This window comes from Loxodonta africana, chromosome 5 (genome assembly GCF_030014295.1).
Source record: "Loxodonta africana isolate mLoxAfr1 chromosome 5, mLoxAfr1.hap2, whole genome shotgun sequence".
Lineage (NCBI taxonomy): Eukaryota > Metazoa > Chordata > Mammalia > Proboscidea > Elephantidae > Loxodonta > Loxodonta africana.
This window is the reverse complement of record NC_087346.1, coordinates 109,056,341-110,209,773: the sequence shown is the minus strand read 5'-3', so window position 1 is coordinate 110,209,773 and position 1,153,433 is coordinate 109,056,341. Positions and strand designations below refer to the sequence as shown.

At 38.4% G+C, this 1,153,433-nt stretch overlaps 4 protein-coding genes across 7 annotated transcripts; 1 reads left to right on the top strand and 3 right to left on the bottom strand.

The window, feature by feature from the left end:
- Window positions 1-202,033: 202,033 nt before the first annotated feature.
- LOC100666763 (cytochrome c oxidase subunit 7B, mitochondrial) lies at window positions 202,034-203,108 on the bottom strand. The gene has a single exon (XM_003415919.3). The coding sequence runs from the start codon at window positions 202,445-202,447 to the stop codon at window positions 202,034-202,036; it is 414 nt and encodes a 137-aa protein (XP_003415967.3). The 5' UTR covers window positions 202,448-203,108.
- Window positions 203,109-404,301: 201,193 nt separating this feature from the next.
- Window positions 404,302-509,959, bottom strand: GABRA4 (gamma-aminobutyric acid type A receptor subunit alpha4). Of its 3 annotated transcripts, none has more exons than XM_003415861.1 (9): window positions 509,931-509,959; window positions 509,367-509,485; window positions 478,592-478,659; window positions 476,969-477,189; window positions 476,791-476,873; window positions 473,478-473,621; window positions 471,616-471,768; window positions 458,961-459,220; window positions 404,302-404,835 (listed from the first exon to the last, which is right to left on the bottom strand). In XM_003415861.1, the coding sequence occupies exons 1-9, from the start codon at window positions 509,957-509,959 to the stop codon at window positions 404,302-404,304; spliced, it is 1,611 nt and encodes a 536-aa protein (XP_003415909.1). The 3 variants fall into 3 exon arrangements, with proteins under 3 accessions (XP_003415909.1, XP_003415908.1, XP_003415910.1); XM_003415860.1 differs by having other exon boundaries at window positions 509,863-509,948; XM_003415862.1 differs by lacking the exon at window positions 471,616-471,768.
- Window positions 509,960-587,594: 77,635 nt separating this feature from the next.
- GABRB1 (gamma-aminobutyric acid type A receptor subunit beta1) lies at window positions 587,595-1,096,294 on the top strand. The gene is made up of 9 exons (XM_064285862.1): window positions 587,595-587,984; window positions 588,159-588,250; window positions 588,640-588,707; window positions 777,478-777,698; window positions 961,478-961,560; window positions 1,054,444-1,054,581; window positions 1,054,682-1,054,834; window positions 1,058,361-1,058,599; window positions 1,095,591-1,096,294. The coding sequence occupies exons 1-9, from the start codon at window positions 587,905-587,907 to the stop codon at window positions 1,095,933-1,095,935; spliced, it is 1,419 nt and encodes a 472-aa protein (XP_064141932.1). The 5' UTR covers window positions 587,595-587,904; the 3' UTR covers window positions 1,095,936-1,096,294.
- A 25,236-nt stretch (window positions 1,096,295-1,121,530) lies between these two features.
- On the bottom strand, window positions 1,121,531-1,133,954 carry COMMD8 (COMM domain containing 8). 2 transcript variants are annotated; one of them, XM_003415864.4, is made up of 5 exons: window positions 1,133,810-1,133,941; window positions 1,131,866-1,132,021; window positions 1,129,815-1,129,967; window positions 1,125,624-1,125,779; window positions 1,121,531-1,124,568 (listed from the first exon to the last, which is right to left on the bottom strand). In XM_003415864.4, exons 1-5 carry the CDS (start codon window positions 1,133,873-1,133,875, stop codon window positions 1,124,548-1,124,550), a joined length of 552 nt encoding a protein of 183 aa, XP_003415912.1. In that variant the 5' UTR covers window positions 1,133,876-1,133,941; the 3' UTR covers window positions 1,121,531-1,124,547. The 2 variants fall into 2 exon arrangements, with proteins under 2 accessions (XP_003415912.1, XP_023410795.1); XM_023555027.2 differs by lacking the exons at window positions 1,121,531-1,124,568; window positions 1,125,624-1,125,779 and adding an exon at window positions 1,125,834-1,129,066 and having other exon boundaries at window positions 1,133,810-1,133,954.
- Between the last annotated feature and the right edge of the window lie 19,479 nt (window positions 1,133,955-1,153,433).

Here is a 1,153,433-nt window from a genome sequence, read left to right as displayed (position 1 = left end):
GGAGGGAGAGGGTTATTTACTGAATAGTTAGTAGATAAGAACTACTTTAGGTGAAGGAAAGGAGAATACTCAATACACGGAAGGTCAGCTCAACTGGACTGGACCAAAAGCAAAGAAGTTTCCGGGATAAACTGAATGCTTTGAAGGTCAGCGGAGCAAGGGTGGGGGTTTGAGGACTATGGCTTAAGGGGACTTCTAATTCAATTGGCAAAATAATTCTATTATGAAAACATTCTGTATCCTACTTTGAAATGTGGCGTCTGGGGTCTTAAATGCTAACAAGCGGCCATCTAAGATACATCAATTGGTCTCAACCCATCTGGATCAAAGGAGAATGAAGAACACCAAGGTCACATGATAACTATGAGCCCAAGAGACAGAAAGGGCCACATGAACCAGAGACTTACATCATCCTGAGACCAGAAGAACTAGATGGTGCCCGGCCACAACCGATGACTGCCCTGACAGGGAGCACAACGGAGAACCCCTGAGGGAGCAGGAGAATAGTGGGATGCAGACCCCAAATTCTCATAAAAAGACCAGACTTAATGGTCTGACTGAGACTAGAGGAATCCCGGCGGTCATGGTCCCCAAACCTTCTGTTGGCCCAGGACAGGAACCATTCCCGAAGACAACTCATCAGACATGGAAGGGACTGGACAATGAGTTGGAGAGAGATGCTGACGAAGAGTGAGCTACTTGTACCAGGTGGACACTTGAGACTGTGTTGGCATCTCCTGTCTGGAGGGGAGATAGGAGAGTAGAGAGGGTTAGAAACTGGCAAAATCGTCACGAAAGGAGAAACTGGAAGGAGGGAGCAGGCTGACTCATTAGGGGGAGAGTAAGTGGGAGTATGGAGTAAGGTGTATATAAGCTTATTTGTGACAGACTGTCTTGATTTGTAAACGTTCACTTAAAGCTCAATACAAATTATTAAAAAAAAAGAAAGAAACTCAATAAAGACATGGAAGATCTAAATGCCACAATCAACCAACTTGACTTCATAGACATATACAGAACACTCCACCCAACAGCAACCAAGTATACTTTCTTTTCTAGTGCACGTGAAACATTCTCTAGAATGACCACATATTAGGTCATAAAGTAAGCCTTAGCAGAATCCAAAACATTGAAATATTACAAAGCATCTTCTCTGACCATAAAACCCCAACCATAAGGCCATAAAAGTGGAAATCAATAACAGGAAAAGCAGGGAAAAGAAATCAAACACCTGGAAACTGGACAATACCCTGCTCAAAAAAGACTGGATTATAGAAGACATAAAGGATGGAATAAAGAAATTCAGAGAATTCAATGAGAATGAAAACACTTCCTATCAGAACCTTTGGGACATAGCAAAAGTGGTGCTCAGAGGCCAATTTATATCAATAAATGCACACATCCAAAAAGAAGAAGGGGCCCAAATCAAAGAATTATCCCTACAACTTGAACAAATAGAAAGAGAGCAACAAAAGAAATCCACAGGCACCAGAAGAAAACAAATAATAAAAGTTAAAGCTGAACTAAATGAATTAGAAAACAGAAAAACAATTGAAAGAATTAACAAGACCAAAAGCTGGTTTTTTGAAAAAATCAACAAAATTGATAAACCACTGGCCAAACTGACAAAAGAAAACAGGAGAGGAACCAAATAACCCAAATAAGAAATGAGAGGGGCAATATTACAACAGGCCCAACTGAAATTAAAAGAATCATATCAAATTACTACAAAAAACTACACTCAAATTTGAAAGCCTAGAAGAAATGGATGAATTCCTAGAAAAACACTACCTACCTAAACTAACACAAACAGAGGTAGAACAACTAAATAGACCCATAACAAAAGAAGAGATTGAAAAGGTAATCAAAAACACCCAACAACAGAAAAAAAATCCTAGCCCGGAGGGCTTCACTGCAGAGTTCTACCAAACCTTCAGAGAAGAGTTAACACCACTACTACTAAAGGTATTTCAGAGCATAGAAAAGGACGGAATACTACCAAACTCACTCTATGAAGCCACCATATCCCTGATACCAAAAGCAGGTAAAGACACCACAAGAAAAGAAAATTAAAGACCTATATCCCTCATGAACGTAGATGCAAAAATCTTCAACAAAATTCTAGCCAAAAGAATTCAACAACCTATCAAAAAAATAATTCACCATGACCAAGTGGAATTCATACCACATATGTAGGGATGGTTCAACATTAGAAAAACAATTAATGTAATCCACCATATAAATAAAACAAAAGACAAGAATCACATGATTTTATCAATTGATGCTGAAAAGCCCTTTGACTAAGTTCAAAATCCATTCATGATAAAAACTCTCAGCAAAATAGGAATAGAAGCAAAATCTCTCAACATAATAAAGGGCATTTATACAAAGCCAACAGCCAGCATCACCCTAAATGGAGAGAGCCTGAAAGCATTCCCATTGAGATCAGGAACCAGACAAGGATGCCCTTTATCAATGCTCTTATTCAACATTGTGCTGGAGGTCCTAGCCAGAGCAATTAGGCTAGATAAAGAAATAAAGGCATGCAGATTGGCAAGGAAGAAGTCAAAGTAGCTCTATTTGCAGATGACATGATCGAATACACAGAAAACCCTAGGGAATCCTCAAGAAAACTACTGAAACTAATAGAAGAGTTCAGCAGAGTATCAGGATACAAGATAAACTTACAAAATCAGTTGGATTTCTCTACACCAACAAAAAGAACATCGAAGAGGAAATCACCAAATCAATGCCATTTACAGTAGCCCCCAAGAAGATAAAATACTTAGGAATAAATCTTACCAGAGATGTAAAAGACTTATACAATGAAAAGTACGGTACACTTCTGCAAGAAACCAAAAGAGACTTTACATAAGTGGAAGAACATACTTTGCTCATTGATAGGAAGACTTAACATTATAAAAATGTCTATTCTTCCCAAAGTGATCTATACATTTAATGCAATTCCAATCCATATCCCAACAACATTCTTAAATGAGATAGAGAAACAAATCACTAACTTCATATGGAAGGGAAAGAGGCCTTGGATAAATAAGGCATTACTGAAAAAGAAGAACAAAGTGGGAGGCCTTTCTTTACCTGATCTTAGAACCTATTATACCGCCACAGTAGTCAAAACAGCCTGGTACTGGTACAACAGATACGTGGACCAATGGAACAGAATTGAGAATCTAGACATAAATCCATCCACATATGAGCAGCTGATATTTGACAAAGGCCCCTAAACAGTTAAATGGGAAAAAGACAGTCTTTTAACAAATGGTGCTGGCATAACTGGATATCTATGTGCAAAAACATGAAACAAGACCCATACCTCACTCCACGCACAAAAACTAACTCAAAATGGATCAAAGGCCTAAATATAAAATCTAAAATGATAAAGATCATGGAAGAAAAAATAGGAACGTTAGGAGCCCTAATACATGGCATAACAGTATACAAAACATTATAAACAAGTGTAGAACAAAAACTAGATAACTGGGAGCTCCTAAAAATCAAACACCTATGCGCTATGAGTCGAAATCGACTCGATGGCACTGGGTTGGTTATGCTCATCCAAAAAAAAAAAGACTTCACCAAGAGAGTAAAAAGACTACCTACAGACTGGGAAAAAGCTTTTAGCTATGACATTTCTGATTAACGCCTGATCTCTAAAATCTACATCATACTGCAAAAACTCAACTGCAAAAAGACAAATAACCCAGTTAAAAAATGGGCAAAAGATATGAATAGACACTTCACTAAAGAAGACATTCAGGTAGCTAACAGATATATGAGGAAATGTTCATGATCATTAGCCATTAGAGAAATGCAGATCAAAACTACAATGAGATTTCATCTCACTCCAACAAGGCTGGCATTAATCCAAAAAAACACAAAATAATAAATGTTGGCGAGGCTGTGGAGAGACTGGAACACTTCTACCCTGCTAGTGGGAATGTCAAATGGTACAACCACTTTGGAAATCGATTTGGCGCTTCCTTAAAAAGCTACAAATAGAACTACCATATGATCCAGCAATCCCACTCCTTGGAATATATCCTAGAGAAATAAGAGCCTTTACACGAACAGATACATACACACCCATGTTTATTGCAGCACTGTTTACAACAGCAAAAACATGGAAGGAACCAAGGTGCCCGTCGATGGATGAATGGATAAATAAATTATGGTATATTCACACAATGGAATACTACATATCGATAAAGAACAGTGAGGAATCTGTGAAACATTTCATAATATGGAGGAACCTGGAAGGCATTACGCTGAGTGAAATTAGTCAGCTGCAAAAGGACAAATACTGTATAAGACCACTATTATAAGAACTTGAGAAATAGTTTAAACTGAGAAGAACACATTCTTTTATGGTTACAAGAGGGGGGAGGGAGGGAGGGAGTGAGAGGGTATTCACTAATTAGATAGTAGATAAGAACTACTTTAGGTGAAGGGAAAGACAGCACACAATACAGGGGAGGTCAGCACAATTGGACTAAACCAAAAGCAAAGAAGTTTCCTGAATAAACTGAATGCTTTAAAGGCCACCGTAGCAGGGCCAGGGGTTGGGGGAGCACGGTTTCAGGGGACATCTAAGTCAATTGGCATAATAAAATCTATTAACAAAACATTCTGCATTCCACTTTGAAGAGTGGCGTCTGGGGTCTTAAACGTTAGAAAGCAGCCATCTAAGATGCATCAATTGGTCTCAACCTACCTGGATCAAAGGAGAATGAAGAACACCAAGGACACAAGGAAATTATGAACCCAAGAGACTGAAAGGGCCACATTAACTAGAGACTACATCAGCCTGAAACCAGAAGAACTAGATGTTGTCCAGCTACAACCAATGGCTGCCCTAGCAGGGAACACAACAGAGAACCCCTGAGAGAGCAGGAGAGCAGTGGGATGCAGATCCCAAATTCTCGCAAGACCAGGCTTAATGGTCTGACTGAGACTAGAAGGACCCTGCTGGTCATGGCCCCAAGACCTTCTGTTGGCTGAGGACAGGAACCGTTCCCGAAACAAACTCTTCAGACATGGATTAGACTGGACAATGGGTTGGAGAGGGATGCTGGTGAGGAGTAAGCTTCTTGGATCAGGTGGACACTTGAGACTATGTTGGCATCTCCTGCCTGGAGGGGAGATGAGAGGGTGGAGGGGGTTAGAAGCTCTCGAAATGGACATGAACAGAGACAGTGGAGGGAGAGAGCGGGCTCATTAGGGGGAGAATAATTGGGAGTGTGTAGCAAGGTGTATATGGGTGTTTGTGTGAGAGACTGACTTGATTTGTAAACTTTCACTTAAAGCACAATTAAAATTATTTTTTAAAAAATTGACTAGTAAAAGTTCTAACTTGGTGTGAGTTAAGAATAGACCTCCTAAGAGCAGAGCAAACCTTAGTTCTTTCATACATCCTTGAAGCTCTTCCAGATGATAAAGAAATGCTCAACTTTGCTCCAGACTGAGAAACTTAACTGAAGTCTGGAGAAGTAGTCTCAGGTCAGGTCAATACCATTTAATTCAATTTAATTGGATTCCAAACATTTTTCTGAGCTCCCACTATGGGCCAGAAATAGACTTTGAAGACGTAAGAATGAATAAATTGTAGTATAGCTTGTGAGCCGGTCCTCACACGTTGATGATACAAATTTCAGCATTTAAAAGGTTGAATTGTTACATAGTGAAAAACACATCCTTACAGATTTTCTACTGCAGTTTGGATAATTACCTGTCAGTTACACAACTGAAAAAATTCTTATAGTGGGAGGGGCATTTAGATACCTTAGATGTCATTTTAATGCATAATTCCATAGCTCTATTATAAATTATATTAATTATAAATTAGGCCATTTCTAAACTGAATAGTCAAAAAATACAGAAGACTGAAATTCATTAAAAAGTACAATAGTTTTTATTGATGGCAAAGCTTTGAATAATCAAGTAATCTAAAATACTAATGAGTCAGGAAATGAACTTAAATTATTGTACACTAATCCCCACATAGCAGAAAACCAGTATCAAAATAAATGTCAAAATTGTAACAAGTAATTGTAAAATAACTAAAGAATAGTAAAGCCAGTTATTCCTTTCATCCCCATACATGTAAAATGTCTTTTTAAATTGGAAAGACAAGATAACAATCCTCTTCTATACCTACAAATGATTCTAGTCAAAGTCCATCTCATTTTGGCAGCACCAACTGAAATTTCCACTTAATCGTATCTCACCTTATGACTTGTTGTTTTTGCTATTAGGTGCCTCAACTAGGTTCCAACTCATAGTGACCTATGTACAACAGAAAAAACACTGCCCAGTCCTGCACCATCCTCAAAATCTTTGTTATGCTTGAGCCATATACTGCAGCCACTGTGTCAATCCATCTCATTGAGGGTCTTCCTCTTTTTCTCTGACCCTCTAATTTAACTAGCACGATGTTTTTCCCCAGGGACTGATCTGTCCTGATAACATGTCCAAAGTACATGAGACAAAGTTTCACCATCCTTGCTTATAAGGAGTATCCCAGCTGTACTTCATTCAAGACAGATTCGTTCATTCTTCTGGCAGTCCACTGTATGTTGAACACTCTTCACCAACATCATAATTCAAAGCATCAATTCTTCTTTGGTCTTTATTCATTTTCCAGCTTTCACATGCATATAAAATTATTGAAAATACCACGGCTTGGGTCAGGTGCACCTTAATCCTCAAAGTGACATCTTTGCTTTTCAAAACTTTAAAGAGGTCTTTTGCAGCAGATTTGCCCAGTGCAACATGTCCTTTGATTTCCTAATCACTGCTCCCATTGGTGTTGACTGTGGATCAAAATAAAATGAAATCCTTGACAACTTCAGGACAACTTCCCTGCTTATCATGATGTTGCTTATTGGTCCTGTTGTGAGGGTTTTTGTTTTCCTTATGTTGAGGTGTAATCCATACTGAAGGCTGTGCTCTTTGATCTTCATCAGTAAGTGCTTCAAGTTCTCTTCACTTTCAGCAAGCAAGGTTGTATAATCGGCATATTGCAGGTTGTTATTGAGTCTTCCTGTAATCCTGATGCCCTGTTCTTCTTCATATAGTCCAGCTTCTCACGTTATTTGCTCATCGAACAGACTGAATAAGTATGGTGAAAGGATACAACCTTGATGCACATCTTTCCTGAATTTCAACAATGCATTATCCCCTTCTTCTGTTCAAACAGCTGGTCTATGTAAAGGTTCTCATGGACACAATTTAGTGTTCTGGAATTTCTGTTCTTTGCCATGTTATCCATAATTTGTCATGACCTACATAGTCAAATGCCTTTGCATAGTCAATAAAACACACGTAAACATCTTTCTGGTATTCTCTACTTTCAGCCAAGATGCAACTAACATCAGTAATGACATCCTTGGTTCCACATCCTCTTGTGAATTCGGTTTGAACCTCTGCCAGTTCTCTGTGAATACACTGCTGCAACCACTTTCGAATGATCTTCAGCAAAATTTACTTGTGTGTGATATTGCTGATATTGTTCAATAATTTCCACATTCTGTTGGATCACCTTTCTTTGGAATGGGCACAAATATGGATCTCTTCGAGTCAGTTTGCCAGGAAGCTGTCTTCCAAATTTCTTGACATAGACGAGTGAGCACCTCCAGTGCTGCATCTCTTTCTTAAAACATCTCAGTTGGCATTCCATCAATTCCTGGAACTTTGTTTTTTGCTAATGCCTTCAGTGAAGCTTGGACTTCTTCCTTTATTACCATGGGTTTTTGATCATATACTGCCTCCTGAAATGGTTGAATATCGACCAAATCTTTTTGGTACAGTGACTCTGTGTACTCCCTCCATCTTCTTTTAATGCTTTCTGTGTTGTTCAATATTTTCCCTGTAGAAGCCTTTAATATTGCAACTTGAGGCTTGAATTTTTTTCTTCAGTTCTTTTGACTTGAGAAATGCTAAGCATGTTCTTTTCTTTTGGTTTTCTAACTTCAGGTCTTTGCTCATTTCATTATAATACTTTACTTTGTCTTCTCGAGCCACTCTTTGAAATCTTCTGTCCAGCTCTTTTACTTCATCACTTCTTCCATTCCTTTTAGCTACTCTACATTTAAAATCAAGTTTCAGAGCCTCTTCTGACATCCATTTTGGTCTTTTCTTTTTTATCTTTAAATGGCCTTTTGCTTTCTTCATATATGATGTTCTTGATGTTATTCCACTACTTGTCTGGTCTTCTGTCATTAGTGTTCAATGTCAAATCTATTGGTTTTTTTATTCTTGAGGTGGTCTCTAAATTCAGGTGGAAGGTACTCAAGGTCATATTTTGACTCTTGTGGACTTGTTCTAATTTTCTTCAGCTTCAACTTGAACTTGCGTATGAGCACTTGATTGTTCCATAGTTAGCCCCTAGCCTTGCTCTGACTGATGGTATTGAACTTTTCCACTGTCTATTTCCACAGATTTAGTCAATTTGACTCCTATCTATTCCATCTGGCAGAGTCCACGTACATCGTTGGTACTTATATTGTTAAAAAAAGGTATTTGCAATGAAGAAGTCGTTGGTCTTGCAAAATTCTATCATACGATCTCCAGTGTTGTCTCTATCACCAAACTCATATTTTCCAACTATCATTCCTTCTTCTTTGTTTCCAACTTTCAAATTCCAATCACTAGTAATTATCAATGCATCTTGATTGCATGTTTGATCAATTTCAGACTGCAGAAATTGGTAAAAATCTTCAATTTCCTCATCTTAGGCATTAGTGGTTGGTGCGTAAATTTGACTATTGGTTGTATTAACTGGTCTTCCTTGTGGGAATATGGTTATTATTCTATCACTAACAGCATTGTACTTCAGAACAGATCTTGAAATTTTCTTTTTGACAATGACTTCGACACCATTCCTCTTCAGCTTGTCATTCCCGGCATAGTAGACCATATGATTGTCCAATTCAAAATAGTCAATTGCAGTCCATTTCAGCTCACTAATGGCTGGGATATTGATCTTTATGTGTTCCTTTTCTTTTTTGACAACTTACAATGTTCCTAGAGTCATAGTTTGTACATTTCACTTTCCGATTATTAATGGATGTTCACAGATGTTTCTTCTCATTTTGAATCACGCCACCTCAGCAAATGAAGGTTCCTAAAGCTTGACTTCATCCATATCATTAAGGTTGACTTTACTTTGAGGAGGCAGCTCTTCCCCATTTGTCTTTTGAGTATCTTCCAACCTAAGGGGCTCATCTTCTGGCACTATATCAGACTATGTTCTGCTGCTATTCATAAGGTTTTCACTGACCAATTTTTTCAGAAGTAGGCCTCCAGGTCCTTCTTCCTATTCTATCTTAGTCTGGAAGCTCTGTTGAAACCTGTCCACCATTGGATACTGTAGGTATTTGAAATACAGGTGGCAAAGCTTCCAGCATCACAGCAACACACAAGCCAACATGGTAGGACAAACTGACAGATGTGTGGGCACCATATGACTTAGTTTAATTTAAAGAGCTTGTGAAGTTTTCAACCTAAAAGAAACAAAACCAGTTATTAACACATATTTCAAAATATAGGAAATTAAGCTAAAGCTGGATTAAAAAAAATCAAGCTTTGTATGTGTTGTCTAGTCCAAAGAAAAATGGAAATAAATCAACTAATACTTCTTTTTAAACTAGAAAGTGAACCAAAGTATACCACTCAATTGCTCTTTAGTATAAATTTTAATGCAGTTTAGCTTCTTTGTTTTTACATTAGATTTTCTCTTAAATTTATGTAAATGCAATAAACCTATCTTTTCTGTTCTTTCAATGTATTCCCTCCATGAAACCCTTTCTCCAGGTAAATAGCTTAATAACTAGTCATCAGACCACACGTATCAGACCTATTTTGCCTATGCTTCCAGTAGTCTGCTTAGCTTAACTGTTTATTTAGTCATCTCATGTTCAAGTTCTCTCAAAATACTAACATTTCTCCCTCCTCTTATGTTACTTATTTCTGAACCATACATCTGTGTTATTGTCTTGTACTGTTAATTAACCTTTCTTGGAGTTATTTCTCCCCCAACTACATAGTAAATCTTTTGAAAACAAGTTTGTATTCCCTTTTATATATCCAATAATATATCACATTTTTGCTTTATGAAAAGTAACTATGCAATAAATATCTGTTGACTGGATTTCCTTTGACTACTAATGCTTTAAGATTTTCTGTCCTCTGCCTTACTGTCACGTAACCTAGAATCTTTAGATAAATGTTCAGCTTCACTGGAGAAAGTTATTTATACAAAGATGTGTGTATAATCACTGACTTTATGAAAGAAAAATTTTTCTGAAATTTATATAATAGTCCTTTCTTTTTCAAATCTGTACCTTATCATTTCATATTTTCTAAAGTCATATCTAAAGTGATTGCTCACCTCAACAAAAATTGTATACAGCAAGTTATATCTTGAAATATGAAACACTAAGCAATTCATGGAATACAGATGTGAGTCAGTGACTTACCCCACTTACTAACTGTGATAATTAAAATTGTGTGTCAACTTGACTGGACTATGATTCTCAGAGGTTTGGCAGTTATGATGTAGCTTGGCAGCTATGTAATGATATAATCACCTCCATAATGAGATCTGATATAATGTAATCACCTCCATGATGAGATCTTCAGCCAATCAGTTGAAGGTGAGTTTCCTCCGGGTTGTGGACTGCATCCAATATATGTGGACTTTCTGGCTTTTGCTCTCTCTGGATCCTGCATTTTTCTTGGGGCTTGAGCTAGCAGTTTACCTGCTGGTCTTGGGCTTGTCAGCCTCTGCAGCCTGTGAGCCAGCAGCCTGCTCTCTTACCTGCCAATCTTGGTTTGTTAGCCCTGCAGCTATATGAGTCAAGAAAAGCTTCCAGCCTGACCCACAGACTTCAGTCTTTCCACCTCTAAAACCACATGAGCCGTTTCCTTGATATAAATCCCTGTCTATCTATCTACATATACATGCTTTACTGGTTTTGCTTCTCTAGAGAATCCAGACTAAAACATGGATTTAGATAGATAGGTAGACAGATAGATACCGCTGAGTTGACACTTATGGTGGCCTTATGTACAACAGAATGAAACATTATCTGGTCCTGTGTCACCCTCATGATTGTCAACATGTTTGAGTCCATCATTACAGGTATTGTGCCAATCCATCTCACTGAGGGCCTCCCTCACTCTTGCTGGCTCTCACTTCACCAAACATGTGTTCTTGTCCAGCAATTGATCCCTTCTGATGAAATGTACAAAGCAAGTGAGTAGGACAAAGCTCTGTTGTTATCCATAAGGTTTTTATTGGCTAATTTTCAGAAGTAGATCACCAGGTACTTCTTCCTAGCCTGTTTTAGTCTGGAAGCTCCACTGAAACCTGGCTACCATGGGTGATCCTATTAGTATTTGAAATACTGGTGGTATAGCTTCCAGCATCAAAGCAACAGGCAATCCACTACAGTGCTATAAACTGATAGACAAGTGGTGGACTTACTAATTTAAAAAAAAAAACTAATTTAAAAATTAAGCCTTGAAAATGTGCATTCAGGAATATTTATATTTTATTGCTCTGAAAAAGACAAGAAAAGGGTTAGAAGGACCCTAAATCACTCTCTGTCCCCTAAACATTGTAAGCCAAGACAGTGAATGATCAAGTTCACAGGTTCAACAAATGATTTTAATGTGAAGCTTCTTGCATGCTCTCCTTGGATTCTGAAGCTCCCTGTCCCGTGCATTCCTCTATTTTCACCAACTCATGGAAGCACTGAAGGAAACAAACAAAAGAACTTGCATTATAAATCTTATCAAGCATTTAAATGACTTTTAGCAAAGGATTAGTTCAAGTACTTAGTTTTGCCGAAAACGAAGTCCAAAATTCTTATTTTTAACACATTTTAATGTTATACTATTGAAACCCTGGTGGCATCATAGTTAAGAATTCAGCTGCTAACCAAAAGGTCAACACTTTGAATCCACCAGGCACTCCTTGGAAACCCTATGGGGCAGTTCTACTCTATCCTATAGAGACTGTATGAGTTGGAATCAACTTGATGGCAACTGGTTTATTGTATGTTATCTTTGTAGATTAATTAAGTAATTTGGAGTTAGAGGGGGTAAAGTTAAAATTCAACCTTAATACTAAGATTCTTGAAACTTACTTTAGTGTCAATACCCTCTATTTTTTTAAGTCCAGAAACACAATTAAACACAGTCAACAAAAATGAGCAATTGAGAGGCAGAACCAAGATTGCTGACTAGGCAGAAACTCCGGCTGACCCCTCTTGCAACAAAGACTCAGGAAAACAAGTGAATTGATTACATACATGGCAATCTACCAACTCTGACCATCAAACTCAGAACTAGGGGATTGACCTGAGTGACAGGGAGCAAGAATCTGCATGCTGAAGGAGCAAGCAATCCCAGAGACCGATGAGCCGTGCCCCAGCCCTGAGCCCTCAGGAGAGCGAGAATCTGGGCGTGCTGAAGGACCAAGCAGTCCCGGAGACTGCTGAGCCATGCCCCAGCCCTGAGCCCTGAGGGGAACATGAAGCCACCTGCACTGAAGCAGCAAGTAGTCCTGGAGACCGACGTACTGTCCCCCAGCCCTGAGCCCTCAAGGAAGCGAGAATACGCATGCTGAAGGAATGAGCAGTGCCATAGACTGGTGGGCTGTGCCCCATCCCTGAGCCCTCAGAGGAGTCTGAAGCCGCCTACACTGTAGCAGCGAGCAGTCCCAGAGACTGGTGAGCTGCGCCCCAGCCCTGAGTCCTTAGGAGAGTGAGAGTCTTCAGACTGAAGCAACAAGCAGTCCTGGAGACCAGTGAGCTGTACCCCAGCCCTGAGCCCTCAGGGTAGCGAGAATCTGCACACTGGGGCACTGACCAGTTCCAGAGCCCAGTGCGCCACACCCCAGCCCTGAGCCCTGAGCCCTCAGGGGAATGAGAAACCATGCACTGAAGAAGCGACCAGTTCCAGAGCCTGGCAAGCCATGCCCCAAACCTGAATCCTTGCAGAGCCTTGGGGCCAGAGCTGTGGAAATGATCGTGGCTTCCTGAGATAAGGCAAGCAAGGACGCAGCGCTTACCCCTGGGGCAATCTCCGTGGGGACCCAGCCAGTGCACACAGGCTACACACCCCTCTGGAATCTCAGATAAAACAGTCCTCACCAAACAAGATAAATGAGTTTATCTGTTTTACTCTCTCCTATCTATCTGATCCCTCCCCTCCCTGCCCCAGCTGGCTTCATTAACATTGGAATTCCCCAGTGCCAGAGATGGAAGTGCTTTGCAGGTTTTTTTTTTTTTTCCTAACCCATTCTCCTGGCCTGGAAAATCAGCAATTAACAATCAGGTGAAAAATCCTTTCCTGATTTCTCTAAACTGGAATAGCAGTACAGAACCAGCACCACCCAGGCATAGGAGATCCACAGTCTTTGGCATTCACCCCTACATGGAACCAAGTGGCTATTTTAACGCAAAGGCAATTCTTTTAGAGATCTGACTGTAATTGTTGCAGCTGAGCACTGGAAAGCCAAGTTTTGGAGGTCTGATACCGCTCTACCTACTAAACAGAGACCTCACTGATTCGCAGCAGGGAACTGAGAGCTGAGGCTCCATCCACACCACCTAACCACCTGCTAAAGGGGTCTGAGGATAGCAAAGCCTACCAATTTTTAGAGGTACAAGCATTGGGTGCATAAGGCACAGCAGCAGAGTCCACCCACCAGAGCACTCTAGAGAGCATAGATGCTCCTTCCTCACTGGCATTTGGGGAAAGCTGTCAGCACCCCACCCTCCTCAAAGTGTGACCCCCTGCCGCTACTAGAAACGGGTGCATACAACCATCACCACTACTCCTCTAAGATAGTAGGGGAGAGCCTATACCACCCACTAGGTGACCCACTATCAGGACAGCTAAACTGATTCTATTCAAGAATAGTGAATGGACTCATAGGCTCATATACCTGGTAACAGCTCAAAACAGGTGATAGCAGGACATAGGTGATTCAAAGGCTCCAACAATTAAGTTAGCACACTCTAGTAGCCAATCTGGGTATATTGAAGCAAAACAAAACAAGAACAAAAGACTCAGTAAGCAAATATAAAATAAATCATTACAATAGCTTATAGATGGCTCAGAGACACCAGTCAATACCAAGTCACATAAAGAAGCAGACCATGATTGCTTCTACAAATCCCCAGATCAAAGAATAAAAATTTTTCCCAAATGAACACACATTCCTGGAGTTTCCAGGTGTAGAATATAAAAAACTAATATACAGAATGCTTCAAGACATCAGGGATGACCTCAGAAATGAAATAAGGCAATCTACAGAAAAAGCCAAGGAACACATTCATAAAGCAGTTGAAGAAATCAAAAAGATTATTCAAGAACACAGTGAAAAATTAAGAAGCTGCAAGAATCCATAGAGAGACAGCATTGAGAAATCCAAAAGATTAACAATAAAATTACAGAATTAGACAACTCAATAGGAAGTCAGAGGAGCAGAATCGAGGAATTGGAATGCAGAGTGGGGGAGTTAGAGGATAAAGCAATTGACATCAATATAGCTGAAGAAAAATCAGATAAAAGAATTTTAAAAAATGGAGAAACTCTAAGAATCATGTGGGACTCTATCAAGAAGGATAACTTGCATGTGATTGGAGTTCCAGAACAAAGAGGGATAACAGAAAATACAGAGAGAATAGTTGAAGATCTGTTGGCAGAAAACTTCCCTGACATCATGAAAGATGAAAGGATATCTATCCAAGATGCTCATCAAACCCCATACAAGACAGATTGCAAAAGAAAACCACCAAGACATATTATCATTAAACTTGCTGAAACCAATGATAAAGAGAAAATTTTAAAAGCAGCCATGGATAAACAAAAAGTCCTACAAAGGAGAATCAATAAGTTCAGACTACTCGGCAGAAACCATGCAGGCAAGAAGGCAATGGGATGACATATATAGAGAGCTCTGAAGGAGAAAAACTGCCAGCCAAGAATCATATATCCAGCAAAACTCTCTCTCAAATATGAAGGTGAAATTAAGACATTTACAGATAAAAACAAGCTAAGAGAATTTGCAAAAACCAAACCAAAGCCACAAGAATTACTAAAGGAAATTCTTTGGTCAGGAAATCAATAATATCAGATACCAACACAACACAAGGTGACAAAACAGAACATCCTGATATCAGCTCAGATAGGAAAATGACAAAAACAAGATTAATTTTAAAAAAAAGCTCAAAACAGGGAATCATTGATGTCAATACATAAAAGATTACAATAATCAAAAAAGAGGGACTAAATACAGGAGGCATGGATCATCCATACAGAGAGGAAACCAAGGTGATACAGGATGATATAAGTTAGGTTTTTAATTAGAAAAATAGGGGCAAAGGTAACCACAAAGAGGTCTAAAAATTCCATACTTCAAAATAAAAACCAAGATAAACATAATGACTCAGCAAAAATAAATTCAACTACTATGAAAATGAGGAACACACAATTTACAAAGAAAAACTTCTCAGCACAAAAAAAATAAGGGGAAAAATGAAATTGTCAACAACACACAAAAAAAGGCATCAAAATGACAGCACTAAACTCATAGTTATCTATAATTACGCTGAATGTAAATGGACTAAATGCACCAATAAAGAGACAGAGCGTCACAGAATGGATAAAAAAACATGATCCGTCCATATGCCTACAAGAGACACACCTTAGACTTAGAGACACAGATAAACTAAAATTCAAAGAATGGAAAAAAATACATCAAGCAAGCAACAATCAAAAAAGAGCAGGAGTGGCAATATTAATTTCTGACAAAATAGACTTTAAAGTTAAATCCAACACAAAGGATAAAGAAGGACACTACGTATTGATTAAAGGGACAATTTACCAGGAAGATATAACCATATTAAATATTTATGCACCCAATGACAGGCATGCAAGATACACAAAACAAACTCTAACAAAATTGAAAAGTGAGATAGACACCTCCACAATTATAGTAGGAGACTTCAACACATCACTTTCAGAGAAGGACAGGACATCCAGTAAGAAGCTCACTAAAGACTCGGGAGAAATAAATGCCACAATCAACCAACTTGACCTCATAGACTTATACAGAACACTCCACCCAACGGCTGCAAAGTATACTTTCTGTTCTACTGCACATTGAAATTTCCCTAGAATAGACCACATATTAGGTCATAAAGCAAGCCTTAGCAGAATCCAAAACATTGAAATATTACAAAGCATCTTCTCTCACCATAAGGCCATAAAAGTAGAAGTCAGTAACAGAAAAACCAGGGAAAAGAAATCAAACACTTGGAAACTGAAAAATACCCTGCTCAAAAAAGACTGGATTATAGAAGACATTCAGGATGGAATAAAGAAATTCAGGAATGCAATGAGACTGAAAACACTACCAATCAGAACCTTTGGGACATAGCTAAAGCAGTGCTCAGAGGTCAATTTATATCAATAAATGCAAACAAACAAAAAGAAGGAAGAGCCAAAATCAAAGACCTGTCCCTACAGCTTGACAAGTAGCAACAAAAGAAACCGTCAGGCACCAAAAGAAAGCAAATAATAAAAATTAGAGCAGAATTAAAAGAATCAGAGAACAGAAAAACAATTGAAAGAGTTAACAAGGCTAAAAGCTCTTTCTTGAAAAAATTAACAAAATTGATAAACCATTGGCTGAGCTGACTAAAGAAATACAGGAAAAGAAACAAATAAACTGAATAAGAAATGAGATGGGCCATATCACAACAGACCAAACTGAAATTAAAAGAATCATATCAGATTACTACAAAAAATTGTACTCTAACAAATTTGAAAACCTAGAAGAAATGGATGAATTCCTGGAAACACACTATCTACCTAAACTAACACAAACAAAAGTAGAACAACTAAATAGACCCATAACAAAAAAAGAGATTGAAAAGATAATGAAAAAATTCCTCCCCCACCCCACCCCCCAAAAAAGCCCTGGTCCGGACAGCTTCACTGCAGAGTTCTACCAAACATTCAGAGAAGACTTAACACCACTATGACAAAAGTATTTCAGAGCATAGAAAAGGACAGAATACTACCAAACTCATTTTATGAAGCCAGCATATCCCTGATACCAAAACGAGCTAAGAACAGCACAAAAAATGAAAATTACAGACCTATATCCCTCAGGAATGTAGATGCAAAAATCCTCAACAAAACTCTAGCCAATAGAACTCAACAACATAGCAAAAAAGTAATCCAACACGACCAAGTGGGATTTATACCAGGTATGCGAGGATGGTTCAATATTAGAAAAACAATTAATCTAGTCCACCATATAAATAAAACAAAAGACAAGAATCACATGATTTTATCAATTGATAAGGAAAGGCATTTGACAAAGTCCAACACCCATTCATGATAAAAACTCTCAGCAAAATAGGAATAGAAGGAAAATTCCTCAATATAATAAAGGGCATTTATACAAAGCCAACAGCCAACATCATCCTTAATGGAGAGATTCTAAAAACATTCCCCTTGAGAACGGCAACCAGACAAGGATGCCCCTTATCACCGCTCTTATTCAACATTGTGCTTGAGGTCCTAGACAGAGCAATTGGGCTAGATAAAGAAATAAAGGGCAACCAGATTGGCAAGGAAGAAGTCAAAGTATCTCTATTTGCAGATGACATGATCTTATACACAGAAAACCCTAAAGAATCCTCAAAAAAACTACTGAACCTAATAGAAGAGTTCAGCAGAGTTTCAGGATACAAGATAAACATACAAAAATCAGTTGGATTCCTATACACCAACAAAAAGAACATTGAAGAGGAAATCGCCAAATCAATACCGTTCACAGTAGCCCCGAAGAAGGTAAAATACTTAGGAATAAATCTAACCAGAGACCTAAAAGACCTATACAAAGAAAACTACAAGGTACTACTGCAAGAAACTAAAGGGGATGTACATAAGTGGAAAAACAAACCTTGCTCATGGATAGGAAGACAACATTGTAAAAATGTCTATTCTACCAAAACCCATCTATATATACAATGCAATTCCGATCCAAATTCCAATGACATTTTTCAGTGAGATGGAGAAACAGATCACCAACTTCATGTGGAAGGGAAAGAAGTCCCAGATAAGTAAAACATTGCTGAAAAAGAAGAACAAAGTGGGTAGTCTCACTTTGCCTGGTTTTAGAACCTATTATACTGACACAGTAGTTAAAACAGCCTGGTACTGGTACAACAACAGGTACATAGACCAATGGAACAGAATTGAGAATCCAGATATAAATCCATCCACATATGAGCAGCTGATATTTGACAAAGGCCCAGTGTCAGTTAATTGGGGAAAAGATAGTCTTTTTAACAAATGGTGCTGGCAAACTGGATATCCATCTGCAAAAAAATGAAACAGGACCCATACCTCACACCATGCATAAAAACTAACTCCAAATGGATCAAAGACCTAAGCATAAAGTGTAAAACAATAAAGATCATGGAAATAAAAATAGGGACAATGTTTGGAGCCCTAATACAAGGCATAAACTGAATAAAAACATTACTAAAAATGCCAAAGAGAAACCAGATAACTGGGAGCTAATAAAAATCAAACACCTAGGCTCATCTAAAGACTTCACCAAAAGAGTAAAAAGACCACCTACAGACTGGGAAAAAATTTTCAGCTTCGACATCTCCGACCAGCGCCTGATCTCTAAAATCTACATGATACTGCAAAAACTCAATCACAAAAAGCCAAACAACCCAATTAAAAAATGGACAAAGGATATGAAGACACTTCACTAAAGAAGACATTCAGGCGGCTAACAGATACATGAGGAAATGCTCTCAATCATTAGCCATTAGAGAAATGGAAATTAAAACTACAAGGAGATTCCATCTCACTCCAACGAGGCTGGCATTAATCCAAAAAACACAAAATAATAAATGTTGGAGAGGCTGTGGAGAGATTGGAACACTTCTACACTGCTGGTGGGAATGTCAAATGGTACAACCACTTTGGAAATCTATCTGGCGCTTCCTTAAAAAGCTAGAAATAGAACTACCATATGATCCAGCAATCCCACTCCTCGGAATATATCCTAGAGAAATAAAAGCTTTTATGCGAACAGATATATGCACACCCAAGTTTATTGGAGCACTGTTTACAATAGCAAAAACATGGAAGCAACCAAGGTGCCCATCAACGGATGAATGGATAAATAAATTATGGTATATTCAGACAATGGAATACTATGCATCGATAAAGAACAGTGAGGAATCTGTGAAACATTTCATAACATGGAGGAACCTGGAAGGCATTATGCTGAGTGAAATTAGTCAGTTGCAAAAGAACAAATATTGTATAAGACCACTATTGTAAGATCTTGAGAAATAGTTTAAACTGAGAAGAAAACACTCTTTTGTGGTTACGGGAGGCGGAGGGAGGGAGGGTGGGAAAGGAATATTTACTAATTAGATAGTAGATAAGATCTATTTTAGGTGAAGGGAAGGACAACACCCAATACAGGGGAGGTCAGCACAACTGGACTAAACCAAAAGCAAAGAAGTTTGCTGAATAAACTGAATGCTTCGAAGGTTTAGTGAAGCAGGGGCAGGGGTTTGGGGACCATGGTTTCAGGTGACATCTAAGTCAACTGGCATAATAAAATCTATTAAGAAAACATTCTGCATCCCACTTTGAAGAGTGGCGTCTGGGGTTTTAAATGCTAGCAAGCGGGCGTCCCCCCTGGATCAAAGGAGAATGAAGAACACCAAGGACACAAGGTAATAAAGAGCCCAAGAGACAGAAAGGGCTACATGAACCAGAGACTACATTATCCTGAAACCAGAAGAACTAGATGGTGCCTGGCCACAACTGATGACTGCCCTCACAGGGAACACAGCGGAGGACCCCTGAGGGAGCAGGAGATCAGTGGGATGCAGACCCCAAATTCTCATAAAAAGACCAGGCTTAATGGTCTGACTGAGACTAGAAGGACCCCGGTGGTCACAGCCCCCAGACCTTCTGTTGTCCCAGAACAGGAACCATACCAGAAGCCAGCTCGTCGGACATGGATTGGACTGGACAATGGGTAGGAGAAAGATGCTGGTGAGGAGTGAGCTGCTTAGATCAGGTAGACACTTGAGACTATGTTGGAACCTCCTGCCTGGAGGGGAGATGGGAGGGTAACAGGTCTTAGAAGCTGGCAAAATGGACAGGAAAAGAGAGTGGAAGGAGGGAGCAGGCTATCTCACTGGGGGGAGAGTACTGGGAGTATGTAACAAGGTGTATATAAGTTCTTCTGTGAAAGACTGACTTGATTCGTAAACTTTCACTTAAAGCACAATAAAAATTATTTTTTAAAAAAGCAATTGATTTACACTAATTCTTGGAGACTGACAAATATCTAAGAATATCACATAGCAGCTGAGCTCTTAACCACTGCACCACCAGGGCTCCTTATGACTAGTTTTGTTCCCAGAATTTTCCGTTCTCAAAGTATTATTATTCAGACTACAGAACATCTATGTTCAATAACTAATTGAATATATATGCTTGCATTTTAATTGGGCTGTATATGCAATAATCGATTGAAGGGACTGTAGCCATGACTGCTTAGTTCATCTCATTACCTAACCATCATCTTAAAAAAAATAATAAAAGTTCCTAAGATATTAGAACTTTAAGTGGTCAATATTAATATCGGCATAAAACAGGTGTCTCAATGTGGGAGCTGTATCTTACCTAAAGGTGTATTTTCTTTAGGGTTTAAAGAAATGTTAGTGAATAATATTTTTTATTTAAAGATTTCACATAAAATTCCATGTTTGTGTCATCTTTTGAAAAATTGAGCATCTAGTAGCCGGGGCCCACATGTCTACGTGGCAACAGTTCGAGGGAACTGAGTAGCTACTCTCCTGTTTAGGCAGGACGGACATGGTCCCATTTCATCACAGTCTCCACCTTCAAATCCATTTACTCACCTGCCTGGCCATGTAGATATTATATTTGCCATAATTTATATTAAAGAAGAAAGTTGGAAAAGATTCAGAATTCGACATGTTTTCCAGGTTTGGATCAAGCTCTAAGGGGAGCTGAGAATGTTTTAAGACACATCAAAATTGGAGACAAATAATAAAGGAAAAAATTTCCATATTCTGATCAGAGTATAAAATAGAAACTTATTTTTCAAGAATACAAAGAACTAGAAAGAAATGGAATGTGTTTTTATAGAACTTTGTATGTTAATTGTAAGATCCTTAAGTGTGTTTTGAACTATCAAAGACATTCAGTATTTTTTAGTATTGAGTGTACTTTATATATTTTTTTTAATTTTAAAGTGCACGAAGTGAAACTTTATAATGCAAATTAGTTTCTCATTCAAAAATTTATACATAAATTGTTTTGTGGTAATGGCTGCAGTCCCCACAGTGTGTTAACACTCTCCCCCTACCCATCCCAGTTTCCCCATGTTTGTTCATCCAGTTATCCTCTCCCTTTCTGCCTTTTCGTCTTTGCTTTTGGTCAGAAGTTGCCCATTTGGTCTCATGTACTTGATCGAACTAAGAAGCATGTGTTATAGGCCTTTCTAATCTTGGCTGAAAGGTGGAATGGCTTCTGTTCTGAGTTAGTAGGGTGTTTGAGGGCTGTAATCTCAGGGGTACTGCTAGTCTCTGTCAGACCAGTAAGTCAGGTCTTTTTTTGTGAATTAAATTTTGTTCTACATTTTTCTCCCACTCTGTTCAGGACCCTCTATTGTGATCCCTGTCAAAGCAGTGGGTGGTGGTAGCCTGGTACCATCTAGTCCTTTTGGGCTCAGGCTGGTGGAGGCCTCGGTTCATGTGGTCCATTAGTCCTTTGAATTGAGTATACTTTACTTTCATTTGAATTTGGCAATCCATGTAGTTTACATAAAGCAACTACACTGAAGTAGAATATTCATTCAACTAGAAAATCCATTCCTTGAAATATTATATATCAATGAATATGGTTTAAAACAGATTGTACAGTTCTTAAAAATCATATGTTATTCTCTTCCTAAGGTGCTTACTTGAGTTGCTGGCATAAAGGCTCTATATAAGTGTCACAAGGGAAGAAGAATGAACTGTATTTTTTTATGATTAGAATATATTACTCCTATCAAGTCCATTGGACAAGATATATTACTAAAGGACTCAGTGTCACTTCAGCCTCCAATGAAGATGCATCTTTCATTCTCAAATCAATAAGATATACCTTGGAAATTCTCTTACTTGTTCGCTACTTTTAAAAAGCTAATTAGAATTATTGTTCTACAATTAAACATTTAACGTGTAAGTTAAGATTTAATGTCTAAGAAAATGGAAACCTAAAATAGAGTTCTAAAAGTAATTATTTAAGGAAAAACATTCCTTTGTAAAGCTAGTATAAAAAAATGAGAAAACTCTAATATTTAAACAAAGGAATATTCAAAGACCACATTCATAATTATCTGATTAAATTATACCAAAACAATAGATGAATCAGTGAGGGAAAAACGTGTTTTTATCTGTGGTTTAATTTTAAAAGAGAAAAATAATACAGAAAGAAAGAAGAAATGAAAGGAAGAAAGAAATAGAGAAGTTATGAGTCATAAAAGTAGTCTAAGAAGTCATCATAATTAGCCATCCACCAAGTTAATATAAAAAATCTTTCAAAAAATGGTTTGGCCATTCCTATTGAGGAAGAACATAAAATCGTCACAATGGTTAATAAATTAATGCTAACATTAAGCCTAAGTATGCCTTCTACTTTTATAGGTCAGTCTTAATTTGACCTTTGCATCCTCAAAACAGTCATTTTTCAATTCGTACTGCACAGTGTAGATATATCTTCAAAAAGAAAGCAGTAAATCTAGTCTGTGACTTCTACCCCATGTTGGAGGGCTGGTCTGGTACCTTCCAGGCACTGGTTGTCTGAACATTTAAAGCTTTTAACTTTAATGATGATCTCCACTAAAAAGAATCATTGCTACTGAGATTCTATTGAAATTTTTTTGTTTGATTTGTTTTTGTTTCCCCTTCTGCATAGGATTATTTCATTCATCTCTTCAGACACCATTACCGCCTGTTACCCTGGGTGGACCTTAACCTCCAACCTATAGGATAGCAGTGGAGGGCTCTAACTGTTTGCAACACCTGGGATTTCAGATAACATGTTGTTAGGTGCTGTCAAGTCAATTTTGACTCATAGTGGCCATATGTGACAGAGTAGAACTGCTGCATAGGGTTTCCTAGAATGTAATCTTTTTTTTGATGTTATAATTTTATTATTTTTATTTTTTATTGTACTTTAGATGAAGTTTTACAGAAAAATTAGTTTCTCATTAAACAGTTAGTACACATATTGTTTTATGACATTGGTGAACCATCCCATGACACGTCAACACTCTCCCTTCTCAACCTTGGGTTTCCTATTACCAGCTTTTCTGTTCCCTCTGTCCTTCTAGTCCTTGCCCCGGGGCTGGTGTGCCCCTTCAGTCTGGTTTTGTTTTTTGGGCTGTCCAATCTTTGGCTGAGGGGAGAACCTCAGGAGTGACTTCATTACTGAGCTGAAAGGGTGTCCGGGGGCCTTACTCTCAGGGTTTCTTCAGTCTTTTAGACTGTAATCTTTACAGGAGCATATTGCCATGTCCTTCTCTGTGGAACTGCTGGGTGGGTTCAAACTGCCAACATTTTGTCTAGCAGACAAGTACCTACCAGGGCTTCTTTTCAGATATCATAATATAATGAAATAAAAGGTTTTCAACCTTTGAAGTTTTAAACTTTGAATTTCAGAGAGAACTGGTATTAATCCAAGTTTTGTTTGATTATACTGGCTTGCTAATTGGTGCACCACTTACTTGTTCATGATTACTAGAAAAATAATGTGGGCCAAATGGTCAATTTATTTCTAATGTTAATTTTAAGATAATTTTGTTCCTCAAGAATTTCTTAAGTAGACCCAGTGTTTGGCCATTTCCCACTGTATATCTCAATATGTCATTAGAAACCCAATCATTATGTGGAAATGTTCCCAAATGTAGCAATTCAGTAAATTTAGAAAGTTTTAAGGAGGAAATCTGTCTTTTGTAAAGTCTTTCCTGATGTAATTTTTTCAAGACAATTTGCCAGACATGTTGAGCTATTCAAGAAGAAAAATGCTATCTTATTCTTTGGCTATTTGCCGAGGAGTCGTAAGCTATGGCTTAGAACCGTTAGAAGTTTTGAATATATGTTTACAGTTAAATTTTTCTATGGAGATGGTTGTAGACTAGATTATTCTTACCAACCATTTTCAACCGTCTCCCCCATAATAGTATAATGAATAACAAGAGAAAAGTACATATTCTTGCCTCACTGACTTTAGGCTCGGGCATGCGATATGTTCTGGACTATGTGATATGTAAATGAATGTGCTGCTGACCACGTTCAATCAGAAGCTTTCAATGTGGTTCTACAGTCTGACTCAGGATGTCTTATGTTTCTGCTATAAGAATAACATGTTCTAGAGAAAGGCAGCTCTTTCAGCCTAGGTCCTGAAATGAAAACGTACGTTGGTGCAGATTTACCACCAGTCTCTAGCCTGGAAAAGAACCAGTGTGGATCTAAAGACTTCATGAAACTTGAGCAAGAACTAAATGTTTTTATGCTGTAAATCTATAAGATTTGGGAGTTGTTTGTAACACAGCATAATCTATCATAATCTAGATTAACACACTAGTCAGTGACAGAGCAAAGTCTCAGTAGAAGTTTGGGACTCCAAAAAAGGCCAAGAGCTATTTTTATGTAATGTGCCATGGCAACATGCAATGATGTGGACATTTGGCAATTTTCTGCTATATTTCTTCATGATATCCTGCTAAGGTAGAAAATTCAGCCTCCAGTTTCATTCTAAGAAAAGATTTTCATGTTAATTCATGATCTTAATTAGTTTATCCTCATAATCTAAAGAAGTAAATAACCTTAGCCTTTTAACCTCTAACTTCTTCATCAATGCGTTATTTTGTTCCTTGCTGAAATCCATTTTCTTAGCATTCCTGGTTTCTAATTAACAAAGTTAAGTGCTAGCAAACTATTAATTTGAAAACTGCATTCCAATCTTTTCTAAGTACCTTAAAACAAATTGTCATTTAAATATTTGAAGTATGTACCTCTGTTCCATTTTATTTTACTATATATTATAAGATGTCACACATACTACTTATCTTCTCCTTTGTTGTTCAATCGTTCAGTGCCCAGAAATTTGAAGACTCATATAATGTGTATGAAATATGGAGATCCTTAGAGCAACCCTCAACCTCGCTCATACTGTAGATGAGCAAAATGAATTTCAGAGAAGTTAAATGATTTGCCTAAGATAACACCATTTCCCAATAGCAGAGCTGGCACTAAACTTAGGATTTCTGACTCTCAATCCACTCATGTTTAATTAAAAAAAAAAAAAATGTGTGATTAAAAAAGAAGCAGCCTGTAATCTGCTTGATTTATTTGATCGTTGATAAGCAGGAAGAATTGGCAAATATCCAGCAATTTGTCATTAATAGGTATGATAGAAAAACCTAAGATCGGGATTGTCTCACAGTCTGAAAGGCAAAACCTGAAATAGGTTTCCAGTGATTAACTCTCCCTTAATCACTTTTTAATAGTTCTATTAAATGTGCCCTAACTAGCTTCTGGGTGTGCATTTGATGATTACATAACAGATCCAAAAGAATACATGTCTAAAAGTAAAAAATATGCACAGGAAAAATTCCTAGGAATCTATTTTAGAAAGCAATCACCACTGATATCTGCCTTTTTGGACATTTTAGTCATTGAAGGAATACATAGTTAAGTGCTCAACTAGCCAAAAGCTTGGCAGTTTGAATCCACCCAGAGGCAACTTTAAATACAGGCCTAGCAATCTGCTTCTGAAAGGTCACAGCCTTGAAAACCCTATGGAGCAGTTCTACTCTGCACACATGGGGTCACCATGAGCCAATCAACTGGACCATAAAACCCAGTGCCATTGATTCCAACTCATAGTGACCCTATAGGACAGAGTAGAACTCCCCCTTAGAGTTTCCAATGAGCACCTGGTGGATTTGAACTGCTGACCCTTTGGTTAGCAGCTGTAACTCTTAACCACTATGCTACCAGAGTTTCCATCAGCTGGACAGCAACCAAAAACATATACCATGTGGAGTCCTTGAGTGGTGCAAAGAGTTAACATACTACCTGCTAACTGAAAGGTTGGCAGTTTAAGTGCACCCTCAAAAGAAAGGTCTGGCAATCTACTTCTGAAAAATTAGCCATTGAAAACCCTACGAAGCACAGTTCCACTCTGACACAATGAAATCAATCGCCATGAGTCAGAATTGACTCAGGTGATTTTTTTTTTAAGTATATATTCTAGGTACTGTATTATGTATGGGAAGTACCAAGACTATTGAAGTACCTTTTCACCACGTGTTGAGGTTCTGAAATAGACACCTATCAGTCTGACAGATTAATGTGGTCCATTCATTGTGAAATCATATAGCCTAAATATTTCATTTATATATATTTACTCACAGAGACTACAATATCCCTCTTTTCCTGCATTAAATATATATACATGAACACTTTTCCTCTTTTACTGAAATATTCTGCTGTTATTGAAAGGATCCCTGGTGGTATAATGGTTAAGCACTCAGCTTCTAACTGAAAGGTTGGTAGTTACTAAAAACTATAGCAGAAGCAGGTTCTATCAGAGGGTGTGGCTGTTAGTTGCCAAGGGTTGTATCTTTATATTTCTCTAAAAAGTTAAAAATGATTTTTATGCAACACATACTTAAATCTTGTATTAAAAAAAATAAATAAATCCTTCCCCTTTTCTTCCGCATTGATAAGCATTCAAAGATGTCCACTAAAGGTATTTTTACATTATCATTTCAATGTGAGCCAATGTTAATTTAGTAGCCAATTATTTTGAGTGAATGGAAGTTAAATATGTAACTTTTTTACTTAATTTACTCTGGTTAATCTTAATTCCTAGCAAGTAATTGCTTTAGCAACTATAAAGACAAAGTGGCATATGATACCACTTTCCTCACTATCACACACGTTGGCACAGTGATGCTGAACTAGAGCTGTCATCTTCTGGGAGAAGAAGAGCTAAGACATCGATGAAACATTCTGTCCCCTTCTTGTAAAATATGCCTTATTTTCTCACAGGACTCTAGAATGCAGGCAGACGGTGGGATTAAAGAAATTCATGGCTGCAAATTTAAGGAAATGATAAAAGACGCATTTCAAAATTCCAAATCTGTGATTTATGTCTGTTACTTCCTTTAAGAAATGGCACGCAATTCATCTTTCAAAAAAAACCTTTCCTACTAACCCCATCTGTGAGTAAGGCGACCTTACAGTTTATTGTCTAAACAGTACAGTGTATTGTCACACTGTTAAGAGTGAAAGGGGCTACAAATAACAGGGCTGAGACAACAAGCATAAACCAGACCATCCCAGGTAGACTGGGAAAGAAGGCTACCCTATCCATGAAGCCAACAACATTCCCTCAAAATTCTGGTAGTATTTACTGTAGGTTTCACTTATTTGACACTTGGCCTATGCTATCAGGTTTTATTTATATTTTATATGTATGTTCTGTGGTCTTGACTTGGTTTATAACATCCTTTGAGAGCAGAGAGGATGTTTTTTATTTGTTTCTCCAGATCCTAACACAAATTCTATACAGATCATGTATTAGGTACGCTTGAAGGTAGTGCTCGAACAACCTTGGTGCTTAATTAATGTTTGTCTATAGAATCCATTGCATGATATTGGTAATGGTAATGATTTCAGTTAATAACATCGTATCTTGTACCTGTTTGACTTTCTTTTAGCTAAGTGTATATGGTTTATTTCTACAACAAGATGATAAGATCTTCAAGGGCAGACAGTATGACTTCTGGTTCCAAATGCCTAGGCTCATACTCTTTAATACTACTAATAATAACAATTTAGGAACTGTGAAGATACAAAGGTAAATAGGGCACAGTCTCTGCCTTCATGTCTTGTTTGGAAGAGGAAATGAATATGCATTAAAGATGACTCACAACAGAGGCAATAAATCATAAAATGGGTGGTGCAAACTGAAAATATAGAAGAAGGTTGTGGAACATGTGAAAATTTGAAGTCTGAAAACCTGTATTTAAGTAACTTCAACTCGACAGCATCAGGTTTTTTTTTTTTTTTTTCTAATACCATTTCAGAACAACCGACATCTAATTCCAGCTCTGTGAATTAACAACTGTGTGATCTTAGGCTTTCAGAAGTTCATTTGTTCAGCTGTAAAATATGAATAATAATAAACTGTTGTCATATAGTTGTTATTAGGACTAAATGAGTTGTGGGCCAGGCATATAGTGAGTACTCCATCAATTATTATTGTTTTAATCATTATTGCCATTATCAACATTATCATTATTATCACATCAACATCTGTGATTTTGGAGCCTCTCTTCTCCATTATGTTATCATTTAGTGCGAAAATTACTAAACCCAAAGGATTATTGTGAGGAGTAAATGAAATAACACACATTAAAATACTTAGTTAACTTAAAACATTATATAATTATTGACTGGAAGTATTATGTCATAACTGTGACATACAGTGGAAATAACACAGTTGTGTCTATTATTCTATAGGTGTTTGTCTTAGGCTGGGTTCTCTAGAGAAGCAAAACCAGTAAAGAATATATATATATATCTAGAGAGAGAGAGAGAAAGAAATTTATATCAAGGAAATGGCTCACATGGATGTGGAGGTCGTAACGTCTCAAGTCTGTGGGTCAGAAAAGAGGCTTCTCCTGATTCACGTAGCCGCAGGGGCTGGAGAGCCCAAGATTGGCAGGCCAGAGAGAAGAGCTATTGCCCACAGGCTGTGAAGATCGACGAATCCCAAGATCAGCAGGGAAGACCACAGGTAAGCTGCAAGCTCAAGTCCCATGAACGGGAGGTCAGACAAACAGGAGCCAGCTACAGGATCCAGAAAGAGCGAAAGCCCCCCCAAAGCCCTGCCTGAACGTCCACCACACTCGATGCAGGCCACATACCCAAGAAACCCCCCTTCAGCTGATTGGCTACTCACAGTAGATCCCATTATGGGAGTGATCACGTATCAAATCTCAACAGGGAAGTGATCACAAACATTACACGACTGCCAAAACACTGAGACTTATGGGCCAGCCAAGTTGACACACAATCGTAACCATCACAGTATTTATAATTAAAGAGATTAGGAAAACAAATTGTCATGGATTGAATTATGTCCCCCCAAAAAGTGCGTATCAATTGGGCTGGGCCACGATTACCGGTATTGTGTGATTTTCCTATATGTTGTAAATATTGCCTCTATGATGTTGATGAGGGAGGATGGGCAGCAGTTGTGTTAATGAGGCAGGACTCAACCTATAAGACTGGATTGTGTCTTCAGGCAATCTCTTGAGATATAAAAGAGAGAAGCAAGAGGAGAGACAGGAGGACCTCAGACCACCAAGAAAGCAGCACCAGGGGCAAAGCGCATCCTTTTGACCTGGGGTCCCTGCACCTGAGAAGCTCCTTGACCAGGGGAAGATTGAGGGTAAGGAATTTCCTTCAGAGCCAACAGGGAGAGAAAGCCCTCCCCTGCAGCTGACACCCTGAATTTGGACTTTTAGCCTACTGCACTGTGAGGAAATAAGTTTCTCTTTGTAAAGCCATCCACTTGTGGTATTTCTGTTATAGTAACACTAGATGACTAAGACACAAATGACTAAAAGAGCTCTTCTCTAAAATATTTATTTTTCTATATGACTTTTCTGTATTTCTTTATAGGAATATATAGTTGAATATATCAGAAAGATGTTTACCTGTGTTTTATTGACTATGCAAAGGCATTTTACTGTGTGGATCATAACAAATTATGGGTAATATTGTGAAGAATGGGAATTCCAAAGCAACTAATTGTGCTCATGAGCAATCTGTACATAGAGCAAGAGGCAGTTTGTTCGGACAGAACAAGGGGATACTGTGTGGTTTAAAGTTGGGAAAGGTGTGTATCAGGGTTGTATACTTTCACCGTACCTATTCAACCTGTATGCTTAGCAAATAATCGGAGAAACTGGACTATATGAAAAAGAATGGGGCATCAGTATCGGTGGAAGATTCATTAACAACCTGTGTTATGAAAAAGAGGAAGACCCTCAAGGAGGTGGATTGACACAACCTTGCTTGCTGAAAGTGAAGAGGACTTGAAGCACTTACTAATGAAGATCAAAGGTCACAGCCTTCAGTATGGATTACACCTCAACATAAAGAAAACAAAAATCCTCACAACTGGACCAATAAGCAACATCATGATAAATGGAGAAAAAATTGAAGTTGTCAAGGATTTCATTTTACTTGGATCCGCAATCAACACCCATGGAAGCAGCTGTCAAGAAATCCAAAGGCACATTGCATTGGGCAATCTGCTGCATAAGATCTCTTTAAAGTGTTAAAAAGCAAAGATGTCACCTTGAAAACTAAGGTGTGCCTGAACTAAGCCATGATATTTTCAATCACCTCATATGCATGTGAAAGCTGGACAATGAATAAAGAAGGCAGAAGAAGAGTTGACGCCTTTGAATTGTGGTGTTGGCAAAGAATATTGAATATACCATGGACTGCCAAAAGAACAAACAAATCTGTCTTGGAAGAAGTACGACCAGGATGCTCCTTAGAAGCAGGGATGGCAAGACTACATGTTACATACTTTGGACACATTGTCAGGAGAGATCCGTTCTTGGAGAAGGACATCATGAGTGGTAAAGTACAGGGTCAAAGAAAAAGAGGAAGACCCTCAATGAGATGGATTGACACAGGGGCTGCAACAATGGGCCCAAGCATAACAACGATTCTGGGCAGAGCACTGGACTGGCAAGTGTTTTGTTCTGTTGTACATAGGGTCGCTGTGAGTTGAAACTGACTCTACAGCACCTAACAACAACAACTTCCAAATCTGAGGTTGCAATAGTAACAGAAAAAATATAGAATGTGAACTTAAAGTGTGGGAGATACATTCATGTGGTTCTCAAACTGTTTCTCTGGTCAAAAGCCAAAAAAGGTTTATGTGACCCTTACCCTCATCACACAAGTTTTAGAAAAGAAGATATTTGCTCTCACAGTGGAAAGTGAATATGAAGATGCATATATACAGGATCCAACTTTGCAAAGACTATGCTTTAGTTACAAAGAAATACAAATACTAAAGCCACAGACATAGAGTCGAAATTTCTGCCCTCTAAGACTGAACTTTGAGTAGACTCAGGTGAAGAGCTAGGACTGTTGAATTAGAATATCAGGCCCCATACAAGCATAGAGTCATTCAAAGGCACACCACCATGGAAACCCACATGGACATAGAGAAGGATGAGCAATGTGGAACTAGGTGATGAAAAATGAGGACCAAAAGAGGATCTGAGGGACTAAATGTTAAAGGACCTAATTTAATCAAGGTTCAACATGTAATTAGAATTACATATTATTATAATTTGGTGTTTTGATACTCATGCATAACGGTAACTGAAAGGATACTTTAAATCAAGAGAACTAATTGAAAATGGAAACAAAATCTTGTGGGTTTTGAAATGTTTACCCTATTTTTTTTAGGGGCACATAGGAAAGATTTGTGTACTGATCTATAGTATCCAGTGATTGGTGATCAATTGCTCAAAATTTCCTCTACATATTTCCTTTTCAGAGTTACCAACTTTCCTTTCTAATTAATTAATTTCAATTAATTAATTTTAATAAATTCTATATTAGGGCCAGAAAGATCTAGGTTAAAATTGTAACTCTGATATCTATTTTTGACCTTGAGCAAGTACTTGGGGATAAAATAATACAAGTAGTCCCAGACTTACAATGGGGTTCTTTTTCAAAGACTCAGTTCTAAGTCAGTTCTCACATAAATTGAATACTTCTTAGTTATTTTTAGTTTTCATTATTATTGCCTTTTATTATCAGTATCTCTGTAAATCTAGTCTTTATTTGTCCTTGGGGGATTGGAAACATTACATATAAACTTACACCTATAGTTTAATACATATACACATATCTATTACTAACAGTAAGATGTACAAAAAAAAAAAAAAACATGGTCTTAAGTGCAGCTCAATGTAACTCGAATACTTTGTAAGTCGTGGTCTACCTGTACTTACTTCATAGGGTATTATGAGGATAAAATGTGATAGAAAAGGCTTAGCAGAGTGAACATGATTTCACAAAGGCTAGCCCTAAACCATTTTTATTACACCAATAGGTCCCTAATTCTTTCAAAGGGAAACAATATGGAAGCCTTTCATCCTTCCAGAGTATCATTTTCTTGCTTTTTTTTTTTTTTTACCTTTTATCTTATTGCCGTCTTCTTTTTTCTATCCCTTACTTTTTACCACTATAAGAGAAAAAGAAAGAGAGAGGAAGGAGGAGGAAGGATGAGAAAATGACTCTAAGTTAGTTCAACCTTTACCTTCTACAATGGTACCAGAGGAACAGTTGAAGAAAACACAGAGAAATGTATGAAACAGTTGGCTTGGTAGAAGGTGGTGACTAAAAGGTGGATCAATGAGGAGGAGTGAAAAAAAAAAAAAGGGCAGTTAAATGGCAAACTATATTTTCCATAATATCTGAGGTTGACTCAGCTCTGGGTTAGGAGCTAGATGTCATAAAAACACTACCTGGCCCTATAAATACCACAGTGTGTGTTCACATTCAGTTCTTGAGATTCAGGTAGAGAAAGATTCTGTAGAAGAACTAGATGTGTTCAATTTTTTATGAATAATGGTTTGGTAAAACTCATTGTGTTCCTCATTGACTAAGATCACCACCCGAGCAGACATATATAAGTAAATTTATTCTGCCATTTATTATCTATTTTTAACCATTAGAATGTAATTAATTGGATTCGGTGTGGAAGAAAAAATATACGTCAGGATATTTGTTCAGCTACTAACTAGCAATGAAAATTTGGTCTAATCATTTCCACTTCAGAGCCTTGGTTTCTTCATTTGAACAATGTAGAAATGTAACAATCCTTTTCTTTCATATATTTATGATTTTTTTCTAGTAGCAGTCCAGAACTCATCTGTATAGGACACACACCCTTTTAAAAAGCTTTTGGTCCCTCTGTTTGTAACTGGTGCCTCACAATGCCTAAAACACTCTGGGTTTTAATCCTGAGTCGAACAACTGAACAATTACAATTTTTACTTTGGTTTGCTGCAAAGCCCCCTGCAAACTCCTTCCAATAAGGTAGAAAACTTTTTTTAATACTCAAACTTGTATTAATTAGAGTGAATTCCTTGCAAATTTGAATGTCCAGGAAACAGAAGGGCATGAGAGAGTGAATCGATCAATTTGATTCTCCATTTAGTTTATAATTAGCTAGGAAATCTTTTTGGTTTCTACCTCTGTTGGAAATCATCATTTTAATTAGTCCTGTTCATTTAAAACTGGACTCAACAATTTAAATTTGTCCAGTTCCTTACTTTGAAAGTAAGTTCAATATAAGCCTTTCTATGAGGTATGAGAGTCTTGTTGTTTGATAGTCATTATTGTGCATATGAATTTTCATTGTGCAGGCAGTTAATGTAGATATGGTAGAAAATCAAGCAGACTTTGTATTGGCCCTGGAGATATTTTTCTGGACATAATTTTTAAATGTATTCATGTTAGTCTTGTCTCTCAAACACATTTCCTCAAAAAAGTAAAGGGCAGAAAAAAATTCGAGTAATTGAGAAGTGGCTGCTTCATCTTCATTTCATACACAGTTACAGACACTCTGACTTTCTTCAATCTCTCCTCCCGGCACACCAGCACTCACTGGTAAAAGAGATCACAGTTACCTGATATTTTCTATGCCAAGTAATAAACTTAGCATGCAGTCTTTATTCTTCATCTTCAAAGTACTTGGTAAACATTAAATAATTAATCTTCACAACACACTTGGGAAGTTAGCATACGCCATGACAAAACTGGAGGCTCCCTGAAATTAAATGAATTGCCCAAGGCTACACATCAACTTAGTATCAGGGCTGTAATTAATTGTTGCTCCCCATTCTCATTTTAAGACCTGACTAGGTCTTCTCCTTTCCCAACAAGAACTCAAGCACATTTTCTGCATGATTTTCTGTGAAGCAACAGTGTGTTGCAAATATAGCCTGTGTATTGGTGTTAATAATTTTGGACACGACAAATTTAATTTTAGCAACCAGTAATTCTATTAAATAGATTTCATCTCAGCCTGTTCTAATAGTGGCCAAAGGATTTCAACAGGGGTGAGATGATGGCTGTCTAGAAAGGAAGTGATGGTATCTTCACCAAGTTAGGTAGCAGATCTGTGTTTTAAAAACAGATTATGTTATACACCCTAATAAGTACAATGAAATTTTGACAAAAGAAATGGATATCAACTAAGGAAATACTTGGTAAGGTTTAAAAATAAAATCAGCATCTTCATTAGCATTTGATGAACACTAAGTCCTTGCTAAGAATTGTAAGTGGCATTGAATTAATCACAGTCTAAATCTCATGGGCTTAGGCAATATTCCTATTAATATGCACTTGTAAGTAACTGCAGTTGTACTTGCTAATAAAATCCCCAAATAAAGTGCAGGTCATTCCTTCTATAGTCCTTACACTCAGTATCTCAGAATAAGTACCTTGTATACCTTGACACTTACCAAAGAATGAGCAGAATTTTGCCCTCATCATGTCCAGGTGATAAACAGTCTTTGGTGAGCTGAACTCATGTTGCTGGTCTGCTAATTGGCCAGCTAGATTCATTTGGTGTTGCTGAGCATCTAAACAAATTAAGGTTAATTGGAATCAGGAATGGATCATCAACCTTGATACTCAATCTGTTTAGCAGTTCTCGTCAATTCATTGCTTTTCTCTTTTTCTGTTCATTTGAGTTCCTTGCACAACCAATGGGCAGATCTTTCTCTCTGCCTCTATTTTAACAATAGCTTGTTACATAATGTTCCATAAATAATTATTTGGGAACAAGCAGCAGATCACAACAGAATCAACATTTAAGTCATACCTTGTGTCATTTTCAGGTAGCTTTTCCAGATATGTCTATATCTGATCCTTCGAGACACCTCATTTTCTTATTTTGAATTCTATTTCAGTAGAACCTCCACCTGAATTCCAATTTGTATTAGAGGAAATAAAACAGGGATGCTCGTTAGATGCAAGGATGCTGTAACTTTGTCTTGCTTACTTTGGACACATCATTAGAAAAGAGCAGTCCCTAGAAAAGGACTGTTTGGTGAAACAGTTAAGAGCTTGGCTGCTAACCAAAAGGTTGGCAGTTCAAATCTACCAGCTGCTCCTTGGAAACCCTATGGGGCAGCTCTACTCTGTCCTACAGAGTCGCTGTGAGTTGGAATTGACTTGACAGCAATGGGTTTGTTTTTGTTTTTTGGTATGGTAAAGTAGAAGGTCACCAAAAATCAGAGAAACTCTCAATGAGATGAACTGACAAAATAGCCATAACAGTGGGCTCAAACACATCAAAGATCATGAAGATTGTGCAGGGCCAGACAACATTTGTTCTGTTATACATAAGGTCCACATGAGCCAGAGCTGACTCAATGGCAGCTAACAACAACAATGCCTGGGAAAGACCTCAACATATTCACTGTTTAGCTCTTGGTCAAAGCAAATATTAAACCCATTTTATAGAAAAAAGTAAAGCAAGTTGAGCAGGATAAGAGAATTCTCCAAACTAGTGTGGTTTGAACATTAGTACCTTGAACTTCTGCTTCATAATTTAGTGACTTTGAACTATACCATGTTGCCTCCCTGTTAATATTACTAATAAAAACATTTACTGAATAAATGTGCTGCAAGTAATAGTGAAGCACTTTACATGCATGACGTTAATTCACATAAGAGCTTTATTCTCATTCTATAAGGAGAAAATGTCCTTCATATAATTAACTTAATAGCAGAATTACTACTACATAGTCTACATTTATTTAACAGAGAAAATATGTATACATTTGAAGAATTCACCTCCTGGAAGCGGGGCCAAGATGGCAGAGTAGTCAGATGCTTCCTGTGGTCCTTCTTAGAAAAAAAGACCCGAAAAAACAAGTGAATCAATTATGTATGACAATCTAGGAGCCCTGAACAACAAAGGCAAATTTGAAGAATCAGATCAAGTGGCAGGAGGAGAAAGAGACAGTTCAGAAGCAGTGAGGAACTGCCAGACCTGAACTGGTGGGAATCTACACCCTGCAGGCTGGATCGGCTGGTGTGCATGGTGAGACAAGCCGTGGCGCTTGGGACGTGGTTTCCACATCAGGAGAGACCGAGCGGTGGAGAATCCACTCAAGCCTCCAGAACCAGTGAAAAGGAGTGCTCAATCAGTAAAAGATAAGTACATGTGTCTAACCTCCTGCATGGATCAAAAAACCACTCCCCCATTTACCTGCCCCCTCCCTGCTCTGCATCAGGTCCCAGGCCAGCTTCAATGATTGTTGTGTCCCCTGGGCCAGAAGTAAGACCCATTGTACATCCTGAGCCATTCTCCTGGCTTTGGAGAGGGAACAAATTAACAGGAAAAATAATCTGCCAGCTCCCCTAAGCTTGGAACTCATGGCAGGCATAGCCCCTTTGCCTAGGCACCAGTATAACGGGTCCGTGGACTTTGAATGCCTTCCACCCCTGCATAGAAATGTATTGGCCCATTTCAATAGCATAAGCCTTCATTAGCACAGTACAACAGAATATATACCTGAAGCCTATTTTCAATTAATTCAGCTATAAGGTGGGGTGGCAGATTTGTGACATTTGGCACCACTCTGCCCATTAAGCAGGGTCCTCACCTACCCACATCAGGGGCCTGAGGACTGGTAGCTCCACTCATGCCACCTAGCCACCCGTGACAGGGACCCAAGAAGAAGAGGTACCTCCCAGTCCTTACAGCCAAAAGCATTGGGTGCCCATAGCCTGGCTGCAAAATCCATCCACCTATGCACTCTAGGGAACAGGGACAAGTTTTCCTCCCAGACACTCAGGGGCAACTGTCAGCCCCCTGCCTTGATCAGTACATGACCCTCTACTGCAGGCAATACCTGTGTCTACTCCAATCACTCCTGCTCATCTAGGACTGTAGGTAAGAGCCTGCACCACACACTTGGTGACTGACTACCTGGACACCTGAGCTAAATCAATACAAGAACAGAGTCCTGGGCTCACATACCTGGTAACAGCTCTGGCCCCCTGGTGACAGGACATGAGAGCTTCAAAGGCACCAATAATCAAACTAGCTCATATGACCAGCCTATTTGGACATATCAAAACAAAACAAAGAAGCTAGGGCACAGTAAGCTGACATAAAATAAATAAATATAATAACTTATTGATGGCCCAAAGATAACAGTCAATATCAAATCACATAAAGAGGCAGACCATGACAGCTTCAGCAAGTGCCCAAAACAAAGAATCAAGAAACCTTTCAGAAGAACTTTCCTGGAATTACTGAAGGTAGAGTTCTAAACATTAATATACAGAGCTCTTCAAGAGATCACGAAAGAGATCAGGCAAAATACAGAACAATCCAAGGAACACACAGACAAAGCAATACAGGAACTCAAGAAGGTTATACAAGAGCATAATGACACATATAACAGGCTGTAAGAATCCACAGAGAGACAGCAAACTGATATCCAAAAGATTTCAGAATTAGACAACTCAATAGAAAGTCATACCAGCAGAATTGAGGCAATGGACGCCAGAATTAGTCAGACTGAAGACAAAGCACTCGACACCAACTTATTTAAGGAAAAATCAAATAAAAGAATTTTTAAAAAATGAAGAAACCCTAAGAATTATGTGGGACTATGCCAAGAGTAATAACCTACGAGTGACTGGAGTACCAGAATGGGGGCGGGGGGTGGATAACAGAAAATACAGAGAGATTTTTTGAAAATTTGTTGGCAGAAAAATTCCCTGATATCATGAAAGATGAGAAAGTATCCATACAAGAAGCTCATTGAACCCCACACAAAGTAGAACCCAAAAGAAATTCACCAAGACATTATATTCAAACTGGCCAAAACCAAAGATAAAGAGAGAATTTTAAGAGCAGCTAGGGATAAACAAAAAGTCATCTACAAAGGAGAGTCACTAAGACTAAGCTCAGACTACTCAGTAAAACCATGCAGACAAGAAGGCAATGGGATAACATATATAAAGCCTTGAAGGGAAAAATTGCCAGCCAAGAACTATATATCCAGTAAAACTGTCTCTCAGATATGATGGCAAAATTATGGCATTTCCGGATAAGCAGAAGTTTAGGGAATTTGTAAAAGCCAAGCCAAAATTACAAGAAATTCTAAAGGGAGTCCTCCAGTCAGAAAATCAGTAACATCAGGTAACAACCCAAGACTAGAACACAGGACAGAACAACCAGATATAAACCCAGATAGGGAAGTCACAAATAAGTCAAAGCTAAAACACTGAAAAACAGGGAAACAGAGAATCAATATGTAAAAGATGGCAGCATTAAAACAAAAAAGAGGGACTAAATAATGTAGTCATACACAGATCTTCCATAGGAGAGGAAGTCAAGGAGATACAAAGAAATAAAAGGTAAGCTTAAACTTAGAAAATACAGAATAAAGAAATTCACACACTCAAATGAGAATGAAAACATATCCTACTAGAACCTCCGGGGCACAGCAAAAGCAGTGCTCAGATGTCAATTTATAACAATAAATGCATACGTCCAAAAAGAAGAAAGGGACAAATCAAAACATTAACCCTACAACTTGAACAAACAGAAAGACAGCAGCTAAAGAGCAAAAAAAAAAGGCAGAATTAAATGAAATATAAAACAGAAAAACAACTGAAAGAGTTAACAAGACCAAAAGCTGGTTCTATGAAAAATCAACAAAATCGGTAAACCATTGGCTAAACTGGCAAAAGAAAAACAGGATAGGAAGCAAATAACCTGAATAAGAGATGAGTGATATCACAACATACCCAACAGAAATTAAAAGAATCATACCAGATTACTATGAAAAATTGTACTCTAACAAATTTGAAAACCTAGAGGAAAAGGGCAGATTTCTAGAAACACTGTACCTACCTAAACGAACACAAACAGAGGTAGAACAACTAAATAAGCCTATAAAAAAAGAAGACTGAAAAAGTCATTAAAAAACTCCCAACAAAAAAAAACCCTAGCCCTGATGGCTTCACTGGAGAATTCTACCAAACTTTCAGAGAAGAGTTAATACAACTACTACTAAAGGTATTTCAGAGCATAGAAAAAGAAGGAATACTCCCAAACTTATTCTATGAAGCCAGCATAACCCTGATACCAAAACCAGGTAAAGACACCACAAAAAAAAAAGAAAATTACAGACCTATATCCCTCATGAACTAGATGCAAAAATCCTCAACAAAACTCAACCTAACAAAAAAATAATTCACCATGACCAAGTGGGATTCATACCAAGTATGCAGGGATGGTTCAACATTAGAAAAACAATTAATGTAATCCATCACATAAATACAGCAAAAGACAAAAACCACATGATCTTATCAATTGATGCAGAAAAGGCATTTGACAAAATCCAACACCCATTCATGATAAAACCTCTCAGCAAAATAGGAATAGAAGGCAAATTTCTCAACATAATAAAGTGCATTTATACAAAGCAACAGCCAACATCATCCTAAATGGAGACAGTCTGAAAGCATTCCCCCTTGAGAATGGGAACCAGACAAGGATGCCCTTTATCATCACTCTTATTCATCATTGTGCTGGAGATACTACCCAGAGCAATTAGGCTAGATAAAGAAATAAAGGGCATACAAATTGGTAAGAAGTAAAAATATTCCTCTTTGCACATGTTATGATCTTATACGCAGAAAACCCCAAAGAATCCACAAGAAAACTACTGGAACTAATAGAAGAGCTCAGCAGAGTATTAGGATACAAGGTAAACATACAAAAATCAATTGGATTCCTCTACACTAACAAAGAGGATGTCAAAGAGGAAATCACCAAATCAATACCATTTACAATAGCCCCCAAGAAGATAAAATATTTAAGAATAACTCTAACCAGAGACGTAAAAGACCTATACAAAGAAAACTACAAAACACTACTGCAAGAAACCAAGAGACCTACATAAGTGGAAAAACATACATTGCTCATGGATAGGAAGACTCAACATTGTGAAAATATCAATTCAATCCAATGTGATCTACAGATACAATGCAATCCCTATTCAAATTCCAATGGCATTTGATGGAGAAACAAATCACCAACTTCATATGGAAAGGGAAGAGATCCCAGCCCAGATAAGTAAAGCATTACTGAAGAAGAAAAAAGTGGGAGGTCTCACATTAACTGATTTTAGAACTTATTATACTGCCACAGTAGTCAAAACAGCCTGATACTGGTACAACAACAGATACATAGACCAGTGGAACAGAATTGAGAATCCAGGTGTAAATTCATCCAACCACGAGCAGCTGATATTTGACAAATGCCCAAAGTCTGTTAAATGGGGAAAAGATAGTCTCTTTAACAAATGGTGCTGGCATAACTGGATATCCATCTGCAAAAAAAAAAAAAAAAACATATGTCACACCATACACAAAAAACTAACTCAAAATGGATCAAAGATCTAAATATAAAACCTAAAATAATAAAGATCATGGAAGAAAAAATAGGAACAACTCTAGGAGTCCTAATCCATGGCATAAACAGAACACAAAAACATTACTAACAATGCACAAGCACTAGAAGAGAAACTAGATAACTGGGAGCTCCTAAAAATCAAACACTTATACTCATCTAAAGACTTCACCAAAAGAGTAAAAAGACAACCTACATACTAGGAAAAACCTTTTGGCTAGGACATATCCGATCAGGGTTCTAATCTCTAAAATTTATAAGATACTGTAAAACCTCAAGGACAAAAAAACAAATAACCCAATTAAAAAATGGGCAAAGGATATGAACAGGCACTTCACCAAAGAAGACATTCAGGTGGCTAACAGATACATGAGGAAATGCTCACAATCATTAGCCATTAGAGAAATGCAGATCAAAACTATAATGAGATACCATCCCACCCCAATAAAAAAAAAAAAAAATGAGATACCATCTCACCCCAATAAGGCTAGCATTAATCCAAAAAACACAAAATAATAGATGTTGGAGAGGCTGGGGAGAGACTGGAACACTCATACACTGCTGGTGGGAATGTAAAATGGTTCAACCACTTCAAAAATTGATTTGGTGCTTCCTTAAAAAGCCAGAAATAAAAGTATCATACTATTCAGTAATCCCACTCCTTGGAATATATCCTAGAGAAATAAGAGCCCTCACATGAATAGATACATGCACATCCATGTTCATTGGAGCACTGTTCACAATAAGCAAAAAAGATGGAAAGAACCTAGGTGCCCGTCAATGGACAAATGGATAAACAAATTATGGTATATTCACACAATGGAATACTAAGCAACAGTAAAGAACAACGATTAATCTGAGAAACATTTCATAATGTGGAGGAATCTGGAAGGCATTATGCTGAGTGAAATTAGTCGGTTGCAAAAGGACAAATATTATATGAGACCACTATTACGAGAACTCAAGAAATAGTTTAAACACAGGAGAAAACATTCTTTGATGGTTAAGAGGGTGGGGAGGGAGGGAGAGGGGTATTCACTAACTAGACAGTAGAAAAGAATTACCTTAGGTGAAACCCACCCAAAAAATCCACTGCCGTCGAGTCAATTCCAACTATACAGCGACCCTATAGGGCAGAGTAGAACTGGCCCATAGAGTTTCCAAGGAGCCCCTGGTGGATTCGAACTGCCGACCTTTCGGTTGGCAGTTGTAGCTCTTAACCACTACGCAGCCAGGGTTTCCATCACTTAAAGCACATTTTTTTAAAAAAGAATCTACCTCCTACCAGCTATCACTCTGAATTAAAATCAGAACTTTCAGAGATAGCCCCTTGGTTTAGGAAAAAGGCATACTTCCCATTCAGACCTCAGAGATAAGGAAGAGTGAATAGAGAGAACATAAGTATCCATCAGAATCACACCAAATCAGTATGTTTTTGCCATCCTGGTTTGTAAAATATATATATATAGAAAGAGATGAAAATTATTTTATTGACTTCAGAACTGTAATTACCTAAGTCTGAGGTGAATATGATTCAGCAGGTCTTTTGGCAGATAAAAGGCAAGTATATAAAACTATTCATACTTTTATAACTGGGTATTGGGCTTCATATAAATTCAAGACTTCCCTCTTTTGGCTACAGTGGTACTCTGTGCTTCTTGTTCTCCTCTTGGCATTTCTTTATACCCTTCACTGATTTTTCTCCCCAAATGCCTCTCTTCAAGTCCTTCAGGCCCCTGTTCTTCTCAAGGGCATTACAGGAGTAAGCAGAAATACACTGAACTCACCCTATGTATCTTCTGCCTCTATTTCCCTTTCTGCTATGCCCTGTTGTATTAATGAGAGGAACTCCAAAATTAATGAAGTGGTATTTGCCCAATATTGTGGATTTCTTATCTAATTATTTCTGATGTTTTTCTGGCACAGAAAAAATATATAAGATACCAAGCAAGTTTGTTTGCTTATTTACTCTTGAGTACATTCTATCATCTTTCTGGCCAAACAAATTATTATCTATCCATTGAAAATATTTTAAGTAATATTCTAAATTTATCAGGGGATTTGGAAGATATGCAATCTATTTGTGCAAAATATAAAATTTGTAAAGCTTCTGATCATTTTAAGGCATGATTTGTAAGACTCCAACACATCAATTAGAGTTAACAGGGTTTACTGAGTGAGCAACTGTTTATGAACAGGAAGTACCCAAAATGAAAATGGTGATGGACTCTAGTTTACACACTTAATTTTAAAGCTTAGATGAGTAAGTATATTGCCCTGTACTTTGGTTGATTAATCACATTTAATTTTCTTTTGTTTTGGGAAAGTTGGTTACTGAATACTAAGCTAGCTTATCTTGATTGGGTAAATATTGCTAATTCATGCTGATAAATATTGTTAACTCACGCTAACTCATGTTGATAAGGAAAACTTGCCTAAGTTTCTATTTTGGGAAGAGCTGTTGTTTCTTGTAAATGGTCTTATGACTAATTTTTTTTGGCTCTTGGCCCTGGGAAACCATTTTAACTCTTGCCTCTATGAGAATATTTAACACCATAATGATTAATGATGTTGTCGATCCTTTTATGCAATTATTTTCCAATCACATATCATTTTTGATGAAGTATTGGTCCAAATATTTTGTACATTTTTAATTAGATTGTTAATTGTAGGTTTTTTTATATATATGCTTTATTAAAAAAAGGAATTTTCCTTCTATTTCTTAAATGCTGAGGGTTTTTATTAGGAATAAATATTAATTGTCTCCTTGGGCTTAGTCTAATAATTCATTTATGTCATTTCTAGATCAGTTTTGATTCACTGAGTTTTCTTCTCATTATGGTTTGTATTTGCCTGCTTTTTGCATGTGTGCTAATTTTTGATTGGATGTCAGAGATTGTGAGTTATACCTTTATGGGTGCTGGGTAGTTTGTATTCATACAAAATTCTTGAGCTTTGTTCTGGGAACCTGCTAGGTTACTTGGAAAAAAGTCTCATCCTTTGGGTTTTATTTTAAGCTTTGTTTTGTAGCACCAGTGCAGCATTTAGGGTTAAATCTTCCCCCCTGGTGATGCAGAAAGTTCTCTGTAAGCTGCCCAATTCCTTGTGAATTGCAAGGCGTTGCACTCTGGCTGTTAGGACCAGCACTGTCCTTAACCTGGGTGAACGCTAGGTATTGTTTCCTCTAATTCTTTCTGATGAATTGGAATTGACTTGACAGCAATGATTGCAAGGATTACAGAGTATACTGATCTCATCTTTTGGGATGGCTGGGTGGGAGGTTGGGTGCTAGCAGCACCTATGTCTACATGTGGAAAAAATGAAAAAGATTGGCAAAAACTCTTCTAACAAAGAAAAACTTCACAAATTCTTACAAAGTTCTTCTGTATCTAATAAATTATACTTACAAGTATAACAAATCTTAAATTTTCTTAATCTGATATTGTTTCCAAATTTAGTAAAATTATATTATTATTTTCAAATGAAAATCTCAAGTCTAAAATTAATTTCTCATTTAAACATTTTAAATTGGAATTACAGGCTAACCCAGTGCCATAGATGCTATAATATGCCAAAAAATTAAATATCGTAAACACTTTACCAAAAATACAGCATTTCCTTAACATAGCATAAAACTACTAATACCATGTATTTGATTTATTTCATCATAGTAACCTTTGATAAAAAAAACATTTACCCAAGAACAAAACCATTGTACTTTCCAAACAAATTGGGGCTTCCATCTTTGCAACACAAGGTTATATATTGACTAGAGAAACTTTTGGGACCTACGATTTCTTTTCTTTTTTGCTTTCCCAAGATGCCATGGAACATACTGAAGCCTATATAATGATTAAAACAGAGACTCCATACTTACAAAGTAAGTCCAATTAGTCTATTTGACTTGAATCTTCCACCCACTCATCCAGCTTAGCTAATTTTCTTTGCTGATTTTTCATTTCTTTGGCTCACTTTAAGACATTTTATTGCTTTCCAATCTGCCTCTGAAGACACTATAATACCATTCCTTTGGATAGTTCATACTCTAATAAAATGCTTCTATAATCTCTTTCAGTTTTATCATCTGAATTGAGTAAATAGAATTCTGGATTCTTGTCTTCTTCTTTCCAGGTGGGCAGGACCACAGATTTTATGCATATTTTAAATTACTTCCTATTGGATTTTGAGTGGCATCCCTAAGGCCGTTACACTAAAATCATACTAACGACAGTGCCCAAGAAACTACATATTTTAGTAACTATTAGCCAGTGATTTTGTATTCAATGGTCTTGATGTTTCACAATTACACTTCAAGGTAAAAACTCATCAAACCTTAGGCAATGCTATCATTTCTGCAATAATATACATAGTTTTATATATTTTATATACATATTTTTAATGAATTATCTTGGTGACATTTTGTGTAAACAATTTTTAACTGTATTAAATAGTGTACAAACATATTAAACAATTTTTATAAAATACAGAAAACCTCCCCCTGGTTATGAAAGATCAATAACAAAACTTGCATGGGAGACACATTATCTCAGAGAGATTTAAATGATATAGTAAAATGTAAAAGATAAGAAAACACGTTTCTTTGTATTGTTAGGTGCCTTCAAGTCAGTTCCGACTCATAGCGACCCTATGCACAACAGAACGAAACACTGCTGGATCCTAAGCCATCCTTACAATCGTTGTTATGCTTGAGCTCATTGTTGCAGCCACTATGTCAATCCACCTCATTAAGGGTCTTCCTCTTTTCCGCTGACCCTGTACTCTGCCAAGCATAATGTCCTTCTCCGGGGACTGATCCCTAGAGTGTGTTAGACACAGTCTTGCCATCCTTGTCTCTAAGGAGCATTCTGGTTGAACTTCTAAGACAGATTTGTTCGTTCTTTTGGCAGTCCATGGGATATTCAATATTCTCTGCCAACACCACAATTCAAAGGCGTCAATTCTTCTTCAGTCTTCCTTATTCATTGTCCAGCTTTCATATGCATATGATGCAATTGATAATACCATGGCTTGGGTCAGGCACACCTTAGTCTTCAAGGTAACATCTTTGATCTTCAACACTTTGAAGAAGTCCTTTGCAGCAGATTTACCCAATGCAATGAGTCTTTTTATTTCTTGACTGCTGCTTCCATGGCTGTTGACTGCGGATCCAAGTAAAATGAAATCCTTGACAACTTCAATCTTTTCTCCTTTGATCATGATGTTTCTCATTGATCCAGTCATGAGGATTTTTGTTTTCTTTATGTTTTTTTTTTTTTTTATGTTAAGGTGCAATCCATACTGAAGGCGTGGTCTCTGATCTTCACCAGTAAGTGCTTCAAGTCCTCTTCACTTTCAGAAAGCAAGGTTGTGTCATCTGCATAACGCAGGTTGTTAATGAGTCTTCCTTCAATCCTGATGCCCCGTTCATTTTCATATAGTCCAGCTTCTCGGATTATTTGCTCAGCATACAGATTGAATAGGTATGGTGAAAGAATACAACCTTGACGCACACCTTTCCTGACTTTAAACCAATCAGTATCCCCTTGTTCTGTCCAAGCAACTGCCTCTTGATCTATGTAAAGGTTCCTCATGAGCACAATTAAGTGTTCTGGAATAAAACACAGGTAAACATCCTTCTGATATTCTCTGCTTTCAGCCAGGATCCATCTGACATCAGCAATGATATTCCTGGTTCCACGTCCTCTTCTGAAACCGGCCTGAATCTCTGGCAGTTCCCTGTCCATATACTGCTGCAGCAGTTTTTGAATGATCTTCAGCAAAATTTTGCTTGCGTGTGATAGTAATGATATTGTTCTATAATTTCCACATTCAGTTGGATCGCCTTTCTTGGGAATAGGCATAAATATGGATCTCTTCCAGTCAGTTGGCCAGGAAGCCGTCTTCCATATTTCTTGGCATAGACGAGTAAGCACCTCCAGTGCTGCAGCTGTTTGTTGAAACATCTCAATTGATACTCCGTCAATTCCTGTAGCCTTGTTTTTCGCCAATGCCTTCAGAGCAGCTTGGACTTCTTCCCTCAATACCATCTGTTCCTGATCATATGCCACCTCTTGAAATGGTTGAACATTGACTAATTCTTTTTGGTATAATGACTCTGTGTATTCCTTCCATCTTCTTTTGATGCTTCCTGCACTGTTTAATATTTTCCCCATAGAATCCTTCACTATTGCAACTTGAGGCTTGAATTTTTTCTTCAGTTTTTTCAGGTTGAGAAACACTGAGGGTGTTCTTCCCTTTTGGTTTTCCATTTGGATAATACCCTTACGCCTACAAGGAAGACCAGTTAATATGACTATTATTCAAATTTACGCACCAACCACTAGGGCCAAAGATGAAAAAAGAGAAGATTTTTATCAGCTGCTGCAGTCTGAAATTGATTGAACATGCAATCAAGATGCATTGATAATTATTGCCGATTGGAATGCAAAAGTTGGAAACAAAGAAAAAGGATCAGTCGTTGGAAAATATGGCCTTGGTGATAGAAACAATGCCAGAGATCAAATGATACAATTTTGCAAGACCAACAACTTCTTCATTGCAAATACCTTCTTTCACCAACATAAACAGTGACTATACGCATGGACCTTGCCAGATGGAACACACAGAAATCAAATTGACTACATCTGTGGAAAGAGACGATGGAAAGGCTCAATATCATCACTCAGAACAAGGCCCGGGGCCGACTGTGGAACAGACCATCAATTGCTCATATGCAAGCTCAAGCCGAAACTGAAGAAACTCAGAGCAAGTCCACAAGAGCCAAAATATGACCTTGAGTACATCCCACCTGAATTTAGAGACCATCTGAAGAATAGATATGACCCACTGATCACTAGTGACCAAAGACCAGATGAGTTGTGGAATGACATCAAAGACATCATACATGAAGAAAGCAAGAGGTCATTGAAAAGACAGGAAAGAAAGAAAAGACCAAGATGGATGTCAGAGGAGAATCTGAAACTTGCTCTCAAACATCAAGCAGCTAAAGCAAAAGGAAGAATTGATGAAGTAAAAGAACTGAACAGAAGATTTCAAAGGGCGTCTCAAGAAGACAAAGTATTATAATGACATGTGCAAGGGCTGGAGATGGAAAACCAAAAGGGAAAAAGAAAACGTAAGAACTGTGAATATTCAGCTCCATGATCAACTAGGTTATACTCATCTAAATTACACTAAGTGTATACAGTGAGATTAATGGAGCCCTGTGATCAAGGTTGGAGTCCTGGTGGCACAGTGGTTAAGAGCTTGGTTGTTAACCAAAATGTTGGCAGTTTGAATCTACCAGCCACTCCTTGGAAACCCTATGGGACAGCTCTACACTGTCCTACTGGGTCGTTATGAATTGGAATATACTCAATGGCATTGAGTTTGGTTTGGTTTTGTGGTCAGGCTTATACATAAAAAATTATCAGCATATTTGCTAATCTGTGCTAATACTTATTTATCTTGCTTTCACTGAAATAGAGTCTGGTACTTTAGTAATATCTCTAAAACATGACTGGAGAAGGAATCATGATAAAACACGAGTCTATGCTTGATTCCCTAAAAGTACAGCCCTACTCCTAAAGGTGACTCCACAGCATTCTTAATCATGCTTTCCTCGCCTAGAAAAGCAATCTCATGAAAATGATAATGAATTCATCACTAAAAAGAAATCATGAACTGGATTCTCTCCCAGTGGGGAGCTCCCAGCCTCTGTTTATCTTCGTTCTAAAAATACTCACAAAATCACCTAAAAACAGACTCCATGCTCATTTTGATAATAATTGGATGAAGAAATGACCTGCAGGCATCTTCAAAAATTGAAAAGCGGCTGACCTTTCAGGAAGCATGTATATTGTTTCCTCTTTAATGAATGTGACAACAGGAAAGACAATGCTGAGGGGCTTTTTGTTTGGGTTTTCTTTGGTTGGTTTGTTTGCTTTTGTTTTCACTGCTATTCTCTTCCTTCTCCCTTCATACAAATGCTTCTCTCTGAGGTGGGGGAGAGGGAGGCAAGGAAAACATCTTCCTTTCTGTGATACAAAGAATTCCATTTGGCCTTCATCTTTGGTTCCTAAAAAATGTTATTGTTGTTAGGTGCCCTGGAGTCAATTCTGACTCGTAGGGACCTTATATGACCTTATCTAGAACTGACCCATAGAGTTTTCTAGGCTGTAATCTTTACAGGAGCAGATTGCCAGGTCTTTTCTCCTGCAAAGCAGTTGCTGGGTTTGATTTACTAACCTTTTAGTTAGCAAACCAGTTAGTAGAACTATGGGGCAGTTCTACTCTGTCCTGTAGGGATGTTATGAGTTGGAATCAACTTGATGGCACACAATAACAACAACAACATTGTTTACAAAGGACCCTGGATGATGAAAACAGTTTTAGCTCAGTTACTAATCAATGAATGGTACAAACAGTTAACTGCTTAACTATCAGCCAAAAAGTTGGTGGTTCAAAGCCATCTAGAGGCACCTTGGAAGAAAGGCTTGGACATATGCTTCCAAAAGGTCATAGGCTTGAACAACCCTGTGGAGCAGTTCTACTCTGCACATACAGGTTGGCATGAGTCAGAATCAATTCAACAGCAACTAACAACAACACTAACCAAAAGCTTGGCAGTTTGAATTCACCCAGTAGTGTCACAGAAGAAAGGTCTGGAGATTTTCTTCCATGAGATTAAAAAACCAAACCAAACCAGTTGCCATCAAATCAATTCCAACTCATGGCAATCCAACGTGTGTCAGAATAGAACTGCACTCCAAAGTATTTTCATGTCTGTGACCATTCAGAAGCAGATCTTGAGGCCTTTCATCTGAGGCACCTCTGGGTGGGTTTGAACCATCTACCTTTTGGTTAGTAACTCAGCATTTAGCCATTTGTGCCACCCCAGGATTCCTTCAATAAGATTACAGCCATTGAAAGCCCTATGGAGTACAGTTCTACTCTAACACACATGGAATCGCCATGAGTCAGCATACACTCGAATACATGGTTTGTTTGGTTTTTTATTCTATACAAAGCGCTCTGAAAGAGTCCATGGTGTGAAAGAATTAAAAAGACAGTCACTTTCTCAAGGATCATATTATCTAGAGAAGACAAAGAGAATAAATACGGAAAGCTACATGTTTAAATAATATTTCTCTCTCCTACTACGGAACACTTTGGAGTTCATGGGCAGTAAAAATGGTTAACATCCACAGCTGTTAATGGAAAGTTTGGAGGTTCAAGTCCACCTAGAAGTACCTCAGAAGAAAGGCCTGGCAACCTACTGCTGAAAAATTTGCCATTGAAAATCCTATGGGGCACAGTTCTACTCTGACACACATGGGGTTATCATGAGTTGGAGTTGACTCAATGGCAACTCTTTGTTGTCATTTTGTTATAAACTCCATTGGGCTAGGGACACATCTAGTCTTCTCAACTCTGTCAAGTACCTAGAGCTTAAAAACTTTGTCTGTTTGTTTAATTAAAGTAAATGAATGCTACAGGAAGTCTCAATGGAAAAGAAGGGACACTGTAAAATATATTCAAAGATCAAATATTAGCTTTATTTACAAATTAGCGGATTCAGAATACGAATTAAATGAAGATATGTCTAAAGTGACTTAGAGCAGGAAGTGGCTTACTAAACGGATTTTAGTAAATAGCAACACAGGTGCCATCCCTTAACTGTGACAGGTTCTGGAGTTGAGCTAAAAAAGAAAAAAAAAAACTTGAATGATTATTTTATTTGAGAGTAAACCAAATTGCTGGAGGAAGGGAGACTGGCAATCAAAAGGAGATACCAAAGACTTTGATTTGAGAAACTGCAGTCACCACCTATAAGAAGTTATGAGGAAGTTAGTTGGAAAAAAAAGGAATAAGTTCTGGAAAGTTTCTATTTAAGCAAAGGTAGGTTCTTTCAAAGCAAGGGGCAAAACTGTGATTATGCCACACATCCTTTATCTTGTTTGTAATATGTGCAACGGTTCTTGGTTTACTATGATCAAATCACAAGAGAATGTGTGTTTGGAAAATACCAGTTAACTAAGATTTTTAGGTGGAAGCACCTGGGGCTGGTCTAAACTGGTTATCGTCATTTCTGGTGGACAATTGCAAATGAATGTAATGAAAACTGTGTTGTGTTTTCCTTTATCTTATATTAAAGTGCTAAAAATAAACAAACAAACAAACAACTCAAACACATTGCCATGGAGCTGATTCCTACTCATAGTGACCCTGTAAGACAGGGCAGAACAGCCCCATAGGGTTTTCAAGAAGCAGCTGGTGGATTTCAACTGCCAACGTTTTGGTTAGCAGCTGGTCTCTTAACCACTCATCACCACGGGCTTTATTTTGAGCTCCGGTGAGATGTACAAGGGATATTTCTATAATAACGTAAAAGAAACAATGATAATTTTTTTTAAGAAACCTACACAATTGAAAACATAACAGTAAGACAATCTTGCATAGTATCTCTCTGAAATCATCATTTAAAATTCCTCAAAATGTGAATGAAGACAGAATAAAAGAGAGAGGGAAGGAAGGAAAGGGTAGTCCTGCAGCTGCTCAGCAGAGGAATTACACTGAGCAGAAGCCTCACGCTCCCCCAGGGCCAGAAGAGATGACAAATGAAATATGCAAAACTGCTTCAGTTCAAACACCCAGGGAGCAGTCCATCTCTTACTTAGTACACTTCCTGATAGTTCTGTCAACATAAATAAATACATCAAAGCTAAATTCATTCTAAAAGTTCTGTTTAAATTCAACACCAAAAAAAAATATCCTCACTATAGATAAAGCTTCCTTCAGGGGCTCCCACACATATACATGGCACACTTAATCACATACCCACACACAATACACATATGCACTCAGCAGTAGCTAAGTAGTACCAGTTCTATTTGAGCTTAGAGATAGAAACTGCTGGAACTATGAGGGATTTTGGGAATCAATTGTTATACCTTCTCCCCCCTTATTTTAAAGATGAGGAAAACTGGAGGACAGTAACTTGGAGTCACGTGTCCAAGGTCATTCACCAAGGCAAGGGAAAAGCTAACTAGAATTAGAACTTTGAGCTTCCAAGGCTCTGTACAGTGTCTTCCTACAACCCTTGCCACATTGCTCACAAAGCTTACAGAGGAACATATGGTTGGTTGGCATTGAATTAATTAACTGCTTTTGTCTGTGCATTAATTATCTCCCATGGTATCAGGAGGAATCAGTCCCTGGAGAAGGACTTCATGCTTGTACAGTGAAGGGTCAACGAAAAAGAGGAAGATCTTTAATGAGCTGGATTGACACAGCAGCTGCAAAGATGGGCTCAAGCATAACAACGATTGTGAGGATGGCACAGGACCGGTCAGTGTTTCATTCTGTTGTACATAGGGTCACTATGAGTCTGAACTGACTTGAGGCACTGAACCACAACTAGTGCTATGTTAGAAACGAGGATACTAGAACCATAAGAGGGATCTATTACAGCTATTATGGAGACAGAGCTAGAGTCTGAGCACAGGTCTCTGAATAAAAACCCACATTGTTTGCAATGTTAAATTTTAAGGAGTAAAATCATCAAAATGTTAAGGGCTGAATCCAAAATGCTGTTTCCTGTTAGAGATATGTTGATTTCCTCTCAAAATCCCTAGAAAAAACATAAAAATAAATCCACAGCAGTGTGGGAAATCAGGAGGTATGTTCCCAGGCAATGAGTACCTCCTGAATGGGTCCAGCTAAATACAGAAGCCCAAAGAGCTGAGACACTTGCAATTCAATGCATTGGAAAGAGGTACCAAGGTAAGTCAAAAAGAGCCCTGGGATAACGCTAGGATAGGAGCCAGCATGCTTTTGGAGAAGAAGAAAGCTTGAGATAGAACTTAATGTAACTAATTAAAAGGTGACAAAATTTTGAAGAAAACTATTCATTAGAACTTAGAAATCAGTCAAATCGCACTGATTATAGATAAGAACTCAAAATTTATTCTCTACAAACATTCTGAAAGAATTTCATATCCACGTCTTCTAACACATAAAAAACTAAAACAGAAAGGTTGAAGGAAATGTATAGACAAAAATGCACTACAGAAATACAAATACTATATGAATTAAGAATGGCAGCAGGCTTACTATAAACCAAGGAAAAAAAGTAAATGAAAAACATAGATATTGAGTTATTATTATGTGCCAAGCATTATTTCAAGGACTTTGCTGTTCTTAACATAGTAAATGCTCAGAATGATCAATGTGGTAGATATAATTACTCATTTTATAGATAGGGGAATTGAAACAAATATAGCTAAATGACTTGCACAAGATCACACAGTTAAAATGTTTAGAAATAGGATTTGAAGTTAAGCAATAGAACTCCAGATCTTTTAATCATTAAACTTATTGATTAGAGATATAAAACACTAACTGCAGGTTTACTATATTCTGAGCACTGTCCTGAGCAGTTTACATATGTTGTTGTTGTTGTTAGATGCCATCGAGTCAGTTCTGACTCATAGCGACCCTATATACCACAGAACAAAACACTCCCCGGTCCTGCGCAATGCTCACAGTTTTTGTTATGCTTGAGCCCACTGTTGCAGCCACTTTGTCAGTCCATCTTGTTGAGGGTCTTGCTCTTTTTCGCTGACCCTCTACTTTACCAAGCTTAATGTCCTTCTCCAGGGACTGATCCTTCCTGACAAAACATACAAAGTATGTAAGATGCAGGCTCACCATTCTTGCTTCCAAGGAGCATTCTGGTTGTACTTCCTCCAAGACAGATTTGTTCATCCTTTTGGCAGCCCGTGGTATATTCAATATTCCTCACCAACACCACAATTCAAAGGCACCAATTCTTCTTCTATCTTCCTTATTCATTGTCCAGCTTTCGCATGTATATGATGCGATTGAAAATACCATGGCTTGGGCCAGGTGCACCTTAGTCTTCAAGGTGACAACTTTGCTTTTCAGCACTTTAAAGAGATCCTTTGGAGTAGATTTTCCCAATGCAATGCATCGTTTGATTTCTTGATTGCTGCGTCCATGGGTGTTGATTGTGGATCCAAGTAAAATGAAATCCTTGACAACTTCAGTCTTTTCCCTGCTTATCATGATGTTGTTTATTGGTCCTGTTGTGAGGGTTTCTGTTTTCTTTATGTTGAAGTGTAATCCATACTGAAGGCTGTGGTCTTGATCTTCATCAGTAAGTGCTTCAAGTCCTCTCCACTTTCAGGAGGCAAGGTTGTGTTATCTGCATAACGCAGGTTGTTAATGAGTCTCCCTGCAATCCTGATGTCCCGTTCTTGTTCATATAGTCCAGTTTCTCTGATTATTTGCTCAGATTGAATAGGTATGGTGAAAGGATACAACCCTGATGCACACCTTTCCTGACTTTAAACCACACAGTATCTCCTTGTTCTGTTTGAGCAACTATCTCTTGATCTGTGTACAGGTTCCTCAAGAGCACAACTAAGTGTTCTGGAATTCCCATTCTAGTTTACATATATTACACCATTTAAGATATGATAGCCATTAACTTTTATGCATATAAGATAGCATCCAAATACATAACATAAAAATACAAAGAGAAATTAAGAAATATACAGTTACAATAAGAAATTTAAGCAAGTGTCTTTAGAAAATTGACAAATCAAGAGCACAAAAAGGAAAAAATAAGCAGTATTTAAGTAACAAAAAGAAAATCATGAAAATATATATCTTTTTCCATATCTTCATACCTACTAAACAGATGGCAAATACATGTACTTATAAAATACCCAGAATTATTTAGGAAAACTATCAATATGCTAAACTTCAAAGATAAATTCAGTAAATTCTCCAAAATATGAATCAGGCAGGACATAACGCTAATCTTATTGCATTATAAATAGAAATTAGAAACAAAATTATACATACAAACATAAATACATATCTACTTAGAAATAAGAAAGATGAATCTATTAAAAAAACTAAGTGAGTCAAACCTGAGATCAGAGCTTATTTAGAAATAAATGACAAAAAGAAAATGGGTCAACAAAATAGAACAGAGAGTTCAAAATCTAATTTATTCACATTTCAAAATTTAGTACATAAAAAGGTGGCTTTTTTAATAGATGAGAGTCAAAATTCATACATTTAATGGTATTAAAGTAATTATATTGATTACATAAAAATAAATCTTAAAAATACAATAAGATATATCTAACTCTATAGTTCTATGTATACGTATACATAAATCGTTATACCTATAGAGATGGAGATATTTTATTGTTTTAAGACTTATTCTTTATTTAACCAATATTATTACTTTAATACAATTAAATATATCAGTTTTGTATCTATAGCAATAGATAAAGAGATATAAATATAAAATCTTGGGGTGCAGAAGACATTCCTAAATAAAACACAAAATTTGATACAAGAAAAGACTAATTTAAAACATGTTTTTGGTAAGAGGAACTGTTAAGAGAAATTTAAATAATAAAATGATGGGCTATAAAGAAATATTCACAATATACCTAACAGAAAAGTATTTAAGGAGCCTCAATTCAATAGCAGTCAGAGGAATGCAAATTTAAATGAGATACTCTTTTTACCAAGCAGCCTAGCAAGAAAATGAAAACAAATTGATAATATCTGGTATTGGCAAGAATATGAAAACAGGCATTCCCATATACTGTTTGTTAGACAGTGAATTTTTAAAGAAAGTTTTAATCTTAGATGCTAAAATTCATTAAATAAACATATCCTTTACTCAAGCAATTCTATTTCTAGGAATATCTTCTGCCGAAAAAAAAAAAAATACTAGATAAAAGCTATATCTATACAGAAATGTTTATTACAGCATTGCTCAAATAGCAATGAATGTATTGTTATTCTTATTAATAGGAGAATAGTTAATTAAATCAGGATATACTCATACTATGAATTACCACATAGACTTAAAAAAGAGACAGAGACTAAATGTACTGTCACTTACATAAACAAAATTTTTATTATGCAAAAATCTAAGTAATGGAAGAATTGTGTAGTGTGAGTCTGAAATAGAAAAATATGTATTGTGTGTGTGTGTGTGTATGTGTGTGTTTTGAGGAAGGTAGAGGGTGATATACCTATATATGCAAGGATAAGCATTTGGAAACAAATTCGCCACACCACAGACGCTATCTATGAGTATGGTGGCAGTGGAGCTTGGACTGGCTTATGAAAGGCCATTTGCATTTGTAACTCATTTTACTTATCTACTGTTTGGATTTTTTCTTTTCATGAGTATAACTGCATGTATTACTTATCTAATAAAAGAACAATTAAAATAAATGAGGCAAAAATTTTAAAGTTAAAAATAATCATATTAAAAATTATGCATTAATTCAAATGGCTAAGTATATACTCTGCAACTTTCTGAGTTAGAAATTTGAGGCATACAAAGATGAAAAATATATAGTTATTTCCTGCCTTTACACAAAGATCTGTTTAAAAGTTTACTGGCAACTTGAAGGGAAAAATTCTTCCAAAAAGATTAGGTACAGTTGTCAGAATAATAAATTAATGTATTGTGTCTAAATTCTTTCAACAAGGACATAAATGGCAAAATACTTTTAAGGATATCCAGAATCTACACTCAGAGGTTTTATAATGAATTATATATTCTCCACGTTGATTAAAATAGTAAATAAGGTCTGCACAAAATTTTGAGGGGATGATTGATCTCTCAGATGTCAAATTCTAAAATAATCTGCACTAAGGACATTATCTTCCTTCTCTGAATATACTCCTCCTCCTGCATCCCCATTTCTGTCAATGCCGTCACAGTCCTCTGAAGCAGCTAGTTTTGAAATTCTTCAATCACATTTGTCTCTTCCTTGTTCTACCTGGGTCTATTATTCTCTTCTTAAACTGATACCCTGACTTGTTCCTCACACTCCCACTAATACAGCCTAGAAACTGTTGCCAGGTTGGTCATGCAGAACTAAAATGATCAATTGCATAACTCACTGTTCATGAACCTACAATATTTTCCCATTTCCCATGGTATCAATCAGGCATCAACCAGGAAAACAGAAACATTTCTAAATATTTAAAACAGAAGGAATTTAATACAGGAAATTGGTTACACATGTGAGAAAAGAGCTTAGACTCCAAATGGGGGAATGCTAAGGAAACCCAGAGATCAGCAACAGCAGAAGGTCATTACCACTGTTTGGCCTAGATGCATGATGGAATCAGGATGTTTTCCAAAGTTCAGAACCCACAGTGTCCAGTGAATATAGAACTATGGTTGAAGCGGTTTTTTAGAAACTGGGACCACAGAAGTGGTACAACAGGAGCTGGTAGCTGTTTGGCAATGCAACCAATGCCTAAAGGGCTCAGGGGCAAAGTAAGAGAGCAGAGATAGAAATTTCCTGGTTTCTTACCTCTTCCCATCCCATCCTCAAGTCTTCTGCCAGATCTTTCCACTGACTGATCCTGTTGGAAAATACATGGTAAGGGAACCTGGGTAGTGTAGTTGTCTGTAACACAGAACAGAAGAGGGGTAAGTCAGAGAACTTTATGAGCCTGCCAACAGGATGAAACAAATTTTTCTACAAATGAAGCCTCTCTCATCCACTCTCAAAGGCGAAGACATAGAATCTCATCTCACATTGTAGGGTCTTCTGATGATACAGAGTCTTACATTTCAATGTGCCCCTTCATGGTCTGGTAATTCCAATCCACACAACAGAAACGTGCACATATTTCATGTACAAGATAGTTTATATAAGCTTTAATATTAATAACCCAAAATATGGGAAAAAGCCACCAATATCATAAATAGTATAAAAGATATATTCATTATAGACTATTTATTCAATGGGAAATATATATGTACATTTGTTGTTGTTGTTGTTAGGTGCCATTGAGACAGTTGTGATTCATAGTAACCCTATGTACAACAGAACAAAACACTCTCTGGTCCTGTACCATCCATCCTCACAATCATTGTTATGCTTGAGCCCATCGTTGCAGCCACTATGTCAACCCATGTCGTCGGGGGTCTTCCTCTTTTTTGCAGGTCCTCTAATTTACCAAGCATGATGTCATTCTCCAGGGACTGGTCCCTTCTGATAATATGTCCAGACTACATGAGATGAAGTCTCACCATTCTAGTTTCCAAGAAGTTGTACTTCTTCCAAGACAGACTTGTTCGTTCTTCTGGCAATCCATGGTATATTCAATACTCTTCGCCAACATCGTAATACAGAGGCGTCAATTCTTCTTCAGTCTTCATTATTAATTGTCCAGCTTTCACATGCATATGAGGTGACTGAAAATACCATGGTTTGCGTCAGGCACAACTGGGTTCTCAAAGTGACATCTTTGCTTTTTAACACTAGAAAGAGGTCTTTTGCAACAGATTTGCCCACTGCAATACATCCTTTGATTTCCTGACTGCTAATTCCATGGGTGTTAATTGTAGATCCAAGTAAAAGGCAGTTGTTGACAACTTCAATATTTTCTCTGTTTATTATAATGTTGCTCATTGGTCTAGTTGTAAAGATTTTTCTTTTCTTTGTGCTCAGGTACAGTCTATACTGAAGGCTGTAGTCTCTGATCTTCATTAGTAAGTGCTTCAAGTCCTCTTCACTTTCAGCAAGCAAGGTTGTGTCATCTGCATATCTTAGGTTATTAGTGAATCTTCTTCATATCCTGATGCTGCATTCTTCTTCATGTAGTCCTGTTTCTTGGATTATTTACACATCATGCAGATTGAAGAAGTATGGTGACAGGACACAATCCTGATGCATACTGTTCCTGACTTTAAACCATGCAGTATTCCCTTGTTCTGTTTGAATGACTTCCTCTTGGTCTGTGTACAGGTTCCACAAGGGCACAATTAAGTTTTCTGGAATTCCAATTCTTCACAATGTTGTCCATAATTTATTATGATCCACACAGTCGAATGCCTTTTCATAGTCAATAAATCATTGGTAAGTATCTTTCTCGTATTCTCTGCTTTCAGCTAAGTTCCATGTGACATCAGCAATGATATTCCTCATTCCACACCCTTTTCTGAAACCAGCTTGAACTTCTGACAGTTCCCTGTAGATGGACTGCTGCAATCACTTTTGAATGATTTTCAGCATAATTTTACTTGTGTGTGATATTAATGATATTGTTCAATAACTTCTGCATTATGTTGAATCACCTTTCTTTGGAATGGGCACAAATATGAATTTCTTCCCATTAGTTGGCCAGACAGCTGTCCTCCAAATTACTTGGCATATTCAAGTGAGCACCTCCAAAGAAGCATCCATTTGTTGAAACATCTCAACTGGTATTCCATCAATTCCTGGAGCCTTGCTTTCTGCCAATACCTTCTGTGCAACTTGAATTTCTTCCTTCATTACCATTGGTTCTTGATCATATGCTACCTCCTGAAATGGTTGAACATCAAACAATTCTTTTTGGTACAGTGACTCTTTGTATTCCTTCCATCTTCTTTTGATGCTTCCTGCATCATTCAATAATTTCCCAGTAGAATCCTTCAATACTGCAGTTCGAGACTTGCTTTTTTCTTCAGTTCTTTCAGCTTGAGAAATGTGGAGCATGTTCTATCCTTTTGGTTTTCTAACTCCAGGTCTTTGCACATTTCATTATAATTCTTTACTTGGTCTTCTCGAGTTACCTTTTGAAATCTTCTGTTCAGCTCTTCTACTTCATCATTTCTTCTTTTCACTTTAGCTTTTCTACATTCAAGAGCAAGTTTCAGAGTCTCTTCTGACATCCATTTTAGTCTTTTCTTTCCTGTCTTTTTAATGACTTTTTGCTTTCTTCATGTATGATGTCTTTGACACCATTCCACAACTCATCTGGTCTTTGGTCATTAGTGTTCAATGTGTCAAATCTATTCCTGAGATGGTCTACATTCAGATGGGATATACTCAAGGTCATATTTTGGCTCTGGTGGACTTGTTCTAATTTTCTTCACTTTCAACTTGAACTTACATATGAGCAATTGATGGTGTGTTCGGCAGTCAGCCCCTGGCCTTGTTCTAACTGATGATATTGAGCTACCATCATTTCTTTTCACAGATATAGTTCATTTGATTACTGTGCATTCCATCTGGTGAGGTCCATGTGTATAGTCACTGTTTACGTTGTTGAAAAAGTTTATTTGTAATGAAGAAGTAGTTAGTCTTGCAAAATTCTATCATGTGATCCCCAGTGTCATTTCCATCACCAAGGCCATATTTTCCAACTACCAAGCCTTCTTCTTTGCTTCCAACTTTCACATTCCAATTGTCAGTAATTATCAATGCATCTTAACTACATGTTTGATCAATTTCAGACTACAGAAGTTGGTAAAAATCTTCAATTTTTCATCTTTGGCATTGGTAGTTGGTATGTAAATTTAAATAATAGCAGTATTAACTGTTTTTCCTTGTAGGTGTATGGTTATTATCCTATAACTTACAGTGTTGTACTTCAGGATAGATTTTGAAATTTTCTTTTTGTCAATGAACACGCTGATTTCTTCTTCAATTTGTCATTCCCAGCATAGTAAACCATATGATTCTCTGATTCAAAATTGCCAATACCAGTCAGTTTCACCTTAATGATGCCTAGGATATCAATCTTTTGTATTGCTTTCATTTTTAACATCTTCCAATTGTCCTAGATTCATACTTTGTACTGTCTATGTTCCAATTATTAATGGATGTTTACAGTTGTTTCTTCTTATTTTGAATTGTGTTACAATAGCAAATGAAGGTCCTGAAAGCTTGACTCATCTACATCATTAAAGTTGGCTCTCCTTTGACGAGGCAGCTCTTCCCCAGTCATATTTTGAGTACTTTCTATCCTGAGGGTCTCATCTTCCAGCACCAGGCCAATGTTCTGCTGCTATTCATATGTTTTTCACAGGCCAATTTTTTCGGAAGTAGACCTCCAGGTCCTTCTTCCTAGTCCGTCTTATTCTGGAAGCTCTGCTGAAACCTGTTCACCCAGGGTGACCCTACTGGTATTTGAAATATTGCTGGCAAAATTCCAGTAACACAGCAACACGCAAGCCAACACAGGACGACAAACTGACAGTGGTGGATATATATATACACACACACATATATATATACACACACATATAAATACACACACATATGTATATGCATATCTATGTATTTTATACATATATATATACCTGCTTTCACTAAACTCAGTCTTAGATCTTAACAGCAGGATCCCTACTTTAGGCCAGTGGAAAGTGTAGTGTAGTATTTAAGAATGTGTTGGCACTCCATAATCCAACTACAGGAGCATAACCTACCATGTGTCCCAGCTGCTGTACTCTGAATCCCATCACTGCATTTGCACTGAAACAAACATATATATAAAACATTCAACTACATGCATAAATCTCAAAAACATTATGTAGTGTGAAAGAAACCAGGCACAAAAGAATATAAACTGTATGATTCCCACTACATAAATTTCCCAAACAGGCACAATTAATATAAGGGGATAGAAGCCTTAACGGTTGTTACTTTGTGGGAGTTAATGACTGAAAGAATCATGAAAGTTGCTTCCTGGCTGAGGTTAATGCTCTATATTTCGAAGTGGGCGATCATTACACCGATGTGTTCACTGTATAAAATTCACTGAACACTATAAGATTTTTGCACTTAAATATATGTAAACCCTCCATCTTTATTATATATTCTACTTTATATATATAGTATAATATGTACATACATGTACTATATATGAATATACATTTTAAAACTTTTTGAGCATTTAATGTCCATTGTAACTATTTGTCCACATTATTAAATACACTAATATAATGTCAAAAATTTGTAATATCTATCATTTATTTATATGATTAAAATGTGCATCATTCTTTTAAACTCTAAAGTAGTATTTTTTTAAAGAGTTAAGTAGAAATATATTGAGCATAGCAAATATCCAAATTAATCATATTTTGTATGAGTTCCTTTGAGATACATTAATCTCAAGATTCCTGATAAATAAAGTAATCCTAACGAAATGATTGCAAGGCAACTTAATTTCACTTTTTTTTCCCTTCTGAATGTGTCATTTATCTTTAAGATTGGAGTAGCAACATGACTCAGAAATTATTAGCTGAGAGTTCAAAGTCAGCTTTTACGAGTTCAAGACAATTAAGAACTTTGTAGGAAGACTGCAGAACATTGCCGGATCAGAGTTTTCAGGTAGAAACACAATTTGGAGTAAAGTATTATATTTTTTAAGTAATTGAGATTTTTTTATTTCCATACCTAGAAAAGTTCTATTCATTCTTCAAGATTCTGCTTAAATAATATTCCTTTGAGCACCCTGGACATGGATATATGCTCGTCCTTCCCATTCTACCTTGAACAACATCAATTAGTGCCGCTGCTGTATTGCCAAATGACTGGGTTCTTGCCTCCATTATAAAAGTTTATCCTTAGTTTTATGCATCCATCTGTCCTCATTGAAAACGCATTCAGTGAAAAGTATTAGCCTACACAGATCCATGTTATGGCTCCGGGAAAATCTATTTTATCCTCTCTCATGGGTTAAACTGTGCTCTCCAAAAAGATATGTTGAAGTCCTAGCCCCTGGTACCTGTGGATGTGATCTTTTTTGGAAATAAGTTCCTTGCACATGTAATTAGTTAACATGAGCTCATACTGAAGTAGGGTAGTCCCTAATCCAAAATGACTGGCATCTTCATAAAAAGAGAAGAAGAGACACAGACACACACACAGGGAAGAATGCTATGTGAAGACAGAGGCAGAGATGGAAGTTATGCTGCCACTGAACACCTGGGGCTACTAGAAAATGCAAGAGAAAATGAATACTCTTCCCCTAGAACCATTAGAGTGAGCACAGCCCTGCTGACACCCTGCATTCAGATTTCTAGCCTTTAGAACTGTGAGAGAACAAATTTCTGTTATTTTAAGCCATACAGTGTGGGCACTTTGTCATGGCAGCCCTAGAAAACTATCCCACCCTCCAACATTCTCCCATTTCCTCATACCACTTCTTGCTTGATATTCCACAATTACTAAAAATAATTAACACAAATATCGTCAGAATTGAATTGAAATTATGTGAAAATCTTTCATACGAACAGGTGTGGGCATAAGAAAGGTAGAAGAAGACCAGTCTGAATGCAGCCCCTGTGCTGCATGGGAAGAAACAACTTGAACTGAGAAAGTCCCTTCCAGAGGCGGGCTGAGACAAGTAAGGCATTAAGATAGGAAGGAAACTAGTGTTTACTGAGTACCTACTGTGTTGTGTGTCAGGGATAATTTCCATAGACCTCTACTATTCACATGATGATGCTAAGGCTCATAAAAGAAAAAAATTTTACTAGAATTTACCCAAGTACCTAGATAGTCGTACCTCTGAATTAATCTCTAAAGCCCATGTTTTTCTTAATGTTTGCTTTGCTTTGTTGGAAACTAATATCTAGGACAAAAATATAATTCACATCTAGAACATGTAAATGCAAATTCTAGAGTTAAGAGTGTTATTTGAATCATTAGTTTTGTTTTGCTTTCAAAAAGTGCCTCAACATGTGCTGCACTCATTTTGAGCAACAGCCTTTTTAAAAAATTCATTAATGTAGTTACAAATTTAAGACGAAGCTGGAGATTAGATTCGGCACATAAAGAATATGCTTATTAATTATAGAGGTCAATTTGGGGATTAGGAATCTGGACACTACTTATAAGTATTTATTAGGGGAAAAAAAATTGGGTCAGTTTTGTAATGTTACATATCCCCTAGACATTTTGTGCCTTCCACACTTATCCAAACCCATAAGAACCATTACTTTAAGGAACTACTGTCAATGGTGGCAACACTCAGTATATTGCGGCAAGAAGAAGTTTGGAAACTACTACCATAAAAATACATTTTAGGACTCTTATATGCAATTGAATTTTGTTCATTTCCAAGTAATCACCTTTAATAGCACACAGCACATATTCAGTCAGATACCTTCACTGACAGTAAATCTTCCAAAGAAAGCTAATTGAAGCTTCAGAAAGAGAGAATAATCATGCAGAACCATTTTTACTTGACTCAAGGGGCACGCCGATGATGTCGATATGTTCTTGTGGCTGCAGAACTCACAGATGGCTTCGGAGTGAATAATAGCCAAAAAAAAAAAAAAAAATTTTTTTTTTTTTTTAATTGAAACTTCTGCCTCCCTATTATTGAAACAAAATAATGTCTACCACAAACAGGGTGCTTATGAAGACTAAACAAATCTTAACTTGTTAATCATTAATAACTAATTAGTTTGTTAATTATTAATATCTAATTTTTTTTTTTTTAATGATTAATTGGAAACCCTGGTGGCATAGTGGTTAAGAGCTACAGCTGCTAACCAAAAGATTGGCAGTTCAAATCTACCATGCGCTCCTTGGAAACCCTATGGGGCAGTTCTACTCTGTCCTATAGGGTCACTATGAGGTAGAATCAACTGGACGGCAATGGGTTGTTGTTGTTTGTGATGATTAATTTGTTAATTAATAAAAATAAATTTTGTGAAATAGCTAGCAGTACTTCAGATACAAAGGAATTGCTTAAGCAATTGTAATTGAGATTGAACTGGAAGTTTAACACAATTTCAGAGTGTTTCACATAAGGAAAGCACAGGAGGTCTGAGGAAAAGCCAAATTATTTCTTTCAAGAGAATTCTAAATCAGTTTCATCACTTTAATGCTTAAATTATAAAATCTTCATAATCCATACAGGTGAAGAAACATGCAAAATAATAAAAACTGAAAAGCTAAAGATGCAATAAAAACCAAAAACCAAAACTATTGCCAGTGAGTCTATTCTGACTCATAGCAACACTATAGCACAGAGTAGAATTGCCCCATAGGGTTTCCAAGGCTGTAAATCTTTACAGAAAGAGACTGCCACATCTTTCTCCCACAGAGCAGCTGGAGGTTGTGAACTGTTGACTTTTCGGTTAGCAGCTGCGCACTTTAACCACTGTGTAACCACGACTCCTGAAAGATGCAATAAGATGTAAAAATGTTTTAGTCAATATTTAAAGTATGATTTTTGTTATTCTTTCTACATTATTTATTTTACTCAATTATAATATTTCTTACTAGCATCTTGAATTACATTTTATTTTGTTCCAAACCAACAAGCTTGAAATCTCAAGAATTTCTGATTTATACATTTCTCGTCTACTCCCACAACCAACTTATTACACATTTATGTGTCTCAAATAACTCCAGTCTGCTCTGTGCCCTCTGTTACCAGCCTAGATCAGACTCTCATCGCTATCACCTGGATTACTATAATGTCTCCTGAGTTTGCCATTTACCATCTCCCAACTGCCCAACTTTTATCATGGTGTCACATTAATCTTCAAGCTGCAAACTATAATCATATCACTCCCCTATTCAGAGGCCTTCAATGTCTCCCAGTTTCCAAATAAATCAACTGCCATTTTTTCATTATGGCATTTAAGACTGTCCAAAGTCTAGCTCCGGCCTGCCTTTCTGACCTTAAACCATTCACATCCAAAAGCTATATATGTTGGCTCTATACTAGAACTTCTCAACCTATATTCCATTTAATTTCACAATAGTCCTGTGATTAGGTATTTGCATTTCCAATTATAGAAGTCTAAAACAATATTTATTAACATCAACTTGAGCATATTCCATACAGAAAATAATTGATATGCCTCAGATTAGGTCTGCTGACAATACTAAAGTCATTGAAAATGCGAATAAACATCATGACTACCTGACAAGACATCTTAACTTGATTCTAGCACTCAGCTACCAATTTTATTGCACACATTATCATTTGCACAAAGGACTGATATGATTTAGCTATTAATATACTTTTGGTTGAAAATAACAGAAATTAGCACTGCCTAACCAAAAAAAAAAAAAAAAAAATTTTTTTTTTTTTTAACATAAGAAAGGAAAACCTAGTGGTGTAGTGGTTAAGAGCTATGCCTGCTAACCAAAAGATCAGCAGTTCGAATCCACCAGGTGATCCTTGGAAACCCTATGGGGGAAGTTCTGCCCTGTCCTATAGGGTCGCTATGAGTCAGAATCAACTCGACTGCATCGAGTTTTTTAAGGTAAGAAAGGAGCCCTGGTGGTGCAGTGGTTAAGAGTTTGGCTGCTTACCAAAGGACTGGCAGTTTGAATCCACCAGCCACTCCCTGGAAACCCCATGAGGCAGTTCTACTCTGCCCTGTAGGGTCACTATGAGTCGGGATCAACTCGACAGCAACAGGCTTGGTTTTTGGTTTAAGGTAAGAAAAACAGAGATGTTTTGGAAGGATATTGCGGTCACTTCTAGAATTGAAGCAAACACTGGGCCTCTAAGCATCAGCATGACAAAAACCAGGACAGCTCCAGGAACTTTAGCAGCAATTTCTACCATGTGATGATTCGGTTTTCAACCACCTTCTGTCTTTGTGTATCTACATGCAGTTTTTCAAAAATCTGATTAAAAAAATAATACACTAGGACCAAGTGGGATTCATACCAGTATGCAAGGATGGCTCAAAATTAGAAAATCAATCAATGTAATCACCACCTAAATAGAACAAAAGAGTCATATGATCATATCAATCAACACATAAAAGGTATTTGATAAAGTCTAACACCCATTCCTGATTTAAAAAAAAAAAAAAATTCTCAATCAAATAGGGGTGGAAAGGAAATTCTTCAACATAATAAAGGGCATCTATATAAAATCAAGAGCTAACATCATTCACAATGGAGAGAGGGTGAAAGCATTCCCCTTGAGAATGGAAACAAGACAAGGATGCTCTTTATCAACACTTCTATTTAACATTGTGCTAGAAGTCCTAGCTAGAACAATAAGGCAAGAAATAAATTCCATCCAAACTGGAAAGGAAGAAGTAAAACTAGCCCTATTTGCAGATGATATGATCCTATACATAGAGAACCTCAAAGATTCCAAAATAAAACTAGTGGAACTAATAGAAAGATTCATCAGTGTGGCAGGATACAAGATCAACATACAAAAATCAGTTGGATTTCAATACACCAACAAACAGAACTTCAAAAAGAAAATCAGGAAAACATACCATTTACAATAGCCCCTAAAAAGATAAAATATTTAGGAATAAATCTAACCAGGGATGTACTAGTACAATGACAGACATTTAGACCAATGGAACAAAATTGAGAACCCAGACATAAATCTATCTCCACTTATGGTCAGCTGATCTTTGACAAAGGATCAAAGTCCATTAAACGAGGAAAAGACAGACTTTTTAACAAATGGTACTGGTAGAGCTGGATGTCCACCTATAAAAAAATGAAATAGGACCTATATCTCACAGCATACACAAAAACTAACTCAAAATGGATTAAAGACCTAAATATAAAACCTAAAACGATAAGGATTATGGAAGAAAAGATAGGGACAATGCTGGGGACTCTAAGACATGGATAAATATAACACAAACCATAACTAACAATGGGCAAAAACCAGAAGAGAACTAAATAACTAGGAGCTCCTAAAAATTAAGCATTTATGCTTATCAAAAGACTTCACCAAAAGAATAAAAAGAGAACCTACAGAATGAGAAAAAATTCTTGCCTATGACGTATCCAACAAGGGTCTAATCTCTAAAACCTATAGAATACCTCAACACCTTGACAACTAAAAGACAAATAATCCAATCAAAAAATTGGTAAAGGATATGAACAGACACCTCACCAAAAAAGACATCCAGGAAGCTAACAGACACAAGAGGAAATGCTTGCAATCACTAGCCATTAAAAAAAAAAAAAACACTAGCCATTACAGAAATGCAAATCAAAGCTACAATGAGATACCATCTCACCCTGAAATTACTGGCACTAATAAAAAAAAAAAAAACAAATGTTGGAGAGGTTGTGGGGAGAGACTGGAACTCTTATCGACTGCTGGTCAGAATGTAAAACGGTACAACCACTGTGGAAAACACGGCGCCTCCTTAAAAAGCAAACAATAGAAATACCATAAGATCCAGCAATCCCACTCCTAGGAATATATCCTAGAGAAATAAGAGCCATCACATGAATAGCTACATGCACACCCATGTTCATTACAGCATTATTCACCATAGCAAAAAGATGGAAACAACCTAAGTGTCCATCAACAAATGTATTGATAAACAAATTGTGGTACACACACATTGGAATGGAATACTAAGCAATGAAAAGAACAATGATGAATCCTCAAAACATCTCACAACATGAATGAATCCGGAGCGTATTGTGCTGAGTGAAATAACTAAATCACAAAAGGACAAATATTGTATGAGACCACTATTATAAAAATCCAAGAAAAGGTTTACACACAGAAAAAACAATCTTTGATGGTTACAAGGAGAGGACGGGAGAGGAGGAGAAATCAGAACTAGATAGTAAACAAGCGTTAACTTTGGTAAAGGGAAAGACAACACACAATATAGGAGAAGTCAGCACAACTTGACCAAGGCAAAGTCATAGAAGCTTCCTAGGCACACCCAAACACCTTGAGGAACCAAGTTACTGGGGCTGGGAACCATAGTCTTAGGTGACATCCAGGTCAATTGGCATAACACAGTTCATAAAGAAAATGTTCTTTATCCTACTTTGGTGAGTAGCATCTGGGGTCTTAAAAGCTTTCAAGCAGCCATCTAGATACATCCATTGGTTCCATCCCTTTTGGAGCCAAGGAGAATGAAGAAAACAAAAGACACAAGGAAAATATTAGTTCAAAGGACTACTGGACCATATGAACCACAGCCTCTACCAGCTTGAGCCCAGAAAAACTGTATGGTGCCTGGCTACCACCACTGACCACTTTGACAGGAATTACAACAGAGGGTCCCAGACAGAGCAGGCAATAAATATAGAACAGAATTCAAATACACAAGAAAGACCAGACTTACTGGTCTGACATAAATGGGAGGCTCTCCCAAGACTTTGGCCCCCCAACACATCACTAAATTAGAACTGAAGCTACTCCTGAAGTCTACCTTTGAGCCAAAGGTTAGACAAGCCTATAAAACAAACATGAGAAATGTGCTTCTTGGTTCAGTCAAGTATAGGAAACCAAATGGACAATACCTGCACAGAAAAGAAAGCAGGAAGGGACAAGATAACTGGATGAAAGAGTACGGGGAACCAGGGGTATAAAGGGAAAGGGAGAGGGTGCTCACACATTGAGGGTGAGACAAAGCCCCCACAGTGTTGCACTAAAAATGTTTCTTTGCTGGGCTTCCTTCTCCCCACCCCCCAGCTTTGTATTTGAATCCTGCTTTTGTTTGGAGGTTATATGTAAACCCATTAAGAATGTTGCTGCTGTAACTCCTTTGAACTCCCTACTTATAAACCCCTTAAAAGTAACTTGTCTCCTCGCCCTTGAGGAGCAGTCTTGGTGGCAGTAGCTCCAATTGACTCCTTTTCTTTGTACAACAAAATAAACGTGCCTTTCCTATTCTCCCACCTCTATCTCTTGTTTATTGGCCAATAGGAGTCATGCCCAGCAAGAACCTGGGGTTTCCACCCGGTAGTGCAGGGGCTGCAACCAATGTCACTAAACAATTTGTGTATAAGTTTTTGAAGAAACTAGTTTGTGCTGTAAACTTTCACCTAAAGTACAATAATAAAATAAAATCTGAAACAGAATCTGATTGTCCTAGCTTGAATTGAAAGACTGAACTTTGGGGATCTTTCAACCACATCCAGAGGACAGGTGTGTTAGCACAGATATTGAGCCAGGCAGTTGACCACATTTGTGTCTAATACAGATGCTGGATTGGAGAGAGACAATGCACTCAACCCCATTCCTCTGTTCTCATCTATTAATTATATAGTGTTAGAGGACCTACATGAAGGAAAATCTGTGAGGTCTTAACTTACAGCTTCTTATTCTGAATGTTACAAATATATATTCAAAAACTTCTCTAAGAATGGCATTCATCTTTACAAAGGTCAAATAGAAAAAAAAAAATGACATTGAGGACACTGTGAAGAAAATCTAATTCAGTCATTCATTCACTGTGGGACAAAAAACTAGATTTGGCCTTTTGTCTCTAGTTTTTGAAAATAATCCTTGGAATTCCTGAGCAATCAAGGTGCTCTTTGTCTTTCTAAAACAGCCAGGCAACACTTAAATTTGTGCATATGAGTTGAGAGCTCCCAGCTTATCACCTGGCAACAGGCAAGGGAACAAACCACCACCCCATCTCAAGTGATGAGGTGGGAAAAACTTGCATTGTACTCTGTGTTGGTGTTTGTCACATAGGCTTCAAGGTATAGATGGCTGGGGGAGGGATCTTTAGGGTCCCTTGACTACGGTACCTGTATAGCTGAGTTCTCCATCTCCACCAGGATAACTTCCAAAAGCTGGGGGCGGGGGGGAAGGTCCCCTGCCTACTGTGCATCATGGGGCATGTGAAGAAGAGTTTTCCATCTCTGCCCAGACAGCCTTTTGAGCCAGTGGGGGACTGTTCACCTTGGGAAGTTTTCTACTGTATGCTGTATGCTACTTTTTGTAAGTAATAAAAGCTACTTTCCATGTGCTAAAGCTCTGGAAGCATCTTGTGTGTTGAGGATCTGGTAAGAATGACATGATATCCATGGAAGAATTGCTATCAGTGAATGATGCCCTTTTTCTAACAGCCTTATGATTATTTAGGAATATGGGACAACCTGAGAGTGCATAACATTTATCTATTCAAAAATATTTATTGAGTGCCTAAGGTTTGTCCCAAAAGATAAATTGATGTATATATTTTTTAATAACTACCATTTCCATAAAAGTACAAAAACATATGAATTAGTGAGTTGGGCTTAGAACCAGTCTAGATGGCTAAGGGGTTGGGGGTAGATGGCTAGCTAAGGGGGAACTGGATTCAGCTGATACTGGAATCCTCCCTATATCAGCCAAACAAGGATTGTGAGTGGGTGCAAGAGTGTGGGTATGTGTATATAGATGTGAATTTCTTGTGGACACGCCTGCCAGCCTATAGCATGGGAAGAATCCAGTGAGGACAAATTCTGGGTCAATGACAATTTAAGCTCAGCAACATCAGCAGGGGAGGTGGTTTGGATCACTTGAACAGGTGGTTCAGAACAACCCAAATTTCTGGGGATGGTCTGGGGCTTCTAACGATTCTCAGCTCCCACCATCTGTAGTACAGCTTGCAGCAAAGAAACAGTCAGGTTAGGCTTTGGGGGCCACAAATTGCAGTGTCGAGAGCCATGTCTGAGCTCCCCAGCACTTGGTAGCAATCAGTTCACAAGAAAGCTTGAATCAAGGGCATATAAGGCCCTCAGGGCATCTCAGAAGTATTTGGGGAGAAGACCCACCAAGAAAGACTAAAAAACAGACTAGAATTCTGCTAATAGGTAGTGGCTCAAAGCTATCAGGATCTGGTATCCTAATGCACATATGACCTTATGACCTTATTTGTAACCTATGCTGGCGAAGCTTGAGAGCACACCCACAGATAGCATAAAAAAAAAAAAAAAAAAGCATATACCCTAACAAAAAAACAAACTGCTACCTGACTTTTCTGCTCTTGCTGTTACTATCGTCTCTGAATCACTTTCCGGCCAAAAAAAGTTATTTGTCCATTAAGTTTACTTCACCAGCCACCTAGCTTTGTTTCAGAACTCACCTTCAAGATATAAACAAATATTTCTAAACCCAATTGCAGTTCATCCCAGACACCATTCTATGAGACATTGTGTACTAGGAATTTTGTTTGTGCTTTCCTGTCTTTTCTTTCTATTTTAATTCTACCCTCCCTTGTGTTCATTCCAATCTATTTACTTGTCTTGTTCTCTTCCCCCCCAGTGAACTCTTTTAGGACACAGGCTGACGAATTCACATTTGCACCAAATTAAGTTAAATTGAATTTTTTCATATTTGCAGACCTGGTTTAGTAAGCCCATTTTTCTAGGGGGATGTTTCAAAAGCTGGCCAAAAAAACAAAAAAATCTTATTATATGTCAGAATACCAAGAAAAGAAGAACCCATCAAGCCTATATCCATATTATTCCTATATAACAGGAAGTCAGTAGGTTACTGAAGCAAACCCACAGGAATATCCAAGTAGATGAACTTAATACCTTCAAACAGATGTGCTCAAAACAAAAAATACTTGGAGAAATGGAACATTTAAATTTCACCGTTGAAGAATAACATGAAAGTGATGACAAATAAAAGGACAAATAATTGACATTTTGTTAAGGAAAACTCTGGTTAATATGACCGAGAAATAATATTAAAGAGAGAGCTCTTTGGCTAAAACCGATGGACAGAGAGAGAAAAGGCAGGCCATAGGATCAGAGAAAATAATTTCAACACTTAATTCTATCAGAAGGACCCCTGGTGGCACAATGGTTAAGCACTCCACTGCTAATCAGAAGGCTGGTGTTTTGAACCCACCAGTTGCTCCATGGGAGAAAAATGTGGCAGTCTGCTCCCAGAAACATTACAGTTTAGGAAATCCTATGGCACAGTGCCACTCCATTCTAAAGGGTTGCTATGAGTCAGAATTGGTTGTTGAATTTTATCAAACTACTTGTGTGTCCAGTAAAGAACTCCTATAAATCAATTCTAAAAAAGAAATATGCACCATAAATACTGGATAAGAGATATCAACATGTACTCCGTAAGAAGAATTGAGTTTCCATTATGGTCCCTGCTATAAAGCCACCCTTGTACTGGCCTTTCTCCTTTCTTGTCTTAGTTTTTCCATTCCTTTACTCTTTTCCTCTGGGATCACCTCTTAAATAAACAAGTCCTTGTCTCAGGCTTTGTTTTTAGGGGAACCAAACTCAGATAGGATGAGGTCAATAGTAAAGGCTGATGAGGAGGGGATGGTTCTTTCCCTGAGACAGAACAGAAAACCACGGCATGGTAGGCCAAAAACTGCTCCCCCTGCAAAAAAAGATAGCCACACCAAATCCCTAAAACCTGTGAGTGTTATCTTATTTTTTGAAAAGGGTCTTTAAAGATGAGATTAAATTAAGGATCTTGGGATACGGAGATTTCCTGGATTACCAGGAAGACCCTAACTGCCATCACAAATATGCTTACAAGGGAAAGGTAGAGGGTGGTTTAACACAGACACACAGAAGAGAAGGTGATATAAAGAAAAAGGCAGAAATTGGAGTGATACGGGCACAAACCAAAGAAGCTGGCAACCACCAAAAGCTGGGAGAGACAAGGAAGAAGCTTCCATTAAAGCCTTGATTTTCAGACCTCTGGTTCACAAAATTATGAGAGAATAAATTTCTGGTGTTTTAAACCACCAAGTTTGTGGTAATTTGTTAGGACAACCCTAGGAAATACACACAGATTAAGACCTAGACATGAAGGCAGTGGTGATTCAGTGATAGAATTCTCACCTTCCACGGGAGAGACCCAGGCTCAATTCCTAGTCAATGTGCCCCATACACAGCCTCCACCGGTCTGTCTGTGGACACTTGCATGTTGCTATGATTCTGAGGAGGTTCCAGGGGAGCTCCATACTAAGACAAACTAAGAAGAAAGACCTGGTGATCTACTTCCAAAAATTAGACAATGAAAATCCTATGGATCACAATGGTCTGATCCTGTGTATGGGCTCACCATGAGTCAGGGGCCTACCTGATGGCAGCTAACAACAACAAGATCAGACGTAGATGGGGAGGAAGTTGATGATGTTCTTACCTGATGCCTGATGATCTACTTAGTAAAATACAAATCAAGTTTATCTCCTAAGTTTTGGGAGCCTCTTGGCCTATAGAAGTGATTTGAGGTCGTCTTCATGAGGAATACGGGAGGAAGTGACTAAAGACAAGAAAAAAGATTTCTAAGGAGAACTGCAAGCTCAGCGGAGGTTGGAAATAATGAATTGGTAATGTATTAATTTCCATCTCTTGAGATTTGACAGTCAATCAGCAGTGGGAATGTAAGTATTGCAGACAAAAATTATTCCAATCTCTTGTCTGAGTTCAAGGTCAGAACTCAAGGCCAGGAAGAGGGCCTTGCAAGAATAAGGAAAGATTTAATTTTGAGGACAGAATATGTGACTTGAGAGGGCACTACAGTAAGGACTGAAAAATGTAAGTCTTTCAAATAACCTATATTTTTAGGGAAAATCTGGGTTTTAGAAACAAGATAGATGCCCATTTATCAAAGTGGGGCACCAGATTAGCATCATAAGTTGGTTGGTACCAAAGTACAGGCACAAAACATTAATTAGTATCAAGAATTGCTTGGTTCCAAGGTTAAAACCCGTTGCCGCCGAGTCAATTCCAACACATAGCTGCCCTGCAGGACAGAGTACAACTGCTCCAAAGAGTTTCCAGTGAATGACTGGTGGAGTCGAACTGCCAGCCTTTTGGTTACCAGCCAAGCTCTTAACCACCGTGCCACCAGGGCTCCAGGTTCCAAGGTACAAGGCACAAAATCAGGGCAAGGCTTCCCCTGCCATGGAGCAGGAGGGATCCTAGGAATCTGAGGTAAACTGAGTCTGCAAATTAGGAACCAAATATCCCTGTTCCCTTGCATAACTTTAAACTGGGACTACTAACTCTTCTTGAAGTTTTTTTTCATACTTTTCCTGTCTAAAGAGTGGCAGTGGGGGCAGTGAATAGAGGAGAAGCAGAAGAGGCCATCACTCATCTGTCGCTTTGTCGTACTGTAGTGATTTGTGAATTGCTGTGAAGCTGGAAGTTATGCCACTGATATTTCAAATGCCAGAAGGGTAATCCATAGAAGACAGGTTTCAGCGGAGCTTCCAAACTAAGACAGACAAGGAAGAAGTACCTGCCGATCTACTTCTAAAAAAAAAAAAATTGGCCAGTAAAAACCTCATGATTAGCAGTGGAACTTTGTCTGATATTCTGCCAGAAGATGATCTCAATAGTTTGGGAAGCACTTGAAATATGACTGGGCAAGAGCTGACTCCTCAAAGTAGAGTCAACCTCAATGACATGGAAAGAGTAGAGCTTTTAGGACTTTGATTTGCTGATGGTGCACAACTCAAAATGAGAAGAAACAGCAGCAAATATCCATTAAAAACAGGACCATGGAATGTACAAAGAATGAATCTAGGAAAATTGGCAGTGGTCAAAAATTAAGTGGAACGCTTGAAGATGGATATCCTAGGCATTAGTGAGCTGAAATAGACTGGTATTATTCCGTTTGAATCAGACAATCATACAGTCTACTACGGTGGGAATGACAAATTGAAGAGGAACAGAGTCACACTCATTATCAAAAAGAATATTACAAGATCTATCCTGAAGTACAACCCTGTCAGTGAAAGGATAATATCCACATGTCTACAAGGAACAATGGTTAACATGACTATTATTCAAATTTGTGCATCAACCACGAATGCCAGAGATGAAGAAATAGAAGATTTTTACCAACTTCTGCAGTCTGAAATTGATTAAACATGCAATCAAGATGTACTGGTAATTCTGGTGATTGGAATGTGAAATTTGGAAATGAAGAAGGATCAGTAGTTGAAAAATATAGCCTTGGTGATAGAAACAATGCTGGAGATCACATGACAGAATTTTGCAAGGCCAATAACCTATTAATTGGAGATTTTTTTTTCACCAACATAAAGGGTGACTATACACATGGACTTCACCAGAGGAAATACACAGGAATCAAATAGACTATATCTTTGGAAAGATACAATGGAGAAAATCAATTATCATCAGTCAGAATATTAGAATAAGGTCAGGGGCTGACGGTAAAACAGACCATCAATTGCTTATATACAAGTTAAAGTTGAAGCTGAAGAAAATTAAAGGAAGTCCATGAAAGCCAAAATATGACCTTGAGTATAACCCATCTGAATTTGGAGACTATCTCAGGAATAGATTTCATTCACTGAACATTAATGACCAAATACCAGACAAGTTGTGGGATGACATTATACATGAAGAGAGCAAAAGGTCATTAAAAAAACAGGAAAGAAAGAAGAGACCAAAATGGATGTCAGAAGAGACTCGCAAACTTGATCTTAAATGTAGAGTAGCTAAAAGGAATGAAAGAAATGATGAAGTAAAAGAACTGAACAGAAGATTTCAAAGGACAGCTCAAAAAGACAGAGTAAAGCATTATAATGAAAGGTGCAAAGACCTGTAGTAAGAAAGTCAAAAAGAAAGAACATGCACAGTATTTCTCAAGCTGAAAAAAGTGAAGAAAAAAGTCAAGCCTCAAGTTATTATATTGAAGGATTCTATGGGCAAAATATTGAAAGAAGCATCAAAAGAAGATGAAAAGAATACACACAGCCACTCTGCCAAAAAGAAATGTTTGACATTCAGCCATTTCAGATGATGATAGAAGTCCAAGCTGCACTGAAGGCATTGGGAAAAAAACAAGGCTTCAGGGATTGATGGAGTAACAATTGAAAAGTTTCAGCAAACAGATGCAACACTGAAAGCCCTTACCTGTCTATGCTAAGAAATTTGGAAGATAGCTACCTGGCCAACCGATTGGAAGAGATCTATATTTGTGCTCATTCTCAAGAAAGATGATACAACAGAATGCAGATATTATCAAACGATATCTTTAGTATCACACGGATGTAATGTTTTGCTGAAAAAAAACAAAAACCAAACCCATTGCTGTCGAGTCACTTCTGACTTATAGTGACCCTATAGGACAGAGTAGAACTGCCCCATTGGATTTCCAAGGAGCACCTAGTAGATTCAAACTGCTGACCTTTTGGTTAGTGGCCAAACTCAAAAATAGTTATAGCAGTACATTGACAGGGAACTGCCATAAATCCAAGCCAGATTCAATAGAGGAGGTAGAACAAGGGATATCATTGTTGATGTCAGATGGATCTTGGTTGAAAGCAGAGTCCAAAAAGGATGTTAACTAGTGTTTTACTGACTATGCAAAGGCATTCGATTGTGTGGATCATAACAAATTATGGATAACATTGGGAAGAATGGGAATTTCAGGACACTTAATTGTGCTCATGAGGAACCTGTACATAGATCAAGAGGCAGTTGTTCCAACAGAACAAGGTGATTCTGCATAGTTTAAAGTCAGGAAAGGTGTGTGTCAGTGTTGAATGCTTTCACCATACTTACTCAATCTGCATGCTGAGCAAATAATCAGAGAAACTGTACTATATGAAGAAGAATGCAGCATCAGGATTCAAGGGCGACTCATTAACAACCTGTGATATGTGGATGACACAACATTGCATGCTGAAAGTGAAGAGGACTTGAATCACTTATTGGTGAAATCAAAGACTATGGCCTTCAATAGGTATTGCAGCTCCACATAAAGAAAACAAAAATCCTTACAACTGGACCAATATGCAACATCATGATGAGTGGAGAAAATACCGAAGTTGTTAAGGATTTTATTTTACTGGGATCCATAATTAACACCTATGGAAGCAGCAGTTAAGAAATCAAATGATTTACTACATTGGGCAAACTTGCTGAAAAAGAGCTTTCAAGTCTTGAAAAGCAAAGATGTTACCTTGAGGAGTAAAGTTCACCTAACCCAAGCCATGGTATTTTCAGTCGCCTCATATGCACGCAAAAGCTGAACAATGAATAAGGAAGACTGAAGAAGAATTGATGCCCCTGAATTACGGCATTGGCAAAGAATACTGAATACACCATGGACTGCCACTAGTGAATAAATTTGTCTTGGAAGAAGTACGACCAGAATGCTCCTTAGAAGCGATGGCGAGACTTTGTCTCAAGCACTGTGGACATATTATCAGGAGGAACTAAGCCCTGGAGAAGGGCATCATGCCTGGTAATGTACAGGGTCAGAGAAAAAGAAGAAGACCCTTCACAAGATGGATTGACACAGTGGCGGCAACAATGGGCTCAAACATAGCTACTGTCGTGAGGATGGCACCGGACTGGGCATTTTTTCATTCTGTTGTACATAGGGTCACTATGAGTTGGAACTGACCCGATGACGCCTAACAACTACAGTAATAACAACAATAACCCCTTTTTTTTACAGAGGAGGAATATGAGATTTAAAAAATTAAACAATCCAAAGTCATACAACTAGTGAAATATGAAGCCAAGATTCAAAATCAAGTTGAACTGACTTCGAAGCTAGTATACTCCTTGGCTCCAAAGGAAACTCTGGTGGTTTAGTGGTTAAGAGCTACAGCTACTAACCAAAAGGTTGGCGGTTTGAATACACCAGGCCCTCCTTGTAAACTCTATGTGGCAGTTCTACTCTGTCCTATAGGATTGCTGAGTCAGAATCGACTCAATAGCAACGGGTTTGTTTGTTTGTTTATTTGGTTTGGTTCTATGGCAGCCATTCAATTATGCTTATTTTTTAATCAGCATCCTCAAGTCTCTCAAACTCCTATTCTTTTTTAATCTGTGTGTCCAGTCATCACTGATTACATTACATCACTCACCAACAAAAGTTACTAAAAACCTGCTAAACTGAAAAGGCCCCTGCAGCTACAGTAGCCTATAACCAAGACAGACATTGTGCTTCCTTTCACTATTTCACAGACTAACGGAAGAAACCATCGATGCATTTTTTTCATTTCTGTTGCCTGTTAGATCTAGTCTAGTAAACCATTTGTTCTCTAGTCTGGATTACATATTTTTCAGATGAAATATGGTATCACGTAAGGAAAAATTTCAGTTCATAGTTTTTAATAAACTATGTCTGTATGTTTTTACAACTGTATGAGGCATTGGTGTTTCACTGGTAGACTTGTCTCTCAGCTTCCATGTGGAAAACCCAGGTTCAATTCCCCGCCAATAAACCTCACGCACAGTCACCACCTCAAGCACCGCCTGTCAGTTAAGGATTATGGCATGTTGCTATTATGACACACAGATTTCACATGAGCTTCCCGACTAAAATAGACAAGGAATAAAGGCCTGGCGATCTACTTAAAAAAATCAGCCTATGAAAACCGTATGGATCACAACAGAAAGGGCAGTGTTTCATTCTCTTGTGCATTGGGTCTTCATGAGTTGGGGACCAACTCTATGGCTACTAACAACAAATTTTTATAACTGCATGAAGCAAACACTAAGTTTTGATCTAGTCACTAAGTCTAATCACAAAGTTAAGACTGTGTGATACTAGGCAATATTTTAAATAATAAATTTCAACAGGTTTTTTTCAACAGTTACAAGTGAAAAATATATGATCAATAATGCACTGAGGAGAGATGATTTACTCTACTAAGGAGCCCTGAAAGTGAAATGGTTAAGAACTCGGCTGCTAACTGAAAGGCTAGGGGTTCAAACTCTCCAGACGCTATGCAGGAGAAAAGGCCTGGCGATCTGCTCCCGTAATCCTACAGGGCAATTTTACTCTGTCCTGCAGGATTGCTATGGGTTAGAATCGACTTGATGGCAACACAGCAACAACATATGACTCTACTACTTCAGCATATTTTCTTCTCAATAGAAAGTCTCTACATCATTTTGTATGTGAAAGCTGGGCAATGAATAAGGAAGACCGAAGAACTGACAACTCTGATTTGTGGTGTTGGTGAAGAATATTGAATATACCATGGACGGCCAAAAGAACGAACAAATTTGTCTTGGAAGAAGTACAACCAGAATGCCCTTTAGAAGCAAAAATGGTGATAATACGTCTCACATACTTTGGACATGTTATCTGGAGGGATCAGTCCTTGGAGAAGGACATCATGCTTGGTAAGTGGAGGGTCAGCTAAAAAAAACGAAAACCCTCAACAAGTTGGATTGACACAGTGGCCGCAACAATGCGCCCCAGCATAGCAACAATTTTGAGGATGGCGTAGGACCGAGCAGTGTTTCATTCTGTTGTGCGTGAGATCGCTATGAGTCGGAACTGATTCAACGGCATCTAACAAAAACATCATCGTATTAAGTCTAAGTTTCAGGCAACATAGTCTATGATATTCCTTATGTACGTACTAAGAAGTAGGCAGAACTCAAAAGTTATTTTAGATTTTGCTAATAGTAACAAATGTGAAATTACCACAGTAGTAGGATGACAGATCCAATCCTCTGATAAGAAATACACCTTATGCTTGCCAAGAGATTCTTCATCAACACTGTTCTGCGTATAGACTAATGCCAAGTACTTTAAATAATTCTACCTAACCAGGCAGGAAATTTGCAACAAGAAAAGCAATTGCAGTCTTTTCAGCAATTACAATACACTATAAACATTTTTGGAAACCCTGGTGGCGTAGTGGTTAAGTGCTACGGCTGCTAACCAAAAGGTCAGCAGTTCAAATCCACCAGGCGCTCCTTGGAAACCCTGTGGGGCAGTTCTACCTGTCCTGTAGGGTCACTATGAGTAAGAAAGTGGGTTTGGGGTTATAAATATTTTAGTATACCTGCATATTTTTGCCATCAATATTTTCACAATCTCTTCCCTTTACTTTTTTTCTGAATGTAAAATCCTCCATTATTCATTAGGTATATCTTAAATTAGCCTAAACAAAAATCTAGGTGGTAAAAGTATCCATCATATGGTTTAAGTGAGTATTGTTCATGTTTAGCTCTTTCCCTCTGCATGGATGTTTATTTTTATACGTACCTGTCTCTTCTCATGTCAAGCACTCAGCACTTTTGCATCCAACTAGAGTTTAAGTAAAACTCCCACATTGCTTATTGAGAATGTAATTAATTCTCATATTTAATAAAAATCAGTAAAATAGAATGCTTTGCAGGTGTTTTAGTTTCCTAGTGCTGCTATAACAGAAATACCACAAGTGGGTGGATCTAAAAAACAGATTTTTTTTTCTCATAGATCAAGAGGCTAGATGTCTGAATTCAGGCTGTGGCTCTAGAGAGGGCTTGTGTATTTCAGCTTCTGTTGTTGTTAGTTGCCCTGGAGTTGATTCTGATCCATGGTGACCCCACACGTGCAGAGTAGAACTGTACCACAGGGTTTTCAAGGCTGTGACCTTTCAGAAGCAGATCACAACGCCTGTCTTCCTGTGGGTGGGTTCGAACCGCCAACCTTTCAGCTAGTAGTGGTGTATTTAACCATTTGTGCCACCCAGGGACTCCTTTCAGCTTGGAGTTCCTGGGCTTCTAGGTTCGTTTACCTCTTGGGCATCAGATAATGTCTATTTTCCCCCTGTGTGGGCTTGCTTCTGTGTCTAATCTGATCTTTTAAAAACTCAGATGTGATTAGGTTTAGGATATACTCTATACCAATATGGCCTCATTAACATAAAAACAGTGCCCTATTCCAGCACATATTTTTTGTGCGGACAAATTTCAACCCATAACAGTGGGTTGACATATACATACATCAAATTAAGTAACAGTATATTATGGAATGAAAACTGTAAACAAATAAGCATATATTTGGTTAATTTATGAGGTTCGACTTTCTCAATTGCACATGGCTTTATGCAAATAACAAATATGTCTTATTTAATCTTTTCAACTTTAAAAAACTGTCATTATTAGCTTATTTGATCATTATTAACTGAATACTTAAAACTTGCTCAATATTTTCTAGGGACTGAGGCCCTGGTGGCACAGTGATTAACAGCTCAGACTACTAATCAAAAGGTTGGCAATTCCAATCCACCAGCTGCTCCTTGGGAACCCTATGGGGGAGTTCTACCTGGTCCTATGGGTCACGATGAGTTGGAATAGACTCCACAGCAACTTTTTTTTTTTTTTTTTTTTTGGTTTTTGGGGATTCAACAGAGACTATGGCAAATCAGATCCAAGTTCTTTACCATTATAGAGCCTTTGCATTTATGGTTCCCACCTAACAGGAAGGCTATTCCTCAGGTCATCAGTTATCTACCTCCTCATCATTCATTTATTAGTAAAAATATATCTTCTTAGGCCTTCTGTAGTCATCCTATTGAATGGCCTCCTACTCTATTCCCACTATTTTCTATCATGAAACCAGTTTCATTTGCTTAATTTGCTTCACTGCTTTTTGAAATTATTTTATTTACACTTTTTTTAGTTTGTTGTTTTTCCACCCAAGTAGAATGGAAGTCTCTTAAAGTAGAAACCTTATTGTACCTCCAGTAAAGTGAACAATCTAGCTACCGTGAATTCAATTCCAATTCATGGCGATCCATTCTGTGTCAGAATAGAACTGTCCTCCACAGGGTTTTCAATGGCTGGCTTTTTGGAAGTGGTTGGCCAGGTCTTTCTTCTGAGGCAACTCTCTGTGGACTTGAACTTTCAACCTTTTGGCTAGCAGCTTAGTGCATTGACCTTAGCACCACCCAGCTATGCCAAAGTGAACAATATATGTTGTTGTTGTTATGTACCATCAAGTCATTTCCAACTCATAGAGACACTATGTACAACAGAATGAAACACTGCTGGGTTCTGTGCCATCATCATAATCATTGTTATGCTCGAGCCCATTGTTGCAGCCACTGGGTCAATCCATCTAATTGAGAGTCTTCCTCTTTTTCCACGACCCTCTACTTCACCAAGCATGATGTCCTCCTCCAGGTACTGATCCCTCTTGATAACATGTCCAAAGTATGTGAGACATAGTCTTGCCATTCTTGCTTCTAAGAAGCATTCTGGTCGTACTTCTTACAGGATAGATTTGTTTGTTCTTTTGGCAGTCAGTGGTATATTCAATATTCTTCTCCAACATCACAATTTGAAGACATCAGTTCTTCTTCTGTCTTCCTTATTCATTGTCCAGCTTTCACATGCATATAAGGCGGCTGGAAACACCATAGCGTGGGTAAGGTGCACCTTAGTCTTCAAGGTGACATGTTTGCTTTTCAACACTTTAAAAAGGTCTTTTGCAGCAAATTTGCCCAATGCAATGCGTCTTTTCACTTCTTGACTGCTGCTTGCATGGATATTGATTGTGGATACAAGTAAAATGAAATCCTTGACAACTTCAATCTTTTCTCTTTTGATCATGATGTTGATCATTGGTCCAGTTGTGAGGATCTTTGTTTTCTTTATGTTGAGGTACAATCCATACTGAAGGCTGTGACCTTTGATCTTCATCAGTAATTGCTTCAAGTCCTGCTAACTTTCAGCAAGCAAGGTTGTGTCATCTGCATAACACAGGTTGTCAATGAGTTTTCCTCCAATCCTGATGCCCCATTCTTCTTCACATAGTCCAGGTTCTTGGATTATTTGCTCAGCATACAGATTGAATAGCTATGGTGAAAGACACAACCCTGACTTTAAACCATGCAGTGTCCCCTTGTTCTGTTTGAATGACTGCCTCTTGATCTATGTACAGGTTCCTAATGAGCACAATGAAGTGTTCTGGAATTCCCATTCTTTGCAAAGTTATCCATAATTTGTTATGATCTACACAGTCAAATGTCTTTGCAGAGTCAATAAAACACAGGTAAGTATCTTTCTGGCATTTTCTGCTTTCAGCCAGGATCCATCTGACACCAGCAATGACATCCCTGGTTTGATGTCCTCTTCTAAATCTAGCTTGAATTTCTGGCATTCCCTGTCAATATACTGCTACAGCCACTTCAGCAATGATCTTCAGCAAAATTTTACTTGCCTGTGATATTAATGACATTGTTTGATAATTTCCTCATTTGGTTGGGTCACCTTTCTTGGGAATAGGCACAAATACGAATATCTTCCTGTCCATTGGCCAGGTAGCTGTCTTCCAAATATCCTGGCATGCAGGAGTGAGCACTTCCAGAGCTGCATCCATTTGTTGAAACAGCTCAATTAGTATTTTGTTAACCCCTGGAGCCTTGTTTTTTGCCAGTGCCTTAAGTGCAGCATGACTTCTTCCATCAGACCACTGGTTCCTGATCATATGCTACCTAACTCCTGAAATGGTTGAACGTCGATCTATTCTTTTTCGTACAGTGACTCCGTGTATTCCTTCCATCTTCTTTTGATACTTCTTGTATCATTTAATATTTTCCCCATAGAATCCTTTAATATTGCCACTCGAGGCTCAAATTTTTTCTTCAGTTCTTTCAGCTTGAGAAATGCCAAGCGTGTTCTTCCCTTTCAATTTTCTATCTCCAGCTCTCTGCAAGTCATTGTAATACTTCACTTTGTCTTCTCGAGCCACCTTTTGAAATCTTCTGTTCAGTTCTTTGACTTCATCATTTCTTCCTTTTGCTTTAGCTACTTGACCTTCAAGAGCAAGTTTCAAAGTCTTTTCTGACATCCATTTTGGTCTTGTCTTTCTTTCCTGTCTTTTTAGTGACCTCTTGCTTTTTTCATGTATGATGTCCTTGATGTCATTCCACAACTCATTTTGTCTTTGGTCATTAGTGTTCAACATGTCAAATTTATTCTTCAGATGGTCTCTAAATTCAGGTGGGATATACTCAAGGCTGTACTTTGGCTCACATGGATATGTTCTAATTTTCTTCAGTTTCAGCTTGAACTTGCATAGGAGAAATTGACAGTCTATTCTGAAGTTGGCCCGTGGCCTTGTTCTGACTGATGATATTGAGCTTTTTCAATGATTCTTTCCACAGATATAGTCGATTTGATCCCTGTGTATTCCATTTGGCCAGGTTCACTTGTTTTACTTTTATGCTGGTAAAAACAGGTAATTGCAATGAAGAAGTTGTTGGTCTTGCAAAATTCTATCAGGAAATCTCTGACATCATTTCTATCACCAAGGCCATATTTTTCCAACTACTGATCTTTCTGTTCCCAACTTCAGCATTCTAATCACCAGAAATTATCAATGCATCCTGATTTCATGTTTGATCAATTTCAGACTGTAGAAGTTGGTAAAAATCTTCATTTTTCATCTTTGGCATTAGTGGTTGGTGCATAAATCTGAATAATAGTCGTTATTAACTGGTCTTTCTTCTAGGTGTATGGATATTACCCTATCACTGACAGCCTTGTACTTCATGAGTACAAAAATGTTCTTTTTGACAGTGAATGCAACCATGTTCCTCTTCAATTTGTCATTCCCATCATAGTAGACCATATGATTAATTCAAAATGGCCAATATCAGTCCATTTCAGCTCACTAATGCCTTGGAGAGCAATCTTTATGTGTTCTATTTAATTATTGATGATTTCCTTTTTTCCCAGATTCATACTTCCACATTCTGATTATTAATGGCTGTTTGCAGCTGCATTTTGAGTCATGCCACATCACCAAATGAAGGTCCCGAAAGCTTGACTCCATTTACTTCATTAAAGTCAACTCTACTTTGAGGAGGCAGCTCTTTCCCAGTCATCTTTTGAATGCCCTCCAACCGGAAGTGCTCATCTTCCAGACAATATTCTGCTGTTATTCATAAGTTTTTCACTGGCTAATTCTTCAGAAGTAGACTGCCGGGTCCTTCTTCCTAGTCTGTCTTAGTCTAGAAGCTCTGCTGAAACATGACTGCCATTGGTGACCCTGCTGGTATTTGAATACTGGTGGCATAGCTTCCATCATCACAGCAACACACGAGGCCCCACAGTATGATGAACTGATAGACGTGTGGGGAAAATACCTTAGACATAGTAGATTTTCAATAAATGTCTTGAATGAATGAATGAAAAATTAAATAAAGTTTCTGCCATTGTGTAGTTAACCTCAGTTGTGGGCTTACATTCAGTGGAAGGATGATTGTGCAGGGGTCACCTTCACATATAGTGCCATGAAAAAGCTATAAGAAAAGAGAATCAACTAAATTGCATTTGTTGAACAGAGTTTTGCTTCACAGTCCAAGCCATTTGCTTTTCTGACCACTATCTCCACAAATGGCCCCAGGTTAAAAATATATCTGTGCAATCAGTTAGTCCCCTTCAGCTTTCATTCTCCTGAAGTTGTTTCTGCAATTAATATGGCTTTTTACCTATCTTTGCAAAGAATGTGATTTCCTCTTTATTGGTTGAAGGTTATCTAACAGGAGGTACTTGTGGAATGACTGAAGATGTCAGGCTTAAGTTGTCACCCATTTTATCTCTTTCTAAACTGCCACTCATTTCTCTCCTTTCTCTGGAGTTGCAGGGGGAGTCAAATTTTCTCAACGCACATGTGTATGTGGTAAAGCGATAGGTACTAAAAAAGAGAAAATGAATACTTACTAGGTGACCTACAATGTCTCGTATATCCCTGGAAGAATTAATGGTTTTTAAATACATTCAAACCAGTATTACTATATGTCTTCGTCATCTAATACTGATATAACAGAAATACCACAAGTGGATGGCTTTAACAAAGAAAAATTTATTCTCTTACAGTCTAGTAGGTTACAAGTCCAAATTCAGGGTGTCAGCTCCAGGGGATGGCTTTCTCTCTGTGTCAGCTCTGGAGGAAGATTCCTTGTCATCAATCTTTCCCCGGTCAAGGAGCTCCTCAGGCGCAGGGACCCCAGGTCCAAAGGATGCGCTCTGCTCCTGGTGCTGATTTCTTGGTGGTATGAGGTCCCCAGCTCTCTACTTGTCTCCCTTTCCTTTTATCTCCTGAGAGATAAAAGGTGGTACAGGCCACACCCCAGGGAAACTCCCTCCACACTGGATCAGGGAGGTGACCTGAGTAAGGGTGGTGTTACAATTCCACCCTAATCCTCTTAACATAAAACTACAATCACAAAATGGACATCCACACAATACTGGAAATCAACCAAGTTGATACACACATTTTTGGGGGGGGGGGACATAATTCAATCCATGACACTATAATATGCTAACAAATAAAAAAAAATTAAAGGAATGAGTCTTTAGGTTCTGTTCTGCAGTTTGCAAGCTCATGTACATTAGTGAAATGCCACCCTAAAATGAAGAAAAATAGACTTAATTGCAACTTTACATTGCCGTTTTCGGTCTTTGAATTTTTATAGTTCCCTAATGTCTTCTGTAGTTGCTTAATTTCTTCATGTTTGAGTGGTTATGGCTAATGCATGTCACATAGCTGTTGGGAATGGAGTGACCTGAAAACGGCCCAAGTCATTGAATGAAGAGCAGCTTTGAAAAGACAATTAAATGCCAAAGTTTTTTTTTTTTTTTTTTCAGGGAGGGTCACAGTAAGATCTTCCACAGTGCCCTTGTAAGGTTAGCTGCTATTGGCACCTCAATGCCACCTAAATTTAAATATGCCAAAATATAAAAGCTCTTTCCTGTGTTTATTTCATTTAGAATTTTCTTTTTAAAAACCCTCTTATAAGTATGATAGGCTCAATTTTGGGGCCCTATCCTTGTTCTGTAGGTAGTTATTTGAATGACAGTTTTCTTAGTAAAATTACTGGGTTGCACTAAGTGATTATTAAGTTCCAACATTTTACCAAACATGGCTGCTTATACGTAACTATCGTCATCTTATCTCCCTGCTCAAGAGGCTATGCTGGCTCCCAAAGTTCTGGGGCTACAAGATAAAATTCCTCTGTATTTCAAGTCTCTCCTTATTTAGTGCTGCTCTCTCTCATCTTTGCTCTCACTCCTCTGCTACACATAACACATTCCACACCGGGAAGATGTTCCAGAATTTGGGTTTACCTTTTTGGTCTGTGCACTAGAAAAGACTATGAACTGTTTTTTTCACTCTGAAAAGACTAGAAAAGTCCATGAACTGTTTTTTTTTTTTACTAGGCTGTGAAAATATAAGTACAGGAACAGAAGAGTAAGTATTTAAAAACTTTTATAGAAAGTTAACATTGCCATGATACCCAAGCACATGATCAGCGGACTTGTTTTGGGAACAGTTTTTGCGTTTCCAAACAGTCACGGTGAATAAAATACAGCAGAAGCTGCATTCTAATCATGCTTAGTATGACCATGTCACAATGTGTGACACATTAAGCTTAGCTTGTCAATTCTAAATAAATACTTAGATACTAAGTATGTATTTACTCATTTTTAGAATAATTTTCATTTTCAGTCAAGTCTGCCTTTTAATTTATAATTTAACATTATTAGCTAAATTAAGGAAGTGAAATTGGTATTATTTACTTTTAACCCCAATTTAACTACAGTGATATAAACAAGCTTTATCGGACTTTCTTTTGTCAAAAAAGACACATCTTTTTGAATGTGTTGTTGTTGTTGTTGTTAGTTCCAACTGAGTTAGCTCCAACTCAGGGCAATCTTATGTACAACAGAGCAAAATGTTGCCTGATTCTGTAACATCCTCAAAAACACTTGTATAGTTGAGCCCATTGTTGCAGTTATTGTCAATCTATTTCACTGAGGGTTTCCCCCTTTTTTGCTGACTTTCTACTTTACCAAAGGTGACGTCCTTTTCTAGCAATTGGTCTTCTATGATGAGGGATCCAAAGTAACCAAGACAAAGTCTCATCATTCTCACTTCTAAGGAGCATTCTGGATGTAGTTCCTCCAAGATTGATTTGTTTGTTCTTCTGGTAGTCCACGGTATATTCAATACTGTTTGCCAACACCACAGCTCAAATGCATGAATTCTTCTTCCATCTTCCTTTTTCATTGTCCAGCTTTCACGTGCATTTGAGGCAACTGAAAAGACCATGGCTTGGGTCGGGGGCACATTAGTCATCAAAGTGACATCTTTGTTTTTTTAAAACTTTAAAGGGGTTGTTTGGAGCAGATTTGCTCAATGCAGTATGTTGTTTGATTTCTCGACTGCTGCCTCTGTGGGCATTGATTGTTCATCCAACCAAAACCAAAACCCGTTGTCGTTGAGTGGATTCTGACTCATAGCAGCCCTATAGGACAGTGTAGGACTGCCCTATAGAGTTTCCAAGGAGCGCCTGGTGGATTCGAACTGCCAACCTTTTGGTTAGCAGCTGGTGTAGCACTTAACCACTACGCCACCAAGTAGAATAAAATCCCTAACAACTTCAATTTCTGAATGTAGCTATAGTCATAATCTAAATTATGGCAATGAGAATGCTAAGAAATGAAGATTAAAAGAGTTCATATTAGTTTTAGTCTCTCTTATGTGAAGTTCTTTTTAGTAGTGATAATTAATGGTAAAATATTTAAATGACAATGTGTATTAGCTAATGAACTCTATGGGGCAGTTTTACTCTGCCCTATAGGGTCGCTATGAGTGAGAATCGATAGCAACTTTGTTTTTTTTTTTAGCTAATATACTGGCTAATAGGGCAATGAAATGAAGAAAAGTTAAATAGCATTTAAATTCAAAACAAAAAAAATTTCAAAACTAAATTTATTCAATAAAAATGTACTGAATTAAAAAAGGTGACAGAGGAGTTTAATATTTTATATATAAGAATTAGTGTTTTGTGAGCCTATTATAAGTACCAGTATGGACTGCTAAGACTAAAAATACATGTCAATGTAGTTGCTGTGTTATTAGTGAAAGACCACTTCAAAGACACTAGATTGAAAATGTTGTGAGAAGCTGCAGCAAAGAAGGTAGTTCGAGTACCACTTTTCAAAGATACCATAGATTGACATACTCAGAAACAATCTAATAATATTTGAGGCTACTTCATAGAATACACAAAGTTAGCAAAATATTTTTCATTTTGACTCAACTAATACAGAGATGTAATTAACGTGGCAATTCTTTTAGTATATGTGCAATTTGAAGATGAACTTATTCTACTTTCATTTCTGAAAAACAAACTATATCTCAAGTGTATACAACTACTCAGTTTGGAGTTCAAGTTCTTTGTAAGAGTATGCTCTGAGCGTACAGCTGCAAAGACAAGAAAACACCCTGGCATAATTACTCAGATTAAGGAGTTTGGACAAAAAAATTACTCCCTTATTTCACTGGAATCTTATGGTATTAAAAAAAAAAAAAAGATGCACTAAACTCATTGATGCAGCAAAAACTGTGAATTACTCAAAGCTAGAGTGTTAAATTTGAGATTATTCCCTTTATTATAAGATAATATGAAACTGATCACAAATTGCTGTATGCTAAGATACTATGGCTACTAAAAAGAAAAGTTTTGTGGAAAAAGTTTGAGCTACACGAAAATCTCTCTGTATTCATACAATACAAAAAACTAGTTCTATTTTAATATTTTAAAGTTGTGAACTGAGTAGCCAAACTTGCTCATTCATATGGTATCTTTGGTATTTTGACTGATTTAATGCTTTAGTACAAGGAAGAAATATGATGTTTTTCAGTGCCAGATAAGATTGAAAGGCAAAATCAAAAGTGAGAAGCCTGGAGGAAGAGAGTTTCTACAGATTGTTGTAATGTGGTCCAGAAGTGAATAACAATTACCAATGAGGTAGAAAATGACCTTGATATTTCATGTCTGTGAAACTTTATCAACAAAAAAAAATTACCAATGAGGTAGAAAATGACCTTGATATTTCATGTCTGTGAAACTTTATCAACAAGCACCTTACAAATTTGATAGAATGTATTGAACTCCTTTTCCAGCAGAAGGATATCCACTTATCAGATATCAATGAAATCCAAAATCCATTTCTTTCATAATAAATTAAACTGAGTAATAACTTGCATCATAAATTATTGGCACTGGCTACTGACAAAACTTTGAAGATGAACTTTAAAAATAAAGCATCACTTGCTTCATTCTGGATAAAAGTTAAAAATGAATATCTTCAGTTTGCTGAAATTGTTTTAAGATAACTTCTTTCATAACTATCAACATAACATACATTTGTGAGGCTGACTTCTCTGTGATGAGCTTATAAATAATTGAAATAGTTTAGATATGTTATTCCATGTGAATGATGTTATTGATAGAACTTATACCAAATAAATTAATAAGCAAGAAACAAGTTTATTACATTAAAAAAATTTATATTTTGATGTGTAGGCTGTATCTTCAGAGTGTGAATGTAGGTAGTACATATAAAAATAAAGTAATTTCACTTATAACTTTTTAGGGACAACTATAAGTTCAAGCGTAATAGTGAATTTCTGTGTGAATCACAGTGATGCAAACTTTCAATGAACAATGTGTAGTGTTTTAAAATTGTTTTCTCCTATATAATCTATTCTCTGATTAGATTTAATGAAATGTAATGTTATTTCTGTTGAATCTAATAATAAAAAAAATTAGGCTTATATTTTTTGTCTTTGTTTTTTAATTTCATTTTCTTAGTAATACATTTTATTGGACTTTACAGAAGTATAAGTTTGCAACAGGGTGGAAATTAAAAAACAAACAGTGCTTTAGATAGCTGAGATAAAAAACAAACAAACAAATAAACCCACTGCCATCAAGTCATTTCCAACTCATTCAACAGGGTAGAATTGCCCCATAGGCTTTTTAAGGCTGTAAATCTTTACAGAGGCAGACTGTGACATCTTTCTCCCACGGAGTGGCCGGGGTTTGAACCGTCAACCTTTTGGTTAGCAGCCCAGCACTTTAACCACTGTACCACCAGAGCTCCTTTGATAGTTGAGATAGACTCTCCTACATTTCTGTTGTTGTTAGGAACGACACAATGCTGAGAACACAGTAAAACCAAAACCAAACCCATTACCACTGAGTCAATTTTGATTTATAGTGACCCTACAGGACAGAGTAGGACTGCCCCATAGGGTTTCCAAGGAGTGCCTGGTGGATTCAAATTGCCAGCCTCTTGGTTAGCAGCTGAGCTCTTTAACCACTCTGCCATCATACCTATGGATAGATTTATATCAATGAATTAGCTACATTTTCTGAGGGAACAATTTCTCCCAGAAGATCGTTATATCTTTTTTAAGACTCTTTTTGTCTACCAGCTTCCAGGAATAGAGATTATTAAATGCACAACAGGATCCTCAGCATGATTTTGTCTATTCCACTGCTGCAGCATATGTCAGGTCATTCCATTTAGGTGACAAGTACCTAAGGTCAGCTACAGAATCAGGCCCCAAGTAGATGGAATAGAGAGTGTTATGGATTGAACTGAGTGTCCAAAAAATATGTTTTGTAAATCCTCAACTCCATTCCTGTGTTTATAATCCCACTTGGGAATGGGTTGTCTTCATTATGTTAATGAGATAGGATTAGTGTAGGGTATGTCTTAAATCAATCTCTTTTGAGATATAAAAGAGTTAAACAAGCATGCAAAAGAAGCAGATGGGGGAAGAGAGATGCCAATTCAAATGAAGATCACCCAGGAGCAGAAGCTGAGACAAAGACCTTCCTTCAGAGCTGACAGAGAGAAAGACTTCCCTTGGAGATGGCACCCTGAATTTGGTCTTTCAGCCTTCTAAACTGTGAGAAAATAAATTTCTGTTTGTTAAAGACACCCACTTGTGGTATTTTTGTTACAGCAGCACTAAATAACTAAGACAGAAAGTATTAGGCAATTCCTTAAGGGGAACATGAACAACCTTCCTTGGCCAAAAATATCTCACAAATTTTAAACCTTGGACATGTGTAAGGGCTAGGCTCTGCAAGATATTCTCTAAAAATGGAAATATCCCTGGGAACTGTAGCTTATCATTGTTTTATGATATAGGTGACTGAAAGGGAAAGGGGTGGAAAGAGGAAGAGGGATTCCAGAGAAAAGATTCACCAGTTCCATAATGTATTCTTAAAAGTTTATAACCACCCACAGGGTCATGAGGCCCAATCTCATCTCCTAATTCTTTATGTGTTCTATAAAAGAAGAGGGATTTCCTGTCTCTGGTGATAGCTGGTCAAGTTATCTGGGTTAATCTTTGGCTGAAAATAAACAAACAAACTGAAAGAAAACATGTCTGGGTAATGCTTAATGAGATGAAAAGAAGTAGAAAGTAGAGGCCAATTTTTATCTGATAAACGGAGAAGTAGTAGGGAATTTCAATACCAAACCAGTTTATATTTTAAAAATATTTGTCAATACACGCTTGGGATTTAGTTTAATAGCCTATAGTTGGGTGAAAGAAAAAGTGGTCAAGGCCCAGATCCCTTTATGGCGAAGAGTCTACAAAGAACTACAGACCGAGGGTAAGGCTAAATGTCCCTTTTTTCTCTGAAGCCCTTGAGGACTGTGGAGAGATTTCTTGGTTCTGAGCAGAATAAGAGGGAAAAAAAAAAAAATTTTCCTAAGTAGCTGTATCCAAAGAATCACCTTTATGTGGGATGTTTTCACCCAAGGCTTCAGGAGCCACACAAATACCTTTTTAAGGAAAATAGCAAGTAGGCATTCAAAGATAATCAAAGAATCCTAAATAGGATCGAGAATCAACAGACATGATAGAGAACAGAAACAAGCACATATAGACCTCAGATGTTGCATTATCAAGCACACATTTAAAAACTGTATTTATCCTGTTTAAAGAACTAAATATGCTGACCCTCAAGAAAAAAAAAAACCCTCAAAGCAAGTATTAAAAAATTTAGAGGACTGAAATCATACATTGTCTGTTTTCTGAACTCAACCGAGCTGGAAATAAATAGTAGAAATATAGCTCTAAAATAGCCAAATGTTCGGAAATTAATAAATCACTTAAAATAACCTGCGTCAAAGGAGGTTGCAGCAGTACATTGACAGGCAATTGCCAGAAATTCAAGCCAGATTCAGAGGAGGACGAGGAACAAGGGATATTATTGCTGATATCAGATGGATCGTGGCAGAAAGCAGAGAATACCAGAAGGATGTTTACCTGTGCTTTATTGACTGTGCAAAGGCATCCCACTGTGTGGATCATAACAAATTATGGATAGCATTGCAAAGAATGAGAATTTCAGAACACTCAGTTGTGCTTATGAGGAACCTGTCTATAGCTTAAGAGGCAGCTGTTCAAAAGAACAAGGAGATACCGCGTGGTTTAAAGTCAGGAAAGGTGTGTATCAGGGTTGTATGCTTACACCATACTTGCTTAATCTGTATGCTGAGCAAATAATCTGAGAAGCGGGACTATATGAAGAAGAATGGGGCAGCAGGATTGGAGAAAGACTCATTAACAACCTGGGATATGCTGATGACACAACCTTGCCTGCTGAAAGTGAAGAGGATCTGAAGCACCTACTGATTGAAGATCAAAGACTACGGCCTTCAGCATGGATTACACCTCAACATGAACAAAAGTCCTCGCAAATGGACCAATAAGCAACATCATGAAAATTAGAGACCAGATTGAAGTTGTCAAGGATTTCATTTTAATTGGATCCACAATCAATGCCCATGGAAGCAGTAGTCAAGAAATCAAATGACACATTTTATTGGGCAAATCTGCTTCAAAAGATCTGTTTAAAGTGTTAAAAAGCAAAGATGTCACCTGGAAGACTAAGGTATACCTGACCCAAGCATCTCACATACTTTGGACATGTCAGGAGGGATCAGTCCCTGGAAAAGGACATCATGCTTGGTAAAGTAGAGGGTCACTGAAAAAGAGGAAGACCCTCGATGAGACAGATTGACAAAGTGGCTGCAACAATGGGCTCAAGCTTAATAAGGATTGTGAGGATGGTGCAGGACCAGGCAGTGTATCATTCTGTTGTACCTATGGTTGATACAAGTCAGAACCAAGTTGAGGGCAGCTAACAACAACAAACAACAACAACAACAATTGCTCTCTAAACCTTCACCGAAAGAACAATCAAATAAATAAAAGGCCAAAGACAGATTAAAAAGAAAAAAGAAAAGAAAACCCTATGGAGCCATTCTGTTCTGCACATGTGGGTCTCCATGATTCAGAATAGACTTGGCAGCAACCAAGAACAACAGTATCTACTTTAGCAATGAGAAAGTAAGAGGGAAAACAAAAGAAAGGATAGTGTATTTTGTTCACTAAAATTAGAAAATACTTAAGAAGTCTCCACATTAATTTCACATTGAAGCAAATGTGAAAAGAAAAAGAAAAAAGAGGCATAGGTACTTGTTCAGGTGCTCCACACATATTTGTTTTGTTAAACTTTACAAAAGTTTGGGCCAAATGATTCATAATTCAGTATGACATTGGTTTAATTTCCCCATCTCTAACGTAGGTTATCACTTGTGAAAAATGAATGAGCAAAATACAAGTGGTTATTTCTCTTAATTTTCATATACTGCTATGCAGTGCCTTATACCTAAACAAAATATCATCATATATTTAATGCCACTTTAGATTTTAAAATAACTTCATTTTTTTTTTACACTAACGAGTTATTCATTCTATGCTTTATCTTTGTTTCTGATATAAGGTAACAATAAATTCATTTTCCCTCATAGTAATTTTTCACTTCTTGTCTCGAAGTATTTATTTCCCATTGGTTTTCATATTTTCTAATTCTATGCTGAAAGCCTGGTTCGTGTGCAAAGGTTCTTATCCAAATTTCAAGTTCCTAGAATTCATGAATTTAATATTAATGTTAAAGTTAGGAGAGAATCTTTTCTCCCCATTATGTAGCAATCTAATCAATTAGAGAAGGATTTATTCCTGGGTTATTCAAGAGCTGGGTCACTCTTACCTTACAGAATGTAATATTAACATACATTTTTTCAATTTTTTGCTATCCCCTGTAACATACTTAGGAGGTCAGGAGGTGCAGTGGTTAAGATCTTGGCTGCTAACCAAGAGGTTGGCCATTTGAATCTACCAGCCACTCCTTAGAAACTCTATTGGGCATTTTCTACCCTGTTCCATAAGGTCACTATGAGTTGATACTCACTCAATGGCAACGGGTTTGGCAACATACTTGACTTCACTTGCCACTGTTCGTCTATCTCTTCCACCAGCCGTGTTGCAGTACTAGAAACTGTAGTTCTGAGGCACATGTAGAACACAGATAACAAGGTGTGAATAAATCCCAGAATGCTAGGACCTCACAATGAGAGATCTGCTCCTAGCCCTGTCTGTTTGGCAAAGCAGATGCCTCTAAGGAAAGGAATGGAATCCACGTTGACAGTGTTTATGCTTCTTCACAAAAATCAGAGACGTGAATGAGCATGATGTTGTGGCAAACTGCACAGAGTTTAGTATCTCTCTGAACAAAGCAAGCACACTTTCTCTTTTCTGGGAACTGTATAAACAATTCTGCAGGTAAAGCAATAACACAGAATGTCTGAAAAGTAGCAAAGACTGTGATGTGATTGGAAAATTTCTCAAGAGAATAAACAAATCAAAAGCCCTGCTGCCTTTTATGTTTGAAGATGTGAATAGGAAGCCAGCCAGGCTGAGTTCTGTTTGATCAAACGTAAATAAACGAATACACTTGAAAGTACAAAATGAAACAATATACCTAGACTTCTGCACTTAATTTTCTGCATTTAATTATTAGTCTCATCCAGGACTACAAAGCCGATGTATCCCTTTGGAAGCCCATGGCAGAAACGGCAAAAACAAACTAAAGCAGTTTATGGTCTTTGATCTTCCCTTCAATATCTGTAGCTCGTAGTATTTCAGAGTTAGAGGAAACTTGCTTTAGATGTGTGTGTGTGTGTGTGTGTGTGTGTGAAATCAGCCTTAAAGAAATCACTTTCTGAGCAAGTTCAAATAAGAATCATTCTTTCTGTTTAGGTCTTTAAGTGGCTAGGACAATTCTTTTGCATAAAATTTAGAAGGTTAGCTCTCTTGAATAAAATATTTAATTAATCAGCATCTTTAATGCCTTTTCTACCTTTGGGTTATATCTGGAATCCTATAAAGGACTACATGTAGAAAACATGGAGCCCTGGTGACACAGTGGTTAGCACAATCGCTAACCAAAGGTTGGCAGTTGGAATCCACCAGCTGCTCCTTGGGAACTCTATTGGGCAAGTCTACTCTGTCCTATAGTGCTGCTATGAGTCTGAATCGACTCAACGGCAACAGGTTTTGGTAGAAAACACAGTGGCTGCAACAAACGTACCTACTATTGGAGGATGGCCCAGGACCTGGCAACATTTTGTTCTATTATACGTAAGGACAACGGCACCTAACAACAACAACATAAAGGACAACTGGGTATGATTATTTCCACTGTACGTTGACAAGGTAGTTGCCATTACTACTCCACAGAATTTTTAACTTCCTCTTATAATTGTTTGAACCAAGTTTATGTTTTTTCTCTAAATCATCTAAAATGTGATTAGTTGTTACAGTGATTATCAGTCCTGTATGTGCATAATTGAGTTACTTACACAACGGTTTTCAATAATCTAGCATTACAATTCATTAGGGAATGGAATTTTGTGTCCTAGTTTTCAAAAGAGGGTATTAATGTGAATCACTATAGCCAAATCCTGTTTCTTTGGTGTAATTAATAGAACTTGCCAGTGTTGCCTATTATCATGTCAAGGTTAATGCAACATGGAGAACATTAGCACATTAGCACATTTAGAAGTGGGAAGGCATTTCTGTAAGAGGACCAAGAGAGCTTTGAGGGAGAGAAGAGACAACGGTCTCTTTCATCAGCCAAGCAGTCTTTTTAGGCAATTCTTATGGTCTTGGGAAAGAAAGCAGTTAACATTCCCCCTGATTACCTCTACTACCCTGGCCCCTGCAATCTGATATCTACATTTTGGACCATTGCAATGATTTGGTTTACTCTGAGAAGTCCTTCTAAATGTTTATATATATATATATCAAACTCTTAGTAACACTAACAAAAGGTTTTCAACTAATCCAGCTGGTTGAATAAAGAATAGGAGAAAGTTCATCGCACTGAAGTTACTTCTGTATAGTAAACCCATCCTGAATGCTCATTCACTGAAATTACCAATGCCAAAAAGTTAAATTCTTTCAGACCAGGCAAAAGAGAAAATGTCTTTGCAATCTTTAGAAAGAAATGTATCTGCTGAAACGCCTAAAGGAATGTATAAATTTTACACAAAGCCTTTATTGAAAAATAATTGGAAATCATCCACAGGATGTTATAAAAAATTCCAATTTTTATCCTTTTTAATTCTAACATTGTTAGCTTTCTTTGTCTGTAAAATGGAAATTGAAACACAATAGCTTTTGCCCAATGTTTGACAATGTAGAATCTTGCTATATTATTATGTTTTTACTGCTATTCTTTGTAAACAATCTAGAATTTCTTTTAAGTAACTAAAATCATTTTTATTCCCCTATTATCCATTTTATAATTTCAAGAGCCATATGAAACTAGCTTAAATCAATCCTTCCTTTGGTAGAACTTAATATAATTTTAATATTTACAGATTGTCATACCTCAAAGTGCCATAGTTTTCTGAGAAAATTCATGAGGTCTTAGGCCTATAAAATACTGGCACTTTCAAATATTTAGTCAATTAAGCAATAATTTTCTATGCCATATGTGCCCCCTAGGGAGAAAATTTAAACAGATAGATGAACTCACATTTCTTGATCAGGAAACAATGTAAATTTGCTGACCAATCAGATATGTAAAAAAAAAAAAGTACCAACCAAAAAAGCAGATGTAGTCTTGCAAACCCAGGGTTCCCAGAATATATCGAATATTTAGCTTGTCTTTCTCTGTTGAAATTATTGATGACCTAATAAAATATGTGTGATATGCAGATGACACAACCTTGCTTGCTCAAAGTGAAGAGGACTAGAAGCACTTACTGATGAAGATCAAAGACTACAGCTTTCAGCATGGATTACACCTCAACATAAAGAAAACAAAAATCCTCACAACTGGATCCATAAGCAACATCATGATGAACAGAAAAAGAATGAAGTTCTCAAGCATTTCACTTTACTTGGATCCACAATCAATGCCCATGGAAGTAGTAGTCAAGAAATCAAAAGATGCATTGCATTGGGCAAGTCTGCTGCAAATGACCTCTTTAAAGTGTTAAAAAGCAAAGATGTTACTTTGAGGACTAAGGTGCGCCTGACTCAAGCCATGGTGTTTTCAGTCGCCTCATATGCATTCGAAAGCTGGACAATGAATAAGGAAGACCAAAGAATAACTGATGCTTTTGAATTATGGTGTTGGCAAAGAACATTGAATATAGCATGGACTGCCAGAAGAATGAACAAATCTGTCTTGAAAGAAGTACAGCTAGAATGCTTCTTAGAAGCAAGGATGGCAAGACTTCGTCTCACATACTTTGGACATGTTGTCAGGATGGACCGGTCCCTGGAGAAGGACATCATGCTTGGTAAAGTAGAGGGTCAACAAAAAAGAAGACCCTCAATGAGATGGATTGACACAGTGGCTGCAACAATGGGCTCAAGCACAACAACTATTGTGAGGATGGTGCAGAACCGAGCAGTATTTTATTCTGTTGTACATGGGGTCTCTATGAGTCAGAATCAACTCGATGGCATCTAACAACAACAATTAAAATATGTAATATGTAGGTCAGCATTAGAAGAAATTACCTAAAACTAAATCCAGAAAGAAGAGATGTAAACTCTTCTCTGCTAAAAGTAGAAAAAAATAATTGATACGCTTTAAATGCTTTACTTCTCTGAACTGAATCATTTAAATTTCTCTTATCTGGCAGAGGAGATGGAATGTCTGATATAGCAATTCCCTAATATCCTTACATTTGATTTCTGAGCACATTTAGGTGTTTTATCTTTTCTTTTTCTTATTAACCTTCTTAACAGAGTAGGAGGCTATGCTTTTCCCTGTAGACAATTTGTGTACAACCGCCGAGCTTCCGGCCCACTTTAATTCTACCTATCTGAATTTAAAATGCTATCACAAGATTCCTTCTAAATCACCAAACCTAACAGGCTATTTTCTCTCTGCATTTCTCCTTGCCACTTGTTTTCTACTGGGATGCTTGCAATACAAATTCAAACCTCCTCTTCTCTCTCTATCCCTAAAATGGAGGTTCATTTGCCAACAAAATCGGTATTAATGTTTTCATTTTATTTTTAGGATAAAAAAATCATTTGCATTTGGTTTATCATTTTGATTTTGAGAAAAATAACTCATTGCTATACACCACCTAAGAACCATTTATGATAGTTTGTGTCACATTGAGAACTTTCATATAAAGGCAGAGATTATTTTAAGTCATGTTTATGTGACTGTAAAAACTAAATATTTACAAGGGGCAGTAGTTTGGAAGAGACCAATCTCTTAATGTATTTGAATGTTATTTGTCAGTTTGTAATCACTGTTCCAAGGTCACAAAGTAATTGGGGAGTATTCCATAGAAGTCAATATTCCCATTTTAAGCCAATTTTGTTACAAGGTCCACTGGCACAATAATTACATTTGCATTACATTTGTAGCTAGATATAGTTAAGGCTTCTTAAGCTTTAAAACAAAATAATAGTGACTCAAAACAATTTGATTGCATTTTGGTGTATTTCCAACTAAAATTAAATGTAAATAAAGGTAAAGAGACAAAAAATGAAAATAGCAAATTGAATAAAGATATCTAGAGATCCCAATTAAAAAAAAACCCTTTTACTATCAGTAGATACTTTTTAAGCCAACTTTTAATCCTTTGTGATTAAATTTAAATCCATTTTCACTGTTTTCCAACTGAATTGCCTTAGTAGTGTACTTAGATTTGTGTGTTTTCCCTACAGACCATGATGTGTGATTATATTCTAATTGACACACTGTGTCATGTTTAGCCTTTTCTCTCTCTTTAAATCTTGCCCATAGACAATTTCTATGTGGGTGTTTGGTCCTTGGGGACATTTATGGAAATAAGAAGTGTGGTGAATTATCCCCTCATTTCACCTGTTAATGATTTTATTTTTTACTTACTGCAAAGTGAAGACAATGTGAATATGCTAAGAGCCACAGTTAACTGTTGTTAAGTGTTGCTGATATGATGAAGCTCATGCTCTATTTCCTCTTCATAATATCAACTTTTGAAAACAGTTACCTAAACAGGCTGTCTCCATTCTTTTACCAATTTTATCTGAAATTCTTCAGATCCATCATGTACAGAAATTGCTCTTACTCAAGATATCCAGTTTATAGAATATAATTATCTATTTTCAGTCCCATTCATCCCAAAGTTTTCTAAATAATTTACTTTTTACTAACCAAATTCTTGAAGCTAGTTCTACCTTTAATTTTATTTTGGTTTCTTTTTTCAATTCTTTGGCACAACTATTTTTTTTTTCTTGGTTTTCTTCCTAGATGATAAAAATGTATATTTTTGGAAATCTAGTTCTTAATCCTATTCTTTTCTAACTATATCCTCCCCATGTATAAACCCAACTGATCTTACAGCTTGGACTACTATCTTTCTGTAGATGCTACAAATCTTTTCATCAATAAGTAAGTAAGACAACTTGTTCACCAGTGACTTCATCTTACAACAACATATTTATCTAGTCCTTTTATTATTCTCGCATAATGTTTATTTCTGTCCCTCCCCCTGATACGTTATCCTCTCTCTCCTTTCTCACATCCCAAGTGGATAAAATTCTATCTATCCAAGGTTTGTCTTCTTTATAATGAAACCTTTCTCTTCCCAATGTGATGATCGTTTCCTCTGTCCACTTTCTCTTTTACTTATGGCACTTATCTTACTCTACTTGATTTGTTGTTGTTGTTATATGTGTGTGTGTGCGTATGATTATCTGTTTGCTTGTTTAATCATCTCTATTAAAGGAATCCTGGCAGCACAATGGTTTAGCACTCAGCTAAAAGTCAGTGGTTCAAACCCACCAACAGCTCCATGGGAGAAAAGACCTGGTGATCTGCTCCCATAAACATAAGAGCCTAGGAAATCCTGTGAGGCAGTTCTACTCTGTCCTACAGGATCTCTATGAGTTGAGATGAACTTGATGCCACACAACAACATTAAATAATAATCTTCTTCAGGGCACAGATGGTGACTTAATTACCTTGGTTTCTTGCAACATCTAGTATACATGCCTTCCACATATTGAGAAATGAACTAAATTTAACATTTCAATTCCCTTGATATTTTCATTTGATGATTTCAGAAAAGCCAGTCTCATAAAAGCAATCCATAATAACTTTGTGGAGGAAAGAAAGTAGTTGGCTATCAGAAGTGATCTACTTTGAGATAATCAGAGAAGAGGGCAAAGGTGTGAGTCAAACTGATTTTGAGAAGACACTGCTTTCTTAAGTCATGATAGAATTCAGCTCACAGTCGATCCAGATCAAGAAAGAATCATGTCTAAAATCTACAAAATACTTCAACACCTCAGCAACAAAAAGCAATTTAATCAAAAAATGGGCAAAGGATATGAACAGATACTTCACCAAAGAAGATATTCAGGCAGCTAGCAGACACATGAAGAAATTCTTACAATAATTAACCATTAGAGAACTGCAAATCAAAGCTATAATGAGATACCATCTCACCCCAACATTACTGGCACTAATCAAAAGAACAGAAAATATAAATGTTGGAGAGGCTACAGGGAGATTGGAACTCTAATGCACTGCCAGTAGGAATGTAAAATGGTACAACCACTGTGGAAAAAGACATGGAGCCTCCTTAAAAAGCTAGAAATACCATACGATCCAGCAATCCAACTCCTAGGAATAGATCCTAGAGAAATAACAGCCATCATACGAATAGATATACGCACACTTACATTTGTTGCAGGGAAACCCTGGTGGCGTAGTGGTTAAGTGCTACGGCTGCTAACCAAAACATCAGCAGTTCAAATCTGCCAGGCGCTTCTTGGAAGCTTAACAGGGCAGTTCTATTCTGTCATTGCTATGAGTCGGAATCGACTCAACAGCAGTGAGTTTGGTTTTTGCTGTTTGGTTCACTGCAGTACTATTCACAATAGCAAAAAGTGGAAACAACCTAAGGACCCATCAACAGATGAATGGATAAATAATGTTTTATACGCACAATGGAATACTGTGTAACCATAAAGAACAATGATGAATCTGTGAAACATCTCACAATACAGATGAATCTGGAGGGCATTATGCTGAGTGAAGTAAGTCAATCGCAAAAGGCCAAAAATCGTATGAAACCACTACTATAAAAATTCATGAAAAGGTTTACACACAGAAAAAAAAAATCTTTGATGGTTAGAAGGGGAAATCACTAACTAGAGAGTAGACAGACAAGTGTTAACATTGGTGGAGATAAAGACAACACACAATATAGGGGAAGTCAGCACAACTCGACCAACGCAAAGTGATAGAAGCTTCCTAGACATATCCAAATGCCTTGAGGGACCAAGTTGTTTAGATTCTGATTTTTAAAAAATTACTTTCTTGTCACTTATCTTTAAGTGGTTTCTAGAACATAGTCTGGTACTCAGTAGTTGTTGTTGCTAACTTTGATTGAATCAACTCTGACTCATGGCGATCTTGTGTACACCAGAATGAAACATTGCCTGGTTCTGCATGCATATTCGAGTCTATTGTTGTGGCTATTGTGCTGGTCTTTCTCACCAAGAATCTGCCATGTACTCCTTGGGCCTCTACTTCACCAAACATGATATCTTCCTCTAGCAACTGATCCCTCTTGATGACATGGCTCTATTATTAGGAATCAACTCGATGACAACGGGTTTGGTTTGGCTGTGGTTTGATGATGTGTCTAAAACAAGCAAGTCAAACAATGTCCTGCTGTAATCCATGAGGTTTTCATTGCTAATTTTCAGAAGTAAATCTCCAGGCTTTTCTTCCTAGTCTGCCTTAGCCTGGAAGTTCCACTGAAACCTGTCCATCATGGGTGGCCCTGCTGGTATTCAAAATACTGGTGGCATAGCTTCCAGCATCACAGCAACGCATAAGCCACTACAAGGTAACATGCTGACAGATTAGGTACATTTATAGTTATAATTTTTTCCTAATGTATCGACCATTTTATCATTTGTGTCTAGTAATATTAATGTTCCTTTTATTAAATTATTATATCAAATATTCATATATTCTTGCTATTTTATGAATACTGTCTTCAAGGTCTACCTTTTCTATCAACTTTCACTTTCAACCTATTCATATCTTTGTAACAAAGTTTCTCTCTTTAAGAAAGCATACAGACCTCCAGCCAAAATCACGGCTTAGTCAGACACACCATGCCATCCCTCTATAGCAAAGGCCGGAGAAACCAAGTGAAATAGATACAGAACAACCCTGGACCCTGGGTATCAAATGAAAAGATAAAGAATTAGATGGAACACCAATTGGAAGAAGAATTGACTGAAAACAGTGAACAAGAAGAGATGGAGCAGGGAGGCCCTGCAAGGCAGCCCAGCATAGTGTGGCCATCTTGAGACAAAGACACTAGCAGTCCTGGGTGAGAAACACAGAAGGCAACTTCACGGAGCCCCCAACAGGACACAGAGTAACTGTGTAGGCATACCTGGAGTGAAATAAGGTCCCAATAGCTGGCTGCAGCAACAGGAAGAGCCCAGATACCCTCATCCAGTAACTAGAGGAGCACGATCCCCTACCCCCACCCTCCTGGTGATTAGTGACACAAACTCCCCCATCCCTGACCACTGGGATCCAAGATAAGATCTCCTTCTTGCCGCTACCCATTCCTAACTGTCATCCTTCCCCACCCCAGCCCCAATTGCCTGGCCACTTGCTAAGCCCCTCCCACTCCACCAACCCCATTGAGCAGGAGCAGACCACTCTAGTGCAGCACTGGCTGCTCACTCCATCCCTTCTACCTGCCAACTCCACTGAGCAGTGGTGACTGCACACCCATGCACTCAAATGCCCATAACCCTACTCCCTCACCTGGTGAGCGATGGCAACTGTGCGCCTGTGCACTTGCCTGCCCATCCTCCATCACCCCTCCCCCAACCCTGTGATCATCAGGGAGCACATTCTCACACTATGTCCCTGTTAGCCCACCACACCCACTTACAACTGTAGACCCATCCACTTGATAAATTGCAACTTCCTGCTTTTGCACCACTAGATAGATGACAGTCAGTGGCCAACACCTGCTCAGACCACCCACAGCCACTCAGCATGACCAACGAAAGAAGACCTGCCTCACACTAACAACCACTGCCCCACTCACCCAGAGACAGGTGGTAAGCACTCCAGTGTGGCCAGACATGAGACCAGAGAGCCATGCAAGCCCTGCTAGCCCAGATATAACAAAACAAAACAAAAATCAGAATGAAGCAAACAAAAATGCAATCAATAAATATTTACAATAACATCTTAATGCTTCAGAGACAACAGACAATATCAAATCATATGCCTCAAGCAAGTGACCAAGATAAAGAGATAGAAAACCTTCCAAAGGGAGAAATGGTAACTGAACTTCCTGATAAGGAATTCAAAGGACTTACATATAGGATCCTAAAAAAATCAAGAAAGAGATCTAGGAGAACACAGACAAAACCAAGGAAAACACAGACAAAACTCTAGAAGAATTCAGGAAAACAATACAAGAACAAAATGATGAAATAAAAAAAAAACAATTAGAAACCATACAAAAGTGGCAACCAGAAATCCAGAAGATTAATACTAAAATTTCAGAAATAGATAATGCATTGGAAGAACAAAGAAGCAGAAGTGAATAAATAGAAGACAGAATCAGTGATACAGAGGACAAATACCAATTTATTAGAGAAATAACCAGGAAAAAAGAATGAAGAAAAGTGAAGAAAGCTTAAGAGTTATATGGGACACTATCGAGAGGAAAAATTTACATGTGAAAAATTTCCATAACAGGAAGAGACAAAAAAAAAAAAGTACAGAAAAGTTTTCAAGATTTGCTGGCAGAAAACAACCCTGATACCATGAAAGACAAGAACATAGCCATTCATCCAAGAAGCCCAATGAATCCCATATAGGATAGACCTCAAAGAAAAATCATCAAGACATATAGTAATCAAACTTTCCAAAACCAAAGACAGGGCAGCTCAGGAAAAATGGAATGTTACCTACAAAGGGGAATTGGCAGAAACCATGCAGACAAGAAGGCAATGGGATGACATATATAAAGCCCTGAAAGGAAAAAAAAAATCAGAAGGCAAAACCAACCCGGCACCCTAGACAGATGCACCATGCCATCCTTCTGCAGCAAAGACCCAAAAAACTGAGTAAAACAGATACAAATGTCAATCTTGAAACCCTAAGCATCAAATGAAGGGATAAAGAATTACATCAAACAACAAATGGATGAAGAAACTGATGGAAAACAGAGATCAGGGAGAGATACAGAATGGAGATCCCCTGTGAACTAACGTGGCACAATATCACCATCTTGGAACACAGCTAGCAATGACCTTAGACAGGGAGTATGGGAAGGCAACTTCACAGAGCTCTCAACAGGAGACAGAGCACTCAGTAACCAGAAAAACACACTTTCCAACCTTTCACCCTTCTGCTCCACACACCACCCCCCTTCTTGCCAGACCCCATCGCACTTTCATGCCTACGCCATCCTTGGTGCTCAGGCCCACCACTTTATCATGCCTACATTACCCCTCACCTCTCATCACTCAACCAGCTGCTGAACAGTGGGGAGTGAGCCCATATCACCCCCCATCCAACACCCCTGCCTATCTGGTGAGGGGATGTGAATGCAACAACACCACTGGACCAGCATCAGGAGGCAGACACAGTGCCAGCTGATTCTGCCTTCAGCCACCTTGCCAAACCAGTGTACACCAAAGTGGGCTAACCCTGCCTGCTGTTGCCGTGCCCACCCAGAAAGGTAGTGAGAGCTGGCATGCCCATAGACAAGCAAACAGTAAAGCAATGCCCAGCCCACCCATTCTGACATATCAAAACAAAACAAAAAAGCAGGATAAAACAAAAGAACATACAATAAATAAATTAAAAAAAAAAAAAACTACCTTACTGTCTCAGAGACAGCAGACAATATCAAAACATAAAAAAAAAGGACAAGATAGCTCTAGTAAGTGACCAAAATAAAGAATCAGATAACCTTCCTGTAGAAGAAAAGGTAGTGGAACTACTTGATGTGGAATTCAAAAGACTAATGTTTAGGACTCTTCAACAGATTAGGAAAGAGAACAAGGAAAACACAGAAAAAAACAAGGAAAAAATAAGACAAAATCATAGAAAACACAGAGAAATCCAACAAAAACATCGCCAAAATCAATGAAAACACAAAGCAATAGAAGAATTCAGGAAAATGTCACAGTAACAAAACATCAAAATAAATTATTAGAAATCACACAAGAACAAGAAGAAGAAATCTAAAAGATCACAAAATTTCAGAAATAGTAAAGGTTTTATGAGCAAATTCGAAACACTGGAAGACAGAATTAGTGAGATGGGAGACAAATCCATGGACACCACTTTGTTTCAGGAAAAAGCAGAGAGAGGAATGAAGAAAATCTAAGAATTACGTGGCACAAAATCAAGAGTAAAAATCTGCGCTTAATGGAGTTTCAGAACAGGGGGAAAACGTAAAACACAGAGAATATTGAAGATTTGCTAGCAGAACACTTCCCAAATATCATGAAAGATGAAAAGCTGACTATCAAAGAAGCTCAATGAACCCCATGAAGGTAGACCCCAAAAGAAAGTCACAAAGACCTATCACAATCACCCTTGCCAAAACCAAAGACAAAGAAACAACTGACAGACGCTTGCAAAAAATGAAAATTCACTTTCAAATGGGGAAAAAATAAGACAAAGCTCTGATTAAATAAAAACAAACTCATTGCTGTCAAGTTGATTACAACTCATAACAACCCTATTGAACAGAGAACTGCCCTACAGGGGTTCCAAGGAGCAGCTGGTGGATTTGGACTGCCAAACTCTTGGTTAGCAGGCATGTTCTTAACCACTGAGCCATCAGGGATCCAAATCTCTGAATACATGGCAGAAACTATGCAGGCAAGAAGGCTGCATAGTAGACAGGCTACAAAGAATGACATGTATAAAATTTTTAAAGAAAAAAATTACCAACCAAAAATAATATATCCTACAAAATTCTCTCTCAAAACCGAGGGTAAAATTAGGACATTTCCATAAAAACAGAAATTAAGGAAAGTCACAAAAACCAAACCAAACATACATGAAATGTTGAAGGGAGTCCTTTGGTTAGAGAACTGTCTTAGTCATCTAGCGCTGTTACAACAGAAGTACAACAGGTAGATGGCTTTAACAAAGAGAAATTTATTTCTTCACAGTAAAGCAGGATAGAAGTTCAAATCCAGGCTGTCAGCTCCAGGGGAAGATTTTATCTCTCTGTTGTCCTCATCAATCTTCCACCAGACTAGAAGCTTCTCTGCACAGGGACTCTGGGTCCAAAGGACACACTCTGCTCATGGCACTGTATTCTTGGTGGTATGAGGTCCCCAAAAAATATGGGTCAACTTGGTAAGGCCATGAATCCTAGTATTGTGTGGTTGTCTTCCATTTTGTGATTCTAATTTTGTGTTAAAGAGGATTAGCATGGGATGTAACACCCTTACTAAGGTCACATCCCTGATCCAATGTAAAAGGGGTTTCCCTGGAGTATGGTCTGCACCACAATTTTTTTTTTTTAATTTTTATTGTGCTTTAAGTGAGAGTTTACAAATCAAGTCAGTTTCTCACACAAAAACTTACATACACCTTGGTACATACTCCCAATTTCTCTCCCCCCTTTTTTTTTTAATGAGACAGCCCACTCCCTCCCTCCACTCTCTCTTTTCCTGTCCATTTCACCAGCTTCTAACCCCCTCTACCCTCTCATTTTCCCTCCAGGGAGGAGATGCCAACGTAGTCTCAAGTGTCCACTTGATCTAAAAAGCTCACTCCTCACCAGCATCCCTCTCCAACCCATTGTGCAGTCCAATCCCTGACTGAAAAGTTGGATTTGGGAATGGTTCATGTCCTGTGCCAACAGAAGGTCTGGGGGCCGTGACCACCGGGGTCCTTCTAGTCTCAGTCAGACCATTAAGTCTGGTCTTTTTATGAGAATTTGGGGTCTGCATCCCACTGCTCTCCTGCTCCCTCAGGTGTTCTCTGTTATGTTCCCTGTCAGGGCAGTCATCGGTTGTAGCCAGGCACCATCTAGCTCTTCTGGCCCCAGGAAGATGTAGTCTTTGGTTTATGTGGCCCTTTCTGTCTTTGTGTCCTTGGTGTTCTTCATTCTCCTTTGATCCAGGTGGGTTGAGACCAATTGATGTATCTTAGATGGCTGCTTGCTAGCGTTTAAGACCCCAGATGCCTCTCTCCAAGGTGGGATGCAGAAGGTTTTCTTAATAGATTTTATTATGCCAATTGACTTAGATATCCCCTGAAACCATGGTCCGCAAACCCCCGCCCCTGATATGCTGGCCTTCGAAGCATTCAGCTTATTCAGGAAACTCCTTTGCTTTTGGTCTAATCCAGTTGTGCTGACCTCACCTATATTGTGTTACATTTCCCATCACCTAAAGTAGTTCTACCTACTATCTAATTAGTGAGTACCCCTCTCTCACCCTCCCTCCCCCCCTCGTAACCATCAAAGAATGGTTCTTCTCTGTTTAAACTATTTCTTGAGTTCTTATAATAGTGGTCTTGTACAATATTTGTCATTTTGCAACTGACTAATTTCATTCAGTATAATGCCTTCCAGGTTCCTCTATGTTATGAAATGTTTCATGGATTCATCACTGTTTTTTATCGATGTGTAGTATCCCGTTGTGTGAATATACCATAATTTATTTATCCATTCATCTGTTGATGGGCACCTTGGTTGCTTCCATCTTTCTGCTATTGTAAACAGTGCTCCAATGAACATGGGTGTGCATATATCTGTTCATATAAAGGCTCTTATTTCTCTAGGATATGTGCTAAGCAGTGGGATTGCTGGATTGTATGGTAGTTCTATTTCTCGCTTTTTAAGGAAGTGCTAAATCAATTTTCAAAGTGGTTGTACATTTTACATTCCCACCAGCAGTGTATAAGTGTTCCAATCTCTCCACAGCCTCTCCAACATTTACCATTTTGTGTTTTTTGGATTAATGACAGCCTTGCGGGAGTGAAATGAAATCTCATTGTAGTTTTGATCTGCATTTCTCTAATGGCTAATGATCGTGAGCATTTCCTCATGTATCTATTAGGTACTCGAATGTCTTCTTTAGTGAAGTGTCTATTCATATCTTTTGCCCATTTTTTAATTGGGTTATCTTTTTGCAGTTGAGTTTTTGCAGTATCATGTAGATTTTAGAGATCAGGTGCTGATCGGAAATGTCATAGCTAAAAACTTTTTCCCAGTCCATAGGTAATCTTTTTACTCTTTTGGTGAAATCTTTGGATAAACATAGATGTTTGATTTTTAGGGGCTCCCAGTTATCTAGTTTTTCTTCAGCATTGTTAGTAATGTTTTGTATACTGTTTATGCCATGTATTAGGGCTCCTAACGTTGTCTCTATTTTTTCTTCCATAATCTTTATCGTTTTAGATTTTATATTTAGGTCTTTGATCCATTTTCAGCTCGTTTTTGTGCATGGAGAGAGGTATGGGTCTTGTTTCATTTTTTTGCAGATGGATATCCAGTTATGCCAGTACCATTTGTTAAAAAGACTGTCTTTTCCCCCATTTAACTGTTTTGGGGCCTTTGTCAAATATCAACTGCTCATATGTGGATGGATTTATGTCTGGATTCTCAATTCTGTTCCATTGGTCTATGTATCTATTGTTGTACCAGTACCAGGCTGTTTTGACTGCTGTGGCGGTATAATAGGTTCTAAAATCAGGTAGAATAAGGCATCCCACTTTGTTCTTCTTTTTCAGTAATGCTTTACTTATCTGGGGCCTCTTTCCCTTCCATATGAAGTTGGTGATTTGTTTCTCCAACTCATTAAAGGATGTCATTGGAATCAGGATTGGAATTGCATTAAATGTATAGATTGCTTTTGGTAGAATAGACATTTTTATAATGTTAAGTCTTCCTATCCATGAGCAAGGTATGTTTTTCCACTTTTGTAGGTCTCTTTTGGTTGCTTGCAGAAGTGTATTGTAGTTTTCTTTGTATAAGTCTTTTACATCTCTGGGAAGATTTATTCCTAAGTATTTAATCTTCTTGGTGGCTACTGTAAATGGTATTGATTTGGTGATTTCCTCTTCTATGTTCTTTTTGTTGGTGTAGAGGAATCCAACTGATTTTTGTACGTTTATCTTGTATCCTGATACTATGCTGAACTCTTCTGTTAGTTTCAGTAGTTTTCTTGAGGATTCCTTAGGTTTTCTGTGTGTAAGATCATGTCATCTGCAAATAAGAGATAATTTTACTTCTTCCTTGCCAATCTGGATGCTCTTTATTTCTTTATCAAGCCTAATTGCTCTGGCTAGGACCTCCAGCACAATTTTGAATAAGAGCATCGATAAAGGGCATACTTGTCTGGTTCCTGATCTCAAGGGGAATGCTTTTAGGCTCTCTCCATTTAGGGTGATGTTGGCTATTGGCTTTGTATAAACGCCCTTTATTATGTTGAGGAATTTTCCTTCTGTTCCTATTTTGCTGAGAGTTTTTATCATGAATGAGTGTTGAACGTTTTCAAATGCCTTTTCTGCATCAATTGATAAAATCATGTGATTCTTGTCTTTTGTTTTATTTATGTGATGGATTACATTAATTGTTTTTCTAATGTTGAACCATCCCTGCACACCTGGTATGAATCCCACTTGGTCACAGTGAATTTTTTTGTTTGTTTGTTTGATATGTTGTTGAATTCTATTGGCTAGAATTTTGTTGAGGATTTTTGCATCTAAGTTCATGAGGGATACAGGTCTGTAATTTTCCTTTTTTTTTTTTTTTACCTGGTGTTAGTATCAGGAATATGGTGGCTTCATAGAATGAGTTTGGTAGTATTCCGTCCTTTTCTATGCTCTGAAATACCTTTGGTAGTAGTAGTGTCTTTTCTCTGAATGTTTGGTAGAACTCTGCAGTAAAGCCATCTGGATCAGGGCTTTTTTTTTGTTGGCAGTTTTTTGATTATCTTTTAAATCTCTTCTTTTGTTATGGGTCTATTTAGTTGTTCTACCTCTGTTTGTGTTAGTTTAGGTAGGTAGTGATTTTCTAGGAATTCATCTATTTCTTCTAGGTTTTCCAATTTGTTAGAGTATAATTTTTCATAGTAACCTGATATAATTCTTTTAATTTCATTTGTGTCTGTTGCAGTATTGCCCATCTCATTTCTTATTGGGGTTATTTGCTTCCTCTCCTGTTTTTCTTTTGTTAGTTTGGCCAATGGTTTATCAATTTTGTTGATTTTTTCAAAGAACCAGCTTTTGGAATTGTTTTCCTGTTTTCTATTTCATTAATTCTGCTCTAATTTTTATGATTTGTTTTCTTCTGGTGCCTGAGGGTTTCTTTTGTTGCTCTCTTTCTATTTGTTCAAGTTGTAGGGATAATTTTTTGATTTGGGCCCTTCTTTTTGGATGTGTGCATTTACTGATATAAATTGACCTCTGAGCACCGCTTTCGCTGTGTCTCAAAGGTTCTGATAGGAAGTGTTTTCATTCTCATTGTGTTCTATGAATTTCTTTATTCCATCTTTAATGTCTTCTATAATTCAGTCTTTTTTGAGCAGGGTATTGCTCAGTTTCCAAGTGTTTTATTTCTTTTCCTGCTTTTTCTGTTATTGATTTCCACTTTCATGCCCTTATGGTCAGAGAAGGTGCTCTCTGATATTTCAATGTTTTGGATTCTGCTAAAGCTTGCTTTATGGCCTAATATGTGGTCTATTCTAGAAAATGTTCCATGTGCACTAGAAAAGAAAGTATACTTGGTTTCTGTTGGGTGGAGTGTTCTGTATATGTCTATGAGATCAAGTTGGTTGATTGTGGCATTTAGATCTTCTGTGTCTTTATTGAGCTTCTTTCTGGATGTCCTGTCCTTCACCAAAAGTGGTGTGTTGAAGTCTCCTTCCATTATTGTGGAGCTGTCTATCTCACTTTTCAATGTTCACTTTTGTTTTATATATCTTGCAGCCCTATCACTGGGTGCATAAATATTTATTATGGTTTATATTCTTGGTGTATTGTCCCTTTAATCATTATATAGTGTCCTTCCTTATCCTTTATGATGGATTTAACTTTAAAGTCTATTTTGTCAGAAATTAATATTGCCACTCCTATTTTTTGATTATTGTTTGCCTGATATATTTTTTTCTATCCTTTGAGTTTTAGTTTGTTTGTGTCTATAAGTCTAGGGTGTGTGTCTTGTAGGCAGCATATAGACGGATCTTGTAGTTTTTTTTTTTTTTTAAAGACTTTTCCATTTATTTGCCTTTGGTCAATTTCCATTGCCCTTAATTGACTGTTTTTGATCATATGGTTCATTTTTATACGTAATTTCTGCAGAGGGGGAATTTACCAGCTTCTTTGGCTCCATTATCAAACATCCTATCAGTATCACATCCTTGAATGCTGTTCAATGAAACTGCTGATAAAATCCAAAATATGATATCTAGTCATAAGAGGGAGGTGGAAGGATCCAATTGTTAAAGTTCTAAATGATAATTGAGTATTGCTATAAACTTTTTGAACATATATGCTTGTTTTCCTGAGTGCCCATGCTCAGTATCTACAGATTAACATAAGCCTGTGACTCTTCTATGACCCTGATTATATCTGCAGTTAAAAAATGTATTATTTATTAGAATTTACTAGTTGCAGATAAGAATTAATTGTCAAGTTTGAACACAGCATGTGCATTTATATAAACTGCATGTTTAAGCAACATTTAATGGATTCTCGAAAATCACAACTTCTAAAAACCTACCAAAAGACTGGTTATTTTTCTTCAAATCTTTGGGAGTGTAATAGCTAATGATATGGTGTAAATATCATACTTTTTCTGCTGCACATAAAAAAAAAACAACTTTGACTTACAATATTGCAAAGAGTAAATCCAGACTAAGCCCTTATCTGCATCATTTTTTATTTTTGAGGAACAAACGATATATTAAGATAGCAAAATATCATGGTGCCCTCATCTTTGCTCTTACATGAATTTTATGATCCTACCTTAAATGGCAAACTACACAGTTGGAGCAAGTTGTAAACAAAAAAGTATCATAGATACAATAGAACATAAGTGAAAATAGATGTTACTGTTGTTACCTGCCATTGAGTTGTTTCCAACTCATAACGACCTATGTATAACAGAACGAAATACAGCCTGGTCCTGTGCCATCATCATAATTTTTGCTATGTTTGAGCCCATTGTTGCAGCGACTATGCCAATCCATCTCATTGAAAGTCTCCTCTTTTTCGCTGATGCTCTGTTTTACCAAGCACAATGTCCTTCTCCAGGGGCTGGTCCCCCCAATAATATGTCCTCAGTATGTGAGATAAAGTCTTGCCATCCTTGCTTCTAAGAAGCATTCTGGCTATACTTCTTCCAATACAGATTTGTTCGTTCTCTCCAAGGCAGATTTGTTCATTCGTCTGGTAGTCAGTGGTATATACCATATTTTTTGTCAATACCATAATTCAAAGGTGTCAGTTCTTCTTTGGCTTTTCCTTATTAATTGTCCAGCTTTCACATGCATATGAGGCAATTGAAAATGCCATGCCCTGGGCCAGGCACACATTATTCTTCAAGGTGGCATCTTTTCTTTTTAACAGTTTAAAGAGGTCTTTTGTAGCAGATTTGCCCAATGCAACGTCTTTCGGTGTCTTCACTGCTGCTTTCGTGGCTATTGATCGTGGATCCAAGTAAAATGAAATCCTTAACAACTTTAATCTTTGCTCTGGTTATCATGATGTTGTTTATTGGTCCAGTTGTGAGGATTTTTGTTTTCTTTATGTTGAGGTACTATCCATATTGAAGGCTTAGTCTTTGATCTTCATCAGTAAGTACTTCAAGTCCCCTTAACTTCTGGCAAGCAAGGTTGTGTCATCTGCATATCACAGGTTGTTTGTGAGTCTTCCACCAATTCTGATGTCCTGTTCATTTTCATGTGGACCAGCAACTTGGATTATTTTCTCAGCATACAGACTGAATTAGTGAAAAGATGCAACCCTGATGCACACCTTTCTTGACTTTAAACCACTCAGTATCTCCTTGTTCTGTTCCAACAACTGCCTCTTACTCTAGGTACAGGTTCCGCATATGCACAATTAAGTGTTCTGGAATTCTTATTCTTCAAAATGTTACCCATAATTTATTATGACCCACACAGTCAAATCCCTTTGCACAGTCAATAAAACACAATTAAACATCTTTCTGGTATTCTCTGCTTTCAGCCAAAATCCATGTGACATTAGCAATGATATCCCTGGTTCCACATCCTCTTCTGAATCTGGTTTGAATTTCTGGCAGTTCTCTGTTGACGTACTGCTACAACAGTTTTTGAATCATCTTCAGCAAAATTTTAGTTGTATGTGATATTAATGATTTTTTAAAATAGTTTTTTAATTTTTTAAAATAATTTTTTCTGCATTCTGTTGGATCGCCATTTTTTTTTGGAATGGGCACAAATATGGATCTCTTCCAGTTGGTTGGCCAAGCAGCTGCCTTCCACATTTCTTGGCATAAATGAGTGCTTCCAGTATTGCATCCATTTGTTGAAACATCTCAAATGACATTCCGTCAATTCCTGGAGCCTTGTTTTTTGCCAATGCCTTCAGTGCAGCTTGGACTTCTTCCTTCAGTACCATTGGTTTTTGATCATATGCTACCTCACAAAGTGGTTGAATGTTGACCAATTCTTTGTGGTACAGTCTATGTATTACTTCCATTTTCTTTTGCTGCTTCCTGCCATTATATATTACATGCGTGCACGCGTGTGTGTGTATGTGTATATCCTGTCCAATGTAATCTCAGCCTTACTAAGTAACTCTATTAGCAATGTGGAGACCTAGTATACATCGGGGGAAATGGCACAATTTAACTAAACTGAGGAAGTACAAAAACATCTTTGATATTTTCTAAGGTTCATCTCCTATTAAGAAAGTGTGGCGGCATTTTATTGGAGCTAGCAAAAGAGATAAATTTTTGCTTGAAACCCCAGTCTTTGGTCTAGGAAAGGACTTTATTATTTACCCTTCTAGACAATTAAAGTGACAGATTGCAACTGTCCCTTTATGATTCCTCTACTCTTCCTTTTCCCAAATAGGATAGAGAACTGATTAAGCTATGATTCCAGGATGTGAAACCAAGAAGTTTCATAACCACATGAGTGCCTTTAGCATGCTCAAGTGTTGCCATGGAGATCAGAATTTGTTGAACTTGACATTTTAATCTGCATTAGCTGTTCCAAAAATGGTTAAATAGATGTAGATTCAGAAGGCTGAATAATTTCAGTTGCGTGACTTGAATCCTATCATTCATCCTGATTGTTTTTTTTTTGTCTTTTTACATTTAGCTCGCTGTTTTCTATTCATGTCAATGTCATTAGATTGTAAATGTTAATACGTCAACAAATAATCTTTTTATGGGTTTCACCATTCAATCCAGAGCATTCTAAACCAGAAATCCCTGGCATCAAAATACCCTTAGTTTAACTAAAAATCCAGCAGTAGCTCAGGAAAAATTTTTGGAATTCTCTTAAACTAAAACTTATCCATAGTGGAGGGTACTGCTTTCTTCATTTCTCATTCTAAAGCTTATATCAACAGCCAAATCACAATCTATTTCCTATTTACTTCTGGAGGTGTCAAGTGGAGCACTTTACTATTCCAGTTCCTCTGGGATCAATTTTGACAAGTGCCTCCAGGCACATCTTCCCAGGGTCTTTGGGTCAGTCAGGTGAGCAGCTAAGTGATATACAAGAGCAGTGTACTTGACCCTGAGATAACTATAGATATCATCCAAAAGCCACCTTGGGAACTTGGCTATGAAGCTACTCATTACGGATCTTCACCTTCCACTCTAAATTAATGTGGTGATTTCTCTTCTATATAACTTTATTGGTACTGAACACTTCCTGTACACAGAGAAAAAAGTATTAACATAATCTGGTTCTTTTAAAGATGCTTTGCTTGAGCAGTGCCATCATTTTATTGCGCAGGTGTAGGATGTTATGAGTCGGAATCAACTCAATGGTAATGGGATAAGGGTTTAGGATGCAATGGGTTTTGAAAGAAAAGACATATTAAAAGCCATTTTTAACTGGCTGACTATGACTGTCCATTGGTCTATTTCTGTATCTAGCTCTCTGCTTTCACAGTGCAACTGTGTCAGATTATTTTTCTTCACACGATTACCCTTCATTTTTATTTCCTGCCTAGATTTGTAACTTCTGAGTTCTTACTGCTTACTTTTTCCTTTAGTGAAAAATATATCTGGAAGGACAACAAACTCTATTTCTTACTGTTTTCTATGCCTGTCAGTTTCTGAATGAAAGGGCAGAAAGCCCAGCTACAGAGCAAGAGCATCCTAAACTATAGTCTTTTAAGGCTTAAAAATATTCTCAAAGATATTTCACTCGAATTCAAGTCCATTTAGTTCATAAATTGTATTAAACACCTTTCGAAATTTTATTGAAATTTAGAGGCAGGTGGTACTTGTAGATTAAATGATTTATTTGCTTGCTCTATGAACATATTGGTATGTTTTAAACTTCAACATTGATTACTTCATGACAAGCACAGAGGAGAGCTATGGGAAGAGAAGAATGATTAAAACGGAAGTCATGAAATCTTAGGTGCTTGACTTCCACTCCAATGCCAACTTCTAGAAGACCTGGAGGCTCCAAGGCATGGCCAGTAAAATTTTTCAGAAGCATAGGTACTGATTTAAGCAAAAATTTTCAGAAGTTTCCCATGATATATTGAGAATATTTCCTAATTTTCCCAGTTCATAGGATACATTTTAAGATTAGAAAATGTTTCCATTTGTGCTCATCTGATTGCTGATTTCCTGGAGCTGTGTGTTGCAAATGATTCTGAGGCTGAGTATGGAAGAGTGCTCCTGTCCACTGATTCTCAAAGGGTAGTCTCTGATCATCCCAGCATCTCCTGGGAGCCTGTTAGAAATGTAAGTTGTCTGCTCCAACCTCAGACCTATTGAATCAAAAACTCTGGGACTGGGACCCAACAATCTGTGTTTTAAGAAGCTCTCCAGGTGAGTTTGATACATGGTAAAATTCGAGGACCACTGAGCACTGGTGACCCAGTGGTTAAGAGCTACGGCTGCTAACCAAACGGTCAGCAGTTCGAATCCACCAGCTGATCCTTGGAAACCCTATGTGGCAGTTCTCCTCTGTCCTTTAGAGTCACTATGAGTCAGAATCAACCGGACAGCAACAGGTTTGGTTTTTGGATCTAACTTCTTAATGATGTCTGTTACTGTGTGTGATGATGAACCAAAAGTCATTTGTCTTTCTGTATTGGAAGAAATAAAAATGGTGACATGGTAAAGAACCTCTAAGTCCTTGAAGTTTTGAAAACTAATAAATGTTTCACCAACAAAAACTCTGTATCTTGATATTTAGTTAATTTAAAATGATATTAAAAGCTAAAGTAATTACTGGAGAATAACCCTGGTAACTGCTTTTACCTTTTTGTCTGTACCAAACCTCCTACGTTTTTATAACAATCCCTCTGTACTCCCTGATGTTGTTGAGGTGGTCAATTTTGAGCATGACTATTACTAAAATTGGTACTAGAAATGGAGTATTGAAGAGAAAGATAATGAAATATGGTAGGTTGAGTTGTTATGGAATCTTATTTTCCTGGCTGAAACCAGACATCTTCTTAAATAGCAGTAAAAACTTTCTTTAATATGCTGTCTATTATATTTTAAGAATTGTTGTTGCTGTTAGGTGCTGTCGAGTCAGTTCTGACTTATAGTGACCCAATGCACAACAGAATGAAACACTGCCCGGTCCTGCGCCATCCTTACAATCATTGTTATGCTTGAGCTCTTTGTTGCAGCTACTGTGTCAATCCACCTCGTTGGGGGTCTTCCTCTTTTGTGCTGACCCTGTGCTTTGCCAAGTATGATGTCCTTCTCCAAGGACTGATCCCTCCTGACAACATGTCCAAAGTATGTAAGATGCAGTCTCGCCATCCTTGCTTCCAAGGAGCATTCTGGTTCTACTTCTTCCAAGACAGATCTGTTCGTTCTTTTGGCAGTCCATGGTATATTCCATATTCTTCGCCAACACCACAATTCAAAGGCATCAGTTCTTGTTCAGTCTTCCTTATTCATTGTCCAGCTTTCACACACATATCATGCAATTGAAAATACCATGGCTTGGGTCAGGTGCACCTTAGTCTTCAAGGTGACATCTTTGCTCTTCTACACTTTAAAGAGGTCCTTTGCAGCAGATTTACCCAGTGCAATGTGTTGGTTGATTTCCTGACTGCTGCTTCCATGGCTGTTGATTGTGGATCCTAGTAAAATGAAATCCTTGACAACTTCAATCTTTTCTCCATTTATCATGATGTTGCTCATTGGTCCAGTCGTGAGGATTTTTGTTTTCTTTATGTTGAGGTGCAACTCATACTGAAGGCTGTGGTCTTTGACCTTCATCAGTAAGTGCTTCAAGTCCTCTTCACTTTCAGAAAGCAAGGTCGTGTCATCTGCATAACGCAGGTTGTTAATGAGTCTTCCTCCAATCCTGATGCCCCGTTCTTCTTCATATAGTCCAGGTTCTCAGATTATTTGCTCAGCAAACAGATTGAATAGGTATGGTGAAAGGATACAACCCTGACGCACACCTTTCCTGACTTTAAACCACTCAGTATCCCCCTGTTCTGTCTGAACAACTGCCTCTTGATTTATGTAAAGGTTCCTCATGAGCACAATTAAGTGTTCTGGAATTCCCATTCTTCACAATGTTATCCATAATTTCTTATGATCCACACAGTCAAATGCCTTTGCATAGTGAATAAAACACAGGTAAACATCCTTCTGGTATTCTCTGCTTTCAGCCAGGATCCATCGACATCAGCAATGATATCCCTGCTTCCACATCCTCTTCTGAAACCGGCCTGAATGTCTGGCAGTTCCCTGTCGATATACTGCTGCAGCCGTTTTTGAATGATCTTCAGCAAAATTTTGTTGCATGTGATATTAATGATATTGTTTTATAATTTCCACATTCGGTTGGATCACCCTTCTTGGAAATTGGCATAAATTTGGATCTCTTCCAGTCAGTTGGCCAGGAAGCTGTCTTCCACATTTTTTGGCATAGATGAGTGAAGACCTCCAGTGCTGCATCCGTTTGTTGAAACACCTCAGTTGATACTCCGTCAATTCCTGGAGCCTTGTTTTTCACCAATGCCTTCAGAGCAGCTTGAACTTCCTCCTTCAGTACCATTGGTTCCTGATCATATGCTACCTCTTGAAATGGTTGAACGATGACTAATTCTTTTTGGTATAATGACTCTGTATATTCCTTCCATCTTCTTTTGATGCGTCCTGACTGTGTAGGATAAATATCAAGTATTACAATATGTTTTTGACTTCCTGTGGACTTTACTAAGATTCTATGAGCAGGATGAATTATTTTATCTACAGTGGGTACTTTAAAAATAGAATATGGCATACAGCCATGTTATGAGAGGTAATTGTCTTCCTATGGTTAGTAACGCCAGGTGGTGAGGAGTCAGATATTAATGTGTTTTGTGGGAATACAGGTGAAATCTCCACTTGTAGTAAAAGACAGTAGAAGCAAAGTCCAGGAGATGGGGATGTAGTAGGAGATAATATTGGAATCCAGGAAGAGTCAGAGAACTGAGAAAGAAAAATCATCTATCACCTCTCAAACTCTTTATGTTGTGCACACCCCCTCTAACGATGTTTCATCCCAAGGGAAGTGTCATCCCCTGGGATGTAACCTTTAGACAACAGGAAGGTTTGCCCTATGCCAGAATGTTCATCTACTATATAGGTGGCATGGGAAAGATGATAACTGCAAACTAGGGAGATGAGCATTTTGCCAAGTCTTAAATCCCTTTTTTTTTTTTAAATCCAGGCATAACCATGATGTAATGATTTGTAGCATAATGATTTGTAGCTCTGGTTACTAGTCAGTGGACTTGTCAGAATGAAAAATCACCAGCATATCACTCAGATTTCCTAATGTTGGAGAAGCCTAAATTTGGTACATGAGGGCTTTTGGCATACGAATGGTCAGGTCCTAAGGCAATTAATCCCAGGGCCCAAAATCTACAGCAACTTAAAGGCAATTCTCCTAATCTTCCATATAAGGTCACTGTGAGTTGGAATCGACTTGACAGAACACAACAACAACATCCACCAATTTGAGTCAGATTTGGTTGCCAGAGGAGGAGGAGCAGGAATGATAAGCAAGCCACATATCTGTAGCTCAGGTACACAGGATCAGCGTTAAAAAACGAGGCTGGAGAAAGAGAAATGAGAACCCACTCCTCGCTCCAAGCTCCAATTCTACCACAAGCCTTACACTGAGTAACAATTGACAGCAATCTACCCCTGGAGGAGAGGCAAGAGAAAGGAGAGAGACAGCCTTTGGGGTGCAGGCATGAAGGGCCTGCTAGTTGGAAGCTGTGTGGGAAGCAGGGAGACTGAGAAAAATCAATCTGCACTGCAGGTCTCACACTAAGCACAAGGGAGCATTAACCAACCACTGGAGGACACTGAAATCTGACATACCCTGAAGGTAATTATAGTAACAAAAACAGGCAAAACAAAACTCATCTCAACTACTAAGTCGATTCACCGTGCAGATGCCCTAACGTAAGTACGGGCATTCCCATTTTCTGGCATAAATGATAGTCACCTCAGTCTCTACTGTGCTTTTACATAAAACACCAGGTATTCAATCAAAGATTATGAAAACACACACACACACATACACATAAAGGCAAGAAAATGGATTCTTTAACAAGAGATAAATCAACAAAATGAGATCCAGAGATAGTAGCCATTGTTGTTATTAGGTTTTGCTGAGTCAATTTCGACTCACAGCGACCCCATGTGACAGAGTAGAACTGCCCTATAAGGTTTTCTAGGCTGTGATCTTACAGGATCAGATCTCCTGGTCTTTCTCCCGCAGAGCCACTGGGTAGGTTTGAGCTGCCAACCTTTTGGTTAGCAGCCGATTAGAATGGCTAAATTATTTTTTTAAGTCTGACTAACAATATAAGTGTTGACAAAAGCATGGGACGAACAGAAATATTATACATTGTGATTGGAAATGCAAAATGGGGCATCTACTTTGGAAAACACTTTTGCAATATCCTATAATATTACATTTACCAAATGACACTACAATTTCATCCTTAGGTATTTATCCAAGTGAAAAAATATGCATCTCCTTAAAAACCTATATGCAAATATTTATATCAGCTTTACTAATAACAGTAAAAACCTGGAAATAACACAAATATCAATTGGAGAATAGATAAATAAATGTATGTATTCCTGGTGCCTAGATTAACATGGCCCATAGTAAAAAAAAAAAAAAAAAAAAAAATTTCTCACTAATTAGTTGTTGAATAAATGAAGAAACCTGTATCTATACAATGGAATACATCAGCACAATGGAGTATTAACCAGCAATACAAAGAAGCAAACTAGTGATGGGTGCAACAACACAGATTAATCTCGATGCATTATGCTAAGAGAAAGAAGCCATATACAAGTGGCTATAGAATTCTCTGTGAGTCCATTTATACGACTTTTCTAAAAAGGAAAATCTATTGGGACAGATGAATGGCTGTCAGGAGCAGCTGGTGAGTGAAGGCAACTGACTTAAGGAGACATGAGGGAACTTCTGGGGGTGATGAAAATGTTTTATATCTTGATTGCAATATATCTTTGACTGCATACATTTGTCAAAACTCTTCAAGTTTTACACTTAATAAAGGTAAATATGAGTTCAAAAGAAGAAAAAAAGTCCCCTAGATGATCCTAATATGCAGCCAAGGTTGAGCACCACTACTATAGATGCAGCAGCTGGTCAGGAATGTACTCATGACACAGCAGGACAACTATTCTTTGTCAAGACTTAATTGGACTACATTGAGAAAAAAGAGTATCACTCTTATCCAGGAGTGCTGTTCAAAATATTTAACAACTAATGGAGCACAGAAACCAGTACATCAAAATTGATGCCTCCCACAGAGCTTGAGGCCCCCTGTGCCCAGCATCGACATTTCAGTTATTGGATTATCCACAGGAAGACCCCTCAGGGCTGAATAGGGTCAGAGAAGGGCTATTTACTAACAGGTGTGGATGCATGCAGTACCAACCAGCCCCAGTCGCACAGTGGTTAAGCACTCGGCTGCTAACTGAAAGGTGGGTGGGTTTGAATCTACCTGCCGCTCTGGGGGAGAAAAGATGTAGCAATCTGCTCCTGTAAAGATTACAGCCTTGGAAACTCGACGGAGCATTTCTACTCTGTCCTATAGGGTCACTGTGAGTTGTGATCGACTTGATGGCGATAGGTTTTTTTTTTTTTTTTTTGGTTTTATGGATGTAGTTCAATGTGCTAACATCTGGTACTGCCATACCAGTGTGTGCCAGCTGAATGTCAGTCCAGGTCCTATGTCTTGGGCTGTGATGTATAAATGTAATACAAACCTGGAATGCCACCTTTCCTACTAAGTTGAGAAAGCTCTTAAGTTTAAGAATTAAGAAGGTCACGGTTAATAATTAAGGCAAAAAGAAGAAATAGTTCAAATAAAATTATTTGAACCCTTGTGTTCAGCCGTGCTTAAAACCAGCTGTATCTGCGCTTGGTCTTTTCTTCTACATGAAGTGAGTCAGTTTATTCTTATTTAATCAAATTGGTTTTAATTGGACTTGCTTCAACTTCAAATAAAATTGTTGTGGCTACTAATATGTTTAAGTTATATGTTTTCCTGAAGCATATATTTTCTGAATTTCTTTCATTCGACCATTTCTTAACGATGGCACTGCTCCCACTCTGGCCAGCCCACCATTGGCTCTCATCTAGATTATTGCTACCCAATAGCCCAATCTCAATGCAGAAGACAAAACAATCCTTCTAAAATATAAGTCAGGTGTCCGGCTACCATCACTGACTGCTCTGACAAGGATCACAATAGAGGGTCCTGGGCAGAGCTGGAGAAAAATGTGAAACAAAATTCTAACTCACACACACACAAAAAAAGACCAGACTTACTGGCTTGACAGAGACTGGAGAAATCTCAAGAGTATGGCCCCTGGACACCATTTTAGCTCATCAGTGAGGTCACTCCTGAGGTTCACCCTTCAGCCAAAGATTAGACAGGCCCACAAAACAAAACGAGACTAAAGGGGCACAGCAGCCCAGGGGCAAGGATTAGAAGGCAGGCGAGGACAGGAAAGTTGGTAATAGGGAGCCCAAGGTCGAGAAGGGAGAGTGTTGACATGTCATGGGGTTGTTAACCAATGTCATAAAACAATATGTGTAGTAACTGTTTAATGAGAAGCCAGTTTCTTCTGTAAACCTTTGCCTAAAGTACAATAAAAAAATAGAAGTCATGTAATGTCACTCCTCCGATCAAAACTCTGGGATGGCTCCCTGTCTTAGTTATCTAGTACTGCTATAACAGAAATGCCACAAGTGGGTGGCTTTAACAAACAGAAACTTATTTCCTCACAGTTAGGAGACTGGAAATCTGAATTCAGGGCACTGACTCTAGGGGAAGGCTTTCTCTCTCTGTCAGCTCTGAGGGAAGGTCCTTGTCTTTTTAGCTTCTATTCCATGAGTCCTTGGTGATCTTCATGTGGCATGGCATCTATCTTGCCCTATCTCTGTTCTGTTTAATTGCTTTTATATCTCAAAAGAGGAGCCCTGGTGGTGCAGTGGTTAGATGCTTGGCTGCTAACAGAAAGGTCTGTGGTTCCAACCCACCAGCCACTCCTCAGGAGAACCTGGCAATCTGCTCCCATAAAGATCACAGCCCTGGACACCTATGGGGCAGTTCTATTGTGTCCTATATAAGTCGCAATCAACTTGACAGCAACAGGTGCATCTCGAAAGAGACTGATTTCAGACACACCCTACACTAATATTGGTTCATTAACATAACAAAGAAAATCCATTCCCAAGTGGGATTATAACCACCTACAAGGGTTAGGATTTATAATACATATGTTAGGGGAACACAATTCAATCCATACCACTCTCCATTTCATTCGAAGTGAAAACCAAAGTTTTTACAGATTTACAAGGCTATACATACATAATCTGGCCCTGTGTTACCTCTCTGACTTTATCTTGCACTTGATCACTCTGTTTCCCCCACACCAGATTTCTGGATATTCCTCAAAAAACACTAGTCATGCTCCTGCCTCAGTGCCTTTGGTTAGAAGGCTCTTTCCCCAAACGTCTACATTCTTAGGTCCTCACCTCCTCCCTAAATGTCAACTTCCCTATTAGGCCTACTGAGACTGTCTTCTTTAAAATTTCAATCTGCCCTATAAACCTCCCCACCAGCCCTGATGCCACTTAGCCAGCTCTACTATTTTTCATATCACCTATCTCCTAACTCATAGACCAAACCTGTTGCCACGGAGTCAATTTTCACTCATAGCAGCCCTAAAAGACAGAGTAGAACTGCCCCGTAGGGGTTCCAAGGAGCTGCTGGTGGATTCTAATTGCCATCCTTTTGGTTAGCAGCTGAGCTCTTAAGCACTGTGCACCAGAGCGCCTATCTCCTAACATACAATAAAATTTACTTCTTTATTGTATTTATTGATTTTTGCCCATATTTTCCAGATAGAATATAAGATCTGTAATGGAAGGGATTTTTATCTGTTTTATTTATGTATGTATTCCTGGTGCCTGGAAGGGTACATGGCACATAGTAGGTTCTCACCAAGTAGTTGCTGAATAAATAAAACCTGTGTCTATTTATTACATACAGGTCCCTGGGTAGTGCAAACGGTTTACACTCAACACTAACCTAAAGGCCAGCGTTTGAACTCAACCAGCGGTGCTGTGAAAGAAAAGCCTGGTGATGTGCTTCTGTAAAGATTATAGCCAAGAGGACCCTATGGGGCAGGAGCAGTTCTGCTCTGTAACACATGTGGTCATCATGACTCAGAATCAACTCCATGGCAACAGGTTTGGTTTGGTTTTATTTATTACATGACCATCAAAGAGCTTTGCAATATCTATGGGACTCTAAGTCCATAAAAAGTATCTATTTTTAAAATTTATTTAACTCATATAGGTTGTAAATACACTATGTAAAACACTAGGATAAGCACCATAAAAACCTGTTGCCATCGAGTGGATTCCAACTCATAGCAACCCTATAGGACAGAGTAGAACTGCCCCATAGAGTTTCTAAGGAATGCTTGGTGGATTGAAACTGCCGAACATCTGGTTAGCAGCTGTAGCACTTAATCACTACGCAACCAGGGTTTCCAGGCACCATAGGAGTTATAAATAATTACAAAGAATGTGGGTTCACATATAGCAACAAAATTGGAGAAGACAGAGACATGTGCCCAGCAGAAGACATTTTTCACACAGCAATGTTGGAAGAAAATATCAATTGGCATATAGCACCTTTCTTGATAACTCTCCTGTGTTATTTCTATCCCTAAAATCTATGCTCAGGTTCTGCTATTCTCAGGACCTACCCCTTTCTAATGCAAATAATAAATCATGCGTATAAGAGGAAAACCTGAGTAGTAACTCAGTATTCACCAGTTGAATTCTGAACTAGCTTTGACCCTCTCCATATGGATTCACACTTGGCTTGTGCCTACTAAAGGGAGGCATTTGGGATCAGCAAGGACAGAGATAATTGTAATGTCAGTTGTTAATCATAAGAGTAAGCTATAAGGATGATGGTATAACAATTACAACATGTATGCATAAAAAATACCAGTAGTGTTGGGCTAATAGCTAACCTACTTCATGGTTTGATTATCAAGAGTAAAAGAAAAAAATAAGTGGGCTATGTATATACTGATAGTGTCTGAACACTGATTTACAATTATCTGCATTAGTATGGGATGAAATCAGCTGAAGATACAGTGGATTGGTAATCACTGGCCATAAGGTCTTTGCCTTAATAAAACCAAAATTATCCTTCCTGATTTGATAAGATTATTTTATTCACTGATCTGAGATATAGGAACCATCCAGAAAGAATCACATCTCCCCAAGGGCAAAGACCCTTGGCAATGAATAAGGATTTTCACACTAGCCATATCAAATTGACTAATTCATAGATTAAATGCCTTGATCCCAAGTGCAAACATATCTCAACGTTTCCTGACACCAATTGATCACGAAGACGAGGGACATGGTTAAGAGTCCTAGACTTTAACCAGAGTTTCCCATGAAGAAAGTAACTTGGGGATGCTTCAGCTACAGCCACACTAGCTAAGCACACAGAAGATCATTTTAAAGATTTTTATATCTGGGAACTGTTGGGTACAGAAGGTGTGTGTGTGTGTGTGTGTGTGTGTGTGTGTGTACACATGTGAAAATAATTTAATATTCTTTTGAAACTTGAATTTCTCTGTCTAGTAGTATGTGTAGTCCTAAGCTTTTCTTTCTAAATTCCCTCAATTACAGAAATATTTTTCTTTTATTTTACATAACCCTTTATATTGTCTGTTAAATTGTCCCTTTGCTTTAGCTGTCCTTGATAATATTCCCATGGTTTCCTTTCCTGACTCACTTCTTCAATTTATACACAGTTTGTGTACAGCCTGTTAAACTCCTGGTAACCCCTCCTCAGCTTAACCCCTCCCATTACTGCTAGAGAATAGCTTTATAGTAAGCCTTCTCAGATATAAACCTCTGACATCTTTCTCCTCATCTTCCAGGTCTCCAAAAATTCATCTCTCAAAATTAAGATCACCAATTATGATCTTTCCATAGATAGATAGATGATAGATAGATAGATAGATAGATAGATAGATAGATAGATAGATAGATAGATAGATAGATAGATAGATAGATAGATAGATAGATAGATAGATGACAGAGATAAATAGAACAATTACACACAGACATACATATCTATAATTCAGAAATCTATTTAACCTTTATATAAATGTGTTAAACTTTCATATTTTTGTAATTCCTGTATTGAGAAATTATTTCAAGATCTAAAGGAACAGATCAAGAAAAAGAATTTTGATATATGCCAGACTCAGCAGTACTGTACTCTCAAAGTTTGCCTCAGCCTGGCAATGACAGTGCAAACGATAATGGCTCCAAAGGACTCATTAGTGTTTACGCTGGCAATGCACATTTAAAAAAGTAGTCAGGATTTATCATTGACCCATTATTATGCTAATCCACACAGACTAACTGGAATCAATATTGCTCTCGGCATTACCATCACAAGAGTGCTGTTGTCTTAGTATCATGCCAAAATGACAAAATTAAGTTGGGGAAAAAAAAGGTAATAACTTGGGAAAGGTTAAGAATAAAAAAACAAACAATTCAATTATCTTTCACTTGGTAGAACAAAAGCTAAAAAGGTGCCTTCCTGAGAAACAGAAGAATATCACTATTTCACTTTTTGATTCTCCCGTAATAAGAAGGAAAATTAATAATAAATAGATGCCAATGATCTACAGAGCAACTAAAGATTTTTGTTTTTTGTTTCTTTTTTAGCTTGTTACTAATTACCAAGAAGTCCATCACATAGGTGTTCTCTTCCCTTATCCACTATTATGTTTATAATAGTCTTATTATGGGATTTTTCAGGTCTAAATTCATGATGTCATTTATTTTTATTAATTTTTCTGTATCCATAATAAAGACATATCATCATGAGTCAGTCTCATCCATTCTAATGGGTTTAACTACAATCTGTATACTGATACTCCAAATTATATCACCAGCCTCTACCATTTCTTGAGACACCAATAGTTTTATATACAAACACACACATACACATAAACGAATGCTTCCTAAATGTTTATTCAGCTCTTCTATTTAGATGTTTAATCAGCACCTCAAGCTTAATGTGTCCTAGACTGAATTGTTGACTTCAGCCGTCAAATCTGTTCTATCCCCACTATTTTTCATATGAGCAAATGGCATCACCACCCCCCCTCTTACTCAGACCAAACCCTCTTTTTATCACAAAGCAAATCTAGTCCATCAGCAAATGCCACTGACTCTACATTCAAAATGTATTTGCCTCCTTAGTTCAAGGACAATAATTTCTGACCTGCTTCTATGTTTTCCTTCTGTACAATCTATTCTTTAAACGACATCCACAGAAAAACTTTCAAAGTGCAAATCAAATCATGTGATTCTCTATTGGTAGCCTACAGTGGTTTCCCATCACAATCAAACTGAAAGTCACAGACCTTACACTGGCCAATAGGATCTTCCATGATCTGGTTCTAGAGACCTCTCTGATCTCTTCATCTAGTCCTCATATTACCTATGCACCAATCACACTGGTCTCCTTGCTCTTCATCGAACGCATACATGCTCCTGCCTCAGGACCTTTGCATTTGTGATTTCTGTTGTCAGGAACACTCTTTTTTCAGTTATCACCATGGTTCTTTCAATTCACTCTGATCTCTTTGCAAAGGTCACCCCTCAGGGAGAATTTTCTTGATCACCTCATTTAAAATACCACGCTTTTACTCTTTATCTTCATATCCAACTTTATGTTCTTCATATCAATTAACATTATATTATGGATCATATTGTTTATTTGCTACTCACCTTTCCATAATGTAAGCTTTGTAGGGTAGAGCCTTTTCTGTTTTGTTCACTGCTGTATTCCCAGTGCCTGGAGCAAAACAAATCAAAAAAACCAAACCCATTGCTGTCATGTTGATTCCAACTCATATCAACCCTATAAAAAAAAAAAACAACATAGTAAATACTAGTCAAGGCAACCCTGACTCATGCCAACCCCAACTCATGGTGACCCCAAGTGTGTCAGAGCAGAACTGTACTTCATAGGGTTTTCCATGGACAATTGGAAGTATATCGCCATCTGTTTGGCTAGCAGCTCAGCATGTTAACCACTTGCACCACCAGGGACTCTGAGCACATAGCAAGCGCTCAATAATTAGTGGTTGAATTAATTACTTGATAAATAATTGTCGAATTAATTACTTGATAAATGGATGAATGGACTCTGTAAATCAGTAGTTCTCGACTGGGGGCAATTTTGCCTCCTAAGGATATTTGACAATGCCTTGAAACATTTTTGGTTGTCACAACTTGGGCGGTTAAGTTCTATCCACATCTAGTCATCTAGTTGGTAGAGGCCAGAAATGCTGATAAATATCCAACAATGCAAGGACAATCTTCCAAGACATAGAATTATCCAGTCCACAATGCCAGAAGTGCCAAGATTGAGAAATTATGCTAAAGATAAATCATATTGCTTTGATGGTGCTCTAAAATGTTTACCTTTTGTTTTAAACATACCAATAACTATTAGAAGTTAAGGGTTTTGGTCGTAGGCATGGTTAATGGAGAACCAAACTTTCCCACTCAATTGTAATCTACTAAAAAAATGTATCTTTATTACATATTTAAACATAATTATGAACTGCTGTTACTAATTATATTTCAACAAATATAATCCATGAAGAGCAATATTTTTGTGAACTATTTTCTTCATTATATCCTGCTTTATTAAATAAAAAAACAAGACTTACAAAATAAGATAATTTATAATAACACTTATGATACAAAAGTTAACAAATGATTATGATTCCATGAAAATAAAAAAATATAGGTTAAAAAATAAAAATGCCAGAGCCTAAGTAATTTTTTATAATTAATACTACTATATTTTTTTATGATATCAACAGTGATACTAGGTATATTTAATAAATCTGCTATGTTCTAAGCACTTTGATAAGTCTTTTACAGGTCTTATACATACATTCACAAATAGTTTTTATCCACTTATTTTGTACAAGATCTTATTCTAGGCTTTGGGATAAAGCAGTGAATAGAAACACACAAAAAATTATCAGCCAGTGGAGCTCTCAGATAATAAGCAAAATGAGTAATGAAAAACCAAACATATATGATCAGTTTGAGGGTGATAACTTTCAGCCCAACTCTTTAAAAGTGTTTCTATTATTATCCCATTTTATCAGGAAGCTGGAGTTTAGAGAAGCTAATTTACATGGAGGGATTAGAACTCAAGTTTGCCCCCAAAGCCCCTGCTCAAGTCCTTGCTGTTAAGCACTATTCTCTGTTGTCTCCTGCCTTCCAAAGCATTAGGGGAGGGGCTTTCCTCCACTCAGCAATTTAGAACCCAAGTTACGACAATACAGTGGCTCTGGTATTCCCTAAATCCTCACAGATCTCTGAATACAGCAGGTGGAAGGACAAGGAGTGTGAAGGTTCAATATTGCTCTGACTCTTAGGTTTTTAGGGCCATATCTGTAAATTGCACTTATTACTTCTGCTCACATTCTATTTGCTGTCATTCAGTCACATAGGTATACTGCAAGGGAGTCTGGGAAATGAATCTCACTGTGTGTCCAGGGAGAAGAAGAAATGGATTTGGGGGAAAGCTAGAAGTCTTCGTTATAGTTTATCCTTTTTGATATCAAATACCTATTTGCATTTTTCTTTCTAGTCTTAGAATATACTCATTCCCCCCGCTTAAAGGGAGATAACTCAAAGCCCCATCTGGTTCCTAGACACAGTTCAAAGTCTAAGATCTTTAGATAATGTGGTATCTTCTTCCTTAGGTTCTGATGTGATGCTTGTTGTTGTTAGGTGCCGTTGAGTTGGTTCCCACTCAGAGCAACCCTATAGGGCAGAGTAGAACTACCCCATAGGGTTTCCACGGAGTGGCTGGTGGATTTGAACTGCTGACCTTTTGGTCAGCAGCCTAGTTCTCAACTGCTACGCCACCAAGGCTCCTCTTGTGGTGTAGCAACATATAAACTGACAAAATTTCTGCATCCGCAACTAATATGAGCAAACAGTATATGGCAACAGAACAGGACAGGATGTGCCCAAAGAAAACACCAACTCGGAAAATGGCAAATACATGTTGTTGTTAGGTGCCGCTGGATTGGCTCTGACTCATAGCGACCCCATGTACAACAGAACGAACTGTTGCCCTGTCCTACACCATCCTCACAGTCATTGCTATGCTTAAGCCCATCGCTGCAGCCATTGTATAGATCCGTCTCATTGAGGGTCTTCCTCTTTTTCCTTGACCCTCCACTTTACTAAGCATGATGTCCTTCTCCAGGGACTGATGACTCCTGATAACATGTCCAAAGTATGCGAGACATAGTCTCCCATTCTTGCTTCTAAGGACCATTCTGGTTGTACTTCTTCCAAGACAGATGTGTTCATTCTTTTGGCAGTCCATGTATATTCAATATTCTTCTCCAGCACCACAATTCAAAGGTGTTGATGCTTTTTTGGTCTTCTTTACTCATCGACTAGCTTTCGCATGCATACAAGGCGACTGAAAACACCACGGTTTAGGTCAGCCACATCTTAGTTTTCAAGGTGATATCTTTGCTCTTCAACACTTTAAAGACGTCTTTTGCATCAGATTTGCCAAATGCAATACGTTGTTTGATTTTTTGACTGCTGCTTCCATGGGTGTTGATTGTGGATCCAAGTAAAATGGAATCCTTGACAAATTCAATCTTTTCTCTGTTTATCATCATGTTGCTTATTGGTCCAGATGTGAGGATTTTTGCTTTCCTTATGTTTAGGTGTAATCCATACTGAAGGCTGTGGTCTTTGATCTTCATCAGTAAGTGCTTCAAGTCTTCTTCACTTTCAGCAAGCAAGGTTGTTTCATCTGTACAACACAGGTTGTTAATGAGTCTTTCTCCAATCCTGATGCCCTGTTCTTCTTCATATAGTCCAGCTTCTTGGATTATTTGCTCAGCATAGAGACTGAACAGGTATGGTGAAAAAATACAACCCTGACACACATCTTTCCTGACTTTAAACCAAGCAGTATCCCCTTTTTATGTTCAAACAACTGCCTTTAGGTCTATGTACAATTTCCACAGTTAAGTGTTCTGGAATTCCCATTCTTTCCAATGTTATCCATAATTCGTTACAATCCACACAGCCGAACACCTTTGCACAATCAATAAAAGACAGATGAAGATCTTTCCAGTATTCTCTGCTTTCAGCCAGGATCCATCTAATATCAGCAATGATATCCCTGGCTCCATGTTCTCTTCTGAATCTGCCTTGCATTTCTGGCAGTTCCCTGCTGATATACTGCTGAAGCTGTTTTTGAATGATCTTCAGCAAACTTTTGCTTGCATGTGATATTAATGATATTGTTCGATAATTTCCTTATTCTGTTGGATCACCTTTATTGGGAATAGGCATAAATACGGATCTCTTCCAGTCGGTTGGCCATGTAGGTGTCTTCCAAATGTCTTGGCATAGGCAAGTGAATACTATTAGGGCTGCATCCGTTTGTTGAAACATCTCCATTGGTATCCCATCAATTCCTGGAGCCTTGTTTTTCGCCAATGCCTTCAGAGCAGCTTGGACTTCTTCCTTCAGTACCATGGGTTCCTAATCATATGCCACCTCCTGAAATGGTTGAATGTTGACCAATTTTTTCGGTACAGTGACTCTATTCCTTCCATCTTCTTTTGATGCTTCCTGTGTCGTTTAAGATTTTTTCCAAAGAATCTTTCAATATTGCAACTCGAGACTGAATTTTTTCTTCAGTTGCTTCAGATAGAGAAATGCAGAGCATGTTCTTACTTTCTCGTTTTCTATCTCAAGGTCTTTGCATATGTCATTATAATACTTTACTTTGTGTTCTGGAGCCGCCCTTTGAAATCTTCTGTTCAGCTCTTTTACATCATCATTTCTTCTGTTTGCTTTAGCTATTCGACAATGATGGAATTCTGCTGGGCAGGCATTGTGAAGAATCCTGCCCTGCTCTTAGCTTAGACCTGGATTTGGTTATTTGGAAGAAGCCCGGTAATGCATTGAATTGTGTCCCACAAAATATGTTTTAGAATCTAACCCAAAAATCTGTGGATAAAACCCTTTTTGAAAATAAGACTTTCTTTGTTATGTTAATGAGGCCATATCAGCATAAGATATGTCCTAAACTTAATCACTTCTGAGTTATAAAGAGCAGCATAGACACACAGACTACCAAGATAGATGCCAGGCTACGTGAAGATCGCCAAGGAACCAAGAAATTCTGGAAGATACAATGTTCTTGCCCCAGAGCTAACAGAGAGAGAGCTTTCCCTTAGAGCCAGTGCCTGGACTTCTAGCATTCTGAACTGAGAAAATAAATTTCTGTTTTTTAAAGCCACTCACTTTTGGTATTTCTGTTACATTAGCACTCAGAAACTAAGACAAATCCTCTAGTCCATTGTATGCTGTAGCTGTTGACTCTGCCCACTAGAAGAACGTAGGGGAGTTTGCCCTTTCAAGGAGTAGGAGATTACACACATTTTTAGGCTGGTTTCTGCTGTGCAAATTGGAAGTGTGGGCCAAGGGTTGGTTCATCAGTTGCCATCAAGTCAATTCTAGCCCACGACAACTTGTAGAACTGTGGTCTATAAGGTTTTGGAAGTAGATTGTTAGGCCTTTCTTCTGAGGTACCTTAGGGTGGACTTGAACCTCAAGCCTTGGATAGCAGCCTCGCAATTTAACTGTTTCCACCACTCAGAGACTCCAATGGTTGGTTCACAATCACACATCATTTTGGGCCAGATTCATTGTTTTCTTAGCAACGCAGGTCCCTCAAAAATTTAGAGTACTTCTTACCTATTGGCTTTTAGTCAGTTCAATGGGTCAGAAACGACACTCAAATTTCCTTCCTAGATGTAGTTCTGAAAACATCCTTGCCCCCAGGGCTACAAAAAAAAAGAAGAAGAAAAAAAAACTGTTGTTGTCAAGTCAGTTCCAACTCATAACAACCCTAGAGGAAAGAGTAGAACTGCCCCATAGGGTTTCCAAGGAGTGCCTGGGGGAATCGATCTGCCAACCTTTTGGTTAGGAGCTGAACTCTTACCCACTACACCACCAGCGTTTCCCCATGACTCCCATTCCCTCCAAAATCTCAATTGCTATCACCTTGAGGCCAGCTAAAACAAAAGGCTTGGATCGAAGAGCAATTGCCTTAATCTTATATGGCCCCATGGCTGAGTCACTTTTTTTACTTGAGAATTCTTAAGGGGCCTTTTACCTTCAAAGTCTTTTCAGTCTTATTTTCTATCATTTGAACTGCTGAAGCTATTAATCAGCTTTTGCCATCATGTGAAATTACTGCCCTTTCATTTTTGCCTGAAAGCTAGTCAATTATCTTTTTTGTAATACCTTGTTATAAGCAGTGAGAACCAAACCGCATATACTAGCTTTCTTGTTCTTTCCAACAATTTTCCTACTACAGGCTTAGTAGGCACTTGATGTACCTTCCATGTTACTATAGGTGACAGTTTTATAAATATTTCACCACAGTAAACAGAATCTCCTGCTTTACAGCCTTCTATAACAACAACCAGACTTCCAAGCCAGTGCCACAGATTTTAGTGTTTTCCTCCAGTCGCACCCTATTTCTGATATAAAATTCTATATTAGTTAAGATAACCTAGCTACTGTAATAAATATCCACCAAAGACCAGAGGATAAGAATATTTCTCAACTGTATAGCAGTTCTGTACATATGAAGGAGGCCTGGTGGTGCAGTGATTAAGCACTTAGCTGCTAACCAAAAGGTTGGCAGTTTGAACCCACCAGCTGCTCTGTAGGAGAAGGATATGCCAGTCTGCTCTGCAAAGATTACAGCCTTGGAAACCCTGTAGAACAGTTCTATTGTGCCCTATATGGTTACTATGAGTCAGAATCGACTCAGCAGCAATGGATTTTTTTTTTTCTATACATATGTTTCTTGTTGCCTGTATGCTTTCCTCTAGATGGTGATTCAGGGACTCAGGTTACTTACATGTCATAGTCCTTATAGGTCTCTGCATTCAGCTGGTGGCTAGGGATGAAGTATGAAAATTATGTATGGGAGAACAAAGAGATCAGTTTTATAACTTTTAATTTTTGGCAGACGTATAAATCATCATTGTCTCTTATTAGTTCCTTGGATTTATATTATCCTATTTGTTGTTGTCACTCTTTTTCCTTTTATGAAATAACAAGTCAAATACTAGGCTCCAAGTTTTGCCTCCTAAAGACTTCAAGTAGCAGACCAATAACCACAGGTTTTGTAGGTCTTAAAGAAAAGCCCCACTCTGGACTTCCCAATGTGCTTCTCATTTCCCTGTGCCTTGCTTCATCATCAGCCCCTTACTGGGTCGCATTTCGGAAGGTTTCTTACATTATTCTCAATGAGGTTTGGCAACTCACCTGTACACTTTACATCCAGCTTCTCATCCAGACTCTTCTTTGTTCTTGCACTGCAAAAATTTTAGTGACTAACCTTTACCTTCCCTGACTTCTTGCCCCCATTTCTATTTTTTTCTTTTATAACTTTATGGCATTTATGTCAAGGATATCTGCTCAAAGTGAGTCCATACCATTATAAAGCATAAGGATGACAGCGCTTCTTCAAACCATTCTCACTTGTGATCAACAACCTTTTACAATAACTTCAACCAGCCTGCCATTTGGCTACTTACTTCTGAGCCTACCTGATTTAGTAAGAAATCATCTAATTGCATCTTCCAAGCTATACCAAAATATTAGTTTTTGTAAGGTGTGTAATGGAACTTAAATTAATTGGTAATCAAAAATCTAAAGAATACCACACAGGAAGAAAGAACCCTAAATACCCCAACATCCTTTTGTGCCTTTGATCATAAGTCACATTTAACACTTCATTGTAATTTAATGGTAACATAGAGGTTGGGAAAACTAATGTCTTAGTGAAGTTTTACATACTCATGAGTAAACTGCCCTCCTTCCAATAGTCTGCATGAGAATTCCCCGTGTCATTCAGTGCCTATCATCTTCACTGGGGTGTTTCAGAACAATAAATCTTTTCGGACATGCAAATTGAATCAGATCCAGTTCCAAAAGTGTCAGCTTTGAGAGAATACAGAATGTATGCATACTTACAGATTTCAGAGGCGCTATGACCTCCTCAAGAAGCCCTGATGGTGCAGTGGTTAAGCTCTTGGCTGCTAACTGAGAGTTCAGTGGTTTGAACCCACCAGCCGCTCTGTAGGAAAGAGATGTGACGTCTGCTTCCATAAAGATTACAGCCTTGGAAACCCTACTGGGCATTTCTACTCTGCCCTCATAGGCTCTCTATGAGTTAGAATCAACTCGATGGCAATAGGTTTTTTTGATTATGACTTCCTCTCTTCATTTTACATACATGACCTAGAGCCTTGCTAGTCAAAATGTAGCCCACAGACAAGCAGAACCAGCATCACCGAGACACAAATGCAGCATCATAGGCCCCACTCCCGACTTACTGAAACAGAATCTGTACTTTCACAAGATCCTGGATGATTTATATGCATATTAAAGTTTAAGAAGCATTGGCCTAGAGAAGCATATAGACTAGCCTCAGGTCAAGCATTTGGTTTCAGAGATGGGCCGGGACCTAGGTTTTCTGTCTCCCTGTGCAGAACATTTCACATTATGGCACACTAAGCCCAGTGACAGCTCCTTCAAATTCACCTTCAACCATAGTGGGTTTGTTTAATCTCTGCTATTGCTGGTAGGCTTTTTGATGTGAGCTCATGTCTTTTCAGAGAAAGTGGAACAATGTGCCTGAGCACACAGTGTCTGGGAACATTGTAAATGAGCTTAAAAGGCAGCACTAGATTTCTCCATTGCTTATCCACACAGCTCCCAAGAAAGAATGAATATACGATTTTAAATAACCAAGATGTCAAGAACATGTAACCCTTTCAATAAGATGAATTCCATTTGTATACAAAATCAAAAAAAACAAACCCATTGCCATCAAGTCTATTCCAATTCATAGTGACCCTATAGGTCAGAGTAGAACTGCCCCATAGGGTTTCCAAGGAGCAGCTGGTAGATTCGAACTGTTGACCTTTTGGATAGCAGCTGAGCTTTTAACCACTGTACCACCAGGCTCCATTTGTATATAAGGACTTAGTAAATAGAACCTAAAGAATTAATGGCCTGAGATGATACCTATAACTTTTTTCAAGTCTTCCAACATTGTCTAAGATCTGTTTCCCCCCACCCCGCCCCCTTTCTATGGCATGTTGGTCTCAGAGTATTCTATTATCTACCACACTCTGGAAATAGATGTAAAGGCAGTTATGCAAAGAATAATATTTGCCTTTCTCCTAATAAAAAATTCTATATATTAATGGTATTCCAAACCAAACCAAACCCATTGCTATGGAGTCTATTCTAACTCATAGTCACACGATAGGGCAGAGTAAAACTGACCCATAGGGATTCTAAGGCTGTAATCTTTATGGAAGCCAACTGCCACATCTCTTTCCTGTGGAGCGCCTCATGGGTTAGCACCAACCTTTTGATTAGCACCAAGCACTTGACCACTGGGCCACCAGGACTCCTTTTGAAAGTATTACAGAACCCCAAAATTTTAAGCATTATGACCAGTGATCAACTGCCGATGTGACATTTTTCCTCATGAGTTTAAAGTATTATTTTTAAATATACTTGTTTGATTTTCTGCATTCATCTGAGTATTAGATACATTCTTTTCTTATCTCATTAATACATGAAATGTTATATAGCTCTACCCATACAGAGTGGTCTTAGTCTTTTCTTTCTTTTGCTTTTTTCATGTATGATATCCTTAATGTCATCCCACAACTCATGTGGCCTTCAGTCATTAATGTTCAATGCATCAAATCTATTCCTGAGATGATCCCTAAATTCAGGTGGGATATATTCAAGGTTGGCCTTGAGTTATATACAGTAGAGAAGGAAATTGTACATCCTTGGTAAATGGTATGCGGATTGTAGCTATATGTCTTATGGCCAATCATTTTACTGAAATTACTTCTGTTTTAAAATTGCTTCTCAGAGAAGTATTGTTTGTCTTATTCTCCTTAAGAGAAGCCAGATTCTGGTATTTTTTTAAATTAAAAATTATATCTCTAATCTTTTCTCTTTCAATAGCCTTTAAACAATAACTAATGAACCTTTCTGTATATCCAGTTGCTCCAGGAATTTAACAATATATTTACAAATTTTTGTAGAATCCTTGTCACTCAGTTATGTTTTTAAATAAGACAAAATTCACAGACCTTATAATGAAACTTGTTTTTTTCACTCAATTATTTATTTCAAGTGTAGCTTTTCATTCATAACAGCTAAGCACTTGAGAATTATTCACAATTACCTCCTTTAAAATTTCAAGCCCCAAATGATTACATTTTTTCTCCCAACTGTATATGAAAATTGTCTATGTGTTGATGTATTGACCCAGAGTAGTGTACTTCAGTTGTACAGATCTTTCCATAAATGCATGATTTCTGTAATTAGAAATTTAATTTAACTTTCCCTCTGTCATTATCCATCAATTGCAGAATATTTTTATTACTTTATAACCTTTGTCCCAGGGGATGTGGCCATTCTTCCTAAATTTCATCCCAATTTTTTTATTGCTAAAATGTCATTTTTTTCTTTGCCTTTCTTTCATGTTAAATTCTAGTTATTACTATATTGTTTTCTTTAAAAAAAAAAAAAATTGATCCAAGGGCCCTTATCCTCAGGCTAGCAATTCTGTGCTCCAGCCACGTAATTTAGTCTCCTGGAAATCTATGGATGATGGCCCTGGTGCTTTCTTCTCCTTTGATCATTGCTCTTGAAAAGCTTGGCCCCTCCAGTTATGTCTCTCTGCCTTTGTGGTGAAGTCATCTCACACATATCAGACTGTCCGTGGTTCTTCTATCAAAGAGTAGAGTACCTGACTTGTGCCCACTTCTACCTTCCTTGATTATTTCTTCACATCACAAAAGAGGCAACATTTTTTTAAATCTATATTTATTTATTTACTATTTTTTATTCTATCAGGAAAGGGCATGGTTTAAACCCTTTTTTTTAAGTTTTAGTTCCAAGATCTGAATGTTTTTTGTCTTTTGTAGCTCAGCTCAGGGATTTGCCTGATTCTCAAAACATCTTCTTGGGTAACTCAAAGGGATGTCAGTTTGATTTTCAAAATACATACTGGTGTAGTGTATTGTTGTAGCAATTGGTTTCCCTTCGAGGGGCTTGGAAAACAATCACTTCTGTCAAAGTGAAATAATATTTTAAGAGAAAGTAATTACAGGATACATGTCAGTGTTGACTTAGAGTTACTCTCAAACACAATCAGATAAATTGCAAAAATACTTCTGCTTCCCCTTGTTATTGTTGTTGTTCTTGGGTGCCATCGACTACTTTCCATTATTTGCACCAAAGGATTAGAAGTTTTCTAATGATTATATATTTCTAGAAAAGAGAGCCAAGTGCTCACAGCAAACAAACGGTGCAATTTTCCAACACCAGTTTGAGAATGGAAACCCCGGTGGCGTAGTGGTTAAGTGCTACACCTGCTAACCAAAAGGTCACTAGTTCCAGTCTACCAGGTGCTCCTTGGAAACCCTATGGGGCAGTTCTACTCTGTCCTACAGGGTCACTATGAGTTGGAATCGACTCAACAGCAATGATTTGGTTTGTTTTTTTCTTAGTTTGAGAATATAAAGAGTCAGGAGCCATGTCTTGCTCACTTCTATATTAGTTCCTAGCAGAACGCCTGGCACACACAAAAAATATGTTTGTTGAATTCAAATTAATCTTACTTAAGTCTCTAATTTAAATAATAATCCCATAATTCAGATGATATGAACTTTTTACAGATATTAATTATATTTAGAATGTTGTGCTACAGTCATTGCACATAATCCCCAGTTGTTTTTTTAACATCATAAATCCATTGTGCAAGTAAGATGGCAACGAAGAGACAAATATGGAGCAGATGTTATATTAAATAGTTCTTGATTTGACAAATAAAGTGGTGCCTAAGTGAGATCTTAAAAAATGAAAATGTATATAACTTTAATAAATTACATTGAAGTAAAAGTTCAGCATTCAGCCAAGATTTGAAAGTGCCTTTCTGCAAAGTAAATGATATCATTATTTTACATTAACCCTATTTAAAAAGTCATTACAATTACGTTATCTTACTTTTCAGCCACTCTTCTGTATTTTTAACTCCATATATCTTAGATTTCACATGAGACACCTGCCTTGGTATTTGAACACACTTGCAAATTTTTAAGCTACAGTGAATTTCCTCAGTGATTTTAAAACACTCCAGAATAAGAGAAATCTTTCATTTTAGCAGTTTGAATGATGTAGCAATAACAGTCTCCATGGGAAAGCTAAAGAAGCAATGAACTGCAAAGTATGAAATCAGATGGGTGGACTTGGAAGTCAAGAGGGCTTAGATTTTGAAATGATACAAATATCTACTCACAGTCTAGTTCAAACAGAAATGCAGAAAATATTTAACTACCGGATATTTACTGATCCAATGATATACAACACACACACTCATAGAAAAAGTCTATGTTCTGAGCCTTTGGAGAATGTACTTCATTTAACCCTTATAACTAAGCAGAAACTGTAGTTCAAATAGGTTAATTTGGCCAAAGTCTAATAGCGAATGATGACAGAGATGAGAGATAACCGTAAATCTGATTTCAAAATGAAGCTTTTTCCACTGTGTTATGCTCTCTCTATTAGGACATAAGCAATTATCAGAAATTTTGCCTTTTCAGCTCTACATAAAGAGCTGCAGACTGGACTCAGGAACCATGAACTGCAGTGAGGACTCTACCAGAGATTGCTTGACCCTGAGCATGTTATTTAACACCTCAGAGTTTTCTCATCCAAAATATGAGAGCCTGAACTATAGATCTTGAGGCTTTTTCCATCTCCAATAGTATGTATTATAAAATTTGGGAGATGGAGGTAACAATACATGATAGGAGAAGAAAAAAAATGGATGCTTTATAATGCAATTAAACATGTAATGTTTCCAGGGAAAGCCACAAATATTTAATTCTATTCATTAATCTATATCAAAATACAAAAGGAGACTCACCTTTTAAACATTTATAAATTTTATTATATATATATATGTTTATAATTAAAAGAATTCCTTGTTATTATAATAAAAAATATAGAAAATTCAGCAGAGGATCCTAATGGCCTCAACCTACTCATTTCCTCAATTGGTATAAAGCATATTGACAGATTCTCTAAAAGGCTAAATTCTTCCTATAGTGGATGGTTCCCTAATATGCTGATACACTTCTGTCATCAAGAATTGAAACTTAGATCAGCACCACAGGGGGGGAAAAAAAAAAGCACAACTATATGACAGCAATAAACTCATGCTCATTGATAATCACACTGAATGTAAATGGCTTAAATGTACCTGTAAAGAATGGATTAAAAAACACAACCCATCAAAATGCAGTCTACAAGAGACACACCTTAGACTCAAAGACATAAATATATTAAAAATCAAAGGGTGGAAAAAAATATACCAAGCAAACAGTAACCAAAAAAGTGTAGGAGTGGTAATACTATCTCAAGTAAAATAGATTTTAAGGCAAAATCAGCCATAAAAGACAAGGAAGGACTTTATACATGATTAAATGGACAATCCACCAAGAAGACATAACCTTTATAAATATATACATACCCAAGGAAGCATAGGACTCCAAAATACGTAAAACAAACTCTAACAACATAGAGAAGAGAAATAGGCAGTTCCAAAATAATAGTAGGAGACTTCAACACACCACTCTTGGTAAAACAGAGAAACACCTAGAAAGAAACTCAGCAAAGACACAGGAGATCTAAAGGACAAAATGAACCAACTTGACCTCACAGGCATATATAGAATACTTCACCCAACAGCAGCAAAGTATACATTCTTTTCCAACACACATGAAACATTCCCCAGAACAGACCACATTTTAGACCACAAAGCAACCCTAAATAAAATCCAAAATATAGAAATAATACAAAGTATTCTCTCTGATCACAATGCCATAAAAGTAGAAATCAGTAACAGGGAAAGAAATCAAATATATGGAACTGTATAACACCTGACTTAAAAACAACCAGGTAATAGAAGAAATAAAAGAGCAAATAAAAAAATTCCTAGAATCAAATGAGAATGAAAAAATATAGCATACCGCAACTTTGGGACACAGCAAAGGCAGTGCTCAGGGGTCAATTTATAGCAATAAATGCACAAATCAAAAAAGAAGAATGGGCCAAAATTAAAACATTAGCCCTAAAATTCGAACAAATAGAAAGAGAACAGCAAAAGAAGCCCACAGGCACCAGAAGAAAAGAAATAATAAAGATTACAGCAGAAATAAATGAAATGGAGAACAGAAAAACAATAGAAAGACTCAACTAGACTAAAAGTTGGTTCTTTGAAAAGATCAACAAAATTGACAAACCACTGGCCAAACTGACAAAAGAAAAACAGGAAAGGAAGCAAATAACCCACAAAAGAAATGAGATGGGTACATTACAACAGATCCAAATGAAATACAAAGGATCATTAACAGAATACATAAAAACTGTACTCCAACAAATTTGAGAACCTAGAAGAAATGGACAAATTTCTAGAAACATACTACCTACCTAAACTAACACAAACTGAGATAGAAAATCTGAGCAAACGCATAACAAGAGAAGAGACTGAAGAGATAACTAAAAAAAAAAAAAAAAACTCCCAACAAAAACAAAAAGCCCTTGCCCAGACGGCTTCACTGGAGAATTCTATCAAACATTCAGAGAAGAGCTAATACCAGTATTACTCAAACTATTTCAGAACATAGAAAAGGAAGAAATATTCCCAAATTCATTTATTAAGCCAACATAACCCTGATACCAAAGCCAGGCAAAGACACCACAAAAAAGAAATTACAGATGAATCTCTCTCATGAATATACGTGAAAAATTCTCAACAAAATTCTAGCCAATAGAATTCAACACCATATCAAAAAATAATACATGCCAAGTGTGATTCATACCAGGTATGCAAGGATGGTCCAGCATTAGAAAATCAATCAATGTAATCCACCACATAAAGAGAACAAAAGAAAAGAATCACATGATCATCTGAACTGATGAGGAACTGAACCTTAGGACTGCAAAGAGACCATTGTGTTGGTTGTCAGAACAATTTATGCCAGATGTGCATCTTACTATAATTAAGACCTTTAATTAAACATAATCTAAATTGTTTACAAAATTGAACTAAAACAGTGAATATATATCAATTTTATGTCTGCAAAGAAGGCTGTTGGAATTTTGTGTGTGTGTGCTTTAGGTGAAAGTTCACAGCTCAAGTTAATTTCTCATACAAAAATTTATACACAAATTATTATGCAACGTGACACTAGTTGCAATCCCTATAATGTGACAGCACACCCCCCTCCCTTTCCACTCCGGTTTCCCGTGTCCATCCAACCAGCTTCTGTCTCTGTCTGCCTTCTCATCCTACCTCTGGACAGGAGCTGCCTATTTAGTATCCTGTATCTGCTTGAACTAAGAAGCACACTCTTCTCGAGTATTATTTTATGTTTTATGGCCCTGTCTAATCTTTGTCTGAACAGTGGGCTTCAGGAATGATTTTAGTTTTGGGTTAACAGAGCGTTCAGGGGTCATGGCTTCGAGGGTTCCTCCAGTCTCAGTCAGACCAAGAAGTCTGGTCTTTTTATGAGAATTTGAGTTCTGCACTCCACTTTTCTCCTGCTCTGTCAGGAACTCTGTTGTGTCCCATCAGGGTGGTCGTTTTATAGATTTAAGCGTACAAGTCTTTCAACTCTCTGGTCAAATTTACTCCTAGGTATTTTATTCTTTTAGATGCTATTGTAAGTAGAACTATTTCTTTAATTTCCTTTCCAGGTTGCTTGTTGCTAATGTACAAAAATTTGAATGACTTTTGTGTGCTATTCTTGTATCTGCCACTTTGCTGCTGCCGCCACTTTATACACACACACACACACACACACACACACACACACATACATGTTGGTGGTGCTGGAAACCCTGGTGACATAATGGTTAAGAGCTATGGCTGCTAACCAAAAGGTCAGTAGTTCGAATCCACCAGGCGCTCCTTAGAAAACATATCGGGCAGTTCTACTCTGTCCTATAGGGTTGCTATGAGTCAGAATCGACTCAATGGCAACAGGTTTGGTTTTTTTTTTGTTGTTGTTAGATGCCATTAAGTCAGTTCTGACTCATAGCAGCCCTGTGTACAACAGAACAAAACACCACCCGGTCCTGCACCATCCTTACAATCCTTGCTATGCTTGAGCCCATTGTTGTGGCCACTGTGTCAATCCATCTTGTTGAGAGTTTTCCTCTTTCTCACTGACCCTCTACGTTATCAAGCATAATGTCCTTCTCCAGGCTCTGATCCCTCTTGATAATGTGTCCAAAATATGTGAGGCGTAGTCTCGCCATCCTTGCTTCTATGAAGCGTTCTGGCTGTCTTTCATTCAAGACAGATGTGCTCGTTCTTTTGGTACTCCATGGTATGTTCAATATTCTTTGCCAATACCATAATTGAAAGGTGTCAATTTTTCTTTGGTCTTCCTTATTCATTGTCCAACTTGTCCATGCATATGAGGTGATTACAAATACCATGGCTTGGGTGAGATGCACCTTAGTAATTAAAGTGACATCTTTGCTTTTTAACACTTTAAAGAGGTCTTTTGCAACAGATTTGCCCAATGCAAGGTGTTGTTTGATTTCTTGACTGCTGCTTCCATGGGTATTGACTGTGGGTTAAAGTAAAATGAAATCTACATATATATACATATGGTTAAGTGGTTAAATGCTACATCTGCTAACCAAAAGGTTGACAGTTTGAATCCACCAGGCACTCCTTGGAATCTCTATGAGGCAGTTCTACTCCATCCTATAGGGTTGCTATGAGATGGAATCAGCGACAGGTTTAGTTTTTTTTTGGTTTGATGGTGCAGTGGTTAAGGGATGGAGTGCTAATTGAAAAGTTGGTGGTTCAAAACTACCAGCAGCTCCAAGGGACAGAGATGTGGCAATCTGCTTCCATAGAGATTTACAGCCTTGGAAACCCTATGGGGTTGCTATGAGTTGGAATTATTGTTGCTGTTGTCAGGTGCTGTGAAGTTGGTTCTGCTCCTAGTGACCCTACGGACAACAGAACAGAACTCTGCCCAGTCCTGTACCATCCTCACAATGGTTGCTACGTTTAAGCCCATTTTTGCAGCCACTGCATCAATCCATCTGTCTCTATATGGGATCATGCCATTTGAAAAAAGCAATAGTTTTACTTCTTTTTTCCTGATTTGGATTCATTTTCTTCATTTTTCTTACCTAATTGCTCTGGCTAGAACTTCCAGTACAATATTGAATAGCCGTATTAAGAGCAGACATCCTTGCCTCATTCCTGATGTTAAGGTAAAAGCTCTCAGTCTGATGTTATGTTAGTTGTGGATTTTTCATAACTGGCATTTATCACATTGAGGAGTTTCCCTTCTATTCTTGCCTTTATCATGAAAGAGTGTTGGATTTTGTCAAAAGTCTTCTCTGGGTGGACTGACGTGATCATGTGCTTCTTTTTCTTTGTTCTATTAATAAAATTCTATTATATTGATTTTATAATGTTGAATCACCATTACATTGCTGTGATAAATCCCACTTGAGCACAACATGAATGATGTAACTGGTGTCCCTGAACTGTATGTGTGAAAAATGTTGAACTGATAAATGTTGTGTAAATATATACGTACATGTATATTTAAAACAATGAAAAATAAAGACCTTCTTTGATTCCCTACTGGCAAAGAGATTTTTTTCAAATAGTGGAGTAAAACAGCATCACTTGATTCTTTAACCTTTAAATTCTGAGGTCTCATCCAAAAAATTTTAATAATAATTTATAGAATGAGGCCATGATACTAAAATTTTTAAAAAATAAAATAAACTGTGATTGTGAAGTTCAACACATTTCAAGAAGCAAAAGCCCAGGACCTTTAGGAAATCCTGTTATGGATTGAATTATGTCCCCTCAAAACATGTGTTGTAAAATCTTAACCTGTGGATGTAATTCCATTTGGGAATAGGGTTTTCTGTTATGTTAATGAGATCATATCAGCATAGGGTGTGCCTTGAGGCAATCACTTTCAAGTTATAAAAGAGCAGATTAGGCACAGAAGAAAGCAGAAACAGTGGGAAGGCCGACACTATCTGAAGAGGATGACATCAGACCAGTCTACAACCTAGGAACTCCAGGGACTGCCAACTAGAAAAGCTGAAACAAGGATTTTCCCCCAGAACAGAGACAGACTTCCTAGAGACAGTGCCCTTAATTCAGACTTCTAGCCTCCTAAACTGTGAGAAAATAAATTTCTGCTTGTCAAAGGCACCTGCTTGTGGTATTTCTGTTATAGCAGCACTAAATAAGCAAAAAATAAATAAATAAGACAGCCTGCAAAATAATAAAAAACATAGCAGCACCTTAACTTTCCTGTTTTCTCTCCCTCTCTCCCACTTTATCCATCCAATATATTAGAAAGTACGGATAGCTAAGTAATTGTGAGGCCTTGGAACATAGGGAAAGATTGGGACATAAGGGAAAGGAGGTATATTAGCTGGTTACACAAAATAACAGGAAAGAGAAATTTGTTTTTTCTGGGAATAGAAAATCTTCCATGATCTTTAATATTCACTTTGCCTAATTAAGCAGCTATCTTAATAGCTACAAGATAGTGATGCAAACATATTTCCACTTGGCAAAAAAACATTTGCCTGTTACATATTATAATTATGGCCAATGTTGAGGATTGGTTAAAATCACCTTATTGTAAACCTGCACTGCAAGGTTTCCTTAATGAAGGAGTTTTATTATTTGGTATGATTCATCACTCTTAATCACCAACCACTAAATAGTTTTGTAAATTGTGAAAAAATACAAATAACAATGTATAAAATCACTTTTTATCCCTTCCATTTTTAAAAATTGATTACATATATATACATTTTATATATATATATACATATATATATATATTTTTTATACACACACACCAGTTGCTGTCGAGTCAATTCCAATTCATAGCTACCCTATAGAACAGAGTAGAACTGCCCCATAGGGTTTTTTTCCAAGGAGTAGCCAGTTGATTCGAGCTGCTGACCTTTTGGTTAGCAGCCGTAGGTCTTAACCACTGTACCACCAGGGCTCAAAAAAAAAAAAAAAAACTGGGTTAGTAGCAAATTTAAAATAGAAAAATCTACACATTTCTAGATTTGACGAGTCTTATTACCAATACGAAAACATCTAACAGGATATGTATAACCAGGCCAAACTAGATGTTAGGAGTCCTAAACATTGGAGGTTTAAATTATTCATTCTAAAATAGAATTATTAAAGTTATAACACAATATGACTATGAAGTGTAAGATATTCATCATAAACTTCAAGGCACTTCCAATGGAACTCATGAAATACTACTTCATTGCAGGAAACATTGCACTCTATCCAACATTTTTGCCCATTGCTTCCTGTTATTTGTGATTTCATTAATTTCTATGGTTAAATTTTAATCCTATTCTCAAGGGATCATTTATTTCCCCTTTAGTATTCCCTCTGTAATCTGGGTATTCTGTCAGCATATGAATCGCTAGGCTTTAGTTATCGTGTTATGGCCCATTCAATTCTTCTTCCTCTAAAAATGCATAAAATAAATTATTTGTCTATAATATCCACCCAGCCTTCATATTTCAACTATACCAGAATCCCTGGAAGAAGCCATATAACACCTGCCTGTCTAATATCTGATCAGAGATTATCAAACAACCCACACGCCATTAGCCCAAGAAGACCCAATCCACAGGCTGGGACACCCACTAGATTTCTTACCTAGGAATTTGTAAGTGGAATACTGAGAAACTGAGACATCAGCTAGCAGAACAGGAAAAATGGTAGGTATGGTAAAAAACAATCACCAGTTGCTGTGGAGTTGATTCTGACTCAGGGTGACCACATACGTATCAGAGTAGAACTGTGCTCCATAGGGTTTTCAGTGGCTGATTTTTTGAAAACGGATGGCCAGGTTTTCTTTTCTGAGGCACCTCTGAGGGGATTCAAACCTCCAACTTTTCAGTTAGCAGCAAAACACGTTAACCATTTACATCACCCACGGACTCAGGTAAGAAAAATAAAGTCAGAGAAACTAGAGTAATGGTCTATAAAATCCAGTTGCTTGGCACTAGGAGTTACCCCAATTCTTTCAGTCCCTGTAGATTTCTATGAGATTTTTGTATCATTTCCATTTATTTAAACTAGCTGAGGGGATTTATGTTCCTAATATGGTGACAAAGAGTCACTATATCAAAAGAATTGATCCACTTTCAACCATTTCAGGAGGTAGCATATGATCACGAACCAATGGTACTGAAGGAAGAGGTCCAAGCTGCACTGAAGGCATGGTTCAAAAACAAGGCTCCGGGAATTAACGGAATACCGACTGAGATGTTTCAACAAGCAGATGCAGCTCTGGAAGTGCTTACTCGCCTATGCCAAGAAATCTAGAAGACAGCCACTGGGCCAATTAACTGGAAGAGATTCATATTCCAAAGAAAGGTGATCCAAAAGAATGTGGAAATTATTGAACAATATCATTAATATCACACGCAAGTAAAGTTTTCCTGAAGGTCACTCAAAAGCAGCTGCAGCAGTATATTGAGAGGGAACTGCCAGAAATTCAGGCCGGTTTCAGAAGAGGACGTGGAACCAGGGATATCATTGCTGATGTCAGATGGATCCTGGCTGAAAGCAGAGAATACCAGAAGGATGTTTACCTGGGTTTTATTGACTAGGCAAAGGCATTTGACAATGTGGATCATAAGAAAATTATGGATAACATTGTGAAGAATGGGAATCCCAGAACATGTTTCTATGTATTCTTGTTTTTGTATATTTTATTTGATTTTCTGTTTTCCAAAAATAGATTTAATTGCATTCAATTAAGCTGAGAATTATTAAATCAATATTATATTAAATCAATATAATACATATAAAATTATTTTGATGTTTATTTGTAATTTTTTTATTTTAAAAGTAAAGTTTATGGTCTGATTTGGTGTTTGTGTGTTTTTTAATAATAAAATGCTTTAAAAAATAACCTCAATTTCTCCCTAACTTGGGAATAAAAGGCTTGTTTTAGCCAAATCATCTAAAGTGATCTAAGGAGCTCTGTTGGCTTGTAGTTAAGAGTTTGGCTGCTAAACAAAAGGTCGGCAGTTTGAATCCACCAGCTGCTCTTTGGAGCCCTATGGGCAGTCCTACTTTGTCCTGTAATGTCGCTATGAGTTGGAATCTACTTGACAGCAATGGGACTGGTTTTTGGGTTAAGTCTATGGTTAGAAATAGCCTACTACAAAGCCTACACCACCACCAACAGTCACATGTGATGGCCACATTAATTGCAAGCACAGTACTTAGAAAAAAAATAATAAAATTTACTGAACAAGCAAATATCTTATAATCCAACCCTGATGCCATACATTCCCTGATGTATTAAAGCCTTGAGCAGCTTCTCCTAAAAGAAGAACTTTCCAAAACAGATCTTTGTGCTGCATGGGAACTGAGGCATCTGATTTGTTTTAAAATTAAGATTTCAAGAATTTAATTGGAAATAAGGTCTCACACCCAGCGAGTTCATCTAAACAATAAAGGTAGTAAGTAAGGTCATCAAAGAAATTGTCTTCAAGACGTCAAATATCTGGATATTTAAGATCAAGTATAGAAAACATTGAATTATATATCCAACCTTGTTATATTCTTCTCAGGGCATCCTACATAAAATATTTCCCTATCACAAAGATTTAAAAAAAATGAATTACTACAAATGTAGAGATAACTCTGCTGCTTAGCTCATTTATCCATACTTACACTGTTTTAATCATCACTCTAGGGAAGTAGGTCAAACAGTGGAAAATCGAGTAATATATAACATAATATGTGGTCATATTAAAAGACGCCCTCTCCCCCTGAAAAAGAAATTTACCTGACGTTCATTTGATGTCAAGGAGTTTTTTGATTGGGTACTGTGTTAATACACAACTCAAAAGGTGAGGTCTCCACATCATGACCTATGTGATTGCCCCCTCCTGCCAGTGTGAAGGGTGGAGTGGGAATGAGGAACACTTGGGTCCTGGCACTAATAGCACCTGTGGCCTCCATTCTTCCCCTCTGGATATTCATGAGGCACAGCCTAAAAAACACTGTGAGAACTAAAAACGTATGACACGTCATCAACTTATTCTTCTTTCAAAATTTTAGTGTTAAGCTTCTTTTATCTTGAATCCACAGATCTCCTTAATTTGTGCTCAGATCTTCTCAAGTATGTATGCTCTGTGTGTGTCTGTTTCATCCTTATATACAGATTTACAGAAACTTCTTTTCTTTTTTAAATATTTGGTGAAATCAGAAAGAAAAATGCTTCATGCAAATCTATTATTTCTGCTTTGGAGGGTATGTTTAATAATCATCGATTTGAGAGAGTGGCTAGCTGACTACATTATAACCCTCTTAAATTTAAAACCAGCCTTGGAATTGCTACTTTCTCTCAAAAACAGTTTGGTAAGGACAGGATTTGGCTGCAGTCTCCAGTACTCCATATGTTTGATTTAGAGTATTTTTCATGTTGTCACTATTTTTTCACAGATGCACAGATGAAAAGCAAAGTGGATTAAGCTGCCATAAAATACTAAACTGTATTTTACAACAACTGCACAATGATTACCAATGTGTCCCTGCTGAAAACTGTCATAGGCAGGTCCTTCTTTCTTGTCTTCATATTTAGGTAGCATAGGAAGAAAGGGGTGGAGGCAACTAAAAGAAGCCATTCAGTATCTTATCCTGTTTCTAATAAAGCTTATAGTTTGAGCTATACAAAAAGAAAGTTAATTTATCTTTTTGCTTTGAAGTATTTAACAAGTAAAACTGGATAACATTCCAATTTAAAGGTCTTTAGTTTGAATATACTTGTCAGGTGTATGTTTAAAAAAAAAAAAGTCATGGTATTTGCTCTTAAAAATCCCATAATATCCCCAAAGTATACCTAGTTAAGAACAACAAATGTCAAATGCTTTACACATAAAAGAGAATTTCACAACATTCATGTAAGATAGGTATTATTATTATCCTCATTTCATAGAACAGGAAATCGACTCTCCCAAAGGCATAAAACTAAGTGTGCAGAGATTTACATCAAAGTGTTCTAATTCCAAAGCCCATTCTCATTCCCTTACACCATGTTGCCACTTAACTGGTGCCACTGCTTTTCCTGATTTTCACAGAGAATCTTTGAGTAGTGAGTTGGGTCTGGAGACTAACATGAGGCAGAAACTCTTGGGTATGTCTACTTCTCCAAAGATGATAGGGGACAGGCAGACTAAAACATTTACTGAAAGTTTATGCAGTTATATTATAGAAGCACGATCTAATACAGTCCACATCCTGAATCCATGGAGGACACTGCTAATCCATCCCAGTTGATTCAAGTTTTAGTCCCAGATTCTATATTCACAAAGAACTCGAGGGGGTCATTACCAAATCTTCAGAGTTAACACATAAAATGAAAACTGCTTGCTATGCTTGGTCTAGTCTAAATCTTATTTTTATACTTATACTGAGTATACCATAAATCCTGTGCAAGGTATTTAGTAGTATATAAATATGAAGTTATACAGCATCTAGAGTTCATTTTGGGTCTACCAGTGTCTTCATATTGTTGTAGAAAAAAAAAATGATAATGGTTTAATAAAATGTATTCTTCATAAGAATTTCTGATGATGAATCTTCCTCTGATTTCAATAATCTTCATGTTGTATCTGAATCAATAATTTCAACAAGAGGATTAGAGGAAGAAGTCAGGCCACATCAGGTGAGCCACAAGTGGTAGTTACTGGAGTAGAGATGATGAGTATACATTATTCCATTTAGAAGCTTTAATCAAAACTCTTTTGTTTATTTGATGGTGAAAGCCCATGCAACATATATTAATTTATTCCAAGGTAATCAAATGCAAGCAGTATCGTATTTCAAATCAAATTAACCTGGCTCACAGCCCTCCACCTGTGGGATTGCAGGATTCCAGATGTTTGAGGAACTTGCTCCCTTCTCCCTGGGATTTTATAAGAATCTCAAGGCCTACTTTGTCTTAGGAACACGGACAGGACCTGAGTATACAGCTGTTGGCTCATAAATCCTACATGAGCCCTGCTCCTCCAGGCAGGCCACGGACATTCCCCTCAAGGCCTTCAACCCAGTATTGTTCACAAAAGACTCTTATCACTGCTTCCACAGCCACAGTGTCCAAAGTCCAGGTTCGAGGGTATTTTGCAGTCATGTCCCATTTCCATCTTGCCCCATCACAGAGTATACAGGAAGATAGGGATCAGATCCCGGCCATATTTCAACCCTCACAGTCTGAGAATCTCATCATTTTCCCAGATCAGTTTACCCCCTTTCTCCTTCCTCTGCTTCGAACCCTCTAGAACCTTCCAACCAAAACAGCAGGCGTTAGTTACATACGGCTTTTAAGTACATGAAATGTGGGCAGTCCACATTAGGTGTGCTGTAAGTGTAAAATGCAAATTGCATTTCAAAGACAAGAACATAGGCAAGAATGTAAAGTATCTTATTAACAATTTTTATATTAATGTTGAAATGATATTTCAAATATATTAGGTTAGATAAAATCTATTATTAAAATTATTTTCACGTCTGTTTACTTTTTATAATATGGTGTCGAGGGACAGCCCCAGGAAGGAAAGACCCTCACTGTGCGTCCCGGCAGATAATCCGAAGAACTGACATGTAGCCCTTTCTAGATTCATGAGTTTATTCAGGGAAACTTACTGACATGGGCAAGCAGCTGCTCTCCAGTGGTGGCTGGCTGGAGTATTTTCTGCAACCACCTAGCAAGGGACCCAAGCCTGTACACCATTTCAGCTGGAACCAAGGCTCACTGTTTTCTCCCACGTCCTTGGGCAGTGTTCCCAGGGACTTCACAGCCAGGCCCAGATGTTTTCCTTCTTGTTGCTAAGGCATTCTTTGGCCTTGGCCACTGGCCCAGTCATGCCACTCCCGGCCTTGTACCTTAGCCTGAGTCCATCCCGAATTCACCCCCAGCATGCTTCAGGAGGAACAAAGCTGATTCCATTAGGGACGGGATGCATTTAGGTGAATGGCATTATCCTACATATGGCTACTAAGAATTTTAAATTATATATGTGGTTCACATATTTCTGTTGGACAGTGCTGCTCTAGGATAATTTCAGCTTATTTTTTTATTCTGCATCCTACACGTCTTAAAGATGTGTTTTATTTTCTCCATTGTTTTATTTTTATTGTGCTTTAAAGTGAAAGTTTACAGTTCAAGTCAGTCTCTCATACAAAAACTTATGCATAGTTATGTGACCCTAGTTGCTCTACCTATAATGTGACAGCACACTCCTTCTCTCCACCCTGTATTTCCTATGCCCATTCAACCAGCTCCTGTCCCTCTTTGCCTTCTCATGTATCTACCTGAGCTAAGAAGCACACTCTTCACAGGTATCATTTCATGTCTTATAGTCCAGCCTAATCTTTGTCTGAAGAGTTGGCTTCAGGAATGGTTTTAGTTTTGGGGTAACAGAGAGTCCGGGGTCCATGTCCTCTGGGGTTCCTCCAGTCTCAGTCAGACCATTAAGCCTGGTCTTTTTACTATAATTTGAGTTTTGCACCCCACTTTTCTCCTGCTCCGTCAGGGACTCTCTGTTGTGCTCCCTGTCAGGGGGTCATTGGTAGTAGCTGGGCACCATCTGGTTCTTCCGGGCTCAGGCTGATGGAGTCCCTGTTTTCTGTGGCCCTCTCTGCCTCTTGGGCTCATATTTTCCTTGTGTCTTTGGTGTTCTTCATTCTCCTTTGCTCCAGGTGGGTTGGGACCAATCGATGCATCTTTGATGGCCACTCGCTAGCTTTTAAGACCCCAGATACCACTCACCAAAGTGGGATGCAGACATTTTCTTAATAAACTTTGTTATGCCAATTGACCTAGATGTCCCCAGAAACCATGGTCCCCAGAACCCCGCCCCTGCTACTCTGTCCTTCAAAGTGTTTAGTTGTATTCAGGAAGCTTCTTAACTTTTGGTTTAGTTCAGTTGTGCTGACTTCCCCTGTATTGTGTGTTGTCCTTCCCTTCACCTAAGATAATTCTTCTCTATTATCTAGTTAGTTAATACCTGTTTCCCTCCCTCACCACCTTCGTAACAACCAAAGAATGTTTTCTTCTGTGTTTAATCCTTTTCTTGAGTTCTTATAATAGTGGTTTCATACAATATTTGTCCTTTTCCAACTGACTAATATCACCCATCAGCTAAATTTATTGATGAGACTGTTTTTATAGAAAGTACTCTGGATTGCTACTTATTTAAAGGTGTTTCCCAAAACAAAGAGAAGCAATTATCTTATAACTACCACCCCTAGAAGAACTTACAAAGATAAAATCTTGGCTAACCTGGAAAAGGCAAAGAGAGAAAAATACTTCTCATATTTTTTCTTGAGGAGCATCTAGTAAGAAAAATACACAGTTAATTTCTCAGTTAGAAATGTCTGAGAATTATCAGCAATACTGTGAGATTGAAATATGGACTCAAGGTAAAAAACAAAAAAACAGTTTTTTCTGTCTCTGTATTACACTAAATTATGTCTCAGTCTCTGAGTTACTCTGAATTTTGGTTTCCCTGTCTCAAGCACAGAGCAGGCCATTAAGCGCCTTCCCATCTAGATCTCCTGTCATCTGCGGAAATCATCACCTTCTTTTCCATGTCTTTAGACAGAGGAATAATCAGATTTTGTAAGAGAAAATCAGGTTCCACTGAAAGTTTTAATCTTCTATCCTCACAGGTAGTTTAACTTTCTATCCTGACTCCGTTGGCTATGCCACATCTAGATACACCGGTAGGCAGATTACGGGTAAAACAGAATTACCAGACCATTGGCCATGATCCAATTATTTTCATCATCCAGACAAAGTTTCCTTCAGTTTCATTTACATTTTATTCTCTTTCTCATACACCATGGTTCTGTTTTGTGTACCTGACACTCCTGGTATTATTTCAATTAAGTGATTTTCACATCTCTGGCTCAACCTGTGGATTTCAATGCCCACTTGGGTTTCATAAAATACCATCATGTTTGTGAACTTGGGTTATGAGAAACACAATGTTCTGATCCTGTGACCGAGTTAAATAGTGCGGAAAAATGACTCTATCCTGAGGATAAATGCATTTCTTTGGACCTAAATCTAATGATAATTTTAATTTCCCATTAATATAAAGTCAATACTCATTTTACAAAAGCAAATAGAAATGGTTTTTCATTGAAATTAGAAATGTGTGAAAAGTTCTGATATAAATTGATGTCTACAGTTTTCTAACTTATACCTAATAATAATATGCCAAAATCCAGTATCCTGTCTGCATTTCATAACATTTGGTTAAAGGTACTGATTTTCTTTTTAGTCCTTAATTTTTCAGAAAATATTATATTTCTAAACTGATATCTGATATTGAAAACTGCACCAAAATGGACATAACTTAGCTCAATTCAACAAAGTACAGCACTGTCCCCCAATTTTCTTCTCAGGAATATTACAAAAGAGTTATGATTCCCCATTAAACACTTCTTTTTTTTTCTGGTAAGCTTTTACAGTATATAGTTTCATTAGCTTGTATATTTATGTTTTATTTATCAAGTCTAACGTAGACATTATCTAATGTTTGATTTTTAGGTATTGACATCTACCATTAAAATATTAAGGTAGGTGGTTACTAATATTTCATAATGAGAGAGGTGATATACAATGATCTTTCATTCTATAGAGAATAAAAGAATTTTGGAGGGACTATTCATTTTTTTTTTTTTTTTATTCTACCTTAGGAGTGCTGGTGGCACAGTGGTTAAAAGCTACAAGCTACGGCTGCTAACCAAAAGGTTGACAGTTCGAATCCACCAGCTGCTCGTTGGAAACTATGGGGCAGTTCTAATCTGTCCTATAGTGTCACTATGAATTGGAATTGACTCGACGGCAATGGGTTTAGTTTTTTCGTTTGGGTTCTACCTTGGAGATACATTCGAAAATGGGAGTAATTATACAAAAGTCTTCTGTAGATACATTTAAGAATTAAGTTGATGACTGGATGATTTAAGAATAATCTTGAAGAAAAATAGACTAAATCTCTACTCTATGACCTTCATATTCTATAATTGTGTTTTTAACTTCAGAGAGACAAGAAATACACTGTGCTGTGTCTGAATAAAAGCAACTAATGAACAATATTTTAATCAACTGAGTTGACTGATTTGTCTAGCTGTATATGAAATAAATACAACAGAGTTTTTTATTAAAGTTTCTAAATAATCTATACTCACCATCTCTATTCCAATAATCACCTACCCAACTGACTGCAGCTTCTGCCTCTAATAGTCTGCTAAAATTATACATGAGACCTCTAAGACATCAATATCCATTCAAAGTTGAATGCCAGTTTTCAGCATGGGGTCAAATGACCATTCATATCATCTCATTCAATGCTTAGTAACTGGAGCTCTCTCCTTCATTGTCTTGTGTGAAAACACTTTTTCTAACACTTTGTATTGCCAAACTTTTTCCTCTTTGCTAATCTGATAAGTAAAAAATGGAATTTCATGTAAATGTGCATGTTGACCAACTGTATGCAATTTTCATTCCGTGAAGTGCTTACTGTTTTATTTTGCTGGCTCTTTTAAAGAGTTATTGGCTATTCCTCTTATTTATAAAAAACATTTGATGTATTAAAGAAATTAATCTTTTGTCAATTATGTTGGCAAGAATTTATTCCACCAGTGACCAGAGGTAACAACTATCAGTAATTTCTTACACATTTTCCAGAAAATTTCTATCCATATACAAATACACACACACACACCTTTTTTCATATAAGTGTACCCTTTTTCACACATGGGAGCTTACCTTAAACACTCTTCAGTGTTTGCTTATATCATGTATTATATTTTTTAGTTTTTTTTTTCCTTATCATCAATACATATCTATTTTTCACTGTATGGATATAATATTTTATTGGAAAAAAAAACCCTACAGTTGATCTGTTGTTTTTGGTTCTTTGATATTACAAATCATGTTACATACTGTTCATATATCTTTTTTTTTTTTAATGTGTACTAGTAAATTTTTTTTTTTTTTTTTAGTATGTAGGAAATTGCTGGGTTAAAAACTATGTGCAGATTGAATCTTGATAATTATTATGAGGTGGCTTATCAAAGAAAAAGTTACAATTTACATTGCTTTAACACTGTGGAGACTGCTAGTTTTTAATCAAACATTTTAACTTTTGATAATATGATAGACAAAAATGTAACTTATTGCAATTTTAGTTTGCATACCTTTGATTCTGAATGAAGCATCTTTCAAATTTTTATAAGGTATTTGAATTTCTTTCGTAAACTGTGTGTATATCACCTCTGCTGGATTTATATGTATTTATATGTATTTACATGTATTTCTGTACATTTTCAATTATATCCATTTATTTACATTATCTTTCATAATTTCTGTCCACTTGATCTTTGTTGGTGTGAGAAAGGTAGACAGATCAGAGGAAGGGGAATAAACAGACCAGAAATAGAAACAAATACATATGGGGATTTAGAAAATAGCGAAATGTAGCACTTCACATAAGCGGGGGAAAGATAGGTTTTTTCTTGAAGTGGTTTGGAATAAATAAATCTGGATCCCAGCATCATTCTTACTACCACAGTCTAAGTTATAGAAAGATAAACGAAACAATTGTGAAAATCGATGTCATAAGGAAATAAAATAATGAATACATTTAATTATTATCATGGAGTCCCTGTAGCTGACTTTCTTCACAAGACACACACTCCAGAAACTGTAGAAAAAAATCTTGTTAAAGTTGTCTGTGAATAAATTATTAAATATAAATACGGAAAAAAATACTATAAAAATATTTAAAAAGCAAATGATAACCTGCAAATAGGGTACGTTTCTTAAGTTTTAAAGCATTTTTACACATTAAAACAATAAATGAACCACCCAATAGAAAATTTCCCATGGACAAATTACATAAACAAATATTACCAATCTATAAATCTCTTTCATAATCAACTAAATGCAATTTAAAACAAAAATTTGATCCCATAACTTCCAGATTGACAAAAATGAAAATATTTATTAATATAAATCAGACATTCTCATATACTGGTGAAGGGAACACAAACTGGTGCAAGCTCTTTGGAGAACGATTTGGCAATATTAAAATTTAAAAGGCACATATCCTTGTGTTTAGAAATTTTAGTTCTTGGAATTTATTCTGTAGATATACCTGTGTACAAATATATATATGCATTAATATTTATTAGCAGTGTTTCTGTCCATTTGTACATTGCTAAGTGAGGAAAGTAAATATGTAAGGATTCCTCCATGTAGGTCCCCATTTGGGACCCAGGGCCTAGACTGAGAGGGAAACTTCTTCACTGGACATATACAAAAGTCTTACCATTTAAATTTGTTTAAAACAAAACAATAATAGGAGCTTTGCCATCTAATATCCCAGTATTTAATATTATCATGAGGTTTCAAAATCTCAGATGGACTGGTTATTCAGAAATACTTAAGTGTTAACTTACACTTCATCACCCTTCTCATGAGATTTATACATGACAAACAATGATACTTTTTCCATTAGCAATCTTTGAGGCCCTCAACTTCAAAGCTTATAAACCTTATAAGCTGAGACCTTTGAAGCCTGACTGACACCTTTTCTGTTTTACTCAAATTCTCTTCTCCCACACACCTCCTCAACTTACAGCAGGTTTTCAATATATCACATTCTAATCTCATGGCAGGAAGTAGCAGAAGATATGCAAAGAATGATAAAGGGGGCTGTAGGGCTACTTTGTTGAGATAAGCAAGTTACTGAGCAACAAAAGTAGAGGAAGGATGAAGAGAAACTCAATGGTCTTAGCTATTTAACCCACAGATTACCTGCACTCATTGGCAGATATGGAGCTCTGGTGGTACAGTGGTTAAGAGCTCAGCTGCTAACCAAAAGGTCTATAGTTCAAACCCAGCAGCTGCTCCTTGGAAACCCTATGGGGGCAGCTCTACTCTGATCTACAGGGTCGCTATGAGTCAGGGTCGACTTGATGGGCTTGGCTTGGGCTTGGCCTGTTCAGTGTCTGAGATCTGATCAAGCAGATTAGTTCTCCTTTTCCTTTAGGAGAAACAAGGATGAGGGTGTAGGGGAAAACTTGAAATCTTCCTTTACCCTGTTGTTGTTTTGTGTCTTCAAGTCATTTCTGACTCATAGCAGAACTGCAGGATTTTCTAAGCTGTAATCTTTATGGGAGCAGATCACCAGGTCTTTTTTCCTCCCATGGGAGCCACTGGGTGGATTGGAGCCACCAATCTCTCCCTTAGAACTTAAAAAGTTGATGACATCTAAATCTACATTGTGAACTCAGTCTTATATTCTGAGACCCAGGCCTACACTGCCAACCAAATCTCTCATTTTGGATATCCCACCATTACCTCAAAATTAACCTGTGCACTGGCCACACACTTTAGAGGACTCTGCACGTACACACACACCCACAAACACACACACAATTAAGGAAGGCACGATTACCTCTGTCACTATGGATCTGGAACTCAGCATGGGCACAAAGTGAATCAAACCCCTAACATCTTCTCTCTAGACTCGACCTATCAGAATTCATGAAAAAGCTTCTCACACCTCTTGCCCTATATTCTTGAAACAAAAGGGAACTACATTTGAATGATGGAAAAGTATAGAGATCGTGTCTCTACTGACTTCAAAGAAAAACCTTTCCTTGGAATATCATGAGGATTTAAGCTGTGGAAGTACTCAGGTAAATGAAAAGACAAATTAATGAAATTATCGAATCCTTCTTCAGATAACATTAATACAATGGAGTTTTGCAATAATGACCATTTCCCATTAGTGCCAATCATCTATTTTCTTGTTCTCTTCATGTTCCAATTTGTAGTTCCAGAGACACTCAGGAATTGGTATTGTATTCCAAATAGCTGCTTATGGAGACTGCAGAGCATTTACAAATGTTAACAATTGTTACTCTTAAATTTTTACACATAATGGTCAGGAACAAACATGCATGAAGTGTGATTACTTACTAATTCTTTACCTTAACAGCTAGATGGATTTGAATGCTAGAATTGTATTTAAAATTATGATACTCATTATAAATTGCCTTTAATTTTAATAAATAATATGCATTACTTTAGGCGGAAAATCTTTCATAAAAATAGGAAAAGATTTATTTTTAAAAAATCGCTAAAATTTACTCTTTTGTTGAAAATGCCTTGTTATGTATACTTTGAGTACAATTACATTTTAGCTTTTAACCTTTTAAGCTACTATTTTCACCAAACACTAATGCCTGGAATACCTAGACACGGGCAATTGGTAAATTTAGTTGTCTTTGATATTTTGCCAACATTGTCACATAAAACCATGTGGTTTTTAGGTGCTATCAAGCAGGTGTGGCTCATAGCAACCTTATGTGTAACAGAAAGAAACATTGCCTGGTCTTGTGCCATCCTCACAATCGTTGTTTGAGTTCATTGTTGCAGCCACTGTGTCAATGCTTCTTCAGGGTCTTCCTCTTCTTCACTGACCCTCTACTTTACAAGCATGATGTCCTTCTTCATGGACTGGTCCCTCCTGATAACATGTCCAAAGTAACAAGACTAAGCCTTGCCATCCAGATTCTTTCATTCTTCTGGTAGTCCGTGGTATATTCAATATTCTTTGCCAACGCCATAATTCAAATGGGGTATTTCTTCTTTGGTCTTCTTTTTTCATTAACCAGCTTTCTCATGCATATGATGCAATTGAAAATAGCATGGCTTGGGTCAGGCACACCTTAGTCCTCAGAGTGATATCTTTGCTCTTTAAGCCTTTAAAAAGGTTTTTTACAGCAGATTTGCCCAATGTAATACATCATTTAATGTTTTGACTGCTGCTTCCATGGGAGTTAATTGTGGATCCAAATAAAATGAAATCCTTGACAATTTCAATCTTTTCTCTGTTTATCATGATGTTGTTTCTTGGTCCAGGTCCTTGGGTGGCACAAACAATTGGCACTAGACTACTAATTGGAGCCCTGGTGGTGCAGTGATTAAGAGCTCAGCTGCTATCCTAAAGGTCAGCAATTCGTATCTACCAGCTGTTCCTTGGAAACCCTGTGGGGCAGTTCTACTCTGTCCTATAGGGTCACTATAAGTCAGAATTGACTTGATGGCAACGGGTAATGGGTACTAGCCTAAGATTGGCAGACTGAACCTACTCAGCAGTGCCATGGAAGGAAGGCCTGGCCATTGGCTTCCGTAAAGATTACAGCCAAGAAAACCCTATGGAACAGTTCTACTACGTAACCCATAGTGTCTCCATGAGTCAAAATTGACTCAACAGCAGTAGGATTTATTTTGTGTATCGGGTCAGTGGTGAAGATTTTCATTTCCCTTCTGTTTGGTGAGCTCTGGAGGCACAGTGGTTAAAGCACTTGGTTTCTAACCAAAACGTCAGCAGTTTGAACCCACCAGCTGCTCCATGGGGGAGAGATGTGGCGGTCTGCTTCCATAAAAATTACAGCTTTGGAAACCCTATGGGGCAGTTCTTCTCTGTCCTACTGGGTCACTGCCAGTCAGAATCAACTCAACACTAGTGGGTTTGATTTTTCGGGGGGGGGGGAGGGGGTCTATAGTCTTTGAACTTCATCAGTAAGTGCTTCAAGTCATCTTCATTTTTGGCGAGCAAGGTTGTTGTATTTGCATATTGTAGACTGTTAATGAGTAGTCCTTTAAGCCTGATGCCATGTTCTTCATACAGTCCAACTTCACAGATTATTTGTTCAGCATATACCACCTTCTCACTACCTTGCTTTAAATATACATAAATAGCTCCCAATTGACTTAGGAATAAAATCTGATTTATCATGGCATTCAAGGGCCCTACAAATCTTTAGTTTAATTCCCTACCATTTTCTCAAATAATTTATTTCTGGTCATACCACTTCTAATTTTCTTAATGTGTCATGGTATCTTTCTTCCCTTGATGCCTTTACACAAATTACTCTATCTCGCTTCCCTGCCCTTATCACCTACCCCTTTCTACATTGATCTACATTATGTGGCAAGGATTTATTTTTCTGTTTGTTTCACCTGAAGATGTGAGCTATATAACCACTGTCTACACAAGATATCAGGATGCCAGTGTTTAACAAGAAACAGAAAATTCTCCCAAACTAGCTGAAGCAAAAAGGGAATCTATTTGGCTCATTTATTAAGAAAATACATGTGGTGGTTCTTGCTTCAGACTTGGATGGATCCAAAGGTTCAAATGCTATAGATGGGATCCTGTCCCTTCATTCTCAAACAGATTATATCCACATTTTAACAGAGATGGACATTCCAGGTTTTCTGTGTCCTTATACCTTCTATTCCTGCCACAACAACATTATAATCCCTATTCTTGCAATATCCATATTAATCCCCTGAAAAGATTCTGGTGCGGTTACCATTCCCAGCAACAAGGGCTATTCTCACAGGCCAGCTTGGATTATGTTCTTTTCTTTGTAGTCAGAAATCTCATAGATGGAAGAATTTACCCAAAGGAAAGAATACAGATGATATATAAAGATCACAGATAAGTTCAGTGGTGTGGAACCTAATGTTGTTAGGTGCCGTTGAGTCGATTTAGACTCATAGTGACCCCATGTGACAGAGTACGACTGTCCTATATGGTTTTCTAGGCTGTAATCTTTAGGAGAGCAGATCACCAGGTCGTACTCCTGCAGAGCAACTGGGTGAGTCTGAACCACCAACTTCTTGGTGCTTAACTATTGCAGGCTCTCAAAAATGTCTTTACATATAATTAATAATTTGAATAAATACCTAAAATGAATTACTCCTAAGTTAATTCTTCTCATATTTACTTCTGTGCATTTAGCTCAAATTCACTGAAAATTTACTAACTCTCTTACCTATTATGAGCTGCCTAGCCTCTTACAAATACATCTATCCATTAGCAGTTTAGGAAATTTAATGTAAATTAACAACAGCTGTGCCTTGCAACAATCTGGTTTCCTTTTTATTCCCAAAATTATCTTTGATGTGATTCTTAATATTGTTTTTACAATTAAAACTTTCTGAAAAACAGAGAATTCTTTCCAAAAAGAGAATCATTTTAAAACACTTTCAAGATATTGCTATAGAAACAACGAAAAACCATCTGCTATTTAAAGAAACACTAATTTTTGCAATTGTATCTGTCTTGAATGTGAATTCAATAACTTTTCCATAATGTGTGATAACTTGATAAGAACTGCTTGTATTTGTCCAAGTCTATTCTGAATAGCTTAGGCCATTTTCGACAGCACCAACTAATTAATCCTGACAACATCACCGTGAAGGAGTGTTGTAGATATGATTATTCTCAGAGATACAAAAAAACGACAACAAAGGAAGAATTCCTGATCTGCCTTCTTATTTATTTATCAAATTGCAGAACACGCTGAAAAAAGACTGCACCTCATTTCCAGCAGACTCTCCGGTCCTCTGCTTGCTCACAGTCCTCTGACTCATTCATTCACCTGATAATTATGGAGTGACAGTCCCCTGTCAGGTACTGTGCTATACACTGTATTTCTTTGCCTCTTTGTTAAATCCTTCCAACCATTTCTCCTGGACTGAGAATCTAACCATTTTACAATTCTTGCTGTATTTCTTTTATTTATGTTTTTATTGTATTAGTGATTTTATTTAATTTTTTAATTTTAGCAACATGAATGACCATACATAGATGAGGGCGATGCCTACAGAAAACTTAAAAGTTGACTGGATGTCACAGGTCAATTATACGCTTTTCATAACAAAATTATTAGCATATATAGGTATCTTAAATCGAAAACAAATTTTGATTTATTACAAAGTTTTTTGAATTTATTTTTTATAATTTTTATTGTACTTTAAGTGAAAGTTTACAAATTAAGTCAGTCTCTCACATAAAAACTTATATACACCTTGCTATGTACTCCCAATTACTCTCCCCCTAATGAGACAGCCCAATCCCTCCCTCCACTCTCTCTTTTCATATCCATTTCATCAGCTTCTAACCCCCTCTACCCTCTCATCCCCCCTCCAGGCAGGAGATGCCAACATAGTCTCAAGTGTCCACCTGATCCAAGAAGCTCACTCCTCACCAGCATCCCTCTCCAACACATTGTCCAGTCCAATCTATGTCAGAAGAGTTGGCTTTGGGAATGGTTCATGTCCTGGGCCAACAGAAGGTCTGGGGGCCGTGACCACCGGGGTCCTTCTAGTCTCAGTCAGACCATTAAGTCTGGTTTTTTATGAGAATTTGGGGTCTGCATCCCACTGCTCTCCTGCTCCCTCAGGGGTTCTCTGTTGTGTTCCCTGTCAGGGCAGTCATCAGTTGTAGCCGGGCACCATCTAGTTCTTCTGGTCTCAGGATGATGTAGTCTCTGGTTTATGTGGCCCTTTCTGTCTCTTGGGCTCGTAATTACATTCTGTCCTTGGTGTTCTTCATTCTCCTTTGATCCAGGTGGGTTGAGACTCATTGATGCATTTTAGATGGCCGCTTGCTAGCTTTTAAGACCCCAGATGCCACTCTCCAAAGTGGGATGCAGAATGTTTCCTTAATAGATTTCATTATGCCAATTGACTTAGATGTCCCCTGAAACCATGGTCCCCAAACTCCTGACCCTGCTATGCTGGCCTTCGAAGCATTCAGTTTATTCAGGAAACTTCTTTGCTTTTGGTTTAGTCCACAAAGTTTTAAAATGTAGCATTTAAATATCATGATCCCCCCAAAGCAGCAAAGGATCCAAGGAGGTAAGTCATGGAAGAAGAAACAAAAATAGCCAATTAAAAAAAAAAAACTGTAATCTCATTAATGATTTTAAAAAAAAAGCAAAGTAAAACAAGATGTAAGTTTAACTCTACAAACCTGACAATTTTTTAAAAATGTTAATACTACATTCTGTAGAGTCATTAGAGAGGGGCCTTCTTATGTATTGCTGATGTTTCTGTAAAGCAATTTGGCACATGAATTGTGAACTTCTAATATTTTTACAGGCTTTCATTCATAATTTTTACTTGTAAGATAAAATCTCAAGAAAATAATCAGAGATGCAGGTAAAGACTTGTGTAAAGAATCCTCACTATAGCATTATTTATAATAGCAGTAAGGAAGAAAACATTTTAACTTACAACCATGAGGGAATAATAAATTACATAATGCTATGCTCAGGTAAAAAATGAAGTTATGTTTTCTTTAAAATTTATTTATGAGGCATTAACCAAAAAAACCAAACCCATTGCCATCCAGTTGATTCTGACTCATAGTGACCTATAACACAGAGCAGATCTGCCCCATAGGGCTTCCAAGGGACCCCTGGTGAATTCAAACTGCTGACTTTTTGGTTAGCAGCCTTTAGGTCTTAACCACTATGCAGCCAGGGTTTCATTATTATTTACATAGTCATGAGTCTGGATAGAATCGACAGCACAGGGTTATTACTCACATGGAAAATTTTCACCATACAATGTTGTGATAAAGTAAGATTCAAAAGTATACAAGAGCTAAAGGCATAGAACTGGAGCCCTGGCGGTGCAGTGGTTAAGAGTTTGGCTGCTAACAAAAATGGCTGGCAGTTCAAATCCACCAGACGCTCCTTGAAATCTAACTCAATGGCAATGTTTTTGGTTTTTCCTGTTTTTTTTTTTTTAAATATATATATATAGGTATAGAAGCAAAAAGAGATAACCCTGAAAGAAAATATACCAAAGTGTCTTCATCATCAATGAGAAGACCACAGTTGATGGTTAGCTCCTTCTTCATATGTTTCTGAATATTGCAAATTTTCTTTAATGATCATGGATTTGATTTTCAAACAAAACAAAATAAAAATTATTTTAAAAAGAAACTTTCTGGTTCAAGGTAGCAGACTGAACGCAAGAATTCTTTTTCTTCTCTTACTTCAAGATACCCTTACAAGCACCATAAAGACTGAAAAGCTTAAATGAATATGATAGAGTGGAAAAAGCTTTAGGCAGGGAGAGGATTTATGGGAGATAGAGAGAAACAGAAGAGAAAACCCATCCTAGAACTTAAGGAGGGGGCTGCAGAAATGGAGGAGGTGACTTTTCAGATATAACCCCTCTGGGTTTGTACAGAAAAGGAGCTGAAAACAGTCCCCATCTACTCCTATCCCCATGCAATGCAAGACAACAATGGTGATAGAGGAAGTGAATTTCTTTCTGAGACTGAATTGGCTCTCTTTGGGCAAAAAAAGAACAGTTGGTATTTGCTCCCAAAGCAGAATTCTCCAAATTCTATTATTTAAGAAAAGGACAGTTCCCTACTCACTTACTCTGAGTATAGTCCATCAGTTGACAAACCTTATCCACACACCTGACGTTGCCCTCCATTCTCATTATGAAAGGATAATGAAGACTTGCTAGAAATTAAAGAAAAACCTGTGACATGAGAAAAATCAGGATGAACAAATTTGAAAAAGTTACCACAGTGAGAATACATTTATCAAGGAATTAAAGAGAACTTTACAAAAAAAAAAAAATTTTTTTTTTTTTTTTTTTTACAAAAAAGAAAAAGTAATAGTAATTTTAACTCAACTTCACAGAGCTTGGAAATATATTACATTCCAAAAGCAAGAACAGTGTGTGCTGAGAAAGAAATTGCTAACTATTCATCTGTCATATATAGACATATCTATAGACATGGCAAAGATAGATTAATCAAGAAATTTTCACTTAAATTTATGATACAAAGATACAAGAAGACCTAGAAACAGAAAAACAATTAGAAATGCATAAAATGATTCTAAGAGGGAAAGAGAGATTGAAGACAGATGAAGGTGGAATGGGGGACCATTGTTTTTATTTTAAGCCTTTTTCCACGTTAGGCATCAGGACTGGAAGAAGACTCATTAACAACCTTCGTTATTCAGATGCCACAACCTTGCTTGCTAAAGATGAAGAGGACTTGAAGCACTTATTGATGAAGACCAAAGACCACAGCCTTCAGCATGGATTACGCCTCAACATAAAGAAAACAAAAATCCTCACAACTGGACCAATAAGCAACATCATGATAAATGGAGAAACAACTGAAGTTGTCAAGGATATCATTTTACTTGGATTCACAATCAGCACCCATGGAAGCAGCAGTCAAGAAACCAAAAGACACACTGTATTGGGCAAATCTGTTTAAAAAGTGTTAAAAAGCAAAGATGTCATCTTGAAGACTAAGGTGTGTCTGACTCAAGCCATGGTGTTTTCAATTGCCTGATATGCATGTGAAAGCTGGACAATGAATAAGGAAGACCGAAGAAGAATTAATGGTACTGGCAAAGCTTACTGAACATACCATGGACTGCCAAAAGGACGAACAAATCTGTCTTGGAAGAAGTACCACCAGAATGCTCCTTAGAAGCAAGGATGGTGAGACTACTTTCACATACTTTGGACATGTTATCAGGAGGGATCAGCCCCTGGAGAAGGACATCATGCTTGGTAGAGAATCAGCAAAAAAAGAGGAAAACCCTCAATGAGATGGATTGACAAGGTGGCTGCAACAATGGGCTCAAGCATAACAATGATTGTGAGGATGGTGCAGGACTGGGCAGTGTTTCATTCTGTTATAAATAGGGTCGCTATGAGCCGGAACTGACTCTACGGCACCTAACAACAACAACACCGTTTGGGCTTTCAAAATCAAATTCTTGCATTACTTTATTACAAATTTTAAGTGTTAAAAATAGCAGGAAAAAATGTGTTTCAAAATGTTCCTTCTCAAAAACAACAGAATTTCCAGACAAATGTCAGATTTCTAAATACATATTTACTTTAACCCTCATTCTAATTCTTCGCAGTGAAAACAGAAATGGATGAAGTATTAGCTGGAATGATTTACTTTGTAGCTGTTGAAATTCTGTAGTGACACATGTACTCTAGGTGAATTAAAGACTGAGGGGAAAAGTGGGGATTTCAGTGATTCAGATAAGCTATATACATGAATGAAATTCTCCAAATATTTTGCTAAATATCTTCTACACCATTGTTAACAAAGGCAAGGTCAATGAAAATTAAATCTTGCTTTAAAAATCTTGAAGCCTTTCTGCTACTTGTCCTCTACCGTTCTACCCCTGACCTAGTCTTCATTACAGCCACAGACTCATACTCTAAGACACTAGCAATTCTGTAGTCACAGGCTGGCTTCCGCAGCCTTTTGATTAATAACACTGCCCAGCTCAATGCCAGGAAATCCCTGCTGAGACCATATTCTTCAACAGTCAGGATTCCTCAGTCAATTCAGACGACAAAACAATTCTGGACAAGTTGGGCTTGTCCAGCTTTGAACAGTTTTGGAAACAGGCCCCTACAACTTGCTTCTCACAGCCCAAGCTGGCAAAGATCTTGGTAGACAAGGAAATGACAGGAAATAAGCTGAATAGAGCATTATGGACAATGGAGAAAGAAATGTCTCAAAATCAAATTAGTCAATGCACAAGTCTAAGAATGCTTCACTGGTCTTGTGCTCTCAAAAGACAACCCAAGCAAAAAAAAAAAAACTCGTTGGAAAAGGTCAAAGGAAATGATTGATTAAAATGACTACATTAAAAATAAGCCGCCTGTCAAAACTATCATAAGAAAATTTAAAAGGCAAACAATAAAGAAAATATTTGCAGCAAGTATGACAGAAAAAACTGGTACTTCACTATATGGAGAAGTCTTAAAATTTAAGACAAAAACGCCAGTCAAAAAAACTTTAAAAGAGACATAGTGGACAATATATACTCACACATTCACATACTCATAGTGAACATATTTTAAAGTATCTAATACTATTAATAATCAAAAAAATTAAAATCAGCATACAAACAACATGGCACTTTTCACCTCTCAATTTTGCACCTTTTAACATGAGAGTACTAAGTGTGACAACATACTAAACCCCATATAATGCTGAACTTGTTATGTACAACTGATAAAAACTGGGAAATTTCTTCCAAAAAGCATTTTGACAATCTATATCAAAATGGTTTTTAAACTGTTTTTAAATGGTTATACTGAGTAATTTCTCTCCTAGGACTATATTTAAAAATACCAAAAGCACAGATCCAAGATTTGTGCAAAGACTGCTCATTTCTAATAGTAATAATAATTATAGTAATAATACTACTTGTAATAAGAATTAGGTGTGCATCAGGGTTGTATCCTTTCATGTACTTATTCAATCTGTACGCTGAGCAAATAATTCGAGAAGCTGGACTCTATGAAGAAGAACGCAGCATCAGGACTGGAGGAAGACCAATTAACAACCTGTGATGCACAGATGATACAACTTGGTTTGCTGAAAGAGGACTTAAAGCACTTACTAATGAAGATCAAAGACTACAGCCTTCAGTAAGGATTATACCTCAACATAAAGAAAACAAAAATCTTCAAAACTGGATCAATAAGCAACATCATGATAAACAGAGAAAAGACTGAAGTTGTCAAAGATTTCAATTTACTTGGATCCATCATCAACACCCATGAAAGCAGCAGTCAAGAGCTCAAAAGTCAAACTGCACTGAGAAAATCTGCTACGAAAGACCTCTTTAAATTGTTAAAAAGCAAAGATATCACTTTGAGGACTAAGGTGTGTCCAACCCAGGCCATGGTATTTTTAATCACCTCATTTTATGCATGGGAAAGGTGGACAAAGAATAAGGAAGACCGAAGAACTGACACCTTTGGGTTGTGGTGTTGGCAAAGAACATTGAATAAATATATCAGACTGCGGAAAAACGAACAAATCTCTTGTCATGGATTAAATTATGTCCCACAAAAAAATATGTCTATCAGTTTGGCTGGGCCATGATTACTGGTATTGGTGTGATTTTCGTACATGTTGTAAATCCCGCCTCTATAATGTTAATGAGGGAGGAAGAGCGGCAGTTGTGTAAGTGACGCAGGACTCAATCTACAAGATTGAATTGTGTCTTGAAGAAATCTTTCTCGAGTCATAAAAGAGTAAAGCTAGCAGAGAGCCAGGGGGAGCTCAGACCACCAAGAAAGCAGTGCCGGGAGCAGGGCGCAACCTTTGGACCCTGGGTCCCTGCGTGGAGAAAATCCTTGTCTGGGGGAAGATTGATAAGATTGCTGAGAGAGAGAGAAAGCTTGCTCCTGGAGCTAACACTCTGAATTTGGACTTTTAGTCTAGTTTTCTGTGAAGAAATGAATTTCTTTTTGTTAAAGCCATCCACTTATGTTATTTCTGTTATAGCAACACTAGAGGACTAAGACATCTCTCTTGGAAGAAGTATAGCCAGAGAACTCCTTAGAAGCTAGGATGGTAAGATTTCACCTCACATACTTTGGACATGTTATCAGGAGGGACCAGTCCCTGCAGAAGGACATCATGTTTGGTAAAATGGAGGGTCACCGAAAAAGAAGAAGACCCTCAACAACAGAGTGGCTGCAACAATGGGCTCAAGCATAACAACAATCATGAGTATGGTGCAGGAGTGGGCAGTGTTTCATTCTGTTGCACATGGGGTCGCTATGAGTTGGAACTGACTAGACTGCACCTAACAAAAACAACAGCATACTTAGTATAGTAAATATCAATATCAACAAAAGACATTAAATATTTCTATTTTTAAAGTGGAAAATTTCAAATTTTAAATAATTTTTTAAAAAGTAATAAAATGAGGGGAGGGGGCCAAGATGGCTGACTAGGCAGATGCTACCTCGGAACCCTCTTGCAACAAAGACTCTGAAAAACAAGTGAATCGATCATATACATGACAATCTACGAACCCTGACCATTAAACACAGATCTAAAGAGTTGACCTGAGTGACAGGTGAGCGAAAAGCTGCGTCCTGAACCAGCAACCGCTTCCGGAACCCGCGACCCACCCCACAGCCTTGAGCCCCGGCGGTTCCCTGGTGCCGAGTGGCGGGGCTGATTGAGGCTTGCTGAGATGGGGAAGGCACGGGACACAGCCCTAACCCCCAGCCCCGTGGGGTAACCTCCGTAGAGACTCAGCCAGGGCAAGCAGGCTGCATACTAAGGGGGCTAACGACAGAACGAACAATCATGGGGAAGCAGCGACTGTTTTCAGAGCCTGGAGCGAGCGTCCCAGCCAGAACACTTTGGCGCCCGGCTTTGGACTGGATGCGGGGGAGCTGAGCATGGCATCCTGAGATGGCACAAACACGGGACACAGCCCTAGCCCCCAGAAGTGACCTCGGGGGAAGCCCAGCCAGTGCACGCAGGCAGTGCACTGATGCAGCTGACAGGAGGAGAAGTCACCGGGAGGCAGCGACTGGTTTTGGAGCCGGGAGTGCGGCGTCCCTGCTGGGGAACCTTGGCGCTGGGCTTTGGACTGGGAGTGGAGGAACTAACCATGGCTTCATGGACAACGCAAGCACGGGACGTGGGCCTGACCCTCAGGGGCAATCTCTACCCAGCCAGTGCACACAGTCAACGCACCCCTCAGGAATCTCAGATAAAACAGTCATCCCAAGCAAGATAAGTAACTTTGTCTGTATTCTGGGGTGCTACTCTTTCCTATCTATCTGATCCCTCCCCTTCCCTTCCCAGGCAGCTTCATTAACATTGGAATTTCCTGGGCCAGAGAGTGAAGTGCTCTGTGTTTTGTTTTTTTTTTTTTCTTTGTTTGTTTGTTTTGCCTTTTCCTAATCCATTCTCTTGTCTTGAGAGAAGCCACCACAAAAAACCCAGGGACCAAGAATCCTTCCCTGACTTCCCAAAATTGGACTAAAAATACAGAACCAGCTCCAGCCAAGCATTTGAGATCCACACTCTTGGGATTTCATCCCTACAGGGAACAAGGTGGCTATTATAATGCAAAGGCAATTCTGATAGGGATCTGACTGTAATTGTTTTAGCTAATTACTGGAAAGACAAGTTTCCCAGGTCTGATATCTCTGCATATTCAACAGGGCCCTCACTGACCCACAATGGGGAACTGAGGGCTGAAGCTCCACCCAAACCACCTAACCTCCTGCCATAGGGGCCTCAGGATAGTGACATCTACCAATCTGTAGAGGTACATGCATTGTGTGCCTACGGTACAGCTGCAGAGCCCACCCACCAAAGTGCTTTAGGAATACAGACACACCTACATCACTGGCACTTGGGGGAAGCCTGTCAGCATCCTGACCCCCTGGAATGTGACCCCCTGCTGCTACTAGAATCTGGTGCACACAACTATCACCACTGCTCCTCCAAGCGAATAGGTGACAGTCTACCCCACACACTTGGTGACCCAAAATCAGATTCTACTCAAGAATAGTGAATGGACTCTTAGGCTTATATTTCTGGTAACGGCCCAAACCAGCTGGTAAGAAGACATAAGTGATTCAAAGCCTACAACAAACAAGACAGCGTAATCTAGTAGCCCATGTACGTACATTGAAAGAAAACAAAACAAGATAAGTCTCAGTGAGCAAATATAAAATAAACCATTACAGTATCTTATAGATGGCTCAGAGAAAACAGTCGATATCAAACCACATAAAGAAGCAGACCATGATTGCTTCTACAACTCCCCAAATTAAAGAATCAAAATCTTTCCCAATTAAAGATACAATCCTGGAATTGCCAGATGCAGAATATAAAAAAACTAATTTACAGAATGCTTCAAGACATCAGGGATGACCTCAGAAATAAAATAAGGCAATCTACAGAAAAAGCCAAGGAACACAGAGATAAAGCAGTTGAAGAACTCAAAAAGATTATTCAAGAACATAGTGGAAAAATTAATAAGCTACAAGAATCCATAGAGAGATAGCATTCAGAAATCCAAAAGATTAACAGTAAAATTAAAGAATTAGACAACTCGATAGGAAGTCAGAGGAGCGGAATCGAGCAATTGGAATGCAGAGCGGGGCACCTGGAGGATAAAGTAATTGAAACCAATATAGCTGAAGAAAAATCAGATAAAAGAATTAAAAAAATGACGAAACCCTAAGAATCATCTGGGACTCTATCAAGAAGAATAACTTGTGTGTGACTGGTGTTCCAGAACAAGGAGGGATAAAAGAAAATACAGAGAGAATAGCTGAAGATCTCTTGGCAGAAAACTTCCCTGACATCATGAAAGAGAAAAGGATAGCTATCCAAGATGCTCATCGAACCCCATATAAGATTGTTCCAAAAAGAAAATCACCAAGACATATTATCATCAAACTTGCCAAAACCAAAGATAAAGAGAAAATTTTAAAAGCAGCCAGGGATAAAAGAAAGGTCTCCAACAAAGGAGAATCAATAAGAATAAGTTCAGACTACCCAGCAGAAACCATGCAGTTAAGAAGGCAATAGGTTGACATATATAGAGCACTGAAGGAGAAAAACTGCCAGCCAACGATCATTTATCCAGCAAAACTCTCTCTCAAATATGAAGGCAAAATTAAAACATTTACAGATAAACGCAAGCTTAGAGAATTTGCAAAAACCAAACCAAAGCTACAAGAAATACTAAAGGAATTGTTTGGTCAGAAAATCAATAACATCAGGTAAAAACACAATACAAGGTCACAGAACAGAACATCCTGATATCAACTCAAATAATGCAATCATAAAAAGAAATTAAGATTAATTTTAAAAAGAAATAAATGCTCAAAACAGGGAATCACTGAAGTCATTATGTAAAAGATCACAATAAACAAAAAGAGGGACTAAATACAGGAGGCATAGAACTGCCATATGGAGAGGAAAACAAGGCGATATAGGATGATACAAGATAGGTTTTTACTTAGAAAAATAGGGGCAAACATTAACGTAATGACAAAGAGGTCTAACAATTGCATAACTCAAAATAAAAACAAAGAAAAAAATAGCGACTCAGCAAACATAAATTTGACTACTATGAAAATGGGGAACACACAATTTACAAAGAAAAACATCTCAGCACAAAAAAGTAAGTGGAAAAATGAAATTGTCAACAATACACACAAAAAGGCATCAAAATGACAGCACTAAACACATTCTTATCTATAATTACACTGAATGTAAATGGACTAAAAGCACCAATAAACAGACAGAGTCTCAAACTGGATAAAGAAACACGATCCGTCTATATGCTGCCTTAGACTTAGAGACACAAACAAACTAAAACTCAAAGGATGGAAAAAAATATATCAAGCAAACAATAAGCAAAAAGGAACAGGAGTGGCAATATTAATTTCTGACAAAACAGACTTCAAAGTTAAATCCACCACAAAGGATAAAGAAGGACACTACATAATGATTAAAGGGACAATTGACCAGGAAGATATGACCATATTAAATATTTATGCACCCAATGACAGGGCTGCAAGATACATAAACCAAACATTAACAGAACTGAAAAGTGAGATAGACACCTCCACGATAATAGTAGGAGACTTCAACACACCACTTTCGGAGAAGGACAGGACTTCCAGTAAGAAGCTCAATAGAGACATGGAAGACCTAATTGCTACAATCAACCAACCTGACCTCATAGACTTATACAGAACATTCCACCCAAGAGCTGAAAAATATACTTTTTTCTAGTGCACATGGAACATTCTCTAGAATACACCACATATTAGGTCATAAAACAAACCTTTGCAGAATCCAAAACATCGAAATATTACAAACCATCTTCTCAGACCGCAAGGCCATAAAAGTGGAAATCAATAACAGAAAAATCAGGGAAAAGACATCAAATACTTGGAAACTGAACAATACCCTGCTCAAAAAGACTAGGTTATAGAAGACATTAAGGAGGGAATAAAGAAATTCATAGAATGCAATGGCAATGAAAATACATCCTATCAAAACCTCTGGGACACAGCAAAAGCAGTGCTCAGAGGTCAATTTATATCAATAAATGCACACATACAAAAAGAAGAAAGAGCCAAAATCAGAGAACTGTCCCTACAACTTGAACAAATAGAAAATGAGCAACAAAAGAATCCATGAGGCACCAGAAGAAAACAAATAATAAAAATTAGAGCTGAACTAAATGAATTAGAGAACAGAAAAACAACTGAAAGAATTAACAAAGCCAAAAGCTGATTCTCTGAAAAAATTAACAAAATTGATAAACCATTGGCCAGACTGACTAAAGAAATACAGGAAAGGAAACAGATAAACCGAATAAGAGACGAGATGGGCCATATCACAACAGACCCAACTGAAATTAAAAGAATCATATCAGATTATTATGAAAAATTGTACTCTAACAAATTTGCAAACCTAGAAGAAATGGATGAATTCCTAGAAAAACACTACCTACCTAAACTAACACAACCAGAAGTAGAACAACTAAATAGACCCATAACAAAAAAAGAGATTGAAAAGGTAATCAAAAAACTCCCAACAAAAAAAAAGCCCTGGCCCAGATGCTTTACTGCAGAGTTCTACCAAACTTTCAGAGAAGAGTTAACACCACTGCTACTAAAGGTATTTCAAAGCATAGAAAATGATGGAATACCACCTAACTCATTCTAAGAAGCCACCATATCCCTGATACAAAAACCAGGTAGAGACATCACAAAAAAAGAAAATTACAGGCCTATATACCTCATGAACATAGATGCAAAAATCTTCAACAAAATTCTAGCCAATAGAATTCAACAACATATCAGAAAAATCCACCACGACCAAGTCGGATTTATACCAGGTATGCAAGGTTGGTTTAATATTAGAAAAACCATTAATGTAATCCAACACATAAATAAAGAAAGACAAAAACCACATGATCTTATCAATTGATGCAGAAAAGGCATTTGACAAAGTCCAACACCCATTCATGATAAAAACTCTCAGCAAAACAGGAATTGAAGGAAAATTCCTCAACACAATAAAGGGCATCTATACAAAGCCAACAGCCAACATCATTCTAAATGGAGAGAGCCTGAAAGCATTTCCCTTGAGAACGGCAACCAGACAACAACGCCCTTTATCACCGCTCTTATTCAACATTGTGCTAGAGGTCCTAGCCAGAGCAATTAGGCTAGACAAAGAAATAAAGGGCATCTGGATTGGCAAGGAGGAAGTAAAATTATCTCTATTTGCAGATGACATGATCTTATACACAGAAAACCCTAAGGAATCCTCCAGAAAACTACTGAAACTAATAGAATAGTTCGGTAGAGTCTCAGGTTATATGATAAACATACAAAAATCACTTGGATTCCTCTACATCAACAAAAAGAATATGGAAGAGGAAATCACCAAATCAATATCATCCACAGCAGCCCCCAAGAAGATAAAATACTTAGGAATAAATCTTACCAAAAATGTAAAAGACCTACACCAAAAAAAAAAAAAAAAAAAACACAAAGAGAACTACAAAGTACTAGTGCAAGAAACTAAAAAGGACCTACTTAAGTCGAAAAACATACCTTGCTCATGGATAGGAAGACTTAACATAGTAAAAATGTCTCTTCTACCAAAAGCCATCTATACATACAATGCACTTCCGATCCAAATTCCAATGACATTTTTTCAAGTGAAGGAGAAACAAATCACCAACTTCATATGGAAGGGAAAGAAGCCCCGGATAAGTAAAGCATTACTGAAAAAGAAGAAGAACGTGGGAGGCCTCAGTCTACCTGATTTTTGAACATATTATACAGCCACGGTAGTCAAAACAGCCTGGTACTGGTACAACAACAGGCACATAGACCAATGGAACAGAATTGAGAACCCAGATATAAATCCATCCATATATGAGCAGCTGATATTTGACAAAGGCCCAGTGTCAGTTAATTGTGGAGAAGATAGTCTTTTTAACAAATGGTGCTGGCATAACTGGATATTCATCTGCAAAAAAATGAAACAGGACCCATACCTCATACCATGCACAAAAACTAACTCCAAGTGGATCAAAGACCTAAACATAAAGACCAAAATGATAAAGATCATGGAAGAAAAAATAGGGACAACGTTAGGAGCCCTAATACAAGGCATAAACAGAGTACAAAACATTACTAAAAATGACAAAGAGAAACCAGATAACTGGGAGCTCCTAAAAATCAAACACCTATGCTCATCTAAACACTTCACCAAAAGAGTAAAAAGACCACCTACAGATTGGGAAAAAATTTTCAACTATGACATCTCCGACCAGTGCCTGATCTCTAAAATCTATATGATTCTGTCAAAACTCAACCACAAAAAGACAAACAACCCAATAAAAAAGTGGGCAAAGGATATGAACATGCACTTCACTAAGGAAGATATTCAGGCAGATAACAGACACATGAGAAAATGCTCTCCATCATTAGTCCTTAGAGAAATGCAAATTAAAACTACAGTGAGATTCCATCTCACTCCAACAAGGCTGGCATTAATCCAAAAAACACAAAATAATAAACGTTGGAGGGGCTGCAGAGAGATTGGAACTATTACACACTGCTGGTGGGAATGTAAAATGGTACAACCACTTTGGAAATCTATCTGGTGTTTTCTTAAAAAGTTAGAAATAGAACTACCATACAACCCAGAAATCCCACTCCTCGGTATATACCCTAGAGAAATAAGAGCCTTCACACGAACAGATATATGCACACCCATGTTTACTGCAGCACTGTTTACAATAGGAAAAAGCTGGAAGCAACCAAGGTGTCCATCAATAGATGAATGGTTAAATAAATTATGGTACATTCACACAATGGAATACTACGCATTGATAAAGAACAGTGACGAATCTGTGAAACATTTCATAACATGGAGGAACCTGGAAGGCATTATGCTGAGTGAAATTAGTCAGATGCAAAAGGACAAATACTGTATAAGACCACTATTATAAGATCTTGAGAAATAGTATAAACTGAGAAGAACACATTCTTTTGTGGTTACAAGAGGAGGGAGAGAGGGAGGGTGGGAGATGGTTATTTACTGATTAGTTAGTAGATAAGAACTACTTTAGGTGAAGGGAAGGACAATACCCAATACAGGGAAGGTCAGCTCAAATGGACTGGACCAAAAGCAAAGAAGTTTCCAGGATAAACTGAATGCTTCAAAGGTCAGCGGAGCAAGGGTGGGGGTTTGGGGACTATGGCTTAAGGGGACTTCTAAGTCAATTGGCATAATAAACTCTATTATGATAACATTCTGCATCCCACTTAGAAGTGTGGCAACTGAGGTCTTAAATGCTAACAAGCGGCCATCCAAGATGCATCAATTGGTCTCAACCCATCTGGATCAAAGGAGAATGAAGAACACCAAGGACACAAGATAATTATGAGCCCAAGAGACAGAAAGGGCCACATGAACTAGAGACTTACATCATCCTGAGACCAGAAGAACTAGATGGTGCCCGGCCACAACCGATGACTGCCCTGACAGAGAGCACAACAGAGAACCCCTGAGGGAGCAGGAGAACAGTGGGATGCAGACCCCAAATTCTCATAAAAAGACCAGACTTAATGGTCTGACTGAGACTAGAAGAATCCCGGTGGTCATGGTCCTCAAACCTTCTGTTAGCCCAGGACAGGAACCATTCCCAAATCCAACTTTTCAGTCAGGGATTGGACTGGACAATGAATTGGAGAGGGATGCTGGTGAGGAGTGAGCTTTTTAGATTAGGTGGACACTTGAGACTATGTTGGCATCTCCTGTCTGGAGGGGAGATGGGAGGGTGGAGAGGGTTAGAAACTGGCAAAAGGGTCATGAAAGGAGAGACTGGAAGAAGGGAGCGGGCTGACTCACTGGGAGGAGACTAAATGGGAGTATGTAGTAAGGTGTAATAAGCTTACATGTGACAGACTGACTTGATTTGTAAACTTTCACTTAAAGCACAATAAAAATTATTTAAAAAAACAGTAATAAAATGAACTCCCTGTGCTCAATATTAAACTTTAAAAGATTTCAATAAATGGTCAATTATGTTTCATTCATGCCTTCCCCTCTTCTTCTCACACTAAATCATTTCAATCCATTTTATTTGTAAATGCCTCAGTATGTATCGCTAAGAGATGAATACTCTTTTATTTTTAACATAACCAAAATATCATCATCACATCTAAGGAAAAATTCTTTAATATCATCACATGTCCAGTCAGTGCTCAAATTTCCTGTCATTTCATTTATTTTTTGTTTTTATTTGAATCAGAATTCCAAGAAGTTCCAGGTATAAAATCTCATTTAATACATAAATCCCTATTCTCTTATTCTTTCTTTGGTATTTATTTGAGGAGGAAACTGGATATTTGCCCAAAACAGTTTCCCAAAGTCTGAGTTTTGTTTATTGCAGCCCCATGGTGTTGTCTAACATGTTCCTTTGTACTTGTATTTCCCCTTTATTAGTAGTCAGATATAGATTGAGCGTTGATTTATTGGCAAAAGTAGTTCATAGATGGTGTTTATATTTCCATGTTGCTGTTAGCTGTTAGTTGCTGTCGAGTCGATTCCAACCCATGGCGACCCTGCGTGCAGAACAGAACTACCCTATAGGGTTTTCAAGGTTGTGACCTTTTAGAAACAGATCTCCAAGCCTGTCTTCCAAGGCAGCTCTGGGTGGGTTCAAACCACCACCCTTTGGGTTAGTTGAGTGCAAATGTTTTGGCCACCCACGTACCTTCTGTGGTATTAGTAGCCACTAATTATTATTGCCTAGACCCATTCTGGTGGCGTAGTGGTTAAGTGCTACAGCTGCTAACCAAAGGGCCGGTAGTTCGAATCTGCCAGGCACTCCTTGGAAACTCTATGGCACAGTTCTAGTCCGTCCTATAGGGTTGCTATGAGTCGGAATCGACTCGAGGGCACTGGGACTGGAGACTCATTCTATCATTTGCCATTAGCTACAATAAGCTTCCCCCTTATTTGTTTACCTTATCTCACAGTTCATAAAGAAGAGGCAGAATGAATGCTTCTTTTCGTTTATATTCCAATTTTCAAAATAATGAATTGGTTTCCTAGTATTCCTCAAAGGGAACACTTGATTCTACAGCTGGATCTTCATCATGCTATTGCCGATACCAGCACAAGTCAGCTGAATACCCCTCACTGGAGAAGTGAATTTCAGCTCTGCAGGACCCACCTCCAAGCTCAAAGATCTCAGCACTAGCCATGCAGTGCTCTTTTGTCAAAAGTCTGAGTCCCAGCTCTGTTGAGTCCCTCCTTTATGCTCCCAAATTCTAGTAATCCCATCTTTTTTCTTTGTATTTCTGGTCCTAGGGTGTTAAGTGTTTCCTCCAGTTACTACCTGTGTCATACTTTAATATTACCAATATCCTCCAGTTGTATGACTTCAGTTTTTAATATTTAAATCTAGAACATTTTAGAATTAATCCAGGAATGGAACAAATTTTATCTATTTTTCCTATAGTTAAACAGTTAGCCCAACACTTTTTTATTTAAAAGTCCAGGTTTTCCTGAATTGTTTGTTCTTCCAAATGAATTCTATAATCAACATGTCAAGCTCCAGAAATAAAGCATTTAGTATATGATAAAGTTATTCTTTAAATTAGTGGGGAATGAATTCCTGATGCCACGGTGAAGAAGTGTTGCTGCTGTGACACTTAACGGCAACAGACAGAAAAACAGGAAGGACAGCATCTATGTTTCTACTCCAGAGCTCCATTCCCACTACAAGGGCCCCTTTAGAAAAAGATGTACAGAAACCAGCTAGCAAACAGAAACGCAGTTTGCAGCCTGAAAACCCAGTCAATAATAGAAGGGTGTGTTTTGAAGCTAAGAGACAACAGTATAATGTACAGTTGTTTCCAGTCTTTGGCTATTATAAAAAGTGCTGCAATGAATAGCATTCTGTATATGTCTCTTCATATGCTGTTGTAGTTGTTAGGTGCCGTCTAGTCGGTTCCAACTCATAGTGAACCTATGTACAACAAAACTAAACACTGCCCAGTCCTGCTCCATCCTCACAATCATTGTTATGCTTGAGCCCATTGTTGCAGCCACTGTGTCAATCCAACTCCCTGAAGGTCGTTCTCTTTTTCTGTGACCCTGGACTTTACCAAGCATGATGTCTTCTCCAGGAACTGATCCCTCCTGATAACATGTCCAAAGAATGCAAGATGTAGTCTCACCATCCTTCCTTCTAAGGAGCATTCTGGTTCTACTTCTTCCAGGACAGTCCATGGTATATTCAATATGCTTCACCAACACCACAATTCCAAGGTGTCAATTCTTCTTCAGTCCTACTTATTCATTGTCCAGCTTTCACATGCATATGAGGTGACTGAAAACACCATGGCTTGGGTCAGGCCCAAGGTGACATCTTTGTTTTACAACACTTTAAAGAGGTCTTTTGCAGCAGATTTGCCCAATGCAACGCGACTTTTGATCTCTTGACTGCTGCTTCCATGGGTGTTGACTGTGGATCCGAGTAAAATGAAATCCTTGACAGCTTTAGTATGTTCTCTGTTGATCATGACATTGCTTATTGGTCCAGTTGTGAGGATTTTTGTTTTCTTTATGTTGAGGTGTAATTCAGACTGAAGGCAGTGGTCTTCAATCTTCATCAGTAAGTGCCTCAAATCCTCTTCACTTTCAGTAAGCAAGGTTCTGACATCTGCATAAGGCATGTGCATCTTCCTCCAATCTTGATGCCCCGTTCTTCGTAGAGTCCAGCTTCTTGTATTACTTGCTCAGCATACAGACTGATTAGGTGAAAGGATACAACTCTGACACACACCTTTCCTAACTTTGATTCACACAGTATCCCCTTGACTGCCTCTTGATCTGTGCACAGGTTTCTCAGGAACACAATGAAGTGTTCTGGAATTTCCATTCTTCAAAATGGTATCCTTATTTTGTTGTGATTCACACAAACACCTTTGTCTAGTCAATAAAACACAGGTAAACGTATTTTCTGCTTTCAGCCAGGATCTGTCTGACATCAGCAACAATATCCCTTATTCCATGTCCTCTTCTGAATCTTGCTTCAATTTCTGGCAGTTCCCTGTTGATATATTGCTGCAGCTGCTTTTGAATGATTTCAGCAAAATTTTTCTTGCATGTGATATTAATGACATTGTTTGCTAATTTCCACATTCAATTGGATCACCTTTCTTGGGAAGAGGCATAAATATGGATCTCTTCTAGTTGGTTGGCCAGGTAGCCGTCTTCCAAATTTCTTGGCATGGATGAGTGAGCAATTCCAGCGCTGCATCCATTTGTTGAAACATATCCATTGATATTCCATCAATTCCTGGAGCCTCATTTTTCACCAATGCCTTCAGTGCAGCTTGGACTTCTTCCTTTGGTACCATTGGTTCCTGATCATATGCTACCTCGTGAAGCGGCTGAATGTCAACCAATTCTTTTTGGTATAATGACTATGCATTTCTTCCATCTTTTTTTTTTTAATAATTTTTATTGTGCTTTAAGTGAAAGTTTACAAACCAAGTCAGTCTGTCACATATAAACTTATATGCACCTTACTACATATTCCCATTAACTCTCCCCCTAATGAGTCAGCCCGCTCCCTTCTTCCAGTCTGTCCTTTCATGACCGTTTTGCCAGTTTCAAACCCCCTCTACCCTCCCATCTCCCCTCCAGACAGGACATGCCAACACAGTCTCAAGTGTCCACCTGATACAAGTAGCTCACTCTGCATCAGCGTCTCTCTCCAACTCATTGTCCAGTCCATTCCATGTCTGATGAGTTGCCTTCGGGAATGGTTCCTGTCCTGGGCCAACAGAAGAAGGTTTGGGGATCATGCCCACTGGGATTCTTCTAGTCTCAGTCAGACCATTAAGTCTGGTCTTTTTATGAGAATTTGGGGTCTGCATCCCACTGTTCTCTTGTTCCCTCAGGCGTTCTCTGTTGTGCTCCCTGTCAGGGCAGTCATCGGTTGTGGCTTGGCACCATCTAGTTCTTCTGGTCTCAGGATGATGTAAGTCTCTAGTTCATGTGGCCCTTTCTGTCTCTTGGGCTCATAATTATCTTGTGTCCTTGGTGTTCTTCATTCTCCTTTGATCCAGATGGGTTGAGACCAATTGATGCATCTTAGATGGCCGCTTGTTAGCATTTAAGACCCCAGATGCCACACTTCAAAGTTCCATCCTTTTTTGATGCTTCTTATGTCACATAATATTTTCCCCATAGAATCCTTGACTATTGCAACTCGAGGCTTAAATTTTTTCTTCAGTTCTTTCACCTTGAGAAATACCAAGCGTGTTCTTCCCTTTTAGTTTTCTACCTCCAGCTCTTTGCACATGTCATTATAATACTTTACTTTATCTTCTTGAGCCACCTTTTGAAATCTTCCATTGAGTTCTTTTACTTCATCATTTCTTCCTTTTGCTTTAGCTACTCAATGTTCTAGAGCAAGTTTCAGAGTCTCTTCTGACATCCATTTTGGTCTTTTCTTTCTTGTCTTTTTAATGACCTCTTGCTTTCTTCACGTATGATGTTCTTGATGTCATTCCATAACTCATCTGGTCTTCGGTCAGGAGGATTCAATGCATCTAATCTATTCTTGAGATGGTCTCTAAATTTAGGTGGGATATACTCAAAGTTATACTTTGGCTCTCAAGGACTTGTTTTAATTTTCTTCAGTTTCAACTTGCATATGAGCAATTGATGGTCTGTTCCACTATCATCCTCAGGGCTTTTTCTGACTGACGGTATTGAGCTTTTCCATCATCACTTTCCACAGACGTAGTCTATTTGATTCCTGTGTATTACATCTGGTGAGGTGCACATGTATAGTGGCTGTTTATGTTGGTGAAAAATGGTATTTGCAATGAAGGAGTCATTGGTATTGCGAAATTTTATAATGTGATCTCCAGCATTGTTTCTATCATCAAGTTGATATTTTCTAACTACCAATCCTTCTTAGTTTCCAACTTTCACATTCCAATCACCACTAATTAACAATGCATCCTGATTGGATGTTCAATCAATTTCAGACTGCAGGAGTGGATAAAAATTTTCAAGTTTTCATCTTTGGCATTAGTGGTTGGTACATAAATTTGAGTAATTGTCATATTAACTGTTTTTTCTTGTAGGTGTATGGATATTATCCTATCAGTGGCAGCACTGTACTTCAGGACAGATCTTGAAATGTTCTTTTCGGCCATGAATGCAACATCATTCTTCTTTGATTGTCTGATTCTAAATGACCAATACCAGTCCATTTCAGCTCACTAATGCCTAGGATATCAATGTTTATGCATTCCATTTCATTTTTGATGATTTCCAATTTTCCTGGATTCATACTTTGTACATTCCAGGTTCCAATTACTAATGGATGATTGCAGCTCTTTCTTCTCATTTTGAGTCGTGCCACATCAGCAAATGGAGGTCCAAAACCTTGACTCCATCCATGCCATTAACGTCGACTCTACTTTGAGGAGGCAGCTCTTCCAGAGTAATATTTTCAGTGCCTCTCAACCTGAGGGGCTCATATTCCAGCACTACATCAGACATAAGGTTTTCACTGGCTAATTATTTTCAGAAGTAGACTGATGAGTGCTTTTTTCTCATCTGTCTTAATCTAGGAGCTCAGCTGAAGCCTCTCCACCAAGGATGACCCTGCTGGCATTTGAATACCGGCGGCATAGCTTCCAGCATCACAGCAACATGCAAGCCCCCACAGTACAACATACTGACAGACATGTGGGGGTCTTTTCATATATTTGCCATTAAATTTTGGGAGACATTCCTAGAAATGAGATTGCTGTGTCAAAGGATAAATGTAGAAAGAATATTGCCTAATTCTCCTACCAGGAGTTATACCATTTTGCATTCCCAACAGCAATATATGATTATGGTTGTTTTCTCTCAGCCTAACCAATAGGTTGTCAAACTTAGGGATTTTGCCAGCCTGATTGGTGAAGAATGCTATCTCAGTTGAGTTTTATTATTTCTCTTATTTTAAAAGGTTTGTGAATATCCTCATATATTTAATGGCTGTTTGCATTTCTTTTTCTGTGAGCTATCTGTTCATATCTTTTTAGCCAGTTTCTATTGGTTGTCTATTTTCAGAAGGTTTTTACGTTTTAGGGATACTAACTCTTTAAATGATATAATTTTCAAACACTTTTTCCAATTAGTCATTTGTTTTGTTTTGTTTCTTACTTTGCTTATTGTGTATTTTGCAATTCTTTTTTTTTTTTTTAAATATGGTCAAATTTATCAACCTTTTTTATAGCATCAAATTTTGCGTCATAATTAGAAAATTTCCCCACTCTAGTTATAAATTCCTCCTCATTTTCTTCTTGTTGTATGACTTCATTAATTGTATTTGTAGCTATGAACCAGTTGAAATTTATCCTATGTACAGCATCAGGAAAGGATAAGATTTGATCTATTTTCCTTATAGCTAACTAGTTATCCCAAAACCACTTCTTAAAAAATACATCTTTTTCCCATGCTGCTTTTATCTTATATTAAATTTCCATATTCAAATGATCTAGGTAGGCATTCCCTAATCTGTTATATTGGTGTGTCTTCTATTTGTGCTTCTATTAGTGTTTTAGATAAGTTGTTGTTCTTAGGGGTCCTCAAGTCAGTTCTAACTCATAGCAACCCTTTGTACAACAGAATGAAACACTGCCTGGTCCTGCACCATCCTCACAATTGTTGGTGTTTGAGCCCATTGTTCCAGCTGCTTTGTAAATTCACCTTGTTGAGGGTCTTCCTCTTTTTCATGAACCCTCTACTTTACCGAGCATGATGTCCTTCTCCAGGGATCGATACCTCCTGATAACATATCCAAAGTACGTAAGACAAACTCTTACCATCCTCAGTTTTAAGGAGTATTCTGGCTGTACTTCTTCCAAGACAGATTCGTTTGTTCTTCTGGCAGTCCATGGTACAGCCAACATTCTTCGCCAACACCATAATTCAAAGGCACCAGTTTTTCTTCGGTCTTCTTATTCATATTCGTGTTTTGACACATATACGAGGCAATTGAAAATAAGATGGCTTGGGTCAGGCACACCTTAGTCCTAAAAGTTGCATCTTTGCTCTTCAACATTTTAAAGAGGGCTTTTGCAGATTTGCCCAGTGCGCTCTGTCTTTTGATTTCTTGACTGCTGCTTCCCTGGGTGTTGATAATGGATCCAAGCAAAATGAAATCCTTGTCAACTTCAATCTTCCCTCTGTTGATTATGATGTTGCTTACTGGTCCAGTTGTGAGGATTTTTGTTTATGTTGAGGTGCAATTCATATTAAAGGCTATAGTCTTTGATCTTCATTAGTAAGTGCTTCAAGTCCTCTTCACTTTCAGCAACCAAGGTTGTGTCATCTGTATATCACAGTTTGTTAATGAGTCTTCCTCCAATCCCTATGCCCCATTCTTCTTCATAGAGTCCAGCTTCTCATATTATTTGCTCAAAATACAGATTGAATAAGTATGGTGAAAGAATACAAGCCTGACATATACCATTCCTAATTTTAAACCACATCGTATCCTCTTGTTTTGTTCAAATGACTGCCTCTTGGTCTATGTACAGGTTCCTTATGAGTGGAATTAAGTGTTCTGGAATTCCCATTATTCAAGATGTTATCCATAATTTATTATGACCCATGCAGTTGAATGCCTCTGCATAGTCAATAAAACGTAGGCAAACATCTAGTGTTTTATAGAGATGAAAATACTACTGGCCTACATTTCATATGCACTGATTATTGTTTGCTGTTCCAAACAATCTTTATAATTAACTTGCTAAGCCCCAAAGAAAATAACTCATATTTTTCAGGGTTTAGAACAGGTTCATTAGGTTCCAGCCCCTGCTGAGAGTCTGCATTTCTAACAAGTTCTCAGGTGATGCTAATGCAGCTGATCAGCGATCAATTCTGAGAACCATTAGTAAAGCAGTAGTTCTCAAAATTTATTATACATAACAATTCCCTGGGGATGAGGTTAAAATGTAGATTCTAATTCAATATATCTGGGGTGGAAATGCAAATTCTCAGTGGAGTTTGAACCAGAACGAACTGGTTCAAAACTCTGGTATTTTTCTTGGATACACTTTAATGCTATCAACTCTGGGAAGATTGAACTCTATATGCCATTGAGTCTAAGAATATGGTATGCACCTTCCCTTGTTCTATATATATATATATGTTGGAGATAAGTGTACATGTATGTATGCTATTTATCTAGTTACTTTTCCTTTTGTAAATGGGATTGTCTTTCCATGTCTTCCTTTTGAATGTTGATTTTATGATTTTATAATCTGATACTTACATGTAATTCTCTTATTGTTTGTAGTTTCTCCATCAATTCTTTTGGTGTTATACATATATAACCATCATATGCAAATAGATTAACTCTTCCTTTCCAATTCTAATGCCCCTGATTAGCTCAACGACAAGGTAGAGCTTTACCAAGTGGTCAGTTCTAATTAATGCAAATAAAATGTGGCTTTCATTTGGAACTAATTCATAAAAGAAGGTGCTTTCTGTTGTTTTGCCACCTACTTCTCCACAACCACTTCAAATTTTAATAATTCTATTCCATAAGCTAGTTAATGATCTTGTATTTTGAGTGGATTCATAAGACGAACCAATGAGTTACTAATTTATAAAAGGTTAATAAAAATAAAACATTTTGTTAGTTTTATGACTATATAAATATGTAATATATAAGTATAGATCAAAAGAAAAGTCTGGTTTAAAAAGTTTATATATCAGAAAAAGTACTTCTGAATAATATAAAATTTCTTTTTACAATTGTCATGTAAACTTCCTGTAAAGTGTTACTAAAAGCATTTTTGTTTTATTTTACAGAAGCAACCATTCTAAATTTCCTCATTCCTTGTGTAATAATGCAAAAATTGACTTTTGGCAAAAGTTGTATAACTTCTATTTTTTATTGGTTATATTCCTTAATTCTTTTTTCTTTTTGGTTTAATTCAAATTTTAATGCAGCTTGTTCCATTAAGATGAACTAAAATGGTTATTTATTAATTTTACACCATGAACCTCATATTCATCAAATACATACTATGTTGCCACATTAGGAGAATATCAGAAGCACAGTTCAAAATTTATTTTCATTTCAGATATACCTTGGAAATACATAAACACATTGAATTTTCACCCACATATGAGGGATGCGGGCAGTTTCTTATTTATAAGCAATTAATAATTTTTTTGATACTGGTGTGAAGTCAGAAGTCATCTCATTCCTTTGGGGATAATACCTTTATTACTAATTCAGAACTCTTGGGAGTAATTTATGGAGTGAGTAGAGCTTCAGAAATTCTCTTGGTACCACATAACCAAAGGGTCAACTGTTCAAATTCACCAGGTGCTCTCTGGAAACTCTATGGGGCAGTTCTACTCTGTCCTACAGGATCGCTATGAGCTGAAATTGGGTTTGGTTTGGTTTATGAGGTAAACACACTTAGGCAGGGTGGTCTGTGAACCACCATTCTCATATCATCATGTGAAGTAGTAAAAATGTATGTACTAAGCAAACAATTACTATTGCAGTAATAATTAAAAACCAAAGTTTATCAATGATTTAGTAGGCAGGAGAGGTAAACAAACAGATGAAAAGAAAGAAATCAGAGTGAATTCAAGGGTATTCCTATTATCTGCCCCTCTCATATACCAGCATTTGAATGTGCTTCACTGAGAGGGAGAGAAAGGTGTGGGGCCAAATATAATGTGCTTGGAATTGTGACATAACCACAAGCCATCTTATGTATATGTAAAAGTGAGGTAAGCAATCTTTGTAAACGTAAACTGCTTTAACATGCTTGAGGTAATTATAACTTATGACGCAGTTTTTGATTTTTTAGTTATTTCCTTAAAAGTTAAAAGTTGTTTGGGAAATTATATTTTCAACGTAGTTATGTATGCTTAAAGTCCCTTCATGACTTCTTATTCTGCAAAAATATGTGTTCCTATTTTGTTTTTCTATTTTTTAATTAAATTTTGAATGCATCCATAGAAGTTTGTCAGACATGCATCATTCAGCTTGTGTTACAGAAGAAAAAGTTTAAAAACTGCTTATTTTTAATATTGTTCTCCTGGAAATGTAGTGAAGTCACATCATATATGCATTTAACTTAATCAAAACCAACTATATAAGATTGGAGACAGAGATGAACAGAGACAGAGAGACAAAAAAAGCCAGAGAGAAGGGTGGGAGAGAATATGAGATGAGGGCATAGGTACCGAACGACAGAGGAAAAACAAAAAAAAAGAGACAAAGAGACAGAAAAAGCTATACATAGCAAAAAGTTTCATCTGTCATTCTATTCAAAGAGTGTGTACGTTCCTAAGTATTATCTCAGATGTACTTTCACAACACAAGCATGTCCTCACACTCTGTGCGAGTCTATTGTACAATTACATTTGGCATGTGTATCTCCTGGCAAATGTATATTCCTTTATACACTTCACATATATGTACTAGAAGGCTCATTAAAATGAAAATGAATTTTATGCATAATTTCAGATAATTTTGAAAATATGATTTTACCTTACAGGCTTATTTCGGAGCCCAGTCCTATACTATGATGTTCCCCCTTACCTAGACCCATTCATGTGATCCTAGCTCCAAACAACAATCTTAGAGATAAATTTTTGGATATTATCCAATTTTTAAATTAGTACTAACCAAAAACTCAAACCCATTGCCATTCAGTCAATTCCAACTCGTTGCGACCCTGTGGCGAAATCATGGTTTGAGCTTTCATATTACACAATGTGGCATTCATATTTAGTCTCTATCATCTGGAAACATACTAGCCCTTAGTAATCATTCATTAAAAGGCTGAAATTGTCATCATCGCCACCATCATTATCATCATCATCATTGCTTATGTCACTCATTTATTCATTTTACCAGATTAAAACTTGCTAATTGCTTATTCTTTCCCAAAACAACAAATTATGGATAACAATGGGAAGAATGGGAATTCCAGAACACTTAATTGTGCTCATGAGGAACCTTTACATGGATCAAGAGGCAGTTGTTCGTACAGAACAAGGGGATACTGATTGGTTTAAAGTCAGGAAAGGTGTGCGTTAGGGCTGTGTTCTTTCACCACATCTATTTAATCTGTATGCTGAACAAATAATATGAGAAGCTGGACTCTATGAAGAAGAACAGGGCATCAGGATTGGAGGAAGACTCATTAACAACCTGCGTTATGCAGATGACACGACCTTGCTTTCTCAAAGTGAAGAGGACTTGAAGCACTTACTGGTGAAGATCTAAGACCACAGCCTTCAGTATGGATTGCACCTCAACATAAAGAGAACAAAAATCTTCACAACTGGACCAATGAGCAACATCATGATAAACGGAGAAAAGGCTGAAGTTGTCAAGGATTTCATTTTACTTGGATCCACAATCAACAGCCGTGGAAGCAGCAGTCAAGAAATCAAAAGATGCATTGCATTGGGCAAATTTACTGCAAAGCACCTCTTCCAACTGTTGAAGAGCAAAGATGTCACCCTGAAGACTAAGGTGCGCCTGACCCAAGCCATGGTATTTTCAACCACATCATATGCATGTGAAAGCTGGACAATGAATAAGGAAGACTGAAGAAGAGTTGATGCCTTTGAATTGTGGTGTTGGCAGAGAATATTGAATATACCATGGACTGCCAAAAGAACAAACAAATCTCTCTTGGAAGAAGCGCAGCCAGAATGCTCCTTAGAGGCAAGGATGGCAAGACTGTGTCTTGCATACTTTGGACGTATTGTCAGGAGGGATGAGTCCCTGGAGAAGGACATCATGCTTGGCAGAGTACAGGGTCAGCAGAAAAGAGGAAGACCCTCAACAAGGAGGATTGACACAGTGCTGCAACAATGAGCTCGAGTATAACAACAATTGTAAGGATGGCACAGGACCAGGCAGTGCTTTGTTTTGTTGTGCACAGGGTCGCCATGAGTCAGAACCGACTCGACAGCACCTAACAACAACAACAACAATCGCTTATTAGGCATTTATCTTAATTTATTTAATCTTCAAAAAAATTCTGTCAATCAGGTAAAATTTCCCTCAACTTTATAATAAGAAAACTGGAGAGAAGAGTCGAATAGCTAAGGGACAGAGCTAGGTCTTTCTGAATCCAAAGTGCATACTATTTTAGGAAACTGTCTTTAATACCAAAATCTAGAGAAAACAATATTTTAAAGAAGTAACAGACAACTTTGCTTTTTAAACTGTATTTTACTTTCTCATTCTGGCATCATATTTACCATTTAAATTTTCTCATTTTTTAATTAGTATTGAAAATCTCCTGCACATATTATCTAATAAAATATCCACATACATCTTTCTTGTTGTTATATTTGTCAGACACTCATCAGTTATGGTCATATGTCTGATTGGAAGATCTTTCATTTCAGGAACATGTGAAATGTTTCCATGGAGATCAGCTTGAGACAGCCCAGTGACGAACACTTAGCTGTAATTTTACATTGGTTTCTATGGTTTCCAGATAGGGAAAGAAAATGAAGTTGCAGGGTTTTTTTTTTCACAATGTAAAAGATTATTGGAAAATAAGAGATAGTGTTCAAATTAATGTCATCCCCCCAGGAAAGGCAACTGCTGTTACTGCAAAGCAGTAACATGACAAGATTTTATGAGGTATGTCGTACATCTATGCAGTTTTCTGTACTTTTAACAAATGATATTTAAACAATTTGCAAAATTAGCAGAAACTTCTCTAATAAGAGGTACATTTCATTGTTCAAACCTCTTTTAGCAATGGTTACTAATTGGTACACAATCTCCTCTTCATTTTTCTTACATCACATCTTTAAAGCAATTTTTTATTAGATCTGTTAAAGATACAAGTGAAAAGACTGTGACATGGAAATACATACTTTCAGCCATTGCTCAGATTTGAGACCAAGATTTATAATTGTTTTTTGACAGGTCAGGAGAGATATATCCAACGGTTATTAACTTATCTATAAGGCTGCAGCACAAAGCAGGGACTTGTAAATATTGGAATTCACATTCAAATCCCTTTAAAGTGGCTGCACAAAAATCAGACTTACCAAGCAGACACTAGGCCTTTGGTTAAATTCTCCAGAGTGACTCTTTCACTTAGCAATCCCCCCAGAAGGTGGCATGCAGCCATGCCATTTGTCTATCAACTTACCATCATCACCTGGGCTAAGATCAGCACTGTCTTGGCTCAGACAGCATGTGAAATTCCCAAGAGACCACAAGTCAAGAGATATGGATTCCATTTCTTTCTTCATCTTTAAATGGCTGCCATGTCACAACCGACCCATGCCAAATAGGTATAAAAGGGGAACATGAACACTTTATCAACATTACAGAATCACTATGAATTTTCAAATCTTTAAAAAATCACTTAATTCTTAATAACTGTACGAGCCCGTGCTGCTGTCATGTGCCATCGCATTGGTTCTGACTCCTAGTGACCCGACAGGACAGAGTAGAACTGCCCTGTAGGGTTTCCGAGGCTGAAAACTTGATGGGAGCAAATCACCAGAACTTTTCTCCCATGGAACAGCTGGTGGGTTCGAACCTCTGACCCTTCAGTTTGCAGCCAAGCGCTTGACCATTGCACCACCAGGACTTATAGCTATATAAAAATGTAATTATCCATTCTCCACTTAATATCCATATTTACTTAATATCCACAGCCCAGTTACAAAAGGTAGCCCCAGTTTTTCCAGTAAGGGGAGAACATTTGTCGAAATGGAGTTCTCCCCTTCTGCAGGCATATAACTAAGCAAATACATTCAATAACAGTCAAGTCAGATTTTTTTAATAACTATAATATAGTTTTCCTGACTGATACTGTGATAAATTTTTTCAAAAGTTAGTTTTAAGATACATGAAGAACAACAAATAACTTGCAACAATGTTTTATGTGTGGTCTGGATATAATTCCCAGTGAGAAAGGTTATTAGAAATGGTAAAATTTGATTATAAGAAAGCAGTGATTAACAATTTTAATATCATAATATTAAATAATAATTGTAAGCAGATATACAAATATAGAGATGTTCCTTAGAATAACTAGGCAATTAAAATAAAAACTTAAATATTGGTTCATCAATTGTGGCAAATATATCGCACTAATCCAAAACGTTAATAATGGGAAATTGTTACGTAGGGAAGAGGGGGAGGGAGGGCATATGGGGAATCTCTGCACTTTCTGCACACTTTTTTTGCAAATCTAAAATTGCTCCAAAAGATAGTTTATTTTAAAAAAAGGGAAGAATAAATATATATGTATATATGTGTCTGTGTATTCTCTCTCACATATCTATACAACGAAATCTGTGAGGGCCGGAAATCCACAGGACTGCCTTGTTTTTCCAGGTCTCACAGGTTTTCTGCCTTTGACAGGGGGCAGTCTTACCACTTTCATATCACTTGTTTTAGTGGAAAATATTTGAGTTCTACTTCTCTGACAGGTTTCCACCTTACAGATGTTCCAGCTTTCATAGGTTTTACTGTGTGTTTGTGTTTGTGTGTGTATATACACACACATATACATATATACACACACACACACACGCATAAATATATATGGAAACCCTGGTGGCATAGTGGCTAAGAGCTATAGCTGCTGACCAAAAGGTTGGCAGTTCAAATCCACCAGGCATTATTTGGAAACCCTATGGGGCAGTTCTACTCTGTTCTATAGGGTCACTATGGGACGGAATTCACTCAATAGCAACAGGTTTGGTTTTTGTATGTGTACGTACACATATATATACACACACACACACACAGTATGTGTGTGTATGTAGTTAGCACATATATGTATGTACATACATATAAACCAAAACCAAACCCTTTGCCATCAAGTCAATTTCGACTCACGGTGACCCCATGTGTTACAGAGTAGAACCGCTCCATTGGGATTTCCTGGCTGTAATCTTAATGTAATCTAACATGGTACTGCTGGGGTAATTTGAACCTCCAACCTTTAGGTTAGTAGTACAGTAGAAACCATTCGTGCCACCTACAGATCTCACAGGAGCCCTGGTGGTGCAGTGCTTAAGTGCTTGGCTACTAACTGAAAGGTCAGGGGTTCAAACCCACCAGTCGCTCCACAAGAGAAAAATATGGCAGTCTATTTAGGTAAAGATTTACAGCCTTGGAAACCCTATGGGGTGGTTCTACTCTGTCCTATAGGGTCGCTATGATTAGAATCAACTCCACGGCAATGGGTTTGGTTTGGTTTGGTTTATATACATACATAGACCCAAAAGATAGACTTCAATCCCTCATTTCAAATCAGAAAATATTCAGGGTGAAGTGAGAAAGTAATTATCATTTATAAATACTCGTTACATGTCACAGGTACTTGCTATCCCCACTTCGTCACTGACACATTCTCTCAGTATTCTTATTCACTCCCATGGTTTTTCATAGAAATCTATGACGACTCCCTATCTTCTTTAGCTCCAGGTTGAATCCGTGTACAGCACTTCTAACCTGTTCAACTGGGAGAAAGACAGGGAGTTAAGGCTGCTTGTTAAAGAACAGGTTCTGAAATCTGAGAGCTGGGCTTGGATTCTGGCTTCACTATTCATAAACTGTGTAAGTTTCATGCCACCTCTAATCAGGATTTACAGGTGTGAAATGGAGATGATATCCACCTCAGGGGTATTTTGTTTTGTTTTAAAGAATTAAATGAATCATCCATGCAACATCTACATAATGGTGCATAGCACACAGTTGACACTTGATAAAAATTTGAGAATGAAGAACAAGTTGGGGCGTGTGGCCCCAGCCACGACTCAAAAAGAACACAATGCCCAGTGGGCTCTTTGCATTTGTGTGGCAATACATACCTTATATTACTATGCCACTCTGATGCATTTACTAAGTCCCTGAAAGGCTACCAGATTTGAGTGGTGCCCAGAATAAGAGCTCTGCTTCCAGGAAAAAGGGTGGCAGCAGTATAGTTCTACACTGCATCATAGGTACCAGTTAATGGCTTGGCAGGATGGTCAGGGACTTGGAAGAAGAGGTCCAATTCCCATAAAAATTGCTGTGCAGAATAGGCTACATGACCCAGGAGATTCAAATGGTGCCTGAAGTATCTTTACCAGATAGATGCCATACGTAACCTCCATCCCTGCTGCCATGGCCACTTTGTTCCTGCACCCATTGTAAAAGCACAAGGGTGGCTGGGTAAAGAGGCTGATAGCCACAGTAGGTCATCTGATTATTAAAATTCTCCTCTACTTAGGATGCTATTTTAGTTGAGCATCTATAGGGGGACGTACATGTCTGACACCTACAGCTGAATCAGTGGAGACTATAAAGATTTTGGAACAAAACTATGCTATCATCTACAGAAAACTATTCTTCTGGGAAATAGATTCTGGTTTGTTTTGGATCATAGCTGAAACTGAACTGTTGGCCAAGGACTGCCAAATTACCATGCAAACTGAACTACTCATCATGAATTGGCTGTTGTCTGACCCATAAAACAATAAATTTAGGCCTGTATATCAGCCCTTCATCATCAAATGAATATGTTCACAGGAGACTGAGCTCAAGAAATTCCTGAAGGCACAGGGAGCTGCACGTGCATGTGGCCCAGATGCTTATGGCCCCTACTCCTGCTGCATTGGCTTTTCTCTCTCTCAGTCTGTATCTATGGCCCTCTGGGGAATTTCCTATTACCTGTTGATCAAAGAGGAAAAAAATTGAGATCTAGTTCTATAAGTTATACTGGCCATATCTAAAAGTGGACACCAATACAGTCTAATTCCAGATTGGCCCTGAAAGAGAAGGGAAATCTTCCCAGTTGGCAGAACTTAAAGTAGCACATGTAGTTAATTTTGCCTTGGAGAAAGGGTGGCAGAGGTACAGTTCTACACTGCATCACAGGTACCAGTTAATGGCTTGGCAGGATGGTCAGGGACTTGGAAGAAACATTATTGGAAAATAGGTGACAAAGAGTCTAGGAATGAATCTGGTGAATGGGCAGAGTGGAAATATATACAAGTCCCATACAAATGTGCACCAAAATAGCATCACATAATAGAGGAAGATTTTAATAATCAGGTGTACAAGATAACCCATTCTGGGGCTATCTGCTTCTTTTCCCAGCCTTCCTGTATTTTCACAGTGGGTGCAGGAAAAAAGTGGCCCCGGCAGCAGGGATGGAGGTGATGTATGGGCTCAACAGTACTGACTTCCATTCACCAAGGCTATTCTGCCTATAGCCACTGCTGAATGTCCAACCTAACAACAGTAGAGACCAACACAGAGCCCTTATATAGCACCATTTGCAGGGGGACCAGTCAGCCATCAGTGCCAGGTTGATTTCATTGGGCACCTCCATCACAGAAGAGGGAGTACTTTGTTCTCACTTGAATACATACTTAAAGATACATATTTACCTCCTCTCCCTGTAACGTTTACGTTAATATCATCAGCCATTAACTTATAAAGTGCCTTATTCACCACCATTTATACCACATAGCACTGATTTTGATGAAGAAACTCACTTTACAGCAAGTCAAGGGCAGCAAAGGGCTCATGCTTGTCAGAATCACTGGTCCTACCATGTTTCCCATCACTATGAGGCCAAGTGGCCTGATAGAATGGAGTAATGGCCTTTTGAAAAGTTAGCTACAACACCAGTTGGCTAACACTACCTTGCAAGGCTGAGGTAATGTCTTCCAGGATGTTGGAAATGCTCTAAATAAACAACTAATATATGGTGCTAAATCTCCTATAACTTCCTGTATTTTTCCTGTAAGGTCATAGGTCTGGGAATGAAGAGATGGATATGGGAATGGTTCATTTATTATTCCTAGTAATCCACTAGACATATGTTCATTCCCTGTTCCCATGACTTTGGACTTCACTGATCTAGAACTCTCAGCTCTCAAGGAAGAAATTCATCCATTAGGGCACACAGCAATGTTGGAAGTTGACGATGTCACACTGCCATGGGTAGGGACTTTTTGTTTTCTTTTAGGGAAAGGGTTAGTGTATTTTCAGTGTTCTGAGTGAAAGTTGCATCATGTTAGATGAAAGCATGTTTTTACTACTGGCTTTACTTGAAGTAGGAGACCTGACAGCACACTGGTTAAGCGCTCAGCTGCTAACAAAAAGGTTGGCAGTTTGAACCCACCAGCTGCTCTGTGGGAGAAAGATGTGGCGGTCTGCTTCTGTAAAGGTTACAGCCTTGTAAACCCTATAGGGCAGCTCTTCTCTGTCCTATTGGGTGGCTATGAGTTGGAATGGGCCCGACAGCAACAGGTAACAGGTTTATTTGAAATATAGGCATGGTGAAAAAGACGTACACTGATACCAAATTGACAAGTAATGAATTATGGTGGCTTTGTATTCCACCGACCTAGGCAAGCTTGACTATTTTTCTCCCAGAAATCCCTCCTTTTATGGTTTCAGCTTAGTGCTGATCACAAGAGAAAAATGTATGAGACAGGAAAGGTGTACATAAAGCATCAACCATTTTACACTTGTAGGGTTAGCATTGCTCTAGCATCACAGTGACAGCTTCTGTATGCTGTTGCGATCTAGTGGCTTGTTTTGTTCGGGCGGAATAGTGCCTGAGCCTGTATTTACAAAAACTTCTACCAGATTTTTTGCTGCAGCTATTTTGAGTCCTGGGCCATGTGAATGTGCACCTCATGGTGAAAGTACCAATTTCTGCTGCAGGTAATCCATGTCATCATAGTTAGGGACAATGAGAAACAGATACAGGTTTCAAACTGTCTTAAGGACTCCATTTCATCCCTCCTAATTCTAGTGTGTCTGTGCTCTCCCCTACTTCACATTCCACACTTCCTTCCTTTACTAAGAACCTTTTAAAAACCAGATGCAAGAAAACAGCCTTGCACCAACTGCCACAAATGCAATAGTTCCAATTCCCTTAATTAATCCCTGATTCTATGTTACTCATAAAGGCTCTCCTTCTCTGATTAAACCCTTACTGATACAATTAGTATGCAGAATATACAAGAACTTCTATAAATAAGACAACCCAATAGAAAAATGACTAAAGACACAAACAGAAAAGTCACACAAGAGAAAAAAATTACTTAACACTAGATGTTCAACCTCATTAGTAATCAGGGAAATACAAATTAAAACACGAGTTACTATTTAAAACACGAGTTACTATTTCACAACCATTCAAGTAGCAAATATTAAAATGTCTGAGGAACAGTAAGAGTGATCCTGTATTTAGAACAAGAGGAATTTGTAAGCATGGCTGGTAAGTCGGTAAACTAATCACTTGTGGAATAATTTACCGATGCTGGCAAAGCTGAAAATTTCATTCTCTATATTATCTACCAATGGTCTACACCTAGGAAGGACCCTCGAGGAACTTTCACATAGTAAAAATGGGGGAAATGTATGCAACATCCTTTATTTACGGAACTATGATATTAATGCATAATATATTTGAATTTGAGACTGGATATTTACCTTGAAGTTGGTCATCCAGTGGCAGATATTCTTTAAGATAGCCCCCAATGATCCCCACCTCCAGGTAATCACACCCTTGTTGGCGTGATTTAGTGACTCCCTTCTAGCGAACAGAATGAGGTAGATTTGATGGTATGTCACTTCCGAGATTAAGTTACAAAAAATCTATGGCTTCTGTGTTGGGTGCCTTCCTACTCTCTAATCTGAGGGATGCTGGCTGCTATATTGTTAGCTGCCCTATGGAGACAGGCATACGACAAGGAACTGATGTTTCCAGTCAAAATTCAGTGAAGACCTAAGGACAGTCTACACCCATGTCAGTGAGTTTGAAGTGGGTCCTCCGCAGTTGTCCACTGAGTTGAATGTAGCCCTGGTCGATATTTTGACTGTAGAATTGTGAGATTCTAAGACAGAGGCACCCAGCTCAGCCATGCTTGGATTCCTGACCCACAGATACTTTGAGATAATAAATGTCAGTTGTTTTAAGCCACTGAGTTTCAGTGTAATTTGTAAAACAGCAATAGATAACTAATATGCCATCCAATGATCACTGCAAATCCACAGTGGTAAACAAATTAATTATTTTCAGATTAGTAGGGATTCTGAATCACTTAAAGTCACTCCTTCATTCATTAATTCAACAAATAATTACTGAAGGTCTAATGTATCAGGCCCTGTTATAGGGATAACGTGATTATAAATGTAAATATTAAAAACCAACAACCTATGCTCTTACTGAATTTTGCAGACAGATAATGATCCGGTAAAGTAAAATATATGTTATTTTAGAAGATGTTAAGTGACATGAAGTAAAACAAGGCAAGGTGGTAAGATAGCGAAAGTGAGGTTAGGGTTGTTGTTGCTGTTACGTGTCCTCAATTCAGTTCTGACTCATACCAATCCTATGTACAACAAAACACTGCATGGTCCTGCCCCATTCTCACAATCGCTGCTGTGCTGAGCCCATTTTTGCAGCCACTTTGTCAATCTATCTTGCCGAGGGTCTTCCTCTTTTTCACTCACTCTCTACTTTACCCAGCATGATGTCCTTCTCCAGGTCCCTCCTACTAACACATTTGAAGTACATGGGATGAAGTCTTGCCATCCTCTCCTTCTAAGAAGCATTTTGGCTGTACTTCTTCCAAGACAGATTTGTTCGTTCTTCTGGCTGTTCACGGTATATTCAATATTCTTTGCCAACACCATAATTCAAGGGCATCAATTTTTCTTCTGTCTTTTCCTTATTCATTGTCCAGGTTTCGCATGCATATGAGGTGACTGAAAATACCATGGTTTGAGTCAGACACACCTTATTCCTCAAAGTGACATCTCTGCTTTTTAACACTTTAAAGAGATCTTTTACAGCAGATTTGCCCAATACAATATGTCATTTGATGTCTTGACTGGTGCTTCCATGGGTGTTGATTGTGAATCCAAGTAAAATGAAATCCTTAACAACTCCAGTCTTTTTTCCGTTTTTCATGATGTTGCTTACTGGTCCAGTTGTGAGGATTTTTGTTTTCTTTATGTTGGGGGGAAACCCTGGTGGCATAGTGGTTAAGAGCTACAGCTGCTAACCAAAAGGACAGCAGTTCAAATTCACCAGGTGCTCCTTGGAAACCCTATGGGACAGTTCTACTCTGTCCTGTATGGTCACTATGAGTTGGAATCAACTCAACGGCAATGGTTTTTTTTTTTGTGTTGAGGAGTAATCCATACTGAAGGCTCAGTCTTTGATCTTCACCAGTAAGCATACTTCAAGTCTTCTTCACTTTCAGCAAGGAAGGTTGTATCATCTGCATATTGCAGGTTGTTAATGACTCTTCTTGCAATCCTGATGCCCTGTTCTTCATATAGTCCAGCTTCTCTGATTATTTGCTCAGCTTACAGATTGAATATGTATGATGAAAGTATACAACCCTGATGCACACCTTTCCTGACTTTAAACCATGCAGTATCACCTTGTTCTGTCTGAATGACTGTCTCTTGGTCTACGTACAGGGTCCACATGACACAGTGTTCTGAAATTCCCATTCTCCATGTTATCCATAATTTGTTATGATCCACACGTCAAAAGACTTTGCATATTAAAATAAATAAATATAATAAAACACAGGTAAATATCTTTCTGGTAGTCTCTGCTTTCAGCCAAGATCCATCTGACATCAGCAATGATATCCCTCGTTCCATGTCCTCTTCTGAATCTAGCCTGAATTTCTGGCAGCTCCCTCTTGATGTACTGCCGTAACAGCTCTTGAATGACCTTCAGCAAAACTTTACTTGCATGCAATATTAATAATATTGCTTGATAATTTTTGCATTCTGTTGGATCACCTTTCTTCGGAATGAGCACCAATACGGATCTCTTTGTCACTTGGCCAGGTAGCTGTCTTTCAAATTTCTTGGCGTAGATGAGTGAGCACTTCTAGCATTACATCCGTTTGTTGAAACATCTCAGTTGGTATTCTGCCAATTCCTGGAGCCTTGTTTTTAGCCAATGCCTTCAGTGAAGCGTGGACTTCCTTCCTTACCAGGTTAAGTACAGGGGTAGCAATTTGAAAAGCATGATCAGAGATGGTCTCATTGAAAAAGTGATGTGTGAACAAAATCTGAAAGGTATGAGGGAATGAGTCATTCTTAATCTGAAGGAAGTGCACTCCAAAAAGACAGAAGATCAAATAGAAAATCTTTGATGCAGGAGTGAAACTGACCAGTGTGGCATCTAGGAGGCCTGTGTAGCTCTCTTAAGACTTTTGCTTTTACTCTGGAGTGAAATGGGGAGTCACTGGGTTTTGGAAAGATGAATGACATCATCAGACTAATGTTTTAAAATGATCACTCTGGCTGCTATGCTGAATAAAGATTGCAAGTGTGCATTTGTGTGTTGGGGGCAGGGGCCAGGGGGCTAGAGGATGGACAAGTACAAAAGCAAGGACACCAGTAGAAAGTTTTAAAACAATCCTAGTGAGAGTAGGATGATTCAGACCAGGATGGGAAAGATGAAGGATATGAGAAATGGTCAGATTCTGAATATTTTTTCAGCATAGATTCAGTAAGATTTGCCAGCCAATTAAATTAGTTAGGTACATATGTGTGTATATCCACTGGAAGATACCCAGTATAAATCATTAAGCCAAAAGAATACGTGCTTTATTAAACCTACTTTCATATATTTTTTTATTTATAATCCCCTTTGATCTATACTCACGTCTACTGCCTTGCTTCCAGGTACTATAATTACTATTTGCAACAACTTTTTTAAGATTTCAAGTATATTTTATTTCTTTAATAATGCCATATTTTAATGAGTAGCAGAGTGCTTAGCTAACAAATTGGTTTTGAAACAATTTGGAATTACAGCAGATGTGATGGTTACTTCCTCCATTCCTTTGGGGTGATTCTGCCCACAGGGGACAGGTTCCATTTTAGTCCAATCTGTGTGATTACAAATACCCATGCAACAAAGCAGAATGTTGCTCCACTGGCTAGTATAGCATCACCATATTTGTCATGAAAATCTGGTAGGTGCTTTTGGTGGCTTTGTCTTGCCATCATTTGCTGAAAGCTCCGAAGCTGAAGACTGCGCAGTACCTTTCTGGCTAAGGGAAACATCATGGAGGCTGACAGGATTGCAGTTAATTGCAGCTGCTGGTGTATTTTGATGCAAAGAGACCTGAAAAAGAAAAGTGGGCCAATGACATCTGATCTACACTCAGATCTTCTTTCGGGTGTTTTGCCTACACTACTTGTTGAAGTAGTGTTTAGGCTTGAGGGTTCTGATATCATGGTGTATGGATTTGAATTTAAGCTCTGCCACTGACAAGCTCATTAAACTTGGGCAGCTATTTAATCTCTTTCCTTCAGATTCCTTAAAGGCAAAACTGAGATAATAATGTCCACTTCCTAGAGGTTTTGTGAGGATCACATGTGATAATTCATGAAAACAACAAAAGGAATCATGCAATAAATCTTACCTTTCTACTTATCAAAGACATCCAGTGGCTTCACCCCTGGACAGACTACATACCTATTGGCATGGCTAAAATGGCTATAAAAATCATTTTCAACTTGCCCCACTAATCTAATGGTCTGCATTATGTTTATTATAAACTCCAAGTTGCAGTCAGAATTACATGGTGTTCACAGGATATGTCATGCTTCCTCCTCCTGCTAGTCCTCCTTCCTCTACAACTTCCTCTCCTCCTTCATCCCTCTTTCTCTTTTCCCTCGTCTCTCTCTCCTTCTCTACTTGTAATGCCTGTCTCCCCACTTTCTATAGGCAAAATTCTGCTTGCCTTTGAAATTTCAGTCTAAAAGTCATGTATTTTGTGAAATTTTCACCAAACCTCTCTAGAAAGAATAAGCTCCCTCCTTTCTGAACTGTCACATGTCTTATAACCCTTCTTTCATAGCACTTATCATGGTGCACTGGCATTATCTGTTTATAAATCTCCACCACTAGACCGCAAGGCCTTCGAGAGCTGGGGTTGTAACTCTGCATACACAGTTGCTGACACAAAGGCATAGAAAGAACTTTTTGAACCAATGTGAAATATAAATGAATATTGGTATTCCCATATGAAGTTACAATGAAGACTATAAGAACAAGTCAAAAATTACGAAATCAGATGTACATTTTGTAAGAAACCTAATCATTTTTTTAAACAAATATATATATATATATATGGGATAAAAGATCTAGAAAAGGGACACATTGCGGAATTCTGCCTACTTCTTACTTTGTCCAAGCTGTAAACAGTGCTCAGCCTTTAGCAATGTCATAAACATTAACCATGGCCCAAATGCAGGTACCATGGATACAAAAGGGTCTGAGGTCAGTACCTGTAAACTTGTAACTGTTCATCAAGATTTGCTCACTCAAAAGACTTTATTTCCAACTTAGAAAACAAGATTCTAAGGTTCTCTTTTATTTGCTACCAGGTAATAAGTGGTATTCACCATTACTGTGACAAACAGGGTAAACAGAAAACCAAATGCATTTCTTCCAAGGTTCCAAGAGTTCAATATTGTTTCCCAATAGTCATTAATCTCTCCATCGTAAGGCACCAAAGTGTTAATTTGAATTTAATTCAGAGTAGGCCGAACGTGAAATAGGTCAGGGGGTGACAGGTACAGCCTTAATACAAAAGCATTTGTGTCACAACTGCTTTCAGTCTTTGGAAAGTACATAACTAGAAAATAATTTGTGATGATAGTGATCTCTAATGGGTCATCAACTTGTGCCTGCTGCTTTTTGACAAATTGATTTCATTATTCCTATCCTCACCATGTTAAGCTGTAACTCAGATACTTTGTCTCTAGTGACATTGATAGCATCCCTTTGTCGCTTAGTTCATCCTTTGACTATTCCCCTATCTGTGAAGCTTTTTCTTCCATCTAGCCTGAATTTTCATGTGGCAGTAAGTGTTGATTACTAAGAATTTTCCTTTAGGAGCTCCTTCAATACTTTGCAGTTGGCATTTCCCCTTATAATAAACAAGCCACAGTCTTTTCATTCCTTTCTCCCCCTGTCCACATCAGCTACACTGTGTCAGTTGCCTTCAGATCTACCCTAAAACACTAAGAACCAACCGATTAGAGGATTTTTCCCTATTTCTGAACTCCACATGACAAAAATCTACAAAAAATTTTGTATTACCAGTGAATCCTAATGTGTACTATCCAAAGAACTGAAGCTACATTCTCTGATATCCATCTAAAAGCAGAAAGAAAAGGAAATAATAATGTAGGCAAAGAAAATGCTTCTCAAAGTAGATGCTTTCTAATGAAAACAGACCACAAGGAGAGGGAAGAAAACAGATTTCTCCAGGTAATGAAAACAAAGAAAAGGTTTCCTCATGCCTATGGCAATAAAATAGAAGAAATATATTCTAAACAAATACAAATAGTTAAAATAAGTGAAGTAAACTATGCGGATGAAAAGGAAAGACTGATCATGTCATCTATTTTATATAGTGATGTTGAAGCTCAATCCAGGAAAAATAGTTAATACTGGATCTTTAACCATAATAAAGAAATGTATAGATTTGAAGCTCCACTAGCAATAACAATCACTTCAAATCACTAAAGGCCATAAAATTAAGCTCTGGTGATGCAACAGTTAAGTGCTTAACTACAACCAAAAGGTTGGTGGTTGGAACTCACCCAGCAGTTATGTGGGATTAGGACCTGGAGATCTGTTTCATTAATGATTACAGCCAAGAAAACCCTATGGGGAAGTTCTACTCTGTCACATGGGGTTGCCGTGAGTCAGAATCAACTTGAAGGCATCCAGCAACAACAAAAGCCATAAAAAGCAAGTAAAGCAAGAACGTAGGAAGAAAAAAAAAAAAAAAACTAACATTATTTGAGTATATACTCAGGTACCAGGTACTGGACATTGTACAAGGGCTCTGCATACCTGTAAACATGGTGTGGGATGAAGATTACTTATTCCCATATTACACATAAGGACAAAGAAGTCAAGAACAAGCGACAGGTCAGGATGTGAACCCAAGTCTTCTGATTATAATGCCAGTATATTTTTCAATTATACCATGTTTTCTGAAAGTATATTCAGCTCTAAGTATTGAGGGGGGGAAGTACTTACCAGAGATGGCCCTTTAATTGATAACTGCTCACTTTAGTTTTACTATATATTTAATAAGTGACTTCTACGTGCCAGGGTCTGTGCTAGGTACAACCAGTACAATGCCTGTTCTCAAGAAACTTACGGTATGTATAGTCAGGGAATGAATCAAGTCCTTATTCTACAGGAAGCAATAGGCTAGAGATGAAAAAAGGGTGAATTTAGCCCACAGAGGAGGGTAACGTTTTAACCTGGGGTTCCAGAAATTGTTTCAGAAAAGACGATACCTAAGCTAGATTGTGAACATTGGTAAGAAGAGAAGAGGGAGAGGGGCGAAAAAGAAATGTCCATGTCCATGTAGATAAAGTACAAAAAGTGAAAACAACCAAAAAAAAAAAAAAAACCATTGCCAGTTCCGATTTTGACTCAAACGACCCTACAGAACAGAGAAGTGCCCCATAGAGTTTCTAAGGTTGTAAATCTTTACGGAAACAGACTGCCACATCCTTCTCCCACAGAGTGGCTGGTGGGTTTGAACCACCAACCATTCGGTTAGGAACCAGGCACTTAACCACCCACTGTGCCACACCAAGAACTGAAACAGCATGAGGCAGGGAAATCTGGTGAGTTCAATAACACTAGGTAATACACGTTGAAGCAGCAGGTGCCCACAGGTGAGCCTGAAGAGTCAAGGAAAGGACAGAACATGGAGTACATTAATTGCCTTGCTATGTCATTAGAAACCAATCCTACTCGTCAGTGTTTCTCATTCTACAGCCTTGTCTGTGAGTTAGCAATGCTAATTTAATTCTGTGTTTTTACTTTCATGATAATATAAAAAAATTTTTTTTAAATAATAGATGAACAACTTTATCAATTTCTAGTGCCTTTTCTTATGGGTATGTTTATCATGGAAACCCCAGTGGTAGAGTGGTTAAGTGCAACAGCTGCTAACCAAAAGGTCAGCAGTTTGAACCCACCACGTGCTCCTTGGAAACTCTATGGGTCAGTTCTATCCCGTCCTATAGGGTTGCTAGGAGGCGAAATCAACTTGACAGCAACAGGTTTTTTTTTTTGATGGGTGTTTATCTTTGTTTTGCATTTTGTATTCCACTGGCGAATAATGTTTACTTGTCCTGGAGTAATGTGAAAAGAACGGAGGCAGCTTTTATACCTAAATAATGTGTTCAAGCCGAGGACAATATAAAGAAAAGAATTAGAAGAATCAAGCCATGCCACAGTTTACCATATAGCATGGGCATGTGAAAATAAAAGAACTATTGCCACTTGAAGTGATGATATGGTTTCAGGACAATATTAACTGTCTAATTATTCATATTAAAATTTAGTATTGTGAATATGAATTGCTGTGTTGTATTTTTTTCATACCTCATTTGAAAGTATGTTTTAGTTTTATAATTTTGTTATGTGTTAAACATAAAGAAGTTGAACTCGGTTTTATGCTTTCATATATATATGTGATTTTATAATAAAATAATTTAAGATAGCACCAATGATATGAAATAATTTTTTCCCCCTTAAAAAGATTTACTATGTAACCCATGTTTGATAAACACTCCTACCGGTAAGGAGAAACCACTGATTGGATTAATCAGGAAAACGGTAGGGTGGAGGAAAATCTGGAAAAAATGTACTTAATAAAGATAATTATTAGGTGGAAAATAGGTGGGGTGATAGTGAAATTTGAGAACAAAGTTAAGAGGTTATTTAGGTGCTTATTGCAACAGTTCATGAAAGAGATAGTGAGGATCTGAATTAAGAGCAAGTAGCAGGGATGGAAAAGAGAAGATGGAATTGAGAAATACTAGGAAGATAAAATAAGACACATTTAGCAAATGAGTTAGTTGAACGAAATGGGATCATAACAAGTAATGGATAACATTGTGGAGATGGGAATTCCAGAACACTTAATTGTGCTCATGAGGAACCTTTGCTTAGACGAAGAGGCAGTCAATTGAACAGAAGAAGGGGATACTGTGTGGTTTAAAGTCAGGAAAGGTATGCGTCAGAGTTGTATCCTTTCACCATATTTATTCAATCTTTATGCTGAGCAAACAATCGGAGAAGCTGGACAATGTGAAGAAGAGCATAGCATCAAGATTGAAGGAAGACTCATTAACACCCTGTGATATGCAGATGACACAATTTTGCTTGCTCAAAGTGAAGAGGACTTGAAGTACTTACTGATGAAGACCAAAAACCATAGCCTTAAGTATGGGTTACACCTCAACATAAAGAAAACAAAAAATCCTCACAACTGGACCAATAAGCAACATCATGATAAATAAAAGATTGAGGCTGTCAAGGATTTCATTTTACTTGGATTTACAATCAACACCCATGGAAGCAGCAGTCAAGAAATCAAAAGAAGCATTGCATTGGGGAAATCTGATGCAAAAGACCTCTTTAAAGTTGGAAAAGCAAAGATGTCACCTTGAGGACTAAGGTGCACCTGACCCAAGCCATGAAGTTTTCAATCACCACATATGCATGTGAAAGCTGGACAATGAATAAGGAAGACCAAAGAAGAATTAACGCCTTTGAATTGTGGTGTTGGAGAAGAATATTGAATTATATCACAGACTGCCAAAAGAACAAACAAATCTGTCTTGGAAGAAGTACAACCAGAATGCTCCTTAGAAGCAAGGATGGCAAGACTACATCTCATATACTTTGGACATGTTATCAGAAGGATCAGATCCTGGAGAAGGACATCATGCTTGGTAAAGTAGAGAGTCACTGAAAAAGAGGAAGACCCTCAACAAGATGGACTGACACAGTGGCTGCAACAATGGGCTCAAGCATAGCAACAATTGTGGGGATGGTGAAGGACCAGGCGATACTTTGTTCTGTTGTATATAGGGTCACTGTGAGTTGGAATCAACTTTAGGGCACCTAACAACAACCAGGGAATTGACTATTTCATTCACCTAGCTTCTGGGGTAAGATTTTGGCCAAAAACCCTGTCCTATTTTCTGGTAGAAATCAGCAGATATTGATACAGTAGCTAGAAGATGAGATGAGAGTGTGAGAGATCTAGGCACGGAATTTGTCAAGGTCAAGGCATACATACTTAGGTGCCTTAGAAACAGGCAGGTCTGGTTAGTTCCTGAATACAAGAAGGGAGAAGGACCCTAAAGGGATTTATTTACTTTACAGTCCTAAGGAAAAAAATCAACTTCATCTAGTCTAAATTTAGCTTAACATTAATCAACAACCGGCCTGCTTAGCTTTGATATAAGGCTTTCTATCTAATGTCAGGAAGAAAATAGGAATCAGTGTCCTACTTCTCAAATGTGTCCAGATATTACTGTTAAGTGTGTCAGAAGGAGATGATGCTCAAGAAAGGATTAAGTGTGTACTAAGGTTTCCCAACCTGGGCACTAATGAGATTTTGGTTCGAATAATTCTTTGCTTTTGGGGGAGTTGTTCCCTGCCTTTTAGGATGTTTAGCAACATCCCTACCTCTATCCACCAAATGCTTGTAGCATCCCCCTCCCCATCAGCTGTAATACCAAAAGTGTCTCCAGACATTGCCAAATGCCATCTGGAGGTGGGCTGTGTGTACAAAACCATTCCTTGTAGAGAACTACTGCTGTGTATGGAGCAGCGTGTCTCCCATTATTTCTCCCACAATCTTCTATATAACACCATTCTATTCAATACAGTAGGCAATCTACAGTCTAAGAAAATACATTTCCCCATTTCCTACCACAGGGTTCGTAAAACTTTCCCATCAACATAAAATTTTTTTGAATTAATACCAATTTTTAAAATGTTGTCTATTGTTTATTTAGCTACAACTTAGACCAATTAATCTCTCCGAGCATCTGTTTCCTCATCTATAAAATAAAAAAGCTGAACTAATTTGATGTTTCCCAAACCTCCTGACCCTATTAGTCATCTGGAATCTTTGTTAAAAATGTAGATTCCTAGGCTCCATGTCTTACTTACTGTAACAGTTTACAGGGGAGGAGCCTGAGAATCTGTATTTTTTAAACTAATTTTCAGAAATTTTATCACCAGATATGTTTATGGAACACTGAATCAGATAATCTCCCAGGTTCTCTCCAGCTCTAACACTCTAGGCCTTTCCAAAGAGTAAAACATTTTAGGAAGACCATTTATTGTTTTAGACCAGTGATAAGAGTACAGTAGAAACTGAATTCACCACCACTGTAATTTAGGAAGCAGTACCTGAGTGACCTGAAAGAATTATAGGGGCCCTCTGGGAATGAGTTAGTCAACAGAAACACTTGGCAGCACTTAAAAGCACTAGTAATACTGGCGTTCTGCTGTATAATGAATGATATACTTTCAAACTAAGGCTCCTGGACAACATCACTCAATTGCAACACTTTCATTTCCACCTGCTTTTATTTCTACTCTTCTTTTTACAGCTTCAAAATATCAACACAAAATAAGAAACAATAAAAAAGGCAATTTTCTTAAAGTGAAAATGCATATACCCCGCAGTGTCATCAGTTCGTTTATGTACTTCTCAAAACTATGACGCTCAGGGAGGGATTAAGTGTACACAGTGCAAAGTGTCTCCAATCATGACTACTTAAGCCTTCAACCTGTTTATAACAGGAAATACAGGAACCCTACAAGAAGCAATGTTGCTAGTGGAAATGCTCAACAGCGGCTCTATTTTATGTATAATGGCATCACCTCCCAAGTCCCTGAATTGATGGATGGTCCAATCATATGCTTAAGGCTGTGTATTATGTCACTTTATTAAGCCTAAAAAGTTACATAAATGGATGCTACCTGAACAAACAGAAAAGCAAATTACAGCAGTGAATCGTTATGCCAGGAGGGAGAAATAACAGAGTGAACAAGGAACTTGTGAGTTGACGTCCTCAAATGGCAGATGTTGCCTGAAAAATGAAGACACATGAGGTATGTACTCTTCCTCATGTTCTCCCCACAATCAAAGTCTAAACGAATGGACAGTTTTCTATTCCATGGCTGAAAGTATTCAATAATGTCCACTCCAAGAATAATCCCAGTGTTCATTCAGGCAATTTGTTTTATAGACTTGAAGATGTTAATGTGGTTCACTCATTAAGTACTCAGAATATTTTCTTTAGTCACAAAGTGTTTTAAACTATACTCATTTTCCTTTATGATAGTTATGATAACTCTGTGTAAGAAATAACAAATCAGTAACAGAGAGGTTAAAGGATATACTCAATGTCACAAAGCAAGTCAGTGGCATGACTGTATAATATTCTTATTTTGTTTGCTATTAAACTTAAGTAGGCCCAAAAAAGTTCCACAAAGTGGGTATGCATGTTGTTTTTACAATACACTTGAAACAGCAGAAGTAGGTTATCTTATTATTTCAGGCAATGTATTAATGTTATAGAATAGGCTGCTGTGGTTAGTCTCAAAGATTTTATATTAACTGCATTTCATGGCTCATAGATCGTTGCATGATCGGGCTCTGCTAGAAGAGCCCACTTCAGTGGAGTCAGCAGCAGTTAAAAAACCTAGATAAATGCATGGCATGTTTTCAATCTAAGCTGGGAAAGAGACCACAGTTATGATGAATTCTAGAAACCTTGAAAGATTTTATCCTGAGAATAATAAGAGTCATTGAAAGACATTAAGAACAGGAGTTACATGGCCAAATTTGTGGTGAGAAGAAGAAGGTGTAGGGGAGTAAGACTGGAAGTGAGAGAAACTGATTAGGGACAGGAACTGTATAAATTCCAGTGAGAAATGATAAGGACTTGAATAGTTCACCAATTTAAGGTCCCAAAATATGCTAAGCACTTAGCGATGGTCACACTTCTGCATCTAATCTTCATCTTTGCAGGGCCAGGACACAATTCTGCACAGCCACCTAGAAATGGCAAGCTCTGCTGGTCCACCCCATGCCAACGGGAGTCTCAAAACTTGATGTATAAACAAGGATATGGGAATTTATTTCATTAACTTTTAAAGCAGGATATCCCATTCCAGTGATAAGAATACATAATTTATCACTTAGATTTACTAGTTTGTCACTGATCACAATCCTAAAGTGGCTTTATATCAGCATTTCCCAAATATATGCGTATTTTATGAGTTCCCTTTGATGTTAGTGGGTGTTGCTTGAAAAAAAAGGGCTACGAGGTCATCTAAGCTTTGGAAATATGCAGCTAACAAAGTTAAATTCTTTATTGATGTATTTTTCAAACCTCTATTGTACTAATGTACATAGTGATTCTCTGAGGGGGTGGCATGTGGTGATTTTCAAACTTAGTTGAACATGGCATTCGCTTTTCCCCCTGGAGCATATCTACATATAAGTATAGTTCAAAACACTCTGGGGAACATAAGCAATGTCTCTGTGTTCTCAATGTTGTCGCATCATTGTACTCATTTCCAATGGTTTAATGGCTCTGGAAGGTATTTCACGAACTAAACCATTTCCTTGTGGGGACTTTTAACTTATGACTCAAGAAGTATAGGGTGTGCTGTAAGCCCAGGGTGTCTTAACAACACTCACAGTGGCAATTATCTCTGGCCTTCATTATGTGATTCTAACTTCTGCAGTTTAATATTTGTGTAAACGTTTCTCTCCTCTCCACATCCACCCTTATTCATTAAATGCTCTGTAAATAGAAGGACTGCAGTAGCCATTAAAGTTGCATCAATGATCCCTCACTGCATAATCTGAAATTTTCACTTAAATCTTGAATGAAAATGTACAAGGCACTACTGTCCTTAATCTAAGTATGTCACTGATATATTTAGTAACGGAAACATTAAAATGTTTAATTTTTAGTATCAAAACTATTTTAGTTATAAAAATCTATTTACCAAGTATTTCTATTTCTCATAAACATTTTTTTCAGTTGCTAACTACAACAAAGGCCAGTAAGTATCTATTCCACTAGTTAATTTTGATCAAATTCTAAATTCAGATTGGAATATTTAGTGTTGCAAAGTAATCTTTTCCTTCTTGTTTCTGAATTCTCCAGATTTTTTATTTCTAACTTCGACTATCTCTGCCCTTTTCTAAACTCAGCTTGAAATATACTTCTAAATTAAACCTTCGTGAATAAGGCTTTTGTTATTGCCATCACCTGGGCAACTTATAGACCTTTCACAGAGAAATTCCATTTGATGAGGAGAGCACTTCAGAGCCCTGAAGTAGTAATTGTGATCATTGTACAAGTTGTTTTTACCAGGCTAGCACTGTCTTTCAGTGTAATTTTTTTTCCTTTCATAAACTTTTAGAAACTTTAAAAACTTTTAACAAGATGTTGGCATTTTACCTTTTTTTAAATTTTTTCCATTTAGGACTCATTATTTGGAAGTGAGAAACACTTTGGCCAGAGGGGTTGACTTTGGTAAACTGATTTATTTTTCCTTGCAAATGCCTCAGAAAAACAGCGAGACAGGACATACTTTGCCAAACCTTGGGGGCAGGGTGCTTGATTTAGTAAAGTGATACTTCATTTTAGTTTTTCTTTTAAGTTCCTGAGGGAAGGACGCTAAAGAAGAAAGCAAGTCTGAAAGAGGACACCCATCTAAAAACATGTAATAGAACCTGAGAACACAGATACTTGTTCTAAAATCCTAAAATTTCCAATTAGAGTTCTAGTTTCAGATTCTTTTTCTTTAACCTAAGAGTCTAAACTTTCAAAGGCTAAAAGGGCATTTTTAATATTAAATTAGTAGAATTCAACCTTTTGAAAAAATTTAATTGGAGAAGTAAAATTTAGATGCAAATAGGCCACCATGTTTGTAGAAGTATATACAGATAATAGAGCTTAGTAACACTGCTGATGATGGAACAGTGGGCTTTTTCATGTAAATAATGCATTGTATCACATTCATCAAATCCAAATCACCAGATCTGAAAGACTCAGAGACCATTACAGAACAACCATCAATTGCTCCTGTGAAAGTTTAAATTGAAGCTGAAGAAAATTAAAACAAGTCTATGAGAGCCAAAGTGTGGACCTGAGTATATCCAACCTGAATTTCGAGAAAGACCATTTCAAGGACGGATTTGACACATTGAACACTAATGATCAAAGATGTGAGTTGTAGGATGACATCACAGACATCATACATGAAGAAAGCAAAAAGTCATTAAAAGATAAGAAAGAAAAGACCAAAGTGGATGTCAAAAGAGACTCTGAAACTTGTTCTTGAATGTCGAGTCGCAAATGGAAGAAATAATGAAGTAAAAGAACTGAACGGAAGATTTCAAAGGCAGGCTCGAGAAGACAAATTTAAAAATTATAATGAAACATGCAAAAACCTGGAATTAGGAAACTGAAAAGGAAAAACATACCCGGCATTTCTCAAGCTGAAAGAGCTGAAGAAAAAACCCAAGCCCACAAAAGGAATCTATGGGTAACACATTGAATGACACAGGAAGCATCAAAAGATGATGGAATGTGGAATACACATAGTCACTGTACCAAAACTAACTGGTTGATGTTCAACCATTTCAGGAGATACCACATCATCAAGAACTGATGATACTGAAGTTCAAGCTACACTGAAGGCACTGGTGAAAAACAAGGCTCCTGGAATTGACTGAATACCAATTGAGATGTTTCAACAAATGGATGCAAAACTGGAAGTGCTCACTCAGATAGATGCCAAGAAATTTGGAAGACAGGTACCTGGCCGACTGACTAGAAGAGTTTCATACTTGTGCCTATTTCAAAGAAAGGTGATTCAACAGAATGCAGAAATTATAGAACAACATCATTAAATCACATGCAAGTAAAACTTTGCTGATGATAACTCAAAAATGGTTGCAGGAGTATATCAGCAGAGAACTGTCATAAATTCAAGCTGGATTCAGAAGAGAACATGGAAGAAGGGGCACTGCTGAAATCAGACGGATCTTGGCTGAAAGCAGAGAATACTGGAAAGAGGTTTACATGTATTTTATTGACTATGCAAAGGCATTCGACTGTATAGATCATAACAAACTATAGATAAAGTTGTGAAGAACGGGAATTCGAAAACATTTAAATGTATCATGTGGAACCTGTACATAGATGAAGAGGCAGTCATCTGAACAGAATAGGGGTTTAAAAGTCAGGAAAAGTGTGCGTAAGGTTATGCTTTCACCTTATTCAATCTGTATGCTGAGCAAATAACCCAAGAAGCTGGACTATGTGAAGAAGAACATTGGATCAGGATTGGTGGAAGGCTCATTAACAACCTGCAATATGCAGATGACACAACCTTGCTTGCTGAAAGTGAAGAGAACTTGAAGCACTTAATGATGAAGACCAAAGACTATACATAGCCTTTAGTATGGATCAGATCACAACATAAAGAAAACAAAAATCCTCACAACTGGACCAATAAGCAACCTTATGATAAACGAAGGAAAGACTGAAGTTGTTAGGGATTTCATTTTACTTGAATCCAAAATCAATGCCCATAAATGTAGCTGTCAAAAAATCAAAGAACGTATTGCAGTGGATAAATCTGTTGCAAAGGACCTCCTTCTAGTGTTAAAAAAGCAAAGATGTCACTTAGAGGATTAAGGTGCATCTGACCCAAGCTATGGTATTTTTAAACGCCTCATATGCATATAAACGCCAAACACTCAATAAGGAAGATTGAAGAATTAATGTCTTTGAATTATGGTATTGGCAAAGAATACTAAAGATACCATAGAGTGCCAGAAGAACAAACAAATCTGTCTTGGAAGAAGTACAGCTAGAATACTCCTTAGAAGTGAGCTAGAGTTCATCTTACATACTTTGAACATGTTATCAGGAGGAAGCAGTCCCTGGAGAAGGACATCATGCTTGGTAAAGTAGAGGGTGAATCAAAAAGAGGAAAGCCCTCAGTGAGACAGACTGACACAGTGGCTGCAATGATGTGCTCAAGCATAGCAATGATTGTGAGAAAGGAGGAGAGGGTGGTGTTTCCTTCTGTTGTGCATGGGGTTACTACAAGCTGGAACCAGCTTGAAGGGACCTAACAAGAAAAAGCTACTCCTTTTCTGTGTTCACATTCTAACTGAAGGGTAGTGGGGAATCAAACTCATATAAATATTTTTCTACTCCATGCTAGTTATAAAAAAGGCACAAAGATTTAAGTATAGAAAAAAGTTGAGGAAGACAGGAATTGCTGCTGGCGAGTCAGAAGAAGCCTTTGGTAAGAGACAGCACTTTGGTAGGCTCTCCACTTTTGACAGCAAAACGGATTCTACGAATCCCCAGCATAATCCACCCAAGAGCAACCTCAGTACAAAAGACAGCTTCTTTCACCCAACATTCTGAGCAAGAGTTCCTGAACTGAGTCTCTACATGGCTTGGCTTAGATAATTTACACATCTCTAAAGCACTGTTTTTTTTTTTTTTTTAAAGCAATCACTAACAGAGGGCTTGTGAGGGTCTGACTAACAAGGCTTGAATCTCCTTTAGAATTAGAACACTGACTGAGAACGGGAGAAGAGCAGCTTCCAAGAGTATAAGGGTACTGTTGCCAGATGAAGGTGGAATGGATACTGAATGGGTCCCCCCAAAAAGAGATGTCTGCTATACTGGAAAATAAATTTGATATAATTCCGGGTCTGTGATGTTAAGGTGTAGGCAGAGAAGTTTATTCATTAAGTGACAGCGACCAGTGGACTAGATTCTCTCTAGTTTCTTCCACTTAGAACATTTTGTTTCTATTTCTAAAGTTTCAAATAAATGTGTTACACTGCCCAGAAGAAGTTAGTGCTATGGGCAATCAGGGTTTTGGAGTACAGGCACACATGCACACCCTTTTTTCTGCAACTTATTTCTGTTGCCCTTTCAGTTTTTTTTTTTTTTACGTCATTAAAAGATCCTCCAGAAAATGCTAGCTAGCATTGAGATTTATTTTGTTACTTAAAAGTGCTTCAACTGAGCTCCTAGCATTACTACGTGAGTGTAACATTGGAGTTACAAAAATGGAAAAGAATGGCTCATTCTTTCCAAGAATACCCAGTTGGCAGGAGGGACAAACAGGTAAAGATAAGGTTTCAATCAATGTGAAAAAGGTAATAAGAGATATGATCAGGATTCTATGCCAACAAAAAATGAGAGCCACCTTTCCCATCTAAAGATGTCCATGAAAAGCTTCTTGGAGTAATGAAAGCATGAGTTAAGTCCTTAAACAGGCTCAACTAGATGAAAAGGAAAGGGGATAGAAAGGTTTATTGAGGACTTTTAACTACCTATGTCTTTGAAAATTTAGTTTTCAGAAATGACCTTTCAAAGTGACCTTTGACTCAAATATATATAAATCAAGAGTCTCCTTTAGTGTCAAATTTGTAAGAGGGTATGTAATGGTGGCATATAAGCATTGTATTGGAACAGTACTGGCCTTTTGCCAATGGTATTATACATTTTCACCTTGGTTGAACATCATATTACAGTCACCATAAAATTTTGTTTTTAATGTTACTATGAAATAATAACAGATAAGCCTCAGAGACTTCTTTGAGAACAAATGTAGGCAATTTATGAGACTGGAACAGACACAAATAATCAGAGTTAGGATAGTTAGAATCTAATTTTGTTTAGAATTACTAATATCTAAGGTGCAGCCATTTCCTGCATTTACTTCGGAGATTATGATGTTGATATACCACCCATAACTTTACAGTTTACATTAATTAGCCAGAGAGAATAACTAAAAGATAATCTGCAATCCTGAGATAATCAATAGTAGACTTTCTTCATAAAGGCATACTTCATACAAAGCAGTACTTAAGCTAAATTATGAGGCATCCCTATAAGTATGCCTTACAACCTGTGTCATAGATTCTTTTAAGAGCCTATATTAAAAAACTGTAGAAATACTGGTAGAGGTCAAAAATATTGATAAAACATGTCCCAGCCAGGCAAATGATGCTGGAAATTTCCTACACAGACATTCATTTCCCTGATGCAGGAAATAGTTCCAGAATAACAACAACTACTAAGTAATACTTTAAGCCAAAAAAGTAATTTATACTGTGTGAATTGAACCCAAGCTTGGAATATTACACAATGATGAAAGGCAAGATAGATGGGCACTATCCTAGGCACAAGGGGGTCAAGGTAAAAACAATTAGTCAATAATTTTGGCCTTTTCATGACTTCCTATTCAATCTTCTTTCACTCCACCCAGTTTCTACACACCATCTTTCTATGGAAATGTTGTTAGGTGCCGTCGAGTTGCTTCAGACTCATAGCAACCCCATTCACAACAGAATGAAATGTTGTCCAGTCATGAGCCACCCTCACAATAGTTGGTATGTTTGAGCCCAATGTTTCATTAACTATGTAAATCCATCTTGTTGAGCGTCTTACTCTTTTTCAGTGATCCTCTTCTTTACCAAGCATAATGTTCTTCTCTGGGAATTGGTCCCTCCTGATAGCATGTAAGTAAAATGAAGGCTCTCAAAGCTCGCTTATAAGAAGCATTCTGGCTGTAATTTTCAGACGGATTTGTTCATTCTTCTGGCAGTCTATGGTATATTCAGTATTCTCCACACATACCATAATTCAAATGCATCAATACTTCTTCAGTGTTCCTTATTCACTGTTCAGCGTTCACATGCATATGGGTGTTTGAAAATACAATTTTGTCTCTCTAGAACCACTCTTGGTACCAATTGTCTTAGGCTGGGTTCTCTAGAGAAACAAAACCACTAATGCGTATAAATACATAGAAAGAGATTTATAATAAGGAAACAGCTCACACGATTGTAGGGGTTGGAACGTCCGAAATCCTTGGATCAGGATAGAGTCCGTTCCCAATTCACAGAGCCGCAGAAGCTGGTGAACCCAAGATGAACAGGTTGGAGAGCAGGGATCCCACTCACAGGTTGTGACAGTCGAGGAATCCCCAATGTCGGCAGGGAAGACTGCAAGATTTCTCCTGAGTCACTTAGCTGCAGGGGCTGGCGAACCCAAAATAGGCAGGTTTGGGAGCAGGACTCTTGCTCCCAGGCTGTGAAGATTGGTAAATCCCAAGATGGACAGGTAAGCTGCTAGCTCAAGTCCCAAGAACCAGAGGTCAGACAAAAGACAGCTGGTGGATCCAGAACAAGCCAATAACCTTTTCAAGGCGAGCAGGAAGGAAGTGGGCAGCAGAAGGCAGAGAGATGAAGGCTGACGGGGTGGTGAGCTGCCAGAGGCCCCGCCCCACCGGTACCATTCAGCAGATTCCATCACGTAGGTGATCACATATCAAATTTCAACAGGTAAGTGATCACAACATTATACAACTGCCAAAACACTGAGAATCATGGTCCAGCCAAGTTGACACACAATCTTAACCATCACACTTGGGTCAGGCACAAGTCCTCAAAGTGACATCTTCACTTTTTAACACTTTAAAGAGGTCTTTTGCAGCAGATTTGCCCAACGCATTAGGTCATTTGATCCCGTGACTGCTGCTTCCATGGGTGTTGACTGCCGTGCGGATCCAAGTAAAATGAAATCTTTGACAAATTTAATATTTTCTCTGTTTATCATGATGTTGCTTATTGGTCCAGTGGTGAGGATTTCTGTTTACTTTATGTTGAGGTGTAATCTGTACTCAAGTCTGTAGTCTTCGATCTTAAGTAAGTACATCAAGTACTCACTTTCAGTAAGCAAGGTTGTGCCATCTGTATATCGCAAGTTGTTTATGACTCTTCCTTCGATCCTGATGCCAAAATTATCTTATTGCCCACCATCTCGGGTTATTTGCCCAGCATAAGTATGATAAAATGATATAACTCTGATGCATACCTTTTCTGATTTTGAACCACAGAGCATCTCCTTGTTGTGTTGGAAAGATTGCCTCTTGGTCTATATACAGGTTCCACATAAGCACAATTAAGTGTTCTGGAAATCCTGTTGTTTGCAATGATATCCATAAATTGTTATGATCCACATAATCGAATGCCTTTTCATAGTCAATAAAACACAGGTAAATATCCTACTGGTATTCTCTACTTTCATCCGAGAGCCATCAGATTTCAGCAATGATATACCTCGTTCCATGTCCTTTTCTGAATCCATCTTGAATTTCTGGCAGTTCGCTGTTGTATTTTTTTTTTTATATGCTCTTGCTTTCTTCATATATGATGCCCTTGATGTCATCACACGACTCATCTGGTTTTGGTCATTAGTGTTCAATCCATCAAACCTATTCCTGAGATAGTCTCTAAATTCAGGTGGGATATATTCAAGGTCGTACTTCGGCTCTCGTGGACTTTTTACTTTTCTTCAGCATCAACTTGAACTTGTATATGGTCTGTTCCACAGTTGGCCCCTGACCTTGTTCTGACTGGTTATGCCGAGCTTCTTCATCGTCTCTTCCCACAAATGTAGTCAATCTGATTCCTGTGTATTCCATTGGGCGAGGTCCACATGTATAGTCACCTTTATGTTGTTGAAAAAGGTATTTGCAATGAATAAGCTGCTGATCTCGCAAAATTCTGTCATGTGCTCTCTGGTGTTTCTATCACTAAGGCCTATTTTCCAACTATCGATCCTTCTTCAATTCCAACTTTCGCATTCCAAACACCAGTAATTATTAATGCATCTTATCATATGTTTGACTGGCTTCAGACTGCAGAAGTTGGTAAAAATCTTTAATTTCTTTATCTTGGCATTAGTGATTGCTGGGTAAGTTTGAATAATAGTTGTATTAACTAATCTTGCTTGTAGGTGTATGGATATTATCCTATCACTGACAGTGTTACGCTTCAGGACAGATCTCGAAATATTCTTGATGATGAATGCAATGCCATTCCTCTTCAATCTGTCATTCCTGGCATAGTAGAACATGTTATTTAAAATGGCCAATGCCAGTCCGTTTCAGCTCACTAATGCCTAGGATATCGATATTTATGTATTTCATTTAATTTTTGATGACTTCCAATTTTTCTAGATTCATACTTGCAAGACCGATGACTTATTCATTGGAAATACCTGTTTTCAACAGAATAAACGATGACTATCCAACACCTGTCTGTCAGTTTCTCATACCCTGGTGGCTCATGTGTTGCTACGGTGATGGATTAGGAAGAAAGAACTGGTGAGCTACTTCTAAAAATACTGGTCAGTGAACACCATATGAAGTAGATCAGTAGTTCCTTCTTCCTAGTCTGTCTTAGTTTGGAAGCTCTGCTGAAGCCTGTTCACCATAGGTGACCCTGCTGGTAGTTGAAATACTGGTGACATAGTTTCCTTCACCGTAGCATCACACAAGCCACCACAGTATGAAAAACTCACAGACAAGTGTTGGATAGTCATCATTTATTTTGTTGAAAACAGGTATTTCCAATGAATAAGTCATTGGTCTTACAAAATTCTATCATAAGAACTCCAGTGTTGTTTCTATCACCAAGGTCATATTTTCCAACTACTGATCATTGTTTGTTTCCAACTTTCACATTCCAATCATCAGTTACTATCAATGCATCTTGATTGCATGTTTGATCAATTTCGGACTGCAAAATTTGGTAAAAATCTTTAGTTTCTTCATCTGTGGACTTAGTGGTTGTTGTATAAATTTGAATAAGTCATATTAACTGGTCTTCCTCCTAGGCATATGGATATTAATCACTGACAGATTTATACTTCAGGAAAGACCTTGAAATATTCTTTTTGATGAAGAATGTGATGCCATTCCTCTTCAATTTCTCAGAGCAATTCAAAATGGCCGATACCAGTCCATTTCAGCTCAGTAATGCCTAAGACATCGATCTTGAGAAATTCTATTTCATTTTTGACAACTTAAAATTTTCCTTGATTCAAACTTCGTAATTGCATCTTCCAATTACTAAAGGATATTTTCAGCTGTTTCTTCTCATTTTGAGTCATGTGACATCAGCAAATGATGGTCCCAAGAGCTTTACTCCATGCAAATCATTAATGTTGACTCTACTTTAAGGAGGCAGGTCTTTCCAGTTGCATTTTGAGTGCTTTCCAACCTGATGGGCTTGTCTTTCAGCACTATATCCATGTTCCACTGCTATCCATAAGTTTTTGCTGGCTTTTTTTTTTAAATCGGAAGTAGATTGCCAGGTTCTTCTTTCTAGTCTGTCTTGAGTCTACAAGTCCCACTGAAACCTGTCCACCATAGGTGACCCTTCTGGTATTTGAAATACCGGTGACATAGCTTCCAGCATCACAGAAATACGTAAGTCATCTCAGTACAACAACCTGACAGGGAAGTGGTGGTCAATAGAAAGAGATGTTATAACAGTTAATTGCCTCGCTTTACCTAAAATGGATACTTTTTCTTATTTTTCTTCACCTCTTACCTGTTGTAACAACGATGTTGCCTTCCTTTTGAAAGTCTTCTTTTCTACTATTTTTCCTGATATTCCCTTCCATGAAATTCCAGAGATATTCTTATCTCTATGGCTACTTCTTCTTGACAAACTCATCTTCCTCTAACAGATCCTTAAATGTGGAAGTTTTTCATAGTTCAGCCCAAGGTTCCCTTTTATTGTCAGTGCATTTATGTGTGCGTACTCACAAACACTCTCTGTCTCTCTCTAGATATTCCCGTCCATACTAAGAGACTTAATTATCATGGGCAAAAACATAACTCCGAGATTATATTTCCATGTAAAGAACAATGCATTAAACTGTCTTCTTAACATCTCTCCTAGATACCTCAAAGATGTCCCCAGAATTAACAGGGCCAAGTCTAAAACCATGCTCTCCCACCCGTAAACTTGGTCCTTACTAATGTTCCCCATTCCAGTTAATATCACCTCCATCTATCCAGCTGAGCAACTTAAACTTAGACATCATTCAAGATACCTTCAGTTCCCTATCAATATCTAATACACCACTGGTCCTTTTAATTTTTCATCCCTAATCTCAAATCTGTTAAGTTCTCTCCATGCACACTGTCTCCATGACAACCCAACCATTCTTCATCTGCTGCTCTTAATGGTCTTCCTACAGTAACTCTGCCTCCCCACCCATCCCTATCTATTCACTCAAATGCACCCAAAGTGATCTTATAAAAGAAGAAACATGGCTAACATATGCCACTGTTAATATTGTTATACTGTCTCAATGGTGATTTAGTTTAAAAATACTTTAGTATAAATAGTGTGATATACATGTGTATAAATTAATGTCTCTCTACCGCCTAGGGACTGTTAGCATTTGAAGCACACTAATCAGTAATCTACATACAGTAATGGTTCATATGTACCTAACACATTATTACAGTAATATAAACCAGAAGGTTTCTTAATTAGCCTAAGAGATGTTAAAAAAAATTTTTTAATTGGTGAGATGAGTGGTATCCAAATTATGTTCCTGACTAGAAAGGTTCATCAGCCCAATGCCCTTGCATGAAAGAAGTATGACAATCTGACAAGCCTAGCAGCCTGATACACTTTAGATATAAAGTTCTATTAGAACTTGTTATCTTATTCAACTATTTGATTGGCTGGTCCTGCCATCAAAGGAACTGATATTGACCTGTTTTAACATAAGGAGTTTGTCAAAGTGCCTAAGGACAGAGAGAGGAATTTCCCTGAGCCTAAATTGTTGTGTCTGCCTTCTATTCAATTTCATGTATTTGACAGAATAAATTTAGTAAGTTCTTTCACTGTACCACCATCTAGTAATAAGGTCCCCTATGACCCACAGCCTACTGTTAACCCACCAGCCACCCAGTGCCGTCAAGTCAATTCCGACTACAAATATTTATCAAAACAATCTGCCAATGGTTGAAAAGCCAACTTGTTGTCAGTTGTGCAGCACTATTCAATACCCAAAAAAAAACAAAAGCTTCTCTTTATTATGGTGATAAAGACTAGCACCTCTGATATGACCTACGGGGCTTTCATGGTCCTTGACCACTTAATCAGAACATCTCACTAAAATCTCCTATTCATTCGCTGTACTACAGTTACATGTAGCCTTCTTTCAGTTTCTGGAATACCTACTCCTTCTCCCCACTAAGTCGGATTTTCTTTCTCTTCTCACTTCGGATAGTCCACTCCAATTCATCTCTCTCTTCGCAGCTTGAGTTGTTCTCTGGGAGATCTTTATATTCTCTCATTGTTTGAACTACCAAAAAGCAACAAATTAGGCCTATGACATAAATCATTTGGAATTTTGCTGAGGCATACATATAAACTTGTTCACTTTTCTCGGTGATGTACATATCATTTAGTAAATGTTTTGATGTCTACTTTAGAATTCACTTCTCACATCAATATTTTATTTTCTTATAATTTCTATTAACCAACATGGAAGTTACTTACTATCTTTATTTTAGAACAGAGGAAACTGGGGTTTTATGCAAATGCTCTTACTTGGGAATTTCAATATTAACTGAAATAGGTGATAAAAAGACACATTCTCTGCCCTGTGGAACTAGCAGCTCAGTAGGAGAGCAAGTCGTTAAGTAACCACAATCATATATAATCACAAACTGTGGTAAATTCTATAAAAGAAAAGAAATGGGAAAAATAGAAAAGCTATTTTAAATAGAATGGTCAGAGAAGATCTCTCTGAGGAAAGACACTTAGGGTGAGACCAGACAATGACTAGAAATGTACCAGTAGAAGGGGGAAGAACAGTCTAAGCAGAAGGCTCAACATAAACGAAGGCCCTGAGAAGGACACTGGAAGAAGCCCAGTATGACTGGAACATCATGAACTGGGGGGAAGCTGCCATCAGATAAGCTAGGAAAGGTTGGTTAGGGCCAGTAATACAGAACCTTGCAGGCCTCATGGGATTTTGGATTTTATTTGTATGTACCATATCTTATCATAATTTCATTATAACCATGTCTTATACCACTGTTCTATAAAATTTTAGGTAATATTTATTCAATCCAAATTGAGTGAAAATTTGTCTATAGCAATTAAGATAATCTACATAGGCTGCTTCTAATGGTCTAAACTGATAGATGGGTAGAGCATAGAAAACTAAGAGAAGTGGATTTCTGACATGCCTCTTAGAGAGAGTCAACCTCTCTCTTTCTCTGCCTCTTAGACACTATCTCAACCATATATTTGGCAGAACCTGGGTAAGAGCTGATTCATATCCCTGCTAAATCATAGATAAACTGTATGTTTTTTATCAGTGAAAAATTCATATATTTCCATCTCCAGAAATATAGGTAACAAGGCTAATATTACATGGGAAAAAATAGCCATTTATCTCAGCAAAAAGGCTAATTGTAAGAACAATTGTATATAATTCCAAATCTTTTTTTCCCAGAAAGGTTTTTGATTAAAATTTCTATCCCCATTTAATAGGCAGCAGGAGATTTTATATATATACCTTTTGTTCAGAGCAAAGATTCAGTGAATGGAGGAACCAAGAAAAATAAGCAGAAGAATGTAGCCAGCATTTATTCTGAGAACATTTGCCCAGAAAAGTGAACCTGAACTTTGTTTTCATGGTCTTACAGAGTACAGAAAGTAGGAACCAAAGCTCAAGGCCTGGCCAAAATAAGAAGTCTATCTTCCTAAATTTTAGAGCCTGAAGAGTTTATCTTCAGGGAAAGGATAAGCCAGAAATAACCCTCTGTGCAGAAAGAAAAACAACTCTCTTAAATCTCAAAAGAGCATTGGTTAAATGAATGGTGTAAGATTTTGGAGCCACAAACTGGCCCTCATACAGGTTTACAGCCTAATTTTGCAAAGTCTGCGTAGTCTGAAAAACTTCAAATTGAAAATATAATTTAGAGAGATGCTGGACTGACAGAAAGTAAATGCAAATAGAACAAACTATTGCTACAGATCTCAGAAGGTTCCCAAAATTAAAAATCTAGGAAGTTTACAGACAAGAGTACCCAAACACATGGATAAAAGCACTACAAGCAAGAACCAGAAAAAACAATAGAAGAAACAGACCCAAAAGGACTTCAGACAATGGAATTATCAGAGACAGACTACAAAATAAACATGTTTACTAAGTCAAAACATTTTTTAATCTTAAAATATATTCTGTAAATTATAAATAATGACTAAGCAGATCTGAAAAAGGTCAAATAATATTTCTCAAAATATAAATAGTTAAAAACTTAATGAATGGATTTGACAGCAGACTGGTCACCACTGAAGAGAGAACCAGTGAGTAAGAAGGTAAATATGATGAAACGAACAAACTGCAGCATAAAGGAAATATATATATATGTATAAACAAGTTTTTGATGCATTCAGATGCCTAAAAGAGAACTCACCATCATACTGGTGAGTGTACATGGCAGCAAATTACAGTATAATCTGCCTTCCAACTGAGCATCTTCAGGATTTCCTCCTTCCTTTGATTCCTAAAAAAATAACATTATAGCCTTTTTAATTGCGCTGTCACTGGAGGTGGCTGAAAATCAAACACAAGAAAACTTCTTGGAAGGCAGATGAATTACTCACATTACAAGCTAAGTGTTCTCTTACCAGGACCTCTGTTCTTCTTTGATCTGAGCATTTTTAAGTGAATGGAAAGAGCTTTAAAAAGGATGCTACGGAGGGGCGGGGCCAAGATGGCTGATTAGGTAGAAGCTACTTTGGATCCCTCTTGCAACAAAGACTCGGAAAAACAAGTGAATCAATCACACACATGACCATCTTCGAACCCTAACCATCAAACACAAATCTAAAGAGTTGACCTGAGTGAAAGGGACTGAGAACGAACAACCAAGGGGAAGCAGCAACTGTTTTTGGAGCCTGGAGCCAGCATCCCAGTCAGGAAACCTTGGTGCCGGGATTTGGACTGGGTGCCGGGGAGCTGAGCACGGCATCCTGAGACGGCGCAAACATGGGGCGCAACCCTAGCCCCTTGAACTGACCTCGGGGGAAGCCCAGCCAGTGCACACAGGCAGCACAGTGATGTGGCTGACAGGAGAAGAACTCACCGGGAGGCAGCGACTACTTTTGGAGCCGGGAGTGCAGCGTCCCAGCCAGGGAACCTTGGCGCTGGGCTTTGGACTGGGAGCAGAGGAACTAACCAAGGCTTCTGAGACAGTGCAAGCACGGGACGCGAGCCTGACACTCGGGGGCAATCTCTACCCAGCCAGCACACACAATCAACGCGCCCCTCAGAAATCTCAGATAAAACTGTCATCCCAAGCAAGATAAGCAACTTTGTTTATATTCGGGGTGCTACTCTCTCCTATTTGTCTGAACCCTCCCCTACCCTTCCCAGGCGGCTTCATTAACATTGGAATTTCCTGAGCCAGAGAGTGAACTGCTGGCAGTTTTTCTTTCTTTTTGGTCTTTTCCTAACCCGTTCTCCTGGCCTGAGAGAAGCAACTACAAAAAACCCAGGGACCAAAAATCCTTCCCTAATTGGACTAAAAACACAGAACCAGCTCCAGCCAAACATATGTGATCCACAGTCTTGAGTTTTCACCCCTACAGGGAACAAGGTGGCTATTATACTGCAAAGGCAATTCTCATAGAGCTCTGACAGCAACTGTTTTAGCGGATTACTGGAAAGACAAGTTTCCCAGGTCTGATATCTCTGCATATTCAACAGAGCCCTCACTGACACACAACAGGGAACTGAGGGCTGAAGCTCCCCCCAGACCACATAGCCTCCTGCCTTAAGGGTCTAAGGAGGGTGACACCTACCAATCTGTAGAGATACTTGCACTGGGGGGATAAGGTACAGCTGCAAAGCCCACCCACCAAGGTACTGTAGGAATAGAGACACACCTGCCTCACTGGCACTTGGAGGGAGCCTGTCAGCATCCTGGCCCCCCTGGAGTGTGAACCCCTGCTGCTACTAGAATCTGGTGCACACAACTGTCACCACTACTTCTCTAGGTGGATAGGTGACAGTCTGCTCCACACACTTGATGACCCAAAATCAGATTCTACTCAAGAATAGTGAATGGACTCAGGCTTATATATCTGGTAACAGCCCAAACCAGCTGGTAATAGAACATAAATGAGGCAAGGGCTAAAACATTCAAGACACCGCAATCTAGTAGCCCAACTACGTATATTGAAAGAAAACAAAATAAGATAAGACTCAGTGAGCAAATATAGAATAAATCACTACAATATTTTAGTGATGGCTCGGAGACAGCAGTCGATATCAAACCACATAAAGAAAAAAAAAAAAAACATAAAGAAGCAGACCATAATTGCTTCTAAAACTCCCCGAACGAAAGAATCAAAATCTTTCCCAAATGAAGATACAATCCTGGAATTGCCAGATACAGAATGTAAAAAACTAATTTACAGAATGCTTTGAAAAAAAAAAAAAATTTTTTTTTCAAGATATCAGGGATGACCTCAGAAATGAAAAAGGCAATCTACAGAAAAAGCCAAGGAACACACTGATAAAGAAGTTGAAGAACTCAAAAAGATTATTCAAGAACACAGTGGAAAAATTAATAAGCTGCAAGAATCCACAGAGAGACAGCATTCAGAAATCCAAAAGATTAACAGTAAAATTACAAAATTAGATAACTCAATACGAAGTCAGAGGAGCAAAATCGAGGAACTGGAATGCAGAGTGGGAGCTCTGGAGGACCAGGGAATTGACACCAATATAGCTGAAAAAAAAATCAGATAAAAGAATTAAAAAAAATGAAGAAACCCTAAGAATCATGTGGGACTCTATCAAGAAGAATAACTTGCATGTGATTAGAGTCCCAGAACAGGGAGGGATATCAGAAAATACAGAGAGAATAGTTGAAGATCTCCTGGCAGAAAACTTCCCTGACATCATGAAAGAAGAAAGGATATCTATCCAAGATGCTCATCAAACCCCATTTAAGATTGATCCAAAAAGAAAAACACCAAGACTTATTACCATCAAACTTGCGAACACCAAAGATAAAGAGAAAATTTTAAAAGCAGCCAGGGATAAAAGAAAGGTCTCCTACAAAGGAGAATCAATAAGAATAAGTTCAGACTACTCAGCAGAAACCATGCAGTCAAGAAGGCAATGGGATGACATATATAGAGCACTGAAGGAGAAAAACTGCCAGCCAAGGATCATATATCCAGCAAACTCTCTCTGAAATATGAAGGCGAAATGAAGACATTTACAGATAAACACAAGCTTAGAGAATTTGCAAAAACCAAACCAAAGCTACAAGAAATACTAAAGGAAATTGTTTGGTCAGAAAACCAATAATATCAAATACCAGCAAACACAAGGTCACAGAACAGAGCATCCTGATATCAACTCAAATAGGGAAATCACAAAACCAAATTAAGATTAATTAAAAAAAAAAAAAAAACACTCAAAACAGGGAATCAGTGAAGTCAATATGTAAAAGATCACAATAATCAAAAAGACGGACTAAATACAGGTGGCATAGAACTGCCATATGGAGAGGGATACAAGGCGATATAGGAAAATACAAGTTAGGTTTTTACTTAGAAAAATAGGGGTAAATATTAAGGTAACCACAAGGAGATATAATAACTCCACAACTCAAAATAAAAACCAAGAAAAACATAATGACTCAGCAAACATAAAGTCAAATACTATGAAAAAGAGGAACATAAAATTTACAAAGAAAAACATCTCAGCTCAAAAAAGTGGAAAAATGAAATTGTCAACAATACACACAAAAAGGCATCAAAATGACAGCACTAAACACATACTTATCTATAATTACGTGGAATGTAAATGGACTAAATGCCCCAATAAAGAGACAGAGAGTCTGAGATTGGATAAAGAAACACGACCCGTCTATATGCTGCCTAGAAGAGACACACCTTAGACTTAGAGACACAAACTAAAATTCAAAGGATGGAAAAAAATATATCAAGCAAACAACAAGCAAAAAAGAGTAGCAATATTAATTTCTGACAAAATAGATTTTAAAGTTAAATCCATCACAGAGGATAAAGAAGGACACTACATAATGATAAAAGGGACAATTGCCCAGGAAGATATAACCATATTAAATACTTATGCACCCAATGACAGGGCTGCAAGATACATAAAACAAACATTAACAGAACTGAAAACTGAGATAGACACCTCCACAATTATAGTAGGAGACTTCAACACACCACTTTCGGAGGAGGACACGACATCCAGTAAGAAGCTCAATAGAGACACGGAAGACCTAATTGCTACAATCAACCAACTTGACCTCATTGACTTATATAGAACATTCCACCCAACTGCTGCAAAGTATACTTTTTTTTCTAGCGCACATGGAACATTCTCTAGAATAGACCATATATTAGGTTATAAAACAAACCTTTGCAGAATCCAAAACATCGAAATATTACAAACCATCTTCTCAGACCGCAAGGCCATAAAAGTGGAAATCAATAACAGAAAAATTAGGGAAAAGAAATCAAATGCTTGGAAACTGAACAATACCCTGCTCAAAAAAGACTGGGTTATAGAAGACATTAAGAAGGGAATAAGGAAATTTATAGGATGCAACAAGAATGAGAACACTTCCTATCAAAACTTCTGGGACACAGCAAAAGCAGTGCTCAGAGGTCAATTTATATCGATAAATGCACACATACAAAAAGAAGAAAGAGCCAAAATCAGAGAACTGTCCCTACAACTTAAACAAATAGAAAGGGAGCAACAAAAGAATCCATCAGGCACCAGAAGAAAACAAATAATAAAAATTAGAGCTGAACTAAATGAATTAGAGAACAGAAAAACAATTGAAAGAATCCACAAAGCCAAAAGCTGGTTCTTTGAAAAACTTAACAAAATTGATAAACCATTGGCCAGACTGACTAAAGAAATACAGGAAAAGAAACAAATAACCCGAATAAGAAACGAGATGGGCCACATCACAACAGACCCAACTGAAATTAAAAGAATCATATCAGATTATTATGAAAAATTCTACTCTAACAAATTTGCAAACCTAGAAGAAATGGATGAATTCCTACAAAAACACTACCTACCTAAACTAACACAATCAGAAGTAGAACAACTAAATAGACCCATAACCAAAAAAAAGAGATTGAAACGGTAATCAAAAAACTCCCAACAAAAAAAACCCTGTCCCGGATGGCTTTACTGCAGAGTTCTACCAAACGTTCAGAGAAGAGTTAACACCACAACTACTAAAGGTATTTCAAAGCACAGAAAATGACGGAATACTGCCTAACTCATTCTATGAAGCCACCATATCCCTGATTCCAAAACCAGGTAAAAGACATCACAAAAAAAGAAAATTACAGACCTATATCCCTCATGAACATAGATACAAAAATCCTCAACAAAATTCTAGCCAATAGAATTCAACAACATATCAGAAAAATAACCCACCACGACCAAGTGGGATTTATATCAGGTATGCAAGACTGGTTTAATATTAGAAAAACCATTAATGTAATCCACCATATAAATAAAACAAAAGACAAAAACCACATGATCTTATCAATTGATGCAGAAAAGGCATTTGACAAAGTCCAACACCCATTTATGATAAAAACTCTCAGCAAAATAGGAATTGAAGGAAAATTCCTCAACACAATAAAGGGCATCTATCTATACAAAGCCAACAGCCAACATCATTCTAAATGGAGAGAGCCTGAAAGCATTTCCCTTGAGAACGAGAACCAGACAAGGATGCCCTTTATCACTGCTCTTATTCAACATTGTGCTAGAGTTCCCAGCCAGAGCAATTAGGCTAGACAAAGAAATAAAGGCCATCCAGATTGGCAAGGAGGTAGTAAAATTATCTCTATTTGCAGATGACATGATCGTATACATGGAAAACCCTAAGGAATCCTCCAGAAAACTACTGAAACTAATAGAAGAGTTTGGCAGAGTCTCAGGTTATAAGATAAACATACAAAAATCACTTGGATTCCTCTACATCAAAGAAAGAACATCGAAGAGGAAATCACCAAATCAATACCATTCACAGTAGCCCCCAAGAAGATAAAACACTTAGGAATAAATCTTACCAAAGACATAAAAGACCTATATAAAGAAAACTACAAAGTACTAGTGCAAGAAACTAAAAAGGACCTACTTAAATCGAAAAACATACCTTGCTCATGGATAGGAAGACTTAACGTAGTAAAAATGTCTATTTTACCAAGCCATCTATACATACAATGCACTTCCGATCCAAATTCCAATGACACTTTTTAATGTGATGAAGAAACAAATCACCAACTTCATATGGAAGGGAAAGAAGCCCCGGATAAGTAAAGCATTACTGAAAAAGAAGAAGAAAGTGGGAGGCCTCAGTCTACCTGATTTTAGAACCTATTATACAGCCATAGTAGTCAAAACAGCCTGATACTGGTACAACAACAGGCACATAGACCAATGGAACAGAATTGAGAACCCAGATATAAATCCATCCACATGTGAGCAGCTGATATTTGACGAAGGCCTAGTGTCAGTTAATTGGGGAAAAGATAGTCTTCTTAAGAAACGGTGCTGGCATAACTGGATATCCATTTGCAAAAAAGTGAAACAGGACCCATACCTCATACCATGCACAAAAACTAACTCCAAGTGGATCAAAGACCTAAACATAAAGACTAAAATGAAAAAGATCAGGGAAAAAAAAATAGGGACAACGTCAGGAGCCCTAATACAAGGCATAAACAGAATACAAAACATTACCAAAAATGACGAAGAGAAACCAGATAACTGGGAGCTAATAAAAATCAAACACCTATGCTCATCTAAAGACTTCACCAAAAGAGTAAAAAGACCACCTACGGACTGGGAAAGAATTTTCAGCTATGCCATCTCCGACCAGCGCCTGATCTCTAAAATCTATATGATTCTGTTAAAACTCAACCACAAAAAGACAAACAACCCAATCAAGAAGTGGGCAAAGGATATGAACACGCACTTCACTAAAGAAGATATTCAGGTGGCTAACAGACACAGGAGAAAATGCTCTGGATCATTAACTGTTAGAGAAATGCAAATTAAAACTACAATGAGATTCCATCTCACTCCAACAAGGCTGGCATTAATCCAAAAAACAGAAAATAATAAATGTTGGAGAGGCTGCGGAGAGATTGGAACTCTTACACACTGCTGGTGGGAATGTCAAATGATACAACTACTCTGGAAATCTATCTGGCGTTTTCTTAAAAAGTTAGAAATAGAACTACCATACAACCCAGAAATCCCACTCCTCGCCAATACACCCTAGAGAAATAAGAGCCTTCACACGAACAGATATATGCACACCCATGTTTATTGCAGCTCTGTTTACAATAGCAAAAAGCTGGAAGCAACCAAGGTGTCCATCAACGGATGAATGGTTAAGTAAATTGTGGTATATTCACACAATGGAATACTATGCATTGATAAAGAACAGTGACGAATCTGTGAAACATTTCACAACATGGAGGAACCTGGAAGGCACTATGCTGAGCGAAATTAGTCAGAGGCAAAAGGACAAATATTGTTTAAGACCACTATTATAAGATCTTGAGAAACAGTATAAACTGAGAAGAACACATACTTTTGTGGTTACAAGGGGGGGAGGGAGGGAGGGCGGGAGAGGGTTATTTACTGATTAGTTAGCAGATAAGAACTACTTAAGGTGAAGAGAAGGACAATACTCAATACACAGAAGGTCAGCTCAAATGGACTGGACCAAAAGCAAAGAAGCTTCCAGGATAAACTGAATCCTTCAAAGGTCAGCGGAGCAAGGGCGGGGGTTTGGGGACTATGGCTTAAGGGGACTTCTAAGTCAATTGGCAAAATAATTCTATTACGAAAACATTCTGCATCCCACTTTGAAATGTGGGGTCTGGGGTCTTAAATGCTAACAAGCGGCTATCTAAGATGCATCAATTGGTCTCAGCCCACCTGGATCAAAGGAGAATGAAGAACACCAAGGGTCACACGATAACTACGCGCCCAAGAGACAGAAAGGGCCACAGGAACCAGAGACTTACATCATCCTGAGACCAGAAGAACTAGATGGTGCCTGGCCACAACCGATGACTGCCCTGACAGGGAGCACAACAGTGAACCCCTGAGGGAGCAGGAGATCAGTGGGATGAAGACCCCAAATTCTCATAAAAAGACCAGACTTAATGGTGTGACTGAGACTAGAGGAATCCCGCGGTCATGGTCCCCAAACTTTCTGTTGGCTCAGGACAGGAACCATTCCTGAAGGCAACTCATCAGACATGGAATGGACTGGACAATGGGTTGGAGAGAGATCCTGACGAAGAGCGAGCTACTTGCATCAGATGGACACTTGAGACTGTGTTGGCATCTCCTGTCTGGAGGGGAGATGAGAGGGTAGAGAGGGTTAGAAACTGGCAAAATTTTCACAAAAGGAGAGACTGGAAGGGCTGACTCATTGTGGGGGGTAAGTGGGAGTATGGAGTAAGGTGTATATAAGCTTATATGTGACAGACTGACTTGATTTGTAAACGTTCACTTAAAGCTCAATAAAATTTATTAAAAAAAAAAAAAAGGATGCTATGCCAGCATAAGCCAGAGCTACCTGAAAAAGTAGTCCCTGCCTCTATGTGTATAACCTGCTTGTCAGCAGAACCAGTGTCAGGGGCCAGCTAAATGGTAGCATCTGGAGTGCATATTGTTTCCTGCTGCTTTCACGCGGCCAAGGTATCCATTAAAGAGCTGGCACAGCTTCCAGAGGCACACTAGAAATGGCCTTTGCTAAATACAGTCTCTTCTTCCTTCCACATATGGATTATATTGCTTTAATTGGTCAATCATTCCTACTGTGTTCTCCTGGTCCCAGAGCAAGTGAGAGGGCAGAACTGTTCTTGTATTTGTTATAGTATAGTTTTTCTCTTACTGAGAAAGGATGGGATAGAATTAAGGCTAAGAATGCATTTCCAGAGGTTATTAGTTCCTTTTAGTTTTATGTCTGGAATCTGAATGTTTGGATTCAATATCCAAGCTGTTTGAAACTCAAAGGTTCATTGCTTTGCTCCAGGGAAATATGGGTCTCTGCTGGCCAAAATGATGAATTGCTTTTTGTTATACCCTTCTCAGACCTTTGGAAGTATTAGGGATTACGAATCACGAGAGCCCAGGAGAAATCAGAAATTCTAACTATAGGTCAGAAGTTGTTGAGAAGAGTGAATTATAAGAGACCTAAAAAATTCCATCATCCATTAAGGCAACCTGCTGATCACTTTAATCCCAGCTGTCATCTATCTGCCTATTGTCTATATATTTTTAACCACCTGGGAAAACTGCAAATCACCACATGAACAGTATGATCCTGGGTACAGGATCCTATGTGCAGGATCCAGGAAACTGCAGTCTCATTCTGTAACTTTTTTATTAATTATGTGACTTTGGGCAAGTTGCAAACACTCCTTGCTTCAGTTTCCTCATGTGTAAATAAGGATAATAATACCTATCGAAGTCCAAGGGGAAATGACTTTAAAAGGGTGCAGTGAGAGCAGGAATAAGTGACAATGGAATAGAAGGCCCAACAGAGTAGAACAAAAGAGCTCTTAACTCTTAAAAAAAAACCAGTGCTTAACTCTTATCATTGCATATACCAAACTCTATTAATGTCTGTCCTATCTCTTCCACGTCATCACAAACTTACTGAGAACTGGAACTCTCTTTTATTCATATTTGAATCCACAGCAAACATGCCAGAGTATTCGGCATAAAAAGCTCTCAGTAGTGTCATACCGGAGAAGTTAAGGAAGTGAGGAAGACGTAAGCTATGGTATAAAGGTTTTCATATGTTCTATCAGTTAAAGGGAAAAGTATATATAATAGTCTCAGTTTCCCCTTGTATATATTAAAAAGTATATCTTCATGATCTTAGAAAGATATTTCTCATTTCTCCGTTTTTTGTGTGTGTTTGCTAGTCATACGGCAGACTTAAGGCTAGGACTCTATTCCTACCAGTGGTGATGCCAGTGGTCTTGTTGGCTTTAAAAATTTCTTTGAAACAGTTTTCAGAGAATGTGCATTTAAATCAGCATGCACAAAATAAGGTTTCCTTCCCTTCTCCTCACCATTTCTATCAGAGTTCATACGTATCAAGCACATGTGCATAATACAGCAACATTTATCCCTCATTTCATCAGACTTTACGTACTTACATAACCATCTCCCCACCCCTGTAAAATGGATTACACAGTTTGTGAACTTTAGAGAGAAAAGATCCAGCTACAAGGCAGGTATATAGTATATGCATTATATGACTTTAAGTACAAAACCAACTTTTCAATTACACAGATTACAGATGAAACCACCAGAGAATTCAAATATTGTTTATATTGAAGTTGCACCCACACCTGTGTGTATATGTAAACATAGATCCACACGTGCTTGTACACATACACTGAAACAGACAAGCGTATGGTTTTAACAACAAATTGATTTCCAACAGATTTTACCTAAGCCAGTATTTTCATTTGTTTATGTAGTCTGAATATAACTGGCTACATGAAGACGGTGATTCAAACTTTTGCAGGATATTAGGGCAGATAGAAAATCTTTTGAAATTAAAAATACAGCCAAGGATCATACACTCAAGTCAGCCTCACTCCAGGAGTAGGCAACTACCTACACGGATGATTTGAAGTACCCTGAAAGATCACCTCCAAAAATCTTTTCCTTCTAGAACGGCCACTGTGTCAGAATTCTTCAGCATATTTGCTTCACCATTTAGGATCTTTAAATATATACATAAAACAATGAATATTACTTAATTTCCTCTTTGCTAAGATACTATCAATTTAATACTAATTAGAGATTTAAAACTAAAATACTGTCAGATTAAATGTACACATTAACTGCTGATTTCAGAAATGTTAACGTGCAAGAAACTCAAAACAACAAAATACATTTTTTCATTTAAAGAAATGCCAAAGAACAGAATGGCCAGTAACTTTGGAGTGAAAATGCTTAAGTGGAATTGTCACAATCCGGTACGTGCTCCTTATCCTCACAGAAATTCCTTTTTTTTTTTTTTTATTTCCCCAACTCATGCAGGGTTGCTTAGAGTTCAGATGATCAAATCACACTGTTCAAATTCGTAGTCTTATATACCGGGATGGTTTACGTTAATGCCTACTTAGTGCAGCATTCAGAGAACCTATTCCCTCTAAGTAGCAACACTAAAACATTACTAAGGAAGTAATTATTTAAGAAGTCTGTATGGTAAGCTTTAAATATATATATATTTTTTTCCTTTAAATTTTGGATTGCTGATTCTAGAATACAGGGTACAAACTTAAATGTTCAGAGAAATAAGAAAAGATATTGTAAAAGTGGCAAACTGGCTGGAAATTTTCACATAAATCTGGCAGAATTTTTTATACTTGAACAAAAATATATGTATTCTCTCTTCTTAAAACACCTGTCTGTTTTTTCACTTATTTGATTTTCCATTCTCGATAGAGACATGGGTTCAGAGAAATATTTCTCTACTATTACAAAGAAAACCCATGGTACAAGCATGATTAAAAATGAGAAATGACAGTAAGTATCAGTGTGGGGGACAAACAGATTATGCTGGAAACCACAATGAACTAATGAAATCATGTTCCTTCCAAATAAAGCAGCCTGATTGTTGCCTTGTTGGAATTTGAACCAGGGTGCCAGATCCAATTTTTTAAGAGAAGCTGAACATCGGGATTCTTAATGTGAAATATTCTGATTTTTTACATGTAGACATGATATTTAAAAATACAGTGCAGGGCAAACAAAATAGATCTGGTGGCCATATTCAATCCATGAACTGCCACTTTGAGACTCTGACATAGAGGGATGTTTTAGCCAGACAATATAACTAAACCTAATTTCATGGTCCAGAGACAACTACATACGTCAACGGTGACTGGAAATATGTGCCTTTCATTCTGTTGCTCTCTTTAGGCTGACCTGGATTTTTGCTCTCAGGGTCTGGTTTTTCCAGAATTCATGCAGAGCCCATTAACAGTCTTTTTCTAGACAGTCAAGTACAAGAGAATCAGGTTATGCCTTCTGTGGTTACTCTTCAGTCAAAAGGTTCACCTCGATCTTTTCAATACCTTTAATAACTACTAATCCCTTCTTGGAAGGTGCTTCCAAATTTTGCAAATGATCATCTTTGAAACTGCCATCCTCCTCACTTGACTTGATTAGCAACACATTTATAAGCCATTTTCTCAGGGCCTGGTTCTTCAATCAATGGATACTTTTAATCATTCTGTGTTGGATTTTAAATTTACCTGAACTTGAGGAATTCAGGGAAATTTACTAACTCCCTGTCTGACTATACCCAGTAGGACTCCAGGGCTCTAGTGTTATTAATTTTTCATGCATATTCTCAATTCCACTCTAAATCTCTTGTGGATAGCCTACAATGTTGGCATCAAAGTGAGGGACTTGACTTTTAAAAAGAACACAGTATCTGCCTCATCTCTATTCCACTGGCAGACTCTTGTTTATTTCCCCTAATTCTATGTCTAAAGTATCATATATTGATATTGATGACTATATCAAATTCACTTGTTTAACCACTGTTCCTTTCTCCTTCTGTTATGTGCCTTACTCCTCCTTCATCTCTCCAGCCATTTAGAAAGCTCATTTTTTACCCTGACATCCCTTTCTCTCAAATATTATTGTTGGTGGATTAAAATTATAGCTGATTAGGTCTGACTGAGACTAGAAGGACCCCAGTGGTCATGGCCTCCAGACCTTCTGTTGGCCCAGGACAGGAACCATTCCTGAAGCCAACTCTTCAGACATGGATTGGACTGGACAATGGGTTGGAGAGGGATGCTGGTGAGGAGTGAGCTTCTTGGATCAGGTGGACACTTGAGACTATGTTGGCATCTTCTGCCTGGAGGGGAGGTGAGAGGGTGGAGGGGGTTAGAAGCTGGCAAAATGGACACGAAAAGAGAGAGTGGAGGGAGAGAGCGGGCTGTCTCATTAGGGGGAGAGTAATTGGGAGTGTGTAGCAAGGTGTATATGGGTTTTTGTGTGAGAGACTGACTTGATTTGTAACCTTTCACTTAAGGCACAATAAAAATTATTAAAAAGAAAAGATTATAGCTGATTAGAATTATGTTTAGGAATGATAAAGGAACAATTTTACCTAGGGCTGACACTGACTTCAAAAGGAAAACAATTTAAAATGCATCAGAGATTTGACTAGATATGAAGTTTACATTTTAATTAATTCACAGCAAGTAGTTCACTCAGAAATCTATGGCAATTTACAAGAAGATAGCTTATGTTTACAATGAAATATAAAAAAAGGTATACCATTTAATCTTCAAATTGATAGTTGATATTTCCATATCTGTGAAGTAACACTTTGCTGTTGCTGTTAGCTGCCTTTGAGTCAGTTCCCAACTCTTATCAATTCAATGCATAATAGGATTGAACTGTAGTGATCCACAGGGTTTCAACAGGCTTATTTTCAGAAATAGATCTCCAGGCCTTTCTTCCTAGCCTGTCTTAATCTTGAAGTTCTGCTGAAACCTGTGGAGCATCTCGGCAACATGCAAGCCTCCATTGACATACCAAGTAGTGGCCGGGCATGTGGTGCATTGGCAGGGAATCAAACCCAGGTCCCCTGCATAGAAAGCACGAATTCTACCACTGAATCACCAGCACCCTCGAAACAACGTTTCTGTCGTGTGCCTTCGAGTCAATTCCAACTAATAACAACCTTATGTGACAGAGCAGAAACACATAGGGTTTCCTAGGCTATAATCTTTATGACAGTAGATGGCCAGGTCTTTTCTCCTGTGGAGCCCCTGCTGGGTTTGAACCACTGACCTTTTGGTTAGAAGCCCAGTGCTAATACCAGGGCTCCTCGAAATAATACATGGTTTATATAAATTTTAGTATACTGATTTGTGGCTTCAGTTGCCGAATTACCTCAAATCTAGTCATTTTATGTGATACTGCTCGATACTTAATAATAACTTTCCAGGGTATAAAGATTGCTATCCAGATTCTTTTAGCATTATTTAAGATAGCGGACTAAAAAGTACAAGTTATATTCTTTATAACACCCAATGCCGTCGAGTGTATTCCGACTCATAGCAACCCTATAGGACAGGGTAGAACTGCCCCACAGGGTTATATTCTTCATAGGACAGAGCAAATATGATTTCTAATATATAATGAAAAGCATAGCTTATAAGACAGTATTTTGCAAAACAGAATATCAGGCTTTTTGGAGCCAAATTTTAGCATTATAGTCATATATCGTTAAAAGAATCCTCTCAACTCAGCTTTGAGTTCTAATGAAATTGCAAAAAGTCGTACTTTAACGTGAGTTTAAATCTCATCATAGAAAGCTCAATGCCCACTTTTTAGGCTTTTACATTTTCTGGCACATTACTGTGTACTACTTATGTGAGCATAATTTTTTACTGTTCAATGATAAATAAGTTATTTAAATGCTTCTCTCTAACTGGGTCACACTGCAATGAATAGCCCTCTATAATATGTATAGATACATAATATGAAGCTTCTGAATAATGTCTTTTCCCCCACATACAAAGTTAACTCTCTCACAGCAGCAAGATACACAGAGAGCCAAAATATTCCATTATTTATGATGCCTGCAAGAACAGTACATGGGGTTCAGTGGGGCAACAGGATGACAAATTAGAATAGAACTTTAGAGGTAGGCTTTGGCTAATCATTAGGAAGAAGGTTATAAATATTAATGCTTTCCTACAAGGTCCTGGATCCTATAAGAACTTCCTTGGCAGGTAGTGAGATCTGTTGCATCTGAGGTATTTAGAGAAGTCTGATGCTGGAAGAAAAACTTAAGTACTAGGTAGGACAACGATCAAAATTACTTCCAAGTCCCCATCAAAAGGCAAGATACCAGTATTTGACAACTTTAGAAAAGACAGTAGAATATTTACTTAAACTGCAGAATATTTATCTAAACATATATATTTTAGTGTATTAGGAACATTTCTGTGCGCTGGAGGTAAAACAGTGAACAAGACTTACTGCTCGACCTCAAGGAGCTTACCAGTCCACTAGAGAAGGCTGACAAATAACAGACCATTACAGGCAGATTGGAAACCATATGCCCTTGGTTCTATAAGAGCATGAAGAAGTGCAGGATTATTAATAGACAGGCAAAGCCCATGCTTGCTGCATCAGGAGAGGAGAGACTCACCGCCCTCCGCCCCAAAAACTGCTCTTAAAGGAATTTGCATGTGGTATGTCCAGAGAGCACAGCAGCCATGCTGGCAAAAACAATTTTTTTTGAACTTATTTTATCATCTCCTGCTAAGGTGCTTGGACTGTATCTAGATGATCATGAATTTTTAAGCTGGAGAGCAGTCTGATGATGTATGATCTATACAAAGTTACTCTATATGCACATGGAGAAGAGAGGCAGTCCCAGAAGCAAGACATGCATAGCTGACGTAAACTCCACAGATAATGATTAAGAGTTTAAGGCAATGGCAGTGTGAATGCAGAAAAGGGGAGAAGCACGAGAAATACTAGCCTCTCTAAGATTGGGTGACTGATTAGATACAGAGAAGGAGGATAAAATAGGAATTAATAATGCCTATTGCATTTCTGCCTCCTTTTTTAGTCATTGTGATAGTTAATTTATGTGTCAATTTAGAGTTCTACCCTGTCCTACAAGGTCACTTATTGCATTTCTGCCTCCTTTTTTAGTCATTGTGATAGTTAATTTATGTGTCAATTTAGAGTTCTACCCTGTCCTACAAGGTCACTAGGAGTTGGAATCAACTCAACTGCAATGGGTTTGGTTTTTGAGGTTTTACGGTGCCCAGGGTTTGGTCAAACACTAGTCTAGATTTTGCTATGAAGGTATTTTAATAAATCTGATGCACATTTATAATCAATTAACTTTAAATAAAGGCAATTATCCTGGATAATGGGGGGAGGGGGCCCACCCAATCAGTTCTATGACATTAAGAGCAAAAATTGAACCGTCCCAGAGAAGAAGGAATTCTGCCTCAAGATTATAAAACAGAAATCCTGTCTGAGTTTCCAGACTGCTGCCTGCCCTATAGATTTCATATTTGCCAGCCCCCACAGCCCCATGAGGCAGTTCCTTAAGATAAATCTGTTTCTCTGGAGACTTCTGACCAACATAGCCATTTTATTTCCACGGCTGGAGGCAGTGCAATAAAATAAACTCATGAGTTTAGCCACATTCAAGAGGAACTCAGTAATGATGGTGAACCACACCCTTGATTTAGACCCTACAATGGCAGGTAAAATTTCTAAGAATTCTATCCCACAGATCCAGATTTCTCTTAAATTTCATACAAAACCTAGTTTAAAGTTAAGCTTTGCAGACTGTTTTCCTTGTTTTAATCTACATAGCAAAGCATATAATCTGCCACTGATGGCAACAAGAAAGTCTTGGTCAATCATATTTTTAATACAACGCTTAATTTCCTTTCTCCATTTATGCCCTTCTATTGGATCCACATGCATACCCATTGCCAGCAAGCCAAATTTGACTCACAGGCTGTAAATCTCCCTCCCCTGCAACAGCTGGTAAATTCAAATGCTGACCTTTTCGGTTAACAGCCAAGCACTTAACCACTGTACCACCAGGGCTCCTTCACTGGATGCATACTAAATACAAATAAGCATTTTAAAGATGTAGACAAGACTGTTACATTGTCCCAAGTGAACAGCATACATATATACACACACACATACATATATACATACACGGACACACACAGACACGTATGCCGTAGAAAAGGGTCTTATATGGAACTAAGATAGGTGTCTTAAAATTTTATTTTTTGGGCAGGGCTCGGAGAATTATAATTTTTTAAATACATTTACTCCATGGTGGAAAACTAGGAATCTTTAATTCAATTACCCTACTGTTATGATACCCTTGGACCTATTCACAAGGATCTACCATCTGTTAGGTTAAAAGGCAAGGTCATGCGGTAACTTGCTTAATACTACATGATTGAAAATCAAGAGTTTGCAAAAATTCTCTGTTTAATATGTTAAAATACACTGATTTAGATGTGATCTTTTATTGAAATTCATCTTCAGGCCATGGTCAGAAAAAAAGTCTGAGGAAACACTTTGATCATCTAGGACCACACAAAGTTTCATTAGAATTTAAATGGGCATATAAGGAAGTATCACAAAAAGACTTCAATTTACTCATTTAACAAATATTTATTGTGTTTACTATATGCCTTTTATATGCCAGCTACTGTGGATGGTGCAATGATCAAAACAGATGAAAATCCCTGCATTCCTAAAGCTTACATTATAATGGAGGAAAGGGGAAAAACCAACAAAAAAAGTTGTGTAGTGAACAAGAAGTTATAAATGGTATGGAGAAAAATCAGAGATGATCAGAAGGGATGGCAAGTAGTATGTGTATTTGGAATAGTGCCATAAGGAAAGGCCTCACTGAAAAAATAGTTTTTGAGGAAAGACTTAAGGGAGATAAGATTGTAAACCATGTGTCTATCTGGAGGGGAAGGGCTCAGAGTAGAAGCAAAAGCATGTATAAAGGCCTCACACCATAGTATGCCTCGTGCATTCCAGAAACAGCAAAAAGGCCAGTGTGGCTGCACAGAAGTGAACAAGAGAGAGAGCAAGAAGAATTCAAAGATCAGATGGGTACTTATAACCCATTTTAAGGATTTTGGTCTAACTCTGAGTGAGATGGGGAGCCACTTAAAGAGTAATTAGCAGAGGAATGGCATAATCTGACTTGCATTTCAAAGATGGCTTTGGCTGATGTATAAAAAGAGGCTACAGGTAAGAGTAGAAGCAGGAAGGTTCTTTTAAATCTAGGAAGAAATGACTTAGACTAGGACTGTAGCAATGGAAGCAGTAAGAAATGGTTAGATTATGGATATACTTTCAAAGTACAGCTAAAAGGATTTCCTGAGTGATTAGAATGAGTCTATTTTTGTTGGCCTGAGCACAAAAGAAATGGGTGCCGGTGGGGAGCATACTGGGACAGGAGCAGGAATTTGGTTTTGAATACATTAGGTTTGAGGTGTCTTTCAGTCATCCAATTAGATATGTTGAATAAGTATTTGAGTATGTAGGTGAGGAGAACAAAGAAAGAATAGACTAGAGATTGAAATTAGAGTGTTATTAACATAGAGATTGCACAGGAGCCAGCTCTGTGGCAGTAACAGCCTCACTGCACTCACTCTACAAATCTCATTGAATTAAAACAACGAACATTTACTTATCACTCACATTACTTCCTGGTAGTTGTCTTAGCTATCTAGTGCTGCTATAACAGAAATACCACTAGAGGATGGCTTTAACAAACAGAAATTTATTCTCTCACTGTCTAGGAGGCTAGAAGTCCAAATTCAGGGTGCCAGCTCCAGGTGGAAGGCTTTCTCTCTCTGTTGGCTCTGGGGAAAGGTCCTTGTCCTCAATCTTCCCTTGGTCGAGGAGCTTCTCAGTGTACGGACCCTGGATCCAAAGGACGTGCTATTCTCTTGGCTCTTGTTTCTTGATGGTATAAGGTCCCCACGTCTCTCTGCTTGCTTTTCTCTTTTGTATCTCAAAAGAGATGGGTTTAACACAGAACCTAATCCTGTAGATTGAGTCCTGCCTCATTAACATAACTGCCACTAATTCCACCTCATTAACATCACAGAGGTAGGATTTATAACACAGAAAAATCATATCAGATGACAAAATGGTGGACAATCACACAATACTGGGAATCATGATCTAGCCAAATTCATACACATTTTTGCGAGATACAATTCAATCCATAACAGTAGTTACTGGCAGGGTGTTGCACTTGCTTTAGTCTTCTTATGCCAGCATCCTGATGATAGAATAACTTTACTTTGGATGTGACATTTTAAGACAGAACAAAAAGATCAAAGAAACAAGAGTGTTGACACTTAAAAAGCTTCTGCTTAGAACTGACATACTGTCACTTCCACTCACATTTCATCGGCCAAAAGCAGTCAGTCACATGATCAAGCCAGACAGAGAATGGAGTAGGGAGGAATACTCCACCTACAGGAAGGCACCATTCACTCTTGGTCACAACTCAAGAGAAAAGAATGGGAAATCCTGTTACAGGGAAGCAGGAAATAATGAATAGCCACAATAATGCAATCTATCACAGATTATATAATTATATTTAAGACTGGAGACTAGATGAGATCACCAAGGAATACAGAAAGAGAAGAAAAATTACTGAGGACTGAGTTCCGATTATTTTACCATTAGAAGAGGGAACAGTAGTTAAAAAAAAATGAGGATAGAGGCCAAGAAAAAGCATCCAGTGACATGGAAAAACAACAGTGTGTGTTAAGCTGGAAGCCAAGTGAAGAAGAAATTTCAGGGAGGAGGGAGTTATCATTTGTGTCCAATACCATAAATTAATGCAGACTATGACCACTGGATTTATCAATATGGAAGACTTTGGGCCCTGACAAGGCAATTTCAATGCCCTATTTTTTATACAGGGGGCAAATATCTGATTGCAATAGTTTTAAAAAAGAATGTGAGAAGGTAATTGGATATATCCAGTACAGATAACTCCCAAGGAATTCTACTTTATCAAAGAACAAATAAATGGGCCAGTAGCTGGACTAGAAAGTGGGGTTAACAGAAAGTATGTGTGTGCGCATTTTAAATATCGAAGAAATAATACCACATATTTCTACTGACTGGGAATGATCGAGGAGAAAGAGAAACTGATGCAGCAGGGAAAGGGGAATATTGCTAGAACAGGATTCTTGACTAGTCACAGGTGACAGGCAGGATTCTGCATGCATATGCAAGGGCTTGTCTTAGGGAGGTGTTCAGATAAAGTCATGAGGAATGAAGGTAGAGTATTTGGCTAGGGATGATGGCAGGTAGGTAGCTTCAGTTTTCTCAAGAAATGCTCAGGGCTGTACAATTAAGAGTCACGAGACTAGAAAAATTAGAGTATCATAATAGGGCTAGACATTGTGGGGAGTCAGGTTCTGGCTCAGATCTAAACAAACTGTGTGACTTTAGTCAAGTTACTAAACTTCTCCATGCTCTATTTTCTTCAACAGTGAATGGAGATAATAGTGGAGTCTATTTCATAAGATTGAAAAGGGTTAAATTATATAAAATTATATATATAATTTAAAATTATAATTATTAAATACTATATATATTATTTAAAATATGTACATACATACTTTCACTTAACCCTTATATATATGTATATATATACAATACACACATGTATGTATATATATACACACATATATGAGTCTCAGTGGCATAGCGGTTAAGAGCTCAAGCTGCTAATCAAAAGGTTAGCAGTATGAATACATCAGGGAAACTGTATGGGGCAATTCTACTCTGTCCTATAGGGTTGCTATGAGTCGGCAACTGGTTTTGATATATATATATATATATATATATACACACATGCACACACACACACACGCATACAAATATATATAACCCCCATAAGTCTGTCTGTTTGTCATACTGTGGGGGCTTGTGTGTTGCTGTGATGCTGGAAGCTATGCCACTGGCATTCAAATACTAGGAGGGTCACCCACGGCTGACAGATTTCAATTGAGCTCCCAGACTAAGACAGACTAGGGGAAGAACATGGCAGTCCTAAAAAGAACTAACTGGTGAAAACCTTATGAATAGCAGCAGAACACTGTCTGATATAGTGCTAGAAGATGAGTCCCTCAGGTTGGAGGGTACTCAAAAGACAGCTAGGGAAGAGCTGCCTCCTCAAAGTAGAGTTGACCTTAATGAAACAGATGGAAGCAAGGTTTCGCGATCTTCATTTGCTGATGTGACACAACTCAAAATGAAAAGAAACAGCTGCAAACATCCAATAAAAATCAAAATGTGCAATGTATGAAGGATGACTCTAGGAAAATTGAAAATTGTCAAAAATGAAACTGAACTCATAAACATCAATATCCTAGGCATTAGTGAGCTGAAACGGACTGGTATTGGCCATTGTGAATTGGACATCATATGGTCTACCATACTGGGAATGACAACTCGAAGAGGAATGGTGTTGCATTCATCATCAGAAAGGACATTTTTTTTTCTTTTTAATAATTCTTACTGAGCTTTAAGTGAACGTTTACCAATCAAGTCAGTCTGTCACATATAAGCTTATATACACCTTACTCCATACTCCCACTTACTCTCCCTCTAATGAGTCAGCCCTTCCAGTCTATCCCTTCGTGATAACTTTGTCAGTTTCTAACCCTCTCTACCCTCTCATCTCCCCTCCAGACAGGAGATGCCAACACAGTCTCAAGTGTCCACCTGATACAAGTAGCTCACTCTTCATCAGCATCTCTCTCCTACCCATTGTCCAGTCCCTTCCACGTCCGATGAATTGTCTTCGGGAATGGTTCCTGTCCTGGGCCAACAGAAGGTTTGGGGACCATGACCGTGGGATTCCTCTAGTCTCAGTCAAACCATTAAGTCTGGTCTTTTTATGAGAATTTGGGGTCTTCATCCCACTGATCTCCTGCTCCCTCAGGGGTTCACTGTTGTGCTCTCTGTCAGGGCAGTCATTGGTTGTGGCCAGGTACCATCTAGTTCTTCTGGTCTCAGGATGATGTAAGTCTCTGGTTCCTGTGGCCCTTTCTGTCTCTTGGGCGCGTAGTTATCGTGTGACCCTTGGTGTTCTTCATTCTCCTTTGATCCAGGTGGCTTGAGACCAATTGATGCATCTTAGATGGCCGCTTGTTAGCATTTAAGACCCCAGACGCCACATTTCAAAGTGGGATGCAGAATGTTTTCATAATAGAATTATTTTGCCAATTGACTTAGAAGTCCCCTTAAGCCATAGTCCCCAAACCCCTGCCCTTGCTCCACTGACCTTTGAAGCATTCAGTTTATCCTGGAAACTTCTTAGCTTTTGGTCCAGTCCAGTTGAGCTAACCTTCCGTGTATTGCGTATTGTCCTTCCCTTCACCTTAAGTAGTTCTTATCTGCTAACTAATCAGTAAATAACCCTCTTCCACCCTCCCTCCCTCCCCTCCTTGTAACCACAAAAGTATGTGTTCTTCTCAGTTTATACTATTTCTCAAGATCTTATAATAGGGGTCTTATACAATATTTGTCCTTTTGCCTCTGACTAATTTCGCTCAGCATAGTGCCTTCCAGGTTCCTCCATGTTGTGAAATGTTTCACAGATTCGTCACTGTTCTTTATCGCTGCACAGTATTCCATTGTGTGAATATACCACAATTTACTTAACCATTCCTCCATTGATGGACACCTTGGTTGCTTCCAGCTTTTTGCTATTGTAAACAGAGCTGCAATAAACATGGGTGTGCATACATCTGTTCATGTGAACGCTCTTATTGCTCTGGGGTATATTGTGAGGAGTGGGATTTCTGGGTTGTATGGTAGTTCTATTTCTAACTTTTTAAGAAAACACCAGATAGATTTCCAAAGTAGTTGTACCATTTGACATTCCCACCAGCAGTGTGTAAGAGTTCCAATCTCTCCGCAGCCTCTCCAACATTTATTATCTTGTGTTTTTTGGATTAATGCCAGCCTTGTTGGAGTGAGATGGAATCTCATTGTAGTTTTAATTTGCATTTCTCTAATGGCTAATGATCCAGAGCATTTTTTCCTGTGTCTGTTAGCCACCTGAATATCTTCTTTAGTGAAGTGCGTGTTCATATCCTTTGCCCACTTCTTGATTGGGTTGTTTGTCTTTTTGTGGTTGAGGTTTAACAGAATCATATAGATTTTAGAGATCAGGCACTGGTCGGAGATGTCATAGCTGAAAATTCTTTCCCAGTCCGTAGGTGGTCTTTTTACTCTTTTGGTGAAGTCTTTAGACGAGCATAGGGATTTGATTTTTATTAGCTCCCAGTTATCTGGTTTCTCTTCGTCATTTTTGGTAATGTTTTGTATTCTGTTTATGCCTTGTATTAGGGCTCCTAACGTTGTCCCTATTTTTTCTTCCATGATCTTTATCGTTTTAGTCTTTATGTTTAGGTCTTTGATCCACTTGGAGTTAGTTTTTGTGCATGGTATGAGGTACGGGTCCTGTTTCACTTTTTTGCAAATGGATATCCAGTTATGCCAGCACCATTTCTTAAAAAGACTATCTTTTCCCCAATTAACTGACACTGGGCCTTTGTCAAATATCAGCTGCTCACATATGGATGGATTTATATCTGGGTTCTCAATTCTGTTCCATTGGTCTATGTGCCTGTTGTTGTACCAGTACCAGGCTGTTCTGACTACTGTGGCTGTATAATAAGTTCTAAAATCAGGTAGAGCGAGGCCTCCCACTTTCTTCTTCTTTTTCAGTAATGCTTTACTTATCCAAGGCTTCTTTCCCTTCCATATGAAGTTGGTGACTTATTTCTCCATCACATTAAAAAATGTCATTGGAATTTGGATCGGAAGTGCATTGTATGTATAGATGGATTTTGGTAAAGTAGACTTTTTTACTATGTTAAGTCTTCCTATCCCTGAGCAAGGTATGTTTTTCCACTTAAGTAGGTCCTTTTTAGTTTCTTGCACTAGTACTTTGTAGTTTTCTTTATTTAGGCCTTTCACATCTTTGGTAAGAATTACTCCTATGTATTTTATCTTCTTGGGGGCTACTGTGAATGATATTGATTTGGTGATTTCCTCTTCGATGTTCTTTTTGTTGATGTAGAGGAATCCAAGTGATTTTTGTATGTTTATCTTATAACCTGAGACTCTGCCAAACTCTTCTATTAATTTCAGTAGTTTTCTGGAGGATTCCTTAGGGTTTTCTGTGTATAAGATCATGTCATCTGCAAATAGAGATAATTTTACTTCCTCCTTGCCAATCCGGGTGGCCTTTATTTCCTTGTCTAGCCTAATTGCTCTGGCTAGGACCTCTAGCAAAATGTTGAATAAGAGCAGTGATAAAGGGCATCTTTCTCTGGTTCCCGTTCTCAAGGGAAATGCTTTCAGGCTGTCTCCATTTAAAGCGATGTTGGCTGTTGGCTTTGTATAAAAAAAAAAAATTGTATAGATGCCCTTTATTATATTGAGGAATTTTCCTTCAATTCCTATTTTGCTGAGAGTTTTTATCATAAATGGGTGTTGGACTTTGTCAAATGCCTGTTCTGCATCAATTGATAAGATCATGTGGTTTTTGTCTTTTCTTTTATTTATATGGTGGATTACATTAATGGTTTTTCTAATATTAAACCAGTCTTGCATACCTGGTATAAATCCCACTTGGTCGGGGTGGATTATTTTTCTGATATGTTGTTGAATTCTATTGGCTAGAATTTTGTTGAGGATGTTTGCATCTACGTTCATGAGGGATATAGGTCTGTAATTTTCTTTTTTTTGTGATGTCTTTACCTGGTTTTGGAATCAGGGTTAAGGTGGCTTCATAGAATGAGTTAGGCAGTATTCTGTCATTTTCTATGTTTTGAAATACCTTTAGTAGTAGTGGTGTTAACTCTTCTCTGAAAGTTTGGTAGAACTCTGCAGTAAAGCCGTCCGGGACACGGCTTTTTTTTTGTTGGGAGTTTTTTGATTACCGTTTCAATCTCTTTTTTTGTTATGGGTCTATTTGGTTGTTCTACTTCTGATTGTGTTAGTTTAGGTAGGTAGTGTTTTTCCAGGAATTCATCCATTTCTTCTAGGTTTGCAAATTTGTTAGAGTACAATTTTTCATAATAATCTGATACGATTCTTTTAATTTCAGTTCGGTCTGTTGTGATGTGGCCCATCTCGTTTCTTATTCTGGTTATTTGTTTCTTTTCCTGTATTTCTTTAGTCAGTCTGGCCAATGGTTTATCAATTTTGTTAATTTTTTCAAAGAACCAGCTTATGGCTTTGTGAATTCTTTCAATTGTTTTTCTGTTCTCTAATTCATTTAGTTCAGCTCTAATTCTTATTATTTGTTTTCTTCTGGTGCCTCATGGATTCTTTCGTTGCTCACTTTCTATTTGTTCAAGTTGTAGGGACAGTTCTCTGATTTTGGCTCTTTCTTCTTTTTGTATGTGTGCATTTATCGATATAAATTGACCTCTAAGCACTGCTTTTGCTGTGTACCAGAGGTTTTGATAGGAAGTATTTCCATTGTCGATGCATTCTGTGAATTTCTTTATTCCCTCCTTAATGTCTTCTATAACCCAGTCTTTTTTGAGCAGGGTATTGTTCAGTTTCCAAGTGTTTGATTTCTTTTCCCTAATTTTTCTATTATTGATTTCCACTTTTATGGCCTTATGGTCTGAGAAGACGCTTTGTAATATTTCGATGTTTTGGATTCTGCAAAGGTTTGTTTTATAACCTAATATACGGTCTATTCTAGACAATGTTCCATGTGCGCTAGAAAAAAAATTATACTTTGCAGCAGTTGGGTGGAGAGTTCTGTATAAGTCAATGAGGTCAAGTTGGTTGATTGTAGTAATTAGGTCCTCCGTGTCTCTATTAAGCTTCTTACTGGATGTCTTGTCCTTCTCCGAAAGTGGTGTGTTGAAGTCTCCTACTATAATTGCGGAGGTGTCTATCTCAGTTTTCAGTTCTGTTAAAATTTGATTTATGTATCTTGCAGCCCTGTCATTGGGTGCATAAATATTTAATATGGTTATATCTTCCTGGTCAATTCGTCCCTTTAATCATTATGTAGTGTCCTTCTTTATCCTTTGTGATGGATTTAACTTTAAAGTCTATTTTGTCAGAAATTAATATTGCTACTCCTACTCTTTTTTGGTTATTGTTTGCTTGATATATTTTTTCCAACCTTTGAATTTTAGTTTGTTTGTGTCTAAGTCTAAGGTGTGTCTCTTGTAGGCAGCATATAGACGGTTCGTGTTTCTTATATCCAGTCTGAGACTCTCTGTCTCTTTATTGGGGCATTTAGTCCATTTACATTCCACGTAATTATAGATAAGTATGTGTTTAGTGCTGTCATTTTGATGACTTTTTATGTGTGTTGTTCACAATTTCATTTTTCCACTTACTTTTTTGTGCTCAAACATTTTTCTTTTTAACTTGTGTGTTCCTCATTTTCATAGTATTTGACTTTATGTTTGCTGAGTCATTACATTTTTCTTGGTTTTATATTTTAAGTTATGGAGTTGTTATACCTCTTTGTGGTTACCTTAATATTTACCCCTATTTTTCTAAGTAGAAACCTAACTTGTATTGTCCTATATCGCCTTGTATCCCTCTCCATATGGCAGTTCTGTGCCACCTATATTTAGTCCCTCTTTTTGATTCTTGTGATCTTTTACATACTGACTTCAATGATTCCCTGTTTTGAGCGTGTTTTAAATTTTTTTTTTTAATTAATCTTAATTTGGTTTTGTGATTCCCTTATTTGAGTTGATATCTGGGTGCTCTCTTCTGTGACCTTGTGTTGTGCTGGTATCTGATATTATTGGTTTTCTGACCAAACAATTTCCTTTAGTATTTCTTGTAGCTTTGGTTTGGTTTTTGCAAATTCTCTAAGCTTGTGTTTATCTGTAAATGTCTTAATTTTGCCTTCATATTTCAGAGAGAGTTTTGCTGGATATATGATCCTTGGCTGGCAGTTCTTCTCCTTCAGTGCTCTATATATGTCATCCCATTGCCTTCTTGACTGCATGGTTTCTGTTGAGTAGTCTAAACTTATTCTTATTGATTCTCCCTTGTAGGAAAGCTTTCTTTTATCCCTGGCTGCTTTTAAAATTTTCTCTTTATCTTTGGTTTTGGCGAGTTTGATGATAATATGTCTTGGTGTTTTTCTTTTTGGATCAATCTTAAATGGGGTTCGATGAGCATCTTGGATAGATATCCTTTCGTCTTTCATGATGTCAGGGAAGTTTTCTGTCAGCAGATCTTCAACTGTTCTCTCTGTGTTTTCTGTTGTCCCTCCCTGTTCTGGGACTCTAATCACATGCAAGTTATTCTTCTTGATAGAGTCCCACATGATTCTTAGGGTTTCTTCATTTTTTTTAATTCTTTTATCTGATATTTGTTCGGCTATATTGGCGTTAATTCCCTGGTCCTCCAGATCTCCCAGTCTGCATTCTCATTGCTCGAGTCTGTTCCTCTGACTTCCTACTGTGTTGTCTAATTCCGTAATTTTATTGTTAATCTTTTGGATTTCTGAATGCTGTCTCTCTATGGATTCTTGCAACTTATTAATTTTTCCACTATGCTCTTGAATAATCTTTTTGAGTTCTTCAACTCTTTTATCAGTGTGTTCCTTGGCTTTTACTGCAGTTTGCCTTATTTCATTTCTGAGGTCATCCCTGATGTCTTGAAGCACTCTGTAAATTAGTTTTTTATATTCTGCATCTGGCAATTCCAGGATTGTATCTTCACTTGGGAAAGATTTTGATTCTTTAGTTTGGGGAGTTGTAGAAGCAATCATGGTCTGCTTCTTTATGTGGTTTGATATCGACTGCTGTCTCCGAGCCATCACTAAGATATTGTAGTGATTTATTCTATATTTGCTCACTGAGTCTTATCTTATTTTGTTTTCTTTCAATATATGTAGTTGGGCTACTAGATTGCGCTGTCTTGATTATTATAGCCCTTGACTTTCTTATGACCTATTACCAGCTGGTTTGGGCTGTTACCAAATATATAAGCCTGACTCCATTCACTATTCTTGAGTAGAATCTGATTTTGGATCATCAAGTGTGTGGTGAAGACTGTCACCTATCCACCTAGAGAAGTAGTGGTGATAGTTGTGTGCACCAGATTCTAGTAGCAGCAGGGGTTCACACTCCGGGGGGGCAGGATGCTGACAGGTTTCGCCCAAGTGTCAGTGAGGTAGGCGTGTCTCTATTCCTAAAGCACCTTGGTGGGTGGGCTCTGCAGCTATACCTTAGGCCCCCAATGCAAGTACCTCTACAGATTGGTAGGTGTCACCCTCCTTAGACTCTTAAGGCAGGAGGCTAGGTGGTCTGGGGGGAGCTTCAGCCCTCAGTTCCCTGTTGTGGGTCAGTGAGGGCTCTGTCGAATTTGCAGAGATATCAGACCTGGGAAACTTGTCTTTCCAGTAATCTGCTAAAACAACTATAGTCAGATCCCTATCAGGAATGCCTTTGCATTATAATAGCCACCTTGTTCCCTGTAGGGATGAAAGCCCAAGACTGTGGATCACATATGCCTGGCTCGAGCGGGTTCTGTGTTTTTAGTCCAATTAGGGAAGGATTTTTGGTCCCTGGGTTTTTTGTAATTGCTTCTCTCAGGCCAGGAGAATGGGTTAGGAAAAGACAAAAACAAAACGAAAGAAACAAAAACCGCAGAGCAGTTTACTTTCTGGCTCAGGAAATTCCAATGTTAATGAAGCCGCCTGGGAAGGGGAGGGGAGGGTTCAGACAAATAGTAGAGAGTAGCACCCCGGAATATAGACAAAGTTACTTATCTTGCTTGGGATGAATGTTTTATCTGAGATTCCCGAGGAGCTTGTCGACTGTGTGTGCTGGCTGGGTAGAGATTGCTCCCGAGGGTCAGGCCCGTGTCCTGTACTTGTACTGTCTCAGAAGCCTCGGTTAGTTCCTCCGCTCCCAGTCCAAAGCCCGGTGCCAAGGTTCCTGGCTGGGACACCGCACCCCTGGCTCCAAAACTAGTCGCTGCCTCCCAGTGACTTCTCCTCCTGTCAGGCGCGTCGCTGCGCTGCCTGCGTGCACTGCCTGGGCCTCCCCCGTGGTCCGTTCAGAGGGCTAGGGCTCTGCCCCATGATTGTGACGTCTCCGGATCCCGTGCTCAGCTCCCCTGCGCCCAGTCCCATGCCCGGCGCCAAGGTTTCCTGACTGGGACGCTAGCTCCAGGCTCCGAAAACAGTCGCTGCTTCCCCATGGTTGTTTGTTCTCTGTCTCTGTCACTCAGGTCAACTCTTTAAATCTGTGTTTGTTGGTCAGGGTTCGTAGATTGTCATGTATGTGATCAATTCACTTGTTTTTCTGAGTCTTTGTTGCAAGAGGGATCCGAGGTAGCATCTACCTAGTTAGCCATCTTGGCCCCCTGTATCTCAGAAAGGACATTTTAAGATCCATCCTGAAGTACAATGCTGTCAGTGATACGATAATACCCAGATGCCTACAAGGAAGACCAGTTAAATTTACCCAAGAACTACATGCCAAAAAGAAATTGAAGATTTTTACCAACTTCTTCAGTCTGAAATTGATCAAACATGTAATCAGGATGCACTGATAATTATTGGTAATTGGAATGCAAAAGTTGGAAACAAAGAAGAAGGGTTGGTAGCTAAAAAATATGGCTTTGGTCATAGAAATGATGCTGGAGATCACATGAGAGAATTTTCAAAGCCCAATGACTTCTTCATTGAAAATATCTTTTTTCAACAACATAAACAGCAACTATAAACACGGACCTCACCAGAGGCAATACACAGGAATCAAAAGGGCTACATCTGTGCAAAGAGACAATGGAAAAGCTCAGTATCATCAGTCAGAACAAGACCAGGGGCCGACTCTGTAAGAGGCCATCAACTGCTCATATGCACGGTCAAGCTAAAAAGAAAATTAGAACAAGTCCACGAGAGCCAAAGTACAACCTTGAATATGTGCCACCTGAATTCAGAGACCATGTTAAGAACTGATTTGACACGCTGAACACTAATGACCAAAGACCAGATGAGCTGTGGAATGACATCAAGGAGATCGTACATGAAGAAAGCAAGAAGTCATTAAAAAGACAGAAAAGAAAGAAAAGCCCAAAATGGATGTCAGAAGAGACTCTTAAAAGTTGTTCCTGAAGATCGAGTAGGTAAAGCAAATGGAAGAAATGATGAAGTAAAACAGCTGAACAGAAGATTTCAAAGGGCAGCTCGAGAAGACAAAGTAAAGTATTATAATGATATGTGCAAGGGTTTGGAGTTAGAAAACCTAAAGGGAAGAATACTCTTGGCATTTCTCAAGCTGAAAGAAGTGAAGAAAAAAATTCAAGCCTCGAGTTATAATTATTGAAGGATTCTATAGAGAAAATATTAAATGACAAAGGAAGCATTAAAAGAAGATGGAGGAATACACAAAGTCACTATACTAAAAAGAACTGGTCGACGTTCATCCCTTTCAGGAGGTAGCATATGATCAGGAACCAATGGTACTGAAGGAAGAGATCTAAGCTGCACTGAAGGCATTGGTGAAAAACGAATACCAATTGAGATGCTTCAACAAATGGATGCAGCACTGGAAGTGCTCACTCATGTATGCCAAGAAATTTGGAAGACAGCTACCTGGTCAACTGACTGGAAGAGATCCATATTTATGCCTATTTCAAAGAAAGGTGATAAAACCGAATGCAGAAATTATCAAACAATATCATAAGTAAAATTTTGCTGAAGATCATTCAAAAGTGACTGTAGCAGTACATTGACAGGGAACTGCCAGAAATTCAAACCAGATTCAGAAGAGGACATGGAGCCAGGGATATCACTGTTGATGTCAGATGGATTCTGACTGAAAGAAGAGAATACCAGAAAGATGTTTACCTCTGTTTTAGTGACTATGCTAAGGCATTCGACTGTGTAGATCATAACAAATTATGGATAACATTTCAAAGAACGGGAATTCCAGAACACTTAATTGTTCTCATGAGGAACATGTATATAGATCAAGAGACAGTCGTTTAAACAGAACAAGGGGATACTGAGTGGTTTAAAGTCAGGAAAGGTTATGTGTCAGGGTTATATCCTTTCACCATACTTACCCAATCTGTATGATGAGTAAATAATCCAAGAAGCTGGACTATATGAAGAAGAATACAGCATCAGGATTGGAGGAATACTTCTTGAACAACCTGCGTTATGCAGATGACACAACCTTACTTGCTGAGAATGAAGAGGCTTGAAGCACTTACTGATGAAGATCTAAGACTACAGCCTTCAGTATGGATTACACCTCAACATAAAGATAACAAAATTCTCACAACTGGATGAATAAGCATCATCATGATAAACAGATAAAAGACTGACACTGTCAAAGATTTCATTTTATTTGTATCCATAATCAGTGCCCATAGAAGCAGCAGTCAAGAACTCAAAGGACACGTTGCATTAGGCAAATCTGTTGCAAAGACCTCTTTAAAGCGTTAAAAAGCAAACATGTTACCTTGAAGGCTAAACAGCGCCTGACCTAAGCCATAGTATTTTCAATTGCCTCATATGCATGCAAAAGTTGGATGATGAATAAAGAAGATAGAAGAAGAATTGATGCCTTTGAGTTATGATGCTGGAGAAGAATACTGAATATACTATGGACTGGGGCAGTTCTACTCCGTCCTATAGGGTCGCTATGAGTCGGAATCGACTCAATGCCAACAGTTTTTTTTTTGACGGGCCAAAAGAAAGAACACACCTTTCTTGGAAGAAATCCTGCCAGAATGCTCCTTAGAAGCAAGGATGATGAGACTACATGTCACATACTTTGGACATGTTATCAGGAGGGCTCAGCCTCTGGAGAAGGACATGATGTTTCGTAGAGGGTCAGGGAAAAAGAAGACCCTCAAGGAGATGGACTGACACAGTGGCTGCAAAAATGGGCTCAAACATAGCAATGACTATAAGGATGGCACAGGATTGGGCAGTGTTTTATTCTGTTGTACACAGGGTCATTATGAGTCAGAACAGACAGGATGGCACCTAACAATAAATGTGTGTGTATATATATGCATACACGTATATATATATGTGTGTGTCTGTGTGTATATATATATATATATATATATATATATATATACATGAAAGAGTCACTGTGCTCCATCTTAATGGAGCCATGTATCTGTGTCTCTGTGGATATATTTACTTGGTTTATTTCATTTCCCCACTAAAATATAAGCTATCTCAGAAACCCAGTCCCGTCGAGTCGATTCCGACTCATAGCAACCCTATAGGACAGAGTAGAACTGCCCCAGAGAGTTTCCAAGAGCGCCTGGCAGATTTGAACTGCCGACCCTTTGGTTAGCAGCTGTAGCACAAAACCACTACACCACCAGGGTTTAAAATATAAGCTATAAAAAAAAAAAGAAAATTTTTTTTAAAGCTATATGATGGTATAAATTTCCATCTTTTTTTCTTTTGTTCTGCAGTATCTTTACTGCCTAATATTTAGTAAGCTCACAACTAATAATAAATGAATAAATGCCTGAAAAATACTTAGCATGGTGCCTGGCATATCTTAAGTGTTTTAATAAATGTGACCTGTTATTACTACCAAAATTACTAATTTTAACACCATCTCTATTCATTGTCTCCGAGTAAAATGATCCTTGATAAAGACAAGGGTTTTTTTCTATGGTTGAAGTGGGTGTGAGGCAGGGGTAGGAGGTATGTAAAAAGTGTTTGAAGATCAAATTCGATAATAGTTATTTTGAAAATTTCATGATTTCCTCACGTGTACCCATGAGTAAGGCTATAACCTGTCCTATCACTATCATTTATGTTTATATTTCTCCTGAAGGCAGATAACCTAGTTTATATTATACATACATCTTTTATACTCATCGAGTTTCCTTTCTCAATACACAGTAACCATGAAAATAATGGACATTTGACAAATGAGGTCATTTTCTGAATTCTCTATACTACCTGTTTTTGTTTTTTTTTTTTTTCCTGATGATATTGTAGTTATAGGTAGATGCATGCAAACTTTGAGCTTTGTTGTTTTTCATGACCATCCTACCAAGCTGGTCCCTGATGAGTAAAATAAACACCATATATCAAATTCAGTTATGACTGACCTACTTCAACAGTTTGCCATTGCTACACTCCAATTGAAAAAAAAAAGCGTTTGATGCTAATGTGTGAGATGAAGTATATAGAACTGGTAGACATTTTTAAACATAGCTATGTCTTACATATTTAATCACACCAGTTGATGATCCACTGAATAATTTGATATATCAATTAGCTCCATCAGCATTAAAGTACTTGCTAGTATTTTTAGCATCTGTTAATTCAGCTAGTAGAATAATCAGTGAAACTGAACTTTTACTATAGCAATTCAATAGTCCTGCCTAGTTTATTCAATTGTGGGATTCCTATTCTTTATAAATTACAAATATTTTACATGGTAAGCATATGTTCTAATTCAACAGAACACTTTTCATAATTGCATACATGCAAAAATATAATACCAAACACATATTACATGTTATTGTTATAATGTTGATACTAGAAATGTCTGCATTCATTGATATAATTCTTTTGACCGAGAGCTAGTTTTTACCAGGAACAGCTTAGAAATCATTCAGTAACGATCCAATAAATGTTTATTGAATAACCAATGCTACTAGCTACAATTCATTTAAAACCTATATGCCAGAGACTATGATTAGAAATTTACTTAATTTATCACATTTAATTTTCACACAACCCAAAGATGTAGTGTTATTCCCAAATCACAAACCAAGAAACTTAAGCCTGATTAGATTCAACGACTTACCCAGATTTACCTGGCTAGAATACGGTAGATTCCATAATCAAACTCAGCTATGACTAAAGCCAAAGCTCTTTCTCTAAGTCTAAATCACTGTGTTAGCATGCTCCCTCTAGAGTGCAGGTAATGAGATGCATAACATATGTCAGTGACATAGTCCCTGCCACACAGTCTGGTTGGAGAACACAAGACTACAAAATCAAAATTTTCAGAACTAATATAATACATGCTTTAAGAAAAAGTACAGAATGATAACAGGCACCAGAACTCTATATGACAGGCATCTGGTTCCCTAAGAACCTACACCAGATCTGTGATTACCTACACTTAAAACATGAATATAATCCCAAGTACTACGGCTTTTTCGTTTTTAGCTGGCATACCTGTATTTTTATGTCTCATATAACGACTCACTTTGCTCCCATTTTTATCTATTTAAACAACTACACAATCTTTGTTTACGCACTGTACCGTGGGTAGTATTTGGCCATCACTTGGTCCATACTCATCATCTCCACAAAAATAATGAAAATGAAACAGTGCATTACTTCACAACACTGACACTTTCATGACATAAAGTCAATGTCCCTATTTATTGTACTTAAGAAATCATTAAATTTATTTTAAAATATGACAATATTTTCATTGTAATTATCCCTGCAAAGGAGTCTTTATAGCTGGCAATGGATTTCGTTATGACAGAGGTAGGATGACTATTGTCATTTTGACATTAGAAAAAATCACCCTAATAGCAGCCACATATACTTACTAAAAGCTTGAATCATCTGTTTACCCATGTAGCTAGTAGAAAAGATTTATTACCAGAAGGTGGGCAGTAAGGATGAGAGGGGAGGCACACAGGTAACATATTGTGCAAGCAAAAGTAGCATTTACTGCAGTCCACTCCTCATCTGCCTAACATTTATATATATCTTTCTGTGGCACAGTGGTTAAGAGCTACAGCTGCTAACCAAAAGGTCAGGAGTTCAAATCTACCAGCTGCTCCTTGGAAACCCTATGGGGCAGTTCTACTCTGTCCTATAGGGTTGCCGTGAGTCGGAAACTACTGGATCGCACTGGGTTTGGTTTTGGTTTTCTTCTGATAATGGACCCCATCACAGAAGTGGGCACATGACTGCAACTAATTCAGTCAGATCTTCTTTCCAGAAATTTTAGTCTTTGGGCAAAAACAATCAGGAAAAAAACAAGTAGTTAGAGCTGAGACATCTGATAGCGGTGCCTTTGAGATTTAGTCGGCAGCACCTATGGTAGACATAATCAGAGATGCCCTGGTTGCTGTCATTCTGAAGGCTTAGTTTTCAACTCTTCTCTTCAATCCTTTCTATATATCCTCTGTTTGACTTAGTTCTTTCACACTACGAAAACAGTCCTAAGTGAAAGTCTGCACCACAAAAGGGGTGCATGCATAGGCTAGAGAACCCATAGGCATTGCTGCATTGTGTTGCTTCTTCCACTATGAAGTAAGTTAGGAGACAAGAGATGATTTATGTGGAATATTTCGACAGTGTTTAGAGCTTTCAGTAAATCCACGGGTAGTGGATCTGACAGAGGCATTAGAGGCAAGAAAACAAAACCAAATCCGAAATAAGTATTCTGAAGACTGCAGATTGTAGACTTTCCTAAAATGGAAAGGCTTCAATGTACTTGACCTATAATTAGGGAGCTGACTGGTCTCTTAATAATACTATTTTATATCAGGAACTCATTCCTTATACGCAATTTAGTAAAATTAAACACAATGACAGTAGTCAGGTCAGTTTGGTGAGGAAAAATCCACATTGTTGAACACATGCATCACTTCCATGCTCACCCTATTTTGTCACTTTGTTAATGAGCCTACTGCATAAACCCTGGGTACACTGAGGAAGAAGGATGAGTACATCTACAAAGTGGGCCATCCTATCGATCTGATTATTTAGTTTTTTTTTGTTTTTTTTTTTTTTGCAGCAGAATCTTGCTAATTTTTACCCATATGAACTGGGCCCATTCCACAGAGTCAATTCATATTTTGGTTGAAAATAATATGAACCAAACCCAAATTAGCTTAAACAACAAAAAAAAAGTTTACCAATTCATTTAAATGGCAAAGTTACAAAAGGTGTCTGCAACAGAATCAAGCAATCAGACAACACTGCCAAGACCCTGAAATTTTTAGCTTTGTTTATCCTTGTGGCTTCTTCCTTCTCTTTATTCTTTAGTAAAAGGTGGGAGTCCTCTGTGGCAGAGGACATGAATATGACCACATTATAAGATTAGCTTCTATTTTCCATTATCTATCAATAATCTTTCAGCAAAAATTTCTAGCTGACTTATCCTTGTTATGTGCTCACCCCAAGCTAGACCTTGGTTTTTGTTTCACTACCCTATTGCTTCTGTAAACAGCAGTCCCTTCAAAACCATATGGAGTAGGGAAGGGGGATAGTACAAAGAAGAGTGTGGTGATACCAGAAAAAAAAGATACTGGGTAGACAAAAAATGAGCTGTTTATTACAATAAAACATTATTTTGTAAAATATGAAGTACTATACAAATGTTAGCCTTAGATATCAAGGACTGAATAGACTTAGATATAGAAAAATAAAAGAAACTATGTGAATCAAGTGAATGATCTACTTCTTATATTACTAAAAAAAAAAAAAAAACTGAAGTAGAATTCTCGATCCAAAGATCTATGCCAACTATAGAAGGATCAGTTCCACCACGACAAGTTGTAACTCTCATGACTCTATGACTGTCCCACTAACACACCCATTAAACTCGTTGCCGTCGAGTTGATTCTGACTCATATGGAACCTACAGGATAGAGGAGAACTGCCCTATAGAGTTTCCAAGGAGTGCCTGGTGGATTCAAACTGCCAACCTCTTGGTTAGCATCCGTAGCTCTTAACCACTATGCCACCAGAATTTACATCCTACCAACAAGTATTGACTAATTAGAACTTTATCTACAGTGTCATCTAGAAGGGCTGCTTATATACAACATTATGTCAGTAAAATACTGAGTATCATCAAATATTATCTCCTTGATTCTGATAGATTATCATTTTTCACTTCACTACAATGTATTTTTATTTATTTTCTTAGCTAAATAAGGGGGACAATTGCATAGTAATGTTTAAAAAAATAGGGTACATAAAAAAAAAGCAATAAATTACAAGAAAAAGGAAGTGTAAAGTATCCCAATAAACTTTCAGTTTCTTTTGTTAGTCCAAAGAATTAAAAATAATAATTCAATTGCACTAAAAATTAATCTCAGATAATGCAAAATTTTATTAGTTTATGCCTCATTGTTTGAGCAACTGTGGTCTTATACATTCCCAAATCAGCCCTCTCCACTCACATGAGCATTAAGCAAGTGGATGATGTTTTATTGAGGAAAGTTATTCCATCACTGATGTAGAACCAACTGCCAAAATTTAGACCTAACAGAATACCACTTTTGAGAAATCTCTACTCTTGCTGGGAAATAAGCATGAAGGAATTATAGAAAATCTGATCTAGTAATCTGATGTTGGTGTGATAATTCCTAAATAGGTGTCTTTTTAAAAAATCAGTTTTATTCATATCACTCCCATGCTTAAAGTCCTTCACTGGCTCCCAAATGCCCTCCAATGTCTAAGATTTGTTTGAGCTTTAAAAGGTCCACTCACAATGCTTTTTCTAGGCTCAACTCTAAATACCCCTTTACATTACTGAGTTACATAAAACTTTTCATAAGTCCTTAAACATGCCAGTGACTCCCAACGAGATGGCTTGAAATAGATTGTTCTTTCAACCCAGAATGACCTTTCTCAATTTCTCCAACTGTCACATTCAATCTATCTTTCCAAATCTAACATAAATATAACCTTACCAATCTGCTCCAGGGGTTGGCTATGTATGGTCTTATATGTTCTCTCCCAGCAATCAGTTTCTACCTCTGTATATCTATTTATAAGTCTCTCTCTGTCTTTTTCTAAAAGACATTATTAAATCCTTGAGGACAGCAACTGCATGCTACAAATATGTGTCCTCAGTCCAGGACAGTGCCTGAAAAGTAAATACACTTAAAAAGTATTTCCTGAATGTGTGTTGTTGTTAGTTGCCAAAGAGCCAATTCCAACTCATGGCAACCTCGTGCGTGTAAAGTAAAACTGTTGCAAAGGGTTTGCAAGACTGTGACCTTTTGGAAGCAGCTTGCCAGGCCTTGCTTCGGAGGCCAGTCTGGGTAGGTATGAACCACCAACCTTTTCGTTAGTAGTCCAGCACTTAACCATTCACACCACCTAGCAACTCCTACATGCATATTCAATGTCAGACAAGGTTGGCCCCGCCTGAAATAGTACTTGGCAAGTTAGCATTGAACTAGCAAGTTTCTTCAGCTTAGGGTAAGGAAGAGAGGTAAAGAGAGAGGGAAAAAGAGAGAAGACAACTTGTAAAGAAGTGTACATTTACAGGAAAGAGGGTGAGAGGAGGGAGAGAAGAGTTTCTGCCAAAAGACAGGCATATATACAGAATCTCAAAATCATTATAGAATAAAAGCCTAATTATGGTGCTTTGTCATGATAATTGCCTAAAGATCAGCTGAATCCGAATCTTAAGAGTGGGGTTCAGGCATGTGACTTGTTAAGAAACTCCACAAATGAGTCCAATGTTCATGAGGAATCAAGAGTTACTACAGTGATGCCCTGGGTAATAGGTCCTTCTGATGCCTGAGGGGATGGCAACTTCCTAGGATAGCCAATTAATCTCCCAATCTAGACAAAACTGATTGAAAGCAAGGTCTCCAAATGGAAAAATGGAGTGTTTTCATCTCTGTCTCCTGGAAAACTGGAAAAGGAGAATCCAGTTCTATCAGTTCTATCAAACCAGCCATGGATTATTTAAACAGTCAATACTGGACAGCTATTGAGATCTGGGTGCTGCGCAGGATACTGGAAATATAAAGATGAAATAGGTATTTTATCTGTGGTAAGGAAATTACAATATAAACACTGAGACTGACGTGAATAAATAACTGCAATGCAATAAGAGAAGTGCTATAAAATGAAGATAAAAAGTTTCATATACTATATAAAAGGAAGCCAAGGAAATCTGGGGAGGTCACAAAAAATAACAAGTTTACTGTGTGCCTAGTACAGACCTAAATGCTCCACATGTGATAATTTATTTATTCCTTGCAAAAGTCCTATGAGATAACCACCATTATAATCCCCATTTTATATATAAGGAAACACAGACACAAGGTAGTTAAGCAATTTGTCCAAAGTTACACAATAATCTAGAATGAACAACCATCTTGACTTGCTGGGTCCATTCCAGTTTTAGCCCTAAAAGTCTTGCATTCTGGAAAATCTCTCAGTTCTGGGAAAACTAGAATGGTTGGTCACCTCATAAGGAACCAGGATTCAAACTCAGGTAGTCTGGTTTTAGAACTTGTATTCGTTACCATTAAACTGAATTGTCTCTTGAAAGGAACATTAAAAGGTGGTGCAGGGTCAAGGTATACACTGAAGGGTGATTTGGAAGTTCTATTCTACAAGAACTCACTGGAAGTCTTCTTGACAACTCCACTTACACTATCTTCAATCTGTGAAGCCAGCATAACCCTGATAACCAAAACCAGGCAAAGACACCAAAGAAAATGCAGACCAATATTTCTCATTAATATAGATACAAAAATTCTCAGCAAAATTCTAGCCAACAGAATTCAGCATCATATCAAAAATATAATACACGACAACAAAGTAGGATTCATACCAGGTATGAAAGGATGATTCAACATTAGAAAAACAATGAATGTAATCTGCCACATAAATAAAGGGAAAAGAATCACATGATCATCTCAATTTATGCAGAAAAGCCATGTGACAAAGTCCAAAACCCATTCCTGATACAAACTCTCAAAAAAACAGGTATAGAAGGGAAATTCCTCAACATAATAAAGGGCATCTATACAAAATCAACAGCCAATATCATTCTAATGGAGAGAGGCTGAAAACATTCCCCTTGAGAACAGGAACAAGATATGGATGCCCTTTATCATCACTCCTATTTAACATGGTGCTATAAGTCCGAGCTAGAACAAAAGGCAAGAAAAAGAAATAAATGGCATCCAAATTGGTAAGGAAGAAGTAAAACTGTCCCTATTCATGGATGATATGATCCTATACACAAAAAAACCAAAAGACTTCACGAGAAAACTACTGGTACTAATAGATTCAGCAGTGTAGCCAGATATAAGCTAAACATACAAAAACCAGTTAGATTCCTATACACCAGTAAAGAGAATGATGAAAAGGAAATCAGGAAAACAATACCATTTATAATAGTCCCTAAAAAAATAAAACACCTAGGTATAAATCTAACTAGGGCTGTAAAAGACCTATACAAAGAAAACTACAAAACACTACTGCAAGAAACCAAGAGAGACCTACAAAAAATGGAAAAACATACCATGCTCATGGATAGGTAGGCTCGACATTGCAAAAATATCAATTCTACTCAAAGCAATCTACAAATACAATGCAATCCCGATCAAAATATCAACAGCATTCTTTAACGAGATGGAAAAACTAATCATTAACTTTATATGGAAAGGGAAGAGGTCCCGGATAAGTAAAACACTATTGAAGAAGAAGAATAAAGCAGGAGGACTTGCACTACCTGACTTCAGAACCTACTACACAGCTACAGTAGTCAAAACAGCCTGGTACTGGTACAATAACAGAAACATTGAGCAATGGAACAGAATTGAGAATCCAGATATAAATCCATCTACCTACAGTCACCTGATCTTTGGCAAAGGCCCCAAAGTCTATCAAACGGAGAAAAGACAGTCTTCTTAACAAATGGTGCTGGCAAAAAAATAAAACAGGATCAATACCTCACACCACAGACATAAACTAATTCAAAATTGATCAAGACCTAAATATAAAACCAAAAACTATAAAGATCATAGAAGAAAACATACGGTCAGTGCTAGGGGCCCTGATACACAACATAAACAGGATAGAAAGCATAACTATCAATACACAAATCCCAGAAGATAAGCTATGATAACTGGGATCTTCTAAATATTAAACATGCTCATCAAAAGGCCTCACTGAAAGCGTAAAAAGAGAGCCTACAGACTGGGAAAAAAATTTGGCTATGACAAATCTGACAAAGGCCTTATCTCTAAAATCTACAGGGAAATCCAACACCTCTACAACAAAAAGACAAATAACCCAATTAAAAAATGGGCAAAGGATATAAATGGACACTTAACAAAGAAGACATTCAGGTGGCTAACAGACACATGAGGAAATGCAAGCGATCACTAGCCATTAAAAAAAAAAAAAAATTTTTTTTTTTTTTTTTAGAGAAATGCAAATCAAAACCACAATGAGATACCATCTCACCCAAAAATTACTGGCAGGAATCCAAAAAAAAAACAAAACAGAAAATAAGAAATTTTGGAGAGGCTTTTTTTACAGGGAGGCTGGAACTCTTAAGCACTGCTGGCGGGGATGCAAAATGGTACCACCATTTTGGAAAATGATATGGTGCTTCCTTAAAAAGCTAGAAATAGAAATACCATGTGATCCTGCCATCTCACTCCTAGGAATATACCCTAGAGAAATAAAAGCCATCACACGAATAGACATATACACCCATGTTCACTGCAGCATTGTTCACAATAGCAAAAAGATGGAAACAACCTAAACGCCCATCAACAGATGAATGGATAAACAAACTATGGAATATACACAATAGAATACCATGCAAAGACAAGGAACGATGATGAATCTGTGAAACATCTCACAACTTGGATGAATCTGGAGGACATTACGCTGAGTGAAATAAGTCAATCACTAAAGGACAAATACTGTATAAGACCACTATTGTAAAAACTCATGAAAAAGTTTACACACAAAAAGAAAAAAATCTTTGATGGTTATGAGGAAGGGGCAGGGTGGGGATGAAAAAACACTAAATAGACAATAGATAGGTGGTAACTTTGGTGAAGGGTAATACAGTACACAACACTGAGGAAACAACCAAAATTTGACCAAGACAAAGTCATTCAAGCTCAATAGACACATCCAAACTCCCGAGTGACTGAACTACTGGGCTGAGGGGACCATGGTTTCAGCGAACATTTGGTTCAACTGGCATAACATAGTTTATAAAGAAAACATTCTATATTCTACTTTGGTGAGTAGCCTCCAGGGTCTTAAAAGCCTGTGAGCAGCCAACTAAAATACTCTACTGGCCTCACCCCTTCGAAAACAAGGGAGAATGATGAAAACTAAAGACACAAGGCAAAGATTAGTCTAAAAGACTAATGGACTACGACTACCACAGCCTCCACCAGACTGAGTCCAGCACAACTAGATGGTGCCCATCTACCACTACCGACTGCTCTGACGGGGCTAACAATAGAGGGTCCTGGAAAAAGCTGGAGAAAAATGTAGAACAAAATTCTATCTCAAAAAAAAAGACTTACTGGTCTGACAGAGACTAGAGAAACTCTGAGAGTATGTTCCCCAAACAGCCTTTTAACTCAGTACTGAAGTCATTCCTGAGGATCACCTTTCAGCCAAAGATCAGACAGGCCCATAAAACAAAATGAGACTAAACAGGCACACCAGCCCAGGAGCAAGAACGAGAAGGCAGGAGAGGAAAGGAAAGCTGGTAATGGGGAACCTAAGGTGGAGAAGGGGAAAACGTTGACATGTCGTGAGGGTAGCAACCAATGTCACAACAGTATACGTATCGATTGTTTAGCATCGAAGTAATTTGCTTTGTAAATGTCCATCTAAAGTACAATAAAATATAATACAGCAGTAAAAAATAAAAATATAAACTGTAAAGTCCTACTTGAATGAAAAGCATTTCAGTTGTTGTTGTTAGGTGCCATCAAGTCAGTTCGGACTCATAGCGACCCTATGCATAACAAAACGGAACACTGCCCAGTCCTGTGCCATCCTCGTGATCGTTGTTATGCTTGAGCCTATTGCTGCAGCCACTGTGTCAATCCGTCTCACTGAGGGTTTTCCTCTTTTTCCCTGACCCTCTGCTTTACCAAGCATAATGTCCTTCTCTGATCCCTCCTGATAAGATGTCCAAAGTATGTGTGACAAAGTCTTGCCATCCTTGCTTCTAAGGAGCATTCTGGCTGGACTTCTTCCAAGGCAGATTTGTTCACTCTTTTGGCAGTCCACGGTATAGTCAACATTCCTCACCAACATACGTAACTCAAAAGTATCAATTCTTCAGTCTTCCTTTTTCATTGTCCAGGTTTCGCATGCGTATGAGGTGACTAAAAACACCACGGTTTGGGTCAGGCACACCTTAGTCCTTAAAGTAACATCTTTGCTTTTTAATACTTTAAAGAGGTCTTTTGCAGATTTGCCCAATGGTGTTCATAGTTTTCTGCTAATAGAATTCCTTATTTTAGGTAACTGAGGGAAGGAACAAGAAAGTTTTTTCCTGACATTGTTTGAACTCATACACTGCCTAGACACTTAAAAAGATATTCTTAGGTGAAGCATTAAGTTTGCTACAGAGTGTTTTTTAAAAAAGTTCATTTGGTACCATGCATATTCAGAGTCCCTGGCTATTCAAATTATCTTTAACTCATGTACCTTTAACTAGTCTTACCTTAACTAATCTGCCTGTTAAGTATGAGAATGTGTGTGACCAAGTGAGCAATAAATACTATTGTATTGTATTCTTTTCTGGAAAAAATACAATCATTAACGGTAAGACTGAAGACTACGCACTTTGCATACAGAATGGTGCACAAAACACGGTACATATCCAAGAGCAGAACAAGTTTCAAGTAAATTTTTCAAAGTTAAACTTGACTAATGGTAACTTCTTTCTCATAATAAAACTCTTATAAAATTAATAATTCACCTATAAAAATCTATTGTAAATACAAACTCACTTTTTTGATAGCATTTTTAAGTTTGATGAAGACTGATAATATCTATTTATGTAAAATACAGTGGATGGGTTGATTATATGTTCTATTTTTAAAAGTACTTAAATAAGTAATTGATGTCAAAACTTTTGTGGATTTATAGCAGTGAGGTATTTCAAAAATGATCATATTCTTTGGAGTCAAAGTCTAACAGAGATTAACTCAAATGTCATCTATGCCACTTGCCCAGAGGTTTCTTTTTCTGTACAATGTAGACAATAATATGAGATACTGGGAAATAACTCTGATGACTTTAAGTAATAATTACCATTAAGATGCATGAATGTTTCAATTCTGCCCTGATTTATAACCCACCACACCCTCATATTTTCCTGAGAAAACTTAAACTATGGAGATGAGAGAGAAAATTAGTTTTTGTATTTGTTATTAATGGCTCTTAGACTCTCCCCACTCGTAATTCAGAGTTCTTATGAAATTGGATACAGATATACAGTTCAAGGCTTAAGAGGTTTAACAATAGCAACCCCATTCACTAGAACCTGAATCCAAATTTTAGGATTAGAAAACTCTCTCACCCCATCATCAAATTCTATCCTAATTAAAAGCAATGCTAAACATGCTAAGATATTAATCAAAGAGAAGGGAGAAAAGAGAGAATTTGGGGTACTACAAAGTTACAACAATAAAAAGAGTATTTTAATTGTATAAGAATCAACATATAAACCAATGGAATAGAAATGAGAATCTAGAAATAAACCTATACATATATAGCCAGTTCATTTTAAAAAATAGTGGCATATCTATTCAAGGGGGAAAGAGTAGTCTCTTCAACAAATAGTGCTGGGACAACTGGATTTACACATGCAAAAGAATGAAGCTGGACCCATACCTCAAACCAAATTCTAAAATTAACTCAAAATGGATCAATGACCTAATTATTAGAATTGAACCATAAAACTCTTAGAAAACATAGGAGTAAAGCTTCAGGACCTTCTTTTAAGCAATGGATCTTGATATGACACCAACAGCACAAGCAATGAGAAAAAATAATACATAAACTGAATTTCATCAAAATTAGAAACTTTTGTGCATCAAAGGACATTACCAAGAAAGTGAAAAGACAACCTACAAAATAAAAGACATACTTGGAAACCATGTATCCGTTATGAGTTTAATATTTAGAATATGTAAAGAACACTTAAAACACAACAAAAGACTACCAACCTAATTAAAAATGAGCAAAGAGCTTGAACAGACATTTCTCCAAAGATGATATACAAATGGCCAAGAAGCACATTAAAAGATGGTCAACATCATTAGTCACCAGGGAAAAACAGATCGAAATCACAATGAGATACCACTTCACACCCCCCTACGACTACATTTATAAAGAAAATAAATGATGTGGAGAAATCAAAAACACTTGAACACAGATGGTGGGAACATAAAATGGTACAGCTGCAATGGAAAACAGTTTGGCTGTTCCTCAAAAAGTTAAACACAGAATTACCACATCACCCAGCAATTCCACTCCTGGGTATATACCCAAAAGACGTGAAAGCAGCAACTCAAATACAGGTACACCACTGTTCACTGTAGCATTAACCACAATAGCCAAAAGACAGAAACAACCCAAATGTTCTCAAGATGAACAGATAATCAAAATGTGTATATACATATAATGGAGTATTATACAGTTATAAGAGAAATGAAGTTCTGATACATGCCACCACATGCATGAACCTTGAAAATATTACGCTAAAAAAAAACTAGCCATTCACAAATATTGTATGATCCCAGTTATATGAAATATCTAGAATAGGTAATCCATTAAGACAAAAAGAACATTAGTGGCTATAAGGGGATGAAAGAAACGGGAAATAGAGAGTTAAAAAAGAAAGTTCACTGAAAATTGGTGAATTTTGTCATATGTAAATGATTCCTCATTAAGTATGTTTAAAGAAATAAAGTATCTATGGGGGGAGGGAGGGTCAACCATAATGACTACATGTAAAGTATGAGAAACATGTTTGCCAGAGGTGCTTCTTAAAAGAAGTAAAATGTAGGTTAGTTCTTCATTAGACCATTTTTCCTCCTGTAATTGTCAGCTTGTTAGTCTAGGGGTGTGTTAGCACCTGTATGAGAGCCTTTTAGAAGCTGTGATAATCAGCCGGTAATTATGCTCCTAGTTTTTCTATGAAATTTTTTTGTATTCTAATAGATGTCAACCAATTATTGAACAGGTTTTATAGTACTAAAAGCTAAGCAGAAGCACTTTGAGCCTCCTTGGGGCATTTATTTGGTCTAATATTCCTAGATTTGGGAAAAAAAATTGTGGCAGAAAATATTAGTAGTTAAGTGTGAGGGGGAAAAAAGAGAAGTTGGTAGTTATTTTTAAAATAGCATTTATATTAGAAAAAGAGAGACAATGCACACATTGGGGTGGACTCAGGATATTTTCTAACACCTAACCACAGGCAGAGTAGAAAGGGATCATCCATTGGAGAGAAAGGAGTCTCTTACCACACAGCAATCCTGCCCAATAGGAAACAAGGCCTTTGCATCTGTCAATCTGATTAAAACTTTTTCCTCTAAGAACAAAGGGGAGAAATAAACAAAGAAAAAAAGAATCCCATCTTTCTATGTGTATCTCAGGATTCATGAGAAGAAAAAAATTAGTACATGTAAAGGACCTACCAAAGTGACTGACACATAGTCAACATGCAAGAGATGGAAGCTATCAGTACTTTCTGCAATTCAAAATATCTCCTTTTGGTTTTATTTTCCTGGTTAAAAAGAAATACACATCCCTTGGAGAAACATGAAAAAATGCAACCGAACAAAGGAAGGAAATCTGAAAACCCTTAAATTTCCACCAACCAGAGTACTTGAGTCATAATCAAAAACCCAAACCAAGCCCAGTGCCGTCGAGTCGATTCCGACTCATAGCGGCCCCATAGGACAGAGTAGAACTGTGCCATAGGGTTTCCAAGAAGCACCTGGCAGATTTGAACTGCCGACCCTTTGATTAGCAGCCATAGCACTTAACCACTATGCCACCAGGGTTTCCACATAAGTCATATCCACTACTAAATCCTTGGTATGTATCTTGCCATACATTCTACATACGATTATTCACGTTGTATGTTATGTATTTTTGTAAATAAAATATATTATGAATATCTTCTCATGTCATTATCAGTATCGTTTTAATGCCCATGGACCTATGTAGTACTTCCTTGTACAGAGGCAACATACTTTAACCACTCTACCACTGTTGGTTCCAAATTTTGCTTTAATAAGTGATGCTGTGATAGGCATAAAGGTAGCTACATATCAGTAGACTGTTTATTCGGGTTTGAGGAGTAATTGTTCCAAGTTTAATTGGTGGCTATAATCACAATTATTTTCCCTGTATATAACGGTCACTTGTACAGTATGTTTTGACTGGCAAGTGGATTTTTGAGAGGTTCACATATATTTTCTCTTTTCCCATTTTACTGAGATAGTCTGGCTTTATAATTCTTCCTCTTAGCGTTTACAGTCTGGTAGAAAGTGAAAGCAGCCTAGTGAAAATTGAAAGCAGCCCAAAGAAGACTGTGCTTAATAAAAAGCCTAAAGCTGAGAAAACTACGTCACATGTCTCAGAGTGGAATGCATTAGGTAGGAATGCCTGGATGGAGGAAGAGATGTCTGCAGGACCCTTCGGTAGTAAAGACCACATCTAGCCCCCAAGGAGGTGGCTAGGCCTGAAAGAGGAGGATAACATATCTAAGAAGCTTCAACCCCAGCAAAGAACACCCTACATGTGACACAGGAGAGAAAGCTCCTGGACTTCAAGGGTCTATATGGGGCTTAGAAAAGATGATGATATTATTAACCACAGAGTGAACAATCAGGGCCTTCTTCCATCTAAAAAAAAAAAAAAAAACCAAACCAAACCCAGTGCCGTTCAGTCGATTCCGACTCATAGCGACCCTACAGGACAGAGTAGAACTGCCTCATAGAGTTTCCAAGGAGTGCCTGGCAGATCTGAACTGCCGACCCTTTGGTTAGCAGCCGTAGCACTTAATCACTACACCACCAGGGTTTTCTCTTCCATCTAAGCACTGAAAATTTCCCTTGTATGATCTTACAAGGGGATAGGAGACCAATAAAGACAGATAAAGAATTTTCTAGCATTCCTTTGGGATAGTGATTTAAAGCTCTAATTCAGTTTATTTAAAGAATATGATAAATGTGACAGCTATTTCATACCTCATTTGTAGACTTGGAGTCATACACTACAGCTGTAAGTAATATAAGAATATAGATTATGTCTGTCTTGCTTATAGCAATATTTTAGCCCCTGATAGAATGACTGGCACATTTCAGGTAATCAGTATTTACTGAATTGGATTAGAACGTAAAATAGAATGGGAATTTTGACCAAGTATTAGGGCACACGTTAATTCTAGCTTGGGGGATAATGGAAGGGCTTATAGAAGAGACCATATTTGAGATCGGAGTCCTAGGAGGTAGCATCTGGCAGAGCCTTAATATGTAAGACTCAGCCGCTGGCTAGCGGGACTTCATTGAGTTGCTTAGGAAGGCTGGAAATGAATTGGGAAGTGACTCTCATTACTTGTTTTGACTCTACTTACTGTGTTCGCCCTATTTCCTTTCCTGGGGTTTCAGTCTACATTAGTTCTAATGGCTTCCACTTTTCCAGTTACTAATCACATTGTCATCCCAGAATTTGAAGTATGTCTTCTTCTCCCTCACTAAGTTTCTCTTGGATGACTTGCAGCTCTGATATGTATGGCCTTTGATCCCCAATTCTCTCCCTTCTGGCTATCTCACTTGTAATTGAGGGCTTCAAGGGACAAGGTAGGTTATCAGCAAACTGAGCTGGAATTGGGAAGAATATTTTCATATTAAGAAAATGGCATGAGCAAAAAGCTCAGGCAAGAAAAGGACAAAGTTTTAATAGAAGAGTATGCAGAACTCAGTATGAGATAAAGGCAACAGAAATTGTCATCAAGTCAATTCCGACTAACAGCAACTCCATGTGTATGAGAGAAGAACTGTGCTCCATAGCATTTTCAATGGCTGATTCTTCTGAAGTAGATTGCCAGGACTATGGGACAGTTCTGCTCTGTCATACAGGGTTGCTATGAGTCAAAACTGACTTGATAGCAACAGGTATAGATCGCCAGGCAATTCTCCTAAGGCTGCAAGCCAATTAAGCACTTGCACCACCCTCAACAATACTAACCCAACCAAAAAAAAAACCCACTGCCATCAAGTCGAATTCCAACTCATAGCGACCCTATAGGACAGAGTAGAACTGCCTGATAAGAGTTTCCAAGGAGCTCCTAACCAGGGTTAATAAACAATACTAGGTATTACATAATAGCTTAAAAATTTAATTGAGAAACTATATTTCTAGCACAGACAATAAACATATCATATATAACTAGGTTCATCCAAGGCAAATGCTGCCTTTAGAGAGTTTTGATGACATTCATGTGCCCTTGAAAGACATAACTTGTTAAACAATGCTTTTTTTTGTCAGGGAGGATAGAGGGGGGTAGTGATTAAAGCTTTTTTCTTTTCTTATTGTGGTAAATATACAAGTAACAAAACATTTGCCATTTCTACAATCTTCACATGTACAGTTCAAAAAGCAAGCCAACCTCATTGCCATTAAGTCAAATCCGACTCATAGTGACCCTGTAGAACAGAGTAAATCTGCCCCATAGGGTTTCCAAGGAATACCTGGTAGATTTGAACTACCGACCTTTTGGTTAGCAACTGAACTCTTAACCACTATGCCACCAGGGTGTACAGTTCAGTGACAGTAATTACATTCATCCTGTGTTTCAACCATCACCATTAACAGTCCCCAAATTTTTCCATCTCCCTTAACAGAAGCTCAGTGTCCCCTAACATGCTATGTTTTAATAGTTAGGCATCATTTCTCAGTTAAGAAATCTATGTCCAAATGAAATCTTTGTAAAGATTCAGAAATTTAGAATAAGAAGATAGAAACCTCAAAAGAATTTCTGACTAGCATGCTTTGATCCAACTGGTGATTTTTAGAATCCTTAGAATTAAACACTTGATTCTTACAGTTCAAAAATTTTTAATGTAATAATAGTAATACTTAACCAAAAAAGTGAAAAGACAAGCTACCAAGTGGGAGAATACTTTCAGAAACCATGTATCTGATAAGAATCTAATAACCAAAATAAATATAAAAGTTCAACAACTTAACAACAAAAAGGTAAATAACCCAATCATAAAATGGGCAAAGGACATGAACAGATATTTCGCTGAAGAAGACATTCAAATGGCCACCAAACACATGAAAAGATATTCAACGTCATCAGCCATCAGAGACAGTTGCAAATCAAAACCACAATGAGGTATCATTTCATTCCCACTAGGATGGCTAAGGAAAAAAAAAAGAAAATAACAAATGCTGACAAGGATATAGGGAAACTGGAACTCTTATCCATTGCTGGTGGGAATGCAAAATGGTCTAACTGTTGTGGAAAACACTGTGGCAGTTCCTCAAAAAGCTAAAAATAGAACTATCATAAGATCCAGCAATTCCACTCTTAGGTATATACCCTAAAGACCTGAAACTAGAGCCTTAAACAGAGATTTGTATACCAATGTTCACTGCAGCACTATTCACAACAGCTAAAAGGTAGAAACAACCTAAATACCCAACAACAGATGAATGGATAAACAAAACGTGGTACATACACACAATGGAATTCTACTCAGCCAGTAAGAGAAATGAAATCTTGTTATATGCTGCAATATGGATGCAGCTTGAAGACATTATGCTGAGTGAAATAAGTCAATCACAAAAAGACAAATATTGTATGACCTTACTTAAATATAAGACAAGAACAGGCAAATGTATAGAGACTAAAGTTTAATAGTGGTTACCAGGGGCAAGAGGGAGGAAGAAAGGGGATTATTGCTCATGGAATACTGAGTTTTGGTTTACAGTGATGGAAAAATCACATCGTTTAAGGGTAGAGCTGCGCAGCCGATTACTGTAACTGCTGTCCATAAACTGTAAATTTACAAAAAGTTGAACTAGCAAAAGTTGTGTGATAATTTACTGTAAGGAAGAAAAAAAACAGTAGCTGCTGAGGCTGCTTATGTACAACCAAATACCTCATAACATTTGGTTCCTTGGTTTGGAAGTCTGGAGTTATGGTTTCACGGGACATGCCAGTTAACTGGCCTACTAATGTGTTTAGTCTTCTGTTCTACCTCCTAGTTCATTATGTAGTGCCTAGGGTTTTAAAAGCTTTCAAGTGGCCATCCAAGGTATAACTATTGGTCTCTATCCACCTGGTGCAACAGGGGAAGAAGGAGAGTCAAGAACAGGAGGAAGAAATGGAATGTGTGGCTAACTGCCTCCATGAACAACTACCCCCTTTGCCATGACACCTGAAGAACTGGATAGTGCTCGGCTATCATTACTGAACATTTTGATCAAAAATTCTATAGAAGAATCCTGATTAAGAGTGGGAAAATACGAACAGAGTTTCAAATTCTCACGGACTCCAGACTTTCTGGAGCCATGGAGCCTGGACAAATCCCAAGAACTACTGCCCAAAGATAACCTTTAAGCCTTAAGTCAAAAATATCCCCTGAAATCTTAAAACCTAACAATAGTTTAGCTTAACTAGTAAAGAATGTCTGCCTTGAGCATTGTGCTCTTTTAAGATCTATCTATGTGGGATCAAATTAACAACAGCAACTCAAAAGATCAGGCAGGAAAGTTAGGGGACCATGAGTATATGTTAATGGGGGAGGAACAACCCAGAAACAGAGGGTAAGACTGGTTGGACTACTCAAAGAATGTAACCTATGTCACTGAATTGTACATCTAGAAATTGCTCAGTTGGTGTATGTCCTGTTGTGTATATTCTCAACAACAAAAATAAATGATATGAAAATAGTATTTATTTTAAAAAAGTTAAAGAGAAATTTTATCAAAGCAAAACTAATAGTAAACTCAGCTTGTTTAAGGCTAATGAAATGTTGCAGATAAGAAAAAGGAATGCACAGAAATTCTAACCATATCTGTTGCAAAGGAGAAAACTACTGACTTAAGTCAGCCCATGAATGATCCATGGGACAAAATAATTTATCCTCAGGATTGAAGAGCTGTTTCGGTTTAGAGGCTACCATTTTTAACAAGCACCATGCTGACTCAGCTAATGTTTCTCAAAATATCTGCTTGCTCCATTTTCTACTTTGGGCCCTAAGTCACCTCTGGTGTGCTCTAACTTAATATTTGGTTTCCAAAGGTCACAAACTTGGCCTAGTTTTTCACTGGAAGCAAAATTAAGTTGAGATTTAGTTAGGAAAACTTTACAAGACTCCATTTCACGGACTGTGATTCCAATCAATGCTCAAAAATTAGGAGGTTGATTAGCTAGTGTATGGATTATAGAGGTCATTTACTTCTCTTCCTCTTCAGTTGCCTCTCCTTTGACTATTCAGTTGTCTACATGCATTTCTACCAGACAATATACAAGTACCAACCAAACCCCGAGTCCAAAATAAACAATAAGGCTATGAAATCACAGAGTATAATAAATCAATATTGTGCTTCTCTAACTTATTTGTTAATGCTAGTTAAAAACAACCATCATGCACACACACACACCCCCAACAAAACAGAAAATAAACAGACAAAAAATATTGTTGTCTAGGAATTTTGAAGGGAGCCCTGGTGGAGGAGTTGTTAAGCACTTGGCTGCTAACCAAAAGGTCAGCAGTTCAAACCCACCAACTGCTCCATGAGAGAAAGATGTGACAGCCTTGGAAATCCTATGAGGCAGTTCTACTCTGTCCTATAGGGTTGCTACAAGTCAGAATCGACTGGACAGCAATGAGTTTGGTTTTAATGGGTTAGGAATGCTGAAATTATTTACTAGATGAAAATATCTTTTTTGAGTTATTAGTTTCATTGATCTACCATGGTAATCCCAGAATGAGCTACTTTGGGTGGGCAATTACTGTTCAAGGCATTAACAACATCATGATCCTGTAACAATAGAAAAGTCTATGATAAATGAAACAGAACTACACATTTGATCCAAACCAAGAAAAATAAATATGAATTGTCATCCAAATCAGCCACTACAGCTTTATTTCTAAGTATTCCTTCTAAATATTAAACTGAACAAGCAAAGAAGACTAACAGTTTTTCAGTGTTTCACTTTTTTCCTCTCTGTAAACTCTAAATTGGTTTCTGTAAACTGCTCGGAGGTACGCTGTTTTGGGAATTACTTTTATAGACCCAATTAAAGTGTTTCCTACTAGCATTCTGAAAGTTCAGGTTCAGCAAAGTTTCCGATGTAGGTGATACTTCTCAGAACGTTTGAAATATGATAAAAGTGAGACCTTCCTCTGGAATTTGCCACTTAGTATCTAAAGGAAATAACGGTTATTGTACATTTTCCATCAAAAAAATACTTTTGTAGGTTTGTGGGTAAAAAAAAAGACAGTGAAAAAAATACTGGTTTTAGACACTGACACATCTTAATATCAAGAACATTTTCTGCAAAAAGGCATTATAAATCTCTAATTTTATATCTATCATCTAAACACATACTTAAAACAACATATCTGCTTAGAGAAAAAGAAAAATAGGGAGATTTGAGGCAGGAATAGAATAAGCAATTTATTTGTCTTAGGTGGGTTCTTTCCAATTCTGTTAACTTAGTCAACAAATATTTATTATGCCCTGGCCTAAGGCTGAGCCCTGTAGATGATTCACAGTTTGTCCCCTAAATTTATTTGGTTTTATTTAATTTGGAGAGGCAGATAAATATACTGGCCCTGAAGAGCCAGATTCCTGAATCTTTTTTTACACATAGAACATTGGCAGCATTGTGAACCGCACTTCTTTATCACTTTTGGTGACTTCATTATCAAAACCCAAACTTTATAAATACAGGTAATTTATTATGTTATCATTGTTATGTTTGTCTTATTGTTGCTTCCTTTTTATCATCTCTCTTACTATCTCAGCTCAGGACCTTGCCACTTCAGACAAAGACAACTAGAGTTACCCCAAACTATACCCCCTGCCTTTGTTATCTAACCTTCAAAGTCGATCTAATTATCTGCAGTCCATACATTTTATATTAATTCATCTCCTCCAGGGACTTGCAAGCTCAGCCTCTTACTATTCCTGAGACAAATCTGGCCAAATCAAGATATACATCAGCAGCCTCAGTGGAGTCAGCTGAGGTAAACTGGATGAACCCTGGGTACACGACTGATGGTCACTCTGGAACCATCCAACACCTCCTAGGGTTCCTGGATGGTACAAATGGTTTGCATTCTTCTACTAACCTAACGTTTGATGGTACGAACTCACCCAGTGGCACCATGAAAGAAAGGTCCATAAAGATTACAACCAAGAAAGCCCTAAAAAAGGGGGTCACCATGAGTTAGAATCCACTTAACGGCAACTTGTTTGATTTTGGTTTACCAACCTCCTACTCTGTGGTTAAAACACCTTATTTTTGTTGCTTAAATACCAAAACCTAGGCTTATTTCTCAGCTTTCTGATTTGTTCTCTGCTTCCCTAGTGAGAATGAAATTCCATTCTGAACTTGAGCTCATTTCACTAGGACATTTTGGTTTAGACCCAGCTATTGTCTGGACCTCTGATACTCTGTACGAATCACCAAGGTACGTTAGCAGAAATAATATCAGAAAATACACATAGCATTTTATAATGATGATGTTAAAAAAAAAAAAAAACAACAGTATTACTTTGAACAATGGGATTCATTTTAAATAGACTTTTAGGTGACCTTGAGAGTTCTACTTGTCTCTTTTATTTCATGTTGGAAAAGACTGTCTGTTTAATGACACTGGAAGCTTCCTCTGGACTGCTTAGCAGTTAGTTGGCTGGAACCAAGTGTTCCCCTCATCTTAAACTCAACTTCCCAAGGAATTAGGAACCTCTAAGGCCACAAAGTACTGGGCAGTTGGTTTTCCAACACTCAGCTAAAGGACTGGCACCTAAGTCCAAATTGATCATCTCTTTCCCTACAAGGCTGCTCTCACCCTTGCCCTATTGTAAAAGACCAACAGAAGCCAGAATCCCTCAAACCCATGGAGCACTACACTCTCATCCAAACATTTCTTTCCAGAGAACACTGAAAGAATGGGAAAAGGGGGAGGGGCAAGGACAGGCTGTATACCTGATGATACTCCTGCCTGTGAGTTTCAGCTGGCACCCAATGATGCTTACAGGTGTTCACCCAAGCCTCTGTTTCACACTCCAAGAAAAGATGGCATTACAATGAAAACTATCTGTGAGTCTGCCTTTAGTATTTACTGGTAGACTGAGATAAGCTTGTCCAAATGGGTATACAGCCAAGAAAAAAAAAGGATCTTAAAATCCCCCAATATTAGAGTCATCACCAAGGCCCAGATGAAATGTCCCTGATTAACTTGAAGAAGTGGGTTTCAACATATGGGAGGAATCTCTCTGTGTCTTTTAACAGATAAGGGGTTCTACAGGATGGCAAATATTTTGTCTAGAATCTTTCAGATTTTCAATCAGATTGCCTAAGACCTTAGCCTTCAAATGCTTAAACAAGCAATTCTACAAACTGGCCAAAAAGAGATGTCATTGAATTAACTTCTATATTGTTTGAACCAGGCATTCTTACAAGGTATTTTTCAGGCCGATTACTCCCATTCCAAAGTCCAAGAAGACTATGATCCATTAGACAATGGCAATAGCCAATGGCCTTGCATAATCAAATGAAGTAATTTGACATTAAGATCACCCAAATCAGGTCTGAAATGCCTTCTAACATTAATTGCTTTCTCACACTTCAGTGAGTTAGATTCACCTTGTAAGTATAGTTTAGTGAATTTCCTAGCCCTTACCACCCCAGCTGATACAGCAGATTTACACTTAGTAAGTATGAGAAGGCAGAGAGACAACCCAGGACCCAAATGAAGTACCTAGTACTCCTGGTGCGTCTGAGCTCCCCATTCAGCTTTTTTATACAGAAGTATTGGAGCCACTGAGAAAGAAACCAAAAGTCTGATACAAATTCTGTCTCATGTACCTCTTAATTTATCTCTTGCATGCATAGGTCTTTAGAGCTTAAACCCAGGTCTTTAGAGCTTAGAGCATATATACTTCCTCTCAAAAAAGTGAGTTCTAGACACAATGTCAATGGAGTAGAATTTACTTTAAGATCCCTTGATAGACCGAAACCAGTATAAAAGGAGCCTCTATAATAAGCGTCCAATCTGAGGTACAGTTTCCATTATGTGATGAGAACAAACTAGGCAGGTGTATCACCCTAAAGGCCTGTGCTTAGGTAAAGAGCTTAATCCTGGGAGCCCAAATGGTTCTTGGAGCTATATTAATTGGTTTTGCCTATATATTTCATGGGCAGGTCTACTAGTTTAAAGAAGATATGCAGGATTAAACAAGGGACTTGGCTGAAAATGTCAGAAACATTCTGGAAGGATGCTTCTCAAGATATCAAGAACTTACTTATTTTGCTACTTTTTAAGACTATTTTCCACGGAATGTCAAATGAATGTTGGTTTTATCAAATGCTGATGTTGGGGAAATTATGCAAAACAGAACATTTTGCAGTTTTTTTTTTTTTTTTTTTAATACCGCACCACCAGCACCACCAACTTTTTTTGCTCACAGCTCTGATTAGAAGTCAGGTAATCACCCCCTGGCAAAATTACTGTCATTTTATATAAGTTATTCAAGCAACAAAAAATGAATGGCAGTACTGTAATAATCTATTTGAGGAATTCCTACTTTGAGTAAGATCTCTAAAGGTAAGCTACAAGTTTCTAACCACAGAAGAGGCTAAAAACTAGGCTGTCACATTTGCAAAGTGTCTCATGCTTGGGTTATTTTGTAAGGGAAGTTGTAGGAAAGGAAATTGGAGGGATGTGGGACTTGCTTAAATTATCCCCACAACCATCCATCGTGAAGTTACTGGGGCTTCAGGGACTGGTGAGCTAAAACACTGAATCCTATAGAACTGTAAAGGGATTATACCTGAGGGGAATTCTGGCAAGGCTTAATGGAGACTCTCTGAACTATAAAGGTACCTGAAGAAGTCCTATCTCCCCAATCCCACACATACAGAAAGGATTAACTTTTAGATGGTAATCTTCGTAGGTCCCGAATGACCCACAAAGTAGCAGATTCTATAAACTTCCTTAGCAATCAGTATCTGTGGCAAACAACTTCATTCCACTATGTTCTGTCTTGTTGTTAGGTGCTTTCGAGTCGGTTCCAACTCATAGCGACCCTATGCACAACAGAAGGAAACACTGCCCGGTCCTGAGCCATCCTTATAATTGTTGTTATGCTTGAGCTCATTGTTGCAGCCACTGTGTCAATCTACTTCATTGAGGGTCTTCCTCTTTTCCACTGACCCTGTACCTTTGCCAAGCATGATATCCTTCTCCAGGGACTGATCCCTCCTGACAACACATCCAAAATATGTAAGACACAATCTCGCCATCCTTGCTTCTAAGGAGCATTCTGGCTGTACTTCTTACAAGACAGATTTATTTGTTCTTTTTGCAGTCCACGGTTTATTCAATATTCTTTGCCAACATCACAATTCAAAGGTGTCAATTCTTCTTCGGTCTCCCTTATTCATTGCCCAGCTTTCACATGCATATGATGTGACTGAAAATACCATGGCTCGGGTCAGGCACACCTTAGTCTTCAAGGTGACAGCTTCTCAACACTTTAAAGAGGTCCTTTGCAGCAGATTTACCCAATGCAATGCGTTGTTTGATTTCTTGACTGCTGCTTCCATGGCTGTTGATTCTGTCTTAGGTGTTCTGTCTTAGGGAAGCTAAATTTCTCCATCTTGCTGTAGAAGAGGCCATTGTCCAGGTTCCTTTTAGTCATATGATTCTATGGATTCTAGCATTTAACAATGCTGAAAAAGCACCTGAAGCCAGGTCTCTGAGTAGTTCTGGGCCTTGATGGTAGTATTCTCATTCTCTATTCCTTGTACACCCTCCCCCTGCCGCCCAAAAACCCAACAAACAAATTAAGCCAGAGGTCCACTGGAAAAAGATATCGTGCTCCCTTCTAGAAAGGGGTTGTCAAATAAAATACTTGGGACAAATATTCATTGTTTATCTAAAATTCAAATTTAATGGGGTACCCTCTATTTGTTAAATCCGGAAACTCTTCTCTAGAATAAACTATGTTGTCATGAGTTGGAATCAACTTGATGGCAACTACCAATAAAAATTTTAAAAAAGTATCAGGACCATAGAATCTTAGCATTGGTATTGAACACAGAATCACTTTAACTCAATCTCTTCCTCAGTTATAATATTAACAATGAAACTGTAATACAGCCTTATTTAAGTATTTTAGGAATAGAATTTTTATTACCTTCTGAGCCAGATGATCAGGTTTTCAATTACTGCTAATTTTTAGGACATTTCACCTTTCATTGTGCCTATTGTCTTCTTTCAAGTAACTTCTTTCTACAGGTTCTAAATATGGTACACAAAGACAAAATTTTGTCTTTCATCTACTTCTTACTCGATGGAGAAGAAAGAATTTACATAAAACCACAATATGTCTGCTTTCTTGCTTTTGTGTTCACATCATGACATCTTTAGTTATATGGGGTCTTACCTAAGTCTTCTTATTATGATTATAGATAAGAAGTCCCTGCTTTTTGAATTTACCAGTTTTCTCAAATTTTAACTCATTCTGGGCTCTAGTCCTCAGAGGGAATCTATTCCTTCGTGATTCTCTGGTTAACTCCTTTCATCTTTTCTCTAGATTCTTTATTAAAATCTGAGTTCAAGTAGGTCTCCATGTCCTGTATTTGTAGGTGCTTCCCACTTTTGCATCCAAATTTTATTGGGTCAAAAAATATTTTAAAGACTCCCATCTGTCTTGTGTCAACAATCCTTTTAGTCTCAGACTACACAATCATATCTTTATATTTTCTCCCACTTCCCTCCTCATATATGCTTTAGCACATATATAGTATGTGCCTTCCTTGTTAGATCACCTGCACACGTTCTTAACATGTTCTCAGTGCTCTCAAATTGCAACTGTTCTTGCTCACTGGCCAAAATTAAGCCCCATTTACTTTATTGCTTTTTCTACTTTCCAAGAAATAGTTACCCACAAGATAAACCAAGTGTTTATTACAGTTCACCTCCTCTCCATTTTTAAAAAATCAGAATGAGACTTTGACCTCTTCCCCATTTTTAAAAAATCAAAACTTTTTAAAGCCATCATCCCTATTAAATATAGAATTTGCACTAGGTCTGTTAGGAAAGTATCATCAATACACTCCTCCTTCTGAGAAGAATCAGAATGCCCCATGTGTAATTCAAGAATATAACACAAAAACTATGCATGTGATCACATTTTTCTCCCCTGAAACAAATGACAGATTTGAACCACTGACCTTCCAGTTAGCAGCTGAGGGCTTAAACACTGTGCCATTAGAGCTCCTGACGGTGTTACAGGGTGCAAAGTTCTTTCACATTTACTCTTATTTTAAATCTGTATCACAATCCTACAAGGTAAATACATCAAAATTCAAGTTCCCTTTCACAGACGGGAATAGTAAAGGTAAGGCTGATGAAAATCAAGGTTACACGGCTACAAAAATAGCAGATATAGGGATTAAACCCAAATTTTCAAATCTAATGTTTTAATAATGTCATTTTTGTTTTTGTTCTCCTTGTTATCCTGTTTGCTTCTCCATTTATCTTCACACAAATGCTCCCTCCTCCTTCTATTTTCAGGCATTTTGTGGATTTTCATAAAGCAGTATCATAACAGAAAGGGGCACTTTAATTACAGCCTTGGAAACCCTGTGGGGCAGTTTTACTCTGTCCTAAAGGGTCATTATGACTTGGACTCCACTTGACAGAAACAAGTTTTTTAATTATTATAACAAATATACTCCAAAATACAGTATGAGTCAAACACATGAAATTTATTTCTTTTTCCCCTAACGGCATAAAGCAGGTGAATAGTTTCAACAAGACTGCCCTCCTCCATGGAAGATGGAGTCTCAATTTTAGGCTACTGGAAGAGGCCATGAGCACAAAGGTACATGTACAAGAAATTTTATTTCACGTTCAGGCCTAAAAGTGGCATCATCACCTTTGTTCCAGTTCTACTGCTTAGCACTCAGTCACTTGACCACGCATATTTTTTAAAAAAGCTCAGGACATTTCCACCTGTGTGACCACAAAGATGAGAACATGAATTTTGATAAGCAACCAGCACCCTTGTAACAATATTGCTAGCTGAATCTGGATTTTGATGTCAATTTGACGATATCTCTTTAGTCACATGGAAAACTTTTTTTTTTTTTTTTAATATTTTTATTTGACTAACTTTTAATATGTCATTGGACACCAAACTTTTAGCAGTTGCAGATTTCAGGACTAGATTTTCATTTGGTTTTCTCCAATTCAATGAAGATGTTGCCTTATACAAGTGATAATATGATTCTGCTTTCTTTTATGTGCATCATTAACCTACACTGCTGTGCAAACCAGGAAAAAGTGATCCTTAATGTGTCTCTTTGAGTATATTCTTCCTAGATATAAGCATCTTCCTACAGAAATTACTAAATGCACACTCAACCTGAGTGCTGACTGGAGAACATTTATAAAACAAAATGTGACCTTTAGGAAATGAACTGAGCCTACAGCTATTATTTTAATAAAGACACTTTAGGAAAGTTTCTTTATATAATGATTTGTATGTAAAGTAATATTTTAACTCATACTAATGAGTGATGTAAAGTTATCATAAGGTCTTTAGCAATGAACAGTTTCATAGGTTATACTGCATAGAATCATCACTTTTTATGTCAGTGTACTGCTGATGTGTTAACTGCCATTGGACACATTTATAGAAGAGATACATGTGAGCATTAGTTATGATCTTTTATCTAAGTTATCTAAGGCTATTTTAGATGCTAGAGAATTTGTATGTGTTGGTAAAAAATTAATTTATCAATTCACCTTCTTTTATCTCCTCAGTATATTCAAAAAAATCAGATTTGGCTTAAGGAAATTTCATTTAATAAACATGCAAATTATTCAGATTGCAAATTAAAAGTACGTCCAGTTGGAGTTGAAGTTAGGCTCTTCATTTAAATGTTGAAGTTAGTATCAATTCATCTTATAAAGTAAGTATGAACAATCCTCTGGCTCCGTTAGATTCACATTACACTGGCTCAACTTAGAACCCCATATAGTCATATACATTAATATTGCATGCAATGTGATCGTTAATAATTCTACTTATTAATAATTCTAATATGGCCTTTTCTTTTTGTATCCTAAAATTTAAGCATCTTGGATCTGCCTTCCCCACTCTCTCCACAGTGCTAGCAAATGAGATTCCAGAGCTAGGCCTTGGAAATTAAAGGCTGTCCTAACTACTAACAAAATAAGCCTCAGCAAATTATGAAGGAGAATATGTTCTGCCTTCACCTACAGCTGTAGCAATGCAGATACAACTCTGCTACAGCGGTAAATTAAAAACTTAGAAAACTATTAATCTTACTTTCATGTCTATGTTGGGGAAAATGTATAATCCTTTTATTTTCTATTACCAAAACTGTCCTTGGGAGTGTAATTTTAATAAAGGACTCTTATAATGCCAGAGCTTTAGATAATGTTACAATGCCCTATGAAAGTAAGCTTTAACCTCTAAAATGTCTGTAATACTAACTTGTTGTCTTAATAGATAACACTTTCTCTAGTAACAGTATTTAAATTGACAGTTTTATTTCAGAGAGGTACCAAATAAACACCTGCAAGATTTCTCTGTCAAAACCATAAGAGTATGGAAGTGAAACTTGTGACTGTTGGATTTTTTTAAATATGAATCTAAGAATCTACCACACTGAAAATAAAAATGTGATGACATCAGAGAAACAGCCACCTTTAGTCAATGCACTGGACAATAATCAAATATATATCCACACACACATATATGTATATTATATACATATAAAATATATGATAAAACAGATTATATCCTAAAATTCAACAGCAATTGTACTCCTGAGTACACGTGATATACGAATATATAGAACATATGTGGATGAAACAAGTTGTGTCTCTTTTCCACTTCTTATTAAGGACACAACTGGACTGGACTAGGGCCCTCCCTAATCCAAATTTGTTAAATTTCTTAACAGATTACCAGAAATTTTGATGGCTTAAAACAACATTCATTTATTTTCTCTGTTCAATGATATATGTTTGAACAAACCTATGGCTCTATTAAATTCACATTACATTAGCACATGTAAATGGAATTTCTTTGCGGTGGTCAATACACACTTTATCCTTTTCTGTTCTCCAGTTCTTTGTTCAGGCTGTTCCCTCTGCCTAGAATGCCTTTTTTTTCCCCCTCTTCCTCTGTCCCTACTTTCTTACTTTTAATGCCAGCTAAAAAAAAAAAAAAATGCTAGCACCTTTCAAATTCCATCCTAATCTACACTAATCTTGTTCTCTGAATTCTCACAGTGCTTATTTAAAAAAAAAAAGACTTAAATTAACTACTCTCTATTATAATTATTTAATAGCTATCGTATCTGCTAACCACAAGGTGGGCAGTTCAAATCCACCAGGTGCTCCTTGGAATCCCTATGGGGCAGCTCTACTCTGTCCTATATAGGGTTCTTATCAGTTGGAATACACTCGATTGCGACAGGTTTGGTTTGGGGTTTTTATAACAGTTATTATATCATTATATGGTGGTGTAGTGGTTAAGTGCTATGGCTGCTAACCAAAGGGTAGGCAGTTCGAATCTACCAGGCGCTCCTTGGAAACTCTGTGAGGCAGTTCTACTCTGTCCTATAGGGTAGCTCTGAGTCGGAATCGACTCAACGGCGCTGGGTTTGGGTTTATTACAATCACCTTCAAAGTATGATCCATGTCTGAATCTCTTTTAATTCCCTGCAATACCTAGCAAAATGTTTTATACATAGAAGGCACACAATCAAATGTAGAAATTATGCTTTAATTTCAAAATAACATCCTGTGTATATCAGGATGTGTTTCCACAGGCAGAAAAATAATCCACTGGGTAATAATAAAGAAATCAAGAAGGCTCAGAGGAGTTACTTGAAGCAGAGTATTACACATCTCACTGCTTTGTTTTCACTACAACACCAGCTGTGTAGAGACTATACCTGGACCTAAGTAAGAGACATCAAGGTAGCGAGCAGTTGCTGGTTGTCACAACTGACAGATTACTTTGAATGCCTTTATACGTTGTTTGTGAGGCTGAGTCTCAGAGAGGGGAGGAGAGAAGAGGAGCTAAATTCCAAAGGTATTTTTAAAAAATGGGGGTTAAATTCAATACTTGGCTTCATTTAGCCTTCTAGATTTAGTGTATGGAGAGTGATTCAACTAAAGCTGTGTTTTTAGGCAGCAGGTCATGGTATAGATAAGGCGTTAAAAAAAGAGACAGACAAGAAGAGAGGGGACAGAAGGGCCACTGAGGAGAAGCAAGGGAATTTTAAACCTCAATTATCATGCAGATTAAGTGGTTAACTGATGGAACATTCCCCTTCTTTACTGGAATCTATCTGACCCATGTATGTAAGAATTAGAAAGGAACTAACAATAAATGCTTACCAAGAGCTGGGTACTCTGCTAAGTGATTTGCGTAAATTATTTTATTCCATCATTATAATAATTCTATTGATGAGGAAATTGAGGTTCTGGGGATTTAAGCGCAGCTCCAAGGTCAACAGCCAAGCAGGAGTCCACACTTCAGTCCATCATACCCTAAGTCTATGACCTCTCCACTATAACATGGTAAATAAATTCAAGTATTATCTGAAAATTAACAATTTTCATTGTACCTTTTTTTTTCTTTTTGACATTCTTTAATTGGGCAACTTTAATTAGCCATCTAAATATAGGTTCTAAGCATTCTGAATAATTATATAACCAAGGCAAAATCACACATCACTGAGTAAACAGCACTTTCTCAAGTACTTTCCCCTCTTGAGGAAACATGATAAAGCTAAAGTGAAAATAGTATGAAGAGGTTTACAGTTTGGTTGCAGAGTCAGGCTGAATGAAATTTAAAGAAAACCAGGAGATGGAGATAAAGCCCCAAACCAGGGTAGCTGAAAGAAGGCAGATTTTCTCATCATCTCACGGGTTTAAAACTTTGCTATTGATAAGTGTAGGAGGGTCATCCTATAGAGACCCTCTTCAAACACATTTTTTCTACCTACAGTTTCAGAACTTGCTTTGTATATGAGACGTTTGAATAACTCTTTGAACCTACGCATTTCTCAGCAGAACACAGAAAAAGGAACTGATTAGAAATTTAAATTTCAGGAACATTCAACACTGCAAGAGAGATTTCTTCCCAAAATACAGTGCAGAGGGTTCCAAAGGGTAATTGCACTGGCATCAGAACCAGGATGAACTGTTTGTCTGTAAACACTCAGAATGGTTGGACAACCGAGAATAGAAAAAGAGAAAAACTACATGTCAATTCTCAATTATTCAATGCCCCTGTTTGCAGCCAGCGGCCTCTACTGAATTAGCTGTCTTATTAATCTTTTATACACCAAGCAGAGGTGGGAAGGATCAGCTTGTCAGTGGCTTTTATTGAAGGTCTACTATGTTCAGAGTACTGCAGTGAACTCTGTAAAGAATACATGAGGACAGAAGTCAGACTCCTAGACCTGAAGCATCTTTCGATGCAATAGTAAAACAAATTAAGTGCACAAAAATGTGCCATTATGATCAGTGTCCTATGACATGGCACACATAAGAGTTATCTGTGTGAGAGGTACTGCAGATGGCACATCAGTCTTGTCCATTCCACAAACACAGAGCCTGTCTTCTGTGCTAACCACTTCCCAACCCAGACGTGCAATACTGCAGACGTACAAATGTTACAGACAGTACATACTTTGTTTTAATTACTATTTAAACGCAAGTCATGACTGACTTTCTTCCCCAAACACTGTAAGTTTCCAGAGTGCAGGGATCATTCTTTCAACCTATTAATGTCTATCTGGTGTTCTATATATTATAGATGCTCAATAACTATTTTGGTATAAATGAATAAAATGTTTTCAGAATCATTATAGAATATTTACAATTCTTATGGGTTGATGTGTGTCCTTCAAAAGCATGTGTTCAAGTCCTAACTCCTGGTACCTGTGAATGTGACCACATTTATAAATAGCATCTTTGCAGATGTAATTGGTTAACGTGAGGTCATACTGGAGTAGGGAGGGCCCTAATCCAATCTGGTGATACCCTTATTAAGAAGTGGAAAAGAGAGACACAGAGATGCAGAAGGAAGATGGCCATGTAAAGACAGAGGCAGAGACTGGAGTTATGCTGCTACAAGTCAAGGAATGCCTGGAACCACCACAAGCTGGGAGAGGCAAGAAAGGATTTCTTCCCTAGAGCCTTCAGAGAGAGGATGGTCCTGCCAAGATCTTGATTTTAGACTTCCTGCTTCCAGAACAGGGGCATTAAATCTATGTTGTTTCAAGCCATGCATTTTCTGGTAACTTGTTACAGCAATCTAAGAAAATTAACACAACAATCATCCCAAATTGTGTTTCTTTTAAAAACAAGGCCTTTTTTTAAAAACCATGTTAGCTTTTTGTGGCTGAAAAATGATAGCTTCTTATATAACAGGGATTAAATGACACTTTTCACAGAAAAAATAATTGTAAAATGAGGGTAAATTTGACTCCTGGAACTTCCCAATGTACCTGTATTCTCCAAAATCCCCTTTTGTGGTTCCACTTCAGGCCACACCTCATTCATTCTTTCTACGTATATGATTTAAACACATATACTAAGGGCTGGAGATACAGTAGCAAACTAACCCCCATTCTTAGGGAGTATATTAGTTTCCTAGGACTATTGTAATAAAATAGTTCCAAGTGGGTGGCTTTAAAAAACAGAAATTTATTGTCTCAGACTTTTGGAGGCCAGAAGTCCAAAGGAGAGTTTTGGCCATTGTCGTAATTATCTAGTGCTGCTATAACAGAAATACAAGTGGATGGCTTGAACAAAGAGAAATCTATTCTCTCACAGTCCAGGAGGCTAGAAATCCGTATTCAGGGTGCCAGCTCCAGGGGAAGACTCTCTCTCTGACTGCTCTGGGGGAAGGTCCTTGTCATCAATCTTCCCTAGTCTAGGAGCTTCTTAGCACTGGGACCCCAGGTCCAAAGGACAGACTCCCCTCCTAGTTCTTCATTCTTGGTGGTAGGAGGTCCCTCTCCCTTCTGCTTGCTTCTCTCTTTTAAATCTCAAAACAGACTGACTCACAATATGACCTAATCCTATAGAGTCCTGCCTCATTAACATAATTGCCTCTAATCCTGCCTCATTAACATCATAGAGGTTAGGATTTACAACACACAGGATAATTATATTACATCACAATACTGGGAATCATGGCCTAGCCAAGTTGACAAGTATTTCTGGAGGACACAATCCAATCCATGTTGGTTCCTTCTGAGGGGTCTGAGAAAAGAACTGTTTATGCCTCTCTGCCGACTATCGACTATCATTTGTGTTGCCTGGCTTGTAGCTGTATGTACATCTGTCCTCACATGGCTGTCCTTCCTCTATCTAGCTCTCTCTGCGTGTCTGTTCTCTTCTGTAAGACCTCACTCAGATGGGATCTGGACCCACCCTACTCTGGTATAACCTCATGTTAACTGATAACATCTTCAAAGACAGTATTTCCAAACAAGGACACATTCACAAACATGGCTTCTAGGACCCTATCACTTTCCTTCCAAATTTTGTTTTTTTTTTTTGTTTGTTTCTGTTTTTGTTTTTTTGATACCATGTGTTTTCAGTCCTGGGTGGGTGTTTTCAGTAATGTTAGGCATGCTGAATCAAGGAGTCCTCCTGAATTTATGTTATGAAATATGGATTCTGATACAAATTTTGTGGACAATATATGTCCCATAGAACATGACAAAATATGGTGCAATGATTCGTGAGATGAAAATGTCTCAATGATAATTGTGCCTTGCATTTGGCTACATTGGGCACCTCTGCTTTTCCAAAATATAACACACATTCACACACACACGCACAAAAAAAACTATCACACCAAACAAACAAACAAAAAAACCCAAACCCGTTGCTGTCTAGTCGATTTCAACTCATAGTGACCCTACAGGACACAGCAGAATTGCCCCACAGGGTTTCCAAGGAGCAGCTGGTGGATTTGAACTGCCGCCCTTTGGAATATCAGCTGAGCTTTTAACCATTGCGCCCCCAGGCCTCCACAAAAGAGAGGGCGAAATAGTGCTGGAGATGCTGGGGATCGAACTTCATAAATGCAAGGCATGTGTTCTACCACCAAGCTACATCCTCACAAAAAAAACATTGCCATTGAGTTGATTCTGACTCAAAATGAGGATCGAACTTCATAAATGCAAGGCATGTGCTCTACCACTAAGCTACATCCTCACAAAAAAAACATTGCCATTGAGTTGATTCTGACTCAAAATGACCCTATAGGACAGAGTAAAACTGTCCCCATAGTGTTTCCAAGGAGTGGCTCACAGATTCAAACTGCTGACCTTTTGGTTTGCAGCCAAACTCTCAACCCCTGTGCCACCAGAGCTCAAGATGCAATAGCTGTTGGTTACTGCATCTCAAAAAATAGTCCAATCTGAGGTTACTGTCGAAAACTCATATTCAGTAGCCCATCACAGAAAGTCAACCAGAATTAAATAGTTAAAACCTGGGAATGTGATTTTTAACATGCTCTTCAAGTTGGTCTTAACACACACTAAAGTTAAATCCACTTCCTTATGTTGACCTTGCTTCTTTAAAAACGGCCTCTTAGTTTCATTCCTGGTTGTTATAGGTGGAGCTCTTTTTGCTCTGAATTAAACTCAAATATGGATTTTCAATTAGCTTTTTTTTTTTTTAACAGTGTGTCATATAAATTTAATAGGAATTGAAGGTAAAATCCATGAGAGGCACTTTGAAAGATACAGCAGGGAGAATTCAGTCACTCTCATCAAACTAAATAACGTTAGATAACATTGATAATTCCTTCTGACATAAATTACTTTTCTAGAAGAAAACATCAATTGTATTTAGCAGTAACTTTCTTGAAAGTTTTTAGTGAATTTCAAACAAACCTTTGTTGACTCTAAATGTTTCAGAGGAGCCCTGGTAATGCTGTGGGGTTCAGTTAGCACTTGTCTGCTACCCAAAAGGTCAGCAGCTTAAACCCACCAGCCGCTCTGCTCTACAGGTGAAAGATGTGGCAGTCTGCTTCCATAACGATTTATAGTTTTGGAAAACCTATGAGGGCAGTTCTACTCTCTCCTATATGGTCACTATGAGACGGAATGGACTCAACGGGAGCTCGTTAAGTATTACGGCCTATGATTGAGCTGACATAAATTAGCATACAAAATAATAAACACAGAAGCATTGGTTCCATGACAGCAATGACTTTAGTGATACAAGAACTGGATTTGGCATTGCAGACCTGCTGGTAGTTCTACCACTTACTGTTTCATATTAAGCATTTACATTACTAATTTCTCTAAGCATCAGGTTTTCTACTCTTCATTATGGACGAAAGTACCTACCACACTTGGTAAGAAGGACAATCAAATTGGATAATGGACATAAACAATGTAAACTCTGAGCTATTATTCAAATACATAATTTCAATAATAATCATCGTCACAGTAAAAAAAAAAAAAAAAAGCCTGTTGCTGTCGAGTCATTTCCAACTTACAGCAATCCTACAGGATACAGCAGAACTTCCCCACAGGGTTTCCAAGGAGCAGCTGGTAGATTCAAACTGCTGACCTTTTGGTTAGCAGCCAAGCTCTTAACCACTACGCCACCAGGGCTCCATTGTCACAATATTCATTATCAATGTCAAATACCAGGGATCATCATGGAATACATCATTAACTATATTATAAACTAAGCCTAAGAAACGGAATCATATGTCTTTCCTACACTGCCAAAATAGCTGCCACACGTTTAATACATTTTTGATACCCAATTTGTTTGATTTCTTTTAATAGACAATATGAGATCAAGAAGAAACCCCTAACATGAAGCAGATACTTCCACAAAATCCATATGGGATATGCCTCAGAAGTAGGAAAGTAAGACTGAAGGAACCCAGAATGTAACATAAAATCTGTGAGAATTTCCCTGGGAGATAAAAGACAGCATGGGGTGGGGGTGGGGAGGCGGGTACAAGTGGGGAAAGGTTTGGGAATAAAGATGAGGAGGGAAATTTCTATCTGTGTATTTTTCTTTCCCTCACATGAACACAGATGAATTGTTTCCCACCCATTGTCACAGGCATGAAAACAACAGCACCACACCAAACTACACATCCACCGAGCGCCAAAAAAAAAAACCAAACCCACTGCTGTCGACTCGATTCCCACTCATAATGACCCTGTAGGACAGAGTAGAACTGCCCCACAGAGTTTCCAAGGAGTGCCTGGCGGATTCAAACTACCGACCTCTTGGTTAGCAGCCGTAGTACTTAACCACTACACCACCAGGGTTTCCAAACTAGCGCAGATATAGAAAAATTAACTAGATAAAAAAACCCTTAAACATATTGAAATTTTATTCAGAGAACTGTCTTTGCCTACCAAAGAGTTAAAAAAAAAAAAAAACTCAGATGTTTTTACAGTTCCATCAAATTTTTAAAAAACAGATAATATCTATCTCATATAAATTCTTACAAGAAAAGAAATGATGCAACCCAACTTATTTCATGAGCCTAGTAAAACCTAGATTCTAAAACTAGGTAAGAACAGTTCTCATAAATACAGACATAAATTATGAGGTAACTGAATGTACCAATATATTAAAAAAATAATAGCACGAGATATAAAGAGCTGGAAAGAGCCTTAAGTGCTCACTCAATTTGTTTTTTAAGCAATCCATTTCTTTATTAGAAGAATCCTAGAATTCTAGGAACTCATGTATCCACCAAAACAACCAAACTACTATTTATCAAGACAGGAGACTGGAATACAATGATTTAAGGATACTTATTTCCCTTCAATTTTAGTAGCAGAAGCAAAATAGTGCTCATAATGCTTCTGACCATACATATGCTAACTTAATCAACAGGATGCTGGGGAGTTGGAGGACCTGATGCACAGGACTTCAAGAACTCCTCAAGTCATTTCATCTTCTAATCTCAGGCACAACATTCTCAGTACCAGGATACCATGCCCAGGAGCACAATCTTCACCCAATTCCTTACACTTCAGAGCTGTTTGAAGACGGCGATTTTGGCTAGGTCCTCAGAGTCCACTATGCCTACCATCAGCAGGGCCTGGCTCATCCCTTCCATTTTCAGAATTATGGCTTGGTCTGGGCCAAAGATCAGGTCCACCAGCCACGCTTACAGATGGAACACCAGTGGGTCCCACATTTCCTTCATAGGAAACCACCATGGCAAAATGCAAATTTGTGGTAAAGGAATCTGTAACATAAGCAGGCTGCTCAGGGATGAGTCTGACCTCTGCCCACAGCAGCACTGGAACTTTCAATTATGCTGGGAAGCAATGCATCAGAGAAGTGAAAAAAATATACTAGGCAAACACAAACTAACCATATTCTGGAATCCAACAGAGAACTGAGTCTCAATATAAACAAACAATCCCAAATTAGAAGAGAAACACAGGCCTGCCGGAAGAAACAGAATTCAAGCATTTGCTTACCTGGTACAGATAGCACCATACGCCATGTAAACTAGTAGGAAGATTCAGCTAGAAATACTTAACAACTTTCTAAAGGCTGAGTGTGGGTTAGTTTGAGGATGTGAACCCCTGAGGGCCTATAGGCAGAGGAGGTATTTGCATATGTTTACAGGGTTTTTTGTTGTTGTTTATTTGTTTTGTTTTGTTTTTTCCTCCAGGTAACCTACCAGATGCTTACAGGGAAGATCAAGAACAACACTGAGGGAGATTCCTCCACAGTGTTGGCTCAGGAAGGGAAACAGCAGCCACTTCAAAAACTATCTAGACACATCACCACTATCTCCCCTGCAAAAGAAACCCTTTACCTACAGGGAAAAGGGCAATAAAACTAAAGTCTCAATCACTGTTGGAAAGATATTGAAGGTAGGGAGAATAACAGGGAAAAAAAAATAGGGCAAGAATATGTACTAACCCCAGAATTATATGTGAAGGAGAGGCAGGAAGAATTGTGAAGGCCACACCCCAGAGAACTAATTTCACAATACCAACCTAAGTTTTGAGACCTAATGATGTTGATATCTTGAGGTTTAATTCAAAATATCTGAAGATTATACATTTCCCTAATTCCCAGCAACATGCTAACAAACAGGGTAAATAACATGGGACTATACTGGAAGAGCTGAAGAGACAAATTTCCTATTGGGAGAAGCACAAAGGGAAGCAGCCAAGCCAAGCAGGGAGCAACTTCAATACCCGTGCAACTCCTGACTAAAACAAATACCACACAACAGGGCTAGCAGAATGAAAGTTGGGCAATCTCCAGGCATAAAAATACTTACCTCAGTATACCACTGTCCTATACAGCAACAAATTACAAGGCAAACAAAGAGGCAAAAAGAAAAAAAAAAAAAGCAGTCTAAAAGAGACAAAACAATACTCCGAACCAGGTTCATATACGATATAGATGCTGAAACTATAAAATAACAACAACAAAAAAAAACCCATTACCATTGAGTCGATTCCCACTCATAGTGATCCTATAAGACAAAAGAGACCTTCCCTATAAGGTTTCCAAGGAGCAGCTGCTAGATTCAAACTGCTGACCATTTGGTTAGCAGCTAAGCTCTTAACCACCGCGCCACCAAAGGGCTATGATAATACGTTAAAGAATATAATGGAAAAGGTGGAAAACATGCAAGATTAGATAGGTCATTTCAGTAGAAAGATCGAAACTCTAAGAAAGAATCAAATGGAAATGCAAGGGATCAGAAACACAGTAAAAGAGAAGAATACAGCTTGACTGGCTCATCAGTAGACTAGACACAGCCAAGGAAACCATCAATGAGCCTGAAGATATGCCAGTACGAATTATCTAAACTGAAATGTGCAAAAAAAAAACAGAAAGAGGCAGACAAAAAACCACATATAATGGCTATGAGAAAATATCAAACAGATTCACACATGTGCAATTGGAATCCCGTAAGGACAAGAAAGTTGAGAATAAGGTAGAAGAAATATTTGAAGAAATAATAAAATAAATAAATAATTTTTTTTTTTTAAGGAATATTTGAAGAAATAATAGGTGAGGATATTCTAAACTTAATGAAAGATGTGAAATTACAGATCCAAAAACCTCAGGGGATACCAAGCAGGATAAATACAAAAAAAAAAAAAACTTACATATATCATATTCAAACTACTGAAATCAAAAACAAACAGAAAACCCAGAAAGTAGCCAGAGAAATAAAACCCATTACCTACAGAAGAACACAGATAAGAATTACAGCAGTCTTCCCATCAAAAACCATGCAAGCCAAAAGATAATGGAATGAGGCCCTTAGAGTACTGAAATTAAAAATAAAACAACCTGTTAACTCAAAATTCTATACCATAGGGAAATATCCTTCAAAAGTGAAAGGAGAGGGAGAAGACAGTCTTTCTCAGCCAAACACACACAAACACTGAGGAAACTCACAGCCAGCAGATCTACTCTTACGAGTCTGTTGCTTAGGGCCACAAGCTTTTGTAAGAGTTTTTGAAAATGTTTAAGATTAGAAAAATATAAATATATTGACACTACAGTATAAAAACTACATAGTTAAGTTAAAGAATTTTAAGTAAATGTCTATACAATGTTACATGTAAACAAAACAACAGCAATTTAATTCACTTCATATTTAGGTACAGCAACATTTAATTGAGATATAGGTTAATTTTAACATACTGGATTTAATGCAAGCCAGGGCTTCCAAAAGTAAAAGTGTCAGGGCCTAAGAGGACCTTTCTTTAAAAGGCTCTGAGACTTGGTTTAGAGAAAAGGTGTTAGTTTAAGAAATAAAAATACTATAATAATAGAAAGCATTCCACATGATTAAAAAAAAAATCTCGTTCATTTTTAGTCTGAACACTCACACCATACTCTCATACCCACAAACACATACATTACAGGTAGTTCCCGATTCACTACGTATTTGAGTGACCAGTCGTACTTATGACTATCCTTTTTTTTTCTGTACATCTTATTGTATGTAGTACATACTACTAACAATAAAATTTTTTTTATTGTTAGTGTACTACATACAATATTGCAGTATGCAATTTGCTGATGTTACCATTCTCAGATGTTCACTCATAGGCGTTCCATTTTAAGATTTACTGTTCCAAACACTGCTGTATAGCAGGGTATGTCCTGGTCTACAATGAAGCCAGTGTCAGTAGTCATAACAGAAAGTTGGGCAACTTTTGACTCTAATTGACACAGATAGAGTTAATTGTGTTGGCGGAACAAAAGAGCTGTTAAAAGATTACCATCTAGAAGTTGGGTAAACAGGAACCACACCCTGTCAACATGCGACGGGGCTGGAACAACCTGGGAATTGGTCTTAGTGTTCTTCAAGTCCCTTCCCCCTTTACAGGCTCCTGAATGCACAGAAGAACAAAGTGTGCCCACTGTTTAACCTTCCTTACCCCTCTGAAGATGGTGACGTAGAGCCAAAGATCAGTGTGCTTGCACTATACCCCATAATAAGTGATGCCAAGGGCTGCCGAGAGGACTCCATCTTGAATATCAGCGGGTCCCATCTTGGACTGCAGATGTGCATGCAACCTAATTAACATGCACCACCATTCTGAGAAGTACCCGGCCCTTGAAAGAAGCCCACTAAATATTCATTACTGTATTGTCTCCACTGAACCCATATAAGCCCTAGCCTTGCTTCCCTTTTTGAGTCAGTCTTTTGGAGAGGCTTAGATCCCCACTGACTCCTTTGCTTGCTGGAGATAAAGTTTGTCTTTTGCCTGTGTTCTTTCTTGGGAAAAGACAAGGACCCTTTGTGTCAGATTGGCAATTGGTAACATAATGACAATTGAATTACGCTCCTGCCCAACAGACATTACAACTCCGACTTCAGTGTTATGGCATCGATGCTCACTTCATTGCAGACTAGGCCTATGGATGATCCTATCCTGCGTTTTGTACCATAAGAAGCATCAGTTATTAATTTGAAATGAAGTATTCAATTTACATCAGAACCAACTTATGACAGAGTTATCAGTACAGAGCCCTGTTGTAAGTTGGGCCTACCTGTAATAGCATTTTATACATGCGTATGTACTATTTAACTCAATATTCAGCATAGAATAGGTACCCAATATGTAGTATTTAGTACTTAGCACTGCATAGTAGTGGTGATATGTAAAACATAAACTTACAGATATACTTATGTTTAGGCCTACAATAATTTCAAAAAGTTGTGTGCAAAATCAAGAAAAAGTTTTTAATATAATTTAAATACATTATTTTAGACGGTCAATCTCCTAAATCCTCTTTCATATGCTCTCTCTAGACTATCTAATGACCGCTGGGATGAAAGTGACAATCTCCACATTGTAAATCAACTACTGAAAAATATTTTCAACAACTAAGATTTAAAATAGCCTTTTTTCTTTAATAAAACCACTAACTGAAAATTTAGTTATCTAGAATTTTCTGTGTTCCATTAGTGCACAAAAGCGACAAGTCACACATAAACTGATATCAGACAGTTCCATTACAAAGAAGTAGAACCAGAGTTCCATTATAAATAAACGTCTACACCTGCCTCATTTTTATCCCTCTAAAAAAAAAAAAAAAAATTTTTTTTTTTTTTTTTTTTTTATAATAGTATAATGGAAACCCTGGGGGCGTAGTAGTTAAGTGCTATGGCTGCAAACCAAAAGGTCGGCAGTTCGAATCCACCAGGCACTCCATGGAAACTCCAAGGGGCAGTTCTACTCTGTCCTATAGGGGCTGCTATGAGTCAGAATCGACTCGACGGCACTAGGTTTGGTTTTTTTTGGTTATAACAGTATAGGGCCACTATGAGTCCAAATCAGCTCAATGATAACGGGTTTTTTTTTTTTTTTTCGGTATAGCAGTATAGAGAATGAAGAATTCATTTCAGACTAGAAGTTTCAAAATGCAAAGATTCAGTTATGACTGACATTGAGAGAGAAGATGAGACAGTACTAGTGTAAGAAAATTTTCAACAATTGAGGCACAAAAGATATTCTGATTAGCCTCTTATCAAAGATTCAGTTAATTAACTGTTCTCTAGCCATTTTCCTTACCAAGTTTTTCCCACATTACAATTGAATTGTAGAATATGTTTGCATTACATTTTCTAAACATTTTATTTCATAACATAATTTTTCAGTAATGCCCACTTATGGTCAAAAGGCTGCCATTTTAAAAAATACATTCCCAGGTATCATCTCATTATAACAACTGTCACCTTTCATCATTTAACCGAGTATTTTAGCATGTTCTCAAACACAGACATTCGTCAAACTGACCTGAGGAAGAGAGAGCAAAACAAACACAGTTAAGACCCAACACAAAACTACAAATCTATTTAGATATAGATATATCTATCTGTGAATGAAAAAAATTAACTTGTTTTTTCTAAGATGAGAAGTATTAGCAGGAAAAAAATCCTTCCCTATGTAAATAATCCGAATATTAACCCAACCCCACTGCCGTCAAATCGATTCCAACTCATAGTGACCCTACAGGACAGAGTAGAACTGCCCCATAGAGTTTCCAAGGAGCACCTGGCAGATTCGAACTGCCAACGTTTTGGTTAGCAGTCGTAGCACTTAACCACTATGCCACCAGGGTTTCCATGGGGAATATTAGAAAGTTAAAAAAAAAAAAAGTTATTTAAATCAAACTTCTTTGAAAATTCATCAGTAATTCTTGAATTTTATATGCCACTGATCTCTACTGGAAATCTAATTCAATCTTCAAGTCGTCTTCATCAAATATTAATGGCGTATGATAATCATAATTTGTTTACAAAAGTCAGGAATTTTGATTTTGGAATAGGAGTCATCATTAAGATAAGGTGGTACTCTTAGAAAACTAGTGGCAATTAAATATTCATGAAAGGTGTTTTATAACATTGTTATGGATTGAATTATGTTCCACAAAAGTATGTGTTTTAAACGCTAACTTCTACGCCTTTGGGAATGTGCATATGGGAATGGATTGTCTTTGTTATATTAATAAGGAAGGATTAGGGTACAGTGTATCTTGACTTAATCTTTTTTGAGGCACAAAAGTGATTAAAAAACCCAGCAGAAGAGAGATGGGATAAGACAGGCACCAAGACACATGGAGATTTCCAAGGAACCAGGAAGCAGAATCTGAAGAGACAAGGATCTTCATTCAGAGCTGACAGAGAGAGAAGCATTCTGATTTCATGTTCCTATACTGCCTATACTACCCTGGTGGCAGAGTGGTTAAGAGTTCAGCTGCTAACCAAAAGGCTGGCAGTTCAAATCCACCAGGTACTCCTTAGAAACCCTATGGGGCAGTTCTACCCTGTCCTATAGGGTCACCATGAGTCGGAATCAACTCGATGGCAATGGGTTTGGCTTTTTTGGTATACTGCCTCAGGAGCCCCAGTGGTTCAGTGGTTAAGCATTCGGCTGCTAACCCAAAGGTCTGCAGTTTGAATTCAGCAGCCTCTCCTTGGAAACCCTAGGGGGCAGTTCTGCTCTGTCCTGTAGGGAAGCTATAAGTCAGAATCAACTTGATGGCAATGCGTATACTGCCTCATGCTGTTTGTTGCCACATCTCAAAAATAACAAAGAATATGTACAAGGTACAATGTGGACAAGGACAATAATCATAAAAAATCAAAAAATGGTTTTTTTTCATGTTTTAAATTTTATTTATTTATTTATTACTGTACTTTAGATGAAGGTTCACAGAACAAACTAGCTTCTTATTAGATAATTAGTACATATATTATTTTGTCACACTGGTTACCAACCCCATGACATATCAACACTCTCCCCTTCTCAAACTCAAGTTCCCTATTATCAGCGTTCTTGTCTCTTCCTGCCTTTTCATCCTTGCCTCTGCGTTGGTGTGCCCTTTTAGTTTGGTTTTGTTTTGTTTTATGGGCCTGTCTAACCTTGGCTGAAGGGTGTAGAATGGGTTACTTAATAAAGAAAAATACGAAAGGTCAGAACTCCTTAATCTGAAAGACTGAGGTTAAAATAACTGAAATTATTGTAAACACAGAAAACATGGAGAAGGTAAACATGGGTATTTACTGAATCCTAGATGCCTAGAATTTAAATCTCAAAGATAATACATTACTACGTTTTACATATGGAGCAGAGGAGCCCACCACTCAGGTAATTAGCATTCCTAATTGAATGAAGAGTGTAGGCACACTCATGTGTAGGCACACGAACAATATGGTCACAGAAGCCAGAATACTGTTCTCTTCTGTATGTTAGTAGTTCTCTGTTTTTGTTTTTACAGGAAGATTGAACTTGTGCTATAGGAGAGTTTCTATAATGGTCTATCAGACCCTGGTGATCATTCATGAAAGCGTAACTTGGTCCATTAATTCTGGGTAGAGTCAAAGTATGGAATATTCTAAGACTGCACAAAAATGTTTTGATGCCTTATTGGTATTCATAGTTTCTCTCAAGAGTGTGGTTTTAAGGCAGATGGGAGATGGTCAGTCCTTATTGTTCAAACATGGCTCCTTGGCAGCTTTCCTCTCATTTGTCTTCTGGGAAACCCTTTGTGTCACAGTTAGAAGAAATGGTAATGTACTCAAATTTCTTTCTGTAGCTTATCCCAAGACCTGAGAATTCTGAATGGCATTTTGCTCCACCCCAGAAATTTTATTCAACACTGATTTTGCCTTTCCTAACATCTTTTTTTTTTTTTCAGAATACTGAAAAAAAAAAAAAAAAAACATTAACTTGAGATTAAGCACTAAAATGAAGGCCAAAGTCCCTATACCCTCTTTTCAAATCAGGTTCTTTGAGCATTTAGTGCCTTTTCAAAACTCTAATGGATTATAATTTTTATCTATTTTATTTTGAGACCATTTGACTCCTTTTTGAGCCTCCGTGATTTTATAGTGTCCTTATTATGGCCTGTCTCTAGCTTTCCTCACAGAGACTTTGCAGAGAGTCCTGGAACAGATCAGCCTATTTCTGTGCTCTCTTGTGGAAACTTGTTCCCTAGCCCTCCCTCACTGTGAGCTTGTTCCGGGCTGTCAGCTGCCTGATGTTTTGATGTCTCTCTCCATTAACTAACTCTTGCTTTTCAACCACTGAGCTACAGTTTCTTGTTTACTGCCTTCCTTGTTACAGCCCTTGGTTTATTGCTTCAGTCTGTGTGTCAACAGAATCCCTGGCAACTTCCTCTGTCTTCTATCGCCACTCCTTCTCCACAGATTTCTTTTCACCAATTTGGTTTTCCAAAGATAGCCTGTCAGCAGCTCAAATTGTGGCTGGGCACATGGATTTTATTTCTGAACTTCTAGACTGTGTGTTCATTTTAATTATTAAGAGACAGCAAGGCTGACACAAGTGACCACCTACACCATGTCACTGAAAAGGCACAAAGAATAAGTCCTGTCCAAGGTGTCTGAAATTCCAAATGAGATATTCATTTCTCTGGTTTTCAAACCTTTAATATTTTTAGGGGTCCCTGATCAAAATACAAGTATTCTCCCCTGTCTTCCCATAGCTCTTTCTGCATATGTCTAGTCTAGTGCCATCTGCATACGAACAGTGTTTCAATCATTATATCCTCATATCTAGGGTAGCAGGAAACCCTGGTGGCGTAGTGGTTAAGAGCTACGGCTGCTAACCAAAAAGTTCAGCAGTTCGAATCTATCAGGTGCTCCTTGGAAACCCTTCAGGGCAGTTCTACTGTGTACTATAGAGTCACTATGAGTCAGAATCGACTCAGTGGCAACAGATTTTTTTTCTAGGGTAGCAGATGGTGACAGTAGGTGCCCAATACACGATCATTGAATTAACAAAAATAAAATACAGGTAGACATGTGATAAAGTTATCCTGGTAACTTTTGAAGCATTCATTTTAACTATAATACTAATGAACAGCAGTTAGAGAATTAGTTCAGTTGATGTAACACAGAACCAAAATAAAAACAGTTTAAACACAATATGGTGATTTTTTCTCATTTGATGAGAAGTCCAAGACGAGGCAATTATGGATATCAATTTGGAAGTTCAAAGATGCCAGGGTTAAAGTCTTGGTAATATTCTAGTCTTTCAGGGTTGCAAGATGGCTGCTCCAATATCAGTCATTATGTACATATTCCAGGAACGAGGAATAAAGAAGGGACCAGAAGGAAGATAAGGTAAAAACTATTTCAAGAGATAAGAACTCATCCAGAAATTCTATCAGGTTTTTTTTGTATCTCACTGGCCCAAATTATGGCAGACTGTCTCCCATAGTAACAAGTACAATGAGATAATGGGGAGGAGGGCTTATTCATCTTTGCCTGCAATAATACTGGATCTGGTCCAGTGTCATGGATTGAATTGTATTCTCCAAAAATGTGTGTCAACTTGGCTAGGCCATGATTCCCAGTATTGTGTGGCTGTCCACCATTTTATGATCTGATGTGATTATCCTATGTATTGTAAATCCTAACCTCTATGATATTAATGAAGCAGGACTCAATCTACAGGGTTAGGTTGTGTTTTGAGTCAATCACTTTTAAGATATAAAAGAGGGAAGCAAGTAGGGAGACAGAGGAACCTCCTATCACCAAGAAAGTAGAGCCAGGAGCAGAGTGCATCCTTTGGATCTGGGGTCCCTGCACTGAGAAGATCCTAGGCCAGGAGAAGATTGATGACAATGACCTTCGAGTTTCCCCCAGAGCCAACAGAGAGAAAAACCCTTCCTCTGGAGCTGGTGCCCTGAATTTGGACTTCTAGCCTCCTAAACTGTAAGAATCACAATAAATGGAAAAAAGACTGAAGTCAAAGATTTCATTTTGCATGGATCCACAATCAATGCCCATGGAAGCAGCAGTCAAGAAATCAGACAACGCACTGCTCTGGGCGAATCTGCTGTTCTTGATCTCTTTAAGGTGTTAAGAAGGAAAGATGTCACTTTGAGGACTAAGGTGCACCTGACCCAAGCCACGGTGTTTTCAATTGCCATATATGCACGTGAAACCTGGAAAATGAATAAGGAAGACCAAAGAAGAAATGAATTGTGGCATCGGTGAAGAATATCGAATATACTACTGACTTCCCAAAGAATGAACAGACAGAATGCTCATTAGAGGCAAGGACGGTGAGACTTCATCTCACATACTTTGGACATGTTATCAGGAGGGATCAGTCCCTGGAGAAGGACATCATGCTTGGTAAAACAGAGGATCAGCAAAAAAGAGAAAGACCCTCAGTGACATGGACTGACACAGTGGTTGCAACAATGGGCTCAAGCACAGCAATGATTGTAAGGATGGTGCAGGAACAAGCAATGTTTCATTCTGTTGTACCTAGGGTTGCTATGAGTCGGAACCAACTCCAGGGAACCTAATAACAACAAACTGTGAAAGAATAAATTTCTCTTTGTTAAAGCCATCCAATTATGGTATTTCTGTTATAGCAGCACTAGATAACAAAGACAGCTAGTAAGAAGGAGGAGAAAATTAGTATTGAGTAAGCCACAACAAATTTCTGCCACAGAGGGAAAATTGAGGAGAATATGAGTGCTAAGAGAAAATCAATGTAAATGGAAGAGAGATAGCATGAAAACAACTGATAGCTGCTTTACTATCCTGCCCTGGAATGGCTGACAGGAGCCAGGCATTCTGATCTATCAGCTTATAAGACTGACTGAAAGCACAGGCTTCATGGGGCTCCTAATCCAACATCTTTGCATTTCTCATTTGGCCTCTTTACAGGCTTCATTAATAAAATTTTCCTGAGGAACTTCTATATGCTTGGCACTGTGATGCAGTGAGTAATAAAACATAATGCTTCTTCCAGCTACCCACTGTAAACTGAGCTTTGCCAATAACAGAAGTGAGCACAGGATCTTACAGTGGTTGGCTAAAGGAGTATTTAACTCAGACTGGGTGTGTGCGGGCATCGTGAAAGTTTAATCTGGAAAGAATGGTGTCAGAGGTGACAATGGAGTTGAGTTTTAAAAAAGATGAAAAGGAGTCACCAAATAGAGAAATGGAGAAGGGTCTTATTGGCACAGATAGTGAGTAAAGGCACAGAGAGGCAGCAAAAACAGCATAAAGCATTCTGGGATCTCTAATCTTTTTCAGTGGAGCAAAGCACAGAGTTCAAGGGGTAAAGAAAATGGTAATGAGAAAAACTCAAAGAGAAGTAAGCAAGAACCAAAACGTATTTTGGACAATGAGACACTGAATGATATTAAGCTATTAGTTCTATGTTTTAGGAAAATTATGTTGGTACCACTGGGGATAGTTTATTGGTGAGAGGGTTAAGTGTGGAGAGAGGGGATTTAGTTACCAGACTATTTCAATAGTTCAATTGAAAAATATGACAGCCAAAACCAAAACGATGCCAGAGGAGTTGGGGAAAAAAAGACTGATTCCGCAGACATAAAACAAGTCAAATTTTAAAAACACACTCACAAAATGCTGCGCGTGTGTGTGTGTGTGTGTGTGCGGCAGGCAGGGAGAATGAGTGTGAAAGTGGGACAGAAAATTAATACAGCTACCGTATCTTCCACTCATTCACTGATTCAACAACGATGGTTAAGCTGATTTTTCTAAAGGTAATGGATGTTTGGGATAATGTATTACCTTAGTAAGATATAATAATATACACATTTACTCATATTAATACCTATACATCCAACCTATGTATAACATGAGGCAGCCTAAGTAAGAAAACAGTCACTCAGCCATTAACAAACCTAACAAATGTGCTCTTGAACCATGGCTGAACAGCCTACTTCCTCAAATAAATCTCAAGGACCAAGGGAATAATATGAAACACCAGAATTTACTAAGAACAGGCCTGTTCACACCATGTTTCCATGGTGAGTTACTTGGTGTTCTTCAAAACTACTTATTAATAAAATGAGAAACTTATCACACTGGCCTCTGAAGCAATAAAAGAATAAAATCTAGTATCTAAAATATCAGGATAAAATTCTTAAAATAATAAGAAAACTATTGCATGCTTCACAAAGTCAAATCTAAGTAAATAGATACTTAAATAGAACGACAATACACATTAAGAATTGGATTATGGTCCCAGGTTCAGAGAAAATCAACAGAAATGATGAGTTAGAATCATGCAACAGTTTGTAAAATTAGCATTCTATTTTCCTACTTTTATATTATGCATAAAGTTGCTCTAAGATTCAGTCATTCAGTACCCCTAAGTCCTTGCCACTGCTATTACTTGCTAAACCATGCTAATGAGAACGTATCTTTTAATGTACTACCTTGCTTGAAAGAACTGCATAAAAGAATAAATGTCCAAAGTAACTCTGACTTCCAGACAAGAAGAGCATCCATATTAAAGGATTCCCCACTCCTCTTTTTTAAGAGACTGGTTTTCTCTGTGTTTACACATATGGTGTTATTTGACCTTAAGGACAACTAAATCAACAAATTATCACAAATGAATGCACATGATTAAAATAAATACACAGAATAATACTTATTAGCTCACTGCAGAAGCTCACCACTCAGAAAGACCTTAAATAGAATCTTGGCTTTTCCCTTATCATGTCTGATGGTTCTGGCAGTTGGATAATGTTGTGATCACTTCCCTGTTGAAATCTGATATGTGATCACCCCCATGACAGAATCTGCTGAGTAGTACTAGTGAGGGCAGGATCTGTGTCGGCTCACTCGCCCCCTGAAACTTCATCTCTCTACCCTCCACTGCCTACTTCTTTCCTGCTCGTCTTGCCAAGGTTTTTGGCTTGTTCTGGATCCTGCAGCTGCCTCTTGTTGTCTGACCTCTGGTTCTTGGGACTTGAGCTAGCAGCTAACCTGCCGATCTTGGTATTTGCCGATCTTGCTATTTGTAGATCTTCACAGCTTGTGAGCAAGATTCCTGCTCTCTGACCTGCCAATCTTGGGTTCGCCAGCTCCTGTGGCTATGTGAATCAGGAGAAGTCTTGTGGTCTTGTCTGCCAATCCTGGGATTTGTAGACCTTCACAGCCTGTGAGCGGGAGCCCTGCTGTCCAACCTGCCGATCTTGGATGTGTCAGCCCCTGCAGCTGCATGAATTGGGAGAGGCCTCTATTCTGATCCACGGACTTGGGACATTCCAGTCTCTACAATCATGTGAGCTGTTTCCTTGACATAAATCTATGTATATATATTTATACACTTCACTGATTTTGCTTTTCTAGACAATCCAGCCTAAGACATCATGTTCCTTAGCATCTCTGAGCATCAGTTTTCTCATCACTAATATAGAAACAACAGGGTTGTTGTGAGAAGTAAATGCTTATAAGGTAAAAAAAACTCCACCCAAAATCTATAGTCAGTGTTTAATACTATTAACATTGAGGATGAAGAGGATCGTGCATTCTTACTATGCCTGTGAAGTAGTGAGTTCCATGCCCCTTTTATAAGAGAAGAGATTGAAGCTGGGAAAGGGTCAGTGACTCGTCCAAGGTCACAATGCTAGTAAATATGAGAATCAGGATTGAAACACAGGTCTACTACAGTAAGTTCACTGCACGCGTGCTCTCTCTCTCCCTAATTCTTTTTTTTTTTTTAACTCTATTATTTAGAAAAAAACAACATCCTGTTTGGTCAAGTAGACAGCAAAAACGAAGGAAACCCTCAATCAGATGGATTAACATAATAGTCACAACAATGGACTCAAACATACCAACGATCATGAAGATGGCACAAGACCAGGTGACGATGTTTCACTCTGACTCGATGGCAAGGAACAACAACAATTTAGAAGGCACGGCTTCAGAATTAAATGAGAGAGCCTACTACAGAAAATGAAAACAGAAGTAGTCTGTTGTCCACAGCTCAGTATTGTATTCCCAGAAATTATCGAGTTTAGAATACAGAACCTATGAGAAATGATTAAAACAATTAAGATAACTTAGTCTGGGGAAGAGAGAGTAGGGGGAAGTATAACTGCAATAATCAAATTTACAGAAATGTGGTTTAAACTATTATGATCACTTTCCCTTTGCAGGTAAAGTTTAATTATTCCCAAAAGACTAAAAATTAAAATACATGGAAAAAAATAAGTTACAAAGTAGTTATTCTGCTGCCAATTTAAATTGAGAATTTACAGGGGTGGGTACATTCAGGGCCTTCTTAACTGGTGGTAGGTAGAAGAGGAGAGCCCTACTTAGAATTCACAAACGCACTGTTATGCTTACATTTCCAAACACCATAGCTAAGGGGGCTGCTAGACTGCAAGCAAGTCTCCAAACTTGGATAATTTTTTCGTATAATGCATATTAAAAACAAAAAGTCCTAATGTTCATGTTTAGTTATAATAATGCCTATGAGTTTACCAAAAAGGAACTGTTCATAGCACTCTGCCACTTAACAAAGGTATTACCACTCAAGAATTTATGACTCACCTGAAAAATATTATCTCTATATTATTTCACACTTACTAAATGATACATTATTGGTCCTCAGCTTGAAATGGAGAAGTTTAGAAATCAGATATTCCCAAATTCTACTTTCAAGCTGACTACTGATACCACATATAATCGTGGGCAAAGACAAGAAAAAAATTAAAGGTATATTTCTAGATAAATAATTACATAACATATAGACCAAGTAACCCAACATAAAAAGGGAGCCTATTGCTGTCTAATTACAAACTGAAATTTTCAAAAGAATTACATATAAACTCATAATTATGCAATCACACCAGGGGGCGCTCTTAACACTAAAATGATGAGTGACATATTTTAAAACAGGTGGTGGTCTCAGCTGGCCAAAATGAAAGATTTTTCTGAGGATGTAGTACTTGCAACAAGCACTTATCTCTTGAAAATGTCTGCTGGCAATACAAACATTTTCTTTTGCATCCGACTGTGTTGTTGAGACTATCAAGTTAGTCTATCAAGTAAAACATTTTCTGCTGATAGGAAATACTTTATTTTAGAAACATTTGTCTACTTAGACAGGCATCTGTCTCCTATTCTTTTCTGTAGTTAGCCAGATTACCAACACCAAGCTAAGTGTTTAAGAGTATGTACAATTTTTTTAAAACAGGGGGAGGGTGAGGAGCAGGGATTCTCAGTTACTTGGAATTGACATTAATATTGAAATTCTAAGGTAGACAGTATGGGCCTTTTCCATTTCTCCTTACCTGGTAGGAGGAACTCTGAAGCCCCAGAATACTCTCCTCAGAAAGTTCAAGATTCAGTTTACTAAAAATTTAATAAGAAAATCAGTGTGTGATTTCAAAGGAATAGAAAAAGGTAAAAAGTAAGTGCTTTTTCAAAGAAACAGGAAAAGGTAAAAGTGTGGGCTGTTACCCACAGAAAATCACAATATACTAGTCCATAAACAGTGAGTATATTTACACAAATGACCTTGATAAAATAAAATTTAAGAAACAAAGTTGAAATGAAAGCATCACAGTGTATGAAAACAAGCAGAGAACAAACTTTTGAGGAGTTTGTAAACTTTTTTCAAACTGTCTAGTTGAGATCACTCCTTTTTCCATCAGCTATCTCTGACTCACCGCCCACCTGTGCCCCAGCTCCAATAGGGAGAGACTTGGCCAAAGCTCACCAAATATGTCTGGAATGTAGTCAGCTACCCCTTTGATATAAGTTCGGGGGTAAAATAGGTATGGGCTTCTCTACCGTGTGTGCCCTAAATCAAATTCACCAGCCTCAAATGCTATTATCAGGAGCAAATCTTTCATTCCACAATAAGAGCAAGGGTTTAAAATGAAAATAAATACAGGTATACCTCGTTTTATTGTGCTTCACTTCATTGTGCTTCACAGATAATTGTATTTTTTACAAATTGAAGGTTTGGGCCAACCCTGTGGTGAGCATGTCTATTGGCGCCATTGTTCCAACAGCATGGACTTACTTCGTGTCTCTGTGTCACATTTTGGTAATTTTTACAATACTTCAAACTTTGTCATTATTATTATATCTGTTATGGTGATCTGTGACCAGTGATCTTTAATGTTACTATTATAATTGTTTTGGGGTGCCACAAACCATGCCCATATAAGACAGCAAACTTAATAGATAAATGTTGTATGTGTTCTGATCATTCCACAAACAAGCTGTTTCCCCATCTCTCACCTTCTCCTCAGACCTCCCTATTCTCTAAGAGACCACAATATTGAAATTAGGCCAATTAATAACCCTACAATGGACTCTGAATATTCAAGTGAAAGGAAGAGTCACACATCTCTCATTTTAAATCAAAAACTAGAAATGATTAAGCTTAGTGAGGAAGGCTTGTTGGAAGCCTAGACAGGCCAAAAGCTGGCCTCTTGTGCTAAAGAGTTTGCCAAATTGTGAATGCAAAGGAAAAGTTCTTGCAGGAAGTTTAAAGTGCTACTCCAGTGGACACACGAATGATTAGAAAGTGAAAGCCTTATTGCTGATATGGAGAACGTTTTACTGGTCTGGATAGAAGATCAACCCAGACACAATATTCCCTTAAGCCAAAACCTAATCCAGAGCAAGGCCCTAATTCTCTTCAATTCTACGAAGACTGAAAGAGGTGAGGAAGCTGTAGAAGATAAGTTTAAAGCTAGCAGAGGTTGCTTCATGAGGTTTAAGGAAAGAAGCCATCTCCATAAAATAAAAGCGCAAGATGATGCAGTAAGTGCTGACACAGAAGCTGCAGTAAGATATCCAGAAGATATAGCAAAGATAACTGACGAAGGTGGCTAAACAAAACAACAGATTTTCAGCGTAGACGAAACAGCTTTAATTTGGAAGAAGATGCCACCCAGGACTTTCATAGAGAAATCAATGCCCAACTTCAAAGCTTCAAAGGACAGGCTAACTCTCTCCTGAGGGGCTAATGCAGCTGGAGGCTTTAAATTGAACTCAATGCTCATTTACCATACCAAAAACCCTAGGGCTCTTAAGAATTATTCTAAATCTACTCTGCCTGTACTCTATAAAGGGAACAACAAAGCCTGGATGACAGCACATCTATTTACAACATACTTTGCTGAATATTTTAAGCCCACTGTTGAGAACTACTGCTCAGAAAAAAAGATTCTTTTCAAAATATTACTGCTCATTGACAATGCACCTGGTCACCGAAGAGCTCTGATGGAGATGCACAAGCAGATTAATGTTTTCATGCCATCCTTCCATCTTCTGATGCTTCCTGCATCGTTTAGTATTTTCCCGGTAGAATCCTTCAGTGATGCAACTCGAGGCTTGAATTTCTTTTTCAGTTCTTTCAGCTTGAGAAATGCTGAGCATGTTCTTCCCTTTTGGATTTCTATCTCCAGGTCTTTGCACATGTCATTATAATACATTACTTTGTCTTCTCGAGCCGCCCTTGAAATCTGTTAAGCTCTTTTACTTCATCATTTTTTCCTTTTGCTTTAGCTACTCAACGTTCAAGGGCAAGTTTCAGAGTCTCTTCTGACATCCATTCAGGTCTTTTATTTTCTCTCCTGTCTTTTTAATGATTTCTTGCTTTCTTCATGTATGATATCCTTGATATCATTCCACAGCTCGTCTGGTCTTCGGTCATTAGCATTCAATGGGTCAAATCTATTCTTGAAATGGTCTTTAAATTCAGGTGGGATATAAAGGTCGTACTTCGGCTCTCTTGGACTTGTTCTAGTTTTCTTCAGTTTTAATTTGGACTTGCATGAGTAATTGATGGTATGATCCACAGTCAGCCCCTGTGACTGATGATATTGAGCTTTTCTACCCTCTCTTTCTACAGATGTAGTCAATTTGATTCCTGTGTATTCCATCTGGTGAGCTCCATGTGTATGGTCACTGTTCATGTTGGTGACAAAAGGTATTTGCAATGAAGAAGTTGTTGGTCTTATAAAATTCAATCATTCAATCTCTGGCATCGTTTCAATCACCAAAGCCATATTTTCCAACTACTGATCCTTCTTCGTTTCCAACTTCCACATTCCAATCACCAGTAATTATCAGTGCACCCTGATTGCATGTTTGATCAATTTCAGACTGCAGAAGTTGGTAAAAATCTTCAATTTCTTCATCTTTGGCCTTAGTGGGTGGTGTGTAAACTTGAATAACAGTCCAATTAACTGGTCTTCCTTGTAGAGGTATGGATATTATCCTATCACTGACAGTGTTGTACTTCAGGATAGATCTCTGGAAATGGTCTTTTTGACGATGAATGCAACACCATTCCTCTTAAGTTGTCATTCCCGGCATAGTAGACCATATGATTGACTGATTCAAAATGATCAATACCAGTACATTTCAGCTCACGAATGCCTAGGATATTGATCTTTATGCATTCCATTCCATTTCTGATGATCTCCAATTTTCCTAGAGTCATACTTCCTATATTCCAGGTTCTGATTATCAACAGATGTTCACAGATGTTTCATTTTGAGTCATGCCACATCAACAACTGAAGGTCCTGAAGGCTTGACTCCATCCATGTCATTAAGGTCGACCTCTACTTTGAGGCGCAGCTATTCTCCAGTCATATTTTGAATGCCTTCAACCTGAAGGACTCATCTTCTGGAACTATATCAGACAATGTTTGACTGCTATTCATAAGCTTTTTACTGGCTAATTCTTTTCAGAAGTAGACTGCTGGGTCCTTCTTCCTAGTTTTCTTACTCTGGAAGCTCAGCTGAAACCTGTCTGCCATGGGTGACCCTGCTAGTATTTGAATACCGGTGGCACAGCTGCCAGCATCACAGCAACACAGAAGCCTCTACAATACGACAAACTGACAGAAGTGTGGAAGCATCAAAGTAAGATGGAGGGCATATACAGAGTCACTACACCAAAAACAATTGGTTGACATTCAACCATTTCAGCAGGTAACATACAATCAGGAACCAGTGGTACTGAAGGAAGAAGTCTAAGCTACACTGAAGGCATTGGCCAAAAACAAGGCTCCAGGAATTGACAGAATACCTATTGAGATGTTTAAACAAATGGATGCAGTGCTGGAAGTGCTCGCTCAAATATGCCATGAAATTTGGGAGAGAGCTACCTGGCCAACTGACTAGAAGAGATCCATATTTATGCTATTCCCAATAAAGGTAATCCCACCGAATGTGGAAATTATCTAATAATATCATTAATGCCACATACAAGCACAATTATGCTGAAGACCATTCCAAAGAGGCTTCAGCAGTATATCGATACGGAACTGCCAGAAATTCAAGCTAGATTTAGAAGAGGATTATGGAGCCTGGGATATCATTGCTGATGTCAGATGGATCCTGGCTGAAAGCAGAGAATATCAGAAAGATGTTAACCTGTGTTTTACTGACTATGCAAAGGTATTCGACTGTGTGGATCATAACAAATTATGGATAGCATTGCAGAGAATGAGAATTCCCATACACTTAATTGTGCTCATGAGGAATCTGCACATGAATCAAGAGGCAGTCGTTCAAACAGAACAAGGGGATACTGCATAGTTCAAAGTCAGGAAAGGTGTACATCAAAGTTGTATCCTTTCACCATACCTATTCAATCCATATGCCGAACAAATAATTCAAGAAGCTGGGTTATATATATGAAGAAGAACAGGGCATCAGGATTGGAGGAAGATTCACCAAAAACCTGCACTATGCAGATGACACAACTTTGCTTGCTGAAAATGAAGAGGACTTGAAGCACTTACTGATGAAGATCAAAGGACCACAGCCTTCAGTATAGATTACACTTCAACATAACGAAAACAAAAATCCTTACAGCTGGGACAATAAGTAACATCACGATAAATGGAGAAAATACTGAGGTTGTCAAGGATTTCATTTTACTTGTATCCACAATCAACACCCATGGAAGCAGCAGTCAAGAAATCAAAAGACACACTGTGCTGGGCAAATTGGCTGCAAGAGATCTCTTTAAAGTGTTAAAAAGCAAAGATGTCACCCTGAGGATTAAGGTGTGCCTGACCCAAGCCGTGGTGTTTTCAATCGCCTCATACGCATGCGAAAGCAGGATAACGAATAAGGAAAACGGAAGAAGAACTGATGCCTTTGAATTGTGGTGAATGCTGAATATACCATGTACTGCAAAAGAAAAAACAAATCTGTCTTGGAAGAAGTACAATCAGAATGCTTCTTGGAAGCAAGGATGACGAGATTGCATCTCACATACTCTGGACATGCTGTTAGGAGGTATCAGTCCCTGGAGAAGGACATCACCCTTGGTAAAGCAGAAGTTCAGCAAAGACCCTCAATGAGATGGATTGACACAGTAACTGCAAAAATGAGCCAAGCGTAACAATTGTGAGGATGGTGCAGGACTGGGCAGTGTTTCGTTTTGTTGTGCATGGGGTCGTTATGAGTCAGAACTGGCTCAACAGCACCTAACAACTAAAGCAACAACATCCATTTTCTAGCCCACGGATCAAGGAGTGATTTCAACTTTCAAGTATTATTATTTAAGAAGTACATTTCGTAAGGCAATGAGCAAAACAGACAAAGATCCCTGCTCTCATGAAACAAGGGCAACAGGGACCATAAGCAAGTTATAGGATGTTGGAAGATAAGTAGTATATTTAAAAAAAGTTGTACAAGGTAAGTGTCTTAGGCAGGGTTCTCTAGAGAAGGAAAACCGGTAAAGCATATAGACAGATAGATAGATGGATGGAAAGACAGATAGGATGGATGGGTGGGATGGATGGATGGGATGGATGGATGTGATGGGATGGATGGGATGGATGGGATGGATGAATGGATGTAGAAATAGAGACATATGTCTATATAGATATATATATACACACACACAGATTTATACCAAGGAAACAGCTCATATAATTGTAGAGGTTGGAACATCCCAAGTCCATGGATCAGAATAGAGGCCTCTCCAAATTCAAGGACTCACAGAAGCTGGTGAACCCAAGATTGGCAGGTTGGAAAGTAGGGCTCCCATTCACAGCCTGTGAAGGTCAAGAAATCTCCAGGTTGGCAGGCAAGACTGCAAGGTTTCTCCTGATTGACGTAGCTGCAATGGCTGGAGAACAAAAGATTGGCAGGTTGGGGAGCAGGACTCTTACTCACGGGCTGTGAAGATTGATGAATCCCAAGATCCACAGGTAAGCTGCTAGCTCAAGTCCCCAAAACTAGAGGTCAGACAAGAGGCAGCTGGATCCAGAACAAGCCAAAAACCCTGGCTAGGTAAGCAGGAAGGAAGTAGGCAGTGGAGGGCCTAGAGACAAAGGCTGAGGGAGCAGTGAGCCACCACAGGCCCCATCCCCACCAGTACCACTCAGCAGATTCCATCATAGGGTGATCACATATCAAATTTCAAAAGGGAAACGATCAAATTATTCAACTGCCAAAACACTGAGAATCATGGCCTAGCCAAGCTGACACACAATCTTAACCATCACAGTAAGGGAGATCTAGGACACAGTAAGAGAAGCAGCAAATGGCAGGTGTAAAAAGGGTAGAAAGGGTAGGCCTCAAAGATAACGTTTCATATAAGGAAGGCCTTAAGTAGCCCTGGAAGCACAGTGGCTAAGCACTCAGCTACTAACCAAAAGATGGCTGTTTTGAACCCACCAATTGATCTGTGAGAGAAACATGTGGCAGCCTGCTTCCATAGATATTATACCCTTGGAAACCCTATGGGGCCAGTTCTACTCTGTCCTAAGGTGTCACTATGAGTTGGAATCACCTCAACAACAATGGGTGAAGAAAGCTATGAAGGAGATGAGGACTACAGTTAATCATGCAGGCATCTGGGGGAAAGAGGGATCCAGGAAGAGTGATCAGACAGTGAAAATGCCCTAAAGTAGGCCTAAACTGTTCAAGAAAAAGCAAATAAACTAGTATCCTAAACTGGAACGAACAAAGATGAAAGTGGTAGAAGAGGCCAGAGGGGTTACAAAGGAGTCAGATTATGTAGCTTTTGTTGTTGTTGTCGTTAGGTGCTGTCAAGTTGTTTCCTACTCATAGTGACCCTATGTACAACCGAATGAAACACGGCCTGGTCCTTTGCCATCCTCACAATCATTGCTATGACTGAACCCATTGTCACAGCCACTGTGAAAATCCGTCTCATTAAAGGTCTTCCTCTTTTTCTCTGAACCTCTACTATACCAAGCATGATATCCTTCTCCAGGGACTGATCCCTTCTGACAGCATGTCCAAAATATGTGAGACAAAGTCTCACCACTATTGCTTCTAAGAAGCATTATGGCTGTACTTCTTCCAAGACAAATTTGTTCATTCTTCTGGCAGTCCATGGTATATTCAATATCCTTTGCCTTTGCCATAATTCAAAGGCATCAATTCTTCGGTCTTCCTTATTCATTGCCCAGCTTCAGCATGTATATGAGGCGAATGAAAATACTATGGCTTGGATCAGGTACACTTTAGTACTCAGGGTGACATCTTTGCTTTCTAACACTTTAAAAAGGTCTTTCGCAGCTGATTTGCCCAATACAATGCATCATTTGATTTCATGAGTGCTGCTTCCATGGGCATTGATTGCAAATCCAAGTAAAAGGAAATTCTTGACAAAATCAATGTTTTCTCCGCTTGTCATGATGTTGCCTATTGGTCCAGTTGATGCAGCTTTTACTAGGAGTAAAATGAAGAAAGTTTTGACAGAGTAGAGAAAAATGGTCAGAGAGTTGATATATTCTGAAAATATATGACAGGATTTTCTCACGAACTAGATGTTGGATATGAGGGAACACGAAGAATCGAAGATGGTAAGAAGGCTTTTGATCTGAGCAACTGAAAGAATAGAACTACAATTTATTGAGATGGGGATGACTGTGAGAAAAGCAGGTTTCTGAGGGAAAATAATTACTTTGGCTTTGGATACATTAATTTTGAGACAACTATTGGTCATATCCAAGATAAGCAATATAAAGAAAGCAGTCAACTACATGAGTATGGAGTTCAGAGGAGGAAATTAAGCTGTAGATATAAAATTGTGGTGGTCCACTCACTGACAGTATTTAAAGTCATGAGACACATGGGGAAGTGAGTGCAGATAGTAAAGAGGACGGAAAAAGAGCCCTGGGGCAGATAAGCTCTTAGGTGGCCCCCATGATCCCTGACTCCTGGTGTTCATGCCTTTGTGTGATCCTCTTCCACAAATGTTGTTGGAACCTATAACTTACTTCTAACCAGTAGAATACATGACAGAATAAGGTTAACAAGATGTATATAAATTACATGTGTGTGATTACTGCAAAAAAAAAAAAAAAAAAATTTTTTTTTTTTTTTGATTACTACAAATACATTACATAAGATTGTAGTGGTGATCTTGCTAGAGTTTCTTCTTCAATCCTGATCTTATGACGCAAGCAGCAGTGTCTGGGGGCTCATTTGCCAAGAAGCCAATAGCAACTTCTAAAAATTGTGGGCAGCCTTCAGCCAACAGCTTGTAAGGCCTCTGGCCTCTAGCAGTCAGCCAGCAAGAAAGTGAGGACCTCACTCCTACAGACAGCATCAAGGAAACAAGAGTCTGCCTACAACACTGAGTGAGCTTGGAAATGAATCCTTGTCTATTCAAGCATTCAGACGAAACCCCCGTTCCAGCTCACACCTTGACTGCAGCCCTACAGAGGACCCAGGTAGGCTGGGCCTAGATTTTAGCCTGTGAGATAAGAAATGTACATTGTTTTAAGCCATGAAGTTTGTGCTAATTTGTTACACAGCAATAGAAAACTACGATAAACCCTAAGTTACTCCAACATTTAGAGGCCAGGGAGATGAGAAAGAGCCAGCAAAAAGACCAAGGTGAAGGGGTAGGAAGAAAGCCAAGAGAAAATCACTTCTCCAAGAGACTTATCACCAGCTTCCTCTGAGAAATCTGAAATAAAGAGCGAGAAGAAAATTGAATTTGCTTACATACTAGAAGCTGACTGGTAATCAGCATTGAAACAGAACTCGAGAAGTTAGGTCCAATCACCTCCACTTCTGCGTCAGAGTCTTCTACTGTGCCCCCTCCTAGAAGAAGGTAGTAAGAGGCAGTAATTCTGCATGGGAATTGATAGAAGTCAAAAAGTTTGAGCTCCTTCTGCTCTAGAAGTTCATTCAATTACAATACTAGTTCTTGCACTGAAAGATTTATAGCTGATTTTTAGCACTGATGAATTTCCCTGCTGATTTTTTTTCTGGGGGGCTGGGATGGGTGGTGGATGGAGGGTCCATATAATCTAGTCAGCTGTTCACTGCTAGATAAATGACATTCAGCTTTATTAGGCTCCCAGCAGACCCAATTAGTGCCAGAGCTGTGCTACTTCATTATTTATAAGGCTTTGAGGGCTAGTATTTCAAAACTGGCTAACACTTAATACTAATCCAAGTCAGCTCATTTTAATTGCTAAATAGCTAACATGGTTATTTTTAAACTATTCATTGTTACGAGACATGCTTAGATTGTCCCTTAATTTATTTAAAAAAAAATCAACACAACCAAATCTAATGAACGTGTATTACGTGCAAGGCCTTGAGTTAGCTGAGCATAGCTGGGTGAATGAAGTTGCCCTGCTGCTTTTTGTACATCTGTAATTTGCATGCAAACTTACTCTATTTATAAAGTACCTTCACACAGTGTGTTATGTCCTTATGTGGTTAGTATTCAACTTTTTATTTCACTTTCCTGTAACGCTTTGAAAGCAATGTCTCCTCCATTCTTTAATGAAGATTTACTCAGTTATATAGAGGGGCAACTGGATAAAAATAAATAAATAAATAAACAATCCCACTTGGTCGTGATGAATCTTTTTTTTATTTTTTGATATGTTGTTGGATTCTACAGGCTAGAATTTTGTTGAGGATTTTTGTGTCTAAGTTCATAAGGGATATTGGTCTGTAATTTTCTTTTTCTGTGGTATGCATACCAGGTATGCAGGGATGGTTTAACATTAGAAAAACAATCAATGTAATCCATCACATAAATAAAACAAAAGAACCACATGATTTTATCAATGGATGATGAAAAGGCATGTGAAAAAGTCCAACATGCATTCATGACAAAAACTCTCAGCAAAATAGGAACAGAAGGGAAATTCCTCAACTTAATAAAGGGCATTTATACAAAGCCAACAGCCAATATCATCTAAACTGAGAAAGTCTGAAAGCATTCCCCTTGAGAATGGGAACAAGAACCAGACAAGAATACCCTTTATTATCACTCTTATTCAATATTATGCTGGAGGTCCTAGTCAAAGCAATAAGGCAAGAGACAGAAATAAAGGACATCCAAATTGATAAGGAAGAACTAAAAGTATTCCTATTTGCAGATGATACGATTTCATACACAAAAAACCCCAAAGAATCCTTAAGAAAGCTGTAGGAACTAAAAGAAGATTTCAGCAAAGTATCAGGATAAAAGATAAACATACAAAATCAGCTGGATTCCTAATTACCAACAAAGAGAACTTTGAAAAGGAAATCACCATATCAATACCATTTACAATAACCCCCAAGAAGATATAATACTTAGGAATAAATCCAACCAGAGACGTAAAAGACCTATACAAAGAAAACTATAAGAGACTACTGCAAGAAACCAGGAGACCTACATACCATGCTCATGGATACGAAGATTCAACATTGTGAAAATTTCAATTCTACTCAAAGAGATCTACAGATACAATGCAATTCCAATCCAAATTCCAATGACATTTTTTAATGAGATAGAGAAACAAACTACCAATTTCATGTGGAAAAGGAAGAGACCCCAGATAAGCGAAGCATTACTGAAAAACAAGAACAAAGTGGGAGGCCACACAATACCTGATTTTAGAATCTATTATACTGCCGCAGTAGTCAAAACAGCCTGGTACTGGTACAACAGAAACATAGACCAATAAAACAAAAATGAGAATCCAGACATAAATCCAACCACATATGAGCAGCTGATATTTAACAAAGGCCCAACATCCGTTAAATGGGGAAAAAAGAGTCTCTTTTTTTTTTCACTTAACAAATGGTGCTGGCATAACTGGATATCCATCTCCAAAAATTGAAACAAGACCCATACCTCATACCACATAAAAAAAAATCTCGAAATGGATCAAAGACCTAAAAATAAATCTAAAATGATAAAGATCATGGAAGAAAAAATAAGCACAACACTAGGAGCCCACATACATGGCATAAACAGAATACAAATCATAACTAACAATGTACAAACACCAGAAGAGAAACTAGGTAGCTGGGAGCTCCTAAAAATCAAACACGCTCATCAAAAAACTTCAAGAATCCCTGATGGAGCAGGAGAAAAGTGGGATGCAGACCTCAAATTCAAGTAAAAAGACCAGACTTAATGGCCTGACTGAGACTGGAGGGACCCCAGAGGACATGGTCCCCAGACTATCTGTTAGTCCAAAACTAAAACCATTCCCAAAGCCAACTCTTCAGACAGGGATTGGACTGGACCATAAGACATAAAATGATCAAAAAAAAAAAAAAGGAAAAAAAGACTTCCAACAAAAGAGCAAAAAGAGAACCTACAGCCAAAAATTTTGGCTACGACATACCCAATAGGGATCTAATCGCTACAATCTACAAGATACTGCAACACCTCAACAACAAAAAGACAAATAACCCAATTTAAAAATGGACAAAGGATATGAACAGACATTTCGCCAAAGATGATATTCAGGCGGCTAACAGATATATGAAGAAATGCTCACGATCATTAGCCATTAGAGAAATGCAAATCAAAACTTCAATGAGATACCATCTTACCCCAACAAGGCTGACATTAATTAAAAAAACACAAAATAATAAACGTTGGAGAGGTTGTGGAGAGACTGCAACACTTACGCATTGCTGGTGAGAATATAAAACGGTACAACCACTTTGGAAATCAATTTGGAGCTTCCTTTAAAAGCTAGAAATAGAAGTACCATATGATCCAGCAATCCCACTCCTTGGAATATATCCTACAGAAATAAGAGCCACCACATGAATAGATATATGCACATCCATGTTCACTGCAGCACTGTTCACAAAAGCAAAAAGACAGAAACAAAATTATGGTACATACACACAATGGAATACTACACAACAATAAAGAACAATGATGAATCCTCAAAATATATCTTGACATGGATGAATCTAGAAGGCATTATACTGCGTGAAATTAGTCACAAAAGGAAAATTACTGTATGAGACTACTATTATAGGAACTCAAGAAAAGGTTTAAACACAGAAGAAAACATTCTTTGATGGTTATGAAGGTGGGAGGGTAGGAGAGGGGAATTCAGTAACTAGACAGTAGATAAGAATCATCTTATGGGAAGGGAAAGACAACACACAATAGAGGGGAAGTCAGCACAATTGGACTAAACTAAAAGCTAAGAAGTTACCTGGATACAACCAAACACTTTGGGGGACAGAGTAGCTCAGGCTAGGGTCTGGGGGCCATGGTTTCAGGGGACATCAAGGTCAAGTGACATAACAAAATTAATAAGAAAATGCTTTGCATCCCACTTTGTTGAGTGGCACCTGGTGTCTTAAAAGCTAGCAAGTGGCCATCAAAGATGCATCAATTGGTCCCAACCCACCTGGAGCAAAGGAGAATGAAGAACACCAAAGGCACAAGGAAAATATTAACCCAAGAGACAAAAGGTCCACATAAACCAGAGACTATCAGCCTGAGACCAGAAGAACTAGATGGTGCTGGGCTATGATCAATGACTGTCCTGACAGGGAACACAACAGAGAGTCCGTGACAGAGCTGAAGAAAAGCGTGGAGCAGAACTCAAATTTATGTAAGAAGACCAGACTTAATGGTCTGAGACTAGAAGAATCCCCAAAGCCATGGCCCCCAGACACTCTGTTAACCTAGAACTAAAACCATTCCCGAAGCCTACTCTTCAGACAAGGATTAGACTGGACTATAAAACATAAAAGAATACTCGTGAAGAGTCTGCTTCTTACTTCAAGCAGATACATGAGACCAAATGGGGGGCCCCTGTCCTGAGGCAGGATGAGAAGGCAGGAAGGGACAGGAACTGGTTGAATGGGCACAAGAAACCTGGGGTGGAAAATGGTACCATGCTGTTACATTACAGGGATAGCAACTAATAGCACATAACAATATATGTATAAATTAACGTGAGCTATAAACTTTCACCTAAAGTACAATTAAAAAAAAGAAAAAAAAGCCATGTTAGGACAATCTTAAGCATTCACAGACTTCCAAGCACCTCTTGAAGAAGGTTAGAAACTCAGAGCACACAAACCATAAAGGATTCAAAAGCTCTTGCCTAGCAAAGAAGCTGTCCTATAAAAAAAATATATATATATAGCTAACAACAAACATAGAGGCAAACCAAGGTCCTCATCTTTCTCATTCGACCTCCACAGAAAATGCCTAAAACAGAAGGACCCCCTGCTCACCCTGCTTTTAATTACCCTGTTTCCCATCTTGATCTATTTTTCTCTAGTATCTATAAAAAGAAAAAAAAGGCAAGTATTCAAATTTTCTATTTTATAGTAATGATACTACCCTAAATGTATCCTTTTTCTTTTATGTCCCCAAATAATCAGTGACTTGAACCTCTGACTATCCTAGCAATACAGTTTCTGCCCCTTTCAGGGCTCTAGTACTTCCCCATACTGATATTAAAGTCTAACGAGAGAAACAGAAGGTATTAGGCAATTAAAATATTGAAATATTAAAATTGTGAAAGATAATTTGAGAACATGAGACTGGTGGAGTCACCCTCCTGGCCTTAAGGAAGAGGGAAGAAGGCTCTTCCAAGGCAACTAAGAGGAAAACTGAGACCTGAAGGAAATATAGCAATTAGCTAGGCTCAGGGGCAGGGAAGATTAGAGTTGTGCCTGAGGAGAAGGATGGCTTCTTCAAAAATGCAAACTGCATTTGGGAAACAGAAATGTTACTTCTTGAATTTCTTTACTGCAACCCTCCCTCATTTCTCAACAAAAGAAGCATGGCAGTATCACTTATATTTTGAGATACTGTAATATACTGACTAAATAAAGCAGCATGTGGGTTTCAAGACATTTTTCACTCACAGAAAGATGAGTTCTTTATTAAATTTATTTAAAACAGAGAGAAGGAATAAAGATATAGAGATTAATCTAGAGCTTTAAAATACTGCATCTTGAAGCTAAACCCGATGTAATTATTTGGTTTGGTGCAGGCTGGCACATCCCAGAATAGATAAGAATTTCCTAGAAGTTGGAAGTTTTTTCAAATAACATGACTCAGTTTTTCCCAATTCCTGAAGTTTCTGATAAGTGACCGTGTGTGTGTATGAGTGTGTGTGTGTGTTTGTATCTGTGTCACAGGGGTTATAAAGGTGGAAAATCACAGCCCCAGCCTTTGTAACTGATGTGAAAGTGCCTTATCCCTCAAGCATATATGGGAAGAATAAGGCTGGAAATCAAGATAACTAGTACTAATAGCAATAATTAACATATAGGAAGGGAATTAACACTTTTATAAAGCTGTTTCACAAACATCAAGTGTTGGTCACCACAACCTTGGGAGATTAATGCTGTTTTACTGATCAAAAGGGTGTGTGTTTTCCTGTGATTATCAATCCAAAGAAAGATGGTCAAATGGAATGTGAAAGTTACTGAAAAATATCTTCAATATAACATGCTAGCAAAATTTTACTGGATAGATACTTCAAATACAGCTGGAGCCACACACTGACAGGGAACTGCCAGAAGTTCAAGACAGATTCAACAGAGGATGTGGAATGAGGGATATTATTGCTGATGTCGGGTGGATCTTGGCCCAAAACACAGAATACCAATAAGATGTTTACCTGTGTTTTACTGACTATGTAAAGGCATTTGACTGTGTGGATCATAACAAATTATGGAAAACATCACTAAGAATGGCAATTCCAGAACAATCAACTGTGCTTATATAGAACTTGTACACAGATCAAGAGGCAGTTGTTCAAACAGAACATGGGAATACCGTGTGGTTTAAAACTGGAAAAGGTGAGTGACAACGTTGTATCTTTTCACCTTACTTCTTCAATCTGTATGCTGAGAGAATAATCCAAAAGAAGCTGGACTATATGAAGAAAAAAGTGGCATCAGGACTGGAGGAAAACTCATGAGCAATCTATGATATGCAGATGACACAACCCTGCTTGCTGAAAATAAAGATAACTTAAGACACTTATCAATAAACATAAGACTACAGTCTTCAACCCCCTTTTGTCTGTCTGTCTGTCTTACCGTGGGGGCTTGCGTGTTGCTCTGATGCTGGAAGCTATGCCACTGGTATTCAGATACCAGCAGGGTCACCCATGGAGGACAGGTTTCAGCTGAGCTTCCAGACTAAGACAGAATAGGAAGAAGGACCCGGCAGTCTACTTCTGAAAAGTATTAGCCAGTGAAAACCTTATGAATAGCAGCGGAACATTGTTTGATATAGTGCTGGAAGACGAGACCCCCAGGTTGGAAGGCACTCAAAAGATGACTGGGGAAGAGCTGCCTCCTCAAAGTAGTCTCGGCCTTAATGATGTGGATGGAGTAAAGCTTTCGGGACCTTCATTTGCTGATGTGGCACGATTCGAAATGAGAACAAACAGCTGCAAACATCCATTAATAATCAGAACCTGGAATGTACAAAGTATGCATCTTGGAAAATTAGAAATCAGCAAAAATGAAATGGAATGCATAAACATCAATATCATAGGCATTATTGAACTGAAACGGACTGGTATTGGCCATTTTGAATTGGACAATCATATAGCCTACTGTGCTGGGAATGACAACTTGAAGAGGAATGGTGTTGCATTCATCATCAAAAAGAACGTTTCAAGATCTATCCTGAAGTACAATGCTGTCAGTGATAGGATAATATCCATACACCTACAAGAAACACCAGTTAATATGACTACTATTCAAATAAACGCACGAACCGCTACGGTCAAAGATGAAGAAACAGAAGATTTTTATCAGCTCCTACAGTCTGAAATGGATCGAACATACAATCAAGATGCATTGATAATTACTGGTGATTTTAATGTGAAAGGTGGAAACAAAGAAAAATGATCAGTAGTTGGAAAATACGGCCTTGGTGACAGAAACAATGCCGGAGATAGAATGACAGAATTTTGCAATACCAACAACTTCTTCATTGCAAATACCTTCTTTCACCAACATAAACGGCGACTATACACGTGAACCTCACCAGATGGAACACACAGAAATCAAATTGACTACATCTGTGGAAAGAGACGATGGAAAAGCTCAATATTATCAGTCAGAACAAGGCCAGGGGCCGACCGTGGAACAAAACATCAATTGCTCATATGCAAGTTCAAACTGAAACTGAAGAAAATCAGAGCATGTCCACGAGAGCCAAAATATGACCATGAGTATATCCCACCTGAACATTCAACGATGCAGGAAGCATCAAAAGAAGATGGAAGGAATACAAAGAGTCATTATACCAAAAAGAATTGGTTGATGTTCAACCATTTCAAGAGGTAGCATATGATCAGGAACCGATGGTACCGAAGGAAGAAGTCCAAGCTGCTCTGAAGGCACTGGCGAAAAACATGGCTGCAGGAATTGATGGACTATCAATTGAGATGTTTCAAAAAACAGATGCAGCACTGGAGGTGCTTGCTCGTCTACGCCAAGAAATACAGAAGACAGCTTCCTGGCCAACTGACTGGAAGAGATCCATATTTATGCCTATTCCCAAGAAAGGTGATCCAAACGTACATGGAAATTATAGAACAATACCACTTATATCACACACAAGCAAAATTTTGCTGAACGTCACTCAAAAACAGCTGCAGCGTATATCAACAGGGAACTGCAGAAATTCAGGCTGGTTTCAGAAGAGGACATGGAACCAGGATATCATTGCTGATGTCAGATGGATCCTGGCTGAAAACAGAGAATACCAGAAGGATGTTTACCTGTGTTTTATTAACTAGGCAAAGGCATTCGACTGTACGGATCATAACAAATTATGGATAACATTGAGAAGGATGGCAATTCCAGAACACTTAATTGTGCTCATGAGGATCCTTTACATAGATCAAGAGGTAGTTGTTTGGACAGAACAAGGGGATTCTGATTGGCTTAAAGTCAGGAAGGTGTGCAATAGGGTTGTATTCTTTCACCATACATATTTAATCTGTATGCTAAGCAAATAATATGAGAAGCTGGACTATATGAAGAAGAACGGGGCATCAGGATTGGAGAAAGACTCATTAACAACCTGCGTTATGCAGATGACCTTGCTTGCTGAAAGTGAAGAGGACTTGAAGCACTTACTAATGAAGATCAAAGACCACAGCCTTCAGTATGGATGACACCTCAACATAAAGAAAACAAAAATCCTCACAACTGGACCAATGAGTAAAAACAATGAGTAACATCATGAAAAATGGAAAAAAGATTGACGTTGTCAAGGATTTCATTTTACTTGGATCCACAATCAACAGCCGTGGAAGCAGTAGTCGAGAAATCAAAAGATGCATTGCATTGGGTAAATCTGCTGCAAAGGACCTCTCTAAAGTGTTGAAGAGCAAAGGTGTCACCCTGAAGACTAAGGTGCGCCTGACTCAAACCATGGTATTTTCAATTGCATTATATGCATGTGAGAGCTGGACAATGAATAAGCAAGACCAAAGGAATTGTGGTGTTGGCGAAGAATACTGAACATATAGCGTGAACTGCCTGAAGAACGAATACATCTGTCTTGGAAGAAGTACAACCAGAATGCTCCTTAGAAGCAAGGATGGCGAGACTGCGTCTTACATCCTTTGGACGTGTTGTCAGGAGGGATCAGTGTCTGGAGGACATCATGATTGACAAAGTACAGGGTCAGTGGAAAAGAGGAAGACCCTCAACGAGGTGGACTGACACAGTGGCTGCAACAACGGGCTCAAGCATAACAACGATTGTTAAGGATGGTGCAGGACTGGGCAGTTTTTCGTTCTGTTGTGCACAGGGTCACTATGAGTTGGAACCGACTCAATGGCACCTAGCAACGACAGTCTTCAGTATGGATTACACCTGAATGTGAAAATAATAAAAAACCTCACAACTGAGCCAATAAGCTACATCATGATGTATGGTGAAGAAACTGAAGTTGTCAAGGATTTCATCTTATTTGGACCAACAATCAATGCCATGGAAGCAGCAGTCAAGAAATCAAATGACACATAGCATTGGGCAAATCTGCTGTAAAAGACCTCTTTAAAATCTTAAAAAGATATTACTTTGATGACTAAAGTGAACCTGACCCAAGCCATGTTATTCCCAATCACTTCGTATGTGTGTAAATGCTAGACAATGAAAAAGGAAGACCAAAGAAGAACTGAAGCATTCATATCATGGTGCTGGTGAAAAATATTGAATATCCTGTACCATCGACTGTCAGAAGAACAAGCAAATCGGTCTTGGAGGAAGTAGAGCCACAATATTCTTAGAAGTGAGGATGGCGAGACTTTGTCCAGCTTGCTTTGGGCATATCATTAAACAGGACCAATCATTGGAGAAGAGCATCATGCTTGGTAGAGGGTCAGTGAAAAAGATGGAGATCCTCAGCAAGATGGACTGAGGCAGTGGCTGCAGCAATAAGCTCAAACATATCAATAATTGTGAGAATGACGCACGACGGGCCACTGTAAATTGGAGCGAACTTGGCAACAGCAAAAATTATTATTCATTAATAGAAGTTATTACCATTTTCCTCTTTATTAAAATGACAGTCTTATTTGCTGTTCAAATTATCAAGGGAGTGAAACTGATTTCTAATGGCTAAATGCATTAAAATATTACCTTTCTAAAGAGAAAATCTGCTTGCAAATTAAAATTCACTTTGTTCTCAAATCAAATTGAAGCAAAACTTAACATTGGTCTGGGAACTTATACATCTATTTTTAAAAAATAGTATAAACATTTGTCTCAGATTTCTGTGAAGAGTAAGATCAATGTATAATTTACAGCGTTTGACAAAAAGTCCAACATTTAATTTTGTTTTATTCAAGTAAGAACAGCATAACTGAGAGGGGGGAAACAGTCACAATTTGCTTCAAATTTACGATATTTTGAGGTCGACAAAATATGTTGGAGGCAAAGCTGAGGTGTTTTTAGGCGTAGTGAAGATACAAGAAGATCCAAAAAAAAAAAAAATGAAGTGGTGAGTAGAATTTCAGCTCTGAAATCTTCAAAAGGAATACTCTTTTTCAGTTGCAACAGCTAGTGTGAAAAGCTAAAAGCAAACAATAAGCAGCAACCTATCTGGCCTTCATTTCATATTCTACTTCTGTAACTACCAAAGCTCATATGCCCATCATATTGATTCTTCTGTGGTTTTTTTTTCCCCCCAACAGCAGAATGCATTCTCAGCTACATTAATCATATTTCAAAATCAAATTTATGTTTTGATATGTAGGTTTTATAAAGTCCCTAATGCATTTTGAAGGCACACAGTATTATTTGTATATATAGAACTGGATATGACAAAATACATATATATATAAATATATATATATATATAGAACTGGATATGATACTTTAAAAATACCAAGAAAATTGGAAATTTGGCCAAATACCTGCAAGCTTAGTAGATATTTTCTGTAAATTTCTCTCAACACTGATATTTTTGTATATTTTATAATACTGACACATGCAAATTCTACCCTGGTTGCCTCTTTTCTGTTGTTTGTCTGTACATAGATATAACCATAGTACTGTTAACTGATGTGCTCCTGTGGTATGATGAATTACTTAGTATGGCCTTTCTCGCCATGGTTTTGTAACTCTCACCCGGGTGATTGGGTGGGGCTGTGCAAGTAAGATAACGGTGGCCCACCAAGGCGACTGGTCACTTTTGCCAATTCCAGAGCAGAGAGAAAATCCCATCACCACCAAGGAAGGAGAGACCACCAACACAGGCCCGCAGGAGACCTGCGGGAGTGGGCTTCCTAGCCCATGGAGTGGGAAAGCTGAGTGACTTTGGGCAGAGACTGAGGGTCAGGGAAAACTAGGAAGTCCAAAGGCAGGAGGGAAAGTATGGAGGGGAGAAGGAGTAGTTGATGTTAGAGATGATGGGGCAATACGGCAGATTGGAAAAGTTGGACATTTGGGACATCTTTGATCTCCACCTCATAGGAACCAGCTTTGTGCTGATCCTTATAGAAGAAATATTCCTTTTGCTCCCTACCTGAAATGACTGCTGTTACGAGGTCAATCTCCTAGGCAGTCTCTGAAAATAACAGGCTCATTCCTGCCTCCCAATACTGCTCACACCTCCCCTTTGCTTCCAGAATCATGGCTCTCTTAGGCAGCATAATTTATGTAGAGCATGAAAGGTTGTTCTGAGTTGAATAACAGCACTGTTGTTGTATTTTCAATCTGGTGGCATAGCGGTTAAGAGCTATGGCTGCTAACCAAAAGGTCCGCAGTTTGAATCCACTAGGTGCTCCTTGGAAACCCTATGTGGCAGCTCTACTCTGTCCTATCGGGTCGCTATGAGTCGAAATCGACTCAACAATGGTTTTTTGTTTTGTTTTCTTTAATGCCTAACTGCTACACTGTATATAAAGATATCTTCAGCGCAAGTATGTTTGTCTAAGCATTCATGACATTCTCCCTTTTCATTTTTCTGTTTTGCTTTCTTCACGGACATTTTGCAGAGCTTCTAGAGATGTCATGGAACAACATAGTTATTAAACAAGGGCATTAAAGAAATGCATTTTAAATTTAATGGCAAGTACAAAATATTAGATTTTAATCTGTTTCCTTCAACCAGAGATAGGACTGCCTACTCATTTTGCCAGATATATTCTGGAGCCAGTTTTGACATTTCACTTTTTTTCCATCTCAGCATGTTCTCAGTTGTCCTTGGAAACATCTCAAAGGTGTTCCATACTTCCAATACTCAGGATTATAGCTCAATTCTAGGCCCCGAACACTTTCAACTTCCTAAATAACAGTTTTTGCTACTTCCAAACCACGTTATAAACATCCTCCACATTAAATTTCCTAAAACATCATTTTCATCATGCCACAACCTTGCTCAAGATCCTACTGTGCTTCCAGAGTCAACAGAAAAAAAGCTCACACTTCTTAGATAACAGGGTTCTAAGGCCCTGGAGACAGAAAACCATTTTAGTTATGAATCTAACCTTCCATGGCTTCCCAATTTTATTTTGCTCCTGTCAGAGTAAATTCCCTTTCCTCCCCATTCCTCATTGCTTCTTCTGCCCTGCTCCCTCAGGGGTTCTCTGTTGTGCTCCCTATCAGGGCAGTCATCGGTTGTGGCCGGGTACCATCTAGTTCTTCTGGTCTCAGGATGATGTAGTCTCTAGTTCATGAAGCCCTTTCTTCTGTCTTTTGGGCTCATAATTACCTTGTGAGCTTGGTGCTTTTCATCCTCCTTTGATCCAGGTGGGGTGAGACTCACTGATGCATCTTAGATGGCCGCTTACTAGCGTTTAAAACCCCAGGCGCCACACTTCAAAGTGGGATGCAGAATGTTTTAACAGATTTTATTTTGCAAATGGATTTAGATGCCCCTGAAGCCAAAGTCCCCAAACCCCTGCCCCTGCTTTGCTGACCTTTGAAGCATTTGGTTTATTCAGGAAACTTCTTTGCTTTTGGTTTAGTCCACTTGTGTTGACGTCCCCTCTTTTGAGTGTTGTCCTTCCCTTCACCTAAAGTAGCTCATATCTACTATCTAATCACCAAATAACCCTCTCCCACCGTCCCACCCTCCCCCCTCTCGTAACCACAATAGAATGTGTTCTTCTCTGTTAAACTATTTCTCAAGATCTTATAATACTGGTCTTACGCAATTTTGCCCTTTTGCAACTAATTTCACTCAGCATAATGCCTTCCAGGTTTCTCCATGTTACAAAATGTTTCACAGATTCGTCACTGTTCTTTATCGATGCTTAGTATTCCATTGTGTGAATATACCATAATTTATTTATCCATTGATCCATTGATGGGCACCTTGGTTGCTTCCATCTTTTTGCTATTGTAAACAGTGCTGCAATAAACATGGGTGTGCACATATCTGTTCATGTAAAGGCTCTTACTTCTCTAGGCTATGTTCCGAGGAGTGGGACTGCTGGGCCATATGGTAATTCTATTTCTAGCTTTTTAAGGAAACACCAAATCGATTTCCAAAGTGGTTGTACCATTTGACATTCCCACCAGCCGTGTATAAGTGTTCCAATCTCTCCACAGCCTCTCCAACATTTATTATTTTGTTTTTTGGATTAATCCCAGCCTTGTTGAAGTGAGATGGAATCTCATTGTAGTTTTAATTTGCATTTCTCTAACGGCTAACGATGGAGAGCATTTCCTCCTGTATCTGTTAGCCGCCTGAATATCTTCTTTAGTGAAGTGCGTGTTCACATCCTTTGCCCAATTTTCAATTGGCTTGCTTGTCTTTTTGGGGTTGAGTTTTAGCAGAAACATGTAGATTTTAGAGATCAGGCACTGGTCGGAGATGTGGTAGCTGAAAATTTTTTCCCAGTCTGTAGGTGGTTTTTTTCACTCTTTTGGTGAAGTCTTTAGATGAGCATAGGTGTTTGATTTTTAGGAGCTCCCAGTTATCTGGCTTCTCTTCATCATTTTTAGTAATGTTTTGTATTCTGTTTATGCCTTGTATTAGCACTCCTAATGTTGTCCCTATTTTTTTTTCCATGATCTTTATTGTTTTAGACTTTATGTTTAGGTCTTTGATCCATCTGGAGTTAGTTTTTGTGCATGGTGTGAGGGATGGGTCCTGTTTCATTTTTTTGCAGATGGATATCCAGTTATGCCAGCACCATTTGTCAAAAAGACTATCTTTTCCCCAATTAACTGACACTGGGCCTTCATCAAATATCAGCTGCTCATACGTGGATGGATTTATATCTGGGTTCTCAATTCTGTTCCATCAGTCTATGTGTCTGTTGTTGTACCAGTACCAGGCTGTGTTAACTACTGTGGCTGTATAATAGGTTCGAAAATCAGGTAGAGTCAGGCCTCCCACTTTCTTCTTCTTTTTCAGTAATGCTTTACTTATCCGGGGCTTTTTTCCCTATGAAGTTGGAGATTTGTTTCTTCATCACATTAAAAAATGTCCTTGGAATTTGGATTAGAAGTGCATTGTATATACAGATGGCTTTTGGTAGAATGGCCATTTTTATAATGTAAAGTCTTCCTATCTATGAGCAAGGTATGTTCTTCCACTTATGTAGGTCCCTCTTAGTTTCGTGCAGTAGTATCTTGTAGTTTTCTTTGTATAGGTCTTTTACATCTTTGGTAAGATTTATTCCTAAGTATTTTATCTTCTTGGGGGCTACTGTGAATGGTATTGATTTGGTGATTTCCACTTCAATGTTCTTTTTGTTGATGTAGAGGAATTCAAGTGATTTTTGTATGTTTATCTTATAACCTGAAACTCTGCTGAACTCTTCTATTAGTTTCAGTAGTTTTCTTGAGGATTCCTCAGGGTTTTCTGTGTATAAGATCATGTCGTCTACAAATAGAGATAATTTTACTTCTTCCTTGCCAATGCGGATGCCCTTTATTTTTTTTTTCTAGCCTAATTGCTCTGGCTAGGGCTTCCAGCACAATGCTGAATAAGTGCAGTGATTAAGGGCATCCTTGTCTGGTTTCCCTTCTCAAGGGAAATGCTTTCAGGCTCTCTCCATTTAGGGTGATGCTGGCTGTTGGCTTTGTATAGATGCCCTTTATTATGTTCAGGAATTTTCCTTCTATCCTTATTTTGCTGAGAGTTTTTATCATGAATGGGTGTTGGACTTTGTCAAATGCCTTTTCTGCATCAATTAATAAGATCATGTGGTTTTTGTCTTTTATTTCTATGGTGGATTACATTAATTGTTTTTCTAATATTGAACCAACCTGGTATAAATCCCACTTGGCCATGGTGGATTATTTTTTTGATATGTTGTTGAATTCTATTGGCTAGAATTTTATTGAGGATTTTTGCATCTACATTCATGAGGGATATATGTCTGTAATTTTCTTTTTTGTGGTGTCTTCACCTGGTTTTGGTATCAGGGATATATGCTGGCTTCATAGAATGAGTTAGGTAGTATTCCATCATTTTCTATGCTTTGAAATACCTTTAGCAGTAGTGGCGTTAACTCTTCTCTGAAAGTTTAGTAGAACTCTGCAGTGAAGCCGTCTGAGCCAGGGCTTTTTCTTGGGAGTTTTTTGATTACCTTTTCAATCTCTTTTTTTGTTATGGGTCTATTTAGTTGTTCTACTTCTGATTGTGTTAGTTTAGGTAGGTAGTGTTTCTAGGAATTCATCCATTTCTTCTAGGTTTGCAAATTTGTTAGAGTACAATTTTTTGTAGTAATCTGATATGATTCTTTTAATTTCAGTTGGGTCTGTTGTGATATGGCCCATCTCGTTTCTTATTCGGGTTATTTGTTTCCTTTCCTGTACTTCTTTAGTCAGTCAGGCCAATAGTTTATCAATTTTGTTAAGTTTTTCAAAGGACCAGCTTTGGGCTTTGTTAATTCTTTCAACTGTTTTTCTGTTTTCTAATTAATTTAATTCTGCCCTACTTTTTATTGTTTTCTTCTGGTGCCTGATGGATTCTTTTGCTGCTCGCTTTCTATCTGTTCAAGTTGTAGGGACAGTTCTCTGATTTTGGCTCTTTTCGTCTTTATGTATGTGTGCATTTATCGATATAAATTGACCTCTGAACACTGCTTTCACTGTGTCCCAGAGGTTTTGATAGGAAGTGTTTCCAGTCTTGTTGCATTCTATGAATTTCTTTATTCCCTCCTTAATGTCTTCTAAAACCCAGTCTTTTTTGAGCAGGGTATTGTTCAGTTTCCAAGTATTTGATTTCTTTTCCCTGATTTTTCTGTTACTGACTTCTACTTTTATGGCCTTATGGTCTGAGAAGATGCTTTGTAATATTTTGATGTTTTAGATTCTGCTGAGGCTTGCCTTATGACCTAGTATGTGGTCTATTCTAGAGAATGTTCTATGTGCACTAGAACAGAAAGTATACTTTGCAGCCGTTTGGTGGAGTGTTCTGTATAAGTCTATGAGGTCATGTTGGTTGGTTGTAGCAATTAGATCTTCTGTGTCTCTATTGAGCTTCTTATACTGGAAGCCCTACCCTCCACCAAAAGTGGTGTGTTGAAGTCTCCTACTATAATTGTGGAGGTGTCTATCTCACTTTTCAATTCTGTTAAAGTTTGTTTTCTGTATCTTGCAGCCCTGTCACTGGGTGCAAAAATATTTAATATGGTCATATCTTCCCGGTCAATTGTCCCTTTAATCATTATGTAGTGTCCTTCTTTATCCTTTGTAGTGGATTTAACTTTAAAGTCTATTTTTTCAGAAATTAATATTGTCATTCTTGCTCTTTTTTGATTGTTGTTCGCTTGATATTTTTTTTCCATCCTTTGAGTTTTAGTTCATCTGTGTCTCTAAGGCTAAGGCGTGTCTCTTGTAGGCAGCATATAGACGGATCGTGTTTCTTTATCCCGTCTGAGACTCTCTGTCTCTTTATTGGTGCATTTAGTCCATTTACATTCAGCGTAATTATAGATAACTATTTTTTATGAGTTTTTTTTTTGAGTTTAGCACTGTCATTTTGATGCCTTTTTTTGTGTGTTGTTCACGATTTCATTTTTCCACTTACTTTTTTGTGCTGAGAAGTTTTTCTTTGTAAATTGTGTCTTCCTCATTTTCATAGTAGTTGAATTTATTTTTGATGAGTCCCTATGTTTATCTTGGTTTTTATTTTGAGTTATGGAATTGTTAGACCTCTTTGTGGTTACCTTAATATTTACCCCTATTTTTCTAAGTAAAAACCTAACTTGTATCATCCTATATCGCCTTGTTTTCCTCTCCACATGGAAAATCTATGCCTCCTGTATTTAGTCCCTCTTTTTTGATTACTGTAATCTTTTACATAATGACTTCAATGATGCCCTGTTTTGAGCATTTTTTCTTTTTTAATCTTATTTTTGTGTGTGTGATTTCCTATTTGAATTTATATCAGGATGTTCTGTTCTGTGACCTTGTGTCGTGTTCATATCTGATATTATTGATTTTCTGACCAAACAATTTCCTTTAGTAATTCTTGTAGCTTTGGATTGGTTTTTGCAAATTCTCTAAGCTTGTGTTTATCTGTAAATGTCTTAATTTCACCCTTATATCTGATTGAGAGTTTTCCTGGATATATGGTTCTTGGCTGGTAATTTTTCTCCTTCAGTGCTCTATATATGTCATCCCATTGCCTTCCTGACTGCATGGTTTCTGCTGAGTAGTCTGAACTTATTGATTCTCCTTTGTAGGTGACTTTTCTTTTATCCCTGGCTGCTTTTAAAATTTTCTGTTTATCTTTGGTTTTGGCAAGTTTGATGGTAATATGCCTTCATGATTTTCTTTTGGGATCTATCTTGTATGGGGTTCGATGAGCATCTTGGATAGATATCCTTTCATCTTTCATGATGCCAGGGGAGTTTTCTGCCAACAGATCTTCAACTATTCTCTCTGTATTTTCTGTTGTCCCTCCCTGTTCTGGGACTCTAATCACATGCAAGTTATTCTTCTTGATAGAGTCCCACATGATTCTTAGGGTTTCTTCATTTTTTTTAATTCTTTTATCTGATTTTCTTCAACTATATTGATGTCAATTGCCTTATCCTCTATCTCCCCCACACTGCATTCCAATTCCTCGAGTCTGCTCCTCTGACTTCCTATCCAGTTGTCTAATTCTGTAATTTTATTGTTAATCTTTTGGATTTCTGAATACTGTCTCTGTATGGATTCTTGCAGCTTATTGATTTTTTCAGTATGTTCTTGAATAATCTTTTTGATTTCTTCAACTGCTTTATGAATGTGTTCCTTGGCTTTCTCTGTAGATTGCCTTATTTCATTTCTAGGTCATCCCTGATGTCTTGAAGCATTCTGTATATTAGTTTTTATATTCTACATCTGGCAATTCCAGGATCGTATCTTCATTTGGGAAAGATTTTGATTCTTTAATTTCAGGATTTGTAGAAGCAATCATGGCCTACTTCTTTACATGATTTGATACTGACTGCTGTCTCCGAGCCATCTATAAGATATTGTAATGATTTATATTTGCTCACTGAGTCTTATCTTCTAGTTTTGTTTTGTTTCAATACACTCAGATGGGCTACCAGATTGTGCCATCTTCATTGTTGTAGCCTTTGAATCACTTATGTCCTACTACCAGCTGGTTTGAGCTGTTACCAGATATATGAGCCTATGAGTCCATTCACTATCCTTGAATAGAATCAGCTTAGGTGTGCTCATTGTGGGTCACCTAGTCTGTGGTGTAGGCTGTCACCTATTAACTTAGAGGAGTAGTGGTGATGGTTGTATTCACCAGATTCTAGTAGTGGCAGGGGGTCACACTCCGAGGAAGGCAGGATGCTGACAGCCTTTCCCACATGCCAGTGAGGTAGGAGTGTCTCTATTTCCAGAGCTCTTTGGTGAGTAGGCTCTGCTGCCTTACCTTAGACACCCAATGCTTGTACCTGTAAGGATTAGTAGGCGTCCCTATCCTCAGACCCCTTTAGCAGGTGGCTAGGTGGGGTGGGTGGAGCTTTAGCCCTCAGTTCCCTGCTGTGCATCAGTGAGCACTCTGTTTAATAGATAGAGAGGTATCAGACCTCCAAAACTTGTCTTTCCACTGCTTCCCTAAAACAATTACAGTCAGATCTCTATCAGAATTGCCTTTGCATTATAATAGCCACCTGGTTCCCTGTAGGGATGAAAGCCAGAGACTGTGGATCTCTTTTGCTTGGCTGAAGCTGGTTGTGTATTATTATTCCAGTTTAGGGAAGTCAAGGAAGGATTTTTCTCTCTCAGGCTAGGAGAATGGGTTAGGAAAAAAAAAAAAAAAACCCACAGAGCACTTCATTCCCTGGCCCAAGAAATTCCAATGTTAATGAAGCCACCTGGGGCAGGGAGGGGAGGGATCAGATAGGAGAGAGTAGCACGGCAGTATATACAAAGTTACTTATCTTGTTTGGTGAAGACTGTTTTATCTGAGATTCCAAAGGGGCGTGTAGCCTGTGTGTGCTGACTGGGTCGAGATTGCCCAAGGGTCAGGCCTGCATTCAGTGCTTGTGCCGTCTCATGAAGCCATGATCAGCTCCTCCGCTCCTAGTCCAAAGCCCAGAGCCAAGGTCTTCTGGCTGGGACACTGTGATCCAAGCTCCAAAACCAGTCGCTGCTTCCCCATGATTTCTCCTTCTCCTGTCAGCCACGTCAGTGTGCAGCCTGCATGCGCTGGCTGGGTTTCCGGCCGAGGTTACTCCAGGGATTTAGGGCTGTGTCCCGTGTTTGCGCCGTCTCAGGAAGCCGTGATCTGCTCCTCAGCGCTTAGTCCAAAGCCCAGCGCCAAGGTTTTCTGACTGGGACACTGGCTCCAGGCTCCAAGAACAGTCGCTGCTTCCCTGTGGATTCTCATTCTCCTGTCAGCCGCATCAGTGTGCAGCCTGCTTGCCCTGGCTGAGTCTCTGCCAAGATCACTCCAGGGGGTTAGGGAACAGGGCTGCGTCCCGTGCTTGCCCCATCTCAGTAAGTCGTGATCAGCCCAGCCACTCTAAAACCAGGGATCCGCGAGGGCTCAAGGCTGTGGTGGGCGACAGTGGTTCCCGAAGCAGTCGCTGCCTCACCACACGGCTTTTCACTCCTCCATCAACTCCTTAGTTCTGTGTTTGCTGGTCAAGGTTTGTAGATTGTCATGTATGTGATCGATTCACTTGTTTTTCCGAGTCTTTGTTGCAAGAGGGATCCACAGTAGCATCTACCTAGTCAGCCATCTTGGCCCCACCCACTTAATTTCTTCACAATTTTAAGTTTTTGCATTAAAAACATTAACAGTAATAATTAACTTTAAAAAACCTAGCTTCAATTTCTAGTATGACAGATGGCAAAATGGCCTCCGACATTCCTAAAAACAAAACAGAAATGCACTAAATGCACATCAAGCTGAATTTAGTGTATCATGGGTGTTGGGTAGAAGACAAGGACTGGGAGATGTTAAGAAAAAGCACAAAATCACTTAAGTTTGTGAGCTACTATATTAATTTGCAATAGTTAGATTTTTCTTTATAGACCTTCTCGGAACATTTAAAATGCTATTGTTCTTTGTAAATCTATAAAAGGTAGATACAATGTACAGCATTTCCATAGATTTTTTTTTCCAAATAGCAATACATATAATTTATTTTCTTTGAATTGGGAAGCTGGAATAAGCCCTTGATATATTTTTTTTATTGAATACAAACCTGGACTTTAAGGGATGAGTAAACTAAAAGGCATCATCATATAAAATACTTACATTCTCTGTCTAAAGATCTGCCACTTTCTAAAATCGCTTAATTTTCATCATTAGTCCCCATCACTAATCACTCTCTTTTCCGAGCCATTATTCACAAACAAATTAAAAACAAGTATTTTTGTCTCTTCAGTAATGTACTCCATGAGTAACAATGAGGGTGGAAAAAAAAAAAACATTAAGCCAGTTGAAATGCAGATGTAGGGCAGTCAATCAAACACTTTCACCTGCCCACACATATTAGCTTCACTGTGCTAGAAATTCAAATTAGTGACTCAGCAGAATTATAGGAGTACTGCTCTTAAATACAAAGACCACAGACATTCACTCTGTGAATACCAAAGATTTAGTACAATATCTGACCAGTGAATTTGTAAAGGAGACGGAGATGATGGTAACAGCACTGGGAAGCCTTCATCCTTCTAGCTCCTCTTCAGCAGTCTGGCTAGAGTGAACAGTTACGTACACACCACACACGCACACACACACACACCACACACGCACACACAGACACACACACATAGTCTAGACCTCTGGCAGACTAGTAATTCTCCCAGCATAAGAACTACCTAAACCAACCCAACCTGTTTCGGAGGAGAGTTAATTCTAACTCATAGCGATCCTATAGGACAGAGCAGAACTGCCCCACAGGGTTTCCATGACTGCAAACCTTTATGGAGGCAGACTGCCACATCTGTTTCCCGTGGAGCAGCTAATGGGTTCCAACATCTGACCTTTTGGTTAGCAGCCGAGCACTTAACCACTGCGCCACCCGGGCTCCTTGAGAATTACCTAGAGATTTTTGTTAAGAAGGCAGATTCCAGGCCCCACTGGCAGAGATTCCCTTGGTGATGTGGATGTTTCTTGGAGCACATATTGAGACACACTAGATCTTTCTTAAAAACTAGGACTAGAAACCCTATATTCTCTTTAAGAGTAACAGTTATTTTAAAAATGACAGCCTCCTCGGATCAGAAATAAAAAAAAAGAAAAAGTGTTATACAGCTCCAATAAGTACCCAAAACCCAAAACCCACTGCCGTCGAGTCGATTCTGACTCATAACGACCCTATACAACAGAGCAGAACTACCCCACAGAGTTTCCAAGGTGCGCCTGGTGGACCTGAACTGTTGACCTTTTGGTTAATAGCCATAGCATTTAACCACTATGTCACCAGGGTTTCCCCAAGAAGTACAAATATCAAAATTACACCTAAAGATAATATTAGAGGAAAGAAAATAACCCTCTACCATAATAATAGCTAAAAATAGCTATTCAACATCTAAAGTTCCACCCTCTGTTTACACATATTTCTTCACCCAAACGTTCATGATAAGTATATGGGATAAGTTATCCCATATTACAAATGAGGAAACTAGTGTTAGACTGGTAAGCGACTGATCTGAGGTTGCACACCTAAACTCAAGACCACATGACTTCAAAACCTATGGTTTCTCATTTATCAACATGCCTTATAATAAAATACCTTTCACTGTTCTTAAAATACTTAACATGTATCACTTCTCTTTGTCTTTCACTGCTGGTTAGTCTTTTGTTGGAATATGATATGACTGCAAACCTTGCAGCAGGAATCTAGTTGTCTTTATATAGATAACAATTCTGGTATAGTTGTACAGGGCCTCACAATGTTTCATTCTGTTATACATAAGGCCATCATGAGTCAGAACCAACCCAATAGCAACTAGCTACAGTTATTACACGTGTCTTAGTTAGGAATTAGGCTGTTCTTACAAAGGGACTCAAAAATATAGTGCCTCAAGCAAAACAGAAAAATATTTCTCTCTCACGTAACAATCTCAACATAAAGCAGTCCAGGGCTGATATGGTGGCTGAATGGTGTTAAGAATCTAGCTTCTTACTCTTGCATTGCTTTGTCTTCCTCAACATGTGGCTTTTGCCTCACATATTGAAGAAGGCAAAGTGATATGGTTCCTCCAGCTTCCCTTATCAAATCTGCATTCCAGCCAGTGGCAAGGGGGATGGGGGAAGTAAAAGTCTAGTCCTTCTCTTTAAGGGCATGACCCATAAGTTTTTCACATCACTTCTACTCACATTCTGTTGGACAAAAATTAATCACACAGTCACACCTATAAAGGGAGGTGAGGTAATATAGTCAGGCACGTGTTCAGCTAGGACTCAAGATTCTATTAGTAAACAAGTCCATGCTTCAACATGATTACAGATAAACAGGTCGGTCACATACAAGTCACTGGACCACTTTTCTCTGATTGATTCTCAACTACCTTTTAAGCTGAATGTACATTTGGTCCTTCTGGGTATGATGAACTAAGGCCATGATCTCTCTCTCTACTTGATCTTTTCTAAATTGTGATCCATTAGATTATGTTGCCATAAACATTATTCTTTTTTGACTTGCAACACTTTCTTTTGTTGTTCTTTTAGAGGTTTACTAAAGAAAAAAAAATTCAATAGGGAGATCTTATTTTTAATAGTTGATGTCAAGGAGTATTATTCCCATCCTTCAGGTTCCTTGTAATAACAACTCTGGTGTAACTAAAAAAAGTGCCATTAATTAACTGCATCAGTTATCAGTGACTCCAAGGAAGCCAACCTGCCAATAATACCTGCACTCACCGTAGAAATTTACGACATTCAACAACAGACACTTTGGCCTTTCCCCTTCCTGACTCATGTTAATTCTAAGCAAACATGTAGGGGAGAGCAAAATAGACATTCCTTCCAGCAGTGAGAAGGGTACTCACAGTAACTTGGAACAGGCTATCAGAGAGTGAAAGAGGTGAGGAGAGCATCCCTGGTTCGGAGTATCAGAGTCTGAGCTAAGTGTCCTCACAAAAGCATAACCTGGAGTGAGATGTGAGAGCCTTCAAGGGGTAAAGAGAACACCCAAGCAAGCAGGTGAAAGGGCAGCATGTGCACTCAGAACGAGGTAGGATGAGATCACTGTGAAAGGGTGGCCTGACATGAGGTATCAGCACTTAAGCATAATGAGGAGAGCATCCATGCATTGAAATGGCCTGGTGTGAGGTGTCAGGACATGAACAGGGTGAGAAGGGTATTCATGTATGAAGGGTGGTCTTACAGGAAAAATAAAAAACCCTAATGGAGTGAAGAGGACATTTATAAGTATGGGCAGCATGGCACAGAATATCAGAGTCCTAGCACAGTGAGGAGGTCATCCCTGTGGAGGGTGACCTAAGATAGGGTACAGTGAAGTGGACAATCATGCATGAGGAGTCAGAGCCAGAACAGGGTAAGGACATTTAGGCAGGGAAGAAGCTGGAAGCAAAGAGGGCAGATTGGTATGGGACAATGACTAAGTAAATATATTAAAGTTAATGGGAGACAGGTGTATCAGAATCAAAAATTAAGAGTTACAAATATGTAAAGGGCAACCAATGTCACAAGACAATATGTATATACATTTTTGAATGAGAAATTAACTTAAGCTGTAAACTTTCACCTAAAGCACAATAAAATCAAAAATAATGATTTATGAATGGATACATAGGTAGATAGGTATGCTAAAGAGGTGTGAAAGAGTATAAGAGAGCACACTCACCTGCAGATGTAGGTTTGGTTGTTGATATTTCTACATACATAATTGTAGGTGCTGCATGTCTATTAATATAGACAAAGCACACAAGGGCATAGTCATGGAAACTTCTCAGATGTAAGCTCATGGGATAAAGTTTCTAGGCTCAAAAGTGAAGGATCATAGACTTGGGGGACAGCTACATCAATTGGAACAAGAGAGTTCATAAAGGCAATGTTCTGCGTCCCATTTTGGTGAGTAGCATCTGGGGTCTTAAAGCCTGTGAGCAGCTATCCAAAAAAGACCAGACCTACTGGTCTGACAGAGACTCGAGGACCCCAAGACTATGGCCCTAAGGCACCCTTCTGACTTGGAACTGAAACCATTCCCGAAGACCACCTTTCAACCAAACAATAGACAGGCCTATAAAATAAACAATAACACCCAAGAGGAACGCATTCCTTAGAACAATCACACGAGATCAAAAGGACAACATTTGCCCATCTCAAAGATGAGATGGCAGGAAGGGACAGAAAATCTTTACAAAAGGCAACAGGGAACCCAGGGCAAAAACGCAGAGAATACTGACACATTGTACAGAATGCGAAAAACGTCATGGAACACTTCATGTACAAACTATTGAATGGGATACTAATTTCCCTGTAAACTTTGACCTAGAGCACAATAAAAAAATTTTTTTTAAAAAGTTAGTTTAAGGCCTCAGCCTCACATAAAGTCTTTACTTCATGTCAAGGTATGAGATCTATATGGAACTTCCAGTAAGAAAAACAATCTAAGTAGAAGAGTGGTAATGAGTCCCTAAAAACATGGCATCCATTCATCAAATAGCTCACTATATTAAAGGCATTAACTACCTGTTTCTAGCTTTGTCTTCTACCTCCTACATATCCTCTGGTTTAAGATGAGGTATCATGTACCCCCAGAAATCCTCCATGACCCCCAGGCCCAAGTTGTGAGCTCTCATGGGCTCCCATACCACCCTTTACTCACCCTCTCATCATATTTACCTCATATTATGTTGTTGTTGTTGTCGTTGTTAGCTGCCCTTGAGTCAACCCATGACTCATGGCAACCCCACACACAATGGAAGGAAATGCTGCCTGGTCCCGTACCATCCCCATGATGGGTTGGGAATCAGATCATTGTGATTCACTGGGATTTCAATGACTGCTTTTCTGAAGTAGATTACCAGGCCTTTTTTCCTAGTCCATCTTAGTCTGTAAGCTCCGCTGAAACCTGTTCCACATCATAGCAACACATAAGCCTCCATTGACAGAAAAATGATGGCTGCGCATGAAGTGTACTGGTTGGGAATCGAACCTGGGTCTCTCATGTGGGAGGGAGAATTCTACCACTAAACTACCAATGCCTCATATGTTATATATTAACTGTCTTTTATTTATCTGTACCATGTTCCTCTAACCAGACCATGACTCGTATGGCAGTCTTGTTCTCAGATGTGTGCCCAGCACCTAAAACAGCATTCAGGGTAGTGCAATAAATATACGAGGAATGCATAGATAAACCACTTGATCATAAATAACAAACATTTTTAACTGATATACCAAAATTATATAATGTGCATCCTTATGGCTTCATAAACCACATGTAACAAGGTCCCACATGAAGCCTCTATTATACCATACACTCACCTTAAGGCAGGACTCAGCACTTTAATATGCCCCAGAAACTGATCAGACTTCTTAATAGATTAACAAAAGCTAATACTTTATTGAAGATTTCATGGAAAGGTAGGGAAGAAGGTTTATATTCTCATGTCAAAAACAAAACTCCTTAAAAATCCCTCGTAGGTCCTAAAATATGCCATATAGAAAGGAACCATAACAAAGAACCAATGCACAAGCACCAGAAGACAAACTAGGTAACTGGTAGCTCCTAAAAATTAAACACGCTCATCAAAAGGCTTCACCGAAGAGTAAAAAGAGAACCTACAGGCTGGGAAAATATTTTTGGCTACAACTATCTGACCAGACAAGGGTCTAATCTCTAAAATCTACAAGATACTGCAACACCTCAACAACAAAAAAACAAATAAGCCAATTTAAAAAATGGGCAAAAGGTATTATCTTAGTCACTAGTGCTACTATAACAGAAATACCACAAATGGATGGCTTTAACAAAGAGAAATTTATCTTCTCACCAGTCCGTAGGTTAGAAGTTCAAATTCAGGGCATCAGCTCCAGAGGAAGGCTTTCTCTCTCTGTCGGCTCTGGATAAAGGTCTTTGTCATCAATCTTCCCCTGGACTAGGAGTTTCTCTGCACAGGAACCCCAGGTCCAAAGGATGCACTCTGCTCCTGACACTGCTTTCTTGATAGTATGGGGTCCCCAACTCTCTTGCTTGCTTCCCTTTCCTTTTATCTTTTGTAAGATAAAAGGTGGTACAGGCCACACCCCAGGGAAACTCCTTGACGTTGGATCAGGGATGTAACCTGAGCATCCTGCCCTAATCTTCTTTAACCACGGGCAGAGATTATGATGTATAACACACAGGAAAATCACAAAATGGAGGACAACCACACAATACTGGGAATCATGACCTAACCAAGCTGACACATATTTTTGGGGGACACAATTCAATCCATGACAGATATGAACAGACACTTCACCAAAGAAAACATTCAGGCAGCTAAAAGACACATGAGGAAATGCTTGCAACCATTAACCATTAGAGAAATGCAGATCAAAACTACACTGAGATACCATCTCACCCTGTTTTGGCACTAAACAAAAAAAGAGAAAATAATGAGTGTTGGAGAGGCTAAAGGGAGATTGAAACTCTCACCACAGCTGGTTGGAATATAATATGGTCCAACCACTTTGGAAAACAATACAGTGCTTCCTTATAAAGCTAGAAATAGAAATGGTATATGATCCCGCAATCCCACTCCTAGGAATACATCCTAGAGAAATAAGAGCCATCACACAAATAGACATACGCACACTTATGTTCACTGAAGCATTATTCACAGTAGCAAAAAGATGGAAACAACCTAAGTGCCCATCAACAGAATAACAGATAAACTATGTTACATATACGCATTGGAATACTACACAACAATAAAAAACAATGATGAATCTGCGAAACATCTCACAACATAGATGAATCTGGAGGGCGTTATACTGAATGAAATAAGTCAATCACAAAAGGTATTATGAAAAGGTTTACACACACGTGCAAAAAAAAAAATCTTTGATGGTTACGAGGGAGGAGATGATTGGGGTGGGAAAAACACTAAACAGATAAGTGGTAACTTTAGTGAAGAGAAAGCAAGTGCACAATATCGGAGAAGTGACCACAACTTGACCAAGGCAAAGTCAAAGAAGTTTCATAGACACATCCAAACACGTGAGGGACTGAGTTACTGCGGCTGAGGGCTGGGGACGATGGTCATGGGGGACACCTAGGTCAACTGGCATAACAAAGTTGACAAAGAAAATGTTCCACAACCAACTTTGATGAGCAGCATCTGGCATTTTAAAACTTACGAGCAGCCATCTAAGATATGTCCACTGGTCCCGTTCCATCCGGAGCAAAGGAGAATGAAGAAAACCAAAGACACAAGGGACATACTAGTCCAAAGGACTAACAGATCACAACTACAGAGTCTCCACTAGACTGAGTCCAACACAACTAGATGGTGCCCGGCTACCACCACCAACAGCTGTAACAAGGACCATAATAAAGGGTCCCAGACAGTGCAGGCGAAAAAAATGTAGAACAAAATTTAAACTCACCAAAAAAAAAAAAAGACCAGACTTATTTGTCTGACAGAGCCTGGACTAACCCCCCAGAAACTATGCCATTCCCCCCCCCCGCCCCAGACGCCCTTTTAACTTAGAACTGAAGCCATTCCCATAGTTCACCCTTCAGCTAAAGATTATACAGGTCTATAAAACAAAAATTAACACATATGAGGAACAAGCTTCTTAGTTCAAGCATGTATATGAGACCAAAAGGCCAACACCTGCCCAAAAGCAATGAAGAGAAGGCAGGAAAGGACAAGAATAATGGGCAGATGGAAACAGGGAGTTGAAGTGGGGAAGGAGAGAGTGCTGACACATCACAGAGATTGCAACCAATGTCACAAAATGATCTGTGTATGAATTGTTGAACGAGAAACTAATTTGCTCTGTAAAGTTCTACCTAAAGTACAATTTAAAAAAAAGAGAAGAAAAAAATCCCTCGTGAAAATTCTCCCAGAATCCAAGCTTTCTGGAGCCATTGAGGCTGGATGACCACCCAAAACTACTGCCCTGAGATAATCTTTAAACCTCAAATCAAAAATATTCCCTGCAGATATTTCTTTAAACCAAATAATGGTTTAGCTTAATTAGTAAAGAATGCCCTCCTTGAACACTGTGTTCTTTTAAACAACTATATGGGATCAAACTGACCCAGCAACTTGAAAGACTAGATAGGAACCTTAGGGGGCAGTGAGTTTATACTAATGAGGAAGGAACAATTTAGAAAAGGAGGCTAAGAATGGCCACACAACTTGAAGAATGTAATCAACGTCACTGAGTTGTACGTGAAGAAATAATTGAATTGGTGAATGCTCTGCTGAGTATATTTTCAACAACAAAAAATAAAATAATTTAAAAAATATGCAAAGGGAGAAAATGAGAATGAAACTTGTGGTTTTGAACTGGTATTGGATGTACTGATAAGAACTCAGGTTTTTCACAATACAGAGATAATCACTGACGTGTGTAAGAGAGAGAGCGAGTCTTATGAAAAAACAACAAACCAGCTGCCATTGAGTAAACCCTGACTCATGGTGACCATATGTGTCAGAGAAAACTGTGTTCCACAGGGCTTTCAATGATGGAATTTTCAAAAGTAGAATACCAGGCCTTTCTACAAAGGAGCCTCTGGGCAGACTTGAACCTCCAGCCTTTTGGTTGGCATTTGAACACTTTAACCATTTGCACCACTCAGGGACTCTATGTAAGTTATATATACCTATATTCTCTAGGAAGTCCTGGTTAAGAGCCTGGCTGATAACCAAAAGGTCAGCAGTTCGAATATACCAGTTACTCCTTGGAAACCCTATGGGGCAGTTCCACTTTGTCCTACTGGGTTGCTAAGAGTTGGAATCAACTTGACAGCAATGCGTTCATATTCCTTAGATCTAGCCACTGTAAGCAGTACCAACCCAAAAGAGCCTAGATCTATCCTTAAAGTAGTGCCAACCCAAAAGCAGTCAGTACATCTAGCTTCTGGATCTTAGCTTCTACCATTCTCCACTAGAAGGGATCAGGTTCCTTGGAGAGATAACTGACTCTAAGCCTGAGATAAACTACAAATTGAGTCAGATATAAGGAAGTGCTCAAACAATACCGACATGACAAGAGAACAGAGAAACCAGATTAAATGAGTTTAACACGTGCCAAACTGGGAACAATTTGAGCATAAAAATACTGTAGGAAACCTTTTGTTTATGTCGATACAAATTAATGAATTTATTAAGATACTGATGAGGAACAAAACATTTACAGAGTTTCAAAGTACCTTCCCACAGAAACTTATTAATTGCAAAAGGGAAAGTGGAGAAACCGAGCAGACACCACCTTAATGAAATAATCAAAATGAATATTGCCAGTAATGGGACAAATTGAAATTGTGCACCACTTGATAGGATGCAAGAAGAAGAAGAGAGCATCACTTCAGTGATTTCCTACCCAAGATACCTAATCTGAATGTTATCATGAAGAACGATCAGACAAACCCAAACTGAGGGAAAAGACTACAAAATAACTGGAATATATTCTCCAAGTGTCAAGGAAAGTCAAAGAAAAATTGTAGAAATGTCCCAGACTGAAGAAGTCAAAAGAGACAAAACAACTTGAGGCAATGTAATTTTGAGCTGAACTCTTCTGATACAAGAATATTTTGGGGACAATTGGTAAAACTTAAATGGAATATAAGAAGTACCTGGAAGGATCAAAGTTAATTTCTTGGTTTTCATGGTTATGTGGGAGAATGTGCTTATTTGCAGAGGATACAGACTAACGTCCTTGGCAATGGCAGGGGATGAAATCAGCAACTTATTCACAAATGGTTCAGAAGGGGGAAAAAGAAATGTGCTTCCAACTTTTCTCTAAGTCTGGAATTGTTTAAAAAATTGTATTAACAACAGGAAGTTTAGAAATCATTAAAATGTATTAAAATATTAAAACCCACATGTAACATAAACTAGCACAAGGAGAGAAATCCAAGTACCAAAAAGGAGTGTGCAGCATTGTCCGTGCTGAAAATATATTCCCCACTGTTTATACAGCGAAGGTTGCAACACTTAATCAGCATTGAGTAAAACTGAATAATCTTAGTATAATTTCAGTTGCACCCAAATCTGTTTCCTAAAAATCCTGTCAGATAGGTGGTTAGTCTAGCCTGGTAATGACAAGATGAAGTTCAAATATGGTAGATTGATTATACCCTTGATAACCAGAAAGGCCGTGAAAAAAATTTAAGTAAAACACCACCATGAAAATACACATCCTTGATCTAACCAGAAACATAAGTTCAGAAATTTGGGCCAACAATCAGACACAACTCAACATATTCCACTCCCACTGGGTAGAAATTTTCTCTCCTCTTTCCAGTAGTATAAGCATTATTGATCAAGACATCTTCTGAAAAAGTGATTGATGCAACTGACTGAAAACTATAGAGAATTTTTACTTGAATTGTTAGTATTTTAGATGCAAATATCCTAGAATAGCAAAAAGATTTGACAATTAAAATTCTCTTCTTCCTAAACTCTATGTCATGTAAATATCACCTATATGGGTGCTGACATTTTATCCCAAATCTCTCTAAAAAGACAGATTTCAGCTTGCTTGGCTTTTATTCACCACTACACTCAAAGACGAAGAGACTAAAGAACGACAAAGATTGATTTCATTCCTCATCTTCACCTGCATGTGGTCTATATGACACTATAAACTGTGCCAATAGATATATAAACCTGATAAATTACCCTGAAGTATTAAGCACTTTAATGGGTCTGATTGAACCTGAGCTATAATTCAACTTTTGGAATTGGTAAACTTTTACATTAATATCTCGAGCGGAGTCCTGACAAAGACAGACAGCCTGTGGCTGCTACTTCTTGGGCTTTTACAGTACAGCTTGAAAAGACATTTTGTAAGCTAAGGATTTTCCAATGCAATATGTAGATTTGCAAAGGCCCAAAGGATATTAACTGGGAGCCTAAAAGAAAAGAATCATTTGAATGTCATTTAAAATAGCAGCCAGCAGACTGGGGTAAGACTTAAATAGTAGATCCTTGTCATTTTCAAGGGATGCGTCCGACCATAGATAATTCTTGAAAAATACGATAGCTGCGGTTCTTAACCTTTTTTCTGCCTGTATACTGTCATTATTACTGCATACCTGTACTATTCCTTCATTACCTTCTGTGAATTTTGCAACTGGGGAAAAGACTTAATTTCTCATATGTATTTATTTTGGAAATGAAATACATAATATAAGCATTCAAATGCAATAAATATTCTTCACTTTTATTTTCAGTCTTTGGGTCACTTAACTTGAAGGTTATAATGTTATATAAAAAATTAAGGTCAATTTTCCCTTATTTTTGATAGGCTATTGTTATTGTTAGCTGTCACTGAGTCAGCTTCAACTCATGGTGACCTTATATCTATCAGAATGTTGTTCAGTCCTGTGCCATCCTGATGATAAAATCTGTATTCTGAACTTTTGATGAAAAAAATACAAGTACATTTTATTTTTGTATTTAACACTGAACCCTAGGTAAGGCCAGTACCAATCCTGGGTATAATTAAATTGATATCTAATCTCGATTAATTTTTTTTAACTATAGAAGGTAATATTTAACCGTGTGAAGGATATTATCAATTGTTCTTCAATTGCCTATCAATTCTGATTATTTTCCTCATGCTTTCTTCAAATTAATTCATAAAGTGGGTATTTTGGCGTATGTCTTGGTCATTTGACTTAATTTGCATAAACAACAATCTCTAATTTGGCCCTTTCAGAGTACTCTATTCTTTGGTATTTAATTTTTTGAACTAAAATTTTCTCTAAAATTAATTCTTATCTACTAACTCAGCTGGTATTAAACATTCAATTACATTGCCTGAATATTAATTCAAAATTCTTGTTAAAGAGTCTCAATTGCCTCAAAATTTAAATAATTTGCTTTCAGAAAAAAACCTCCAGCATTATCTTTTCAGTTCTCTGTATATCATCTTAGAACAGGATAATAAAACTCATATGAAGAGTCTTGTCATTTCTGTCCCTTAACATTTGGTTTTTTAATACATAATGTAGAGAATGACAATTAACTTCAGTGTTACACAGTAGAAATCATAAGACCTAGGTCTGAATGTTTATTTTACATAAAATATTATTGGACAAATTATATATAATCTTATCTTCAACTGTTTATAAGTATTGCTATTCTCATTATTAAAATGAGTCTTGGGGGACATCTAACTCAAATGATATAACATAGTTCATAAAGAAAATGTTCTACATCCTACTTTGATGAGTAGCATCTGGGGTCTTAAAAGCTTGTGAGCGGCCATCTAAGATACTCTACTTGTTCCACCCCATCTGGAGCATGGGAGAATGAAGAAAACCAAAGACATAAGGGAAATATTAGTCCAAAGGACTAATGAACCACAGTTACCACAGCCTCCACCAAACTGAGTCCAGCACAACTAGATGGTGCCTGGCTACCACCACAGACTGCTTGACAAGGATCATAATAGAGAGTCTCGAACAGAGCTGGAGAAATATGCAGAACAAAATTCTAGCTCACCAAAAAAAAAAAAAAAAGGACCAAACTTACTGGTCTGACAGAGACTAAAGAAACCCAGAAAATATGGCCACCGGAGACCCTTCTAACTCAGTACTAAAGACACTCCTGAGGTTTGCCCTTCAGCTGAAGATTAGACTGGCTCTTAAAACAAAACCAGACTAAAGGGGCACACCAGCCCAGGGGCAAGGGCAAGAAGGCAGGAGGGGACAGGAAAGCTGGTAATGATGAATCCATGATCGAGAAGAGGAGAGTGTTGACATGTTGTAGGGTTCGCAATCAATGTCACAAAACAGTATGTGTATTAATTAATAAGAAATTAATTTGCTCTGTAAACCTTCATCTAAAGTACAATAAAAAAAAATGAAAAAGAAAAAAAATTTTAAAGAAAACGCCTAAAGCTTCAACTGGTGCAATAACTTGCCCAAGGTAAGACAATGAATAAAATGACTCATGACTCAAAATTATGTCTGCCTGTTCTAAAAATGTGTGGGTTGTTTTTCTTCTTTGTTAATTTTCTAATGTCCTTAAATATTCTGTTTAATAGAAGGTTCAAACATATGCTACCTCAATTTTTGAAGAAATATTCTGTTCAGCTACTAAATATACTTCAATAACATAAAACAGCCCACATGTGGTAAAAAAAAAAAAAAAAAAAACCCACTGCCATGGAGTCAATTCTGACTCACAGTGACCCTAAAGGACAGAGTAGAACTGCCCCATACAGTTTCCAAAGAGCAGCTGGTGGATTTGAACCACTGACCTTTTGGTTAGCAGCCACTGCACCACCAGGTCTCCCATGTGATTAATAAATAGTAGAATTACCCATTGCCATCAAGTCAATTCCGACTCAGAGCTACTCCACATGTTACAGAGCAGAACTGCTTCCCAGGGTTTTCTGACTGTAATCTTTACAAAAGCAGATCACCAGTAGGTGGGTTCAAATCAACAACCTTTCAGGTTAGGAGTCAAGCACAAAGTGTTTGCACCACCCAGGGACCTTAAAAATAGAATAAAAATAGCATACTCTTAGTATAATACAGAAATCACAGTTCATACGTACTTTTTTTTTCCCCCAGCACATTAATGCTTGTGCCACCCAGTATCACTAACACAGGTAAGGCCAGCAAGCCTGGGAGGAATACTGTGATCACACAATGCCCATTCATCCCAAATTTTTCCTTTAGTTCACTTGGTGCTCTGTCTTGGAAGAGTTAATCGAGTAATTCTTCATAATCAGTGTGCATTTTGTTCTTGTCTTCTTGGCTCACCAGTCACACAGCCTTGAAAACCCTATGGAGCAGTTCTACTCTGTATACACAGGTACACAGGGTTACCGTGAGTCAGAATCTACTCAACAGCAACTTACAAGAACATGTACAGACATCTATCTATCTGTATCTATACACATATACACACCTAATAAACGGCTGCTGAGTGTAAAGCTTATGTATTAGGTAATGAAAAAAAAGGAAATGCTGCTACTCTTCTCGTGGAGAAATAGGATATACATATAATAATATGTACATGATAGTGAGGTAAACAGGTAAAAAAAAAACCCACTGCCATTGAGTTGATTCCGACTCACAGAAACCCTATAGCTTGGTTTTCTGATGAAACAGGTAAACACACTGACAAATTCAAAATATATACTCATTCAACCGCTTGGTGTAGCTGTATTTTATAAAATGAACTTTGTATCTTCCTATCTCTTCAATGTCTCACTCTTTGTTGTTTACTAAATGAATCAACACATTCCATTCTATTTAAGAAACGGCTGCTGAGCAGCTATCATGGGCAGAGCAATATGCCTGTATGTTTGATATTAGAATTTAGGATGTATTAGTCCATGTTGTCGATATATAATTATTCACACACCTGTATATCGTGAGGAGTATAAGCTCAGGGATTTGTTTTAAAAGAATTTGTTGCAGATGGTAAAGTTAGACCCAAAGAACAACTACTAACCGAGAAAGAAAATAAAAATGTCAAAGTATAAGCTAAAACAAAAAGAAAAAAGTAACTAAAGATGAAATTATTTCTTAAACAGGAGTAAGCAGGATCCTAGGATCTATTTTCAGCCTTTCAGATAGTAAATTGTTAAGAACCAGACTTGCTAAGGAAGAAGTTCAATATGAAGAAATGCCTTTTTACAGACTTAAGGAATATTTGATTAAAGGAGAAAGCAAATCCCTATGTGTACATAAAGGAGTTCACCTACTGGACAGAACTGTTAATTGGTGGGAGAAAAAAGTCACAAACAGATGTCTAATACTCTAGGCAGGAATGTTCTCAGCAAGATGAAAATATAATCTGCTTTTTTTTTCAACAATTAGCATGACAATTCTAACAAGAGGCATTATGTGTGCCTCACATCAGACAGGCCTTAATAAAAGTCAAACAGATATAAAAGAAAAGAAAAATGAAAGAGAGAAAGAGAAGAAGGATGGAAGTATAGGAAGGAGGGAGGGAAGGAGGGACAAATTAATTCCATCTCTTCTTTCTAAACTTTTTTTTTTTTCCTGAGCAGCACTCTAGGGAGTATATTTTCATCACATTTTCCACATAAAATAGTTGTGTCCCCCTAAGTAGAAGAAGCAAACACACTCATTTAAGAACAGAACCTTATTCTAGTTCTAGCTGGTTGGCCATGAGTAAGAAATGGAAAAAAGCTGCCTCACTTCCACATATATATACTATGTACTACCCAGGGCTCAGAGGTTTCCTCTATGACCGTGTACGTAAAACCACTTTAAAAAATAAACATTCCATACAGATACAAGACAATCAAGTCTTATTTGGCAATTCACACCAAGCAGGCAAGCATTCTTACTTACTGCTTGACTCTGCCAATTTCCTCATCCCAGCAGACTTCACCTCAGCACCCTGCGGGCGGCCTGGAGAATGAAAACCAAGGCAGGACTCGCCCTAGTCAGGGGATTCCTTTGCCACCTCCTGGACACCTCACTCCTAGTTGGAGCCATTAATCAGGCCAGAACGAACAGCCTGCCAACCCCTGCTGAAGGCAAAGACGCCCAAAACCAAACGGCTGCTTGCTGTGTCGACACCACTTTTAATGACTCAAACATCTGGAAAACAACATTTCTCAGCGCCAATCAGGACTTGACTGATAAGCAATAACTCACATGCTGCGTACTGTGCATTAGGAGCAGAACAGGAATAGCAAAGTGGTGTCCCTCAGAAGGTGCCACCAGAACTCAGTGCTTTCCTTTCAGGCGGACCGCTATCTCAGAGGAGTGACTTCAAGTAATAGATACTGCATTCCACCAAGACTTCAATGAATTCCTTTAGGACTATAGGAAGCAAGCCCCATTTAAATCCTGGCCCCTCACACTATTTTCAGCCTGTTAAAGCCAATTTAACAATTTAAGTGTTTTTTTAAATACCAGATTTGTTTTCAAATCACAAAAGAATACATAACAAATCAAATTAACAGTGATGGAAAGGGTAGGTTACTTTATTTTTTTTTTTAATCGTCCTTTAGATCAAGGTTTACAGAATAAACTAGCTTCTCGTTAAACAGTACACATATTGTTTTATGACATTGGTTAACAACCCCATGACATGTCAACACTTTCCCTTCTCAACCTTGGGTTCCCTATTAGCAGCTTTCCTATCCCCTCCTGCCTTCCAGTCCTTGCCCCAGGGCTGATGTGCCCCTTTAGTCTCATTTTGTTTTATGGGCCTATCTAATCTTTGGCTGAAGGGTGAACCTCAAAAGTGACTTCAGTACTAAGCTAAAAGGGTGTCCGGGGGCCATACTTTTGGGGTTTCTGCAGTCTCCGTCAGGCCAGTAAGTCTGGGTGTGTGTGGGTGTGGGTGGGGGTGTGTGGGGGTGTGTTTGGGGTGTGTGTGTGTGTGTGTGTGTGTGTGTGTGCGTGTGTGAGAGAGAGAGTTTTGTTTTACGTTTTCCTCCAGCTCTGTCTGGGATCCTCTATTGTGATCCCTGTCAGAGCAGTCAGTGGTAGTAGCCGGACACCATCTCGTGGTACTGGACTCAGTCTGGTGGATGCCGTGGTAGTTGTGGTCCATTAGTCCTCTGGACTAATTTTTCCCTTGTGTCTTTAGTTTTCCTCATTCTCCTTTGCTCCCAAAGGGGTGAGACCAGTGGGGTTACTGTATTTTTTCTTGAACGTTTTCTATTGCATCAATATTTTTCCCTATTCTTTCATTTATACTTCCTTCAATTTCTAATTCTATCTGTTCCCCTAATTCCCTATCCTACATACCCACCAATACTACATAGCTAGCACCAAAAGATATCTCTAAGGTAGGCAGAGCTGCTACTTATTTGTATTTACTAGCATTCTAATGTTCATATACTCATTCATTAAACAAACCCAGGTAGAAGGATCCATTTGGGATAGTGTGTTAAAACATCCTTATAAACAGTTCTCACACTTCAATCTTCCACTATGCTTAGTATCTGCATTCTCTCTGGTCTGTGACTGGACAAAGCTCTGGACATCTTTCTTCACAGATCTGGTCGTGGATTTGGAAGTATGGTCCTATTATAGATCTGTCAACTCTTCCCTGGATTTAGGTTCTGTTGCAGAACAGTCTTAGTGTTCAACTCTATGTCCACCAGGCAAAGCACCACAGCACCACCTCACTCTTCTTCAAGTCAGGGCTGGTTTCACACATTTAACTCCTGTTTTCACTGACTGAATTATTTTCCAATGTTGCTTTGCTGTGTCTGAACAGAAATAACTGACAAATTGAGAAGCAACACTGACAAGACTGACACAGGCACTGACTCCCTAGAGAAAGGATAGAGAGGAATGACAAAGAGGACGCATGTACATTCAAGCACAGGGTAATAGTAACACGGATGGAATGAAATTTAACCATGTGAAAAGAATACCTTCCGAGAAGTAGCTCATAATTAAGACAAAGTCAAATTTTCTCATATTTTTTAGTAAATTTATTTTGGATAGGAGCCAAAGGAGTTTGAATAATACAAATAAAAGCACCCCATAAATATCGTTGGCATATTGCAGCTGTAAAAATGTGTGTGTGCATGCATGCACACAAAACCAATAGGAAATACACCAAAATGTTAACAATGGTTGTTTCTGAGGAGTGGAATTTTGAGTACTTTTCTGCTTTTTTCTTCATTGCTGCTATTGAAATGTTTCCTAAGGAATCCAGCCTGTGTTAACTTTTATTATGACGGGGGAAAAAAAAAAAAAGAAACAATTTAAACAAAGGAATACATAAAAGCAGCATGAATGCTAGGAAATTCACCTAAGCACCTAAACCTCAAACCCACAGAGCTAGCTGAGCCCAGCTTCAAAAATAATGGATCTAGCTGAAGGTGAAGACAGCCAACTTAAGCTCCCACAAAGTAGAATCTGGACTGAGCCCTGAAGCTTTAGGTTACTCTGGTGTGTCTAAGCAGAAAAGTAACCTAAGTCTAGGCCTTCCTTAGAGCATGTCACGTTTTCATAATCACAAGGACTTACCTTCTGTTTCAGTACAGATTGGCTGCTAAAATTCCTCCTGGGTCTGGCAACTGGCTGGGAACTACAACTGATTTGACTGTGGTCCTACCCCCTTTACTTGGGCGTTATACCCATTCCAAACAGAAAGAAATCTGCTCTAAAGCAAATGGAACCCCTATGTTATTCATTCATTTCCCAAATGCATACTGACTGCCCACTCTATACCAGGATGTTTCAGGCTCTGGGCATTCAAAGAAGGACTAATCAGACAGTGTCTCTTTCTTCACAGATCTTACATTCTACACAGGGATGTAGGCAAAAAAAAAGCTATTAAAGAACCATAAGGGTACTACAGATAGACCAGTCAGTGAAGTCTCGACTGACAAATTAACACTTAAACAGAGACTGAAAGACCTGAAGGAGTAAATCACATGACCATCTGGATGAAGAGCATTGCTGGCAGAGAAAACAGTAAGTGCAGAGACCCTGAGGCGGTATCCTGAGTGTCCCGAGCGTCCTGAGGTAGTGCTGAGTAAGAGTGGCTGGAGAAGAGTGAGTAAGGTTAGAGAGTCTGGGGCCAGATAATACAAAACCTCAGGGTAATATCACATTTACATTTTAAAAGCATCTTTCTGGCCATGTGTGAGGTATAGCTAAATGGAGGCAAGAGTAGATATCAGGGGTTACAGGACAGTAAGAGTCTAGACTAGAGATAATGGTGGCTTGAATGAAAGTGGTGACGGTGGAAATGGAGATTCAAATTCAGAAGAAATTTCAAAAGTAGCAAAATCAACAGTTTTGCTGACATGGGATGTAAAAGAAAAGTGTTGCATCATGGGTGATACTAAAATTTTGGGCCTAAGCAATTGGATGATGCCATTTACCTGAAGGGGAATGCTACAGGAGAAACAGATTTGACAGAGAAAATCAAGAATTCAAATTGGGACATACTAGGTTTAGGTGTACAGTTGAATACGAGTCTGAAGTTCAGGGGAAAGATCCAAGCAAAAGATAGAACCTGAGGAGTCTTCAGTAAGAATGGTATTTAAAGAAGAGAACAGATCCAGAACACGGTCCAGACACTTCAACATTCAGAGGTCAGAATAAGGAAGAGGATCCAGCAGAGAAGACTGAGAGGGAGCAGCAATGACATAAGGGAGAAATCAGCAGAAAGATGTCCCAAAAGCCAATTGAACAAAATATCCAAGAGGATGCACTCTGAATAACATAACTGTCTATTAAGATTCCTTGTCCCATCTCTGATCTCAGTCCCAGGAGAAAGACACTAACTTCAATCTCATTTAAGTTTTCCGCATCCTTTTGAAATCTAAATAGATAATGAAATCCATGCCTTCTCATCCTGGGGTAGTTTATCTAGCCCTGAGCCCATTCTTGTGTCTTCCCCTTCCCCTCCAGCTGGTGTCACTAAGGAATGTCAGTGGATTCAGTACAAGCTGAAGAAACCAAAGCTTTTGCTTTGTAAAGTATCCTGGGAGCCAAGCTTGGCTGTGAGCATCGTAAAGCCAAATTAAATTAGAGGCATGCTAAAAAAAAAAAAAAAAAATTTTTTTTTTTTATTATTGTGATGCAATAAAGAGGAAATGAGCCTCAGATTTAGGTAGGTTTCTTTTGTTCCAGCTCTGTGCAATGGACATCTCAAATAATCATTTATTTCCTTATTGTTTCACCCTATTCAGTTAAATTTATTTTTAGCTAATGCTGGGCATCCTTCAGGAGAGGCAAATACTAAGGACGATAACTGAGTAAACCCACAGTTCCCACAGAACAACCTACTTAACGTTATCAGTGCCAAGGACTCCCTCTTGCTAACTGCAACAGCCTGTGAGTATTCCTGACAATATTAACCATAAAGATTATTGGTATCACTGTAATGCACTATACTATAGACTAAAAAGAAAAGAAAAACATACCACACTCATTTATCTGACCTGGCTGGATTTTTTAATAAAGTTGGTAGGACAAGTCTAACATGAATGTCACATGAGTTAGCACAGGTAGACCATACGGGTGGACGTCATCTCTCAAATCACTGATATGCATATTTATTTTTTATCTGTGATAGCATTTATAATGCATTTGACAAGAGGTGTTTACTGCTAGGCCAAGATACAGGAACTGAAGCACACAAGGACATGCATTTCTTGCATGCAGGTGACTTTGGGATCTCATCATCAGCTATTATGGAAGGTAGGGTTTGGTACACTTGAAAAGGTGATTGACTCAATGGTATGTAACTCTTCCTCCTCACATCAGCTTCTACTATCAGAAAAGATGACACCTTATATAAGGAGTTAAAATCAAAATAGCCTCCACAACTCTGGGGAAAAAAAGATTAGGTTGCTGCTTCCCAGTATGTATGTTCTCCAGACCACTAGCTATTTTCAAGGTGTTTTGTTAGTTCGTTTGGGGAGTTTCTGAGGGGGATTCATGTGTGACTTCCCACCCACCCCCCACGGACAAATAAGGTTGGAGAACGCCAAGCTAAACATTTAACTAGATTTCTTGGGTGAAGATTTTCTTAAAGCCTTTATTATTGTAACATCCACTGTTGTAGAGTCAATCTGACTCATGGCAACCCCATTTGTCAGAAATGCTCCATAGGATTTTCTTGGCTGTGATCTTTAGGGAAGCAGATAGCCAGGCCTTTCTTCCACAGTACCATGGGGTGGGTTTGAACCACCAACCCTTAGGGTGGTAGTTAAGTGTAAACCATCTACATCACCCAGGGACTTTACTTTGGTTAAAAAAAAAAAAAAAACCTGTTGCCATTTTGAGTCGATTCCGACTCACAGGGACCCTATAAGGTTTCCAAGGAGTGGCTGGTGGATCTGAACTGCCAACTTTTTGGTTTGCAGCTATAGCTCTTCACCACTGCACCACCAGGGCTCCAATGGTAATACAGCATTGGAAATCTCCAAAAGGAATACATAGTGTCATGTATTTTTCAAATTTATCTGACTATAAAAATCCTTTTCTATCACAGGATCTTATGGGATTAGTGTTCCTTGGAAAATGTTTTTTAAAATGACAACACAGAAGTTCTCATGCCTCTAAACAAATAATTTCTTTTATAAGGATCAGCACAAAGCTGGTTCCTATGTGGTGGAGGTTAAAAATGTCTCAACTTTTCCAAGCTGCTATACCACTTCATCATCTCTAATATCAACTACTTCCTCTCACCTCAGTACTCTCCCTCCTGCCTTTGGGCTCCCTAATTCACTGCATTGTCTCACAGAACTCACAAACCGTATAAAAGAAATGGCTCACACAGTTATAGAGGCTGGCAAGACCAAATTCACACATCAGGCATAGGCTTATCCCTGGCTCTTAGTCCCTGCTTGAAGGCACTCAGCTGTCTCCCTCTGTGGGCTGGGAAGGCCCCTGCGCAGTCTACTGTGGGTGTCTGCTTCTTCGGAGGCGGTGGGCTTTCCTCTCTGATCTGGAATTGGCTCTCATTTAAGGCAAAACTGACCAATGCCCTCAGTGGGTCACAATTATCTTATTTGCACAGCTCCATCCAATCACCTGGGTAGAAGTCACATACCATGGCTAGAAAGGCCACATACAAAAGTAATTAATTGCAACACAACCTTCCACTTTAAACTCACTCTATTGATTTTTCACAGCCCTTTGTTCATACTTTATTGTAGAACTGTTCATGCTGTTACAAAAATATTCATTTGTACTAGTTTTTGAACTCTGTGAGGGCACAAATGTCTCCTTCATTTCTTTATTCTCACAACCCAGCACCATGGTAGGAAATAAACACTGAATTAATGTTGAATAAACACATTCAGGGCTGAATAAATGAATGAATTAATGAGTTTTATTAATACGGCTCAGTGTGTGAAGAACCCAGCCAAGTAGAAACAGCTACTGTGGCAGCTGTAGCCATGAGTACGGGAAGGCCAGGAAGCTTCAGTGGGCTGGCATTTTCCAGGGCTTGCTCCTGGGAAAGAAACAGTCTGAGCGACACCAGTGGCAAAAATCAAAGATGTGACATTACCAAAAATGACTGGTAAAGTAGGAAAAAAAACAATTCCAAGCTAATTAATAAATACCAGTTAAGCTAGGAAAAAAAAAAACCTAATAATTATTTTTCTCTTCTCTCTACAGAAAACGTTATAAAATTGTTGTCACGTAAAGAAATGAAAAGTATTTAGTTCAAAAGACATAGGAAGGGAGGCGGGGCCAAGATGGCTGACTAGATAGAAGCTACCTCGGATCCCTCTTGCAACAAAGACTCAGAAAAACAACTGAATTGATCACATACATGACAATCTACAAACTCTGACCATCAAACACAGATCTAAAGAGTTGACCTGAGTGACAGAGACTCAGCCAGTGCAAGCAGGCTGCACACTGACGCAGCTAACGAGGGAACGAGCAACCACGGGGAAGCAGCGACTGTTTTCGGAGCCTGGAGCCAGCATCCCAGTCAGAAAACCTTGACCCCGGGCTTTGGACTGGGCGCGGGGGAGCTGAGCACGGCTTCCTGAGACGGCGCAAACATGGGATGCAGCCCTAGCCCCCAGGAATGACCTCGGGGGAAGCCCAGCCAGTGCACGCAGGCACTGCAGTGACGCAGCGGACAGGAGGAGAAGTCACTGGGAGGCAGCGACTGGTTTCGGAGCCTGAAGTGCGGTGTCCCAGCCAGGGAACCTTGGCACTGGGCTTCGGACTGGGAGCGGAGGAACTGACCATGGCTTCTGAGACAGCACAAGCACAGGACCTGGGCCTGACCCTCAGGGGCAATCTTGATCCAGCCAGCGCACACAGGCTACACCCCCTCGGAAATCTCAGATAAGAGTCATCACCAAGCAAGATAAGTAACTTTGTCTATATTCCTGGGTGCTACTCTCTCCTATCTATCTGATCCCTCCCCTTCCCCTCCCAGGCAGCTTCATTAACATTGGAATTTCCTGGGCCAGAGAGTGAAGTGCTCTGCAGTTTTTTGTTTTTTATTTTTGTCTTTTCCTAACCCATTCTCCTGGCCTGAGAGAAAAAAAGCAGCTACAAAAAACCCAGGGACCAAAAATCCTTCCCTGACTTCCCAAAATTGGACTAAAAATACAGAACCAGCTCCAGCCAAGCATATGAGATCCACAGTCTTGGGCTTTCATCCCTACAGGGAACAAGGTGGCTATTACAATGCAAAGGCAATTCTGGGAGTGACGTGACTGTAATTGTTTTTGCGGATTACTGCAAAGACAAGTTTCCTAGGTCTGGTATCTCTACTTATTAAACAAAGCCCTCACTGACTCACAACAGGGAACTGAGGGCTGAAGCTCCACCCAAACCATCTAGCCTCCTGCCATAGGGGTCTGAGGATAGTGACACCTACCAATCTGTAGAGGTACATGCACTGGGTGCCTAAGGTACAGCTGCAGAGCCCACCCACCAAAGTCCATTAGGAATAGAGACACACCTACCTCACTGGCACTTGGGGGAAGCCTGTCAGCATCCTGCCCCCCCTAGAGTGTGACCCCCTGCTGCTACTAGAATCTGGTGCACACAACTATCACCACTACTCCTCTAAGTGAATAGGGGACAGTCTACACCACATACTTAAAAACCTAAAATCAGATCCTATTCAAGAACAGTGAATGGACTCTTAGGCTTATATATCTGGTAACAGCCCAAACCACCTGGTAATGGGACATAAGTGATTCAAAGGCTACAAAAATCAAGACAGCGCAATCTAGTAGCCCATCTACATATATTGAAAGAAAACAAAACAATATAAGACTCAGTGAGCAAACATAAAATAAATCATTACAATATCTTATAGATGGCTCGGAGACAGCAGTTGATATCAAACCACATAAAGAAGCAGACCATGATTGCTTCTACAACTCCCCAAACTAAAAAATCAATATCTCTCCCAAATGACGATACAATCCTCGAATTGTCAGATGCAGAATATAAAAAACTAATTTACAGAATGCTTCAAGACATCAGGGATGACCTCAGAAATGAAATAAGGCAATCTACAGAAAAAGCCAAGGAACACACTGATAAAGCAGTTGAAGAAATCAAAAAGATTATTCAAGAACACAGTGAAAAAATTAATAAGCTGCAAGAATCCACAGAGAGACAGCATTCAGAAATCCAAAAGATTAACAGAAATATTACAGAATTAGACAACTCAGTAGGAAGTCAGAGAAGCAGAATCGAGCAATTGGAATGCAGAGTGGGGGCGGGATAAGGCAACTGACAGCAATATAGTTGAAGAAAAATCAGATAAAATAATTTAAAAAAATGAAAAAACCCTAAGAATCATGTGGGACTCTATCAAGAAGAATAACTTGCGTGTGATTGGAGTCCCAGAACAGGGAGAGATAACAGAAAATACAGAGAGAATAGTTGAAGATCTATTGGCAGAAAACTTCCCTGACATCATGAAAGACGAAAGGATATCTATCCAAGATGCTCATCAAACCCCATATAAGATTGGTCCAAAAAGAAAATCACCAAGACGTATTATCATCAAACTTGCCAAAACCAAAGACAAAGACAAAATTTTAAAAGCAGCTAGGGACTGTGGCACCACAATACAGGGATAAAAGAAAGGTCTCCTACAAAGGAGAATCAATAAGAATAAGCTCAGACTACTCAGCAGAAACCATGCAGTCAAGAAGGCAATGGGATGACATATACAGAGCACTGAAGGAGAAAAACTGCCAGTCAAGGATCATATATCCAGCAAAACTCTCTCTCAAATATGAAGGTGAAATTAAAACATTTACAGATAAACAAAAGCTTAGAGAATTGGCAAAAACCAAACCAAAGCTACAAGAATTACTAAAGGAAATTGTTTGGTCAGAAAATCAGTAATATCAGATACCAACACAACACAACGTCACAGAACTGAACATACTGATATCAACTCAAATAGGGAAATCACAAAAACAAATTAAGATTAATTGTAAAAAGAAAAAATGCTCAAAACAGGGAATCACTGAAGTCATTATGTAAAAGATCACAATAATCAAAAAGAGGGACTGAATACAGGAGGCATAGAACTGCCATACGGAGAGGAAAACATGGTGATATAGGATGATACAAGTTAGGTTTTTACTTAGAAAAATAGGGGTAAATATTAAGGAAACCACAAAGAGGTCTAACAATTCCATAACTCAAAATAAAAACCAAGAAAAACATAACGACTCGGCAAACATAAATTCGACTACTATGAAAATGAGGAACACACAATTTACAAAGAAAAACGTCTCAGCACAAAAAAGTAAGTGGAAAAATGAAACTGTCAACAACACACACATAAAGGCATCAAAATGACAGCACTAAACACATACTTATAATTACGCTAAATGTAAATGGACGAAATGCACCAATAAAGAGACAGAGAGTCTCAGACGGGATAAAGAAACACGATCCGTCTGTATGCTGCCTACAAGAGACACACCTTAGACTTAAGAGACACAAACAAACTAAAACTTAAAGGATGGGAAACAATATATCAAGCAACCAACAATCAAAAAAGAGCAGGAGTAGCAATATTAATTTCTGACAAAATAGACTTTCAAGTTAAATCTACTACAAAGGATACAGGACACTACATAATGATTAAAGGGACAATTGACCAGGAAGATATAACCATATTAAACAATTATGCACCCAATGACAGGGCTGCAAGATACATAAAACAAACTTTAACAGAACTGAAAACTGAGACAGACAGCTCCACAATTACAGTAGGAGACTTCAACACACCACTTTTGGAGAAGGACACAACATCCAGTAAGAAGCTCAATAGAGACACGGAAAACCTAATTGCTACAATCAACCAACTTGACCTCATAGACTTATACACAACACTCCACCCAACTGCTGCAAAGTATACTTTTTTTTCTAATGCACATGGAACATTCTCTAGAATACACCACATATTAGGTCATAAAACAAACCTTTGCAGAATCCAAAACATTGAAATATTACAAAGCATCTTTTCAGACCACAAGGCCATAAAAGTGGAAATCAATAACAAAAAAATCAGGGAAAAGAAATCAAATACTTGGAAACTGAACAATACCCTGCTGAAAAAAGACTAGGTTATAGAAGACATTAAGGAGGGAATAAAGAAATTCATAGAATGCAACGAGAATAAAAACACTTCCTATCAAAACCTCTGGGACACAGCAAAAGCAGTGCTCAGAGGTCAATTTATGTCAATAAATGCACACATACATAAAGAAGAAAGAGCCAAAATCAGAGAACTATCCCTACAACTCGAACAAATAGAAAGCGAACAACTAAAGAATCCATCAGGCACCAGGAGAAAACAAATAATAAAAATTAGAGCTGAACTAAATGAATTAGAGAACAGAAAAACAATTGAAAGAATCCACAAAGCCAAAAGCTGGTTCTTTGAAAAAATTAACAAAACTGATAACACCATTGGCCAGACTGACTAAAGAAATACAGGAAAGGAAACAAATAACCCAAATAAGAAACGAGATGGGCCATATCACAACAGGCCCAACTGAAATTAAAAGAATCATATCAGATTATTATGAAAAATTGTACTCTAACAAATTTGCAAACCTAGAAGAAATGAATGAATTCCTAGAAAAACACCACCTACCTAAACTAACACAATCAGAAGTAGAACAACTAAATAGACCCATAACAAAAAAAGAGATTGAAAAGGTAATCAAAAAACTCCCAACAAAAAAAAAGCCGTGGGCCGGACAGCTTCACTGCAGAGTTCTACCAAACTTTCAGAGAAGAGTTAACACCACTACTACTAAAGGTATTTCAAAGCATAGAAAATGATGGAATACTACCTAACTCATTCTATGAAGCCACCATATCCCTGATACCAAAACTAGGTAAAGACACCACAAAAAAAGAAAATTACAGACCTATATTCCTCATGAACATAGATGCAAAAATCCTCAACAAAATTCTAGCCAATAGAATACAACAACATATCAAAAAAAATCCACCATGACCAAGTGAGATTTATACCAGGTATGCAAGGTTGGTTTAATATTAGAAAAACCATTAATGTAATCCACCGTATAAATAAAAGACAAAAACCACATGATCTTATCAATTGATGAGGAAAATACATTTGACAAGGTCCAACACCAGTTCCTGATAAAAACTCCCAGCAAAATAGGAAATGAAGGAAAATCCCTCAACATAACAAAGGACATCTATGCAAAGCCAACAGCCAACATCATTCTAAATAAAAGAGCCTGAAAGCATTTCCCTTGAGAACAGGAACCAGACAAGGATGCCCTTTATCATCACTCTTATTCAACATTGTGCTAGAGGTCCTAGCCAAAGCAATTAGGCTAGACAAAGAAATAAAGTGAATTCGGATTGGTAATGAAGAAGTAAAATTATCTCTATTTGCAGATGACATGATCCTATACACAGAAAACCCTAAGGAATCTTCCAGAAAACTACTGAAACTAATAGAAGAGTTTGGCAGAGTCTCAGGTTATAAGATAAACATACAAAAATCACTTGGATTCCTCTACATCAACAAAAAGAACATCGAAGAGGAAATCACCAAATCAATACCATTCACAGTAGCCCCCAAGAAGATAAAATACTTAGGAATAAATCTTACCAAAGATGTAAAAGACCTATACAAAGAGAACTACAAAGTACTACTACAAAAAACTAAAAAGGACCTACTTAAGTGAAAAAACATACCTGGCTCATGGATAGGAAGACTTAACATAGTAAAAATGTCTATCCTACCAAAAGCCATCTATACACACAATGCACTTCCGATCCAAATTCCAATGACATTTTTTAATGTGATGGAGAAACAAATCACCAAATTCATATGGAATGGAAAGAAGCCCCGGATAAGTAAAGCATTACTGAAAAAGAAGAAGAAAGTGGGAGGCCTCACTCTACCTGATTTTAGAACCTATTATACAGCCACAGTAGTCAAAACGGCCTGGTACTGGTACAACAACAGGCACATAGACCAATGGAACAGAATTGAGAATCCAGATATAAATCCATCCACATATGAGCAGCTGTCATATAACCAGTGTCAGTTAATTGGGGAAAAGATAGTCTTTTTTACAAATGGTGCTGGCATACTTGGATATCCATTTGCAAAAAAATGAAACAGGACCCATACCTCACACCATCCACAAAAACTAACTCCAAGTAGATCAAAGACCTAAACATAAAGACTAAAACGATAAAGATCATGGAAGAAAAAATAGAGACAATGTTAGGAGCCCTAATACAAGGCATAATCAGAATACAAAACATTACTAAAAATGACGAAGAGAAACCAGATAACTGGGAGCTCCTAAAAATCAAACACCTATGCTCATCTAAAGACTTCACCAAAAGAGTAAAAAGACCACCTACAGATTGGGAAAGAATTTTCAGCTATGACATCTCCGACCAGCGCCTGATCTCTAAAATCTATATGATTCTGTTAAAACTCAACCACAAAAAGACAAACAACCCAATCAAAAAGTAGGCAAAGGATATGAACACGCACTTCACTAAAGAAGATATTCAGGCAGCTAACAGATACATGAGAAAATGCTCTTGATCATTAGCCATTAGAGAAATGCAGATTAAAACTACAATGAGATTCCATCTCACTCCAACAAGGCTAGCATTAATCCAAAAAATACAAAATAATAAATATTGGAGAGGCTGCGGAGAGATTGGAACTCTGATACCCTGCTGGTGGGAATGTAAAATGGCACAACCACTTTGGAAATCTACCTGGCATTTTCTTAAAAAGTGAGAAATAGAACTACCATACAACCCAGAAATCCCACTCCTTGGAATATAGCCTAGAGAAATAAGAGCCTTTACAAGAACAGATATAGGCGCACCCATGTTTACTGCAGCCTTGTTTACAATAGCAAAAAGCTGGAAGCAACCAAGGTGTCCATCAACGGGTGAATGGTTAAATAAATTATGGTATATTCACACAATGGAATACTACTCATCGATAAAGAACAGTAACAAATCTGTGAAACATTTCATAACATGCAGGAACCTGGAAGGCATTATGCTGCGTGAAATTAGTCAGATGCAAAAGGACAAATATTGTATAAGACCACTATTACAAGATCTTGAGAAACAGCATAAACTGAAAAGAACACATTCTTTCGTGGTTACGAGAGGGGGGAGGTGAGGAGGGTGGGAGTGGGTTCTTTACTGATTAGTGGATAAGAACTACTTTAGGTGAAGGGAAGGACAATACTCAATACAGGGAAGGTCAGCTCAACTGGACTGGACCAAAAGCAAAGAAGTTTCCGGGATAAACTGAATGCTTCAAAGGTCAGCAGAGCAAGGGCAGGGGTTTTGGGACTATGGCTTAAGGGGACTTCCAAGTCAATTGGCAAAATAATTCTATTATGAAAACATTCTGCATCCTACTTTGAAGTGTGGCGTCTGGGGTCTTAAACGCTAAGAAGCAGCCATCTAAGACGCATCAATTGGTCTCAAGCCACCTGGATCAAAGGAGAATGAAGAACACCAAGGTCACAGGATAACTATGAGCCCAAGAGACAGAAAGGGCCACATAAACTAGAGACTTACATCATCCTGAGACCAGAAGAACTAGATGGTGCCCGGCCACAACCGATGACTGCCCTGAGAGGGAGCACAATAGAGAACCCCTGAGGGAGCAGGAGAACAGTGGGATGCAGACCCCAAATTCTCATAAAAAGACCAGACTTAATGGTCTGACTGAGACTAGAAGAATCCCGGCGGTCATGGTCCCCAAACCTTCTGTTGGCCCAGGACAGGAACCATTCCCGAAGACAACTCATCAGACATGGAAGGGACTAGACAATGGGTTGGAGAGAGATGCTGATGAAGAGTGAGCTACTGGTATTAGGTGGACACTTGAGACTGTGTTGGCATCTCCTGTCTGGAGGGGAGATGGGAGGGTAGAGAGGGTTAGAAACTGGCAAAAGGGTCACGAAAGGAGAGACTGGAAGGAGCGAGCAGGCTGACTCATTAGGGGGAGAGTAAATGGGAGTACCTAGTAAGGTGTATATAAGCTTATATGTGACAGGCTGACTTGATTTGTAAACTTTCACTTAAAGCACAATAAAAATTATTTTTTAAAAAAAGACAGGAAAACAAGAACTATGGAATATCAGGGAGATCATTACAAATCTAATAATTTATTTTTCCGGATGTTCCTGCACCAGTCATTTTTTAATGTGTAATCACAAATACTTCCTTACCTAAATTTATATACATAGTTATATGTTGTTTTTTTTTTTTTTTAATTAAAAAAAAAATTTATTTTAGAGCCCCCAAATAGTATAAGCTTCAGGCCACACAAAACCCTGATCTCCCTGATGTAGAAATTATTAATTAGAATCACATAGCTGGTAAACAACTAAAAGTGGATTTGATTCTAGCTAGGGCTGTTTAGTCTGAGTTCTTTCCATTGTACCATCACCACCTTTATATTTACACTTTATAAAAACAAAAAAAAAACCCAATTACCATCAAGCTGATTCCAACTTACAGCGACCCTATAGGACAGAGCAGAACTGCCCCACAGGATTTCCAAAGAGCACCTGCTAGATTCAAACTGCCAATCTTTTGGTTAGCAGCCAAACTCTTAGCCGCTGCCACCAGGGTTTCCATATTTATACCTTAGTGTGAATGAATTTCAGCTCCTCTTGAGAATAAATAATTTTGAAGGAGGGGGAAAATCATGAGGCTTTTAGAGAAAGGGATACTTTAAGGCCCACAAACAAGAGTCTAGAGGTACCTGAAGATAAAAATATTCTTACTTCATCATTTTGTCTAGGCTTGTGCCACTGGCCTCGTGTTGTAGGGCTGGCTATCAAGAATTATTTAGTGAGTACACATGAGTATGAACTTTTATTTTTGTCCTTACCCTTGCCTGCACTTCTAGAAATTTGACAATTGTTCACAATCTGCATGCCATGAGACTGTCTGGTTGGGAAAAAGAAAAATCTGCAGTATGCCCTTTGTTTATGAAAACCTCAATCTCAGAGGTACCAAACTACTTTTATTTCTGGATGCCATTTATTATTATGGCGGCTGTGCTATTGGTAAATATACCTCATGGCAATTTTATGACATACCCCATGAACACAATAAATAAAGCTATCGGTAAGCATGCTAATCAGTCTACAGGATATCATCCTAAAACAATTACACCAGTAATTTCAAAAAAGTTAAAACAGGCAGAAACCAATCACACCTGAGATTTGATCATTTTTCTGAATGGTTCATGGCTGCTGCTCTGCTAGTAGAGCTAGTGGGAAACCCTTCCTCTGGGGTTCCTGGTTCATTTTGTACCATGCTAGAACTAAAGAACTAAAAGCACAAACTTATATAACAGGAGTAAACCTTAACACACCTACATAGTTTGGGGCAACTGAATATTGTATTTTTTTGCCAACAGGAAGCAACAGGCAATCTTTGCTTTTATTAATGCAGTTCAGCTGATCTGAGCAGACAGAATCGAATGGGAAGGGGAATGTGCTTAATCATCTGAAGCCGAATTTCAATTTTCTCTTGCAAGTACAGTTAAATACATTTTCTTTGGAACTCAAAGACAGAAGATCTTGATTACTGTTGCAAGAATAATCTGAGCCTTTGTGTGAAGAAGATAGGGAAAACAAATAGTCTCTCTGGATGATGTGTCAGCTTGTGAACTTACAAAACAAGATATATTCTTAGAGGTAGGGAAATTAAATTAAGGTGAAATGGTGGACCCATTAAAATGACAATTGAAGGCTTATTTGTAGGCCATGACTGGCTTTCCAATTGTCCTCTGTCCTTAGCCTCTCCCAGGGGCACAGACAACGGAATCTGCAACAAACGGGGTCAAGACGGGGCAATTGTCTGGGAACACAGGTCACTCAGGCTGTGGGCCCTGTCATGAACTGCTAGCTCTTCTGTAAAATTAAGGTTATCACTCCCTTCTCCTCTGCCCTCCCTTCCCTTGCCACCCCTTGTTTCAGGTCTTAAGACAGAAAAGGAGTTGGTACCTCTCCTGAGCTCTTCCTTATTCATGTAAAACAGACCAACACCACCTTACCGCTACTGCAGAGAATGCTAAACCTATGCCTTCCTAAGAGCTAGGAAAAGATGTGTTTCTGTGTCACTTTTACTTTATTGTCATTCAACAGAAAAACAATACCTGAGCTTCTGCTAAGAAACAGGATAGTCACTGTCCCCTGTAGGACCAGAAGACACTAACACAGCAGGCAGGAGGAACTTTCACAGACCATTATGCATTGTCTTCCCTCAAGTATTCTGTTTTCTCATGCATTAGTCAGGATAACCCCTATGGCTGCTGATTCAGCACTGCTCTCCCATCCCTCTTGCCTCTCCAAACCATACGAAACCGAACCAAACTCGTTGCTATCGAGTGGATTCCAACTCATAGTGACCCTATAGGATAGAGTAGAACTGCCCCATAGGGCTTCCAAGGAGTGGCTAGTGGATTCAAACTGCCGACCTTTTGGTTAGCTGCCACGCTCTTAGCAAGTGCGTCACCCATTCATGACTTCTCTAACAAATCAATCTGCAATAATGGGCATAATGGCAACAATAGTTTAAAATACACATTAACATGGAAATAAGATATGACTTCCTCACTGCATACCCTACTCCTAACCTGGTTAATAAACCAGAAAATCAACAAGGATTTCTCATACCTCAACTACACTAACTTAGTTATCACTATTCCTTCAGCTTTCCTAAGAATTCACTCTCCTAGCTATATTCTCTAACCTCTACCTCTCTGTTTCTCAACCTAAGAAGTCTCTGTGAGCTTCTACTAAAGTCTACTGTTTGGCCTTATAACTCAAAGGGTTTACATCCTCTCAAAGCTGTTATCATCGTTAGGTTGGTGAATTCTAAATCTTTACCTCCAGCCTAGAATTCCAGTTCAATATGTTCAATTTCTGTATGGATTTTCCTCCTGGATATAGTCAATGGCCAACATCTAACATGCATAAAACTTAATTTACCAACTTCTTTACCAAATTTATATTATTTTTTCCAAATCCTGACGTTACCTCTGAAATGCCTCTTTGCTTCCATTCATAAATTAAGTCTACAAGAACTGCTGATTCCTTGGAATTCTCTGTTGCAAAAGTAACGAGTATATTAGATGTTTTCAACATTTACTGCTTAGATTATCCCATTGTTTACCTAACTGGTCTTCTTGACTCAAGCGGTTCTCCATTCAATCTGCTCATGACCGATTTTCCTAAAATACTGTCCTTCATTCTTTCACTTTACTATTTAAAAGCGTGTCGATTCCACATGGCTACAGCATCTGGTTTAAATTCTTTTGTCTAACCTGTTAGGCTCACTGCTGTCAGCATATCTCCTCCTGTTTCCTAATCACAAAAAGCCAAAACCAAATCTGTTGCCACTGAATCAATCCCAACTCATATCAACCTTACAGGACAGAGTAGAACTACCCCATAAGGTTTCCCAGGAGTGGCTAGTGGATTCAAACTGCTGACCTTTTTGGTTAGCAGCTGGACTCTTAACCACTGCGCCACCAGAGCTCTAACCAATCACAGTGTACTGTAAACCTACTATAGTGTAAACTCTGGAAGGCAAAGGTTGTTCAACAGTTGTTGTTCATCACTGCAGTCATACTTGGAGAATGAACTTAACAAACATCCCCCCAGTGCCGTCAAGTTGATTCTGACTCATAGCGACCCTATAGGAAAGAGTAGAACTGCCCCCACAGAGTTTCCAAGGAGCGCCTGGCAGATTCAAACTGCCAACCCTTTGATTAGCAGCCATAGCACTTAGCCACTACACCACCAGGGTTTATATGTTCAAAAAATATAAGATGCTGTCTTTTACCTTTACTTCTCTTCCAAAACGAGGCTCAATTCATATACTATCTCCTCCACTAAGTATTTCCAATTATCCCAACTTGCATTGATTGTTCCCCTCTTTCAACTACTATATCTTAAAATGTTACATTATGTACCAATAATTTCATCTTTAGTAGCTTGTCTTTTCAGCTAGATTTTGTAGTACCATGTCTATTTGAAAAATTATCATGGTATTAGACAGAAAAAAAAATGAAACTTACACCTAAAATCTAAAAGATGAATTAAGAAAGGCAAATGAAAAAGTATTATCTCCTAATTACTGAGTTTATCTACTAGAGAAAAGAGTAAGTCTCATGGCTTTAAAAAAAATCTTTTGCTGTCGAGTCATTTCCAACTCATAGCGACCCTATAGGACAAAATAGAACTGACCCACAGAGTTTCCAAGGAGCTCCTGGTGGATTTGAATTGCCAACCTTTTGGTTAGCAGCCATAGCTCTTAACCACTACACTACCAGGGTTTCCCTCAAAGCCTTCGTAGGCATAAAATGTATTTTAATAAAGCTCTGGAGAATGGAAACCTAAGGGCACTTTGAGGAAGCAGACTCAATGATCTGTCAGGTTTTTGTATGTGTGTGGTTTTGTGTGTTTGGGGGGGATATATGTGTGGATGGGGGCGCTACTTTATTACCAAGAAGGGAGAGACAGTGGGCTGTATGCTAAAGAACAGTCACATATAAGAAAATGCAGGCTACTCTCTGAAGGTCTCAGGCTTGTGATAGACACCATCTAACCTAAATTTCAGCCACCACAAAGGCAGAAGCCAGATGTGTTATGCCAATGGATCTTCCACATAAGAACATCCCACAATCCCTCTCATACACCAATATCCTCCAACATTTTGTTCTCCTAAACCACTGGGCTTAATCTTTAATCTTATGGTCAGCCAGGGTAGTGGCTCTCCCCCAGAAAAGGGAATCAGCGGCCTACCAAAACATTCCTGCTCCCACCTGTACCTACCCTACCTCTGACTTCAGGTATCCTTCTGGAACCACTGTTGGCAGTTTACATTTTTGAGCACAGAATCCTTCAAAATGGGTCAAAACACCACATTAATTAAATTGTGTAGTTACCATACACCGAAGGCTGAAAATGTATTCCCAATCCTATTTCTTATCCTAAATTATGACCAGCATATTGTCCAGCATAATTTACAGAGGTCCTGCAATGAGATCAAAAGACAGACTTAAGAAATTCCATGAATAAAATTCTGTTATAAAGATCCCTCAAATTTGAAAATAATCCCTTTATTAAATTCCCAAGAAGAAAGCAAAGTGCAAAGATTAAATCGCCTTGCGAATTCACAGGACGGGGGGGCGGGGGGGACAAAGTTCAAAGGAATTAAAGTCTGTAATTTAATTGCCATGCACTCAGGAGCCCGAAGATGTTAAAATCAGAATGCTACATAAAAGCACGAAAATCATCATAAGAAATTTCTTCTGCTTCCTCTCAATCAGAGGCACTTTCAGTGCCTGAAGTGGGTATAGTACCTTCAGGGAATCAGAAATTTTATCACGTCAAAGACAAGTTTTTACCAGCCACATTTTTAAATGTCCAAACGAGAATCACCTAGAAAAGATGAAACAATCTATCATACTCTATGCCTCCTGATAAACACAAAGCAGATCAAATGTGAAAAGAAAAATGAAACCATGAAAGTACTCAAAGAAAATCTAAACAAATTCCTTCATACACCTACAGTAAAGAAGATATTCCTAAATATGACCCCAAATTCAGAATCCATAAAAGAAAATATTGACAGATGTTACTATTATTAAAAAAAAAAGAGAGAGAAAGAGAGTTAAAAGACAATTGACACACTGGGAAAAAATATCTGAAAGTCACATCACAGGCAAAAGTCTCATCTCCCTCATATAGAAAGAACATCCAGAAATCAAAAATAGAAAAGGACAACTAATAATCCCCCTAAAAAAATGGACAAAGAATAGGAAAGACATTTTATAGGAAAAGAAATACAAATGGCCCTTAAACAAATGGAAAGATGTTCAACTCATTCATGTTATATTAAATAATAAATACTTATTAAAACAATAATGAGAGAGCATTTTTCTCCTATCAGACTGGCAAAAATCCAAAAATTTGATAATACTCTTGTCGGTAAGGCTATGAAAAAGCAGGATTCTCATATTGTAAGCAGGCTACAAAACAGTATGACCCTTATTTTTTTTTTTTTTTTGGAGGGGGAGCATTTGGCAAATTTAAACAACAGTATATACACAATTATACACTTCTGGCAAATATACTTCTTGGAATTTATACTACAGATATACTGCCCAAGATGATGTGTACACTTTATTATGACTGTCCTTAATTGCAAAAAAGGAACCAATTCAAGCATTCATCCACAGGGCACCGTTTAAATGAACTATAATATTCCCATAACAAATATTAATACTACACAGCTGTTAAAAAAAAAAAAATTGGAAAGCTCTCTACATAATGATGTGGGAATATTTCCAGACTATGTAGTTAAATTAAAAACAAAAAAAGGTGCAGAACAGTGTATAAAGTTTGTTTCCTTTTGTAGATAAAAAGAAAAATTAAGAATATATAGTCATAATTACATGTATTTGTATTCAAAATGACATAAAAGGCATAAATAGTGGACCTACTACATAGTTTACTTACCAAGTGCGACCCTAGAGCTAGCCTGCCTGGGTCTGTCTCTGCCAAGCACAAATTTATTAAACTCTTTGAACCTATCTATAAAATAGGAATTATAGGAATTCTTCATAGAGTCGTTACAAAGAATAAGTGAGTTAACATTTACAAAATATTTAGAGCAGTATCAGAAACTTAATATTAAAACTTTAATAACTAAATAAGTAAAACCTGTAGGGAATGGATAGTGACATGAACAGAAGTAAGGTTTATCAATGAATACCTTTTTTTACATCACTTTCACTTTTGAACTATGCAGATGAATGAGTCAAAAATTACAGTAAAAGAATATATACACTTAACAAAGCAACTGCCCCCACACCCCTGAAATTTAAATACAAGCCATTTCTAAATTTTAGAACAGTTATCCCAGATATTATATTCTTAGAAACCAGAATTTAATGGCATCTAAAAACAAGGACATGAAAATATTCTTGGTTTCAGCCTCACAAGGATGCTGTATCAGCAATACAGAATCCAGAAGTCTTATTAATAGATTAATTTGGATGCCATGAATTCCTCCTATTCAGAAGAAAAATGCACTTTTTCTCAGAGAATGACATTTAAAATATTCCTGCCTTATAGAAAAGTTTAAAAATCTGTAACCAAGATGACCAGGTTTCCCCCACACCCCCCTCCCCCAACATAAAAAAATGTTTTAAAAACCTCTTCATTTCCATTCTCTCCTTAATCTCCCAGTTCACGGCACTTTGGTGCTGCTGGAAGTGGACGCTATCTTTCGAAAGAGTCTACTATCTCCAGTGAACGGACATTTTCAATTGTATACCACAGTGGCTCTTACCATTGCTTCTTGTTACAGAATTGCTAAACTGGTGAAACCTGCCTCACAGGAAGGGTTTCTCTTATCCCATTTGTTTCGGCTGCAAAATCAATCTCAACAGATTGCTGAACTAAAGTTGCAATTGATGCTTCTGAAGCCCATGCCCCTATGGGCCTAAAGAGAACTAATACCTCTTCCATGTGTTCCTTTAGGCACTGTCTTTCATCATTGAATTGTTCAGACCTTGAATAACATTTTTTTCTGCAGCAGGAAAATATGCCTCTAGTTGTATTTTCCTCTGTTCTTCCCCTACACCTTTCAGAAAGTATTAGCTCAGTTTTTAACTATTTAATCAGCTTAGGAAGTTGGGTTTTTACCTGTTTAACCTGCTTCTTAATTTGGTCTCTTCTTCAAAACATATAGGATTAACACTGTTAGAAATGAATATTTGCCTTCTTAATTTTTCTAGGCATTAGTTTTGTTTTGTTTTCCTAACACAGTCCTCCATTTCTTACCTTGTAGAGTCTTCTCTGACAGCAACAATAAAATCAACAAATTCTGAGTTTACTAAAATAAATCTTTTCCCCTCCACCTCTCTGGGTTGGATAATTCCATTCAGGAAGTATTCTTCCAACAGACTAACATCTAATTCAACCAAGCTTCGATTTAATTTATCATCTTCCGCCTTGTTCCTTTTAATATGTCTCATCTTGACTGAGCCTTGTCTTCTGAGTCCTAATTCTCAGTATGTTCCTTCAAGGCACAAACTATGTCTTTATAAAAAACCACGTCGAGTACATAAACCTAAAAGATTATCTTGAAATTACCTAATGATACTTACTGTTTTTCACAGTTTTTCCTAGTCTTCCCCAACCTTAAAGGTACAGTTCTAATTGCTCTTAACATTGTCCTTCATCTGTGGCCTCTCAATAGTTTCCTATTCCCTGGCTCTCTTTGAAGGAGTCATTCCATTTAAGATCTTGCCCATTCCTCTTTCTGATTAAGTTGGGACCAAGTCCCCTATATCAATCTAGTAACAACTAAACATCTAACACCTCTCCATTTTCCAATTCTCTGTTGAAGAGCGCTTAGACCTCCTTGCATCTCCGTTTCCCTCTTTAAATATCTACCTGAACTTCAAGTTCTCCCCTTCTATGTCACCTCTGTCAAGTCTGTCCCCTAATTTCTTAAGTTTTCTCCTAAAAAAAAGTTGTCTTTCCTTCAGCTCTAACCTGTTTTTTTCTTTTGTTTTCATTCATCCATTACTCTTTATTAAAACTGAGGCATAAGTTTTAAACTATTCTAGCACCTCCAATTTCTAAACAAAACTGATTATTAGAGACAGAACATTTCAACCATGGGCCTTTTTAATTGCCTTCTTAGCCTCTGCATTTGCAATAACTGAATTGTTTCTCTTCCTCAATTTAAGACGGTATAATATGCTCTTTATAGTAAGGGCCCCTTTGCTTTTTGATAGTCACCAATCTCCTATGGATGGAGTCACAGTTTGGCTCTCAGAGATCAAAAGTTATGATCAGAGTGTATGTACTTAGCAAATTCAGAGTTAACTTGAGATCAGATGGTACAGGTAACTTTTAAACCTGTGGACAAGTTATATGACTCCAAGATTTACCCCTCCAAAGTTCCCTCTCTTGACTCTCAGGGGAAATCAAAACAATATAAAAAAGATCAGAATTTGGGAAGACGATCTATGCCACCTATCTAGACCTGGCATTAAATATTTCTTTCAGGCACTTTGAGACACACTCTATAACCAAACCGTTGTCTACCACAAGTCTACTTAGAAAAAAATTATGTCTGCAGAGGTCAGGGTCAAGCAGCAGCAATCATTTGGCTAGGACTCATTTACTAAGGATGTCTCAGCACTACCAGTCAGATTTTGCTTGCTGAGGCACTCAAGGTCTGTCTGCCTTTGCTGAAGCCCACGCCTTTAATTACAGCCCAAATCATGCATACCTGCCTCTATAGAAAAGGATGTTTGTTTATACAAAAACAGCCACTCTACTGAGACAAATCTGCTATAAACTGTAACTGAAAATATGTTGTCAGTGCCCAGTCCAATGCTGCCAAAGTTCAATACCATGCCAGGGCATAAAACTTCACAAATTATTTCGCAACACAAAATTCCTCCTCTTTCCTTTCTCTCGTCATTCCCACTCTAAGCCCTAGACACTGGGGTGTGAGGAGGGCCCATGAAATAACACCTCTTTTTCCGCCCTAATGGCGTAACGGTTAGGAGCTGCTAACGGAAAGGTCGGCAGTTGGAATCCACCAACCGCTCCTTGGAAGCCCCAGGGGGCAGTTCTACGCTATCCTACAGGGTCGCTAAGATGGAATGGACTCCCCGGCTGTGGGTTTGGTTTTTGGTTTTCCGCCCTAGTTTGCGAACCAATTGAGAAATAACACAAAAGGGGTAAAGCAATAGGAAAACCAAGCGGCTTCCTTATAACTGCTAGAGCTGATATTGAAGCAGTGGCTTGTAAATGCGGGTTTACTGATACTGAACCCCCAAAACAGGCAGGCTTACCAGGCCTCACACAGCGTACCACGGAATTTGGCCGCAGGTTCTGTACCAAATTTTACAGCCCTGAGGGGACGGCATAAAGGAGGTACTTCCTGTGGGTAGCTCCTCCTCAAGAGGAAGAGAAAAGGAAGGGGCAGGTCACATAGACGCTGGTCACCTTCCAAACTGACCAATCAGATAACTGATTGCTTTTCCACAGAAAACCGTTAAGAGTGTTGTTTCAATACAGTTCCCTGCATAATGAGGAACAACAGCTTCGGAATAAGTGTTCCCACGTCTCAATGTAACGCATAGTCATTCCCCATGCTGTTATTATATGTTGTTTAATTTAGCAGCAATCTTTTAAAAGTCATTGGCTATTTCTTTTAGCTATATTCATTCCACTTGCTCATGAGGGAAGTAGGTAGGAGATTATGTAACACCAACGCATGCTACAAGTTTCTTGAAGCATATCTGATGTCTTCTAAGCATACAAGGTGAAATCAAAACCCATTGCCATGAAGTCATTCCAACTCTTAGCAACCCTGCTAGACAGAGTGGTATCTCTAATTAGGGTGACCATATACTATATTGACGAAACTGGAACCCTTTAAAGTGAAAAACCCCTTGCTGTTAAGTCCATTCCAACTTATAGCGACCCTACAGGACAGAGTAAAACTGCCCCACAGGGTTTCCGTGGAGGGGCTGATGGATTCCAACTGCCCACGTTTTCCTTAACAATCTGAGCTCTTAACCATTGCACCACCAAGCTCCTGAAAGTGATAGACGGCACTAAAAATAATGAAAATTACATATTTTTGAAATCTTTATTGTCCCTCAAATTGGTTTTATTTTATTGGTAGACCTATAAAGGGTTCAATTTAAATTTCATTTTGAAAAATAAAATTATTTCTAAAAATTAGTATATGTGCATATAAAACACTTTCAATATGTCTTTAAATGGATACTATGAACTGTAAAAAATAATATAAAATGCTTATTCTTGGCACATTAAAGTATTTTAATTAATTTGTCATCATTAATTATCTCTAAATCTGTCACTAATGTTTTCCTGAAGAACGCATTTTCAATATAGTATTATTTTTTAATTTTTATAAAATTGCCTACAGTCTTCTCAGATATGCATTTTATGATCGATAGTTGTGAAATCGTTGACACCTTCAATTGGTGGCGCAGTGGTTAAAAGTTCTGGGCTGCTAACTGAGGGGCTGGCTGTTCAACCCACCAGCAGCTCAGTGGAAGAAAAATGTAGCAGTCTCTTTCCCTAAAGAATTACAGCCTTGGAAGCCCTATGGGCAGTTTTACTCTATCATACAGGGTCGCTATGAGTGGGAATCCTTGGCAGTGGGTTTTGGGCAAATTATAATATTTTAAGTTGAGAAAATAAACTCAGAGAATATCTGGTAAACTGAAAATATTCTTAATTCTATTTTTTTTTGTATTGACATGTATAGGTTTCCAGTCCCAATATTTTCTCAAGTACTGTCTTTTTGTCTCTATTCAGAGTGCTTATCTTCAAAAACAAAATGCTTTTATAATAAAACTTCATAATAAAATTTTCATTATTTAAGATTTTTTTGGATGTTTTCCCAAATTTAAATGCTACAAATTGGAAAGCCTTCTCAATTTTATTTTATTTCTCTAAGAATATGAATTTATCCAGTTGTAAAAGGAACTCCATCAAAAGATTCTTCATAGGGGTTAAAATATTATGAAGCACAATTATGAATTTGCACATAATTAAAGATCCAGTAAATTTTGTTCAGTTTATGCTGTAAGTTTCCAGTGATAAATTTAAATGTCTTCTTGCATCACAAGATTTGTTTTCAATAACTACATTCTTCACAGTTGTCAAAACATGAATTTTATCGTCCCCATACTTGTTGAATTATTTACTTTAAAAAATTCAAATGCTTTTGAATATAATTAACAAACATTTATAGATCTTATTTATAAGAGTAGACTACTCAGTTTTATTTACAAAGTTCTTTTTTAAAGGATCAAATATTTCTAAAATCATTTTTAGAGGCAACAGTGAGAAAGCATGTACTATTAATTTTAAGTCTTTTTTTTTTCCTTTGGTACACACCACTACTCAACTCTAATTTTACTGCAGAAAGTTTTGTAATTTAATTCACCTAACTGTTACATTTACAGTTTGTATTTCAATTGCAGTTTGTTGGGGCACATTTATAAATTATATCCAACAATATCCCTGTTTCATAGGTTTCTTAATTTAATAAAAATGTTACTTTTTACTATGAGCCTGTTCTCCACCCAATTTGAATTCATATTATACTGTGATTAATTTTATTTTAAATATTAATCCTTTTATCTAAATATAAAGTAACATTCACAATAATGGCAGATGTTTCATTTTTGAAGAATTTTCCAAAGTTTTAATTTGATTTCATTAATCAAATTAAACTATCATTTGAAGTTGCTAACCTGACTTTTTATTTGAAAATAATGATATAAAACTGACATTCTGTAACTGTGAAATGCTTCTGCTTATGTAACCAATACATCAACAGTGAATATGTCTCAACATACATGCACTAGAAAATTTGGAATTAAAAATGAGAAAAAAAGTCAAATAGTCATTTGATCTAAATGAAAATTTGTATTTCACAGAGTCATTGTACTGTACCTGCTGCAGCCATGCGTTGATTCCTTGTCTTCTAACATAGTCATCTTAAAATAACTAATAACTTTTTAAGTAGATACTGATTCTTCAGCAGATATATGTCTTATGATTTTGATAGAGATATTGCTAACAGCCTCATGATGGATGGTAAATATTGACACATTCTGTGCTATTTACACATCATTTATCAACTGCTTTCAAAACAGAGATTTGGTATTTAAAACTTCAATAGACATGCATTTTTAAGCTTATTACTTCTGAAAAATTTTATTGCAAAATTAAAAGAACCAATAAATAAATATGTATGTATTTATGATATACTCTAAATGACAATACAACTGTAGCAAAACCATTCAAACTAGCATGAATCAGCCTCAATTTCTCAGGCTTATTTTATGTGCTCTTAGCCTATATTTTTCCACTGACCTCACATGTCTTAGTTATCTAGTGCTGCTATAACAGAAATAGTACAAGTGGATGGCTTTAACAAAGAGAAATTTATTCTCTCACAGTTGAGGAGGCTAGAAGTCTGAATTCAGGGTGTTAGCTCCAGGGGAAGGCTTTCTCTCTCTGTCGGCTCTGGAGGAATGTCCTTGTCATCAATCTTCCCTTGCTCTTGGAACTTCTCAGTGCAAGGACTCCAGGGCCAAAGGATATGCTTTTCTCCTGGCACTACTTTCTTGATGGTATAAGTTCCCCATGTCTTTCTGCTCATGTCTCTCTTTTATATCTCAAAAGAGATTGACTTAAGACAAAATCTAATCTTGTAGATTGAGTCCAGGCTCATTAACATAACTGCTGCTAATTCCACCTCATTGACATTATAGAGGTAGGATTTACAGCACACAGAAAAATCACATCAGATGACAAATGGTAGACAACCACACAATACTGGTAATCATTGCCTAACCAAGTTGACACACATTATGGGGGGATACGATTCAACCCATGACATCCCATCCCATGGCCTCCCAGAACTCATGTCCCTGCCACATGTAAAACGCATTTGCCCCATCAAAGCATAGCAAAAGTCTTAAATCAACTTCAAGTTCAAAATCCAAAAATTTCACTTCATCTGTGAAATCCAGAATACAAGTTATCTGCTTCCAAAGTACAGTGGTAGAACTGGCACAAGTTAGACGTTTCCATTACAAATGGGAGAATTGGAGGGAAAGAAAGGCTAACAGGTATGAAGCAAGTCAGCAGAACATATTACATTAGCCCTCAAGGCTTAAAAATGATTCTCTGTTCTCTGAGATCATTTGGGCAATAGCCCTGCCCTCCAGACTCCAGGTGTTCGATACACTCTCTGGATTCTGGGAGGAAGCCCCTCTGCCCTGGGCTTCAACTCCACCTTCCAGGCCCACTGGGACAGCAACTCTGCTCCTGTGGCTTCAGGCAGCCCCATTCTCCTAAGTCCATCTGAGTGGCAACTCACCCTTTGAAACACCAGAGTTCATGTCCCTATACTTTGAGACTGAAGCAGCTCTGCTTCTTATGTTTCTTGTCGCTTCTGCTTCCTGGTTTCTTGGCCTCTCGGCCCACATCTGCCCTGCTGGGACAAGTGTTCCAAAGCTCTTTCGCTCCACCGATAAGTGTTTGGAGGCACCCCACTCCACCAGGGAGCCTTCTGTGTAAAGGCACTTAGCTCTCATGCTCCGTGGGTCACCTCCAGCTCTGTCTCGCACTGGTCTCCTGGTTCTGCTGCTGCCATTTCTCTGCTGCTGCCATCTTTCTGCTGCTGCTTCTCACTGTCTACACTGTCTTCTGTGTAACACGTCTCCTCACTTCCTTCTGAGTCCTCACCAGAATTGTTTTTGATGTCCATAATTCCACCAACAGTCTCTTTAAGGCAGTTGTAAAATTCTTCCAGCCTCTACTCATTCACAGTTTCAAAACTGCTTCCACGTTTTAGACATCTGTTAGAGCAGCACCCCACTCTCTCAGTACCAAATTCTGTCTTAGTTATCTACTGTTGCTATAACAGAAAATACCACAAATGGATAGCTTTAACAAAGAGAAATCTAGTCTCTCATAGTTTAGGAGGCTAGAAGTCCGAATTCAGGGCTTCAGCTCCAGGGGAAGGATTTCTTTCTGTCAGCAGTAAAGGAACGTCCTTGTCATCAATCTTCCCTTGATCTAAGAGCTTCTGAGTGCAGGGACCCAGGGTCTAAAGGATGAGCTATTCTCCTGGCTCTTGTTTCTTGGTGGTATGAAGTCTCCCTGTCTCTCTACTCACTTTCTTCTTTTATATCTAAAAAGAGAGTGACTTAAGACACAACCTAATCATGTAGATTGAGTCCTGCCTCAGTTACATAACTGTCTCTAATCCTGCCTCATTAATATCACAGAGGTAGGATTTATAACATGGGAAAATCACATCAAATGACAAAATGGTAGACAATCAGACAATACTGGAAATCATGGTCCAGCCAAGTTGGCACATACTTTGGGGGAACACGATTCAATCCACGACATCACCTATTAGTATCTTGGGCATGGAGGCTCTCTGAATCACAAAGGGCACAGTTGTCTGGTACCCCAAGTAGGCAGCAAAGGAAACAGCATCAGATGCTTTGCCCACAACCACCTAAGACCGGAAGGAGTTAGCTTTACTTTCTGTCCCAGAGCACCTTGCTTTTTTGGCGAATGTGTTGCATGATGTACTTGATAGATAGGTGTTGGTTACACTGGGTTTGGACATGTCAGGAAATGACAGAGAAGCTGCCTTTGGTTGTTTTTCAAGTTTGACCTTGTTTTAACATCTGAATTTTGTTTACCGCACACTTTTTACACAAATCTTAATGAATCGAGAGCAAAAGCCAAAAGTACAAAGTCAAGATCCAACAGACCCACCCTAACTTATTTTAATGCACACATGATTAATAATTCTTCACCAAACATCAAAAATCTGGTATAAATACTAAATTGGATAAGATGCCAAGACATCAGATGTAAACCAGACTATCCAGGGCACACCAGAGACTGTTTATCCAATTTTCTTGCACATTCTCCTGTGTGTATGGTTACATGAGCCTGACACCTTCAGGACTCCTCAGATAAGTGTGCAAACAAGTTCCTCCTAGGAGATCTCCTCTAACCTAACTGCATCAGTTTTGTTTCTTTGTCTCCCCCACTCCTTCACAGGGCTTCATCCCAAAGGTGGGAAGAGGCAATCCCAGAGATAGAAAGAGGCACACTGTGCTTTCCTCTCTTCTTTTCCCATAGCACTTTCTCCCCTATCTCAAAAATGCTGACACCTCTCTCCTTCTCAGTTTAGATCCTATTCATGAGTCTAATTTGTCAAGGAAAGAGATTTGAAACATCTAGGTTAATTCCCTGCTTCCTCCCGCTCCCACTCTCTAAAGACAATTGTTGCCAGGTTGGTTCTACAGAGCTAGGAGGAAAGCAAGGAGGATAAAAAGACAACAGGCACATGATATATGCCTCAGGAAGATTTTGGGGGGCTGTTAGCAACAGAGAGATGGAAGTAACTGAGGATATGGGGAAATAGGTGAGAGATAAGGGGATTTCAAGTGTCTAAGCATTGCAAGTAAATAAATTTAGCTGTAAACTATCTTTTGATTACTGTGCTGTAACTCTTTGACCACCATACTGTAACCCTATGACTTCAGTATGATACCAAATAGAACAACCAATGGAATTTAGGATAATTTTTCATAAAATATGTCTTCATCAAGAAAGCTTTCATGTCTAAAATAATTGTCTAGGCAGTCTAGTACTTATGAGACATGTTTATCCTATGATAGGGACAATATGGCCCCATAGCCTGATCATCCACATAATTTATGAGAGACTCTACTTCATGCTTCCTGTCAAGTTATTTATTTTTTTTTAAGCTACTGGTTTGCCAGTTGTTTGAAAGATATGACTTCTCCATTTATTTAGATCATATAAACTGTGTGTTTACATAAAAAAAAAATAGCCTATCTAAATATGTGAAATTCCACCTTAAAACTAATTTCAAATCTGCTTAGTTTCAAATTGCCACTTAATTGGTTCAATTGCCACCCCACTATCAGATCTGGACTCAATTAGCTAATTAAAGGGACAGTAAGGAGATGATGTAATATCAGGAGAAGGGATACAATATCTTCGGAGATCACAGTCCGAAAGCTAGGTCCCATTATTTAGTTTCTGCTGTTATTTTTAGTTAAGGTCTAGAAGGAAGCCCCTCTCTACCTTGGTAATTCTTTTCACTGGAACGTGAATGACCTCTAAGTTTAGCACCCTGCTGAGAGAAACATATGTGACTTAATTCTCTCATAGTCTTATTGCACATGTTGTAAACGTAGAGATATGTATTCTCTATGGGTTTTATTGAAGGATAAATAACACTTTCTCTATGTCCTCTCTTCTGGGTCTGTGCTTATGTTTGACTATTATGTAGTGACAAGGAGCCCTGGTGGTAGCTATGAATCAAAATCAAATTGACAGCACCCAGCAACAACAATTATGTAGTTGTGGCACACACAATAACTCACGAAAGGACAAGGCCAAAGGGAAATAATAGATTGTGCTATTTTTTTTTTGGAGGCTGCGATTCTGAACTAATTATAAAGCTAATTATTCAAAAGTTCACATTCTTTTTAATACCTCAATGTGGAGAATCTAAGGCCAAGGTATCTAAATTCCACGGAAGTTTTCAACTGCCAAGATGGATTGGAATTGGTGGAATTAATTAAATAGACCACTAAATAATACTAACATTTGAAGCAGATTAAAAATGACCACAATTCTTTGACACTTCTCCCATTGAGAAGTGAGACCTATGTCCCCTCCCCTTGAATCTGAGTAGATTCTGTGACTGCTTTGACCAACTGACTATGGCAGAAGTAACAATGGAACCAGAATGACCTTTAATTTTAAAATAAACTGTGACAGTTTGTAGTTAGCTTTAATATATGTGCTGTTTCCACTAGTTATCTCTTGGAATGCTTGTTGTTGGGGGAGCCAGCAGCCAAGAAAGAAGTCTGAGTACACTGAGACTTCGGGACTGTGACAGCTGAAGGTGTTATATATGAGGAAGCCCAAGGTAACCAGAGAGAGAGAGAGAGATCCTCAAACAGTCATTGCTAGCATTTGCAGCCCAGATATCAGGCCTGTGAGTGAGAAAACATGCATAGGATTCCTTCCTTGGCTGCTATTTGAATGCAACTGCATACGTCTCCATACAAGAACCACCCAAGTAAGCACTCAAAACAATGAAAAATAACATTGAATTGTTATTCTGAGCCAATGAATTTTGGAGACGTTTGTTAAGCACTAATAGAAAAATGTTATTAACATTTACTGATGAACGAATAGTTTATAAAGATCAACACAAAACTGGTTCCTATAAGGCAGAGGTTAAAGATGTCCCAAATGTCCAACTTTTTCAAACAACTGTCCCACTCCATCATCTCTAAGATCAACTACTCCTCCTCCTATCAGTGCTCTTCCTCCTATTTTCGGGTTCTGTAATTCACTCCAGTGTCTCACAGAACTTACAAACCATATCCTAAAGAAATGGCTCACACAGTTGCAGAGGCTGAGGAGATCCAAATCTGTGGATCAGATGTCAGGCTGAAGGCTTCTCCCTATCCACATGGCTGCAGGGTCTGATGAACCCAAACCAGCAGGTCAGACAATAGGCTGCTGGCTCAAGCTCCAAGAACCAGAGTTTAGAAGACCCTGAACTGGGTGAGAGATCCAGAATGAACCAAAAGCTAGAGAGAAAAAGAAAGAAGTTCTCCAGAGGATTAATATGCGTTTGACACAGACCACACCCTCAAGGAAATTCCCCCTACTTAAAGAAGGCAGTGACTTGAGTCACGCCCTTTAGTGAGGGTAGTGACTGGGGTAAGAGTGGTGACTTGAGTCACATCCTCAGGTAAAGTGGTTACTCAGGATACATCCCTAATCCTGCCTCATTAACACAACCACAGGCATAGAGGCTAGGATTCACAACACAAAACAAAATGGAGGGTAATTACATCAGATCGCAAAATGAAGGACAACAAAACAATACTGGGAATTATGGCCTAGCAAAGCTGACACATAGCCCCAGCCATCAAAAGTTCCATACACCTTATTTGCAAACTCCTAATTCAATCATTGTGTGTGAGTCACAAAGACAATGGCTACAGGGGCCATGTTAAGTAATTCATTGCACCATACTTAACTATGTACCAGGTAGCTGTGTTTTATTGACTATGCAAAGGAATTCAACTCTATGGATCATGACAAATTATGAATAACATTGCAAAGAATGAGAATTCCAGGACAGTTAATTTTGCTCATGCAGAACCTGTACATAGACCAAGAGGTAGTCATTCAAAAAAAATGAGGGGATAGTGTGTGGTTTTAAATCAGCAAAGGTGTGTGTCAGGGTTATGTCTTTTCACCATAGTTATTTAATCCATATGCTGAGCAAATAATCTGAGAAGCTGGACTCTATGAAAAAGAACGTAGCATCAGGATTGGTAGAAGACTCACTAACAACCTGTGATATGCAGATGATACAACCTGGCTTGCTGAAAGTGAAGAATACTTGAAGCACTTACTGATGAAGATCAAAGACCACAGCCTTCAGTATGGATTACACCTCAAAATAAAGAAAGCAAAAATCCTCACAACTGGACCAATAAGCAACATCATGATAAATACAGAAAAGGTTGAAATTGTCAAGAATTTCATTTTACATGGGCCAATAATCAATGCCTTTGGAAGCAGAGGTCAAGAAATCAAAGGATGAATTGCATCGGGCAAATCTGCTGCAAAAGACCTCTTTAAAGTGTTAAAAAGCAAAGACCTCACTTTGAGGCCTGAGGTGCGTCTGACCCAACCTATGGTATTTTTCAGTTGCATCATATGCATGTGAAAGCTGGACAATAATAAGGAAGACCGAAAAAGAATCTATGCCTTTGAAGTATGGTGTGGGTGAAGAATATTGAATATTCCATGGACTGCCAGAGGAACAAACAAATCAGACTTGGAAGAAGTACAGCCAGGATGCTCCTTAGAAAAGAGGATGACAAGACTATGTCTCATGTACTTTGGTCATGTTATCAGGAGGGACCGGTCCCTGGAGAAGGGCAGCATGCTTGGTAAAGTAGAGGGTTAGAAAAATAGAGGAAGACCCTCGAGGAGACAGATTGACACAGAGGCTGCAACAATGGGCTCAAACATAGTAATGATTGTGAGGATGGGGCAGGAACAGGCAGTGTTCTATTCTGTTTCACATAGGGTGGCTAAGAGTTGGAATTGACTCCACACCACCTAACAACAACAAGAACAAATACCTTTAGTCTAGAGTATTAAAACTTGTTTCAGACATAGCATACAATCTTAGGTTAGAAAGGTATGAAGTAATATTTTTGACTATTTCTTTAAAAAAATTATTAATCAAAAATTATTTTAAAAAATGCTAGCATTAACATGCTGAGATAAGAAAAATCAGTATTTTATTTATAAGTATGCTACTGGAAACCTTGCTGGGGTAGTGGTTAAGAGCTAAGGCTGCTAACCAAAAGGTCAGCAGTTCAAATCCACCAGGTTCTCCTTGGAAAGTCTATGGGGCAGTTCTAGACTGTCCTATGGGGTTGCTATGAGTTGGAATTGACTCGATGCCAACAGGTTTCATTTTGGTTTTTAGGTAATACATTAGTGAGGTTACTCATTTTAAACTAAACCATTTTAAACGGAATTTATTGCAAATGGAACCTAGGGAAGGAACGAGAAAGTTAAGATTTGACCCTATTGAAGTCAGTTGTACTCTTTGGCCATCAACTAAATTTACAATTCGAATTATTCAATCAACTAAACAAATTGCCAACCACTATGCTAGGATCCTCAGCTTCTCATCAGATAAATGGGTATATTGATATTTATCTTTTTAAACTTACAAAATAAAACTATAAACTCCTTAAGATCAGGGAGCATATCCTATTCATTCTTTACCCAATTTCATATGAAACATTCTACAAAATGATTGTGGGGTACCTAGGAAAAGGCCATGAATTAATTCTAATATGGAATATCGGGGATGGCCTCAGCAAGTGGGGCTATTTGTGCTGTACTTGGTACGGAGTGAATGTGGTGCTGCTCTAACAGATAACTGAAATGTGGAAGCGGTTTTGAAACTGAGTGGATAGAGGAGAGGCAGTGGCAGAGGACAAGCGGCAGCAGAGAACCTGCAGTGGCAGAGAACCAGCAGCAGCAGAATCAGGAGACTAGCTTGAGACAGCACTGGGGCCAAATCATAGAGCGAGAGAGCTGAGTGCCTGTGTGCAGGAGGCCTCCTGGCAGAGTGGGGTGCCTCCAGGCACTTAACGGTGGAGCTACAGAGCTTTGAAACACTTGCCCCAGCAGGGCAGATGCAGATGTGAGGCCTGAGGAGCCAAGAGGCCAAGAAACCAGAAAGTAGAAGCTGAAGAGTCAAGGAGCACAAGAAGCTAAACTGCCTCAGCCTTAAAAGGCATGCCCATGACCTCAGAGGTTTCAAAGGTGAAGTCATGGTCTCTGGTGTTTCTCAGGATAGAGTCCCACTCAGATGGACTAGAAGAATGGTGTACCTAAAGCTAAGAGAGCAGAGTTGCTGTCCCAGTGGGCCTGGAAGGCGGAGCTGAACCCCAGGGCCAAGGGGCTTCCACTCAGAATCTGGAGAGAGTGGCCAATACCTAGAGTCTGGAGGGCAGGGCCATTGTGTGAATGGTCTCAGAGAACAGAGGATTATTTTCAAGACTTGAGGGCTAATATAATGTGTTATGCTGATTTGCTTGGTGCCTGTTATTCCTTCTTTTCCTTCATTTTCTTCCATTTTTAACGGAAATGTCTAGTTTGTGTCCCTTCTGCCATTGTACCTTTGGAAGCAGATAACTTATGTTCTAGATTTCACAGACGAAGAGGAATTCTTGGATTTTGGACTTGAAGTTAAGACTTTTGCTATGATATGATGGGGTAAGTATATTTTGCGTGTTGCAAGAATGTGATTTTTGAGGGGCCAAAGAGTGGAATGTCATGGATTAAATTATGTCCCCCCCAAAATAAGTGTACCCACTTGGCTTGGCCATGATTCCCCGTATTGTGTGATTTTCTTGTATGTTGTAAATTCTGCCTCTGCAATGTTAATGAGGGAGGATGGGTGGTAGTTATGTTCGTGAGGCAGGACTCAATCTACAAGGCTGGATTGTGTCTTGAGGCAATCTCCTGAGATACAAAAGAGAGAAGCGAGCAGAGCGACGGGGGACCACATACCACTAACAAAGCAGTGCTGGGAGCAGAGCACATCCTATGGGCCTGGGGTCCCTGGAGGAGCCCCTAGTTTTTCCGGGGGAAGACTGATGAGAAGGCTGACAGAGCGAAAGCCTTCCCCTGGAGCTGACACACTAAATTTGGACTTTTAGCCTACTTTACTGTGAAGAAATAAACTTCTCTTTGTTAAAGCCATCCATTTGTGGTATATCTGTTATAGCAGCACTTGAAGACTAAGACAGGTACACAGGAAAATGCCATGAATTAATTCTAACAGGGAGAATCAGGGATAGCCTCAGCAAGTGGGGTACTTGTGCAATACTTTCCAGCAGGTTCCCTGGTAAGAGAGAGGAGAGGCAATTGAGGCAAAGGATTAACTTTGACAAAGGCACCAATGTATGCCATGCAGGATATGTTCACAGAATGGCAAGTAGTCCGTGTAGCTAGATCATAGAAAAATTGGAGGAAGAAGAAGGTGACATTAGGACTGGGTTGTGTTGGGTCCTCAATGTCACAGTAAGGAATTCATACTTAGAGATGATGGAGAACCAACAGGAACTCTGTAAAAAAAAAAAAGAACTCTATAGCAAGTGTAAAATGATCAGAGAAATGCTTCAGATGTATTCCGACATCAGTCATCAGCATGTAAAATGGGTAGGGCTGGGGAGAGGAGAAATCAAGAAGTTGGTAAGAAGGCTACCACTTGAGCACAAATAAAGGAGTAATTGTGTAATGGAAAATGCATTACACATCACTCAACCTTTATGATGAATGCCAGCATTTTAGATTTGCTCTTTGAGGGATATATCTGAATAATTCAGTGAGCACAGTCTCTAAAGGGCATTTTCAATCCTATGTATGGTTTATTCTTAGAGTGGCCAGAAGGTATTGTTCTATTCACAATGCAATCTTTTCCAAAATAAAAAGCAATAGCTTTTTTTCTTCTTCTTCTTCCTTATTAGTTTTTCTACTACAGGAAGTATTAGACCTAGTCTTACTTATGAGTGAAGAATATATTGTTCTCATTTTATTACATGTTATAGGACATGTTTTTTTTAGGAAATTTCGCACTTGAAAATAGCAAAATTCAAAAGTTGTCTCCATCCCTTCTGTTTTGCATATAGGGGAGAAGGGATTTTTGTTTTCTTCTCTCTGTGGCACCGGTAGGACCTCCACAAACTACGAGGGCAGGAGTTCTGACACCGTACTCCACTATGTTCACACTAAGGGGACAGTACGCAAAATTCAGAAAACCAAAAGGAAAAATGGAAATGAATCAGAATGTTGAATTAACATGCCAAATGAGAAATATACCTCTGTTCAGAGTACACATGCATTGATCCGTAGTTTTGAACTGATAAATGCACGTGGGACATCTTGATGATAATATTCTACAAGTAGACAAATGAGCCTTACTTAAATGATGTCACTGATTAGCATTTATCTTAATGCTAATGATACAGATTTATGAATCTGTCTGCCTAAAATGCTGAGTTGATGAATGTTACCCTGAAGAATTTTCAAGGAAAAACACAATCCAAACCAATGTTAAAGGGATGGCACTATCCTACATTCTCCAGAATAAAACGAGAGGAACAGCATTTAAGAATTCACATGACGAATGCCATTTGACATCACCAAAACACACTAGGATATAACAGCAACAATTCCATGTAATTTTTAAGAGAGATTAATTTTCAGAATACACATAGGATGATAATGCAGATTAGGTAATGCCGTGAACAAATTCATGATGACTGAACCACTGCAGGGTTGACTTTCATAACCAAGTGACCAGCATTGAGCTTCTGCCTCCAATGAGTCAACAGAAAATTAACCTTTGACTAACATAGCCTTTCAAAAAAATGAACTTAGTATGTAGAAATTACTCATGGAAGGTTGAAACAAATGAAACTAGGATAATTTAAATAACTGAAGTAATCTAGTTTCAAAAGTCCTTATACTTCCAAATCTTCCATTAACTTATTTTTTTCCTGCATCTCTATTTATGCTTGTGTTTGTGAATAGTCTCAGGGTTTTGTTTGTTTGATTTTGACTTCCACCTTCTTCTACATTAAGTGTGATTCTCCATTGGCAACACTGAAAATAATAAATAAGCATGTACTTTTTGAGTAGTATTCAACTCAGTTGAAAACAGGATCTGGTAACCAATGAGACCTTCAGAAATTAAAAACAAACTATCACTATGCAATACATATTAAAATATTAACAGAGATTCATGAGAATAGGGAAGCGTATTTAACTGAAAAAATGCAGTTAAACAGAGAAGAGACTTAATTAATATTATATAATAAGTGAACAAAAGAATATTGTTTTAGTACATATTCATACAGGAATGTGAGTGTGTGTGTGTTGTGGACAATCTACAGTGAATTTTTTCTCAGGTGCTTTGTTTTTTTCAGAAGGTATAATAAGAAGGGTAAATTCTTCAGGAGATAGATGTATATTTTCAGAAACAGGAGTATTACATTCAGAATATTTCATAGTACTTTATTAAATGTAAAAAAAACAGAACTTTCATTAAAGACTGTCATATTGTCAATGCACTTCATGTGTCAAAACAATTACCGAGATATATTCTGAGCTAGATATTAAAAAAGCATAAGCTCACATATTTTCATTACAAGTCCTTCTCCTTCAGTTTCTCAAAACTTTACTTGGGTCCTCCAGGTCAGGATTAAGTCATAGCTTGCTATGTCAGTTTTGATCCTTTCCCTTGGGCTGACCCCATCAGAATTAAAAAAGAAAAAATACACATATATATACACATATAAAAGTATATATATACTTGATAACCCTTTAGTTAATTCTTATTAAATTTTTTAAACTAAAATTTAATTCCTATTAAAAATTGATGTGGCACTTATTATGTCATATCATATGTCAGTAAACTTACAACTTTTCTTCATCCATGTCCCCAACAAAGAACTTTCCCAGTGATAAAAATCTGGCAAAACTGCAATCTAGATAGTGATATTGGTTATACAGAACTTCAAAAATGAAATATGGCAAAAACAATACTTATGACCAATTTATACATAGAAAAAGAAAATTCTGAAGGCAAATATTTCAAAGATACTTATGTTTATTATTTTAAATTTAAATATAAAAATGTACTAGATGGATAGAATGTTTTGCATTTTAATGATTTCAGAGTTTAGCTCCAAAACATTTATTTTAAAAATATAGGCATATTGGGTTAAATTTTACAAAAAACCTTAAGATTTTAAAGACTCATTCTCCAGTGGGAAATTGATACCTGAATTGCTCGGAAATGCTCAGCTTGTTTGTCAACAGGTATAAATTTTGTTTTCAGCAGCCAGAAAGTTTATTACCATGAGTAATAAGTTGAGTTTTGAGAAACAAAGGAAGTTTTCTTAAAAAGACAAGATTAAAAAAAAAAAGCCTTCATTTTTTAATGAATTAATTTCAGTTGTTAAATCAACCTTTGATAATGACACTTTTCTTCATAATAAATTTGCAAAAACAAAATCACAATTGCTATGTGCTCCTCACTATTACACACCATAGTAATACTCTTACATAGACTAAAAGAATACATTTCAGGGAATCACAAGTGCAAGAAGAGTGCATTTTGTAGAAAAACTCTATTCTCTATAAAATAAAGTCACCTGTACCTCTTACCAAACTTTAAACTGTTTTAAATATCACACTTTATATTTGCTATTCTGACTGGAAAAAAGTTTAAAAAAAATCATCAGAGTGTACCAAATTTATTTTTATAGTATGAAGAAATAAGCATTATTATTTTTCTTGACTTCCACAGTAAGCAGAATTCTCAATTGTAATACTAAACAAGCAACTTAAAATTATTTGGTGCAGGGGCTGGGGATGAGCTTCGTTTATATTCTTTGGATTGTACAACACTCCAGTTAAAGCAAAGGCTAGACTTTATTTATTTCTCCTTAAAAGCTCACCATTTTCAGCATCAAATGACTTATGAAAGAGTTTTTATCATTAAGGATAAACCAGTAGAAAATTTAACCTTCCATTTCAAACTATGGCCATTCAATGTCTTATCACATAGACACAGTATGGCTTTGCATGAAGACTGGGTTTTGATTCATTTTTACAGTGAAACTCCCTTAAAATCATAAAACCTTACTTCATCAATCAACAATAATTTGCCTATCTCTTGAAAACTGAAGGCTTTGTTTTATTACATATTTGAAGTAGTGGACAATATACATAATCAGTAAAATGACCAGACAACATGCTATATTATACCAGCAACATTTGTTAAGATGAAATGCAGACAATAATTCACAAGCACAAAAGACTGAAAAAGGATATTCAAAGGTTAACTGCAATAATATGTATTTTCTGTTATGACAGAATTTCTTTTCCTTCCCCCAAAGGGAAGTGTTTTCTTCCCACTCCAAGTAATGATTTGTATGGACACCTGTGAAAACATATAGTTTGTGTATTAAATCGTCTTTTAAATAAATATTATGTAATTGGTAACATGGTTAGATCTTATATTATCATAACTTTGGTAATATAACTTGTTCACATCACTTTGTTCTATATACTTGCCAGGTTTTTTTAATTAACACTATAACAAGAATAAAAAATGATACATCATATAAACAAATGAGTCTAGCAAAATATTTTATTAAATAAAGATATGGATTTGTATTAGAAAGCAATTTCCCTATCATACTTCACATTATATCACATAAAAGTCCAGGGCGAAAATTTTTATCAATACAAATCCATAGAATCTGTTTATATAATATTTTGCTAACACTCTTTATTCTAATCACACACACACAAATTTCAGTGCATTACAGAGAGCTATTTAGGTTGTAGATTATAGTAACTATATTTACACAAAATAAATAGAAGTGAAAGTTTGCTTTGCTGAAATCTGATGAACAGTATACAGTAGAAAAATGGAAAGTAATAAATCATTTTAAATTTTAGAGTTCAACATACAATCTATTTAACATTTTTGTATAACATGACTGTTACAGATAGAACTGTGTGCCCTGACAATATTATTGGAATCCTAACCACTCTAATCTCATTTGTGAATGGTGTTTTCTTTGTTATATTAATGAGGCCATATCAGTGTAGGTTATGTCTTAAACCTACTCACTTCTGAGAAATATTATTGTATCAGATTAGGCACAGAGAAGCAAGCACAAATGAAGGGGAAAATACATGTCTTGTGGAGATCTCCAAGGAATCAAGGGAGGCTGAGTCTACAGAAACTAAAGAGATCTTCTCCTAGAGACAATGGACAAAGAGCCTTCCCCAAGAGCCAATGCCCTAGAATTCAGACTTCTAGCCTCCTGATGGTGAGAAAATAACTTCAGTTCTCTAAAGCCACACATGTGTGGTATTTCTGTTACAGCAGCACTAGGTAACTGAGACAATGACCAACTCTGCAATACCCTGAAGCATTTGATGACATTTCAAACACATTTGTATAATTGTTTTCACTAGGTTAATATTTTCAATGAAATTAATGGGTTTATTAGCACAATAATATATCTGAATTCTCATATGTTTCCTTTTACGTATTTCCACTTTATCATTTGAATTGGAGATATTTGTCACCAGTAAAAGGATAGGGCATCATTTTGATTCAAACATTGCTTTATTGCACAAAATTTTCCACATTATTTTTATCAGAAGTAATTGTCCATAAAGGAAAGGTATGTTAAGAATGCATCAACATTTTTAAAATTTCCACCAAATTGATAATTACTAAAACAGAGCATAACATTTCTGTCCTTTAATTAAAGGAATTAGCATTGCACTAATCTACTGAAAAATTAAAGGGCATGAAAATAAAAGCAGTGTAAAAAAAATCAGCACAGATAGAAAAATGCGTGGCTGAGAAATGAAGTCTAAGAATGAAAAGAGAAAAAAATGAAAGAGAACCAGTTCCACAGGAATAAGCTCTGGGATTCTCTAAGGGAAACGAAACAAAAAAAAAAAAAAAAAACTTGCAGAAATACTACCCAGAAAAATAAAAGAGGAGTTCTCTTACACATAGGAGTTCTTTCTATCAATGTACTAGCCCTTGCCAGTACTCTTAAGTGTCACATATTGGTTTAATTGAAATGTCAGACTCCAATGACACCAGATATGCAGAAGGTAAAAACCACTTACCTCTGGTTGGCGTATCAGTAAAAGATTATCTGGTCAATCCCTGGTCTAAAGGAAATGCAAATAATAAACGGTGATATTACTGAGTCCAAAGGGTGGTCAGTTAAAGATGGTGGAATAAAAGCATTTACAATTTATTCCCCTCCTAAAGTCCCCTTAAAAATCACAGTAATAGCGGGGGGGGAAAACAAAAACAAAGCCCTGTCTGTAATTAACAAATAATTGAACACAAACTATGATTAACAGCTTTAAAAATAGACATTTGCACTAACAGGAGAAAGAAAATTACCTGGCATGTATCTTTAATAGTATATAGATTTCACTACAAGTAAGTGTCATGGTCCTGAGGAGTCTTCCAAAGACTAATTGTTTGAAGCCTGGAGTTTGGACAGGCAAGAGACAAGCAAAGCCTGTCTTCATAGAATTCCAGTTATATATTCCCAAATGGTAGAAGATGAGGATAAAGGAAAATCATGCCAATAGGCTATCTCTGAAATTGTGAAACGGCCTTCTAGATAATACAGAACACTAAAGTTAAAGTGGGGAAGGAGGGAGCAATGATCACTACAGCAAGAAAAACACAGACTAAAACTGAGAGAGTTTTATACTGTGAGCTACATAGACCACCTGAATATCAAAAATAAGAGAAAATATATGGCCCCAGGGCAGAAAATATAACAGATTTGAGGAGGAGGGCTTGAAAAATGAAATTCAAATAGCTGCTGTGGGCTGATCTGACTCACCCTCCTACCACTTCCCATATTATAGTGCAATAAATAGGCAGCTTTATTCAATGTTTAATAGATAGAAAGAAACCAGCCTAGAACATAGTCAGAGGACGGAAAAGCATAATGAAAAAGCAGTTGAAGGTCATAACAGAGGAAAAAAAAAAATCAAACAAAGGAAAGGTAATATAAATAGTTCTCTGCCTTCTCAAAAACAAATTATAGACATGATCTCATTAACAGAGTGAGAAGCTCGAAAGAAGAGAAAAAAATTTTAAATAAAAGAGATGATAAAAACAGCCAAGAGATAAAAAAATAAAACGGCAGAGACCAAGAGCGCAACAGAAAAGAATAAAACCATTATGGAGTTGAGAGTTACACTAAACCAAAAAAATAAAAACAAACAAACAAACAACCAAGCCCATTGCCGTCAAGTCAATCCCAACTAAGAGCAACCATATATGACAGAGTAGAACTGCCCCATGGAGTTTCCAAGGAGCACCTGGTAAATTTGAACTGCCAACTTTTGGGTTAGCAGCTGTAACATTTAACCACTACACTACCAGGGCTTCCTAAATCCAAAAAATCAAACCTACTGCCGTCAAGTCAATTCCAACTCATAGCCACCCTATACGGTTTCCTAGAAGTTACAAAATAGAATAAACACAACTGAAAACTCAATTGGATTATGGTTGATAAGAGCTGAGTAAATCTCACAAAAAATTTAAAATAAAAACACAAAAGTGATTATAGAGATTATCATAGCATATAGAGACAAAAGAAATTAAACATTAGAATTCAAAAAGAAAAAAATTATTTAGACATATAGTACAAGAAAACTTTCCTGAAATATTGAAATCTCAGATAAAAAGTCAAAATTTCCCAAATTTCTTGTTTTGAAGAAACACTATCTAAATTTCAATAATTTCTTCAGTTTTGCTTTGTATCTTAAATTCAGATAAAAGTAAATTGAATGTTTTCTAAAAAAAATTGACAACAGCATATATATGGCATATATTATGGATTGTATTACATCCCCCCAAAATGTGTATCAATTTGGCTAGGCATGATTCCCAGTATTGTGTGGTTGTGCGCCACTTTGTGATATGATGCGATTTTCCTATGTGTTGTAAATCCTACCTCTATGACGTTAATGAGGCAGGATTAGAGGCAGTCATGTTAATGAGACAGGACTCATCTACAGGATTATGTTGTATCCTGAGTCAATCTCTTCTGAGGTTTAAATGAGAGAAGTAAGCAGGGAGGAAAGGGACCTCATACCACCAAGAAAGAAGCTCCGAGAGCGAAGCACGTCCTTTGGACCTGGGGTCCCTGCATTGAGAAGCTCCTAGACCAGGGGAAGATTGATGACAAGGACCTTTACCCAGAAACGATAGAGAAAGGCTTCCTCTGTAGCTGGCACCCTGAATTCGGACTTCTAGCCTCCTAGACTGTGAGAGAATAAATTTGTTTCTTAAAGCCAACCACTTGTGGTATTTCTGTTACAGCAGCACTAGATAACTAAGACAGTACACATGCTCCTATATTTATAAAATTCTGTCTTAATCCATCAATCTACTCTTCGGTACAAACATATGTATACAAAGGTATCAGGCATAATATTAATTAAAGATTAATTTCTGGGTAATAGGATTGAGATTCTTTTTAAGTTTTTGTAATGCTTGTTTTTATTTTTAACACTCGTGTCTTTTTACAAATGGCAATGAAATCATTGGTGTTAAAAAAAAAATTGCAGGCAAAGTTTAAGTGGAAGCAGAATGAAAAACAAGAGATCTCAATGGTTCCCCTACCTCTAGATTTACAGCCCTCAAATCTATATTTCACACAGCAATCAGGTGATCACTCTAAAACAGAAGCATAAGCATGTTAGTTTTCAAAATTTTCAACCAAGTGACATTAATCTAGCATCAAATCTCATCTCTTTAGTAATTTTAGCAAAACTTTTCCTAATCCCACATGAGCAGGATTTTTTTTTTTCCAACATCAATTCCCTTTTCCCCAAACTCAATCTTCTACCCAAGTAGGCTGAAATATTCACAGTAAAAGGCCTCCTTAGCCTTTTGAATCTCTATCCCCCTTTATACTTCTGGCAGTGATAAAAATGGTCTTTCATTTTTTTTCATTTTTGCTTTTCATTGACAGGGGCTAGAAGAACTCCAAATTATTTATCCTACAAAATTCAACTCAATATCATCTCCTCTGTGACGCCTTCCTGCCATCACTCTCCTTTCATCCCTATCAGCAAGCTTAGTGCGTTCTGTTCCACTCTCTATATAAATGCCATATGGAGCCATATTGAAGCCTGAGGCAAAAGGAAAAATCATTAATACTGATCCAATCTTTATTTAAAATGGGAGTATTTTGCTCATCATGGATTTTTTCCATTCGTTTTGGTTTTTAAAATGGTGCGTTAAAATATTATTTATCCTGGTTGTTGAGTTTTTTTAGTGCTATCTTGTATTTTTGTGGGGTCCTGGTGGTACAGTGGTTAAAAGCTCAGCTGCTAACCAAAGAGGCAGCAGTTTGAATCTACCAGCTGCTCCTTGGAAGCCCTACGTGGCAGGTCTACTCTGTCCTGTAGGGTCGCTATGAGTCAGAATCTACTTGATGGCAACGGGTTTTGTTTTGTTTGGTTACGTTTTTGTGTTCGAGGCAAGAGCTCACTCCTATTACCCTAGTCCTGCTCTGTGTTACTGAAAGACTTACTATATTCTATAATCATATGTTTATACATCTTTCATTACTACCAGACTGTGACTACTCCCAAGGAGAGGAACCAGTTTTATTCATCTTTTTATATATAACAACCAGCACAACGCTCAGTACTGGGTAGGTACACATTTAATAGGAATGAATAAAAACCCCAAATATAGACACAACCAATATTTAGTCTTTAGAGAATAAAATCTTCCATAAGAAAGAAAATTTCTAATCTAAATGAAAAGATGTTTAAAAAAAGGGGGTAGAGTGGTAGAGAGTAAGTAACCTCAGTTTAGAAGTCCCTGGGTGGTTCAAGCTCTTGCCAGGTAACTGAAAGTTCGGCAGTTTGAGTCCACCCAGAGGCAGCTTGGAAAAAGGCCTGGTGAGCTACTTCCAAAAACTCAGCCACTGAAATCCCTACGGAGCACAGTTCTACCTGACACACATGGGGTCTCCATGAGTCAGCAGTCATTCAACAGCAGCTTCTGTTTTTAACCTTACTTTGAGTCAGGTCAATGGCTTAAACTAATTAAATAACAAAGCTAAAATTAGTTATTTTTTTCATAGCATCTATTCGTGGCATAAAGTTCTGAGTATATCTATTGCAAGAATATGCTTGCATTTAGTCTACTGTGAAAATCAGAAAATATTAAAATAGAAAAGAATTGTAGAGATTTTTTTAATCCATTCCCTTCTTTTTATAGATGAGGAATCTGGCCTAGAGAGCTTAAGTGACTCCTCTGAAAGGACAAAACTGTACAGCCAGACCTTGAAATCAGGTGGCACACCTCTCAACCTAGTGCTTTTCTGTTCAAGAATAGTAACAGGTCTGAAGGAGAGGACTTTGGAAAAATGGGAGAGAAAATAGGGCTAGGCAGAAGAACCAATTAATGAGTAAAATAAGCCACAATTTTTTGTATATTGCTTGAAATATGGTCACTGCTAAAGTAAGGTGATTGAAAAATGACCTTTCAAAGCCCATGCCAGCCCTGTTCGTCAATCTCTGTCATGAACCTCTCTGGGACTCATTTTCATCTGTAAAAAAGGGGTGACTCTGCTCTAGGCCTATTCTAATTCTAGACTTATGAAGTCCAGTTTAAACATACCTTATTCAAAGTACTATGTAAATGTACAAATGCAAGGAATTTTTAACTGTAAATTAATCATGTAAACATATTATACCTAGTAATGCCTGGAGGAAATTGAAAGTAATTATGTAGCTGTTAGTGGCCAGCTTGGACCGAAAGCCAGCATACAGATACTAGTACTGAATAAAACAATTCTGAATTTCATCTTTAAAAGAGAGACATACAATCGACCTTTTCTATTTCACAAAATTACCAGGACTTCGGACTACCCTAATTAACTCTTGTGAGATTCTGTAATGGTGAAAACTGACCAGCTCTTCACAGAAATACTTCATTTAATGTACCTCTGAGTTACTGTGAAGATAGCAATGATGACCAAAATTAAGAATTTAGCCTTGAATGAATTTGATGGAATTCATTTGGGGAAAACAAACCACATGTTGATATTATCAACACTGTGCACAAATGAAATAATTCCCTTTATGTTAATGATTAGACTTCCTGGTCAATTTAATCATTGAATCAACAATTAAGAATGCTTGGTTAATATTATGCTTTATGTTGGTTTGGCTACCTGATTTATTTTAAAACCTTCTTCCTATATAAAGGTAAGAAAAATATGAGTTCAAGGAGATCCCTGGTCTAAAAATCCAAATTTTTTTCTTTTTATCCCTTTAAAATCTATAAATATTATAGGAGAATATTTTTTAAAAATAAAGCCAATAGTCTATCTCTTAAGAATACATCAATAGATAAGCAACGGGTAAGTGTTCCTCACCAAAGGAATAAGGCCCTTTCACTGATACATGCTCATAAAAGTGAACCTAGCTTCCCACCATAATTTCAAGCATTGTCCTCAAGGCCAGAAATCTATTCGCATTAATGAAATAATTTATGATAATCTTTTTTGTACAAGTAATATTTATTAAATACATACATATACACAAATTCTACTCTGCCTCAATTTGTAAATGAGAAGTTTAGGCTGAATTATTTCTAAAGTGTCTTTCCCCCTTAAAACATGTTGATTCTATGAAATACCTAGCGGGATAGCCAAGAAGAAATTATCAGATATGACTCAAAATTAATATTTGCCATTTTCACATGTTGCAAGTCTCATATACAACCATTACAAGGTAATGCAAAAACTCAATGCCAATTTATTAATATTATTTCTCTTCTAAAAAATAAGGAATTGGCTTTGAACAGTGACCATTACTATGATAATATTCCCCCAAAACACTCAGAAAACATTTGCTCACACACCCCCAGATCAGGTAGAGAGAAGTATAGAAGAAAAATCTGGAAACTACAACAACAGAATCAGGCCTGGATTGAGCTTCGGAAGTCAGATGCAAGGAATTCAATTAAGTTGTTAAGCCTACCTAATGAAAAAGACGTCACTACATGAAAATTCTTATTAATTGCATAACAGAGTCAGAGACATACTCTCCCTTGGCTACGAATTTTTTTTTGTTGCATTTCTTCGCTGCCCCTCTAATTTAAAATACTCACTGTAGATATGAAACCTTACGAAGCCTCGCAGAAACACAAACACAAAAACTGCTAGAAATACAAAACTACGGACACAAAAACTCCCCAGAAAGTTTGCATTTCACCAGCTAATGTAGATCTATGTTGGAAAAAGCCTCTAAGGGATCTTGGGTTAGGTCCCACTTCTGATGCTGTGATTCTGACCAAACTCGAGACAGGTCATGTCAGGATTTGCAGAACCCAGATTTTTACTTTCACATACGTGTTGCATTTCACGTACAGAACAATCTCTAGCACATTTTCATTATATTTTGAAAGCCAATTGCTGAAGGTGTACTAACGTTTGCTTATCTCAACGGGGCCTATGGGATCAAATATGCTGCTTATCTTCTATCAATACAGGAGACATACATATTGTGAATATGTTGTCAGGCTCTAAAGGAATTTCCTTCACTGAAGAATGCAATGTCCTCTCCTAGCTTCTGGTTCCTTAGCGTGCATTACTGTTGTATTTAGGTAATATAGAGCTTTTCTAGAGTGACAGGACCTCAAATATGCTTGTTGTCATGGTGTGCCTTCGAGTCCTTTCCAACTCAAAGCACCTCTACCGGGCAAAGAAAAACAGCCCATAGGGCTTCCTAGGCTGTAATCTTTATGGGAGCAGATCACCAGGTCTTTCTCCCTCAGAGCGGCTGGTGGGTTCAAACCGCCAACCTTTCAGTTAGCAGCTGAATTAGTTGCCCCACCAGGGTTCCATATGTGTTGAGTGAACACAAAATTGAGTGAACTACTATCAAAAAGAATTCATACAAAGAGTTAAACTTTAGCTGAGTACAAAAATTTTCAAGACAATTGTTACATACTATTTGGCCAACATACAAAAGAAAGCACTTTTTCCCTGGGCCATGTTTTTGCGTTTTGATACATCAGAGTTTTCACTCTAAAGGTCAGTGCCTGGTTTTGTTGCATTTTCTTTTTAACTGATGTTTCATTTAACAGGAAAACTCCTTTTCTTGCTGGTACTAAGAGGACTTCCAAAGGTTACTGCATATGCCACTGGAAAATTTAGGGTGCCTTCTTGTTATTCATTGTGTATATTTTAAAAAAACATGGTGTGTTTTCAAATTGCAATGCATAAATATGCACCATGCATCTCTACTAGCCCTATTTCCCTTGTCCCAACTTCCCAGGATGGTCTGTATTCCATCTAATTTGAATGCTGAATTGATGCTACTCAAATCAACTTTCTGAGAAGAAAGATGATTTGCTTTCTGTTCATTGAAGAATTGAATAATTCTTCCAATAAGTGACTTGTATTTTTTAAATGGAAAAATTACATAGAGCTTTAATTTTAGAAAAGAATAATGGTTTATCTTTAAAAACATTTAAAAAGACATCTGCATTAAATTCATCATTTTTTAGGAAATTACTATAACAACAAAACTACATTAGACTTTCTGATTTCTCCATAGTGTCTTTAGATAAGTAAACAACCCAATAAACCATGTTAAATGCCCCAAATGTGACTGGAAAGAGAATACGGGCATATTTGTCTATTTTACTTGTGCCAGAGCCAGAAGGTGGTGGAGCAGAGGGAGGAGTAGTGGCTGATAACTTTCCTGAACCCCCTATGCTATTTACTGTGGTCTTAATCCGCTCCAGTCTTGATCCAAACACGTGGTGAGAAGAAGCAGATCCAACTGATGCTTGCTGGGGTGCATGTCCAGTTCCAGCAAGAGTGGAAGGAGGGGTGGGCGGATGAGCTCTTGCCGCAGATATAGTTTCAGCTGCATTTGCACTGCTGAATGGATTTGGACTGGAAGCTAAGTAAGACTTCGATGTGCTTTCAGAAGATCCCTGGACAACGGTGGAAGATCTGCTCGGGTGGTTTCCCACCTCAGTTCTGTTACCAACATCAGATTCAGAGTGAACCAAAGCATTTGTTCTTTTTCTCATGTTCAAATTAGCATCCGTGCTCTGAAAAGTTATATTAAAAATTAGATTAATTATATAATTTTATGTAGATTTGTACATTTTAAAGTGCTCAAAATACTTAAAATTTGTGATTCCCATAAAATAAACCTTTATGAGTATGCTACACTCAATTTGACATAAAAACTTAAATTGCAATACCTAACTGAGAAAGAATGTGCATACCTTCTACATTGTGAATCAAAAACCTTCTATTTCAAAATGTAATCCATTCTTACAAATAATTAGAATTTAACTCTATAGAAAGAAGATGAAATTTTTAGAGGTATATATTAGGGATATACTTGATTTCATTTTGGAAATTCGTGACTATAGCTATACAAGTTCTTTGCACAATTTTATTGCAAAAAAAATTCTGCAATATGTTGTACAGATTTCAGTGATTTTTGTATGTTTTTGAGCAAGAAGAACTGTACCTACTTCTGTGCACCGAATAACAACATAACCACCCATATGTCCATGACACTTGTTTTAAAGAACCTCCAAAAGCTTTCATTTCCAAATCCCTAGATTTTATTTTTATAAAAGAACCTTAGATAAGCAGTCATACACATTATTCTAAAACCTAAAAATTTTGACACAATTCAGTTTTCACCACAATAGTGAAAATACAAAGGAAAATCAATTTTTAATGAAATGTTAGACATACAAACGGCATCACTTAACAGTCACGTAAATAGCTGAGTTCAAACCATTAATCAAAGAGGAGTGCTTAAGTTAAAATGTCATTCACTATTTTCCTTCAAATTCTTTTATGTCTAGAACAAGACTGTGTGAATAAAGCTGTATGTTACACCCTTAAAATTAATTCCTGCTATATTTTGATGGATATGATAAATTACCATAAACTCTACGTTGTCCATACTAATGAAGGAAAGCAATTGTTCAAATGATTCCCAAAAGTCATGCCTGAGTTCAGCATATACCATGATTTATTGAAATAGTTTTTCCTCCCTAATTATGTTTATTCTACATTAAAGTTACACTGTAATTATTTTCCACACCCTCTCCCCCTACTATTTTATGAAATAAACATTGAGATGAGAAGATGGATGAGGAGATGAGGAAGAAAGAGGGAGAAAGGGAGCTCATAGATGGATAATTGGAAGGGACAATTCACAGATACGAAGTAGATAAATTATATACAATTAATTGAGAGCTGACTATACAAAGAAAGGTTTATTCTATGGATATGAATCTTTTTCAGTGCCACAGTAAACTTACACACTCATCAAGCATGTTGAAAGTGTCTAATCCATATCTCATATACTTGTGGACTATTACCTCAAGGTCACTAAGCAGAGAAATAAAAAGGTCTAACAAAACTCAGCCAAAGGAAGCTCTGAGAGGTTTAGAAAGCATTCTTCATGTCAGTCTAGAGTTCTTTTCTAAGCAGGTTACAGTTGAATTAATGAGAAATTGTAATCTAACATATGGCATCTAAGTTTGGTGGAGACCATTGAAATAAAAAATTTTTAAAAAACGCAACCAAAAAAAAAAAAAAAAAGCCGAACACACATACACTATTACTTGCTCTGCACTTTTCCTCTAAAAACAATTATAAGCATTACTTAATGAATTCTCCATTTGCCAAAGAGTTAATTCCAACTCATGGCGACTCCATGAGTTTCAGAGTAGTACTATGTTCCACAGGGTTTTCAATGACTGATTTTTTAGAAGTAGTTTTTTTTAGATCATCAGGTCTTTCTTCCAAGGCACCTCTGGGTGGACTCAAACCTACAACCTTTTGCTTCGGAGCTGAGCACATTAATCATTTGCAAGTGGTGATGAATCTTCAGATATTAAATCCCACCCCCCCCTTTTTTTTTTTACAGAAAATAATAATCATTGATTAATTATCATTAATTTATAAATGTTATACATATGGTAAGGAATATAATAGAAAGATAAGGCACTTCCCCAAAGTTTAAGAAGCATATACTATCATTAGCAAGATAACGTGCATACCCACACACATGATATATTAAAATATATATATACATAACACAAAATAAAATATGATCCAGGACCAAACTGTGATGAAATGCTAAATATTACAAGAGAAGGGAACAAAGGGATAAAGGACTAATTGGACAAATAGGAAAGAAATACATAGTTTCAAATACAATCTTATATTTTCCATACCGTCTTCATTGAAAGTTATGTTGTCCACAACATTTAGAAACCCATGTTTTCATAAGACTGAATTCTTAGATTTGGAGACTTCCACTTCCAGCCAAAACGGAGTGACAAGAACTGAATTTACCCTCCTACTTGAAATGAGCAAGAAACAAACAAAAAGCTGGACAAAATATGTAAAATAATGGTTTTAAATACAAATGGTTTAAAATACAAAATATGAACAAAGAGGAACTCCAAAATATCTACAAAGAGTCATTGTCTAGTATTTTGCTGAACACTAATCAGTGGATGAGTGGGAAGTAACTATCGAAGGCCATGGGAAAGAACCAGCCAAAGGGGTCAGAAGGAACAAGTACCCAATAAAACAGTACCTGATGCTCACACAAAGCCAGGAGTGATGCCTGTTCCCACCCACCAGACTGGAAAACCTCTATATTCATGTAGATTGGGTAGTATACTCAGGAGGGCCTTGCTTCCAGAGTACGAGATAATTACCCTAAACACTGTTCTGACTCTGCTGCCTAATGCATTTTCAAAGCAAGATCCAAAAGGATCCAACTAATTCCATGTTACTTAACTGTATACCAGAACAAAGCTCAACAACATTTATAGAAGCCTGGTTTCTTCCCTTCTAGACTAGTACCCTTCTTGAACTTTCTGAAATCCCAATACTAAATCATGTTGTATTTGGTATATTGATTACAAAAATGGCAACAATTCACCATCTGTCTCTGTATTCATGCCCTTTTGTAATGGTACTTTCAAACTCCTCCCATCAAGAAGTAGAATCTATTTCCCCACCTTTGGAATATGAGCTGCCTTATGACTTTCTTTGACCAACAGTATGTGGTAGAAGTGAGAGTGTGTCATTTCTGGATCTCATTCTCAAGAGTCCTTGCTTGTTTCATTCTCTCTTGAAACCCTGCCATTACCACAAAAACAAGCCTGGGCTAACCTGCTGGAGGATGCCAAATCACTTGGAGTCATGCCGGTCATCCTAGTGAGGCCATCCTAGATTAACCAATAGCCGTCTAATCGCTCGATGCATGAATCAGTTCCAGGTAGAGTAGATGAACTGCCCAGCCAAGCTTAGCCAAAAACTGCCCAGTTGACTCTAAGACTTGAGAGCAAAAATAAATGTTTATTTTATGTCACTGAGGTTTTGTGGCTGTTTTTTTAGGTGGTAGTATTATGGCAGTAGGTAATTTATATAGCCTAATTTTTTTTTTTTTTTTAATTAAAGAAAGGGTCCTGACAGAAACTGTTGCCAAACCTCTTGTGAGGGGAAGTTCCTCAGATGTTCTAAGATAATAAGGCTGGCCTCTGGGAGCTTAGAGAGGACCCGTAGGGGGCACTGTTGCCTCACTCCATACACTAGTTTAAAAGAGCCAAGATATTTTGCCCTTTATAATCCCATTCTTAAAGAATCACACTATTTTAAAACTGGGAGGAATTTTAGTGACCAACATATTTCAGTTCCTCATTTTACAGTAGAGGAAAATAAAAGCAGAAAGGCTGTGATTGGTTTGGAAGTCACACAGCTAGTTATTAAGTGTCAGCTCTATCTCACTGTACAGCCTCTCTACTCACAAATGTGGAGGAAGCTTTTAAGAACTTAACAAATTACACTTATATATTTGAATCAGTCAAAAACTTATAATAGCCTAGTATATTTTTAAGAAAAATTATTCAAGACTTAGAAATCAGAAAGGAGTACAGCATGTCCTTTCAATGTCATAATGGAGCATTGTTTAACAAGCCCATCCAAGGAATATTCATTATTTAATTCTCTATGAGATTTTACTTGAGTTTGATTTTGTTATTTAACATTGTATTAGTGCCCAAACATTATGACGTTACAAGTTGACCTATAGATTTTTGTCTAGTAGAAAAGATATTTATTCAAGGTTATGGTTTTATTGCTCTGTAGGTTATTAATCAGTTCTCTAGCAATCTTCTTCTTCTTTGATCTTCCTTGTTCATCATTACCAAAGAAGCACTGACCCCTTTGAATTGTAGTGTTGGCGAAGAATACCGAATATACCATGGAATACTAAAAGAATGAACAAATCTGTCTTGAAAGAAGTACAACCAGAATGTTCCTAAGAAGCAAGGATGGAGAGACTACGTCTCACATACTTTGGACAGGTTATCAGGAGGAATCAGTCCCCGGAGAAGTGCATCATATTTGGCAAAGTACAGAGTCGGTGAAAAAGAGGGAGACCCTCAACGAGATGGATTGACGCAGTGGCTGCAACAATGGTCTCAGACATAACAAAGATTGTGAGGATGGCGCAAGACTGGGTGGCGTTTCGTTCTGTTGTACATAGGGTTGCCGTGAGTCGGAACTGACTCAACGCCACTTAACGACAACTATCAATCTTATTTTACTATTTTCTTCAAAATGCCTATAAATAGCCATTCCTCAAAAAGACTTTTGAACTAGCTTTACCATTTTAGTGGTTCCCATGTTAATCAGTTGAACACATCTTCAACACATGTTCATTCCATATTTGTATGATTCACGTATTTAATGTTTTGAAGATTATATTTTGACATCTGTTATTTGACAAGTTATAGATATGAAAGAAATATAAGCAGACGCTTGAAGAATATGCCTAGAAAAAAGGGAGAGCCCAATCAATTCATTCATTGACTGGAAAAAAGGAATCAATGAATGCAGAGAGTACTGTGCACAGTGCCACTAGGAGTACTGGCTGAAAACAAAGATCAAATCTTTTTATTCCCAGCTTGAAAACATTAATGAGCTTCTAGAGTACACAGATTGTTACTGATCATTGTGGGCTAACGCATATAGTAGGTATGCAATTCATATTTGATTAGTTACACAGAAATGGATTTAGTAAAGAATCAAGATTATTTTTAAATTAAGAAGAAAGTGTCAAAAACTTTCTACTTGATCTCCAGATTACTATTTCTTTGTATTTGGGGCAAATTTATAGAATATTGCAGGCAATGCCTGAGGCCTGTAAATTATCTTGACTCGATCTCAAGTCTGACTGAGAATGCCTGAGAAACCTCACCAGTCTATATAACCTAACCTAATAAAGCAAAGCAAAATTAGTCTGATTTGAGGATTATATCTTTGCTGTCTTCAAAGCAGCCAAATGATGCTCAAATTATTTTGTACTGATGTTTCAAGGTCTACTATGTGAAGAAGTAGTTGTCATTTTCCACGATGACAAACCTCGAAAGGCTTAAGAAATATGCTGACCTACCTGGCATGGAATAATATGCACATAGGCTTTAAGTTTTGGAGCAACTAATGTGGCAGTCCGCTTCCATAAATTTTACAGACTTGGAACCCCTATGGGGCAGTTCTAGTCTGTCCTGTAGGGTCACTATGAGTCAGAATCAGTTCCATGGTAACCAGTTTGGTTCTGGTAATGTGTCAATCAGAGTTGTGCTATGTTTCATACAGAGTGTAAAGCCTTCCTTGGCTCCATCAGTATTCAGCAGACACATAATAGTTTCAAACAGAAAAAGCACCTAAGCTGCATCTGAATTTTAAAAAAATGATTTAGTTTGAAATCATTTGTCATTAGTCACAATAGCCCGAAGCAAGGAAACTGGTGGGATAAAGATGTAAGGTGGCAGATTCAGACATTACCAACAAATTAAAGCAGCAACAGGCAAACAGGAGCAGATCCAAGCAATTCGTCAATCATGACTGTGATCTGACACAATTTCTGCAGAAGTATTATCAACTGCAAAAAAAAAAATACGCATCTCAACTTATTACTCTAGCAGCAATGACATAAAGTGGCTAAGACTAGGTTTGCAGAATGCAAGCAGCTACATTTATATTGCTTGCTTGAGATGAAATTTAATAAAATGTAATTCAACCCTTCTAAATTAAAAACAAACAAGGCTAATAATGAACAGGTTTATCTTATAGAATATCAATGAGTCACAGTCTCAAAAGAAAAAAAAGGAATCCAATACGTAAAACCGTTTATTTACAGCCTTTCTACAGGGCTTCAGGGGTTAGCCACCCACCTTATTTAATAAGGAAATAAATAAGAGTAGAGCAGCTGAAACTAAACCCCAAGGTAATGATTTACTGAGGACTATATAGTGTTTTTAAAAACTGCTACCATGTAGAAAAGAAAAACATCACCTCCAAATAAACATGTTAAACATTTCATAAATAGTTACCAAGGAACTTTATCATACATTGCACTGTAAAATGTAGAAATGAAAATGCTGAGTTCCCTATTTATTGTACTTCATTTCCCCCCAGTGTTAGCATTTAATTCAATGTTTGTATTTTCATAAGCTATAGGAATTTTTTTTTTTTATAGTAATATTACTTTCAATACCAAGCCCTGGGATAAGAAATTTATATCTTCAACTTGGAATTACCAGAAAAAGACAAGATTTTGAATTCATTTACTTTGTTTTTACATATTCAGAAGTTAAGGGTCACTATGAGTCGGAATTGACTCAATGGCAGCAGGTTTGGTTTGGTTTGGGAGGGTTTAAAACATTAAGATGTCTCACAGATAAGTGATGAGTCACCAGGTGGTACAAATGGTTAAGGCACTTGGCTACTAACGGAAAAGCGAGAGACTCGAGCATACCCAGAGGCACCTCAAAAGCAAGGCATGGCAATCTACTTCTGAAAAATTGGCAACTGAAAACCCTGTGGAGCACCATTTCTACTCTGACACACATAGGGTCTCCATGAGTTGGAGTTGCCTTGGTGGCAACTGGTTGATTTAAGACAAGCTAAAGACTAAGACAACAGACGGTTTTGTTTCATAATTATTTCCAATATTTCTTTTTATTAGTAAATGCTTTGCATATAAAATATATGCCTGAAATAGAAGGAACTGTTTTATCTTGCCAGAGACTTCATTAGTCAGAGAAGGAGAAGCTGTGGAGATGGTCGAGCAGGCTTGTCCAGGATGCTACCTGGAATTAGGCTAGGGACTGTGTTGATTAATGTTGCCAGCATATCCCTGGAGAGAGAAGAGGGCAAAAGACATTCTACTCACTTTTGCTATATGCAAATGCTTAAATATTAAAAAATATTTTCTCATTCAAGAACAAGAAGCAGTATTGTTGTCATTCTAAATCTTTATAAGAATAACTTCAGAGCTACTTAGAAATACAAAGTCTGGGGCCCATTTGCAGGAAGTCTTATTCATTAGTGATGGCAATGGCAGTGGTCAATGGATCAAAAGTTGAAAACCGTTAGCTAAATAGTGAGGATTATGGGCTTGAAAATCAGAACTGAATTCAAATTCTGAATTGCCATTTATTAGCTGTGGGGCATTCAGCAAAGCATTTAACCTCTAGAAATCTTAAAATCCCTCTTGCTAAATCAGGGATAATAATGGTGCTTTCCTCACAATCAATAAAGAAGATAATATGTGTAAAGCACCTAGCACAATGCCCAATACATACTAGGCACCAAATGAATATTATATAGAAATAACATAGCAGAGGGTATATATGATTCTGTTCCCAAAAGAAAAGGGTATTATCCCTCAGTAATAAATTATCACAGAAAACAAAAATTTAGAAGACGTTTTCTATGTTTACTAAAATATGGCCATAGTTTCTAAGAATCAGAAAGGTAGAGGAACCCTGAAGCTAAGGATCATCTTGAGTGAAGTCAGCAAAGAGGGTTGCTGGCTGAAATGAATATGAGGGAATAAAAATATGGTAACAAAATTAAAATACATATTGGATATAGGAAAAGTGAGAATCGACAGAGTAAATTCAATAATTTATGTGAAACAAATATGAAAATTATTTCTAGGGGGAAAAAATAGAAATAGCAACAACAATGGCTAATTTTTATTGAGTGGTCTTCTACACCGGGCTTTCTGCTAATATAGTTTGAACTAGCTACTGCAATCATATACCATGTTCCATTTAGGGAAAAACTATATGTATCTCAATATCTGTTATGGATTGAATTCTCCAAAAAAGATATGTTGAAATCCTAAACCCTGATACCTGTGAACATGGAAGTAGGATTGGAAATAGGGTCTTTGAAGATACTGTTATCTAATGTGAGGCCATTCTGGAGTAGGGTGGGTCCAAATCCTATATGGTATCCTTATAAAAGAGAAGAGACACAGGGAGACAGACAGAGGAAGGACAGCTACGTGAAAATGCATCTACCAGAAGCTGGGAGAGATAAGAAAGGCTTTTCCCCTACAGAATTTGGAGGGGCCATGCCCCAACTGGCATGTTGACTTGGACTTCTAACTGCCATAAACGTTAGACAATACCTTTCTCTTCTTACAGGCTACCCAGCTGGTGGTATTTTATTATGGAAGCCCCTGGAAAGCAATACAATATCCAAAAAAGATGTGGGTTATATAAGGACATCTCACATATTAGTATATCAGGTCACTGATCTCTCTGGGACTTTTCCAACTATTAGTGAAGTCTAGAAATTGGTGATCAGGGAAACAGCAAAGAGTGGAAGGACTGTTGTAATCCCACCTGACAGGATGTTATTCACCCTTCATTATGCTGTGCAAAGAACACTGGATCACAACTGCAACTTTGGCAACCCAGTTTGGCTGGCCCACTTTCTAAATACAATGGAATATTAAAAACAATTTTATCTGTGAATGTATTTGTCTGGCACTATGGTGTCACATTTTTTCCTTTACTACTTATTTCAGTTACAGTAATCAAAAGGACTTTCTTCCCCACATAAATTAGGAATAGGAAATGTGGCAGTGAAGGGCAACAGGCTAGGGAAGGCAGAGAACAACAAATGTCAAAGAAGTTCAAAAATTCAAACACTAAGAGGTTTTAATTTCAATAAAATTAAATTCAAGACACACAAATTTTAAATATTTTTATATAGTGAATGTTACACTAACCTTTTCATAAGGGGGAAAAAATAAACAAAACGTCAGCAGGTTCGGTTTGGTTTTTCTTTCCTTCCTTGCAGCTCTCTCTTCTTTCAGATGTTTTCTTTGTTCCTAGTGTGTTCTGTCCTACCTTCTCCACTGAGTTAGTAAGTTTTTCTGGCAACCCTAAATTCTAGGTAGAGCCAAGAGATAAGACTCATAGAGAAACTGAGATACTTTAGACAAGAACTAAGCATTACAGGGAGCGTCTATATCCTCTTCCTAAGCTGTCAAAGTTGCTTAGATAGAACGTCCCTCAAGCATACCTCTCAGAGTTGCTTTCACCACCCTCTACCCTAATCAGAAGAATTCAGCTCCCTAGGGCTTATTTTAATTTTCAAGTTTGGACTTAGCTCCAACTCCTTCTTCAACTATGCAATCTTTTCTCCTAAATATTATTTTCACTTCTACCCCCTTTAGATTATGACTCTTACATGTGGCTAAGGATATCTGTGTGTGGTGAATTTCAGAGCATATATTTGTTTAAATATTGGGAAAACATAATTGATAACATCATTCATTAGTTTTCTTTTTCATATTTTATATAACGGATATTTTTAAATACTTTAAAAGTGGAATTAATATAACCTGTTGCCATTGACTCAATTCTGACTCATGGTGACCCCATGGGTTACAGAGTAGAAATGCTCCATAGGGATTTCTTGACCTTAATCTTTATGGAAACAGATTGCCAGGCCCTTTCTTTTGTGGTATTGCTGGCTGGGTTCAAACAGCCAGCCTTTGGGTTAATAGTTGAGCGTAAACCTTTTGTGCCACCTGGGGACCTCAGAGTTAAAATAGATACCTGATAACATTGCAAAAGAAATCTTACCAGGTTTTTCAAGTCTTAAAAGTAGGGTAGCCAAATAATTCACTTTTAAAGTATTCACACGATCCTATGAAAATTATTTGCTTCAACTTCAAAATAGTCAGAAAATCACACTGAACTCAGAAAACATTTGGACAATGCTTAACTCAATACAGACTTCATATGATTTGATCATAATGAAATTGTGCTATGATAAATAGCCATTCAGAAAGATTCAGGTCCATGCCAACCCTATAGGAGGCTGGCATACCAAGTAGTTTAAGTCACAATTTTATCTGCATCAGCAAAGGCAACAGGGGCATTGTTGAAAAAGCAAGACTTTATCAAGACCAGGTCCTCAGTATACTTCTGCTGGGGTGGGGGAGACGGGGCAGCTCAAACATTATCAGCTGTGTCCCTTTGTAACATCATAGCTGTGTAAGGAAGTCTTTGATGAGCCAAGAAACTTTTCTACAGCAGGCTGAATTTCTGTGAAATATCAGACAATGTTTGCCTACTGAATCTAAATATTTATAACAGCTTTAATAGATTTATTTTTAGAAAGAGGAAAAAAAACTCAAGACTCATGCTTCTTCTCTTGCTGAAAGCACACATAGAAGATCCACAATTACACCCATAAGCAACAAAAAATTTTAAAAAGACATTAATTCAGTCTTTCCTTCCTTCTGGAAAGCCTGACGGTGTAGTGGTTAAGAGCTATGGTTGCTAACTTACAGACTGGCAGTTCAAATCCACCAGGTGCTCCTTGGAAACCCTATGAGGCAGTTCTACTCTGTCGTACAGTGTCGCTATGAGTAGAGATTGAGTCGACGTCAGCAGGTTCGGTTTGGTTTTTCCTTCCTTCCACAAATACGTATTGAGTGCCTAATCTTTCAGAGAAGTAGATACAAAAAGTAATAGACTCCTCGCAATTTCTCCCAGGAATAATATACATATATATATACATACACACACACACATGTAAAATTATAACAACCAATAAATGCTATAAAGAAAAATTAAGAAGAACAAGGAAGTACATTGGAAACCCTGGTGGCATAGTGGTTAAGAGCGCTACAACTGCTAACCAAAAGATCGGCTGTTCGAATCCACCAGGAGCTCCTTGGAAACCCTATGGGGCAGTTCTACTCTGTCCTTTAGGATCGCTATGAGTCAGAATCAACTTGACAGCAACAGGGTTTTTTTTTTTTTTTTTTTTTTCTGGAGGGAGTACATTATCTACTCTGAGAGCTAGGAAAACCTCTTTGTGAAAATGACATGTAAGCTGACACATTAGGATGACTAAGGCTTAACCAGGTGCAAGAGGGTAGGGATATGAGGGAAAGAAAAAAGTACCTGATAGCAATGGGAACAATTTTCACAGATTTCTATCAGCAGTATAACTATAAAGAAGGGCAATAAGCTTCCTTGTCAATGAACATTTGAGACGCCTTGAGAATACCCTCAAATCCTCCCTTTCTCTTCTTACTGGTATTTTCTTTTGAAATTCAGGGTTTGCTTTAAAATAATTAATGTCTGATAATGGCACCTCCAGACTGAAATCTTGAATCATCACCACCATCTCTACAATCCAATACACTCACAGACCAAGCACTACACTAAAAACCCACCATTGCCGTCACACTATACTAAGTGGTGTCATAACTAATCTCACGTATCTCCAACACATGGTAGAGCTTTGATTTGAATTCCAAACCCACATCTTAACCACTTCAGGAGGATGTCTCCTACAACAAGTACCTGTGTTTATGGGATTAAAGGAAAATTGGAAAGTGTTTGCCTGAAATATTTCCATGACAACCCAACCCAGGTAAATTATGTTTATAAATATCTTAGTTTTTCAGACTTGGATTTAATTTACATTTATTTAGTTCCTACTATGAGCTAAATAAATGGAGCCCTGGTGAAGTAGCGGTTAAGAGCTTGGCTGCTAACAAAAGGTCGGCAGTTCAAATCCACCAGCTGCTCCTTGGAAACTGTATGGGGCACTATGAGTCTGAAACTGATTGGATGGCACCCAAAAACAACAAAAAAAAAAACATGAGATAATCACTCTGCTGATTCTTTGACTCACATTAAACCAAAAACCAAACCAGTTTCTGTCTACTGGATTCTGACTCATGGCGACCCTGTGGGTGCAGAGTAGAACTGCACTCCATAAGGTTCCAAGGCTGTGGCCTTTTGGACACAGATTACCACGACTTTCTTACAAGGCACCCTTTGAACGGGTTTGAACTGCCAACCCTTCCACTAGTAGCCGAGAGTTAAATCTTTTGCACCACCCAGGGACTTCTTCACTCGCATTATCCCACGAAAAAATCCTTTTCTGATTAGATAATCCTTCCTCTCCAGTGTATGTGAAAATTGTTCTGGAGTTCTTAGTGATTGTTCTTGCTCCCATTCATAATATTCTTCCTACTTCTTGAATGCTACGGAGCCCTGGTGATGCAGTGGTTAAAGCAATTGACTGTTAACCAAAAGGTCAGTGGCTCAAAACCACCAGTGGTTTTTCAGAAGGAGAGATGTGGCAGTCTGCTTCCACTGAGATTTACAACTTTGGAAACTCTATGCAGTTGCTATGAGTCAGAATCTACTGGACGGCAATGAGTTTGGTATTGGTTTTTTGAATGCTAGATTGTCATAAAGTGCTTATTGATATTCATTTGTATCACACACTTCCTCTACATTCAGGCCTACGTAAATACCCATGCATAGGCCCGCATTTAGATGATCCATTTTACAGAAAATTTTATCTTAACAACCAATATTATATAGCTGAGCAAAGTATTTTTTTAATTGAAGAAACCTCTTTGAGTTGTTTTAAAAAATGAATCAATACCACAGCCAAAATCTGCATCTTCTGTGTAACAGAAATATTTTCTGATGTTCTTCTGTAAGAGGAAAGCTATTCTTAAATTTGTTCCATAAACTCTCCGTTCAGTCTGAATACAACACTTTAAATAGCTATTTAAAAACTTACTATTCAAAATACATGGTGAAAGTGATGGAAATTTTCCCCCCTTCTGGTACATGGAACAGTGCAATTTCAGCTCTAATTGCAACCCCCCAAAAAGGTATCAACATGGGCACTAGCTCTAGTTCCTGACTTGAGAATGATTCTTCGAACATATAATTTTCTAAAAATACTCTAGGTTAATGAAGCTCAAAAATGCATGTGCCGATTTATATACAAGGTAAGTGTGGTGTGTATATGTGTATATAGCAGAAGAAGACTCATTAAACAACCTATTATGTAAGCTCTTAAATTTTTAGATTAAATACTGCCCTGGTCTTTACAAATGGAAGCGTAGTCAGTTGATCATAAAGCGTATGTTGAATTATTCTGTTAACACAATCCATTACAAATCTATTCCATCTACAGTAAAATAGCACATTAAGTCAGCAGAACAAATTCACACTCCAACAAGACACCAGTTGGTAGTGCTTACATCGTCAAACAGGCGGACAACACCCCTGCCCCCACTTTAGCTAAAACCATTTGGGTGTTTTCCAGGAAATAATTTGACCTTGTCCTAAGAAGTAAGTGCCATACTATCAACTTTAGTTTCCAATGGGACATTATCAAAACCATTCAACATTTAACAAAGGTTGTCATGCTGAAACAGCTGTTCATCAAAAGTGAAAATTTTAAAACTTTCTCTGAGCCTAGCTAATCTTACTTGAGCTAGAGAATAAGGTATTAGACTATTTTGCATGTTCTCCCACTTTATGACAAGAAAGCCAATTTTGCACTTCAGTAAAGGCAGATTGCAAATTTAGCATCAATTGAACCAGTAGCTGAGTTGCAATTTATGGCAAATGGCTCATCAGCACATTAATGTATACTGCCAAGATAACCACCTCAGCCAGGCAGGCAGGAACCTCAAGACTCAAATATATGCTAGGCAGCCAAAGAAATGGGTCCTCCACAAACATCTGTGAAAACAAGTCCTAAAACAAAAGCTACCAAGTATTTTTCCTTATGGCATTCTCCATTCTTATATGGCATCCTTTATTCTTACATGGCAGCATAAAAAAAAATTCCATCGAGTCGATTCCAAATCATGGAGGCCCAATGTGTGTCGGAAGAGAATTGTGCTCCATAGTGTTTTCGATGGCTGATTTTCAGAGTAGACCCCCAGTCCTTTCTTTCAAGGACCTCTGCATAGACTCAAACATCCAACCTTTCAGTTAGCAGTTGAGTGTGTTAACTGTCAAACTAAAAGCCAAAGTTAGAGCCATAGGTTTTGGAATCAGGTAGTCTTAAGTTTTGGGCTCTTCAGAATAATAGCTGTGTGAAGTTACTTAGCCTCTTTGTGCTTCATATTTATCCTGGATAATAGTGATAATTACTTCACAAAGTTGTTGGAAAACACCTATAAAACACTTAGCACGCTGCTTAGCATGTAGTGAGTGATCAATACATGTTAAATATTATTATCATGTTATTACCATTTCAAATTCTAAGACAGATATTTAGACAGTTCCTGTGAGGTAACTATACAAGTTTCTAATATTTGTATAGTCAGATAATTTACTGCATTTTTTCCAACAGAACTAAACATTAAATGAATATTGTAACTATCCACCTCAGAAAATGTTGGAAATATATATAAACCCTACATTTTGTGTCCTGTTCAAAATTCATCTTATTTCCTATTCCTAGGCAGAGATAATCAGCTCCATTCCTTAGAGCTATGCTAAGAACTAGCTAAAACCAAACTTGCCCAGATCTGCCAATTGTAGGAAAAAATAATTAAGGGCTTTCCATTTAAAAGACATTCTTCTGGGCTGCTGGATGCTTCAAGAGAGGTATAAAATCAAGAATCCTGTGGGTATTGTTCTACTTAATTATATTGGCAATTTAAAAAATACTTATACCTTCTTGACATAAAACTTGCTAAAATTTCTCTTAGATTATAATGTAGCAAACACAAAAATCAATCCCCAAAATTCAACATTTGACCTCTTCCAGCTACTATTGTCTTTCTATTACTGTCAGTTTAGGAAAAATTGTCTACATTTACTGTTTCCACTTCTTCACCTGCCATTTACCTTTAACCCATTGTTACTTGATTTCCCTTTCCATCTTTCCCTTGGACTTCTTTGTGAATAATTCCAGTAGGCATTTTTTTAAAAATCTATATCTTACACAATGCCTGTGCAGCATCCAACACTGTTTATCACTTCTTCCTTCTTTAATTTTTTTCCCCCATAATCCCACAACCTAGTAATGTTCCTCTTAATCTTTTTCAGTCTCCACTCTGGGATGCTCTTCCTTTAAACTAATTGCCGTCTAGTAGATTCTGACTTATGGTGACCCCATGTTTGTCAGAGCAAAACTGTGCTCCATAGGGTTTTCGATGGCCAATTTTTTGGAAGTAGGTTGCCAGGCTTTTCTTCCAAGGCACCTTTGGATGGACATTTTGGTTAGCAGCCCAAGCATGTTAACTGTTTGTACCACCAAGGGTCTCTGCTTTTCCTCTGCCTAACCCTAGAATGTTATCTTTCAATAGGGTTCAGCTCTTTATCATTTCAATTTTCTCAATCTTCTCCCTTTCCCCAGGTGCAAGAATTTATTCAGTGGCTTTGATTACCATCTATATATCAATAATATAATCAATCACTACTTCTGAAATCTTTCTCTGACCTTTAGATCCATCTTTATTCAGATGTCCTAGCGACATCTCAAACTATTCATCCCTCCATTCATCTGTCCATCCAATAATATACTGAGTGCCTATTTATGTGCCAGGGGCTGTTCTTGGCTCTGGGGATACAAAAGTGAGAAAAAGCCCCAAATTCCTATTCTTTCCCACATCCAAATTCGAATGTATATCCAAAATCTATTCATATCCAATGGACCTAACATAGTTGTTCAAACAAACACATCTCTCCTAATACATTCTATATCACAGTTTCACCTAGCTTCCCAAGCTATTCTTGTCTCCTTCTGCATTGTTTCCTACATACAATATGTTTTACTTTCCTAGTGATGTCATAACAAAAATACCACAAGTGGGTGGTTTTAAGGAAAATAAATTAATTTTCTTACAGTTCCAGAGACTAAAAGTCTGAATCAGTGACTTAGCCATGACAGTTCCTTCTGTGAGCCTCTCTCCTAGTTTTGGGGGTCTTCTGGTGATCCTTGGTGTCCCTTGATTTGTACATGATCCTCACATGGCATCTGTCTTCCCCCTGTGTGTGTCTCTGTGTCTATTCTGGTCTTCTTACAACTCAGGAGTGATTAAGTTTAGGATTCACCCCACGCTGGTATGACCTCAACTGATCGATGGATGACATTACATTATATTCTGTTATGGAAAGTACTTACATTGTTAGATTGCATTTTGGAAGGTGATTACACTATAATTTACATTAGATTACATTATGGAACAGCAACCAGACTAGTATTTGACCAAACAACTGGAACCATAAAAAAAAATAGCTTAGCTAAATTGATACATAATATTAACCATCACATAACCAATCATTTATTTTTTCCATCCAACTTCCTGAATATCTTTCAAGTGTCTATTATTCTCCACAGCCATTATAAAGCATTTAACATCTCTTTTTTTACCTGGCTACTGCACAGGTGATCAACATTCTCAGAACTAACATCCTTATCTGCTTTGCCTCTCTCTACTCTCCACTAAAATAATATTTATACAATGTGCAATCAATCATGCTACTTTCTTGTTTAAACTGTTTCAGCAGTGCCCTACTGTTTTCAGAAAAAGAAATGCATTTATGTAACATTCTACATAGTCTGGGTCCTGTTTACCAGTCCAGCCTCACCTCCCTTTATCCCACAGATTCTTCTCCCAACCACTCAGGTACCCAGTATAGTGAATGTTGTCATTGCCTCATCCATATTCACTTGGTTTACACAGGAGGTTGCTCCAGACAAGCTGACGGGTTCTGCTTTTCTTTGCCTGAGGGGTCCTCTGTCTACAAGAGTTTGACTGGGATGGAGGAGAGGGTTTGACTAGAGAGTGAGAGAGTTAATATCCCTTGAATAACCCTAACTAATATGAAATAAAAGTTGATGAATTCTCCAAATTCTTTGCCACCCAGTGGGGCAGCTCTGAGACATGTTCCATACACCCTCTCAGAGGGTCTCCAGAACTATGACCACACAGTGGTGACCTGCTCATTACCACACACTTTATTAGGTTTCCTTCCTTACCATCTCACTTCCCTGCTCCCTCACATTGCTTCCTTGGATCACTTCAAAAAAGAAATTGCTTTTGCACCAATCTTTTGTCCGTCTGCTTTTGGGGAAACCCAAATTAAATCACCTGAGCTCTAGCCAGGATGTTTTACTTTAATTATGCAAGTATTTGCTGTATTTTCTTGCTTCTGGGTCTTTGTACATTTCTGTTCCCTGCCTCCTGTCTTCCATTTTCTTTGCCTCCTTTATGTGCTTTTCAAGATGTCACGGATTGAATTATAAATCAACTTGGCTGGCCCATGATTCCCAGTATTGTGTGATTTTCCTGTATGTTGTAACCCTGCCTCTGTGATTTTAGTGAGGGAGAATGGGCGGCAGTTGTGTTAGTGAAGCAGGACTCAATCTAAAGATTGAATTGTGTCTTGAGGCAATCTCTTCAGATATAAAAGAAAGAAGTGAGCAGACAGATGTGGGAACCTCATACCACCAAGAAAGCAGCACTGGGATTCAAAGATTCATCCTTTCAATCTGGGGTCCCTGTGCCTGAGAAGCTCCTTGACCAGGGGAAGATTGATGACAAGGAATCTTTCTCCAGAGCCAATAGGGAAAACCTTCCCCCGGAGCTGACACCCCGAATTTGGACTTGTAACCTACTAGACCGTGAGAGAATAAATTTCTCATTGTTAAAGCCATCCACTTGTGGTATTTCTGTTATAGCAGCACTAGGTGACTAAGACACAAGATACCAATTAACCATTGCTTTCTCTGAGAAGGAAACCCTGGTGGTGTAGTGGTTAAGTGCTACAGCTACTAACCAAGCGGTTGGTAGTTCGAATCCACCAGGCACTCCTTGGAAACTCTATCGGGCAGTTCTACCCTGTCCTATAGGGTTGCTATGAGTCAGAATCAGCTCGACAGCAGTGGGTTTGTTTTTTTTTGGTTTTTCTTTAAGAAATTTAACCTGACATCTCATCACCCACAGCAGGATCTCTCCCATATGAACTCCAATCTGGATTTTTATACTTTCACACAACATTCTTTTCTCTAGCTTAGGAGGTACTGTGCACTTGTGTGAGTGCCCCTCCCAACTGTGAGTTTTTTAGGCCTGAACTGTGTCTTTCGTTCTGTTTTCCTTTCCCCACCAACTAGTACAGTTTCCAAGCTCTAAGAAGTACTCAGTAAAAATTATTTGAATGAATAAATAATAAATAAAGGATGAGTGAACCATATTGAAATAAATCAACAACAAAATCATTCCTTCCCGTATACTCAAAACAGCAAAGTTGAGTTTCTCACAGTGTGTCTCAAGAGATAAGTAGTTGGCAAAGCTATATAGCCAAAAGCAGCACATTTAAATCCACTTGAAAACCAGATGACAGTCATTTATTCTATCCAGATTATACTTCCTGGGCCACTACAGCAGTTAATAGACTGTTAAATGAGTCAATCCTGGGATATTGACTGATAACCAGAATGAAATGCTTTTCCTCTCCTGTTTCATACATCTGACTGTTTAAAAGTATGACTAAACAATTGCTACCAAGCAGGAGGGTGTCACCTCCTCGATCAACCTCCACCTTCCTCTTGCCCTGTTGCATTACATGGGAAAGGCATGAGGCCCTTGGCCACCAATTTGCCTCTCCAGGAGCAAACTGATGAGAAATGGGAGTCTCTCATTCCCAGCCTGCTTGGAACACGTAGCCAGTGGCTGAAATAGCTTGTTTAACAAGATCTGGATTTTTCCTCTCAATCACGGTTCTAAAGCTATCAGTTATTGAAAAGCTGATTTTCAAGGCACACACTAGAACAGCTTTTCTGTACAGCTGCAATGCTATTTAAAATCTTCCATGAATATCTCCACAAACCCAAGAAAATTCTAAGCCGAAATATTGCTCTTAAACAGGACATAATAAAATAAGACCCTACGGGGAAAGAATCCAGGAAGCAAAACTCAGTTGCTAATTTTAATACCGAAATTATAAAATCAGGCACATGGCATCTCCTATGCCTCTGAGCTAGAAGAACACCTGAGGTCACTATTTGGAAGCTCAGCACAGAAGGCTCTTTCGTGAGACTCTCTGATAGACTTTAACAATCTGCCCCCCTGTTAGTCCTTAATAGGCCCCAGAAATGTGAGTAAAAACTTCACCTTCTGAGATGAGGATGAAAGTAGATGAAGAATAAGCAGCAAAAGCAATGTTTTAGAGATACTAAGAAGATCAAGGGAAGTCAATATCATCCTTGGGAGAAGTTGACTACTGAGTCCAAATTTCTGTTCAACAGTAAACCTCAAATCCTTATTTCCAGTGCTATTTTAGAAAAACTTCCAATAGCCCATTGGCAATCCTGCCAACACTGATGTGATGCTTTAAACTCATGTAACTAGCCATATCATCCTCCAGCTGTGATCAAGCAATCCCAATGCAACCCTTTGGGCTGCCTTTGTAGCACTGCATAACGTTGATACTTCTTTGAATCTTACCAAAGTGGAAACTTTTAGACTCTAACCAGCTGTATTGTGGCATGTGTTTCTCCCATTTAAAACATCTAATTTCAGTCAAATGACCTACCAAATGCAATTGAGTTGGAGGAAAATCACTATTATAAATATTATGGAGCCATTCACTTGGAGGCTGTTAATGAAAACAAGCTGACCATACCCAAGCAAGGTCTCTGAAATCACCGACGAAGTCAAGGCATGATGAGAACTGTTTCGTGCCCCACTGAATACCATGCCTTTATATGTTTCATTTCTGCTAACTCACAGCACCCATATAAGCTCACTGGGCTAGGGCTAAATGAATGCTATTTAAATTACTGATTCACTTCAAATAAAGAAATGCCACAACAGCCCTTAGATACGATAGGGCAATTATAAGACATAAGGCTACACAGCCTCAGCACCTAGCATGATGTCTGGCACGTATTAGGCACTCAACCGAGATTTGCTGAATGAATGGATAAATGAATATGCTGAGATTCTGATGTTTATGAAAGACTTACTAAGCACCAATGCATTGAAGATTTCACACAAATGTACTGAGTCATTCCTTGGCCAGAAAGCATGAATAAAAACCCAGCAGGGCCACAGACAGAAGAATTTAAAATTGGGATCTAATCCATATTCTAAAGCATCGTGGAATTAATAAAAGAAAATGTAATGCTATGTTGAGTTCTAGATATGCTGTAGAAGCCTGCTGGTCCCTCAGTTTTAAAATATGTTCCCAGCATACTAAATTGAGGGCTCTTTTTCTCTTGTGGTTCTTTCCGTTGTTTCCGTAGGAAACAGTGACTTCCAGGCATCCGAGATGACACAAACATCGATTGCCAAATTGCATGCCACCCTGTGGTTGCCAAGGAGATAACGTATGTCATTCCTACAAATAACATGTTGCTCATGCCTTCATTTCCTTTATCTAGTTTTTTAAGACATCCTTTGCCTGAACCGAATTCAGATAATGTTCACCGTAAACTGATGGAAACATTCCTTTTAAAAAAAAAAAAAAAAAATTGTTTACCCCATTTCCCCAAGGCACTTGATTGCATCACATACACTGTCTGTGGAAGGTCTGAACACATTTTATGCTGCTTTTGGTACTAGTGATTCAGCAGTTTTCACTGGAAAAAATGCATACTGAGTTCTCTCTGTGTTCTAAGTAAAGGTCCAATCAAATCTCCACCTGGCACTAACTAATTCCAGTCTAAAACGGCCTACCACAAAAGCAGCTGCACTCAGTCAAATTTACATGGGAAGGAAGGGAAGAAAAAGAGAAAGCAAGCAAAGGAAGGAGGGGAGGGTGGGTAGGAAGACAGAAAGGTAGGAAGGAAGGAAACAGCAGGGTGGAGGGGAAAGGAAGGCTGTTGTCGTTAGCTGTAGTGGAATGGATTCTGACTCGTGGTGACTCCTTTAGTACAGAGTAAAACTGCACTATAGGGTTTTCAAAGCTGTGACCTTTCAGAAGCAGATCGCCAGGACTGTCTTCCGAGAGGCCTCTGGGTAGGTACAAACAGCCAAGTAGTCAAGAGTTAACCATTTGTGCCACCCAAGGAACTGAGGAAGGAAGGAAAGAATGAAGGAAGCAAGGAGGGATGGAGGGGAAAGGAAGGTAGGGAAACACATTCATTGAGCACCTACAGTATTTCAGATAAACATCCTAAAGATGAGCAAACTGAGAATTAGAGAAGTCACATATCTTGGCTGACATCATTCCACCGGTAGGAGGCAGACTCAGTATTTGAACTTTGGTCTGTTTGACTCAAAAGCATGTGCCTTTCCAGATATCTAGTGCTATATAATAGATCACCCCAAAACTTAGTGGTACCCCAAAACACAGCAATCATTTTAATATTATCTTTCATGGGCTTGGAGGTTGACTGGGCTCAGCTAGACAGGTCTCACTTGAGGTATCTCATGTGGTTGCAGTTACAGAATGGCTGAGGCTGGAGTCACCTTGAAGGTTTTCTCACACATGTCTGGCAACTGAATTTGGGGCTGTTAGCCAGAAGACTCTACATGTGGTTTCTCTTGTTTCTGGGCTTCCTCATAGCATGATGCCTGGGTTCAAGGAAGGGGTCCCAAGAGAGCCAGGCAAAAACTGGATCACCTTTAATGATATAGCTTTGAAGTCATATAGCATCATTCCTATCGTGGTCATTGGCCCATCTAGCTAAAAGAGGAAGCAACAGACTCCACTTCTCCATGGGAAGAGAGTCAATGTCACATTGTAAGAAGAGCATGTGGGATGGTGGGGGAACAGGAATCTTATTAAGCCATCTTGAAAAATATTATCTGCCATACTTGTTGTTTAAATATCCAGTAATGCCTCAAAGAGCCTGAAGCCCAGGCCTCACAGGCTCCTTTTTCTGGTTGGTGGAGTAGTTAAGGAGAAACAGCTGCAACGACTGGTCTGAAAAGAGGAATGGAGCAACCTTTAAGGTCAGCATACCCACTGCCATCAAGCCAACTCATAGTGACCCTATAGGTCAGAGTACAACTGCCCCCATAGGGTTTCCAAGGAACAGCTGATGGATTCGAACTGCCAACCTTTTGGTTAGCAGCCGAGCTCTTAACCACTATGCTACCAGGGCTCCTAAGGTCAGCATAATGAATTGTGTAAGAAAGCTGAAGCTGAGAACGGAACTTCGGAAGGAATTTCTCATTAGTGTGTATGTGCATGTGTGTGTGCTTTAGAGAATCTCTTTCTAGTCATACGTTGTCAATTTTCAAAGCATTAGGATAAAACATAAAAACTAACAGCACTAAAACTACACTACCAAAAAAACCCAGTGCCTTCTAGTCGATTCCAACTCATAGCGACCCTGTAGGAGGGAGTAGGACTGCCCCATAGAGTTTCCAAGGAGCACCTGGCAGATTCGAACTGCCAACCCTTTGGTTACCAGCCATAGCACTTAACCCCTACGCCACCAGGGTTTCCAAAACTGTACTACAGCATACCAAAAATAAATAAATAAATAAAAACCCGAATCTGTTGCCATCGAGTCGATTCCGACTCATAGCGATGCTATTAGTCATAAATAAGTTAGCCAGCTGCAGCTGAGTCAATTCTGACTCATGGTGATCCCATTTGTGTCAGAATAAAATTGCATCCTATAGGGTATTCAGTGGCTGATTTTTCAGAAGTAGATCACCAGGTCTTTCTTCTGAGGGGCCTCTGGGTGTACTTGAACTGCCAATTTTTCAGTTCGAAAAAGATTTCTCCTAATTTACCTCTGGCTTTTCTGGTACCTGAATAAATGGGCATTCCCTACATGAATTACAGGCATGCCTGTATGAGGACCACAAATATGCAAATGGTTGCAGCAAGTGAATCTCTGTTACATGGGATCCTCAGGAACAGTGGTGGTGCAGTGCTTAAGCGCTCAGCTACAAACTGAAAGGTCGGCAGTTTGAACTCACCAGCTGCTCTGCAGGAAAAATGATGTGGCAGTCTGGTCCCATAAAGATTCACAGATTTGGAAAACCTATGGGGCAATTCTACTCTGTCCTACAGAATTACTCTGAGTCAGAATAGACTCAACGGCAATGGGTTTTGGTTTCAGTTTGAACAGTCCACTTGGATATGTGTTCTTATAATTCTAATCTATCACCTATCATCAATACATCAGATTTCTGGCTAATGTCTTTGTTTTCTTAAAAACCTTTTGTTTTCTTAGCACTCTTTAAATTGTTCTAATAGCGAACCAAGCTATATTTAGACCACGAACCCTAATCAGCTAATCTGAAACAGCCACAAAGCTTCCATTGTTAGTACTTTAACCATTAAAATAACCATGTTTGCTTATCTTTTGGAAAACTATCAAACTATTAGTGTGAATCAAAAGACCCTCAGCCAGAAAATAGGATATTAATGACACAAAGAAAGAACACCATGGAGTAAACACAATGATCAGAATGCTCAGAGCACTCAAACTCGGGAAGAATGTAATGTGCTAGATCGGCTTAGTGAAACAGAAGCAACAAATTACACCTCATTGCTCGCATTGCTGAGAGTGTTTGATTGTGCTCACTCTATTGTGCTGGCAGGTTGGCCTGGAAAAAAACATATATAATGTTCATATGTAATGTAGGTATCTCTGAGATTAACAGCTCTATAGAGAATTAGGCTAAGCCCTGGTGGCATAGTGGTTAAGTGCGATGGCTGCTAACCAAAGGGTCAGCAGTTTGAATCCGCCAGGTGCTCCTTGGAAACTCTATGGGGCAGTTCTACTCTGTCCTATAGGGTTGCTATGAGTCGGAATTGACTGGACGGCACTGGGTTTGTTTTTGGTTTGGTACTCAGTGCTAGGACACCCTGGTGGCGTAGTGGTTAAGTGCTATGGCTGCTAACCAAAGGGTCGGCAGTTCAAATCCACCAGGCGCTCCTTGGAAACTCTATGGGGCAGTTCTACTCCTTCCTATAGGGTCGCTATGAGTCGGAATCAACTCAACAGCACTGGGTTTGGTATTTCTGAGTTTACTCAGTGCTAACGAGCCCTGGTAGTGCAATGATTAAGTGCTCAGCCACTAAGCCAAAGGTCAGCAATAAGCACTCACCAGTGGCTCTGCAGGAGAATAGACCTGGTGATCTGTTCCCATAAATATTACAGCCTAGAAAACCCTATAGGGCAGTTGTACTCTGTCATGAAGGGCCTTTATGAGTCAGAATCAACTCAAAAGTACACAACAACAACAAAAACACGCAGTGCTAATTGAGGTCTATCAAGCAGATGATCATAATCCCAAGCAAAAATCATGTTACACCCAAGATATAACATTTGGGCTTGTAACTCTTTCTTCCCAATACAAATCCATTTATTCTCCTCTGTGCAATCCTATCAGGCCAACATATATGATAAGACCTTAGACTGTCCTCAATGACTGCTTACCAAATAGACCTAAAAAATGGAAGTACTTAGGCCATACACAAGGTAGATCCCAGCGAGCAACATGAAAAAAAGACAGCTTGTCCAAAATTTTTCTTCTCACTTGCACAATTCTAATTTCATTTTCATGATTCAACCTTCAAATTTATATATGTCCTTCTTTTTTTTTTTTTTTCCTCCTTAAATGTGAAGACAGCCTGATTAACAAAATCCATGGTAGTAAAGCAGTAGCATCTATGCTGTCTTACATTACAGAACAATTGGTCTATACCTTGCACAGACGTTGCAGCCAAATGAAGACATGAGACCCTATATACTTCTCTTTTTTCTTCAGTTTTTTGTCTTGGAACTAAGAAACTTCATAAAACTATGATTTCTAATACTGTGATTATCTAGTCGAACTTAACGGCTACAAAACGACTCTTTAGTAATGCAGAAGTTAATTGTAGCCAATAATGGTCTCAAAGAGTCTCATGAGATTTTGAAATCCCCTACTGATTGTAATTTTAACCTTCAACCCAATTATAGCATGCCTATTACAGTCATATATATCTACATTGCTATTTGGAAACATTTAATTTAAACATTTAGCAAATTTTAGCATTAGAAGAAGATTGCTTTGCACCTTTCCTCCATCATTAGGGTGACCATTTAGTCTACTGTTCAAGTCTGGACAAATGTTAAACTGGATAGGCCACAAAGACAAGAGGTACAAATCAGGGCAGTTGCAGGCAAACAAGGAAAAAGTCAACCTATCCACTATACGCTAATTGATGAAAAAAAAAGAGGAATTTCCAATTTGCTAGGAATCTGAAGATCGCATAGAAAAAATATGCATCTTTTATTCAAAAAGGGATTTTTAAATCTTTCTATGTTTTATCTCAATGATGCAGCATTACAGTTCTTTAAAAATATTAGTAGTAATGGATTTGATAAAATACATATTGACTGTGGTACGAGGCATTCTACCCATTGCAAATGCGCAAAAATGGATGATTTACTGTATTTTGAAAGATGATGAATGCAACTCATAAAGAAACACTGTGGGAAAACACGTATAAGAGAAAAAGAAATTAAACATCAAAAACTACTAAAAGAGGGATTCATTTTTTTTTTAATTAACAAAAAACAAACAGGATTTACCGTATAAAACTCTCATTCTGTTTTTATGAATTCCTAGGGGATACTAAAATAACTTTCTGTTGGCAGATCAAGTCCCCATCGACCATAATCTATTTCAGTCCCGAAATGTATTCTTGTTCTGTGGATAATAGGTAACCTCTTTGGTGCCATTTTTAGATTAGCCCGTTGGCAAACATTAAGCAGAAAGCATGTTAACATTTTTTCAGGATCAGCTAAGGCTTTAGCAAAGTAGGTTTCTTCCTTGCAGAAGCAACGATAGTGAGATATGCACAAGGGATAGTGTCTGTTGGCGCTCTGCATTCTGTACAAACCTCAACTGCTTCAAATAAAAAATAAATTAACAAGACAAAACTACTGAGAACATTAAGATGCCCACAGAGAATGAGCCACCCATCAGCCCCAGGCATACACAACTCAGCTCTGAGATTTTGACATTCTCAGATCAAACCTAAATCTTCCTCTTGAAAACAAATCAACAAACTACCAAATCAAAATATGTTAATCACTGTAATCGCTAGAACAATCTCTTACTAACTATTTTCTGTCAAAAACAGGCAGCTGATAAAGGCAATCTAATCAGATCTAGGTCTCACCTTCAGTTCAAAAGACCATCTTCAACTTTTTTGAAAGCTGAAAGTTAGCCTGCAAAGGTCAACAAAGTCTTCCCCACTCATCATCACCCCTTTACAGTTTTTCAAATATCTACTCTAAGAAAATAGCTTCTCAAGACACAATATGGTTGTCCTGCTCTATCATCCAGGGAAGCACCTTTCAGGCCCAAGATCAACTAGCTGCCATTGGATTCCACACTTACTTGCTGTGACCTCATGTATATCAGAGTTATCCATAGAGGTTTCAATGGCTGATTTTTCAGAAGTAGATCGATCATCAGGGCTTTTCCCAAGCCACCTGAGCATGTTAACCATTTATACCACACAGTGACTAACAGGTCCCAGAAAGGTCCCCTTTTCTCACCTTCCAAGCAGGATGCTCTTATCAGAGTTTCCCCACCCAATCCTGCTCTTAGAAGAGAGTTGATTAGGTCTATTCTTTTTCACACAACTATCGAACATTTACTTGTGTTCTAGATGCAGCCTGACCAGCAGGGGTGAACATAGCTATCATCTCCTATTTAGCCCATCTATATTGGGGGAAAATTAAACTAAGGGTCAAAGGCACAGCCAATGAAGGTGTACAGGTAGTGGTTGCTCCATGAGGGAGAATTCCAAAGCAACATTATGGTTTTAGGTCAAGGGAAGAGTTACACAGATTTCCTTCAGTTATCCCAGAGTACTGTGTGGTCCTTAACACACAAAATACAATGCTGGAATGAGCTTATGAGAGTTTTCTCTATGCTATTATTGTCATCTGGGGCCCTGGTGGCACAGTGGTTAAGAACTTGAATGCTAACCAAGAGGTTAGCAGTCAAATCCACCAGATGCTCCTTGGAAACCCTATGGGGCAGTTCTACTCTTTCCTATAAGGTTCTTATAAGTCAGAATTAACTCAATGGCCACAGGTTTTTTTTTTTTTTAATTATTGTCATCTAGGACTTCATTTCTGTTATTGTCATTATTTTTAGAGAACACATTGGATGTAAATCACTCCAAGTAATTAATTCATTGAATCATTCAACAAATTTTAAATGGCATTGACTGGGTTCCAGGCCTTGTGTTAGGCACTGGTCTCAAAGTTTATATTCCTCAAATTGCTGGTTTTGTTGTTTTATCTTGACAACTAGAGTAATCCCAGAAGTTCATATGTCCTTACAATTTGTTAAACCAAAGATGGTAATATGCTTATTTTGTCTATGAAGAATTGATTTTCTGCACGTTAGATACAGAGTCCTCATCAGCCTTTGCCAAGTTCCCTTTGGAAATGGCAATCCTCAAAACCCAATAACCTGGGCAAAGAAAAAGTACAGACTAGCAAAATGGTAGAGTTCTTTTTTTTCACACACCTCTTACCTTTACCAAATATTTTATGATACAATTTTTTTTTTTCTTTCAAGGAGGCCTTGATATCCACATTAAACTGACTGCGCTTAGAAAAACTTTCAGGAATGCAAAAATAGAAAGTGTTAACAAAGAAACTATTTTCTACCTCTATCCCTCCCTTTACTCTGAGTCCCCTGCTAATTTTCATGGAGTTGACTAAGACTCATGGCAACCCCATGTGTATCAGAATTAGGTCTGTCTTCTTTTTTTTTTCCTAGCAACTCTGGGTTGACTCAAACCTACAATTTTTCAGTTAAGCAGAGTGGGTTAAATCTTTGCATCACCCAGAAACTCCCTGAGTCCCCTAAGGACATCCTTTTCTCTGATTATGCAGACTACAACTATTTTTAATAAACTGATCAAAAAGTAAGTTAAAAAAAGTTTGTTTTAGCTGACCTGTCCCTAAAAAAGAGAGAAAGAATCTGAGAGAAAAGAAAAGTCACTGGGCTACAGTATTTGGCAGTCATGAGACTAGAGAGAATAAAGAAATTGCCAGGGTAGTCATCCATATGAAAATATTAGAGTTATAAAAATGAAGTCAAAGTTCAATAGAGAAAACTTGAGGAAGAAAGAATAGAGTTCTACAAAATAACTATGTAAGATGAAGGTAAAAATACAGGATCCCAAATAAAAGCAACAAAGAAGTGTTTGGAAAAACACGTGATGTGGGACTCCAGCAAAGAAGCTAGGTAGGGTAGAACCTTGTGGAATCAGTAATACCAGAAAATTTTAAGAAAAATATTTCATTCCATGCAATCTGAGTGGAAAGGGCCCTATTCTTAAAACTATTGGAAAACTGACCAAAATACACAATAATTCTACTTTAGTAAAGATTTATTTCATACATACCAAAACAAAACAAACCCAGAGCCGTCTGGTCGATTCTGAGTCATAGTGACCACATAGGACAGAGTAGAACCGCCCCATGGAGTTTCCAAGGAGTGGCTAGTGGATTCAAACTGCCAACCTGTAGGTTAGCAGCCAAGCTCTCAACCACTATGCCACCAGGGTTCCACATTTCATACATAATATCCTCTAATTTATTTAAAAGAAGTTAAATAAATCATACCCAAAGTGTTATTTCCTGAAACTTCTACATCATCTGAGGCTGAATGAAAAGTTGGACATTTAATGATGTACATTATTTGTACAAAAATTAGCCCCACAAAATAGCAAAATAAAAATCTGGCAGTTTAGCCAAATAAACCAGAAGGAACGAATAATCTTACTCAGTAGCTTTAAGAACTGACTAGAAATTGTAGCTAAACATTGAGGGAATTTGTTTCAATTGGTTGTGGATTTTTTTAACTGTATTTTCTTTCCATTTTAAAAAAAGAAGTCCTGGCCCACTCACATGGTGGACATAAAGGGGCAAAAATCTCCAAATTCAAAAAAGAATTGAAACACCGTTTAAAAAACATGTAATGATAGAATCTCCCCGGTGCAAATGTGTGGCTCATTCATCTGTGCTACCCCTGGCAACTGTGTCTATATCTCAATTGCATGATGAATGAAATCATTCAGTAGATCTAATCAGTAGTTCAATCTTGAGCACCTGCTATGTCCTTAGCAAATTTGTGCCAAATGTGTCAGAATGGAGAAGTAATAAAAATTCCAATAATAAGGTAATAGTTTCTTAGTTAAATGACAATTCTAGAAAGGTATGTACACTAGTCTATAAATTCCATAAATCAGCTGATGATATTTACACTAATGAGCTAGCTCATCTCCGTGCTACTCTCCCTCTTCCAAAGACCACCATTAAAATACAGCTCACTGTCTGGACGGGCTCTTTCTCATTGTTCCCTTCGAAGTCTCAACTTGCTTCTTTAAAAAGTCCTTTGATGCCCATTGACTAATTGCTCCTCTTGATTATTTATATCATTATGCTCTGCCTCTTGAATATACTGTAAACTCATTTAGGTCAAAAAAAACTCTATCCTAAATGTCTTTAGTTTTCCCCATGATCTTCAAAATGCAATTCTTCTGAACATGTATAGTAAATAACTATTGTTAATTGAATACATTGATGCATCCATAAGTTACTTTTAACCTATGGATAATAATAATAATGCTCTTGTTGTTGTTAGGTGCTGTCAAGTTAGTTCCAACTCATAGCGATCCTGTGCACAACAGAACGTTGTTATGCTTGAGCTCATCGTTGCAGCCACTGTGTCAATCCACCTCGTTGAGGGTCTTCCTCTTTTCCGCTGACTCTGTGCTCTGCCAAGCATGACGTCCTTCTCCAGGGACTGATCCCTCCTGACAACATGTACAAGGTAAGCAATACGCACTCTCGCCATCCTTACTTCTAAGGAGCATTCTGGTCGTACTTCTTCTAAGACAGATTTGCTCGTTCTTTTGGCAGTCCATGGTATATTCAATATTCTTTGCCAACACCACAACTCAAAGGCATCAATTCCTCTTCGGTCTTCCTTATTCATTGTCCAGCTCTCACATGCATATGATGTGATTGAAAATACCATGGCTTGGGTCAGGTGCACCTCAGTCTTAAAGGTGACATCTTTGCTCTTCAACACTCTGAAGAGGTCCTTTGCAGCAGATTTACCCAATGCAATGCGTCTTTTGATTTCTTGACTGCTGCTTCCATGGCTGTTGAATGTGGGTCCAAGTAAAATGAAATCCTTGACAAATCAATTTTTTCTCTGTTTATCATGATGTTGCTTATTGATCCAGCTGTGAGGATTTTTGTTTTTTTTATGTTGAGGTGCAATCCATACTGAAGTCTGTGGTCTTTGATCTTCATTAGTAAGTGCTTCAAGTCCTCTTCACATTCAGCAAGCAAGGCTGTGTCATGTGCATAACACAGGTTGCTCCTCTAATCCTGATGCCCCATTCTTCTTCATTTGGTCCACCTTCTCAGATTATTTGCTCAGCATACAGATTGAATGGGTATGGTAAAAGGATACAACCCTGACACACGCCTTTCCTGACTTTAAACCAATCAGTATCCCCTTGATCTGTCCGAACAACTGCCTCTTGATCTAGGTAAAGGTTCCTCATGAGCACAATTAAGTGTTCTGGAATTCCCATTCTTTGCAATGTTATCCATAATTTGTTATGATCCACAGAGTCTAATGCCTTCGCATAGTTAATAAAACACAGGTAAACATCCTTCTGGTATTCTCTGCTTTCAGCCAGGATCCTTCTGACATCAGCAATGATATCCCTGGTTCCATGTCCTCTGCTGAAACCGGCCTGAATTTCTGGCAGTTCCCTGTTGATATACTGCTGCAGCCGTTTTTGAATGATCTTTGCAAAATTTTGCTTGCATGTGATATTAAAGATATTGCTTTATAATTTCCGCATTCAGTTGGATCACCTTTCTTGGGAATAAAAAAAAAAAACTTGGGAATAGGCATAAATAATTTTGCAGTCAGTTGGCCAGAAAGCTGTCTTCCATATTTGTTGGTATAGACTAGCGAGCACCTCCAGTGCTGCATCTGTTTGTTGAAACATCTCAATTGATATTCCATCAATTCCTGAAGCCTTGTTTTCTGCCCATGACTTCAGAGAAGCCTGGAATTCTTCATTCAATACCATCTGTTCCTGATCATATGCCACTTCTTGAAATGGTTGAACATCCACTAATTCCTTTTGGTATAATGACTCCGTATATTCCTTCCATCTTCTTTTGATGCTTCCTGTGTCATTTAACATTTGCCCTGTGGAATCCTTCACTATTGGAACTCGAGGCTTGAATTTTTTCTTCAGTTCTTTCAGCTTGAGAAACGCTGACCGTGTTCTTCCAATTTGGTTTCCCATCTCCAGCTCTTTGCACATGTCATTATATTACATTGTCTTCTTGAGACGCCCTTTGAAATCTTCTGTTCAGTTCTTTTACTTCATAATTCTTCCTTTTGCTTTAGCGGCTCGACGTTTGAGACCAAGTTTCAGAGTCTCCTCTGACATCCATCTTGGTCTTTTCTTTCTTTCCTGTCTTTTCAGTGACCTCTTGCTTTCTTCATGGATGATGTCCTTGATGTCATGCCACAACTGGTCTGGTCTTTGGTCACTAGTGTTCAATGCGTCAGATGTATTCTTCAGATGGTCTCTAAATTCAGGTGGGATGTTCTTAAGGTCATATTTTGGGTCTCATGGGCTTGCTCTGATTTTCTTCAGTTTCAGCTTGAACTTGCATATAAGCAATTGATGGTCTGTTCCACAGTCGGCCCCTGGCCTTGTGCTGACTGATGATATTGAGCTTTTCCATCGTCTCTTTCCACAGATATAGTCAATTTGATCTCTGTGTGTTCCATCTGGTGAGGTCCACGTGTATAGTTGGCATTTATGTTGGTGAAAGAAGGTATTTGCAATGAAGAAGTCGTTGGTCTTGCAAAGTTCTATCATTCAATCTCCATCATTGTTTCTGTGGCCAAGGCCATATTTTCCAACTACTGATCCTTCTTTGTTTCCAACTTTCCCATTCCAATCGCCAATAATTATCAATGCATGTTGACTGCATGTTCGATCAATTTCAGACTGCAGCAGCTGATAAAAATCTTCTATTTCTTCATCTTTGGCCCTAGTGGTTGGTGTGTAAATTTGAATAATAGTCGTATGAACTGGTCTTCCTTGTAGGTGTATGGATATTATTCTATCACTGACAGCATTGTACTTCAGGATAGATTTTGAAACGTTCTTTTTGATGATGAATGCAACACCATTCCTCTTCAAGTTGTCATTCCCAGCATAGTAGACTACAAGATTGTCTGATTCAAAATAGCCAATACTAGTCCATTTCAGCTCACTAATGCCTATGATATCGATGTTTATGCATTCCATTTCATTTTTGACAATTTCCAATTTTCCTAGACTCATACTTTGTACAGATTCCAATTGTCAATGAATGTTTGCACCTGTTTCGTCTCATTTTGAGTAGTGCCACATCAGCAAATGAAGGTCCCAAAAGCTTTACTCCATTAAGGTCGACTCTACTTTGAGGAGGCAGCTCTTCCCCAGTCATCTTTTGAGTGCCTTCCAACTGGGGGGCTCATCTTTCAGCACTCTATCAGAAAAAGTTCCGCTGCTATTCATAAGGTTTTCACTGGCTAATGCTTTTCAGAAGTAGGCTGCCGGGTCCTTCTTCCTATTCTGTCTTAGTCTGGAAGCTCAGCTGAAACCTGTCCTCCATGGGTGACCCTGCTGTTATCTGAATACCGGTGGCATAGCTTCCAGCATCACAGCAACATGCAAGTCTCCACAGTATGACAAACTGACAGACACATCGGGGAATAATAATATATTTTTAAAGTTTTTTTAACATTAAAATGTCAAAAAAATTGGAAAAACTATGGATTGGTCAATCTATGGTTTGTTGTAATAAGTACACTAAATCAATTGGCAACTTTTAGACTTGACAAAATCCACACACTTTTCATTCAAAGCTGGAGATTTGGAGAATATTACTAAATTTCTGTGACTTTGGCTGCCGTGTAAACTAAACTATTAGCTAAAAGCTAGGGCTTTTCACATAAGGGACAGAGGTTCAGTGTATGGCTTATACTTTCAAAAAATATAAATATTAAAACAACCTTCAGAAAAATTGTGGATGGGGTCAGGAGTGACTATGTGGCAGTGGACACTAGAAGGTTGGTAGTGATGATGATGGGTTATAACTGAGGGGCAACATCAAAAGTCTGTGGCTCTTGAGAACGTAGTCTGGAGTTAGACTACCTGGCTCTGTTACTAACTTGTATGCCTTTGGTAAACCACTTATACCTCTCTGTGTCTCCCTCAATTTCCTCATCTGTGAAATAGGATGAGGATAGGATAGGACTGCCGTGAAGAATATATGAGTTAATATATGTGAAATGTTTAAAATAGTGTCTGGAATGTGATAAGTAAGCAATAAGGAATGTGATGCTCTTATTGCTGTTGGAGCAGTACAGAGTTTTGCTATATAAAGCAAACCCATTGCTGTCAAGTCAATTCTGACTCATAACAACTCTATAGGACAGGGTAGAACTGCCCCATAGGGTTTCCAAGGCGTGCCTGGTGGATTTGAACTGTAGACCTTTTGGCCAGTAGCCGTAGCTCTTAACCACTACACCACCAGGGTTTTGCTGTATAGTTGAGCATAAAACAACTGTAATCATTTAAATGTCATTTCACTCAGTAGCCCCAGGAAGAACCACTCTCCCTCTAATCAGTTCTTGATATATCATGAGTGCTAAAGTAAGTGCATGTTAAAGAGTGTAAAGAAAACTCACATTAGCTGTGCAGAGTGGATGAGTTTTTACTAACAAAGATTTTTAAATCAGAAGTAAATTTAGATATCATCTTACCTAACCTCACCATCTAAGAGATGGAGATACAGAAACCCAAGTATTAGTCTGCATGATCAAAGCTACACAAGAGAACTGAGACTAGAGACAAAAATTCTTTAATGTCTGTCTGCAGCTCATTCTACACAAGAGGCAGCATGGTGAATCAGAAATTCCCCAGTTTTCTAATGCCAGGCAGAGCTCAAATCCAACTTCCACCATGTATCAGGCATATGATACAGGCAACCTACTAAAACGCTTCGCTAAGACTGAGTTCCTTCAACCATAAAATTATGTGCATGATAACACAACAACTCATCTGCGATCTTAATGTGGAAATCAGAGATAACACATGTAAAGCAACAAGTGCAATAGATAGCACATAGCAGGCACTCAATCCCTCACATGTGTGTCACTTTGTCGTACTGTGGGGGCTTCTGTGTTGCTGTGATGCTGGAAGCTATGCCACTGGTATTCAGATACCAGCAGGGTCACCCACGGAGGACAGGTTTCAGCTGATCTTCCAGACTAAGACAGAATAGGAAGAAGGACCCGGCAGTCTACTTCTGAAAAGCATTAGCCAGTGAAAACCTTATGAATAGCAGTGGAGCATTGTCTGATATAGTGCCGAAATGTGAGCCCCCCAGGTTGGAAGGCACTCAAAAGATGACTGGAGAAGAGCTGCCATCTCAAAGTAGAGTCGACCTCAATGCCGTGGATGGAGTAAAGCTTTTGGGACCTTCATTTGCTGATGTGGCACGACTCAATGTGAGAAGAAACGGCTGCAAACATTCATTGACAATCGGAATCTGGAATGTACGAAGTATGAATCTAGGAAAATTAGAAATCATCAAAAAAAAACGGAATGCATAAACATCAATATCCTAGGCATTAGTGAGCTGAAATGGACTGGTATTGGCCATTTGAATCGGACAATCAGACAGTCTACTATGCTGGGAATGACAACTTGAAGAGGAATGGTGTTGCATTCTTTGTCAAAAAGAACGTTTCAAGATCTATTCTGAAGTACAATGCTGTCAGTGATAGAATAATATCCATACACCTACAAGGAAGACAGTTCATACGACTATTATTCAAATTTACACACCAACCACTAGGGCCAAAGATGAAGAAACAGAAGATTTTTATCAGCTGCTGCAGTCTAAAATTGATCAAACATGCAATCAAGATGCATTGATAATTACTGGTGATTTTAATGCAAAAGTTGGAAACAAGAAGGATCAGTAGTTGGAAAATATGGCCTTGGTGATAGAAACAATGCTGGAGATCAAATGATAGAATTTTCCAAGACCAACGACTTCTTCATTGCAAATACCTTCTTTCACCAACATAAATGCCAACTATACACGTGGACCTCACCAGATGGAACACACAGAGATCAAATTGACTATATCTGTGGAAAGAGACGATGGAAAAGCTCAATATCATCAGTCAGCACAAGGCCAGGGGCCGACTGTGGAACAGACCATCAACTGCTTATATGCAAGTTCAAGCTGAAACTGAAGAAAATCAGAGCAAGCCCATGAGACCCAAAATATGACCTTAAGAACATCTCACCTGAATTTAGAGACCATGTGAAGAATACATCTGACGCATTGAACACTAGTGACCAAAGACCAGACCAGTTGTGGCATGACATCAAGGACATCATCCATGAAGAAAGTAAGAGGTCATTGAAAAGACAGGAAAGAAAGAAAAGACCAAGATGGATGTCAGAGGAGACTCTGAAACTTGCTCTTGAAGGTCGGGCAGCTAAAGCAAAACGAAGAATTATGAAGTAAAAGAACTGAACAGAAGATTTCAAAGGGCATCTCGAGAAGACAAAGTATTATAATGACATGTGCAAAGAGCTGGAGATGGAAAACCAAAATGGAAGAACATGTTCGGCATTTCTCAAGCTGAAAGAACTGAAGAAAAAATTCAAGCCTCGAGTTCCAATAGTGAAGGATTCCATGGGGAAATTATTAAACGACACAGGAAGCATCAAAAGAAGATGGAAGGAATATACAGAGTCATTATACCAAAAAGAATTAGTCGGTATTCAACCATTTCAAGAGGTGGCATATCATCAGGAACCGATGGTGCTGAAGGAAGAAGTCCAAGCTGCTCTGAAGGCATTGGCAAAAAACAAGGCTCCAGAAACTGATGGAATATCAATTGAGATGTTTCAACAAACAGATGCAGCGCTGGAGGTGCTCACTTGTCTATGCCAAGAAATATGGAAGACAGCTTCCTGGCCAACCGATTGGAAGAGATCCATATTAATGCCTATTCCCAAGAAAGGTGATCCAACCGAATGTGGAAATTATAGAACAATATCATTAATATCACACGCAAGCAAAATTTTGCTGAAGATCACTCAAAAACGACTACAGCAGTATATTGACAGGGAACTGCCAGAAATTCAGGCCGGTTTCAGAAGAGGACGTGGAACCAGAGATATAATTGCTGATGTCAGAAGGATCCTGGCTGAAAGCAGAGAATACCAGAAGGATGTTTACCTGTGTTTCACTGACTACGTAAAAGCATTCGATTGTGTGGGTCATAACAAACTATGGATAACACTGCGAAGAATGGGAATTCCAGAACACTTAATTGTGCTCATGAGGAACCTTTACATAGATCAAGAGGCAGTTGTTCAGACAGAACAAGGGGACACTGATTGATTTAAAGTCAGGAAAGGCGTGCATCAGGGTTGTATTCTTTCACCATACCTATATAATCTGTACGCTGAACAGATAATATGAGAAGCTGGACTCTATGAAGAAGACCGGGGCATCAGGATTGGAGGAAGACTCATTAACTACCTGCGTTACACAGATGACACAACCTTGCTTGCTGAAAGTGAAGAGGACTGGAAGCACTTGCTAAAGAAGATCAAAGACCACAGCCTTCAGTACGGATTACACCTCAACATAAAGAAAACAAAAATTCTCACAACTGGACCAATGTGCAACATCATGATAAACGGAGAAAAGACTGAAGTTGTCAAGGATTTCATTTTACTTGGATCCACAATCAACAGCCATGGAAGCAGCAGTCAAGAAATCAAAAGACGCATTGTATTGGGTAAATCTGCTGCAAAGGACCTCTTCAAAGTGTCGAAGGGCAAAAATGTCACCCTGAAGACTAAGGGGCGCCTGACCCAAGCCATGGTATTTTCAATCACACCATATGCATGTGAGAGCTTGACAATGAATAAGGAAGACCGAAGAAGTGTTGGCGCCTTTGAATTGTGGTGTTGGCGAAGAATATTGAATATACCATGGACTGCCAAAAGAAGGAACAAATCTGTCTTAGAAGAAGTGCGGCCAGAATGTGCCTTAGAGGCAAGGATGGCGAGACTGCGTCTTACATAGTTTGGACATGTTGTCAGGAGGGATCAGTCTCTGGAGAAGAACATCATGCTTGGCAGAGTACAGGGTCAGCAGAAAAGAGTAAGACCCTCAATGAGGTGGATTGACACAGTGGCTGCAAGAATAAGCTCAAGCATAACAAGGATTATAAGGATGGCGCAGGACCGGGCAGTGTTTCCGTTCTGTTGTGCATAGGGTCGGTATGAGTCAGAACTGACTCGATGGCACCTAACAACAACAACAACAGGCACTCAATTAATGACGATGACGACAATGGAGACATGGTACTTCTTCAAATTCTATTTATATAAATATTCTTCACAACTTTTCCGTTTGTCTTGATTTTATAAATACAGAATTACAGGCAGCAGTCTCCTGGTTACAAATGAGATCTTAAGTGTATCTTTAAGTCAAATTTGTAGGTAAGTCAGAAGAGGTGTATACAATTCTTATTCTGCCTTACTTTAGTGTAAGAAGGAGCTCTGGTGGCACAGTGGTGAAGAGCTCAGCTGCTAACCAAAAGGTTGGCAATTTGAATTCACCAGCCACTCCTTGGAAATCCTATGGGCCAGTCCTACTCTGTCCTACAGGGTTGCTATGATTTGGAATCAACTTGGAGGCAACAGGTTATTGTGTTAGTGCAAGAAAAGCCTTGAAGCCTTTTCAATGATGTTAAAGTTGCGTGTGTGAGTGGGGTTGGTTCAATTGTTTTAAAGTGAGGGCAAATTTAAATAACATTAAAGGGCAAGTAGGAGTTGTCCATAAATCAGAAGTTTGTAACCCAGGGACTTACTGTGCATGAAAATAAGTGAACAAATTTACTATTAATGTATATCTACATCATATCTATGCCACCTCCCCACACCACATACTGTATATTACACTAGGTTGGCAGGATGCCTGACTCCTTCCTTGAACACTGGCTTACATATCCAGCTTTTTTAATGCAGCATTAAAATTGCAGCATTTCCCCTTTCGTGGGAAGAAACGTAAGCCTAAACCTTCAATTATGATGCTAATGTTGGCATCATCCCTCCCATGTGATGTTATCACTAGTAAATAACCAAAATAGGTACAATATCGATTGAATAAGGTACTAAAATTGATTGCTTCTTCCCTTTGTCCTTTTGAATGATATCCATTAACTTGTCACTTTTTACATTTTAAAGGTTAATTTGAAGTCTCAGGTTAACTCTCTGTTAAAATTTATATACCTTCTATACTTCTCCTTGGGGCCCTAGTGGCGCAGTGGTTAAGTGTTTGGCTGCTAATGGAAAGGTCAGCAGTTCGAATCCACCATCCGCTCTTTAGAAACCCTATTGGGCAGTTCTGCTGTATCTTATAGGGTCGCTATGAGTCGGAATCGACTCGACTGTAATAGGTTTGGTTTTTGGTTTATACTTTTCACCTTGACAGCATTTTGCACACTTGTCATTATTTACTTATTTGGTAATAAGTATTGAATTTCTATCTTCCCCCTTATCTTCGTATCGACGAAGAGAGCAAGCATAATATATCCCGGTACACTGACAATTAATATGTGCTCCATAAATACATCTATAAATATAACAGATGAAGATTCCCAGTTTGTATCTGAATATACAGATCTGAGTTTCAGAAGACAAGCTACAGTGGCAGTTGAAATTTGACAGTAAGTTTGTACTGCTATAAGAATGCTTGACATATTCCAAAACCAATAGTCAGACCATACTTCTGTATAGTAAACATCATAGTCACTCACAAGGTTAACAGTAGGTCTCTCTCACTAAACTAAATTCCTTCTTTTTTGCTTTTCTCAATGCCTTGCATGTTGGCTGGTGCATAGTAGCTGCCTGGTAAATAATTGTTCCCCGACTAGTTGAGATTTGCTCTCATGCCTTAGCAACATGAATCAGCGCATGATAAAATAACAAAACTAACAGATATAAAACACGGCTGGAGGTGAAACATAATTCTGATGTTCTTGACAATTAAATTATACAGTTTAACAATTGTGCAATTAAACACTCACTTATTACCTAAAGAGCATTACTAACTACAGAACATTCTGTACTGAGAAAGTAAGAGTTTGGGGAGGTGCTTATTTATATAAGATTTGAAGAATGTCATTAAACTACTGTCACAAACACACCTAGATGTCAAGTGAATTCACAGTACTACTTCATGTCCTTTTTCAAACTGCCAAGGGGAGAGATTTTAAAGTACGAAATGAAAGAAACAAGGACGAATGGAAAAATAAGGGGTCTTTGCACATTAACTTAAAGTATTTGAAGAACGTCATTTGTAGGAGGAGTTTTCAGAATGATTGAAGTGAAAATCTGAAACTGACCTAGTTTGGTACACCCTGTAGGAATGGAATGAAGCTTGATATTACCAAGAACTGGGAAATCATTGTATTTAACACCAATGTCACTTATAGTCACTCATACTTGTGGAAGTGATATGATTAAAATCACCAAAGGACCACAAACTGTACTTTCCCCACAATAAACACCTGCACATGTAGATTTGCTGAGGGTTTTTGTTCTGCTTTGTTGTTTTCAAAGAGAATCACTCAGTTCTCTGCTGCTGCCCACTAGCTAAGTCTAACTAACCATTCACAAGTGTGTTTCAGGATGCTAAGAACAAGTGTCAGCCGTTCCATATGTTCACAAAATAGTTCACTACTTAACAACTGCCCAATGTTCATACTTACTTCTGGTAAGAAAGAATTTTACATAAAAGACAGACATTTTTGAAAAATGGTGATAAATATATTGCTTTTTAGAGACACTGGATCTCCTATGTCTGATCCCCAAGGTTGGTTCATTATAATCAGTTGATAAACAACTGCAACTATTGAGCACTGTGCTATGTGCTGTGTGAAAAAGCACAAAAAAAAAGCCATAATTCATTTTATTAATAGGAGCTCTCTATCGACCATCTAGGTAGGTAAACAGAGTAATCATATACGAACCAATTCAAGCAAAACACTGCAGGATATTATCAACTGACAAACTATGTGATGCATACTTTTAAGTGCTGAAGATGCTTACAGAAATAATAACTTTAATCACTATTTACTGGCTACCATGTTGTTGTTTGGAGCCCTGGTGGCACAGTGGTTAAGGGTTTGGCTGCTAACCAGGTGCTATCCAAAAGGTGGGCAGATCGAATCCACCTGTCACTCCTTGGAAACTCTACAAGGCAGTTCTACTCTGTTCTGTAGGGTCACTATGAGTTGGAATTGATTTGGCAGCAAGGAGTTTGGTTTGGTTTTTGGTTTATGTTGTTGTTAGTCCCTATCAAATCTGACTCATGGCAACCCCACGCCGGAAGAGTAGAAATGCTCCAGGGGGTTTTCAAAACTGTGACCTTTCAGAAACAGATCACCAGGCCTGTCTTCTAAGAAGCCTCTGGGTGAGTTTGAGCCTTCAACCTTTAGGCTAGTAGTTGAGTGCTTAACCATTTGTGACAACCAGGAACCATCCACTGGGTATCATAATAATCACTACTTTACTATAAATAAGCTAATATTATTTACTGGCCCCCACATGTCCGTAGGTTTGTCACACTGCGGGGGCTTGCGTGTTGCTGTGATGCTGGAAGCTATGCCACTGGTATTCAGATACCAGCAGGGTCACCCATGGAGGACAGGTTTCAGCTGAGCTTCTAGACTAAGACAGAATAGGAAGAAGGACCCGGCAGTCTACTTCAGAAAAGCATTAGCCAGTGAAAACCTTATGAACAGCAGCGGAACACTGTCGGATATAGTGCTGGAAGATGAGCCCCCCAGGTTGGAAGGCACACAAAGGATGACTGGGGAAGAGTTGCCTCCTCAAAGTAGAGTCGACCTTAATGGAGTAAAGCTTTCAGGACCTTCATTTGCTGATGTGGCACAACTCAAAATGAGAAGAAACAGCTGCAAATATCCATTAATAATCAGAACCTGGAATGTACGAAGTATGAATCTAGGAAAACTGGAAATCGTCAAAAATGAAATAGAATGCATTAGTGAGCTCAAATGGATTGGTGCTGGCCATTTTGAATCGGACAATCATATAGTCTACTATGCTGGGAATGACAACTCGAAGAGGAATGGTGTTGTACTCATTGTCAAAAAGAACATTTCAAGATCTATCCTGAAGTACAATGCTGTCAGTGATAGGATAATATCCATACGCCTACAAGGAAGACCAGTTCATACGACTATTATTTAAATTTACACACCAACCACTAGGGCCAAAGATGAAGAAATAGAAGATTTTTATCAGCTGCTGCAGTCTGAAATCGATCGAACATGCAATCAACATGCATTGATAATTACTGGTGATTGGAATGTGAAAGTTGAAAACAAAAAAGAAGGACTGGTAGTTGGAAAATATGGCCTTGGTGGTAGAAACAATGCTGGAGATGGAATGATAGAACTTTGCAAGACCAACGACTTCTTCATTGCAAATACCTTCTTTCACCAACATAAATGCCAACTATACACGTGGACCTCACCAGATGGAACACACAGAAATCAAATTGACGTGGACCTCACCAGATGGAACACACAGAAATCAAATTGACTACATCTGTGGAGAGAGACGATGGAAAAGCTCAATATCATCAGTCAGCACAAGGCCAAGGGCCGACTGTGGAACAGACCATCAATTGCTTATATGCAAGTTCAAGCTGAAACTGAAGAAAATCAGAGCAAGTCCACGAGAGCCAAAATATGACCTTAAGAACATCCCATCTGAATTTAGAGACCATCTGAAGAATACATCTGACGCACTGAACACAAGTGACCGAAGACCAGACCAGTTGTGGCATGACATCAAGGACATCACCCATGAAAAAAGCAAGAGGTCACTGAAAAGACAGGAAAGAAAGAAAAGACCAAGATGGATGGATGTCAGAGGAGACTCTGAAACTTGGTCTCGAACGTCGAGCAGCTAAAGCAAAAGGAAGAATTATGAAGTAAAAGAACTGAACAGAAGGTTTCAAAGGGCGTCTCAAGAAGACAAAGTAAAGTATTATAACGACATGTGCAAAGAGCTGGAGATGGAAACCAAAAGGGAAGAACAGGCTCGGCATTTCTCAAGCTGAAAAAACTGAAGAAAAAATTCAAGACTCAAGTTGCAACAGTGAAAGATTCTATGGGGAAAATATTAAACGATGCAGGAAGCATCAAAAGAAGATGGAAGGAATACAGAGTCATTATACTAAAAAGAATCAGTCCATGTTCAAACATTTCAAGAGGTGGCATATGGTCAGGAACTGATGGTACTGAAGGAAGAAGTTCAAGCTGCTCTGAAGGCATTGGTGAAAAACAAGGCTTCAGGAATTGATGGAATATCAATTGAGATGTTTCAACAAACAGGTGCAGGGCTGGAAGTTCTCACTAGTCTATGCCAAGAAATACGGAAGACAGCTTCCTGGCCAACTGACTGGAAGAGATCCATACTTATGCCTATTCCCAAGAAAGGTGATCCAACCAAATGTGGAAATTATAGAACAATATCATTAATATCATACACAAGCAAAATTTCACTGAAGATCATTCAAAAATGGCTACAGCAGTATATTGACAGGGAAGTGCCAGAAATTCAGTCCTGTTTCAGAAGAGGATGTGGAAACAGAGATATCATTGTTGATGTCAGATAGATCCTGGCTGAAAGCAGAGAATACCAGAAGGATGTTTACCTGTGTTTCATTGACTACAAAAAGGCATTCGACTGTGTGGGTCATAACAAATTATGGATAACATTGCGAAGAATGGGAATTCCAGAACACTTAATTGTGCTCATGAGGACCCTTTATATAGGTCAAGAGGCAGTTGTTCGGACAGTTGGTTTAAAGTCAGGAAAGGTGTGCGTCAGGGCTGTATTCTTTCACCATACCTATTCAATCTGTTTTCAAGGAGTTTCCTTCAATCTGTATGCTGAGCAAATAATCCGAGAAACTGGACTATATGAAGAAGAACAGGGCATCAGGATTAACAACCTGGGTTATGCAGATGACACAACCTTGCTTGCTGAAAGTGAAAAGGACTTGAAGCACTTACTAATGAAGATCAAAGACCACAGCCTTCAGTATGGATTGCACCTCAACATAAAGAAAACAAAAATCCTCACAACTGAACCAATGAGCAACATCATTAAAAATGGAGAAAAGACTGAAGTTGTCAAGGATTTCATTTTACTTGGATCCACAATCAACAGCCGTGGAAGCGGCAGTCGAGAAATCAAAAGATGCATTGCATTGGGCCAATCTGCTGCAAAGGACCTCTTCAAAGTGTTGAAGAGCAAAGATGTCACCCTGAAGACTAAAGTGTGCCTGACCCAAGCCATGGTATTTTCAATCACATCATAGGCATGTGAAAGCTGGGCAATAAATAAGGAAGAATGAAGAAGAACTGACGCCTTTGAATTGTGGTGCTGGCTAAGAATATTGAATATACCATGGACTGCCAAAGGAACAAACAAATCCATCTTAGAAGAAGTACAACCAGAATGCTCCTTAGAAGCAAGGATGGCGAGACTGGGTCTTACATACTTTGTATATGTTGTCAGGAGGGATCAGTCTCTGGAAAAGGATGTCATGCTTGGCAGAGTACAGGGTCAGCGGAAAAGAGGAAGACCCTCAATGAGGTGGACTGACACAGTGGCTGCAACGATGAACTCAAACATAACAACGATTGTAAGGATGGCTCAGGACCAGGCAGTGTTTCGTTCTGCTGTGCATAGGGTTACTATGAGTCGGAACCTACTTGACGGTACTTAACAAAAACAGCAAATTATTTACTGGACACTAAACACTATACTAAGGAGCCCTGGTGGTGCAGTGGTAAAAGTGCTGGGCTTCTAACTGAAAGGTCAGTGGTTCGAAACCACCAGTGGGTTTATGCAAGAAAGATTTGTCAGTCTGCTTTCATAGAGATTTACAGCCTTGGAAGCCCTATGGTCCTGCAATGAGTCAGAACAGACTCTTCAGCAGTGGGTTTGGTTTTGGTTTGTTTGTTTGTTTTAGTAAACACTATATTGAGTACTCCCCCCGCATGGTGCCATTTAATCCTCACTACAAGTTTTTCTAGTAGATTCGATTATTGCTTTTAGTTCACAGATATGGATTGTGGGGACTTGGTAACATCCCAATGGACTTCTTGTGGGAAATAACACTTGAGATTGACAGTGAAAAATGAACAGTAAAAACGAAAATTCTACATAACATTTGAACCATTGAAGCCAAGGTGCACCTTGACTTATGTATATGTTCTTTTTCATATATCATCTTTTTCTTAAAGACTCTAAGCTCAGCAAATAGCTCTTCAATTTTACAAATAGCCTTGTATGAATCTATGAACACTTTAAAATTGAGAAGTCCATGAAAACTAGTTACAGTGAAATGGAGACAAAGAGAAAAATAAACTAGGTAGATGGGAAAGGAAAGATATGCAAAGGAGAAGCATGCACTTGCTATTTGAAAAAAGAAATTTGCATTACAGTGGGAAAATACCCTACTGTAAAAATCTCCACCTTGCTATCCTTGAACTAATTAACTCTTTCATTAAAAGTGCTTCATCTGTCTCCTGTATTCTAGTGAATGTTGCCACCACCTCCATCTCCATTTCTCTCACTCAACATATCTAATCAGTTATTAAAGCTTGAGGGTGAAAAGCACTGGGTTTGTCACCCTAGGATATGGGAGATTTTGTGTAGGTTACATGATCCCAAGCTATCAATTTCATTATTGGTAAAACATGAATAACAATAGAAAATATTTTATGTTAAAATTAAATTACAGCAAAACCTGTGAAAGCCAGAAGCTGTGTAAGGTGGAAACCTGCCAGAGAAGGAAAACTCAATATTTTCCTTCTAAAATAGAAAAGTGGTAAAACTGCCCCCCGTCAAAGGCAGAAAACTTGAGAGATTGGAAAGACAACACAGTCCGTCGGGTTCTGGCTCTCATGTATTTCACTCTTTATAGAAAATTCTTTTTTTTACTCTAGGCCCAATGGATTCTTTTTATTTATTTATTTATTTTGCTGCTTCAGGTGAAAGTTTATACAGGAAATTAGTTTCTCATTAAACAAATAATATACAAATTGTTTTGTGACATTGGCTTCCCACCCCATGACCTATCAACACTCTCCCCTTCTCGACCTTGGGATCCCCATTTCCATTCATCCAGGTTTCCTATTCCTTCCTGCCTTCTCATCCTTGCCCTTGGACTGGTGTGCCCATTTCCTCGTATACATGGCTGAATTACATATGTTATTGTTTGTTCTACAGTCCTGTCTAATCTTTGACTGAAGGGTGAACCTCAGGAGTAACTTTAGTGCAGAGTTAAAAGGGTGTCAGGGGCACATACTCTTGGGGTGTCTCCAATCTCTGTCAGACCAGTAAGTCTGGTCTTTTTTGTGAGATTGAATTGTGTTCTACATTTTCTCCAGCTCTTTCTGGGACCCTCTAATGTGACACCCATTCAAAGCATGTATATAGGCAATTCTGAAAAAGTTCTTATTATCAGTAGATAAAAATGTTTTGTTCTTGTTTATTGATGGAAATACGAACAAAAAAGCTCTGAAATGGACTGAGCTATCTATCTATCCATCCATCCATGCACACACATACACATATTCGAATGTCTATTCTTTATGAGCTATCATAAATTAAAGACCATAGCATAGAGTTTATGAGAACAAGGTATGCACTCAGACACAGCTGAATTGAATTCAATATTGGATTTATTATTTTCTAGCTGTTATCTTGAATGTATCTCTTAACCACCCCAAGTCTGGCTTTCTTCATCCATAAAATAGTTATTGTGAGCCTGAAGTTAAGTAATACATGTAAAGCACAATGCATAGTAACTGACGCAAAATAAAAATTCAATAAGTGTTAGTGCCACTACGCGTCTGTCAGTTTGTTAAAACTGTGATGGCCTGTTTGTTGCTATGAAGCTAGAAACTATCCCACCAATACTTCAAATACCAGCAGGGTCACCCATGGTAGACAGGTTTCAGCAGAACTTCCAGACTAAGACATACTAGGAAAAAAAGACCCAGAAGTCTACTTTGGGAAAAAAAAAAGAAAAAAAAGACCAGTGAAAACCTTATAAACAGCAGCATAACACTGATATAGTGCCAGAACATGAGCCCCTCCGGTTGGAAGACACTCAAAAGATGACTAGGGAAGAGCTGCTTCTGCAAAGTGGAGTTGACCTGAATGACGTGGACGGAGTCAAGCTTTTGCAACCTTCATTTGCTGATGTGGCATGACTCAAAATGAGAAGAAACAGCTGCAAATATTCATTAATAATCAGAACATGGAATGTATGAAGTATAAATCTTGGAAAATTGAAACTCATCAAAAATGAAATGGAATGCATAAAGATTGATATCCTAGGGATAAGTGAGCTGAAATGGACTGGTACTGACCATTCTGAATAGGAAAATCATTTGGTCTATTATGCACGGAATGACAAATTGAAGTGGAATAGCGTTGCATTCATCTTCGAAAAGAATATTTCAAGATGTATCCTGAAGTACAATGCTGTCAGTGATAGGATAATATCCACACAAGGAAGGCCAGTTAATACAACTATTATTCAAATTTACACATCAACCACTAACACCAAAGCATGAAGAAATTGAAGGTTTTTACCAACTTCTGCAGTGTGAATTTGATAAAAAATGCAATCAAGATGTATTCATAATTACTGGTGATTGGAATGCAAAAGCTGGAAGCAAAGAAAAAGGATTAGTAGTTGGAAAATACGGCCTTGGTGATAGAAACTATGCTGGAGATGGCATGACAGAATTTTGCAAGACCAATTAGTTCTTCATTGCTACGTAACTATTCATTTCTCCAATTTAAACAGTGACTATACATGTGGACCTCACCAGATGGAATACACAGGAATCAAATCAATTACATCTGGAAAGAGATAATGGAGAAGCTCAATATCACTAGTCAGAACAAGGCCAGGGGCCGACTACAGAACAGATCAATTGCTCATATGCAAGTTGAAGATGAAGCTGAAGAAAATTAGATCAAGTGCACAAGAGCCAATGTACAACCTTGAGTATATTCTACCTGAATTTTAGAGACCATGTCAAGAATAGATTTGACGTATTGAACACTAATGACTGAAGACCAGATGAGTTGTTGAATGACACTGAGGACATCACACATGAAGAAAGGAAAAGGTCATTAAAAAGACAGGAAACAAAGAAAAGACCAAAATGGATGTTAGAAGAAACTCTGAAACTTGCTTTTAAACATAGAGTAGCTAAAGTGAAAGGAAGAAATGATGAAGTAAGAGCCTAATAGAAAATTCAAAAGGGTGGCTTGAGAAGACAAAGTATTATAGTGAAATGTGCAGAGGCCTGTTGTTGTTGTTGTTAGGTGCCGCTGAGTCAATTCCGACTCATAGCCACCCTATGCACAACAGAAAGAAACACTGCCCAGTAAAGAAACACTGCCCGGTCCTGAGCCATTCTTACAATCATTGTCATGCTTGAGCTCATTGTTGCAGCCACAGAGACCTGGCGTTAGAAAATCAAAAGAGAAAACATGCTCGGCATTTCTCAAGCTGAAAGAACTGAAGAAAAAACTCGAACCTTGAGTTGCAGTATTGAAGGATTCTGCGGGGAAGATATTGATCTACCCAGGAGGCATCAAAAGAAGATGGAAGGAATATAGAGTTACTGGACCAAAAAGAATCAGTCGATGTTCAACCATTTCAGAAGGTAGCATATGATCAAGAACCAATGATACTGATGGAAGAGATCCAAGCTGCCCTGAAGGCAATGGTGAAAAACAAGGCTCCAGGAATTGACGGAATATCAACTGAGATGGAAGCAGTGCTGGAGGCGCTCAGTCATCTATGCTAAAAAAATTGGAAGACAGCTACCTGGCCAATCAACTGGAAGAGATTCATACTTGTACCCATTCCGAACAAAGGTGACTCAATAGAACAATATCATTAATATCACACACAAGTAAAATTTCACTGAAGATCATTCAAAAGCAGTTGCCATAGTATATCTAGAGGAAACTGCCAGAAATTCAAGCCAGATTCAGAAGAGGATGTGGAACAAGGGATATCATTGATGACATCAGATGCATCTTGGCTGAAAGCAGAGAATACCAGAAATATGTTTACCTGTATTTTATTGACTATGCAAATGCATTCTACTGTGTGGATCACAACAAATTATAGAAAACATTGCAAAAAATAGGAATTTCAGAACACTTAATTGTGCTCATGAGAAATCTGTACATAGACCAAAAGGCAACATTTGGACAGAACAATAGGGTACTGCAAGATTTAAAGTCAGGAAAGGTGTGTGTTTTGGTTGTATCCTTTCACCATACTTATTCAATCAGTGTGCTGGGCAAATAATATGAGAAGCTGGACTGTATGAAGAAGAACAGGGCATCAGGATTGGAGAAAGACTCATTAACAACCTGTATGTGCAAATGACACAACTGTGCTTGCTGAAAGTGAAAAGGACTTGAAGCACTTACTGTTGAAGATCAAAGACTTCAGCCTTCAGCATGGATTGCACCTCAATATAAAGAAAACAAAAATCCTCACAATTGGACCTATAAGCAACATCACAATAAATGGAGAAAATATTAAAATTTTCAAGAACTTCATTTTACTTGGATCCACAATCAATGCCCATCAAAGCAGCAGTCAAGAAATCAAACAACATATTGCAATGGGTAAATCTGCTGCAAAAGATCTCTTTAAAGTATTCAAAAGCAAGGATGTCACTGTGAGGACTAAGGTGAGCCTGACCCAAACCGTGCTATTTTCAATCACCTCATATGGATGTGAAAGCTGGACAATGAATAAGGAAAACTGAAGAAGAATTGACGCCATTGGATTATAGTGTTGGCAAATATATTGAATATACCATGGGCTGACAGAAGGTCGAACAAATCTGTCTTGAAAGAAGTACAGCAAGAATGCTACTTAGAAGCAAGGATGGTGAGACTTTGTCTCATGTACTTTGGACATGTCATCAGGAGGGACCAGTCCCTGGAGAAGGACATCGTGCTTGGTAAAGTAGAGGGTCAGGGAAAAGAGGAAGACCCTGGACGGATGGACTGACACAGTGGCTGCAACAATGGGCTCAAACATAGTAATGGCTGTGAGAATGGCACAGGACCGGGCAGTGTTTCATTCTGTTGTACATGGGGTCACTATGAGTTGGAACCGGCTTAACGGCACCTAACAACAATAATAATTTTAGTGATTATCGTTAAATCATTGGATTTTTTTCACAAGATACGGCATTTATATCTTATTTCATACTTTGTTACTGAACAAGGACTAGAGCATGTATTTTCAAGCGGCTTTTAAAAAATATTATTTTATTGAGAACTTCCTTTTCGTTCTTTTTTTAAAATTCTATGTTGATTTGTTTTTCATACTATTAATCCAAATCTCCTACATCAGCAAGAAAGTAATACTCTAAGAATAGACAGAGTATGGGAACAGAAAACCTCGAGAACGGAGCTCTAAAATATCGGAAGGACAGAATCAAAATGAGTACCCAGTCAATGATGAACAGGAACAGTACAGCTACTTCACCTCCTGTGATGCCCAAAGAGGTACACAAGCTGGCTATAGCTGCACTTAGATTCTGCCAGTCAGTGTTTTCTCCTGGTCTCTTGAATATTCTATAAACCATAGCTTTCCAGTTCCCAAAAAATAAAAATGGTCACCATAAGGCTGCCAAGCTATTAGCAGTTCCTAGTTCACGTATGGTGAAAATGAATCAAACCACTAGTTTACCCAAAGGCCTCTTGAACTACTAACCGTACTATAGACCCTGAAGGCAATTCCAAAAGAGGACTTCCAGGCATTTTAAGCAAAGGCAGTATCATTGGAATAGGTAAATAGCCATACAAAACAGAATTCAAATTTGAAAAAGCAAATTTTATCTGTCTGATTAGAATCTCTCCTTAAGTTCCAAATCTTACAAGAATCTTCAAATATTTCTTTCCAGTAATATATATTTTTAAATTATTGCTCATAAATACTCTTTCCTCTTCTTGATTTCCTTATTTTTCTCTTTTTTTTCTCTCTCTTTCTCCCGTAATTTTCATTTGTTTTCAACCTTCAAAGTTGAGCTTACAGTGAAGCCATTCAATAACAACTGCCACTCCAAAGCCAGCTGCATTCTGGCACTCAGAAAGGATGGGTGAGCCAACCCATTAATTGCTGTCTTTAGAACACAGATATCTTTCAAGTAAACAGCTGTGGAGATCTAAGTTATCACATATATATATACACACGTTGTACATGACATGAAGCATATGATGCATATTTTGACTAGATTTATTTTAAAGTCCTTTCCAACCCTTAAATACAATGATTCTATGTCCTTCGCAAGCAAATTTCTTCTTCCTGACCTTGGTTATGCCATTTGCACACAGCATGTGGCCTGTGCTGACATGAAGAGTTACTGAATCAGAGTGAATTTAGTCAATTGGATGTCCTCAACCATATAATGGCAATTGCTGTAGTCAAGAGACATGTTTCAGGGAGCAAATAAAAGATTATCAGTTTGATTCCCAGCTTTGAATATTCTGCAAAACGGTTGCATTCTGATTAAGTGGTACTTTCAAGTACTGATGATATCCCATTATAACACTAGTGCAAAGAAGCAGGAGGCAAATCACTTTTCAAAAGGGAAAAGAGAACAATGTCAAATCATTATACACAGAGAACATCTGTCTTCAAATCTGGAATCTTTGCACTAAGAGAGATCTTTGGGGAATATATATACATATATAACATGTATATATAACATGTATATATGTATATATATTAATTTCAACATTATTAGAAAAATACAGGTCAAAACATGTTGTTTAAAAACATAAAATTAACCACTAGTAATATAAAAACATGATCTATAGCTTCCAAAGCATATGAGGAATGAAAGAATAAAGAAAACATTAGCAATAAAGGATACAGTAGGAGAATTAATATTAAGAAATTAAAATCAGACCAAATGGAACTCAAGCCAAAAAGTTATTTAAAAAGGTTATTTTATCATTAAATATATAATTAACTATGAAAATAGAGCAGTTGTATATATGTTGAAAATCATAGCATCAAAATATATTAAACATAGTTAAAACATAAAAAAATAACAGTTTCATAATATTAGTGGGAGAATTTTCAGATCTTTTTTGGTCTTTGAAAAATCAAGAAGACAAGAGGTGACCTATTAAAAGGGTAAATTAACAATATTATAAGTAAAACTGATTAAATAAATAAATATTAACTTACTTAAATGGCCACCCAACACTTAGAAGCATTTAGCTAACTCAAGGCACAATGCAAATATCAGTGACAAGCAAAACTTTACAAGTAACATTTTCTGACCAAAACACAATACAACTAAATATTAACGATGAAGTTACATAAGCAAAAAAAAAAACTCTCTTGAGAATTTTAATATCTTCCAAACAATTCATAGGTTATAAAGAAAAGAGTAACATAATTACAAAATATTTAGCAAATAAACATTATTATATATATAAATATATATTGTTATAGTATAATATATAAATGTTAAGAGCTATGGCCAAAGCTATACGCAAAGGAAATCTCTTTGCAATAAAAACTTATTAAATAAAATACTTAAACTAGTAACAACTAAACTCAAACTCAAGAAGCTAGAAAAAGAGTAACAAAATTTACCCACAGAAAGCAGAAATAGGGAATAAAATAAAACACAAGTCAATAATTAAAAACAAGAGACAGTGAAATCAATCAGTCAATCCAAGACTCAATTTTTTAAGGACCAGTAAAACAGAACACTTCTATCACGCAGTGGTTAGGCATTCAGCTGAGAACCAAAAGGTTGGCAGTTTGAATCCACCAGCCACTCCTTGGAAACACTCATGGGCAGTTCTATTCTGTCCTACAGAGTCACTATGAGTTGGAATCGACTCGATGGCAACAGGTTTGGCTAGGTTTTTTTTTTTTTTTTTTTAAATCAAGGCTTGAGCACAACAAAGCAAAGCAAAATAGACAATAAAAGACAAGGAGGACACAAATTCACCTATGGGAATGGAAAAGGTAATAAAACTATATATTCAATGAGCATTTTTTGAAACTGAAAATAGTATGTAATACCCGTTCTAATAATTTTGAAAGTCTTGGTGAAATGCATGCTGTTATAGGAAAATATAAGCTATCCAAACATGCTTAGTGGGAAAACAACCATTTTTCTACCAGTTCACAAGCTATTCTTGGAGAACCTGCCCCCGGAGCCCTGTAGGAGCAGAACTATAATATCTGATTGTAACTCTGACCAGTGCTCTGACCAGTGAAAACTGGGCCAGGGTAAACATGTAACCTAATTTATTCAACCACCACTGTCTCCCTGAGGACTTGCCTAACAACTTTGTTCTAAACTGAATCCCATGCCTCTCACCCTGCCCATCATCCCCCCTTTTAGTGCTTTACCACTATCATCACACTACCAAGATCTAACAAACCATAAATTTGTTTTCTTTTATTGTCTGTCTCCCCTTCACATACACACTTAAATGTAAGCTCCATAGAGCAGAGATATTTGTCTTCTTTTTTTAAAAAAAGATTTTTGGGGGGGAGCACTGGTGGCACAGTGGTTAAGAGCCACAGTTGCTAACCAAAAGGTTTGTAGTTCAAATCCACCAGCCGCTCCTTGGAAACCCTATGGAGCAGGTCTACTCTGTCCTGTAGGGTCACTATGAGTTGGAATTGACTTGATAGCAATGGGTTTATACTATTACACTATTGATTCCCAGCCCCTAAACAGGGTCCAGGACATAGGCGACATCAAAAATATACCTGGTGAATGAATGTATGAATGAATGAATACATGAGGGAATGAGTGGTCATCTGCAGAGAATAAAGCTGATGATTTATTTACATGCTTCAATTTCTGTACAAGCAGGCACAAAGGATTTGAGTCTGCCACTTGTGGCAACAACAATAGGCTGCATATAAACAACATGGGTGCTTGTCTGATGATTCAAGAAAGACGCTTTGTAGACAGAGTAAAAGAGAGAAAGAGAACGAGGTGGAGGAGAAGCAGCAGGAAAAAAAAGGTGGGAAAAGAAAAGAAGGAAAGAGAAAAAGACAGAGACACACACAGAGAGACTGCCTATTTGCTTTCCCCTTGTCATGAAGATCTTCCTATTTTTCCAGCAACTGTAGTCCATAAAAGACAACTTTTCAATTTTTTGTTGTTGTTTAAATCACAGAACCACTGTTGTGCCAAGTGTAAATTACCGTAGCTCGAATTTGGCTTTCCATGTCCTCTTAGATCTGTTCCTTTAGGACAAAAACTCTCACTCCTGGTTGAATACCATCTATGGGTCTTCTTGATTATTGGTTTTTTTTTTTTTTTAATACATGGACACAGGCCCCACACCCCATAGGGTAAGTTAAGAATCAATGTTTTACTTTGTTCAATGAACACTACTAAAATGCCTTTCCAATTCATTCAAAGGTTCCACAGGCTCCTTTTAAGAGTACACAAAATATTTTGCCTCTCCATTGCAAAAATTTTTAATTCCGAAAGGAACTTTCAAAGAACTAGATCCATTAGATCTATCTCATTCAGTGCTGCTTAATACTTAATCCATTAATTACACTTGGAGTCACCATGAATCAGAATCAACGCGACAGTAACAAAAACAGCAACAACAATTACAGTTTTAAAGTTTAAATTTATAATTATAATTTTCTATTTTCCTGGATTTTTAAATGACCTACAAATCATGATTGGGATTTTTAAGTTCTCAGTTCTTCCATTGGCAATGCCAACTTGAAACAGAAGCTAAAATCTTAAACTGACAAAGATTAACTCAAATACCTGCAGAGGTGCTTCTGGATGCCTTCCTCTCAGCACTGGAACAGCTGGAACTTCCTGGAGGGGTTTTGATGTCTTCCTTTTGGCCTTTTCCATTTGAATATTGGTAAAATAGTTGACAGCAGCAAACTCAATGAGGGCCGAAAATACAAAAGCAAAGCAAACAGCTATGAACCAATCCATGGCAGTAGCATAGGACACTTTGGGCAAAGAATGTCTTGCACTGATGCTCAATGTGGTCATGGTGAGGACTGTGGTTATTCCTTCAAAACAAAAAAAAAACCAAAAATGAGACAAAACATCTTACCATTATTTCTACACAAAAAGCCAATCAAACAAAGAAACTTAAGGTTAACCTAAGGTGGAGCGGGAGGTAACAAAGTTTGCAATGACTCAAATAAAACCACCTTTGTTTGAAGATTCAAGTCTTAGTGGTTCAATGAAATTAGCACATGCTTTGGAGTGAGAGACAGACATGAGTTCAAACCCTGGTTCTATGTGATTTGGATTAAGTGAATAAAACTCAATGGGTAGGTATTCATTTGATACCTACCTATTAGGCATGCAATAAAGATTAAAGTATGCAAGACACCTGTCACATAGTGGGTGGATATTAGTATCTGAGCCAACATACCAGAGGAACTCATTGCATACACCTAGAAGGAAAAGTTGAAGGAGTGATTCTCAACCAAGAGTTGGAAGGTGGTACCATCGAAATTTTGGGGATAGATATGGCCCTCTGCTATTAAGAATCACTGCCAGAATAAAAGCACAAATTATAGGCCTTTGTAATTCTTTAATTGGATATTATCTGTTGAACTAAAAATATACATTTACTGGTTGCAAGAACTCTAATCTATATAAAATAATAAATGTATATTCCTGGACAAACAGATTTCTAAAGCAATTCGGCTCTAAAAGTATTGGACATCTACCACCCATCAGTTTATGGTTGGTAGGGAAATATTAGCAATGAGAACAGAGGTATTTCTCTTCCATCATTAGGCTTCTGAAGCATACCACTCCAGGAAAGCCTTCTTCTCAGCCTGTTAGAAAGGTTATTTCTCATTCTCAGTAGAAAAAATCCACTTGTCAAGGAAACTATAGAGAATGGAATTAATTAAGAATGCTAGCATTTGTTTCCCTCTCTGCTTCTATGTCTGCCTATCTCATTCATATTATCTAATTAAGCTTGGAAATTCCTGCGGAGATTTACTATATCCATTGAAACTGATTTTATATAATGATTAGTATAGCTCTTGAAGTTGACATGCCCAGGTGCTTGGGGATGATGATGATGATGGTGATGGTGGTGATGAAGACATCTAAAATGTGATTCCAATTCATGTCAATCCCCAGTTGAAAGGCAAATAATATTTTCAACTGAAGAGATAATGAGTCCCATGCAACAATAAAGGAAGCATAATATTTTGATTTAGGGAGAAATAACATTGTGCCCCTCATCCCTGCATTTAATTATATTCTGCCTTGTACTATTCCTTAAAACCACCAGCTGCTCCTCAAAAACCCTACGGGCCAGTTCTACTCTGCCCTGTAGGGTCACTATGAGGTGGAATCAACTCAATGGCAATGGACTTGGTTTGGTTTGGGTTATATTACACCTTGTTTCCCCAACTTGATTGAACATAGCCTTCTGGGGGGGCAGATATGTCTTGTACTCTTTTAGGATTTGCTATACCTCGCACGGTGCCAGGCACTTGATAAACACACAGTAAACAAAAAGCCATCTTTTTTCAGTCCCTTACCAACTCATTTTCTCTGAATCCCAGTTCCCTTCTGAATGATCAAGGTTTTAGAACACTAAAAATTGGAGCATACTACACAACTATATAGAGTAATGAGGAGTCCACAAAACATCTTATAACATAGATGAACCTGGAGGACATTATACTGGGTGAAATAAGTCGATCACAAAAAGACAAGTATTATACGGTCCCGCTATTACAAAAAGTCAAGAATAGATATACACACAGAAAGAAAAGCCCTTTGATGCTTACCAGGGATGGGAGGGAGAGCAAGGGAAATCACTAGATAGTAGACAATTGTTACTTTTGGTGATAGGAAAGCAATCCAAATATGGGTGAAGTCCACACAACTTGACTGAGGTAAATAAAGACACTAAGAAGTACACGTGAAAGAGGGATAATTTTGGTAATGCTATAACATATACAATTTTACAACAGTAAAAACAACCAAAAATATGTGTGTGATTCCATAGGTAGATACAGATGCATATGTGTTTACATGAAGGCACATGAAAGTAAATCATGCACCCGTGTATGTGTATCTGTAGGCACATGTATGCAGATGTTTTGGTGGGCTTCATATATATCTACCTATAAAACAAATCACATAGAAGGCCCAATACAGAGGCTTCCTAGACATATCAAAACAACTCTTGGGATTGGTTTAATGGGTCAAAAGGCTTGGGATCATAGTCTGAGGAGACAACTTACTCAATTGGCATAACATAGTTCACAAAGATAATGTTCTTCATCTGAGTTTGGTGAGTAGCACCTGGAGTCTCAAAAGCCTGGGAGCTGGCATCAAAGATAGAGCTCTTGCTCTCTACTCATATGGAAGAAAAGAGAATGAAGGAAATCAAAGGCTCAAAGAAGAAATAAGTCCATGGGATTAACAGCCCACATGAATCACAACTTCTTCAAACCTGAGGCCAGAAGAATTATATGGTGCCTGGCTACCACTACCAACAGTTCTGACCTGGGGCACAAGCTATTTCTACAGGTCACCTTTCAGCCAAATTATAGATTGGCTTATAAAATAAACATCACTCCTGGTTAATGTGGTGTTCCCTTTAACAATTAACTATATGACACCAGACAGTCAACAGTTATTCAAAAGCAAACATGAGATGGCAAGGCGGGGGAGGGAAACTAGATCAATGGAAATAAAACAAACAGAATTAAAATAATGGGAATGCTGACACATTGTAAAAATTGTAACCAATGGCATGGAACAATTCGTATAAAAATTGTTAAAGGGGAACCTAATTTATTGTATAAACTTTCATCTAAAACTCAATAAAATATTATTTTTAAAAAATTGGAGCAACTGGGCAGCACATGAGCTATAAATGTTTTAAAAACATTCCATTGATAAATATAAACTATATGTTACTGTTGTGGTTTGGTGTCCTTAAGTCAGTTCTGACTCAAAGTGACCCTATATACAACAGAATGAAACACTGCCCAGTCCATCACTATCCTCACAATTGTTGCTATGTTTGAGCTCATGGTTGAATCTACCGTGTCAGTTCATCTTGTTGATGGTTTCTTCTTTTTTGCTGACCCTCTACTTTACCAAGAATGATGTCCTTCTCCAGGGACTGGTCCCTCCTGATAACATGTCCAAAGTATGTAAGAAGAAATCTTGCCATTTTTGCTTCTAAACAGCATTCTGGCAGCAGTTCTTCCAAGACAGATTTATTAATTCTTTTGGCAGTCCATAGTATATTCAATATTCTTTGACAACACCATCATTCAAAGGCATCAATTCTTTTTTGGTCTTCTTTATTTATTGTCCATCTTTCATGTGCATATGAAGTGATTGAAAACATCAACTGGGTCAGGGGCACCTTAGTCTGGCCTTCAGCCAGGATCCATCTGACATTAGCAATGATATCCTTCATTCCATGTCCTCTTCTGAATCTTGCTTGAATTTCTGGCAGTTCTCTGTCAATGTACTGCTGCAACCACTTTTGAAAGATCTTCAGCAAAATTTTTTTTCCATGTGATATTAATGACATTGATAATTTCCACATTCGATTGGACCACTATTCTTTGTAATAAGCATAAATATGGATCTCTTCCAGTCAGTTGAGCACTTTCAGCACCGCATCCATTTGTCGAAACATCTCAATTGATATTCTGTCAATTCCTCTAGCCTTGCTTTTCAACAATGTCTTCAGTGCAGCTTGGACTTCTTCCTTCAGTCCCATTGGTTCCTGATCATATGCCACCTTCTAAAATGAATGAACGTTGACCAATTCTTTTTGGTACATATCTCTGTGTGTTCCTTCCATCTTCTTTTGATTCATCCTGCATCCTTCAGTTTTTTGCCCATAGAATCCTTCAATATTGCAACTCGAGTCTTGAATTTTTTCTTCAGTTCTTTCAGCTTAAGAAATGCTGAGCGTATTCCTCCCCTTTGGTTTTCTAACTCCAAGTCTTTGTACTTGCCATTATAATATTTAGTCTTCTTGAGTCGCCCTTTGAAATGTTCTGTTCATCTCCTTCATTTCATCATTGCTTCCGTTTGCTTCAGCTACTCTACATACAAGAGCAAGTTTCAGGGTCTCTTCTGACATCCATTTTAGTCTTTTCTTTTTTTTTTTTTCTTTTAAATTTCCTGTCTTTGTTTTTTTTTCTTTTTAATTTAAAAAAAAATTTTTTTATTGTACTAAAATATATGTAACAAAAAGTTTGCCATTGTTACCATTTTTTATGTGTACAATTCAATGGCATTAATTACTTTCAACATGTGCAACCATCATCACAATTTCCAAAAAAATGGTTTATATTCCCAAATAAAAACTCAGTACTCATTAAGCACTACCTCCCAAGTCCCCCCTCAACTCAGCCCCTGGTAACAACTAATAAACTTCTGTTTCTGTGCATTTGCCTATTTTAGATATTTCATATAAGAAGGGATCATACAATAGTTCTCTTTTTGTTTATGACATGTCATTCAGCACGATGCTTTCAAGGTTCACCTATGTAATAGGAAGTATGAGAATTTCATTTCTCTTTATAGCAAAACACGACGTTTTGTTTATTCTTTTATCTGTTTGTGGACACTTGGGTTTTTTCCACCTTTGAGCTACAAAGAACATTAGTGTACATGTTTGAGTCCCTGTTTTCAGTCTCTTGGATATACATCTAGAAATGCAATTATTGAGCCATGTAGTAATTCTATTTTTAACTTCTTTAGGAACCACCAAAATGTTTTCCACAACGGCTGCACAATTTTGCATTCCCACCAGCAATACACCAGGGTTCTAATTTTCCCACACCCTCACAAACACTTGTTATTTTGTGTTTTTCTGTTAATAGCCATCCTACGGAGTGTGACGTAGTATCTCTCGTGGCTTTTATTTGCATTTCTCTAATGACTAAAGATGTTGATCATTGTTTCCTGTGCTTTATTGGTTATTTACATTTTTTCTTTGGAGAAATGTCCATTTAACCCCTTGTCCCTGTTTTAATTGGCTTGTCTTTTTCTTGTTGAGTTGTAATAATTTTTATATATTCTGAACATTAAAACCTTATCAGATATATGGTGTTCCTAGGCTTTGAGCATGTAACTTTATTTTGGTGTAGGGCATGAGTGGAATCTGTGGGTCAGGTCTCTCCTGGGCTCTTGTAGCTTCTGGTGCTAGAGACTGGACCATGTTCCCAGGATACTGACTATGAGGGCAGCTCAGGTCCCAGCTGTGGAGAGAGATTCTGACACCAAGCAGGCACGACCGGGGAGACAGTGTGACAGCAGAAGGAGGAGAACGCTGCGCTCCCCATTGTTTCTGTCCAGATCACCCAGGAGGAGTGATAGTGGGATTCCAAATGGTCCTATAACTGCCCCTTGATCTCAGCCAGGGGTCTCTTGTCAACTCTCTGCTGCATTGGAGAGTTTGGAACCTGCAGGCACAGGGCTCCTGACCCGAAATCTGTCCCACTGTGCTGGCTTGATTCTGGGAATCCACAGAAGGTGAGGGTCCATTCGGGAGGGTTAAAATTTCATCTTGTTAGATTTTGTTTTCATTAATACACAACTAACTCCCCTGCAGAGGATGAAGATTTTTCTCTAGTTTTCTGATTGTGCTGAACTTCCATGACAAAATTAAAGGATGGTTTGATAAGAATCTTCTAGGGCAAGAACAAACCTCAGGATATGGCAGGCTGAGAAGACCCTTCCTTTTCTCTTTCCTGCCTTTTTAATGACCTCTTGCTTTCTTCATGTGAGATGTCCTTGATGTCATACAATAACTTTGGTCTTCAGCCATGAGTGTTCAATGCATCAAATCTATTCTTGAGATGGTTTTTAAATTCAGGTGGAATGTACTCAATGTCTACTTTGGTTCTCATAGACTTTTTCTAATTTTCTTCAGCTTCAACTTGAATTTGCATATGAGCAATTGATGGTCTGTTCCAAAGTCGGTCCCTGGTCTCATTCTGACTGATGATATTAAGCTTTTCCATCGCCTCTTCCCAAAGATGTACTAGATTTGATTCCTGTGTGTTTCATCCAGCGAGGTTCATGTGTGTAGTTGCTGTTTACACTGTTGAAAACAGGTATTTGCAATGAAGAAGTAGTTGGTTTTGCAAAATTCTATCATGCGATCTCCAGCATCGTTTCTATCACCAAGGCCATGTTTTCCAACTACTAGTCCTTCTTCTTTGTTTCCAACTTTCGAATTCCAATCACCAGTAATTATCAATGCATCTTGACTGCATGTTTGATCAATTTCAGACTCCAGAAGTTGGTAAAAATCTTCAATTTCTTCATCTTTGGCCTTAGTGCTTGGTGTGTAAATTTGATTAATAGTCGTATTAACTGGTTTTCCTTGTAGGGAATGGATGTTATCCTATCACTGACAGCGTTGTACTTCAGGGTAGATCTTAAAATGTTCTTTTTAACAATGAAAGCAATTCCATTCCTCTTCAAGTTGCCATTTCTGGCATAGTGGACTACACGATTGTCTGATTCAAAATGGCCAATACCAGTCCATTTCAGCTAATTAATGCCTAGGATACAGATGTTTATGGGTTCCATTTCATTTTTGATGTTCTTCAATTTTCCTAGATTCATACTTCGTACATTTCACGTTTTGATTATTAGTGGATGTTTGTAGCTGTTTCTTCTCATTTTGGGTCGGGCCACATCAGCAAATGAAAGTCTCAAAAACTTACTCCATTCATGTCATTAAGGTCAACTCTACTTTGAAGAGGCAGCTCTTCCCTAGTCATATTTTGAGTTCCTTCCAACCTGAGGAGCTCATCTTCTGGTGTTATATAAGACAATGTTCCGCTGCTATTCATAAGGTTTTCACTGGCTAATTCTTTTCAGAAGTAGACTGCCAGGTCTTTCTTCCTAGACTGTCTTAGTCTGAAAGCTCAGTTGAAACCTGCCCACCATGGGTGACCCTGCTGGTACTTGAATGCCAGTGGTGTAGCTTCCAGCATCACAGCAACATACAGGCCCCATAGTACGACAAGCTGACAGACACATAGCATTAAATGCATAGGCATGAATATATCTATGAAAATGCAATATTGTGTATTTATCATACTTTACTCCAAAAAGAGACCTTAGAACTTTTAGGACTGTATCTTGAATCTCAGAAAAATGGCACCATTCCCATTCTGGTTGTGAGATGTATGAATAAAAGCCAAATTAACAGAAAAGTGTTAGCTGCAAGTGTTGAAGTTAAAGTTTTTCCTCTTATTCATAGAATTTAAGTTAAATAGGATGATTATTAAGAATTATGATAGTATTTTACTACTTTCTTAGATATGTGAGAAACATTTGCTCTAATATAGAAATTATTCTAAAAGCACTTGGAAATAAAATATGAACCACCGCCACCAGGTGCTGTCAAGTTGATACCAACTCACAGTGACCTTAAGTGTTACAGAGTAGAACTGTGTTTCCAATGGCTGTGACCTTCTGGAAGTGGATCACCTGCACTTTTTTCTGAGGCACCTCTGGATTGATTTGAACTGCCAGTCTTTTTTATTAGTAGTCTAGTGCTTACCTGTTTGCAACACCCAGGGACTCCCAAAATATTAACAGTCTAAATAAGAATGCTACTCAGAAATCAGAAAATTCTACAAAAAATCATAATGTGATAATTTAAAAGGAAACTCAAACTCAGTGTTGCTTTGATCTTTTTTTGGTAATAGATTTATCCTGCGGACCAGAAGCAGGGTTGTCATCTTCTCCTACTGCCATACGAAAAAAAAATCTCTTATTAATACCAGTTAAGCAGAATATCAATGCAATCATTGAGCCAAGAATGCAAAAGGTACTTTTCAAGGAAAACAATTCAAAGCTTAGAGGGGTAAATCACCAGATTTGCAAAGACATTAAATTATGTACAGACACCAGAAAATGACTGGATACCTAGCTGCTTTCCATTTCTCTTTTATTGTTTTGTATCAGCTTGAATTTAAAGTTTGCGGGATAGCCCCCCAGATGTTACGGTTCCAATTATATGACTGTTTGAAAATCAGGAAAGTAGTTTGCTTAAACAATTGGTTGAGTTTGAAATTTGCCATCTTTTCAGACATTGAAAAGTTCTTTCTGCTTCTTGTTCAAATTTGAAGAAATGCACTGGCATGACAGGACTGTGATTTTTATACATAGTTTTAGGTAGAGCATTTGGTTGAATGCACGCCAACAGAATATCAAGCAGATGCTTAAGACTTGAAGATAAGTAATAATCCATGCTTGCTCTGCATCTAGGAAGGCAGTACATCTGTGGTAAATTCATAAATAGCTTAGCCAGCTTCTGCCCTAAAAACATTTCAATAACCATAGAATTTTTTTTACATCTTTAAGTATTAATTCCAGTCCCTACATTTAGAATGCTGAATATGCACCATATTGGCTGGCCCAGGATCTGGGAGAGGGCATGTAAGCGTAGGCTAAGACTGTATACAAGAGTGAATTTTTGGCTGGCCAATCCCGGAAAATGAAATAGCAATGACTTAGACATGCCAGCTGGCATTTACTCACGTTTAATGTTTTACTATACTGTAGTAATTAGAAGACTTGGAGGCACACAGCTTTGGAAATAGAGGACTTTGGAGAGAATTTAGCACGCTCTACTTTTGTCTTTTATTTCTTTATTTTTGCATTGCATTTACTGACAGCTCTTACCTAGCAAAGTCTCTCCTTGTAAGTGAAGAAAGGAAAGAGAGTTAGTGAAGAAAAAAACTAGTCTAGAATTAATTTTTATCTAAATTCCATATGAAATAGATCACTAATGCCCCCAATATACTAAAACTTAACATCCTTTGGAAATTCCCCTCCTAGAGTGTCTAGTGTTCCCAGTGAACAAACTGACCATTCTGATGCATCTTTGAAGACTTAATTACTAGGCATTATGTCCCTGATCAATCAAAACCAACATCCTGGCATACAGGCACAAAACTAGGGCAAATGTCACATTCCAAATGGAAAAAGGTGCCCGTAAAATATCTTCAGCACACATCCATACAATCTTACTCAGCAGTTCTGAAATTCTCCACAAGCCCCCACATCCTCACAACCCCTGTGAAGACAGAATGGCACAGTAGAAATGGTGCAGACCTCAAAGTTAGACAGAACTTGTCTTGAGTCCACCACTATCAAGTATAAGACTTCATATAAGTTCCTTAATTTCTCTGAGACATTTTGCTTATCTATAAAAATTAACAATGTCCACCTTGCTGAGTTATTGTGGCGACTGAATAAGATGAAAGCCTATCAATCTATGGTAAATCTTGTTATTATTACTAGTATTACCAGTATCGTTGCTAACACCTGCCATATTGTTGACCCCGACTCATGGTGACTCCATGTGTGTCAGAGCAGGACTGTGATCTATAGGGCTTTCAGTGGCTGAGTTTTCAGAAGTAGATTGCCAGGCTTTTCTTCTGAGGAGCCTCTGGGTGGTCTTGAACCTCCAACCTATTGGTCAGCAGCCAAGCGCATTAACCGTTTGTACCTGCCAAGACTCCATCACTACTACATGCTACTTAATTTCTTTACAGTATTTTATTTGGCTCGGGAATTCTGGGTAGGGGCAGCTGTCATCAGTGCTACCACTTTTCACACCACTGGAAATTCCTATTACTTGGGGACAAGTGGTATAGAATAGTGGCTGCCAGTTTGGAAATCCATCAGGAACATATTTGAAAGTTACTAACAATAACAATAAAATACATAGGACGTTCACATTAGCATATCAAACAGTGATTCTCAAATGGAATGGTGCTTGTGGAATGCCATAACAGTAAATAGCACTTAAATAGTATTTACTATGTGACAGGCATTGTTCCAAGTGCTTTATCCAAATTCACTCATTTAATCCTCATACCAACTGTATGAAGTAGGTATAACATTCATCCTGTTTTTACAAATGAGAAAACTGAAGCAGAAGTAACTCACTGATGATCCACAGCTAGTAACTGGTAGGCCCCTGGGGGTAAAACCTAGGCTAGCTGGCTCCAGAGTCTGCACTTATAGCACAGTAACCTCTTCATCAGTCACCTACGGTGGGTTAGTATTTGCTGTTCTAGAAGTTCTTCAGGACCGTAGCCAAAAGATAATAATACGTGTACAAGTGATTTTTTAAATTTATAAACCCTAATAGAAACATAAGTGCTTTTTTATTGTTGATGATGGTTATTTCTAAAATACTGGTATTATTTGTAGTGGGAAAAGTTAAGGAACTTTGATCCTGTGCTGTCTCAGCAGTACTTCCTGCCCAGCTGTCTCAGCAGGTACTTCCTGCCTACTCAAGTCATATTTGAACATGTATGAAAGGATCCAAGAATTAGTGTGAGCCCTAAATGATACTGAGCATGAAGGCCTTAGTGGAGCCTCTGACAGTAAACACTAGAAAGATATATATTTTCTTTAAAAACAGTTATAAGACAAGAAACCAAGTCAGAAGAAAATAAATCTCTCCCTTGTGAGAGAAGTATGAGTGAAGAAGTGCCCCATATACCTTATAACAAGTAACTTATATAACTCTTTAAATAGCTCTTTAAATCCTCCCTAGTCAGTGAGGAAGAAGCCCTGGTGGTGAAATGGTAAAGTGCTCAGCTGCTAACCAAAAGGTCAGTGGTTCAAACTCACCAGCAGCTCCATGGAAGAAAACATCGGTCATCTGCTCCTGTAAAGATTACAGCCTAGGAAACCCTAAAGGGCAGTTTTATTCTGTCATATAGGCTTGCTAGGAGTTGGAGTCGACTCAATGACATACAAGAAATGTATGAGGTACAGATTTACCATCACAATTTTATCGATGGAAAAAACAGCAGGTTCAGGTTTTAAATCCTAACCTGACGGGCTCCAAATCTTAGGTTTGTTTTCTCATTTCATCTCACACCTATTTTTAACAGCTAAACTTTACTCAACACTTGCAATGTACAGTTTTTCTTTAATAAATGTTCATAAATCCATGAAATAGGTAGTACCATTATACTCTCTGACTACCTTCCTAAGAATCATATCCTGCCTCCAGCACTGACCCTTCTTTAAGAGTTTCAACAGTGTGATTCCAGTACCTTCTTTGGTGAACCTAAGATTAAGAGAGGAGTCCACGGAAGAAATACCCCCACGCTCAGCTCTACTGTGGACACTAAGACATTGCTGTATGTTAGTAGTTACTAAAAGAGTGGGGAGGTAGGATGACAATCATCAGAATTTTGGGAAAGCTCCCGCTGCCCCTAGGCCCCTCTCACCAGCATCGCTTCAGTGGATGTGTGGTAAGAGGTAGTATAACACGGCTTTGATCCTACCAAATAGAAAAGCAAAAAGAAATAGACATCTCTTGGGATGACTACTTCCATTCCACTGCAATTCTCATCATTTTCCTTCTTATCCCACCACTGTTGCTTTTACTACTCACAACGACCTAGAGAAAGAATTCTGATATTAAATTAAACATAATTGTAACTAATTTTTATATTTAAGAGTGTGACTGTTAAATAACGACTTAAAATATAAAAATGTAGAACTCATGTATTTTGGGCTTCATACGGTATAACCCAGTACCCAAGTGCCGTCGAGTCGATTCCCTATAGGACAGAGTAGAACTTCCCCATAGAGTTTCCAAGGAGCGCCTGGCAGATTTGAACTGCCGACCCTTTGGTTAGCAGCCGTAGCACGTAACCACTACACCGCCAGAGTTTCCTCATACGGTATAAAACCCCCAGTGCTGTCGAGTCTATTCCAACTCATAGCGACCCTACAGGACCGCCTGGTGGACTCAAACTGCCGACCTCTTGGTTAGCAGCCGCAACACTTAACCACTATGCCACCAGGGTTTCCATACGGTATAGAATACCACATATAGCAAGCCACTATAAAAATAAAAAGAAGTATGTAGAATATAACACTGAGCTAATAAACTAAGCATATAATACCTTCCAATTCAATGGATTTAAATCATTTGCATTTTTTCCTCTTCATTACAAGTCAAATTATTCTGAGGCTTTCATATTCATTCAGCCATGACTTCTATTTGTTTTATTTTAAGCTCCCAGTGCATTTCATTTTAACACCTAGATATAATTTTAATTCAATTACACAGCATTAAGCTAGGAGACCAAGAATATCACCAAAAGTGAAATTATATCGAGAGTCACATTTGGTCCTCATATGCCTAGTTGTCAACAAGGGAAATTTGATGAGGCCTTAGAGGAAGGGACAAACTGCCCATATCCCCCAGACCTTATTACTTTGGATTGGCTAGATAAAAATGAAAGTTTATATGATTCTTTATGCAGTACAGCCTGATAGATACCTATCTAAGGCTTTCTTAAAAACAAATTCTAAGAGCTGTTCCCATGAATCATGATCAAAATGTAATGTGGATAAAAACACCCAAGGAATGAATTGCAATTACCAAATACAGTCCTAGCTGGAACTGATTCCTTATTTATCCAGAATGAAACTTGAGAAAGTATGACTGTCATAATGCATGGGATGTATGTCTGAATCATAAAGTAACCCATCTTCCGTCTGAGGTGGAAATAAACCGTCATCACAATATATTCACCTACAAAGAAAACATGAGAAAAATGAGTTACTGGTTCTGCAGGCAAATTTTCAACAGCTTCCTAATCATATATTTCAGACTAAAAACCAGTATTCAAGGCAAGGAAATTATCTTTTGCACGTAGCACTCAAACATTGAGAAGTATATAGTTTCCCACCTAGAGGGCGGAGATGGTACTGAACATCATTGTGCAGAAAAACACTTTTCTATGTACTGACTTAGCAATTTAATCAATTGAGCTACAACTTTTAAAAAAATTCTTGCAGTGCTTTTTTATTTTGAAAGTCTAATATTGCTAATGCAATTAGCCTTCATTTTCACCATTTTTTGTGAGTAGAATTTAAACCTTACTTTCACGGAAAAGTCACTAGAAAACATGGGAACACACACAAACATATTAACTTAGGGAGAGACTGACAGTTTTAAAGAACTGTATTTCTGAATGTTACACATATGAAGGAAAATACAAACAGACATGTGTAACATAAAGGAATGTATAACAACCCTGAATTCAAGGATGTTTATTGGCTTGTGGACCAAATGTCTAAAAAGCTAATAAGTGAAACAGACCAAAAGATTTGTGGTAGTGTTGATAAGATTTTTTTTTATTGTATATGACAATTCTATTTTTTATTGTGCTTTAAGTGAAAGTTTACAATTCATGTCAGTTTCTCATACAAAAGCTTATACACACATTGTTATGTGACCCTAGTTGCTCTCCCTATAATGTGACAGCACACTCCTCCTCTCCACTCTGTATTTCCCGTGCCCATTCAACCAGCTCCTGTCCCCTTCTGTCCTCTCATTTCACCTCTGGACTCTGGACAGGAGCTGCCCACTTAGTCTCATGTGTCTACTCGAGCTAAAAAACACACTCCTCACCAGTATCATTTTATGTTGCTAAGATCTTTTAAAATTACATCTGAAAAGGATGTATTAAGAAAGTTACCTAAGAAGCAGTAGCCTTATTCACAGACTGAACCCAAGGTTCAGACACTTTAAATCCTCCCAGGTGTGTTTTCAATCCTACTTGCAAATTAGAACATGAATGTCATTGGTCATTGATTCAAAGTATATTTTTTCCTGGTGATATGTGTATGTAAAGAACATATTCAGAGTAAACAATAACAGAGGATTTTTTCCCATTAAATACGATAAAAAACAAAATTCTATGTTTCTTTCCATTCATATTCCATTTGTAAATACAGAACAAGGGTCATCAATAATAATCATCCATACATAAAATCTGTGACAACTTTAAGGTATATCCTGAATATACTTGGTAATTAAGCTTTTTAGATTTTGCTTTTGAACAAAGCAGAAGGGAACCATGAAATTAGGCAAGATAAAAAACTATTTTGGGAAAGCATACATACACTAAAAGGAAATTCTAGTGTTAAAAAAATCTGTGGTGGAAATTTCTGCCTCTTAATCTCTGCGTTGAAAACAGTTTTAATATATTTCATTATTGACTTTTGTTTCTGAATAATTAAACCAACTCACTTCACACATCTTACCAACTCACAATTTATTTTAAACTAAAATAAGATTATAAATATAAATAAAAACTCCGGAGTTGTGATTTATGCACCAACTCTCTTTCTGGAAACTTATTGTCATTCCCCTGAAAACACTGGATATTTCAATGAAAAAGCTAGGACAAAACTCTATTGCTAATTAGTATTGACTTTAATTGTTAAACATCTCACCCGTAATTGATTTGATAGTTTCACTCGATACTGTTTGTCCAATCAAGTCATACTGAACTAAGCTGGAAGACTCCTTTGGAACTTCTACTGATTTCTCAGGACCTTTTGTCCAAGTATAGATCATCTCACTCTTCGGATATGCATCTGAAAGACAGCACAGAATAAGGTTAAAGTCAGTGCTAACTTTTCATCAGCACTCCATGTCAACACTTAAGAATATTCCACATGTTCAAGAAAGATGGAACAAATGAAAACAATCATCCTTATGATTTAGTCAAACATGTTTGAGATTTAGAAAACTGTAGAGATTAAATAAGTACGCTTGCAACTTGACAATATTTCTTTTCATGCCAAAGAATTGGAGGAGGGAAGACTAAAAACAAGGTAACTAAAAAGCTACAAATGCATGCATACACTTGGGAACATCGCCGTACTAATAGGATAAGCTGTTGAAAAGCAGAACTATTAAACCTTTCCAAAAGTACTGTCAAACTGCTACTTCTTTCATTTCTAACTCACTTCCAGTGCTTGACCAATAATAATTTCTTCCATCCTAATGCAGCTCTGTCATTTAGAAATATACCAGATGCTGCCTATAACAATACAACAAAAACAAATCCTAGTGTTGGGAGCACACTCCAGGGGTCACCTATTCCAGACTGTGCCTCTGGGCAATACCCACACTGTTTGGGAACCACTCAGCAGTGACAACTAGCTATGCTGTTTGTAAAGCCCTCCAGGGAATATAATTACACAACCAGCTCCACTACCTTTAAACTCTTACAATCAGGACATTTTCCCTTCCATCTTCAACAAATCCCTCCCAGCGGCAATTTAAGCCCATTTTCTATTATTCGCTGTTCAGTGGAAATGGAGACCAGCTGCTTGCTTACCAGTCTACTCAGAATAGACAGCTTGGCTCACAAACAAATCAGTTGAAAAGAACCAAAATGAATTGTGTACCACCTCCCGTAAACTTTCCTAAAATGGCTCAAGAACAATAAATAGGTCTTTGGCAGAATTGTTTTATCCTACAGAAAGCGTCAATATCTATGGAGAATTTCTTTATAAGTGACCTTGCAAAACAAACCATGAGGCTAGTGTTATCATTTAGCAATGCACAGTCATGTTCAGTGTTTACTTGCAGAAGTATATTCACACCTCCTCATACATTTAAAGTCGGTGTATACTATGTTCCTGCCAAGACATTTTAAATCAGGTATCTTTCTCTTGGCTGGAATAACCTCTTTCTTCCCTGGTTTTTCTCATTGCTATGAATTGTAAACATAGTTAAATGGTGTTTTTCTCTTTCATAGTAATTAGAACCCTTATTTGCTGAGTAGTATGTGCCTCTCTTTTTAATTCCCAGTTTCAAAACATCAGCTTCCAAGATGTGATTTCTTTATTTTATACAAAACATCATTAAGCATCTACTATGTTCAAGACACTATAAGACCACTATATGTGAGAACTAGATGGGAGTGGGTAGTGGGAAGGATTTTCTCTAGATAAAACTACCTAGAAGTTTAAATTATTACAGCACAAATGGATGTTAATCAGGGCTTCAAACTGATTCAAACTGGTTCAGTTACGGCAAAAGAAGTGAAACCAGAACAGATCAGAATTTTTACAGTTTGGGAGATCCCAAACAATAACCAGAATGGGAAAAATTATGGCTTGAAGCCCTGGAATGGATGACTAGGAAGATGCATAGTGAGCCCTTTCAGGAGCCTGATGAGTGAGATTGGATTATTGGTAGGACTGTAGAGAGTGACACACATTCAAAGCTGCGCAGTCGGCCACCATCTTTGAGTGGGACACCACTGTTTCTAACTCTGCTCAAAATCCAAAGGGTAAGAGATTTGGTTGCTATGCAACGTTTACTCTGCTGCACTTGTTTTCTAAGAAGGAGATTAGGTTTCTAGCAGGGAATCAATTTGTAATTTTTCCCACTCCAGGTATCAATCTGGTTCACCCATATTTTAAAACTTCAGGTTTGTTCTGGTTTTGCTTCCTCAGTCATGACTGAACCAGGAAGAACCAGTTCCAAGACCTGATTTTAACTCATTCCCAGTGAAAACACCCTTTTACTCTTTTTGTCTATGTGTCTTTCTGTTTTTATCTCCTCTCTTCTTAAATCACTGGTCAGAAAGCAAATGACTCTTTCTAGCTTCTAGTTAGCACACTGAATATTGTGATTACTAAGGGTTATGAAAAGAATGATGACTGCCAATTCTCATTAAGTTAAGGAATAAGCAATGATGACAGCAAGCAACAGTTTCAAAATCAGTACGACTAAGAGTCTGAAGCAATAGTAAAAGCTATTTTTGGTAAATTCTGATTGCACCAAATATTTGAGGCAGACATTAGAAGAGGCAATTGCATTTTGCTGCCATCTCAGAGAATGATGCTTGGGTGAAAAAAATCCCATATTCCTTCCCATCCATTCATTTCATCCTTTTGTCTTCATCTCCAAAAAATATCGCAAATCCATCTATTTCATGCCATCCCCTCTACTATCATCCTAATCGAAGCCATCTCCATCTTTGCCTGAACCAACACAATAGCCTCAAAACTCTTCTCTGTTCTTACTCTAGCCTCTCTACAATCCATTCTCCAATGAAGAGCCAGGGCAATATTGGGATATATCAATCAAAGCATGCCACGACCCTTTATAAAACCTTCCAATGGCTTCTCATAGCATTTAGAATAAAATCCAAACTTCTTAACATGGTCTATAAGGCACTATGTGATCTGGCTCAGCCCACATCGCAGGCCACATCTCCTACTATGCTTTTGCCACTCTTCAGCCACTTTTACACTAATAATGCTGCTTATATTAACCTATGTCATGTCAGCAAGCCCTGAACCTTTTCTGGCCTTTTTTTCAAGACTGCCATAAAGGACTCTGCTTACAATCACCCATAACTGATGAGTCGATTCCGACTCATAGCAATGCTATACAATAGAAACTGTTAAATTTAGAAAACAAAAAACCTTTTACATTTTCTATGTTACAGCATGCACTAACACACAGCATTCAGAGATCCCTAAATTTTACTGCTGGCCACCAATCTATTCATTATTATGAGTCAATCTAACTAGACTATATGTAGAAATAGGTTTTTGTTTTGAGCTATTTTTACTTCTTTATCTTTAAATATTAGTTAATAAATAATCTTCTAAAAACCAAACCTTGGACAGTTGCAGTCATTGACAATGATAAATGTTAGGTTATGAAAAATCACTTACATATATAAATAGCTTGTATGAGGTGATCATAAATTCTGAAAACATTTTTATTTTAACTTACAACTCCCAAATTTCAAAGGACATGCATGACCATCCATGGGGAAATTCACCAATCTCATGGGACACTCCGCACTTATGGTGAGTCTATGATGGAAAAATGCAATTAAACAAAATCAGCCCTTTCTTAAAAATAGTTTTATAGCTCCCTTAAAATGGAAAGGAAGGAAGGAAGGGATTACCTCATAGTGTATAAAATAGTGCCATTTCTCATAATTCTAAAAAGCTTATTTGGAGCTGTCATATTATGTGAGACAGATTTCTTTCCATTTCTGAAGAAAGTATCAGGGGTCCACACTTTTGTTACCATCATATTGTTCAACCTCAAAATTTCAATGGGACCATCATATTTTAGTCTTTTGTCAATCCATGTCTGCCTGAAGAAGACATCCATTGTGTATTCCTAGGGAAAGGAGTTTGTGGCATATTCAAATTATGATGACTACACATAAATGTGCACAAAAAAATGCACTAAATTCTGCCTTCTTTCCCACTTATTAAAAAAAAAAAAAAAAAACATTGCCATCGAGTCGATTCCAACTCATAACGACCCTACAGGACAGAATAGAATTGCCCCATAGAGTTTCCAAGAGCACCTGGTGGATTGAACTGCTGACCTTTTGGTTAGCAGCAATAGCACTTAACCACTATGCCACCAGGGTTTCCCACTCATAAAAAGACTACCCCAATAAAAATAAAATTAATAGGAGCAGAAATTATTTTACATCAATGGAGTAGAAAGATTGTCAGCAATTAAAGCATGTTATGTCCATCTTGATACCTTAATCTACTACATTCGTCAGATAAATTACCATACATATTAGTCATTCAACAATAATTACTATAATTTAATAAAACTGCCAACAGTAGGTAATTACACTTGTATTCTAATTTAGACCAGGTACCAAAATGAGTTAATGTGTAACAAATATCATTGCGTAATTAATCATAAAATAGAAGGCATTTCCTTAAGACAAAATAAAACATGTAAAAGATCAGAGAAATTTTATGTTCACAAACTTCATTAAAATTAGTCAAATAACTCAAGGATTTCAAATCACTAGATGCTTAAGGTCAAAGGAAAAAAAATAGCATCTTTGTTATATAAACTAATATATTTAGTATATGAGAGCGGAGCCCTGGTAGCAGGTGGTTAAGAGCTTGGCTGCTAACCAAATGGTCAGCAGTTCAAATCCACAGCTGCTCCTTGGAAACTCTATGGGGAAGTTCTACTCTGTCCTATACTGTCTCTATGAGTCAGAAATGACTTGACGGCACCTAACAACAGGAACAACAACAACGTATGAAAGCAGAATTGAACAGGTGTATTTATCCTGACCCATTGCTTGGTATTCTAAGCTCTTTGAGTATGAGAGAGATGGAAGGAGAAAGAGATAGAGAGAGGAAGTGTGAGCAACTGGGCCAACATGAAATGTTAAAAAGCAAGTCTCTTAGGATGAGAATCTAGTTTCATACCCATACTAATTACAGTCTATGATTTTCTCTTCCTCAATAGTTTTCTCAGGAAAAACAAAAATAAAAAAATACTTACATATATGATTGTGCTGTGGGGACTGGTAATAACAAAGCTCTTTATTGGGAATAACTACAAACCATGACTACACCCATGTTAGAGCTGAAATACAAATTCAATGCCTTCCTTCTTAGAAAATCTTTGATCTAATTAGGCTATTCCTTGACTTTCTGGCTTGGCATGATTGACAACAAAATAAATATTAATTGCCTTCTTTTCTGCACGTTTTCTTTAAACCTTGAAAGTTACATTGAATTTCCCAAATACCTACCATTTCAACATCAGAAACAGGTCCAAAGCTGGTAACATATATGTCAGTTTTGACTTCTGTAACAGGACCTAGTAGGTATGAAGTAAATAAGTGTGAAAAAATAATTACCAGTTTTACAGGCTAGGTGGGTGAGATAATTAAAGAGTAAATACAGATGTGAGAGAACAGGTTTTTACAAGCATTTTATATTTCAGTGAGATAATGTATTGCTACCAAAAAAAAAATGTAGATAATAGTAAAATCAGGAGACAGTGCTTACTTACAGTTAGAAAAAAACCCCAGTTACTTACCAGGAACCTTGTTTCTTCAAAGATCTATCGCCCCTGGGCACTGTTATGACAGACAGTGCAGAGACACAAAAGCTTTTAGCCTTTGAGGGTTTTTATAGTCTATCATCTGATTGAATTTTAGTAAAGAAGTTATCTGTTCAAAAGAGGGAAGGTGGCCACAGGAATGAAGAAAAGAAAAACCATAATGGCAGTGATGAATGCATCTTTGGATAGCTGAATACACTGGTAAATAACTTAAGTACAAAAATGATTCCTGTCACCTTTAACAATAGGTAGACCATCCATTGGTGACTGGGATCAAAGTCTAGCTCTCCTACAATTAGATCTATTCATGCTCTCCAGCTTACTAGCTGTGTGATCTTGGGCAAGTTACTTAGCCTCTCAATAGCAGCAATAATACCTATCTCACAAGATTGCTGACAGTATAATCTGAGACACTGAACACAGCAAATCGCTCATGAAAGACTCTTTAAATGTTAGTTTTCCTCTGCTTCCAATAATGGTCACTACTGAGATTCTTTCCTATGTTTAAATAAGGCTGGTTCATCAACAAGTGCATGGCTGTGTTTGGCAGAAGAAAAAAGGTGGGAGTACCATAATAATTTTACTAACACAGATTTCAGGCAAAGGAATAGCCCATACTCTGGGTTTAGCTTGATGGTTAAATTCAGGAATTCTGGAGTTAGTTCCAATCTGACTCAAACATTTTCTAGTTATATGACTTTGATTAAGTCACTTATCCTCATCTGTGAAGGCTTTCATGAGTATTAGCTGAGATAATATATGTAAACTACTTGTCAAAATCACAAGAACACAATGTGTTCCATAATGGTAGCAGTTATTATTATGTATAATGCAGCATTTTATTACTAATAAAAATTTTAAATTGTCACTCTGTTAAACATTATTTCCTTGAATGAATGATGTACAAGAATGTATGGCCAGAGGCTAGTTTATTCACATGAAAAGAAAAACATTTGTTGTCAAGGTGGAATATTTCCTTTGGACACTGGTTGGGTGATTAGGTTTATGTCAAAAAAAGGCAATATACATTTTGTATAGCTTAATGTCCTAGGTCTAAAGTTATTCCTCATAAATATAAATCAGAACATTTCCCACTTTAAAGGATGAAGATTGAGCCACACAAAGAAAGACAGTTGAGGGAGAATGAGAGAATTCTTTCTTGAAGAAGTATCTTTTAGAAGCAGAGACAAAAAGTATAGATCAGACTGTTCTGTTAAGAGTTTTAATTTAAAAATATATATATTTATAACATCTTTTTTTTTTTTTTGGAAAAGAGAGAAAGTAAACGTGAGAAGTTAACTGAATTTTTATTAGCACGAGAAATTAGAAACAACAACAAAAATGAGAGTAATAAGCTCCTTAGAGTTATTGTTCCAGAAATAGCTAGGTAACGTAGAAAGCATGTAATATGGGTTGAATGTAAGAAGATGGAGATTTCACCCAAGTAGTTTAAAGACTGGTAAAATCATTCTGCCATTTTTAAAGGACTTTGTATGAGTATTGAAAAGCAGAAAATACCGTGTCACTGGAAGTGAGGGCAAGGGGAGATAAGTTCCTTAGAACAATTATAGCTGATATGTTCTGGCAACTGGACTGTTTGAAAAGATTGTTGAGATATTAAAACTTACTCTGAAGGTCAGCTTAGGGCAGTGGTTCACAAACTTAAGCTGCATCAGAATCATGTGGAGAGCTTGCTAAAACAGAGTGCTGGGCCCCACACCTCCAGATTTGCTGATTCAGTAGGTCTAAGATGGGGTCTCTATAAGTTGGAATGACTCCACGGCATGCAACAAGGTGGGGTCCAAGAATTCGCATTTCTAACAAATTCCCAGGTAATTGTGTTTATTTTTGTCTATTTAATAATGTCTGATTATACAATAGTATTTCTCAAACTGTGTTCTGTAAAATATTAATACAATGCTGTTTCATAAAGGTGGAGGAAGTCTAGGGGAAGGAGGAACTATGTTAAGGATATTTTTCCCTATACATTTATTTTAAGGTATATGTATATACATATATATGGCAATAGAAATGATGCCAGAGATCACATGATAGAATTTTGCAAGACCAATGACTTCTTCATTGCAAGTATCTTTCTTCACCAGCATAAACAGCAACTAACACATGGACCTCACCAGATGGAATACACAGGAATCAAACTGACTACATCTGTGGAAAGAGACAATGGAAAAGCTCAATATCTTCAGTCAGAACAAGTCTGGGGCCAGCTGTGGAACTGACAAACAATTACTCATATGCAAGTTCAAGCTGAAGCTGAAGAAAATTAGAACAAGTCCATGAAAGCCAAATATGATATTGAGTATATTCCAACTGAATTCAGAGACCATCTAAAGAATAGATTTGACTGATTAAACACTAATGACTGAAGACCAGATGAGTTGCAGGAAGACATCAAGGACATCATACATGAAAAAAGCAACGGGTCATTAAAAAGACAGGAAAGAAAGAAAAGACCAAAATGGATGTCAGATGAGACTCTGAGAGTTCCTCCTGAATGCAGAGTAGCTAAAGCAAACAAAAGAAATGATGAAGTAAAAGAGCTGAACCGAAGATTTCAAAGGGCCGTTCAAGAAAACAAAGTCAAGTATTGTAATGAAATGTGCAAAGACCTCGAGTTAGAAAACCAAAAGGAAAAAACATGCTAGGCATTTCTCTAGCTGAGAGAACTGAAGAGAAAATTCAAACCTCAAGTTGCAATATTGAAGGATTCTATGGGGAAAATATTAATGCAGGAAGCATCAAAAGAAGATGGATGGAATACACAAAGTCACTGTAACAACTGGTTGATATTCAACCATTTCAGGAGACAGCATATGATCAAGAACCAATGATACTGAAGGAAGAAGTCTAAGCTGCTCTGAAGGCATTGGCGAAAGACAACACACCAGGAATTGATGGAATACCAATTGAAATGTTTCAACAAACAGATGCAACCCTGGAAGAGCTTAACTGTCTGTGCCAAGAAATTTGGAAGACAGCTACCTGGACAACTGACTGGAAGAGATCCATATTTGTACTCATTTCAAAGAAAGGTGATCCCACAGAATGCAGAAATTATCAAACAATATCATTAATATCACACGCAAGTAAAATTTTGTTGAACATCTTTCAAAAGCGGCTGCAGCAGTACTTGGACAGGGAACTGCCAGAAATTCAAACTGGATTCAGAAGAGCACATGGAAGGAAGGATATCATTGCTGATGCCAAATGGACTTTGGCTGAAAGCAAAGAATACCAGGAAGATGTTTACCTGTGTTTTATTGACTGTGCAAAGACATTTATGACAAATTATGATAACATTACAAAGAATGGTAATTCCAGAACACTGAATTGTGCTCATGAGGAACATGTACATAGACCAAAATGCAGTCATTAGAACAGAATAAGGGGATACTGTACGGTTTAAAGTCAGGAAACGTGTGTGTCAGGGTTGTATCCTTTCACCATACTTATTCAATATATGCTGAGCAAATAATCAGGGAAGCTTTACTATATGAAGAAGAAACACTGCATCAAGACTGGAGGAAAACTCATTAACAACCTGCAATATGCAGATGATATAGTCTTGCTTCCTGAAAGGGAAGAGAACTTGAAGCATTTACTGATGAAGATCAAAAACTACACCCTTCAATATGGATTATATCACACCATAAAAAAAAAAGTCCTCACGACTGGACTGTGATGGTTAAAGTTGTGTGTCAACTTGGCTGGACCATGATTCTCAGTGTTTTGGTAGTCGTATAACGTTGTGATCACTTCCCTGTTGAAATCTGATATGTGATCACCTACATGATGGAATCTACTGAGTGGTACCCATGGGGGTGGGCCCTGTGGTGGCTCACAACCCCCTCAGCCTTCATCTCTCCACCTTCCACCACCTACTTCCTTCCTGCTCACCTTGCAAAGGCTGTTGGCTTGTTCTGGATCCACCAGGTATCTCTTGTCTGACCTCTGGTTCTTGGGACTTGAGCTAGCAGCTTACCTGTCCATCTTGGGATTCTCTGATCTGTACAGCCTGCAAGCAAGAGTCCTGCTCCCTGACCTGCCTATCTTGGGTTTGCCAGCCCCTGCAGCTAAGTGACTCAGGAGAAACCTTGCAGTCTTGCCTGCCGACCTTGGGGATTCCGCAACTGTCACAACCTGTGAGCAGGATCCCTGCTCTCCAACCTGCTCATCTTGGGTTCACCAGCATCTGTGGCTCTGTGAATTGGGAAAGGACTCTATCCTGGTCCAAGGACTTGGGACGTTCCAACCCCTACAATTGTGTGAGCTATTTCCTTAATATAAATCTCTCTATATATATTCATGCTCATTTCTGGTTTTGCTTCTCTAAAGAACCCAGTCTAAGACATGAACCAATAAGCAACATCATGATAACTGGAGAAAAGTTGAAGTTGTTAAGGATTTCACTTACTTGGATCCACAATTAACGCCCATGGAATCAGTGGTCAAGAAATCAAAGGACACACTGCATTGGTCAAATCTGCAAAAGATCTCTTTCAAGTGTTAAAAAGCAAAGATGTCACTTTAAGGAATAAGGTGCTCCTGACCCAAGCTATGGTATTTTCAATCACCTCATATGCATGTGAAAGGTGGACAACAAGTAAAGAAGGTCAGATAAGAATTGATGCCTTTGAATTACAATGTTGGATTCCCACAGAGCCTGTTCCATGTGGAAAAAGAAAAAAAGGTTGACAGCGTTTCTCAAGATATTTGCATGAAACCACTCTGTTGTGTTGTTGTTGTTGTTGCATATATCACGGACTGCCAGAAGAAGGAACAAATCTGTCTTGGGATAAGTACAGCAGAGTGTTCCTTAGATGCAAGGATGGCAAGACTTCGTCTCACATACTTTGGACATGTCATCAGTAGGGACCAGTCCCTGGAGAAGGACACCATGCTTGGTAGAGGGTCAGAAAAAAAGAGAAAGACCCTCAACAAGATGGACTGACACAGTGGCCACAGTAATTTTTTCAAACATAGCAACAATTGTGAGGATGGTGCAGGACTGGGCAGTGTTTTGTTCTGTTGTACACAGGGTTACTATGAGTTGGAACCGACTGAATGGCACATAAGAACAGCCTAACAACATGTGTATATCAATTCTTACAGTTGTAATGATTCCATAATAACAAGTATTTTCAAATTCTTATATGATTTTTTCAATTATTCTTGGAAAATATTTTGTGTTCAGGATTATAACATCAACATTTATTTGTGATATTATACAGTATTTAATTTATATGACTATAGGGATTAAATTTATATCATTTCTTAAAACAATTTAATCTGTTTAAACAATTCAATCTCGAAATCATTTTTCCTGTGTTATTCAAATAGCCACTACATAATTATAGGCCACACTTACTTTAAAACAAAGGAAATTTCATAAAGACAAGAGAAAGCTTAAGGGTCAGAAACTGAAAGCAGGAATTAGGGATTGCAAATTTGAAAGAAAGTTGGCGAGTAGCATCTGGGGTCTTAAAAGCTTTCGAGCGGTCATCTAACATACAACTAGTGGTCTCTTTCCATCTGGAGCAAAGTGAAGAAAACTAAAGACTCAAGGAAAGAGTCCAAAGGACTAAAGGACCACAGGAACCACAGCCTCCACCAGCTTGAGACCAGAAGAATAGATGGTGCCCAGCTACCACTATCTGACCAGGGTCACAACAGAAGGTCCCAGTTAGAATGGAAAAAAAAAAATGTAGAAAAAAATTCAAATTCATACAAAAGACTAGATATACTGGTCTGAGAGAGACTGGAGGAACCCCTGAGACTATGGCACTTGGACACCCTTCTAACTTGGAACTGAAGCCATTCCCGGAGATCACCTTTCAGCCAAATAATAGGACTATAAACAATAGCACGCATGTGAGGAAGGTGATCCTTAGAACAATCATCTACATGAGGCCAAAGGGACAACATATGCCCAAAAGCAAAGATAAGAAGATAGGAAGGGACAGGAAAACTGAAAGAATAAAAATGTGGAACTCAGGGTGGTAAGGAGGAGAGTGCTGACACATTACAGGGAGTGCAACCTACATCATGGAACAATTTCTGTATGAACTATTGAATGGGAAATTACCATGCTCTGTAAACCTTCACCTAAAGCACACCCACACAAATTTCTTTCGAAAAAGAGGATCTGGCTGGATTATGGGGAGACAGATGTTCCATTTGTGGATTTCCATAGAACCTGCTCCATATGGAATAGAAAGTTAACGTTGACCAGGGTTTTTGAAGAGATTTGGATGAAACCTCTCTGTTGTGTACTATCAAATAGATTCTCACTCATGGCAACCCAATAGGACAGAGGAGAACTGTGCCATAGGGTTTCCTAGGCTGTAATCTTTATGGGAGCAGATCCCCAGGTCTTTCTTCCCCTGGAGCCACTGGTCTGTTCCAAGAGGAGACATTTTAGTTAGCAGCTGAGTGCTTAACCATTGTGCCATATGGGTTCCTTTGAAACCTCTCTCACCACCTGAAAACATCACAGGCCATGGTTGGAGTCCCTCAAATGCAATCAGAGAGTGGATATCTGAGTCTATTCTGTATATTGTGTATACCTCCATCACTTAGGACGGGAGCGGCGGTGGTGGGATGGTACTAGCGATCTGCCGCAGTTTCCTCAGGGAGAAGCAGCCACCCACACAGCCTACTCATACCTCCAGAACCAGAGAATAACGGCGCTCTCGGCAAAACCTAAGTACTTGCATATATTTTACCGTGCTCCCCCCCAACAAGCCAGCTTCAGCGGCTGATTTCCCTGGGCCTGAGATAAGCCCTGTTGAGGGCCTAGAGCCATCCTCCTGGCCTAAAAGAAGGAATAAATTTGCAATTGGGGGAAAGGATGATTTGCCAGTTCCACTAACCAGGGGAGCTCAGGGCAGGAGCGGCTCCTGTCCAGGCATAAACAGTTCATGGACTTTGAGTACCTTTCCCCTCTGCATGGACCTGTGTGGGCCTATTTCAGGAGAACAGGCCCTTGTTGGCAGACTCTAACCACTTCAGATGTGTGGCGGAGAGGTGAGTGTCTGATGTTTGACATTGTTTTGCCTATTGAACAAGGTCCTCACCTACCTACATCAGGGGCCTAAGGACTGGTGGCTCCACTCAGGTCACCCACCCACCCATGACCCAGATCCAAGGATAACTGGTACCTCCCAATCCTTACAATCAAAAACATTGGGTGCCCATGGTCCTTCTGCAGAATCCACCTACCTGTATGCTCTAAGGAACAGGGACACGCTTTCCTCAGAGAAACTTGGGAGATGATTCTCAGCCCCCTGCCTTGTTCAGAGAGTGACCCCCTGCTGCAACCAGATACCAGTACCTACACCAATCACCCCTGCCCATCTAAGACTGCAGGACAGAGCCTGCACCACACACTCGATGAGCAGCTACCTGGACACCTGAACTGAATTCATACAAGAAAAGTGAATGGACTTCTAGACTGATATACCTGATAACAGATCTAGCCATCTGGAGACAGGACATCAGAGCTCTAAAGGTGAAAATAATCAAGCTAGCTTGCTCAAGCAATGCATTTGGGCAAATCAGAACAAAATAAAGCAAGAAGCTACGACACAGTAAGCAAAAATAAGATAAACTGATACAATAACTTATAGATGGCTTGGAGACAAAAGTCAATATCAAGTCACATAAAGAAAAAGACCAAGATCACATCGACAAGCACTCAAAACAAAGAATCAAGGGATCTTCAAGATGAAAGTGCCTTCCTGGAATTATTGGAGGCAAAACACAAAAGATTAATATACAGAACCCTTCAAGACATCAGGAAGGAAATGATGTAATATGCAGAACAAGCCAAGGAACACACAGATAAAGCAATTGAAAAAATTAAAAAAAATTATTCAGGAACATAATGAAAAATTTAATAAGTTAGAAAAATCCATAGACAGCAATCAGAAATTCAGAAGATTAACAAAAAAATCACAGAAGTAGACAACTCAACAGAAAGTCAGAGGAGCAGAATTGAGCAAGTGGAAGGCAGAATTTCTGAACTTGAAGATAAAGCACTTGGCACTAATATATTTGAAGAAAAATCTGCTAAAAGAATTTAAAAAAATGAAGAATCATGTGGGACTCTATCAAGGGTAATAACCTACAAGTGATTGGAGTACCAGAACAGAGAGGGATAACAGAAAATATAGAGAGAATTGTTGAAGATTTGTTGGCAGAAAACTTCCCTAATATCATGAAAGATGAGAATATATCTATACAAGATGCTCATTGAAGTCCACATACGGTAGATTTTAAAAGAAAGTCACCAAGATGTATTAAAATCAAACTTGCCAAAACCAAAGACAAAGAGAGAATCTTAAGAGCAGCTAGGGAAAAATGCAAAGTTCCCTACAAAAGAGAGTCAGTAAGAATAAACTCGGACTACTCAACAGAAACCATGCAGGCAAGAAGGCAATGGGATGACCTATATAAAAAATTGAAGGAAAAAAATTACCAGCCAAGAATCATATACCCAGCAAAACTGTCTTTTAGATATCAAGGTGAAATTAGGACATTTCTAGATAAAGAGAAGTTTAGGGAATTTGTAAAAACCAAACCAAAGCTACAAGAAACACTAAAGGGAGTTCTTTGGTTAGAAAATCTATAACATCAGGTATCAATCCAAGACTAGAACAATGGGCAGAGCGATCAGAAGTGAACCCAAACAGGGAAATCAAAAAAATCAAACAACATAAAAAAAAAAATGCTCAGAACATGGTAACATGATGTTATTATGTAAAAGATGACAACATTAAAACAATAAAGAGGGACTAAGAAATGTAGTCATAGATCTTCCCTATTGAGAAGAAGACAAGGCAATACAAAGAAATAAAAGTTAGGTTTAAATGTAGAAAAATAGGGGTAAATAATAAGGTAACCATAAAAGAGACAAAGTATCCTACACATCAAAATAAAATATAAGAAAAAAATAGTGAACAAAATCAACGACAACAAATATGAGAAAAGGACAATATATAAAGATAAGCTACTCAGCACATAAAATTAAGTGGGGAAAAAAGAAACTGTCAACAACACACACAAAAAAGACAACAAAATGATAGCACTAAATTCATACCTATCCATAATTACACTGAATGTAAATGAACTAAATGCACCAATAAAGAGACAGAGAGTGGCAGAATGGATTAAAAAACAAGATCCATCTATAAGCTGCCTACAAGAGACACATCTTAGACTTAGAGGCAAAAGTAAACTAAAACTCAAAGGATGGAAAAAAATACATCAAGCAAACAACAATCAGAAAAGAGCAGGAGTGGCAATATTAATTTCTGACAAAATAGACTTTAAAGTTAAATCCATTTTTAAGGATAAAGAAGGACACTATGTGATGAATAAAGGGAAAATATACAGAGAAGATATAACCATATTAAATATTTATGCACCCAATGACAGGGCTGCAAGATACATAAAATAAACTCTATCGCATTGAAAAGTGAAACAGACAGCTCCACAATAATAATAGGAGGCTTCAACACCCTTCTTTCGGTGAAAGACAGGACATCCAGAAAGAAGCTCAATAAAGACACGGAAGATCTAAATGCCACAATGAACCAACTCAACCTCACAGACATACACAAAACACTCCACCCAACAGCAACCAAGTATACTTTCCTTTCTAGTGCACATGGAACATTCTCTAGAATAGACCACATATTAGGTCATAAAGCAAGCCTTGACAAAATCCAAAACACTGAAATATTACAAAGCATCTTCTCTGACCATAAGGCCATAAAAGTGGAAATCAGTAACAGAAAAGCAGGGAAAAGAAACGAAACACTTGGAAACTGAACAATACCCTGCTCAAAAATGACTGGATTATAGAAGACATTAAGGATGGAATAAAGAAATTCATAGAATCCAATGAGAATGAAATCACTTCCTATCGAAAACTTTGGGACAGAGCAAAAGCAGTGCTCAGAGGTCAATTTATATCAATAAATGCACACATTCAGAAAGAAGAAAGGGCCAAAATCAAAGAATTATTCCTATAACTTGAACAAGTAGAAAGACAGCAACAAAGGAAACCTTCAGGCACCAGAAGAAAACAAATAATAAAAATTAGAGCAGAACTAAATGAAATAGAAAACAAAAAAAACAATTGAAAGAAATAACAAGACCAAAAGCTGGCTCTTTGAAAAAATCAACAAAATTGATAAACCACTGGCCAAACTGACAAAAGAAAAACAGGAGAGGAAGCAAATAACCCCAATTAGAAATGAGATGGGTGATATTACAACAGAGCCAACTGAAATTAAAAGAATCATATCAGATTACTACAAAAAATTGTACTCCAACAAATTTGAAAACCTAGAAGAAACGAATGAATTCCTAGAAACACACTACCTACCTAAACTAACAAAAACAAAGGTAGAACAACTAAATAGACCCATAACAAAAGAAGAGATTGAAAAGGTAATCAAAAAACACCCAACAACAACAAAAATCCCTGGCCTGGAGGGCTTCACTGCAGAGTTCTACCAAACTTTCAGAGAAGAGTTAACACTACTACTACCAAAGGTTTTTTAGATCCTATACGAGGACAGAGTACTCCCAAACCCATTCTATGAAGCCAGCTTATCCCTGATACCAAAATCAGGCAAAAACACCACAAAAAAAGAAAATTACAGACTTATGTCCCTCAGGAACTTACATGCAAAAATCCTCCACAAAATTATAGCAAATAGAATTCAACAACATATCAAAGAAGTAATTCACCATGACCAACCAAGTGGGATTCTTACCAGGTATGCAGGGATGGTTCAACACAAGAAAAACAATTAATGTAATTCATCATAGAAATAAAACAAAAGACAAGAATCACATGATTTTATCAATTGATGCAGAAAAAGCATTTGACAAAGTTCAACACCCATTCCTGATAAAAACTCTCAGCAAAATAGGACTAGAAGAAAAATTCCTCAACGTAATAAAGGGCATTTATACAAAGCCAATAGCCAACATCACCTAAATGGAGAGAGCCTGAAAGCATTCCCATTGAGATCGGGAACCAGACAAGGATGCCTTTTATTATCACTCTTATTCAACATTGTGCTGGAGGTCCTAGGCAGAGCAATTATGCTAGATAAAGAAATAAAGGGCATCCAGATTGGCAAGAAAGAAGTAGCAGTATCTCTATTTGCAGATGACATGGTCTTATACACAGAAAACCCTAAGGAATCCTCAAGAAAACTAATACAAGAGTTCAGCAGAGTATCAGGATACAAGATAAACATACACAAATCAGCTGGATTCCTCTACACCAAAAAAAAGAACATCCAAGAGGAAACCACCAAATCAATACCATTTACAGTAGCCCCCAAGAAGATAAAATACTTAGGAATAAATCTTACCAGAGATGTAAAAGACTTATATAAAGAAAATAACAAAACACCTCTGCGAGAAAGCAAAAGAGACCTACATAAGTAGAAAAACGTACCTTGCTCATGGATAGGAAGACATAACATTGTAAAAATGTCTATTCTACCAAAAGAGAGCTATAGATTTAATGTAATTCCCATCCAAATTCCAATGACATTTTTTAATGAGATGGAGAAATAAATTACCAACTTCATATGGAAGGGAAGGAAGCCCCGGATAAACAAGGCATTACTGAAAAGGAAGAACAAAGTGGGAGGCCTTACTCCACCTGATTTTAGAACCTATTATACAGCCACAGTAGTCAAAACAGCCTGGTACTGGTACGACAACAGATACATAGACCAATGGAACAGAATTGAGAATCCAGACATAAATCCATCTGCATATGAGCAGTTGATATTTGACAAAGGCCCAGTGTCAGATAATTGGGGAAAAGGTAGTCTTTTTAACAAATGGTGCTGGCATAACTGAGTATCCATCTGCAAGAAAATGAAACAAGACCCATACCTCACTCCATGCACAAAAAAGAGCTCAAAATGTATCAAAGGCCTAAATATAAAATCTAGAATGATGAGGTCATGGAAGAAAAAATAGGGACAATATTAGGAGCCCTAATACACGGCATAAACAGCATACAGAACATTCCTAACAATGCAGAAGAAAAAGTAGATAACTGGAAGCTCCTGAAAATCAAATACCTATGCTCATCCAAAGACTTCACCAAAAGAGTCAAAAGATTACGTACAGACTGGGAAAAATTTTTAGCTATGACATTTCTGATCAGCGCCTGATCTCTAAAATCTACATGATACTGCAAAAACTCAACTGCAAAAAGACAAAGAACCAAATTTAAATATAGGCAAAAGATATGAACAGACACTTCACTAAAGAAGACATGCAGGTAACTAACAGATACGTGAGGAAATGCTCATGATCATTAGCCATTAGATAAATGCAAATGAAAACTACAATGAGATTCCATCTCACTCCAACAAGGCTGGCATTAATCCAAAAAACACAAAATAATAAGTGTTGGAGAGGTTGTGGAGAGATTGGAACACTTATACACTGCTGGTGGGAATGTCAAATGGTACAACCACTTTAGAAATCAATTTGGTGCTTCCTTAAAAAGCTAGAAACAGAACTCCCACATGATCCAGCAATCCCACTCCTTGGAATAGATCCTAGAGAAATAAGAGCCTTTACACGAACAGATATATATGTGCACACCCATGTTTATTGCAGCACTGTTTACAATAGCAAAAAGATGGACGCAACCAAGGTGCCCATCAACTGATGAATGGATAAATTATGGTATATTCACACAATGGAATACTACTCATTGATAAAGAACAGTGATAAATCTGTGAAACATTTTATAACATGGAGGAATCTGGAAGGCATTGCAGCGAGTGAAATTAGTCAGTTTCAAAAGGACAAATATTGTATAAGACCACTATTATAAGAGCTCAAGAAATAGTTTAAACAGAGAAGAAAATATTCTTTGATGGTTCTGAGAGGGGGGAGGGAAGGAGGGTGGGAGAGGAGTAGTCACTAATTAGATAGTAGATAAGAACTACCTTAGGTGATGGGAAAGACAACACACAATACAGGGGAGGTCAGCACAACTGGACTAAACCAAAAGCAAAGAAGTTTCCTGAATAAACTGAATGCTTCAAAGGCCAGCGTAGCAGGGGCAGGGGTTTGGGAACCATGGTTTCAGGGGACATCTAAGTCAACTGGCATAATAAAGTCTATTAAGAAAACATTCTGCATCCCGCTTTGGAGGGTGGTGTCTGGGGTCTTAAACACTAGCAAGCAGCCATCTAAGATGCATCAATTGGTCTCAACCCACCTGGACCAAAGGAGAATGAAGAACACCGAGGACACAAGGTAATTACAAGCCCAAGAGACAGAAAGGGCCACATAAACCAGAGACTACATCAGCCTGAGACCAGAAGAGCTAGAGGGTGCCCGGCTACAACCGATGACTGCCCTGACAGGGAACACAACAGAGAACCCCTGAGGGAGCAGGAGAGTAGCGGGATGCAGACTTGATGGTATGACTGAGACTGGAGGGACCCCGATGGTCATGGCCCCCAGACCTTCTGTTGGTCCAGGATAGGAACCATTCCCGAAGCCAATTCTTCAGACATGGATTGGAGTGGACAATGGGATGCAGAGGGATGCTAGTGAGCAGTGAGCTTCTTGGATTAGGTGGACACTTGAGACTATGTTGGCATCTCCTGTCTACAGGGGAGATGAGAGGGTAGAGAGGGTTAGAAGCTGGCGAAATGGGACACAAAAAGAGAGAATGGAGGGAGGAAGTGGGCTGTCTCATCAGGGGGAGAGCAACAGAGTATGTAGCAAGGCGTACGTAAGTTTTCGTGGCTGACTTGATTTGTAAACTTTCACTTAAAGCATGATAATTTTTTTAAAAAATACATTTTCATCAATACATCTTTCTATTTCCTATTGTCCTTACCTTTCACTCTGTGACTAAAGATGTTTATACCTTACAACTGCCCATTGTCTCCTACTTAACTAAAACCTAGTCAGAATTAAGCTTGTATACAACTGACTGGGGCTAGGTACATTACCGCCTAGTGTGAGAGATCTGCTTCTCCGTTTTACAAAAGTAGATAGATCTAAAGATCATTTCAGACACAAGAACGCAGCTTTACATATCAAAAAAAATGGAAAAAAAAAGTTACTCCTTCATAGACAGCTAAAATAGAGGATATAAAGTATGTCAATGATAAGATAATATTTATTTTTGTATAATCCTAAGTGCTTTGCCAATTTCAGTGTCTTTATATAAACTGCCTCTTTTAACCATTGCCACAACCCTAAAAAGTAAGCAGTATAGTCCTAGTACTACACATTAAGAAACCGAGGTGCAGAGAAGTTGCATGGTATCCCAGAAGTTACACAGATAGTAAATGGCAAAGACACAAATAAAAGCTCAGGTCTTCTTGACTTCTGTTTCCATCAACTGTCTCCCATCTGTACATAAGTGGCTATAAAATCCTAAGCCATGATATTTTCAATCACATCATATAAATGCAAAAGCTGGATAATGAATAAGGGAGACTGAAGAAGAACTGACACCTTTCAACTATGGTGTTGATGAAGAATATTGAATACACCATGGACTGCCAAAAGAACAAACAAATCTATCCTGGAAGGAGTACAATCAGAATGCTCCTTAGAAGCAAGGATGGCGAGACTGCATCTTAGATACTTTGGACATGTTGTCAGGAGAGATCAGTTCTTGGAGAAGGACATCATGCTTGGTAAAGAACAGGGTTAGCAGAAAAGAGGAAAACCCTCAATGAGATGGATCAACACAATGGGCTCAAGCATAACAATGATTGTGAGGATGGCACAGGACTGGGCAGTGTTTTGTTCTGTGGTACACAGGGTCGCTATGAGTCAGAACTGACTCAAGGGCACCTAACAACAACATCATAAAATCCCAAGCAGCCTGGATAGATGTTGTCTGCAAGCACCCTCCATTTCTCAAACAAATTTTAAAACTTCCCTTTTTCCTCCAAACATCTTCCAGATGATGGTTGGAAATAGTTAAAGCAGTCCCTGATTTGTAGGTGTTCAATGGCTATTAGGCAGAAGCTTATTCCTGGAGCCTGCGTGACAACTTTGTTCATGTATGTATGTGAAACACGTATGCTCATCAAATATAAAGTCTTGCACATGAATTTAGTGACATAAATCAGAGTGCTCAATGACGGTTAAAATCATAGTCTTTTAACGTCTTTCTTCACTCTGTTGCCTTTACAAGGTTTATATTTATCATCAATTGACTTTGATATTTTTTTCTAACCACAAGGTCAAATGCATTCACCCCAAAATGAAGCTCTTTTTGTTGGCAACTAGTTGGTCAATTGGAGAACTTCCTTGATGTTGTGCTTTTAACACATGGATAAATAATAGTGGCCCTTCCACTTTAATTCTGGTTTATAATCTTAGTTGGATTTTGGTTAGGCATATATACAAAATAGTTGATTAAGTCTCAAGTGATTTCTATCATCAGAAACAGCTAATTTGGATGAACTGACTCCCAAGTTCTCAAAACCCTTAATCTACCAAAAGTTTTTTTTTCCCCAGTCTTTGTTATTAGGATTTTAACTTAAACTATTTTTTTTTTTTTTTATCAAATAACTGCCTAAATTGCACATTCCCCGTCACTTGCTCCAAAAAGAGACGATAAAACAACCAACATTTTCTTCTAACTTTGATAACCAGTACTTATTTTCTAATATCTACTGAGAATATTTGCCTACTAAATTCTGAACCAATTCACAAATTCACTGAAACAAATCAAATCCAAAAACTATCAGCAAATGTATATAACCAGCTTAGGGAGTCTGGGTTCATTGAGGTATAAACAGAAACTTTTTTCCCAATAAATCTGTTGACCACCTCTTTCCTGCTAGGTGTTAAAATTCTATGCTTAAAGACCTTTCCATCTGATTATATAACTGCAGTCCCCTTTAGTAACAGTTTTGTAATTAAGATTTAGTCCTTGCTCATTTGAGTATATCAACTTTATTTAAATTCATGGTTCTCCCTTATACCCCAAGGCAAGCCAGACTTCCGGTTTCAACAGTTTAGACTAGAGGCTGTGGGAAGAAGATTGTCCTTACATTCCCTAGCTCTAAGTTTTTCCTGAACGTATTCATATGGGAAAGGAGCAGGAAGAAAAGACAGAAGCGTGATAAAAACTCCCCTTCAGCTGCTCCTTGCAAGGTTCTGTGATCTGCTTTCTGTACGTTATCTCAGTTCATCTAGGTCATTTTCTATCAATTAGCTGAGGATGAATTCAAGGCCCAAAAGGCACTGCTGATGAAGAATTCAATCCCAAATACAGTAAATCCCTGGGTTATAAACATCCGATTTATGGACAACTCATTAAAAAAAAAAAAAAAACCCAAACCCACTGCCGTGGAGTCGATTATCGACTCATAGCAACCCTACAGGACAGAGTAGAACTGCCCCCATAGAGTTTCCAAGGAGCACCTGGTGGATTCCAGTTGCCAACCTTTTGGTTCGCAGCAGTAGTTCTTAACCACTATGCAACCAGGGTTTCCGGACAAATCATACTTGCCCTTTAATGTTTTGTAAATCTGCCTTCACTTTGAAACAACTGGACCAACCCCTACTGGCAACAAATTCTTCATCACAATCACCTTCGCTTGCTGCATATGCAGCTTTTAAATCACTGAAAAGGCTTACAGCCTTTTCTTGCGCCAAAAAAAAAAAAAAAAAAAAAAAACCAAACCCACTGCCCTCACATCTATTCTGACTCATAGCAACTCTATATGATAGAGTAGAACTGCTCCACAGGGTTTCCAAGGAGCTTCTGGCAGATTCGAACTGCCGACCTTTTTTGTCAGCAGCCGAACTCTTAACCACTACACCACCAGGGGTTTCTTGCACTAAAGTAAGGCTGAAGAATAGTAAGTAAGGCTCAAAAAACCCTTTATACCTGTTCTGATTTATCTGCAAATTCTTACAGACACACTCAGGAAAGGATTTCGTTCCTAACCCGGGGACTGCCTGTAGCTGCAAGAGGCATTGGTAATGAAGACCCAGCTACATTTTCAGATTAATCCCCAGCTGGTGACCCCAGGTTGTATTTTTCTGATACAAAATACTCTGTTCTTCCATTAGGTTACGTCTGTCAAACCAGAAGCCCTAGATTTTATTGTTTTCTAAGGTTCCAACACTGAAGCCTGTGACCACATGAAGATCCAACCTTTAGAAATAATCAGTAATTCAAGGAAGACAACTTTGCCCCCACCCCACCAGACTCTCGGTGACGTCTATCACTCTTTCATCTACTCTAGTGGAGCCTGACTATACACCTTGCCCTCTAGCTAAGCAAGTCCCCAACCAAGAAATGATTAAGTCTGTGTTCCGTTCTTTTAGATACCCTCAAACTTTAGAGCAATTATCCTGAAATGAAAAGTAACTTCAGGTAAGAGAAGAAGTAGAGTGATACCCTCTACTCACCAAAGGAGGAGGTAAGATTCCTTTAGGAACAACACACTCAACCCAAAAGGGGATCTTCTATCTACTTGCAGTTTTGCTTCTAATTCTCCTTGGTAAGGCCATCAAAGCAATTTGACAAGTCTGGCATTTGAAAACAGAATATGCTCATCCTCTTGTCCTTGTAACCCTGTCCTAGAGAATTTACTAACTTTATTCTCAACGGGCTTACTAGTTTCATTTTGGAATATCCAGTGGCAGGAAAAGATCTCAATCTGTACACTGCCATTCTGTAGCCTGTAGTTTTTAATTAACAGGGGCATCTTACATTTACACTAAGTCAGATAGCGTTTATTTATAAGAAAAGAAAATGCAAGTTCCTCATCAAAGTAGTTATCCAGAAATTATATAAAGAAATACCCACATAAACACTGCATATAAAACATTGACCTTCGACATGCAAAAGAAATACTCTATTATTCCAGCAAACACAAATATTTAAGATACCACCTAAAAACAAATGCCGGTAGAATTACCATTACTAAGAATGACACTTAAAATTTTTAACGTCTTGAGAAATTGCTGTGGACAAATGTTAATTGCTAAAAATTAATGCATATGAATACTGGGTATTCAGAGCAAATTACAATAACCAATTACAATCAAGGGTTGCATAAACTACTACAAAGTTTTGCATAAAAATAAGTAAACCTTTAATAAAAAGATTTCAGTGAGAGAATGGATGTTGTGCTGTTCCCATGTTTCAGAGTTAAGTGTCAATTTCTAGTTCAGATCAACTTCCATAATGTTTAATCCTCCCCAAACTAAAAAACTATTATAGAAATTTTCATTCAACATTAAAATTACCCTGGAAATTTGATGCAGCTGGTTTTATTATAAATCCACCACTTATAACTAGTCTCAGAAATATGGCCTATTAAGTCTTTAACCCAGGTGAATCTGAAAAGGAAGGACCACATTATGTTGGGCATTTGGAACTATCAGAGAAAATGCTCTTTGTGGTTGAATGAGATTCTAAAAACATGATTGGTAAAGGGATTTCATTCAGTCACTCATTCAACAAACATTGAGTGAACACTTGCTGTGTGCCAGGTTCCATGCCAAGCTTTGGCACTAGATTGGTTACAAAAAACTCACAAGTTTGCTGCCTCAAGGAGTCAGCATGCTACTGGGGAGTCAGATTATAAATAGTAAAGAAAAGAGTTACATGACAGAATGCTATCATTCCTCAGAAGGAACAAAACGGGCCAATAAAAGAATGAGTAACTGGGAAGGTCACTCTAGATTTGTGATCAGAGTTTTGCGGCTATGACTTTTTTTTTTTTTTAATTTGATTAATATTTTTTATTGTGATAAGATTGTATATAACGAAGCATTTGCCATTTCAATATTTTTTACTGAAAGGTTGGTGGTTCAAACCCACCAGCCACTCCAGGGGAGAAAGATGTGGCAGTATGATTCTGTAAAGATTACAGCCTTGAAAACCCTATGGGGCACTTCTACTTTGTCCTATAGGGTGGTTATGAGTCGGAATTGACTTAACAGCAACAGGTTTGGTTTGGTCAGTATATTTGTTCAGTTGAGAGATGATGGTGGCCTGAACTAGGAATGTGGCAGTGGGGATGAAAAGTGGACAGGTCAAGGGACACATATGGCTGTAACTGCTCAAAGGGGATGGATTTTTCCCAAAGAGGAATAAGTAGAGATATAGTAATTACTATTTATTATAGGTATACCATATGCCAGGTAGAACACTACACTTTTCCCATATGCTATCTCATTAATCTTCACAACACCTTCCAAGGAAGGTATTCTCATCAGAATTTTATGGATATGAAAACTGAGCTCATCAAAGTTGGTACAAGTCCATCAAGGTTAATTATTGTATTTCAGAGCTAGAATTCTAACTTTTCCATATTGCTTGGCTCACTTACTTTGGATGCATCATCAGAAAGCACCAAATGCTAGAAAATGACTCCATGTTTGATAAAGTAGAAGGTAAGCAAAAACAAGGGGAAACCTCAATGAGATGGACTGACACAATAACCACAACAATGGACTTAAACATACCCACGATCATAAAGTTGGCCCAGGACTGGGCGATGTTTTGTTCTGTTATACATGGGGTCTCCATGAGTTGGAGCCTACTCAATGGCAACTAACAATTGCTCTCCAAAGTGTGTTCTAGTCTTACTACTCTAGGTTATATTATAAAATAATAAACAATCAATTATTTAAGCAAATGTGGAATGTTATGTCTAGTATATAACATGCTAGACCTACATTTCCTATTTTGTTCATAAGTAGTTTCTGAACTATGTCCCTGTAGCACTTTTTATGCCTTTACTCTTATTACAGCCTGTTTGGATCTTTCTCCCCTTGAGAAGAGCAAAGATGAGGTATTTATACTCTTTGAAGTCCCAAACTAGCACAGCGCTTTTCACATACTAGGTGCTGAATAACTAAGGGTTTGATTGTACTCCTAATATCATCTCCAGTAATGATTTTAAAACCTCCCCAAAAGAGAAATTACTGGGATTCATTTGTTGTATCAGTTAAGCCAAAAATATTTCCTGATTAAAACACTGTGTCTTGTTTATATGTGTATCCTCTCCCAGAACCAATCATAGGCCTTAAATGTAACATGTTTCTGATAAATCAGCTTTCAGTGAATAATGGTCACCATGTAATTAAGAAAAGCACCCTAGTGGCACAGTGATTAAGCACTCAGTGCTAACTGCAAGGTTGGCAGTTCAAACCCACCAGCCGCTGTGCAGGAGAAAGACATGGCAGTTTGCTTCCATAAAGATCACAGCCTTGGAAAGACCAATCACTAGAAAAGGACACCTTGGGGCAGTTCTTCTCTATCTGTAGATAGGGTTGCTATGAGTCAGCAATGACTCCAGAGCAATGAGTTTGGTTTATGAAATTAATAAAAATTCTTAGAGACATTCCTTCAACACTACTGTTTAGGATGCTCAAATCAACCTTACTAAGGGCATAATTACATAGAAACCAGATAATTTTGAGCTTGGAAGGACTTCATCCCATAATTTTATATGCATTTGTATAACATTGATGATCAATTTTATTTTAAAATTGTATTTCTCTAATAACAGGGAAACAGTTTTTAATACCCGGAATAAGGAGAAGAGTCCTTAAGGCAAATAAGGTGATCGTCAACATCTTTGAAAGAAAGAGCCAAGGCCACGAAGATCAAATTCAAGGTAATTGCTCTTATCTAATTAATGAATCTAACTTGCTTGGAAAGTGGGGAGGCAATTAACAATATCAGATAACTTACCACTGTTTACTTTATCAGTATAGGCCTAATCAAAGGGCATCACTTTTTAATTACTTCTCCAAGTACAATATCTAATTTGCTGTCACACCAGGAGGAAGACCTAAGTTGGTTTTGCTCATGCCAATTCTTGTTCTCCACATTACCTCCTCAGCTATGCACTTGAAACAGTTCCAATTGTCAGCCACCTAGATCTGCGTGTCCAACTACATCTTACAGAACATTACTGCTGTGTCTTCAACAATAACAAGTATTCTTCAACAAAATATTTAAAGAAATCTCTAATCTTATTTGTCTCTATATTTAGAAAATATAAGGATATCAGCCTTGCTAACATTAAACGAAGACAACAGATATCTATTTATACTAGTAAGAACGCAGAAAACTCTAGAGAATTCTAAAATCTTCATTTATTTTTTAGAAATGACATTAAATATTAGTGACTACTGTTTCTTACTATCCTTTATCAATGCATGTCTACTTTGTAAATAATTAAAACCAGTAAATCAATACGAAAAATTGAACTCCTACTTACAATAAACCCAGAAAAATCTGTTTTGGGTTATGTATGCGAAAGAAACTCTTGCACATTTACAGCAGGAAATTTGAGCCAGAATATTCTCAGGAACACAGTCTTAGAAAAAAGCAAAATGCCTACTGCCAACAGAGCAGATGAATAAGCTGATTCATATGCAATGGGGATATCATATGAAAGTAAAATGAATGATCTATAGCAATATGCAACCATAAGGATGATTCTTAACATTATAAAATTAAGTGGAAAAGTATCAAAAGATTAGATATATAGCATGTTCAAAACAACTAAAAATTTAAAATATACTTTAATAAATAAAGATGAGATAAAGCTATATTGAAAGAAAAGTAAGGATTTTAAAAGGATTCAGAATGGTGGTTATACTTTGGGTGGGGAAGACAGGAAGATAAAATAAGGAGGACCACATAGCAGAATAGAAGTTGTCAAGGTCCTACTCTTTCTGCTGGTTGATGTTTTAATTAATGTTTATTATAAGAAATGAATAAACTGAGTAAAGAAATTGATGGATGGATGGATAAAAAGAAGGCTATAAATGGCCCAATAATGAGAGTATGTTATGAGCCAAGGATCATTAATCCAGAATCCAATTCTGTGCACCTGAGGCTTATCAGGAAATAAATAAGGTCTAGAGAATAAAGCAGCTATTTCTTGACTTACATACAAATGTAAGTTGATATATATTTTCATCTAAAAGAAAGCTAACCCAGTGAAGTATTTTCTAAATATCCATCAAGTTACTAATATCCTATATCTAGATTTTACAGTGCCTGTTTCAGAAAGCACCACACACATTTCTACAAATGCTTGCCTTAAAGAAAATGTAAATATAGGATCCAAACCAAACCCACTGCCGTTGAGTTGATTTCGACTCATACAGACCCTACAGAACAGGGTAGAACTGCCTCACAGAGTTTCCAAGGAGCACCTGGTGGATTCGAACTGCTGACCTCCTGGTTAGCAGCCGTAGCACTTAACCACTACACCACCAGGATTTCCAAATGTAAGATAACACCTTATATCTTTTTTTTTTGTTAAACCAAGAGTATAAGAAAATAAATGTGTGTTCTGGATTCTATCCTTTCTTGTCTCCTCAAGGACTTCCCTTTTTGAATTATCTTTTCTTTCTACTCCAATATTAACTTATCCTCTATTAGTTTATGACCATTAGTACACAATCGTGTTATGGTATTTTTAATCTAAATAAATAAATAAGCAAACCTTCCTTCTTTTCCTGGTCCCTATAATAAAATTCTGAGAAAAAAAAATCTACACACGGTCCATTTTTTTTCCTTCCTACTTACTCTAAAAAAAAAAAAAAAAAAATTTTTTTTTTACTTACTCTATCAAGGATCAAGGAGCCCTGGTGGTACAATGGTGAAGTGCTGGCTAACCGAAATGTTGGAGGTTTGAACCCACCCAGCAGCACCACAGGAAAAAGTCCTGTGTCTATAAAGGAAGCAAGGAAACCCTCTGGGGCAGTTTGACTATGTCACATGGGGTTGACTTGAAGGCACCCAACAACAATTCACTCTATCATCCATTGTAATCTGGTTTTTGCGCCCAGGATGCACTGAGATTCCTTTGGTCAATATCATCAGTGTTCTACTCTCCATAGCATTGATCTCACCAGGTTCAAAAAACTATGAATGTGCTTATTTCCCTCATTTTTTAAAAAAGCTCTCTTGATTCTACTTAGTTCCCCATCTACCACTCCATTTCTCTGTTCCTGTTTACAAATGCCCAAAAAAAAAAAACTCTTCCCATCCTTTCTTGAACCCAGCCCAATCAGGCTTTCACACGCACATCAACAAAACTGCTCCTGTCAAAAATCACTGATGATGCTGTTATTGTTGTTAAGTGCCGTCAAGTTTGTTCTGACTCATAGCAGCCCCATGTACAACAGGACGAAACTCTGCCAGGTCCTGCGCCATCCTCACAATTGTTGCTATGTTCGAGCCTATTATTGCAGCCACTGTGTCAATCCATCTCATGACTCTCTTGTGTATCATCAGGCAACCTCTCCTCTGACCTCTGAGCTTCAACGACCTTTTACTTTACCAAGCATGATGTCCTTCTCCAGGGTCTGGTCCCTCCTGATAATATGTCCAAAGTACATGAGTCAAAGTCTTGCCATTCTCGATTCTAAGGATCATTTTGGCTTACTTCTTTCAAGACAAATCTGTTTGTTCTTCTGGCAGTCCATGATATATTCAATATTCTTTGTCAACGAAGGCATCAATTCTTCTTCTGTCTTCCTTATTCATTGCCTAGCTTTTGCATGCATATGAGGCATTTGAAAATACCATGACTTGAGTCAGGAGCACCTTAGTCCTCAAAGTGCCATCTTTGGTTTTTAACACCTTACAGAGGTCTTGTTGCACCAGATAAGACAGACTAGGAGGAAGGACCTGGCGATCTGTTTCTGAAAAAAACTGGCCCATGAAAACCTTATGGATAGCAGCAGATTATTGGCTGATACAGTGCTGAAAGATGAGCCCCTCAGGTTGGAAGCACTGGAAATAGGACTCGGGAAGGGTTGCCTCCTCAAAGTAGAGTCGCCTTGAATGATGTACATGGAGCAAAGTTTTCAGGACCTTCATTTGCTGATGTGGCACGACTTAAAATGAGAAGAAACAGCTGAAAACATCCATCAATAATTGGAACCTGTGATGTACGAAGTATGAATCTAGGAAAATTGGAAGTCATCAAAAATGAAATGCAATGCATAAACATCGATATCCTAGGCACTTGATCAATACGTTTGCACTTAAAATTCCTAACCAGAAGACCCTGCCCCAAATACGGCTTACTCTCTTACCTACTTAGGATCATTGCTCAAATATCCCCTTCTCAATTTAGTCTTCCCTAACTACTTTAATTAAAACTGCAACCACCCCACACACTTTATATTTAAACTCTATAGCAGTTATTGACATCCGACACACTCTATATTTTAATGATTTTTCTTAATTATTTTCTGTTTCCTCCACTAGAATATAAGCTCATGAAGGCAGAAAATTCTATATTGTTTACATCCCCAGTGCCACCCTAGAACAGTGCCTGGCACATATTAAGTGATTAATGAAAAATAACTGAAACGAATTTTTTCTATGTGGCCAGTTCTCATCTTAATATCTAAGAAGTATTTGACAGAGGTTTTCTATTCCTCTTTCTTAAGACATTCCATTTTCTTGATTTCTGTAACTTTACACTCTCCTAATTGTCCCACTATATCACTGTCTACTCTTCCTTATTCTCTTTTGAGAATTCTACCTTTTCTGCCCTTCCTCAAATGTTGGCATTCTTGGGGGCTTAGTCCTGGGCTCTCTTCTCTTCACTCTATATACTCCTCTCTACATTTATTATCACAGCTTTCTATGCTCATGACTCTCTTGTATATCACCAGACAACCTCTTCTCTGACCTCTGAGCTTCAGACAATAACCACTAGCATGCAACACATGCATCCTAAGCTCAGCACTTCCAAACATGAACTATTGCCTTTTCCCCTTACTGGTCCTCCTTCAGTCCTCCCCAACTTTCAATGAAACCATTCTCTTCCCAGTTTCTCAAAATAGATACCTATAGTCATTTATTTCTCCATTTCCTTTGCCACCTGTATCTAGTCCATCACTAATTCTTTGTTGAATTATACCTCTAAAATATATCTCACTTTTATCCAATTATAACCATCTTTACTATTTCTTCCACCTATTCCAAGACACCATCAACTTAAGGGAATCACCAAAGTAGTTTCTTCATTGCTCTCCCTGCTTCCAAGATGCTCCCGCCTCCTTTTCTAAAACTTTCTGCTTTTGTAGAGTTCAGAGGAATGGCATTACAGTAGGAGTCACATCATACCATCCCTCCCGTAAACTCCAATGGTTTTCAGTTTCACTAAGAGAATAATCTAAGCTCTGCCTACCTCCCCACCTAATCCTATGAGATTCTTCCTCTTGCTTGCTTGCTAGAGTCACACTAGAGTCCTTTCGATGTCTAAATCATACTAAATCTATTATCCACCTTAAAATCTTTGCACCTGTTCCTTTCTTTTTGTCTAAGAACTTTTCTCCTACTTTTTCCATGCCTGGAAACTCTAAGTGTCAGTTTAAAAGTATTCCTTGAAATAACCGAAATGGATCCCTCACCCAATTTATTCTCTATTTTATAATTCTAATGGATTATCTGTTAGAATTTTAGTGTAATTATTTTGTTATTAGTTTCTGTGCTACTTTTATGTGTCCATTGTTAAGCAGTAAGGTCCATGAGGCTTGATTCAGAGTTACAGCCTCACAACCTAATATTGTTCTTGACACATAGTAGGCTCTCAATACCCATTGGTTCAACAAATGAATGAATCAGTGAGTCAAATAAGAAAAGAATGAAACTATATTTTTCTGTTGCTTTGTGAATTTGAAATGTTCTTTTCATCTGTATATTCTAAAAAATATATTCTCTGTTAAAGTTATCACATGACACATTAAATTTTAGATGGAAATATAGATAGTTTGAAAACATTGCAAGGATATTTTGATTTGTATAGGAAGAATATTCCAAGTAAATCTAAATGTAAGAAAAACTTCCATATGTGCTTTTTCATTTAAAAATGCCATTAGAAGTTTATAATAAAAGTTCTCATTTCACTCTTCTGCAGGAAATGTAGTTTTGCTTATTTTAATGACCTACTTAGCTACGTAATAGTAAGGTGTATTCAAGAGAATTAGGCACTTGATGATGAAAGAAAACCTTCAATGTGGATGTAGCAATAGGCCAGTTGCCTCACTAAGGGTTTGAGGATTGGAGTGTGAGTTGCAGCTTTTCAATCAGCTGTAGTGATACTGGTCAATTCATTGAATTTTTTTTTTAGCCTCTTCTCTAATAGAGGGATGACCATGCCCTGCTTCTCTTATTGCATTGTTGTGATAAGCTTATTAGCTATTGCATATGAAAATATCTTGAATGCTACAGAAGACGCCATTAATGTGCAGTGTTACTATGAAAGAGGGCAGCCTTGCAAAATTGACCCTAAGGCTTCTTTCCCATTTCAGAGAGCTTGTGGAAGATGATCCAAGACAACCAAGTAAATCAGAAGTATTTGTTATTCCAGGTCAAGTGTCCATAAAAGATGAGGATACACAAAACGCTGTGCAACTCTTCATTACATGGAAAATGAGTAAGGGCAAGGTTCCTAGACTATCTCCTGGTGGTTCATACCCTAGCTTTGCATTTTTAAGAAGGGATTAACAGTGTTGAAAGCGAGTAAGAACACAGAGGAATAGTTCTCTAGGTCCTTTTGGAAAGGTTCATGTGTGTGCCACTTCTAGGCAGGTGGAAACTACTTCAGAATGATAGCAGGCTGATTTGTCAGAGGCTGAAAGAACTTAAACCCCTTCAGGAATCCCAAGGCAGCTTCTCTCACCATGCCTCCTTCCTTCTCTCCTCACCTTTCCCTTTCCCTCCCCAATGAGAGAATGTGGGAATCAAGGGAAAGGAGATCCTAGAGGGATGAAAAGAAGAAAGCCATTTCAGTTTCTTTTATTTCCCCATTGCAAGCTGTGCTAAGGAGTTAAAAATATGTAATTTCGTTTCCAAATCTATTTCAGCCCCTGCCTGGCCTACTGAGCAATCACAAACCATCCAATTTCAATTCACATCTTTGCTTTCAGCTTTATTTTAAATGGAATACAGCAAAGTTGTATAAACAGATATAAAGTAAATGCTCCACAAAGCACATAACTAGGATTAAAGGAACAAGGAAGTAAGTCTCTATTTATAGCACACTGGTCAGATCTGAATTGTTTTCATTTACTTTCCAAATGTCAAACTTCCCACAAAGTATAAAATGCCAAAGAAGGGATCACACATATGGTATCTAAGAGTCTGGGTTAAAAATGAGCTTTCTTATTATTTTCAGTGGTGCACGTTTATAACAGATTACACATTTTTGGGGCAGGTGAGAATTATTATTCCTCTGTTACATGTGGAATACTACATATTTACAGACAATGACCCACTTCTAAAAAATGAATCACATTTATCACAAATAATTATGAGAGAGTAAAAAAAAAATGTCAATATGCCATACAGTAAATTTTTAATGACTAATCAACTGCTAACACTTGAAGTAAGGTGAATTCAACTCCTCACCATGAAACTACAAAGCTATCTCCAGGGTGGGTAATACAGATTGTTGTCAGTGAAAAGCAAAATGATTAATAATGCCCTTGAGACATTGTGGCAATGCTGAAGTTAAACCAAAATCCAGCAATAGCTCACATTGTCTGATTTCACTCATTTTATTGTCTGAATAATGTTATGTGAGAGGATAGATGATAAAAAGGATCCATTTCCAATGAATCCCATCTTCCTTTTGCATCATAGCTTGCATTTTAACCAACCGGGAAGACATTATTTTCAACAGTTAATAATAAAATGACATAGTTTCAGATATAACTTTTCACTTTCATTTATTTTCAGATACATCAACTCTCTAATGCATATTTAAACTATGTGTGATTTGTTACTTCTGTTATTTTTGTTCTTTACTTGAAATGTCAGGTTTAAAATCTTTATGTGCAGATAAATTCTCTTTTACTGATGTAAGATAGTCCTATACGGTATCAAATCATCTGAAATATTCTCCATAAAACTATTTTGATACAAAATGATAATTCCCCAGTCACTTATGAAAGATGGTACATTGACAAATGATTCACTTTTGTAATGAAGTCTCTTTTCAGATCGCATAAAAGCAAACGCAGTGCTGAGTAACCTAACCCTGGAGAGGCAACATGAAAAGAATCCGAATCTTTCACGCTTCTCATCCATCTTTATCACTGTCAACATATAAAGACTAAATTCATGCACTCAATGGCTCGCCATGACCTCCTGAATAAAATCCAGAGAACAATGGTCTAGAATTCAGAAGACCTGATCCCAGCCTATTACTAATTGGCTCTGTGTCCCTGTATAAGTCACTTTCCCTTTCTAGTCCTCAGTGTCCTCATCTGTTAAGGAGAAGAAGGAGACTACCAGTAAGTGGTCTCCAAAGAATCATCCAGCTCTAACCTGAGACCCCACTACTCTATCAGGAGCAATTCCCTTCAGCCTATAGGGCCAGGCTCCTTCTACATCATATCTAATGATGCCCTCTTTTATAAGGATGTCCTGCTTCCTACTCTTACTTTCTCTGTTCTTCCGTCTCCCACATACCCTAAAAAAAAAAAGAAAAAAACCATTGCTGTCAAGTTGATTCCATTGCCGTTGAGTCAATTCCGACTCACAGAGAACCTATACAGCAGAGTAGAACTGCCCCATAGGGTTTCCAAGGAGCGCCTGGTAGATCTGAACTGCCAACCTTTTAGTTAGCTGCCATAGCTCTTAACCACTACGCCACCAGGGTTTCCATACACCCTAAATAGGAAGCTTAAAATCCCTCCATGCTGCTAATACTAAAGGGTACTCAACACATAGTGTCTGACACCATACCAAACTGCAGTGTATGTCTTTTAAATACACAGCCTGAGACTAACTCTGTGACCATGGACTACTTATTTAACTTTCCAAGCCTCCATTTCTTCATCTGTTAAATAGAGATGGTGACAGTTTTCTCTCAGGTTTGTTGTGAGGACTAAACATGTCTGAAAAATGCCTGGCACGTATGAACATTTAAATATAAAAATTAATTTAAATAAAATATTAGTGGTCACTATTATTATTACTACTACTAGAATAGAAGCTCCTTTAAGATAGGGCCTATGTCTTGTTCAACTCATTTGTTATTTGTTGTAAGGCGCCCTCAAATCGATTCTGACTCACAGTGACCTCAGAATAGAACTAATCCATAGTTTTTTTCTAGGCTGTAATCTTTATGGGAGCAGTTCGAAGGGCCTTTCTCCTGTGGCAGGACTGGGTGGGTTCTAATTGCTAGGTGAGTCTGAACCGCCAACTTTTCAGTTAGCAGACAAGCACTTAACCATTGTGCCTCCAGGGCTCATTTATAAGTCGGACTCGACTGGAGGTCAACGGGTTAACTAGCTCAGTAATGAGCCCTGGTGGTGCAGTAGTTAAAGCTGGGCTGCTAACCAAAAGGTCAGCAGTTCAAACCTACTAGCCTCCTTGGAGAGAAGGATGTGGCAGTCTGCTTCAATAAAGATTTACAGCTTTGGAGATCCTTTGGGGCAGTTCTACTCTGTCCTCTAGGGTCCTCGGAGTTGGAATCACTCCACTGCGGTGGGTTTGGTTTGCTGTGGGAACTAACTAGCGCCCTGTAGTGGAAAGAACAGAGACTTTGCAGTCAGAAGACCTGGGAGATATGACCCTAGCAAATACTTGTCCTCTCTGAATTGGACTGAGTGTTTGAGGTCAAGAACTCTATCTTAAGACTTCTGTGAACCTAGTGCCTTAGCACTATGCTTGCCACTTAGGTGCTCATTACATAAGGAAAAGAAATATGAGTATGAAAAAGAGCAACAGGAGTGCTAGTGGAAGTGTCTCTATTAGGTTTGCTATAAATATTTGTTGAAGGAAGAATAAATCTTAAATAGCTCTGACTCCAAAGTCTTAGGAGGGAAGGAAATGCCACCTCGCCAAAGAAAGTAAAAACTCATCCCACTGGAGAAGAGAGCAGAAGGGCACTGGGTTCTTTCTAGCAGAGCAGATAGCTTCATGTCCCAGATTCTGTCCTAGGTAGAACACCAGTGGAGGTTTTGGCAGAGGGACAGACACGTGGGAGGACAGGGGACTTTGGATCAGCTGCCTTAAGTGCATCCTGCTCTGTGCGAAACAGCCACGGTCAGGAAAACTCTGCTCTCAGCACGCAGTGCAGCCGGGCAGCTCAACCCCGAGATCCTATTTTTGACTCTTCCCCTCCAACTTCCCCCACCCAGCAGTCAGGTCCCAGGAGGTAATTAGTGTGGGGGAGAGGCAAAGCCTCTGAGGGGGCAGGGAGATGAGAAAGCACGGGTGGGGGCGGGCTTCTTGTCATAGGTCTCACGAAGAGAGAAGAGAGATTTTTTTTTCTTTTTTGCACGCGAGCCATACCTAATGATATTCCCACAGACAAACAGACAGGCAGACGGAGAGAGGGACAGACAGGACACACTGGCGCGTTTGAAATCGTTCATACCCCCAAATCCAGGGCGCAGCCTGTTGTCATAACCATCGAGTAAACTGTCCAGAATGCGGGTAAAATTTTCCGGGCATAATTTCTCTTCCTTTTGGTTCTGTCCTGGGGATTCGTTTAAACTGCAAGCGAAAAAAATTTTTTTTTTATTAAAAAAAAAAATCAGAGGCGGAAGGAATTATTTTAAGAATAGACCAGAAAACAGGTGGAATTAGGTCTATCTTCTAGGGAAAGAGTTGCTTGCCCCCAGCCAAAGAAGGCAAGACTAGGGGCTGGAAGGGAGCAGGAAGAAACGGTCAGGGAAAGCGCGCTCTGCGCACACGCACCCCAAAATCCACACGCTTCTTGCACCAGCGCCCCTCGGGCCGGGCTCCCATCCCTGACCTTAAAGTGGCGACTGAAGTGTTTGGCTCGCCCTGGGAGCGGTGGTGGCTGGAGGGGGCCGGGAACTGACCCCTTCTCCCCCCACCCCCTGCCCCAGCACCCCCTGAGAACTCACCAAGCCGCCAGGCACAGCAAGTGCAGGAGGGCGAAACTGACCAAGGCGGACATCGCGATCGCGGGCACCTTCTTGGCAGAAACCATCTTTGCAACATGCCATACTTTAAGCCTGTTCCCGTTTCCAGGCTCTCAAGATGCCCCAAGCAGGGTGCGAGGAGAGGGCAGAAGGGCTCCGGGCGGCGTGCGCACACTCGCGCTCAACACTCGCCCGCGCTCAGCAGCCGGAGCCGCGGTGGGCGTGTGTGTGCACGCGGACCCGAGGGAGGCGGAACCTGCCTGTCCTCGCCCCAGCCTTTCGCGCTGAGCTTGCCTTGTGTACGTGGAGCTTTGTATACCGCGCAACACTCTTTCGTGGCCGAACCTGAAGATTTCGGGGGTAACGTTGGCGAGCTCGCCAGCAAGGCTGAACAAGTTTGCCAGCCCATTAACTCAGGGGAAGAAGGCGAAGGTCCCTGGTCCCTCCTCCGTTGTCGCCAACCTCACCCCCAAGCTGGTCCCGGCCCCCAACAATGCTTAGCATCTCCTTCTCCCATCCGGTCTCCTCCCTCCCGCTGGGATTTGGATCTAACCAATGAATCTCAAGTCTCCTTAGGTTGTGCGGGGACCTGTTCGTTTCATGTACCCATTTTCAAGTCTGGAGGTGGAGAAAGGAAGGGCGGGATTGCCGGAATGGGGGTGGAGAGCAGTGGGGAGAGGAGGGGATCAAGGCAGGGTTGAAATAACCGTTGGGACCCTAGGTGGTGGGGGTGGGGCGAAGAAAAAAAAAAGATTTTTCCTTGTTAAAAGGGTTACAACTCACTGGGCAAACCCTAGCCAAACTGTTAGGAAGTAGACTTGAGCCTAACTCTGTAATCAACGCATTTACCAAGCTATTGCTTTGAAGACACTAAATTTCTTTACTATGCCCGCCCCCCACCCGGCACACGCAAGCCCTGGGCTGCACTTCTCCATCCTTTTCCGGACGGGAGGAAGGAGATGGAGACTGGCGACGGCTGGTCAAAATCACTTTCGCTTCTTGCGACACTTGACACTGTTCTCTTTCAGAATGGAGCTGATTTACTTCCAGAGGTTGACCATTTTAGGGAAGGGGCAATGGTGGTTCCGGAGAGAGGAAAGAGAAAATCTGTTTGTGTGTGGGCGCGCGCGCCCGCGCGCGCGCGCTCAGGCGAGAGAGAGAGGGAGACAGAGACAGACAGACAGACAGAGACAAAAAGAGACAGAGAGCACACCATAAATTGAAGTGGAGAAAAATGGCCTTAGGTCACTGATGACTTGAAATAAAAAGCACTGTACCTTTAATGTTTTATTGACTAATGATAAGCACTTCCAATGTTGTTATTGTAAGGTGCCTTGGAGTCCCTACCAACTCTTAAGGACCCTATGGCAACAGAAACACTGCTGGGTCCTGCACCATCCTCACTGTGTTTGAGCCCATTGTTAAAGTCACTGTGTCAATCCACCTTGTTGAGGGTCTTCTTTCACACTGGCCCTCTACCCTGGTGGCGCAGTGGTTAGGAGCTGAGCTGCTAACCAAAAGGTGGACAGTTGGAATCCACCAGCCTTTCCTTGGAAGCTATATGGGGAGGCCCAATAGACTCCACTGATACTTATTTTTTTTTTCCTACCTCACCAATCATGATGTCCTTCTCCAGGAACTGGACCTCTTGATACCAAGTCCAAAGTATGGAGTCTTACCATCCTGGCTTCCAAGGAGCACTCTGGCTGCTCTTCTTCCAAAACAGACTTGTTCGTTCTTCTGGCAATCCATGATATATCCAATATTCATCACCAATACCATAATTCAAAGGTGTCAGTTCTTTGCTCTTTCTTATTCATTGCTTACCTTTTGCATGCATATGAAGCCATTAAAAATACCATGGCTTGGGTCAGGAATACCTTAGTCCTCAAAGTGACATCTTTGCTTTTCAGCACTTTAAAGACGTCTTTTATAGCAGATTTGTCCAATGCAGTAATTTCGTTTGATTTCTTGACCACTGTTTCCATGGGTGTTGATTGCGGATCCAAGTAAAATGAGATCCTTGACAATTTCAGTCTTTTCTTTGTTTACCGTGATTTTTCTTATTGGTCCAGTTATGAGGATTTTTGTTTTCTTTATGATGAGATATAACCCATATTGAAGGCTGTATTCTTTGATCTTCATCAGTAAGTGCTTCAAGTCCTCTTCACTTACAGCAAGCGAGGTTGTGTCATCTGCATCCTGATGCCGAGTTCTTCGTATAGCCCAACTTCTTGATTTATTGACTTAGCATATAGATTAAGTATGGTGAAAGGATACAACCCTGATGCACACCTTTCCTGGCTTTAAACCAATCAGTATCCCCTTTTTCTGTCCGAACAACTGCCTCTTAGTCTATGTACTTCCAATGAGACATTTTAAAACCAATGATTGGTTTCAAAGGGGAGGGCATATCTTTCACATTAATAGTGATGCATGTGGAAATTTTCATGTGATGTATTAATGACCTAAGTAATTTCCATAATGCTAAATTCCTGCAGCCAGTAATCCATTTATTAAGTTGTGCTTAGAACTTAGATGGTTTGTTCAAATTTTGGTGACTGGTAGGCTAGATTCATTTGTAAACACACTATATTAGAGAGAAGTTTTGCTTTTCTTGGTTGTTTGTTTTGTTTTATTTTGTTTTAGTTTCCTGATTGAAGTTTTCAGTGTGAAGGGGGAAGCCTTTCCTGGCCACCAAAACTGCATTAGGAACCAGAGGTACCAGTATATGCTCTCATGATACTCTGCACTGCTTCATTCATAGCTTTTTTTAGACTTCAGCTTAATTCCATCTGTATCTTTCTTTCTCCTCTTGTAGACTGTAATATCCACAAGGGCAGAGGTTATGTAATTTTTGTTACCTGTGTTTATCTTTTATTACAGATTATAGTGTGTGCCATATAATAGGAACAATAAACAACAAATATTTGTTAAGTGAAAAAATAAAGAATTGCTTGCTCCCAGATCCTCATTAATTTGGAAGAAATTAAGACTCTTGGGGAAAAACTGAAGTACTAGTGTAACTCCCAAATATGAAAGCATTTGTCTCCACATATTCTCCATGGGAACATCATATTATCTTATTTCTATATTACATCATATTATATTATATATATTTCTAATCTTAATGATTTCCTGTGAGTTCTAAAACCTAAATTGGTTTTCTGCTGACTATTTTTCTTTTCAATTTCCATGTAAAAATTTACCTACTAAAAAATAAATAATCGAAATAAGTGGCCTTGGGAAGAAGAAGTTTCACATTTTTAAAGTTAAATTTATCTTTAAAATTCCAATTTTAAATATGTGAAACTAATCCCATGAAAGGGATAAAGAGATTCCTCCCTTCAGTTTAGCTACTTCCAACTATTTTTGCTAACTTGTTTATAGTATTTAAGGTCAGCTCAATACAGTAGTAGAGCCCTGGTGGCATAGTGGTTAAGAGCTTGGCTGCTAACCAAAAGGTTGGCAGCTCAAATCCACCAGCTGCTCCTTGGAAACCCTGTAGGGCAGGTCTACATGAGTTGGACTTGGCTCAACAGCAATGGGTTTGGTTTTTTTGGTTCTGAATACAATAGTAGGAACCCTGGTGGCACAATGGTTAAGCACGAGGCTGCTAACCAAAGGATGACACTGTTTGAACCCACTAGCTGCTCCACAGGATAAAGATGTGGTGGTCAGTTTTCTTAAAGATTACAGCCTTGCAAACCGTATGGAGCTGTTATACTCTGGCCTATAAGGTGATTATGAGTCAGGATCGACTTGACGGCAAGGGGCTTGGTTTTGGGTTCTGAAGACAATAGTAGAGACATTTATATTCCATTTTATTTCATAGCCTTTCATTTATATTACACTTCGTATTATTTCAAGAAATTATATGATGGGCTTTACTGCTGAAATTGAAAAACAATGTATTTCTTGTCAATATGAGTTTTAAAATGAATCCAACATTCCAAGAAATTACCATTTACCTTAATTACAAATATCTAATTAAATACATGATTATTTTCTATCTTCAGTTTAAAATATTGCTAAATATGTTATCATTTGCTACATAAGCAGCCCTCCATTATGGCCCAGGTTATATTGTGCATGGATTCTTCTGATTGCCAGTGTAACTGTGCAGAAATACCAGAGTCTTAAAACTGCATCTAGAGAAGTGGGGCCAAGATGGAGGAGTAGTCAGATGCTTCCAGTGATCCCTTTTACAACAAAGACACAAAAAAAACCCAAGTAAAGTGATTATATATATGAAAAACTAGGAGCCCTGAATAACAAAGACAAAGTTAGGAAATCAGACTGAGCAGCAGGGGGAGAGAGAGATGGTTCAGAAGTGGGAAGGAGTTGCCGGACCTGACTCAGCGGGAAGTAGCACCCCACAGGCATGATCCCTGGCATGACTGCAGGGGGGTGGTGGTAGTGTTCAAGATGCAGTGTCCTCAGGGAGAGACAGCAAGCCTCACAGTCTACTAACACCTCTGGAATCAGAGAAGAACAGCGCTCTTGGCAAAAGCTAAGCACTTGCATCTAATTTACCACATCCCCAGCTCCCAAGCCAGCTTCAGTGGCTGTCAATTTCCCTTGGCCTGGGATAGGGCCTGCTGCATGTCCTGAGCCATTCTCCAAGCTTTGGAGAAGGAATAAATTAACAATTGTGGGAAAAGATAATCTCCCAGCTCCCCTAAGGTAGGAACTCAGGGCAGAAGTGGCTTCTGTCAAGGAACAAATGGTCCGTGGACTTTGAATAACTTTCACACCTGCATGGACCTGTGTGGGCCCATTTCAGGAGCTTAGGCCCTTGTTTGCAGACTGCGACAGTGTATGTGCCTGAAATCTGACTTCACCTCTTTCAGCTTCGTGGTGGAGATGTGGGTTTTTGAGGTTTGAAATAGCTTTCCCTACTGAACAGGTCCTTAGCTACCTATATCAGGGGCCTAAGGACTGATGGCTCCACCCACATCACCTTGGCACTCATGACAGGGGCCCAAGGATAAATGGTGCCTCCCAGTCCTTACAGCCAAAAGCATTGGGTGTGCATGGTCCGACTGCAGAACTCACCCACGTGTGTGCTCTAGGTAACAGGGGCACGCTTTCCTCATAGGCACTCAGGGGATGACTGTCAGCCCCCTGCCTTGCTTAGAGCATGACCCCTGCTGCAACCAGATGCCTGTACCTACACCAATCACCCCTGCCCCTCTAAGCCTGTAGAACAGAGTCTCCCCCACACACCTGTTGACTGACTACCTGGACACCTGGCCTGATCCATACAAGAAAAGTGAATGGACTCCTGGGCTTATATACCTGGTAACAGCTCTAGCCATCTGGTGATAGGATGTTAGAGCTTCAAGGGTGCAAATAATCAAGCTAGCTCACTCAAGCAACCCATTTAGGCATATCAAAACAAAACTAAGCAAGAAGGTAGGATACAGTAAGCAAACATAAATTAATACAATAACTTATAGATGGCTGAGAGACAACAATCAATATCAAATCACAAAAAGAACCAGACCATGATAACTTCAACAAGCTCTCAAAACAAAGAATCAAGGAATCTTCTGGAAGAAGAGGTCATCCTGGAATTACCAGAGGTAGAATACAAAAGATTAATACATAGAACTCTTCAAGAGATCAGGAAGGAGATCAGGCAAAACGCAAAACAAGCCAAGGAACACACAAATAAAGCAGTTGAGGAAATTAAGAAGGTTATTCAAGAGTATAATGAAAAATTTAATATGCTGCAAGAATCCAGAGAGAGACAGCAATCAGAAATTCACAAGATAAACAACAAAATTTCAGAATTAGACAACCCAATAGAAAGTCAGAGGAGCAGAATTGAGGAAATGGAAATCAGAATAAGTGAGACTGAAGATAAAACACTTGGCACCAATATAGTCAAAGAAAAATCAGATAAAAGAATTAAAAAATGAAGAAACCCTAAGAACCGTGTGGGACTCTACCAACAGAAATAACTTACGAGTGATTGTAGTACCAGAACAGGGAGGGATAACAGAAAATACAGAGAGAATTGTTGAAGATTTGTTGACGGAAAACTTTCTTGATATCCTGAAAGATGAGAAGATATCATTGAACCCCACAAAACGTAGATCCCAAAAGAAAGTCACCAAGACATATAATCAAACTTGCCAAAATGCAAGATAAAGACAGAATTTTCAGAGTGGCTAGGGATAAACAAAAAGTCACCTAGAAAGGTGAGTCGATAAGAATAAGCTCGAACTACTCGGCAGAAACCATGAAGGCAAGAAGGCAATGGGATGATATATATAAAGCATTGAAGGAAAAACATTTCCAGCCAAGAATCATATATCCAGCAAAGCTGTTTCTTAAATATGAAGGTGAAATTAGGACATTTCTAGATAAACAGAAGTTTAGGGAATTTGCAAAAACTAAACCAAAACTACAAGAATTACTAAAACCAATTCTCTGGTTAGAAAATCAATAATATCAGTTATCCACCCAAGACTAGAACACACGACAAAGTAACCAGATATCAACTCAGATAGGGAAATCACACAAAAAAATCAAGATAAAAAATGCTCAAAACAGGGAAACAGTGATCCCATTATTTAAAATATGATAACATTAAATCAATAAAGAGGTACTAAAAAATGTAGTCATAGATCTTTCATACAGAGAGGAAGTCGAGGCGATACAAAGAAATAAACGCTAAGTTTTAACTTGGAAAATTGGGGTAAATATTAAGGTAACCACAAAGGAGACTAACAATCCTATACATCAAAATAAAATTGAAGAAAAAATAATAACTCAGCAAAAACAAAATCAACAACAATGAAAAACAGGAAAAGACAGTATATAAAGAAAAAACTGTTCAACACAAAAAATTAAGTGGAAAAGAGAAACTGCCAACAACACACAAAAAAATACATCAAAATGACAGCAATAAACTCATGCCTATCCATAACTACACTGAATGTAAATGGACTAAATGTGCCAATAAAGAGAAAAAGAGTGGCAGAATGGATTAAAAACACGATCCATCTATACACTGCCTACAAGAGACACACCTTAGACTTAAAGACACAAACTAAACTCAAAAGATGCAAAAAAATATATCAAGCAAACAACAATCAAAAAAGAGCAGGAGTGGTAATATTAATTGCAGACAAAATAGATTTTAAAGTTAAATCTACTGCAAAGGATAAGGAAGGACACTATATAATAATTAAAGGGACAATATACCAAGAATATATAACAATATTAAATATTTACACACCCAACAACAGGGCTTCAAGATACCTAAAACAAACACTAACAGCATCAAAAAGTGAGATAGATAGCTCCACAATAATAGTAGGAGATTTCAACAAAGGACTGAACAACCAGAAAGAAGTTCAGTAAAGACACAGAAGATCTAAATGCCACAATCAACCAACTTGACCCCATAGACATATACAGAACACTCCACCCAACAGCAGCAAAGTATACTTTCTTTTCCAATCCACATGGAACATTCTCTAGAATATACCCTATATTAGGTCATAAAGCAAACCTTAACAGAATCCAAAACATTGAATTATTACAAAGCATCTTCTCTGACCATAAAGCCATAAAAGTGGAAATCAATAACAGAAAAAGCAGGGAAAAGAAATCAACACTTGGAAACTGAACAACACCCTGCTCGAAAACAAGTGGGCTATAGAAGAATTTAAGGACAGGATAAAGATATTCATAGAATCCAATGAGAATGAAATCACCTCCTATCAGAACCCTTGGGACATAGCTAAAGCAGTGCTCAGAGGTCAATTTATAGCAATAAATGCACATATCCAAAAAAGAAGAAAGAGCTAAAATTAAAGAATTAGCCTTACAACTTGAACAAATACAAAGAGAGCAACAAAAGAAAACCTCAGGCACCAGAAGAAAGCAAATAATAAAAATTAGAGCAGAATGAAATGACATAGAGAACAGAAAAACAATTGAAAGAGTTAACAAGACCAAAAGCTGCTTCTCTGAAAAAAATTAACAAAATGGATAAACCATTGGCTAAACTGACAAAAGAGAAATAGGAGAGGAAGCAAATAACCCACTAAGAAATGAGATAGGCAATATCACAAGAGACCCAACTGAAATTAAAAGAATCAAATTAGATTACTATGAAAAATTGTAGTCTCACAAATCTGAACACCTAGAAGAAATGGATGAATTTCTAGAAACACACTACCTACCTAAACTGACATAAACAAATGAAGAGATTGAAAAGGTAATTTTAATATTCTCAACAACAACAAAAAGCCCTAGCCCTGATGGCTTCACTGGAGAATTCTACCCAACTTTCAGAAAAGAGTTAACACCACTACTACTAAAGTTATTTCAGAGCATAGAAAAGGATGAAATACTCCCAAACTCATTCTATGAACCAAGCATATCCCTGATATCAAAACCAGGTAAAGACCCCACAAAAAAAGAAAATTACAGACCTATATCCCTCATGAGTTTAGATACAAAAATCCACAACAAAATTCTAGCCAATAGAATTTAACAACATACCAAAAAAATACTTCACCATAATCAACTGAGATTCATACCAGTTATGCAGGGATCGTTCAACATTAGAAAAACAATCAATGTAATCCATCACATAAATAAAACAAAAGACAAGAACCACATGATCTTATCAATTGATGCAGAAAAGGCATTTGACAAAGTCCAACACCCATTCATGACAAAAACTCTCAGCAAAATAGGAATTGAAGGAAAATTCCTCAACATAATAAAGGGCATTTATACAAAGCCAACAGCCAACATCACTCTAAATGGAGAGAGCCCGAAAGCATTTCCCTTGAGAACGAGAACCAGACAAGGATGCCCTTTATCACCACTCTTATTCAACATTGTGCTAGAGGTCCTAGCCAGAGCAATTAGGCTAGACAAAGAAATAAAAGGCATCCAAATTGGTAAGGAAGAAGTAAAAGTATCTCTGTTTGCAGATGACATGATACCCAGAAAACCCTAAATAATCCTCAAGAAAACTACTGAAACTAATAGTTCAGCAGAGTTTCAGGATACAGGACAAACATACAACAATCAGTTGGATTCCTCTACACCAACAAAAAGAACATTGACGAGGAAATCACCAAGTCAATACCATGTACAATAGACTCCAAGAAGATAAAATACTTAGGAATAAATCTAATGAGAGACGTGAAAGACCTATACAAAGAAAACTACAAGACACTACTGCAAGCAAGCAAAAGAGACCTACATAAGTGGAAAAACATACCTTGCCCTTGCACAGGAAGACTCAACATTGCAAAAATGTCTATTCTACACAAAGCGATCTGTACATACAATGAAATTCGAATACAAATTTCAGTGACATTCTTTAATGAGATGGAGGAACAAATCACCAACTTCATTTGGACTGGAAAGAGGCCCCGGGTAAGTAAGGCATTGCTGAAAAACAAGAACAAAGTGGGAGGCCTCACTCTATCTGATTTTTGAACCAATAATACCGCCACGTTAGACAAAACAGCCTGGTACTGGTACAAAAACAGACACATAGACCAATGGGACAGAATTGAGAACCAGACATAAATCCATCCACATATGAGCAGCTGATATTTGACGAAGGCCCAAAGTCAGTTAAATGGGGAAAAGACAGCCTCTTTAACAAATGGTGCTGCCATAACTGGATATCCACCTGCAAAAAAATGAAACAAGGCCCATACCTCACACCATGCACAAAAACGAACTCAGAATGAATCAAAGACCTAAATATAAAATCTAAAACAATAAAGATCATCGAAGAAAAAAATAGGGGCAACTCTAGGAGCCCTAACACATGGCATAAACAGTATATGAAACATTACTAGCAATGCACAAACACCAGCAGAGAAACTAGATAACTGGGCGCTCCTAAAAATCAAACACCTATGCTCATCCAAAGAATTCACCAAAAGAGTAAAAAGATTACCTACAGACTGGGAAAAATTTCTTAGCTATGTCATTTCTGATCAGCATCTGATCTCTAAAATCTACAAGATCCTGCAAACACTCAAAAACAAAAAGACAAATAAGCCAATTAAAAAATGGGCAATGGAAACATCATTCTAAAAGGAGAAAGCCTGAAAGCATTTCCCTTGAGAACGGGAACCAGACAAGAATCCCCTTTATCATTGCTCTTATTCAACATTGTGCTGGAGGTCCTAGCCAGAGCAATTATGCTAGACAAAGAAACAAAGGGCATCTGGATTGGCAAGGAAGAAGTAAAATTATCTCTATCTGCAGATGACATGATCTTATACACAGAAAACCCTAAGGAATCCTCCAGAAAACTACTGAAACTAATAGAAGAGTTTGGCAGAGTCTCAAGTTATAAGATAAACATACAAAAATCACTTGGATTCCTCTACATCAACAAAAAGAACATCAAAGAGGAAATAATCAAATCAATACCATTCACAGTAGCCCCCAAGAAGATAAAATACTTAGGAATAAATCTTACCAAAAATGTAAAAGACCTATACAAGAAAACTACAAGATACTACCGCAAGAAACTAAAAAGGACCTACATAAGTGGAAAAACATACCTTGCTCATGGATAGGAAGACTTAACATTATAAAAATGTCTATCCTACCAAAAGCCATCTATATCTACAATGCACTTATGATCAAAATTCCAACGACATTTTTTAATGTGATGGAGAAACAAATCACCAACTTAATACGGAAGGGAAAGAAGCCCTGAATAAGCAAAGCATTACTGAAAAAGAAGAAAGTGGGAGGCCTCACAGTACCTGATTTTTGAACCTATTATACAGCCACAGGAGTCAAAACAGCCTGGTACTGGTACAACAACAGACACATAGACCAATGGAACAGAATTGAGAGCCAAGATATAAATCCATCCACATATGAGCAGCTGATATTTGACAAAGGCCCAGTGTCAGTTAATTGGGGAACAGATAGTCTTTTTAACAAATGGTGCTGGCATAACTGGTTATCCATCTGCAAAAAAATGAAACAAGGCCCATATCTCTCACCATGCACAAAAACTAACTCCAAATGGATCACAGACCTAAACATAAAGCCTAATACGATAAAGATCATGGAAGAAAAAAAGGGACAATGTTAGGAGCCCTGATACAAGGCATAAACAGAATACAAAACATTACTAAAAATGACGAAGAGAAACCAGATAACTGGAAACTCCTAAAAATCAAACACCTATGCTCATCTAAAGACTTCACCGAAAGAGTAAAAAGACCATCTACCGACTTGGAAAAAATTTTCAGCTACGACACCTCTGACCAGTGCCTGATCTCTAAAGTCTACATGATTCTGCTAAAACTCAACCACAAAAAGACATACAACCCAATTAAAAATTGGGCAGGGGAGGCGGGGCCAAGATGGCTGACTAGGTAGAAGCTACCTCGGATCCCTCTTGCAACAAAGACTTGGAAAAACAAGTGACTCGACCACATACATGACAATCAAAGAACCCTGACCACCAAACACAGATCTAAAGAGTTGACCTGAGTGACAGAGACTGAGAACAAACAACCATGGGGATCCAACGACTGCTTTTGGAGCCTGGAGCCAGCATCCCAGTCAGAAAACCTTGGCGGCGGGCTTTGGACTGGGCGCAGGGGAGCTGAGCACGGCTTCCTGAGATGGCGCAAACACGGGATGCAGCCCTAGCCCCCAGAAGTGACCTCAGGGGAAGCCCAGCCAGTGCATGCAGGCAGCGCAGTGACGCGGCTGACAGGAGGAGAAGTCACCGGGAGACAGCAATTGATTTTGGAGCCTGGAGTGCGGGTCCCAACCGCGGAAACTTCGCGCTGGGCTTTGGACTGGGAGCAGAGGAACTGACCACGGCTTCTGAAACAGCACAAGCACAGGATGCGGGCCTGACCCTTGGGGGCAGTCTCGACCCAGCCAACGCACACAGGCTACACACCCCTCAGGAATCTCAGATAAAACAGTCATCAACAAACAAGATAAGTAACTTTGTCTATATTCTGGGGTGCTACTCTCTCCTATGTATCTGATCCCTCCCCTCCCCTTCCCAGGCAGCTTCATTAACATTGGAATTTCCTGAGCCAGAGAGTGAACTGCTCCGCAGTTTTTCTTTTTTTTTTGGTCTTTTCCTAACCCATTCTCCTGGCCTGAGAGAAGCAACTACAAAAGAAACCAGGGACCAAAAATCCTCCCCTAATTGGACTAAAAGTACAGAACCAGCTCTAGCCAAGCATATGAGATCCACAGTCTTGGGCTTTCATCCCTACAGGGAACAAGGTGCCTATTATAATGCAAAGGCAATTCTGATAGGGATCTGACTGTAATTATTTTAGCTGATTACTGGAAAGACAAGTTTCCCAGGTCTGATATCTCTGCGTATTCAACAGAGCCCTCACTGACCCACAACGGGGAACCGAGGGCTGAAGTTCCCCCCAGACCACCTAGCCTCCTGCCTTAGGGGTCTAAGGATAGTGGCACCTACCAATCTGTAGAGGTACTTGCATTGGGTGCCTAAGGTACAGCTGCAGAGCCCACCCACCAAAGTGCTTTAGGAATAGAGACATACCTACCTCACTGGCACTTGGGGGAAGCCTGCCAGCATCCTGCCCCCCCCTGGAGTGTGAACCCCTGCTGCTACTAGAATCTGGTGCACACAACTATCACCACTACTCCTCCAAGCGAATAGGTGACAGTCTGCACCACACACTTCAGGACTCAAAATCAGATTTTACTCAAGAATAGTGAATGGACTCTTAGGCTTATATATCTGGTAACAGCCCAGACCAGCTGGTAATAGGACATAAGTGAGTCAAGGGCTACAACAATCAAGACAGTGCAATCTAGTAGCCCATCTACGTACATTGAAAGAAAACAAAACAAGATAAGACTCAGTGAGCAAATATAAAATAAATCATTACAATATCATATAGATGGCTCGGAGACAGCAGTCGATATCAAACCACATAAAGAAGCAGACCATGATTGCTTCTACAACTCCCCAAATTAAAAAATCAAAATCTTTCCCAAATGAAGATACAATCCTGGAATTGCCAGATGCAGAATATAAAAAACTAATTTACAGAATGCTTCAAGACATCAGGGATGACCTCAGAAATGAAATAAGGCAATCTACAGAAAAAGCCAAAAACACACTGATAAACCAATTGAAGAAATCAAAAAGATTATTCAAGAACATAGTGGAAAAATTAATAAGCTGCAAGAATCCATAGAGAGACAGCATTCAGAAATCCAAAAGATTAACAGTAAAATTACAGAATTAGACAACTCAATAGGAAGAGGAGTAGAGTTGAGTGTTTGGAATGCAGAGTGGGGGACCTGGAGGACAAGGGAATTGACACCAATATAGTTGAAAAAAAATCAGATAAAAGAATTAAAAACAATTAAGAAAACCTAAGAATCATGTGGGACTCTATCAAGAAGAATAACTTGCATGTGATTGGAGTCCCAGAACAGGGAGGGATAACAGAAAATACAGACAGAATAGTTGAAGATCTGTTGGCAGAAAACTTCCCCGACATCATGAAAGACAAAAGGATAGCTATCCAAGATAATCATCGAACCCCATATAAGATTGATCCAAAAAGAAAACCACCAAGACATGTTTTCATCAAACTTGCCAAAACCAACGATAAAGAGAAAATTTTAAAAGCATCCAGGGATAAAAGAAAGGTCTCCTACAAACGAGAATCAATAAGAATAAATTCAGACTGCTTAGCAGAAACCATGCAGGCAAGAAGGCAATGGGATGACATATATAGAGCACTGAAGGAGAAAAACTGCCAGCCAAGGATCATTTATCCAACAAAACTCTCTCAAATATGAAGGTGAAATTAAAACATTTACAGATAAACGCAAGCTTAGAGAATTGGCAAAAACCAAACCAAAGCTACAAGAAATACTAAAGGAAATTGTTTGGTCAGAAAATCAATAACATCGGATAACAACACAATACAGGGTCACAGAACAGAACATCCTGATATAAACTCAAATAAGAAATCACAAAAACAAATTAAGATTAATTGTAAAAAGAAAAAAATGCTCAAAACAGGGAATCATTGAAGTCATTATGTAAAAGATCACAACAATCAAAAAGAGGAACTAAATACAGGAGGTATAGAACTGCCATATGGAGAGGAAAACAAGGCGATATAGGATTATACAAGACAGGTTTTTACTTAGAAAAGTAGCAGTAAATATTAACGTAATGACAAAGAGGTCTAACAATTCCATAACTCAAAATAAAAACCAAGATAAACGTAGCGCCTTGCCAAACATAAATTCGACTACTATGAAAATGAGGAACACACAATTTACAAAGAAAAACATCTCAGCACAAAAAAGTAAGTGGAAAAATGAAATTGTCAACAATACACACAAAAAGGCATCAAAATGACAGCACTAAACACATTCTTATCTATAATTACACTGAATGTAAATGGACTAAATGCACCAATAAAGAGACAGAGAGTCTCAGACTAGATAAAGAAACACGATCTGTCTATATGCTGCCTACAAGAGACACGCCTTAGACTTAGAGATACAAACAAAAAAAACTCAAAGGATGGAAAAAAATATATCAAGCAAACAATAATCAAAAAAGAGCAGGAGTAGCAATATTAATTTCTGACAAAATAGACTTCAAAGTTAAATCCACCACAAAGGATAAAGAAGGACATTACATAATGATTAAAGGGACAATTGACCGGGAAGATATAACCATATTAAATATTTATGCATCCATTGACAGGGCTGCAAGATACATAAAACAAACTTTAACAGAACTGAAAAGTGAGATAGACACCTCCACAATTATAATAGGAGACTTCAACACACCACTTTCAAAGAAGGACAGGATTTCCACTAAGAAGCTCAATAGAGACACGGAAGACCTAATTGCTACAATCAACCAACTTGACCTCATAGACTCATGCAGAACATTCCACCCAACAGCTGCAAAATATACTTTTTTTCCTAGTGCACATGGAACATTCTCTGGAATAGATCACATATTAGGTCATAAAACAAACCTTTGCAGAATCCAAAACATAGAAATATTACAAAGCATGTTCTCTGACCATAAGGCCATAAAAGTAGAAGTCAGTAACAGAAAAACCAGGGAAAAGAAATCAAGCACTTGGAAACTGAACAATACCCTGCTCAAAAAAGACTGGATTATAGACGACATTCAGGATGGAATAAAGAAATTCATGAATGCAATGAGACTGAAAACACTTTCTATCAGAACCTTTGGGACACAGCTAAAGCAGTAAAAAAAAAAAAAGTACTCAGAGGTAAATTTATATCGATAAATGCGCACATACAAAAAGAAGAAAGAGCCAAAATCAGAGAACGGTCCCTACAACTTGAACAAATAGAAAGCGAGCAACAAAAGAATCCATCAGGCACCAGAAGAAAACTAATAATAAAAATTAGAGCTGAACTAAATGAATTAGAGAACAGAAAAACAATTGAAAGAATTCACAAAGCCATAAGCTGGTTCTTTGAAAAAATTAACAAAATTGATAAACCATTGGCTAGACTGACTAAAGAAATACAGGAAAGGAAACAAATAACCCAAATAAGAGATGAGATGGGCCACATCACAACAGACACAACTGAAATTAAAAGAACCATATCAGATTATTATGAAAAATTGTACTCTAACAAATTTGCAAACCTAGAAGAAATGGATGAATTCCTAGAAAAACACTACCTACCTAAACTAACACAATCAGAAGTAGAACAACTAAATAGACCCATAACAAAAAAAGAGATTGTTAAGGTAATCAAAAAACTCCCAACAAAAAAAGCCCTGGCCCGGACGGCTTCACTGCAGAGTTCTACCAAACTTTCAGAGAAGAGTTAACACCACTACTACTAAAGGTATTTCAAAGCATCAAAAATGATGGAATACTACCTAACTCATTCTATGAAGCCACCATATCCCTGATACCAAAACAGGTAAAGACACCACAAAAAAAGAAAATTACAGACCTATATCCTTCATGAACACAGATGCAAAAATCCTCAACAAAATTCTAGCCAATAGAATTCAACAACATATCAAAAAAATAATCCACCACGACCAAGTGGGATTTATACCAGGTATGCAAGGCTGGTTTAATATTAGAAAAACCATTAATGTAATCCATCACATAAATAAAACAAAAGACAAAAACCACATGATCTTATCAATTGATGCAGAAAAGGCATTTGACAAAGTCCAACACCCATTCATGACAAAAACTCTCAGCAAAATAGGAATTGAAGGAAAATTCCTCAACATAATAAAGGGCATCTATACAAAGCCAACAGCCAACATCACTCTAAATGGAGAGAGCCCGAAAGCATTTCCCTTGAGAACGAGAACCAGACAAGGATGCCCTTTATCACCACTCTTATTCAACATTGTGCTAGAGGTCCTAGCCAGAGCAATTAGGCTAGACAAAGAAATAAAGGGCATCTGGATTGGCAAGGAGGTAGTAAAATTATCTCTATTTGCAGATGACATGATCTTATACACAGAAAACCCCAAGGAATCCTCCAGAAAACTACTGAAACTAATAGAAGAGTTTGGCAGAGTCTCAGGTTATAAGATAAACATACAAAAATCACTTGGATTCCTCTACATCAACAAAAAGAACATCGAGGAGGAAATCACCAAATCAATACCATTCACAGTAGCCCCCAAGAAGATAAAATACTTAGGAATAAATCTTACCAAAGATGTAAAAGACCTATACAAAGAAAACTACAAAGTACTACTACAAAAAACTAAAAAGGACCTACTTAAGTGAAAAAACATACCTGGCTCATGGATAGGAAGACTTAACATAGTAAAAATGTCTGTTCTACCAAAAGCCATCTATACATACAATGCACTTCCGATCCAAATTCCAATGACATTTTTTAATGTGATGGAGAAACAAATCACCAAATTCATATGGAATGGAAAGAAGCCCCGGATAAGTAAAGCATTACTGAAAAAGAAGAAGAAAGTGGGAGGCCTCAGTCTACCTGATTTTAGAAACTATTATACAGCCACAGTAGTCAAAACAGCCTGGTACTGGTACAACAACAGGCACATAGACCAATGGAACAGAATTGAGAATCCAGATATAAATCCATCCACATATGAGCAGCTGTCATATAACCAGTGTCAGTTAATTGGGGAAAAGATAATCTTTTTAACAAATGGTGCTGGCATAACTGGATATCCATCTGCAAAAAAAATGAAACAGGACACATACCTCACACCATGCACAAAAAGTAACTTCAAGTGGATCAAAGACCTAAACATTAAGACTAAAATGATAAAGATCATGGAATCAAAAATAGGGACAACGTTAGGAGCCCTAATACAAGGCATAAACAGAATACAAAACGTTACCAAAAATGACGAAGAGAAACCAGATAACTGGGAGCTCCTAAAAATCAAACACCTATGCTCATCTAAAGACTTCATCAAAAGAGTAAGAAGACCATATACAGATTGGGAAAGAATTTTCAGCTATGACATCTCCGACCAGCGCCTGATCTCTAAAATATATATGGTTCTGTTAAAACTCATCCACAAAAAGACAAACGATCCAATCAAAAAGTGGGCAAAGGGTATGAACACGCACTTCACTAAAGAAGATATTCAGGCAGCTAACAGGCACATGAGAAAATGCTCTCGATCATTAGCCATTAGAGAAATGCAAATTAAAACTACGATGAGATTCCATCTCACTCCAACAAGACTGGCATTAATCCAAAAAACACAAAATAATAAATGTTGGAGAGGCTGCGGAGAGATTGGAACTCTTATACACTGCTGGTGGTAATGTAAAATGGTACAACCACTTTGGAAATCTATCTGGCGTTTTCTTAAAAAGTGAGAAATAGAACTACCATACAACCCAGAAATCCCACTCCTCGGAATATACCCTAGAGAAATAAGAGCCTTCACACGAACAGATACATGCACACCCATGTTTATTGCAGCTCTGTTTACAATAGCAAAAAGCTGGAAGCAACCAAGGTGTCCATCAATGGATGAATGGTTAAATAAATTATGGTATATTCACACAATGGAATACTACGCATCGATAAAGAACAGGGACAAATCTGTGAAACATTTCATAACATGGAGGAACCTGGAAGGCATTATGCTGAGTGATATTAGTCAGATGCAAAAGGACAAATATTGTATAAGACCACTATTATAAGATCTTGAGAAATAGTATAAACTGAGAAGAACACACACTTTTGTGGTTACAAGGGGAGGAGGGAGGGAGGGTGGGAGAGGGTTTTTTACTGATTAGTTAGTAGATAAGAACTACTTTATATGAAGGGAAGGACAACTCTCCATACACGGAAGGTCAGCTCAACTGGACTGGACCAAAAGCAAAGAAGTTTCCGGGATAAACTGAATGCTTCGAAGGTCAGTGTAGTAAGGGTGGGGGTTTGGGGACTATGGCTTAAGGGGACTTCTAAGTCAATTGGCAAAATAATTCTATGATGAAATCATTCTGCATCCCACTTTGAAGTGTGGCGTCTGGGGTCTTAAATGCTAACAAGCGGCCATCTAAGATGCGTCAATTGGTCTCAACCCACCTGGATCAAAGGAGAATGAAGAACACCAAGGTCACACGGTAACTATGAGCCCAAGAGACAGAAAGGGCTACATGAACTAGAGACTACATCATCCTGAGACCAGTAGAACTAGATGGTACCTGGCTACAACCGATGACTACCCTGACAGGGAACACAACAGAGAACCCCTGAGGGAGTAGGAGAACAGTGGGATGTAGACCCCAAATTCTCATAAAAAGACCAGACTTAATGGCCTGACTGAGACTACAAGGACCCCAGCAGTCATAGTCCCCAAACCTTCTGTTGGCCCAGAACAGAACCATTCCTGAAGCCAACTCGTCAGTCATGGATTAGACTGGACAATGGGTTGGAGAGAGATGCTGATGAGGAGTGAACTACTTGCATCAGCTGGACACTTGAGACTAATTTCACATCTCCTGTTTGGAGGGGAGACGGGAGGGTAGAGGGGGTTCGAAACTAACAAAATGGTCATGAAAGGGGAGACTGGAAGGAGGGAGCAGGCTGACTCATTAGGGGGAGAGTTAATGGGAGTATGTAGTAAGGTGTATATAAGTTTATATGTGAAAGAATGACTTAATTTGTGAACTTTCACTTAAAGCACAATAAAAATTATTAAAAAAAAAAAAGGGCAATGGATAAAAACAGGCACTTCACCAAAGAAGATACGCAGGCAGGTAACAGATACATGAGGAAATTCTCACAATCATTAGCCATTAGAGAAATGCAAATCAAAACTACAGTGAGATACCATGTCACTCCAACAAGGCTGGTATTAATCCAAAAAACACAAAATAATAAATGTTGAAGAGGTTGTGGAAAGACTGGAACATTTATACACTGCTGGTGGGAATGTAAAATGGCACAACCACTTTGGAAATCAATTTGGCGCTTCCTTAAACAGCTAGAAATAGAACTACCATACAATCCAGCAATTCCAGCTATTGGAATATGTTCTAGAGAAATAAGACCCTTCACACGAACAGATATATCATACCGATGTTCATTGAAGCACTGTTTAGAAAAGGAAAAAGATGGAAGGAACCAAGGTGTCCATCAATTGTGAATGGATAAATAAAATATGGTATATTCACACAATGGAATACTGCAGAACGATAAAGAATAATGAATCCATGAAACATCTCATAAGATGGAGGAATCTGGAAAGTATTATGCTGAGTGAAATTAGTCAATTGCAAAAGGACAAATATTGTATGAGACCACTATTATAAGAACTCAAGGAATAGTTTAAACACAGGAGGAAATATTCTTTGATGGTTATGAGTGTGGAGAGGGAGGGAGGGAGAAGGGTATTCACTAATTAGATAGTAGACTAGAACTATTTTAGGTGAAGGGTAAGATAACACACAATACAGGAGAGGTCAGCACAACTGGACTAAACCAAAAGCAAAGAAGTTTCCTGAATACAACTAAATGCTTCAAAGGCCATAGTAGCAGGGGCAGGGGTCTGGGGACCATGGTTTCAGGGGACATCTAGGTCAGTTTGCATAACTAAATGTATTAAGAAAACATTCTGTATCCCACTTTGGTGAGTGGCATCTCGGGTTAAACGCTAGCAAGCGGCCTTTAAGATGCATCAATTGGTCTCAACCCACCTGGAGCAAAGGAGAATGAAGAACACCAAAGACACAAGGCCAATATGAGCCCAAGAGACAGAAAGGGCCACATAAATCAGAGACTATGTCAGCCTGAGACCGGAAGAGCTACATGGTGCCTGGCTACAACCGATAACTGCCCTGACGGAGAACATAACAGAGAATCCCTGATGGAGCAGGAGAACATTGGGATGCAGACCTCAAATTCTTGTAAAAAGACCAGACTTAATGGTCTGACTGAGACTAGAAGGATCCTGGAGGTCATGGTCCCTGCACCCTCTCTTAGCCCAAGAATGAAACCATTCCTGAAGCCAACTCTTCAGGCAGCGATTAGACTGGACTATAAGACAGAAAAAGATGCTGGCGAGGAGTGAGCTTCTTGGCTCAGATAGACACACGAGACTATGTTGGCAGCTCCTGTCTGCAGTCGAGATCAGAGGGCAGAGGGGGACAGAAGCTGGCTGAATGGACAAGGGGAATACAGGGTGGAGAGGAGGAGTGTGCTGTCTCATTTAGGGGGAGAGCAGCTAGGAGTACACAGCAAGGTATGTACAAGTTTTTGTATGAGAGACTGACTTGATTTGTAAAGTTTCACTTAAAAGACAATAAAAAAAAATAAATTAAAAAAAAAAAAAACTACATCTGTACAATCCTTTTCCAAAGTTAACATGTCTTTGACGTTAATGAAATCCGAATTGGGTCCAAGTGCCCTGTTCCCAAATTTCATTATGTCAAGTCAGCCACATAGTGTAAACTTAACGTATTGGCTTGTATCTGATATGGTTGAACGTGAATGAACAGATTGCCCTAATGCTAAAGTCTAAGGATGGGCATTGCGGAGCCCACAGTGCCCATGAAATGCCCTGAAAATGATATAAAGTCTTGTATTCATGTAAGGATGTGGATTTTTCTGTGGGACTGTTGATAACTTTCATGAGACTCTCAAAGGCTATGGACCATTACAACATGGATTGATGTTTTAATGTAAAAGATGACACAAATAATAGAATGCTCAACCAAACAGGTGAACAAATATTTGTAATTAATATGTGATAACATTTCTCTCCCTTTGTATAAACTTATCCATTGCCAGTTTTTATAGACTATTATGTAGATCTTGTAGTCTCCTTTGAGGATACTTAGTCCCATTTATTGTCAATTTATCAAATGTCCAAATAGCTTGGTAAGCAAAACTTTTGAGTGACAGTAAAGTGAATAATTTGAAAGGGCCCAAACCTATTCTTCTATCTTTCCATTAGTTCTTTCTAGTAATATTGAACCACTTCTAACCATTTGTAGAAGACAATGATATGAATCAATTCTTTAGTCTGAGGGCTTATGGATGTTCACCCAGTGCAAAACATTTCTGTTTCAAGACTATAAAAGCAATTGGCTATTCTGATGTTAATTCATTTCTCTGTCCCCTGTATTTAGGACAGGTGAGAAGAATTTACTTGGTGCATTTCAGTCCTGCCTTTCCTTTATTTGTGTTAAAACAATGCTTCCACTGAAATGTTATCTATACGCTGGCCTATTATCATTGTCAAGTTGGTTATAGACATTTATCCCATTCTTAAAACTATGTCTGTTGTATTAATGGTTCCTACATTACAAATAACATAATCCAGGGGATCTTAGCATACTTTATTTGAATGAGTATTTCTTAAAATTAACTGTTACTGCTCAAAAAAATGAGTAGTTATTTATTGCCAGATAGTTAATGCAAATTTTGTTGTTGAATGGTTCGTTTGAAAGAGGAATAAAATAATAAAATTTGGGCAATATCTGTGTCTTTATCTGAATAGTTTCTATACATGAAATTTAGAAAGTTGACTATTATAATTGTTGTTGTTAATTGCCATCGAGTTGATTCTGACTCATGGCAACGGAATGTGGGCAGAGTAGAACTGCTCCATGGGGTTTTCACCGCTCCTTTTGGGAGCAGATTGCCAGGCCTGTCTCCTGAGGTGCCACCGAGTGGATTCAAACCAGCAACCTTTCAGCTTGTAGTTGAGTGCTTAACCATTTGTGCCACCCAGGGACTCCTGACTATTATAGGAAGTATTTTTAAATTATTAGTCAAATGTTTAATTGTCCATGATTCAGTCAGACATGGAAGAAAGTATATCTATATTTAATAGTCTCCAAGATTCTACATTAACATAAATTTCAATAAAAAAAAACCCCAACCAAACCTGCTGCCGTCGAGTCAATTCCAACTCATAGAGGCTCTCTAGGACGGAGTAGAACTGCCCAATACGGTTTCCAAGGAGCGCCTAGTGGATTCGAACTGCCGACTTTTTGGTTAGCAGCTATAGCTCTTAACCACTACGCCACCAGGATTTCCTTAAATTTCAACAGGAAATACCAACTTTCCAGTACCAATTTTTGTTTCCCTTGAAAGTCAAATATGTTATAAAATGTATAAAGAGTACATCTTAAGGGCCTGCAGGCTAAGTAACCTATTTAAGAAATCGTTCATAGGCTCATTTGCACTGTGGTGGCATCACTAGAAGAATGTGGGGGGGGGGCAGGGACCACAACAGGTGACATCGTCAGAGGGGGTGACACCAAAATGACTGTCTTTAAAATTTTTGTGTAGTGTTTCAGCAGAAATTTATTACTTGTTATAAAAATATCACTATAGTTAGTTACAAGGGTAAGTCAAAAAATCTTGCTACAAAATCATAGAAAATTTTACTAAACAACAATATCAAAATGTGGAGCCATTGTTTCTCGACATATCTTCCATCCTGGTCTATACACTTTGAAGACTGTGTTTCCATCTCCCCAGCCTTTCTCTGAAGAATTCTGAGCTCTTCGATTCACACCATGTCAAAATGGCAGTTTTGGCATCCTCAAGAGACTCAAATTAAATGTTCTTTAAGTTTTGGGAACAAAAAGAAGTTTGAAGGGGTAAGATCAGGGCTGTAGGGTAGATGGGGTAATGTTTCGCAATGAAATTCACATAGGAAAACCCTTGAAGAATGAGCAGGTGAGTAGTTGTGATGGAAAAAAAGATTCCTCAGCGTAAATTTGCTGGCCTTTTTCTCACCAGTGCGGTTTTCAATTTTCTTAAACCTTCTTCATAGTAAACCCTGTGATCATTCTGTGTCCTTCAGGAAAACTGATCAAGGTTATCCCTTTGGAATTCTAAAAAAAGTCCCCATAATCTTCTGAGGGTCTTCCCTCCCTTGGCTCATCTTTGAGGTCTTTCTGGCCTTCCTTAAAACACTTGATCCATCTAAAAACTGTCGTTTTATGTGGGGCAGCATTCCCATAAACTTGTTGCAATGTTTCAATGATTTGGAAAGATGTCCACCTGAGTTTTATTAAAAATTTGATATTAGCCCTGGCTTCAAAATCATTTTTCTCCATGGCACAACAACTATCCTTTTTTTTTTTTGAGTGCACCCTAACGAGACTAAGACAAGTGTATTACTGAAAGACCTTGTCTGCAGCCATTCACTGATCAGAGACATGTTTAAACATGTTTGGTTTGGAAGAAACCTGTGCATGTATGAACTGGAACCCCAGTGGCAATACTTTTGACTTACCCTTTTATGACAACAAAAACATTTTTTGTCAGCCCAGCTTACACATGCCAATATACCTACAAGGCTCAAACTGTATGCTAATTTACTTTTTGAACCCTCTAATACCCTCTGGAAACCCTGGTAGCATAACTGTTAAGAGCTACGGCATAGTGGTTAAGAGCTATGGCTGCTAACAAAAAGGTCAGCAGTTCAAATCCACCAGGCACTCCTTGGAAACTGTGTGCGGCAGTTCTACTCTGTTCTATAGGGTCGCTAAGAGTCAGAATCGACTCAGTGGCAAAAGGGTTTAGTTTTTTGGTAATGCCCTCTGGTCAGAGCTGTCATTAATACTAAATTAAATGAACACTTCAAATCACAGGGTTTCGTCCGCTCAAGATACAAGCACTCACTGTTTTCTTGCTGCCAGTGTTTTTATAGTCGCTTAAAAGGCCTATTTAAAGTGTTAAAAAGCAAAGAAAATTTGAAGAATATAAAACATTTAGGAAAAATAAATTATGTACAGTGCAAACATAAATAAAACACTTCCTTGTACTCCCCTCCTCTCCCCCTCCACCCTTTTTTTTAATAAAGGGCCCAAGCCTTTGCAGAAATTTCACCACTTACTTTATAAACTTTTGGAAAAACAAAAACAACCATGTTTGGCAATTAAGTAGCCCAAGAAACAAAATTTTTAAAATTTATTTTATATTGTATGCAATTTTACTGTATATATTGGAATTGGATGTTTTTATTTTATCATTGTTTTTTAACTAGTGATATAAAGAGATTCCTAATTCAAACACATTCATAACACATGCAAACACAAAAATCATTATAAAGAGCCTAAAGAATGTACTTATTTTCACTAATCGTCCTGCACACAAATATTATGACCTTTCAAATGTTTACGTAACAAAAACCTTTTTGCTATTTTTAAATAAACACGTAAGGGCAGACATTTACTTGGCTTTTTCAGTATTTTAAAATCCTTAATACAGACCCAATCACAAAAACCAGGTGCACACAAACTAAGTAATCCAAGTATTGTAGGTGTACACAAGCCTGCCATCAAACCAATCCAATGCTTGGAACTAACCTTCTCCTACAAATCTGGGAACACTAGGCATCACACAATTAAATATATTCGGTCCTCAAAAGTCTAGGAAGCCAGACTGCTCTTCATTACCATCTGGTGGCTACTTCATGGAGTGGCATTAACTATACTTTTAAAAGAGAATTAAAGGGACTGAATGTCATACTTAAGAACAAAGAGAAGAACCTCAGTATTATTGATGAATATTAAAAATGCACAAGGACAAAAAGCAAGAAAGATGTGGAACTTTACTTACCATAAAATGTATAATATAAAAGGTTATTTATTGAAAGCAATTTCAATGGACAAAAGTTGACTGTCCGATAAGTAAGATTCATGGAATAGCATAAGGCTCCCAAATCAGTTCTGTTTGTATTACAATCGAAAAGGCAAGAAATTTTTTTTTTCCTTTGGTGATAAATTATACGCAACAATTTTTCTGGATTTACTAAACTTTTCAGTCATCTATGCATCTACACCTGCTTTTTGCCTCAGAAATACCCTTCTCCATTTGACCTACCCAGTAAATGCTTATATTCAGGCAGTCCCTGGGTTATGAGCACCCAACGTACGTACAATTTGTAGTTAAATACCAACAGCTGTAAAGCCAATTATATTAAAAATAAGAGGTACATAAAATGGTTTGTGATAACAAACAGGTGCTACGTTCTGATGTGTATCAAGACACTGTTATTATTACTGTATTATTACGTTAAAGATGTTTTAGTGTATCTGGAAGTGTTTTTATGCATAGAAAGGTACATTATATACTATATACTAAAACAAACATTTGGCTAACTAACATTAGATACGAACCGTAACAAACTGCTCTGACTTATGTACAAGCAGACTTAAAGGCAGATTTAGGAACAGGACTTGCTCATAATTCAGGGACTGCCTGTATCTTTAAAAATTTAGCTTAAATGAAACCTCATTTGAGAAGACTAACTCCGTCCTCTCAGCTAAGGGCTCTACTCCATCACTACAGAATATTGAGACACATTTGATGATTACTTTTGAAATTGTTTCTTTTCTTTTTATATTGTACTTTAGACGAAGGTTTACAGAACAAACTAGTTTCTCACTAAACAGTACACATATTTTATGACATTGGTTAACAACGATATGTCAACACTCTCCCTTCTCAACCTTGGGTTCCCTATTAGCAGCTTTCCTGTCCCCTCCTGCCTTCTAGTCCTTGCCCTAGGGCTGGTGTGCCCCTTTAGTCTCGTTTTGTTTTATGGGCCTGTCCACTCTGGCTGAAGGGTGAACCTCAGGAGTGACTTCCTTACTGATCTGAAAGGGTGTCCGGGGGCCATACTCTCAGGGTTTCTCTAGACGCTGTTAGGCCAGCAAGTCTGCTGTTTCTTTTTTAGTTAAAATTTTGTTCTACATTTTTCTCCAGCTCTGTCAGGAACCCTCTATTGCGATCCCTGTCAGAGCACTTGGTGGTAGTAGCCGGGCACCAACTAGTTGCACTGGGCTCCGTCTGGTGGAGGCTGTGGTAGATGTGGTCCCTTAGTCCTTTGGACTAATCTTTCCCTTGTATCTTTAGTTTTCTTCATTCTTCCTTGCTCCCAAAGGGGTAAGACCAGTGGAGTATCCTAGATAGCCACTCATGGGCTTTTAAGACCCTAGATGCTACTCACAAAACTACAGTGTAGAACATTCTCTTTACAAACTATGTTATGCCAATTGAGCTAGACGTCCCATGAGACCATGGTCCCCGCAGCCCTCAGCCCAGCAATTTGGTCCCTCAGGGAGTTTGGATATGTCTAGGGAGTTTCCATGACCTTGCCTTGTACAAGTTGTGCTGGCTTCCCCAGGACTGTGTACTGTCTTACCCTTCACTAAAGTTACCATTTATCTATTGTTGCTTTAGAGTTGAAGCTGTTTCTTTTCGTAAATGTCCAAGTTTCCCAAGGGTGGGAGTGGTGCCATTTTTATTCTTCTAGGACTCAAGTTCTATGTTTCTTAAGTTCTAAGACTTAAGGAATGAATCCAGCAAGTTCATTACTACTTAGGAAATTTAAACCAAAGGAAAACTCTCACGTTTCAGGCTTAACAGACAATGAGACAAGGACAGAGCTAGATTTTGGAGAAAATAAATATCCATATTCACTGTTCGGGAGCACTGGTGGCACAGTGGTTAAGAGCTCTTCTGCTAATCAGGTGGTTGGTGGTTGAAATCCACCAGATGCTCTGAGGGACAGAAATGTGGCAGTCTGCTTCTGTAAAGATTTACAGCCTTGGAAACCCTATGGAGAAGTTCTACTCTGTCCTTTTGGGTGACGGCAAAGGATTTATTGGCCTTTCAAATTTCTCACTTTCATTATAGATTCCCAAAACTGAGGTGGATAGAACCATAGAAATCACATAGTTCAGTCACGCCATTTTTTAAAAAAGAGACTGAACCTCAGAGAGAATACTTGACTTTCCCAAGTCTCCATAACTAATAAATCCTTGTTGTTGTTAATTGCCAAGAGGTCAACTCTGACTCATGGCAATGCCATGTGTTACACTGTTCCCTAGGGGTTCCTTGGCTGTAATCTTATGAGAAGCAGATTGTCAGGCCTTTTCTTCCATGGTACTACTGAGATAGGGATGGAACAGCGACTGAGCCCCTAGTCAAGGAGCCCTGCATCATCTGCAACTTGCAACTTACTTACAAAAATCATGTGCTTGGCTAATGATGCAAAACCTCCACCTTTGAATGTGTGATAAAGAAAGAACAAACAATGAACTCCCTTGTAAGATGTTTTTCGGAGGAGCTGACCCTGGAAAATGCATAGACATCTGCAAGGTGATGGACAGATGACTACTGCCTGATGATTCCCAGAAAACCCATTAGTAAAGATGACACAAGTATCTTACTGTAAACTATAAGAGCTGTGACCTCCCTGACTTTGACGAGTCAGTTTTTTAGAGAGGCTTAGCTCTTCACTGACTCCTTTTGCTTGACTCAAGTAAAATAACACTTGCTGAAGATAAAGTTTGTTTTTTGTGTGTATTCTTACTTGGGAAAAGACAAGGACCTTTTGTATCAGATTGGCTATTGTTAACACTACTGCATGGGTTCAAAGTCCAACCTTTAGATCAGTAGTCAAGTGCCACCTAGGGACTTTAAATAATAACTGTTGTTAGGTGCCATCAAGTTGATTCTGACATATAGTGACCCCATGTGACAGAGTAGAACTGTCCCATAGGGTTTCCTAAGCTGTGATGGCACAGTGGTTAAGCGCTTGGCTGCTAACCAAAAGATTTCAGCCTAGGAAACCCTATAGGGCAGTTCTACGCTGTCCTGTAGGGTTTGCTATGAGTTAGAATCACTCAAGAGCACACAGTCTTTATGAAGCAGATCACCAGGTCTTTCTCCTGTGGAGCTGCTGAGTGGGTTCCTCGAACCACTGGCCTTTCAGTTAGCAGCCCAGAGCTTAACAATTGCAGCATCGGGGGTCCAGATCATAATTTGAATCCCTGTCTTGAGACTCTTCATCTAGTGAGGTTTTTATTCCACTGGTTTAATCTCTGACTTCCTTTAAAAGAAACCTAATTCTAGGAAATTGGAAATTGAGCCTAAAAATGAAATACTCTCTGTCATGGATTGACTTGTGTTGCTCCAAAATGCGTGTCAACTTGGCTAGACCATGATTCCCAGTATTGTGTGACTGTCCATCATTTGTCATGTGATGTGATTCTCCTATGTGTTGTAAATCCTACCTCTACGATGTTAACGAGGTGGGATTATCAGCAGTTATGTTAATAAGGCAGGACTCAATTTACAAGGTTAGGTTGTGTCTTAAATTAATTTCTTTCCAGATGTAAAAGGCAGAAGCCAGCAGAAAGACAGGGGGGCCTCATACCAGCAAGAAACAAGAGCCAGGAGAATAGCATGTCCTTTGAACTTGAGGCCCCTGCACTGAGAAGGTCCTCTACTCAAAAAGATAGATGAGAAGGAAATTACCCTAGAGCTGACAGAGAGAGAAAGCCTTTCCCTGGAGCTAGCACCTTGAATTCAAACTCCTAGCCTCCTAGACTGTGAAAGAATAAATTTCTCTTTGTTGAAGCAACTTACTTGTGGTATTTCTGTTATAGCAACACTGGATGACTAAGACACTTTCTTAGGAATCTGAAACTTATACTTGATACATAGCCCAGCATACATCAATTTACAGAGCAGGTTAGAGAATAATTAATTATAATAAAGGATAATATACCAGTACACATATTATCCTTTACTATAATTAATTTAACTTTTTAAATTGCTCAAACTTTGTGCCAACAGCTCCATTTATCTTAAGAAAATTTCAAGGCAAGCACACCAAGATTATAATAATAATCACAATAAGCAATTAGTAATTGCATCATTATTAATACTTTATACATTTGACAAAAAGGGTAGACTACCCATCCACTGCCATCGAGTCGATTCTGACTCGTAGCAACCCTATAGGACAGACTAGAACTGCCCAGTAGAATTTCCAAGGAGCGCCTGGCAGATTCGAACTGCTGACCTTTTGGTTAGCAGCCGTAGCACTTAACCACTACGCCACCTATCTTATATGATTTCTGGCACCTATGGCTATTAAGGACTGAGTGCACCTCGGAAGACAGATCTGGCAATCTGCTTCCAAAAGGTCTCAGCCATGAAAACCGTAAAAAGCAGTTCTACTCTGCACACATGGGGTCACCATGAGTCAGAATCAACTTGACAACAACTAACAACGACAAGTAGATTTTTGAGACGCTCAAAACACACCTTGTGTTTTAACTGCCTTATTCCACCTATATGTGAAGTCAGACCCATCTGATACCGCCATATAAACAGATGATATAATCTCTCTGAATCTGTTTTTAAATAGGATGTGTTGGTTATACTCCGGGACCCCATTTTCTTTTGTGAATGTATAATTTATGCCATACTATCTAGTTTTTCCAGCTTTAGAAATTATACTCCTAGAAAATAAAAAATACCTTTGGCATTTGAAGATTTAACTATTGCAGTTTCAATAGTTTTGAAGTTTCCCCAAAACTCCATGGTATGTTGTTGTTGTTAGATGCTCTAGAGTTGGTTCTGACTCATAGCGACCCTATGTACAACAGAACAAAACACTGCCTGGTCCTGCACCATCTTCACAACCACTGTTATGCTTAAGCCCATGGTTGCAGCCACTGTGTCAATACATCTCATTGAGGGTCTTCTTCTCTGACCCTCTACTTTTTCAAGCATGATGCCCTTCTCCAGGGACTGATCCCTCCTGATAACACGTCCAAAGTATGTGAGACATAGTCTCACCATCCTTGCTTCTAAGAAGCATTCTGATTGTACTTCTTCCAATAGATTTGTTCATTCTTTTTGCAGTCCATGGTATACTCAACATTCTTCTCCAACACCACAATTCAAAAACATCAATTCTTCAGTGTTCCTTATTCATTGTCCGGCTTTCACATGCATGTGAGGCAATTGAAAACACCATGGCTTCAGTCAGGTGCACCTTAGCCTTCAAGATGACACCTTTGCTTTTCAACACTTTAACGAGGTCGTTTGCAGCAGATTTGCCCAGTGCAATGTGTCTTTTGATTTCTTGCCTGCTGCTTACACGGGTATTGATAGTGGATGCAAGTAAAACGAAATCCTTGACAACTTCAATCTTTTCTCTGTTTATCATCATGTTGCTTATTGGTCCAGTTGTGAGGATTTTTTTTTCTTTTTTGGCAATAATAATAATATCATTTATTCTAAAAAGAAGAGAAAGGGAAAATATCAATCTGGTTGGTCATTTATTCTCAGCATTTGTCACCATGAGTTGTACATATGAGGCATTCAATATACATTTATTGAATAGATGGATCACTGCTTTGTCACATACTTTATATAAGTTGTCTCCGAACATCATAGCACTTGTGAGAAGTAGGTCATGCCATCCTCACATTCAGGTGAAAAAAATTGAAGCACAGAGAGGTTAAGCAACTCACCCAAGATCACACAGCTAGCAAGAGACAAAGTCAGAATTTGAACACAGGCCTGAGGCACCAAGTTCATGGTCTTCCTGCTATGCCATGCTGGTGGATAGCTCCCCTGCATGAAGAACTTCAGTACATCCTTGCTGGTGGGTTTGCTGTTTCGTCTACTACAGTGTCCTTGTTTTACCACTTCCCACTCAGTCCTCAAGCTTAAAGACTCAGGGAAGGTGCCAATGAAATTATGAATCTTTTATTAGTGTCATTCATATTTCCTTTGTATCTGTATCACTACTGCATATTACAATTACTTAGCACATAGTTAGCACTGGTGGCACAGTAGCCAAGAGCTCGGCAGCCAGTCAAAAGGTTGGCAGTTTAAGTCCACTAGCCGCTTTTTGGAAACCCCACAGGGCAGTTCTACTCCATCCTATAGGTCTGCCATGGGTAGGAATTGACTCTACAGCAACGGGTTTTAGCGCATAGTAGGTATTTAATGTTTGTTATATTTCTGTTTTGCTGATAACACTACTGATATTCAGAGATGGGATGAAATTACTCAAGGCCATAGAATTAGCAAACGTAGGAACGACAGTTTGAAACTATTGCTTTTGACTGTGAGTTCAGAGGTCTTTCCATTCAACCACCTGCCACTGAGCTGCATCATTTCATATACCAAATAAAGCTCGATAATTGCAGTTATTTCCATGTTTTTGTGATACCTACTTTTTAAATTGTACTTTAGATGAAGGTTTACAGAACAAAATACGTTCTCATTAAACAGTACACATATTGTTTTATGACACTGGTTAACCCTACAACATGTCAACACTCTCCCTTTTTGACCCTGAGTTCCCTATTCCCAGCTTTTCTGTCCCTTCCTGCCTTTTAGTCCTTGCCCATGGGCTGGTGTGCCCCTTTAGTCTCATTTTGCCTGTCTAATCTTTGGCTGAAGGGTGAACCTCAGGAGTGATATCATCACTGAGCTAAAAGGGTGTCTGGAGGGCATATTCTTGGGGTTTTTCCAGTCTGTGTCAGACCAGTAAGTCTGGTCTTTTTTTGTGAGTTACAATTTTCTACATTCTTCTCCAGCTCTGTTCAGGACTCTCTATAATGATCCCTGTCAGAGCAGTCAGTGGTGGTAGCTGGGCACCATCTGCTTGTACTGGACTCAGCCTGGTAGAGGCCATGGTACTTGTGCTCCGGTAGTCCTTCGGACTAATCTTTCCCTTGCGTCTTTAGTTTTCTTTATTCTCCCTTGCTCTCAAAGGGGTGAGATGACCAGTGGAGTATCTCAGATGACCACTCACAGGCTTTTTTTTGTTTTTATATATAATTATGCTTTAAGTGAAATTTTACAAATCAAGTCAGGCTCTCATACAAAAACTAATATACACCTTGCTAAAAAAAAAAAATTTTTTTTTTTTTTTTTTTTTTTATGTACTCCTAGTTGCTCTCCCCCTTACGAGACAGCACATTCCTCCTCCATTCAGCCAGCTCTTGTCCCTCTCTGCTTTCTCATCTCCCATCCATACAGGAGCTGCCCACATAGTCTCATGAGTCTCCTTGAGCCAGAAAATTCACTTCTCACCAGTATCATTTACTGTCTTATAGTCCAGTCCAATCCCTGTCTGAAGAGTTGGCCTTGGGAATGGTTCCAGTCCTGGGCTAACAGAAGGTCCAGGGACCATGACCCCCGGGGACCTTCTAGTCTCAGACCATCCAGTCTGATCTTTTTATGAGAATTTGAGGTCTGCATCCCACTGCTTTCCTGCTCCATCAGGGATTCTCTGTTGTGTTCCCTGTCAGGGCAGTCATTGGTTGTAGCCGGGTACCATCGGCTTCTTTTGGTCTCAGGCTGATGTAGTCTCTGGTTTATGTGGCCTTTTCTGTCTCTGGGGCTCGTAATTGCCTTGCGTCTTTGGTGTTTTTCATTCTTTCGCCTTTGCTCCAGGTGGGTTGAGACCAATTGATGCATCTTAGATGGCCACTGGCTAGCATCTAAGACCCCAGACACCACTCATCCAAATCGGATGCAGAATGTTTTCTTAATACATTTTGTTATGCCTATTGACCTAGGTGTCCCCTGAAACAATAGTCCCCAGACCCCTGCTCCTGCTACTCTGGCCTTCTAAGTGTTCTGTTGTATTCAGGCAACTGCTTTTGGTTTAGTCCAGTGGTGCTGACCTTTTCTGTACTGTGTGCTGTCTTTCCCTTCAACTAAAATAGTTCTTGTCTACTATCTAATCAGTGAATACCCCTCTCCCTCCCTCCCCACCCTATAACCATCAAAGAATATTTCCTTCTGTGTTTAAACTATTTCCTGAGTTCTTATAATAGTGGTCTCATACAATATTTGTCCTTTTGCAACTCACCAATTTCACTCAGCCTAATGCCTTCCAGGTTCCTCCATGTTACGAGATGTCTCAAGGACTCATCGTTCTTCTTTATCATTGTGTAGTATTCCATTGTGTGAATATACCATAATTTATTTATCCATTCATCCATTGATGAGCATTTTGGTTACTTCCATCTTTTTGCTATTGTAAACAGTGCTGCAATGAACATGGGTGTGCATATATCTGCTCGTGTAAAGGCTCTTATTTCTCTACGATATATTCCAAGGGATGGGATTGCCAGATAATATGGTAGTTCTATTTGTAGCTTTTTAAGGAAGTGCAAAATCAATTTCCAAAGTGGCTGTACCGTTTCACATTCCCACCAGCAGTGTATAAGTGTTCCAGTCTCTCCACAACCTCTCCAAAATTTATTATTTTGTGTTTTTGGGATTAATGCTAGCCTTGTTGGAGTGAGATGGAGTCTCATTGTAGTTCTCATTTGCATTTCTCTAATGATCGTGAGCATTTCCTCATGTATCTGTTAGCTGCCTGAATGTCTTCTTTGGGGAAGTGCCTATTCAAATCCTTTGCCCATTTTTTAACTGGGTTATTTTTGTTTTTGAGTTTTTGGAGTATCATGTAGACTTTAGAGATCAGACGCTGATCAGGATTCCCTAGCTAGAAACTTTTTCCAAGTCTGTAGGTAATCTTTTTACTCTTTTGATGAAGTTTTTGGATGAGCAAAGGTGTTTGATTTAGGAGCTCCCAGTTATCTAGTTCCTCTTTGGTGTTTCTGCATCGTTAGTAATGTTTTGTATACTGTTTATGCCATGTATTAGGGCTCCTAGTGTTGTCAATATTTTTTCTTCCATGATCTTTATCTTTTTAAATTTCATATCTGGGTCTTCGATCTGCTTTGAGTTAGTTTTTGTACATGGTGTGAGGTATGGGTCTTGCTTCATTTTTTGCAGATGGGTATCCAGTTATGCCAGCACCATTTGTTAAAGAGACTGTCTTTTCCTCATTTAACTGACTTTGGGCCTTTGTGAAGTATCAGCTGCTCATATGTGGATGGATTTACATCTGGATTCTCAGTTCCGTTCCATTGGTCTATGAATCCGTTGTTGTACTACTATCAGGCTGTTTTGACTACTGTGGTGGTATAATAGGTTCTAAAATCAGGTAGTGTGAGGCCTCCCACTTTGTTCTTTTTCATAATGCTTTACTTATCTGTGGTCTCTTTCCCTTTCATATGAAGTTGGTGATTTGTTTCTCCAACTCGTTAAAAAATGTCGTTGGAATATGCATCAGAATTGCATTGTATCTATACATCACTTTGGGTAGAATAGATATTTGTACAGTGTTGAGCCTTCCTATCGATGAGCAAGGTATGTTTTTCCACTTGTGTAGGTCTCTTTTGGTTTCTTGCAGTAGTGTCTTGTAGTTTTTTTGCATAGGTCTTTTATGTCTTTTGGTAGATTTATTCCTAAGTATTTTATCTTTTGGGGGCTACTATAAATGGTATTGATTTGGTGATCTCCTCTTCGATGTTCTCTTTGTTGGTATAGATGAATCCAACTGATTTTTGCATGTTTATCTTTTATCCTTATACTCTGCTGAACTCTTCTACTAGTTTCAGTAGTTTTCTTGAGGATTCTTTAGTGTTTTCTGTGTATAAGATCACGTCATCTGCAAATAGAGATAATTTTACTTCTCCCTTACCAATTTGGATGGCCTTTATTTCTTTATTTAGCCTAATTGCTTTGGCTAGGACCTCCAGAACAATGCTGAATAAGTAGGTGATAAATGGCATCCTTGTCTGGTTCCCATTCTCAAGGGGAATGCTTTCATAGTCTCTCCATTTAGGATGATGTTGCTTTGGATAAATGCCCTTTATTATGTTGAGGAATTTTCCTTCTATTCCTATTTTACTGAGGGCTTTTATCATAAATGGGTGCTAGACTTTGTCAAATACCTTTTCTGCATCAATTGATAAGATCACATGATTTTTGTATTTTTTTTTTTCATTTATGTGATGGAGTACAGTAATTATTTTTCTAATGTTGAATCATCATGGCATACCTGGTATGAATCCCACTTGGTCACTGTCATTTTTTTTTTTTTTTTTGATACGTTGTTGAATTCTATTGGCTAGAATTTTGTTGAGAATTTTTGAATCTATACTCATGAGAGATATTGCTGTGTAATTTTCTTCTTCTTTTTTTTTTTTTTGTAGTGTCTTTTCCTGGTTTTGGTATTAGGGTTATGCTGGCTTCATAGAATGAGTTTGGGAGTATTTCATCCTTTTCTATGCTTTGAACTATGCTTAGTAATTGTGGTGTTAACTCTTCTCTGAAAGTTTGGTAGAATTCTCCAGCGAAACCATCAGGTCCAGAGGTTTTTTTTGTTGGGAATTTTTAAATTACCTTTTAAATCTCTTTTTTTTGTTATGGGTTTATTTAGTTGTTCTATCTCTGTTTGTGTTAGTTTATGTAGGTGGTGTGTTTCTAGAAATTTGTCCATTTCTTCTAGGTTTTCAAATTTGTTAGAGTACAGTTTTTCATAGTAATCTGATATGATTCTTTTAATTTCAATTGGGTCTGTTGTGATATCACCTATGTCATTTCTTATTCAGGCTATTTGCTTCCTCTCCTGTTTATCTTTTGTCAGTTTGGACAATGATTTATTGATTTTGTTAACTTTTTCAAAGAGCCAGCTTTTGGTGTTGTTAACTCTTTCAATTATTTTTCTGTTCTCTAACTCATTTAATTCTGCTCTGATTTTATTATTATTATTTTTTTGTTCTGGTGCCTGTTTCTTTTGTTGCTCTTTTTCTATTTGTTCAAGTTGTAGGGCTAATTTTTTTTATTTTTGACCCTTTCTTCTTTCTGGATGTGTGCATTTATTGCTATAAATTGACTCCTGAGCACTGGTTTAGTTGTGTCTCAAAGGTTCTGATAGGAAGTATTTTCATTCTCACTGGATTCTATGAATTTCTTTATTCTGTCCTTAATTTCTTCTATAGCCCAGTCGTTTTTGAGGAAGGTATTGTTCAGTTTCCAAGTGTTTGATTTCTTTCCCTGCTATTCATTTCTCCTTTTATGGCTTTATGGTCAGAGAAGATTGTTTGTAATATTTTGATATTTTGGATTCTGTTAAGGCTTGCTTTATGACCTAATATGTGGTGTATTCTAAAGAATGTGCCATGTGCATTGGAAAAGAAAGTATACTTGGCTGCTGTTGGGTGGAGTGGTCTGTATATGTGTATGAGGTCAAGTTGGTTGATTGTGGCATTTAGATCTTCTGCGTCTATATTGAGTTTCTGTATGTTCTGACCTTCACCATAAGTGGTGTGTTGAAGTCTCCTACTATTATCGTGGAGCTGTCTATCTCACTTTTCAATGCTCTTAGAGTTTGCTTTGTATATCTTGAAGCCCTGTCATTGTGTGCATAAATGCTTAATATGGTTATATTCTCCTGGTACATTGTCCATTTAATCATTATATAGTGTCTTTCCTTATCCATTGTGGAATATTTTACTTTAAAGTCTATTTTGTCAGAAATTAATATTGCCATTCCTGCTGTTTTTGGATTGTTGTTTGCTCGATGTAATTTTTTCCATCCATTGAGTTTTAGTTTCTTTGAGTCTTTAAGTCTAATGTGTGTCTCTCGTAAACAGCATAGAGACGGATTTTGTTTTTTTATCCATTCCTCCACTCTCTGTCTTTTTATTGGTGCATTTAGTTCATTTACATTCAACGTAATTACAGATAGGTATGAGTTTAGAGCGGTCATTTTGATGCCTTTTTTGGTGTTATGTTGACGGTTTCTTTTTTCCACTTAACTTTTTGTACTGAGTAGTTTTTCTTTATATATTGTCTTCTTTTTCATTGTTGTTCATTTTGTTTTTGCTGAGTCTTTATGTTTTTCTTGTATTTTTTTGATGTTTAGGATTGTTAGTTTCCTTTGTGGTTACCTTAATTTTTACCCCTATTTTTCTAAGTTTAAATCAAACTGTTATTTCTTTATGTCATCTTGACTTCCTCTCCATGTGAAAGATCTATGACTACATTTTTTTAGTCTCTCTTTATTGATTTAATGTTGTCATTTTTTACATTATGACATCTCTGTTTCCCTGTTTTGAGGATTTTTTTTACCTTGGTTTATTTTTGTTTTTTCCCTCTCTGGATTGATACCAGCTTGCACTGCCCTGTGTTTTAGTCTTGGGTTGATATCTGATGTTATTGATTTTCTAACCAGAGAACACCCATTAGTATTTCTTGTAGTTTTGGTTTGGTTTTCGCAAATTCCCTAAACTTTTGTTTATCTAGAAATATCCTAATTTCACCTTCATATTTGAAAGACAGTATTACTGGATATATGATTCTTGTCTGGCAGTTTTTTTTCCTTCAGTGCTTTATATGTGTCATCCCCTTGCCTTTTTGCCTGCATGGTTTCTGCCAAATAGTCCGAGCTTTTTCTTATTAACCTTCCTTTGTAGGTGACTTTTCATTTATCCCTAGCCACGCTTAAAATTCTGTTTTTATCTTTAGTTTTGGCAAGTTTGATTATAATATGTCTTAGTGACTTTCTTTTGGGATCTACTTTATGTGGGGTTCAATGAGCATCTTGGAAAGATATCTTCTCATCTTTCACGATATCAGGGAAGTTTTCTGCCAACAAATCTTCAACAATTCTCTCTGTATTTTCTGTTCTCCCTTCCTGTTCTCGTACTCTAATCACTCATAGGTTGTTTCTCTTGATAGAGTCCCTCATGATTCTCAGGACATCTTCATTTTTTAAAATTCTTTTATCTGATTTTTCTTTGAAAATATTGGTTCCAAGTGTTTTATCTTCAATCTCACTAATTCTGACTTCCAGTTCCTCAATTCTGCTCCTCTGACTTTCTATTGAGTTGTCTAATTCTGAAATTTTATTGTTAATCTTCTGAATTTTTGATTGCTGTCCCTCTATGGATTCTTGCAGGCTATTAAATTTTTCATTATGTTCTTGAATAACCTTCTTAATTTCCTTGATTGCTTTATCTGTGTATTCCTTGGCTTGTTCTGAGTTTTGCCTGATCTCTTGAGTTCTATAAATTAATCTTTCATATTCTGCCTCTGGTAATTCCAGGAAGACCTTTTCGTCCAGGAGATTCTTTGATACTTATTTTGAGAACTTGCCAAAGCAATCATGCTCTGCTTCTTTATGTGATTTGATATGCATGTCCCTGTTCCCTAGAGCACACAGGTGGGTGGATTCTGTAGCCTGACCTTGGGTACCCAGTGCTTTTGGTTGTAAGGACTGGGAGGCACCACTTATACTCAGACCCCTGTTGCGGGTAGCTAGGTGGCATGGGTGGAGCCACCAGTCCTCAAGGAGCTGATATGGGTAGGTAAAAAGACCCTGTTTAATAGGCAGAGTGGTGTCTAATGTCATAACCTGCCTCTTCTGTGCAGAGCTGAAACCGCTGAAGTCAGATCTCAAGCACATACAACACTGCAGGCTGCCAACAAGTCCCTAATCTCCTGAAATGGGCTCACACAGGTCATTGCAGGGGTGAAAGGTATTCAAAGTCCACGGACCATTTGTGCTTGAACAGGAGCCTCTTCGGCCCTGAGATCCTAGCTTAAGGGGGCAGGCACATTGTCTTTTCCCCCAATTGTTACTTTATTCCTTCTCCAAGGCCAGGAGGAATGGCTCAAGTTGCTCAGCAACTTGACCTATCTCAGTCCCAGGGAAGTTGACAGCCAGCTAAGCTGGCATGGGGGTTGGGGGCGTGGTCATTTAGCTTTTGCCAAGAGGGATAGTTTTCTCGATTCCAGACATGTTAGTAGACTGTGTGGCTCACTGTCTCTCCCTGAGGAAACCTCATCTCCAATGTCACCAGCCCTACCACGGTTGTACCAGGGGGTCGTTTCATGCCTGAGGGGCTTCAGTTCCTGCTGAGTCAAGTCCGGCAACTCCTTGCTGCTTCTGAACAGTCTCTCCCACACCCTGCCGCTCAGTCTGATTTCCTAACTTTACCTTTGATGTTCAGGGCTCCTAACTTGTCATATATATAATCACTTCACTTGTTTTTTGAGGTCTTTGGTGTAAAGGGGATCACCTGAAGCATCTGACTACTCCGCCATCTTGGCCCTGCCTCCTTATAGGCATTTAAGACCCCAGACACTGCTCATCAAGGTAGAATGTAGAACACTTTCTTTAAAAATTATATTATGCCAATTGAACTAGATTTCCACGAGACCATGGTCCCCACAGCCCTCAGCCCAGCAATTCAGTTCCTCGGGGAGTTTGGATGTGTATGTGGAGCTTTGATGAACTTGCCTTGCACAAGTTGTGCTGGCTTCCACAGGTCTTACCCTTCACCAAAGTTACCATTATATCTATTGTCTATTTAGTGTTTTTCCATCCTCCCTCCCCTTACCACTCCATAACCATAAAAGATTGTTTCTTTTTGTGTGTAAACCTTTTCATGAATTTTTATAGTAGTGGTCTCATACAATATTTGTCCTTTTGTGACAGACATTTCACTCAGCATGATGCCCTCCGGATTCATCCATGTTGTGAGATGCTTCGCAGATTCATCTTGTTCTTTATCATTGCATAGTGCTCCATTATGTGCATGTATCATAGTTTGTTTATCCATTCATCTGTTGATGGGCATCTAGGTTGTTTCCATCTTTTTGCTTTCGTGAACAATGCTGCAACGAACATGGGTGTGCATATGTCTATTCCCGTGATGACTCTTATTTCTCTAGGATATGGTCCTAGAAGTGGTATTGTTGGATCATATGGTATTTCTATTTCTAGCTTTCTAAGGAAGTGCTGTATCATTATCCAAAATTGTTGTATCATTTTGCATTCCCACCAGCAGTGCATAAGATTTCCCATCTCTCGAAGCCTCTCCAACGTTTGTTATTTTCTGTTTTTTTGATTCGTGCCAATAATGCCAGGGTGAAATGATTTTGATTCGCATTTTTCTAATGGCTAGTGATCACAAGTATTTCCTGTGTGTCTGTTAGCCACCTGAATGTCTTCTTTGGTAAAGTGTCTGTTCATTTCCTTTGCTCACTTTTTAGTTGGGGTTATTTGTCTTTTTGTTGTAGACGTTTTGGATTTTCCCATAGATTTTAGACATCAGAACTTTGTCAGATTTGTCATAGCCAAAAATTTCTTCCCAGTCTGTAAGTTCTCTTTTTAATCCTTTGTGAAGTCTTTTGATGACCATAAGTGCTTAATTTTTAGAAGATTCCAGTTATCTAGCTTATCTTTTGGAGTTTGTGTGCTGTTAGTTATGGTTTGTATCTTTTTATGCTGTGTATTAGGGCCTCTACTTTTTATCCTATTTTTTGTTCTATGATTTTTATAGGTTTTGGCCTTAAAATTAGGTCGTTGATCCATTTAGAATTTGTTTTTGTGTATGTTGTGAGGTGTGGTGCTGTTTCGTTTTTTGTACAGATGGATATCCAGTTTTGCCGGCATCATTTGTTAAGAAGACTGTCTTTTCCCCACTTGATGGGCTTTGGGTCCTTGTTGAAGATCAGATGACCACAGGTGGATGGATTTACATCTAGGTTCTCAATTCTGTTCCATCGATCAAAGTATCTGTCATTGTACCAGTACCAGGCTGTTTTGACTCCCATAGCTGTATAGTAGGTTCTGAGGTCAGGTAGTGTTAGTCCTCCTACTTTGTTCTTCTTCAGTAGTGCTTTACTTATTTGGGGCTTCTTCACTTTCCATATAAAGTTAATGATTTGTTTTTCCATCTCTTTAAAAATGTTTTTGGTATTCGGATCAGGATTGCATTGTATTTGTAAATTGCTTTGGGTATAATTGTCACTTTCACAATGTTGAGTCTACCTATCCATGAGCATGGTGTGTTTTTCCATTTATGTAGATCTCTTTTGGTTTCTTGCAGGAGTGTTTTGTAGTTTTCTTTGCATCCCTGGTTAGATTTATTCCTAAATATTTTATTTTTGGGGGGTCTGTTATAAATGGTTTATTTTCCTGATTTCCATTTCATCATCCTTTTGTTGGTGTATAGAAATCCAACTGATTTTTGGATATTTATCTTGTATCCTGCTCTCTGCTGAATCTTTCTATCAGTTCCAGTAGTTTTCTCATGAAGTTTTTTTTTTTTGGATTTTCTATGTATAGCGGAAACCCTGGTGGCATAGGGGTTAAGTGCTATGGCTGCTAACCAAAGGGTCAGCAGTTTGAATCTGCCAGGCACTCCTTGGAAACTCTATGGGGCAGTTCTGCTCTGTCCTATGGAGTCGCTATGAGTCAGAATTGACTCAACAGCACTAGGTTTGATTTATTCATTTTTTTGGTTATGTATAATATCATATCATCTGCAGATAGGGACAGCTGAACTTTCTCATTATCAATTTGTATGTCCTTTATTTCTTTTTCTTGCCATATTGCTCTAGCTAACACTTCCAGCACAATGTTATTTAGGAGTGGTGATAAACGACATCCTTGTCTTGTTCCTGTTCTCAAGGGGAATGTTTTCAGCTTCTCTCTATTAAGAATGATGTTGGCTCTTGGTTTTTTTATAAATGCCCTTTATTATGTTGAAGAATTTTCCTTCTATACCTATTTTATTGAGAATTTTTTTTATCAGGAATGGGTTTTGGGCTTTGTCAAACATTTTTCTGTGTCAACTGAGATGATCATGTGATTCTTTTATTTACGTGGTGGATTACATTGATTGATTTTCTAATGTTGAAACATCTTTGCATATCTGGTATGAATCCTACTTGGTCCTGGTGTATTATTTTTTTGATATGATGTTGAATTCTATTGGCTAGAATTTTGTTGAGAATTTTTGCATCTATATTCATGAAAGACACTAGTCTATAATTTTCTTTTTTTCCTGGTTTTGGTAACAGGGTTATGCTGGCTTCATAAAATGAATTCAGACATATCGCTTCATTTTCTATATTCTGAAATAGTTTCAGTAGTACTAGTGTAAGCTCTTCTCTGAATGGGTGGAAGAATTCTCCACTACAGCCCTCTGGGCCAGAGCTTTTTTTTGTTGGGAGTTTTTTTTGTTTTGTTTTGTTTTTTTACCTTTTCAATATCTTGTTATGAGTCTGTTCAGATTTGCAACATCATTTTGTGTTAGTTTAGGCAGTCAGTGTGTTTCTAGAATTTTGTCCATTTCCTCTAGTTTTCAAATTTGTTGGAGTACAGTTTTTATAATACTCTGTTATGATCCTTTTTATTTCACTTGGGTCCATTGTAATGTTCCCCATCTCATTTCTTATTGGGTTATTTGCATCCTCTCCTGTTTTTCTTTTGTCAGTTTGGCCAGTGGTTTGTCAATTTTGTTGATCCTTTCAAGGAACCAATTTTTGTTTGTTTGTTTTATTCTTTCTATTGTTTTTCTATTCTCTATTTCATTTATTTCTGCTCTGATCTTTATTATTTTCTTTCTTCTGGTGGCTGTGGGGTTCTTTTGTTGTTCTCTTTCTATTTGTTTGAGTTGTGTAGCTAGTACTTTGACTTTGTCCTTTCTTCTTTTTATGTGTGTATCTATTGCTATAAATTGACCTCTGAGGACTGCCTTTGCTCTCCCAAAGGTTTTGATATGATGTGTTTTCATTCTTGTTTGATTCTAGGAATTTTTTGATTCCCTCTCTGATTTCTTCTATTACCCAGTGGTTTTAAGCAGGGTGCTGTTCAGTTTCCATGCAATTGATTTTTTTCCCTTGCTTTTCCTGTTAATTTCTATTTTGATGGCATTGTGGTCAGAGAATATACTTTGTATTATCTCAATGTTTTGGATTTTGTTGAGGGTTGCTCTGTGGCCTAAGATGTGGTCTATTCTGGAGAATGTTCCATGTGCATTGGAAAGGAATGTGTACTTTTCAGCTCTTGGGTGGTGTGTCCTATATATGTCTATGAGGTCAAGTTGGCTGATTGCATCCTTTAGATCTTCTATATGTCTGTTGAGTTTCTTGATGTTTTGTCCTTTACCTAGAGTGGTGTGTTTAAGTCTCCTGCTATTATCGTGGAACTGTCAATTTCCTTTTCAGTGCTGTTAGAGTTTATTTTATGTATTCTGGAACTCTGTCAGTGGGTGTGTGGATATTTATTATGGTTATGTATTCATGATGGATTGTCCCTTTAGTCATTATACAGTGCCCTTCTTTGGTTTTATGGTGGATTTTGTTTTAAAGTCTATTTTATCTGAGATTAGTATTGCCACTCCTGCTCTTTTTTGGTAGCTGTTTGCTTGGTATGTTCTTTTCCATCCTTTGATTTTTAATAAACTTATATCTTTGTGTCTAAGGTGAGTCTCTTGTAGACAGCATATTGATGGATTCTGTTTTTTTTTTTTTTTTTAATCTATTCTGTCACTCTCTGTCTATTTTTGCATTTAGGCTATTTTTTAAAAAAGGCTATTTAAGTTCAGTGTAATTATTGATAGATGTGAGTTTATTGCTGTCATTTTGTAGTGGTTTTTTTTTTGTGTGTGGTGCAGACGTTTTCTTTGTTTCTCTTACTCTCCTGTGAGGAATTCCTTTTGTTTGTGGATTTTTTTTTCTCATTTCTTTTGTCTTCTTAGATTTTGTTTTTACTGCAGCTTTATATTTTTCTTCTTTATTTTGATGAGTATGTTCGTTAACTTTCTTTGTGGTTACCTTGAAATTTACCTTTATCTTCCTAGGTTTAAACAAATCTATTATTTCTTAGTATCACCTTGCCATCCTCTCCATTAGAGAGTTCTATACCTATACCATTTATTCCTTCTTTTATTGTTATGACGTTGTTGTTTGCAGGTTATCCTCTCTTGGTTCCGCGTTGTAAATCTTTTGGTTTTAAATAGTCCTTGAGAGTTCATTTCCTATGTTGGTATCTCACTGGTGAGATCTTGTATCCTAGATTCAGGCTGTGGTCTGCTGTTGTTTGTTCTCAAACTGAAGGACTCCCTTTAATAATTCTTGTAAGTTTATTTTGGTTTTTACATATTCCTTTAATTTCTGTTTATCTGGAAATGTTTTAATTTCACCATCTTATTTGAACAAGAATTTTGCAGGATTTATTATTCTTGGTTGACAATTTTTTTCTTTCAAGGTTTTATTTATGTCATCCTATTGCCTTCTTGCCTGCATGGTTTCTGTTGAGTAATCAGAGCTTACTCTTATTGTTTCCCCTCAGTATGTGACTTTTTATTTTTCTCAAGCTGCTCTCAAGATTCTTTGTCTTTGGTTTTAACAAGTGTAATTATGATATGCCTTGGTGATTTTCTTTTGGGGGTCTATTGTATATAGGGTTTGTTGAGCTTCTTGGATAGTCAGCTTTTCATCTTTCATGATATTAGGGAAGTTTTCCATTAGCAATTCTTCAATGATCCCTTCTGTGTTTTCTGTCCGCCCCCCCCCCCACATTCTGGAACTTTGATCACTCACAAATTTTTGCATTTGATTGTATCCCACATAATTCTCAGGGTTTCTTCCTTTTTCTTTGTTCTTTTTTCTGATTTTTCTCAAGTTGAGTCCATGTGTTTGTCTCCAGTTTCACTGATTCTGCCTTCCATTGTTTCAGACCTGCTACTCAGACCTTCTATAACACTGTCAATTTCTGGAATCTTGTTGTTTATCTTTTGGATTTCTAATTGCTTTTGTATGATTTCGAGTTGTGAATTTATTTTGACATTTTGTTCCTGTATTATTTTCCTGAATTCTCCCACTTTTTGGTGTTTTCCATGAATTTGTCTGCCTTTTTCATGAATTTGTCTATTTTTCCCCATTTTTGTCTGCTTTTTCTTTTAACTCTTGGATAGCTCTGAACACTAGAGATCTGAATTCCCTATCAGGTATTTCTAGTGCATTTTCTTCTACTAGAAGGTCATCTCGTGTTCCGATGTTTTATTTTGGATGCCTACTGGAACCACCATGTCCTTTTATTTTTTTTCATTTTCGATATTGTCTCCTGTCTTTGGGATATTCAGTAGTTATTTTCTTCATTTATTGAGTGTGGATTTGTTTGTTTCATCCTGGTTTTTTATTTGGCTATTTCTGAGCAGGCCGGCTGTATGTTCTTTGTTGTTTGCTCATCTGTGGGCATGATACTTTTCACCTCCTTGTCCAATGGGCAGGACCAGTTGCTCAGCTCTGGTGCAGCAGGACAGGTATAGCTGAAGGGGAGGGGCTGCGATGGGTTGTTTGTGGCATGTACTGGCGCTGACAGGGTGGGTTGAAGTTCAGTGCAGGGCAGGTTCCAGTAGGCTGTGCCTATGCTGCTTGGGGGTGTTAAGTTCAGTACATAGTGCAGGTAGGTAGGGGCGATGTGTAGAGCTAAGATGGGGATAGGAAAGAAGAGAGAGAGGAGAGAGAAACTGGAGCCTAAAAAGCAAACAAACAAACAAAAAGTGCTAAGGCAGCTTGCCTTTGGAGTGGAGAGACGATAAACCAAGAAATAAAAACAATAAGGGGAAAAAAATAAGCAAATAAAAATCAAAAAAGAAAAGCCCCCAGGGATCCCACCAGTGACCAGGGAAGTGGCTCCTGACCTCAGGCTGCAGCCCATCTAGAAGGGACAGAGATAGCACATAGAACCAGGTATTTAGGAGACAGAAAAAGAGGGAAAGCAGAGAGAGATGAGAAACTGGGAAATGAAGAAAGACAAACAGGTAAAAAGAAAAAGAAAAAAATAAATAAATGCCCCCAGGGATCCCACCAGTGCAGCTTCACAGACCAGGGAAGTGGCTCCCAAGCTGCGCTGTACCACCCAGCTAGAAGGGGCTCTGAAACTGTGAAAAGAAAAAGCAAACGAACAGACAAAACAAAACAAACAAAATGCCCAGAGGATCTATCAGCATGGTGGCACAAACCAGGAAGCAGTTCCCCAGCTTAGCCGTACTTCACAGCCTGTCAAGAAGAAGAAAAGAGGGCACATGGAGCCAGGTATTCAAGAGAAAGGTAGGGGAGGAGATGAGAGGTAGGGAAGAAACCAAAAGAAGCCAAAAAAAAGAAACACCAGCAATAATGAAATGGCACTGAAGGAGCTGGCTGGTATGGGTGGGACAAATCCAAGAGGCTGGAGTCAGTGCCTCCCAGGCTGAGTGACTGAGGCCTGCTATGAAGCAGTGAAGGCTGAGCAGGGAGAAGAAAAGTGAGGGGTGGGAAAGTGTATATCACTGGTTACCATGTGCTCTGTCTCCTGATGGGAGCTCCATGAAGCTGCTTTTCCATACTCCCTGCACACTGATTTCTGAAAGGAGTCCAAGATGGTGAATCTGTGCTGCGTTAGCTTATAGGGGACCTCTGCTCATATCTCTCCTTGCTCTCTCTTCTCTGTTAGTTTCCTATTCCATTCGGTGCTTGATTGATGTCTTTATCTCTTCATTTTACATCTAGTGTTCCAGGATTGATGTTTGTCTCTGTTTTATCTAGTTTTTCAGGTCTTTGCTGTGGAGGGATGGCATGGTGCTTCTGTCTATAGTACCATGTTGGCTCCACCCCTGACCCTAATTGTGAGGATTTTTGTGTTCTTTATGTTGAGGTGTAATTCATACTGAAGGTCTTTGATCTTCATCAGTAAAAGCTTCAAGTCCTCTTCACTTTCAGCAAGCAAGGTTGTGTCATCTGCATAACACAGGTTGTTAATGAGTCTTCCTCCAATGGTATGTACTGATTTGTAATTTCTGCTAAGTTATAAATATAAATAGTGGGTGCTGAAAGGAGCAGGAAGAGCCAGTCACTTTTTGGAGAAGTGGAGAGCCTAAACCAAGGCTAGGCCCAGGCTGGAGCCCAGACACAAGCTGACTTTATGGTTTCCAGGGTTAACGTCCCATATGCAGGAACTCTCCTGAAGTTACTGAGTGGCTTACTGACTAAATACATAAACAAATAATGTGCTTCTTGGTGAAGAAGTGACCATCTAGTAAGGTATTAAACTTGAGTGAATGCTCAAAAGTTAGCTCACCTGTGGTTTGAGCACAGTTAAAGACAAAGTAGAGATTACCAGAGGTCTATGTTTATAGTCATCTTTTTTAAAGCTTTCTGAAATTAAAAGCATTAAAACTCTCCTTTACTTCTGACTATGTAAGTTTTCAAAAATCAGAAACCAACAGCTTGCAGTCACTAGCAAAGTCTTGACAAAGAAGGTTGCAGAGTTACCTAGTGCTGCTGTAACAGAAATACCACAAACAAGTGGCTTTAAAAGACAGAAATTCATTTTCTCACAGTTCAGGAGACCAAATAAGTCCAAATCAGGGTCTCACTGTGTCGATTTCTTCTGTGAGCTTCCCTCCTAGTTTCAGGTGTCTGCTGGTGATCCTTGGTGTTTCTTTGTTTATAGATAGGTCCTCAAGTGTTGTCCGTATCCCCTCTGTGTGTCTCTCTGTCAATTCTGGTTTTTTAATAACTCAGAAGTTATTATGTTAAGACCACTTTGATATGGCTTCATTAACATAACAAAAGAAAACCCCCTATTTTTAAACAAGGTAATATCCACAGATATAGGGATTAGGACTTCAACACACATTTTAGGGGGACACAATTTAATTCACAACAGAAGGCAAACTCTCATATATATGGAGCTTAGTCAAATAATTTCTTCATTTAATGTGCCCTCTACTCCAGCTTATTTACAGCCAACTTTCAGCATTTTTAACCCTTTTCTATATTTTATGAAGGCTCTCTGCTTTCTTCCCTTTTTTCCTTTCTTCCTACACTTTGTTCATTTGAAACTCGGAAGTATCTGATTTGGAGAAACTTTTGTTTTCATGTTTTTTCAAATCAACTAATAAAGAGGCAATAATTTTGTTTTTCCTTTACTTGATATAATCAGATACTATTTTTATGATTCATTTGTTGTTCTTTGAAAATGGGATCCCATCAGTTGGATTGTTTACAACAGAATTAAGATGGGAAATGTGTTTTTCCTTTTTCCTTCCACATCCAATTATTATCATAGATTTTGACTTTAGGTTGGGATTAGCTTTCAGAAATTTCATAAGGCTGCCTAACTGTCACAGACAGGCTCCTTGTTATGTTATACTGAGAGTCTGGCTCTTGGGCAAGATATTTAACATGTTATAATATGTCACTACTCTTGATGTATAGTCCCACAAAGTTTGGAATGACAAAAATTTAAATATATATAAAAAAAACTAGTCTACAATGATGAGAGGTAGAAATCTTTTATGAGTTCCAGTGTTTCTATCACATTTGCATTGTGTCTTACATCACAAATACAAAATCACTCCAAAATCAAATTGCTTCACTTTTTTTAATGCAATGACTTGTTTATGATAAAGTGTGTATTTTTGTAGGCAAACTCTTTCTAAGATAGGGAATTACAGATACCAAGCATTGAAAAGCATTACATCTGGGTTCGTACATAAAGTTTCATAACTAACATGTTGTTTTCAACATGTTTGTCTTTGCTTGTAAAACAATAATGTGTGAGCCCAAACAGGAACACAGAATAAGTTTCTATGAAAATAGAAAATGTAGTAAGATAAGGAGCCCTGGTAGTGCAGTGGTTAGGAGCTCGGCTGCTAACCTAAAGGCCAGCAGTTCAAATCCACCAGCCACACTTTGGAAACCCTATGGGGAAGTTCTACTCTGTCCTATAGGGTTGCTATGAGTCAGAATCAACTCAATGGCAATAGGTATTTTTCTTAGTAAGATGATAAATAGAAATTTTTCAAAAAAGACATTAAATATCAAAATAAATATTGAGATTAAGAGGTAGAGATTGTCAGACTGAATGACAAAACAAATTCCAAGTATATGTCACTCATACAGCTCAAGAGACTCATTTAAATATTGTTGTTGTTGTCAGATGTTGTTGAGTCGGTTCCAACTCATAGCTACCCTATGTTCAACAAAACAGAACACTGCCCAGTCCTGCACCATTCTAACAACTGTTGTTATGCTTGAGCCTATTGTTGCAGCCACTGTATCAAATGCATCTTCTTGAGGGTCTTCCTCTTTTTTGCTTACCCTCCACTTTACCAAGGGACTGGTCCCTCCTGATAACATGTCCGAAGTATGTGAGAGTAGTCTCACCACCCTTGCTTGGGTCAGGCACTCCTTAGTCATCAAGGTGACATCTTTGCTTTTCAACACCTTAAGGAGGTCTTTTGCAGCAGATTTACCAAATGCAATGTGTCATTTGATTTCTTGACTACTGCTTCCATGGGCGTTGACTGTGGATTCAAGTAAAATGAAATCCTTGACAACGTCAATCTTTTCTCTGTTTATCATGATGTTGTTCATTGGTCCAGTTGCAAGGATTTTTGTTTTCTTTTTGTTGAGGTGTAATCATACTGAAGGCTGTGGTCTTTGATCTTCATCAGTAAGTGCTTCAAGTCTTCTTCACTTTCAGCAAGCAAGGTTGTGTCATCTGCATATTGCAGGTTGTTAATGAATCTTTCTCCAATCCTCATGCCAAGTTCTTCATATAGTCCAGCTTCTTGTATTATTTGCTCAGCACACATATTGAATAACTATGGTTAGGCATACCTTTTCTGAATTTAAGCCACGCAGTATCCCCTTGTTCTGTTTGAATGACTGCCTATTGATCTATGTACAGGTTCCTCATGAGCACAATTAAGTGTTCTGGAATTCTCATTCTTCACAATGTTATTTGTAATTTTTTTTATGATTCACACAAATGCCTTTGCATAGTCAATAAACCACAGGTAAATATCTTTCTGGTATTCTCTGCTTTCAGTCAGAATCCATCTGAAATCAGCAATGATATCCCTTGTTCCATGACCTCTTCTGAATCCGTCTTGAATTTCTGGCAGTTCCCTGTCAATTTACTGCTGCAGTCATTTTAAATATAAGGACGCAGAAAATTTGAAGATAAAGTATACTCTATGTTTTCACTGTATTACTATCAGATAAAGCAGGCTTTATCTGCAAGAAGCATTATTAGAGATTTAAAGAGGAACATTTCATGCTGATAACGAAGTAAACTCACCAGAACGAGGTAATTCTGAATGTGTTTGCACCTTAATTCAGAACTAAAGAAAAAAAAAAAAAGCTAAAGGAAACAATGACAAAACTAAGATTCCAATCGTAGTGGCAGATTTTTAGCACACTTCTTTCAGACAGGCCAGAAATGCCAGTAAAATATAGATAATTTTAACAGTACTGTGAACAGACATAAGTAGCCCTGGTAGTGCAGTGGTCAAAGTGCTCAGCTGCTAACCAAAAGGCTGGCAGTTCAAGTCCACCAGCTTCTCTGTGGGAGAAAGATGTGACAGTCTGCTTCTATAAATATTTTGTTGTTGTTAGGTGTTGTTGAGTTCATTCCAACTCATAGTGGCCCTATGTACAACAGAATGAAACACTGCCCGGTCCTGTGCCATCCTCAAACTCATTGCTATGTTTGAGCTCACTGTTGCAGCCACTGTGCCAATCCATCTTGTAGAGAGTTATCCTCTTTTTCACTGACCCTCTACTTTACCAAGCATGATGTCCTTCTCCAGGGACTGGTACCTCCTGATAACATGTCTAAAGTATGTGAAATGAAGTCTCACCATCCTCACTCCCAAGGAGCACTCTGGCTGTATTCTATAAAGATTTACAGCCTTGGAAAACCTATGAGGCAGTTCTACTCTGCCCTTTAGGGTTGCTATATGTCAGAATCGACTCTTTGGCAGCGGGCTTTAGGTTAAGAAACATATTTGTTGACAGAGAGAGAATTCTGCGCTGAACACCTGCTAATTATATATTCTTTTCAAATGACATGGAAGTTACCCTAAGTTAATCATACTCTGGGTCATAAAGCAAATCTCAACAAATTTCAAGGGATTGAAATTACACCAGTTGGGTTCCCTGACTATTGTAAAATTAAGCTAGAAATCAATAAGGAATAGATAAGTAGAAAACCCTTCCAGAGATGAAGAGAAGTTGGCGGGGGGTGGGGGGAGTGATTAAGGGTAGGTGCAAAATACCAGAGAACACGTGAGATCCAGGTCATGGAGAGATTTCAGTTTTACTAGGGAATCTGCATCCTAACAGCATTGGGAAACCATTCAAGGAATTTTTTTCTGGAGATTGATTTAATCAAGTTTGCATTTTAGGATGGTCGCTCTAGCCTAAGTGGTGCTGCTGGTTGAGGTGGGTAAGCCTGGGTGAAGAATGGTTTGGAGTGAGGAAAAGTCTAGAGGCAGAAAGTCTAGTTAGGAGGCCCTTACAATCTTATAGGTGAAGGTGGCAGTGGGTGTGGAAATAACTGGTAAGGCTGAAGAAATATTTAGGTGGCAAAATAGGCACTTTTGGCCTTTGTTAACAAGGAATGACTCCCATATTTTTGTCTTTGTTAAGTGCTGGGGGGTGTTGTTCTTCATTTAAATACAGAACACAGGAGATTTGAGGGAAGGGAGCTGGAGATAAAGACTTCAAGACTTTCAGTGGGTCTTGTAGTCACTTAAGTTCAGAAAAATGTTCTGGACTAGTAATACACATTTGAAATTATAACTATAAATGGAAAATAAAGTCATGTAAGTAGATAAGCTTCTACAAAGAAATAGAAGAAAAAAGCTTGGTTCAGAACCTAAGGAATACCAATATTTAAACTTCTCATATTGACTATGATTTGGGAACAATAAAATATTTTTACTTTTCTAACAGGAGTATTAAAAATACCATGCCTTAATCATCTACAGAAATACCACAAATGAATGGCTTTAACAAAGAGAAATTTATTTTCTCACAGTCTAGCAGGCTAGAAGTCCAAATTCCTCCAGAGAAAGGCTTTCTCTCTCTGTTGGGTCCAGAGGAAGGTCCTTGTCATCAATCTTTCCCTGGACTAAGAGCTTCTCAGCATGGGAAGCTCTGGTCCAAAGAATGCACTCTTTTCCCAGCAATGCTTTCTTGGTGGTATGAGGGCCCCCTGCCTCTGTTTGCTTCTCTTTTATATCTCAAAAGAGACTGGCTTAAGGCACTAGTCTTGTAGATCTCATCAATATAACTGCCAATAATCCATCATATTACATCATAATGATAGAATTTACAGCACATAGAGAAATCACCTCAGATAATAAAACGTTAGACAATCATACAATACTGGGAATCATGACCTAGCCAAGTTGACAGACATTTTGGGGGAACACAACTCAATTCATGACATACCACTAACATAATTTACAAACTTGCAGGTTTACTCATATAATTTTTTAAGGAATTAACACCTAAAATGAATGTATTTAACACTATTACTCAACAGCATCTACTAAGCTTATCATGTCTATGTTTAAAACAGCATTAGGGTGATTTTAATAGAAAAAATAGAACTTGAGAGTCAAGGAATAAAATCGTAAAACCATGGATAAAGGAGTAAAATTGTAAAACCGTGGATAAGACAACTGACAAGAGGCATGTAAAATGGGTGGCCCTGAGGGTTGAAATATTATCAGAGGTCATGTGCCAGTAAGCATCCACACCACCACCAGTTGCCTTTAAGTCGATTCTGACTCATGGCCACCCATGTGTGTCAAAGTAGAGTTGGCCTCCACAGGATTTTCAATGGCTGATTTTTTGGAAATATATCACCAGGCACTTCTTCTGAGGTAAATAATAATTTCCTTTATAAGGATCAGCACAAAACTGGTTCTTATGAGACAGAGGTTAAAGATGTCCCAAATATTCAACTTTTCCAAACTTCTGTACCAGTCTGTCATCTCTAACATCAACTGCTCCCTCTCCCTTCAGTACTCTCCTTCTTGTCTTTGGAGTCCATAATTCACTGCAACAGCTCACAGAACTCATGAACCATATAAAGGAAATGATTCTTGCAGTTGTGGAAGCTGGCAAATCCCAAATCCGTGGCTGAGGCGTAGGCTGCTAACTGAAAGGTCGGTGGTTTGAATCCGGCAGCTGCTTCACAGGAGAAAGATTGGCAGTCTGCTTCCGTAAAGATTCACAGCCTTGGAAACACTATGGGGCAGTTCTACTCTGTCCTTAGGATCGCTCTGAGTTGAAATCGATTTGACAGCAATAGGTTTTGGTTTTTTATGAATTGGAATCAACTCCACAGCCATGGGTATGCCTTGGCATGGACATACAACAACAACACTGGATAATGACAAGTAAGCCAAGAACATTTCGTATTGGCCAGTCATTGATGTAGTACACGATGGGTGGTCTATAAGCTGAACCACAAAGGAAGTAAAACCAAGAAACGGTTAATGATTCCTATTCATTAAACAACTGGAGGTCCAGAACTACAGAATAGTCTATCTTCATCCAAATTCAGTGGACTTAAGAAAAAAAGATACATGGCTTAAAAGCTTTAAAAAAAAAAAAGGGCTGTGCCAAGCAGTTCACCCAACAAGACATTTTGATAGACTAACCAAGGACTTGGACAAAAGACTTCCACTCACCTCTGGGTAAATTTGGCTTCTTCGATCCAGATTCCCACTCAATCTTAGTTTCAGTGTATATTGAAGGAAGCTTTCTGAATGAGTGGTAGATAACGTCATGAAGTCCCTTTGATAAGCAACAAGGCAATATAGCAAGACCTGAATAGGCATTTCTGTTCTAAAGCACACACACAATAGGTTCACATTCCCACATCTAGCTCAATAACTACAACAGAAACCATTTCTTTCTGGTCTGTCACATGATAAACTAGAAGAAAAAGGAAGTCTCAGGCATGAAGGTCTAAAAGAGGTCGAAAAGCTCTCATTTCCAAGAATATCTGAGGCAGGAGTTATTGAAACAGCTCCTGAGAACACTCTGGGACTACACTTCAACTCAGTCTTGCAGTTTACCTGATTCTGAACTTGCTCCCAGTTCTGTCTTATATCCTGAGACTCAATTTCTCACTAGTATCCCAGATTAGAATCTGGATCCTGTTCTTGTATACAGTACCCATTTTCACCCCTGTAATATTGGTCATCACCAACTCCCTGCTGAGGGAGTGGAATACCCATAAGCCTACTTCCAGATCCCTGGATTGGAGTTCTCCTATCTATAGATTTCCCTGATGCTATCTATCCTTATGCCAACATTGACCTTTGACTGCTGCTTGCTCTTCAACCTTACAAGGATGTATTCTGATCATCTGCCCATACACAGCATTCTTGGTGCTAGACTTCCCTAAAACATTTGGTGTTAGTCTTCACTGAGACAAATTTGTTGCCTATACTTTTTGGTGTCCATGCCCTCTTCTCAATAGCTTAACTGGGTTTCTTTCTTTCCATGTCTGCCACAAAGCCCACTTCCACTTCCCAGTGTCTTCTGGTCTTTGTCATCTCATCATTGTCAACTAAGCTATTCTTAGCCCTTTCCACTCCACTCCAGCGGCCTCACATCTGAAGAACATGCTGCTGTTTCAAGAACTGAATCACAAAAAAGTCAGCATCTAAAGTGGAAAGACTGGTCAAGAGATATCAGGACTCTCAAGTCAGCTCACAGTCAGCTGAATAACAGTGCTCAAAACTAAGATGCTGAACACCAGACATTGGGACCATGGTTTTCCTTTTTAAAATTTAGATGGAATCAGATGACCATGAGCAAAAAACTACAATAAAATAGAGCCAAAAAACTTCTCAAACCCTTTCCCAGACTATTAGAGCAAAAAGAACCTCTAAAATTATCTAGCTCAATTCCCAGCCCCCATGCTCGTTTTACAGATTAGGAAATCAAAGGCCTGAGAGGTTAAGTAACAAAACAAACATCACATCCACAGTCAGTTAATGGAAGTAAAGAGGTCTTCTGTCTTCTGCTCTGACGTTCCTTTAATGATTGCCTAGAGATAACTGTGCTGCATACTAATGAGGGAAATATGGTAAGCAACACACAGATTACCTTATTTTGTTAGTGCAAGTAAATATGATCAATTGAAATGTTGGCACATTTCCCTGATGCCATTCATTGTTATGAAATTATTGTGCCATCACCATACATGCTTATTATGTAACAAAATTCCTGACTCTTCTTCCTTAAAGCTGGAACATTCTTGGCTCTGACCTAGTCTAATCCCAGTTCCCCCATTCTTCAGCTGTATGATGTTGGGCACGTTGCTTGAACCCTCTGGGCTTAAATTTTCATTTGCAAAACTAGAACAATAATAATGCCTATTTTATAGGATTGTTACAAGAATTAAATGTGTTAATACGTGTTAAAACACTTTGAAGTGTGCTTGGTACATGGCAAGCACTAACAAAGTGTTAACTATATTAGTACCTAACACAGATTTTTTTACCTGACACTTTTTTTTTTTCTTTTTAACTCCTTGCCACTGATGGAGAGAAAGTCTTTTTACAGCTAGAGGAAAAAGCTTAAAAGTGTTAAAATATTAGGGAGTTAACACATTGGTGTGAATAAGTTTTAGTCAAAGTGAAAATGAAGGCATTAAACCATTTTCAGTTGAAATGGTGGGTGGAGTTCAAAGGTCAAGGTGGTTAAAAAATGAGAGGAAATGCAAAAATGGATGTTAGAGACCCAAAAATAAACTTCAAAGACTTTCCACTTTTGCCTGAGGCCTCACCTTATCATTGCTGTTCCAGGAATGAACTCAGAGGTGTGAGCAGGGTATTTCTGTCCTGCATGACTGTGCAGACACTCACCTGGCCTGGACCTGTGATCCTGCTCTAGGTTGAGGGGGCTGCAACAGACATTAAGCCCAGCTATGAACTGATTGGGCAGCAACTACCAGGAATTGTAGCAAGATGGACATGGGGCTGAGCCAAGGTCTTCTACCTTGTGTGCTGCTTGCCTGGGGCTAAAAACAAGGTCCTGGAATGGGGTGAGGGAAAAGTCTTAGGTGGGCCAAATTGTTACGCTTGAGTGAAAAGCAGAGGTGTACCAGACATAAGGACAGACTGTTCAAGGGAGAAGGCTTGTAAGAAGGCATACCTGTTCTCCGTGGTGAATATGTTCCAAAGCATACTGGCCTCACCCAATCACACCTGGCGGGCCAGGCTTTTAGGAACTTGACTAAACCCTGCCTCAGTCTGAATTTTTCAAACTTTTCCACTTCTGAAGCAGAGTTTACTTATAGCTTCCAAGTAAAACACATTTCTTGGCAAAGGGAAAAAGACTTCCCTTTTTCAATTTTAAGGTTTGTGTCTAATCTAATAGTACATGTTTGATGAATAAGTACAATTTTTCCCCTAGCTATTCATGATTTTATAGATTTCAATATGCTGTTGTTGTTAGATGCCATTGAGTTCGTTTGAACTCATAGCAACCCTATGTATGAAATGTATTGTGCCATCCTCACAATCATTGTTATACTTGAGCCCATCATTGCAGCCTCTGTGTTGATCCATGTCGTTAAGTGTCTTCCTCTTTTCCACTGACCCTCTATTTTACCAAGCATGATGTCTTTCTCTAGGGACTGGTCTCTCCTGATAACATGTCCAAAGTGTGTGAGACTAAGTGTCCCTATTCCCTCTTCCAGGGAGCATTCTGGCTGTACTTCTTTCAAGACAGATTTGTTCATTCTTCTGGTAGTCCATAGTATGTATATTCAACGTTCTTCACTGACACCATAATTCAAAGGCGTCGACACTTCTTCAGTCTTCCTTATTCATTGTCCAGCTTTCACATGCATATGAGGAGATTGAAAATACCATGGCTTGGGTCAGGTGCACCTGTGTCATCAAAGCGACATCTTTGCTTTTGAACACTTTACGGAGTTCTCTTGCAGCAGATTTGCCCAGTGCAATAATACTCCCTTTGATTTCTTGATTGCTGCTTCCATGGGTGTTGATGGTGAATCCGAGTAAAATGAAGTCCTTGACAGCTTTAATATTTTCTCCATTTATCAAGATGTTGTTTATTGGTCCAGTTGTGAGGATTTTTGTTTTCTTTATGCTCAAGTGCAACCCATACTGAAGGCTGTAGTCTTTGATCTTCATCAGTAAGTGTTTCAAGTCCTCTTCATTTTCAGCAAACAAGGTTGTGTCATCTGCATATCGCAAGTTATTAATTAGTCTTCCTCCAATCCTGATGCTGTATTCTTCTTCATATAGTCCAGCTTCTTGGATTATTTGCTCAGTATGCAGACTGAGTAAGTATTATGAAAGGATACAATCCTGACACATGCCGTGATTGATTTTAAACCACATAGTATCCACTTGTTTTGTTTGAACAACTACCTCTCGGTTTATGTACAGGTTCCGCATGAGCACAATTAAATGTTTTGAAATTTCCATTCTTTGCGAAGTTATCCATAATTTTTTATGATCCACACAGTCGAATGCCTTTGCATAGTCGATAAAACAAAGGCAAACATCTTTCTGGTATTCTTTGCTTTCAACCATGATCCATCTGACATCAGCAATGACATTCCTTGTTCCACATCTTCTTCTGAATCCAGCTTGAATTTCTAGCAGTTCCCTGTGGATGTACTGATACAATCACTCTTGAAAGATTTTCAGCATCATTTTACTTCTGTGCGATATTAATGAGATTGTTTGATAATTTCTGCATTCTGTTCGATCACCTTTCTTTGGAATAGACACAAATACAGATCTCTTCCAGTTGGTTGGCCAGGTAGCTGTCCTCCAACTTTCCTGGCATAGATGCTCCAAGTGCTTCTCCAGCATTGCATCTGTTTGTTGAAACATCCCAACCTGTATTCCATCAATTCCTGGAGACTTGTTTTTCATCTTCAGTGCAGTTTGGGCTTCTTCCTTTAGTACAGTTGGTTCTCGATCATATGCTACCTCCTGAAATGGTTGAACATTGACCAATTCTTCCCGGTACATGACTCTGTGTATTCCTTCATCTTCTTTTGATGATTTCTGAGTAGTTCAGTATTTTGCCCATAGAATTCTTCAATATTGCAACTCGAAGCTTGAAGTTTTTCTTCAGTTCTTTCAGCTTGAGAAATGCCAAGTGTTTTCTATCCTTTTGATTTTCTAACTCTAGGTCTTTGTGCATTTCATTATAATATTTTGCTTTGTCTTCTCAAGCTGCCCTTTGAAATCTTGTTTATCTGTTTTACCTTATTTTTTCCTTTTCCTTTAGCTACTCTACATTCAAGAGCAAGTTTCAGAGTTTCTTTTGACATCCATTTTGATCTTTTCCTTCTTTCCTGTCTTTTAAATGACCTGTTGCTTTCTTCATGTATGATGTCCTTGATGTCATTCCACATCTAGTCTGGTCTTCAGTCACGTCAAATGTATTCCTGAGATGGTCTCTAAATTCAGGTGGAATGTACTTAGGGTCATATTTTGGCTCTTGTGGACTTGCTCAAATTTTCTTCAGCTTGAACTTGAATTTGCATATGAGCAATTGATGATCTGTTCTGCAGCTGGCCTTGGCCTTGTTCTGACCGATGATATTGAGTTTCTCTACTGTCTCTTTCCACAGATGTAGTTGATTCAACTCCTGTGTATTCCATCTGGTGAGGTCCATATATATAGTTGCCATTTATGTTGCTGAAAAAAGGTATCTGCAATGAAGAAGTTGTTGGTCTTGCAAAATTCTACCATGCAATCTCCTGCATCATTTGTATTACCAAGGCCATATTTCCCAATTTCTGATCATTCTTCTTTGTTTCCAACTTTTGCATTCCAATCACCAGCAATTATCAATGCATCTTGATTGCATGTTTGGTCAATTTCAGACTGCAGAAGTTGGTAAAAATCTTCAGTTTCTTCATCTTTGGCCTTAGCAGTTGGTGTATACATTTGACTAATTGTATTGACTGGTTTCCTTGTAGGTATATGGATATTATCCTATCACTGGCAGCACTGTACTTCAGGATAGATGTTGGGGTGTTCATTTTGACAATGAATGTGATGCCATTCCTCATCAATTTGTCAATCTCAGTATAGAAGACCATATGATTATCCAATTCAAAATGGCCAATACCAGTCTGTTTCAGCTCACTAATGTCTAGGATATTAATGCTTATGCATTCCATTTCATTTTTGACAATTTCCAATTTTCCTAGACGCATATTTTGTACATTCCACGTTCTGATTATTGATGTACGTTTGCAGCTTTTTCTTCTCATTTTGAGTCATGCCACATCAGCAAATGAAGGTCTCCAAAGCTTTACTCCAACCACGTCATTAAGGTCGACTCTACCTTGAGGAGGCTGCTCATTCCTAGTTGTATTCTGAGTGCCTTCCAACCCGAGGGGCTCATTTTCTGGCACTATATCAGACAATGTTCCACTGTTATTCATAAGCATTTCACTGGCCAATTTTTTTTTTTTGGAGTAGACCACCAGGTCCTTCTTCCTTGTCTGTCTTAGTCTGGGAGCTCTGCTGAAACCTGTCCGCCAAGGGTGTCCCTGGTGGTATTTGAAATACTGGTGGCAGAGCTTCCAGTATCACAGAAAGATGCAAGCCAGCACAGTACGAAAATTTTAGTTTGGCTCTGGTGGGCTTTTTGGGCTAATGGGCCTCAACTTGCTATGGAAAAGTAAACAACTTAGGGCCAATACTCAGGGATCATCTTTGAATCATTTATGTAACAGTTAGTGAAAGGAAAGAGGTAAGAGATTCTATTTTAGAAGGGAAAAGTCAACAATTCAAATCAGAATTTAATAGCAAATTAATTATTTGAGATCTAGAAGAGAAAAATGGGTTATTTCAATCTAATTTTATTCCTCTCCCTAACAATCTGTGGATCACCAAGCAGTAGGCTCAAAAACTATTAATAAAACTGTGTGCAAAATTTTGAATAGGAGGCAATTCCATGCTGTTCATGAAATAATCGAAGTGAGGGTATTAAGTATCTTACCAGTATTCTACAGAAAGTTAGTGGCTAGACTACAAGCTAGGTTGTATGTGTGTGTAAGGTTTAAATCATTAGATTTCATTTGTGTGTGCATGTATTTGTTTGTTTCTAGTGTATTTATTATTTCTTTGGGCTTAGCCTTTAGATGGTTTCCTACGGTGACTGTCACAGTACAATTCTAAAATTCTATTTCATATTTTCTCAGTATTTCCTGAAAGTTACACAAGTACTCAATTAAGAAAATATACATTTTGAAATTTTCAAGGGGTTTGAGTAAATATATGAATAATGTGACCAATGATAGTGGTCGTTCAGTGGTAGAATTCTCACCTTCCATGCAGGAGAGCTAGGTTCGATTCCTGGCCAACACACCTCAAGGGTAGCCACCAGCTGTCTGTCAGTGGAGGCTTGCATGTTGCTATAATGCTGAACAGGTTTCAGCAGAGCTTCCAGACTAGGAAAGGCTAGGTGATCTACTTCTGAAAAATCAGCCAATTAAAACCCTATGGAGGAGGCAGAGTCAAGATGGCGGAATAGACAGACGCTTCCGAGGAGCCCTATTTATAGCAAAGACCCCAAAAAACAAGTTAAACAAGTATATTTGTGACAAGCTGGGAGCCCTGAGCTTCAAAGGCAAGCTTAGAAGATGAACTGAGGGCAGAGGGAGGAGGAGACTGTTCAGAGGTGCAGAGAATTTACCGGACCTGAATCGCGGGGAGCCCTCAGGCACCATTCCTGGAGGCGGTGGCGCGGCGGCAAGCCGGTACTAGCAATCAGCAGCAGTTTCCTCAAGGAGAAGCAGCCAGCCACACAGCCTTCTCGTACCTCCAGAACCTGAGAAGAATGCCACTCTCGGCAAAAGCTAAGTACTTGCATATATTTTACCACCCCACCCCCCACCCCCAAGCCAGCTTCAGGGGCTGAATCCCTGGGCCTGAGACAGGGAACACCTAGAGTCATCCTCCCAGCCTTGGGGAAGGAAAAAATTTGTAACTGGGGGAAAAGATAATTTGCTAGCTCCACTAATCAGGGAAGCTCAGGAGAGAAGCAGCTCCTGTCCAGGCATAAACCATCCGTGGACTTTGAGCACCTTTCCCTTCTGCATGGGCCTGTGTGGGCCTATTTCAGGAGAATAGGCCCTTGTTGGCAGACTCCAACTGTTTCAGCTGTGCAGTGGAGAGGTGCGTGTTTGATGTTTGACATTGCTTTGCCTGTTAAACAGGGTCCTCACCTACCCACATCAGGGACCTAAGGACTGGTAGCTCCACTCAAGTCAACTAGCTGCCCGTGACAGTAGTCCAAAGATAGCTGGTACCTCCCAGTTCTTACAACCAAAAACTTTGGGTGCCCATGGTCCGTTTGTACAACCCACCCACCTGCATGCTCTAGGGAACAGGGATACACTTTCCTCAGAGATGCTAGGGGGTCGGTTCTCAGCCCCTTGCCTTGTTCAGAGTGTGACCCACTGCTCCAATCAGATACTGGTATATACACCAATCACCCCTGCCCCTCTAAGACTGTAGGACAGAGCCTGTACCACGCACTTGATGATCAGCTACCTGGAAACCTGAGCTGAATTCATACAAGAAAACTGAATGGACTCCTAGAATGATATACTGGATAACAGTTCTAGCCATCTGGGGACAGGATGTCAGAGCTCCAAAGGTGAAAATAATCAAGGTAGCTGACTCAAGCAACCCACAGAGGTATACCAAAACAAAACAAAGCAAGAAGCTATGACACAGTAAGCAAGCATAAAATAATACAATAACTTATAGATGGCTCGGAGACAACAGTCAATATCAAGTCACATAAAGAAACAGACTATGAACACCTCAAAAGGCTCTCAAAACAAAGAATCCAGGGATCTTCTAGATGAAAGTGCCTTCCTGGAATTACCAGAGCCAGAATACAAAAGTTTAATATACAGAACCCTTCAAGACATCAGGAAGGAAATGAGGCAATATGCAGAACAAGCCACAGAACACACAGATAAAGCAATTGAAGAAATTAGAAAGATTATTCAGGAACATAATGAAAAGTTTAATAAGCTTGAAAAATCCATAGACATACAGCAATCAGAAATTCAGAAGATTAACAATAAAATTACAGAATTAGACAACTCAATAGAAAGTCAGAGGAGCAGAATTGAGCAAGTAGAAGCTAGAATTTCTGAACTCGAAGATAAATCACTTGGCGCTAATATATCTGAAGAAAAATCAGATAAAAGAATGTTAAAAAATGAAGAAACCTTAAGAATCATGTGGGACTCTATCAAGAGAAATAACCTACAAGTGATTGGAGTACCAGAACAGGGAGGAATAACAGAAAATACAGAGAGAATTCTTGAAGATTTGTTGGCAGAAAACTTCCCTGATACCGTGAAAGATGAGAAGATATTGATCCAAGATGCTCATCAAACTCCACATAAGGTAGTGGAGTTAAAAGAAAGTCACCAAAACATATTATAATCAAGCTTGCTAAAACCAAAGATAAAGAGAGAATTATAAGAGGAGTGAGGGATAAATGAAAAGTCACCTACAAAGGAGAGCCAATAAGAATAAGCTCGGACTACTTGGCAGAAACCATGTAGGGAAGAAGACAATGGGATGACATATTTAAAAAACTGAAGAAAAAAAATTGTCTGCCAAGAATCATATATCCAGCAAAACTGTCTCTTAAATATGAAGGTGAAATTAAGACATTTCCAGATAAACACAAGTTTAGGGAATTCGTAAAAAACAAACCAAAACTACAAGAAATACTAAAGGGAGTTCTTTGGTTAGAAATCAATAATATTAGGTATCAATCCAAGAATAGAACACTGGGCAGAGCAAACAGAAGTCAACCCAGACAGAGAAATCTAAAAAAACAAAGAAAGACTATATATACATATAAAAGCTCAAAACAGAGTAACAGCGATGTTATTATGGAAAAGAAGACAACATTAAAACAACAAAGAGGAACTAAGAAATGTAGTCATAGATCTTCTCTATGGAGAGGAAGATACGGTGATACAAAGAAATAAAAGTTAGGTTTAACTTTAGAAAAATGGGGTAAATAATAAGGTAACCACAAAGGAGACAACCTATCCTACTCATCAAAATATAATACAAGGAAAAAATAGAGACTCAGCGGAAACAAAACCAACAACAACAAATACGAGGAAAGGACAGTATATAAAGATAATCTACTCAGCACATAAAATTAAGTCCAAAAAAGAAACTGTCAACAACACACACAAAAAGACATCAAAATGATAGCACTAAATTCATACCTATCCATAATTTTCCTGAATACAAATGGACTAAATGCACCAATAAAGAGATAGAGAGTGGCAGAATAGATTAAAAAACAAGACCCGTCTATATGCTGCCTACAAGAGACACACCTTAGACTTAGAGACACAAACAAACTAAAACTCAAAGGATGGAAAAAATATATCAAGCAAACAAAAATCAAAAAAGAGCAGGAGTGGCAATATTAATTTCTGACAAAATAGACTTTAAAGTTAAATCCATCAGAAAGGATAAGGAAGGATACTATATAATGATTAAAGGGACAATACACCAAGAAGATATAACCGTATTAAATATTTATGCACCCAATCACAGGGCTGCGAGATACATAAAACAAACTCTATCAGCATTGAAAAGTGAGATAGACAGCTCCACATACAATAGCAGGAGACTTCAACACAACACTTTTGGTGAAGGACAGGACGTCCAGAAAGAAGCTCAATAAAGACACGGAAGATCTAAATGCCACAATCAACCAACTTGACCTCATCGACATATACAGACAACTCCACCCAACCGCAACTAAGTACACTTTCTTTTCTAGTACACCTGGAACATTCTCTAGAATAGACCACATATTAGGTCATAAAGCAAGCCTTAGCAGAATCCAAAACTTTGAAATATTACAAAGCATCTTCTCTGACCATAAGGCCATAATAGTGGAAATCAATAACAGGAAAAGCAGGGAAAAGAACTCAAACACTTGGAAACTGAACAATACCCTGCTCATAAAAGACTGGATTATAGAAGCCATTAAGGATGGAATAAAGAAATTCATAGAATCCAATGAGAATGAAAACACTTCCTTTCAGAACCTTTGGAACACAGTAAAAGTGGTGCTCAGAGGTCAATTTAAACGAATAAATGCACACATCCAAAAAGAAGAAAGGGCCAAAATCAAAGAATTATCCCTACAACTTGAACAAATAGAAAGAAAGCAACAAAAGAAACCCACAGGCTCCAGAAGAAAACAAATAATAAAAGTTAGAGCCGAACTAAATGAAATAGAAAACAGAAAAACAATTGAAAGAATTAACAAGACCAAAAGCTGGTTCTTTGAAAAAATCAACAAAATTGATAAACCACTGGCCAAACTGACAAAAGAAAAACAGGAGAGGAAGCAAATAACCTAAATAAGAAATGAGGTGGGCGATATTACAACAGACCCAACTGAAATTCAAAGAGTCATATCAGGTTATTATGAAAAATTGTACTCTAAAAAATTTGAAATCCTAGAAGAAATGGATGAATTCCTAGAAACACACTACCTATCTAAACTAACACAAACAGAGGTAGAACAACTAAATAGACCCTTAACAAAAGTGGAGATTGAAAAGGTAATCAAAAAACTCCCAAAAAGGAAAAGCCCTGGTCCAGATGGCTTCACTGCAGAGTTCTACCAAACTTTCAGAGAAGAGTTAACACCACTACTACTAAAGGTATTTCAGAGCATAGAAAAGGATGGAATACTACCAAACTCATTCTATGAAGCCATCATATCCCTGATACCAAAACCAGGTAAAGACACCACAAGAAAAGAAAATTATAGACTTATATCTCTCATGAACGTAGATGCAAAAATCCTCAACAAAATTCTAGCCAATAGAATTCAACAACATATGAAAAAAATAATTCACTATGACCAAGTGGGATTCACACCAGGTATGCAGGGATGGTTCAACATTAGAAAAACAATGTAATTTTACCACATAAATAATAAACAAGAATCACGTGATTTTATCAATTGATGCAGAAAAGGCATTTGACGAAGTTCAACACCTATTCATGAAAAAAACTCTCAGCAAAATAGGAATAGAGGGAAAATTTCTCAACATAATAAAGGGCATTTATACAAAGCCAACAGCCAACATCACCCTAAATGGAGAGAGCCTGAAAGCATTCCCACTGAGATTGGGAACCAGACAAGGATGCCCTTTATCACCGCTCTCATTCAACATTGTGTTGGAGGTCCTAGCCAGAGCAATTAGGCTAGATAAATATATAAAGGGCATCCAGATTGGCAGGGAAGAAGTAAAAAGTGTCTCTATTTGGAGATGACATGATCTTATACACAGAAAACCTTAAGGAATCCTCAAGAAAACTACTGAAACTAATAGAAGAGTTTAGCAGAGTACAGGACGCAAGATAAATACACAAAAATAAGTTGGATTCCTCTACACAAACAAAAAGAACACTGAAGAGGAAATCACCAAATCAGTGCCACTTATAGTAGCCCCCAAGAAGATAAAATGCTTAGGACTAAATCTTACCAGAAATGTAAAAGACTTATACAAAGAAAACTACGGTACACTTCTGCAAGAAACCAAAAGAGGCTTACATAAGTGGAAAAACCTACCTTGCTCATGGATAGGAAGACTTAACATTACAAAAATGTGTACTCTACCAAAAGCGATCTATACATTTAATGCAATTCCGATCCAAATCCCAAATACATTCTTTAATGAGATGGAGAAACAAATCACCAACTTCATATGGAAGGGAAGGAGGCCCCGGATAAATAAGGCATTACTGAAAAGGTAGAACAAAGTGGGAGGCCTTACTTTACCTGATTTTAGAGCCTATTATACTGCCACAGTAGTCAAAACAGACTGGTACTGGTATGACAACAGATACATAGACCAATGGAACAGAATTGAGAATCCACACATAAATCCATCCACATATGAGCAGTTGATATTTGACAAATGCCCCAAAACAGTTAAATGGGGAAAGGACAGTCTTTTTAATAAATGGTGCTGGCATAACTGGATATCCATCTGCAAAAAAATGAAACAAGACCCATACCTCACTCCATGCACAAAAACTAACTCAAAATGGATCAAAGACCTAAATATAAAATCCAAAACAATAAAGATCATGGAAGAAAAAATAGGGACAATGTTAGAAGCCCTAATACATAGCATAAAACAGTATACAAAACATTATAAAGAATGTAGAAGAAAAACTAGATAACTGAGAGCTCCTAAAAATCAAACACCTATGCTCATCTAAAGACTTCACCAAAAGAGTAAAAAGATTACCTACAGACTGGGAAAAAGATTTTAGCTGTGACATTTCTGATCAGCGCCCGATCTCTAAAATCTACATCATACTGCAAAAACTCAACTGCAAAAAGACAAATAACCCAATTAAAAAATGGGCAAAAGATATGAATAGACACTTCACTAAAGAAGACATTCAGGTAGCTAACAGAAACATGAGGAAATGTTCACAATCATTAGCCGTTAGAGAAATGCAGATCAAAACTACAATGAGATTTCATCTCACTCCAATAAGGCTGGCATTAATCAAAAAAACACAAAATAATAAATGTTGGAGAGGCTGTGGAGAGATTGGAACACTTATACACTGCTGGTGGGAATGTAAAATGGTACAACCACTTTGGAAATCAATTTGGCACTTCCTTAAAAAGCTACAAATAGAACTACCATATGATCCTGCAATCCCACTCCTCGGAATATATCCTAGAGAAATAAGAGCCTTTACATGAACAGAGATATGCACACCCATGTTTATTGCAGCACTGTTTACAATAGCAAAAAGATGGAAGCAACCAAGGTGCCATCAATGGATGAACAGATAAATTATGGTATATTCACACAATGGAATACTACCCACAGATAAAGAATAGTGAGGAATCTGTGAAATATTTCATAACATGGAGGAACCTGGAAGGCATTATGCTGAGTGAAATTAGTCAATTGCAAAAGGACAAATATTATATAAGACCACTATTATAAGAATTTGAGAAATAGTTTAAATTGAGAAGAAAACATTCTTTTGTGGTTACAAGAGTGGGGAGGAGGGAGGGTGGGAGAGGGGCATTCGCTAATTAGATAGTAGATAAGAACTACTTTAGGTGAAGTGAAAGACAACACACAATACAGGGGAGGTCAGCACAACTGGACTAAACCAAAAGCAAAGAAGTTTCCTGAATAAACTGAATGCTTCGAAGGCCAGTGTAGCAGGGGCAGGGGTTTAGGGACCATGGTTTCAGGGGACATCTAAGTCAACTGGCATAATAAAATCTATTCAGCACACATTCTGCATCCCACTTTGAAGAGTGGCATCTGGGGTCTTAAACGCTAGCAAGCAGCCATCTAAGATGCATCAATTAGTCTCAACCCATCTCGATCAAAGGAGAATGAAGAACACTAAGGACAGAAGGTAATTATGAGCCCAAGAGATAGAAAGGGGCACAGGAACCAGAGACTACATCATCCTGAGACCAGAAGAACTCTATGGTGCCTGGCTACAACCGATGACTGCCTTGACAGGGAATACAACAGAGAACCCTTGAGGAAGCAGGAGAGCAGTGGGATGCAGATCCCAAATTCTTACAAAAAGACCAGACTGACTGAGACTGGAAGGACCCTGGTGGTCATGGCCCCCAGACCTTCTGTTGGCCCAGGACAGGAACCATTCCCGAAGCCAACTCTTCAGACATGGATTGGACTGGAAAATGGGTTGGAGGGGGATGCTGGTGAGGAGTGAGCTTCTTGGATCAGGTGGACACTTGAGACTACGCTGGCATCTCTTGCCTGGAGGTGAGATGAAAGGGTAGAGGGGGTTAGAAGCTGGTGAAATGGGCACAAAAAGAGAGAGTGGAGGGAGAGAGCGGGCTGTCTCATTAGGGGGAGAGTAATTGGGAGTATGTAGGAAGGTGTATTTTTTTTTAGCAAGTGTATATAAGTTTTTGTGTGAGAGGCTGGCTTGATTTGTAAACTTTCACTTAAAGCACAATAAAAATTATTTAAAAAAAGCTGATTTTTATTAAAAAAAAAAACAAAACCTATGGCGTACAGTGGTTCTATCCCACTGTGCATGGGGTCACCATGATTCTGGTGCAGACTCTATGGCAGCTGACAACAATAAGTTCCAGATATTCACAGGTCATAATACCTTCCCCTGATGATACCAAATAATGCTTTATGTTTTTTCAATGTTACCATTGACAGGAAATTTAACAATCTGGCCCAACACTCATTTTGAATCTGAGTTACACAGAGATACATACAAACTGCATGACTTGCAGGCTAATAAATTACAGAGTCACTTAAGTCCATACCATCAATCTTTCCAAATACCTCATTATTCCTTCCTCCAATCTAAAAAGACTACTAAATATGGTAGTCTTGGCAAATGCTTTTAAAATAGTGCATGTTCTTTACTAAAAGTTGGACTTTTTCCCCTATATTAGCAGATTGAACATTTTAGCACCTAGCTGAAAAACGTATTCTCCCCTCACTTAAACCAGGGAAAATAATTTTTTTCATTAGTTATCTGCATAATAGACATTTTGTTACCAAGAGGAAGCTAAAGAGTATTTCTGGATTTGACTTTAATTTTGTTCAAAAAATTATTAAGCATTTCTATAATTCACCACTTGTCACTATATCACTTTAGCAATCAATTCAGCTGATTATTATAGTTTTCTAAAAATTTTATTAAGTAATTATTAAAACAGAAGAATTTAAACGAGAAAGAAAAAAATGATAGAAATAATTGTTTTTCACTCAATACTCAGGAATGTGAATTTTCACAGGGCAAAGTGTGAAAGTAGTATTTTCTAGTCTCTTATTATTTTATTTTATTATTTTTTTAATTATTATTATTATTATTATTATTTTTGGCTTTTACAGCCTAGTTCGTGTTTGGTTGAAGATCATAGCCTCAACCTTGGAATGTAGGGAGCCACAGCCATATACCTTCCTTCTGTCATTCCAGTTTTTTTGCCTTCACTGAACCTCTTCTCTATTACCATGTATCAGATATTTAATTCACATGGAACTACTCCCATTTCCTGTATAAGCCAGGAGAAAGCTTTTCAAGTGTTGCATCCTTTATCCAAGGTGTGTCTCTGCCCATCTCATCCTTGTAAGCTTAAGGGAGAGTTCTTCCTAATGCTCCAGTTACTACAGCATTTGGTTAATACGTTTACTTGTATACTTTTCTCATTTTTCTATAGTTAGTGAGATATGTGCTCTTCCTGCTAGACTGTGACCTCCCAGAAAAGTGCCTCTGATAGCATAGAGAGGACATGGCATATTGTAGGAGCTCAAAATGTGTATTCAATAAAGAATCCAAATTCCAATAGCATTCTTTAACGAGATGGAAAAAGTAATCACCAACTTCATGTGGAACGGAAAGAGGCCCCAGATAAGTAAAGCATTATTGAATAAGAAAAACAAAGTAGGAGGCCTCACACTACCTGATTTCAGAATGTATTATACAGCCACCATAGTCAAAACAGCCTGGTACTGGTATAGTTACAGACACGTAGACCAATGGAACACAACTGAAAACCCAGAAGTAAATCCACTCACTTATAGCAGCTGATCTTTGACAAAGGGCCGAAGTCCACTGAATGGGGAAAAGACAGTCTAACAAATGCTGCTGGCAAAACTGGATATCCGTTTGTAAAATAATGAAACAGGACCCATAACTCACACTATACACAAAAACTAACTCAAAATGGATCGAAGGCCTAAATATAAAACCTAAAGTTATAAAGATCATGGAAGAAAAATAGGGACAATGCTAGAGGCCCTAATATACAGCATAAGTAGAATACCAAACAAAAAATGCACACACTGCAGAAGATGAACTAGATAAACAGAACCTCCTAAAAATTAAACACTTATGCTCATCAAAAGACTTCTCCAAAAGAGTAAAAATATAACCCCCCCCTCCAAAAAAAAAAGAACACAACCTGTCGCCATCAAGTTGATTCCAACTCATAGCAACCCTATAAGACAGAGCAGAACTGCCCCATAGGGTTTTCAAGGAGTGGCTGGTGGATTTGAACTGCCAACCTTTTGGTTAGTAGCTGAGCTCTTAACCACTATAGGCTGGCGGGGGGGGGGGGGAGGGCAGGGAACAACTCAGTACAACATATCCAACTCACGGGTCTAATCTCTAAAATTTATAGAATACATCAATACCTCAACAACAAACAATCCAATTAAGAAATGGGCAAAAGATATAAACAGACACTTCACCAAAGAAGACCTGCAGATGGCAAACAAACACATGAAGAAATGCTGGTGATCATTAGCCATTAGCCAAAACTACAATGAGATACCATCTCACACTGACATTATTGGCACTAATCCAAAAACCAGAAAAAAACAAATGTTGGAGAGGTTGTGGAGAGATTGGAGCTCTTGTACACTGCTGGTGGGAATGTAAAATGGTACAGCCACTATGGGAAACCAGAGCACTTCCTTAAGTGCTAGAAATAGAAATACTGTATGACCCAGCAATGCTATTCCTAGGCACATACACTAAAGAAATAAGAGCCATGATACGAATAGACATTTGCACACTCATATTCATTGCAGCATTACTCACAATGGCAAAAAGATGGAAACAACGTTAAGTGTCTATCAACAGATGAATGGATTAACAAACTGTGGTACATGCACACAGTGGAAGACTATGCAACGGTAAAGAATTATGACGAATTGTTGAAACATCTCACAACATGGATGAATTTGAAGAACATTACGCTGAGGGAAATAAGTCAATCACGAAAGGACAAATATATGAGATCACTATTATAAAGAAACAAGAAAAGGTTTACACACAGAGGAAAAAAAAATTATCTGATGGTTACCAGTGGGCAAAGAGAGGAAGGGAAAATTATCAACAGATAGAAGACCCATATTAATATCTGTGAATGAATAAATAAATAATGGAATGAACAAATAAAGATGTAAAGGGGATGTGAGAACGAATAGAAAAGCCTCCATGCAGTCTCTCATTAATCATAGGGAGTAAAATTGTTAAAAAATTAGTCCATGCATGTCCATTGCTTATACAGTACATTAATAAACAGCAGACAAATCTTTACAAATCAAGGCAAATAATGGCAACACTTTCTAACTAGTTCTTTGAGACCGTTTGTTGTTTTTTCATCTCAGTGACAAAAGCCTTTATGCTGAGACCTCACTTTAGCATAGATTCAAGCCAGAAACCACATTCCAAAGCTTCGTATGTTGCTTTTCAAGGTGGAAGAATCACTGTTGGAAAAAGACCTGTTTGGACTATTTCATCAGTACTTGGATGGTGCGGTTCTATTTCCTTTTCCTAAAGGTGAAACTGGCAAGGATATCACAATTTAGGAATATTATCTTAGTCTGGGTTCTCTAGAGGAGCAAAACCAGTGATGTGTGTGTGTGTATAAAATGTGTATATGCATATATGCGTATATGTGTGTATATATATGTATATATATATATACACATATATATGTATGTATAAGTCTATGAGTATATATGTGTATGTGTGTGTGTGTATATATATATATATGTATATACACACACATATATTGCTGTTGTTAGGTGCCGTCAAGTCAGTTCTGACTCTTAGTGACCCTGTGTACAACAACATGAAACACTGCCTGGTCCTGCATCCTCCTCACAATCGTTGTTATGCTTCAGCCCATTGTTGTAGCCACTGTGTCAATACATCTTGTTAAGGTCTTCCTCTTTTTTGCTGGCCCTCTACTTTACCAAGCATGATGTCCTTCTCCAGGGACTGGTCCCTCCTGATAACATGTCCAAAGTAAGTGAGATGAAGTCTCACCATCCTTGCTTCTAAGGAGCATTCTGGCTGTACATCTTCCAAGACAGACGTGTTTGTTCTTTTGGCAGTCCGTGGTGTAGTCAATACTCTTCGCCCAACATCATAATTCAAAACTGTCAATTCTTGAGTGTTCCTTATTCATTGCCCAGCTTTCACGTGCATAGGAGGTGATTGAAAGCACCATGGCTTGGGTCAGGAGCACCTTAGTCCTTAAAGTGACATGTTTTCTTTTTAACACTTTAAAGAGGTCTTTTGTATCAGCTTTGCCCAATGCAAATTGCTTGTTTATTTCTTGACTGCTGCTTCCATGGGTGTTAATTGTGGATCCAAGTAAAATGAAATCCTTAAAGACTTCCAACTTTTCTCCGTTTATCATGATGTTGCTTATTGGTTCTGTTGTGAGGATTTTTGTTTTCTTTATGTTGAAGTATAACCCATACTGAAGGCTGTAGTCTTTGGTCTTCATCAGCAAATGCTTCAAGTCGTCTTCACTTTCAGCAAGCAAGGTTGTGTCATCAGCATGTATATAAAAAAAAAAAAACAAACCGATTCCGACTCATAGTGACCCTATAGGACAGAGTAGAACCGTCACGTAGAGTTTCCAAGGAGTGCCTGGTGGATTTGAACTGCCCACCCTTTGGTTAGCAGCCGTAGCACTTAATCACTACGCCACCAAGGTTTCCTCATCTGCATATAGGAGGTTGTTAATGAGTCTTTCTCCAATCCTGATGCCCCATTCTTCTTCCTATTGTCCAGCTTGGGTTATTTGCTCAGCATACAGATTGAATAAGTATGGTAAAAGGCTACAACCCTGATGCATACCTTTCCTGACTTTAAACCACACAGTATCCCCTTTTCTGTTTGAACGGCTGCCTCTTGGTCTACGTACAGCGAAACCTGTGATTGCCAGAACTCGAGGGGACTGCTTTGTTTTCCCAGGTCTCGAAAGTTTTCTACCTTTGACAGGGTGCAGTTTTACAACTTTCCTATTGTGCTGTATTAGTGGAAAATATTTCCCTTCTTTGACAGGTTTCTACTTTACATGGGTTCCAGCTTTTACAAGTTTACACACACACACACACACACACACACACACACTGGTTTCCCCCACTATCCAAAAGTAGAGTGTTCCTATGAAACTTCTAGTAAGCCTAAATGGTGTAAACTGAGGAAGCAATTGCCATTAAGGGAAAAATTTTTGAGTGTTCCCAGACTCAAAAAATAAAACCTCAATATAGAAAGAGGAGGAATGATATGATGCTGAGATGATGAGTGTAGTTCCTGGGGAAGGAGCTTGGTAATGCTGCTGTTGCTGCTTGGTGTGTGCATTGCCTCTTTAACAGCTTGCTACAAAACAAATGCTGAATGCTATTTCCACTCTTCACCTTTTTTCCTTAAAGCAAAAATCCTCTTCAGATTTCTTTCTGGTAGTGAAAACAGGTATTAATGTAGGTCTTTTGTAAAAGTGAAGTGGCATAAAGGAAACTTTCATAAAGCAGGGGATACCTGTTTCTATATATATATATATATACATATATATGCGTGTATCTAATATATACATACACACACACTCACACACACATATATGTGTATGCATGTGTAAGAATTGGTTGACATTCAATCATTTCAGGAGGTAGAATATGATCCAGAACTGATGGTACTGAAGGAAGAGGTTCAAGCTGCAGTGCAGGCACTAGTGAGAAACAAGGTTCCAGGAATTGATGGAATACCAACTGAGATGTTTCAACAAATATATGCAGCACCAGAAGCGCTCACTCATCTATGCCAAGAAATTTGGAAGACAACTACGTGGCCAACTGATGGGATGTGATCCATATTTGTGTCTTACCAAAGAAAGGTGATCCAAAAGAACGTGAAAATTATCGAACAATATCATTAATGTCACACACAACTAAAATTTGCTGAAGATCATTCAAAAGTGGTTGCAGCTATACATCAACAGGGAACTGCTAGAAACTCAAGCTGGATTCAGAAGAGGACCTGGAACAAGAGACATCATTACTGATGTCAGATGGATCCTGGCTGAAAGCAGAGAATACCAGGAGATATTTTTCTGTGTTTCACTGACTACACAAAGGCATTTGACTATATGGGTCATAACAAATTATGGATAACATTGCAAAGAATGGTAATTCTGGAACACTTAATTGTGCTCATGAAGAATCTGTACTTTGCCCAAGAGGCAGTCATTCAAACAGAATAAGTGGATATTACATGATTTAAAATCAAGAACGATGTGTGTCAGGGTTGTATCCTTTCACCATACTTATTCAATCTATATGCTGAGCAAATAATCCGAGAAGCTGGACTATATGAAGAAGAACATGGCATCAGGATTGGTGGAAGACTCATTAACAACCTGCAATATGCAGATGACACACCTTGCTTGCTGAAAGTGAGGAGGACCTGAAACACTTACTGATGAAGATCAAAGACCACAGCCTTCTGTATGGATTACACCTCAACATAAAGAAAACAAAAACCCTCATAACTGGACCAAAAAGCAACATAATGATAAACGGAGAAAAGACTGAAGTTGTCAAGGATTTCATTTTATTTGGATCCACAATCAACATCATGGAAGAAGCAGTCAGGAAATCAAATGACGCGTTGCACTGGGCAAATTTGCTGCAAAAGGCCTCGAAAAAGTTTTGAAAAGCTAAGATATCACTTTGAGGAAAAAGGTGCACCTGACCCAAGCCACAGCATTTTCAATCCCCTCATATGCACGTGAAAGCTGGACAATGAATAAGGAAGACTGAAGAAGGATTGATGCTTTTGAATTATGGTATTGGCGAAAATATATAATATACCATGGACTGCCAGAAGAACGAACAAATCTGTCCTAGAAGAAGTATAGCCAGAATGCTCCTTAGAAGCAAGGATGGTGAGAACTTCTTCTCACATACTTTGGACATGTTACTAGGAGAGACCAGTCCCTGGAGAAGGACATCATGTTTGGTAACGTAGATGGTCAGCGAAAAAGAGGAAAACCTTCAATGAGATGAATCGACACAGTGGCTGCAACAATGGGCTCAAGCATAACAATCGTGAGGATGAAGCAGGACAGGGCAGTGTTTTGTTCTTTTGTACATTGGGTCACTATGAGTTGTAACCAACTCGATGGCACCTAATAGCGGTAATATATAGAGAGAGAGAGAGAGAGGGAAAGATTGAGAGATATACTTCAAGGAAATGGCTCACCCAATTGTGTAGGCTGGCAAGTCTCAAGTCCATAGGTCAGGTGGCCAACCGGAGCCCTCTGCTGACTTATAGAATTGTAGGGGCTGACGAATCCAAAATCGGCAGGTCAGAGATTTCTGCAGGCTTAAGTCCCAGGAACTGGAGGTCAGTAGTCAAGAAGATGGCAGGGTCAAGAGAGAGTAAGCTTTGCCAGAACATCCATTTATATACTGGAGGCAGGCCACACCCTCAAGGGAACTCCCCTTTCAAGTGATTGGCTGATCACATCATGGAATATAATTACATTATATTACATCATGGAAGACCAACCCATCAAGTGTCTGCTAAACTGCTGAGACTCATAGCCTAGGCAAGTTGACACATACATAATGGGTGTTTCCTCAAATCTAATAGTCATTTTCTATTTCTCCTCACTCTTAAACTCTCGTAGCACTCAACACTGTTAACTTTATTAACCTAGCTTTCCTTAAAACACACGATTTTTTACTCCTCATTCTTCTAAGTCCTTTTAACTCCCTGGCCTTTTGTTTACTGTCTTATTTATAAACTCATCATCATATATATGGCTATTAAATACTATAGATCCACAAACTTGAGTTTTATGCCCTTTTCTATCCTCACTCTATATTATCTCCATATAGTTATCTATACCTTATTTTCAATTACCACCTGTAGGCTCAAGTTTACCAAATCTAAATTTGCAAACCTTAAGTGTCTTTTGGCTTCAGTACCATGTATGTAACCACTCAATTGATATCTTAGATTTACCTTTAGTAAGGACATTAAGAACAGAGCAAAAACTAATACCCTACTCCTCATAACCAAGACCAAGTTATAAACACAGATGGGATATTTGAATTGGAAAGGATTTATGAAAGTATTAAAGTAACTGTCAAAGTATGGGAGGACTTATCAAAGAGTTAAAAAAAAAAGCATTTTGATTTTCCAAACAAGAAAAAAGTAGAACATAAAAATAATGCATCATACTAAGTTTAATTGCAAGAATGAAAAGACAATCATATATCAGAAAATAATATATAACAGATTAAAGAGAAAAATGTATATTATTATCTCAATCAACATTGATAAAAGTTTCAATAAAATTCAGCACTAATGATAATTTTAAAGTAACTTTCTAACAAACTCGGACTAGAAGGGCTTATTAGGAATTGAGTTGATGGCACCTAACGACAACAATGATGATCTTTACCTCAAATTAACAAACTCATGAATGGCAATACTTTTTAAATGATGCTCTAAAACAATGTCACTAATACCAGCCTTAGTTTTGTCCTACCCAGAGGCCACAGCCCAACATGCACTTCCAGTTTGCAGAGCACCCCTTTGAAAGGCTTCACTTGGGGGGTATATGCCAGCTGTGCTTAAAAGACAATCCTCCATCCAAACTGAGCTTGTTCAAAATGTAGGTAATTCATAACACAGGATAAACCCCAAATGCATTTAATTACATAGGAAAAGCATATCATTCTCAATAGAAACTGAACAAGCATTTTATGGTGGCAACATTTTTTCATGATTATTGGTAATGGTAAAGAGTATTAACTGTCATTATACACAAACCTGAGTTTGAATTCTGTCTCATTTTTTAATTGTTTGACTTTGGACAAGTTACGTGAACTTTCAGTCTCTCAGTTTCCTCATCTGTAAAATAGAATTAATTATAGCATACCTACCTCATAAGGCCACCACTCATCTGTCAGTTTGTGGTACCCATTACCACCATTCCTACCTCCCTCACTTTATAATTTGACCAGTCATTTCTGGATTCAGTTACCCAAGTAGACTATATTCTTTGAAGGCTCTAGAATTTGGCACATGCTGTTCCTACTTTCTGAAATGCCCTTCCCTCTCTCCTCTGGCAAAAAGTTTCTGCTCCTTTAAGTTTCTCCTTCGCTGGAAACCATCTCTGACTCTCCCTGGTAGAATTGTCAAGCTTTCTGTTACCATGTAAACTACCTAGAGTTATGTTAAATTTACTTATATTTGTTTCTTTCTCCCGGATGAGTTTGTGAATTTCTCCAGGTCAAGAACTCTGAGTCCCAGAATGCCTACAACATAAAAAAAAAAAAAAAAAAAGTTTTTTTTTCATAGTAAAGATTTAATATTATGAACAAACTCCTACTCCAGTGACTCCCTCCTACTCCAGTGACTCCATCTTAGCATGCGCTCAATAATATCCATCGAATTGAACGGACTGAACTGAACAAAAGTGGAATTTGCAGCGGGTGGCCCTAGAAAAAGGAGTGCCTACTCAGGGTTGCTACTTCATCTCTTGCTCCTCTCACCTCGCATTCTGACAGAGACCAGCGAGGAAGGAGGGAGGGTGGGGGAATGAGTGGACAAGTTAGTCGGCCCCTCCTCCTTCTCCCACAGAAAGAACACTAAGCCAGATGTCCTTGACATCTCCTACCTGGACCTGATTCTTGGAGTTCCTAAATACGTCCTGAGTTTCCTCTGCCCCTTCCTGTTTTCTTCTCTGGCTCTCGCTAGTCCCCCTCCACTCCCCTCCCCCCAACAGGCAACCAGAGAACCGCCCGCCTCCAGCCTCCCTATTCTAGGACCACCGTGACTGTCAACGAAAGATGCCAATCACAGGCAGCCTCTGCCAGATCCTTAGGAACCGAGGTTTTTTTCGTTTTTGTTTTTTACAAAAAACAAACAAACAACAACAAAAACAAACAAAAAATCAGGTTGAGGGCAGAAAGGAAATGAACACAGCAACCTCCAATACCCTAAGGAAGCTCCGTCTACACATGCACGTAGGGTCCCATGCATAGAAACAGCAGGTTGTCTCCAATCGCCTGGAGGACGCGGAGCACGCCAAACAGGAACTTTAAAGGGATTGAAATCTGTTGCCTGTTCCACTAGGAATATTGTTTGTAAGGCACAAGGTGTCTTTTGGTAGTGATCACTCCCTGCGCATGCGCAGGTCCATTCGGGGAATTACTGCCCTGCCGCCGACTAAGTTGCATTCCTTGAATCTTCGCAGAAAAGGCAATTCTTTTAATCAGAGTTAGTAATGTGGACAGTACAAAACCGAGAGAGTTTGGGGCTTCTCTCTTTCCCTGTGATGATTGCCATGGTCTGTTGTGCACACAGGTGAGCTGCTGTTGTTAAATATCTTTTTTTTTTTTTTTTTCCGTTGGTGTTTTTCTTTTTACATGCCTGCTAGATCATGTATCTTGTCTTTTGGGGGTAGGTGTGCCTGTCTGTTTTTATGTCTGCTAGCAGTTTGTGCTAATTCTGAATCCAGTCCCTACTTCTTCCCTTCAGCGCCAATGAGCCCAGCAACATGTCATACGTGAAAGAGACAGTGGACAGATTGCTCAAAGGATATGACATTCGCTTGCGGCCGGACTTTGGAGGTAATGCTTCATCTTTGTTCAACCTGTAACCCATCTCTAGTTCTCCTTTTCTGTCAAAGATAAATGTGAAAAAAAAAAAAGAAAACATGTCATTTTTGTAAACGTGTACTTCACCTGGACACACACACACACACGCACACACACACGCACCCCGGGTCCCCACCCGCAGGTGGATGAAGCCCAGGCAGAGCCGACCTTCCCCGGCCCGACACACCCTCTGCACAGTCACTGCATCACTCGTGTGCCTACACCTGTTTCCCCAGGCAGTCCCCCGTACGGAGGTGGGGGTGGGTACGGAATGGTGCGAGCGCAGGGAAGCCCCCTGCCCCTCCCCAAGCCCACCGCCACTCTGAGAATATGTCCATATCATGCTTCAACCTCCCCGGCAGGGCCCCCGGTGGACGTCGGGATGCGGATCGATGTCGCCAGTATAGACATGGTCTCGGAAGTGAACATGGTGAGTGGCCTCGCTCTGGGCCCGGCGGCCGGGCTTACGCAGATGCGAAATGGACCGGTCCCCATGCCCTCTGCGTTTCCTTGGCGGTCACCTCGCCCCCGGCCCCGGGGTGCCACTTCGCGCGCGATCCCCACTCCGGCACACACAGCCGTCGCCCCCCTGCTTTGTATTTTCAACACACACGGGCCACTGCGGTGTTCCGGAGGAAACGTGCTCCGCACTATTTTGGGAAGGACCGTGACTGTCGCGCTGGCAGATCGGGTGGGGAGGAGACTGAGCGGTACTTTAGCCGGGTTTCCTTTTGTGTTCAGAGGAGAAGGGCACCATCTGCCGGCGACAGGGCGGCCTGCAATGGGGTCCCCGGACGGTGGTCCGCTGCCGCCGCCTCCGCAGGCACGGCCCCCGCAGCCCGTGGCCCCACGGGGCCCCGCCACCAAGCAGACAGTCCGGGTTTCAGAGATTGTCCCCTCGCTGTTTCCAGACTTGAGCACACCGTTGTGGCAGGAGTAACAGCCTGAGACAGTCCATACTTGGTAATATGAAAAGTGCTCAAGCCTGCTTTGGGCGAGACTTGTATTGTTCCCTGTGGGGGTCGATGGATTTGTCTCGCTGCATTTGCAAGTTGAAACATAATAGGTCGGGTTATTGCTTTTCTCTGCTCCAGAAACCTAAGCATGCGGAAAAAGCCTGAAGATTACAGGGACGGTGAGAGGGGGCAGGGGGCGATAGTAACAGCGCAATCCTTTCATTTCAAAGGGGTCAACATTCTTTTTTTTGTTTCCTCCCCCTTTTCTGAAGCTGTTGCAAAATGGATTGAAATCATAGCTGGGACTCTGTTGGCTGTTTGTAACCAGCGTGGGTAGCAGTTTTCCAGTTGTTGGAGTTCCTAACTGTTGCTTCTTAGAGGGGAAAAAGCCTGTTGCTTCTAGAACCAACCATCCGGGGAACGGCTAGATCTGTGTGCGCAAAAAGGCCATTTTTATTCCACTTGAGGAAAAAATATTGTGGCAGCAGAAATTCAGACATCCTGAATAATTTAAAGATGAAAACCTTTTGGGATTTTATCAGTCTGTAACTACCAAGGCTGTTGAATTGTCTTTTCATCTCATTCCTATTTTTTTGGTTTTGTTTTAACACGCTATGGTGTAAGAGTTTTTTTTTTTTTTTTTTTAATGTTACGTCAGGGAAAAATATGTTTATAACCTGTTGGCTAGGATTAGAATAAAAATCGTGACTATTACATTTGTGTATTTTGTGGTTCTAACTGCCCCCTGCTTTAATTAGCTTATTTAAAATACTATTTTAAAATAATATCTCTGATTATTGTATTAGAAAAAGAAACAAAACAAAACAAAAAATTAATGCACAGGGGATATCTTCTGACTGGGCAAGAATTTTTAACAGACTGAATTTTTATATACTGTTCACACATACATGTTAATAAACAACAACAAAAAAAACCTATGAAGCAAACCAAAACACACTATTTACGAATACTCTGGGGAATGTAATACCACTAGCACTTGTACAGATCGTGCCCACCCCTGACATTACAACTGCACAAATTAGATGATGAATTAGCTTAACTAGTTGTTTGTTTCATGTAGATAAATGGTACTATTTTCCTTTCCAGCAATTTATTTTGGCACTTTGTAGGCACCCACATAGATAATTTTAAAAACAGGAGGAGATTCAAAAGCTCAGAAGGCAAAGTGAGCCTTTGTCAGTGTTCTAGTCTGCTGTATAGGTATCCTGTTTTTCTGAATTCTTACAAACATATAATTCTGTTGGCTGTATTTACATACACCCCTTTCAGTTCTTTTTTTAAACTAAACCGAATGGGGAAGTTGCTGATAACTAGAACAACGAATGCTATATAACCAGTTACTCAACTGAATTCATATGTAACTCAGAAAAAAGAATTGAATTTGATTGTAGTACCTGTGGAGACACCCAATACTGCTTGAGTAGTACAGTGTTTACTCACTGCATCATGCGTATATACACTTAATTAAAAAAAAATCATCCAACAAAAAAACTTTGAAAAATATATTCTCCTAAAATACCCACCAGGTTTCCACAATGATGTTAAGTAGACGTGATGGAAAAATGGAAACCATTGAAAACTGAAAAATAATAAACCTTGATTTACTTATTCTGCCTTGTGTCTCCTTTTAATGAGAGCTACTAATACCAACATTTATTTTATCTTCTCTCATCTATGACAAAGCATTGAAATAAATAGATTGGAAATAAATTTAAGAAAAATGGAAACAGAGGAGATTAAGATCCAGGAGTCTGTGTAAACACAACCTGGATGATTAGTCTCTGAGTAAGTGAAAATTGTAATGTGCTTTCATTTCTGGATAATGTAAGTGGGGTTGAAAAGTCTGTGGGAAATAAGACTTATATAATGCTTTTTATATTAATCATGTTTCAGTGCTCTGATAGACAGTAATTTCTGGGATTATTTAATAGCTAATTTTCACCAAAATGAACAAAAAATAAAAATGAAAAAAGAATATAATAAATGTAGATTTTAAGAAAATTCAGACTAACAGACTAAATTCATTACTAAAACATTGCTCATTCATGCATTTTTTTTTAAAAATTATTGCCATTTTCATTAATTCTGTGGCTGGGGAATTTGAAATGAGGATTGAACATTAAATTAATAGGCTTGAGAACTACGTTCTGTTAATATTTGTTTTCCTGTGCTATCCTAAGTAAAATATAATTCCAGATTGGTCTGTTTTGAAGATTAACATGACATCAAGAGTGTTTTCTGGTTCATGTCCTTCAGGACATCAAATGTTTTTCTGCAGTTAAGAGGGGGGAAATAAAAAGAGTCTTTATAGTGACAATACACTGCAATCAGGAATTATTGATTCTGAGCAGTGAATGCAAAAACTCTGAAGAAAAATTCTTATGCAAAAATATATATATCTGGGAGCAAGACTTTTCAAGCACTAATATTCATTACATTAGGAAGGGTTTTTCTTTTGGTATCATGGGATACATTATACATATGATAGCAGCTACATATTGTTATTATTTTCTAAATAGTCATCTTCTTTAAAAAACTGATTTTCTATTTATTTGATATTAATCCCATCAAACATTCTCTTTTACCCATTTTTTTTCCAAGCCATATACTTAACACACACGCGCGCACACACACACACACACACACACACACATCTTCAAAAAGTAAAAACCAAGTAGATTGACTAAAGATGAACAGGGGCAGCTGGAGCCAAAGGAGATAATAATAATAAGAATCATAATAAAAAAGAAACAAAAACTAGTTGCCATTGAATCAATTCCTACTCATAGTGACCGTACAGGACAGAGTAGAACTGCCCCATAGGGTTTCCAAGGAGCAGTTGGTGGATTCCAACCGCTGGCCTTTTTGATTAGCAGCCAAGCCCCCAGAAATTGGTCTTAAAGTGACCACTAACATCTGCTACTGTAAGTCCAGTGGAACATAGATGGTAGTCAGCAAATCTTCTCTTTCAGTAGTAGATTGAGGAAATATATTAACTACCTGAAAACAAGTGGTTAGGGAGCCATGGTGATGCAGTGGTTACTGCACTTGGCTCCTAACTGAAGGCTCTACAGGAGAAAGATGTGGTAGATGGCTTCTGTAAAGATTTACAGCCTTGGAAACTCTATGGGGCATTCCTACTCTGTCCTATACGGTCGCTGTGAGTCGGAACCAACTCCATGGCAATGGGTTGAACAAGTGCTTGAACTCTTCTATTTAAGATTCCAATGACAGGCTGTCTGTTCTTATTAAGAAGTTGGCTCCTGATCATCTGATCATCATGTAATACCAATGACACAGCTCTCTGTTTCTATTTTAATGATACAATGGTCCAAGCCTCCACCCCCAAAAGACTTTACATTTATCAAGTCCTGACTCAAAGTAGGACTCAATCCAAGCCCTGCTCAACAATAGAAAGCTATCACTGATTCATTGTTTCTTTCCTTCTTCGTGCAAGAATGGATGCGCAGTAAATGCTCTCATAGACATTACAATTAACAACAAAAACAATCCCCCCAAAAAACCTAAAATGAGTTAATATTATCAATAATACCTAGAAGAAAATATTCAGGAGATTTCTGGTACGCACGTGCACCCCAGGTAAGTCTAATTGCTATCGCCTTGGCAACTCAGAACAGTAACCACCTGCCAGAATTTCCCACCATTTCTCTAGGTCAGTGCTTCGCAGACTTTGCTATGCACCTGAATCACCTTGGGATCTTGTTAAGATGCAGATTCTGAATCAGAAGTCTGGGGTGGGGTCTGACATTCTGCATTTCTAACAAGCTCCTGCTATTGTTGTTAGGTGACATCAAGTTGATTTTTGACTCATACTGACTATGTGACAGAGTAGAACTGCCTCATAGGGTGTTCTAGGCTGTAATCTTTACAGGAGCAGATCTCCAAGTCTTTGCCAATGGAGCGGCTAGGTGGATTCAAACTGCCAACCCTTGAGGTAGCAGCTGAGTGCTTAACCATCGTGCCACTAGGGCTGGTGTTTCAACTACACTGAGTATTAAGCTTGTAGAGCATATTATTCTAAGATCTAGCTTTATAAAGAAATGCACTTTTTTTCTCTCTTAAATTTATGTAGGAAAGTTATCATTTCAAGATTCGAAATTAACTTTCCAGTTGATTTCCAGTTATTCAACAGGTAACTGTGCTCAAGAGAGAAAATTAGCTCAGTAATTGATAATAAGCAATAATATAAAGACAAGCACCTGAATGCTGGAGCTTGACAAACTAATAAGCAGTCCTCCTAACTGTATTGATACTTACAAAGCAGTCAACCTTAAATGGTGCCTATGGAAATATTACCAAGCACAGCAACTCCAACAGTACTCTCCTGCTGGTTTACGGAACACCAATGACTTTTCTTCTTCAGAATAGAGAACACTGCACAATGTTTTTCCCCCACTGAGGAGCTAGCAATAGCTTTGTAAAATAGCCTAAACATACTACTGCTGCTGTCAGTAAATTCTCTGAGGTAATAATAGAATTTTCTTTGGAAACAGAGCAAATAGGTCAGTACAGTTTAAAGGCAGAACAGATATCAGTAGTTGAGTAAAGATACCAATACATTTTTCTCCTATATGAGTAAGCACACAGGTCTGTCTTTTGGGTTCTGGGTTACAGTATTACACCATCTAAAGTGGCAAATAGAGAAAAATCTTCCCTTTGCCTTTTTGTTTGGAAATAACATAAAGATCTTTTTATACCCTAAGCCATGAGGAAGCAAGCCTATCCATTTTTTAAAAAGTTTGAATTTACATTTGAAAGGCTATCTTCTTAGGATTACAGGGCCAGGCTGGATACTAAAGTGTATAATACAATAAAAATAAGTAATATTTTTTATCAAATACTTCTTATGTTTGATGTATGGTTACCAAGTGATTTATAACAGTAACTCATCTAATCCTTGATTGAAGACTATGCAATTTTTAGCCCCCCATCACAGATGGAAAAACCAAGGTTGATAGAGGGAGAACTAAGGTTGAAAGAGGTTAGATAACTGGCTCAGAAGCTATACATCTACTAATGGCTGAGCGAGGATTTGAAATCAAGCAGCCTGACTCCAGGCTTTGATTCCTAACCACTTTTGTTGATAGTTGCTGTTGAGTCAGTTCTGACTCATAGTGACCCTGTGTACAACAGAATGAAACACTGCCCAAGCCGGCACCATCCTCACAATCGTTGCTATGTTTGAGCCCATTGTTGCAGCCACTGTGTCGATCCATCTCCTTGAGGGTCTTACTCTTTTTCTCTGGCTTTGTACATTACCAAACATGATGTCCTTTTCCAGGGACTGGTCCCTCCTTATATCATGTCTGAAGTACATGAGACGAAGTCTCACCATCCTCCCTTCTAAGGAGCATGCTGGCTATACTCCTTCCAAGACAGATTGTTCTTCTGGCAGTTGATGGTATATTCAATATTCTTTGCCAACATCTTAATTCAAAGACATCAGTTCTTCTCTGATCTTCCTTATTCATTATCCAGCTTTCAAATGCATATAAAGTGAGTGAAAATACCATGGCTTGGGTCAGGTGCACCTTAGTCCTCAAAGTAACATTGTTACTTTTTAACACTTTAAAGAGGTCTTTTGCAGCTGATTTGCCCAATGCAATACCTTGTTTGATTTCTTGACTGCTGCTTCCATGAGCTTTGGTTGTGGATCCAAGTAAAATGAAATCCTCGACAACTTCAGCCTTTTCTCTGTTTATTATGATGTTGCTCATTGGTCCAGTTATGAGGATTTTTGTTTTCTTTATGTCTGACAGTTTTTCATACTGTGGTGGCTTGTGTGTTGCTATGATGCTGGAAGCTATGCCACAGGTATTTCAAATACCAGCAGAGTCACCCCTGGTGGACAGGTTTCAGCAGATCTTCCAGACTAAGACAGACTAGGAAGAAAGGCCTGGCTATCTACTTAAAAAAAAATTGGCCAGTGAAAACCTTATGATCCTAACCACTAGACTAGTTAAAAAAAATATTCCTAGTGTTTAGATTTGGGACCTTGAGCAAGTAATATGACTTCTCTGATACTCAGGTTTCTCCTATAAAGTGAAGGCGAATATGTGATTGCTGAACACCATTCCAGTTCAAATATTCCATGATTTAAGCTTTGATTTTTAAAGATTATAGACTGTCAAAATCAAGAATCTTCCTCTCCTGCTCATCTTATTGTCCCTATTAGACATGTCAATCAACAAGCATTTTATTGAGTCCCCACTCGAGTGCAAGCTAGGGTAGTCTACTGGGATCATTGTAGTAATGATTGTGCACAATCTGGAGCCTCTTGAATAATCATTTTAATTGGCATGGCATTGACACCCATCTTTTTCCTCTTTAAACACATTCCCAAAAACAGCAACAAGGAACATAAGGAGTTGGATCAATGGTCTTCAAAATCACACTTGACCGATGCCTGGTTTATATTGTATTGAACTTTGGAGCCAAGACCAAACTGGAAGTATTCGTATCTGATCTTTTCCATTGTATTCAAACTGGGAACATTGCTTCACTACTGCCAAACTAATAGATTTTTCAACACTTGAGGTGAAACAGAAACTATATTTTCAACATCTGGGAGTCCCAAAGAGTTTACCCAACCTGCTTGACATCTTTCCATAAAGTGGTCTGGGAACATAGGATAAAAGTAAGATGTTGGTCTCAGCAGAATATCAGTATCAGTTAAGTTTTTTTTATATTCTTTTCTTGGCAGCCCCAAAAGAGTGGCTTTTTGAAATATTGCATTATTAAAGAAAGCAAAACATTTCATAAGACAAATGAATGGTATTGAATGTTTCCAAGTGATTTGAGTTTCTAGTAATGGGGTTTAAATGACATCCTTATACTTGAAGATAAAAGAAAGATGAAGCGGGTAATGCTTATAGCTGATGAAAGGTTAGTACATAGTTGTCCCAAAAATTATGAGAGTACTTTATTTACTTTGAAGGAGTCCTATTATTCATAACACCAGGATTGAATTACTATATTGCAGAATACTTTTTGTTTTCAGCCTATACATTTCATGAAGTCTCTCCTCTGCTATCTGTTGAAAGGGAAGGAAGTTAATAGTCAGTAGCACTTGACAATCTATTGCTCAGCACTTGGCAGAAATGCTCAAGGAAGGATTTACAATTAATTTATATCAGCAATGATAGTTTAGAGAAGAGGCTGGCCACAAGAAAAAGAGTGAAAGGTGCATGGTTTTTCTTCAGTGAGCACAATTACCCCCTTTTAGAGTCCTCAAAATCTTCATTGTTTTCCTGCTACCCATCCACTAAGTGCCTAATGATCCCTGTCCTCCACTCGTCCCTGCAATACAACCTTTTAATTAACACATTATGAATTTAAGATTGAAGGGTGTTTTCTAAGAGAAGTCATTCAAGTACTCTAGGAAATAAAACAAACGTGGCTTCTGTCCTTGTGGAGCTTACAGTCTTTCATAGAAAATTTATTTTAAATCTTTAATCTTGAATGAAAAAATTTTCCTTTGGAAGACTTTGGAACATCCATAGGTATCTTGGTCTTGGGTTGCTTTGGTTCAACACATATGGATCGAACACTTAGTCTTTCTCATGTTTTCCTGAACTGGGCGGTAGGGAAATATAACTAAACACATTCCATGCCTTCAAAAGTTTTACAGTGTAGAGGAGAGTGTATACATAAGTAGGTACTTTAAAACAATGTGGTAGGTACTGTGACAGAGACATGCATGTACAGGGTCCTATGGGAGCGAAAAGGAGTGGTCCTTAAGGAATGGTGAAGGGTTAATGCCTGAGATGAATTTTAAAGAGGAATAGTAGTTAACCCTGTGTATAGGACTCAAATGGGAAGAAGGAGCTTCCAAGTAAAAGGAAGGGCATAAGCATAGACAGGTGTGCCCTGAAAACCACATGGACTATTCTGGGAACTATAGGTAATTCACTATTGTGAGAACTTAAAGGACCCAGGAAGGATCATTAAGAGATACCAAAGATGCTAAAAACAAGGTGCAAAACGATTGTCATTGAATGTTTGCATTTGTGTAAAAAAAAAGCCTCTCTATAAAAATATATGTGCTTGTATATGCCTTGGCCATTTCTGGAAGTAACACTGGTTGTCTCTTGGAAGTGAAACAAGGACTAGGATTGTGAAGGGGAGGGACACCTGCTGTTCTTTATATGATCTATTGAACTGCTTGGTATTTTTATAAGAAATGTATATATGTCTTACTTTAAAAAGACAGTCAAATATGTAGAGAGAAATGATGCTGGAATATGCATGCTAAGGAAATTTATCTTAATCCTGGACTACAGATAACTTGCTAAAGGTTTCCGCAGGTGCTGTTTTGCATTTCAGATAGATCATTTTGGTAGCTATGTAAAGTATCAAGCAGCGAAGGCTAAAACTGAGGGCAGTCTTCCCAGTTAGGAGGTTTAGAGGGTGTTTCAAGGTACAGATAAGAGAATATAAATGCCTAAAGTAGGACAGTGGCAGTAGGAATGGAAGGTGAGGAAAATATGTTGAAGCAGAGGCAAAGTAGTGGGATTTAGTGACTGCTTGGATGATAGAAGTGGGAGGGAAAAGGAGCCTAGGGTGTCCTCTGAGGTCCCATGTTGAGTAATTGGCACATGTGGCACCATCAACCCAAGGAGGGAACCCAGAAGAAGCAGCAGCACACCATCTCATTCACTGCCGAAGTGGACATATTTTCAGAACGCAAAGAATTAGCGCATGTTGTAATAATGAACTTGTGGGAGCACTGAGGTAGAATATTAGAGATTGGAACTTTCCTGAAAAGGATTAGTTCCTTGGTGAATTTCCTAATTCTGTTCACAGCTAAGAAAAGTGTACAGGCAGAAATCCTAAGGTCCATAAATAAGGAGGCTGAAATGGGTCCCTCAGAGATGTGGAGAAAAGGTGTTGGCCAAAGATGGAGAATAGAATGAAGTCCACTTTGATTACCCTAGAAACATTGTGCTTTATCTAGGAGGGCCTAGACCCTGATAGGATTTTGAATATGCTTTAAATATTCCCCATAGGTGGGATCATTATATTCTGTTTTGGTTTTAAAACACCATATAGGTGGAAAAAAAGATGTGTGGGGAACCCATTTGCACAGCATCTGCTCTCTCTTCCACTGCGTTCCCAAAGTGATTCAGAGTCCTTCTGGAACGTTGTGTTTCCATGTGTAATTGCATGAAATCAGTGTGAGTTCTTGTAGAAAGTATATTTGGTGATGAAATGAGACCAGGGATAACAGACAGTGCGGGTGATACTGGCGGCATGCCCTGAGAAATGAAGCATACTTGCCAGGAAATTAAAAAGCGACTCCCAGGAGCTTTGCAGAAGGTCTGAAATATTTGAATGGCCTGTGTAGGGATGATTTTAAACAAAAATTCCACAGAGCCCTCTCCCCTATGAGATAGTCTCCTGGAAATAGGGTGTCTGTTTAAGCAAAAGTGAAGGTAAACTTCCTTGGTACATCCTGAAGCTCAGTTCAATTGTATTATGTAGTTTAGAGGAAGAAGACAGAGAAGCAGCTACAGAAATACATTCAAATAGAAGAGGGCTCTTAGGTAAGTGTTAGCAATCAACTGTACTATCCCTATTTCTACTGAAAAAGAGTGTGGGTTAAGATCTCTCAGGTACAACAATTGAGTTGTAAGTTCAATGCCTTGCTCTTGTTCCTAAATGGGTTACTTAGGGAACTTGCCAGGAGTGAATCCTTCTTGAATAAGAGGTTTTACTGAGGATCCTTCCTGAAAGCGAGGGAGTAGATTTGATGAGAGCTTAGGGTCTCTGCCTACTTTAACCCTCTATGACTCATGAGGCAGATTTTTTTTCATCAGGTTTATTATTTTCAAGGTAATGATACACAATTCTCTAGTCAAGAGAAACAGCTTTGTGGTTTTCATGGAGACAGTTCAATGACATTCATTTGAAATCCTACCTGTGCCTAAAACATTTTCTCATGTCAGAGCCCTTTGTTTTTATCTCCTACCACCTTCAACCCCTCTCCCACCTAAACGTGTCTATATCTACTTCAAAACACACAGGAAATCACATTTCTTCTGTGGAGATTTTTCTTAGCCACACTAGGGAGAATTCTGCTGGAGAAATAGTGAATGAGGCATATAAGAAAATCAAAGAGTCTTAAAAGACAAAAGATGCAATATAATGTAATAATCAACCTGTATAAGGTTCTTACAAACCTTGTCTTTTCCCCTCTACTCTGTAAGCTCCAAGAAGTTTAGGATTGTGTTCTTTATGTTCTTTATGTAGCTCCTAGCATATTATAGGGATTTAATAGTGATAACATTTATTAGGATTATAAAAGAACTTTTCTAGACATAAAACAGTGTTAATAATGGCACTGAAATTTTTTTTAATTCAGAAATTAATAGTTTCTCCACCAGGTCTACTTACACCTTCATCTGTAATTTTCTTTTATGCTGATCATGAATCAGGAGCTGTTTCCATGGAAACAGCTTCATCACATGGCACAGGCAGTTTCGTAGACACAAAAGCACCTCATGACAAATATCAAAGCATATACATATGCATGTATATATACATATATATAAGACACACACATATACATATATAAATAAAACTTTTCATCAGCTTTAAAAAGTAATCGCTGCTTCATTTTATCAAAATGTCATGGACTTACTGGCACTGGCCTATCAGTATTTCTAGAAACATTTAAGAAATTGTTAAGAAATAACTTGATTGATGACTACAAAGTGAATGGCATTTCAAAAGACGGAAGATCATTGAGTTTCTGTTGATGACAGTTGCAAATTTGACAACAGATACTGGTGATGGTACATACCATGACTGATATAATTAGTGTCACTGAATTGTACCTGTGAAAAATGTTGATTTGGAAAATGTAGTGTTATCTATATTTTTACAACAATAACAAAAAAAAAACCCATTTGTGTTAAAAAAGGAAAATTAAACAGAAGACAACATATGGAAAGTGGATCCTCAACCCATTTGGGGAGGTTTTTTAAGGAGATATATTATATTTTTTAAAAAGATAACCAAGGAAATTTATCAAATATGAAAATATAAAGTAAAAAAATTTGATCCAGAAATGCATATATATTTAATATGCATTTATATATAAGGAGTCCCTGGGTGGCACAAACTGTTAAGTGCTCGACCACTAGCTCAGAGGTTGGAAGTTTGAACATACCCAGGGATGCCTGGCAATCTGCTTCTAAAAGGTCACAACCTTAAACACCCTATGGAGCACTTAAACTCTGCACACAAAGGGTTGCAGTGAGTCTGAATTGGCTTGATGGCAACTAATGAGAAGAATTTTTGTATATCTATGCATTGCCCTGGTGGAGCAGTGGTTAAGCATTTGGCTGCTAACTAAAAAGGTCAGCAGTTCAAATCTACCAGCTGCTCTTGGAAACCCTATGGGGCAGTTCTACTCTGTCCTGTAGGGTCGCTATGAGTTGGAATTGACTTGATGGCAGTAGGTTTGGTCTTTTATTTTTTTGGTTATATATGTATGTATGTATGTATCTATGTTTCTATCTATCTATCAAGAAAGCTGTTTTTGCTGTAACTGTATCCTTGCAGCCACATGGTATGTTTGCTTTAAAATGTCAACTTTTGTCTAAAACCTCCACATCCATGCAGTAATTTGTCGTAACCAGTAAAGTAAATCAACTACCACATTAAATGGTAGTAAAAAGATTCTTTCTACTGATACAACCACTGCCCTGCCCCCACATACACATTCTTAAGCACATCCAAAAAAAAAAAAAATTGGGGGAACAAAAAAATTCTGATTCAAACTGCCAGCTGAATTGAAGCTGATGAGAAGAAAGAATATTCACTACAAAAATTAATGTTGGTTAATTGAAAGCTTCTGTCTTAATGTGGCGAGAACTGATTGTTAGAAGTTGTGAAGCCGGGAATGGAAGGAAGAGGACAGGATGACAAATGTGGAGACTAGCGTGTATTCTCAGAACTGGAACACAGGTTCATGCCTTGGTGGGGTCCATCTCCTAGGCCTGTGTAAACACCATTTTGGGAGACAGTCCTACATGCTATGTTATCAGGAAGTTTGAAGAGGATTTCATAGCTTGGTTCTCTGAAATGGTGGAAGGGAATAACTTTCAGAATATTACAGGATGACACCTGTCTTATTGTGTTCAAAATCACTGTTATAAAACATAAGCATATCTTTTTTAGTCGGAATTGACTCGACGGCACTGGGTTTTTTTGGGTTTATATCTTTTTTCTTTCTTTTTTACTGCACTTTAGGTGAAGGTGTACAGAGCAAATTGGTTTCTCATTAAACAATTAATACACATATTGTTTTGTGACTTTGGTTGCCAACCCAACGACATGTCAACACTCTCACCCCCTCGACCTTCAGTTCCCCATTACCAGCTTTCCTGTCCCCTTCTGCCTTCTTGTCCCTGCCCCTGAGCAGGTGTATCCATTTAGTCTCATTTTAAAACATAAGCATATCTTGATGAATTATGTCTTTGCCTAGTCACCGTCGAGCTTTTCTATATTTTAAAGAATTTATACCTTTGGTTCTGCAAAACCGAGAGATACGTTGAGTCAAAACTCAAAGTAGTTGCCTTTATCCTTGTTCAATACATTTATCCTATACAGTCTTAGTGAGTAGAGCTTAGTTTTGAATCAAAATATGGGACTCTGTTGGGTGGTGCAGATGGTTAACGCACTTGGCTGATAGCCGAAAGGTTGGAAGTTGAGTCTCCCCAGAGATGCCTCAGAAGAAGGCCTGACGAGCTACTTCCGAAGAATTAGCCATTGAAAATCCCGTGGAGCACAGTTCTCTTTTGACATGTGTGGCGCTGCCGTGAGTTGGAGTTGACTTTTTTTGTTGGCATCTGGTTTTTGGTTGATGGTTGATACAGTAGCTAAGGAGCACCCACAGAAGATGATTTCACACTAACTGGGAAGCCACCAACCTGAATGTCATCATTATAATTTATAATCTTCAGATTTGATTCCTGTGAAAATGCAAATAACCATGGGGAGGCAATAATAATGCTAGTTTTCAATTCCTGTCTTTATACCAGAGTGTGAATGAATGGTTGAATAAAAGCGCAGGTTTGCTTATAGGACAGCAATTTGAAAGGGGCTTGAGGAGAGATGGGATGCTGGAGTTGTTTCATACTTTTCCCAGAACCAGGAGTTTTCTGAGTTTAGGAGCTGATATCAAAAGGCTAGAAAGAGTGGCTGGGGTGTGCTGAGACAGCATTCGTGTTGCCCGCATTGATCCTCTGCACTTGAAAAGCCTTTTGCTCAATCTGACAAGAATGCCCAGTATGTTATAGCCCCAGATGTGAAGTCAGCAAACTCAACTGTGTTCTCAGGAGGTGTAGCATTCATGCTGACTAATCGTTGTCTGGTCAATATGTTAATAGTGCTTTTCAGATTTAATAACTTGATGAATCTCGTAGATAAAGTCAGTGTCCCGTGGGCAATGCACACTGGCAATTTTTTAAGTCCGGTTACTCACCAATCTAGTTTTTATAATTTTTTTTCTCAAGTACATTCCCCTCAAGATATATTTGAACGGTGTTAAACCACTTCAAAATGTCAGATCATGCTGTCTCCTAATTTATGCTCTCAAGTATAAATCTCATGACTTACATAATCTCCTTGATTCTCTGTTCCACATACTATGGGAATAATAATTCCTGCTTTACCTATTTCAAGGAGCTGTGAGAATCAAAAGAGATAAATCATATACAAATATATGCTCGTGAATATGGGATGTAGAAGCTGTAAAATACTATATATGTGTTAAGTGCTGGTATTTTTATATATGTTTTGGTATTATCTCCCAGGCTTATAATGAATTTCTCTTTCTTTAATGCCAGGACAACAGAGGTAACATTAATTCACATTTATGCATAATCAAATATAACAACATTTTTGTTTGATGTTGGGATTTTCATCATGTGGTTAAATTTTTTAGTTAAAATTCCTAGTACTTCTAATTGTGAAACTGTTCTGTGAGAAGTGATGGGAAAAAATGGAATTTTCCCCATCTTCCTCCTGATAATTTTCTCTTGGTTCTCACTCTGAGAAGGAGCTGGACCGTATTACCTCTCAAACTTAAAGTTTCAATCTCTGTGTGGTCCTGCTATACCCATCTAAAGTTCATATTTTGTGTTACCTCCCTCGTGTATGGGAAGAAATGGAATATGTGGCTTTCTATGACCTGAGCCTAGTTTTTAATTACAGCCCCTCCACTAACAGGATATGTTATCTTGGGCATGTTAATTAATTCTAGAATGATCATATAATTTATTGTCCAGATCTACACTTCTGAGAGTGAAAGGAGACACTATTAATAATTACTTACGGAAAAGTGTAAACTGATACTGTCCTCAACAAACCAGGATTTATGAACACTCCATTTAAGTGCCTTTCAAAGCCTCAATTTCTTTATCTTTAAAATGGAGATAAATGATACTTCTTCTTAGGCCATTGAAGGTTAAATGAGTTAATGTGTATAAAGCCTTTATCACAGTACTGGTCTCTTCGTATTTGGAAAAAAAAATCAGTTACTTTTAAACATCATTGTCACCATCACCATCATCATTTTCTTCTTCATCATCATCGTCATGATCATCAGCACAGTTATTGAGCACTTACAACATACCAGACACTGTTTTGACTGCTTTACATGTAAATAGAAGTAGTAGAATTAGGCAGAGTGTGTGAGATAACCTAATAAGAGTTTTTATACTAAAGTTTGTAAGTAATCAAACAAATAAACACATAATCTATCAGCTCACTTCTGTTTACCCAGAGCTTCATAAGAGCAAACAAACTTGCTAGGAACTGTGAAAAGTTATGGAAAATTATAAAATTTACTTTATTTCTTCAAGGAACAGACAAGAACTTCACTGAGAAGGCAAGTTATGGAAAGATAACTGGCTGTATAAGCTAATAGGTCATAATTGACCATCAATGGCACCAAAAAATGGCCTAAAGATAAAATCACATCTCATTACATGAAGACCCCAGGAGAGAAAAGTATAACCAGGCTACTTGTGCAGGAGAATAATAACCTAGATTGGAGGACAGGGAAGTGATGGATACTCTAAGCTGGGGAAGTAGTACTAACAAGTCTGTAGAGTTAAGATTACCAAGAGTATTCAAAGACAAGTCATTTATTACAGTTTCATGACTTAAAAAAAAAAAAAATATTGTGCTTTAGTGAAAGTTTACAGCACAAATTAGTTTTTCATTCAAAAATATATACACATAATTTGTGCTGGAAATTTCACCAAAAACACAGTAAAAAAATTATACACAAATTGTTTTGTGACATTGGTTGCAGTCCCTGCAATGTGTCAGAACTCTCCCTTTCCATCTAGTTTTCCTGTCCCTTCCTGCCTTCTCACCTTTGCTTTTGGGTAGGTGTTGCCCATTTGGTCTCGTATACTTGATCGAACTAAGAAGCACATTCCTCACGTGTGTTATTGCTTGTTTTATAGGCCTGTCTAATCTTTGGCTGAAAAGTGGACTTCGGGAGTGGCTTCACTTCTCAGTTAGCAGGGTGTCAGGGGGCCATAGTATTGGGGGTTCCTCCAGTCTCTGTCAGACCAGTAAGTCTGGCCTTTTTTTGTGAATTTGAATTTTGTTCTACATTTTTTTCCTACTCTGTCTGGGACCCCTTATTCTTAGAGTGGTTGGTGTTGGTAGCTGGGCACCATCTAGTTCTTCTGGGCTCAGGCTACTGGAGGCTGTGGTTCATGTGGCCCATTAGTCCTTTGGACTAATATTTTCTTTGTATCTTTTTTTTTTTTTTTTAACTCTCCTTTTCTCCAAATGGGATGGGACCAATAGGTGTATCTTAGAACGCCACTCGTAAACTTTTAAGACCCCAGAAGCTGCTCACCACAGTAGGATGTAGAATATTTTCTTTATGAACCATTATGCCAATTGACCTAGATGTCCCTGAGGCAATGGTCTCCAGCCCTCAGCCCCAACAACTCAGTTCCTCAAGGTATTTGGATGTGTCTAGGAAGCTTCTATGACTTTGCGTTGATCAAGTTGTGCTGACTTCTCTCATATTTTCTATATTGTGTGTTGTCTTTCCTTTTACCAAAGTTAACACTTGTCTACTATCTAATTAGTGATTTTCCCTCCCCATCCCTGGAGTATTGGTAATTATCATCAATATTTATTGAGAACATCTATAAAGCAGATGCCATTCTAAATACTTTACAAACATTAACTCATGTAATCCATAAAGTATTTATATAAAATATGTATTATTGTTTTCCCTATTTTACAGATCAGGAAATTGAGGCATAGAAAAGTTAAGTAACTTGCCTAAGACTATACAACTAGTAAATGGTAGACCTGTGATTTGTACCCAGGTGGACAGGTTTTAGTGTCTATGTTTGGAAACTTTGGTGCCATAATAATTAAGTGCTACGGCTGCAAACCAAAAGGTAAGCTGTTCGAATCCACCAGGTGCTCCTTGGAAACTCTATGGGGCTGTTCTACTCTGTCCTATAGGGTCGCTATGAGTCAGAATCGACTCGATGGCAAAGGGTTTGGTTTTTGGTTTGGTGGGGTATTTTGGTCACTAAATGAATTAGATCACAAAGCATCATCATTTCTAATAATATTTAAACATAGAACGGTTTAAAAGACTAGGAAATATGGTTAATGTTTAGCAAAATGGTACCTAGGAGGAAATGCTTTAGGAATTGGCATCAGTTAGTCTAGAGTCAAATTTTGTAAAAGTTAAGGAGTGGCTTGATTAATGTCTGCAGTTTTATTAAAATATTTGATCTATTCACTGATTTGTATCACAACAGAGCTATTAAGTCCATGGTATCACTTAAGGGACTGTGTTAGTTGCTTATACAACATAGTGAAAGACAATGGATTTGACCTCTCTTCTGAGAGAACTCTTTCTAGTTGATTGGAGGAAACTTAATATGGAAAAGGAAGCAAAGTTGAGATTGGACATAGGAAGAACATCTTGATTGTAATGAGTGAGAAATTACTGAAAGGAACTACAAAGGATAGTTGTGAAGTGCCTGTCCTTAGAAAGCTTATGAACAAGAAAAGATAATTAATATCTATCCTAGTTGGCTTAGATGGCTTTTATGTCCTGAGGTGAGAAGGTGACACTAGAAAGAAGATTTCTCTAAGACCCTTCCCGGTTTAGGTATTTGCACTTCTAAGATTCTTTACTTGGTATTTACAAAAGATCCATTGCAAGATCTCAAAAAAAAAAAAAAAAAAAAAAATGTGTGTTTATTGTTGTTGTCAGGTGCTGGTGAACAGATTCTGACTCATAGCAACGCCACGTGAGAAGAACTGCCCTATAGGGTTTTCTTGATTATAACCTTCCACTGAAGCAGATCACCAGATCTTTTTCCTGAGGAGCCCCTGAGTAGGTTCTAACTGCCAACCTTTGGTTAGCAGCTGAGCACTTAACCCTTTATGTCACCAGAGCTCTCTCTATGTAGATTGTTGTTATGTATAATGGAACAAAATGTTACCTGGTCCTGCACCATCCTTAAAGTAGTAGGTATGTTTGAGCCCATTGTGGCAGCCACTGTTTCAATCCATCTCAGTGAGGGTCTCTCTACATATAAACCTGTTGCCATTGAGTACATAGTGACCCTAGAGGACAGAGTAGAACTGCCTCATAGGGTTTCCAAGGCAGTAATGTGCAGAAGCAGACTGCCACTAGTGGGTTCAAATCACTGACCTTTAGGTTAGCAGCCTACATAGGGCCCTTATAGGAGCCCTGGTGGCACAGTGGATAAGAGCTACAGCTACTTACCAAAAAGTTGGCAGTTTGAATCCACCAGCAGCTCCTTGGAAACGCTATGGGCATTTCTCCTCTGTCATATAGGGTTGCTATGAGTTGGAATTGACTTGATGGCAATGCTTTTTTTTTTTTTTTGTATATATATATAAACTCAACTGGGTTACTTACTACCTTCAACCACAACCATACTCAGAGGCAGTGACAGGGCACGTGGTTGGCCTCAGTCATTAATTCAATGGCTGTTTCTGGAACAACTAATGTATATTAACCTTATGATACACACTACTCCAACGTAATCTCAGAAAAGTTGCCATGTCACCAACCTTCAGAGTAATTAATGACTAGGACACACAGGGGACCTCAAATCCTCAAATGCCAAGGGTCTTCTGTAATGAGAACTTCTTGAAAACAAATTCCACTGCACTGATAGGTATACTTCAGTGTTTAGATCAAGAAAAAAGATAAATCTTAACATTAAGAATGAAAATGGTTGTTAAAATATGGTGTTTACCATGTATTATGTACCAGGATAAGAACTTTTTCTTTTACCAGTTTTCACAAGAATCTCCTGTGATAGGAACTTTTAATATATCTATTTCACAGATAAGGAACTGAGTCCAGAAAGGCTGATTTGTAATGGAGCTAGGTCTAGATCTCAGACCTGTCTGACACCAGAGCCAGATGTCTAACAAACCTCATTTTATCCAATGATCATTTCTTTCCATTTTGATTTCACGCTAGTATAAATTGTACTATTTCCATAGGGGACACTGAGTTTTTTTTAAGGGTGATGGAAAAAATAAGGGTGATAGTTGACCAACGTGATGAACATAAGTTGATGTCATTAAATTGTACATGTGAAGAATGTTGAAATGACAAATGCTTTGTTAATATGTATCTGTTACACTTAAAAAAAGCAAACAGATCTTTTAATTTTTTTAAATGAAGGGTCAGGCAGAATCCCACCCAAAAGGATTGGAGCTCTGACTTTTAGCCCTCCGAATAAGCATAAGCAAGGGGACTCGAGTTCAGCAGGATTACTTCCTGTACAGAGGCTCTCCTCGTAATCTGTTCATGATCCAATCCTTAAAAAATAACTCTTCCCAGAGGAAAGATAAGACACCTGTTTGGTGGGAGCCTGGGTTCTTGTTTTTACCTCCATTGACATCCACGTCAGTGTCCATAAATCAGACAACACAACGTTTTTCTTGTCAGGTTTACTTGCAAGGATAATTTGTTTGTTTGAGACCAAGATGAAGACTCAGAAAATCTAAAATCCGTTATTATACTTCAGTTCACAGTATTTCCTGTCAGTGGAAAGAAAGGTCTGTTCTCCACCCTAGAATTCTCTGATGGGGCCACCAATCAACAACAAGGTGGGGGGGCAGAGAAGTGTGCCAAATGCTTTTTGGGGGGTGAATAGGGAGGCTAATTAGATGACCCATTTTTGGGTTGAGAAAGACAGAGAAGCCTCAGGTATATTTAGCTTGTCTTATTTTCCCAGTGAATACTGAGAGAAATCAAACAGTAATATGTAAAGGTCAGATCATTTCATCATTGTCCCTTCAGAGCTGGGAAATTACATTATGAAATGCAGATGGCATCTCCAGGTTAAAATAGCAAGTTATTATTACCACATAGCTTACAGGAGATATTTTTCATGTTTCTGCCTCATGGAGGAATGTATGTTTTATAAAAAAAAAAGTCTCCATTTCTTTTGACTGGATCTAAATGGTAACAATGGAAATATAATAATCACTTAGCTTGCTTCTATAGAAATAAAACCCAGAAGGATTTACTGTAGAAGAACAGTATATTTGCTAAGTAGAAGACAGTCATAGAACACAGTTTTGGGAAAAACGAATTGCTTGAAATAAACTGTTGTTTCTGTATTTAAAAAATGCAGAGTTAGGCTATTCCAGAGATCACTAAATTCTGCTGAAGCCGTTACAGGCTTTCACGCTTACTCTTGATGGTACTAAATAAAACCTGGTACTGCTACTCACCAATATAGGTCTTAATGTATTTGTTCATCTCTCACAGCTAAAGAATAGTATGTGCTCTTCTGTGTCAGTAGGGAGCTTAGCAAGGACACACTTAACTATGCCTGTGCTTTCATTGCAAATTACAGTCCCACACACGTTTATGTGTGTACAGGTCAGGTCAAGTCAGGACTTTATTGCCTCTGGTTCAGGAATATTGCTATGTTCCTTGGGGTGGGTGGAGAGGACAACATAAAGTTGGTTTTAGGAAACATTATAATTTTAGGGATAATGCACTTGTAGGTTATTGAGGTATGAAAATATGTATTTCCAGAATAACTTTTATAATTAAAATCATTAGACCAGTGTATTATTTTGTAAGTTCTAAACTCATTGAACTTCTGATTTTGTTAAAATTAGTAGAAAAGAAAGACCATGTCAGCCAGTAAATACAAATATAAATACAAGTACATACACATACACATACGTGTGTGTGTATATATGTATATATATATTTTTAATGCTAGTGAGAAGTCCCCAAGAAGGTTTTTTGGAAAATCCACATACAAATGGGGAAAATAAATATCAATGCAACACAGTTCATTGTTGCATTGGTATTTATTTTTCTTCTAGTTCTGTTTTTCTTCTAGTTTTATTTCTGTTCTTCTAGTTCAGGGAAGCAAAGAATAAATTTGATGAATATGAATTTATAGATACCTGCTTATCATCTTGGCTGGAAAGCTGCTTTGCAAATGGCGCACCATAAATAAATATTCGCACTGTCAGAGCAACTGTTTTCCCCCAATTGCCCCTAGACTATATTCCCCCAAATCCCCTTTGCATTGAGGAGCAAATTAATAACAAGCACTCAACCCCACTTGCTGCCTCTTCACATTGCTTTCCCCTAAATCCATAAGACTAGGGTGCACCTGGCCCAAAACATGGTCTTTTCAATAACCTCATATACATGCAAAAGCTGGACAATGAGAAAGGAAAACAGAAGAACTGATGCGTTCAAATTGTGGTGTTGGCGAAGGATATTGAATACACCATGGACTGCTAGAAGAACAGACAAATCAGTGTCAGAAGAAATACAACCGGAATGCTCCTTAGAAGTGATGATGGTGAGACTTCAGCTTGCTTACTCTGGACATGTCATCAGGAAAGACCAATTGCTAGAAAAGGACATCATGTTTGATAAAGTAGAGGGTCAGCAAAAAGAGTGACACCCTTAATGAGATGGATTGATGCAATAGCTGCAACAATGGGCTCAGACATTCCAAAGATCATGCAGATGGCACAAGACTTGACAGTACCTAACAACAGCTTTACATAAATGAAAGAAAAATTTCAACCACAAACTCAATTTCAATATCATTGAAAATTCCTCTCTTCCATCTTTCCTTCTTTTCCTCTGCATTTTCTTAATTTAGCAGTAAATAAAGACTCAACTGGTCACCATTGTCCTGGGCAAAGCAGAATGGTGGAAAGCACATGGTTTGTTATTTGGCCTACCCAGCGTTCTGGTTCTAGCTTTGTGTGTGCCTTCTCTATTAATTTCCTTGTCTGTGAATATTGGGGCAAGAAAAAAATGCCTTTTTAAACTCAATGAGTCTGTTTCTTCTTTCTCACAAAGAGGGCATACTTTATGCCAGTAGGAAAATCAGTCTTTGGGCTACCCCTTCTCCTTGCTGAGACTTGTAGGGAGAAAGAAAGAAAAGATCAGGATTTCAAATGCTCTGACAATTCTTCTATGGTAATAAAGTGCAAGACCCAGAATAAATGCTTCTTTAGGAATACAAAATTATGTCCAGAGCTAAGAAGAGGAAAAAAAAAAATTCTCTACATAACAAAATAAGAGAAGTTAAGAGTGGAATAGAAAATAGAGGACCAGGGAGAGGTCAGGAGACTTGAGACTAAAATTGCTGAGAAACTTGACAAGAGGTTGAAGTTCTTGGCGAATATTTACCAGTGTTAGAGTAGTTGAAGGACTTAAAACAGGCTTTTTATTATTTGATCTTATATTATTTGTCATTGTGATATACAATGGCATTGATTCTTTACTTCAACAAAGTCTGCTGTTAGTATAAATGCCTAGTTGAAGTGGTTTTGGGGAGCTGAGTTCCACATCTGTGTCAGCATGGAGTTAAGGGAAGAGAACAGCCATGTAATTAGACCAGAATGATAATAAGAGTTTAGAAGAAACAGGAAATTAGAACCAGAGGTGACCATGAGAACATATCTAAGTAGTCACAAAAATGTAAGGGAAAAACATTAGACTTCTAATAAAACATGATAATGGGCTCAGTCCCAAAGGATGTCAGCTGGCAGCTAGTTACATGTAAAATGTGGTTAAAACCACATAGGAAGTAGAAAACTTGGCATATAGTACATGCTGAGTTAATCTAGGTCCCCTTATTTTCACAGAAACAATATGGAGGCTATGCCACTATCAGAAAGAAACATTGGGAAAGATTTGAGCTGAGGATACTGGGACAGAGCATGTCAGTGAACAAGATCATTGTTTCCTTCCCTGGTTTCTTACCAGACCTCCTTCTTGAGGCTGGGAGAACATCACTGAGGTGTATACTCAGGTATGGAAGGAGGGGTGGAAAGAGAAGCTATTTGGCAATTCAATCCCTGTGCAATTAAAAAGTATATGGGCCACCAATTTAAAATAGTTTTGTGGACTGACTCAGAAGCATACAGCTACTATATCCATTTTTTTTTTTTTTATATCCATAGTGTACCCTAATACCCTGTTCATGCTGTGGCATTTCAAGTACTAGAGGTGGTGGTTGTTGTTGTTAGTTGCCATAAAATTGGCTCCAACTCATGATGGCCTTCTGTAGAACAGGATGAATTATTTCCCAGTCCTGTGCTATGTTCATGATCTTTGGTATGTCTGAGCCCAGTGTGACTATTGTGTCAATCCATCTCACTGAGAGTTTCCCTCATTTTTGCTGATCCTCTACTGTACCAAAAATGATGTTCTTTTCTAGCAATTGGTCTTTCCTGATGACATGTCCAAAGTAAGGAAGCTGAAGCCTTGCCATCATCACTTCTTAGGAGCATTCAGGTAGTAGTTCTTCTAAGACTGATTTATCTGTTCATCTGGCAGTCCATGGTGTATTCAGTATTCCCCACCAACACCAAAACAATTTGACTGCATCAATTCTTCTTCTGTCTTCCTTTTTCACTGTCCAGTTTTTGCATGCATATGAGCCTATTGAAAAGATCATAACTTGTGTCAGGCACACCTTAGTCATCAAAATGTTATCTTTCCTTTTTAGAACTTAAAAGAAGTCTTTTTGGAGCAGATTTTTGCAATGCAATATGCTATTTAATTTCTTGACCTTTGCTTCCATGGACATTGTTTGTTGAACCAGAGGTGGTGGAGCCCAAGAATTCTGGACCAGTAATTTAAACTCATCAGAGGAACGTACCCTGTTCCTGGCCTTTTGCTGCCTCTGCTGCTCTTTCTATTTGTATCTGGTGCTTTTTTCAGTTTCTCTCTGGTTCCCACATTTGCCTCCCTGACTTTATCTTAACATTATGAATCTTTTTGCCAATTTATCTATTTCCTTGTGGACCAGCTTCCATAGCATTCAGTGGACTTAAACGCCACGTGATTTAATCCAAGCATCCTGATGAAAACAGATAGCAGCTGCCCTGTGCCACCTTTGTTCCTGAGCATTGAGGCCCCTGCCTGCTGGGTATACTCTATTTGGGTAACTGTATAAGATAAAATAACCCTGTAGTCCATAAGGGGACAGGCATGTTGACAGGAACATTCATACTGTTAAGATAAAACCAGGGAGGTAAATGAGAGAATCAGAAAGAACAATTCCATATGTGGACTAAATTGAGAAGGTATAAGGAAAAAAATAAAGAGGTGGGGCTAGGATGAGTTTAGTAGGTGAAACTAATTCTGGTGGAACTCAGAGGAGAAATTCAGATGTGAGAAGGAGGAGATGAGTAGGATGGGACTCTGAGGCAGGCTGGGTTCCCCTGAGACTCAGAGATGGAGACTTGTGTGCAGGAGGTTTATTGGATAGTGCTCTTAGGAATAACTCTAAGGTTAGGTTTGGTGTTGGGCGGTGGGGAGGGGGGGCAATGTGAGGGTAGCAAGATTGGGCAAAGGAATACATGAATCCTTGATGAAGTTGAATCAAGATGTAGTTACTAAAATGAATAACCCCAGGGGGAGTTCTGGAGCTAGAATGTACCTTCATAATTATCCTGAATTGAATCATGGGGCCTAGATCTTTATACCACCTCTGCCCCCATCCCACCCCTTCCCTCTGCAACATCAGCCAGTCATGGGATTTGGACTGTCCCCAGTTAGGAGGTATGACTCCGGGTGAGGACATTCTCTTCAGCCAGAGTAATCCCCAAGAGAGGCTCAGCTGAGAGATCTTAGTCACAATTCCCTGAAGGTGGAAGAATGAGTGCTTTGAGGTTCTGAAAGAGGTGCCGTATCTGGGTTACCATCACAACATCTACCTCACATCCCTAGGATCAGAAACATAGCTAAAAATGCTGGCCTAAGGTGATTTTCCCTCTGCTTTGTGGAGCTGAATCTTGTACTGTTCACCTATTGTTTTATGTGCACTGGCCTTGTCACCTTACCTAACCTCTGAACTCTTAGGGAGCAGGATCACATTTTATATATTTTTATCCCTTAATAATTCCTTAGCAGGATTATTGTCCAAATCTAAACTCTATAGAAAAATAAGCCTATTGCCTGTGGTAATATGATACCAAAATAATAAAATAAGTTTTTCCTCCATATTTTGAGAAGATCCATTTACCAAGTTGTATTTTTTTTCCTGTCATACATGCATATTAATGGCTACTGAGTGAACTGTTTGTGATGCACTGCAACAGAGTAACAGACAAAAACCTGTGCCTTGAAAATTTTAAAAGACTTCACGTGATCTTGGAAGAAATCACTTGAACTCTGTTAGAGTCATTTCTTTCTTCATCTAATGATTACTCATGATGCTATCTGCTGTACCTTACTGAACAGCAGCAGGTGGTAGACTGAAGGACTGTGGTAAGGATCAGATGGAGTAGTGCCTGCCTGGTATATTTGAGGTCTAAAAGAAGTCCAAAAGAGTAGTTTATGCTGTGATAATGATGATTTATTTCTGGGTGAAAATTTTAATTTTACAAGTTATATTGGATTTAGTAACAAAAAGGTGGTTCAGTTATTAACTTTTATCAGTACCATAATAGAAGGATATATTCCATCCATAATGGTAGAACTCATTTTGAAGTGCAGGGCATAGTAAGTAAGATGATATCTCATATATGTTTGGGTTCCAAAAGTCCACCAACATTCCTGTCAACCAGGGGAAATGAGACTATGATAAGTCTTATATTTGTTAAAGTGATTTTATTGTAGGAAGAGAGGTACTAGGTACTATAGATGCATGTGCAGTGTAGAGTCTGGAAGAGGTGGTTTGGAAGGATTTTTAAATGTTCAAGAAGAAAGGTTAATCTGAAAGAAAAAATGAATACTTTCAGACCGCCAAACTTAATTATGGGTTGGAATTAAATGTTCTCCATTAATGCAGTTATCCATTGAGTTGAGATTGAAGGAGCCCAGTAGTGAGCTTTTTAATTATCTGTTTTGGTGTAGAAGGCACTCAAGTGGTGACCGAGCAGACACCATTTCCATGGGCATGTGCTTTGTCTAAATATTGTTCAAAATGGTAATTACATTCCCAAAATGAAATAATTTGTTTTTTGCTGTTAGGTTAAACAGGTCCCACCATAGCAGGGACAGATGCTGGGTAGAAGGTGAAATGCCTAATGATGACAGAGCTGGACATTGTTATTAGGACCCAAACAGACAGCATTTGTCACAGTTAGGAAAATTTTTAGCCAAAGATCAAGAGAGTCTTGAGCAAATTATCTTTTTTACTCTTGCTCTCTCCTATCTAAGCTTTGTATTTCTCAAACTCTTCTTTGAGTACCTAGTGTTTTCATGTTCTTTATACATATTCCTCTATTAAAGAAGAAAATTCCTGCGTTCAAGATTGGTTATGAAACCCACTTATAATCATATCCAACCCAATGATAAGGCTTATCCTATAAGTCTGCTGTAAAGCATTGGACTCTTATAAAATACAAAGGCTGAAGTCCAAAAAATGAATTTTTAGTAGGGAAATTTCTAGCCTTGGTGAGTCTTAGGTCAAGATATTAAAATCACCAGTGAACATGTGCTAAGCCTCTGCTGTATTATATCTATTATGCTCTTACTTCAGTCACGGCCCAGCCTGGGAAAAATGGTGGTATCCTTCCTGTTCCACCTAAGTGCTGCCCTCATTGGAAAATAGAGCTTCAACTGATTAGGAACAAGGCCACTGAAACACAATAAGAATCATTCTCATGGAGGTCTTTAAAGCTACCTCCTTTTCTTTTGGTGAAGAAAATTTAAAATTAATCATTTTCACCTTCTCCCTCCCAGAGTAGAAATCATTTCCTCAAGATTAGTGTTTCTGCTTTACTTATGTTTGCCTGGACTAATAGATACTGTATTTTGAAACTTTCATACCTGGGTTTGTGCTAGGACTCCTCAAATCCTAATATATCAGAGGATGGAGTGACAGAGAGCAGCATCTCCAATCACATATAAAGATAGACATGCTAACCATTCTCTTTCCTTTCTATACCTTTGTCATCCAAGACAAATATGACTGAGGAAGATAACCAGAAGAACACATATACAAAATGCACATGTTGATTGAGACTCAGGGCCCTAGAAGACTCAAGTAAATTGGTGGACAGGAAGGTTGCTGCTCAAATTAATTCATAGAAGGGCTGAAAGAAAAGGAAAAGATTTGAACTGGCATCCTGATATGATCTTCTTCAACTCTAAACCAGTTGCCATCAAGTTGACCCCATGTGTGTGACAGATTAGAACTATGGTCTCTCTATAGCAGGGATTTCAGTGTCTGATTTCTTGGAAATAGATTGCCAGGCCTTTCTTCTGAGGCAACTCTGGGTGGACTCAGACCTCCAACCTTTTGATTAGCAGTGGAGCACATTGTTTGCACCACTCTCTTTTTCTTTGAGGGATATGGGTAAAGAATATGAAAACACTAGGTACTTAAAGAAGGGTGGGGAGGACGAAGTTTAGATAGGAGATAGTGAGAAGGAAAAGATAATTTGCTCAAGGCTCTCTTGATTTCTGGTTAAAAATTTTCCTAACTTGTGGCAAATGGTGTCTGTCTGGTTGCTAATAACAATGCCCAGTTCTGTCATCATTAGACATTTCACCTTCCATCCAGCATCTGTCTCTGCTACCATGGGAACTGTTTAACTAAATAGCTGCAAAAAACAAGTTATTTCATTTCGGGAATGTAATTCACATTTTGAATAATATTTAGCACTGGCTAAAATGAAGAAGGTGGAAGAAGAGAGAGATAAAGAGAGAGAGAAGGAGAAGGGGGGATATTAGGAGGAGAAAGGGTCTTAAAGGCATGGCTGAAGACATAGTTCTGAGTTCTACTTTTACGTCACCAGTCACAGTAAGGGAGAGACAAAATGAACTGAGGAACCTCAACCTCACTGATCGTGTCTCTAATTGAGCCCTCAATCTGGTAAGAAAAGATGTGGTTCCCCTAAACTATTTTGGCACAATTTTTTTTTTTTCCATTACATAGCAGGCTTTTTTTTGGAGATTTTTATGTCTTGTGATTCATTGAATTATTATTATTACTTTCTTTAAAAAAAATAATTCCCCCAGGGGTTTGAAGTTAGAGGTAAAACAAAGAATTAAATGTGAAAATCGCACTCCAAATTAGAAACCATCAGAAAAGAAAAGAGTCTAGAAAGGACAATTCTAGCATATTTAATGCTTAAGCTCAAGATGAGTTTCTTTATATAGTAACATATAGGAATTTGTTTTACTGCGAAAGTAGCACATACAGTGTGCATCTAGAACAACTCAAGACCAGTGAACAAGAAGCTTAGTTATGTAATCCATTACAATCTTCCATTTCCACCTTGGCTAACTACATCATAGTAAACTTTAAGAAGTTAATTCCCATGTCCTCCTTATCTCCTAAAGATCAGCTGCAAGCGAGTCTGGGGCCAGATGCGCATGTGTATGCTTTGTGCTAATACAGACAGCAATCTGGAAAATGGACAAACCCACCGAGGTGCAATCACCAGCATGGCACAATCGCTAGCATCAAAGCTATGTGGCCTTTTTTACTCAAGTAACCCATCTAATGGAGTTCTTATACAGAATATCAAGGATGGAAGTGTGGTCAATAGGTGTCTGATAAAGAGTGACTTCAGTTATGATGAGAAAGTCAGAAAATAGGGATAAAGGACAAAACTCAGAGCAAGAAACGAACCTAGAGACCACACAATGCACAACACAAATGTTCGTGAAAATACACAAGAGTAAAAAATACCACCTGAAGAAGCTGCACGTAGCTGTAGTCTTGAGAGGCAGCTGATTCATTCCGAAGACCATTTTATACAGCCTGTGAGGTAAAAGAAGGCCAAGGAGTCATGAGCCTCTGAGAATACCTAAGTTTGTATTTAAAGAACAAAGCAATTGTTTCTGTGCAGAAGGGACCATCATCACTCAAATCACCCTTATTAATCACTGACCTGTACATAGAAGCTGGTTCATTGAACAAATAAGCAAATAGCATCTATTGGGGAAAAGCCTATATGGTTTCTATAAGTGGAAATCATGCCTGACTAAACAGCTGGAATTCTCTAAAGTGTAAGCAGATCTTTTTAAAGAATAAATAAATGCCCTGTGGACAAGGAGCTACCAGTGGAAGTAATTTATTTAGACATGCAGAAAGCCTTTTACAAGGTAGAACTCTACCTTACCTTACTAGAGGAAATCTCAAAGTCCTGGATAACCATGCATCCAGGGTGTTGGGAGACGTGATTCACATGTCAGGTAAGGTGTTGGATTTGCCAGGAATTTTCAAACTGTGCTCTTGGATTCCTAGAAATTCCAGGTGTGCCCTAAGGATTCCACAGCTCCCCACGCGAGGCTGAGGGATGCTGATAGTAGAACTTGCTTGAATAGGGTAGGTCCATATCTGTTATATATTTTGCAGCTCCTAAAAACGTTTCAAAGTGTTTGAAAACAACTTTGTAAGATTACTTTTCAGATTCCTTCTACTTTTAGAAGAATCTGTAATTGTAATTATTGCCTGCCGCAATAGATACAAAGTTTTAGTGACTGTGGAGCTGGAGTCATGTTTTGAAACAGAAAAATGGCTTCCAAGCAGGAAACAAAGCAGAGTGATAAAAGACACATTCTCTAGTTAGAAAATAAGTAAAATGGTGGCGCCTACTATAGATCGATGTTGAGGTCCATCCTATTAATTGATTAATTAATTAACGTGCATTCAGTGAGAAGATGGCAATATCCAATATTAACTCTGAGTTTAATTTATCTTGGAGAAAAATGTCAATTCAGTTGGTAAAAATACCATTTTAATCTTTGTGCTAAGCAAAATTGAGGAGGAGTGCTTTGGGCTAATTCAATCTCTTATACTTTCTCTACACTCTGGGAGATTTAGGACTACTCCAAATGGGATTCATTTCCTAGTCTTTCCACAGTTCATTTTTAATCACCTGCAAGCTAACTGGGATGAGGGAGCATATTGTTGGCCCTCAAGTTTGCTTTGTGGGATGCGATATCCTATAATAAGACTAAATCCTTTGACTTCTGTATTTCATATGACAAATTCATGGGTGTCCTTCTAGGAATATAGTTTCCTGGTGTCTGAGGAGGAAAGGATATCTTAGACAGAAAGGCTTTTTAATAGCAGAGACTTTGTGTAGTTCTAAATACATTTTATTAGTATAGCATAAAATATTAAGAAAAAATATGAGAAATCCCATGCTAAATAAAATCTACAGTACATTGAACCCAGTATTCTGTCTCTGATAGTCAAAGATGAAGTGTGGAAAAACCATGTAACCCCTCTATAACATACATTTTGTAGCTCTCAGCACCTTTGTGGCTTTAAATATAACCTCTGTGCTGATGACTTCCGAATACATAGCTCTAGCCCCGACCCAAGGAGTCCCTGGGTGGTGCAAATGGCTAAACAATGGACTGGTAACTGAAAGTTTGGTGGTTCAAAAGTACTCAGAGGTGCCTCAGAAGTAAGGCCTGGCAATCTGCTTCCAAAAGACCACAGCCTTGAAAATCCTATGGAGCAGTTCTACTCTGTACACATGGGGTGGTCATAAGTTGCTATCAACTTCATAGTAAATAACAGCAACAACAGCAACAGCTCTGACCCGTCCTCCAAATACTTAATCCCTTTTTCAACTGCTGACTAGTCATTTCCAATTGTAAAATTGACTACCTTTCAAACTCAGTATTCCAAAACTGGACTTAAAAATGGTCTTGCTGGTTAACATTTCCAGTATACCTGTTTTTGCTAGTGGCAGTATCTTCAACCCAATCACATGAACACCAAATTATGGAATCATCTTTGACTTCTCACTTATGTTCTAATATCCTACGCTGTCTCCAAATGCATAGGAATGACAGCTTTCTGGGGTCAGTCCCCTAGGAAATGGTTCACACACTCTTGCTATGCTCTATAATTAATAGATTTAATTTGACAGCACACGCTTCCAGGAATAAATATCATCTCCAATGGTGAACCTTCTAACATACATTCTACCCAGGGGAAAATCTGTAAGCCATGTACAACCTCAAACAGGAAGTAAAGGAGCTGGCATATAAATACAGGTCTGTCTGACTCTGAATTTAAGACCACTTTTAAGGTCAACATCACATGCCGAGACACATGTAAACAGTTATTTTATCATCCACAAATTGGGAATAAAAAAAAACACAGAATTATCTCAGCTTTCCAGGGATTGCACCGTAACTGCAGAATGAAGTCAACCCTTTGAACATTGCTGCATTTGTACCGGTAAGGACTTTTTGATTTTCTCTCAGTGGAATCATGTATCATTTTCAATTCTGGCAAATGAAAGCAAAGTATATTATAAAGGGAGTTTGTATTTAGGAGGAAAGCCTTACTTTAAATGAAGCTTAAGAACCTAATATGGCCTCTCCTGAAGCCAGTGGCACGCTTTGTTGCCCTGTCTCTACTAGGGGCAGATTGGCAGACTGATCTTAGCGGATTAGTGGATTTCGCAGCTTCAATTAACTTCCACTATTTTTTTTTTTTTAATGAAAATAGCCTTAGAATGAGTCATGTAAGCCACACAGAAAGATGGCACTTTAAGTTGAACATAGAATGCTACCCTCTCCTTTTCCCCATTTATTCTCCACTGTATTATTCAGAGTTGATTGGATAATTCATACTGTTATTCATCCTAAGCATTTTGCTGTTAAAAGTAACTATCCCATTCTAGGATTTTATGGTTTTAATTGAGGAATTAATGTCCCATGGTGGCTCTACAGAAAGCATATTTCATCTTCTATCCCATCATTATGAAGTACAAGATTACTGAAAAATAGCTAGCAAATCCATTTATTTAAAAATATTTTGCCAGGAATACAATAATAATTTATTATTATCCTATTTTTCAGGTTTTGGAGTGTGACTTGAATTCCTCTTTGGGTTGGAAATCTGTACATCTGTCATTGAATTGTTAGCTTTCTTAGGTAAAATTTTATTCTGAAGAAAAAAAAAAGATTAAAAAAAAAGAATTTTCCCTTATGCTTCCCTACCCCATTCATTCTAAGGAAGCTAACAAAGGTGAACTACATGTATTGTGCTTTTTTAAAAAATGGATTGTTGGTCTTTTCTATGAAAAGAATTTAGCCAAAGCTTTGAGGAGTCTTGTAGGCAAAATAAAAAGTTGACTGAAATTGTTACTTTTTGATTGCTGGACTCAGACACTGAGGGAAAAGGAAGCAGATTGAGATTCTGAAGCATTTGGGCTTCCTGAGTAAATCATACTAAGAAAACAGCTTGCTTTCCTGCTACTCACTGGGTGGTTTGTCTGCAGTTACCCAAACAGTGTTTTTAGGAATAACCTGAACTAAAAGAAATGAGTCATGTTGGTGAGCAAAGCAAAGTCCAAAAACACCTTTGGCTTCATGCAGAAGTTACATAGAAAACATTTAAGTGGATGTAGGCTAAGGTGCCATCTTCATAGTAATTACTCTGGGAGGTGGTCTCCTTAGAACTAATTTATCAACCCACAGTTTCTCCACAAAATGCTCATCACTGTGTGACTAACTTTTAAATAACTTTCTCTGGATTCATCTTGTGGTATGTGTTGTATTTCCTCAGGTGCATTTGTCAAATGAAGCTTATTTCAGTTTAGCCCTTCTCAACTCTCAAATGATAATATCCATTCTTATTTTTCATTCCTGTGTTGAAATACTCATTCTGTAATAATGACAGATATAATGCTGCCAAGATAGATCAGAGTCGTATTTATCTTGTCCTTGGAGACCTTATTGCATTATTTGGTATTATGGGGCCTTTTCATCTATGCTGTTTTGCACCTTGTTGGGTCCTGAAGTCATGGGAGCCCATTTCCAATCTGATGTGACACAGCTGATAGCATTTGAACTACATCACATTAAGAGGCACTTGTAAGCCATTTATACCGAATTCTACTAAGAACAGAGCTAAAACCAGATGGGGTTATTTTCTTAAAAGGATTTTTCCAGACCTGAGCTATTCCCATCAGATTTCCAGTGACTCCTTCAGGTCAGGCTTGAAACAGTGTCTTTTTTTTTTTCGAAAAGCCGGAGATTAATTTATTGCTTGGTTCTTTTGCTGACACAACAGAAACCTGTTTCCACCAGAAGAAATACTGTGCTTTTCTCTAGACAATTTAGTTTACCAGGAGTGTTCTGTTATGGTTTCTATACATGCTTTTTAAATGCCAGTTTCAGAAAATTTAGTAAAACAGATTAGGCAATTAATTTTGTCAGCTACAGGACTTGAGTACTCAGTATAATCTAGGAAGATATGTTTTACTATTCTTCCTCAGTAGTCTTTATATAACTCTTTGCATAATATTCAGAAGATTTTCTTATTAGCCATCTACTTCTCAAAGAAATCTTATAGTTGAAAGAGAGCTATTCTCAAACTCAGGAGACTTGGTGTTCTCATAGTAAGCAATGTGTCCTTAAGCATACCTCTTAACCTCTCTGTCTCGGTTTTCTCATCTACTGGTGGTTTTATCCAGTTCTTTGCCTTTAAATAACAACAGTAGTTCATCAATGACCAAAATTTATATAATCAACATCTTGAATTGGATGTGTGACAAACATCTTAAATTTTATACATACAGGAACAGCCTTAGATTTGCTCCAAACCTGTTCCACCCCCTCAATGTTTTCCATTTCAAAACACACTTCCATTAGCCCAGTTACCTAGGTCAAAAATCAGGGAGTCACCTCTGAACTCTCATACCTCATATCCAATTCACCAATAAATCCTAGCAGGCCATCTTTCAAGTATATCTCATTCTCAAGTTGACCCCCAGTTGACCACTCTCAACACATGCACAGCCACCCAGTTCCAAGCTATGTCATTTCCTGCCTGAATCACTGCAGTAGCCTCCTAGCTTGTCTCGCACTCCAATCTTGCCAATCTTGAATTCGTTCTCCATACAGCAGCTTGAAGGATCTTTCCAAAACATCATTCAGATTACATTACATCCCTTTTTAAAACAGTCTGATGGCTTTCTCTCTTACTTAAAATAAAACCCAAAGACCTTACCATAGCTTCTAAAACCCCAATTAATCTCTCCCTGCCAACTTCTCAACCACATCTCCTACCTTTCTCAATTGGCTGCTACCCATCTATGTCCTGGACACATAAGCATGCTCCCCAGTCAGAGCCTAACAGGTGCTGTGAGCCTGGAGCTCATACAATTCTGGGGACTATTTTTAGAGAATACAAAATTAGAAGTAAAAGTGAATACTTATTTAGAATAAGAAAATAAATCACAACAAACACTAAATTTAAACAAGTTGACAAATACCACAAGCATCACAAAATAGAGAAAAATAACATAATATTTTTACTAAATAACTGCCTTATATGCCCTATATAGTAGGAGTATTTTTGGATTCCTATACTGAGAAGCAGGAAACCCTGGTGGCGTAGTGGTTAAGTGCTACGGCTGCTAACCAACAGGTCAGCAGTTCAAATCCTCCAGGTGCTCCTTGGAAACTCTATGGGGCAGTTCTACTCTGTCCTATAGGGTTGCTATGAGTTGGAATCAACTTGATGGCAGTGGGTATACTGAGAAGCCAGCAATAACTTAAGTAAAAAATGGCTACACAACACATAAACACACTAAACCCAAACTAAATGTGTCTCCATACAATCCCAAGAATGCCCAGCCACTCCCATGCTACTAACAGAAAGAAGGGAAGTGCGATGGAGGTGGAAGCCGAAGTTGAAAGATACAGAAAACTTAACTAATTGTGGTTAAAATTCCTTGTTGTGAAAATTTTAGCCCCCCTCTCCGCACCCCACCCCCCCAAAAAAATACCATGTAAACACAAGGCTAGGTGTCCTCCTAGCATCTTGGTAGGGGCCTGATGGACTGAAGGGCCCTAACACTTTAGCTTCATTAGCTTCAAGGTGAATCTGCCTCTGGCTGTGCATTTGCTCTTCTTCTGCCTGGAGTGTTCTGCCCCCATTCAAGTCTCTATTTAAATGTCACTTCTTCAGTGAGGCCTTCCTGTCTAACTAAAATAGCACACCATGTCACAATCACTTCCCTTGCCCTGCCTTATTTTTCTTCATAGCATTTATCAACCTAATATCGTATTATCTATCTACATATTTGCTGAAGCCCTAGTGGTGCTGTGTTTAAAAGCCTGGCTGCTAACTAAAACGTCAGCAATTCAAATTTACCAACCACTCTTTGGAAACCCTGTGTTATAACAGAAATACCACAAGTGGATGACTTCAACAAACAAATTTATTCTCTCACAGTCTAGCAGGCTAGAAGTCCAAATTCAGGGCATGAGCTCCAGGTGAAGACTTTCTTTCTCTGTCAGCTCTGGGGGAAGGTCCTTGTTAATCTTCCCCAGGTCCAAAGGATGCGCTCCGCTCCCAGCGCTGCTTTCTTGGTGGTCTTCCTGTCTCTCTGCTTGCTTCTCTTTTTTATATCTCAAAAGAGATTGGCTTAAACCACAACCTAATCTTGTAGATTGAGTCCTGCCTCATTAATGTAACCGCTAATCCCACCTCATTAACATCACAGAGATAGGATTTACAACACATAGGAAAATCACATCAGATGACAAAATGGTGGACGATCACACAGTACTGGGAATCATGGCCTAGCCAAGTTGACAAACATTTTTAGAGGACGTAATTCAATCCATAACAATTGCTATGAATCAGAATTGGCAGCAACAGGTTTGGTTTTGTGTTTTGATTTTATTTGCTTATTGTTTGCTTCCGGTGCTAGAATGGCAGTACCATGAGTGTAAGGACATTGTTCTGTTCACTGATGAATCCCCAGGGCTTAGGACAGTTTTTGGTAGACAATAGGTATTTAATAAATATCTGCTGAATCAATGAATGGGCGCATTATCTCTCAAAATATTTGTGAAACACAATGGGATGAAGGTATTTGAAAATGGTATGGGAACAGAAAAGCCTCATTGTTATGAAGACATTAATGATTCATTTTTGGCACCTGTAGAAGCCTGCTTTCTCACGGAAAGGATATTTAATTGGGAAATACACAGGAAGGACTTTGGCAGTGAAAGGAGGGATTTGGCTGGGTTTTAATTATGAATTTGTTAAAATTGGCTTGTGCTCTGTGAAGTGGTTTGAATGCCGTTCCCATGGTTTTACCTCACCACTGGGAAAAACTAGTGACATTTAAATGGCAGTAGATGTTGGAAAGACAAATGGCTTATTAAAACCCACACGCCAGCGTGCAATGCTGCCTCAAACCAATAACAACCCTTCTTAATAAAAACAATGTTTCATCTCTTGCATAATAAAGGTTGCTTCTCTTGAACCCAAATGCACACTGTCTGTTTCATGCAGGCATGTGATTTTTTCCCCCTTTAGCAGAAGTTGGAAAACTGCCTTCTTGTTGAAGCTATGCAATTTCTCAGTTCTTCCAGGATAGCTAGGCAGCTCGTCACTCACAATGATAGCTCCATTCACAAAATGACATAATAAAAACATGAGGGAAGATAAAAAAAAGTATTGTGCAAAGAACTTTATGACAAGAGAAAAATAAATCCTTTGGATACCTCAAAATAGAATCCCAATGAGTAGTGAATGGTGATGTCTTCAAATTTCCTTGTTTTAAATTCCTTTTGATATGAAAACTACAAATCATGGGAGGCAATCAAAGCTTGCCAATCTTCAGATTAGTCAAACACTGTAAATAACTTCTGAAACCTGGACAACTAATGACTGTTCAGCTTTGGAGTTCCTACACTAGTGAATGAGGGATGAAAGGATGGGCCCCCTCTTGAATACATAAAAGAACAAAACCATTAATAAACATGGGGTCAGAGTTTCGAAGGCCTCAAAAAATTAGGTTAACTGTAATAAAAATTGATGTTGAGAAAAAGTAAAATTTATTTAATCATTGAAAAAATTGGAACACCATATGTTCCAAGATATATGTTAGCTGTGTATCCCTACTGTGTGTTAGGGTACTATGTTAAGCAGTTAAGACTTGTATCTCATCAAAATGAATTCTCTTTGGAGGCAGCCAACTTCATATGTCAGTTTTAAGATGTATGGATCAGGGCTGTCAACACCCTGAGAACAATAGCTTAGGTGCCCAGAATACAGAAGCCAGGGATTCAGAAAAGTGAAACAATTAGCAAGGAAGGATGCCAAGCCAGCCTTCCTCCAAAGAGTGATGACTTCTCCAAGTTTGCCTTTTTATTACTCTGGGTATTTATTCCCATCTAATCTCTTCTCCAAAGTTTGCCTTCTTTCCTCCATCACCACTTTTAGAAAACTCATACGGTCTCGCTATTTAGGATTATTTTAGATCAGCATGGATTCGGGAAACTTGGCCTGACGTAACTGTACATTCCCTCTAAACCAATGTTTTCGTCATCTTCTGTTACCCATTGTCTTAGGTTGAGTTTTCTAGAGAAGCAAAACCAGTGAAGTATATATACATACATATGTGTGTGTGCATATATATATATATATATATATATATATATATATATATATATATAGGCTTAGTCATCTAGCACTGCTATAACAGAAATACCACAAGTGGATGACTTTAACAAATAGCAATTTATTTTCTCACAGTGTAGTATGCTAGAAGTCCAAATTCGGCTCCAGGGAAAGGCTTTCTCTTTCTGTCAATTCTGGAGGAAGGTCCTTCTCATCAATCTTCCCCTGGACTAGGAGCTTCTCTGTGCAGGAATCCTGGGTCCAAAGGACACACACTGCTTCTGGCCCTTCTTTCATGGTGGTATGAGGTCCCCTCCCCTGCCTTTGCTCGCTTCCCTTTCCTTTTATCTGTTGTAAGATGAAAGGTGGTGCAGGCCACACCCCAGGAAAACTCCCTTTGTGTTGGATCAGGGTTGTGACCTTAGTAAAGTTGTTACGGTCTCACCCTAATCCCCTTTAATGTAAAATTACAATCACAAAATGGAGGACAACCACACAATACTGGGGTCCATGGCCTAACCAAGTTGACACATATTTTTGGGGGACACAATTCAATCCATGACAATATATAAACCAAACCCCAAAATCGAGTTGATTCTGACTCATAGCAACCCTATAGGACAGGGTTAAACTGTCCCATGAGGTTTCCAGGTAGCAGCTGGTGGATTCAAACTGCCAACTTTTTGGTTAGCAGCTGAGAGAGAGAGAGAGAAAGAAAGAGAGACAGTTTTGTCTCAAGGAAGTGGCTCATATGATTTTAGAGGCTGGAAGGTTCCAAGTCCATGGGTTAGGTATCAGGCTGGAGGCTACTCTTGACTCACATAGCTGCAGGGGCTGATGAACCCAAGATTGGCAGGTAGGATGGCAGGCTGCTTGCTCACAGCCTGCAGAGGCTGACAAATCCCAAGATGGGCAGGCAATATGGCAAGCTCAAGTCCTGAGCACTGGAGGTTAGATGATGATGAGCTGGAATGTATGAACTGTGAATCTAGGAAAATTGGAAGTCATCACAAATGAAGTGGAATGCATAAACATCGATATCCTAGGCATGAGTGAGCTGAAATGGACTTGTACTGCTCATTTTGAATCAGACACTCATATGGTCTACTGTGCAGGAAATGACAACTTGAAGAGGAATGGCGTTGCATTCAAGATCTATCCTGAAATACAATGCTGTCAGTGATAGGATAATATCCATACAGCTACACGGAAATGAGGTAATATGACTACTAATCAAATTTACTCACCAACCACTAAGGCCAAAGATGAAGAAATTGAAGATTTTTACCAACTTCTGAAGTCTGAAATTGATCAAACATGCAATCAGAATGCACTGATATTTAGTGGTGATTGGAATGCAAAAGTTAGAAATAAAGAAGAATGGGTAGTTGGAAAATATGGCCTTGATAGAAACGATGCTGGAGATGGCATGATTGAATTTTGCAAGACCAATGACTTCATTGCAAATACCTTTTTTTACCGACATCAACAGCGATCATGCATGTGGACCTTGCCAGGTGGAATGCACAGGATTCAAATTGACTGCATCTATGGAAAGAGGTGATGGAAAAGCTCCATATCATCAGTCAGAACAAGGCCGGGGCGAACTGAAGATCAGACCATCAGTTACTCATATGCAAGTTCAAATTGAAACTGAAGAAAATTAGAACAAGTTGATGAAAGCCAAAGTGCAACCTTGAGTATATCCCACCTAAACTTAGAGACCATCTCAAGAATAGATCTGACATGTTGAACACTAATGACCAAAGACCAGATGAGTTGTGGAATGACATCAACGATATCATATATGAAGAAAGCAAGAGGTCATTAAAAAGACAGGAGAGAAAGAAAAGAGCTAAATGGATGTCAGAAGAGACTATGAAACTTTCTCTTGAACATAGAGTAGCTAAAGCTAAAGGAAAAAATGACGAAGTAAAAGAGCTGAACAGAAGATTTCAAAGGGCAGGTCAAGAAGACAAAGTATTGTAATGACATATGCGAAGTCCTGGGGATAGAAAACCAAAAGGGAAGAACACACTCAGCATTTCTCAAGCTGAAAGAACTGAAGAAAAAATTCAAGCCTCAAGTTGTAATACTCAAGGATTCTATGGGGAAAATATTAAAGGATGCAAGAAGCATCAAAAGAAGATGGAAGGAATACACAGAGTCACAACACCAAAAAAAAAAGGTCGATGTTCAACCATTTCAGAAGGTAGTGTATGATCAGGAACCGATGGTACTGAAGAAAGAAGTCCAGGCTGCACTGAGGCATTGGCAAAAAACAAGGCTCCAGGCAGTGATGGAATACCAATTGAGATGTTTCAACAAATGGTTGCAGCGCTGGAAGTGCTCAGTCGCCTATGCCTGGCCAACTGCCTGGAAGAGATCTATATTTATGCCTATTTCCAAGAATGGTGATCCAACCGGATGCAGAAATTATCCAGTGATACCATTAGTATCACGTGCAAGCAAAATTTTGCTGAAGATCATTCAAAAGCAACTTCAGAGAACTGCCAGAAATTCAGGCCAGATTTAGAAGAGGCTGTGGAACCAGGGATATCTTTGCTGATGTCAAATGGATCCTGGCTGAAAGAAGAGAATACCAGAAAGATGTTTACCTGTGTTTTATGGACTATGCAAAGGCATTCCACTGTGTGGATCTTACCAAATTATGGATAACATTACAGAGAATGGGAATTCTGGAACACTTAATTCTGCTCTTGAGGAATCTGTACATGGATCAAGGGGCAGTCATTCAGACAGAACAAGGGGACGCTACATGGTTTAAAGTCAGGAAAGGTATGCGTCAGGATTGTATGCTTTCGTGATACCTATTCAATCTGTATGCTGAGCAAATAATCCAAGAAGCCGGACTATATGAAGAACAACCGGGCATCAGGATTTCAGGAAAACTCATTAACAACCTGCCTTATGCAGATGACACAACCTTGCTTGCTGAAAGTGAAGAGGACTTGAAACACTGATAAAGATCAAAGACCACAGTCTTCACTATGGATTATACCTCAACATAAAGAAAATAAAAATCCTCACAACAGGACCAGTGAGTAACATCATGATAAATGAAGACAAGATTGATGTTGTCAAGGATTTCATTTTATCTGGATCCACAATCAACACCCATGGAAGCAGCAGTCAAGAAATCAAAAGTTGTATTGCATTGGTCAAATTGGCTGCAAAAGACCTCTTTCAAGTGTTAAAAAGCAAATATATCACCTTGAGTCCTAAGGTGGGCCTTACGCAAGCTGTGGTGTTTTCAGTCACCTCATATGCATGGTAAAGCTGGACAATGAATAAGGAAGTCCAAAGAATTATAGATGCCTTTGAATTGTGGTCTTGGAGAGGAATATTGAATACACTATGGACTGCCAATGAACGAACAAATCTGTCTTGGAGGAAGTACAACCAGAATGTTCCTTAGAAGCAAGGATGGCAAGACTACTTCTCACATACTTTGGACAAGTTTTCGGGAGGGATCAGTCCCCGGAGAAGGACATCATGCTTGGTAAAGTAGAGGGTCGGGGAAAAAGAGGAAGGCACTCAATGAGATGGATTGCCACAGTGGCTGCAACAATGGGTTCAAGCATAGCAACACTCGTGAGGATGGCACATGACTGGGCAGTGTTTTGTTCTGTTGTGCACAGGGTCACTAGAGTCAGAACTGATTTGAGGGCACTTAACAACAACAACAGATGACCAAGATATCCATTCTTTCAATCCTCCAATGCACCCTCAAATTCAGATATATTTGCAGAATTACCATTCGAAACGGTTGCCCTTTTAAAAATCTCTGCTGATTCCAGTTATATCACTTAAAGTCTGAACTTTTGAGCCAATATTCAGTAGTTCCCATAATCTGAACTTTACTGACTTTTCTGGTTGCAATCTCTCCTCCACTTTAGCTTTTATCTGCAGGCACTACTCTCTCTCCAGCCTATCTCTCAGTACTATTCCTAAGACCCTTCTGTGCTTTAAATATACTCTTCAAACTAGGAAGGTTTTTAAAACCAACCCTGCCCAAGGCCTTCTACTTCCTCTGTCAGAAAATAAAAAATCCTAATTCCCATGTACATTTTATCCCTTATACATTCCTGTTTTCTCTTTCTCTTTCCAGCAAAAAATCCTTAGAAGTGTTAACTGTGCCAACTATTTCCAATTTATCTCTACTGATTTCCTTTTGAACCCATCAAAATTAGGCTTACATCCTCACTGTGCCACCAAAACAATTCTGACCAGGAGAAATGAAGACCTCGATGTTGCTAAACTTCATATTCAATTCTCAGTTACTCAATGAGGATATTGCATTTACGCTCCTCTTGAAATGTTTTGTCCAATTGTCTTGATTGGGGATACAACTCAGTCTAGGTTTCCCCAACCTTGTTGGCCACTCCTTCTCAGTTCCCTGTGCTGATTATTATCTCCTTACCTAGAGACTTCGGAGTACTCCAGCATCCAGTCTCCAGACCTTTGCTGTTTTCTACCTTCCTTTACTCTATAAGTGACTTTATGCAGTCTAATGGCTTTAAATACCAACTTCATAAAAACTAAAGTTATAGTTCTCAAGTGCAAATTCCACACTCTTTATCCAGCCACCTACTTGACATCTCCATTTAGATGTCTAATGCTTATCTCAAAATTAACATGTCCAAAAACAAAATCCTGATTCCCAATGCCCACTGTGACCTACAATTTCCTCTCATAATTTTCCTGTCTCAGCAAAAACCAGTTCCATCCATCTAGTTGCTCAGATTCTTCATTTAACAGAGTCTGCTTTGAAGCCTCTCTTTCCCCCACACGGCATACCAGACTCATTAAAAAAAAAAAAAAAAAGACTTATTAGGATATCCTAAATACCCAACCTTCCTTTTATGTTCAGAGTGTATTATGTTCTCCTCACAACCATTGCTATTGTCTGAGTCTTGGATTATGGCTAAAGCTTCTGAACTGAATTTTCTGCTTCTGTACTAAACCCACGTGATCTAAACTCAATAGAATGGCCAGAGTGATCCTTTTAAATTCTAAGTCAGATCATGTCCCTCCTTTGCTCCCATACTTTGAAGACTTTCTTTCTCATTCAGAATAAAAATCCAAACCCTGACTTGGCCGGTAAAATCTTTCTGGCACTAGTACTTTCTGATCTCACCTTATTTTCACTTTCCTCTATATTTTCATGGTCCCAGCCATGCCTGCCTTCTTGCTATTGTGCAAACATTCCATATATTCTCCCTTCACAAGGACTTTGTACTTGTAGCTTTATCTGCCAGTGTGTTTCCCCGGATTCCTGAATGGTTTTCTTTTTCCTGCCCTTCAGGCCTCTGCTCAAAACCATCTTCTCACTGAGACCTTTCCTGAGTACTGTGTATAAAATAGCATACATCCTAAAACAAGGCCCCCCACTTAGCACTCCCTGGCCTCATTACCTTATTTTTACTTTCACAATAGAACTTAATCAACACCTGAAATATTACATATTTTCTCATTTATTTTTCTTTTTCTGACTCTCCTCAATTGAAAATGCATTCCTGGTGCTTTGAACATTGCCAGGCATATAGAAGGCATTCAATAGACATGTACTGAATGGATGAATGAATGAATGTGTGCATGAACTATTTTGCAATAAAAAATATTCTTGAGCCAGCTCATAGAAATATTAATAAATATATAACATATTTCTCTCCAAAGCATAGAAATCCTGTTTTTTTTTTTTTAAGAGGGTAATGAGGCTGATGGAAGTAATAAAGCTGAGTTAGAATATTTTGAGAACCATTATGTGATTGTAAATTACCTTAAACAACTCTATGAACTCATTGTGTTCTCTCGTTGCTGTTAGGTACATGGAGTCGGTTTCGACTCAGTGACTGTATGCACAACAGAATGAAACACTGCCTGGTCCTGCACCATCCTCACAATTGTTGCTATGCTTGAGCCAATTGTTACAGTCACTGTGTTAGCCCGTCTCTTTGAGGGTCGTCCTCTTTTTCACTGACCCTCTACTTTACCAAGCTTGATATCCTTCTCCAGGGACTGATCCCTCCTGATAACATGTCCAAAGCATATGAGACGTAGCCTTGCCATACTTGTTTCTAAAGAGCCTTCTGGTTGTATTTCTTCCAACACAGATTTGTTCATTCTTTTGGCAGTCCATGGCGTATTCAACATTCTTTGCCAATACCACAATTCAAAGGCGACAATTCCTCTTTGATATTCCTTATTCATTATCCAGCTTTCACATGCATGTGAGGCGACTGAAAACACCATGGCTTTGGTCCGGCGCACCTTAGTCCTCACGGTGACATCTTTGCTTTTCAACACTTTAAAGAGGTCTGCTGCACCAGATTTGCCCAGTGGAACGTGTCTTTTGATTTCTTCACTGTTGTCTCCATGGGTGTTGATTGTGTATCCAAGTAAAAGGAAATCCTTGACAACCTTTCCTGACTTTAAACCATGTAGTATCCCCTGTTACGACTGCCTCTTGATCCATGTACAGATTCTCATGAACGCAATTAAGTGTTTTGGAAATCCTATTCTCCATAACTTGTTATGATCCACACAGTCGAATGCCTTAGCATAGTCAATAAAACACAGGTAAACATCTTTCTGGTATTCTCTACTTTCAACCAGAATCCATCTGACATCAGCAAAGATATCCCTGGTTCCACGTCCTCTTCTAAATCTGGCCTGAATTTCTGGCAGTTCCCTGTTGATGTACTGTTGCAGCCGCTTTTGAATGATCTTTAGCAAAATTTTGCTTGCATGTGATATTAATGATATTGTTGGATAATTTCCGCATTCAGTTAGGTCACCTTTCTTGGGAATAGGCATAAATGTGGATCTCTTCCAGTCAGTTGGCCAGGAAGCTGTCTTCCAAATTTCTTGGCATAGACAAGTGAGCACTTCCAGTGCTGCACTGGCTTGTTGAAACATCTCAATTTGTATTCCTTCAATTTCTGGAGCCTTGTTTTTCGTCAGTGCCTTCAGTGCAGCCTGGACTTCTTCCTTCAGTACCATCGGCTCCTGATCATATGCTACCTCTTGGAGTGGTTGAACATTAACCAATTCTTTTTGGTATAGTGACTTTGTGTATTCTTTCCATCTTCTTTTGATGCTTCCTGTTCGTTTAATATTTTCCCTGTAGAATCCTTCGGTATTGCAACTTGAAAGCTTAAATTTTTCTTCGGTTCTTTTAGCTTGAGAAATGCTGAGCATGTTCTTCCCTTTTGATTTTCTACCTCCAGGTCTTTGCACATGTCATTACGATACTTTACTTTTTCTTTTCGAGCTGCCCTTTGAAATCTGTTCAGCTGTTTTGCTTAATCATTTTTTCCTTTTGCTTTAGCTACTCGATGTTCAAGAGCAAGTTTCAGAGTCTCTTCTGACATCCATTTAGGTCTTTTCTTTCTCTCCTGTCTTTTTAATGACCTCTTGCTTTCTTCATGTATGATGTCCTATATGTCATTCTACAACTCATCTGGTCTTTGATCATTAGTGTTCAACTTGTCAAATCTATTCTTGGGGTGGTCTCTAAATTCAGGTGGGATATACTCAGAATTGAACTTTGGCTCTTGTGGACTTACTCTAATTTTCTTCAGTTCCAACTTGAACTTGAATATGAGTAATTGATGGTCTGGTCTCCAGTCACCCTCACCCTTGTTCTCACTGGTGATATTGAGCTTTTCCATTGTCTCTTTCCACAGGTGTAGTTGGTTTGATTCCTGTGTTCCACCTGGCAAGGTCCATGTGTATGGTCACCGTTTATGTTGGTGAAAAAAGGTATTTGCAATGAAAAAGTCTTTGTTCTTGCAAAATTCAATCATGTGATGTCCAGCATTGTTTCTATCACCAAGGTCATATTTTCCAGCTACCCATCGTTCTTCATTGTTTCTAACTTTTGTATTCCAATTACCAGAAATTATCAGTGCATCCTGATTGCATGTTCAATTTCAGGCTGCAGAACTTGGTAAAAAACTTCAATTTCTTCATCTTTGGCCTTAGTGGTTGGTGTGTAAATTTAAATAATTGTTGTATTAACTGGTCTTCCTTGTAGGCATATGGATATTATTCTATCACTAACAGCATTGTACTTCAGGATAGATTTTGAAATGTTTTTTTGATGATGAATGCAATGCCGGTTTAGGCTGTCATTCCTGACATAGTAGACCATATTATTGTCAGATTCAAAAAGACCAATATCATTCCATTTAAGCTCACTAATGCCTAGGATATTAATCTTTATACATTCCGTTCATTTTTGGTGATTTCTAATTTTCCTAGATTCGTACTTTGTACATTCCAGGTTCTGATTATTAATAGATGTTTGTAACTATTTCCTCTCATCTTGAGTCATGCCACATCAGCAAATAAAGTTCCTGAAAGCTTGGCTCCATCCACATCTTTTAAGGTTTACTCTACTTAGAGGAGGCAGCTCTTCCCCAGTCATATTTTAAGTAACTTCCAATCTGAGGGGCTTGTCTTTCGGCACCATATCCTGCAGTGTTCCGCTGCTATTCATAAAGTTTTCACTGGCTAATTCTTTTCAGAAGTAGAGCTGCCGGGTCCTTCTTCCTAGTCCGTCTTAATCTGAAAGCTCAGCTGAAGCCTGTCTGCCATGGGTGACCCTGCTGGTATTTGCATACCGGTGGCTTAGCTCCCAGCACCAGAGCAAAACGCAAGCCCCCATGGTAAGACAAACTGACAGACACATGGGGGCGTGTTCTCTTAATCATCAGTAAAAAAACAAGCTTAAGTAATACAATACAAAAATCATCTTCACTGGATAGAAGTAGAGCACATTTCCTGCTTTAAAAAAGCTTAAAATTTAGTTTTTAAGTTATGCTCTCTCAAGAAAACTTTGACTCTCGAGTATATTTATTCAATCAAGAGGGTTATTATTACACAGCAGTGCTTACGAGTAGTGGCTTCCCATGGCTTTACCATTTTAAGAAACTGATGACATTTACCAGAGTTTACATGTGGATCACAATTCTGAAAAATACGTTGTGGAGGGTTTCTTTTTCTGTTATAGTCCGAGGAAAAAATTTTTGGAGTTTAATATTTTATATTTCGCAACAGGTTACATATTCAAGCTAACATGTTTTAGAAGCAATTCTTCAAGACACTGCTACTAGAGGAAACTTAAATGACTTAAATGTTACTTCGCTACTGTAGTGGACGGCAGAGTTTATAGTATATGAGCAGAATTATAAAGGAATCAGCTATTTTTCTCCTGTAATAGTTAGCTAACGCCAACTTTCACTATAAAAGAATATAAACAAAGATGTCACAATATCATGTTTGATAATATCTTTCAGATGCCTATCTGAAAAGATGAGTTTGCATAATGATCAGACAATGCTGTACATATTAATCTATTCTCTTATGCTAAGAATGATATTTCTGAAGTGCTTGATTATGTATTGTGTCACATGACAAAATACAAGTGGATTTAGTAAGCTGGCTTCTATGTTCTGTTGTGATAGATTTTTTAAAAACTGTGTTATTTATATATTGTTACTAATTTAATTAAATTAACATTCAGAAATTATACAGCCAATTTGGCAGTGCTTTGAGTTAATGTAACAATTTATCTGGCTTTGTTACATGATTTTAAGCAGTGACAGTGCTACCACTACTGAGTATTTATTATTTCTGTTGTTCAGCCCAGTTACAATGCTTTGTTTAACTTAGACAGTTTTTACTATAAATCTGTAGACTATCACTTATCAGAAAGACTATTAATACACAGACACTTACAGTTAACCTCTAAGTTTGTCCAAAATTGAATTAAATACAGACTGTGGCAACAGTGTTTCAACCTGCCCATACTGCTTCTCTTCATCTTACCTCCTTTGGAAATTATGGAGGTAGAAGGAAGGTAACTGTATTAATTTCCTAGAGCTGCTGTAACAAGGTACAGCAATCTGTTGTTGTTATGGTGGTAGGTGCCGTTGAGTCACTTCTGACTCATAGCAATCCTATGTGCAACAGTACAAGACACTGCCCAGCCCTGCGCCATTCTCATCAATAGTTTAAGTGGCTTAAAATAGCAGAAATTTATTCTCTCATAGTTCTGGAGGCTAGGAGTCCAACATCAAGGTGTTGACAGGGCCACAGTCTCTCTAATGAATCTAGGGGACAGTCTGTTCAGTGCCTTTCTCTTAGCTTCTGATGTTGCTGGCAATCCTTGATGTTGCCTGGCTTGTGCACACATTACTCCAGCCTCTGCCTCTGTAGCTGTATGACAGGCTCCCTGTGTGTTATCTCTGTCTTCTCTTCTTGTAAGGACACAGGTCGTATTGGATTAAGGCCCACCCTAAGCCAATTACATGTGCAAAGACCCTATTTCCAAATAAGCTCACGTTCACAGGTGTGCCAAAAGGTAACATATTTAAAAATGCCCACATAAAAAACATCAAATTAAAGAACATATGCAAAGTGCTCTAAATGTATCATTGAAGCTCTTGTCAAAGTGTCAATAATACATTTAGAGCACTTTGCATATGTTCTTTAATTTCTTTTTTATTTATAATTTGTATAATTTTTTTTGGCAAAGTGCTCTAAATGTATTATTGAAGCTTGTGTCTAAAAGTGGCATACAATTCAAGAGTTTAAAGTATGTCGTAACTCTTTGAAATGAGGTTCTCCATTGTAGCATGTAAGGCTAATATTTACAGTACACTTTCTGAAATGCACTAAATAAGGGGGTGGGGGACTGCCTAGATTGAGGGGGAGGCATGGAATTTTAATCTGTAACACGGGGATACTAATGTTACATTCTCATGGAATTTTTGTGAAGATTAAGTGACGTCATAGATATAAAGTATTTAGCATAATGCTTGGTGCATAAAACGTGCTCAGTAAATGTTTGCTATTGTTGTAATTTTATTCCTGTTATTACTAGGCATGGACAATGTGCTAAAGGGATTCAGAGGCAGGAGTGACTAAGTCAGGGAAGCCGTTCCAGAAAAGATGACATTTGAACCTTACCTACAATATGAGTTGTTATATAATATGGGTTGTCATGTGAAGATGTGGAAAGGAGCTCAAACTAAATGAATTATCCTTACCGAATGAGGTTGCAATTGCTAATTGAACCTGAAATCACTTATTTTTACTCTGCACTGTACCAAAAGTAACTAAATGGCAGATGTGCTGCTAGAAAAGTCTGAGGATTACCTCTGTATTTAAAGGGTAAATCACTTAAAATATCTTTGTTGCTGAAATGGAGGAAACTCCTTCCTCTCTCACCCAAAGTATGGTGAGAGAGAGCTGTTTTTAGAGCAGGTTTCTTCCAAAATTAAAAATGGCTGCCATGAGGCGTTTCACTGCCAATATGAGGCTGTCTAAGGGTTTCAGTTTCACTAAAAAGCCACTGGCATTCAGAGAATTAATTCAGTTGAAATCAGAGAGCAGGAAAAACTGCTGGAAATGCTGTAGTTGTGACAGCAAAATAGAAGAAGCATTGTGTGGCTGTTTCTACAGTTTTTGGCCCAACAGAATTGCACATGGAGCATTCCACAGGTACCAGCTGAACTAGCCTTGCAAATGTTATGAGATTTTAAATAACCCTGAAATTTATACAAATCAGGAGACATATACATGATGCCCCTACGGTCATTAAGTTAGTGGCGCATGTAAAAATAAAGCCTGCACGCCACTCCACGCAGAGTTGTTCTCAGGAACGACGTGGTTTGATAGGCGGAGCCTATGCTTGGTCTTTCTGTTTGTCACAACAGGTGAACCAAACAAGTGACTCAAATGTAAACGCCACTCTCCAAAATAATGAAGGACGGAATGAAGTTTGCACACCACCTTCCGGCCGGCGTGTTTATGATATGTAAAGAATGCTTCCCATTAGGTATTCTGCTTTTATGCCTATTTCAATAACAAGATAGCTTATTTTTTCAAAGGTTATTGTTCTTCACAGAAATTTTTGTCACAGTATGGAGTTATATGACATATTAGGAAAAAAACTGAAAATAGCATATGCAAAAAAGAGAGGAAATAAGAGATTCAGCACATTTATGGAAGGATCTTCTGCTACTAGATATTTAATAACATTGGGATTAGGGCTTCCAAGTATTTAATTATCATCTCTTTTTCCAGAAATGCAGGAGTCACCCAAACCTGGCAACCTAGTCCCCCTTGGAACCTGCCCGGGCCAATCCAGAAATGGATTTAAAAAATAACCACAGATGAAAACGTGCCAGCCAGAGGTGGTCTAGAACTAGTTTTACTTCTGTAAATCTTATGTAGATAAGGAAACCCCATATACCTGAGTGTTCACCAAGTCATAAACTTGTCCTAAACCCCACTCTGTTTTCCCAGTCAGATGCAACTTTTGTGCTGTTTCTTGGCTTATACTCCATTTCCCCAGATGAGAGTTCCTTCTCTGATTCCAGCAATCTTGGCTAGGCCACCTACCACCTGTCTATATCTGGTAAGACCCTTCATTTTCAGAGGCTGGTCCCTGTCCTTGTTCCTTCAGCCCCTAGTTTGAAGGTTTACTCCTCTGAAGCTGTTACCTGCCTAGAGGCACCCACTGCTTTGTCTCATAACTAGACCAACTAGATGCACCTTGAATACACACCACTTCACAACAAGCCAAAGTTCTCTATGTTCTTTTAAATATGGATTGCTGGATGCTGCATTTGTGAGGCATTCCTATAGTTGGACTAGTTCACTAGCCGCAGTTTTACTTGTTATAGTGGATACTGTTGATAGTCAGCCCAGACCCCCTTCACAGGGCTGGTCAACTCATTCCTCAGAAGCTATGAATGTTGTTGCTAAGACTCCCATCGGCCCACTTCTCTGGAGAACTGCCCTTGGCCCAATGGGAGCCTTGCTTGAGAGGTCACCCATCCCTCAGCCAGTATCCAGCAGCCAGTGTTACATCATTGAAGGCTAGCACGCTTGCCTCAAGGTAGGTCCAACTCCGTGGTGCAATTTGTGTTACAGAGATTCCCTGGGGGATAGACTAAAGCTATTCTCCACCAGAGACCACATCCTTGCTTAGCTGTTTTCGCTACCAGATCCTTCCTTCTTTTGCTGCCCTTCTGAGTGTATTCCTTCAATAAATTATTTTCAAAAGAATCCTTGTTTTAGGCTCCACTTCGAAGGATCCCAACTGAAGACAACTTTCTTTTCACCTTGGCCTACTGCTGAGACCCCAGGCTTGAGAACACATCATGAGTCACTACTTCTCATGTCATAAGTTAGGCTATCAAATCATCTCAGGTATGATATCACCATCTACCAAAGCCAAGCAAGCCTGTATTAATCTCGCTTCTCCTTCTCACTAACCTCCTCTCTACCCCCACCCCTGCAAACCTTGCATGACACGTAGTTTTTTCCAAATCCTGGAAGTGCAATGGAATGCTGAGTCCTGAAAGTCAGTATATCTTACCATGGGCCTCTGTGGATCCTGATTTAAGGAACCGAGTTTCTGTTCCTTATAGGAAAGTCCCAACTTCTTTATTACTGACCTTGCTTGCATCTAGTTTTCTTTTTCAACAGAATGGTCCTTTAAAGTCTTTAGACCACAGACAATTCTAAGAAGGTTTTATAAACAACATGCATTAGTCACCCATGTTTGCCAATGACCTCTGTAGTAAAGCTTAAAATCATGACTTCTGTTTAAAATTAAAAGCAAGAGAGTTTTTACTAAGGGTAAAGAGCCGCCACGGCCATAGAGCAGCCATAGCTGGGGGAAAACATGGAGCCCTGGTGGCTCAGCGGTTAAGAGGTATACCTGCTAACCAAAACGTTGGCAGTTTGAATCCACCAGCCCCCTTGAAAACCCTAAGGCAGAGCTCTACTCTGCCCTCTAGGACTGCTATGAGTCAGAATCGACTCTACAGTAACAGGTTTGGTTTGATTTGGTTTTCTATGCTCCCCCAGGGGTAGGATTTTTACAGTGTCTTTTACACAGCATTGGTTGACATTTTGGAAATAATTAGAGGATATGATTAATGTTGCAAAATAGTTACAGAATGATGACAAATCCTGGTCATTAGGCTTTCACATATGATTACTACAGGAATACATTCCATGTATGAACACATCTTCCTGAGAGCGGTCTTCGCTCAAACATTCTTAAGTGAAGCATGGTGTTACCTATCTGCTTTCTAAGGGCAAAATAATTTTAAGCAAAACATGATTTTATCATGTATTTTCTGAGAACAAAAACAATCTTAAGGAAAACATCTCTTATCATATATTTCCTGGCACATTTTCTCCTGCCTTAACCATAATCGCATTCTTGATACCCCCTTTCTGTTACTTGTGAAAGCAGTCCAGAGGTTCATTTGAAACACAAAGTAAAAAGAGGAATAGAAAAATGGAGGTTTTGGCCTACTCCTTTGTCAGCCCTTTTAGTAATGCTAAGCACCTTAAAATTTTGAGCACCCTTTTTGTCACCTCCTTACTGTCCACCCGCTTAGCATGGCACAAAAATAATAAACTATAGTGGGGGCATGAAATATCCATAGACTAGCTGTTTTCTTATTCCATGTCATCTGTATTATGTTCCTCCTTACAAATGCCTTTTGAGACAAACATATTTTGAGTAGAATGTATAATCAGCAAGTTTTCTATTATTTACAAATGGCTAAGTACATCCTGTCAAAACACTCACTAAAAATACTCCACATTCTCTCAATCACGCAAAGAAAAACGCAATCATTCAGTGAAGAGTTTGCCTACAGAATATCACACTCTTCTAAATAAAGTTTTAGGGAAGCCACATGAGATACTTTGCTCTACTTTTCTCCTTTGCTTAAAAATAGCTTATTGAAGACCTGCAGAGTAGTTTTTTAAAAGGCTCATTAGCTCATTAGTTTATGTTTTTATTGGTGATTAGATCTGGTTCTGCATTATTGGTCCCTGGAAAAATGTTAACAGGTCACGGATGATTGCAGGTGTAGGCTATTCTTTGCCTTTTGTTTTCTCCTTCACACTTTTCACTTATTTCCACTTTCTTAGCCTGTCCATCCACATTGTCACATCCATACCATAACTTTTCACTATGTATTTTGAAAATAATCTAAACTGAATTTAACATCTTTTAAAATACAGTGAAACCTGTGAGAACTGGAACTCGACGGACTGCCTTGTTTTTCCACAGCTCACAAGTTTTCCGCCTTTGACGTTCTTAGCATTTTTCTGTCCTCTCTGTTAGAAAATATTTGAATTTTCCTTCTCTGACACGTTTCCGCCTTACACACGTTCTGGCTTTTGCAGTTTTTACTGTACTATTCTTGGATTGACACAGTGGCTGCAACAGTGGGCTTAAAACATACCAAAAATTGTGAGGATGGCACAGAACTGGGAAACGTTTCCTTCTGCTATACACGAGGTTGCTATAAGGTGGAGCTGGCTCGATGGCAACTAAGAACAACAAAATATCATTCTTAAGCAAGTTGTAAGACGAGCGAAAGAGGATAGAATTAGGAGTTAGGAGCCTAGCTTTCCATTCTACCTCTATTCTTCCCTTCCTGTGTGTTGTTTGGTCTCTTCTTCCTCTTCGTTACAGATGTCACATTGATATTCTGTAAAATGAGAGCCTGATGATCTCTTTCAGCTCTTAACAGCCAGTGATGCTATAACTTTATCTTTGTGCCCTCCTCCTTGATGTATGCTATCCAGCTTACTTTATAGCAATGACTTACAGTGCTACTGCCCCTGGATAATGTACCATTCCCGGGACTTTTTATCCAGTTCATCTTTTCCATCCTGTTTCTTCAGGGTCTTAATCTCTGCTAAGGAAAATCAGCATGGAAAGTGTCTTGGGTGCTCAGTAAAGAACCAGGGCTCTGTCCTGACTGTCACTAATTAACTCTACATACATGGCAAATGACATAATGGTTCCTGCTCCTCATGTGTGAAATGGAACTAATAATGTTATTCTATCAGTTTTGAAACATTAGGAGTCAGGAGGATGAGAGCACAGAGTGAGTTTGAAGTATTAAGTGTCATAGAAATGCAGTGTATTGGGATAAATGAACACATTTAGCATGGACTGCTGTGTAATTTCTCCTAGGTAACATGTTCTTTCTAATAAGACCTTCAAGAGACAAATTCCTTAATCAAAAGCAATGACCGATTGGTCTTGGGAATGTTCTACCAGTCTGCTGAGGGGATACTGAGGCTAAGAAAGGAGCTTTAGGGTACTTCTCCAGTTATACTCCAATTTATAGCTTTGTGGGTAAGCACAAATTGAATTCGCTTAGATTTATGTCTTTAGGGATCAAGCTATGCTAGCCATACCAAACAATATTGTGAAAACTAGTCAGTGTGCAAGACCAGTACATCAGGTGGACATATCTTTACAGTTTAAACAGTATCCAGAAGCTGTGATGTAGAAGAAGGGGACTTAGCACTCATCCTGTAGTATTATGTTTTACACTGAATGGTGATCCTGAGGAGTAGAATAATGTGAATTTTAAGTAATCCCAGTTTAAGATGACATAATGCATCCTTTGATAACTCTGAAAACCTGTCCAAAACTAAGACCCAAACTATTTAATGGATCAGCCGCAGCAACAGAATCAGATTTTCCCATTCCCAAGTCATTATGGGAAGGTGGTGATAGAGGCATGTTTATGCAAATAGTGAACAATATTCAAGAGACCTCAGGACTGTCATTCAACTTCTCAGAGCCTCAGTTTTTTTAATTTGCAAATTCGAGATAACCTAAACCTTATGGTTGTTTTAAGGCTGAATGAGATAATACATATTCAAATAGCTAACACAAATGCATAGTTTAATATTTTCTGCATTTCCAGGGCATCAAATGTCCAATTCAAAAATTTAGTATTTTATTAATTTATTTTTATTCTCTAAAAATACAATGCAATATATTCTCTCTTTCCAGCCCTACAAACATTCAACTAAGGTATTAGAGTTTTGTGTTCAAGACTCATAGTTTTATGCTTTTTAAATATACTTCCTCCTTCATCTCTCTCATTCTCCAGGGTTGATGAGCCTCAATTTATCAAATTCTAATATTTAGAATGTTTTAAACAGGAGGTGTTATAATGGCTTTACCCGAGTATTAGACATTAGAACTCATGAAAATCCAGTTAATACTTACTGGATATTTTGTGGAGCCCTGGTGGAACAGCGGTTAAGCATTCAGCTGCTAACCAAAAGGTCAGCAGTTCAAATCCATTAGCCACTCCTTGGAAACCCTATGGGGCAGTTCTATTCTGTCTGTAGGGCCAGTATGTGTCAGAATTGACTCGATGGTAGTGGGTTTGGTCAGATTATCCTGTTCCATCAGGATCCCGGGTGATACAGTGGTTAGGGGCGCAGCTGTTAACCAAAAGATCGGCAGTTCAAATCTACTGGCTGTTCCTTGCAGAAACTGTGGGGCAGTTTTACTCTGTCCTATAGGGTCCCTATAGGGTTGCTGTGAGTAAGAATCGACTTCACAGCAATGGGTTTGGTTTTTTTGGGTGGGCGGGGGTTGGGGTGTTTTGTAATAGGAGCCCTGGTAGCATAGTGGTTAAGTACTTGGCTGCTAACCAAAAGGTTGGCGGTTAGAACGCACTAGCTGTTCCATGGGGGAAAGATGTGGCAGCCTGGTTTCCTAAAGACTACAGCCTTGTGGGGCAGTTCTAGTCTCTCCTATGGGGTCGCTATGACTTGGAATCAACTTGATGGCAATGCTTTTTTTTTTTGGTTTGAGTATTGTGTATAGAAAACTTTCCATTTTCATTGATTGCTGTGGCAAGAATCCTGGCTAATGTACTGTACTATGTAAAAACCTTTGGAGAAAATGAATTCAGCTTTTCTTCAGGTTCTGTCATTTGTTTGTTCTGTGATCAACAAGAGCATGTTGTTTCATTTTTCTGAGCTTCACTTTCTTCACCTATAAAGAAAAGTGGTAATGCTTGCTTTGTTTTCTTCACAATGTTATTGAATAGCTGCAAATACTTTTAGATAAAGTATGAAGTTATATAAACATAAAAATTTATAAGCTTAAAGTTACCGGCGTAGAATTGCTTAACATTAGTCATCTGGTATCACCTCCATGATTTTTGTGATAGCTGAGGATCTGATCTATTAGTTACTTAATATTTTCAATCAACTCTATTACCAAAATTAGTTCATCTTTAAAGAGAAACTATATCATTAGAAGATAACTTTAAAAATGAGTTCAATTAAAATAATTCCAGCAATACCATTCTTAGGTATATACACAAGAGCCTTGAAAACAGTGATGAAAGAGACCCATGTACACCAATGTTTACTGATGCACTATTCACGATAGCCAAAAGGTGGAAACAACCAAAACGTCCACCAACAGGTGACCGGATACACGAAGTGTGGAATATAAATACAATGGAATATTACTCTGCCATAAAAACAAATGAAGTCCTGATACATGGCAAAGCATGAGCGAACGTTGAATACAGTATGCTGAGTGAAATAAGTCAGTTGCAAAAGGACAAATATTGCTTGATTTTATTTATATGAAATACCTAAAGTAGGCAAGTGTATAAAGATTACAGTTTAGCAGTGGTAACGTGGGGCCAGGAAGGATGGGGCAAAGCATGAAGTTTTTGTTTATGGGGATGGAAAATTTGCCAGTGATATTGGTGATGGTTGCCTACCATGATTGATGTAATTGGTTTTATTGAATTGTACGTTTGAAAAATATTGAATTGGCACATGCTATGTTATCTATATTTTACAACAATAAAAAAACTTAACAAAAAATTCCATAAAGTTCTACCTTGATGCTGTTACCCTCTATGCCTCAGATTTACTCTTTTTGTTAAAATCAGGGCAAGTAGCTGTTACAGAGACATTAAAAATTATACTAGCTTCAAACCAAAGCATTCCACTAGATGAAATCAGACATATTAAAAGATATTTAAAAGGGACTAACTTTCTCACTGTGTCATTCTATGCCATTTCTTTTTTTATTTTTTTTAATAATTTTTATTGTGCTTTAAGTGAAAGTTTACAAATCAAGTCAGTCACTCACACAAAAACCCATATACACCTTGCTGCATGCTCCCAATTACTCTCCCCCTAATGAGACAGCCCACTCTCTCCCTCCACTCTCTCTGCTTGTGTCCATTTCGCCAGCTTCTAACCCCCTCCACCCTCTCATCTCCCCTCCAGGCAGAAGATGCCAACGTAGTCTCAAGTGTCCACCTGATCCAAGAAGCTCACTTCTCACCAGCATCCCTCTCCAACCCATTGTCCAGTCCAATCCATGTCTGAAGAGTTGGCCTCGGGAATGGTTCCTGTCCTGGGCCAACAGAAGGTCTAGGGGCCATGACCACCGGGGTCCTTCTAGCCTCAGTCAGACCACTAAGTCTGGTCTTATGAGAATTTGGGGTCTGCATCCCACTGCTCTCCTGCTCCCTCAGGGGTTCTCTGTTGTGCTCCCTGTCAGGGCAGTCATCGGTTGTAGCCAGGCACCATCTAGCTCTTTTGGACTCAGGATGAGGTAGTCTCTAGTTCATGTGGCCCTTTCTGTCTCTTGGGCTCATAATCGCCTTGTGTCCTTGGTGTTCTTCATTGTCCTTTGATCCAGGTGGGTTGAGACCAATTGATGCATCTTAGATGGCTGCTTGGTAGCCTTTAAGACCCCAGATGCCACTCACTGAAGTAGAATCAAATTAGCGTCACATTTTAAGTCTCCTACTATTGTATGTGGAGCTGTCTATCTCACTTTTCAATGGTGATAGAGTTTGTTTTATGTATCTCTCAGCCCTGTGATGGGGTGCATAAATATTTAATATGGTTATAAGTTCTTGGTGTATTATCCCTTTAATCATTATATAGTGTCCTTCCTTATCAGGTATATCATTCTAGGAGTCCATTCAGTTTTCTTCTATGAATTTAACTCAGGTTCCCATGTAGCTGATCATCAAGCGTGTGGTACGGGCTCTGTCCTACAGTCTTAGAGGGGCAGGGGTGATTGGCGTATATACCGGTATCTGATTGGAGCAGTGGGTCACACTCTGTGAACAAGGCAGGGGGCTGAGAACTGACCCCCAGGTGTCTCTGAGGAAAACACATCTCTGTTCCCTAGAGCGTGCTGGTGAGTGGGTTCTGCAGAGGGACCATGGGCACCCAAAGTTTTCGGTAGTAAGGACTGGGAGGTACCAGTTATCTTTGGACCCCTGTCACAGGTGGCTGAGTGACCTGAGTGGAGCTACCAGTCCTTAGGTCCCTGATGTGGGTAGGTGAGGACCTTGTTTAATAGGCAAAGCAATGTCAAACGTCAAACACCCACCTCTCCACCGCACAGCTAAAATGGTTGGAGTTTTCCAACGAGAGCCTATTATCCCAAAGTAGGCCCACACAGGTCCACGCAGAAGGGAAAGGTGCTCAAAGTCCATGGACAGTTTATGCCTGGACAGGAGGCGCTTCTGTCCTGAGCTGCCCCGGTTAATGGAGCTAGCAAATTATGTTTTCCCCCCAATTGCAAATTTTTTCCTTCCCCAAGGCTGGGAGGATGGCTCTAGGTGCTCACCATGGTCTATCTCAGGCCCCGGGATTCAGCCGCTGAAGCCTGCTTTGGTTTGGCAGGGGCGCGGTAAAATATACAGAAGTACTTAGTTTTTGCCGAGAGCACTGTTCTCCTCAGGTTCCAGAGGTATGAGTAGGCTGTGTGGCTGGTTGCTTCTCCCTGAGGAAACTGTGGCCGAACGCCAGTACCAGCCTGCCACAGCCGCTGCCACTGCCCCAGGAATGGTGCCTGAGGGCTCCCCGCGTTTCAGGTCTGGTAACTCCTCTCCACTTCTAAATGGTCTCTTCCTCCCCCTCCCCCTCAGTTCGTTGTCTAAGCTTGCCTTTGATGCTCAGGGCTCCCAGCTTGTCACAAATATACTTGTTTCACTTGTTTTTTCAGGTCTTTGTTGTAAAGAGGGCTCGCCGGAAGTGTCTGTCTATTCTGCCACCTTGGCTCCGCCCCCCCATGTCATTTCTTAAATGACTTAAAATTATCTTACTACTACTTGTGGGACATGTCCCCCATTTGGGGGAATACCGGTGCAGCAGGGAGTGTGGTGGGCTGGGAGTCCCTGTGCTATCCCAAACCTTGGCATGTCTTTTAATATCTCTGAGCCTTAGATTCTTAACTTTAATCAAGGGTATTGAAATAAAAAATTTCTAAGGTCTGTCTTCCCTAAAATACACTGCAGTAGATTTCATTTATGCATGCAGAATAGATAGCACTTCAGCTAGAAAGTATCTGAGAATATCTATCTTCTCTCTTCTGGAAGAACTGTCTCGCTCATACAGTGTTCTGTCTTTATAAATAAGGTCATTCTGAACTTCTGTTGACATCACCAATTCAAAAGATGGCCATACTTAAGTGGAAATGAGGGAATTCACTTTAGCATTGCCTGTAATGGAAGATTATATGCAGTGGAGTATGTGAAATTATCAGATATTCATGAAGAATAGGCTACTCTGACCTCTCCTTCTCAAGTGCTACAGAAATGTCTAGACTGATAGTACGTTTTTTTCCAAAGGAAAAGAAAAATGGAAAGATTATCCCAGCAAGCTTTTTGCAAGCAGATCAGAATAAATAAAGCATTAGATGAATTTAGGAAACCATTAGTCTTGTAATAGATGGGTTCTCAATGATTTAATGATGACTTTGAAACTCAGGCTTTGATAATGTCCTCTGCTCTGTGAAGCAGGTCATTTATGTTGGTGAGTGACACTGACCTATGCCTCTAACTGCATATTTTAGACTTTAGCTTTCTTGAGATTGTCTTTATACACGTGTGCATATGCACTCAAACACACACATTGTGTATTATATATTAGGCCAAGATAGGCAAAGCTTATGTGAGTTAACCCTTAATTTGTGGTAACTTGCAGCTTTTATTAATGTCTTATTTTATGAAATATATGCTCTTATAGAGCCATCCAACTTTTTCAATGACTTTCATGATAAAGTAACAAATGTACCTCAAAAGTGTCACAGTTAAGGCCTTAGATTAGTGGCTCACTCAGGTGTCGTGATCAGGATGAAAGTGGGATTTCATTGCAGGCACACCAATGTTTGTCAGTGCAACTCTATCGCATTGCCAGCTACCTAACCCTATTCTAGGACTCTTCTTCTTGCCCACTGCAATGCCTGCTAATACTTGGCTTATTTCTCCTCTGGAATTGTGGTTTCTACCCTTGGAGCCTTGGATCTTTTCATTGATATCCCCCTGATTTTTATTCACTACTCAATAAATGTCTTTGGATTTTCTTCTAAGTCTCTATGAATCTGTTGTCATTTTCTGATCAAAGACATATCTCATTGGGATCTGCACAGTCAGCCACCTGCTAGGTTCCCAGCCAACTCACTCCGTCTCTCAATCCCAGCCCTCTAGCCCTTAGGTATGGGCTGTAATACTGTATTCTCTCAAAGGAAAAAGTATCAGTCTTAAACAAAAGGAAAAAAAAAAGAAAATGAATATGGCTTGCTTCCTTTCAATTAAAACTGACCACTTTTTAATCAAAAGGAATTCTTAGAGTGAGTCATCAATATGAATGTAAAGTAGCTGTGGTTTCTTTCATGGAGGGTAAATTAAATTGAAAGTCTCAAGGACAAACATCAATAACAGCTTAAATAAACAGACTGTGTTGGGCTGAAATGTCACTCCATTTCTCTCAGCATTCTGTGGAAATGCTTCTGCCAATATGTGGTTTTGGGTTTTCAAGGCAAACACAGGAGAAGCTGTTTATTGTCTTCCAGGTCTTCAACTGGGAATCAGTATAACCTATCAACACTGAACTGGTTAAGCCTGATTATTGTCCACCCTTACATAAATCTTCAGACCAGGCTTACTCTTTGTATTCAAGGTCAGCAACCAATGAAAGAACCAAATCATCTTTTGTGTCAGATATATTGAACTCTCTCTCTCTCAAGGTTATGCGTCTGGATGCTCTGAATAACCAGCTTTGATGTCTATAATCCTTCCCTGGAGTTGCTTTATACAGTGCCTAGAAGCATGTAGATTAGGATTTGGTACAAAATAGAGTCTCTGTAATGGTAGTTGCTATCAGTTTTGGGCTTCCAATACCTGTCTGATATTGAGCTTACCATCCCTCAGGTTTAACTCTGCATCGGGCCCTGAGGAATTTAGAATGAGTCATTAATAAGGTATCTCAGGTGCCCAGAGTATTCTCTGGCTGAACCAGGAAGAGGCTCTTTAAACAAGGCAGGGCAAATGACCCTCTGTTACCAGCCCCAAATGGACCTATGCACTTGGGTGCAGCATCAACAAAATGCATTTCTTGGTTCTCTCTTGACTTATAAAGACCCCAATTTTTTCTCTTGACTTCAGCTTTGTTGAACCTTTGAGAATCATTAGGATGAAACCTAAAGAAAAGGATAGTCTGAACTGCCCTGTGGGACCAGGGCAAATTATTTAACCTCTGAATCTTCATTTCTTCCCATCTTGGAGGGATATCACTAACCTATTACATGATTTGGGTAAGACACTTAACTCACATATCCTCAGTTTCCTCATCTCTAAAGTAAATGAGTTGGACTTGTCATTACTAGATAATCTAAAAAATTCCATCTAGACCTAACATTTTTATTTTGTACCAGGCGCTAAAAGTTTGTCAACCAAATAAATAGTATTTCCTTCCCCTTTAATGGCATGGGAAGTTTAATGAAAAGAATCTACATCTTCTATTCTACATTAAGTTTTGTGGTTTTTGTCTATATTTTAATCTTTAAAACATTTGGTTTTTTTGCTTCTAAAACAAGTGAAAAGAAGACTCACAAGTAAGCAAAATTCGCCTCTAATTGATGCAGTACCTAATCTTCTGTATTTATCATTTCATAGATTGCCCATGACAATAAAAGTACTTTACATGCTGCCATTTGACACAGAGGTTGAAACAGTATATCATACTTGAATAAACAACAAATTTAGCCCAAGAGACAGAAAGGGCCACATGAACCAGAGACCTACATCATCCTGAGACCAGAAGAACTAGTTGGTGCCGGACCACAATCGATGACTGCCCTGACAGGGAGCACAACAGAGAACCCCTGAGGGAGCAGGAGATGAGTGGGATGCAGACCCCAAATTCTCACAAAAAGACCATACTTAATGGTCTGACTGAGACTAGAGGAATCCCGGCGGTCATGGTCTCCAAACCTTCTGTTGGCCCAGGACAGGAACCATTCCCGAAGACAACTCATCAGACATGAAGGGACTGGACAGTGGGTAGGAGAGAGATGCTGATGAAGAGTGAGCTATTTGTATCAGGTGGACACTTGAGACTGTGTTGGCATCTCCTGTCTGGAGGGGTGATGGGAGGTTAGAGAGAGTTGGAAGCTGGCAAAATTGTCACGAAAGGAGAGACTGGAAGGGCTGACTCATTAGGGGGAGAGCAAGTGGGAGTACGGAGTGAAAAAAGGTGTATATAAACTTATATGTGACAGTCTGACTTGATTTGTAAACGTTCACTTGAAGCTCAATAAAAATTAATTAAAAAAAAAACAACAACAACAAATTTAGAGCAACAGGTTCTTTGCAACAAACAAACAAAAAACCAAACCCACTTCTCAGGAGATCTCACTTTTCAGGGGAAGGGAAGATCATGTCCAATTGTTTTTTATTCTTGCTGCTGCCTAATGAAGTACTCCCAAACCTAGTGGTTTAAGACAATAATGCTTTGTTTGTTTGTTTGTTTAAATATCATAACTAACTAGGTTGGTAATCTGGGCAGTTCTACTGGTTTCATCTGGAGTCACTCATGTGGTTGCAATCATCTGACAGCTCAACTGGGAATGGCCTTATTTACTTCTGGCAATCATAGCTGGCTTGGGGGTGCAATGGTTAAGTGTTTGGCTGCTAACCAAAAGGCTGGTGGTTTGAATCAGCCAGCAGCATCTTGGAAACCCTATGGGGTGGTTCTACCCTGTCCTATAGGGTCTCTATGAGTCAGAATCCACTCGATGGCAATGGGTTTAGTTTTGATTTTGTTTATCCACTGTCACCTTCAGGGGGCCTCTCACTCTCTGGTAGGCTCGGCTGGGCTTCATTATAGCATGGTAGTACAAGATTCCAAGGGCAAGAGCAGAAGATGCAGTGCCTTTTAAGATCTAACCCTGAATTTGTGGTTGATTAAATCCTGCCACATTCTGTTGGTCAAAGCAAGTCACAAGACCACCCCAGATACAAAAAAGTGGAGAATAGAGCCCACCTTTTGATGGGAAGAATAGCAAAGTCACATACCAAAGGATGTGAACACAAGGAGTAATTTATTATAACAATTTGCCTAACAATATAACTTTTCCTTAAAAACAATTTGGAGAAAACTCTTATGCCCATGTGTTAACATCCTGAATTTTTAAATACTGTGTTAAAAGAAGGAGAGTTCTCAGGGTTAGATAAAGTTGAAGTATTCAGAGAATGGTATGGTGAATTTTTGAAAGGAAACTACTGTCCAGATGTTTGAGGGTCCTAAACTGTACATTCAGCTCTTTGAAGATAAGTTTCTGAACTGCAGGAATTGGTTAATTGTTCTTGTATGTTTAAAGTGAAACTTTCTTTTTACACTCTTTTTATTTTTCTTCAAGAAAGTAATTGCCTATGTAATTCTTAAGATATCTATCTAAAGCATTCCACCTTTAAAACAGAAAACTAAAATTTTAATATATTCTTTGTATTAGAAGTTTGTTATTAAATTTGAAAAGGTCCTAGATAAAGGACATTAATATTGCAAATGATTGGTATATAAAGGGAAATTATGTGCACTTCAACTAAACCGAACTCAGAACTTTATTAGTAAAGAGGTTAGCAGGCATTGGAGTATCAATAATGGGCATACTAAGCCAAGTGGAAAACTGGAACAGTAATTCATACTGTGGGCCTATGGAGTGAATTAAAACACTCCCATCCCTGTCAGATTATACCATTCTTATTTCATTGGCTCATTACCCCCAACTGTGTGACAGGATTGAAATCCACAGTGGTGTCTCACGTAATCTGTTGACATTTCCTCCATTTCCTTTTATTGGTTTTCACTGCTCAGGATGTACTGCTTCTTACACCTCTATGTGAATGGTCTCTCTGAGCCTCCTAATCCTGCCAAATTCAAAGTGCCAAAATGTTACCATATTCCTCTTTGTCCTCATGGCACTGGGACCATGCTTTGTCCCATGTGGTAATGAGGAGAATGCTGCTTTCCCTCACTTTGTGCCATGATTTTCTTTACCTGGGTCCCTAGGCTGTACTGCTTATACTCACATATCTCACAAAGCACTTCACAAATGTAATCTTTTCAATCTCTGCTTTCATTAACTCTCTCTAAAGGGTTTATACTTAATCCATGGGGATGCATAATGTAATCAAATCAGGAGGGAGCACCCATTGACCTTTTTTCTCTTCACTCTAGCAGCTACACAGAGACCACCTTCCACATTAAGACTTTCTCCACAAGAAATAAACAGGTACAATTCCCTACAAGAGAATAGACATTGGGAAAAAGTGAGGAGTTGATGACCTCACCAGCTCATGAGATGAGCCAAGACATCTGAAGTTCAGTTTAGGCTCAGCTAGGACTCCAGGTGTATGTTATCATTAAATAAATATGTTATTATAAATACTGGATTTTCAGGGTTTCCCAGGCAGCAAGGTCAAAACCTAGAACATCTAGTTGAAAATGATGTAACCCCACATCATTCTAGAATACTCTGAAACTTTCCTTTGAATAGGCTTTTTTAAAATACTTTGGGGGAAACAGCATATATGGTGAAAAGAGTTTCGAGGCAGACAGATCTGGGTTTACATCTTAGCACTCTTCGAAATTAGCGTCACTTTTTTTTTTCATCATTTTTTTAAAATTGTGTTTTAAGTGAAAGTTTACAAATCAAATCAGTCTCTCATACAAAAATTTATATACACCTTGGTATGTACTTCTAGTCGCTCTCCCCCTAATGAGACAGCACCCTCCTCCTCTCCACCCTGTATTCCCAGTGTTCGTTCAGCCGGCTCTTGTCCCCCTCTGCGTTCTCATCTCGCCTCCAGACAGGAGCTGTCCAGATAGTCTCAAGAGTCTGCTTGAGCCAAGAAGCTCACTCTTCACCAGTATCATTTTCTGTCTTATGGTCCAGTCCAATCCCTGTCTGAAGAGTTGGCTTCGGGAATGGTTCCTATCTTGGGCTAACAGAAGGTCTGGGGACCATGGCCTATGGGGTCCCTCTAGTCTCAGTCAGACCATTAGGTCTGTTCTTTTTACAAGAATTTGGGCTCTGCATCCCACTGCTCTCCTGCTCCTTCAGGGATTCTGTTGTGTTCCCTGTCAGGGCAGTCATCAGTTGTAGCTGGGCACCATGTAGTTCTTCTGGTCTCAGGCTGATGTAATCTCTGGTTTTTGTGGCCCTTTCTGTCTGTCTCTCGGGCTTGTAATTACTTTGTGTCCTTGGTGTTCTTCATTCTCCTTTGGTCCAGGTGGGTTGAGACCAATTGATGCATCTTAGATGGCCACTTGCTAGCCTTTAAGACCCCAGACGCTACTCACCGAAGTAGAATCAAATTAGCGTCACATTTTAAGGCTTGTTTTTCTCATCTGTAAAATAGGGATAATAAAACTTATCTATAGGATTAAAAAAAAAAAAAGAAAAAAAAATTTTTTTTCTTATAGGATTATCTGAGGGATTGAGCAAGAGGATGTATGCAAACCGTCTAGCACACTCACTCAAAGGGTGTAGCAGGCCCTTGATACAAAGTTGTGTCTAGCTGCTATTGAGTCTGCCCATTGTGATCCATAAAGTTGTCATTGGATGATTGTCAGAAGTAGATCACCAGGCCTTTCTTCCTAGTCCATCTTAGTCTGGAAGCTCTGCTGAAACCTGTTCAGCATTATAGCAACATGCAAGCCTCTATTGATGGATGGATGGTGGCTGCACATGAGGTACACTGGCTGTGGATTGAACCCAGTTCTCCTCATGGAAGGTAAGAATTCTACTACTGAATCACCAGTTACCCCCCTTGATACAAAGAAGATACTGTTACTGTTACAACCTAAGAACCTACTTAGGGCCTGAGAGAAATAGCTCCCTTCCTGAACATGTTGTTGGGAGCCATCGAGTTGATTTTGACTCATAGTGACCCCATGTGACAGAGTAGAACAGCTCCATAGGGTTTTCTTGGCTGTAATCTTTACAGAAACAGATGGCCAGGTCTTTCTCCCATGGTGCTGTGGGGTGATCATACCTGTATTAAAATGGTAATTTCTGTATTTCATGATATTATATGGAAATGTAAAATTGGGTATTATTTTCATGCTCAGGGAATGATGACTGGAGATCAAGAAATATGAAATAGTATAAAATGTCCTTTCCATGAAAGTACTTTAAAAGTAGAAATAACATACAAACACAAAGCATAGAATTCATTCAACAAACCCTTATTGAACATTAAATAGCAGCCATTCACTGTGCTGGGTGATAGAATAGACAATAGAACAGAGAAGGAGATACACGTAATCGCTGCCCTAATGGGAGGGAGGCAAATAATACACAAATGCAATACTGCACATATGAGCCGAGATAGGAGAGAGATAGGAACATCTGGTTAAAGGCAAATAATTTTAAATGGAGAGATGGTGAGGCCTTTCTAAGGAAGTGACATTTAAACTGAGTCCTGTAACAAAATAAAGACTGGCATGCTAGGCCAGAGGAAGATTCAACGTAAAATCCCAGAGGCAGGGAAGAGCCTGCCATGTTTGTGTGGCCAGGCTTAGAGAGCAAGGAGAGAAGTGGTACCGATGGCGTTGGACAAGCAGGCAGAAGCTGGGTCAGGGCACACCCGTGTAGGTCTGAAGAAAGTGTTGTTTCTTTCCTTTACAGCTGTGTCATTGAGGAGGCTGACCACTATTACAAGGACCTAAAGCATGAAATCCTTATTGCATTCAGTGCTTAACAAGTGATATATTGTCAAAGCACTATTAACTGCCATTCGTTATCTAAAGACCATGCTACTGTCCGTTGTCTCATCAGCCTGCTTGATTTTCCAAAAGAGCAATTTCTCCTAGCTAGTTTTTTTTTTTTTTTTTATTGCCATTGTTTACAGGTCTTGCCTTTTCTTGCGAAAATAAAATATATTTTGAGAAAGAGGAAGCAATATAGTTGTCTCTGCAAAACACACAGGGCTTTTACTACTCAGCCTCAGGGTACCTTCCCAGACCGAAACTGGCTTGCCTTGCCTCGTGTGACAGCCGAGGACTCCACTGGCTCTCTTTTCTTCTTCTAGCTGCCAATTTCCGGCTCAGATGATGGAGATAATCCAAATATTCTAACCTCTCCTTTCGAAGAGCAGAAGAATTTTTATATGAAAAGTAGAGTATTATAAAATCCAAGGCTGTGTTAGTAACTGTATTTTAAAAAATAAATTAGACTCTTTTCAACCATAACAAGAACAATTGCAAATATCCCAGTTGTTATCACATTATTTTGCAAGTAACAGATTTAAGGGAGAAATCATACCTCTTCCTTTGATAATCATAGAAAATATTTTTTGCCAAATGTCATTTTAGTTTTATCACATGGGTGACTGTTCTTCCTTTAGTAGATTTTCTCATCAGAGAACTAACTGCTAATGTTATGAGACTTTTTTTATAAAAACAATTACTGCTATGAGTGGGAAAGTTATTAATGCCATACACGACCTGCCTGAGGGATCGGAAATTGAAAATAAGTTGTTTACTTTAAATCCTGTTAGAAAACAGTTTGAATGATAGGCTATTAATCCCATGAAATAGAAAATGTCTAATACAATCAATTGTAATCAGCCTTTTTTACAGAAGTCTTAGGTCCCATCTCATCTTAATTCAGAGTACAAAATTACACAGAAAAATTATTACACAAAGTCATTCTATAGTGTTTCCTTTTAGCCATCTGAAGTGTTCAAATCCAGGAATTGTACAAAACTACAATCTGATCATAGGAAGAAAGGGTAGAGTGAGAAAGCTGGGTAAAAACTAGCCATACTGAAGCATTGGGATGGGATTTCCCTGGCGGCTGATCTGAACAGATATAACACTGGGCAAATCATTGAGGTGCTATCAATAGTGTGCTAGAATATTTTAAAGCAATTATGGCCTCACCTTAATTTATTTTTCCTCACCCTCTAGATCTTAAGGGAAGGGACCCTGAATTATGCTAAGCCTTCCTGTTGATCTCACGTATTAGAAAAATAAAAAAGCAGTCTATGTACTAATTGCTAAAGATTAGAGAACCTACTAAAATATAGATGTGGATATAAGCAAACTTGACCCAAAGACTTCGGAAAGGTGAGTGTGGATGGATTAGAGAGCATGGACCCACGTAGGACAGGATAAGCTGTCAATCTGGAACATGTTCCAGGCTCAGAGTATGAAATGTCTATACTCTTTGAAGAGATGGGAGGCATTGTTTGGAAAAGTTTCATAGAAGAGTGTCTTGTGAAGAAAAAGGAGAAATGTACTAGGTAGAAGAAGGCTCTCCCATACCAGGCGTTAGTCTCCTTTTAGAACCTTGGGCTGGCTACCTCCCACAGATGAAACTTTGTGTACATTATTGCCTTTGTCTGAGCTGTGTTTTCTTCCTACTTTTTTCCGGTTAAATTCTACTCAGCTTCTCTATCTGTATTTATTTTCTAGGGTTGCCAAAACACAATATCATAGGCTGGCTTACAAGGACATAAATTTATTGTCTCACAATTCTGGAGCCTAGGAGTCCAAAATCAGGGTGTCAGCCATGTTGATTCCTTCTGAAGGCTCTGAGGGAGAATCTGTTCCATGCCTCTCTCCTAGCTTCTTGTGATGGGCAGTGATCCTTGGCATTCCTTGGCTTCCAGATGACTCCAATCTCTACCTCTGGCTTCACAGGTCTGTCTTCTCTCTGTGTGTCTGTTTCTCTTCTCTTTCATAAGGATGCCTGTCATATTGGATTAGGATTCACCTTACTCCAGTATTATCTCATGTTAACTGATTACATCTCCAAAGACTCTATTCCCAGGCAAAGTCAGATTCATAGGTACCAGGGTTAGGACTTCAACATATCTTTTTTTAGTTTCATGATTCAATTCATAACACTATCTGTTCAAATATTTATTCCTCAGAGATAACTTTCTCTGATCACAGATTGGGTTAGTGCCCCTGCCCCCGTGTCCCCATAAAGCCTTTATTTATTGAATTTGTCACTGTAATTATGCATTAATTTGCATGATTATGTATGCTTATGCTCACTATTGGAGCCCTGGTGGTGCAGCGGTTAAGAGCTTGTCTGCTAACCAAAAGGGCCGCTCCTTGGAAACCCTATGGGGCAGTTCTACTCTGTCCTATAGGGTCACTATGAGTCGGAATCAACTGGATGGAAACTTTTTTTTTATGCTCACTATTAATCATCAGAATGCCTTAGGTATTTAATAAACATCTGTTGAATGAATAAATAAAGAAAGGAAGGAATATGTTCATCGGAGGCCATGTTATAGATATCAATGTGCAAATCCAGTTTCTGACATGATTGCCCAGTGTAACTGTAGTCATTGTTCTGTTATTTGAATCAATGATTGAGAAATACAAAAGGAAATTAATGAAACAGCATAGGTCTTATTGTGTAACCTCTTAAACAACTTGGTTTTAGAAAAAAAAATTTTTTTTAATTCACATAGAGAAATTTCTGGAGACTTTTTCATAAGAAGATACCTAAGTTCCATTGAGAGAAAGTAAATGTTTTAAGGAAGTGTTATTATTTACCTGTATTACTTTTAGGGGTGCATTAGTAACACCTCCGAAATGGATTCTTCAAATTACTAATTCCTTAATCAAAATCCCCTTTAAATATGAGTCTTCTTAGGATGCCTCCTCCGTAAGGCAGGAAAAGTAAGTCATTTTTATTTATCATATTTTGCTGTGGTTGTCCGTTATTTTCATCATTATTTTTTATGTTGTGAGTAATAAATCAACAATATTCCCTATAAGCAATACTGCCTCCCCTAAATAAACACAAAAACTGAATACAAAAATCATAAGCTTGTCCTTTAGCTTTGAATCCTGGATACTTTCGTTTGCCAGATTGTGGGAAGCTGCAAATGAATTATTTGTATCACCATTCCCACTTCCACCACCAGGACAGAAAGGAAAAACAAACACATATCTTATGACTTATCACAGTCCAAAAATATCACTTAATTGAAATATCAAGGGAATCTGAGACACAAAAATTACTTCACAGTCAAAGAGGTGAGGAGGAAAATTGAAGACAAAGTAATTTCTACCTTTTAATATACATAATAGTTGATAAGAAATCTTCAATGTCACAAATGGGCACCAATGATCATGAGGGGATCTCTCTTAAAATACAAGATTAAATAATCCTAAAGGATCATTGTATGCCCTAAAATTCCCTAATGGCAATAAAAAAAATTTTTCATGTAACTTTTTTCTTTGCATAGATATATTTCAATAAAAAGAACAGCTTTATAGATTTGCCACTCTTTTTCCTTAGTAGAAAGCTATTGAAATGTGATTTTCACCCAGGCTTCCATTGCTTCCTAATGTTCTGTAGCATTCTGTTTGGGGTGGCTGTGGACAGGGAGATGTCAAGGAGGGAAAGGTGCGCTAACACAGCCAAGCAAGCAAGACTCCTGCCCTAGTCTTATCGCAACTAGAGCAGCTCCTTAGGTTGTGGTTGAGAAAAAAAAAAAAAAGATGCTAGGTAACAAAAAACTTAAACCATTGCTTTAAAAGAAAGTAGGAATGTAAAAAATAAATATTCTCTTAACAGAAGTGTTAAGACTTTTCTGTTTAATTAATCTCTGTCTTGTACATTTGTAGAAGGGTTCATGCTTTGGCTTAAACTCTATCTCCTGCTAAGATTGAAACTTCTGGAGTTTGTCTGTCGAATTTTTAAAGCATGGTTGTTAGGAATCTATATGAATGAGAGTTTGAGAAGTTGCCTGAAGAAAAAAAGAGTCAGACAGAAGAGCTGGGCTTAGAAAAAAGAAAAAAAAAAAAACCCGACACAGCATGGTGTTTATCTGAGTTTTTTTGGTAAAGAGTGGAATGGTTAAATACAAACTTAAAAACCATTCCACTGAAACATGGGACACAACATTTTGGAGTCCCTTTAACAGAGTTCAGTGGAACAGAGTTTAGGAGCGCTGTTAGCGCAATGGCTAAGTAGTCAGCTGCTAAAAGAAAGGCGGGCGTTTGGAACCTACCAGGCGCTATGCAGGAGAAAGATGTGGCAGTCTACTTCCGTAAAAATTTATTGTTGTTGTTAGGTGCTGTTGAGTCACTTTCGACTCATAGTGACTGCAAGTACAACAGAGTGAAACACTGCCCTGTCCTGTGCCATCCTGACAATCATTGATGTGTTTAAGCCCGTTGTTGTTGCAGCTGCTGTGTCAATCCATCTCATTGAGGGTCTCCCTCTTTTTTTGCTGACACTCCACTTTACCAAGCATGATATCCTTCTCCAGGGATTAGCCCCTCTTGATAACATGTCCAAAGTACATGAGACAAAGTCTCACCATCCTGGCTTCTAAGAAGCCTTCTGGCTGTACTTCTTCCAAGACAGATTTGTTCCTTCCATGTTATATTCAATATTGTTTGCCAACACCAAAAAAAAAAGGATTTGCAGCCTTGGAAACCCTATGGGGCAGTTCTGCGCTGTTCTATGAGTTGGAATCAACTTGATGGCAATGGATTTTTCTTTTGGGTTTTCAACAAAGTTTTTATAAGTTGCTCCTGTTAGTTGCTGTGGAGTCAGCTGCGACTCATGGCAGTTTATGTATAACATAATGAAACGTTGCCTGGTCCTGCACCATCTTTGTGGCCTTTGGTATGTTTGAGTCCATTGTTGCAGCTGTTGTGTAGTACCTTCTAACCTAGAAGGCTCATCTTCCAGCACTATGTTGTTGTTGTTGTTGTTAGGTGCCGTCAAGTCGGTTCCAAGTCATAGCAACCCTGTGCACAACAGAATGAAACACTGCCCGGTCCTGCCCCATCCTTACAATCGTCGTTATGTTTGAGCTCATTGTTGCAGCCACTGTGTCAATCCACCTCGTTGAGGGTCTTCCATACTTTGGACGTGTTGTCCGGAGGGATCAGTCCCTGGAGAAGGACATCCAGCGCTATATTGGACAGTATTTTGTTGTGATCCATAAGGTTTTCATTGGCTAATTTTCAGAAGTAGATCACCAGGCCTTTTTTCCTAGTCGGTCTTGGTCTGGTAGCTCCACTGAAACCTGTCCACCATGAGTGACCCTGCTGATATTTGAAATACTAGTGGCATAGCTTCCAGCATCATAGCAACACACAAGCCACCACATACAACAAACTGACAGAGGGCTGGTGGGTTTACCTAAGAGAGGGAGGTAAATAAAATTACTCATTCTGATAGAATACCAAGTAGCTCTGACAACTTGAAAGCCCCAAAAGTGATGGTGGTGCTAGGCAGGTGCCAGTAATCCTGACACACCAAGCAGAAGCCCTATGGGCCCCTCGCAGAGGTAGTGGTATCTGGCAAGAACCACGGCAGTAGTCTGTGGATACAGCAACACATGGTTGATTCTTCAGTTCCCAGAAGTGAAGACCAGGACCAAAAAAAAGTACTGTACTTGGCAAACAATGGCTGCAGCAAGAAGCCAGGTTCACGTTCACATGCACGAACTTTATAAGAAGCTGGTGTCCTGCACATGCAGATGGGGAGCAAGAACAGTCGGCACATGACTGTTCTAATGCTGTACCATTTGTACCCACAGGCTGGTGAGGCTTGGGGGAAACACCAGGGATATTTATGACTCATGAAGTTCATAAATTGATTCTTGATTCACAGTGATCTTTTAATCTTCACATTCTTCAGTCACTTTCATTAGCTGTCACTGCTGAGTTAGTCTATCTTGAAATATCTGAGATGTGGTTCTTAATGTATTCTTTGCAAATTGTGCTTATTCTTCAGTGGAAGTGACTATTATCTTTGCTAACTTAATGAGGACTTTTATTCCAGAGATCAATCACATGCATCAGATTCCACAAGCCTTGGGTAGTCCTTACCTGGAACTGAAATGAGTATCATTATTTTATATTCACTTAAACTTTATTTTGGGGAAAGGACAGCTGATAGACTAGCCATGTATTTGAGGAATAATGTAAAGTTTTTCCAAACATAAAATGCTTAATGTAGAACAATGATAAATATTCTACTTTACTTATAATGAGCCTACTTTGATTCCATTTAAATGCCTTTTGTCATGGAATCATAGACCTGGAAACATTAGCTCCATATGTCATATGGTCTTCCTCTGCCTTCAAACAGAGAGTGATCTAACATACCTTAGTGTATCTTCAGTGATCTCTTTTCTTTGTGCTCATGTATATAAAACTTCCTATGCATGGGGAGAAAATACAGCCTCCTATACTCTATTGCTTTTAGATTCTAAAAGTATTTTTGGTGTTTCATTGTCATTCTGTTTTGTTAGAATGGAAATTCAAACCTAAGTAAGTAGTGAGACAAGTTACCCTAAGGTGGACAAAACACTGGAAATAAGACATAGCTACTGAGGTAGACCCATCAAGTCTGTTTCTGCAAAGAATTACTGGTTTAGTAAAGGGAACATGGCATGTGCATAAACGATAATATAAATAAAAGGTAAATTGGCTTGGTAGGGAACAGAATAATGGCCACTTATCCAAAGAGGTCCATATCTTAATCCCTATAATCTATGTTCATGTTACCTTATGTGGCAAAATAGACGTTGCAGATGTGATTAAGTTAAGAACCTGTAGTTGGAGAAATAATCCTGGATTATACAGGTTGACCCAATCTAATCACAGGAGTCTTTAAAAGTGGAGAACCTTTCCTGGATGTGGTAAGAAGGAAGAATGGTCCAAGTCAGAGGAAGATATGACTATGGAAGAATGGTCAGAGAGATACAGCCTTACTGGTTTTCAAGATGAAGGACGGCCCCCAAGCCAAAAAACATGGGTGGCCATTAGAAGCTGGAAAAGCCTTCAGAAAGGAGTGCAGCCCTGCTGACAGCTTAATTTTCGCCCTTTGAGATTCATGTCAGGCATCTAACCTAGAAAACTGTAAGATAAGAAATTTGAGTTATTTTATGCCTTTAAATTTGTAGTAATTTGTTACAGTAGCAATAGAAAATTGGGCCTCCATTTTTTTGGCCTTTGTCTGCGTGTATTCTATTCTTAAAATAGTATCCAGAGTAATCTTATTAAAACAAAAGTCAGATTATGTCTCTTTCTGCTCAGAATCCTCCAGTGGTTTCCCATTTCTCTGAGAGTAAAACAAACAACCTCACAATGTCTCTTCAAAGCCTGCATCAAATGTCCCTTCATTTCGTCTGCCATTATCTCCTCCCCTCTACTTCCACTGTTCGAGCCCCACTAAACTCCTTGCTGTTCCTGAAACCCACCAGACATGCTTTTGCCGTAAGACTCTGTTCTTGGCATCTCTACCCTGAAAATCAGTTTTTCCCCCAGATAGCTGCGTGATTCAGTTATGTTCCTTTTTTAGGTCTTTGTTCCAATGACATCCAATCAAGCAAATCTTCCATGACCACAAATAAATTGGAATTAAAGCCCCCTCCATTCCCACCCTAGCACTGCATATCCCTTTTTCTTGCTTTATTTTTCTTTACAACACTTTTCACCATTTTTTATATATGTATATATATTTATAGACACACACATACACGTATAATATATATAATGTACATACACACATATACGTATATGTATGTACATATATACAGGAGCCCTGGTGGTGTAGTGCTTAAGAGTCTGGCTGCTAACCAATAGGTCAGCAGTTCAAATCCACCAGCTACTGCTTAGAAACCCTGTGGGACAGTTCTACTCTGTTCTCTAGGACTGCTATGAGACAGAATCGCCTTGATGGCAATGGGTTTTAGGTTATACATACACACACACACATGTATATCGTATATATGATATATAAAAAAAAAAAAACCAGTGCCATCATATATATAATATTATCTTGTTAGCTGCTCTCTAGTTGATCCATGACTCATTGCGACCCCATGCATAATGGAACAAAATGCTGCCTGGTCCACGACCATCCCCACAAACATTTGCAGAGAGAATTGGTGTGATCCGTAGGGTTTTCACTGGCTGATTTTTGGAAGTAGACTGTCAAGCTTTTCTTACTAGTTCATCTTAGTCTGGAAGTTCCACTGAAACCTGTTCAGCATTATAGCAGCATGCAAGTCTCCACTGACAGGTGGTGGCTCTCCGTGAAGTGCATTGACTGGGAATTTTAATCTGAGTCTTCCTCATGGAAGGCAGGAATTCTACCACTGAACCACCACTGTATGTATATGTGTGTATATATACACACATACATAATTTATATTGTTCATTATCTTTCTCCCTCCATTAGAATGTAAGCCCCACAAGACCAGAGAGTTTGTCTCTTCTATTCAATCATTGCTGGTTCCCCCTTACCTAGAACATTTCCAGGCACATGTTGTTGTATGCTGTTGAGTCCATTGTGATGCAAAGCGACTCTATAGGATGGAGTAGGACTGCCCCGCAGGGTTTCCAGGGAGTGGCTGGTCCATTCGAACTGCTGACCTTTTTTTGGTTAGCAGCTGAGCTTTTAATCACTGTGCCACCAGGGTTCCTTTCTGGCACATGGTTGGCGCTAGATACATATTTATTCAATAAATGAATGAAAGTGCTGTGAGAATTAAAAGAGAAACACCTTGATATTTATTTTTTCATTAATGTCATAATAACATTTATATTCGATCTAATCCAGCTGTAAGTCTTTTAAAAACAACACGTATATCTCTACAGTATCCAGCAGTTTTATACTTTATACTGGGTTACTTAGGTTCACAATTTGCTTTTCTCTAATCCAAGATCTCCCTGCCCTCCAGTTTATTTCTCAAAAACTAAGCATCGTTACAATGTAGAAGTTCCTGTGGTTGTGAAATTTTCCTTGGCATACTGTATAACTCTTTTGCAGTAGTTGAATTGAGATGTACTGAGCTGTGCATGTGTCTGTCTTCCCACAGCCTTTTCTTAAACTAAGTACATTGGACACAAGGGGTGTGTATCATTTCTCTCTCAATCACTAACAGCATAGTTCCCTGGAATGTAGTTTGTCAACATATACAAAAAACGTGTTTTTCAATTGAATTTCTTTCTTCCTTCTCCCTTTATTTCAACTTCATTAGCACTACCAAGTCTTCTCTGGAGTTAGGTCTCCTTGCCTCATCCCAAATCAATATATGTACCATTTACTTTGGGGGTTCATTGATTCACTGTACCTACTTTAAAGAGCTCATTGCTGTGTTGGCATTTTATCATGAAACTTTATAAGTGAATGTTGTCATTCTCACAGGAATAATTCCAAAACTTTCTGCTACCTGCCATTTGGAACTGTTTCTTTCCCCAATTAGGGTTCCTAGCAAGTGCTGTTTTCTGTTTATTTTGATTTTGCAGATAAAAGTCCTGGTAAGGTGGGTAGGTTATTGAGACAAATTTATAATATATGGCTGTACCAACCCCAAACCAAACCTGTTGCTGTCAAGTCAATTCCAACTCATAGCAACTCTATAGGACAGAAAAGAGCTGCCCCATAGAATTTCCAGGGAGCGGCTGGTGGATTCACACTGCCAACCTTTTTTGGTTAGCAGCCGAGCTCTTAACCACTGTGCCACCAGGGCTCCAATATAAGGCTGTAGATGTCTTATACTTCTCAATATCAAATAGGACTAGGTTTTAAATTGAATATTACCATCCATTATTTCATCCCAGGCTCACAACAGTAGAGAGGCATATGTAAAAATTACCTGACTCACTCTGACTCAAGGTCAAATAAATTGCCTCAGGTTAAATAATGGTCTAGGAATTTGAGATGGAGTTTATATACTGTATTGTTAGGCCAACCCAGTGTTTTCTCAATGAGCCATGTCCTTTTTCTATAACACCCCCAGGTAGATGTCATCTAGTAAGTCATCTAGTAGCTGCTTGTAAATTTCATTGAAAGAAAGTTCAGTGCTGTTAGAAGCAGCCCATTCCATTATCTGATAGCTCTTACTGTTAGGCAGTTCTTATACTTAGGGGGAAAAAAAAAGGTACTTTCTAGTGATTTCCATCCTTTGGTCCTTCTGGGGCAATATAAAGTATTCTATTTTTTCCTCCATATTTGACAATATAGGTACCAACACTGTATAGGTAAAGCCATGGTAAAGAATCTCCTTCTTGGGTTTGACAATTCCATCAAAGAAGCAAAAATTTAAGTAAATTGCAGATCATTGACTTTCAAAGGGCAGGAGCATATCAGCCTCTTGACCTCAGAAAGCCATTGTATCTGATGGACAATAAGAGTTTGGTCATATTCTTTAGGTGTATTAAAGAGAAAAAAGACTAGAATTACTACATTAGGGAATTATTTCTATTTCTCCAGTGACAGGCTATGAATTTTATTGGACTTCTTATTACTCGACTTTAAGCTCCAGCAGACATAACATGAATGTACAAGATATTGCTATCCTGCTCCTCGCCCTCTCCTTGAGCTAGACAAAGATAAAAAAAAATGTCAACCTGCTAATCGCAGTTCATGAATTGACTCGATGGCACTGGGTAATCGCAGTTCATAAAGACCGTTAAAACTGTAACTCTTCTCCTAAGTACAAGTAGCTGAAGCTCATGCTAAAAATATACTTACAGCCATTTTTGAGTGAATATATTGCTCTTTGTAGTCTACCTTCAGAACCATGCTTGTCCACTAAGTACTATAGAAAAGCAAGCAGTATTTCAGAGCCGAAATTGTTTTAAATTTTCCACTCATCATACCTGCAGAGAAAACTCTCTAAGGTTTCTGGGTGATTTCAGAGCACACGAGTTAGGGAAGACTGAGAAATCTAGCCTTGTCAATGCTCTGCTTTAATGCGCATTAAATTCACTTTAAAAAGCCAACCAAACACTTTCCTATAAACAAGCTTCTTAGTTAAATGCCTTATTTAGTGATTACAGAAAAGGCACTTAGCTGTAAATTCATCTACATAATTTGGCTTACAAATATTTATATTCTTATTTTACTTTAGAAAATATATTCAGAGATTACCAAAAGAGGAATATAATAAAGCAAAGAGATTATATATATTTACTTAAGTTTTTTTTTTTTCTAATAAAAAGTTATATGCTCAGAATTTCAAAGACTTAAGAACAGTTAAAGAGAATTCTATTTTGTTTTATACTTTCAGAGAATGGGGACCTATTTCTAATTAAAGTGCAATAAAAATCAAATAACTAGGAAATTATTTCTAGAAGAAGTTTTTTAAACAAAGTGTTTGCTTAATAACATTCTAAGTATAATAACTCACACAGGATCATGTTTATGTATGTTAGCCTTTTAAAACATTTATCTAAAAGCCTAAAACCACTGATGCAGTTTTTAAAACTGCTTTATTTCAAGAGGCTCTGTGGCTCTTTGGAATACAGGGTCTATGCGGGAAAAAAATCAACAAAGAAAAGCTGCTTGGACTTTCCTGAGGAAAGAAGCAATGTACTGTCCTTTTCTGGATCTTTTGAATAGTATTATAATTGAGTCTGAAATGTTTTAATTGTTTCCATACACAACTAATTTGGGACATATTTTAAATTTTGGTCGTTTTCAATGAAATGGAGCCCCTAAAACAAACAAACAAAAAAAAACCAAACCCATTGGCGTCAAGTCGATTCCAACTCATAGGGACCCTAAAGGACAGTGTAGAACTGTCCCATAGGATTTCCAAGGAGCTTCTGGTGGATTCAAACTGCTGACCTTTTGGTTAGCACCTGTAACTCCTAACCACTAGGCCACTCCTACTTTCTGGAAATCTTTTCCGATTGCTCATTTAGAATCAGTTATTCCTTTATCTTCTCCCATAGCATACTAAGTAATTCATTAATTTAAATAAGATTTGAGTCATCTCTCTACTGTGCTTTGCCACCATATATTGCAGAGGGCAGGGATGGGGAAGGTAAGGGAAAGAATTAGTAAAAAAAAAAAAAAATTATAATACAGAAAAAACTCTAATAGAAGTACCTACTTATTGCTATGGAAACACTCAACCACTAGAGTCCAATTCTACCTAAATATCAGAATCAAAGAAAGAATCATAAAAGAGTTGACACTAATAACTAGGATTTAATGTTTAATAGAGGGAGTGTACAGGTATTTCTGGAAGAGAGGTCAGCTTGTGTAAAAGCCAACATAACATATGGGGAGATCTGAAAATAGGACAGTGTGTCAATAGCAGGGAATATAGAGAGGGTGGATGTAGGTGAGGCCTTACCTATGGATTAGGTTACGCTGGATATGTGAATGAGTTTGTATGCCATGTTAAGAAGATTGGGCTCAGTCCTCCATATGATGGTGGTATTACATGGCATTTACCTTCACTAGAGTAAACTCCCTTACGATACGGTCTACACTCATGTGTTTTTGAGGTAGACGCTGTTCCCTAGTGACAACCACATGGTAAGTGCTCTGTAAATATTCAGTGAATAAATGTATGAAAACATGAATCATGCATGAAACCAGATCATTATAAATTAATCAAAAGCTAGGATACAAGAGAGGAACATGTCAGGCAGCAGCCTCAGAACAAGAAGAAAAGAAATGCAGTTAAATTCTGCTTTGCCTTATAAATTATGTAAAACAAATAGATTAAAAAAAAAAGAACTATCAGAAAGAATACATTTATTCAGAAATTAGCATTTCTTTGTTCTATTTTGGTGGAATATATACAATATATGATTTCTGTATGCTGCATTTAATTGAGATGCAGAGTACCTTTATTTTAACTTCTATTCTGGCCAAATCCCCTACTACAACTGTCATGGATTGAATTGTGTCTCCCCAAAATAGGTGTCAATGTGATTAGGCCATGATTCCCAGTATTATGTGGTTGTCTTCCATTTTGTGATTTTCCTATGTGTTATAAATCATAATCTCTGCCTGTGGGTAAAGAGGATTAGGGTGAGATGTAACACTTTTGCTCAGGTCACATCCCTGATCCAATATATAGGGAGGTTCCCTGGAGTGTGTCCTGCACCACCTTTTATCTCACAAGAGATGAAAGGAAAGGGAAGCAAGCAGAGATTTGGGGACCTCATATTATCAAGAAGAAGCACCAGGAGCAGAGCTTGTCCTTTGGACCCAGGGTTCCTGCACCGACAAGCTCCCAGTTCAGGGGAAGACTGATGAGAAGGATCTTCCTCCAGAGCCAACAGAGAGAGAAAGCCTTTCCCTGGAGTTGACACCCTGAATTTGGACTTCTTGCCTACTAGGCTGTGAGAAAATAAGTTTCTCTTTGTTAAAGCTATCCACTTGTAGTATTTCTGTTATAGCAGCACTAGATGACTACGACACCAACCAACACCCCCTTTTAACAGTAGAACTAAAAAAAAAAAAAAAAAAAAGAAAGAAAAAAAACAGATTCTATCCGAGTTCATCTCAGCTGATCTCCGTCCCATGAGGCTTAGCAACTATTATGTTTAGCTCTCTCTAAGTGCTTGTATGGGAAATAGCATACAGATGCCATGGCAATAAACATCACAGCAAGATGAAAGCACCTTTCTATTTTAAGAGCCAAAGCAACCAATCAAATGATAGGAAATATACAGCTTTAGAGTGTCTCATATTCTGGTTTTGAAACCTTAGTTCTTAGATGTGGAATCCTTGTTTCAGAAAGAGAGTGAAATGACAGATGGACACCCATTTTGTCTTTGAAGTTAGGAACATAGTTTTACAAAAGCAGGCCCTTCATCTCTGAAGTGTGTTTTGAGATGGGAAGAAAGAGAGTGCTGCTCTTTGTGGAAGCTGAAAATATACTTCACTCTGCCATTTTAATTAGCAGTGAACCTTGTTTCTACTTTAGAAATGGAAAAATGAAATGACCAGGAGTCAAACAACACTTGACAAGTTGTCCTACGGACTTGGCTGTGAAGTTACAGGACAAAAGGAACTCCACAGGTTCTCAGAGCATGCTAAAACTGGGTTGACGGTTTAGAGAGCCAACTAGGAAGGGAAGTTTCAATTTAGGGTATAATATTTTGCTTTTGTCTTGTGTTATTCAACTATATACCATCCACAACAAATAACCACATAGTGCCTACCCTCAAGAACACTCTTCTAAGGGTTGAGGATCTAAGAAGGAACACAATCTAGACCCTATCCTCAAGGAGTTGAAGGGGTTGCTGGGAATACAAGAAATTAAATAGACAATTAGAATACAGTATGAAAGCACATTAAAAGGGAGGATTACAGAGAACTAAGGTGTTACGGATTGAATTGTGTCCCCCCAAAAGATATGTACCTGTACCTGTGAATATGACGCTATTTGAAAATAGGATTTTTATTTTGTTATATTAATGAGGCCATATCAGAGTAGAGTGGGCCCTAAACTAATCCCTTCTAAGTGGCGTCCTATAAAAAGGGGAAACAGATACCAAGAGATGCACATACACACAGGGGGAAGACACCATGTGAGGATCAGTTTATAAACCAATGAACACCAAGAAGAACCCAGGGCTGCCACAAGCTGAAAGAGACTAGGAATGATCTTCTTTTTGAGTGGACAGAGAAAGAGAGCATAGCCCTGCCAATGACCTAAATTTGGGCTTCTAGCTTCTTGGAACTGTGAGACAATAAATTTCTGTTCTTTAAAGCCACCCACTTGTTGCATTTTTGTTACAGCAGTGGTAGGTAGCTGACACATGAGAATAGGTATGAAGAGTCGTTTCACTAAGCCTGGGGTTGGGGGTCAGGGTAATAGTCCAGAGAACTGAGGTCTAAGTTGAGGCCTGAAAAGCAGGCAAGTGTTATCCAGTTGAAAGAGGAGTGCAGCAAATGCAAAGAGCCAGAGATGAGAGAGAAAATGGAATCTCTGAGAATTTCAAATTGTGCAATGTGGCTGAAACATAAAGGGTCCAAAACTGTGGATAGATGAAGACAGAGGAAAAAGCAGGGGCCAGTACATGGAAGACAAAGAAATTAAAGCAGCAGGGTAGAAGAATCAGATTTGCACTTTAGCTATACACATAAGACCAGGTTGGAGGAGGTAAAACTGGAGCCAAGGAGGATAAGCCTATTGCAATAATCTTCACGAACAATGAGGACCACAGTAATATCAGTGGTGGAGAGATTCAAAAAAATCTAAAGGAGGTAGAATTAACAAGAAGTCCCTGCGTGGTCCAAATGGTTAACATGCTTGGCTGCTAAATCAAAAGATTGGAGGTTTGAGCCCAACCCGAAGTGCCTTGGGAGAAAGATCTGGTGATCTACTTCTGAAAATCAGCCATTGAAAGCCCTAGGGAGCACAGTTCTACTCTGACATACATGAGGTCAAGTTGGAATTGACTCAACAGCAACTGGTATTACTACAGAATTGACAAGACTTAGTGTATTATCTAGGTGCCCTGGTGGCACAGTGGTTAAAGCAATCGACTGCTAACCAAAAGGTTAGCAGTTCAAAACCTCTGGTGGCTCCACAGGAGAAAGATGTGGCAGTCTGCTTCCTTAGAGATTTATAATCTTGGAAACCCTAGGGGATCGATATGAGTCGGAATCAACGATGGAAATGGGTTTGGGTTTTTTTTTTTTTTTTTGTAGTGATTACCTAGAGAAGAGGAAGAGGTGAAATCAAGGGTGACTTCTGGTTTCTGAACTGGACAGCTGAGTGAGTGGTTGTGCCTTCTTTAAGATCTGGAACATAGATGCTGAGCATGATTGGCTGAGGCAGATGTATATGTGGGTGGAGATGAGGAATGATGGGACAAGCTGGGTTTGAGTAATGTATGGGACACCCAATAAAGATGTTCAAAAACACTGAGTTTAATTAGGCAGTTTACGTAAGAGCTCTAAGTATATGGGAACAAAGTAAGGAAAGGACTTCCTGCTTTTTATATGCTAGAGTCATTATTATTAGTTATTTCTCAGTTTCAAGTGTGAACAGACTTGGGGACCCCTGAAATATCAGAGATGTTTTGTAGTCTTTGGCTGGAAATCTTTTTCATAATAGTATCATGGTATGTTTGGTTGAAGGAATTGTCTTTCTACAATTTTGTTTTTGCTCACTACAAGAAAGTTTAGACTAGTTCAAGTCATAGTTTATATTTCCATATAGAAACTCTAGTAGATGGCAAAGAACAAATGAATTATATTAACTAACTGGAAGCAATAATACAAATGTTTTAAAACATAATTTTTTTGATACCATTGTACAAAATTATCTTTACTACCATAAATGTAAGTCCTGGTGACATAAACAGTTAAGTGCCTGGCTGCTAACTGAAAGGTTGGCTGTTCAAACCTACCCACTGGCTCCGTGGGAGAAAGGCCTGGCGATCAGCTTCCGTGAAGATTAAAACCAAGAAAATCCTATGGGGGAGTTCTACTCTATCATATGGAGTTGCTATAAATCGAAAATGACTTGATGGGACCTAACAACATTAAACTATATGTGATATAACGTGTGATAAATCTGTAGAGAACTAAGCCAGGCAGAATTCTAACTATTGGTGATCTTACTCTGATTACCAGCATTTTGTCTGACATATAAAGCAGCAGTTAACATTTGTCAAGTACTGCCCGTGTGCCAGACAATGGTAAATATTTATCCTGAATTCTCTCTCTTTTTTGGTATAGTTTATGTGGTACAAAAATATTTTATTGAATTTTGATTAATGTAATATATATACAGTAAAAGCCTCCTTTTCTAGTATATAGTCCTGAATGTCTGACAGGTACATACGGTTATTTAAGTACCACAATCAAAACAGAAAACAAATTCATCAGCCAAAACCTAATCCCATGTCCCTTTGCAGGCAAATTTTTCCCCCACCTCAGCCCTTGGCAATCCCTGATTTTGTTTTGTAAATGGAATCACACAGCTTATAATCTGTTGAGTCTGGCTTCTTTCACTTAGCATAATACATTTGACACTCATCTATGTTGTTGTGTGTCATTATTTTGGTCTTTTTTATTGCTGGGTAGTATTCCTTTGTATGGATGTATCATAGTTTTTTGTTTTTTTAAATCCATTTCCTAGTTGAGGGGCATTTGGTTTTTTTTTGGTAATTAAAAATAAAGTGACTATAAACATTTATGTACTGATTTTTGTGTGAACATAGTGTCATTTCATTTTGGTAAATACCTAAGAGTAGGATTGCTGTTTGAGTGATAATTGTTTATGTAATTTTACAAGAAACAAAAACACGTTCATGAAACTGGTTGTAACAGTTTGTATTACCATCAACAATGTATGAGCGTTCCAGTGTCTCGGCTTCCTTGACAATACCTGTCAGTGCTACTATTTTGCTTAAATAGTTAAAAATAATGTAAAAAAAAAAATTAAAATAGAAGCCATCAAAAATAGGACAAAAATAAATTTTATATTTTTATGCTTTTTCTAGCAATCTATTTCTTGATGTAATTCCAAGTTTCTATCTGGTATCGTATTCTTTCTTTCTGCATGAAGAACTTCCTTTAACATTTCCTTTAGTAAAGATCTATTGCTAGTAAATTCTCTCAGTCTGTGTTTATCTCAAAAAGCCTTTAGTTTCCTTATATTTTTGAAAGATATTCTCACTGGGTATAGAATTCTCAGATGCCAGTGGTTTAGTTTTTTTTTTGCTTATTTTTTTCTTTCAGCACTTTGAAGATATCAACCCATTTTCTTCTGACTTGCATAGTTTCTGATGAGTAGTCTATTGTAATTTTTTTCTTTGTTCTGCATGTAATGTGTCTTTTTCTTCAACTGCTTTCAATATTTTCTCTTTATGATTAGTTTCAAGCTGTGGGAATATATTTTTTTTTTGTTTATTTGATTTTATATTTATTACTTATTTCTTTTCCAGGCTTCATGTGTCTATACTTTGGTGTCTTTCATTAATTTTGGAAAATTCTCATTACTGGCCATTTCTCATCAAATATTTTTTTCCTGCTGTATTCTCTTTCTCTTTTTCTGGAATTCCAACTAATAAATGTTAGATCATTTGATATTGTCCCATACCTCGTGGATGCTCTGTTACTTTGTTGTTTATCTTTCTTCTTCCTTTTTCACTTTGGGTAAATTTTATGGAGTTATCTTCAAATTCAAACATTTTTTCATTGATTGCCTGTATCAAATCTACTGATAATACCATCAAAGGCATTCTTTATCTCTCTTACTATGTTTTTCATATCTAGCATTTGCATTTGATTTTTTTTTTTTGGTATCGGTTTAATCTCTATGTTGAAATTACCCATCTGGTCATGCATATTGTCCACCTTTTCTACTAAAGTTTCACATAATAATTATAGTTATTCTAAATTCTTGTTTGATAATTCCAACATCTGCATCGTATCTGAGTCTGGTCTGTGAATTATTTTGTTCCTTGATAGTATATTTCCTTTGTTGCTTCTTTGTGTATCTCATATATTTTGGATGAAATTTGGACATCCTGCATAGGATAGTACAGTCTGAGCCAAATATTATTTATTATGCTAGGAAATAAACACATCTCATCTTTTCCTAGGCCTTCTGTGTGAAGGGGGGAGTCATTCTTAGTTTGAGTTTTGTTGTTGCTAAGGTTAATGTCAGCACACTGTTGGCTTTGGATTTCTGTGGTGTTAGCTTGTATTTAGTGTGGTTGCTGGTTTGCCAGAGGATTTTCCTCAGTGTTTTCTCCATTTTCAGTTTTATGTCTTTTCTTTGTGCCTGACCCTCAGAGAACAGCTCTCTCTCTCTCTGCCTTTGACCCACCCTCAGAAGTGTAATACTTCTAGTCTGTGTTACCCAACGCTTGCTAAACTAGTGATGGAGAATGAAGATGGTGTTTTCTGACATTCTAGTTCAGAGTCAGTCTAATGCAGATGTTTGTCTGTGAGTCTTATGGATGAGGCCTCTTCAGTGATCCTACCCATCCTTCAGCTGTAGGAAACCTCTAATGGTCTGACAGATGAGGTATCCCTGCCCCTTGCCTAATATTAAAGAGATTTCTTTCTGTTCCCTTTCGCTAGCTTTGATGGATCTTCACCCATGCTCTAAGGGTAACAGAATTTGTTTCTCTTCCTCTAGCACGTAAAGCTTTTTGTTACATAAGGGAAATAGGGGAGAAAGATCTGGATAAGTCTTCATGCATTTCTTCCAGCAGCTGCTGTTCCTTCTCCCAGGCTTGTGCCATGATGGAGGCTTCCTCAGATCTCTTGTCCTGGCGCCAATCTCTTTCATGAGATCTGTGGAGAAGAGCCTGCAAGTGAGTGCAAACTTCCCTTGAGTATTCAGCGGTATACTGTTATGCTAGCATTTAGCAGTTCAGATTTTTAGCTGAGTTTTTTAAACTGGTTTGTGTGAAATCTGGCATCTGCCACAGATAAACAAGTGCTCCCATCCTCTCTCTCCTTGGAGGTGTCTGTTTTTCCTTAGATTTTAGTTTAGTTGATTACCCTGTGACTTCAACACTCTCATTGATTAAAGAAAAAGGTAATTTTATAGATTGGCTGATATTTTTGTTATTTTAAGTTTAGAGGTGACACTCATTTCAGTTCATTACATCTTAATAGGCTCTTAGTTTATCTTAACAGCTATATTTTGAAATAGTGTTGTTTTTATGCTTAATTTACAGGTGAAGAAACTGAAGTTTGAAGAGATTAATTTACCCAAGGTCAAAAAGAAGTAAACACCAGAGTCAACTCCACCCTGGTGTGTGTTTATAATTCCATAGGCAGAACTAGGAATTCCTGGAGATATTTGTTGCATACCAATCTTTAACAACAGCTCGAATGCTTATTGAACTAATCTTTTTAGAGCCTTATTAATGTTATAAAAAAACTAGATTAAGTTCACTATTCAATTAATTTAAGCTTCATTATATAACATAATTACAGATGGTTTATAGTAGAATGTGGTAATGAACTTCAAATAATTTTCATTAAGACTAGCAGGTCTTATAGGATGTTGTTTTATTTTGGGTTCAGTCTGAATTTCTCCCAGGTTCTGCTAACCCTACCAACTGTTTTGTGCTTCATAATGGCTTCGGGCTATATTCACTTTGCAACACTTTGAGATATACATATACGTATACGTATACATAAATATATATGGAAACCTGGTGGCATAGTGGTTAAGTGCTATGGCTCCTAACCAAAGGGTCAGCAGTTTGAATCCATGAGGCACTACTTGGAAACTCTATGGGGCAGTTCTACTCTGTCCCATAGGGTCGCTTTGAGTCAGAATTGACTCAATGGCACTGGGTTTGGTTTGTGTATGTATATAATTTTTTGCATAAGGGCTCATATTACTAATTTTAGATATCTCCCATCTCTTTTCACAGTAACTTAATGTTAATGCATGTTAAATAGGCTTGACTGTCCTACAGTAAATCCTACAAAAGTTGCTGTAACTATGTTGTTTATTTCCAAGATATGGTATCATTGTCTCTGTATGAATTGCTTTTCACTGGCTACTCCTGTTCTGAGCAACCTTTGTTCTCTGAATAACTGTTTCATGTTCTGCCCTCTATTCCTTACCACATTGTGGTAATTGTGTGGCTGTTAGGGGGTAGAGGAACTTCGAACTTGAGTATCATTGGAAAGAAGCCTCCTGTTGGGCAGAAAAATGAAGTCTATCACACCCTGTCTGTAACACTACAGTTTACTAGCCAAAGGGCATCTCAAGGATTTTAGGATTTTGAAGGCAACCATTGAATGGACTCTACAAAATGTTGCTCAAAGAGGTCAGCTCAACAGAAACATAGAATATTCGTCATTCCTTTTGCAACTGAAGGCTCCTTAACGCAGTTGCAGTGTTTCCAGTCAGTAGTGATATACTTAGAATCCTTGTTGTTGTTGTTGTTATTGAGTGCTGGTGTGTCGATGCCATCTCATAGTGACCCCATGTGACAGGGTATAACTGCCGCATATGATTTTCTGGGCTGTAATCATTATGGATAATAATAATAATAATGATTTATGGACAGAAACCCTGGTGGCGTAGTGGTTAAGTGCTATGGCTGCGAACCAAAGGGTTGGCAGTTCGAGTCCACCAGGCGCTCCTTGGAAACTCTATGGGGCAGTTCTACTCTGTCCTATAGGGCTGCTATGAGTTGGAATCAACTCGACAGCACTGGGTTTGGTGTTTTTTTGGTTTAATCATTATGGAAGGAGATCAATGGGTCTTTCTCCTGCAGAGCTGCTGCGTGGGTTCAAACCACTAACCTTTTGGTTAGCAGCTGAGTGCTTAATCATTGTGCCACCAGGGCTCCTTACTCAGAATCCTGGATTCTTATAATTGGGCAGAGCTTCTGGGATTTTTACTAAAATATCTCTGATGATATCAACCTTTACTCGATGCTTCTCTCGGCTGCTCACCAAATTTATTACCTTCCTCTGGACAAATTCTGGTTTACAATATTATTGAGATTATTTAAATTTTTATGTTCATTCATCAGAATTGGGAAACCTAATAAGAAATAATATTTTCATTGGATATCATTGTTTTCAGCATAATAGTGACATTATGACTGCACTACTTTATAGTTTTGTGACATTGAGAAATTTACTTAACCTCTCTATCTTTGTTTACTCATCTGTAAAATGGACTCAATAATATTATCTACCATTTTGCTTTGCCATATTAAATGAATTTACATATATAAAACCCTTAGAACAGTGTTTGGAACATAGTGATCTATAAAAATCAGCTACTCTTTGTGGGATGGGAAGAAAATCAATCTGGAGAAGAAACAAAAATAGCTCTCTAGCAGCGATCTCAAATATCTACAGATTTTTCTTAAAACTTAGAATTTTCAGGAAACTTAAAAGAGACTGAACTTTATGTGAACAAAACTTTTAAATAGTATTTTCTGTCCAAGAATGACAGTGGGACCTAGAAGAAATTAGCAAAAGTTCTAAAGATTGACACCTTTTTGGTTAATTATGTTGTTTTTGTTATCTTTTTCCATGATCTGGGAAGCAGCAATTGTATTTACAATAACCCAAACCCCATCTCCTTTCTAATTTAAATGTATTCACTTTTAATCCACTTCAGTTGCAGTTTTATAATTTTATATTCACGAGATGCTATTCATCATCTCTGAACTTGCCTTTCTACCACTGACAATCAGAATCCCCCTAGATGTGTTTCATAGACACTTGAAAATTAATTCTGTAAAGGTTGAGGAGGTCATTGAAATTTTTAAATAACACTTTTAGCTTTGATCTCAGTAGTCATCTGCATTAATGCATCCAGGCTTATTTTTCTTTTTCTTTTTTTTTTAAATAATAAGTGAATCCAAGAAAGAAATGAGAACAGATTAACAGGAGAAAACATTGAAAAACCTTCTGTAATGGATGCCTTATGGTTTTGAGCTGAAATAGCTCTCAAGTCAAATCAAATAAATAAATCCAAATTTAGTGAGAATCACACAGGTGTACACAGCACATTATGAATATTTAACATTTCATTACTTCTTTAATAAAAAAAGCATAAATTTTCGGCTACAAATTTCAGAGGTTTATTAATATAGCAATAATTATTGATCACAAAGAAAAAGCTGAGGGAATTTTTTGTCTACTCACGTTTTAGCAAGAAATTTATTGCTCTTCAGCCATACTATCATATTAACTAGTTTAGAATTACGTGTTATAATGATGATGATTATTGCTTTTTAGTTTTATGAGGAGCTTTTTTAATGAGTATTAGTTTTCATTTGCAATTTTTCAGTTACTGTTGATTCATTTTTGACTCACGGCAACCCGGTGTATGTCAGAGTAGGACTGTGCTCCATAAGGTTTGCAGTGGCTGACTTTTCAAAAGTAGATTGTCAGGACTTTGTTTAGAGGAGCCTCTGGGTAGATCTGGACTGCTGAGTGCATAACTGTTTGTACCACTCAGGGATTCCTACTAGTTTCCCTTACAGGGAGTAATAATGCAATGACATAACGTCATCGTAGGAGCTGCCTTACCAGTTTTCTTCAACAAATTTCTGGAAAAATCGATGAATCCCTAAGAGCCAGAACACTCATGTGGATCATGGAAAAAAGGTACACCATCTCCCACAGAATTCAAATTATCCACAATGCTTTCTCTTCAACTTTCTGTTATGTAGACATAGAAAGACTAGATGAATTCACTATTCAACCTGAGTCGACAAGGATTGGAACTTTGGAAATTTTGAAGAAAGGGCTCCAGAGCTCCAAAAGCTCTGCTGTCTTTCAAGATAACTTCAAGGCATTCTTCACTCTACTTCTAAGTACAGAATTCCTGGAGCCATGCCAGAAGGCAGGAAACTTGGCCCTTATAAACTCAAGGAATTTCTTACCCTAACACATCTTATTGAAGTTAGAAAGTCCATGAAATATCTGATTTAGAAAGGTAGTGTTTGGTATATGGCATTTGGGGTCTGGGCCCACATTATTCATTTTGTATCCGTAGAATATACTGTGTCTAGGGTTAGGGCTGCGTGGTGCAAATGGTTAAGCGTTCAAATACTTACTGAAAGTTTGGCAGTTGGAGCCCACCCAGAGGTGCCTTGGAAGAAAGTCCTGGCAATCTACTTCTGAAAAATCAACCATTGAAAATACTATGGAGAACAGTTCCACTCTGCAACACATGGATTTTCATAAATCGGAATCGACTTGATGGCAACTTGTTTTGTTTTTAATATGTGTCTAGCACTAAAGAAAATGCAATTACAAATAAAATGATGTCTCTGCCTCAAAGCAATCAAACAGGGGAAGAAAGTCATGTACTCGAATGCCAAGACAGAATTTGATAAAGAGTTCTAAAATAGGCTTAAGGTAGTCAGAAAATTTAAGAGAAAAAACACTTCAAGTTAGTAGAAAATAGTCTCAAAAAGAAGTTTGCACTAGATCTGGGCTTTGAAAGAACTAGATGAAGTGGAAATAGGGATAGTAGAAACTTCTGTGCAGAGAGAGTGATAATAGGTAAGATGTGAAGACAGAATACCAAAAAGCATATTTAGCATCTATTTATTCATTCAACAAATATTTTTTGAATGACTGCTCTATGCCAAGTGTAGTAGGAAGTCTTGTTTTATTGGCAGTGATAGTCAAAAAGAGATGTGAAATAGAGGCTCCTAAGAAAGATTTGAATTAATATCTTGGTTCTGTGATTTGGAGAAGTCACGTAAGCTTCCTGAGCCTCAATTGACTCATCTTTCCCTGAGTGGCAAAAATGGTTAAGTGCTCGACTATTAGCCAATAGTTTGGTGGCTTGAACCCACTCAGAAGCCCTTCAAGAACATAGGCCATCTGCTTCTGAAAGGTCATATCCTTGAACACTCTATGGAGCAGTTCTGTTCTGCACATCTGAGGTCACCATGAGTTAGAATCAACTCGATGGCAACTAACAATAACAACAAAGTGAAGATAATTACAATGTTCATAAATGAAGTAAATATGTCTAAATGTTTACCACCATGCCTGTGTAACTATTCATGTTTCAGACTAGGGAGATGGGGTATTTTGTAGGCAGCCCGGCTGAATAGTAAGAACAGAAATACTGGCTTCTAGAATTAGCTTCACCACTGGATGAACTTACCTAAATCATAACATATTTCTGAAGTTCTATTTTCTCATCTGAAAATGCAAATAATAATACCTGCCCTTTCTACCTTACTGTTTTCATCAGTGCCTTCAGTGCACCTTGGAATTCTTTCTTCAGTACCATCAGTTCCCGATCATATGCTACCTCTTGAAATGGCTGAAAGTCGACCAATTCTTTTTGGTATTGTCATCCTGTGTATTTCTTCCATCTTCTTTTGATGCTTCCTGCATCGTTTGATATTTTCCCTGTAGGGTCCTTCAATATTGCAACACGAGGCTTGAATTTTTTCTTCAGTTCTTTCAGTTGAGAAATGCCGCACCTGTTCTTCCCTTTTGGTTTTCTATCTCCAGCTCTTTGCACATGTCATTATAATACTTTGTCTTCTCGAGGTGTCCTTTGAAATCTTCTGTTCAGCTCTTTTACTTCATCATTTCTTCCTTTTGCTTTAGCTACTTGACATTCAAGACCAAGTTTCAGAATCTCTACTGACATCCATTTTGGTCTTTTCTTTCCTGTCTTCTTAATGACCTCTTGCTTTCTTCATGTATGATGTCCTTGATGTCATTCCACAACTCATCTGGTCCAAGGCTCCAGGAATTGACAGAATATCAATTAAGATGTTTCGGCAAACAGATGCAACACTGGAAGTGCTCACTCATCTGTGCCCAGAAATTTGGAAGACAGCTTCCTGATCAACCGACTGGAAGAGATCCATAATTATGCCTATTCCCAAGAAAGGTGATCCAACAGAATGCAGAAATTATCAAACAATATCATTAATATCATACACAAGTAAAAGTTTGTTGAAGGTCATTCAAAAGTGGGTGCAACAATATATCAACAGGGAACTGCCCAAAATTCAAGCCGGATTCAGAAGAGGACGTGGAATCAGGGATATCATTGTCAATGTCAGATGGATCCTGGCTGAAAGCAGAGAATACCAGAAAGATGTTTATCTGTGTTTTATTGACTATGCAAAGGCATTCAACTGTGTGGATCATAACAAGTTATGGATAACATTGTGAAGAATGGGAATTCCGGAACACTTAATTGTGCTCTTGAGGAACCTGTATGTAGATCAAGAGGCAGGTATTCGAACAGAACAAGGGGATACTATGTGGTTTAAAGTCAGGAAAGGTGTGCGTTAGGGTTGTATCCTTTCACCATACCTATTCAATCTGTATGCTGAGCAAATAGTCGGAGAAGCTGGAGTATATGAAGAACGAGGCATCAGGATTGGGGAAGGACTCACTAACAACCTGTGTTATGCTGATGACACGACCTTGCTTGCTGAAAGTAAAGAGGACTTGAAGCACTTACTGATGAAGATCAAAGACCACAACCTTCAGTGTGAATTGCATCTCAACATAAAGAAAATAAAAATCCTCACAATTGGACCGATAAGCAACACCATGATAAATGGAGAAAAGATTGAAGTTGCCAAGGATTTCATTTTACTTGGATCCACAATCAACACGCATGGAAGCAGCAGTCAAGAAATCAAAAGTGTGCGTTGCATTGGGAAAATCGGGTGCAAAAGACTTCTTTAAAGTGTTGAAAAGCGAAGATGTCACCTTGGAGACTAAGGTGTACCTGACCCAAGCCGTGGTGTTTTCAGTTGCATCATATGCATACGAAACCTGGACAATGAATAAGGAAGACCAGAGAAGAATTGATGCCTTTGAATTATGGTGTTGATGAAGAATATTGAATATACCATGAACTGCTAAAAGAACAAACAAATCTGTCTTAGAGAAGCACAATCAGAATGTGCCTTAGAAACAAGGGTGCTGAGACTATGTCGCACGTACTTTGCACATGTTACCAGGGGCATCAGTCCCTAGAGAAGGACAACATGCTTGGTAAAGTAGAGGGTCAGTGAAAAAGAGGAACACCTTCAATGAGATGGATTGACACAGTGGCTGAGTCAGTGGGCTCAAGCACAGCAACAATTTTGAGGTTGGCACGGGACCAGGCAGTGTTTTGTTCTGTTGTACACAGGGTTGCTATGAGTTGGAATTGACTGCACAGCATCTAACAACAATAGCATTCTATCTTATAGGTCATCATACTCTGATACAGGATTTAGGAAGCTAGAGATAGGCTGAGGACCTGAGTCCTGTGCTAAGATGATAGAGTGCTTAGCTTGCAGGTTACAGAGCATGGAGGACTATTTAAAAGATGGCGTTCAAGGACACAACCAAAACTGAAAGCCAGATGGAAAGTGAAGTCAATAAGAAATATTGACTAGATGAATTCTCAAAATTATAAATCTCCCTGAGGACAGTTACCATGTTGACCTCATTGTTACACAGTACCCAGCAGAGAACCTTGTTCAAAGGAGACAATTGATAGATATTTGTTGAGTGAATGACTACAAATGTGTTGTTGTTGTTAGGTGTATTTGAGTCATTCCAATTCATAGTAAACCTATATACTACAGAGCGAAACAGACTACAAATCTATGAAAGGTAAAATGAGATTCTAAATTAGTGCAAAAATGCACAGAATGAAGGGTAGAAGGCAGGATCTGGATGAGATTAATTAAGCTACTGTAGTAAAGTTTGATGAACTTTTTATAAGGTGCTTGCTTCCTGAAGTGTATGGGGGGTGAGCCAAGTGTTTATGACCTTGAGCTGCTTTGAACAGCAAGATTGTTGTGATGATTCAACAAGTTTTTTGAAAACACTAAAGCACCTTATCCAAAGGCAAACCCATTGCCATCGAGAAACCCTATAGGATAGAGTAGAACTGCCCCAGAGTGTTTCCAAGGTTGTAGTCTTTACAGAAGCAGACCTCGTCATCTTTCTCCTATGGAGTGGCTGGTGGGTTTGAACCACCGGCCTTTCATTTAGCAGCTGGGCGCTTAGCCACTATGCCACCAAAACAAAAAAATCAAACTCGTTGGCATCGAGTCGATTCTGACTCATAGCCACCTTATTGGACAGAGTAGAACTGCCCCATAGGGTTTCCAAGGAGTGGCTAGTGGATTCAAACTGCCGACCTTTTGGTTAGGAGCCAAGCCCTTAATGACTGTGTCACCAGGGGTCCTTATTTAATGATAAACCAAAAAACCAAGGCCACTGCCGTCGAGTCAATTCTGACTCATAGCAACCAAGGCTGGAATCTTTACAGAAGCAGACTGCCACATCTTTCTCCTATGGAGTGGCTGGTGGGTTTGAACCACTGACCTTTCATTTAGCAGCTGGGTGCTGAACCATTATGCCACCAGCACTCCTCAAGTACTTTATAAGCATGATATATTTCTTGGTAGGTTATGGCACGTCATTAATATTGTTAATAGAATTGTGATATAATCAGAGACTTATTTTAAGATGATTAATGTTAATGTAGTTTGAAGGATGATTTGGAGTGGATGGTTTGAACAATAGGCTGGGTAACTGGATAGAAGGCTATTTATAATAGAGATTATTGGCTTGTGAGTAAATCAGTGGAAAAAGAAAGAACAGGACAAATAACATGGAAATGGATAACTTAGGCCATCAATAAAGTTGCTTCTGACATTGAGACTCTGAGTCTGTAACATTTAGATATGATTTGGTGATTGATTAGAATCTGAGAATGTGATAAAAATTATGCCTTTGCTCTTTGTTTATATACAGATTTACATGACTTCATCTGAAAGGTACAAACACCTAAATTTCATACAGAATGGGAGAGAGAAGGAAATGCTAGATGACCCAGGGTTTTGGTTACAGGTTGATTTGGAAGAACAATGATGTTTCGGTAAAACAGTGACTAGGAGAGGAGATCTACAGGTAGAGAGCATAGGTAAGACTGCGGGTGAAAGACTGGGAAAATAAGATAAAGTTTCAGACATTTAGAAATTTTAAAGGCAAGAAGGATATCTAAGGGGAGAGTAATACTTAGGATATATCCGTAGATATCAGGCATCTCACATGGGGTTCTGAACCTCATGAAAATGATAGACTTAGAGATGTAAATTTGGGTGTTACCTGCATACCGAAGATAAATGTGTGGTGGAATTTGCAATCTTCTGGTGTAGTTCATTTCTGATCATTTGGTAACTCTTATTTCTTTCAATCTCAAGGATTACCAGGATTTTGGTTGTACATTCCCAGGTCCTTATTATGGGGCTTTAGCAAACCTCATGGAGCACTGGTCTCCAGAGCTTGTGTCAATGTTCAAGGTCCTTGTGTTCTGAGATGAAACAGTTGCAGCAACAAAATGAAAAGGTTAGCATGGTAGTGCAAGAAGAAAACCAGAAATCAGAGATTTAGCATTGGGTTTAAGCCAAGAAGGAGGCTATAATCAGGAAATTAGTCAAGGTGTAAGAATGAGATGAATTAGTTCAGGAACAGATAGAGACCTGAGGGGTCGGTAGGTTGAGGTTAATGATCCTTGACTATTTTGGGGAACACAACAATGCTGTTAGGAATCTCTAAAGATATTGGGTCAAATCTGAGAGTAGGAAATATTTACCCAGACCATCAGCCTATCTTCCATCTCTAATATGTTTCTTGTCAATATCTCCCTTAAAAAGTTTTTAACTATGTACAAATCTCAAGACACACTGTTAACTTTACATACTCTTACCACTGAATACAGCCTTCTCCCATAAAGGTGGCAGCTTCATTTTCCTGACACATTGTCAAAGCTATTTTTTCTTTTTGTTAATTGAATTATAACATAATAGAAAAGATATACAATCATTAGTGTACAGCTTTGTGAATAAGATCATTTTGAATAGCTTTTTTATATAAAATATATCTTAGTCAGATGTGCACTTAATCAGACAACATTTAGTGTTAATTAAACAAGTTTATTATAGTCAGCTGTCATAACTCATATAGATATTTTGTTCTGAAAGGAATTGAAAGGAATCTATTTTCTAAGTGAGAAACACTTTTATTCATGGCAAATAAGATCGGATTAAATTTTCACTCAATTAAAGTATTTTAACATATTAAGGGAAAGCCAAATTTGCTAAATCGTATCTCTTTGGTACTGGTAGAGCAATGGTTTATGAAACACCATTCATTCTGTTAATGGAATCTAAGAAAATGAAGCAACATTAGTTTGGTATTTAGAGAATGAGTTGCCAAAATGTGAAAGTACGTGAGTTTCAATTCATTCAATAAATATTTATTGGGTTCTCACCATATGCCACACACTTTTTAACCTATATTTTTCTGAAGAAGCTGAGTAAGGTTCAAAAAATGAATCCTGATTATAATTGCAAATAAGGTTTATAACAAAAAGATGCTTTATAACATAAGGCAAAGATCCTTTATTCCTAGAAGAACAAAAACGAATTGGATCTCGTTACAGATATCTCTCACTATGGTTTATTTTATTTATTTTCAGTTTTTCCTCAGAAGTTTGTAGCTCTGAGCTGTAAGAATGTTGAGGTAAAAATTAGTTTTAGTTCTGGCATGTAGTTTTATAGCCCTCTTACTTTAAAATATGAGGGGGGGTATAAGTTAAAGAACAGTTTTCACAACTTCAAATATCTGGCATTATTAAGCTTCTGTGTGGGAGAGTTCAAAGTGGAATTTTGCCTAAGAAATGTAACAGCTGTGAAGACCAAGATAGAAATGTATATTTCTGAGAGACACAACCATATGCTTTTAAAGATGTAGGATTAATCTTTTTTTTTTTTTTTTAATGTCACTTTGGGGTGTGGAGGACAGTATAATTGTAAACTTGAAATTGGTGCCTAGGATACCATATTGTTGCCCACCAAAGAAAAATCCATGTTAGGAATCCAGTGCAAATTCAATACTCTTAAGGAAAATTTTACTTTTGTCCAATTTTAAATGGTGGAGCCCTGGTGGCACAATGGTTAAGAGTTTGGCTGCTAACCAAAGAGGTCAGTAGTCCAAATCTACCAGCTAGTCCTTAGAAACCCCATGGGGCAATTCTACTCTGCCCTATAGGGTTGCTATGATTTGAAATATTGAATGCTCCATTTTCTCTTGCTTTCCTTAGTGAATAACAAAGTAGCATTCTGCTATTTTATTATTCTATAGCAGAAAGTACATGACCTTTGGAGGGAGTCAGGCAGGTTTGATTATTTAGCCTTTTAATACTGTTTCCCCATTTGTTAAAAAAAAAAACAAAAAACACATAGATCTGAGGGTGGAAAGAAAATAATGCCTAAGAAGTGCCTATGAGTTTCTTTCCATTTCTTTGTTGGGTACCCAGTATCCATATTCTATCCATTCATCATTAATTCAGCCAGTGTTTATTGAGCACCCACCTTATGTCAGACACAATTTTATTAGGCACTGGGGATGCAGCAGTGAAAAAAAAAAACAAAAAAACAACCTACCGTTATGGAACTTAAGGAGCCCTGGTGGTGCAATGGCAAAATTCTCTGGTGTTAACCGAAAAGTTGGCGATTCGAAATTACCAGCTGCTCCACGGGAGAAAGATGTGACAGTCCTCTTCTATAAAGATTTAAAGCCTTGGAAACCCTACGGGCCAGTTCTGCTCTGTCTTATACGGTTTTTATGAGTCAGAATTAACTCCGCGGCATTAGGTTTCGGTTTTGATTGTGGAGCTTACATTCTTATTTGTGAAACGTAAATACATTCTTGGTTAGAAAGGTAACGTTATGGTTTCTCTCTGAGATTATAAGTAATCACATCTGAGAAATCTTTCTAAAGCCATCTTTATTTACCTCTTCTTTCCTTTCTTTTAGCCCTTTCTATTTTCCCTACTGTCTTAGTTATCCAGTGCCGCTAGAGCAGAAATATCATAAATGGGTGGCTTTAACAAACAGAAATTTATTTCTTATAGTTTAGGAGGCTAGAAATCTGAATTCAGGGTGGTGGCTCTAGGGGAAGGCTTTCTCTCTCTGCCAACCTTGGAGGAAGGTCCTTGCCTCTTCTGAGCTTCTGCTCCTGGTCAGTCTTCATATGGCTTGGCATCTCTCTTTCTCTACCTCTGCTCTGTTTGCTTGTTTAATTTCTTTTATATCTCAAAAAAGATCAAGTCAAGAAGCACCCTACACTAATCCTGCCTCATTAACATAACAAAGACAACCCATTCCCAAATATGAGTATAACCCAGACATAGAGGTTAGCATTTAAAACACATATTTTTGGGAGATGCAACTCAACACCTACCAACTGCAATACTTTCTATTTTCCTTTTTCTTTTACAAGTCCTCTATATTCAGCTTGGGATGGAATGGGAGGGTTGGATGGAGAGTAGATCCCTACTCTCAAGATGCAGGATGTCACAGTGAAGAAAGAAAACATGTAATAACAGCACGAGTTAATACATATTAACAAGTCAAATGATAAATGATAATATAGCCAATGAGAATTCCGAGAAGGAAGAAATAAGTGAATAGAATTAGTCAAAATACACTTCAAAAAAGAGGTGGATTTATGCCAACTTTAAAGGCTTAAAATTTTTAATTTTAGCTGCATGGAGAAAGGGAAAACAATCATGAAGGGTAACATTTTTTTTTTCTCTCAGTTCCTAATGCCCAGCTCTCTAATTAGTATCCTTACTCTAATTGTGCTAGATTTCAGATGAGTAAACCTTGTCAAGTTACTTGGAAACCAAAGTCGTTTGTTGGCTTCATGAATAAATCCAAATTTCCCAGATACCATTTTTGATTTTTCTATAGATTCAGCCATAAATGAGGCGATATCCTTCCAGTTCAATTTTTAAATAATAGGATGCATGATGTGTCCGTAAGACCTCCTTTTGTCTGCTTGGGTCCACTGTCTTCTACATTCTAAGAAGAAGGTAAGGCTTGTGTCCATAGCCGTACGATAATTTGTGATGCTTGACAGGCCTTTGTTCCTTCAACTTTGATGGCCAGTGTTGTCTGACTGGGCTGGAGATGCATGTGCAGTTTGCAGTTCTTCTTTGGTTATGAACTAATCTACCCCCATCCCATCGGCATCATGCATTGTTCCAGGCCATCTCTCTGTCTTCATGCCTATATATGGTGGTTTCCTTAGGCAGGTAAGTATTTCAGGATATACCAAGAGAAATTCTTGCAGCTCTCTTGCCCTCTATTTCCTGTACATGTCATTCTCAGAGTATTCTCTAAATGCATGCAGAGGTTAAGAAAACTGATTGGTTCAGAAGGTGTGGGATTCTAGCTTTGGGTCCATTTCAAAGATAGCTTCTAAATGCTCAGGGGAAGGAGACCTGTTTCTCTGGTCTCACAAGTTTCTACATACCAAGGTTAGGTACTAAAGTGTCAAAGAATCAAAGTGTTCATCCCCATTTCCACCTATATTTTTTGTGGCCATCTGCCTGACTGTGATTCTGGGCATGTAATATTAGATATAGTGTCCAAGAATGTGCTTTTCCATCTATCTTCATTAAGGGGGCAGATAGTTGACATTCTGCCCAGATTTTTGGCATGTGGCGTCTCTTCTTTATTAGTTTGTGGTATTATTGCTGGTTTTTGTCTGCTTTCATATAGTTCACAGGTATTTCAGTGGGAACCCTGGGAGACAATTATCAGTCCACCCCTATACTGACTAGGAAGTCATTCCAACCTTCATTTTTGAAACCAGGACCAGCTACATAATGTGTGAGATGCACTGCAAAATTAAAATGTAGGGCCCCTTGTTCAAAAATTCTTAAGATAGGATATAGCAAAAAACAGAGTGCTAAATCAAACATGCAGGCCTTTTACGCTCGGAGTCCAGGTCACATTCCCATGATGCCGTTCCTACTTAAAACTTTCTCCAACATCAGGTTTGATGTCACTGCCATCTCCTGATGTTCCTTTTATCTTTCATAAAACTTTCTATTCCTTGACTGACTTTACTTCTCTTCTTCCTCAAGTCCCCTTCTTAGTTACCTAGTGCTCCTGTAACAGAAATACCACAAGTTAGTGGCTTTAAAGAACAGAAATAGATTTTCTCATAGTTCAAGAGGCTAGAAGTCTGAATTCAGGGCGCCAGTCCTAGGGTAATGTTCTCTTTCTGTCAGCTCTGCGGGAAGATCCTTGTCTTTTTTCATCTTTTGTAGCCCCAGCTTCCTCAGTTCTTTGGCAATCTTTACATGGCACCCCCTTCCAATTTGTGATCGCTTGTCTCTGTGTCTGTGCTGCTCCTTATAGCTCAGAAGTGACTAGGTTTCAGACACACCCTACACTGATATGGCCCCATTAATATAACAAAGAAAACCCTATTCCCAGAGGGCATTATGTCCACAGGTATAGGGGACACAACTGAATCCATAACATATATATAAAACAAACAAACAAAAAAACCAAACCCATTGCCATCGAGTTGATTTTGACTCATAGCGACCCTATAGGACAGAATAGAATTGCTCCATAGAAGTTCCAAGGAGCATCTGGCAGATTCGAACTGCCAACCCTTTGGTTAGCAGCCATAGCACTTAACCACTATGCCACCAGAGTTTCCAACTGGAAAAGACTTTTTCTGACATCAGGACTTTTTAATCAAACACATCTGTTCTGTTACAGAATGTCATAAAACAGAATTACAACAATCAGAAATTTCTCTGATTGTTTAAAATAGAAAAATTGTTTCCTATAAATTAGATCCAAATTTACATTAATGCTAAATGAAAACACATAGGACTATGCTTTTATTTGTATTGCACGTTCTAGCTTCCCATTCTATTTACCTCTTCTTAGTCTTACTGTGAAAGACCAGGTTAGCTGGGCTGTGTCATTTTGCCAAGGATAACCTCAGAACATTTTCTACATTTAACCAGTACCCGTTGCCATCGAGTCGATTCTGACTTATAACGATCCTATAGGACAGAGTAGGACTGCCCCATAGGGTTTCCAAGGAGCAGCTGGTGGATTCAAACTGCCGACCTTTTGGTTAGCTTTGGTTAGCTCTTAACCACTACACCACCAGGGTTTCTAGTATGAACCACTAATAGTAGCAAAAGATTAGCAAAATCTTGCTAATTTGAGAGAAAGTAACTTTCAACCTTTGCAAATGCATTTTATAACAAAATAAATTGCCAAACTTGGTATATCCTACAGCTAGTTACTTAATGCAGTATTTATGGGAGTTCACAAAGAGGAAGATTTGTTTTGCTTTGTTTTCTTGAGAATTATTTTTCTGTTCTGCTGGCGAAGTATTTGGAAGTTCATTCCTAGCTGAAGACATTCATCTCAATTATTTGAACTGGCTCCCTGCAGATAGCCCTTAATATGGAATATCATTCACTTACAAAATAGTTGCCGCAGACATCTGCCAGTGCTCAACCTGGCAGCAAAGATGTGCAAAAACCATTTCAAATTATGTCTTTGGTCATGCAGAGAAAATCACTATACCCATAATGTTTAGTGCTATGATTTGTCTTCTTTCACTTTCTCTACTTACCTGCTCTTCTAAGTCAGCAGAATTGTCACTGCTAAATCTTGTGGAACATGTAATAGTGAATTAGTTTAGCTGTTAAGCTAGGTGATAGGGTAAAAAGTACGCCCTTACGAATTTTTTCGTGGTATGTCTGATTAGTTATTGTGGCTAATTGGTTCTATATTTTTTATTATGCTATTCTGACACTTTTCTTTGAGCAAGGAGAATAAAGTGTAAGCTGTTAGAAAGCTCAGAAACTACCACTTTTGTGTATAATAAGGGCCACTAAAGATTTTTTATTTTTTTATGATGTAAGAGAAGCAGATCTTCTGAGTTTTTAGAAAAATATTTGCGTTACTTTTTGAAATTCGTGGGCATCAATGCATGCATGTTCGATTTGTATGGTTCAACCATACAAAAGTAGATGTGGCATGTACCATCAGTCCTCCAGGCCTTTGCATGAGTAGGACTCTCTGCCGGATGCCTTCTTCAGTCTTTCTGATTGTTGGGAAGGGTGTTGATCCTCAGTGGTGAGCCAGTAGTCAAGATTTAATTCCTTTATGAAACCTTCCCCCCATAATGTCTTCTTCCACATCTACACATTTCAACTGCCAAACTCCTACTCCATTTAGGAGACATCATGGAACTCAGGAAAAGGCAATAGCTTTGAGATATTTCCGGTTCTACTACTTAATAGCACTGCCGCTTAATATCCATAGGGCTACATTTTTGGCCTTAAATTCTAGGAAACTTCCACATTAAAGAGTCAACTGAAAATCTTTACATGTAACAAAGATTGACTGTGAAACACTCATGGATTATGAAATGCAATGGTGAAATTATTCAGACTACATATGCTCCAGTTTCCTCATTTGTATGCAAAGGAGGGGGGGCATGTTTAGGATTGTTGTGATAATCAGAGACATTTTAAGTGAAGTACCTGGCACATAGATGACAATCCGTGAATGCTAATTATTATTAAATCATTTACCATATTGTTTTTATAGTATTTATTTCCTTTTCTTATGAAATTCTTTGAAGGCAGTATCTATGATTTGGTCACCTATATATATGCCCAGCACCTAAAACAGAACCTAGTGCTCAGGTGCTGCTTAGTATTATTTATTAAAATGAAACATTAAAGATATTATTAGAGTGTAAATAGTTAACTGTTTTTTATTGTTGATTGATGATTTGGGTCCAAAAGAAATGCTTGGAATTTATCTCAGTGTTACAATCTATGTTAATAAAGATGAAGGTGAGTTTATAGTAAAAATCATTGAGTTCAAATGCTAAAAAGTTTATAGGACATTTTGTTCTTCAAAATATTAGTTTTTTAGTTTGGGTTTTCTAGAGGAGGAAAACCAGTGAGGTGTATCTGTAAGTATTTATAGAGAGATTTACTTCAAGAAATGTCTCAACAATTGTGGAGGTTGGCAAATCCTAAATCCATGGGCCAGGGGGCAGGTTGAAGGCTTCTGCGGGTTCACATGGTTACAGGGGCTGATGAACCTAAAATCTGCAGGTCAGGGGGCAGACTGGAGGCCTCTGCTGGCTCAATGGGTTGAGGGGGCTAGTGAATCCCAAATCTGCAGGTCAGGTGGCAGGCCAAAGACATCTGCAGGCTTACGTCCCAAGAACTGGAGGTCAGGCAACAAAAAGAATGCTGGGTTGAGAGAGAGAGTGAGCCTTGTTGGAACATCCATTTATATACTGGAGGCAGGGCACACCCTGAAGATAACTCCCCTTTCAACTGATTGGCTGATCATATCAGATCACATCATGGAGGTGATTACATTATATTATATTATATTATGGAAGAGCAACAATCCAGTGTCTACCAAACCACTGAGAATGATAGCCTAACCAAGTTGACACATAACATTAGCCATCACATTGAGTTTGCTTGCACTTTTGTCTACCAATTCCAGTGAGTATAACTAAAGAGTCTCATCATTCACAAGACTCAAGGAGCAATTCGTTGATTAGAAGGATATAACCTAAGGTCATAAAAAGCCAGACTTCTTGTGACTATACAAGTGACTTCACACACTTTCATGTTATAAAGTATTTAATTGTTTGTATTTATTATATTGTGTCGAATATAATAGAAAATAATTTATCTAGAATAAAAACAATATTGAAAATTCTATAGTTAATTCTTGGTTAGGTATGCATGGCTCCTGATGAAGCACAGCCTCTTAGGCTTAAATCCTCTTAGGAATAAATGTGACTTGTTATTATTGAAGGGCAAGCCTGAGAAATGCTTGTACATGCACACATTCACACACACACATACGCACGCCCTAAACATACATGGCAAGCATATGCACATACGTATCTCCCAGTACCTCCAGAAATGAGCATCAGAGGCTTGTGCCAGCAAGCTGAATAGCTAAAAAGAGATATGCCAGCTGGGTGATGCATACTGAGACAAACACCTGCATCTTGTATTAGCAACTACATCTTTCAATGGGGGCAAGTGTCACACACTGAAAGATATGGAAGAGGGAGGCTTAACTAAAACGGGTATGGAACTGCTCAGTGATGAAAGAAATTAAGGCTTTATTTTTCAGGTAACACCTGCAAATTATACATGCATATGGAAACATGTACTATCAGAGTTCAAAACTTATTATAAAGCTAATGTAATTAAGACAGGGTGCTATTGATACAGGAAAAGGCAAACCAATGGAACAAAATCTGTACAAATAAACATCTGTCTATCTATTGGTCTATCTGTCTGTCTGTGTATCTGTCTACCTACCTACTTATCTATGTATCTACCCACACATAAAAGTTTTGTACATAATAGAGATAACAATAAATAAGGGGAGGGAGAGATTGATTGTTGAATAAAAGATGCTGGGAAAACTGATTATAAATATGGAATAAAATAAAATTCTATTCCTATTTATATTATGTATTTATATTATATTAACTCACTCATACTATATATTAATTGTATATTAATAATATGATGTAATAATACAACATAACATAACATATATAAATTCTATTTAGAAAATACTTTTTTATTCTATTTCTATGTAGAAAATAGAAGCAAATCTATATGATTTTAGGAGAGAGAACACTTTTTTAAACAAGATAAAAAATAGCATAAAATAAAAGTTTACTAAATTTGACCGCATTAAAATAAAACCTTTCACTTCAACCTAAGACACCATGAATAACCTTCAAACACAAAACTTATACTAAAGGAACGTTTTCAAAGTGTGTGTGTATAAAAATATAGCACTCCTATCCACAATATGGAAACCCTGGTGGCATAGTGGTTAAGTGCTACAGCTGCTAACCAAAAGGTTGGCGGTTTGAGTCCACTAGGCACTCCTTGAAACTCCATCCTATAGGGTTGCTATGAGTCCGAATCGACTCAGTGGCAATGGGTTTAGTTTGGGTTTTATCCATAATATATAAAACTACCCAGGAAAAAAAAAAATAAGTAACAGGTTTTAAAAGGCAATTTGCAGAAAAGAAATCCCATGTGGCCAATAAGCATCTGAAAAGATGTTTAAAGTAACTAAGTAATCAGGGACATTTGAAATAAAACAATGGAATATCATTAAATACCATAATGTAAGCACAAATTAAGAAGTCAACCAGGTACTGGTGAAATACTGGAGAAAGAAGAATGCTTACTGTCTGCGGGAAGGGATGTTAATTGGTACAAGCATTAACCGATAATAATTAGTATGGTTAGAGATGCACAACATTCAACCTAAGGGATCCCCTTCCAGGTATACACACTAGAGAACTTAAGCTCATATGCACGAGGAGATATGCACGAGAACATTCACTGTAGCATTGTTTGTTTAAGAAACTATTGGAAACAGCTTTAATGTTTGTTATAGGAGAATGTATAAGCAAATTGTGGCATATTCATAGTGAAACACTTGAAATCAGTTAGCATGAATGAACTAGGGCTACCATATTTCTCAAGAAAAACCTCAAAAAGTTAATTTTGAGAAAAAAGAAGTTGAAGAATGACATGTAAAGTATGAGAAGTTTACATAAAGTTTGAAAATTTGCAAAATAATTATATGTACTTTAAAATACATGCATATATGTTAGTAATAGTATAAAAACATATATATAAAATGTAAATATCAAAATCAGCTTATACAGGTAAACCTGTGAGAGCTGAAACTTGTCGGGACTGCCTTGTGTTTCTTGGTCTTGCAAGTTTCCTGCTTTTGACCACTTTTCTATCACTTGTTTTTGTGGAAAATATTTGAGTTTCCCTTCTCTGACAGGTTTCCGCCTTACACAGTGTTATGAATTGAATTGTGTTCTGCCAAAATGTGTGTCAAGTTGGCTAGGCCATGATTCTCAGTATTGTGTGGTTGTCTACCATTTTGTGATCTGATGTGATTATCTTAGGTGTTGTGAATCCTAACCTCTGTGATGTTAATGAGGCAGTTATGCTAATGAGGAAGGACTCAATCTACAGGATTAGGTTGTATCTTGAGTCAATCTCTTTTGAGATATAAAAGAAGAAAGCAGAGAGGAGACAGACGTCCTACCACCAAGAATGAAGAGTGGAGCACATCCTTTGGACCCAGGGTCAATGCACTGAGAAACTCCTAGATCAAGGGAAAGGTTGATGACAAGGGCATTTCCCCAGAACTGACAGAAAGAGAAAGCCTTCTGCTGGGGCTGGCACCCTGAATTCAGACTTCTAGCCTCCTAGACTGTGAGACAATAAATTTCTGTCTGTTCAAGCCATCTGCTTGTGGTAACACCAAATCACTAAGACACATAGGTTCCATCCAGCTTTCGGAGGTTTTACTGTGGTTACTTTAGGAATGAAAGGTAAAGGGCTCTGAGGGAATGCAAAGGTCTTCAACTAAATTGATAATTGTTTATTTACTCTAAAAATTCAAAATAAAATATAGCAAACTCTTAAGATTTAATAAAATTGGGTGGCTTCTCGGTGTTCATTATTCACTATAATTTTTTTGCAGTTTAAAAGATAGTTCACAATTAAAAAATATATCACCTTTACAAAAGAATTCCTTGTGTATTTCCTTAAATGTTAATATCACCTAGGTGGTTTAAAATAGAATTTGATTTTCAAAAATTGTACACATAAATGCAAAACATTTCCATAGCCAAATATTTCCATAGTGAAGTATTTTATGTACCACTCAGCTTAATGGCATTTAAATACCATTTAATGCCATTAAATACCATTAAGCTGAGAAGTACCTAAAATATTTGATTATGAAAATATTTCTTACATATATGAATGGATTCCATTTCAAAGGATGAGTATACAAACTAGTTTTCATTAAGCTGAGTTATATTTAAATTATTTTATGTAAATGAAACAAAGCTTATTTGTTTGGAACTTTATTCCCAGGTTTTTCTTATGGTAGGGTCTTGCCTGTAAAATAAATGATTAAGTTAACACCAAATGTGTGTAATCAAGCACTATTTTTTGACTTAAGTCCTCTTCAAAATATTTAATTTTTATTTTTAATAGTTAAACAGTATTAGCTTGTTAGACATGGTCTTCCTACAGATTCAGGAAAATAGATATTTCCATTCCCTGGTTTTCTAATCCATTTTCATGATGTCTATATCCTTAACTCCTCTCCAGATTACTCTCTGGTACTTCAGACTCTAAAAACAGCCTAGAGCAGAGCTTCTGGAGGAAGCCCTGTCAGCATCTAATACGTGACCATCCTGTTTCTGTAATATCGTCCTGAGCATGTACCTCTAAAACCACTTAACTGGATTTGTGCTTAAAAATTTGGACTCATCAGTGACTGAGGAAATACTTTTCTGCAGAGAGCTTTAAAATTTTAGTTGGCAATGTTGAATCTCAATTTTCTCAATTCATTCTGGGTGGAATAGCTTTCAGACTGTTTGGTTCTTCATTTTTGGCAGAAAAAGTTTTTCATCTTTTTGCATTTGATAACTTTCCTGTCATTACCAGTTAGGGTCCAGTCAGAAGACAGAAACCACATCACTTACTTGAACGAAGAGAATTTAACGTAAAGAATTGTTAACTAGGTCTAAAGTTATTAATGAGGTAATTGAAAGAGTAAAAGAGAATTCTAAAGGTATCATACAAGCATCAGCTTCAGAAAGCAGCTACCACCCCTATAGCTAGAAAAATAGACACTTAGAGGAGGAGTCTCATAGAGCTGAAGCTCAGGCCTCTGAGAAGTGGGCGCTGCTCAGCTGGAGCTCGTGTTTCTGAGGGAAGCACGATGGAGTTGGTAATATAAGTGTTGAAGAAACTGCAACAGACGCTGTCACAGAACAAAACTACCACTGCTATAGTGAAGAAACCTTCCTGAGGTGAAGCTCACAGAAACCACAAGTGGATAGGGAGTGCACAGAAAACGGACGGGAAGGAGGAAGTTCCTGTTTCCTCCTTTAGCCTTGAAGCTTCCCTCTATCTCCCTCTATTGGAAGAGTTTAAGAGGACTTGGCTGACAAGCAAAAATGTGTTTTTGTGGAATTCCAGCCCCAGTTATGTTTGGAGTTGAGAGATGGCACCTTAATAGCTGTCATATTGTCTGTATTAACACACAAAAGTAAGAGACTGTCGTTCTACGATTGTCTGTAAGCAAATAGATGTACAAATCAAAATACTCCTGATTCCTTCCAATTCTCTAATTTTTTTTTTTTTTAATTGTGCATTAGGTGAAAGTTTACAGAGAAAATTAGATTCCCATTTGATAGTTTGTACACAAAATGTTTCATGGCCTTGGCTTCATTCCCCACAATGTGTCAGCATTCTACCCATTTCTGCCCTGGGTTCCCCCATTTCCTTTCATCCTGATTTTCTATTCCTTCCTCCTTTTTCATCTTTGCTTTGGAGCAAGTATTGTCCCTTTTGATCTTATATAATTGATTGTTCTAAGAAGCATGTTCCTCTCATGTTATTGTCCATTTTATGGGCTTGTCAATTGTTTGGCTTCCTCACGTATCTGTCAGTTTTTCATACTGTAGGGGCTTATGTGTTGCTGTGATGCTGAAAGCTGTGCCACCAGTATCCAAATGCCAGTAGGGTCACCCATGGTGGACAGGTTTCAGCTGAGCTTCCAGACTAAGAATAGGAAGAAGGATCTGACTGTCTACTTGGGAAAGGAATCAGCCAGTGAAAACCTAATGAATAGTGGAGGAATATTGTCTGATATAGTGCCAGAAGATGAGCCTCTTTGGCTGGAAGGCACTCAAAAGATGATTGGGGAAGAGGTGCCTCCTCAAAGTAGAGTCGACCTTAATGACATGGATGGAATCAAGCTTTCCGGACCTTCATTTGCTGATGTGGCATGACTCAAAATGAGAAGAAGCAGCTGCAAACATCCATTAAGAATCAGAACCTGGAATGTATGAAGTATGAATCTGTGAAAATTGAAAATCATCAAAAAGGAAATGGAACACATAAATATTGATATCCTAGGCATTAGTGAGCTGAAATGGACTAGTATTGGCCATTTTGAATCCAATAATCATAGGGTCAACTATGCTAGGAATGACAAATTGAAGAGGAATGGCATTGCATTCATTGTCAAAAAGAACATTTCAAAATCTACCCTGAAGTACAAGGCTGTCAGTGATAGAGTAATATCCATATGCCTACAAGGAAGATCAGTTAATACAGCTGTTATTCAAATTTACACACTAACCACTGAGGCCAAAGATGAAGAAATTGAATATTTTTACCAACTTCTGCAGTCTGAAATTGACTGGACATGTGATCAGGATGCATTGATAGTTACTAGTGATTGGGATGTGAAAGTTGGAAACAAAGAAGAAGGATCGGTAGTTGGAATATATGGCCTTGGTAACAGAAACAAAGCTGGAGATCGAATGATAGAATTTTGCAAGACCAATGATATCTTCATTGCAAATACCTTTTTTCAACAGCATAAATAGTTACTATACATGTGGACTTTTCTAGATGGAACACACAGGAATCAAATTGACTACATCTGCGGAAAGTAATGGTGGAGAAGCTCGGTATCATCAGTCAGAACAAGGCCGGAGCTGACTGTGGAACAGACCATCAGTTGCTCATAGGCAAATTCGAGTTGAAGCTAAAGAAAATTAGAACAAGCCCACGGACAATATCATTAATATCACACACAAGTAAAATTTTGCTGAACATCATTGAAAAGCGACTGCAGCAGTACATCGACAGGGATCTCCCAGAAATTCAAGCCAGATTCTGAAGAGGATGTGGAATGAAGAATATCGTTGCTAATATTAGATGGGTCCTGGCCCTGACTGAAAGCAGAGAGCACCAGAGAGATATTTACCTGTGTTTTAATGACTATGCAAAGGCATTCAACTGTGCTCATAAGGAACGGGTACATAGATCAAAAGGCAGTCGTTCGAACAGTACAAGGGGACACTGCATGGTTTAAAGTCAGGAAAGGTGCGTGTCAGGGTTGTATCCTTTCACCATACCTATTCAATCTCTGTGCTGAGCAAATAATCCGAGAAGCTGGACTCTATGAAGAACAGGGCATCAGGATTGGAGAAATACTCATTAACAACCTGCGTTATGCTGATGACACAACCTTGCTTGCTGAAAGTGAAGAGGACTTGAAGCACTTACTGATGAAGAGCAAAGACACACCCTTCAGTGTGGATTATACCTCAGCGTAAAGAAAATAAAAATCCTCACAACTGGACCAATAAGCAACATCATGATAAATGGAGAGAAGATTGAAGTGTTAAGGATTTCATTTTGCTTGGATCCACAATTAACATCCATGGAAGCAGCAGTCAAGAAACCAAAAGACGTATTGCATTGGGCAAATCTGCTGCAAAAGATGTCTTTAAAATGTAGAAAAGCAAAGATGTCAACTTAAAGACTAAGGTGCACCTGGCCTAAGCAATGGTGTTTTCAATGTCTTCATATGCCTGGCGAAGTGGTTAAGAGCCTCAGCTGCTAACCAAAAGGACTGCAGTTCAAATCCACCAGGTGTTCTTTGGAAACTCTATGGGGCAATTCCACTCTGTCCTATGGGGTCACTATGAGTCAGAATCAACTAGATGGCAATGGTTTTGGTTTGGTTTGGCATATGCATTTGAAAGCTGGGCAGTGAATAAGGAAGACTGAAGAAGAATTCACACCTTTGAATTATGGTGTTAGTGAAGGTTATTGAATATTCCATGGACTATCAAAAGAAGGAACAAATCTGTCTTGGAAGAAGTACAATCAGAATGGTTCTTAGGAGCAAGGATGGCAAGACTTTGGCTCACATACTTTGGAGGATTAGTCCCTGGAGAAGGACATCATGCTTGGTAAAGTTGAGGGTCAGTGAAAAAGAGGAAGACCCTCAACCTCAATGAGAGGAATTGACGCAGTGGCTACAACAGTGGTCTCAAGCATAACAACTATTGTGAGAATGGTGCAGGACCATGCAGTTTCATTCTGCTATACATAGGGTGGCTATGAGTAGGAACTGTCTTGAGGGAAACTGACAACAATGTTGTTTGGCTGGAAGGTGGTTTCTGGGAATGCCTTCAGTTCCAGGTCAAACGGTGTTTTAAGACAGTCATCTCAGGTGTTCCTCCAGTCTCTGCCAGACCAGTAGGTCTGGTCTTTTTTTTTTTTTTTCTTTCCAAATTTGATGTTTTCTTCCACATTCCTCTCTGCTCTGTCTAGGACCCTCCGTTGTGATCCCAGTTAGTGTGGTTGGCAGTGGTAGCTGGGCACCATCTAGTTCTTCTGGTCTTGGGGTCACGTAGGCTGTGGTTCATATGGTCCATAAATCCTTTGGACTAATTATTCCCTTGAGTCTTTGGTTCTTTTCCACTATCCTTTGCCTGGACTGGAAGAGACCAATAGATGTATCTTAGATGGCCACTAGCAAGCTTTTAAGACCTCAGACACTATTCACCAAAGCAGGATGCGAAACATTGTCTTTATGAACTATGTTGTGCCAGTTATCATAGATGTCTCCTGAGTGTATGGTCTTTTGCCTTTGAACCTAGTAATTTCATCCCGAGAGCTGTTTATGTCTAAGAGGTTTCCCTGACCGTGCCCCTATTGTCTATACTGACATATGAATAGCATCTACAGTCATGTATACTGAAATATCCACCACCAAACCTGTATCTGTTGGTTGGTGTGCTCCCTTACACCCTCCCACACCTCTTGGCATATCTATCTATATCCGTTCATAAATTATTATAGGGTCACTATGAGTTGGAATCGACTCGACAGCACTGGGTTTGTGTTTTTTTAGTTAACACTATTGTTGCAGCATTGTCTATGCTATAGTAGTTACTGTAGTTCCCTTTATTCTTGTGTTCCTCTCCATGTCCTCTCTTGCCTTGGTCATATAGTGCTGACTTCTCCCATATTGTTTATTAACCGATATTAACACATGTCTGCTATCTATTTGGTAATTTTCCCTTCCTCCCCCTCCCATCCCTTGTAACCATCAAAGAATATGTTTTTTTCTTGTTTTTTCTGTGTGTAATCCTTTTGTTGTTACTTTATGATAGAGATCTCATACAATATTTGTCCTTTTATGATTGACTTTTTTTACTCAGCATAATTTCCCCCAAATTCATCCATGTTGTGAGATGTTTTGCAGATTCGTCATTATTCTTTATCATTGCATAGTATTCCATTGTGTGTATGTACCACAGCTTATTAATCCGTTCATCTGTTGATAGGCACTTAGGTTGTTTCTGTCTTTTTGCTACTGTGAATAATGTTGCAATGCACATGGTTGTGCATATGGCTATTTGTGTCATGGCTTTTATTTCTTTAGGGAATATACCGAGGAGTGAGATTGCTGGATCATATGGTATTTCTATTTCTAGCTTTTTGAGGAAGTGCCATACTATTTTACATAAGGATTGTACCATTTTACATTCCTACCAGTAGTGTATGTATAAGGGTTCTAATCTCCCCACAACCTCACCAACATTTGTTATTATTATTATTTTGATTAGTGCCAGTAATGTTGGGGTGAGATGATACCTCATTGTAGTTTTGATTTGCATCTTTCTAATGGGTAACGGGAAACCCTGGTGTGTAGTGGTTAAGGTCAGCAGTTCGAATCCACCAGACGCTCCTTGGAAACTCTATGCAGCAGTTCTACTCTGTCCTATAGGGTCGCTATGAGTCAGACTCGACTTGATGGCAAGTGTTAATGACTAATGATCGAGAGGATTTCTTAATGTGTTTGTTAGCTGTCTGAATGTCTTCTTTGGTGAAGTGTCTATTCATATCCTTTGCCCATTTTTAAATTGGATTGTTTGTCTTTTTGTTGTTGAGGTGTTCAAGCATTCTATAAATTTTTGAGATTAGACCCTTGTTGGATATATGGTAGCCAATTTTTTTTTCCCAAACTGTAGATTATCTTTTTATTCTTTTGAGGAAATCTTTTGTTGAGCTTAAGTGTTTAATTTTTAGGAGGTTCCATTTATCTAGTTCATCTTCTGCTATGTATGCATTTTTAGTTATATTTGGTATTTTATTTATGCCATGTATTAGGGCCCTTAGCATTGTCCCTATTTTTTCCTGCATGATTTTCATAGTTTTAGCTTTTATATTTTGGTCTTTGGTCCATTTTGAGTTAGTTTTTGTGTATGGTGTGAGGTATGGGTCCTGTTGCATTTTTCTACAGATAGATACTCAGTTTCACCAGCATCATTTGTTGAAGAGACTGTTTCTTCCCCATTTAATAGGCTTTGGTCCTTCGTCCAAGATCAGCTGTCCATAGGTGTATGAATTTGCATCTGGGTTCTCAATTCTGTTCCATTGGTCTGTGTGTCTGTCTGTACCAGTACCAGGCTGTTTTGACTACGGTGGGTGTATAGTAGGTTCTGAGATAGGGTAATGGGAGTCTTCCTACTTCGTTCTTCCTCTTTAATAATGTTTTGCTTATTCAGGGCCTGTTTGCTGTCCAGATAAAGTTAGTGATTAGTTTTTCCATCTTGTTAAAGAATGCTGTTGAGATTTGGATCGGGAATGCAATTTATCTGTATATCACTTGGGTAGTATCGGCATTTTCACAATGTTAAATCTTCCTATCCAAGAATATGGCATGTTTTTCCATTTATGTAGGTTTCTTGCAGTAGTGTTTCATAGTTTTCTTTGTATTAGTCTTTTACGTCCTGGTTAAACTTATTCCTAAGTATGTTATCTTTTGGGAGGCTATTGTAAATGGCATTGTTTTCCTGATTTTCTTTTTCAAAGTTCTCGTTGTTGATGTAGAGGAATTCAACTGATTTTTGTACATTGATCTTGTATTCTGCCACTTTGCTGAACTCTTCTATTAGTTCCAGTAGCTTTCTTGTGGAATCTTTGGGATTTTCTATGTATAGAATCATATCAACTGCAAATAGGGATAGTTTTACTTCTTTTCCAATTTGGATGCCCTTTGTTCTTGCCTTATTGCTCCTGCTAGGACTTCCAGTACAATGCTGAATAAGAGTGGGGATAAAGAGTATTAGTGTCTGGTTCCCATTCTCGGGGGAATGCTTTCAGTCTCTCTCCATTGAGAATAACATTGGCTGTTGGTTTTGTATAAACACCCTTTATTATGTTGAGAAATTTCCCTTCTATTCCTATTTTGCTGAGAGTTTTTAGCAGGAATGGGTGTTGGACTTTATCAAATGCCTTTTCTGCATTGATTGAGATTATCATGTAATTTCTTCTTCTTTTTTTTTTTATGTTGGATTACATTGATTGATTGATACCTGCTGTAAATCCCACTTGGTTGAGGTGTATTATTTTCCTGATATGCTGTTAAATTCTATAGGCTAGGATTTTGTTGAGAATTTTTGCATCTATATTCGTGAGGGTTTTGATTTGTAGTTTTCTTTTTTAGTGATGTCTTTGCCTGGCTTTGGTATCAGGGTTATGCTGGCTTCATAGAATGAATTACGGAATATTCCTTCCTCTTCTATGTTTTGCAATAGTTTGAGTAGAATTGTAAACTTTTCTCTGAATGTTTGGTAGAATTCTCCAGTGAAGCCATCCGGGCTGGAGCTTTTTTATGGCTAGGAGTTTTTTTATGACCCCTTCAGTTTCTTCTTTTGTTACAGGTCTGTTCAAATTTTCTACCTTAGTTTGTATTAGTGTAGGCAGTTAATGTGTTTCAGGAAATTCATCCATTTCTTCTAGGTTTTCAAATTTGTTGGACTGCAGTTTTTCTTAGTATTCCGTCATGATTCTTTTTATTTCGGTTAGTTCTGTTGTAATGTCACCTCTCTCATTTCTTATTTGGGTTATTTGTATTTTCTTCTATTGCTCTTTTGTCAGTTTGGCCAGTGGTATGTCAATTTTATTGCTCCTTTCAAAGAACCAGCTTTTAGTCTTGTTGACTCTTTTCATTGTTTTTCTGTTCTTGTTTCATCTATATATGCTTTAATCTTTATTATTTTGTTTTTTCTGGCAACTGTGGGCTTCTTTTGTTGCTCTCTTTCTGATTATTCAAGTTGTAGGGTTAATGTTTGGATTTTGCCACTTCTTTTTTAATGTGTGTATCTATTGCTATAAATTAACAACTGAACACAGCTTTTGTTGTCTCCCGAAGGTTTTGGTATGTTGTGTTTTCATTCTCATTTGATTCTAGGAATTCTTTTTTATTTCAGCTTTGATTTCTTCTAATACTCAATAGTTTACAAGCAAGATTTTATCCAATCTCCATGTCTTATTTTTTTTTCCTTGCTCTTCCTGTTATTGATTTCTACATTCATAACATTTTGATCAGAGAAGATGCTTTGTATTATTTCGATGCTTTAGAATTTGTTGAAGCTTGCTTTGTGGCCTAAAATGTGGGCTATTCTGGAGAATGATCCATGAACATTGGAGAAAAATGTGTACTTTGCCACTGTTGGGTGAAGTCTGTATTTGTCTATGAGGTCAAGTTGCTTGATTGTGTATTTAGATCTTCTGTGCCTTTGTTGTATTTCTTTCTAGTTGCTCTGTCCTGATGTTTTAAAATCTCCTAGTATTATTGTAGAAGTATCCATTTCTCTCTTCAGTGCTCTTAAAGTTTTTAAAGTTTGTTTTATGTATTTTAGGGTCTGTAATTGGGTGTGTAGATATTTATTAGGGTTATGTTCACTTGGAGAATTGACCCTTTAATCATTATATAATGTCCTTCCTTGTCTTTTATGATGCAGTCTATTTTATCAGAGATTAGTATTGCCTTACAGTCTATTTTATCAGAGATTAGTATTGACATTCCTGCTCTTTTTTGGTTATTGTTTCCTGGCCATATTTTTTCCATCTTTTAAGTTTCAGTGTATTCACCTTATGTCTAAGGTGGAAACCCTGGTGGCGTAGTGGTTAAGTGCTACGGCTGCTAACCATAGGATCAGCAGTTGAAATCCACCAGGTGCTCCTTGGAAACTCTATGGGGCAGTTCTACTCTGTCCTATAGGGTCGCCATAAGTTGGAATCGACTCGACGGCACTGGGTTTGTTTGAAGTCTAAGGTGTGTCTCTTACAGAGAGCATATCAATGGTTTGTGTTTTTTTTAAATCTTTTCTGCCACTTTCCATCTCTTTACTGGTGCATTTAGGCCATCTGCATTCAGTGTAATTATTAATAAATATGAGTTTATTGCTGTCATCTTGTTATGCTTTTTTAAAAAAATTTTTGATGGTGTTGATGATTTCTTTGTTCTGCTTAATTTTCTGGCTGAGCTCTTTTTGATTGTGGCTTTTTCTTTCATTTCTTTCCTCATTGTTGGCTTTTTTTTTGTGTACTCAATCTTTATGATTTTCTTCTTTTATATTTTGATGAGTAGAGTTATTAACTTTCTTTGTGCTTTTTCTGAAATTTACCCTTATCTTTTTAAGTTTAAAGCAGTCGTTTATTTCTTGATACCACCTTGACTTCCTTTCCATATGGAAGTTCTAAACCTATATCATTTATTTGTCTTTTGTGTTTCGAAGTGGTGGTCAGCTACAGATTGACGTCTCTGGTTCCCTGTTTTCTATCTTTTAGCTTTATTTTATTTTTGAGAGTTCTTTATCTGGGTGGATATCTGGCTGATGTTGTCATGTGTTTAATCTCAACTTGTAGATTGGTGTTGTTAGTTTTATGATGAAAGGACTCTTTATATTATTTCTTGTAAAGTTGACCTGAGTTTTACAAATTTCCTTAATTTCTGTTTGTCTGGAAATGTTCTAATTTCACCATCATAAGTGAGGGATAATTTTGCTGGATATAAAATTCTTCATTGGCAGTTTTTTTCTTTCAAGGTTTTATGTATGTCATCTCACTGCCTTCTTGCCTGCATGGTGTCTGCTGAATAATCAGAACTTAGTCTTATCGGTGCTCATTTGTAGTTGATCTTTCACCTTTCTCGAGCTGCTTTCAGGATTCTTTCTTTGTCTTTGGTTTTGGAAAGTTTGCATATGACATGTCTCAGTGTTGTTCTTTTGAGAGCTATTTTATATGGGGTTCGTTGTGCTTCTTGGATGGTTATCTTCTTGTCTTTCATGATATTAGGAAAGTTTTTTGTCAGCAAATCTTTAACAATTCTCTCTGCCTTTTGTTGTCTCCTAGCCCTCTGGGGTTCCAATCACGCATAACTTATTCCTCTTGATAATGCCACACATAACTCTTAGGCTTTCCTCATTCTTTTTTTTTTTTGATCCTCAAACAGGTTAGTGTCAAAGGATTTGTCTTCCATTCCACTGATCCTGTCTTCCATTGTTTGAATTCTACTCTGGTGACTTTCCATTGAGCTACTTCTAAAATTTTATTGTTAAGCTTCAGGATTTCTAGTTGCTGTTTTTGTGTTTTCCAATTGCCTATTTATTTTGTCATTTTGTTCTTGTATTATTTTTCTGAATTCTTCTAACATTTTGTCTGTGCTTTCCTTGGTTTTGTCTGTGTTTTCCATAGTTTTGTCTGTGTTTTCCTTGATTCCTTTGAGGACCCTATACATAAGTCTTTTGAATTTTGTATCACAAAGCTCCATTAACTTTTCTTCCTCGGGAAGTTTTATGGTCCTTCATTTTGGTCCCTTGCTGGGACCATCTTGCCCTGCATCTTTAGGTGGTTTGATATTGACTGTTGTCTCCTGGACCTTAAAGGGTTATTGTATTTATTTTTTGATTTGTATAATTATTTGTTGTTTCCTGTTTTTCTTTTTTTTTGTTTTGATGATTCCTGGCAGACTTGGCTAGTATGGTGCTCTGGTTGCTGGACTGTCCTTGCTGGAGCACTCCCTGTCTCAGGGTGAGTGGAGTGATGCATTGGTGTGGGAGGTTGGGTCTCTGTTTACTGGTCTTATGGGGCAGCTGAGTGTGGGTTGGTTGGATTTTTCCCTCCATCTCTCTTCTGTTCAGTGGTGCAGGGGCAGAGAGTGGTGCTTTCATTGCAGGTAGAGCATCCAGTGTGGTAGGTGTGGCCAGCAAGTGGGGACATGGTCATCACCTCTCACTAGTTGGGGGGAAGGTATTGGTGGTAAGGGGGAGGGTGGTAGGTGGACATGCATGCAGGCAAGCTACTTTCACCTCCTTGTGTGCAGGGGGAGAGAGGAAGGAACGACAGGCAGATGTGCACTTATGTGTACAGCATCTGCTTGTTGGTGGATGGGGAGAGGCAGGAAGGTGCAGTGGGTGGATGTGTGTGCACTCACTCTGCTTCCATATTGCATGATGCAGCAGGAGGGAGGAAAGGGCCTCAGGGGGGATGCACATGCAGTTGTGGCTCCTCTGCTGCTTGCTGGGTGAATTAAGGGAGGAAGTCATGTCAGGCAGATGCCTGCACAGTGCTGCCACCTCCTCCTCATGCTGGGCTGGGGTGGGAGGAAGGGACAGCAGAGGTGTGTCTACATAGTCGAATTTCCTCTGCCCCTCACCAGATGGGGGGAAGAAGGAGGAGTGGAGGGTGGGCTCTCTCGCTGTATTGCCACCTCTGTCCCCAACCAGGCCCTTAGTGGTGGGTGCAGGTAGCAAGCAGGTGCGTGCATGAGGGCATGCTAGTCCTGCTGGTCAGGTGGGTAATGGGGGTTAGTGGGGTTAGGTGGGGTAGAGGGAAAGAGGAGAGGCTCAAGTTGTGGGCTCCTGGTCAGGCGATGCAGTTGGGATATGAGACCCCCTGCTACAGATGATTGGAAGGATGGGATAAGGGGAAGTTCATCCCTCTGGCTATGATACATGGGTGCCAGGGCACCTCGTGTCCACTGCAGCCAGCAAGCAGGACCTGTCCCCCCTCAGGGTGTGCTGCCAGGAGACTGGTTAGGTGGCAGGCCTCCTGCCGACAACCATGGGTGCACTGGCTCGTGTGCACCACTCATCCCTGAGGTCAGGAGCCACTACTCCTGATTATCTCTGGTTCTGGGTCCTTGCTCCCTCCCTGCCTCTGCTTCTTTCCCTGTGTGTCTACAGAAACTTCTCTGTGCCTTTTGGGAAAGCCGTGAAGTTGCCTTGCTGTTTTCTTCACCCAGGCTTGCTGCTGGCTTTGTCCTAAGATGGTGTATCAGGCCAGGACAGTTGGCTGAGCTCTTCTGTTCTGTGTTACTCCTTATTCACTGCATTCACTCACTTCTTCCTTCTAGTTAGTGTTTGGTTCAGCTCTTAGACCTTCTTTTTTATATTCAGGGTTCCCAGATTGTTATCTGCTTTTGTTTCACCTGCTTTTTTGTTCTTTGGTGCAGGAGGGTGTTATGGTATGTGTGCCTAAGCCACCAACTTGGCTAGAATGTCCTCTCTAACCTTATGATGTCATAAATATCCCTTGGAAAATTGTGCTCAGTAAATCCAATATTTATTTATTTATTCTTCTAAATAAAATGTATTAATCAAGAACTTTACATGGTATGCTATTCTGAGCTAAAGATGAGATAAACACAGATCCTCTTTTCAAAGAATTTAAAACCTGAAAAAGAGACAAAGCTATAAAGCCGTAATGAGACTAAAAGCACTTGAAATATTACAGTACAACTTGAGGTCATAAGGTCTTCAGATAGGCCTATAGGTTGGTTAAACAAAGATGCTAGAAGAGTTTAAAAGGGCTGAGAGATCATTTGAGAAAGACCTCATGGGAGAGACTTTGTGGTCTTGAAGAATGGATAGGATTTTAAAGTTGGATGTGGTGGTGGAGAGAGACAGAGGAATGGCATATTAAAGTTGAGCTTGTAGTAAAACAAAATATACATTTAAAAAGTAGGAAAAAAAAAACTATCTGATTTTGATTGACTCTGGTGTTTATGTAAGAGAATGGTGAAAAAGAGGTAGGAAAGGAGATTAAGAGACAGACTGTAGATCTTTTTGATACCCTGCTAGGGAGTTTGTTATTTATTTAGTAGGTATGCTACTGGAAATTTTTGAAGAGTGAAAAAGCATCATAAGGTTAAGCTAATGACTCTGCACAGGAGAGAGACCATACTAGCAAATATTCCAGAAAGATTAGTAATGAATCCAGTAGAAAAGAAAGAATAGAGGACCTGAAAAAAATATATATTCTTTTTCATCTATTTTTTATTCTTCTTTACAGTGAGAATCCAATCTGTACATAAGCTAGATGAGGTACTAAAAATATTTTCTATGTAGGTGGTTAGCCTCTACTTCCATGTTCATAATACAGCTGTCCCTTTCTATATTATTTTAAGAATTATAAAAATATGCTAAAATCAGATTCAGTTGGAATAGAAAAAAAAATACACACATAGGGATGCCTCTTATGTGTCCTCTACTTTATATTAAGTTCCATGTCCTGAGTATATTATATTGTATGGATTAAATATTTGCACCTAATCCTCACTTATTGACTGTCTTGTTATCTGATATTTTGCATTCACAACAACAGTCAAATATCTATTATCCAAGTATTTTATGCATTAATGACATACATCTGGCAGTATTGAATGCCAAGTTGCCAGGTGAGAGTAACATTGGTTGTGATGGTTAAAGTTATGTGACAAGTTGACTGAGCCATGGTTCTCAGTGGTTTTGCAGTTATGTAATGACGTAAGTTGGCAATTATATATTGATGTAATTTGACGGTTATGTAATGATGTAGTCATCCTCCATTTTTGTGATCTGATTTGGTCATTCTCCATTTTTGCATAATGCTGATTTTCACATAATGACCTGGTCTTTGGAACCTAACCATGTTGATAAGTAAAGAGTGGTTGTATAATATTTATTTATTATGAGAATAGGAGATTAAAGGATTTTATTAAGTCAACATACAGGGATGATATCATTGTGCTCCTAATTTATAAGGGACTAGAGGAAGTTTCTTTATCTCTCTCTCTCTACACATGTATATGAAAACATAGATATGTATGTGGACGTGTGGATATATATATATGTATATATTTGATGGCAATTTTTTTTTAATATGTATTAAAAAAAACCAATTGCCATCAAATTGATTCTGACTCATTGCAACTCTGCATATGTCCGAGTAGAGCTGTACTGCATAGTGGCTGCTTTCTCAGAAGTAGATCTCTAGACCTTTCTTCTGAAGCATCTGTGGGGGACTTATACCTCCAACCTTTTGGTTAGCAGCTAAGAGTGTCAACTGTTTACACCACTCAGGGTCTATTGTTGTTAGTTCCCATCAGGTCAATTCCGACTCATGATGAACCCATGTGTACAGTTTATAACTGTTCCATAGTGATCTTTCTGAAGCAGATTGCCAGGCTTGTCTTCTGAGGTGCCTTTGGGTAGGTTTGAACTGCCAGCCTTTTGGCTAATAGTCGAATGCTGAGCTGTTTGTGCCACCCAGGGACTTCTCTCTTTCTCTCTCTCAATGTATATGTATACATACATATGTACACACCTACATATATACATACTTGAAATTACTGAGCATTAGAACACTTGATATGCAAATTAGATTAGGCTTAACTAGTTTAAGGAAATTATTTCTTCTTTTATTCACTGTTACCACAGTTGTTAGTCTCCATTTCTTTCTTCATGAATTAATTAACTAAGCAATAAAGTAATTTGGCACCTAGTCTCATTCTCCTACTCTCTTTCCTGCATGCTTTCTCACTATCTTTCTCACTAGCTTTCTCAGGTGCTGTTCTCCTGACGGAGCCCTGGTGGCACAGTGTCCAAGAGCTTGGCTGCTAACCAAAAGAGCTTGGTCCCACTCTGTCCTATAGGGTCGCTATGAGTTGGAATCAACTTGACAGGAAAAGGTTTTTGGATTTTTGGTGTTCCGCTGACACACATGGGATCGCCGTAAGTCAGGATTAACTTGACAGCAACTAGTTACTGATTATTCTGCACATGAACAAGAATCCACATTAGCTGACCCAGCTGGCTAAACTTCACCATTTCCCTTTTAACAACAGTTTTGTCTCTTATAAGCTGTATAATCTTGGGCAAGTATATAAAGCTTGCCGTGACCAGTTACTTTATCTGTAAAATGAGATTAAAAATGTTGTCCCCTACTGTGATAAATTAAAGATGCATAGAATAAACCATAGAGCAACCACTAAAAATGCAAAATGAAGATGAGTAGCTAATGATCTGATAGTGGAGATAAGTAGAATACTAAAATTCTAATTAATTTAAAAGAAGGCAGGAAAAGAGAAAAAAGAAAGAAAGAAGAGACAAATAGAAAACAAATAACATTAAGATGTATTTAAACCTAACCGTAGCATCAATTACATTAAGTGTAAACCACATATAAACACTCCAATGAAAAGGTAGAGAGTGTTATAATAACAGCTGTAAGAAATCATTTTAAATGTAGAGGTAGGTTAAAGTCAAATAATAGAAGAAAGATACAACCTTCAAACACTAATAATAAGGATGAAATAGTAATATTTTGAACTAAATGAAATAAAGAACACACAAATCAAAATTTGGGGATGCAGCTAAGTAGTGCTGAGAAGGAAATTTAGAACTTTAAATGCTAATATTAGAAAATTAGAAAAATCTCAAATCAGTGATCTGAGCTTTCATCTTAAAAAGCTAGGAAAAGAAGAATTAAGCCATATTAAGTATAAGAACTCCACTCTGAGGAGGCAACTCTTCCCCAGTCATCTTTTGAGTGATTCCAACCTTGGGGGGCTCATCTTCCTGCACTATGTCAGACAATGTTCTACTACTATTCATAAGATTTTCACTGGCTAATTATTTTCAGAAGTAGACTGCTGGGTCCTTCTTCCTAGTCTGTCTTAGCCTGGAAGCTCAGCTGAAACCTGTCCTACATGGGTGACCCTGCTGGTATCTGAATACCAGTGGCATAGCTTCCAGCATCACAGCAACATGCAAACTCCCACAGTACTACAAACTGACGGTAGAATCAACCTTAATGACATGGATGGAGTCGAGCTTTTGGGACCTTCATTTGCTGATGTGGCATGACTCAAAATGAGAAGAAACAGCTATAAACATCCATTAATAATCAAAACCTGTAATGTACGAAGTTTGACTCTAGGAAAATTGGAAATCCTCAAAAATGAAATGGAATCCATAAACATCGATATCGTAGGCATTAGTGAGCTGAAATGGACTGGTACTGGCCATTTCAAATCAGGAAATCATATAGTCTACTAAGCCGGGAATGACAAGTTCAAGAGGAATGGTGTTGCATTCATCGTCAAAAGGAACATGTCAAGATCTATCCTGAAGTACAGTGCTGTAAGTGAGGGGATAATATCCATACACCTACAAGGAAGACCACTTAATACAACTATTATTCAAATTTACATACCAACCACTAAAGCCAAAGATGAAGAAATTGAGATTTTTATTACCTGCTACAGTCTGAAATTGATGGAACATGCAATCAGGATGCATTCATAATTACTGGTGATTGGAATGCAAAAGTTGGAAACAAAGAAGAAGGATCAGTAGTTAGAAAATACGGCTTTGGTGATAGAAACAATGCCAGAGATCGAATAATAGAATTTTGCAAGACCAACAACTTCTTCATTGCAAATACCTTCTTTCACCAACATAAATGGCGACTATACACATGGACCTTACCAGATGGAACACACAGGAATCAAACTGACTAATTCTGTGGAAAGAGATGATGGAAAAGCTCAATATCATCAGCCAGAACAAGGCCAGGGGCTGACTGTGGAACAGACCATCAATTGCTCATATGCAAGTTCAAGGTGAAACTGAAGAAAATCAGAGCAAGTCCACGAGAGCCAAAATATCACCTTGAGTTTATCTCACCTGAATTTAGAGACCATCTCAGTAATAGATTTGACATGTTGAACACTAATGACCAGAGACCAGATGAGTTGTGGAATGACATCAAGATCATCATGCATGAAGAAAGCAAGAGGTCATTGAAAAGACAGGAAAGAAAGAAAAGACGAAGATAGATGTCAGAGGAGACTGTGAAACTTCTTCTTAAATGTCGAGCAGCTAAAGCAAAGGGAAGAAATGATGCAGTAAAAGAACAGAAGATTTCAAAGGGTGGCTCAAGAAGACAAAATAAGTGTTGTAATGACATGTGCAAAGAGCTGGAGATAGAAAACCAAAAGAGAAGAATACACTCAGCGTTTCTCAAGCTGAAAGAACTGAAGAAAGAATTCAAGCCTCGAGTTGCAGTAGTGAAGGATTCTATGGGGAAAATATTAAACGATGCAGGAAGGATCAAAAGAAGATGGAAGGAATACACAGAGTCATTATACCAAAAAGAATTAGTCAATGTTCAACCATTTCAAGAGGTAGCATATGATCAGGAACCGATGGTACTGAAGGAAGAAGTCCAAGCTGCTCTGAAGGCATTGGTGAAAAACAAGCCTCCAGGAATTGACAGAATATCATCTGAGATGTTTCAACAAACAGATGCAGCGCCAGAAGTGCTCACTCGTCTATGCAGAGAAATATGGAAGACAGCTTCCTGGCCAACTGACTGGAAGAGATCCATATTTATGCCTATTCCCAAGAAAGGTGATCCAACTGAATGTGGAAATTATAGAACAATATCATTAATATCACATGCAAGCAAAATTTTGCTGAAGACCATTCAAAAGCAGCTGCAGCAGTATATCGACAGGAAACTGCCAGAAATTCAGGCCAGATTCAGAAGAGGACATGGAACCAGAGATATCATTGCTGGTGTCAGATGGATCTAGACTGAAAGCAGAGAACACCAGAAAGATGTTTACCTGTGTTTTATTGACTGTGCAGCGGGCTTTGACTGTGTGGATCATAACAAATTGTGGATAACATAACGAAGAATAGGAATTCTGGAACACTTCATTGTGCTCCTGAGGAACCTCCACATAGATGAAGAGGCAGTTGTTCAGACAGAACAAGGGGATACTGCATGGCATAGAGTCAGGAAAGATGTGCATCAGGGTTGTATCCTTCCACCATACTTATTAAATCTGTATGCTGAGCAAATAATCCGAGAAGCTGGACTATATCTAGAAGAACAGGGCATCAGAATTGGTAGAAGTCTCATTAACAACCTGCGTTATGGAGATGACACAACCTTGCTTGATGAAAGTGAAGACGACTTGAAGCACTTACTAATGAAGATCAAAGACCACAGCCTTCAGTATGGATTACACCTCAACATAAAAAAAAACAAAGATCCTCACAACTGGAGCAATAAGCAACATCACGATAAACGGAGACAAGTTTGAAGTTGTCAGGGATTTCATTTTACTTGGATCCACAATCAACACCCATGGAAGCAGCAGTCAAGAAATCAAAAGACTGCATTGCATTGGGAAAATTGGGTGCAAAAGACCTCTTTAAAGTGTTGAAAAGCAAAGATGTCACCTTGGAGACTAAGGTATACCTGACCCAAGCTGTGGTGTTTTCAATCACATCATATGCATGTGAAAGCTGGACAATGAATAAGAAAGACCGAAGACGAGTTGATGTTGGCAAAGAATATTGAATATACCCATGGACTGCCAAAAGAATGAAGAAATCTGTCTTGGAAGAAGTACAACCAGAATGGCGAGACTGGGTCTTATGTACTTCGTACATGTTGTCAGGAGGGATCAGTCCCTGGAGAAGGACATCCTACTTGGTAAAGTACAGGGTCAGCGGAAAAGAGGAAGACCCTCAACATGGTGGTTTGACACAGTGGCTGCAACAATGGGCTCAAGCATAACAATGATTGTAAGGATGGTGCAGGACTGGGCAGTGTTTCCTTCTGTTGTGCATAGGGTTGCTATGAGTCAGAACCGACCTGATGGTACCTGACAACAAGTATAAGAAAGGAAAATATAAGATATGCATGAAAATGAATGAAATAGAAAAACTTCTACCTAGGCTATTCATGATAAAAAGATAAAATATGAATTATCAATACCATAAATAATAGGAATGATATCACTTCAGATCCTACAGACATGGAATAACTTTATGTCAATAAATTATTCCACAACTTAGATTGTGGAATATGAAAACATTTCATGACAGACAGAACTTTTCAAATGGGCTCAAGAAAAAATATAAAATTTGAATGAGAGTTGCTATGAGTCAGAATTGATTTGACGGCAATGGGTTTTTTTGGGGGGTTATTAAAGAGATTGAGCCCTGGTGGCACAGTGGTTAAAGCACTTAGCTGCTAACTAAAAAGGCCGGTGGTTCAAACCCACCAGCCTTGATGGGAGAAAGATGTGGCAGTCTGCTTCTGTAAAGATTTACAGCCTTGGAAACCCTGTGAGGCAGGTTTCCTCTCCTACTCTGTCCCATAGGGTTGCTGTGAGTCGGAATTAACTTGATGGCAGTGATTTTTTGAATAAAGAGAAAAAAAATTGTAAATAAAAACCTTCTCACTGAGAAAACCCCAGGTCCAGATAGCCACACTTGTAGGCTCTACCAAATATTTAAGGAAAAAATGACACCATTCCTCAGAAAATGGAGGAAGGAATACTTTGGAGTTAATTTATGAGCAAGATATTACCCTGATAATATTACAAGAAAAAAAATTACAGCCCAATATCTCTTATGAACACAAATGCACATTCCTTAGCAAAATATTAGAAAATCTAGTCCACCAAAACAAAATATATTAAAAGGATAATATCTCATTACTAAGTGCAAGTTTTTCCATAGGAATGTAAGGTTGGTTTAACTTTTAAAAATCAATCAGTGTAAGTCACATTATTGGCAGAATAAAAGAAAAAAAATCTCAATAGCTGGAAAAAAAGCAGCATTTGACAAAATTCAGTATCTATTTATAATAAAACTATCTGAAATCTAGGAATAGAAAGAAACTTTCTTAACTGATAAACGCATCTTTACTTAATTATTAAAAGCTCAACACTTTCTTCCCAAGTGTGGAAGATATTCACTTGCAAGGATATTCACTCTTATCACTTATATTCAACAAGTGGTGAATTTCCTTGGAAGTCCTAGCCATTGCAGTTAGGATATTAAATTAAAGGTATATATTTAAGGAATCCACAAAACTTTCAGGAACCTACAAAAAAAAAAAAAAAAAAACTGCTAGAGCTAATAAGTTATAGAGCAAATAAATGCTGTTGTGTGTTGTTCCTTCCATTCTGTAAAGAGGTTGAGAGCATCCTTTTTTAGGCCAGCCATTGAATTAATGATTTCAGATGGTGATCATGAATTTTCTTAGACATAGATTATGCTTTAATGGATAACTCAGATACCATAGTTAGCGTTCCCTCATGTCTCATAAATATGTATCAGTACTATTGTGAGAATTTTTATGGTAAAAAAAAAAAAACTTTTTTTAGAGAAATCTCATATGAATGCACTAAAGAGTGACCCTGGGGACTCCATACCTCAATTTCAACTCTTAGGGCAACCATCAATTTTGGTGAAGTAACTTAAGCATAGCAGCGGCCCTCCTCGTATATGACAAATGAAGGTAGAATATCTTCATGTGAGCGAATATGTCACGTAACCCTTGAGTATTAAGTGGCTTTGCCGTGAGAAAATCCTTACCAAAGGCAGCTCACAGGTACACTATCTGCTTACCAGAGAACATCTCACAGGTACATAATGTCAAAATCATTCCTTAGGCAGCACATTAGCTTCCTAGGACTGCCATAATACATTACCGTAAATTGGGTGACTTAACACATAAGAAATTTATTCTCTCACTGTTCTGAAGGTTAGAAGTCCAAATTCAGGGTGCCGTGTTCTCTCTCAAGGCTCTAGGGAAGGGTCTTTCCTTATCTCTTCCAGCTCCTGGTAGCCCCAGGAAGTCCATGAATTATAGCAGCATAACTTCAATCTCTGCCTCCATCTTCACATGGACATGTTCCTTCTGTGTGTGTGTGTCTTCTCTTTTGTAAGAACACCAGTCGTATTGGATTAAGGCCAACCCTACTCTAGTATGACCTCATGCTGACTAATTACATCTGCAAAGACCCTATTTCCAAATAAGGTACTGGGGTTCTTACTTCAACATAACTTTTTGTGGGACACAATTCAGTCCATAACAGGCAGAGAACTTCCAACATCATTTATTTCCAAACACATCGTCCCTTTCTATTTGTTCACTTACCCCTCTCTGCTTTCTCCATCCTAAGGTAAAGAAAGTAAATATCACCTTCAGTGAACACCATGCCCCTAAAAGAGCCCGCTCTCTAGGAGGATCCATCATAAAAGAGACATGATGGAACATCACTGGCAAAGCAGACCCAAAAAACAAAAAAACAAAACAAAAAAAACTCTGAAGTAATTTAGATGCCCCTCTGCCATGACACAGACCAAATACCAAACATGAAAGAGATATTTCCAAGATAAATGTGGATTTAGTCTTGTCGAAGAAGTTATATTTTCATGCATTTGTTTAGTTGGCAAATTCTCTTTAGTTCCAAAGATGTGCCAGGCACTGTACGTACTGAATATATATAAAATGGTGATGTATTGCACACAGGTCCTGCCTTCAAGGCACTTGGAGTTGAGTGGTAGAAATATAAAATTAAAAGAGCAGTTATGAATAGTTAATTAAGGGTCCTGGGCTACCTTGTGCAATGGTAGCCACAGTCTAGGGAGTCATTGAAAACTTCCTGGAGACATACTTAAACTAAGGCCAAAGAATGATTAGGCCAGGCCAAGTGAAAAGATGGCCAAGGAAGAGAATTCCCTGGAAGAGGATGCAGCATGTGCTCCATGACCCCAGATAAAAGGAAAGAGAATCATTCATTCCAGGAATGGGAAACAAATCAGTATTTGTTGTTTTTTGGTGTCTTCTAGTCAATTTTCAACTCATAGTGACCACATGTGGCAGAGTAGGACTGTCCCATAGAGTGTTCTTGGTTGTAATCTTTACGGAAGCAGACTGCCAGATCTTTTTGTGGAGCCACTGGGTGAGTTTGAATTGCCAATCTTGGTTAGCAGTTGAGTGCTTAAATGTTGCACCAAAAAGCAAGAACATAAATGTATGAGTAAATAGATAGATAGCCTGGTTTTACTTTTCAAGAGTATAAATCATTGTCACATTTTTTTCAATCACTCAGTTTTTGAGAAGTATATTGAAAAGTTTGCTAAAATTTCCCAGGGACTCACATGCTCTCACATCTCTTGCCTGGACCATTGTTTCCTGCAACAGACTCGTAAGGAATCTCCCATAGCTCTTACTTCCCAACGAACTCTCCCCCATATCAAGGCAAGAGTTTTCTTTCCAAGATGCAAATCTGATCATGTCACTCCCTTGCTGAAACCCTTCAATGTCTTTCCGCTGTCCTCAGGATAAGATCCGAAACCTTAACCAGTCTGGTGTAGAATGGTTCCTGCTCTCCTCTGCAGCCTTATCTCACTGCACACTCCCCTGTGATCTCTGTTCACCAGTCGGTATTGCTTTTCTTCAATTTCTGTAAAATACAGTGCTCCCTACTGCAGCATAGCCTTTGCACAAGCTGTCTTCTCAGCCTGAAGCCCACTTCTGCCCTACTTTTGCTTGACTCATTCAGCTTTTCTCAAATATCCCTTCTTTGTGAGACCTTCCTGACCATCTACCTACTCCCCAAACCAGGAATTAAAAAACAAAGAAGTATTACATGCTTCTACAGACCCATAAAACCTTTCTTTCGTGATATTTCTTACCCCTGTATTTACATATTTAATTATGCAATTATTCAGTCAGTGTCTGTCTGCTATACTGGGTCATAAGTGCCATGAGGGCAGGGACATCATTGGCTCTAAGTGTCATAAAGATGAGGACTCTTATATGTTATTTATTATTCTATTCACAGTTCATAGCACCGTGCTTTGCACATAGTAGGGTGTCAATGAAGATTTCTTTATTGAAGGAATTAGTCCCATATTCAAGAAAGCTTGTTGAAAGACAAGTTGTTGATGTCCCTTAGGTGAATGTGTAGAGAACAGGCCTATTAGAGGTTGACCAGTGGTCAGATTGACAAGTGGGATAGAATCACTAAATCTATGCTTTTGCAAAACCTTCTTCATGTGTAACACACTGCTTTGATTTAAAGGCTCTTTTTTTTTTTTGTGCTCACGTTCACTCAAAGATTTTGTTGTCCTTGAAGAAAACTAAACAGGCCATTTTCTGAGTGCTTAAGTCCAATGTTTCTTTTGGAGAGTCTTGTTATTTCTGAGTGCAAACCAGTTTTACATAATGGAGCCCTTGCTATAGATTGCATCATTGCCTGTCTCTATGATACTGGGAAGGCAGTAGACAAATCTGCCAGATTTTGGATGTAGGAAGTAGTCATTACTTTCAAATGAGCCATGCAGTGCTATGGTACAATGAAAGAACCAGTACCTGGAGTCAGATGGCCCAGTTTTTATTTCCGTTTCATTACTAACTCCACGTGAACTTGTGCAAACTATTGAAACCTTAGATAAAGTTGACTATCAGAAAGGATTTAAGGACTCTGAGCGTCTTCTAGCTGACAAGTACAATACCTGAGAACCAATACTGATTTCTTTGCAAGGGCAGAACACATTTTTTTATAGCATCTAAAATCAGAATTCCATATTTAGATGTAATGTTTTCTCTTTCCTTTGTTTTTATAATCTACAATTTAGTTTGACAAACTGCCTCTTAACTATTGCCTCAGAAAGTGAAGTAGTTTAATATGTTTTCATATTTTTAGAATAAATCTGCTTTGATTTATTAAACTATGAATTTATTTGATATTTAACTACAGTGATATTGCAGAAGAATAAAAATCAATTCATAAAACATTGTACTGGGCTGGTTTCATTGGGAAACTAGCACTTGGACTGAGTTCCCCCCCCTTTTTTAAAGTTTTGTTTTCTTGTTGGCAATATGGATCACTGTTTATACACTGTAGGTTAACTTTCTTTCTAGCTATTTTACCGTGGATGTGAGAGAGAGCACAACTCGCAGGTCTCATTGTAACATTACTATTAAAATCCTCCAATGCCCTTGGGCTGGTCAAGAACCTCTTTGTAAAAGTTACCTCTTTTTTGTTTGTATTGGACTTGCTTTAAAGAAAGTTTAGAGCTAGTTTTGAGAAAATTACTATTTAGTTCAAGAAGGAAAACTGAGCACATTCATTTATGTTCTCTACTTCTAAAGAGTCCATTAAAAAAACTTTTATAAAGTACAATTTCACAACAATGAAAAAGCCAAGAGTTAGGCCATTTATAAACTAGAAATCTTAGCAAATTCCTGGAAAGAGGGAAAGTAGACAAGTAAGGGTAGTTTAAGGAAACTACAGGGAAATAGCCACCATCTAGAATGTGTTCAGAGAGGCCTGCAACTGAGGAAGAAGTCAGGGTGCCTCAAAAACCCCAGAAAGTCTCCAAGGCAAAAGTGAGAAGTTCCTAGAATCCCTACAGGACAAATCTCATTTTGTTTTGCATTCCTGATCCTTCTGCCTTAGAAGACACTTCTCTTTAACATCTCCATGTCTTTCTACCTCATTTCTTTCAAGACCCTGCTCAACTGCTGCTCTATCAGAGAGGTATTCTGGAAACAGTTGTCTAAATGAGAACTCTCTCTACCCTTTCATCTCAAATCATCACTCTTTATCCACTCTACCCTGCTTTAATTTTCTTAATCCAAATTCAAACCTATTGCCCTTCAGTCAATTCCAACTCATGGTGATCCTATAGCACGGATAGAACTGCCCCATAGGGTTGCCAAGGAATGGCTGGTAGATTCCAACTGCCAACATTTTAGTTTAATAATATTCGGTATGTTATGCATTTATGTTTTAATTTGTTCAAGGTCTCTCTTGTAAAAGAAAGTAATACTCATAAAAGCATGAAGTTTTTTTTTTTTTTTTTGACTTCTGCATCCCCTCACCTCAGGTAGTGCTTGAGATACTAAAAAAAAAAAAAAACCTAGACACTCAATAAAAATGTATTGATTGATTAAATGAATCAATGACTGAAGTGTGAATACGAACTTGTATATGTGACATTGTCCCCATCTGTTCACTGCCCTCCACATTTAGAATGCCTAGTAGACAGACACTTACACCCAATATGGTAGTGTGGGAGGAGTAAGTTCTGCAAAGAAGGAATAAGGAGTCAAAAGCAAACTGGAACAAGTAGTGTAGATGTTCATGCTTTGGGCATATGAGAGCTTTGCAATATAATGGCTGGCTTCAGTTCCCCACGTACATAAAACTCTTAGTTAACCCATTTATTACCTCAATCTTAAACACAAAGTTCAATCAAGAATTATCATATGATTGAAGAAAGTATGTGGCATGACAAAAATCAAGATAAACAAACAGAAAATCTGACCCTAGAAGAACCAAATGAAATGAAAAACAAAATTTTAAACAAAATCTAATTTATATACTTAGTGAAGTTTGAGACAATATTGCATACTCAAAACTATAACAAGATGCTATGAAGAAGGGACAAAAATAATAAAGAGCTCTTGGTAATTAAAAATATAGTAGATAACATTTTAAAATGAAAATCAAAATAATGAGAATATGAAGTCAAGGGAGTTTCCCAAAATACAGGGGGAGGAGAGAGAGAGACAATGAAAATAAAAGACAAAAAGAGTCAGTGGCACAATGGTTAAGTGCTCAACTGCTAATTGAAAGATCAGCAGTTTGAACCCACCAGCCATTCCATGGGAGAAAGATGTGGCAGTCTGCTTCCATAGAGATTACAGCTTTGGAAACCCTAAGGGAAAGTTCTCCTCTGTCCTATGGAGTCGCTATGAGTCAGTATCAACTCAATGGCAATGGGTTTTTTGAGTAAGTCTCAACTAATAGGGATTCCAGAAAGAGAAAGTGAAAGGGAGGAGATTCTCAATAAATTAACTAAAGGACATTTCCTGGAAATGAAGAGAAATGTGAATCTTTAAATTGAAAAGGTCTACTAAATATAAAGATGAGTAAATGACAAAAGCAGCACAATTAGGAACATGATCATGAAACCGTAGAACACCAGGATAAGGAAAAAATTTCAAAAGCCTCCAGTGAAATGAAAAAACAAAACAAAAACAACACCGACAAAAAACAGCTCCTTACCAAAGGATGAGAATCAGACTGCATGCATTTCTCTTCAGCAACACCAGATGCCAGCATACATAGATAATTGTGTTCAAAGTCTTATGAAAAAATAGTTTCAAATCTGAAATTCAATGGCCAGCAATACAATCAATAAGTTAAGAGAGTAAAGCCATTTCAAGACTTGTAATGGCTCAGAAAATTTACCTGTCAAAAGCTCTTACTTAGAAAATCACTTGAGGATGTTTACCAAAAAATTAAGGAAGTAATTTTTTAAAAAATAGCAAGATTTGGGATCCATAGATTAGTAAAAGTAGTAAAAAGAAATCTCAAAAAGATATCTTTGTAGTAGGCTGAAGAGGAACCAATCCACATAGGATCAACTCTAGGACTGAGGTCTTTACAGAAATAAATGTGGGAGGCAGGTGTGGTTTTATAGAAAGAAAATATGACTGAAACCTAGAAAGACTTTAAGATTAAAAGGACAGAATACAGGTAAAAATAAAGGTAACTAGAATCTTCAAGAAAAACACAATTTAAGTTAAAAGCCAATGTTCTTCAACAAAAAGGAATGAATTCCAGTCATTGCCCAAAACTACAAGACATCAAGAATATGGTTTCTTCTCCCATCTTCCAAATATACACATAGAAAAAAGGGAGTCTCGACAGAAAAACTAGATAAAAAGGCATAATCTAAAATGAAGCAAACCAAAATGGCATCATTTTAGTTACTGGTGCAGTATTGGAAAGGAGGCTCCATTGAGCATTCCCTGTGAGTGACCCTGAGGATTTGACGCTAAAACTGGAGGGAAGGAAATGTAATCGTAGTCATACTTGACTTTGTCTTGAACTCTATCCTTATAGTCACAAGAAGGTAAGTGTTGTGTATCAGTTTTGAACTTTTAGTCTAAATCCATAGGCAAAGTAACTACAATTTAATTGTGGTTATGTAATGCAACATAATTGCTATAAAATCAACCCTAATAAAGGGAGAGCAAAAGTATGACTGAAAAATTGGGAGGTGGTTAGGAAGAGGAATGGAGAAAAACACAGTAAGTATCCTTATTTTGAAAAGTGAAGAGTCAAGAAATACAGTGTATAGTTTATAGAATAAGTAAGAGAAATATAAGAATATTTTAAATATAATTACTAGTAGAAGAAAGTAGTGCCATAATTATATTGTGGGAAAGGGAAGTAGCACGTGAGATAATCTTAATCTACAATAGCAAAAAGGTCTGTAGAGAGTATTTACACTGATAAATCAAAACAGAAAAAAAAAAAAGGCGTATTATTTAGACTAGAAGCACCTGCCAGAACTAAAATAGAAATGGTCAAAAGTTTTGGGAAAAAACAGGAAATGGAAAGCCTTCCTCCACTATTTTTTTAAACAATGTACATGAATTATTTTGATAAATTTTAATTAATTTATAATTAAATAGAATACAGTTTAAAATATTTTTTTTAAAAATGCAGAGATCTTTTCACCAACTGCTAGAATACTAGAATTAGCTAAATTTTTTAAAAATTAAAAGTGAAAGTTATAAATAAAAGAAAATATTGAATTTTGTAACTTTTAATTTTGATCTAATTTCAAATGTAAAGTTACAAAATAATATCAGGAATCCCATTTTGTTCATATTTTGCCTATTTTCTCCATTATTTACTCTCTCTGCACACATAACACACATACTCAATTTTTTTCTGAACCGCTTGAGAATAAGCTGCAGATAGTGTGAGTTTTTTTTTTTACCCCTAAATACTTCAGTTTATGTTTCTTAAGAACAAGAAACATTCCCTTACATAGTCATATTATAATTATTAAAATAAGAAAATTTAAACTTGGTACATCGCTATTATTTATCCCAGAGTACGCATTCAAATTTCCGCAATTGTCCCAATAATGCCTTTTGTAGCTATTTTTTTCCCAGTTTAGTGTGTAATCCAGGAGCACAGACTGCATTTAGTGATCATGTCTCTTTAACATGGAACAGTTTGTCAGTCTTTCCTTGTCTTTTATGACCTTGACATTTTTAAGAGACAAGCAAGGTGTTTTATAGACTAGATCTCAATTTGAGTTTATTGATGTTCCCTCAAGATTAGATACAGGTTATGCATTTTGGCAGGGATAACAGAAATAATGCTGCATTCTTCTCAGTGCATCACCTTAGAAAGTACGTGATGTTGGTTTCTTCCATTACTGGTGATGTTATCTTTGATCATTCTGTTAAGGTGATGTCTTCCAGATTTCTCCATTAAAAAGTTAAGAGTTTCTAGCTTTACAATTAATAAGGAATCTTGTGACACTATATAAATATCCTGTTCCTCATCCCATTTTCATCCAGTAGTTGAAGCATGGAAATATGCTATTCTACTCTCTTAGGTTGGTTTTCTAGAGGAGCAAAATCAGTGAAGCATATATATAAACACTAAATATAGAGAGATTCATTTGAAGGAAATGGGTCACTCAATTGTAGAGGCTGCCACGTCCCAAAGCCATGGGTCAGGTGGCAGGCTGCAGTCTTCTCCAGACTCACATGGTAGCAGGGGCTGACAAACCCACCATCAGCAAGTCAGACTGCAAGTTGCTGGCTCATGTCCCAAGAACTGGAGGTCGGAGGATGACAAGGCGAATGCAAGATCAAATGCAGGTTCAAGAGAGAACAAACTTTGCCAGAACATCCATATATATTGGATGTAGGCCACCCCCACAAAGAAGCACACCTTTAAACTGATTGGCTGCTCACATCAGATCACAAAATGGAGGATGATTACATAGTATCTGCCAAACTACTGAGAATCATGGCCTAGCCAAGTTAATACATAACCTTAACCATCACATATACGTAGTAAAAGTTTTGAGGAAAAGTAATATTTTATTTTTGTTTCAGTATTTAAGAACAGTCAATAGCTTACTATTTCAAAATATTTACTGGGAGATTCAAAACAACCAGTGTTTGTTTCATATATGGCATTGTATTTATAATTTATTCTAAAAAACACATTTAGTAATTTGTAATACTTTAATCAAAAGGTGAGGAATTATTTGTTTGATCATACTCCACGGAATCTTTACAAAGTTGAAAATAAACCTTTTGGTAGAAGTACTCTAAATTACTAAATGTGAAACTTTTTATGCTATGTTTTCTATTCATACTCTGAGAAGGATTAGGACTGTTTATCCTGTCAGTATCAGGGATGGAAAATTATATTCTCTATTTACTAATATTTAGGAGGTGGAATTATATCACATCAAATATATACAATAAAACCATACTTAACTAGCTTGGCTTAAAAGAAGAAATCAAGACAAGAGGGAAAGAAAAGGGAAAAGAAGGGAAGAAGAAAACCAGACAGCAAATTGATGTTATCAATGTGCGAGATTGAGAAAACAAACAATAATTAGAAATAAAATTATCAAAAATCAGTAACACAATTAATAAATCTCCTTGGGAAAATAGTATCTATAGTTATATCTTTATACACATATATAATATATAAATTTATTTATTTTATCATTTTATAAGTGATTTATTGTATTATTATAAATGATTTATTAAGTTTTTCAATAGGTAAATATCATACAAATTTAAAGGTGTTACCAATAAAAAATATTCTCTGTCAAACTTATTTTGTTATTAGGTTCAGTAGAGTTGGTTCCAACTCAGAGTGATCCTATGTACAATAGAACGGAATACTACCCAGTCGTGCACCATCCTCACAATCATTGCTATGTTTGAGCCCACTGTTGCAGCCACTGTGTCAATCCATCTCGTTGAGGGTCTTCCTCTTTTTTTCTGACCCTCTACTTTACCAAGAATGATGTCCTTCTCCAGGGACTGGTCCCTCCTGATAACATGTCCTAAGTATGTGAGATAAAGTCTCGGCATCCTTGCTTCTAAGGAGCATTTTGGCTGTACTTCTTCCACCACAGATTTGTTTGTTCTCCTGGCGGTCCATGTTATATTCAGTATTCTTCACCGGCACCATAATTCCAAAGCATCAATTCTTCCTCAGTCTTCTTTACTCATTGTCCAGCTTTCACATGCATATGAGGGGATTGAAAATACCATGGCTTGGGTCAGGCGCACCTTAGTCCTCAAGGTGACATCTTTGCTTTTTAACACTTTAAAGAGATCTTTGTAACAGATTTGCCGAAACTGTACACAAAGAGGCAGTTGTTTGAACAGAATGAGAATACTACATGGTTTAAAATCAGGAAAGGTGTACATAAGGATTGTATCCTGTCATCGTACTTATTCAATCTATATGCTAAGCAAATAATCCAAGAAGCTGGACTATGTGAAGAAGAATGCATCAGGATTGGAAGAAGACTCATTAAAAAAACTTTTTGTTATGCAGGCGACATAACCTTGCTTGGCGAAAGTGAAGAGAACTCCAGGCACTTACTCATTAAGATCAAAGACCACAGCCTTCAGTATGGATTACACCTTAACATAAAGAAAACAAAAATCCTCACAACTGGACCAATAAGCAACATCATGATAAATGGAGAAAAGATTCAAGTTGTCAAGGATTTCATTTTACTTGGATCCACAATCAACACCCATAGAAAAAAGCGCAGTCAAATCAAACTGACAGATATGTGCAGTTTTGCATCCCTAGAAAATCTGAGATTAGTCTTGAAGAAGTGATAAAAGAGAAATAGTTCTCTTTTTTTTTTTTTTTTAAGTGGATAGCACAGTGTGTAGAAAAGGAAAGAAAAGGGCATTAGCAAAAAGCTTTGACTGGAAATGCAAGGAAGGAGACGTAAGACTTGAAAACTTAGTAGATCTCATGAACAAATGATAGATGAGTAAAAATAACAGATTATTTTGATCCTGGAAAATCTGAAACATGGCTGTTTGTTTACTGGCTGATTTTTTACTTTTTTAAAAAAATTATTATTGTACTTTAGATGAAGGTTTACAGAACAAACTAGCTTCTCATTGAACAATTAATACACATACTATCTTGTGGCATTGGTTAACAACCCCATGACATGTCATCACTCTCCCTTCTCAACCTTGGGTTCCCTATTACCAGCTTTCCTGTCCCCTCCTGCCTTCTAAACCTTGCCCGTAGGCTGGTGTGCTCCTTTAGTCTCATTTTATTTTGTGGGCCTGTCTAATCTTTGACTGAAGTGTGAACCTCAGGAGTGAATTCATTACTGAGCTAAAAGGGTGTCTGGGAGCCATACTCTTGGGATTTCTCCAGTCTTTGTCAGGCCAATAAGTCTGGTCTTTTTTTGTGAGTTAAAATTTTGTTCCGAATTTTTTTCCAGCTGTGTCTGGGACTCTCTATCGTGATCTGTATCAGAGCAGTCAGTAGTAGTAGCCTGTCACCATCTAGTTGTGCTGTATTCAGTCTGGTGGAGGCTGTGTAGTTGTGGTTCATTAGTCCTTTGGACTAATCTTTCCCTTGTGTTTTTGGTTTTCTTTATTCTCCCTTGCTTCAGACAGGGTGACATCAGTGGAGTATCTTAGATGGCTGCTTACAAGCTTTTAAGACCCTAGATTCTACTCACCAAAATAGAAAGTAGAACATTTCCTTCATAAACTATGTTATGGCAATTAAGTTAGATGTTCCCTGAGACCATGGTCCTCACAGCCCTCAGCCCAGAAATTAGGTCCCTCAGGGAGTTTGGATGTGTCTACGGAGCTTCCATGACCTTGCCTTGGACAAGTTATGCTGCCTTCCTCAGTATTGTGTACTGTCTTACCCGTCATCAAAATTATCACTTATCTAATGTTTTTTCCATCCCCATTCATCCCCTCCCTCACAACCATCAAAGACTGTTTATCTCATGAGATTTTATAGTAGTGGTCTCATATAGTATTTGTCCTTTCGTGATTGACTTATTTCACTCAGCATAGTGCCCTCCAGATTCATCCATGTTGTGAGACAATTCGCAGATTTATCATTGTTCTTTATCATTGCATAGTACTCCATTGTGTGTATGTACCATAGTTTGTTTATCCATTCATCTGTTGATGGGCATCTGGGTTGTTCCCATCTTTTTGCTATTGTGAACAATGCTGCATTGAACATGCGTATGTCTATTCATGTGATGGGTCTTATTTCGCTAAGATGAATTCCTAAGAGCGGGATTGCTGGATCATATGGTATTTCTATTTCTAGCTTTTTAAAGAAGCACCATATTGTTTTCCAAAATGGTTGTACCATTTTGCATTCCCACCAGCAGTTTGGCTGATATTTTTTAATATTAATACAGCTACTACTTTTAGTGGAAAAGTGTTGATGCAGGTTTATTTCATTTTGAAGTATGATATGCTTCAAAACTCACTAGACACACATATGGAGATAGCCCAACAATAGTGTGGGTAGAGGTATCAATGCTAGTACCACTGAGTCATCCTTCTTGCAGACAAAGCAGAAGCCCAGATGGCTCCTAGGGGAAGCAAGGACAGAAGGAGGGCAGAGCACCAACGATTCCACTTTTGTCGTGGCTTACTCAATGTGTAAAAACAGAAGAGAAGCCATTGGAGACATTTCAGGGGTTGGAAGAAATAAATGAAAACACATCCTTAGATATTATGACACCAAAGTTCAAATGATTCTCCCTTCTTAGTAGCTCTGCAATCTATGTGTCTCTTCTGCATCCTCACTGCCTGTTCCTTGAATCAAGGCTTCATTATTTCCTGCATCAGTAAACCAAGTGATATCCCTGCCTTTGGCTTTTTTTGTTTTTTTTAAACCTCCCCTCCCTCAACCCATTCCAGGTTATCAGAGTAATTTTTATAAAATGTTCATCTGACCATAGCTTCCCCTATCTAAAACCCTTTAGTGACTCCCTCATGTTTTCAAATTAAAATCCAAATTATGATATGGACATGATTACTACTCAAAAATTCCCAAATACTTCATGCTATTAAACATGGAGTTTCTTCTAAAATTACTAGACACTCTACCAAGAACAGCCTCTCCTTCCTTCTTTACCTGGCTAGTTCCTACTTATCCTTAAAAATTTAGGTCAAATGCCACCTCTTGGAAGCCTTCCATTTTTCTGGGACAAGTGTCATTTCTATATGATGATATAATATTCTTAGCTTTTCTTTGCTATAGTTCTGTCACATTATGATTACCTTGAGTGACTTGGACAGTCTGAAAAATAATTACTGCTCAGTAAGTGCTTGTTGAATGAAAAAAAAAAAGAATGAATGAAGACAAGCCTAGGGAGGCTTAAGAAACAGGGAGTGCATGACCTTCAGAGAGATAAAAAAGAAAGAGAACTGATAAAAACAAAGAATAAACCAAAAAATGACTGCTGGATTTCTCTAGAAGGCCGGGGAAGGCCATAATAATAGTTTCACCGAAATGAAATTTGCAGTACAGAGAAATAAGAAAAAGGTAGGGCCAGTCTATTCTAATGATTCTAATGATAGGACCCCATCATTAAATCTTGCTGTTTAGTCTTACTTTTTATACTCAGTTATACTTTCAGTAACTCTGTAACACATGGGAATGCCATGAGTCGGAATTGGTTTGATGGCAATGAGTTTGGTTTTTGTTTTTTAGGAAGTGGAGGGTGAAAATGCGGACTAAACAGGTATCATGGAAGTAGAGGAGAAAAAGGAACAGCAGGAAAGGAGTCAGAGGTAGTCTGATAAACACCAGGGATCATCATGATTGCCCATGTCAGCCCTCTGCCCGGTTTCTGGCATGATGGTATGTGGGTCGATGAAACCATTTAAAGGACTGAGGATTGAACAGACAGGTGGTGAGACATCTTAAATAAGCAACATTAAAAAAAAAAAAAATTTTTTTTTCAAATGGAATGGAATTCTATATTTATTATTGTTCACCAGATCTGTCCACATTGTACAGATGTCCATGTCATGTTGAAATGCATAATGATGGTACCATCAACTGGAAGTAGCCAAAAAAATAATTGCCTTTCTAGTTTGAAACATTTATTATTGTTTGCAAATTACTCAAAATTCATTGTTGGTAATGAGCAATCATGACATTTATATCACAATTCCAAAAATATGGAGTAATATAGACTATGACATCCATCAAATACTTATTAAATATTCATACTAAATGGCAAGAATTTAAGGCATTTAATTACTTGACCAATTTTCTTACAAAATCTCCTAAAATTTGAACCATGTAGAAATAAGTAAAAACAGAAAATAAGAAACTGTAATCCCTATGCCAAGAAATTTGGAAGACAGTTACCTGGCTAACCAACTGAAAGAGATCCGTATTCGTGCCCATCCCAAAGAAAGGTGATCCAACAGAATGCAGAAATTTTCAAACAATATCATTAATATCACATGCAAGTAAAGATTTGCTGAAAATAATTCAAAAATGGTTGCAGGGAACTGCCAGAAATTCAAGCCAGACTCAGAAGAGGACGTAGAATGAAGGATGTCAGTGCTGATGTCAGATGGGTCTTGGCTGGAAGCAGAGAATACCAGAAAGATGTTTACCTGTGTTTTATTGACTATGCAAAGGCATTTGACTGTGTGGGTCATACCAAATTATGAACAACATTGTGAAGAATGGGAATCCCAGAACACTTAATTATTCTGCAGATCCTGTACATAAACCAAGAGGCAGTCATTTGAACAGAACAAGGGAATACTGTGTGGTTTAAAATCAGGAAAGCCGTGCATCAGGCTTGTATCCTTTCACCATACCTATTCAATATGTGTGCTGAGCAATCAGTCCAAGAAGCTGGACTACATGCAGAAGAATGAGGGATCAGGATTGGAGGAAGACTCATTAACAACCTGCAATATGCAGATGACACAACCTAGAAAGCTAAGAGGACTTGAAGTACTTACTGATGAAAATCTAAGACCACAGCCTTCAGTATGGATTATACCTCAACATAAAGAAAACAAAAATCCTCACAACTGGACCAATAAGCAACATCATGATAAACGGAGAAAAGATTGAAATTTTCAAGGATTTCATTTTACATGGATCCACGATAAACACCCATGGAAGCAACAATACCAAGGACATATTGCATTGGGCAAATCTGTTGCAAAAGACCTCTTAAAAGGGTTAAAAAGCAAAGATGTTACTTTGAGGACTAAGGTGAGCTTGACCCAAGTCATGGCATTTTCAATCACGTCTACGCATGTGAAAGCTGGACAATGAATAAGGAAGACTGAAGAAGAATCGATGCCTATGAATTGTGGTGTTGGTGAAGAATATTGAATATACCATGGACTGCCAGAAAAACAAATAAATCTGTCTTGGAAGATGGTCAGACAGAATGCTCCTTAGATGCAAGGGTGGTGAGACTTCTTATGTACTTTGGACATGTCAATAGGAGGGGCCAGTCCCTGGAGAAGGACTTTATGCTGGGTAAAGTAGAGGATTAGCAAAAAAGAGGAAGATCCTCAGCAAGATGAATTGACACAGTGGCTACAACAGTGGACTCAAACACAGCAATAATTTTAAGGGTGTCACATGACCGAGTAGTGTTTGGTTCTGTTGTACATAAGGTTGCTATGAATCAGAACTGACTCAACGACATCTAACCACAACAATCCCTATATGTCTGTCTGCATTGCATATGCAGACAGGCTGTTCCTTAAACTTCTAGGCAGCCATAAGACAGCTAGGCATGGGACATGTACTGCCATCAACCATTCCATGGGTACTATGTTCATTTGTGATCAAGTTGGACACATGAGACACTTACATAGTGTTGACAAAGTGAAAGCCATTATTATTATTTATGGAAAGCAAACAGTAAACGGTAACAACAGATTCTCAAAGGGGAAATGCTTACTCTTCTCCAAATCACCCATGCCCATTCTTACTTAGGTTGCTAGGCCTCTGTACCATGGTCTATGTCAGATGCTCTGTTCACGTCATTGCTGCCTCTGGCTACCACCATGCTGCCCTGGGGGCCTGCAGGGCTCCCAAGCCTTCTGCTCTGCCACTGAACTTCACTGGGCCTTGCCTTGCCAGTGGGAAGGCCCCTACTCAGGATCACCTGAGCCTCTGCTATTGGGCCTTTCTAGGCATGCTGCTGGTTCCCATCACACTGCCCAGGGGAGGAGGCATGTTGCTCGGAGCACACTCAGGCCTCTGCCCTGCACAGGCAAGTGTCACAGCTCTTTAGTAGCAGGCAAACCTTCTGCACAGAGGTACTCAGCTCTCTCTCTCTGGGCTGACCAGCATCTCTCCATCTTCAGTGTTACAGCTCTGTTTTCTGAGTCTAGGAGTTTCTCAGAACAGGGACCCCCAGGTCCACAGTACATGCTTCGCTCCAGTCTCTTCTTGATGGTAATGAGGTCCCCCCAGAACCTCTGTGGGACTGGCTCCTATATAGCAGTATGGCAAAACTGACCAATCCCCTAGCTGAACCAAAAGGGGCTCAATCCTTTTGGGTGGATTTTCAAACCACTCTTTGCATAGTAAATTGACCAATCCCTTGCAAGATTGTGGCCCAGCCAATCATTTTGTGGGACAAAAGCAATTCTTTGCATCACAGGAATTGTTAAACTAAAATGCAATTTATTTCAATTCAATACATATAAGCAAAGGAAAAGAAAGATAATTTGACCCCAAAATGTACAGGTACTAGAAAAATCCATGAATACTAAAGCAATTCTGATTAAATTGGCTAGTTCCACTGCATTGAGGTGGCCTGTCCATTAAAAAAAAAAATCAAAACGTGCCCGTAGTGTAGTAATGTTTGGTCAGTATGTATTCAAGATTGCATGAATGGCAAGTTGTAACTTACCACTTATTCTCCGTAAAACAAAATAAAACCGATGGAACTTTATGGTCTCTAGTTTTTAAGACAATTTCTGCTGGACACTTAGAGAAGTAGTAAATTTATTCATTAAGGTTATAGGAGTAATGTCTAAAGAGTGAAAGAGAAGAGGAGTATGTTCTATTAACCCAAGGGTGATTTGGAATTAATGTCTTTAAGGTGGTCTTTATTGATTAGCATCCTAAGATTTGAGTGAATTCAGCTTGACCACTTTAGTTGACGTACAGGTATTTGTCCAGAACCCCTTGCTTTAGGGGAATCACCTTGCTCCTTTTTCTCATTAATCCTGTTCAGTCCACATGGTTTTGTTGGAGCTGACACTACTCCTCAATCCCAAGGTTGGAGGTATCCTAGCCCTGACCAGTCATAGTCCTACCTCTGCTTGGCCAGAGTGATCCTTTCAGACATAAGCACATAACCAAAGCTAAACCACTGAGACTTCTCCTGGGTATTTTGCCAGAGCTATCAAGTAAAATCCTCTCTTTCTTTGGTAATCACAAGCTATAATGATTTCATTTACTTGGTGCTGTCAGAAGCCATTCTTCAGCCATATGGAGCTGGGTTGTCTGAGAATGAAGACAAGCAGAGATGAGTCCAGCTGAGAGATGTAGTGAGGCAGAGTTCTGACATCATTTGACACTTGGACCTAGCTGAGTGTGAAATGAGGAAAATGCTCCTTTTGGCCTTCCCATCTGTGAGACTGGGTGTTTTCTTTTACGTTTAAATTAGTTTGAGTTGGGTTTCTGCCATTGAAATTAAAGGAAGCCTGACTAATTCACCATAAATAGCTTAAATCAGTGGCTCCCAAATATTTGGGATGAAAGAGCAATAATTCAAAGACCAACCTTCTGGCACTGCACCTCTTCTTACACATTGTAATCATTTCTACTTCTTCTTCATTCTCTTGTAGAATTGATTTCTCTAGCAAGGGTAGATGAACTTTTTAAATTTTTCAGGATTGTAATTATGTCTATTACTCCCCCTACAGACTCTTTGAATCCTTCAGGCAGACCTAGAAGTGTATCAGTGGGAAGGAACAGGCTTCAAGACAGGGATCGCTCTAAAACAGTTCCCAGCAGTAAATAAATACATTATCTCTAATATTCCTCAGTTCTCAGCAGAGCAGACTTGTACAAGGGCTTCCAGACAATAGTTCCTATGGCTGTAAGGTCCTTATCGTCTCAGTCCTTTTGCTTTTAACTCACCATCAACTTACAAATTTGTGTTATTTATGTACCTCTAAAAAATTTTTTTTTTTTTTTTATGGTCTGAGGTCCTTGAGTGGTGCAAATGGTTTGTACTTGACTACTAAATTAAAGGTTGATGGTTCAAGCCAAAGAAGAAAAGCCTGCTAATCTGTTTCCATAAAGATTACAGCCAAGAAAACCCTATGGAGCAGTTCTACTCTGCAACACATGGGGTCAGCATGAGTTGGAATCAACTCAACTGCAGTGGTTTTTTGTTGATTTATTAACGTGGTGAGGGATACAAACAACTTTTAAATATTTACCTCAGAACACCTGAATAAGCTTTACATTGATTGACATTAAAAAAAAACACTGCCATCCACTCATAACGACCCTATAGGACAGAGTAGAACTGTCGCATAGGGTTTCCAAGGCTGTAATCTTTACAGAAGCAGACTGCCACGTCTTTCTTCCACAGAGCAGCTGGTGGGTTTGAATGACCAACCTTTTGGTTAGCAGTCAAGTTTCCACCAGGGGTCCTCACTGGTTGACATTCTAAAAACAAAAACAAAAAACCAAACCCACTGTCGTCAAGTTGATCCCAACTCATAAAGACATTAGGAACTGCTATTTTGAAGTCATATCCTTGAAAAAGTTAACATCGTAGGCTTTAAGTCTGTCACCTGCATCCCAGTTACCTGGAGAATGGGGCAAATACTGATTCCAAGGTCCCACTCTGACCCTACTGGATTAAAAGATCTGAGGGTGAATGCTAGAAATTTTCGTTTTTAACCAACTTCACACGTGATTCTTACTAAACGTGAGAACAAGTGCCTTAAGTCTATACTTTGAAACTACCAGAGTAGAAGTCAATATATAATTTTAAACACTAACTTAGATACATTTGTTAGTTTATTTCTTAATGCTCTACTGCACTGCTTCTCTGATTTTCATGTGCACATAACTCACTTAAGAATGTTTTTAAAATGCAGATTCTGATTCAATAGGGTATGGAGTGGGGCCCAAGGTTCTGCATTTCCAGCAAGCTCCCAGGTAATGCCAATATTGCTGGTCTAGACTATACTTTGAATAGGGAGGTTCTAGTGCATTCACAAAGGATATGAAAGAACCCATGAAACTATATGCAATTAAAAAGATTAAATAAATAGTAAATCTGGACTCCAGGGAAATAAAAGTAGGACCACAGGGATAAGAACACCACTTTTATGGGCTGGGTGGGAATACAGGTTGTATGATGGCATACAGTTGTAATTCACTACCATTTTGTTTTCTTGGCAACTAAATCGAATGAAGAAAAACACACTCATACAAGATTCTTTGGATACATAAAACAAAATAAGCCTCAGGAGAAGTACAAATCTTCTAAACTGTGAGATGTAATAAATACTGTCCTCAAGTATTAGTTCACAATATAAAACCTTTGTTAGACTTTTTCTTACAGTATCTCTTGTATCAAGTTTGATGGCATAATAAGGAAATGAAAAAAGAAAGATTAGTTCTATTGGAGCCAAAAATTTCTGATCAAAGTATACAATTCCCTGATGGCTTTTCTGGGTACAAATGTAAAATTCATAATAGCTGGAGAAATGGATGGCATGTGTTCCTAGCAGGTTAGGTACTGGGGAAATCTAGACAATCCTAAAAGAACTCTTGTTTTCTACTGTGGAAAAAAAGGAAAGATAAGATTGTATTAGCAATGATCATATTTGTCAGGTATGAGGTAAATATGCAACCCTGGTGGTAAAATGCAAGATAAAATGGGTAATCAGATCACACAAAATATGAGTTACTTAGCTCTGATACCCCATGTTTTTCATTATTAATTCTTCTCTTAACTCCCGCGAGGAGATAGAGCCACTCCCCTTCTTTGCTCTACATTTGGACTTGTGTACCTTAGCCCATTATTTCTGTGACTAAAGGATCTTTGGTTCTAAAAATCAGAACTCACTTAAGCTAGTGTTATGGATTGAATTATGTCCCCCAAAACGTGTGTCAACTTGACTAGGCTATGATTCCCAGTATTGTGTGGTGTTCTCCAATTTGTGCTCTGATGTGTTGTAAATCCTAACCTCTATGATGTTAATGAGGCAGGATTAGGGGAAGTTATGTTAACGAGGCAGTACATAATCTACAAGATTAGGTTGTATTTTGAGCTAATCTCTTTTGAGATATAAAAGAGAGAAACATGCAGAGAGGAGAGAAACCTCATACCACCAAGAAAGAAGAGCGAGGAGAAGAGCACATCCTTTGGACCCAGCGTTGAGAAACTCTTAGACCCAGGACAAGGACCTTCCCCCGGAGCTGACAGAGAGAGAAAGCCTTCCCCTGGAGCTGGCACCCTGAATTTGGACTTCTAGCCTCCTAAACTGTTGCCTTGAAAAGACTGTTGGTGGAATTATGGACATCAAAGACAATTCTGGTTAGGGCTCAGAAGGAAGTTAGGAGAGCTGTAATACCAGAGACAGCGCAGATGGTGAGAAGCAGTGTGTGGTGGCAGCAGAAGCAAGAGACCGTTGTGAGACAGCACAGAAACCAACCCACAGAGCGAGAGGGCTGATTGCCTTTGGGCAGGAGGCTTCCTGGTGGAGTGGGGTGCCTCTGGGCACTTATCTGGGGAGCTAGGTTTGCAAACCCATGGAGCAAGAGAATTGAATGCTTTTAGGCCAAGACACCAAGGAACAAGGAAGGAGAGGCTGAAAAGACAAGGAGCACAGGAAGCAGAGCTGCCTCAGTCTCAAAGGGTGGGGACACAGCTTCCTAGGTTTCGGAGAGTCAAATCTTCATCATCTTGGTTCCGGAGTGTGGGACTGCTGTTCATGAGTACCAGTGAGATGGGTTCGGATCTGCTACCCAAAGCTGAAGGAGCAGGGCTACCACATTGTGCTGGTTAAGATCGTGGGTCAGCTTGGCTAGGCCATGATTCTCAGTGTTTTGGCAGTTGTATAATGTTGTAAAATTTGATATGTGATTACCTTTTTGATGGAATCTGCTGAGTGGTACCTGTGGCGGTAGGACCTGTGGTGGCTCACTGCCCTCTCAGCCTTCATCTCTCCTCCTTCTACCACCTACTTCCTCTCTGCTCGTCTTGCAAAGGTTGTTGGCTTCTTTTGGATCCAGCACCTGTCTTTTGTCTGACCTCTGGTTCTTGGGACTTGAACTAGCAGCTTACCTAGCATCCATCTTCACAGCCTGTGAGCAAGAGTTCTGCTCTCCACCCTGCTGATCTGGGGTTCACCAGCCCCTGCAGCTACGTGAATCAGGAGAAACCTTGTGGTCTTGCCTGCCGACCTTGGGGATTCCTCCAACTTCACAGCCTGTGAGCGGGAGCCATGCTTGCTGACATGCTCATCTTGGGTTCACCGGCTTCTGCGGCTCTGTGAATTGGGATACGTCTCTATCCTGATCCAAGGACTTGGGACATTCCAACCCCTACAATCATGTGAGCTGTTTCCTTGATATATATATTTATATGCTTCACTGTTTTTGTTTTTCTAGAGAGCCCAGCCTAAGATACATGCCCAAGGGGCAGAAGAACAGGGACTGTTGGGTGGAGGGGGGGAAGTTGCTGCTCAGATGGACTAGAAAAATGGGGCCACCCAAAACTAAGTAAGCAGAGTTACCATCCCAGTGGGCCTGGAAAGTGGAGCTGAAGCCCAGGGCCAAGAGACCTCCACTAAGAATCCAGAGAACACAGAGTATAGAGGGTAGGGCCATTATCTAAATGGTAAATTATTTTAGCCTTGAGAGCTAATGTAAATTGTTCTGCTGGATTTTGGACTTGCCCATAATCTCTTCTTCTCTTCGAATTTCTTCCATTTGTAATGGAAATGTCTACCTTGTGCCCATTCCGCTATTGTACTTTGGAAGCAGATAGCTTGTATTCCAGATTTCACAGATGAAGAGGACTTTTGCCCCAAGATGGAATTTGGACTTAGAGTTTATTTAAGATTTTTGGGATGGTATGATGGGATGAATGTGTTTTACATGTGTTAAGGACATGAATTTTGGGGGGCCAAAGGGTGGAGTGTCATGGATTGAATTGTGTCCGCTAAAAATGTGCATCAACTTGGCTAGGTTATGATTCACAGTTTAGCGTGGTTGCTCTCCAGTTTGTGATCTGATGTGTTGTAAATCCTAACCTTTATGACATTAATGAGGCAGGATTAGAGGCAGTTATGTTAATGAGGCAGGGAACAACTACAGGATTAGATTGTATTTTGAGTCAGTCTCTTTTGAGATGTAAAAGAGAGAAGTGAGCAGAGAGGAGAGGGACCTCATACCACCAAGAAAGAAGGGTACATCCTTTGGTCCTGGGGTCCCTGTGCTGAGAAATCCCTAGACTCAGGGGAAGATTGATGACAAGAGTCTTCCTCTAGAGACAGAGACAGAGATAGAAAACCTTCCCCTGGGGCTGGCACCCTGAATTCGGACTTGTAGCCTCTAGACTGTAAGAAAATAAACTTCTCTTTGTTAAAGCCATCCACTTGTGGTATTTTTGTTATAGTAGCACTAGATAACTTAAACAGTTACTTTATCAAAAAATAGGGCATATCCTATATAAATATAGAGGTGGACATGATATTCAAAATATTTAACAATTCCCAATTGCTGCCTTCTGGTCAAATGCCTAAATACTAGTTCATTGATTCTTTATCATATATTTCATCTTCAATCCCCTCAGAGTGTTTGTAAAAAAGATATTCAAAATAAATCAGAATTTGCTACAAAGGGCTCTAAAATGAGCAGGACTGGAGGATAGAAGATATTTAATAGTCAGTATTTTTTTTTTTTTTTTTATAGTGTTGATGCCATCCAATCTGAAGGAACCACAGTTGTTAAAAAAATGGATATACTGTACTGTGTATTCAGCTGAATTCCATCCTTGTACAGGGAGGATGGCGAGACCTCATCTCACATACTTTGAACATGTTATCAGGAGGGATCAGTCCCTGAAGGAGGCCATCATGATTGGTAAAGTAGAGGGTCAGCAAAAAAAGAGGAAGACCCTCAAAGAGATGGATTGACACAGTGGCTGCAACAGTAAGCTCAAGCATAGCAATGATTGTGAGGATGACATAAGACAAGCTGGTGTTTCTTTCTGTTGTGCCTGGAGTCCATATGAGTTGGAACTGACTTGATGGCATCTAACAACAACACAGAGATGTCAAATGCTAACTCAGGGTTGAACTATACATAGGCCTCACAGAGAGATTAGAAACTGGTACTGAAAAGCCATTAGGGCTCTTCCATTTCTCATCTTTGATCCTTTCTGCATGACTGTTTCACTCTTCTTTTTTAAAACTAGATTCCGCTTCTCAGTCTACATGACAAGTAGAAGATGAGCATGGCTGAAATCTGAAGTTAAATCTCGCACCAAATTATAATTTCTTTATTGAAATTCAGAATTTCCAGGAGAAAATAGCTGATTGTCCCAGCTGAGGTCAAGAGATTTTCTCTTAGCTCAATCAACTATGGCCAAGGATGCTGGGTCATATTTAATAAATATGGCTTTTGGGAACCCAGGTGGTCATTACGCATATTATATTTTATGTACTGTGAAATTCATTTTTTACATTATTTTCATATACTGCTGTTATCTTCATTCATATACCTACGTTATTATTTTATCAAATCCTACAATCCTCTCTAATTTTTCTGAAGTTGGTAATCATTTCTCAGAAATACGTACTATCAATATTAACAGCTTTTAAACTAGCACTAAAAAGATTAGCTCCTTGGGTACTTGGTTTCTTCTCCAGAAACTCATGCCACTTATTAACCTCAAGGTGAATTAAAGTAAACATAAACATCGTTCCCACAGAACATCATCCCCAAACCAGGTCTTAATAAGTGACTAACTTTTTAAAGATGACCCTGAGCCAGTTCAGATCACACAAAGGCAGACTCTCTAACCAGAGTCCCCTTGTGTGATTGTTAAGGTTGTGTGTCAACTTGGCTGGGCCACGATTCTCAGTGGTTTGGCAGTTATGATGTAGTTTGGCAGTTGTATAATGATGTAATCACTTCATGATGAGATCTGATATAATGTGATCACCTCCATGATGAGATCTGCTGTGAGTAGCCAACCAGTTGACAGGGAGTTTCCTTGGGAGTGTGGTCTGGATCCTATGACGGTAGACTTTCTGGCAAGTCTCCTGGGCTGTGCTTGTTTTGGATCCTGCAGCTGGCTCCTGTGTATCTGACTGCCAGCTCTTGGGACTTGAGTTAGCAGCTTACTTGCCAGTCTTGAGATTCATCAGCTCTGCCGCCTGTGAGCCAGAGGCCTGTTGTCTGACCTCCTGATTCTGGGTTCGCCAGCCCCTGCAGCTACGTGAGTCAGGAGAAGCCTCCAGCCTGACCGACAGACTTGGGAGGTTCCAGCCTCTACAGCCATGTGACCCATTTCCTTGATATGAATCTCTCTGTGTGTGTATGTGTGTGTATATATATATATATATATATATATATATATATATATATATATATATATAGTGAGAGAGAGAGATGCTTCACTGCTTTTTCTTCTCTTGGTACCTAAGCCATTTGGTACCAAGAATGGTTCTACAGAATTGTAAGGATGAATTTTCTAAATTGGTTTTCAAGTCTCATCAGTCTTAAAGATGTTGATGACTGTTTCCAGTAGTAAAGAGGGCACTGCTAATCCATGGTGTGAGGTGACAGTTGAAATATCACCACCAATAGATATCACCACCAATAGATCAGGTATTGGTGAGAGATGAGGCACTGGCTGATTGCACGTTTGATATCTTTTTACAATTTTGTCGTAATGAGAAGTATAGGAAGGTGGCGGGTTGGTCCTACTTACGCTAGACAAAGTGGTGAAAGAGACAAGCTCAGGGCTTCAGAGTCAAAGCTGAAGCACTGCATAAACAACCTCAAAGCTTCCATTTGTGCTTTGAAAGAAAGCCTTATTTTTTGTGGTAACAGAGGGGATATTGCCAAAAACCAAACCCAGGGTCTTAAGAGTGGCTGAATTACAATGCCAGCTCAATTCCCAATCTTGAATGGTGTCTAATGTTAAAGTAAGGGAATTGAGTGGAAAGAAATGGGATCCTGAAACTTGGAATGGGAATATATGGGCAGATAATCAGGAAACTGGGGACATGGAACCCCTAAATTCTTTTGAATCACCCCTGGCAGCAGAGCCAGTCCTCTCACTCGCATCTAAAGAGATTATCTTTGCTAATTCACCCTTCCCAGTAAAACCATTATTCCCTCCATCCCCATTTGATTACATTAACCCAGCAGTGTCTGATTCCTGGAAATAAATGTTTTGTTTGTCTTACCCATGTATCAATTAATTTAGAAAATGCTTCTTGAAAGCAGTAACTGTGAGTCAAGCATTGGTTAGATGGTAGAAAGCATGGGTGATTAAAATAGAATTCCATTCCTATGGGAGCCTACACTGCAAAGGGGAGACATTAAGAAAACAAGTAATTTCAATAAAATGTGCTAAATGCTAACACGGACAATGAATAAGGAAGACTGAAGAAGAGTTGATGCCTTTGAATTATGGTGTTGGTGAGGAATATTGAATATACCACGGACTGCCGAAAGAACAAACAAATCAGTCTTGGAAGAAGTAAAACCAGAATCCTCCTTAGGAAGAAGGTTGGTGAGATTTTGTCTCACATACTTAGGACGTGTATTCAGGTAGGACCAGTCCGTGGAGAAGGATATCATGCTTGGTAGAGAGGGTCAGCAAAAAAGAGGAAGGCCCTTGACGAGATGGATTGACACAGTGGCTGCAACAGTGAGCTCAAGTATAATGATTGTGAGGATGGCACAGGACCGGGCAGTGTTTCATCCTGTTGCACACAGGGTCACTATGAGTTAGAACTGACTTGACAGCACCTAACAACAACAATGCTAACATAAAGGTAAATCCAGGGTGCTATAAGAGTATCTCTAGTCATGTGAAATAAAGGAATTATTCCCAGATTAAGGGACATCTAAACTGAGGACTAAATAATGGGAGATAGAGAAAAGCCAGAATGGAGCGTGCAACCTGAATTGGGATAAAAGCAAAGAATAGTGGAAATGCCAAAAAGTGTATTCTGAGTGCTAGTTTATGAGAACATGAGACAGAATGCATTAGAAGAACATGATCCTTTCAAAAATAGCAAAGAGCATTTATGGCTAGACGGCAGAATTCAATGTAGGGAGAGAAAGGACAGATGAGACTAGACATACGGATAAATTGCAGGTTCTAAGTAATCTGAAAAATAATGCCAATAAATTTGAATTTAATCCTGAGAGCAATTGGGGGAAGGACATTTAAGCAAAGTAGGGACGTTATGAGTCGGAATCGACTTGACGGCACTGGGTTTGGATAGGGACGTGAGCAGATTCTCGCTTTATAACATAATTACTTTGACTATAATGTGAAAAATGGATTTGGAGGAGTGAGTAAATTTGAGGCAGGGAAACCAGTTAAAATTGTGCAGTTATTCAAAAGAGTAGACTGTAGCCTGAATTAAGACCATGGCAGTGAATAGGAGAGAGGTAGATAAATTTCAAGTGTATTTAAAAGTTATAAATGACAGATGTTGATAATTGATTGGGTGTGGGGGGAAGGGGTAAAGAAGGGAAAGACAAAGTCAAAGTTTATACTCAAGTAAATGGATGATAAAGACGGTGCCTTGGATGGGAAAAGGAAATAACTGAGATGACTCAATGATTTTTTACTCCTTCATTAGTATGTGTTTTTATATTATAGAATAAGTATTTTTCTTCTTTATCAATTTCCTTCCATTGAAATCATCTCTGCATCATATTCACCTGGTCCTCATGGAAAGCCTGATTTCTTTGACCTTCCTGCTGGGAGCCAGAATTGCAGATGTGGTTTTTGTTATAAACTAAAAAAGATGGTGTGAAATGCATTCAGAAAGTTTTTACCAATACAGTCCTCCTTCAGTATTCACTGGGGCATTGGTCCTAGGACGCTCTGCAGATACCAAAAACCGCAGATGCTGAAAAAAAAACCTAAATCAAACCCACTGCCATGGAGTCCATCCAACTCATAGCAACCCGATAAGACAGAGTTTCCAAGGCTGTAAATCTTTGCACAAGCAGACTGCCACATCTTTCTCCCACTGCCACATCTTTCCCACACAGAGCTACTGGTGAGTTCCAACAGCAGACCGTTTGGAGCACTTTAACCACGGCATCCCCAGGGCTCCTCCAATGCTCAAGTTCCTTCTATAAAATGGCCTAGTATTTACATATAATCTACCATATCCTCCCCTTGGCCCTAGGACGCTCCAAGCTCCATGCTGCTGTTCACAGCAGCTCTGGGCAATTCCGCCAGCAGCAACAGAGCCCCTTAGGCCCAACCTCTGGACCCCAGGCCTGCGGAGGAGAGCGCCCCACGGACCTGCTGACTGCCAAGAATGCCACCTGGGAAGTGAGGAACTGGAGCGAGTGCTCCATCATCTGCGGCCCTGTTCCACCTGGCACACCGGAAGCTGGAGTAAGTGCTCCTGCAGCTGTGGCAGAGGTGCCTCAGTGTGGAACATGCAGTGTGTGGACACGAGGGACCTCTGGCCGCTGTGATCCTTCCATTGCCAGCCTGGGCCTGCCAAGCCACCTGCGTGAGGATCCTGCGTGGCCCAGCCGTGCCTCAGGGGGTACATCTCTTCCTGGTGGGAGTGCTCTGAGGTCTGTGGTGGTGGCAAACAGCAGCGTTTGGTGACCTGCCTGGAGTCCGGCCTATGCGAGGAGGTGCTGAGACCCAACGCCATTCGTCCCTGCAACACCCATCCTTGCACGCAGTGGGTGGTGGGGACAGTGCTAAGACCCTGTGGCGGTGCCGTCCAGCGGCGCCTGGTCAAGTGTGTCAATGCGCAGAAGGGGCTGCCAGAGAAAGTGACCAGTGTGGCCGCAAGGCCTGGCCGAAGAGTTCCCGGCTGTGCGGCACTTAGGGCTATGAGCCCGCCGAGCCCCGCGCTGCCAGCCAGACCACCAGTCCATTTGGTTTCTGTGAGACGCTGCGCGAGTCCGGCCGCTGACAGCTGCCCACCGTCCTCAGCGAGTGGGGCAGCTTGTGGCGCTCGTCTGGCTGCAGTGTCCAGTCTGCCATCATCAGTGGGTCGTCTGCTGCTGACCTGTGCCCCAGCCCAGGCCAGGCCAGGACACACAGAACCACCGACCGACTGACCTGATGCAGACCTCAGCCCCTCACCACGGGCTGCGGCAGAGCCCTGTCCTTGCAGCCTAATGGTGCTGACCCAGGACCCCCTGTCCAGAGCAAAGGCTGGGGACCTCATCCCCCTCAGAAAAGGTATTTTTTCTTATTCTAATAGTTTGAATGACACTTAGTATAGTAATTATTATACATAAATGAGCATCTACTGGTCTCCACCCCCGCTCCACACACACATACACAAAAGTTTTGCTCTTTGGAGCTTTTTTTTCTGTGAATATTTTCCATCTGCGGTTGGCTGAATACAAGGGTGCGGAACCTGCGGATACTGAGCGCCGACTGTACTTTTAGCAGCGGTGCTCTGGTAAGACTTTTCTGTGATATTACGAAATAAGAGCTGCAAGCGAAAATGTTTTCCCCACCTAGTGGCTAACAACAGAAAGCTAGGAGGACGCTACAAAAACAAGAATTCTACCTTTTTTCTCTCTCATTTGAACATCTCACTGGAGAAGGCAGTGTCCTTCCAGCAGTACTGACTCCAGCATATTGTGGATTGCATAACATGTGTCCAACAGTGGGTTTCCTTGCCTGGATTATTTCCCTTCCCTTTCAGGGCATCCTGTTCTAAAGTGTGGAGGGGTTTCTACTGATTGCTCTATCTTGACAAGATTGCTCTATCTTGACAAGAAGGATATGCACGCATACACAGGAACACACAAATACACACTTATAGGAAAAGTTAGAGATTAAACCTTAGAAGTAAAGGGACTGAATACATTCTATTGTTCTTAGTGTGCTCTCCTCTTGAATTCCTGATACACTGTGGATCCTGCCTGGCACATGTATGGCGAAGGAGTTTGAAGGTATTTATCACATCAGACCCCATAGGCAGCCACTTCATTTTGGAGTGAAATTGACCTTGTATCTTGGTGTTTGTATTTGCATATTGAAAAAAAAAAGTCTTTTGGTCAGCAAGTTTTAAATACATTGCTTAGATGCTACTTGAGTGATGTAATACTCAGGCTAATGTAATGCTAAGGCTAAGACCTGATAATCTGCTTTCAAAAAATCAGCCATTAAAAACCCTGTTGTTCTTAATGGTTAGATCCTTTGTGTATGGAGTCTCCATAAGTGTGTGTGTGGGGGTGTGACTCCACAGAAGCTAAGAACGACAATGTTTAAGAACAACCATACTATTGCTAATAATAGAGCACCTCACAACTACTGAAATGCTTAGCTAAGCATGCTATTAAGTGTGTAAAATAGATTATCTGATTTAATTCTTGCAAAAACTATATGAGATATGTTCTGTGTTATCTCCACTTTACAGATGAGAAAGCTGAGTTCTAAAAACAAACAAACAAAGGAAAAACCATTGCCGCAGAGTTGATTCCGACTCATAGAGACCCTATAGGACAGAGTGGAACTGCCGAGTCGGGTTTCCAAGGAGTGGCAGGTGGATTGGAACTGCTGACCTTTTGGTTAGCTGCTGAACTCTTAACCACTACATCACCAGGGCTAAGAGAGGTTAAAATAACTTGAAAGCTGGTAAAATTCAGGGTCAGAATTCAAACCCATCTAGTCAGACTGCAGAACCTACTCGACTCAGTCTATGGTTTAAGGACTCTTAGATGAGAAACTAAACGAGGAGAGACTGACAAAAAAATTGCAACTGTATTTTGTTCCTCGGAAGGGGTCCTGAGGAGTGGCTGTACATTCAACTCCTATTTTTATGTTGTTTTCAAATTCTGCTCGTGCTTTAGGATTCTGCCCAGTTCCTGTTTCTTTCAAGAGCACTCCCCAAGGTTTTATATCCCTCATGATATATCTCTTTTCTGAAATCCTGGAGCTCTGGAGTCTATACTCTGTACTGTAGCATAACTCAGCTTTATTGTCTGATGGGGCATGCCCGTTCTGTGCCACAACTGATGCTTTTCTGGCTTGTGATGCTGCAGCCATGCTGGCCTTTTTTTTCCTCAAACTCACTGAACTTGTTTCTATCTTAGGGCCTGCAACCATCAGTTAGTTTTCCCTGGAATCTCATTGAGAATGGAGAAGTTTTCTGTCTTGTTCATTGTTTTATTCTCAGCACCTAAGACAGTCTTGGAGTCCTGGTGGTGCCAGTGGTTAAGTGTTTAGCTGCTAACCAAAAGGCCAACAGTTCAAATCTACCAGCTGCTCCTTGGAAACGCTATGCGGGCAGTTCTACACTGCTCTGTAGGGTCACTATGAGTTGGAATTGACTCAACAGCAATGGTTTTTTTTTTGTTTGTTTGTTTGTTTAAGACAGTCTTTGCTGCATAACATTCATTGGATAAATATTTTTGAACTTATGGATGAGTACTGTTCATGAATTGTTTTATGTGCATTTATCCTTTCTGCCTGACCATACTGAAGGCAGAGACTATGATAAATTCCATATGCCGTAAAAAAAAAAAAAAAAAAAAGCCATATAGGACCTAAAACTCTACGTACCAAAATATTAGTGATAAAGCTTACTGACTGGCTAGTTCTATTTGTGAATATCCAAAAATTATTCAAAATTCAAAAGAACAGCTTAAGGGAGTGTGTTAGTTTCCAGTGGGTACTATAACAAATTAGCACAAACTGGGTGGTTTAAGGAACCCTGATGGCAAAATGGAAACCCTGGTGACATAGTGGTTAAGTGCTATGACTGTTAACCAGAAGGTCAGCAGTTTGAATCCACCAGGCGCTCCTTGGAAACCCTATTGGGCAGTTCAACTCTGTCGTTTAGGGTCTCCGTGACTCAGAATTGACTTGACTACAGTGGGTTTTCTTTTTTTGTTTGTTTGGATGGTTTAAAACAATAGGAATTTATTCTCTTAGAGTTATGGAGAGAAGTCCGAAATCAAGGCATCGGTGGGCCCACACTCCGTCCGAAGGCACTTTCAGCTTCTGGTAGCTTGAGGCATTCCTTGGTTTATGGCTGCATAACTCTAGTCTCTGCCTCCATCTTTACATGGCCTTCTCCTCTTCTCCCTATGAGCCTATCCTCTGTATGTCTTTTTTTAAATTTTTTTTTGTGGTGAAGATATATAAACAAAACATATGCAATCTCAACATATACAATTCGGTGACATTGTTTACATTCTTTAAGCTGTGCACCCATTCTCACTATTCGTTTTCCAAATCATTTCACCATCATTAACATTGTGTGTCTTTTATAAGGACAGTTGTCTTTGGATTTAGTGCCCACCCAGTTATCCATGATGATCTTATCTTGAGATTCCTCACTTAATTATATCTGCAAAGTCCCTTATTCCAAGTAATGTTTCATTCACAGGTTCCTGGGGTTAGGACATGGACATGTCTTTTTTGGGCTGATTTTACCTTTCAGCCCAGTATAGGAGGCCTGGTATAGTAGAACTTGTACAACTTTGGTTTCAGGTAGATTCAAGACCCAGCTCAGAAATTTACAACTAGCTCTTTTATTCTCTCTGAACCTCAGTTGTAATATCATTATATATCTACTTTTATGGATTGCTCAGAGGACTATGTGAGATAATACATAAAAAGTGCATAGCAAAGTGTCTGACCCATTGCAGATTTCAAGAATTCTTAATTCCATCCCTCCTCACTTTGGAAGCATTTTTTGGAAGGTACTTACTAATTCAAGGTATCTTTCTGGGTACCAGCTGTATTCTTACGATATTTTAATGGCTAAATCTCAAGCATCTTCCTACTATTGAATCTTGTAATCAAATTACCAAGTAATATATTCTTGCAACTAAATACAACAAAAGCCCTTTAGAAATTAAAACTAGGCTTCTATAAGAATTTGAAATCACATTCGTTTCGGGATATCGGGAAGAAATTATAAATGAAGGAAACTGGCCATTTTTCCTTAATATTGCTAATTGGACAAAACCAAATGGATTTTAAGTATATTATTGTGTCTTCTATGACACTGTACCAAAAAAAAAAAAAAGTTGTTCCCATGAAATACCAGAAATACTTGCTTGAAGTCCTTTTTTGACAATGCTGAGTATCTCACTAGATAGACTGTACTTAGAGTAAAATCAAATATGATTAATATGAGCATGGAGTCCCTGGGTGGTACAGATAGTTAAAGTGCTTGGCTGCTAACCAAAATGTTGGAGGTTCAAGTGCACCCACTTGAAAAGAAGCCTGGCCATATACTTCTGAAAAATCAGCCATTAAAAAACCTATGCAACACAGTTCTCTGCTGGACGTGGGGTTGCCATGAGTTGGAACAGACTCCACGGCAACTTTTATTATTTTTTTTGATAATATTAGTGTAAATGGTTTTAATGACTTTAACAAAATGGGCATGATATAGAACTTTCAGACATATTTAACTTGCAAAAATGCTTATTTATATGCCATATCAGTTAATATAAGCTTGGGGGTGTTCACAACTTCATAGGTAGAAATAATATAAGACAGACCTCTGTATGTATTATATACTGCTCTTCAAGAAATTATATCAGTGTCACCAAGAAATCACACTTAGCACTATTCGATTAATATATTCATCCATTCATAAGATTGTTAATGAGCTCCTATTATAGACATTGTACATGACATGGAAATAAAAACAAAACAAAACATAAATACCACCTTCCAGGAAATCAAATCCTAGGAAGATAGATTAGTTAAATGCAAATGCAGTACACTGCGATTAATACTAAATATAGAGGAGGAAGGAAGTAAACTCTTCTTGAAGTTTCAATGCCTATCAGAGTTCTTGGCAGGTAGCAGCTACTCAAAAATTAGTTGATGATTGCCTAGGAGAAAGTTTCAAAGAGTGGGCATGTCTAAATCAGAAATATTGTGATCCTAAGGTAGGCACAGGAGCTCTGGTGGTGCAGTGGTTAAAGCACTGGGCTGCTAACCCACCAGCCACTCCACTGGAGAAAGACCTGGCAGTCTGCTTCAGTAAAGATTTACAGCCTTGGAAACCCTATGGGAGCAGTCCTACTCTGTCCTATACAGGGTTGCTATAGGTTGGAATTGACTCAACAGCAATGAGTTTGGTTTGGAAGGTAGGCACTTTCAGGTTGTAAACAGCATAGATAGATTCCAGTTATTTTAGTGAATGATACATGGAGGCGTCTGGAAGAACTGAAAACAGTCATAGTCCCCACCACAGCTGGGCTTCCCTGGGAACTAAGACCCAACTGTAGAAATTCTCAGACACCAAAACAACTCCAATGTTTTTACTTCGTCTTGCTCTTCCATTCCATTCCCCTCATTACCTTTGCTTTGTCTGTAAGCATTCCTGAGTCTCTTCGTTTTATTCCTTCTCTTGCTAGTCTCCTTTTTTAACATACATACAGCTTTCTCTGGTGTTTCTTGGCTTGTGCTTCATGCTACTGTGTCCCTTTCTGTGTGCCTTCAATTCAAATTTAAGAGTCAGTTTCTATCCAGTACAGAGTATGTGTAGTAAGCTTAATATTTTCTCAAAGCTAATTTATAGCCTACTACCCAGTCTATCGATGGCACTGGGTTTAGGTACCCAGTCTTTGGTGGCACAGTGGTTAAAAGCAGTCAGCCGTTAACCGAAAGGTCGGTGGTTTGAATTCACCAGCAGCTCTGAAGGAGGAAGATGTGTCAACCTGCTTCCTTAAAGATTTAAAGCCTTGGAAACCCTATGGGGCAGTTCTACTCTGTATTATAGTGTCTCCATGAATTGGAATTGACTCAATAGCAGTGGGTTTGGTTTTTTGGGTTACCCAATCTATAGAAGGAGACCTGGTGGCACAGTGGTTAACAGCTAGGCTGCTAACCAAAAAAGAAAAAGGTAGGCAGTTCCAATCCACCAGCTACTCCTTGGAAACCCTCTGAGGCTCTACTCTGTCCTTTAAGGTTGCTGTGAGTAGGAGCTGACTCAAGGGCAAAGGTTTTTTTTTTTTTTTTTAATCATAGAGTTGTGGCCAGCCTGAGAAGGTCATATAACCAAAGCATGGTAAAAAAAAAAAAAAAAAAATTGTGTACATATGGACACAGACACCTCAAGGGGTTATTTTACGTGCAGTATAGCAATCACAGAGGAGTTGCCCAGTGGTATTTATGAGAACAACTAAAATAAGGCAATTTCTCATAGTATCCTTGTAGTAAGTTAATAATAACTACTATTTGTTGAGTATATAATTATATACCAAAATGCTATACTAAGCCATTTATTACACTATCTCAATTAATCACAATTTAATCGATGAGGAAACTGGACCTCAGAAATGTTAAGCAACTTGGTAACAAGGCTAGTTAAAAATGAAGCTGGGATTCAATTCAAATCTATTTGACTTCAAATTCTATACTGTCATCATGTTATCATACTATATAATTTCTAAAAGTGCCGGAATTTTAGGGAAACCATCCCAGCTAATAGAATAGCCTATCATGTTTACTGACAGACAGACACCTGGGGGCCAGCATCACAGCAACGCGCAAGCCCCCACAGTACAACAAACTGACAGACATGCGTTATGCAGATGACACAACCTTGCTTGCTGAAAGTGAAGAGGACTTGAAGCACTTACTAATGAAAATCAAAGACCATAGCCTTCGGTATGGATTGCTCCTCAACATAAAACAAAAATCCTCACAACTGGACCAATGAGCAACATCATGATAAACGGAGAAAAGATTGAAGTTGTCAAGGATTTCATTTTACTTGGACCCGCAATCAATAGCCATGGAAGGAGTAGTCAAGAAATCAAACAACACATTGCATTGGGTAAATCTGCTGCAAAGGACCTCTTTAAAGTGTTGAAGAGCAAAGATGTCACTTTGAAGACTAAGGCGCGCCTGACCCAAGCCATGGTATTTTCAATTGCATCATATGCATGTGAAAACTGGACAATGAATAAGGAAGACCGAAGAAGAGTTGATGCCTTTGAATTGTGATGTTGGCGAAGAATATTGAATATACCACGGACTGCCAAAAGAACGAATAAATCTGTCTTAGGAGAAGTACAGCCAGAATGCTCCTTAGAGGCAAGGATGGCGAGACTGCATTTTACATACTTTGGACATGTTGTCAGAAGGGATCAGACCCTGGAAAAGGGCATCATGCTTGGCAGAATACAGGGTCAGAGGAAAAGAGGAAGACCCTCAACGAGATGGATTGACACAGTGGCTGCAACAGTGAGCTCAAGCATAACAATGATTGTAAGAATGGCTCAGGACCAGGCAGTGTTTCATCCTTTTGTGCATAGGGTCACTCTGAGTCGGAACCGACTTGATGGCACCTAACAACAGCAACAACAACAACATGTTTAACTCAGAACTAGGGCAATCAAATAGACTCTATCAGAAGATTAGCCTCAAACTAGGACTATGTGCATCTTGACTGGTCTACCAGATCTTGAAGACTCAGACCCTAAAACTCAGTTGTCCGTCTTTCTGAGCTGTAGTGAGCGTAACATTTTATTCAGTACATATCAATTTATTTAAATCTAGTGAACATGGTAGTGAACATTTATTGGTGTCTACGTCACCTTGAGTCAGAATTGGTGCGATGGCAACTGGTGTTTGGTTTTGTAATACACTAGGTAGAGGGGCAGTGGTGGTTCAGTGGTAGAATTCTCACCTTCCATGCCAAAGACCCGGGTTTGATTCCCAGCCAATGCACCTCATGTGCAACCACGACCCATCTGTCAGTGGAAGCTTGTGTGCTGCTATGATGTTGAACAGGTTTCAGTGGACTTCCAGACTAAGACGTACTACTTTGAAAATCAGCCAGTGTAAACCCTGTGGATCACAGTAATCATGGGGATGGTGCAGGACTGGGTCACCACGAGCTGAAAGCCAACTCTATGGTAGCTAGCAACGACAAACAACAATAGCACCATATGCTGGGTACTGTGGGTATACAGCAATAAGGCATGGACCACGCCCTTAGAGTGGAGAGATGGAGGAATATCCAAGTCATGAACATACCAAACGGAATGTGCAAATGCTGTAGTAGAGACATAAGTAAAATAACAAGGAGCAGAATAAGAGGGAGATTAATTTGGCTTGGAATGGGAAATGGGTAAGTCTTTGAGGGAACTGGAATCAACTTGAGGCTTGTATATAAGTAGGATATTAATTTTCTCAAAGAAGAAAGAATACAACAAAAGCACAGATAAGTGAAAAACATAAGAATTTGGGGAAATAATGAATATACCTTTGTGTCTGCAGGAGAATGCGCATGAATGGGCAGGTAGTCAAGGAGGAAAATAGGCTGAGCCAGATTATCGAGGACCTTGCTTGTCAAAGATGAGGCTAGACTTCTTTTTTTGGAAGTATGGCAGCTACAAGCAATTCTCTTCTGCCAAGCAGATCTTTCCTGGAATATAAATTAGGAAACAACACAAATGCTGCCCATAATGGCGTCACGTGAAACTACAGCATCATTTGCATTCATGTGCAGTTGCAGCCTGGCAAGCCTGCAAGTGTTTTCAACCACTCTCCTGAAAATTGAGGCTCATGATAGCTGTCCAGAGTGTCCTCTTCAAGTATTTCAAATATGAAGAACACTGATTACACACACACAGCACAACACTGACACCCAGGAAAGATAATGGAGAGAGAAGGAGAGGGAGGAAGAGACAGTGATAGATTGATTGTGAGCACAGGAAGGATTTTTATGGATTTGTCTTTCATCTCATCTTGTGGAAGAAACAAGCATGACGTAGCATTCCTATTTATAGATCTCTAAAAAGGATTTCAAGTCAGGTAATCTTGCAAAATCAGGGATTGCAGATATAACATAATGAATATTTAAATGCAACGGGAACTTCAGATCCTCCTGAAACTAAGGCATTTCACTGGTGACATCAGAAGGAGACTGATGGACCCAAAGGGATAAGAATTGTTACCATGGCAACTCCCAGGCTGACTCATTCATAAGTAACCCCTTAAACCTGTAACATGAGAGAAATTGCTTGAGGATTTTTAACACTGTACCAAAATACACATTGCCTCATGCAGATGAAAAATCTATCAGCACAGCCTTTTTTCTCCCTAAGGCTTTCTGTGCTATTTCTACACAAGACCACTTTTGCCCTCCAGTCTTCCCCATCTTCAGAGTGGGGAAATGGCCAAAACAAGGTGTGGAGGATTGGAGGGAACTCAAAGTGCTCTACAAAAAATAAAATTCTGCATTACAGTCGCAGATAGCACTTTAGGGGCCACACCACCTGCTGATTTGTATATCCACTCATATCTTAGGTGGGTATTCAATTTTCAGGATGTTCTGGAGTTATTCATTTTAAAAACAAATGTACGAAACCAGAAGTAAATAAGTTAGAGGGACAGGAAAACACACAGTAGCAGAAAGTAAAGATAATAGAGGTCTCTCTGTTGTCTGTATATTTCTTTTCTTCTTTACAGTTTTCATGAAAATGTGTCTTTAGAGAGCAACACTTGGAGAAATTTCCAAGCTTATAGTCACTTTCCTGAGAAAGAGAGTATAAGAGGAAAATGACAGAAGACAGAAGAGAGTACAAGAGGCAATATACAGAAGACATCATGTACGGGAACAGGAACAAACAGATTTTATATGCCTAATGAAAGCATAGACATTACTCGCTTAGAATTTTTAAGAACTCTTAGGGAATACCTCAGATACCGTTTCTCAAACTATGATCTGAAAATGAATAGCGTGTAATCTCCATAGAAGCATCTATCCAAAAATACAGATTTCAGGACTGTTTTTCTCACGATCATATTTAATAGTCCAGGTAGTCCTTGTAGTGATTATGCACATTGAGTGTGAGAATCACTGACCTAGGCTCACCCGCTCATTTTACTAGATGAAGGAGCTCACTTTCTGAAAATTTGGCTGGACAGAAATTGTCCCAGGACTAAATCCAACTTCAGACGCTCAGGCTAAGTTCATTCTCATTAGCACACCAGGTTTCTCACTCAAATTTTCTTAAAGGCAGTGTTTTTAGAAAAAATTTTAAAAGAATTTAGAATATGATTAAATTGTTGTTGCTGTTAGCTGCCATCCAGTTGGGTCCTGGCTCACAGAGACCTCATGCACAGCAAAATGAATTGCTGCTCAGTCCTGCACCATCCCTGTGATGGATTGCAGATTGGATCATGTACTTGGAATGAATATCCAACATGAATACATCAACTTTTTCCAAAATTCTGGTCCTCTTCCAGTACTTGCATTCTTTTCTTCACCTCCTATCTCCACAGCAACCAATTTAAATTTGTTCTTTTTCAATATTTTATCTCTCCTTTCATACTACCCCTTCTATGCCCATTTATGCTCACATTGTGCTTTGCACCTACTACAAATTTTAATTGTTTCTTAACTAAGCTGCCTATCTCTAAATTTGCCCCACTCTAATTAGCGATTCATTAAAGAAATACTTGGTGAACACCTACTAGATAGCAGGCCAGCCCTCAGCACTGGGTATATAAGAAGACAGGTATGCCGTCATGGAGCTCACAGTTTAATGGAGGAAATAAAAAAAGCAACCAAGTAATTTCACGGCAGGTTAATAAAGGCTATGTTGAGAGGGTGTTATGGGAGCACATGTTGTCTTGTTGTTAGCTGCTCAGTGTGACCCCATGCATAATGGAACAAAATGCTACCTGGTCCTGCACCATCCCCGTGACAGGTGGAGGATTAGACCATTATGATCCATGGGTTTCATTGGCTAGTATTTGGAAGTAGATCTACAGGCCTTTCTTTCTAGTCCATCTTAATCTGGAAACTCCTCTGAAACCTGTTCAGCATCATAGCAACACACTCTTCACCATTGACAGATGGATGGTAGCCGCGCACGAGGGGCATTGGCTGGGAATTGAGCCCGAGTCTTCCTCATGGAAGGTGAGAATTCTACCACTGAACTATCAATGCCCTATACGAGAACACATAAAACCAGTTACCTGTTGAGTAGGTTCTGACTCATGGCAACCCATGTGTGTCAGAGTAGAACTGTGCTCCACTGGGTTTTCAATGGCTGTTTTTTCTTCTGAGGTTCCTCTGGGCAGACATGAACCTACAACTTTTTGGTTAGCAGCTGAGGGCATTAACCATTTACACCACCCAGGGACTTCATGGAGCACATAGAAAGAGCCAAACCCAAACTTTCTGGCTCCTGGGAAGGAAAAAAAAGTATTATTTGTCCAGGTTTCCAATCTAAGGCCTGTATCAATCAGTAAAGGATGGCCAGGCAAAGAGGAAAGAGAATGAATCAGTGTTCAGGTCAAGAAAGTTTCATAGCAAAAGAAAAACATGGTGTGTTTGGGGAACTAAGAGAAGATGAAGGTAGCTGAATAATAGAGTGCAAGCAGTAACAAGTAAGAAGTGCTGCTGGAGAGATAAGATAGGAGCAGATAAAAATTACATTTTATCCTCAGATCACTGAAGAGCCGTTGACGGTTTAAGCTTTGGAGTAACATGATCATATTTTCAGTGAAAAGAAAATGCAATACCATTTTGCTTGCCATGCAGCTAATAGGTTAGAGGAGAGTAAGACTAGAAGCAGAAGACTAGTTAGGAGCCTATGGAAGTAAACCAGGTGAGATATGATAATGGCCAAGTGAGGGAGTAGCAACAGTAGACAGAGATATTTTTAGGAAATAGAATTGCCAGGTTTTGCTGATTTATTTAATATGGAAAATGATAAATAGAAAAGCGTCAAGAAAGATATCTAGTTTCTGATTTGGTAAACTGAGTGGATGATTGTTCTATTCACTGAGAATGGGGATGGATGTGCAGGGCCAGATTTAAGAGTGGGCATGATTTTATATTGGGCTATGAATAGTTCCTTCCAGCATTCTATCAGCTTAGTTCAAGGGGTAAAGCACAACCGTACCTACCTTACCCAGTTTATGCTCATCCACTTCTCCTAGAGTGTCATCATGCACATACAATGTAAATTAAGAGATTCTAAGCCTCCAAATACTTATGCTATTTGTCTTTCATCTTACTGTCACTTAGAAATAATTTTTAGCAAGGGAAATAAAGTTGCCATCATAACTAATGATTAATGAGGTTTTTACCTGGAAGTGGTAAAATACTTTGGCAGGCTTTTGTGTGTGAAAGCTATCCTACCACGAGAAAATTATTCGTCTCCCTGTATTCCTCAGGGATTATGATGGAACAAAAATGTTGGCTTTCCCTTGGCTAAAATCTGAAGAATACTCCAGGGCAGTGATGAACAATGGATTGCATTTAGCATTTCATGGAGATGTCAATGATACACAGATAAGAGCTCTCCCTGGTAACAAGGCAGTGCTACTGTTCATTACCATCACTGGCTGATTAAGGGAAGTTCATAGATAAAACATCATAAAAGACTGAAAAGTCCATATAGAACAATATGCTAATGTTAATTGGCATCTATAAAAAAGCAAGGTGGAAGTTAGCCTTAGGCAAGAGATAAAGGCCATGTTCTAGGAGGAAAACCTTTTTTGCTTGTGGTACATGCTTTATTGCTTGTGATGTGATACAGTGGAGAGAACTAAGATTTTAGAGCCAGAGAGACCTGGATTCAAATCCCAAATCTAGCATTTTCAAGCACAGTCACCTTGGGTATCCATCAAACTCAGAGTCTCATCTACAAAAGAGAGACATTAATCTCAATATCTTACCATTGCTGTGAAGTAGCCCTGTGGTACAACAATTAAACACTTAGCTGCTAACTCAAAAGTTGGCAATTTGACCCCAACCAACAGCTCTGTAGGAGAAAGACCTGGAGATCTGCTCCTGTAAAAAGTACAGCCTGGAAAAATCTATGGGACAGTTTTACCCACATGGGGTCATTATGAGTCCAAACTGACTTGATGGCATCTAACAACAATAACTATTGTTGTGAGGTTTAAACAATGTAATATGTGCAAAGGACCTAGTAAAGTGTTGATTGGTAATATGCGCCTCTTATTGTTAAGTGTTTGTTGATGTTGTTAGTTGCAGGCGAGATGGTTCCAATTCATGGCAACCTGGGGTACAGAATAAAACATTGCCTGGTCTTGTTTCATCTTCATGATCATTGAAGTGTTGTAGCCACTGTGCATTGTGAGCCCCTTCCAACCTAGAAGGCTCATCTTCTAGCACTATATTGGACACTATATTGGCACTATATTCTGTTGTGATCCATAGGGTACTCACTGACTAATTTTTGAAATTAGATTACCAGACCTTTCTTCATAGTCTGTCTTAGTCTGGAAACTCCACTGAAACCTGTCCACATGGGTGACCCTGTATTCAAAGCTTCCAGCATCATAGTAGTATGTAACCCATCAGAGTATGAGAAACTGACAAATGAGTATTAAGTATTTAGGGGAACAAATTTGTACTTAGTTGAATGAAGTGAAAATATTTATTAAGCACTGCATTGTTCTGTAACATGCTTTAATGAACTTCATTTTCCTTATTTGTTCATTTGTAGTTTTTACAAATATTACTTATGTTAATCAATCATTCCAATAATCGTGTTGATAATGCACTGCCCATCACACAAATAAACATTGAGTTTTAAACTAGTTGACAGGTTTTCTCCAACCCACAAGCCTAATAACTAATTAAATTTTAATTAGATTCCAAGTTTCCCAATTCCTAATGCCGCATTTCATTATTATACTGAATGTCTATGTTAATCAAATACTTAGTTGATATCTCGGTTTGTTTTAACAGTGTTTGGAAGCCCAAGATAGGAGATTTTTATCCTTAGCTGAGTTTAGTCTGTATCCCTAATGCAAATCTACTTAGATATGTTTGGTACAGGCCCAACATCAGAGATTGATCAGAATTGTTAGCTTTAGAATTCATAAATTTTTTTCTTCACCACCAAAGAAAGTTCTAGAGATATTTTTTCTCGTTAGGTATAGAATTGCCAAGGTCCTTCTCTATAGCAATGTCTGGCATGTCTGCCAAGTCACTTTGTAGCCAGGCCCAGTCAAAGACCAACAGAAGTTTGAACAGATGCTTGGTGAGGTTTAGCCACTACAGAAAGCCAATACGGATAACTACATAGCCCTTTGGTTCTGTAAACCTGACTTTGAGGCCTAACGATGCTTTTTATAAATTTGAGTTTAGTTTGATATTTCAAAAATGATGATTTCAAAGGAGTAGCCTATGGTTTTATTTTTATTGGCTTTAGCAAGTTATGATATTAAGCTGTAGATTATAGCATCATATAGAGCAAAAGATGCAATAAAGGACCAGTGTATTTATATATGTAAACCCTGGTGGCATAGTAGTTAAGAGTTACAGCTGCTAGCCAAAAGGTCCACAGTTCGAATCCACCAGGTGCTCCTTGGAAACCCTATGGGGCAGTTCTACTCTGTGCTATAGGGTCACTGTGAGTCAGAATTGATTTGACAGCAATGGGTTTATGAATAGATACATGTAGAGAGATGTATTGCAGCACTGTTTTTAGTACCAAAAAAATAAAACGACTTCAGTGATCACTGAGAGAGTGATTGATTAATTTATAGTATATCCATATAATAGTATACTCATTTGATAGATTTGGGTATGGTGTTTGTATCCATTGATGTAGAAGGATTTCTGTTCTGTGTAGTTAAGAAAATAAAGATTCACAGACGTGAATATAATATAATGCTTTTTTTATGATTACAAAATTATCATCTGTATGGGAACCTACAGATATGTTCCTATATAAAAAATTGTAAGAGTATGAGCAAACGTATAAAAGGCTGCTCATCAAGGTAGTGATTTCTTAGTGAAGGAAAGTAGAATGGAGGAGGATAGGTGATAAACAATAAACAGACAAATTACTGAATAAATAATAGCTAGCTGTAGGGAAAAAAAGGTAAAAGATGCTCATGATAGAAAGTAGTATCTATATAATAATTTTTTTTTTAATTAGATAGAAAAGGTAGTGACTGTCTCTAGGTAGTAAATTAAAAAAAGTAAAATAAAAGATGGTACAGATGAGAGAGGATGGAGCAAGAGAGTGAACGTGGTAAAATGGACATTTGGGCATTGCAACTTAGCTGCCCATTCTATTTTGAAAGCTCCCCAGGGATTCTCCAGGACCCTTACTCACAGTCTCTTCAGAATGATAACTGATGGATAATTTGATAGAAATCCCTCCTCCTGGTAGAAAGTCTGAAAATGATGTTCCTAAGAGTGTTGAAAGGGTTCTTTCCTGGAAAGGTGATGGAAAGCCTTGAAAGATGTCAAAAATACTTGATTTTTGAGAGGGATGTTACTACCCAGTGCTGTTGATATTACTGTATCCCTAAATAATCCCTTCTTTACCACCCTATAAACTTCAAGCTAAGAGTTCATAAGAACTCATTCTCCTCCAATAAAATATTACCAGACCTAGAATCCTTGCTTGATACTGCTTGTTTTTAACCTCTATACACATTAGAAGAGCTCATACCACAAGAGAAAACTACTTCCTCTTGTGTTAAAAAGCTGCGTTAGAAAATAACATATGAATTTTTTCATCTCTTCTAAGTAGTGTTTTGAAAGAATCCTGTTTTAATTCTGATTCTCACATCCTTTCACAGCTTGGCTCATTTCATAGCTAGCTTGGCATTCTCACGTTGCCATGCACACCACATACTGGTTGCCATTCCGATCATGGAGACATAGCCAAAACCACTACATAATCAATATTCCATCAGATCCTCTACACATCTTATTTTATTTCTGTTCTTACTTAGGTACTGGGGAAAATGGAAACATTAATTTTCTTTGAACCTCTGGAACTAAAGCACTTAATACTAGCGTGTCATATGCAGTTAATCCTGTGGTTTCAAATGTCAGTGAAGTTTATGAATCATTCCCTTGGGGAAATAATCATCGATTTAATATGTGATAGTTTTGAATATTGACTAACTTGTAGATGGGCTCCAAACTTTCAACTGAATAGAGATCCATTTTTTTTTGTTTTTGTTTTAATAATTTTTATTGAGCTTTAAGTGAACGTTTACAAATCAAGTCAGTATGTCACATATAAGCTTATATACACCTTACTCCATACTCCCACTTACTCTCCCCCTAATGAGTCAGCCCTTCCATTCTCTCCTTTCGTGACAATTTTGCCAGTTTCTAACCCTCTCTACTCTCCTATCTCCCCTCTAGACAGGAGATGCCAACACAGTCTCAAGTGTCCACCTGATACAAGTAGCTCACTCTTCATCAGCATCTCTCTCCTACCCATTGTCCAGTCCCTTCCATGTCTGATGAGTTCTCTTCGGGAATGGTTCCTGTCCTGGGCCAAAAGAAGGTTTGGGGACCATGACTGCCGGGATTCCTCTAGTTTCAGTCAGACCATTAAGTCTGGTCTTTTTATGAGAATTTGGGGTCTGCAGCCCACTGATCTCCTGCTCCCTCAGGGGTTCTCTGTTGTGCTCCCTGTCAGGGCAGTCATCGGTTGTGGCCAGGTACCATCTAGTTCTTCTGGTCTCAGAATGATGTAAGTTTCTGGTTCATGTGGCTCTTTCTGTCTCTTGGGCTCATAGTTATCGTGTGACCTTGGTGTTCTTCATTCTCATTTGATCCAGGTGGGTTGAGACCAATTGATGCATCTTAGATGGCCGCTTGTGTAGCATTTAAGACCCCAGACGCCACATTTCAAAGTGGGATGCAGAATGTTTTCATAATAGAATTATTTTGCCAATTGACTTAGAAGTCCCCTTAAGCCATAGTCCCCAAACCCCCGCCCTTGCTCCGCTGACCTTTGAAGCATTCAGTTTATCCTGGAAACTTCTTTGCTTTTGGTCCAGTCCAGTTGAGCTGACTTTCCCTGTATTGAGTATTGTCCTTCCCTTCACCTAAAGTAGTTTTATCTACTAACTAATCAGTAAATAACCCTCTCCCACCCTCCCTCCTCCCCCACCTCCTAACCACAAAAGTATGTGTTCTTCTGAGTTTATACTATTTCTCAAGATCCTGTAATAGTGGTCTTATACAATATTTGTCCTTTTGCCTCGGACTAATTTCGCTCAGCATAATGCCTTCCAGATTCCTCCATGTTATGAAATGTTTCACAGATTCGTCACTGTTCTTTATCGATGCGTAGTATTCCATTGTGTGAATATACCACAATTTACTTAACCGTTCATCCGTTGATGGACACCTTGGTTGCTTCCAGCTTTTTGCTATTGTAAACAGAGCTGCAATAAACATGGGTGTGCATGTATCTGTTCGTGTGAAGGCTCTTATTTCTCTAGGGTATATTCCGAGGAGTGGGATTTCTGGGTTGTATGGTAGTTCTATTTCTAACTGTTTAAGATAACGCCAGATAGATTTCCAAAGTGGTTGTACCATTTTACATTCCCACCAGCAGTGTATAAGAGTTCCAATCTCTCCGCAGCCTCTCCAACATTTATTATTTTGTGTTTTTTGGATTAATGCCAGTCTTGTTGGAGTGAGATGGAATCTCATCGTAGTTTTAATTTGCATTTCTCTAATGGCTAATGATCGAGAGCATTTTCTCATGTGCCTGTTAGCTGCCTGAATATCTTCTTTAGTGAAGTGTGTGTTTATATCCTTTGCCCACTTTTCGATTGGGTTGTTTGTCTTTTTGTGGTTGAGTTTTAACAGAATCATATAGATTTTAGAGATCAGGCACTGGTCAGAGATGTCATAGCTGAAAATTCTTTCCCAGTCTGTAGGTGTTCTTTTTACTCTTTTGGTGAAGTCTTTAGATGAGCATAGGTGTTTGATTTTTAGGAGCTCCCAGTTATCTGGTTTCTCTTCGTCATTTTTGGTAATGTTTTGTATTCTGTTTATGCCTTGTATTAGGGCTCCTAAGGTTGTCCCTATTTTTTCTTCCATGATCTTTATCGTTTTAGTCTTTATGTTTAGGTCTTTGATCCACTTGGAGTTAGTTTTTGTGCATGGTGTGAGGTATGGGTCCTGTTTCCTTTTTTTGCCAATGGATATCCAGTTATGCCAGCACCATTTGTTAAAAAGACTATCTTTTCCCCAATTAACTGACACTGGGCCTTTGTCAAATATCAGCTGCTCATATATGGATGGATTTATACCTGGGTTCTCAATTGTGTTCCATTGGTCTATGTGCCTGTTGTACCAGTACCAGGCTGTTTTGACTACTGTGGCTGTATAATAGTTTCTAAAATCAAGTAGAGTGAGGCCTCCCACTTTCTTCTTCTTTTTCAGTAATGCTTTGCTTAACCGAGGCTTCTTTCCCTTCCATATGAATTTGGTGATTTGTTTTCCATCACATTAAAAAATGCCATTGGAATTTGGATCGGAAGTGCATTGTATGTATAGATGGCTTCTGGTAGAATAGACATTTTTATAATGTTAAGTCTTCCTGTCCATGAGCAAGGTATGTTTTTCCACTTATGTAGGGCTTTTTTAGTTTCTTGTAGTAGTACTTTGTAGTTTTCTTTGTATAGGTCTTTTACATCTTTGGTAAAATTTATTCCTAAGTATTTTATCTTCTTGGGGGCTACTGTGAATGGTATTGATTTGGTGATTTCCTCTTCGATGTTCTTTTTGTTGATGTAGAGGAATCCAAGTGATTTTTGTATGTTTATCTTATAACCTGAGACTCTGCCAAACTCTTCTATTAGTTTCAGTAGTTTTCTGGCGGATTCCTTAGGGTTTTCTGTGTATAAGATCATGTCATCTGCAAATAGAGATAATTTTACTTCCTCCTTGCCAATCTGGATGCCCTTTATTTCTTTGTCTAGCCTAATTGCTCTGGCTAGGACCTCTAGCACAATGTTGAATAAGAGCGGTGATAAAGGGCATCCTTGTCTGGTTCCCCTTCTCAAGGGAAATGCTTTCAGGCTCTCTCCATTAGAGTGATGTTGGCTTTGTATAGATGCCCTTCATTATGTTGAGGAATTTTCCTTCAATTCCTATTTTGCTGAGAGTTTTTATCATAAATGGATGTTGGACTTTGTCAAATGCCTTTTCTGCATCAATTGATAAGATCATGTGGTTTTTGTCTTTTGTTTTATTTATATGGTGGATTACATTAATGGTTTTTCTAATATTAAACCAGACTTTCATACGTGTTATAAATCCCACTTGGTCACGGTGGATTATTTTTTTGGTATGTTGTTGAATTCTATTGGCTAGAATTTTGTTGAGGATTTTTGCATCTATGTTCATGAGGGATATAGGTCTGTAATTTTCTTTTTTTGTAATGTGTTTACCTGGTTTTGGTATCAGGGATATGGTGGCTTCACAGAATGAGATAGGCAGTATTCCTTCATTTTCTATCCTTTGAAATACCTTTAGTAATAGTGGTGTTAACTCTTCTCTGAAAGTTTGGTAGAACTCTGCAGTATAGCCATCCGGGGCAGGGCTTTTTTTTGTTGGGAGTTTTTTGATTACCATTTCAATCTCTTTTTTTGTTATGGGTCTATTTAGTTGTTCTACTTCTGAATGTGTTAGTTTAGGTAGGCAGTGTTTTTCTAGGAATTCATCCATTTCTTCTAGGTTTGCAAATTTGTTAGAGTACAATTTTTCATAATAACCTGATATGATTCTTTTAATTTCAGTTCGGTCTGTTGTGATGTGGCCCTTCTCGTTTCTTATTCGGGTTGTTTCCTTTCCTGTATTTCTTTAGTCAGTCTGGCCAATGGTTTATCAATTTTGTTAATTTTTTCAAAGAACCAGCTTTTGGCTTTGTTAATTCTTTCAATTGTTTTCCTGTTCTCTAATTAATTTAGTTCAGCTCTAATTTTTATTATTTGTTTTCTTCTGGTGCCTGATGGATTCTTTTGTTGTTCGCTTTCTATTTGTTCAAATTGTAGGGACAGTTCTCTGATTTTGGCTCTTTCTTCTTTTTGTATGTGTGCATTTATCGATATAAATTGGCCTCTGAGCACTGCTTTTGCTGTGTTCCAGGGGTTTTGATAGGAAGCATTTTCATTCTCGTTGCATTCTATGAATTTCATTATTCCTTCCTTAATGTCTTCTATAACCCAATCTTTTTTCAGCAGGGTATTGTTCAGTTTCCAAGTATTTGATTTCTTTTCCCTAATTTTTCTGTTATTGATTTCCACTTTTATGGCCTTGTGGTCTGAGAAGATGCTTTGTAATATTTCGATGTTTCGGATTCTGCAAAGGTTTGTTTTATGACCTAATATGTGGTCTATTCTAGAGAATGTTGCATGTGCATTAGGAAAAAAAGTATACTTTGCAGCAGTTGGGTGGAGTGTTCTGTATAAGTCAATGAGGTCAAGTTGGTTGATTGTAGTAATTAGGTCTTCCGTGTCTCTATTGAGCTTCTTACTGGGTGTCCTGTCCTTCTCCAAAAGTGGTGTGTTGAAGTCTCCTACTATTATCGTGGAGGTGTCTATCTCACTTTTCAGTTCTGTTAAAATTTGTTTTTTGTATCTTGCAGCCCTGTCATTGGATGCATAAATATTTAATATGGTTATATCTTCCTGGTCAATTGTCCCTTTTATCATTATGTAGTGTCCTTCTTTATCCTTTGTGATGGATTTAACTTTAAAGTCTATTTTGTCAGAAATTAATATTGCTAATCCTGCTCTTTTTTGCTTATTGTTTGCTTGATATATATTTTTTTATCCTTTGAGTTTTAGTTTGTTTGTGTCTCTTAGTCTAAGGCGTGTCTCTTGTAGGCAGCATATAGACAGATCGTGTTTCGTTATCCAGTCTGAGACTCTCTGTCTCTTTATTGGTGTGTTTAGTCCATTTACATTCAGCGTAATTATAGATAAGTATGTGTTTTTAGTGCTGTCATTTTGATGCCTTTTTGTGTGTGTTGTTGACAATTTCATTTTTGCACTTACTTTTTTGTGCTGAGACGTTTTTCTTTGTAAACTGTGTGTTCCTCATTTTCATACTGTTTGACTTTATGTTTGCTGAGTCGTTATGTTTTTCTTGGTTTTTATTTTGAGTTATGGAGTTGTTATACCTCTTTGCAGTTACCTTAATATTTACCCCTATTTTTCTAAGTAAAAACCTAACTTGTATTGTCCTGTATCGCCTTGCATCCCTCTCCATATGGCAGTTCTATGCCACCTGTATTTAGTCCCTCTTTTTGATTATTGTGATCTTTTACATGTTGACTTCAATGATTCCCTGTTTTGAGAGTTTTTTTTTTTTTTAATTAATCTTAATTTGTTTTTGTGATTTCCTTGTTCGAGTTGATATCCAGATGCTCTGTCCTGTGACCTTGTGTTGTGCTGGTATCTGATATTATTGGTTTTCTGACCAAACAATTTCCTTTAGTATTTCTTGTAGCTTTGGTTTGGTTTTTGCACTTTCTCTAAGCTTGTGTTTATCTGTAAATGTCTTAATTTCGCCTTCATATTTCAGAGAGAGTTTTGCTGGGTATATGATCCTTGGCTGGCAGTTTATCTCCTTCAGTGCTCTGTATATGTAATCCTATTGCCTTCTTGCCTGCATGGTTTCTGCTGAGTAGTCTGAAGTTATTCTTATTGATTCTCCATTGTAGGAGACCTTTCTTTCATCCCTGGCTGCTTTTAAAATTTTCTCTTTATCTTTGGGTTTGGCAAGTTTGATGATAATATGTCTTGGTGATTTTCTTTTTGGATCAGTCTTAAATGGGGTTCGATGAGCATCTTGGATAGGTATCCTTTCGTCTTTCATGATGTCAGGGAAGTTTTCTGCCAACAGATCTTCAACTATTCTCTCTGTGTTTTCTGTTATCCCTCCCTGTTCTGGGACTCCAATCACACGCAAGTTATTCTTCTTGATAGAGTCCCACATGATTCTTAGGGTTTCTTCATTTTTTTTAATTCTTTTATCTGATTTTTTTTCAGCTAGATTGGTGTCAATTCCCTGGTCCTCCACATCTCCCACTCTGCATTCTAATTGCTTGAGTCTGCTCCTCTGACTTCCTATTGCATTGTCTAATTCTGTAATTTTATTGTTAATCTTTTGGATTTCTGAATGCTGTCTCTCTATGGATTCTTGCAACTTATTCATTTTTCCACTGTGTTCTTGAATACTCTTTTTGAGTTCTTCAACTGCTTTATCAGTGTGTTCCTTGGCTTATTTCATTTCTGAGGTCATCCCTGATGTCTTGAAGCATTCTGTAAGTTATTTTTTTATATTCTGTATCTGGCAATTCCAGGATTGTATCTTCATTTGGGAAAGTTTTTGATTCTTTAGTTTGGGAAGTTATAGAAGCAATCATGGTCTGCTTCTTTATGTGGTTTGATATCGATTGCTGTCTCCGAGCCATCACTAAGATGTTGTAGTGATTTATTCTATATTTGCTCACTGAGTCTTATCTTGTTTTGTTTTCTTTCAATATACGTAGATGGTCTACTAGATTGCACTGTCTTGATTGTTGTAGCCCTTGACTCACTTATGTCCTATTACCAGCTGGTTTGTGCTGTTACCAGATATATAAGCCTGAGTCCATTCACTATTCTTGAGTAGAATCTGACTTTGGGTCATCAAGTGTGTGGAGCAGACTGTCACCTGTCCACCTAGAGAAGTAGTGGTGATAGTTGTGTGCACCAGATTCTAGTAGCAGCTGGGGTTCACACTCCGGGGGGGGGGGCAGGATGCTGACAGGCTTCCCCCAAGTGCCAGTGAGGCAGGTGTGTCTCTATTCCTAAAGCACTTTGGTGGGTGGGCTCTGCAGCTGTACCTTAGGCCCCCAATGCAAGTACCTCTACAGATTGGTAGGTGTCACCCTCCTTAGACCCCTAAGGCAGGAGGTTAGGTCGTCTGGGAGGAGCTTTAGCCCTCAGTTCCCTATTGTGGGTCAGTGAGGGCTCTGTTGAATACGCAGAGATATCAGACCTGGGAAACTTGTCTTTCCAGTAAATCTGCTAAAACAATTACAGTCAGATCCCTATCAGAAATGCCTTTGCATTATGATAGCCACCTTGTTCCCTGTAGGGATGAAAGCCCAAGACTGTGGATCACATATGCTTGACTGGAGCTGGTTCTGTGTTTTTAGTTCAATTAGGGAAGGATTTTTGGTCCCTGGTTTTTTTGTAGTTGCTTCTCTCAGGCCAGGAGAATGGGTTAGGAAAAGACCAAAAAAAAAAAAGGAAAAGAAAAACCACAGAGCAGTTCACCCTCTGGCTCAGGAAATTCCAATGTTAATGAAGCCACCTGGGAAGGGGGGGAGGGTTCAGATAAATAGGAGAGAGTAGCACCCCAGAATATAGACAGTTACTTATCTTGCTTGGGATGACTGTTTTATCTGAGATTCCTGAGGAGCACATCGACTGTGTGCGCTGGCTGGGTAGAGATTGCCCCCGAGGGTCAGGCCCGCGTCCCATGCTTGCGCTGTCTCAGAAGCCACGGTTAGTTCCTCTGCTCCCAGTCCAAAGCCCAGCGCCAAGGTTCCCAGGCAGGGACGCCACAGTCCCGGCTCCAAATCCAGTCGCTGCCTCCCGGTGACTTCTCCTCCTGTCAGCTGCATCACTGCGCTGCCTGTGTGCACTGGCTGGGCTTCCCCTGAGGTCAGTTCAAGGGCTTAGGGCTGCGCCCCGTGTTTGCGCCACCTCAGGATGCCATGCTCAGTCCCTCTGAGCCCAATCCAAAGCCCGGCGCCAAGGTTTCCTGACTGGGTTGCTGGCTCCAGGCTCCGAAAACAGTCACTGCTTCCCCGTGGTTGTTCTTTCTCAGTCTCTGTCACTCAGGTCAACTCTTTGAATCTGTGTTTGTTGGCAGTGTTCATAGATTGTCATGTATGTGATTGATTCACTTGTTTTTCCGAGTCTTTGTAGTAGGAGGGATCCAAGGTAGCATCTACCTAGTCAGCCATCTTGGCCCCGCCCTTCGAGATCCATTTTTAAAGCTTTTATGCCTTGGAGGCATTGGTAGTTTAGTGGTAGAATTCTTGCCTTCCATGTGGGAGAGCAGGATTGTCTCCCACGCGGAATGTACCTCATGTACCTCAGGTGCAGCCACCACCTATTTGTCAGTGGATGTTTGAGTGTTGCTATGATGTTTAACAGGTTTCACTAGAGCTTCAGGACTAAGATGGACAAGGAAGAAAGTCCTGATGAACTACTTCTGAAAATCAGCCAATCAATGATAATCCTATTGAGCACAACAGTCCAGTCTGCAACCAGATATGGGGATGGCACAGAATCAGGCAGTGTTTTGATCAATTGTGCACGGGGTCAGCATGAGTTGGAGGCTGACTCCATGACAACTAATGACAACATCCTAAGTAGTCTTATACTTCCAAAGTGACTGGAGTTATTGCTGGAACTATCAATGATATTTGACTTGATATAATTCAAAACATGTCTATTAATATTTTGTATAAAGTCACTATTAATTCATCCCTAAAGGGAAATTTTTTTTTTTTTTTTAAAGGGAAGGTTTGTTTTAAACTTCATATACTTTTATCATATCCTAGAAATTTACCAAGGAGCCCTGATGGTGCAATGGTTAAAGTGCACAGCTGCTAACTAAATTCTGCGGTTTGAAGCCACCAGAAGAAAGACGTGGCAGCCCGCTTCCGTAGATTTACAGCCTTGGAAACCCTCTGGGGAAGATTTACTTTGTCGTAGCCCTGGTGGCGTAGTGGTTAAGAGTTTAGTCTGCTTTTAATCAAAAGACCGGCAGCTCAAATCCACCAGCCACTCCTTGGAAGCCTTAAGGGGCAGTTCTACTCTGTCCTGTAGGGTCACTATGAGTCAGCATCCATAAAGATTTACAGTCCCTCCTGATAAGTCTAAAGTACTTAAGAAGTCTTGCTATCCTTTCTTCTAAGAAGCACTCTGGACTGTACTTTCAAGACAGACTTGTTCATTCTTCTGGCGGTCCACGGTATATTCAATATTCTTCACCAACACAATAATTCAAAGGCATCAATCCTTCTTTGGTCTTTCTTATTCATTGTCCAGCTTTCGCATGTATACGAGGCAAAAATACTATGAAAATACCATGGCTTGATTCAGGCCCACCTTAGTCCTCAAGGTGACATCTTTGCTTTTTAACACTTTAAAGAGATCTTTTGCAGCATATATGCCCAGTGTGATATGTCCTTTGATTTCTTGACTGTTGCTTCTGTGGGCGTTGATTGTGGATGCAAGTAAAATGAAATCCTTGACAACTTGCCTTTCCTCCGTTTATCATGATGTTGCTTATTAGTCCACTTGTGAGGATTTTTGTTTTCTTTATGCTGAGGTGTAATCCATACTGAAGGCTGTGGTCTTTGATCTGCATTAGTAAGTGCTTCAAGTGCTTCAAGTAGTCCTCTTCACTTTCAGAAAGTGAGGTTGGTCATCTGTATATTGCAGGTTCTTAATGAGTCTTCCTCCAATCCTGATGATGAATTCTTCATATAGACTAGCTTCTTGGGTTATTTGCTCAACATATAGATTGAATAAGTATAGTGAAAGGTTACCAGCCTGACATACACCTTTCCTGATTTTCAATCTCTTTATTCTGTTTGAATGACTGCCTTTGGTCTATGTACAGGTTCCTCTTGAGCACAATTAAGTATTCTGTAATTCCCATTCTTTGCAATGTTATCCATAGTTTGTTATGATCTACATAGTCAAGTGCCTTTGCATAGTAAATAAAACGCAGATAAACATCTTTCTGGCATTCTCTGCTTTCAGCCAAGATCCATCTGACATCAGCAATATCCTTGGTTCCATGTCCTCTTCTAAATCCAGCTTGAAAGTCTGGTAGTTCCCTGTTGATGCACTGCTGCAACCACTTTTGAATGACCTTCAGCAAATTTTACTTGAGTGTGATATTAATGATATTGTTTGATAATTTACATATTACATTGGATTACCTCCCTAATCTCACAATATTAAAAGTCCCTGTCATGGATTGAATTATGTCCCCCAAAAAATGTGTGTATCTATTTGGGTGGGCCATGATTCCCAGTATTGTGCAGTTGTCCTCCATTTTGTGGTTGTAATTTTATGTTAAAGAGGATTAAGGTGGGATTGTAACACCCTTGCTAAGGTCACATCCCTGATCCAAAGTAAAGGGAGTTTCCCTGGGGTGTGGCCTAAACTACCCTTTATCTTACAAGAGATGAAAGGGAAGCAAGCAGAGATTTGGGGACCTCATACCACCAAGAAAGCAGCACCAGGAGCAGAGCACATCCTTTGGAGCTGAGGTTCCTGCGCTGAGATGCTCCCAGACCAAGGGAAAACTGATGACAAGGACCTTCCTCCAGAGCTGACAGAGAGAGAAAGCCTTCCCCTGGAGATGGCATCCTGAATTTAGACTTGTAGCCTACTAGACAGTGAGAGAATAAATTTTTCTTTGTTAAAGCCATCCACTTGTGGTATTTCTGTTAGAGCAGTACTGCATGAATAAGACAGCCCCCAGTTCCTATCCTAAGTATCTCATATATTTATCCTTTCCTCTATCTCCCTTTTAGTGCTGTGTTAAGGCAACCCTGACTTATTTATTCTCTAGGTTAATGCCAGAGCTTGTTAAACTAATATCCTTCTACTCAATGATCTTGTCTCCTTTACCAGGCAGCTGCAAATGAAGAAAAGAGAAACCACTCTGAGGTTTCTGAGTGTTTTAAATGGAGGCAATTTCATGTAGGGAGCTGATTACACAAGAGATGGAAGAACTGAGAAGCTTACAGAGACAGTGGGATGTCCTGAAAATTAGCAATGCTAAGTCTCACCTACCAGCTTATGAACTCTTTGATACAGGAATACTTTTTCTTCTCAGCATTTAGCAGAATTGTTGTTGTTGTTAGTTGCCATTGAGTGGCCTCCAACATATAGCGACCTCATGTTCCACAAATGAAACATTGCCGGTCATACACCATCTCTTGATCATTTGTATGCTCAGATCCATTTTGGCAGCCACTGGGTAATATGAGTGCCTTCTAACGTAGGAGACTCATTTTCTAGTACCATATTAGACAATATTCTTTTTGATCTATTGTGTTTTCATTAGCTAATTTTCAGAAGTAGAATACCAGACCTTTCGTCCTATTCTATCTTAGTCTGGAAGCTCCACCGTAATCCGTCCAGCATCGATGACCTTGCTGGTGTTTAACATACTGGTGGCGTAGCTTCCAGCATCATAGCAACGCACAAGCTACCACAGTACAACAAACTGACAGATGAATGGTGAATGTAGCATTGGGGATATAGCATTGCATAATATAATTCCTTAAATATAGTAAACAATCATTAAATGTTAACAGAATGAATTAATCATTCTAATAACCTAAGGTATTTTTAGCTCAGAAAGTTCTAGAAAACATTCCCTGCTTCAGGCCTAACAGTTAATTATATTTTACCATGGAAACAATTCTAATTATTTTAACCTGGTTATTTAGATTCTAGAATATACAACACTAAAACTGTCACTGTGTGAAACATAAATTTCATTATTCCTATTTTAAGAATTCAAATGGATTCGTTGGATAGAAAAAATGCTTTTAAACTTTTAAAGAAAATGAACCTTTGTAGTTTTTAGAGTAAATATTAGATGACAATACTAAAATCCTTACATTAGTGTAGCTTTAAAGTTCCGGATAATGAATCTCATGGAGTTCATTGCACTGGAACACAAATGCATAGTCTATTTGTCATGTCAACATCATAGATGACACTGGTGTTACAGTGTGCCTCATGTGATTTCCGTGGGTGAGTCTCACTTTGTATAGGGCCGTAACTCTAAAATGCTTTTGTCACCCACTGTGTTGATTGATACTAAAATTGTTCAGGAGACAACAGAAGACTAACAAAAAATCTGACTACACAGATGGATAGAACAAATGGGGCTATTTAGGATTAAACCCATTGCCGTCGTGTCGATTCCAACTCATAGCGACCCTATAGGACAGAGTAGAACTGCCCCATAGAGTTTCCAAGGAATGCCTGGTGGATTCAAACTGCTGACCTTTTGGTAAGCAGCAGTAGCTCTTAACCACTACACCACCAGGGCTTCCATTTAGGATTAGCAAATTTAAAAGCAGATGTGTTCCCTGAGGCATAGTACTAAGTTACAGTTGTTGAGAAACATCAATAATAAATAAGAATATGGGCTTTGCTAGCAATGGTAATGAAGAATGCATGTGTTTAAAAGGTATTGTAGTATAAGATCACTAAGGAATAAGTACAACAAACACATAGTTTACATAATTCTAAATGATGTAAGGATAACAGATTATAACAGCAAACCTGGAGAGTACAATGATGAATTTCTGCTGCAGAATGTACTTAGTAGTGACACTGACATACGAAACATTCATTTAAACAGGAGGTTCCATTAGGAACAGATGTTGTGTGGTTTATTTCAATTACAGCTTAAATTGGTTTATTTATTAGACCATTTTTCACTAAACCTTGTTTTCATGAGAGGCAAGTTGGGTTATTTTTATTTTTCCCCATCCTTGTAAGAGGTGTTAATTGTTGTTCTTGATAATTTTCACTGTGTTTCATGTGGAAATGTCTTGATAGGAAGTAAATATATGCCCCATCTCTCTTCTTGCTCCTCTGGGAAATAAACAAAACCAAAATTAAATATGTCGTCCTTTTGTTAAGTCCTTTAACATTTCTGGGTCTCAGCTGTCTCATAATACCTCCCTTTTAAAATCAGAGAGATGGACTAGATGATTGAAGTTTCCTTGGGGGTTAATTGCTATGATTATTAATTATAAGATTTTGATACGTATGTTCATAAGCATCATTATTATGGCTTTTTCTAGTTGGAGGAAAGAAAAATGGGATCAACTTAAGGAAAGTGGAGTTTGTTATAATGATACAAAGAGGGTGCATAATGATACAAAGAGGGTACTGAACATGTCTAGACCTCACATGAGCTAGAAATAGAAAGTCTTCAGGAACTTGATTATTCTTTCTCTTATCCATACCTGACTCTGCCTCACTCAGCTATTTTCTATACCTTTCCCCATTTTCTTTCCTCCTCTCTAAACTTGCTCTCTCTTTTTATTCATACTCTCCTTTCTCACAACCTCATAATAGCAGTGCAGCTCTTGTTCTATGTCATACCTTTGCTCTTGATCCCACAACTCTTGTCTCAGATTCTTCTTTGTCCAACAGCAGATTCTTGGGAAAGGATTTTGACTGTTCTATTTCACCTTCATCTTGAGCACAGGTTTATTGCCTGCCTGTGATCAGCTACTCTTGAATCAGGTGTCTCACTCTGTTCTCAGCAGCCCTGGCCAACATGGGAAGAAGGTAGGGTCATGGGATATAGAATGTGGCTGTGCTCCGTCAGTCAGCAGGTGTTGTAGGCAAGGCAGTTTCCATTAGGGAAGGGACTGTAGACGGGAATGATGCTCAGCTCTACTATGGTCAGCCTTTGGGGAAAGCAGCCTCAGCTTTGGAAAGAGCAGATCTGAGTTCAACTAAACTGGTCTCAATACTTTGCAGGGAAGAGGGGTTGTGCTTGGGACTTCTAATGGTGTATATTGAAATCAATGAAAAATAAAATACAAATGTGTACAAGAGCCTTTGTTCTTTCTAAAACACCGTAATAAAGCCATTCTTGAGAACAGTTTGAAAAGGAGGGATTGCTTATATGGTCCCTTGGAGTGCGTGCATTATTTTAAGATGTTGAGGCAATACTTGGTCTCTTCACTTACGTAATTAGCCTGAGATGTATGCTGATTGTAGAGGCAGGTAGTAATAAGGGGTTCTCACTTTTCAAGCACACTGTGGTCTTCTTAGAGCTCATCCTGCTAAGATTCATGACTCAGTATATTTGCCGAAAATATATGGCTGTTTTTTCCTACCCCAGTGCTAAATAATTAATGAACGTTTTAATCAAATAATTTCTTAGAGTAAAACTACAAACCATCTTACATCAACATTCCCTAGCTCAATGTTAGGAACTTAGGGTATATATTTATTTATCACAATAAATAATGATAAAAGATTGTGAGATTATTTACTGACAATAAAGAGAAGGATATTTTTATCTAAGATGTTGTTTCTCCAATTCAGTACTATTGACATTTTGAGCCAAATTCTTCATCGTGGGGGGCTATGCTGTGCATTGCAGGATGTTAAGCAGCATTCCTGGCCTCTCTCCACGGGATACTGGTAGCACAGGCTTTTCCCCAGCTGTGAGAAACAAAACTGCCTCCAGACGTTGCCAAATGTCCCCTGGGAGGCAAAATCACCAGAGTTTAAAAAAATAATGTTACTTTCATTTCCCCAAACAATTACTTCTATTTAATATAATTATTTTCTTGCAACTTTACACTCATTTAGACTTTAAAAGTAGGTTCTTTTGTAGTTTTATTGAACACTACTGCTTTGATATCTTCTCTCTTGCCTTTCCCCAATGAATTAAATTCTCTCATGCCTGAGTTAGCCTGACCAATTTGATTAGCAACCTCACACCCTTAATTTGCTTCAGTGTCAAAGAATCCCCTATGGCCCACAGTTTCTAAATATGTCACAATTCTTCTCAGGGAGTAGCTTGCACATTTGAGAAAGCTGGTTGATCACTTGTCAATATACCTGCAAGACAGATGATTTTAATGCTCTTGGACTAAATATTAATACCTTAATTTCCTTCTGAAAGATTTCCCATCCTCTCTAAAGTACTTATTCTTCGAACTATTAAAGAATTAATAGAAAATTTGTTGTGTGGGAGAGCAAAATACAGCATTTTTAAGCCTTTTTTCCAGATAAAAATAGAGTAAAATGAAATCTTAGGCTTTAGTATATTCAGTTGTCACCACTGTTAGTATTTATATAAGGTTTAGATAGAAAGAATAATTTATATTAAAAACAGTACATTATCTCTCTGACATGGAAGTAATAAATTATCTCATAGCTGCCTATCTCACAGGTTGTTGTGAGAACAGAATGTGGTAATAGATATGAGAGGACTAGGAAAACCAGAGCATGGAGCATTCTCCGGGAGAAAGGGATTACTGTCATGCATGTAGTATAACACAGATAGTACAAAAAGTAGATATTGCTGTGTTCTAGGTGTTTCCATGGTGTTCACCATTCTCCCCATAATTATCCTTATCTCCAAAAAGATTATCAACTGCATATGTCTACATTTCCATTTATCAAAGAATCAGGTCCTAGATCAGGATACCAAAAAAAAAAAACCAAACCTATTGCCGTTGAGTCGATTCTGACTCATAGCGACCCCATAGGACAGAACTGCCCCATAGAGTTTCCAAGGAGCACCTGGTGGATTCAAACTGCTGACCTTTTGGTTAGCAGCTGTAGCTCTCAACCACTACACCACCCAGGGTTTCCTAGATCAGGATAATAACCCTAAAAATGGATAGGAAGAACAGGTCTGAATGGTATTTGTCCCACCTCACCCCACTTCAAGGTCTCTGGGTAGCACAAATGGTTTGCTCTTGACTATTAATCTAAATGTTGGTGGTTTGAACCTACCCATCAATGCCACAGAGTAAAGGCCTGGGGATCTATTTCCCTAAAGATCACTACCAAGAAAAGCCTACGGAGCAATTCTACTTTGTAACTCATGGGGTCGCCATGAGTCAGAATCAACTCAATGGCAGTGGGGTTATGCCACTTCCAAATGTAACATACTAGTGTATATAAATTTTTCACTGGTTACTTCTTAATGTAAATAGTGTAAATTATATTGCTTTAATTAAGAACTGTGATGTGATTTTTATTCAATATTTATTGAAAATAGCAAGTTGTGTAGAGCACAACTCTCACCACACGCTTATAGTTTTCTCTCTACAGGAATCAGTCCTCAGAGAGGGAAGGAAAGAAGTCTACACACACACACAAACATGTTGATATCTATCCAGCGATCACTGGTGTTTACGTTATTTTCTTTTTTCTACTCTATTGTTTACTCACCACACTTGCATTTTAATTATAACATTTATCATTACAGTCTTATTTTGCCATCTTAATCCTTTATATGTCACAGTAATAAAATTTCTCCCCATTACAGATTAAATGTTCTTTATTGAGGAGAATTGTAGAGTAAGAATTTCCCCACAAGGTCTCATTTTGTGGAAATTCTCTGTAGCACCCCTGATAATCTGGAAGCAAGTGAGGATTCACTGTGAGTCCTGAAACGTGTGTTGCATTGTCAGTTGTGCTGATTACCAAGGCAAAGTTTACGACAACATAATTTTTGGCTACTTATTAATTTTTTTACGCTGCCTGAATTACAAATAAGAACCTAACACCAGGACTTAGAATTGATCACAGCTAATTGTTTATTTCCATGGCCAACAGAGATCTTCTGCCTACAAACTGTTTCATAAACATCTCTTTAAAAATAGGTATGCTTTAGAAGATATGAAGACTTCAAGTAATTTGGCAGTGTGAATTCATCTATACCCAGCAATGAACAATTTTTAAGACAGTATCTTTTATTTGTTTAGCATGGTCCAATTTCTAAAGTGCCTTCACCTTAATTTTCTCAGTTGATGCTCACAATACATCAGTAAAATGCTATTAACTTCATTTTAGAAATAAGGTACCTGAGGTATAAGAAGTTAGGTTAGCTGTCCATGGTTGTATATCTAACGTGATAGAGCTTGGAATCAAGATGTTTTGGAAACTAAGATGCAGAATCTGTCCAAATCATTTTCTTCCAAAAGGGCATAGTGTTAAGAACATCAAGAGGGTACAAATGAGAATGGTAGCAATTGAGGAGAGATTTGTATATAACCCTCTAGCTTCCTCTTCTGTAGATGAAGGTAAGGTGAAATAAGGTTTTAGACTTTTAAAGGGGAGTATTGTATGAGTAATAGTGAAGAGAAAGTCTTCTTGACATTGAAAAAGAAAAAATCTTTTAAAATTATTGCAAGGTGTTTTCTGAGTCAACAACGTAAGCATTCTTGAATATAATGGTTAAAGGTATTTATTATTCACAATAAATATTGTTTTATCTTTTAGGATTCTTCAGAAATGTATACTTATCCATTTCAGGGTCTAGCTGAAATGCAGTTTGCCCAGATGTGAAGCGTGATCTGAGTCAATGTTTCTCAGCTAGTGACTATACCTAATGATGTCAGTAAAATTGTATAGGAGTATTTCAGTGTCTTTTCAACAGTTCCTGAGACATTCAAAAAGTCACTACTGGCATATAAATGTCCTTTAAAAAAATGTGGACCTTCTGTTTTTATTATACTGGGACCCAAATCTTAAAGAATTTATGATTTTACTGCTACCATTTATTTTCTTTCAATGGACAATAACATTTGGCGTTAGTAGGAATCTTTCTTTACCAGCAGATGACAACTAACACTCTCAGGTTATCATCACCATTCCCTCTCAGTAGCTTGATCCATTTACTGAGCCCAAATCCTCCTTTTCTCTCACTGTCTGATGAAACCTGAGCAAAAAGAAAAGTACAGAGGGATGTCCTTAGGATAATTTTTTACAGAAGGCGAGGAAACAAATTCTCAGGTAGAACCCTAACTCTGAATTCAAACCAGATCCTAAAAAGAAGTAGGAATGAGGTCAGAGAGGAACTGCAGTTCCACCACTGAAGTAAGTTCTCAAGCCAAATAAAACATTTCTATCTGCAGGTGCTTTATAAACTCAGGGCTGATAGACAAGTTGTAATTCTCTAGAAAGACCCATATAATGGTAATTGATAAACTTGGCTAATCAAACAAAGCACTAGTCATTCAAAGGACATTTGCAATTTGAAAAACACTCTCGCCTCTTGAGTACATCCATTGCTATTATTTAGCAAACATTCCCCCCAAATAGTGCTGTAAATATCATATCCAGAGATGACCTTTTGTGAACATGGATCTCTCAGTACAAAGTCCCTTTATTGTTTTCCCCATGAAATCATTACTTTACCTTCAAACCATAAAATTCAATTGAATGTATTTACTCTATAATGGTGGAAATGCTTGTGTATAAGTTCAAGTATTGCTCTAGTACTTTTAACCTATTGAGTGCACTATACTTGGAGATGCAAATTTAAGTGTATTAAAATATAATCTCTTTGGGGACGGGGAGATGGTGGGTCTCTGGGCACCTACAATACCACACGTTAACAAGTTTTTAACAGAAGGCTTTAGATGATGATGGTAGTAAAATTCCTTTTTGGATTCTTTTATTTCACAGGACTATACACTCACCATGTATTTCCAGCAGTCTTGGAAAGACAAAAGACTTTCTTATTCTGGAATCCCACTAAACCTCACGCTAGACAACAGGGTAGCTGACCAGCTCTGGGTACCAGACACCTACTTTCTGAATGACAAGAAATCATTTGTGCATGGGGTTACGGTGAAAAACCGAATGATCCGGCTGCATCCAGATGGAACAGTTCTCTATGGACTCCGGTAAATGGCTCTATGTTGCATGTTTTACTGTTATTGTTGCTGTTGTTTTACTTTTAGAAGGGGCAGAGGTGAGAGAAGCAAGTAGAAGAGTATACAGACACTCTCATATTTATAATAAAATTGTACTAAAGACCAGAAAATGGTCTTTTAGAACAATTTGAGCTCAATCTAGGCAACTCTCTCCATCAAAGGTAAGTGAATTATTTGCCCTGAACTCCAAATAATAAGTATAGTAATAAGAAAATATGTTTTTACCAGCCATATTTCACATCTAGTTTGTTCTAGAAGTTATATCTTTTCTTAGCCAATTGCTTGATTATCACGTAACAACCAGACTGAGCTGAAAGATGTTTTAGGTGCTGCATATAGCTACTTAATTATGAAAGTGGATTGGGAAGACATTTGATGAAAAAGTAGGAAAATATTTTGTGGTGACTTTGACAAGCTCCACAGTGGGTTTATTTATTTTTCCTTTTAAAAGCTTTAGTTTTTAGTTTTTATGTTTAGGTCTATGGTCCATATATTAATTGATATTTGTTGTGTGTGTCTGTATGTGAGGTAGAGGCTGAGATTCAGTTTTCTCCCATACTGATATCTAGCTATTCCAGCCCTGTTTGTTAAAAAGCCTCTCCTTTGCTCATTGGATTGTTTTGATGCCTTTGAGCATATAAGTGGGGGTGTTCTTCTGGGTTCTATCCTGTTCCATTAAGAGCCTTGGTGGCAAAGTAATTAAGAGTTCAGCTGCTAACTAAAAGGTTGGCAGTTCAAATACACCAGCTGCTCTTTGGAAACTTAGAATTGACTCAATGGCAATGGACTTTTTGGATCTTGTTCCATCAGTGTATTTGTTGATTCTTAGGCAGTATCATACTATTTTAATTGCTGTAGCTGTATACCAAAAAAAAAAAAAAAAAAAACCTGTTGCTATCAAGGTGATTCCGACCCATAGCAGCCCTATATAGCCCATTGCCATTGAGTCAATTCTGACTCATAGAGACCCTTTTGGACGGAGTAGAATTGCCCCATAGGATTTCCAAAGAGTGACTAGTGGATTTGAACTGCTGGCCTTTTTGTCAGCAGCCAAACTCTTAACCTCTACACCACCAGGGCTCCACATATAGTAAGTCCTGAAGTCAAGTAGTGTAAGTCCTCCAGCTTTGTACTTATTTTTCAAGATTGCTTTGGCTATTCTAGATCCTTTTTATCTCCCTGTAACTTTTAGGATCTTCTTGTCTATTTCTACCAAGAAATCCTGCTGGGATTATAATTGAGATGGCATTGAAACTATACATCAGTGTGGGGGGGAACTGACATCTTAAAAATATTAAGTCTTAGATAGCTGACATGTAAATGTTTTGTTACATATATATTTAACAAAATTTTTAAAAAATGTATCGAGTCTTTTAATTCATGAACATGATATATATCTTCATTTATTTAGGCTACCTTTAATTTATCTCACTAATGTTTGGCACCATAGTGCTTTTATGTTTTTGTTTTAAGAATCAAGTATAAAGCTGAAGGCAAATTATTAACCTCAAAGTAGTTAAAGTCCTACTAAAAAATTTAGGCTATGTTTTAAAAGTAACTTCAATTTCTACCAAAGAACTATCTGAACTGTGACATTTTATTGTAGGATATATAAAGTGGTGGTTCTTTAACCTTTCTACTCATGATTTGATATTCCTTTGAGAAGATGATGAAAACTGTATATCCGCAAATTCAAATATATCCAAAATTTTCCTACAATTTCAGGGTGGTCATGTTGTTTTTGTTAGGTGCTGTAGAGTTGGTTGTAACTCATAGCGACCCTATGTAAAAGAAAGTGAAACACTGCCTGGTCCTGAGCCATCCTCACAACTGTGCCAAGTTTGAGCCCACTGTTGCACCCACTGTGTCATAAGTACCCTAAAGTCATTGCATGCACCATGATGCTAAGTTCACTGACACAAAAACAATAAGCAAGTGAAAAAATGTAGCTGTGACTGAAATTCTGACCTTACCCTAATATTTGGTTTATTAGTTGATAGTTTTTCTCTTAAGTTTCATAGTAAAATGTCATCCATTAATCCTGGCAAAATGACCTTTAGAATTTTTTCACTCCTCGGATACTCCAAGACCTTTCAACACCAGTCAAAAACCTATGACCTAAAAATCTCTCAGAAGAATGGTGAAATAAACTAACAATTCCCTTCAGTCTAGCAGCAATTACTACAGAAAAAAATCTACTAATTTGAGATCAAAGGTGGTCATTAGTGATGGTGCATACACTGGAAATTGGTATTAATTTTTCTGCTACCTATGTAATACTTCTATCAGATATACTCAAGGTGTAAAGAGATGAATTACCCTTTTGAAGTATTCTAGAAGAATAATTCTATGACAACTCAGTAAGCTACTCAACCTGTATAAGTGCCCCGAATAGTCAAGAATTTTTTTTTATTAACTTTTATTGAGCTTCAAGTGAACGTTTACAAATCAAGTCAGCCTGTCACATATAAGTTTATATACATTTTACTCCTTACTCCCACTTGCTCTCCCCCTAATGAGTCAGCCCTTCCAGTCTCCTTTCGTGACAATTTTGCCAGCTTCCCACTCTCTCTATCCTCCCATCCCCCCTCCAGACAGGAGATGCCAACACAGTCTCAAGTGTCCACCTGATATAATTAGCTCACTCTTCATCAGCATCTCTCTCCTACCCACTGTCCAGTCCCTTTCATGTCTGATGAGTTGTCTTCGGGAACGGTTCCTGTCCTGTGCCAACAGAAGGTTTGGGGACCATGCCTGCCGGGATTCTTCTAGTCACAGTCAGACCATTAAGTATGGTCTTTTTATGAGAATTTGGGGTCTGCATCCCACTGATCTCCTGCTCCCTCAGGGGTTCTCTATTGTGCTCCCTGTCAGGGAAGTCATCAGTTGTGGCCGGGCACCAACTAGTTCTTCTGGTCTCAGGATAATGTAGGTCTCTGGTTCATGTGGCCCTTTCTCTCTCTTGGGCTCTTAGTTGTCGTGTGACCTTGGTGTTCTTCATTCTCCTTTGCTCCAGGTGGGTTGAGACCAATTGATGCATCTTAGATGGCCGCTTGTTAACATTTAAGACCCCAGACGCCACATTTCAAGAATTTTTTTTAAAGCAACATTTTGCAAACAAGAATGTAGGTAGCATTCTCAGTTTATAGAGTCTCACTTTGGCATTTCCCAACTTATGGGAATTATGTGGAGGAAGAAAAATATCTGAGAACCATGAAGTTCAATACATCTCATTTTACAAATGGGAAAACTGAGGGCCCAAAGGGAGGAAGGGCTTAGCTAAGGGAACACAATAAAGTAATGGCAGAGTTGAGCTAAAATCAGGTCTCATGTTTCCCATACCTCTACCTTTCCCATTACACTGCCTCTCAAATGTACCTAGAAGTCAACATCTCCTTCCAAGTTGTGCAACATCACTTTCTCCTCTTCAAGGACAACACAATGGTTTGTAGCTTATAGCCTGTGAATAGGCATAGACCTTCTAAAGAGAAACACAAACCCTTCCTGTCTTATCTACACTTTGATCTGTTTATGGCTCCAACTCTCTATATAAGAGCGTCACATCAGCTCTGATATCTCCCTTTTCCTTCTCCCCTGTCTTCTCCCAACCTCTTCCCTCAGAGGTTTGTTATTCCTTTTCCTAATAACCCCTAATTCATTCTTTCGTATGATCTTCCAAATAATCAGTTAGGGATGGTTTGCTCCTTACTGCAATGATAAAATGATGAAAGGTGATCCAACCAAATGTGGAAATTATAGAACAATATCATTAATATCACAAGCAAGCAAAATTTTGCTGAAGATCATTGAAAAACAGCTGCAGCAGTATATCGACAGGGAACTGCCAGAAATTCAGGCCGGTTTCAGAAGAGGACATGGAACCAGGGATATCATTGCTGATGTCAGATGGATCCTGGCTGAAAGCAGAGAAAACCAGAAAGACGTTTTCCTGTGTTTTATTGACTATGCAAAGGCGTTCGACTGTGTGGATCATAACAAACTGTGGATAACATTGAGAAGAATGGGAATTCCAGGACACTTAATTGTGCTCATGAGGAACCTTTACATAGATCAAGAGGCAGTTGTTCGGACGGAACAAGGGGATACTGATTGATTTAAAGTCAGGAAAGGTGTGTGCCAGGGTTGTATTCTTCCACCATACCTGTTCAATCTGTAAGCTGAGCAAATTATACGAGAAGCTGGACTATATGAAGAAGAACAGGGAATCAGGATTGGAGGAAGACTCGTTAACAACCTGCTTTATGCAGATGACACCTTGCTTTCTGAAAGTGAAGAGGATTTGAAGCACTTACTAAGGAAGATCAAAGACCGCAGCCTTCAGTTTGGATCGCACCTCAACATAAAGAAAACAAAAATCCTCACAACTGGACCAATGAGCAACATCATGATAAATGGAGAAAAGATGGAAGTTGTCAAGGATTTTATTTTACTTGGATCCATAATCAACAGCCATGGAAGCAGCAGTCAAGAAATCAAAAGATGCATTGCACTGGGTAAATCTGCTGCAAAGGACCCCTTTAAAGTGCTGAAGAGCAAAGATTTCACCTTGAAGACTAACGTGCGCCTGACCCAAGCCATGGTATTTTCAATCGCATCATATGCATGTGAAAGGTCAACAATGAATAAGGAAGACCAAAGAAGAATTGTCACCTTTGAATTGTGGTGTTGGTGAAGAATATTGAATATACCATGGACTGCCAAAAGAACGAACAAACCTGTCTTAGAAGAAGTACAGCCAGAATGCTCCTTGGAAGCAAGGATGGCGAGACTGCATTATACATACTTTGGACATGTTGTCAGGAGGGATCAGTCCCTGGAGAAAGACATCATGCTTGGCAGAGTACCGGGTCAGCGGAAAAGAGGAAGACCCTCAACGAGGTGGATTGACACAGTGGCTGTGCAACAATGAGCTGAAGCATAACAATGCTTGTAAGGATGGTGCAGGACTGGGCAGTGTTTCGTTCTGTTGTGCATAGGGTCACTATGGGTCGGAACTGACTCAGTGGCACCTAATAACAACAACAACAACAAGTGCAATGATAAAACTGAGGCTCAGTAAATTTGCATGACTTGTTCAAGTTCAAGCTGTTAGAAAATGGTGGGGTTGAAGCCCAACTTGAATCCTCTGATTCCAGATGTCATACTCACTCTACAGTGCTTTATCCTCATTCTGGGATATTTACGATCAACAGGGAAAAGAAAACCAAACCTATGAGGGAAGCAGTACGGATGAAGGGAGATGAGGAGGAAAAGTAATGTCCATTTTAATTCCTCTGATGCAAGATTTCCTAGCCTTAAAAATGACAATTTGCATTTTTCTTTGTAATAGCATTTTTAAAGAATATCTGCCATGTATCAGTTCCTAAACACCCATAGTAGAAAATTCTTATCATGTATCATCTTCCTTGGCATATGTATAGCTGTACTTACTTTAGACATGGGTAATCAGGAAAATGAAATTGCTTGCCTCATTCCTTTCGGTAAGTCCAGTTAATGCTAACCGTGAAACGAGGTTATACATTGATAGGTTGTTTTCAACAATGGTTAGATTTATGGTATTTCCTGAGTGAAACCAAAAACCCCTTTGGCCAGGTATTCTGTAATTAAAAGACCATGTCATTACACTAAACAATTTTTTTTCCCTATATTCAAACACAATATGAGATACTATAATGTAATTTATATTAAGCCACAAGAATAGAGTTGGTCATTTTCTAGGAGCTATGTCAAATCAGATGTTGCATAAATACTCTAAATATTCTTAAATAACAGAATGGCATCTGATGGGAGACATGACTTCATCGCAGTTTATGGTCCCACTGAAATGCCCTGCCTTCTCTGCCCCCAAACACTCTTTCCCTCACCCCACCACTTTCTCTCAACTTAGCCCTTTTTCTTAAAAGTGTCTCTCAAATTCCACTTACTCTGTGAAGACTTTCACAATCTTCCTAACCTGGTGAACACCTTCTCTCATCGAATATCCTATTACAATGTAATCTCATGTAGGCCCATAGGATTTATAACTCTTTTATAATGTTTCTTTCTATGTCTTAGAGTTATTTGTACAGTTTTCATGCAGTGTAATGTAAACAAAATTGTATGTCTGTTGAAAATGTGAACTGTATTTGTTTAATCTTTGTATCCCATCTTGCAAACCAAATAGATGCCCACTAAATGTTTTTAAAATTGAAATAAAAATTTTAGGATGCAATCACCTGGCTCTCAATAGTTGTCAGCTGCAATATTATTTCCTATATCTAACTCATTGCTTTAACCAAAGATCAGTTATCACTATTAATGACCAGATGTGTTCTTCCTCTTGTCCAGTCGTGCTCCAGCTGGCTGTACACACTGATTCCCTCCAAGGCCCAGCCACATGGGTGCTGAAAGACTGTGTTTTATCTTTCCCTGAAAATGGAGGCAGAGAATGACTTAATTCTGGGAAGATATTCAGTGGAGTATTTAACATTGCTAAAATTGTCCTTGTTTTTGCCTTGCCTCTTAACCTTTGGCATGGATTTCTCTTCAGAGTTCCACAATGCCTCTTTTCTTCACCACCTAGCAGAACCCAGCCCAGGGCCAGGTGATTTTGAGGAGCCATGTGAGAATGCGCAGTGAAAAGCTTTCCAGCCCAATATTGTCTCATGTTAGGACTCAGGATGTTTGTTTTAGAGTGTGTCTTGCCTGTGTGCACATACCTATAAGCATATACATAGTAAGATATATATAAGGCATCATTTTAACTAATATTCTAAATTAAATATCAATCATATATGGAATTTAACCAATATGCATGTATATAAATAATTGAAAGTGTGTATGTCAGGCAGTGTGCTAAATGATCTACCCATTTTGTCATATTTAACCTTCAAAGAGATAGAGGTACATAGTATTATTATGAGATACACTATGAAGTATGTACCATTATTCTCGTTCTGGAGACACCAATACTGGGAAATTTAAAGTAACTTTTCCTATCTCATAAGTTTTTATTTGCTTACTCTTAGAAGATAGATTCCAATAAGTACACACATCGCATTTAACTGATAAATTGTCTCTTTGATCACACAGGTGATCCTCTCCCTATCCCTTGTAATTTATTTTTTGAAGAAACAGTGTTATCTTTTCTGATTGTGTCTACTTGACGTAAATGTGTTCCTCTGTCCCTATGTGAAGCTTGATCAGATTTAGGTCAATTATTTTGTTGTTGTTATTGTTTTGGCAAGCTTACTTCATAGGTAGTATTCTGTACTTCTATCACAAAACACAAAATGTCTGCTGTCTCTCTTTGTCCGATGTCAAGATTGATCAGCACATTCAGGTATTGACAGCCTGATCTATTCATTAAAATAATCCCATTAATTTTCTTTTTAGTTTTATTGTGCTTTAGGTGAAAGTTTACAGAGTAAATTAGCTTCTCATTCAAAAATTTATACACTAATTGTTTTGCGACAATTGTTGCAATACCCACAATGTGTCAGCACTCTTCCCCGTTCTACCCTGAGTTCCCTGTTCCCATTCGTCCAGTTTTCCTATTCCTTCCTACCTTCTCAGCTTTGCTTTTGGATTACCCATTTGGTTTCGTATACTTGATTGATCTAAGAAGTGTGCTCCTCACCTGTGTTATTGTTATTGTTTATTTTATAGGCCTGTCTAATCTCTGGAAACTGTGGTGGTGTAGTGGTTAAGAGCTATGGCTGCTAACCAAAAGATTGGCAATTTAAATCCACCAGGCGATCCTTGGAAGCCATATGGGGCAGTTCTACTCTGTCCTATAGGGTCACTATGAGTCAGAATCAACTCAACAGCAATGGGTTTGGTTTTAGTTTTTTGGTCTAATTTTTGGCTGAAAAGTGAACTTGGGGTGTGGCTTCAGTTCTGAGTTAAAAGGTTGTCTAAAGGCCATGGTCTCTGGGGTGCCTCCAGCCTCTGTCAAACCAATAGGCCTGGGTTTTCCTGTGGATTTGAATTTTGTTCTGCATTTTTCTCCTGCTCTGTGAAGGACCCTCTATTTTGATCCCTGTCAGAGCAGTTGGTGGTGGTAACCAGGCACCATCTAGTTCTTCTGGGCTCAGACTGGTGGAGGCTGTGAATCCCATTAATTTTTATCTAGTGGTTTTAGAAGCCACTGAAGATCATTGCCTAAATGTATTTAGAGTTTGCAGAATGATGATACTCTATTATTCTTTCTTTATTATTATTTCTTATTATCTATAATTATTTTATAAATAAGAATTAAAGTATAGTTAGTGCAGTAAAAATAAGACAAATGCTTATTTCCTTTTATTTAGCAGTTTTCAAAATGGCAAGTTGTTTATCTAGTATCCCCCAAACTTGACCATTGAGGCTTGGCATTTTGTTGTTTGTTTTGTTTATCATTAAGAAAGCCTGGGTTTTAACATGTATGGCTGTTTTAATCCATTGCAGCTATTGTTATTTTTAATGTTCACTCTGTCTTATTTTTGGCCAGAAGCAGCTCTTCGAAGTTGTCTCCTGAGTTCTTTTTTTTTTTTTATTAACTTTTATTAAGCTTCAAGTGAACATTTACAAATCCAATCAGTCTGTCACATGTAAGTTTACATGCATCTTACTCCGTACTCCCACCTGCTCTTCCCCATTGAGTCAGCCCTTTTAGTCTCTCCTTTCGTGACAATTTTGCCAGCTTCCCTCTCTCTCTATCCTTCCTGAGTTCTTTTAAGATGATCTCAGTAGTTGTTGATAGCTTCCTTGTTTCCCAATACATCAAGATATTCTAGATTCAACTTATACATTCCCTGTTCCAGAAACAGAAACCCTGATGGCATAGTAGTTAAGAGCTATAGCTGTTAAACAAAAAGTTGGCAGTTCTAATCCACCAGGCCCTCCTTAGAAACCCTGTGGGGCAGTTCTACTCTATCCTGTAGGGTTGTCATGAGTCAAAATTGACTTTATGGCAACCGGTTTGGTTTTTGGTTTGTTTCTAGAAACAGAGAAAATACTAACATTTCTAATTCAAATTTAAGATTACAGAGTTTTTACTAAACTCTTTGATTTTGTATTTTATGTTTCTTTGCTCTTCCATTGAAAATATTGGTTCCTAATGATATTAACAAGTTCCCTGGGTGGCAGAAATGGTTTGCGCTCAACTACTAACCTGAAGGTTGACAGTTGGTATCTATCCAGCAGTGCCACAGAGGGAGGACTTGGTGATCTGCTTCCAGCTAAGAAAGCCCTATGGAGCAGTTCCATTCTGTAACACATGAGGTCACCATGAGTAAGAATAAACAAGATGGCAACAGGTTTTTTTTAATGATGTTAACTTGATTTTTTATTTACTTTATCATGTTAAATACACACACACAGCGTATACATATGTATATATATACATGCATCCATACATATGTACATACATATGACTACTATATATATATATACATATGTACATATATACATACATATATGTGTGTGTATGTATATGGAGCCCTGGTGTCACAGTAGTTAAGTGTTCAGCTGCTAACTAAAAGATTGGCAGTTTCAATCCACCAGCTGCTTCTTGGAAACCCTGTGGGGCAGTTCTGCTCTGTCCTGTAGAGTCCCTATGAGTCAGAATCAACTCGACAGCAATGAGTTTGCTTTTTTTTGTGTGTGTGTATATATATATATATAAGTATATTTAAAGGTGCTGTGGTGGCATAGTGGTTAAAGTACTTGGCTGCTAACCAAAAGGTCCTGAAAAGTTGGCAGTTCTAATCCACCAGCCACTCTTTGAAAGAAAGATGTGGCAGTCTGCTTCCCTAAAGATTATAGCCTTGAAAACCCTATGGGGCAGTTCTATTCTGTCCTATAGGATGGATATGAGTCAGAATTGACCCAATGTCAGCAAGTTTGATTACGGCTATTCTATTATATATATATATATATATGTATATATATAGTTTCAAAATAAAATTACCAACGTTATTATAATATCTATACACCTAAAAGGAAGACCAGTTAATACAACTATTACTCAAATTTATGCACCAACCACCAAGGCTAAAGATGAAGAACTTGAAGATTTTTATCAGCTGAAATTTATCAAACATGTAATGAAGATGCACTGATAATTACTGGTGATTGGAATGTGAAAGTCGGAAACAAAAAGGATCAGTAGTTGGAAAATATGGTGATGGAAACAACGGCAGAGATCACATGATAGAATGTTGCTAGACCAGTGACTACTTCATTGCAAATACCTTTTTTTACCAACATAAATGGCGTCTATACACATGGACCTTGCCAGATGGAACACACAGGGATCAAATCAACTACATCTGTGGGAAGACATGATGGCAAAACTCAATTTAATCAGTCAGAACAGGGCCAGGGGATGCCTGCAGAACAGACCATCAATTGCTCATATGCAAGTTCAAGTTGAAGCTGAAGAAAATTGGAATGAGTCCATGAGGGCCAAAGTACAACCTTGAGTATATCCTGCCTGAACTTAGAGACCATCACAAGACTAGATTCGACAGACTGAATACTAATAACCAAAGACCAGGCTAGCTGTGGAATGACATCAAAGACTTCATACATGAAGAAAGCAAAAGGTCATTAAAAAGACAGGAAGGAAAGAAAAGACCAAAATGGATGTCAGCGGAGATTCTGAAACTTTCTCTTGAACACAGAGTAGCTAAAACAAATGGAAGAGATGAAGAAATAAAAAGAGCCGAACAGATGATTTCAAAGGGCAGCTCGAGAAGACAAAGTGTTATAATGATATGTTCAGAGACCTAGACTTAGAAAACCAAAACTTAGAAGAACATGCTTGGCATTTCTCAAGCTGAAAGAACTGAGGAAAAAATTCAAGTCTCAAGTTGTAATAATGAAGAATTCTATGGGCAAAAAATTGAACGACTCAGGAAGCATCAAAAGAAGATGGAAGGAATACAGGGTCACTGTACCAAAAAGAATTGGTCGACATTCAACCATCTTAGGAGGTAGCATATGATCAGGAACCAATGATACTGAAGGAAGAAATCCAAGCTGCACTGAAGGCACTGGCAAAAAACAAGGCTCCTGGAATTGATGGAATACCAACTGACATGTTTCAGGAAACAGATGAAACACTGGAAGCACTCATTTGTCTGTACCAAGAAATTTGGTATTTTCAATCACCTCATACTCATGTGAAAGCAGCACAGTGAATAAGGAAGACCAAAGAACAACTAATACCTTTGAATTATGGTGTTGTCGGAGATTATTGAACATACCATGTACTGCCAGAAGAATAAACAATCTGTCTTGGAAGAAGTACAGCCAGAATGCTCCTTAGAAGCAAGGAGGACAAGAATTCATCTCACATACTTTGAAAATATTATCAGGAGGGACCAGTTCTTGGAGAAGGACATCATGCTTAGTAAAGTAGATGATCAGCAAAAAAGAGAAGACCTTCAATGAGATGGGTTGACACAGTGGCTGCAAAAATGAGCTCAAATGTAGCTGTGAAGATGGCACAGAATGTGGCAATTTTTTATTCTGTTGTACATGGGGTCACTATAAGTTGGAATTGACAACAACAATGACTTTTGTCTATATCCCATCTAGGACATGCAGTCAAATTAATACTTTTTAAGTTACATTTAGAGTTTTGCTTCATTTTGCTTTTTTTTTTTTTTTAGTTAATTTTGTTTCATAATCCTGTAAAACATTTACATGGTTATAAAGTCAAATTGGAGCCCTGGAGGCGCAGTGGTTAAGAGCTCAGGCTGCTAACCAAAAGGTCAGCAGCTTGAATCCATCAGCACTCTCTGGAAACACTATGGGGCAGTTCTACTTTGTCCTATAGGGTCTCTATGAGTCAGAATCAATTCGAGACCAATGGATTTGGTTTTGGTTTTAAAGTCAAATTATAAGATAGAAGAAGTTTTACTTCCATTGCTGTCCTCCCCTTCCCATTCCCTTCTTCCCCCATAGACATTTTTATTCGTTTTTGGATTTCCCTTCCACTGTAACCAACACATATATATATATTCATATTCCTTACCTTTGCTCAAAGAGAGGTAACATGCTGTACCCATTTCTCTGAACCTGGTAAAGTGATTTTGCAAAGCTAACATAAATTTTGAAAGAGAGGTTTTAACCCAAGTCTTACCCTTTCACAGTCTATACACATCATTTCTAGGAAGATCATTTTCTATGTACGATGATTTCATTGTTTACCATTATAGAAATGAAAATAAGTACAGAAGGTGCATGACATAAACGGGCATAGCTCTGGCAGATGTGTGAGCTTGCAAAAATGGACATGATTTTTCCATGTTCTCCAACACACACTATTGACTCCAACTTCCAAAGGGAAGCTTCACTGCTTCAGGTTTCAGAAATGAAAGTCTGTGTTAAACAGAAACCTGTGACCTGTTGTGGATTTTGAGAACTTCCTCACCACATTTGCTTACCTAGGTCTATTCTAAATCAATTTTTTGATGTTCTTGACAGTGCCTGACTATGGGTTGTTTGTGAGAATAAAATCGATGGCTATGCCTCTTGAATATAAGAGAAAGACAGAGTTTCCGCCTATTCCTTTGAGGACCATCTCGTCTTGCCTTGGTTCTCAAGATAAAGCACAGTAAAAAGTAGAGGCAATTATCTTGATAATACAGATCCAAAAAATAACGCTGCTATTGATTTTTAAAGCAGTTTGAGGGTCCTAAATGTTTCATGTTAGCGCTCTACATTGATTGTATACCCAGGAAAAAAAAAATGGTTTCTCTTTCCCAGTGACTTTCCCTGTGCAGAGGTGGTTGTGGTTATATTCAAGAGTCCTGGACAGATCACACTGAGCTTATTGTAAGATGTGCCTGGCAAAAATATTGTTGAGTCAATTGCAGAGAATGAATATGTGGGCTGATGTCATATTTGCAGAAGAGGACTGGCTGATCTTGACAAATGCAACCTGTTAAGAGAAAGAAACTTGTTGCTTCAAATGGAAGAGAGAAAAACAGGCCATGCGTAAAGAATAGGTAGCTGGCTTTATTAAAAAGAACGCCTGGAGACTTTCTTTATGATTCCCACCAAAGGGCACAATGTTGCTTTTCTCTCCAGTGTAGCTGACTTATATTTTAGAGTTTGATCAGAGGAGTACAGAGAAAGCTATTGAAAATGCTCTTGAGTAAAAGGGTGGCTATTTTTGCTTCATGGGTTTTTTTTTTTTTTCTTTTTTAATTTTTATTTTTAATGCTCTTTGTTGATCTATTTTTATATGGAAAACTTTATGATGAAATATTTGTTAGGGTTTCTTTTTTGGTAAATATGGCACTATGACTAATTCAAAACTAAGCAAGTAATTTAAATAATGATGTGGTTATTCCAGCTGTTATGTGACCATGCGGTCTGTGGATATTTTATCATGATTAAAGTTCTTCTATTAAATTAATGTGGAAGATGATATAGAAACAATGATCAGAAATAATCTAGAAAAGGACGATGTCTACTCAAATTCTTAACCTTAATTGAGGCTTTTGTGGAAGAACATCCAATATAAACTCTCAGGAAAGAAGAAAAGAATGAAGGAAAAGGGAGGGAGAGAAGAAGGGAGAGAAAGAAGGAGGGAGAGAGGGAGGAAGGACAGAAGGAAGGAACGAGAGAACAAAAAGGAAAACCAAAATCTTAGAAATATGGTATGAATTTTAGATCCTTTATATTATTGTGGAAACCCTAGTGGCGTAGTGGTTAAGTGCTATGGCTGCTAACCAAAAGGTCCACAGTTCGAATCTAGCAGGTGCTCCTTGGAAACCCTGTGGGGCAATTCTACTCTGTCCTATAGGGTCGCCATGAGTTGGAATCAACTCAACGGCATTGGGTTTGGGTTTGGTTTTTTAGTTATATTATTACAAATGACAGCATTTCCCAAGAGGACATATTAGGTTTTACAACCATTTTGGAAATTTTAAAAGTAATCTTTCCAGTGCCTTCAACTTATTTCATTAAACGATCATTTCCAATTTCACTATTCCAGTACCACTCCATGATTTTTCCACAATTGCGTATCAATTAAAAATATTGACTCAGTTTTTTTTTTACTTTTGTACGCATGACTGTATGTGTATGTCTATGTATATGCATATATGTATTTTTAGCTCTGTTTGTGGAAAATCATTATTTTAGACATTAAAATAAATCTAAACTACATATATTATTAAAGTTTAAAAAATGCTTGTCCATATTACACCTACAATGACATTTCTTCGCTTATAGAATTGAGACAAAAATATTGCTTATTTTATGGGATACTTATCAAGGTTAAATAAGTTAATAGAAGTTAAAGACATAACAGTCACTGACACAGAGTAACAGATATGTGAATACTTATAACCCATGTGCTACATGCATTATACTTAAATAGTAAAATCATGCTACTTACATAATAATAATTACCATCAAAATAAAAGCCTAAGTTTTATTTACTAACCTTTAACCTTTTGAGACACCAAGCTAAAGCTAGCTTTCCTTCAATCAGTGTTAGGATCCCAGATTGTGTAATGGCTGCCCCAGAAGCTACCACTTGGCACTATTGCAACTCGGTTTCTTATTTTGTATACCAAAGGAAGTCAGAGAATGTTTCTCAAACCTAAAACTTTCACCTTAAACTACTAAGCTTAATATATCACTTTTATTTTAAAGTTTTATGACATTATAACATTCTAGATTTCACATCAGAGTATTTTGTATCGATGTAACCTGGCGTTTATGGAATATATATATATATATATATATATATATATATATATATGGAATCCTATTACCATAAGGTCCATGAGTGGCACAAATGATTTGCACTCAACTATCAACCTAAAGGAAACCCTGGTGGTGTAGTGGTTGAGAGCTACAGCTGCTAACCAAAAGGTCAGCAGTTCGAGTCCACCAGGTGCTTCTTGGAACCCCTGTGGGGCAGCTCTACTCTGTCCTATGGGGTCACTAAAGGTTGTTCTACTCTGTCCAACAGGGTTGCCAAAGGCTGGCAGTTTGAGCCCACTCAGTGGCACCTTGAAAGAAAGGCCCAGTGATCTGCTTCCATAAAACTTACAGTCGAGAAAACCCTATGGAGCAGTTCTACTCTGATACACATGGAGTTGCCATGAGTTAGAAGTGACTAGACTGGCAATGGGTTTAGTCTTCTTTAAAATAAAACAGAAATGTCACAGAGGATTTCTGAAAGGATATAAACCACTAAAATACAGTAAAAAATATTTTTAAGGCCAGATCTTTAGAAAAATATTACCTTATTTTTTATATCAACCTATGTAGTCTTATCGGAGTTAATGTTATGTATTTGCAGTAAACTCAATACTGCTTTCTTGCATCTAAAAGAAGTAATGGGACAACGAGTATTATATGTATTGAATGAGTGTCCCATCCTTCTGAGTTCTTCAACCCAAAACACACATTTGGAGAAGAAAACAATATTTTCCTACAGGACTCACCCTCCTACCTCCCCACTTAGAAACAGCCAGTGTTGCTTTTCCAAGTGGAACATGCTTTGTCTTTTCTAGGACAGAGACAGTTAGAGACTCAGCACTTTGTCCAAATAATCAGTATTTACTTCTCTAGCTCTCTTAGGAGAATTTTAAGTTTACCTTTCCTAAACACTTTTTCTTCCTTTTTAATAAAGACAGGAATAGAGCTGTTGGAATAGAGCAAACCTGTAAGGAAGCCATTAATTGAAGCTGATAGAGCTGTCCACTTCATTTTCTTCTAATTGCAAGATAGACAGATAAACATCTGCCATTGAGTCAGCTCCAACTCATGACAACCTTATGTACAACAGAAGGAAACATTGCTCAGTCCTATGCCGTCCTCACAATTGCTGACACGTCCGAGTTCATTGTTGCAGTTATTATGCCAATCCCTCTCACCCAGGATCTCCCTCGTCCTCACTAGCCCTCTACCTTACCAAACATGATGTCCTCTTCCAATGATTGATTACTCCTAATGACACGTACTCTGTGGGATTTAGCTGTAATGCTCAAGTTTATGTCACATAAACTCATTTTGTTTACTGCAAGGTGGTCATGGCAGGGCATGCAGGCAAGACCTCAAGGCATTCGTTTAGGGCTGCAGAATCAGAATTAACAATTACAATCTGTTAGTTCAATGGTTTACAATATTAGTTCAGTGGATAGAGTTCAAATCTTTAGACTTTAAGGTTTTATCTTTTACAAGTGGTAAACCTTCATATTTCTTATGCCTATTTTTTCAAATTCATATAAAGTTGCTTAAAGCAGAGTTGTTAGTTCTTAGTAAACATCAAAGGATTACTGAAGACAGAGAGAAATGTATCAGTCTAGAACCCAAACAATGGATTGCTTTGAAAATCTAGGTTATTACACTTCACTAACTAAGGTAAAAATCCTAAAGATTAATGAGTGCCACTTAAAGCATTATGACCCAAAAACCCACCAGATATATGTTATTTACATATTTATGCGTTTTCAATTAAAGAGTGGATAATACAAGTGCAAAGAACTTCATTCCTTCAAGTTCAAGAATATTTTATTCTTAGACATGACCAACACAGATTCCAGGGCCTACCAACTTTTTTTTAATGTTCTGGGAATATATTTAAGACATGAAAAGGAAAGCTTAATAAGTTCCAAAATAGAAAGGAGGACTGCAAGATCAAAATTAGAATTATTAATTAAATGCTTCCAACTGTGACATTATATGTACAAGTCACTTGTGAATAAAAAAAAAAAAATTCACAAAACTCAAAATGATAAAAGTTATTCTTAAAATTATATTTACTGCATTTGCTCAGGAATGCATCAGGCCAATAGAATGCTCGCAAAGCCTTCACTCTTGCTTCCTTTACTTTGGAGTTTTCTGCCTGACCTCTTGCCTCTATTCTGTTTCTTTCAGTTCTTTCCTGCAGTCCACTAGCAGATTTGTTTTTCTAAAGCACCATTTCAACACACCACTCTCCTGCTCAGGAACCTATTGACTCCCAATTACCCACCACATCAAGTCTAAATCCTCTCCAGACATTTGTCACACTTCACAATTAGATCTTCCCTTGTTATACAGCCTCAATTAAGATTCCATCCAACCATGAAGCCTTACACCACAAGTGTTGGTTTCCTTTCACTTTCATAATTACAAGACTCTTACTCCCAAGCCTCTGTTCAGTTGCTCTTTTTTTTTTTTTTTACTAAACAATGAAAAGTCATTCCTCCTCTTTTTAACTGTATACTGCTCATCTTTCAAGATGGAACTCAGAGATGACCCCTTTCTTAAAATCTTCTATAACTACCTCAACCCTTCCTGGTAGTTCTCCCTCCACAAAACAGGCCTTCCAACTGGTTCCTTCAGGTTCGAACCCCTGCTGAGAATTTGCATTTCTAACAAGTTCCCAGGCGATGCTAATACTGCTGATTAGGGACCAATTCTGAGAACCACTAGTAGAGCAGTTGTTCTCAAAATCTATTATATGTAAGAATCACCTGGGGGTCTTGTTAAACTGTAGATTCTGATTCAGTATATCTGAGGTGGAAATGCAAATTCTCAGCAGATTTTCAAACCAGGATGAACCAATTCAAAGCCCTGCTGCAAAGTTATAGAAAACTATTACATGGTAGCCCTTAATTATAAAACACCTTCTCCTATTAGCTATCATTTCATGTGTTTTAGCCTCATCTGCCCCAAAATAATGTAAACAGTATAATCTTAATATTTTTGAGAACAGACTTTTCCTTGTAGTTCTTTTACCCACAGTGTGTACCACCAAAAAAAAAAAAAAACAAAAAAGCTATCATTTCATGTGTTTTAGCCTCATCTGCCCAAAAATAGTGTAAACAGTATAATCTTAATATTTTTGAGAACAGTCTTTTCCTTGTAGTTCTTTTACCCATAGTGTGTACCACAGTTAGCACAAATTAGATAGATAGACAGACAGATAGCTGTCGCTGAGTTGACTCCAACTCATAGCAACTTCATGAACAACAAAACAAAACATTGCCTGGTCCTGGATCATTTTCACAATCACTGGCATGTTCAAGTCCATTGTTACTGCTGTTGTGCAAATCCATTTCACTAAGGGTCTCCTTTGCCCTCACTCATTCTCTGTTTTACCAACCATGATATCCTCCTCCAGAGATTAATCCCTCCTGATGACATGCCTGAAGCAAGTGAGTTGGAAAATATTCTGTTATGATCCATAAAGTTTTCATTGGCTAATATTTGGAAGTAGATCACCCAGCCTTTCTTTCTAGTCTGCCTTAGTCTGGAAGCCTCACTGAACCCTGTCCCCCATGGTGACCGTGCTGATATTTGAAATGTGAGTGGCACAGCTTCCAGCATCACAGCAGTGTGATGGCTCAAGTAAATATGACTTAGAAGATACTAAAGCCAAGATAATGCCAAATTGTAGGAGGACATTTAGTTACCCAGATGATGTGGAAATCAATACACTGAATGATTTTGCTCATAGGTTAGGTATCAGTTGTGACAGAATGGAGGAGTTAATGACAATTCTAAGATTTTTGACCTAAGGAACTGAAGAGCAGAGTTGGAAAAGACTGTAGGCAGAACACATCCAGGGAGAAGCTAAGGATTGTTTTGGGGGCTGCAGCACAATGGATTGCTTTTGGGTGGCCTTTCTTGCCATTGTCTTGTAACTCCCACCCAGGTGTTTGGGTAAGACTGTGCAGATAGCGTAATTGTGGCCCACCAAGGGGGTTTGTCAGTTTTGCCATCCTGCTAAGCTTAAAAGAGAGTGAATTCCAGAGCAGAGAGAGAATTCCACCATTGTCAAGGAAGAACAGCCAGGAGCAGAGAGCACGTCCTTGGATCTGGGATCCCTGCACTGAGAAGTTTCTAGAACCAGGAGACAGCAAGAGAGCTCAAGAAGCTATGGCAGAAAAATGATGGCAAGAGACAGTGTGGTGGGCTTCCCAACCTATGAAATGAGAAAGCTGACTGCCTTGGGGCAGGAGTCTTGCTAGCAGGGTAGGTTGCCTCTGGGCACTTATTGGCAGAGTTAAAAGAGCTTAGTAACACTTGCCCAAGCAGGGCAGAGGTCAAGGGTCAGAGAGGCATGCCTGTGAGCACAGCTGAGAAGAGGCTGTCCTGATGAAAGAACTGTATCCTCAACCTGAATTGTAACCTCTTACTTCCCTAATAAGCCCCATAATCATGAGTATTGTTTGCAAGTTCTGCGTGGCCATTGCAATGAATTATTGAACCCAGCAGAGAAATAGAGAGTGCTGTGGGAGGGACAGTTGGTGTCAGAACTGGTAAAGATGGCACAGAGAGACAGCATATCTGACCTCTGCCTCATAGGAATCAGCCTTGGGCTGTTTATCTTGATTCTCCTTCCCCCTTGTGAAGTTAGCGGTCAGACATCGCCCCCATGCCGTTTTTACAGAGGTGTTATATTTTAAATGGCTGATAGGCAAGTGAGTAGAAAGGTTGATTGGCTGGTAGATGTGAAAGCTGGTGAGCCAAGAGGGAAGTCTGGATTTGGAGTCATCAGCATTTATTTTTGTTGTTGTTAGTTGCCATTGAGTCAGCTCCAACTGATAGTGACCTTATGTATAACAGAATGAAATGTTGCCTGGTCCTATGCCTTCTTCATGATCATTGGTATGTTTGATTCCATTGTGGTGGCTATTGTGTTAATCCATCTCACTGATGGTTTCCCTCATTTTCTGCTGACCTTCCTCTTTGCCAAATACGATGCCTTTTCTAGCAACTGATCTTTCCTTATGGCCTGTCCAAAGTAATCAGCCAATGTCTCGCAATCTTCATTTCTACAGAGCTTTCTGGTTGTATTTCTTCTAAAACTGATTTGTTTGTACTTCTGGCAGTCCACGGTACATTCAGTATTCTTTGCCAAAACCATTATTCAAATGTATCAATTCATATTCTATCTTCCTTTTTCAATGTCCATCTTTCTCATGCATATGAGGTGATTGGAAAGACCATGGCTTGGGTCAGATTCACCTTGGCTATCAAATTGACATCTTTGCTTGGCCTTTAAAGCCATGTGAGTGGATGAGATCACCAAAGGTATGAGATCGGTAGAACCGAGAAAATATATCCAACATTAGGAAAAAGAAATCCTCCAACATTTAGAGTTTGGAAAAAAGAGGAGGAAATAACAAAGGTTACTAAGAAGAAACAGCCAGGGAGAGGAGGGAAATAAGTAAAGCATGGTTTCCAAAAAGCCAAGTGAAGAAAGTATTCTAAGGAGGTGGGAGTAATCAATTGCCCCAAGTGTTGCTAATAGGTCAAATGATTTGGAGACTGATGGTTCACCATTGTACTTAGCAACATGGAGGTTATTGGTGACTTTGACATGAGCAAATTGGGTATTATGGTGGAAGAAAAAGTCTAATAAGAATAGATTTAGGAGAGAAAGAGAGGAATAGAATAGGTGACAATGAGCATGTCAGTTTGCTGATGAGAAAGATAGATTCAAAAAGGAAAACTTGATAATTCAGAAGAGAGAGGGAAAAGATACTGGGGCAATGTCCTTGAGGCAGCAAGAAGGTATGGATCTACTACAAAAGTAGAGGCTTAGCCTTAGATAAGAGTATGGATGGTTCATTCATCATAACAGGAGAGAAGGCAGAGTCAGTGGGTATAAAGTAAAATAAATGGATCAATGTGGTGGTAATATTTAATCATGACAGTGACCTCTGAAGATAGATAGTCCCATTTCCCCCCTTTTTAAAATGAGGAAACTGAGGCACCAAGGATTAAAGATCTTGCTTAACATCATATATCTGGAAAGTGACTGAGATAGAATTTGATCCCAAGAAATCTAACTTCATGGCTTAAATGTTTAATCACTATTCTAATAGAAATACAGGTTCCAACACAAGGTCAAGTCTCATGTAAACTATTTTTTCTCTGTTCTCGATGGTTCATTTTGACATTTGGAGAACAACATTGATGATCTAGGGGGTATTGAGAGGAGCATAACCAGGCTGGTTCAAGCAAAAGCATAGAACCATGTTCTAGATGGCAGAGATGATGAACCTGAAGGTTATTACTTTTAAATATTTTTATCTTTAAAAACTCGTTCCATAGATGAGAAGCCAACATAGCCTACTTGTGTTTTAAAATTTTAAGAAAACAAAGAACTATATGATTTTAAATATTCAACAGAAATGGAAAAAGTCAAAGGAATTAGAGATGAGGAAACTAAAGATGAGAAATGTGATGTCCCCTGAAATATTTGAAAGTCTACCATCCTTATACTTACTCTGTGTTGCTTCTGGTAGAAGATCTGTAACTAAGATGTGAAACTTTCAAGGAAGGTGTCAGTTCCATTTACCAACCATAGTAAACCAAATGTGACAATGTTCACAATAATAGTTTTTCTACCCATCTGTTCAAACATGGAAATAATGCCTTGTTACAAGTGTCTGTCCATAACTGGGGAGGCTGGTAGAATGGAAAGTACTTGAGATTTGAATGCCTTACTACCAGTTACTCAGTCTGAGACCGGTTACCTCATTTATAAAATGGCCTTAATTAAATCCACCTTTCCTTCTCAAGAGAACCAATAATATGTGGTTTTTGTTCGTTTATCTTGTTGGCTTGGTTTTCTCTTACACTTCTCTTTTGTCAGCACCTTCATCACCAGAAATGTTTAGACAGAACCTGGATGAGCATAGATACGTATCAAGGATGTTGTAAAAGGAACTCTAGCCCTGAGTGTGAGGTTGAGTATATAGGTTGTAAGGTGCATTATAACTGCTTGTTGCGTAGAGCTAAGGGAAGCATTGTTCATAGAAATTAAAAGCATGGATATTGGAGGCAGGCAGTCCTTGGATATAACCCTAACTCTCCAGTATGCCAACTATGTGACCTTAGACATGTCACCTAACTTGCCTATGCCACTGTTTCATCAACAGGATCATAATAGTACCAAAAGGACATAGTTGTTGTGATAATTAAATGAGAAAATACGTTTGAAATATGCAGCAAAGAGTCTGTCACATAGTAAGCACTCAGTAAATGGTAGCTATTCCCATTCTTTGAGACCCTGAGTGATGCAAACAGTTACTAGGCTTGGCTGATAACCAAAAGGTTGGAGGTTTGAATCCACCCAGAAGCCCCTTAGAAGAAAAGCCCGGTGATCTACTTGTGAAAAATAAGGCATTTAAGACCCTATGGAGCACAGTTTTACTCTGACACCCATGAGTTGACCATGAGTTGGAATGTACTTGACAGGAACTGGTATTAGTATTTTTATTCTTAGGAACTGCTCTGTGGGTTGAGAATCTGTCTCTGTAATGTGCTGTTCCACTTTCTGGGGAGGTGCTACTGCTTTCAAGATTAAATGGAAAGCTCTTTAATGGCTCCGTGGAACCATTTGGATTACCTTTGATGATATCTGTTCCTAGCCCTTTACAATACCTCCAGGTTTGTTCAAACTGGACAATGAAGAGAAATTTCATTCTTTTCTATGTTTTGAGTTTTTTGAGTCATTGGATTAGTGGGGTCCGGGAAGAATGAAGCCATTATCTTGGTGCAGGAAACTATGTTATTGCTCATTATTTTCAAGTATTATATACTTTAGTCCTTTGTGTCACAGGATAATTTTGTACCAAAGAAACTATGTGCTGAAAATATAGTCATTTTTATTCATCCTATATAACAAGGGCAATGAGGAATGCCATTTTTAGAAAAAGATAAAGTCTTTGAAGATCAGCCTCCTTCTTTTATCTAGAAAAAAACATGCCAAATGAGATGCCAAGAGATTTGCTTTCTGCTAAGAAGTTTAAGAAAATTGGGAACTATGGTTGAATGTAGTATTTCACAATGAGAAATAGTCTAATGAATTTATAGCTTTGTTCCAGATTCCACTTCCATAATCTGCTTTTATGTCCATCTTTACTGTTAAGAAATTCGAAATATTGCTACTTCTTGAATAAGAGAATGACAGCCTATACTCTTAGGTCATTTACTTTCCCCAAAGTGGATGTTTTACTTGTTTTTATTATCCAAAAATAAAATGAAATAATAGCAAAAATAATTAACCTACATGATACATCCTGAAGAAAGTACACAAACAATGTCTAGTCAAAGAGGTGTGATACCATCAGCCATTGGATGATTTCTGGAATATACCAGGGTCTGAAGTGATGCTGGAGAAATATTTCTCCCCTGACCTTCTGTAACTACAAGGCTATGTGTTGAGAAGAACCTCCCTGGAAACCCTATGGGGCAGTTCTACTCTGTCCTACAGGGTCTCAGTGAGTCAGAATCAATTCTTATATATGTAAAAGCCCGTTTCAGTTGAGTCAATTCTGACCCATGGCTATACCTGGGTGGTACAAATGGTTAAGCACTTGAGTACTAACTGAAAGTTTGGTGGTTCAAACCCACCCAGAGGTGCCTGAAAAGAAAGGCCTGGCAACCTGCTTCTATTTTGTAACACATGGGGTCTGCAGGATGTGTGCTTGTGTGTGTGAACAGATGATGCTCGAACACCATGTTTATAGTTATCCTTTTTTTCTTTTTTTGAAAAGTCTACAGTGAATCTGTATTTCTAGTCCATTCATAAATACAAGCTCTTCTCCTCTAACTACTGTGATGGTTAATTTTATGTGTCAACTTGGCTAGACTATGGTGCCCACTTGCTTGGTCAAAAACCAGTCTAGATGTTGCTGTGAAAATATTTACATGTGATTAACAGTTAAATCAGCTAACCTTAAGTAAAGCAAATTACCCTCCATAATGTGGGTGGCATCATTCAATCGGTTGAAAGCCTTAAGAGCAAAACCTGAGGTTTCCCAAAGAGAAAGGATTCTGCCTCAAGACTGAAAATAGACATCCTTCCAGAGTTTCCAGCCTGCTGCCTGTAAACAGATTCCTTAAATCAATCCCCGCCCCCCACATCTCTCTCTCTCTCTCTGTGTATGTATATATACACAGAGAGAGAGAGAGAGAGAGAGAGAGGGAGTCGGTGTTTTCCACAGAAACGGAATCTATCTATCTACATATATACAGTGGTACAGTGTTTAAGAGATACAGCTGCTAACCAAAAGGATGGCAGTTAGAATCCTCCAGCTGCTCCTGGGAATCCCTATGGGGCACTTATACTCTGTCTGATAGGTTGGCTATGAGTCAGGATCGAGTCGATGAAAATGGGTTTGGTTTATTTTTGTTTTTGGTATACATATATGTGTGTGTATGTACACACACAAAAAAATAAATAAATAAAATCAATATACGTATACATATATAGATTCTGCTTCTGTGGAAAACACTGACTAATACAACAACCCTCTTTATTCTTCCCCAATATTTATTGTCAATATTTGAATTCCAGCTCATTTTAGAGCACCTGTATTTATCATTATTACTATGGTCTTTTAAGAATCAATACTCATTTGAGTGTTTGGTAGTTTTTGCTCAATAGCTCATCTTCCAAGGGAAATTTCTTCTGCAAGCATCCTGGGCTATAATGACCTCACAGTAGGACTGACCTGTGGAGGCTCTTCAGCCCCAGGCTTAAAGAGGGGAGTGACTACAGCCCACATCTCACTCCAGGCTACTTAGTACAAGGCTCCAGCCCTTATAGATGGCAAGGTTCTAGCTCTTTCCTTGAATCTACAGCAACCTAAGTCTATTATGGTGGCCCCAACCAGAGCAGCAACTCAACAGAAACACTGATCTTGGAGCACAGAGGGCATAATTTGAGTCCCTTTTTTTTTTTTGCTTGGACACTATGACTATGACTAGTGTCACTGATAACTTTTTATCCAAAAGTGAGTGACCTTTCAGATTTGGAGGCTAAAAGGACTTGTTCATGGAAACATGGGAAATAATTACTAGGACACTCACTGCTGTCTGGTTGACCCTAGTGGGTTTCTAAGGCTGTAAATCTTTACAGAAGCAGATGAAAAAAAAATTATTAGGAAATATCTTCAGGGAGGGAGTTGATGATAACCAGGATGGGTATTTATCTATATTAATATGATGCCCTTGTGTCAGGATGATGTACTGCAGGAAAGCACGAACAATAGACCTTCATGGTCTTGCAATATAGAAAACAAAGCATGGAACTCAGATTTTCAAAGAAGATAATACACGTATTTTCTTTTTAAAAACTTTGGTGAATGAATGATCCTGTAAAAAGTCTTGTACAAAATAGTAATGCCCACATTACAAATTTTCCTTGATATTTAGAAAGGAAGACATTTTGCTTCTTATGCACATATAGAACATTATTTAACTCCAAAGACAAAATCTTATTTCATGGCATAGTGAGAAGATTTAATAGGAAATTTTGTTATAATTACTCTGATTTTTTGCTCAAACTTTTTCTTTTAGTCTTGGTAACCAAAACTAAACCCAACTCATTGAGTTGATTTCTACTCATAGCAATCATATAGGACAGAGTAGAACTGCCGCATAGGATTTCCAAGGAGTGGCTGGTGAATTCAAACGATCCGCCTTTTGGTTAGCAGCCATAGCTCTTAACTGCTGCGACACCAGGGCTCCTTGGTACATAATACAGAAGTAGGCGTAGAAGTTTAGGTTATTTCTTTCCATCCACACTCTCCCTGCTGACTAGGTTCAAATCAGGAAAAGAGGGTGGCTAAATAACTATGATCAAAGCAAGGTGTTTAAATTGCTTTAATATTTTAACAATACTCTTTCATCGTGTGTTTATGCAAATACTTCATTGTAAGTGCAACAACAGTGCAGACTCTAGCATGGCACTGCAGAGATTTTGCATATTCCTTTTAAAATCTAAATCTCAGTGCATAAAGTAGGCTAGATACATAAATTCCAAAGGAACTGCTATCCTTTTCAGTGTCTGGAAGTACTCTTATGTCAATAGTTTATTGATCCATTTGTTTGGGCATTTCCTTTTGCTGTGAAAATTAAAAATCTCTTGTGTATTGCTTGCTCTCTGAGATGGACCAACACTATTGTCAGTGGGATGCTTCATATAGGGTATTGATCACATGGTGAAGGTATTAAAGAAATGAGGTGATATCAGTCACATGCTTCTATGACATCTCTATGGTCATCAAGCACTTTATGGGAATCAGGGGAGGTGAGAGAACTCCTAACATTAAAGCATTTTCAGCTCGTCATGCTAATGTACATAACTGATTTAGCATATTTATTTTTAAGCTTAGTTCTTTGATTCACATTCTGTAATTACACATAATGTGAGATAACAAGCTAGCCTCCCATCCCTCCGTCTTCTGGACCTGTGGCCTACTACTCTGCTAAAAGCACGAACTATCCTTTCATTTTGTTCATGGGTTCCCCACCTTCCCTTATTCTCCAAAACTCTGGAAATGGTGTGCCAAGTAGACATTTTGTTGTCTTCTCCCCAGTTGCTACTTCTAAACTATTGAATCACTCTCTTCTTTATAGATCTTATCTGGGCTCCACTTTATTTGCCTGCCTGTACCACCCTCTTTCAATCCCTGCTAGTCTTGTCTGCCATCCCCATGAAATTACAGCCACTTTCCTATACAACTTACATTTTTGTTACTACAGAACTCAATTTTTTGTGTTTTATCCTATTCTACCTTCAATCCAGTGGATTCTACATCCAAGTAGATCATACTATGGACCCTTTAACTTCACAGTTCATTGACTTCCGGTTTTATCCATATAAAAAGCATACCAACAAGTTTACACTGGCTTTGTCTTTTTCACTTTAATCTCTTCACCCAGTCCTCCACAAGCCTTCAACTGGAAGTTCTTCCATAAGTAGTTTCCATTCCCCTCTGAATTCACTCATATTAGACTCTTTTTCAGTCAAAATGCTACTACTGGCCACTAGCCTGTGGTTCCCACCAGACTTTAGCCTTCTTTCATTTCTAAAAGGCTAATGGCCACCCTTATTCACTCTGGTGATCTTCTAGTAATATTGGTGGAAGCCACTCTTATCACATACTCTATAACCCCACACCTCTACCAAAGCAGCCATCCTTTTAGTCATTAGTCCTCTCATAACTGCCATATCCAATTACCTTTCAACTGTCTTGTGAATATGTTATATTCCCAACTAGGCTATTAGATTATTGATATCAAAGACTAAATTTTATACATTTGTCTAATCCCATAAGAACTGGCACGTTGCACAAGTGCAGAATTGTTTTTGAGTGAATGAATTGATAAGTGAATGGATGGATGGATGAGTAGATGGATGGATGATTGGATCCCCCTAAAATCATTAAGAACTTAGTTTCTCCATCTTACCTCACTTCACCTCACTCCAAGTCATGCTGGTCGAACAGCTTTTAGCACTATACTGAAGCAATGTTAAGCCCTGCTCAACTCAATCCTTTTCCCAATGTAATTGATTTCTTATTAACAACTTTGGTCGTGCACCCTGGAGAACTAGGGCAGACTACAGAAGCCTATCTTGATTTAAGGGTAAGAGAAAAAAATGACTTGTTCTCAGCTGAGGTTACTTTCACATGATTTTGCTTCTCCACCTGCAGAGCTTAAGGTTACAAGATGGTATGAGTGACCATTGCCCCCAGATGCCTCCTTTGACCCACATGGTGATATATCTGAAGTTTGGTGGCTTCAATGGTTCTTCTAAGGGAAAGATTTATGATATCAGAGGAGCCCAAGTATGCACATATTTGCATTTTACCTTTTGGACAGAGTAGTTAGAGAACAGATGAGGACTCAGAAGTTACCTTGTTATTGCAATGGTTACCTTGCTATACCACAGTTTTGTGTTTGGCTTTTTGTTTCTTCCTGTGCCATGGCTTGGGTTACAGTGCAGCAGGCCTGTCCACAGCTTAGTATACCTGCTTTCATTCCTCTAAAATAAGAATTATATTTATATTTTGGTTCATTTCTATGGTACCTCAGAGAATATTCTGCTTGCATTTGATATTTAGCAAATATTATTTTTGTCTTCCTTTGCCATGCAGTTGTTTTCTCAGCACTTTATAAAATGTGTCAGTCCTTAGAACATAAAAACTAACTGAAATTCTTCCATTTTGTTCCTTATACACCTCTTCCCAAGACTATTCATAGGCAGATTGACCATAGCAGAGCTCCCCTGATCCATCCAAGGAAAGGTGACTTCCCTTCGCTTAGTCCTTTTCCTTCCTCGCACATAAATTCCCAGGAAGAATCCAAACTACTGCTTCTTGGAAGATTATCTATACCACTCCCCTACCAGGGAGTAAAAGGTCACAGTTTATGTGAAATCAGTCATTTAAAGGAATAAATTAAATTTCAGCCTCAAATCTAAAGGTCAACCGTTCAAACTTCCTGACATAAAATATATTCACTGCTTTCTCTTATTGTTGTAAAAGACTGTGTTTCCAGTTGTTGCCTACTCAGTTCTCACTCATGGAGACCCATGTGTGTCAGAGTAGAACTATGCTTCGAAGGGTTTTCAATGGCTGATTTTTTGGAAGTAGATCACCAGGCCTTTCTTCCAAGGCACCTCCGGGTAGACTCAAACCTCCAGGCTTTTGGTTAGCAGCCAAGTGTTTAACCATTTGTGCCACCCAGGGACTCTGTTATAGAATATAGTGTAGTGTATTATTAAGCAGAACAATGGAGTCACGCAGAGCTGGGTTCAAATTCTAGTTCTTCCTACTACCAGTCAAACTTCAGTATCCTCATCTGAAGATGCTATTAACACCAACCACCTTACAAGATCTTCATATTATGTATAATTATTTGTAAAGCATCTTGCAAATAGCAAGAGTTCAGTAAATGAATGTAGTTATCATCTCCTTTTAAAAATGTGACCTGTAGGGGCGAAAATAGTGATCAAAATTTGGCCTCCAAATCTAGCTCTCAAGTTGCCGGGCAGAATGCTTTAAAACTAGCAGCAACAGATTGCTGCTGTCTTTGGGACATGATCTTTCTGTTCAGATGTCTCCTGGAGAAGTCCCATGTGTGGCTCTGTTATACTTAACCAGTGAAAATGTCAAGTGATGTTCAACTGGCCATGACTGGACTATTTATAGTCTTTTTCAGAAGGTCTCCAAAGTGCTTAATTGAATATCTTCCCAAATAGTGCTTGCAACCCTAATATGTGCACCGACACTAAGCTCATCTCTCAACGTGTTCTAATAAGTACAAATTTTGATTGACATTTCCTGAATGTGCCTTCAGTTTTACAAATTCAAGGTTGCAACTAGGGAAGGTGGAAGTGTTTCAAAGCAAACATCACTAAACCAAACTTGGGGAGTCCCGAGCTCCCTCTTGTAATCGCTGTGCTTAAATGAACTTTTAACCATCTGTCAGAAAGTCAATAACTATCAGCACCCCAGAACACATACTAGATATCAAAGGATGGACCCAAAATCATAGACAGGAACCTATTTGTAATTTTCACATGGCAAAAATGGGAAAGGCTGGTGTAAACACTGATTTGTGGAGGAAATTTGTGGAGAACGTGGGCAAGCTCAAATGTGTTTGTAAAAATGCATTAACAATTCAGGGAATCTAAGTAGCAACAGATGTCAGAGGAAATGGTCCGTGCTCTTGCCAGGTCTCATGCAATTAATCATATTTGTAGCCAATTTGTATTTTTGAATCTTTAAGTAGCTCGTCTATCCCAAACTGACAATTATGCTCAGATAATAGCCATGAAATTCAGTAATTACCACCTTGGACAAATAACTCAAACAGAATAGCCTAAAAAATGCAATAACCTTTTCATCTAAAAAGGGTGGTATTATATGTGTGAGATAATTTATAAACTCTTATTAGAGGTATTCCTTTGGTATTGTGGCTGACTAACTCTTATAGGGAAACCCTGGTGGCATAGTGGTTAAGAGCTATGACTGCTAACCAAAAGGCCAGCAGTTTGAATCCACCAGGTGCCCCTTGGAGACCCACTGGGGCAGTTCTACTCTGTTCTATAGGGCCACTATGAGTTGGAATTGACTGGATGGCAATGGGTTTGGTTTTTTTTTTTTTTTTTAAACTCTTGAGGGTGCTTTCTCCAAACCGTGACATCATAGTAGCCAAAACTTGTATAAAACGCTAGGTTTTATTGAGGGCTCACTATATGCCAGGCACAATAAAAACAATTTGCATGGATTATTTCATTTCATTCTCACAAAATCCCTCTGAAGTAAACTAGTATCTGTATTTCAAATGAAGAAATAAAGGCCAGAGGGTGGCTAAGTAACTTTGAAAAGGTTGCATATCTAATAAATATCAGAAACTGTGTTATGAATCCCTAGGAACTGTGATTCCTGTGTTCTTGCATTTAGGCGCTGTACATAACAATCTCTCTAATTTACGAGTTGCCATCTTGTCAGTCTGGACTCATGCCAAACCCGTTTGTGTCAGGGTAGAACTGTGCTCTGTAAGGTTTTGAATGGCTGATTTTTCAGAAGTAGTTCACCAGACCTTTCTTCCGAGGTGCCTCTAACCTTTTGGTTAGCAACCCAGTCCATTAATCTTTTGCACCTCCCAGGGTCTCCTCTCTAATCTACAAAGCATGCCTATCTACAGGTTACGTATTGTTCTCATAACAATCCAGTCTGCAGATAAGTAAGTTCATGTGAAAAGGTGTGAGGCTCACACAGCTTGCTAGTGGAAAAAGTAAGACACAGGTCCAAATTTGTTTCAAGTCACCTAAAATTATTATGGAATTAGATCAATCTGCCTTAAAAAATACATGTTTATTTTAGTTAGATCCATTACATACATATGTAGCATTGATTATAAATTAATTATATACTGGATAATTCCCAGATTCAACGACGTTTCACCAACTTTATTGTTACTGCCCGCTTAGTCAAAGCCATCATCCTTCCTTACGTGAACTTTCCTCCTCTCATTCACTTGTAACAGCAGTTCTTTGAGGTCAGAGATCTTTCTGAGAAGGTAGTGTAAGAAATGAACTTTGTCCTCCAGGAAAATAAACGTACATGTACTTCCACACACACTGGCTTGTGCACAATTTAGCATGAAGTGTCATGCACCCTCCCAAGTTAAGACTTCCTCCCTTAAGTTTTTAACCCCTGCTCTACAGACTGTTAGATGCACAACGACCATAGTGATACTTAAAATAGAAGCCATGCTGCTCCTTCACTAAGAACTTTTCAGTGACTCTCAGCCTCACTCAGAACAGAATCTGAGATGAGACACCACATTATCTGGCTCCAGGGTACCTCCAGGCGCCTCATTTACTACTTTCCTTCAATCACTTCACTCTGGCCACAGAGGCATTCTTGCTCATGTATAAGTGAAGCTGACTTCCACCTAAGGTCTTTGTTCTCATTATCCCCTCTGCCTAGAAGGCTCTTCCCACAGATACCCGTTAATGCTGAGTCCTTCACTTCATCCAGATCCTGAAATGCCATCTGATCAGAGAGGCATCATTCTCCATCCTCTTCTCAGATGTATCTCCATCTCATCAGTTATCACTATTTTTCAGTTCATGTATTTCTTTGCATCTTAATTCCTGTCTCCAAATACCCTGATCATCAGCTCCGTGGGTCCATGAACACTGTTGTGTTCACTGCTGTAATCCAGTAACTAGATCATCGTTGGCATTGATCCATAGTGGGCGCTCATGTAGTCTCTGTGGAATAAAAGAATGAACTACAGAGAGGACTATTAGTAAGTGTGGTACAAAGTATAAACCCAAATGAGTGTCTTCCCAGTCAAATTAACTACTTTTTAAAAAGACACTGATATTTATTTGTCCTCGGAGCTAGTTCAGAATTAGCTCTTAAATCATTCGTGAATTTAGTTTCATTACATTGTAGTCATTTCAGATTTTTTTTTTTTTAAATGCAAGATATATTGTTTAGATTCCTCACCAGATATATCCCTGGTTGGCCGTTTTACTCACCAGGTGTATCTGTGGTTGATTTTTCATCCGAAATCTAATTGGCCTTCAAAAGGGAAGATTATATTTCAGGTGCCAAGGTAAATGGTGCTGTACTTGTTGGACTGCGATCAATAGTCCTATCTGCAAATTCTTATATATCAAAAAAATATTGTTGCTCTTGGAGTTTGTTCGTCTGTCAGAAATCCAATACACTTTTGAAGGAAAATCAAGAAACCATTCCCTCTGTTTCCTCTTCTATGATATATGACATTGAAGACTGGTTCAAAAAATTCTAAAAAGGACAGAAAAGAAGCATACTATTGAGCCAAGATAAACTTTAGTAAATAATAAAATTTTATGATTTCAGTACCTACAAAGATCATTGATAGTATCCAAATAAAATTTTATTCAAACTTTTTTATGCAGAAGTTCATATGTGACTTGCTTACATGAATTCCTTCTGCATTGGGCTTGGCTGTTACAAGAGGTCATCAGGAAAGACCAGTTGATGGAAAAGGACATCATGTTTGGTTAAGTAGAGGGTCAGTGAAAATGAGGGAAACCTTCAATGAGATGGATTGACACAAAAGTCAAAAAAATGGACTCAAGCAGACTAAAGATCATGAAGATGATACAGGACTGGACAATGTTTTATTCTGTCATACATAAGGTCTCCAGGAATTGGAGCTCACTTGTTGCCAACTAACAACAAATAGACAATAGTAGACAAATATACTATGTAGTTAATCTCTGCTTATCCATTCTACAAATTTTATGGAACATCAGCTATGTGCCAGAAGCGTTACTAGATTCTGGGGATATAAAGTTGAGTGAGACTTATCATTGTTTAGAAGGGAAGAGAACATAGAAAGAAGTGCAATGTATAATGTATTTTGGGAGTGGAAATGTACAAAATGGTATAGGGGCACAAGAGAACAGGAGTCTAAGGCTTCCAAGAGAAGTTAAGAGCAGAATAGAGATTTTGAAGGTGACATTTGAGCTGAGTTGTGAGGAATGCTTAAAACGTTACCAAAAAGGAAGGCATTCTGGGGAAGGAAATGGCCATCAGGGCAAGGGAAATACTTGGAAAGTCTTGGTGTAGATGGAGAGTACTGTGTACGGGTTAAGCCTACAAGGATAAGTGACGTTCTTATATGCAATGTTGGAGTCCCTGGGGGTGCAAATGATTAAAGCACTCAGTTACTAACCAGAAGGCTGGAGGTTTGAGTCCACCCACGGGCATCTTGGAAGAAAGGCCTGGCAATCTATTTCCAAAATATCACACATTGAAAACCCTATGGAGTACGGTTCTACTCTGATGCACATGGGGCCACCATGAGTTGGAGCTGACTTTGCAGCAACTGGTTTTATATGCGATGTTAACAGTTGTGATGAGCAATCCAAGTTTAGGAAGCAGGCAAGTGACTGCTTCAGAACCGTGTTTTAACAAGTCCCTTTCTGGGAGCAAAGTGGAACATGGTGTATAGGGAGGATGAGGCTGTGTTGGATCTTAGTACCTGACCTGCATTTCTAAACAGGAGTTTTGTTAAGGAGCTAGGCATTTTTATCCACAGACTCACTGTAAATATCAAATATCATGCCTCCCACACTGCACTAGACTCCACATTCCTAACGGTGAAGTACTGAGTCTTATTCATCTTTATTTCTCCAGAGCTTAGCAGAGTTCCTGGAACTGTAGGTGCTTAATAAATAATTTTTGAATTGAAAAAAACTTGTGTTGTATTTTTAATGCAGTGAACTCCCAAACTCTGTTGTACAACCAAAGATGGAGATAAGCCTTACATTGGTGTTCAGTAGCCCATCTTTGATAAGATGCAGCTATGCTGGCACTCATGACTCAAGACAGCTGTTGGAAAGTGCAGAGAAAGCACTTCAGGCCACCTTGGTCTGCTTATCCTCCTCAGCAGGGTAAAACCATAAGAAATAGTCCAATTAGTGGCAACGTTGAATTTCTATTCGATCTGACTCCCTTAATATTCTAGCTCTACTAGATTCAGTGAATAGAACAATGCAAAGAAACCTGGCAAGATTTCCCTGAAAAGGCGGCTGGAGTAATTGTTGGGAAAATTGGCTAAGAAAATAATTGAATGTGTCATTTCGTGCATCTTCCAGCAGCTTACTCAACAGCGTAGGCAATAAGTCCTGCCCACCTCTTTACTGCTAACCCTACTCAGATCTATCTAAATTAGTTCAATTGATGGTTAATTTTTAATTGTTTTAGTAAACATGAGAGAAGTTTAGCTATCACTGTGCACATACTGTAAACCAATACACAGTATATACTAACAGCTTTATCCACATTACCTCTTTTAATCTTTCTAACAAACCTAATTGTCAGCACCTGCACTGATAATAACCCCCCATGTGGGCTTTTGACAGCCATCACAACCACTTTCAAAGGCTTTTAAATCCCCTGCCTTCAAAGCAAGGCTTTGAACCAGTTCATTCCAGTTTGCACTGTGCTGAGAATTTGCATTTCTAAAAAGTTCACAGGCGATACTAATGCTGCTGATTAGGGTCCAGTTCTGATCAGACTGAATCAGAATCCACATTTTAACGAGATCACCTGGTGATTCTTATGCATAATAAATTTCAAGAACCACTACTCTACTAGTGAGTGGTTCTCAGAATTGGTCCCTACTCCCTAATCAGTAGTATTAGCATTGCCTGGTACCTTGTTAGAAATGCAAATCTCAGCAGGAGTGTGAACCAGAATGAACCGGTTCTAAGCCCTGCTTCAAAGCTTAGTGAATATATTCTTTTGAGAACAAAAGTAAAAGGCTATGGAACTAAAATCCTGAGAGATTAAGTTGGGCAAGGCCATGTGGGTAAGAAGCAAGACCAGGGCTCAAACACCAGCAAGTCTGACTCAAAACTCCACGGCTGTCAGACCTGAATGCATTTGAATCACTGGGGGTCTTGTTAAAATGTATATTATGATTCAGTAGGTCTGGGGTGGGGTCTGAGATTACAAGGACCACACTTTAAATATTTAGTATTGGAGCCCTGGTAGTGCAGTGGTTAAGAGCTCAGGCTGCTAACCAAAAGATCAACAATTTGAATCCACCAGCCGCTCCTTAGAAACTCTATGGGGCAGTTCTACTCTGTCCTATAGGGTCACTATGAGTCAGAATTGACTCGACGGCAATGAATTTGGATTTTTTGCATACCACACCCCATCTGTCAGTTTGTCGTACTGTGGTGGCTTGCATGTTGCTCTGATGCTGAATGCTGTGCCAACGGTATTTCAAATACCAGCAGAATCACCCATGGTGGACAGGTTTTGGCAGAACTTCCAGACTAAGGCAGACTAGGAAAAAAGGCCTGGTGATCTACTTCTGAAAATTAGCCAGTGAAAACTTTATGGATCACAACAGAATATTGTCTAATACAATGCTGGAAGATGGCACAGGACCAGGCAATTTTGTTTTCTTCTGTTATGCATAAGGTCACCATAAGTAGTATAAAAGAGCAAAACCTTGTACTCTGTTAGGATTAAGAACAAAGAGTTTTATTGAGGAATAATACAACTCTAGTTGGGGAGCACAAAGCAAAAGTACAAAATGGTCTGAAGCTTGGTTGCAAGAAGGGTTTTTATACTGGAGATTCAGCGTGGTCAGTACGACCACAAGCGTGTTCTTTTCAACTATTTTCTACATATCAGCTGATCTACAGACTTCCTGGAGCGAGCCCATATCTCTAAAGAACAGGGGGCTATTTGCACAAGCATTCTTTCCAAGAACAGCTGCAGTTCTGCCTTCCCCCTCCCCATCCTCTCTGAGTGTGGATTAACCCATTACTTTGAGCTCAGCTCAAAAACCTCTTAGTTTTCAGATCTGCTAGCACATTTCCCGTTTTGATCAAGCCTCCACTAGGGGCCGCTGATCACATCACCCACAATAAAGTCACCTTTCTTCTGCAAGGGCTTTTATCTGCCTTTTAATAAGGGGCTGACTCTTCACCTTGCCATGCTAATAGAGCTCATCTTCAGGGTGAGCTAGGTTAGTTCTTACTGGGGTAGCAAATATGGCCACATTTGAGGAACAATAGCAAGGGTCAATGTGCAATGCTTTAGAGGGAAAGAAGGGAAGAAACAAAAGGCTAGCCACTACAGAGCGTAAGTTTTTTCAAGATACATAGTTCTTTGCATAGCAAGAGGGGCTTTATCCTGATTACAAGCATTAGACAAGTATTTCATTAGTCCTATGATTAAAATTATAATGATCAAAAAAGAATTAGTGCATTGTAATAATGAGCATAACCAAGAACCAATGCCATTGGGTAACCAACTGAAGATACCAAAAAAAAAAAAAAAAAGGAGAGTCAGGCATCGGAGGCATTGAATGCAGCCAAGTAGCTCTCTGGAGGATTTTCCTGATATCTTTTCCTGCTTCTCCTGAAGCATTCACCCAGGTGCAGCAAGAGGAGTTAGCAATGGCACAGACCCCTCCTTGTTGAGCTAAAATAAAATCAAGAACTATTTTCCAGTGCAACCTTAGCAAGAGATTCTAAGGATCTTGGCTGAGCAGCCATCCCATCTGCAACGTCTTCGGCAATTTAAGCTGTTGTGGTAGACAGATTTCAAACGGATTTTCAAGTTGGGGAATGCCATAATTGGGCAGGGGTGCTCAAAGGAAGACCCCCCCAGTCCAGGTTTGTCAAGTCTTGGATTGTTGTTTAACACATTATCCCTATTATCTTGAGTAAGAATTTTCAGGCTGCTAGTTTTTTTTTTTTTTTTTTAGTTTAGTCCAATAAAGTCTTCTAGGTGGTGTAGTGGTTAAGAGCTACAGCTGCTAACCAAAAGGTCAGCAGTTCAAGTCCACCAGGCACTCCTCAGAAACCCGGAGGGGCAGTTCTACTCTGTTTTCTAGGGTCTCTATGAGTCTAAATTGACTGGACGGCAACAGGTTTTTGGAAACCCTGGTGGCGTAGTGGTTAAGTACTACGGCTGCTAACCAAGAGGTCAGCAGTTGGAATCCACCAGGTGCTCCTTGGAAACTCTATGGGGGCAGTTCTACCCTGTCCTTTAGGGTTGCTATGAGTCGGAATCGACTTGACGGCAGTGAGTAATCCAATATAAGGAGACCTGGTGGCACAGTGGTTTAAGCGTTTGGCTGCTAAACAAAAGGTCAGCAGTTCAAATTCACCAGTCATTCCTTGGAAACCCTATGGGGCAGTTCTGTTCTGTCCTACAGGGTTATTATGAGTCAGAATCGACTCGGCAGCAGCGGGAGTCCAATGTATACTTTTATTGTAAGAATGGATATCCAGGGGCACTCCTAGTAAACCAAATGTGCATTGACCTCTCATTCTCTATCTCTTCCAAGCAGGGCCATGCCCAAGCATAGGGCTTATCATCAGGGTTTGTTTCCTTTATCGTGTTATAATTGGATTTTCTACATAAGAACACATAACCCCAGGGAGCATAAAACATACCATTTCCTGTATTTCCCCTTCCTGTGTGGGAAGGAGATAGTTCTATTGGCCTGCTCAAACCAGCTTTCAGTAAGAGAATTGTTACAAACAGATAATCATCCCAGTCTTGCAGGGCTCCAGAGCTTAGTGCAGAGAGGGGACAAATTGTTAAGATCTGTCTTGGTTTCTTTTAAGCAATATGGTAATTGGGTTGTCTTCAGAGACAAACTATCAAAATATCTAGGGGAATCAGCATTTTGGATTGGGAGATCCTTTTGGCAATATTACAGAAGTCAACTAGAACTGCATCAGAGACCAGGAAGGTTCCTATAGTTGGAACAATTCCATCTCCATTCTACAACATGGGTCAGATTAAAGCAGGATATATGAGGCCAAGCCAACATTCCAGGGCAGTGCCATAGGCGCACACACATATGGCTTGTTTAAAGGTTGCATTAAAATTAACATTAGCCTCAGGTACAAAACTATAATTTGATACAGGAGACACCAGTGGATCTGAATTTTTGTTCTCAGATCGTAGGTAGGGGTGGCAGATCCAATATTCAGTCTAATTGCTAGTGCTCCTCATTGATTGGGCTAACCAGACAAGTACATTTTTATCCATTACCTGAGAGGAAAGTACCAAAAGAGACGAATGAAGCTCAGATAGACTCTCATACTGAGCCACTTACTAAGGAAAAAGTCCACAAGTAAAGCTAACAACATAAGAATAATTACAATTATAAAGTCCACAAAGTTCGGCCAGATGCATGAAATCTTGTCCTGGGATCTTGGAATCAGCTGTCTACCTCATATGTCTGCTTCTGGCCACTAAAACCTAAATCCATTACCATTGAGTCACTTCTGATGAACAGTGACCCTATAGGATAGAGCAGAACTACCCTGTAGGGTTTCTAAGGCTGTAAACCTTTACAGCAACAGACTGCCACATCTTACTTCCATGGAATGGCTGGTGGGCTTGAACTGCCAACTTTTGGTTAGCAGCCAAGTGCTTAACCACTGCACCACCCGGGCTCCTCTCTGGTGATTTTTAGTTTTCCACAGGTTGACAAGTCCACAGAGGTGTGTTAGCCCTTTTTAGCTGAGAGGAATGAATTTAAGCTTGTCTTCTTTTAGTTTCGCAGCACACGAATTGGTATTGCCCCTTCAGTAAGGCTGTAAAGAGTCTTTTAGTTGATGTCGTCTCTAATATACATTTCCACTGGCCAATGTAATAGTCAACATTTACTTGAACTGACCACTGTTATAAACCTGTCGCGACATAGAGCTTTTGGTCCTCCCCACTTAACCCCTTTTAAAGACTATGATCTCATTGCTATTTTAATAGAAAGTGTATCACTCATGTAACATTTTGCAGTAAAAAATTCACTGCTCTTTTTTCCATCTTATGAATAAATCCACCAAGATTGATCTAGTATTATAAAATTTTCAAAACATTTCATTGTGACTTTTCCAACTCATTATTTGCCAGTATTATAAACCATGGCAAATAAAGTTCACGTCTTCTCATGCCTTCTATAACTTACTACACACCCTTAAGTTTAGCTTCTATTATCATTCATATTCTGGCACAACCATTCTACTTTAAAACAGAGCTACTCTTTTTTCCCCTTAAAAAAGAAAACTTATTACCAGTCATTTTGCTTTCCCTCTTGCTTTTCCCTCTTGCTAAAACTTTCAGCTTAGTTCTTAAGGTGGTCTTCCATGAAGTTTCAGAGTTGTCAAGAGTTTGTCATAGATCACTGAGAAACAATACTTGAGTTATTTATCCAAAGATCTTAAAGGTAAAAACCTTAGCTTTTTCCAAAGCCAAGTGGCTTGTTTTTTGACATGGTAATTTATTCTGCCAAATCCTTGCCTTCCAGACATATGGTACAAAGAATAAAATTAAAGTTTCAAACTAGGAATTAAAGAAAATTTCGTTAAGAGCAAGAAGCTAAATTCTTTGCTATTTGACATTAAAGCTGTTAAGAGTTCTCATAAATTAACCTATCAAACTTTTAGCTGCAGTGAATAAAAATTTTGACCATATTAAATAAATTATCTTTTAATAAGCCTTTTAAATTTCTTGTCATTGTTACATATCTCTTATAGTACAACCCTTTAAGTTGCAAGAATGAACACACTCATTACCAGACCTAAATGTGCATATATGTACACATATATACCTTTTTTTTATGGCATAAGAAGAGCCTATGACGTTGTTATCGTTAGGTGCTTTTCAGTCATTTCCAACTGATAGCAACCCTATGTACAACAGAATGAAACACTGTCCATTTGTGTGCCATCTCCTATGTTTGAGTCCATCACTGCAGCTACTGTGTCAGTCCATCTTGTTGAGGGTCTTCCTCTTTTTCACTGACCCTCTACTTTACCAAGCATGATGTCCTTCTCTAGAGAGCCTATAAACCTCCAATATAATAAGTCACTATCAACTCAATTTAATATCAGTAAGTTACCTAAAAATTTTAGAAATTAATTTAAAGCTATATATTACAAAACATAATTACTGTTGAGGTAAAGTTTGTCTAAACAGTTTATATTTGCATTTTAACCTTTGCCATTTCTTATATTTTCTCAATCTAACTTTAGATTTGTCCTTTTTTTTTTTTTTTTAATGGTGATCTACCCAATTTCTGGTAACTGTATTAAGATAACACTTTTTTTTTATTTTAGACCTCATTAATGCTCACATTATTTATCTTATTTTCTTTTGTCTTACAAAGGTTTTTACCTGTTTGGGAGGGGTTTTTTCAAAACCTTCTCTGGAGCAATGTGGGTCTCAGAGGCTCATTATCAAGAAAAAGTCAGTTAATCTCAATTCATTTGCATGTATTTAAGTTGTCATAGGTATTTTGAAAGACAAGGGGTAATTAAATTCTTTCCTTCTAATTTTTATGATTTTTTTGGTAAGCAGTTTAGCCTTTCTTCATGTTCCAGTTGTTTTTTTCTGGTTGAGCTCATTGTTTGGTGTTCTAAAAGTCTTTCTAAAGTTAATTCATGAAAATGAGAGTCATCAATAAACAAATCTGGAAAATCTCTTTCCTTATTCATCGTAAGGGCAACAGTAATTTGAGAAGCAGCTTGTTTAGCTGCCCCATATGCAAAGTTGCTTCCCTTAATTTCCTCAGTCTTAATTATTTGTGAAAGTCAGAAGACATGGGCAGAGTTGGCAGAGCCCCCAATCATCTGCCGTGGGGTATGGTCAGTGTTTCGTTTCAGAGTGCCTTCGTTGCATGAGAGTTGTCTTGTGGCTGGTGGGCAGCACAATGCTCTGGCCCATCTCGTGTCCTAGCTTATCCTTTTGCAGGTGTCTTTCTGTTGGTGGCTATCACCCTAGAGACTGTTTAAGATGCTCGGACCTGTGCCCACATATTTGTGGCCAAAAGACTCTGGGATTCCTTTGTAACAACAATATGAAATCTGGTTTCATTCCTTCTGAACCCAATTTCATTTTGCTGGCTAGAGACCTAGTTTCTTATTTTGAACATATTAGTCTTTTTAATTATAAAGTACTTAAAAGTGACCATTGATTTAACAAAGTGTTGTTAAGAAGCTCAAACAAAAATCCAAATACAAATAATCAAAATAGGCATTCCATTGAGACTGTTTTAATCCAGGAGCCTTGATTCTCTAATTTACTGGGCAGAAGACCCAAAGAACTTCAAAGTGGCCACTGATTTTCCAAATTATCTTTAGTAAGGATATGCCAACTGAGGAGAAATTTGCACGTTAAGGGGCCAAAGTTCTTATTCATGTAGTAGGCAGGAGTCTCAGAAGGTGGCTCCATGCTGCCCCTAAATTTGGCATTCCCCAGTCTCCCATAGGATAGTGAAAAACTTACTTACAAGCACAAAATAAATCCTGCAATAAAACTCGAAGAGCTTCTAACGTAAGAGAGTGATGTTTGGATTCAAGAGGTTATTTACCTTGAAATGACTCCCAAAAGGTCACGAGGAGAGCCCAAACAGCCTGGCTGGTATCAAAGCCTAAATCCTAAATATCTAGGGAGTCATTATCATTAAATGTGTTATTAAATTTCTCCCTCCACATAAAGAAACTTTGGAATGAGAGGTTGTGCGTTCCAATTAGGTATTATAGTCCCACATACAAAGTAGATCTATGATCTTTTTTCTTTAATGTAAAGTTTTTAAAAAATCAAAATGGAGGAATGTGAAATTAATGTTGGATTCAGAAGTCAAGAGATTATATCAATAATAATATTGATAAACTTAACTGTTAAACTTTATGGAATAAAGTTGTAAAGTACTGTTCTAAGTGATTTACATGTATTAACTTAATCCTTATGAGAGTTATATGCTGTGAGTACTATTTTCATGTCCATTTTGCAGATGAGGATAACCAGTTGCTGGCGGGTAGACTACAACTTGTAGCAACCCCTTGTGTGTCAAAGTAGAACTGTGCTCCTTGAATTTTTCAATGGCTAATTTTCCAGAAGTAGATAAGCAGAGCCTTCTTTCAAGGTGCCTGTAGAACAACTCAAACCTCCAACATTTTCATTAGCAACCAAGTGCGTTAACCGTGTGCACCAGCCAGGGACTCCACAGATGAGGATACTGAGGTATAAAGAGGTTGAATAACTTCAAATTTATGCAGCTAAAGTACAGATAAAGTACAAATTCGAATAGGTGCTCAGTATTCAGAACCCACATGCCTATCCACTAGTCATGAAAGAAATTGTTAATCCACACAGAGTCTGCAATATATAAATAAGCATAGGCTTTTAATTCTCCCCACATCCCTATGAGATACATGGTGTTATCCCACTTTAGAAATGAAGAAATTGGAACTTAGGATCAGGCCCCATATTATCTGTTAGCATTGGTAACTTAATCTCTTTAAGTCTCAATTTCCTCACTTGTACAATGGGATAACACCAAGTATCTCAAAGGATTTGGGGGAGATTTAAAAGCAAAACATATATGTAAAGTGATTGGCAAGTAGTAGAGTCTCTCTAAATAGCCTTTTATTGAAGGTATCATCTAAATCTAAGTATTTTCCAAATTGAAGTAGCCAGTCTACATTGAAAATACTTAGTCTAATCCTTTTTTATCAATATAATGTATTTGTGCAAGGAAGATGCTGTGGAAATAGAGTAAAGTGTGTATATATATATATATATATACACACACACATACATATATATGTATATATATATGCAGATGAGTTCAAATTAAATTAATTTCCAATTCCATGACTCTTCGTTGGGAGTTAGAATCTTCACTCTAATGCAAGATTATGCAAAACATGATTGATACCTGAATGCAATTTTTAAGACCAAGAAAAGGTCAGCAACTCTTTTATCTCCTAAATTTCATACAAAAATGCATCATTTCAGACGCGATGCTCAAATCTTAGATACAATGGATGATTATTTTGGAAATGACAGAATTAAACTGCACTCTGCTTCTCTTTAAATTATTAACTATAAAATTAATAACTGTAAAATCATTAACTATAAAATAGCTTGTGTTTTCTCTCTAGCATTGTCATCTCAAGCTCATTAATATACTCCTTTTATTTCTTGCAAAACTTATGTCAGTTTGATTAAAGCAGGACATAAGTTCAACAGTGTGAAATAGAATTGACGTCATTTTGTCAGATGGTACCTTCGCCTGGAATCAAAAAGCAGCCTGTGCCATGTAATCCAAATTTGGAATGTGTTTCTTTAGCCAGCCTAAGGACCACACGATATTATGCATGCTTCTTTTAAAAAGCTTCCATTTTTTCATTGGCTAAATTTTATTTAGAATGGTAGTTGTTTCTGCTGGTCCTCTTGTTTTGCCTTTTCCATCTGTCATTTCTGTTATTAAAATGAGAGAAAATACATAAAGCTATCATTTGGGGTTGTTTTATCTCTTCTTGTTCCAGAAATATATTTTATTAACCTTTGAATCTTTGTGTTTGCTTTAACAATACAGTGAGTGTTCTATGTTCTTATGGTAAATACTGTTTTTCCTGTGATGAAAGTCCTGAGGCAGGTGTTTTTCAAACTTGTACATCAGTGCACAAAAGTTACCAAATAGGAGTATATTCATAAACCTTTAATAAGATATTTTATTGAAGACCATCTCAATGAGGATATTGTCAAAAGCCGGTACAGGACTCTATGAAAACACTCATGGGAAAAAGATTTGGTGTTGATGAGACTTCAACACATAGTATAGTTAATGTCTAAAGTGTGTAAACCTGCTTAAATAGCCATAGTCATGTACTAAGTGACATGGAACCATGACAAAGAAATATGTAGATTTTAGAAACCCAAAGGTTATACAATTTAATACAAAATGGCTAGACCTCACTCTCTATGCTCAAGGTCTTGGAAGGAGCCAATGTAAATGAGAGGCCCTGAAGTTCAAATTTCATAGCTTCACAGTGAATCTGTCTTTTGACCTTCGGTGAGCAGAGGGGGGAGAGGTGGGTGGTGATTGTGCCCCACCTACATAAGTCAGTATCCCAAATTCTAATTCCTAGTTTTCAAATACTCCTACCTCATGCTCCAACCTTTTTGTTTTTGTTAGATGTCATTGAGTTGATTTTTGACTCATAGCAAACCTGTGTGACCATAGGGTTTTATAGGCTGTGAAGCAGATTGCCAGATTTTTCTTCTGTAGAGCTACTGGGTGGGTTAGAACCACTGGCCCTTCAGTTAGCAGCTTAGTGTTTAACCATTGCACCATAAACCTGTCTAAATGTTGGTAAGGCTTAAAATCATGGACCCTAATATTTTCATAGAATTCTGCAACCACAAGGACTCAAGCTTCTAAGTGCAGTACAATAACTGATTCTATTTTTTAACCAATAGTGCTAACATTAAACACTTCCAGACACTGTGTTGAAAACTTGACTGAATTATATAATTAAATTTTCTCAGCAGTGGGGAAGGAAACATGATTTTTTTCTGTGTTACCGATGAGAAATTGAGACTTGAAAACAGTTTAGGCAATTTGCCTAAGATCATTGGTTATTCTGTGGCAAAACCAGTATGTCTTGACATCATCACTTCTCTAACCCAAATTGCAGTACTGCTTCTGTGGTATGGAGTGAATATAGAAAGTAAAAGCAGAACTTGATAGACATTCCTAGTTGTGTGAAAAGCTTAAAATGTATGTAGTAGCATTCAACATTTTAAGATTTTCTAAGCCAAACTCGTGGCATTAACAGCAACGCATTTACCAAATAATGCATCCTAAGAGACCCTAACTAGAACTTCACCTTGGAAAGCAAGGGATATGGATCTAGATAAATGAGATAATGAACCCTCAAATATTCCACTGAAAGCTAATTCTTAAACAGGGAGTAGATTTTTATCTGTGAGACTGAACAACCTTAAGAGGAATTTAAGTGAATTCTCACAGGCTGGGATATGTGGTCAACTTCTCTAGGAATCCTTTTTCAAGGACTTTCAGAGTCTATCGAGGCCCAAGTACTTGGGCCTGGATCTTCACAAGGCTCACACTCTGGCCATCATGCCCATAGTGGAGACTCCAGGCAGAATCAGCATTGAGTGGGTGACAGCCTATGGATTTGATTTGAGGAGTCCTCAAAGATTATCTTCCTTAACAATTGAAATCCCCACAGTTAGAATCAGTAGAATAAGGCATTAACTTTAAATGATCCCCTGTTTAAAACATACATGCTATCTGGAAGTAGTAATCTATTAATGAGTAGATCAAAATGTGGCTACACCCTGAAAGAGTAGAACGTAGGGAAGGTAAATTTCATATGAGTGAGTGGAAGATATACATTCATTTAGTATATAGTTCTTGTATGTGGCTTTGCTTTAAGTAAGCAAGAGAGACGTGGTCACTGGGTCCAGTGGTGAGCAAGATATGTATGGTGCTCACCCTCTAGTGGAGGCTAAGAACAGGGAGACAGGAAGTTACAGTAGAATGTGATGAGAGCTTTGATGGGAGAAGCCAAGGGTGCTGTGGCACCTAATATAGCATGTGTGCTGGAGGTGGAGCAGGTGTTGACAAAAGATCAGAAAAGTAAGAGCCTAGAACCTTGGATGCTACCACAGGGGCAGACCAGCTAGAGCATTTCAGGGCCCTGTGTATATATGCAAATAAGGAAGTGAAATGGTCACAAAAAGAATAGTGGAAAGAATCTCTTTTCACTCCCAAATAGACCCTGATATTCCCCGCAAAACCTCCTGGAGTTAAGACTTACCAGACAGCAGAGGTATCCCTAGGGAGAAAAGGTAATGTGTAGAGGGACTGAGAAAAGTTTCATACATGGTGCTAGAGTATTAAGGAAATGCATCCCCAGATTATTTAAAATCTGAGTACTGGCATTAAAACAACAACAAAAAAAAAACTTTCGGGAGGCGGGGCCAAGATGGCGGACTAGGTAGACGCTACCCCGGATCCCTCTTGCAACAAAGACTCGGAAAAATAAGTGAATCGATCACATACGTAACAATCTACGATCCCTGAACAACAAACACAGATTTAGAGACAGAAAACGAACAAATACAGGGAAGCAGCGACTGTTTTCGGAGCCTGGAGCCAGCGTCCCAGTCAGGTAACCTTGGCGCCGGGCATCTGGCCCAGGGGAGCTGAACTCATAAATATTGTGACGGCGCAAACAAGGGGCGCAGCCCTACCCCCCTGAACTGAACCCGGGAGGGGGCCCAGCCGGTCCCTGTGGGCAGCGTGGCAACACAGCTGGTGGGAGAACTCCCTGGGAGGCAGTGACTGGTTTTGGAGCCGGGAGTGCTGCGTCCCAGCCGGGGAACCCTGGCGCCGGGTATTTGACTGGGCGCTGTCACGGCGCAAGCACGGGGCGCAGCCCTGCTCCCCTGAACTAACCCCGGGAGCAGGCCCAGCCAGTCCGTGGGGGCGGCGCTGCGATGCCGCTGGTGGGACGAGAAATCCCCGGGAGGCAGCGGCTGATTTTGGAGCCGGTAGTACAGCGTCCCAGCAGGGGAACCTTGACGTGAGGATTTGGACTGGCAGCAGAGGATCTTACTGTGGCTTCAGCGGGCCAGACCCCCAGGGGCAATCTCCACACAGCCAACACACATAGGCAACACGCCCTCTTGGGAATCTCAGTTATAATAGTCATTCCAAGCAAGACAAGCAACTCTGGCTATATTCCGAGGTGCTACTCTCCAATCTCTCTGATCCCTCCCCCACCCTCCCCAGTCGGCTTCATTAACATCGGAATTTCCTGAGCCAGAGGGAGAACAGCTCCGGCTCCACAGCGGCTTTGCTTCCCCCCCCCCCTTTTTTTTTCTTTTGGTCTTTTCCTAACCCACTCTTCCGGCCTGAGAGAAGGAACCACAAAAAATCCAGGGACCAAAAATCCATCCCTAATTGGACTAAAAACACAGAACCAGCTACAGCCAAGCATATATGATCCCAATCTCGGACTTTCATCCTTACAGGGAACAAGGTGGCGGTTTTAATCCAAAGGCAGTTCTGATAGGGATCTGACTGCATTTTTTTTTTTAGCGGAATTTCTGGAAAAACAAGTTTCCCAGTGATGGCTCGGAGACAGCAGTCGATATCAAACCACATAAAGAAGCAGACCATGACAGCTTCTACAACCCCCCAAACAAAAGGATCAAAATCTTTCCCAAATGAAGATACAATCCTGGAATTCTCAGATACAGAATATAAAAACTAATATACAGAATGCTTCAAGACATCAGAAACAGAATAAGGCAAACTGCAGAAAAAGCCAAGGAACACACTAATAAAACAGTTGAAGATCTCAAAAAGATTATTCAAGAACATAGTGGAAAAATTAATAAGTTGCAAGAATCCATAGAGAGACAGCATGTGGAAATCCAAAACATTAACAATAAAATTACAGAATTAGACAACGCAATAGGAAGTCAGAGGAGCAGACTCGAGCAATTAGAATGCAGACTGGGAAATCTGGAGGACCAGGGAATTAACACCAACATAACTGAAAAAAAAAACAGATAAAAGAATTAAAAAAAATGAAGAAACCCTAAGAATCATGTGGGACTCTATCAAGAAGGATAACTTGCGAGTGATTGGAGTCCCAGAACAGGGAGGGAGGACAGAAAACACAGAGAAAATAGTTGAAGATCTCCTGACAGAAAACTTCCCTGACATCATGAAAGATGAAAGGATATCTATCCAAGATGCTCATCGAACCCCATTTAAGACTGATCCAAAAAGAAAAACACCAAGACATATTATCATCAAACTTGCCAAAACCAAAGATAAAGAGAAAATTTTAAAAGCAGCCAGGGAGAAAAGAAAGGTCACCTTCAAGGGAGAATCAATAAGAATAAGTTCAGACTACTCAGCAGAAACCATGCAGGCAAGAAGGGAATGGGACGACATATACAGAGCACCGAAGGAGAAAAACTGCCAGCCAAGGATCATATATCCAGCAAAACTCTCTCTGAAATATGAAGGCGAAATTAAGATATTTACAGATAAACACAAGTTTAGAGAATTTGCAAAAACCAAACCAAAGCTACAAGAAATACTAAAGGATATTGTTTGGTCAGAAAACCAATAATATCAGATACCAGCACAACACGAGGTCACAAAACAGAACATCCTGATATCAACTCAAATAGGGAAATCACAAAAAAAAATTAAGATTAATTAAAAAAAAAAATGCTCATAACAGGGAATCACTGAAGTCAAAATGTAAAAGATCACAATAATCAAAAAGAGGGACTAAATACAGGTGGCATAGAACTGCCATATGGAGAGTGATACAAGGCAATATAGAACATTACAAGTTAAGTTTTTACTTAGAAAAATAGGGGTAAATATTAAGGTAACCACAAACAGGTATAGCAACTCCATAACTCAAGATAAAAGCCAAGAAACACGTAACAACTCGACAAACATAAAGTCAAACACTATGAAAATGAGGATCTCACAATTTACTAAGAAAAAGTCTCAGCACAAAAAAGTATGTGGAAAAATGAAATTGTCAACAACACACATAAAAAGGCATCAAAATGGCAGCACTAAACACTTATTTATCTATAATTACGCTGAATGTAAATGGACTAAATGCACCAATAAAGAGACAGAGAGTCTCGGACTGGATAAAGAAACACGATCCATCTATATGCTGCCTACAAGAGACACACCTTAGACTTAGAGACACAAACAAACTAAAACTCAAAGGATGGAAAAAAGTATATCAAGCAAACAATAAGCAAAAAAGAAGAGGAGTAGCAATATTAATTTCTGACAAAATAGACTTTAGACTTAAATCCACCACAAAGGATAAAGAAGGACACTACATAATGATAAAAGGGACAATTGATTAGGAAGACATAACCATATTAAATATTTATGCACCCAATGACAGGGCTGCAAGATACATAAATCAAATTTTAACAGAACTGAAAAGTGAGATAGACACCTCCACAATTATAGTAGGAGACTTCAACACACCACTTTCGGAGAAGGACAGGACATCCAGTAAGAAGCTCAATAGAGACACGGAAGACCTAATTACAACAATCAACCAACTTGACCTCATTGACTTATACAGAACTCTCCACCCAACTGCTGCAAAGTATACTTTTTTTTCTAGCGCACATGGAACATTCTCTAGAATAGACCTCATATTAGGTCATAAAACAAACCTTTGCAGAATCCAAAACATCGAAATATTACCAAGCATCTTCTCAGACCACAAGGCAATAAAACTAGAAATCAATAACAGAAAAACTAGGGAAAAGAAATTACATACTTGGAAACTGAACAATACCCTCCTGAAAAAAGACTGGGTTATAGAAGACATCAAGGAGGGAATAAGGAAATTCATAGAATGCAACGAGAATGAAAATACTTCCTATCAAAACCTCTGGGACACAGCAAAAGCAGTGCTCAGAGGTCAATTTATATCGATAAATGCACACATACAAAAAGAAGAAAGAGCCAAAATCAGAGAACTGTCCCTACAACTTGAACAAATTGAAAGTGAGCAACAAAAGAATCCACCAGGCACCAGAAGAAAACAAATAATAAAAATTAGAGCTGAACTAAATTAATTAGAGAACAGAAAAACAATTGAAAGAGCTAACAAAGCCAAAAGCTGGTTCTTTGAAAAAATTAACAAAATTGATAAACCATTGGCTAGACTGACTAAAGAAATACAGGAAAGGAAACAAATAACCCGAATAAGAAACGAGAAGGGCCACATCACAACAGACCGAACTGAAATTAAAAGAATCATATCAGATTATTACGAAAAATTGTACTCTAACAAATTTGCAAACCTAGAAGAAATGGATGAATTCCTGGAAAAACACTACCTACCTAAACTAACACATTCAGAAGTAGAACAACTAAATAGACCCATAATAAAAAAAGAGATTGAAACGGTAATCAAAAAACTCCGAACAAAAAAAAGCCCTGCCCCGGATGGCTATACTGCAGAGTTCTACCAAACTTTCAGAGAAGAGTTAACACGACTACTACTAAAGGTACTTCAAAGCATAGAAAATGACGGAATACTACCCAACTCTTTTTCATTCTGTGAAGCCACCATCTCCCTGATACCAAAACCAGGTAAAGACATTACAAAAAAAGAAAATTACAGACCTATATCCCTCATGACCATAGATGCAAAAATCCTCAACAAAATTCTAGCCAATAGAATTCAACAACATATCAAAAAAATAATTCACCACGATCAAGTGGGATTTATACCAGGTATGCAAGGCTGGTTTAATATCAGAAAAACCATTAATGTAATCCACCACATAAATAAAACAAAAGACAAAAACCACATGATCTTATCAATTGATGCAGAAAAGGCATTTGACAAAGTCCAACACCCTTTTATGATAAAAACACTCACCAAAGTAGGAATTGAAGGAAAATTCCTCAACATAATAAAGGGCATCTATGCAAAGCCAATAGCCAACATCATTCTAAATGGAGAGAACCTGAAAGCATTTCCCTTGAGAACGGGAACCAGACAAGGATGCCGTTTATCACCGCTCTTATTCAACATCGTGCTAGAAGTCCTAGCCAGGGCAGTTAGGCTAGACAAAGAAATAAAGGGCATCCAGATTGGGAAGGAGGAAGTAAAATTATCTCTATTTGCAGATGACATGATCTTATATACAGAAAACCCTAAGGAATCCTCCAGAAAACTACTGAAACTAATAGAAGAGTTTGGCAGAGTCTCAGGTTATAAGATAAACATACAAAAATCACTTGGATTCCTCTACATCAACAAAAAGAACACCAAAGAGGAAATAACCAAATCAATACCATTCACAGTAGCCCCCAAGAAGATAAAATACTTAGGAATAAATCTTACCAAGGATGTAAAAGACCTATACAAAGGAAACTGCAAAGCTCTACTACAAGAAATTAAAAAGGACCTACTTAAGTGGAAAAACATACCTTGCTCATGGATAGGAAGACTTAACATAGTAAAAATGTCTATTCTACCAAAAGCCATCTATACATACAATGCACTTCTGATCCAAATTCCAATGTCATTTTTTAAGGTGATAGAGAAACAAATCACCAACTTCATATGGAAGGGAAAGAAGCCTTGGATAAGCAAAGCATTACTGAAAAAGAAGAAGAAAGTGGGAGGCCTCACTCTACCTGATTTCAGAACCTATTATACAGCCACAGTAGTCAAAACAGCCTGGTATTGGTACAACAACAGGCACATAGACCAGTGGTACAGAATTGAGAGCCCAGATATAAATCCAACCACATATGAGCAGCTGATATTTGACAAAGGCCCAGTGTCAGTTAATTGGGGAAAAGATAGTCTTTTTAACAAATAGTGCTGGCATAATTGGATATCCATTTGCAAAAAAATGAAACAGGACCCATACCTCACACCAAGCACAAAAACTAACTCCAAGTGGATCAAAGACCTAAACATAAAGACTAAAACGATAAAGATCATGGAAGAAAAAATTGGGACAACCCTAGGAGCCCTAATACAAGGCATAAACAGAATACAAAACATTACCAAAAATGACGAAGAGAAACCAGATAACTGGGAGCTCCTAAAAATCAAACACCTATGCTCATCTAAAGACTTTACCAAAAGAGTAAAAAGACCACCTACAGACTAGGAAAGAATTTTCAGCTATGACATGTCCGACCAGCGCCTGATCTCTAAAATCTACATGATTTTGTCAAAACTCAACCACAAAAAGACAAACAACCCAATCAAGAAGTGGGCAAAGGAAATGAGCACACACTTCACTAAAGAAGATATTCAGGCAGCTAACAGACACATGAGAAAATGTTCTCGATCATTAGCCATTGGAGAAATGCAGATTAAATCTATGATGAGATTCCATCTCATTCCAACAAGGCTGGCATTAATCCAAAAAACACAAAATAATAAATGTTGGAGAGGCTGCGGAGAGATTGGAACTCTTATACACTGCTGGTGGGATTGTAAAATGGTACAACCACTTTGGAAATCTATCTGGCGTTATCTTAAACAGTTAGAAATAGAACTACCATACAACCCAGAAATCCCACTCCTCGGAATATACCCTGGAGAAACAAGAGCCTTCACACAAACAGATATATTCACACCCATGTTTATTGCAGCACTGTTTACAATAGCAAAAAGCTGGAAGCAACCAAGGTGTCCATCAACAGATGAATGGGTAAATAAATTGTGGTATATTCACACAATGGAATACTACGCATCGATAAAGAACAGTGACGAATCTGTGAAACATTTCATAACATGGGGGAACCTGGAAGGCATTATGCTGAGCGAAATCAGTCAGAGGCAAAAGGACAAATATTGTATAAGACCACTATTATGAGATCTTGAGAAATAGTATAAACTGAGAAGAACACATACTTTAGTGGTTACGAGGCGGGGAGGGAGGGAGGGTGGGAGACGGTTTTTTACTGATGAATTAGTAGATAAGAACTGCTTTAGGTGATGGGAAGGACAACACTCAATACATGGAAGGTCAGCCCAATTGGACTGGACCAAAAGCAAAGAAGTTTCCGGGATAAAATGAATGCTTCAAAGGTCAGCGGAGCAAGGGCGGGTGTTTGGGAACCATGCTCTAAGGGGACTTCTAAGTCAATTGGCAAAATAATTCTGTTATGAAAACATTCTGCATCCCACTTTGAAATGTGGCGTCTGGGGTCTTAAATGCTAACAAGCGACCATCTAAGATGCATCAATTGGTCTCATCCCACCTGGAGCAAAGAAGAATGAAGAACACCAAGGTCACACGATAACTAAGAGCCCAAGAGATGGAAAGGGCCACATGAACCAGAGACCTACATTATCCTGAGACCAGAAGAACTAGTTGGAGCCCGGCCACAATCGATGACTGCCCTGACAGGGAGCACAACAGAGAACCCCTGAGGGAGCAGGAGATCAGTGGGATGCAGACCCCAAATTCTCATAAAAATACCATACTTAATGGTCTGACTGTGACTGACTGTGACTAGAGGAATCCCGGCGTTCATGGTCCCCAAACCTTCTGTTGGCACAGGACAGGAACCGTTCCCGAAGACAACTCATCAGACATGAAAGGGGCTGGACAGTGGGTAGGAGAGAGATACTGATGAAGAGTGAGCTAATTATATCAGGTGGACACTTGAGACTGTGTTGGCATCTCCTGTCTGGAGGGGGATGGGAGGATAGAGAGAGTTGGAAGCTGGCAAAATTGTCACGAAAGGAGAGAATGGCTGACTCATTAGGGGGAGAGCAAGTGGGAGTAAGGAGTAAGATGTATATAAACTTATATGTGACAGACTGACTTGAATTGTAAACGTTCATTTGAAGCTCAATAAAAGTTAATAAAAAAAAACTTCCATCAAAATGGTGTTTTAAAAATAGAAATTCAAGATATTTTTCCTCTTATCAGATTCTGGTATAGACAAAATAGATAAAATCTCAGTCGCACTTCTGTATTTCATACATAGGTTTTAACACTGAACACACACTGTAAGCAGTTGTTTGTTTTCTTGTCTGTCAAGCCCACTAGAACATGAGCTCCTTGAGGGCAATGTTCAAGATTTATTCTTACTTGTAGTCCCACCCTCTGTTCTGTGCTTCACACAGAGCTCTTTCTCAATGCATACTTGCAGTACGAACTTGCAAAACTGAGGCACAGTGAGGTTTAAGTAACTTGGGTGCGGTAGCAAATCAGTGATAGAAGCAGAATTAGAACCAGGTTCACAACATCTTGGCCAGGGTTTTCTTATAACCTGCAGTAACAGCTAGGTGTCCTTTGGATATGCCTAGGCATCACTGAGAACTGCTGGAGTTCTCTGACGCATCTAGCATTACCAAATGTGGAAAGATTATGTATTATATTCTACATAGTTTTGTTTTGTTTCAAAGTCCAGAACTCTCTGTGTTGTTGTTGTTATTAGGTGCCATTGAGTCGGTTCCAACTCATAGCGACATTATGTATAACAGAATGAAATACTGCCTGGTCATATGCCGTACTCACAATCATGGTTATGTTTGAGCCCATTGTTGCAGCCACTGTGTCACTCCATCTCGTTAAGGGTCTTCCTCTTTTTCGCTGACCCTCTACTCTTCCAAGCCTGATCCTGTCCTCCAGGGACTGGTCCCTCCTGAAAAAATGTCCAAAGTATATGAGAGGAAGTTTCGCCATTCTCACTTCTAAGGAGCATTCTGGTTGTACTTCTTCCAGGACAGATTTGTTTGTTCTTCCGGCAGTGCATGGTATATTCAATATTCTTCACCAACGCCATAATGTATGCCTAATCCATAGTCGGTTTTATGTCATTTCAGTGAATTTGTTCATTGGATTTTATTTTCCTGGATTACCCTGTTATGGATTAAATTGTGTCCCCCCCAAAAGAAATGTGGAACTCCTAACCTCAGTACCTATAAATATAACCCTGTTTGGAAATAGGAATTTTCTTTTTTATGTTAATGAAGTCTTACCAAAGTAGGGTGAGTCATGAATCTAATCATTTCTGAGTCGTGTCCTGTTCTGGAGTTTTAGGCTCCAGAACTGAGAGAAAATGAATATAAGTTCTTTAAAGCCATCACTTATGGTATTTTTTGTTACAGCAACGCTAGGTAATTAAGACATAAAAAAAAAAAAAAAAAGACATACCCTTTTTTATTAACTGTATCTTCCAGGCTCTGCCCCAATTCATTAATGGCAATGTGGCACAATAAATGAGCCCCATTTGCTGGCCCATTTTTGTTGATCTAATGAGGTGGCTTATTAGAGCTGGTGTTTCCTTAATATTCACAACTGAATCTGATGATGGCAAATGGTGCTAAAATGTCCATTTCCCCAGGCCGAATCAATAATGCTGCTGTAATATACACTGTAGGCTCTAGACTCATGCCTCTATCATAGTGATTTTAAGGTCATATTATGTCTATATATATAAGTTATGATTCCTCCACTGAAATATAGGCTCCTTGACGTCAGGGATCATATCTTGTTTTTCTTATTATTCTTAAGCCCTAGGCTAGTGCCTGGCCCATAATATATATATTCAATACATGTTTTTGAGAAAATTAAAAATACATGACTATTTTGGTCATTTATGCTACCTCATTCAAAATATGAGCCTCTTGTAACTTTAGAAATAATTTTACTCATAAAAATACCTGTAATATTTTTCCATTCTGGGTGTGCCACTCAGTGTGTCTGTTTGTACCCTTGAGCCTCAATTTTGTCAAGGGTGTTCCTCCCAGTATAAAATGTCACCATAGATACTTTAATCACAGCACACCCCAAGGGCCTACCCCCGTTTGTTTCCATTTCCAACCTCCCATCCAAGAATGAATCTGAACAGCATTAGAGAGCAGCGAGGAGAAGTTTCCTAGGGGTCAGCAATATTACCAGGCATCAGCAGGTATAAGGAAGTACTCCATAAACTGATACCTCTTTTGGTCACTTAGCTCAGAGTTTGCAGGCTTCCAAGCTTAGGAAAATTCAGCCAAGGCCCAGCTGTTGTACAGAGGAATGATGTGAATTCCTAAATGATGAAGTGTCCTAGTTGGTGAAGTAGAGAAGAAATTTGTGAAGCATAGAATGAACTCAGAGGAAATGTGGGTCTGGAGACAGACAGAAAGCAAATAAAGTAATGTGGTATAGATTTTGGTACCTGGAATTGAGGTACTGCTGTAGCACCTAAAAATATAGAATTGATTTGAATTGGGTAATGGATAGATGGTGAAATAATTTTGAAGAACATGGTGGAAAAAGTTGAAATTACCTTGAACACACTGTTGGTAGAAATATGGATGTTAAAGCCTGTGTCAGTGTGGGCTCAGAAGCATATGAGGAGCATGATAGAGAAAACCTGTATCATCTTAGAGAATATCTAAATAGTCATAAACAGATTGTTGGTAGAAATATGGATGTTAAAAACACTGCTGGTAAGGACTCAGAAGGAAACGAGGAAGATATTATTGTAAACCGAAGGATAGGGGACCCTTGATACACAGTGGCAGAAATTAATTGAATTGTGTCCTACACTTATGCAGAAAGCAGAACTTGTAAGCAATTAACTTGGATATTTAGCTGAGGAGATTTCCAAACAAAGTGTTAAAGATCTGCCCTCATTTCTTCTTGCTGCTTATAGTGAAAAGAGAAGAAAGAAAGAAATTGAGGAAAGACACTAGGACTTGATAATTTTCCAAATTATCAGCCTATCCAGATTGCAAAAGACACTAAACTAGAAGATTCAGGGTGTGGCTGGACAGCCTTTTGCTAGTTCCTCTGATAACCAAGTGGTCAGAATATGCATTTACAGGGAATGTCTTTTGAAGAGATTGTTGTTGTTTTTAGGTGCCACAGAGTCAGTTCCGACTCATAGCGACCCTATGCACAAGAGAACAAAACACTGCCTGGTCCTGCACTGTCCTCACAATTATTGTTATGCTTGAGCCCATGTTGCAGCCACTGTGTCAGTGCATCTCGCTGAGGGAATGTGACTAGTAGATCCTCTCAAGCATTCCAGCAGAAGCTAGGAATAGAGCCCAGATAATACAGGAAAGATTTGTGATAGAGCCTATTATCTAATGGAGTAAATACCCATGACATATACAGAAGACTCACAAAGTCTTTAAGACTTTAATATCACAGCAAACATTGCCAACTTGGAGTGAAAGGTATGGAGAGATGACAAATAAAAGAAGGCTGTCAGACTCCCAAAATTCTACAGGTAGGTACCGACTGCCGTCAAGTTGATTCCGACTCATAGTGACCCTATAGGACAGAGTAGAACTGCCCCACAGAGTTTCTAAGGAGCACCTGGTGGATTCAAACTGCTGACTTTTTGGTTAGCAGCCGTAGCTCTTAACCACTGCACCACCATGGCTTCCACAGGTAGATAGCAGACTTAGTCCATGAGCTGCCTTCCATAATAATGAAAGGAAGACTCTGAATGATGAGCCTTGGAACTAGAGGGCAGGGCCTGGAGCCACAGAGGATTATTCCTAGATCCTCAAACCTAATGGAGTTACTCATATACAAATTTCTTGGGACCAATAACTCCTTTGTTCCTTCCATTTTCTCCCCTTCTGAATGGGAATGTTACCCTATGCCTGTCCCATCATTGTATTTTGGAAGCAAAGAGCTTATTCCCTAGTTTCACAGTCCATAGATGGATAGAAAATTTTTCCTTAGAACAAAGCCTTACCTGTAATTAATTTAGATGCTTTAGGTTACTATGTGATGAGATTTGAGGCTTTTGAATCTGATGAGACCAAAATTAAATTTTTGTGCTTGAGTTTATGCCGTAATGGGTTGAGGCTTTTGGAGACCCTGAAATGGGTGAATGTATTCTGCATCTTGGATGGGCATGAATCTTTGAGGACCAGAGGGTGGACTATGGTAGGCTGAATAATGCTTCTCCCCAATGATGTTCACGTCCTAATCTCCAGAACCTGTGATTATGTTACTTATTACGGCAAAATGGATTTTACAGGAGTGAATAAGTATCTTGATATTAGTGAAATTATCTTGGATTATCCAGTAGGGCCAATGTAATCATAAAAAAAAAAAAAATAGGGTCCTTATAAAAGGGAGGTAGGAGGGCCAGAGAGTCATGTTGTAGTAGTTGTTCTGTGCCATGAAGTCGGTTCTGACTCATAGTGACCCTATGTACAACAGAACGAAAGACCGCCCGATCTTATACCATCCTCACGATCATTGTTATGCTTAAGCTCATTGTTGCAGAAAGTCTCAAACAGCTGGTACTGGTTTTGAAGACAGAAAGGAACCATCAGCCAAGGAATGCAAGCAGCCTCTAGAAGCTATAAAAGTCAAGGAAACAAATTCTCCCCAAGAGCCTGGAGAAAGAGAATAGTAGGGCCAGCTGCAATAAGAAACAAATACAGGTAGAAATTGTCAGTGTAAGAAAGAGCCCAAGAGCCTTATTTTACGTCTTTCTGAATGGACAAGAGAAAAGAGGATGACAGGAAGAGAGTAAGACATTCACCGTTAAATGGCAGTATCTTTGTTTTAAGTTTTGCTTTATGAAAGGTGGTCATGTCAATATTCATAAGGGCTATAGGGCATTATCTGAAGTGCAATAGTTAAGACTATGAGCTTTGTCATCAGACAGTGCTGCATGGGAAGACAGGCCTGGCAATCTGCTTCCCAAAGTCACAGCTCTGAAAACCCTGTGGTGCACAGTTCTATTTTGACCACACGGGGTTGCCATGAGTTGACATTGACTCAGCGGCAACTAACAACAACAACATTATGTTGTGGAAATTACTGCTGGATGAATCGATTGAAAATAGAGGTCGCCCCTGCGTGCAAAAGCTTTTTCTGACTATTTGAATTCCCACAGCTTCGCACAATGCCAGGAAATAAACAATTGTTCAGTAAATGTATGCTGCCTTTAAAATACATAGCACACCTAAAGTCACAACTTTCGCTGATGTTATCTAATATTAACTACATCTTTAGAAGTCAGCTCTAGTATGTTAATTCAACATCAATCATTTGTGTATTATATTAATGTACATACTTAATTTCTTCCTCTTACTTTGATTTAAATTAGCCAGACAGGTTAATATCATATTAACCAGCTAGTGTAGCCATTAGCCAGTTTTACAATTTAAAAGATCACAAAAAATTAGACATACTACATTTCAAGAAATAGAGATAATGGATATTTATTTGGAGAAACTTTTATTTTACTTTGAGTATGTATTCATTTGATGGCTATTCATTCTGAATGCACCTGCTCTAACCCATACAATATCCTTTAAATATGTTAAATCTAGTGAAAATAGAAATAAACCCAATACTGTGGAAGAATAAAAAATTAGATAGGCAATAATTTCTTAAGGAATAAATTATTGACAATCTCATATAGTATATTACCATGTATTTTAATGAAATTTACCAAACAGCCTATACAAAAATGTTGGATAATGTGTTAAAGTTCATGGAGAAACTTTATCTGCAAAGAAATTCAAGCTAAGTCAGCTCTTGGTCACTCACTGCTACTGCATGGCTAAATTTATGGCGTACCTACCTAGATTTAGTCCCTGGGTGGTACAGTTAACACACTTGACTGCTAACCAGAAGCAAAAGTTGGAGATTCAATTCTACCTAGAGGCACCTTGGAAGAAAGGCCTGACAATCTACTTCTGAAATAGCAGCAGTTAAAAACCCTATGGAACACAGTGCTACTCTGACACACGTGGGGTCACCAGGAGTCAGAGTTGACGGGACCACTGGTGGTACCTAGATCTACTGCCTCTCCAAATTAAAAAAAATGAATGCTTTTTATTGTGGAATCAGTAAACTATCATTTATTTTTTGTCACTCTTTTCTTTAGAATGAAATGATGAGAAAAATGATGGAGCATGTACTCCTGCATCTGGTTCCCTCTTAGAAAAAAGCAGTGGAAGCACCAGTGTTATCATAGGTGGATTCAGCAGCATCAGAAATGTCATGTTTCTTAAACTGTTAGGTAAACATGTGTTTTATTATTATGCTTGAAAATGAGCATATTTATGACAAATAGTTTTTAAATATATGAAATATTTCACAAAAAAAAGTTGTAAAAAAATGATATAATCTGGCGTGCACCTAAAACCCTATATAGATCAAAGAGGAACAGAGTCAACCAAAAATAGCACATGTGCTTATTTTTAGTGGCATGTAATATAGTCCTTTATGTCCTTATCTGTTCCAATCTTTTGGAAAAATATGAGCATCTGCTGCTTCACCCTATTTTAAATTCACTGGTATAGAAAAGGATGCCTGGTAACCTTGAAGGAATTAACATGGTCCTCCCACTCTGATCCAACATGTGCTGCCTTGACTGCACAAGTAATGCACTGTTTCTAGTGTCTCCACTCTCACCACCTTGGCTTCAAACTAGGTGGTGGAGATGGATAAGGAATTATAGTTCTGAGATGCTTTTCTATTTTATGTGAATAATCCACTTTGAGTTTTACAAGTGCATAAACTCTTTCAGTAATCAACTAGTTCCTACAGAGAAAGGGGATAATTGAAAAACTTTCTGAGAACAGGGACCTAGGGAAAGGAAAACAAGCATAGAATTTGCATGACCGTCCCCAAAAGATCACTTCTTTTGTATAAGGCAACAGTTAATTTCCAAGGGGTGATCTAAACACTTTTCTTAACTCTTTCCCAGTGATGGAAAAACCCCAGCCCTAGTTCTTTGAACTGACTACTCCTTTATGAACTAGAGAAGCCAACAAGGACTGCCTGCTTGGGCATCTGCCCACATGAATTGGAGAAGCCCATAGTGTTCGTATAAAGACTTCAGAGGATTGCTGTGGTGGTCATTCACTCATTAAAGGGACACAATGCCATGAGTCTATGGTATGGGTGTGCAAGGCTTAGCAGAGAAAAGTAATGAGGCCTCTGACACATCCACTTGCCAGATAGCACTGTCCAAACAGTGCTAATTGGACAAATGTTCTAGACTTTCCAGGGGTAAGAAGTCATGGTGATGCTTAAACCTTGGACCGAAGGTCAAATATTCAGAAATTATAGTTTGGATAATTTTACCCTCATAAGAACGGATCTTGAGATGCTACCTAACTCTTCCTTTCCCTCTTCTCGTATGAGAAGTTCACATCTTCTAAGCAGGCGTAGGCCTTTCCTGAAGAAAAATGCTGATCCTATAACCACTTGTGTGCTCCATTCATATTCACTCCTCTCCAGACTATGCAATTTAAGAAAATAATCAATCCTAAAAAACTCCTCTAAATAAGGAGAAATTATTTTCTCTGTGCTACCTCCCACGCTAGGTCGTTTAATTACGCCACAAGTCCGTCTCTCACCACAGGAAGCAACTTCTCTGCTGCCACGTTGGGAGGAGTCATTCAACATGTAAAATGATTGTGATGCTTCACATTTCTAGTCAAATGTCATTTTCTGCTTTTCCCTAAATGTTGAATGAATTATCAGAGCAGGTGAGCCTCTCATTTCTATTATTTCGTCAGCAAATAAGTGTCTCCATCCCAGAATCCATTTCTTTGCTAAATACCCAGACGTATATCATGATGATGGGGTGGGGACAGAGGGGTGAGGAGAACTTTTGTTTTTAATAATATTTTTACTTATTTTTTGGTGGCAATATACGCAACCAAGTATACATCCATCCACAATTTCACATGAACGGTTCTATGACATTGGTCACATACTTCACATTGTGTCACCATTCTGTCTCTACTTGGGTTATTTCATCACCATTAATTTAGGCTCTCTGCTCCTTAAAGTTCTCATCTGTGCTTTAGATCAACTGTTGTCAGTTTACACTTGTATAGATAATCTTTTCAAGAGTGCTGTGCTCAAGGCAAACATCATTAATTGGGCTAAATTGTTGTTTAGTTTAATGATGGCATCATAGGATAGTTTCGGTTCAAGGTTTAAAGATTATTTCCAGTTAGATTCAGGGTTTCCCCCAGCCTCAATAGAGCCAGTAAGTCTGGTTTTGAGGAGGACTTTTTGAAGCAGGTGAAGAGAGGAAGACATGAAGTTTCTGCTGTTATAACCATCCTCCTCCCTTTTAGCAACTGCTGGTCTTAAAACAGAGCTGCCCTGGTTGCTGGTGGCAACCCTGATTTGTGACACAGTGATGGCACACAGCATATCTTCTCTCAGTGGACGCATGGGCACAACACCAGATTGCCATGCATATTGATTTTTCTCTCATCCCAACGAGACATCACAGCTGCCCCGTCCCAGCATGAGTGAGGTGAGACCTCACTCCAGAGCCAGACAAATGTATGCTTACAGCACCATCCTTAAAACAGTTCTCATGCTGCTCTGGGCCTTTTCCATTTGTTCCTTCTGGATTTGAGAAAATGAAAGCACGATTCTCAGAAGACCTTAGATAGGTCTGAAGAATAAAAAATAAAGCATCTAGGTTAAAACCAGCAGAATAATCTCCCTCTCCCTCTGAAATTATTGCTGTGGAAAACACTGAAAAAGAGAAAATTGGATATGATCTTGAGGTTTAAAGGAAGCAGATGCATCTGCATTTCAGTGGTAAAAAACTGTGGTCATCTTTATGAAGTGGTTCGATTATTCCAAACTGGAGGATTACATAATTAGTGTTCTAACACTTCAGGTCTGGGATTTGTGGTTACAGGTTTGGCACACATGTGGTCTGGTGTTTCAGCTCCCAACTGACTGCATGTTGTGATTTTTCAGTACGTATTTGATGATCAAAATCAAGCACAGGAAAGAAAGACAGCCACAAAAAGCATGGATTGGACAAATGTTCTAGAGTTTCCAGGGTTAAGAAGTCATGATGATACTTGAACCTTGGACCAAAGGTCAAATAGTCAGAAATTACAGTTTGGATAGTTTTACCATAATTAGAAGAGATCTTGGGATGCTACATAATTCTTCTCTCACTTTCCTCCTGTGATGAGCTTTCCAAGCATACCCATCAAGAAAATTGTTCACCTAATCGAACAGGTTTCTTGGTCTAGCTCAAGCTTTAAACTGTTGATAAATCAAAGGCTTCACACATAGTGAAATAAATGACTACTTATTAGGAGTTCAGGGACAGCTTCTCTGCATTTTCCCCTCACTCACCATTTCACGGGCATGCGTGGGTATTCTTACTAGGTTGCTAGCATATTAAATCCCTGTAGCAATAGATGCTACTTTCAATTCCAAGGCCTAACCTCCCAAAACTCCTGAGTGAGGTAATGCAAACTTACACTGACTAATAACAGATTCTTTCATGAAAATAGTTTTTATAGAGAGAAGGCACTAGACTTATTAATGAATGGAGGGAAAATGAGGCAGAAAAGACAGGCTATATATTTTCCAATTTTGTAGGATGTGCAGCTCAAAAGAACTCTGATTAAATCACTTGGCTAGATTTGTTTTATGTCACTTTCATAAAATAGATTGGCTTGTGGAAATTATGAGACATTTCTGTTGTCCAAGTATTCATTTTTTCCTTTATTCCTTATTTTTTTTAATTAATTTTGTTCAAAACAAATGCTTGAACATATCTTAATTTCACTTCAAATTTCCGAACAATTCAGCTTAAGGTTTATATAATGTATGTTCTGAAATACTTTTTAAAATTCTATGTCATGTAATTTATGCTCTTAAATTTTGGTATACTAGTTCCTTTCTGAAGTTTCTTTAATTCTAGTGACCATCTGGAGCAGATGTAATTACCAATTCTTTGTAATTCCCCACATGTCTGTCAGTCTGTTTTACTGGGGCAGCTTGCATATTACTGTGATGCTGGAATCAGGCATCCATATGGTACACCATGCCACTGGTATTTCCAATGCCAGCAGATCACCCATGGCGGAAAGGTTTCAGCTGAGCTTCCACACTAAGACAGACTAGGAAAAAGGACCTGGCAGTCTACTTCTGAAAAAAATTAGCCAGCGAAAATCTTATGATAATTGTCTGATATAGTGCTGAAGATGAGCCTTTCAGGTTGGAAGGCACTCAAAATACAACTGGGGAAGAGCTGCCTCCTCAAAGTACAGTCGACCTTAGTGATGTGGATGGAGACAGACTTTCTAGATCTTCATTTGCTTATGTGGCATGACTCCAAATGAGAAGAAGCAGTTGCAAATGCCATTAATAACAGGAATGTGGAATCTATGAAGTATGAATCAAGGAAAATTGGAAATCATCAAAAATGAAATTGAACGCTTAAACAGCAATATCCTAGGCATTAGTGAGCTGAAATGTCCTAGTATTGGCAATTTTGAATCAGACAGTCATATATTCTATTCGGGGAATGATAAATTGAAGAGGAATGGCATTGCCTTCATTGTCAAAAGAACATTTCAAGATCTACCCCCTGGATAATATCCATAGGCCTGCAAGGAAGACCAGTTAATATGACTGTTATTCAAATTCACATACCAACCACTAATGCCAAAGATGAAGAAAATGAAGATTTTTTACTAACTTCTGCAGTCTGAAATCAATCAAACATGCAATCAAGATGATTGATAATAACTGGTAATGGGAACGCAAAAGTTGGAAGCAAAGAAGGATCAGTAGTTGGAAAATACGGCCTTGGTGATAGAAATGATATTGGAGATTCCATGATAGAATTTTGCAAGGCCAACCACTTCTTCATTGCAAATACCTTTTTTTCACCAACATAAACAGCAACTATACATGTGGACCTTGCCAGATGGAATACACAGGAATAAAAATGACTACACATGAGTAAAGAGACCATGGAAAAGCTCAACATCATCAGTCAGAACAAGGCGAGGTGCTAACTATGGAACGAACCATCAATTGCTCATATGCAAATTCAAGTTGAAGCTGAAGAAAATTAGAACAAGTCCATGAGAGCCAAAATATGACCTTGAATATATTCCATCTGAATTTATAGAACATGTTAGGGATAGATATGACACATTAAAAACTAATAACCAAAGACCAGATGAGTTGTGGAATGAAATCAAGGACATCATACATGAAGAAAGCAAGAGGTCATTAAAAAGGTAGGAAAGATTGAAATGGATGTCAGAAGGAAAGAAAAAGGAGAAAGTGATGAAGTAAAAGCTGAACAAAAGATTTCAAATGGCAGCTCGAGAAGACAAAGTATTGCAATGAAAAGTAAAAAGAACTAAAGTTAGAAAACCAAAAGGAAAGAACATGCCTATAGCAAAGGCATATGAAGACTAGATGAGATGTGTAACGACATCAAGGACATCACACATGAAGGAAGCAAGAGATCGTTAAAAAGGCAGGAAAGAAAAGACCAAAATAGATGTCAGAAGAGACTCTGAAACTTGCTCTTGAACACTGAGTAGTTAAATCAAACAGAAGAAATGATGAAGTAAAAGAACTGAATAGAAGATTCCAAAGGGTGGCTCAAGAAGACAAAGTATTATAATGACATGTGCAAAGACCTGGAGTTAGAAAACCAAAAGGGAAGAACACACTTGGCATTTCTCAAGCTAAAAGAACTGAAGAAAAAATTCAAGCCTTGAGTTGCAATACTGAAGGATTCTATGGGCAAAATATTGAACAGTACAAGAAGCATCAAAAGAAGATGGAAGGAATACACAGAGTCACTGTACCAAAAAGAGTTGATTGACGTTCAGCCATTTCAGAAGGTAGCATATGATCAAGAATTGATGGTACTGAAGAAAGAAGCCCAAGCCACACTGAAGGCATTGGTGAAAAACAAGACCCTAGAATTGATGGAATACCAATTGAGATGTTTCAACAAATGGATGAAGCACTGGAAATGCTCACTCATCTATGCCAAGAAATTTGGAAGGCAGCTACTTGGCCAACTGACTGGAAGAGATCCATATTTATGCCTATTCTAAAGAAAGGTGATCCAAATGAATGTGGAAATTATCAAATGATATAATTTATATCACATGCAAATTAAACTTTGCTGAAGATCCTTCAAAAGTGATTGCAGCAATACATCAAGAGAGAACTGCCAGAAATTCAAGCTGGATTCAGAAGAGGATATGGAAGGAGGGATATCATTGCTAATGTCAGATTGATCCTGGCTAAAAACGGAGAATACCAGAAAATGTTTATTTATGTTTTATTGACTCTGTCAAGGCATTCTATTTTGTGGATCATAACACATTATGGATAAGATTGCAAAGAATGGGAATTCCAGAACACTTAGTTGTACCCATGAGGAAACTGTACATAGATCAAGAGGCAGTCGTTTGAACAGAACAAGGGGATACTGCGTGGTTTAAAGTCAGGAAAGGTGTGCGGCAGAGTTGTGTCCTTTCACCATATTTATTCAATCTGTATGCTGAGCAAAGAATCTGAGAAACTGGACTATATGAAGAAGAATGGGGCATCGGGATTGGAGGAAGACTCATTAACGACCTGGATGGAATATGCAGATGACACAGCCTTGCTTGCTGGAAGTGAAGAGGACTTTTGAAGCACTTATTGATGAAGATCGAAGACTAGAGCCTTCAGTATGGATTACACTTCAGCATAAAATAAAAATCCTCACAACTGGACCAATACACATCATGATAAATGGAGAAAAGATTGATGTCATTAAGGATTTCATTTTACTTGGATTCACAATGAACACCCATGGAAGCAGCAGTCAGGAAATCAAAAGATGCATTGCATTGGGCACATCTGCTGCAAAAGACCTCTTTAAAGTGTTAAAAAGCAGAGATGCCACTTTGAGGACTAAGGTGAGCTTGACCCAAGCCATGGTGTTTTCAGTCACCTCATATACATGTGAAAGCTGAACAATGAGTAAGGAAGACCAAAGAAGAACTGATGCCTTTGAATTATGGTGTTGGCATAGAATATTGAACGTACCATGGCCTGCCAAATGAATAAACAAATCTTTCTTGAAGAAGTACAGCCAAAATGCTCCTTAGAAGCAAAGATGGTGAGACTTTGTCTCACATACTTCGGACATTTTATCAGGAAGGATCAATCCATGGAGCAGGACATCATGCTTGGTAACGTAGAGGATCAACAAAAAAAAGAGGAAGACGTTCAACAAGATGGGTTTACACAGTGGCTGTCGCAATGGGCTCATGCACAACAACGATCATGGGGATGTTGCAGGACTGGGCAGTGTTTGCATTCTGTTGTACATAGGGTCACTCTGAGTCGGAACTGACTCCATGGCACCTAACAACAACAATCATCTTTGAGCTTCTGCAATTACTGAGTGAAGGAAGAGTAATGGAAGGGAATAAAATATCTTCTACTTAGTTCGTAAAGCCCCCTTTAAGAAGCCATTTAAGGAAATTTTTATGTATGTAAAGCATTTGATTTTACTGATTTGTTTTAAAGCTAACTTTGTCATTTTCCAATTTTTTATTCAACTGATCCATAAACACTTAAAAAGAATACTAGGAGTATATTCCCAGAGTTAGCTATGACCTTACAGACTTAACTACAAAAGAACCATGGTGATTTTCTTAATAAATCACTTCACATTTGAGTGTTAGGGTCACAGCATTAAAAAACACTGAATTTCTTAAAACCATCAACTGACCTTACTGCTGTGAGCCTTTCCTTTGCCATGATGGAGCTTGTTAATCTTTTTGAGTCAGAGTCTGTTGGAAAACCATAGATTAGAAAGAAGAATAAGTTAACATAGTAGGGATGATAGAGCTAAGATGAAAATGCTTGATGTTAGGTCTTTGTTTGTTGTTGTTTTCTTTTCTTTCTTTCTTTTTTTTTTTTTTAATTCACGAATGCTCTAAACCCTGTCAATCTATAAATAATCCTAGTAAAGAATGCCAAGGTTAGAAACGGATTTCTCTGCATGGGAGCTGGATGATACCTGATCTCCTTAAATACACAATGATCTCACACCTCTTTCAACTGTGTATCTAGTCCTGCTCAACTTTTGCAACTGTGTCTCAAGGCAATGGTTAATAAAATGTCTGGAGATGTATGTATTTAAACTTATTTTAAAAAGCAGTGAAAATTATCATCGATAATAACTAAAATGGATAACTTTTTTTTTAACTCTTTACTACATATAAAGCACATGTTTCATATTTCATTTAATCCTCATCCTCACAACAATACTTAATATCTAGGCTTTATTATTTTTCTCATTTTTCTGAGGAACCTTAAGGATGGAGGAGTAGGTCACTTATCTAAAGTTACAGAGCTAGTATAGGACAGTTAAGGATAGGACCCACACAGCCTAACTCACAAACACACAGTACAGCATACAAACACATGGGCAGAGAGTCCACATTTAGTATATTTGTTGTTAATTGTTGGTAGGTGCCATCAAGTTGGTTCTGACTCATAGTTAACCCTGTGTACAACAGAACGAAATGCTGCCTGGTCCTGTGCCATCCTCATAATTGTTGCTACATTTGAGCCCATTGTTGCAGCCACTGTGTTAGCCCATTTCATTGAGGGTCTTCTTTTTTTCTGACCCTCTACTTTACCAAGCATGATGTTCTTCTCCAGGGACTGGTCCTTCCTGATAACATGTCCAAAGTACGTGAGACCAAGTCTTGACATTCTTGCTTCTAAGGAGCATTCTGGCTGTACTTCTTCCAAGGCAGACTTGCTTGTTTTTCTGGCAGTCTATGGTACATTCAATATTCACATGAGGTGATCGAAAAATACCATAGCTTGAGTCGGGTGCACCTTAGTCCTCAAAGTGACATCTTTGCTTTTCAACACTTTAAAGAGGATTTTTGCAGCAGATTTGCCCAATGTAATGTGTCATTTGATTTCTTGACTGCTGCTTCAATGGGTGTCGATTGTGTATCCAAGTAAAATGAAATTCTTGATAACTTCTATCTTTTCTCCATTTATCATGATGTTGCTTATTGATCCAGTTGTGAGGATTTTTGTTTTCTTTATATTGAGGTATAATCCACACTGAAAGCTGTAGACTTTGACCTTCATCAGTAGGTGATATTTTAGAGAATAGATCTTATTTTATTGAATTATAACTTCAATATATGTATAAAAAGATTACAACAGAAAGTTTTCCGTAATTAAAATCTGATGCAGAAGTCTGAAATATATTAGGTCACCATGACGATGTCTCAGTGAGTTGATTTTCCATCATCTTTTCAGCAGTCTATATTACTTTGAAATGAATTCAAACATAATAAGAAGGATGGTGAAGAAAAGAAAAATATTTTTATAATGAGACAGAATTCAGTAATATATACCCATGACTTTGACAGGACATTTAACTTGTAGTCTCATGGTGTGACTTGCACAAATGCCGTATAATGTGAGCTCATTTATCTCCATAGTCAATCCATTAACCTGATTTAATGTAGCATTACATTTAACTTCAGTGTCTCCCTGTTTCTCATTTCTCTAAAATACGAACCTCTGACTTTGTTTACTTATTAGTATGTAAATTCTGATTAGGTGATAGAAATGGAAAACTATGCCAAAATCATGGTACTTCCAATGCTAGTCTCCATAATTTACTTTTACCATAATGTTTTGCATCTTACACCAGTAAGAAAAGTGGATGAATCAGAATAGACTTCTTTATTGAAATTTATTCTCAGAGAAGTATCATGAAATTATATAAAGTTCAGACAAATCTCATCTCTTAATCCCTTTTGGATCTCTATACAACTAAATAGGTGTTAGCTGGTGGTCAGTCTTTGTTTTGTAAAATCCGGATATTGCAGATACTGAAAGTGATGTGATCCAGTAGTTTGATACAGGGTCTAAAAGTATAAAAAATACGTTACTTTTTACTGAACATAATGAAAGTATTCACAAGATAGCCAATAATATACATTGATATAGAAGTGCCTTCTCCTTGCCTCCATGACCAGCTATTCAACTACATTTATGCAAGTTTCCATTCTATGCCACTCCTCTAAAGCACATGGAACTCCAGCTCACATAAGCCCCAAACATACCTTAGTGAAGTTGTAGTTATATATTTAACCTGGAAAGGCCAGTTGGTCTTAGAAAATAGAGTGCAACTGGGAATGTATGCAGTCTTTAGTTGTTACTCCTGGCTATGCTAATGACTTCATCAACTTTGCGAGAATTACTTAACACTTGGCCTGTTAAATCCATGGATTTGCCTTAGAATAACTAAATAATGGCTAAAAAATGGATTTTCATAAGTTCAAATGGATGTCAATAACTAAAAATGTAAGTGATGTGAAAAATACTTGGGATACTTGTGGAGAGGAAGATGTGATATATGTGTGATAGCTGACACTGTCACTGATACTATCATAGTTCCATTAATTGCTCAGATCTATCTCTGATTCTTTTCCTGTTGGACATGTGCCTTAGTTGTCCAGTGATGCTATAAGAGAAATACCACAAGTAGATGGCTTTAACAAACAGAAATTTATTCTCTCATAGTCTATACGTTTTGCCTTCCAGTCGATTCCAACTCATAGCAACCCTATAGGACAGAGTAGAGCTTCCCCGTCGGGTTTCCAAGGAGTGGGTGGTGGATTTGAACTGCTGACCTTTTGGTTAGCAGCTGTAGCACACCGTAGCTCTTAACCACTGCACCACCAGGGCCCCTCTCACAGTCTAGGAGGCTAGAAGTCCAAATTCATGGCACCAGCACCAGGGGAAAGCTTTCTCTTTTTGTTGGCTCTGGGGGAAGGTCCTTGTCATCAGTCTTCCCCTGGTCTAGGAGCTTCTAAGTGCAGGGATGGTGGGTCCAAAAGACACGCTCTGCTCCTGGCTCTTCTTTCTTGGCGGTATGAGATCCCTGTCTTCTCTGCTCAGTTCTCTTTTGTATCTCAAAAGAGATTGACTCAAGATACAACCTAATCCTGTAGATTGAGTCCTATCTCCTTAACGTAACTACCTCTAATCCTGCCTCATTAACATTATAGAGGTTAAGATTTACAACACATAGGATAATCACATCAGATCCCAAAATGATGGACAACCACAGGATCGTGGGAATCATGGCCTAACCAAACTGACACACATTTTTGGGGGATACAATTCAATCCATAACCACATGCTTTGAATTCTTGTGGAATTTTCATTTCTACCCTATAGATAGGTCCCTTCTAAGAAGATGCATATGATCCAAGGGCCTGAGACCAACTACTTTGCTAAATTATTGATACCATCATTGTGACATGTTATTAAGAGTTGAGGGACTGACTCGATATTGAACCATCATGTCTCTGTGGACGTGACTGTGCTGACCATAGAACTGCTCATATTTCCTGTCTTCCCTTCAGTTACTCAACCATCATTTCATAACCTAGTCAGAGTTGACCACCACATCTGAACCTTGATGGCATTAATTATTATATTATTTTCACAGCTTTCCATTCCCTCCCTCTTGACTGAAGTGTCCTAGAGATTTTATAACCAATAGCTTCAGCTATTTTATTTTCACTAAAGAAAGAAATTCAAGCCAATTAAGCTAATTCCACATTTCACAAGTTTGGACTCAAATTTAATTCTGCATCCCAAATTCTTTGATAATCCATTGCTGTTTCTAAATAAACCAATGTCCTGGCACTCTCTGTTGTTACACTACTTCTATACTGTGGAATGACAATATTACTAATATGGTGTACATCTCACTGTACAATCTTGTGTATAATATATACATTGCTTTGTAAGTATCATCTCCTTCTCCCCATAGCCAGCTATTCAACTACATTTATGCAGATTTCCATTGTGTTGTGCCCCTGTATCCTCTATGTCAGTCTCCCAGTAGACTATGAATCCACAATGGCGGGGACTATGTGTTATTACCTTCTTACTCCAACCAGAATGACAAGCATGTAATAAATCCACAGAAATATTTTGTTGAATGAAGCAGTGAATAAAAAATATGTATAAATGAATGAATGATGTAGACAGAACCAGTTAATAAAGTAAATCCTTTACTGCTTGTCTGAGTCATTTCAGGAAAATTTTGTGAGTAGTAAGATACTCAGTGCCACTCAGCCATCACATGGGTAGAGAAGATGAGCAGATCTATTCTCCTGGTACCCCCTGTAACCTCTATACCTACAAACTCTCCTTCCCTATTAGCTGTGTTAACATTTTCTAAAAGTTTCAGCCTTCTTAAAGAAGAGCAAGACACAGTTTAAAAAAAAAAAAAAAAAAAGTATAGTTTCCTGCCAGCAGCATAACAGAAATTTATCAAAGCCCTAGCTAACTCATTTTTCTCCCTCTTCCAAAGTGCTTTCTGTTTTTCTTAATCACTGGAACTATTACTCATTTGCTTTTCCATGAAATGTGTATCAAGAAGGGATGAATAAAGAACTTCCAGTGCCTAGTAATGGGAGGATCCTGTATCTCTTTTCTAAGACATAATGTGCATTAAATAATATGCATACAGATTTCAGAGTCACTCAATTCAAATAGGAAATCTATGTAAGTTCTTTAACTTTATAGCTTATGCTCTCAGAAAAGCCAAGAGCCAAAATGCGCATAGAGTCTCTAAAGCTTGTGAATGAATTGTAGCTGAAATGTATTTATAGAACAACAAATTATCCACATTAAATTTAGCCAGCAGAAGAGAAATCTCTCCGGGATCTTGAGATTTTCGATTTCATGTGAGCATTTGTGTTTGACGTCTGGCTGTTCCATTTACGGTAACTATTTTTACATTGTGGCATTTCCCCTGCATTATTTTTGCTCTCGAGTCTTGCATAGGGCTACTGGGCACTAATGAAAGCTGTTAATTTCAAGTCCTGAAATTAACAGGAGTGGTGATTTCTTTATACAGTGACGTGTAGGTTTAGCTATAGATGCTTGCATCTTATTCCTTTCTTCCTTCGTTGCTTTCAGTCACTATGTATTCATTATATATACTCCCTATTGGTTTCTAAGCCCTAGGACACCAGAGACCACGAATGTTTTACCTGCCCTCTGCAGTCCCAGCCCCTAGTACAGTGGTGGCTAACACATAGTAGAAATTAAGTGTTTCTTGTGTCTGTGTGTGTTCTCCAACTTTTTAATTTGAAAAATTTCAAACTAACAAAAGAAAGTTCAAAGTATAGTACAAAGTAAGCCCATGTTTCCTTTCCCTCCCTTCTGGTCTTTACTCTCTCTGTATATATAATATTTTTTGCTGAATTGTATGTGTCAGACATCAAGAAACATAACCCCTTAATACCTCAGCATATATATTCTAAGACCAAGTACATTCTCCTACATAATTACAATAAGAACCTGCAATATGCAGATGACACAACCTTGCTTGCTGAAAGTGAAGAGGACTTGAAGCACTTACCGATGAAGATCAAAGACCACAGCCTTTGATATCGATTGCACCTCAATATCAAAAAAAAAAAAAAAAATCCTTGCAAGTGGACCAATAAGGAACATCATGAAAAATGGAGAAAATATTGAGGTTGTAAAGGATTTCATTCTGCTGCTATTCATAAGGTTTTCACTGGCTAATGCTTTTCAGAAGTAGACTGCTGGGTCCTTCTTCCTAGTCTGTCTTAGTCTGGAAGCTCAGCTGAAACCTGTCCTCCACGGGTGACCCTGCTGGAACCTGAATACTGGTGGCATAGTTTCCAGCATCACAGTGACACACAAGCCTCCACAGCACGACGAACTGGCAGACACGTGGGAGGATTTCATTTTACTTGGATCCACAATCAATGCCCATAGTAGCAGCAGTCAAGAAACCAAATGATGCATTGCATGGACAAAGCTGCTGTAAAAGACCTCTTTAAAGTGTTAAAAAGCAGAGTCACGTTAAGGACTAAGGGGCACCTGACCCAAGTCATGGTGTTTTCAGTTGCCTCATATCCATGTGAAAGCTGGGCAATGAATAAGGAAAACCAAAGAAGAATTGATACCTTTGAATTATGGTGTTGATAGAGAATATTGAATATACCATGGACTGCCAGAAGAACGAACAAATCTGTCTTAGTAGAAGTACAGCCAGAGTGCTCCTTGGAAGCAAGGATGGCAAGACTTTGTCTCACATACCTTGTGCATGTTATTAAGAAGTACCAGTCCCTGGAGAAGGACAACATGTTTGGTAAAGCAAAGGGTCAGCAAAAAAGAGGATGACCCTCAACAAGATGGACTGACACAGTGACTGCAACAATGGGCTCAAGCATAACCATTGTGAGAATGGCGCAGGACTGGGTGATGTTTCGTTCTGTTGTATACAGTTGCTGCTATGGGTAGGAATGGGCTTGATGGCACCTAACAACAATTACAATACCATTATCCCATCTAATAAATGTATCATTGATACAATAATATTATAGAACATAAGGCGATTTTCTTAATGTTTTTTCAGTAATGTCCTTTATGGCTGTTTTGGTTTTGTGTGTGTGTGTGTGTGTGTGTGTTTCCACTTTCATTTTTGTTTGAATCCAGAATCCAATCAAGGATCACACTTTGCATTTGATTGTCATGTCTCATTGTTGATGTTGTTGTTGTTAGTGGCAATATAGCTGACTCTGACTCATGTGGACCCCATGGACAACAGAAGGAAACATTCCCCAGTTGTGCACCATCTTCATGCTTGTTCATATGCTTGAGTCCATAGTTGTGGCCACTGTATTTCAAGAGCTTTCCAACCTAGGGAGCTCATCTCCCAGCACTATATCAGGCAATATTCTGTTATGGTCCATAGTGTTTTCATTGGTTAATTTTAAGAAGTATATCACCAGGGTTTTCTTACAAGTCTGTGTTGGTCTGGAAGCTCTGCTGAAACTTATCCACCATAAGTGACCCTGGTGGCATAGCTTCCAGCATCACACCGACAAGCAAGCCACCACCGTATGACACACTGACAGAAAGATGGTGTCTCTGTAAACCTAGAATCGTCTTCCCACTTTTGTTTGTCTTTCATGATACGGGCATTTTGAGGTGCTAAGGCCAATTTTTTCTGTAGAATGTCTCAAATGTTGATTTGTCTGAGAGTTTGCCTGAGTATTTTCTCATGATGAGGTTAAGGTTGACATTTTCTCTAAGCATACTCAGAGGTAAGGCTGTGTGCCTCTCCCTAAATCACATCAGGAGGTACATAAAATTTGTCTCATCATTAGTGATGTTAACTGTGTTTCCTTGGTTAAGGTGATGCCTACCAGATCGATCCATTTTGCAGGGACATAATTCCTTTTGTAATCTTTAACACTGTGAATATATTATTCCCTAACACACTTTTACTCATTGCTTTTGTCATCCATTGATGATTTTTTCCCAAATCTGTTATTACATTAGGAGTGTGTATTGGTGATTTCTACATTTGCTGGCATTCTTAAAGAAGAGCTTTCCAATCTCTTACTCTAAATTCATGATTCTTTTTTTTTTTTTTTTTAGTTCTGTGTTATATGACCACTATTATTCTTTTTGATTATCCGATTGCCTTAAATTTAGCCAGTGGGAATCTCTTCAAACCAGTTCTTGTATCCTTTTAATATGCCCACAACAGTCTTTAAGCAGGTTTACTTTATAGTTTTCCTTGTCCCAGGCCTCAAATCAGGCATATCTCCAGGGAGTCCTGTTTCCTCTTATTGAGGAAGGCATTTAGAAACCAAGATGTAGGAGCTGTATCTGCTCATTGCTATATGAGTATCACTGTTTCTAGATCCTTAGAGAGGACGAAGCAATAAACTGCATTTTGTTTTGATTGTGAATTCATACTGATCTCTCAGTTCCCACCTAGCCACTCAGGATTCTTCCTCACCTTCACCCATTTGTTTATATCTTCCTTCTCCCACAGCAAGAACCTTGGTTTTCAACATCAATGTATTTATTCATTTGCTTTATCTTACGTTATACCCAAAGTTAGTCCAGGATTCCTACACCAGTACCACTAGAATTGGCAAACCTACTAAGCAGTTCAGAATTTTTGCAGGCTTTTTGAACGTTAGAATATATCCCACTACGGTGGTATAGTCAGTGTACTGTATCTCAAAATTACGTGTACTAAGTAGTTTTATATGCGGTCATACTATCAGTTTGTTAGGCAATAGCTTCATTGTTTCTGTTTGTATCCAATTTTAAGATGTGCTTTTTTATCCTGTGTAACCTAATTTTATTTTTGAATATGCAACATTTACATTGTTTAAAGGTCAAACTATGTAAAAAGACATACCAAGAGAAGTCTCACAACCCACTCCCACACGCTCTTATGGGTATCCATTTATATTATTTTCTCCTTTCAATTTTCTATGTTTCTTTTATCAAAAAATAAGCAAATACCGATGGTTTCCCCCTTATTTCTTAACCCAAACATATTGTACCCTGTACATTCTTTTGTACTTTTTTTTTTCATTTAGCAATATATCCTGAAAATTACATCATATGAATTTCCAGAGATTATTTTCATTCTATCATAAGGAACAAGCCCTAGTGTTGCTGTGAGTAAGAAATCAGCAGTTCCAATCCCCTAGCTGCAACTTGGAAACCCTATGGGGCTGTTCTGTTCTGACCTTTAGGGTTTCTATGAGTCAGAATCAACTCGATGGCAATGGGCTTTTGGTTTTTTTTTTGTAAGGAAGGACTCAGGAGTACAGTATTCTCCCAGTTCTTCTACATTTAAAGCTTATTTTTTGGTATAGCTCTGATACTTCAAGGATAGTTTATCTGTATACAAAATCCTTGGTTATTTCTTCATAATGATTCTCCATTTTTTTTGATATCTGTCTGTAAGTGGGAATCGACTTGACGGCAACTCAAAAGATTTCTCTGTTGAGAGATCTTATGCCAACTTGATTTTTTTTCCTTCAAAAGGGATTTGTTCTTTTTTTTCTGACGGTCCAGAAGTTTTTTTTTTTTTTTTTACCACTAAATTCTAATCACTTTACTAGTGTATATCTTGTAGTTCATTGTTCTGGGTCACCTTTTCTGGGTTAGTTTAGCCTTGCAATATAAAGATTCATTTCTTGTTTTATTTCTAATAAGTGTTCTTGAATGGTAGTTTTAACTGTTATTTCTGTTGCATTGTTTTGTTTTCTTCTTTAGTTTCTCCTTTATATATAATTTGGATCTCCATATCTTTCTTCTGTATTGTTTACATTCTCTCTAATCCTCTTTATCACTTTCATTGCTTGCGTTTCTTTCTCTTAACTCTTCCATGTATTTTCTGTGTATTTTCTTGTGTTTTTTCTTTATTTCCAGACAATTCTATTCTCATTGTGAAGCTTACAGTTTTGCCTTTTTTTCTGAGATATTTTGTCATTAACTTCATTTTCTCTCCTAAATTCAGTTTTTACAACTATTTTTAGTCTATTTATGTCCTAAATTTTTAATTTCAAATTCAAACTGTTTTGCGACATATGAAAATGTTTGTTTAACAATATTGAACTGTTTCATCGTAGTTTTCCTCTGCTTCTTGGAGGATTTTTTGGGAAAAAATTGTATCAGCTGGCATCCTCTGTTTTTTTTCCTTCTTCTTTTATTAGCTTTGGATGTCATCTTCTGTTCATTGTGAAATGTCATATATTTTTCTGGGCCACCAGTAACAGGCATATGTAATAATTTGTGTGATTTACAAAGCTTCTTAGCCGAAAATAGCTTTTTGTTTTCCTGTTAGTATCAGGAAGCACAATTTCTAAAATCGATAGTTCTTTAGAGAAGGTGTTGGTATCCCTCCTTATTTTGTGATTCTTTTCTATTTTGGTAAAACTTGTAATTTTCACTGTTTTTTTCTTTCTCCCTATCACTAAGCCCTCAAGGATGCCTCACTTTTCTGGGTTGTTTTCTGCCTACGGAAATAGTGTCTTAACAAGACCCGTCTCCTTCCCTTCAACTTTCTGTTCTATTAAGTCTGTATTATTTCCCCACTCAGAGTGGAACTCCCTTTGCCTGGGGTTAATTTTCTTTGTGCTCTATCACTACTAGCCCTTGGTGGCCCTCTCCTCTTTTCCTTGCAGTCTCCATCTCACTTTTTGGAGCTGGATCTGCTGGTTTGGAAATGTTTGGAATCGATTCAACGGCAAAGGGTTTTGGTTCCCTACATACATGCAAATTGAAGTTGTAGTGTTCTCTCCCAGTCATGCTGTAGGCATGGGTTATGAGTGATTTTATCTGTTCTTCTTGTGAATCTGGAGGGATTTTTGCAGACTGTGGATAAACTTAGATGTAGAAGGATGCCAATATCTTGTAAGAAATGGGAACCTTAAATGTGTTTTGAAAGAATAAACATTAATAGACTCTCTTATGCAAAATCTGGCTATGAAAGTGCCCAATGATTACATATTGTATTAAATGAAGTTATATTTTAGTATTATATTCAAAATAGTCTTCTCTCAAAATTTATCTCAACTTAAAGCCAGCTATATCAACAACAGTATCCTTCCTAATCCTCAGCTTTGTTTCTAAAGGCATCAGCCAACAGAATTTTACCATCGTAATAGAATGCTTGTTAGTGGTGTGACAGAAATTGTTAGAAGTACCCAAGTATCTGTTCTTTGCTTCCTCTCCCTCTAAGATTTAGCTAGGCACATGACTGCCCTAGATAAAGACTACATTTCATAGGTTCCTTTGCAGCAAAGTATGACCATGAGACATATATTGTTCAGTGGTATATAGCCAGACATGTCATAGGCTTGACTTCTGTAAGGTTCCCTAAAGGGAACAGATATTCCCATCCTCACCTTCCATCCTTTCTGCTGGTTAGAATACCAACACAGCTGCTGGAGCTCAAAAAGCCATCTTAGCCCAGGAGGTGGAAGTCTAAAATATTCAAGATGGCAGTGCAACAAGATACATATATCATGGTCCCTGATGACTGTGGAGCTGTCATACCATTCCAGGAATGCTAAACTCCCAATTGCATTTAAGTAAGAGAAATAAGCATCTGTGATTTTTAAGTCACTGTTATTTTAGGTTTTCTGTCATTCTCAGCCAACCTAATTCTAAAAACAGGCAGTGAATTGGGGTTAACTACAGGTATCAGCAACTGTTTCTGCATCAGATGTAATTGCTAAATATAGTATTAAAATCACCATTGGCTCATAAAAGTCTATCTCAATTTGACATCACTGAGAATAATATACTCTTGTCTATGCAAGGAACTGTGTATTCCTACAGTGTGTGTGTGTATATATATATGTATGTATGTATAAATTTCCTTCATCTTGTTTAGGTAATTGACCCTATAGTACGTTTGACCTATTATCTCTGACTTGTAATTACCACAATTTCTTCCAATTCTGTTTCTTTAAAAAGTTCATGCATCTGTTTTGCATGATTGAGTCCTAAGTACCTGATAATTTATGTTGCTACTGAAAATTAAGTCTCTTTATTTCCTCTGTTATATTTTCTATTTAGTTATATTCAGTATTGCCACCGATTTTTATGAGCCAATTGTGTATCCAGTAGCCTTGCTGAATTCTCATATTCTAAAAATTTACCTGTAGGTAACCCAATTCTGTGTTTAAAATGTTCGGCAACTGGATAAATTCATTTATTTACTCAGCAACAACCTTTCTAAAGTGTTATACTAGTTAATGGAGGGAGAAAATAAAAAGATGAATAAATAAATAAAGCATACCCTGAAACCGTACAGTGTTTTGTTCTGTCGTACATAGGTCACTATGACTCATAACCGACTTGACGACACCTAAGAACAACACAACACCCTGAATCAGGGAAAGCTAATACATTTTGACGTACTGTAAGATGTCGAGTTTCTCTATTATCTGAAATGAGAATAAGAAGACTAAATCATATCCTTGGAAGTACCATGCAGAAGAATCTTTAATTCTGATATATATTCCCCGAGAATTTAAGTGAACTGGCAATTTTAATTGCTAGAATTCATCTAGGTTGATAACGGTAACTTATGTTCAGGAAAAAAAGCCCACTGCAAAAGATTTATTCAGACTGGATAGATTCTCAGCCACTCCAGCATGGTCTTGGAGGAGGAATGACTACTACCTCTTCAGAAAACAGCTCAGTCAAATTCTTCATTCATATTGGATGGCACAGCTCCTCTTGGATTATTCACACAGGAGTTCTGCAACTGCATAAATTATTTCAAGTGGCTTATACCACATTCTATGAAGTCTTTTACCTTAAATTAATGGCTAGGGTGCCTGTCTGTTATTGACAGATGGGAGCAGAATATATTAGTCATAAAGAATAGGCTCTCCAAGTTAGAAAATGGAAACAAACAGGAAAAAACAGACCATGCATAAATATCACCTTTTGAGAAGAGAGTTGAAAAAATATGCCAGAGTTCATGAAAAACTTTTCTCTTTTACACAGTTCAAGGGCAGCCTTTTCAGAGTGAATCATCCTTGGCTCATTGAAAGTTCATTATAATATCCCAAAATATTGATAATACATTTTTATTGTACTTGTTATTTTGGAGATGCTCCAGATAAGAGGAAAGACTGTCCTTTGTAATGTGCCTGAAACCAATTATAAAATGGCACTTTTTTTTTTTTTTCTATTACATTAAGAAAAAATCATGGTGACTGTAGAAAACATGGTGGGGAAAGAGTTATCCCCAGCTTTCTTCAGCAGTTGACCCCAGAGTTAACCTCAGTGGTATTGCTGAGCTGCAGCAGAACCACCTTGAGCCTCATTTAGCATCAGGGCTTGTAATATGAAACCCTTTGCTGCCATTTTCGCTCATATAAGGAATTCAGTAAAACAAAAACTATGGTCAGATTAACATCTAGACCAAGAATCTGAAATTGCTCATCAATTTCTAAGGAGAATTAGAGAAATTAATAATATTGTGTTTGCCCCACTGGCAAATGAGCATATAAGAAAATACTCAACTTCGCACTTAATTGAGGACTTATTGTTTCACACCCATCTGATTGACACAATTTTTTAAAAATCTGGCAATAATGTGTTGGCAATAGGAACTCTTGTGCATTGCTGGAGGAATATAAATTTGGTACAAGCATTTTAATAATCAATTTAGCCATATATAATAAACTGAATTTATGCATTCTCCAACCAAGTGATTCCAGCACTAGGTTTATACTCCTAAAGGTGTTTAAGAAGAATTAAGTAAGAACACTTATTGCAGCATTATTTGTAATAGTGAAAAGAAATGGAAACAGCCTAAATATCTATCAATGGAAAAATAAAATATGATATTCATACAACAAAATGCTGCACTGCGGATAAAATAAACAAGCTAAATTTCCATGTGTTGATATGGAAAAAATTATATAGTGTGGGGGAAAAACAAAACAAGTTACAGAAGCCTAAGTGGAAAAGAAACAAAGAAAAAAAGTACAATATGACACAATTCATATAAATGTTGAAGCATGGGCAGCAGTACTATTGTGCAGGAATATATACTTAAAAGAATGAAGACATATTTGAGAATGAGAACCAACAATTCCAGGAATGAAGGGAGAATGGCAATGTGACCAAGGACAGGAACATGGGGGGCTTCAACTATATTCGTAGTCTTACCGTTCCAGTTTGGAAGATGACTACATGCTTGCTTTTTTCTCTATGATTTTGTACATCTGATATATGTAGTAATAATAATAGTAACAAATAAACTTAGTACCCTAGCATATTAAGAGGCGAGCCTTGGTGGCACAGTAGTTAAAGTGCTCAGCTGCTAACTGAAAGTTCAGCAGTTCAAACCCACCACCCACTCCACAGGAGAAAGAGGTGGCAGTTTGCTTCAGTAAAGATTTACAGTCTTGGAAACCCTATGGCAGTTCTACTTTGTCTTATAGGGTCACTATGAGTCAGAATCTACTCAATGGCAATGGGTTGCATAGTAAGAAAGAGTTCTCATATCAGAAACTTGGACCTTATACAGGCCCAAGTTTCTAATTGATGGTGTTGCCTCAGAGATGAAAACTCCAAGAAGAAATGAGGAGGTGCCACCCATAGACGTCATCCACCAGCTCATGCTCCTCTCTAGCATTTACCCAGAAACGTGATTTAGAAGCAGCCCATCAATACTACAAATTCTATGTTTGAACCCTAGAGCTGATTTCTTCTATAATCATATCATAGGAACTTTTCCCATTCTCTTCATTTCTTCACTTCCTTTCCTGGCTTGCCTGTTTTTAAATCTGCTTTCCTTTCTTTGATGGGAAGGACTGTGTCTTGCTCATTTTTAAATATATTCGTCCCATTCCAAGGCTGACAATATTATATGTGTGTTTCATCCCAAAGTTTATGCCTGATAAACAATAAAACAGGGCCCTACTATCTAATATAGATGCAAAGTATTCCTGAAATAGCAATATGTGGACTCAACTACTAAATGAAAGGTTGGTGGTTCAAGTCCACTCAGAGGTGCCTTTGAAAGAGAGGCCTGGCAATCTAATTCTGAAAAGGCAGCCATAGACATCCCTATGGTGCACAGTTCTATTCTGACACATACGGGGTCTCCATTAGTGAAAGCTGACTCTACCACAAGGCAACTAGTTACACCTTGGGGGTGGGGGCATAGAAAAACAAACAGACCTGAAAAGTCTGGACATAAAAACAAAACAAAAAATCCCATCAGAACGTTTCTAGTGTCCTCACTGAGCCACTTCCGGATGTAAGAAACAGGCAACCATACATTGTTAGATCTGGAGTAGACTTCAGGAATATCTGAGTCAAATGCCTTTATTTCACTGATGAAGGTAACTAAAGAAAGAGAAAAAGTTTAAGTATAGTGCAAAGGTCACACAGCCAGTTATTTGTGACTGTGCTAGGATCAAAATGTCACCTGCCCTACCCTTAACCATGGCTCTCCCTCCTTGCCATGCTACTAGGGCAGGGGTTTAATCTTATGTCAAGTATACACAAGCCACCTCATGGACCTTGTCAAAATCTCTTCCTGGCCCTTTCTAGAACTTATGTCATTTAGTTTGACTATTTTGAACCTGATGGCCCCTCTTCATTACTGAAAATTAATATATGAACAAAGTGGTGTCTGCAGTCAAAAGACCTGGTTTCAAAACTTGGCACTGTGATTAATGAGCTATATGACCTCTAGAAAGCATTTAACAACCTCCTGCTCTGTTCCTCATTTTAAAAATAAGAATAGTCTCTGCGGGATTCTGATGAGAATCAAATGAAATCGAATAGGTAAATGCTGATCAAAATACAGTTAATTTTTTTTTTTTGCAGAATGTTGCATAAGCATGATGACCAAGTTAACATCTCATGACATAATATCAAAGTTCAAGTCACTGAACACAATTCTATAAGGAACTGGTTATGCTCATGTGAAACAGAGCTCTACTGCATCAAATGGAGATCTGTCAGTCTCTCACAGGTCCTGTACCTAAGCTGCATAGTCTACAGATGTATTGTAAGTATAAGGAGACCTTGTGGCTAGTAACGGAAAGTCTGGTAGTTCGAATCCACCCAGCAGCTCCATTGGAGAAAGACCAGGAGATCTGTTGCCATTAGGGATTATAGCCAAGAAAACCCTATGGGGCAGTTCTGCTCTGTCACATGGCATCACTATGGGTTGGAATCAACTTGATGGCACCTAATGATATAAGCATTGTAAACCTCTAAGGGAAAATGTTTTGTTATTATTTTTACTCCTCTAGCTTACTTCCATTAAGTGCCTTATAAACCTTGTAAGCAAGCACATGTACACTTGTTCATCATAATTGGCCCATTATGGAATCTTATGGACTCAATGTTATTCATATTTGGCTGTGTTCCAATTTGGCAATCTTATCTATAATCATGACTTCATTGACTGCATCTCTGCAGAGAATTCCCTTTTAATGTTTTCCCTTTCATTTTTCTTTGATAATTATCCTTTGATATTTGATATATGAATTGTCAACATTTATGCTACAGCTTTCTCTTTACCCTATTTCTCCAGTTCTTTAGTCCAGCGCCTGTCACCCCCGTCTTATTTTATACCCTAGCTGCTCTCCCTATAATGTAACAGCACACTCCTTCTTTGCACCCTGGATTTCCCGTGTCCATTCAACCAGCTCTTGTCCTTTTCTGCCTTCTTATCTCACCTCCAGACAAGAGCTGCCCATTTGGTCCCATGTATCATCTACTTGAGCTAAGAAGCACACTCTTCACGATATCATTTTATGTCTTATAGTGGAGTCTAATCTTTGTCTGAAGAGTTTGCTTCAGGAATGGTTTTAGTTTTGGGTTAACAGAGAGTCTGGGGGCCATGTATTCTGGGATTCCTCCAGCCTCAGTCAGACTATTAAGTCTGTTCTTTTTACTAGAATTTGAGTTCTGCACCCCACTTTTCTCCTGTTCCGTCAGGGACTCTCTGTTGTATTCTCTGTCATGGTGGTCATTGGTGGTAGCTGGGCATCATCTAGTTCTTCTGCTCTCAGGCCGATGAGGGCTGGGGTTTATGTGACCCTTTCTGTCACTTGGGCTCATATTTTCCTTATATCTTTGGTGTTCTTCATTCTCCTTTGCTCCAGGTGGGTTGGGACCGATTGTTGCATCTTAGATGGCCTCTCACTAGCTTTTAAGACCCCGCTCACCAACATGGGGTAGAAGCTTAGAATTCTTTATCTAAAATTTCTGCCATGCCAACTTTCCACCTCTCAACTCTGATTTTTTTTTTAACTCTGATTAAGCCCATTGTCTTACTCAACCCCTTCTGTTCCCAAATCACAAAAATATATCTTTAAACCATGCCTCTAAAGGAGATTCTATCCTAAAGAAACTTCCCTCAACTAGTTACTCTCTTGAACTACCATTTCATCTATTTCTTTAGATACCAAATATTTCTTAGCCCCTCGTAATCTAATCTCTCATTCCAACATTCTTAAACCAGTTCCTTTATGGTTTTCAAGTAATTTCTAATCATCTAAATAGCCTTTCTTTAATGCACTATCATAACTTGGCACTTTCCTTTTGCTTTTTTCTTCCCGTTCATTGAAAGCTTATCCTTCATATATGTGTGTGTGTGTGTATATATATATATATATACATATATATTTTAAACCCTCTTGTCCAATTGTTCCTTTGGCAATCTCATCTATAATCATGACTTCATTGACTGCATCTCTGCAGAGAATTCCCAAATATATACCCTAGATTTAACCTCTCTTCTGAATTTTCCGTTTCCTAATGGATATCTCTCCCTAGAGGTTCTGCCAACAACAAAATTAGCATGACCAACACCAGATTCTGAATCTCTCCTAAAACCTCCTGTCTTCCTAATTACAGATAACAGCTTCATCAGCCTGCTGTTCAGATAAGCTCAGAACCTCATGTTTGTCTTTGCTTCCTGTACTCTTCTATCTCTCACATCACAATTCTATCAGTTGGAACTCTCCAATGTCTATGGAATCATTACCTTCCTTTTCAATCCTAATTCCTTAACAATCTGTTATCTGAACAAGTGTAATAATATGTTAACTCTTCTCCCTACCTCTCTATTGGCTTCTTCTCTTTAATCCAGTCTAGCTCAGCTACTGACAAAAAGAACTTTTCATCACAGCAAAGCTCTGATCAGATTGTTTCCTCTACTTATAAATTATCAGTTGTCTATGTATTACGGCTTAAAGTATTAAATATGGAATTGCAAATTCCTCATATGGATCCCATTCACCTTTTCTGGCCTTATGCTACTGTAACCACCACAAAATAGTGTTCATGCTCTCAGGTTTTAAGTTAGGTGAACATAGTTTGAATCTTAGCTATTCAAACTATCACTGATGTCACAAATGCTATTAAATGCCTTGCAATGTTCCAGAAATGATTTGGAGTGCTGGAAACAACACAGGCAAACAGGACGTACAAGTTTCTTGCTCTTATGGAATTTATTCATTCCTTCAATAAATATTTATTGAGAGCCTACTTTGTGCCAAGCACTATTTGAGTACAGGGGATATAGCTGTGAATAAAACACACAAACAAGTAAATGAATGAATATAAAAACAGACAAATATAAGATATATAAATATACATTATTCCAAGTAGTGTCAAAATTTATTAGGCTATTCAAGAAAGACTTCTCTAAAGAGCTGATACTTAGGTTGAGAACTAGGGGAAAAGCATTCTAGGAGAGGGATTAGCAAGTACAAATTCCCTATAGCAAGAATGAACTGGGATTATTTGAGAAAAAGGAAAGCTTATGTGATAGAAGGGTACTGTGATTTTAGGCAAGTTATTTACTCTTCCTAAATCTCAGTTCCTTCACCTTTGAAACAATGATACCAATAGTATGCTTCAGAGAGTCTTAGTAAGGATTAAATGAAATAATGAATTCAAAGCACTTAAAGAGTGCCTGGAAGATATTAAGTGCTCAGTAAATGGTAGCTGTAACCTCCTTAGATGTAACCACTACACTAGGCCTTCATGATACATCCTTTCCCAAAGACTATAATTTTCTACCCCTCTTTCTTCAATAAATGGATGCAATGTTGGAAGTGCTAACTCATCTATGCCAAGAAAATTGGAAAACAGCTACCTGGCCAACTGACTGGAAGAGATCTGTATTTGTGCCCATTCCAAAGAAAGGTGATCTGATGGAATCTGGAAATTATCGAACAGTGTCATTCACATCACACACAAGAAAAATTTTGATGGAAATAATTCAAAAAGAGTTGCAGTAGTATATCAACAAGGAACTGCCAGAAATTCAAGCTGGATTCGGAAGTGGATGTGGTACGGGGAATATCATTGCTGATATCAGATGGATCTTGGCTGAACACAGAGAAAACAGAAAGATGTTTACCTGTGTTTTATTGACTGCAAAGGCATTCAACTGTGTGGATCATAACAAATTATGGATAACATTGAGAAGAACGGGAAGTCCAGAACACTTAGTTGTGCTCATGCAGAACCTGTACATAGACCAAGAGGCAGTCATTAGAACAGAGCAAGGGGATACTGTGAATTTAAATTCCTGGTTTAAAATCAGAAGAGGTGTGTATCAGAGTTGTGTCCTTTTGCTATAATTATTCAATCTGTATGCTAAGCAAATAATCCGAGAAGCTGGACCATATGAAGAAGAACGTGGCATTGGGATTGGAGGAAGACTCATTAAGAACCTGCTATGAGCAGACCCCTAAGCATCTGTCAGTTTTTTGTACTGTTGGAGCTTGTGCATTGCTATGATGCTGGAAGCTATGCCACTGGTATTCAGATGACAGCAGGGTCACCTATGGAGGACAGGTTTCAGCTGAGCTTCCGGAACAAGACAGACTAGGAAGAAGGACCTGGTAGTCTACTTCTGAAAAGAATTAGCTGGTGAAAACCTTATAAATAGCAGCATAACATTGTCTGATATAGTGATGGAAGATGAGCCCCTCAGGTTGGAAGGCACTCAAAATACGACTAGGGAAGAGCTGCCTCCTCAAAGTAGAGTTGACCTTAATGACATGGATGGAGTTGAGCTTTCAGGACCTTCATTTGCTGATATGGCAGGACTCAAAATGAGAAGAAACAGCTGTAAACATCCATTAATAATTGAACTTGGAATGTATGAAGTATGAATTTAGGAGAATTGGAAATTGTCAAAAATGAAATGGAATGCATAAACATCAATATCCTAGGCATTAGTGAGCTGAAATGGCCTGGTTTTGGCCATTTTGAATGAGATAAACGTATAGTCTACTATGCCAGGAATGACAACTTGAAGAGGAATGGTGTTGCATTCATCGTCAAAAAGAACATTTCAAGATCTATCCTGAAGTACAGTGCTGTCAGTGATAGAATAATATCCATACACCTACAAGGAAGACCAGTTAATACAACTATTACTCAAATTTACATACCAACCACTAAAGCCAAAGGTGAAGAAATGGAAGATTTTTATCAGCTTCTGCAGTCTGAAATTGATGGAACATGCAATCAGTATGCATTGATAATTATTGGTGATTGGAATGCAAAAGTTGGAAACAAAGAAGAAGGATCAGTCGTTGGAAAATATGGCCTTGGTGATAGAAACAACACTGGAGAGCTAATAATAGAATTTTGCAAGACAAACGACTTCTTCACTACAGATACCTTTTTTCGCCAAGATAAACGGTGACTATACACATGGACCTTACCAGATGGAATACACAGGAATCAAATAGACTACATCTGTGGAAAGAGATGGTGGGAAAGCTCAATATCATCAGTCGAACAAGGCCAGGGGCTGACTGTGGAACAGACTATCAATTGCTCATATGTAAGTTCAAGTTGAAACTGAAGAAAATGAGAGAAAGCCCACAAAAGCCAAAATACAACCTTGAGTATATCCCACCTGAATTAAGAGACCATCTCAAGAATAGATTGGATGCAATGAACACTAATGACCAAAAAATAGATGAGTTGTGGAATGACATCAAGGACATCATACATGAAGAAAGTAAGAGGTCATTAAAAAGACAGGAAAAAAATACCAAAATGGATGTCAGAAGATATTCTGAATGTTGGTCTTGAATGTTGAGTAGCTAAAGCAAAAGGAAAAAATAATGAAGTAAAAGAGCTGAACAAAAGATTTCAAAGGGCAGCTTGAGAAGACAAAGTAAAGTATTATAATGACATGTGCAAAGAGCTGGAGATAGAAAACCAAAAGTGGAGAACAGGCTCGGGATTTCTCAAGCTGAAAGAACTGAAGAAAAAATTCAAGCCTCAAATTGCAATACTGAAGAATTCTATGGGGAAAATATTAAACGATGCCGGAAGCATTAAAAGAAGATGGAAGGAATGTACAGAGTCATTATACCAAAAAGAATCAGTCAATGTTCAACCATTTCAAGAGGTAGCATATGATCAAGAACCAATGATGCTGAAGGAAGAAGCCCAAGCTGCACCAATGGCATTGGTGAAAAACAATACTCCAGAAATTGACAGGATATCAACTGAAATGTTTCAGTAAATGGATGCAGTGCTGGAAGTGCTCACTCATCTATGCCAAGAAATTTGGAAGACAGCTACTTGGCGAACTGACTGGAAGAGATCCATATTTATGACTACACCCAAGAAAGTGATCCAACCGAATGTGGAAATTATCAAAAATATCATTAATATCACACTCAAGCAAAATTTTGCTGAAGATCATTCCAAAGCAGCTGGAGCAGTATATAAACAGAGAACTGCCAGAAATTCAGGCCAGTTTCAGAAGAGGACGTGGAACCAGGGATAGCATTGCTGATGTCAGATGGATTCTGACTGAAAGCAGAGAATACCAGAAGAATGTTTACCTCTGTTTTATTGGCTATGCAAATGTATTCAACTGTGTGGATCATAACAAATTATGGATAACATTACGAAGAATGGGGATTCCAGAGCACTTAATTGTGCTCATGAGGAACCTGTACATAGATCAAGAGGCAGTAGTTTGGACAGAGCAAGGGGATACTTCCTGGTTTAAAGTCAGGAAAGGTGTGCGTCAGGGTTGTATACTTTCACCATTCCTATTCAATCTGAATGCTGAGCAAATAATCTGAGAAGCTGGACTATATGAAGAATAACAGGGCATCAGGATTGGAGGAAGACTCATTAACAACCTGCAATATGCAGATGACACAAACGTGCTTACTGAAAATGAAGAGGACTTGAAGCACTTACCGGTGAAGATCAACAACCACAGCCTTCGGTATCAGTTGCACCTCAACATAAAGAAAAAAAAAATCCTTACGACTGGACCAATGAGCAACATCATGATAAACGGAGAAAAGATTGAAGTTGTCAAGGATTTCATTTTACTTGGATCCACAATCAACAGCCATGGAAGCAGCAGTCAAGAAATCAAAAGACACATTGCATTGGGCAAGTGTGCTGAAGAGGACCTCTTTAAAATGTTGAAAAGCAAGGATGTCACCATGAAGACTAAGGTGCGCCTGACCAAGCCATGGTATTTTCAGTCACATCATATGCATGCTAAAGCTAGACAATGAATAAGGAAGACTGAAGAAGAGTTGACACCTTTGAATTGTGGTGTTGGTGAAGAATATTGAACATACCATGGACTGCCGAAAGAATGAACAAATCTGTCATGGAAGAAGTACAACCAGAATGCTCCTTAGAAGCAAGGATGACAAGACTGTGTCTTACATAGTTTGGACATGTCATCAGGAGAGATCAGTCCCTGGAGAAGGGCGTAATGCTTGGTAAAGTACAGGGTCAGCAGAAAAGAGGAAGACTCTCAACAAGATGGATTGACACAGTGGCTGCAGCAATGGGCTTAAGCATAGCAAGGATTGTAAGGATAGTGCAGGACTGGGCAGTGTTTCGTTTTGTGGTACATAGGGTTGCTGTGTGTCGGAATTGATTGGATGGCACTTAACAACAACAACAACATTTGCAGATGATACAACCTTGCTTGCTGAAAGCAAAAAGGAATTGGAGCACTTGCTGATGAAGATCAAAGATTACAGCCTTTGGTATGGCTCACATCTCAACATAAAGAAAACAAAAATCCTCACAACTGAACTGATAAGCGATATCATGATAAATTGAGAAAATATTGAAATTGTCAAAGATTTCATTTTACTTAAATCCACAATCAACACCCACGGAAGGAGCAGTCAAGAAATCAAACAATGTATTGCATTGGTCAAATCTGCTGCAAAAGATGTCTTTAAAGTGTTGAAAAGCAAAGATGCCTCCTTGCTTATTAAGGTGGGCCTGACATAAGTCATGGTATTTCAGTCGCCTCATATGCAAGCAGAAGCTAGGCAATGAATAAGGAAGACTGAAGAATCGATGACTTTGAATTGTGATGTTGGTAAGGAATATTGAATAAACCATGGACTGCCAGAATAACAAACAAATCTGTCTCGGAAGAAGTGCAGCCAGAACGCTCCTTAGAAGTGAAAATGGTGAGACTTCACCTCACGTACTTTGGACATGTTATCAGGAGGGATCACTTGCTGGAGAAGGACATCATGCTTGTTAAAGTAGAAGGTCAGCAAAAAAGAAGACCCTCAGTGAGATGGATTGCCACAGTGGTTGCAACAATGGGCTCAAGCATAAGGATTGTGAGGATTGGGCAGGATCGAGCAGTGTTTTGTTAAGAATCGCTATGAGTCAGAACAAATTCAACACCTTTTTTTGAGAACGCCTTGTCTCCGACATATCTTTTGCTCATGATGATCCTTCCTTACTAAAGAAATAGCATTCTCCCTCATCTTTATTTGTCAAAATACCATCCACATTTTAATGTCAACTCTTCCACAAAACTTACGCTGATTTCACTATTCAAATGCATTTCGCACCTTTGAGTTTTCTAAACATTTTGTCAACATCTCTCCTCTAGACTAAATTATGTTCTCAAATGCTGTATTACCTTTACGGAATCCAGAGCTTCTTTAGGATAAAACCAAGAGTTGTTCATATTTCTTAGCATCTCTGGTATCTATAAGTGACGTTGCCTTTCCCAATTATTTAAGTACCTAATAAACATTTTTATCAAATTGAATGATTGAACTACTTCAGTTCAGCTTGAATTTGCCACTTGATATTTTGTTGCTTAATTTATAAAAGTGGTTACTGATTTTCTTTAAATTCTTTTAGAAGTAACATGCTGTTATTAGTTGCCATCAAGTTGATTCCAGAGGAGTGTTTTTGATTCCATAGGGTGTTTTTGGCTGTAATCTTTAAGCAAGCAGTTCGCCAGACCTTTCTTTCTTGGACCCTCTGGGTGGGTTCAAACTGCCAACCGTTAGGTTACTTGAGCACAAACTGTTTCACCACCCAATGACAATATAGACATACTACTCTAACACTACACTAGATGGAAAATGGTATATGTGTCTCTGTGATATATTATTACGGTAATAGTGCCTAATGAATCCTGCTCCCCCTTCCCCCATCCATATCCTTGTGCAGTCCCCTTCCATGGGATTTTCCTTGGCTAGTGGGACATTATCAAATGTGAAGCAATGAAAGGTTTGAGAATCTCTTAGGCAGGCATCAGGGCTTGCCCTCTTGAAATGCTACCACCATAAGAAGAGGCTAAGGCTCTTAGGATGAAGACAAACAGCCCAGCTGACAGCCAGGACCAGCCTGCAGACATGTAACTGAGGCCATCTTAGACCATCTACCCATATTGAAATCACGAGATGACTTCAGCCCTGTGAGTTACCCCCAGCAAGTCAATTGGAAAACTGTCTACCTGAACTTATTCCAAATTGCTAATCCACAGATTGTGAGCAAATAAAATGATTGTTGTTTTAAGCCACTAAACATTGAGGTAATTTGTTAGAAAGTAATAGATAGCTGATACAGCCTCAATAGTCCTCAGGTCTATAATTTCTCAAGTTTTTGTTTTAATCTGCATTTTATTTGCAAGCAGACATTCCTCCAATCTTAAAAAATTCACTCCTCTGCTGTTTTATATTAAAATAGATTTCTCTAGTTTCTTAGTAGCATGAGTACTCAAGAAGGAAATTACTAAATGGCTTCTTACCATTCAGGCTCATCTTAAGAAATGCAATTTCCCAGTTCCCCCATAGTCTAGCAGGGAGGAGCAATATCCCCAAGCAGTTGCTCGTGCCTCTGCAATCTCCCACTGGGACCACTTCTGCAGCAGTGAGAGCACCTCTGTTTTCTTAAGCACCGACAATATTCCAAATCATTCTAACTTGTAAAACAAGTTATATATTTTTTTCTAGGGCTGCTAGAAAAATACCCTGGGTATTTTCAAACAATCGAAATTTATTGTCTCGCATTCTGGAGGCGAGTAGTCCAAATCTGGGGTGTCAGCGGGGCAATGCTTCCTCCAGATCCTCTGGAGGGAGATCCTTTCTTGTCTCTCTCAGCTTCTTATAGCCCCAGGGGCTTCTTAGCATGTAGATGCATCTTAGCATGCTTTCTTTCCTTTGTCTGCCTCTCTGTGTTTCTTCTCTTTTATTGGGACACCACACAGATGAGATTCTGACCCACCCTACTCCAGTATGACCTCATATTAATTTAACTGATAATACCTTCAAAGATCGTATTTCCAAATGAGGTGACATTCAGAGGTACCAGGTTAGGATGTGAATTCTTGGGGTACACAATTCAATAACATAATTTGTTTAAATACCCTTAACTCTTTCCCTCCCTAGTTAGATTGTGAGTCATAGGGACTAAAACCATCGAGTTTTATTAAAGGATTTGCAGCAGTACCTACACTAGTATTTTCCATTTGTTATGGGTATGTGTGCATACCCACATGTGGGTAAATTCAGTGAGAGTTGAAGGAAGAAGACCTAGCATTTCCTTCTTGGATACAGGATGTGTAATGTAAGTAGATAAAATACATAGTGAAATAAAACATGTATATATAGATGTGACTGTAAAAATGAATTAATACTTTGAGATCTTATTGCACTATTTAGTGTATTTTTCTTTATTTTGGCATGTGAGATTCCTATTCTTTTCTAGTAAGTCTAACAATTATAAAGCATACCAAAGATTGTTGTACTTTTGTTTTTATTGAAAGAAAGGGCCCTGAGGGGAATTAAGAAAAGTAAAGACATGGTTTTTTATAACATTTAAGAATAGACTTGTGACCTTCAGACTTTCAGGACTCTATATGAGAAAATTTGTGTAGTCTGGGGTGCTGGGGATTCTGACCCCACATAATTGTGTGTTCCTTTTCCTTGTAGTATTCTTTTTGTTTAAAATGTAACATTAGGAAGTCAGCTCATACAGAGAAAGGCAGAGGGAAAAAAATGTAGACCATAAAGTGTTAAGAGGTCTGTCTCCAATTTAGAAAGCTCCCTTCCCTTAAAGTTAACAATAACATCCTAACTCATAGCAAATTTCTCATAAACCTCTGCCCTTAACTGCTAGCTTCTAGTTTTGAGAAGAAAAAAAATATGAGATTTCTTTTTTTTTTTTTTTAATCTCCACATAATCCCTGCCCAGATAGGCTACTGTTCCAAAACTCTGAAACTTGGTACTATTAGGAGTTGAAGTCTCAAGTCAATTTAAAGATGCTATAAAATGATACTGTTGAACTTTATCTGAGCTCTGTTTTCCCAGAAAACAGGGACTGTTGAAAAATCCCCTCCCACCATTTGGTTTTCGAAAGTCCCCGTACCATTTTGTGTTCTGGGAAATAGCTAACCACAAAGAACACTTCCCTGTATTATTAGACTTGCTGTCCATTCTTTCTGATGACTTCCAAAAACTCACAATGACTTCCTTCTTTACCCTCTTCTATAAAAAAAAAAAAAAAAAAAATTTTTTATAAAACCTCCGCCCCCCATCTTTGAGATATTTCTCATAAATGAATATTCCCTTATTACAATAGCCTGAATAAAATCATATCCTTGATCTCCTAGTGCATTTTGTCTTTGACAGTGATACTGGAGTGTTTAACCTGCTTGTAATATCCTAGAGCAGAGATCCTTAACTTGAGGTCATAGGGAAGTTTCAGGAGTCTGTGTTCCCTGATCTAGATGAAATTGTGTAGAGGTGTGAATTTATTTTGGAGAATAAAGATTCCATTCATAGCGCACATCAAATTTCCAGGAGAATCTGTACCCCTATAAAAGTTTAAGAATCACTGATAGATGCTTTTCATGTTTGCTTTGTTTTGAGGGTGGAATGAGACTAATTCTGTATGATTCGTTACTCAGAATTGAAGGGATCTCTTCTATTTTTCTTGGCAAGGTTTAAACGCACAAGTATCTTTGCTTTTTTTTTTTTGAGTCGAGATTGAGGAATAGGTAGGAAGATCAATAAATTCCAGAAATTCTAGCTTTCTCAAGCACAGAATTAGTAATTCTATGCTAATTCTTGGAGGTTGAACAATCTCCTATGGTAATTCTAGGAGGTTAAACAAGCTTAAAAGAAAAAAAAAACAGTTTAAGTGAAGGTGAAAATACCTCTCTTTGGGATGGTAGATAACAAAATCTTATTCCATTTATATTGTTATCATTGTCCTTTTAAATTCTGATCAGTTCTATTAATTACCGTGAACACTCTCAGAACAAATTAATAGTTCATGCAAACCTTATTAGTTTCAACCTTCCACGGAACTTTCTTCAAGTGAAGTTTCATATAGTGAGCCTGAATTTACAACCACAAACATTGGACACCAAAAATATCAAATATTTTATTTCCTTTGCATTGTTTTGGGCCATTGAGTTGATTCTGACTCTCTAAACTGGGTTAAATCTAACTTCAAATCACCATCCCAGTGGATTGGGAGAGAATTCAACCTCATACAATACCAGGGCTACCTACAATGCCCAGAAATGAACATCAATGTGGGGACTATAGTCATTCGTTCAACATCCATTTATTAAATACCTGCTATTAAACACAACAGGAGCAATGTCGGGTCAGCAGTAGAATTCTTGCCTTTTACAGGAGGCCTGGGTTGGTTACCGGCCAATGCACCTCGTGCACGGCTACCACCCATCCATAGGTGGAGGCTTGCATGTTGCTATGATGCCGAATAGGTTTCAGCAGAGCTTCCAAACTGACAGACTGGGAAGAAAGGCCTAACGGTCTACTTCAGCCAAAGAAAATCCTATAGATCATAATGATTCTATCCCAAACCAAACATGGGGATGATGCAGGACTGGGCAGCATTTTGTTCCATTGTGCATGGGGTCCCCATGAGTCGGGGGCTGACTTGATGGCAGCCAACAACAACATTAGGCACAGTACCAGCTACTGTGAATACAATGAGGAGCAAAGCAAGCAAAAATCTCTGTCCGCATGAGTTTAGATGTCTAGAGTGGGGAAACAGATGACATACAAATATGTGAAATGTATGGTATTGTTAGATTGAAATAAATGCTATAGAGAAAAATTAGTTAGGCAATAGGTAGTGCTAGATGATAGTTGGTGGTTGTCATTTAAAACAGAGGACCAAGGAATGCTGAAGAATGTAGCATTTTGAGCAAAAACCTAGAGCGAGTAAGGGAGGAAACCATGACAATATTTGGATGAATGCACATTCCAGGTAAAGAAACAACATGTGCAAGGCCCTGAGGTAGGAACTAAGAGCATCTCCAAATAGCAGAGTACAACTTCTCTTCACTCAAAGAATGTATAAAACTCCATCCTGCTTTTTACTCTCAAGAAGTCTTCGCTCATTTTCTTCTTCCTGCCTTTTTTTCCTTCTTCCTAGCATTTTACCTAGCATAACTTCCTCAATGAGCTCCTCTATTACAAAACACAGAAAGAGGGATTATCTCAAGGAACCTCCATCCAAACACCCCTGAGCCTTGTGTGTGTTCTTAGATTGGGGGGCGGGGTAGAGGGTAGGGCAAAAGAAAATAAAAACCACAGCTGTAAATAAATATCTCAGTATATAATCTTGCCACATATATTTTCTCTAGCTGAGCCCCAGTAGCTGAACTATATGTATGTGAAGCAAATAAAATTTGGTAAAAATTTTATCTGTAACCAATGTGTATACTTCTTCAAATATTTTTAATATTATTCTAGTGGTTCTATTTAATACTAATAGTTAAACCACGTGACTAGAAGGGAGTAGGGCAATGGAAAGAGGTGGAACGATATAATGTAATCATCAATTGTCATAAAAATATGAACTCATTGCTTTCATATCCATTCAATTTATTTCATTTTGAAATTGAAATGATTATAAGAGAAAGGGGGTTTTTACGCAAGTGAATGGAGCATTTCCCTTTTTATACTAGACAGCAAGGGTTTGAGGCTGTTAGTACTGGTACCTTCTCCCTCCTCTGCTCCTTGCTATACTTTCTTGATGTAAATCCATCAAGCCTCACTCATTATGGGTCATTTGGAAAAGAAAGAGTTAACACAATAATAGTTCATTCATTTATGCAAAAAAATGTATTCCATGAGTAAGCAAATAGATAATAAACATTTGTGCCACATCCTGGACTGGAAGGGATACAAATAACTTTCACAGTGATTACTCACATATTTAAATGTTTGCTATGTTTCATGCATTTTCCTATATATTTTATGAGTCTCTTAAGTCAGGTCTTCAGGAGAATTGCATGCAGGAGGTTTATTGGGGGGTGCTGTCAGGAACAATACCCGTGACAAAGTAAGAAGGCAGGAGACAGGAGTGGGTAGAGAGAGAATCTGAATCGCAGCAGTTATAACAAAGGAATTAGCTAATCCTTCAAAGAGTCCTGGACCTGAGATGGCCCTTCAGAGTTGTCCTGAGTCAAACCAAGGGTTGGACTTTTGTACTCTCACATTAACCAATAATTGGATGAAGATCATAACATGGAGCAAGAGAGTGCTCTTTGGCTAAAGGCAATGCCCAGGGAGAAATTAAGCTGTAAACCATCCTGTTAGGTAGGAGAATGATTGTCTCTATCCTGAAGGGGATTTTGCAGCACACCATGAGGACCCTTCCATCTCACCTCCTGCTCACCAATGTTGTCCCACCCTCTAATCTCCTGCTAGTGCTTCCCACTGGCTAAATTCAAAAGCAGCCCAGAAGGTATGGGAGCCCTTGTACAGGGTAGCCTCCCGCAGCATGGGTGGTGGATAAAGGGTGGATAGTGGGTCTGATGAGGCAAATAGGAAATATGGAGCACACTTTGTAACTCTATTAGATTGTGTGTTAGGTATCATCAGATTAGGTTTAATGGATATCTCAAACTCAGCTGTGTGAGAGTGGGAAAATTATTCAACCCCTCAGGTGAGTCCAGATTATTCTCCAAAATGGGTATGATAACATCTAACATTTATAGACTGCCTAACATGTGCCACCACCACCGTGTCTGCCATTGTGTCATGTTGTGGTGGCTTCTGTGCTGACATGATGCTGGAGGGTCATCCATGGTGGGCTGGTTTCAGTGGAGCTTCCAGACTAAGCCAAACTGGGAAGAAAGGCCTGAAAATCTACTTCCAAAAATTAGCCAATTAAAACCTTAGGAATCATAACAGAACATTGTGCTACATAGTGTTAGATGATGAGTCCCTTAGGTTGGAAGGCACTAAGCAATAGCCACAACAATGAACTCAAACATACCAATGATCCTGAAGATGCCTGAAGATCCAGCAGTGTTTTATTTTGTTATACATAAGGTCATTATGAGTCGGAGCCAATTTCACAGCAACCAACAACAACAACAACTATATGCCAGGCCATGTGCCAGTGCAGTAGGTATTCACATGTCCATTTTATAGATGAGGAAATTGATGTTTAGAGAGATGAAATAATTTTCCCATGACTAGTAAATGATGGATCCAAGGTTTGAATCTAGTCTGTCGGGCTTCAGGCTCAAAATCTTAATCACAGTGCTAAGGTCTATTTCAAATGGCTTTTTGGAGAATTAAGCGAACTAAAGTATTTGAAGAAACTAATTCATACTTGGCATACCTATGACGTCAAAATGTATTTGCTGAGAGAAATTGAATGAGTGGATGAAACGCAGGCTGAATGTCCCCTTACAGTAAACCACACATATCTAAGACATGTGATAACCAAAAAAAACCCAACCCCATTGCATCTGAGTGATAAAAAAAAAATAGCCACTGCCAAATAAATATCAACTCTGTCATCATCCTTTTTCAGTGCCACACATTAGACCCTTTCTTATAAAACCATAACAATACTGAATGGTTTGTATATCCAAGTGTAGGATAATTTTACATTGATTTGATTTTTGGCAAGAAAGTGATTATGTCCAAGGGAAAATGGACTTTTGGTAGCCATAATGTCTGTGGCAGGCTGAAAACATGCCCCCTCCCCACCAAGATATAGTCACTGCCTGATCCCTGGAACCTTAGAATATTACCTTATATGGCAAAAAGATGCGATTAAGGATTTTGACAGAATATGTTTGTTCTAGATTATCTGGCTGGGGTTGAAATGCAATCACATATACCCTTGTAAGATCAGAGGCAGAGACAAGGAGTGGATTTTTCCATAGAGCCTCCGGAGGGAGCGAAGCCCTGCTGATTCCTTGATTCCAGACTTCTGACCTCCTGAACTTTGAGAAAATAAATTTATATTGTTTTAAGCCACCAAATTTGTAATCATTTGTTACAGCAGCCCTCAGAAACTATTACAATGTCTTTACAAGTGATACTTTATTGGATTGTGCTAGCTTTCAAAGCTAATATTTTGACAAAATTGGCGCAGTGGTTAAAGCTATCAACTGCAAATTGAAAAGGTTGACAGTTTGAAACCACCAGCAGCTCCGTGTGAGAAAGATACAGCAGTCTGCTTCTGTAGAGATTTATAGTCTCGGAAACCCTACTGGGTTCCTACGAGTCACGATCGAGTCCAAGGCAGTTTTTTTTTTTTTTGGTGAGGGTGGTTTAATAATAAAGATTAAGGAGCCCCAGTGGTGAAATTGTGAAGTGCTCCTCTGCTAACTGAAAGGTCAGCGGTTTGAACTCCTTAGCTGCTCAGGGAGGGTAGCCTATGGGGCAGTTCTCCCCTATCCTATAGGGTCTCTATGAGTCAGAATCAACTCAATGGCAATGGGGTGGATAATAAAGATTGGATTCTATAGGCAATACACTGTTAATTGCTATAAAAATAAGGAACACCAACATTTTGTTGAAGAAGAGCTACTTTTCGTTTCCCTAAAGCCTTGAGACTAGTTAAAAGGGAGGCTGCTAAATGTGTCCAGTGTGGGAATGTTAGATAAGGTGATGGAAGAAAGGAAGGGAGGTAGGGAAAGAGGAAGGAAGTTAGTTGAGTCTTAAGGCGGGCAGTGCTCATAATGCTGCTGAAGGAGATGCCCACTGTATCTTCCCATAAACTACAGCTAGAAGTCCAATACCATGATTACCTCTGAGAGGTGATTAAAAAAAAAAAAAAACACCCAAATCCATGCACAGAGGTTAGAAGAGCCTTTGAGCATTACAGTGGCAGGGGCATTATGAGAGATATAGTAGAAGGCAGAGAGAGGATACAGAGTGGCACCCCCTGGGAAGGGCTGAAATTTCAGTAACTGTGATGACATGAATCAGTTCAGGTTCAAGCAGAGAAATGAGGAAGATGACCAGGGACAGAGTTTTATGGGTCAAGTCAAAGAAGGTATGAATACCAATGCCTAACACTTAGCTGGTTAAGTGTTTCCTCTTGTGGGGCTCTGTCCTCTCATAAGAATGTTAGGACAAGGCTCCATTCCACTGGTTAGAAATCCCAGTGCCTAGAACAATGCCTGGAATACAATAGGTATTCACCAATTGTTGAGAGAATGAACTCCCAGTGGAACCCATTTTGGAAATCAGTGCTGTGATTGATAAGGATCTATTATATGGAATTGGGCCCTCAATGGCTTGAGAACACTTTATCAATACCCGATGGAGAGCAGTCAAGGGACCATCCAATTCCGTATAATGGACCCTCATTTGAAGATCTTGAATGACTAGGACTATTATCAGGGCTAGATTTACAAAGCAAAAATCTTTAAGGTCTTTCCTTCTCTGGGAGAAATTTTAGTTTTGGTCTTTGCTCTTGTTTCTTGAAAAAAAAAAACAAAACCCTAAACCCCTGGAATTCCATGAGTAACCAAGGTTCCTTTATTATCTAAAACCTCCCATCAACACTTGAGAATTTGTGCAAATGAGTGAGGGGCTTGCCTGACCAGAAAGATACCAGCTGACCTCAGGGAGGGAGGGGAGCATGACTCAATCAATCATTTTTGTAATTATGCAATGAGGCTGCTAATCAATGAGGCCCCAGTAAAGAATCTGGACAAGGAAACTTCATGGGCTTCCTGGTTAGTGAAAGACATCCATGCATGTGGGAGGTAGCATGCCCTTTTTTGGGACATAAAAGCTCTGCAATGGGACCCATACCAGACCTCATTCTATATATCTCTTCACTTGTATCTTTTGTGCTATAATAAAGCTGTAATCATAAGTACAGTACTTTCTGTGAGCGATGTGAGTCATTGCAGCTAAGTATCAAACCCAAAGAAGTAATGCGAGCCGGTAGGTCAGAAGTTAGGGAGCTCACGGGGGACTCCCAGGCTTGTGGCTGGTATCCTGAAGTGATAGAGGGAAAACTCTGATTTCATAGCTTGCAGCTCAGAAGTTAGGTTGCCACTGGACTCCCAAACTTGCAGCTAGCATCTGCTTATTTGGTTGTCTGAGTGTGGTGTCCTTGTAATTTGTGAGATACCTAGTTCCGAGTGGCTAGGGTCAGGGAAAGTAGTGCTGCATGGGCAATACATCTGAAGGATGCTGAACCTGTGAGATCTGACCTGTGAGATCTGACCTATCTCTGGATGCCTACAGGCAGAGAAACAAGTACCGCACCCATGGCTGGAGTCAGAACAGATTGAAAAGTGGCAAAAGTATATATTGAACTTGTTACATTCTCATAGTTGAAGACGGAAGAGTGGAATTCTGAGAATTTCCACACATACCTATAGGTCTATGTACAGGTAAGAAAACAGAAACTCTGGAGCTAGGGATAAGAGTCCAAATGCTGGACCAGATGCAAAAGTTTCTGAATCCCAATCCTTTGTTCCTTCCTAGCTTCACCCTGTCACCAGTGAGGCATTAGAAGTCACTGGAAGATTCTTATCAACTTATTACTTAAGGCCTCTTGAACGAAAACCACAGTGCGTGATGTTTAGCAAAATGGGTTTTTCCATAAGGGAAGTTTAGGACAAGTTTGCTAGTTCAAGAGAATTATAGCTGTTAGCAAATAGAAATATCATTTGCCTAAATTAAATCATAGTAATTCTCTGAATTAGTCGTTTGAGTTCTTTGGGCCTCAGTTCCATCATCTGTAAAATGAGGAGATTGAAAAACTAATTATCAGCCATGTTATAGCCACCAATGGTTCACCAATCGGTGGCGTAATCACTATAGGCTGGGCGTGCCCTGCTTCTATGAAGGTAACTCACTACATTACTGCTGTAAATGTACTTAGAATGAAATCAAAATTTACTGGATGGAAGTAGAAGTTAGTCTATTATGTGGTGCTTTTTATTATCGGACAACACGAAGAAATAACACAACAATTTTCTGGCTAATGTAAACCGTAAAAAAAAGAGACAGACAAATCAATGATTTTTGGGGGGACCAGATTAACTCTTCATATTGACCAAAGAAATATTGCGAGCTCTTTGAGTACATGAACTGTGCTTTCACCATGCCGGGAACATAATAGTGGGTACTCATGCCTACTTGAAAGCCTATTGTTAGACCTTTATTTCCAGATACAGGCATGATGAGAAAAACTGCAATTACTTATAGAATTTTGGTATTTATGTGCAACTCTTAGAGTTTCAGTAAAAGTTTTCCATAGCAACAAATTGGTAATAGTCATAATTATAGTTAGCACATTGTGTTTTAAAAATATGACATCCAAGTTTTCAAATATCTTCAAGACCTTTGTGTACAGCAACTTATTCTTTCCAATAATTGCCTACAAAGTAGCAGACATTATTCTTCCATTCTGCAACTGGGGGGAGCAAACTATGAACTTGATTTCTAATCTGGGTTTTATCCATGGTATTAAAATTAACTCTTCTCTTGTCTATCACAGCAGCCTCAGGGCCAAAATTCTTTTTAATGCTTTTAACAGTTGTCCAGCTCTAAAATCACTACCACGAAAGCCACTTTTCTTCATCCTTAGAGCACAGTAGTCCTAAGCTTGGTCTTCAAGGGATAGAAAACTGCCTTCTTACATTTCTTTCATTGAGATCACCAGGAATTCTTAAATGGCAAATTAAAATATTTGTTTTTAATCCTAATTCTTGTTGTTGTTGTGAGGTGCCATCAAGTTGGTTCTGACTCATAACGACCCTAGGCACAACAGAATGAAACACTGCCTAGCCTTGCACTATCCTCACAATCATTGCTATGTTTGAGCCCATTGTTGCAGCCACTGTGTCAATCCATTTCATTGAGGGTCTTCCTCTTTTTCACTAGTCCTCTACTTTACCAAGCATGATGTCCTTCTCCAGGGACTGGTCCCTCCTGATAACTTGTCCAAGGTACATGAGACAAAGTCTTGCCACCCTAGTTTCTAAGGAGCATTCTGGCTGTACTTCTTCCAAGACAGAATTTTGCCCTTCTGGCAGTCTGTGGTATATTCACCATTCTTCTCCAACACCATAATTCAAAGGCATCCGTTCTTCAGTCTTCCTTATTCATTGCCCAGCTTTCACTGGAGAAGCCACCACTCACCTGTCAGTTTTTCGTACTGTGGTGGCTTTCATGTTGCTGTGATACTGGAAGCTATGCCACTGGTATTTCAAATACCAGCAGGGTCACTTATGGTGGACAGGTTTCAGTGGAGCTTCCAGACTAAGACAGACTAGGAAAAAGGACCTGGTAATCTACTTCTGAAAAAATTGGCCAGTGAAAGCCTAATACTACTAGGTATATTTTAAGCATTTACATATTTATGTATTTTCACTGTTGTTTGACTTTTGAGGCAGAACTTTCCTCTTTTTTCCCTTTATTTTATTTGCTGGTTAGTCATCTTCTAATAATCCTTCAAATGTTAGTCTTCCCCAGGTTTGCATAGCAACCCTCTTCTCATTTGGTAGATGCATGACCACCCAGTTCTGTGACTTTAATGCTCACTTTTATGCTGAAAACACTGGTCTATCATCTGAACCTCACAGCTGGTTATATACACCTCCACCTGGATGCCCTGCCCACATTTCAGATTTAGCACTTAACACACATTATAAATTCCGATATGGAACTCATGATCTCCTCCTCCAGGCCTGCTCCTTCTCACAACATCTCCACTTCCGTTTTAGCATCCACATCTATCCTATCTTTCAGACATCTTCATCAGGCAAACTCAAGTTTTCATTCTGTCACGCATAGTATATTCAATGGACCATCACATTATTCAAATTCTACCTCAGAAATGCTTCTTGAATTCTGTTTATTATCTCTGTCCCTACTTCTTCTGCCTTAACCCAGATTATCATTTTCTTCTGTGGTTTTACAATGCTGGTCTTCCTCGCTTGTCTCTCTCTACTCTGACCATCACACTGCTACAAACATCACTTTCTTACAAAATGAAGTTGACTGCATCACTCTCATTGAAAAGCCTCATTGAACTTTCAGTACTTTGGAATTAAAATCCTAACTTTGCATTTCACATGTAAGTGGTTTTACAGTCTGGTCCCCAAAATACTTTTCTAGCTTTGTCCTTTGCTGCTCCTTGTCAAGGATGTAGTCTATTGACATGCCGAAGTTAAAACTTTAATTTTCCCGTCACATCTAGGCCTTTTCAGGATTTTATTTTTCTGAACAAATTCTTTGCTCATGATATATACAAATTCTAAAGAATTTTCTTTCTGTTTATAGACTGGTTAATTGTTCATGTGCTAAGATCTTGGAGCTTTTAGTCTTTATATAATACAGGTAGTCTCTGGGTTACAAACATCCAACTTACACACAACCTGTAGTTAGGAACTCGACCCCAGTAAAGCCTATTATATTAAAAATTCAAGATACATACAATAAGATTCTTGACAAATATGAAAGTGGAAAATGATATGTGGTATATTTTAGAAATTACATACTACTTAAATTTTATCCTTTAAAAAAAAAACTATGGTTTTAAATGGTACAAATAGTATGTTTATTACGCATTTAAAGCTTAGAGACATCAAATAAGAGTACTTCGTGGCCAGTCAAGAAATCATATTTAACATTACTAACCTACTCTTGAAGAATAAACTCCATTGTCTTGAGTTTTTCCCTGAAATACTCACTTGTGAAATCTAATGGTTGCTATGAAATTTTACTTGAAGTGTGACAGAATAATAAGAAAATTTTAAACATAGAACTTCCTCTTCACTGGTTTTAACGGAAGATTTCCTTGGGGGTGATGAATTATTTTAAATGCAAACTGTGAGGTTATTTATGAGAACTTAATAAAACTTAGAGTTCTAAAGGATAAGGCAATGTTTCCACACTCTAAAATATGGCAATAATTCCATCATTTAAGGTTTTCTGTTCTTCCCCAAATTAAAAAATAAATGATCTATTTCATTGCCTTGGCTTCTTTTTATGTTATTTTTTAAAAGGAGTCCATTTTCTCTTCCTTTTCATTGCTTTTTCTGCTTTGTAAAACTTTGTATTGATGGTAAAATTGCAATCTTAAACTTGTTACCCCACTTTATTGACATCTTGGATCTTAGCAGGTGTTTTGATATTGCCACATGAACATTTGAAATTCACCCTTCTCTCTATGGATATGCCTGAGAGTGGGCATGGGTTATGGCATTTCCACATTCATGATTGCTGGCATCGCCTCTTCTCCATCCATCCTTGAGCAGCAAACCCTCATTGAGCACCTGGGAATACGCATCATTGTCCTACTTGCTTCAGAGAGTGCAATGATGAAAAAATACGGTCCTCGCATGCCAGGAACTTACAGGTTCCCAATGATGTTTGAAGTCATAATTCATTCTGTTCTCTCTTTAATCCTTCATATTCAATCAACTGAGTTCTTATTATTGTTGCCTTTAAAATACCCACTTTCATATATCCTTCTTCTCTATTTCTTTCACTGCTATTTTAGCTAGTTCATGCCTAGTTTTTCTCCATAATGTCCTGACTGTTTCTCTGCTTTTCATCCATTTCCATCCCATCTACCCTGCAGATTCATTAATTTTCATGAGGAAGACATTTAGTAGTTAGAATTTCCATGTTCGAAACACTCTTTTGTTCCCCACCGACTACAAAAGCTAGACTCATAGCATTTTATAACCAGAAAAGCTCTTTAAGGAGAGTGAGGGCTAAACCCCTAAACGTACATGTGAGGAACCTGAGAACAAGATAAATCACTGCTTTTTATAGTCACCAAAGAAGAGTCATTTAGTTCCTCACTATTAATTACACATAAAGTAAAAATTCTGCAGTGTACCATATACAACCCTTAAATATTTGAACACCTAGGTAGGTCCCAACTGCCAACCTTTAGGTTGGTAGTCAAGCACAAAACTGTTCCACCTAGGGAACTTTGTTACTTCAATAGCCTTTTAAAAATATGGTTCCTGAAATTAGACAATATACTTCAGATGTGGTCTGACTAGTATACATTGCAGTGCACTGATTAACCCCCTTGTTTTAAACACCGTACTTCATTAAAGCACATAGATTTTGCCTAACCAAATTGTTGATGTAATTGTTAGGTGCTGTTCAAGTTGGTTCCACCTCATAGCGACCCTATGTACAACAGAACGAAACAGTGCCCGGTCTCACGCCATTTTCGCAATCGTTGCTATGTTTGTTGTAGCCAGGTGTTGATCCATTTTGTTGAATTGCTTTTCTCTTTTTCACTGACCCTGTACTTTACCTAGCATGATGCCTTTCTGCAGGGACTGGTCCCTCTTGATAACATATCCAAAGTACATGAGAGGAAGTCTCGCAGTCCTCGCTTCTAAGGAACATTTGGACATACTTCTTCCAAGACAGATTTGTTCATTCTTCTGTCAAACCATAGTATATTCAGTATTCTTCGCCATCAATTCTTATGTCTGTCTTAGTCATTATTCAGCTTTCACAAGCATATGAAGCTACTGAAAATACCATGACTTGGGTCAGGTGCACCTTAGTCCTCGAAGTGACATCTTTGCTTATCAGCACTTTAAAGAGGTCTTTTGCAGCAGATTTTCCCAATGAAATACTTCATTTGATTTCTGGACTGCCGCTTCCATGGGTGTTTATTGTGGGTCCAAGTAAAATGAAATCATTGACAACTTCAATATTTGCTTTGTATATCATTATGTTTTTTGTTTATCATTATGTTACTTATAGGTCCTGTTGTGAGGATTTTTTTTCTTTATGTAATATCTAATGAAATACCTAACCAAATATCCAAACAAGTTGCACTGAAGGAATTGGCAAAAAAAAAAAAAGGCTCCAGGAATTCATGGAATAGCAATTGAGATGTTTCAGCAAACAGATGCAGCCCTGGAGGTTCTCACTCGTCTATGTTAAGAAGTTTGGAAGACAGCTTCCTGGCCAACCAACTGGAAGAGATCTATATTTGTGCCCATTCCAAAGAGAAGTGATCTAACAGAATGTGAAATTATCAAACAATGTCATTAATATCACATGCAAGTTAAATTTTGCTGAAGATCATTCAAAAGCAGTTGCAGCAGTGCGTTGACAGGGAACTGCCATGAATTCAAGCTGGATTCAGAAGACTATGTGGAACAATGAATATCATTGCTGATGTCAGTTGGTTCTTGGCTGAAAGCAGAGAATTCCAGAAATATGTTTGCCTGTGTTTTATTGACTACGCAAAGGCATTTGACTGTGTCGATCATAACAAATTATGGATAAAGTTGCAAGAATGGAAATTCCAGAACACTTAATTGTGTTTATAAGGAACCTGTATATAGACCAAAAGACAGTCACTTGAACAGAACAAGGGGATACTGTGTGTTTTAAAGTCAGGAAAGGTATGCGTCAGGATTGTGTTCTTTTGCCATACTTATTCAAGCTGTATGCTGAACAAATAATCTGAGAAGCTGGACTATATGAAAAAGAACGTGGCATCAAGGTTGGAGGAAAACTCATTAACAACCTGCAATATGCACATGATACAACCTCACATGCTAAAAGTGAAGAGGACTTGAAGCACTTATTGATGAAGAGCAAAGACTGCAGCCTTCAGAGAACAAAAGTCTTCACAACTGGACTAATAAGCAACATCATGATAAATGGAGAAAAGATTGAAGTTGTCAAGGATTTCATTTTACTTGAATTCACAATCAACACCCACGGAAGCAGTGGTCAAGGAATCAAACAACGTTTTTCATTGGGCAAATCTGCTGCAAAAGACCTCTTTAAAGTGTTGAAAAGCAAAGATGTCCCCTTGAGGACTAAAGTGCACCTGACTCAAGCCATGGTATTTTCAATCACATCATACGCATGTGAAAGCTGGACAATGGATAAGGAAGACTGAAGAATTGATGCCTTTGAATTATGGTGTTGGTGAAGAATATTGAATATACCTGGACTGCCAGAAAAATGAACAAATCTGTGTTGGAAGTAGTACAGTCAAAATGCTCCTTAGAAGCAAAGATGGCGAGACTTTGTCTCACGTATTTTGGACATGTTATCAGGAGGGACTAAACCCTGGAGAAGGACATCATGCTTGATAAAATATAGGGTCAGTGAAAAAGAGGAAGGCCCTCAATGAGATGGACTCATAAAGTTGTTACAACAATGGGCTTAAGCATAACAAGGATTGTGAGGATGGTGTAGGACCAGGCAGTGTTTTGTTCTCTTGTACATAGGGTTGCTATGAGTCAGAACTGACTTGACAGCACCTAACAACAACAACCAAATTACATATTGTAATTTAAGTTCATCAGTTTGGTCTCTGGGAAGCTATGTTAATTCAAAATTTAACATCATTCTTCTTTCAGCAAAGTTTTATTAAATGTCTACCCTGAAAGCACATGCTAATCATGAAGGATACAATAGTAAACAAATTAGACACATTCCCTGCCATCCAAAAAAAAAAAAATTTACAACTTGGTGGGGAAAAGCCATCTTAGCAAAAAAATTGCATAAATAAATCTATTGTTTGTTGTCTTGATTACATAGAGCTGCTGTAACAGAAATAACCTAAGTGGATGGCTTTAAAGAATACAGATTTAATTTTTCACAGTTCAGGATGCCAGTAGCTCAAAATCAGAATGTGGCTCTAGGGAGAGGTCCTTCCTTACCTACTTCAACTTTCTAATAGCTACCAGCAATCCTTGTAGATGTAGCTATCTCTTGTCTGTCTTCCTCTACTCCCTGTGTGTGTTTCTGTGTCCCTTCGCTCTTTTTATAACTCAGAATTGATTAGATTTAGAACCCACCCTACATGAGTATGACTTAATTAACATAACAAAGAAAACTGTCTTTCCAAACTAGATACTGTTTACAGGTGTACCAAAAAATAATAATAGTAATTATAAACCATTGCTATCCAGTCGATTCCAACTCATGGTGACAATCCTATGGGTTGCAGAGTAGAACTGCTCCATAAGGTTTTCTTGATTGTAATCTTTACAGAAGCAGATCACTAGACTTTTCTTTTATGGTGCTGCTGGGTAGGTTAGGGTCGAGTGCAAAATGTTTGTACCACCCAGGTACCAAGATTTCAATACATAATTTTGGAGGACACAATTAAATTCATAACAACTGAGTAATTTAATACTTTGAGAACAAGTGCCTTTTTCTTCATGAGACCAGAACTAGATGGTGCCCAGCTACTATTACTGAATATTTTGATCAAAGATTTTATAGAAGAATCCTGATAAAAAGGGGTAAAATGCAGAACAGAATTTCTAATTCTCACAGACTCCAGACTTCCTGGAGCCATGGGGGTTAGATGTATCCCTGAAACTATTGCCCTGAGATAATCTTTAAAACTTAAACCAAAAATATCCCCTAAAGTCTTCTTAAAATCAAACAATAATTTAGCTTAACTAGTAAGAAAAATGTCTGCCCTGAGAATTATACTCTTTAAAGAACTATCAATATGAGATCAAAGTGACAATAGCAACTTGAAAGATTAGATAGGAAGTTTAGGGGGCACTTAGTTTATGTTAATGGGGAAAGAACAAGTCAGAAAAGGAGGATGAGAATGGTTGCACACTCAAAGAATGTAATCAGTGTCACTGAATTGTACATGTAGAAACATTTGAATTGGCGTATGTTTTGTTATGTATATTCTCAACAACATCTAAATAAAAATTGAAAAAAACCTACATAATTTAATACTTTCAATTTTATACTAAATAGTGGAAACAATATGCTTCTATGTCTCTCAGTGTATCAAGGAAGAAAACAATGAACACCCAGATGATACTCATGAAGGTGGTATTTTTCCCTGTTTTGCCAATGGGAAGGCTAAAACTTAAAAAATTTAAGTCAGTTTGCCCAAACTTACAGAAAAAAAAAAAAAAAAAACATTGCCATCGAGTTGATTCCAACTCATAGCGACCCTATAGGACAGAGTTGAACTGCCCCATAGGGTTTCCAAGGAGTGCCTGATGGATCTGAACTGTTGACCTTTTGGTTAGCAGCCATAGCTCTTAAATACTATGCCACCAGGGTTTCCGAATTATAGAATAGTGAGATAGAATTTGAACATTGTTCTCTCTGATCTATTTGTCCACAAGGATAAACAGTAAACCTGCGAAAGCCAGAACCCATGTAAGGCAGAAACCTGTCAGAAAAGGAAAACTCAAAATTTTCCACTAAAAAAGGAGTGATAGAAAAGTGGCAAGATTTCACCCTGTCAAAGGCAGAAAACGTGAGAGACCCGGGAAAACCAGGCAGTCCCACCGATTTCTGACTCCCACAGGTTTTGCTGTATTTTCCACTAATAGAGAGTGACAGAAAAGTCTTAAGACTGCACCCCATCAAAGGCAGAAAACATGTGAGACCTGGAAAAACAAGGCAGTCCCATAGAATTCTGGCTTTCACAGGATTCATTATATTATGAGAGATTTTGTCTCTCTAGTTTGCTTATGTGCGCCAACCAGGTCAAGCAAAGGTTAAAGGAGAGTGAATTTATTTTGACTGTGCTCCATGATTGCGAATGCACAGTAGATCTAAGAGATGAGTGCTTGCTTTCCTGAATGTAATCATGTTCTTCATTTTAGTCTATTGTTTCTATAACAATTCTATCCAAAATCGCACTGAAGTAATTGCTATTAGAAACAGAATAAAAGGTGTATGTCTGTTGTTTGTAAACATTTTGATTTTAATGCTACCCTGTAAATGTTGATATGAGCTCTCCAGGGAGTAAAAGATGTAAAAGATATAAATATAAGAATGGGAAGAAATGGCATTTTGTGAAGATGAGTTAATAAATTATTAAAAATTTAAGAAATCAACTGAAATTTTCTCAAAACTATAATTTTCACAGTAACAAAAGGTATAATAATTATTTGGATGCCTATTTAGCCAGGAAATATAATGAAAAGGAGTTATAATTTTAAAATACCAAAATATATATATTTAAACATGTGGCAGTTCATTTAAACACATGAGACTTAGTTATTGGAAAAAATAAAATTCTAGTGAAAATGATAAAGAAAGATATCAATAATTTTAATAAATGACTCAACACTTATTGCCAATACAATTTGTGTCAAAGACTATACAAGAAGACTACACAAGAAAAATTAGAGAAACTATGATCCATAGCCTATAGGATGCCACCATTTACTGAAGGAGATAGGTGCAGAATATTGAGTAGTACAATGAAAAATGAAATAAATGCCATACCAGAACTACAGGTAAGGTCTTTGGCAACATGGAGAAAGGAAAAATTCATTCTGACTGAAGAAAATGGAAGTATAAACGCATTCTAATTGGGAAGATTTAACATAATTCAGCTGCACTACTTTAAATAAATGCAATAAAATATTAGTTACAGAAATCATGGGATATTTTATGAGCCTTTAAAGGTAAACATTGAAATACTAAAATAGAAATACATAAGCAGCAGGAAGAACAAAGAAGATAGAAGGATGATGGGTAGATAGATGATAGTTTAGATAGATGATAGATAGTAGTCACACACAAATGATTGATGATGGAATTGCTTACTAATTGTATAAAATGTTTTAATATTATAATACAACTCCACATGGTATTGAACTTTAAAAAATCAGGGGGTGATATGATCCCTGTTATGAGACTTTTAAAACATATTTATTGTTTTATGAACATTTTGCAAAAATAACAATTTGTAATAGTTGCTATTTTGGGATAATTGTGTGTTTGTAGGAAAAGTAATTTGGATTCATACTTCACACTTTATATTGCTATAACAGTGGAATCAAGGAACATGAAAGTTATTTTTTTAATGATAAATGAAAGTACAATAGCATATTTAAATACTTCAAAAGAGAATCTCAAGGCCATTCAAGAAATGAAGGATGTTGTTGTTAGGTGCCACTGAGTCGGTTCTGACTCATAGTGACCCTGTGCGCAACAGAACGAAACACTGCCCAGTCCTGTGCCATCCTTAAAATCACTGTTATGCTTGAGCTCATTGTCACAGCCACTGTGTCAATCCACGTCGTTGAGGGCCTTCCTTTTTTCCACTGACCCTGTATTTTGCCAAGCATAATGTCCTTCCAGGAACTGATCCCTCCTGACAACATGTCCGAACTATGTAAGATGCAGTCTTACCATTCTTGCTTCCAAGGAACATTCTGGTTGTACTTCTTCCAAGGCAGATTTGTTCGTTCTTTTGGCAGTCCATGGTGTATTCAATATTCTTCACCAACACCGCAATTCAAAGGTGTCAATTCTTCTTCGGTCTTCCTTATTCATTGTCTAGCTTTCACATGCATATGATGTGATTGAAAATACCATGACTTGGGTCAGGCCCACCTTAGTCTTCAAGGTGACATCTTTGCTCTTCAACACTTTGAAGAGGTCCTTTGCAGCAGATCTCCCCAATGCAATGTGTCTTTCGATTTCTTAACTGCTGCTTCCGTGGCTGTTGATTGTGGATCCAAGTAAAATGAAATCCTTGACAACTTCAATCTTTTCTCCATTTATCATGATATTCCTCATCGGTCCAGTTGTGAGAATTTTTGTTTTCTTTATGTTGAGGTGCAATCCATACTGAAGGCTGTGGTCTTTGATCTTCCTCAGTAAGTGCTTCAAGTCCTTTTCACTTTCAGCAAGCAAGGTTGTGTCATCTGCATAACGCAGGTTGTTAATGAGACTTCCTCCAGTCCTGATGCCTCATTCTTCTTTACATAGTCCAGCTTCTTGTATTATTTGCTCAGCATACAGATTGAAAAGGCATGGTGAAAGAATACAACCCTGACGCACACCTTTTCTGACTTTAAACCAGTAAGTATCCCCTTGTTCTGTCCGAACAACTGCCTCTTGATCTACGTAAAGGTTCCTCATGAGCACAATTAAGTGTTCTGGAATTCCCATTCTTTGCAATTAATAGCTCTGCTGCTGACCAAATGGTCAGCAGTTCGAATTCATCCTGGAAACCCTGTGAGACAGTCCTATAGGGTAGCTATGAGTTAGAATCAACTCGACGACAACAGTTTTTCATATGTATGTATGTATGTGTATACATACATAAATTTCAGATTTTTCTATTTAGAATAGTGAAGTTTTATCAGTATGTTTATATATTTTTTCCCATTTTGCTATTTTTGTTTTAATGCATTTTGCCTCACAAAAAGTTATCTTTATATGTTCAGGCATATCCATTTTGTCTCAAACAAATGAAGGATATTTGAGACAAAATGGATATAACTGAACATATAAAGGTAACTTTTTGTAAGGCAAAATGCATTAAAACAAAAATAGCAAAATGGGAAAAAATATATAAACATACTGATAAAACTTCACTATTCTAAATAGAAAAATCTGAAATTTATATATGTATACATATATATATACATACGTACATACATATCAAAAACTGTTGTCGAGTTGATTCCAACTCATAGCTACCCTATAGGACTGCCTTGTAGGGTTTCCAAGATGAATTCAAATTGCTGACCTTTTGGTCAGCAACAGAGCTATTAACCACTGCACCACCAGGGCTCCAGATACATGTATATGTTATATATATATATATATATATATATATATATATATATATATATATATATATATATATTATTGTCATTATTCAAATTCTATTTACTAAGTGATCAAAAATAGTACACAAATGGAGAAATACAGAAAGTAAGGTAGTGTTTGGGAAATCAGCCTCCCTCCTAGTAAGAAAATAAATCTGCTTCAAATAACTTTAAAGAATCATTTGATTTTTTTTAAAAGCGAATTTTAAGCAGCCTCAGTGTTGGTGAAGATGTAGCAACCAAGAAATCTTATAAATTGCTCATGACACCATAAATAGAGTCAGCCCTCAGAAAGTAGCCTGGGCATTAAAACAGATGCTGTAAATTTGCTCCTGCCCTTTAACCACTGCACCATCAGGGCTCCGACTTAAGAGAAGTAGCCTGATAATCATGTTAGCAAAAATAGGGACCTTGGGAGGTGTTCATGATCAGCCAAGTTGTTGACTTTTTAGCCTTTTTTTTTTTAATTTCATCTTTTATTTCCTTGCTCCTTCTTTCGCTTGTGAAACTAGCTCATAAAATTTTACAATTACTTATTTTTTGGGAAGATTATCCCCCCTTTTGCAATAACTCTACTTCAAGGAATATAGCTCAAAAATAAGCTAACTGCAAAAGGAAAAACAAGAGTGTCTATTCTGAATGAAAAATTGGAAACATCCTAAATGCTTACAAGTACAGTATAGTTAATAGCATATAAATAAAATGTAGTATGAAATGACAAGTATGTGAACTATGTCAGTGCTGGTAAATGTTTATGCAAAACTTTATTAAGCATAAAATGCTGAATATATGTTTTAAAGAGATACCATCTCTTTTGCTGCCTTCATTCTTCAAAAATGGGAAATATTAGCTCAGAGACAGGATGTTAAGGGTTCAAATGTGGTCAGAAAAATAGTGAGAATTGTAACTCAGAAATATTTTACTTGACTGAGACTGGTTTTATTTTTTTGTATTGTTTCATTTTGTTATGGTGTATCTTTTACCTTTTAATTGAGCTATCACGTACATAGAGTAAAATACACCAATATTAAATGCTCGGCTTGATGCAGTTTTTCAAATGTGTACATTCATATAACTACCTCCTAAATCAAGATATTGAGTATTTTCAGCTCCGCAGGGTTTCCCAATGGCTCTTCTCAGATAACACCCCACCTTGAGAAGTAACCACTATTCTGAGTTCTCTTATCATTGATTGGTTTTGCTTGTTCTTGAACTATACAAATGGATTCAGGTAGTCTGTACTCTTTTGTGCCTGTTTTGTTTAGAATCATAGTATCTGTGGGAGTTGTCCATGTTGCTGAGTACATCAGTAGTTCATTTTTTTAAACTGCTGTGTAGCATTCCATTGTATGAATATACCACACTTTATGTATATTTTATGTATACTTGGTAGTTTTTTGAGTAATCTCCTGGTTTTGGCAATTATAAGCAAATTTGCTTATAAAGATGTTTTGGTGAACATACACATGCCTATCTCTTGGTATACTTAGGATGGGGCCCTGGTGGAGCAGTGGTTAAGAGCGACAGCTGCTAACCAAAAGGTCGGCAGTTCGAATCTATCAGCTGCACCTTGGAAACCCTATGAGGCAGCTCTACTCTGCCCTATAGGATCACTATGAATCTATGACTGAGTGGAAATCTACTCGACCGCAATGGGTTTGTTCGTTTGTTTTATGTATATAGTTAGGGTATGCTTAGGACTAGAATAGCTGAGACATAGGCTAGGTGTATGTTTAGCTTTAGTAGATATTGGAACATTGTTTTAGGGAAAAAAAGCTAGTAATGGGCCTGTCCAGTAAACAATGAATCCTATCACTTCTTTTGCCTTAGGTATATTTCTTTGTCCAGAAAGTCTTTGAGTTTGCAACTCCTAGTAGAGAAAGAATTTAGCAAACTGATTTACCTTAAATTATATGCATCACATTTACAGTGGTAATAACCTTGAAGCATTTCTGTCACAGAAAGATAAACTTCCAAGTATAGTCAATGCATCTATTCAGGAGCAAGGTTATCTGAAAGTCAAGAGCAGTCGTTGTTTATCACTTTCCTGGTGATGCACACAGAGGATGCAGGCTTTGGCGCGTGAGCTTTCCTGCAGCATCTTGGCCCTGGTCCACATGCTCTCTGCTCAGTGGCCTGATGAGCAGCCTAATTGGCCTTGCTCACTCTTTGTACTGCCACAGGGCTCAGTGCTTAAGCCAAGGCAATCATCTTGGTGTTCATTTCTACTGCAAGGATCTTTCTTTTTCTTGTATTTCACTTAATAAAATTAGTCACCACACATGGTGGATTAGCAGCAGCAGCTCAGCCTCCTTGGATTTACATGGATTTATTCTCAGTGGAGAGATCAAGAGGCAATTTATTCAGTTGCTGGCCTTGTTAAGAACTCCCATCATCGGACCCTGCAGCTCTGTCTAAATCACGTGTTTGTGATTATTTATTATTTGGAATGATTATCCCCCCCTTTTGCAGCCAGCTACTAGTAGAATCATTTTTGGATTCTAAGATTTTATGAGCTAGTTTCACAAAACAAGGAGGGAGCAAGGAAATAAAAGGTGAAAATTTTTAGAAAACAGGCTAAAAAGTCAACAACTTGGCTGATCTTGAAACACCTCCCAAGGTCCCTATTTTTGCTAACGTGATTATCAGTCTCCTTCTCTTACGTTGGAGCCCTGGTGGTGCAGTGGTTAAGAGTTCTGGCTGCTAGCCAAAAGGACGGCAGTTTGAATCCCACAGCCTCTCCTGGAAACCCTGTGAGACAGTTCTACTATATCCTATAAGGTTGCTGTGAGTCGGAATCAACTCAATGGCAATGGCTTTATGGGCGTTTTTCTCTAAAGTCAAGCATCATGAAATTAAGCGCTGTGTTTTCAGATATATTTTATCTATACGCTGTGTACGCATACTTAATAAATGTGAAATTCAGTGTTTTGGAGAATGGGGGAGGGATACATTTTATTGAGCTAAGGCTGCAGCTAAAGAAGGGGCAACTTCCCTGAAAGTCTATTCCAGATGCAATCTAGGAGTGGTGACAGTACACAACTAAGAGTTTTCTCCCCTTTAATCCTAAAGATGTACCTGTACAGGGAAAGGGGTTGAATCCACATCCACCAAGCACTAGAGAGTAAGTGTCCTTCTTTTCATGGATTCAGAATATATGTAGGGAGCCGAGGCAAGTAATTTAAATGTTCCGTGCCTCACCCTTCTGACATGCAAAGTAACAACTTCATAGGGTTTTTGGTGAGGATGAGATGGAATCAGGCCTTTCAAGTGCGTTGTACAGCACATAGTGTTTAGCGGCATTCGATAATATTAGCGATCTTTATTATGGTGACTGTTAGGACCCTTGCCTTTTTTCCCCTTGGCCCTCCCCTGGCTCCTGCTCCTCCAGCCTCCAATCCCTACATAATGGAACTGTCAGTTATACACAATTTCTAATCACACAGGCCGAAAAGGCCTGTGTGATTAGAAAGAGCCACAGAAAATCCAGATATATAGAATGTAGCCTTTCTTTATAACGAATCAGAATTCCTCATTTCCCTTGCAGATCAGTTTCTGAATTTTGCAGTTGAGAAAGCTATTATTTTTCTTCCTGTTTTTTAGCTCTGCAGCATCATTCGTAGCTTTTCAAGTTATTTTTCCAATAAGAGAAGCTGAAAATCTATGTATAATGATTTCATGCTGTGGGTTACAACAATATAGCTTTCATGCTGAAAATGACTTTTTTTTTTTTTCCGAAAGTGATTTGAAGTTTAGAGGAAAGGTGCCAAAAAGTTGTGGGATAGATAGGTTTGGTATTTTTATTCTTATAAAATTTTTTTTCCTTAGAGCATGTTAGCCCATTTCAGTGATTATTGTATGTTGTTGTTGAACTCATGGTGACCCCGTGCACAAGTGAATGAAATACTACCCAGTCCTGAGCCATCCCCAAAATGGGTTGGGGATTGGACCATTGTGATCCACAGGGTTTTCACTGGCTGATTTTCTAAAGTATATTGCCAGGCCTTTCTTCCTAGCCTGCCTTAGTCTGGAAGCTCTGCTGAAACCTATTCATTATCACAGCAACATGCTAGCCTTCCACTGACAGACTCGTGGTGGCTGCTCATGAGGTGCGCTGGTGTGGAATCAAAATGCTGAGGAGAGGACTGCCTGAGTCATGTGGTTTTTCCCAGAGTGCTGTAGTACTTGGCCCATAGGGTCCTGAACTTTCCCTCCAACTCTCACTTCTCAGGTCATGAAACATGAATTATGAAAACACTTGTTAACATTTAACAGAGGTCCTATTTTCTTGGATTATGCAAAGAGACAACAATGATGAGTCTGCCTCCTTATGAATTTTAAATCCAATATTCTTTGTAAGAAATTTCATAGGTTAGATTTTTTTATTATACTTTTGCATCTAGTATGATAAAATGCAATATGCAGTATTTCCTGATATAAACACTAATTAAAATGTATCAAGGGGCCAGTATTAAAATTTTTCAGATAGTCTAGCAGTTTTGCCTTATCAGTTATAATTTCTCAGTAGTCAAAGAGTAGGAGATGCTGATATTGAAGTATCCGTCATCTAAGATAGTCATATAGTGAACTCATAGTGTTTCTGGCCTCCTGGAACACTTTTTAGGGAATCTGGATGTTAACGAGGGATGGGGTGGAGCAAAATTTACAGTTCCACGAGAAATTGGGGAAACCAAGTGCCTGCTCCACCAGAGGACAATCCATAAATTAATTAGTCAGCAGTGGGTCCCTGCTCTGTGAAACTTAATATAAAGCTACAGTATACAGTAAAGAAAACAACCTGTAAGGTCTAAAATATAATCAGGTTATTCCTAAATAGTTAGACCTTTCTACTAGGGTAGCATGTCCAATTTTAACCAACATATTTTTTGTAAAATATGGGAGAATGAGAAGCATTGTGCATACTATGACCTTACTTATTAAAAAAAAAAAAATGCATAAAAACTCTCTGGAAGAATACTTGAGAAGCCGGTGTGGTGTTAGCGTGTGTTTTTAATGTGACACATCTTTTTATTGTTCAGATTCCTTACCATGTCTATACATTGTTTAACTTTAAAAAATGAGAGATTTTTAAAAATTGCTTGGAGAAATGCAGAGGTAATTTATAATACAATGATAAAAATAAAATTAACTACAACAATAATAATAGAAAACACGTTATAGTGCTTGCTCTGTGCCCTGCACTGCCTTAAACATTTTATATACATTAACTGTTTAATCCTCAGAATAACCTTAGATAAAAGCTCAGTTGCTAACCAAAAGGTCAGCAGTTTGAATCCACCAGCTGCTCCTTGGAAACCCAATGGGGCAGTTCTACTCTGTCCTATAGGGTCAGTATGAGTCAGAATCGACAAAGGCAGTGGGTTTGGCTTTGTTTTTAATAACCTCAGTGGTAGAAACAATCATTATCTCCATTTTACAGATGAGCAAAGGGAGGTGTGCACACACACACACACACACACACACACAAAGCTAAATAACTTGCCCAAGGTCAGACACCTGGCAAGTGGAGAGCCATGTTTTAAGAACTAGCAGTCTGGCTCCAGGTTCTGGGCTCTTGAACAAAAATACTATCAAAGTAAGTGTGATAAAGGAGGAAAGGCTAAAAGAGGATATAATTTTTATTCTCATGCATATAAGGAATTTTATAGGGGAGGGGGATACTTATTATTTATGTCACAGAGAACCATTCAAGAATCCATAGGCTCTAATGAAAGCAGAAAGAAGTGGAATTTTACGTATGAAAGTATTTGACAATTGGTTGAAGAAACCCTGGATTGTAAACTGTGCAAGCGACTTTGAAAACATGATCTTCCTTTTTTTTTTAATAAAAAAAAATCATTTTTTAAATTACTCTGCAAAGTAACTTTGTGTATATAAACTTTCCATCTTCACCATTATCATTCTGTCTTTGTGATACAATGTCTCCTGTCCTCTAAGTCCATTTGATTAGTCTTATTTACAAATTGTTCCTCTCCAATGATCAAGCATATTCAAGTGCCTTAAGGAATAATAACATCTTGAACACTACCCGCCCCTTCATTATTACAGTAACAATTTCATTTGATTGGCTCCATTACTCTTGCTTTTTGTCCAAGGATGAAATTAAGATGATTAAATAAAACATAAAAGTGAATCATTAAGGTAGTCTGTGTGAAATATGTGCAGAAAACTAATAAAGAAGAGATTTTGGGAGCTCACTTTTTAGGATGCAATTTTCTAGTACATAAGAAAAAGGTCATAATAGTCATATTCTCCAAAGAAATGTCATAATGAAATTTCCTTAGTAAAATAGCTAATGGACTTGTAATTGTGTACTTTATTGAATAAGCTGATACTTATCATTAATGTGATTCCATAAAATGAATAACATCTCTTGCGTTATTGAGATTAGAGTAGCAAATGAGCTAACAATGTTTAAAAATAAAAATATAGGTAATTGGACTGACAATGGGCGAGTCTTATTTTAAAAAGAGGAAATGAATTGAAACCTTAAGGTAATTAGTTTGTAAATGTGATAGATCACTTTTTTTTTTTTTTAATCTCAGGCCCATGATCAAGAAGGTTGATGCCCAATATGTCTGCACCAAAGAGTGTACTATCAGAAAATCTTCCTGTCTTTACTGAGAAATAAAACCACGAGAAACCTTCCCACTAACCCTGATATCCTCTACCATATCCCATTATACTCTCACCAGTTCTATAAAGTTGTACAACATGGCAACCATTTCCTCTTGATGTATGACATTCCTGTCCCTGCAAAATAAAGTGTAATTTATGCACAAATCCTTGCTGAATAGCTATATTCCAGCCTCTTTCTCCCTTCTTTACAAAAGTATATAAAAATGTAAGTAACTGAGAGAAAGGTTATTATTTAAGTAACCTTGAATTTTTATCAATTTATACAAGAATAGATCAGAAGTAAAATCTATTTTAAATATTGTTGTTGCTAGGTGCCATCCAGTTGGTTCCAACTCATAGCAACCCTGTGTACAACCAAACAAAACGCTGCGTAGTCCTGTGCCGTTCTGACAATCATTGCTATATTTGAGCCCATTGTTGCAGCCACTGTGTCAATCCATCTCATTGAAGGTCTTCCTCTTTTTCGCTGACCCTCTACTTTGCCAAGTATGATGTCCTTCTCTAGGACTGATAGGATGTTCAAAGTAAACGAGACAAAGTCCTGCCATCCTCACTTCTAAGGGGCATTCTGAGTGTACTTCTAAGATAAATCTGTTTGTTCTTCAGGCAGTTCGTGGTATATCCAATATTCTTTGCCAACACCATAATTCAAATGCATCAGTTCCTCTTTGATCTTCCTTATTCATTGTCCAGCTTTCACATGCCATGTGAAGCAATTGAAAATGCTATGGCTTGGGTCAAGTGCACCTTAGTCCTCAATGTAAAATCTTTGCTTTTTAACACTTTAGAGAGGTCTTTTGCAGCAGAGTTGCCCAATGCAAGGTGTCATTTGATTTCTTGATTGCTGCTTCAGTGGGCACTGATTTCGGATCCAAGTAAAATGAAACCCTTGGCAGCTTTAATCTTTTCTCCATTTATCATGATGTTTCTTATTAGCCCAGTTATGAAGATTTTTTTTTCTTTATGTTGAGATGTAATCCACGCTGAAGGCTAAAATCTTTGATTACTAGCAGTATATCTTACACCTAGCCTCTTTGAATGAACTAGTTTGCCATGGCAGTGCTAGAGATAATTGAAGCTAGACCATAACATAACATTTCCACCATTTGCCCAGTGATCAACTAGAACTATACTTCATTGACTACAAGTGCACAGTGTTTACCTTTCTCTCTCCTTTGCTTGAATTAAAAAGAAAATACCTTAGATGAACAAGTAGGAGCAACACTATCAGGCTTAGCTTTCAACAATGGATTATATAATATAATAACAAAAGCACAAACAGCAAAGAGACAAAATGAATTATTGGGACCTCATAAAAAGTAAAAAATTTGTTCATCAAAAGACTTTACCAAAAAAGTGAAAATAAAGCTACTGACTGAGACAGTATCTTCAGAAACCATATATTTGTGAAGGATCTAAAAACCAAAATATATATAAACCTTTGACAACTTAACAACAAAAAGACAACCCAGTCATAAAATGGGAAAGGGACTTGAATAGACATTTCATCAAAGAGGACATTCAAATGGCCACCAAACACATGAAAAGATGCTCAGCATCATTAGCCATCAGAGAGTTGCAAATCAAAAGCAAATTAGATACCATTTCACCCTCACTAGGATGACTAAGGAACCTTGGTTGCACAGTGATTAAGAGCTTGGCTGCTAACCAAAAGATCAATAGTTTGAATGCTCCAGCCTCTCCTTAGAAACCCTATGACGCAGTTCTACTCTGTCCTATAGGGTCACTATGAGTCAGAATCTACTGGATGGCAATAGTTGGTTTGGTAGGATGGCCAAGATAAACAAACAAAACAAACAAACAGAAAATAACAAATGTTGGCAGGATGTGGGGAAATTGGACCCTTATCCATTGCTGGTAGGAATGCAAAATGGTACAGCCATTGAGGAAAACAGTGTGATGGTTTCTCAAAAAACTAAAAATAGAACTACCATAAAAACAAAAATCAAACCCGTTGCTGTGGAGTGGATTCTGACTCGTAGTGACCCTATACAACAGAGTAGAATTACCCTACAGGATTTCCAGGGAGTGGCTGGTGGATTGGAACTTCCGACCTTTTGGTTAGCAGCCAAACTCTTAGCCACTGCACCACCATAAAAAAAAAAAAAAATTTTTTTTTTTTTTTTTTTTTTTTTTATGACCCAGCAATTCCATTCTTAGGTATACACCCAAAAGACTTGAAAGCAGAGACTCAAACACACTTGTACACCAATGTTCATTGCAGCAGTATTCACAATAGCTAAAAGGTGGAAACAGCCTAAATGCCCATCAGCAGATGAATGGATAAACACAATGTGATATATACATACATACAATGGAATACCGTTCAGCCAGTAGGAGAAATAGTCTTGATAAATGCTACAGTATAGATGGAGTTGAAGATATCATGCTGAGCGTAATAAGCCAATCGTAAAAGGACAAATGTTGTATGACCTCACTTATATAAAATGATAAGAAAAGGCAAATGTATAGAGACCAAAGTTTATTAGTGGTTACCAAGGATGGAAGAGAGGGGAAAAAGGGGAATTAACAGTGATGGAAAAGTCAGATTGATTATGGGGAGGATTGCACAGCTGATTATTGTAATTGCTGTCAATAAGTTGTACACCTATAAAAAGTCAAATTGGCAAAAACTGTGTGATACATTTACAAGAACGAACAAAAAAAAAAGAAGAGTAGCTGCTGAGTCTGCTTATGTACAACCAAATGCCTCATGGGGATTTGGACCTTTGATTTGGAGGTTTAGGATCATGGTTCTATGGGACATCACAGTTAATTGGTCTAATAACATGTTTAGTGCTTCTGTTCTACCTCCTAGTCTATTGCCTAGTGACTAGGATCTTAAAAGCTTGCAAGCGGCCATCCAAGGCACAACAACTGGTCTCCATTCACCTGGAGCAACAAAGGAAGAAAGAGAGTCAAGAATAGGAGGAGGATATGGAATGTGTGGCTAATTGCCTCTGTGAACAACTGCCTCCTTTGCCATGAGATGAGAAGAACTGGATGGTGACCTGCTACCAAAAAGCAAAAAAAAAATTAGTGAACATTTTGATCAAAGATTCCATAGAAGAATCCTGCTCTAAAGGGAGAAAATGCAGAACAGAATTTCAAATTCTCATGGACTCTAGACTTGCTGGAGCCATGGAGCAGGGATGAATCCCTGAAACTATTGCTCATTTCAAATTTTTAAGCTTTAAACCAAAAATATCCCCTGAAGCCTTCTTAAAACTGAACGATAGTTTAGCTTAACTAGTAAAAAAGGCCTGCCTTGAGCTTTATGCTCTCTTAAGAATTATCTCTGTGGGATCAAATTGACAACAGCAACTTGAAAGACTAGATAGAAACCTTAGAAGACAGTGAGTTTATGTTAATTAGAGAGGAAGAAGTCAGAAAAGAAGGGTGAGAATGGTTTCACAACTCAAAGAATGCAATCAATGTCACTAAATTGTTCTTGTAGAAACTGTTGAATTGTTATATGTTTTGCTGCATACGTTCTCAAGGACAATGAAATAAATAAAATTTAGAAGAAAAAATGAGAATAAGTATACAGAAATTAAAAGAAATATATTAGAAAGATAAATTAATAAGTGAGAAATAGGTAAAAATGGGGAAAGAAAATAAAGAAAAAGAATAAAACAGAACAAGCAAAAAGAATTAAGAAAAAAAGATAAATTAAAAAATGAAAAGACGTGAAAAAAACTGAAAAGAAAGGAAAAAAAAAAAAGCAAATGCAAGCAGGAGAGAGAGAAATAATAAGCTGATAATCAAAGAACTCAAATCCCAATAGAAAAGAAACTAATTTCAGTCACAGTACGTGGGATCACTGAAAACCAGTTTCCTGAGCTAGAAGGACCACTAAACCTAGTTAGCAAAGGACTTCTAAAGGGACTTGGAATGACAAAACAATGACTCGTTATGAGGTCATGGCAAGAGATGAACCAACCAAGACTGGGAATAGTTCACAGTGGTTTTCTCACTTTTTGGTCTCCAGAGCCCTTTACTCATTAAAGAAAAAGTTATTGAAAGCCCCAAAGAGCTTTTTATGTGTGTTATAGCAGTTACTATTTACCCCATTACATATTGAAACCCGTAGGATGCATCAGTGGCCTTTTCATTTCCAGTTTGAAAAGCTGTGATAATGTTTGGTTCTTAAAGGACTCATAATGTACACACTTAAATTATTCAGTTCCTTTTTTCTTTAACCTCTGAATGGTCTCAAAATGAGGCACAACTTAACTGGCATTATGATACTATTTGAAAATGTTCAGTTGCATAAGGCAAATGTTTTTAATATCTGTAAGCTGATTGAAAGAAAACTTTCCAAAAAAAAGAAAGAAAAAAAATTCTTGAGATAAAAATGGAGACAATTGCTTTATATGTGTTTCAAAGATAATATAATATTTAAGTGTCTGAGAAAAACCTGAGTTCCTGCACTGGGCTCTGCTATCTACTACCATTGTACAAGTTACGTAACCTCTGAGGGATTCAGTTCTTCATCTATAAAATGAGGCCAACTAAATAGAGTTTAAACCATTAACCATTAGTAGTAGAAGTAGAGTAGTTGTTCATTACTGTCTGGTCCATTTTCAGGAAAAAACTGATTACGTAAAAGTTCCTCCCTTTCTCCTCACAAATACATCGACCCTTCTGAAAAAAAAAATTGTACAATAATATTTTTCAAGATAATTTATGGTAAGAGTCAGGTACATTCTTTTTAAACATGGGAGTCATCTGAACAAATAATTATTTAGGTTCAGGGAAACTAAAGTTAATTACTAATTGCTGTCAAGTCAATTCCAACTCATGGCAGCCCCATGTGTGTCAGAGTAGAACTGTGCTCCATAGGTTTTCAGTGTCTGATTTTTTGGAAGGAGATTGCCAGGCCTCTCTTTCTAGATGCTTCTGGGTGGAGTTGAACCTTCAATCTTATGGTTAGCAGAGGAACACATTAACTGTTCACACCACCCAGGGACACTAAGCAAACAGCAAGTATTTATTGTTATACCCTCTTTTTGGTAGAAAAGTAAGGAAGCCAATCCTGAAGTTGCTGATGCCAATGAGTCTTGGAAGTGAAGTAAGTAGAATGGGAATTCCAAAAAGAGGGATTAACATAACCTAAGCCTTTTTTAAGCCTGAGTCCTGGTGGTATCTCTCAAACTTGAGCATGCATCAGAATTAACTGGAGAGTTTGTTAAAACAGATTTCTGGATCTCATACCCAGAGTTTCTGATTTAGTAAGTTTGGAAAAGAGCCTGAGAATTTGCCTTTCTAACAATTCATAGTTGATTTTGATGTTGCTGGTTCAGGACCACACTTTGAGAACCATTAAATGGGATGATGTGCTTGGGAGTAGCAGTGAGTGTGGTTCATTTCCACTGAAGCAGTGCAATGAGCGCATGTCCAGTGATGGGCCAGTGGAGAAAGAAAGGCCCCAGATCATGGAGCGGCTTGGATATCTACTGAGTAGACTTTAAGCTAGCTGTAAATTTAGTCTGAGACCCAATTTAGAAGGATCTGTGCTGTAGTAATGGATAGAGAAGTGGGAAGCTTGAAACCTGGTTGATTCGTTGGGAAGTTGGTGTAATAATCCAGGAGTGAGATGATGGGGGCTTGAGCTAAGTAAGTGTGGGTATGAAAATAGGACTTGATGATGTATTCAGTGAAAGGATGGAAGAAGCCTAGTTTGAAGTTACAATCCTTAAATAGATCATGAATCCTGCTTAAATAGGCTCGTGATCTATTTATTTAAGGATTCTAACTACAATAGCTCTAATTATCTGTATAAAATTATTCTGATTTATTTCACATATCTAAATCTCTGCTAAAATAGAACAGGTTTCAAGGAGTTATAGGCTGCATTTGACTCCTGGCCACTTTGGCAATCTTCATCCATTTGGAAAAGAATTCCCCATGTGTGTAAGAATAATACTGGTAGCCAATGTGCATTCGTGCTTGCCTGAGCTTGTAACTTTACTACACGCTCTATTTCCAGTATCTCATTTAAAGTTCTCACCATGCTGTATGAACTATAGTTACCTCCACTTTGCAGGTGAGGAAACCATGGCTCACAGGTTAAATAATTTGCTTTTTTAGATATTTGCTTATTTAAATCTACTCTGCATTCTTTTCCACCCTGCTTTCTACCCTAGGAGATGGACCTGTATAGACTGGACAGTGGGAGAACCCAACAGAGGATCACAGGTAGAAAAGAAAGTGTGAGATAAAAATGAGAAAGGAGCTTCTTCCTGACATGTCTCACACTGGCTATGACCCTCAACAAAATTTCACAGATCCTCTAAAAGTGGCCCTGCCTACACAACTTTCTTCTTCCTGATTCCAGGGAACAATTCTTCTCCTTTTCTCTTCAGGGTTAAAATAACCCTTTGCCATCAAGTCAATTCCAATTCATTGTCGACCCTATACAACAGAGTAGAACTGCCTCCTAGGATTTCCAGAAGTGGCTGGTGGATTCGAACAGCTGACCTTTGGTTTAGCAGCCAAGCTCTTAACCACTGCGCCATCAGGGCTCCATCTTCAGGGCTAATGGGGGAAATAGCTCTACTGTTACCTAGAAAAGAGGTACTACACTATCCCTTGTAGTTTTTTTTTTTTTTTTTTTTTTTTTTTTTAACCAACTGCTTACATTTATAAAATTAGTGCCTTTAGGAACTACTTTGAGCAGCCATCTCTTTCCCATTGGAATCCTGACTGATAAAATTCCTGAAGGAAACACAGCTGAAGTGTAAGGAAAGCAGGGATTTGAACTCCCACAGTCTGACTCTGGGCACTGTGCTCCCAGAGCCTGCTCTAGGAGAGATGGGGGGGGCACTAGGGGGGCAGAATGGATCGATGAGAGGTATCTTTTCTCTCTTATGTTTGAACTGAGTGCAGAAAAGGGCAAAGAATAAGCCGTCTAGTTAAACAGATTTCCACCCATCAAGAAATGCTAGGAGTCAGAAAAAAAAAAAAAAAAGTGAAAATCCACTGTATGGCTTTATGACCAGTTCACTCTAATTAGGAAAGAAAAGAAGACTCTCCTCCCAGTTCTTCACACCTTTCCATGACACCACAAGGTATTTAAATACAGATGGGGTCTAGGTGCCACCATTATAAAGATAACAAGTGGCAACACCTGGTTTTGTCAAGCTCACACCTCCCTCCAATGCCTGTCCCTTCCATCAGCAAGACAAGCAATTAAAATAGTGTAGCGAGTGAACAAAATGAGAAAGGAAGGAGCCAAAACTTCTGTGAAGTTTCTGAGGAGGCTGTTGACACTAATAACCTCATAAATGATGTAGATGAATATTCTTAATGGGTGAAAATGCAGTCAGAGAGTAAGAAGCACCTTTCTAAAGCATTTCATTTTTTCATGTTCATATTCTGTTCAGTTAAAAGAGCTCATCTTCTTACAGCGTGGGGTGTCCTATTTCTGATTATAGAGTGTAATATACAGTGACACCTACAGTTATATGTAACAAAAGTTAACATACATGAAATCATCAGAAAACAGATGGATGTTCAACTTTCCAGAACTGATTAGAATTGCTAATCAGAGTTCAGAGAAGGGGTGCAATTGCAGTCAAGATACCAGTTCCACACGCTGTTGGTAGTTTTCTTAACAAAATAAGACACAGATGCCTGAGCTTATTAGCATAAGTTTATCATTTTACATATAACTATTAGTTCCTTAACCTAGAAATGAAAAGGTATGACAGGGTTGCTATAATATTGAGTGTTAGACATTGAAAGCAAACATGGCAATGTAACCATCATTGGGAAAATAATAAAGATTTGAGAAAATAAGAACAAATGAAAGTTACTAGATATAGCAAGTCTAGATTTGTAGGTAACTTATAAAGTGGCTATAAATGTATATACAATACAAAGAAGCTTAAAAATTCAGAATTCATAAGAGTGACAATTTACTCATCAAGACCATGTTTTCTACTGAATTACAATATGCAGAAAATTTTGTTTGTATGCATAAAATAATGTGCAATTTTCTACGAAACCACTGAGATAATCACATTCAAAAGCACTTTACTTCTTCCAGAAAGTTTCTTGTTAAATTGGAAATGAATGATACCCAGGTGCATTGTAAAATCTAGATCTCTTGCCTCTAAGCCCAGGGTTATTTTCACTCAAGTAAATTTCTATTCTAACAAATTACACAGACACTATTAATAAAATGTCTTAGTTCACAATTCCCTACCCAACTTTTCGCCTGCTCCCTTGGCTTTAATCGAGGGAACCTATTCCAGGTCACGCCCATGCGCAGCTGAGTAAGTGGACCACAGCCTTGAACGGGACTTTCATTGCTGCCATTGATGTAAGCAATTCTAGTCCCCACAGCCAAATTGATCCCGCAGAAGCAGACATCCATCTTTGAGACAGCCACATTTAACAGTCCCAGCATGTTTCTGTCGATTCATTTTCGACCTCAGGCAAGTCTGACCCTCACGTTGTACCAGAGGTTTTCCCGGGCAAGAGAGAATTCTGCTCAGTGTCCTAGAATTCTAAGGTTAATGATTGGATGATCCACCTTTTATAGTCATAGCATGGCAAAAAAAAAAAAAAAAAAAAAAAGTGGTGAGAATAGTGAGCAAATCTAAATGTGGCCTCTAAAACAAGAAGTAATTTTGTTCTATTATATTCGTAAGGTATAGTTGTGTATTAGAAATAGCCAGCGTTTAGTGTACTCTTTTACAGGCAAAGCAGAGTTCTAAGATTTTTTAATTTGTTATTCAGTCCTCTCAACATCCTACCAAGTAGGTATTATTAGCAGCAATTTGTAATAAAGCTACAGTAGGTTAAATAACTTGTCCAAGGTCATACAGCAAGTGGCTGAGGCAAGACTCAGACCCAGGGAAAGTTCCAGAGCAACACTGGATTTTAGTACTACAGATCCCCTATTCTTAGCTCAGGTCACCATCACGACGCTTCACAGCCAACTTCCCTGATAGCCCAACTCCTACCAAATCTTACCAAAAGACTGAAGTTTATTCCAAATTGTCAATAATGGAAAGCAGCTTGAACATTTAACTTTAACAAGAATGTTAACTTTCGTGACATATAACTGTGTGTTACTGTATATTACACTCTATAATCAGAAATATGACACCCATGCTGTAAGACGATGAGCTCTTTTAACCAAACAGAAATATGAACATGAAAAAATGAAAAGAAATGCTTTAGAAATGTACTTCTCACTCTCTGACTGCATTTTTACCCATTAAAAATATTCATCTACATCATTTATGTTGTAATATACCTTGCTGAGTCTTTAACATTGAATTCAAGGCAGCAGCACTATAACCTATGCTCAAACAAAGCTTATCTAACACACGTATTTTCTCCATAAGGCACAACACAGCCTTTTTGGGCTTAGGAACACTACACGGCACTTCATATCGGGGCATCATCAAAAAAAAAAAAAAAATGCAAAAAACATGGCACTAAATAGACCTCGAAAAGAACACGTGTTTACAGTATGAAAGCTGAAACAAGAAGAGAGTCGCCTTATTCTACCTCAGCTGGAAACATCCATTTTGGTGACTCAAAATTTTTGTCGCTCTGCACATTGTTGGGAGAGAATAATTAAAAACAAAATATACTGCCAAGTCAGACAAATATTCCACAAATATAGAAGAGAAAGAAATGGTTTTATATTGAATAAGCATTAAACCAAAAAGTGATACACATCACAGGCAATCCACTAAAGGGTTTGCAAAGACAGAAAAGAACTTTATATAGCCAAACAGATGCAGCCCATTTCATACATGTTTTCAAGATAAATGATAACTAGTCCTCAAGCACGTGTCTGTCAGTTTGTCGTACTGTGGTGGAATCTTTGTTGCCGGTATTTCAAATACCATCAGGGTCACTGTTGGTGGACAGGTTTCAGCAGAGCTTCCAGGCAAAGACAGAGTACGAAGAATGACCTGATGGTCTATTTCTGAAAAAATTGGCAGTGAAAATCTTATGGATAGCAGTGGAACATTATTTGATCTAGTGCTGGAAGATGAGCCCCCAGGCTAGAAGTCAGTCAAAATATGACTGGGGAACAGCTGCCTCCTCAAAGTACAGTGGACCTTAATGACATGGATGGATTCAAGCTTTCAAGACCTTCATTTGCTGATGTGGCATGACTCAAAACATGAAGAAACAGCTGCAAACATCCATTAATAAGTGGAACATGAAACATACGAAGCATGAACCGAGGAAAATTAGAAGTCATCAGAAATGAAATGGAATGCATAAATGTCAATATCCTAGGCATTTGTGAGCTGAAATGGACTGCTATTGGCCATTTTAAATCAGACAGTCATATGGTTTACCATGCTGGGAATGACAAATGGAACAGGGATGGAATTGTGTTCATCATCAAAAAGAGCTTTTCGAGATCTATCCTGTTAATAATAGGGTAATATCCATACACCTACAAGGAAGACCAGTTAATACAACTATTTTTCAAATTTACACACCAAGCACTAAGGCCAAAGATGAAGAAACTGAAGATTTTTACCAAATTCTGCAGTCTGAAATTGATCAAACATGCAATCAAGATTCCTTAATAATTACTGGTGATTGGAATGTGAAAGTAGGAAACAAAGAAGAATAAACAGTAGTTAGAAAATATGGCCTTGGTGATAGAAATGATGCCACAGATCAAGTGATAGAATTTTGCAATACCAATGACTTCTTCATTTCAAATACCTTTTTTCAACAGCATAAACTGTGACTATACATATGGACCTCACCAGACGGAATACACAGGACTCAAATCGACTACATCTGTAGAAAGAGACAATGGAAAAGCTCAATAACATCAGTCAGAACAAGGCCAGCGGCCTACCTCGGAACAGACCATCAATTGCTCATATCCACGTTAAAGTTCAAGTTGAAGAAAATTAGAACAGTTCCATGAGAACCAAAGTATGACCTTGAGTATATCCCACCTGAATTTAGAGACTATCTCAAGAATAGATTGGATGCATTGAACGCTATTGACCGAAGATCAGATGAGTTGTGGAATGACATCAAGGACATCATACATGAAGAAAGCAAGAGGTCAGTAAAAAGACAGGAGAGAAAGAAAAGGCCAAAATGGATGTCAGAAGAGACTCTGAAACTTGCTCTTAAACGTAGTTAAACTGAAAGGAAGAAATGATGAAGAGAGCTGAACAGAAGATTTCAAAGGGCAGCTCAAGAAGACAAAGTAATGTATTATAATGACATGTGCAAAGACCTGGAGATAGAAAACCAAAAGGGAAGAACACACTTGGCATTTCTCAAGCTGAAAGAATCGAAGAAAAAGTTCAAGCTTCGAGTTGCAATATTGAGGGATTCTACAGGGAAAATACTAAATGACCCAGGAAGCACCAAAAGAAGGTGAAAGGAATACACATAGTCACTGTACCAAAAAGAATTGTTCGATGTTCAGCCATTTCAGAAGGTAGCATATGATCAAGAACCGATGGTACTGAAGGAAGAGGTCCAAGGTGCACTGAAGGCATTGGTGAAAAACAAATTGACAGAATACCAGTTAAGATGTTTCAGCACTGGAAGCACTCGTCTATGCCAAGAATTTTGGAAGACAACTACTTCGCCAACCGACTGGGAAAGATCCATATTTTTGCCTATTTCAAAGAAAGGTGATCGACCAAATGCAGAAATTATGAAACAATGTCATATCACACGCAAGTAAAATGTTGCTGAAGATCATTTAAAAGCAGCTGCAGCAGTATATCGACAGGTAACTGCCAGAAATTCAAGCCGGATTCAGAAGAGGACGTGGAACCAGGGATATCATAGCTGATATCAGATGGGTCCTGGCTGAAAGCAGAGAATACCAGAAAGATACTTACCGGTGTTTTATTGACTACCCAATGCATTTGACTGTGTGGATCATAACAAATTGTGGATAATACTGCGAAGAACAGGAATTCTAAAACACTTAATTGTGCTCATGAGGAATCTGTACATGGACCAAGATGCAGTTGCTCAAACAAAACGAGGGGATACTTCCTGGTTTAAAGTCAGGAAACGTGTGCATTAGAGTTGTGTCCTTTCACCATACCTATTCAATCTGTATGCTGAGCAAATAATCTAAGAAGCTGGACTATATGAAGAAGAGCGGGGCATCAGGATTGGAGGAAGACTCAGTAACAAGCTGCATCATGCACATGCATTGTTTCCCTCTGTTGTATGTAGGGTCACTATGAGTCGGAACCAACAACAACAATTTTCGTTTGCTGTATAAATCCCCAGAAAAAAATATAACTTTGCTGTGGCAAGGCCGAACCCCCTAACACCAAATCCTTTTTGCCCCATTCGATCGGTGGTTTTTATCATGCACTTCTTTATTAACTTGAGGTGTCTTAGGATATCATCATTGTATTATTGAAGCACAGACATTGAAACGTTTTAACAACAGAAAGCAGAAGGATTTCATTGGGATGTAATTAAGTAGTGAAAACCACTGTGTTTGTCAAATGAATTTTGTAAAATTAATTCAGTTAGTTGCATCCAATGGCAATGAGAGATGTGGGGTCTAGTGGAGTTTAAGACTAGGTGGGATTTTTAGCAATGTCCAACAGTTGATGGGATCCTGAAACAGCTGGAAATGACACTACCCTACAGCCAGAGGAGGGAGTCCCTGGGTGGTACAAACAGTTAACAAGATCATTGTTAACTGAAAGGTCAGAGGTTCGAATCCACTCAGAGGCACCTTGAAAGAAAGGCCTAGTGGTCTACTTCCAAAAAAATCAACCATCGAAAACTCTGTGGATCATGTAGAAATTGTTGAATTGGTATATGTTATACTGTATATATTTTCATCACAATAAAAAAAGAAAGGAATGGAGGAAGAGAGAAAGATAGATGAAGAAAACCCTATTGAGCACAGTTCTACTTTGACACACATGGTGTCCCCATGAGTCAGAATCACTAGATAGCAACTGATATTTATGTGTTACGAGTGATAAGCGGTATACACGTATTAACTCATTAATCCTCACCACAAATGTATAAGTATTACTGATATTCCCATTATACTGATAGAAGAACTGAGACACAAGAGGAGGTGCCCAAATTCACAGGCTAGAAGAGCCCACATTCTTATTTGTTATGTTATACTTAATTGTTACAATTATCTGCTGCTTAACAAGCTCCATGCTCAAGCGCCCTGGTCAACTACCTAACCCATACACACACACAGACAAAGCTTTCTGGGTCTGATGACTCTTAAAACAATGCAACAAATTCTGGCTTTAACCATCTCATGCAAATTGGTCAGTCTTTTGCCTGCAATGCAGTTGTTAGTTTTCCAATTTCCCTTTGGATGCTTAGACCATTTCTACCTTCCAAAGCAATGTAGGGAGTTGTTGCAGACAAAAGGAAAAAGTACGATTTGCTAGCTCTGAATTTACCCACGTGATGTAGCTGTTTTGGCTTTAGCCTTAGGGTGCCTTTTTCCTAACGCTACCTGTGCTTTATAAGCTGGTGTGGGCAGACTGTTGCTCCTAAAATGAGGAATAATTCCTGCCTATTAGCAGGTGAGTTTACCTCCAGGAAACCATTGAAAGTCAGTACAAATCAGAAGAGTTTTGGCAGGAGCCTGAATTAACCTGCAGGAGCTTTTCAGAGCTGCAAGCAGTATTGCTCCTAAGCGCAACAAGGTCAGCCCAGTCACGATTTTGCCTCTGGTTTTAAAGTGGGGATGATTTTTGAAAGAGAACTTGCCTGTTGCTTTCTGTTGTAGAGAAAAAAAAAAAGCGTTAAGAAAATGTGACTAATCAAATGCTAGGAGACTTGAAAACAAGTTTTCTGATTAGTAATGCAAAGCTGGGTTCATGTCTTCTTGTGTTTGTCAAAGTAGGGAACATAAAATCCTGCTAACCTATTCAGCCAGCTGAAAGGTTTCCATGACAACGATGGGAACTTGGAACATTTGGTACTCTTGCCTTCAAAAATAACCTTTCAGTTATAGGCAAGAGATTGTTAAAAGCACTAACCTACCTCACTTTTCCAGTCCAAGGTAACTACCCAACCATTATCTTGGTCTCAAACTACCTTGGAAGAACTTCAAATGATCTGTTTATCCTACAGCCTAGGAATAAAAATTAAGATACCCAGCCCAAGATAAACTGTGTTTACTCTCTGCAGCTTATAATCTTTTTAGTCTGTGCTTTCATTAGTTTTTCCAGAAGAAAGACAATTCTATGCAAGGAATTATAGATACACAGGTTGTTTCTTCTCTCTTTTTAAAGCCAATCAAGTTGAAAATAGAATATAGTTATTTCATTGTAATTTTTTCCGTGAAATGACAGCAACACATGCTTACAGTAGATAACATAAGAAATATAAAAACATGCTAAGTGAAAAAAAAAAAAAAAATATATATATATACATATTTATTCACAATCCAGGGAGCCTAAATTGTTAAAATTTTTATATATTCCCTGCTAATGTTTATGTTACCGGAAAAAGGTTCTTGCCTCTCACTGGTCAGGAATGAGCAGGTAAGGCATGCAGAATTTTCCACACGAGCAAAGCTTTGTTGAAGAGGATTGCAAGAGGAGACGAGAAGGACCTAAGCAACGCATACCCAATCTCACAAAACAAAAGACCCACCCAGGTTTTTTAAAGTTCTTGGGCCGGAAAAGATTCATGTTTATTCACAGACATAGGTGGGGATGTGTTAACTATGGTGCCCGCTCAGCAGCTTTCCAAGATGGCTCCTGTCCTAGAGGCCTCTGGGATTCATAGCAGGGCTTATTATGGGGTGTTGTGTCTGCACAGTCTCCTGGCTGCTGCTGCAGCCCCTCACTGCCCCTGGTCGAGGTCACACAGTGGTCACAGGTGGATGTTGTGCGCATGTCCCTGGGACTGGTTTTCTCCGCTGCTTCTAAAAGGCGATTTTAAAGAAGTTTGGGGGCTATTTTCTGATACCCTCCCCCATCGTTCCGGGGAATGGCTTTGTTTATGTGCCCTGGCCCATTTCTTGTTACTTCATAGATTTGGGGGGCCCTCTGTTCCCTGTCTTAATTTTTATATATACTATACCTCTATTTCGTTTGTTCAGTTTTTTGAAAAACAAAACCATTCTTTGACCCAAAACATTTCTCGCCTGCAAAAAAAAAAAAGTATTTTGTTGGTTTAAGTTCAACAAATTAGTGAAGACACTAATGGATTTTACTAATGTGTAATTAAGCTTCAATTAACACATTTTAGTTAATCATTCTTTAATATATTTTTATCTTACAAGGAAGTTCATTCAAAGGACCTCAGTTGTACAGTTGGTCCCTGAGACGCACAGAATTAGCTACACACTTTCCTCTTGTCTCAAAATTAAGTTCCATATGGTTCAGAATCATCGGAGCTCACTCTTCGCGCAATTCCTGTGTCCAACTTCTATGCTTTATACATTCCTGCACCTAAACAGTAGACTTGAATTAAACAGTGATAACACAGTGGCTGCAAAGTTGAAGAAACAGAGCTTGAGTTATTTCAATTCTGTCGTTCTACGTGCAAGTCATTCTCTGCAACTTGGGGAATTCAGCCTTTTGGAAGCATTTTTCCGTGTGCTTTTTCCATTCTTTGAGAAAATGTAATTTAAAATATTGATTTATTACATTTCCCATTTTTGTATTATGTTATTTAGCTTTAAATTTATTTTACTTTATGATATTTTTAATAGAAGGATTACATATAAAAAGTTCAAGATAATATGAATTTTACTGTCCATGTTTCTCTTCTGACACTTACTATTTTGTTTCATTCCATTATTATTATTGAAAATAATTTTGTCATATAGAGGATGGTTGTCAAATATTCTAGGTATGCCAGTATGTGTTATATTCTGAGCATTTATGATATTAAGTTTTCATTATAAACACAATTCTATTATATATTGTGTAATATTCATTTATCTGGGTATGCCAGAATTTATTTAACTCTTGTTGGACAGTTAGCTTGTTTCTGGGCTATGCTGCTATAAATAGTGCTATATTGAATTTCTTGGTATAAATTTTATTCCCACTTTCTGACTTTGCCTCAGTCTAATTTTATGGGACTGCTTATAGGCAATAAACAGGGCCAAAAATCAGGGCAGGAGCCCCACAATCAATTATCCACAAACTAGATAATGTAAATCATGACTGCTGTGAACTCTAGCTTACTCAATTATCCACAAACTAAGAATACATAATTTAGATGACCTAGCTACAGCATCCTAAAAAAAAAAAAACAACAGATCTCATAGTGTGTTGGCTTTAAAAAATTTTAAGAACCTCCTTTTTTTTTTTCACATGCATCTATTATTTATGTGCAGTATTCTTGAACATTTCCATCTATCATGCTATGCAGAAGCTTTGCAGAATAAAATCCCCCAGGCAGCTCCTCGTCATCTGGGACACCCTAATCTGCTATATTTATTCATGTTTCATTGCACACGCTAAAGAAGAAATTGACAAGATGATGCAAGTGGCTATGGATACTCGGCTTTGTTCTTAAACTTGGAGTCAGGAAAAACATTTCTCTGGGTTGTTTATTTCCTGTCAAACTTCTGCACAGAATCTAAGGAGAACCAGATTTACGCCCACACTGAAGAAGGATCTGTTCCCTAAAATCACAATGTGGTGGGGAGGGGAGAGGACTGTGCTATGAGAGGCAGGCCAGAGTAGTGGTTAAGAGCTTGGCTCTGGTGCTAGACTGCCTAAGTCTGAATTCCAGTTGCTGGTTAGGCACTTCTGAGCCACTTAATTTCTTACTTAACATATCTGAGCCTCAGTTTCCCCATCTGTAAAATAGGCCAAATAAATGGACCTATTTTCATTAAGTTGTTAGGGCATTTATGTTATAAATTGCTTTATGTAGAGACTGGCAAGGAAGTTCTCAATAATTATCAGCACTTGTATTATGCTCAGAGTCACAGGTAGTGCAAACAGTTAACGCACTTAGCTGCTAACCAAAAGGTTAGAGGTTCAAGCTCAGACAGAGGCACCTTGGAAGAAAGCCCTGGTGATCTACTTTCAAAAAATCAGCTATTGAAAACCCCATGGAGTACAGCTCTGCTTCGACACGCATGGGGTCGCCATGAGTTGGGATCAACTCAGTGGCAACTAATTTTTCTTAGTTTTTAGTATTATTCCTCATGTGGCTTCACACCTATGCATTCCCCCTGGGGTGCCTTCCACTGCCCTCTTACTTTACACGAGACCTACATACAACCTGCTGTTTCATACTGCTGTACTCTTGTTGTTCCCTCCACCAAAAATGTTCTTATCCACATTTTACCTTTTAAATCCCCCTCTCAGAAACTCAAGGCTTAATGCCGTGAAGCCTTTCCGTATCTACCAAGGTTGAAATGCATCTTCTGGTATTGGGAATTACAAAGATTCTGTTAGCTAGCTCATTCACTTGTTTGCCTATTCTCTAAATGCCAGACACCTATGGTGAGGCGGGGCTATCCTATGAAGAGTAAGTAAGTTATAGCCTCTATCCAACTGGAAACTTAGAGTTTAGAGAGAGTCAGACAATTATAAAACAGATATTATTATATAAGAGAACAAAAGTCAGGGCATCCTACACAGCCTCGGGGCATCACCAGTTATTATTATATTATAATCTCCCGTAAGAGATTAAATCTCTTTGAAGGTAGCCTACACACACACACACACACACACTTTGAAGGTAGATTCACTCTCTCATTATGCATATGTACATATGTAAAGGAGCCCTGGTGGCACAAGCAGTTAAGCGCTTGGCTGCTAACTGAAAGGTTGGCAGTTCCAATTCACCCAGTGGCTCCGTGGGAGAAAGCCCTGGCAATCTGCTTCTGTAAAGATTGCATCCAAGAAAACCCTATGGGACAGTTCTACTGTTTCACATGGGTCAATATGAGTTGGAATTGACTCTACAGCACCCAACAATAACAATGTATGTGTGTTTATATATACCTAAAAAAAAAAAAATTTATATATACCTACTCCTCGTTTAACGACTGTCTCAGTGTTTGACATTTCACATTTATGACATTAGTAAAAAGATCTACTATCCAACTATCTTGCATATTAACGACATACATCTGGCAGCAACAAATACCTAGGAGCAAGGTGAGAGTAACGCTGTCTATGATGGTTAAGGTTGTGTGTTAACTTGGTAGGCTATGCTTCTCAGTAGTTTGGCGGTTATGTAATGATATAATTGGTGGTTATGTGATGATGTAGTCATCCTCCATTTTTTTTAATCTTATTGGTCATTCTCCATTTTCTCACAAGGCCGATTTTCACATAATGAACTGGTCTTTGAAACCTAGCCATGTAATTAAGTGAGGAGTGATTGTATACATACATCATACACACACACATACATTGAAGCTGTACTATACACATGCACGCCACACATACACACACACATATACACATTTACATATATACATAATTTTTTTTCCTGCAGGCAAAAATGAATGGATGATCCTTCCATTTCTCTTTATTATTTGGCCCTCTTTTTTTTACTATTCCAGGTTTATTTTTTCCTTGCTCAATTAAGAATATCTGGTTCACATTCAAATTCTACCTCTTGCCAATTTTCTGATCTCAAATTTACCTACTCTCTCTAAGCCTCAGTTTCTTCATCTATAAAATGAAGATTAAAAACAGTATAATCTCATAGGGCTTTTACGCAGATAATAGGAGATAATGTATATAAGATGCTTTACATGGTGGCTGGCACATAATTAAGAATTTAATTAATGTCAGCTGCTTTTGCAATTATTACTGAAATTACCTCAGTCAAGATAGTAATCATCCATAAACTCAAAGCTCATTATTATCACCTCCCTTTGGGGTCTTACAATTATTAGAAAACATTTACTGAACACTTATAACAGATGGGAGTCCAGCTGACACAATGGTTAAGAGCTCGCCTGCTCACCAAAAGGTTGGCAGTTTGAATCCACCAACCATTCCTTGGAAACCCTGTGGGACAGTTCTACTCTGTCCTATAGGGTCACTATGAGTCAGAATCGACTTGACAGCAACGGGTTTGGTTTTTGGTTTTGGTATAAGAGATACATAATAATCTATGCATAGAAGATGAGGCAATGGTGTTCAGTGATAGAATTCTCACCCTTCCATGGGGGAGACCAAAGTTCAATTCCTGGCCAATGCACCTCAAGTTCAGCCACCATCTATCTGTCATTGGAGGGTTGCATGTTGTTATGATGCTAAACAGGTTTCAGCAGAGCTTCCAAACTAAGGTGAAATAGGAAGAAAGGCTTGGTGATCTACTTCTGAAAATCAGCTGATGAAAATCCTATGTAACACAATGATCCAATCTGCAATGGATCATGGGGATGATGCAGAATCAGAAAGTGTTTCCTTCTGTGCATAGGATTACCATGAGTCAGGGACAAAACTTGACACCAGCTAACAACAACAATGCATAGAAGGGGTTATCTTCTATCATTAACTATTAGAGATACCGGGCTGCTTCTGTGTACACTACGTTGCCTAGATAGGGAACTCTTCTCTCCCCCCACCCTCATCACCCCTCTAAGTGTCACATGACCCAATGCCCAATTCTGTGTTGTGGAAGTAAGTCAAACTGGGGGTTGAGCAATGTCTTAGGCATCTAAGCAGGCATTGCTCCTGTAGGACATTCAAAAGAAAATGCTCTGACTGCTCTCCATGGAAAGTTCTCACTAGTGGGCCATGAGAAGGAAAGCTGACAGCATGAGCTCTGTCCCTGCTTACTCACAAAGATCAGCCTTCCCATGGGTGCCTCATCAACTATATACTGCTGGGCAACTATACTTGCTGCAGAGGATCTGTGAGTCTTTCTTTTTGAACTTAGCTCCTGTCCAAGTGCCCCTGCCCCATTCAGCTAAGAGAATTTGTTTTAGTCTAGGGGAGGAGGTCAACTGGATTAACTCTGTTTTCAAATTGCGTTTATATTACACTTGCAATAAAGCATTTGAAAAGTGCAAAAGCTGAAATTTAGACAGCTTTGTTCTCCGGATTTTTTTTGATAACTTCTTTTTGAGTCAATGGGTGGTTAACCCCAGTTACTTGGATAGGGGAGTAAAGGAGGACTTCAGAGTACAATTTAATGAAGCATTAGAAAGGGAGAAACACAAAGGCTACAACTTAAAATTACCTTCTCGTCACTTATCGACCATCTCATTATCTGATATTTTACGTTTACAAAAATAGTAAAAAATCTACTATCTGACTATTTTGTACATTAACGACATTCATCTGTCAGTAATGAATAATGAGGTGTAAGGAGAGAGTAATGCTGGCTTTGATGGTTAAGGTTGTGTGTCAGCTTGGTTGGGCCATGATTCTCAGTGGTTTGGCAGTTATGTAATGATGTAATTTGTTAGTTATGTAATCATGTAGTCATCCATTTTGTGATTTGGTGTGATCATCTTCCATTTTTACATAACACCAATTTCACATGATAACCTGGTCTTTGGAAACTAACCATTTTGATAAGTGAGGAGAGGATGTATTTCCTTTCTACATTTATATCAAGTTATCCTTCATAAGAGAGCCACAGAGAAGCAAGTACTCTGGAATGGCCTGTTCCCTTGTAACATATCCCACTCCTAGACCAACTGCAAATGCTGTTCTTAAATAATCTTCACATTGCTGGGGTGAGCTGGGGTAAAGGGTTAGGCTAGGAGAGGCAGTCTATAGTACTGGTTCAGACCATGTATTATAGAATCAGAAAGGCCTAGGTTCCTATTCTTCTTCCACTGCATATAAGCTAAGTGACCTTGGCAAATTACTCAACCTCTCTGAGCCTTGGTTTCCTCAATTGATAAAGTAATAATGATAGTTCTGACTTTACAGGATTCTTTGGGAGACTAAATAATAAAGTCTTGGCATAAGGAAGCAGTCAATGGATATTAATTTCTGATACTGTTTAGGAAGTTTGGATGTGGGGAGGTTTAAGGCAGGAAAGCTATATAGTATCTGTGTTCTGCTCTACCAAGGTTTACAAGATTGGGAAACCACAAGATGCCTTATCTGATGTCAGCAACTCATTTTTGTTGTGCAAAATTCACATTTGCAGGCCTCTCAGAAACTGTTACAGGATGAAGCACATAAAAGATTCATGCACATCCAGCCGTTATTTCCTGGATAACTCTTCTCAAGGGATTGATTAAGAAATTTAATTTAAACCAACAGAACCACTGGTATTTCTGCTGATCCCTCATGTAACTGTGCTAGTGAACATAAATATACATGGACAGGCTTTGGAGATTCTGTGATGCTGACAATTATCTAGTTCAAAGGAAAGCAAACTGATTACCATATGCATGAAACTGAGAAAGAAAGTTCTGTTCTGTGTGAGCAGTAGGAGGAAACGGTGGCTTTTAAAATATGAATGTCTTGCTACTTTTATTTTGTATGTTTTCAATGCTGGTACAGAGAAAATGGCCGCCAAAATATGACACAAATATAAAAACAAATTATGTATTTTTCTTTTCAAGGTGCTGCTTTCAAACGTTGACCAAAAGTAATGCTAGCTAATATAGCCCCTGCAATAATGTGCCCATCCAAGGAATTAAATGCTGTTACAGATTGAATTGTGTCCCCAAAAATGTGTGTCAACTTGGCTAAGCCATGATTCCCAGTATTGTGTGATTGTCCGCCATTTTGTCATCTGATATGATATGTGTTGTAAATCCTGCCTCTGTGATGTTAATGAGGCAGAACTCAATCTACAAAATTAAGGTATGTCTTAAATCAATCTCCTTTAAGATATAAAAGAAAGAAATAAGCAGAGAGACAGGGGGACCTCATACCACCAAAAAACAAAAGCCAGGAGAATAGCACATCCTTTGGACCTGGAGTCCCTGCCCTGAGAAGCTCCTGCTCTACCAGGGGAAGATTGGTGACAAGGACCCTCCCCTAGAGCAGAGAGAGAGAGCCTTCACCTGGAGCTGGCACCCTGAATTTGAACTTCTAGCCTCCTAGACTGTGGGAAAATAAATTTCTCTTCCTTAAAGCCACCCACTTATGGTATTTCTGTTATAGCAACACTAGGTAACTAAGACAAATGCCAAGAAATAAAGGAGTCAGAATCCTTTTCTTATATTTGGTTTTCAGGATATACTTAAAATAATTATGTCTAGTGTTATATTGAGCAGTGGATTTCAAACTCCCTTTTATAATCAGGACAGTTTTTCTTTAGAAGTGAGATTTTTCACAGAAACTCAATATGTAAAAGAGATAAAAAAGCAGAAAGGCTCTGGCTAATGTGGAAGTCAAAATAATAATAATAATAATAAAAACATACTACTTGATATCGAGTAGATTCCAATGCATGGCAACCCCATGTGTCAGAGTAGAACTGCTCCATTGGGTTTTCCATGGCTGTGACCTTTGAGAAGCAGAATGACAGGCCTGTCTTCTGAGGTGCCTCTAGGTAAGTTCCAATCACCAACTTTTCAGTGGAGCAATTAACCATTTGCACCACCCAGGGCTCCTAAAGTGGGAGTTAGATGCCTGAAATTCTGACCTTGCAGCCTCCCAATCAGTCCCCAGAAATGGCCCCTGAGATGGCCCTATGGAATCCAAGGAACCAAAAGAAGATAATTTAAAAACAACTTGTACAATGCATTACTCTTTATTAGGCCCTTTCACACTATTTTATTTTATCCTCACAACAACCCTGTGATGTAGATATTATCACCCTCATTTTACAGATCAAAAAACTGATTCAGAAGGTGAAACAGTTTTCAAGATCACTCACGTTATGGTGCCAGCATTTGTACTCAAGCCCAAATCTTGCTCTAAAGCACGGTTTCTCAACCTCGGCACTATCGATACTTTGGACTACATTATCTTTTGTTATGGGGGCTGTCCTTTGCATTGTAAGATATTTAGCAGCATCTTTGGCCTCTACCTACTAGGTGCCAGTAGCACCCTACCCCAGTCATAACAATCAAAAATGTCCCCAGACATTACCAGATGCTCTGGGAGGACAAAATGACCCTGGCAGAGAGCCAAGGCTCTAAAGCTGGAGTTCTTAACCTAATGTCCATGGACCTCTCTGAAAAGGTCCCATGGATAGAAATCTGGGGATCCTTGAATTTGAATGAGAAAGGTTTCATTTATTTTCACTAACCTTTATTAGAAATTAACATTTCAATCTGTAATAAATATAGACAACAAACCTTAGTAGTAGCAGCAGTATTTATGACTTATAACCAATAGAAAGCCTAGATACACCAAATTTATGTCTATTTATTTTGTTGCAGGTATTTTGAAATATAATTCACTCTCATTACTACTTTAAAATTATGGTAGACATTTGCTTAATCTTATTTAATACATTAATAAAATATACATATATAAAAAAAAAAACCTAGTGCCGTCGAGTCAATTCCACTCATAGCGACCCTATAGGACAGAGTAGAACTGCCCCATAGAGTTTCCAAGGAGTGCCTGATGGATTTAAACTGCTGACCCTTTGGTTAGCAGCTGTAGCACTTAACCACTACACCACCAGGGTTTCCAAAATGTATATATAAAATGTATATATATATATATATCATATTATAATTTTTTAACTTTGTTAATTATATCTTGATATAACTGATTGCCTTCATAAACCTTTTAAAAATTATTTGCATCCGAACATTTCCTTTGGGAAGATGTTCATAGATGTTACTTAACTGCCATAAAGGTTGAAAGTCTTCCCTTTAAAACCCCTGCGTCTTACCACCTTATATTTTGGGAGACAAGTGGTAAAGTTGTGTAATGGCTAAGAGCACAGGCTCTATTCCACCTGGACCCAAATTACTAACCGTAACCTTAACCAGGTTAAGTAACTCTCTGTAAAATAAAGTACTGTAATAATAACAGTATGTACCTCTCACACTGGTACTCATACTAAGTGTTTAGCACAATGCCTGGCACATAGTAAGCATTGAATAACTAGAAGTTATTATTATTACTCCTTTAGTATTTTATAATATGGCCTTTGTTTAGATATAATTGTCTGGTAAGTATTTTGCCAATAGTACTGGCATTGACAAAGCACAGAAATGTCAGAAACACATACCAGGAAATATAAAATGCTTACATTAGTCTTCTTCTGGCTAGTGTTGTTGTTAGTTGCCATTGAGTTAATTCAGACTCATGGTGGCCCCACATGTGCAGAATAGAACTGGTACATAGGGTTTTCAAGGCTGTGACTTTTTGGAAGCAGATTGCCAGGCCTGTCTTCTAAGGCACCTTTCTGTGAGTCCAAACCACCAACTTTTTGGCTAGTAGTTGAGCACTTAATGGTTTGTGCCACCCAGGGACTCCTAAGCCTAAGTGTTGATTAGCATTTTCCATTTGCAGGGAATATATAAGAAAATCATTTCCTTGAAGAGGGACTTGAAAGCCCACAAAATTCCACTTGGTTCCTAGATTCTGTGTGGATAGGGACGGCATTTATTCCCCAGTGCTGTGCTTGGTGGGTGAGAAGAGAGTCAGAACAATGGCAAGAGATGTAAATTGGAAATAGTTGCACTGGCTAGAGCACCAAGCCTGAGGTTTCTGCCTTTCACTTTCCCCTTAATACCAATTAACAACCAACCCCTGCTGATCTCACTTTTCTGTCCTTGCTCTATTCTCACTTGAAGTAGTTTATTTTCTTATGTGATGCCAATTCATGATAAATGCTCACAAAAGCATGGCAATTTCAGTTGCCAGACCATCTGGCTACTGGATTTTTTACAGTGGCTTCTGGAGCCAAGATCCTCACCAGTTGCCCTGTTTCTAAGGAAACAGAAGCTATGGCAAAAATTCATGACTTAGATGAACTGTCTCACTGCTCATTAAAGATGGCATCTGGGGATCAACAAGCACAAGCCAAACTTGTGTTCCTGCAGCCAGTGTGCTGGATGCTAGATTGCTCATTTTCATAACTTTTATTTACATCCTCCCCTCTGAGGTGCCTGGGGAACCAAACAAAAGTGTGATCTGAGCATAGACAAGTCTTTATTCTACCCTTTCTCATGGATGGATGGATGGATGGATGGATGGATGGATGGATGGATGGATGGATGGATGGATGGATGGATGGATGGGTTTTATTATTCAGTCAGTCAGTCAACATTTATTGAATGTTTAATCATAAGGTCATTTCTAAGCAGAAACTTCCCTGGGGCAATAATGTTCAAATTCCTTAGTTTAGCAAACACACAAACAAAATCCCATGATTTTCAAGCTGCAGGTCATGACTCATTAGTAGGTCTTGAAACCAATTTGGTGGGAGGTGACAAACAAATAGGATACCCTACAAACAAATAGGATAGAACAGAATGAAACAGTGCATCGTAAGGGTAGATATTGGTTCATGAAACCTTTTTTTCAATTTTGTGTATTCTGTTGAGTTGCAAGGTAAAATCTATTTCTTACTGGAAAGTGAAATGAAAAAAAATTGAAAGTCACTGGCAGAGGGGGCCCTTTTACCTTCTCCCAACCCCACCTATAATCGCTACATCAAAATTTGTTTTCTAGTCATGCTGTGCTACTCATTTTCTAAAAATACATGCCCTCTCATCACTCCAGACCCCTGCACAACGTACTGGTAATTTCCCTCACAACACATTCACCAGTGCCTGCCTCACTGCTCTTTGGGCTTTAGGATTCAGATATGAGTCAAAATCAACTCGATGGCACACAACACCAGCAACAACACCTCCTCCAAGAAGCCTTCCCTGGGCTGAGTCCCCATCTAGGGATTTATGTCACTCATGTATCCTAGCACTATATTTAACTGTCTTTCATTTCATCAGTGATATAGTGTTAAAGATCACAAACATGACGAATTGGTTGTTGTAGCCCCAGCTTTTAAACTGCACAGGTGACCGTGAAGAGCAGTCAGGCCTGAGAACCAATGACCTAGTACAGTGATATCAAAGTCTGAGATGTTTATTAATGGTGGTGGTGGAATACCAGATGGGTTTTGGCTACAGTGTGGATTGTAAGTAACATTAAATATTAATAAATAATATTAAATATTATTGAATCACACAATTATGTAATTGTTCCTTTGCAAATCTTTTTCCCATTCTACTGATTACAAAATGGAGAAATATCTTTTTTGGTGTGTTTAAGGGTATATTGCTTAAAAAATTAAAGTTATGACTCTCAAACCAATATAAAATGAACATGTATGTAAGATTTGATTTAACTCATCAATTAATAAGAGAATCAGTAAGATGTCGCATCCAGATCAAAGGAAGGTTAAGAGGACCCGACACATACAGATGAATAAGGAATGCTGAAATGAAATTACAAATAGATGCAAAATGGGCCTATCCACAGGATAATAACCAGTTTTAACTCACCTGATACAACTAATTTGTGTATCTATGGATAAGAATTATTTGCACTATTATCCATTTTCTACAACTTCCTGAATTATAAAATGTCTCAAAGACAATGAAAGACTGAGATAATTGAGAAGGGTTATGTTTTTGGTTCATAACAAAGTCTTATAATTTTTTCCAGACTAGTGCAAGTCTTTAGTCTCCCTCCAAGACTTGCTAATCTCCTTAGTAACAGAGAGCAGACCTCTCTCACAAATCCTCTGGCATGCAGCAATGACTAGCTGGAATTTAATAATATCATTTTGTTTTTATTGTGATCATTTTATACTTATCTTTTATAAGACCAAAGAATAATTGACACCTTTGAATGGTGGTGTTGGCAAAGAATATTGAATATACCATGGACCGCCAAAGGAATGAACAAATCTATCTTGAGGAAGTACAGCCAGAATGCTCCTTAGAAGTAAGGATGGCAAGACTACGTCTCACATACTTTGGGCATGTCATTACAAGGGATCAGTCCCTGGAGAAGGACATCATGCTTGGTAAAGCAGAGGGTCAGCAAAAAAGAGGAAGCCCCTCAACAAGATGGATTGACACAGTGGCTGCAACAATGGGCTCAAGCATATTGATTGTGAGGATGGTGCAGGACCCGGCTGTGTTTCATTTTGTTGTGCATAAAGTCGCTGAGTCAGAACCAACTCAACAGCACCTAACAACAAAAACAATTTATAACTTACAATAAAAATTGTTTTTCATAAACGGTAATGATGTGAATTTTTTCTTAAAAAAAATATTAATATAATGAATCTATTGAAGGGAAATACTGAGTTAATCACAGCACAATGAGTACAAAGACTAGGAGGCCATACATATACTGGTTAAGACAGACACCTAGAACTGGGCAGTCTCAGTTTAAGTGACTTTGGATAAGTTACTGAAGCTCTCTATGCCTCAGTTATTTTATCGGTAATTATAGATATAAGAGTACTATCTATCTCATAGTGTTGTTGCAAATTAGTTACCATATATAAAGCCCTTAGAATAATAGCATCTGAATATAGTGAATACTCAGTACATGGTGATGATTATGATGACAATATAAAAATTCGATTATGTATGCATACAACAATAGTTTGGGAAACACCAAGGTATATAACAACAGCCAGGTTATAGGACTTTGCTTTTCAGTTGCCAGTACCTAATAGTATCTCTCAAGAATATCAAACGTTTTACAGATTCTAGTAGCTCACGGAACCCATTAGCTCATATCTCTCCAAGCCCTCCCAGCTTCTCAGCAGTAATTCTTTAATAATTTATCAATCCAATCAAACCTCTAATCCATTGACTATCCCATTTGTAAATGCAACAGAACCCCTGTTAATGTGCTCAATTCCCTCCTTACTGAGCTTAGACTCTATTGTCCATCACTCTGATATTTAATTGCACATATACTCAACTCCCTTATCCCTACTGCATAATATTTGGGAAATCTCCAGCCCTAGTTAGAACCATTTACCCCATGCCTGCAACAAATAGAGGAATACAGTTGGTGGGGGGAGGAGGGGGAACTTAACAATGACAACAAATCAAACTATAAATTTATCAGCAAACTTTAAGAAGCTCTTAGCACTGTCCCACAATCCTACTACATTTTCTTACTCAATTGAGTCTCCAATGCTCTGAGACTACTATTTTCTTCTCTCCTCAAATCTTCAATACCCACCCTCTTTCTCACTTACAGAAACTGATCTTGCATCAATTTCACTAAGAAATAAGAAACAATCAGAAGAGAACTGTCACATTTTTTCACCACCAAGCCTGCCAACTCCCTGGAAATATTCCCATATATACTGACTTCCCTTGTTACAGTAAATGAAATTTTTATGCTTCAGTCATCTAAGGCCAAGGATTCTACCTATCCACTGTCTTCCAGCCCTTCTGGGTACTCAAGGATATTTTTTGCTGCAGTTAGTGCATCTCTCTCCTGTAGCACCAAATTTCTCTTTTTCTATTGGATCATTTCTTATATTTCTTACAGCACACAATTATTTTGTAATATCCTCTTTAACCAACTATGCCCACCAGCTATCACTCCATACTTTATGGTTAAATCCAGGGAAGAGTTGGCTCTATTTCTTCAGGATTTCCTTCCCATCATTCTAGTTGTCAAAGTAATCAATGGCCTCCATCTTTGTAATTTCAGTGGAAAATGGCAGACTTCTCAGCAGCATTTAACTCCAACCCTCCTTCTTGGAACATTATCTTCTCTTGCTTCAAGGACACTACACTCTCTAACTTCTAACCATGCCTTTCTAACTCAGTGATTATTCCTTCTCAGTCTCTTCTACTGACTCCCTCTTCTAACAGATCTATAAATATTGGATTCTCCCTGTCACCCCTTAACACTCTTCTCAATCTACAATCATTTCTAGGTTTTTAATACAGTCCTCAATTATTTCCAGCCCTGACCTCTCCAGGTCCAGATTTGTTTATGTAAGACCTTTATTTCAATGACAATAAACCAATTGCCTTTGAGTAGATTCTGACTCATGATGACCCATGGGTGTCAGAGTAGAGCTGTGTCCATAGGATTTTCAGTGACTGATTTTTCAGAAGTAGATCACCTTTCTTCTAAGGTGCCTTTGGGTGGATTCAAACCCCCAACCTTTCGGTTAGCAGTCCAGTGTGTTAACCGTTTGAACCACCTAGGGACACCTTAACAACAATAAAACCAAAAAAAATCCCATTGCCTTCGAGTTGATTCTTACAGCAACCCTACATGACAATAAAACCAAAAAACCAAATCTGTTGCCTTCTGGTAAATTCCAACTCATAGCAACCCTATAGGACAGAGTAGAACTGCCCCATAAAGTTTCCAAGGACCTCCTAGTGGATTCAAACTGCCGATCTTTTTGGTTAGAAGCCATAGCACTTAACCAATATGCCACCAGGGTTTCCCATATGACTATAAAAAAAAAAAAGCACCTCAAAATCAATATGTCTGAAACAAAACTCTTAATGATCCCCTCTGAATTAGTTAAGATATAGAGTAAGTTGATGTAACAAAGAAACTAAAAAATACCCTGTCTAAAATAAAAGTGAAGTTAATTTCTCTCACACATAAATGTCTAGATAGGTGGTGGTATCAGGCAGAGCTCAAACAGAGATATCAGGAGTATTCAGGATTAAGAAAATCATTGTAGGAATAAGACCTTACACATTTTTAGGAAAACCTGGAGAAGTGAAGTGTCCAGAAGGTGATGCTGGAGGATCAGAGAAAACTCACTAATGAGGTCTCCTGATGCACAGCTGTGTATAGACAAGTTAGATCTTATAGGGAATCTGGGAAGCCAGATACTCTCAGATGCCAGTGGGGCTATAAAGGGGAGATGGTGGAAAGGTCTATTGGAAGTATGTTACCTCTGCATAGCTACCACTTCTGTAGGTCCACAGCCAAGTGTCTAGTGGTGGGACTGTAGCCACTGTTGGCTAACAGTCCAGCAGTTAGGAAGATGGAGAGCAAGATCCCTCAAGGAGAAGATCAAACTTGCCAGTACCTAGAGAACATATGCACACAGGAAGGTCAGTGGACCAAAGAGGACACTGAGAGCAATGACATTGCTGAAGAGAGACAAAAGAGGAGCCCATTAAGAGACCAGAAATGGGAAAATCAAACAGAAATGAATAAAACAAGAAGAAATAGAAAGTAAACCAAGAAAATTGAGTTTCATGAGGCAGTGATTCACCAACAGTGTCTCTGCTTCAGAAAGTTTCAGTAAGGTAAGAACTGAAAGGTAGCCATTGGATTTGACAGTATGACAGTCAGTGGTGATCTCTAGGAGCAGTGGCTGAGCTGTGTACAGTAGGGGAGAGATATGTAGACACTACCAAGAATGGAAGGAGAGAGGGAAGGGCCAGGAGACATGGTCAAAGGAAGAGGTTTTATTATTATTGTTAGGGTTTTATTTTTGTTTGTCTGCCCATATTGTAAAGCCTTGAGCACATTTCTAGGCTAAAAAAAAAAAAAGTGAACCATTTCAGAACAAGGGAAGTAGAAATGCAGGAGAGAGGATGGATTACTAACTAATCAAGGTCCTAGAGTTGGTAGAAAGGGATAAAAACCAAAAAACAAACAAGCAAAACCATTGCTGTTGAGTCAATTCCAACTCGTGGCAACCTGTGTGTGTCAGAGTAGAACTGCCCCATAGAGCTCCTTGGTTGTAATCTTTGTGGAAATAGATCTCCAGGCCTTTTTCTTGTGGCATCTCTAGGTGGGTATGAACTGTCAACCTTTAGTCTAGTAGACCACAAACCATTTGCATCACCCGGGGACCTTTTGAAGAGGGATAGGATTATGGAAACAACTGAGGATTTTACCTCACACAGCAAGCAAAGGATGGGTAGAGAAGCATTTTTAGATGAGGGTAAAAGGCTTCGCTTTTCTTGTTGAAGTTATCTGCTAGGTAACATTCTATATGAAGCCTTGGTGGTGCAGTGGTTACAAGGTCAGGCTACTAACCAAAAAATCAACAGTTTGAATCAACCAGCTTTCCTTGGAAATCCTGTGGGGCAGTTCTTCTCTGTCCTACAGGGTCCATATGTGGTGGCTATTATCCAGGGGACGTAAGAAAAATAGATAAGATTTGGAACAGTTGCTTGATATGGGAGAGAGTTTGCCAAAGACCGCTGAAAGGAATATAGAGTTGGTTTCAGAGACTGATGGCCATGAATTTGTGGTGAAACTGTCCAGGATAGTTGTGCCATGTTGGCCTTCAGTATTCAGCTGCCCAAATCAAAGTACAAAAGTGGATTCTCCAATTGCTCACTCCAAGATTGGTGTCCTTCACAATGACAGGGTCAATCAGGGTGCATTCTGTCTGCAAGAAACAGAAAATTCAACTGGGTGTAAATAAATATGTTTCTTTTTCTCCCATGATCAAGTCTGGAGGTCAGTGGCTGCATAAATTGGTCCAACAGCTCGATAAATGTAGGACCAGCCCCTCTGTAAGTCTTTCTGTTTTTCCCTCATGATCACAAAATAACCAGTAGGAAGAGGGTAGAGGGGGGATAGTGCCAGTGTCATCGGTGCCTCCTACTAAGAAGGCAAAAGCCTTCCTAGAAGACCCAGCTGACTTGCTACATCTCACTGCTAATCTTACATGAGTAGGAGTCCCTATATAGTGGGGCAGAGGTTGGGAATAGGTTCAGTGTAGCTGACAAATAACATCCACCCTAGATGGGTTCAAACAGGTAAGTTTTGACGAAGTTTCTCAAATAATCAATCATGTGATGTAGATAAAGACAGAGGTAGACAATACCTTAACCAATTGATTTCACGTAGTATCACAAATAATATAGCATATCGATATTATGTGCCTCCTGGTATGATGCAACTGGAGGTACACAACATCCTGTATGTAGTATTCTTACCAAGAGTGTTAAATCTGAAACTAATTTTGAAAAGCAATAAATTAATGCAGATTTGAGACATTCTACAATACAGCTGGCCTGAACTCTTCAATGATGTCGTAAAAGATAAAAAGGGTCGGGGGCGGGGGCAGAGTAACAATTCTACGTTAAAGGAGACTAAACAGTTATGAAAATGAAATGCAATGTCTGGTTCTTGATTGAATTCTTGATTTTAAAAAAGTTGTAAAGGACATTTTTGGGATAACGAGAAATTTGACTATGGACTAAATGTGTTCAATGCTAAATTTCTTCAATGTAGTAATGTTTTTTTGATTTTGTTGTAATGTGAAATATCCTTGTTCTTAGGGGATATATGAAATATTTAGGGGTAAAGCATCATGATGGCTGCAATTACTTTCAAATGGCACAGTAAAATACTAGATATATATTTTATAGAAATCTTGTGTCAGAAGCTAACTTCAAGGAGTTAAGACAGTGACAATGACCAGCACAAGGTTAATTCCTATGAGATGGAGGTCAGACATACCTCTACTCTCCAACTTTTTTACCATTTCTGATACCAGTTGCCCCCTTCCCCACCACGGCACTTTCTACTTCTCCACTTGGTTCCACAATTCTTTGCAATAGCTACGTAAAACTCACAGACCACACTCATGATTATGTGGTTCATTAGGGAAGTAACAGGCTACAACTTGGGATCAGGATCAACTTGGAAGTAACAGGATACAGCTCAGGAGATAGGATACAGTACATCAATCAGGACAGCTTCTAACTAATAGAACTTTAAACTTCTTCTCAGCCATGCCTGCAGGTAAGTGGGCCTTCTCTTTACCTCTGCCTTGCTTGGACAAGGGTTCCAGCACTTTAGATATGCCAAGTGCTCAAAGGCACCCCATTCCACCCACAAGCCTCCTTCCCAAAGGAATTCGGCTCTCCTTTTTACTCTGTGGGCCAGCAAACCCACTGCAGTCAAATCATGCAGGTCTCCTGGTACCCGCCACTCATACTGCTGCTTGTTTCTCTGCCACTGGGCCTTGTTGTGCTTGCTACCACTTTTCACCACCTTCAGTGTTACAGTTCTCTCTTTTGGGTCTAGGAGGTTCTCAGCACAGGGACCCGAGGTCCAAAAGATGCACTGTGCTCCAGGCAGAGAATGATGGTAGTAAGGTCTCCCTCAGCCTCTGTGGAATTGGCCTTTATATTGAATTTCAAGGCCTGACCCTCTCAGCCAGACCATGAACTGACAAATCCCCTCAGTAGACCAAAAAAAAAAAAAAAAAAAATTGTTGCTATCTAGTCAATTCTGATTTGTAGCGACCCAATAGGACAAAGTAGAATCGCACCATAGAGTTTCCAAGGATCAGCTGGTGAATTTGAACTGCCAACCTTTTGGTTAGCAACCAAGCTTTTAACCACTGTGCCACCAGGGCCCCCCTAGTAAACCATAATCACTTAATTTGCATAAGAATCTACCAATTCCCTCAAGGTCACTTAATCCCATTTGGTGGCTTTACATACCGTATTTACGTAGTAGACTAACCAATCCTTTTGTAAGACCGAGGCCCGGCCAAACACTTTGGCAGAATTATAAACACAAGGCCAGAAAGACCATATATAAAGAGAAATCCATTGCACTGCACTTATTTATATACCCAAACCAAAAAGCAAACTCACTGCTTTTGAGTCCATTCCAACTCATAGTGACCACATATATTTACATCTGTATAGATTATCTATATATATAAGCTGTTATTGTTGGGTGCCATCAAGTCGATTCCAACTTCTAGTGACCCCATGTGACAGAGTAGAACTGCCTTATAGGGTTTTCTTGGCTGTAATCATTACGGAAACAGATCGCCAGGTCTTTCTCCCACGGAGCTACGAAGTGATTTCGAACCACCAACATTTCGGTTAGCAGCCAAGTGTTTAACAATTTGTGCTACCCAGACTCCTTTTATATGTGTATGTAAATATAGGTAAAAATAGAGGGAGTGAGTGAGAGAGGGCACTCATGATAAAATGTTAGCAATTGTTGATTCCAGGTGAAGAGCGGGTGTTTGTTGTACTTTTTTTTTTTTCCCAGCTTTTATATAGGTTTTTATTTTTTCTAAATAAAAGTTCAAGGAAAAAAATAAAACATCAGGTTGGAGTTTCAAACTTATGATAGGAAACGGTTCTGCTTAAATTATTCTTGGTTTGTACGTGTGTGTAAGTGGTTGAAAAATAAGGTGAAGGTCAGAGGCATTCGCGTGCAACACAGAGCATAGTGTTTAAGAATCTGAACTGAAGAGCCATATCTCTTGCCTGACTTGGCAATCTTCTGTGTGATTTTGGGTAAGTTGCTTAACCTCTCTGTACATCAGAGACATCTGAATTTTAAAATGGTAGTAGATAAAACCAAGAAGTAATTTGTAGTGGGTTGAATGGTGGCCCCACAAAAAAGATATGCCCTGGCCCTAATGCCAGGGACATGTGAATATGTCACCTTACATGGTAAAAGGGACTTTGCGGCTGTAATTAAGTTAAGGATCTTGACTTGGGGAGATTTTTCTGTATTATCCAGGTGGGCCCAATGTAATCACAGTATTCTTATAAGAGGGAGACAGGAGAACCAGAGTCAGTAGTAGGAGATACAGCTATTGCAGCAAAAGGTTGTAGTAATGTGAGGAAGGGGTTATAAGTCAAGAAATACACGTGGTCTCTAGAAGCTGAAAAAGACAGACAGATCTTCCCTGAAGATCTTCCCTCCAGAAGGAACACAGCCCCGTCAGCCCATTGATTTTAGACTTCTGACCTCCAGAGAATAAATTTGTGGTGTTTTAAGCTACTGTTTGTTGCGATTTGTTAAAGCATCGATAGGAAATGAATATACCTCTGCACGTGGAGAGCATCGAGGTTGACGGCAGACATAAAGATGGCAGCGCCACAGTAAGCATGCATACAGGGTCAGGCCCAGGAGTAAAAAATGAGAAGTAATTAGGAGTAAATGATTAGAAAAGAGGATACAATTTCTGAATGTCAGCATATTATATATATTCTGTATCTTTTAGACTAGCCAGATGCCATTTTTCTTGTTAACTGAATCGTTTTCCTTTGAGTTCAGGAATAATAGCTGTAACTTTGATCTTTAGTTTATCATTTGACACTGAATATTTAAAATTAGGATTATAATAACATGTTACACGTTGTTTCTAGATAATAAAGGGAAGCAAGGATTGCTCCCCTCCTCATACAATCTTTTCCTTTCTGTGAATTATGGAGCCCTGATGGCACAGTGGTTAAGAGCTTAGGCTGCTAACCAAAAGGTCAGCAGTTTGGACCCACCAGCCGCTCCTTGGAAACCCTATTGGTCAGTTCTACTCTGTATTATAGGGTCACTATAATCAATGGCAGTGGGTCGACAATGGGTTTCTATGAATTATGCTGGATTTTACAAATTTATTCTACAAAAATCTGAAGAATTATATATTTTTTTTACTAGTAACAGTGTAGAAAATCACAATTAATTTATTACAATTCATGTCAAAATATAATCAATTTACAAAATTAATGTAAAAAATAGTATAAAAAAGTTTTCATGTTTTTCTTATGGGTTGGCGAACTTACTCAAAACCATCCAATAGGAATTGCCTGTCTTGGGAACCTGGAAACCTTCTCAACTTTTTTGAAGTCTTCTGATAGGCTTCAGGCTCTTCCCTGAAGTAGGTTATTCTCACAGCACTGAAGATGCCAATCATAGGCAAGGCCCATTATTTCCTCAGGGCAGGATTGGTGCAGAGCAGGGGTTTGTGATGCTCCTGCCTCCTGAAATCAAAATGTTTCGTGGCCAAGATCTGAATACTAGAAAGCAATTCATTGACCCTTCACTAGTAGTGCTCTAACTTCCACCCCTGAGCCTTTCTACAATCAGGAAAAGCGTGAAAAGACAACTCCCTTGCTCACTAGGAGAGAAACACAAAGCACCATGAAACAGGAACCGACAAAGTCTCTGCACCCAATGAATATCTTTGTAAACTTCAGTTTATTGGTGCTTTCTCCTGCACATTTAGTCATTTCTTACACTGTTCAGCTCACAAGTTTTGTACTAGCTCTTACATTTGTAACTGATACTCTACTGTTGTTGATAAGTCCCATCCAGTCAATACTAACTCATACGGACCCTATCTATAGCATAACTAAACATTGCTTAGCCCTGCACCATCCTCAAATCATTGTTATGTTTTAGCCCATTGTTGCAGTCACTGTGTCAATCCATCTGGTCAAGGTCTTCCTCTTTTTTGCTGACACTCTACTTTACCAAGCATAATGCCCCTCTCAAGGGACTGGTCCGTCCTGATAACATCTCCAAAGTATTTGAAATGAAATCTCACCGTCCTTGCTTCCAGTGAGCATTCTGGCTTTACTTCTTCCAAGACAGATTTCTTTGTTCTTCTGTCAGTCCATGGCATATTCAATATTCTTTGCCAACACCATAATTCAAAGGCATCAATTCTCTTTCAGTCTTCATTATTCATTGTTCAGCTTTCGCATGAATATGACGCGATTGAAAATACTATGGCTTGAATCAGGCACACCTTAGTCCTCAAAGGGATATCTTTGCTTTTTAACACTTTAAAGAGGTTTTTGCAGCAGATTTTCCCCATGTAATATATCACTTGATTCCTTGACTGCTGCTTCTGTGGGTGTTGATTGTGGATCCAAGTCAAATAAAATCCTTGGCAATTTCAATCTTTTCTCTGTTTATCATTATGTGGCTTATTGGTCCAATTGTGAGGGTTTTTGTTTTCTTTATGTTGAGGTGTAATTCATAATCAATGATGTAGACTTTGTTCTTCATTTGTAAGTGCTTCAAGTCCTCTTCACTTTCAACAAGCAAAGTCGTATCACCTGTATATCGCAAGTTGTTAATGAGTCTTCCTCCAATCCTGAAGCCACACTCTTCTTCCTAAGGTCCAGCTTCTTGGATTATTTGCTCAGTAGACAGATCGAATAAGTAAGTGAAAGGATACAACCCTGATGCACACCTTTCTGATTTTAAACCAGAAAGCATCCCCTCATTCTGTTTGAATGACTGCCTCTTGGTCTATGTACAGATTCCACATAAGCACAATTAAGTGTTCTGGAATTCCCATTCTTCACCAGGTTAACCATAATTTGTTACGATCCACACAGTCAAATGCCTTTACATAGTCAATAAAGCACAGGTAATCACCTTTCTGGTATTCTCTGCTTTCAGCCAAGCTCTGTCTTACATCTACAATGATATCCCTCATTCCACATCCTCTTCTGAATCCAACTTGAATTTCTGGCAGTTTCATGTCGATGTACTGCCGCAGTCATCATTTTTTAATTATCTTCAGCAAATTTTTTGCTGTGATATTATTATTATTTTTTTTTTATAATTTCTGCATTCTGTCAGATCTCCTTTCTTTGGAATAGGCATGTACATGGATATTGTCCAGTCAGTTGGCCAGGTAGCTGTCTTCCAAATTTCTTGGCATAGACAAGTGAACACTTCCAGAGCCACATCCATTTGTTGAAACATCTCAATTGGTATTCCATCAATTCCTCAAGCCTTGTTTTTTGCCAATGCCTTCAGTGCAGCTTGGGCTTCTTCCTTCAGCTCCATTAGTTCTTGATCATATGCTACCTCGTGTAATGGTTGAACACTAATCAATTCTTTTTGCTACAATGACTCTGTATTCCTTCCATCTTTTTTAATGCTTCCTGAGTCATTCAATATTTTGCCCAGAGAATCCTGCAGTATTGCAACTTGAGGCTTGAATTTTTTCTTTAGTTCTTTCAGCTTGAGAAATGCCAAGCGTGGTCTTCCCTTTTGGTTTTCTAACTATAGGTCTTTGCCACTTTTCATTATAATACTTTGTCTTCTTGTTCCGCCCTTTGAAATCTTCTGTTCAGCTCTTTGCTTCGTCATTTCTTCCTTTTGCTTTAGGTACTCTACATTCAAAAGCAAGTTTCAGAGTCTTTTCTGACATCCATTTTGGTCCTTTCTTTCTTTCCTGTCTTTTTAATGGCCTTTTCCTTTCTTCATGTTCATCATTGATGTCAACCCACAACTTGTCTAGTCTTTAGTCATTAGTGTTCAATGTGTCAAATCTATTCTTGAGATTGTCTCTAAATTTAGACTCACTTCTAATAGATAGAGTATGACAAAAGTGAAATGATGTCACTTATGAGATTAGATTACAAAAAGAGTCTGGCTTCCATCTTGTTTGCCCTTCTTGGTGTCTCTAATGAAAGCTAGCTGTCATGTCATCAGTTGGGCTATGGAGAGGCCTATGTTACAAGGAACTGAAGCAGAACTCCAGTGAACAGCCAGCAAGGAACTAAAGTCCTGAGTCCAACAGCATGCAAGGAACTAAATCCTGCCAACAACCATGTAAGTAAGTTTGGAAGTAAATTTCCTTTCAGTCGAGCCTTCAGCTAAGACCACAGCCCCAGCTAATGCCTTGATTTCTACCTTGTAAAAGACCTAGAGGCACCCAACTACATCATGCTCAGATTCCTGGCCCCAGAAACTGTGAGATAAATATTTGTTGTTTTAAGATTTGAGATTGTTAGTACCTGTCTTAGTCATCTAGTGCTGCTGTAACAGAGATACCACAAGTGGATGGCTTTAACATATAGAAGTTTATTCTCTCACAGTTCAGTAGGCTAGAAGTCCAAATTCAGGGCACCAACTCCAGGGGAAAGCTTTTTCTCTCTGTTGGCTCTGGAGGAATGTCCTTATGATGCATCAGTCTTCTTTTGGTCTGGGAGCGTCTCGGCACAAGAACCTCAGGTCCAAAGGACACCCTTTGCTCCTGACGCTGCTTTCTTGGTGGTATGAGGTCCCTGTGTCTCTCTGCTCACTTCTTTCTTTTATATCTTAAAAGAGATTAGCTTAAAACACTATCTAATCTTGTAGACCTCATCAGTATACTACCACTAATCCATCTTATTACATCATAGTGATAGGATTTACAACACATAAGAAAATCACATCAGAAGATAAAATGGTAAACAATCATACAAGGGAATCATGACCTAGTGAAGTTGACAGATATTTTCGGGGACACAATCCAATCCATGACAGCACCTTGAAGACACAGCTACTTAGTGATATTTTCTTAGGGACCAACAGTTCTTAGAATGTGTTAGGTACATTACTGAGATGTTTTGTGATTTGGAATTTCCTTGTGGGAAGTAATACAGTCTTAATAGGAAGCATTTTTTGAATCCTTACCCTTCTAGCACAATTTTCTAAATGCTTTAGAGGTACTATTCTATCTCATCCTAATATTACCCCCATTTTAGATAGGATGAAACTAAGCCATAGAGAAATCTTATAACTTGCCAAGATTAATAGCCAGTAATGATGGAGCCAGGAGCCCTGATGGCACAGTGATTAAGCATTCAGCTGCTAACTGAAGGGCTGACATTTCAAACCCACCCAGCTGCTCCACGGGAGAAAATACGGCAATCTGCTCCTATAAAAATTATAGCCTAGGAAACCCAACGGGGCAGTTCTATTACGTCCCATAGGGTAGCTATGAGTTGGAATCATCTCAATGGCCCACAACAACAACAATGATGGAGCCTGATTGTGAACAGAAGCAGTCTACCCATTATCGGCCTCAAAGACTGCATCCATATCTTATACTTTTAATATTAGCTATAAACCTGGGAAGGTGGGTCCTTGTCCAGTGTGCTCATACTTGCCAATTATCTGAACACAAGTCTTTGAGAAAAAGAAAGTAACTTTCTTGCAATGCGCAGAGCAAGGAGCCGGGAGGAAGTTTCTCAGATCTGACTCCCTGAGCTATGGGGAAAAATGGGGAAGCAGGGCTTATATATGATTTGGGCAGCAAGACAGTGGCCGCGCAGCATACTGGGGAGGGAAAATTCTAGAAGGCGGCCAGGAAACAGGAGGTGACATGGTTCTTGCCATACCTCTTGCTTTGTGATAGGGTCTGCGTGTTGATTTTCCTTCTGAATCATTCCACCTGTTGCTTCATCCACTGTTGAAGTCAACTAGTGGTCACAGCTAGCACTTCTGCGCGTGCGAGATGGGCCAAATCTGGTTTGGGCTAGTTTAAGGACTAACAGAAATTTACTGTCATTCATAGGTTTAGGTTACGACATATCTTCTTTACATCTTACATGTTTTTGTCTTATGCACCTTCCCTAGCATACTGCCTTGCATAGAGATGATCAAAAAATATGAGTGAGTGAAGGAATCAGTATCAGGGATTTTTTTTTTTAATCCTGGCTGAGTTTTTATCTTCTCAGTGAAGGAGTCATGCACATCAGCAACTGAGGAATTCTTTGACTCTTCCCTGAGGATTCATTATCATCTGTGATGATGTGAAGCAGAGACCATGAGTCCACAGGGACTCTTTCAATTCCCCATTCTGTCTGAGTGAAAACTGGAGATATACCACATTTTAACAGCCTTTATGTCTGGCAGTTTTTTGCTCTATTTTGAACTTATTATTTTAAATTAGCTCACTCAGGAAAAAGGTACATTATCTCTTTGAAATAAGATCCAACTGTCATATAGTAAGCACATTAAATCATAGTTGTAATCAAACATGAAAAGTGGTAATCACTTTCCAATCACAAATTGAAGACTTTGTTTCTATTACGATTGTAGAAGGGAAAGGTTTCTCATGTATTATAACAGACCAAATGATGTGAACAACTGATACCTTGTATTTTTAACCTTCAGCATGCATTCTGGAAAAAATCAGTTAAACATCATCGTGTTGTTGTTAGGTGCCCTTGAGTCAGTTCTGACCCTCAGAGAACCTATGTACAACAGAACAAAACACTGCCCAGTCCTGCACCATCCTCAAATCATTGCTATGTTTGAGCCCATTGTTGCAGCCACTGTGTCAATCCATTACGTCAAGGGTCCTCTTCTTTTTCACTGACTCTGTACTCTACCAAGCATGATGTACTTCTTCAGGGACTGGTCCCTCCTGATAACATGTCCAAAGCATGTGAGATGAAATCTCACCATTCTCACTTCCAAGGAGCACCTGGCTGTACTTCTTACAAGACAGATTTGTTCATTCTTCTTGCAGTCCATGCTATATTAAATATTCTTTGCCAACACTGTAATTCAAAGGCATCAATTCTTCTTTGTCTTCTTTATCCAGCTTTTTCAACCATATGAAATGATTGAAGATACCACAGCTTAGGCCAGGTGCACTTTAGTCCTCATTGCTTTTTAACACTTTAAAGAGATCTTTTGAAGCAGATTTGCCCAGTGCAATGTGTCATTTGATTCCTGACCACTGGTCCCATGGGTGTAGATTACGGATCCAAGTAAAATAAAATCCTTGGCAACTTCAATCTTTTCTCCGTTTATCATGATGTTGCTTATTGATCCAGTGTTGAGGATTTTTGTTTTCTTTATGCCGAGGTGTAATCCATACTAAAGACTGTAGTCTTTGATCTTCATCAGTAAGTGCTTCAAGTTCTCTTTACTTTCAGCAAGCAAGGTTGTGTCAACTGCATATTACAGATTGTTAATGAGTCTTCCTACCTTCCTGATGCTATGTTCTTCTTCATATAGTCCAGCTTCTTGGATTATTTGCTCAGCATACAGGTTGAATAAGTATGGTGAAAGGATACAACATTGACACACACCTTTCCTGATTTTAAACCATGCAATATCCCCTTGTTCTGTCTAAATGACTGCCTCTAGGTCTATGTACAAGCTCCCCCCGAGAACACTCCCCAGGTGTTCTGGAATTCCCATTCTTCACAAGGTTATCTATAATTTGTTACGATCCACACAGTCAAATGCCTTTGCATAGTCAGTAAAACACAGGGAAATATCCTTCTGGTATTCTCTGCTTTTATCCAAGCTCCATCTGACATCAGCAATGACATCCCTCATTCCACATCCTTTTCTGAATCCAGTTTGAATTTCTGGCAGTTCCCTGCTGATGTACTGCTACAACCATTTTTGAATTATCTTCAGCAAAACTTCAGTTGCATGTGATATTAATGAGTTTACCATATGAATTCCTGTTTCCATTTAGTCTTTGACCTGTGCTCAGTATGGTAAATTGGCCACTTCCTAATATAGTGTGGGCTTTATTTTTAGCAACTTGGTCTACCAATTAGTAAATTCAACTTTCAAAATAATAGGGGAACCCTGAGTGAGCAACAGAAGCCCAGGTGCAGTATAGGACAGTTTACCAGTCTAACTGCTTCTAGATATGTATAGACTGAGAGGTGAGTTAAATTATAACAAGAGAGAAACTACCTGAAAATCTGGCCCCACCAGTGCTTAACATATGAGAATTCTCAATCATCTTTAGGCTTGGGGCCTTTATACACCCTTATGTTTGAACTGTGTCATGGTATTGCATCACCCAGAAGTTGAAAGGGCATTGGAAGCCTTCAGAGAATGGGACTCAAGGCACTTAAGTTGTGCTGTGAGTAGGAAGATCCAGCAAATGAAGTGTCTGGTTCCCAAATGCAGTGAAGAGTGCTGAGAGAATAGTCTTCCTGCTTGGCAATTTTGTCTGGAATTAGCTCTTTAGAGCATACGTGTGGCCAGGTTTACTTACCGTCTAGACGATGCTAAAATGCTAGATTCAAATTAATGAGGAAGATTTTGTCCAAATAAACGTTTTAAATAATAACTGAAATTATGACTGAAAACATTATACTGTTGTTGCTTAATATCTTCAGGTATCTGCTAAATTTAGGAAAACTAAACAGAACTATTTTTTAAGAAATTTGTTAGGTGTTTCCTTTGAGGTTAAAACATTGTGGAAAGCAAGGGTATTGACAAATTTCCAGGGACTTGCTATAAAGCTTAGAATTTCTGAAATATTTATATTAGCAACATTTTAGCCTTTCCAATTCATCTTTGGGTAGACTGAGCATATCTTTCTATTCGAAAACTTTTCACATGCAATTCTTACAAAATTAGCACATAAAAGAAGCTAATTTTTTTTATAGCATCTTTCTATAAGATGAAAGAACAAATTACTTTCTAATATTTCAGGAGGTCTCTGAGAAAACTAAAAGATAGTTTTTCATGTAAAAGATATCCTGAAGGATGTATGTGTGTATATATATGTGTGTGTGTGTGCGTGTGTGTGTGTGTGTAATCTAATTTAGGAAAGGCAAAATTTTAAAAGTTGTCAGAGGTTTGGACATGATTCACTTTGTTAAGATAGGGTCATGGAAGCTAGCTTTTTTTGTTGTTTTTTTTCTTTAATAATTAAGAACTTAATAAAGTCAACATAAACCACAGAAAATTATTCTTGTTATCTAGGTAGATTACACAAAGGGTAAAGAATAATCTTTCATACCATAGGTATAGTCATTAATCAGTAAGTCAAGTAGACAAATGCATCAAGATTATGAAACTCTGCTAAAATTTTCATATATTTCAGAGCTTATATTCAGACTCAGATATTAAAAATGATGACAAATAAAATTAACTTTCTAAGTTTCGTCCCTTATTATTTTAATACTTGGGAACAAACATACACTTTATTTTGGGACAGTGCTTTTCTATGAGAGTTCGTGAGGTCAGAGCTATTTCCATAGTAATGTTATTATTGTTGTTGGGTACCATTGAGTTGGTTCTGACTCATACCAGCCCTGCGTACAAAGGAATGAAACAATGTGAGTAGGAAGACTTAGCAAATATTTGAACCCATTGTTGCAGACACTGTGTCATTCCATCTCATTGAGGGTCTTCCGCCTTTTCAATGACCATCCACCTTACCAAGCATGATGTGCTTCTAGCGGTACTGCTCTCTGCTGGTAACACATTCAAAGTACACGAAAAGAAACCTCGCCAACATATATGTTTATTCTTCTAGCAGTCTACAGTATATTCAATTTTCTTTGCCAACGTCTTAATTCAGAGGCATCAATTCTTCTTTGGTCTTCCTTACTCACTGTCCAGCTTTTGCATGCATATGAGGTGATTGAGAATACCATGGCTTGGGTCAGGCACATCTTAATCCTTAAGGAGACATCTTTGCTTCTTAACACTTTAAAGAGATCTTTTGCAGCTGATTTGCCAAAGCAATGCATTGTTTGATTTCTTTACTGCTGCCTCCACGGGTGTTGATTGTGGATCCAAATAAAATGAAATCCTTGACAACTTCAACATTTTCTCCATCTATCATGATGTTCCTATTGTTCCAGTTGTGAGGATTTTTGTTTTCTTTCTGTTGATGTGCAATCCATACTGAAGGCTGTGGTCTTTGATCTTCATCAGTAAGTGGTTCAAGACCTCTTCACTTTCAGCAAGCAAAGTTGCGTCATCTGCACATTGCAGGTTGTTAAAGAGTCTTCCTCCAATCCTGATGCCACAGTCTTCTTCATTTAGTCCAGTTTCTGGATTATTTGCTCAGCATACAGGTTGAATAAGTATGATGAAAGAATACAACCCTAACACAAATCTTTCCTAATTTTAAACCATGTAGTAATCCCTTTGGAGCCTTGGTGGTGCAGTGGTTAAGAGCTCAGCTGCACCAGAAGGCTGGCAGTTTGAATCTACCAGCTGCTCCCTGGAAACCCTATGGGGCAGTTCTACTCTTTCCTACAGGGTTAGTATGAGTCAGAATCGACTTGTGTACAAAGTATGAATCTAGGAAAATTGGAAATCATCAAAAATGAAATGGAATGTATCAACATTGATATCCTAGGCATTAGTGAGCTAAAATGGACTAGTATTCGCCATTTTAAATCAGGAAATCATATAGTCTACTAAGCCAGGAATGACAAGCTCAAGAGGAATGGTGTTGCATTCATCATCAAAAGGAACATGTCAAGATCTATCCTGAAGTACAGTGCTGTCAGTGATAGGATAATATCCATACACCTCCAAGGAAGACCACTTAATACAACTATTATTCAAATTTACATACCAACCACTAAGGCCAAAGATGAAGAAATTGAGATTTTTATCAGCTGCTACAGTCTGAAATTGATGGAACATGCAATCAGGATGCATTCATAATTACTGGTGATTGGAATGCAAAAGTTGGAAACAAAGAAGAAGGATCAGTAGTTGGAAAATACGGCCTTGGTGATAGAAATAATGCCGGAGATTGGATGACAGAATTTTGCAAGACCAGCAACTTCTTCATTGCAAATACCTTCTTTCACCAACATAAATGGTGATTATACACATGGACCTTACCAGATGGAACACACAGGAATCAAACTGACTAATTCTGTGGAAAGAGATGATGAAAAAGCTCAATATCATCAGTTAGAACAAGGCCCAGGGGCTGACTGTGGAACAGACCATCAATTGCTCATATGTAAGTTCAAGCTGAAACTGAAGAAAATCAGAGCAAGTCCACAAGAGCTAAAACATGACCTTGAGTATATCCCACTTGAATTTAGAGACCATCTCAAGAATAGATTTGACGCATTCAACACTGGTGACCGAAGACCAGACGAGTTGTGGAAAGACATTAAGAACATCATACATGAAAAAGCAACAGGTCATTGACAAGACAGGAAAGAAAGAAAAGACCAACGTGGATGCCAGAGGAGACTCTGAAACTTGTTCTCGGATGTTGAGCAGCTAAAGCAAAAGGAAGAAATGATGAAATAAAAGAACTGAACAGAAGATTTCAAAGGGTGGCTTGAGAAGACAAAGTAAAGTATTATAATGACACGTGCAAAGAGCTAGAGATAGAAAACCAAAAGGGAAGAACACACTCAGTGTTTCTCAAGCTGAAAGAACCGAAGAAAAAATTCAAGCCTCGAGTTGCGATAGTGAAGGATTCTATGGGGAAAATATTAAACGATGCAGGAAGCATCAAAAGAACATGGAAGGAATATACAGAGTCATTATGCCCAAAAGAATTAGTCAATGTTCAACCATTTCAGGGGTAGCATACGATCAGGAGTCAATGGTACCGAAGGAAGAAGTCCGAGCTGCTCTGAAGTTATTGGCAAAAAACAAGGCTCCAGAAATTGACAGAATACCAATTGAGATGTTTCAACAGATGCAGTGCTGGGGGTGCTCACTCATCTATGCCAGGAAATATGGAAGACAGCTTCCTGGCCAGCTGACTGGAAGAGATCCATATTTATGCCTATTCGCAAGAAAGCTGATCCAACCGAATGTGGAAATTATAGAACAATATCATTAATATCACACCCACGCAAAATTTTCCTAAAGATGATTCAAAAGCAGCTACAGCAATGTATCGACAGGGAACTGCCAGAAATTCAGACCAGATTCAGAAGAGGACGTGGAACCAGGGATATCATAGCTGATGTCAGATGGATCCTGGCTGAAAGCAGAGAATATCAGAAGGATGTTTACCTGTGTTTTATTGACTATGCAAAGGCATTTGACGATGTGGATCATAACAAATTATGGATAACATTGCGAAGAATGGGAATTCCAGAACACTTAATTGTGCACATGAGGAACCTGTACATAGATCAAGAGGCAGTTGTTCGGACAGAACAAGGCGATACTGATTGGTGTAGAGTCAGGAAAGGTGTGCGTCAGGATTGTATCCTTTCACCATAGCTATTCAATCTGTATGCTGAGCAAATAATCCAAGACGCTGGACTATACGAAGAAGAAGGGAGCATCAGGGTTGATGGAAGACTCATTAACAACTTGCTTTATGCAGATGATACAACCTTGCTTGCTGAAAGTAAAAAGTACTTCAAGCACTTACTAAGAAGATCAAAGACCACAGCCTTCAGTATGGATTGCACCTCAACATAAAGAAAACAAAAATCCTCACAAATAGACCAATGAGCAACATCATGATAAACAGAGAAAAGATTGAAGTTGTCAAGGATTTCATTTTTCTTGGATCCACAATCAACAGCCATGGAAGCAGCAGTTAAGAAATCATGTGACACATTGCATTGGGTAAATCTGCAGCAAAGGACCTCTTTAAAGTGTTGAAAAGCAAAGATGGCACATTGAAGACTAAGGTGCACCTGACCAAAGCCATGGTATTTTCAATTGCATCATATGCATGCGAAAGCTGGACAATGAATAAGACAGACCAAAGAAGAATTGATGCCCTTGAATTGCGGTGCTGGTGAAGAATATCGAATATACCATGGACTGCCAAAAGAACGAACAAATCTGCCTCGGAAGAAGTACAACCAGAATGCTCCTTGGAAGCAAGGATGGCAAGACTGAGTCTTACATACTTTGGACATGTTGTCAGGAGAGATCAGTCCCTGGAGAAGGACATCATGCTTGGCAAAGTACAGGGTCAGCGGAAAAGAGGAAAGACCCTCAACGAGGTGGATAGACACAGTGGCTGCAACAATGAGCTCAAGCATAACAATGAATGTAAGGATGGCTCAGGACCGGGCAGTGTTTTGTTCTGTTGTGCTTAGGGTTACTATGAGTTGGAACCGACTCGACAGCACCTAACAACAACAACACGACAAACATCTTTCTGGTATTCTCTGCTTTCAGCCAAGATCCATCTGACATTAGTAATGATATCCCTTGTTCCACGTCCTCTTCTAAATCCAGCTTGAATTTTTGGCAGTTCCCTGTTGATGTATTGCTGCAACCATTTTTGAATTATCTTCAGGAAATTTTACTTACAGGCAATATTAATGATATTGTTCTATACTTTCTGCATTCCTCTGGACCAACTTTCTTTGGAATGGGCACAAATATGGATCTCTTCCAGTCAGTTGGCCATGTAGCCATCTTCACATTTCTTGGCATAGATGAGTGAGCGCTTCCAGCGTTGCATCTGTTTGTTGAAACATCTCACTTGGTATTTTGTCAATTCCTAGAACCTTGTTTTTCACCAATTCCTTCAGTGTAGCTTGGACTTCTTCCTTCTACGTCGTAAGCTCTTGATCATATGCTACCTTCTGAAATGTTTAAACATCGACCAATTCTTTTTGTACAGTGACTGTTTAACCTTCCATCTTCTTTTAATGCTTCCTGTGTTGTTCAGTTTTTGCCCATAGACTCCTTCAGTATTGCAGCTCTAGGCTTCAACTTTTTCTTCAGTTCTTTTATCTTGAGAAATGCTGATCATGTTCTTCCCTTTTGGTTTTCTAACTGCAGGTTTTTGCAAATTTCACTAAAATACTTACTTTGTTTTCTTGTGCTACCCTTTGAAATCTTCTGTTTAGCTCTCTTACTTCATCATTTCTTCATTTTGCTTTAGCTACTCAGTGTTCAAGAGCAAGATTCAGAATCTCTTCTGAGATCCATTTTGATCTTTTTTTCTCTTTCCTGTATTTTTAAAGACCTTTTGCTTTCTTCATGTATGATGTCCTCGATGTCATCCCACAACTCATCTGGTCTTCAGTCATTAGTTTTCATTGCATCAAATCTATCATGCAGAGGTCTCTAAATATAGGTGGGATATACCCAAGGTTGTACTTTTGCTCTTAATGGACTTTTAAAATTTTTCTTCATCTTCAACTTGAACTTACATATGAGTAATTGATGGTCTATTCTGCAGTCAGCGCCTGGCTTTTTTCTGACTGATATTGAGCCTCTCCATCATCTCTTTCCCCAGATGTAGTTCATTTGATGCCTATGTATTCCATCTGAAGAGGTCCACGTGTATATTCACCATTTATGTTGTTAAAGAAAGGTGTTTCCAATGAATAAGTTATTGGTCTTGCAAAATTTTGTCGTGCAATCTCCCACGTTGTCTCTATCACCAAGGCCAACTACAGATCTTTCTACTTTGTTCCCAACTTTCGCATTTCAATCACCAGTAATTATCAGTTCATCTTGATCGCATGTTTGATCAATTTCAGACTGCAGAAGTTGGTAAAGTCTTCAATTTTTTCATCTTTGACATTAGCGATTGGTGTGTAAACTTGAATAATAGTCATATTAACTGGTCTTCATTGTAGGCGTATAGATATTATTCTGTCACTGACAGCATTGTATTTCAGCATAGATTTAGGAATATTCCTCTTTAATTTTTCATTCCCAGCATAGTAGACCATATGCTTGTCCAATTCAAAATGGCCAATACCAGTCCGTTTCAGCTCACCAATGCCTAGGATACCCATCTTCAAGTGTTTATTTTATTTTTGACAGCTTCCAGTTTTCTTTGATTCATACTTCGTATGTTCTATGTTCCAATTATTAATGCATGTTTGCTGCTGTTTCTTCTTATTTTGAGAAAAATAAGATTAAGATGTTAATATGCAATTCATTTGCCATTGCTCTCCAAATAGATCAATAAATGAGTATTTAAAATTTCAATTTCTGATATGGTAAATACTGATAAAGCTTAAGAATATAAATAGGTCTGGAGACCAGACATTTTCAGAACCATAACTTTAGGATAAAGTTTTTTTTTTTTTTTAATAAGAAAAACGCACATATACAGTTGTATTCCTCTAACATTGTTGCTCCTAGAATAGTCTCAGCCAGTCCTATCAATAATAAGTTTTAACCAAATAATGAATTTGTATTTTACAAAAAATCTAGGAGGTAGAAAATTTAAAATGTCTGTTATACACAAGCAGTTCAGCATACTAACAGAGCTCATAACACAACTGTTTAAGACAGCCATACACATACTTTTAACATCTTTTTAAAGTGGCAAAAATGAACATGTTCATTAACATGCTCCAAAGTTATAGCCACCCTACGGCATATAAAAATACCAAAACCAAAAACCTACTGCCATTGAACTGATTCCGACTCATAGAGACCCTGTAGGACAGAGTAGAACTGCCCCATAGGGTTTCCAAGGAGTGCCTGGTGGATTTGAACTGCTGACCTTTTGGTTAGCAGCCACAGCTCTTAACCGCTATGCCACCAGGGTTTCCATATAAAAATAAGAAGCAAAGTTATATAAAATTAAAATTATGGTGAGTAATCAATGTTTACTTTTTCCATTTTACTTAGAAATTGTGTAGGTACCCAATGGCTTTTCCATTAATTAACTCAGTTTAATCTCAGTCCAAGGCTTTAAGATAATATTGTGAAAATTGTATTCAAGCTGATATATTTCAAAATGCAATTACTGTTGAAGTTTTTCAGAATAATGGTCCAATTTATTTAACACAAATTTGTATTTTACTAACTTTAATTAAAAAAAAAAAAAAAAACTGTCATCAAGTCAGTTCCAGCTCCTAGTGACCCTATAGGACAGAGTAGAACTGCCCCATAGGGTTTCCAAGGAGTGGCTGGTAGATTCGAACTGCCAACCTTTTGGTTAGTAGCCAAGGTAGGATTAATGATAGCATATTTGATCAGTAAACCTGTATAAGTTTAAGGAAAGCAAATCAAAGTAGTATAACATGTATATTTGCATTATACTTAACACTGATAAATCAGAAAAATATAGCTGTTTTTTTATTTGACCAGAATTTTTAAACTAGGCTCATTTACCAACAATTTCTCTTAATTAGCTGAACTAGGATCCTTAAAGTGTTTCTGAGTTAGCCTTCTATAAGAAAATATTTTGTTTACATATATTCACTGCCATCAAGTCAACTCTGGCTCAAGCTCTTAATCACTGTGTCATAAGGGCTCCCATGTTTACAAATAGCACATTTAAAATATTAGAAGTACAGTTTTTCTTATTTTCTAGGAATTTGAGAATATTTGATTTATGTTAAACAAAACCAACATCAAACCTGTTGCCACTGAATTGATTTTGACTCATAGTGACCCTCTAGGACACAGTAGAACTACCCCAAGTGTTTCCAAGGAGCAGCTGATGGATTCAAACTGATGACCTTCTGGTTAGCACCCATAGCTTGCTGTAGCTCTCAACTACTGCACCATCAGGGCTCCTTGATTTATATTAGCACTTATTTATCTAAAAAAACAATCAGGACAAAATTCCTTTATATTAACAGACCTCATCATTTAATGTATTAATACCTTCCAGAGGCAGGAAAATATTTTATATTCATACAATGACAAGTAAAGACCTTTCCAAATTACAGATACACAGACAGAATGCTTGTAACTTCTGATTGACGACTCTTGTCACAGGTCAAGAGTAGACACAGAAACCAAATCTCATGACCCAGATATCAAATAGCTGTTTTCCAACCCAGTGGCCACAAAATTCTTAATTGATATGAGCTCAAAATAGACAAAATAAACAAAAAAAGACTGCCAAATCAGTATCTCTGGTGTCTGTCACACAAGACAGTATAAATGTCTAACTCTCTAATCCGTAAGCCTATTTACAGAGATCATTAAAACAAAATTTCAGATCATGAAAACAAATTCCCAGTCATTGCTGCCACCAATGAGAAATAACTTATTGGCTGTAAACAAACCAAAAACAAAGGCAAAACAAAAAGTCAATAGAAAAGGGGGGAAAAAAATAGGTAAACAGAATCGTCATAGGTAACTTCTGTTGCCTCTTGGGATTCACCTCTGGGTGGTGCAAACTGTTAACAATCTCAGCTGCTAACAGAAAGGTTGGAGATTGGAGTCCATCCAGAGGCTCCTCAGAAGAAAGGCCTCGCGATCTACTTCCAAAATCCAGCCACTGAAAACCCCTTGGAGCACAGTTGTACTCTGACATACATGGGGTCACCATGAGTTGGAATCCACTTGAGGACAACTGGTTTTGGGGCTTAAGCCACCTATAAGGTGTGATTTTCTGGCAACACATGTTATCTAGCTCTGTTAGGTAAATCAGTGGGGCATCTTGATGGATGATCTCCAAATTTGTTAGAGGGTAATCATTTTAAAAACATAAAATCACGACTGCTGTAAAAATATGAAACAAGTGTTTTGGTGTTTAACTCATTAATTAATGAACGATCTAGTAAAATGTTGACAAACAATTCAAAGGAGAATCCAAGGGTCAGACAAGTATATCGCATACCGAAAGGAATTTACATGTAGATGCAAACTGGGAAACTGGTCAGTGCCCATAAGGCAATAATCAGTTGTATGTCACAGACAATTTGCAGTTCTATGGATAAGAGGAAACCCTGGTGGCGTAGTGGTTAAGTGCTACAGCTGCTAACCTAAGGGTCGGCAGTTCGAATCCGCCAGGCGCTCATTGGAAACTCTATGGGGCAACTCTACTCTGTCCTATAGGGTCACTATGAGTCAGAATCAACTTGACGGCTCTGGGTTTGGTTTTTGGTTTATGGATAAGAATCATTTTCATTTCTGTCATTTTTCTTCAACATACAGCATCATAAATTAACTGAAAGACAATGAAAGGTGAGATAACCCTGACCACTAGACCAGACACCTAGTAATCTTTTTACCTCGTTTCAAAGTCCTTCTCAGTTTTTCCCTATAAAATATTTTATGTTTGCCTCTGATAAAACCTCCTGATCCCCCCAAATTTCCCTGTATAGAGGGATGCTGTGAAAATTGGTGAGGTAGTATACACAGAGTGATTAGCACCGTTCTTTCCACTCCCATATTTCTATTTGCAGAATTAAATGCAGCATAACTCCAATCTCTGTCTCCCTCTTTACATGGCCGTCTCCCCTTGTTGTCTCTGTGTCTTTTCACTTTTATAAGGACATCATTCATATCGGATTAGGACCATCTACTCCAGTATGACTTCGTGTTAACTGATAATATCTTCAAAGATTCTATTTCTAAACAAGGTCGTTTTCACAGATGCCAGAAGTTAGGACTTCAAAATGACTTTTGGAGGACGCAATTCAATCCATAGTAGTTACCAAGCCATGGCATTCCATCTGAGGTCAACATTTTCTTTGGTTTTAATTTCTGTTTTTACTTCAATTTTTAGGTCCCTTCCCATTATTTAAGGCCTTACTATCATTGTAATGCCTCACAGTTTGTTCACTACAGAAATTCCTGATGATCATGACGCTTAGACTAAAGATGCTCTGATTTGGAAGAGGTAACCTTATTTTTCTGCTTTCTAATATGTATTTCGGAAACCCTGGTGGCGTATGGTTAAGTGCTACAGCTGCTGACCAAAAGGTCAGGAGATCGAATTCACCAGATGCTCCTTGGAAACTCTATGAGGGAGTTCTACTCTGTTCTACTGGGTCGCTGTGAGTTGGAATTGACTCGACAGCAACGGGGTTTAATATGTATTTTAGCTAATTGGTTACTAGGAAACATTAAATATGATAGAAATTTAATACAGGCTCTTGTACCCCATGTCTGGTGATGCAGCGGCTAAGAGTTTGATTGCTAACCAAAAGGCTGGCAGTTCGAATCCACCAGCCACTCCTTTGAAACCCTATGGGGCAGTTCTGTTCTATCCTATAGGGTCACTATGAGTTCTAACCTACTTGACAGCAATGGGTTTTTGTTTTATTTATTTATTTTTCTTGGTTTGTACCCTGTGCACATGTGAATAAACTGACGGGATTTGGGAAAAATTGTCTTGAACTAAGCCAACATCCATGGAAACACAAGCTGAGACTGGTGCTGGATCCTTGACAAAACCCACTTCCATAGAATCGATTCTGACTCAGAGTGACTCTATAGGACAGTTTCCAAGGCTATAAATTTTTATGGGAACAGACTGCCACATCCTTCTCCCAGGTAGCAGCTGGTGGTTTCCAGCCACTGAACTTTTGGTTAGCAACTGTTTTAACCACTTTGCCAGTAGAGCTTCTTGGATCCTTGACAAGGCTGTGTTAATTACTATTGCCTTGTTATTACTTTTTTTTTTTTTTTTTTTGCTTTTTTTCTGCTCTGATTTATGAACTGCTTTTCATATTCACAAAGTGGTTCATGAATCACCCTGGCCCAACAGAAATGAATAATAATGAGCCCATTTACACAACATTTGGTATGGAGCTAATTACCTGAAAATGACTGCCTGGGATTGCACTGAAACAGTGTCCTTAGAATTCAGCACTGAGTCTACAAAACAAAGGGAGAAAAGAAAGCAGAAACCTGGAATCAAAAACGAAAAAATTTAAGAGTAGCAATGAGAATATTCCTTGGTCTGTGTGGATTTTTTTAAAGAATCTGCAGAGTACCTAATGGTGTCCTCAAATAGAGGGTTGCTTAAGTACATGTGAGGTATCGCTATAGGACAGAATCCTGAGTACCCATTAAAAGGGTGTTTATGGAGAATATCAATGACCTAAAATTCTCACTATATGGTTAACCAAAAAGCAGCAAATCCAATTGTTATGGTTAGTGTACTTTCAGCTTTATTAAACAATGTACATAGAAGAAAGGAAAGTAATGAGATTGTGGTCATGAGTATATGGGTCATTTTAATTCTCTTACCTATATGCTTTTCTGTATTTTTCAGATGTTTTTAGTAGGGTCATGTATTATTTTTACAATCATAACATGTATTTGTTTATTTCTTTAGAAATATATAGTTTAAAAATACTAACTACAATTAATTCAGTGACTACAATGTATGAGGCATTGCCATTTTATGTGCATATAGTGACCTTCTTCTTGTGCCCTATTTCGTGCTGCATCCCAACTACATGTAAACCCAGATCAGGGAAACTTTTGTCTATGTTGCCATCAACTGAGTAAGATTAACCTCCCTTCTTCTTAGTGGTTTTCATAATACTTCCTTGAAAATTTAAACATGTTTCAGATGTGAGATATTTGTATTTCTAGGAAAAAATGGCAAATAGTCCAAAATGAGAGACAAGCATACCCTACTTGGCTCTTTTTATAAAACCAGTAGTCAGTAGCTTTAACTTTTGAGGCTGGACAAAATTAAAAAAAAAAAAAAAAAAACTGTAACAGCATAAACAGCTGTAACGTTCCTGGGTGAAGCAAACAGTTACACTCTTGACTGCTAACCAAAAGACTAGCAGTTCAGTTCTACCCAGAGGTTCCTTGGAAGAAGGGACTGGCAATGTACTTCCAAAAGTCAACCATGAAAACCCTATATAGCACAGTCCTACTCTGGCACGCATAGGGGCCCCATAAGTCTGAATCCACTCAACAGTAACTGATTTACTGGTTTATACCTTCAATGCTCACAATATTGCTTGACTCCTGGTAAGCTCTCTATCATTATCATTCTGATTATTGATTGAGTAAAGGATATTCCAAATTACAGAGAATTAAATGAACACTGAAATTATTTGGTAAAGTCAACTCTTAAATATTTCAATTTGTTTAACTGCTTGTGGGAGAAATTTTGCTTGACCAGTTGTTCTCTGCTAGACTTATCTGGCCTGAAAATAATAACTAGAGAGTCAGAAAAGCTTAGAATTTGGAGTGTAGCATATCTAAATTGGAACCACAAGATTGCTATTTACGAACTATATAAACTTGGTAACATTACTTAACCCCAAGAAGTGTCAATTACCTTACCTTTGAAAATGGGATGAAAAGGACATCAACCAAATAAGGCAGTTGTAAAGAATAAGTTAAATAACCCATGTGTGGTAAACAGAATAATACCCTCCCACCCCAGAGATGTCCACTTCCTAATTCCCTGGAACCTGTGAACCTGGAAACTTTCTTGGCGAAAGGAGCTTTACAGAAATGATTAAATTAAGGGTTTTGATATGGGGAAATTACCACTTGAATTTTCTGAGTAGTTCCAGTGCAATCGCAAGGTTCCTTATAAAAGGAGTGCAAGAAGGTCAGAGGGTGAGGTGATGTGAGGATGGACGCAGAGGTTGTAATAATGAACTTGGAAGACAAAGAAAGGTGCCATGTGCCAAGGAATGGAGGCGGCCCCTAGAAGCTACAAAAGTCAAGGAAATGAATTCTCCCCTAGAGCCTCCTGAAAGAACACGGCTCTGTAGACACCTTGATTTTAGTACTTCTGACTCCAGAACTGTACGGAATTAAACGTGTTGTTTTAAGCCTCTTTGTGGTAATTTGTTACAGCAGCAATAGGAAACTAATACAGCATGGAAAGTGCTTAGCATGGTGCCCATTATATAACATTCTAATGATATTAGCTAAGTCACTCTGCCTCTTAATATCTAGGTTCTTGTCGTTAGGTGCCATCGAGTCAGTTCTGATTCATAGCGACCCTATGGACTACAGAACAAAACACTGCTCAGTCCTGTGCCATGCCCACAATCCGTGTTTTGCTTTAGCCACTGTGTCAATCCATCTCAGTGAGGGCCTTCCTCTTGCTCATCGACCCTGTACTACTCCAGGGACTGATCTCTCCTGACAACAAGTCCAAAGTATGTTAAGACATAGTCTTGCCTTCCTTGCTTCTAAGGAGCATTCTGATTGTAACTCTTCAAGACAGATTTGTTCATTCTTTTGGCAGTCCATGGTATATTCAATATTCTTCGCCAACACCACAATTCAAAGGTGTCAACTCTTCCTCGGTCTTCCTTATTCATTGTCCAGCTTTCACATGCATGTGGTGCAACCGAAAACACCATGGCTTGGGTCAGGCCCTGTTAGTCTTCAAGGTGACATCTTTGCTTTTCAACACTTTAAAGAGGTCTTTTGCAACCAATTTGCCTAACGCAATGAGTTTTTGATTTCTTGATTTCTACTACCATGGGTGTTGATTGTGGATCCAAGTAAATGAAACCTATGACAGCTTCAGTCTTTTCTTCATTTATCATGATGTGGCTTATTGGTCCAGTTGTGAGGATTTTTGTTTTCTTTATGTTGAAGTGCAATCCATACTGAAGGCTGTGGTCTTTGAACTTCATCAGTAAGTGCTTAAAGTCCTCTTCACTTTCAGCATGCAAAGTTGTGTCATCTGCATAACGCAGGTTGTTATTGAATCTTCCACCAGTCCTGGTGCCCCATTCTTCTTCATCTCGTCCAGATTCTCGGATTATTTGTGCAGCATACAGATTGTTGAGGTATGGTGAAAGGGTACAACCCTGTGCACACTTTTCCTGACTTTAAACCATGCAGCAACTCCTTGCTCTGTCCAAACGACTGCCTCTTGATCTATGTACAGGTTACTCATGAGCACAATTAAGTGTTCTGGAATCCTCATTCTTCGCAATGTTATCCATAATTTGTTATGATCCACACAGTCAAATGCCTTTGCATAGTCAATAAAATACAGGTAAACATCTTTCTGGTATTCTCTGCTTTCACCCACGATCCATCTGATATCAGCAATGATATCCCTGGTTCCATGTTCTCTTCTGAATTCAGCCTGAATTTCTGGCAGTTCCCTGCAGATATACTGCTGTAGCTGCTTTTGAATGATCTTCAACGAAATTTTACTTGCACGTGATATTAATGATATTGTTCAATAATTTCCACATTCGGTTGGATCACCTTTCTTGGGAATAGGCATAAATATGAATCTCTTCCAATTGATTGGCCAGGTAGCTGACTTCCAAATTTCTTGGCATAGATTAGTGAGCACTTCCAGTGCTGCATCCATTTGTTGAAATATCTCAATTGATATTCTGTCAATTCCTGGAGCCTTGTTTTTCACCAATGGCTTCAGTGCAGCTTAGACTTCTTCCTTCAGTACCATCGGTTTCTGATCATATGATACCTCTTAAAATGGTTGAAAATCAACCAATTCTTGGTATAATGACTCTATGTATTCCTTTCATCTTCTTTTGATGCTTCCTGCAATGTTTAAAATTTTCCCTATGGGATCCTTCACTGTTGCAACTCAAGGCTTGATTTTTCTCTTCAGTTCTTTCAGCTTGAGAAATTCCAAGTGTGTTCTTCCCTTTTCATTTTCTATCTCCAGCTCCAGGCTGGAGTAGCACACTGAAATGAAGAATATGTTGCCTCCAAAATACAAAGAGGCTCACTAGGTGTTGTGCCTCCTTTTTAGTTGTGAGAACAGCCCACTCTCAGTACCAAATGTCTTAGGCTGAGTTCTCTAGAGAAGCAAAACCAGTAAAGTGTACAAATACATAGAGAGAAAGATTTATATCAAGGAAATGGCTCATGAAATTGTAGAGGCTGGAATGTTCCAAGTCCATGGATTAGGATAGAGGCTTCTCTGGATTCGCATAGCTGCAGAGGCTGGTGAACCCGAGATCGGCAGGCTGGAGGGCAGGGCTCCCACTCACAGGCTGTGAAGATGAACAAATCCCAAGATCTATAGATAAACTGATAGCTCAAGTCCCAAAAACTGGAGGTCAGATAAACAGGAGGCAGCCACAGGATCTAGAGCAAGCAAAAAGCCAGAATGTCTGCTTTTATTCGAATCCAGGTCGCATCCCCAAGGAAATTCCTCTTCAGCTGATTGGCTACTCACAGCAGATTCCATCATGGGAGTGATCACATATAAATACTGAAAATCATGGCCCAGCCAAGTTGACACACAATCTTAACCGTCACACTTTCCTGCATCTAATTCTAAAATTACTACACAGCAGTTTATCCCTTTTTGTTTTCTTGTCATCCATGCCTCATGTCCTCAGAATTTTACCTTCAAATACCAAGGTATTTTTCTAAACCTAGAAGCCTGCCTATGATAAATTTTGGTCCCAACTATGAAGATAATATGTATTCTTTTCATTCTATTGTAGTGATCACTAAATAAATATTAGCTAATGAAAAAAAATTAATGTATTCATTAGTCATGACTTGCATTGACCCATCCATCTGTCTTGTCTCACTGGTTTCTTTTGGTGATATACCTAACAGATTAAAGGTGCATCCTAGAGGCCTAACAAGCCACAAACCCATTTTTCAAACAAACTTCACTAAGTGATGCTGATACTAATCTTATAACTGCAACTCACCATCAATCTCATGATTCTGATGCATGTGAGTAGGGTTCGGCAATTTCAAGCTTTTATGTGAAGCAGTTTACCCCTTGGCTGTTAACCAAAAGGTGGGTGGTTTGAACCCACCAGCAATTCCATGGGTAAAAGATGTGGCAGTTTGCTTCGTAAAGATTACAGCTTAGGAAATCCTATAGGGCAGTTCTGCTCTGTCCTATAGGGTCCTGATGAGTCAGAAACAACTCAATGGCAGCTTTTTTTCTTTCTCATAAAGAATTAGTGGCACAGGAGCTAAACGCTCAGCTGTTAACTGAGAGGTTGGTGGTTGGAACACACCAGCCACTTCTCAGGATAGAGATACGACAGTCTGCTTCCATAAGGATTACAGCCTTGGAAACCCTGTGGGGCAGTTATACCCTGCACTATAGGGCTACTATGAGTCAAAATCAACTCCACAGCCGTGGGTCTTCTTTCTCTTATTCTCTTCATACTGAAAGAGATCATATAAAGTTGTACAGTTATGTTCTACCTAGATGAGGTAATTCTTTTTAAAACTTGGCAGCTCTTAACTATAAAACTGAAAGCTATAGGAAAATCTCTACCTTCTGTTCATAATTTGTTCACTTATTTGAATTCACATTCTTACGTAGATGTCAAATTTGCAGATGGGACCTCCACATGTGCATATGTGTGTGCAGGTACCTGTGTGTGTGTGTGTGTGTGTGTGTACCTAAATTTTAAGCTACCTATGGGACTGCCTGAATAGTGTATTGTCAGCAATGAAAATCATGCTGCACTCAGACAGCAAATATTCATGATTTGTGGTATTAGTGACTCTTAAGGTCAACGATCATGCAGCATAAATCCTAATAAATGAATACCACAGCAACATGACTTCTATCCATTTCCAAGTATCAGGGGACCATATTTTCTAATTAACAACCTATTATTGTATTCTGACCTAACCTTGAAAACGCCAATAAATTGAATTATAATGCAAGTCATTCTAAATGTTTTTTTGAAAGAAGATATATGAATGTTATGCTGTCATGAATTCATTCCTCGGGGAAGTCTGTTTTCAGAAGAATCATCAGTTAAGTGCTTCCTTCTTTAGCTGGGTCTACCCTATTGTACATTCATTTGCTATCAGCCAAGTAATAATATTTTCATACACTGGGAAAGAGCATCCTGAGTGTGAAGAGTCAAAAGCAAAATTCACATAACAGTTCAGCCTTGCAGCCCTCAACCCACCTAGCCTTGCTATCTTTTGAGCCTTTGATTCCATAGATTCAGAATATCAGGCCACTTCAGCCCCAGTATGAGGACATTTCCATGTAGATGTGTTAATTAATTGTAGAGGTGACTAACTGCTGAGCAATTACTTCTGGCAAGGAGAACAAATGAAAAACACAAGGAGCAATCATTCTTAGAGATGTTCATGGTTGCTTCTCACAGAGAAGACAGAAGAGATGAGCAGAACCCTGCACAGGGACATCTCTCTTTTTGTTGATGATCCTGGGAATTCTTGCTGAGCAAATTCTTCTCACAGACGGTTCAGTGCACTCAACTCACTCAGCCACAAGCATTCTAAAGTCTAGAAATGTCAAATCCTTAAAGTAGCAAAGGGCTCCTCACTCCATTGCATAAATTTCTACAGTCTGCAAATATAATCCTGCGCGCTCGTAACGGTCTCTTCTTGGTTCGCAATGATCCTTCTTTTTCAGATAAGAGATCCATGTGTGTCCCTGGTAGCCATATTTGCATTTGTGTGGCCTTTCCCCTGGCCCTTACTAAATAATTTTAGGAGAATTCGCACCTTGGACCAGTTAAATTCTCTTAAGAATTTGGAATTTGGAGCAGAGAAACCCCAAGAAGGAAGTTGCTTCACTAATGTCAGTGCACGCCAAAGAAAGTCAACCGACTCTCACAGCTAGAGTTCCTGGATCGGCCTGGTTTCTTCCCTTTCTTAACTGTGATTACTCAATTCTCTTTAATATCATATGGGGCTTAGGACAGGAGAAATAAATTATCCCAATCCATCATAATAGAAAAAATGTTGGGTCATGGTTAAACCTTTGATATATAGGCTCCCAAGGTGATATTAATCATATTCTTATAGCTATTGATTGCTGAGACACTTAATAACCAATAAAACCAAAGCAAACCTGCTGCCATTGAGTCAATTCCAACTCATAATATCTCTGTAGGACAGAGTCGAATAGCCCCATAGAGTTTCCAAGGAGAGGCTGGTGGATTTGAACTGCCAACCTTTTGGTTAGGAGCTGAACACTTAACCACTGTACCACTAGAGCTCCAAATAGCAACAATAAATTCAGTTGTACTTTCCAAAATGTATATGTATGTTTGTAAAAACTCCAGAGCCTCACCATCTGTGAATCAGTGATTGTGGTACAGTATAAGATTCTAATGCATGTTTAATTTTTATGTGATGTGGCTAACCAGATGACACCGGTCTAAAAATGAGATAAATTAAAGGACATATGCTGACCAGTGATGCTCAAAAGATGATCTTAAGTATTCCTAAAGCTTTTTAATAAATTTTTTATTCCAATTTATTTTTTTAATATTTTAGCTATTTTAAACCATAATAAGCATTACACCACAATGTGTTCTATGCCATATGTTAATACATTCAAGAACCACCGTAATATTAATTTGTGCTGCCATGTTAATTTAATGCAGAGCACAAAGCAGCAAGAAAGCTATTTTTAACCCATTATTGACTACCTACTAGAGGCTAGTCACCTCTGAATGAATGGGAACCATTTGCAAAGGTGTCATTGATTATAGAGGGGTTACTTAGCACAAGGATTTTTTTTTTTTCCCAATTGAGGGTAGCCCATGCCTGATCATGTAAGACTATAGAAGCAATTACTTCACTGTTTATTAAGATTGTTTTGATACTATAAATATTAACTAATACACAAATTGGTGTTGAGGAGATTTAAGACTGTAATTCTCATCATAATCCCTGCTTTCAAAGTCATGTGCTTATTAAAATAGACATCAAGATTTGAATTTACAAAGTACTTCTATAGTAACAAAATATGGCTTTCATTCATTTCATATGTACTTTATATATTGAGGTTCACTATAAGATTTCATTTCATTAAAGATTTGTACAGGGAAAAAATACTTGAAAACTGCTATTATAGCAAGGTTTCTCAACCTCAGCGTCATTGATGTATTGGACCAGATAATTCTTTATTGTCTGAGGCTGTTCTGGGCATTGTAGAACGTTTAGCAACATCCCTGGCATCTACCCACTAAATGCTAGTAGCGACTTACAGTCCAGGCCTGACATTCAAAAATGTCTCCAGACATTGTTAAATTTCTCTTGTGGGGCAAAATCAGTCTTGTTTGAGAAGTATTGGCTGTGCTGATAAGTCATAAGATCGCATAGCTGGCCAACTCTCATGGACTGAACTGTGCCCCCCAAAAATATCTGTCAACTTGGCTAGGTCATGATTCGCAATATTGTGTGATTGTCTACCATTTTATCTTCTGATCTGATTTCCCTATATGTTGTAAGTTCTATCGCTATGATGAATAAAATGGATTAGCGGCAGTTATATTGATGAGGTGTACAAGATTAGGTAGTGTCTTAAGCCAATCTCTTTTGAGATAAAAAGGAGAGAAGTGAGCAGAGAGACATGGGGGATTTCATACCACCAAGTAAGCAATGCCAGCCACAGAACGTGTCCTTTGGACCTGAGGCTCCTGCGCTAAGATGCTCCCAGACTAAGGCAAGACTGATGACAAGGACCTTCCTCCAGAGCCGAGAGAGAGAGAAAGCCCTCCCCTGGAGCCGGCACCCTGAATTTGGACTTCTAGCCTATCAGACTGTGAGAAAATAAACTTGTCTTTGTTAAAGCCATCCACTTGTGGTATTTCTGTTATAGCAGCACTAAAGACTGAGACACCAACTCTAGTAATTCCCAGAGGATGTTTACTTATTCACATTAAAAAAAAAAAAACTCTTGAATAGCTGTTAAACAAAGGATAGACAGTTGAATTTTTTTTAAGTTTTTTAATTTTTTTTTAATGTTTATTGTTTTGTTTTATTTAGGATGCTTGAAACACTATGTGGACCATAAAAATAATGTTGTAAAACTGCTTTTGGACAACAAAGTGTATTATGACAAAACAGATTACAAAGTAGGAAGTAGGTATGGTAGCATATTTGAAAAAAAATAAAACTTGTTGGGTGCATGTTTGTGTATATGTGTGTATTCACAGAAAGAGAGATTTGGAAGTATATACACTAAGGTGTTAACAATGATTGCTTCTGATAGTTGGGATATTCCAACAACTTTCGTTTCCTTTCACTCTATTTTTATTTTTTTTATTTTTGTAATGAGCACATTTAACCATTAAAACAAGGGGAAAAAAAGTTGAGCAGATAATGTACCACTCTGAGTGAAGTATAACACTGCTAAACAAACACCAGTTTAAAATAAATCCAGGCACTATCAAAGTTCTCTGCGGGGCCATCTACTCCAATCCTTTCATGTCGCAAATATGAAAGCCTAGAGAGAATAAATAGGGTAGTTTCCTAAGGTCCCAAAACTCACCAAAGGGACCCCAAATGAGAACCCAGGTCTCTTCCAGTGCACCTCGCAGATGTAATCTCTAGTCAGTTGCACAAAAGATAGGATATTGATTAGATACACAGGTCTGAGGAAGGGAAGGAGTGAGAGGGAGAGCGAAGGATGGTTCGTTTATCATATAATGAAGTATAATTACATTGTCCCTTCCTTTAAATTGTGATTTCCCTGCTGCCACAGGACATAAAATGCCTGTGTCTCCCCCTGAAACAGAAGTTGCTATAACAAGTAACCAGTTGCCATCAAGTAGATTCCAACTCATGGTGATCTCATGTGTGTAAGAGTAGAACTGTGCTCCATCGGGTTTCCAATGAGTGATTTTCAGAAGTATATCACCAGGCCTTTGTTTTGAGGTACCTCTGAGTGGACTTGAGCCTCCAACTTTTGTGTTGGTAGCTGAGTGCCTTAACCATTTGCATCATCCAGGGACTCCCGAATTGCTCCGATGATGCCTAAATGCTCTTTGCTGGAAGCCATTGACAGGGCCTCGACCTTCCATCCTAAACTAGGAAAAGCACAGCTTTATCAGCTCCAGAGCACAGGTTATTTGGCAATTGTTTTTAGCATTTTTGATATAACAAGGCTTTCATAATTCTTTGCAGTTTTTTGTTGCAAAGAACATTACCTAGGATTGCCAGATAAAATATAAGATACCCAGTTAAATTTGAGTTTCAAATAAAAAATTTTGAAATAAATTTTTTGTAGCTTAAGTATGCCTCATATAATATTTGGGTGTAAGTAGCTTAGTGTAGTTGTTAAAATATGATAACACTAAAATTTTTATGCTAAAATAGTATTCATTATTCTATGCTCCCTGCTGAGTATGGGTGGACGAGGGCCTTGGAGAGGAATGTGAGACACCAAAAGTCATAAAACCCATTGCCGTCGAGTTGATTCCGACTCATAGCAACCCTATAGGACAGAGTAGAACTGCCCCATAGAGTTTCCAAGGACACCTGGTGGATTTGAGCTGCTGACCTCTTGGTTAGCAGCTGTAGCACTTAACCACTATGCCACCAGGGTTTCCACCAAAAGTCATAGAGAATATGTTTTGTTGTTGTGTTTTGTTTCTTTGTTATTATGTTCTAGGAAGAGAAGGTAGGCTGAGATGCATAAGGTAGATGTTTTCCTACTCCTAATGCCGGACTTCCCACAGATACAGGCAGAGACATTCCTAGAATGCTAGCAAATATGGGACGGGCCATGGGATAATAACTGCTGTAATGAAGACTATCATTATCACGGAGTGCGTGCTATATGGGATGCTGGCTGAGAACTTTGCGCACATTATCTCTTTTACTCCTTACAGCAATTGTATACAGGTGTTTGGATAGATGAGGGAACTGAAGCTCGTGGAGATAAATTAACTAGTCCAAGTTCACTCAGCTAGCGAGCTGTAAAGTAAGATTCAAACCCAATCTGCCTGCCTTCAAAAATTTCAATTCTAAAATTTTGATGCCTCATTTCTACCAACTGGTAAACATTTTGGAGGCTGGGAAGTTTGGAAATGAAACGCCGCCATCCTCTTGATGCTGTCTTTTCTCTCTTGCCCTGACAGGATCACCACCACGGCTGCGTGCATGATGGATCTGCGAAGATACCCTCTGGATGAACAAAACTGCACCCTGGAGATTGAAAGCTGTGAGTTACTTGGACAGGGGAATAAGAAAGAGGAATGTTTGGATTAAACTGCCTGACCCAACTAAACACAACCTTGGACTAAGTTAACTTAAGGGTTTGGCTGCTAACCAAAAGGTCAGCAGTTTGAATCCGCCAGGTGCTCCTTGGACACCTAAGGGGCAGTTCTACCCCATCCTACAGGTTGCTGTGAGTCAGAATCTACTCGATGGCAATGGGTAGGATGTTTTAGCTATACTACTCTGCCAACTTTTCAAGGGGTTCACAGTTTAGTGAAATTTTCCCCTATGTTGGTGGCTTACAGGTCATTTCAGTGCAGCTATCTTTTTGAACCGTTGGAGAAAGTCCACTTGTTTTAGCTCGACAATCTATGACCTCATGCTTTCTCCTTCTCAGAGCTGAGTTTCTCCCAAGACCTTCCAATACTCACACTGCGTTCATAAGAAAGGAAAAACATTTCAATATGAAAAGACTTTTTGAAATGACTTTTGGTTCAATATTCTGTCTTCCAGGAAGATTGTCAATTATTGTCTTTTAGAAAAACAATATGGTGGAGTACTGTGTGCGTGTGCCCTTCCTCATGGGACACATGATGATCAATGGTATTCATGGAGCTTCTGCTTTGGGCCAAAAACAATGTTTTTAGTTCTAGTGGCTGATTTTGGTTAGTCCTCTTGGACTGGATTTCATTGATTACTCTCTCAACCATGAAAATATTTTAGTCACTAAGATTTAATGTGATTGACTGTCTTTGTGTTATTGCTTCTAAGCCATCAACTTGCAGGTATTTGAGCTCTTTAATTGTGAATACCAGTCCTAAGCCATTTCCTGGCTCTCAGGGGTACAGAGAGGTGCGGTAGCTAATTCAGAGCATTGTTGTTAGCTGCCATCGAGTCGATTCTGAGTCATGGCAACCCCATGTTTGCGGGATAGAACTGTTCCATAGGGTTTTCAAGGCTGTGGCCTTTCAGAAGCAGATCGCCAGACCTGTCTTCTAGGCAACCTTGGGTTAATTCGAACTGCCAGTCTTTCAGCAAGTAGTTCAGAGCTTAACCGTTTGCTCTTCCCAGGGCCTGGGAGAGCATTACCACTTAATGTAATGAGGTAAACTGTCATATATTTATTTAGGTTATCTAAAGTACTTTCCAGACCTTAGCACAAAAAGGTAAAGGTCATTTTTGAAATGGCGAATGTTTCGTTACCTATATATTTATCACAACGAGAAAAATGGTTAAGAAAAAAAAGGTATGGGAAAATTCCAAGTGACCCTCCAGTGTCTGATTATTAAGCAAGTTCATTAATTTTCTAGTTCTACTATATACAAACACAGAAATAGATGAAGATGCTATGTAGACATAGTGATAGATATAGACATGGACATAGATCTATTGTCACTAGACCCCGGGGTAAACAACAAGAAAATTCATTACTGTTCTTTGCTTAATATTCTAATTTTAAAGCTCATTATATAAGGAATTTGGTATGTATTGAAAGGTGTTAATATATAAAAATATTGACGGTGACTTTTAATTTAAATGCCAAAACCTAGTGAGTTTGAATCACAGGAATGAAATACAAACCCAAACATTTACTAATGGCTAATAATGTTCTATAGCCAAGGGAGAACTTTAGTTAAACAAGTGAACTGTTAGTTTTTGGAACTGTTGAAGAAAGAGAAGGTAACTCATGGAATTTTCACGCATATGAGTTGCCTTTTGTCCCTGATCTCTTTTCCAATGACTGTGATTTTTGAACCTTGGCATCTGCTGGACAGCATAAGTATATGACCACCTCTTGATATTTCAGTATCCTAGGACTTACATCATTCAGGTAAAGGAACAGTGAATTTTGACAAGTACTTCAATTGATTCTGTGCTGTAAATTGCAGGTGCTGAAATTAGCACCATTATATCCTCAAATACATATTTTAATATATAATGCATAGTGAGATTTTCTGTTACGATACATTGACTGTTTTCTGTAAGTAAGCAAGTTTCTTCATTTATATTTAGCGTAGATGACTTTTAGGTCCATTTATCATATAATGATCTTATAATGATCAAAAACAAAAAGGATAACTGGAGCAAAAATTGAACATAATCGTGGAGTGGGGCAGGAATAGGGGAGAGGAGCCCAGCCAGCAAGATGCCCCACAGTAACCATAAAGTATGGGGGCAGGCAATAGGTGATAACCTAGACAAATAATAATTATCATCAAGATAGTCCCATAAGATGCAACCAGCTGTCTGGACAGATGGATGAGGCATAGTAATGGGAACTTTAAAATCGACTAATAAGTAAGGATGCAGGCAGATGGTGACCATCATCAGTGTGGCCCACTGCAGGGCTCCAGTCCCTAAAGACATTTACCTTGAGCAAAGCAGACACTCAGGCTTGTAACAATTTGCAGGATGAAGAGACAATGAAAGCAGAAACTTTGGAGAAAGGAAAGAAATATGAAATTAATGTTTAGTAAGTTTTATAATGTTTACCTATGTGTCTGGAAGGTAGAAATCACTTAAAAATTTTTTTTTCTTTTTTTTTAAGTGATTTCTACCTTCCAGACACATAGGTAAACATTATAAAACATCTCTACAAGTATTAAAAACTAAAACCAAACTAGTTGCCAACTCATAATAACCCTATATGACAGAGTAGAACCGCCCCTTAGAGTTTCCAAGGCTGTAAATCTCTACAGTGGAGCAGCTGGTAGGTTCGAACCACTGCCCATTGGTTAGCAGATTTTTGGGTAGCAGTTAACTGCTGTGCCACCGGGACTCCCTCCCATACAGCCTAGGAAACCTGATGGGGCGGTTCTACTCTGTCCTATAGGGTCACCATGAGTTGGAACAATAAGTATTACTGAACACTTATTTGAGAGATGGTGTATCTGAGGCTCAGAGAAGTAAAATAACTTATCCAGAGCCACGAGGACAAGGAGAGAGTGGAGTACAGCTTCAACTCCAGTTGATCTCGTTTCCATCATGGAACCCTGCAATCAACAGCTGAGTAAGGGACCAGAGCATCGATGATTAGAACTATAGCAGCAGTTGGAAACACTCCCAGCTAGGTTGAGGATGCTGAATCACCCCAAGACTGGTCTATATTTCCTAAAATTGCCTCTGGTAAATGTCAGAATTGGTCCCAGAATCTGAAGATGAATTTAGCTTTTAGTTCAAAGATTAAGTTATTGCAGCTGTGGAGAGAGGGTGTCCTGTGAATATAGAAAACGAAGAAGGCCATCATTCCACTGATATTACCCTAAAAAAAAAAGCCTCAAATGACAAGATTGTTTTATGTTAATATTTTAAAGTGTATCCCTTCTTAAAAGTAGATAAACCAATGTAAAAAAAAAAAAATGTAAACAGACCTTAAATCTCAAGAATAATAATTTTAAGCAGTGAAGCAATATGTGCCGATAATATGGAGCTTGAATGAGCCTAGCTTATTTCTATGTAAAGGATACTTCACTAAGCGTTAATGCTATATCAGGTACTCATCAGTTTTTTAACTCTTCATGAAGAAACATGTTGTGTTATTTGCTGAAACAGCTTTCCCTGAATTGACAATTTATCAGGACTACAACTTAGCTCTAAAGTGATTACAAATGAGAAGCTCTAGTGTCAGTTGGGAAATAAGAATGATAAAGTAGTCATTTCATTGCTGTCAGATTGAACCAATCATACCTTTATGACCAACAAAGTGGAAATTTTGTCTACCTTACAGAATTTACTAGTTTGTATGCCCTACCATCATCATTCTAAAGCTGAGGAAATACATCCCTTGGTTGGGTCATCTGAGGCAAATTAAAGATGTTTTGTTTTTCTCTAATGTCATCTAATCAAGTAAAATTGGAAAGTCCATAAAGGCTTGTTAAATTGAAAAGTTACTTGAACTTGGAACAGGTTAACAGTTTCATAACCCTGCAGTGCTATAAAATGAGTTAATGACATATAGAAAAAAGTCAATGAAGGAATTTAGTGTAAAGAAGATTTTGAATTTGAAATCAACAAAGCTATCATGTGAAGGTTTGATATCCACAAGCTTCATGAAGAAATGGAGAGTGCTTGGGGTAACAGTCATGGAGGAGTTGGTCCCTTCACCTATTTTCTACAGCAGTAATTGAGGAATAGCTCACCCTAATCTCACTGTCCACTTTCAGCAGATGGTATCACAAGCCATTTCAGGCCTGATATCTCAGCGTTCTCACCCATCTTCCTCTAAACTTCCTTATGTCATCACCATTATGAGTTAGTCCCCTGTATTCAGAGGAAGAGGTGCTCCTAGCTCTTTCATAGGTTGACCTTGCCCCTGTGTTCAGGATTCCATCTCCTTCCTCTTTTGGGAATTGGTTATCTCAAGACCACACAAACATCCCCCTTAGTCTCTCAGATCCTCAATCTTGTCCACTACTAGCACTTTTTTGTAGCTTACAAACAAGCTGAAATCTCCTTTCCTCTTAAAACACTTCCACTCTACTCCCACATCTCCATTAAGTTTTTTCCTAATATTCCTATTTTCTTTTTCTCCAAACCACTTGAAAGAATGGTCTTAATATATTGTCTATTGTTTCAACTTCCTCTCAACCCACCGTGATCTGGAACCTGTCTACCCACCTCCTGTCTTCACCAAAACTGTTCTTAGAAAGGTCACATCGTTGTTGCTGTTGTTATGTGCCCTCAAGTTGGCTCCAACTCATAGCGACTCTATGTACAATAGAACAAAACACTGCCGGTCCTGCTCCCTCCTCACAATTGTTGCCATGCTTGAGCCCATTGTTGCAGCCACTGTGTCAATCCATCTCATTGAGGGTCTTCCTCTTTTCTGCTGACCCTCTACTTTACCAAGCATGATATCCTTCTCCAAGGACTGATCCCTCCTGATAACATGTCCAAAGTATGTGAGACATAGTCTCGCCATCCTTGCTTCTAAGGACCATTCCGGTTGTACTTCTCCCAAGACAGATTTGTTCATTCTTTTGGAAGTCCATGGTATATTCGATATTCTTCACCAAAGTTGTCAATTCTTCTTCACCCTTACTTATTCGTTGTCCAGCTTTTGCATGCATATAAGGCAATTGAAAACACCATGGCTTGGGTCAGGCTCACCTTAGTCCTCAAGGTGACATCTTTTGCTTTTCAACAGTTTGAAGCAGTCTTTTGCAGCTGATTTGTACAATGCAATGTGTCTTTTGATTTCTTGGCTGCTGCTTCCACGGGTGTTGATTGTGGTTCCCAGGAAGATGAAATCCTTGACAACCTCAGTCTTCTCTCCGTTTATCATGATGTTGCTTATTGGTCCAGTTGTGAGGATTTTTATTTTCTTTATGTTGAAGTGTAATCCATACTGAAAGCTGTGGTCTTCGATCTTCATCAGTAAGTGTTTCAAGTCCTCTTCACTTTCAGCAAGCAAGATTGTGTCATCTGTGTAACGCAGGTTGTTAATGAGTCTTCCTCCAAACCTGATGCCCCATTCTTCTTCATATACCCCAGCTTCTTGGATTATTTGCTCAGCATACAGCTTTTGCATGCATATAAGGCAATTGAATAAGTATGGTGAAAGGATACAAAACAAATGCACACCTTTCCTGACTTTAAAACATGCACTATCCCCTCATTCTGTTCAAATGACTACCTCTTGATTCATATACAGATGCCTCATGGGCACAATTAAGTGTTCTGGAATTCCCATTATCCACAATGTTATCCATAATTTGTTATGATCCACACAGTCAAATGCCTTTGGATAGTCAATAAAACACAGGTAAACATCTTTCTGGTATTCTGTGCTTTTAGCCAAGATGCATCTGATATCAGCAATATCCCTGGTTCCATGTGCTCTTCTGAATCTGGCTTGACTTTCTGGCAGTTCTTTGTCAATATACTGCTGCAGCCACTTTTGAATGATCTTCAGCAAAATTTCGCTTGTGTGTGTGATATTAATGATATTGTTTGATAATTTCCACATTTGGTTGGATCACCTTTCTTTGAAATAGGCATAAATATGGATCTCTTCCAGTTAGTTGGCCAGGCAGCTCTCTTGCAAATTCCATGACATAGACAAGTGAGCACTTCCAGTGCTGCATCAATTTACTGATACATCTCAATTGGTATTCCATCAATTCCTGGAACCTTGCTTTTTGTCAGTGCCTTCAGTGCAGCTTGGGACTTCTTTCAGTACCATCAGTTTCTGATCGTATGTTACCTCCTAAAATGGTTGAACGTCAACCAGTTCTTTTTGGTGTAGTGACTCTGTGTAGTCCATCTATCTTCTTTTGATGCTTCCTGTGTCTTTTAATATTTTCCCCACAGAATCCTTCAGTATTGAACTTGAGGCTTGAATTTTTTCTTCAGTTCTTTTAGCTTGAGAAATGCTGAATATGTTCTTCCCCTTTGGTTTTCTATCTCCAGGTCTTTGCACAGGTCATCATAGTACTTTTTCTTCTTTAGCAGCCCTTTGAAATCTTCCATTCAGCTCACATCACATTACATTCCAGTAATTCCCAAATGTATATCTCCAGCTCATGTCTCTCTTCTGTGCCCCAGATTGATATACATAACACTTTTCTTGACATAAATATTTTGATATTTCAAAGGGATCTTAAACTTAATGTGCCCCAAACTTAACTCTTGCTTTTTCCCTCCCAAGTCAGTTTCTTTTCCAATCTCCCTACTCTCACTATTCAACCAAAATCCTAGAAATAACTGTAGACAGCTTCCTCTCCCTTATGCCTCTCCCATCCAATCTATTGTCAAGTACTGTTCATTCTACCTGCTAAATATTCCTTAAATCTTTCCACTTCCTCTGCCACAAGTCTTCTTACCTGAACTGTCGAAGTCTTTTTATTGTTTTGTTTTGTTTTTTACTTTCACTCTTGACTATCTCCAACTCATTCTCTACCCGCCAGAACGATCTTTGTGAGATGTAAATTAAATCATATTACTTCTCTGCTTAAAAATATTTGAAGACTTCCCATTGCATGTAGGAAACTCTCCAAATATCTTAATTTAACTTTCAAGCTCCTGAGTGAACTGTCCTTCCTCCATATCTCTAATGTCATCTATTGCTGTCTTCTCCTTGCTTACCACCCTAAATTCTAACGCTAAGGACTTCTTTTAGTTTAGTGCAGACTAATCTTTCTCCTGTCTCATGACCTTCACCATTGTGTTCCTTTTGTCTGAAATGCTTTTCTCCCTCTGGCTTTCCTCTTCTCATCCTTCAGATCCCGCCTAAGTTGCCACCTCCAATAAAAGGCTTTCCTAAAGTAATTTAAATTAGGAATTTAAGTTATTCCTTTCTAAATTAGGTTTCCCATATGGCACTTTGTAGTATTTGTTTGTTTCCTTGTTTATTGTTTCTCTCCCCTGTGGACTATAAACTCCACAAGGGAAGGGGTTCATCATTTTGTTTAATATCCAATAGTTAAGACCTAATTTTTTACCTGACAATAAATATTTGTGAGTGAAGGTATGTTAAATTTCTTAGCTCTAAACTCAAGTCTTTGGAATTTGGGAAGATAAATCTATTTTTAATTTTTTTCAGACATGAATTAGGGCAGGGATTTATTACTTGCAATAAAATATTCTTTTGTTTGTATAATTTTAGGTCCATGCTTTAAGACTATCTCAAAAAATTAACATTGTAAATATGCCAACCAAGAGCCAGATTGTGGAAAACTTAGCATTTTAATTACTTTAGGAATTTTAATAGGCTGAGAAATGTGATTACTCACTATGTTTTGCTTCCCCATGAGTCATTAAGTATCTATGATCCTCCTACTTGAGCCACAGCCAAGTTATCAAGCAAAGTTAACTTAGTAATAACTGGTTATTTTTGCATAGGTTTCTTGTTTTTAAAAAAATCATTTGGCAACTTTTAATCCAGGTATTGTCTTAATGTTTTCAATTTAATGAAACTTATGTTCAATCTATCTGTTAGCCTCTGAGTTTTTTTTTTTTTAATTGTGTATTAGGTGAAAGTTTACAGAGCAAATTAGTTTCCCAATCGAGAGTTCCATGACATTGGTTTCATTTCCCACAATGTGTCAGTAGTCTCCCCATTTCTGTCCTATTTTCCCCTTTTCCTTTCATCCTGATTTTCTATCCCTTCCTACCTTCTCGTCTTTGCTTTTGGGCAAATATTGCCCTTTTGATTTCAAATAATTGATTAATCTAAGGAGCACATTCCTCTTGGGTGTTATTGTTTATTTTATGGGCCTGTTTATGGCTTGGCAGAAAGATGGCCTTCTTAAATGGTTTCAGTTCCAGTTCAGAAGAGTGTCTTATGGCGTTAGTCTCAGGGGTTCCTCCAGTCTCTGTCAATAAGTCTGGGCTTTTTTGTAAATTTGATTATTGGTTCTACAGTTTTTCTCCTACTCTGTCCAGGACCCTCTGTTGTGATCACAATCAGAGCAGTCGGTAGTGGTAGCCAGGCACCATCTAGTTTTTTTGGTCTCAGGGTTGTGTAGGCTGTGGTTCATGTGATCCGTTAATCCGTTGGACTAATCGCCCCCTTGAGTCTTTGGTTTTCTGAGCCTCTGAATGTTATTGTGTTAATTTAGATGTCTTAGTGGTAACAAACGTGCATGGAATGGCAGGCAATAGTGATGCTTGATCATTTCCAAAAGCAAAGTTTTCTTGTCCATAAAGATAACAGATGATAACAAAAATGTATTTCCTTGACAAAATGGCATAACTCAACTGTGAAAAGAGAAATTTTGCTGCAGATAATTCAAAAACAGTTGCAGCAGTACATCAACAGGGAACTGCCAGAAATTCAAGCCAGACTCAGAGGAGGATGTAGAGTGAGAGATATCATTGCTGATGTCAGATGGATCTTGGCTGAAAGCAGAGAATACGAGAAAGATATTTGCCTGAGTTTTACTGGCTATGCAAAGGCATTAGACTCTGTGAATCATAACAAATTATGGATAATATTGTAAACAATGGGAATTCCAGAACACTTAATTGTACTCATACGGAACCTGTACATAGACCAAGAGGCAGTTGTTCAAAGAGAACAAGGGGATAATATGTGGTTTAAAATCAGGAAAGGTGTGTGTCAGGGTTGTATTCTTTTGCCATATTACTCGATATGTATGCTAAACAAGTAATCCAAGAAGCCATGAAGAAGAATGTGGCATCAGCATTGGAAAGAAGACTCTTTAACAATCTGTGATATGCAGAGAAAACAACCTTGCTTGCTGAAAGTGAAGAGGAATTGAAGCACTTACTAATGAAGATCAAAGACTACAGCCATCAGTAGAGATTACACCTCAACATAAAGAAAACAAAAATCCTCACAACTGGACCAATATACATCATGATAAGTGGAAAAATGGTTGAAGTTGTCAAGGATTTTATTTTACTTGGATTCAATCCCTCCTGATGACATGTTCAAATCAAGCTAGTTAGACAATGCTCTATTGTAATCTATAAGGTTTGTATTGGCTGATTTTTGGAAGAAAATTGCCAGGCCTTTCTTCTTAGTCTGTCTTAGTCTAAAAGTTCCACTGACACCTGTCCATTATGAATGACCCTGCTGGTGCTTGAAATACCCATGGCATAGCTTTCAGCATCATAGCAATATGCAGGCCACCACAGAACAGCAAACTGATAGATGGGTGGGGAAACTTAACTATAAAGCTAGCCTTATAGTTGGTCACTTCTACCCAATAGATAGTTCAACATCCATAGAAGCAGCAGTCAAGAAATCAAATGAGTATTGAATTGGGAAAATCTGCTGCAAAAGAACTCTTTAAAGTGTTTAAAAGCAAAGATGCCACTTTGAGGACTAAGGTGCGCCTGACCCAAGCCATGGTATTTTCAGCCACCTCTATGCATGCAGAAGCTCCGTGTGCTGAGTAATCCCTGGTTTACCACGTAGCAGCAACCACGCAGTCAGGTGAGCAAAAGTTGGAGAAGATGGATTTAGAATTTAAGCAGAGGTGTTTATTTGTGAAATAAGTCCTGCCTTAAGAACTTCCCCTTCTACGGAGGCACTTCAGCTAAAGTGAAATGACCACCTACCTGGACTAATATAGAAGACGTTATTCATTGAGAGACCAGTTGAATTATATGACCTTGAAGATCTCTTTCAGCTCTAAAACCTGGAACTCTGGGAGCATTCAGTTTAGTTACATCACCAATAAATTACTTTATGTGCTTTCCTACAATATTGACTTTGAAGTGATTGTAATTTTTAAAGAAATTAAAATACAGAAAAAAGTGTCATGAACACATGAACATATAAATACTCACAAGATAAATATGAAATATAGGACAATTACAAGCAAAAGCTTTTGAACCGTTCTTAGACTTTATTGCTGCCTGCCAAATCATTATTTCTCATCTGGAATAATTTAAAAATAGCATCTACAACACGTTGAACACTTTCTATTCGCGAATGCTAAACACCAAAAATAACAGAAGTAAATTGAACTTCATGAATGATTCATGACTTCCCTTGCTTTGTGTCCCATTGTCAAAGAAATTAGCAGCATTGGATATCTCCTTAGATAAATTTGATTTTGCCATATTCAGTAGTCTACTTAATGAAAATGAATGTTTCATATTTATGTTCATAGAAATGTTAATGAATTTTAGTGCCTGTAGCTTTTTTGATGAGCAGAGGGGTGGGTGTAGGGAGGAAAAAAAAAAAATTTCTGAATTAATTTATTCCTTTTTCCAGGCTTCATCTTTCAAACTGTGAAAAAATACTCTCTGAAAAGTCTCTGATCTCTAAAGTTATAAAATAAAAGCCAGTGGGGAAATGAAGTAGCTTTTTATGAAAATTACATTTGCAATCAACTTGACTATACCAAAACAAAGCAAAAAAAACCTGCTGCCATCAAACCTGCTGTCGCTATGATTCTGACTCATAGCGACCCTGTAGGACAGAATAGAACTGCCCTATACTGTTTCCAAAGCTGTAATCTTTATGGAATCACACTGCCACATTATTTCTCCCATGGAGTGGGTGGTGAGTTTGAGCTGACGACCTTTTGGTTAGGAGCCAAACACCGTAACCGCTGCCGTCGAGTCGACTCCAACTCATAGTAACCCTCTGGACAACAAAACAGAATGTTGCTTCATCCTCACGATCACCAGCATGTTTGAGTCCATTGTTGCCGTTCCTATGGCAATCCATCTCATGGATGGTCTCCCTCACCCTTGTTGGCTCTCTGCTTCATCAAACATTATGTCCTCTTCCAGCGATGCATCCCTCCTGATGATATGTCTAAAGCAACCTAGTTAGACAATATTCTGTTATGATCTATAGGGTTTTTATTGGATGATTTTTAGAAGCAGATTGCTAGGCCTCTCTTCCTAGTTTCTCTTAGTCTAGAAGCTCCACTGACACCTGTCCATTATGGGTGACCCTGCTGGTCTTTGAAATACCAGTAGCATAGCTTTCAGCATTGTAGCAATATGCAGGCCACCACAGTACAGCAAAGTTACAGATGGGTGGGGAAACTAAACTATAAAGTTAGCGTTATAGGTGCTCACTTCTACCATATAGACAGTTCATTTGCCATGCATGTGTAATGGTTGTGTAGATTGATGTGGATATCTCTGATCTACAGATTTACTTTTCAGGAAGTTTCTTCTCTCCTTGGTGTTCTGTTGGATGGCCATCTTGCTAGCAGCTTCCTAAAAGAAAGTGCAAAATAAAGCTCTTTTTTTTTTTTTCTTAAGGTTTTAGGTATTAGCCAAACACTTAAAGACACATTTTATAATGGAGCTTTGATCTTCTAGAACTGGAAATTTTTGCAAAACTGAGGATTTTGGGTTCAATAGAAGTCCAGACTTGATAACAATATTGTTGTTAAGCTGTTGTTCTTAAGTATCATTGAGTCCGCTCCCACTCATAGCAACAGAACGAAACATTGCATGGTCCTGTGCCATTCTCACTATTGTTGTTGCAGCCACTGTGTCAATCCATCTGGTTGAGGGTCTTCCTCTTTTTCACTGACCCTCTACTTTACCAAGCATGAAGTCCTCCAGGGATTGGTCCCTCCTGATAACATGTTCAAAGTATGTGAGACAAAGTCTTGCCATTTTTGCCTCTAAGGAGCATTCTGGCTGTACTTCCTCCAAGACAGTTTTGTTTACTCTTCTGGCAGTCCATGGCATATTCAGTATTCTTCACCAACACCATAATTCAATAGCATCAATTTTTCTTCAGTCTTCCTTATTCATTGTCCAGCTCTCACACGCATATGAGGCGATTGAAAACACCATTGCTTGAGTCAGGCCCACCTTAGTCCTTAAAGTGACATCTTTGCTTTTTAACACTTTAAAGAGACATTTTGCACCACATTTGCCCAATGCCCAATATGATTGATTTCTTCATTGCTTCCATGGGCATTGGTTGTGGATCCAAGTAAAACAAAATCCTTCACAACTTCAATATTTTCTCCATTTATCATGATGTTACTTACCGTTCCAACTGTGGGAATTTTTGTTTTCTTTATGCTGAGGTGTAATTCATACTGAAGTCGGTGTTCTTTGATCTTCAGCAGTAAGTGCTTCAAGTCTTCTTCACTTTCAGCAAGCAAGGTTGTGTCATCTGCATATAGCAGGGTGTTAATGAGTCTTCTTCCAATCCTGACGCCACATTCTTCTTCATATAGGCCAGCCTCTTGGATTATTTGCTCAGCATACAGATTGAATAAGTATGGTGAAAGGATACAACTCTGACACACACCTTTCTTGACTTTAAACCACACAGAGTCCCCTTGTTTCTTTCGAACAACTGCCTCTTGGTCTAAGTACAGGTTCCTCATGAGCACGATTAAGTGTTCTGGAATTCCCATTCTTTGAGATGTTATCCATAATTTGTTATGATCCACACAGTCAAACACTTTTGCATAGTCAATAAAACACAGGTAAACGTCTTTCTGGTATTCTCTGCTTGTAGCCAGGATCTATCTGACATCAGCAATGACATCCCTGGTTTCATGTGCTCTTCTGAATCCAGCCTGAATTTCTGGTAGTTCCATGTTGATGTACTTCTGCAACTGCTTTTGAATGGTCATTAGCAAAATTTTGCTTGTGTGTGATATTGATGGTATTGTTCAACAATTTCCGCATTTGGTTGGATCACCTCTCCTTGGAATGGGTACAAATATGTATCTCTTGCAGTTGGTTTGCCAGGTAGCTGTCTTCCAAATTTCTTGGTATAGACAAATGAGTGCCTCCAGAGCTGCATCTGTTTGTTGAAAGATCTCAATTGGTATTTTGTGAATTCCTGGAGCCTTATTTTTTGCCAATGCCTTCAGTGCAGCTTGGGCTTCTTCCTTCAGTCCCATTGGTTCTTGATCATATGCTACTTCTTGAAATGGTTGAACATCGACCAATTCTTTTTGGTACAGTGATTCTGTGTATTCCTTCTGTCTTCTTTTGATGCTTCCTGCATCATTTAATATTTTTTCCTGTAGAATCCTTCAATATTGCCACTCGAGGCTTGAATTTTTTCTTCAGTTATATCAGCTTGAAAAATGCCAAGCATGTTCTTCCCTTTTGGTTTCCTAAATCTGGGTCTTCGCACATGTCATTATAATACCTTACTTTGTTTTTTTAGAGTGGCCGTTTGAAATCTTCTGTTCAGCTCTTTTACTTCATCATTTCTTCCTTTTGCTTTAGCTACTTTACATTCAATAGCAACTTTCAAAGTTTCTTATGACATCCATTCTGATCTTTTCTTTCTTTCCTGCCTTTCTAATGACCTCTTGCTTTCTTCATGTGTCAGGTCCCTGATGTCATTCCACAACTTGTCTGGTCTTCAGTCATTAGTGTTCAGTGTGTCAAATCTATTCTTGAGATGACCTCTAAATTCAGGTGAGATATACTCCAGGTCTTACTTTGGCTCTCATGGATTTGTTCTAATTTTCTTCAACTACAACTTGAACTTTCATATGTTCAGTTGATGGTCTGTTCCACAGTCAGCGCTGGCCTTTTTCTGACTGATGATACTGAGCTTTTCCATCATTTCTCTCCACAGATGTAGTTGATTTGATTCCTGTGTATTCCATTTGTCAAGGTCCACATATAAAGTCACCATTTTTGTTGCTGAAAATAGGCATTTGCAATGAAGAAGTCGTTGATCTTGCGAAATTCTATCATGCGATCTCTGGCATTGTTTCTATCACCAAGGCCATATTTTCCAGCTACCAATCCTTCTACGTTTTCAACTTTCACATTCCCATTCTCAACTTTATCAATGCATCTTGATTATGTTTGATCAGACTACAGAAGTTCGTAAAAATCTTCAATTTCTTCATTTTTGACCTTAGTGGTTGGTATGCAAACTTTAATAATAATAGTATTAACTGGTTTTCCTTGTAGGATTAGGGATATTATCCTATCACTGATGGTGTCCTGCTTCAGGATAGATCTCGAAATGTTCTTTTTGATAATGTATGGGATGCCATTCACCTTCAATTTGTCATTCTCAGCATAGTTTACCATTTGATTGTGTGATTTAAAATGGCAATACTAGTCCATTTCAGCTCACTAATACCTAGGATATCAATATTTATGCATTTCATTTCATTTTGGATGACTCCCAATTTTCCAAGATTCTTCGTACATTCCATGTTACAATTATTAATGAAAGTTTGCAGCTATTTCTTCTCATTTTGAGTTGTGCCACATCAGCAGATGAAGATCCTGAGAGATTGATTCCATCCACGTCATTAAGGTTGACTCTGCTCTGAGGAAGCATCTCTTCCCCAGTCATATTTTGAGTGCCTCCCAATATTCTTCCCCAATGCCATAAAAGCTCAGCAGAGCTTTTAGACTAATATGAGCTAGGAACTTCACCCTAATAACATACTTCCAAAAACCAGCCAACAAAAACCCTATGGGTTGCAATAGCCCCATCTGCAGCTTATCATGGCAATGGGTGGCATAGGTCTGGGCAGTAGCTCATCTTTCTGCACTATATCAGACAGTGTCCCTCTGCTATTCATAAGATTTTCACTGGCCAATTTTTTCAGAAGTAGACCACCAGGTGCTTTCTTCTAGTCTGTCTTAGTCTGGAAGCTCCGATGAAACCTGTCCACCAAGGGTGACCATACTCGTATTTGAAATACTGGTGGCAAATATCCAGTATCACAGTACCATGAAAGCCAGCACAGTATGACAAACTGACAGGAAATAATAATACCTAACATTTGCTGATTATGTACTATGGGCCAGGCAATTTACAAAGATTTTCCACTGAATTGTCACCACAACCCTATTGGTCTCCCTTATTTTACATGACGAAATCAAAGCTTCTAGGTAACTAACTTGCCTCAAATCACATAACTTCAGTGAATCACGTGGGTTTTGAACTCAGGCAATATGACTTGAATGTCTATGATTTAGCCCTTACATAGTTTGTTAAGAAAGTTACTTCTTTAAACTGTCCTCAGCAAACTCTTTTCTCCATCTTTCTGCCCACCATGTGTGAGTTCAATGGCTTGTGGGTATACTCTATCTGGTCATAAAGCAACATCTGAGATGTAGACCCAAAACCAAACCCGCTGCCGTCAGGTCAATTCCGACTCATAGCGACCCTATAGGACAGAGTAGAATTGCGCATAGAGTGTCCAAGAAGCGCCTGGCAGATTTGAACTGCCGACCTCTTGATTAGCAGCCGTAGCACTTAACCATTACGCTACCAGGGTTTCCATCTGAGATACAGCAGATTCTAATTGTTCTTTCTATCTACCGGTTCAGTTCATAAGTGGGCATTTGCTTTCTGGCATTCTTGGCAGTTAAACGGAATATTGATATAATGTACCAATTATCATTATTCTGCCAAATCACTTCTATAAATGTCACAGATCACATGATGGTCAGAAATCCATTCTCTTCTAAATGGCTACATGTATTGTTCCCTAAAGCATTTTAGTTCAGTGCTGGGACTGACTGACACTGCAATGAACTATAGTTTCAAAGTCCACTCATTACTCATGACTGAGATGCATGAACATCTATAACCTTGGAAATGGGTGTATTCTCATGAGGGATCTTGACTTGGGTATTCCTATGAACTGTGTCCACGTGTAGGACATAGGAACAATATCAAAATATACATAACACTTTCCGATTACTTTGTACTTATCTTTAAGGCCAAAGATTTTAAAAAAGAGCACCTAAAATGTATTTATACCATGGCCCTACCCCAGACCAGTAAATTTAGCCATTATATTATAGTCTGAATTTGTGGAAAGTTGGTCCTGGCATAAACTACTTTTTTTTTTTTTTTAAAAAAAAAAAAGCTCCCCAGATGATTTCAATATGCAGCCAAGTTTGATAGCTCTAAAGGTGTCATTCTTTGATTTTTTTTGCTCCTCTCTTTTTCTTTAACCTCCTCGTCTAATAGACCCAATTCCCTATATGAAGAGAAGAATAGAAATATAGAAATGAGAGAAGAAAGTACAGCAAAGAACAGAAAATAGTATGCTTTTCAAAGAAAGAAATCATTGAAATGATCAAAGGAAAAACTTTTAAACTATTCTTTCCTATATCTCCTCTGCAGAGGCCCTTTCTCCCACCCCCCAAAAAGTGTGTGCCTTGAAATAGATCAGTAGGTAGACCAATGGCCTCTGCCTTACATTGGAATTTAGTACTTTCACCAAATATTCAAATCCATGTAATGATAAGTCAAGGTGTTACAGAACCCCAATTTAAAAGACCCCTATATATATACCACATATATTCATTTGGAATCAATGAAACATTAATTTGTATAATGACATTGTGGGAAATAGAGTTATCTACTTGGGCAAGAGAAGCGTGGGCATCAACTGCTTTAATGACATACTCTATTTTGTCTCAAAAAAAAAAAGACTAATTAAAATTTATACTTGAATGAATACACAGTAACAGACATTACAGGAATAGTCTATTAAACCAAAATCAAGTACAGCCTATTCCTTTCAACCATAAAAAAAAAAATATATATATATATATATATAAAATAAAGATTTCCGTGTTCAACTTCATCCCCCCCACACCCTCTCCTATGCACACTGACTGTACTCATTTGATCATGTAAAAGAGCAACTATCTCACAGAGCTCCCACTAGATGACCACATTGATTCCACATTGGCTGCCTTCCCAATACCTAGATTATGGAGGCAGTGGTGGATCAGTGGTAGAATTCTTGCCCTCCAGGATACCCAGGTTTGATTCCCAGGCAATGTGCCTCATGTCAGTGTTGCTAAGATGCTGAACAGATCTCAGCAGAGCTTTTGTGTTGCTAAGATGCTGAACAGATCTCAGCAGAGCTTTTAGACTAATATGAACTAGGAAGGTCACCCTAATAACATACTTCCAAAAACCAGACACCAAAAACCCTGTGGGTTACAATAGCCCCATCTGCAGCTGATCATGGGGATGGTTGGCATAGGTCTGGGCAGCATGCAGCTGTGCGTGGGGCCACCATGAGTTTCAGGTTGATTCAATGGCCAACTTGATGGCCACTAACAACAACAACATTTCAGGAAAAAAAAAAAAAAGAACTAACTGATTAGAGCAGAAGGATTGCCTGCTCTCACCTCAGGAACTGTCAGACCAGAAACTCATCACTTGTTAAATGTACTCGCTGCAGTATTTGTCAAGCATTAATGAGCATATGGGGGGTTGCTAAAATGCAGATTCTGGTTCAGTGGGGCTACGCTGGGGCCTACGAGTCTGCGTTTCTAACAAGTCCCAAGGCAATGCCAGTGCTGCTGGCCCATGGACCACACTTCTGAGTTGCAAGATCCTGGAGTAAGTAAAAAAGCCTCTCATCTGTGCTCAATCTACCTTCTCTGCCTGTTTGGTTCCTACTGAGATCTAAATAATTAGCTAAAAGCATTTGTCACACTGGTTGCTCAGCACTTGATTCAAGAGAGTTTGAGTTTTAAATTAATCGAGGCAGAAAAGTCATTTTCAGATGAGTCAAATAACTCCCAAACATTTAAATCTGGGCAGTTCAGATTTTGTCAAGTACCCTGGGTGTATATCATTCCTGGCTAATTTACCTATATATATGTGAAGGATTCCCAGAAATGTAGTATGTGATTAGCATTCATAAGCCCACATTAAAGATAATATTTGGGTGTTTTTTTTTTTTTGTGTGTGTGTGTATGTTTAGATAGCACTCAATTTTAAGAAAGGAAAAAATAATAAAAACATTCAATTTTGATTCAACTTAGCTGTCCACAAACTAGAGGTTTTAGTGGAAGATGTATATACAATTACACCTCAGCTATCCAGTCTTGGGATTTAATGAGTCTTTGTAAAGAGCACAAGTTTTCCAGACTTCAACCGTTCTTGCTGTAAATCTCTCTCTCAATGGAGAACTCTGAAAATTATGTACCCATTCTTGATGAGAAGAGCCTTGATGGAGCAGTGGTTAAGCTCTTGACTACTAACCAAAAGGCTGGTGGTTCAAACTCACCAGCAGCTCTGTGGGAAAAAGATGTGGCAGTTTTGCTTCCATAAGATTAAAAAAAAACCATTGCCATCGAGTTGATTCTAACTCATAGCAACCCTATAGGACAGAATAGAACTGCTCCATAAGGTTTCCAGTGAGCAGCTGGTGGATTCAAACTGCCAACCTTTTGGTTAGCAGCCAAACAATTAACCACTGCACCACCAGGGCTCATCTATAAAGATTATAGCCTTGGAAACCCTATGGAGCAGTTCTACTCTGTCCTATAGGGTTGCTATGAATTAGAATTGACTCGACAGCAAAGGGTTTGGTTGGTTTTTTACTTGATGATTCAGGCTTATAACTTTGAATATTTCCCGTGATGTGCTGAAGCTCAAGCTGCAAAGGGAGATAGGTGTAAAAGAGTTTTATTCTGATCTGCACAGTGACCTTAAGAGCCAATTTTTTATAAGTGTCTTCCTGGGCAGAGAGTCATGAAGGCCCGTTTCTACGTAATTAACGTGTCAACAGAAGAATTATCCATCTCTAGTTAATTTAGGCACAACTGAAGGCATGTGCTTTCCTGGTGTAGTTGTCATCTTATCTAAACTGGGCTCTTCACTCAAACCAAAAAACCAAACCCATAACTGTTTCGCTGGTTCTGACTCCTGATGACTCTGTTACAGACTAGAATTGCTGCATAGTGTTTTCTCAGCTGTCATATTTATAGAAGCAGATCCCCTGGGCTTTCTTCCATGTCACTGGGTGGGGTCGTACTGCCAACCTTTAGGCTAGTAGCCAATCACAAACAGCTTGTGCCACCCGGGGATGTCATCTCTTCACTAGGGATCAGTAATATCTCTATCAGGAATTGTTAGCTTCAAAGTCTCAGCCATGAATCAGATCCCAGTGTCTGCCTCCGTGTCACTTTCCTCCATCCTGACTGCAGTGGCGATGGGGTTCTCAGAAGTCACCTAAATTCACTCAGTATCCAGTTATTGAGTGATAAGGGTTTTCTACACCTACTGCTTGGTTTTCACAGCTGCTACCATCATTCTTCTTTATCTCCTCTGCTTTGAATTTGTGCATGTCATGTATGCCAGGACATTACCTCTTCCTTTTGAGAGGTGAGTATTGTGCATAATTGTCTTGTGATTTTAGATTGCAAGTATTTGGAAGGGTCTCTTCCAAGAAATGCAAAATGATGCTCTTCCCATTGTCTTCCTCATTACTTACTTCAAATCTTTAGTAGCATAATCAAGGGATGAAGCCTAACAATTTCCTAACCAACATGTTCAGTCATAATAAAACTAAACGTTGCTCCTAGGTTACACGAACTTTAAGAAGGAAAGTATTCTTCTGATACTGTGATGTCAAGTCATAACGTTACTCTTTTTAAAGTTTTACTTTGAACAGAATTTCATGCCTAAAAAAAACAAAAATTTTATCTTTTGTTCCATTTCGAGCTGAGTAATAAAACAAGGTCACCATGTGACTAGCAGTATTAGGATGTAAGTAGAAATGGCTAAAGCAAGAGCAGACTGGGATAGGATGTTTCAGATAACACGCTTGAGATGCTGATATTTAGATTATGAGAAATGGCATGGCCAAAAATGGGCCAAGGTAAGCTACCTGTGAATAAGTCTGGAGGCATAAAAGTAGAAGGCTCAAATATGACACAGGGCCCTGAGACGTATGCATTAGCCCAAGAACAATCACATGGGCAACATTCTTTGTGGTAGGTTCTCTTTTAGACCTTCAAGATCTATACTTAAAAGTAGCCTGATATACTCTAACCTCTGAGAAACTGAAAGAATGGACTTATTATCAGCTGAGTTAAGAAAAGCTTCCCAGACCAGTTTCTGGACATTTTAAGTTGGTGTTGACTATTAGACATCTAAGGATCCCTGGTGGCACAATGGTTAAGTCCTCAGCTGCTAAACAAAAGGCTGGTGGTTTGAACGCATCCAGTGGCTCTACAAGAGAAAGACCTGGTGATCTGCTTCGGTAAAGATTACAGACAATAAAACCCTATGCGGCAGCTTTACGCTGTCACAAATGGGTCATTGGGAGTTGAAGTTGACATGACAGCACCCAACAACAGCTTTAGTCATCTAAGTTATAATATCATGTTTACAGGTGAAAGTACAAGCCTAGAGTTCAGGAGAGAGGGCCTACCTGGAAGTATAAATTTGCAAATCATGAACTTACAGATGTATTTAAATCCATAAATCTGGGTGACATCCCCAAGATAATTAGTATATGTATAGAAGAGGCTCAAGGACTAAGCTTTGACCAAATCAACGTTAAGAGTTTGGAGAGATAATAGAAAACACAGATATGGCAATTACTATGTGTAATAACTCATTTAATCTCAACAATGGCTCTATCAGTAGGTACCATTATTACGCCCATTTTGCCATCAAGGAAACTGAGATACAGAGGGGTTGTCTGATTTGTCCATGGTCACATAGCTAGTAAACGGCAAAGCAAAATTAGCAAAGAGCACTGAGAAGGGGTGACCAGTGAAGTAAGAGGAAACCCAAGGGAGAAGGGTATCCTGTAAACCAAGGCAAAAAAGTGTTCCAGGGAAAGGGGTGATCAGCAGGGGCAAATGCACTTGATAGGGCAGGTTAGATAAGAACTGAGAACTTGCCATTGGGTTTAGCAACATAATGTGCTTGGAGTGAAAGCCTAAATGGAGTGGATATAAGAGAGAATGGGAGTCAAGAAAGTGGATAAAGGAAGTAGAGTAAACTTTTTCAATTAATTTTACTGCAAAGGGATAAGAGAGATTGGATGATAGTCAGAAAAGAATGTGGGATCAAGAGAATTCTTTGTGTTTCTTTGTTTTAAGATGGAAGCAATAACAGCATGTCTGTATGCTGGCGGTAATAATCCAATAGAGGGGGGAAATTCATGATAGAGAGATGCCACTGAATGGGTCAGAAGAGATGAGACTAGGTAATAAGTGGAAGGGCTGGTACGAGATAAAAGTTCAGAAGACAGAGTAAATGGCTACAAATGCTGGTAAGTGGGTAGATATGATGGTGGGATCTTGTGGAAATTTTCTTCTAATTTATTCTGTTTTCTCCATGAAGCAAGAAGCAATGAAAATCACCTAGAGTGAGGATGGGAAAGGAAGTACTGGGAGCTCAGGAGAGAAGAGAAGCTATAAAATAATCACCTAAGGAAGCAGGAGGGGGAATGAGCTAAGCATGTGGTATGTTCACACAGAGCATTGAGGACATTAAGTGGGACCGCTTAGGATGTTTCTGTTTCTCTTCAGCCATGTTTAGCTGTGTGGATTCAGGTTTGGATGAAGTAGAATGCTGGATTTAATCAGGTTTGGACTTTTTTCCATGTAAGTGCCATGAAGAGGGGTAGGACAACGAACATGAGGGCGTACAAAGAGATTGTTTATAATGATTTACCATGAAATTTAATCTAGGCCAAGGGAGAAGTTAAAAATTTGAGGGAGATGAGGGAACAATCAGAAAGTGGTTAAATTAATGTGCCACAGGGTCTGATGGAGTAAGGGGATTGTTGGAGTTGGGTACTAGAGACAATTAAATGGAAAGGTAAGAGGAGGTGGTCAGAGAAAAAGATGTATGAAATTGATAATGTGAAGGTGTTTCAGTTATTGGTAATAAAAACGGAGTGAGTGACAAGGTAAAACAGAGGAAATGGTCATTGCAGGAAAGGAAATCAGGGAATTTAGAGTCTGGGGTATAGGAAAATAGTCTACGTGTACATTGAAATGACAAATAAGACAGTAGCATGAAGGTGAGCCAGAAGCTAAACATATGTAGAGAACGGAGAAAAATTAACCTGAACCTTGGGTTGGTAGAACAACAGTAACAAGATGACATAAGATTCAAAGTTAGGATTTTTTTAAAAAAAGAAGAAGGGAGAATGGTCTAGACAGGGCAAGAAGGAGCAAAGAGGGCATTTATGGAACTCCCAAGCCCAGTATCAGAGGTGTAGGAGAAAAAGAAGCCAGGACTTGAGAACGTTGTTTGGGAATCTGTATTCACAGAGGAGACTGGGGTTTTAAGGAGGGTAAGTGGTGAGGATGAGGGCATTGAGAACGGAGGGGATTTTGCTTAAGGGACTGTGTGTTCCAGGGCTTGGGGATTATGGAGGGCTGAGAGATGGAGACTGAATAGATCACGTTCTGAACCTTATGGGGTTTCACTGAGACAACATGTAAAGGGCCTGGTGCAGTGCTTGGCACATTTCAACTGCTCAATAAATAGTCCCAACTATTACTCAAGTGCAGAGAATCAGCTGTCTGCTCCTCCAGCATTCTGAACTGCTCCAGCTTCAGTATCAGTTGTAAGTGCTCCTTCTCTTCAGTTTTGTCACAGTTGCCATCACTCTGATTGCTGCTACTGTGTCTGCTGTCAGTGTCATCACCACTCTCCCCTCTTCATTACCAGCCTACTTTTTCTCCCTTCTCCGATTTCACCTAAAGAGCTGCTCTTTCTGTACATCACCAACAATCAAAGCCCTCTTCTCCTCTGCTCTTGAGCTGAGTGCCAGGAGCAACTACTTGTCTTTCTCTTCTTGGCTACTTCTGTCTATTTCTAGGTTCCCAAAAGTTTCTGATTCTTTCATCCTGCAAGTGTTTATCATGCACATTCCATTCCCAGTACTGCCGGTACTTCTGGGGATGAAAAGATGGCTATGTCATAGTGCCCAGTGGCGACATTCCTAAAGAAGCCTTTTCACAGACACGTGAATACCATTCTCAAGAGTTTAAAGTATTAGGAATTAGATCATGGACCAACAACTAGAGAAACATTCTGTTGATATTTTAAATTAGCATTAAATTCCAATGCACTTTTTCTTTCAGGTTAAGAGAGCAGGGACTCAACTGCTGTTGGTTTAGCTTGGGATTGCTTGGAAAGAGTATGGGGCCATGTATCTCTCCCTGTCATTGGCAGCCTAAGTACAGCTACTGATTTCAGCATTTTTTCCTGTGCATCTCACTGCTAAGCAGACCACTTTCCAACATTTTTTTATGTGTGTTCTTCTATGTTGCACCACGTGAATGTTTACATGCACTGCTTGACAGACAGGGAAGCAATGTGACAAGGTATTTGGCCCACAGCCCTTCTCTCTAATTCCCAGGAAGGCAATGTTCATTATGTGTTGCATTTGAACAACTGTGGTCCCTGCACAAATGTAGATAAATCCTTCATTTCCCTAAGGGAGGAAAATGCGGGGAGGGGGTAGTCACATCTTTTGGTACTTTTCCAGAAATTTTCCCTTTGTGGATTATTAAAACTAATAGTTTGGAGAATCAAGTAGAAGATGTCAAAAACATCTTGGCTAATAATTCCTATGCCAATAACTTTATTCATTCACTCACAAATTTTCTGCAGTCATTACCATGTGCCGTGAACTGTTCTAGACATTATGTGTACAGCAGTGAACAAAACAGTCTCTCTCATAATTTTCCTTATAATCTATTAGAAAGGGACAGGCAGTAATCAAAACAAAGTCACTGATATACAACATCATACCTAAGCATGATGTTCTGTGACAACTGCAATGAAGAAAAGAAAAGCAGGTTACAGGAGTGGAGAGGTGTGTGTGGTGTGTATGTGTAGGCACATGTGCCACTGTTTTGGTTGGGGAAGTCATGAAGAGTCAGTAATTTCAAAACTAGTCAAGGAAAGATAAGCCAGAGTGATTGATTGCTACATTTCATAGATACGAAAACTGGGCACTGAGGTATTGAAAGATCGGCTCAGTGCCACTAAGACACCGCAATAAATTTAAACTTCTGCCTCTTTTCTTCCCTTATTGTAGCCTACAGCCCTGCCTTGCCACATGCCAATGAGTAAGCCACATGTATGAAATCCTAACCAGGTTTACTCAATAATTTCAGAATAATTGCCTGTAAGTATGTGGCATTAGAGCTTATCTCGGTGCTTTGGGGAGTTTATATGGCTTTTCCTGCCCCAATTTCCTCAAGATAAAATGTGATTGCAACAGTTTACTTCTCGACGTATGTGGTCTGAAGTGGTTCGAGAACTGTCCACTACTAAAGCAGTATTTCCCACTATTGTCCCAAGGAGTCTCAATCTTTGTCACAGTCCTTGCAGTGTGATGTCTATCTCAGCCACTGATGTTCATATTGACGGGCCACATTGGGCTATGCCTCATGGAGTATGCATACACAGTTTACCTTCAGGGATAGTAGAAATGCTTCAACACTCTGGAAGTTACTTTTATTGAATATTTATCAATCTCTGTGTTTTGTCATTCACAAGTTTAGGGAATATTAGTGGTCTACTTCTTCAGCCATCTTAATGATCAACTTTGCAAAATCATCCAGTTCAGCCATGAAAACAATCCAAAATGCCACTGAGTCATTAAATGTCATTTATTGATTTTTTTTTTTTTGGTCCTATACCAATGCCCTTGCTCTCGGGAAATTATCAAAATAACCCACAACATCCGTATAGCACCTTGTACTTACTGAGAGGTGTTCTCTTACATTTTCTTGTTGAACCCTCACAAAACATCTGTCAGTTATGGGCAGATCATTTTCCTCTTTTCATTCATGGAAACACTGAGACGCAGAGAAGGGCAATAAGTTTAACTTGACTAGTTAATGACCAATGTTCTCCCAACTTAGGGCTCCTTCCACAGTACGTCACTGCCTCTTTTGTACTAAAAGAACTGAAATCAGCACTTGCTATATGTGAAATTATAGAATTGAAAGCTCCTGGCCTTCTAACTCATTTTTATTGCCCACTTGCAATTGTTCTTCCAGTTTAAATTCTAAACCAAAGTATCTGGAAGAGTCTTCTACTTTATTTAACGGAAAAATGAACAAATCTTCCTTGGACAGAGCCCTTTCTTTCATGAGCATCCCCTGCAATAAACAGGTCACCTGGTCACATCCATACCTGTGAGTAGTTTATTAAGTTGTGTTTGTCCTAAAATATATTTGGCAAAAATCCTTATAGGGGCACAAGCCCTTTTGACAGAGTGTCAGAGACAGAGAGAACACAGCAGATTACATAGGCCAACTCCCTCACATAGAGGTGAGGAGAGTGAAATCCTGCAAGGCCCAATGACTTTCAGGCCAAAGTCACACAGCTAGTTAGTTAGAAGCAGACTTGTGTGCTGAAGTCTGATTTAAAGATTCAATGAACACATGCTGTGCTACCAGTATGTGGGCGATACAGAAAAGCCTTAAGAATGTTCTCTAGCTTAAACCTAGTTGTAGAGACGTAAAACAATTAAAGAAGAACACAAGGCAGGAAATAATTGCTAAATAGTGGTGTGTGAGCTAGAATTGCTGTAATTCACTGAAGACTTTATTTTTAATTTCTGCCTCATTCTACGAAAGATGTGAGGCACTTCACAAAAATACTTTCAATGCGAAAGGACTAAAGTAAGCAACTGAGGCACCTGAAGCAAAGAAAAACTATGGGTAGAAAAATAATAAAGCCACACTTGTTACTAGGGGTGAACTATACAGTTGAAATAATTAAACTCCATATTTATGACTAAGTTTTCTAATGGCCAAATCAAACACAAATAATTTGTAAGATTGAAATAGTCCATAAATGAAAACCTAACTTACTGTTTAGAAGATGTGCAGTTTTCCTGATGACATATGAGAGATATTTCCTCAGTAGGTATTCAGAAAGAAGGCCCTGAGTTTCACCCAGTTCTTTCTTAGACAACCCAACATTGTGGTCCATTGGCATAACTCCAAAGTACAAATCAGTAAAGCAATTAGATCCAAAATGATGTTGTTGAAGGACTCACCAATCTTGTGGTCTGGATTGATTCCAAGGCATCATTCAGAGTAGGCAGAGAAATAGATCAAACACCTGACCCTCAATTGTTCCTTCCAAAACATTATTTATAGCAACCAGACTTTTGATAAAGATTAGACAGTAAGGAGCTCAACATTGTAACATCTGGCAAGATCCTGTGATATGGATGGTCTGCCATACTGATGATGGCTGTTCCACAAGCTTTGATAATCAACCAAGAACCACACAGAGGTGAGTATACTTACGGGTATCTGTGAAAATGTAGAAGCCTAATGGAGTCATCCACCAGCTGTATGTCAGTTTGTCATACTGTGGTGGCTTGTGTGTTGCTATGATGCTGGAAGCTATGCCATCAGTTTTTTTAAATACTGTCAACCATGGTGGATTGGTTTCAGTCAAGCGTCTAGACTAAGACAGACTAGGAAGAAAGGCCTGGCTATCTTCTTCCAAAAATTAGCCAATGAAAACCCTATAGATCACATCAGAATATTTTCCAATGTAGTGCTAGAAGATGAGCCCCCTAAGTTAGAAGGCAATCAAAATACAGAGTGGCTGCAACAATGGAGTTGAGCATAGCAATGGTTGTGAAGATGGTACAGAATCTGCAACATTTTGTTCAGTTGTCAATAGGGTTGCCATGAGTCAAAGTTGACTCCGCGGTAACTAACAACAACAATCAAGTCCTGCCAGAACTCCATTGTACAGGGCTGCATAAGGTCAAAATCACCATCTCCCCCTACTTTAAAAAAAAAAAAAAATAGTGTTCTGGATGAACCACAAAACAGACCTGAGAAAAAGAAATCGAGAAAATGGTACTTGATTTAGACAAGCAGAGGAGATAAGTCAGGAAATTCTAGACTCCGGAAAATCCCATGACCACATGGAGAGGCAATGTAGATAGGAGACAAGTTGGTATAGGGTCAATTTTTGTGGCTTTAAGATTCAGCAACAATGAATCAAATCTAAACTCCTTTGAGTCTGACCCTTTTTATGGAAATATTGCCAGTGGAAAGTTCCTTAATTTAGTATGACAGTGCTGGTTTGATAGAATTTCAAGCCAATGAATTCAGTAAGTAGATTTGTTTTGATGACCTTTGCTAATTTGTTGAATGCCGTGAAAATCCCCTGCAGATTTTCTAACAGTTCCAAAGCTAAAAATAATGACCTCACTGAAGATTCTGTCAGCTGTTCTGATTCAGAGAATGACTGAGAATGACTGATGGGCTATGGTTCCAAAATGAGGCCCAGAAATGTGCAGCCTAGAATGTCTTGTATAGACCAGAAGATAATGTCTGGGGTTAACTGGAGAGAATACAGAGGGTCTGAAGGAGTAGTGAGATAGCTCTCTTATTATTAATAAAAACTGTAATTATATTAATACTTAACTGTAGACCAACTCTATGCCAGGTATTATAATTCACATACTTCACATTGCTCTCAAAGCCTCTGTGTGAAGTAAGACATATGATTAGCTTCTGGGTGTGGTAACAGAGTCTTCAAAACTTTAAAAAAGATCTTTTGCAGCGGATTTGCCCAATGCAATACATGGTTTGTATTCTTGACTGAGGAGTCCATGGGCATTGACTGTGGATCTAAGTAAAATGAAATCCTTAACAGCTTCAATATTTTCTCCATTTATCTTGATGTTGCTTATTGGTCTGTAACAGGTCAACAATTACTTGTAGAGTGTGAGAAAAAAACTGTGCTTAGGTATAAATAGTTGCCATCCAGTTGATTTTCGACTGCTGACAACCCCATGTGTTACAGAGTAGAATTGTGCTCCATAGGATTTTCAATGACTGATTTTTCTGAAGCAGATCACCAGGTCTTTCTTTCATGGCATTGCTGGATGGGTTCAAACCACCAACCTTTTGATTAGCATCTGAGTACAAACTGTTTTCGCCACCCAGGGACCTTTGGTTGAGCATAAAAGGTACTTAAAACAGAAAATACCAGATTTAATCAGGTGCCACCATGGTATTTCATGGTTCAAGTTTGGGTACTAGAAGCTGGGTTTCTGCTTTTTTGAATGAAAATGTCATAAAGACCCAAGATTCGTTATAATTTGGTGGGGGGAAAAAATCACAGAATATAAAATCATATGTAGCAAGGTTAAAATAAAACTTATTGAACCTGCTTCCAGTCAATTACCTCTGAGTTTAGTGATGAGCCTGAGTATAAATGCCAGTTTTCATATCTGGATTCAAAAATTCTAAAATATTTTTATGTATCAGTGGAGTATCTCCAACCTGTTAGTGCATAAGTGAAACCAGCAGTCTACAAAGTCTTATTTTCAGTGTCTAGTGAAATGTTTAACTACACTGTTGACTCGATGGCAATGGGTTTGGTTTTTTGGGGGGTTGTTAGTAAAATTTACACCTGATCTTACCAAAATATGTGGCTTTCCCTCTCCTCTGAATAAGTGAATTTCCTTTCTTAAAAACATAAAAAGAGTTTCTAGAATTGGCATCAAATTATCAGAAATGTTTGATTAGCTAGTTCATTATTTCATTAATTCATTCAGCAGACACTCATTACAGCCTGGGTGGAGCCTGGCACTGTGTAAGATGACAGTGATGAGCAAAAATAGAGGGCCTCTGCCCTAATGATGAGGAGCCCTGGTGGTGCAGTGGTTAAAGTGGTCGGCTGCTATCCAAAATGTCAGTGGATCAAAAACACTAACAGGTCAGCGGGAGAAAATGTGGCAATCTGCTTCTATAGAGATTTACAAACTTGGAAACCCTATGAGGTTGCTATGAGTTGAAATCAACTCAACAGCAGTGGGTTTGGTTTTTTGTTTGGGCCCTAATGGTTCTACCAGGTATTTATCGCATATACCAATAAAGGTCAACATTGCTATGAAATGGTGGTACTTCCTGTTATGAAAGGGTAAATTAGGGAGACTGGATTTAGGAAGGTCAAGATGGTGTCCTTAAAGACGTGGTTATAACTTAGAGATTTAAAGGATAAGGGAGTTAATGACGCAAAAATAAGAAAGTACTCTCCAGGCGGGGAGAATATCAAGTTCAAGACCCGGTGGCAGGAGGCATCTTGACAAACATGAGAGAGAGAGGTAAAACCAATGTGGTTGTAGCAGTAAAAGAAAAAAGACCATGGTGTGAGTTGCTTCTGGAAAGGTAGATAGAGGATTTATCAGGATCTTATAGAAGTTTTGTTCGTATCCTAAGAAAGGGGAAAGCCACTGAAGAAAATTTTAGCTGGGGGAAGCAGGGCTAACGTGATAAGATTTGCATTTTGCAAAACCACTGTAGCTGTAGTGTGGAGAAGGATGGAAGCAGGTCTGGAATGAAAGCATATAGACTATTTTGAAGACCATCAGAATGGATCAGGGAGAAATGATGCTAGCTTCAATCAGGATGGAAAGGAGTAAAGAGATCAATGGGAGAGTTAGAAAATAAAACAGATAAGACTTGGTGAAGGATTCAATATAAATGAGATGAATGAGAAGGAGAAAGAAATAAAGAATAACTTTCACAATTTCCACCTTTCTGCTTGTTAATGGATGGATGCAGATGCTATAAGAAAGAGTAAAAGATCAGGCCAACACGGGGCTATAGACAGAAGCACCATGCCATCCCTCTACACCAAAGACCTGAAAAACTAAGTGAAAAAGATATAAACATCAATCCTGAAACCCTAAATATCAAACGAAGGGATAAAAAAAACTCGATCAAACACCAAATGGAATAAGAAACTGACAGAGAACAGAGAACGAGAAGAGCTATAAAGTGGAGGTTCCTTTCCAGCTAATGTGGCAGAGATTCACCATCTTGGACTATAGCTGCCAAGGAATGCAGACAGGGATTACGGGAAGCAACTTCGCCTCCCAACAGGAGACAGAGCACCCAATAACCAGGGATACATGCTTTTCCACCCCCACCCTTCTTCCCTCTACATGGCCTCCATGCTTTGCAATGGGCCACAGTTGCTCAGCCGGAGACACCACCTCATTGCTGCTTGGGTCCACCCCACCCACACTGACTGGCTCCTTCAGTGCCATTTTTTTGTTTGTTTTTTTCTGTTTTTGGTTTGAGCTTGATTTTTTTTGTTTGTTTTTGCTTTTTTGTTGTTGTTATTGCTTTTTTGGCTTTCATTGTTTCTTGTCTCTCTTTCCCTTCCCTTCTTTCCTTTTTCCCACCCAGCTAATCATGTGTGCCATCCCATTCCCTTCTTGATGGGCTGTGCCACACCACTTGGCTAGAGAGCCACCAGCACACACCCTCCCTGGATCTGCACCACCCCCACCAGTACGCTCCATTGGCACATGGCCTCGCTGGGTCTGCCTTTAAGATACTCCACTGATCCTACCCTGTCTGGAGCAAGGGAGAATGAAGAAAACTACAAACACAAGGGAAAGATTAGTCCAAAGGACTAATGGACCACAGTTACCACACCCTCCACCAGACTGAGTCCAGCACAACTAGAAGGTGCCTGACTACCACCACCAACTGCTCTGCCCAGGATCACAATAGAGGGTCCCAGACAGGGCTGAGAAAAATGTAGAACAAAATTCTAACTTACAAAAGAAGACCAGACTTACTGGTCTGACAGAGGCTGGAGAAACCCCAAGAGTATGCTGCTGGTGGCGTAGTGGTTAAGAGCTACAGCTGCTAACCAAAAGGTTGGCAGTTTGAATCCACCAGGCACTCCTTAGAAACTCTATGCGGCAGTTCTACTCTGTCCTATAGGGTTGCTATGAGTTGGAATCAACTTGACGGCAGTGGGTTTTTTTTTTTAATGGCCCCAGACACCCTCTTAACTCAGTACTAAATTCATTCCTGAGGTTCACCCTTCAGCCAAAGATGAGACAGTCATATAAAACAAAATGAGACTAAATGGGCACACCAGCCCAGGGACAAGGACAAGAAGGCAGGAGGGGACAGGAAAGCTTGTAATGTGGAACCCAAGGTCAACAAGGGGAGAGTGTTGACAGGTTGTGGGGTTGGTAACCAATGTCACAAAACAATGTGTGTATAAATTGTTTAATGAGAAAATAATTTCCTCTGTAAACCTTCGTCTAAAACACAATAAAAAATATATAAATACATATAAAAGAATAAAATTGATAAATAAGGAAATTTTTTTAAAAGTAAGAGATCACAAGTGTAATTTTGGACTTCTTGAGTTTGAAGTGTCTTTGCTACGTCTCTAAGAGGAAATGGCACATAGACATTTAGATACAGGTGTGGAGCATAGAGAGAGGTCTGCTCTGAAGGTATAAATTTGTGACTCATCTGCATGTTTTGATGATAATTATGGTTATAGGCATGGATAAGTTTCCCCAAAGAAAGCTACAGAGTAAGGAATGGAGAGGGCTTAGGAAGCTCCAGTATTTATTTAATGACTGGGTAAAGTAAGATGAGCATGGAAAGGAGACAAGGAAGGAATGACCAGAGAGAAATAGGAAGAAAACCGTAGAAAGTTGTGTCATGGAAGCCAAGGAAAGAGAGTTAAGCAACTCTTGGGTGCAACAGGTTCTAACCTGAAAAATATATATATGATCTTAGCTCAGTCAGTAAGATACCTGTTAATCAAGGTCAAAATGGACTAGAGGAAAGAGAATGGGTTTTGAATCCTAGCTCTGATATTACTTCCAGGACCTTAGACAAATCAATCTTTGTGATACATTTCTCTCATCAAAATTATGAAAATAATATCAGAATATATTTACACATACACTCCTCATTACCTTCTTACCTATACTGGTCTTTGCTTCTGTTAGTTGTTTAGCAACTTTAGAAATACATTCTGACTTGGAGTCAATTAAAATGCTAAGGAAAGGGACTATAATAATCTATACTTTTCAGACTATAGGAAATCTTTTGCAAAATTATTGCAATATGCTTTATTGGTCTCAACCAAATTAATGCTTAAAGAAAATATACTTCATTTATTACATTACATCAGTTCTTATTTTCTCATTATTTAAAATATTTTCCTTCTGGGCTAAGATTACAGATACAGAAAAATGAGTTTTTAAAGCATTCATTAATGAATATATATCTAAATCTATTAAGGACTATATTTTCAATATACATTTCCCCAAGTAATTTAAGTTTATGTATATAGTTTTAATATATTTGGCCGTAATTTATTACAAACATAACACACCCTGCTGGTTGTAGTAGAAAACACCTGGTGTAAGAATTATACAACCCTGAGTTTGATCCCAGCTTTGCTACTTGTATAGGTCATTACACTACCCTGTGCCTCAATTGCTTCATCTGTGAAATAGGGACAGTAATACTACCTTATGGAGTTTCTGTAAAGAAATCTCTACCACATATCCATAAATGTTAATGCCTTCTTAAGATCACATAAGAATATGATGCCAGGATAGCCACCTTGAGAAACAGCAAAATCTGTCACTTGAACTCTTAGCTAATAGTGACTGTATTATAGACTGTTGAACCCTTAATTGTAATGAGCCAAGGCAAACGTCATTAGACACCCAAAAAATAATTATATTTTCTTCAGTATATTCAGAGTGCTATGAGCCCTGGTGACATGGTGATAATAAATTGACTTTGGGTTCATGGTCATCTCATAGCCTATGAACTGAGACATATCATGAACCTGGTCAATATGAACAGTTAACTTTCATTTGATTTGATCACAGTTCTACTTGAATTCCATCAAAGATCCTTCAACCTCAGTATTTTCTCTGACAGTGGAGTCAAGGCATACTTTTGGGGGAGGTTATAGTAAATGACTCTTGATTTCCATCACAAGTAAGGGCATAACTTGATCATTACAAACTATGTTTAAGGAAATTGAGAGTCAGTTTTTAATTCAGTTAATGCATTTGGGAATCTTCTCAGGATAAATGCCTAGATTTCATCTTCTAATGGCACTAGTTTTTTTTTTTTTTTTTTAATGTAGGCAAGGTGATATAGGAGAAAATACACCAGCTCCGCCAATTAGTTTTATTTCCTTATAGGACACTCTTCTGTATGCGTATCTGTTCTTCTTCCTACCTCTGTTTTTATGTTTGGATTGGTTTGGCTTGGTCTTTGCAGTTTATGTTAGGGGTTTTCATCAAATGTCTGATGACTTTTGCCTTAGCTACTTACAATTAAGAGGAAGGTGTTAAAAAATCCTGTTGTATCCTCAGGTGCAAAGGTGTGGGCTGTCAACTGGTGGGCTTCAATGTAGAGTCCTGGCAGGGCAGCAGAATTGAGGGATTCTAATTCCCAACTGTGAAGGAGTCCTGGTGGCACAGTCATTAGGCACTCGGCTGCTAACCAAAAGGTCAGAGGTTCAAACCCAGCAGCTGCTTTGCTAGAGAAAGATGTGGCAGTCTGCTTCTACAAAGATTTTTAGTCTTGAAAACCCAGCTCTACTGAATGGCAAAGGGTTTTGTTTGTTTGGTTTTTTTAATCTCCAACTGCTTCATCTCTAGTTCTCTTGGGTAGGTCACATTTTCTAGAGAAGAATCTATCACTCTCCTCCCTGGAGCACAGAAGCACAGGAGTTGGTGTGGAAAGGGGGCTGGGCATCTCATTGTCCAACATTCAGACATCATTTATCTCCCCCATTTTCACTATGGCATCTGGGTGCCCAGCTGTGCCCGATATCCCTCCACCAGAAGCCCTCTGGCTCATTTTCTTCAGAGAATAAACATCCAGACTTCTGCCTAGGTGGGAAAAGGAGAGGCACCCAGCTGCACTAGGCTGGGGAAAGAACCACAGGTGGGATGATTCTGTTCATAAACTAATTTTCAGTTCGTTTTTCTGAGTTCTGACCCCTCCTTCACTCTCACTTTATTTTTGATAGTAAATTTTTACATAGTTCAAAAGTAAAAACAAAATGCAAAGGTAAATACTGAGAAGTCTCTCCCCACCCCGACTCCTGCCTAAATTCACTGTTTCCTCACCTTTTTTTTTTTTTTAGTTCCTTGTGTATACTTCAAGGGTCTGTTTATGAAAACACAAGTATCTATTTTTTTTTTCCCCATTTCTTAACAAAAGTGGCATTTCACATGCATTGTTCTGCACCTTGCTTTTTAACTTAACAATCTATCTCAGGCCTCTCTCCAGGCCATATCATAGAGCTCTTCCCCATTTTTTTCTACACCTGCATCGTGTTCCATTATGTGGATATATCATAGTTTGTATCACAATCCCCTGTTGCTGGACACTTGTCATCCCACTTTCAGAGGTGCCAGGTGTTCCCAATTGCTGAAGCTTTCTGTGGCTCCATAATGAAAATTAAGTGCTTCTCAGTTTTTCCCCATTGCCATCTTAGGTTTCAATTTTTTTGAATGTGCTAAGACAGTTCCCACTTGTCCATCTGCTTTCTCACTGCCATAATTTCTTTTGTTCATCAGTTAATTAGTGTAGACATACCAACCTCAAACTCAAGAAACTCTTCTTTGAATGTCTAAATGTCTGTGAATAAGTTCACGCTCACCTTATGTGCTTCTGTACCTTTCCAGATTTCGATCATATCCTTCCGGAAAGAAGAGACTCAGTTTTCACAATAGAAAGAATTAGAGGGTGGGGGAGTTGTTTCATTTTACAGAGACTAAAACAGGAACACAATGTGGTCCGAAGACTTCTTGGGGTCATTGAGCAAGGCAACAAGTTGCTTTCTATGGGTTTTGACTCCCTCCCTATCTGTGGCTGTATCTATTACAATACCATTTCTGTCCCTGGGTTTCAACTCAGTAGGCCTAATTACTGTTTTCCTAATTTATAGAAATTGTTAGCACCAATCCTGCAGATACATCAAGGGCCCTGAGGGAGCAGTAATTCTCCCGCCGTACACTTAAGTTGATCTAGTCATTTGATTCATCAACTGTGTGAATCGCAAGATGGACTTCTCCTGAGAAGCTGTAAAGCAATAGTTGAGTTTGGGCCCGGAAGTCAAAGGCTCACAGCTCCGCTTATGCCGCTTAACCCTTCTAAACCTCTGTTTTCATTGTCTACAAAGTAGTATTTACCTCACAGCTTTGTTGTGAAGTTTAAAAACATGCAAAGCACCGAGTATAGGACCTGGTACATCACAAGTTGCGTGGTGAATGTGGTTATTATTAACCAGCACATGACACACTGCTTGGCACCCAGTAGCTATTCAGCAAATAATTGTTGAGTGAATGAACTGATTAATGGGCGAATGAACACTTACTCCTAAGAAGGAAACTGAATTTGATTAAGATCTGGCTCCGCAACCTAACTATAAACTCCACGAATAATGAGATCATGTCTTGATTCCTGTGCTTTCTAACCTGGTGCTATGCACAGTGCCTGACATGTAGCACAAATTGACAAATACTTAATAAATAAATGTACAAATAAATGAATGGACATGTGTACACATTTCTTTTCAAGATGCAAATATATATATTTTCTTTTTCAAGCAAACTACTGAGTACATATGTTTAGGACTGTCAGTTTGCTGTTTTACGAATATTCTCTGCTTCTCAAAATTGAGTCTGCAAACAGACTCTTCCAAGGCTCAACTTTTAGGCAAACTTTTTGTCTGGTCATGAAATACTCATTCCTTATTGTCTGTAGTGCCCTCTCTTCCTGCATTTGTACTAAGGACAAAAGGAGAAACTGGAAAATATTGTTTATAGGTTGAAAAGTACAAGGCCTAAGATGACCTTTATGCTCCTTGTGTGGCGAGGGTTGCTGGTTTATTTTAGGGGGGAGAGTGAGTCATGAAACATAATAAAAATGGCTTGGAAGATGTTGATAATCTTTTTTTTTTTTTCTGTTCTTCTATCCAGATAGTATCCATGGAATATTCATTTAGAATGTCCCTCAAAGAAATTCAAAAACATAATTAAAATTTATTTGTCTTTTTCTGTGGATAAAAAAATGTAAAACTTATCATTTTTATATTGTTCCGTTGGTCTTTCTGATGCCCCTGAATGCTGAGAAGTGATTGCAATAGGTCCTGTTTTTGCCCGGCCTCACACTATGTGATATACACTATGTCTAAATCCCACAGACAACTTTCAGGGTCAGTTATTTACTGTTATTTCTATTTTACAAAGGAGATATTAAGATCCAGGGTAAGAAATGTTCCAGGATGAGGTAAGAAAAGCCAGGATACAAACTTAGGTCTTTCTGATACTTTGATTCTGACTCCTGGTGACCCCATTTGTGTCAGAGTAGAACTGTGCTCCATCAAGTTTTCAATGGCTGATTTTTCAGAAATAGATTGCCAGGCCTTTCTTCCAAGGTGCCTCTGGGTGGACTCAAATTTCTGACCTTTCAATTAACCATTTGCACCACCCAGAGACTGAATGAGATATTTTTCCACTAGCAATCACAATACGATATCTCCATGTTGTTGCTGTTAGGTGCTGTCTAGTTGGTTCTGACTCATAGCAACCCTACACACAACAGAACGAAACACTGCCCAGTCCTGCGCCGTCCTCACAATTGTTGCTATGCTTGAGCCTGTTGTTGCAGCCGCTGTGTCAATACATCTCATTGAGGACCTTCCTCTTTTTCACTGACCCTCTACTTTACCAAAAATGATGCCCTTTTTCAGGGACTGATCCCTCCTGACAACATGTCCAGAGTATGTGAGACACAGTCTCGCCATCCTTGCTTCCAAGGAGCATTCTGGTTGTACTTCTTCCAGGACAGTTTTGTTTGTTCTTTTGGCAGTCCATGCTATATTAAATATTCTCCTCCAACACCATGATTCAAAGTCACCAATTCTTAGGTCTTCCTTATTCATTGTCCAGCTTTTGCATGTATATGAGGCAATTGAAAACACCATGCTTGGCTTGGGTCTGGTGCACCTTAGTCCTCAAGGTGACATCTTTGCTTTTTAACACTTTAAAGAGACCTCTTGCATCTGATTTGCCCAATGTAATGTCTTTCGATTTCTTGACTGCTGCTTCCATGAATGTTGATTGTGGATCCAAGTAAAATGAAATCCTTGACAACTTCAGCCTTTTCTCCATTTATCATGATGCTCCTTATTGGTCCAGTTGTGAGGATTTTTGTTTCCTTTTTGCTGAGGTATAATCTGTACTGAATGCTGTGGTCTTCGATCTTAATTCGTAAGTGCTTCAAGTCCCCTTCACTTTCAGCAAACTGGGTTGTGTCATCTGCATAACGCAGGTTGTTAATGAGTCTTCCTCCAATCCTGATGCCCCATTCTCCATAAAAAAAAATAGACAATGAAATAATGTTAGTCTGTTTATCTGACATCTGTCAGACCAAATCTCAACACACATACAAAAAGGGTTAATAAGGTTAAAAGTGAAAGTTAGGAGTTTTTCTAAGCAGCAGTGTTTGAGAAGGCAACCAAAAAGGCACTGGAAAATAATTATAAAAAATAGAAGTAAAGCAGAGAATTTTTCACTGACCCTAAATGTCTAGTCAAACATGTGGTGAACATTGGCCACTTTTTTGAACCCCCAACATTTCTGTCTCAGGTATCGTCCGTCTGGGAAGGCAGACCCTGTCTCCTGCTTTCAAAATGGGAAGGACCAAATTCTCTCTTTCACAGTGCCCTTTGCATCTAGTGCATGGGACAAACCTAGGTTCCACCAATCACTCACACCCCCTCCAGACTTTCAATCAGAAGTTAGTGACGTGAACAAGAACAGAACACAAATAATTCACCCCGACAAGAGGAGCCCCATGGCAGCATCTTCTGCAGTGGCTCCAGTGGCTCTATCGATTCTGCAGCCTCAGTGGTGTTGATGGTACAAGGGATGTCCAGGCCAGTGGCAGTGGGCCTTCACAGACCCGGTTCTGTGGCATCTTTTTTGGGCAATGGTTCCTGGCTTTGTGACCTCAGAGCCTAGTTAGTTCTCTGACCCTCTCAGAGATTCTGTGAGCCCCTCAACAATGTTTAATAAGTTCCTTCCTACTTAGATTAGCCAGAGTCAGTTCCTACTACCCATACCTAAGAATCACAGCTAAAATAATATATAAATAGTAAAAATAATGATTAAAATAACTCATATAACTCAAGAGCTTATGATATGGCCAGTCAGTATACTAAATATTTTAAAAGTATTTTACTCCTCTGATCCTCACCACAACTCAACTATTCCTATTTTACAGATGAGGAAACTGAGGCATTGAAAGATGAAGTAACTTGCTCAAAGATACATTGCTAAAATGTGGCAGAGTCAAAATTTGAACCTAGCAATGTGACTCCAAAGCCAATTCACTTAGCCCCTAAACTTGAACATTAATTTAGGGAAAGTTTGAGTTCATATTTTTGAGAATGTAAATGTGTATAGGTAGTAACTTCAACATTTATGCAACAGTGGCATCACTAGGAGGGTGTGAAGGGTGCACACCACACCAGGTGACACTGTCAGAAGGTATGTCAGCAAAATGACTGTCTATAAAATTTTTGTGCAGGGTTTCAGCAGAAATTTTTTTTTTTTAATAAAAATATCCCTATAGTCAGTTAAACAACAAAAAAAATTTTTTCTTAAGCCCAGCTTACATGTGTCAGTATACCTACAAGGCTAAAACCCTATGCTAATTTACTTTTTGAACCTTTTAATGTGCTCCAGTGAGAGCTGTCATTATTACCCAATTACAATGACACTTTGAATCACGCAGTTTCATCTACATACACTACAAGCACACAGAGTTGTTTTTGTTGCTGCCAGTGTTTTATTATCACTGATTTTGTCAAATTTTCTGGTTATGGAGCCCTGGTGGTACAGTGGTTAAGAGATAAAGCTGCTAACCGCAGGTCAGCAGTTCGAATCCACCAGCCACTCCATGGAAACCCTATGGGGCAGTGCTACTCTGTCCTATTGAATCACTATGAGTCAGAATCAACTCAATGGTACAAGTTTTTATTGTGGTAAATATCATGGGAGGTGACACCATGAGTTACCACATTGGGTGACACTAAGCCTAGTGACGCCACTGATATGCAACTTTCTTGAAATCACTGGAGTATAAATGTAATCCCAGGAAGTTTCTGGGTGTTGATAATATCTATAGTTTGTTCAGGGACCCCTCAGATTCCTAAAGACCATCCTTTCTCATAACCAGTACCAAAACCATAATCACAATATCATTGATAACTAAGATCTCCTGAGTCCTAATTAAAATAGCTTTGGGACAATGATAGCTATTACACAGAAGCTTTAGGTTGTGTTCTCCACAAGCAACAAGACAAAAACAAGTTGCACTAGGGTTTCCCAGTACTTAAACCCGTTGGGAAAATCAAATGAAATAAACTGCATTATGGCACAGGAAGTGAAATACCTGTCCAGACCACCCTTCACTTGCAAAGGCTCATGGCTTTTGGCTGTAATCTCACAGCTCTGGCGAAGGTTTCGAACCTCAAGGGGACCAGACGGTATTATGAGGTCTGAAGTACTCCGCTTAGCAATGAACATCATGACGGGAACATTTGTTATTTTTCATCTGGAGATTTGTTATTCGGTGGTTGCAACTGAAGGTGGGTTTTTGGAAAAGCCACCCTCACGTTCCCAACGTTTATTTAATAGCAGCAAAATCACCTTGCATTTGTAGAACTCTTTGTACTTTCCAAAGTGCTTGCACATGCATTAGTTCATTTAATCTAAATGCTCCTTGATTGGCCTAAAAGTTAAATCAGCTTCCCAACGTGCCTAACGATCTCAGAGAACACTTTATGAGCTGAAAAAACATGACCCAAAGTGAAGAAATTGCTCTGAAAGCATTCTCTAAAATCAAGGCACCATTAATATCCATATTCATAAATAGCCTGGCTACTGAGTTAAAATCAATCCTGAAGGGAATTGCAGGGATTGCACAGAGATTTTGCACCCCTTACTGTTTATTTTGTTCTTAACACCATTTTCTGTAGGACTAGCTCTCCAAGCCAGTTTCACCCTATTAAAAATTTCAAATCAAAAAAATCCCTACTGACTGACTCACAGTACCAGTATTCCCTTTCTGCCTTTTCCATTAGTCTTTGAACCTGCACATACCCTTTAAAGAAAAACTAAGGGTAATTTGTGGTCAAAGATCCTAAACTGAAAATGCTTTCCACAGTCAGACTGAGCCTGACTACTTCTCTCTACAAGAAGCAGATGGTGGTTTCTTTTTTAAACAAAAGAATGATCTGTGTTTCTGCCTCTGTTCCTTCTGCCTCTGTTCCTTCTGCCTCAGACATGAAGTAAAAACGCATTTCTATTTTGTTTCACTCTGGGAGTCTATTACATTGACCAACGTTAGAGGGAAAAATCACCTAATTTGTCCAAATATAATTACACGATGTACAACAAAGGCACTGGCTGTTTCTATTCTTTGCGGGGAAGCTTAAAAAAAAAAAATGAACTGACGTCACATAATCTTGAAAATCGCTTGTTATTCTGCTGGTGGAGACTGTAGCTACGGAGACATCTGTGATGTGGGATAAGGAAGGTTTTTGTTTTTTTTTCCTGAAATACAGAGTAGAAAGATCATTTTTAGGACTTAAAACCTAACAATAATAATAATAGCCTTGTTTTTGCCAGTATGTTGTAAACTATTGATTGCAGGAATACTGCAATTCTGAGTTGTTTTTTTTTTTCATTTATTTGGTGTCAGAAAATAAAAACGGACTCCAACCTTCTAATATACCTAAGGAAATAGCTAATTTCATATAGCAAGTGTGGAAAGCATAGCCTGTGCTGATAATATAACACACTTCTAATCCTTGGTTCTAATTATGGTGCACAGCAATCTATCTGTTGAGGTGAGTGTGCAGATAAAACCTTGCTTCAAAGACACTTTCTGCTCTGGATTTGATTATACAGTTCTGTGGAGCAAATCATAATGTCTTTACATTTAGTCCTACAAATAGCATCTCTCCTATTTAAATATAAAATGTCAATCATTACAATGAGTAGTCTACTGTGTTTCATTAGAATCTGAATTTGAATACTCAAAACTATTCTTAAAATACTATGTGCGATATTGCAAACAAAGTAAAATGGGATATTAAGCCAAGCATCCAGATAGTTAAGAGCAAAAGTCCCTTTCACATGAAGCACCCTGGTAATTCAAGCTGTGATCAGATAAAAACCAAAAAACCAAACCCACTGTCGTTGAGTCGATTCCGAATCATAGCAACCCTATAGGACAGAGTAGAACTGCCCCATAGAGTTTCCAAGGAGCGCCTGGCATATCTGAACTGCCTACCTCTTGGTTAGCAGCCATAGCACTTAACGACTATGCCACCAGGGTTTCCGTGATCAGATAGCATACAATAATATTACCAACTTTTATTGAGCACTGAGAATGCACCAGACACTATGTGCTTTGTACATGTTAATTCATTTATTTCTCACAACAACCCTTAGAGAATAAATACTGCTATTATTTCCATTTTGTAAGAGAGGACAAAGGTCTAACAGCTAGTAAATGCTGGAGCCAGGATTCAAACTTACTGGTTAATTTGACTCCAGAATCCTAGCAGGTAACCACTAGGTAACACAGGCTCTCGAGATGCTGGTAAGAAGGAAGCTTTATGTGGTTCATTGTGTCTGTAAGATTGAAACAAACAAAATAAAAAGCAGAGCAAGGGAAGTCCAACAATTGTTGGCCTAAATAACAAAGGAATTTCTGGTGACTTATAGAAATGCCTATAGAAATGTCTAGGGTCTGATAATAAACTAGCCAAAGAGACAGGGATAAAAAAGATCCCAGATTCAAACAGAAATGGCAGCATATGCAAAGGGTCTGTGGCAGGAGGAAACGGGGTGTTTGAGCAGCTGAAGCCAAGGCCAGAGTGGTTGGAGGGGAAGTGTGAAGGAGCCTGAAGGAGATGAGGTTGAATAAAAAAAGAGAGGAGACATTCTACTCGGAGCTTTGGGGGTCCATGTTTAAGGTTTTGGTCTGTGACCTAAAAAAAACGGGAAACTGCCAACAGGATTTAGGCAAGAGGGTTATGTGAACAGATGCATACTTTGAAATCAATCACTCTGGCTGCCACTGTGAAAAGAGTTTGGAAGGGTGCAAATTGGAAGTGACTAGGCCAGTTTGGAAAATCTTGTAGTAGCATAGGCCCAAAATGATGAAAACAGTCATGACAGTAGAGCTAGAGAAAAGTGAACTGACTGAGGAGATGCTCAGGCATTTAAAAAAAAAAAAAGACAGATATTGGAAGTGTAAAAATGGCATGGGGGCAGTGTCTGACCTCCTCTAACTTCACAAGGGGAAAGGAAAACCAAGATCCACAGCCCAAGGCTGATTCCCATGGGGCAACGGTCAGACACGCCTCCTCTCTCAGGCATCTTTACCAATTCTGACACCAACCGTCCCTCCCATGGCACTCTCTACTTCTCTGCTGGGTTCAGTAGTTCAATGCAATGGCCACACAAAACTCACAGACAACGTTTACATTTATGAGCTTTATTAGGGAAGTAACAGGTTACAATTCAGGTTGAGGAATGCTCAGGTTATAATTTCATCAGGACAGCCTTTTCCCAGCTGTGGTCGTAGGCACGCCTATCCCTGGCCCTAGACCTCTGCCCTGCTCAGGTAAGTGTTACAAAACTCTTTTAGTTCTGCTGCTAAATGCCCAGAGGCACCCACTCCACCAGTTAGCCTCTCACTCAGTTTTCTGTCTCCATGGGTCGGGAAGCCCACTATACTATCTCCTGCCAGCCTCTCCTGCGGCCGTTTCTCTGCCATCACCTTCTTGTGTTACAGCTCTCTCTCTCTGTCTTTCCCTCCCTCTATTGATGTCTAGACTATTGATTTAACTCTCATATGGAATTGTAATATTTGAGCATTTTTCAAAGAATGAGTGGTTTATAATAGACTAAAAATTTTTATATGGTCCCAGAAGATTTCTTTTTCTTTTGTACAGTGATCCATTAAGCTGGCCATGATCTTGACTGCAGAGAATCACTATTTATCCAGACACTCAGAGGACAGAACAACAGTGTACATACGGAAGTTTATGTATTATCCATTTGTAGGTTAGGAATTAAAAGTAATATTATTTCCCATAAGTTCTTTAAAATTCCTCAGGCATCAATAGTTCATCATCATATTTTATTAAATATTTCTTGAGCACACACTTCATATCAGCTACTGTGCTAGATACTGAAAATAAAAAGATGAATAAGAAACAGTTCATGACCTCCAAATCCTCACAGAATAACAGGAAAAAAATACATGTAAATACTTCTAGGACTTTGTGATGCAGTGGTTAACAGCTGATAGCCAAAAGGTCAGCAGTTCAAATCCACCAGCTCCTCCTTGGAAGCCCTAGGGGGTAATTCCACTCTGTCCTACAGGGTCCTTATGAGTCGGAATCAACTCAACAGCAACCAGTTTTGGTGTTTGGTTAGTATTTTGTGAAATGAGCCCCGGCGTAGCAGTGGTTAAGAGTTTGGCTGCTAACTGAAATGTTGGCAGTTCAAACCCACCAGCCATTCTATGGGAGCAAAGACCTGATCTGCTACTGTAAAGATTTCATCCTAGAAAACCCTATGGGGGGGGGGGGCTCTACTCTCTCATGTAGTGTCAGCGGCACACAACAACAACAACCACAGTTTTTGTTGTTTTTAGGTGCTCTCAAGTTGGCTCCGACTCATAGCGACCCTGTATACAACAGAACGAAACACTACAATCCTGCACCATCCTCACAACCATTGGTGTTTGAGCCCATTGTTGCAGCCACCGTGTCAATCCATCTCATTGAGGGTCTTCCTCTTTTCTGCTGACCCTCTACTTTACCAAGCATGATGTCCTTCTCCAAGGACTGATCCCTCCTGATAAGATGTCCAAAGTATGTGAGACGTAGTGTCGCCATCCTTGCTTCTAAGGAGCATTCTGGTTGTACTTCTTCCAAGACAGATTTGTTGGTTCTTCTGGCGGTCCATGGTATATTCAATATTCTTCGCCAACACCATAATTCAAATGCATCAGTTCTTCTTCAGTCTTCTTTGTTCCTTGTCCAGCTTTCACATGCATATGAGGCAATTGAAAATGCCATGGCACGGTTCAGGCGCACCTTAGTACTCAAGGTGAGATCTTTGCTTTTTAACACTTTAAAGAGGTCTCTTGCAGCAGATTTGCCCAATGCAATATGTCGTTTGATTTCTTCACTGATGTTTCCATGTGTGCTGATTACGGATCCAAGTAAAATGAAATCCTTAACGACTTCAGTAACAACAACAGTACTTTATGAAAATTCCATGAATAGATATATACAATATGCTACATAGAAGGGACACCAGAAGTCACAAGGGTGTGAGCATGTGTGAGTGTGTGTAAGTGTGTGTGTGTGTGTGAGAGAGAGAGAGAGTGTCTCCTTTCAGTTAGCAGCCAAGCATGCTATTTGCACTACCCAGGAACATTCACCTTTAGAGCTGAAGTTGGAGGTAGAAAGTACACATGGTGGCACAAGCTAGTGAGTGTCAGAGTTGGATTTGAACCCAGACAGTCTTCCTCCAGCGCCTGTCTTCTGAACCACCATAGTATTTTATAGTATTTATAAAATATATTATTTTTCTGTACCACATACTATAGTATTTTTAAAAGTATTATTCTGTACTACCGTACTATAGTATTTTATCCTCCTCTGTGCTTATCTGAATATTACTGTAACATATGATTAGAGATTAGCCGGGCCTACTCTGCTCTATTTTCTAATCACTCTGATTTCAGGATGCTGAAACAGCTCTCCTAGGGTTAAAAGGAGGGAGACATGACTACTTCCTGCCAGGTCCAAAATAGTGTAAGGATATCAGAAAGCAGTGAGGGGCTTATTGAGATGCAATTTATGATGCTGGTCTCCAGATTAGAACTATGGAATAGAAATACAATGAATAGCAGATTCTGCCCTTTTTAAAGTAAAGTTTGATAAGGATGAACTGGAAGAAAATTTTCTGTTTAGGTTAATAGGTCCATCTTGAGAAAAACAGCTCATAGGGGAACAATCCCACTCCTTCCTTAATAATTCCAACTTAGAGCCCTGGTGGTGCAGTGTTTAAGAGCTCGGCTGCTAACCAAGAGGTCAACAGTTCAAATCCACCAGCCACTCACTGGGAACACTGTAGGACACTTCTGCTCTGTCCTAAGGGTTGCTATAAGTCAGAATCAACTTGATGGCAATGGAATGGTTTTAGACCTCATTAGACCACCTGAAAGTCATGGCATTTAGGGCCCCAGAGGTGATTAACACCAATGTGAGTTGCAAAGAACAAAAAAACATTTTTTTTTTTTAAACCACAGAAGATTATAGAAGAGAAACAGTGTTCACCTTGACAGGGGCAGGTAGATACAGCCAACTTCCCAGTACACTGAGTCAGGGCAGAAGAGAATTCTGTCTTATGAGCTGGGAACATCAATAACAGTCTTGAGATCAAGAGAGGGAAAAGAGTTCCTATATCCTTCATCCAAAGATACTCTTTTATCTGACCACTGGAGATAGAAACGGTCTATAATCACACAGTGCAAACTGGATGCATCAGAAAAGCAATGCAACAGAGTCCTTGCCTTGAGGACTCAGCCAACAGAACAGGGATTGGAAGAGACAGGTATTGCTGTGGATTTTCTGAGGCTTCTGGAATTGGGATTTTGGAGAGACTATTTTTAAATAAACTGAGGGGTCCTTAAGTGGATAATAGAAAGCAGTTGCAGGTTCAGTTAGGAGGAAGAAGGCCTCCAAACCAGCCAATTTATTTTATGGGCTTTCTTCATGTTGCCAAGCTCTGTGCCTTCTTGTAATGACAGAGTAAGTTACAAAATAATGGAAGAAGCAGGAGAAGGAGATGGAAAAAGAGATGAAGAAGAGGAGGAGGAAGACAAGAAGCAGGATGAAGAGGAGGAGAAGGAAGAAACAAGAAAATTATAGCAAAATGATAAAGGCAGAAAGAAAGTTAAGATGTAGATCAAAATACAAAATTAAGAGTAAAAAAATGAAAAAATCAGTAAATAAAGCAAAATTTTAAACTAAAAATGTATGAAGTTCAACAAAGACAAAAATCTAAGAAATAGAAGAAAAGCTACCCGATGAGATTTTAAAATATAAAGAAAATGAAAGGAAAATTGATGAAAATTTGAAGATAAAACTCACATAAATAAAAGACATAAAAGGACTAGAACCAGTGAGATTAAAAACCAAAACATGAAAGTTAGAAGGATGAAAGATAAAAACTAAAATAAGAAACTACAAGTTAAAAGGAATATTTAGAAGTTGAGCATAAAATTCTTGCAAAGAGTACTTAAAAAAGCCATTTTCTCCTTAATACGGAATAGAAAAAAGGATTTTAGATAGAAAATGGAGACAAGGGAAAAGCAAGAACACTAAAGAGTAAAAGCAGAACAAACTAAAATAGAAATGGGGGGGAGATTCAGTAACCAACATATCCCATGGCAACAAGTAATTCTCAAACAATGTTGGGAAGCTGGTTTGTACCACAGAAGATACTCTGACGTAATAAGGGGCCAAAAGCAACAAGCCAAAGAAGGCAAAGATAGGATCCTCCTAGTAAAGCCCACTCTGAAAATGTATTCTTGGTTCCGGTGCATGTATCCACCTCTCTGGTTCCCATGGAGGTACCTCTGACTCAGAGGTGGAAAAGAAAATACTATTTTTCTCTTATCCTTAACTCAGCCTCCATAATTGCTTACAATAAGTGACACAGATAGAAGCCACAGCAGCTTAGATATGGTGAGCCCTAGGCAAAATTCCAAAACATAGTCTATTTTTTGTTTGTCCTTTTCAATATTCCCCTATCCTACAATCTATCATGCATTCTGTCACAGATTGAACTGTGTCCCCCAAAAATATGTGTCAACTTGGTTAGGTCATGATTCTCCAGTATTGTATGGTTGGCCTCCATTTTGTGATTTTCCTATGTGTTATAAATCATAATCTTGGCCTGTGGTTAAAGAGGTTTAAGGTGGGATGTAACACCCTTGTTCAGGTCACATCCCTGATCCAATACAAAGGGAGTTTCCCTGGGTTGTGGCCCGCACCACATTTTATCTTACAAGACATAAAAGGAAAGAGAGGCAAACAGAGAGTGGGGGACCTCATACCACCAAGAAAGAAGCACTGGGAGCAGAGCTCATTCTTTGGACCCGGGGTCCCTGTGCCTGAGAAACCCTCGACCAGGAGAATATTGAGGACAAGGACCTTCCTAGAGAGCCAACAGAGAAAGAAAGCCTTCTCCTAGAGAGCTGGTGCCCTGAATTTGGACTTGTAGTCTATCAGACTTTGAGAGAATAAATTTCTCTTTGTTAGAGCCATCCACTTGTGGTGTTTCTGTTATAGCAGCACTAGATGGCTAAGACACATTCATTAGTTAATTGCCATTTGATATGGATTAATTTAAGGACCCCTGATTGCACGATGGTTAAGTACTCGGCTGCTAACCAAAATGTTGGCGATTGGAACCCATGGGAGAAAAACCCTGGCTATCTGCTCCTTAAAGATTAAAAAACAAAATAAAAACCCATTGCCATTGAATCTATTCCAACTCAGAGGACAGAGTAGAATTGCCCCGTAGTATTTCTAAGGAGTGGCTGGTGGATTTGAACAGCTGACCTTTTGGGTTAACACCATGACCTTTTAACCAGTGTTCCACAGCCTAGGAAACTCTATGGGGCAGTTCTACTCTGTCCTATAGGGTTGCTATGAGTTGGAATCACCCTGACAGCACACAACAACAACAACATGAATTAATTTAATTCTACCATTTCCAGAATAATTTTCCCTTTAAAAGGGGGTACCTTGGAGAAGTATTTTGGGTAGGAATTGTTCCTGCCTGTCCTTGGTTTTAGTGATTAGAAACACCAGGAAGATCTATGTTGGATCTCTTCCCTTTGTTCTCTCCTCCCCAAATCCTCTCTATCCTCCGCCACCCTGCTCTGTGTCCTGAGGGGCTGACTGTATCTAAGGGTTCGCTTGTTGTTGGCCTTCTGGTTGCTTCTGCCTATGAGAGACATAGTCAAGAGATCAGAAAATGAGAGGAGAGTGAGATCAAGGCCTTTATTCCAGCGGCCCCCTCACTGCCGTGGACTGACTACTTTCTCCCACCAAGGCCATAGCCCTAACGTGATGGCCTTCTGCAGCCACTTCTCCTATACCTGAGTACAGGCGATCTGCTCTCTTCCCTTTCCCCTTCAGGCCTAGGTGTGGTTGGTAACCGGCTCCCTAGCTGTTGCTAGCCCTGGGAGGCTTCACCATATGTTGTTGGTTTCCCTTAACCCTGTTCTCAGGGTTGTAAATGCCCTTTTATTAACTCTCCTCAATTACTCCCTTTGAGTGTGCCATCTGTTTCCTGCTGGGAACCTGATTGGCGCAGTAGGTAAAAGTATGTCATAGGCAAATTTAACTCTGACCTAACATTCAGTGCCCTCATACTACCCATAGGCTGGCTACCTGTCCATGTTTTGACACACCTCCAGGGCCCAGAAAGCCACTGCCTTATCTGGAATGTGTGTGCCTTTCTCTCTCATCCAGGCTTATCTGTATATGGAGTCATTTTCCAAAGGCTCAGATCTTTTTAGGTTGCATGCAGGTGAGTTCATATAAGCTACTTTCTGCCAGAAAATGTATTGTTTCTCACCCAGGTAGCAGAAAGTCTCTTAATGGCCCTCAAATTACAACATAGGCCTGAATTATTGTAAAAAAAAAATTCTTAAATTAGCATTCTTTCCTCCAGACTTGCCCTCCATCAGATTAATTTCTCTGTAAAGACATTTTCATTATACTACCCACTGATTTTAAAAGGTTCAATTGCTTCTCATTGTCCATGGGATAAATTCAACCATTTAAGATCCATGATCTGGCTCTAGACTAAGACTCCAACCTTTCAGCTACTACAGAGAGGCTTAGTATCAGGTGAATGGCATAAAGTGGGGAGAGGAAAGAATTTCAAGATTATTGCCACCTTCCTAAAATGTTTTCTCTTTGTATTCTTCAGTGACAAAAGAATAACATCACATGGCAGAGGTAGACCCCTCCACAAGAAGGCATTTATAATTTTTCTTTGACTTTAGTTTCTATCTTGAAAAGATGTAAGGTTTACACTGTCATGGAAAAATTAGAACTGTGACTTGTACTTCACCGTTTTCCTAACTGATATCATCTGCTACAAGTTTCAGTTTCTAATGTTTTAGCCTGTTTTCTAATTTTTTTGAGAGCTTGTGATGTTAGATTATAGCACTGTATGTGAGTTACAGGCTCAGGTTCCAAAGTTGGATGATATCCTCCAATCTCAAAGCTTCACATATTCCTTTTGCAGCCAACCCCAACCATCCTTGCCATGTACTTTCCCACTTCCAAGCCTTCCTTCTCACTATTCCAAAACTGAAATGTCTTGTATCCTCTTCTGCACTTACCTGAGTACTACTGCCACGTGTTATGTGCCAATAATTAATAGACATTACCTGCCTATCGGTTTATCATACAGTGGTGGCTTGTGCGTTGCTATAATGCTGGAAGCTATGCCACTGGTATTTCAAATACCAGCAGAATCACCCATGGTGGACAGGTTTCAGAAGAGCTTCCAGACTAAGGTAGACTAGGAAGAAAAACCTGGCAATCTACTTCTGAAAATTAGCCAATGAAAACTATATGGATCACAACAGAACATTGTCCAGTTATTATGCTGGAAGATGAGGCTTCTAGGTTGGAAGACACTACACAGTAGCTGCAACAATGAACTCATACCAAAAATCATGAAGATGGTGAAGGACCAGGCAACATTTCGTCCTGTTATACGAAAGGTCACCATGAGTCAAAACCAGCTCAACAGCAACTAACAACAACAAAACTCATTTCAAGCTCTACCTTTTCTAAAGAACTGTTTATCAGTGCAATTATCACATGCTACCTTATAGCATGTATTTTTTAATATAGATCAGGTTTTGCTGACTAGGACATAAGCTCCTTAGGGAACAACCACGTCCGATACCTCTTTTTGTCCCACATCAGCACACTGCACCAGGACTTGACAGAGAATTGGGGCTCAATGAAAAATTTTTATCTAAAGTCAATGCTCGCTCTACCTACTCAAGGTAGCTGTAAGGAGCCAGGCCCTCTCAACCTGATAGAAGAGGAATACCTTCACTGTACACCTCTTATATGGTCTTGGAGTCTTTGAACTATCCCTAAAAGGAAAGTGTTGACATTGATTTCTACCTAAGCAGAATAAAAATGCAGGAAAAGTCTAGTCAAGTTAGTGTCATGTTTTCCCTAAAACCTTACTTGGCCTCTTCTTTCCAAATGATTCCTTTGCTATGCCATACAGTAACTCTTTGTAGTCCCCATCCTGTCTTCAGCCTTAATCTCCTCAGTGTTCTAAACCCTGCAATTCACTGACTCAAACAAGACAGTTGTTTTTCTCTTATATGACAGTCCAGAGGTAGATGGATAGTCCACACTGGGTATGTGGCTCTTCTCCACAGGGATGTTCAGAGACCTAGGTTCCTTCTATCTTTTGTCCTTGCCCACGTGGTCAAGGTCAGCTGACCATATCCACATTCTAGGCCACAGGAAGTGGGGAAAAAAGAACGGGAGGGAAAGCAATTTCCTTTTAACAAAGCGACACGGCATTGTACACGTGGCTATTGTTTACATTTCATGGGTAAGAACTTTGTCACGTGATCACACCTAGCTGCAAGGGACTTAAAAATTAGGCTCTGGCTGGGCTGGCCCATGGCCTGCTAAAACTTGGAAGCATCTATTCTCAAAAGAAAAAAGGAGATAATGGACTCAGGCATGGGGTGGGGGAAGTGATTAGCAGCCTCTGCCACACCAGGTAAGGTTCTTTTCACAACCGGAACATTATGGAACCCTACTGGTAGTCTTCCATGGTAGAATTCTCACTTTCCCTGCAGGAGACTTGGATTCGTTTCCCAGCCAACGCACTTCATGCACAGCCACCACCTGTTGGTCTGTGGGGGCTTGCATGTTGCTATGACGACGAATAGGTTTCAAGCAGAGATTCCAGACTAGGACAGACTAGGAGAAGGTCCTGGTGATCTACTTCTGAAACATCAGCAAATAAAAGCCCTATGGATCCCAGTGGTCCCATCTCATTATGCATGGGCTCATCATAAGTTAGGGGCTGATGCCATAGCAACTAACAACAGCAACAAAGAAAGAATCAAGTGTCCCTTGGTGGAGCAAATGGTTAATGTGCTTGGCTGCTAACCAAAAGGTTAGAGGGTCAAGTCCACCCAGAGGCATGTCAGAAGAAAGGCCTGGCAGTCTACTTCCAAAAATCAGCCATCGGAAACCCCATAGTGCACAGTTCTACTCCAACACACATGGTGTCATCATGAGTCAAAGTTGATTCAACAGCAACTTATTTTACTGGTAAAGGTGAATCAGGTTGTCAGCCATGGTTGTATACAGGCAATAGGGAGGTAGACTGTGCTCTGGGTATTAGTGCTCCAAGCCCAGTAGAATGCCACTACTCCCTCCCAGAAACCTGAAGTCCTTGTTTAAAGGCACCCAGAACCATGTTCCATGATAGAGTTAGCATCTCTGTCCCACCTTTTGTGAATACATAGCCTTAATGTGAGTCAATATATAAATGCCTGATAATTGAAGGGTGTCAGACTGCCATGCTCTCTTTCTTCAGCCTCATGCCCTGTCCCTAATTGTTATTATCTACTCCACCAGCACCCATGGGCTCAGACCTAACACTCCAGGCCATTCTCACCTAGGTGTGTTATCCCCTCCCCAGGGGACATTTGGTGATGTCTGGAGATGTTTTTTGGTTGTTCAAACAGGTTGGGGGAGGGTGCTACTGGCATCTAGAGGGCAGAGGACAAGGATCCTACAATGTACAGGATATCCCCACAACAAAGAATTATTTGGCCCAGAGTGTAATAGTGCCAAGGTTGAGAAACCCTGCTCTAGGCCAATTCTGATTCCTCCTGGAAAAGTTATTGAGAGCCAAGCTCAGGTGGTCAGCGCTGTAGATTTTCGTAGTTGGTGCTGACAGCTGGTGCTGTGTCTTTACCCATACCCTTTGAATATGATCACCCACACTTTGGCCTGCTTTTCTCACCATTCATTTCTTCAAACCCTTGGTCTAGGTTCTTATAAAAGCTGACAGTCTCCGTAATCCATGCCCATTGACATTGGTCAAGCTGGTCTTTTTCTAATGAAGGAAAATTTTATTATCTTTTGTGGAATATTACAATTTGTCCTCAATACTAACAAAGAATGAATATAGGCACTTAGCTCAGTGGGCAGATCATAGGACTGGGGACCAGGTTCTTCCTCTTAATCTGCCAAGAACTAGCTATGTGATCTTGAACAAACGATAATCCTTCTAAGCCTCAGTTTCCCCTTTCAGTAAAAAGAAGGCTTGGACTATTTAAATAACTAAATTATTCTTGTTGTGCCCAGTCCCCCGCTTCAGTGATTACCTATTCTTTTCTCTTATTTACACACACACATACACACAGAGGCATCCACTCATTTTCACAAAATAGTGATTTCTTCAGTTAAATTTATATTCCCTAGAATTAAATCAGTAGCAGTTTGCAACAACAGTTATTAAGCCAACAGGCAAATCTACCCATAGCCTCACCTAATCCATTTTTCTAATTTCAAACTTGCCACCCCTCAGTTTAATTGTGCGAGCTCAGCCAAGTCTTTTAATCTCTCTGGGCCTTAGTTTCCACTTGGCAACATGAGAGCATTAATTTCTAAATTCCCTTCCAATTTTGATATATTTTTCCTACCCAGAACATCTTCAGGCTTAACCTCCTAAGCCTGAGATGATCGGTGCCAGGGAAATATAATAATACTTACAAATGAAGCCGTCAGCATTCTATAAAATGGAAGTAGGAGAAATGTTCATTTGTTGTAACTCCAAGAATGGTGAGTTAGCATGAACATGCAGCTAGTTATTTTTTGTTTTTCGTCTTTGTGGTCTTATTTCCCTTTTTTTTTTTTTTTTAGCTTTATTTTGTAGCCAAAACTCAAAGGAACAGAAGGAGAAGTCAAATTTAAATGTAGACACATCATAGAGATGCTTCTCTTCTATTTCCTAAGTAACTCATTCCAATCTGATGTCCTATATTATATATATACATATATATCCATATATATGTATATATATATAATTTTTATTTTTTCCTTCAAGGTTCTCAAAAGTGGCTCTTTGGAATTTGGTAAACAAATCTTTCTGTACCTCAGTAACTCACTTTTAGTTTAAGGATAAATTGTGGGAGGGTCTAGGTTACCCTCAGAATAACAATATCATGGCTGGTAAAGAAGAGGGTCAGTAAGAAAGAGGAAAGCCCTCAACGAGGTGGTTCAGCGCAGTGGCTGCAACAGTGGACTCAAACGTAGCAACATCTGCGAGGATGGCGGAGGACCAGGCAGCGTATCGTTCTGTTGTGCACAGGGTCGCTATGAGTCGGAACCAACTCGACGGCTCCTACCAACAACAACAAAGCTCTAACTGGCTCAAAATTAAGGTTCATGATGAAAGAAATTCAAAATATTCATGACTTTAGGTTCTGGGGGAATTGCTTTGAGCACCAGGTGACATGCAGGTGCATTCGGTACCCCATATGCATAAACACCTGGAGCATTAGAGACAGAAGACATCGCTGTGAAGGTGCTTGTCTTTCCAAGGTCTACCTTCCAGTGTAAGTTGCTAATTTCCTCTAAATTCTAGGGATTGCTTTCCCAGGCACACCTCCAAGCTGCTTATTTAAAAAAAAAAAAAAAAAGTTGCTGTCAAGTTGATTCCCATGTGTGTCAGAGTGGAATTGCGCTCCATAGCATTTCCAATGGCTGATTTTTTTGGAAGTAGATCACCAGGCCTTTCTTCCAGGGTGCCTATAGAAGGACTTGATCCTCCAACCTTTCACTTAGCAGCTGGGCACGTTAACTGTTTGCACCACCCAGAGACTCCAAGCTGCTTATAAGTGGATCATAATCAGTGGAGGGGAACAAGATCTCAGGCAGTCACCTAAGAAGTAAACAAAGGTTCAAAGCTTTCTTCCACATTCCACTCACTGAATTAAAGGCACTTTTTGTGATGCAACCGAGGCTATCGCTGTAACAATAAGCTTAGGTGATGGGTTTACTCCACAGTCAGAATTCAATGTGTACAAAAAGGGAGAAATTTTACTTCTTCTCCAGTCCTGTCCCCAATGTGCTATTGAATCTCTCTTCCCTGTCCTTGAGAATCTCTCAAGCCAGTTTCATAACTTTCTGGCCACTTTCAGTTGCAGGCAGTCTCTGGTTTACGAACAAGTACTGTCCTTAAATCTCGGGGGCACTGGGTTTTTTTTTAAGTCAAATCTGTGTGTAAGTCAGAACATTAGGTGGTGTTCATATCTAACAACAGTTAGTCAAATGTTTGTCTTAATACGTAGTGTACCTTTCTGTGAGTTGCAAAGTAGCACCGTTTGTTATTACAAACTTTTGTATGTATCTCAAAAATTTATTTTTTGCTTTTTTTATTGTGCTTTAAGTGAAAGTTTACAATTAAAGTCAGTTTCTCATACAAAAACTTATACACGTACTGTTCTGTGAGCTTGTTGCTCTCCCTATAATGTGACAGCATACTCCCCCTCTCCGCCCTGTATTCCCCGTGTCCATTTAGCCAGCTTCTGTCCTCTGCCTTCTCATCTCACCTCTGGACAGGAGCTGCCCACATAGTCTTATGTGTCTACTTGAACTAAGAAGCACACTCCTCACCAGTATCATTTTGTGTCTTATAGTCCAGTCTATGTCTGGAGAGTTGGCTTCGGTAATGGTTTTAGTTTCGGGCTAACAGAAAGTCTGGGGACCATATCCCCTGGGGTTCCTCCAGTCTCAGTCAGATCATTAAGCCTGGTCTTTTTATGTGAATTTGAATTCTGCATCCCACTCTTCTCCTGTTCCTTCAGGGATTCTCTGTTGTGTTCCTTGTCAGGGCAGTCACTGATGGAAGCCAGGCACCATCTAGTTCTTCTGGTCTCAGGCTGATGGAGCCTCTGGCTTATGTGGCCCTTTCTGTCTCTTGGGTTTATATTTTCCTTGTGTCTTTGGTGTTCTTCATTCTTCTTTGCTCCAGGTGGGTTGAGACCAATTGTTCCATCTTAGATGGCCGGTTGCTAGCTTTTAAGACCCTAGATGCCACTCACCAAAGTGGGGTGCAGAACGTTTTCTTAATACACTTTGTTATGCCAATTGATCTAGATGTCCCCTGAAACCATGGACCCCAGACCCCTGCCCCTGCTACTTTGTCCCTCTAAGTGTTTGGTTGTGCTCAAGAAACTTCTTAGCTTTGGGTTTAGTCTGGTTGTGCTGAATTCCCTGTATTGTGTGTTGTCCTTCCCTTCACCTAAAATAATTTTTGTCCACTATCTAGTTAGTAAATACCCCTCTCCCTCCCTTCCCACCCTCAAAACCATCAAAGAATGTTTTCTTCTGTGTTTAAACCTTTTCTAGAGATCTTAAATAGTTGTCTTGTACAATATTTGTCCTTTTGCAACTGATTTCACTCAGCATAATGTCTTCCAGATTCATCCATATTATGAGATGTTTCACAGATTCATTGTTCTTTATTGTTCATAGTATTCCATTCCATGAATACACCACAATTTATTTATCCATTCATCCATTGATGGGCCCCTTGGTTGCTTCCATCTTTTTGCTATTGTAAACCGTGCTGCAGTGAACATGAGCGTGCATATATCTGTTTGTGTGAAGGATTTTATTTCTCTAGGATATATTTCAAGGAGTGGGATTGATGGATCATATGGTAGTTCTATTTCCAGCTTTTTAAGGAAGTGCCAAATCGATTTCCAAAGTGGTTGTACCATTTTATATCCCCAACTCAGTGTATGAGTATTCCAGTCTCTCCACAACCTCTCCAACATTTATTATTCTGTTTTTTTAATTAACGCCAGCCTCGTTGGAGTGAGATGGTATCTCATTGTAGTTTTGATTTGCATTTCTCTAATGGCTAATGATCATGAGCATTTCCTTGTGTATCTGTTAGATATCTGACTGTCTTCTTTGGTGAAGTGCCTGTTCATATCTTTTGCCCATTTTTTAATTGGGTTATTTGTCTTTTTGTAGTTGAGTTTTTACAGCATCATGTAGATTTTAGAGATCAAATGCTGATTGGATTTGTCATAGCCAAAATATTTTTCCCAGTCTGTAGGTAATCTTTTTACTCCTTTGGTGAAGTCTTTGGATGAGCATAGGTGTTTAATTTTTAGGAGCTTCCAGTTATCTAGTTTCTCCCCTGGTGTTTGTGTATTGTTAGTAATGTTTTGTATACTGTTCATGCTATGTATTAGGGCTCCTAGCATTGTCCCTATTTTTTCTTCCATGATCTCTGTCATTTTAGGTTTTCTGTTTAAGTCTTTGATGCATTTTGAGTTCTTTTTTTGTGTATGGTGTGAGGTATGGGTCTTGTTTCATTTTTTTTGCAGATGGATATCCAGTTATGCCAGCACCATGTATTAAAGAAACTTTCCTTCCCCCAATTAATGGACTTTGGGCCTTTGTCAAATATCAGCTGCTCATAAGTGAATGAATTTATGTCTGGATTCTCAATTCTTTCCATTGGTCTATGTATCTGTTGTTGTACCAGTACCAGGCTGTTTTGACTACTGTGGTGGTATAATAGGTTCTAAAATCAGGTAGTATGAGGCTTCCCACTTTGTTCTTCTTTTTCAGTAATGCTTTACTTATCTGGGGCCTCTTCCCTTTCCATATGAAGCTGGTGATTTGTTTCTCCATCCCATTAAAAAATGCCATTGTAATTTGGACCAGGATTACATTGTATCTATAGATTGCTTTGGGTAGAATAGACATTTTCACAGTATTGAGTCTTCCTATCCATGAACAAGGTATTTTTTTCCACTTATGTAGGTCTCCTTTGGTTTCTTGCAGTAGCATTTTGTAGTTTTCTTTGTATAGGTCTTTTACATCTCTGGTTAGATTTATTCCTAAGTGTTTTATCTTCTTGGCAGCTATTATAAATGGTATTGATTTGGTAATTTCAATGTTCTGTTTGTGTAGAGGAATCCAACTTATTTTTGTATGTATATCTTGTATTCTGGTATTTTGCTGAACTCTGCTATGAGTTCCAGTAGTTCTCTTGTGAATTCTTTAGGTTTTTCTGTATATAAGATCATATCATCTGCAAATAGAGATACTTTTACTTCTTCCTTACCAATTTTTTTTCAATTTATTTATTGTGCTTTAGGTGAAAGTTTACAAATCAAGTCAGTCTCTCATACAAAAAGTTATATACACCTTGCTGTGCACTCCTAGCTGGTCTGCTCTTAATGAGACAGCACATTCCTCCTCTCCACTCTGTATTCCCCCTGTCCATTCAACCAGCTCCTGTCCCCCTCTTCCTTCTCATCTCGCCACCAGACAGGACTTGCCCACATATTCTAAAGTGTCTACTTGAGCCACAAAACTTGCTCCTTACCAGTATCATTGCCTATCTTATAGTACAGGCCAATCCCTGTCTGTAGAGTTGGCTTCGGGAATGGTTCCAATCTTGGGCTATCAAAGGGTCCGGGGACCATGACTATCAGGGTCCCTCCAGTCTCAGGCAGACTATTAAGCCTAGTCTTTTTATGATAATTTGCGATCTACATCCTATTGCTCTTCTGCTCCATCAGGGATTTTCTGTTATGTTCCCTGTCACGGCAGTAATCGGTTGTAGCCAGGTACCATCTAGTTCTTCTGGACTCGGGCTGATGGAGTCTCTGGTTTATGTGGACATTTCTGTCTCTTGGGCTCATCTTTACCATATGTCTTTCGTGTTCTTCATTCTCCTTTGCTCCAGGTAGGTTGAGACCAATTTATGCATCTTAGATGGCCGCTTGCTAGTGTTTAAGACCCCAGATGCCTCTCACCAAAGTGGGATACAGAACGTTTTCTTAGTATATTTTGTTATGCCAGTTGACCTCCATGTTCCCCAAAACCACGGTCCGCAGCCTCGTCCTGCTACTCTGGCTTTTGAAGCATTTGGTTGTATTCAGGAAACTGCTTTTGGTTTCGTCCAGTTGTACTACTATCCCTGTGTTGTATGTTGTCCTTCCCTTTACCTAAAAAAATTTATGTCTACTATCTAGTTTTTTTTTTATCTAGTTAGTGACTATCCCTTCCCCCCCACCCCCCACCTTGTAACGATCAAATAATATTTTCTTCTGTGTTTAAACTTTATCTAGAGTTCTTATAATACAGGTCTTACACAATATTTGTCCTTTTGCAGTTGACTAATTTGACTTAGCATAATGCCTTCTTCCTTACCAATTTGGATGCCCTTTATTTCTTTTTCGAGGCTAAACCTAATTGCTCTGGCTAAGACCTCCAGCACAATGTTATATAAGTGTGGTGATAAAGGGCATCCTTGTCTGGTTCCCATTCTCCAAGGGAATGCTTTCAGACTCTCTCCATTTAGGATGTTGTTGGCTGTTGGCTTTGTATAAATGTCCTTTATTATGTTGAGGAATTTCCCTTCTATTCCTATTTTGCTGAGAGTTTTCATCAAGAATGAGTATTGGACTTTGCCAAATGCCTTTTCTGCATCAATTGATAAGATCGTGTGGTTCTTGTCATTTGTTTTATTTATGTGATGGATTACATTGATTGTTTTTCTAATGTTGAACCATCCCTGCATGTTGTTGTTGTTGTTAGGTGCTGTTGAGTTGGCTCTGACTCATAGCGACCCTATGCACAACAGGACGAAACACTGCCCCATCCTGCGCCATCCTTACAATCGTTGTTATGCTTGAGCCCATGGTTGCATCCACTGTGTCAATCCACCTCATTGAGGGTCTTCCTCTTTTCTGCTGACCCTGTACTTTGCCAAGCATGATGTCCTTCTCCAGAGACTGATCCCTCCTGACAACATGTCCAAAGTATGTAAGACGCAGTCTCGCTATCCTCGCCTCTAAGGAGCATTTGGTTGTACTCCTTCCAAGACAGATTTATTCGTTCTTCTGGCAGTCCATGGTATATTCAATATTGTTTGCCAACACCACAATTCAAAGGCATCACTTCTTCTTTGATCTTCCTTATTCATTGTCCAGCTTTCACATGCATATGATGTGATTGAAAATACCATGGCTTGGGTCAGGTGCACTTTAGTCTTCAAGGTGACATCTTTGCTCTTCAACACTTTAAAGGGGTCCTTTCCAGCAGATTTACCCAACGCAATGCGTCTTTTGATTTCTTGACTGCTGCTTCAATGGCTACTGATTCTGGATCCAAGTAAAATGAAATCCTTGACAACTTCAATCTTTTCTCCATTTATCATCATGTTGCTCATAGGTCCAGTTATGAGAATTTTTGTTTTCTTTATGTTGAGGTGCAATCCATACTGAAGGCTGTGGTCTTTGATCTTCCTCAGTAAGTGCTTCAAGTCCTTTGTTGTGTCATCTGCATGACGCGGGTTGCTAATGAGACTTCCTCCAGTCCTGATGCCTCATTCTTCTTTACATAGTCCAGCTTCTTGTATTATTTGCTCAGCATACAGATTGAAAAGGCATGGTGAAAGAATACAACCCTGACGCACACCTTTTCTGACTTTAAACCAATAAGTATCCCCTTGTTCTGTCTGAACAACTGCCTCTTGATCTACGTAAAGGTTCCTCATGAGCACAATTAAGTGTTCTGGAATTCCCATTCTTTAAAAACGTTATCCGTAATTTGTTATGATCCACACAGTCGAATGCCTTTGCATAGTCAATAAAACACAGGTAAACATCCTTCTGGTAGTCTCTGCTTTCAGCCAGGATGCATCTGACATCAGCAATGATATCCCTGGTTCCACATCCTCTTCAGAAACCGGCCTGAAATTCTGGCAGTTCCCTGTTGATACACTGCTGCAGCCGTTTTTGAATGATCTTCAGCAAAATTTTGCTTGCGTGTGATATTAATGATATTGTTCTATAATTCCCACATTCGGTTGGATCACCTTTCTTGGGAATAGACATAAATATGGATCTCTTCCAATCAGTTGGCCAGGAAGCTGTCTTCCATATTTCTTGGCAGAGACAAGTGAGCATCTCCAGAGCTGCATCTGTTTGTTGAAGCATCTCAATTGATATTCCATGAATTCCTGGTGCCTTGTTATTCACAGTGCCTTCAGAGCAGCTTGGCATCCCTGCATACTTGGTATGAACCCCACATGGTCATGGGGAATTATTTTTTGATATGTCATTGAATTCCATTGGCTAGATACTTTGCTGAGAATTTTTGCATCTAAGTTCATGAGGGATGTTGGTCTGTAATTTTCTTTTTTTGTGGTGTCTTTACCTGGTTTTGTATCACGGTTATGCTGGCTTCATAGAATGAGTTTGGGAATATTCCATCCTTTTTTATGCTCTGAAATACCCTTAGTAGTAGGGTGTTAACTCCTCTCTGAAAGTTTGGTATAACTCTGCAGTGAAGCTGTCAGGGCCAACGCTTTTTTTTGTTGTTGTTGGGAGTTTTTTTTAATTACCTTTTCAATCTCTTCTTTTGTTATAGGTTTATTTAGTTGTTCTACCTCTGTTTGTGTTAGTTTAGGTAGGTAGTGTGTTTCTAGAAATTTGTCCATTTCCTCTAGGTTTTCAAATTTGTTAGAGTACAATTTTTCATAGTATTCTGTTATAATTCTTTTCATTTCAGTTGGGTCTATTGTAATATCACCCAACTCATTTCTTATTTGGCTTATTTGCTTCCTCTCCTCTTTTTCTTTCAAATGTTTAATATAATAGGCTTTACAGGGGCGGAGTGGAGGGGGCATGGTCCAGAACTACAGGTATGTAAATCAGACATTCCTAATCCAAGGACTGTATGCATTTGAAAAAAAAATGCTCAGTGCAGTTTAAAATTTCAATATCTTCCCACCCACCATGCCTCCCCACCCTGTACTCAAGGAACTGCAGTGGGAGGGAAAAGGATGAGGTCCGTTCTGTCACTCTGCCTTCTGCCTTCCTCTCTGGAACCAGACACTGGGAGAGAAATACATGTTTTAGAAGCAAGCAGTCTTTGCTTAATGGCCGAGTGATTGCTGTCTGTCTTATTTTCCTAGTGCTGCTGTAACACAAATCCTACAAGTGGGTGGCTTTAAAGAACAGGAATTTATTTTCTTATAGTTCAGGAGGCTGTAAGTCTAAATTCAGTGTGTAGCTCTAGGGGGTGGTCTTTCCTTGTCTATTTCAACTTCTAGTAGCAATCCTTGGAGTTCCTGGACTTGTAGATGCATCGTCTCCTGCATCTGTCAGTCTCTTCCCCTGTATGTGCTTGTCTCTGTGTCTAATCTGCTCTTTTTATGACTCAGAAGTGATTAGGTTTAGGACACACCCCACAGTGGTATGGTCTCATCGACATAACATTAGATTGCATTATGGAATGAGATTACAATACATTATATTACATTACATTACATTGAATTACATCCACAGGTATAGGGGTTAGGATTGCAACACATATTTTGGGGGTACACAATTAAATCCATAACATTATCCTGTGCCAGGTGTCTCTGCTTCTCCAGCTAACCCAAGCTAGCCAAAGATGTTCTGTACTTTCAAGCATCCAAAGACCACTTATCTCTCTGGGTATGAGTGAGTTCTGGTGCAGGGCTGCCTCATTACACAGTTCACTAATGTGAAGATAAACAACTACCCACAGCCCACACACATACTCACATACCCTGACCCTGGTGAATCCCCAAGCATTTTTCTTCTGGGTTCACTTGCCCCACAGACAGCCACTGGAAACTTAATCTTGCAAAATAATGGAGGGCAGGCTGCTCCCCTGCTGCCCATATTTCTTTCTCTCCTGTAGTAGCAATCTCACATCCTTTTTCCCTGCAGGCAAAGGACCATATCATCAAATCTTTGTCCACAAAACAAACACTGCAGAATGAGGTGCTAAGAGTCCCCTTCCTGCAGGCATTCCCAATTGTCTTAGTTTCCTAGGGCTGCACTAACAAAATATCGCCGACTGGATGGCTTATAAGAACAGAAATTTATTGTCTCATTGTTATGGAGGCTAGAAGTTCAATACTTTGTCCACTGGACCATGCTTCCTCCGAAGTCTCTGGGGAAAAGTCCTTTCTTGTCTCTCCCAGCTTCTGGTAGCCTCAAGCATTCCTTGGTTTGTATTTGTATTTTCACATGGCCATCCTCTGTCTGTCTCTCTGTGTCTCTTCTCACTTATAAGGACACCACTCAGACTACATTAGGTTCCACCCTACTTCAGTAGGACCTCACATTGACTTCGCTGATAACATCTTCAAAACCTTATTTCCAAACAAGGCCACGTTCACCAGGACTGGGGGTTTCAACTTTAGCATTCTTTTTTAGGAGACACAATCCAATCCATAACACCAGTCTTTAAGTATTTTGTCTCTTTCTCCTCTTAAGGAGGTGAAAAGAAAGCCACAACTTCCCCCACTAATGGATAACTCACACTCTGACAATTTTCTCAGTCTTTCTTTCTTTCGCACTCTCTTCCTTTTGCTCTTGCTCTCTTTTTCACTCTCACTTTTGTTCTTGCTCTCACTCACTTTCTCTTCCCATGCCTCCTCTCCTTTCTTCTTTTCTTTCTATCCTTTTTATTTTGACTAGGGTGAGAGCAATGATTGAAATGACCATGTCAGTTCAGTTGCCTCTCAATACGCCCAGGAAGGTCCCACTGTTTGTGGTTATCACCAGAATGGGAGGTACTCAGTAATGCTTTTGCCTCAGTTCTGGATTCTACTCACCAAATTGTGGACAAAGGAAAAGTCTCACTTCACATGCTATGCACTAGTATGAGTTAGCTCTTACTTCACCAAGTCACTTGGTCCATCACAGACTAGATAACTGAGAAGTGTAGTACCTCTGTCTACATACAGAAAGGACAGTCTTAAAAGACAGACCTGAGGTCAAGATCCAGATCTGCTTCTTAACATGTTGTGCGGCCTTGAACCAAGTTGGTTAATTAAGGCTTGATTTCTTCTTCTCTAAAATAGAGGCAATTCCAACCTTGTGGAGTTCTTGAGCCGAGGCTTATATAAGTGCTCAATATACATTATTTAATATTGTCATGAGAATTACAAATAGAATTGTGGCAACTAGGTATGTGACACAGGGCCAGGTAAGGCCTGGTCTCTAGCATCAAGGCGTTCACAATCTAACATACAGACAGATACATAAAGACATAATTACAATAAAATGTGGCAAGTGCAAAGAAGGGAAGATATATAAGGAGTGCTTACTGGATCAGGTTGCACTGGGACAGCTATGAGGCAAGGTACCTAGGAAGGTCTCTTGCAATAAGTATCACCTGAATTTGACTAGGAGTTATTGAAGTGACTGGAGTAAGGATTGGAGGATGGCATTTCAGTTGAAGGGAACAGCGCTGCCAAAGACAAATTTCTACCATGGAGAATGTATGCAAGATCTGTACACATTTAATGTTGCAGAAGCATAAAGTGATAGGAAAAGAAACTGGAGGGATTGACAGAGGGTTGATCGTAAAGATCCCTGTAGGCCATCGGGAGGTGCTTAGATACTGCTGTGATACTCCGGTGCTAAAAGGCATTCTTCTAAAAAAGTTGAGGGTCCAATAATTGGGGGAGGGGACTATTTAAAATAATTTATGCTAATTTATTTACCACAAGATATTTTAATATCCTATTGATGTGCCTTTGTAAATCTCCAAGATGGTTTGTATTACTACCCAATCTTCTTGGACCTGGAAACATTAGTTTTTTAGAGATTTTTATTTTTTCAGAACGTCAATTAACTGTTCCAGGAAACAAACTTTAAAAATTACTGTTATAGGTAATGAGGAGTTATTAAAATATTTCAAGCTGAGAGTGTCATTGTCATATTCGTAATTTAAATTAAACACTCTAGTAGATGCATAGAAGATGGATTTGAAAGGATCGAGAATCAGATTGTCTGTGAACAAAGCTAAGAGGCTGTAGAAGCAATCCTGGAAAGCAATCATGAATAGAAGTAAGATAATAGAGACAAATCAATTTCAGACTGCAGAAGTTGGTAAAAATTTTCAATTTCTTCATCTTTGCATTAGTGGTTGGTGCGTAAATTTGAATAATAATCATATTAACTAGCCTTCCTTATAAAAAAACTCCTTATAGGCATATGTATATTATCCTGTCACAGTGTTGTCCTACAATCTTGAAAATGTTCTTTTTGACAATGAATGTGATGCCGTTCCTCTTCAATTTGTAATTCTTGGCATAGTAGACCATATGATTGTCCAGTTCAAAATGGCCAGGAAATGTGTTTGTCAGGTTGTATTCTTTCAGCATACTTCAGTCTGTCTGCTGAGCAAATAATCTGAGAAAATGGAGTATATGAAGAAGAAAGTAAGACATTAGGCTTGGAGGAAGACTTATTAATAACCTGCATTATGCAGATGACACAACCTAGCTTGCTGAAAGTGAAGAGGACTTGAAGCACTTGCTGATGAAGATCAAAGACTACAGCCTTCCGTATGGGTTACATCTCAGCATAAAGAAAACAAAAATCCTCATAACTGGACCAATAAGCAACCTCATGGTCAATGGAGAAAATATGGAAGTTGTCAAGGATTTCACTTTACTTGGATCCACAATCAACACCCATGGAAGCAGCAGTCAAGAAATCGAACAACCCATTGCATTGGCCGAATCTTCCACCGAAGACCTCTTTAAAGGATTAAAAATCAAAGATGTCACCCTGAGGACTAAGGTGTGCCTGATGCAAGCCATGGTATTTCCAATCACCTCATATGCATGCGAGAGCTGGACAATGAATAAGGAAGACCAAAGAAGAATTGATGCCTTTGAAATATGGTGTTGGTGAAGAATATCACTTTCATGATTGGCAGGACATATATGTCCCACCTATGTTTTTCACCTCTTGGGCTTATTAGAAAGCTGCTTTCCCACTAGCAGTATGTGCAGCCGTCAGGAGGGGACGTGTATAACAATTTAAAGTGGAAGAAAAGGAGATGTGCCACAAATTACTGTTTTTATAGTGTATTGTATGACAGGATACATCCAGGTGCATTCTGTATGATCATAATTGTCCTAACAACCTGCACATGAGTCCACAGAGACATGTGTATCCCAGAGTCTAACAGGGCGTATGCATTCCACCAATCCTAACCCGCAGAGTCCAGAGGGACACATTCAATTCAGACACAATGATACAGCACATATTCCATTAATGAAAATATGTATGTGTGTGTGTGTATATATATATATATATATATAACCCACTGCTGTCAAGTCGATTCTGACCCATAGCGACCCTATAGGACAGAGTAGAACTGCCCCATAGAGTTTCCAAGGAGCGCCTGGAGGATTCGAACTGCTGACCTCTTGGTTAACAGTCGTAGCATTTAACCACTACGCCACCAGGGTTTCCATATACACACATATATATACCGTATACATATATGTATATTTCCATATACACACATATATATATACCATAAATTTTAAGCAAAAAATAATTATATCATGAAAGGGATATTGAATATACCATGTACTGCCGGAAGAATGAACAGAAAAAGTACAGCCAGAATGTTCGTTGAAAGCAAGGGTGGTTAAGACTTCATCTCACGTACTTTGGACATCCTATCAGGAGGGACCAGTCCCTGGAGAAGGACATTGTGATTGGTAAAGTAGAGGGTCAGCAAAAAAGAAAACCCTAGATGAGACAAAGTGGCTACAACAATGGGCTCAAGTATAGCAACCATTGTGAGGATGGCACAGGACCGGACACTGTTCCATTCTGTCCTACATGAGGTTGCTAAGAGTCAGAACCTACTCAATGGCACCTAATGACAACAACAACTGTTTTGGCTGGAAGTGGGGAGGACACCCTTGGATTATTAGTGAAGAAATTCTATTTGTGTAGAAGAATCATTGAAAATTAGATCTATTGTTATTTTAAAATATTAATCTCCAATAAAACTTGCATCCCACAAAGGACCGCTACATTTACCAGTGCTTTTGTACGTGCTTAAAAAAGAAAACAAAAAAAAAAAAACAACCAAAAACTCTTGCCATCGAGTCCAACTCATAGCAACCCTATAGGGCAGAGTAGAGCTGCCCCATAGGGTTTCCACGGAGCGCCTGGTAGAGTCAAACTACCGACTTTTTGGTTAGCAGCTGAACTCTTAACCACTGTGCCACCAGAGTTTCCATATTAACTAAGTCTCTATTAAAAATCTATGCTTATAGATTACCCTCTCTATTGCACGCCCCCACACTTGCACCCCAGCAGCAGGGTATCCCAGTATGGCTTAGATCCTATGCATTGGGAGAAGTTCATGCCTCCTTCCACTAGGGGTCGCTATTCTTCACCCCACAAAGGAGACTGCCCAAGCTCCTGAACCCATGGAGCACATCTCAGTGAGTTTTAGATGAGACCTAAAAAAAACAGAAAAAAAAAGGTTGATGTCAAGTCGTTTCCGAATTATAGCAACTTTTTAGGACAGAGTAGAACTACCCCATAGTGTTTCTAAGGCTGTGAATCTTTACAGAAGCAGACTGACACACCTTTCTTCTGTGGAGTGCCTGATGGGTTCAAACCACCAATTTCTCTACTAGTCAAGCGCTTAACCACTGCAGGGCCCCTAGATGAGACCTAAATAACCACAAAAGCAGAAAATGACTATAGTTGCTTAAAGAAGTCAGACAATGTAGACTGACACCTCAGCTGACATCTCTAAGCTAAAACACTGTTGGTAAATTAACTGGGATACATACTTGTTTGGCCAGATAATGGAATCTATCTCTCTTTTGACCTAAATATATGCCAGAAAAATAGCCATGTCTACTACACAGGCCCAGTGGTTTCCTAATTTCAGAGTCTGAAATTCATTTGGTTCACAAGCTAATAAATTGCATCTATTTAGGAAACTTAAAGCATTCTGTGCAAGACCTTCAGACCTTCAGCCATATTCCTGCCCATTGATCCAAACTCAGTTTTAACTCTGAGAGTATTCCTCCTCTCCACAACCAATTTTTACGTGCACGGTGTCAAGATAACCTAGTTCTAATGCTAGTCAGCGTTGGCGATCAACCCAACATGATAAGATAAACTGCATGAGGAATTTTAGAAATCCTATGCAGTCCCACACCTGTACTGGGTATGAATTACAGAGGACATGAATGTAAATGGTCAAACATTTTAGTTTCTTTATTTTCAACAATCCAGTTTAATTTCAAATGCTATTTCTCTACTCTTCCTGGTATAAAAATATTAATCGAGTCACTCCTAGATGAACTCGTCAAATTCAATGATTTCTCCTCATTTCAGGGTCACATTCAGGATTTTCCCTCATGCCTTCTATTCCTTTTTCCATATCCTGTGGCTGGATGGGGGATGGTTAGCGAGAGGAGGCGAAGAACATACTCATTATTATCTGGGTATCAGGTAGAGTCTAAGCACAGGACAATCCTGCATTTTCTCTTCCCAAACGTTAGAATGAGATCCAGGTATTGTTATACACCACTTGTCACATTCCCAACACAAATAGTTTTATCACGAGCAATTCTACCAATTACAGCATTCTATAGTGCAATTATATGCCATTATAGGCTGAGGTTTCTGAACATCAGTACTACTGATATGTTGGGCCAGATAGCTGTTTTTTGTGGAGGACTGTACTGTTCATAGGATGTTTAGCTGCATCCTCAGGTACAAGTACCTAGATACTCATACCATCCTCACTCCCATCTTATGAACACCAAAAATGTCTCCAGACATTGCCAAATGTGCCCTGGGGGGCAAAATCACTCACAGTTGAGAAGTACTGCCAGAGACCCATCCTGGAGCGACACACGCAGCCTGCGTAATGCTTCTAAACATTTCAGTGATAGATTGCCTCTAAGAAGCACTCTATAGCTTAACTTTGCAAAATGACCTTTTTTATCTTCACTCTGAGTCAGGTAGCACAGATTATTGCCCCTATTTCCACGGATAGAAACTTGGAAGCATCCAGCCTTCCAATCAGGTCATGCAACTCTGTACTTTTCATTTTCCCCATCTGAAAAGAGAAAATTGTAATCACTGCTTTGCTCCCCTCGCCTGAGATTGGGCAGGAACTCTAGAGCAATATCCTATCCTAATTTCTATTCCCAAACTATTCCACACAAGGCAGCTCTAAAGATAAGTGTATATTTGTCTGCCTTCCTATTTCATGGATAACAGAAATAAAGCCATCAACATAAATAAAATGGCAGCAAGCCACAGGTTTCATCAATGTAACTGCCAAATTTCACATAGTGAAAAATCAATTCCAGCAAAACCAATAATAATTGAGTAGTTTTTTTTTTCATCACACCCAGACACAATGCAATTTTTAGAACACAGATATTAATGTCCCAACATGCCTCCCACAATAACCTCCGTGACACCAATCTAGCAACTTGGGAGTGAGGGCAGATAAGCCATAGATAGAAACCACTGTGAACTGTCAGTTCTATAACATTCTATTCATATGGATTTCAGAAGTCAAGAAATGACACAAGAACATAATGGTTCAGAGACCATAAAAATGCATGTCCTGCTAGCTGCTAAGACTATCCTAACTGATCCCACCGGAAATCCAAAGAAAACATGGGATATTTAAAAAGCAACTGAGAATTGCCAGGGAAAAGCTTTCTTGTTGGGAAACAAATATCTACCTTCCTTAGGTAGAGCTTGATATAGATGATTATTATAGGTTGGATGCAGTACATCTGTGAAAATCCAGGGCAGGGAGCATATACTCGGCATCCACAAATAGAGAAGGCAGGAGATTTAAAAAGTGAATGAATTGGCTCTCCATACATTTTGTCTAAACGGGAGTGAATAAAAGATACGTGACCAAAAAACAGATTATACCTCAAAGAAATCAGAGACTAGACAAAGTAATAGAAATGGAAAATATATTCTGGCCTGATAAGAAACGTAATTTTTAATATAACGTGTTATATTACTACCAGCTGTATATTCATAATAACTAAAAGTTGGAAAGAGTGGTTCTGTATCATTTGCTGCACATAGATTTTTGTTAAATCATATGCGATGCTAAAATACCATAAGCAAATTCTGGTGGCGTAGTGGGTAAATGCTACGGCCCCTAATGAAAAGGTTGTCAGTTTGAATCCACCAGGCGCTCCTTAGAAACTCTGTGGGGCAGTTCTACTCTGTCCTATTGGGTCACTATGAGTCGGAGTCGACTCGATGGCAATGGGTTTGGTGTTAGTTTTGGGTCCGTTTCAAGATGTTGGTGAAAAGATTATAATTTAAGCATTAAATATACCAAAAGAGGCAATTTGTTACAGTTACTTCCGTTCATCAGTTATAGTTGGACGTATTTAGATATAAGCATATTTCTAGCTGAAAATCTGAATTTGTGACGAGGTATGTTAATCACAATTGTTCTGGTGAATTTAAAGATAAGTGAATTTCAGAATAAAACCTTTGTGAGACTCGGGGATCCAAAGCTAAAAATCGTAAAGAAAAATCTAAAAATCCTGTAACTGAAAGGAATCAAAGTTACAGGCAATAGCCAGAGTCCCTACCTACCAATCTGGAAGGTCTTGGGTGCCCTCTACAGGTTATCTGAATAATTTTCACAGATTTGATGTTTACTTTCACAAAATACATTTAAACCAAAAAAAAAAAAAAAAAGCCCAAAGCCACTGCCGCCCAGTCCATTCCGACTCATAGTGACCCTATAGGATGGAGTAGAACTGCCCCATAGAATTTCCAAGGAGCGCCTGGGGGATTCAAACTGCCAGCCTTTTGGTTAGCAGCTGTAGCTCTTAACCACTACGCACCAGTATAGCAACCCTGAAGGACAGAGTAAAACTGCCCGATAGGGTTTCCAAGACTGTCAATTTTTATGGAAGCAGACTACCACATCTTTCTCCCACGGAGCAGAGCGTGGATTCAAACTGCCAATCTTTTGGTTAGCAACCCAGTGCTTCACCACTAGGCCACCAGGGTTCCTAAAATATGTTTAAGAAACTTCTAAAGATATATGATCCCTTAGCAGTGCAAATGGTTACGCACTGGACTATTAACTGAGAGGTTGGTGGTTCAAACCCTCAGAGAGGTGCCTTGGAAGTAAGGCCTGGAGATTTGCTTCCTTGAAAATCCTTTGAAGCAGTTCTGCTCTGCACACGTGGGATGGCCGTGAGTTGGAATCAACGGGACAGCAACCAACAAAAGAGCATAAGAATAACTTGCTAGGGTTTTATTTTTAAAAGATTACATGTTCACCACACAATAATTTTGAAATCAAAAAATAAAAATCGCATAATCCTAATACCCAGAGATAAACATTATTAACTATTTCCATATATATCCTTGATTACTTAAAAGACTTTTTATAATCTATTTGTTTTCTCTTAACAACATGCTGTAAACCTTTTACCATGACTAGTTTTGGGGTTTTTTGTTTGTTTAGTTTTTAATGAGATCTCCAAAAATGTGTTTTATGACAAATCACGGTTTCTTGTCATAATTTCTCAGTTAAAAAAAAAAAATGCCTCTGAGTTGATCCTGACTCATGGTGACCCCACGTGTGTCAGAGTAGAACTGTGCTCTGTAGGGTTTTAGAAGTCGATCACCTAGTCTTACTTCTGAGGCACCTCTGGGTGGGCTAGACACCACAACCTTTTAGTTAGCAGTTGAACACATTAACCACGTGCACCGCCATGGAAAGTGACCCCTAAAAATGGAAAGAAGAAGAACTTAAACAACAATAAGAACTTGGTAATCACTCAGCGGTAGCATCTCAAGCAATAAAACGTGACTCATCATAATAAAAACACCATACAGATCTACTGAGTAGTTTTTTCCTTTTTTTAAGATATAATGTGGACATAAAAATTAAATTATATAACTGAGGTTACTACCCAAAGTTTTAATCTAGGGTTTCGGGCCAACAAGAACACTGCCAGAGCAATAAGGTAAAGCAAAATTGTATTTGAATTAGCTGGATACTCGCCTTGGTTTTTTGGTTTCATGATCTTAATTACCCTCAAAGGTATTACACGTTTTAGAAACTAAAGGCATATGTAGCATATTAGATGCTTGTCAAAACCAGGGTGACTCCATTCTCTAGGCTAGGCCCAATTTTGTATTTTATTCTTTTAAAAAAATGATACACATCTTTAAGGGTGCCAAATATCACCAGCAGTCATTATTTAAAACAACTCTCAACAACATTCTGATATCGACACACTGGGTTAGATTCTCTGCTTACAGAGTGAATTCTTTTTCCATGCGTCCAAGTGGATGTGGACTTTCCACTTTTTGGAGAACACAGGCATAAAAGATGTTGCCCACAACCAAACAACTGTTATAAAGTGGTGAGGGATTTAGGTCTTCCTTTTAACCAGAGCAGAAGTCGCTGGCAGAGATGATTCCAGTCGTAACAATCCCATGTCCTCAGTTGAGGTGGGTTGAATAGGCGAGGCCCTCTCTGTTCCCTGATAGCATTATTGAACAAAAGGCTGTTCCACTTTTGGAATAGAGATTTCTCACAGAAATTTGTAAGAATTACATGTTACATTTGGTTGCAGTCCTATGAAATTCATCTTTTTTTGACAAGATTGTAGCCAGATATCGGCAGAACTTAAGAATAAGAGTTAACAGTCACAATTTATTTCCATCTTTTGCCTGTGTTATTTTTTAAGGTAGGAAGGTATAGGAGTCGGGGGTTTACTAAATGTATGTTGTTTTTGGAAACCCTGGTGATATAGTGGTTAAGAGCTACAGCTGCTAATCAAAATGTCGGCAGTCTGAATCCACCAGGTGCTCTTTGGAAACCCTATGGGGCAGTTCTACTCTGTCCTATGGGATCGCGATGAGTCGGAATTGACTCAATGGCAGTGGCTTTTTTTTTTTTAATGTTGCTGTTAGTTGCTGTCAAGTTAATTCTAACTCATGGCAATCCCATGTGTAACAGAGTAGAACTGCTTCATAAGGTTTCCTTGGCTATAAAAAAAAAAAAGACCCGTTGCCATGGAGTCAATCTTCACTTAAGTAGATTGATAGACCTTTTCCTCTGCGGTGCTCTGGATGGATTTGAACTACCAAAGTTTAGGTTAGCACTCAAGTGCAATCCATTTGTACCACCTAGGCACCTACGTTAAATGCATACAGAGTGCAAAAGAGTTTCGGGACTGAGCATTTGACCATAGGTTTCCCGGAAAAGTCTATCTCTTGATTGTTAATATAAATCGGAAAGAGGTAAGAGTTTGGGTTTATTTTTTTGTTTTATGAGATGTATTATTTCCTTTGTCTATTAAGACAGATTATCTGTAGATGGCTGGTGGCGGTTTTGAGAAAATTTGTCTTAGTGGTAACAAAAATATCAAGGCAAGCATTTAAGATTTTAGCATTTCCAGGCATTATTATCTTTTACTTCATCACTAATTTTGATCATGGAATAACCCTGGTACTAGTTATTGGCCAATAATTTCCCTAAAACATATATGCTTGCATAAATTAATGTACTACATTTCCATTAGCATTTATTAAAGGAAGCTGGACATTGTGAGGTGAAGGGTTATTATCATGAGCCTATAGACTTTCATTAGTATGCCACAAGGTTGTTGGTGTTGCTAGGCTGGAGGATGACATTCCATTGTTCCAAAAGGTAAGAAAGGTAAATTCTGGTGACACTGAAGTTGATGAGACTTGATTCAATCTGGACAAGATTCTAGCCCTGAATCCCCACAGAAGGAGAATGAGTAATCTATGGAGGCAGCTTGATATCTCTAAACACGAATCAAGACAGATCTCATTTTCTTATTTGCTAGGGTTGCAAAAACAGTGGTTTTGGAAATTGTGATAAATATAGACTACAGACTAGAGGCGAAAACATTTAGGTAAATATTAGATGAGTAAATTGTGGTACCCCACAAAGCGCTAATTAAAGACTTTTGATATCAGCCCAGAGGATATTGCCAGGAGGGTGTTAGAGGGCTCTATCCTTGTCTCTGCCATTCCACATTTGTCCCCATGATAAAACACATGTTTGTCAAACTTGCAGATAGCCTGGAACTAAGAAGGTGAGCAAAAAATATCTCAACAGGCTAGAAGAGTCAGTCAAATCTAATTAGATAAAATTCAATGGGGATAAACAATAGATCCTATAACTGAGTCTTTAAAAAACTCATGTGACTGTTGAAAAGTTAATTTGACTTGTGCTGCTTTAACAGAAAACCAGTAACTAGAATAAGAAAAGTTCTGTTCTTCACGAGCCGGTCACACCATAGATTGGACAGGAACAGTGTAACACACGCGGGGATCCCATCATCATGGAGCCAGGAAAATGGTAGAGGAGTTCAGAATTGGATCAGACAGAGGCTCCACCCCACACAGGACCACTGAACAGCCTCAGAGTAGAACTGCTGCATACAGTCCAACCTGGCAAGCAGTTTCATCTTGAGAAATTACAGGTAGCTAGCCAGTTTAGAAGTCAGGACCAGGCCACAATCACGGTCAGTAGATCTGCTGGTGGCAGCAGAAATTCCACTAGTGGGAAATTTAAGAGGAGCTGGATTTATTCCAAAGAAGAGCTAGAAGAAGATCTTGGGCAGAGCGCTAAAGCCCCATTGGTGGCTGAGAGACAGCCAAGCCATTTTAACCATCAAGCACTATAGGCAAAATGTCTAAATGCTGCTAACTTCTTAAGGGTCCAAAAAAAAATTGGCTCCAAAATACATAAATAAAATTATAATATCAAAACCAATATATTATGTCAAGTCAACTGCAATTCAATTTTTTTATAGTTATATGTAAATTATGTTTAACATGGGAGGTAGATGCATTTTAATATATTTAGTATAGTTGAATGATGTCTCCAAAGGTGAGAGTGCTTGAGGTCTGAAAGTCTTAAATGAGCATGATGTAATGTAAATGGAAATTAATGGACTAGGCAGTATAAGCAGTCAGATGCAACAGAGCAAGACTCTAGGAAAGTCACTCCTGGGAATTTACACACTGGTCAAATATGGTAGATGCCAAGGCTTGATAGGAGTGAGGGGGAGCCTGAGTCTCGTGACCTTGCTACAGATACATCAGGTCCTTGACCTACTTAGAAATAAAGGTGCCTCTCAGGTGATGGTTAAGGAATCAGAAAACAGACCTGTACTCCAAAATCCCAAATTTGAGGAACATGAGGGAATTCCAAGTCAACTGCTGGCTCAAATGCTTGCATTAGTCAAGATTCGGTCAATAACCAGGGGAAGATAAACCTTGAGGATAGGGCGGTAAAATAGAAAAAGAAGCCAGATAACTCAAATGAGAGACAGAAGAAACAAGGTGGAAATGGCTACCTCTCCGTTTTGGGGTCCACACTTCAAGAGCCTGTTATCAAACTGAAAACTACCAAGCAGAGAAAACTTCGTAGACTGAACTTGTCCTGTGAAGGACCAGTGGCTGAACAAGGAAAGACTGAAAGACAGAATGAGAGGTGTCCTCAAAACTGGAGGTGCTTCAGTGGTGGAATTTCTTGCCTTCCATGCATGACCCAGGTTCCATTCCCAGCCAAAGCACCTCATACATAGCCTCTGTCACTGAAGGCTTACGTGTTGACGTGTTGCTGAACAGGTTTCCCTGGAGCTTCCAGACTAAAACAGACTAAAAAGAAAGCCCTGGTGATCTACTTCCAAAAATTAGCTATGAAAACTGTATAGATCACAACAGTTCAATCTGCAACCAAGTGTGGGGATGGCACAGTGTTTCATTCCATTGTGCGTGGAGTTGCTATGAGTGGATGGCGGCTAACAACAATAACTTACGGAAAGGTACTTGACTTGTTTTCTCTTAGCACTTGGGGTAACAAGTGACAGATGGTAGATGCTCTTCAAGAAGATGAATTTTTCCTTATCATAAATCAAACCAAGCCCATTGCCATCACGTCAATTCTGACTCATAGCAACCCTATAGGACAGAGTAGAACTGCCCCATAGGGTTTCCAAGGAGTGGCTGGTGCGTTCGAACTGCTGACCTTTTGCTGAGCAGCCCAGCTCTTAACCACTGTGCTACCAGGGCTCCATACTTAATATAGGGGAATATTTTCTACTGATTATCCAGAAATGCAATTAACTATTGAGTTGGCTCAAAAAATAGTGAGATATCCATTCCTAGGTAACGATGACCAGTCAAACAGTGCGTTGTCAGACAGAAATCAAACATTAAGTGGGTTGTTGGATTTAAGGTTTCTTAATACTGTGACAATGTTTAAAAAAACCTGTTTTCCATGGTTTATTTCCTGCTTCTTAAGATATCATGGAGATACGAAGATGGGTGAAAAAAAAGAATACAAAATAGCCTTTAGAAAAAATGTTACAGCTGATCTGGGGCCAGATCAGGGTTAGATCTAGTTGGTTTACTTATCTGGGGCTGAGGTACACAATTACAGATATCTAATAATCCTATAACATAAACGATCTGCACTGCTGCATGAGTAGACCAAAAACCAAACCAAACTTATTGCTGTTGAGTTGATTTCAACTCATAGCAACCCCACGTATTACAGAGTAGAACTGCTCCATGGGATTTTCTTGGCTGTAATCTTTACAGAAACAGATCACCAGGCCTTTCTTTCATGGTGCCACTGGGTGGGTTCATATCACCCACCTTTACGTTAATAATCGATTGCAAACCGTTTGTGCCACCCGTTGACCTACATGAGTAGAGATATTAATACGTTACTAATACTTCTCCCTTCATGTAGGAAATGTTGAAGGAAATGGGAAATGGCAGATTACTATGCTTATTTCACGAGGTCATTTTCTAACAAGAGCTGAGATTCTGATCATGAATGTAACTTAGGACGCAGTAGTTCCAAGTAATGACTGATGTGAACATGAAGAGGAATACTAGCTCCTGTAACTGGACCAGCCCCCTCCACTGAGCCTTTCTTATTTGCTAACAGCAACTCTCTTCCAACTATTGAACAAAAGTCTAGGGTTTAGCTAGGACTAGACCAGCCTGGGTCATATGCCCACACCTGAACAACTGCTTTAGCCAGAGGACTCTTTTAAGCTAATTGTCTTACACCTGGGTTACTGCCTATCGAAGAGTCAATCACCATGACAAAGAGGATGATATTAAGATGGTATAAGCCAGTCAAGACCCATCCCCTGAAACTCGAGACGGGGTTATGGCTGTTCCGCAAAGGGAAATATATGTACTTATACCCATTAATGTATTCGAAGCTTAAATCTCTACATTATCTAAAACACATTTAAGTACACTTCTACACCATCACCCTAGCTCTGTTAAGCACAGGGATGGAGGGAGTAGTAATTTTTATTTCCAGGTTAGGAGGTGCATCCAAAATAGAACATTCCAAATAGCAGAAAGGAACACTAACATCCAGATATGTCTACGTTTGTGCTAGCTCCACGCATCTTTATCCATCGACATCAACTTAATTTTATCTGTACTTTCTGCGCCACTAAGATGTCCCCAGGGGCCGAGAGGAAATTTTGAGAGCTTCTGTGTAGTTATTGTTGCTAGGAAACAGCATCCTTGGTATCCCAGGGTTCAGGCTTTGAGACGCTGTGTGAAGTCACTGGCTCATAAAGGAAAACCTTTGGTAAATAGGTTGTTTAGGTGTGAGTAAATTGATGTTCTCTCTCTGTGGCAAAATGTTCTTGTGTAACCTGTGAATAATAGTGAATTTCTAGGCCTCTATTCTTCCCTTTGGATCCAGCTGCCATTTGTTGCTCCTGTGAGAACTCAAGCTTCCACCTGAAATGGAGTGAGCACTCTTTTTCTCCGAAATCATCCATAGTTATCTCAGTACCTTGAACACTAAGCCTAACAGATTCTAGTTAAACAAAGTAAAAGTCAGCTTGGAAATAAAGACCCAGATCACTGACTGTATAAATAGTTGAGTACTATTAAAATCTGCATTGATGTGTAGCCATAGCCCAGCTCTTTTATTGTGTGGTATTGTTTTGCTGCATTTCAAATGTAGGAGACAATGAGAGGTGCTGTTGGCTCACTCCCTTCTCGCTCAGCTGCAAACTGTGAACCACCTCTGACTCTGGATTCTAACTGTTGCTCACATGTTTTGTCCCTGTTGTGTGCCATCGAATCGATTCCAGCTCATAGCGACTCTACAGGACAGAGTAGAACTGCCCCATAGAGTTTCCTAGGCTGTAATCTATGGAAACAGATTGCCAAGTCTTTTCTCCCACGGAGTGGTGGGTGGGTTTGAACCTCTGACATTTCAATTAGCAGTCCAGCGCTTAACCATTGTGCCACCAGGACTCCTTGTTTTCCCCTGGTATCCTAAAATTCAAAGGCCAGCTTGAGGTTGTAATTTGGCACCTTGTTACTCAGTAAGTCAAAAATTATCAAGCTGTGTTTTGTCCTTTTCCTTGGTGCATAGACAACTCTAGATGAGGAAATGCTAACCCCACCTATGATGACCCTGTGAGCAGAATCATCTTAATAAGGAGTAATTCAGGACCAAGAATGCTATTAAACAAGCTACCTATTTCAAGTTAACGTTTTGGGAGAGTAAATTCGGAACTCTAAGCTGAAAAACAATAAATCCCTAATTTGTCTTTTCAAGCTTTGTGTTGAATACTTCCTGTGAGAGGAATCTGTTCTAAACTCTAGAAATTTTTTAAAAGAAGAAAAAAAAAAAGGCCTTTGCCTTTAAAGGGCTTATAGTGTAATGAGAGATGGAAGAGACAAAAGAGGGAGATAAACATACAAATCTATGTCAACAGATGAAATATTTGCAGCATACTACGTTCTGTGTATCTGACAGGATCCTGTCAGGAAAACAGAAAACATTCAAGGTTCGTCAAAAAGGGAATTTAATTACAAAGAATTGGTTACAAAGGTTGGAAGGTCTGGGAAAGCAAAAGGGAAGAGAAAGGAGTGTTAAAGCACCAAAACGCAAGAAGCTGCTAACACCCTGTGCTAGATAGAGCTCATGAGCCTGAATCTGCTGCTATCCTATGAGAGATGGAGTCCTCACTGTTTCTGGAACCATCAAAACAGGTGCTACGTCCTCTTGAGATGAGGTTATGTCCAAAATTACCCCCACCATCCCTGCAGAAATAACCAGTAACTACAAGCACAATCGTGCTGCCAGAGCCAGAAGCAAGAGCCTTCCCTCTTTCTCCCACTTTCTGATCTCCAGCCATCGCCTCCTTAGTGGCAAAATCTAACATCAGCCAGAGAGACAGGGAACCCAGCCACAGCAGTACAGAATATACCCATTACTGTCCATTCGACTTCTGCTCATCGCAACCGTGTAGGGCATAGCAGAACTGCCCCATAGGGTTTTCAAGGCTGTAAATCTTCACGGAAGCAGACTGCCACATCTTTCTCCTGCAGAGCTGCTGGTGGTTTTGAACTGCCGACCTTTCCGTTAGCAGTCCATTGCTTTAACCATTGCACCACCAGGGCTCCTGTACAGAGCACAGAAGGAAGGGTATGAGGGGCAGAAAGATCAAGTGAACAATTGGCACTTACTACAGCAGAGATTTTAATGAAAACCTGTGATAACCCCAAAACTGGAGCAAATAATTCTTCCCTGGAGGAGAAAGTGTGTTTACCAATCCAGTTTCTGTTGCAGATCCCAATAACCTGTTTGGCTAGTTTAAGCAGGAAGGGGTTTAATATAAGCATGATTTAATATACAGGAAGACTTTACAGACTTACAGGACTGCAGTAGCAGGCTCTAGTCTAGGCCACTAGAAATGACTCCTAGAACCACACTGCAAATGGGCCTCCAAGGGGACTGAGAGCTCCACCATAGTCTGGAAGTGGGGAACCAGGTAGCTCTGGACACCATGTTAGCTCCAGGACCACAGTCAGCTAAAACCAGAACTCTAGGCTCCAAAGCCATCTGTGCTGTGTGATCCGCACCAGCAAAACGGGTGCTTCAGACAGCACCTCTGACATCACTTATCTCCATCTAATCCAGGGAACATAGAGCACATCCACAACTTCAAGTGTAAGGGACTCCGGGAAATGTAGTATAGTTTTTAGTTTTACTGAAGGAGGCGAGAGTAAATGCTAAAGCACACAGTACTTGCCTCAGAAGAATTCAGAAAGGATTTTGGGATACAACATGTAGCATTTTAGATGGAGCTTGTAAGGAACTAGTTTTATTCACTGCTGTATCTAAAGTACTTCTCCACCACCTGGCACATTGTCAGCACCCAATAAATATCTGCTCATTAAATAAGTAAGAAATAATTGCCTTTGAGTCAACTCCCACTCATTTTGACCCAATGTGTTTCAGAGAAGAACTGTGTTTCTTAGGGTTTTCAGTGGCTGGAAGTGACTCGAATTCCAACCTTTCAGTTACGAGCCTAAAACGTTAACCCTTTGCACCACCGAGGGACTCCATTGAATGAGTCTTTGTTGTTGTTAGGTGCCATTGAGTTGGCTCCAGCTCATCGCAAGCCTAGGTACAATAAAACGAAACACTGCCTGGACCTGCGTGCCGTCCTCATAATCATTGCTATGTTTGAGCCCATTGTCTTGTAGCCGCTGCATCAATCCATCTCATCAAGGGTCTTCCTCTTTTTCACTGACCCTCTACTTTACCAAGCCTGATGTCCTTCCCTAGGGACTGGTCCCTCCTGATAACTTGTCCAGAGTACATGAGATGAAGCCTTGCCCTCCTCACTTCTAAGGAACATTCTGGCTGTGCTTCTTCCAAGACAGATTTGTTGGTTCTTCTGGCAGTCCATGGTATATTCAATATTCTTCGCCAACACCATAATTTAAAGGCTTCAGTTCTTCTTGGGTCTTCCTTATTCATTGTCCAGCTTTCACAGGCATACGGGGCGATTGAAAATACCATGGCTTGGGTCAGGCCCACTTTAGTCCTCAAAGTGACATCTTTGCTTTTTAACTCTTTAAAGAAGTCTTTTGGAGCAGATTTGCCCAGTGCAATATGTTCTTTGATTTCTTGATTGCTGCTTCCTTGAGCATTGATTGTGGATCCAAGTAAAATGAAATCCTTGACAACTTCAGTGTTTGTTCTGTTTATCATAATGCTGTTTATTGGTCCAGTTGTGAGAATTTTTGTTTTCTTTATGTTGAGATGTAATACCTACTGAAGGCTGTAGTCTTTGATCTTCATCAGTAAGTGCTTCTAGTCCTCTTCACTTTCAGCAAGCAAGGGTGTGTCATCTGCATATCTCAAGTTGCTAATGAGTCTTCCTCCAATCCTCAATCCTGATGCCACATTCTTTTTCATGTATTCCAGCTTCTTGGATTATTCGCTCAGCATACAGATTGAATAACTATGGTGAAAGGATATAACCTGGACACACACTTTTCCTGATTTTAAACCACACAGTATCTCCTCGTTCTGTTCGAATGGCTGCCTCTTGGCCTATGTGCAGGTTCCATTTGAGCATAATTAAAGTGTTCTAGAATTCCCATTCTTCACAGTGTTATCTATAACTTGTTATGTTCCACACAGTCAAACGCTTTTGCATAGTCAATAAAACACAGGTAAACATCTTTCTTGTATTCTGCTTTCAGCCAAGATCCATCTAACATTAGCAGTGATATCCCTGCTTCCATGTCCTCCTCTGAATCAGGATTGAATTTCTGGCAGTTCCATGTCAATGTACTGCTGCAGCCATTTATCTCCAGAAATTTTTACTTGTGTGTGATATTGAATGATATTGAATGAGTAGATCTACATATATATGTCAATACTTGGCTGTCAAGTTATGGTCAGTAGCATAAAGCCAGGTGTCCCAATGACGAGAAGCAAGAATGTAATATTCTACAAGCTTTTAATGAATAATGACTGTATGCTAGGAATTCTTATAGCCATTGAAGTACAAATTTTAATGACACACAGTCACTGGCCTTGAGGAGTTCAGAGCCTTGGGGGAGAAAGACAAAGAAGTCAAATAAAATTTACTGTGATTGCATACTTTGTTCAAGGCAAGCACGTAGTCAAGTAGATAGAATTCAGGAGCATTTGGCAGCAGGAAGGACTTAGTTATCTGGCTATGCCTCCTCCTACACTGCATCATGGCTATCTAATCACTTTTAGAGACTCAGTTTTACCTTTGCATAGTGAAACCCTTGAGGGTTTTATAGTGTCCATATATATTAAATTTTGCCTTCTCGTGCTTATTATCTATCCCCTTTGCTTCTTATCCCTTTCGAGTCCATCTGTTTTTATGAAAATATTGTCTTTCATGTCATCTTGCTGAACGAATGTTTCATCACATAAGAAAAGTCCGTGGGAGAAATTTCTGCTAGGCTTGGGTACCAACAATTCTCTTTCCAAGTCAATTGGTTTGTTTTTATCTTGTGTGCACTATGAATTTTTTAACTGATTTTGTGTACTTGATAGAAAATCAATTTTATGGCTCTGAGGAGAGACCGGTCCAGATGATTCTGGAAGCTCATTTCTTTTTCCCTGGCAGAAAGCAGACTCGGCAGATCTGAATTAATTCAACAGAAGCACAGGCTAGTCCCAGCTGCTGAGCTCCCAAGGCTATGCTTTTCACATTTTTCACTGGGTTGTTGGTTCTTTTCTTTTTTATTTTTAGAAGCTTTTTATATATTAAGAAAATTAGCCCTCTTCAGCAATATGCACTGCAATTATTATCCCCTGGTTTCTTATTTGCTTTTGACTTTATTTATGGTTTTTATACCACGCTTTTTATTTCGTTTGTTTTTTAATGTAGTCAAATACATCAATTTCTTATGTCTTCTGGATTTTGTATCATAGTTAAAAAAGACCTCCTTCAGGCCACATTTATTTAAAAAAAAAATTCTCCCATGATCTCTTCTTTACATATATGGTTATATTTTCTAGTTAGATCTACAATCCATTTGAAGCTTATCCTTGTATGCGTAATGAAATATAGATCTAAGAATTTTTTTTTAAAAAAAGCTTCTCAGTTTTCCCAGCATAATTTATTAAAGTTTCCATGTTTTTCCCAATGATTTGGGGTGCCACTTTTATCATATATTAGATCCCCTTAACTATTTGGCTCTAATTCTGAATGTCCTACTGTGGCCATTGATCTGTTTGTCTATCCATACACTAGAATCACAGTGTTGTTGTTATTGACACTTTTTGTTTGTTTTACTGCCTTTTTTTTAGAGCTAGTTGCCCCTTGTTTCTCTTTGTTTTTAGAGTTTTCTTGGATTTTCTGACTTGTTTATTTTTTCCATTTGATCTTTAAGAATTACTTTGTCTGGTTCCAAAAACAAAAAGGCTATTGGTGTTATTAAGCAATTGCATTAAACTCAAAAGTATGTTATGATGTTGAGTCTTCCTGTTCAGAAATATGGCATGCCTTTGTATTTGTTCAGTGTTTATTTTGGTGTGTGCCTTTCCAAAGTGTTTTAAACGTTACTTCATGTATATCTTGCATATGCTTAAATTTATTACTGGTTTATCTTTTTTGTCTATTTAAAAAGAGATTTTTTCCATTATATGTTAGAATTATATATTGTATATTTATACAATACATACATATATATACACACAAAGGCTGCCAGTTTCTATATATTAATTTTATATCCTTTTACCCTGCTAAATTCTTATTGTTTGTAATAGTTAATTTGCGGGGCGGGGGATTACCAAGTATGTAGTTGTGTAAGTTGCAAACCCTGATAGTTTAACCTGCAGTTTTCCAATTTTATGCCTCTATTTTCTTTCGTCTAATGCACTGATTAGTGTTTTCAGAACAATCTTAAATAATAACAGTGATAGTGGGCATTCATATCTTGTTCCCGACTTTTGTAGAAATGTTGAAGTGTTTCCACAATAAGTGTGATGTTGGTACTAAAGTAGATATATCTTACAATGTTTAGGAAGTATCCATCTGTCTTAGTTATCTAGTGCTGCTGTAACAAAAATAACACAAGTGGATGGCTTTAATAAACAGAAATTTATGCTCTCACAGTTTAGGAGGCAAGAAGTTGAAATTCAGGACACCAGCTCCAGGGGAAGGCTTTCTCTCTCTGTTGGCTCTGGGAGAAGGTCCTCATCATCAATCTTTCCCTGGGTCTATATCAAGTCGTTATGAGTCGGAATCGACTCGACGGCACTGGGTTGGGTAGGCATTTCTCAGTGCAGGGACCCTTGGTCCAAAGAGTGCACTCCACTCCTAGCTCTTCTTTCTTGGTAATGGGAGGTCCCCCTCTCTCTGCTCAGTTCTCTCTGCTTTTATCTCTTGTAGGGTGGTGAAATGTGGTGACTCAAGATGTATCCCATCCAAATCCTACCTCAGTGATATAACAAACATAACGTAATCCTCATTAACATGCCCTAATCTTGCCTCATTCACATAACAGATAACTCACTCCCAAATGGGACCATAACCACAGGCACAGAGGCCAGAATTTACAACACATCACAAAATGGAGGATAATCAGATCACAAAATAGAGGGCAACCGCACAATACTGGTAATCGTGGCCTAGCCAATTTGACACATGTCTTGGGGGTACACAATTCAACCTATGACACCATCTGTTCATATTTCTTGCTTTTTTAAAAGTGAGAATGGTGTTGAATTTGTCAAATGCCATTTTAGCATCTGTGTAAATAATCGTATGCGTAGATCCTCCTCAGATTGTTAATATAATGAAGTATATTACTAGATTTTCTAATATTGAACTTTTTCCACTCTCGGAATAAACCCCAGTTAAAAAAAAAAAAAAACCCAGTAGTTATGGTTTATTATTTTTTAATGTGCTGCTGGCTTTTGTTTGTTAATATATTCTGTTTACTTTATTAAAATAAAAACTTGGAAATTTTCCTTTATAACTTATACTTTGGAACTGTTTAAATAGCAATAGAATTACCCATTTTTAAACATTTGAGCCTGGCGATTGTTTGTTTTTTTTTGTTTGTGTGGGGGTAAAATTAAGCTGTTTTGATCTTCTATCTCTCCTGATTTGGGCTTAGTAAATTTTTTTTTCCTAGAAAATTATTCATTTCGTCTGTATTTTCAAATTAATTGCATACAGTTAAACAAAGTAGTCTTCTTGTTGTGTGCCATCGAGTCAATTCTGACTTATAAAAAAACAACCTTATTTAACAGAGTAGAACTGTCACATAGAGTTTCCTAGGCTATAATCTTTATGGGAACAGATCACCAGGTATTTTTTCCCCATGGAGTGGGTGGCCTTGAGCCATCAACATTTTGGTTAGTACCAAGCACTTAACCATCACACCACCAGAGCACTGTAGTCTTAGGATTCTGTTAAATTCCTCTGTTTCTAAGGTGGTTTCCCTTTATCATGTCTTACTTATCTGTCCTGATTCATTTGTTTGATTAGAGTCAGTAGTTTAGTGTCAATGATTAGAGTCCATAGTTTCCTCAAAAAGGTACTTGGGTGATATATCCTCTGAATCTTTAAGTATCTTTCTTGTAAACAAGTGGTGTTTTCTCAGGGAATGGAATTCTTGGCTCAGATTGTTGGAGTCCTTTTCTGTCTGTATTCTAGTGTTCTGTAGATGTTATTCTATATTATTTTTTCCTTTCCAGAGTTTTCATAAGCAGTCCAATACCAGTGTGAATCTTTTTCCTTTTTGAAAGTACCTTTATACTTTTTGTCTGGAAGATTGTAAGATTGTTCTTTTACCCTTGGAGTTCAGATATTATATCAATTTGGGCTTTTACCTGATATAATGAACTCTTCAATTTCCAAAATAATTTACTAAGCTCAGGGAAGTTTGTATTTTCTTGTTGTTTATTATGATTCCTTCTCCATATGTCCTTCCTCTTCCTTCAGAAACTCCCATTGTTCATATATTAGATATCTAATATATAAGACCTTAAAACCTTTATAATTTCTTTATTATTTCCAAATTTCAATAGTTTTGTTCTCTTTAAAAATAAGTCTTTCAAGCCACTAATTACAACCTTTGCAGCAGCCATCTCCTCCTTAATTCATCTACTACATATTTTAATTAAATAACATTTGACTTTTAGTACAAGGAAGTTTTCTATGCTCTTATCAAATATACTCAAGTGTTGTTACATTCTTAAGGAGGACAAGAAACAAAAGGTTTAAACTATGATCTGCTTTCTCCTCCAATTCTTTTCGTAAAAATCCACCTATCTGGGATTTCTGTTTAATTTTGTTTTCTGCAACTTCTGGGTCCCCATGTATGCCGTGTTTTGGGGGGTTTTTTGTTTTTTCCTTTTGCATTCCCCTTGGGGTTTGAGTCCAGATGCAGGGGCACCTGAAGTGGTAATATTGCTCTAGATGAAAAGCGCTCAAGCTCCAGGCAAGCTATCATTCCTCTGTCGAGTCACCAGGAGGTAGCCTTTCTTTCTCAGGTCTCCCCAGCTGCAAAGGCTACAACTCTTCTTGTCTCAGCATTAGAGTGTTTCATACAGTTCCTCGTTAATGCTGTTGTTAGGTGCCATTGAGTAGCTTCCAGCTCATAACGACCCTATAGGACAGTGTAGAACTGCCCCGCAGGGTTTCCAATGAGCAGCTGGTGGATTTGAACTGCTGACCTTTTGGTTAGCAGCCAAGTTCTTACACACCAGGGCTCCTAAAAAAAACCTGTTACCTTCAAGTGGATTCTGACTCATAGTGACCCTACAGGACAGAATAGAACTGCCCCCAAGGAGGGACTGAAGGACTCTAACTGGCCACCTTTTGGTTAGCAGCAAGCTCTTAACCACTGTGCCATCAGGACTCCTTAAGGGTTCTAGAAGGTAACACTTTTTCCCAAACTGTCACACAGGTAGTAAAAAAAAAAAAAAAAAAAATCCTGTTGCTGATGAGTCAATTCCAACTCATAGCGACCTACCAGAGTAGGGCTGCCCCATAGGGTTTCCAAGGAGCACCTGGTAGATTCGAACTACCGGCCCTTTTGTTAGTAGCTGTAGCTCGTAACTACTACACCACCAAGGTTTCCATTTAGGTGGTACTAAAGGAAAAAAAAAAAAAAACACTGCCATCAAGTCGACTCTGACTCATAGCGACCCTATAGGACAGAGTAGAGCTGCCGCATAGAGTTTCCAAGGAGCGCCTGGTGGATTCAAACTGCTGACCTGTTGGTTAGCAGCCATAGCACTTAACCAGTATGCCACCAGGGTTTCCATATAGGTGGTCGCACCCTTTATTTCGTACTGCCAAAAAGCCCCTAGACCCAGCTCTCTTTGTTAATCTCAGTGTTCTAATCCCTACCCAGTAGTCTCTGGGTGGTGAAAATGTTAATGCGCTCAGCTGCTAACTGAAAGGTTAGTGGTTCTGGTCCATTCAGAGGTTCCTCTGAAATTAGGCCTGGTGAACTACTTACAAAAAATTAGCCTTCGAAAACCCTATGGAGCACAGTTCTACTCTGACACACATGGGGTTACCATGAGTTGGAATCAGCTCAATAAAAAAAAAAATAGCAACTGATTAATCACCACTCAAGGACTCCCATGTCAATAGCCCTCAGGTTTTCTCTAGTTCCTAACGGGGAAAAAAAAACTCACGACATCATTGTACACCAGATCAAAAGAGAGCTGAGGCCTCGCCTCCTGGGTTTACAAGTATTTCATAGCTGAATTGGAGGTTGGGGAGAGAACATCAGTGATGAGTTCAAGCTGTCATTTTGCCACTAGGTATTCAGCCTCAGAGAAAAGTTCTTATACTCACATCCATAAATGGGCCCTAGGGGACATCCATTACCCTGAAAATGCCATCAAATTGTGTCTATGTGTACATATGTTTTGTTTTGTTTTCTCTCCCCCTCTCCCGGGGAATTTCTTTGGAAGCTTTTCTCAGAGTCTCAAAGAGATGTTATGAATCACAGCCTTACAAAGCTATATCTAAACTTAGTATAAATCACCAATATGCTTATTCATCCCATGTAGATCACCTTTATGGGGTCACCATGAGTCAAAATTGTCTCAGTAGCAACAGTTTCAGACTTTATGGTTTATATATCCCTAAGTCCAATTTGGTAAAGAGGGTCTCACAGCCTCTGAGACATCGAAGATCATATCTACAAGTAAGTATTTTCTATTTTCATGTCTACAATTGGGCTGTTGTAATATGGGTTGCTGAATATGGAAGATTATCTGTTGGAGAGATGGCTTAAAGACAAATAAAACAAATTCAAACATAGTAAATAATAGCCCCTATATTGTTGCTGTTGTTAGGTGCCATTGAGTCAATTCCAACTCATAGGAACCCTATGTACAACAGAACAAAACACTGCCCAGTCCTGCCCCATCCTCACAATCATTATCCTTAAGCCCATTGTTACAGCCAATGTGTCAATCCATCTCATTGAGGATATTCCTCTTTTTTGCTGACCCTCTACTTCACCAGACATGATGTCCTTCTCCAGGGACTGATCCTTCCTGACAACATGTCCCAAGTGAGATGTAGTCTCACCATCCTTGCTTCTAAGGAGCATTCTGGTTGTACTTCTTCCAAGACAGATTTGTTTGTTCTTTTGGCAGTCCATGGTATATTCAATATTCTTCTCCAACACCACAATTCAAAGTCATCAATTCTTCTTTGGTCTTCCTTATTCATTGTCCAGCTTTTGCATACATGGGAGGCAATTGAAAACACCATGGCTTAGGTCAGGTGCACCTTAGTTCTCAAGGTGACTCTTTGCTTTTCAACACTTTAAAGAGGCCTTTTGCAGCAAATTTGCCTAATGCAATGTGTCTTTTGATTTCTTAGCTGCTACTTCCATGGGTGTTGATTGTGAATCCAAGTAAAATGAAATCCTTGACGACTTCAATCTTTTCTCCATTTATCATGGTGTCACTTATTGGTCCAGTTGTGAGGATTTTTCTTTTCTTTATGTTGAAGTGTAATCCATACTGAAGGCTCTAGTCTTTGATCTTCATCAATAAGTGCTTCAAGTCCTCTTCACTTTCAGCAAGAAATGTTGTGTAACCTGCATAACACAGGTTGTTAATGAATCTTCCTCCAATCCTGATACCTCGCCCTTCTTCATATAGCCCAGCTTCTTGGATTATGCTGACAGATTGAATAAGTATGGTGAAAGGATACAACCCTGACACACACCTTTCCTGACTTTAAACCACGCAGTATCCCCTTGTTCTGTCTGAACAACTGCCTCTTGATCTAAGTACAGGTTCATCATGAGCACAATTAAGTGTTCTGGAATTCCCATTCTTCACAATGTTATCCGTAATTTGTTATGATCCACACAGTCAAATGCCTTTGCATAGTCAATAAAACATAGGTAAACATCTTTCTGGTATTCTCTGCTCTCAGCCAGGGTCTACCTGACATCAGCAATAATATCCCTGGTTCCACGTCCTCTTCTGAATCCAGCTTGAATTTTTTGAAGTTCCCTGTCAATATACTGCTGCAGCCGCTATGGAATGATCTTCACAAAATTTTACTTGCATGTGATATTAATGATATTGTTCAATAATTTCTGCATTTGGTTGGATCACCTGTCTTCAGAATAGGCATAAATATGGATCTCTTCCAGTCAGTTGGCCAGGTAGCTCCCTTCCAAATCTCTTAGCATAGATGAGTGAGTACTTCCAGGGCTGCATCTGTTTGTTTAAACATCTCAATTGCTATTCTGTCAATTCCTGGAGCCTTGTTTTTCGACAATGCCTTTGGTGCAGCTTGGACTTCTTCCTTCAGTGCCATTGGTTCCTGATCATATGGTACCTCCTGAAATGGTTGAACATCGACCAATTCTTTTTGATATGGAGACTCTGTGTATTCCTTCCATCTTCTTTTGATGCTTGTTGAGTCATTTAATATTTTCCCCATAGAATTCTTCAATATTGCAACTCAAGGCTTGAATTTTTTCTTCAGTTCTTTCAGCTTGAGAAATGAAGAGTGTGTTCTTCCCTTTTGGTTTTCCATCCCCCAGGCCTTTGTGCATGCCATTATATACCTTACTTTTTCTTCTCCAGCCACCCTTTGAAATCTTCTGTTCACCTTTTTTGCTTCATCATTTCCTCCTTTCCCTTCAGCTATTCAACTTTTCGGAGCAAGTTTCAGAGTCTCTCTGACATCCATTTTGTTCTTTTCTTTCTTTCCTGTCTTTTTAATGGCCTCTTGCTTTTTTCATGTACAATGTCCTTAGTGTCATTCCACAACTCATCTGGTCTTCAGTCATTAGTGTTCAATACATCAAATCCATTCTTGAGATGGCCTCTAAATTCAGGTGAGATATACTCAAGGTCGTACTTTGCCTCTCATCAAGTTGTTCTAATTTTCTTCAGTTTCAACTTGAACTTGCGTATGAGCAATTGATGGTCTGTTCCACAGCCATCCACTGGCCTTGTTCTGACTGATGATATTAAGCTTTTCCATCATCTCTTCCCGCAAATGTAATCGATTTGATTCCTGTGCATTCCGTCTGGTGAGGTCCACGTGTATAGTCACCATTTATGTTGGTGAAAAATGTATTTGCAATGAAGAAGTCATTGGCCTTGCAAAATCCTATCTCCATTATGGTTTCTATCACCAAGGCCATATTTTCCAATTACAGATCCTTCTTTATTTCCAACTTTAGCATTCCAATTGCTAATAATTATCAATGCATCCTGACTGCATATTCGATCAATTTCAGACTGCAGGAGTTGGTAAAAGTCTTCAATTTCTTCATCTTTGGCCTTCATCATTGGTGTGTAAATTTTAATATTAGTTGTATTTACTGGTCTTCCTTATAAGTGTATGGATATTACCCTATCAGTGAAAGAAGCGTTGTACTTCAGTATAGACCTTGAAATGTTCTTGACAATGAATGCAATGCCATTCCTCTTCAAGTTGTTGTTCCCAGCATAGTAGACCATATGATTGTCTGATTCAAAATGGCCAGTACCAGTCCATTCCAGTTCACTAATGCATAAGATATCAAAGTTAATGTGTTCCATTTCATTTTTGACAGCTTCCAGTTTTCCTAGATTTATAATCCATATATTTCATGTTCCAATTATTGATAGATGTTTCCAGCTGTTTCTTCTCATTTTGAGTCATTCCACATCAGCAAATGAAGGTCCAGAAAGCTTTACTCCATCCACATCATTAAAAAAAAAAATTCATTAAGGTCAGCTCTTCCCCAGTTGTATATTCAGTGCCTTCCAGCCTGAAGGGCTCATCTTCCAGCACTATATCAAACAATGTTCTGCTGCTATTCATAAGGTTTTCACTGGCTAAATCTTTTTGGAAGTAGACTGCCAGGTCCTTCTTCCTAGTCTATCTTTGTCTGGAAGCTCAGCTGAAACCTGTTCACCATGGGTGACCCTGCCTAGTATTTGAATACCTGTGGCATAGTTTCCAGCATCACAGCAACATGCAAGCCCCCACAGTAGGACAAACTGAGAGACATTTGGGGGGATAGTCACTATCAGGTTGTGAAAATAACCCATATAAAATATTTGTGAGTTTAGAACTTCTCAATGAGTGAGTCCAGGAATTAGAACTCAAAACAAGAGCTTTCTGGAGAGAAGTTAGAAATGTTTGAAGTAGTAAAATTAAGACAACTTTGTTACCCCTCAAAAAAAAAAAAAAAAAGAATAGCTTAAAATTTCTTATATTCTTGAATTGATAAGTTGACAGTGACCCCCTGGCCCTTGGCAATCAACTTCTAAGTTTTAAATATATGTATATATATATTATTTCTTGAAAAGATGTTACTGGTGTAATCAAAAGCAGGTTAGCGTAATGCCTTCTACAAAGAACTTTATGATTTCCTTTGAAACGCAAAGCCTAGTAATCCTAATATTAAAAAGACTTGGTTTTTTTCTGAAGCAAATATAAATAGAAAATGAACTTAGAAAAGTTTTCTTTATTTCTAGCAGATAGAAAGAGACAAAGACTTTAAATATGCTTTAAATATTTTTTAATATATCTACACATGGAAGCAGCAGTCAAGAAATCAAGAGACTCATTGCATTGGGTAAATCTGCTGCAAAGGACCTCTTTAAAGAGTTGAAGAGCAAAGATGTCACCTTGAAGACTAAGGTGTGCCTGACTCAAGCCATGGTATTTTCAGTCACCTCATATGCATGTGAAAGCTGGACAATGAATAAGGAAGACTGAAGAAGAATTGATGACTTTGAATTGTGGTTTTGGTGAAGAATACTGAATATACCGTGGACTGCCAAAAGAACAAACAAATCTGTCTTGGAAGAAGTACAACCAGAATGCTCCTTAGAAGCACGGATGGCGAGACTGCATCTTACATACTTTGGACATGCTGTCAGGAGGGATCAGTCCCTGGAGAAGGCCATCACACTTGGCAAAGTACAGGGTCAGCAGAAAAGAGGAAGACCCTTGACGAGGTGGATTGACACAGTGGCTGCAACAATGAGCTCAAGCATAACAACCGTTGTAAGGGTGGCGCAGGACAGGGCAGTGTTTCGTTCTGTTGTGCATAGGGTCACTATGAGTCAGAACCGACTCGAGAGCACCTAACAACAACACATTTTTTCAATGCAAGTTTCTTTTATATGCTTGTAACTCAGCTAGACCACTGGCAAGCAGAAGCGGAAGTAAAAGGAAGAAGAGGATGGGTTTTCAACATAGGGCCTACCAAGCTGAAAACCTCAGGGTGGGCCCTTCTATTGTAATCTACAATCCTCTATACATTCCCCTTAATTAAAATAAGTAAAGCTCACCCTTACAAGGACTGACATATGAAAGTATCATCAAGAATTGATATAATTTCTAAAATATTTACCCGTATATTAAATGAAAATCATCATATATGAAGAGAAATTAGCCCAATTTTGTAAATGTATATTTCTTTTTAAAATGTCTTGATTGTTTAATGGGTAGGTACAAATTTGATAGTTTTTCTTTTTTTTCTTTGGGTGTTCCATTTTTTTGCCACTTCTGTTCCCCGTCTAACAAATACGTGTTCAATTATTATTGCTTGTTTCTGCTATTGTTGTTGTTAAATAATCCAGAGCCAAAATCTATGCCCAGGCACCTAGAATCTAGCCATCCATCAGTCTAGCCAAAAAGTATCTATTGGTAAGCACGATGAGAATGGAGTTAATAAATATAGCGGTGACATCTCAGAGTTTATATCTACTAAAGCCAATTATATCCAATTATATCTATCTTCTCAACCAAGTGCTCAATGCAGCCACTACAAAGCCATCAGAAACAGCACTCAACCTGAGGCCTATCTGCCATCCTGAATTAAAGCAATGACACTGTCTTAGTTTCCTAGTGCTGCTATAACAGAAATACCACAAGCACATGGCTTTATAGAACATTGAATTTATTTTATCACAATTTATGAGTCTGGAAGTCCACATTTATAAGCCTAGAAGGGCATGAGTTATAGAGAAAGGGTCTCTCTCTGTTAGCTCCAGGGTAAAGATCCCTGCCTCAGCTTCTGCAACCCTAACATTCAAGGGTTCCTTGGAGATCTTCACTTGGAATCTATTGTCCCCATTTGTGCTTACTTCTGTGTCTACTCTTTTTATAACTCATAAGTGATTAGGTTTAGTATAGACTCTACACTTACATGGCCTCATTAACTTACAAAGAAAACTTCATTCTCAGATGCAAATACATCCACAGGATGTTGTTGTGTGCCTTTGAGTCAATTCTGATTATAGCAACCCTGTATATGTATAGTGGTTAGGATTTCAACACATTTCTGGGGGGACACAATTCAATCTGTAATAGTCACTTTACTGTCACTTGCCGGGAATTTTTTCTCCAGCTTCCAGATTGTCTTCAAGTGAATTTCTAGACCAACAGAACTTACTTAACTATGCTGTGTTTCTTGGTTTCAGATGGCTATACTACTGATGACATTGAGTTTTACTGGAATGGAGGAGAGGGAGCAGTAACAGGAGTTAATAAAATTGAGCTTCCACAGTTTTCAATTGTCGACTACAAGATGGTATCCAAGAAGGTGGAGTTCACAACAGGTAAGGATGTTTTCCCACAGAATGAACTAGGGTTGCTGTTAAAGGAAGAAGATGGTTCTGACTAAATGATGATATGAATCTTTTTCTTTTTTCAATTCAGGGGCTTATCCACGGCTGTCACTAAGTTTTCGACTAAAGAGGAACATTGGTTACTTCATTCTGCAAACCTACATGCCTTCTACACTGATTACAATTCTGTCCTGGGTGTCTTTTTGGATCAACTATGATGCATCTGCAGCCAGAGTTGCACTAGGTAATACATTCCTAGCATTGCAGAGAGCTCGTTAATTTGCCTTCAAACAAACAACCCATATTAGAAATTAGAAGCCAGGGCTCCTCTTATAGCAAGCCAAAGAGTTAGATTACCAGAAGAGTACTTGGTTATAAAACACCTAAGTGTAAATACTGGGCAGGGTGTATGTTCTTCATTATATATTTTTAGCATTTTACCAAGAAGATTATCTGGGAGTACAGTTAGCACTATATAAATGCTTCTGGAGAATATTTTTAAATTCTTATTATACCAATTTTTACCAATTTTGTGAAGACTACCTCTTTGGTTGCTGATCTGTATACTCATTGACAATGAGTCAGTTCTGACTCAGAGTGACTCTGTAGGACAGAGTAGAATTGCCCCACAGGGTTTCCAAGGTTTTAATCTTTATGGAAGCAGACTGCTACATCTTCCTGCCATGAAGCTGCTGGTGGGTTTGAACTGTCAACCTTTTTGTTAGCAGAAAAGCCCTTAACCACTGCACCACCAGGATTCCTTGCTGATTTGCGTAGTGGAGAACATTTACACTGCATTATCCTCAGATGGAATTAGAGAAAGCTAAGCCTCCTGATTATTAACAACCTATGTAATTGTTGGGAAATACTATCTATTGAATATTAACTAAAGCTAAATTATATGAGTCTCCTTTAAATGGAGCTAATAGTATTTGAATTAAGACACAGGCAGTTCATCAGCTGTATTAATGATCTGTGATTAGGACAGAATAAAAATGATTTCCTTCCTGGGAGAACAAAATTCAGCATTAATCTTGCTGTGGTTGAGTAATTGCTGCAAACCGAAAGGCTATATTTGAGACCTCAAAGCGTACTTTGGAAAGTTAAAGGTGCAGACTCTCTTTGATGAATCTATCTTATCCTGGTCATGAGGGCATCTGCCTTATTATTTGATCCTAGAGTCATTTCAGTTCTCACTCTCTCGAGCTTATTCACACACACGTACACACACACACAATAGAGCACCATTTCTGGCTAAACTAACATGTTACATCTCTTCTAAAGCTGTCAAACTGGATTAGATGATCAGTGTAATCTTTCATATCTGGGTTATATTCACCTCTGCATATCTACAGCTTATTTCTATTGGCTGAGGACATAAGGCGCACAAAGTTAAGTGCTGGCAGCTCATTTTCAATCTTTGAACAGTTTGGGACTCCAGAAAGTAAACAAATAGCTTACACATCATACATACATATGTAGTTGTTGTTAGTTGCCATAGAGCCTACTCTGACTCATAGCAACTTCATGAATAGCAGAAGAAAGGTTGCCCAGTCCTGTGCCATCTTCGTGATCTTTGGTATGTTTGAGTTCATTGGTTTGGCCATTATGTCAATCCATCTCACTGAGAGTTTCTCTTGTTTTTGCTCACCCTCTACTTCACCAAACATGATGTCCTTTTCTAGCAATTGGTCTTTCCCAATGACGTGTCCAAAGAAAGGGAGCTGAAACCTTGCCATTCTCGCTTTTAAGGAACAGTCCCTTTCCATTTCATCCAAGACCAATTTATTCGTTCTTTTGGAAGTCCACAGTATATTCAAGATTCTTCACTAACACCACAGGTCAAATGCATATTATTTAAATATGAATATGCATATTTGTATATGTTATGATTTAGGAAAAAACACAGGATAATGTCCACAGCAGGAAATAACAAGTAGCAAGTTCATGAATTACGATTCTCTTTATACTTCTACCCTCAAAGCTGTGACTTTTTAATTAGAGATGCCAGCATGTAAAAGTACTGACCTGTTCCTTCAAATGTAAAGCCTGAGCTATTTAAAAACTTATGTAACTCAAAAAAAGACTTCCATCTACTAAACTTTCTTGTTAAACAAAAATTTAAAGCAAAGAGTAGAAGCAGAAATGCAATTGGTGAATTTGTAAATAAATTATTCATTTCTGTTAAGCAGAAGTGAAACTTAAAATTCTATTCAAAGAAATAAGTAAGACCACCCTGGATAGCATTTCATATCAAACCAGTACATTCAAATGTATCACTCATCTGAATCATTTTAATTTTGTGTATGGGAGTCCTGACTTCCTACTTTATCTCTTATTCTAAAACTTGAATAGTCAAATCAGGAGGTCAATACATCTAGGATCATCTGATTGGCAAATAAATAAGTGATAAACTATTTTTTCTCTTCTTTTGTGTAACTGTCTTCCATCTGCCTTACCAGTTTCCTTTGTCTTTAATATCAGTTTCATATTTCCTGCCATGACTTTTAAGTACCTTCATGAAGTTTCAGGTTTTACCTTTTCATCTGTTTTTATTTTAAATGCCTTTGTTTAATACCCTCCTGCTTTTGTCCCCAGCTGAAAGAGCTAAAGCAAAATAACTAATTTCAGAGCTTCATTCACTCAGTTCTAAACTGAGAATAATATACCTACCCCATCTTTCTCAGTTACAACAACCATGTAAGATAATTTATAAAATGTTAGAACTGTAAAATACTGTACAAACATGTAATATTAGTATTACAGCACAAGCTATCGACACAAGATTCCAACTTCTTTTTCACTTCTTTCTTTTCCCAATTATCATTCCATTACCATCACCAACACAAAATATTTATTATGCGATCACACAAACATTATACAGTAGGCATTATTCTGTGTGTTTTTCTAAAACATAACATATACACATATTCATATTCACACTCAAATAATATACATTTGAACTGTGGTGTTGGCGAAGAATATTGCATATACCATGGGCTTCCAGAAGAACAAAACAAAATGGAATCTACTGCTTAAGAGCTTAAAGTCTTCAACTTCTTTAATAAATCTGAGTTGAGTTTTTTTTTAGAAAGTCAGAGATCTAACTCATTCTAGCCTCTGAAATCAAAAGGTGATATTTGAAAAACTGAAGTAACAAGGTTATGTTATATCTAAAAAGCATATAAATCAATTACTTGATACAAATCATGAGCTTTCTTATATGTTTTATTCTTTTGGTGTTTTCTTACTGTGAATGAAGCATTATTACTTTAAAATGTAATAGTGACTTTGTGACCTGGGGTATACCCATAGGTTCATGGGAATGAAGTATGTATCCGCAAACTGATTGCCAGCTCTCAGTTTAGTAGTGGCTGCTACAGAGATTAGTATCAGAAGATTTAGGAGGGAGGTGAATGGGATGTTGAGAAAGGGAAGAAGAAAGATGTGGCATATAACAGAATGAGGGACATTTGACAGTAAGCCTCCAATGGCATTTTCATCTGCCTTTGCATCTTCTTTGCATGGGTGTGTGTGCGTGTGTTACAAAAAATAGTTTTCACCCCTCCATTAACTGCACATCCCATTTTACAATTCATTAATGGACTATGTAGACAGTCTGAAGTTTTGTCTTTGAAATGCCTGCTTTACTTTGCCAATGGCTTATTGTGTTCCTGTGATCATTCTGAGGCCCCAATAACAGAATGGTACCTGTCCTCTTGTGGTTAAAAGGGGAACCTTCAGCTAAGCCTTGTTTTTCTCTTTCACAGGAATCACTACAGTGCTGACAATGACGACCATAAGCACTCACCTCAGGGAGACCTTGCCAAAGATCCCATATGTCAAAGCGATTGATATTTATCTAATGGGTTGCTTCGTGTTTGTGTTCCTGGCTCTGCTGGAATATGCCTTTGTAAATTACATCTTCTTTGGGAAGGGCCCTCAGAAAAAGGGAGCTAGCAAACAAGACCAGAGTGCTAATGAGAAGAACAAATTGGAGATGAATAAAGTCCAGGTAATGTATTAATTTTTTTTAATGTATTAAATATTCCTAACAATATTCTTCCTAAATTTATCTTAGAATCTCCTAAGACAAGTTCTAACGTCTTTTTTATTATTATTATTAGTGTTTGAGCTTCCAGAGCTCTTAATCCAACTGTGAATCTTATTAAAGATTAACTATTCTGCCCCGAGAGCACTGGATATCATGCTGCTGATAAACTGTAGTTTACCCCATCGTTTTACAGTTAAAGAACTAAGGTTGGAAGAAGTTAGTTTGGGGGTTACATAGATTAATGACATCCCTGGGCCTGGAACTCAAGCCCAAGTCCATTATTCTTTATTCTAAAATATTTGTAAAACTATATGAAAAAAAAATATCAGATCTGCTTGGTAAAAAAATGAGGGAATGAAAGTGAATACACTCTGAATTTCCTAAATGGAGATGAGACAATATAATAGCACAATGGTTAACACCACAGACTGGAATCAAACTGCCTGGGTTTGATCCTAGCTGTGGACTTACTAACTTTACAGCCCCAGGCAAATCAACCTATGTAACTTCTTAGCTAACCTCTGACCTCAGTGTCCTTTTATCAGTAAAAATGGAGATTATTGTACTATACCTATTTTGCAGAGTTGTTGTGAGGACTAAAGGAGTAAAAATGTCTAGTACTTGGAACAGAACCTGGAACATAGCAATTACTCGATAATTGTTAGTTATCATCATTATATAAAAGCACTGTTATTATTTCTTTTGCTTTCCACTGGTAGATCCTATGGCCAGTGATCTCATTTGGTAAATTAAAATTAATGGCCAGCTGATTCTTTAAAGGAGCCCTGGTGGCACAGTGGCTAAGAGCTCAGCTGCTAACCAAAAGGTCTACAGTTCGAATTCACCAGCCTCTCCTTGGAAACACTATGGGGCAGTTCTACTCTGTCCTATAGGGTCACTGTGAGTTGGAATTGGCTCAATGGCATAAGATTTTGTTTTAGTTTTTGGTTTTTGTTGTTGTTAATCTCTGTAGCCACTAGCTCTGTGCCATTTTCACTGAAATCAATTTAAAATTATGTGCATTGAAATACCATATCCAACACAATTGATTTCAAGATGGCACACAGGGTGACAACTCAAATATTCATCCATTTAGGCACTGTTCCGAGCATTGAGGCTACTACTGCTTGGAATGAAACAGACAAGTTCCTTACCCTCATGGAGTTTATATTCTAGCATAGGGAGACAATTGGTAAACATACAGACAAATATCCCAAATACTAAGAGGATAGTTTCAGGTTCTGGTAAGTGCTATGAAGAAAGTGAAACAAGGTAATGGGTAAGGGAATAACCTGGGGAAGATTTAAGGGAATAGGATGATCAGGTGATCAGAAAGGCCTCTCTGAGGAATTAACATTTGATCTGAGACTGATGTGATGAGAAGCAGCTAACCACGCCATGTCCATACTGGGGTGAGGAAATAGCAAGTACAAAGATCCTAAGGCAGGAAATGCTTGATGCGTGAAAGTACTGAAAGCAGAGCAACATACCAAGATCATAGTGAGTGAGGGAGAAAGTAGTAGAGTTGTCTGAGATAGGGTTGGAGAGCTAGGGACAAACTAAATTATGAGTCTTTAAGGCGAATCTTCATGTTCTTTAGTAAGATATCAAATTTGGACAAACACTTCAAGTAATTAGAAAGTTATAAGTGAAGAAGACATGGATATTTAGCAAAATGGGCAAGGTTCAAACCAAATCATTTAAATGATTGTTTGTCCTTATGTGAAACACTATGCTTGATGATATGGGAAAAGGAATAGGCATGATATCTGCACTTGAGTATCTTTTGATCTTATTGGAAAAGGAAATTATACTCATATGAGGTGACTTAATTATAAAATAAGGCAGGATATTTAGCATAAGGAGCATACCTGAAAGGAAGAAGCTTTCCATTGTCTGACTGTAACCATACCAGTTTTAAAATTATTTTAGCAGTAGTTTTAAACCTACCCCCTTTCTCTTCCCATCCTTGTCCTAGCTGCCTTTTAAACCTAATAGCTATACAGCTTGTGTGAATTGACAAATCATGGAGGAAAAGCCCTGCAAAAACATAATAGTGTAGGTTCATTGGCAGGAAAAATCAGAAGGCATAAACTGAATGGACACTCAAAAATGGGTAGAATTTGGGAAGGTAAAAAAGATGAAGCAGGGCTTTTCCACCTACTAGAAAGCAATGTTCTCTAGGGACAGTAATTAAATGGAAAGGTAAAGGAAACTGGAATCAGTTTATTCAGATAAAATGAAAAGATTATAAAACAAATTTCAACCAAGTTTCTTAGGCCTTTGCCTTGATTCCACACCAGAACATCAGAGAACTTTTCTAAGCAGATGATCAGGTGAGTGCTAAGGGATAATAAAGGCAAGAGGAAAGCCTCATATGTCTAAACATATAATGTATATTGCTCTGAGGAGGACTTAGTGACTGGCTACTAATAGCAAAATGTTTCTGCTTAACTAACCATTATTTAACTGACCTTCACTTAAAAACAGGCTATTTGAGTACCCTGGGCTTAAACATGGCAACTTTTAAGGAGATCTCAAATCAAGAAACTTTTTATTCCAGATGAACTTTTATTTATTTATTTGATTTCAAGGAAAAACAAAATGCCTCAATTACCAGGAAACTAAATATTTAAAGAAGATAAAGAAGTATTTTTAGCCATGAAGAGCTAGATAAGGAACTCCACAAATGCCTTTCACAGAAACATAAATAGGCCAAACTATGCTAAAAGTAAAAGCAAATCGTGTTAAGTCATGGCAGAGTACCATGTATCAAACTAACCCTTCTATAGACAGCAACTATAAACCCTGAGCAAAAAAAAACTTTTTAAATCTATGAAGAAACTGGAGAGTAACAGAAAACAGGCAAAAACTAGAAGAGAATCAACCCTCAAAAGAAGAACCACGGGGAGCAGGACCAAGACGATGAAGTAGTCAGACGCTTCTGGTGATCCCTCTTACAACAAAGACCTAAAAAAACAAGTGAATTGATAATATATACGACAAGCTAGGAACCCTGAGCATCAAAGCCAAAGCTAAGGAATCGGACTGAGTGATGGGGGAGGGAGAGATGGTGCAGAAGCAGCTTGAAGTTGGAGAGCCCATGGAAGCACCTCAGCTCCAATTCCTTGGCACATTCCTTGGCGAGACTGTAGCAGGGCTGATGGTAGTTTTCCTGGACACAGCAGCTTCAGCAAAAGAAGGCAAGCAGAGTGGCGCACCCCTGACCCTGTCGCATATCTGCAGCAGGGCTGGCCACGGCATTTAGGAAGTGGCTGCTTCAGCAGAAGAAGGCAACTAAAGTGCTGGCACCCCTGACCCCCTGGTGTGACAGCCACAGGACTGGTGGTGGAGTTTAAGACACAGCTCTTTCAGCGAAAGAAGTCAAGCACAGGATGCAGCCCTAACCCCCTGGGGCAATTTCAGCGGGGACCCAGCCTGCGCACACAGTCTACACGCACACGAGCTACAGGTGCCTCTGGAATCTGAGATAAAATGGCATTCTTGGCACAAGGTAAGTGATTTTGTCTAGTTTACTGTGCAGATCTAATAGCTGCTTCTTTTGAAAGAATTTGCTCCTATCTATCTGATCCTGCCTCCCTCTGACCCAGCCAACTTCATTAACAGTTGATTTCCCTGGGCCTGAGATAGGTTCTGCTGCACTTCCTGAGCCATTCTCCTGGCCTTGGAGAGGGAACAAATCAACAAACAGGGGAAAAAATACTCTACCTACTCTCCTAATCTGGAAGCTCAGAGCAGAAGAGGCTCCAGTCCAAGAACAAGTGATCCATGGACTTTGTCTTTCACCCCTTCATGGATCCAGGTGCCTCCACTACACCGGATAGGATCTGGCTACTATACTGCAAGGGCAAATCTGTTTGAGGTCTGACTGTAACTGTTTCAGCTCTGTGGCGGAGAGGCAGGTTTTGGAGGTTTGATACCTCTCTGTCTATTAAACAGGGCCTTCACCTACCCACAGCAGGGGCCTGAAGACTGGAGGCTCCATCCATGCCAGGTCCAAGGAAGATGGTGGCTACCAGTCCTTACAGGTATAAGCATTGGGTGCCTAAGGTATAGCTGCAGAGCCCACCCACCAGAGCGCTCTACAGAACAGGGAAACTCCTCCTCACTGACACTTGGGGGAAGGCTGTCAGCCCCCTGCCTTCCTCAGAGTGTGACCTCCTGCTGCTACCAGAAACCTGTGTATACACCCATCACCACTGCTCCTCTAGGATAGTGGGTGAGAGCCTACACCACACAGTAGGTGACCGACTATCAGGACAACCTAGCTGAATCTATACAATAGTGAATGGACTTCTAGACTCATATACCTAGTAACAGCTGTAGCCATCTGGTAACAGGATATTAGTGCTTCAAAGGTTCCAAATAATCAAGTTAGTTCACCCTAGTAGCCTATTTGGGTATACCATAACAAAGCAAAGCAAGGCACTAGGACACAGTGAGCAAACATAAGATAAACTAATACAGTAACTTATAGATGGTTCAAGGACAATAGTCGATATCAAATCACATAAAGAAGCAGACCATGATTACTTCAACAAACTCCCAAAACAAAGAATGAAGGACTCTCCAGGATGAAGATGTATTCCTGGAATTAGCAGGTGTAGAATACAGAAGATTAATATACAGAACTCTTCAAGACATCAGGAACGAGATCAGGCAACACACAGAAAAAGCCAACGAACACACAGATAAAGCAGATGAAAAAATCAAAAAGATTATTCAAGAACATATTGAAAAATTTAATAAACTGCAAGAATCCATAGAAAGTCAGTAATCAGAAATTCAGAAGATTAACAATAAAATTATAGAATTAGACAACTTAATTGAAAGTCAGAGGAGCAGAATTGAGGAAATGGAAGGCAGAATTAGTGAGATTGAAGATAAAACACTTGGCAACAATATATTCGAAGAAAAATCGGATAAAAGAATTAAAAAAAAATGAAGAAACCCTAAGAATCATGTGGGACTCTATCAAGAAGAATAACTTTCGAGTGATTGGAATACCAGAACAGGGAGGGATAACAGAAAATACAGAGAGAATTGTTGAATATTTGTTGGCAGAAAACTCACCTAACATCGTGCATGATGAAAGGATATCTATCCAAGATGCTCATTGAACCCCGTACAAGGTAGATCCCAAAAGAAAGTCACCAGGACATATTATAATCAAATTTGCCAAAACCAAACATAAAGAGAAAATTTTAAGAGTGGCCAGAGATAAGCAAAAAGTTACCTACAAAGGAGAATCAATAAGAATAATTTCAGACTACTCAGCAGAAACCATGCAGGCAAGAAGACAATGGGATAACATATATGAAGCATTGAAGGAGAAAAATTGCCAACCAAGAATGATATATCCAGCAAAACTGTCTCTCAAATATGAAGGCAAAATTAAGACATTTACAGATAAACAGAAGCTTAGGGAAATTTCAAAAACCAAACCAAAACTGCAAGAAATTCCAAAGGGAATTCTCTGGATAGAAAATCAATAATATCAGATATCAACCCAACACAAGAACACAGGACAAAGCAACCAGATAGCAAGTCAGATAGGGAAATCACAAAAATAAATCAAGATTAAAAAATGCTCAAAACAGGGAATCAGTGATGTCATTATGTAAAAGATGACAACACTAAATCAATAAAGAGGGCCTACTTTTTTTTTTTTTAAATAAAGTAGGCATAGATCTTCCATATAGAGAGGAAATAAAAGCAATATAGGGAGATACAAGTTAGGTTTAAACTTAGAAAACTAGGGGTAAACACTAAGGTAGCCACAAAGAAGACTAACAATTCTACACTTCAAAATAAAAAAAAACTGGAAAGACTCAGCAAAAACGAATTCAACTACAATGAAAATGAGGAACACACAATTTACAAAGAAAAACTTATCACCACAAAAAAGTAAGTGAAAAAATGAAACTGTCAACAACACATAAAAAAAGGCGTCAAAATGACAGCACTAAACTCATCTATAATCATGCTAAATGTAAATGGACTAAATGCACCAACAAAGACAAAGACAGTTGCAGAATGGTTAAAAAAACACGATACATCTACATGCTGCCTAAAAGAGACACATCTTAGACTTAAAGACACAAACAAACTAAAACTCAAAGCATGGAAAAAAATATATCAATCAAACAACAATCAAAAAAGAGCAGGAGTGGCTATACTAATTTCTGGCAAGACAGACTTCAGAGGATAAGGAAGGATGTTATATGATGGTTAAAGGGACAATATACCAGGAGGATATTACCATATTAAATATTTATGCACCAAATAACAGGGCTTCAAGATATATAAAACAAACTCTAACAGCATTGAAAAGTGAGATAGATAAAAAATACAATAATAGTAGGAGACTTCAACACACCACTTTCAGTGAAGGACAGAACATCCAGAAAGAAGCTCAATAAAGACACGGAAGATCTAAATGCCACAATTAACCAACTTGATGCCATAGACAGATACAGAACACTCCACCCAACAGCATCCAAGTATACTTATTTTCCAGTGCACATGGAACATTTTCTAGAATAGACCACATATTAGGCCATAAAGCAAGCCTTAACAGAATCTGAAACATCAAAATATTACAAAGCATCTTCTCTGATCATAAAGCCATAAAACTAGAAGTCAATAACAGAAAAATCAGGGAAAAGAAATCAAACACATGGAAACTGAACAACACTTTGCTCAGAAATGATTGGATTATAGAACAAATTAAAGACAGAATAAAGAAATTCATAGGATCCAAAAAGAAGGAAAACACTTCCTATCTGAACCTTTGGGACACAGCAAAAGCAGTGCTCAGAAGTCAGTGCATATCAATAAGTGCACACAAACAAAGAAAAGAAAGAGCCAAAGTCAAAGAATTATCCCTACAACTTAAACAAAAAGAGAGCAACAAAAGAAACATTCAGGCACCAGAAGAAAGCAAATAATAAAAATTAGAGCAGAATTAAATGAAACAGAAAACAATTGAAAGAGTTAACAAGACCAAAAGCTGGTTCTTTGAAAAGATTAACAAAATCGATAAACCATTGGCCAGACTGACAAAAGAAAAACAAGAGACAAAGCAAATAACCTGAATAAGAAATGAGATGGGCAGTATCACAACAGACCTAACTGAAATTAAAAGAATCATAACAGAGTACTATGAGAAGTTGTACTCTAACAAATTTGAAAACCCAGAGGAAATGGACAAATTTCTAGAAACAAAATACCTACATAAACAAACACAAAGAGAGGCAGAACAGCTAAATAAACCTATAACAAAAGAAGGGATTGAAAAAAGTAATAGCCCCTAAGAAGATAAAATACTTGGAATAAATCTAACCAGAGACTTAAAAGGCTTATACAAAGAAAACTGTAAGACTCTACTGCAAGAAGCCAAAAGAGACCTACATGAGTGGAAAAATGTACCTTGTTCATGTAAAAATGTCTATTCTGCCCAAAGTGATCTATAGATACAATGCAATCCTGGTCCAAATACCAGTGACATTTTTTAATGAGGTGGAGAAACAAATCACCAACTTCATGTGGAAGGGAAAGAGGCCTCAGATCAGTAAAGCATTAATGAAAAAGAAGAACAAAGTGGGAAGCCTCACACTACCTGAGTTTAGAACGTATTATACTGCCACGGTAATCAAAACAGCCTGGTACTGGTACAACAACAGACACATAGACCAATGGAACAGAATTGAGAATCCAGACATAAATCCATCCACATATGAGCATCTGATATTTGACAAAGGCCCAAAGTCAGTTAAATGGGGAAAAGACAGTCTCTTTAGCAAATGGTGCTGGCATAACTGGGTATCTATCTGCAAAAAAAATGAAACAAGACGCATACCTCACACCATGCACAAAAACTAACTCAAAATGGATCAAAGACCTAAATATAAAATCTAAAACAATAAAGATCATGGAAGAAAAAATAAGGACAGTGCAAGGAGCCCTAATACATGGCATAAACAGTATTCAAAACATTACTAAAGCTGTACGAACACCAGAAAAGAAATTAGATAACTGGGAGCTCCTAAAAGTCAAACACGTATGCTCATCCAAAGACTTCACTGAAAGAGTAAAAAGATTACGTACAGATTGGGAAAAAGTTTTTAGCTATGACATTTCTGATCAGCGGCTGGTCTCTAAAATCTGCACGATACTGCAAAAACTCAACAACAAAAAAGACAAATAACCCAATTGAAAAATGGGCAAGGATATGAACAGGCACTTCACTAAAGAAGACATTCAGGTAGCTAACAGATAAATGAGGAAATGCTTGCGATCATTAGCCATTAGAGAAATGCAAATTAAAACTACAATGAGACTTCATCTCACTCCAACAAGGCTGGCATTAATCCAAAAAACACAAAATAATAAATGTTGGAAAGGATGTGGAGAGACTGGAACACTTATACACTGCTGGTGGGAATGTAAAATGGTCCAACCACTTTGGAAATCGATTTGGCTCTTCCTTAAAAAGCTAGAAATAGAACTACCATACGATCCAGCAATCCCACTCCTTGGAATATGTCCTAGAGAAATAAGAGCCTTTACACGAACAGATATGTGCACACCCATGTTCATTGCAGCACTGTTTACAATAGCAAAAAGATGGAAGCAACCAAGGTGCCCATCAATGGATGAATGGATAAATAAATTATGGTATGTTCACACAATGGAATACTATGTGTCGATAAAGAACAACGATGAATCTATGAAACATTTCATAACATGGAGAAATCTGGAAGGCGTTATGCTGAGTGAAATTAGTCAATTGAAAAAGGACAAATATTATATGAGACCACTATTATAAGAACTCAAGAAATAGTTTAAACGGAGGAGAAAATATTCTTTGGTGGTTACGAGAGGGGAGGGGGAGGGAGAGAGGGAAGGAAGGAGATGGGGATTCACTAATTAGATAGTAGGCAAGAACTAATTTAGGTGATGGGAAGGACAACACACAACACAGAAGAGGTTAGCACAACTGGACTAAACCAAAAATAAAGAAGTTTCCTGAATAAACCGAACATTTTGAAGGCCAGCATAGCAGGGGCAGGGTTTGGGGACCATGGTTTCAGGGGTCATCTAGGTCAGTTGGCATAGTTAAATCTATTAAGAAAACATTCTGCATCCCATTTTGGAGAGTGGCGTCTGGGGTCTTAAATGCTGCCAAGTGGCCATCTAAGATGCATCCCTTGGTCTCAACCCTCATGGAGCAAAGGAGAATGAAGAACACCAAAGACACAAGGTAAATATGAGCCCAAGAGTCAGAATGGGCAACATAAATCAGAAACTACATCAGCCTGAGACCAGAAGAACTACCTGGTGCCTGGCTACAATAGTGACTGCCCTGGCAGGGAACACAACAGAGAATCCCTGAAGGAACAGGAGTGCAGTGGGATGCAGACCTCAAATTCTCATAAAAAGACCAGACTTAATGGCCTGACTGAGACTAGAAGGATCCCAGATGTCATGGTCCCCAGACCTTCTGTTAGCCCAAGACAGAAACCATTCCCAAAGCCAACTCTTCAGACAGGGATTGGACTGGACTATAAAACAGAAAATGATACTGGTAAGGAGTGAGCTTCTTGGATCAAGTATACACGTGAGACTATGTGTGCAGCTGCTGTCTGGAGGAGAGATGTGAAGGCCGAGGGGGACAGAAGCTGGCTGAATGAACATGGAAATACAGGGTGGAGAGAAGGAGTGTGCTGTCTTATTAGGGGGAGAGTAACTAGGAGTATATAGCAAGGTGTATATAAGGTTTTGTATGAGAGACTGACTTGATTCGTAAACTTGCACTTAAAGTACAATAAAAATTAAAAAGAAAAGAAAAAAAAAGAAGAACCACACTATGTGAAATCCATATTTGTACAGTGTTTGCCTTGAGGTCACCCCCAAGTCTGGGACATATGGGGCAGTAGAACTTCAGCAGAAAACAGCAATGTTATCGGCCTGAGGATTCAGAGCATGGAGTTTAATACTTCCAGAGTGCCTGGAAATTGATGGGCAAAATTTCAGAAAGAAGGGAACCATAGGGCAGGACCCAAAATCTGAATAAATTTCTCTTGAATCCTTGGTTGATCCCTGTGTTTATACACATGTACAAGTGAAATGCCAAGAATCAGAGGTGAAAAAACAGCTGAAAGGCTGGAGGAAAAAAAAAATGAACAGAGGTTTCACCTACTGTCCACCATGTAGGAGACAATTTAGAGTTTGAGGACTGTCAATTTAGAGGGGCTTGGTAAGAATGGTGTTGTTGTTGTTAGGTGGTGTTAAGTCAGCTCTGACTCATAGTGACTCTGTACAACAGAACGAAACACTGCCCGGTCCTATGCCATCCTCACAACTGTTGCTTTGTTTCAACCCATTGTTGCATCCACTGTGTCAATCCCTCTTGTTGAAGGTCTTCTTCTTACACTGACCCTCTACTTTACCAAGCATGATATCCCTCTCCAGGGACTGGTCCCTCCTGATAACATGTACAAAGTACATGAGACAAAGTCTCTCCATCCTTGCTTCTAAGGAGCATTCTGGCTATACTTCTTTCAAGTGAGACTTGTAAACTTACAAGGTACAGAAGGCTTTCCATTAAAATCCCAAAAGGACCACACCTTAGGAATAAAGACTAAGACACAAGAATAAGGGTTCCCTTTGGCTAAGGGGGAAACTACGATCAACCCCCCCCTTAAAACCCATAAAACCAAACCTGCACACATTCTAGGTGATCTGTCAATAATTTAACTGTCTACTAAAACAACAGCCAACATTCTTCAAAGGAATATAACAGAATCTAGAGTTCATCTACAGATATAAAATCTACAAGGCATCATCCAGAAGATCTAGTGTATAATAAAAAATTAATAGACATGAGAAGAAATAGGAAAGCATGACCTATAGTCAAGAAGAAAAAAAAATTAGTTAATAGAACTGACCTGCAAAAGACTCAGATGTTAAATAAGTATAAAATAACTATACTATAAAAATAAAATAATTAATATATTTAACTTTTCATAGGAGATAGCCAAAATGGAAACAACAAAGATATCCAACAGTAACTGAATGGTTAAACAAACTGTATATGTTGGTACCATGGAATGAATTATTGATACCTGCAACAACTTGAATGAATCTCAAAGGCAATATGCTGAGTGAAAAAAGCCTGTCTTAAAAGGTTATATACTGTATTATTAAATTTCTATAACTTCCTTGAAATAAAATTATAGAGATGGCGAAGAGATTAGTGGTTGCCAGGAGTTAAGGATGGAGAGTAGGAGGGGATGAGTGTGACTGATGATAAACGGATAGCAGTAGGGAAAAATTAACAGTGATGGAATAGTTCTGTGTCTTGATTGCAGTGGTAGTTACATAAATCTACACATGTAGTAAAGTGACATGGAACTATACACATACTTTATACCAATGTCAATTTACTAGTTTTGATCTTGTAGGTAAGATATAATCAATGGGAGAAACTGTGTTACGAATATATAGGACTTTCCTATGCTGTCTTTGCAGTTCCTATGACTCTAAAATTATTTCAAAATAAAAAGTAAAAAAAAAAACGGTCCACAAGAAATATCAGTATAATGCAGGAAAAGATAGGGAGTTGCAGAAAAGAATTAAAACTATAAAAATAGAACCAAGTGCAAATCATAGAACTGAAAAATGGATTAACACTAGGTTAGATGTAGTAGAAGAAAGGACGAGTGAAATTGGAGGTCCTTCTGGCCTCTTCAATTTCTCCATTCCACCAGTTCTCACCAAAAAAGTCACTTTTTTGGGGAATGCCTTAACTGGCAACCCTACTCACAGTTTATATCTGGCACCCCTGTTCTCAGGGAATTCTATTCTTTTCCACCACAGGACTTACCGCTATGGTGATTGTCTTAGTTATCTGGTGTTGCTATAACAGAAATACCACAAGTGAATGGCTTGAGCAGGCAGAAATTTATTCTCTCACAGTTTAGAAGGCTAGAAGGCCAAAATCAGGATAGCAGATCTAGGGAAGGTTTTCTCCCTCCATTGGCTCTGGGAGAAGGTCCTTATCTCCTTTCAACAACTATGGGCCCAGTATTCCTCGGAGATCTCAGTGTGCCTTGCTATTGATCTTTCCCTGGGTCTAGGAGGTTCTCAGTGCAGGGACCCTGGGTTCAAAGGATGCACTCTGCTCCCAGTTCTTCTTTCTTGGGGGCAGTGAGGTCTCTCTCTCTGTTTCTCTCTCTCTATTATAAGATAAAAAGTGTGACTCAAGTAAGAGAAAAAAAAAAAGGGCATGACTTAAATAAGGGTGGTAAAGGCAGTGACCAAAGTAAAGGTGGTAACTTGACTCATAGCAAACCACAGGCATAGAGGCTAGGATTTATGACACATCACAAAATGGAGGACAATCAATACTGAGAATCATGGCCTAGTCAAGTTGACACATATTTTGGGGGAACACAATTAAATCCATAACAATGAGTATATGTTTATTTGTGTGATTAATTTTTAATGTCCCTCTCTCTTATTACTCTGTAAACTTCCTGAAGATAGGTACTGGGGCCTTTGTCCATTATGTTAATTGTCCTTTCCTTAGTAGCTAGAACAGGGCAAATATCAAAGAGGTATTTTTTAATGAATTAGTGTTTAGGCCTTCTCCATTAAAGATGAGAGCTTGGAGACTACACAAGTTACTGAGCATTGTTTCATAATGTTTTATAAAACTCTTATATATTAATGACAATTAGGAGAAAGAGACTATGTATAGCATTGGATGGCACAGACGTTAATGTGTTTACTTCTAACCAAAAGGTTGGCATTTTGAGCCCACCCAAAGGAGCCTGGGAAGAAAGCCCTGGTGACCAGCTTCCAAAAACATAGCCATTGAAAACCCAGTTGAGTGCAGTTCTACTGTGACACACATGGGGTCACCATGAGTTGGCATCAACCCAGCACAACTAGTCTCTGTACTATAGCCCACCCTAACGTCTGCCCCCGACTGTCTTACTCTTCCTACCACTTTGGCTTTAGGCGTGTTTAACCCCTGGTGGTGTGGTGGTTTAGAGCTACGGCTGGTAATCGAGAAGTCGGCAGTTCAGATTCATCAGGTGCCCCTTGGAAACTCTGTGGAGCAGTTCGGCTCTGTCCTGTCGGGTCACTACGAGTCAGAATCAGCTTGATGGCGGTGTGGGTTTTTTTAAATAAATAAATAAATAGCATGTTCTGCATCAACTTCTGGCATTCTTTCTGAATCGCAGTATAGGATAACATCAGATAGATATAATCTTCAAAGAGATGTTATGACTAAGAGTTTATAAATCCCTTCATACTTACATGGAATAATAATAATGTCATTTCATGTACCTTAGAATCATCCCTGCAGCTGCTTAGGGTTTCCAGTTCCCACCTCCCTCATTATCTTCTAAAACCAGGGGCTCACATAGGCAATGTGCTGGTCACAAAGCAAATGTATGACTTCATCTGTTCAATTGAATCATCTCCATTAGTTAATTATTCCACCTACGTGGTATTTAAAAATGTTATCCCCTGGTTAAATTCAATAAAAGAGAAAATTAGATTTTCCTTTCATACAATGGTTGGGTGATCCTCCCCTTTCGTTTTAGGTGCTTACAGACAGTTGTATTTAAGTGTCATATGTGATCTGGCCTCAGCCAATTTTCACTTGAGGCATCCCTAGTACTTGCTTTGGTTCCCTGGAGCATGGAGTGGCTCTGTTCATTTATTACACATTACTTTTGTTAGCCTTGGCTGGCCAGTCATGTCAAGCGGCGTCTGTACCAAAGCTTCAGACGTGCTTGCTTTGTCTTGATTTATGTTTCCACCAGCTGTACTGAAGCGTCTTTTTATATGAGAGTTGATGCTGAATCTAGACATTAGGAGGGTTTCAACCACCAAGGTGATAAAGACTATGATTCATGAACCCCTCAGGCATCATTTGAAACTAGAGATAGTATTTAGAGTTTTGAAAGACAGATTTCACAGTACAACTGGCCTGTAAGTAAGCTACCTCTGGGCCATTTTTATACTACCCTGGATCGTATATGATTGTATATACTGGCTCATGATGCCTGCCCATCTGCAAATAGATCGACTTAAGACGGAATGGTTACATGCGTTGCCTATGACCAGGGACTGATTCAACGGCATGGGGACCCTGGAGAAATCTACCAGAGATTCACGCCAAATATGCAGCTGCATCTTCAACAGTCAAGAAATTAGGATTTTCCCCCTTCAGAATCAGATCTTGGTTATGCGACCTGATCTTCTTGCCAGACAGTTCAATTAGATTTATATTTACTGAGTAGTGTGAAGTGGAATGGAGGCCAAGTGGAATGGTGCTGGCTGCAGAATGAGCTAAGTCACTGCCCTCCAGGAGCCCATAGTCTACATGAGGACACGGCCTAGTGGGAGAGGCTGCCTTCACTGCAGGGAGCAGGGGGCTTCAACAGCCACTTCCTCCATCCTCCCATTCTTCTCATGTGAAGTGTCAGTCATGCTGCTCTGTCATCATTAGTCTCACCAGGGTTGCCCAACTCTGCTCCCTTGGCCTGGAATTCCTGAAACTTTTTTGAGGGGGGATGGGGAGAGGGGAAGTGGGGGATCTCTGTTGGGGGACTATTTGTATGTCTCTTTCTGACTAGTCCTGACAACTAGTGGCAGAAGCAAAAACTTTAAGATCTTGGCAAGAGGCAATAGAAGGTTAAGTATCTAAGTGCATTTTATATAATTCAAGTAATACAGAGAAAAACGATAAGGATAAAATGAAACAACTGGCAATTTTCCAGAACATTATCCCGGCATATATATTTATATATTACTGATGTATTTATATTATATATAAATATGTATAAAAATATAATACATTATATATTTGTATTATATATAATATGTTATATATAAATATATATATATAAGTATGTGTTATATATATATATTTATATCTATCTGGAGTCTGTTCTTTGCCTCATATCTCCCATTCAAGTTATTAGCAGGTCTAAGGACTCTACCTTGAAATGTACCCTGATTCTGACTGCTGCTTTCCACCATCACTCCCTTCTTCATAATTGCTACCTGTCTTTCCACAAATGCGGCTCTGCAGTCACTTCTCTACCTAACAGCTGGGACGATGCTTTTAAAATATGAAACAGACCGTGTCTTCCCTGTTTAAGTCTTCCAGGTGGTTTCCAAGACACAGGATAAAATCCAAATTTCTTATTGTGACCCACAAAGCTCTGTGATTTGACACTTTTCAAAATGAAAGCAGATATACAGAATAAATATTTTCTAATGAAACATTATTTTGATTAACGATAGCCAGTGGTAACAACATATGTGTATTAATAGATTGCTTTCAACCTGCGTTGGCACTTTTTCTTGTTGGGTGCTGTCAAATTGATTCTGACTCATGGTAACCCCATGTGACAAAGTAGAACTGCGCCATAGGGTTTTCTTGGCTGTAATCCTTAGGGAAGCAGATCACCCGACTTTCTTTCCCAGAGTGGCTGGGTGGGATTAAACTGCCATCCTTTCAGTAGCAGCCCATTTCGCCACCAGGGGTCCTTGTTGGCACTTTAAATCCATTGCCATGGAGTAGATTCCGGCCAATAGGGACCCCATAGGACAGAGTAAACCAAACCAAACCCGTTGTCATTCAGTCAATTCTGACTCATAGGACAGAGTAGAACTGCCCAATAGAGTTTTCAAGGAGTGGCTGGTGAATTCAAATTGCCAACCTTTTGGTTAACAGCCTGGCTTTTAACCACTGTGCCACTAGGGCTCCTGTTGGCACTTTAAGTGACTCTAAATATGTTTTGCCACTCTTAACCTGAAACCTTATGTTAGTTAGCATCTAAGCTGACCGATAATTCCTGCCCGTATTTAGTGTATGACCTTCCCCAGTTGTAAGGAATAAAGTGAAGAAGTACTGTGTTGATTGTCTTAGGAAAACCTGGCTAATGCAGTGAACTGACAGATTCTACCTGATTCTACAGTAACGAGAATTTATCCACTTAGTTTCACTATTCTATAAAGCCCAAGACATTCACATGTGTATTCATGTTACACATACAAAAGAAAGGTCTGCTTTTCAACTATGTGAAAAGCAATCATTACTTTGGCTTAAGTCATTACTTTGGCTTAAATCACTCTCTTCTATACCTGAAGAGCAAAAAGTTACTGATGGGAATTTCAATGAGCGTTTTAAAGGAATTCATTGAAACTGAATTGGAAAAAATGACCTTTTTTGAATCATTCAGAATTGAATGAGTTTGCTGTTTATAACGCATTTTATATTTAACTATAAAAAGTACTCATCTCAAATATTGGGACTCCCTAAGCAATCAGTGGAAGCTTTGACCACACCATCCCCTATGTACAAAATAGTCTTTCTGTTTCTTGGCTCTATCACTCTCAGCTCAAAGCTCAATAAATTCCCACTAACATCAACTTGGAAATTACTCTCTAATCTTCATGTCATATATTTCCCAAGCTTGAGCAGTGCATATTTGTAATTACTTCTTAGTTGTCTGGAAATAAAGTAACTGCTTTGTGGATTTTGTATCTGCCATGAGCTCAGCTAAGGGCCATCTGTACCAGAATTAACTAGGACACTTGGAATCTTTCTGTCAAATACAGATAGTTGTTGTTGTTAGTTGCCGTCAAGTCGATTCCGTCATGGCGACTGTCGTGTGTCAGAGCAGAACTGTACTTCAAAGGATTTTTAAGGACTTTCGGAAGCAGATTACTAGGCCTTTCTTGCAAGGTGTCTCTGGGTCGGTTTGAACTGCCAAACTTTCAGTTAGTAGTCTAGCACTTAACCATTTGTGCCACCCAGGGACTCCTCAAATGCAGATTGGGGGGACCCCAATCCAGAACAAAATGAACTTGAATTTGTATTTTTAACAAGTTTGCCAATTGATTCAGATGCACATTAATGTTTGAGAACTACTGTCCTAGAGATCCCACCCACCCAGAAGTGCTCTTGGTCATAGAAACTCAAACAGAGCTCAGAGAGATAGCTCAAAGTCTGAGTTTCAGAGTGTAGTACATATTTGTTTACTCATTCTACAAACATTTCCTCAGCCCTGCCTTAGGAGAACCTTAGGCTCTGTTTTGGGAAAATGAGGGGAATATATGTACAGTGATAAACAACAACAACAGCAACAAAAGCACCTGTCCTCCTGTAGATTACATTCCAGTGAGGCCTTTCTTCTCTGTAAGATCATAGATATTGAAAACCCTATGGAATGCAATTCCTCTCTGACACACATGGAGCCACCATGAGATGGAATTGACTCAATGGCAATGAGTTTGGTTTGGTTATTAAATGCCATCATTCCTACTATATCATATATTTGTTTACACGCTTGTTAACTGCCTCACTGATGAGAGGCCAGCCAGGTAATAATCTGGGTAAGAGCATTCTAGGAGAGAGGAACATCAGGTGAACATGCCCTGAGAATTTAGGAGAATCAAGGGCCACACGTACACACCCAAAGACCAGTGTGTCTACAGTAGAGAGCTCAAGTGAATGGTGAGAAATGAGGGCAAAAGTGTGGACAGGAGCTAAATCATACAGAGCTTTGTGGGTCAGGATAAGAAGTTGGGAATTTTTTTTTTCTTTTGAAAATATATACACCAAAATATACACCAGTTCAACTATATCTACATATACAATTCAGTGACAGTGATTACAGTCTTTGAGTTGTGCAGCCATTGTCACCCCCGTTTTCTGAGTTGTTCCCCCCATTAATGTAAACTCACTGCTCCCTAAGATTCCTATCTTTCGAGTTGCTGTTGTCGCTTAGATCCCCTATAGATAGTTATGAAAAGAGCATAATACTAGTTAAGCTAAACTATTGTTTAGTTTTAAGAAGATTGCAGGGGATATTTTTGGTTTAAAAATTATCTCAGGGCGGTAGTAGTTTCGGGGGTTCATCCAGCCTCCATGGCTCCAGAAAGTCTACAGTCCATGAGAATTTGAAATTCTGGTCTATATTTTTCCCCTTTTGATCAGGATTCTTCTGTCTAGGTATGGACCAGTAACTAAAATTTGCCTCCAAAATTAGAGGTTGCTGAGAGACCGAAGAAAGGATGGCAACTCCAGTGTGGTGGAGACTTACAGACATGACCAAGCCCTGGGTAGCAGCAGGACCAGGGCAGACCTCTGTGCCTGGCAGTGGGAGAGCAGAGGTTTTATAGGGGCAGGGGACAATAATGGCTACAAGCCAGGGGCTTACATAAGAATGACTCAGCAAACAGTAGTGAACTAGCAGATCACATGAGGGAACTCATGTTCAGCCTCGAAAAGCCTGTTTTCCTGTCTGTCCAACCCTCAAGGCTGGCTTTTACAATCTGGCATGCTCCCCTTCTTGTGCTATAGTATGAGAGACCTTGTTCCCTCCCTGCTGGGAACAGATCTAGAAGTGGGGTTGGCCAGGTGCCATATGGTGCCTGTGAACGTACAAGAGACAAAGTTACTGTGTGCCCAGAACAGAGGGAAGTCTTCTCCAATAAAAAGAAGGAACCAGGTTTGGAAAGGAGACCCAATACCCAGCCTCCTTATCAGCGAATGCTCTGGGCCCAAAGCGTTTACTTAGGCAGCCAGGATGGGAGGCGTAGAGACAGACCATTCCCCCAACATCTCTTAAAGAATCTTTGATCAAAATGTTCAGTAACGGTAGTCAGGCCCCATCCAGTTCTTCTGGAAGAAATCTGGATTTTATTCTGTGTCTTGGGAACCACCTAGACTTAAACAGAGAAGACGTGATCTATTTTACATTTTAAAAGGATCACTCCAGCTGTTATGTAGAAAAAATTCTTCAGAGCTACATTCCTGAAAAGAGAAAGATCAGTTATGAAGCTACAGATGATGATGGAGAGATGTGGTCAGAGTTAGGGGGTAGTTAAAGGTAGATCCATTAGACCTGCTAATAAACTGAATGGAAGCAATGAGGGAAAAAATGGAATCTGAGATAAATATAACTTCATGGATAATGTTCTGGAACATTGCCAGTTTTTTCATTTTGTCTTTTTCTTTCTTCCCTCTTTATTACCTGAATAATATAATCATCTGCCTAATTATAAATGATAATATAATTATAAATATATAATATAAATATATTACCTGAATACTATAATGTATGTTTATTTAGATATACATAGGTTTAAAAAATATATAGATATTTTTTTATAGTTAACCGTCTACTGCCTCTTGCCATGATCTAAGTTTCAACTTCGGCTACTATTGTCAGGACTAGTCAGAAAGAGAAATACAAATAGCCCCTAGTAGAGTTTTCCACCCTTCTTACCCTGACAAAAGGTTTCAGGAATTCCAGACCAAGCGAGCAGAGTTGGCCAGCCCTGGTGAGACTAATGACTTACAGAGCAGCGTGACTGTGACACGTCACATGAGAATGATGGGAAGATGGAGGATGTGGCTGTTTAAGCTTCCTGCTCCCTATAGGTGCAGGCAGCCACTCCCACTGGACAGCATCATTATGTAGGCTACTGGCTCCTGGAGGGCAGTGACTTAGCTCATTCTGCAGCCAGCACCACTGTACTTGGCCTACCCCTGTGCACTTCAGAGCACCCAGTAAATCTGAATCTAATTGAACTGACTAGCAAGAAGGAAATAATATTGGCAAAGTAGATTGAGCCCAGAGGCATTTCTCAACAGGGCTTTAAAACTGCCACTAAAAACAAGCTTATATTTTATTCCAATTATACTGAAAGGAATTCTGCTACATTTATATGCTGAAAATATCTAGAACAGTTAAATTCAGTGAATCGCAACATTTTTCACAGCCCTAAGGCACTCTTCCCCCATCTGTGTGTCAGTTTGTCATACTGTGGGGGCTTGAGTGTTGCCATGATACTGGAAGCTATGATACTGGAAGCTATGCCACCAGTATTAAAATACAAGCAGGGTCACACATAGTGGACAGTTTCGGCTAAGCTTCTAGGCTAAGACAGACTAAGAAGAAGGACCTGGCAGTCTACTTCTGAAAATATTTAGCCAGTGAAAACCTAATCAATAGCAGTTGAGCATTGTCTGATACAGTGCCCAAAGATGAGCCCCTCAGGCTGGAAGGCACTCAAAATACATCTGGGGAAGAGCTGCCTCCTTAAAATAGAGTCAACTTTAATGACATGGATGGTGTCAACCTTTCAGGACCTTCATTTGCTGATGTGGCACAACTCAAAATGAGAAGAGCGAGCTCCAAACATGAAATATATGAATTATAAATCTAGGAAAATTGGAAATTGTCAAAAATGAAATGGAATGCATAAACATTGATATCCTAGGCATAACTGAGGTGAATTGGACTGGTGTTGGCCATTATGAATCAGACAATAATATGGTCTACTATGCCAGGAAACACAACTTGAAGAGGAAAGGTGTTGCATTCATCATCAAAAAGAATATTTTAAGATCAATCCTGTCAGTGATAGGACAATAGCCATATACCTACAAGGAAGACCAGTTAATACGACTATTACTAAAATCTACACACCAACCACTAAAGCCAAAGATGAATAAATTGATGATTTTGACCAATTTCTGCAGTCTGAAATTGATCAAACATGCAATCAGGATGCGTTGATAATTACTTGTGATTGGAATCCAAAAGTTGGAAACAAAGAAGAAGAATCTGTAGTTGGAAAATATGGCCTTGGTGATAAAAAATAATGCCGGAAATTGCATGATAGAATTTTGCAAGACCAACAACTTCTTCATTGCAAATACCTTTTTTCACCAACATAAATGGTGATGATACACGTGGACCTCGCCAGATGGAGTACACAGGACTCAAATCAAATACATCTGTGGAAAGAGATGTTGGAAAAGCTCAATATCATCAGTCAGAACAAGGCCAGGGGACGACTTTGGAACAGACCATTAATTGCTCATATGCAAGTTCAAATTGAAGCTGAAGAAAATTAGAACAAGTCCACAAGAGCCAAAGTATGACCTTGAGTATATCCCACCTGAATTTACAGACTGTCTCAAGAATAGATTTGATGTATTGAACACTAATGACCGAAGACCAGAGAATTTGTGGAGTGACAACAAGGACATCATACAAGAAGAAAGCAAGAGGTCATTAAAAAAAACAGGAAAAAAAGAAAAGACCAAAATGGATGTCAGAAGACACTCTGAAACTTGCTCTTGAACATAGAGTAGGTAAAATGAAACGAAGTAACGATGAAGTAAAAGACCTAAACAGAAGATTTCAAAGGGTGGCTTGCAAAGACGAAGTTGTATTGTAATGACATGTGCAAAAACCTGGAGATAGAAAACCAAAAGGGAAGAATACACTTGGTGTTTCTCAAGCTGAAAGAACTGAAGAAAAAATTCAAGCCTCAACTTGCAATATTGAAGGATTCTACGGGGAAAATATTAAATGATGCAAGAAGCATGAAAAGAAGATGGAAGGAATACAGAGAGTCCCTATACCAAAAAGAATTTGTCGATGTTCAGTCATTTCAGGAGGTAGCATATGATCAGAAACTGATAGTACTGAAGAAAGAATTCTAAGCTACACTGAAGGCACTGGTGAAAAACAAGGCTCCAGGAACTGACAGAATATTAATTGAGTTGTTTCAGCGAACGGATGCAGCACTGGAAGTGCTCACTCATCTATGCCAGGAAACTTGGAAGACAGCTACCTGGTCAACCAACTGGAAGAGATCCATATTTATGTCTATTGCAAAGACAGGTGATCCAACCAAATTCAGAAATTACTGAAAAACATCATTGATATCACACACAAGTAAAATTTTGCTGAAGATAATTCAAAAATGGTTGCACGGAATTGAGAACCCAGATATAAATCCATCCACATATGAGCAGCTGATATTTGACAAAGGCCCAAAGTCCATTAATTGGGGAAAAGATAGTCTTTTTAACAAATGGTGCTGGCATAACTGGATATCCATTTGCAAAAAAATGAAACAGGACCCATACCTCACAACAAGCCCAAAAACTAACTCCAAGTGGATCAAAGACCTAAACATAAAGACTAAAACGATCAAGATCATGGAAGAAAAAATAGGGACAACGTTAGGAGCCCTAAACAAGGCATAAACAGAATACAAAACATTACCAAAAATGATGAAGAGAAACCAGATAACTGGGAGCTCCTAAAAATCAAACACCTATGCTCATCTGAAGACTTCACCAAAAGAGTAAAAAGACCACCTACAGACTGGGAAAGAATTTTCAGCTATGACATCTCCAACCAGCACCTGATCTCTAAAATCTATATGATTCTGTCAAAACTCAACCACAAAAAGACAACAACCCAGTCAAGAAGTGGGCAAAGGATATGAACACACACTTCACTAAAGAAGATATTCAGGCAGCTAACAGATACATGAGAAAATGCTCTCGATCATTAGCCATTAGAGAAATGCAAATTAAAACTACGATGAGATTCCATCTCACTCCAACAAGGCTGGCATTAATCTAAAAAACACAAAATAATAACTGTTGGAGAGGCTGCGGAGAGATTGGAACTCTTATACACTGCTGGTGGGAATGTAAAATGGTACAACCACTTTGGAAATCTATCTGGCATTATCTTAAACAGTTAGAAATAGAACTACCATACAACCCAGAAATCCCACTCCTCGGAATATACCCTAGAGAAACAAGAGCCTTCACACAAACAGATATATGTACACCCATGTTTACTGCAGCTCTGTTTACAATAGCAAAAAGCTGGAAGCAACCAAGGTGTCCATCAATGGATGAATGGGTAAATAAATTGTGGTATATTCACACAATGGAATACTACGCATCGATAAAGAACAGTGACGAATCTGTGAAACATTTCATAACATGGAGGAACCTGGAAGGCATTATGCTGAGCAAAATTAGTCAGAGGCAAAAGGACAAATATTGTATAAGACCACTATTATAAGATCTTGAGAAATAGTATAAACTGAGAAGAACACATATTTTTGTGGTTACGAGGGGGGGAGGGAGGGAGGGAGGGAAAGGGTTTTTTACTGATGAATTAGTAGATAAGAACTGCTTTAGGTGAAGGGAAGGACAACACTCAATACATGGAAGGTCAGCTCAATTGGACTGGACCAAAAGCAAAGAAGTTTCCGGGATAAAATGAATGCTTCAAAGGTCAGCAGAGCAAGGGCGGGGGTTTGGGGACCATGGTTTAAGGGGACTTCTAAGTCAATTGGCAAAACAATTCTATTATGAAAACATTCAGCATCCCACTTTGAAATGTGGCATCTGGGGTCTTAAATGCTAACAAGCGGCCATCTAAGATGCATCAATTGGTCTCAATCTACCTGGAGCAAAGGAGAATGAAGAACACCAAGGTCACATGACAACTAATAGCCCAAGAGACAGAAAGGGCCACATGACCCAGAGACCTACATCATCCTGAGACCAGAAGAACTAGTTGGTGCCCGGCCGCAATCGAAGACTGCCCTGACAGGGAGCACAACAGAGAACCCCTGAGGGAGCAGGAGATCAGTGGGATGCAGACCCCAAATTCTCATAAAAAGACCATACTTAATGGTCTGACTGAGACTAGAGGAATCCCGGCAGTCATGGTCCCCAAACCTTCTGTTGGCACAGGAGGGGAACCATCCCCGAAGACAACTCATCAGACATGAAAGGGACTGGACAGTGGGTAGGAGAGAGATGCTGAAGAAGAGTGAGCTAATGATATCAGGTGGACACTTGAGACTGTGTTGGCATCTCCTGTCTGGAGGGGGGATGGGAGGATAGAGAGAGTTGGAAGCTGGCAAAATTGTCACGAAAGGAGAGACTGGAAGGGTTGACTCATTAGGGGGAGAGCAAGTGGGAGTATGGAGTAAGATGTATATAAACTTATATGTGACAGTCTGACTTGATTTGTAAACGTTCACTTGAAGCTCAATAAAAGTTAATTAAAAAAAATACAAAAAAAAGAAAGGAAGAAGAAAAAAAAAATGGTTACAGCAGGGAACTGCCAGAAATCAAGCCAGATGCAAGAGAGAACATGGAACAAGGGATGTCATTGCTGATGTCAGATGAATCTTGGCTGAAAGCAGAGATTACCATAAAGTTGTTTACCTGTGTTTTATTGACTATGCAAAGGCATTCGACCGTGTGGATCATAACAAATGATGGATAACATTTTGAAGAATGGGAATTCCAGAACACTTAATTGGGCTCATGAGGAAACTGTACGTAGATCAAAAGGCAGTCATTTGAACAGAACAAGGGGATACTGGGTGGTTTAAAGTCAGGAAGGGTGTATATCATGTTTATTCAATCTGTATGCTGAGTAAATAATCCAAGAAACTGGACTATATGAAGAAGAACAGGGCATAGGATTGGAGGAAGACTCATTAACAACCTGCATTATGCTGATAACACAACCATGCTTGCTGAAAATGAAGAGGACTTGAAGTACTTACTGATGAAGATCAGAGGCCACAGTCTTCACTGTGGATTACAACTTAATATAACTAAAACAAAAATCCTCACAACTGGACCAAAAACCAACATCATGATAAATGGAGAAAAGATAGAAGTTGACAAGAATTTCATTTTACCTGGATCCACAATCAGCACCCATGGAAGCATCAGTCAAGAAATCAAAGGACTTACCGCATCAGGCAAATCTGCTGCAAAAGACCTCTTTAAAGTGTTGAAAAGCAGAGATGTTACCTTGAAGACTAAAATGTGCCTGACCCAATCCATGGTATTTTCAGTCATCTCATATGCATGCGAAAGCTGGACAATAAGTAAGGAAGACTGAAGAAGAATTGACGACTTTGCATTGTGGTGCTTGCAAAGAATATTGAAATATACTATGGACTGCCAGAAGAACGAACAAATCTGTCTTGGAAGAAGTACAACCAGAATGCTCCTTAGAAGCAAGGATGGCGAGACTACGTCTCACATACTCTGGACGCGTGATCAAGAAGGATCAGTCCCTGGAAAAGGTCATCAAGTTTGGCAAAATATAGGGTTAGCAAAAAAGAGGAAACCCTCAACAAGATGGATACAGTGGCTGCAACAATGGGCTCAAGCATAACAATTGTGAGGATGGCACAGGACCAGGTAATGTTTCGTTCTGCTGTACGTAGGGTTGCTGTGAGTCTGCGGAACTGTCTTGACAATACCTAACGACAACAACAAGACACTTTTTGTTGTACTGTGGTGGTTCTATGTTGCTATGATGCTGGAAACTGTGCCCCTGGTATTTCAGATGCCAGGAGAGTCACCCATGGTGGACAGGGTTCAGCAGAGCTTCCAGACTAAGACTAGGAAGAAAGGCCTGATGACCTACTTCCAAAAATTAGCTAATGAAAACCTACAGATAGCACCAGGACTGGGCGATGTTTCCGTTATACATAAGGTTGCTGCGAGTTGGAGTTGACTGGATGACAACAAGAATAAGGCACTCTTGGAGTCTCTGGATGGTTAAGAGCTTAGCTACTAACCAAAAGATTGACGATTCTAATCCACTCAGAGTTGCTTCAGAAGAAAGCCCTGTCAATCTAACCCAGTGCCATCGAGTCAATTCCGACTCATAGCAACCCTGAAAAATTAGGCATTGAAAACCTGTGGAGCAGTTCTAGTCTGACATACGTGGAGTTGCCATGAGTCAGTCATCTCAACAGCCACTGGTTTGGTTTGGTTTAGAAGCATTCTTCAGGGGATAGTGAGTTCAAGGAAGAGGAGAGGGTGGCTGAGAAAGAAAGGGTGGGAAAAAGACTAAACTCAAGCCAGAAAATGAATTTGTATATTGCATAGAGGTAAGAAATACAGCCATCACATCTGTGTATCCTAAACCCTCACAGTTTCTGCCATGCTATTTTACTATGTATGCTATTATTTATTCAACACATATTTATTGAATGCTCCTATATGCCAAGCATTTTCTCAGCTCTGGGGAAACAAGACAGTCTCTGTCCTCCTGGAGCAACATTAGTGGAGTACTCAGAGGAGGGAGTGTAGGTTGGATGAGAGCAGAGAGTCTCAAGAGATTTGCACTGGCCATGTTAAGACTAAGATGTCGATGTCCTTAAACATCCATAGAGACCCACCTTGTAGGTCACTGTGTAGTAAAGTCCAGGGAAAAATAAGGAAGTGTGATTTACTTAAAATTTTCACTTGATATGATAAAATATATATATGAGGATTGTTGTTGTTAGGAGCCACCTAATCTGTTCCGACTCATAGCAACCCTATGAACAACAGAACAAAACACTGCCCGGTCCTGTGCCATCCTCACAGCTGTTGCTATGTTTGAGCCTATCATTGTAGCCTCTATATCAGTCCATCGCATTAAGGGTCTTCCTCTTTTTGCTGACCCTCTACTTTACCAAGCACAACATCCTTCTCCAGGGACTGTTCCCTCCTGATAACATGTTCAAAGTATGTAAGACGAAGTCTCACCATCCTCCCTTCTAAGGAGCATTCTGTTTGTACTTCTTCCAACACAGATTTGTTTGTTCTTCTGGCAGTCCATGGTATATGCTATATTCTTCATCAACACCATAATTCAACAGCATCAGTTCTTCTTTGGTCTTCTTTATTCATTGTTCAGCTTTCCCATGCATATGAGGTGATTGAAAATACCATGGCTTGGGTCATGCAAAACCTTAGTCCTCAAAGTGACATCTTTGCTTTTTAACACTTGAAAGAGGTCTTTTGCAGCAAATTTGCCTGGTGGAATACATCATTTGATTTCTTGACTACTGCTTCCATGGATGGGCATTGATTGCGGATCCAAGTAAAATGAAATCCTTGACAGCTTCAGTCTTTTCTCTGTTTATCATGATGTGGCTTATTGGTCCAGTTGTGAGAATTTTTTTTTCTTTATGTCAAGGTGTAATCCCTACTGAAGGCTGTGGTCTTTGATCTTCATCAGTGAGTGTTTCAAGTCCTCTTCCTTTCAGCAAGCAAGGTTGTGTCATCTGCATAACACAGGTTGTTAATAAGCCTTCCTTTGACGCCCTGTTCTTCTTCATACAGTCCCGCTTCTCTGATTATTTGCTCAGCATATAGATTGAGTAAGTATGGTGAAAGGATACAGCCTGATGCACACCTTTGCTGACTTTAAACCATGCAGTATCCCCTTGTTCCATTGGGACAACTGCCTCTTGATCCATGTACAGGTTCCTCATGAGCACTATTAAGTGTTCTGGAATTCCCATTCTTTGCAATGTTATCCATAATTAGTTATGATCCATACAGTTGGATGCCTTTGCATAGTTAATGAAACACAGGCAAACATCTTTCTGGTATTCTTTGCTTTTAGCCATGATCCTTCTGACGTCAACGATGATATCCCTTGTTCCACATGAGGGTACTGCTAAGAAAAACACATACAAAATCACAGGGTTAATCAATGTGCTGATTATATGTTTCTAAACATATTAAAAGAAACATGAAAATGCTGGGTTTTCTTTATAATGCTGCCTGATTTTTATTTTATTTTTTGGATAATTTTAGGGGAGGGTGAGATTATTGCCTTTTTTTTTCCTTGAGAATGTAAGTGCCAATAGCTCAAGAAACTGGTCTGTTTTGTTTACCGCCTTCTTCCCAGTGCTGTTGTGGAAATACTTGCTCAGACTCAGAATTTAAAAACAAGATCTTATGGTTTATAATTACTGCACTGCAGGAAGGAAGGAGAATATTCACCAGACAGAAGCTGGGCTGTTCCTTCCCATCTGAGGTCATCAATGCAGGAAAATCACACCAAAAAAAAAAAAAAAAAAAACCACTGTCCAGTCAATTCCAACTCATACCGACCCTGTAGCAGGCTTTCCTTTATATTGAGCCTCACTAAGATGTGCCTGTGGTCAGCAGAAAGGACCAGGTCTCATGACCTTCGGGAAGGAAGATGAAAGAGAAGCACAGCAGAGGCAAAGGGAAGATGGGCCTCATGGACACAAGGGAGCAAACTCCAAAAGGGTGATTTGAAAGAGCACTGATAAACCAAAAAAAAAAAAAGCAAAACCCAGTGCAGCCGAGTCGATTCCAACTCTTAGCGACCCTATAGGACAGAGTAGAACTGCCCCATAGAGTTTCCAAGGAACGCCTGGTGGATTCGAACTGCCGACCCTTTGGTTAGCAGCCGTAGCACTTAACTACTGTGCCACCAGGATTCCCAGAGCACTGATAACCTGTGCTTTTTGTACTTGTCCAGTAAAACATTTATAATCTATAGGGTCTACAGGGCGCTATGAATTAAATTGTGTTCCCCTCCCCCAGTATATGAGTTGGAGTCCTAATCCTTAAGCCTAATCCCATTTTGGAATAGGGTTTTCTTTCTCATGTTAATGAGGCCACATTATTGCAGGGTGTGTCCTGGACCTAATCACTTCTAAACTCTAAAAAGAGCAGATTAGATATAGAAGGGAGCACAAAGGTGGAAGGATAGGTGCCACATGAAGGTCTTCAAGGAACCAAGGAACTCTGGGCCAACAGACAAAGATCTTCCCCCAGAAGAGACAGCAAGCCTTCCCCTAAACTGGTGCCCTAGCCTCCTAAACTGTGAGAAGATTAAATTTCTGCTCTTTAAAGCCACCCACTTGTGATATTTCTGTTTCCACAGCACTAGAAAACTAAGACAGGGGATGTCACAGTTTTTGTCCAGGAGAGGAAGACATTAAGGGGTGTTGTTTGTTGAGATCTTTACATTTCTAAATCATGGGATACGATGTCCTATTGCTTATGAAGGGGATGACTTCTCCATCACTGTCCAACAGTGTCTGGTGCATAGTGAAAAAAAAAAAAAAAACCAAGCCCATTGCCACTGAGTCAATTCAGACTCATAGCAACCCTATAGGACAGAACAGAACTGCCCCATAGGGTTTCCAAGGAATGGCTGGGGAATTCAAACTGCTGGCCTTTTGAGTTAGCAGCTGAACTCTTAACCACTATGCCACCAGTATTCCTGGTAGGCATTCCCTAAACTTAACTGGTAAAAGAATGAGTGAATTAAGGAACTATTAACATACTGAACTTTTATCCAAGTTCTACCTCTTGTGGCGCAGGAAGTATGCCTGTCTAGTTAGTGGGGTGGGGGAGAGGGTGGAGGTAGACTGTTAGCAAGTCCTTGGGGCTGCAGCTGTAAAGCCATGTTCTCTGGTTCCTTTTATTAGATGTCAAAAACTTGCATTTTGATCATCCATCTGATGGGGAAGTACCAGTTGTTATGGAGTTGATTCCGACTCATGGCGACCCCATGTGTGTCAGAGTGAAAATGTGCTCTACTGGATTTTCAGTGGCTGGTTTTTCAAAAGTAGATCAACAAGTCTTTGGAGAAGCCTCTGGGTGGACTCAAATTGCCAGCCTTTTGATTAGCCAAACCAGTTGCACCACTCAGGGACTCTAAAGGGGAAGAGGAAGTGTTTATTTACTGGCCTTCCTGAAGCCTTATTAATAACTATATTCATTTTTTCTATATTTAGGTTCATTAATATTCTAAACTTAAAACACCACGAACAAAAACCCAGTGATACTGGCTTGAGGAGTATGTGGTTAGTATAATGCAGCCATTCATCCCAATATTATACAGACTTACTTCCCAGTCACTGGTACCACCAAACAATTACAGACTTCACCCACGAGTGTAAGCAAGGTTTAATATGCTGATCCCTAACTGGATTGTGACTGTACACTGTCTGCAAGCAAATCAGAGGGAGAGAAAAATCCCAGGAGGCACAGAGCCAAGCATCCCCACTTTCTTCTTCCAAATGCACCCATCAGAGAAGTCAGTGGGGAGGAGTGAGAGAGGAGAAGGAGAAAAGAAGCTAGATGGAAGTGTTCTGCCCATAGCTTCTGTCCTGGGAATTGGAGTGGAATTTCCACCTGCACACACACGGGAAGTCCCTGGGTGGTACAAATGGTTAAGTATTTGACTATTAACCAAAAATTTGGAGATTCGAACCTGCCCAGAGGTGCCTTGGAAGACAGGCCTGCTTCCAGAAAGTCACAACCTTGAACTGTGAAGCAGTTCAACTCTGCATATATGGGGTGACTGTGATTTGAAATAGACTTGACAGCAACTAACAACAACATGGTAATGAGGAGTGGGGAATAATTATACCACCGAACAGTTATTTGGACATTAGCAATACTTTAGGAAATCTGTTAGTCTATGTTGTTGTTAGCTGCTGTAGATTTGACCTCCAACTCATAGCCACCCCATATGTTACTGAGTAGAATTGCTCCATAGGGTCTACTTGGCTGCACTCTTTATGGAAAAAAAGTTTGCCAGGCCTTTCTTCTGTGGTGCTGCCAGATGGGTTCAAACCTCCAACCTTGAGTTAGCAGCTGATCATAAGCCACTTGAGCCATCCAGGCTTCTGCCCTAGATTCCGATGTGTTAGCATTTTCATTTACCTCACCCTCTTCTGCCATAACTTTTAAATGCTTAAATGTCTGGATCTTGCCCAACTTGGGTATTGATATTTTCTAAATAATTTGATGGCATTTGACTACCGCAGATGCTGAAGCAATATGCAACATGGCTTTTTGTTGCATCTGAAGACAGATGGCAATAATGACCACTTTCCTTGTCAAAATTATTTTTGAAAAGCCGTGTCAGCCTTGGATATAAGGATATCTTGGATATCCTTATATGATTGACATGAGTGGAAAGACACCCTTCTCCAAGGGGCAGAGAGAGGTTAGGGCAGAGCCATCTGGAGACTTGCTGATATCAGCAGTCGTGTGGCTAACACACATTCACTTTATCAGATAGCAAAAAGCTTGGAAGGTAAGAGAATGAAATTTCCCATTTCAGAAGAAATATGTGAGCGTGCACACACGCACACACACACGTATACAGAATTCGTAACACCAACTTTTAGGATAAGCTCTAGACTGTGTAGGAGAGAGATTGGAGGTGGGCAAGAATTGTTATGTGACTATTAATTTTTTTCCTAATAAATAGCATGGTGATGTTAATTTGACTATACAGTAATGGAGTCAGCTTTCATGGGTAGTTGCAGACTGGATTCATTGTTTTCAATGTCAAATTACATCATGCCATGATTTCTAGTTCAACAACAGAGAACATTCTGAGATATTTTCACAAACTAATAAACCTCATACAATTTTTAAAGGCATTTGAATCTGCACCAGGATTATCCAAAATATCGCAATAAAACGTACCTTGTTTGCTATGACTGCTGTTTAACGAGGAGCATCTGCTTGCATCACTGGCAGATTCTAAATTCTAGCAATTTATTTACTGAGAGAGATTTCATAATAATGTAACTTAATGATGCATACAGTACAGATCAAGTGATGATGACTCAGTTTTACAAGTATTTTTTTAGCATGCTGCATCCTCTCCCTGGAATGCTTTTCATCATCAAAGACCGGAAACAAACCCTTGACACTACCTAGTGTAAACCCTTCATTTATAGTTGAGGGAATTGATCCCCAAGCTTGTCATTTCCAAGTAGTAAAAAAAAAACAAATTTTTTTTTTTTTAATAGCAAAGCCAGGATTAGAACACAATTTTCAACTCCCAATCCTTTGTTCTGTCCTCTACCCATCTTTTAAGACTCAGTGCAAGCCCCACCTCCTTAAAAAAAGCCTTCCATAACCCCCGATGATTTCTCGCTGGTGAGGATGGTACAGAACCAGGCAATGTTTTGTTCTTTTATACATAAGGCGGCTATGAGTCAGAGCCCCGACCAACAGCACCTAACAACAACAACGACAGTCACTAGTTTGTTTAGCATTTGGTTAAAAATATTTGCTTCTCACTCCCAATACTATGCTTTATCTTCTATCTCTAAGGAGATTATTATCTCTTGAGGACAAAATCCAAGTTCTATGCTTCTCTTGACTGTTCCACAATACCTAGCAAGAGCATCTGCGTTCTTGTCCTTATCTTTTAACATACTTTTACTTTCCCTAATGAATCCAGCACTTCGCTCCTTGTCACTCCAAACCAACTTCCATATGCATGACCTTTTCAACCCTGTGGCCATAGACTGCATCCAGCTCATCCTCACCTCCAATGACCGTCACCATCACCCAGCCTCAAGAAAACATTAGCACAACCTCATAATAGATGTCCCCATCATTCAGAAATGCTCTACATCCCAGATCTCCGTGTATAAAATTCCCATTTTCTGCACATAGTCTGCTATTCTCCCACGCCTTCCATTTACTCTCACAGAATCTGCCTTTCTCAACCCTTCTCCTTGCCCCTGACTACTGGGTCTCTTCCAGCTTCGCTTGACACCCTGTCTTGACACATGGCTTAATGCTTTCTTTCTTTTCTATCTTTAACCTACAAACTTTTGAAAAAGGGAGTGCATACAAACTGCCTTTATCTCCTCACCACCAATTCAGTCCTTAATCCTTTGCAATCTAGGTCCTATTTCTGCTGCTTATTCTAAAGCCAGGGTATTTATCAGCTGGACCTGAGTCGCTCTGCCCTCTTTTAGACATTTACTGCCCAGTCCACCATAGTCCTCACCACTCTCTAACTTCACTTAGTTATTAACACTCACCTGGCCCTACTCATTTATGCTTCTTGGTCTCTGTAGACATCTGAACAATTTGAATTCACCAACTGCTTCCAGAAAGATTATAGCCATGGAAACCATATGGTACAGTTCTACTCTGTCCTGTAGGGTCACTATGAGTCAGAATCAACTTGACAGCAATGGGTTTGGTTTTGGGGTTTTATATGGGATCACACTGACAATAGTAACTGGAAAGATTAGATAGGAACCTTAGCAGGGCAGTGAGTGTATGGTAATGGGCGAGGAACAACTCAGAAAACAAGGGTGAAGGTGGTGGTACAACTTGAAGATTGGAATCAATGTCACTGGAATGTACATGTATAAACTTGAATTGGTGTTGGTTTTTACTGTGTATATTCTCAACAACATAAAAAAATTAATTATTTTAAAAAATAAATAAATGCTTGTTGAATGAGAGAGAGAAAAAGATTTTGGGGGTTACTATGAATCGGAATCCACTCAAGGGCAACAGGTTTGTTTTTGGGTTTTTTTTTAATGGCCAGAAGGGGTACATGAGGAAGTAAACTTTAAACTGAACCTCGAAGGATTGATTAGCAATACAAAGAGGAAGGAAAAAAAGGTATCAGAGACAAAGAGTGCCCTGTGTTATAATCCCAAATTGTACACTTACTACTTAATCTTAGGCAGTTTACTTAACCTTTCTGAGCCTCTGTTTCCTTATCTTTTGAATTAGATAATATAATATACTCAGTGCTGCTGTAAGAAATTACTGAGATAAGTTATAGAGTAGGACTCAATAACTAGTGAGCTATTGACAACAACAAAAATAAGGACTCCCTGAATAATGATCCAATAGATGGGCTATGTCTGGAGCATAGTGGGTAGCTGAATAAAGTGTGCAAAACGCTTCATAGAGAGAAACATAGAGAGATGAGCATAGAGAGAGAAACAGCGAGAAAGCAAGAGTCATATAGTCACCATTTCTCTCTCCAACCAACTTAAGACTTAAAGTTATCAAGCCATCACTGATTTTACTGGGGCATGTGGTGAAGGCCAAGGACTGTAAAGTGGTCCTTTCTCATTAGAAGGCACGTGAGCTTTGAGTCAGACAGACATGGGTTCAAATCTCAGTTCTGGCACTTACTAGTTAAGTAAACTTGAACAAGTTTGTTAACTCTTCTAAGTCAGAGTGGCCTTATTTATAAAATGAGGGTGAAATGACCTGCCTTTAAAGATAAATTTTCTGTAAGTATTAAACAAGTATCATACATATGAAGAATCTACCATCGTGCTGGCTACATAGTGGACACTCAGTAAGTCTTACTTTCCTTTTCCGTCTACAGGTGCCACCAGCACTTCTCAATCTCTGTACCTTTCTTTTTTCTCTCTCTTGTTTGTCTTCGCCTCCTCCTATGCTTTTCTCTATCTCTTTCTTCTTTACCAAGCCTTTGCCTCCCTACCCATATCTTAAGGATCCCTGGTGATGCAACAGTTAAGAGTTCAGCTGCTAACCAAAATGTTGGCTATGAGTTGAAATCGACTCAACGGCACCTAACAACAATAGCACCCATATCTTGGGCTCTCAACAAGTATTTACTGAGAATGATGTCAGTAAAAAGCAATTACAGAGCACTTACTGTGAATCAGGCGCTGTGGTAGTAACACTAGATTTAAACACAGCTGCCTGTAGTCATCTCAAAGGTACTTGAAACTCATTTGCATGTAGGAGCCGTGTTCTTTCCGTGCAAATCTATTTGCAAAGTATATCCACTTGAAGTTGTTATTGTTAGGGTCCATCAAGTCAGTTTCAACCGATAGCAAGCCCATGTGGCAGAGTAGAACTGCCCTATAGGGTTTTCTTGGCTGTAATCTTTGCAGAGGCAGATGGCCAGGTCTTTCCCCCACAGAGCCACTGGATGGGTTTGAATCACCAACCTTTCAGTTAGCAGCAAGTGCTTAACCATTTTGCATCACCAGAGCTCCTTAGCTTGAAGTTAAATAAAACCTTATTGTTGGCCAAATTGTGCTGAAAGTTCCCGTGCTTCCAAAAGTGTATGTATAGGCAGACTGAAGGGAAGAACTAGGAACCCTGGAATAGTGATTACTGGAATGGCAAGAAGTAATAAGGAACTGTGGTGGAGGAACAAAACAAAAGTCAAAATATAGCCAGGCATATCCTTTTGAATCATTAATCCTACTTTTGATAATTGTTGTTCTTAAGTGCTGTCAAGTCGGTTCCGACTCATAGCAACCCTATGCACAACAGAACGAAACACTGCCCGGTCCTGCGCCATCCTTACAATCATTGTTATCTTGAGCTTATTGTTGCAGCCACTGTGTCAGTCCACCTCGTTGAGGGTCTTCCTCTTTTCTGCTGACCCTGTACTCTGCCAAGCATGATGTCCTTCTCCAGGGACTGATCCCTCCTGACAACATGTCCAAAGTATGTAAGATGCAGTCTCGCGATCCTTGCCTCTAAGGAGTATTCTGGCTGCACTTCTCCCAAGACAGATTCGTTTGTTCTTTTGGCAGTCCATCGTATATTCAATATCCTTCGCCAACACCACAATTCAAATGTGTCAACTCTTCTTCGGTCCTCCTTATCCATTGTCTGGCTTTCACATGCATATGACGCGATTGAAAACACCATGGCTTAGGTCAGGCGCACCTTAGTCTTCAGGGTGACATCTTTGCTCTTCAACACTTTGAAGAGGTCCTTTGCAGCAGATTTGCCCAGTGCAATGCGTCTTTTGATTTCTTGATTGCTGCTTGCATGGGTGTTGATTGTGGATCCAAGTAAAATGAAATCCTTGACAACTTCAATCTTTTCTCCGTTTATCATGATGTTGCTCATTGGTCCAGTTGTGAGGATTTTTGTTTTCTTTATGTTGAGGTGCAATCTATACTGAAAGCTGTGGTCTTTGATCTTCATTAGTAAGTGCTTCAAGTCCTCTTCACTTTCAGCAAGCAAGGTTGTGTCATCTGCATAACTCAGGTTGTTAATGAGTCTTCCTCCAATCCTGATGCCTCGAGCTTCTTCATATAGCCCAGCTTCTCAGATTATTTGTTCAGCATACAGATTAAATAGATATGGTGAAAGAATACAACCCTGACACACACCTTTCCTGACTTTAAAGCAATCAGTATTCCCTTGTTCTGCCCGAACAACTGCCTCTTGATCTATGTAAAGGTTCCTCATGAGCACAATTAAGTGTTCTGGAATTCCCATTCTTCGCAATGTTATCCATAGTTCGTTATGATCCACACAGTCGAATGCCTTTGCGTAGTCAAATTAACCTGAGGAAATGATTATAGATGTGCACGAGGATACAGCTTAAAGATGATCCTTGCAGCCTTGTTTATAATATGACAAGAGTAAAACTGCCTTAACCCCACCGATTGCCAAGGAGTCAACTCTGACTTATAGCGACTCTATAGAGCAGAACAGAACTGCCCCATAGGGTTTCCAAGGCTGTAAATCTACATAGGAGCAGACTGTCACATCTTTCTCCCATGGAGAGAGTGGGTTCAAACAGCTAACCTTTCAATTAGCAATTAAGTGCTTAACACTGTGCCACTACGGATCTCTAAAACAGCCTTACCGTAACAATAGACTTAGTTGTGATTTATCCATATAAGCTTTACTAAATCATGCCACAAAGGAATATTCATTAACATGGAAAGAGGACCAGGTGATAGTACTCACTGATAAAAGCAGGTTGCAAAGCAAAACATACTGGGTGTAAGTATATTTGAATAGAAAAAAGAATGAGAGGCTAGCAAGATATTAGTAATAATTGACTCTGAAGGTGAGATGATGAATTTTTACTGCTTTGTTTTTTTTGTTTGTTTGTTTACAGTTTAAATGTTTCTATGTACTTTTTTAACAAGTAAAAATGCCATATAATGATAGAGATGATAGATAGGTAGGCAGGTAGATAGATAGGTAGATAGATAGGCAGATAGATAGATGATAGATAGAGAGATAGAGAGAGAGATAGAGAGATAGATAAACAGCACTAAACATACACACACACATTAAAGTTTTGCTCTTTTGTGAGTAGAGTTAGATAGTTGATCTATAGATAGGCAGGTAGTAGGTAGGTAGATGGATAGATATAGAAACACCACTAAACATACACACACACGTATATTGGAGTTTTGGTCTTTTATGAGTAGAGTTAGATAGTTGATCTATAGATAGTTAGTAGGCCGGTAGGTAGGCAGAGAGAGAGAAGGGAGGTAACTTCCATGTTCTGGAAGCACATAGAGCCATACGTCTAGCGAGACAGCGTTTCATGAGCCCTTAGTCGGAATCGACTCGACGGCAACGGGTTTGGTTTTGGATGTGGCGTCATCAGTAACAGGTTAACTAAAACAAGCGAAATGTATATGAGCATATCCTTTCTGCCGTCAGGTTGACGCCCACGGCAACATTCTCCTCAGCACCTTGGAAATCAGGAATGAGACGACCGGCTCGGAAGTGCTCACCGGCGTGAGCGACCCCAAGGCCACCATGTACTCCTACGACAGCGCCAGCATCCAGTACCGTAAGCCCCTGAGCAGCCGCGAGGCCTACGGGCGCGCCCTGGACCGGCATGGCGTGCACAGCAAGGGCCGCATCCGCAGGCGCGCCTCGCAGCTCAAAGTCAAAATCCCGGACTTGACTGATGTGAACTCCATAGACAAGTGGTCCCGGATGTTTTTCCCCATCACTTTCTCTCTTTTTAACGTCGTTTATTGGCTTTACTATGTACACTAAGGTCTCTCCTCACGGCTCAATTTAGGCTACTTTCCTCTTCTCTTTTTTTTAACCCCGCAGGTCCCCTGCAGCGATTCTGTTGTTTTTTGAGGTAGGAGATTCAGCCATCCAATTGGTTTTGGGTCTTGCATATCAATTTTATTACTGCACCATGTTTACTTCGAAATAGAAGAAAAAAAAAAACTCTATTTTTTTTTTTCAGTCTACTGTGGTCCAGGTTATCAGCTCTTTAAGAGCTCTATTAATTGCCATGTTTACAAAAACAACTAACAAACACAAAGAGAGAAGTTAGACAGGCAGATCTTGTGCAGCCTTTCCTAGTCTCCCTGGATTTTACTGATTTATTTTTTAAACGGGTATGAGAAGAGGACCTAGCTCTCTCTGCCTGTACTGCTTCCTGGTAAACTGTAACAGTCTCATGCTGCCAAAAAAAAAAACACACAATTCCCAGGATTTCAGAAGAAAAACAAAGCCATTGACAAGTTACAGATTTCCAGGAAGAGGAGAAAACATAAAGGAGCCTAGAAGAGGAAGGAAGACTTCTCTTCACCCTTACATTCCCCTCAAGTCCCGTGTAGAGGGGTCCTCGGCTCCCTGGGAAGAGGAGGGAGGGATTGGCAAGTGCTAATCAAGGTTAGGCAAAACGAGCTGGCCACGTTCACCTCACCTTTTAGCTGGATATTCTGAAAAATTCCTCTCTCTCAGATTTTCAGGCAAAATTTAAATTAGCGTTAGAATCCAACCTGGTAGCCATTGAGAACTTTTTTTTTTTTCTGAAGAATGAGGAGTTCTTGGCGGGGTGGGCGGGCAATGAGCATTTTTCTAACCATATCAAACGAGGAGCCCTGAATTCATTTCATTATCCTGGAATCACTTGATGCTGTGCCGTGAAGCCATGCCACCACATCTCACATTCCTGCTCCAGAGAGAGTAAGAGAAGGGGCCAGCGAGAAGATGAAGGCAATGGTGGGCAATTTCTGCTTGAGAAAAGCTTTGCCCTTTTCATGAGGAAGGCAAGATTCATGTGCTGTGAAAACGGTGCCCGGGGAGTTACCTGAACTGCCAAATCTTAAATCAAATAGTATGTATTTCTTAGCCTTCCAGAGAGTAGTATCTAATGGTGACAGGCTACACAAACAGGCCTCAGTTAGCACTTGATGGCTCTGCTCTCTGTACTCTGCATTCCAAAATGGGAAACAGAAATGAATGCTTCAGGAAATGCGTCGACACTCATTTTGGTGTCATTCTCCTCTGTGGCCAGATTTACCTTTTACAGAAAACCTTCAAAATGGCAAAATCACAGATAACAACCAACAAAATTATAACAACAGTAGTGATAAAAGCACTGGGCCTTCAAACATTGACACCACCCTCTAAAGTGTAAGCTTTGTCTATACCATTAATCACTCTCATTATTGTTCTGCCTTATCTCTGTTCCTGTATCACTTTTGTGCTTGGTTCTTATAGAAACGGCATCCCTCAGTAGCCCACCAACACAATTCTAAACAAGTACAGCCAAGTACACAACTACAGTTGGGGTTTGTCCCCTTGTATGTCATTGAAACTTTATCATTATGATTATTATTATGGCTCAACAGCAGCTAACAACAAATCTAAGAACTCTATGTGATCATTTCAAGGTTGAGTGAAATCTTAAGGAGACTAACCAGTGATGAAGGAGATTTGGAGCCTGATCCATGGATGTGAAATAAGGGTTGCGGTAGTGATGAGGATGGCTGCCTCATGTGATGACCTGGCTTTCTCCCAAAGGCTGTGATGGGGGCCATGTTTGTAGTAGTACCAGCTGCTGGAAATTATGATCTTAATTGTAAAGATAAGGCTAAATTCCCACTGATGAGCCCAAGGGGAGAGTTATGAATACTCTTTTAGATAGTGAGAGGAAAAGAGCAGCCCACCTCAAAATGAATGAATGATTATGATTGAAGACAGCATGTGTTTAGTAAGAATATCAGACCTCTGCTTTACTTGGAAAAAATGGTCTCATGAGAAATTAGTGGGGTATAGGGACCAAATTTTCATTTAGGTTTTCAATTGAATTATCAGAGTTCCCTGCTCAAGGAAATTCCCAGCTTCTGCGGATCAATGATCCATCTTGAAACTCTTCTCAGTCCCTTGGCAGGGTAAGCTGCCTTGCTGTAGGTAATCATAAATTACAAAACGCCCAAATAGAGGGGAAAAAGGCCATACCAGTGACTGTAAGGTTCATATTCCAAGTGATCAACCAGGAACCACTGTGCAGCCATTTATTTTAAATGCTGCAAGAAAGACATTGTGCTGATTCCTAATAAAAAATGAATTATTCTGATGTCAAAGCACTTCTGAAAGCTTTCAAGGGTAAAAAGCTAAATCCAAAAGGTAGTTGTCTGTGATTTGTGCTCCTTAACAAAACAATTTCTCTTGATTTCTTTGTTTGGATCATTCTCCTTGGAAAAGACTGAGGCCATTTCAATTTCTATTCTTTTTTTTTTTTTATCTTGCCTTAGGAGCATATAGAATTTGATGCTTATAATTTTAAAGGTAAAGCATCTTCAAGAAAAAAAGAAGATCTTGAATTCCTACACCTTAACCTTTGTTAAATTGAAATCAGTGCTCCTGAATCTGCCCATCAGGTACAAAGCAGTGTCACTATGTCTCCTCCTGGCCAATAGAGGGGTCAGAGCCACACTTTTAAAATCCTGTTAAACGGTTCTGATTTTAGAGCCAAAGGCAGCCAAAAAACAGAGAAACTGACAGCTTTCTGGCTCTGACCTCAGTCTCCATTTCCTTCTTTCTCGACATGCCCTGGGTAAACTTTTCCTTCCTTGGCCCTCATCTACTTCCCTTCCAGGCCAAACAGCTCATGGAAAAGAAGATCCTTCCTTCTCCAGCTTTCTCCCTTGTCTTGCCCAAAATGATCTACAGAAAATATGAAAGTGGTTAGACATTCCTAAGTACTCTCAAACTGCTCCCCATTCCTGAAAGAGTCAGATCATTACATTATAGAGGAGTTGCTATTTAATTATTTTTCTGGTGGTTTTCTTTTTACCATGAAAATAGCCATAATCTGCTGCGTTACTTAAGTGGCAGCAGAGGCTGAAAATTGCAAGGATTCTCTCTCTGATGCCATAGTCACATCCAGGGAACCAAACCCATGTTCACAGCTCATAAATCTTGTCTAAACCCTGTGTAGAGCCAGCAGAAATCTCATCTTTCCTTCGCAATGAAGGATACACGCTCATTCCTCCCATTCATGTTCCCTGGCTTAAAATTTCAGGGGTGACATGTGCATTACCCTTACCAGCTTTGTGAGGCAAAGACCCAGGTACAGACATATTTTTTGGTTGAATTATCCAGGATCATTGCCTCCACCCACTATGTTGCCAAATAGAAACAGCAGACTGGCTGATAATTCTGCGACTGAATGATACGTGTTTGCATACATGCCATCTTTATTGTGCACTGCAATCAGTGAAGGACTTTGAGATTGCTAAGGGAAAAATGTGGTGCAGAGAATAAACTTTGGTTTATGGGTCCAAGGATAGGAGTTCCTTAAACAAATATTATGTATAATACATAGAGATATTGACTCAATTCCGTCTTTCTAAAATCAATGTCTATTTTATAAATATTCATTTAAGAAAGAGCTCAATTAAAATTTGCCAAGTTAAAACAAAATATTTATAATGCTAGAAGGAAACTATCTCCAAGATTTCTTATATGGACTATTTTGATTATTTTCTTACCAAAGGTGGTGTGCCACCATTTTTTTTCCCCCTAAATAAAATGTAAGGAAACCCTGGTGGCATAGTGGTTAAGTGCTACAGCTGCTAACCAAAGCGTTGGCAGTTCGAATCCGCCAGGCACTCCTTGGAAACTCTATGGGGCAGTTCTACTCTGTCCTATAGGGTAGCTATGAGTTGGAATCGACTCGACGGCAGTGGGTTTAAATATCCCAAGATGGAGGGAAAAGAAACGTGCCAGCATTTGCTCATGTTGGTTCAATCGCCAGTTACTGGGATGAAGAGGAAAGAAAAACAAACAAAAATACCTGAGTTTCCTGAAAGCAAACAGTAAACATGAAGGCAAACTTGTTAATGGAATGTAGAATATTATGTAAACTTTCTTGTAAATTCTGTACATAGTTCATTGAACTGTTCCCTGTTGCTTGGTGGTCCTTAGCTTTGGATGGGTGTTTGAAAAACCCAAGCATTGTAAATAATGTAAGCTTATAAGGCACTTGCTTTTCTTCATGAAGTGAAACGGCTAGTAATTTGGGCCCAAACCAGAATCCTTTTAGCTCTTGCTCTTTCTCTGCCATTTTGTGTGTGCAGTTGTGTAACTCTGCTGCAAGCCATAGCCAGGTGTCTGTGATCACTGCCTCATGTCCCTACCCCACTGATAGAGACTGCAGCTGCCAAGAAGGCTGCAAGCCTGTGGGGCCAGGAACAGCGCACCAGCAGAAACAGGAACTGTGGCAAGCTGCTTCTTGAACTGTGCCATGAGAAGTAGATGTGTTTTCTATCAGTCACTAATAGCTATTCATATACTAAGATACTGACTTATCCATGCTGTTGAGGGGTCAGGAATTGAAGAGATGATCAAAATCCACAGGTAATCCAAAGCTTCATTTGTGCCAATAACTTTAGCTTCTAACTTCTTCCCTTCCAAAATATGTCCCAGAACTGCTAATAAGAATACATGTGGCTGGATGAGTTTGACCAGGATAGATAGACAGCCAAATGTCCAAATGATGGAAAGGAGGGAAGGAAGAGAAATAGCAAATGACCTTGGTAATCCACCAACTGGACAACTTTTCCCCGAAAGATCCACAGGAAACTGTGCTGTATGTTTAAAGGTAAAGATAAATATTGATATAAACTGACTGGAAATAAAAACAACCGTTTATCTGTTGGAAGCCAGGGATATTTTGATGTGTGCTAGTTAAACATGTAAGAGTCTGGTAATTAATTGTTCTCAGATATCTTTTTCTCAGAAGTCCTGATATTCTTGCAAAAGTCTTCCTAATGGTGGGATATTATGCTACAAGATGTGTTCCCATGCAAATTGGCAGTCCCAGAGTGGGTGACGGTGTCTCTGGGAAGTCAAAAGTTCTAAGAAAGAGGGACACAGATTGATTTCTTAGTGATGTTTTAGAGAGGACATTGTCTTTTTGAAGGTAAGTACTTAACGAGGTACAGCATTTTAAGTGCCAGGAGAGTAGAGGAAGCCATTATGGTCAGATGTTTTGGTTCCAATATGTGCCAGCTAGGGTCCCCCATCAACTGAACAACAAAAACGCCCTGGCTGAACTAATCAAGTCAATCCATTTCTAGGTTCAGCACACCTTTTGATTTTACATTAACGTTGTTTTTTCTAGATGAATGACATCAACTAAACTGATAGGAGAACTTAATTCTTGGAGGCTATAATTTCACAAGCATGTACTGTAAAGAAAATTCTTTTTAATAAAAGGATTGCAAACTGGAAAATAGGTTCGTGGAAAGATAAGGATAAAAATAGTTCCGCGTTCATTTTTACTTCTCCTATAGAAAGAATTTCTTTCTTCTTATTGAAGTTGTCTAACAGTTTTTGGTTTTTTTTGTTTGTTTGTTTGTTTTTTCTCCTGATCAAAAAGTCTGGGTACATCAAGGGACTGGCAACCATTCCTGATTGGCTTCTAGATACCTTTTCTAGCCTGAAACAACCAGCATTCATCACAAAGGCTTCAGCCGGAATTCAAATGTGGAAAAAGCAGATGTATTTCCGAATCAGTTGAGAAAGAAAACCATTCTCATGTAGCAACTCTATCTGCGTTTCCTGTCATGCAGACAATTGAAAAGTAAATCAATCAAAATAAATCAATAAAAGAGAGGCCAAATAACGTTATGCATTTGCCTTACGTACAGAGGGTTAGAGATTCACTAGCTCAAAACAGCCCCATTTGGAAGCCAAAGGAGGAACAAGAGCAATCAATATTGCTACCTGTCTCCTGCTTCCCCCAGGGTTTCCTTGTGAAGAGAAACAGGGAAGGGGAAAATTTCCCAATATAATTTTTATAGATGAAAATTATTAAAATATACTATGTGTATGGATTTTGCAGGTTTGGCTTATATAAAATAGATTACCTTTTGTGTTCCTTTCTTCCCAGGACCTTACACCAGCCTGCCTCATGTTAACTCAGTGAAATTGATTCTTTTTTTTTTTTCTCTCTCTCATCTTTAACGCTCTTATCTTACCAATGAACAGCCAGAAGCTTTTGTTTCTTTGAACTTATATTGTGTATCTTCAACTGAGTTCTTGAAAACAACTGTTTTTAAAGATTTGTCTAAATTCTTGCTCTTACTACTTAAAAAAAAAATCTTTGGATGCAGCTTGTAGAATCACAGTAGCTTCCTTTCAAATGCCTTGGGTTGCTTTTCTTTTCTGCCTTCCTGTCCCTCATATAAAAAGCAAATATGTTTACATAAACCTCCTCTGCAGCAACCTATTTCAAAGTAAAAGCATCAGCTGAAACCTATGGACATTTACATTATCTTCATCCGAGTTTGAAGCTAGGGCCATCTCCTTGTATTATAGCTGTAATATGGTGAAGTCATACTCAATTGTTCTTACTCAAACTGTTTACTCAGGCTATCCTTCAGTCTTAATAGTACATCATTTTAAAATCTGTTGTTATTGCTCCCAGAGTGGCTTAGCACCCAAGTAGCACACCATTGGCTTTATCCTCTAAAACTTGACCTATTTCTTCCTAATATATCTTATTCCTATTAGAGATTTCCACTCTACACATCACCCTGCCTAATTCCCCTTAGCCTTCCAGCATACCTTAAACATAGAGGGTAACTGGACACATTGTAATGCAAACTAAAAATCCCCTATAAAGTATGAAAAATTCTTTTTCCCCCAAGCATCGTTTTTCATAGATTTCAAGACCAGAGAGTTCTCTAAACATATACCAGGCAATATGCAGCCTAACTTCGAAAGATTATAATAGTGGAGATATACGGTAGGCAGGGAGGAAATTTTGGTGGGTGGACGACACCTTGGAATTAGAATGGGAGACCTGGCCTTTATGCTGGCTCTGCCTAACGGATGATCTCCAAGTTACCTTACACAGCTAAGTTTCAAATTTAACGTTAGAAAGATTTCTTTATATAAGGAGGTTACTAGAAAGATTCAGGAGCACTGTGGCCTATGCCCATGGCCTCTGCTAATATAGCCCACAAATTAATTTAGTAATATTCCTTGTAATGTGTCTTTGAGAGTAAGCCATCTGGTGTCAGGTGAATTGAGTTCAGTACTTGTTCATATCCCTTAAAAAATATATATATATATATATATACATACAGAGAGAGGAAAAAAAGAGACAACATACAGTAAAATTTGTAGGCAAACATATAGTTAAATACCTATACTATGATATTTATCTTTAAAAGCATTGGTGCATTGGATATAACACAAAGTAATATGCTGTAGTCTCCCTTTTAGCTTCCTGGAAGATGCAGATAAATCTCTGTAACCCAGCCAGGGAAAAGCCATGAAACAGCCCCTCGTGGGTGCAAAAAGCTAACTTCTTTGCATCAGAGCAGAAATGCTGCCTCAACGCCCTTCAATCTTCCTTCCTAGTCCAGGAACTCTGGCCAGTCCTGGACTCCCCCACCACTGGCTTGAGTTCTATAAGTAGCAGCTTCCCATCTAGCTGAAAAAGATTCCAGGTCTTCCGTTGCTTTCAAGTTGATTCTAACTCACATGGATTGACCCCACGTGTGTCAGAGTAGAGCTGTGCTCCAAAGGGTTGTCAATGCTGATTTTTCAGAAGTAGATTGCCAGGCCTTGCTTCCAAATTGTCTCTGGGTAGACTTTAATCTCCAACCTTCCAGTGTGCAGCCAAGTGCATCAATCATTTGCACCACCAGGGAATCCTTCTGCATCTCCAGAATCTCTGTTATCCACTCTCTCTGCCCCACCCCATCCTCACTCTCCTGTTTCAGGCACAGGACACAACTAAAGGTTTACTTTTTAAATTGCTATAAGCTTTCCTACCTATTTGTATTCTTTAAGCATGCTGTCCTCCCTATTCCAGCCTCCAAACATTGCCCCTAACACAATATCTGCAAACATATATTCTAATTGACCTTAAAAAAAAAGATATCTCACAACTCTAAATTTTATGATCCCCAAAAAAAAAAAAACTTTTTTTTTTTTTTCATTGAGAGCTTCCTGACTATTCAAACTAGTTAGGAGAATGAGTAGAAATTCCTCCCTGACATTTAGGCCAATTTGTGAAGTTATGAAGTTAGCCTCGTGTTCCTGGCCCTTGACTTCACACCCTGCAAAGATCACTGTTCCAGCTGCCCCGTGTACATGCTGATTCTTTTAAAGTAGTGACTTACTAGCTTAGTTTCGTTGTTTTGTTTTCCTGATTTCCCATCCTTTTTACCTAGAGATGATTTTGTATTTGATATTGGCTTTTTGAAAACAGAGGAAGCACCCCTAAATCTTCAAATTTTGACCAAATTGAGATTAAAACCAAACCAAACCTGGATTAATACTAATATAGGGTCACTGTGAGTCAGAATCAACTCGATGCCAACGGGTTAATATATATATATCAGTTAAGATTCATTCAAGTGCAAGTAACAAAAGCTGCAGCTAAAAGTAACTTTAACAATAAAAAAGGTTATTATCTCATATAAAATATGTTCAGAAGTAGAGTGTTTACTGGGTTGGTTATTTCAATAGCACAATGATTTCCTTAGGGACCCAGGTTCCTTCTATCATCAGCTCTTCCTTTATGGTTGCATATCCTCAGCGCCCTTATGGTTGCAAACTCGCTGTGAGTACTGTCCTCATGCACCCATAGCAAAAGACAGAAACAGGGGCAAGTCTTGCCTTGGGTCTCTTTTTAAGAGCAAGGAAATCTTTCCCAAAACTCCCCCAGCAGTCTTCCCTTTTGTCCCATGGCTAGGGTTGGAATGGAGCAAATCCATTCCTGAACCAGTCACTGACAAAAGGAATGGCGTTACCATGACTGGTTTATAACTTTGACCCCCAGAGCTGCCAAGTGTCCAAAAATAACTGGGACACATTAACAAAGAAGAATGGCTTTGGGGTAGGCTACCAATGATGACTGCCACACATTGATCCAAGGAGTGAGAAAACACTTTCCCACATATAGCTTCATGATTTGATCTTCATTAGTCCTCTGTGAAGTTACGATGACTATACCTATATCTGGAAATAGGGCCTCAAAGAGGTTAAATTATTTACCCAGGATCCGATCAATGGTTAGTGGAACTAGTATTCAATCCCAGCTTTTCTTGGCTCCAAAGACACACCTTTCTTCATGCCAGTACACTGCCTAGATTTAATACTCTCCATCTTGATGATTCAGGTTTTGGGTAGCTCAAAGATGAGTGGGAAGTAAGTGAAGAGAAAATAAGTTCCCACTGCCAACAACTAGATACTATACTCTTCTTTTTCCTCTGCTCCCCGTTTTCTACCACACACACACACACACACAAAATAGCTTTTATCATTTCCTTGAGAGGAAGTATAGAAGGAATGGCTTGTGTAATAGTAACCGAATAGCATGGAAAGTGCCCCAGTTCTTTTTGTATAACATTGTTAGGGGACCATATGTCCCGGTTTGTCTGAGACAGTCCCGGTGTGTAATTACTAATAGAGCCCCCTTTTACTCTCAAAATTGTCCTTTTGGATAATACACTGCACTACTGAGGCTTCAATAACTTACATTGAACCAAAAAACCAAACCTGTTGCGACTGAGTCGATTCTGACTCACAGTAACACTACAGGACAGAGTAGGACTGCCCCATAGGGTTTCCAAGGAGCACCTGGTGGATTCAAACTGCCAGCCTTTTGGTTAGCAGCCAAACATTTAACCACCATGCCACCAGGGCTCCAATAACTTATATTGGGATAACTCTAATTATGAGGGCCTCAGAAACCTGAAAGTTATGGGAAATATAAATAAATTTAATATTAACTCAGTAGAGAAAATATATGTCTTGGCTTCCTATGAATCACTTATGAATTCTGACATCAGCCCCCTCCACAACTCATTCTTACTCTACTTCTCATTGTCCAACTTACTCAGCTTTAAGCAAAATAATATTCAGGCCTTCCCCACCCATCTACTCCAACAGCCACACATCATCCCAAAACGTTCTCATTGCTGTGCCTGAAGTTCTTACATTTTATTTCCACTGCCCGGATTTTTGTCTTCCCTGCCCCACCCCATCACAGATTCTGGCCCAGATTAGCATCTTCCGAGAAGACATTCGTGAGCAATCTTCCCTCATTCTATTCATCCTCCTGCTAGCACGCCCTCAATTCTCACGGCTGCATTGTCCAATAACAGTATTTCACTTGTGTACTTTCCAGTGGTTTTGCAAATAGGTATTCTGCCTCCCTAAATAAAGTGTAAGGTCCTTAAAGGTAAGCACTCCATTTTCTAATTCTTTTGTGTTGCCTGAAACCTTTAGTAAAATCCATAAATGCTGATTAATGACCTACAATGGTAAATGTAGCAATAGAGACACTCCCATAACAGGTAATAGTTCAGGACCACCATAATATTTGCGACACAAGTGCCCCTTACATACTCTTTTTATTTTAGACCTATAGAGCCTAAAACCTGCATACCAAACAACCTCCATATGGATAAAAAATGTGCAGAGTTACAGTTGAGCCCAGGTCGGGGATCTGCACAAAGTAGTCATTGAGATTATGTCTAATGTCTATGAGCTAACGGTCTGAATCCTGACAATACCACCATTCTAGAGCTTACGAATTCTAGCAGAATTGAACTTCCCACGCTAATTACTACTGCTTTTCTTTTACAGGCTTTTTTTTTATTTATTTAAAGTTTTATCCTCTTCCATCCCACCTATCACCACTCCATAACACACGTTTGCCTTATTAAAAGCCTTTTGAATCTAGTTTCTATGCTGTGTTTACTTTTGGAGCTGGGACTAAGCTACATTATTGATAGAGCACTGCAGTGGATTCTAAGAGAATACCCCCAGAGAGTATTGCACGCCAAATTCTATTTCTGTCAAGATATAAAAAATGGAGGCTTTAGAACTATTTAATTGGTATGAGCAGTTCTTGACATTCACCACTGCCCCTCAAGACTACATAAAATAGATGGAAAGGGAAATGCCTTTTCTGATCCACCCCTTCATCTGCTAACCTTCTCGTTCTCCAGCTGTGTATATTACTTCCTTATTTGCATAAAAGAAATATATCATTTTCAAGTCTTACCTCAGAGTGGTAACCAGTCACCTAGTTTTACTAGATAACACATTTATTTTTCTACTCGACACTCCCCCAAAACACAAGTTGTACTGTAACTGCTTTTTCTTTTTTTAAGCTCATCACCTCATCATTAACATGTCCTACATTTTTTTGAAATACTTACTGGTTAATACTTGAAATGTCTTATATTTTGCAACAAGTCCCTGAAACATTTTCGGGAAAGCCACTTGATTATTCTAACTCACTGGAATGTCTTGGAAAATAGAATTATATGTCCAAATAATCTTTCATATTCACAGCATTGGAAACCCTGGTGAGGTAATGGTTAAGAGCCACGTCTGCTAACCAAAAGGTCAGCAGTTTCAATCTACCACGCTTTTCTTGGAAACTCTATGGGGCAGTTCTACTCTGTCCTGTAGGGTCACTATGAGCCGGAATCAACTCCATGGCAATGGATTTCATTCACAGCATCCATACTCCTTTCAGTAGGGAATGCTCATGATTTTATATATGTATATGTATATGTGTATATGTATATGTATATGATCTATTGACTGTGTTGCTTACCTCCTTATTTTAAAGAGAGCCAATAACCCTCTTAATAAAAACTACCATTTGGTAGTTCGTAACATAATATTTAAAAGTCAGGATTGCATGAGGGTTTCCTTTTATTTCGGAAATTTCAAATGGTATAAATGTTTACAAGTACCGAAAACTTTTTGACATCTTTAGATAAGCTTTTCGTTTTTGACCACCAGGGAGCATTTCGTGCCTGTGTGATAGGAGCTTAATGGCTAATGTGGAATAATGTTGTTGTGTCTGTTAAAAGATTAATGAAAATGTAAATTGAAAAGTTAAATATTATTTAAATACAAATAGAACTGTTTTTTGAGAGAAAAGCTTCTAGGTTGAGGGTGGCTTCCTTGGAACATTCTCTTGACTGTCCGTCACCTCTGTGTTGTGATTTTGCTCCTTTGACTTTATTTGGAGACTCAACCTGAGGCAAAAATGAACACAGTGATTCGGGAGGTTTAGGAAAGCAGGACTCATTAGGCTAAAGAATAGGAAAATTATGATCCTGCCAGCAATGGAACACCTCTTTGGCTACCATCTCACCTAAAATTTTATTGAATCCAAAAATTAGCTCAACATCCCAAACCAGTCTCCTGCTACAAAGATTTTAATTCATAGCACCCTGTTCTAAATAGGTGGAGCTTTCAAAAGCAGGTGCTATATATATACAGAAAGAAATGCATAACTCTCCTGGTCTCTTAAAATTTGTTATGCTAAATTCACCAAATACGTTAGAGGATGTTCAACGTTTTATTCCTTGTGTTTTTAAATCTCCACTAATCAATTTGCTGAACTGATTTAGCTAATTCTTATTCTGATCGGTATTACGCAGTTCTTGTAAATAAAAATAATCCCTTGCTCCCTCTTTATTTTTCAGCAGACAGAACTTCTTTAATTGCAAAGAAACATAAATGTCAATATTTTAATGCTCTTTTTCTCTCTTGACATAACCATTTGCTTTCTTACACAGCAGGTAATACTTTTGTATTGCTATCAGACCACTAAAGAAACTAAATGGCAAGAATGACTATTTCTGGAAACCTGTAGAAACGTTAACAAAATGGGACAGGTTTTAGAAATGCCAAGAAAGGAAAGGTGGACTACTTACTTTTATAATTCAAGTTTTCTATTTTGTATCAATAATGCTGCATTTTTCTGATTGAAACTTCTGTTCTGTCCAATGAGACCTGTGAATTTCTGTAGTTGCTTTTTACATTTGAAATCAAACTTTCATACAGTGTGTGCTTGAATGTGCCTTTCAGTTAAGGGTTTGATTAAAATATTCTAACCATCTCATTAATTTCTTTTTATGTGCTTAACACTTGTAAAGTTATACTTTTGTTATCTCAAAAGCTATCTGTGGACACTATCCATGAAACCCATAGACTGTGACTTATGCACATGAAAGAAGAAATAGATTTCCCCCTAAGCAGTGAATCAGTGAATAAGAATCTATATAGTGGCCTCTAATTCCTGACCCTTTTATCCCTCGTGGCTGTTTTTCTGTTCTTAATCATGCATTGTGTTCTTGTAAAATACAAAATCAACTTAACATGCAATCAGGTATGGACACAAGAAATGCTTGTGCTCTCGACTTCAGGACTCACAGATACCCTAGCAGTCACAAGACATTAGTTCACTCAATATTTTCATAAGTAGATAGCTTTGCTGTAAGTTGCTGACTTTTTTTGCTTTGATTTTACATGCTGCAGCCAATGAGAGAAAGAAAACACAGTTAAAGGCTGGTGTCAAAAACCATCAGCTGTACTTACAAAAGTTGTTGTGCAGCTTCTGAAATGTAGGGTTTTTTTTTTTTTTTTTGCTGTAAATATGTATAATTTGTGTTAGCTTGTTTATTCCTAAAACACAAAGAAAACTTCTTTTTAATTAAAAATGCCTACATATAAAAAGCTTACTTTGTACTATGTTTTAAAACATGCAAGATTTCAGGCATATCTTTTTGTAATCTTTACAAATGTTTGGAATTCTGAATCTATCATTTGAGAGCTTTTATTGTAAAATTTAATACAAAGTCAAATCCTTTTATTTGGAAGAAATTCTTTACAGTATTATCCAACAATTGGGGAAAAAAAAAAAAAAGATACCAGCACTTTACCTGGAGCTTATTTCTGTACCACTTTGTTCTTTTTTTTTTTTTTTTAAATATTTAAGACAACACGCCTTACATTTAAACATATAGAGTGTTTATGTATCAGGAAAAAAAAAAAAAGAAACAGTCTCCTTGTATTTAATAATGATGTGTAAAATGGATTTAATGGCATCCATTCGTGAGGTATATTATGTCAATTTTCTTTTAAAATATCCACTGTACATATGAATATTAAAATTGGCTTATTTGTCAGTCTTTGCTAGTTTGAAGACCTCCAACTTCCAAACTCATTCTCTCCCTTCAGAAAGAATGTGTTGTAATAAAATATTGAACAGATCGAAGGTGTGAAGCTTATTTATCAAAAAATTGGTTGCTATTAAAATAGCTTTTCAATAAATGTCTAAATGCTAGCATTAGAAAACACTTTCACATCCATCCAACACGGTAACTGAGAATGTCTATAGCTGAGCCTCAGCCTGCTGTTACCCCTGATTTTTGAGGCATCCTTCACTGGCCACTATTTCCATAAGACTATGCTATGAATTTATCACCTGTCAGTTTGTTTTACTGTGGTGGCTTCTGTGTTGCTGTGATGCTGGAAGCTATGCCATAGGTATCTCATATACCAGTAGGATCACCTATGGTGGACATGTTTTAGCAAAGTTTCCAAATTAAATTAAAACAGACCAGGAAGAAAGGCCTGGTGATCTACTTCTGAAAATTAACTAATGAAAATCCTATTGATCACAAGAGAATACTGTCAGCTACAGTGCTGGAAAACGATTCCCCTAGGTTGGAGGGCACTCAAATTGCACAATGGCTGCAACAATGGACTGGAGCATACCAACAATTGTGAAGATAGTGGTGCAGGATCAGGCAATGCTTCATTCTGTTATACATGGGGTTGCCATGAGTCAGAGCCAACTTGATGGCAAATAGCAAAAACAACATGGTATCAATGGAAGCAATAAATAGACATCCATTTTCTTTAAATCAGAAAAGGAACAAAAGGAGGGTTCTCCTTTGGACACCTGGGAGTGTGTGTTTATGCACACAGCGCATCGCTGCCGTCAGTAGTGTCAGCCAACATACCACCAACATCATTAGCTGGCTTGCTATCTGATTTAAAATGCTGTTTATTCCCTTCGTTTTGAACACTGCCTCCCCCACTTCTCACTCTTCCCTTATCCCTATACTAAATTTTCTTTTCCCTCTTTTTTTTTTTTTATTTATTCTTTTTGCTGAAGGATCTCCTCTCCCATCTTATCTCCCAACATCTGTTCCATCTAACACATTCATCTCTTACTGGCCATGACTACTGTTTTCATTCTCTACTCTTTTCCTCCACTTTTCTATTAATATATCCACATCTTGTAGCCTTTAGAAAATTTAACTTAGTTTGGTGAACTGTGGTATAAGCAAGGCCCCTATGTGCTGTCAAAAGGAAGCTTGCCCATCTATTCTACTTAAAATACTTTGAAGACTGCTTTGAAAACCCATAAACAGGATATAACCATCATCAGCGTGTTCATTTTATAAGCTGTTTAATGTTTACTTCAAACTGAGGGAGGTAGAGACATATGATGATAAAATATGCCTGAATTCAAATCCTGGCTCTGCAACTTGGTGGTACTCTTCCCTTGGGCAAGTTATTTCACATCGGAGTCCATTGTACCATTTCTTTTAACTAATTTTTTTTCTGAAAAATTTCAAATATATCCACTGTCTAGATTCTAAAACTATCAAGATTTTGCCACACTTACTTCATGTAATCAGTTTTTGTTTTTGTCTTTTCCTGAAGTATTTTAAAGCACATTCCACATCTGATGTCATTTCATCCCTATATAAAAAATATATATAATCTCTATTAATTATGGGCATTTTTTTTTAACCTAACCATAATGCCATTGTCATAGCTACCAAAAAGTAATAATAATAATGACTGTGGAGCAGTGTTCAGGCTAACAGGGATCAAGTTTGGCAGTGGGGAAATGGACTAGGTGCCCCTGCACTGTGCTGCCATCTGCCTAGCCTGTACAAGGGGATGACACCAGGTGGCACTACAGAGAGATAAAGAAACACTACAGCAATTTGCTGTTGTCCTGAAACACATATATATACTTGAACTTGGAGATTGCATGTGGATTTTAGGGTCTATGTGCTAGGAAAAACAAAAGCTACAATGAAGGAATATTAATGCAGTCCCAAAGATACAACATCAAGGAGGAAACATTAGCTGGGAGTGGATTTGGTAATGTTTAACTGACAGTGCTTCCTAGAGATGCAAACTAGAATGTACAAACCTTTAGCATCAAATAGCTTTCAAGTCTTTGTGAGCTTGTACATGAATCTTGCCAGTTTCCCCTCCTGGCACAAGGTGAGGAAACATGGAGGCCTGGAACAAGGGAGGAAGGAAGGTCAGGTCTTAAGTAGAAGGAAAAACATTGGGTGACCAGGCTTCTTCCTATCCTGCACAGACCATTGAGTTTTGGTGTGTTCCTTTTATACTCATTTTAGTGTTTTCTTAGAAAAGTGAATTGTCATTAAATGACTTAAATTTGAAAAAATAAAATAAAACAGCACATCACGTAATATCCAGCCCTTATTCACATTTCCCCAGTTGTCTCAAAAATGCCTTTTTTCAGTTGTTTGTTCAAATCATGATCCAAGTGAGGTCCTCATGTTCCATGTGTTGCATTTGGTTATCTCTTAGATGTCTTTGACTCCAGAGCAGTTTCCCTCCCCACTTCTTTAATGCCACTGACTTGAAGAAACTGTGGATTCTTCTCTAGAATGTTCCACATGTTTCCACGTGGTGTTATTTAGTTTGTCCATTTTTCTCTATGGAGATAACATTAGAATTTACTTCATAGATGTTTTGTGAAAATTAATTCACAAATTATAAGATTTTTCTTTTTCACATTTTAGTACATGGAGATATGGAAGCTCAGAAAGTTTGCCAAGTAAGTGATGGAGCCAGATGTCTAACTCCAAGGTTCACACTCTGACTTAAGCTTAGAAACTATCATCTTTCACAATATAATTACACATAGAACTAAATTAATCTAAAACAGTTTTGTTCAGTTTCAACATATGTACATAGGCGTTATCAGTGAAAAACTCACAGTTCTAAAAAAAAAGTTTATCAGGAACACTTACAGTATAATTATTATAAAACAGAAAGAAATCAAATCCAAAGATACCACTAAACACATATTGAAAGCCTTTTTTAATATACGAATATTTGATGTTTGAGATTAAAGCAATTTTAAAGACTTACAGAGATGTTCCAAGGAGGAACTGGTTTGTAGCAAAACATACCTACATACTTTTTTATAGCTAAAGGAAACCCAAATGACTATAGAAATTTTCCAGCCTCTGTTAATTACTAGCTCCTCGGAATCAACCCAACAGCAACAGGCAACTGATTAAAACCAGTTCCTGTTAAGTCAATTCTGATTCATGGTGGCCTCATGCATGCAGAGTAGAACTGCACTCCATAAGGTTTTCAGGGCTGTGATCTTTTGGAACCAGATCGCCAGGCCTTTCTTCCCAGGCACTTCTGGGTGGGTTTGAACCACTAACCTTCTGGTTAGTAGTTAAGTGTTCATGGTTTGTGGTTGACTACTAATCACAAGTTTGATGGTTTGAACCCACTCGGTGGTTCCACAGAAGTCTTGGTAATCGGAGTCCATAAAGATTACAGCCAAGAAAATCCTGTGGAGCTCAGTTCTACTCTGTAACACATGGGGTAGCCACAAGTCAAAATTGATGACAATGGCATATGGATTTTTTTTTTATGATAAAAAAATCCAAAATGCTACCAGCAATTAAGAAAACATACAACATATCCAAGTATTTGTTGTTAGCTGCTGTCTTGTCAGCCCCTGACTCATAGCAACACCACACACAATAGTATAGAACCTCTCCAACGGTTACAAGCCCATATTTGGGTTTACTGGAAGCATATAGACAAAAGGCAATAATCCTTTGTCTAACTAAGCTCAGGATTTCCTTAAAATAAAAATATTTATCACATATTAAAAAATAATAATAAAAACCCAAACACGTTGCTGTTGAGTAGATTTCTTCTTGTAGCAATCCTACAGGACAGAGTAGAATTGCCCCATAGAGTTTCCAAGGCTGTAAATCTATGTGAAAACAGACTGCCACATCTTTCTCCCAAGGAGCAGTGGGGTTGAACTGCCAACCTTTCTGTTAGCAGCCAAGCGCTTAAACATTGTACCACCAGAGCTCCTTTTATCACATATACTAAAGACAAAATATCAGTAGCAAGAGATGTCCATCTCTGATGGACATTGAGTCTATGAATAAGCTCTATCATGAGATCACATTCTCAACATAGCTATTAGCTAGAGAAATTAACATTTTTTTCAAAGAAAACGAGTTTTCTTAACAGAAACTTCAGCTTTGTTAAAATCTTAGGTATAACCTTATTTCAGTTACCATAGTGATAAGGGATATTGTTATCACTGGAATATGTTTAGGTTTGCAAGGTCAGCTATCACAAGCTTGGATAACTTTTGTCAGACCGTAGATCATAGTCTGTGGGATACAGCGTAGCAGTTATCCACTCTCGACATCTGCAAGGGGAGATTGTCCTCTTAAAGGAGTTTATTTTGCACCAGTTCTCTTTAAATGGGTTTTAAATACTTTTAGGATGATTTTCCTGAAAGAACCTTAAACAGGGAAAACCATGTTATATAATCATAGCTCTGTTTTTGCACCTAATTCTAAGATTCTAATGTATCAGGATATAGTTGCAGGGATAACATAAACATTTTATTCAATTTTCCCATTTTCTCTAATGACTTACTAACTGTCATAATTCCACAACTTTACAATTCAATGTCCACAGCATTTCTCACTCAGTTCACTGAGAGTAAAAGCAGGAAATAGACAAAAAACAATTTTCTCTTTGCTCTAAAATTCTAATGAAGTGGACTTCTGCTTCCACTCAAGATGGATTAACATATTGAATTTATCCTTTAACCAAAAACAACTGAAAAAAGGCTAACTGCCTCCACCCCTGCCCTCCCAAAAAATGGTATTAAAGACACTGGACATCACATGACAAAGAATAGTGATTCCTGAGTGACAGGAAACAAACAAAGTGAGGCCTAGAACTGCCCCAGATTACTGCCATAAGAGAGTTTCCAGGCAATGCTACAGGAAGGAGGAAACCAGGCAAAGCCTGGCAGAACTCCTGAGTTGAGGTGATAGAAGTCCAGGGAGACCAAGGCAGCTAGAATTCGCAGGAGAGAGTAACTGAGTGAAGACAGCTGCACAAAGAGACAACCCAAGATATCTGCCAAAGATTGTCCTTGAGTATTCAACAGATACTGGCCAGCATATATACATGAGAAAACAACACAAGGCTGGGAAAAGAACCATTTGAAGAAATTGGAGGGAACAAGACCTGGTGCTCATAAATTATAGAAATAGTGCCTGCTTCTCCTAGCCAGCCTGGAATACTTCATAATTCACAGGACATTGGGCAAAGCACTAAGAAAGGTCTTTCCTCAGTGGTGTGAGTAATTAGCCCATTACTGAGCACTGCCCTGGGATTATCTAACAAATCATGAAACCAAGACCTAAAAAATCAGTTTCTGAGGAACATAACTATATCTCAAAACAAAGGTCAAGAATATTTATGAGAATAAAAAAATATCCCTCATCCAACAAGGTTAAATTCACAATGTCTGGCATCCAATCAAAGATAAACAGGCATGGAAAAGAGTGGAAAAACAGACCCATGATGATACACATAATTCATCAATCAAAATTAATGCAGATAAGAGAATTAACACATTGGAAAGTTACTATAACTATATTCAATATGCTCAAAAAATTAAGTACAGAATTGCAAGATATTTTTTTAAAAAGACCCAAAACAAACTTCTACAGATAAAAACTTCAATGTTTGAGATGAAGAAACACCAATTTTAATGGTGCATTAGATGATGCAAAAAAAAAGATAACTGATGTTGAAGAAAAAGAAATAAATGCTAACTAAAATAAAACACAAAGAAATAAAAAACAAGAATGAAAAGTGTATTGGTGAACTATGAGATAACTTAAGCAACCTAAAAAACAAAATCAAACTTGTTGCCATTGAGTTGATTTCAACTCATAGCAGCCCTATAGGACAGCGTAGAACTGCCCCGTAGGGTTTCCAAGGAGGGGCTGGTAGATTTGAACTGCCAACATTGTGGTTAGTAACCTAAGTTATGTGTAATTGGAGTCTCTGATATAGAGAAGAGACAGAAAATATTTCAAGACATAACAGCTGAAAATTTTTCATAAACTCACAGATGCAAGAAGCTGAACAAACTGCAATAGCAAGAAACATAAAGAAGACTATACTAAGGCACCCACCCACCACCCGCACATCATAATCAAATTGATCAAAACAAGTGAAAGAAGAAAATCTTATAAGCGTACAGAAAAAAAGATATGTTATTTACAGAAGAACAAAGATAAGAATGATGGCAGTTTTCTTGTCTGAAATAATGCAAGTGAGAATACAGTGGAGCAAAATTTTTAAGGTACTAAAATAAAAATTCTGGACTCAGTAAAAATTAACTTTCAAAACCAGCAGCTAAATACATATTTTCAGGCACACAAAGCTGAAAGAATTCATCACAGCAGACCTGCACTACAAGAAGTGTTAAAGGACATCCTTCAAGTAGCAGGAAATAAAATGGTAACAAATGGGAATATGGGTCCCTACAAATGAATTATGAGCTCCAGAAATGGTAACTAAATGAATAAATAATACTTTTATTATTATCTAAATATATTTAAAAGATAGTTGACTTTAAACAATAGCATAAGCTGAGAGAGAAGAACTGGAAGTACACAATTGAATGGTTCTTAAACTGCACATGAAGTGGGATAATAGCATTTAAAGGCGGATGGTAATAAGTTAAAGATATATATCATAAACTGTAAAGCAATCACTACAATAACAAAACAAAGAGTGATACCTAATAAACCAACAAAAAAAAAAAAACAAAGGAAATAAAAATTGAATTGTAAAATACACTCAGTTAATGTAAAAGTTAGAAAAGGATGAAAAAGGAAACAAAAAATAAACAGAACAAATAGAAAACAAATAGGTTTAATATTTAAATCTAAACACATTGATAATCACATTAAATATAAATGGTCTAAACATCCTGACTAAAAAGATGGAAATTGTCATATTAGATTTAAAAAAGAAAGAAATAAATATACATTGTCTATACTCAGTTTAAGTATACACAATAGGTTAAAAGTAAGAAGGTAGAGAAAAAAAGATAAAACATGATAATACTAGTCAAAATAAAACTGGAGTGGTCAAGTAATACAAGAGTAGATTTCAGAGCAAAAAATATTACCATGGATAAAAAATGATCATTACATAATAATAAAAGGGTCAATTAATCAAGAAAATATAGCAATCCTAAACGTTATGACCTTAACAATAGAGATTCAAAATACATGAAGCAAAAACTTATACAACTCAAGAAATAGACAAATGCACAATTACACCTGGAGATTCCAATAACCATCTCTCAATAATTGACATAATAGATAGAAAATCATCACGGATACAGTAGACTTGAACAACAATAACAACCAATTTGACCTAATTGAAATGTATAGAACATTCCACCCAACAACAGCAGAATATATATTCTTCTGAAATCCACATATAACACTAACCAAGATAGACCATATTCTAGGTCATTATACAAATCTCAAGAGATTTTAAATGTTTAAAATCATACAAAGTAAGTCCTCTGAACAGAGTGAAATTAAATTAAAAATGAAAAACAAATTTGGAAAGCTTCCAAATATGTGGAAACTAAATAACATACTTCTAAATAACCCATGGATCAAAAAGGAAATCCAAAGGGAAAACAGAAAGTTTTTTAAAACTGCATAAAAATAAAATGCAACCAATCAGAATTTGTGCAATACAGCTAGGCAGTATGCGGGAAGAATTCATAACACTAAATGTCTATGTTAGAAAAAATGAAACGTCTCAAATCAAATGATCTCAGCTTCTACCTTATGAAAGTAAAGGGAAAAAAAAAAAGTAAGCAGGAAAAAAAGAAATTAAAATCAAAGTAGAAACCCATGATACAGAAAATAGAAAAAAACAATGTAATCAAAAGTTGGCTCTTTAAGAAGATCAATTAAATTGATAAACTTCTAGCTGGACTTACCTGAAATAAAAGAGAAAACACAAGTTAACATAATCAGGAATGAGAGATTTTTCATAATCTATAGATATTAAAAGTATAATATAATTATGCTTATGAATTCAACACTTAGATGAAATGGACAAATTCCTTGAAAAAAATAAATTACCAAGTTCACTCCAGAAAAACCATAACTTTAATAGTCCTATATCTACGGAAAGTAATTAAATTTGTAGTTAACAAATCTTTCCATATAAAAAGCTCCAAACCCAGATAACTTTACAATTCTACGAAATGTTTAATGAAGGAATAACATCAATTCTAAACATACTTTTCTAGAAAATTGAAGAGAAGAAAATATTTTCTAACTTATCCTGTCAGGCCAGCATTATCCTGATACCAAAACCAAAGGCATTATTAGCAAGAAAACTATAGACCAATATTCCTCATGAACAGATGCAAATATTCTTTAAAAAACTTTGGAAATCAAATCCAATATATAAAAAGGATAATATATAATGACTAGGGTTTATTTGGGTGGGTGAGGGTTTATTTGAGTTTATTTGAAGCATGCATCATCGGTTTAACACTTAAAAAGTATTCGATGTAACTCATCACAAAATAAAAAACAATATGATTATCTCAATAGATGAAAAAAATCATCTAACAAAATCCAACATTTATTTTTGATCAAAACTCTCAGCAAACTAGGAATTAGAAAGAAACTTCCTCAACCTGTTAAAAATCATGTACAAAAAACCCACAGCTAACATCATACTTAATATGAGGAAAGGCTGAATGAACTGTCCCTAAGATCAAGAGCAAGGACGTCAACTTTCACCACTTCTATTCAAGACTGTACAGGAGCTTTGATGTAAAAAATCTAACCAAAAAAAAAGAAGAAAAGGGAAGGAAGGAAACAGAGAAAGAAAGAAAGAAGGAAGAAAGTGTATCCAGATTGGAAAGAAGTAAAACTGCCTTTATTTGTATATTAAATAATCATCTGTGTAGAAAATCTGACAGAATCTACAAAAAAGCTTCTAGAACTAAGTGAGCTTAGCAAGGTTGGGGGATATAAGATTAATATTTTAAAAATCTATTTTATTTCTTTAGTAATGAGCAATCAGAAACGGAAATTTTCAAAAATCCCACTGTATCAAAAATATGAAATAAAAATCAAAAATATGAAATACTTAGGGATAAATCTCACAATGTGAGATTACACTAAAAACTAAAAAATACTGCTCATAGAAATGAAAGAAAATCTAACTAAAAGAAGAGCTGTACTTCGTTTATAGGGTGGAAGACTCAATAGCATTAAGATATCAATTGTCTCCATACTGATGTATAGATCTCATACAATTCCAATAAATTCCAGCAAGCTTTTTAGCAGTATTTGACAAACTGATTCGGAAATTCATGTGGAAATGTAAAGGACCTAAAAGAGTCAAAACAATTTTGGAGAAAAAAACAAAGAGGGCTAACACAACGGGGTTACAAGACTTATCATAAAGCTACAGTAATCAAGACAGTGTGGCACAGGTATCAAGACAAACAGATCAAAAGAACAAAATAGAGCCCCAGAAATAGCCCTACACATATACGGACAACTGATTTTTTACAAAGATGCAAATGCAGTACAGTAGAGAAAGAAAAACCTTTTCAACAAATGGTGCTGGTACAATTATTTATATGCAAAAAATTAACATTGATCCATACCTTGCGCCATATACAAACATTACCTCAAAATGGAACATATACCTAAATGTGAAAACCTAAAACTATAAAACTTCTAGAAGAAAATCTTTGTTAATCTGGGTTAGGCAAGTTTTCTTAGATACAGTAACAAAAGCATGATCCACAAACTTCAACTGAACTTCATCAAAATTAAAAACTTTGGCTTTCAGCATCATTAGCCATCAGAGAGATGGAAATCGAAACCACAACAAGATAACTATTTCACTCCCACTGGGATGACTAAGATGAAAGAATTAAAAAAAAAAAAAGAAAGAAAGAAAGAAAACAAATGTTGGCAAGGATGTGGGGAAATTAGAACCCTTACCCACTGGTGGGAATGCAAAATGGTACAGCCTTTGTATAAAACAGTGTGGTGGTCCTTCAAAAAACTAAAAATGGAACTACCATAACCGCAAAACTCATTGTCATTGAGTCAATTCCAACTCACAGTGAGCGACCTGATAGGACAGAGTAGAACTGCCCCATAGTTTCCAAGGAATGGCTGGTGGATTCGAACTGCCAACCTTTAAGTTAGCACCAAGCTCTTAACCACTGTGCCACCAGCAATCCTCAGAACTACCATATGATCCACCAATTCCACTCCTAGTATATACCCAAAAGACTTGAAAGCAGAGACTAAGAGATTTGTACACCAATGTTCATTGCAGCACTACTTGCAATAGCCAAAAGGTGGAAATATACTAAATGCCCATCAATAGATAATGGATAAAGAAAATGTGGCATATACATATGATGGAATATTACTCAGCCAGTAGATGAAATAAAGTCTTGGTACACGCTACAATATGGATGGAGCTGGAAGACATTATGCTGAGTGAAATAAGTCAATCACAAAAGGACAAATATTGTATGACCTCACTTATATAAAAAGACAAGAAAAGACAAACAATATAGAGAACAAATTTTATTAGTGGTTACCAGGGTGGGACGGAGGGGGAAAGGGTGTATCAACAGTGGCGGAGATATTTGTTAAGGGCAGGGTTGCACAGTTGATTATTGTAGTTGCTGTCAATAAGCTGTACACCTGTAAAAAGTTGAATCAGCAAAAGTTGTGTGATACATTCACAACGACGAAAAAAAAAAAGAGTAGCTGATGAGACGGATTATGTACAACCAAAAACCTCATGGGATTTGGTTTCTTGGTTTGGAGGTTTAGTGTCATGGTTTCATGAGACATCTCAGGTAATTGGCCTAATAACATGCTTAGTGCCTCTGTTCTACCTCTGAGTAAGATGCACAGTGTCTGGGTCTTAAGTTTGCAAGTGGGCATGCAAGGCACAACAATTGGTCTCTACTCACCTGAACAACAGAGGAAGAAGAGTCAGGAATAGGAGGAAATGGAACATGTGGCTAAATGCCTCCATGAACAACTGCCTCCTTTGCCATGAGACCAGAAGAACTAGATGGTGCCCAGCTACCGTTACTGAACATTTTGATCAAAGATTTCATAGAAGAATCCTGATCACAAGGGGGAAAATGCAGAACAGAATTTCAAATTCTCATAGACTCCAGACTTCCTGGAGCCATGAAGATTGGATGAATCCCTGAAACTATAGCCCTGAGATAATCTTTAAACCTTAAACCAAAAATATCCCCTTAAGTATTTTTAAAACCAAACAATAGTTTAGTTTAACTAGTAAAAAAATATCTGCCTGGAACATTACTCTTCTAAGAACTAACCATATGGGATCAAACTGACAACAGCAACTCAAAAGATTAGATAGGAACCTTAAGGGGCAGTGAATTTATGTTAATGGATGAGGAACAACTCAGAAAAGGAGAGAATGGTTACACAACCCAAAAAAATGTTATCAATCTCATTAAATGGTATAGTAGAAACTGTTGAATTGGTGTACATTTTGCTGTGTATATTCTCAACAATAAAATAAATAAAATTTTATTTAACAAAAAAACTTCAGCTCTTCAAGACAAGCCACAGACTAAAAGAAAGTAGTTGCAAAATATATATCTGATAAAGGACTTGTATCCAAAATATTTAGAGAACTCTTAAAACTCAACATAACAACGCAATTACAAAATGGGCAAAATATCTTAACAGACACCTCACAAATAAGATTTATAGATGGCAAACATGCATATAAAAAACCTCAACATTATTTGTGACTAGAGAATTACAAAATAAAACAGCACTACCCATTTATTAGAATGGCTAAAAGCCAAAAAAACTGACAATACCAAATGCTGTCATGGATGTGGAGTGACAGTACCTCTCATTCACCGCTGTTAAGAGTTTCTTTAAAAGATAAACATAAACCTCCCATATGATCCAACCATTCCACTCCGAAGTATTTTCTTTTCAAAAGGAAAGCAAGCATACGGTTATACAAAGTCATGTACCAGAATGTTCACAGCATTTTAAGTATGGCAACAGCCAAAAACTTGAAACAACACAAACATCCAACGATAGGTGAACAGAATAACAAAAAAAAGGTGATACAACTCTACAACAAAATACTTCTCAGTAAAAAGAAACACAGTATTGATATATGCAAAAACTGGACGAAACTCAAAATATTATCCTGAAAGAAGCCAGACGAAAAAAAAGTACACACTGTGTGATTCCATTTACATAAAACTCTTGAAAATGCAAACTAATCTATACTGGCAGAAAGCAGATCAGTAGGTGCCCAGGGGGAGTTACAGAGGGGTAAGAGGGGGCTTCCGGGAATGACTGATAATGTTCGCTCTCTTGATTGTGGTGATGCTTTCATGGGTGTATATGCCAAAACTTAGAAATTACACATTAAATATGCAGAGTTTATAGTATGTCAATTTTATTTCATTAAAAATGATATCATCACTTGGTATCATTTAAAAAAAAATGATACTATGTGCTGAGATCAGGACTGAGTATGAGTTTGTTTCTTTCTTATCAAAATAGATATTACATGGGAAATTCAGGAGAGCTCTAGAAGAGTGCTACCCAAAGTGCTGATCTATAAACTTTTACTAGTCTGTGATGATACAGCAAAACCTGAAAAAAGCCAGGGCCTGTGTAAAGCAGAAACTTGTCAGAGAAGAAAACCTCAAGTATTTCCCACTTAAACGAGCAATAGAAAAGTGATAAAGACTGTACCCTGTCAAAGGCAGGAAATTTGCAGGACCTGGAAAAATTAGGCAGTCCTGTCAAGTTCCAGGTTTCACAGTATAAGGAATTTGCCCCAGAAGTTAACTACTTTATTAAGCACACTGTTTAGTTCAGCTGGTATTGTTTTCATAACAAAACTTTTTCCATGAAGGAGGCAGTATATATCGATGAACTTTCTGGCACAAGTTCCTTCTCTCACCACTGACCAGTAACAAACAGTTCACTGGCTGGCACCAGTCTGTGGAACACATTCTGAGCAGCACTGTTTCTATCACACTCAGGTATTTATTAACCTCTCTAAGCCTGTCCTCACCTGTATGAGAAGAGTAACGACTGCTCTGATCACCTCTAAGAATATTCTAATACTCTAATGAGCTATAAAGGTTCCTGGGTGATGCAAATGGTTAAGTGCTAGGCTAGTGACCAAAAGGTTCAGGGCTCAAATTCACTCAGCAGCTCCACAGAAGAAAATCCTGGCACTCTGTTTCCATAAGATTGCAGTCACTGAAAACCCGATGGAGCAGTTTTATTCCGGAAACATGCGGGGTCCCCACGAGCTGGAATCAACTCCACAGCAATGCGTCTAATAAGCTATGAACCCTGCATACACCAGTACCAACTAATTTATGTTTACTGAGTTACTGATTACTGAGTTATGGGAAAATCATCTGAAAGAATAAAACAATACACAAAAATAAAATGACATTCTTTATTTGTTTAGAATAATTGTAAAGTTAATTGAAATTAAAAATGGTTTGTTTTCCAGTGAAGTTGTTAATATCCAAAATTGCTAAATTCAGTATTAGAGATTATAACAAAAATGGACCTATTTATGGTCGTATCTGATATTTGATGGTAATATATACACTATACAATAACATCTATTCTTTTCATCAGAACATATTTTTCTGAACAGACATAGAAGTACAGAAGTAGCTGTTATTTTCATTTTTTTTCCGGTGTTCTGGTAAAAGATTTTAGTTTCTAGAATTCACGCACAGAATTGTTACACAAATTTAAGAGTATTTTTTCTTGTTCATGTCTGAAGAAGAGCATCTTTCTCAAAGAAATTTTATCTTTCTTTTGAAATATGGAATCACCTGAGTTATATATATGCAGCTTAGCCATTCTTTAAAAAAGTTATTTTTGGAAATACCACAAAATAATAATTACGTAGTACATGTCCTTGCTATTCACATACTTCTTTTTAAGCAATATTCAAGTACATTTGTGCTTTGCATGTTTATATCCATTTGAATATATTTTTAGCTATTATACTAAACTGTATATCTACAAAGATTTCTCAAATATTAAATAAATGAGGCAAAACAGTCATTATGAAAATATAAACCACTACTAGAGTTTTCTCAACTTTACTTCATTTTTTATGTATTTGCTGTCAACCATGTTCTTTAGGGAAGTTGATAAATTTTTATCTTTGTAATCTCATCACTGCTGCTTTCTCAGCTTGTTATAATACACTGCAGATTTTCTGAACACACAGTATTCACTTCACCATATCAGCTGCAGCAGCGAAATTTAATAGCATTGGTACTCATCATTTCTAGTTATTTCAGCTGCAGGACCACCTTAAAACAGAAATTGGAGGAAAAATTAGGTTATATCAGAATGGCGCTGATATATCCGAATATGCTAAAAGAACTAACAACAAGCAAGTACAATGCACGGTAACAGGTAATACACGCCTACTAGGGTGTATGATTCAAAATCACTTAACATTTACACCAGGTTCTATCACACACCCTCTCCAGACATTTAGCCTCAAAATGCCAAGCCAGGCTTCAACCAGCACTGTGGTTACTGGGCATGTGGACCTGTCATCAAGGCACCAAAGTGTTTGTGCAACTGCAGATTACAGGGAGAAGCTGAAGAACATAAGGGTTTACAAAGGACACAGCCATGAAGATTGGTTAGGGGTAAAGACATGTTAGTAAGAACAACTGAGAAAATGCAGGGCACTAATGACAGAAACACATATACATAAAGAGAATTATTTTTATTTCTTCCTCACAGCAGCAGTTTCTACTGTTCAAAAATTATTTTCCACATTTATTAAACACCAGGAATGGTTCCTGTTATTTAGCCTTTCCTTTGTCAATGTAAAGCCCTTCCCGTCATTCATTAGCCCTACCTAGTCTCAACCTGATTTTGTCACAATAACTACAAGGCATATTTTGTCTCCAGCAGCTACAGGTTTATAAAAGCAATTTTCTATTATTTGTCCAGTTAAAATAAGACACACTTTTCTTCAGGATTATAACCATTTTTTAACCATAAAAACCTGAGAATAAGCTAATTTCACAGCCCCAGGGTAAAATTATTTTTATCATTAATAAGCACTGAAGCATAACAAATTCAGCTGTTAGAATAGCAGTTATTCTTTCAAAAACAGCTATTTGATAAATTATGCTCAAAACTAAACACTTAAAAATTACAAGTTTTAATTAATTTAATACCAAAAAGTAGAGATGCAGAACACATCAACAAAGTACTTTCTGTGGTTGACATTAAATATCAGGAAAAAAAGAAATATTAAAAAGTGAACTATGAGCTTTTGTTATATTGTTCTAAAGGCATCAAAACTATAAAAGCTTAAACCATACAACAAAATTAAAATGAATACCTTATTAGCTGCTTCCAATGAATTGATCAGATTCTGCAGCTCCTCTTTACTCATTTCAACAGAATACGGTTTGACTTCACCATTTTCTTTTACATCTAGATGAAGGTTTAAAAGCGGCATTTGTAATGTAGCAATCTTGTCACTAGAAAGTGCAAGCTGTTTAAAATTAGGAAAATGGGAATTAATAGTTAAAAAAAAAAAAAGGACTGTACTAAATATGCATCAGAGCTTAATAACAATACGTTAAAAAAAAAAAAAAGTACTCCTGTTTGCTGCCAAGTATAAGGCAAAGTCGAAGAAATAAATTAAACCCATGCCAAAACAACACATATTTGAGCGACAGAAAGAGAAAGAAGAATGAACACCAGAGAGAAAGTAAGTCAGCAAAAAAAAAAAAAACCATGAAGTCAGCAGTTTTACAGCAGAAGCAGGTATCTAGAGTGGAGCTATTGCTGGGAAATACTGGATGGGACAAATGTAACAAGCAGCAGAACTCTTAACAAAGGGTGAAGCCACCAAGAGGACGAAAGTCCATTTACGAAAATAAATGAGACTAAAGCACCGATAAATGCTAAGATATTAAGATGCTAATTCATGATCAGCTGTCTACTAAACTGTTGATAAATGTTATCTATCCACCGTCTTCAATACAACCACCCAACAAAAATCCTCAAGATACTTACCTTACTTCTTACTTTTCTGTTTCCACTGAATATCTTAAGGGAAGTGGAAGAATCAAGTATTTATGGTACTAATATTTTTGAAACAAGCTCTGTAGCTTCAGTGGCAAATGCCAAAAGGAAACTCAATTTTCTTGGAATCTGAGCCAAAAACTCCACAATAATTGAATCCTTATTTGGAGCACCACCACTGGCAAAAATTACTTGTGTATTGATAAAAGGTTCCTTCCCTAACAACCAACCTCAAAGGATCCTCCCTGCAGTATCTGCTATAGAATCAAATCCTCACGCATCTCCATCTATTGGTCCCATCCTATCCGGCGCAAAGGAGAATGAAGAAAACCAAAGACACAAGGAAAATATTAGCCCAAAGGGCTAAAGGACCTCACGAGCCAGAGACTCCACCAGCCTGAAACCAGAATAACTGGACGGTGCCCAGCGACCACCAACAACCGCCCTGATAGGGATCACAACAGAGAGTCCTGGACAGAGGAGAAAAAGGTAGAACAGAATTGAAATTCACACACACACACACACACACACACACAAAGGCCAGACTTATTGGTCTGATAGAGACTGAAGGAACCCCTGAAACTATGGCCCATGGACACTCTGCTAACCCAGAACTGAAACCATTCCTGAAGCTGACTTCTCAAAGGTTAGACAGAACTATAAAACAAAAAATAATACACGTGAGGAACGTGCTTCTTAGTTCAATCTAATATACGAGACCAAATGGGCAACTCCTGTCCAAAAGCAAGATGAGAAGGTGGGAACAGACAGCAACTGGATGAATGGGCAAAGGGAAACCCAGGGTGGAAAGAGGGAGTGTGCTGTCACATTGTGGGGATTGCAACCAATGTCACAAAAACAGTATGTGTAAAAACTTTTTGAATGAGAAATTAACTTGAGCTATAAACGTTCACCTAAAGCACACACATACACACACAAAAATGCAATCCTTACATATCTCCTCCATTTTCTCTCCAAAAAGGACTCAGAATATCTGAGATTTGAAAGTATCACCTTCAGGTTATCTATCTTATGATTCTCAGTGGTTTGGCAGTTATGCAATGATATAATACTTATCCTGTATTTTGTGATCTGATGTGGTCCCCTTCCATTCTTGCATAATGCAAATTTTCACATAACAACCTGGTCTTTGGAACTAACCATATGAGTAAGTGAGTGGGTGTAAGTTGTTTCTCAGCCTATACTTGAATGCCACCTATGATGAGTAACATGCTACCTCAAAAGGACAAAATAATTTTGAGATACTGAGAGTTGTTAAAAAGTTTTTCCCTATGTTGAATTCAAATCCATCTTATTGCAAATGATGTACCTTAGCTCTTCTCCTAGCCTCTGTATCTATACAGAATACATTTATTTCCCCCTCCATATGACTTTTAGTCCTTTAAAGAGAACTGTCATATTTCTACTTGGTTTTCTCATCGGAAATGGTCTTACGGAACTTCATGTTAACATGATTTTAAGATGTTGGTCATTCTTTTCTGGTTGGGTTCTAATTTGTTTAAATATCTCCTAAAGTTTGGCAGTCACAAGTAAAAAAGATTATTAAACTAACTAAAAAGGATTAATTGTCCAAAACATAATATACTAGAACTACACTTTCCTTGAAATACTGCATTTCCACCAACAAAATACAATACAGGTAGTCCTTGATTTATAATGTGTTCGAGTTACAATGAACCACATTTACAACCATCACTGCATCTGGATCACTGCATCTTCCTGGGAGGAAGTTACAGGAAATACATTCCGGGGATATGACAAAAATTGCTGAGTTATGTGAACATGCCCCAAGCATCTGATCAGGATAAAATGATGGAAGAGATCAGTGGAAAAATCACTCATAAGACACTGAATTTAGAACTTGATGTTGCCAAAGTGGAATAGCTCATAGATCAGGAAGGAGAATTGGCAGATAAGGACTTAATGGATTTTAAAGAGGAAAGAAATGCTGAGCAACAAGCAATAAGGAAGAGGAAGGAAAGATGTTACCAAAAAATTTTACAGTGAAAGGATTAGCTAGAGTTTTTTCTAAACTAAATCAGGACCTTCGGCTGCTTGAAAACATGGACCCAAGCACTGATCACTTTGTTAAAGTTGACAGGCAGATCTGGGAAGCAGTAAGATATTACCACAAAATATAGGAAGAAAAAAATAAAAGGATTGTACAGATAACCCACACTAATTTTCTGACTAGAAACGTCGTCCCCATTCCCAGGAATAATCCAGGTGATCCAGAACCTTCTACAAGTGGAATTATGACAACTGACAAAATGCCAACGTTGACCAACTCTTTTTCAGTGTCAGAGTAAATTTTATGATTTGTGTATTTCTTTAGGTATATATTAAAATATGTCAGTAGTTTTCTATGTAATGTGTCTAACCCCCAAAGACAAATAAAGATCAAATTTATAAAGATACTGATAATAAAAAGCAATAACAGTGAAAACAAAAAAAAAGAAGTACTAGACTTCCATCAGAATCAACTTACAATGGACTCCTTAGAGCATAACCCCCTCATAAGCCCAGGACTACCTGTACCAAATCAACATACTGTTGACTCAAGCTGCCTTTGTTAAACCAAAGCAACAAAAACTTCTCATATATGTTACCATTAGCATATCTCTCTTACCTTTTAAATCTGTAGTTGGCTTTATCTAAATAAAAAAATCCTCTATTTACATTACCTCTGCTCAACTTATTTTGCTTCATTTGGTTCATCACTGTAATTGGCTGTAAAATAGTTTTAAACTTTGATTGTATCACGTTTATGTTAAATATAACTCTAGTTTCAGATCTGATAAGCATAATATTCATGAAAATGTTGAAGCATACTGGGCCAAGGCCAGAGCCATAGAAACCGCCTTCCTGGCTAACACAAATTCATCTGTCTTCAGGTGGTTATTTATCTAGTTATAAATCTGCCTAACTGTTATTTTTCATCCACAAAGACAATGTGAGGCATTTCATCTAGTGTCATGCTAAAGTCAAGAAACACACTGCATTTATTTTCTCATCTACTAGTCTTTGTTGCTGCTGTGTACCTAAAAAGGATGAAAGCTGATCTGAAATTGCTCTTTACGAACCCTACTCATCATGACTCTCTTTTCAAAATGTTTATAAAATTTGTTTAATAATATTTATTTTCTCCCTGCAAGTAGAACCATATTTACCAATACCAAGAAGGCTTTAAGGTCTATAAAGTTCAAAAATACTATATGTTGAATATATACTGCTCTACTATTTATGACCATTATTTACAGATCTAGTTAACTAAATTTACTATCAATATAATGTTATTATACATCATTTGGATATGTAGTATACTTATGCCCAAGCTAATGCCAAAAGATGTAATTTAAATTATCTTTGATATTTCTTTGGAATGATATATTCTCAAAATGAAAGAAAATTTAGATACATAATATTATATTCAAAAAATAAAATAAAAGCATACATACTCGTAGGTAAATATTCTCACCTTTAACTGCCAATCAAAATCCTGAAGCTGTGCAGAGGAAATATCAACTATTTCTCCTAAGAGAGCCTGTCTGATTTCATCTTTTCTACTTTTCAAGCATTTCATGATCGCTTCTTGATGAAATGAATTCAACTGATTCAACTGCTGAGATATCTACGAAAATAAAAATAAATGGTTAGAAATAAGCAAAAGGAACTTTCTGTCTAAAATATAAACACATAGTTCACTCTCCTTTCACATACCCCTTAAAAATGACAGCAAAACAATAAAAAGAAATATTTCTACTCACTATGAAAAGATTAAAATGAGAATGCATAACCTGCAAACAAGAGATTTTAACAAATTTCTAGACAGCAGAGAATAAAGGAACGAGCTAACAGCTGAAGCAGCAAGGAAGCCACAGCCTGGAATATGCCTGGAGAACACAAACGGTGGTGAAGCTGTATTAACAGATCAGACAATGTAGCTTTCAAGGCAAGGAGTATTCCAAGAAATACAGACAGATGGCAAAATAGCTGCTCAACGGAAAGGTACAACGATCTTAAATTTGTGTGCACCCAATAATAGTTTCAGAGTATACACAGCAAACTTGGCAGAACTAAAAAGAGATGTTAACATACCTCTCAATAACTTACAGAAGAAAGACAACAAAAAATCAATATCGAAGTGGAAAATACCACCATTCTATTTAACCTAGTCAACACGTGGAAGACTGTTGTTAGCTGCTGCTGGGTAGATTCTGACTCGTGGTGACCCCACGTGTGTATCGTAGCACTGGGCTCCATGGGGTTTTCAAGGCTGTGAAATTTCAGAAGCAGGTGACCAGGCCTGTCTTCCAAGGCACCTCTGGGTGGGTTTGAACTGCCAACCTTTTGGCTAGGACTTAACCATTTGCACTACCAGTGACTCCTATAGAACACTACACTCAACCATTATAGAATACACATTATTTTCAAATGTACATGGAACATTCACCAAAATATAGCATACACTGAGCCATGTAGCAAGTCAGGACAATTTCAAAGGATTGAAATCAAACATTTTATATATTTTTGGCAACTATGTAATTAAATCATAACTGGACAACAAAAGAAAACAAAAAAATCCAAATATTTACAAAATAAAAAAATAAAAGCAACCTAGTAAAGTTAAAGACAAATACACCCATGACACTGCAGCTTCATTTCAAGGTGTCTACCCTAGAAAAGCTGTCCAACATATGCACAAGGAGATACATATTAAGACTGCTTGCAGCAGCACTATTCATTATAGTGAGAAAGAAGCACTAACCCAACTGTCCATCAGCAGGGGACTAGACAGATAAATCTTACAAAAAATAATACAAGGGGTTAAAATACACGAATTGGATCTCCATCTATCAACAAGAATAAATTCAAAACACAATGTTGTATGAAAAAAAAATACGCAAATGCTATTGACAAGTTACACATCTAAACATCCCAAATAATTATATATATATATTGTTTAAGGTACAAAAGTACATACAATACAGAATCATAGCGACCCTACAGGACAGAAGAGAACTTCCCCAAAGGGTTTCCAAGGAGCAGCTGCTGACCTTCATGTTAGCAGCTGAGCCCCACCAGGGCTCCCAGAATACAAAACATGCACACCGACTTCAGGAGAGTGGTGTACTGTGGGGGGATGGCAGTCAGTGGGGGAAGGGAAGGGAGTATTTAGATATATCTGTAATGCTTTATTTCTAAAAACAAACAGATCTGAAAAACATAATATGAAATATTAACAAGTTTAATCATAGTAATAAGAATACAGGTATCTGTCATATTAATTTTCTGTCATTTTCTGCATGCTTTGTTGCACAATTTAAAAAACACAACCCCCTCAAAAGAAAAAACTTAACTTCCACAGTTCTTCTGTTTACTCAAAATTATTGAGGTTTTTGCTCATATAATATATTCTGACTCATGATGACCCTTGTACAACGTCTTAAACACCAGCTTTATTAAAAAAAAAAAAAAAAAACTTAGCATGTGTTTATTATAAAGGATAGAAATTTGAAGCAATGTTACCTCTTCATCAGATAAATTTTTACCCACTATAACTTTGAAAAATGTGGCAGTATCTTCTAGAATGTGTACCCATTCTGTTGAATCCCAAACACTGTGATAATCCTGGTAGAGAGGATAAGCCCGGCCACAAATGCCATCAATTATTTTGTGAAGAAGCTAGAGGGGAAAAAGAAAATAAGCATAATTCTAAGTATTATCATGAAACATACTTATCTTCGTTGTAGCAAACATGTTGTTGGGAAAAGTTTACATAATTGGCAACACCTAGTTTTTTTTTTTTTTTAGATGCTGGGAGCCCTGGTGGTGCAGCGGTTCGAATCCACCAGCTTGCTCCTTAGAAACCCTGCGGGACAGTTCTACTCTGTCCTATAGGGTCAGCAGTATGAATTCACCAGCTGCTCCCTGGAAACCCTAGGGGGCAGTTTTACTGTCCTACAGAGTTGTTATGAGTTGAAATTGACTTGATGGCAGCAGGTTTGTTTTTTTTTTTTTTTTTGGTGGGTGCATACTTCCTCCCTCCAACCTGTGTAGTTCCTAGTCCTCCTTGGACTCAGCCTAGAACACTACGTGTCTGTGCTCTGGAAAGGTTTCCTTTACCCCTTCTAGTGTGGGTTGCTCTCCCTTCCACAGGTGGATTACTGGATAACTCAGTTTGGCTTTCTATTAGAAAGCCAGCTCCATCGGGGCTCAGGCTGTGCCTCACTCACCACTTTACCTTATCCCATCAGGGCACTTGGCACTGTGTAGACTTCAATGAAAAGTTAGCTGAACGAATCAATGAAGCCGCTTTTCTTTTTTGGATAATTACATATTTATTTTAAGAAAATATTTCAGAGGTTAAAAGTTTTATTAAATTGGCTCTGTTTGGAAACAGTGTTGGTGTATAATTATGTTACAACTCTCCTGTAACTAACTGGCCCTGGTTTTCTCTTCTTGGGGCTACTCTCTAAACTAGAGTAGATCTTTAGAGATGGTTTCTGGGTCTTCTCTTGTAGAAGTAGTTTCAGTTTCAGTATTGCATTTCAAGCATCATATGTAAATACGTAGTTTTATTCATTCTGGTTTTGAGAGAGACAATAGATGACGGCCTTAGAGGGCACTGACATTCTGCAGTCTTGTGTGTAGGGGGTAGGGTATAGGCTGGGGTGGGTAGGAGATGATGCAGAAAGGGAGATAAAGAAGGAAAGCAAAAGACAAAAGTGTAGTGTTCTGGCTTCTTCTTTTCACCTTCTCTTGGGATGGTCCAAAGAGGAGGAGGAACCCATTGGTGCCGTGCCTGGGTGGCCCAGAGTTAAGCTGCCTTTTCCAGATCCTCACAGGCCAGGTTCCTTCTCATCCTCAAGGTGTCAACATACATGCCGCCTTCTGAGGGAAAGGCCATCTTGCATCACCCTAACTAATGTAGGCTTCCTGGTTATTTTACTTTCTTCACAGCACTTAACTTTTTTTTTTTTTTTTTTGGTCGCCCTCAAGGGGGCAGGGCCTGCTTCGAAGTCACCATGGTACCCTCAGCACCTACACTGTGCCCGGTGCATAGCGAGCACTGGAGACGTCTGTATCCAATGAATGAAACTTATATAAGGACGCTGCAAACCACGGACTCCACATCACAAGCTGTCAAAGAATAGGTGGCAACTCTACTCTCCTGCCCAGGCTCACTAGGTCCCGGGCTGTGCATGGGAGCGGGTGGCCCGTCCTCAATGGGATGCGGGCGCGGCCGGGAAACATCTGCCCGCAAAGTCAGGCCTGGGTGGCGACACCCCAAGCCTCGGCCTCCTCAGATCCACAGAGGAGGTAGGTGTCCGGCCACCCGAAAGCACGCCCCTTCCGCCTCCCTTTCCTAGGGAGCCCGAGATGGCCACGCGAAGGGGCCACTGGGCCTGACCGGAAAGCCACGCCGCCCTGGAACCCCGGCGCCGCGCCGCCAACCGCACCCCCCTTCACCTGCGGGCCCAGCTCGGTGGGCAGCTTCTGCAGCTGCCACAAGGGCGTCCCCTCTTCCGACTCCATCCCTGATGCGAGGCTGGTCCCGGGTCACGTGACAAGGCCCCGTCTCTCCAGGTTAGCGACGGCTCGCCCACGTGACTTTTCTATCGGGTAGGGCGGGGGCCAAGGGGAGGAGGAAAGAGACGTAGAGGCCCTTGTGCGCTTGCGCAGGGACACAGCCAATGTACTCGTAACTGAGGAAAGTCCTTTGCCGCTTGGTATGAAGGCATTGCTTAAACTCTCTCAGGCTAGTAATTTTGAAAGCAAAGTTGCAGATCTCTCAACGCAGCTTACAAATATCTGCAGTCTTCTGTTGAACTTAGCACTGTTTAGGCAACAGTCTGATAAGGCTTACCATATATTTGCGTGCGCCCGGGCCCTTGACCCGACAGTTTAATATATGTCTTGTACTAAAGTCCCCTTTTTGGAAGGTTGAGGATTTACCAAGTGCAATGCAATAATGCTTTATACGCATTATTTGCTATGAATCGGAATCGACTCCATGGCAACGGGTTTGGCCTTTTTTCTTTTTTGGTATGAAGAAAGTATGATTTTCATCTTCATTTTACAAGTAGCAGATATGATCCCAGAAGTTAAGATTGTTAGATTTTGCAAGTAAAAATTTACAGCACCCCCAGTTAAATATGAAATTTCAGAATAATTTTTGGTAGAAGTATGCCTTAAATATTGCATGGGGTATCGGTTTTTATCTGAAATTCAGATTTAACTGGGTGTCCTGTATTTTATCCCCTAAGAGTCACGTGATGCCCAGTCTAGTGGCGGGCGCAGCCAGAAGTTGGTCAGATTCTAGAGTCACACTCATAATGTTGGACTAAACCTAAAACCCAAGGAGCCTTTCTGTGACCTCTCATCTATTACAGCTACCCTTTTAATCAGGTGCCACCCGGAAGTAGGAGACACACAAACTGGAATCTAATATAAATTTACCGATTGAAGTATACAAAAGATGAAGCAGACCACAGAGGAGAGAGTAATTATTTCAGTCTGTAGGCTATGAAGAGAAAAACTACTCGTTGGTGGCATTCTTCAAGGTGTAGCTCAAATATTCCTTCTCTACACTGCGCCCCACCTCTTGGAAGTGAAAAGTTTCTTCCTCCTCTGCATTTTCATGGCACTTTAGCTGTCTGTCACTTAAAATATTTACCACTTGCTGGTCTTAATGTAGACACCAAAGCCAAACCGTTGTCCAGTTGACCCCATTCTGACTCGTAGCAACCCTATAGGACAAAATAAAACTATCCCATAGGGTTTCCAAGGCTGTAATCTTTATGAAAGCAGATTGTCATAACTTTCTCCCACAGAACAGTTGGCTGGTTGGTTTGAACCACTGACTTTTCAGTTAGCACCCAAGCTCTTAACCAATGGGCAGCAAGGGCTCTATTTAATACAGATAAAACCAAAACCAAATGAACTGCCGACTCATAGCAGGACAGAGCAGAACTGCCCTGTAGAGTTTCCAAGGAGTGCCTGGTGGATTCGAACTGCCGACCTTGTGGTTAGCAGCTGTAGCACTTAACCACTACACCACCAGGGTTTCCATTTTAGATAGGTATGTACAAATCTCATTACCCCAACTGAAATGTAATTGTCTTAACAGTATTCACTAGTCTTTGTCCTTGTACATAGGAACTATCCAAGTAATGGTTAATAAACGAGAAAGAGTTTGGAAAACTAATCTGTTGATGGCAAGGCTATTGATGGATAAGTTCTGTTTTAAGAAAAAAAGCTAAATTTTATATTTTGTAATAATTTCAATAAAGATGTTCATTGAGCATCTACTGTACACCATACACTTCCTATACTTCATGTAATCCTCACTATAACCTTGTGTGGTAGATACTATTCCTGTTTTAAAGATGAGGAAACAAACTATGTGAAGTAATATATACCTTGTCCAAGGTCACATAGTTGCAAAGTCACTGGTCTGAATCCAGAACTGATATTCTCAGCTGCATGTTTTACTGCCCCTGATGAGGAAATAAAGACATGCTGAGGTGATATGACTTACCTAAGGCCACATAAAGGAGCCTCGTCTGCTACTGAAAGGTCAGCTGTTGAAACCCAACAGCCACTCCACTGGGGGAAAAAAGACCTAATGATCTGCTCCTGTAAAGATTCCAACAAAACCAAACCCACTACCATTGAGTCAATTCTGACTCGTAGTGACCCCATAGGGTTTCGAAGGCTGTACATCTTTATGGAAGCAGACTGCCACATCCTTCTCCTGAGGAGCCACTGGTAGTTTCAAACCACTGACCTTTTGGTTAGCGGACAATCAGTTTACCCACTGTGCCACCAAGGCTCCTCAGTCTAGGAAACCCTACGGGGCAGTTCTGCCCTGTCATATAGGGTCGCTATGACTCAGAATCAATTCGACAACACACAGCAACAACAAGAAGGCCACATAACAGATTCATAAATAAGGCAAAATGACACAGTGAGCCAATGGCAGAGCAGTAGCATAGCGACACTGGGCATCAAGAAAAATGAGGTCTTTCCCTTGGAACTTGAATGTAACAAAATTTAACTTATAACACAATTTAACCTGTAACAAATACGGCTTCTAAAATAGTTCATGCACACACACACACACACACACACACACACACAGCTTAATGTTCTCCTTTTGATTAGTAAGAAGGTGTTCTTCCATGTGTATTCTAGGAAGTTTTTAAAGCATATTCCAGCCTTTTCTAGTCCCGTCTCTGCTAAATGTATCCTGGTTCCTCTCCTCTGGCTCTTATTTGTGGTAGTGTTTAAAAACATGGACACTGGTGCTAAACTTCTTAGGTTCAAACCCCAGCTTTGCAACTTACTATCTGTGTGATGTTGGCCAAGTTATTTCACCTATTTGGTTCTGTAATTCACCTCTCTGGCTGTGTAACTGCATATAATGATAGCACCAAATTTAGAAGGCTGATGTAAGTTCATACATGGAAAGTTCTTGAAAAGAAGCCTGGTACATAAAACCAAAAAAAAAAAACCAAACCCACTGCCGTTGAGTCGATTCCGACTCATAGCAACCCTATAGGACAAAGTAGAACTGCCCCATAGAGTTTCCAAGGAGCACCCAGCAGATTCGAACTGCCGACCGCTCAGTTAGCAGCTGTAGCACGTAACCATTACGGCACAGGGTTTCTTCCTGGTATATAGAAAACAGTATTATATTCCCTTCTGCATGGCCTTCTTTCCTCTTCTCTTATTTGGCCAAAGGTTAGTAGGTTGCAGAAAGCAGAGTGTCTCCTTATTTACCCTTGTAGACATACTATTGGGTGATCTCGACCTTAGGAATGTGCTGTGTTTCTAAAACCCATCTAGGCTGCAGATCAGTGATCATACTTGAGAGAGATGTCAAAAGACCTTTGATAAACCCCAATGGGTGTGTTTGTTGCACTGAAAATAATGCTCATGCTGGCTGTTTGTGAAAGAGTTAATTTGGTGGTTTTTTCCTGAGGTTGATTAAATGGTTTTTGTTTGTTTTGTTTTGAGGTGAAAGAAAGAAAAGGGAGTTTCATGAACTGTATCTTGGGAGATCCATTCATGCACTTGTTTACCCATTCTTTAACAATTATTCATTAAATACTTGCCGTATAGTAGGCACTCTAGGGGCTCTGGGGATACAAACAGTGAAGAAGAACTTAACTTCTAATGGGAGGGGGAGGGTGTGTCTCATAATAAACAAGGAAACAAGATAATGTCAGCTCTTAAGAAGTGCCTTGAAGAAAATGAAACAGGATAATGGAATAGGGTGGTGGTAGAGGTATATTTTAGATTGGTCAAGGAGGGCCTTGCTGAGGAGTAGCATTTAAGCTGAGGCATAAAGGACTCGAAGAAAATGCTAAGGCCGTGGGGAAAGAAGGCTGCTATCAGAATGCAGAGGCCCTGAGGCTGGAGAAACTTGGCTTATTCAAAATCATTGACCCCAGGCCTGTGTGACTGGACTGTAGTGAGTAAGGCGAGAGTGGTGGCAGATGACGTCAGGGACACAGGCAGGGATTTTAATCAGGGAACTGACATGGTCTGGTTTGCATTTTAAATGGTAACAGTCCAGAAAACAATATACTGTGGAAAACAGTTGGCAGGGTGCAAGAGTGAAAGCAGGGGATCCAGTTGGGAGCCTGTTGTAGGATTTCAGGGACCTAGATGTTGGGTGGTAGCTGTAATGCAGAGAGAAGTGGAATGATTCCAAACGTATAGAACTTAGTGAAAGATTGGATGCTTGTGGGATGAGAAATAGAGGTAGATGTAAAATGTAGACTATAGGAATCTGTCTTCTAAACCAGCCTGAGGTTTTAAGCCTTTACAGAGGGCTAGAACAATAAACTGTAGCTGCTGTGTTAGTGAAGGACGTTTGGAGGAAGAGTGATGTACAGACTCTGGAGTTAGACAGACCTGGGTTCTAATTATATCTCTGCCATCTACCAACCAGATGACCTTGGACAACTCATGTAAATTCCCTGTGCCTCCGTTTCCTCATCTGCCCACGGAGATAGTAATACCACCTATCTCGTCAAGTGGTTGTGGAGCTCAAAGAAAATAATACATATAATGCGTTTAGCTTAGTGCCTGGAATGTAGTTTGCCCATAGTAAAGATTAACTGTTCTTTTCAGCAGTGGTAGTAATGCTTGGGGCACAAGTAGTGCCATTATGGAGCCCTGAGGACAAGGTGAAACACATTCACACACCTAGACCACAGATTCAAAGCAGCCGTGAGCAGCAGACAGGTGAGGGTTCACTGATAAGGAAAGCTAAGGAGAGAAATGGAGCTGATTCATCCCTGTGAATGCTCATAAATGACTGACTTGAGCAGGGATCGGGGAGAGAGGGGAAGATGAAGGAAGGGCCTGCAATTATTTAGACACAAGCTGAGAGCCTTCTTAATATTGGTCATTGCAGCAGAGACTGCCAGCTGCTTCCTTCTCCATAGTAATAAAATTTTTACCTGGTTACAAGTTTGTCAGAAAGAGGACTACATTTCCCAGCCTCCCTTGCATGTAGGTGTGTCCATGCATCCAAGTTCTGGCCAACAGGATGAAAGTGGAAGTTTCCTGCAGCACTTCCAAGCGCTTGTTATTTAACAAACGACCCAAGTGTATCCTTGGCCTTTTTTGTTCCTGCCCCTATCCTGCTTCCCAGAACTCAGATGATGACATTTTAGACCAGGAGGTCATGGATCAGGTAGGGAGAAGCAACAGTGGATTCAAGATGCTTGACATTGTTGAGCATCATGTCAGCCTGGGACCACCTACATGTATATGTATGTGAAATAGAAATGCCCTTCTCTCTGGCTAAAGCCACTTTTATCATGAGCTTCCTGTCAATCTCATCCGACCTAATCCTAGCTAATATAGACATTGAAGTTAATATGGCCTAATTTGCATCCACAGATTAGTAAAGCATTTGGTCTTGGGTTATGATTATAATCTTAATGGCAAAGATTAAAAAACTGAATTACAAAATAAGAATTGTGAAGATTTGGCAAAATAGGTCTTCCCATATACGGCTGCTGGGAATGTAGATTAGCAAAATATTTCATGAGGGTAGTGATTACATATCTAAAGCATTCAAAATGTACATACTTTTGACCTAGTAATACCAGTTCTAGAAATATATAAACACATAAGAAGGAAATATTTAGCTCTCAGAATATTCATTACTGCGTTGTTTATAATAACAAATAACTAGTAATAAGTCATTGGCCTGGTAAACTATGACACAACATAAAATGAAGCCACAAAAAAGTGGTTTTGGAGAACAATATTTAATGGAGTACAAACTAGTTCATAATAGATTATTGGGAAAAAATGTTACGTTTCAAAACCACTTGCACTGTATGATCCATGGTGTGTATTGTATGTGTGTATATTGTGTAAATTTCTAGGCACAGGAATATCCAAAATTTTAGCAATAGTCATTTTTCATTTGTAGGGATTACAAGTGATTTGATTCTCTTAGTTTTTCTAGATTTTTATTAAAATTTTTATTTTAAAAATCTTCATAGTAGCTATGATGAATTATGACTGTTCCCTTTAATTTTGTTTTCAAACCATCTAAATGTTGCTTGAACTCATCCCTTTTTTCCAACATCTTGCTACATACAACCAATAACAAGCAATATACACTGGTAATTGTTTTCCAACCCCATTGCCTCCAGCTACAATCTCAACTGGCATGGAGTGTGTCTCCGAGGTTGTCATAAGCACTGCAGCTTTCAACCTGCTGCCAACCACTGAGCCAATGCCGTGTAGTTTAGGTTATGGTACAGAGCCTCAAATTTCTCATACCAGTTTCTGTATTAGTCAGAAAATAACAACCCCCAAATTTTAGTAACTTAACATAGTATTCTCTTATTTCTTGCTTATATAATAGTCTAATGCAGGTATAGGTGGTTGGGTGGCTCTTATATTCTCTAAGACCTCAAAGTTCTTTCTATTCAGTCAGTGGATAGGAGGAGAGGGTGTATGGAAGATTAGCCAGGAGGTTTTTATGTGCTAGACCTAGAAATAATTTACATCACTTTCACCAACATTCCATCATAACTCCATTACATGGCAGCACCTAACTATAAGGGAATCTTAGAAATACAGTTTAGCTGTGTGCCTAAGAAGAAAAGAAATAGAATTTGATAAGCACATAGTTGTCTGTACCACAATCATGCTTTTTAAAAGACAACTGAGAATTTCAGCTACTAGATATATCAACACTGTTAATGATCATTCTCCTTCCACATTTTCATGAGCAGCAAGCATGCTTAATAGCTTTCTAGTACCAGTAGCAAAGTATAGAGCTGGGCTCCAATCAACATCTTGTCCCTGCTTCAGGTTAGTATTGATTTAGCTTTTTATTAAGTAGAAATCTGAGGGGTTGGTATTCCACTCAATCCTTTTTCATTTTATTGCCACAATCAAGTTAGATTAAAATCTGATTTTAGCACTTATATCTGAGAAAAGGCAAGGAGGTGAACCTGGCTGGCTGGCTGTTTAGGTAATCCTCTGGTTTGCACTAATTCAGAATCACTGCAAGTAAGGTCTTGGCCCTCAGCTTTTTAGGTCCTCAAACTTCCTCATTTCACTCAGAAGAGACTGACTCACTCTAACTGAACTCACAAGAGACTGATTGATAAACCAGAATGTCACACGGATAGGAATTCATTATTTCTCGTTCGGGTGCTCTCTCGATGCACACATTTCTTTAAGTGACTTTTTTTTATTAATCAAAAGGATGCTTAGTACATATCTGACAAGGGTCTAATCTCTAAAATCTGTGAAACACTTCAACACCGCAACAACGAAAAGACTAATAATCCAATTTAAAAATGGACAAAGGTTATGAACAGACATTTCACCAAAGAAGACATTCGGTTATGTGCTAGACTGCTAACCAAAAGTTTGGCGGGTCGAACCCACCAGGTACCCACCAGGAGAAAGATGTGACAGTCTGCTTCTATAAAGATCATAGCCTTGGAAACCTTATGGGGCAGTTCTACTCTGTCCTGTAGGGTTGCTATGAGTTGGAATCAACTCGACGGCAATGGGTTTGGTTTGATTTTTTTCAAATAAAACAAACAGTAACACACATGAGGAATGTGCTTCTTTAATCAAATACATGACACCAAATAGATAACCTCTGCCCAAAAGCAAGAAAAGAAAGCAGGAAGGGACAGGAAAACTGGTTAAATGGACCCAATTGCACCTGAGGTGGAAATGGGGAGAGTGCTGTCACATTGTGAGGATTGCAACCAGTGTCACAAAACAATATGTGTATAAATTTTTGAATGAGAAACTAACTTGAGCTGTAAACTTTCACCTAAAGCACAGTAAAATTAAAAAAAAAAAAAGGATGCTTAGTGAATATAACACTGAGTTAAAGAAAATGGAATAGATCAAAAATAAATATCCCTCACACGCTGATGACCTAATGGCCCAGGGATATTTCTGGGTAAAGAAAGAGCAAAGCCTATTTTCCTCTTGACTGTCCAGATCAATCCTGACCATCTTTGTTTCTTTGACTCTCCTTTTTAACTAGATCTCATACCCTTATACTTACTTCATATGGGCTCTTGACCAAGGAAATACTAGAAATCTCTGTTCCAGAGGTTAACTGTGGGAATTACTATTCCCCATCATGATAGGTTGAGTTTTACTAGTTAATTTCATATGACAACTTCTTTTAATGACATTAGCACCTATGAACTGACATTAGGGCCGGTAATTAAAATTTCTGACAAATGTTCTAGGAATCAACTTATTCAGGACTTCAGGTATCCTTTAGTAAAAAGAAGTTGTCTGTAACTCTCCCCTCTGTATCTATTCTAAGTTCAAACCTGCTTTTTCAGGTTATTCTATGACTTGAAGTTGACTAATTTGTTCACCTTAATTAAATGTGTTCCAATATAAATATGCTTAATTATTTGCACTGCAATCTATGCAGAATTATTTCTGCTCATAAATTGTTGAGAAGAAAGGGACTTAAAGTTCAAATGATTCAAATTTAATTATTGTAACCATTCAGGAAATATTTAAGTGTTACCTTGGCATCGGCTCTATTGCATTGATAGAAATAAAGACTGGCAAATTTCAAAGACTTGGAAAGTATTGAATTTGGTCTCGCTTATATAAACCTACAAAGATTTGACTGCCCATAAAAACATTGTCTTAGAAATCAGCTAGATACGTGTCTCATTTTATTTTGGTGAATGAAATTCATAAACTAAAGGTCTTCGTCTTTCTTTTAGAGGTTTATACATAATTAAGAAATTATGTTAACACCTTATTCCATTGTTTTCTTTACAAAAAAAAGTATTCTTATAGGTTAATCCATCTGAAACCTCCACTAAAGTGATCTTTGAAACCAGTAGACATTTTGCTTTAAAAAGGGCAATAGAGATAGCATAGACTCATTATTTTAGTGTAGAACTAAAGAATACAAAATATTAAAGCTCAGAAATTGCTCTGTTAAAGTGAAATAGTAGCACAAACTGCAATTTTGGACCTTAGATGTAATTAACGTAATCCACACTATATCCTCAAGGCTTGGCAGTCTTTTGAAATGGCATGTCAGGTGTTCAGTTATTCCTTCTGATGAAGGTTCTGTGGCTTTAAGACCTCCCTCCTCTCAGTTGACACCCCTTTTAATCACTGTACTGAGAACCTCCATATCTGTGAGCTGTTAATATTTCAAACAGTGGATCTTAATCAGGGCTTCAAACCAATTTGTTCTGGTTTGACCCCATGCTGAGAGTTTACGGTTCCACCCAAATACACTGAGTTAGAATCTGCATTTACATAAGAATCACCTGGGAGATCTTGTTAATATGTAGATTCTGATTCAGTATATCTGGGGAGGAAATGTGAATTCTCAGCAGGGGGTTGAAATGAACTGAACCGGTTTAAAGCTCTGATCTGAGTCAAGGTGGTACATTCGAGTCACCTCAGGATTATTTATTTATTTATTTATTTTACCATAAATGCATTTTATTTTGTTTTGTTTTTTAAATAGCTTCATTATTATTTTTTTTTATTGAAGTATAAAGTATATGGTAATAAAATTCAGCCATTTTTAAGCATACAGTTCAATGAGGTTTAATAAATTTATAGAGTTGTGCAACCATCACTATAATTCAGTTTGTAAACACTGCCATCACCCCCCAAAAAAGTCCTTCGTGCCCATTTATAGCCAATCATCTGGGGAGCTTTCAAAAAAAATAATGCACAGACATTATCACCCGGATCAGTAATATCAGCATCTCTTCGAGGGCAGAACACCAACATCATTTTTTTGCTGTTACAAAGCATCCCAAATGCTTCCGATGTACGCCAGAGTTGAGATCCACTGATTGGGACAAAACTTTGTAGAAAAGACGGATTTCTGGAAAATGCAGATGTGACTCCTCTGCCCCTTACTTACCGAGAGGTGTGGTCAGCTTAGACCAAGGTTGTCACAACAACAGCAGAGCAGTAACAAAGGCCTTTGGAACACTTAGAGAATGGTAGTTTTCTGAACACTCTGCTTTTATTCCTATTGTTCACTTTGCCTAGCAGCTCCCTCATGCACACTTCATTTGCCAAATGAATTTATACACATTCCCAGAGAATTTTAATTGCTGCCTCACCTTTGTTTCCATAACTCTTTGAATAAACATTTATTGTAGTTCTTATTACACTGCATTTCAGCTATTTGTTTATGTCTGCCTATCCCATTGTCCTGAGAGCTCCTTGAAAGCAGAAGCCATGCCACATTCATTTTAATATTCTAGACAGTGTCTGCCACAAAGCAGATTCCCAATAAGTGCTCATTGAAATCAGAAGCAGAAGAGATGATGAAAAAACTCTGAACAGCTTAGGCAATGATTTTCAGCCTTGACTACCTTTTACAATCAGTGGCACAGTGGTTAAATGCTCGCCTGCTAACTGACAGGTCATTGGTTCATACCCACAGCACTCTATAAGAGAAAGATATGGCAATCTGTTTCCATAAAGATATACAGCATTGGAAACCCTATGGGGGCAGTTCTGCCCTATTGGTTGCCATGAGTCAGAATCAACTTGAGGGCAACGGTTCTGGTACTGAGGAGCTTTTTAAAATCCCTATGATCGGTTAACACCTGGACCAATTAAATCAGAATCTTTAGGGACGGGAACCAGTAGTATTTTTTTAAAACTCTCCAGGTGATTGTAATGTGTAATCAAAATTGTGAATAGCCTTAGAACCTTAAAGGGTTGTTCAAAATTGTCTTCTTGACTGAAAATACCCCTGCCCCATCATCTGAAATGTTTAAATTATTTCCTGTTACATTGCCTGAGAAGAGCTCGGAAATACACATGAACTAACAAGTATCTCTTTTAAAATAATAATAAAAAGAAGCCCCTCAGGCTCAAGAGAGAGAGTATCGATAATTTGTGTAGTAAAAATTACTGAAATTACTTTCCATTATAAAATAGCAGTTTTGATTTGGGTAGAAAATGGAAAGGCAAATAAACAGGGAATTTTGAAGCATGGAGGATTGTAAACAAGGTCAGGCCCCAGAGGGCTGACAAACTAATGCCTCAAGGATGAGCTTTCAGCAGCAAGGTTTAGCATCAGAGTATTGGATACTTGGCAGAATTGAAGAAGTGTGTTAGAAAAGGACTTGGGGAATTGCTGGCGGGAGAATATTTTGTAGCTTTTCCCAGGCCCCTGCCTACCATCCAAACCAAAAAAACCAAACCTGTTGCTGTTGCGTAGATTCTGACTCATAGTGACCCTATAGTAGAACTGCCCCATAGGGTTTCCAAGGAGCAGCTGGTAGATTCAAACTGCTGACCTTCTGGTTAGCGCTCAGCTCTTAACACTGTGCCTCCAGGGTTCCTGCCGTACATCCAGGAAATGAAACAGGAACTCTTCCTTCTGTACTCTTCTTCCTGAAGGAATTCTCAGCTTCACATTCCATTCTATCCTGTAGCTTCTCCAGTTGCAATCTTCAACTGGCCTGAATTTGCCCTTCTAATTTGTTAATTAATTAGTCTATTGGGGGTGGGGGAGTCCACTGAAATGTAACTTTTGGCTCCTTACTGTCATAATCAGTGCTTCAAACCAGTTCAGTCTGGTTCGAACCCCTGCTGTTAATTTACATTTCTAATAAGTTCCCAGGAGATGCTAATGCTGCTGGTTAGGGACCAGTTCTGAGAATCACTAGTACAGCAGTGGTTTTCAAAGTTTATTGTACATGAAAATCACCTGTCCACCAGCCTGAGCCCGGAAGAACTAAATGGTATCCGGCTACCACTACTCACTGCTCTGACAGGGATCACGATAGAGTCCCTAACAGAGCTGGAGAAAAATGTAAAACAAAATTCAAATTCACAAAAAAAGACTAGACCTACTGATCTGACAGAGACAGGAAGAACCCCTGAGACTATGGCTTTTGGGCAGTCTGCTGACTCAGAACTGAAGCTACTCCTGAAGCCCACTTTTCAGACAAAGTTTAGACAGGCCTATAAAACAAACAAAAACACATATGAGGAATGTACTTCTTAGTCCAATCAAATATAGGAAACCAAACGGGCAACTCATTCCCGAAAGCAAAATGAGAAGGCAAGAAGGGAGGGGAAAACTGGACAAATGGACACAGGGAAGCCGGAGTGGAAAAGGGAGAGTGCTGTTACATTGCGGAGGTTGCAGCCACTGTCACAAAACAGTATGTATATAAATTTTTGAATGAGAAACTAACTTGAGCTGTAAACTTTCATCTAAACCACAATTAAACAAAAAAATCACTTGGGAGTTTTGCTAAAACGTAGATTCAGTATATCTGGGGCAGAAATGCAAATTCTTGGCAGGGGTTCAGATGAGAACGAACTGGTTTGAAGCCCTGCTCAAAACACATGATTCCAAGCCTTTTACTACAGCCAAGAAAGCCACATGTAAGTTTGCCCTGGGCTTGTTAGGCCAAACGGTTTAAGTTACAACTTGTTGTCTAAGCACTTGATTTTTAACCTTTAATTAGCTTGTCCAGCAGGGCCCAACCTCAGGTCTATGTCTTCAGGTATATATTTTCTGGTTTCTGCCAACTTACCTTTCTGTTCTTTTTTCAGTTGTTACGTTCTTGTGTTTCTTCTTGAGAAAGAGATTACTTGTCAAATACCTTTGAAACTCAAGGAATTTACTATCTAGTAAGAGAAATTTTTTTATGAACCAATTATTACAGTTATTGCTAAAGATCGTTCAAAAGTGGTTGCAGCAGTATATTGACAGGGAACTACCAGAAATTCAGACCGGACTCAGAACAGGGCATGGAACCAGGGATACCATTGCTGATGTCAAATGGATCCTGGCTGAAAGCAGAGAATACCAGAAGGATGTTTACTTGTGTTTTATTGACTATGCAAAGGCATTTGACTGTGTGGGTCATAACAAATTATGGATAACACTGCGAAGAATGGGTATTCCAGAACACTTACTTGTGCCCATGAGGAACCCGTACATAGATCAAGAGGCAGTTGTTTGGACAGAACAGGGGGATACTGAGTGGTTTAAAGTCAGGAAAGGTGTGTGTCAGGGTTGTATCCTTTCACCATACCTCTTCGATCTGTATGCTGAGCAAATAATCTGAGAAGCTGGACTATATGAAGAAGGGCGAGGCATAAGGATTGGAGGAAGACTCATTAACAACCTGCGTTATGCAGATGACACAACCTTGCTTGCTGAAAGTGAAGAGGCCTTGAAACACTTACTGATGAAGATCAAAGACCACAGCCTTCAGTGTGGATTACACCTCAACATAAAGAAAACAAAAATCCTCACAACTGGACCAATAAGCAACATCATGATAAAAGGAGAAAAGCTTGAAGTTGTCAAGGATTTCGTTTTACTTGGGTCCACAATCAACACCCATGCAAGCAGCAGTCAAGAAATCAAAAGACGCATTGCATTGGGCAAATCTGCTGCAAAGGACCTCTTTAAAGTGTTGAAAAGCAAAGATGTCACCTTGAAGACTAAGGTGTGCCTGATTCAAGCCATGGTATTTTCAATCGCATCATATGCATGTGAAAGCTGGACAATGAATAAGGAAGACCAGAGAAGAATTGATGCCTTTGAATTGTGGTGTTGGCGAAGAATATTGAAGATACCACGGACTGCCAAAAGAATGAACAAATCTGTCTTGGAAGAAATACAACCAGAATGCTTCTTAGAAGCAAGGATGGCAAGACTGCATCTTACATACTTTGGACATGTTGTCAGGAGGGGTCAGTCCCTGGAGAAGGACATCATGCTTGGTAAAGTACAGGATGAGCAGAAAAGAGGAAGACCCTCAATGAGGTGGATTGACGCAGTGGCCGCAGCAATGGGCTCAAGCATAACATTGATTGTGAGCATGGCGCAGGACTGGGCAGTGTTTCATTCTGTGATACATAGGGTCGTTATGAGTTGGAACCGACTCGACAGCACCTAACTGCAAAGACCATTATTACAATATAAAAGACATACATATTATGGTGTTCTTTTAATATAGGCATTATAAATGAAATAGGGTATAGTCATATAGGGAGGAGCCCTGGTAGTGCAATGGTTAAGCACTCAGCTGCTAACCGAGAGGTTAGTGGTTCGAAACCACAAGTTTCTCTGTGGGAGAAAGATGTGGCAGTCTGTTTCTGTAAAGATTTACAGCCTTGGAAACCCTGTGGGGAAATTCTGCTCTGTCCTATAGAGTTGCTATGACTCGCAAACAACTCAATGGCGGTGGGTTGGGTTGGTATAGTCATATAATGGAGTGATGTATGCTCTTAAAAGGAATGAACTGGATCACTATGTAAGCAAGAAGAGATCTTAAAAATACAATGTTGAGTAAAAATAAAAACCAGATATGGAACCATATATAGCGGCATGTCACATACCAGTCATATGCTTTAGTTAAAATACAAAAATAAAACAAAACAAAAAAACCTATGTGGCAGCATGTGCATATATATGTATTTTTAAAAAGGTATGGGAGGTTACATAATATGTACATGTAATGGTCAGAAATGGGACTTGTAGTGTTAAAGGAAACTAGCAATATCTGTAATGTTGCATTAAAGAAAAGAGAAACTGGAAGCACATAATTCAAAATGGTAGTTGAAATTAGTTCTGAATGGTGAAATTGTGTAAATTTGTCTTATAGTTCATTGTAATTTTCTATATTCTTTAAATTTCCAAAAGCAAAGCGAAGGTCACACAGTAGGTCCAAGCCAGGAGTATAGAAGAAGGGGAACTCATTATGCAGGTGCCCAGAGACTTTCTGCTAAAGGAAGAAGCAGGGCTTGGAAGATGGGTTGACTATCCATAGCCAAAAATGAATGAGTGTAACAATTTAATTGGAATGAATCACACACATTTAAAAGATGGGCAATAAAATCCAATGTCAGGATATGTCCAAAAATAAGTACATTTTTTAATAAAAGTTGATGTCCCAGAGCAAGAAATTCAATATGTAGTATTTTGAGGACTATTCAGATCCAGGGTGAAGCAGGTGGGATTTTCTAAGATAGTCCTTCTGTTGGCATTGTTGCTAAATAATAGAACACAGCAAGAGCAGGTAAGAACTCAGTCACAGTGTTAGAGCCCAAACAAACCTTACAAAACCAATCAAACCAAACCCGTTGCCATTGAGTTGATTCCGACTCCTAGTGACCCTATAGGATAGAGTAGAACTGACCCATAGGGTTTCCAAGGCGCCTGGTGGATTTGCTGACTTTTTGGTTAGCAGCTGTAGATCTTAACCACTATGCCACTAGGGTTTCCAAACAAACCTTAGAAGGCATCTAATCCAACTGTCTCTTACAGATAAGGAAACTGAGGCCCTCAAAAGCTCAAGTCACAAACTGGTCAAATCCAGTCCAGCGCCAAACACTGGCTATACCATCACCAACACCAGAACACAATTCAACCACGTGAAGCTTGTCATTGTTGTTAAGTTTAATTTATTCTAATCTATTTTATGCCTGTGAAAGCTGGACAACGAATAAGGAAGACCGAAGAAGAATTGACGCCTTTAAATTGTGGCGTTGGCAAAGAATATTGACTATACCATGGAGTGCCAAAACAACGAACAAATCTGTCTTGGAAGAAGTGCTGCCAGAATGCTCCTTAGAGGCAAGGATGGTGAGACTGCGTCTTACATACTTTGGACATGTTGTCAGGAGGGATCAGTTCCTGGAGAAGAACATCATGCTTGGCAGAGTGCAGGGTCAGAGAAAAAGAGGAAGACCCTCAACGAGGTGGACTGACACAGTGGCTGCAACAATGAGCTCAAGCATAACAACGATTGTAAGGATGGCACAGGACCCGGCAGTGTTTCATTCTGTTGTGCATAGGGTCACTATGAGTCGGAATCGACTCAACGGCACCTAACAACAACAACAATCTGTTTTATGCAAAGAAAGATAAAAATCAAGGGAATTTTAGCATGAGCCGTGAAATTGAGAGCGTATAAAAGGGTAGTATAAGTCCGTATCTTAAGCATCTGTAAAAGCTGGCTTTACAGAATGTCCAAAAAACCAACCAACCAACCAACCAACACACCCACCCACCCCAACCAACCAACCAACCAACCAACCAACCAACCAACCAACCAACCAACCAACCAACCAACCAAACCAACCAACCTGTTGCCGTTGAGTCGATTCAGAGTCATAGCAACCCCATAGGAGAGTAGAACTGCCCCATGGGGTTTTCAAGGAGCCGCCAGTGGATTTGAACTCCCAACCTTTTGGTTAGCAGCCAAGGTTTTAACCACTGTGCCACCAGGGCTCCTAATAAAGTATACATAAACAAAATATTTTTAAGAGCTCTTATAAAGGCTATATGCTGATTGATTAAATCCACTGATTTTATGCAAACAGTAATAACTTAGCAAGGGGCTGGGTAAAGGACCAAACTCAGAACCTAGTAGGGCCAGATAGCACACTACACATAATTATTGCCCTCTTTAAGAAAAGGAACATAACAAAATTTGAAATTGTAAAAGGATTCATCTCTAGGCTTCTTTGATAATGAACATCTCTAGAACACTGGAAATACAATGTAATTTATGGAACTTCAGTGAGCAATAATTTTTAAGGAATATCCTTTTGCTGAACAGAGGAATAAATATTTACCTTGCTTCGCACTCACTGTGGGTTCAGTAAATGTATCCCCTAGATGACAGATGGCCCAAATTATTCTGAACATTAGACATTATACCCTGGGTGGGTTTCAGCAATAGCAGTTTCCAGATGAATAGTCAATGCCAGCATGTGCCAGCAGAAGCAGTTTCAGGCACAGCAAGGGGAGGCAGGCTCCTTGGGGGCCAAGTCAGTCCTCTCTTCTGCCTCTCAATTCTTTGTTATTTTCTGGATTCTGCCCTTCAGGTCCCGATTAACACTGCAGCAAATACTCTCAGCTTCCAATTTGAGGCTTATTAACAACCTTCTGAATCAATGGAAGATTGATGATGTGTGCCCAAGCCAACCATGTGAGAGCAGGAAAGGCCTGCCTATACCACGACCCTCATCATTTGGCAGTGTGTAGTTAAAAGCTCAGCTGCTAACCAAAAGGTCGGCAGTTTAAATCCACCAGACTCTCCTTGGAAACCCTGTGGGGAAATTCTACTCTGTCCTATAGGGTCGCTATGAGTTGGAATCAACTCGACAGCAACAGGTTTGGTTTTGGTTCTATATTTGATCCCCTTAGCATTCCAGAGAACATTTTCTTGGTGCAGTGGTTAAACACTCAACTGCTAACTGAAAGGTTGGTGGTTCAAACCCACCAGCCCCTCCTCAGAAGAAAGATGTGGCAGTCTGCTTCTATAAAGATTGCACCTAGGAAACTCTATGGGGTAGTTCTACTCTGTCCTTATAGGGTTGTTATGAGTCAGAATTGACTTGACGGCAATAGGTTTGGTATTGGTATTTCCCTGTCAGTTTCCACTTGTCCACAGCTGGGGCTCAGTCATGCCTAGGTAAGTGTTATAGATTGAATTGTGTTCCCCCAAATTATGTGTTGGAATCCGAACCCCTATACCTGTGAAGGTAATATGATATTCTGTAATCACTTTTCATAATGCGATCTAAAGTTATGTTAATGGGGTCATACTTTTGTAGGGTGTGTCCTAAGCCTAAACACTACTGAGTGATAAAAAGAGCACATTAGACAGTGAGGCAAGCACAAGGGTGGGGGCAAGATAGATGCACATGAAGATGGATCACCAAGGAACAGAGGAATGCCAGGGCTACAAAAGCTGCAGAAGAAAAGGATCTTCCCCCAGAGCTGAGAGAGAGGCAGAAAAAGAGAAAGCCTTCCCCTCTAGCTGGTCCCCTGAATTTGGACTTTTATCTCCTAAACTTTGAAGAAATACATTCTGTTCTTTAAAGCCACCCACTTGTAATATTTCTGTTACGACAACGCCAGATAACTAAGACAGTATCAAACCAAACCCATTGACATTGAGTTGATTCCAACTCTTAGTGACCCAATAGGACAGAGTAGAACTGCCCTGTAGGGTTTCCAAGGAGTGGCTGCTGGATTCGAACTGCCGACCTTTTGGTTAGCAGTCGAGTTCTTAACCACTGTGCCACCAGGGCTCTGACACTAAGACAGTAGGATGTGCAGACTGGTAGGGCAGGAGGTCAGAAGCTGACTAGCAAGGGAGACCCAGGAGCTTCACAGGAATTACTCATCCTAAAAGAAAATTCTATGCAGACTTGATTGATTGGCCTAGCAAAAACCCTTCATCCTTGTGAGGTTGGGATGATATTAAGTACAGCATGATGTTTTTCATCTTGAATCATCTTCCACCCCTTCCCTTAAAATACCAACACAGAGCCTTAATATCAGTTTGTAATGTGTTAATATAACAGATGTTTATAATGGAGATATGAATCAGGTGTTATGGGAGGGCAGAAAATGGGGAGTTCATTCTGCTCGTGGGACAGGAGATTAGCAAAAGTTTTATATAGGATTTGTCGTTTAAGTAGGCCTTAAAATATGAGAACAGGAGGGCCCTGATGGAAAAATAGAGAGAGGACCACTGGCTAAATACAGAAGAAAAAAAACCCAGCAAACAGGAGGAAAAACACAGATATGTTGGGGCATATGGCTCATTCGGGAGCTTTTTATATGGCCAGAGCATGGTAGAGAAGAAGAGGAAAAGAATGATGGCTCCTCTATGAAGGTTTTCAAGGAGTAAGAGAATTGCGATCAAACCCGTAAACAAATCTAAAAGCAGGGTGGGTAGGAGAGAGAGAAATGAAAGTGAGGGCTAGAAACAAGGAACTGGCAGTGAGCGGAGACTTGCAAGGTCAAATTTCCCCTGTTAAGATAAGAAAAAATGAGAAACAACAGAGTTCCACCCAACAATGTAGGTTGTGCGGCCTGCAGGAATGTTACCACTGTGCAGTAAGAGGATCGGCCAGGGAGCCCCAGCCTGGGCAGACAGCACTAGCCAAATCCTAGCTGATGCCTTTTTGGTCTGACAGATGATCGATGATTTGAATGATGATAGGCAGCAACAACACTCCATTAATTCATGAGCGTCATTAAGCTACTGCAGTTTCAGTGCTGAATGTGGTGACATTCCGGCCACCTACTTACTGAGTGGAGTGTCAAATCCCTTCCTCAGGTGATTTTGCTGGTCAAGTATCTCCATTATCATGATGTTCATTCATGGAAATTTCACTATAAAAATACAGTATGACCAGGGAGGGGCACACAGTGGACTTCAAAGTTACTGGTGAAGTTCTGTTATTTCTTAAGTAGAAAGGTGGTATCGTGGACTGAATTGTGTCCCCCCAAAATGCGTATGTCAATTTGGCTAGGCCATGATTCCCAGTATCATGTGATTGTCCACTATTTTGTCATCTGACATGATTTTCCTATGTGTTGTAAATCCTGTCTCTATGATATTAATGAGATGGTATTAGTGACAGTTATGTTAATGAAGCAGGATTCAATCTACAAGATTACATTGTGTTTTAAAACAAACTCTTTTGAGATATAAAAGAGAAGCGAGAGGAGAGACATAGGGACCTCATACTACCAGGAAAGAAGCACCGGGAGCAGAGCATG

What these genes read in the sequence shown, in the direction of transcription:
- COMMD8 (XM_003415864.4), bottom strand. Translation starts at nt 1,133,875, where the DNA reads ATGGAGTCGGAAGAGGGGACGCCCTTGTGGCAGCTGCAGAAGCTGCCC. An exon ending in CCACCGAGCTGGGCCCGCAG is followed by an intron (nt 1,132,022 to 1,133,809) that starts GTGAAGGGGGGT and finishes TTTCCCCTCTAG; the next exon opens with CTTCTTCACAAAATAATTGA. An exon ending in CATTGGAAGCAGCTAATAAG is followed by an intron (nt 1,124,569 to 1,125,623) that starts GTATTCATTTTA and finishes TTCTGTTTTAAG; the next exon opens with GTGGTCCTGCAGCTGAAATA.
- GABRA4 (XM_003415860.1), bottom strand. Translation starts at nt 509,948, where the DNA reads ATGGTTTCTGCCAAGAAGGTGCCCGCGATCGCGATGTCCGCCTTGGTC. An exon ending in GCTGCGCCCTGGATTTGGGG is followed by an intron (nt 478,660 to 509,366) that starts GTATGAACGATT and finishes CATACCTACTAG; the next exon opens with GTCCTGTTACAGAAGTCAAA. An exon ending in CTGTTTCTGATGTTGAAATG is followed by an intron (nt 477,190 to 478,591) that starts GTAGGTATTTGG and finishes TCCTTTCCCTAG; the next exon opens with GAATACACAATGGATGTCTT.
- LOC100666763 (XM_003415919.3), bottom strand. Translation starts at nt 202,447, where the DNA reads ATGATATCAGAACCCTCAAGCCTAAACACTACTTCAACAAGTAGTGTA.
- GABRB1 (XM_064285862.1), top strand. Translation starts at nt 587,905, where the DNA reads ATGTGGACAGTACAAAACCGAGAGAGTTTGGGGCTTCTCTCTTTCCCT. An exon ending in CTTGCGGCCGGACTTTGGAG is followed by an intron (nt 588,251 to 588,639) that starts GTAATGCTTCAT and finishes CCTCCCCGGCAG; the next exon opens with GGCCCCCGGTGGACGTCGGG. An exon ending in ACAGTTCTCTATGGACTCCG is followed by an intron (nt 777,699 to 961,477) that starts GTAAATGGCTCT and finishes TTGCCCTGACAG; the next exon opens with GATCACCACCACGGCTGCGT.